Source organism: Excalfactoria chinensis, chromosome 4 (genome assembly GCF_039878825.1).
Source record: "Excalfactoria chinensis isolate bCotChi1 chromosome 4, bCotChi1.hap2, whole genome shotgun sequence".
Classification (NCBI taxonomy): Eukaryota; Metazoa; Chordata; class Aves; order Galliformes; family Phasianidae; genus Excalfactoria; species Excalfactoria chinensis.
The window spans coordinates 51,612,365-52,765,797 of NC_092828.1; the positions used below are offsets into that span (position 1 = coordinate 51,612,365).

The following is a 1,153,433-nucleotide window of genomic DNA, read 5'->3' on the forward strand; positions in this document are numbered from 1 at the left end:
TCCCCAAAAGAGCTTCCTAAAATAAACGCACAAAGGGTGTCTGTATCTAGGAGCATTCACCTAATGGAATTACCTTGCTTGCAGGCTGAAGGAGCTTTAGGAGGACCCTTTTGAAACTATTCTGCAAAAAAACTGGTGCAATTTATTTCTGTTAAAAGTTACATTTTCACAAGCATGGGAGCATGACAGGCTCTTCCTAAATTCCTACAGAGGCAGAGGGCTGGGGACTGCCAGCTGCTCTGCCCTTTGCTGCTGGAAGAACGCAGCTGAATCTGAAAACTTGTCACCATGCTGAATCCACGATACACCTGTCTCTCCTGTCAGTCTCCTGTGGCAGACTCTTGCAGGGACTTAAAAATTCAGGCCATAAAAATGGGATTTAACTAGACTTATCCTAGAATGCAATATGTAACATACATGCTCCATGTGTCCCACGATGGGAATGTCCCTCTAAACGGTGATATGTAAACAAGACAACAGCTGTGGAATGGCATGAGCTGCCACACATTAATTCAGAGAAGAGTTAGATAAAACTTCAGAGGAACATTCCTTTTCATTAAATACATACAACCAGCAAAATATGAATATGTGATGGAGATCAATATCATATTCTTTTTTTACAAAGTGGTGGAACAGTGAGAAGCCCATCAGAAAGATGAAAATTGCTTCTCCAGCAATGAAAACAGGGGAAAATACTTCTCTTTTTCATGTTGTTAAGTCTTACATCTAGCTCAGGAAGACAGCAACTCAGTAATCTCCTAGAGCTCACCTTTTATAGGTCAGCAGTGTGGGAGCCCTGGAGGAATGTACTCTGGTAAATGTATGAAAACAGCTGGCTGCAGCTGAATCAGTTGTTACCTCCCTGGAGATAAATGTTTGTCTGTCTCCTTTTGCCCCTCTCTTAAAATAAAAATTGGACATTGCCATAATGCAGAGAAATTTCCTGATACTTTTAATGAAAGCTTGCCTAGCAAATGTAATTGCAAGCACTGCTCAAAGAATCCCTTTTTCTATCAGTTAACTGAACAGGGAGAAAAAGGATTGTGGTTTTATGTTTGTTCCTTCCTTTGGTGAGCACTTTTTTTTTCTCCTCCCTCCCCCCCATGTGAAAACAAATATATTCATCTCTGATTAAAGAAAATGCTTTATTTCACTATAAATCAATCATTTTGGCTGTTTTCTCCCCCTCTTCCTTATATTAAGCTTGAGTAAATTGAAGTTAAACGTCTCCAAATTGCAGGTCAAGGTGCTTGACCATTTCTAAAAAAAAGGCATCCTAATTGTTTGATTAATTTGTGCTTAACCTGAAAATAATTAGTTCTACCAAGATTTCATTACTGGTTAATATAACTTTTAACATTATGATTTTCTCCTCTTCTAAGTACAATATCCATACTGATTTTTGTGACGCACACTAAGATTTAATATTCCCCTGGGCAAATATCGACCGGGACGAGAGGTCAATATTAACCTGTCAAATCAATAAATCCAGAAGTTCACAGTCACAGTAGTTAATTTGTTTGTACTTACTTGAAAACAAAACAAAACCAAGATTCAAGATTATCAAAGTTTATCAGCATTATGTCTTTTTAACACTTCTTTTACAAAGCTAGTAGCAAGCATTTACATGCAAGGTGAAAATTACGAGTTAAGAATGCCATAAATCTTACCTACTTTGGTCTAAATAGAAACTAGGCTTCATCATCACACAGTTTCCACTTGGATATTTAAAAGCAGCATCTGACTATGCCTGTAATTGTAGTACCTGATTGCAGGCCTACAGGGTCATAAGTGAGCACAAGGTCCTCTCTTAAAAAATATGCCATCTCTGCTAAACACAGGAGGTAAACCCACTTGCATTGACATGCTGGTTACTCCAGGGGAAGAAAAAGAAAGCTCTTAGGGAGGAGAGATTTTATTAGAGCAATTTCTTCAAAGATCTGGGTAGGAAGCCAAAATCTGCGTTTCTGAAGATTTTCAGCAAGGAAATAAGTGCAAGGTATGCATCCTTAAAAAGCTTTCCATATGTGGTGATGGAGTAGTAAGACTTCCTAGTAGTGATTCCAATGTTCTCTAAAATCTGTTATTTATAAAAAGTTAGTATACTATCTGAGTTACACTGAAGTTTGCATACACCTAATCAAGCTTTTAGAGAGGATTTTGAAAAGAATTTCCCACTTACTGCATTAGTAACCCTGTGTTTGAAAGAAGTACAGTGCAGAAGCTAAAAGAGAGGTAGAATGCTCGTTCTCCTCTGCAAAACGCATCACTGTGCAAAATATTTATGGTCTCTGGACCGTTTCTTTTAATTTCTAGAACTCAAGAGCCTTGCCATAGATTATCTGTGAGATGGAAGTGCAAATTGCCATGCAAATGAGTACTGTTATTAACAGATAACAAAGCCTTTTCAAGAAAAGAGAAGGGTAGCAGGCAAGGAGAAAAGGTTCCCTTGGGTCAACTATGGGGTTAGCAGAGGGAATTCAAGGCTTGGAGTTAAACTGTCAACACTGTCTCTCCATTCTGACAATGGAACATTGTTCTACATCTCTGTGATGTCCTCTAAAATAACAATACCGTATTCTCTTTGAGTAGTCTGCCCCAGAAACTGTATGGATTGCATGAAAAGTCCCACACACTTTTGCAAGGGGAAAATTAAGTTTAGAAAAGCTGGACCTTTTTTTGCTTTCCTTCAGTGCTGAGGGAAAATAATAACAAAGAGCATGCAAGAAAATATTCTTAATAAGGTGTCTAATCTTGTCATGAGAAGGAGAGTGAAATACAGGTGTAGCACCAGTTTGATCCTTACTTTCAGTGTTGGAATCATGGTGATATCCTCTTTCTTCATATTAATGCAGACAAAGTGGAGAAGATTTGTAAAGTGCTGTTTATTTCAGTTGTCAGCTGTAATTATGATCACCATCACTTGTATTGTAGTGATGCCCCCATTCAGCTAGAACCTAGTGAAGTATGAAGGGAGTCAATCCAATCCCAAAGAGTTTAGCACCCAACCAACAGGCAGCAAGCCCAAGACACATAAAATAAATCAGGGATGAGGAGGAGGTACTAAAATGAAGATTATAGCACTGCTGGGTTACAATGGAGAGCTTTGTCCATAGTCAAAGGTGTCTGAACAATTTAGAAGTGTTGAGCTTATTGTAAAACAAGTAATTAAACGATAACAGCCCTACTTAGCCCTGGTTCTACATGATCTCCTCTGCATGCTGATCTATAAAAGCTCAGTAAATCCATGAGTTCAAGCTCGGATTGCATCAGGGCTTTGCTTTTCTCACACAACTCTTATTTAAACAGCTATAAGGAGCTGCAGAGGAAGCTAAAGATGAAGTCGGTTGTGGAAGGTGGAGGAGGATAGCCACAGGGGAGAATACCAGCAACAACTGGAAATATAGCAGCTGATGAAGGTGAGGTTCCAGCCTATGGCATCCCCACTTTCCTTTGGGGAAGGACACAAGAGCAGATGAAGCAATGTGGATCCTGGGGACTTCTGTCTGCAAAGCATTACAGGGGACTCTCAGAGACAAAAATGAAGATATGTCTGTGAGCGTATTCAAATATTTGACAGTTGTGAAAAGCCGCATTATGAGAGATGCAAGCTAAGTGGGTAGATAAGCTGCAGCCCTGTCTACAGGGGAAATTTACTACTGACTAAGCTAAGGTGTGAATTTATGCAGCTCCATACTACTCTGCAAAAGCTTCCTGTGTGGATACCCTTAATCTGCACTAAGAATGCTTTAGTGAGCACAATGACACATTTACTACCGGAGCTAATGGTGAGCAGCTAATGCGCTGCAAATTCACACCCTGCCCAGTTCCATCGTGCCTGCCCCTGCTGATTGCACAGAAGCCTTTTCAGCAAGGGGCACTTTGTGCAACAAGAAGTTAGCAAAGGTGTTTCCAAATGCTGATGCTGTAACAAAACAATCCTGCCTGTACTATACTTTGTGTATAGGAAACCATGTTTTAGAAACTGTTAACAAGGGTTGAACATTGATAGCCAGCTGAGAAGAAGTTTACTTTGGAAAGCTTGACATATTCTAGCAATCACGTTGATAATGGACGCGTCAAAATCCCATGAAATACATGCTCTTGTGAAAGAAACATGTCTGGATTTTTTTATAAGTCTGGGAGAGCATCCACAGGGGAAAAGCATCTTTCCTGATGTGGATGAGAACTACTTTATATCATTAAATAGCTCTTTAAATGTATGCAGGCTAATATGCTTTACATGCTCTAGATTTCAGTTTGTTAGAAAAGGTGAAACTGAATTACAGGTGAAATGACTTACCCCTTGAAGAGGACCCTTAATGTCCTGCTATCAGGTCCTGTTCTCAGGGATTCTGACTGTGATAAGCCAAAACTTTTCGTTTTTGTGAAAGTCAGAAAGAGCTGAGACTGTGGTCCAGCTATTGGTTCAAATTTTGCAGCTGAGGCACTGTAGCAGATGATGAACTGAGTGAAAAATAGCAGTTGCTGGAGTGCATTAAAAACAAAAAACAAACAAAAACTGAAACACTATAAGGAAAGAGTCTGTTAAATCCCAATCACTTCTGAAAACTGTTGGATTTAATCCTACTGACATTGCTGAAACCCTTAATCCTCGAATTGTCTCACTTACTTGAGTACACAAGGGTAGAGAACAGTCTCGTTCTGTAGAAACAAACATACTTTTTTTTAAAATAAGTGATAGGTTAAGCATGTAAAGTCTGTCATTACCATAACGACAAAAGTGATGCTGTACGAAGAGTACTAATGAATCTACACTCATTCCATCATGGAGGGCATATCACTTTTATGGTTGAAAGCTTCTAATGTGAATAACATAGAAAGGTTTCTCAATGCTTCCTGTTTTGCTGAAGAGTATATCGCATTGTCACATCACACTGTTACATGATCTGGTAATGAAATATCACAATGCACTTATGCATGAAAATAGACTCAAGGATACAGAGAGTACATTAGCGCTGAATTGTATGGCCTTGAACAACCAATTAAGACATGCTTTATTGTCTTGTGCATAAATGCAAAAAGCATTCTGAACCAGCAACTAGCACTGGCCACAGGAACAAAATGCCATCATCTGTGAAGGTGGACAGCAAAGTGACAGAAATGGTGGGTACTTCTCAGAGACACTCCACCTGCCTTCAGTCTGTCTGATTTTACCCTTATAACTATCTGTTTTACAAACGAACATACTTGCAGAGACACACTGCCACAAGCACTTGGCTGTACTGCGTAGCACTGCTGTTGTATAAGAAAAGCTTCAGTTTACTGGTTTGCAGAGATGAAGCTGTTTTATAAGTGGATACTCCAATAGGAAACATCTGTCCCCTATTTACAGGCATGGTTTAAGCCATTAAAGCACTGATTCTTTACTCCTTCCTCTTCTCTCTCACAGTGGCCTATTCTACAGTTCGCCAATGATTTACAGCCTTTTCTAGACGTTCCTCTCTAGTTTCCAGACCTGATAAGCCATGATATTACTCATTATGCCAACTTTTCCAATATTTTGCATCTAAGGAGATGTCTGCTGATTTCTTTTCAGCTCAGACAAGATTAGTACAGAGTGAGTGAGTTCCTCCCAACTCCAAGGTAGCCAGTTCACTCAGGCAGAGAATGGCTTGGTATTACCGTATCCCATTTGTAATGCTATCTTTACATGGTTGACTTGCAGTTTCCATTATGAGCCTCATTTTCTAGGGTTTGTACTTCATCTGTAACTGGCCATTAAGGTTGTCAGCCCAGCAATGAATATTAATCCAAGATTTGTTAGAGAATTGGTGTAGCTTGCCATTATTTTTTTATTTTATTTTATTTTTTTAATTTTTTTTCATTTTATTTTTTTAATTTTTTTTTCCTTTTTATTTAAGAGCTGAAGTGTAAAAATAGATTTTAGATGTGGGTTGTGAAAATCCCAGCAGATCTCAGTGCCCTCACCAAAATATCATGGGTACTTTGACGCACACCCTCAGCAAACAGAGCAGCACAGACTGAGACATGGTACTTGAATTAAGGTTAATTGAATGTCTTGCTGCATCTTGGGTGCCACACTACTCCATTCCCAGCCTTACAACTTTTATTAGAGATGCTCTATATTTAGCTTTCCCACACTAACCCCCATTTGGTCTGCATCTCAATCTCACGGATTCTTCATTTGGTTTAGTTTTGCTCAATTTCAAGGGCAGAAAAGAGCAGGGTTAAAAGCTCTGTACATTTCCAAGGAATGTAAAACAAATTCCACACTCAGATGGTAGTTCAGAGCATCACAGTTGTTTACAGTTGTAAGTTTCATCTTCCCTCTGCTACCTAACTCTATTTGCTTGGCTTTCTGTGCCTCCACTGGGCAAAAGTCATGGGAAAGATCATGAAGAGGAGGCAATTTTTGTTTCAGTTACCAAGTCTGAAGGAAGAACAGTACTCATATGCTTCTTCAAGTAAGTTTTCAACTTCTAGGATACCTAAAGCTTCGTGAAACCTTGATAGAAAAAAATGTGACTCACATTTCTGGGTGCCTGTCATCTTTGCTTAGAGGGCCTCTGTCTTCTTTCCATAGCTCTGAGATAATGTCTTCCATTTCTTTAAAAGTTGATGAATTTCTGCAGTGTCAAAGGATCATCTCACTCCCTCCTGAGCTTGCCAGAGCTCCTTTGCAGCCACAAAATTTCTCTTTCAGGTAATGCGAATGTGGCAAAAGTTCCACCATGACATTGAAAAAGACTTGCATCCATTTCTTAATTCCATGGAATCACCAAGGTTGGAAAAAACCTCCACTTATCACCAATATTTTCCACAAAAACATGTCCCTCAGTACAACATCTAAACATTTATTGAATACCTCCAGGGATCGTAACTTCACAGCCTCCCTGGGCAGCCTGTTCCAGCACCTGACCACTCTTTCAGATTGGACATTAGGAAAAATTTTTCTCCAAATCTCCCACCGTGGTTTGACTGTTAGACTACGAACCATTCAGAGTTAGGAGTTGCTTTTGATTTCCTTGCAAAATAGAGTAAACAGATGTAATAAAGTCAGGGAAATGGCAAAGACTGTGATATATTGATAGCCTTAGCAATTGCCTGTGGAAACCAAAATTCAAAGGAATTCAGGTGAGATTCTACTAATAGAATCCTCACCTGCTACACTACAGTTTGAAGCTGAAGACAACAGCAGGAAACCCTGAGAAAATGTAAGACTGCCGTAATATTCTAGTAAAACATGACTGCAGAGTTTGTACAGCTCTCCTTCCCAGCTTCTATATTTGTCCAGTTTAGTAATGCAGTACACAGTCCCCATCACTCATAGCAACATTATCCAGCAAATTTGCTGCCCCTCAGATCTACTCTGTCTCTTTATCAGAAGCTGCTGCTCTGACGGCAGAGATAGCACAGCAAGCAACGCATCAGCTGCACTAATGCCATAGGACACAACCCAATATACCAACTGACTTTAGTCTTACATTAAAATACTGAGCAGTGCATTGCTGCTGAAGAGTGAGTGCATCTCTTGTTCCATCCCTTCTGCGGCAGGAGCAGTAGCATTTAAAAAAGGGCAGGACGGCCATCTGGAGCAGCTAGGATTTTAGTTGTCACTGCTAAATCTGACAGGGATCACAGAACAGAGCCCTCAATTTCATCTACATTATTCACTCATGCTGTATTAATTCATTCCTACTGTCTTTTACTGCTTTGGCTAACATATGTAAGTATCATATTGCCTATTGCAAAGCCAAGCTTGCTTTAGACTGCAACTGGATGGAATTCAGAGAAAAGCAAGAAAATAAGTTGGTCACTTATTCTTCTGGTAATGGCATATCCAGGAACTAGGCATAATTAGTTCAGGGTGCCATACAGAGATGTACTGCTGTCTCTCTGCACCACACGCATAAGTAAACCACACTTCCTTAAGTAAACTCAAGCACATAGTAGAAAACTGAAGCTTTTTCCCAAGTCTCCCTCTTGCTTGTTCAGTTTCTGAACTCTTAAGTTTTATTTCTTTTTGGAATACCACTGCTAATGTAAAGGAAATTAAATATCAACATTTCTTTCAGCACTTTTTAATCATATGCTTTGTGGCTAGAACTTATGCCATTAGTAAATGCACATTAAACTTTGAGGAGAGTACAGTGCAGCCCTGGGAGTTCAAGAAACCAAAAGAAAATAACCAGTCATTGTCCCAGTATTATTTTATGGCTACCTAGAGTGTTAGGAAACAGAAAATTAATACTGATTAATGTGTTCCTCTGATTTACTTTCAACGCAAGAATGAGCTAACAAATTGAAAACTAAATTAATTTTGATAGGAATTGAAGCTGTTCCATCCAAGTTTAAACCTAAAGACATCCAAAGTCATCTATTAGAAAGAGATGAAGCAAAACACAGAATCTCTAAAACCACCAATTTCTCAGGTTCACGAGACAAATGTAGACCTGCCCTGAGTCCAGCTTCCTGCAGATAAAAAATAGGTGACTCCTTCTAGCAAGCCTTCAGCATTTTTCTGCTAGTTTGAATTTAAAACTGTGTAGACAGCAACCCTGCTTTAAAGTGAAACTGTGGTCCTAGAGGAAATATGAGTAGAAACGGGAAATATTAGGAAAATATGTTGGGAAAAAAATATTATGAAAGATTTCTTCTTGGAAAGGGCGGTTAGGTGTTGGCACAGGCTGCCCAGGGAGGTGATAGAGTCACTGTCCCTGGAGGTGTCCAAAGAAAGGGAAGATATGGTACTAAGGAATATGGGTTGGTGGGCACAGTAGAAGTAGGCTGACAATTGGACTAGATTATTTTAGTGGTCTTTTTCAACCTTAATGATTCTATGATTCTAGATGCCTCAGAAAGAGCAACAGCACATTCCAGAATATAAAGAAATATCCAACACTGACCAGAACTCAGGATACTTCTTCTGAGGTTGCATGTTATTTGGTGGGATTTTGGAGCAAGGCTCTCGCCAGCTGTGTGGTTACTTCCTCAGCCCAATGTAACTGTTGTCTTGACATGAGATTCTGCATTGACAGTTCACTCTACTGCTTGAACTGCTCAACATTATAAGCCAAAACAGCTTCCTCTTTTTTTCTCGTAGGAATTAAATACTTGAGTTTTGCTTCAGTTAACAATTTAACAAAGTGGGACACCACCATAGGCCTACCAGCTCAGCAAAATAATCTCTTACACTGCTGTCTTACTGAAATACACACCTGAGATGTATTTGAAGAAACATTTTACAGTGGGATGAGCAGTCCTACATTGTGGTTGCTATTTGCTGTACATGGAGCAGCAAGAACCATAGGAACCTGCAATATGCAACACAGTGTGTGTATCAAAAGAAAGAGTATAAAAAAGGTTTTTGCTACTTTAAGGCGTAAATCAGGAGAAAAACAAAGATGCAGATTGTGAAGTAAATTTTGTGTGTGTAATTTTGTGGGTGTGAAAGACACCAGTGTGGATTCTTATTGAGAGGCTAGAAGAATGTTAAAAAGCAACTAAGAGGAGGAGTTGTTCAGGGCCAATTTATTTGAAGACTAATTTATTTGAAGGTAATATCTTACATGATTTTCTAGCTAAACCCACCCATCCTTACAGCACAAGGTTGCTTTTTGGTTGGTTTGTTTGTTTGTTTTTTATCACATGTATTACTGCAATAATAGTGCTGCTTTCCCATACTCTAACTTATTAAGTAATTTGTACCCGAGCTGCAATTTCTATCATTTCTGAAACAAATTCCTTACATCTTACTGGCAATTTCTTTTCTAGCTGCCAGGGGTTATGACAGCACTAGAGTAAGACGAATGAATAAACACCACACCAGAGCTAAACTCCATTATCATGGGGTTTATTATAGGTTTCTTTCCATGCCTCCTTCTCATTAGTTATGATTTCAGTGGCAGCATGAAATGTCAGCTGTCTGACTCTCAACCTTCCCATCATGGGATACCTCTAATACCGACTTCCCATTCAGTTTTGAAGGAAAGGACACATAATCATCCCAGCACTTAATACTAATGCCTCTGCATGATATTCATCAGAAGACAAATAGTCCATCTCTTTTCCGTACCTGGTAGAAGGCTGAGTTTACTTTTGTTACTCAGGATGTGATCTACTAAAACATAGATAACTGAACAAAGAAGCAGAACTCTTCAAGGTCCCTGGGAAATGTGTATTAGTGCATTCTGAACACTGACCCACAAGAAGAATCACAGAGGAGCCTACGGCCAGCTGGTTAATTTTACTGGGGTTTGGTTCCTACCAAAGTAGCGCACATCACCTCTACAGCTGGGAACTGAGGCAGTGATCCACAGTTGCTCCCTGCAAGCCCTGTAGGCTCTGGTGATAAATGCATAGTTCCCATGTGTCAGTCCAAGATCTCAGTGAGGCCTGGGCAAACTTTTCTTAAAACCCTCAGTCACATCCAAGTGCCCCTGCTCTAAAGCTGCAGGAACTTAAAGCCATCCTGTTTTTCGCTAGGTGAATTCAGTGCTCCTCTGTTTCCCATCAAAGTCCCAAATGTAACACAGAAGCCTAAATAGCATATTTTTCTTTCCACTGTTACTGAGATACGCTACCTTCCCAGCTCTCTCTGCAGGGCCAAAATATATGTTACTGATTGATTATGAGACCAAACCAAAACAGCTTTGCTTAGCAGGGCTTTGTAATCTGCAGGATAAAGCAACCAACAAGTAGGACTCAAAGGACACAGAAGACATTTGTTTCTAAGAAAGAAAGGTTATAAACAAGGTGTATGCTATCTATAACACCTTATTTCCTCATTCACAGCTGAATCCTTTCTCATGAGAAAATTTAGCAGAGACATTGGTGAAACCACAATAAATCCAACCGGATATTCCACTCCAGGGAGAAATCTAGGGAGAATGGTAGAAATTGCCAGCAAAAGCAAAAGTATTCAGGGTGGTCCACTTACAACTAACTTCTCTGCTTGTTGATTATGTTGTTGACAGTTGGCCAAGAAATTTGTAAGAAGTACTTAAAGTTAGCTCAGAAGGTCATACTCAGGAACATAAATAAGTGGCCCAAATTACATGCATTTTGTGCTCCAGCAGCTCAGCAACTGGTTTAATTATGAAGGAAGCATGCTACTTATTCATCTTCATTAACATTTTGAAAATCTTGACCTTTCATTTACAATCCATGGCAATGCAGCCTTTGTGTAATCAACAGTTCTTAATTGATTCCATCAAGAAAAAAAAAAGAGACTCTTCACATATGAGATTGTAAAAGGCACAAACATTATATAACCGTGGAATCACTAGTATTGGCAAGGACCCTGAAAGTCCATCTAGTCCAGTTCCTCTGCAATGAACAGGGACACCCAGAGCTCCACCAGGTGCTCAGAGCCCCTTCAGCTTGACCCCGGTGTGTCTCCAGGGATGGAACATCCACCTCTCTGGACAACCTATGCCAATGCCTACGAACAGAACAGCAGTTCTTGTATCCCCAGAATGGCTAACCCAAGAGCAAGTTGCCAAACTCCCCCTTCTTAGGTGCCTGCCTGCCAAGACAAGAGAGCCTGTTTTAACCCTTCATGGAAAAGTCAATCATGGAGGATGTTAGCTTTGCAGTATCATACTGTTGATGGACTCTACAGTGAAGCAAGTGCATGGAATTAGATAGCGAAGGAGAGATCGGAGGATATGAAATACAAGTGGTGGGATCACATGGGGGTAGCACTGAAGGAGCTGGCACAGATGCACAGAGTTGTTTGTGGTAACAAAGGAGAGAATTACTGCAAACCTTCATTGTCTTTTCATAAGAGCAATTGGCAGCCATCAACTGCATGCAGACTATAAAAGGAAAATGGGGAACTGACCACCTTCAGCCAAAAGAAGAATGAATAAAATGCATCAGGTCTCCTGCACATTAAGAATCAGAAACCTATACAAATAAACTATTTTCTTCAACAGGTACAGTGCCACCAGCAACACTCTGAACTGCTAGTCTGCTCTGATAGCAAAGAGAAATGGAAGCTACTCAAAACATATCACCTTAATGTAATCAGTGAAAAACAAAGAAAAAAAAAAAAGTCCCAAATCTGCATGTGGAGCTCACTCTCTGGCTTTTTTTTTTTTTTTTTTTTCCCAGAACAAAAATGCTTTGGCCATAGACAAATTAGCTTCTGGGTTTGGATTTTGAGTAATTGAAAGAATTATGTAGTGATTTAAGAGGAGAGAGTAGATCACCCAAAGTCCATACATGGCTTGGCTGTGTTAGTGGAGCTCATGGCTCTTATCTCATCCCTCTTGATTTGAAAACGACTAATTGTCAACACAGCAGGGTGCACACAGAAAACAAAAAGTTCCAGTTCTGCAGCTCTTCCATTTGTGTGAGCCTGCAGGAACTGACTTGGTTGAGTGGTTAGTAGAAAATGCATAAAAGACAAGGAATCTCAAGATTATTAAAGAGAAAAGCAGCATTTATTAGTCTGGATTCTTCGTTTTCCCTGTGAAAATATGTTCAGATACATCTGTGCTAAAATACAGAAGAGACTTCCCATAAATCCACATACACTGAGTTGAACTTTGTGATGGGCAGCAGTTGAAATAAACAGTAGAGAATGGCAGAAAAGGGAAGAACAGCTTTGACCAGAGCCTCTAGTTAACTGTTCTGATTCCTTCCTCCTACACTTTATTTCATTCCTTTGATCAGTCTAACATTCTTTACCAAATTATTCACTAGGGAAAGAAATATTTTATAGAAAGGTTAAAGTAGTGCTAATGTCCTCCATCAAGACAGAAGTGTTGGAACTTAGCTCCAATAAGTTCTTGATTCCTCTGATGAGCACTGCAAATACCATGATCTCACAATAATGTGGTTTCCATTTCCACAGAGCTTGCTTGAAACTAATTTACCATAAAATACTTCCTATAATAGTGGAGCTGTTTGCAAGATCATGTCTATCTTTAGTTTCTTTCTGACACCCAGTGTCTGTAGATCTGTTAATCAAGATTCTTTTTCAGCTGGGTATGTCACCCGTTTTGATTCTCCTAGGAGCACTGTTAATCCTCCTTCCAATGGAGGACATACATTTCAGATTAACTTTTGTAAGAATTCACTGTGAAACGCTCACAAGCAGCCAAGGGACTTCCCAGGCCTGACACTCACAGATCAAATATCCTATGATTTGTTTGGTGAGACTGTTCTGAATGTTGTCCTGTCATTTACGGATCAAGTTGAACATTTAATCACAAAACCTCTCACATGCAAAGCTCCTGCCACTTCCTCCTTCAAATCCCTCCTTAAACGCATTTCCTTTGAAAGGCTTCCAATGCTCCTCTGCTCACCAATAACATCTGTACCCACTTTATGGTAAAGCAGTATCAGTGACTTGTGTCTAAAGTAGACATTGTGCTAACTGTAGCAGGGCCCAGTCTACCATCTGCTTGTAGAGCACATATCTTGAGATCACCCCCCTTTCCTTCCCAACAAAGCCACCAGAAACAGACACAATCCAGAATCAAATTTTGATGGCAGAACCTGTGGCCAGGTCCTGCCAGTTGCTGAAGAAAACAGCCCCATTCTCCTAAGAGTTCCTTAAACAAAGGAAAGAAGTGAATAACTCTTTTGCACATAAGAATGTTTGAAAGCCTGACACAAGGAAAAATGGCAAATCTTGTGAAACAAAAATAGCAAAAATAAATAACTTTCTTATTATACTTTCTGTTAAATAACTTTCTTATTATACTTTCTGTTCTCCAAGAAATACTTCCTCCAGTTGCTTAGGGCCTATCAACATAGACTGTCCTATGAAGAACAGGTTTTTCAACTTTAATTACAGTTATCCTTTCAGTGCACATTTATTTGGCTTCCTGAGGCTGGCCTGGCATTATACTTTAACACTTGATTACCACTGACCTATACAAAAATATCAGTGTATTATAGAGTGCACATGTTCCTTTCACTACTTGGATTTCCAGCTTGCTCAGACCCTCAGCCTCCCACTCCTTACATACCCACTTCCCTCTCACACTGCTGGTTTTGGAACAGGCTCATGTTCTGCTTCCTACTGCTGCTGTCACTGGATGGTAGCTGCTATGCCTACAAGTGGGATTTGCTTGCAAAAGTGGCAGCAGCAGGACTGGAAGCAGTGACAAAGAAATACATCTCTCCTAAAACAATACCTTAAAAATATGCATTTGCTTTACGTGCACAATATAGTAAATCTGTGTTGTAGGGGTCCATAAATGCACAGTGAGTTGGGTCTAACCATGGATTGAGCTACACTACCCTGGACTTTTAACTCTGTGTATGTGGATACCCAAATAAATGGCCTCTTTCTGTAAGGCTGAAAACTGCGTTTACTAAATATGGAAATAGGGTATCTAAAAATAGCCACACAAGCACGAACATATTAGCCTTATTCTATAAAATGGGGGCAAGAAAACTGCAGCAAATCACATGTTGGAAATAGTTCTAAAAAGTACCCCTTCACTTGCCCAACCCTCAAAGAATCCTTGAGCAAAACAAAACAGTGCTCATGAAAATTCCCCAAGTTGAACATGATGAGAAAGGCACAAAGATTGTTAGCGATAAGAGGGCTCCCCGCGGATGAATAGCCATTCATGTTGCCAAAGGACAATTAAAATTCTGCATTGTTTAACTAATTTTCACATTCTTCTTTTTATAGCAGTAATCATCATAGGACAGCGGAAGACAATGCTACCTAATGGCAAGTGCTCATGGAGTCCCAAGCCGCAGCAGAGAGTGACAAAGCTACACTGCACCTGGAGTCTGCTACATTGACAAGCAAATATAAACACATAAATAGAGTTTACATTTGATCTTCATATTTGGAAGTTCTTCAACACAGCTCCAGCAAAAGCTTTTTCAACAACTTAGCGGTGATTCCAGTTTAAAAGTAAGCCTATCAGGTTGCTGATAGAAAAAAATATATATATATCACATGCATTCTCATGAGTATTTCTAATTTCTTTGCTTAATTACATCCCTGGATTTTAATTTCATTCTACCCTGCAAGTTTTTTTTCAATCTATGTTTAAGGCATATTGTGGAGCAGGCTAAAACCTTTCATATCCAGAAACACAGATCATCTTGTTATTCAAATCCCAGCAGTGAATATTCTAGATGAGAGAAGAAAATTCCTGGTTTAGTAATTTGTACAAGACTAAAAGGCAATGCGTTTTTCTTTTAAAGAGCTGAAGTTGTTCTCCCAAATTACTGAAAACTGTGAGTTACTGTTTCACTCAACACAACAGTCTTGAACATATTTTCGTCTCAGATTTCCCCTCTAAATGCCTACAAAAATGTGCTACGGCTCAGTGCGTTGTGAACCATTCCTTCCACTCTTTCTTTCCTCGGGTTCAGTTTTTCGGTTCAGCAGCATCCCCCAGTGGCCATTCTCCTTCTGCAGCGAAGGTGGGAACTCGGAGTTTCCACCATTTCCATATCCACCAGTTTGTACAGCAAAGAATCATGGAGTAGTAAATTCACTTGAGTTGGAAGAGACCCTAAAAGGCCATCTGGTCCAACTCCCCTGCAATAAACAGGGATGCCTACAGCTCCATCAGGTGCTCAGAGCCCCTTCAGCTTCACCTGGGTTATCTCCAGGGATGAGGCATCCATCACCTCTCTGGTCAACCTGTGCCAGTGCCTCACCAAACTTAGAAAAAAAACAAACATCCTTACATCCAACCTAAACATCTCCTTTTTTAGTAAGGAGGATTCTGGCTTCAGATATAGTTACAACAATACACAGCAGCACTTACCTCTGAACAGAGGGCTGCCACCTGAATTCCAAAAGGCAACATGAGGGTCATCATCCTTCCCAGCAGCTGCTGAGGAAGGCAGAGTGAGCTTCGACAAAGGAGCCTTTCTAAGGAAGGGCCCTTTGTGGGAAAAATTTCTCCAAACCTCAAATCTGATATCAGGTCTAATTCTGCACTAATTTATAGTAGGGTAATGCTATAGAATTTCTGACTTCAGCAGGAATGAAAAAGCTATCTACTTTCTTTTATAAGCACTTTATAACAAAAAACTTATTTGCTTTACTTTTTGCAAAGTAACATCCAACTACTTATATTGTAATAGATATATAGGAGTATTTCATTTTTGTTTCATACCTGTTTTGATCTCTCCTTCATTATAATTTCTCTGGCAAGCAGTAACAAAGCTGGTATTATTTATTTATTGAGCACTCCCTGTGTGATTGACATTTCCATTGCCCTCAAGGAGACACAGGCCCTGCCCCAGGGGCCTTGCAGCCTGGAGAAACAACACAGTTTGGAGTCACTAACCACGCAACAAGAGCCCAATATGTCAGTCTCAAACAGTTCACCATCTACAGCTAAATGTCGCTTTTTAGACAGATGAAAGCAGAAAGGCTTAGTATAAGAACAGCATTTGGGTTAGAAAAAGAAGAAAGGCAAATTTGAATATTGAAAGGATCAAATCCTCAAAGGGACTGAGTGATACATTAATAGGTAAAATTCAAAAAAATTAAAACAAATCATATATATGATAGTAACTGCACACAAGTTGTGCGGATCATGTGATCTTGAAGTCTAAGACCAGCAGCACTTCTCACATTCTCCCCTCCATGTCTCTCTCTCCTCGAGACTCCTTTGCTCATACGCATTGTGTTCTCTCATCAAAATCTAATCTGATTCTCTTCTTTTTCCCATCAAAGAAGCCCACAGAAAATACTGCAGTAGCACAAAGGGCCCAGGATTGCCTCTTAAGGACTCAGAGTTTGAACAAGCTGCTGCAGAGATTGCAGAGCAATCAGTTTTCTCTGAAATACTGTGAAATCTGGCAAACTAAGCAAGTAAAAGCTCTTAAGCTGCTTCAGTAACTATTATTTCAAACATGGCACTTTCTACTGATTCTTTATTATTTCACTGCCAGCAATATAGCCACATTGTACACTGATTCAGACAAGCTACAGACTAATGGAAAACAAGTAAAAAAATCTGCAGATGCCATATTTTTTTTGAATTCTGAAAATAAGTGATCTGACCTAATAATAATAATAATAAAAATGAACAACTTTCAAAAAATTTTATGTTATTCCTTAGCATTTGTTGAAAATCTTTGCCTTTTCTAGTTAAAATCCATACAAACAACAGACCTGAGCACCTAAAATATGAGTCTTAGGGATGGATTTGTGCCTGAAGCTGCAGAATATTTCTTAGTTATGGCTCCTGTAGATACAAAATGTCATTGCTTACTGCTTGTATGGGAACTGTTGAATCACAGCCCGAACCTCTGATTGAAAACCTGTGGCGAGCACTGAGTCAGCCATGGGAGCACAGGTGAAGGCAATTCAGCTGTGTAATGAGAAGGGGTGGAGCCTGGCTGCACCTCTCCTTGACCCCCCCCACCCCCCCATTTAAGGGCTGACTGCCACTGGGAAAGGTTCTCTTTCTGGAGATTGCTCTCCATGGAGTTTTCTTGTGAGCCTACAGCACTGGTGAGTATTTTCCATTTATTTCTAATTATCATTTTCTAACAAAATAATCTTCCTTGCTATATGCTTTCTAAAGACCAGCCTAACTTCTCTGTATACTTGTCAATTATATACTTGTTTATTATACATTGTTACTTTCAGGGGCTGATTTATTTATGTTCCCTTCTGTGCTTGTCCAGCTCTTCATTAATATGTTTACTCAGGAAATAGTAAAATAAAATTTTGAGTTCAGGCTTCTTAGGTGCTCACAGATCTCTAAGGAAATAGGCCCTTCATATTCCTTCTTTCTCCACTGTGCATACACATACGGGTTTTGGTTCTGAGACAACCCTGGAGCATTAAGGGCAAACAAGAACAATGGAAGCTGTCAAAGCTATTGGAAGTAACAGTATAAAACACTGTGTGTGAAGACTAAATCTAACCCCAATTGCCCTGTTCAAATCTAGCCCAGAGCTGGGAAGGAAGCAGCAGTGTGCTGTCACATGTTTGTAGCTTCCTAAACAGCTCTAGACTCCCTGTAGTGAATGAGAGTTCCCAGTCCCAGAAACCTTCAATCACACAGTGTTAATTTCTTTTAAATTTAATCATTTCTTACAAACAATTAAATCAGGAGAATGATGCCTGTCCTGCTGATTTTCCTCTCTGTATTTTGCCCTTAAAAGCTACATTTGAATTTACACATACTTAATCTAGAAGGCACTTAAACACTAGATTAGCTCTGGGCACATTCTTGAAGCAGAATACTTGCTTAAATGTGAAAATAAATACAAGAAAATTACTGCTTTTGGGGTAAACCAGATACACAAACAAAATCTTTTTGACATTAAAAAAAAAAAAAAAAAGGATAACAGGAGCCATATGCTACAGCATTTGGTTACATTTCAGGTGCTATCAGTTCTTTCATCATTCTTCCTTATTTCTATATTCTAGAACTGTCAAATGAGCTATAGAGAAAATATTTCTGAAACTGAAAGCATTCAGTTAAATTTCCAAATGGTATCAGTCTAGAGCTGCTTTCTTTTCAGGTAGAAAGTAATTCACCAGCAAATGCTCATCTACTTCTAGACATGTCCCTGGGCTGGGATTTCAGCTGCAACTAAATATAGGGGTCCAAGGAGCTCCAAATAGACAACCTAGGACAGAATGTAGCTTTGAAGAAAAGCGAAGCATGTGAGCTTGCCGCTCTGTTCTTAACTTTTATTTTAAATATCTGTTTGCCTCAGGAAAGACTGGACTTGTTCTTTAAGCACAGTAAGAGCAAGCAAGAATGGAAACAAGAAAGAGCTAGTCCTGGCAAAGCCTTTTCTCTGATAGCCTGAGGCAGAGGCACTTCTGCAGCTGATTCTCAGTCAGAGCTTCACCAGAAACATAAACTGGCAGTACAGTGGAAGATTAAAACCAGGGATGACTCACCATGGGCTAAGATATGGCAGTCTGCTCCTCCTAACTTAGAACAGGCATCTGCCAAAAAATAGTTCCATAGACCATAACACATAGTCTTACATTTAAAACAAAACAAAAACCTGTTCCTCTTTGTTCCTACAGGTGTGATCTGCTCTGGCACTATTTCCTGTGTGAGGTGAAACTGCACAGCACGAGCTGCTCTTAGAAGATAGCAAAGACCCATTTTCACTTCTATTAAAAGAAAAAGCATCACACCAAAAGTAAGCTGACCTTTACAAGTGAAAATTTGCACTCTATGTTAGAAAAATATTTTGACAGAGGCACTTCATTCAAAGATAATGACTGATTTTATTTTTGCTATTTTATGTTGCTGGATGGGAAATGCTACAGCATCAGCAAAAGATGTACTTAAAAGCAGTGCTTACTCTACTTCTTCCTTCTCAATAAGTGGCACTATAGTTTCAAATTCTCTCTTATTCCAATGCAAGTCAGGGCATAAAAATATAGAGTTAATTTACTTTTGTTCCATGTTATGTATTAATTAAGAGGTGGCTGCTGGGAGAAAGTTAAAATAGGTGATAAGCCGTAGTTAAAACAATTACAAGATCAAGGCTAGTGAGGCTTTAAAAATAATAATATAAATACTAAAGTTTTCTGCCAGAGGGGCAATTCATCTATCTGAAAAGAGTTAAACAAATGTGCATTTCTACATTAAAACTTAGTTACTTTTTGCTTGGAAGTGATGTTATTGCTTTTAATTTTTCTCATATATGTGTTATAGTTCATGTGTGCAATGTTGTATGATCATTTTCTAATGTCACAATATGAAAGCTTTCCACTAATTCCATTTATTTGTGCTGGAAGATAAGTTACCTTGGTTGAAAACAGTGGACATTTACTCGTTAATAAATGTGACTTTAAATAAGGAGCATTTAGTGGGGTACCATGAGTATACAACCATACTGAAAGAATAAGTTGCTTACCATTATACCTTTCAGTAATGTTTTGGGTTTTTTTTTGTCTTACTTGCATGGAATGCTATGTACCCATCCATAGTTAGCCCCACAGCAGAGGACAAGGCAGTCAGTGCAGGATCTGGCCTTGGTTAGCTAGTGTATATAATATTTAATTGCTATGACATGCTTCTCAAATATTGCCAAAACATCTTGTGAGAGGAATTTTGCAATTAGTTGCAGAGGGCAGCAGTTTCTTCAGAGAAGTATACAGGCAATTTCAGCTTTTTATGTTGTTTCAAATGTACACAGAAAATGAGAGTTTCTGAAACATCACTGCAAAGGCATAGAGGTTAATTGTATTAAGCTGCTAATTCACAGCATGGTACTTTTAAGTTTTAATTGTGCTTCAATGGTTTAATTATCTTCTATTTCAGTTTAGATGGTTTGATCTACAGTTCACGTGGGTCTATCTTACTGCCTCCATTCAGCTAAGAACCCCTTTGAAGCCAATGGTATTACCATGTGACTGAGCTGCTCAAGACCTGCAGTGTATATACACAGTGGTGCCTGTGCAGTCATGTGTTGTAGGGGAGGAACCATCTTTTTATTTGGCTCTGTATGTTTCACAGTGCCCAAGTCAAGATACAGAGGGAATCAGTAATGTAGACATCCAGAAAAACAAACCACTTTTAGACGTAGGTTCACATATTTCCACCACATTGCTCTTTTAGAAGTAATAGCAAGATTAGCTGTGGGGGCAAGTAGCACATCTGGAGCTACCAGAGTAAGAAGTGAGCTGCAATGACTTAGATGAGTCATTGTTCCACCTTAATGGAAAACCTATAAAATATCAAACTGCCAGAGAGCAACAGATCTTTCAGGGGTTTATTGGCTTTACAGGTCTTATAAAAATTACCAGAAAAACATAAAACTTTAATAGCTCAAAAATGAAAAGCTTTCATGAGCTTAAGCTCAGCCTGTTTGGATCACGGTGTAGCTACACCTCTACAGCTGGGATGCGGCATACTAGCTGTAAAAAACACACCAGACTCTTACTTTTGTCTAGCTCCCTTCTAAGCTCACGCAGAATCATGTCTAGAGTTTCCCTCCATGCAAAACTAATGGAAAATGTTTAGAACTCTGTTTATAGTTTACTTGCAGGTTCACTGTTAGCCACAGCATGTCTGGTGACTTCTAAATATGCTGAGGACTGAACCATGAAGCTGATGAAACCACTGGGGATTATTACAGTAGAAACATAGATACATTTATTTTTCTACACTGCATACTCAAGAGGCTTATCAGGCATAATTGCCAGTCAGGAGAATCTAGTTAAGTAAGAATTTGTCACATTTCCTGATTTGAAGAGGTACTTTAGAAATCAAAGACTAGACTTGAAACACCAGAGACCCATTATTATGTTACAAGATGGAATAACCGCTCTGACTTTCAGACTTGTAACCTCTCAGACTAAGCCTGTAATATGTGCTATATCCAGCAGTTAACAGATTGCAGAGCTCATAGCCAGAGAAAAGCTAAATTATTATATGTCACTTATAGCCAACTTAGGATGATACAGTAAGACTATTGTTGATGCTAATGTAGTCACGGGGAGCTGGAGCACAACTGTCATGTTAGTGGCAGTGACAGTCCTCTGCATAACAGGTAAAGATGTTTTCTGCATAGAATACACATATAAGTCTCTTGAGAGCTGGTAAAAACACAGGCAGGCAGACTGCATTGCTTCTTAAGTCTTTTCCACTGCAGGTACGAGCACCCAGGAAAAAACACCAAGCGCTGTTCAATCTTGTGCAGGCAACCTAAAAATGTCAAGTGCTTCAGAAAGAAGCCCTGCCCTCTACTGAGCCAAAAATGACAAATTACTTTGGAGTCTCGAGCTCACACGAGGGGGACAAAGGCAGGCAATCAAACTCTATTACCTGTAGGCAATACCCAATTACAAATCCAGAAGCACCAGAGGTTAGGGAGACAGCTGTAGATTTCAGGATAAGATTCTTTTCTCGTTTGCCATCAGCCAAAGAGAGAATGAATGGTATTAATTGAGCAGTAAAGAAAATAAGCTACACAGAAAATAAATCTTCATATGTGTAAGGAAGTTGAGCTGTATCACAACTGATTTCCCTTTCTCTGTTAAGTTTTAGACCTTCAAATGTTTTCCCATACTAATTAGCCAGCTACAGATGGAGTAAGCATAATACAAGACTCACCCAGTAGATCCAGGGACTTATCCTTCAGTCTCGTGTGGAGGTCACGAGACATCAAGGATCTTGATTTATCTTTCTCAGTGTTGAAAGTGATTGTAGCACAGTGACAAGCAGCTAAATTATGCAAATATGGTCTGGAATTTCTTATTGAGAAAATATGAGGCTCTCTTAAGAAGCACTAAAGTGGTCTGCTTCCTTTATGAATAGCAGGAGAATAACTACAAATTTATTAGTGAATGAGGGTGACTGACAGCTATATATTGAACTAAGATAATAAAAACTCCTGAATTTAGTATTCTGCTTCTAGTAAACTAGAAAATACTCAGCTCAGTTTTGTTGAAGGTCAGAAGTATTTCTAATTCAGTTTAAAATGATTTTATTCTCATTACCTCCTTGTAAACGTAACTTTTGCTCTCTAGGTTTGGATGTTTAGCACCCTGTTTTACAGGTAACAAATACTCTGGTTTTACTTCCACAAATCCAAACAACAAAGGAGCCCTTCCTTCCAATACCAAAAGTCATAATAAAACTATTAGAAATTGTAATGCAATAGTGGGATGGAAAGTACTTTAATAAGAGTGGAGCAACAGAGTCTTTAGCTACAGCAAATGAGAACAAACCCAACTACAAGAGTTGCAGAGAAGGGGAGGGAGGGAGAGAGGGAGGAAAGAACTTTGAAGGGCCTCAGTTAGGCAGGAATCTCCAGAAAGAGATGTCCTTACCTCCATTGCCAACCCTTAAATGAGGTATGGGAACGGGTGGATGCTGGCTCCTTCCCTTCCAGTCACTCAGGTACACTGCATGCACCTGGGCTTTCCTGGGATGGCCCTGTCTTCTCACCAGATGCTCAGTCACAGGTTCAGGCTGTGAGTTAGCATTTCCAGTACTGTAATTAAACCTCACCACCTGCCAAAAGAATATGTAACTCTTTTTTTATCTGTGATATAAAATGTCCTAACTAAAATGTAGTTATTCTAATTACTGGTAAAGATGCCCAGGTCTGTTGAATCTAATCTTTAAATGTAGTAGTTTACGTATTAGTGCACAATTATTGATGCATTTCTATTGTTTTAAATGGAAGAGAAGAGTTCTGCAGATATGAATGTACATATCAAGGGAATTTCAGAGCAATACCATGGAAAACATGCAATGCATATCATAGAATCACTAACTGCTAAGATTCAGGTATTGGCTTGTTCTTATTTTTGCTCAAGTGAATAGACTGGCTACTTTCTTACACCCCAGAAGCATAAAGAATTTATTACTTCTGTAAGCTTGTTACTAAACTAAGTGGAATCAACAGCCTTGGTGAGTCAGCTTGTGTGTTGTTTGCCATGCAACAGCATTCATTGTATGCATTAGTACTCAGTCCTTGCTAATGCATTCAGTTCCTTTATAAATAAGCAAAAATAAAATTAATGTATTTGAGTTTATGGTAGATTTCCATTAGGGATTTTGTCCTAGCTGTCAATACATCTGGATTTCCTGCGAATGAATAGTTTTGACCACTGTGTAATTATTATTTGGAGGAAAAAAAAATAAATTAATTAAACCATGTAAAAGGATTGCCAAAGCATTCAGACCTGTGGGAAAAACCCCAGTTGCCTCTTTTTTCCTTCTAGCATGATGTATTAGTGCAATAATATATATCCCCTTATGCTTGATTAGACACTGAAATATTAAAGCAGATACTGCAGTTCTTTTTATGTAAATTATGATATCAAATATGTTTCTGGTCTCACAGTACAATTAGGTACTTGGAGAAACAGGTCTCTGGAAAGGGAACACCTTTGTTAAAATACAGTTTCCCACAAACCAAAGAACAGCAGCGATGTAATGAAGCACTCATGTACTTTCTGAAATGGCACAGAAGATGGAAAAACAAAGTAGCTGTCCTCATCTTTGAAGAATTTTGTTATGGTGTATTTCACACAAGTAATTTCTGGGGATGGAGGATAGCTTCTAGAGAATGAGATTGAACAGTGGATCTTGTTCACCCTATCACAGCAGCATAGCCCTGAGAGGATCTTCAAGGGGTTGTTTGAACCAAAGCTGGATGGCAATAGGGCTCTCCCTGCTTTTGTGTGACATGCTCAGGGCCCTTCAGCTATGGGAACATCACACCATTTCTGTGTCGCCCAATTCTTTTGTATTTTAAGGCAATACATTTTTAATAATCACCTGCATTTTGCTATTTTGCTGCATTCTGAGTCCACTGTTTCTTATTGTATCTCATTAAAACATAGAAAATAAACCTTTTTTTTTTTTTTTTTTTCTCCTCCTCTCTCTCTTCAGAGATGGATCCAACATTGTCAAAGTTCTAACAGAGGCCTGTGCAAGACACCTCTGCACAATGTTCCAGGTGTGCAGGCTGAGGAACTTTCAAACTGCTTGAATTAGTTTCTCTAATGTTTAAAGTCACCTTGTATGCTTTCCTATCCCTGGTGGCACTCAAGTCCAGGCTGGATGGGACACTGGACAGTCTGATCTGATGGAGGGCAACCAGCCCAGGGCAGGGGCTTGGGACTGGGTGATCCTTAAGGTACCTTCAGACTTAAGCCATTCTCCAATACCGTGATTCTGTGGCTTGAACAAGTAACAAAACAAATCTGGATTATGACTTTAGCATACTGGCAAAGCAATTAACCATCTATTTAAGGACAAACATGGATAATAACCAGTAGGTAACACAGTGCACTAATAGGGTAGGAGTTGCCAAGCACTTGTAGCGAGTAAAGGTGATTCAAGGCTGTTGGCCTCAATCTTTAAGGTGGCTACTGTGACCACCAGGGTGTGTGGGCTTCTTTACAGCCCAAACACAAGAGTTTGAGTGGCAGGCGATGGGTGGCAGAGGCATGCATAGCAGCACGCGGCTCTGTGTGTCACTGACTGTGGGGAGTGCGGAACTGGATGGAGCTCGTTTGACAGCAGCGAGCAGGGGAGGCTCACCAAAGGCTCACCAACGCTTTCTGTTTAGAAAATAAGGAGTCAATAGTTTGCACGGAGAAGCCTTACCACGCTGCTCCTTGCCTGGGCCGATCTGGCAGCTCATCGGGGCTAAGTGGGATTGGGGCGGCCGCGGCGCGTGGAGGCCCCGCCAGGGAGCGCTGTGGGCGGAGGCGTGACCGGCCGGGAGCAGCGCTCGGCCCTGGGGCGGCCGCTGCCTTCCGCCCGCTGGTGTCCCCCGGCCGCGGTGGGAGCGGAGGAGGAGCGGCTTGGAGTGTGGAAGCGCCGCCAGAAGCTATGTCTGCGCCAGCCGGGCTGCCGCCTCGGTCTGCCGATGCCGTCGTCGCTTACCCAGGCGGGCCCGGTGGCTCCCGGGAGGCCGTGGCCCCTCAGGGCGCTGCGCCGCGCTGCCAGAACGGTGAGCGGCCTGCTCGGGGCCTAGCGCGGCGGGCGGGGAGGGGCTCACGGGGGGATACCGCGATCCACAGCTGCGGTGCTCGGGATGGGGCAGGGCAGGCCGCGGGGTGGGGGGCTCCGTCGTACCTTTCGGCGGGGCCTGCGGCCGGGCGGGGCCGGGCCGAGCGCGTCCTTGCCGGTCTGGGGCCGGAACGCGGTGCGAACTTAGGGGGAAACGCGGAGTCTGCTGGGCTCGGGGAGCAGCGATGGGGAGGGTGTTCGTTTTGTCTTCCCATGGCGTGGTTAAATATGTTTGAATTCGTGGCGATTTTTATTTATTTATTTATTTATTTTTTTATTATTCTTTAAGTCACTTATGTCATAATCCGGCTTTGTGTGTGTGTGTGTGTGTGTGTGTGTGTGTGTGTGTGTGTGTGTGTGTGTGTGTGTGTGTGCACAGGCATTGTTCTGTACAAGCTAGAACGTAGGGTAGGCTTGTGAATGTTTCTCGTGTCCGAAGGGTAGCTGGGTGATGGGTGTTTTAAGGAGGCTTTGAGTAACTTGGCAGATCAGGCAAAAGGTGCCGTGATGAGTGACGGGGGAGGTAGTTAAATTGTACTCTTTAGGGAGAGAAACTGCTGCTACAAATGTATTCGCCAACCTATAGTATCATAATGCTGAGACTTGTCGAAATTACGTAGAAAACTCCATCCTAAATGGCTTTTAATAAAAGCACAACGTTACTTGGACTTGGATACCCCCATCAGCATTAACCTAGAAGTGTGTATCTCGGGAACAAACAGAAATCGGCCTCATTCTTTCTCATGTTTTTGTCTGAACGAAACAGCAATTTTAAAAAGCTCTCGTTAGTACTTATTATTTTAATTAATTACTTCCACGTTGTAGTCAGTATGCCTTTTTTTAAACCTTGTAGTAGATGAATTTTATTTTTTTCCTGTCAATCAAATAAATGTTGTTGGTCTTTTAATTCTGAGAAGTTTATATTATTCAGTAATTGTCTCTTTATTGTATAACTTGCTAACTACTCCTGTTACCTTTGGCTTTTGCTTTAAGGTATTGTTCCATGATATATATTTGATTTGTAGGCCAGACCTCTGAATTTGTCACTTCAAGTATTTTAGCACCAGCAGCCTAAAATTCCTAAATTAGTCTCTGAGACTTTCAAGTACTACTTTTCTGAAGTTATGTAATGTAACGCAAGACTTGAAGCTACTTTTTATAACTGTAATAGAAGGAAAAGTGAGGGGGAATAGTAACAGAAAAAAGACTGTACTAGAACTTTCCATTCTATCAAATAGAAGCTAAATTTCACAAAGATTGGTTTGGAATTTAATGTTGCATCAGTTAAATGTGAATTATTTCAGTGAATGTAGTTAGTTCTATATTGGCTGTATAACATGCTGTCGTGTGTCCTTGCACATATTTGGAGTGCTCTTTGTGTTTTAATTTCATAACACCTGGATTTTTTCAGGCTAAGCTTCCAAAGTTAGTTGCGTCTGATGAAAGCAGGACACTGCATAGACATTGCATGGACAGTGATAGCAAAACGGATATTCCTCTTTGTCTTTAATAGGATTTTCCCAATCTAGTAACAACATCCATTTGAGAGCTTTGGGGGTATCAGTTTTAACAGAACTTCAGGTTAAAAATGAAAAAATACTTATTAACACACTTTATTTTTTTCTTCTCAATGTTCTCAATTTGGTTCTGTTCTTAAATTCAGTGTTTAAAAAAAGGAAGAGGATCTTGCTTGACCTCTTGTTCTTCTGTTAGGGGCTTTAAGATGCAATTCTTCTGAAGTGTTGCAGGCACAAAGTTACTGAAGTAGTAGTTTTGCAGGTGGCTTTATATGTAACAGGAGAATGACTCTGAATGTCAGCTTAAGAAAGTACTGCTTGTTAAATCGGTATTAAAAGACAATGTATTTATTCCGGTAGCCATAATTAATAGCTTAATGTATTGACATTTCCAATGCTGAGAGGATGGCTATGCTGAATTCCCTTGCTTCTCTAGAGGATTTTTATTTAATATTATATAATCATTGAATCGCCAAGGTTGGAAAAGACCTAAAAGATCATCCAGTCCAACTGTTCACCTATTACCAATAGCTTCCACTAAACCATGTCCCTCAGCACAACATCCAGTCTTTCCTTGAACACCCCCAGGGTCGGTGACTCCACCACCTCCCTGGTCAGTCCATTCCAGTGCCTGACCACCCTTCCTGAGAAGTAATACTTCCTAATGTCCAGCTTGACCTTGCCATTGCTTGAAACCATTCCCTCTGGTCCTATCACTAATGACAAGAGAGAAGAGGCTGACCCCCAGCTCACTACAAGCTCCCTTCAGGAAATTATAGAGGGCAATGAGGTCTCCCCTGAGCCTCCTCTTCTCCAGACTGAAAAATCCCATCTCCTTCAGCCTCTCCTCATACAGCCTCTGCTCCAGACCCCTCACCAGCTTTGTTGCCCTCCTCTGAACACGTTCCAGGGCCTCAATGTCTTTCTTGCAGTGAGGGGCCCTGCATTATCTGCAAGTACTTGTTGGTTTAAAAAGAAAATAAATACAGTTGGTATCTCTGCTAGCGTTTTGGGATTATCATTTTAATTATCAGGTCATGAAGTGTTGTTTTGCATCCCTCCTTAGGTTTTTTGGATAGTTACAGTTATATTAGAAGAAGGGGATAAAGGTATGAAATTCCTGTATTTGTTATGGAAACGGGAAGCTGATGAATTCCATCACTGCTGTGAGAGCCCAGCGGGACTGTTGTGGTGGCAGTGAAGGACAGGCAGAGCTGAACTAGGCAGGGCAGTGCTGCCCATCGTCCTTCCTTTAAGAGACACCCCAGGGAGCTGTGCTGCTTGTTCTCTGCAGGTGGGTAAAGAGACACTAAAAGTTGCAGGAAACTTGACTAGGAAGGCAGCTTGCATTCAGTCTGTATATTACATGTGCTTGGCAGATGGCTAAATTATTCAGGTAAGAGGATGTATGGACAGAAATACAAGCAAACTGCACTAGAAAAGCAAGCTGATTTTACTGGTGTTAGTATAGCTGGGACGGGGTTTATTTTTTGTATGGCAGCACTTTTTTTCTCTGAAAAAGTGCTAAGGCTTTTGGCATCCAGCTGTTAATGCACTTGTGTACATGTTGCAATACTATGAGGTACAGATTGTCAATGGCAGGAGAGTTTCCCTGCTTGCTGTCACAGAGATGGCATGTTAGCTGTATGCTTGCTATATGCAGGTAAGGCTTTCACCTCCTTGAATTTTCAAAAGGGAGTTGTCAGGTGTCTGGGGAGAAAGGTGCAGTGCCTGAAGCAGCAGGCCAAGGATGTGCAATTATCCGGATTTCAAAATGACACCAAAAATATGCCCAGATTTCCCATGTTGAAAATGGCTCAATTATCTAGTCATCATTAAAAGCTTCAGCTACTAATTGCACTATGGGTTACTTTCTATTCGTGTTCTTTATGATGAAATGAATATAAAGCTCATTTCAGGTGATGGGGATAATCCTTCTTCTGTAGTTAAAAAAAGTCACTCTCAGAGGCTAACAGTTTTGAAGTCATAGATCATAGATGTGTCTTTCTTGACTTTATGGGATTTTCCTATGTGTTCTTGTGTCGTTTTAAACTTGTAATAGATGTTACTGTTTACAAGCATGAAGAAAGATGACTTGGACATTCTCTGATGTGGAGACTGCTATTTTGTACGGGTAGTTAAATCGACCCATGTAGTCTGTGTTTTTAAACCAGAGCTGGAGACTGCAAGGGTTTACAAGATAATTTGATATGCAGCTGTTTATTTAAAGTGAGGTGCTCCTAAACCAGTCTCTAAATAATACCTACCCAGTTGGTTTATTCAACGTACCATAACACAGTAAAACAAATGCACACCTACTGAAAGCAGTGAGCCTTCCTGTAAGTTATTTGTATATTTTTCAGTTTGCTTTGCTGCTCCAGTTTGTGTAAGTGTAGCCCATAGCTGTCAGTGGTTACTAACTGGAAAACTCTGTGAAGGAGGATAAACTACAGAACGTTATACGGTAGCTTCCACTTTGATAACCATGAATCAGAAGCATACAATTACATACTCCTCAAAACTGTTAATGTGTTGTTGCTTAAAAGCTCCAGTGCTTTCTCCCCAAGGGCCTTACTGTTTCTTTACCCAGCGCTCTTACATTACCGTTGTTTGTTAGCTTCTTTCTCTTCTACTCAGAATTTGGGTTGTCATTCATGAAAAGGCATTTCTAATTGGATCAGAAAGTACTTTTGGATAGTATTCGGTTAACAAGTCATTGTTACAGTTGCCCTGCAACTTAGTCATAAAACACTTGGATGTTGCTTTGACAGTGGTGACTTCAAAACTTCATTCTTCAACATAAGTGTATACAGGAGAAATAATACTTGCATGTTGATGCAGTCGATATAAGGAGGCTAATCAGAAATTCATTGTTCTCTCATCTGCCTTTGAACTTGGATGGCGCAGCACCACGCCGCATGTCACAGTTCACCAAATGCTGGGAAATAACCTCACGTAGTGTGATGTAAGCAGCAGGGCGTGGTGATTTTAAGAAAGGAAATAATCCAGGGAAATGCAGGCGGGGTTCGCTAGAAAACAGGAGTTAGGACTTGGGGAAAGAAACTGAGAAATACTTTGATATTTACCATTGATCAATTCGAATAATCAGTAAATAAAATTTGGATGTACTTAATATTTGGTGTCTCAACATGTATCCTTGCTGGACTAGTATGTAATTCACTTCTAACACTGCAGAGCTGCTTGCTGGGACAGCTGAAGCTCTCTGATAGCAGCATCTCCTCCACCTGACTAAGTATCAGGCAGTAAACAGAAGTGCCTGTGTGGTTTCTGTAAACACAAAAAATACATTAAGGAAAAAAATAACTGCTCTGAAGCTCTTTATCTTGGTCACCATACTGGGGTTTTATTGAGACAAGTACCCATGATTTTATATACTAGCATATACATTGACTGCAGATTTTGCTTTCCATACCCAGTTTCTTTAAGGCATACTGTTGTATTCACATACTGAAATGCTGGTTTAGTGTTTGCTGTTGCTCATTATTTACTTAAATATTTTCTTAAAATGATCAAAATCCAAATGTGGTGCATGGGGTTCTGGAAGGGGAAGCATCTTTCTTATTGGAAGAGGTCTGTTTTTCTAGTACTTTTGTGCATATGCAAATGATTTTAGATGTGTTATTTTACTTGCATTGTACTTGGTTCCTTCATTTTGTTCTGCTGATGGTCACTGATCTCAAGTGTAGGGAGAGAAAAGAAGAAACAAATTGCTTTTTAGCTATAGAAAGTACAGAGTATATTTGCACTGCTGTCAGATGTACCTTTAATACATGAGATACTTTCTCTTCATTTCAGGTCCCATGCAGAGTCAGATGCCGTTCCCCTCTGGCTATGGCTCACATCCTCCGAACTACAGTGCACCCTCAGGACACTATTCCCAAGTGCCCAATAAAGCTGTTTCATCGCATTTGGATAATCAGTATAGAGCCAGTTACCAATCTCCTTACTATTCAGCACCAGCACAAAATGTTATGACATCACCTGTGGGAACCAATGTGTTGAATACTCGGGAATCACAGCAGTTCTACAACAAAACTCCTCCCCATACAGCGGGGTTGACTGAAGGACCTGTTCAAGGAGCAATACCATCTGGATCCTACTTGTATACAAGTGCTCAGCAGTCATATTCTGCATTTGGTGATCACTACAACACTTCAGTCAGCTCTTCAGTTGCATCTCAGGGATTTCCCCTTAATTCTGGTCATTATGCCATGCCCGTGGTTTCTAGTGCCATGTATCCTAATGTTTCCTATCCTCCTGCAGCTACTAGCAGCATGTATGGGCAGGCATTTACTTCTCAGAGCCTTCCTGCAACCGGACAGTTCAAAGAGACGAATACGTTTTCTAGCCAGAGTGCATCAGTGCCTCATTCACTTCAACAGCATGTTCCTGTGGGATATAACTCTACATTATCAACTGTTTCATCTGCTCAGTCCTTCCAGGACAACCTCAGCAAGAATCTCACTGGATCCGTTGCTAAAGCAAACAACCAAGTAAACAGAGGTATGGTGTTCTTTAAAGGATGCACCTGGAAATCATCAGAAATTCCATGCTTTTGTTGTTTTGTACTTGATCATTCTTTGAAATTCTGTGTTATAATCTTGAATTCTATCCTTATCGATTCTGGAAGCTTTTCTCATTTGGTTACCACGCTCCTCACAATAGCAGCTAATGCTATCACTGACATGCTCCTATTGAGAGATACAGAAAAAGACACTACTGGGGGAGTTTAAGGGTTATTCTTATTTTTTAAGTAGCTTGGAAGGGAAGGCTTTTCTTGCTGTTTTGAAGGAGAATGCAATCTTTTAATTGCAAATACACGTTTTTCATTTGATGACTAGAGAAATTTTTGACATTATGACTTAAGTTTGTTCTTTAACTTCTACCTAAGTGAACACACATGCACTCTCTCTCTTCAGACAGTTCAGAAACTTAAATGGGTTTGGGGCCAATGTGGTTGTTAGTTGTTTTTTTTTTTTCAAGAAGCAGATGCATGTGGCAGCTGTTCAGGTGGTTGTAGCTGATTTTATTTTATTTTTTTAATCAACAACAGCACAGTTTTAGCATTGTAGCAGTAGAGAATGAGGTGAAGGGAGTACAAGCTGAAGTTGCACTAATGCCCAGTCCTTGCTGGTAGCTTCAGCTTCTGCTGCTCTGTGAGAAGGGTGACTACAAGTTCATAGGGTAGGAAAAGTGGAAGGAATTAGATGCGTGTGAGGAGGGCTTACATAATGAAGCATTTTGCTGTCCCTCTGTATTCTCTAAACAGTGTGTGGAAGAAAATTCTGATTGTCCTATACTGGTAGTGTTCTGACTTGATACAGTTCTGACTTGTAAGCTGTGGGAGACTAATAGTTTTCTGATGAGATGGGTATTAGTGAGCTGTAGAATGTTTCCTCCTTTATGCCAGATATTTCAGATTATAGTTAAGCATCAAAATTGTTTTTGGAGTGCTTGTAGTTGGAGCTTCCTAAGACCAAGGAACATGGTTTTGATGATGGTAAAGCTTTGAGTGGGAGCACCAGCTTAGTTTAGATCAAGTTCATCCAGTACATGTCAGGGTTGACTTTAGTTTCAATGTTGTTTTGTTTTGTTTCCATACTATGAGCATGGTATCCTTCAGCTTAGTTTTTGGAGCTGTGAATTCTGTCTCTGTATAGTACTCTGTGCGTGTTTATTTAATATTTCCAAGCCAAAACTGTTTGTTTTTTTTCTTAAAAAAGGGGGGAGAAGGCTTTACAAAGCTACTGAAAATAATAGTGCTTAAAGGCTTAATCCTTTCTGCATGGTGAATTCTATCAAGAAACTGATTTATTTGGAACATAATTCTTTCTTTTCAATCTGTACCATTTTTCAAGTTGAAACTCAACACAGAAGTGATTCTGTGTTTGCTGACTGGGAGGGATCAAATTAACCACTAGCAGACTGAAGGGAAAACAGTCTGGTTTACTGGCAACATTGGCACAACCGGCTGAAATGCTGTTCGAATAGCAGCTTTGGTGCAGTATCACAGTAATTTACAAAGTGAAGCCTGAACTAACAGGGTCCCATTCTTTCTGTGGTATTGATACAAATATTTGAGTATTGTAAGTAGCAATAGATGTTTCATCCAATGGAGTTGTCACATATAATTCCATTAGATACAGATAGAATTCTAACTACCCAAGTTAGGATTCATGGCCTACCAGCCTCTCATTATTTAATTTTACAGAATGACATCATTAATGAAGTCAGAGTGTTGGGATTTTTTTTGTTGTTTTTATTGGTTTGCTGTTGTTTTTTGTTTTTTTTTTTTTTTCCTTTGTTGTTTTTAAAGTATAGAATTCAATATCTTTGGCTTAAAATATATTAAAAACACTGATAGATTGCCACGTTAATGGCAGATGCCAAACTCTTGTTTGGTCTTGGCTTAATTGAGTTGCTTTTTGGTGCACTGAAATACTTTCTGAATTTCTCTGTGCAGTTTTATTGTAATCAGATGGAATGCTTTTAAATAGAGAATTCAAAGTGTTGGCTGTCTTTAAAAAAAGAAAAGTTGAAACTTGAAAATGACTTGCCAGTTTTTGTACATCTTTGGAAAGAGCACAACATGCGAACAATCCAAGGAAATGATAAACAGTTCATAAAAAGAACTTCTGGAGAACAGCGGGGAGGATGAAATATTCAGGAAGAAAACAGTGACAGAAAACAGATTTGGTCTCTTCTGTGCAAAATTGCTTGAAAACTGCTTAAAATATGCTGAAATTTCTGAGTGTTTTCTGAGGCTGTTCATGTAAATAAATTTTGATTACCCTCTCCTACTTGCTAGTTGGAGTACCATGAAGACATTTTTCATTGTAATTTTCAATTCTATATTTCTGCAGAATATTATCGCTATAAATCTGTCTAGAGCAGTGCTATCCTATGTAAATAACCCACTGTATTGCTCAGGGCCTTTCTACTTCAGTAGCTTTCTTTATTGTTTTTCCAGCTTATCTCAGTTGAAATTCTGAATGTCCTGCTATGCTACAGGCAGTGTGGATCTGAGTGTTCTGTCAGTCAGGATGCCCACATTTTACTTAGTCTCCTCTGATCCCATCATTGAGGGAAAAACTCCAGAGGGGTGTATGGGAATGGATTTCTTTGCTTTATGGATCTTGTCTGCTGTGCAGTAATCATAGGCAGGCAGCTTGACCTGGAGACACTTGCGTTTCTTGACCTCGTGCACATCCTTCCCCTTACGTCACATAGGGATCTGAAGTCCTTGCTGTCTCACTTCTGTAGAAATGTTATAATCCTATATATATAACATGGGTATTATAATCCTGTATATATAACTGCAGCAGAGATGTGGAAAGTTGTGGAGATAGGATACTGCAAGGAGGTTGTAAATCTTTCCGTAGAAATTAAATGCTAAGCTGGGCGGGGGAACAATCAACCTTGTGCCTGTAGTGGTTTAAAACAGATAGATCTCTAATTTCCTTTGAAAACTTGATAGTACTGCTGTGGTAAACTTTTTCACCTGCTACTTTGGGTCTCAAGTTGGAAACAATAACTTCTGGTGATAGTATGTAGGAAAAATGACAGTTTATCTCTGATTCCCACATTTCCAAAGATTGTAGCACATCTTTTAACAGTACACGTGGTGCAAGACTTTTGTAACCCAGGAGCTGATTACAAAATCATTTGGCAATTTTTAGAGCAGGGTATCCTCGTGGTTGAAAGACATGAATGAAACATTAGCATGCATAAAGAAAGGCTTATAGGTGAGGGGGAACTACTGAGAATGTTGTGTCAGTGCAATGGGGTTTTGTATTTATTGCAGCATAATGAAGATCTTCCTTGGTCTGAATGCTTTATGGGCTAACCAGCATTATCCTGGATAAGCTAATAGGAAACTTTAAGTGGGTGGTCAGTCCAGCTTTGTCCCTGGAATGTAGTATGCCATCCTGAACTGAGCAGTACTTGTATTGCAAGACAGGCTTGCTACTAGTCAAGAAAAAGAGAATACTAGTAGAAAATTTACCATAACTGCAGATTGTCTCATGATGAATTATTCACATATTTTTACAGATTAAGTTTGTTCACTTTTACTTGTGGCTTCCCAAAACTTTCTCGTCACCAAATAAAGTTTAACGTGTAATTTCTCAACTTCCATAAAAAGAGAAAAGCTGTATTATTTTTTGCTCCAAGTTTAAAAACATTCTCTTACTGTAATGAGAGAGATTAATTTTATTCAAGTAAGGATCTCCATCATTTTAGAGGAAATTTTTGGATAGCTTGTGCTTAAAAATAGGAATCTAGTATCTGGCAAGGGAGTACTGAATCTTCAGCTAGTTCAAGTGTAAACCAGTTTTGACTTTAAGCATGTGGTGCTGTTAAAATGTAGACTGCTTTATGGCGGTGCTTGAAACTATGATCACTGCTTTATTGACTTGAAGTGTGGAAAGTACCAAAATGCTATGCAGAGCTCTTGCTGCTGCTAAAGCAAGGTAAGTATGCTAACATCACAGATCCTCCCAGAGCATCTCATTTATGTTGTTTGAGGAGGCTGTTTAGCTACCAGGACATCATCTCTGCTGGCAGATGCTGGTGCTTCCAAGGGAAATCTGTGAGGCATTGTGTGGAAATGTAGGTTACAGCAAATACATTTCAATAGAAAATGCTGTGTGCATGTACTTTGGAGAAATATGTTTTAATCTAGATTTTGGTAATAGTTGCAAGGAAGTAGTGTATGTATTGCACACTATGTTTAAAAACTGCATTATAAATAAAAGTGTCATTAAGATGGCAAAAAATCTGCTGCCAAATTTGAAGATGAGTAAGGAAAACAAGAGGGTCATTTTAAGCCTCTTTTGAACCTCTGAAGGTTCTTCTTCTGAGGCCTCAACTTCCCCATGAAGTCCTGTCAAATATCATCTCTTTTATTGAGGAAAAAGTCTAAGGTTGTATGTGCTGCTCTGTTATTTGTGCAGGGGAAGCAAAGCTCAAATTACACATGCATCATTCACTGAATTCTGTAATTTAAATTAATACTTTAAAAATGTAAGTGTTTGAATTTTGTTTCTGCTTAACTTCTTCTGGTATGCTGACCCATTGAGCTGGTCAGATCTTTATTTTCCTACTGATGTATGTAATGGTTTGGTCTATCAGAAGTTTTTAAAAAGCAATTGTTTTTAAAACGAATGCTGATATAATGTTCTTGCTGATTTATGAACAAAGAGTGACTGTTTAACATAAACTTAATTGAACTTACATTGTCCTTATCTGATAGGAATTTCAACTGGACCATTAAATCTCTCAAAGCATTAATCTGATTTTATTTTTTTTAAAGCAGATTATATCTAGTCCAGATGTTTAAAACACATCAGAAGTTCTGTGGAGTACTTGGAGCTGATTGAAGCAGATTGCTTAGAAATGGGTTTTGTAGTTGGGTAACAAATTGCACAACACCTGGAGCCCATGAGAGAGGCAGAATCCTGGTCACATGCAGCTGACTTGCAAGTTTTCTGCTTGTGAGAGGGTTGTGGGTAGGAAGATATCCCTGCATTCCTCTTACCTGGGAAGAGGAACCTCTGAAAGTATTGCATTTGGGAGATGGAATAAAAATGCATTCATTTAGCTTCTGCTTAATCTTGCTTGTGCTACCTTACATCTTTCTTTTTACTGTTGGTTGTCAGAGCAGTCTGTTCATTTTAATGGAGTTTTTTTATATTACAGTCCTTTCACATTAAAAAGCAAAAATGTCCGTCTTTTTCATAAATAATTGTGTGAAGGCATCTCCACTGGAACAGATTTCCTGGAAAGATTGTAGATGCCCCATTCCTAGAGGCACTCAAGGCCAGGCTGGATGTGGCTCTGGGTAGCCTGCTCTAGTGGTTGGTGATCCTGCCTGTCGCAAGGGGATTGAAACTGAATGATCTTTGAGGTTCTTTTCATTCCAGGCCATCTATCTGAAGTACTATGCTGTTTCTGTTATTGTGAAATCAACATTTAAATATCTTTGCTTGCATTTTTTATTTGCTTGTGTAAATACAAAAAACAAAACAAAACAAAACCAACCCAAAGCAATCCTACTTTCTACTGTTGTTACCAGGTGTCACTGATTCTTCACAGCCCGCACACTCTGTGAGCCAGACCACTCAGCTTAGCAAGCCTGGGTTTGGGGCACCTGCTTCCTCTGCTCTGATCTCTTCAGCGAGGACTCCAGCTCCAGGCCTTTCTTCGCAGCCACGGTCCTCACCCTCCGTTACTCAGTCACCGGACTCAACCCTTCCGGAAGGTACAGAAAGGGAATGGGAAATTATAATACAGACCTCTACCCTTTTCCACATGTGGATGTGAGTGCTGGAAGCTTTATTGCTTTTCTGCATTTGTCTGACTAGAGGACTTCTCTCATCTTGTCAAGCTCCCTTAGTGTTCACAGCACTCTGGTTCTGTTTGTTTTTTACTTTTTCCTCCTCTGTTTGATCTCTTCTGGTTGTATATTGTTGCTGTCTTTGCCTTCATTACTGGCGCTCACGTCTCATCCTTTTAAAACACTACCCTTAGTTCTCTTAAAAAAGTTGTTCACTATTCTGACATCTTAGAAGAAGGGCTTAAAAGTATCTTTTGTAATCGATCTGTTGCAAAATCAGATATAAACTAGCAGTGGTGGAGTTGTTTTCCTAATGCCTAGCTGCCAGCTCTGAGCTCCTGTTGAAAGCTATTGCAGGAGTTCTGTGGGAGAACACAGAGGCCCTTAGTAAGCTTCTTCCTGTTCTCATGTTGGTGGTGTCTTGATACAGAGTGGGTCTTCAGCCTTCTGCCTTGCTAATGTAGCTGTGATATTTTGAGTTGCCTTTTAGGATGTTTAGTATCTCTGTTCCTAGTAGTCTTAATTTAATTTATTGCAATGTTTTCTTTCTTGCTGTGTTTTCTTCTGGTAAATTCAGAATTTTAAATCTTTATGGAAAAACAACTTGGAGTGCAGAGTAGGAGTAGATACTGGTTTTAGTTAGAACAAGGTGATATAGCTGGCCTTCAAAATAATTCTCAAAACTGTAGTGTTTGGCAATCACAGTGTGCTTGTCATTTTTAACTTTCAGAGTACTCCGACACCCATGTCTAAACTTCTCCTTTACTTCCGTTTCTTCCTTTGTTCCTGTGGAGTGAGGAATCTAAAGAAATAATTTCTGTGAAAAAGATAGAATCAATTCACAAAGATAATTATTCATTGCTACCAAGTGCTATGTACAGTGTACTATTTTAAGGAAAATAAATCACTTTTCAGAGCTGTGCTTGATTCTTGCACAGTTCTATAGATTGTTTTGGTACTGGGTAGAATTTAGTTGTACTGAAGGTGTGTTTGCTAGAACAAAAATGCTGCTTAACTTCCAAAGAAACAGCGTAATCCTACTGCAGATGAGAAAAAGAACTTAGTTGTTTAATTTTGCTTGCCTTAATGGGTAATGTATATATACCACATTATCACTGTATAAATATATATGTATATGTATTTTATATGTATGTATATATATGTATTTATGCGTTTTCTGCAGTGATTCCTAAATAATGTACCTTATTATATTTCCAAGATTATTATTCCTAATTAATATGATGGTTATTATAGTCATTATACTAGTATTATTAATTATTAATACTGCTGAACTCTGCACTAAATTCAAAATCATTAATGTAAGTAAAGGTTAGTGCAGTATGTAGCTGGATGAGCACTCTTCCTAACCAGTGCTATGTGTATATCAGGAATGCGTAGCTAAGTCATCAGGTGCTTGCAATGAGCTAATTGTATTTACTTTATTGTAACCAGTAATTAATCGGTCTCTCATCAAACATAAATTTCTACTTTTAGGCAGTGATATTTTTGTAAGCATTAGGAGGCTTTCTAAACTTTTTTTCAGTTAGTTTCTATTTTAGGAGTCTGAAATACAGAATGTACCCTTGGAATACCTTTTTAGCACCAATTAAGTGTGATAACTTCTTTTGTAGAAATTAACCTACTGAAAAAAATTGAACATATCTTCTGAATATTTCTCTGGGTTGTTAGAATTTCACATGTGTTTCTGATACAGTGACAAAATTAACTGCTTTTATCCCAATAGCAGTGTTGTCTACATGGAAAACTTCTAGAAATACAGTTCGTGTTATTTTAAGTCTGTTTCTTTGTTTTTAAACCCCTCTGCAGGCATTCTTACGTAATTGTTTAGTTGGGTAAGTTATTACAGGGGGGAAAAAACACCTAAAATGTGTTCAGGCCTGCTTTGTCTTAAATATCCATACTGATGTATGCAGATAAAAGTAATCTACTTGAAAATGGCATCCTAGAAATGGACTTTTGTGTGCATATATGCTTTCTGGTTATTGTTTATATACTCCCTTATGTTCTGTGCTGTTGAGAGGAACTGATGAATAACTGAAAATAATACAAAGCAAAGAAAAAGAGGAGAGTTCACTTAGTAAATTTAGTATTTGTAATATTAAAGTGTTCTTATCCTCATAGCATGTGCATTGAAAGTATAAGGCTTATGCAACTGAAGATCTTTAAAATATAGTCTATTTTTGCATGTCCTTATTTCCTTTTCATTTCTGGTGAGGCCTCTATTATGAAACTTAACCTACATAAGCGTACACTTTATGTTTCAAAGTCTTTTATTGTATGAGTGGTTGTTACTTAAAATATCTAGATAATTAGTTAGTTTCATAGACAGACGAGTTCTTAGTATAGGTTAGCACCGTCCTTCCTTTTTTAAGCGAGGAATTTTTAAGACTGGAAGATCTTAACAAATTATTGGCTAATGTAAACGAGACTCAGCGGGATGGGTTATCACATCACAATGAGTTATGATAATGCTTGAATTGCTGTGTTCAGCCACCCATGCCTGTCCTTCCGTTTCCTTCTCCCATGTGCTGGCCTCCTGGTTGAGCCACTGGGCTGTGAACCAGAGTGAGGGGCTTCTGCACCCGAGGTTGACTTTTTAAATGAAGTTATTTTTCAACCAGATCAGTTCATGGATTTGTTGGTGTGGCTGAACAGTTGTGTTGGCAGAATGCGGCAGTATCTTAAAGGCAGAAATCTGTAGTACTGATGGCAACAGAAATAAAAACAAATGAATCTACCCAAGCTGGTAAGTTAGAGTTAAGCCAGCCCTGCCTCCCGACTTCATAATGTCCTTGTAGTTTCTTATTACTAAATTACTGTCATACACATATTTTCGTTTATCTGCAGTATTCTTTCTGAACCACATCTTGTCTTCATTTATGTGACCAGTGACTGGAAAAGTCCTAGAATTAGGAATCTATTGACTTGTTTGTTTTTTTTCCCCAACGCTTTATAAAGCTTCCAAAGGGGCACAGTAGAATGACTAATTCATTCCTTTCATTTGCCTGTGCTTGGAATTTTTGCATTGGTGTGTCCTTTTCAGGTAGATCTACTTCCCTTCTTCCTCTGTGATATTAGTTAGGAATCTGTCTATGCACTTGTGCTGTGCTTCTTCATTGTGACTTCTGTTTCTGTTACACTTCAGATTTTTTAACTCTTGTTACCTTTCCTGTTCTGTTTTTTTACGTATTACTTGTATGTTGGTGATCTTAAGTTGATTTTTCTCCTTCATTATGATTTAATTGTTCTATCTTATTTATCAAGAGTTTTCCTAGGCCTGAGAAAAGTATGTGGTCTCTTCAGCTATAATCTCTTTGGGGACAGAAAAAATTCTGTTTTGTTTTGTATCCTTATCCACGTGCATTTGGTAGCCTTCATAGGGCATGGGAATGCAAAGCAGCAGTGTTAACAGTACAGAGGAACTGTAACATCATACCTTGCTCGTCTTCATTGCTTCCTACTTATATTGAGGAAAAACTTGGTTGGGGTTGTAATAATGTTGATGTGCTAGATGAAGGGAGATACTGTCAGTCACTAATCTCTGTGTGGAAGATACAACTTCCCAAGAATGCTATGATAAACCTTTGCTCTGTTTTCTTTTTACATCCACTGCGTATTGATGCTCTTTGCCTCGACTCTGTTGTTTTTCTTAAGTGAAATTGAAGCAGTGCTTTGTTACTGCTAACGTGGGGAGGGGGGGGGAGGAGCACATGGAAATAACAGCATTTGTGCTTGATATTTTACTTAAAAAAAAGGTTGATGTAGTAGAATTCAGTTTGGAGTTGGGATTAATAAATACCATGATGGTTTCAGATTGTTTAATGTAGCCATGACACTTCTGTAGTGCTATTTAGTGTTAAGATTTAAAAAAAAAAATACTCTAGTGTAATGGTGCCACTGTTTATATGGGAATTAGAATCCCGAATTCCTGACTTTTGAAGATTTAGGTCTTGTTGTAATGGTCCACCAGATGGCTGGGAGGAGAAATTATGTTTCCTCTTAGTGTGTCTCTTTCTGGCTGCAAATGTATTTCAAAAACTGTCCTAACCCTGTCCCATGGCAAAGGAAACTTAAGAGTTCTTGGAAATGTTTAGGCTTAATTAGTAACATTGTGCATTCATTACAAAATACTGCAGTGTGCTTTACTCTTTTTAAAGTGATATGTGCATGTGCTGCTTTTGTGTATTGTTCACATATGTTTAAGTATTGTATGTGTACGGTTTGGAGCTGTCTATGAGTTGTCATCAGGTCTTAAACACAAATGGTAATTTTGAAGTATTTAAGTATGGGTCTACAAGCTTGAATTTAGGCACCGATTCTAAAATAACACGATGTTCTCAGGTTTGCCTGAAATTTCACTTACATTTCACTGAATGTGTTGCTGAAGTGTAGGTTTGTATTCTTACACATTGTAGCAGCAGTATGTTTCATTAATTTCTGACAGCTTTCACACTTCCAACGTGAATGCCTCTTGCCTTATATAGCAACTGTGTCAAGTAAAACTTGAGTATCAATGCCTTTGTAACATAATTTAAAATTACCTGGGAAGGAGTATATTTATGTACAGATGTTGCTTTATGTAGGCATTCCAGGCTAAGCTGATATTAACCATGTATCCTGAAAGTCTGTGTGTATATACTTTACACACACAGATGCAACACTTTCTGCTAACTTCTGTGTTACTAATAATACTTCACTTGCTCACTAAAAACTGCTTCTGCTGTACATAGTTCATAGATCAGCTGTGGGTCTGGTTCTCTAGATGGTATAGGGTTGTACATTCAACTGTTTGCATGTTGGGATTTTCTCTGTAATGGCTAATATCTCTCACTTTTATTGCGATGATTTGTGACTTTTGTTTCTCATCTTTCCTGTCTGTCTGATTCTTATGTTTGTGCTTTCCAATTCACAGGCATGCAGTATGGTGGATATGTTAATAATCAAGCTAGCTCTGCACCAACTCCCTTGTCATCAAGTTCAGATGATGAGGAAGAGGATGAGGAGGATGAGGAAGCAGGTTGGCTTTAGCTTTACACCAGTATCTTATTCTCTCCCTACTCAAGTTTGGTTCCATATTTCCTTCCCCTGCAATTATTTTTCTTTCTTTAAGACAGAAAGTTTTAAGTTAACTAGAAAATTCCAAAACATTAAGTACTATTGCAAACAAAAAGGAATTTGGTAGTGGTCATTGAATGTTCTGTTTCTTTTCATGTTAATATCAGATGTTTAATGTGTCTCATTAAGTAATATTCACAGCTTAAAAAACTCAGTGAGTTTTAGTATTTTTATTTTAAGTAAGTTTTAAGTTACCAAGTGAAGACAGCAATATACAGAACTGTAGATTGATCTTAGTTTGCATGCCATTTTTATAATATTAAACAGCATTTACCTGGTTGCCCATTCTGTGTATAGGGAAGCCTTACAATTAAGGTAGTAAAGTATATATTGAAAGATTTTAAGTTTGAGTTTTTTAAGACAATCATATAATCTATTTCATTTTTCTTTTTTTTCCTCTTTCATTATCTCTGCAGCTCAGACACATGAGGTTGAGTTTTAACCTGCTTGCTTTGTGGCAACCTAAATGCATTTACTGTTTCTTAGGAAGCAGTTTGACCTGCTTGGTTAGGCTCTTGGCTGCAAGACTTCTGTCTGAATTTGTCAGAACTGACTGGTTTTCAAATTCAGTGCTTCTTTGCCACCTTAATTTCTTGAATGGCAACTATTTCTTCCAGCTTACTCAAGGAAAAGTTTGCTTTGGTGGTTGTGAGGCAGATGCTGTTTGAACTCCGCTTTCTAAAGAATACAGTTTTGTTTTTTTTCATGCAGGGCTTTCTGCTGAATTTTTTGCAGGAAAGTATGTTTGCCTAATTCCCACTCCCCCCAAAGCTTCTTTTAAAAGGCTGTGTCAAAGTTGTATTTATTGATCACAATTTTTTTCCTGTATCTTGTTCTCCACACCAACTAGAGACTAAATTTCCTTACACTCTGCCATTCTAATTTCTGGAGTTCTGTACTTCCGTTAAAGCCTGAAGTCTTTGAGCTATTTTTGTTTTCAAAATTCACATGCAAAAGAGTGAAAGGGCGAAGCATAATTTGCTTAACTAATGTGTTTCCTGTTTTATGCTGTCACCAGGGGTTAACGTATATTATAATAGATCTCTTGCTCAGGCTGTGTCAGTGGTTTTATGCCAACCAACAACAGGTGTGTTGTACATCTGGTTGTCTGTGTTTATGTAGGTTCTCAAAGCTTTTTTGTACTTGGACCTTGACTACCTTGCTAACTGTGTGAAGGCTTAAGTTACATTGATGTAAATAACTAGGTAATTTCAAAAGCATTTTGTAAGTATCACCTCTGCCTAGATAGTGTCTATAATTATTTCTATTTTTTAATTCTAAAACTTTTTTTCCCCTTTTTCCTAGTCTTCCTAGTGAAGAGCTATTGGAGTTTATTTTAAGTATAGGGCAGCTATTTAATTTTGTGGAAGTTCTTATGTTTTTATTGAGGGAAAATGGTGAAATTTTAGATGCGTGTAGCTGCCTTAGATTCCAAAGCTATTTCTTATCTGCAGGGAACTGTACAACTCATTGTTCTAGTAGTAAACTATGTAGTTTCCAGAGGAGAGTAGGGCATATATTAGTTTCTGTCCTCGATGGTACCCTGACTACTATAAGTGTTACAAAATTTCAGCAGTCTTAAAAAGGAAAGACCTTGTGTGTAAGCTCTTCAGTAAGTATATGGGATGCTCTGAAGGGAGTTCTTTTGTTAGGCAGATGCTGTTTGTGCTTCAGAATATCTGAGATTGTAGTTTAGCTAAAACATCTCCGTATGTCAAAAATGCTGCTTGATTTTATTGATATTGGGTTTTTTTTGTTGTTTTTGTTTTTAGTAGAAGCAGAACTAAGCTGCATTATTTTTGTTTCCAGCATGCATTGGAAATATTTTCTTATTTTCTGTGTTAGTCACTGTGCTTTCTCTTGCCTGTTCCAGCTGAACTTGGGAAGCATATAGTATTTATTTTTTGTAATTCATTCTGTCATTAATATCTTCCAAGGATAAAGAACAAATTAATTTTATGTGCAACTGTATTCTAAATGGATTTCATTTTGTGACTACAGCTTATTGTGGAGAAAAATGTCTAACTAGTAACATGGTGATTAAATGGGGAATCTTGAATTAGTCTTACATGTTCAGAGTTGTGCACGTATCTTGATGTTCTTTTGGAAGGCAGAACAAACTCTTCTCATCTAGTGAAGAACAATGTACTTAAACTCTTAAGTGTTTATCTTGTTGACCTAGTAAAAGCATATTTTGACTTCTCAGTAGTAGGACATAGCAAAGCTGTGCCATGCATGAAATAATGAATCCAGTTTCCTTCCATTTCTAGAACACAAAATAAGGAAACAACAAAACCACCAAAAACCCAACCATGCTGGTACATTGGTTCAGTTTAGCCTGAAGTGGGGATTGTGCGTGATCACTCTGAAAATGATGGGAGTCTTCTATTGTTTGGAGCTGTGAAGGAAATCATGGCAGTCTGTCTTTAAAATGTTGTACATCACTTTGTTTCATGTAATCCAGAAAGAATCAATTGGAATTAATTTTTTATTATTATTTCAAGAAGCAATTTATTTGCATTGTTTTTGTCCTACCGTGTATCTCTTTTGCCATTTGTTTCTAAAAATGTGTTGATTGTTCATCTTTTCTTCGCCCTCCGTTTTGCAGTGATAATAGCTTTCAAATCCTAGGGCTACAGTGTTTGTTGTTATTGTGTGGTTGTTGTTTGTTTGTTTGAAATAAATCTTCACGGTTCCTTAACAGAGTTTTTAGAAAAAAAAAATCTCAAAGATTTACCATTTGATTCACCTCAGTTTTTGTTCTTGTTTTTTTTTCTAGCACTTGATAGTTCTTCTACTACTAGCAGTGCGTCTCCTGTTCTGAACAATTATGATGCCCTGGAAGGAGGTGGCTATCCAGGTAATGCTGTTGCATGTGAATTCTGAATTGTTCGTTTTAATTTACTTAAGTATCTACTGTCTGTGATTTATTTTTTTTCCCCCTTTCTGATGTTGATTATTGTCAATCATTGAGCAGGTGAGATGAATTACCTTTCACCTTTATAGGATCTAGGGTAGATTTCAGAGAGATCAAGCCTTGCTTTGATTAGTGCTGAAAGTATGCTCTGTGTGAAAGCAGTCATCTTTCTCTTAAGTTTTGCTGTGTGCCTGATTGTGTTGGCTTAGGAGCTGATAGTACTTGACGTGCACCATTGAAGTTTTGGGAGAGCAAAGGTAGCAGTTAGCAAAGATGGTTGGATCAGGTTACTTTGAAAAGCATAGATGGTGTGTTGCTTATTTTTATCTTTACAAATATCAGGAGTGTTGGGTTTGTATTGTATGATCTACCTCAGTCTTCAAATCTGTCATTTTGGGAGCAGGTGGCAAGGGTACTTGTAGGTATGTTAGTCAATATTGTGATATATATTATTATATTGTAAATACCAAATTAATTTGGGGGATCTGATCATCTAAGAATGTCACAGTAGTTTGCTTAGCTTAAGGGTTCTTGTGTAAAGCAAAATCTATCAGGTAAAATCTTGATACTGCTCTTTCTGTATGGTCTAGTTGGTGCAGTAAGGGCAGAAGAGGCGCGACTGCACAAGTATGAGTTTTAATTTTTCAGGTAATAAACACTTTGATCCTGCTGAAGGCTTATTCTGAAAACAGCTCATTCCTTTTGTTTTCCTCAAAGAACAGCAGGATTAACTTATTTTTATTTTTACCCCACCCATCTGAACTGTTTGAACCAAAGCTAGTTTCTTAGAGGTTGGTGTTGTTTTGTTTTTTTTTTAGGTGATTCACATTAAACTTTTCTTCAGATTTTACCAAGCCTGAATTTTTCTGAATCTTATCTGATTTTTGAAAGCATTGAATTCAAGAGAGTAGTGTTGTTGTATTTTTTATTTCTATTTTTTTATGGCTGTCACATTTTCTGTGGGTTGAGGACTGTGTATTGCTTTCATTTTAGCCTTTATCATGAGAGCAAGCTCTGTTGCAGGAATAGACAGGAGGGACATGGGTATCTTCAAGAAAAGCACTGTGTCTATATGTAGGGGTTAATTCTTTCATCTCAGAGTTATTTTTTAAGTGTGTTTGTAAGTAGCTAGAGAAGAGACTAAGCATCAGTGGTAAATCCTGGACATAACATAGGTAGAAGGGTGTATGAAGGCGGCTTTTGTTTTTTGTCCCCTTTTAATTGAAAAACTCGTCATTTTAAAACCTACGGAGGTTTCTCTGTTTGTTTTTTGTAGAATGACGTTTAGAAATTTTGGATAGTAGATACATAAGTGTGTGGTTATCTTCTCATGTATAACCCCTTTTGCCATCACCTGCAGTAGATGTAGTTGCTAATGGATTATTTATGTGATCAGTGCAGATAAAATCTTGGTGGGTAAGGCAAAAATTATAAATGGGAAAAGTGCTGTTTAAATGCATTCAGGAGTTGATGTTTTAACCAGGAAACTGAAATACTGTTGAATATCTGATGGATATTTCTGTTCTTCCAGAGACACGCTCTGTGAGCAGTAGCCCAGTTCCTACTCCACCAGCCCCTCAAACATCCAAAACTTCTAAGCCCTTTGGTTATGGATATCCAGCATTGCAGCCTGCCTACCAAAATACAGCACCACCTACTCCCGTGCAGCCCACTAATCCAAGCCACCATCCTGGGTTTCAGCATTATCCACAGGTTTGTATTTTCGAAAGTTATTTGATGTAACAAGAAGTCTCTTCTTTTTCTTTCTTTTCAACATTTTATGTTTATAATTTGTGAACTAGTAAATGCTGAGTGTCATGCTGATCTCGTAGCTCTGACTTTCTTGGAAGGCTTTTGAACTGAAATTTGAAGTATGTTGCCAAATAATGAAGCATAACCACTCCACTTCTATTAATTAATCCAGTTATTAATAGCAGCTATGATTTTAAGGTTTATCGTTCTAATGATCTGTACTTTATTAATGAAAGCAATAAGGAGAGGTCTACTTACACCAGTGAACCATCTTGCATGTAAAATGTGGCCTGGAGTCCAGATGAAAAAGCTCCTCAAAACTGGAGTTCATGATGTGGCTCTGCTGGTGTCAAAGATCACCAAACACTTGTGTACCTGGTTCCTATTAGCAGTGCAAAGAAGTGTGTGTGAAGGCATGTAGAAAACCAAGCCTACGGATTCGTATACACTGCTTTTTCTGTAATAACCCTCAGCAAGCAAATGTCACCAAAACAAGAAGATTTAAGATAGTTATGTAAACATGACTGTATGCTTATCAGCTTGCAATGCTCTTGGGGCGTTTTTTTTTTCCTTTTTTTTTTTCCAGCAATATCCGGGTGTGAACCAGCTGTCCTCTTCCTTAGGAGGGTTAAGTCTGCAGCATTCTCAGCAGCCAGAAGGCTTAAGACCTGTAAACCTTACACAAGATAGAAATATTTTACCTGTATCTTCAGTTCCAGCTCCTGTGCCGAACTTGAATTCTGATCTTAGAAAATTAAACTGCAGTCCTGAGTAAGTATACTATGTCTAAAAGAGTGTGTTACATGCTTCAGTGATGACTTACATGTTTTTTTTGATATTACAAATAATTATAAGCAGGCTACTATTTTGAAATCTTTGTAATAGTATAATCCCCTTTACTTGAAAGTAAGTTTATCCTCTGCATTCTTACGCAAAACTTGAAGTTGTCCTGCCATCAGCATGCTTTGTATGTAGTATGAGTGTAGCTTTCTTGTTAAAACATGAAGAAACCTGCTGCATCTTTGCCTTCTGTTATCCTTCTTAAAATAAATAAAAGAATACATACCGAAACACCTTGACATCGAATTTTTTTTGGAATATTACATAGGATTTTGTTCCAGAAAACTATGATGATCATACCTTAATATACTAAATTGAGTATGTTCAACCATTGTAATACTGCAATTACGATGAATACTTTTACCTCCAATTAACATCCATCTGCTATTTTAAGTCAGGTGCAGCTCAGAATAGTGAAAATTTCTTTCCCCCCAAACACTTTAATTCTAATTAGAAAAAGATAGGTATTCACTGCTCCAGATTAACTCATATGACTGCCCTACTAGCTATGCATGTTCCCACCAGAAAACAGATCAGAAATGAGGATCTCAAAATCAGTCTTAGGCATGGAGCACTGTACAGTGTTGTTGAAACTTTGGGTTTCTTTTATACTACTTCTAATTTGAGATCAGTCCTGTATGTTGCATTGCATGAATAAAAGAGGTTTTGATTGTCTCGGTATTTTAGATACTCTTCTGCTGGTTTCTTACATGAATTTTGCTTTCTTGGACTAGTGAACGCTGGATTCCTTCTTTAGTTCCCTCATTAACAAAAAATAAGATCTTGAGAATGAACGCAACCTGTCATTTTAAATTGAACGTTACATTTAAAGCAGTTATTTCTTTGTTTCAAGTTTGTTTTGCTGTATATATGCTATTAAACTACTTAAGTGATGTGCAGTCTTTTTCGATTATTCTGAAAGTTTTCTTCTAAGTCCTTTTCCATTACTTTTTATATCAGTTTCGTAAAATATAGGTGTTCTTAAATTTCAGAGTTCTTTAAAATCACGAGTTAACACAGTGTTTTTTGCATGTTTAAAAAAATATCATTTTTATTTCTTTTCAGTTCATTTCGATGTACACTGACAAATATCCCACAGACACAGGCTTTGTTAAATAAAGCTAAACTTCCTTTGGGTTTGCTGCTACATCCCTTCAGAGACTTAACGGTAAAGTAGCTTACGTTTTTAGTATATATAGTATATATATTTAATACACTTTAATATCCTTTTTGGATCAGACAGGATAAGATATGTGACCTATAATTGCTAAATTTAACAGAAGATGTAAAAAGAAAGAAAAAGTTTGGAAATTAAAAGAGAAGGAATTGAAACCTTGAAATTGCTACTTCATTGAAATTGGTAAGGGAAAAGTTTGGGACTTGCTCTGCTATTTTATTTTTTTCCCTTACTGTTGAAATGGCAAACAAAGATTTGTTTGCCAGTGGTTTTCTGGAGCTCTGAATTGAAGTTTTGAGTGTGAGGGTCAAGACCATAGGGCAGTTTTTGAGAAGGTGTTTACAGTGCTTTCTTGAAAGGCAATGTTAACATGACAGCATTTATCATGCCAGTAATACAGGCAATAGATGCTACACACAATATAAGATTGAAAAATTGGAACTGTGTTCAGGCTGTTGAGTTGCTGCTCCATTCCATCTAGCTTGTTTACAATTATGTAGAAAGGTTGATAACTTATCTGAATACACCTTTTTTTTTATTTATTCCTGTGAGTTGTTGGGCATGTAATGTTTGCTGTCTTAGCATCTGTAGTCACAAATTTGTCCTTTAGTAACTAATCATGCTGTAATGGCCGTATTATTGTAACTGACTAATTTTGTTTAAAAGGGGTATGGTGTCTAAGATTAATGAATTTGGATTAAGATAATTGCTGTTATTACTTTTACTGATTTTAAGTAGATGTTTAATAGGCATTGTTACACACTGTGAAAATGGTCTAGGAAAGATAATAAAAGATGATATAATGTCTAGGCTTTTGAAGCTTTTATACACTGTGCTGCACAATAAAGGTCTTCATAAAATGTGTTATCTACCTTTGTAACAACTTTGTATTCTTTCTTTTTAGCAATTACCAGTGATAACATCAAGCACAATAGTGAGATGCAGGTCCTGCAGGACATACATCAACCCTTTTGTTTCTTTCATTGATCAAAGGAGGTGGAAGTGCAATTTATGCTATAGAGTTAATGATGGTAAGTTTTGTAACAGATGCAGCTTGCGTTAATATATTTCTAGTATTTGCATTGCACCACTCCAATTTTAAGATTACTATCATTTTAATCTACTTCAGTGTAGAAGTAGATTAAAATGATAGTAATCTTAAAATGTTTTCTTTAAATATCTAGATATTTTCAGATTCTGTGCATTTCCTAAGAAAAAATATTTTTGCAATTCTATGGGAGGCTGAGGATGTAATCAAATTACCCCAATTTACTTGTGTAATAAAATCAGTTTACTCCATGTTCTGCCATTGTAATATACAACTGGAAGGATGATGACAGCTAAATACTGTGTGCAATGTAAACCAGATATTATGATAAGCAGTAGAGACTGAAGCTTGTTGTGAAATACTCTACTTGCATTCCTTCTTACAACACTTGGGTTGTGTTACTGTTGAAAATAAAGCCTCTTTTGTTTCTAGTTATTTAACTTCGATGCTGCATGGGATGTTTTTGTCGCATATTCTTAATGTGAATATTTTTTTTCTGTTAATAATTGAGATCTGTCTGTGTTCATTTCAATGATTGTTCTTATTTGCTAGCAAGCGTATAAATTCTGGAAACTTCTTTTTTCCTAGTTCCTGAAGAATTTATGTATAATCCTCTGACACGATCTTATGGTGAGCCACACAAACGGCCAGAGGTCCAAAATTCTACAGTGGAATTCATTGCTTCCTCTGACTACATGGTAATAAATGATTTTTTGTGGTGAGCTTTCGCAAAATTGCACGTTAATATGAATGTACTTGAACTTAACGTTGAACATGACATGTTGCTCTGGTGGTATGTAGCAAATTTCCTATGAAGGTGCTCCAAGACCAGAGAACACTTAAAGTTCATATTTATTTTGAGTTTTGGCAAATGTATATATTCAATCCAGTGCAGTTTAACATTGTGTAGTTTGTTTTGATTGTGGAGCAGTGTAGTTTCTAGATTTCCCCCACTTTGTGAAGAGGTCTTGAAAAACTGGTAGTGAAATAACAAGAGAGCTGGATTCAAATTATTATTATATTTCTAACCAGTAATCAACCTATGATTGCTGTAATAGCAGTCTTGTCTCAAAGGATGATAAACAAAGCTTGGAAATTGACCCTGCTCATAATGACATCAATAAATGCAGCAAAAGTAAATTGCACTTTTGAAATAGAATTGGAGCACTGTAGCCAAGATGTTTGGAATTGAATAAGTATAGCTTACTATGTAGTTGTCAGTAGACAATTTTTAGCACAGGATAATGTATTGTGTCGTCCCCATTTTGAAAGGTCAGTGATGTTTAGAAGAGTAAATTTTGTATCTGGAAGAAAAACTTGATGCTTGAGTTTAGTGTTGGAGGGAGAGTCTAACAAATTGGATTTTTGCTCTGAAAATAACGTTGTATACTTACTGCTAATAAGGATCATTAACCACTGAGAATTGTATTAAAAATGTATTTACCTGGCTGTTAATTTTATTCTTTGATATGATGCGTAGCTTGCATTATTCTGAACGTTGCCTTTGTCACCTTTCTATTGACTGAAGTTCTTTAGCATTTCTTTAACTATGATTTTTGATTTTTTTTTATTTGATTTTTTTTCTTCTTTTTTTTTTTTTTTTTTACTTTGTAGCTTCGTCCTCCTCAGCCTGCGGTATATTTATTTGTTTTAGATGTCTCTCATTATGCAGTGGATGCTGGATATTTGACAATAGTCTGCAATTCATTGCTGGAAAACCTAGACAAGTAAGAATATAAATAATCTTTTTAAATTAGCTAATAAGTGATTATGAACAGTAGTAGTAACCTACAGTTTTGAAGACAGCTTGCATGTGATGTTTAAATGAGCTGTCCCTCAGGGACAGAAGTTCATGAGATTCTGAAGTAAGATTCTGAAATGAAATGTTCGCATCTTAAAAACAAGAACAGCAATAATAAAAATAAAATAAAACACCCCAACCAAGAACAACAGAAATAATTAAATGACAGAGATTGGCCAGCCTTTATTTGCTGAAAAAGCTGAGGTGCTGCTTAATGAAATGTTGTAATGGCTAATGTGAGGCTGCTTAGTTGAACTGTACAGTCAGCTTGAGTTTTTTCAGCAGGACAAGGAGAAGTGGTTTTAAGTTGTAGGAGGGAAGATTGAGGTTGAATGTCAGGGGGAAATTCTTTACTATGACAGTGGTGAGGTGCTGGAACAGGCTGCCCAGAGGGGCTGTGGGGCTCCAGTCCCTGGAGGTGTTCAAGGTCAGGTTGGACGGGGCTCTGGGCAACCTGGTCTAGTATGTAGAGGCTGGTGGCCCTGCCTGTGGCGGGGGGGTTTGGAGATTCATGATTGTTGAAGTCCCTTCCAGCTTGGGCCATTCTGTGATTTTTAGATGTGTCTACCTGTGCCACCTTCTGTACGTCCCTCATTTTTGCACTGGAACAACATCTGGAATTTTTGTTGGTGCTTTTTGTGGGAGGACTGATGAACTTCATTATGCTAGTACCTTCCAAAAACTGATATGCATCGTATGGAAGCCTTTCTTTGGAAATTCTTTTCCACAGTGACTTATTAGGAAACTTAAAATTTTCCTTTTTGATAAAGATACCAGTATGTACATAAAATTCTTCACTTGCAAATACTGTATTAGTCTCTGTTCAGAGTTTCATTTTTTGGAAAAATCATAAAATCCCATGTGTTTATAATGCCATACGTAAGAATACGGTCCATGGGATAAATATTTATGTTGAACTGAAGAGGCTGGATTTTAATTTAGAGGTATTCTGTCACTACACAAGCAAATAGAGGGGTTTTTTTTAGAATCATAGAATCATTAAGGTTACAAAAAAGCTCTAAGATCATCTGGTCCAGCTGAGAGCAGAATGCACTGTTTTCTGTAGGACAGTTGAGAAGACTACCTTCTTGTAAGTGTCAGTGTAATGCATGAAACACCTGTTCAGAAAACACTGAAGAAGTATTGTGTTCATGCTTCAGGTCTTATTCTCTCACTGTCCTTTTCTGTTCCCGTTTTACCTTAGTAAGTGAACTGATTAACATTAGCAAAATCTGTATATACGCATATTCTTTGTGAGTGAGAAATTTAGAGCCTAATAGTTGTCTTTGTCTTCTACTAATGCTTAGGCTGCCTGGAGATTCAAGAACAAGAATAGGATTCATAACATTTGACAGCACTGTTCAGTTTTACAACTTGCAAGAAGGCTTATCTCAGCCTCAGATGCTGATTGTATCAGATATTGATGGTAAGTAACAAGAAAGTGGAGACAAATTTGTTAGGAGCTACTTTTTGTTTTCCCCTTCTAGTGGAAAAGATTGGAATGTCTTGAATATTCCAGTATTAGGTGAATTTTATTATATTTGTAGGGAATATATTTTTGAAAAGTAATCATAGGCTATCTACCAAATCATTGGTGCTTAAAAAGTGAACATCAAATATTAATTTTACTTTGAACTGAAGCTTTGTAAAGGTTACTTATCTCTCGGAAAAGTAGATCCTATTTGGTGGCAATTACAGCTGTGAGCAATGAAATGTTTTGTTCTATTTTAATGTTACTTGTTCTTTCTTTATGAACTTTTTTTTCCTATTTCTCTACAGATATTTTCCTACCTACACCAGATGGCTTACTAGTAAACCTCCATGAAAGCAAAGAGGTATGGTTACTCAAAATAAGGTCATCACAGTTAAGCAGTTAAATATTCAAAATAAAAGTTCCTTTTAAACTTTGAATTCAAGACTGTCTTCATAATGTGTAAATGTAATGTTACTTTCTAGTTATAAAAAATATTACACTTTGTTTGGCACACCATTTTTTAAAGCTACAATTTTGTTTTCCCAAATCAAAGCTAAGCTAAACTCTTTGGTATTGATTGTTATGGCACTACAACATTTTAGAAATAGCAGAAAATCTGCCGCTTGCAAATCTCATAAAGAGCTTTTAATCTGTTTTGCAGCTAATAAAAGATCTGTTGAACGCACTACCAAATATGTTCACTAATACACGAGAAACGCACAGCGCCTTGGGCTCTGCTCTTCAGGCTGCATTTAAACTGATGTCTCCAACGGGAGGTCGGATATCTGTTTTTCAAACTCAGTTACCGTCTTTGGGTGCAGGGCTTTTGCATTCCAGAGAAGATCCCAATCAAAGGTCAAGCACAAAGGTATAAAAACTTAGTTATACATCTCAGGAGCCTAGTGACTGGATGTGTCTTTCTATCTTGCACAGCTTGCAGACCATTATTGCAGTTCACTAAATTTTAAATGCAGATTTCGTGAATATGTATAGTCACAAATTTAAGCATCCATTTTTGATATTGTGCATGAACTGTTCTTTGGACCTGTGGTCTGTAACCTTTCTTGATAAGAAAAGGAACCTGTGTGTGTATCTTCTCACTCCATTTATCATCAGCTTGGGTTTTGAATATATATTGACCTGTGCACTTTTAATGTGATTTCTTACTGTATTTACAAGGCCAACAACACTAGTATAGGTGTAATTATATTAACGTTTATTTGCTTGAGTGTGTAAACTTCTCTAAAGGGATTATAGCTGCTTATAAAGATGAATTAAAGTAATGTGCAACATAAAATTTTATTAAAAAGTGCCTGCAAAGAATTGCTTACAGGTAACTTGCTATTGAACAGTATGTCCATTGTTTCTGAATGTTTAAGGGACCACAATCAGTGTTCTAACTCTTTCCTGTGTAACATTTTCACCACAGGTGGTCCAGCATCTTGGTCCAGCAACAGATTTCTATAAAAAGTTGGCATTGGACTGCTCAGGCCAGCAGACTGCTGTGGATTTATTTCTCTTAAGTTCACAATATTCTGATCTAGCTTCCCTTGGTAAGGAGTAGTTAATACATGTATTTATTCCTTCCACAGTATTTGTCTCAGAAAACATGGGCTACTTAAGGAATTGTGTCACTCATTTTGCACTTCTGTAAAGGCAGTTAATACTGTGGAGGTGTTGACTTTGAAGTTGATATCAGTAAGGAACAGGAGTATTGGATTAGTGGTGTCAAAGACATTTTATTTTGAGATCTCGGGTTTAAATTAGAAAGTACTCTTCTACTCAAAAACATAAAATCCAGTGGCAGGAAATGAAGTTTAATCAGAGGGGAGAACTGGGAGCTGTTTTTGCCTTTCAGTATTAAACCAAAATTTGTCTCTGTACACACCTTTGTTTGATAGTGCAAGCAACCAATATTTGTACCCATCTTAGTTGCTGAAGGTACGTTGGGATGTTGAAGTAACTGTGTAATTAGGTCACTTCATGTTGAAGTGACTTACTGCTGTCTTCAGTGAACTGAGTCACAGACAGTTCTTGTACAGATGTAGCTCACATCAGGAAAAAGGTCAATATAGATGTGGCTTGCAAAACATTGTATGCAGTTTTACTTGACCTCATGATTCACCTGTTAACCATATATTTCTGTCCTTCACAGCTTGCATGTCCAAGTATTCTGCAGGATGCATCTATTATTATCCATCTTTCCACCATAGCCATAATCCTGCTCAGGCTGAAAAGCTGCAAAAAGACCTTAAAAGATACCTTACCAGGAAGATAGGTTTTGAGGCAGTTATGCGCATAAGGTGTACAAAAGGTATATTATAATTCTGTTATATGTGAGAAAGTTGATGTAAACATCTTCACTGTTATTTTGAGTGTGCTTATCTTTCACTGAAGAATAAGATATTTGGAACTTGTACAACAGCTGTTACATTAACATTTTCCATTTGGATAACAGAGGGGTTTTTGTATGTTTTCTTTATACAGTTAAGATTGCACCATTTCAATTTCAAATTAGTTGTAATGTGTAGTTTAAGAGAAGTAATCAATTTGGAGTGTTGAGAATTGGACACGAAATCTGCAGGATCATTTTGAAATGTCTAATGATTCATATAATAATTGATTCTTCTTAATATTTAGGGTAAACATTTTTGGTATACATTTCCATATTTTTAAAGATTGAGAACTATGGACTTCAGATATTTATCAGAATTTTTCACACTGTTTAATCATACTGTCTGAATTATTTATTATCTTCTTCTAGGTCTTTCAATACACACTTTTCATGGAAACTTTTTTGTCCGATCTACTGACCTATTGTCTCTTGCCAATGTCAATCCCGATGCTGGGTTTGCAGTACAAATGTCCATTGAGGAGAGTCTGACTGACACATCTTTAGCTTGTTTTCAAACAGCTCTTTTGTACACTTCCAGCAAAGGTAAAGAGATTCAAATGAATTGACTACTGTTAGTGCTTGTTTTGTTTTTAACATAATGTTTGTATAGCTAGTTCCATAGTTTTTTGTTTATTTTCATAGCCAGGGGGAATCTTGTCAAAGTTAGGGAGCCTGCTTGGCACGTTCAGTAAATCAAGCACTATTTTGATGGAGATAGTTAATTTATCTCTGTTTTACATAAAGTAATCTTACTGAGCAACTTTATTTAAAAGGCATACCATTGTTTTAAGCAGTAATGTGTATAACAGTTCATGCAGAATCAGAGCTAGAAGGGTGATGAACTTGAGACAGTTTCTAGTATTCTGAGTGGGCATAAAGAATAGCCACTTTCTGTTTCTGTTTGGAAGTTATCTTTCCAAAATTTGGGAATAGAAAGCTGCATACTTCATCAGTAGGGTCAAAACACTTAACTGTGAACACTGTAAACTGCTTTGTTATGAACCTGTTTTGAGTTATAATTCAGAAATGCTCTAAAGTATTCAACTTAAAGACAGGGATAGGAGATGATGATACAGCAAATTGCTGACTAGTGTGGTTTTTTTACAAAGAGCTTGTATCTTTATTGAGAGGAGATACGCTGTATCATCATTTGTGAATCATCTGCTACCAGTAGATATTTTGTGATGATACCTACTTTTTATTTTGTAGGTGAACGTCGAATTCGAGTGCACACACTTTGCTTGCCTGTAGTAAATTCACTGGCTGATGTGTATGCGGGAGCTGATGTACAAGCAGTTGTATGCCTCTTAGCAAACATGGGTGAGTACAGGTCAGAAAGATTAAAGTATCTTTTCTTCTGTTCTGTTTAAACAAAGTAGTGAATGAAGCCTGGCTGTTCCTTTTCCTGTTTGTTTTCCTTTGCTTCAAAAAGAAAGGAGCAAGATGAAAGTACTTCTGACATTCTCTTCTCTGTATTAGTTCACTATATTTGTTGGATTAGGAGTCTTGCTTATCCCCTACTTGCTGGTCACATGTAGCTGCTTCATAGGTTGGTCTGCCATTGAGTGTGTGCAGCTCTGTGCAGAATTCTAGTGTATGACAAATAAATTAGGAAAAAATGAGTAGTACTTCCATATGTTCTTGTAAATGTGCATTTAGTCCAGCAGGTGGCTTCCTCCAACCAAAAGATTTGTAGCCCTTCGCAGGGAAAAGTGAATCTTAAGTTGCCCTAACCACTGTGCTACTGAAGTGATGGGAGAAAATGTATCTGTATATCACAGATTAAATATATTGTTAGAACTCCTCAAGATTGGGATGAGGCCAGCATGGTGCTTTTTTTTTCTTTTCACTTGAGCATCATGAAACTGAGTTTCTGTATGGCGAAGTGAACAAATAAACTCTAGTAACTTCTTGTATGCTTCTGTCCAACAGCTGTGGATCGCTCAGTTTCATCTAGTCTTCCAGATGCAAGAGATGCCTTAGTTAATGCTGTGGTAGACTCTTTGTCGGCATATATGTCAACTGCCTCAAACCTGCAGCAGTCTATGCTGATAGCACCAAATTCCCTCAAGTTGTTTCCGCTCTATGTTTTGGCTCTTCTCAAACAGGTGTGTATTTGCTGGTGCTACTGATGTTTGATTCATGGTTCGATTTGAGTAATTTTTCACCTAGATCAATTAATGTCTGTCTTATGCTATGATTATCAAATTATTATTTTATATATTATATATATATTTGTATTTTAATTGAACTTGCAAGATTGAAACAAAAAATAGCTTACTTTAAATTATTAGTGTCAGAACAGGTTTTTGTTTTATTGATTTTGTAGTTCTTAAGTTTTTGTTTACTGTGTGTATATATAATATATATTAAAAAGTTATAGTAACAGTAATTCGCAGGTTTTTGGCAACTAATGAATGCTGCCCAAAGGGATTGTTGTAAGCCATTTACTAGTAATTCACTATATTTTATGAAGAAGAAAACCAATAGTTTTCAGTGCATATTCTTTGTACTTTCAGGTACTAAGAAGGAAAATTAGTTATAGAAGCAAAAGGGAAAAGGGAATATTTTAAAGTTATTGTAAAAATAGTTACTACTTTTTTTTTTTAATGAAATATCTTCATTTTTTGTTAAAAAAACTCATTACTTGCTTATAATGAGAGCTTACCACGGGGTTTTATCTCCAGTAAATCTCTTAGCCATAAGAATGTTGTTTGATAGTCGACTGTTCTTTCTTATTACAAACAAAGCTTTATGTGAGTTCAGTTGGAAATCTGATTGTAATCATTTTTCCCTGATGTAGTGATGACTTTAGTGACTATTAAATTGATTAGGACTTTTAAACCAGAGTGGGGAAAAAAAACAATCATTTAGTATCAGGAGAGTCCATGTAAAAGACTGAGTAGAAGTAAAAGGGGCTGTGGAAATAACTAGTTCAGCATAGTTTTATAATTATCTCTGTTAACAATAATAAATGTAAAATAGAAGAAAACTGAAACTGGAAGAAAAAAAACGACTGGCATGTGTAGCTTCAGTAGAGAAGTGAATTTGTATTTTAATTATAGGAATATTGATCTGCATTCGGTCAGGTGCTTTCTTCATTGTGTTGTTTCTCACAGCAGCTGTTTACCAGTTTGATTAAATTCATAATGCTGTTCTATTCAATTTGAATTTGAAGGAATTTTCTAGTGTGGAGTTAATATTTTGTAATAAAATGTTGATTATCTAATGTGTCTGATACAGGCGTGCTTGATGCTACTAGAATTTAGGAAATAGACTGTTTGGAACTGACATAAAACACAGGACTTGTGTAACAACGTTGTGTTTTTTTTAACAGAAAGCTTTTAGGACAGGCACTAGTACACGCTTGGATGATCGTGTTTATGCAATGTGCCAGATAAAGAGTCAGCCTCTTGTTCACTTGATGAAAATGATACATCCCAACCTGTACAGAATAGACAAGTTGATTGATGAGGTAATGTATGAAGCCTAACCTGTAACATTTTCTGGTGTAATGGAATGTCTTTTAAACTTTAATGTGTTACAGTAATTTATCTGAAAGTCATAGTAATGTAAACCAGGCGTTTTTCACGTGGTGTGTGCTGAGGAGAACTTTTGTTTTTCATCATCTTGTTTCGATGACCACAATAATTCCACGGTTTTCAGTCATATAGAATCTCTGCTTTCTTTATGCATTAGATGCATATCCAGTGTGTTTCTGTTTTAGAGCTGTCTGGGGAGAAATGGGTGAAATATAATGGGTACAGAATACTTGTTCTTGTGTACTGAAACCAGATCAAGCTGGCTGGAGTAACAAACTTAGTTGTTTCTGTGCTGTGGATGAAGTCTGGAATATGGAGATCAGACTTATTAAATATTTTAAGAACAAAACTAGTTTTTACTTGTGTGCCCTCTAGAGGTAGTCTAGGAAATGAATGTATTTTTTTTAGTGGTAAGAAGTAAGATGGGATTTCATTTATAAGCAAAGGCAGCTGTAACTGAAAGTAAGTTAGTTGTGTTTTTTATTGTTCTCATGAGATTGATTAGTCATACTTAGTTACAGCCCTAATACTAGCTTTGATAAAAGAAAAACAACCAACATGTAAGACATGAAGTGCCGCTCTGCTACACTAGAGGGCTCGAATCCCGGGAGTTGAACTCAATGATCTCTAAGGTCCCTTCCAACTCGCACGATACTATGATACTATGACTTCATTTTTAAGTAGCATAGGAGCTTATACAGACAATTGTGTACTTGCTCTGGCTGTTAATATTGTTCAGCACAACCTGTAAGCTATTTGCCATGTCAAACTTCCTTTTAAATTACTCTGTAAATTCACAGTATTCTTCAGCGGACTTGATTCATCAGTCTTTTCAGCTTTTTAATTTTTGTTCCCCTGTATTTGAGAAGCCAAGTTCAAGTAGCCCTATTGAGATTGTTTCAACACAAGTTCCATTAACAGTGCTGTGTTTCAGTGTCTGAGCGCCGCAAATAAGTAACACAAACAAAAAACCCAACAACACAGCAATGTCCTTGGGAAATTCAATTTTATTTGCAAAGAATTTCAGATTAGTTGCTTCCAGTGGAAAAAATAAAGTAAAATAGGGTCTATCTTACCTACTGATATTAGTTAAGCCTCATCTTAAATTATGTAAAGGATCTGCTTTTTAATACTAGTTCAGTTTGAAATATTAGTGAGAAATGCTGCTCTTAAATCTCTTTCTTTATGTGTAAGCTTTAAAAATACTCAGTTCCTGAGCTATTATAAGCATAGTCTGGAACTTCTGCAAGTGAACTCCAGTAGCTTGATTTTCATATTTCCATATAAATCCTGATTTCTTTAGAAATATAATAAGGAATTTTTTTATGTTGTGAGGTTGGTTTTTTTTGTAGTCTTGTTCAGTGTGGTGATGTGTTTTGCCTCTAGAATATGTTTCTCCCTATGTGATTTACAAAATGTTTCACAGGTTCTTCATAGCTATTTAGCTTTATCACATCCTGTTTTAATCTGAAATATAGCTGGATGTTGTTTTGGCTTGTTGATTTAAGTTTTCTTCAGTATTGCTCTAGCAGAGTGTTTCATCAAACCAGTCTTAGTGCTGCATAGACAAGCCCATATGTTGCTTTTAGCTACCTCTAACACGTCGGGGAGGATATTGAATCACAAAACTGGAATGCAAAATACTGAATCCTTGTTAGGAGTAGAATTTGATATTATTTTCTTCTTTTGCAAAATTTGTTTAGTGAAGTGGAATGCAATGAGAAAATCTATGAAGGTTGATTGCAGAAAATTTTGTTTAAGTATAGGATGAGTATTTTGAAATCTTGGTAATTCACAGCATGAAAAAGGTTGCATATGTGCTTTAACAAACTTATCATCTAAAAGAAAGATTAATATAAAGCAAGCTTCATGTTAAATGGCACGTTAGAATTTGTTGATGCAGATATGATCATTGTAGATTTAATGTAATATTTTTTACATGAGAATGCTCAAAATGTTTCTGGAGATTACCTTTGCTTTTTCCTCTTTTGTCACATTTGACAAAAATAATGATGTAAGATTTTTTTTTTTATATTACTGTGTTACTGTCTGTTGTTTTCTTTACAGAGTACAATACATGTAAATGACAGAGTTGTTCCTCAGCCTTCTCTTCAGAAGTTATCTGCAGAGAAGCTGACAAGAGAAGGAGCTTTCCTTATGGATTGTGGTTCAGTAAGTTACTAGTTTTATATACTCAAGATGCATTTCAAATTGTTAAAAGCAACTAGTTTTCAACATTAGTTCCAGTAAGAGTCTTTCATATTTTGGTCTGGAATATCTATAATAGAGATTGTTTATTAAGTTTTCAAAAGTTCACTTATTCATGCTAAATAAATTGGCCGAGAGTTCCTATCAAGTCTTGTAGCTGGTCACCAGCTGGACTTAACTCCTTTAGCCACCACCCACTGGACACAGGCAGTTCCTTACCCAAAGAAGGGTATACCTGTCCAGGCCAATTTCCCCAGGGGAATACTGTGAGAGGCAGTCATAAAGGCTTTGTGGGAGTCTAGGCAGACTACATCAACAGCCTTTCCCTCATCTACCAGTCTGGTCACCCAGTTATAGAAGGAGATGAGGTTGGTCAAGCATGACCTGTCCTTCCTGAACCCGTGCTGGCTGGGCCTGATCCCCCGGATGCCATGCATGTGTTGTGTGATTTCTTCCAAGATGATTTGCTTCATAACTTTCCCTGATGTTGAGGTCAGGCTGACATATTTGCATTTTAACCTTTTTTTAAAAAACATTTAATGATCTTTCTCCAAACAGTACCAATTATTGCTAAGTTAGTATTGAATTAATGAATATAGAAGTGGACTGCAACTGAAGCTCTCAGATGATAAACTTGCATGAATAGTGTTTCCTGGTAATATTGAAATTACTTAACTACTTGTCTCCTCTAAAATGCAGGTACTAACCTTTATTTAAACTGATTCTGATATCTTACAGAGTTTTTATATTTGGATTGGAAAAAACTGTGATAACAACTTCATAAAAGATGTCCTTGGATATCCAAACTATGCGTCAATACCCCCTAGAATGGTAAGCATTTAATGCTTTAGCACTTACATTTGGAATCTATTTCATCTAATTTTTGTGCATTGTCAGTTTAAAATCATGTAATTGAGAATTCAGTATAACTCACTGTCTAACCTCTTGTCCACTCCATAGGATGCAGGAGTTGTCAAAAGCTTTTAAGGAAAGAATGTGTACACATCACATGTTCACTGAATGACAAAAATTGTTCAATACTTTTACTGCCTTGGGAATTTTTGTGGGTTTGTTTTTTTTAAATGCATGTGGACTCACAAAAATAGTGTGGTATTTTGCTGATAATTTTTCTTGGACCTTTTTTAAGATACTTCTGAGTAAAGTTCTGAATGGAATTGTTACGTTTGTGATTTCTGAAAGCTAAATCAAAATGTGTTTTTGTAGAAGTGCATAGGATGAAATTTCTTGCTCATAGAGCTTGAATAGCATGAAGGGATAGAGCAAATGAAATTGGAAGTTATGAGAACAGGTCAAAAAGATTGGTGAGCATTTAGACTGCTACAAAATTGAATGCTTTTTAAGGGTTTTCTGTTTTGTTCATATTAGCAACTTAAAATTGTTTCCTTATATTAACTGGTGGTAGAATTAGTTGACAGTGTCTTCAGGAAAAAAACGAAAGGTTGGTTAAGAAAATATCAGATGGTTACACAGCATTTACTGTAATGAGAGAAATAGACTAGTAAAACTTCTCATTTTTGCTTTTAAACTATATCCTTCATTCATTTACTACAAAGGCAGCAACAGAGCTATTTTTAAATGTGTGTGGAGTTTTTTCACCATATTAGTCATCTTAAGTTGTATCAACCCAAGAGGCAATATATTTATCTCAGTGAGTGACTCAAGCAAGCTGATGTTTGGTTTTAATCCATTCACCATCAAATAGTCAGCTGTCATCTTCGCAAACAATTCTGATTTTGTTTCTTTGTCTTTTATTCCACCTCTCAGTAGTGTAAAAGGCAACACAGAGGGACATGATTGACAAGGGAAGAAAGCAGGAAAAATGAAAGAAGCATTTTAAAAAAGATTATTTATTCAATAAACTCGCTTTCTGAAGTCTTTGACACTTAAAGGCAACTTAGGTTAAAGGTGTATTACTTCCTGTAGAACAGACAAACACAAAAATTCTGTACTTAAGCTAAAGAGAAAATATGCCTATGTAGTATGTAGTAATCTTGTAATAAAGATGGTGGCTGTTTTGTCACTGGGTCATATCATGAATATCAGGATCTGTTTATTAAAAGATTTTTAATGATAAAAGATAACTTCTTTCCATTTCTTTTAACCAGACGCAGCTTCCTGAAATAGATGCACTTTCTTCAGAAAGGACACGGTCTTTCATATCCTGGCTTAGAGACAACAGACCTTTAAGTCCAGTTCTTCAAGTAATAAAGTAAGTATTTTACTTAGATACTGAGTAATTATTGGCAAGTTGAATTTACAACTTGTAGTTGACGCTGATGAAAAGTTGTAGTATCTAGACCAGAAGAAATTGCATACGGTTCCTTCTCCAGATGATATCATGTTGTTACCTAAAACCCCATCGCAATGGAGATCTGTAAGTTCTGGTTTTAATCAGTATTTAGTTTAGCGTTTTCAGAACTCATTACCATCAACATAATTTCTAAGTTTGAAAAATGAATTCATTTTTATGCTTCCATTCTTATATTCCTACGAGATACTTGGAATATCACCTGCTTTTCTCTCATGTTGTCTGTTAAAAATATCACAGAATTGTAGGGGTTGGAAGGGGCCTCTAGAGCTTGAGACCAACACCCTAAGATGCTCTTGTTTGACAGTATATTGCAGAATTGAGATCACTTCCACAAGAGCTGTTTTTTAACTTTGGGTTATTTGTACTGTCGTACCTTTAGGCTGAGTCCAAAATTAAAGATAAAAATAATAAAAAAAAAAATTCAGAAATTCAGTAAAGCTATTTTCCCTACCTAAATTTACAGTGGATTTTATTTTGCTCAATGTTAGGATTAAAAGACCTTCTTCTATTCTTTCAGAGATGAAAATCCTGCCAAAACAGATTTTTTTCAGCACTTAATTGAAGATCGGACAGAAGCAGCTTTCTCTTATTATGAATTCCTACTGCATATTCAACAGCAGATTTGTAAGTGAACAAGAAATGAAACAGAGAAAAAGAACCCGGCTCCAGGTAGCATTGGCCGAGAGCAGCGTACGGGAAGTTGCAGAAGTGGGTGTTTGTTCTTCACAATATGTAGTAACCAGAACTGTTCTGGAAACTTTACAGCTAAAAGAGAAGTATACTTTTCCAGAGGAATTTTGCAGATATACTTCACTGTAAAAGTGCTAGGAGCAATGAAGCTGTTTCACTAGTAATCTTTGAATTGGTTTATACATGTTTCCAGTAGTGCAGCAGTATGGTGCTCTGTTTATTGCAAGCTGGTGAATTTATGTAGCTATGTGGGATATTTCTTAACAAAATGTACAATTAGGTAAAGCCTTTTTTCTTACGTTTGTTATGGTAGCCCTTCAAAGAAATCAAATTCTTAACAAAGATGTCAAAGGGCAGTGCTGTATGTTGGTTGTTTATATGAATTTCTTTTTAAAAGGAATGATTCGTATTTACTAAAGACTTCAGCAAATTCCCTGTGAAAGTTGTAGAATTTCACTAAAGTAAAAGGGTTGTAGAAATGAAATATATAATGTACAGAAGTATTACATTTGTAAAGAAAATGTAAAAATGTAACTAAAAAAAGACTTAGCTTAGTGTATGGAATTGTTGAGTGTTCAATGATGAATTGTTTCGGTCTCAAGTTGATTATTAAAACATGCTTTAAAAAAATCCCTGTAGAAAAAACACCATTTCTTGTTCTGTTTAATTTTTAGGTGAATTTATTTAAGATTGGCTTACTAATTAAAAATATTTTGCTTTATCGTGTGTTTCTTATATCTATGCAAGTATCATGTTTTTGCAACTGAACTTGAACTGAGCAACGTATCAATGAGAACATCTTTACCACTTTATTTCACAGACATCGAAAATCAACGAATGGTTTTAAACTGAGACAGGGGAGGTTTAGGTTAGTGGAAGTTTTTCATTCAGAGGGTGGTGATGCACTGGAACAGGTTGCCCAAGAATGAGGCTGTGGATGCCCCATCCCTGGAGGCATCCTAGGCCAGGCTGGATGTGGCTGTGGGCAGCCTGGTCTGGTGGTTGGTGACCCTGCCTGTTGCAGGAGGGTTGAAACTGGATGATCTTTGCAGACCTTTCCAACCCAGGCCATTCTGTGATTCTCTGATCTGGAAGGGAGTAACAGACACTGCATAATCTGAAATGAGCTATTAAGGCAGTCCCTGTGTATTAACCTAAAGAAGGTGTATCTGTTAACCTTATTTTACTTTTTGTAAACTGCTGTAGTCTTGGTTCAGGCTTCTGTAATTTGCTTTGTCAGCCAATTAGGGTAAACATAGGTGATCACCCAGTCTGACCTGATGCAGTGACTTCTGCTGTGATAGAAAGAGGAGAAAAGAAGGGAGGAGGGGGGAGAAATGAACTTGCAACAACAAAAGTAAAAGGTATTAAAATGCCTTTAAATTGCAAAGTGACATAACTGTTTAATTTCTCTGAAACCTTCTTGCTAATGTTTTATTAACCTAATGGTGGAGTTTCAGATAGATTTAGCCCAGGTTTTAAAGTTAGGATGGGGAGTTTTGTTTTGTTTTGTTTTCGAGGTACATTAGAAGTAATTCAGAAAGCAATTCAGAAAGTCATTCATACTTAGTATTTGGAACTTTTTTGTTTAATGCGACTAAAATGAAATACGAAGGTAAATATTAATCGGTATGCTAACATTTTATTTGAAAGTAGTCTTTAAAATATCAGCAAGTTGCATAATTACTATATTCCCCTGGAAACAGAAGTTGAATAGTCAAGAGAAAAAAATGTACTATCTATGGTTTGCAAGTGCTTTAAAAGCTACACTACTTAAATTGTTCAAGTATTATTCTGCATGTTAGCACCAACTCATTGTTTGGGGTAAATATAATTTGTGTGCTGTCTTTAAATGTGTTTCAGTTGCCCAAAGATTACTTGAGAAAGAATTTCCATTTAGTAAATTATCATGTAATAAATGTCTGTGGCAATGCTGAATGTTGTTTCTAAATCAGACCATAAGGATTTCACTACTGGTATGCTTGTTCATAAAGACTTTGCAGTAATGAAGGCTATTTGCTGATGAGCAGAGCATTTCAAGTATTAGTTGTAATTGCAAAGAGAAGAGCATTTTTCAATTGAAATGCCCCATGCTGTCTGCTTCTGACTTGTATATGTAATCACTTCTGCAGAATCACAAGGTAAATTTCCAGCTAGAAGAGAGTAATGTAAAGGCTTTTGGACCCACATAATTCTGAGGCAATTAACATGCTTGTTACATAAAAATCAATGCCCTGTAGATATAATTTCAAGTAGTGAAACACATTACTGCAGCTCTGCAGCTCTTAAGGTGTTGAAGTCAAGAAAAGCTTCAGTTTATGTTCACCTTGGTAGTTCAAACACTGTCCTGACTATTTTGGTTTTTCCCCTTTATTTTAAATTCTTGGTTGGTTCTGTTTGCCGATGTGTGTTGCTGGCTTCTCTGTCATTGTCATGGGGATGGAATTCCATGGGGAAAGAATTTTGCTGCAGCTCTGGAAGGAAATGTCAAAACACTCACGGACAGCTTGGAAGGGCAGAGCTCAGCACTGGTCACACTCACCCTTAGGTGTGCTCTGATGCCACATTCTCCAGCTCACTTTCATGCTGTGAGGGAAATTATATACCATGGAGATGCTCCGGTGTTACTGTGTTGGTGAGCAGGTGTGTAAGTACGGGGTATTTTTGTATGCTGTGTTTTTGATCAATAAAAAAAAGCTACCTCAGGGGTAAATCCGCCACTCTGGAATGCCTCATTTTTGCTGTAATTTTTTCTGTGAAAGCAGCAATTGCTATCGTCAAGAACAGGATCCTCAGCTGGCAGCTTCTCACCTCAGTGGGTGGATAAAATCCTCAACTTCTTTCATGGCTCTGATTAGCTGCTACACTTTCTGTATAATGTTTATAGAAATCATTTAATTTTATCAAGTTGGCTTCTTAGTCGATTTTTATAGTATATCTTTTTCTTTCTGGAAAGCATTCAGTGTTTACACAGACATGCAGTTTTTCAGGCAAAGTGAAGCATGTTGTGTTTTTTGGGCAGGCCTTATTATTGCTGCACAGAATTTTGTTCCCAGAAGGATGTGATTTGCTTCAGTAGAGTCTCAGGTTTGTAACGCCACCATTATTTGATGTGTGCTGAAACCTTGTGGCTGTCAGCTATTTCGCTTCCTCTTCGCTTGCAAGTTAACTCCATCCTCAGAGAAATGCTCTGCTTTCACTGCTCTTGGTGAGGAAGAGTTCCTCTTCCTGTATCGTGATGAAGAACAGATGTGTTAGCACATCAAACTGACAGCTGCTATTTTTTACTGGCTGTTCATTAACAGTCTGAGCTAGAAAACACTACAAAGGCTTTTTTTTTTTTATTTTGTTAAGCACAATTGAGCTAGATATCAGTTTGATAATGCAGAGAAACTAAAATGGATTTGCATTTTACAACAACTGTTCATATACTTGAGATTTCCGATTTAGTTCATGCTGTGAATATGTGTATCAGGCTGCCCACAGCTCTGGGCTTTTCAGCTGCTGCTGGAAATAAAGCCTGAGTTATGCAGTTTCTTGTAGCTTTTAAACTCTTGCAGTTGCACGTCATCATTAGCAAAACTGTTTCTGTGCTGCGTGGAGTTGCTGGTGTGGTGACAGCCTCTCCTGCAAGGGGAGAGACTTGCAATGACAGAGCAAGGTGGGAACCGAAATGAGAAAACTTTACTTTACAAAGCATTAGCTCTGTTTGATGTCATTAATTCAGAACGTGTCCTGCTTTTATGTGTGGGATTTTCTTAAATTGTGTATGTACACAATAAATGTTGTGTGTCAGCAGCGAGATCAGTTTGCAAATGTGCCTGTGAGAAGTGCTACAGATTTGTTTTCTTTCCATGGTAGGAAATCATGGATATATGCTTGTTGTTGAGGAAAGGATTCTTCCTAGTTGCAAACTAATCCTAATCCAGTTGGGGAGCCAGTGGGTTTGGTTACCCACAGAAAGCAGGGCAGTGAGTAGTTTTCTTTTGTTGTTCCCAGTGTCATTTGCATCTGTCCAAAATGTTTCTTTTAGTGCTCTCAGCTGACAAGCTGTTGGCTATCCTGTTCTTCAAGCTGTTCCTAACTTTGTCTTGTCCTTCCTGTGGAAGGCTTCCAGTTACTCTTGTTTTCTCCCACATTGCCATAACGCTTTTAGTGTTGTTACTCATTTCCAGTTTGTCATTTGCTTTTAAGTATTTTGGGGAGCATCAATCTTATCTGCATCCAAAGAACCACAGGAGAACTTAAAATATGTTTTTCCTTTTGTCACACAAGAGCAACACAAGAGCAACTCAGACACATCATAAAATGAGTTCTTACTTTCTGCAGGCATCCTAATTCTTAGTAAGTACATGTTAATACACAGGTAAGTGTGACGTACAATATAAGCAGCTCAGCACCAAACTGGCCACTAAAATACATGTTCAAGATGCACCTTACCATTCACTGGAATGTGGTATGGATTTCTAAAGTTATGAGCTAAGTTTTTTGTTCCTCCTCCTTGTTCTTCAAATTAATCATTAAATAAGCAAAAGAAACAATTAATACAACTCCTATGAATTTTTTATTCCATTTGAGTGAACCAATACATGCCTTGGTGAAATGAAAAACAGCAGCTAGTTAATACTGAACATTTTTGTGTGCCATCTAGTCTAATGTGGCAACAGAGAAGCACGTGAGATTCTTCAGTATTGCTCTCGCTATCTTAAAATTGATTTACACGGTGATGTTTCTGAAATAAATGTGTCTGATACTGCATATAGTTTTAGGTTTTATCACTCTACTGCTATCATCTCATTTGATGTTCTGGTCTACAGCAGTTGAAGAACACAGTAATATTGACATTAGCTTCGGAAGTAATAGTTGAAATTGTAAATGACATTAGAGGTATAGAAATGGAATGCACACATCTCAAGCCCATTAGTTTTCTGAAAACACATGGTTGGTATCACCACACGTGCAGGAGATAACTGGATTGTCATCTTGTAGTCCAAGCAAAACCCTAGTTACAAAGGAATTTGTTAATGGTGGTTATTTGTTAATGGTGCTTTATAGCTTACCTTCTTCATCCCATGGGAAAACACAGCAATATTCTGCTTGCAGTCCTACCAGTACAATTATGTGAATACTGGAGTGCAAATCTTAGAGGCCTATTTTTTATATTTTGGAACATTGAATGCCTTTTTGATTGTTATTTAGAGTTTATTACAACAGCAAAAGTCAGGTACGAGACTTGGAAGTCCTGCAAGCATGAAACTTCCTAGGATCTGTCTTGAGAAGAAGGAAGATGCATCTGAGGATATTAAATGCAAGAAATAAGGTCACTGGCTATGTAATTACATAGGAAAAAGGGATGATAATGAACCAGAGAGGACAAATCCAGCAGAAAAATAATGAGAGATGGCAGAACACTATGTTCAGCCCAGGATAAAGCCTCACCTGTTTTCCAAGAACAGGGTCTTAAATCAGTATTTGGTTACTCTCTGTGGCCCAAATCACATTCTTGGATAGCAGCCCTGCTTGAGAAGCTGCAGGTGAGCAGATGTCACAGCAGTCACCGTGCCATGCCACCTGCTAACTGAGCTGATCTTCAGCATAGGAATTGTATTTAGAAGTATTGAGCTGATTGCGGGTGGTTCTGTTCTGCTGCTTAGTCCTGGAGGAAAACCCAGTGCCCGAGGAACTTCTGCTTTCTCCCAAGATATCCTGATGCTTTGTAAAGAACAACATAGTTCAACTTGTCTACATTTGAAGTTCAGAAACCAAAAGGGAGAGAGTGGAAAGCATCTTTTATAAAGGGAAAACGAATAACTAAAGAAAGAATGTATTTAGTTATAAAATGTGAGGAAGATCTTGCAAGCATGACCTGGAACATAAAACAGAGAAAACAAACAATCATAGAATCATAGAATTACCCAGGTTGGAAAAGACCTTGAAGATCATCAAGTCCAACTGCAGCCTAACCAGTACCCTAACACTAAAAACCCTTCACTAAATCATATCCCTGAGGACAACATCCAAACAGCTCTTAAACACATCCAGGGATGGCGATTCAACCACCTCCCTGGGGAGCCTATTCCAGTACCTAACCATCCTTTCTGTAAAGTTCTTCGTAATATCCAACCTAAACTTTCCTTGGTGCAACTTGAGGCCATTTCCCCTCGTCCTGTCACTTGTCACTAGTGAGAAGAGACCTGCCCCACTCTCACTGTAAGAACCTTTCAGGTACTGGAAGAGCATGATATGGTCTCCCCTCAGCCTCCTTTTCCCCAGACTAAACAGCCCCAGCTTCCTTAGCCTCTCCTCATAGGGCTGATTCTCCAAGCCCTTCACGAGTCTCGTTGCCCTTCTCTGGACCTGCTCCAGTACCTCCATGTCCTTCCTGTGCTGAGGTGCCCAAAACTGGACACAGTACTCGAGGTGAGGCCTCACCAATGCCGAGTACAGGGGCAGGATGACTTCCTTAGTCCTGCTCACCACACCATTCTTGATACAAGCCAGGATGCCATTGGCCCTCTTGGCCACCTGGGCACACTGCTGGCTCATATTCAGCCAACTGTCCATCAGCACACCAAGGTCCCTTTCCCTCTGGGAGCTTTCCAGCCACACCTCCCCAAGTCTGTAGGGTTGCCTGGGGTTGTTGTGACCAAAATGCAGAACCCAATAACCACCATTAACAATGCAGCTGCAGGTCCTGTAGCAAGCAGCAGTTTTCTGAAGCTATCTTTCCAGGGTGATGTCTTACCCACATGAAGGCTGTTGGAACACGATCTGCAAAAGACATCCATCTATCTGTGAAGTTTTAGAAGAGAAGAATCTGTGCTGAAGAAACAAGTGACAGAGCAGCTGAGGGTTTACTTTCTTGAACAAATTGTCAAGCCAGCTGTAGATAATCATCCTTTTAATCACAGATTCATTAGGGTTCATACACATTTTAATCCACAATGAAAATCTCAAGGTGCTCTAAATGCTTCCAGAGGTGAAATTCTATGTTTTAGCATATAGCACCTTCAGGTGATTGATTATACTAATGCTGAGGTAAAATCCAACATTTTCTCACTACAGTTTATAAGCAAGCAATCTTCTCCCAGCTACATGATCAGTCCATGTATTTATATTTATATAGTTACGTAAATAATTTGATTAAAACATAGTTTGATCATCTAGACATATTACCTCTGGGGCTGGTGGAAAGCTGTGGCTTCATAGTGCTTACCATCACCTGCAGAAGAGACCTGCCAAAACAGGGATGCAGTTTCACATGCAGGTTGCACAAACACTCAGCAGCTACCCCTATTTCAGTTCAGTTATTTTCCTCCTGCTGGTATCTGTGGTTGCATGTCAAGGTTCAGGGCCCCATGAAGCAGGCAGCCAAATCCACTGATGCAACTTGATCGTACTGCTGGATCTGAAAGAAAGCTTTTTTCCATGCCTGAACTAGTCTGGACAAAGATAAATCTGAAGGCTGCCTAGTGGCTACCATATAAACATACAAAAAGCCTGATGATCTAACCTACAAGGCTTCAGTTATTTGGTATAATTAAGGGGAGAAGATGCCAAGAAAATAATTGCCAGCAGGTTTCCTTTTGATGCACTTATGATAGAAACTTCTCAACAGCTTCGAGGAACTCTGTAGATGAGCTAAGCCCTTCCAAATCCAACAGATTGTTCTTTTTGTCACAGAAGTGGAATAATTCAGTCTCTTCCTCTTCAGGTTCCTCATGAAACAGGTTTGTCTCTGAGGTAGGAATGATAATGATTCGAGGGACTGTATTGCTAACGATGGAGTCCAGGCCTCCACTATTATGACTTTCTTGAGTTTCCATCTGTGAGGTATCTGAGCCTGCTCCTCTGCTGGCACTGCTGCTGTTCAAACCGACAGGCAGAGAGGCTGCTCGGAGGGAGCTGGTCACGATTGCTACAGGGGAGCTGGGGAGGGCTGACCGCCCCAGCACCTTCTCCAGGCTGCTGGATGACAGCAAAACCTAGAGCAGAAAGATAAGCATCTGTGTCACTGCAAATCAGTACTTGGAATATTCACTGCTACTAGTCACTATTTCAGGCACTCATCATATTTTCTGAATAGAAAGGAGGAAAATCATGATGCGTTAACATCTACAGCTTGGAAAGCAGAATGTTAAATGGAGCAAAAGAAGATGTGATCAAGTACCCACAGAGATCAAAAAGAAAAGAAAAGCCCAGTCCTCTACCTGGCTTTTTTCCATCTCTCTCATTTATAATGTCTGCAACTGCTGTGTAGCTGTAATTAACTCTCATTGAAAAGATCTCAGACAAGACTCTAGGTAGCATTCTCACTGTGTCCTGAAGCAGCTCCTCTTACTGCCTCATAAAAAGACAGTGGCTTTGTACATTGAACAATACTTTTACCAAGAAGGGAGGAAAGAACAGCAACCAAGATTCTGCTTTGCTAACCATTTGAAATCTGTTTGTTTAGAAAGTTTTATTTCTAACTTGGCCTTGATGACGACTCCACTTTCCATATCTGATCCTGTACAAAAGCAGAGTAATAGAAGTAAGCTTTGAAAGTGTTGGTTAATGTTTAAAAGACCTAGAAATGAAAGGCATAAGCAATTAATTTTGGCTTGCTGTAGAAAATGGCCACTAAGGTTATAAAATCATTGTTTTGGGTGTAAAGAGAGATGTTACAGGTTCCTTCCTGAGAACTAAAACTTAACATAGAGATGTTTGCTTTGTTATATGTGTGATTTGATGATTCCTATTGAATTTTTTTTCCAGGCTTTTAAAAATGGTAGAACATTGTAGATGCCAACCAGCCAGCAGGCTGACTCTTGGCCCCTTCTATCTCCCTTTAGACAGCGCACAGTGCCATTATTGCCACTCTTAGGGAATCATTTGGCATAATATATTACATAATAATCTGATTGGGCAGAGAAAAATCAAAACAACAGAGCAGATGCATCTGTTTTCATGCAACTTTTGTGGTTTTGCAAGAAAAAAAAAATCAAACTTTTTAGCATATGTTTCTCTTTCTGTGAAGCTGGGTTTAAATTTAAATACTGACACATAGTGCTTCACAATGTTTTACTCTACAGGCGCTAATCCTTAACAAATCTCTACTGACAATCATTTGTTTTGCTGCTGTACCTGCTCCAGCGCAGAGAACAACAATGTGCTAAAAAAGCAGTTTAAGTAAATCTGACAGAGAAGAAATGTCTGTTATTTCAAATCAAGACTGTGGAAGAATGAAAGAATAATATAAAATCCCTCCTGTCTGCTGTTTTTCACTGCTTGTGGCTTAGTGGGCATGACAGCACTTGCAAGTTCCCCTCTGGAGAGGATCTTGCTAGCTGTGAGCATTGGGAAGACCATTGTTGGGGTTGCTTTCGACCCCAGCTGACTTACAGAGTGGCAAGGAGTGACAAGAGAACAGATCTTGGCACATGAGCTGTTGTTGAGATGGCCTTATTAAAGAAAAAGTTTAAGATGCTTTTCATAAAACACACTTCCCTGTTTTCTCTGTGCCTTCAACAGAGTTGGGCTGCTGATGGAGGGCAAGGGAGGTATGCAGGACTTCTGAGTCCATGTCACTTGCCACCACAGCTGAAACCAAGGCCTAGCTATAATCCTTTTACAGCAAGAAGCTATCTTGTGGTAAGGACAAAAAGCTGGACATAGGATCAGGGATTTGCTTAATGTAACAGTTCTGCCACTCTCTGAGAGCAAGAAATGATATGGGGAGCTTGTGCCTCTTCAACAACACCTTCCATGCTGCACTTCCTACACTGCTGTTCTCAATCAATGCTACTCACAGCAACCACAGGGAAAGACTGAGGTTTCCCAGGACTTAATCTTATGGAGACACATGAAGGAAGACAGGGCAGATGCATGCAGGAACCATGCTATCAGATGGTTGGAAATTTGCAGAATAGGTTCTGCTTTAAGCTATGCTGCCTCTACCACACACCAATCTCTACACCTGAGCCACGCCATGAAAAAGCAGGTGCCACCACGTCCAGTTGTTGGCAGTGAATTGCACGCCCTAATTCTTTCTTGTTGAAAATACAGCACTGAGATACGCTTGATGTTATACCTCCATACAAGTATTCATCTTGAAACTGGTTGTACAACAGTGGCAGAAGCTATTAGGTGACCTACTGCTCCCATCCTTAGCAGTTCTGCAGAGAATAGGGAGGGAGCTCCTCACAGCATAGCCCCAGACCTCAGAGGTTTGGGTAAGTTGTATAATGCATCCACAGAAGATGCTCTGAGTACTCACCATCTCCACTTTCAGTGAGGGAAGGGTGGCATCTGCCAGACTGTCCCACCCTTAGGGAGAAATGGGAGTTTCTTTCTTGTCTTCCCCCTCAACAAAAATAAAACATTTTAATGTACACTGAAAAGATGAAAAAAGGTGGCTTCTATCATGTCAAACTTTGTTTTGGAGCCCTTATATTGTCATGAAAAGACATTTTCATGATGTGATCATGAGGGTCAGGATAGGAGAAGTCAGAGATGGGGCAGGTGAACATGCAAAGAGACAAAAAAAGTCAACTTCTTACACAACAGTACTAAATCCTCTTTAATGCAGCTTCAGAGCTGCGAGCTGCTCTTGACTTTCCAAAACCAGGCAACATATTGGTGAATAAATAAATAAATAAATAAAGCATTACTGGCATTCTTGTTTGTTAAAATAAATGAATAATAGCAAGGATGGAGGGGACATTAGAATCTGTGTAAATGCAGCCTGCAGATGAAATAGACGGATATGAAGAATAAATTATGAGTTCTGAAAAGACACGGTATAGCAAGCTTAGCTACTACAATGGAGGTTCCCCAGCAAAGACAACTTTTTTTCCTTACCTTTTCTTCAGTTTCTTCAGTGCAGCTACAGGTCTCTGGGAGCAGGTCTCTCTTCTCCTGTCTCAGACTTGCTGAGAAAGAATGACTTCGGCGAGGCTGCAGTTTCACATGAGTTGGCTCTACAGGGTCAAGCTCCACATCGCTCCAATTCTAATGAACAATAGAGACAGATTTCAGAAATTTACACCTTTTCTCAAACTTTGAGTTCTCAAACTTCAGCAGGAGCCTTACACTTACTTAGAGAAAACTACAGTTGCTCTCACACAGTTCTCACACTCAAAACTCACACGAGGAGAGATTTGGTTTTTGATTTTCTCACTTACCCTGGACTTTGAAAAAAAGATTAAATCATCTTTCATCATTTCATCAGTAAATTATCGTGTATCATGATTATAATTGCTTAGCTGGTATCTAAAGACAGGTTCACATTATTTAAACAAATGCAACCAATGTGTTTAACATGCATATTCATGACCATCATCTGGTACTGACAGTGTCATTCCTGCCTATCAATACTTTATTGGAGCATTCCAGAATTTCACTCTGTGCTGTTGTCATGTGCTGGTTGTTGAGCTTAGCTTGTCTTTCAGCAGCTGCTCTTTCAGCTATAAAGCATACAGCTGCACTGAGTCATTACAGTAGGAAAGATTACCTTTGGCTATGTCAGCTTGGCACAGAACAGCCCCGCTGGCTGTTGTTCTGGCAATTGTTCTATTTGAGATCTGTAAGCAAAAGCTGTGCAAACGGCTGAAGACTCTTATCTGCATCGTCCCATCTCTTTAAACACTAGCCCCAACCAAACACACAAAAACCAAGCAGCGATCAGTAATCTGAGTGTGCAAGCCAACAGGTGCTCTGAACATTGTCTTGTTAAGAGAGGTATACCATCCATGCAGGTTTCTGGGTGGTCCTAGGTTCATTTCTAAATCAAGAATACTGGTCTTCCCTAAATCATCCAGCACTCTTACGGTTTCCTTTAGATGTAGCATCACGGTCTGAGTCCCAGTGACAGCCCCTTGGAAGCAGCAGCAGCTCACAGGATGCCACAGGTAAATAACTTCTTCCTCCTCATTCAGAGCACTACCACTTGGCTCAGAAGAGCAATGAGCTTGCTGCTCAGCCCATCATGAGACTTTATACCTTTGTAGAAGGTTATGAGCCTCTTGCAAGACCCACTTCCAATTTAATTCTGTTTAGTCACAAAAGTGATAAAGGCCTCATAGTGAGACTCTTTTCCCCTGAATGTAACATTCATGCCATGTTACATATCCCAATTTTCTGTCCTGTGACTTTTTCCTGCAAAACACCCACATGCTATGGGCAGCTGTACTCCAGTCAGTCCACCAGTCTTTCCAAAACTACAATGCCTATAGAACACCACACCTGGTCCCAGGTGCAGAAGGCTTTCACTCCTCATAGTAAAAAAGACACAAACACATGTAGAAGTTTTCTACAGAGAGTGGACTTCCCATAAAACAATGGGATGCTGTTGGATAGGTTAAAAACCTTTGGGAGGTGATTTTCCTGTTCTCCGCCTCCCAGAGTCACCTCATTACAAGGCAAATGGTGATTTGGAGGTGGCTGACAACAGCTCTTTTTAATTAGCCCTGAATTCAAACATCCATGCTCCAAGTAAGCATCTGAATTATCCAGATATGCCGACTTCAATGTTTGTTCTGATCTAAACTCGTCATGCTTGAATTCCCACAGAAGCTTTGGAGAAATTACCTCACATGTCCAAAACAATTTAGCCAGAAAGATCCTCTTTTCCATTTTTAAATTTTGAGTATGTATTTATAGTAATTTATTCTGGGAGCTGAAGAGACATTACACTCACTTTGCTTGGTGGAAACAAGGAAAAACTTACTCCTTCTCCTGTGGAAACTGATGAAACACAAGTGTTCTTGGTCCTTCCAGCAAGAGACTGGTGGCTGGAGAGAGAGGTCCTGAATGATGATTCATTTATGGAGCCCCTCAGGAGATCATTCTTTGATATTCTTATTAGGAACCTCAAGCAGGGAACAGCATTATGGATGGTTTTTCTGAAGGAAAATGGGTGAAGAGAAAGACGATCTATGTAACAATACACTGATGAACAGATTTGAAAGTCACACAGTGGCGGCACTTTCTATCAACTCAGCACAGTTCTTGTTTTGATTGAAGAGGACCTTAAAGTACACATAGAAACAACATAGTATACTTAGTGGAATGTACTCAGCTGAAAGACCAAAGGGAAATTAGCAGTCGGTTTCAGGGCCTTGTATCAAAACACTCATGGAAGAGCCGCATGGACAAGTAGTAAGAACTGAAAATATCTTGGAAAATATCAATGCTTTCAATTTATTTGAAAGATTAACTCAGAAACCCTTCTCTGATTCTTGGATTCTTATGATGAGATTACTTGTTCGCCAGTACAAAATAATAGTAAAATAATCTTTGACATCATCACCAGTCTTTGTATTCCCAGACCTACTGCACGTCATTTCTTTCTAACTCCAGTGGCAACCAAACAATCACCTCTGTGCCTATGGTGGAGACAAGAGCTGCAGCAAGCTTTCTGCCAGCACAGTCATTCCCTGTTCTGCCAAAACAGCTACCAGCACAGCCCAACCAATCTCCTGGGGGATGCTGGAGGCTGCCGCCATGGTGATGGAGTTAAAGGAATTTCTCCAAAGAATAGAGCATTTCATGAAATTATATTTACATGCTTTTCCTTACTGAAACTCATTAGCTTTGGGTCAGAAAAATAATACCAGGCTCAAAATATGTCAGCCATCCATGCATTTCTTCTCACTACACTTCTGCAAGTCATTGAATAGTAGCCATTCTCTTATTCTAAGCTGAAATATTAGACAACTTTCATAAACTGGGATGGACTCTGTTTTCTTGGAGGATAGAAATCTCTTAGTTATGATAGCAGATATTTTCAAACAAAATCTGTTTTCACCATTCCTGGGTGTATTTCCATCAGCCTTGTTAAAAGATTTACAAAAACACTTTCATTTGTCAGACATTCATAACAACCGGCTCTCTGCTCTCCAGCTCCGAAATCAGTTTCAGGCAACGTACAGACGACCCACCCTGCCATCTAGTGGCACTCCTACCTTTATCACCACGGAATCCATCCTCCAAAGGTTTATCACCGCCCCTTGTGGAAGATACGCTTTGAAGGAAGTGCAGGAAAATCTAGTGGCATGCTGAATAACAGTTCTTGTCCATTCATTTTTAAAAACGCATTTTCTTGCAGAGCTGTACACATACCTATATGTTTACTGTACCTGTATCTCGGGTGAATTATTGCATATATGATGGGGTTGTAGATTGCAGAGGCTTTAGCAATAACAGCTGGCACAGATTTGGAGTACGGCGTTAGAGTGTTTCCTCGACTATAAAAAAGGAAAAATCATTAAACATGGACTGATATTAAACAACTGAAACCTGTTCTTTTTAACTGCTTTTGTTGTGTGGTCTCATAAGAAGCACTGATGAAAAGTTAAATTTGTTCAAACACATTCTTTACTCAGTTGAAAGGCTTGTTTTTGACAGAGTGTGCTTGGTTTCATTTTTTTGGAAGGAATAACAGACATACAAATACAATCAATTATCAATTTGAGGCTGACTGAGAACACTGTTGACTCATGTTCAGATGAGTGTCGACCAACACCCCCAGGACCATTTCTCCTACTCAGTCTTCCAGCCACTCTGCCCTAAGACTGTAGTGATGCCTGGCATTGTTGTGGTCAAAGTGAGGACCTGGCTCTTGGTCCCCTTGAACCTCATCCCATTGGCCTCAGCCCAGCAACCCAGCCTGCCCAGATCCCTCTATAGGACCTTTCTATCCACAAGCAGATCGACACTTCCTCACAGTTTAGTGTCATCTGCAGACTCACTGAGAATGCACTCAATACCTTCATCCAGATCATCAATAAAGACACTGAACAGGACAGGCCCCAGTACTGAGAACTAAGTTATAGCGCTAAGGGACATGGTGCTGTGATGGGACTCTGTAGGACATGTTGATGGATGGACCTGAAGATCTTGGAAGGTCTTTTCCAACCTATATGACTCTATGATTCAGTGAAGGGCACAATATCTTCACTAGTTAAACATTTAAAATCCTTCTAAAAGACAACACTAATCAAGTTTATATTTCAGTATAAATACTCCTTGGATAGCTTTCACTTACCCTGCCCACGCAATCAAAGTGACACAAGCGTATGGTGACCAGGACAAGACATAAACTATGATGACCACAAATGCAATTTTTGCCAGTTTCCATTCATTCCTCATAGACTGAGAGAGGAAGGATTTGCGGCTGCAGGACCCAAGCTTTTGGACATCTCTGTAAGAGGAAACAAGATAGAGATATATAATGAAGCAGCAAATAGCAATGTCTCTAGCACGGTCTCAGTGGTGTATAATAATAAAGCAGGCTTCATCTTTTCTGCTCTCACTCTTCTTTTGTCCTCTGATAGCTACAAATCTAGAAGGTAATCAGTGCTGTACAATGGACCCAGACATTTTGCTCAGGCTGTCTGAGCGTGGGACTGAAGCAGAGGGACCACTGGGACTACAGAACAAGACTGCCATGTCCTTACCCTGACACACAAAGGGTGAAGAATTGGGTATCCCCTGCCCTTCACTGTTCTCAGGGATGGAGCAAGCAAAAGCACAGCTTTATGCAAAAATCCAGTGAACTCATTAAGGGAAACAACTGGACAAAAGGAAATTTCCTTGTAGATCTAATATGCTGCTGAATTTTTGCTTCAGCTCTACAAATATAGACTAAAACTCTCGGAGGGAAAACAAACAAACAAACAAACAACGAAGGTATCTTAACAAGCTCAGCCAAGTTTTATGTTTGTAATTTATCTGCTTGAGTGAACCACAAGGTTTTTGAGATGCTTGATAACTGTCACAAAAATACAGGGACTGTTATGTTTACAGAGCAGCTCACAGGCAGATGATGCTCCCATTATTACACACTATTATCTCCCAGAGCCAAAAATCTTTCTATAATACACAAGCATCCCATTCCTCATATTGCAAATCTGAAAGACAAATAATCAAAATGATCAAATTATCTGAAATATTATTAATTTCCACACTTTGGGCTAAGATTAGAACAATCTACTTTGTTTCCTACTCCAAAATGCATACAATCCTTCCCAGTTTTCACATTGGCAGAGATATTTCTCCAGTTACAGCAGTTAATGACCAGACACTTTATTTCTGATTTCAGTTGGGATTAATTTTAGATTTATCTGCAGATAAAGACTTTGAGAAAATGTTCTAATTAAAGAAAAAAAAAACAACCTAGTTTCACATATTTCAGTTACACTGCTTACCTGCCAGTACTTCTTATGGCCAAGAACATAAATAAGTAGCAATGGAGTATTATTATCAGCGGAATAAAAAATACACAGCAGCATAAAATCATGGTGTAACTTCTGTTTGCAGGGGAGTAGGTTACATAGTCCCATGTACAGGATATCATCAAGCCCTCAGGCACATAGGAACCTATGAAATACATTAAATATGTTATTTGCACACATGACTAAAACTTACACAGTTACCGATCTAACAACAGAGTGATTAAAACAAATGGACACATGGAGAGGAGGTCCTGATTGCCAAACTCTCATATGCACCTATAACCCAATATGCAATTTAGTCACCTTGAACACAATCCAGGGCAAAAAAACACAAACAACATCAACCCCGGGTACTGCACTGTGGTAGACATAGATAATGCTATATGACAACAAACCATCAGGTAGTAGCTATGCATCCACTCAGGAACTTTTCCTAATCATCATTTTTTCATATCCTGAACAAGGCAAAAGTAGACTGTACTGAGAATGCTGGAAGAAAGAGTGAGCAGACAACATACTCCACCCAAGGAGTGGGGCCACGCTCCACCCCAGCGAGTACAGCCATACGGCAGCAATGATCTGCATGGTACGCTTCTTGGAGGTCCACTGGATGGAGCGCAGGGGCTTGGTGATCACCAAATAGCGGTCAATAGAAATAGCTAACAGAGTCATCATCGAGGTTATTCCAAAGAGCGCCCCGCAGAAAGCGTACAAGTCACAACCTGAAGCAGAAAATGGCAACGTCAGGTTTTTTTTGTTTTTGTTTTCTTAAACATGTATTTCTTTTCTCTCACAGCCTGATCTCATAAATTCCCACACACACTCTCAGCTTTAAAGCAAGCAAACAAACAAAAACTCAGAAACCTAGCCAAAGACTTTTCTCACATTAGAACAATTTTCTTAGCCTTGCAATGGCACGATGAAGTGTTCACTAGCAAAAACACACATATAAATAATATAAAAAGAAATATATGTATTAACAAGTTCTACTCTCCACTGTGGACTGTAGCTGGAAACATTATGTCAATGGAAAACTGCCTCAAAGAAAATCTGATCTAATTAAGGTTACATTTTCCTGGACTGTTGCCCAATATATTGATCTTAACAGGCTTCAGTAGATATCTGTATACTACTGACAAATGGATATCTCAAAAAACGATACAGCCCAGAATACTGTTGGCCTTCTGTTCTGCAAGTGCATGCTGCTGACTTATGTCTAGCTTTTAGTCCACCAGAACTTAGCAGTTCTTCTCCCAGTCTGAACACATACAGGAAATGACCCAACCCAAGTGCAAGACTTTGCTCTTGGCCTTGTTGAACCTCATTAAGATCCCAGATGCTGTCTTCAAGTCTGTCTATTGTATCAGCCGCACCACTCAGCGTAGTGCTGTAAGCAAATTTGTTAAGGGTGCACTTGATCTCATTGTTTATGTCATTAAAAAAGGCGTCAAAGAGCAGCAGTCCCAAGATGAACCCCTGGAGGACATCAGTCATGACTGGCATCCACCTGGGCGTGAAGCTCTTGGCCACAGCCTGCAACCATCCAGACAACTCTTTGTCCACTGTGCAGTCCTCCCAAATCCCTACATTTCCATAATTAAATGTGTGATCCTAGGAGCACAGTAATTGATACTAATGTGCTTCTATAAATATTAACTCTTTCTTAAACTAATATGGGAAAAATATTTGTAATTAAAAGAAAAATTTCCTATCCATCTTTAGCTATGACATCTGCCCTCAGAAACTAAATGGCCATCATTACGTGTTGCTGTTGACTGCTTTTTTTCTAACCTGAGATAGAGAAATAGACTATTACACAAAAACTGTCATCACATGGGCAGATCATGCCAAAAACCTAGGTTGTAACTCCAGAGTTTTGTGATGCTCTCTCCATTGTCTAAGCCAATATTGTTAGCACTAAAATATGTTAAAGACAGTAGAGCTAGCGAAAGATGAATTAGTCTCAGAAAGTACCTATATCTCCAAGGATCCACTCTCTGTGCAAGCTGTTGATAAAGCATATGGGGGCCTGAGAAGCTGACATCAGGAAGTCACTCACAGCCAAATTCATTATAAAGAAGTTCTGGGGTGTCCTCAGCTTCTTGTTGCTTAAGAACAGATGAAAAATTCATCACTTGAAATAGGCAAAATGAACAAGTAGCCATCTTGATTGTGTTATTTACTAGCATAAACAGTCTCCAGGTGGCAATGAGCAGTTGTTCCCACTCAATCAATTGCCAACCATCAATCAATTACCACAGCAAAAGATGCAGTTGCTTCAAAATAATGATCGACCAAGGCAGGGGGGATAAAATAAATCCATTATCTTCCAACAGAGGAAGAATTCCATCTATCTTTAAACATATAATTTTGTTCAAGAGAAGAGCAGTCTGCCTCTTTCCTTGGTTCCCTGTATGAGCAAGTAGATTAGTCTCTGATATTGAAGAATGTGCTTCAGGTAACTTGTAGTTTTGATCTCCTAGGAGTCCTTCAGCTGGTATTTGAGATTGCTCTTGTCCCGTGCTAATGGGAATACAAACCCTATTAACATAATAAAGAACCCTTCTCTTCTACTTTGGGTTGTCTGAGTACTCCTCCATTCTTCTGATTAAAAATACATTAACTCATGAATTTGTCATTCCTCTACCTTGCAACTGGCGCTTCCGATGGATATGCTGAGAAAGTGTAATGCTCAACTGTTTGTCCCTCTAAGTGAAAAGCTATTTTGGTTGCTCAGCTAAATTAAGAACTTTGATTCACTAGAGTTTGAATTCAGGAGTTTTCATAGTGCCAGGTACTCAGGTGACAACTCACATTCTTGTAGATAAAGGCAACAAACAGGATTTTACAAATAACTTTGTTCTTGAAAACTGCATGGAGCAATTCTAAATGGCTTGAAATAAATTTTCAGAGTACTTCCTTCAGTCTATCAATTGAGGCCTCTCCGGCGTGCTGCCAGTATAACAGTATTTGCAACTAACGTGAATGCCTTCCTTCATATTACTAAATATCGAAAAATAAATTGCAAGGTCATCTCAATACTTCTGTAGTTCTTATAAAAATCATGGCTCTCATAATTGTCTGCAACATGTGGGTGAGAGGGCTCACCTGCCTTACTGAGATTTTCCCACTTTGAGGGTTTAATCCTTTCTTTGTGCCAGCTAAAACAAACTTCAAGATAAATGGAGAAACTGTGCTAGAAATTGTGGAGCAAACACAGTTATTCAAAACCACTAAAATCTTTTGTTTGCTTAACCATTTAAAAATAAGTCAATTATATTAAATAATTAATAATGGCACTAGTGTTTCTAGTATTGTTGACCCTCACTGAATCAACTAACAGTAAGCAAAAAGGATTTGGAATTTCCAGCATTATAGCGTGGAGTAGACTGCAGCTTTCCCTTTTTTCTTTAAATGAGATTTTTGTGTACTTTACGTGCAGTATCTTCAACCATCTAATACACTGTCAGAAACCCAGAAGCACAAAAACTGACAGAAATCCCATGATCTGCCTGAAGCAGGGAACACACTGATGGCATGAGCTCATTTGTGTAGCGCATTGCTTCCATGGGTCTTCCAAGATAATCTGGACTGATGGGAACCTCATCCTTAGTTAAGTAATCAGCAGAATCTACAGAGAGAGTTTGCAACAGAGGGGCTGATGTTTCTATTATCAAAAGTATTAAACTTTTCCTTAAACTTTTATTTAGAATTATTACTAAGAAGTCAAGGTTCTCTTTTTTTCTCAGAATCCCCAGAACACAAGGAATTTACACAGGAGTACACTGGTGATGCGCATGGATGTACATGAGGGGTATATAACTGAATATCAACAGCCATTGCTTGAAGTTCTAGCCCAAGATGAAATTCATGCAGAATACCTTCACACAGATGCATACAAACTACAAGGCAAGCTGGGAAAGGAAAGAAATCTGGGTACCTGTAAAATGCATAGAGAACTAGGAGATTTCCTATGATGCCGATGGAGCCAATAACAAGAACGCACGTCCCTACTGTGTAAAGAACATGGTCTGGGATCTCTGACTTGGTCACGGAATGTGGCTGGGTGCCTGTGTTCAAATCCTGGATGGAAAACAAAGGAAAGGAGAACTGAGAGCATTCAATACACATATTCCTGGAAACACTTGCTTAGCACGTTGAACACATAGACACTTCTGAGCTGTTATCAAGTAAAAGTCAAGTTTTCCTCAGGTATACTTCATTACATTTTTAACCATGAGAGGAAACACAAATGAACAACTGACTTACCATAATGTAAACACTGGGAAATCGTCATGGGAAAGGCAGGAGATCAGAGGAACAACACAGCAGCAATAGCAATACCTGTAAAAGTACAAACACATCGGGTAGTCTTGACACCTCTTTCATTGTTCTTTAACAGCAACACATGGAGGAAAAGACAGTAACCAGAAGCCTATGTATTTTTTGAAACCAATTCAGACTATCCACCAGCTAAATGAAGTAACAGAAAAGCCTACAGCAAATCCACTGTGCTCTCAGCATTACTGATGAGCAGATGCTGAATCATTAGCCCGGTGGCAACTCTTATTTACCAAGGCAAATAAATAACCTTCAACATGATAAATACTGCCCAGCTAAATATATGGATGGATCCACTTGGAAATGATAATAGCAACTTTTTCTCCACAGTTGCTGCCTCCCAGTTCCCAAATTTCTCACATTGCTTTTTCTCCTTTCTGCTATTTCCTCACCTGTGAGCTGCACATGCAACAGTTCCTTCCTTGCACAAAAGCAGTTTTCTAGCCATAGGAATTACCACGATGACTGTGTGATGCTACTGATGTGCTCCTGGGGGCACTCTGCCTTCATCAATAAGGAGTGAAACGCATAGCACATCTTGAACATCCATAAATAGTGGCTCTGGAGCAGAAACGGTACAAAGCCCCTGGGACTGAAACAGTGTCTTAAACAGTGCAAAAAGTGTGGCTTCAAAGCTGGAAGGAGAATTCGGGATCTCTGAGTGGTCTGTCAGATTCCACCCATAAAAGGACAGCCTCCTCCAAAGTGGCACTGCACCAAAGTAAATAGTATCCTTGTAGAAGAAAGTAATGGGAGTTCGATGCTGACTGCAGTGATAGGTCATAGCCATTCCCACTGGTTAAGCAGCAAGAAAAATTGTTTCTCTGTGTTGCATTCACTCTTAAAATGAGGTGTGAGACGGAGCAGTATTAGGAAAGGTGGTTTAGTGGAAAAACATAACAGTGGCTTTTTGATGACACCAAGAGCAGTTGCGTCCGTATTTTCATAGCCAAGTAGCCTGGGTCATTTCAGGGCTGTGGCACATGAATATCTATGATAAACTCTGCACTTCTTCCCTCAAACCTCATCTCCCTAATGTGTGTACCAAATCAGAACCCTGCCTTATTCATTGCAGTGCACACTAAAGAGGCTAAAAGTGGGAGAGAAAGCATGACTCCTCTTTTTTCTTCCTTTTCATGTTATCTAATAACAATGCTCAGGATTTACCTCTACGCAGAGGGGTAGGATACAGAATGATATGCTTCAGAGCAAGTAGGACTTGCCTGTCATACACATTAAGTTTTACTTCTTTATACTGGTAACCCACTGCTACTGAAACTCTCTTGAAAAACACCCAAAGGGAGCTCTCCTTTTCTTTCTGCTGAAGAGAAGCTAACTTGGATGTTTTGGCCCCAGCAGACTGGGATCTGGAAAGAGGTAAATGCTGGGGGTTACTCAAAATCTGAGATCTCAATAAACCTCAAAAGGAGGCACTGTTTAAATGAACACAAGCTTTGGAGAAGTTATCCTGCTTATAGAGAAGTCTCTACAACTGCTTTGTTTTAGTTTGTTAACCTCAGTGTTAGCAACATTAAGATCTGAATGAGAAGATGGGTACCAATTCAATCCATCAGTGCTGCCCTGATGTAGCAGCACATGGCATGCATCCAGCTGTGTGGCAAGATGAAAAGAGAAAAACACTGGAATACAAATCTAACAAGATAAATGTGCCAATATATATGCACATTTTTTTTTTTTTTTCAAAAGCAATTTCATCACGCTAGTGAAAATCCCCTAAAATAAAGGAGGCAAAAATGATACAAACGATTCCAAAGCTAATCACATATTTCACTGATTTGGCACAATTCCACAAAATAAAACATTAAGAATAACAATTTAAACACATGTGAGTCTGAGAATTTAAACTCTACTTTGTTTAACAAATGTTTTCTAATACAGAACTTTTCTCAGTACAGAATAAATCAACAGGAGGAAAACAAAAGTATCATCAAGGATTTAGGATAACCATAGAAGCTTTTTCTCTTTTCCCACAATGCCATCTTTGAGAAGCTGTCATAATATATAATTGTCATTAACAATCTATATATTTGCCTATATAAATCACAGAATCGCCAAGGTTGGAAAAAACCTACAACGTCATCCAGTCCAACCATCCACCAATCACCAATAGTTCTCACTAAGCCATGTACCTCAACACAACATCCAAATATTCCTTGAACACCTCCAGGGTCTGTGACTTTACCACCTCCCCGGGCAGCCCATTCCACTGCCTGACCACCCTTTCAGAGAAGTAGTATTTCCCTATTTACTATACAAGGATTAGGACTAGAAATGTGTTCTAAAAACAAAACAAAATGAAGCCCTGATCACATATTCTAATGAGAAACTGATTTTGCTATTACAGCTCTGTATGGTTTTTTTCTGATAAGTTTAACCTCTCATGATAAATAAAAATAAATTAAACTACAGAAGATTTTTTCAATTTTCTTCCACTTGAATCCCAAGAAAAACAATACAACTATTACATTTTTTTTCCCCAAGATGACTCAGTAACCAGAACAGCAACTAAGCAAAATAGGTCATATTCAGTACGATCATTACTGTGGTCTTAGCATGTTTAGTTTATATTAGCCTCTTTTAGCAGGAAAATAGTATAAGCTCAGTTTTAATTCAGTCTGTATATTTTCATTTTACAAAGAGTGAACTTAGACATCCTGAGCATGCAGTCAAGAAACCTGCAAAATTACAAAGCTTAACGACATGGTGCGAGAAGTTCTTCTCAGATTCAGCTTTTCACACTGCTGTGAAAATGCAGGGCTGCACTTGACTCAGCGCAACTAGTCTGATAAATTGCATTTAATCGAAAGTCTGTATTGCCACGGTCATATGAAGTAGGGTGAAGAGCCTGTTCTGTACAAGTCAGTCTGGCTGCTTCTCTGTAATGACATGATTTAAGAGATAACAAAGGAACACTTGATATTTTGCTCAGCCAATTTATTGACTCTTTATTGAATGATACCATTTTTCAAGAGCTCATGTAAGATGCTCATATTTGGACTCAATGATCTTTAAGGTCTTTTCCAACCTGAGTGATTCTACGCTTTCACTCATTAATATATCTCTTGAGAGAGTGCAATAAAGATGCAACCATTTCCTGAGTGCAGATTTTAAAGACAATGTTCGTAATGATCTGATTGTCCCACTCAGAAGCAGAAATGTAAACAAGCAGTCTGAAAAATGCCAGCAATTGCACCAAGGACAGCTTCTGGCATGCTCGCCCACTCTGTGCTGACTTTCTTTGGCTTGTTCTAAGTTAATTTTACAATCACTTGCATTTTGATTGTATGAAATGTTGGACCTGACAACTGGCATCAATCACAATGCCTTATCTGAGATGAGACTATGACATCAAAAAGCTGTCACCACCATGGCTGCTTAGAGGGCTTTCTCGGAAGGGCAGCTAACAGCTCTGCAAGCAAAAGAAAGATGAACAATTAACAGCTGTCCCTCAAGTAGCTGGCAAAAGGAGAAGGCATCAGATATAAAAATAAACTTGTTTTATTTCTCCAAAAATATAAATGGAAAACTGAACAGATGGGGAAAGTTATTCTATGAGAGCCTTTTAAATTTGATTTTTAGTGATAAAATAATGTCCAAGTAATAAGCCATCTGGTTTTGCTTCCCAGCTGGTGAGATTAACAAAGATTGCAATGCAAAAGGCAAAAAATTTGTTAAAATGGAAAGGGGAGGGCAGGTCTCAATCAACAAGTAAGAAATAACAGATCAAAGCCCAAAATGGTGATGTGATCTGCATTACTTTGATACAAGAGTATCTAAAGCCTTATTTATGGTCTGATCTTGATTGTGGATGCAAGCTCATCTTGTGGAGATGATTTACAGTGAAATGAGCTTAAGTAAGGACTTGCTTACATAGAAGATTAATGTGCACTAGCAAGGGAGTGAATTAACAGCATAGCAGCTTCTCTGTGCTCACACCCTACACAGACTCATTAAATTAAAGAAGACTTTAATTTTACTAAACAAAAAGTCCTTACATCTATACAATCACAGCTTGAAAATTTAAAAGAAAACAACTAATATTCAGGCATGATGGGACAGGAGCAATCAACAGCTTAGCCTGCATTTCCTTTAGAGACAGCTCATTCAACTGAAGCAGCCACGGGGTAACAGTTGCCAAGTTGCTTGTAATTTCATTGAGGGTCACTGTAAGATGTCGTTTCATTAAGAAGTATCATCTGGTTTGCAATGACAGCAAAACATGGGGCTTAATGAATATCTTGTATGCATGAATCAGCAAATAAAAGACAGTTGCTATGTGGTAACAATAGTACAGCCAGTAATTGTCAGTTATTTCATGAATAATAAGTAATTATGGAAAATATTGTTAATTATTTCAGGTATTAAAAAAAATAGAAGCAAAACAACTTTGCTTGTTTTGGTTGGAAGTACTATGAATGCAATACCACAAAGTAAGTAGAAATTAACTTGACCTGCAGAGAGTCAAATCAGTGATCATCCACAAATGGAAAAGTTCATTTTCCTATTGGTCTCTTCTTCCACAGTTCTTTCCAATCAGTTCGTACCAGAAGCATTCCTGCACACATTTACAGTGCAGACTGAAAGGATAGTTAGCTTAGTAAGCTGAACTGCGAATGTGATGCAGCTCATCCAAAAGCAACAAACAAAGAGAGGGGACAGAGCCCCTCACAACAGGTCAACTATCAGAGGCAGCTGAGCAATGCAGTCCAAACCTAGGCTAGCATTCATCCAGATGGATGTCCTTAGTTTGCATGGTGCTTGACTTGCAGACCCATAAAGAAGTTATAGACATACAGTGCAAAAAAAATCTGAGAATTTTTGGCTGCAGGAAAATTTATATCGAACAAATGCCATTCCGGAATGTACTTCTGGGCTGTTACTGAACTGGACAGACAACTGAGAAAAACCATTTCTTACTTGACTCCAAGGCTCATTTGGGAAAATTCTGTGCTGTGTCATCAGAATAATCCAGTGCAGAAGCCCCAGCCTGGGGGAAGATGAAAATGACTAAAGGAACATTTGTGTGCCTCAAATATTGGGTATTTACAGGGATGGAAATAATACCAACTGTCTCCCTGGCATGCGATCTCATTAGTTTGTCTGAATGGCCTCGAGGTCTCATGTTTTGAAAGATGTTTTTTTTTTTCAGGTTCTAGCTATCTGTACTTAAACTTCTCATACTTAAACTTCTCATACATCAAACAACATTCATGTGAGGCATTAAGAAAAACACAACAAACAAAACCCCCACACAAACAAACAAAAACCCCAAAGAGATAAAAATCAGCAAAAACTAAGTTGATATTATTTGTAAATTGTCAGTATCTTGAGAATATACCTATTAGTTGCTCATCAAGGTAGGCATACTCACATGTATGGATATTGAGTACTTTGAGCCTTTGAGTTGAAAAACAAGTAAATAGAAGCCCACCACAGGAAACTGTTAATATCCACCTGAGTTGGGGCTCAGTCCACCTTCCCCTTCTCACCTCTAGCAGGCTTGCACACCAGCACAGCCCAGTCCTTTCTCCTGGAGACTCCCACATTATTCTGTTGGTCATAAACCCCTTCTAAATGATCATATACAGTGCTCAAATACAACCCAAACAACAGCACAGGTTTGCGTGTCTAGGGAGGCAGCAGACTGAACAAACACAATCAATACTAGTGCTGCATCAAAATTATCTGAACTATCACAGCTCAGTGCATATTTGTTTCATCCACGAGGGAACAGATTACAGCTAGCACAGGAGAACAAGGCAAAAATTTCAGAATATGTTTTTCAGAGAACTAGAAAATGTTTAAGAAAAGCATATGCTGTTAAAATGAGATGAGAACTTTTGCAGACTTCAGGGAAAAATCATTTATAAACCATAGCAGTGGCACATAATTGCAGGGTGATGCCCACACCTTGCTACTTTTAATGTGAGCATGCTGAGAACTGTAAACGCATTTCCATAAGGCACTGCCTTTTGAAATTCTGATCTTTGTCAGTGGATATAACATCTCGGCCTGAGGTGTCAAAGAGTTTGAATGTATACTTCAGCTTCTGGAAAACTATCTGGTTGTATTTTGTTTAAAAAAAAAAACAAAACATATATATATATATGTATATATGTATGTATGTATATATTCCTCCTTACTTTTGATAACCCGGAGAGGGAATTCTTCACCAACCATCTCCGTTCTTACTCACTGCCTCTAACATTAGAAGGCCTTTCACTGCACTGCTTCATTACTCAAGGAGACCTACACAGATACTGCCCAGGTGTCTGCATGCAAGAGCTGCTTTGCAAAGTGTGTCCTGCAACTTAAAGGACACCCCATGGAAACATGTGCTTATTTTTATGCGTTCTGTAACAAACAAAGAAAGAAAGAAATCAAGAACTAATAACTGCTTTTCAAAGAAGTATTTCAAAATAATTCCCCTTAATTAATAACACCAATGTAAAAATTATCACTAATAATGCAACTAATATTTTTCATCACTGTGTTTGCGCTGCTGCCAAATCATCTACTATTTATATTTTTATTCTATAACTCACAATGAATTCTTCATGGTGAATGATGAAGGAAATGCTGTAATGAACACATCTCATCTACTAGCTACAATTCAGTTACGCATCACTTTTACCTTTTACTAGCTGAGTGTAAAGATCTGCAGTTTTGCCAGAGAATCTGCTCTCTACATTTCCCCGATGACTTCACAGGAGGATATACTGTTAATAGAATGCCTGATACCAGAGACATTTCACACCAACTCAGGAATTTTGTTAGAAATTTTTGTCATGGACAGCAGGGGCAATTTAAAGCAAATCTCCACTTTTTGGATGCCATATGCATTATTTTCTCATGTAAGCTCAGTTACATGAATACTGCTAAAATGAATCAGAGCAGAGCTCCATCAGCTCCTGTGCCTTGCATGTGACATCTGGCAGCAGATGCTCAGGGAAAGAACATGGGAAGGACAGCACATGCAACATCACTCCATGATTCTTGATCAGCTAAATTCATGCACATCACTGATATTCCTTTGAACTCTGTAGCACTCAACCCCTTGCTTCAGTTTGTTTGACAAGTTGCAGCTGGCAAAACGTTCGATGAGATTTGTGAAACACTAAAACAGGGAGGCAGCACAATCGTCATCCACAGAAACTTTCAGAATATTGAAGTTCTCCCTGTTTGAAAAACAGGAGGTGGGACTTGAGAACCACCCTTCTGACATAAAACATTCCAGGATATCAGGAAAGCAACATCACAAAGCATAGAATTAAAATAAGGTACCAGAACATAAATAAAATTATTTCAATTACTTGGTAAAAGAAAAAAAAAAAAAAAAGGTATGAACCTGCATAGTTGCTCTTCTCCCAGGTGGTGCAGAGTGGCAGCGCTAGAAAAATAAACTTACTTCAGAAGAACAATTGTAACTGGCTAATGTATTTGAGATTAACAAGTTACTACAGTTCTGAAGACATATTTCAAGGGAAGATTTAAGCAGCAGTGACAAACTGATAAGAAACTGTGATATGGACATAATTAGAGAGCAATTACAGCAACCCAGGGAGACTCAGAGTCTTATAAACAATAGAGCATCCAGTGACACATTTGGTGGGAATATTAAAAGTGACTTCTCTACCTCTCAAAAATAATCTTAGTTATCTCCCGACATCACTTGTTTTGGAGGAAGAAATGACATCTCTCATAAATATAAGTGCCATTATTTTGATCTGAAGAAACATCAGGATAACAATGTAGTAGATCCATTGTGGTTTCTTGTTGCAATTATGTTGAGAATTATTTTTCCTCTGAATAACTTTCACAGACCACTTTTCAAGATCCTACAAAATGTAATTAAAGTTTTAGCACACCCATTCTGGGACACATCATCTCGTCTGCGCAATTATCCCTAGATATGAATTGTATTTGAAATAACTCATATATCCCCTTTGCAACTTCAGTTTGAAACACCATAAGAAGCTACCAAAAGAGAGAATCTCAGTACAAGCCAGCTTCCTTTTACAAGCTGAGAGGGATAAAAGGGGTTGGGGAGAGGAACCCACAAGTTGGTTAGGTGTTAGCCTGTTTTCTGCTTTGAATCAGAAAGCCAGGGGAGGACTCCATACATTTTTTTTGTGGTGTTGTACTTTTTATCTCAGACAGAAAACATCTCCTTCTGAACTGATATTTTTAAAGAGTGTATAAGCAAGCTGGTGAACTAACATGCAGCGGAGACTCTTCCAAAACAAACAAATGAAAGAAAGTTCAGCAAAGCATTGCTCATACCTCAAGTCTGAGCCTATGCTGGACCTTTTCAGCCCACTCAGTTCCACAAAAGCAGTTAATTTTTGCGGACTTTTTGTTGTTGTTGTTGTTGTTGTTGTTTTATCAGGTTGTGTTCACAACAAACACTGAGCTAATAACAGCATTAAAAAGCAGTTTCACTGTATTTATCACTGGATGTGAAATACTTTCATTGTAAGTGGGTTATCTAAAGGTCTTGATGCACTATCAAGAACACCATCGCCCTGCTCCCTTATGCACTGCTGAACAGAGACTGCAGATACACATCTGGCAACCCACTGGCATGCAAGGCAAGCTGCCTCTCCTCGTCAGCTTCTTTAGGAATGACTGACTGACTGGCACTAACCTGCAGCAGTGTCACAAGAGTCAGCATCACAAATCCAGGGTCTCTCCGCTGCTACTACCTTCACCTCTAACTCATTTACTAATGTTCAACATTCTGTACAATGAAGGGAGTTCCTCTATCATGGTAAAGGTTCAACCAGTTAAATTATTTGAACTTTAGCAGATTTCTCAGTTAAAAGAAAAGAAGCTTTGGGAAAAATTATCAGATATGCAAGAAACTAAGTATACATTTAAAACAAACAGGTAATTTGCTGATCGCGAGTGTCACTGTCTACAGAAGATCCAAGGGAAATACTTCACCCTCTTCATAATTCAAAAACAAATAAATTTCCTTCTCACCTGATATTAAGGTCCTCTTCATGCACTGACTTAACACATACAAAAAGCAAGAGCGCTCAGTGGTGATCTGTCCCATTGCTCTATCAGCTCTAAATTATCTGCAGCTGTTTAAGTTATGCACATTATCAACCAATCAGCATGGAGTTTATTTCACCTGACCAGTAATTTCTTTGGCAACACAGCTGTGCTTGGCCAGGAGCTGCTGTGTTAGGCAGGCTACTGCTATCAGCGACCCTCTCTCTAGAAGCCTGCACCCCTGCACACTGGAAGCAGAAGAACATCCTGTAAGGAATAATTTGCAACTTCTGAAATTCCTAGATGCAATGCAGGCAAAAAATTTCAACTTTAAACCCCTTGATGTCCTTACCAAGGTGTATTTTCACATGCTCATGTTTTTACAAAGCTGTGATTATGACACACTTAAGAAGAAGTAACGCAGGATGTGAAGTAGTTTAAAACATGCTGAGTATAAAATGACAGAAAACAAACTTGGATTTTCTAGGAAACTTTCTTTAAGGTTTAACAGCAAACACAACCCATGCAGACATCCCAATAAAAATGTGATTAAAAAGGCAAAATCAATCAGAAAGGAACAGCTCCACTGGCGCCAGAACACACTCAATCCATCTAAATGATTTGATTTTGAGTTATGAGTTACAGGCTCAAACTCCTGTATGCTTGCCCATTATTTAGCTATCTACATATCGCTTGAACCCCAAGAGGGTTTTACAAAAAGCTTGCTCCAATTTCTTTCCTTCTGATTTACTCCAGAAGAAAGGCCTGTTGCAAAGAGATAGCATCCACAACTTCCCTTCCCATGCTGAAGTTTCTCTGACTCTTATAATTTGTGATAGTTGATAGAAAAAGAAGGCAACTTTCATGGTAGATTTCTTTAAATGTCAGGGCTGGATTCACTAATTGAGCACAGTCAAGTTATTAAAGATTGAGCAGGAAATCTTTTATCCTAATTTCTGTGCATTTTAAGAAATGAGATCACAAATACATAAGGGGCTTAAGAACAGTAGCACACTAATTCCTCCTATCTAGGAATCACCCACCACAGTTTTCTGCATCATAACCTACTTGCAATGCACAAGCAAATCCTCTTTTCTCCATGAATGTTTTCAAATATTCCCAGTCATACACATAAACAGTCAATAAACCTCCCAACAGCATGTCATTTACGTCACTTTACATTAAGTGACTCCAAAAAAGGATAACAACTCTGAAATCTGCTTTTAGATTTCATTTAATATTTCTCTTTTCTTTAAAATTTTCCAAGCATCAATGATCAGGTCACGATAATGTTTAGTCAACTAGATCATGATGATGAGACAAGTATCAGCATGAACTATCACCTGCTACATCTGCTTCTGCACAGCCAGATTTTTCCCATCAAGCTAAACTCCAAATCTATCCTAAAAATTTAGACAAAACAGCATATAACTCCCATATTTTCCTTTGGGGAGATCTGAGTCAGCTGCACAAAACAGTGATCAGAATTCGATGAATGAAAACAAACTGAGATTTTTTCGTTCTTCAAAAGACAAGTATATAAAGCACTCTCCAGAAAACAAAGCAGAACATAAAGGCTGCCTTCCCATCTCCCTATTCCCAAAACCTTCCTCCCACTACATACGTTTGAGGCTCAGCTGAGAGTGTCTCCCTTCTGTCTGCACAGCCACTCCACGCAGGACCAGCACACACACAGCTCATCCCGTGGAGCATCTGCAGTGCCAGCGTTTAAAGATCCACTGGGTGAGCCAGCCCTCCTCTGCTCCCAGCCTGCCAGCTCCAGCAGCTTATCGAACCGCTGCACCTAGCTCCCAGCAAACGCCCATCCCATTATTCAGCTTGATCGGCCCCAGTGCTACCCTTACAAGTACAAAAAGATGACGTTTTAAAGTACGGTTATAGTAAAGTATGGACAGCTGGAGGAGCTCGCTTCCCAGCCTGATGCTCGCTCCCAGGGCTGAGCATACTCTTGCCCTATCCCTGGGTGAGCAGTGTGAGCAGCCAGTGATGGAGGGCATCCTTCACAGTCACTGGCACCTGCAGCCTCCTATGCTTTTGCTTTCAGGAGCCTGTCTCTGTCTCCCCTTGACCACCCCCTTAGGTAGCTGAAAGCAGCAGCCAGCCCCCCCACTGCTCCCCTTGTTCAAATCCAGCTCTGCATCATTCTTGCTGACCATTAGCTCCATCCATGCATCCTAGAGCCACGCAGATGGGCACAAGTGATCAACCACACATTAAATACACAGCTGTATTTGTGCTAAGATGTTGAGCAACACAGAATGCATATAAAGCATCGCTGCTGCCCAGCACCTGACCCTGCATCGCTGAAATTCCATCTTCAAACATATGGCTCAGCATTCAAGCACCAATGCATTACTTGCCATGGGGATGCTTGACTGACTGCAGAAAACAAAGGGAATGGCATGAAGTGTGGTATAGGCATTTCTTACCTCACAGCACTTAATTGGTGCCTAGCTCTTCAGAAGCACTGAAACAATGAAAATCACAGAGGTGAAAAGGATTCCTCATTCTCTTACTTCTCTTACAGGATGCTTTAACCAGAAGGGCATTATAAAAATAATTACATTTCTGGCTAGCTGTGATTATAACAAATTAAAAATGCAGCTCTTTGCATTGGGAAGCAGATATTCAGAATTGCAGTCAGTGGGTTCACAGAGTTTCCTATTACTTGTTACAGCACCTATTCTGGGCATCAGGGGTGAAGTGCAACTGGCACCTATGGCACAACAAGAGATAGCCAAATCCAAAACTGCCTTTTAATCTGTGCTGCTTAACCAAGAAGGAGAAAGAACTTCTCAAGAACTATGAAAGCACAACTGGCCTCATGTAGCTCTCTACATTTTCATTTTAGGGTTTTACTATCGCTAACACTCCATATTCCCACAAATATTAGAAGAACTATTTCAAATAGCATGACTTTATACAACACTAACATTTTTCAAGCTTCAGATTTGTTTAGACTGACAGGATTCTGAACTGATAGTTTGAGTTGGCTCCAAGAATGATGGTATTTAAGTGCAACTAAGCCTCAAGTTGGTGGTTTGCTGGACTGCTGCCTCGTATCTCTCTTCCATGCATCCACATCAGGATTAGTCTTTCTTCAAGAATTTCTATTTTAGCTGTTTGTAATTAATCCCTGGACATGGAGAAAAACAGTAAATCTATTGAGTACAAGAAGACAAACTGGACTCACTAAGCACTGCGATCCAAATTTGCATGCTTAAACTCAGCTAGAGTGAAAAGCATTTGAAGTTGAATTTGCCTTGGAATTAGTTTCAGAAGACAGAAAGATTGAATAACAAGCAAAGCAGGTCAGGAAAATAACTGTCTAGCAAAGGTATGAAAAATGTGAGGGCTGTTGATCCCTGAGTGTGAAGAACTTCTGATTGTAGTTCTACCAGGGGACTTGAAGAAACCATGCAAACAGAGAACAAAATGCAGGAATGCAATATAAAGAAGCAGTATATTAAAAGAAAAGGAAGGGGGATGAGGGAGGGGCAGAGTCATTCTGGGTGAAGCACACTACTTTTGTATTTATATCTTCCATCCCACAGGCTCCCACGGTGGCTGGCCAATTTAACAAATTGAGAGACATTACCTCCCATGTAACAAAATTATTTTATCTATCTATTTATCTGTTTTATCTAGCATTCCCACTGAAACAAAAAGCAGCATGTTTAACAGGTTAGATCTACTATGATGAACAACACAGTTAATTAAAGCTATAGTGAGGGCAAAACTGTCAGTAGCTGGAATCGATGCTGAAATCTGGATTAAGCAGCTGTTGAGAAGAGTATTTTCCCAGTTAGCACTGGTGTTGAAGCCTTTATCTCAGATCTTGCAGTACTGTCATGCCCAGGGCAGGCATTTGCTCCTCAGGGCAGCTGCCTCCATGCAAGGTACCTTCACAGCTTATAGTCCCTCTCATGGAAAGATTTTGTTGCTATATTCCATGGATAGAGACTGACTGTAAATATCCAGGCACAAAGGCAGGCCCAGCAGCTGATCAAGAGGCATCATACACTCCAACTTTGAGATGTATCTGCATCAAGATCATCTTTTACTGTGGACAGAAAATAGACAATGTGAAGAGGTTCAAAGGCATTTTACTGAATAAATAAATAATCCAAAACCTGTTGGAACAAGAGAAAGGTGTGCTGTCAAAAACCAAGAGATAATTTGCAATCATGTTCATTTCTGAATGGTGCAAGGACATGTTAAGAGACATGTTTTGATGAATATGAAATGAGAAAAGAATTACATAACAGTGAGAAAAACTGACTAATTCAGCAGTCCATGTTTGCAAGGGGTTATCCTTCCATAAGTTTTAAATATCTACTGATTGGTTAGGGAATTCATTAGTGACTGTTATCAGATAGAGTGTAAACAATCAAAGTCATCCTACTGTGATTCTGACATCTCTGAGAAATCTGACATACTTCACAAGACACCAGAAGCATCTTAATTGCAAAATAAAAGAATTAGCATGGTCACAACATCTTCTTGTATTAATGAAAGAATGTTAGAAGCTCAGGGTTTAAAAAAGTTCTCAAGAAATCTCATGGTTTAGATTCAATCACGGGATTAGAATACGTATCTCACCATTTGCACAGAAGGTACGAGGAAGAAAACAACATATTAGTGTTTATCTAGAACACATCTGATATACAGAGCAACCAAACAGAAAAAGGGTAAACAGCTTTTGACAAAGATGTAATATTTTCACTTTTAACCCATCTTGATTGAGAATCATTTTATGATATCAGAACTCTCCACAGGAAAAAAAAAAAAGACATTTTGTTTTCAGACTACATTCAATCCAGACCTATTCAATCAAAAAGTTTTCTCCAACAACTTAGTGAAAAAAAGAGGTTTAAAAATAACCCACAAAAAAGTCACAAATTTTGCTGTCAAAGTCACGGCAGTGACAGCACACAGATTTTTTTGTCGTTGAACCATTATTTTCCATGCTGAAATTTTCCATTTCTGGTCAAAGGTGACTTGTTTCTATAAACAGAAACAGCAGAAACGTTTTCACACTTTAAATGCTTTAAAACAAAATTGTTTTGTGTAAAAAGCAGGCTTGGAGAATTTCATCCTAGAAGGTTAATGCATCTGAGTCCGGTATCTGTGCTGATAAGGGCTCTAGATAATGAGGTTAAAAAAAGAAATCCAGTCCTTGTATTGCTTTCCTAATTCAAACATGGTTTCAAAAAGAGACGCATGAGATAAAGATGTCCTTTTAGATCTTCAGTTTCTATGTACTAAGGGAAGGAAGAATACACATGAATGTAATATAGCAATAAGAACAGTGTCCTTGAAGAGACAAAGGTACAGCTACTAATACCCAGAAGGAATAAACATTTGACAGCTGCTATGCTACCGCTTGGACATCCCAGCCCAGAACACTTAGCAGAAAATGCTCTGCCCTGTTAAGCATCAGCTCCAGGGAATCCAGTACGCCAGCTAACACAACTACAACCACCCTAGAGACACAGTAAAACATTGGCCATGCTCTGTGCAGCATGCTTGTGAGTAATGGCCTGCCATGTTCTAAATACAGCATGTTGCAGGGCATGGTAATGAAAGAGCATTGAAAGTGACTTTTCTGAGCCATACCTTGACAAACGGCATTTCACTGACCATACCTCACCTCCAGCTCTGCAAGTCCTTCTTTTGTCACAGCCAATTCCCAAAATTTCCAATGGGAATTAAAATCCAGGTTCCCATTAAAATTAACCGAATGACATGAGCTTCTCAAGATGTGTTGTGAAGCAAAACCAATAAATATAGCAACTTTTTCATCCATCTTAGGTGCAATATTTCTGTGTTTTAAGTTGGTCTTCACATAAAAATATCCTCAAATAAAGGCAGAACTAGAGTAAAATTGCATTTAAATGATAAAGTCAAATAAGATACTGCTTGAAGTCTTCAGTCTTGAATATCTTCAAGGCTTAGTGGCAAATACAGACAATACTGTTGATTCTTACCTCAGAAAATTGAAGTAACAGTGTGCTGTAACTGAATTAGATGCATCGTGATGATTTCACCCTGAAGTGAGAAGAAATTTGGATTTCACCTCTGCTCTCAAAATAAGCCATCACTAATATCTACTGGGTGACAATTTGACACATGAATTTGACCGTTTTTCTCACATACAAGTGCTAAAATAAAATAAAAGCAAGCTCAAGATAACTCATCTTTCTTTCAACAGCATCTTCATGAGATTCAAACTGACTCCATTGAAAAAATAAAAAAAAAAAAAAGAGATAAATACTTTAGAATCACAGAATGGATTAGACCATCTAGCTCCAACAGCCTGCCATGGGCATGGCAACCTTGAACTAAACCATGTTGCTTAAAGCTGCATTCAGCCTGACCTCAAATGCTTCTGGGGATGGGGCAACCATGGCTTCACAGGGCAGCCTGTTTCAGTGCCTTACTGCTCTCACAGTCAAGAATTTCTTCCAAATGTGTAATCTGAATCTAATCTCTTACAGTTTAAGAAAATTGCACATTGTCCTTTTGATACACTCCACAGATAAAGGATCCCATATGTAAATATATATATATTTATATACACAGACTTATGCATAAGCAGCACAAACCTCAAACTGTATCTACAGGATGGTTGATAGAAAGTATATATTATTAGGCTGGAAAGCTCCACGCCTTTTTTTCTTCTTTTAGATAAATCTACCACCATATAAATGCACACTTCAACCACATTAACATCATTCATACCTAAATTCACTTTTCCCCCCCCTTTTTTCTCCACAAGAGAAAAAAACAAAGATCTACACAAAATCTTGTCCTTCCATTCACTGTGCAATTTCAGTTCTGTAATCTCTTCTGTCTCATGGTCTTGTTTTCATTTTCGAGTTTCTCTTGCAGTAAGTAATGCCACATGAGGTTTCCGTAATCCCTGTTCCATCTGGTACAGAAGGCACTGGAGTGCCCTTACCTTCATCAGCAAAATAGGTATTATCGAAAATCCAGCACTTCAATAACATTAAAAACGTAGGATAAAACCACTTTCCCGTTAGAAAAAATTTAAGATGAAACCTGCCTTCAGATGTTAAACAAAGAACTTAGCTATGCTGACAAAAGTACTTTGCACGGTGTGAACCCAATGGTGCTCATTGTGCTATTCAAACCCAGAAAATGAAACAAACAAACAACAACAACAACAAAATACAAATGCAGCATGCTTTCTGATTTGGCTTTCTGATATGTTATCAGATTGTTGGAGTACACTCTCTTAATATTAGTAAGGAGCTGCAAAATCAAAAAAAGCAAGCACTGAAACTGCCACTGATTTGGTTGAGTTGCACATGGCTGCATTTCAGGCCTAACAGAGCAAACTCATACAGGAATTGTAAAAGATGGAAGAAAGTTATTAGCTTCAATCTAGAGGGGGAAGAACAGCACATAGAAATGGGAAGTCTTGCTGAGTATTTCAAAGGAGGGTGGTATGGTACTCAGGTGTCTAGACTTATGCTACCAGCTGGTGTCCTCCTTCTCACTCCTACAAGCATAAGCAAGAGCAGCTAATACAAGAACTCCTTTCCTGCGGTTCTCAAGGAAATCGAAACACAAAAGTACATGTTTCCTGAAAAGGAGACAGTGCTTCACTTTGTCTATGAATAACTTATCAAGAAAACATTGAAAATGTTTTTCCAATTACAGCAAATACAGGAATAGCCAGAATGTGAAAGCAGAGCTAGGTGACATCAGGGAGAGACGCTCTTCCTCAATGCTCAGAACTGCAAAGGAGAGAGAAGCACATGATATAAGATGTCAAAACAGAAGAATAAAAGGACATTTTTGTCATGAGACACTGTTGTTTACACAGGGCTACTTTAAGGATCATTTCAGGGTTCACATATCTTCTAAATATTATATGTATGTATTTAAATCACACATTTATAAATAAATGTTACTGAAAGTTTTGGATTAAGTTCTAAGCCAGCCTAATTTTGTGTGCATCTACACATTTTGATTTATATATATATATATATAGTGAATAATTTTCATTGATGAAATTAAGCGTCCCTTTACTGATTGCTTCTTCTGGCAACTCTAATTTTGAACTCTTCATCTGACAGCTCAGCTCAGCAGAAGGCAAGAGTACAGAAAACATCATGTTAGCCTGCAAAACACACTTTGCTAGAATTAAAGGAACGTGGCTGCACAGATAATATTAGTGTAGTGATTCTCTTGTTTGGTTTGAGCTTTTCCCAAAGCTTCCACATATTCTTCCTTTCTTACTCCCAAATGGTAAACAAAAGCAAACAACCCTCCACTCCCCACCAATAAACAAACAAACAAACAAATAAATAGATGTCCTTGGTAGAGGTATACTTTGGCAGAAAGATCTTTGAGGCTGATATGCTTTAGTAACAGTTCTATCCAAAACTGTATTTAGTTGCAAGGGAAAAAATAAATAAATGAGCAGCAAGAAAACAAGAATTCAGAAATGGAGTAGACCCAGATCTCCCTTGCCTGCCCCATCAGTCAGAAGGGCGTATCATCAGCATTCCTGGATGGACTGCAATTCTTCATTTTTATAACTAAAACAAAGGAAGAATTTACCACAAATTCCACAGGAACCACAGCTGCCAGCGCATAATGCAGATCACTTCGGCAGACTGCATAGGTTTGCAGGCTCTTGGGTATGTTCAACATTGTAGTATTTGACTACTCTGCTAACTTCATAATTGCAGCTCTGTCAAAAAAAACATCAGTCAAAGAAACAGATGAAGAACCTTCAAGCAACATCACAGCAACAGTGTAGCATTATATACCACAGAGGAAAAAAGCCCAGACCTCAACAGGTTAGCTGTGCCAAGACTTCTTGTTATTAATAGTACAAAAATATAAACTAAATTAATTAAAGCATCCCTACACCCATCTCAATCCAGTTATATCAAATAATGGTAAACTGGGATGTAGTGCAAGATACAGGAGAAACACTAGGCCACTGTTCAACAAAGCTACTTCATGCAAATTCAGTATTGTTTTTCTCCTGTCAGTTTTTCCTGTAGCCATCAAGAGCGGAGTAACAATTCACTGTTCCCTTTACCTCACAGAATCATGATCTACTGTTTTATCACAAGCTCAAGCTGGACCCTTGTGTAAGTTTTAGGGCAGTGAAAACTTAGGTTGGTCTACAGCACTAATCTTCAAACCTGTGTTCAAAACAGAACTTTAGTCTTTTTGTGCACTGATGATGAGAAATATTTTTGGACAGAAATCACTGTTAGCTCTTACTTCAAGAGTATTTGTCCTTCTTTTTTTCTAACTTCCTCTCTCAGCTCACCCTTTTTTCCACACCTTAACCAGCAACCATTACTCCAGCCCATTACTAATGAGATCTGCTCAAATTCTGTTTCATCCAGAAAGTGCAGAGGGAGGAAGGTTTGGGTGACCTGGCACTAAAGAAGAAAAGGAATAGGTTAGGCTGAAAAAATTGGCTGTGCTAATCTTGTCTCTGCCTCCAGTTTTCTCTTTCTTATCTTGCATGTCTCTGTACTTTTTCAGTTAAACATCTTTCTTAGAAGTCTGCCAGAATTCTTCAGCTGTGCCATATCAAAACTAGATTTTGGACCATGGACAGCTGAACCCTTTGGAGAAGTGTTCAGGCTCCTCAAAACATAACTAGAAGAACTGAAGCATCAGCACTGCCAGAAGGCCAAGCCTTTAAAGAGCTAGACAGAGAAAGGCTCTCAGGTATAAAAGGGGGAGGAAGGAGAGAAAAAAGTAGATAAATGAGCAGTTGCACTGGAGATCCAAAGAGAGAAAAGAATGCAGTTGTAGAAGAATACTCATAAGGAAAAAATGTAGAATACAAAGCAGTTTGTGCGACTACAGTAAAGAAACTGAGATTAGAACCTGAAGGACAGGAGAGAGAGCAATCAAAAGTAGGTGAATAGTACTCAAATCTGGAATGTAACCTCTTGATTTATCTTTTACTGCTACTCTTCTAAGAGAAACTGCCTCTGACATGAATCTGCCAAAAGGCTTTTATTAAGAGTTTTACATGCATCTCTAAGTCCCTATATAAGGCCCTATATCTCCCTCATAGCTGTGAAGATTGGCACTTGAAATATTCCTATATGTCTATAAGCTCATTTTTTTTCCCTCAGCCAAATGGTACTTAATCACATTGATGATAGTTGAGGATATAGTCCTTTGTGATCAAAAATCTGTAAGGAACCAAAAAATTTGATTTTCAACAGTGACAACATTTGCTAAAATGAAAGTGGACCAGAATGTTTCAGGCTCTCTAGTTCCCAGCAACAGCATATGGTGACAAAATTTGTTCTTGCATTGGCATCCTGCTAATCCTGGCACCTGTGATGGGAATGCCACTCAGAAAGCAGAGAATCAATAGTGTCTCACAGCATCATCACAATTCTACTGTGTGATCAATGTGACTTAAACCACAAATCCACATCTCCTTTTCAGTCTGTTTCTGTGGACACCACAGACTGCAGGACAGGGACATGCTGCACAGGCCCTTTTAATTCTGCTTCCACTGTCAGCTCTTGGCTTCAGCTTGTGTTTCCTTCCTTCCACTCACAGAAGCAATTCCTACCAGCAACACATGGTCAGAAAAGGCTGCTCTTGAGACTAGTGAATGAGTTCCAACAGTCCTCACCCAGGAAGGTTCAGTCTCCCAGGGACCAGAAATATTCCAGTGCTGGGTGCCTGCTGGGAGATGTTTCACACTACATAAATACTGGTGAGTCCCTAAAGCTTCTTTTCCACAGTGTGGGAAATACATGCCCTGGAGCCCAAGGAGCTTAACCAATGAGTCACCTGGCTTGGCTTTGGAGAAAAGAATAAAAGAAAAAGCATCAAGTTTATTCATTAAAGTCAAAGTTTAAACTTGGGATTACAGAGTATGAAAAAAAGCTAGAAAAGAAAAACATAGACATCACACTATTTATAGAGAAGCTAATACCACTCTGTCCTTCTAGTATGAACAGGGCTTCTCTGAGGCATATCTTGGACAAGGAAAACAGGCTGGTGACTCACATCCTATCTCCAGCAATTGTCTTGTCTGCCAGAGACGACCTGTGGTTTTTGTCCACCCACAGAGCCGAGACAGAAGCCCCCAGACCCATTTTGCTCCCAGGCACTGACTTGCAGAGCTGAAGTCACAGTACAACAGGCATGTAGATCCAAACGCCTCTGGGCTACGTTACCTGAATATGCAGCTGCATCTTCTCCCTGCTTTTTGTTTCAATTCACTTTTGAGTGCCCTCAAATGCACTTCAGACCACTTTTGGTTTAACAGGAACATGGTAGAGCATCATGCAAAACAACTGCAATTTTACCCTTGTAGCAACCAGTTTCTTTTCATTTAAGTGGTCTTGCTGAAGGCTTGACATCAACAGGAACAATATAGCACTTCACAAACTCTACATCAATCTAAGGATTAACTACATAAACATTTTGTTAAATTTGCAGTCACTATTTCATCATTCACCAATGATAACTGCACATTTGATTGCTAATACTAATTATTAGTCTTGACAGATTTGCCCCTTATAGTGATTTCTACAGTCCCTTCCCTACACAGACATTTCCTCACCTCTGATCACCTCTGTCATTTTGGCACACATGAATAATTACTTGCTTTCTCCACAGGGTTTCTCAATCCTTCTATCTGATCCCCCAGCAGCTCTACCTCCACCTAATTGCAAGGGTCACAGCTGGAGAGGAAAGAAATACAGGAGTCGAAAAAGTATGAATTGCCTCTGGATATAACATTTCCTAGTGATGTCATGCATCTCACAAGAAGACTGTAGGCAGAATGAATCTCAGGCAGAACTGAAAGGAGCTATTAAAGGCAAAGAAGAGGAGTGATAAAGGCAATCCTTATCTTCCTTTGGTGGAACAATTACAGACATAATTACCTGGTTTAATATTTACCTTGTTAAAAGAGTAAGGTACTACAGTGACTACTCTGAAAATACGGGGTAGCTTTTCAGTAAAACAAACAAACAAAAAAACCCCACACCCTTCGCCTCAGAGGAAATATATTGACATCCACCCTCACCCAAGTAAAACATTTCCAGTTTCTCACTGTCCAAACAGCTTTGTTGTGTGGGAGTTGCACAAGCAGGTGATTCATGAGAAAGTTATCTTGGTAAAGGAAGAACATCTATAAGAGATGCTTTTTAAAAAAGATTCCTTTTCCCCTTGCCTACCCCTCTGATACATTTACAGAAAATCTGGGTAAATTGGAGCTACAAAGTGCTTTGAGATATTTGGAGCTGGATTATCTCTGAGGTCCCTTTCAACCCAAGACATTCTATGATCACAGAATCACAGAATGACCCGGGTTGGAAGGGACCTCAAGAATCATGAAATTCCAACTCCCCTGCCTGGCAGGGCCACCAAACTTCCACATTTACTAGATCAGGTTGTCCAGGCCTTGAACACCTCCAGGGACGGGGCATCCACAGCCTCCCTGGGCAGCCTGTTCCAAGACCTCGCCACTCTACTAGTAAAGAACTTAATGATCCATCTATGGTTTCAGTAATTCAAATTGATTTATGAATGCAGTTTATCAACTTTGACACACTAACATATCCTGCTGAGATGGAATATATTTCTATGTAAATTATTGATTTTTGAAAACTCTTGTTCCTAAATAGAAAGAAATTTGAAATATGAGAAGGTCATATCAGCAAAACTGCATTCAAATACCAGACTGTATCATGCAAGTTAATTCCAAATCCTATTAACTCTCACAATAGCCCCTTCAGTCTGAGAGATTTTGGCTGTGTGCATCAGGTGGGTATAATTACTGCTCTTCTAGAAAATCCATTAAGTTTCTGCTTATGCTTTAAGATAAAGAACCATACAGGCTACTACTCAGTGACATAACAGCAGTTTCCTAGAGATGAGAGTTTTGTATATTGCTCTATACATCCACGGAATACTTTAATTGCTCAATTACATCCTGAATGTGCAAACATAAGGGGGATCAGAAGGATGCAAAATAATTCCCACTGAGAAGAAACCTTGTCTTCTGAAATAAGTAAACAAATAAACAAACAAACAATAATAAAAGAACCATATCCTAGAACAAAAGCAGATGAAGAGATGGACATCTTGAATTCCTTTGTCTCTATTGTGTTTCAAAATGATTTAAAGCCTTAAGAAATTTGGGAGTTTACCGATGCCTACTGCCCTCTTATGCTTTAGTGCCTGGTTTGTTTTTTCTGCTATATTTCGCTGTTTGTACAAAGTACTCTGATGTGTTTACCATAAGGATGGAATGAATTTTGCATTTCAACTCAAGGAACGTAATTTCTGTGAGCAAAATTTAGAGCACCTACTGGAGGATTTTTGTAGCCTCATTTTTATCTCCATGATATAAATCAGTTGTGTCAGTACTGCACAGAAAATCCTATGACTGAGCTGTTGCTGAAGTATTACCAAGTAAAACCGGTCAATGGTATCTACAACAGCTAAACTAAAACTATCGACTATTTAGAAACATCTGCTGGATTCTAAAAAGCAGGAAATGACATAGATCTTAATCAGATCAGACACCAGCTTCTCTCAACTCTATCTCAAAGTCTATCTGATTTCATGCTTCATTATAAAATCAACTAATTGTTTCATTGCCTAGTCATTCTATGTACTGTTTATAACGCTATTTGCTGATATTCTAAAAGATCACAAGAAGTCAGAATATTTTGTCTGGGAACCCTGAAGAACTTGTATGGAAAACAACATTATTTTTAAAAGAACATACACATAAAACTATGCTGTGAATGAGTTCCCCTGATCATTCAAAGTGACACAATCAATTGTACCAGCCACAGGGCATTTCCTGCATGTCTAAAAGCTCTTCTTTCATAGGGGCATCCTGGCCTCTTTTATGAGGAGAGAATTGTCATTCACAAATCCATCCCCAGTGCTACCTTTTCCAAGAAATGCACTCACACTTCTCAGAGCTCAGCCTCCTCAGAGCTGGGAGCCAAAGCATCTTCACTGCAGTGAGTAATTTGCTAAGCTGAAATTAAGCACAAAACACACAGTTAATTAGTACAGATAAAATAACTAGTGACTACAACATGTCAGATGTGAAATATATAAGCTACAAAATTTCATCACTTTACGGTAATTATTTCACTTTCCAGGCAACTTAGAAATTTGAATGAATGTTTATGGAAAACATGATCATTCACTCGAGCATGAGTTCCCAAATGAAGTTTATTTTAAGGAAGTTATATATAGTTTATTCTATCAGGCTTTTCATTTACATCTAGACTCAGCAAAGCACTTAGGCATGACGTGTTTGAGCTCAAGATGTACTTGCATGAATATATAACCAGAAACATCAATTTCAGACAAACAGGACTAACGTTATCAAGAATCAAAAGAATTTGTAAAGATTAAGCACTGCAAAAAATATGCATGTATTTTTTTGACTACAGTCGTTGGCTGAAAACATTTATTTCTATTTCATCTTTTGTTCCAGTTGCCATTCATGTGTTCCAAAGAGCACTCAGCCTTAGCTTACCTGAATAAGCTTACCTGAATAACAAATACTTGATTTTTGTCTTGATTTCAGTTTTACAGTGTAGATCTATCCACTGTTGATTAATCTTATTCACTGACGATCTGTTGTGCTCTCTTCCTTTGTGATTTACAAATACTCTTCAGAAAGGGCACAAAGATGGTACTCTAACACTCACTACTTTTAAATTATCAATAATTTACATTGTCCTGTCTCATGGCTCTTCTGAAATCATTCTTCATTCATACTGAAACTGCAATCAGAGCTGTTCTTCATCCAGTGTAGTATCTTGCTCTTGACAACAACTACTAACTCTCTCAAAGGACATACACTAGAACATATAAAGAAGAGCCATGGAAAAAAGCTTATCCCCTATAGGACAATTTTTCAGCTCATTAGCTGGGTGATTTAGATCTCCTCTTATATTTTAGGTCTTCCTATGCCTTTTACATGGAAGCAGCTGAAGTCTACAGTATCCAGCATCCCCCACTCTAGGTCTGTGTCTGCTGGTTACGGTTTTACTTTTATCCAATCCAGGAAGGCGACAGTCACACAAACCTTATATTTCCTGAAGCTTCTTCACTGCCACTCTGTCCTGTCCCAGTACAAAGCACTAAAACCTGAACTTACTACATTGATTGGAAGTGGCCTACATTGGAAATGGCCCTAATCAAACTTTTCAAACTAACAAAAACCTAAAGCTCATGAGTTGGGATTAAGTGAGAAAGACAACGTCCTGCAGCCAATAGGCCCCTGTGGGTGGGACAAGCACAGAGCAATGCCTGATAACTGCTTGAGAACCTGCCTTCAAAAGATGTGCTCACTTCTATGAGGAAACTCACTCATAGCTTCAGTTTTTGCCCTGTACAGAACATTGCACACACAGCATGTTGGGTAGAACCCTACTCACCTCATGGGCTCCAAGAGTGGGAGGAAAGCAAAACTTCCTCTCCACAAATATAGCAAATGCCAGATGGAATGCTTTAAAAAATCGAATCTAAAGGAACAAGCCACATTCTGAACACCTGACACTAAATAATTGCATCTGTCAAGTCTTCAGTTTCTTAAAGATGGAAGCTATTACTCTTCTGGGATGAGAGCATGAGTATTACAAGTACACACTTAGTCTTTCCAAATTACTGATGGATTCAATGGACTAGGTGAACAATCTTTTTTTTTTTTTTTTTTTTTTTTTTTTTTTTTTTTAATTTTATTTAAAATTTGAGCTGCTAGGAGACATTTCTATTTAGATATTGTTTTCCAATATTTCTCTGGGGAAAAGAGATGTGATACAACTGGACTGCCTTTTCCTTGAATTTGTAAGAATTTGGTAACTATTTGTTCTGGAAAATCTACTTAGAACAGTACTTTTATAAACTTCATGAGTTTGGTTGATTGTATAGAGTACTCATTACCTGAAAACTACATTTACTCAAGCACCTCATCCACAAGAGCACAAAACTTTGTTTCCAGTCTTCTGCTTTTACTATTTCAGAATCTATGGATAATTTGAGATTCGCTATATAATATCCTCATCATGTACCTAAGCATACATTTAACAATTTCAAAAGCAAAGACAAAACCACTTCCAAAGGGACTGCTCTGTACAGGGAAAGTAGAAAAAGAGCTGTGAATCACAATGCCAGTGGATTTGACATTCATGATTTGTCCTTTTAACTCAGTTTATTAAAAATGAACATCACCATTTGGCTACTGCAAGGATGCCTCTTAGGAATAAGTGGTTCTTAGTCTAACTTAATCAACAACAGGCTCAGTTGTTCTCAAGTCACTGCTGCATAGGATTCAAAAGCTTGGCTTAGTGCTAAGAGTTCTTATCAGGCACTACAAAAATTTCACAACTGCTTTCTGGAATAAGTCCTAAATGTGCATAACGTACTTAGGTAGTAAAAGTTTTCCCAGGGGTTAGCGCAAGTTCACTAATAGTCTTAGAATCTCACTGCTAGGGGAAATTGAACCAGATGTTCTCAAGAGGTGTCTTTAAATGGCAGGAGTAACTTTTAACACCGTAATCTGTTTAGTACTGATGTTACAGCTGTTCTGTTGCTGCTACATCCTTGCACACGTAACATCATTTTTTGCATCGTCTGCAGTTCTCACTGGGCTACAAATAACTGCAAATAGTGCCTATTGATTAGCTCCTCGTTCATGGATAATGTGAAAATATGAGGTCAAAGATAGCTTCAGCAATGGAACAAACATTAGGGGTTGGCTAAAGTGTTTTCAACCAAAGTCATACAAAGGGTGAATCTTTCCAATGACTCTTTATGCTAAGAGATAATCCTTGCATTGCCGGTGATGGGGTTTGGTTCAAAATTTAGTAGGACTGTAAAATATGTAAAATAAACCTGGTGAGAAAGTATAACCTTGCTAAACTTGAAGTTGTTTGCCAGCAATTATTTTCCCCTCTGAAGCATATAAATACAAATACATGTTATGCCTGACTACTTAGCAACTATGCATAATTTTGTAGGTGACAGAACTCCTGCTTTCAAACATTCATGTGCACATACAGTCATTCCCAGATCATCTCTTTTACACCAGGACACTTCACTGGGTCTCAGGTTGAACCCTCAAAGCTTTTAACCTTTCACAGTCTAGGAAAAAGCCTTTATGCTGATAATTTGATCAGAAACTGATTCATTTCAGATTGGAATGAGAAATGCCACTGTTCAGCTTCTACTGGGGATAGAAATCTCCTCAGACAACTGAGGAAAGAGGGATCCTTACCTCTAGATGGATTTTTTTTGGAACCAGGACTCTTCTGATTCCCTTTCTGGTCAGAGTTGTCCTCACTCGTGGTAAGAGGTCAACTGTGCAATGTGTGATCAGGTAACGCTAGAAAGAAAAAAGCAAAACAAAACAGATAATGCTTTGTCAGTCAACTTCTTTAAATGGACATGCCATTTTAATTTCGGTTACTTTCACTCAGCAGTCTTCAAAAGCTTGCAGTATTACATTAACTCCGAAGAACACAAAATTGCTTTCATTTCTTTATGTTACACGGGCAAATAATCAGAATTCTCCCATGATTTTGCTGTTTCATTACAGGAAAACCAAAGCATGTCCCTGAAATGTCATACAATGGCAAAGTTTGACTAGAAGAGAATTTTTCAGGAATTTACCAAGTTTACTGACATCTTACTGTAAGTGGAGATTTCTGGGCCAAAAACACACAGGTAGGAAGAACTTCAGCACGCAAGAGCCATATACAGCATGCGGAACATTCTCTGCAGTGTTTCCTATTGCGTGAAGACAGGAAATCCATATGTTTGGATTACGTATTGCGTGGTGAGAAGCAGACTGTATTCACCACTTAAGGAGATGTCATGTTTTTCACACACAGCACAGAAGGAAATGATAGTATTGTCTCTTGTCTCTCGCAGATGGCTTCTCCCAAGCCTCAGGGTTACCTGATCATCAAAACTTCCCCAGACACTCACTCATTCAGGCAGGTCAGGAGGTGGGGAAAGAGGTGAGAAAGCTGTCTGCAGGCAAGCTGTCAGACTGACAGTGCAATATGTAGGGTTGGACAAATACCTGCTTTATCTTAGAGTGCAACCTGAGGTCTGATATCCAACCGCACCCTAACAAAACAGTCAGTTCTTCCAAGCCCAGTGTGGCAACCTCCTTTCCTCTCTTCCTGTTGCTGTCTGAATAAGGGGAAACAAAAGGGTGCATTGTCTGAACTGGTGAGCAGATTCATCATGGTTTCCAGAAAAGCTGATCAACGGAAAAGAAAACAGAAAGATACACTATCTTGTCCTGTTTTCAGTCCCCTGCAAAAGTGCAGTGATTATTTAACGTACAGAGAAGTGTGGGGATCCTCTAACGCACATGGGAAGTTGCAAATCCACAGCTTCAGTGCTTCATATAAAAGAGCGTTGTGCATCAAACTGCGTGTCATCCAGTAAGACATTCCTAGATAGGTCAGAGCTTTGAAAAAAAATAAATAAAAAAGTCAGGTAAAATATTATCTCAACCATCAAAACTGCACGGAGCCACAGGGCAGATAAAAGACAATTTACATACGTGTTTAACACTCTTGAAAAGATCAATTTTAGCTAAGGAAAGCATGTTTAAAGATAAAGACGTTGCGAAAGCCTGAAGATTACAGCAAATATTTTGAGTAAGACATCAAAATAGTTACACTCCAAGCAATTTATGTTTTCCTTTATTTTTATGAGTGTGGGTGGAATGGTGTAAAATATGTAAAATATGTCTGAGGTAATCAAATGCTTTACATCAACATTCAAGTGTTTTTCCTACCCCAAGCAGACAGCGATAAAAATAGCGATGTCTAGAACCTGGTAGAACTTGGTGTTTTACATGGAGCAATTTTAATTTCTTTGTTTTCCTTCCTGTTAAAAAAGAACTGAAAGGAGAGAGGCTATTTGAAAGTCTTTTTAGAGAGGCTGCTGTGTTACCTGAATCTCTTGAAAATAAAACTGGGAGGAGAAGAGAGGGGTAGAAATAGACATTTTCACAACATTATGGTAGTGGATTAAACACTCAAAATCAGCAAACTTTTAGGAGCAACCCATCTTCATTGATTTCAAACTTCTTCAAGGATAGCAACCATATGACAGGTTGTAATCTGACTTGAACAAAGCAATAAAAACATTGATACTGACTTTTAAGACTCAATTCTGTGAAAGCCTGAAGTATTTAACATCATTTCCTGTTACACCTAGGTGAAAAGAAAACAAATCCAGGCATTGTCACAGTTCAAGCTTTGTTCTTCACACAATTTAAAGTTCAAGTTACTGAGGCTGTACTGACTTGAAACAGCAACAAAATTTGGATCACTTAAAATTATTGTACCCAAAAATGTCTTCAAGCATCTACCTTGCTTTGCACTATCATCACTTAGGAAAATGTACTGCTGTAAATACGTCTAGTTGATTGTTCACCTTTCTATACAAATCTGAGGTACTTATCTCCCCAAAGGTGAAATAAGATCATTACAAGAAATATACTATTTCCCTCCCCCTTCCAGTTCTTCCATGACAGAAGAAAATATTGTAGCTTTGCTCTGTATTTTCTTACTTGCTATACATCTGGTTATCAGGGAGAGAATATCAAGCACAGTCATTCTTGAAAATTGTTTCAGCCCAGATCAACCTCCTGGGTATCAAACATTTTATGCTCCCTAGCACCTGAGAAAAGAGAAAAGGAAAGGCTCTCTTCTGTTCTCCGGACATGCAAAAGGAGAGTCTGAAGCCAGAGGCTCCATGCTTCTATGTCTCAATCCACAGATGGAAGTATCACAAGAAAGAAAACTGACTGAATCATAGAGTCGCTTGGGTTGGAAAAAATCTCCAACTGCCAACCTGACCTACTAAGCCATATCACTCAGCCACGTCCTATGTCTCTCCAGTACCTTCAGGGACAAGGACTCCACCACTTCCCTGAATGGACTGTTCCAACGCCACCCTTCTAGGAAGAAATTCTTTCTGTTATCCAATTCTTCCTAATAACCATGACAACCATCACAGAGAAAACAGGGAAAAGGTTTCTCTGCCTTAAGTATTTAGCTTATCCCTATCACATGTTGGAGAGCTTTCCCCCATCTGATTCTCATTCTAATCATGCCTAGTATTTGTTAATTTGTAATTAGTTCTGCTGTTTGCACCTGGCCTGACATCAAACAAATACTAGCTCCTTTCTACTTCTGCTGTGCTTTAAGCTGCTAAACAAAGGATTCTGTCCTCATGTATTTTAAACTTCATCAACTGCAGACAAACATAAGAGGAAAATATATATATTGCTAGGATTAGAAATATTCACCAGGTCTATTCACCAAGCTTTGTAATTCTTTCTATTTGTAATTACAAGCTTTGTAATTCACTTTCTATGGGCAGCTCAGGAATGCAGCTATCTATCAGATGCATGATTTTCAGTTATTTTTGCACCTAAAGTTTTAAGAAACTGGAAGTACATACCCTTAAATGACATGCCCATAGCCTTGAACAGACCAACCCAGAAGAAGACGTGGAGGAAAGTCAGGGAAACCAAGACTGCACTGTGGGTCAGTGCAGCACACATTAGCTGAAGTCCCCATTGGCCACAGCCAGACAAGCACCACAAGCTGCATGTGGCCTATGCACAGAACAGCTAGCTTACCCAGGAACAAGTATACTATGTGAACATCGCATGCTTTGTGAGATGCCTGTCTTCATTCTCAGCAGTCATCACACCACTTACTGGGACAAAGAGTAGAAGAAGATAAACCCCTTCTACCTACCTATTTTTCTTTCTCCATAGCTGATACTAGCTAAGGCAAAGAACACCTGAGTACCTCCCATTTAAGCACTTCAGATTATTGCTTCCTTCAAAAAGGAAGATCAGGAGGTAATCTGAGATTAAAAACTATTACAAACTATTTCTTTTCCCATGATTTCTGAGAAGCAGAACATGAGGAGTCCTTTTCTCCCTAACACAAAAACATAAATGGATAATTCCCTGCTCATAAGTCCAATTTTTTATTGACTTCTGTTAATTTCCTGTTGAATTCCAAGTTCAAAGCTTCCCTGGTTTAGAATTCAATTAATTTCTGATGCACAGAGACAGATTCACCACTTCTTCCTCCTGACTCTGTGTCCAGTGCCAAGAGACGACTCAATCTCTTGGAGTTAGTTCTTCCTCAAGACTATAACTTAATCAAACTCATCCACTATTTCAGATAAAAAATTTCATTCCCTAGTATTTTCAGCAAGATTTTCATATATATTATTGTGCATACACTTCATCTAATCTCCTTCATAACAGCTTTAGGCCTCAGTAGGCTAGTTGTAGAGTTAGGTAAGTTCTGACCTCTGAAAACACATTTGAGCATTTTTCCCAATGCTTGGAGTCATCTGTTCAGATTTTTGTCATGAGTGAAACAGTTGTTGCTGGAAAGTTGCTCCTGGAGTCACGAGGGTTGCTTTAAAAAAAAAGGAGTTCTGGCTTTTGTTTGGAATGAAGTATTTAACTTACATGCTTCATGAGAAATGTGTGGCTTTACTGAGTGGTAGGTAAATTGGGCCATGGAGACCGAATCATTTGTCTAACTTGCTTTACCAGATCATCCCTGCATACTTCCAGAAGCAAAAAAACCTGCTACAGCAATGATTTGGAAAGGAAATACAACAAATGAGTTTTCAAACCTTGTTCTTCACAACCTACTTTTGCTTCTTTGAAAGAGATTATGTTACTGAATGATTCATTTTCTTGAATCACAAAGGATGGCACAGTGAAAAAACTTTTGGGAACATTCACATTTGAAAGGCTGTAGAGAAAGATTTTGCTCCTCCCCACAGCATGTGAATCTGCAAAATGGGGGGATGCCTTCCCTACCCCAGCCCTGCATCCCCAGTGCTTCTGAGACCCTTCAGTACTTTTCAGGAGATGAAGCAGCTTAATGGTTTTAAGATGGTTGCTCTTTAAGCACTTACATTATGTTCTTCTTAAATAACATGTGTGCAATGATATTGCTGTTAAAACCTATCTATCTGAGAGGAATAAGCACATGTCGTGTTACGTTATGAGGCTTAACATTTAACTAATTGCATTGGCCTACTTGTGTGAATCAGAGATTATTCCCTCATAAAACACATCTGATTTCTCTAGGTAGCCATTCATGCTATGAGAGACAATTGCAAGGGCCCTCAAGGGGATGAAACCCCGTGATTTAACTATTCAAACATAAACATAGAGCATCTCAAATTTTCATCAGTAATTTAACCACATGCAAGAAATGTGGAACAAAACTCCAGTCTTCTGCAACTTCCACACAAGTATTTCATTCTTAATTCTTATTTCTTTTTTACAGAGGGATAACAAAGCATTAATTGAAATATGAAAGGCAGCTGACTGGCCATGACGTGGTGATGTGCTTTTTTTGTTGATTAATTTTTTTTTTCCCCTTTTTTTTTTCCAGTTCCACAAGGGATTTTCTGTAGGACTAAATGGGAAACAAAGCATCAGCACAGAGCCTGCAAGTGGGTACAGGCCAGATGTCAGCTGGTGTAGGAAGGAGCTCTGGCCTGTGCCTCTGAGTAGAGAGACCCTCTGGGTACCAGTGAGGTATTTGAGATGAAACATCCCTTATTTGTGTATCATCTTGCAAGCTTATTTGGGCTTTTGCTTCTCTTCTTGGCAGGAAACGTTGCTAGGATAAATGTATTCACACTGTGAGGTATTATTTGAGGTCTCATTACTTTGGCCTGTTTCTTGCAAACAGGAAAGCTAAGGAAGTCAACAGTGTGCCAGCTTACTCTCCCACATATGAATAAGGCTGAGGCCATTTCTGAACACATGCAGCTGTGTCCAGTGGTCTGCTTTGACTCTCCATGCTGTGCACTGAATGTGAAGTACTGTGGAGTATTTGAGTACTGTGTTCAGTTTTAAGTCCCTCACCACAAGAAAGTCATCAAGGTCCTAGGGCGCATCCAGAGAAGTGTAATGAAGCTGGTGTCAGGTCTGGAGCAGCTAAGGGAGCTGCGATTATTTGGTCTGAAGAAGAAGAGGCTCAGGGGAAACTTTATTGCTCTCTACATCTACCTGAAAGGAGGTTGTGGAAAGGCTCTTCTCCCATAGTGGTAGGACTAAAGGGAATAGCTTCAAGTTGCACCAGGGGAAGTCAAGGCTGGATGTTAGGAAATAATTCTATCTCTGAGAGAAAGGTCAGGCACTGGAACAGGCTGCCTGGGGATGTGGTGGAGTCATTGTCCCCGGAGCTTCCTGGAGTTCAGGAAACATTTAAATATAATATGGAGGGACATGGTTTATTGGGAAATATTGGTTACAGTTGGATGATTGAACTGGATAACCTTGGAGGTCTTTCCCAACCCTTGTGATTCTGTGAATATTTCAGTTTATGGTTTTTATTTTTCATACAAAAATTCTGCTGCCAGGAACACAGAAATAACTCCCCAAACTGCAGACATCTGTTTATTTGATTGCTTCTCTAAGCAGCTCAGCTTTCAAACCAAATTCATCAGATTTCATTGATCATTAAACTTTGCCTATTATTAGAGCTCCAGTAACGTTGATGGGACCTATCTGATTAAGAATGGATAATCTTTCAGATTCATTCATGACCTTTACTGTACAGTATTTTTATTTATTTAGTTATATAACAAAATATCACAATCAAAGCAATGCATGTGCGTGGACAAAACAGGCTACAAAGGTAAAAATAGACATATTCACATAAGTGATGGGTTTAAAGCATGCTCACATTCAGCATTTTATTATATTTCAAATTAAATAAGAGCAACAAAAGCAGTAATTCACAATGAATGGGGCAACATTCCAGAATGAAATATGTGATTATTTTCAATTCTGCCATAACACATTGTTCTTTGAACAAAACTGCTTGTCAGTTTTGGTTGCATTCATCAAATATTAGCCAAGACTGAAGATTTCTTTGAATGAATATGTAATTTGTTATGAGAGAAAAAAAAACACAACTGCTGAGTTCCATTATGTATAAATATAAAAGACCAAGTGTATTTACGGGTTTCTGAACAATATCCCCGATTAAAATTATGATAGCATTATTAATCTCTAATATCTTATACTGACTGACTTGATTTTGAACCATTTGCCTAACTATGAGCACTGGGATGCAATGCAACGTGGTGACTGGCAAAGGAAGGGTGGGGATGGGCTGGCACTGATTCAGAAACCAGGGGAGTGACACCACTTGGGATGACAGGGAAAGACGTGGGTTGTAGTGTGCTTATCCAGTAACAGCCAGTGAACACTCTGAAAGGGACATCTGCTGAGCTAAATCTTGGATTTAGTTTTAATCCACGTGGCTTCCTCTGCATTTATCTAGGGCTTTCAGACAGAACAGAGGGCCTCGATGTGACCAAGGAAGAATACAGGTCACTTAGTTAATGTCTCCATGTCCCTGTATGACATTCATAGAAAACTCACTTGGTGACTCCATAGAATACCTAAACATACGCCCACAAAGCCTTTCATAGGGCTTACCAGCACTGGCTGCAGCTGACCACAAGAAAACCAGAGAGGCTGCTCTGTCATCAATGGCCAAATGGCTGAAACAAACTTCTGTGTGGTGGGGCAACAGATTGTCCTAGGAGACAACCTCTGCCATGGAAACCAGTAAGAAGACATCTGATTCAAATGGATGTGTATCCCATCTGGATAGAAAGATATTTCTTTCAGTAGACAAGAATTCCAGACAATTTATTTTCAGCTCTAAAGCTTCCAAAAGATGGACAGAAACAAAAGATCATTGGGATGAAAAGCAATGTCTCTCATTGCAACAAGCTGTAACACACAGTCTCAGGCTAACTGCATGCAACTGGCTGACCGACAATTTTTTCATGCTATCAACAGCTGTTGCAGGCTGCAAGGGGAGCATAATCTGCAAGAAATTACCAGCAGAGGAACCGAAGGTTAAATCAGTTCAGCACATTACTGACTTTGTTAGTTTAAACATATGTGCATAAATTCATTCTAATTTTAGGAAACATGGGAATTTATTTCATTGTTCACTCATTCAGTGAGTAGCACACAGCAAAAAACAAGGATTACTTTTCCTTCAGGAGAACGCATCTGCTTTTAATCCTGCATGGAGCTGTGCTCACCTGTACTGTGAGATCCTCTGAAATGCAACCTTCATGCAGCTTACAGTGCAGTTCTGCCAAGACAAAGCTTTTCTCCTGGAGAATTTTCTTCTAATGAAATGGAAATAAAAAATTCTTCTTTTGCTTCTTTGCAACTGAAGGAATTGTCATCCCCCATAGATTGCTTTATGTATTTAATGTGCTGGTAAAATATGACTTTAGTTAAACCTATTTTAAATTCCCTCTTTGAGATGTACTCCACTTCACTGACATACATAAATCTTCACTGCAAAGTCAAGGCAAACACAAACGTAAGGAGGTACTACCATCACTGTTACCTGGGCAGTTTGATTAGAAACACAGATTATACAAGTCCAGAACACCAGCAACCAAAAAATTCCTCAGGTGTTCTTTCCTTAAATACGACCTTAGTAGATGAAAAATTTTTTCTTTAAAGGGAGTTCGAGATGTAACAATGAGGATTTCAGAACTATTTTGTGGTAGATACTAATGAGACACAAGATGATAACACCTGAAACACAGGACAAATACATGAGTAAAATAATGGAAGGACGCAAAGAGTCCATGCAATAAATGCCATTGTGTGAGAGCCCCAGAACATCACCTCCTCATTACATTCCCTCAGCTCTTGCCACAGCATGCTTTCCAAAAAATGTCCCCAACCATGGGAAAAGGAAGCAAAGGGCATAATTGTAACATGTCACGACATCAGAACAGAAAAAAAACCAACAAGACTATATGCCTGGAAATGATGCTGAAGAGTCATCTTTATTTTGTGCATAGAGCTTAATCAGACTTATGTAACCTACTGGGACAAGAATGAAAATGTAAGGCGGCATTCATTTAAGCTCCAAAGCATCAAGTGTGAAGGCATGAGCCTTATTCCTGGAACTAAGATTTTTGCTCCTATCCCTAAAGCACAAGGTATATTTCTGTACCTTTCCTGCTGTGACTCTTAAAAGCCTTTTGGTGTGACTTTACTGCATAATGTGCTTACTGCATGTAGTTTCGTGCTCAACGACATAATTTTAAGTGCAAGTCAGTTAATTCTATTCCTGAGTGACACCCCTTTAAATGGGATTACAAGGAGCTGCTTTGTTCTGTTCCAGTTAAAATCTGGTTTCTTGAGACTGAATGCCCTTGCAGTACTATACGGTACTGATTAATTACCAGCAGCAATATGTCCAAGTTGTTCCCTATTCCTGGTCCTGTGATTTCCTGTTTTTGCCTATTGTATCCTTATGCTTGAAAGTTTTATTTTCTTATTGGACTCAGAAGACTCCACACTACAATCAACCACCAAAAATACTGAAAGTTATTCTTAAGCTTCTATTTTTTCTATATGTAACAGTATGAAAAGTAGAACTGTTAGCAAACATGCAACCTTGCTTGTACCTTGGGAAATGCAAATGTACCCAGTTTCCATTTCTTGGAAGACATTCTATAGTCTTAATTATTTTCTCTACAAGAGAAGGCCAAAGCCATGTACAGTTTTAAAGATGCCACAGCACAGTGGATTTGCACAATGGGCCAAATTTTGCTTTAGTTCCTTTCTCAGTGATCATTAATGCTCATTTTTCTCACCAGATATCAGGTTTATGTTTTCACAGCACTGCATTAAGTGACCTTAACATTCTGCTCCTGTCTATCAGAGGTTGGCTTCTTTCTGTGTAGGTGAAACTACTTCTCCCCTTCTGCATCACTTTGCGACTACACTTTCTGAACTCCATCAGCTGTTATTTCACTCAGTTGCACAATCACAGGCCTTTTCTGCCAATTCCTATCTTCACCACCGTGAATAATTGCATCCCGAAAGTTTGCCATTGCACTTTTTGCTGCTTTTTCCAGATAACTTAAAAGAGAGAGTTCACTTCTAGTCAACAGTTTTATTCATGTGAAGACCTTCCTTCTCATGACTGCTCAGCTTATTTGAAAAGCTTTAAAAAATAAATAAATAAATAAATAAAAAATTAAAAAAAAAATATATATATATATATAAAATGCAGAATGCCTTTTGGAAAACCGCACATGCTACATTAACGTTCTCTCTCTCTCATCTGTATTCTTATTGACTTCATTGCTATCAACTGTAAACGCTTATAATGAAGTTTTGACACACACCTTGTCTGGCTGATTCTTCTTCGGTAGATCTTACTTATAGTGGTTCTGTTAATCCTGTTCTTTTCCAGTATCCCACAACAACTTCAGAGCAGACTACAGAAATGGCCTGATAACTTGAGAGGAATTCTCTATGAACTTAAAAAAAAATTAGTCTTGTCACTTTCCAATCTCTGCTGACAAGGGGTTTTGGCATAGCACTGCATACCCTGATTCTAAATAAGTCTATTATTTCAGTTTTCATCCCTAAGTGCAAACCATCTGAATTCAGTGCCTTGGTTGTCATTTTTGCTGCCATAAATATTCCCAATGACACATCAGTTTTATACTTGCGCTATGATGTTATCCTTGAAGAAGTGCTGTGGAAGCTTTATCTCCTGTGTTTCATTTCTCTTTACTGAAGAGAAATTGAAGCATACCAAGGATTGCTTCCTAAAACAGGAAAAAAAAAAAAACAACAAAACAGGAATGTTATTCCATTTTCATTTCAGGGCAGATATAACCTTGTTAAGTTTTGGACAGATTAGTAAGTAGCCACAATGTTTTTAGTCATTTAAGCTGTGAATTAATGTATAAGGTAATAGCCTTAGAATTCTCCCTCGTTGTTGCTTCTGCTTTTCCAAATTACTAACCAGCACTTGAAAGTTATGCATTTGCATTGCTCAGATTAAATATGTCACCTCTTGGAAGTTGACACCTAATTGGATTCTGCTGTCCTGCTTTACCTTGTCATTTTTCTTTAGAGCAGAGCCTTTGGAGAATGACACACTATGGTGCACTGACGTTGCACGCCAACTACAATGAATTTGCACATTCTTTGACACTCCACATCACAAGTTGGAGATGACTCGAAGTTTTTAAATCCTCTAATGAAAACCAGGTAGGAAGATGGTTGACCTTTAATTGACAGGACAAAAGCTTGCCCCATTTTCTCTCTTCTGCAGTTTTGAAGGGATAATACTGGTCACTGAGTTTGTTCAACTTTCTGATCCTCTGCAGTTGATAGAACAATGCAGTTTCGTACTTTATAGTTTAGACTTTGATATTATCTCATATTCAAGTGAGTTCATTCCAGTGTAAACTGCTATAAAAGCCGGAGAACCACTCCTATGAAGAAAGGCTGAGGGAGTTGAGTTTATTTAGCTTAAAGTGAAGGCTCTGTGGAGACCCCATTGCAGCCTTTCCAGTACTTGAAGGGAGCTTACCAGCAGGAAGGGGATCAACTTCTTCCATGATCTGTTAGTGATAGGACAATGGAGAATGGCTTTAAAACAGAAGAGGGGAGATACAGGTTGGATGTCAGGAGTAAAGTTTGTTTCCTCTCAGTCTGGTGAGGCAATGGCACTTCTGCCCAGGGAGGTTGTGGATGCCCCACCCCTGGAGGTGCTCAAGTCCAGGCTGGATAGGGCCCTGGGCAGTCTGATCTGGTGAGCGGCAGCCCTACCAACCCCAGATAGCAGGAGGATTGGTGCTCAGTGATCCTAATAATCCCCTTCAACCTAAGCCATTTTATGATTCTTAGTTAATCACAGACTGCATATATATGTGATGAAATAATATTTCCATATCATTACACTTACTTTGAATGTATAACAAACCTCCTCACCAGTAAGTTTAGCAATGTATAATTGTTTCACTGTCATAAAGTTATTGTAAATAATAACAATTACAAGTTGCATGTCTTTAGTACAAAATAATGATCCTCTAAGGTTTGTTTTAGAAAACAGAACAGTGAAGTTAAAAAAACATAATAAATCGTGGATTATATGAAAGAGTTAGTAAGTATTAGTATTCAGCCTTGCTCACCATTGGGACAAAGGATAAAAGGTCACGTTAATATTTATATGAAATCATTCAGATATTTAAGCATTATTTGTGTAAAAAAACAAACACCCCTAATTTCCACAAGTGATAAGAACAGTAACAGAGTGCAGAGCACCAGCATGCATTATTTATGTGCAGAGTTCACTAGAATCCCCCTTTTCCCCTTTCACTGTTAACAGCAAAAAGCTCCTAAATCTCTTCATGAAAGCACTTGGAAGCTGAATTTGCTTTTGTTTGTTTTTCTTATTTGTCTCCTGTGTTTTAATGTAGTAACAGCCACTTAAAGTATTGTCCTTTAACACAGTCAGAGCTGAAGGGCTTTCTGTTGGAGATCAAAGACACATTTTGTATCTTGCTCCCTCCTTAATTAAAAATAAATAAATAAAAATAATTAAAAAAAAAAAAACACTTCTGTTTCAATGTAATAATTAATAATTATTTTTTAAAAAGTTCCCAAGCTTGCTTCTTTTCCAAGGAAATGATGCATTTGCCTTGCGAGATTGTGTGAGAGTCATGATCGGCAGAGTTGTCATTGGGGGAGTGGTTTGCATGTTAGCAAACACTATGTAAGCCTTTCCCACAGGGGCCAGCCTTCAGAGCAGCTCCTGTGCACCGACGAAGAGACCACGTACCACTGCACCCAAGTGAGTCCTATTTCAGCTTTGCTTACTGCAAGAACCTGGTTTCTCTTCTTCCCACTTTCTTCTCCTGATCTCCTCCTGCTGTCCTAAAAAGCTGCACAGTATTTGCTCTCTGCAAATCACACTATTTGCACAAGTTCTGAGAGTACCTCAGTTTTATAATTTTGTTAAGTTTATTGAACTTCTATGGCTGTTGCTTGCTGACATGCTGAGGGATAACCCTGAGCTCTACAATTCAGCTGCACTATCTATGTACCCCTTTTTTAGCTGCTTGCAAACATATTTAAACTTCCACCTGTACTTTTGACACCTGTACAGATGCTCGCACTGCCACAAACAAGCTTCAGCTATATCTTCTCAGATATCTTCTATCAGACCAGCTATATCTTCTGCAGATTGCAGCAAGTCCCCATCTCTCATCTGTAGCTGATGCAATCAGCACTAAGCAGTTCTCACTTCAGATAACTGAAGAGACGTCAGAGAACGTCAGAGAAATGCATTCAAAAGGCAAAAAAACCAGCAAAAGCTAACATGGGTTAAGCATGCAAAGCTCTGCAGAGGGCTTCCAGTAAGCAAGAGAGCATTTTTGAGCAATATTCTGCTAGATATAATGACTAACACATGCACTTGCTTATGTAACCAAAACAAATCTAGGCTAATGTCAGAGAATTAGATACATATTAAGCAGCACTAACCAGTTCCTCTAGGTCATTTTTACTCACTGTTCTATTCATTTTCCAAATTCCCACTTGTTCTCTGGCTCATCAATGGATTAACATACTCTCATTCTAATTCCTACCATTATTTTATGGAAGAAATTCTCCTGTAACTGTTTCTACTTACCGTATTTTTCTCCATTCAAAAACACAACATTTATCTTCTACTTCAAAAGGATTCTTTAAGTATCTGTCCAGGTTTTTTTTCTTCAGAGTCTCACTGCCTTCATTTGTCTGTGTGCAGAATTGTCCTGGGCACATTTTCTCTGCTGAAAGCCATCCATTACACAAGGTGACTTCTTGAATTCCAGTTTTGTTCAGATACAAATGTGTTGTCCTCAAAGCAGTGAACTCCTACGCCACTGATGGAGATAGTCTGTAATCTCAGGGTTTGCTCAAGATTTCTAGTAGCTGTTTCTCATACACAGCCTCCTACTCAGCTGCTAGAAAGCAGAAATTGTTGAAAATACGGATCACTTTTGAGCAAAATCACACTCGCAATTTATTACACTAGCAGCCATTGCTGGTTAGGTTGGTGTGCCGCTTGCTGATTAGCAAGTGGCATGCCATGCTGCTGAAAGATATGCACATGAATATATGGAGGCTTATCGTGTAGGCTGCAAACTTCAAATAATCAAATGTATTCACCCTGTTACTAGTTAATCCAGGAGGAAAATAAATAGAATCTGCCATACCCACACAGCACAGTGTAAACAACGTTGTGTATCTGGAGTCTGCCTACTAGCACTCCCATAAGATAAACTATAGCAATGAACTGAGAAAGTTAAATACTTAGTGCTGCCCCTCCTTAGAAGAGACTGGAAAATAGTGCTGGAATGACCCTTTAAAAGTAAGAGCCTGAAATTAAACAGAAGAAAAACCAAGGGCATTCAGCTAATAACAGACAGATGTTTCTATGCTTTGGATCTGGGTAACAAATGACAGAGGAATCCTGTGATACCACCTGCCTATTTTGCACCAGGTGGTATTTGTGGAGGTGGAAGAGTGGACCTGCATGGTCTACCTCTGCCAACTCCGGCTCAGATAATTAACATCAGGATACTTCATATATAGTCTCGTGCTGAGCTTGAGTAGAAGCAAGACTCCTTTTGATGTTTAGAGGGAGATTATAAACAGAAGAAAAATCAACTTTTTACATGGATAGATCATAACAGGACAAGGGGAAATGATTTTAAGCTGAAGGAGGGGATACATAGATTAGATGTCAGGGAGAAGTTTTTCCACAGAGAAAATCCTGAGGTACTTGTGCAGGTTGCCCAGAGAAGGAGTGGATGCAACATCCTTGGAAGTATTCAAAGCCAGGCTGAATGGGGCCCAGGGCGGCACAGCCTAGTGCCTGATCTAGCAGTTAGCATCTTTATCCATGGTAGGAGGTTAGAACTTGATGATCCTTGAGGTCCCTTCCATCTCAAACCTTTCTATGATAACACATAAGGATGTACAAAAAGTAGGAGCGCTTTACAAACTTGCTGTGGTACAATAACTTGCCAGCCAAAAAGAACAAATGCAGGACACAAGTCTCTAGCTGCTTGCCTCAGATAAGTATTTTGTACCAAGATTTGGGCACAGGCCAAGGAACCCACAGTCATTAGCACTGTCCCAGTGCTTGTGGCTTCCATTATAAAAAACTAAAATGGCTGAAAATTACTGCTCAGTAAGTGCAATACTCTCAAGTGTAGCAACAGATAGGTTAGGGCTTTACATGTCAAGCAGTTGGTGAACGTAAGTCAGGAGAAGTTGTACATTTACCACCAGATGCAGGTGATCCCCATCTGTTAGGCCAAGTATTGCTCAAAACTATAGGTCCACACTTCTCATTAGCAGTCTGTCGGACAAGACCAGTGAAGTCCAAAGAGCACCTTAGTTAAACCTTTGTCTCCTCTGGCTCATCCTGCTGTGAAATTAACATCAAATTAACTGGAAAGACGCCACCACAACCAGGAAATAAGAGCACAGGGTATGACAGAGCAGAGTGTGCCGCCACTCCAGAGCACAGCAAGAGGGTATGGAAGACCTGGTGGGCAGTGCTGGAGACATCCATCAATTGATGTCTGCAGCATTTTGGCTAGTTTCATTTTGGCTAGTTGTGCTGCAGATTCACAGTAGGTGACAGTTAAAGAACAAAGCAGTTTAGACTAGTCCAGACACAGAGCTGGTGTGGCTGGGATACAAGGAGAGAAAAAAAAGGGGGGAAAGAAAAAAACAAACACCTGGTTTCCCCAGTTTCCCCACATCTAAGGAAAGATATTAAGTAGCCAAAACAGCAGTTATAAAGTTATGGCATTGAATGAACTTGAGCATTCAGGGCAAGGGCATGAATTCCCCTGGCAAAACCAGCAGCTGTCTTTGGAGAGCTGACTAATGCATTTAAGAAGCAGTAGTGATTTGCAGCTATTCTCTTTGTTTTATGGGGAGATAAAGAGAGGGTGCTTGTTTGTCTGAAGGCTACAGAAACTACAAGACACAAATTTTTACAAGAATGACTGGTGTTGGCAAGAATTATGATTATTTAGACTTCTGTTCTACCATAAAACACTTTAAGGAATTTTTAAACATCCGATGAGGAAATGAGACTTAAATAGTCTCTCATGAAAAATCCTTAGCCACTCCTTTGTCTGGCTATTTCCTGACATTTCTCCACTTGCAGTTTCATTTATCTGCCTCCCTTGGTCTCAGATGTCTAATTTACTCATTTAAAACTCATTACAGCCTGGGAGGCTGTACAAAACAATTTCAATATTTAATTAAATAAAAGTGGGATCAAGGAATTTAAGAAGTCAAAAGTCAAACAGAAAGCAAAATTGTTACAGATACTCAGTATCCTAAACCAAAAAGTCTGCTAGGCAAAGCAGATTAAGAAGTCTTGTTCCACTGCCATTCTGAGCGGATCACCACCGCGGTGGCTGATTCAGAAACGATCATGTGAATGCACAAGACTCACATCTAGCCACTCACATGGCATTAAGCATGCAATTGAATTTACAGACCCATTCTTTCATCTAGTGCTTGCTTTGACTCCAGCAAAAACCTAGCACAAAAGACAGTTATAATCCAAACCTGTTGATTCCTCCTCCGCCTCCCACTGAGGTTCTTCTTCCAGGCTAGACACTCACCCATGGTCTGCTGCAGCTAATCATTATTTCCAAAGTCAGTGATAGATATAGGGCAAGCTTTGGGGGAATAGGGCACTGAAAATGCATTAGGAAGGAAGGTATCCTTTAAATTGCAAGGCAATGCTGCTTCCCTGCTTTTTTTGTACACACTCTATGGGTAGTTCCACATACAGAAATGATCCCTCTAAATACAGATCATATTTATAAAGACCTATTTGATATTTAGCAATTCTCAAAATCTTTATGGTTATAATTTCAGGCAATTGAACATATCGCTAGCGTATGGCCAGCAATGTCTTAAGGACTGTTCTCACTTCAAAAGGTTTATTCCATCACAAGTTGCCAATAACAAATGCAATGGATAATGGCACACAAAAGTTCACGAAAGAAAATATATATATATATACGCATATATACGTATATATATATATATATATGCAAATATATATATATATACGCTTATAGCTGTGCATATATCTAATCTTGAAAACCAGGCTAAGAAGTATCAGGCTGCAACTGTTACATTTGGGATTTGTTATTTTAAAACTCAGTCCTACATCAAATTGCATAAACATTTACTTCAGATGATTTGTGTGGTGTTTTTTTTTTTAGTTTTCCTCTCCATTGTCCTGTTTGCTATCTGGCCTAGGAAAAAAAAAGGGGGGGGAGGGAGGAGGGGGATCAAATTAAAACGTTCAGTTCCTGTAAATGGGTGGAGTGGGAAGAGACAACTACTTTTCAGAAAGTTGGTTTGTGTCAAATGGAGCCAACAGCGGTTATACAGAATTACTTAAAGCTTTTCGTTTTACCATGTAAAAACAAAGAGAGCTGTTGAAATCTTTAATAGAAGATGTCACAGGCCTGCTAATGAATCTACCAATATCCTCCATGCACCCTCCTCCAGAAAAAGGATGGAAATTTTCTTGCTTTCTTAGCTAGAGAAGAATTAATGCGTTACTGGGGAGAAGAAAAAAAGCTTCTTCTTTTGTAATTTTTCAAGACACTCGATGTTTCTGGAGCCTCTTGCTCTTTTTTTACTCTTTAAACGTAAGAGTTTATTCTTGAGGAAAAGGGACATGTTTTATGTTCTGTGGAAAATGAGCACTTTTCCTTTTAACACTATGTTAAAAGAGATCTAGATTCTTCAAACAGGTCTTCAAAGCCAAGATTCTACACTGTCTCAACTTCAGCCAAAACCCAGGTCATTATCAGCTCAGATTTCTTTTGGAACCATACACAGGCTTGACAGGCTTGCCCAATTTGCAGGAGCAAGCAGAAGGCTTGCCAGGCTCTTTAGGTCTCTCCTGCCAAGGCACAGCACGTGTCGCGGAAGTGTCTGCCACTTATCATGGAAATGGCAGGAAAACTCACTCAGAAAGGGAACTGTTCCAAAAACTAGAGAAGGAGAAAACTGCTTTAGTCCTCTCTAAACAGATGAGGTATCTCCATATCAGAGGACAATATACAAGATAGGCAAAACTGAACTTAATATCATTAGTGTTTCACAGGTGAAATGAGGCACAGTAACTGCCTTCTCTAGTTAAAATCTTTCTGTATGCTTCATCAAGTAACACAGCTCTTTCCAGCTCCTAAGCATTAAAACCAACAATTAATGCTTCTTACTTGGGTAGGTCACTTCTGACAAAATAACCCAAGAAAAATTTCTCCTTTAACGTGTCTGTCAGAATTAAAACCAGAGTCAGAAAGTCTCATTTTCTGTATTTAACCTCATAAGTTAAATATTAGTACCACTTGGCTCTGCATCTGGGACAAAGAAATAGTTTTCAGTGTAAGCGGTTCAGTTGCTATTTGTTAGAAGTGTTAAGCTGCACAAGCTGGCATGATACATTCTGGGCATCACAGAAATACACAGGTGAGTAAGCATATGAAGTAGCTGAAATTTCAGTGCCCTCTGTCTGGTAGGATGCCCAAATCAGGCTGTTAAGTCTGTGCCTATTTCAGACCTGCTCACCTATTTTCCAGGCCAGATTTACTAAGAAATTGCAAAGAAATACCAAGTACTTTAAAAGCAGAAGATTTAAAAAACAAAACAAAAACAACAAATCACCACCACCAACAACTCTTCCAGGCTTTCAGTTTTCAGATATGGTACTACTTAGGGAGGACGTGTCTGTTTTTCACTTCATAAAGCAAGATACTTCTTGACAGAAAGATACCTGTGGATTTAAGAATCTTTGATGCCCTACTGTAAAATAAACAGAGGTATCCATCCATTACCTCTCTTGTCTTCAGGGGAAGATTTTTACCTTCCTTGCCACAAATGGCTCCATGTTACCCTCTCATGCCCTTCAATAGATGCCGATTTCCCCTCAGGGAGATGCCAAGACCCAGCCTTATTTTTGTTTCATGAGTAATGGTTCAGAATTACTCACACGCAGCCACCTGTACCTGGCTCAATCCCGAACAGCCCTCATAACAGACAAATACATCTAAAAAGCAATGCATCACCTCTTCCAGTCAGACAGCTTGGTCTGTAGAGAGACATTGATGAACCTCAGATCAACACTTCTGCCTCTTGCATGCTGAAGAGAAAAAGCTTAGCTTTTAAAAGTCTTCTAAAAGTGATGAAATCAAAGCCTGTATATTATAGGAAAGAGGACCCTTTTTTTTCCACAGTGCAAAGTACAATTGAAGGAGATTGAAGAATATTTCCTTGCATTTCCTTGAATGCTGGATTCTCAAGAAAAGTGATGAAACAACTCAACAAAGGCCAGTATTTTTCAGTTTAGCTGGACAGAGCACACCAGATCTCTGCATGAGGGTGTGTCATACCAGGAGAATGCATGTTGTGCATTTGTGAATTAGAAATGGAAGTGGATACACAAGGACCTACACTGTCACCCAGGACAGGCAAAAAAACATTGCACACCTTACAGACACAGAACTGTTCACTTTGGCATCCTCCAGGTTTCTTTGTATGCTTTCTAGTCTATCAGTAGCTTTTCTTTTCTGTATATCACTATCTGAAACCCAACATCTTGGTTCTCAGATAACAACGCTGACTCCTTTTAAGCTTTTAAATTTCAATCTTGTTTGGAGTTTGCAAATTGACTGCTCAAGTCCCACTTACAGCTAGGAAAGAAAAGACTCCAAATTCATCAGGTAATACAGTTTCCCCATAAGGATGCATAATTGACTTGAATTACTTAAATACACTGTAAGATGCCTAAGAAGCTTGTAGTAGTTTCAAACTGGACTTTGACTGATGAGTCATAGGTAGGATGACTCCTCCTATACACAGCTGGGGTGAAACGAGACCAAGATGCCCTACACAGCTCCATGCACCACTGGTACCAGCCACAGATCAGTTTTCTCCACTTTCAGCTATACTCATAGCTTAAGAAAGAGAAAAATAATAATAAAGAAAACAAAAAACAAAAACAAAAAACCAAACAGCCAAGAAAACACTTCTTAAAAGACAGATTTACCAGTGGAAATTACATACTCCCCTTCTGCATTTATACACACTTGTCTTATCACAACCTGAACAGAACTCTCAGCACTAAGCAGGTGGCTGCATGTTTTCAAGTGGGCAGTAAGATCCAGCCCCCCTCCACCCGCCAACCCAAAGGCTTCATTTTACCTCAAGTTATATTTTCAATATTTATTTTTCCTAGAACTGATGTTTCTCAATCACTTGGTTATAATTTTCTTAAAACAAGTTTTCAGTTTGTTCCTCACGTCTCATTCCTTTACAAAACATGATGGGAGAATGAGGTAAAGGAGGATAAATGGGAAACATTACCATCTTTCGGTGTGTGGAAAATAGCTATTCAGAACACAATCTTTTCTTTCATTTAAGAAACTGATGTGGAATTGTTTTGGAAGTGCTACTCCTGACATTTCACAACGAATACAAATAAGAAATAAAACCTCCAAACATTTACAAAAACATGCTTATGGTGAAACTACAGAGGCTTCTAAGATGTCATGCATTTTTTGTAAACTCCTCACAGGGTTACTTTGTTGTTGTTGTTGTTGTTCACAGATGGAAAAAAACCCATAAATTTTTAAGTGTATCAGCACTGCAAATGTTTGATTATTCCTTACAGCGTATTTATTAGCAATTTGTTTAGCTTTGCTTTAAACACTTGAAACAATAGTTTCCACTACTTCCTTGACAGACTCAAACATTCCACAGTCTACTGCATCTCACAGAAAGACTTCCCAGTACTCTGCCAGAATTCTCATTTCTTTACATCATCTCAGTGCTCCTGATGATACTTAGCTTCCCCTTCTATGTACAGGGTTCTCTTGTGGTACAAATCAGACTGCTTCAAGATGCTTACCACAAAATGACACTCTGCTTCACTTACTTATCTCTAGCCTGATCTGTATACAGTACTATGTTAAGCCATTCATCCTTGTTCTTTTTCTATGCTTTCCAACTGCTGGTAACATTCTGCTAACAAAGGCTCAGGGCAGCCAAGATGCTCAGGCTGCAGGTATGGGCTAGTTGAAGTCCATGACACTAGACTCATTATGAGAGGAATTTGTGGACACCCCTAGGGAACAGAATAGACAGTTACATGGACTTAGCACATCGAAGGTCACGTTCCCTACAAATGGATGTTGAATTAGCACTTTTCTCATACCATATAAAGCAATAAGAATGTAACAAGCAATAGTTTTTTGTTTAGTTCCTTCTTCCACCTTTTTTCCCTCCTCCCTGGAAAAGAAATCACAACACTTACCTAAAGCATGCTTGAAAACTTGACAATTGTCAGAAATGTTCTCTACAGAGAAAGCCAGGCTGGTAACTTGTAAGCTCTACTTGCCAAACAGCAAAACAGCAAACACATTTTCCAGTAAATAATACATCTAGAATACTAATCACATAACTCACGTAACTTATTTTGCCTGCAGTTTCCACCTTTTCTACAACACAAATTAAAGAAAAACAACAAAACACTTCCTTGACTTTAAACACAGCAGCAGACCTTCGTTCTGAAAGAGATATCTCCACCCACATCCCCTGGTGGCTGCAATTGCTTCCCATTGCATCCAGCACCTTTAAACCACCTCCTTTGGATGATGTGCTTTTCTGATCCAGCTGTGTGCTGTTATGGGACCAGGTTTTTTTCATGGGAAAGTAAGCAGTTTCCATTGTGCCCATTAGGAATTGTTTTTGTTTTCCTTTACAACTCTCATTATGGAAAGCAGAAGGTTTTACTTCTAAGGAGAAAGTTGCACATGCAGTTTGCTCACTTCGATGTGAATGAAATACAAGCTTTCCCATTTTCCTGAATAAAGAACTTCTCTTTCTGAAATGAAAGCTGATGATACATCTGCTTTCAGGCACGTTTTACAAGGCCAGATGACTAAATAGGAGGTTATTTCTCTTGCAAGGCCATTTATTAGCACTTAGTCACAAAACAAACAAACAAACAAAAAAAAAAAACACGTTCTCTTTATTTACTGGTGCAATGAAAATTATCTATGTTGCATATTTAATTAATAACACTCCGAGCCTGATGCATATCAAAAGGATGATAAATGACATGTAAGATCTATTGCAAGGCTGCAACATTCTTGATGAGAGAATTCTGTGTTAGAGAAAGTCGTGGGTGGTTGTTTTAATTTCCTTTAGCCAGTACATTTAAACCTCAGCTGAGCCCATAGTTTTCTCATATTAAAGTGCTACATGCAGAGAGTATAAAAGCTTATTTTTAGTTCAAAGGGACCTTGCCTGCTCACTGTTCCTGAACCATCCACATTGTACTACCCAGCTGATAACCATTTTCCATTGTTACTTGTTACACTGAAATCAAATCCAATCATCCCACAACATCACTCCAAACTAGCACTGAAGGAAGAAATTCACTTGAAATTCAACAAAGTTTCTGAAGTTTTCTTTTGGCTTCTAAACAAGGACTTGCAAGAATTTGATGCTAATTTTCTCAAAATCATGGTGTATTATAACCACCACAGAAGATTTTGCTCAGGTCAGTTGTGTATGCACGTAGGGTAATAACAGCTAATGAGTCAAATTTCAACACTTTGTCAATGCTACCGATTAAGTCTTGGATGAAGATCTCCACGAGCAGCAGAGGTGAGCAGGGGAAGCTTGAACAAAATGTCTGCTCAACAAAGCATCTATTTCCTGTTACAGTATCTGGTTTTAAATGTGCACTCTGATCAGACATTTCATAGAAACAGCCTGAGCTTGGAGTAGCAACAGAAGTAAGCCTAGGCTGAGAGTTATTAATATCTGAAAAAAACAAGTCATCTTTCTGGAGATATCTTAGGAGCCGGTATCTAAATACTGTGGCTGATAAATGCGGAACAAAATAACTAATGAGATGATTGCAACATACAACACATCATGGCTTAGTGTAATACAACCTTTGCATTATACAAGCACATTTCATTAACAAGCATAGGTTGTGCTTTGCTAAGAAGTTTGTTGCTCATGTTTCAAGTAACTCGGTAATTTTCCTTTTAGGGACCCATCATGCCCAACTACAAGCTGACGTACTTCAATCTGCGAGGAAGAGCAGAAATCATCCGCTATGTGTTTGCCTATTCAGGTATAAAGTATGAGGACCACAGGCTGGAAGGAGCAGACTGGCCCAAGATTAAACCAAGTAAGTAGTGCAGGTCCTTACATCCAAATTTGCACTAGAAATGATGTCAAAATCAAAACAATTTAGGAGGTAACTGTGTGTTTCACAACCAGAAGCACATTCAGTCTTGGGATATGGGAATTCTATTGCTTAGATCCAAGATGGACAAAATATCATTCCTGAAGCTCTCACAATTCCAAACACAAATCTTCAAGCAACCTAAAATGAGGTCATTCAGATGGACTTTTACTCCTAACCAATTTGGTTTTATGAGTACCTGCCCAAAGCTGACAATGTAAGTTAATCTTCCTGGGTTCTTTAGGGATTTGGTCTCAAAGATCACACTGCAGCCTTCATTCCAGTTTTAGGAAGCCAGGCACTGAATGGATTGTCCAGGGAGGTGGTTGAGTCAGCCATCCCTGGAGGTGTTCAGGAAACATCTACATGTGGTACTAAGGGACACAGTTTAGTGTGGAAATAATGGTGGTAGGTGTGTGGTTGAACATTTTTGAGGTCTTCTCCAACCTTGATGATTCCATTATGATCTGTGCAAAATTTACACTGGTTTAAACATTTCAGGCTTTGCTTCCATTCAGTCATCCACTGGGAACTTGAATAGATCACAGTAATTGACTGGGAAAGATTTCACATGCAACGAAATAGCTGGATGCATGTCAGAAAGTGCTATTATATCTCTTGCTTCTGGAAGGCTCACTGAATCCTACCTAGTTCAAACACCTATGTAATGGTAGCCTTTGCTACCAGTGGTGTTTGCACTGCAGTTAGCTCTCCAGTTCAGAAGTTTATCACCTAAAACTAGAGTTAAGATGTCTTGTTCTGTGTGCAAAACAAAGTAACATTGCTAAGGAAATTGCCTGGAGATCAACCAATTGATGACTACCACATTTTTCTGTGAAGCAATCATTACTCACTCACAGTACTTCCAGACAAATTATCTGCCACGGGCAAATCATTAAGCTAAGCTTTAGATAAAAGATAGCAATGGGGCTTGAAGGTTAACAGCCTTGCACTGTACATGATCAAGGGTCACTGTCAAGATCTGCCCTCACGTGCTCAAACACTGCCTTCACATAGCATGACTTAGCAAGAAATGCCTCTCAGCTAGGCTGCATGGGATTTGTGTGTCTTAACAATACAACAACATAACATAAGCCACTTCTATTCTCTATTGGGCTGAATTTTCAGAATGGGCCTCAGCTCCCTCCATGGAAGAGCATACTGAAGAGGGAACGGGCTATCTGAAAAAGTACCAGTCCCCAGGAAAATGGGTTACAGGGCCTTTGCCAAAATGTTCAGTTACTGCTTTGTTCAACACTAGATATGAAATGAGGGGATCCCTAGAACCAACTGAACGTACTGATGTCATTTCTAGAGGTGACTTCTAATGAACAACAGGTATTTTTTCCCATTTTGCCTGTACTGTGTCTACTCTCATTAAGAAGAGAAGTTAAAGTAGTAGATTCCAGTTAATCTCATCCTAGTGAAAACAAAAGAGCGCTAAAATATTTATGGGAATTACAGCTACTTTTGATTTAACCACAGCTAAAATAACAGCAATTTGGTACTCTGATTATTTTGTAACCCTCAAAAATCATGAAAATTGGTGCAATTCTTTGAACTAATAACATTATTATATATTTAAGAGAGGTTAAGAACTAACATACAGTCAGAATGCTGCGTACACTTGCACGCAATCAGGTATGTTTGCAGTATCTAAAGGGAGCCTACAAACAGCCTATTTTGAAAAAGATGGAAAGAACATCCACATGCACGCCCAAAGGTATGTACTAGTGTAAGAAATCCCCTAACTGATCAAGGTTAATGAAAAATGAGCTCCTTTCCCACCATAGAAGGAAATCTCCAGTACTCACAGAGAACATATTCCATCTCACAACAATCAAACTTGAATGGGCAGGCAATCTCCTGACAAATCTGTGAATTTATTAATACGGGGGTTTTTAAGTGATAAGAGCACGATGACACTTCATTGCATGGTACTAAGAACTTGGGTACTAATGAATTTTGGATACTACCGCTTCAAAAGAAAAAGGAGCTTCTTAAAAATTATTTTCCAACTTCATCATCCATTATACCTTCTCCTCTAATATGGAGGATAATACACTGTAAATGTTTTCTGTTCTGACTGTTGTGTGTGCAAGGATAGCCCACCATGCAGGTAAGGATTCTTGAAGAACTGATAGGTTTTTACAACAGCCAACACAAGTGGGCTTTCTTCAGACCTCTCAGAAGTTGCACTCATTTACAGCCCAGTAATTCAATACTCAATAAGAAATCTGCATGGTAGTGTCAGCCTATAATCATACCAGACACTGCACCATCAAGAAAAATATCTGTGTTCAAAGGATAATGACTTCACGTTCTTTGTAAGAAAGAGAAATAATCAGATCACATTTTGAAGAAAAAGGAAAGGAGAAAGGCTGTCCTATTTATTATCATCTCTTTAAAGACTTCACTGCTTCGTAATGACAACAACATACATGCTGCCTCTTGGCAAAACATAAAAAAACCACCACCAACAACAAAAAAACACACAAAACCCACCCAGATTCTAATGAAAACAGGTCAGAGCTGAGAAGAAAACTGTTTATAGTCATTAGTGGTGCCTTCAAGCCCTTTCCTAGAATTCAGTGGGACACCAGGAAAAAACAAAGTAATCCAGACTTGGGTACACCCCTGAGAAATGGAACACAGAAGATAACAATCACACTGCTGCCTGTCACATATTCACCCATCTTACTCAGCTGTCAGAAAGATGCCTTCTCCTTTTTGCCATCATCAAGGGCTTCTCAACAAGCAAACAAGCTGGTTTTTACTTTCCACTTAATGAGCATCAGAGCGAAACGTCAGTCAAACTGTAGCTGTCAGACTTCCCCCCTCATGTGTACACTCATTAGAAGATAGTCTCTTCTGTTTTGGATTAAGCAATTACAGTTTCCCAACATGAACTGCCATCTCTGTGTTCTGGCAGTTATTGCCAAAGAATCTGGCTGAGTCATGGTGATCGAGTCAAAGCTGTATCAGACTGCTGCGCTCCTACCAGCCCTCTGCAGGCAACCCATTAACTCCTTCCAGGCAACATTCTTTGTTTCTGAACTATGCTTTATCTGTTACCCTCTTGCCAAGCTCTATAGTGTGGATGTTTTTGGGGCTGGGGTGTTGGAAGAATGCTTCCTTGAAGGATGTGCTGCTTTTCAGTATGAGCAAATACATCCCATGGCTCTGCAGCTTTGTACACACTGCTGACCAGGGCACCTAGCACTGTAAGCCTGTGGCAGAACCAAGGCTGCTTTCATTTTCACAACCAGAAAGCTCTTCAGTTTAGCATTCAGGGATGTTCTTTTTCTCTCTGGATTTGATAAACAGGTGAAGCAATGTGTGGAATTTCCAGTACCTTGCTGCTCACTGGATGATAAACACATGAAGTCTTCTATGAGAAAAGGTTACTACTATTTCAGTACAAGCAAGCATTGCATGCTTTCTCCCTGGGGTAATACAGTTAATTCTCTCTGAGTTCCCTTGCTTCTGCTAGTCATCAATGTTGACATGCATCCTAGCCTCACAGTGCACTGAACTTGGGGAAGGAAAGCTACTCTACTCAGATGTAGGAAAACTGCACACATGAATCGTGCACATTCTGTGCAGCTGCCAAATTCATTCTGCAGATACAGATTCAATATTAACAGTCTCATACCTAAAGTAATGCACATACTGCGTGCTAAACCACAGAGCCATGTGGCAACACTAGTATTAGTTTGATAAACAGGTGAAAAGTGCATCAGATTTCATTATTTTCTCTTTCTATTGCTCATCTACTTTAGGAGAGTGTTCCAAATTACTCACCAGGAGATCCCATAAAATTTGAAACCTGGGGTGGACTCCTTAGCAAGTGGCAGCAGTGAATTCAGAGCAGTAGAGAAGTCAGTAATATTTGTGGAAAGGTGTTCACCTCATAGGTAGCTGAGCTCACGTACATTCTCAATGGAACCTGCAGAAACAACAGAAATTTAATTAACAGATCAAGTTAGTTGAACTGACACACAGACTCCTCTATCCTCCGTAGCTTATGTTAATAAGGAATGCAGTCTCAGCCATACCTACTTAAAATGACCGTCAGACCAAAGGAAGAATGTATACAACATCCTAAAGGTAATAGTTTCACATTGTCTTGCATGTGGTGGCCTCAGAGAAGCTCCACTCCTACAGAACAGCCAAAAATATCTCCCACACTATCAGACAACCCTGCTGGCCTTTCTGAATTACAGGCCAGCCAAGACTTGTGTAGCAACCGGAATAGAGGGAACAGTGTGTTACCTCCCTGCTAGCCATGGCCTGCTGCACCTTGAATTCTCTGCCTTGTATCATACTGTAGATTCCTGTAGTCATTAGCTTCTCAGATTTTCCAGCTTCCCAAGTTTTCCTCAGATTCAGCTTAGTTCCAGTGTTCCAGCCCCACTTGAAGTCATGCCAACCAAAATGCAGTGTAACAAAAACACAAGTTTTGACATACAAGATATCACTAAATTAATAGATTCTCACATGTATCTATCGTGCCTGCTCAAATTCTTACAGGTATCTATCATGCCTGCCTAGTCTGCCTTCACCTGTGCTCAGTGTCTGGAGGCCTTTTTCTCAGTACTGAGTTTTTGTTTTTGAATGCAAGCCTAGTCAAATGGATTTGAATATCCTAGCAGTTGTGCTTCATTGTGAGATCTGTACTTGTATCCTGGTGAGATAAGCTTTCACACCATCTCTGTTGGAGAACTGTCATATGAAAAGACATATCTTCTTGTACCAGGAGAGATTTAGACTAGATATAAGAAGGAACTTTTTCTCTCAGAGAGTGGTCAGGCACTGGAATGGCTGTCCAGGGAGGTGGTGGAGTCACCGTCCCTGGCAGCGTTCAAGAGGTGTCTGGGTGAGGAGCAATGAGATATGGTTAAGTAGTCTGATGTAGCTACAGTAATGGGAGGACAGTTGAACTAGATGACCTTGTAATTCTATGATTTAAAAAAACAGCAAGCAAGTAAGCATCTTTTCAGTCTTTGCCCCAACTTCCATTTCATACCCCAGCTGGACCCTGCACTACAAAGACTTTAGCAGTACTTTGCCTACCATTGGCATTCACTTTCCTGGGGCAGAGAAAGCTAAGAAGGAACTATAAGCTTCTGAAGAAAAATCTCCCTCCATAAAGAATCCAGGATATCTAGGGATGTATTCAGGCTTCAAAGTATGAGTCTAGGAAATCAGTTGGTTTCTATACTACTGCTGCCTTCTTGCAGTGTGAGGTGGTTTCTCCTTAACCTGCCTTTTTTTAGTGTGTCTATAGCATTTCCCTACAGAAATACAGTGAAACTGTTAAGTGCTATAACAAAGATTTCCCTTCAAGAGTGGTAAAAGTGCAACTCACTGTTAAGGACAATGATTTTATTTCATTTCTTTTTTTTTTCCTTCCCTCCAAGCTATCCCATTTGGCAAAGTCCCCATTCTGGAAGTAGATGGAGTGATCATTCACCAGAGCCTGGCAATAGCAAGATACCTCGCCAGAGAAACAGGTAACTCATCTGACAACTTTCTTGCTCTGTTCTGCACTCATCTTTAATGCTCTGGAAAAAAAACACATTCAATCGCAGCCAAAAGCAGAAAGAAACTAACAGCTTAATAAGCCCAACCATAGAGTAGAACTTCTGCGAGTCACTGGAACCCTAGGGCAAAATATAGAGTTACTCAAATAGAATGTACAGAATAAAAATCAGACCAAAGTGAAGAGTAAAGCTCAAAGCAACAGTCTGCAGCATGAAGAGCTACAGTGTTCACAGCTGAAATCACTTGGCAAAGCTTCCCATATGCACATTAAGTACACTGAAAGGAAACCTCACAAATAATCCTGAGCAAACTGTTCTAGCTATAGATATGTCCCTGTTCATTGCAGGGGAGTTGGACTAGATGACCTTTAAAGGTCTCTTCCAGCTCAAATGATTACAAGATTCTATGAATCCCTTTACATCCAAGTGCATTCCCCTCTGCATCTAACACCTGGGTTTTGGTCTGACTTCCTCAACCACTAAACTTTACCCTTCTGTCTCTGCATGACAGAAAGCACGTACCTGTGACCCCCAGTGGCTCTCAGGGTAGGTTTTCGTACAGCTAAACTGAGCTGTCACAAGCACCAGAAAACACCAGGGTAAGGAGCTTTTGAAAGCACTCGAGATGATTGCAGCCAGCAGACAGAGCACTCTGAAGCAGATGTAGGCAAAAGCTCTGTTCTGGCAGAGAGACTACATCAAAAGGTGACTTCACTCATCATTAAATACTACACACCATGAAAGCACTCAGCCAGCTAGACCAAATGATATAAGACTCTTTAGTAATGCAAGTAATCAAAGAGAGTAGTCAGGGCTTGCTTTAGGTCAGTAGCTGTCATTTAGACTTGTGTGCAAAATGGGTCTGCTTGAAAACAGACATTTTGGTGGTGTGCTGCATGTCAGCAAAGAAAAGACAGGCTGGAAAACAAAGTGCTGTCAGACTATTTTTGTATTCTGAGTAGAGAGACGTAACCTGCCTTTCAGAATACTTCCTGATGTCCCACCTTTTCCAGCTGAGGAAACAGTGCAGCCAGAAGCCCACAGTGTTATTCTTCGAGGCACTACCATAATGTGTTTTCACATGTCGAGTAACACTGCCAATTTCCTTCATCTCTGATAGGATCCATTACTTGCCAGGGAAGAGGATGATGAGCAATATAAGACTGGGAAAAATGATGAGAAATTCATCCTTCCACGCCACCTTCCTGCTTGTCTCCTGCTGGGAGGCTGATTGGGAATGGTGTCGCTTTCACAGTCAGAAATTACACTTGAATATATTCCCTCCTGGCTTTTCCCATCAGACTGCAATGGGAATTTCCTTCTGGCCATTCCTGGCAAATTCAGACCATGCTGCTTATATTAGTGCAGCAGAAAACAAAAGCATGTGTGGAAGGGGAAAATAAAACCCTTTAAAATTTCCAGTGACAATATTCAGTAACCCTTTAAAATAAAGAAATGGCATTTTTGGGTGCCCATCACTTACAGTTCTTTACTGAAGGCTCACAGAATATGGTGCCCAAAAGGAGCAGCATATTCATTGCCTTCAAATGCATGAGGTATAAGTCAGGGAAGGGTCTTGACAGAGAAAAGGCATATGACTTATGGGAGTCTTAAAGAACAGAAGAAGAAGAGGATGGTCTGGCTCTGCACAGAGGTGAAAGCCTGAATAGGCTGGAAAGAGAGCAAGGGAAAGAAGTAATACTGAGATGACCACAGGTGAACCAGAGAGCAGCAGGGGAGGAAAACAGATTTGCAAACAAGACAAAATAATCAAAAACAAGCAGTTTGTCATAAGAAGGTTTAAATGGGCTGTGCATTCAGGTGTTGGAAAGAAAAACTCACATTTTAGGGAGCTATATGAGGCTAAAGGAGGAAAAAAACAAAGGTAGGTGAAATTATGCCAGGATGAAAGGGAGTCAAATGTGTGTTGTTAGAATCAAAATACTCTGGATAGCGTGTATTCTTATGGAAATGTTCACAAAGAACCAAGCGTATCAAACATTCCTGAAGTGTCACTAAACTCCCCTATGCTTGTTTCTGACAGGTCTGGCAGGTCAGACTCCAATGGAGCAGGCACTGGCTGATGCCATTGTGGACACCATCGATGATTTCATGACACTGTTCCCCTGGGCAGAGAAAAATCAGGAAGTGAAAGTAAGACAGCTACTAAACTAAACAAGATAATCCATATGTATCTGTACTTGAGCATATCCTCTCTGGAAAAGGCCCCATGCCAACCCCTGGGTCCATTATCTCACCTCACGCCAAGGTGGAAGACCTCTGTGGCTCTTCCTCCAAGCTAACTGACTTAAGGTCATCTGCTCCCTTCCACCTCCACAAGATTTCCCCCCACTGTGGGAACAACGAGGTCAGCACAGGAGGGCTCAAATCTTTCTGCTTCTGCTAATTCAGTGGGATTAACAGCTCCATCCCTTTTTCTTCTTGAGCTCCTACACCTTGGTTTCTTTTTAACATTTAATAAAACTTCAGTAACTTCAGAACCACTTGGACCCACCACCATTCAGTACAGGTCTTCTGCAGACACCAGTGCCCATGGTAATACATGGCCGTGACTCTTTAACACAGTCACAGGCAAGTCCTAGATCACTTGGGGTTTTGGCATCAATGCCTCCCAGTACTTACCCATTTACATTCTTAAATGCAAGCCTACAGATTTGTTAGCTGTGGGACAGTGAGTTAATGCCAGCATTGCAGATATTTCACATAGCTCTGACCTCAGCAGATGACACAGCCCTTTTAGGAAAGTTGTGATGTAGCAGCATGTCTAATCATTAACTACCAGAGCAGCCACCTTTTCCTCATCCAAACGTCTTGGGCTGACTGGGATACTGTATCACAGAAACCATGGAGGACCAAACATTGACACACTTATAAGAAACAATGAAATTTTACAAAACCTTCTTGGGGAAAATCTGAAGTTGAGAGGTTTTCGCACTCAAAAATGCTGATTACTTTGCTTCCTACTCACCTCCCGGAGCTTCCTAATTTCTCCTCAGTCTGGCAAGAGAATACTGACTCACAGTTTTTTGAACACTTAGAAACAGGCACAGCATTGCTGGTGTAGTAGTGCAGTAGAGCACGGCAGCCATGGAGCTGCAGTCCCTGTCCTTCCATCACTGGGTGTGCCCCAGCTGTCCCAAGGCATTTCTCCAAAACAAGGACCTGGATCGTGCCACCAGTGCTCAATGTGAAAGGGAGCAGTGCTGACAGGCAACCCGCACGTACCTGTGTGCACATATGCTGCATGGCATTGTTTGGGGGGCCCAAAAGATCTAGAAAATTGCTTTCTGGGAGTCTTTAGTACTTCTGGCACTTCCTGGGTGCACTGCCACCACCTTGTGGTCGACGTGCAAAAGGACGGGAAGGAAGGAGACTTAAAGGGTAACCGAGATGATTTCATTTATTTTGTATATCTCGCAGACAGTGGTAATATAAAAGAAAAAAGAAAAACGGGGAGGGGGGGGAGAGGGAGGAATGTTGCAGGGCAGGCTGCAAATCTGACATTCCTTGTATGCAAAGTTGTGGCTGTGACTTGCAGTCACAACACTCAGTTCAAAGAATCATAGTACAACCCAAGCTGGAACAGACACACAAGGATGGCGGAGTTCAACTCCTGGCTCCACACAGCACCACCCAAACATTAAAGCAAATGTCTGAGACTGCTGTCCAAATGCTCCTTTAGTTTCAGCACCTTGGGGCAGTGATGACTGTCCTGAGGAGCCTCCGAAGAGGTGAAGAACCTTTTTCCATCACCCAGCCTGACCCACCTGTGATACAGCTCCATGCCTTTCCCTCCAGTCCCATCTCAGTCAGCACAGGGAAGAGCTCAGTGGTGTCCCTCCATTCCCCTCACGAGGTGCTGTAGGTTGCCATGAAGCCTCTCCTCGGCCTCCTCTGCTGAATTAGAGCCCTCCACAGACAGCTGGAGGAGATGCCAAGGCATCAGTCTGATCTGCAGAAATACAAGTTGTATTCTAGCCAGCATTTTGGGGGTCAGGCTGCTGCTGCTGCTTCTAAATTTTGGCTTGGTTAAATATGTGACCAGGTCATGTATTAACTGCACAAACTGTGCCAAAAAGATCAGACAGATGACCACAGCCATCTGCAATCTCAATCATTTCCATACAGGTGACAAGAGAAAAAAGCAGCTATCTCCCAAGGAAACAGCTAACCCTTTACTAGCAGCCTTAAAACCTTCTGCTGGGAGAACAGCTAGTGGGGAAACACTACTATTCAGTCTTACCCTTCAAGCATCAACATGCTAGGTATCCTCCCATATAGACTTAGCCTTCAAGGTCACGAAGCACCTCAAATCTCACTGTTGCATAAAGAAAAACAGAGCACAACCTGCTAACATACAAGCCCAAAGTTAAATCCAGCAAAATCTCAGAACCCTGGTTCATAGCCCACGTGAGGAGGGCTGGTAAGGAAAAACAACTGACCAACTCTTGACCAATAGCAGGAAAGAGTGGGCTTATGGGATCCTGGAAACTGGAGAGATGGTACAAGAGGAACAACTATGACTTCTTCCCAAATCTATGGCAGGGTTCCTGCCATGTTATCACAAGTAATTGAGTGGCATCACCACATGATTTGCTCTGTGACAGCTCTCAGCATGCTTCAGGTAGCTCACTGAGTCTAGTGCTGTTTCAGGCAGGTAGTTCAGCTTTCCTGCATTGCATAGTATCCCTTTGCAAGTACTCAAATGACAGTATAGCTGCCACCACATTTCTCTATTTTAAATTACTGCTCTGACTGCTTTCTTGATCTGTACTTGGATGTTAACACATTCCTTGCACCAAAGAGGAAGGCGACAAAACTACTTGGGTCAGACCACTGATCCAGACCATTTTCCAGTTTTCCCTGTTCATCTTCTTTTTTTTCCCTAAGGAACTCTGAAGAACCCAGTTTTGCTGATCACTGTGTGCGTTCTGCTCTTCCCACAGGAAAAAGCTTTTAATGACATCCTCACCAATAAAGCCCCCGAGCTGCTGAAAGCTTTGGATGCTTTCTTGGGAGACAACAAATGGTTTGTGGGGAAATCTGTAAGTATAATTTTGGTTTCTCTCATTCCAGTGACACTGCCAGTAAAATGTAACTGTTGACTACTGTTAACATTATGGATTTCACGCTATCCCAATGAAATCTTGTAAAAATAAATCACTACTTTAATTCTTTTAATTCTTTGCTCTTACCAATGCACAACTAGTTGCTCCATTGTGAAGAGAATGCTGTTCATGCCATCAGGAAAACAAAAGTGAACCAGGATAGATCTGCATTTCTTAAATCATTTTAGCTGTTGATACAAGACATTATAAATGCTTTTGTACTACTTAGTGGACGTGTGAGTTACAAACTCTGCTTAGAGCCGCTGCTCAATTTATAAGACAGTAGTGGGGGAAAAACACAAAAACACATTATCAGTGCAAGGACCTGTTTTAACTAATTTGTAATCAAGTTAAACTTGCACTGCAGCACAGTTACTATCTCTGTAACTTAAAATAACAGCAAAACCAAGCACAAAGCAGATCAATCCATGCTTCATTTTTGCAGATATTCCTCCAAAGTTTGCAGAAAATATTCGTAGTCTTGATTTTTTTTTAGATTACCAATTAAGGTTTACAACTTTTTCTTTTCACCAGGTAACATGGGCTGATTTCTACTGGGATGTGTGCAGCACGACACTCCTGTCCTATAAAGCTGACCTGGCAGACAAGTACCCCAGGCTGTTAGCTCTCAGGGATAGAGTGCAAGCACTGCCCGCTATTGCAGCCTGGATCCAGAAAAGACCAAAGACAGCAATTTAGATCATCTGTTCAGTGGAAAAAACAAATGCATTGTTTTTTTTTAGTCTTCAAACATTACAAATGTGCTAAGTTATTAATTTTAGAATCGTTTAAATTAATTTCAGGTGGGTATGAAGTGCCAAATCAGTATCTAGTAGAGTAGAGCTGGGCGGAGCTGCCATTCAAACTACGTTCCCTTGATCGCTAATCAAGAGTTTGGAAAACACAGTTAATGTTCTGTGGGTTCTCAGAGGGAGAAAAAGATCATCATAATAAACATTACTGGACAGATATAATCTCAATACTTTGTGTTTGTTGTTGACTTTCTGGAGGAAGCCAGGTTAAAGGAGAGGAGTGTTTGGGAGGATTAAGGACACTAGGCAGCACAAGATGAAAACTACTCACTCACTCAGGAGGCTTCAAGTTCCTCCAACGCTTTCTTATCCTCCCGCAAGTTCCTGTTGGGCCATTATAAAAAACGCAGCTGCCCAGCTGAGATGCTGCCCACATCAGCACCAGCTATAAGCACACCAGCTGCAAAAACAATTACTCAGCATCTCTCCAGTAAAAGCAACAAACAAAAGTGTCAGGGGTGAAAACTAAATTTAGAACAAAATAAATGGAACACGACAAGTTTATTCTTACAGCAATGGGGAAAATAGGTCTGTGAAGCTGCTGAAAACAGGGACAGCTATGGATGAGATAGGTTTACCCGAGCTCAAGGGGACACAAGAACTCATTAGAGGACTCCAGTGCCTGTAGTTGGTTTATCACAGAATCACAGAATTGTAGGGGTTGGAAGGGACCTCTAGAGATCATCGAGTCCAACCCCCCTGCCAAAGCAGGCTCCCTACACCACGTTGCACAGGTAGGCATCCAGGCGGGTCTTGAATATCTCCAGAGAAGGAGACTCCACCACCTCCCTGGGCAGCCCGTTCCAGTGCTCCGTCACCCTCACTGTAAAGAAGTTCTTGCGCACATTCGTGCGGAACTTCCTATGCTGAAGTTAATCCATTTAAGTTTATCCATTTAAAACAGACTGGGATGAAAATGGACAATGCTGGGAAATTGCTTTCCTTTACAGCTACTCTTTCCACCTGCCCCCACTTCAATGAGCGCTATTTCCTTGAGCTCTAAAAGTGACATAAACCAACCACTAAGCAGTTCAGAAACTAAGCGGTATCAGCAGAAAAAGAAGCAAGGTTCACTCTTACATAGATTTGAGTATGCAGTCTCCGCTTGCTCTTGCAATTCCTTGCATACTTTGTTGTAGCTCCTCATTTATTTTTCTTTCCCCAGCTTCCAATATAGTGTCCTCTTTAGCAATAAGACTAGGTGTCCTGGTGGGTTACAGATTGGCTGTGAGTCAGCAGCATGCTGTGGTGACCAGGAAGGCCGGTGGTAACCTAGAGTGAATCAAAAGGAGCACTGCCAGCAGCAGGTCAAGAGAAGTTATCCCTCCTCTCTGTTCTGCCCTGGTGATGCCATTCATGTGGTACTGTGTTCAGTTGTAGGCTCCCAAGTTAAAAATGAAGAAAAAAAAAGACAGTGATCTAGTGTATTGGTTGTTAGTATACAGATGGTAGCAAAGATGGTAACAAATGTACAGAAGTAATAAGCAAAGGGAAACTCACCAGTGGTGGTGCCTTAGCCAAAGAAGCTGAGGTGGTCCTCACTAGAGAGCAGTCTCCAAGAGATGCTGCATCAGTGGGAGTCAGCCCTTAAATGAGGTCTCAGAGGAGGTGGAGTTGAGCTCCACCCCTTCTGGGAGCACAGCTACATCACTCTCACCTGTGCTCCCACAGCTGACCCCACACTTGCCTCAGCTGATTAATCAGAGGTTCAGGCTGTGATTACCAATCTCCCATACATCTAGAAAGAATCCGGCACAGGGCAACAAATGCAATAAGGGCCTGAAGCAACTCCCATATGAGGAAAGGCTGAGAGATCTGAGACTTTTCAGTCTGAGGAAGGCTAAGAGGGAATCTCATCACTGTTTATAAATATCTGAAATGCAGGAGTCAAGTTGATAGGGACAAATAGGGTGGTAAGCAAATGAAAGACAAAGGGGCAACAGGCAGAAACTGGAACAGGAAGCTCCATACTAACACAATGAAGAACTTCTTTGCTGTCAGTGATGGAACACTGGAACAAGCTGTGCTAAGAGGTTGCGGAGGCTCCTTCTACAGAGATATTCAAGATCTGTCTGCACACCTAGCTATGGAACCTGCTTTAGGAACCTGTTTTAGTGGGGAGGTTAGACTCGATGATCTCTAGTGGTCCTTTCCAATCCCAATCCCTACAGTTCTGTAACTTTGTGACGTAAGTTTTACGACTAAGGCACTTCTCTGTCAGACTTTACACATGGTATCTCCCAGGACTAACCAAAAACATTACAAACTGAGCAGAAAACTCAATTTAGTAGTGTAATACAAAGGTAAGTGCAGCAGTAACAGCAGAGTAGCAAGGTCCTAGGCTGCAGCAAGTGAGGCCTGCTCAAATACAACGATGGTGGGCACAGAAATAAAGGAAAGAAGCTGCTTACCTTCAAGAAGGCCATAGGTGGGCAGGAGTCTCCAGCAAAATACCCTTGCCTCCACTGCCAACACTTGCATGCACCTGAGCTCCCCTGGGTTGGCTCTGCCTTCCCACCAGGTGCTCCATCACTGCTTCAGGCCATAACTTAGCATTTCTGCTACAGACAGGAATTCCCATTTTCATAATGTGCATTCTAACACAACTTTTATTTGAATATAATGAAATAATAGTAAATATTTACTAACATAAAGAGAAGTCAGTTCAAATGGAGAATTTTTGACAGTCTGAAAGCTGCCTCTGATTTGTAGCATGCAAGTTACCAATCCCACCCTCCTTTCCCAATAAGCACAACGTGAGAACAACCTGATAATGTATAGAATTTTATTTGAACAAACTGATACAAAACCAGGACAATACATCAAATGAACCAGAACAAGCAGAAACAGACTTAAGCATTGTCAAATAAGGCACATATAAAAGAAATCTACAAGCATAATCCAGTGAAACAGACAGTTTATTTATATGTCTGGAGGTAGAAATAATTACAAAAATACTGACAAATCTGAAGCAGTAGCAGATTTAATAAAACAATTACTACGTAGGTCCCCATTTTGAAAAACGTCCTGTAAAATAGTATTTCATCAGCATCTGATGTTGGTAGATTTGTACTGTTTCTGTTTTTGAGCTTCGAAAGAATGCTACCAGTGTTAAAAACTATCAATACCATGAGGAATAAAATGAAGAAACTACAAAAAGTTATAAAACTTCATAAATCTCATGGTCATCAGTAACAGAAGAGTCCTTGGGGGTATGGCATTACACTTCTTCCTTAAATTCCACCTATTTACATTTTAGAGACCTAGTGAGGCTTTCAATAACGTGGCTATATCTGCTGGAATGGTCCCTTCTTCTCCTGAAGGATAAAAACATACAATAGTAGAGCAATAAGTATTTTACATACAATGACGAAAGCCTAGAATCCCGTAACTGTACACAATCCTCCACTTGCAAGCATTTGGTCTGTGTGTTAGAGTCAAGGGGCACTTCATGTCGAACTCAAAAGTCAACTGACATGACATATTTTTCCAGTTCAAAGTGGAACAAAATTGTCTCATCTTCAATCTGAGTGCAGTTTTTTTGGAATAATATATTGCAGTGATCTCCTTAAGTCACATAAGGGGAAATCATTACTAGCAAGAGACTTACCCAAATCCGCTGCAGTCATATCTTGTTCTAACTTCAATTTTTGCTGGTTCATTTTGAGCATGGATTCTTCAATAGTTCCTTTACTGATCAACTTTATGACTTTTACTTCTCTGAAAAGCACAAAGGAGGATGAATACATCTTTACAGTTTCTCTGGATTAGTGTAAAAGGAAAGGATTTAAGCCTTTGCTTGAGTAAAGTAATTTGCAGTAGTTTACAACAAGGAAGAAAAATAATAGAGGCAATACCAAAGCAGACAGTTTTCCTCTTTGGACCAGTTATGCTCCATACTGACAGAAAACTTGTTTTCTCCTATACTCAGCCAGCACAAGGGTCAGTACAGTCTCAAAAAACTTATGTTAACAGAAACAACTGAACATTCCTCAAATTCCATACTACAGGCAAAATACCATTTACTAAGAGCATTCTATTGCTCACAACTCATTCCTTTTATTCCTTACTGAAAACTATAAGGCAGAAGACTGATTTATTCTTCACAACAGTGTGGCATTTTAAAGTTCAGAAGTCTTTGGAAGAAAACAAACAGCTTTTTCAACCAGTTCCAATGACTTCAGACCAGTCCTTAAGTAAGTATCTGGTGCTAAGAACAGATATGAACTGAGGAAAAATGAAGAGTAGAATGTAGTTAAGGTTAGTTCCACCTACAACATGTAATTGTAAGACAAGTGCAACCATCTAGCTGCCAAGCAATTCAGAGATGGCTTAGAGAAATCTGATTAAAATAGAATCTTTAAATCAAACTGTTTGCCTCCAAGAAAAACAAGCATCATAATTAAGAAGACTTACCTTGTCTGACCTACTCTATGGCATCGATCTTCTGCTTGCTTATCGTTGTATGGATTGCAATCAATGTCATGAAGAATAACAACATTTGCTGAGGTCAGATTGATCCCCAAGCCACCAGCTTTGGTTGACAGAAGGAACACAAATATACCCATATCTGTATTGAACTCATCTATTAGATGTATCCTACAGAACACAGGAATACATACATCAGGTTTTAGAAAACAACATTCTTGCTTCAGAGTTGAACATAGAAGTTAAGATTACGATGTGAAGAAGAGGCCAGTGGTGTTGCAAAGCAACTCAAAAGTATAGATGTTAGGCATAAAGGAAAAGGTGTAACAATGCTAGGGGGTAACCAGAACATATTTTGAGAGTGACAAGACAGAGAATGGAATGAAGTGATGTTTGGAAAAAGATCTTGGGTTATCATCACTGAATGCAAACTGTTGAAGGAGGATGAGGAGGACTGAGGTATGGCAAAACAGGTGACACGAGAGTGAAGAATTTAGGTTCATGACTGCCTTGTACTAATTGCATATGAAAGTTAAGAAGAGTAGAGATTTCAGCTGTGAGTGTGAAGTAACATCATACCAATAACTTGATAATTCAAAGGAAAGCATCTGAAAAAAGAATTCATGAAACGGGAAATGCCTACACATGAGGTTTTGTTAAGTCGTGCTGACATAAAAGCAAATCAAAACATCATTTATAGCAAAGGTGAAAGTTTTCCCGTTTGATGTGCTAAGATGATAATCTGATCATCTAAACTCACTTTTCAGACTCATCCTTATTAAGACAATCTGAAATTCAACATTAAACTCCTACTAGAGTCAATTCCCAGCAACTACAGAATTCTATATATTAGAAAACAAGGGTTATTAAGTCAGACCCTCTGTGCAAGCGGCACTTCCATTTCTTCAACTGACTTCAGAAAACAAACAGAAATTCACACACCTGTCAGAAATCTGTGTTTTTCCATCCAACCTAATATATCTGTGCTGCCAATGCTTTAGGAAAACTTCCAAGATATCCAGTACCATTGTAAACTGGCTAAACAACACAACTCTGTCACCCTGGAAATGACAAAGCAAAATACCACTTCAGTTAAAGATGATAAACTACACAAATGTTATACTACACAAATACAATACACAAATATTATTTGCATTTAAAAACTGATTTTACTTTGAGTCCCTGATTTCTAAACTAAAAGACTAAGCTGAAATTACTACGATGCAGACTGACTTTTAGTAAAACATGTCCAGTATTCCTGTTGTGTAATCCACCTTTAGTTAGAGACAGAAGTTTTTGAGTTATTTTGTACTTAGGTCAATTAAGCAACCTAGAAATCACAAATCAAATGCAAGAATGACAGATCTATAAAAATATTTTTGCTAAAAACTGTTAAATGAGCTTTTTTCCCCATACCATAGCTCCCTCTTAAATTATTTGGCTACATGCTTATTTGCAAAATAAGCCAGCTTGAGTTCATACCTCAAAACAGTGACATCTTATGTTTATGCTAAAACAATCATGTATTAAGCCAAATTAATAGTCTTAATGGCCAAAAGAAAGTCAGATGATTCAACACTTATCAGCTGTGAAAGTGATACTGTGCCTTCCTACTAATTGTCATGTTAACTTGGGATACAGCACTCAACACTTGGAAAAATGAGGAAGCTTACTTTCATTGTATAATCTTCTTCTCTATAGATCGACATACAAAAATAGGACTACATGTTAAAAGCAGTGCACTGCACACACATTAAATCACACTGTCATACTCCACACAAAAGCAACTGAGTAGCACATACAGCTGCTGGTGACCAGACGGTGAGGTTTTTTTCTGCCAGCCATTAGACAGACAGTAAAGGACACTTCAACCATTTGTAGTACCAACCTTCTCTTTAAGGTCAGATAGAAGGCGTTCCAATACTCTAAACTTTCCCGAATCCAAAATCTGATCCATGTCTAACTTGAAGTCACTGACATGAGAATATTGCTTACAAAGCAAATGCAGTTCAAAATCTGTCATTACTGACATATCTTCAAAGATAAGGTCAGGATTAGCATCACAATGTGTGGGTTCCTATTAGCAAAAATGAAGGAAAATAATACAGTATGCAATCTTGATACATGGACAAGAAAAAAACAAACAAACACACAATTACATCCACAAATTCTGCAAGAACAAAAAGTAGCACAACTAGACACTGACAAATGCCAGAGCATGGCTCATGCAAGCAACAAAAGATGAAATCTGTAACCCCAGGTTTATAAAAGAAGATTGTCACTTTAAAATTTAGCTCTTACAGGAGTTTGTGCTACCAAAAACTAAGTATATGCTCAACCTCCACAGCCATTACCTAGTTCCCATCAAGCCCTACGATCTTTTGCCCCTGTATCAGACCTCTTCCCCTGAAGACACATCCCCTAAAAGGGAGATCCAATCCTTGGTTAGATGGTAGAAGACATGGGAAGCCCAGCCCAAGATGTAGGGCGGGTAGAGGGATGTCATGCCTGGAAGAAAGAGGAAAAGAAAAGCCACATCTGGAGAGTACGATGGCATGAGAAGGAATAAAAAAGGGACAAAAATCCTTCATAAAAATGGATGACATCTTCCCTTCCCCCCAATCCTGACAAGCTTTATCAGGCAAAGCTACAGATATTCAAAGCCAGCTGAAGATTTCTCGGAGTAGACCCTCCTGCGTGTCCCAAGATCTCTTTTTTTTGCACTCTGAGATAGATGCAACAATTTTTCTCCAACTCCACAGGCACTAACCCCAGACATGGATAAGAAAAAACCCTCAATACTTCAATATATCAATGCCCTATTTTTACGTCTATATAGCCTACATTCCTTGCTGCTCAGCAAATACTAATAAACTCAGATGTCCTCCTCCTGAGACATTTTCTTAAGTATTATAGTTTTAAGCTTTGGTGTGGAGGGATGACGTGTTAAAGGGTGGGGGTCATAGAAAAGATGATGACTGCAATCCCAGAACTATTCTCTCCATTTAATGTTTGTTCTAGAAGTCAGAGTGTTAAAACACATGCAGAATTCGTCTGGTACACTGGACAGATGCAGAAAAACAAAAAGCAGCAACAGTGAATTAAGATTTACAAACACACACTTTTGGTCCAAGGACTGACAATGAAAATAAATTCAAGTTGCATTCAAAATTCTGAGGAATTAGGGATTGCTGCTGAATCTTATCACCTTACCTTGAGCATAAGTTTTGACATTGTCTTGAGTTTGTCAGCTGTGTAATACTGACGATGTAAGAGAGGGTGATTAGCCATTTTTCTAAGTTGCATCATTGCATTTCCCATATCAGAGTTTTTCTCTGCCAACAAAAAAGTAAGATATATTCAGAAGCAGCACAGATCTGGATGTATCTTTATCTCTCAGGAGAACATTAGTTTTAAGGAATATTCCTTATATTCAATATTTCATCTATTTAAAAATAAATCAAAGAAGGGATATAGTCACTTTATGAGTACTAGACACCTTTACAAAGCAAAAACTTTGTAATCCCACTCAACAGAAATCTAAGCTTAGGAAAAAAAAAAATCCAGAAAAAGGAAACAAAACTGTCATATACCGTTACCCTTCATAGTTTTCTTCAGCTTGTTTAAGAGATCACAGTATAGTTGCTCTTGCTTCTCAGACATGGCACATAGTTCAATGTGATCTTTTTTGGGAGGTAGTTGTTTAAGGACCTAAGAAAATAAAAGCGTACCAGGTGAAAACCATACTGCAGCAAACAATAGTTCTTTTAGCTTACTCTTAAGCTATTCTACTCATTTTCTTCATGCCAGCTTCTTCCATTGGCTGCAACTTTGCTAATTGAAACTGAGTCAGTAGTTAGACTTACAAGTTCAGAACTTGTCTTGCATTATGTATTATGTACCTAGATTTCAGCAAAGCCTTCGACACTGTCTCCCACAGTACTCTCCCAGAGAAGCTAGCAGGCTATGGCTCAGACAGATACACTCTTTGCTGGGTAAAGGACTGGCTGGATGGCTGAGCCCAGAGAGTGGTGGTGAGTGGAGTTAAATCCAGCTGGTGACCAGTGATGCGTAGTGATCTCCAGGGGTCCATATTGGGGCCTGTCCTCTTCAGTATCTTTACTGACTACCGGGATGAGAGGATTGAGCACACCCTCAGTAAGTATGCAAATGACACCAACTTGGGAGGAAGTGCTGAACCACCTGGGGGTAGGAAGATCTTTTAGTGATCTTTCCTAACTAAAATTCCTAGCTGCAGTAAACAAATAGTGAGCATTGAAATCCAAAACTACCACAGCATGTCACACTCTTGCAAACATCTTCAAGATGATGAGTAGCTCAAGTTTCTTCAGTCTTATCATGTGAAAATAGCACTGATGAAACATGGCTTTAAATTCCATGAGTCTCAAAGATTATGAGGTTGTCAGATACCAAGGAATCAATATTTTAAAAATAAATCATTACCTCATCTTTTACTCTTCTCAAGATGAATGGTTTTATTATCTGCTTCGCATGTGCAATCCTTTCCTTTTCATATGCACTTTGTTCTTCAGCAGTCTTCTATGGAAAATATTGCAAGAATTCAATTGCAGAGTGAAGTTTTCAACAATAACACCACTATTGTAAGACTTCTTACAAATGGAGAACTCAACCCGAAGAGACGGATCTAACAGGACAGTTAGCATTCTGAGATATCCTATTATGATATATGCTCACTTGAAATAGTTTATTTTACTGTTTCATTTTCTAGATTTTCACTACCTGTTTCTACAAGGTACCAAGAAGCAAGTGGTAACAGCAGTGATATTAGTAAACAAGTTAGTTTCATGAAAAGAATATACAACACTTACTGCTTTTGAAGAGAACATTCTTCGGATTTCACTTGTGCTGCTACTGAACATATGTGGCATAACAAAATTCAAGAGAGACATCAATTCCAACAGGTTATTCTGAACTGGAGTTCCTGTTAGCAGTAAGCGATGCTTTGCCTATTTGTCCAGTGAAAAGAAACAAACAGTAGTGAGAAACAATAGTTGAATGTGTTAAAAACTAATACTGGAAAGAGCAACATCGCTCATTGAGAACTGAGGTGAACCTGATCTATCTATCTATCTGATATATCTATACTACAACTATTTGAATTTTAAATATACTTAAGTTTCATGAAATAATTGTTCGGGGGAACTCAAAAAAATGTTTCTGGGTCTGTGCAAAGCTGGCCTTAGATCAGTGTAAGACTACTCAAGAAGCCTAGTCTGTATGTAAGACAGTCCTCCCTGTCTGTACTGTGTTTTGAGTTGGTTGTTATTTTTTCCCCTAATTAAAATTAATGTGATAATTAGTGCCCATATATTTTGTTTTTTCTAAGGTGAACAAGTACTTTACACACAAGTTTTCAACTGCAAGTACAAGCCGCAATTTATCAACTTAATGATCAACTTCCTAAAAATGCTTTTAGTGAAAATATTGAAAAACAAGCTGTAATAATTTAAGTGATCATAAGTATGTTACTACTTCTTATTCGGTCATTATTATTACTCCTTATTCCAAATTTATCTTTAAAAACACCATTGAATCAGGCTCCGAACTTCAAGAAAAAGCTATTTCAAAGTTAGCCTTTTTAGTACAGTCCTATCAGAATACATCCTTAAATACTACAGTATTCCAGCACAAGTTATTTTCATTTTCAGAAAAGCAATTTCACCATCTTTACTGTGAGTAAAGACTGGAAAACTGTTTAGTACTGAAACTGAACCACTGTCATAATTGTAACGATGCTGTAAGTAACCAACTACATCTCACAGGAACCTCATCCCCTGAAAGAAATCACAATGCAGAATGAACTCCTGAAACCACACAACTTATGCCCACCCGCACACTGTAGTTTCTGAAACATCATGTGTATGTAAGTTCCTTCCTTCCATAAGGATAACAGGAAAAAACACCAGGGAGTCACTCCCCCACCCCATCCTCTCAACAACCAGGTCTCTTACATTAATTCTCATAAGCTGCTGGTAGCGTACAGAGCTCATGTTCTTGAGCATATGACCTTCATCAAAAATTGCATAGTTAAGCTTCACCTTGCGAAACAGACTTCGATCATCCGAGCTGCTAATTGCACAGTTATAGCTGTCAGAGGAATAAAATCACAAAAGTAATGTAAAACACAAACTTAACACAAACATACTGCTACCACAACTAAATTATATTATGTATAATACTAAGTGCTACGGAAAAGAACAGTAGGGGCCTTAAGTAAAACTGTCTAGAAATCATCGATCATAGCAAAGTTTACTATTGTCAAATAATTATAGTTTACTTGATAAGCCAGTGCTCTTCATGCCACTTCCCAAAAATCCACACAAATGTATTACAATGTACGCATAGTATCTGCTACAGCATTAATAAAAGCCTTTTTATCATTACTTGGAGAAGATGAAATTACTTTTCCATGTCATCACGTTCTAAATATTGCTTGTTAGTTATACGTTCTATGTATTTCATCGGCAAAGCACACTTTACACCTCCCTCATTAAGTGATATTGCAAAGAACAATCTCCATAGGCTTTAACTCTTGCCAAACAAGCCAGAGAAAGAACGAAGAAAGCTTCATGCCCTTTAGTGAAATGCAACTGGCAGAGATCAAATTTTCTTATATCACTAGAGGTCAGTAGACAGTAACTATATTCCTTTTGCTTTTTTATTACCGTACTTACGTAGTTACAATGACATTGAAATCTACAGCTCTGTTACTAATGTCAACCCGGAGATGTTTCCTATCTTCCTGGGATCCTACGGAAGGAAAAACATGAGTACAACTACATATGCATTTAAAATCTAAATACATACTAAAATCAAGATTATATACACATATATAATCTTGTTTTCCTGCATACAAACGATTATCTAAAAACAATGCTTCTATGAGCAATTAATGTTTTCTGAGGCTGAACATGCAACCAAATGTATGACTGGATTAATTTCTAAATGACATTGCTCACCGTAGTAAAAAAGGACATTCAGTTCAGGACACCACAGATTAACTTCTCTTATCCAGTTATCTATAAAATATCAATTAAAAAACCCAAGTTATTTCTTCTTATGCCTTGCATAATTCCAAAACCACCTCAGCATTAAAACAAAAGTCTGACTTTACAGCAAATACCTTAAAATTCTCCCAAATGCTAAGAATTATCTTTCCAAACGCTGAAAAGTGTGTTAACATTTAGGGAAGAGAAGCAATCATCAGACTGCAAAGCCTCCTCCTTTGAAAGGCTTCAGAAGACTTCTTCAGCAGTTCAAAAACAACAGATTAACATAAGCAAACCTTTTCCATATGACTCTTGCCATCGCTTAAGTAGCTCAAACTTTAAACTCCTATTAAAATCAGAAATTTTACCAGGTCTAAAACAACATAAGTGTCTACCAAACTGCTTAACTGCTCAGTCTGATTTCTTCCCCAGAAGAATTAATTCCTCAAAAAGCAATCACTTCATTTATCAACTATTTTCATTTAGAAACATTTCATCAGGAGACACAGTGCCTCTAGGAATTGGCAAAATATCAGAACTCGATCCACTTCCAGGTGTGCAGCCATCAAAGCAGCCACCAGAAATGTCACCAGGCCAAAGACAAACATCTCTGTACATGGTGCATGAGTGTTATTCTCAAACCATCACATACAACTGCAGAAGGGTAACTGCCATTTGTCTTATTCCTGGGTTGGACCCAGCCTGGGGATGACCGGTTCCTCCAACAGAGAAGTCTGAGAAGTTGTTGGCAGACTGTGCTTTTCAGAGCATTGAATAACAAAAGTTGCTGCTACAATTTATGAGCCTCTAAATATCACTTCATAAAAGCACCCACATTCACACCTCAGGTTTTAAATTATATGCATTTTTATGAGTTACTTTAAAAACTTATGGTTTGTAGTAAGTTTTAAAAGGACATTGATAATGGCATTTTCAAACAGGTCTTGAGCAACTGAAACCTTTTTTGATGCGTTAGAAGAAATGTAAGATATGTATTGGCTTCAAAAATTAAGAGCAGTATTTTCTTCCTAATTAAAATTGCTACTTTCTTTTTCAAAGTCTTTCAATAAATCCAATTTAACTGCAGGGAACTAGAGTATCCTAAAATTCATCACCTTTGCTGAGGTGTTTCATTCTACTATATTCTTTGCACTTTTAATTGATCTATCTCATTAAACAATCAAAACACAATATTAAAACACACTATTAGCCTCATCGTTCTAGGATTTTGATCTGCTTTAAAAGACTGTATAAACCAAAGAGGAAAAAGGCACTGAATGCTTTGAATGCAATAAAAGTTAACTATAAGCACAGCCTGAAGATATGGAATTTCAGCCAATGCTCATTAAATAAAAGACTTGGCTAAAAAAGTTCAAACTGTAACAAGCAGCTTTATTTTTTGTGAATCACGTGCAATATATTAAATTAATCCATGTAAGGTCTAATTAATTTATAACAAGTATACTTCCACTATGGTTTGCATTCCATTTCAAATTCCTTAGGGAATTTTCTTTCTTTAAATTGTTATCCTAATTTTAATAGCCCATCCACAATTTCTCTCCTTTTCCTTTAAAGTCAAGTAACTTCCAGACTTGCAACTTACCTAATGTTGAAGCTGGCACAACTATCAAATGTGGACCTCTATCACCTTCTTGGTAAATATGGGCCAGAAATGCAATAGCTTGAATTGTTTTTCCTAAGCCCTACAAGAATACAAATCCATTTAAACAAAATTTAGTCTCCAGAATGTAACAGTTTCCATACTCCTAACACCAATACAACCCGATCAGTGATAACTAAAACCTACAAATCTGCACTGACAAATCATTCTGTCGAACAGCATTGCTTTCAGAAAACAATTCCTTCTCAAACAGTCAAGTTAATAGTCTTTTCAGCTCAATATTTGAGCATTAGCGATTCACCTACTTCATTTATGAAGTTTTTCATTTTAGTACAGCTAATCCCTCAAGGCTTCAAGAAACAGAGGTTCAGACAACAGCTCAATTGGAAACTAATCATTTCTTTCAGTAAGAACCAATTATGCAACTGACTCCAGCTACTTCTGAAGTAGGATTTAATATGGAAATCTGATTTGTTCGCAATAAGCTTACATTTCTGCCAACGCTCACTCACCTGTCTTTTATACCATTAATTTTAATCTTAGCTACCAGAAAACTTTCTTGAGCTCATGCTTACTGCCATGAAAATTATGGGAGAAACTCTGCCTAAGTCTTAGTGAAGCAAACCAATCTGCTCATTCACTGTAAGTCATAAGATGAAAGGCAACTAACACTGAAAACTTCAAATCTATAAACTGTCCTGGTTTTAATCCTGATAGAAAACAGGAATGAGGGGTACATTGACAATACATGGCTAAAATTCTGGAGATGCAGGAAGTGCTTGTACTGCTTTTTTTGTATTGTTACCTACCAATTTGGAAACTGACTGAGAAAGGTAGAAGTAATGGGCTCACTACAGCTCATTGTGGGACAAGAAGAGTTAATTTTCTATTTAACTGCACAGAGCTATGAAAATGAATGGGTCAAGAATTATCTGTTGTGTTACAAATTGGTTTAATTACATCAGAGGACCATGTGGCTTGTAATTATCAGTATCTACAAATCTCAAGTAACCTTTAACTTTCAAATTGAGAAAAAGAGCTTAGAAGCTACTGCTATTGAAAAAGATATGAAAAAACGTTTGAAGAACTTGTTTGTGATTTGAATTGTACTAGCTAAAACAAATGTTTGGTTTTGGTTTGTCGTGTTTTTTCTTTAAGAAGTCCAAATCAAATAAATTATAACTAAGATATCTCCAACACTTTCCACCAATATCAAATAATTAGTTTCATACTTACCATTTCATCGGCCAAAATACCATTCAATCCATGTTTATGAAGAAGTGCTAACCAGTTTAAACCAATCTTCTGGTACGGCTTGAGTTCCAAACTTGAAGGAAAAAAAGAAAAGATAAAAAAAAGAAAATAGAAGAATATCAGGTTTACCATGTTTCTGCCTTTCGTTTGTTTATCTATGAAACACAATTTTAAACTTATGTTTATCACAGTACAGCATGTTTAACATTGCTTGTATTTTAATCTACTCAAAATCTCCTGGCATAGTGAAAACATACCTCCAATTCCATGTAATCAGTCAAGCCAAATATCAGAAACCACTTCTGAACTAAGTAATGTGCTGGAATTCTTATACACGTTAAACAACCAAATGAATCAATAAATGTCTTACTTTTGAATCAGTGATTGGTAACTAGTTAAAAGCAGTTACACAGTATTTTCTTAAATATACCAAGAATTAAACATTATTGACAATACTGACACCAAACAAAAAACCCCACACATAATCCACAAAGCATTCTTGACCAATTCCCCTTCTTATTCTGTTTTGACAGAAAATTATTTTGCTATATACCACTCATCCTTGTAAGTTTCATTCAGGTACTACGCTGGCCATTTCTGTTTCACCTTTATACCTCTTAACCATTATGATACCATGCCTTGTCCCACTCTCCTCCCTGCTCCACACTGCCATCCCTCCTCAACTTCGTCCTCACTTTGAATATTCTCTTGGAGTTTATTACCAATTCATGTGTCCAAAACAAATCATCCCCTTCAGCAAATGCCTCAAGCACCCATGCATGGAAAAATACAGATCATGTCCTGAACAGACAACTAGCCTGTGAGAGAGGGCTGACTTTATTGGGAACACAAGTAAACTGCCTTCAGCTTCTCCATATAGTTAGAAGAAATTTGCTCATAAGAAACTGCACTGCAGCTGCAACCAGCTATCCTTGCTTTCTGTGAATGACCTAGCTTAACCCAATCCATGATATTTTATCATCTCTCACTGTTACATACATGGCTGCAGTACCCAGTAATGAGGACTTGTGGGAGACTTTCCTGGCTGGCTGCCCCCAGAAATGTGAACACCTCTCTACTAAACCAATGAATACTAACTTGCCACTGTGTACTTTCTTCAGGATCAGTAAACCTTACGCAGAAGCACTGGAGCTTTTGCATGGCACTCTCCTGCTAGATACAGAGTTGGAAATCATTTTGCACATCTGCCTCCTGACCAAGGTCCTCAGTGATTAAACATGTGAAGGTTACCAGCTACAGATGAATTGTCATTTGGCATCCTTGATAATTAAGGTTCCCCTTTAGATAAATGGTTTTGGTTTTTCTTTTCAAAAAGAAAAACAGAACAACTTGTGATCCCATCACTCAAAATTCTACATTCATTAAAAAAAAAAAAGAGCTGTTTTATCTTTGGACCATTCTGTTATGATCACCGTTCTCCTCACCAGCTTCCCTGATGGACTTGAAAATATTTATTGCGTTCCCTTAAGCAATATGCACATGCACCACTGAGTAGATCTCCAAGAGCTGCAGTGTGCCAAAGACCTACAGTTGCACCTTCACAGGGAACAATTCTGAAAATCCTGGAATTCAAACACAGCTTATTATCCAAAACTCTCTCAAATGTAATATATACATATGTATACCTCTGGTTCAGAATGGAGGGTTGCTCTATGTTCCATTTGCAACCTCCTTCTTCAGTAATTTTGGTTACTTGTTTTGTCAGTTTATTTGAAATATCTTCACATTTATTCATGAGCTTGAGAACCACATCTCTCTCCTTCAGCAGGGTCTTGCAGTTCCACACGATGTCTTCTGACAAGCCAGGAGTCTTAGTTATCTTTGAAAACTACAAAAAAAAAAACCACAACATTTTAGCAAATAGTATGAATATTGTCTGTTAAAGGGAAGCAGCAGATCAAATGCTGGTTTGTGACACTCAGCACTGTACCCATCATCCTGTTCACAAAGCTTTAAAACGCTGTACTGCCAGATGCTTTCAGCAAGTTTCTCCCTAATTTTACTTAAAATTGCAAGAGCAAAAGCATCTTGCTTTGTGTAGCTACTGCAAGTCCCTGTCCACCCACAGCATACCAATGATTAATACAGAACGGCTCTAGCTATCATTGGATGTGCCACTCTTTTTCTAAATCTGACAATCTCCACATAGACACCCGGTAAGAATTCAGAATAAGATGTTAAATTGAGCACAAGATTAAAACACATTCTCCTATAGTTCCTGTCTTAAATAAAAAAGATCACAGAATACAACAATTACACATTAAGTAGCAGATCAATACCTCACAGTAAAAAAGCAAAATAGGTTAAATTGGACTGTACATGGTTTGACTCCAAAAATCTCCAGTGATAGTGATGCCCTCTACTGACAGCTCTCAGTCACAGTTTCCATGTTTTTTGTTTGTTTCAGGTTTTGCTTATTTGAAACATAAAAGTTTACCAATAGTTATAGGTTAAACCAGGCTAAGGCACACATGTCAACACTGGCAAAAAGAGTAGACACCCTTGAATAAAGAGTTACAAAGAACACGATTTTCAATAGGCGATTAAGAAATTTCAACATTTGTTTTGGTGTCTAAAGCTTTAGTTGGCATAAACATAAGTCCTGTAATCTATAAATAAATGTGTGGAGAAAGAAGCCATCTGTTATTAAGAAAAAAAAAAGCTGAATTACTTTGTGTCAGCATATTAACATTCATCTCCAAGTTACAACAAGAAACACTCACAGCCACAGAGTTGTGCTGTCATTCAGAACTCAAATAGATCTGTGGTTGGCCTCTGCATTACCAGAGGCTCTCACTCCTACAACTCCATGCATTTTACAAATGAGGTCCAAAACTCTGAGACTGTCACAGACAAAATCTTCCACATCAGGCTTGAGGAAACATCCTGTAGGAGAGTCAAGTCAAAGCCCGAGTAACGCAGCCTCCTCAAGTTTACTTTAGTACGCTTAAAGGTGATTCAGGATTTCACTTTACTGCTTAGCAGTAAGACAGCCCCATCCTTGACAAACAAAACCCAACTCCACCTTCAGTACCGTCTGTTTCTAACCTGATGCATTTGCTACTTGTACTCAGTTTCTTCTTGTGGAAGACTTCTGGATTTATTTATGTATGTATATATTTTTGCTAGCCTAAGTTTTGTAAGAGTTTACAAATGTTGGAGCTCCCATCCCTTAGTGGGTCTCAGCTCATACAGTACTGTAGTTTACAGAATGCAATAGACAAAACTGACTTTTTGGGCAAAGTAAGAACTGAAACAGAGAAACAAATTAAATATGCACTGTCTAAACTTCTACGTTAAGTTTTGTGACATCAGTTTAACCACCATAAACAACACCTGAAAATTCATAAGGAGTTGGTATTTCTTTCGGGTTGTTTTCTTTTGAAAGATACAAGCATCATTTAATTCACATGAGGTCTTCAATTTCAAAAGAGATGGTTTGCTTTGTGATTGAACAATACTACTGTCATTGAGAGTAATGAGAGATAACAAAAAATGAATCATAGAGTTGTTTGGGTTGGAAAGGATCTTTAAGATCATCTAGCACCAACCCACATGCTATAGGTTGAGACACATCCCATAGACCAGGTCGCTGAAAACCCCACCCAGCCTGGCCTTGAACATCTCCAAGGAGGGGGCATCCACAAATGCAGTGGGCAACCTGTTCCAGTGTCTCAAGCACTCAAATACACAACAGGGCAAGAAACATCAAGTGTCCAGGAGCCCAAAAAGGTCAGCTCAGCTTCTTCCAGAATTTTTAGCCAGCACTGGGTATAACCTTTGTCCCCCTCACTCCATCACTCGACAGCTTACAGGTATTTTGGTTACATGACTGCAGTTCAGAACTTATTTTCTGAGGAAACAGCAGAGCTGTTTGGAGAAGTTTGAAGAAGAGGACAAAATAATTCATCACCAGCAAGTTTTTTTCAGAGTAACAGAAAGGAAGAAAGGCACTGGGTGCCCAGAAGTGCCACCATTAAAAGAAAAAAAAGAAAGCAAACCACACAGCACTGTTCCTCCCTCCTTTACTTGCAGTTCCCACAAGCCCTCTTTCTGCTGACAACCATTCAGCTCATCTATCCCATCATCCATCTGCTCGTATTGCATTGTACCTCCAGTTCTCATCCCAGGATATTCACAACTACCAGCTCCTCAACATCACTAATTTCAGCTTCATAGACTCTCTTTAAATGTAAACCCATGTTCTGTCTCGGTTCTACTTCTTGTGATCTTTTGTGAAGACAAGTACCAGAAGACTCAAACACATGCTTTTTATGAGCATGCACCTGAACGTATGATGCTACTACCTACTCTCTTTTAAGTACACACTGTATTCAGAGGGAGGTCACAAGTACTTGTCCAGAGAGCAACTGATTCTACAGATGAAGAAGCAGAAAGCTAAACCCCAAGGAAAAACTCAAGCAGTGTCACCAAATTGAGGTAAACATGTGCTTTCAAAATCTACTCAAAAACACAGTTAAACAATTCCAAGAATTTTCGGTGATTTTATAACTTTGAAATCCATCTGAAAACTTTAAAACCGTCCGAATAAAAAACAGTCTTATTGCAACCTGAAAGTTTTATCTTATTGCAACCAGAAAGTTTTGTCTAGAAAGAAAATGGTATTTAAGTTTTCCTGGAATAAGCCATTTCATTGATGGAGAGGTAGGCTCTCCTATTAACTCCATTAATCTTCACCTCAGGCTGAGACCTTCCTCAGTTCCTGAAGAGCAGTAACACCATCTAATGCTTTACAAAGTTGTTACAAAAGTAAAAGTTTCTGGTACTCTCATCCTAAAGGTTAAAAAATAAAACAACCAACAAACCAAACCTTGAAAATAAGCCAGTCTCTTTAAATGCTAGGACAACCAACTCGCTACATTATTCTACCACTCCATTAATATGTAGAAGCAACAAATAAATAAATAAATAAAAGTGCTGGGCTACTGTGTTACTGGATCATTTAAAAAAAAAACCTAAGTAACACTGATATTAAACATCTGCTAAAATTCGCTGCATATCACTTCTACTCCAGGCAAGTATTCACAATGCTACATAAACATGTAGCTGCTGACAGCAGCAACCTTTAGGAAAGAAAGATTTTGAACACGAACAGGCCCATACAGTTTTTCTGTTAAATATTTTACACAGAGGAAAAGAGAACAGCCCTGTAGCAAATATTTCTGCAGAGAATTAAGCTCAGGCAAAACCCAACAAGTTTAGAAAGGAATTGCCATATGACAGATGTTCTGTAAGAAGCCAAAGGCTTGAGGCAAAACGGATTTCTTTTGCAGAATATCTGTACCTCTCCTTTTTTTTCCCCCCCCCAAAGATCCTTCTCTTATCTCCCCCTTTTGCAACACAACGTACAAACATGATTTTGTTTTCTTAAAAGTTTCTTGATCAACCCATACCGTTTTGTGGTAAGACACTTCACGCATCAAATAATCTGCTATTGTTTTAGGAATATTGATGAAATCATATTCTGCTCTTACAAAAATACAAGCACATCTTGTGTATGTCGAAAAGGGTAGTTTCAGAACACTTACTGATGAAAAAAAAAAAACCACACCAGTTACTCTTTAAGAAGGCCTACACAGAGTTATTGCCTTAAAATCCAAAGCACTAATAACTTAAGACAGTCTGCTGTAAAACACTCCAGATTTTTTATTTAAACATTGCTTCTCTCTGGTCTGATGTCTTGCAGTTAATTGAAATGCCTGAAAGTTGAAGGCAGCAAGCAACCCATGGGAAACATTTCATAGTAACATCCCAGTGAGAATAGATTATCTACTTACCAAGTGCTACTGCTTTCCCTTCTGTTGTGGATTGTGGCTTATCCTTCTGATGCTTTACCTTATTAATCAAAACACAGCAGTTTCCTCCACTAAAAAAAAATGGCTGCACTGCTTAGCCAGCAAAACCATGCTAGAAACTAAGCTGCAGTAGAATAATAATAATAAAAAAAAAAAAAAGAGCAAAAGAGAGACGACAACTGATTCTTGTACGAGACTGAAAATAATCATGCTGGTATCTTAAGTAATGGAGCTACCCTTGAAGAGGCTGCAGTAAAGGTTCTGCCACATTCTTGTCTTCTTCATGGGTTTTCAGCTAAAGCAGCTCAGAACAGGCTAGTAAACACCTCCTTCCTAAATGAAAGCTCTAATTTCTTCTTCTGCAGTGAAATCAACCAAGTTTCTATGCGAAAAAGTGAGTGGCAGTAATGTCAGCCAATCAGCTTGAGTTTTTCAGCAAAATCACCCCTTAATTCATTCAAAATTAGGTCATATGACACTGTTTGAAATGCTATTGGCTTACAAAGAACATAGCATTTTAGCCTAATCAGGCTAAGGCCACCCATCTATGCCTCTCTAGACCGAAGACACCTTGACTCTAGGCATGCTGGGGATGTTAAAACAAGAATGCAGACTTACCAGAGCTTCCCAACTATTAAAGGGCCGGAGCGCTATTATCTTCTGAACCTTTTTCTCAGAACACTGGGGAATCATAGTGAGTTCACTTGGGGAAGCATCTTGCAGGAAGCTAAGGATTTTACTTTTGTAAACACTCTCCACCACTTCATCACCACTGCCATAGTCCTCATCTAGAGAGCTACCGCCATCTTCAGCAGCTGAATCGTCCTCTGAGTCTTGTACTTCTGTTTTAGTGCTCCAAACATTTGCTTTGGCTTTATGCTTTTTCCTAAAGCAGCTCTGCTCTTTCCCAGAAAACTTCCGTTTCTGCTGCACTTTCTTCTTATCACTTCTGCTATTTGCAGAGACTTCAGTCCAGTCAGAAACTTCACTTTGGGAAGGAAATTCCATGCCTACAGATGTGATATAGAGAAGGCAACAAGTCAATACATATTGGTTAAGGGCAAATAAAAACTCCATGTTCTTCAAAAATAAAATTTCGTATTAAAATATTAAAACTGTGTTTCATATCAACACACAACGCCTCAACAACAGGTCTCACTAAGAGAAGAAAAAAAAGCCGTAAATACCATTCCAGCCTGTTTGAAACATGAGCAATATCAACTATGATTAGGTGAACACTTAATTTTTATACTGCTCAAATTACCTTAGGATACAAATGAGCAACAAGATGTTGTATGTGTGAACTGCAGAAGCTTAGAGGTAAGAGCAGCCTTCGAAATGTTTAAGAGCTCTGGTAACACTGCTGGACTGAGACACTGGTCCCCACTCTGCCCAACAGCCAATAAATGAGTTCTGCTAATTTAAGTAATCAAACCTACTTTCATACACAGAAGTATAAATTCCATTTTATTGCTTCTCAGTACAGCATTAAAGATGGGATAAGAAAAAAAGCCACAGAACTGTTAAAAAAAAATGGAAGAACAACGTACTGTCAACTACAACAATTCCACTATCTTGAACTAAGAAATAAATTATTTAGCTGTAAGCAAACCAGTCATTTTCAGAAGGATTTGTATGCTGTAGGCTTCCCTCCCTCTTTGCAAGTCACACACATTGCTTTCTCTTCTGCCCAATGCCAGCTTGCTCTTGGGTCACTCCAAACCCCAGGCTTTTCCTTCTGAATATTGAGTAAGAAAGCAACCAACTTTATGCATGCTAATAGCTCTCTTTCCTCTTGAAAGATATAAGAATGGAATCCTAACCCCAAGAATACTGAAGGAGCTGATATAGCAAAACATGCATTTCTGACAGTTGTGTAACACCAAAAAGTTATGAACTCAATGAATAGAGTTTAAGGTCTTACACTCGGATCTTCCTGGGGTTATAGACTTTGCTCCCTACCACAATGAATGAACTGGTATGTATACGTCCATTGCTTAATTTAGGGCATGCTTTTAGTACACATATCTTTTACACTACAGCATATTTTAAAAGGATGCAAGTATTGGCAATTACTGATTAACAAATTATCCAAGTTAGAAGAAAAAGCAAACAAGCAGGATGGGAACAAGTGGCAGCTTTAATACATTTCAGAATATATTTTATGATATAGGTGATATGATATAGGTGATTGCAAATTCTTAAGTAAATCTGCAATAGCAAAGATACTAATCTCTACATTTATAGAGAAAAAGGTTAAAAAAAAGAAGATACTGAAAAGTAGAGAAATATCCAGTTTCCTTCTTTTACCTCTCCTCTCCTCCCCAGAGTACTATTTTCAAGTATTAATTCAAGTTGCATGATGTAGTGCAGCCAGGGTCATTACTGCTGGACATTAGAAAAGAGTTATACTGCGTGTTTGCTTTATCTTGGGATAAAATGGATTATAAATCTCTCTTTACCATTATTGTCCTCTGCAAAAACTCTCAGCGCCTCTTGTGCTTCATGAAGCACCCAGTTATGTTCCCGAAGTACATCTCTCAGGTCCTATAAAATAAGAAATTTTGCTTTATGATAAGGTAAGCAGACAGTGGATTTCTATATACAGTGACACCGAGGCACTAACGCTTTTAACTGCAGAAGGCAAATGATCCCCCCCCCCTGCCCATAGGCGTGAGGATTCAAAAAAGAAATCAAAAGTAGAAAGCCTTTTGGTTTATTTTTATGCCCTCAGTTCATACAGACCTGCACTCCACTATTTGAAAGGCTAGGAACATACAAACAAGCTTTGCTTCCAAAAATGTCAAGTACAGCATTAAAAGGCTACAGTTACCTTTGTATACTAAATTAACGCACAGCACACAGAGTAAGAGTGAGGGAAGACCTAACGTACATTTTATCATAGGTTAAACTCCCTTATGCTAGGCTTGCCAACAGGACCAAAATACTAAGACAAAAAGTACTATATAGCCTTGATTACTTCCAGCTGCTCTTACTTCAGGGCAAAATACATTCCAAAAGCGGGAACAGTAAAGACCTCCCTACCCCAGGCTCCATCTGAGAGCGCAGCTGGTGTAAGGATTGTGTCATTTGGACTTGAAGAACAGATACAGTGTTCTTCAGGTGTCAAAATCTGATTTGCCATCAGGAGACAAACTCACCTCCTTATCCATGCCAGGGAATGTGTTTTGCAGCTTCTCTACAAGCATCTCTTGCTTCTCCCATTGTATTTCAGGCTTTGACCCATCCAGCTATGTAAAAAAAACAAACACAACAACAAAAAAACAGAAAAATCAAACCAAAACAATATTGCTTACCTTTAACAAGCCACTCTAAATGACAAAAGCATTTAAGGCAAATCCAAGTAGTGGGAATGGTTTCTCATATATAAACAATACTCAGGGCTAAAACTTTCAAGAGTGTAGAAAGTCTTTGGTCATGACAGACTGGCATTTTTTATTTGGTTATCACGTACCACGAGAAGCTGCATACCACAACATAAATAATTTAGAAGCACCTAGCTTGTATTTCTTTAAAATGCAAATTATAGCTAGCAGTGATTCTGCATAATACGTAAGGCAGAAGGTAGTAGTGTTAACATTCAAGAGGTACACAGTTAGTAAACTATCTTAACTGACTGTTGTATTTAACCTACCAGAAGCAATAGATGCATCAATTGAGTGTTTATGTGAAGATCTATATGTAAAAACCAATGTACAAAAACTGTGTACCAGAACCATCAAGTCACATAAAAACTTCACAATATATTTTCAGTTCTCTCAGCTACTCTAACAGCTACTATAAATTGGAAAAAAAAAAAAAAGGAGGCTGCTTAAGAACAAGTGCCAAAGCTTCTACATGCCACAAGCTGTTCTGTTATGTACTCAACACAAGGAATTATGCAAGTGTCTTCCATGAATGCAAAGTGTTTACCAATCCACATACCTACAGCAGAGATGCCATCATATCTGATACATATTTACCTAGCTGAATTATGCTATTTACTGGAAGAGTACAAACCAGATCACCCAAAATTACTCCAGGTGGCAGAGGACACGGTTCCTACTCTCACTGAACCTACAGGATCATTAACAGTAGAGCTATGGTCAGCACAAAAATTGGAGCTCCCTGTTTGGCTCTGATGGAAGACAAAATTTAGTCACATTTCAATGCAGAGACAATTATTTGTTCTCCTTATAGCCTCTGGTCCCTGCTGTAAAATCCCCATTCTCAAATATTTTCCCATGTTTTCCAACAATGCATCAGTGGTCTATACACACTGGAGGTGTGTAATACCAAACCAGGTGCACCAGGATCATCTACACAGTTCCTATTTACAAGCACAGGTCAAAGTAACCATTCCTTTTAACATAACCAATTCATTCTTTTTTGTAAGCGGTCATTCTTTCCCAACCAAAAAGATTCTATGATTCTATCGCTCCTATAACACATGGTAACAGTAACACCAGATGTTGAACAACACATATTTGAGGAAAAACAAAGAATGATCTGATGAGGCAAGTTGCCTTATAGTTTTAAACTCCCACTGATGATCACGAGAACTGAACTGCACATACTGCTACTTGTCATCAAGTTCTACCACAGAATCAATAGCAATGCACATACACTAAGGATTACAACAAGTAACTTTCAGCATTGCCAAAATGCCAAAAAGAACGAAGCAGAAAACTCATCCAGAAGACAAGATTGAATTTGATAGAATTTTCTGATAACACATAGCAACTTCGTGGTACAACTGTCAGAGAGCCAAGTTAGGCAGCCCCACTTACTGCATCATGCTCAAACAGAAAAAACAATACTTACATAATCAGCTTTTGGCTTTTTTGTCATATGCTTATCACTCTCTTCGCCATTTATGTGAGAATCATTTAGTCTCCATTTATGAGAGGCAGCTTTAAAAAGGAAGTAGAAAAAAAAAATGGAAATTACTTTCATTACAAGTATTGCTTTCAACCACTTTCACATGTAAGTAGGATCATTCCAACAACTACTGTAGTAGCTACTTGTTAATGGCACATTTTTACTAGTTTTCTGTAATAGGTTTTTAATACAGTCCATACGTATATAGAAATTCCAAGCAAAGCAACTACTAAAAATGTTTTTATTTACACATTTATGTATCCTCACGTTTTCTGCAGTACTTTAGCAGTTAAACAAGCAGCTTAGTCTTATGTGAAAGAACAGGCTTTGTTTTTTTGTGTTTGCTTTTTTTCTTTTAATTGCCAAGCATGTTACTCAGGAGTTGAATAAAGATGCACTGCTGTCTTTTAAACAGGAGTAGTTTTCACAACAAAAGATAATCCTATTTAAGCTGTATGTTTTTGGAAAGTTAGTACTTAACCAAGGCTAAAATCCAACCGTGAGTTAGAACATTTACATCATTCACCATCTGGAAGTGCTGACTGATTTTTGGCTCAGATATTCACCAGAAAGGTTATTATCAAGCAGTTTTCAAAATTAAAGCCCTTGAAAGAAAACTATGCGTAGTAAGACAGAGATAACTAATTATCAATGAACATTAAATAACCTATGAATAGCTTATATGAGTCAGAACTTTCTGAATACATTTGGGCCTGGGTGATTATCAGATTTTCATCTCAGCTTTAAGATCTGTCCAGTCAGGTACATTTTCAGTTGCCACTGTGCACAGTTCATGAAGTTAAAAAACATGGTATCTCTGTTTCTCCGCATTAGCTTTGGTTAAAGCAACAACTGTTACTGGATGAATGCTCTCTTTTTACTATAGCCCAAAATATTTTAAATATTCCTAGTTGATGATCTGATTTATTACTGGCAGTCAATCTTCTTGGAAGACTTCCAACAGAGCTCTGATGTCTTACATCAGCATCTGCAGCAAACAAGCAGAGCTGATCTCACAGGCACACAAAGCACATTTGCTTTCAAATCTTTAAGACTGTCTGGAAGATCAAAACAGTTTTACTTTGTTTTTCACAACTATCTACTTATTGTACAAACCCTTTTTTGTGTGAAAATACTTTCATGTAAGTTTTCTAATAGACTCATCCACTCTCTCTGATAAGAAAGAGAAGACACAGTATATAAACTAAAAAACTTAACGTTTCTCAAGGAAACAGAAGCAAACCATCAGCAGTAACTAAATCTCCAGTAAACGAAATGCCTAGCAAGATCAAGGCATCTACTAGTGATATTTTCCAAAGCATGTGTTCTGTGGATCAATATAGACATATAGAAAATGCACAGCTCAGAAAAAATCTTGCAAACACATTGATAAAGATAGCTCTCCTTCAGTGTTCAGAGAACAATGCATTTCCCTTCTCAGTCCAAGACATTCATTTAAACAATCTAGCCAGGAAAATTAAAAAACACTTGCAGCTTAATACTCAAATGTATCTTAGCCTTGTCTTCATATCAAGGCTAGGGGCAGCCAGGTTGCTGTTAGATAAAGCACTAAAAATGTAAGCAATATAACTCTTTAAGATCAACTACAACTGTATTCAAAGTGGTTAGTTGCAGACACAAACATGCAATCCTCTCAGTCTTAAAAACACACAGACTCCACATCAGAATATTTCTAAGATCATCCTCTTTTGAAGTAATTGGTCTTTGGAGGAAAAATAAATAAATAAAACTGATAAAGAGCAATTTTAGTTTCAATTGAACCACAGTGGAGGATCTGAACAACCATGATCTCAGGAATCCATCAACATAAAATTACACAGAAATCATTCTTTGGACTTCCAAATGTAGCCACATCTACAACTGAAAAATAATTTCCTGAAGAGATTCACTTTGCAAGCCAGACATACATAACTATTGCTCCTCCTTAGCCTAAGGAAGAATAAAACTTAGAGGATGAAGAAGTCCTGTGACGTCTAGACGTGAATCTTCCTCAGAATGGAATCAGAGTTCATGGGGCCTAGACTTCATCTTGTCCCTCACTTCTCACCAAGTCAACACTTTGTAGCAACTAAAACATATCATAAATCGACATGGATAAGCAGATGTTCAATAGTGTCTCCACTTTAAAAAAAAAAAAACCAAAACAACAAAAAAGGTATCCAAAATGAGATGATTTATACCATCACTTTCAGGCATGCTCAATCTTAACTAAATATTTTTTTATATAACAGCTGCGATTGAAGAGAATTTTGTTGCCAAGATTCTTCTGTGGGCCTTCACATTGAAAGCATGTGAAGCAGCACACAGACTAACACAAAAATGTTGGACTAGATGATTCTTGTGGGTCCCTTCCAACCTCTGGGTACTCCTATGATGCAAAATGGCCAGAAGGGAGAGCCTGGATACCAGAAATTGAAGTGCAATTTATTTACCATAAATCTTAGGAATGATTACAAATATCTGAAGATGAAAATATGACAAGTACAAGAGGGAGAACCATATCATTTATATTATAAATCAAAAATCATTTATATTATAAATGAAGTACAACTGTGTTCTCCTCATCACATGAGCTTCCTAGAGAGAATTTCCAAATCCACAGGGTACTTCATGAAAAGACACATGAAACACGTAAGGCAAAAATCAAGAGTGATTAGAAATAGCTCTGGACTTAAGTGATATCAAAGAGAGAAACCCAAAGCCTGAAGTGATGACACTGACACATTTACACATCTTGGGGTTATTTGATAACATCAAGAGGCTGCATGGATTCAGATGCAAAAAAAAAAGAATTCTCTAAGCAAGCTGAAGGCTCAAAACATAGTTAAGGGGATGTTCTGCCACAGGATTTGTCTAGCAGTTAAGACCCATAGTTCTTACTCAAGATTACAAGTAGAGAATTCGCTCTGATAACAATGACAGAGCTGGGCACAAGGAAGATTTGACATAAGTAAGAAATACCTACTTACTACAGTGTAATTCTTCATACCAGATTTCTCACATACAACATTTAGAACTACTGTCACTAGCCTATTACTGTCCACCTCAACTTCTAAGTAAAGAAGGAAGCAGTCAGTAACAACAAAAATCATTAAAGACACCAATCTTCAACCAGCAATCCTGATTTACACAGGAAAAAAAAAACCCAAACTCTTCTGTTTCATCTTTGGATTTTGCTATGTACCGACTTCTTGTGTTTCCCACTGCAAAGTCTATGCTAATACAATAAACAAGTAGAATAACTTTTAATGTATGTTTTACCACTTTTCAAATACTTCGGCCTGCACTCCCCTCAAGTTTACTTGGCAACTTAATTTCTGATTTGGCTGTTGTTTCTAAAGCATTCCCCCTCCCCTTCCTTTAAAAAAAAAACAAACAAACATACCTTCATCATCGAACTTCAAACAAGCAGCTATCGCTTCATCCATTGAGCGCGTTGATTTTACCAACTGAAAAAAAAATCAGCTGCTACGTGGGAAGATTTAACCCATTTCAACAAATGATAACAATTATAAACAAGCAGGACCAAAATACACTTGGATAAATAAAAAACAAAAAAACATATACAAAAACACACATCAAAAAGACGTGTATTGAAAAATCCAAAACCAACACTTACAAGTTACTAAATGATATATATTGAATATAACCATATCAGCTATACTAGAAATATCTTATTTAAGCTGTTTTCCAGTAGGTTTTTAAACCTCATTTATTACTGCTCCCCCTGCCACCCTTCCTATTTCACAAATATGCCATGCAGGTTGACTTGAACTGCTTTTTCCAAAATCCCCTCATTGTTACTATTACAAAGTCCAATGATCCAAAACCAGATTAACCGAGAAGATGAACAGCTTAAGTCAATAAGTTTGTATATGCTGTTACGTCATTATAGGTTGACTTTCTGAGATTATGCGCATGAAATTTAAATCATGCCTTCAAAAGGTTATCATCCTTGCAACTCTAAATTCTTCCTCCATCCACCTGTAATTTCAGAATAGATTTTTGTTCTTTAACAAATTAATTGAATCTTGAGACTTATAAGTGCTGCTTTTTGCAAGTTTTTGCAAGTGTCACAACTCCAACAGAAGCAAATGGTTACAAATACACAGAAACCCTATGTATAAGGAAACCTGATTCCCATTTACCTTTGTAAACAATGCCTTATAATTTTAATACAATTGCCCTTATGAAAGGTTTAGAGTAGGTACTGCCTACAGTTTTTCTTTAACAACATTCACCAATCACATAGGGTTTGTCAGGACAAGCTGACCCAGATACTTCATGAACAATAGATTAGCCTACTATTCCATCTTCCCTCAAGTATGTTGTAGTTACAGGGAAAAAAGCTTGCACAGCCATAATGTACTACAAATTTATCTTGATACTACGAGTTATCTTACACCCCCCCGAGAATAAATAACAGCAGCACTACAAACCAGTACGTAGTTAGAACCACCCCTAAAGTTACTCTTCACTGAAGCCACAAAACTGCGTCAGACACATCATACAAGTGTCATTTCTATTTAGTTTCTAAGCTACAATGAATCATGATCACCCTGTGCTTTAAATACATCCTACGTGGTAATTCAAACACTGTAAGCTCTGGATATTTGTAGCCTAATTTCTCCAAAAGCAAAAACTAAATAAAACCTAAAGTAGTATTTGCAATCCCTTATTTCTTCCTCAGGCCATAACTTAAAGCTTGATCCACTAAGAAAAAAAACAAAACCCAAAAAATAATGAAATTTCTGTATTTTTAAAGTGTCATTTCAACGAGGAAACTCGACAGATTAATTTAAACACATTTGGCTTTGAAAACTAAAGTTACTGGAAAAAATATCAGCCCTAAGAGGTAACATTCCTGAAGATACATTTTACTGTACTGAAGATAATTTTACTGTAGTAAGTTATAGTAACATAATGATAAATTTGTGATGTATGTTAGAGAATAGCCAAGAGTATTTCAGCTTTATATGGCAGCATAATCATTAGAAATAACTATAATTTCAAACATACTCTTTTTACCACGCTTTCATACATTGAGTATTAAAGTTGAAGAAAGCGAGAGGGAAGTGTTTCAATTACTGAAGATGGCAACAATAACTTCCTTAATTCTGCATTCAACCAGTCAACTGCATTCCAAACGTTATCAGCAGCTATCAATCAAGATAGTTATAAGTAAGGTTGAACGTCAAGACAAAACAGAGACATTCACTATACCCTAGAATTCAGTGTTGAAGAGATTAATGTGTTCGGGTTTTTTTTTGTTAACAATATCTTTACAGATACATACATGCACCTGAACAACAAAAAAAACTGAAATAAACTTCCATGGTTGTATTTCCCCTAAAACAAATACTACTTTCATGTACACTTTTGATAATAAGAATCAAGGCTCTTCTCTATTGCTGTGCCCAAAGGATATGAATACCGCCTACAAAATAGTTATCAATATAAATAAAAAGAACAAAGAATTATTACTTGTAACAAATCCTGGTCACTCCTCTGAGGAAAAAGTTCCTTCAGTGTTTGTAGCTTTGCATTTCTGATGTCTTCTTCAGTATCTTCCTGCAAGTCCCCATTGTTCGCGTAAGCTGCCTGCTGTAGCTGAAACACAGGCTGGTCATCCTCTGATGACTCTTCTGAGCTATGATGTATGAGGGGCATGGAAAGTATTAAAATTGTTGTTTCTTTCATTTACACTTCCAGAGTGCCATTGTAAAAGCAAACTAACAGCATCACATGAGCTGAAATTAATGTTACTAAAGGTTAGCTTATTCTAAAATATATATTATTTTTAAAAGTTGTCACCCAGTAAGCACATAAAACATCTTTTTTTGCTGTATCTTTCTTTAGTGGATGCAACAGGCAAACTGCATTACAATTTTGCAAATAACAGTAATATACTACTTATACACTTATGTCACTGAAAAGCTACTACAGTAAAAATGCTCGTAATAAAGAATAATTCAAATCCCTATTCAAACCACCAATCAGCCCAGCCATAAGCTTCAAAGGTCAAATCAGCATACCCTTAAACTCCCAGAAAAATGGCACATTGAAATTTGTTAGCATATTTCAGATATTCTTGCCTTGAAAGTTCCCTTATAAACTGCATATAAAAAAGAATATCAATTGAAATTGACTTAGTAAAATTAATGATCCCATCTCTCCTAATCAGGGATTAATATCTAGATACTTGTCAACAAAGGAGTGCACACATTATCTTTTCTATATTCGCATTCTTCACAAGCATAAAGAAATGCTCAAATAACCACTAAAAGAATATGACTCTGATCCACATAGTCTTGTGTTAGAGTTCTGTGTTTTCAACAAAGCCCAAATAGCTAATTCCCACCACGGTCTTAAGTCCAGCCTATTAGCACAATGCCACTAGTGAGATAGCTCAGTGGATTCAGTATATATTGATTAGCACAAGAGACAATGAGCTGTGATGAACCCCACATCAGGCTGCTATGATTTAACCCTGCAGGCAATTAAACACCTCACAGCCTTTGAGCACACAGCCTTTCACTCACTCCCTTCAACCTCTCACCCCCCTGATGGGATAGGGGAATTGAAATTTGTTAGTTGATATAAAAACTATTTACTAAGACAGAAAAGAAAGAGAAAAATAATATACAGAATCACCTACCAACTGATGCTTAGACAGACCCTAAGCAGCAGCTGCCCTCAAAGCCAATTCCCCGGGCCTTTTTTTTTTGGTTTGTTTGTTTGTTTTTTTCCCATGATGCCATAATGGGATGGAATATCCCTTTGGCCAATTTAGGCCAGCTGTCCTGTCTCCTCCCAGCTCTTTGTGCCCCCTCAGTCCCTCTCATTGGCAGGGCAGTAGAAGAAGATGAAAAACTGAAACACCCTTGACTCTGTGCCACACTGCTTAGAAACAACAAAAACATTCCAATGTTATCAATGTATTTTTTCTCCCAAAGCCAAAACATAGCATTGTAGCAGACACTATGAAGAAAATCACCTCTGTCCCAGATAAAACCAGAACACAGACCAATCCCACCGGGAGATGCTTTGGTGACTGCCTTACTCTCCATGTAATCATACTACAGTGTGGAAATAGCAAGTTGCAAGCTGGATCGTGCACAGCTTCTTAGATTCTGCTCCACATCAAGCAAAACTTATTGCACTGCTTCCTAAATTATCTGACCCCAGAAGCAGTGTTAACTCCATTTGCACAGCACTGCACACAAGTCAAGTTCAAAAATTCTTACACTTTGTGCTGAAGCAATGTTCACCTTCCCACTCCACTGTAGTTCCACTAAAACAAACAACTAAAGCTTCAATATATTTTAAAAGAAAAAGCTAGTACTTGTAAGGGTAAGCTTTTGAGTGCCACTAAAGCAATAGAAAGATGTGCAAGTGTTGTTCCATATCATGGAATTCCTTGCTCATAAACCATGTTTTCAGAGAAGTCACTTAGAAGTTGGATTCTTCTTACCTGGAAATCCAGGAAAGTTTAGATAGGAGAGGGTAAATCACAAACCAGAACCTAGCATATTATTTTGAATTCAATATTACAATTGAGAACATTGCATCAACTTGTATAAACATTACTAGCTCAAACCTTACATTAAAATCACATCTTTCCTCGGAGCCTTGTTTTCTTTTGAAGCACTGACTTTTCTTGGTACTTCATCATCACTGTCTGAAGACACATCTAGGAAATGTACCCCTCTTTGATGCTTGAAATAAGACATCTCCCTCGTCCTCTCAGCTTCCGGAGTTTCTGGGATGCTGGAGTAGCCTGTAGCCATTTCAATGGGAAAAAAGATGGGAGAAAATGACTTAGAATTTGAAATATTTATATATACTATATATATATGTTATATATATATATACTTGAAGTATCAGATAATTATGATATCTTCTTTATACACAACAAGCAGAACTTGCATCCCCATGCATGGAGAACTTCTATAAGTGGTATTCTTTAAATCAGTGACTTACCTGATTAAAAGTGCATCAGCATCAGCAACTTTATTTCTAGCAAATACAGGTTTGTAAACTGTAAACCATAAAGATTAAAAGGGTTTTCAGTATTTCAGGCTAGTAACTATTTCATTTTTTGTTTCTTTTTGGCAAAACAATCAGCAAAATCTTCTGAGTTACTTCCAAGCTAAGCAGGACATGGATAGAGACATACCAGTGTTTCTGATGGCTGATTTATGTCTGTCACAGTTTTTCAGAAAGGGAACGCCAGTATTAGGTGGAAGAAGATCAAGAAGCTACTCTGGGGAGCTTAACAGATAAATCTTCACCAGTCATTTCTACAAATGCTCCAGATGATTCTTAACAAGGGAAGGAGGGATGCTTTGTGTACTTTCACGATACAAAGAATTTCCACAAGGAGTTACTGCAATTACATCTCACAAACCATACAGTTTCCCATGAAGCCTACCAAACAGAGCCACTATCCCTCCATTAGTCTGTATTGACTTTTCACTTCTGAATACGACAACCACAAGCAGCCAATCTACCCATGTAATCCCTGATTAAGTAATGAGTAATGCATGATAAAGTCTCATTGTCAACTACACCTAAAGCCAATTCCATGCATGTATCTTGATGGGGAAAACATGACCACAAAGGGAAAAGACACAAAATATGATATACAGAAATAGTTCTTGAACCTGAAGCGAAAAGAGGATCAGACACTGTAAACAAAAATAAAAAAGTATGCAAATCATTATATTTTGCACTGTTGCCCTCCTTCAGCATATTACCAGACACATCTGATCCTACATCTCTTGCAATGTTAAACCCACACTACACAACTGCCACCTCTTAAGTGTGCTATTTCACGACAGTAACTGAAGTATTGGAAGCATCTGCAGAAACTGTGAGCCAAAAACTGTAGCCTGACCCAATGCAATAGTCCCACATATTCTAGAAGTCATTTCTCTCTCCTACTTTATCTACAGCCCATGCTGAAGAGAACTACTGAACACAATGTAGTTGGTAAACTGAAGTGTTTTATTTAAGAGCAGACAAATGATGAACCCTGGAGGTACATGACTGAAGAAAGGATGAAGAATGTATGGAGAACATGACAGCTGCAGAGAGCATTTGCTGTCCAAAAGTAAACTAAAAGTAGAAAATATACTTGAAATAACTCACTGTGGCAGCAATTGATGGAAACAGAGATAAATTCCAAAAGCACAACCAAAGGAATTTGCTAGTGTCTCCTATTCCAATTTGCTAGAAACTAGACATTACTAGGTGATACGGGATTTCAAAAGGGAGAGGTACCCAATAAATTAAAAAATATGGTATCGTAGTGCACAGCTGAAAAAGTAAATAATTTAAATATTGAGTGTATTAGCACTAATTAAACAGAAGACATCTTAACTCAAACTTTAACATCCAAAGAAAATGTAAGTAAGTGTTCAACAATAGCTTAAAAACAAGTAAATTGTTACAGTCAATCTTCAGAAGATCTTAGCTACGCATAGCTGTCATGGGTTAACCTAAAATCTACCTGCACCCATGATAGGGGGCGGTCAGCCCACAGGCCGCTGGCCCAGAAAAGAAAAGGGAAAAAGGGAAAAGGAAAATAAATACAGCGGCAACGATCTAAGGAGGCACACTTATTTACTAAATACTATATCGGAATACAGAATAACACAATATAATACAATATAATTGGAATTAAGGCTAACGAATCAAGTAAAATAAGAGAGAGTGAGTCCCGAAACCGAGAGGCCTACTGTAACTCTAGGCGAAACGGCTGGAACACTCCCACACGGCTCTCCCCCTGGCTGGCAGGATCCAAGAGAGCGAGTCCAGCACTGAAGTGAGATTATATAGACCATGTCATATGACTGATCGCGGTGTTCCCTGGGACATTCAGTCTTCTTTTGTGAGCAGCAGATTTATCAAAATTATCTATTCTTAACATGATGTTATGATGTGGAATACTGATAGCAAAATTACAACATTGCAAAACCATGACATTCCACCCCTTATTCTACATCATTACATTATGCTCATCCTCAAACTGATCCCTCCTCCTTTCCCCACCTTTGGCTCCCCTCCAAACATATCACAGAAGGTTTCATAAATTCCTAAATAAGCTTTTATCCCTATGCCCAAAAAAGCCTCATGCCTCCTAAGACCATCAGGATGATGCTCCCAAGAGCCTCTCTACTAATGGTGACAGGAATCATAGTCAACCCATGGGACTGACAGCTCTCCTATGACAGCCTTGGGAGTAGCTGGGACAGGCTGAGGTGCTGGGGCTCTCCCACCCACCTCTGTGCACCCATCTCTGTGGAGATGAGCCTTTCACTCCATGATAGAATGTAAGAAACTCCATTTATTCAGTCAGTACAGAACTAGTAGGAACTCTCCACTGCTAACAGTTTCTGATTTACAGGATAGAATACAAAAAACAACAATGCACAGCATAATAGGTATATTTTATTATGAATGATGACAGACAATAATGTACTTTGAACTGGCATGGCAGATGGGTGGAAAAAATAATATTCATTTCCTACTACAGAGAAACCTGAATTCAGAATAAGAAAATAGACCAAATCAATTACACAAGGTAAGGCAAGGAGACAGCTAGAGAACTCGTGGGAGGGCTGAATTCCAATGATACAACTGTCAGTTAAAGCCCTTGTATAAACGCATTTTATATCCTCAACATGTAAATACAGTGTCATGTGCACACTTTTCTCTCTAGCACACCAAACTGTTCTTAAAATTCACATCCCTATGAGCCAAACATCAGTGTTTTTTTCTTAGCTGCCAAATCTGGAAACAGAGAGCTGAAAATAAAAGCTCAGCTCAGTTACCACAGAGTAATCTCAGTTCCCAGAGCTGATCTGCCAGCAGAGACCAGAATTCAGTTGCTAGCCAAGGGCAGAAGTGAACTACAGGTAATCAAATTCATTCCTTTATGAAAATAAATAAATAAATAGAAATCTCGATTTTAAGCAAATTACCATGAAAACCTCAACTTTTTCTATCACTTTCAGATGAGGTAGAAGAATACTGTAATGGTTTTCAAGATAGTCAAGTGACTTAGAAAAGCACCATCAATCTGCCTGTGGACAGGAATGCCTTACAGAAGGACCTGGACAGGCTGGATTGCCAGGCTGAGGCCAGTGGGATCAAGTTCAACAGCATCAAGTGTCGAGTCATGCACTCTGGCCAAAATAACCCCAGACAACACTACTGGCCTAGGGAAGAACAGCTGGAAAACTATGTGGAAGAAATAGGCCTGAGGCAGTTGGTCAGCACTTGGCTGAACACAAGCCAGCAGTGTGCCCATGCAGTCAAGGCCAACGGCATTCTGGCATGCATCAGAAATAGCACAGCCAGCAGGACCAGCCACACCTCCAGACACTGGAAAAGGCATCCTCCCTCTCAGAAAAGCACTACCTTCTTCCTCCATCTATTCCACTGAACAGAATCCCCTAGCAGGAGAAATGTGAGGGGGAAAAAAAACCCACAATAACAGTCACATATGGAATAAGAAGAGTGTTTCTAATGTATTTAGAGCAAATTATAACCCTGTATAGCAGTAATCATTTAAACAGTTATTGCCACAGCATGTAATTATCGGAGGCAGAATTCCCTGATTGCAGATGATTAAAGGGGACTTTTAAGAAATGCCTGTAATCACAGGATCACTGTTTGCCCGTAAGGTCAGAAATAAGAAAACACTGAAGTAACCCTACACAAGAGGGAGGAAAAAAACACAACAGTACTTTGAGGCTTACCACATTTAATACCACTGCACAACAAACTACTTGTCAAATGGGATGTAACGTCTACTCCATTTCAGAAAGCAGTATCAAAGGCTTGATGCTCAAATGTACAAGGTAATCGATATTTTTGTTTCAAATAAAAGTCTATTTTTTAATTCGAATCCTAAATAGTAGTAATAAGTCTGAGGTGCTTCTTAAAGAGATCATTTTTAAATGGTCATTGTATCTTTCCAGGAAGCCTTGGAAAAGTTCATTAGGTACTGAAGGCATTACGATATTCTGTCAACTGCAACATTATAAAAGACATGACATCCCCTGGCCACAGAGGAAATGATAACTGATGAGAATACCAGGCAGAAACATTCCCAGCGCAAGCAACAATGTGAACACCAGAATCTCAGAGTTCAATCATTTGCATTTTACACCTGAATTATACAAGAAGGTTATAAACAACAACGGTCAATCATCAAAAATGGCTTAATTTAATCTACAACTTTTATTTCCATTCAGTGTTGAAGTTCTATAAGCACACTTTCGGAACACAAATCTTATGCTGAAATTCTTGATTGTAACTCTTCTAATCGTGTAGTTCAACCACAGTTCTGCTCCATTTCCACAACTGGAACAATCTCACCATTTCAGTACACCAGGCTATTTACATAATTAAAAATGGCTAATTGAAAATTAAGATGACAGCTTCACCATATAATAAAATCAAACACGTGCATTATTTACTTAGTAATACCAATTTCTACAGAGAAGTTCAATAAAATATTCCAATGCATTTCCCCAGCTTTTTAGAGAGACACCTCTCTGATGCAATCCAGTAGCTGCCTCTCAGTGGTCGATGGCTCTACCATCGTTTCTCAGTGAAGTGATGCTCAGAACCAATTACTTCCAACTTGGCTGCAAAGTGGCTGCAGCCCACATAACTTTCAAAACATACAAGCATATAGAGAAGAAGAACTAAGAAAGACTTTTCCCTTTATTCTAGCTCCATATGTCAATATTTTGCAAATCCAATGTGTTGGTCTTCAGAAGAAATACAGGTAATCATTATCTCTGTATGATTTACTGAGCAATTACAGCGCATTGTTTTTAGCTACCTTGATGAAAATAGCTTCTTGTACAAAGCAACTCAATTCTTTTGCTTACATTTTTAGCAGAAGAGAGAATACACAGTGCCAGAAACAGGTCATTTTTTCATCTTTTCCACAGTAATGCAGATATAAATAACAGGTACCTATTTTAATTAATTCCAAGAAAGAAAAATTCTGCCTTCTTAACATCGTTTAGGAAACAAGGAGAATATTCCTTCCCTTCCACTCCATCCATCCTTTGTCCTACCTATGCAGTAACTAACAAGTCAAGGCTTTCATCCCCTTATTTAGAAACATGAAGCCTTCATTGATATTGAAAACACTAAAGCTGTATATCATAATTCACAGAAAAATGAATATCTACCTACCACAGCATTGTTGGGAGGACCTGTAAAAGAAAAAGGAACTCCTCCCTTACAAGAAAAGTCCTCTTATCATATAGATAAGACACTGCAATAAACAGTCTTACAAGGGTAAGCTGCATGCGGAACAAATGATGTTTAACAACACCAACGGATATTACTGCTCCCTCATTACCTAAAGCCATAATCAAAGCCTGTCTGATCTCTCCAATGACACTTCTATCTTGACACCTGTATCGGAAGTTATACAGAATAAGAACATCCAAGGTGTATAAAACAATCAGCAACAAACACTTCTTGTTCTTCCATTCCCACACTCTCAAAAGCAGAAAAGCTATCAGTGTAATAAAGAAGGAAAGACTTCATGAATGATTATGCAGTTGAGAGCCACTACAGCAGCATACTGGTATCAACTGATGAATCCAAACACAACTCCAATACATCAGCCAAATAAAGTAATCAACTTCTATATAGGCAAGGTGTGTTTTTCAGATTTTCATTAAAAACATAATCTATTACCAGAAAATGGGACAAACATTGCTGTAAAACTATCAACACTATCAGTTCCTGATAACAAGCAACAGGCATCTCTGCGAAACCAGGCCAAGCTGAAAGACAAAAGCAAGAACAAACACCTGGCTTCAGCTTTATCTGTCATACCCCACACTGCATTCATAGAATCATAGAACGGCCTGGATTGAAAAGGACCACAATGATCATATAGTTTCAACCCCCCTGCTGTGTGCGGGGTCACCAACCACCTGAGCAGGCTGCCCAGAGCCACATCCAGCCTGGCCTTGAATGCCTCCAAAGATGGGGCATTCACATCCTCTGTGGGCAACCTGTTCCAGTTCATCTCAGACTGCAGTGAAAAAGTTACCTCTATATAAGATTGCATTTATAGTAAAGCCTTTTAAAGCCTTACTTAGTTTAAGATGAGCATCAATAAGCAGGAATGCTTTGTGTATATTAAGCACAGCCTGCTTACTGAATTAAAATCATTTCGTCTCTGGTTGCACAGATTCAAGCAGAACAAGCACTGTACGAATGCTTTTGTGAAAACTGTTGTGAAATACGTATGTACAGGGAAGGACCATTATAAAACAATCAACAACAACAAAAACCAGCACAGGAAGGGCAGAGTGCTTTACTTCCAGCGATGCAGCACTCACACTGCACTGCACGGACAACACCTGACTCACCTGCTGCCTCCGAAGCAGGGCTGCCCGGCCTGCTGCTCCCTGCAGCGCTGTTCCCACAGCCGCCAGCAGCAGGGCTGCCTTCCTCTTGGGCCTGGGCTGCAGCAGCAGGCCGCCCATCCTGCTCCACGCTCGCCCTCCTCTTCTCGTAGCGGAAGCGGTCCAGGTTGAACAGACTCATCGCGTCAGCCCGGCGTCCCTCACCGCCTGCGGGGAAAAGCGGGATGCGCTCAGTCGATCCCCCGGGGCGAGACTGGAGGAGGGCCGCGCTCCCGCGGGGACGCGCAAACAACGCGGGGCGGCCCCAGCCCCTTTACGCTCCCACACACACACACACACGTACGCACCCCCCGCTCGGCTCGCCCGCGCCGGCCGCCCCCCCCCCCCCCTTCCTCCCTCGCGCACCTGCCGCTCATCAGGACCCGCACGGAGCCAAGAAGCAGCGGGGCGGCGCAGCGCACACACCGAGCAGCAGCAGGTAGCACCGACCCGGAGCCTACCGAAACACGGCCAGGCGCGGCGCTCCCTTGTGACGTCACCTCCCGCCGCCCAACAGCGCGCCCAAGCAGCGGACGCGTGCGCTTTGCTCCGCGGGGGTGGGGCCCCTCTGGTTTCGCGCGCGCGCCACGTGCGGGGCGGCCCCACGCATGCACCGGGAGCCCGGTCCTGTTTGAATGTGACCTTCGTGTCACAGCGTGCGCGGGCAGCTTGCTGTTGGAGGATGGAGTTAGTTAGCATTGCAATGAGCGTTGCTGGGGCTGAAATGCTGCCCTTAAGTCGTTCGCATACTGAATGCTGAGATGTTCCAGCACTTAAAGCAGCCGCTTGTAAAATAAAGTGCTTTGAGGCCAGACAGAAGAAATAAACAGGAAAGAAGCGACTTACCGACACGGTGGTGCTGCAGCAGGGTGCACACATACAGCTCCCCCGCTGCTTGTTGCACTGCACTGCTTCACAGGATGCAGCAGGGCGCCCGCTGCGAGCTGACTGCCAGACATGCTGCAGCCTGAAAGCTGGTCGGGAGCCAGGTGCTTCCAGAAATGGCACCTAGTTGTGCTTTAGCTCTGCCTCGACATTTAGTTCTGTTGCTGTCACCCGTAGTCAGGAAATGCAAGTCTTGGCTACCCCATTTCTAAGTCATCATCATTGTTAATAAAGTCTGTTACCCTCAAGGGAACTCTCAAAGAAGTTGTCTGGTGCTCTCTTTGCCATTATAAACTTAATGACACAGCTCAGTGCTCAGCAAATATTCACATACAGTCAGCACAAGCAGGTGATCCAGCACATTTGTACCCTTTCCATCAGGAAAGCAGCAAGAAGTGGTCTGGGCTCCTGTGTCTCTCCTTGCTGTCTTTTCTCATTCCAGACATAGTGAAGTTAGGAGCAAGGCTATAGAGCTGAGCACTGGACAGGTAAATAAGTGACATAATCAAGCTATAAGGATCAAAAGAATTTGGAAAAACCTCTTTCCAAACCAAGCTCTGGGAAAGATGTCTTGACTCTAGATTAGATATGAACATAATATTTGGACACTGAAGGATTTAAAATAGGAAAAAGGGAAAAATGAACTTGTAAATTGAATGGAAGAGACTTTCCCCACAGAGATGGATGCAGGTGGATTTGCAAAGGTGGTTTCCAGGTGGTGGAACTCCTGGTGTTACAGAAATCATCAAGGCCAGGATGGATGTGGCTCTGAGCAGCCTGGTCTAGTGGTTGGTGTCCCTGTACACAGCAGGGGGATTGAAACTAGGTGATCTTTGTGGTCCTTTTCAACCCAGGCCATTCTGTGATTCTGTGTTTCTATGATTCGAGGTTATCATCTGACGAGGGCTAAATTCTGCTAAAAAAGATGAATGCAATGTTGGAATCACTGGCAACCACTCTGGGTATTTTTCTAAGATAATTCTCCTTTGCGGCTTACAATCAAGGTAATTAATGAATTGATCAGTTTGAGAAGGGGAGAGGGATCTGCCTGTTGCCCAGGGTTTAGGTACTGCCAGCTGACATACTTGCAAACAGGCATATTCCTACCACCAAAGAGGCTCGTTGCTACTGTAAAAGGGAACAGAGAAGTGTGTAGATGCACCAAAACCAAGATGGATGAAAAAAGATGGGCCACGTGAACAATTCCATCAGAAGGTGCAGGATTAGCTCCCTCCCAGGATCTGATAGTCTTCAAGGAGCTAATCACTTTTTTGCAATTTATTAGTACTAGTATCAGCACGTCTGTCATGATTGTTTTGTGCAGATTTACAGCAACCCTTGAAAACATTTACAGTTTTAAAAGCCAGACAACCCTGAGCCCATTCTTTCCTCAAGAAGAAAATAATTCACGCATAATGGACGTTAAACCACATTGCTTGACTGACTTCAATGTCAACTGCCAAATAAGTATTAATAAAAGACTTGAGAAAGGAAGACAGCTCTGGAGAAAGCAAGCATACAGGCTAGTGTCAACCCAGGTCAGTCTGTATTTTTGGCTCCCCATCCGTCACTCAGTCACTCTCAGGGCATTGTGGGGTTGGGGGAGGGGGTTGGAAAAGACCTGAGTTCCAGAACTTGGAAAAGAAAGCAGGTGAAAGCTAAGAAAACAGTGCAAATGAAAGGGATGGAATACAGCACTCTAAAATGTGTTAGATTCTTAAAAAGGATTGTGTTAACAGGAATTAGCATGAATCTGGAAAGTGCTGCAGTAGATTATTCCAGTTTTTCACAGTCCTTTGAACTTGAAAGGACGAGGTAACTGGGAGGTATCAGTATCATTAGCACGCTATACGGAATTCCTGGCAAGCAAAGCAGGCAAAACATTTTTTTCCTTGATATGCTAGTGATGCCAATTGGCTCATACTTGCAGGAGACCTGACAGATTGCTGTCTGCTGTTGTTTTGGAGGGTGGTTTGTGAGACCTTCTGAAAGAACCTTGTTGTAAACCTCAGGAGCAGAAATTTGAAAGTAATCTATTTACACAGACAATGACTTTGCATGCAGCATCAGAGTGGTTAAATTTGACACGTTTTTACTTAAACTACAGTTTTGTTGCTCTGCCAGTGATGAAGACGTGCATACCAGATGGTACGTAGGCCTTCTGAGATAATTATGAGGGTTTATAAAGCAGTGATGTATAACAATTTCCCAAACACCAAGAGTTGAAAACAAAATAACTGATTAAAATTGCTCTTTTCAAAATTGATGCCTATTCAAGCATTGTCTTGAGTAGAAGTAAAATCAGTTGTAACAGTTTGATATCAGAAGTATGTCCAGATGGAATAAGGCTTATTTTGCATGCCATTTTACAGATTGACAAGTTATTAGTAAAACTGTAAACAGTGGCCAAGACAAAATGCATCTATAGCCATTTGTTCTGTTTTAACCACTGGTCTTTTACTGTTAACCGATGCCCTTTTTATGCCCTGTCACAACTAGGAATATTGGTAGATGTCCTGTTTTGTGTTTAGAAAAAGTGATGGTCTACCTTGACTACAGTGTTAGAACATGCCAGAGTTACATCAAAGTGATGTGAAATCAACAGTCTGTGACACAGATTCCCATAGCACACCTGTTGGGGCTTGTCCCCAAATATTGTGTAGGATTGGTTGTAGGTGTTTCAGCTTTGTTATAAATTGTGAGCAACCTGACAAGCTGTTGAGTGGAGATGAGTTTGCACTTGATAATTATATATATATATATATATATGTATATATATATATATGTATATATATATGTGTGTGTGTGTGTGTGTGTGTGTGTATATATATATGTATATATATATATATACACTCACACATAGAAATGAAAAAAAAACATAGAAAATGTTTGAACTAGTTCTTACAGCTGCAATTGGGAAAGCTATGGGAGTTGTGTGTTGTACATGATGTTGCTGTAGCAACCCCACTGTACTTAAATACATGAATATCCAAACTATTTTGATGTGTGAGCAGCACGGTGATTACTGAGTAAGACCTCAGGTCAGAACTGTCCCAGAGCTGCATCTTTCTTACCCAAGGGGGTGTTCCTTTTTATTGTCCATTGAATAAGCAGCTTTCTCTATTTGAGAGACAATAAAAAAAGAACACCCTTTGTAGAAGAATAAGAGGATAAGACTGGTTTTACAGAACAGTATCGGCATTACTTTACTTTTTTTTTTGATACTTTAGAAGCGTTAGGCACAGTTCATGTTTGCTAGGAAATATTGTTCTAGTATATTTCTTATTATGTGAAATTGAGATAATTGATATCATTTCAGCATTTTTTATTTTTGTTTTACTTAAAAAAAAATCTTAGTTTTATATTAATTTCCTTCACCTCTTTGAATTTTTCAGATATTCTTCTTGGTTTTCTAAGCATTTGATTGAGTAAGAAAAGAGAGAAGAGCAGTGACTGTTCAATTTAGGATGCTGCATTTCTTAACCGTTTCATTAGGTCAGTCAAATGGATATGATATAGATAATAATAATAATAGATATGGTGCTAAACGTTTCTAAAATGTGGGCCCATGCCAACCTCATGAAGTTCAATAAGGCCACGTGCAAGGTCCTGCACTCAGGGCAGTCCCAAGCACAGATGCAGGTTGGACAGAGAACGGCTTCAGAACAGCCATGGAGGAGAAGGATTTAGAGGTGTTGAATGATGAAAGATTCAACATCAGCCAGCAATGTGTGCTTGCAGCCCAGAAGGCCAACTGAATCCTGGGATGCATCAAGAGAAACATGATCAGTTAATTCTGCCCCTCTAATTTGCTCTCATGATACCCCACCTGGAGTACCATGTCCGGTTCTGGGGCCTCAAACACAAGAAGGACATTGAGCTGATAGAGTAGCTCCAGAGGAGGGGCACAGAGATGATCAGATGGCTGGAGCACATCCTCTGCAGGGGGAGACTGGAAAGGTTGGAGCTCTTTTGTGTAGAGAAGTGAAAACTCCATGGGGACCTTATAGTGGCTTTCCAGTACCCTGAAGAGGGCCTACTGCTTATAAAAATGTGAATATGACTTTTTTTAAAGTGTGTAATTTCTCAAAGTGTACAGTTGGAATAATGCAAGAATAGTTACATATGGTTAGAATAATACAAGAATAGTCATAAATAGATAGCCAGAGAGTATCTATGGGAAAAACTCACCAACTCTGAGGCCTTCAGTCAAGATGGAAAACGCTGAGGCTTGCCACCAGAACTCCACAAACAAGCAAACTCCAGAAAGTGATGCTGCCTTAGTGGTGGTCAGACCTTAAATGAAACCTAGGAGAGGTGGAGTCAAGCTCCACCCCTTCTGGGAGCACAGCTGAATTATCTTCACCTGTGCTCCTGCAGCTGACCGACACTTGCCTCAGATGGTTTTAATCAGAGGTTCAGGCTGTAATTAACAGTTACCCATACACAAAGTCTATTCATTATTTAAAAGAAATTACACTGTATGCAATACCAGCACTGTAATGATTGTCTGTGTGCAGAGGATTCAGTCCAGTGGGAAAACAAAACAAAGCAAAACAACACACTTTATTGCTTTCCACCTGTGCTGGAGTAGAAACTTGATAGTGAATGGCAGCTACTAGGATTGGTACCACTTCCTTTTTTTGTACCTCTAGAAGGTACATAAGGTGTGGACCTAAAAGTACAACGGTTGACATTTCCAGGTGTTGTAAGAAATGAAATTGGACTAGTCTAAACTAGCTTTCTAGGATTTGCTGACTGAAGACTCCATTACAGGAGCTTCAACTGATGGCTTTTTCCAGAGGATTTTTCCTGTCCAGATCTGTTCCTTCCAAGGATATGCTGAGTTGCAGAGAGATTTATCTGAGGCTAGACTGTTAGTTTCATTGGAACAATCAAGGAGTTTCACATTTCATTCTGCTTCCGCTGTGGTGTCATTTGGGCACAGTGATTCGCCCATGCAGAGTTCACAACAGGACTACAGCCTATCACTGGATCTTTTAAAACATGCTGTATAGGATATAGTCAAGGGTGATCATCAAATGCAACTTTTTTTCCCTCGGCATTCCTAATGTAGTGGACATATTCTAAGCACTTAGAATCAATATTAAGTGAGAAAGTTATGCTGGAAGGGAAAGCAGTAGTTACTGTTTATTTAATACTTACAAGCATTAAACATATCTGAATAAAATGCAGCTTCATCAAAATGACTTTTGCCTGAGCTGTGGAATACATGACCTTGGAATTGTTGGCAAGAGACATACATTTCTTATTCCTCAAAGAATATTGCTGTTATCAACCAGTGAAATGCACGGTATAGTAGTAAGCCTTACAATTATTTTTTAAAATAACACTGGTCAAAATACACATGGAGTAACATGTTGAAGATTATTCTAGGAAAGCTTGAAGGACTTTTAATGAGAGGTAATGATTATGACAACAAAAATTGATAAAATTATGAACACTTAATATCCATCCCTGGGCCCAACCTAACTCGAAGCAGCAGCCAGTCTGAATTTATGTAAAAGCAACATCAAACCAGTCTCTTTTTTCTTTTTTTGCATCAAGGTAGGAAGGCATATGAATATGGAAAAAAAAAGAGCAAATGCTGACTTTTATAAGGCTTTTTACAGCATACATTATATGGATTTGCGCACTGTGGTGTACCCGTAACTTGAGGCATCCTGTAGAATAGCTGTAAGCCATAGAAACGTGGTTAGATTAAACTCTGGAATTGGTTAAAAGCCCTAGTGATAAACTGGGAGTATAACATCTGGTTAAGGTTGCAAATTCTTCAGTATTAGAAACTTTTGAGAACCTGTTAGACAAACATCTGTCAAAGTCAATGTACTTACAAGTTGATCCTGCCTTTGGGCAGGGAATAGACTGGATGATCTCCTGCAGCCCCTCCCAGTACATTTTTTTATGATTCTTTTTCTCTCAATCTCTCTCTTTCTTTTCTCTGTTTCATTATCGTGCTCTCTGGATTCTCAACCTTCCTTTAAGAAGAGCAATATGTAGAACTTGTGGAGGCTTTCCACAGTTTAACCTTCTCACTTATTTTTACTTTTCAAGACAACGATATCACACAAATTCACACAGTTGATTTTAAAATGTTACAGTTTTCTTTGGTTGGTATATGTATGTTTCAAATGAAGAAAATACTAGTGGTTACTTACAATATGGGCTGTAAGTAAATTATCAGGGATGCATCAAACTCCCAAATTCACAGTTCCTACTTCTGTATCAAGAATGAAAAGAGGGAAAAGGCAAATGCTTATGAATACTCTTATTCTCTAGCTATAACTAAAAATTTGACTGCTTCCCACTATCTGATCTTTCCTCTCCTCTACCTCTCTGTAATGCAGGGACCAAAGGAAACACAGGCTACTGCTTAGCCCATAGAGTTCACCACCCCTTACACCAACTGAAGCTGTTGCTGAGGTTAGATATTCCTTGCGGTGATGTTGTGGTAAGGACTGTAGTGGACAAGAGTTCTCTTCCCCTGCAGCCCACTACTCTGTGATGAGTATCGCAAACAGACAGAAAGTCATGGCCGGCACTGAGAAGAGCAGCTTTCCTTCTGCCTCTTGTGCCACGCTCACAGAATCCAGCAAGGCCAAGAGCTGGAGCACAGAGATCATCCAGCTAATGTCATCCATGCCCAGATGTGGGGAAAGGAAGCTGGTCATAGAATCATAGAATCACCAAGGTTGGAAAAGACCTAAAAGATTATCCAGTCCAACCAGATCATCCAGTCTGGTATAGCTGTCCGTAAAGCAGCTATCAACTAATGGCCACAATGCCATATAAATGCAATGTTCTTGTTTTTCTACTGTACCATGTGCTTATAAAAGATCTATTTTTTCACCATGAGAACCAGCACAAAAGGAGCCCAGTATCACATAGAACAAATCTCCAGAGAAATTTTCAATTTCTCACATTTTATATTTACTTTTTGGAGGGCCAGGCAAAAGGAATACTGAGTAAGTATTTTTGAAGGCGTGCTGTGAGCTGCTTTGCATTTAAGGCTTTGTTGAGATTTTCAATTAAGAGAGAACAAACCTTTTGGGATGAAAACAAACATGCCTCTTAATTGACATGGTAGCATTCAACTCAAATACATTACAAAAGCCAAAGGGATGTTTGCTAAGTATTCCCTAGCAAGTACTGTGGTGCATTGTTTTCTAATTCACTGCTATGCTGACAGCTGAGTTTTCAAATTACACAGGTAACATCATTAACATTTCTGTCACTTCTGCCTTAGCTTTATTAAAAAATGAATTACATTGTCTCCTTTAAAAAGACCAAGAATAATAAAATGTGTATTCCTAGGCCTTTGTCTTTTCTATGGATATTTGGTTAAACAATCTAATCATGTCAGAATTTCCTATCAAAACAATCCAAGTTACATCATTTGCCTGTTGGGTTTCTCATTACTGCTCCATTAAATTTTTCAGTGCCAATTTAATGTAATAACTCACTCCTGCTAAAATGGATTCTGGGCTACATTTTTGTCCACTATTCGTTTTCATTTCCTGCAGAAATCTGGTTGTCCAACACATAATTGGAATTAGGACGCTAGCTGATTCAGAAACCAAGCAAAGCTCATGTCCACCAGGGGGAGAAAAATGCCACTGAGAGCTTGTGCCAGGCTTAGCGATAGCAGGTTAAAATTGTTTTCCCTAAGACTTTTCAGAGACCTAGGTCCATCTATTGAAATAGTCAGAATGAATTCATTTTGAGAAAAATGATGAATTTTGGCTTTTTTTTCTCTTCTAAAACGTTAAAACCTTAAAAATGTTGTAAACTCGTACTTAATTAGTAAACATAAAATAATTTAATCACATGGATCATGTCCTCTCCTGTTAATATTGCATATTATTCCAAAATTAATCCTTTTAATTGGACTAAGTACATAAGTAATACATAACTTAGCACGAGTAATAACAGGAAAATGCTGCTCTAAATAACAGTAACAGATCAGTTCAAACAACTGTGCAACAAAGCACTTACAAATTGGCCCCTGTTAGGCTCAGAATAACATGAAAGAGAAGGAAAAGAAACTTAAATGTGTGCTTAAGACAAGTAGGTTTGTATCCACTGTGGGAAAGCAAAACAAAACAAAATATGGAAAACAATGTACTGCAGAAAAGCAAGTCTCCTAGAGGAGCTATTTAAAATAACAGCTCAAATGTATTTTTTCAAGTGGCAGCCAGTCAGATTGAAGTCTCAGCATGAACATTTAAAAGCAGTTAGGACTTAGTCAACTCACAACAACTTGCAGTCGTGTACATGAACTGAACACTGGTGTTCAGTTCTGTATAGGCTCTATATAGGTAGCCCTCAGCTCTGCTAAGCCAAAAGGTAAAAGTGATGCAACAGCAAAATGTCCACTAGATGCCAGGCTTCCTTTACCGAGAAGCTGCACAGACTTTGCAAAGCTTTACACAAATAGCCTCTCTCTTCGATGTAGTGGACACAAGCTGTAGTGTTTAGCACCAAATCCTAATACCTTTTGGGTTCAGTGACAAACCTTCCGGATTTATCCTCTCTATCTCCCAGAAATTTTCGAGAAGAGCAAACGCCATTTCAGAAGATAGGAGCTGTTGGTAAGAACTGGGTTTTTCTATGTCCCTTATTTCTGTATCAGCAGAAAACTCCCGGAGGAGAGACTGGAATGAGTTGTGTAGCTGACACACTTGATCAGCAAACAAACCTAGTTGAACAGTAGCATGGATGATTGCTGACCCTGCCTCCTGTAATCCCAGTGCCACCATCAACAGGTAGGTGACCTCCAACCTCTGGCTGTCATCAAACAGGCCAGGCAGCAGCTCAAAATATTGACTTAAGACCTCATTGGGGCAATATTTGCTTTTTTTGTTGTTGTTATCTCGTGCCTGTGGTTGATCAGTATGTGTAAGAGAGGCTCCCTGGGTGCAGGAGGAGTTAGAGGGGTGATGGACTGGAGCGCTGCCACTAGCAATACCAGGGGCTGGGCATGCTGCTTCTCACATGTTGGCCAGCCACAGGCCTGCAGGGCACACACCTCTTGGGATGGGGGGCAGCTCTTTGTAAAAAGCACAGGCATGACATCAAGGGTTTTAGTTGGGTTGAAATTACCTCTCAGAAAATGACATGGCAGTCAGAAGCCACAGTGGCTCTGGTTTCTATAGAGACAAGAGTTTTATCATCTTTGTGGTGGTGGTAAATGGAGGGTCCAGTGCTCTGACTCCTTCCTCACTTGCTCAGCTCTGTAATCCTGTGCTGCGTTAGTTTCACAGGGCTGGTTGCTGGAAGAGAAAATACTTGATGTGAGCAAGGGCCTCTGACAAGTTAGAAAATACTAAATAGTAATAGATACACTGTAGTAGGTTAAATTGCATGTACCTAACTTAGAAAATTAACCATTCAATAACACCTGCTATGTTATTCAGGAAGCCCTTTCTTGAATCACATTTTGTTTAGTCTCATTTTTAAACAAAATGAATCATCATTCATTAAAATAAATTTTGGTGAACTGACCAGTATTCAGTATTTGTATATATGCATTTCTCTCCTAGGCAGTCAGATTTTGCCTCTGGTTCGGTAGGTCCTGCTCAGATTTGCCTTGCATCTCCCACGGACTCCAGGCAGAGACCCAGGCACACCAGGTTTTTGAGAAAATCACTCAGAGTAGTGCAGTTCTCTGCTCACCTAGCAGCAGTACCCAATAGTGTTGGCCACTTTGCCTATCATCGGCTTCCCTGTTGAGATCAAGTTGCATAAATGTTAATGGTTCTGCCCATCTCGTACTCCTCATTGTTGAACCCCCTAAGCCCAGCAAAACTCAGAGGTATTGTGTCAGTGTAGTCGTTGTATATGAAAGGACTGCTGCTCTATTGAGCTTTGTAAGCAGTGTAAGCTAGAGATTTATTTTAGAACTCAAAAAAGAGCAAAAATGTAAAATGAGCTACTAACACTGCACACAGGAAAAAATAACAGTGCTATTCTCTAAGCATGATAGAGGTACCAGCCATTTTACACTAGGCAGATCCTTGTAGATAGAGACATTTCTTTATTCATGTATCTCAGTGAGTGGTAAATGAGGCATGCTCACAGAAGTTATTTGGGATGGAAATGAGTCTAATTAGTCTATCCAATTTAGGAATAACACTGTGAGGCAAGCCTGCAGAAATGGGAGTTAGCAAGAGAAAAAGTAGTTGAGAAACAGCGCTATGCACTTTCTACATTTAAACAGTACATATATTTGAGGTTTCAGTTGGCAGAATAAACAATAGATAAGGGGACAGCTCACGCAGGCAAACATTTCTAAGCAACTAGTTTGAAAACATTTTAATTTCAGGGTTTGTAAGCATTTTCCTATGTAACCCTACTTTAGTTTTCATTGTCATCATTTGCAGTACAGTGAACAGAAAAAACTGCTTGGTAACTCAAAGCTTTCTGAGTGGGGCAGGGACAGATGTGCTCCAAACTTATGTGACACTGCTGAAAACTGGTAGCTGCTCAGGTTGGTGAGGGTGTTACAGTAATTTTAAAATAAGCTTCTAGAATATGTGTATGTATTTTATATACTGACAAAACTTTTAATCTGCGAGAATCACATCTAGTAATGAATCACATTCTTGGAGTGAATAATTCAGCCCTTGACGCCAACCTCTGAGGGAGAATATTGTGGTCATGGTGTCTGAACAGTGTGGTAGCTATGGCTACCTATATAATTCTTAGCAATGGAAAAAAAAGTGACAATGACATTAAATTTAATCAGGTTCCCCTTTTCTGTGGTTCCCACTGGGATGAGCCACTAGTGTCTTGCCTTAAATATTCAAAGCCTTCAAAGTTTGCATGTGTTCATATACTGGGACAATATCCTGCTAATACAGAACAATGGATCTGTCATGTATTTCTCCTGTGAGTAGCCGTAAGTCTGAATTTAGTTAGTATAGGGTATTATGATTGCTGCTTCTTTTGCGATTGTCTTTACATTAGTCTTCACTTAGAAGGAAAAGGATCAGTAATGAAATGTAGGCAAAAATACAATGAACTTGGCTATTTTGGTTTGGAAATATGGAGCAAAGGACTGTATCTTCTTAAAAAGATCCAGCTTTATTTCCAGTCACACTTCATCTGATATGAATGAGCTGGTACTACATATCACATGGCTGAATACATTTGGGAAACAGGACCTAACATATATTTAGGAAGGAGAGCATAGAATCAAGCTGGAGTCGTTCAGTGCATTAATTCTAAGACTGCTTTTTGTAGTTTGTTTTCAGAGCTGTGCAGATGTGACTTTTATAATTATTACTTAGTGTAGGAACTTTCATTTGGTCTTTCCTTAATCTGCAATAAAAGTCAGTATTGAAAAGGATGCTACCAACTATAAGTGTTTGTGAATATTGATTTGAAGTAGTTATTTAAGAAACAATCTTCAAAAGCATTTTTACTGTGGTTTTTTTTCCTTGTTTATTTAGTTTTGGTTTGTGGGTTTTGTTGCTGTTGTTGTTTTGCTATAGAATTGGAATTAAAAGTTTCAAAACAGGTAAATGTGGCACAGTGAATTTGTTCCCTCAGATTATGTTCTTTTCAAGAGTCTGTGTGCTTAGAAAATGATGATTTTATATTCCATCTCTAACTTTTTGGTAGCTTAATGGTGCTTCTTTCTCTTTACCTGGCATTGTAAATTTAACACTGCCTTAGTTTCTTAATTCTTGATAGTCTTCCAACTATGGTGTACTTTCTCTCATGCACATACTTACAAATAAATGCTAATAAGTAAGTGAACACATAAGCAGCTGCCAGCATTTCCACATGGAAACCAAAATACTTTAGAATAGGTGTCTAGTAGCATGCGACATTCTTATAATCTGTATCTCATTAAATGTTGTGCAAATAGGAGACCTGTTTGTTCTGTTTGAACTCAAGCTAAAGAAAACAACACCGTTCTACAATATAGTACATCATAAATGAAGCAGGATGTTATCCACCCATATTTTTCTAGTTTATTTTATGTTTGTATATGCTACTCACTATTTATTTTGCTGGTTTGGGGTTTTTTTGTTTGTTTGTTGTTTTTTTTTTTTCTTTCTTCAGAATTATCATGAGTTCATGTGAAAACAACTGTTTCTTCCTCTTGCCCTTTCCTTTTTCCATTCAGAACAGATTAAAGATCCAGCCTTATATTATTTCTTCTAGGTCATTTAATATTATGAAGTTAGATATGTATCCCTCACATAACAAAGACTGGGTGCTTTTCCTTTTATTTTTACATCATAAAAGCCACGCACTAGGAAAAAGAATTTCCAAAAAGTTTGTTTGAGCAAATGCAGGTTTGGTCCTACCTGGAAAAGGAAGCTCCATGGTACAGGCAGAGATGTAGGCCCCATTGACTTCAGCCCCTGAAGATGCAGCAATCCAGGGATAATCTAAAAGTAGAAGTACTTTTAAATGTACTTGAACTGTTTTAGACACAGGCTATCCCTAAGCAGTACGGAATGTTCACCTACACAGTAGCAAGAGTAGGACTATGCACATTCCAGGTTTTCCCAGCCACACCTGCTTTTCCACATGGAGAATTTCTCCAGGTGGGATACAAAGACTTTGGCCTTTTGTCTAGGATTTTACAGGCTACCCTGCTTAGCTCTAGCCTCTTGTTCTGAATGCAAATTTCACACCAGTGGCTTTTACACAAGCACAGACTGATGACACAGCATGCACACAGTAGTTACAGTTCTTCCTCAATTTAACACACACATGAAGGTCGGATGTCTCAGGCTCCCCATGGATGCTGCATAGCACTTGCTTCTATCCAAGAGATACCAGATAAAATGGCTGGACTGCTAAAGACTTTTAAATACCTTTTGGGATGAAGAGAGCCTGCTCTTGTTTCCTCCTGGCTCATTATGTCCTTGATGATAATTGTCCAGCCTTGACACATGTTATACAGTTTTTTGTTTTTGAAATTCATCTGCATCTTAATCTTGATCTTCTTGTATGGACAGAACTTGAGATTTTGAACAGGACTAGATCGATTAATGTATTCAAACATGTCTAGGATTATTAAACTAATGTTATTTTAACATACATTTTACATATAATTTTCCTTCAAGCTCCACCCAAAACCAACCTGCACCTTTTACTGTCCCTTCAAAGACTTTACAGATTGTATCACTGCTATGATAATGCCAGAAAAAAAGCTTGGGGAATCACCATCCAAAAACTATTGGCAACTTGAAATAATGTCTGATCTAATTAAGACCTGGTAATGGGCTACATATTAAAATACAGAGCAATATGAAACAAGTCACAAAAACTGAAGGAGTTTTACCTCTTCCTGAGTCAGAGTCATTAAGTGGTTGATCAAGTGTAGGAGACTTTTTAGGTCCTCTAAAAAAAGTGACCTCCAAGTTTAATGTATAGAAGAAAAGCTTCAGAGCTTTCCTGTCAATGGATCAGTAGCAAACACTTGACTGGTGGTAGCAAATCCAAAAGTTTAGGAGCAAATAAAGAGCTGGGTTAAAGTGTTAAGCCTGAAGTGGTACTGTGTGGGATCTCTGAAGAGGTAGAAACAAATGAGATGTATCAACTGTGAATACTTCTAAAGTATAATAGACTTCAAAATATTCCATTATCAATCAAGCCATTTAAATCAGGAAAGCTGGTCAATCTCAAGATTTAGTGGAAGATCTGTGCAACTAAAATTACATTACTAGTGGACAAAAGAAACAAAATGGGCAGAGGCTTTGAAACAGGGCAGCTAACATGAGTCAAGGGCTTTCATTTTGGCCAGAGATGTAGATTCAGTCAGGAATGAGGGACTGGACTGTCATCATACCATAACAGCAGAGGCATGGGATAATACAGAGGGAAATCTTTTATATATAATCCAGGTTTCAGATGGTACAGTTAGTGGGCCACAAGTAAACACTTATGCCTTGAATTTCTAGGCCCCCCCATCTCACTGTAGAAAATACACCGTCTCTGTCTCTATGTTTCTGTATTTTAGGCTCACTCCTGTTTTCATGCAAACTCAATCATGCAGTTTTGTATAAGGATGATTAAACTAGTGGTTGGCCACAACTAAAAGCTCTTCAACTTTTGTAGTTCATTATTGCGAAACCACCATAGGGACTCACTTTCTGAGGTATAAAAATCCCAGAATCACAGGAAAATAGGTTAACCAAAAATGGTGGTGCTATAAACTGAGGCTGTGCAGGCTTTAATGGAGTTGTGGGTTTTTATTGCTAGATTCTCTGGATCCCTGTCATAGCTCTCATGGGGGGGACCAATGTAATAAAAGGGTAAGCTGATACAAGCCTTTAGAATAACAGAGTTCTTATTTGCTTTACACAGTCCTTCCATGGGTTCATCTGGCAGACCACACCTTGTTGGCAAACAGAAAGTTCTAACACAGGCACGAAACAGCCATTCCAAAGTGCACCAACCTGAATATGCCCAGCAAAGGCCAGTTGATCTTTCATCAGCCCAGTGCAGGGACACCCAAGGAACATACAGGGCTATGTGCAGCTCATTCCACAATGTGCTCTTGCAAATCAGCATAAGATTATGTGCTGGGACAGTGCTAAACCTGTGGCATGGGTTACATGTCTGCAGCTCCAGATGTCCTTATGAGTTAACAAACCTTCTGTCCATCCTGGCACCAAGCCTGTAGTTATTTAACACCTTGAAGCCTTGCAAGGTGATGAATAGGTTTCCTGGGATGCTAGGGACCGCAGACATACCGCTGTTGGCATGAAGCAAAACGTACTGTTTGGTGCCCTCTTTTTGGGTAGGATTTGGTGACAAGCAAATATTATACCTTTGTCACTATGATAAAGACTCACTGTTCTTCCCACTGCCCTAAAATAAGCCAGCTAAGTGAGCACAGTTGGGCTTCAGATTTCAGTGAGAGCACAGCACACTTAGGAGAAACTGTTTTCTCTTTCACAGACCAAACGACACAGGCTCAAAACCAGTTGGAAACAAGTTGATTCAGCATCCGTGTTGTTTCTCTAGTGTTTGTGAACTGGCCCGTAAAGTCTGCCTGCTCCAGAAGCCAATCACTTCAAAGTCTGGGGGACACATAACCTCCTCAGTCTCATAAAGTATCAAGGCCTCACACTTTCTGTTACAATATGGGGACTTTATAGTGCAGTGCTTAAATTAAGAGAATCTGTGAGATTCGGGAGCACCTGAATTATGAACAATTAACATCCTCAGTCTTTATCATATGTAGTCAATAGAAATGGCATAGCAGGCTAAGAATAGCTTGATACATATAAAATGCTGGTTTATACAGTTTTCACTGATGATACAAAAACAGTAACTTACAAAAACCATCTTATAGCATATGAACACCACGATCATTTAGAAACAGAACCCCAAGCCAAAGTTCTCTGAAAGACTGCACTGACAAATGGAGACTGTTCTCAGTCTGATTCTGTCCTAAAAGTTACCAAGTACAACTCCTAACTTCCCTCCTTAGCATAATAACTGACTGGATGACTAATGACTGGAATACATTTGCACTGCTCACTGATCCCAGAGACCCTGCAGGACTGAATTCTGTGTTGTGCCAGTGGGCAGCTGTCTGCATCTCCCAGCTCCCTCAGCCTTGCATTAAGCACATGCTAGAGGGAAGGAGAAAAAAGATCTTCGCTTTACATGGTGGATATCCTTGTGAGACTGAAGAAAGCATTTTTTTTCACTGACTTTGAGACAGTGTTTAGTGGGCACTTCTCTCAAGCATAAGGAAATAAACTACAAATAACTGCATTTTAAGATGATCTCATCAGGAGATATTACTGCATGGGTGACAGATAAAGACCAAATGTAATTTAGAAATGAGGTAAAAATGATGAAAAACAGGGGAAAATATTTTGCTATGAGCTTAGGGGCTCATTAGATAACTTGAAGATATTTTTTTCTCATCTTGTAAGAGCTTGCTAGATTGCAATGAGATGTTACAGGCATTCATCTTTGGTCCTTTATATCACCACTCATTACCTGAAATAAATGTATGGGCATATTTCTTATATTCATGAGCTAACCAAAACTTGCTCTGATAAGAAACTTTGCCCTGCTCCCATGTCTTGTTGATATCGTGATAGAGCAGGTTCTACAGACAAATAGCATGTAATTTCTCCTATTGTGCCTATTTGATCCCATAGCTTTGAACAAGAGCAGCATGTGCTGATGTAGTTCTATGATGAATTTGGGTCAGTTGAGCAAAATTAGTAGTCAGTGTTCTTCTTGTTTGTTGAAATGCACCAACTCCCTAAGACCCATGTTAACCCTGTTTGCCTTTGTGTGATGTTGGGGAAATTCTTCCAAGGTAAATAATAAATATTTATTAAGCCTTATGTAGATTTGGTTTGCCAGCTTCTAAGTGACTGAACTGTATGACATTAAATAGAAAAGATGGGACTCAATTGTTTCCTCAATAAAATTACATTTCAGAAGACAGCTTGTTTCCATGAAAAGAGTAACACAGTGCCTGTGACTTCCTTGAAGAGTCTTCTGCTTCCTTTCAACTTTTCTACATCTGAAAAAGCCCTCAAATTGCACAGATTAACGTGAGAAATTGTGCAGTGGCTTGGCTGCACTTGCACGAGCCCTGGAGAATCAGGGGCACCTGACTCCCGTCCACGGGTGACATTGATGGATGTCCCCGAGCAGTGCTCAGTTCAAGTGCTGGGATTCCTGACACACAGGCTGTGCACAGCTCTTCTCTCGGATGAAGCATCAAGCGCTACTGTGGCGACAGGACGCGCCAATCCCCAAGGTTCAGTGTCTGGTAGTTAGACTCATTACAATTAGTCAACTTGATATATTGTTTACAATTTACACCAAACAAGCTTGGGGCTAATTATGACTTAGCTAGTTTGTCTCTTTGATGTCAAACTCCCCTGCAGGAGGCCCAGCAAGTGCATAGAGACTACACTTGGTCTCAAGCTCAGGTACTGAGAATCAATATGGCCTTCCAATTCAGTTGTAGCTATGCAAAGTCCTCAGATGTTGAGAAACGGTGTTAGTGCAACTAATGAATTTTCTTGTAAAAGATTTCTGTCATTATCCTAATAAAAACATGCTATCTAGGAAAGCACTGATTAAGAAAAAAATAATAAAAAACAACCAGAAATTTCAGTCATTGCTTAGACAGAGCAAGATTTTATCCATGCAAAATACAATGAAAGAGTTCCAAATTCTGCTTTTTTGCACAGTAATTTATGGGTTGCATTTGTAGTTAAGTTGCATTATTTTGAAGGCTTAAGAGATAGAGGGTTTAGCCCTTTCATGTGGAATTCCACGTTTCCTGTACCGTTTAATTCACTAAAATGATATTGTTAAATGAAAGCTACATGGGTCACATGCAGTTGTAGTTAATAGACATGTTGACATGTTTTGGAACATCAAAATAATTTGTAAAATTTTTAAGGCAGAAACTAGGTCCTGTCAGAAAAGGAGGGCAGCAGCGAAATAAGAAAGTAAAGGACTTCCAACAGCATATCATGCTTCAACCCTGAACGAGAATTCTGAACCACAAAAATCCCCTTTGCTGTGGGCACAACTACCAAATAATTGACCTTGACTCTCACTCTCACCTTTGGCACCGAATACATAACTCACACCAGAACCAATTATTCCATAGGCATGTCCACAGTGGCAAGAAATGTGGTAAGAAAAGTCTGGCGTTATACAGTCTCTCTTAACAACTTTCAAGACAAATTTGTATATTTTGTAGCTAACAGAATTTTTTTACCCTTGATTTTTGCAACTCAGCATAACAGAAAAGTTTCACATTTCTGACTTCACAGCAATAATAAAGGACCTGCAGCTAGGTTTTTGCTGACAACTCTGGTGGTGAGTCATGAGATAAAATAGCATTCCCTTTGTTCTTCCATATTTGGATAGAGTCTGTCCTGACTCATAGAAGTAAAAATGTATGTGTAATCCCATAATAAGGCAACACAGTGTGACCTGAGATAATTCACTTACTTTTGTTTTATAGTTCTAACTAGACTGGCTTATATACAACACTTAAAAACTATAATCTGAATGAAAAATTTAATAGTTATTTAATTTACTTACACATAGTCCATTAAATTGAACTCACCATATTCTAATATTTCAACCTGTCTTTAATAATTTCATTAGAATTTGCAAAATATCAAATAAGATATGGATCTCAGTAAAATAGTGTTTAAGATTACATGGAAATGCTGAGCTCCTTAATGGTTCTGAAGATGTGGACAATTTTATTAGTCAGTTTTAAACAAAACAGAAAAAGACCCCCTTTCAGAACCTAAAAAGACTGTTAAAGAGATTGTTAACTTTGCAGTCCGGGTTTGGAAGGCTGAGGGCACTAACTCAGTGGGGAAAGTCTCATATCTCTCCTGCCAAAGTAAAATAAAAAACCAAGAAGAGTTTGCATGTGATAGCAAATTCCCAGCCACCTTCTTCTCTGCATTTATCTGTAATGATTAAAAATATTGCTTAGCTACTCAGGCAGATTTAGTTTGATTGTTAGGATAAAATTTTTCCTAATGAAAACATTAAAATAAGAGTTTATAGTTAGACAAAATAATGCTTGTCAATGCTGCTTTTCTTTCCTGCCTCCAAAGTAGCACTTTTAAAGTCCTTGTGTTTGTTTTCTTAGAAAATAATATCATATCTAAGGTCTACAAAACTGAATTGATTTCACTTCATTTTATAAATGTCTTTCAGGTTCAGATTCTTTTCCTTCACATGTTAAAGGAAAGTACATGCCCTAAACTCACAATCCACAGAGACTGGGATTAACCATGACTTTCAGACCTGTGATTTGCATTAATGCATCTCTGCTATACAGAGAAACCTACAAATGGGAACACTGGCCTGTGAAAACCTTAACCAGCTTCTTTGCAAGTCTTTAGCATAAAAGCTGTCTATTGGATCCCACTGGGAAACAGCACACTGGGCCAAATTCTTCACAGGGACCTAAGAAAATCTCACTGAAATCTCATGTCCATAGTGGTGCACATGCAATGGACTACATTCACAGTAATTTCCAATTTTCTAAGAGCTGTGATGGGAAGTTTTTATTTGAGGTACATCTGCTAATTGCAGAAGGTCTTTTCCATTTTGTGGAAGGACTACTGTTTTGCACCTAGGACTGCATTATTCGATACGTTTATCTCATTTCAGTATCTCTGACCTCTGTCGTTCCCTGTGTCATAAAAAACAAAGCAGTGAAAACTGATTAATCAAAGTCTTCAGCTCTACCAGCAAAGCAGTTAAAACACTGGGAATTTGAGTGAATTGAAAACTATGTCCCCTGAGGCTAAACACTTTTTTCCAGTCTTTTGACCCATGGGAACCTCTCCCTCCAACAAGTAAATTCACCTGGCCAGCTAGTAGCAAAATTGTATTTCCAGATCTCCTATATGAAATAGTATGCAATGGAAAGATAAAGTGAATGGACCATTGTAATCCCTTTATAACATGAAAACCAGTAGTGGTTCTGAACCACCTGAATTCTGTCTCTGCAGGACAATGATAAATGTCCTCCTGAAGTGCGAAGATCAAGGGCTGGGAGAGCAAGGTCAGATGCTTTACATGACATCTAATGCGACTGTCATTTCTCAGGCTTGGTAGCCGATGGAAATGTGGAGACAGGATAAGCCAGTCACTAAGGTACTATGTCTGGCATTTAAACAGAGTGCAGTAATTCCAGCAGTGCCCAATGATTAGAGATCTAATTGCCATTGTCTAATGAATTCCTCTGTAGCATGGTTTGTATGTTCATAAAAATATGTTAAGATTGGTCTGGCAAGGAACTCTTACTAAAAATGCATTTAGAAAAGATTAAATTATCATTTCCTGCTCCTAAACAGGAATAATAAGAAATTCTATACAAGCATATCTATAAATAATGGATGACTATTTTTTATGTTTTATTGGGAATTACCTTTCTACATGTTTCAAAGTTTGTCTCTAGGGAAATACTGTTGTCTGTATTGAACTCCCCTCCAAGATCATGAGAATTAGACAATTCAATTTGAAAAAAAAAAAATCATTATCAATTTCTTTTCTTCGAAGAGTTTATCACCTTAGGATAGTTTCAACATACTAGTTGCAAATATGAGATAGGAAGCACTGATTAAAGGAGTGGGAAATCTACCTTGTTAGGAGACTGAAGTTCTCAGTGTACTCCAGTTACAGTGACTCAAACATGCTCTTTGACTACCTTCAGGGAACAGAAATTTGGTGAAACATTACTTCTCAGTTGGTTTAACAGAAGCTGTTACAGCATCCAGTGGTGTAATATCACAAACGTTATCTTTGATAAACCTCATCCACAAAATTAGAGGTCCCTTTTAAAGAACAGGTAATAGTTAGCCACTGAAGAGGTTCCAAAAACGGTGGTAGCCTTTGTCATGCTGGCAATAGCAAAATACAGAGGGACTGTTTTGTAGAAAGGTACGTTCTATTTCAAATAATTAAGAATAGATTCAGTCCCTTGACCTATGCAACACCAGATTCCCATGGGCTATGGTTCTGCAATTCCTCTCCGTGTAATCTAAGCATCTCCTCTTAGACTTAGATTTCAGTACACACATGTGCTACGAATCACATAGAGAAATTAAAGTCTTGTCAGCTTAATGTTTGCTGACAAGGTTTTTTATCTGCCACCAAAGTCTGCCTTCTTCCTAAATGGGGAGGTCTTCTAAATACTTCTGCACATCACTTGCTGATCTAATCCTGAAGGTCAGATCAAAGTGAGCAAGTGTAGGCAGATAAAGTTTAATGCAAAGTGGCCTGAGTTTTTTCAGATCCTGTGATTGACAGCTAAGGCCTTGCACAGTGACAGTGTCACTTGAGAGACCCTGCACTTTTTTTCCCAGGTTCTCCACAGTCTCTGATGTCACAGGGGGACAGCCCCCTGGGGTAATGCCAGGCTCCTCACTGTTAGGGGGCTAAGACCTGGACTAATTCATTGCAGTGCTGTTTAATTAAACTGCACCGGAGTTGTTTCCCTGGTAAAATAAGTGTGGGAAGAGAATGTGTGTCAAAAGAGACATGCCTCTTACTGTGTGTGCTTTATTGTTACACCACAGCTAATATATTGTGGGAATTCCCATGGAGGCGGTGATAAACTATATTATCAAGCTCCATAAAATAGGCATTCTACTAGTGAGGGTTACTGTAGCCTACAATTACATTAATCCTCCTAATTTATTGTATTATAGCTGTATGTGAGGTCTCATAAATTTATGATGCCCCTTTCATGTTGATAAAAATGCTTGTTTCTCTTCTCAACTATAAACCCTTATTATTTGTTGTGTCTGTCTCTAAAAAATAAGTGTATCAGCCACTTGCAAGAAAATATGATTATTGTCTGAGAAATCTAAACTGCACTTGACATGTCTTCTGCCATAAAATTAAAGAATTTTATTAAACCTTGCTTTCTGAGTGCAAACACCAGTATATGAAGGCCCATTGAATTTTTATTAACTTTGGTTTTAGGGCATTGAATTCTCTTTTATTTATATAGATATCTTTATAAGCTTTTTTTTTTTTTTTTTTTTTTTTTTTTTTTTTTTTTTTTTAAATTTAAAGCCACAAAACCTGCATCTGTCAGCTTTGCATTTTATGAAGGAGGCAGTTTTTGAGACTCAAAATTACACGTCTCTTGGAAATTGATCTAGGTGACAAATAAAATTGTTCCCTCCTTTAGGGCATTTCACACAAGTAAAATATTTGCCTGTATATTACTTCACATTAATCTGTGCTAAAACATTTTATAAGTGCTAATATACATGGTTACATTAAGTAAGTCTATAAGATGAAAATAAACTGCATTCCTTGGAGTTCATGTCCCTGAAGGGGATGCAAAGGAGTCTCAATCTTTCACTGGAACTTAAGGGTATAGAAAGCTTGCTTCAGCAACATAAAGATAGAAAAATTATCCTGATTTAGTAAAAAGTCACTAGAGATTAGGGAACACAGAAAAGACTATACTGGTTCAGCACCAGAGTCCCTGTAGGACATTATCTCTGATGCTGGCCATAAGTAGGTGCCTGAATGAGAAAAGGGCAAAATGCATGACATGTCCCTGCCACTGTCTCACCCCCAGACAACTCAGAGCTGAAAGAATTTCCTCACAGTGATGTGGCTTATTTAGAAATCCTCCATGGACCTTTTATTTTCAAATATTTGTCCATTCTTCCATTGAACCTATGCAAGCACTGCAAGTCTGCACCATCCTTTGATAAGGATGAAGCTACTACACGTTGAAGTGCAGAAGCCATCTCCATGAATTTGTTTTGACCTTGGTTTCTCATCACATCATCCAAAAGCCCTTGATTTTGTATATAGATGAAATAACAAATAGCCCACACCAAACCATTGTTTCCATGCTTCTCCTTATTTCGATAATCTCTGTTATTCACACCAGAAGTTCCCTCTGTTGAAAGCCAGAGTCCGAGCCTTCTCAGTCATTCCTTACTTAAAAGCCACTCTCCAGACCTATGTTTTAAGGACAGAACTTCCTAGCTGTCCTTCACCTTTCTTCTTTTCCAAATTCCACTCCCAACTGACAAGGCATATTACAAGCTTTGTTATTTTGTGGCCATCTACTAATCCATCTCTCTTTATGAATATAGTGCAAGAAAAGTGCTTATTGAGAGTAGCAAAAATATGTAAGCTTTACTGTAGGATAATCCCTCTTCTTATTCCTTGCAACAAGTAGGGATATCAGGTTGGTCGATGTTTAAGCTCTTATTGCAGCAGGGGTATTGCCTGCATACTTGATGTTTTGCACAGTGTTTGTACCAAGATACGTATCACTGTATTTTCTCAGTAGCTTAATGAAAGAATTGCTTTCATTACGTTAGCGTTATGGCAAAATACAAAGGTGAAATAAGTAATAGACCTACATAATGCCTGCTAAAAGCTAACAAGTCTGCCTAGTCATCAGGCAGAGCAAAAAGTCTGTCAGAATTGTTAACCTATAAAAGGAAGGGACTCAACATATTTGTGCAATATCCATCAGATACATCCATAGTGTGTGACTGTCACCTTGGCTGGTAGCATGAAAAAGCTTCAAAGATATTTCTAGATAATTACCATCAAGTTGAAGGGCATGTCACTGCTTTCTCTGAGAACATTTACTGCTCTTATTTCTTTTCCTGTGTTAAATGTAGTGGTAACCTTGGCTAGCCAAATGAATCTTCAAAATGAGATCGAATGTGGAAATTAACATGACATATTCTGTAGTTTATCTTTTTAGCATGTTGCCAATAAGATCAGGCAACACTTGCCATTATTGGTGAGATCCTGGCTTATCTGGGTGTGATTTTCATTGGTCAAGTGTTCTGGTATGACTGTTACCAGTGCTGTTTAGAAGCAGAGGAAATAGTCTTCACAGGACCGACTGCCTTTGCTTGTAATGGAAATGAGGCACTGAGGTGGTGCACAGGTGTGGGTATAAATACTTCCAGATTTCAGTGAATTCAATGAATAGGCAAAAACGGCAAGAAGAACTTCGTAGGACTGTTTTCTAGAGATCTGACTTAGAAGTTTAGTGAGACTACAACCAGGTGGATATTAAAGCTTTGTTTTCTCAAGAGGAAAAAAAGAAGAAAAATTCAGGAGGATTTAATTTGCACAGGTAGCAATTTTCACATAAGTCAGCAAGACAAGGAAAACCCCACATTTTTCACCAGTGTTTAACTCACCAAGTAGGCTGAAACTTGTAAACACTTTTGCCTACTAGACCAGATCTTTTTATTAATTAATTCACTTGGGAAAATAAATGCTCAGAAAAAACATTGCATGTCCTTCCTTATCAACACACTGAGAAATTACAACAGCTGCACGTTTTGCTTGGGAAAAGAAAAGCACCAAGACACTAATGAAGTCACCCCCTAGTCCAGACAGCAATAGATCCTCCACATCTCAAAACTCACCTTATCTACAAATGTCTGAAATTGTCCTGACACCTGAAGGTACTGTAGGAAAAGTGAGTGCTAACCAAGAGGACTCTTCAGAGGGGGAAGCATGCCACAAGCCCCTTTGCTCTGGAAATCCAAAGGCTTCTGCTCTGCATCTACAACTTTGCTGAACTTAGCTGCGGCATGAAAGGGCAAGAAGCAGTGATGCCAACTAGTGCTATAACCAACTGCTACACCACTGTCTGTTTGGAATCTGAAAATATAGTTGAGAAAAAGATCAGAGGATTACACAGTTTACCAAGGAAATAGATATACAGGGTAGAAAGAAATGCTGTCAGGAAAAGGGCTCAAGGTCATGACTAATACATAGCGAATAGATGAAGTGAATGAAATTTCACCCTGACTTCCAAATCAGTGTACTACTGTGGTGGGTTGACCTTGGGCAGACACCAGACTCCCACCCAGGTCTCTCCATGTGTCCCTCTTCTTCATGGCAAAGAGACAATGAAGCTTGTGGGTTGGGATAAGGACAAGGGATGACTGAGCATGTACTACTGTGAACGAAGCACACTTGATTAGGGCAGGATTAATTTTATTTATTGCCAATTAAAATAGTTTGGATGGTGAAAAGCCAAGAAACTAAAACACCACCTTATATCCACTCTTTTTACCTGTGTTTGCCCCTTCATAACCTGCTGAAGAACACTTTGCCACAACAGCTAGTAGTATTACTCATGAAATTTGAGTGATAATGGCATAATTTAACCATTATTATTATTATTATTTTATTATAATAATTATTATTATTATTTACTGTGGCCACTGGGTAATGACAGCAAAGGCTTGCTTTGTACCAATATGGGAAAGGTGCAACCTTGCAGCCTCTGTATACCTGTTTATTATGGTTATTACCATATTAAATGAGCTCATTCCAACAGTTCAGCAGAACCTGTTGAACAACAGGTCTATGACCAATTTCATCAGGAGATAAGAAACAGCAAAAATAATAGAAAAATAGGAAAACAGAGAGAAAGGGTGGAAAACTTGTAGCTATTAACTTTTGTTAGAGCAAACTTCTGGCATCACCCTAAGGACCAGACTATCTTCCCTTTCCCTGCAAATTCCTTGCTTACCAAGTGCACAGTGTTTGTTCATTTATTTGCTTTCTACCCTGTCAGCTGCTTGTGGAAAAACATAATAATAAATGGCACATGGCAATGAAATAGAGAGAGAAAACATACCAGAGATGAGAAACACAGATACAATTCATCTCTCGTGTGCTTGAAGTCCTACATTTTAAATGCCTTTTAATATGATCAAAGAAATATATTAACACGTTTCCCATTTCTAACTGACCAAGGCAAAGCAACTGAAGTTATACTGCAGGTGACAGCCCTGCCACTCTGCACTTAAGGAAGCCTCTTGCAAAGACTGTTACTTAAACATCTCAGAGTGCACTGAGGTCTCAGTGAGATGAGGATGGATTACTGCTAGCAGCTTTCATGCTTGCCCTCAGCCAGAATCATTTTGCACAGCTCAAGCACAGTCACTCTCGCAGTAACCTGACATTTGAGGACACTCGTTGCAGACTGAGTTCCACTAGACATAAATTTTACTTTCACATCCCCAGACTGCCACCCGGGCTGGTAGGAGCCTTGTGTCTACACTGAAGATGTGCTTCCAGGGGGTGGTGACAGCTCTCAGAAGAACGCAGCGAGTGAAAGGGGAACATGACAGGGGGCTCTGTCTGACATGGACCTTAGCAGCATGGGAGAGGTTGCGGGGACGGCGGAGGGAGCAAGTACAGCCTGGCAGTCGCATTAATTCTCACCCTCAAACAGAGCTTTCTACCAGCAGCCTGAAGCAATAAGAAAGTTTGCTTTTAAATCACAAACTTTAAGAAGAAAAACAAAACAAAACAACAAATAAGGAGCCCACTACCATCACACGCATTAAACATTAAAATGCCTTAAGAGTCACATTCATTCCTGATCAAGGTGAAGTCTATTTACTTCAAACTACTCGCGCACAAATCAGTATTTTTGGATAGCGAGCTCACCTTCTGCCATGAATGTTTATGTGTTTTATGGATCAGTTTGAAGCTCTTGCTGAGGACTGATGAGACTTTGGAGTAAAGCACTGTGTTGCTGCAGGCATACGTGGGAATTACTGATTGAGCCTGTTAAAATACTAAGAATGGCCTAGGAAGTGACAAGAACATTTCAAAATAGAAGTTTGAGGTGTAAAATTAAGAGATGAACATCAAAGTCAGAAGTCTTTGCCAGTGAATAGTTAGAAGCTGAAGAAGTTTGGCATTTATGCATGGATTATTTTCAGTGACTTTGATTGATTACCTGAGGGAGAGCGGTTTTGCTCCCAGTATAAGCAGACTTGATCCCTTACAGAATTAATCTTTGCCTTGGTGAGAAAACTACTGCTTCAGTCACCCCATGTACACCCTCAAAAGAAAACAGTCAGTGAATTTAAGGGCAGTTTAAATTCTGCTTTTGACCAGAAAGCTGAGGCACTCAGACTGCCCAGATGTCACATTCTTCTCCCTGCTCTTGCAAGTGCAGTGAGATGGTGGAGCAGAGACTACAATAGATGCACTCTCCCTCATCTGTACCACAGACACACTTGCTGACTGAAGAGCAGCAGCTTGATGAATTCAGATCTGAATCTCAAAATCTGAGTGTTGTTCCATTGTTGTTTTGATGTTTAGTTTGAGGGTTTATGGGGGAGGATGGAGGGGATAGAAACACCTCTAAACAAAAGCTATAGAACAAAACATTAAGGGCTGGCAGCTTTGATCTGAGAATAAGAGTAGCTCACAGCCACCCGAAAGAGCAGTATCTTCCAGAGATGCCCCCAAAGGGCTTGGTTCTGGGTTGACTTCTCACAACGAGTGAAGCACGTGAGATATAGGATCTGTTCTTATTTTAAGCATTCTTGAAACAAAATTGCACAAATTTCAGTAAGTCTTAAGGCCAGGGGAAGTCAGAAATATGCACAGCCTCTATTACAAATCTTGGTCTGAAGAGACACAAAGTCTGTAATGAAGTAGCACGTCATCTAAACTATCAGCACTTTGATTTTAACAGAGATTTTTGAAGAGCTAATTGAAAAACAACTTGCACAAGTCATATCTCACTTTCCCCATATATGTCAGCAAGCCTCCTCTACACAATCTTAATAGGGAGACATTCAGCATCCCTGAATAAAAAAAAAACAACGTTACATTATGGAAGTGTTTATCAGCAGTAGATTGCATAGCTACATTCAGAAAGCCAAACTGAGTCCCAGGATTACCATGCTAGTAAGATCTGTGAACTGCACCAAGATTGTCTGAAGTTCCTTAACAAAACAGAAAACAAAACAAAAACCTAAACCATCCACCTGTCAGCTATTATGCTTGGCCAGCACCTGGCATAAAGCAAAGTATCTCAGCATGGAGGCTTCAGGCAACTCTGCCACAACAGTGCAAACACAAGAACAGGTGCCAGGACAAACTGTGCAAGAGAATGGAAGCCTATCTAGAAAACAGGTTATTAAAAATAAGCAGCAGCTCTCAGTCACTGGCCATGCCACCAGGCCCCTTCCATGCATGCCATTAGGACTACAAACATCATGTCTAACATCCCTGGACATTTCACTTGGCTTTCATAGACAGAAGGTCTCAACTAGGACTCTGAGAAAAAAAGTCAGGGTCGATCCTAGGTGAACAGAAATAGAAATATGGCTTCCACATTGTGCTGATCATGTCCACAAGTAAGAACACGTGCATTCACATGAATATGAAGTTTCAATGGAGAGAAGCTAAGATGGCAGAGGTTGTCTCAGGAAGTTATTCTAGAAAGGAAAAGGTTTACTTGGTAAAAAATAAATAATAGTAATAAAAACTATTCACCAACCTAACACAAGGGTGCTAATTCTAAGTGTTTATTCTCCTTGAAGATGCCCTCTGAGGAGAAGGGAAGAGGCTAACTCAGTGCTTTAGGACACCTTGGCACAGGTAATCCTATGCTGGCAGCTCAGTTTCTCCATGTAGCATCAGCTGGACCCAGCATGTGTTTCTCTAATGACAACAGGAAACCACAGCCCATGAGATCTGTGTGAACTAGTCTCATGGGCACTGTTTGTGAAATGCAGAATCTCTGGCACATGCAATATAACTGCACAGTGGTTACTACTAAAAGGGCAAGTAATTATTTAGGAATAAGTTGAAGACAAAAGAGCAAATAGTTGCTTGCTTTCATTATAGATCACTTAGACTGTAAAAGAGAAATCTAGGTAAAAAAACGAAGTCTTTTGCAACTCACCTTGAGTTTCTAGCTTGGTAGATGCCAAATACTTTTTGTTTAAAATAAGCACAGACCCCTGCAAAGGCACAGTATTTTTTCCTGTCAGCTTAAAGATATCATAGAGGAAAATGGAGAAGAGAAACATCCCTAAGAAAAGTCAATTAAACACAACTCACAATGAAACAAGCCTCGAATACAGCATGCAACCACCTCTTCAAACCAATCTGTGTGCGAGGAAGCAAGCGGCGAGGCTTGAAACAGGAAACTGAAAGAGGTTACTCCACTTTTATTGAGCTTTTCCTCCTTGTCAACCCACCAGGCTGTGTGTTGTAATCCTTATAGGTCACCGGGAGCCTACCACAAAGCCTCCTCTGTCTGGGTACCCTTCTGTGAAACTCCACCAGCCAGCAGAGCAGAAACACTGAGGTGGAGCTACCGTCCAAAAGCTCCCCAGCACAATAGCTACTGCTGTCACAGTAGGACAATAAAGTGGATTTTATGCTGGTATATTTTTTCTCATCGTATGCATGACAGAAAGTTTAATGGGCCTTGCTAGTTTCTTAGTGGCTTTTAAGGCCCTATAAAATAGCCTGCTATCAGTTTGATCTGTGTTCTCAAGATGTCTGCCTGAACATCAGAGAACTCCAGCAGGAGTTATGTTTTCATTCCCAAACCTGCATGGGAGAGATAAGCTAATTAGCTGAGAAATTAGAAAGGGAAACTATTAGCATCACAGAAGTGAAAATGAAAGCTCTATGAGAATCTGTGGGTGGGGAACTCCTACCCACCTAATGCTCTCTGAAGTCCCAAGTTTTTTTGTTAACACACCTTTTATTTTCCAGGGGAAGGCAATTCTTGCCAACAGCTCCAATCTGCAGGGACTTGCTTAATGATGGTGTGTTTAGGCCACATGAGAAACGCTGTGCCCTTCAATAGTCTACTTGAATCTCTGACTTAGGAGATTTCGAAAGGAGCTCATTTAAAGGGTACAAAAAGCCTGTGTTTCAGAATTACTGATTACAGAATTACTGACAGAAGCTACAGGCTAAGATTTGGATAAACAAATAGAAAAGTAGGCACTTCTCTTCAGATTAGTACTTCACATTTGGCCATTGAAGCTGCATTCTTCTCCCTTCTCTTAGCAACCTGGGAGTGTCCAGTGTCACTTTGTAGACAGGTTACTTGTTACAAGCTCCTTCTGTAGGACCACCAAATCCTCATCCCCCCTGTGGCGCAGGGGTAGAAGTGCCGCTTCGCTACACAGGGGGCTCGAAACCCGGGAGTTGGACTCGATGATCTCTAAGGTCCCTTCCAACTCGCACGATACTATGATACTATGATACCTTTTCAGGGGGCTCCAGACCCTTGCAGAAGATAAACTGCCAGACCTGCTCCAGAATACTCTAACCATACTTCTTCATGAATATTCCCATGTTCTATTCTCACTGCTGGAGCAGTTCTCCTAGGACCTCTTCCTTGTATCACCAAGGATGCACTCCTAACTTCATAAAGAGATAAAGACCAAACTCATTCCTTTAAAGAAATCTAAGGGTACTGCCCTTACAAAAACTCCCATTTTTCCTAGCTCCTTCTCAGCTTCTGTACATAGTGGAAAAGAAATGTCATGATGAACATAGCATTCTTTTCCACCTAATGTTCCTTCAAATACTCAATATACCATCATTTAAATAAGCCAAGCTTTCTCAGTGCCAATTCCTGGAATTTCTATTACCTTCACAAGATCCAAAAAACACCAGTAACTTGCTAGGGAGAAAGGTGCTCCTACAGTTGAGCGTTTAATGCGACTACAGGGTACCCAGATCATTCTATTCTGGCTTAAGTGGACGTATGACTACTCTAACTCTGCCACTGTGCAGAGGCTATTCAGGTGATGTAATTAGGATCTAATTTAGAAACAGCGTGCCTAGTACTTCCTATAATAAACACAAAAACTTGCAGTGTTTACCACTGCTGTCAGCAGTGCCATGGAAAAGGCCGGGGCAGAGACCCCCTTACCCTGTGGAAGAGCATAGGTGGCTCAGTTTTCCCAAAGTGCCTGGGTCAGAAGAGATGACCTAGCCTCTTTCTGCTGGTATGCCTGGGCCTTTCTCAGGACACAAAAAGAAAACACTTGTTATGTGACCCAAACATATGTATTACAGTGGTACCCAGCTCTTTCACAGACAGCTGGGAACAATCTGGCTCCTCACCCCTTGCCTATGCATCAGTGTATAGACATGAGATTGTGTGGCCCAATATCCTACAATAGTCCCTTTGAAGAACAGGAAAAAAGTAGAAGTTTATAAATCTGTCTCCTTGCTCTCTTGAAAAGACAGAATGCTTTTCATCAACTGTTAAATAAGTTTCTTCTGTTCACGTTCTGTTCATAAATGCCTGTACTAAACAAATATATGTATTTACACAAACATTTTGTATATTTACTGTTGGTTTTGAGAGACATGATACATATGTCACTGAGGTCAATAACATTTTAATTGCAAAAGAATTTTTTTTCAGAGCCACCTGGGAATGGTAAAACAGGATACGGGCCTTTTATTCCTGCTTGCCTTCACGAAACAAGCCCCTTTCTCTGCAGTACACACGATAGTTGCTATGCATACAGATAGGGTTTTAACAATACTATTCTGACATTTAAGCATTTCACCCTCTGTGCAGTACAGCCTGTTTGTATTTTTAAGCACGGTTCTTGGGCCAAATGCAAAGAAACCACTGTGTGACTTGGAACTTATTGTCTGTGCTCCCATCTCAAAAGTTAATGCTCGAGTGTGTCGGGTATCACCTGGGGATTTAAGCAAGAGGCTTTCTGCAGTTAACCCAATCTCATGACCTGCTCTGAATTACCTTTGATTTAAAGGCAGTTTAGTTAACTACGAAAGCGGCCCCTTTCCATTAATTGGAATCCAATTCTCCTGAAATGGGGGCATACAAAAAAAATTCATTTTGCCTCCTAATGGCTCTGTACATACTCTGTTACACTTTAGAGCAAATGTACTACTGAGACACAGGTGGAGGTGGTTGTTGTGCTTACCTTCTCAAATCTGGTTTCCTTCACTGAGCATTTTTAGGTATTGGCCTAGGTAGCCAGTATGTTTATCAGAGTCTGCATCTTTCATAATACCTGTGAGTTTGATCACTTCTACAGTTAGACTGTCAGAGCTACATATCACATAGTCCACCTCATTCTACTGACTTGCCTGCTTAGGGGACAATGCGTATGTTAAATACACCATGCTTTACTTCCAATACCGATGCAAAAGCCGAGGCTCTACAACACAATCACTTACGTTGACCTCAGGGACACAGGGGCATGCTTGTACACAGCAATTGTTATCATTTTGCTGCCCTAACCATCCCTGGAAGACAGGTGCTTTTTGTTTGCACACCTCTGTGTTTTTAGAAGAGGCAAGATTGCAGGCTATGCATAAGATATGCAATAAATACAACTTTTGGTAAATGAACACCACCTCTTGAAAATCCTGCTAGGAATTGTCCCTAAGGTATTTCCTTTGGGAGAACCTAACACAATTTTGGTGATTTAAAGGTTCTGTCTAGTTCTTTTAAATATTCCTTTGACGTTGTATTGCTCTGCTTGTAATAGGTTGTTATTGCCCTGTATTGAGTTTGCAGAGTGAAGGTAAATCTTTTGTGATGCGATTGTGCTACCCCAAACTCAATATTGTTCAGAGATCCTTTATAACTCTCTGGTTTCACTGCAAGAAGCGGGACGAATTTTCATTTTTACTCTTTTAGATTTTTATTCTGTGTTCTGAAACTCTAAGGGATTATATTTGTAAGGCAATGTCTAGTGCACTTTTCATGATCTGAGAACACAAATGCCACGATGAGATCACTATTATTCCCTTTCCCCCAGCCACTGGTCTGCAATATATATGCAGCAAGAGAGACAGTGAGAAGAGTAAGCATGCTTGTACCTTCTACAGGAATCCTGAAGTATTTCTACTAAGGCAAAGCTGCTATAGAAAGACAACAAGCTTCCAGTTTTGATATAAAGTACATCACAGCAATTCTTGCTTCAGAATTATGTGAAATATGTTAACATATGATATTTCCGACCCAATTTCTTATTGTGGTACTATAGGCATGGTAACTACTACAAACTGCAAAGGAAGACATGATGGCACGGCTAATTAGCAAGCAGTAGTCAATATAACAGAATCATTTGAGCTAGAAGGGACCTCTAAAGGTCATCTAGTTCAACTCCCCTTCCGCAAACAGGAACACCTACATCAGGTGCTCAGAGCCCCATCCAGCCTGGCCTTAAATTTCTCCGAGAATGAAGTTTCCACCCCATCTCTGGGCAAACTGTTCCAGGGCCTCACCATTCTTACTGTGAAAAACTTCTTACTTATATCCAGTCTAAATCTCCCCTCTTTTAGTTTGAAATCATTCACCTTGTCCTATCAAAGAGTCTGTCCCCTTCTTTCTTATAGTCCCCCTTTTAGATATTGAAAGGCCACTCTCAGGTCTCCCCAGAGCTTTCTCTTCTCCAGGCTGAACAGCACCAGCTGTCTCAACCTGTGTATATACTATCTAAGATAGAGTTATTTCTACCATGTCTATGTATGCAGGTGCATACCTAAGCATACATGTAATGGGAAATCTATCTGTTTTCATGGCTGCCCAGATGTCTTTTTTGAGGACCCTTTCTGGATGGACAAGCAAAATTTTTCAAGCGTGATGCCAGTTAAAAGCACACAAATGCTGACATCTACAGGTCAGCAAGCCTTTCTCTTTTGATGCAATGGGCCCAAAACTTCAGAAAACATTGGTAGCCTCTGAGTTCACAGCACTCTTAGTGCTCACTCGTGCTAGGTCCTGAACTCCTTTCTAGCTTATCTGCACAGAACTAGCAAGAGAACTTGGGTTCCTCAGCTCTCCTCCAGGCAAGTAGCCCTAATCCCCTTCTTAAAGTAGGACTTGAAGTTTCATTCTGACAAGTGTCAATAACAACCCCTTCTCCAGGGCACTATCCTCGTGCTTGCCCTTGCTTACTGTGCCCCTTCTGTCTGAGAAGCATTCTCGCTGCCTGATTTCTTAACAGAGACCTAAGAAATGAAAACATGCAAAAGTTTGAAGCAGATGCCATTTCTCAGTGCAATAATCCACACACTAAGATTCTTCTCTCTCTTTAGGACATTTGTAAACAACAATAAATATAGGGTGGAGCTTTAATATTCTGTCAGGGAATTAGTATATTTCTGTAGGAGGGTATTTTCATTTTACGTCCTGCCAAAGAGCTTATGAGACAGCAAATAAGGAGAACTGTCAGCTTCACCAGCAATCCCTTTAAACATCAACTGTCCCCAAAGCTTTTGTGCTTCACTAAATGCTTTGGTTCCTTTTAATGTTCAGGTTTAATTCTGAAAGCAACACCGAGTGCAGGTAGAATGTTTCTTCAAAGGTAAAAAGAGGAGCTTTCTTTTTTCCTGATCTTTGAATTAGCCAAAAAAGTCAGTATTGCCTAAGGCTATCTAGGAAAATGGCTTGACATTTATGGAGGTTAATAAAGCAAAGAAACAAAATAGTTTGTCACTATTGTGCAGCTCATCTTGTTTCATTTCGTTTTTCAGTCGGAGTCTTTTTTTTTTTTCATCCTTGCACATACATCTGAGGAGGTAGAATTTCATTAGAAATGCTAAAGAGAACCAACCTTAATTAGTCTGAAACACACCAGTAAGCTCAAGCTTGCTGGCACAGAGTCATGTAATGTGAAAGACTGATACACTGGGGTCAGTCATGGTGAGTTAGTGGTTTAGTAAGACTCCCAAGAGTCTACCTCTCAAAACTACAAGCAGTCAGCAAGACAAAATAGCCTTGATCCACATTCAAAGTCATGCCTCTTTGGACAGGACAGTTAGTTACAGCTTTCTGCCCGCTAATGTTCCAATTATTCCTGGTGCCCTTTGTATCCTGGGTCTCTTATTCTAAAATGCTTGGCTCAGACCCTTTTCCCAGGTGAGCATGCTTGGGCTTTGTCTAAGTCAAAAGTCCTTTATGAGATGTAGCTTTGACTCTGAGAACTTGAGCTGTGAACTTTTTATAAGGCACTTTGGGCTGAAATCTACTCTGACAGTCAGGCAAATACCCACGTAGTACAGCCAGTGCTGGCCAGGCCAACAGCTGTCCCTGCAAAGACCCTGAGAGGAACCGTTCCAAACTTTTACCAACACCCTCAAAACACATAAAAGCAATAAAAACCTCCAGACTTGTTGGGAATACTCAGAGCTTGATGCTTGTCAGGAAATGATATAGCCAGCATGCAGGGAGGCCCCCACTTGGATGCAGTGAGAGTATCAGTGTATGGTGACAGGTCATAGATGTTACAGAAGGGAAAAACATCCTCACACAGCCCAGTAACTCGATAGATTCACAGTCCATTTCAAATACCACGATTCCATATCAACAAGATCAAGATTACAAATAAATAAATAAATAAATAAATTGGAAAAAAAGGATTTTGAGGGTGCAACCTGTTGTCTTTTCTCTGAACACAAAGCTGAAGGCTAGAGAAAGAAGCCAGGAACATTTAGAGCAGAGATTGCTGGCCAGCAACATTAGTTGTGGAACAAGGGTTTGATCTAACAACAACAACAACAAAAACGTTTCAATGCTGCTCTTAAATGAACAAGTTCTGTAATTAAATGAATTGACAGAAAGGCCTGGTATCGAACCAAAAGATATTGACACAGTAGAACTCCTGTGGTGTGGAACAACACTACAAAATGTTGGCAGCTAAAACCTAAACAGGCCCAACTAAGATAAGCATCCACAAAATCCAAGATGTGGCTCAATCCCAGTATTTATTTCCTGCACATATTCAGACTACTGAAATGAAAGCAGTAGAAGTGCAAGGCACCCTTGGAATCAGCCCCAGCATAGCACCATGAGGATCCTGGAGAAGCAGAGAAAAAAGAAGGCCCCTAAAACTATTTTTGCCTTTTTTGCTGTTGGTGTTTTTTTTACTTCTAAATCTATGTGGCGATCTCTCTGGTCGATACTTCTAAATCTATGTGGCGATCTCTCTGGTCGATGTTTACCTTTCTTTGCAGTGATGTTATCGCTGCTACATAACACGTCCCAGGGCAGGAACAAAAGAGTAAAGCTGCTGGGACAACCCAGCTGATCACCAGGCACTGATATGCGGGGGCTGCCATCATCTGACTTCCCACTGAAAGGAGGCTGGAAACTAGAGGCAAGGTGCCCAGTGACACTGTGGGGACAGCAAGAAAGATCACCTAACGGCATTTTGATGTCTTATTGTTAGCTGTGCCTGATCCCGACCTGCAGGTGCTGGTAGGTGAGCGTTCAGAGGGTTGCTCCCCCTATTCACACTCTGCGTTAACTCCCTCACTGCCAATGGCAACAGCTGTCCTGCACCTGATCAGCAGCATTTTGAATAACTACAGGGAAAGCAGATCAAAATATTTACAGAAGTCAGGATTTCAGATGGTGAAAGTGTGCTGAAAACAAGAAAGATTCTACTTTCAGTCCATCCTGGAGCTTGCCTCCTCTAGATCACATATTTACAATAAGGCATAGTGGTTTTGTTGTTTTTGAGGAGAATCATAGTTTTGTTTACAAAAAGGACATTTCTGAACTCTGAAGTGATTTTTTTTTTTTTTTCTAAATTAAAAATATGAAATCAAGCATTGTTTTTCTTTCTCTTCTTCACAGCTCTTTTTCCTCTCCTCCCCAGCCTCCGTGGTACCTGTTTTTCCAAAAGAGTTAAATTGGGTGGTTCACAGGGCCTTAGAACAGGCACAACTATTATTGAAAAACAATCTGATACATTCAACTTTGCAAGGCCCTGCTCTTTCCCTCTAATCTTTCAGCAGGACCCAAGGGAGGCTGAAGCTGAGCTCAGCCTATTCTCCCCTCCAACTTTGATTCAATATTAAATTCCGTCTAATGACGATGACTTTGCCATCTCACGTTCATCAGCGGGCTATGTGCAGAACAATGCAGGTCCAGCCTTGGATAGAGGGACATTGTTCCTTCCTCCTAGTTGCTCTGTTTGGGCAGCATCACGTGAAAACTCCCGTACACAGGTGATACGTAAAACCCACAAGCAGTATTACTCTCCGGGGTGTGATGGTAACTCAAGTCCTACCTAATGCGTAGGTGTTTGTATTTATGTCATATCCTATTGAGTTCTGAAAGACAACAACAACCCCCTCAAAAGGATATTGCATAAGGGAATACCAGAAATCTTGGGAAGTGAAAAACAATGCAGTGACTGAGGTGTTTCATGCATGTCATCGGTCCAAGGGAATTAATGATCTGTGCTAAAATGCTATACATCAGTTTGTGTGTCTGTGCATGGCAGAAAACAACACTTACAGCCTTTTAAATCCATGATTCCTCACTCGTTTATATTTGTTCAGAAGTGTGGGTTGGCCATTATTGGTGCATACTGCAAGTAGTAAGAGTAGTCTCTGCCATAGTGCTTTAATAGACCCAAGGCCAAAAAAACACAACCAAACAGCAAAAGCCTTACATTTGCTAGAACCACTACCCCTTCACTCATTATATTTAACCGTATCATTTCCTTGCTCCAGTAAATAACACATACTCAAAACATCAACATTATAAAAAATCTAGAGAAAAACAAAGACTAGAAAACAGTAGTCCAAGCATGAAGCATATTCAGAACTAGCACTATATACAACAGCTACAAGGATTCTGCTTTTCTACCACTCCCTCAGCTCATTCTCTTACAACTATACCTTTAATGAATTTAAAATCTTGATATCAAGTATTTTTCTAAATTTATTATTATTTTTTAACTCACCAGCTTACCATTCTATTGAAGTGCACCCCGCTATTCACACTAGGTGCTTTTTTGAGGTAAAGCTTGACTGAGTTTGTTCACCTTTCGCCAATTCAGCTCAGAAGAGTATCCACCCTAAACAGAAACTATAGACCTTATTTCTTTCTATTTTTTTCATAGCAAGAAGACATTTCTAAGTATTTTATATTAGCCCCCCAAAATTGTTCATTGTTTTGCTACTGCACCTGTGCAAAGTGGAAGAAAACACATTGATGCCACTTATTGAAAAGCATTAGAAGTTTTTAAAGTTGCTCTGCATGTACGCACATCCGTTTGACTCAGGAATACAACACCTGAAGTCATGCTGGCATCAACATTGTTTAGGGAGAAAGAAATCCATTCCCCAAGCACAAAGCTTAATCTGATTTTTCTTGCAATGGCCATTATGAGATTTTCAGTTGAATCACTAGAACAAACTGATATAGGCATCAGATCAGGTACCAGACACAAATTTACTGGTAATCGAGTTTTAACATGTTTACAAAAGTATTTATTTGATCAGCTATTCTGGTGAAAACGGAGCTTTATCCACAGGAATATCACTGTCATTCAAATAACCAAGCTTGAAACTACGCATCCATTTACAAAATGACTTAGCCTAGCTCTTGGCTCACATTTGGTCAGGCCCTGAAACCTTCATATATTAGTTCACCAAAAATCACAACAGTATTACCCTCGCACAACAACAGAAACAACTTTAAGAGTTGGCTTTTAAATTATTGGATAAAAGGTCTCTTAGTCCTTTTTTTTTTTTTTTTTTCTTTTTACTTTTTCTGATTATAGCAACAAAAGAACAAAGAAAGATCTAAGTACTGGCAAAGCATGTTTTAACCCATGTTTCAGTCAAAGGGAAACAAATTACTCAGCCCTTATCTCTGAAAGGAGATCCAGCCTCAGGGTAACTAGGCCTCACTGAGGATGTGTCCTGCACCAAAGAGTAGAGCTTCACAATGAAAAAAGACACTATTTGGCTTTGTCGTGTTTTTTTATTACCTCTTGCATGCCTTTCCATATCAGGTATTCAGACATTAGGATTTGTGTACCTGCATGGTCACCATGTCTCACCCTGCTCAATGCAGTGACAAATGCACCTCAGCTTGCATCCCTCAGCCATTTTGAAATGCACAGCCTTCACACAGGACTGTCACAGTTTGATACCCTGAGTGATAAACCTAGCACCAATAAAGAGGAAACATGGGCTAGAGAGAACAGGTAACAGTGTCCCACTACAATCTGATTTCAGAAGTGCAGAGCTCTGTGAGACATCCTTGCTCCACTGGCTACCACTCTAGTGTTTCGCTTGGTATTTTATCAGCTTTCTGTACTGTTCTGTTGTTGTTGTTTTGTATGTTGGAAGTTTACAATGGTTTAGCTTGGACAAACAAGTCTGCTAAAATAACAGGCCAGTAATTCTGCTGTAGATAAGTCTCTACTTACAACATGGACAGTTTCTCCTTTACTAGAACTAGTCAATTCTGCCTTCAGTCCCTCAAAGCACCTTGGGTTCATCTGGACACACAGTCCTCCCAACAACTTGATCAGTGGCCTATGATAGCCTTTGGATCAAAGCTGAAATTCTAACTTCTGTGGCAGCACAGCAGCACCTCTGTTATCATTGCTGCTGGGCTCAAACCACCTCATCCTACTAGACCACGATAACTCTGTCATTGCAATAAGGGCAGAAAGCATTAATTCTTTATTACATGAAAATATACAGGCAACACATACACATGGTAACTACAGATATTAGCGATTTTCTAACTCTGCCATTTATATCCATGCAATTGCAGTGAAGCCAGGACTGGTGAAAGAAACATGAAGCCACACTGCCTATTTCTAGGACACAAATTATCTTTCAAATATAGAGCACTTTTGAAAAGGGTCTTTGAACAAAATATACCTGCTTTGCTCAGGAGGTGTTTTAAGGTTTTGGTTGTTTGGTTTTGTTTTTTTTTTTCCTCTTTTTTATTTTTTTTTTTATTATTATTTTTTTTTTTTGGCAGTAGTGTTTGCAATCAATAATTATTTCATAAAGCAAACAGTTTCAGATAGGAAGCAACTTTCAAATCTCCATCTGGCCTGCTAATCAGAAAAATCTCAAAATCTGAAACTTTGGGCCAATTGTTCATTGTGCTGAAGAAGTAAAAAGATTGCTGTAATATCGTGTTTTCTTCCATCTCTCGCTCATCTTTCAAAACTCAGATGTGAATGGAGTTTACTCCTCTCAAAGCCTCTCCCCTTTAAACACTTGTTGTCTCTACTGCTGATCATGTTTCTGAGAAATTACTTTATGCAAAAGATTGAGCAAGATAAGGTTGCCACATTTCGTTTTATCTTTTTGGCTGAATGATTAGGACTTAACGTTGTGGTGACAAGGCTGCTACTTCCTAATAGGCCTTGTTGCCATGGGAGCGGGAGTTTTGTAAAGAACAAGGCCCATGGTCACCAGGACCTCTTTGCTATTATCTCCACCCTCAGCCAGCACAGGAATCCTTAGTCAGAGACAGGGAAATGTGGTGTAGTATACACGGTAACACTTGCTGACAGTGAAAAACAAAAGGAGTGGAAACTAATACTGCAGAAAGCTGAACTGCATCACAGCCTACGAGCAAGAGCATTTCTCTTCTCTAAAAGAAATGCTTTGTGAAAGCTAACAATCCCCTGTTCTGGTCTCCTCGGAGATTTAAAAAAAAAAAAAAGAAAAAAAAAAAAAAAAGAAAGAAAAAAAAAGGAGAGAGGCTGTCATCATAGGAAGTCGGCATTTTGGAAGGGGCAGGAATCTGGGAAGGGGCTCTGGGAAAAGAAAATGCAGTGTGGCAAAAAGACAAGCAGAAAGCCTCTGCTAGTGGTCCACCAGCTTCAGTGTTTGCCACTACCTTCAGTTGGAGAAGGATCCACTGCAGTGAGAGTTAATGAAAGGGCGGGCTTCCTCCATGCAATGGCTGAGACATGAGTTTGCCCATGAGTGCCTTTGACCAAATAAATAGCAGAGCCCAGCTGGTGGCCTTAATTCAGAACCACCATTGGGAGTACATGAACTGTAGGACAGGTAAGGAAAATCTGGTGCCTTTCTGCCTGTTTTGCAGGCAGAAGTTCTACATTCAGTTAAACATTGAATTAAGGAGGTTTTGAGGTATATCTCCTGCCACAAACTGACTGTTGACATTTAGAGAGTTTTATGTAGGTAAAGACCAAGATGTTTCTGCAGTTCAGCAAACATCAACTAAAGCCTATAAGCAGATCACCTGTGATAAAAGATATTCAGTATTGTTTTCCTCTCATGGCTTTATTAATGTGCAGATATTCTTCTTTCTGAAGATTATGTTAAGTCTAAGACACAGTGGGTATTTCTGCTAAAACATCAGAAAGCCAGAAACAGAAATCTCCATGGATCACACTGAGGACAGTTATTTACACACTTGATCCAGTTTTTATCGATTCAGCAAAAAATACATGGGTTATGCTTCTCAGAATTCCCCATATCAAAAATGAACTTAATCTAAGAGCACAAAGCCATTATTTAAAGACAGCATCTTTAGCAAATTTCAACACACAAACTCACATAAATGAGTGATAAATCTTTGCTTCCCCTCAAAAAAACTCCAAAGAAAATATGGTAACAGAAATACATATCAACAAAATTAGCATGAAAGAATTGGTCAAATAGTGAAATGCATCTCATCTGACAATGCCAGGTTGCTCTCTGAATGCATTCTGCTTGGTTTACCTGGGCAAACAACACATTCGCTCTTCACATGCAGTCTAAGTACAGCTCTGAATGGGATATATTTCTTTTAAAGAAATCAGAAGAAAGGATCTCATTTTCATACCTTAGTCTAGACTCAGCAACAACATCAAGGAGGATACTTAAACAAGCACATTTACTTTACTAGTGCTTTTTTAGCCAGGTTTTTCAAATAGACAAAACTTAACATGAATAAAACAAGGTATTTGACATATGCTACCTTTTATTCAGCCTGCCCCTACTTGTCATTTCTTAATTATAGTAGAACTTCCCTTGAATCTAAAGAGATGGAGAGAGAATTTTTTTAGGAAAATGCTTCATTTTCACCTATTTTATACCTTTTATATATATATCAATCACAGATTATAGGATTAATTTTTTTATTTTTTTTATTTTTTATTTTTTAAATAAATTCATTTTCTTCTGGTGGTGATACATAGTCTGCTCCCACAAAAACTGCTGTCCTAACTGTGATATCCTAGGTAAAAAAATAACAGAATATGACAGACTCCAGCTGAGAAGAAACAAGTCATTAAAATATCACTGAAAGCTTTATTTAAATACAAATACAACACCACACATGCCCCCCTCCCCCCAATCCTCCTGAAGGAAATAAATCTATAAAGACATAAGACCTCTGCCTTCAAGAGTTGACTCACTAGAGCTAAAACCCTGTCTGCAATATAAAGTTCTTGCAGCATCCAGTGTTTCCCAGCTAACAAAGTTTCCGTTATACATAAATGCTTATTTTGACTGCACTACCCTGAAATATTTTGAGACAAAAGTACACTTTATTCTATGATTCTATGATTTTATCTAGTTTCTAATTTTATACCAGACCGTGTATGGTCCATATATCAGAATAAGGAATAAGTCTGTGCTTGCCTCCAAAGTAACACCAATAGCTTGAGGCCTCACAAATAGCACTGTAGAAACAAGGACAAACACTACATTTTGAAACCTGCTTTCCCAAGCCATTGAGTCTCACACTGCCATCTTCTTCCACCTTGTTTCTTATTTCTCTTTCTTCCTACTTTTATCTTTCAAGTCCACTGACCAATCTCATCAGAATTTGACCGATCCTTGAGGCTTCAAAAGCATCAGGATACCATGAACTTCATGAAAACAAGCAGCTGGGAGAAGGCAAGCAAGGAGTGAATTTTAAGTTTTCTCATTACACATTTGAAAGCTTGCATAGTTTCAAGGAAACTTCATGAGTTTTGCTGCCTCCAAAAAGTAGCTGGTTAAACATCTGCAGGCATGCAATTGAAGCCCATCACTCCTTAGTACTTCATGCAGTAGCTGATCCAAGCAGTGCAAAAATCCTGCAAAGGACCTCACAACAGTTGCCATGTTTCAGAAGGCAACAAATTTTGTGCAGTTCATGTTCTGCAAATACAGTTATTTGCATCTTGTCACCTAAAGAGTTTCTTCATACTATTATTGTCACAGTAAAAGCAAGAAGTTCATAACACAAACTAAATTTACGTTCAGGCTATAAAAAAAGCACGATTACTTATTCTCTTAAAATTAACATGGGTAGGAAAACAAAAACTTCTAAGATTACTCTCCCCTTTAGAAGAGAGATATCTGTAAGTCCTCTCCACGAAGTAGTTGGTTTGTGGAACGGCTCCTTAATGAGCTTGTTCTATTCTTGCCAATCAACAATGACAATTCTTGTCAACAGAAGGGGATATTTTTTTCTTCCTATGACAGAAAGTTTACTATAAAGTCACCTGAAATTAAATCATATACAATGCTACTCTATTTTCGTACAAGAAGAAATTGTTTAGGATATCACCAAAGGTCATAGTCCTGGAGAGGGCTTTAACCAGGTAGATTTACTACTTACTGGGAGTATTATCTATGTATTCTTACAGACTGTAAGAATGCTTAAAACCGTAGAGAAATAAAATTAGTTCCTTGAAACATCTACTGACTGTACTAGCTTAGTTGAAGAAACCCTCGGGCTGGAGAAGGCTGGTGGCTTTGAAATAAAAGGAGCAAACACATGATGCTACAGTTCAAGCTGAATGGATCGATACACTCCTGCATCAACAGGAACACCCTTCAGTAAGCGTCCTGAGGTAGTGCCAGGAGGCTGACTTGCAGTTCCAGAAAAGGGCCTTCAGATCTGTAGGCACATCACACACTCCAAACCTGCTTCCTTCTCAGCTATCCTTCTCCTTTTTAGGTACAGGACACATACATCCAATCAACACTTTTTGCTCAAAGGTGCCTCTATGTCATGGTTTTGTAATTTTTGATATTGGTATTCCACATCATGACATCATGTGGAGCACAGAGAAGAATAATTCACACACCTACAAAAAGCTCTCTTAATTTTCAGTTTTCACTGCATCTCTCAGTCTTCCCAGTTTGGAGCAGAGGTACAAAAGAGGTTGGAGCAGGGAGGAAAATATTAGGATATTCTGGTAAGAGAGGGACCAGAACCATAGGACATCCTACTCCTACATCCCATAGGAAAGGGCTCACAAGGGTAATCGTCAGGCAGAATAGTCTGTAAATACTACTAGAGCAAATAAAATATTTTTCTAAAGCCTTATGGCATACGTTACTCAGCACATACTGAAGAAGAATGACTACTTTAAGGATGAAAATATCAGAGAGTTGAGGACTGGAAAGTACTGGCAAGTTATTTACTAGTTAAGGAACATTATAATACTTTCTGTTTAGCGTTCTTAGAAACAAAAAGAAAAACATCAATTCCTTTCCGGGAAAGTCTATGCATGCAGCATTACTCCTTATCTGCACAGTGTTCATAATCTCACTAAAGGACCTGGAAACACTTGCCAGTATTAACAAAACAACAGCAGTTTTCTTGGGAGGTGCCCCTAATTCTCTAGTTCCAAATTACATAGACATCACTTCAATTTAATTTATGTAGGAGAAATGTCAAGTGTCCATGAGAGTGGACCTCCTGGGAAGCATTCAGAAATGTATATGTAAGGCCCGTGCCTGTTCCTTTTTAATCACAGGCATCCTTAGAAGCAGGGACTTGAAAATGAGTAGGGGTATTGTCTCAATCTTCACCTATTTGCAGGTGTTTTATTTCAGACTTGCCTCCATTTTAAGTGCTCAGCTTACATTTAGTACTGGTATTCTAATACAACTTTTTGTTACCCTGAATTTACCACTCTGCAAAGAATATTATCAGGCAGTCATCATTATAAGCATTACAGTAATGAGTTTCCGCAATATTCCCAACTACTGAGAATGCAAGTTGCTAAACATTCACACCAGACCCTTCCTCACAGATCCCAAACGCCTTCCATGCAAGCAAACAGCTAAATTGATCTACATTTCCACCCCATCTCCTGCCTCCACACCCCTACAAGCACGTGTTCTTACACCGACTTTCTTCTTTTCTGTTGTGTGCTGCGGGGAAGCACAAATGAAAAGCCATGGTCTTTAAGCGTGGTGTGGAGGTGGCGAGTTCTGTGGTGGTTTTGATCTCCTCCAGGCATTCCATAATCATGGGCCAAGTTGCCTAGAGATCTTTGTCTCCCACCCTTCCAAGCCTCTCTGTTGTGGCTGACAGATCCATTGTCTTGGAAGCATGTAGCTGTCATGGGAGGTCATGATCTCCGAGGCGTGAGGCAGTCCCTTCCCTACTTTGGGTTGGGCTTTGAAGATAAAAATTGTAAATTTGAACTTGGGCATCAGTGCCTTTGATATCAAGCCTTCCCTTCTGTTCCCTAAGAGCCAGTGCCAGCAGCCAGTTGGCAGTGCAGCAGCATGCTGCAGATTGCGGTGATTATTATTATCATTATACTTTAATAGCTGGGTCAGGGCCCATACCGCCAGGGACAGTGCAAACATATAGTAATAGGCAGACACTCAGCCAAGGCATTTACTTTTGACTTCCATGGTCCTTCTATTGCATCCCCTCGTTTGACACAAAAAACAACATCAGCAATACATCAATGCAGTAACACTTTATAAATTTAACTGGAGAAGGAAAATGAGGTTTCTGATAGCAAAGCCCATGCAAAGCTGTCAGAAATATAAATGTAAGGCTTATACCTATATGGAATAAGTTGAAAACAACAAAAATCCCTGAATATTTATCTTATGCTACCAGTGTGGACTCAGTCATCCTATACTATAAAATACAGAATTCCAGTGCATAATGTCCCATTGTATAACATTAATATAAACACAAGCATAACACTTCCCTTTCACTAAATGAAGGGGCACATGTTCAGCTGGTCCCACTGGAACCTTCTCTCAGGGTTTGCTCAGGAGCCAACTCTACCACTCGCCATGCAACATCAGTGATTTTCTCCTCCCTCACCCCTGCCCTGCCACCCCCGGGTACCAGCAGAGTGGATTAGAGCTGCCTGTCAGCTCTCTGCCATGCGCTGGCCCTGCTCCTGCTACTGTTGGCAGGAGAAGCAGCCCCATCCCGGCAGGGCATCCCTCTGTCACGAGGCAGATGTGGAGTTGCCCTCATTCTGGTGCAGCCGGGCAGCAGAACAGCGGCATCAATCGGGTGCTCTCATCACTTTTTCTGCTTTTGTATTGAGATAAGAATAAAGTATGTTTATAGTGTCATGCAATGGTGGTATCACATGAGGAAGCTGCTGTCTCTCCACTACCAGTTCATGCATATTTTCCAGCAGGCAAAAAAAATTTAAAAAAATAACGATAATAAAGATAGCATTTCTGCTCTGTGCATCCATTGTATGTATTGAGAGCCACAGCTATGCACATCAATCAGCCAGCATTGCCCAAAACGTAGGCTGCTGAGAGACAGCCTGTTGATACCTTGTTATCCCAGTGGACAACCTGTTGATACCTTGTTGTCCCAGGTAGAGGGATGGTAGGGAGAGTGTGTGAGTGCTGTGCCTTCACTGCACCTAAGATGACTTTGGGACAAGATCTGCCTCTAAAAATGCCTTTGCATCTCCTTAACTGCACCCTGAACAGCAACATGCTACTCCCACACCAGGCAGACAAGAATCATAGAATCATTAAGATTGGAAAAGACTGCTAAAATAATCTAGTCCAACCATCAAGCCATCACCATCATCCTCACTAAACCAAATCCCTCAGTGCCACATCTCCATGTTGCTTGAACACTACCAGGGGCAGTGACTCTAACAGCAACCTGGGCAGCCTGTTCCAATGCCTCACCACTCTTCTGAGAAGAAATTCTTCCTGATATCTAACCTGAGAGCATGTAATCTCAATACAGGAACATAGTAATACACTCTGGTCAAGTGCAGACATATTGGAAGGAAAGAAACAATCTCAGTACTTCTCATCCACCCATAAAAGATTGTATTTAGCTAAGCTGCCAGGCACTATTTATTGGTGTGGCTCACAAAGACATAGATAGGCTGTCATTTAGTAATGGAAGTGTTATTAATCACATTAAAACCAGAACAAACAAGGCTCTGTCATTCATCCTCACTGAGACGATGCACTTGGCAGATGCTGCAGGCAGAGGTGGTTCAAGAAAAATGCAGACTGACTTGTGAAGAGGGGTTAGGTTTTAGGTTTTGCGTTTCTTTTCCTTCCTTAAGCACATTTCTGCACAGTGCAGACTTTTCCTCTAGTTGGAAAGTGGGTGAAAGTCAGACTAGGATAAGAAGTCCACATCACAACAGAAATTAGAAACAAGAGCCCACACTGAAAATCCCTAGTAACTATGGTGGATCAGAATGTTCTGGCTTGGGGACAAAGCACTGTGGGTTTAAATTTTACTTTAATTTGCCAAAATGTTAAAGATTACCATGAAAAATGTTAATGCAAACATGACACCTTCTCTTGTCAAAAGGGGAATAACAAAAATTCTGCTCAGCTTTGCTTCCAGCAGTACCTACCAGACATAAAAGGCACAGCTTTTCTGCTTGTGCATAATGGGAACATATGTACTCGCAAGTGCAATAAGAAATAAAGATATGCTTGCAGTGTTATCACATTTTCTATCTAGATTAGATGAATTGTCTAGGTTAAAAGCAGCAATTAGTACTGAGGTTTAAAATTTTTAAATTAAAATCCATCCATTACTCAAGTTACTAATTGCTGATGTGTAAGACTGCTTTGGCAGATCCCTCACTGTATTACCATTGTTTCTATTATGCAGCTGTGCCTCAAGGACGTTCCTCTTGCTTCTTATGGTCTAAGATTCTCTAAAAGTGAGGAAACTTAGGGCAGCCTGGGCTTCAGAACTTTCCCAGAAATAGAAGACAGGAATTATCACATAGCATGGAGAAGGACCCTGACGCCAGCAGAAACTCCGTGCCACAGCGGTTGGAGGGAATGGGATAACTATATTGGAGAAGTGAGGAAAGAAACCTGACACGGAGGAGATGATGCCTTTTGTGATATCCTTATGTGTGAACAAAGGGAAGCGGGCAGTGGGGAGAGCTCCCACCTACAGCTCTCAGTGACCCACTAGAGCTAGCAGGGCCTGAATTTGTTGACCTTCGGTATCTAATTCAAATGTTAACTAAACGCTTGGGCTGTGTTTGAAGAAGATGCTTGGAAAGCTTTGTCCTTTGAGTTGCTGTTTCACCAGCTTAGTGGCTAACTCGCTTTGGGTTTTTAAACGGGGAACTTGTGAAGATGAAAACTAACTAACTGCTGCGCTAAAAGATCACTCATGAGCAGAGGTTGGGGAAAGGGACTATTAAGTTCTATGAAGCAGAAAAATTAAGAAAAAAAATAACTCAGGTCTCAGCTTAGCTTTGTTACAGCTTACTTTCTTAGCCTGTTTTTAGCTGAATGTACATTAGAAAATGCAAAAGTAATTTTCACAGGTGAAGCCAAGAGCTACCAGTGGTCTGAGAAGCAAGCTGAACCTAGAGGGAATGAGCTTCCCTGAAACTAGAGCAGAAAGATTCAAGAGGGAAAATGAAGAGGTAAAACCCCCAGCAGAGAAGGATGGGGAGAGGTCTGCTGAAAGGACTGTTATACTGAACTGCTTTTCAGAATGCTTTTCAGTTGTTGGCATCTCTAATACACTTGCCAGTTAAAAAAAATAATAATAATAATTCTTTTGCAGCCGAAAGTACTCAGGGAGTTTTTCATCACTAAAATTCATGGCAGGCAAAATGCTTTCTTCCTTTTAAATGGAGAGGGAAAGGGAAGCACAGGTGCAGTCATTTGTTCAAGGTCCCCAAGCAAGTCCCTGACAAAGTTAATTAACGTCTTGTCCACTCAACAATGGTGCCACGCAGAGAAGGTTCTTCCACGTGATGTGAGTCAAATTCATAGCGTGAGTCATACCCAAAAATATTCTAAATCTATGCCACAAGAACATAAAGCACATAACTCTTTCCAAGTATTCCAATCTTTTATACTATAGCTCAGAGCTTCAACTTGCATCAGGGTTCCACCATCATATGTTACATTTATGTAGATGTCTCCATAAAATATACTGATGATGCAATCTTCCCATTGTTAAGCTGTCAGCAAAATGTTGACCTTTGCTCCTTCTAAAACAAACTTTCCTGTCAATCAAAACCTTGTTATACATGGATATGACATTAGACCTACGAATAACAATCTTGTTGATGGACAGCTCATCTGCAATGACTCCCTTTTTAAATTGCCTTGAGTTTGAAGCCATGAGCAGCCAAATAACCACATTGCCTGATAACCTGAGCACTATACTTGAAAATCTACAATTAATAGCTTCAGAGACTGTTAAGATTCCCAAAGAAGCAAGCTGGAGAGTCATAAGCATCTGGGGCTACACCTGAAAAGTGGGAGAATCAGAAAAAAGCATGCCAGAAAGCACCTGAAGGTTTGGCAGAGTTTTCTTTTCAATAAAGGATGCGAGGTTAAAAATCAGTGAATTTTCATTGCATTACTTTCAGTGATTAGAAGTTTAGAAAAAGCAAAATGTGAAACAAATAGCAAAAGACAATGCCCAAATTAGCCAATCTCTAAACCAAAAAAAAGCCACTGATGGAAATTAGAGTTATCTGGGGACTATTTCAACTTCCACAAGGTTGTAGTACTTGCTCTCTAGAAGACCTCTCACCTTCTTCCGTCACTAAAGAAGTACAGAGGAGTTAGCACCACGGGTTAAAAGGTACTTAACGCTCAACAACTCACTGCCTGGCCCTTATCTTCAGGTCACAGGGTAATTCAGGTTAGAAGGGACAGCAGGAGGCCTCCTGCTCAGATCAGGGTCAACTATGAGATCAGAGCAGATTGCTTAGGGTTTTGTCCATTCAGACATTAAAAGCCTATTCATTTTGGTTGAAAACGATTTTATTACTAGAGTAATTTCTGGGGATCACAACTTCCAAAGAACTCTGCTTCTCCATTAAAAAAAAATAAATAAAAAATTACTATAATCAAGTAGAGGAAAAGAAGCATCCAACCTTCAGAATAAATCAGAAAGGACAAGCTTGCTTGAGTAGATAGTTATAGCTTCCAAATAGATACCTGACTGCATTTCATGCCATTTTGCTCTTTCTACTATCCAAAGGGTATCAAAAAGGCTTACCCATTTCCCATTATAGATTTTATATTCTTGTACCTTCCCTATAGCTAGAAAGGTTTCAGTTAAATTGCCAACAGTCACTCAGGCTTAATGTTTTCTTTCACAGAAATCTAGTTAAGGCAATCCCATTCACAGTTCCCAAGTACTCACCACTCACCAAACTCCTGGCTAGAGTGCTCTTGCCCAGCCACCAGATCCTGCCCTTCCTGCATAGCAGGCTCTAAACCAACTCTAGTAGAATAGAGAACGGTATTTCTACTGACTTAAGTGCATTGAAGGGCTAAGGGAAGGAGCACTAAGCTCTCTGGGACATGAATGACATACTGAGCTGATGGCATCTATGGAAGCTTTTCAGTGTTACCATTTTAATCATGTCACAGCCAACTAGACTCCATGAAAAACAATTCTCAAAAGACAAAACATGTCAGAAAAGATACCGTCTTGACTCCTACCCATGTAGGGTGCTGATCAATGCAAAGCAGCAGCCTTTCAGACACTAACCCTTCTACCAGTACATGTGCCAAGACAACTTAACCACCTAGGTTCCTCTGGAGCACCAAGGACTTTGTTAGGGCATGCTAGGATGAGGAAGGCAAATATTTTACAGGTGTTCACAGGTGTATGGAGAACACACTTCTCAGTTTTACACTGGAAGAAAGTTATTCTTGGCCTCAAGATATCACCACCCTTTGTCATAATCTGGAGGACAACTCCATCAAATTGCTTAAGTTTTAGCTCAGCAAGCACTTCCTGATGATTCTGTGGAATTGCTATGAAACTGAATTTGGGGACAGTCATTATATTGGTATGCTTTTTACTGGGTGATGTTTGACATTATCAGATCTACACCCATTTCTCTGGAATGCAACAACAACAACAAAAAAACCCAAACCATTGGGAGCAGACTCAGAGCCAGGTGGCTCTCAGAACAGATTTTCCCCAAATCTACTCCAGATGCTTTGCCACAGGACTCCTCTATGCACCTTCTACAAACATCTTCTAACCATAAGAATCATGTCTTGTATCAGAGAAAATAAAATGTACATTATTCATCAGGGCCATGCTGCAGGTCTGTACCATTTATAGTTCCTGTAATTCAGGAAAAGGCAAGGGAGAAGGACTGAGAATTAAGAAAGGAGAAAGCATGATGGTACTGTACTTTCACCAAACAGAAAAACAAATAGTTTTTAATTAATGGAATTTTCTGATAAGAATTAAGAAATCTATCACACAGTCCATCCTAAGGAAGGGGGAAAAATATTCACAGAACGCAGTACCTGAAATATTAGAGTCAAAATGTTGTTGTTTTTATGGGTGTCACTTTCAGATTTGGGGAAATTACAGGCACTGTGATAAATATTTCAGGCAGTTGATTACAATGAAAAGTAATTAACCCAGCTACAACAACAGGTGTTGTATGGGGAAATGCTGGCTTTTATCGTGAAGTTGTGGATGCATGTGCTAAGTGCGTTCGTCATTTTCTCCTTTCTTTTATTCATAGAATGCCCCAGGGAAAGTATTCCAGTGCCAGCATTTATAGGATATAATGAAACCCCATTAAATATGTATCTGACTGCTAACAGCTGCTTAGAGAAAGAATAACCCAACTATGGCTATGTAAGACTGTACCTACAGCCTACTTTGGTAGTAGTAGTTCTGTCTGATCTCTCTCACCCTGTACTTAACTTATAGCTTTGAGCTGAGAGGGACAATTGCTATTTATGCAGAACTTTATCCTATTTTCTAATTAACAAATGCATACAAAAAGATTCAAAGCTCTAGTTGCTTTAAGAGGAGCAATTGTCCAAGAGACCAGAAAACACCCATATGCCTCAATATGGCTGACCATAGATAATTAAAGAAAAAAAGTGTTGTCCAGAAAAGAGTTTACACATGGCAAGTTTTAGACTCACTTTTCACGCTCACTCTGAGCTCCTGCTCTCAGCAGTTTAATGCAGGCAAGGCTCAAACACTTGCAAGTGCAGGATGCTAGAGGCATTGCCCAAGTCAGACCCACATTCTCAATGTTCTTTTTCTGCAGAAATGGCCCTTACCCAGAAATTGCCAATGGATATATTTTAACTTCATTTCCCCCAACAAATAATATGAAACACATGCAAAATCTTGTCTTCCTCCACTTTGACTCATATTTGGAAGGGAGCAGAGGAGTGCCTGCTTGTTCTGGCTTTCTCTTCCCCAGTATAATCTTCTCCAGGCTCTGGGGGTCATGTAACAGATGACAAACTACAGGCTTAAAAATAATAATAATAACAATAATAATAAAGAGCTGAAAAGCCATGTGAGACTATCATTAGCTAGGGCAGGACTTCTCTGTTCCACTTTCTTGTATTTTCAGTGGGAGAAAGGCACTGCTTTACTTCAGTGAGCATTTGGAGCAGCCAGATAACACAGTACTGATGAGCTGTAGACCCTCTGTAGTGATAATTAAGAGTTCTCCCTGCTTCCTGAGTTATTTCTCATCAGGACTATGCAGCAACAGGGAAAAGAAAAACATTAGTACAGATTGCTATGGATTTCCTCACAAGTAATATACTTAGCTGGGAACAATCTCTAAAGAAAAAAAGCCAGAGAAGACGCATTTACAACAGCACTTGCTATTTTAACTCCAGCAGCTATAGATGCAAAGGATGTGTTCTCAAGGCGGATCTGTTTGTCTAGGGACCAGCAGAACTCTCCCTCCTGGGCCAGTTCCCTGATTTATGAGGGAAAACTTCTCAGCCTCTAAGCAGCCTTAACAGCCTCTAAACATGCCCATAAAGTGTAATGTTCCTCCCATCAGAGGCTGCATGAGTTCAAAAGTCATCTCCCACTTGTGCAGAGATCACCACTGCCTCATAAACTGTGAATTTACGGGGAGCAGGTTACATCCACTGACCCCCTGAGACAAAAGCTGAACCTGACATTGGTTATTTAATATCTCACTGACAAATGTAGCTCAGAACAAAAACAAGAAAAAAAAGAAAAAAAAAAGAAAAAAAAAAAAGTAGGTTTGCCTGCAGGCATTTGTAAATCTGAGCTTTCATTTTTAGGTTTGACTTAAAAATCACAGGGCATTTTTAGTGGTGTCTGCCATGATCCTTGTCATGATCAAATATTATCACAAATTAGGGAAAAAGGAGAGGAATTCTCCCTATCACATACTTAAAGCAGTTCAAAACAGCATCCAGCTGCATGAGTCAAAGGTTATGATGGCTTCATGTCTAACACAGAGCCCTTAAGCAGGTTGAAAAAGGAAAAGGAGGCAAGGTGTGAGAGATAGAGAAGATATACGAGGGTAAAAGGCCAGCCCCAAAAGCCATCCCCACCACTAGATTTGGTTTCAACTACAGGCATCTATCCTAACCTACCTAAACAGCAACAAACAACTTACAAACACATTTATCTTTCAGGAAGAGCTTCTTGGAAAGACTCTGCCTTTACATAGCAGGATTAACTGATAATTGTAATAAACCTGTTATCTGGAAGTGGGCTACTTGCTGCTGACACTGCAGTGGTGTGACTTCATTTAAGCCTGATGTCTAAAAGCTACCTATAAATCAAGCAACTTATTATTTGTGAAGATTTTCACCACATTTTCATACACATAAAAACAAATAAATGAAAATTTCACCTGGGATCCACTTCAGTGATATACTGATATAGCATAATTTATTAACTCTTCTAATTTACATTTGGAAAGGAAAACACAGTCTCATGTGGGATATCTTGCAAGAGCTTTAGAAATTACAAAGCTAAGCATCTGAAGTTGTAGCCTGCCTTGCCTTACAGGCAAAAATTCATCTGACTTAACCAAATTATAAGCCACTAAAAAACAGTTTACACAGAAATGGTTGACAGACATTGTCAGCTTCCCAAAGGAAGCTCTATCCTGCAGCTCTAGGGCCTCATGAACCTTGAAGACATTCCCCTTCAGCTGCAGCTGCAGTCTGAAGAGCTGAGGGCAAGGAGATCACTTTCACTTGTCCTGCTGCTTTAGAAAGAGCAGGGAAAAGGCACTGGAGACACCTGGGATAGCAGTGTGGTGGGAGAGGGAAAGAAGGTAGAGCACGGAAGGAGCCAGGCAGGCATGAGGGCAAGCAATGGGCACAAAAAACCCTGGGAAAAACCTTTGGATCTACAAGCTTCAGTGCTTCTCCACAGGCAATGACAACTTCTGAAGTGTGAGAGCAAAATGGGCTCTTAATGTCAGTAACAGTTTCCTTCAAGTATGAGCTCTAATAATTGTAACCTGTAACTATTAGCTCAAGCCATAGAAGCCTATCTCAATTGAGTCCCACTGGTAGCCAACTTAAACACTAGTTGGAAGATAACTCTAATTCCAGACTTTCCATTCATTTTTACTGATGACTTAGAAAAATGAAACAGAAATCACAACAAAGGCACATTAGGCAGCAACATCACAACCTGAAAGTTCAGAACATAGGAGAAATGAAGTTGCTGCTGCAAACACTGTACAATACCTGCATTATATTTTCACAGACTGTTCTCTTTTTAACCCCCCCACAGGATCACTGCTTCCTTTAATGCACTGGGGGAGCAAATCATGGCTGTGTAGTGAGAAAGGCTGCTGCCTGTCTCCAGGGCTGCAGAAATTGTGAGCGGTCAGTAAGCAGTCGAGGGGTGGCAGAGCAGCCCTGCACTTCAGAGCAAGCACTGCAGGGAGCCACATCCTCTGCTACAAACACATTTAGTGTTGGTTGGCAAGGAACCGAACCAGGTTCTGTGCAGGTGGGATGCAGTTTCTGCTCCTCTTGGAAAACTTTATTCTGATAGGCAGCAGAATAGCAATAGGATAGGAAGCTGGAATAGCAATAGCTGGGATACTTGCTACCGAACCAAGAGCATCCTACACTGACCACCACAAATTAGTGCAGTTGAGGCATAAGTCTCATTACTTCCCATAAAACAAACAAACCAATCAACCTCAGAAAAAACTACCACGCCAACCTACTGCCTTATCCAAAGAAGAGTCTGAATAGGGGGCCAATTGAACCTCATATTCAGTCATCGGTAAAAGCTCACACACTCACACAACAACAAATTAACAAATACTGTTATTGTGTTATTGGGAAAAATAAAGAACAAAGTCTCCACAGACACCGCATTTAGTGACACTGAAAGTTACTTCAGGAGTGAGCTTTAATGGCAAAAGTTATTCCAGCATTAAGCAACTGCTGAAATCCTTGTCTTTCCAACTTTCGTGCTGTTTATAAAATACTTTATTGCTGGTTGCTCTTTGTATGGAGCAGAACATGCACAGCAGCCTTCAGAGCAATGCATCAGCAGTACAGGCAGTTGCACTGCTGCTGCGAAGCAACAGCTAGAAGGCTGCCAATTGCACACAGCTTTGTTTACAGAGATTCTTAGATATGAATTTAGTTCATAGAAATCCCAACAGAGTTGCTATTAATTGGATGAAAGTAGGATCAATTACTTGGAGGCAGCATTTTTGTTGATTAAAAAAAATATATAGATTTTTATTTATTTCCTAAATCACCAGACTGACAAGGAATTGCTTTGAAAAACAGACTCTAATTCAAACCCCACTTTGGCCAGGCAGCAGCACACACACTGAGGCAAACAGCAGGCACTGAGTTTGTGCTACAAGCTGTCAAGAGATGCTGAAAACACAGCCTCGGCAAAAAGGAAAAAAAAAGAGTCAGAGGGAGTCTATCTGTAGTATTATTTACAGACAGGACAGCTGTGCCGGTGACTCAAGTAAAACACCCTGACTAAATATAATCTGAAGCCAGAGATAAGTAAGTGTTTCAAAGATATGTCCCTACAACAGGCACATGTTTAGCTTTTCATGCATCACAATGGATGTCCCACATGAACTTTTTTCTTCTTCAGGTTTCCTCCAGCCCCCGACTGTCCCTGTCACCCGGTGCCAGATGGGAAGTGAGAGCTCAGCCGATCCACCTCTTTGTGGTGGAAACCCCCCGAGCTTCGGCTACAGGTTACTGAAGCCTTCATGAAAAATTCAGAACTGGTATAACAAGCTCGCTGAAAGTAAAATGCGTGTCACATTATCCAACCCCCCCTCCCTTTTCGCTAGCGCTGAACTGCCATCACCAAGAGGTAGAAATGTTGGAGCAAACTTTTTAGGGATATACAAGCAAAAAAGGAAAAGAAAGGAAAGCATTAAACTCAACTAAACTCAAGTGTAAAAACTAAGGGGCAATAAAAGAACAAAAAACCAAAACAAAACAGATTTAGAGACAGCTAGGGGAAGGGGGGCACTGGAAATTGCTGTAGCAACTGAGACATAGATGTATTTTATGCCTTTCTCAGCAGCTAAGCCCATATTGCTGTTATGTATTACGAGTCATTTATGAGTGGTAAGTAACTGAAAGATTTTCAGATTCTAAACACAGTCTCTGTTAAAAGCGGGATTTGCTGTAACAGGAAAAGAGACCAAACAAAATAGAAGAAAAGCAGCCCAAAGAGAAACTTTGAGCAAATGCAAGGGGATCTGTGCTTAATGTGGACTTCTCATCTCCACACTCTGCATTGGAGTGATTGTAGTGAGAAACTTAAATAAGAGCTGGATGAGCTACTGAGGCTGTCTAGGACCTCCTGGTGGGATAAGCAAAGGCTGCATGAGACACTGGTTATTTCCTCATCACAGCTCCAGTTTACAAGGAAATACATTGTACCATGACTCTGTCACCCAAAGACAAACACTCTTTCCTGAATTAAAACAGGGTTGACTGTATCTCTAGGTGTCCCATTGTGGAAAAGAAAGCCAAATGCAGCAGGTGCCTCATGCACTGCCTTAAATGCAGAAGCGTTCTGCCTGCTGCCGCACCCCACTTGCCTTGGGGAAATTAACAGAACCCAGACTCCAGTCCTCTAGAGAAAGCACAGCTCCTTGAAGATCTGCTTGTCCTTCACATGCTAGAATCTCATGTAGGTGAAGCACAGGGAGGGAGATGGCACACCTACTGAGGAAGCTCTGTGGCATAACAGAGCCATAAGAATGCTCACAGATTTGGTCATTTCACAAGTATTATGCTATTGAGATTATGGGAAAAGCAATGATCTTACAGCGAACAGAAAAAAGTAGCATCAACACATATCAACTCCACAGCCAGCACTCTCCTCCCAAACACGGAGTATGAAACTGCACACAGCAATGAGCATTGTTCTTTTTCCTGCATTTGGCATTTTAGCCTGTAAGTGTATCAATACCTACACCCTCATTTAAAAGTGCATTTACCTTAATTTAATGCACTGAGAAGTAATAAATCTTTTCTAGAGACAAAACTCTACTAAAATTGTTTCCATCTGGCTCAACAAACTATCACAAATTAAAAATTACTGGCATTTTAAAGTGAGCTGTGCATATAAATTTCATGTCTAAACATTCAACAGAAAGTCTTCCCTACTCAGAGAAATGAATATGGGGATTCCAGGATAAATACTAGGTTGATGGTTTGGACTTGAGGATCTTGAAGATCTTTTCTAACCTCAATGAATTCATGATTATTTTCATACAAGACCTTTAATGGATCTCAGGGGGCTCTATTGATGGAACAAGAATAGAAAAATAAATAAATATGCAGGGATCATTTGATTTGTCACTGACAGACAGCTGTGTCTGAGGTGAAACATCAGCTTCCAGTGCTGTACTACAGCCTTACGCAGCAGCCTGGGTCACAACTTGCGGATGTCATATTGATTTGAAATGGCAAGTATAATCAAATAGACTAAGAGGAAAGGGAGAAAAAAAAAAAAAAGAAAAGAAAGAAAGAAAAAAGAAAATAAGAAAAGAAACATAGCTGCAATATGTTGACATTGATGTTCTTAAAAATACAATGAAACCATGAAACTCTTGAGTCAACCTGAATACCAAGTGCAAATGTCCCTTCAAAAACAGCTCCCATGGTGGAATCCTCTTAGGGAGCAAGTGCAGGGTGAAATTCAGGAGCATGCTTTGACTCTTGAAACCTTGTCCTCATTAAGGTATTATTTTAAGTGATCTTCATTTCTTATACCTCCCTCTTAAACCTTATTTTATGCTTTGTTGCTCATCAATAGAAAATATTATTACCTACAGTCATAATGCAGAACAATTTAATAGGTACAAGAGCTTCACTAAGCCACCAAGCATAGACTTTGTAGCACTTGCACCTGAATCTTGGGGCTATTGATGGAACCTAAAATTCCTGTTTTACATTTAATTTGCTGTTTAGAAGGCTGAAAAATGCCAAACCTTCCTGGAAAATAGAGCCAAAATCATACCAAGACCTCCTACCTGCAGTGGAATTGCAGATACTGAACAGAGAATTGGATGTGTGGAATAGGACATCCCAGCAAGCCTCACTGGGCTTCCTCCCTCCCCCCCCCCAATGGACCCCACCTTCAGCAGCAGTCCCAATAGATGACCCATGACCAAATACCCTCACAGCTAAATTGTACCTTCCAGGGACCTGTTCCATCATGTTACTGTGCACTAGTGAGATAAAATGGCATCATTTACAACATTTGCTTTCTTCTGGAAAAACAGATCTCTGCCCTTAATAAACAGCACTAAGATTAAGGAATAGTTACCTTCCAGTACTATGTTTGCCTGGAGAACATGGATGAAACCTTTCAGGCTAACGAGAAGCTTGGGCAGATTTTATGTTACTTCTACCCTTATGTTTCTTGTTGTCAATTTATTTTTGCTGAGAAGCTTTTAATATAAGCATTTTTGCTCAGAAACTGAGTGAAAGCCATTGACAGGAAGACTGATAAGACATTGAGAGCAGCACAGAAGTGGTCTCAGACATGCTAACAGCATAAAATCAGAAAGGGCAGAAGCTCATATGACCACATTTTTCCCCCCACTCTAATTAGTACTTCCTCCTCTTGTCAAACTCCAGAAATTCTTGCAGCCATTTCACCCAAATTTTGTTTACATGTTGCAAAACTTTGGCTTTATGAGTCACATCCAACTCTGTTGTCAAACACTGGTGCAATTACCTTAATGAAAGCCATTAATAATTCACTGGTGTTTTATTTTACAGTATAAGAAGGCTTGTGACAGTTATGAATAACATTCAGTTTTATTTGCTAAGGATTTTTTCCTTATTTGCCCTTATCTCTATTATCTTACAACCTAATCCTCTGCCTACCTAGTCTGACTGCTTTTGCACTCCCTCATTGTTTACCAAATGAATAATTAATGGCTGATAACCTGCAGCCAAATCCCTCCCAGACCATTTCTCCTGCCTTGTCTATGCCATTTTCTAGTTTATTTCAGCAGCTTGGTTTACAGGCCTCGATATCACTTACATGTTTGAAAGAAAGAAATGGGAGCAAATAAAAGTGTAATAAGGTCAAAGGTCACATTAATGTGAGTTATAATATCTATCTATTGGCAGGTCATTTCTTTTTTTAGCATTTGTTACATAGCAAAATCTATTATATCCAGCCTTGTCTTTATGAAGTAATACAAAAGTCCACATAGAACAACCACAACAGCAAAAATCACTGCAGATGCCATTACCAGTTTTCAAAACATCACTTGTTTCCCAGCACCAAACTACACTGTCTTCTCTCAGCACATCTTTCCACCTTTCATAAGTCCCACTTAATTCTACCTCCCTCATGGCTCCACAGAACTTTCATGTCTCCTTACCACTTGTATTGCCAGATTTTGTCAGTGAATGCACAAACACCAAACTTCAGCCTAGTTTAAACATGCTGAAGAGGGCTTTTGCATACAGGCTCATGTTGATGAACTTCATGTTGCCCACCCATGCAGCTGAAATTTTATGATCCACAACTAGAAAAGAATGGGCTTTTGGTTTTCTTGATGGTTTGAGAAGTTAAAGAAGCACTTTGGTATTACTCCGTGTTACTCCCACTGATATCACAAACACAGCTACAAATCCTTTAAGTTGTTAAATAAATCTATCCATCACCTACTGTAATCTTTTTGATAGAATACATGATGATAAAAGAAATAAATGAAATAGAAAATGTGAAGCTAAGATTACCTTTTGCTATGTAAAAATGTTTAAAATACAAGTAATTTAGACTTTATATTTTTCAAAAGAAATCCAAATTCATGCTTTGTGACAAATAATGAAGTTGTTCTCTCAGTCACAATTAATTTGGAGTCCAATTCCTTGCAATGCCAAACACCTTAAAAGCTCAAAGTCTCGCATATTAGTAGCACTTTCACCAACATGATGAACCAGTTGCAAATTCTCTACACTGAAGAAAAAGAAATCAGTCACACTGGCAGGAAAATAAATAAATATTTGAAAACTTAATTAGGTTCCAGTGCCTATTCATTTGATATTCAGAAAGAGGCAAGGTTTCAGACAAGCCACCTCAGAAGTTCTGTAATAACTTTACATTGTGCTGTGCTTGTGCAGTGACAGAAACGGCAGCTTTTGCAGCAGCTGCCGTGTTCTAGACCGATCATACTAGGTCCCAAAACTGCCACCCATCCAGGTCACCTCAAGAAAACCTAGATCCCCCACAATCCATCCTCTGTGGAATTTCAAGGACTTTATTGTTGTAGATGCTAACGAGGCTAAACCTTGTAGTACAAGCATATAGGCGGTAGCGGGGCTTTTTCGGGATGTGACGGTGATAGTAATCCAGGAAGTAATTCAGCCTCTTCCGTCTCAAGCCCTGTGAATTACATTGGCGCGCATTTCAAACGTGCCCTAGGGGGCGTAGACGAAGTAGTAAGGTATATAAGGTGTTGATTACCCCTAATAAACGCCATTTTGCCACGTTCCTTGATGAGTCACGGTGGTCTTTTGGCTCTAGCAAAGGTTTCGCAAGAAGCTGGGAAATTGGGGGTTTCCGAGTCACGGCAACACTTTATCCAGCCTGGGTTAACAATGGACCTGACATCGGACACTTCCCCTGAAGCCACCTACATCAGAAGGCCTTTATAACGGTTGGAGGGCAGAAGAGCTGCATGGTCCAGCCAGTACTGTCAACCACAACAGAGTTACAGGGTCTCAGCAACATACAACAACTACTATCTCCAGTTGGAAGGGACCCACAAGTATCACTGAATCCACCTCTTGGTTCCACACAAGACCACCCATAATTCACACCATATTTCTAAGAGGATTGTCCAAACACTTCTTGAAGCTCAGGAGGCTTGGGGTTGTGGCCATTGCCCATTCCATGCCCAAACATCTCTCAGTGACGAACATTTTCCTAACACCCAACCTGACCCTCCCACACAGCTCCATGCCTGTTCCCTCAGATCCTGTCACTCTCACCAGACAGCAGAGCTCAGCACTGACCCCTCATTCCCCACAAGCAGGCCACCATGAGGTCCCTCTGCAACCTCCTCTGCTCTGGGCTGAACAAATCAAAGGACCTCAGCTGCTCCTCACATGTCCTGCCCTCTAGACCCTTCAGTATCTTCAGAGTCTTTTTCTTTGGATGCTTTCTAACGGTTTTATGTCTTTCTTATGTTGGGAAGCCCAAACCTGCACACAGTGTTGTGGTGAGGCTGCATCATGACAAAGCAGAGTGGGACAGTTCCTTCTCTTGACAGGGTAACAGTGTTGTGCTGTTATTTAATTAGAAAATTCTGGCACCAGTTTCTGGATACCATCAGTCTCAGGGTTAAGCCTGGCAACCCAACAAATTTCAGTCATTGTAACATCTCCAGTATTTCACCAAGAGACAACATCTAATTTCCAATAATTTTCACTTCAGGAGTCTAGGTTGCTGCAGTTGGATGTTCAACTTTGAGTCAGGAGTTCTAGCTCCATCCCTGTGTCAGTATCAGAGAGCTTAGACAAGCATCTGGGTTAGGTCTTCCACACCTTAAAAGGAAATATCAATTCAAAACAATTCAGCAGGCTTCCTAGGCTTACTTCAACTAAGCACATTAAGATAATCATAGTTTTTGAATGACAGATGCTGTGAAATATTAAAAAATAAATTTAAAGAGAATATAACAGGGCTTTAATTTGAAGAAAGGAATGGGAAGGAAGTAGAAAGCCTCTTGTCATTGTGGATGAAAGATGACATAGGCGTACAGCTGATAAAGAGCCCGAATGGGTTTTTTTAAGGAAGATATAGGGGAAACATGAAAATCTAAGATGCGGCAAGAGGACATGGTTGGCATGAGGTTACTATGAAATAACTGAATTAAGGGATAAGACTTGAAGCTTCTAGAGAGACTTCAGAGTACACATTAGCATCTGGAGTTTGGACTAGCCCAAAGAGAAAGTAAGAGAGAGAGACTCAGGGGAAACAGAAAGGAGTAATGATAGTATCATGACCATGTAATAAATCAAAAAAATCATTTCATACCTACATTTTCAATTAAAAAAAAGCATTTTTGTAAGGATATCTTCTATTTAGGAAATACAATTGCTTAGTTTGCCAGTTTGTCGTGGTTTTGTAATTTGTTAAATCCATCAGCTAAACATTTCTATTATTTTCATTAAAAATGAACCAATTAAGTTGTTCTGAGAAATTGAGTACTCTCTCAAGAGATCTTTGTAAGAGGATTTCTAAGGACCCAGCTGTTAAAGACTTTCCACTAGCAAGATCAGAAATATATAAAGACATCTTTGAAAGAATTATATCCACCTGTGTGCCATTCAGGCCTTCTTCATTTTTAATTCATGCTTTTACCAAGATATCTGAGAAATAAAAGCAATTTTTCAGAAACTCATGAACTCTTTTTTCCCCTCTATTCTGTTATACATGCATTACACAAAGCTCCAGAAGGAAATAATTTGTTTGTATTTTATTTCGGGCCATAAAATACCTGTTATAGTACTATTGAAACACTGCAAGATACGTTATGCTCCTATGGCCTCGTGCCCTGTGGCCAAGACACGTGGATGAGGCAGCTGAGTGCACGTCCTGTCGTGTGTACTCACTTTTTATTGCCCATTCAAAAAAACATCAGTTTGAAAAGGAACAGAACTAATGCCAAGAGTACTCCAACCTAGACAAAACCTGAGACAGCTGAACTTACAGCTAAATTGCAAGTAAATTTGTACTCTGACTTCCTATGTTAGAAGAATATTTAGTTAATTTAGCTTTTCTATTGCCATGCTCTGCTTCCCCATTACAACTGGGACTGAAACCAGCATCAAATGAAGTTGCTCTGAAGTTTTTTGTTGTTTTTCCTTTTAAAAAGGAAGAAATTGCATCTTTTTTAGGCCGGGGAAAAAAAACAAAACAAAAAACATGTATACATAAGTATAGCTACGTTAATTTTCAGAGATGCAGCATGCTGTACAGAACTCTATCTACTCTCCCAAATCTACATCTGCTGACTGAGTAGGCATTCATTTCACTACAGGGCTTCTGAAACAATACTTGTGACCATGTAGCAAAGAAGAAGCATCCACTGCCAGCACCATTGCCTGGGAAGCTTCCAGTAGAAGGTTCACATAAAGTTGCAGGAGCACTCTTTTTAATGTATAGTTTATGTGCTAAGCAAAACCTGTTGTGCTGGCAAATTAACAGGTATATCTACTGATATGAGAAGTATATTTCTAATTAAAGGAGATGAACTGTTCTATTTTTGTTCCAACAAACATGAAAATTACTGAAAATATAGTTACTAAAGTACTTTATTTTAAGTGTCAAACTGGTAAGGGATCTATTCTTTTCGGACAGAGATGCGTGTTTTACAGTCTAGAAGATCTACTTGCACAGCTAAGATGCATTTCTGCAAGCTTCTCTCAATATACACCATGAGGTGGTATTTCATGAAGTGTGAGAAAGATCCTCAAGGATTCAGCCAGCTCACCTGCTGTCCATTTCATTCAGATACATTCCCACATTAAGTAAGCTAAAAACACTTGTCTCTGTTTGACAGATGTTTGTGTGAGCAGGACTCTACAAACTGCATATGCAGAATTCCCCAAACTTAGAAATATAAAGTTGAACTTCAAGCACTAGCACCAATATGAAACTCTCTACAACTGTTCTAATATTATTTTACAACACCAAGAAAGGCTCTTTCTTCACGCAACAGATCTTTGTTTCTGACTACATTGGGTAGCTTGTTTTAATTCAGTTTATGGGCACATCCTGTACACTCTTGCACAGTTGAGTAATCTCATTCAATTCCAAAGGCTTATTTATGAGCCTAAAGATGACTTACAGTAATAAAAAGCTACACCCTTGTCGTTCCAGCACTCACCTGCTCTCTGCCAGCGTTATCATAATATAAACAATGAAAAAAAAGTAATCAAACTATTTTCAACCATGTCTGAGCAAAGCACAGCTATGCAGAGAAGTAAAAACAAGGATCCTATTGCAGCTTCCAATTCCTGCTCCAGTTCAAGCTGAAAATGAGATGTTACCTACAATTTCTAGGAGGATTAAAAGTTCTTGTTTCACTATGGATCTAAGACAGGAGCATCTGCCATTGTTTCTTATAGGGGGATGAATTACATGTTCTTTTTAATACACTGCCATTATTTCTTTCTTTCTGATATCAGGACAAAATTCACAAAGTACACAATTTCATCTAGCATGCTGCTTTGCAAGATAAATGCAAATCCAAGATATTTCAAATCAGCCAGATTTATTTATTTATTTAATAAAACCTTGCATTTATGGGTTGTTATCTCTCTTGTAGCTGCTGATGCCATCTTTATTTTAACCTGTAATATCCCTCTATATCTCCTTCTTTCTTACTCTTAATGGAAAAAAAGCTTTCTCATACCCCACTTTCCATTCCATTTATTTCTTGTTTCTCCCGGTGAGAGGCAGTGCTCCAGCTAAGAAATAGTTAACATCCTGGAGTGGGGCCACCACACAAGGAAATGGATCTTTCACTGCCTGCCATGAGCTATCAGGATTCTCCCTGCACAGAGGCAATTCAAGCAGAAACTTTTGCCAATGTAAATTCACTTGAGTTATATGAACAGAAAAGGACCAGAAAGAATGAGGTCTGGAGAGGCTGCTTCCTTGTGATAAAGCTGAGCTAATAAACAGGTTTACAAAACACCCTGACTTCAAATGTTGGGAGCTTCAAAGAAGGATCAGGTAACAAATAATTTGTGACTTCTCAGACAAAATTGTTACTTTACATCAATCAACTGAATTTTTTAGTTAGGCTTCACAGAGTACTAAGAAATAAAGTGTTTTAAAGAAAGAGCAAAAGCTTTGCCTATAACTTCACTGCTTACTCCTGTCAGTGCAATGTGCATGCCAGAGGCAGACCAAATATCTCCTCCTCCTGATTTGCACCACCTGCTAACGTCTCCTAACTGATGTCAGCTTGCAACAGAGAAATGCTGTTTCAGTGAGATTCTGTTTTTATCTAGCAAAGTGGGGAACTGAGAAAAGCATGGAAAGACTTCCTTTGATTTCAAACATCTGTGCTTTATTTACCTACTTATGTTGGAATTTTATCTGGAAGCTTTGGGCTTATCAGATTTGTATTTTCAAAATATGATCCATGCCACACAAATGTAAATCTTTGGGGCAGATGAGAAAATGGCTTTGAAGTATATCAGCTCTGTTCATTTTTCCTTTGTTTTTGGACAACATTGTTAAATGAAATCACCAAATTGTAGATCTCAATGTACAATACCCCTAAAGATTCAACTACCTAAGGTAGGTAACTTGAAAAGCTTTATATAACAACTGTTGATCTTTAAAGAAAAATACTCAAAGTATAGGATTGTGTTTCATTTGTTTCATAGAAATGTATTACTTTATGTAAAACCTCTAAAGAAATGCATACAGATCAGAATAGTATAGTTCATTTCACCAGTTACATCCTAATTGGAAGAAGATTCTTGCACAATTTACAATAAATAAGACAATAAGTAGAGCCAAAAAGTAGGAGAAAAGCACTGTTAAAACAGCAGTGCTGTAGTTGTTGCAGAGCAGTGCTGAAAAGAATCAAGGATATTCCAGGTTCTCACACTGCTCTGCCACTAAAGAGGCTGGAGATGCACAATGAGCTGGGAGGGGACAGAACTAGGGCAGCTGACCCTAACTGACCAAAGGAACATTCCATACCATTTCACATCACACTGAACAGTAAAATTGGAGGTGCTGGCCAAAGGGACAGATGTTGCTTGGGGACTGGCTGAGCATAGGCAGGCTGATGGTGAACAGCTGCATCATGCAACACTTGTTTTGTCCATCTTACCACAGTTTTCCTTTCTATTAAACTGCCCTTATCTCAGCTCATGACTTTTAATTCCCACACAGCACCACTGTCTTCACTTCTCTTTACTTGTGCCTGTGGAAGTGAGTGAGCAAATGGCTGTTAAGCTGCCTGCCAGGCTAAACCACAGCAGCTTCATCTGTTATTCAGGTCTTAAAGCTAAAGCTGGCACATAGTTTAAAAACACACTGCATTGAACAAGCTGAAAAAGCATTCTTTTAGGAGTTTGTGCTAGCAGGAAGGGATAAAAAGGGAGTCAGTGACCATAGACAAAAATACATTCTCAGTTCCTCCCACGGGGAACTTAAGGCCGCTGAGAACAGAGCCGCCCACCAGCCGAGTGGGTACCATGGACAGCGCCCGCACCACGTACGGCAAGGGCAATCTGACAGGAAAGTCAATATAACAACTCCGGGGAGGGTGGAAAGAAAGTTTTAAAAAACAAGATCATAACTTAAAAATCAAGAGTCATTCAACAGCTCTCTAGGAGCTGCAGAGTTAGCCTGCTCACTCATCACCCACACGACCAGCACATGTTGGACCTTCACGCATCCGCTTTATCAAATATCCCTTTGTGGAAAGCTTCCACCGCCCCATCGCCAGCGTCAGTGCTGGAAGCCAGAATTAAAGCTAATAGAAGGAGAGCAAGCCAGGCAGGTTTATCAGCGCTGCTCAAGGGGTTTTATGGCCATCTCTGAATCAGTTTAGACTTCCCTCTGTTGATTCACCTGCCTCAGCAGTTACCACACTAATATTAGGTAAGCACAAAAGACGTAAAGTTCAGTTGCAATAAAACACAAATAAAAGTTTATTGCAGGGTGTGTAAATCTAAAATTTCAAATTAATCAAGACAGCAGCTTCTAGGTAACTTCAAAGGCTATCTTATTTTTTCACGCTTAACTGTGTCCTACCAGGCACAGTACAAAAGCCTTGTACTTAAACACGCTTTCTTTTGGCCAAACTCCTCATCCTGCAGGTGGATGCTGAAGGAGCCACCACAGTGATGCTGTGGAAGGGGAAACTGTGACTGCTCCAAGGTTTTCATATCAGGTATACAGCATACCTAACACAGGAATTTCCTATCAGTAATCTTGCAGTCCTCTACTACTGCAACAGTGAGGCCATTAGAACTTATTATTCCCTAGATAATGCAACACAACTGGGAAATCTGAAACAGCAAAGAATAAGACATGGCAGCTAATTATTTTTTTCTAAAAGGCTCCGGAAGTAGAGTTAATATCTTTAAATAGCTCACCACAGACCAGATGCTTACACTTAGGTTCAAGCCAATTCAGTATGATCAAAATCCAAAACTGAATTTAGAGGAAAAAATGGAAAAACATATAAAGTTACTTGATGCAACTGTCCAATGCTGCCATTATTAGTATAATAAGTAACAACATTAATTTTCAACAGGTTTCTTACTCCAATTTTCTGCACAAACCATGGTCCTGTACCATCCGGTATTTCAGGAATCTTTGTGCCACATCCCTATTGCTTCTCCTCACACTGTTTTTGAGGTGTGCACTGAGTATAATAAATGTGACTGCAAAACACACCCATCAGATTCTCTTCAATGTTTATGGAAAGAAGGAAGAGGCTGACTCTTCCTCACCAACTAAACAGCAAACTGCCGCAGAACAAAAGAAAAACCTCTGAGCATTTGAGAGCTATAAGCCTGGGCTGAGATGCTCAACTTTTATGTTTCCTGTTTCCTTTCTAGATAATAACTTTTATTACTCTCTGCTTTATGACCATATGAAATTATGAACAAAATCACAGCAGTAATATTTGACACACAGTTTTCACTAGGGCCAGGATGATGCTCCTCTCTTTGCTCTGCTTTCATTGGAAAACAAAAACAAACCAAAAACAGAAGCCCCCCTTCAAACATCACTTCCCCTGGTCATTGGAATACTGACTAAAAACTGAATTGACATTTTTAACTTCTGTTTAGACAGCCTTACACTGAGGCTTGCTCCTCCAGCACACACTTCTACAACAGAACACCCAACCACGCTCTTGAATGCTGGAAGGTGCCTGGTTATGTGAGCATCAGGGAAGGCCAAGCTGTAGGATTGCTGTCATGAACTCCTGTGCAGACAGCACTACAAGTGCAGGTCCAGGAATACTTGCCATAGGAGAATCACATCCTCACCCCAGGAGCAACCCAACCTCAGGCCAAGGCTGTGAAACGCCCTTTAAAAACACAGCCCAGTTTCCAGCACCATAAGGGAGCCCAGGTAAAAAAGAGTAAATGGGAAAAGCAGGTTATCTCACTACAGTGGCACCCACTAGCTTTTGCAGGATTAGGTAAATAGACCACCCAAAGCCACCTTTCCTCAAACTACAAATAGTGCTCATCCCATTTCCCCAGCAGTGGGGCATCACAGTTAACAGCAATACACACATGAAGTGATCTCATTACTTGCTAACCTCAGAATTAGAGCCAGCAACACCTCAGAGCATTCATTTCTTTTCCCAATGCTCCAAAACCTCTAGTGACAATTTAAAGCCCTTCTGCCTCAGTTACCAATCTCACAGAGTCAAACTTCCCTTCCATCCTCCCCCCCCCCAAGCCCTCATAAACAACAGCTTTTAGAATGCTTTACAATGCAGAAAAGAATAGGGTTAATTGGCTCCCCTGAGTAATAAAAGAGTAACTGATTTCATCCAGAACACCTGTTGTGACCACAAATACAGTAAACTACATGTTTATTTTTTTAAACTAAAAAACAAACTCTGGTAAGCAATGCAACAGAACAGCACAAGCCTAACTGCACTTATTCCAGTCTGATTACAAACATTACAGCACTGCTAACTCCAGACAGAAAAACCCAAACCACAGCTACTCTTCCTACCTGAAGTGTGACCAAGGCCTGTGGGCACCTCTGCGTGTCAGAATGCAGCTTTCCTTCTCTCCAAAAAGCAACCTCCAGCTAACATCACGGAGGAAAATCCAAGGAGAGCAGTGCGAGCAACCTATTTTAAGCTTTCTCACTTCCAAATGACCTGCATAGACTCTAATGAGGGAACAAGCTACAGGTGGGGAGAATGACTTGCCTGCTGAAGTTGCCTGCAGCTGCTATCCTTTCCAAGGCTTCCTCGGATGTGTCCTTTAACACAAATCTCTGCTCTTTCCTCCCTCTCAGCCCACTCCAAACTAAAGGTGGAGTAAGGCATCTGCTCTACATCCTACTTCCCAGGGCAGGAGGAAGGAGGGCCCCAGCAAGAGGCATAGCCCAGGTGAACCATCTCAATATTGGAGGAAAGCAGCATCTCTAGTGTTGAACGCAGTCTCCTTGCTGGAAATACTTCTGAAGGGACCAGGGAAAAAGTGCATCATGCAAGAAGCATGCAAAGGCACACAACCTGTGCTCTTGCCCTGATACTGAAGGTCACCTAACCCTGGTCCTACGTTTTCTGCCACAAATGGGACACAAGGAGCAGCTCTGAGGGTCTGAAAATGGGAACATCAGTCCCAACAAGGTATGCTGCCAAACAGTTTGGGCAAGCTCCCAGCTGTACGACTGCTGTAGGTTTAAGCACATAGGTGTGGAAGTGATCCAACAAGTCATCCCAGCTGTCAGCCCAGAGCCAACATTTTGATGGACCATCTTTAACACAGGGACTTGGTTCAGCACTAGTACCAGCCAGAAGAAAACGAAGAGAAAAACAAAAAGGAGCATGCAGGTGGATAGGAAACAAATAATAAAAGAGAAATTTCTATCACAGGAACTGACATCACGAAATCTCTTAGGTTAGAAGGGACCTTAAATCCAAAGAAACCCAATCGTATGGGAGCATTTGGCCCACTTTCCTCTGCCTTTTTAAAAGCAGCACAAAACAGCCCGGTGTTCGTTTCTAACAGGGATCACTGTTTCCCGGAGTTCCAGCTTTGTCCTTGCCCCTGGGACAGCTTAACCCCGCGCATGGAACCTTCTCCCAAGGCAGCGTTTGCATGGCATGGACAACCACAAACCCCGTGTCCCTTCTTTTAAAAGCAGACTTTGGAGAAAAAAACTGCTGCAGGAGATGGTATTTAATGCAGGTAACAGAGAAGGGGTGCCTGCTTGCACTGCCGCTATGGGTCTCGCAAAAAATAAAAGAAAATAATTAAAAAACTTAAAGATCTTAAAAATAAAGCTAGCAGTATGGTGGTTGAGGATGAAATTATGTGCATTGGCATGGGCGGTTCTAAGCGTTTGCTTATCCTAAGCAGATCCTTAACAACCCCTCCCTTATAATCCGACAAATCCAAGGGGTTATGGGGCTGGCGTGCTGCCGTCTCTTATTTCAACGAGCATCATCGAAGAGACACTTCGACAAGTTTGTAGCATCGAACCCGACGTTTTTCGGGAGGAAAATCCTGTGCGGGCAGCGCTTGGGGAAAGGGTTAACTCGGTGGCCGCGATGCGTATGAAATGATGGTAAATTACCCGGCGCGTTCTCCCGGGGAAGAAATTAGACTTCAAAAGGGCTGGAGCCCTCCTGAATATATATCAAGCAGATGGGCTGATGCGCTGTCTCGCTGATGCGCACTTGATTAACCGCTCCATAAAGAGCGGCAGCACCGCTCGGGTGCGCGTCGCTGTCCCGGGTTGTGTGCGGGAGCGCGCACCAGGGCGGGTGAGAGGACACGGGGATTACAGCGATTAAACATAAATACAGTAAACGATAAAGAAGGAAGTTTTGATGAATGGGAAATTGGGTCGTTGTAAGTGAGTGCGATTTGCTTTGCCAGCTCCAAAACTCTTTTTCCCAGCCCCCATTGTCGCTCTTCTAGCCCCAAATGTCGCTTTTCCTCACGGTTCCGAGCCGCAGCAGCCCGGTGCGAAGGGATCTGTTGCCTCCGTCCCGAGCCGGGCGGGAGGGAGCGCACGGCAGAAAGGCACCGGGGGCAGCGAGGAAACGCTTCGCCGTGTTGACACGTCCTGGCCGCGCTCCCAAATGCGTCCCTCTGCCACCCGATAGCTCTTCGGAAGGGGCTCTCTGCCTTCCCCGGAGCCGAGCCACAGGGGGGTTGCCCTCGGCGGGGAGGGATCGTGGGGGCTCTGCGCGGCCACCGCGGGTGACATTCCAGCAGGGCAGCGGCGGCGAAATCGCAGAGCTTTGCAGCAGATGCGAGAGCCGCGCATCCCTGGAGAGCTCCGCCGGCGCCCCACGCGTGTACGGGGATAGAAGAGAGACAGGGGGAGAAGAACCACGGAAACACGCACACGCGTGAGACCCCCCCCCCGCACTAGCAGGTCTTTCTTTTGCCCTTTTGTATCCCTGTCCGACGGCCGTCGCTCCTCGGGCGAGGCGAGGAGGGGGCCGGGGGAAGACCCGAGCGCGGGCTGCCGGGGTGGAGTTCGGGGCGGGGGGGGGAACTCGGCGGAGCTCCCCGCGGGCCGCAGCTCCCCGGGGCGCCGCCTGAAAGGCCGCCGCGCCGCGCTCACCAGCTGACAGCGCGTGCTCCGCTCCAGACACGGCGCACCGCGGCCGGGAGCGCGGCCAGCCCCCCCCCGGGCCGCCCCGCCGCATTGTCCACCCCGCTCTAATTAAGAAGCGCCGGGGTTAACCCTTTCCCCCCCCCTTCTTCCTTCCTTCTATCCCCGACGCCAGAGGTTGGAAAAACAGCAGCCGGAGAACCGCACCCCGAAGAAAACGAAACATTACGGCCAAAACCCAACGCATCTGCATTAAAGAAATGCCTCAAAAAGTGATAGAAATGGCACAAAGCAAAGCAGCCGCGAAGTGCGCGCTGTCCGCTTTGCAAACTTTGCGCTCGTCCGTGCAAAACAAACACGGTCTCGAGCTCAATAAAGCGATTTATCCATCTTCATTACTTAAAGAAATGTTGTCTCTTTGTTTGTTTGGGAGCGTGCTTAGCTTGCACCGCAGAGCTGATGCCTTTGCTAGTATCTTGGATACTTGGATCCCACTTTGGAAGGTAGGAGCTAATTGCTTATAATAGAGAGAAAGGAAGCAGCCAGCATAGCGGGAGCGGCCCGGCATATGGGGAATGAGCGCTCCGAAACGCTCAATATTCAACTTTCCAAAATATTAATGAGATTAGAGCAACCTGCAGCTCTACGTTCCAGCTTGTTAACGGGAGGGGGGGGGGAGGAGGGGGGGAGAGAGAGGGGGCTGCCAAGCGGTTGTTATGCAAACTTCGGGGCTGTACCTCAACATGGAAATGCGCTAGGAAAAAAAATAAAATAAAATAAAAATAAAGGAAGAAAAGCCTCAGACAACGAGAGCTGAGGATCTGCTGCGCTCCGCTGTCGGGGGGGAAACCCCGGTGCCGTGAGCGCGGATGTGCGCATCGCGGCGGTCGCCCTCCAATTGAGCGGTCCGGCCGCTCCGTGCTGGCTGAAGCACCGTCGCCGGTTCGTGGGGAGGAAAACACGACGCGAAGGAACGAAACGAAAGGAGAGAGAGGGAGAAACAAATAACCCAACCTCCGTAATATAAAGTCAAATAAAATAAAGCCCTGGTCCCCCACCTCGCCAAAAATTTAACTGAGTAACTGGGTGATGATGTTCCTCCTCGCTGTATTCCTCTCCCCCAACCACCTCCCGCCGGCAAGACACAGCCCCGGCAACGAAAGGTGCTCCCTCCTCCAGCGCTTTGGGAAGGGAGAAGCGGGGGGGTTTGGAACCGTCCCGCTGAACTCTTCACCCTGCGGGGCCGCCCCCGCCCCGTGCGGCCGCTATGTGCCGCGGGCCGGGCGAGCGCCGGTTACCGGGGGACAGGTGGGCGGCTCGGGCAGCGTCCGTTCTGCCCAGCCCGGCCCCACTCGAGGGACCACCTGCGGGGAGCGGCACTCGCTGCCCGTTCCGGCGGGGGGGTGGAGGGGGGAAGGGGAGACGGCCGTGGAGTTCCGCGCGCTGTACGGACGGGGCCACGTCCCGGTGCCGAGTGTGCGGGGATAAGGGGGAACGCGACCGAGGTCCAGTTCGCTTTGACTTTTTATTTTTTCGCTTTTATTTGATCTCGAAAATAAAATAAAATAAAATACATTAACCGGTGGCAATTGGCTGGGCTAAAATTCAAATAAACGATTTTCGTCGTAGAAAAGTTTTGTTTAAAAAAAACCAACAACAACAACAAAAAACAACCAACCAGAAAGCAGAAACAGTAGCAAACACTCCGTAATAAATAAGTTTCCTATTACCACAAAAGCGAAATAAAACGAACATAAAAGTTTGACACGAGCGAAGAGTTCGCGTTTCTCAGGCTCGGCGCCCACCGCGGAGCGGGGCTTCCCTTGGCAGCCGGCGGCCCTTCGCCGCGCCCGCGTCTCCGCCGCTGATAAAGTGCTCTGCGCCGCGCTCTCCCCGGGAGCGCATCGCGGCGCGTTCTGCGGGGACGGGACGGGCCGGACGTGGCGGCGATGCTCGCCCCGCGTTGGCAGGAACGGTCGGCGGCGGCTTCTGGGCATCGGAAACTCTGAAAGGAGCGACTACGCGGCGGCGTAACGACAGGTGGGAGGCGCGGCCCCGCGGCCCCCTAGCTGGCCTCGTCCGAGTCACTGTAGTGGGAGCGCGGCGAGAACTCCCCGTCGCTGCGGTGAGAGCGGGGCGACGCTTTGCTCCTCTCGGGCTGCTGCGGCGCGGGGGGCCCCAGGAGCAGCGCGGGAGAAGGCGCTTTTTGCGCCGGGAAAGAGGGGAAGCGCAGCGGCTCGAGCTGCGCCGCGAAACCGCCCGCGGCCGCCGCCGGGGGGAAGCGAGTCCTGGCGGGCGCGGGGGGCGAGGAGCGGGGCGGCGGCGGAGGGGGCGGCGGAGGAGGCTCGAAGGGGGCCCCGCGGAGCTCGGCCTTGGCGGGCGGCTCCGGGGGCGCGGGGGGCCCGTGCAGCAGCTCGGCGAGGGCGCTGATGTAGATCTGCGCCATCTGGAGCGTCTCGTACTTGGAGAGCTTCTTGTCGTTGTTGAAGGAGGGGATGACATTACGCAGCTGGTCGAAGGCGTGGTTCAGCCCGTGCATTCGCCTCCGCTCCCGCGCGTTGGCCGCCAGCCGCCGCTGCTTCTGCACGCCGCTCACCTGCGCCCGCGGCCCGGCCCCGCCGCCGCCGCCGCCCCGCGGCCGCCCGCCGCCGCCGCCGCCGCCCCGCGCTCCCCCGGGGCTGCTCCCGCCGGAGCGCCGCGCCGCGCCCCCCGCCACGGCCGTCTCGTCCTCCTCGTCGGCGGGCAGCAGGTAGCGCGGCGACGCGGTGGGCACGCGTGTGGCGCAGCACACGCCCAGCCAGCCGGGGGCGAAGCCGCAACCGCCCGCCTCCGGCCCCAGCAGCGGCTCCGGCTCCCTCCCGCCCTCGACCCACTCGGCGGCGGCGGCGGCCCGCGGCAGACTCATGGCTCGGCCGCGGCGCCCATGGGACGAGGCACGGCACGGCTCGACGGACGGCTGCCAGCGGCGCCCGCCCGCTGCCCGCCCGCCTCGCGCGTGGCAGCCGCCGTCTCCGGTGTCGGCCGTGCGCCGCGCCCCCCTTTAAGGAGCGGCACGCGCCGGGGTCCCGTCCCGGCTCCCCCGCTCCCCCCTCCCTCCCCGCGCTCCCTTCCTTAGCGCCCCACCCCTCCCCGCGCCGGTCGCGTGTCGGGGCGGCCAATGGCGCGGGCGGGCGGGGGGCCGGCGCGTGCGGGGAACCAATGGCGCGCGGGGCGCGGGGAGGGCGGCGGAGGGGGGGGGGGTGTTGGGGGGAGCGGCGGCACGCGCGGCCGCTCCGCCCGGGGAGGCGCGCGCCTGGCGCCCGTCCCGCGCCGCTGCCCTGGGAGGACGGGGGCAAAGCGGAGCCCGAGGGTGGACGGAGCGACCCGGAGCTGAGCGGGCCGGGCCGAGTGCCCCTCCGCGTGCACCCGAGCCGTCGGAGTGCGGCTGGGCGCGGGCACGCGGAGCGGATTCCACGTCCGACGCTGCTCAGAGCCCAAGTGGGGGGGTGGGGGAATGCGGCTTTGGGGGCCGCCGCTCTCCGCGTGGCACGCTCAGAGTCAAAGCCAAAGGCGCGGCGCGGTGTGTGCTCGGCGCTGCTCCGCCAGAATAAGATAAATGTGAGGGATGCAGAACTCCTGGGGCCGGCTGAGCTCATTCCGCATTCAGCGCCGCCCGGCCCTTTTTCTCTCTCCTTTCTCCTCTCTTTGTATGTTCAAGCCTACTTGAGTTTCTTTTTTTCCTTTTGTAGGAGTTGGTTCTTTTGAAGCGGTTCGAGGCACGCCCTGCGCAGGGGGAACTTCACGGGAGTCGGAAACACAAGCACACCGCTCTGCAGCGCTTACTGTACAATAGCAGGAATGCGGGAGCCGTGGAAATGAAGCTGCCCTCTCTCTCAAAGTGTCAAAGCTTTCAGAGCCGCACGAACTGGACGCGGCCCCGTATCTTTATGCAGATTTCCTCCTCTCCCCCCCCCATCCCCCCCCCCATCCTCCCCCCCCCCCGGCCGGGTTCGGGCCGAGGCAGCGGCGCGGGGTCAGCACGCAGCGGTGTCACGGAGAAATGGGTTACAGACGGAGGCGGGGACAGGGGGGGGAGAAGGGAAAAAGCGCAAAAAGCCTCCTCTGTCGTTACAGCCAGGGACGTTCTCAAAGCACACAAAGCGCACATGGGTCAGCCCTCGGCTTAATTGTGCTCGACACCCCGATTACTCATTCAATCTCGCTTCAAGATCTGCGGTCAGCGCGGCAGGCAGCGCCGCAGATTAGGAAGTATCCCGTTCCTCCCTTGCCCTATTTTCTTTGCGCTTTTCCTTCTCTCAGCCTGCACTGCTCTGTAGCTATGGCATGGCAGAGCCCATAGCAGCGGCACAGTCCCAGACCTGTGCTGAGCTGTAGCAGATGCGCAAAGCCAGTGCCAGCCCCGTGGCCTCAGCGACTGCACCACCAACCAGATCAACCACCCGACAACAACAGTCATTGATCTCAGAGCACATGGGATCGAAGCAGGTCCCGAGAACAGTCTTTCCTCAGGCTCCTCCTATGATTAGTGGTGATGCTTTATTTTCGAAAGTGTTTTAAAAGTGGATTAGAAGTGACGACTGCAAAGAACGCAAACCCCAGGTGCCCATTGCTGCAGTCTCTGGCAGCTTTGAAGGCTGCCCTGTCCCACCAGTGGGCAGTACGACCACCCCGGGACATGGACATACCCTTGTGATGCACATTGACCTTCCCGGGTGGGTCATTGCATCTGCTTCATCTACTTCGGCTATTTGGGGGCCCATCAAAGTAATTCTCGCTTCCTGGTCCCACAAAGATCTGGTGCAGACCCACTCCCTGAGCCTCATCCTGCTGACAGTTTCTGCTACGCACAGTTGCTTCTCGTGCATGTACCCCCACTGCCTCCAAGTGATGTGCACAGCATCACTGCAACAGCACTCGCTACCTCCTGGGGCCATTGTGGGGCATAATGAATTCAGCTTCCTCATCTATGCGGAAATCTTGTCTATAGCATGTATACCTATGCCTGCTCTGCTCCTTTCGTTACGTTGCTGCAACTTTTACTAAGAACTTATGCTAATATGTTACAAATAAAAAGCCTTATATTCCTGGAAGTATGACTAATAATTTTCTTTCAGTTGCTGATTTAAAAAGCATCCTGCGTTAAAACAGCTCAGCAAGACATTTCCTCTGAAGCTGCTCGATGCTTTCAGTCTTTGCAGTGTCTGAGCGCTGGGGCACTTGTCTGGGAGTCACTCAGCATCAGCCCTTCAGAAAGTCAGCAAAACCAAACACAAAAAGCCACCAACCTTGAGTTTTGGGGGCTGATGCCCTAGAAGGTTTGGAAGGAAATGAGCAGTTTCCTCCTGGCCACAGAGATGCAGAGGGCTGCAGCTGTTTGGTTGGTGCATCTGACAGCAACTGTGACCCAGAGACCTGGCATTAGCTGGATTAGGGTCTGTGTTATTGCATACATCCCAGAACTAAGCACTGGAGGAAGAAGCATTCATGACGTATGATCAATCCCTGCACAGAATTGAAAGCTTTTCCTTTCAATTAAAAATAAGGAGCCTTAATGCAATACAAGCACTAGGATCAGACCTGTGGGATTTACACTTCTGCCATTCTCAGTTTCCTCACCTCTTTAACAGTGATCTTATTTCAGATTTAGTTTGCTTGTCCTTTGCAGCAGAAACAACTTTGCTGAGCTGGGATGGGGTCACACACATTTACCCACAAGTTCATTACCTCAGTTGCTTGAAATAAGCATCAACGAACTGTCTCCTGCTTAAGGCACTGCATACTATAAACATGTTAGCAAGAGGAAGAAAGGAAGAATCTGACATCTTAAGCAGTCTGTACACTTCTTCTTACCAGCAGCATTACCAGAGTGGTGATCTGGGAACGGGGAGCTCTTCTTGAGTCATACAGGGCCTTAAACACGGGATCCCAAACTGAGGCATTTCCAGCATTGCCTCAGCAATCAGCAGCCGTGGATCTACTTCTGTCAAAACAGAAGGAGGTTTCCTAGATGTGGAAATACCAACCTCTGCAGGTCTCCTAAGGAAAGCAGATCCCCCTAAGGCTCCTAAAATGCAAGGACTATGTATCTGGAATCCCTCTAGGGGACAAAGCCAACAGAATTTACCCAAGTGGCTGCTGATCAACACCTCACATCAACCCCCAGGTTGCAGAGTATTTACCCAGGAAGGAAACACCTGTCAGCTAAGAAAAAACATCCTCTCCATCCACAGGAAACCCTCTGCCAACTCTATGTAACTCCTGATAGCAAAGAGAGGCTGCCAAGGACAGCCAGCATCCATTGCCACACAGGCCCACCTTCCATCACCACAGAGCTCCACGCAACGTTTAGAAGCCACAGGGATGAACGGCCGTGAAAACCAGCTGCTTTGAATACATCTTCATCTGTCTGCTGTTCCTTGAAGTTGGATGTCCTGAGTCTTAAGTTGGATACCCTGAGTCTTAAGAATGGATGTTTAAATACTTGTTAGTAAAGCAGAACCAGAATTATTATTTTTTAACTATGTGCCCAACCTGACAACTGCCTCAATGTAAGCCTCAGCAGAGCACTTGCAGTGCTTGCAATGCATCGCTGTGCTCAGGGATGCTCAGTGGCAGTCCTGCAGCCCTTGGGCAGCAGTTCTGGACCGGCAGGCTTGCAAGGCTCTCTCTGCAGCTAGCCCTGTCTCTGGCATAGCCTGGAGCTGCAGTTCTGTTTGGTCCACAGCTGGAGGAAGACCTGCGATAGAATTCTTAGGCACTATTGTTTTCCAGGATGCTTTGAAATTGCTAAAACGCTTACGAGTTCCCATGAGGAGAAGATTCCCTTATATCCCATCCGTGAGCCGCACGCCAAAGTCAGAGGCAGCTGCCATTCAGCACTCCATTTTGCTACCCTAGCTGCGTCAGCGCAGCCACACAACGTCCCGCAGGCATCTCGCACTGCCATACTAACACTTGCCACCTCCGTGCCTGTCAGCTGCACCGCGCACGCCCCCCCCGCAGCAACCGCAGCGAAGCCTTTCGGACGTGCCCCATTTCACCCGTGGAATGGCAGCGAGGGGCTCGGGGCCAGCACACGGCGTGCCACCCTCCGCCGCCAGCTCCGCGTCCCCCCCGCGCCCCTCGGGTGGGTTGTGCGTGGCAGGGCCGTCCCTCTGCGAACAACAGGTTGGATATTGTAGGTGTGGGTTATTAAAGTGTCCCCGGCACAATGGCGGTCTGTGTCCCATTCGCCACGCTTGGGCTCCTCTTTGGAAAGCGCACACAAGAGGTGACACGGCGCTGGCCCCGGCCATTATCCCGTCTGCATAGCAGCGCGGGCCGCCCCGTCTCCCGGGAAATGGGCTCCGCAGCCGCCGCCCGCCGCCGCCGGGGCCACCGCGCCCGCGCACGGCTCCGCGCCCCGCCACGGCGGCCGCCCCTCACGGCAGCTCCCGGCGGGTGGGCGGCCTCGCTCGGAGCCCTCCTCTCCGGGCGGTGCCGCAGCGCCACCAGCTGGGCGGCGACGAGAGATGCAGCCTCCGGCCCTCGGCTCGCAGCTCGAGCTGCAGAGCCTGCGCTTTCTCGCTGTGCCGAGCAGGCACCGGGACTTGGACGAGTGTTCTCAGCTGGGACGCGCTGAGAGAAGGGCGGTGCAGGGTCTAGAAAAGCGTTATGAGGATCATAGGGGAACTGGGGCTGTTTAGTCTTCAGGAGGCTGACAGCATCACTCTCTACAACTACTTGACAGGAAGTTGTAACGAGGAGGGTGTCGGTCTCTTTTCTCGGGTGACAAGCGATAGGGACACAGGGAAATTGCCTCAGATTGCACCAGAGGAGGTTTAAATTGGATGTCAGGATAAACATCCTCACAGGTAGGGTGATCGGGCATTGGAAGTGGTGGAGGTGTTTCAGAGATAAGGGCTGTGGAGCAGTGCAGTGGTGTGACTCTTTGGTTGCACTTGGCCAGCCCCCTATATGGGGCCATTAGCAGCTGCGAGGAGTTGCCTCGGTAAACACACGCTTAGCTGGGGCAGATGTGCTTGAGACAGCCTGGCTTGGATTTACTGCTAGGAAAGCAAGGGACGCTCAGATTTAGCCCCTTCTGTCTGGTGCTACTTTTGTGTTAGGATTTACCCCCTCCACTCTGCTTTTTTGGGGGTGGGACATGCTGGGTGGTTACCATTCCCTTAGTAAGGTGAAGGGAACATATACAAAAGAACCATCCTATCTGTTTTCTTGTACAGCTCTAGCCTACAAAAGAAGAATTTGTGCATGTACTCCAGATCAGTTTCTACTTACGCTTCATATTCACCTCAGCAAGCAACTATACAGTGCAGAGAGCAACCTGCCACCTGCGAGTTTTAGATGGAAAGCTGCTCGTATGTGTCAAAACTTATGGAATAAGTACTTAGAAATACTAACAGAAATCAGTTTTGCATTTCTATAAACCACTCTAACAGTGGTAGCAGTTTTCAGATGGCATAGCGAGTCTTTAAAATGAAGGCTGTGTCAATCAATTTGCTCTTCGGAAGTCATACTTCCAAGTTTATAACCTCTTCTTTTGCTCCATCTTTCATCTCAGTGGAGGAAGAACAAGGTCCCCAGTGTCCCATATCACCTCGGGCACTGAAAAGGAGTTGCATTTGCAGGGCAGTTGGATTAGGTGACCTCTAAGGGTCCTTTCCAACTCAAACAATTCCATGATTCTACAATAGCATGGCAGGATTTTGGGGGGTTCATATGAAGTATTTTAGGGAACCTTATTTGTTCTTTGAGGCCAAGAGTCAAGAGAAATGAGAAGAAAGCATCACCTGCCGTGCTTCATACCTGCAGAGATCCAAGCAACAGCAGAACTTACACAGACAGCGCTGTAAAAGCTAGAGTGAGACAAATCACTCAGTGCTGCCAAAGCACTGTTAACAGAGCAGCATATTTTCTTGCTACACTACGTTTCTTGTTGTGGTTGCTGTCACACCACAGAGACTTCAAAGTGTGTTGGAATGTAGGAATACGTTATGAGCTTTGATCACAGCACTTGCTTCTCTCTCCCAAGGGTAAGCAAGAGTATTAATTAGTAAGAACGTGGATCAACAGGGATTGCTCCTACCATAGCCCACCAGAGAGAAATACACAGGGAATATCCCAAACCAATATTTAATACCTCCCCACAGCATATTTCAAGAAACAAATGAGCAGGTGAGAAATACAAGTTTACCCACAGCAGCAGGGCTATGGCATGCTCATAGAGTTGCCCACTCCCTCTTCTATTATTTAATTTCCAACAAGCACAGAACATTTGCCTCCACTCTTCTAAGCTCCCAAGCGAAGCACCTGCAGCATCTTTGACTGCCTCAGGATCATCCCCTGGCAGTCAAATCTGGGTGGTAAGCAGAATCCCTGAGACCTCACCCACTTGAACTGTTATTGCTGCTCAGTTTCCTATATGTAGAAGGAAGCAAGCAAGCAGTTGAAGCAGTTTCCTCAGCTGGAAAGCACTCACTTGGAGGACTGAAATGCAACATAGCAAACCTCCCTATTCCACATCGGATGAGACACAGGTGGCAGGGTATGATGGTGATGAGTTTGCTGTTGCTTCCTGGTCTTGATGTAAAGTATGAACACGTGTTCATATCCCAGTACTCAACAACAACAAAAAAAAGTATCTAGGACTCATTCTTGGGAGCAGATACTTGATTTTGACACTTATTTCAAAACAGCTCCACAGAACAAGGAGGAAACACAGCTCTCTGGACCAAGGGAGTGTGAATGCAGCAGGGCTGTGCTGGTACAACACAGCTTTTTTGCACAAGTGTGCTCATGGGAAATTGCTTTACTTTTCATCCCATCACCTCTGTGCAGGTTAATGAAATCAAACATACCCAGAGTATTAAGCTCCAGCATGCTTTCTGGCCCAGCTGCAGTGGGTGTGCTAGCACAGAAAGGTACCCTTACATCCTCACCAGTTTGCAACATCCCCCATTAGTGTGGAAGGAAAATACTTCTTAAAAACCTGATATATTGAGGGAAATTGTACCAGCATTTTGTTTTGACGAGACAGGAGGAAATGATACTACAGCTCTGATCACTCTGTGGCTGGACCAGTGACAGCTATCATCACTCACCTGTTTGCTGCAGCAGGACAATTTTTTTTCTCTCTGGGTATTTCACCATCAGTCAGTAGAGCCATCTGACCAAACAAAGCTTTGAAATCAGTTTACAGAATCACAGAATCACAGAATTTTAGGGGTTGGAAGGGACCTCCAGAGATCAAGTCCAACCCACCTGCCAAAGCAGGTTTCCTAAACCAGGTCACACAGGTAGGTGTCCAGGAGGGTCTTGAATATCTCCAGATAAGGAGATTCCACAACCCCCTTGGTCAGCCTGTTCCAGTGCTCCATCACCCTCACCTTAAGGAAGTTCAGTGTGGAACTTCCTATGCTCCAGTTTCTGTCTGTTTCCCCTTGTTCTGTTTCCACGCACTGCTGAAAAGAGTCTGTCCTCACCACTTTGCCCTCCACACCTCAGATATTTATAGACCTGGATCAGGTCCACTCTCAGTCTTCTTTTCTCAAGGCTAAACAGACCCAGTTCACTTAGCCCTTATTCATAGGGGAGATGCTCCAGGCCCTTCACCATCTTTGTGGCCCTCCGCTGGACTCTTTCCAAGAGATCTCTGTCTTTTTTGTACTGGGGAGCCCAGAACTGGACACAGTATTCCAGATGAAGCCTTACCAGGGCAGAGTAGAGGGGGAGGATCACCTCCCTCAACCTGCTGGCCACGCTCTTTTTAATGCACCCCAGAATGCCATTGGCCTTTTTGGCCACGAGGGCACACTGCTGGCTCATGGCCAACCTGTTGTCCACCAGGACACTCAGGTCCCTCTCTGCAGAACTCTTTTCCAGCAGGCCATCCCCCAACCTGTACTGGTGCATGCAATTCTTCCTCCCTAGATGCAAGACCCTATACTTGTTTAATATGCTTTGTGCCAATGCTTGCTTTTTCACTTGTAGCTGATATGACAGAATGGGTGTACGACCTGAATCATCAGGCAAACAACTCATCCTTATGCACAGCTGGCTTGTATTTTCAGCAGCCTTACTGCAGCAGAAATGCTTAACAGTCTTTAATAAAGTACTTTTACCTCACTGGCTTTTTATTTAAAGACAGGGAGGAGAAATGTCACACAGAGTTAAATTAGCTCCTTATGAAGAGTAAATAGGCTGTGTCTCTTAAGGTACCCAGCTCTGGATAGGTGTGTTTGGGAGCATAAGTGACAGGGACAATATTCACATTAAATGTAAAGTGAATGATTTGTCAAGGCCAGGAGTACAGCACTTCTCATGCCATCACGGTTGCTTTACAGCTCAGGAATAACCTGAAAGTAGGACTCTGATCATGCAATCATTTTTGGGACTACAGAAAACCCTGCCTATAATATACTGTAATATACTCCAAAATCCTGTTGCTGGGCATTAAGTGCCCATTGACATGCGTGCATATTGGCAGTAGCCTGTTGGCGCCTTTTATCCTCAGGTCATTTTCAGTACTTTCCTTCATATTTATATGTTATCTGGACTCAGATTATTATTATTATTTTAATGTAGCACTGAATTGAGATCTCCTTCCAATGTATTTTTTTGGAAACTATAAAATAAGTCTCAAACACCCTCTCCCCATTGTGTAGCAAAAAACACTGACAAGTGGACACCTGCCACCAAATGAAACTCTCACATTGCCCAGCATTGAAACAGGAGGAAACGCGAGTTTAGAAAACAATTTTATTAGACAAATTATTTAGACAAATTATACACAGAAAGCTCTGCCACTTGTAACTGAGGCCTCCAAAAAGTGTTTTGTGTATCTGTATAATAGGCAACACATCAAAATAGGCCTATTTTAAATATCGTACATGGTTAACAGATTTCTTTTTTCATAGCTAAAATCACTGCAACATCTGGTATGTCCCTACGTAGCTTGTTGGAAAGAAATTAGTTCTTTTTTTAAATCTTTTTCTTTTTTTCCTCAGAGGTGTGGATGAGTTCATGAATGTTACAAGGGAGAAGCAAGTTGTGCATGCTTTTAGACGCTTGCTACCCCGGAAACAAAATGGCCTTTTGCACGATAAGAATCTGTTCTGCCTTACACAGTAGACAATATTTGAAGATTTAGTACAAAAAACAGTGACAGTACAAGATGCTCCCCCAGAACAGAATTAGCATCAAAATAGAATAGGTCTGAAGAATATACCTTTTAATTTATCCTAAAGCAAACCACAGAGGTTGATTCCTATTAATCCTAGCCAAAGAATGAGTTAGGTTAAAGTAAGTGTATGGTTGCATTAAAAACAAAACCAAACTGAAAAACCTCATGGGATAAACTGCTTGCTTTCTACTTAGCCTCATCTTTAGCTTTAAGGATTACAAATTGAAAGCTCTTCCTACATTTCTAACAGGTAACAGCGTTACTTTAAAAAGCTGGTGCCAAAACTGGCACTGGTTCTGCTCTCACTGCTGTTCTTTCTCTTGTTCTATACAGTTGGCACTAATATAAAAAGTATGTAGCTCCTCTAAATCTAACTTAACATATAAAGGGTTAAAATGAGCGCCAGTTCATATTCTGCTTTCCCCCCTTCGAGCAACGTGTGATTATAATTAAGGCCACATCAGTATTTCTCAAGGGCTTTTGCTCCACTAACGCCATTATCGTATTGATCAGCCGTACTGATTTGGAAAATAATTTATTAACCTTTGATCTATGTTTAAACTTCTCTAGAGCTATATTAGTTGCTCATGAGCGTGGTATACCTAAGAGAGTGTTCCATCTGTCTAATTAATTAAAATTATCAAGGTTAGCCATATAGAATGCTCAACAGCCAATGCAAAACCTAATCGAATGAGTTACATCTAGGTACAAACTTCAAATTGCCCTGGATGCTCTAATAAAAAAGTATAAAATATGCTCTGTTGGCAAACAATGCAAGTCAGAATAACATTAAAAGCGACCCGTCTTTTCTAAATGAAAAGACCCCTGCACTGTACATCTTTCCTGTATACAACACATTTTACTAAAGCTTTATTAAATGAATTGCAGTAGCAACGGCTGCCATTTTATAGCTATATATACATGTATATATATATACATACTTGTGTGTATATATGTATATATATATATGTATGAGATACTAATTTATTTAACACAACAAAGGCTTCTGCCATATGATACAGTTTACTGTACATAAGAAAAACTTTTAACACTGTACAATCACATAAAGGTCATATGCACTGTTGCAGTGCAAAAGTAGATTTAACTGTAGTCTTTACTGGCATAGTAATGGCTTTTTGTAATCCTACAAAATTGCATTCTTATATAATGGGGCCTGAATGGTCTTTCAACTTCATTTATTTTGCTTTCTATTTTTTTCCCCCCTTTTTTCTCCATTTTGCCTTTTTTAAATTTTTTTTTTCTTTTTTTCTTTTTTTAATTTTTTATTTTTTTCTGTCTTTTAAACTGCAGGGTTTGCCTTTGGTCCACAGTTAAAAGGACACACAGCAGTGGAGCGCTGACCTCACGCAGCAGAATAGATGTAAAGGACTTAAGTTATTGCAAGTATAGTAAAATAAAAAAAAGGCAGTTGGGGAGGAGGAGCCAATGCCCTTCTGTAAAGCAGTCCTCAGGGTTTTCTTATGCATTAATCACTACATGTTTCCTATATTTAAGTATATGAAAAGCCTGAAGTAACCAAAACCTAACGTGGTGATAAATGAAAGAATAAGCGACTCGAGTAGTAAAGAGAGAAAGGAAGAGGAGACCAGACTGAGAAAGCAGAGAGTGTTGTTACTAATAATCCTGATTCTTTTCTTAAATAAAATAAAGAGAAAAAAAAAAAAAAAGAAAAGAAAGAAAGAAAAAGGTTACATCCATGTTAGTCCCACAACATTACAGCCGCTCCTTGCAAAGGGAGTCCTAGAAAAGAAACAGTGAAGAAATTCGGTCTGATGCTCATATGGAGGTGCCTCGGTCTGGGTCGCTGCCGAGGTTCAGCCCCAGAGTTGGAGTTGGTTGGTAAGGAATAGATGACATTGTTTTGATGGGGCTTCTGAAGAAGCCTCCGTTTGGTGCCCTGTGCCTAAAAGGGCCAGTTCGGTGCTCGGGTACGCTGCCGAAGGAGAAGCCAGAAGCAGCTTTGGCAGACAGCGTGCGGCTCAGCGTCTGGATCTGTTCAGGTATGAAGGTTGTTGTGGTGATGTGAGTGTTTCTGAAGTCACTGATTTGCTCCAGTGCTTGACGGGTGGGCAAAGTATCAATGTCCAGCGGGGTCAAGTCAATCGACGATGTGGAAAACTGTTTATGGGGACTGTCATCATCTGTGCAGAGACTGTTCACGCGCCTGTGGAGGTGTTCCAGATCAATTTCCTTGTCATCCTGGGGAAGGAGAAGAACAAGATGTACCGCTCACCACCACCGCCATGTTTTTTGCAGGATTGAAGCTTCACAGTGCAATCAGAACTGCTTGGTAAACAAAATACACACTTACTAAAGCTTCCTCTTAGCTGTGGGCAGCTCTAAGCATCACCAGCAAACATCCCCACCTCCTGAAGCTGGATGAGCTAAAATAAACTCATGCAGACCCTTTTCCACATCTGCCTTCAAACCCTGAGTCTGAATGACAAAATTCCAAGAACTATTGATAGGTTACTTCATACAGTGAAAACAGAGCGTCACCTCAAAAGTCTGGGATGATGCCAGTCCTTAAATGCTGCAATGATGACTAAATTTGAATGACAAAATGAGGGATTCTGAGGGGCCAGACTGCTTCTTCATAGGTGTTCATTCTCTCAGGGCTTAAGGATGGGCTAAAATCTTCTCAGGTTGATTTTTGCTTTTATAATACACAAAAGCTGAGCTTCCAGGCCCAAATCCAAGCACTGGCATCTCACTGACATCACACAGGAAGGAGTACATCAAATGATTTTAAATTGTGATGCCAAAAGAGGGATTAATTTTCTCCTTACCTATAAAGAAGCAATTCCATAGATTCAGTTGGAATTATGCTGCTGTTGGGTGAGAAGGCAGCCTGGAGGATTTATTATAACAAAGCATCACTCCTCTTACCTCTGTCCTTTTTCCTTCTTAAACCCAGTGAACTCCACTAGACAGGCTTCTTTGTTATAATTGAGATTTTAAATGCATGGGAATTTAAAAAAGAACATCCTGAGTGACCCAATAAATCACCTATATTGTACACATTGATTTCTATTGAACTGCAAAGCTTAATGAAAAGCAGCATTATGTATACATGTATAAAGGAATGTATTCTCTCAAGTCTAGGCAGCACAGCTCATTCAGAACAAAAATCAGTTCCAACTAACCTTAACATTTACCTTAATCTCTGTGAAATCTACTGGCTCTTCCAGGCCACTAGAAATATCTCACACTCTAGGACCTCACAGAGGGCAATAAGGCGGCCGATAGATGTGCTTTGATGGCTTCCAGACTTGATTACTGCAATTCAATGACTGGCTTGATCCAGAGCTCATTGAATCAATGGCAAAACTCCTAGTATACAGAATGGGCTTTAGGTCCCTCCTTTGTCTAGGAATGAAGTCAAGCACTCTGAAAATTCCACCTAGAACAAACTGCAGGAGTTTATCTTCTTAGCAAAAAGGATCACCAAATATTTGCACCAGTACCACACTGAATAAAAAGCCCAACTCAAGTGAGACTGAGGGAGCAGCTCCCTTCTGAGACAGGGGACAGTGAGACAAACTGCAGGGTAAAGGGCAGGGAAAAGGGCACCAGGACTCTGCCAGAGGAAATCAAGCTGACCACAAGGGCTTTATAGGTGAGCTCATCACGGGAAGGGAATAAAAGCAGTGCTCATTTCTTGGACTTAACTTTCTGTCTGTAGTTTATTCACATGTGGACATAGACATGGATGCACATAACAACCACACAGGTGACACCAAAACCAAACGCATTCACCAAACGCTCTCCTTTAAAATGTTTGGAGCTGCATGTGGATGCAGAAGAACTGGGGCCACATTGGCATTTAAAAATATATACAGAGGCTCCTTTAGCACGTGCAAGTCATGACTATGTCTCTAAGTCCTAATTCTCTTTTGTTTTTGTTTTATTTTTTTGTAGTTTTGATACACATACGAACACCTTGTAATTACAAACGCCAATCTGAATTTCAGTACTTCTGAGCCTCTATAAGTTATTCAGAATATTCTTCATTCTTCTCTGAGATGCATTTGGGGCTAGAGTCAGACCAGTAAAAATATAATAAAGCGGTGATATTCTCCCATGCTTTAGCCCACAACCCAATCTCCACCCAACTGATACACCAAAATGAGACCCACTCACAGTAAGATTGTGCACATCTCCATAATATGATCTTTCCTCTTCTCTCTTGTGTGATCAGTAGTGAAATATGCAGCAGTTTTCACATTTAAATTATCATCAGGCTTCAGAGTCAACATCCCATTGAGATTACTGGGGCAGTTCATACTTCTCTCAGAGCTACTGTTTAAGGCAGTCTGCGGACTCAGGCAGACATCATTGAACGGATTACTTCTGGTATGCGACTGAAATGTTATCTTCGTAACCATAAGACATTTTTTTTTTTCAGTATAAATGCTTGCATTCTGGAGCACCAGATGGCAGCCACCAGGAAAAAGGGTTGGCTTGCTGACCACAAATTGGCCCAATCTGACCCCCGATTCGGGACTAGTGGCCTGGAAGAGCCAATGGATTTCATGGAAGCTAAAATGAATTTTAAGAAAGTTAGTTAAGATGTATTTCTTTTCTGAATGACCCCCCACATCCAGGACAGTGGGGACACTCAGTACATTTGTCCACGTTAAACTCACTTTCGAGCCAAGCTTTTTAATGGAGCTTTGAGATGCCATTTTAAATGCTAAGCTGATGAATAAACGAAAAAGATAAAGGAGGCCAAATTATACCATTTATGGGAAGTACACATTAAAATTTATGTGTTTGAAAATTGAAATGGGAAATTTTATAGTTACATAAAGTATCTCGGCTATTTGGCTTTTTTTTTTCTTTTCCTTTTCTTTTGGTATTAATTTTTATGTTTTGCACCAAATAAATATGAATTATGATGTTCTAAGAGTCTGGGTGAACAGCAGGCTTGTGAATTTTGTTTTTATTTTTTTTTTTTTTTTGGAGAATTTCATCAGTTGAAACTAAACAGTTCCCAGTCCTGAGAAAGCCAATTAAAGACTAGAGATCTTTTTTCACTTTTAATAATGGTCTGGTCCAGATCATTAACAAAGAAAGCTTGGGAATTAAAACAGGCAAGAAAAGATAATACGTATTCTAACATCAGTGTCAATGCTGTCTAATTAGGTAGTATAATTAATCCTGCCTGATTACACAGCATTAGATTAGCAGGAATAAACATAATGGAGAAATTGCAGAGAAGGTGAGACCACTGAACACAAATTAACAGCAATACCCCACAACAGAAGTCTAAGCTACACAGAACAGGCATAACTGATAGTGCTATATTATATAGCTCATATTTAGGTTCATCACTGGGCACATCTGCCAAGTATATTTTAATACCTTTTAATTTTCCTGATGTTTTCCTAGTGGTTTGCAGAGCTAAAAGACTTAAGGAATTTTTTGGTAAGACTGTATAAGGCTCAGATGGCTGGCAAAGGGACAAGTGGATTATCATGGGAAGGTGCAAAACCAAACTCATCTCTGGTGTAAAATGATGTATTTCCCCCACTCTCTGTCTAGGACTGTCTTTAAAAAGTCTGTAATAGATTTCAGAAATAAGGTTGGCCTGAATCTGGAAAATCTCAATTACTCCGGCTTCCCTGGACTTCAGATTAAATAACGACAGCTGAAGTTCGTGGAAGTTCCAAGTGTTTAACAGATCTGAAAAATCAAGATAAGCTTATTTAAGAAGCTAACAGCTGATTAAAGGGCTAAACTTTGAGAATCTATCTTAAAAGACTCAGCCATTGAGCTTGGAGGATATATTTTGCAAGGAAAAAAACAAACAAGAAACCTTTGAACTTGGTGGTGAGGATTAATTCTCACCTATGGCAATAATGTACTATATAACAATGTGTTAATATATTATTCTACAAGTAACGATTGTGTTTTACTCAGAATAGTTACATATTTATATATCATCATTATACATTGTTTTATTTAAAGCTCTCCTAGAGCTTTAAAATCAGGAAGCTAAGGAAGTTTCTCTGATTCTTTTTCCCTAAAGGCTATCAATTCATGACAACAGTGTTTACGGTGCATGAAAATTTCCCAGGAGAAATGGAGGATCTAATACCTCTTTTGATGGAACCCGGGAGCCTTTCCTTTTATTCCACCACGTTTCCAACATTGCAATGAAACAAGATAGGACAATCCCAGCGGCGAGAATGCAGAAAACACCTGCAAAACTTTTTATGTCCAGGGCACCTCCTTTCTGTTTGGCATCCACAGATGAGTAAAAATCACATTGACCGTTCTTTGGCCACCACTTATGCTTCAGTATGTCCATGTCACCATTCTGTTGCAGCTCCAGAATCCTTGAGGAGAAAGCACAAAGTCAGGGATTACATTGGGGCATTACATTGGCATCAAAATACAAGGGCACGAGGACATAATCTGACTGCTCACATCCCTCTGTGTGTCTGGGAAGGCCAAGCAGCTGGAGAACCCAGATGTACTGGTCTAGCAGAAAAGACAGATTGAATATAAGACTTTGTATAGGATTGAGCATATGGATACCTGTACTCTACTCTAGACAAACAAAAGTACCTACAAGTCTCTCTAAACCCTGAATTAAAATGTTTGATTCAATATATGTTATTTTCTTAGCTGGCTTTTGCTGCAGACTATAGCAACCGACTTCTGTAGCGTGTGAGATACTTGAAAATTATATTTTGGATGTTAATAGATGGAGAATATACATTTTAAATTAAAAAAGAAAAGAGAGAGATAGAAAAAAGGTAAATACAGTTTTAGATGTACCACGGGATACATGTTACTTTATTGCAAGCTGAACATTACCTGGTTACCTACCTGCTGCTTTGGAGAGAGCAGAGCAGAACCACTTTAGCTACAAACAGCAATTACCTAAACTAATCCTGCCCACCAGTAACATGCAATCTGCTAGCGAGAAATCTCCAGGGGAAGATTCTTTGTTGCGGAACTCACTTGTCCTTGCACCTACATAGCCAGCCTGCTGCTGAGGATTTGCTGGGTAGGTTGCAAGGGCCAGGTTTTTCACTAGGCTCCCAGTGGGATGAGCAGTTTGAGAGACAAAAATGTTGTTTACAAGATTTTCATATTTGGTTCATTTATTAATCACAATAAATTCCTGAGGTTCTTTTCTTTTTCTTTTCTTTTTTTTTTAATTCAAACAAACATCTAGAAGTGCCTCAAGTGGCAGCTGGGTGCTTCTGATTACCCAAAATAATAAATTCAGTGATTACATTTAAAAAGGAATAAAACAAAAGCAATGTTTTCCTTCACATAATAAATTTGTTTTTCATTTCAGCGTTGGAAGGCAAACAATCACTCGTGCAATCATTGGACACAGCATGCAAAGAAATCCAAGTGCACACAAACCAGCAGCAGTCTGGGATGCCGCTGTCGGAAATTGCACATCCTGAAGCTTCCAAAGGAGGCAAGGATTGGTCAAGGACCGAAGACTCTTTGTTCTGTTTTAAGGGACAAGCTTGGGCATAAGCAGTTCCGACAAGATAAAAAGAAGAATGCTTTACAAAGAGGGAGGTCAAACACTGGAAGAGAGGAGCTGTGGGATCCCCATGACTGGTGCTATTCAAAGGTTGCCTGAGCAACCTGACCTAACTGGGCCTGCTTTGAGCAGAGGGCTGGGCTACAGACCTCCAGAGATCCCCTGTTATCAGAAGTATTCCTCTGCGACTGTGAACATGATTCGTATGCTGATCTGCATTATGGAATATGCCGCTTGCAAATATAATTCACTGTAATTCCAGGTCTCACTCCTCTGGCATCTGCAATAGGACTTAGGGGAATACTTGGGCCCAAGAATTTACATTCATAGGGACAGCAGGTAGCATTTCTGGTGAACAAAAATCTTGTGTAAATTCTTAACAGGTAACAGAAGATTACTTTTCAGTGTACTATCTCAAACATTCAGCATATATTTCTTTATATTTAAGAGCTGCTATACTAACTACATAAGGCAGTAACCAAACAACATTCTGGGGCTTTCTTTCCCCTCTTTCAGCAGCAGTTCTAATCCCCGAGCAGGGCTATTTTGTCTCTTCTATTCACTCAGTGATAAAACGAACCATCTAAATGATTGCTCTATTCTCATTAATTAAATGATTCTTCACTTGTCAGTTTAATTCCTGATTACACGAGACATCTTTTCAACAATAGGCATTTGCATAAAACACCGAACTTTAGCTTGTTCCTTAACAGAGATTTATTCCTAATTGTACTCCTGGTAACGATCAGCAATTTTCTTTATAGATGTAACGTGCGAGTTCAATTATTTAAAGAAAAACAATAACAAAAAGGAGACAGAAACCAGGGACAGTAATTAAACAATTACATGAAAAACATCAATAAATTGGAATTTTATAATGAAGACCTGTAAGGCTGCAGTTGAAAACAGGCATCGAAACATAAACTAGAAATTAAGAAAGGATGAATATTCAACTATATTAACCTTCATGTGGAGGATAAAGGAGGTCCTGGTTCTGTCAGATGTAGAAAATACTTTTTGTCTGATTTCAGGCATTTTGTGGAACCAAGATAACAGCGTTAGGAAGATTTAATGCTACCCACGTTTTCCTAGTTAGGGAAATCACTGTTTTTGTAGTGCCTTTTCAAAAATAAAAATGATACTTTTAGCAAAATGCCACGAAATCTAATAACGTGAGGAAGGGATGTTTCTTGCAGGCACGCAGCAGGTAGACACCGTTTCCACGCATGCTGCAGGAGCTTCCCACACGATGGCAGTCTTGCCACAAAGATCTGTGCTGGTGCTGCAGCTCCTGCTGGGTGCTCTACGCAAGCTAATCAGATACCTGTTGGGCAGCATAAGCTACAATCAGTTTGATATTTGATTTTCAAATTTAATAAGGGACTAAAATAATAGCGCATTAACTAAATGCAATGAATGATAATGATACACTAAAAGCTATGATAATGTCCAGCAAGAACCTCTCTCTGCAAGTCCAAACTTTTTACATCTGAACTTTCCCTCCTGGCATCTTTGAGCAATCAGCATGGAGTGCCGTTGCTAAATGTGAGCCAGTAGTTCTGCTCTGGGGCCTCCCAACAGCGGTGAGTTTTGATTTTGCTGTTTTATTCTGAACTAAAAGTAGGAAGCAAAAGACACAACAAGCCATTAACAAGCAGTGAGTCTGAGATGGCAAAGGTTACTGAGGATCATCTGCCTGCACAAGGGCATGTTAACCATAGGGATAGCTTCAGCAAGATCTTTATTCACACAATCCTGGGATGTTCCCAGGTAACCTGCATGGGTTGCTTTTGGGAGTGCTCAGTGCTTGCACATGAAGCATAATGGTTAGAAAAGCTCCAGTGAGTTCTCCAGCAGCTAGCAGGGGGTCACACTCCTTGGGCAACAGCTCTGCACCAAAGCCTTTCATAGGAAGATCTGGGGCTATGTCTTTGCAGAATTAAGTTCCCTTCTTGTCTTGCTGAGCTAAGATGAAGTTTCATTATTTTGGCCTCATCCTTGGGGCACTGCTTTGATGCTCAAAGCCCTGACTTAGACTCTATACCAAGTGCCAACAAACACTGTCATTCCTCTGCTGCCCAACAAATCCTGTTTGCATCATATTACAGCTATAAAGCTGCTGAGGAAAGTAAAGGATTTATCTGTATTCACTTATAGTAGGCAAATAGTCCTGTGGGATTTTTTCTTGCCTAAATACACAGAATAAAGAGATAAAGAGCAGTCAAGAAAGAAAAAATATAAAATAAAATAAGCAAAAAAAAAAACCCAAAACCCCAAATCCTTCTCCTAAGCATTTAGGGAGCTGGTGGGTTTATCCCAAAATAGCTGTTTGCCTGGCCTCAGCTGCACTACCCAGTTAGCCATTTCTAGACCTTTCAAAGGGTCCCTAATCACCACAAAACACAGACCAGAGATGGAGCAGGTGTGAAAAAGTGTAGTGAAAAAGTAGATATCTGAGGGAGAAAGTAAAAGGGGAGTAGTATTTGTGTTCATCCCCAGGCAGGCTGAGGTGATGCTAGGAGAGCATGTAAGACAGAGAATGCAAGAACAAAACGCTTTGAGGCAGAGAGCAATTGCTATTGTATTGATTATAGGTCTCGATAATGGTAGATAAGAATCACAGAATCATGGAACTGCTTGAACTGAAAGGGGTCTTAAAGATAATCTAGCCCCAACTCCCCTGCCATGGGCAGGGTTGTTTACCCACCAGATCAGGTATCTACCTCTCTGGACAGCCTGTACCAGGACCTCAGCACCATAAAAATGAAAAATTTCCTCCTAACATCCAGCCTCTCCTCTTTTACTTTAAAATCATCCCCTCTTCTCCTATCACTATCAGGCCACGTAAAATTCTCTCCTGATTATAAGCTCCTTTTAAGTACTGGAATCCACAATGAGATCTTCCCAGAACCTTCTCTTCTCCAAACTAAACAAGCCCAGCTCCCGCAATCTTTCATCATAGGAGAGGTGCTCCAGCCCTCTAATCATCTTCATGCCCCACTGCTCTCTGGACCCACTTTAACAGAAGCATGTTTTTCCCATGTTGGGAGCCTCAGGCCTGGGCACAGTACTCCAGATGGGGCCTCGTGAGAAAATCCCCTCCTCTCGCTCCCCTCACCATGATCATCACCCCTCTTTTGATGCAGTCCAGGATAGAGCTGGCCTTCCTGGCTGCAAGCACACCTGGCTCATGGTCCAGTTCTTTGTCCACTGGGACCCCTAAGTTCTTCTCCACAGTTCTTCCAGTCTGTACAAACCCAGGATTGCCACAACACAATTGGAACACCTTGCACTTGATCTTGTTAAATCTCATTAGGTTCACACAGACCCACTTCTCCAGCTTGTCCATGTCCCTCTGGAAATGCTTGTTTTGAAGAGACTGCTTCCTGTTTTGCTGTGCTTTCATTTTATTTTTAAGCCAGTGTGCTGATGAGCTGCCAGTCACAGGCTGCACAAGAGGAAATTTTTCATACTGGCCAAATGCAGCTTGGGCTGCCGGATTAGATGAAGCTGTGCTCCCTCAACACCCATTCCCATAATTAAGCCCAGCAAAATGAGTGTTCTTGGGCCCAGATGTGAAACTTGTTTCTGGAACAGACTCCAAGCAGATCAAACCCCCAACAAACTGCACCCCACAAGAGAGAGCAGGTAGCCACCTTCATACCTTACAGAAACCAGGATAAACATTTCCACTTCCAGGTATAATAGAATCAGTTGTGGCAAAACAGACCTGCTTTTCAGTACTGAGGATCTGTATATCAAATAATTTGAAGAGAGAAAGCAGATGACCTTCTGGTTTTGCTTAGCAATAAACCATTAGCTTCAGGATAGACAACACTCATGACCTGGATCTCATACGCTAGTATTATGTGGTTCAAATTAGTGAACTTGTTGCTACTTCAATCTGTTAAACCTGAACAAACAGTCTCCCAAATATGGAACGCTGAAGTGACACAGCACCTGCAGTAATAACAAATAGGATTCAAATTATAATTATTAGGCAGCTGTTCTGGAACTTAAGGGGATCACTACAAAAGTTTTGCTCAGGTCATTTGGCACTGTTGAATACTGATAATTCAGAAACTTTAATTATTATTAACTTAATTATGAAAAAAGTCTGAGATGAGCTTTTACCATGTGGACCTTTTGTACACATCCTGCTTGGGATAAAGCAGCAATAGAAGTATTAGCACCTATTTATAAATCCTAAATGACAAGCAAACACCTACAGACAGACACACAAATATGAGTTCAATTAAGCTTAAAGCTATTACAGTAAACACCAAATTAATTCATTACGGCAAGTCATGGTATGCTGCCAACCTTATTAAAACAAAGAAATGTACTTTCAAGGTATACTGCTTCCTGCACATTACCTGTATCGCAGTCCTGTTCTAGATCATTTGCTAAAGTACTTGAAAAATGACAGATACTAAGCTTTATGGAGACGATGTACTTCATAAGCCACGTGAATGCTTGGGGCTTAATTTTTCTCTTGCTTTTACTACCACAGACCAACAGTAAGTAAGTGCATCCAATTGAGTGCAGAGTTGGATAGGGCAGCTCATGGCTTCTGCAGAGGAGCAAAGCAGGCATCAGCAGGCTCCTTGTGACAGTTCTCCACCTCCTCTCCTCCATTTGCACCAGGAAATGCCATCTTGCAAGCAGTCCCACTTGCCAAGTCATCCCTAAGACACAAAGGTCAGCTGCCATCCTGTGCAATTACCAGAGCATGGGGATCATGATCCCTCCTAAAATTACACTTTCTTCAAGCTGTCCCCTGTGATACTGCTTCTACAAAATGGAAGGCTGTCATAAGTGACATTTTGACTATAAGGGGACCATACAATTACTTACATACAATCTGAAGACTTGACTCACAGGTCTCTAGCTGGATATAAGCAGAACAGCAATATTTGGTTTTTTTTCCAGGAGTGGAATAACTGATCATTTCACACCAAATCAGAAGACCTCAATATCTGAAGCTGATAAGAGTTTCACCAACAACTTGCAGACAGTAGAGACCAACACGAAGAACACTGAGGAACACAGCTCTTCTGGGAAGGCTGCCATGCAAGTGACATTATTCTGTGTACAAATCAGTACAGGATAGCTGGATTAGCCAAAAACAAAGCTCGGAAAGTGCCCTTTCAGTCACCAGTTCTTTATTTATAGATAATGTAAATATTAAAATGTTTATCTTTTATAGACTTCTTTTGTGTGTCTGTGTGTGTGGACAAACGGGATAACATAAGGAATAATGCTTCTGTTTGGACCACTTGCTTATTGTCCTACAAGAATAAGCACTGGAAAAGGCTCCCCAGGGAGGTGGCTGAATCACCACCCCTGGGTGTGTTTAGAAGCCATTTGGATGTGGTGCTCAGGGACATGATTTAGCAGAGGGTAGAGTTAGGACAGTATGGTTAGGCTGTGGTTAGATTTGATGATCTTTAAGGCCTTTTCCAACCTGATCTATCCTATGATTCTATGAAGAAGGATAAAGACAAGAGGCGCTTGCTGAATTTGACCTGCTGCTGATTGAATATGCAAGACTCATCTTCAGCTAAGAAGCAACTAAATATGAAATCAAATGACTAACATGATTAATCTGGAGAGTTGTAATGACTACGGAACTTCATTTTTTATGTTTACACTACCTTTAAAAGACAAGCACTCATTACAGCTACGACAATATGATTTTTGCCAATATCAAAGTTGGGCTTCAGTGATCTGATAACAAGCAGAAAAGAAAGAAAGCCTAAAAGACTCCGGAGAGCTCAAAAGGAAAAGGCAGTAAATCCAGCAAAGACCTGGGGCATATCTGCAGCTGGAAAGTGAACACCTTAGGTGGTCTTTGAAAATGTCAGCATCATCCTTAAGCATGCTGTGATATTTGGGTTATTGGGTGCAGGCAAAGATCTTCCCTTTGAGTGAAAGAATCTGGAAATGATCATCATTGCTTGGAGTCATGCTTCAGGCAGTGCAAAGCCTCAGCCTTATACAAACTACCTCTGTCCACATTTTTAAAGGCAGAATACATAGCAGTCACACCAAGTCCTGTTAACTGACTGTCTTGAACAGCCTGTCTTTAAAGTAAGATATCTATATAGCGCTTGAATATTAGACATTCATTTGGTCTTCACATAAGCTAAATTAATGAAATGAATGACTGGCTATTTTCAGTTTCCACAGCTATTTGTTTGTCTGCTGCTTTTCTTAAGCCCTTGGAAACAAAGAACAGCAACTTGGAATTTTCTTTTAGAGAGTGTTTAAATAAACAATTTGGATTATAAAAGAATACAGATCAAGAGTTTAAAGCTATCTCCAAGGTGAACAGAGATGTTGAGAAAGCAGGACAAACTAGAGAGATAAATATAGAGTCTGAAAATCGAATCACAGCAATATATTTTATGTCTGAAACTTGACATTTCAAAGTATCTCAAAGGCTCTTAACTCCTAGCTGCTTGGTTATAGCAGTGAGAGCTTCCCATATCCATTCCCACTCACGCGCTAACATTTGGGTTTGAAATGCGTATTTTTGCACACTGATTGAACTGTAAGGTCAGTTAATGTTATACCAAGGAGAACCCATGCCAAGTGATCCTTTGAACAGAGACAGTGAAGTAATTTAAGGAATCCCATATGTTATATTAGTGCTCCAAAAATAGCACTCACGAATCTGGTCCATTCTCTCAAGCAAGTCTTTCACAGAAGATCCTTTTCTGGAGAGAAACTCATGGCATACCATGACCTTTGCTTCTGGAGGGAGCAGGGTGGACGAGATGATCAGGATCTGAAGCTTTACATTTCACCTTGAACCTATTTTTCCCTTCAAATGTAGGCTAACATTGTTCATACAAGCTATTCAGTGCAAAAAGAGTTCATGGGCAAAATACACTCACAGCAAGGCCACTAGCAAAGCTGGGTAGCCTGTCAGAAACTTCAGCCCAGACCGAAACACCAGGAAATAACTGCTTTTCTTTGTGACTAATCCATCCAGATCAGACCTGAGACTTTCCAATAGAGTAAGATAGGGAAAGGTACTAATATTCAAAGTGCATCCGTCACACAAGATACGCAGAAACCTTCCCATGTCAGGGCTTTCAGTCAGAAGTATTTCACAGATCAGCAAAGCCTTAACAAATCTGAAAAACATCAGCTCCAAGGAAGAGTACGGAATGAAAAATTCACACTGACTGCTCCCAAACCTACCCAATTAAGTTCACTTAGGACAAAACCAAGCACACGCCTAAACGAAAAAGTATGCATCACTTACGTAGTCTGAAGATTACAGTTGTACATGTACATAAGATATGTATATATAAATGTACAAACATGCATATATAAAAAATGCCTCCATGCTTTCAAAGCACTTGACACTGAGTCAAGATTTAGTGATTTTTATGAGGAACCTTGCCTTCCTGTTGTCATATCTTTTTTCAAGATTATCACAGTATTCGTAGCTAAACTGAGCAACTTTCTTAAATCCTATTCTTAAAAGTAACATAATTACAGTATTTAGTTTTGCATTCTTAGAGCCTCTCATTCTTTCTCAGTGTTTGGGAGTTTTATGATGTTCCTCTCCCTGCCTCCTGGCCCACACCAGTTTATTACTATCTGCCCTGTTGACTATATTCCACTTAGCTCAGGGCAGTAAGATGTATTAAAGAAACATACAACGTGACAATGACAGCCTACAAGTGTTTAATATCTTGACCAACAAACTCTGCAATTTCAAGAGAAGCAAAAACCGTTCATGTTCATTCAGACTGGATGATGGGCACGGATACCCAGCATTATTGTAGCTGCTGCCCATTCCTTCAGAAAATGACCAATTCCCTTTGTAGGTGCGCACTGCCTGTCATCTAGACTTGGAGGAGGAACCTTGCCCTCCCTCCCGCTCAGCGAACATAACCACAGCATCCTCCTATGGATGCATCCTCCTGTGCACGCTGCTGTGCTGGGTTTGGTTGTGCAGCCTGCCATAGCTCATGGCTGCTGACAGAACGCACTGCCAACCTTAACTGCACAGCACTACAAAATGTACCCAGTGCTTTCCTATGTTTGGTGCCAGATGAGCTGTGGCTAAAACAAATAACTGCAGAAATGAAGTGTGCTGCATTCCCAGGTGTATTCTATCAGCTGTCCTCTGAAGTGAGCTGATAGCTTTGTAGGGAATTTAACAATTTTATAGCGCAGGTCAAAACCAAGTGACTTGGCACTGAGATTCAATTTCTGTAAGCCAGCGAGCTGTTCAGACATCTATGCATATCTCCTTCAAGATCAAGGGCACAAGGTCAATTCTGCAGCTTCTTTGATTGCACAGAGAAGCCAGCTCCTTTCTTCCCACATAAGCAGCTCATCTGAGAGCCTGTGATCTGAGGCTGCTGTGGCATTGCTGAATGCTACTCACATCGAGTGCAGGGAAGGCTTGGTGGCAAGCAGGTCCCTTCAGAGGGTCTGTCCCCAGGGTCCATGGCAGTCAGAAGCAGAGTGGTGGAGGAGAGTCATGAAAGAGCCATATACAAAGTCTCACAAGCACAGAGGGAGAGTCAGGACCAGCCCTACTTTTCTCAAGAAGCTGTCTGGCGGGAGATGGAACAGTGATTTTCCCCAACCCTAATTTCCCAATTCCAGGAAATAAAAGTTAATTTGCTGAGGGCAAAGGAGGACATTAACAGGTTCTTGCTTTTACCCAGCCAGCTCACCTTTCTCCAGCTCTGTGTCAGACCAAAAATGAGGATTGCACTGATCAGTCTTGTCTCCATGCTGCAAGCTCACAGCTGTGTGAAATGACACACCGTCCATCATTGTCCTTGCTCAGAGAGCTGCCATAAATAATGCCACAGGAGCTCTCCCCTGCCACCAGCAGCTGCTACCACTGCTGGGAGTGGAGCTTAGAGAAGCCTCAAGGCAGGGAAAGCAGAACAGCCTGAAAAGTAGGATCCCAGCATTTATCATCACATTAACTTATGAGCCTTTCAAAATATTTGTCTCTTTTCTCTCACAGGAGAATTTCTATAAGGAAGTTGTCATAACTTCAGACAAATTTCAGGAGCTTTCCATGTTAATTTTCTACATGTACCTAATCTTAGAAGTGTTTTCATTAATAGGGAGTATTACTCTGCTTTCAGAGGGAGCAGGACCATGCAGCAGGCACTGCAAGAGCACACCTCAGGTGAGTGGTGCAAGCAGGGTGAGCTTGGCTTGGCTTCTCCCTGTCCCCTTTTGCACCGGAGATATGTTTTCCTAAGAGAAGGTAAGGCAGAAGAGCAACTTGGTAGATTACATGATAGGAGGAAAAGGCTAAAGCTGTGAGAATACATTAGCTGTGACATCCTGAGCAAGCAGCTGGCCAGCTCCATTGCTCTGATCCTAAAATCAGTGACGTATCTGAAGGCTCTCACTGCAGCACAGCCCTCCCTGGCTGACCATGCCACAGCCCTGGGTTACCAGCTCTGGGCAGTTCCAATCACTATTTCTTCATGCGCTTTGGGTCAGATACTGCAGATAACTAGAAACAAGCTTCAGAAGATACCTCTCTGAGACTGAGGGCACCTGCTGTAGTGCATCTCATGGATGCAGATGGGGATAATTAGCTAATTTAACCAGCTAGCCTCAGATTCATCCTTCTCATACTTGGCAGAAACCAGGAGCAGGGACTCTTAAAGCACATTCACACTCCTTTAAGATTCATGCAGTTACAATCAATTAGATAAAACAGTTCCTATTAGGCTTTTGTTATTCAAAAAGCATCTGGCTAAAACTTCCTTTTAAGACATTTACTAGCCAGTGTAGAACGAAAAACTATTTGCCTGAGTTCTCTAAATAAAGATCTTCATAAGAAAGATGTATCCAACCTCTGACAGCTGGTTAAAAAAATGACTTTTTCTGAGTCCAGAACCATTTAGATATGGCTGTGATTGGTTTTGTGAGAAAACAGTGCTTGAGAGCCTTCCACAGCTTCTGCTACATTAGGCTTGAGCAGATTTCAAAGCACTTTTTGTTTAGGCTTGTTCCTAATTTTGATCTCAGTCATCAACTGTGTTAATAAAATGTTTTCCTTCTATTCTTTCCTAACTTCTCTTTTTGGTTAGACATCAACTCAAATTGGAAAGCACGGCAGAATTTATCACAGAGAAAGACACATGCCTGGCATGTGCCACAGTGCAGGCAGACTGAGCTCCTACCCCGAGTGCTCAATGCAGAGGAAAGAGGCCAGATCTTTTCTGTAACCTGAATGATCTGGTGGAGAACTCACACTGAACACAGGGATAAGAGACTCCCATCCCTGTGAGCACACCTGTGTTCAGGAAGCTACTGTAGAGTTCATGAAAATCAGATAGAGGAGCCTGCCTGCACTGCAAAACCTCTGTCAAATCAGATACCAAAGCTTAGGCTTATTATTTTTTCCCATCAAAACACAATTATTGCTTTCCAGCCAGCTCTTCCAGAAACAGGAATTAAACATTCAGCACAGGACCTCCCTCTTGGAGAAGAGCACCCTCAGTGGTTGGAGCACAGCCTGCACTCACTGCTCATCTCCCTCTCTGGCACAGGAAGCGTATAGGTACAAAAAGGCAACACTTGCCCATGCTGCCCGCTCAAGTAATGGCCTTTAAGCCACCCAGAAAGATTACTGAGCACTGCTAACAGGCATCAGAGTAAACCTGTGCCCCTAACACCTACCTGCTCCCCTTGGTCCAAGCAGTGCAATGAGCACAATGCCACATGCATGCTGTGAGACCAGCCTGAAAAACCTGTGATTGCTGCTTGCATCCTTTTAGAGAGCAATCGCAGTTGCAGGTAAATGGGATCAAAGAAAGCAAATCCAGCTGCAGAATAGGGAAGCCAAGATTTCCCCCTTGCTGGAAACAGAAGCCAACACAGCAACGCAGGTAGCATAAGGGGACATAAAGCATATTTTGTTTTAGTGCCCATCCAGGCAGAGGGGAAGGCCAGCCAATACAAAAAGCTTCTGCAGGAAGAAAGGCATTCACACCACCTAATGTTCTTCTTATGCCATATCTCTTCAGAGCAGTAATACCAACAGGACTGTTGGTTGCAGATCACATCTGTTAGACAAGTAACATTTACCTGTTTTCCTGATGGATGAGCTCCTTAAGACTGAATGTCTACAAATTATTATTTAACATGATACACTATTGATTTTTTTAAACCTTTAATGCAAGCTTTGAGTTTAACCAGTTTTCACGTAAAACCATTTAGAGCTAAAAATGAAGCTCAGAGTTATAACAAAAAAAGGCAAGTTACAAATAAATAACAGAGAATTAATCCCACTTAAAGAGTCAGGAACAGATGAGGTGTTTAGGTTAAAAAAGACAAAGCTTGCATTTAACTTTAAACTAATGTTAGAGGTGCGCTATATTTCCAGGTTTCTCTGTTCTAGTTTTTGCTCATAATCCATGAACCCATTCTACATTTGGCACTATTACCATCTCTGACTACTGTGCACAGTGCTAGGGCTAGGAAGGTACTTTTCTGGATAAGTCATCATGTTTCAGTGGCTGCTAGGATGCTTCAGCCTTGTTTATCTGCTCATGTTTTGACACAGAGAGAAGGAGGTTCCACTTGCAGAGGACAGATTCAGCTCTACATAGTTGCCTGAAGTCTTACATCCAGAGAATGCACAGAGAAACCACCATGTTCCTTGGACATACTAATCCACTGCATCAGCACCATTTCCAGCTCTTGTAATAGAGCGCTCACCCCTAAAATACACACTGCAAAAGTCCAATGTAAACACTATGCTTGCATTTTGTTAGCACATTTAGTGACTAATTCTTTGCCAAGGAGATTTCAACTCTTCACACTTTGCTGGAGTGACTCTGGGCAGCTAAAGTCCTAGCCGAGGGGATGGGGTCATTGAGCTGATTGACCTCATTGCCTGGAAAGGGGCTGGTGACAGCATGGGGAGGTGGACAAAAGCAGCAGAGAGGCTGATCCTACAGGCTATCTGCCTTCTTACTGCAGAATATGATGACTGTCTGAAAAGGGTTTTTATGACAGTCTGCTAAAAAGCACAGGTACCTGGGAAAGGTACTAGAAAGACAGGTAAAATCAGTACAAAGTTCCTTAGTCAAGGGGCTTCGACATGTAATGAATTTCATTTCTTTTCCCACAGATATGCAGTTTGTAACATCAATACCTTTTCTGCCAAGCTGAGAACTGCAGGAAGCATTTTTCAGAACAGCCAAATAACCTCAGCATGTTTCGATTTTGTGAGAATAGAGCATAGGTGTGCCATGCCCCACTATAACCAGTGGTGGCAAAGGTACAACCAGTCTATGTCTAATTACCAGGACAAGCCCTTCCCATCACCAAATCCTCATAACATTTTCCTTTGGATGACTGCATCTTAGCACAACTACATTCCCAACATATATGATACCATCTTGTACATTGCTACACCACAGCAAGGTTTAAGTGGCATGCCGTCAGGTTTGGGAATGCTAGCATATCCAAGGGAGCAAAATGGAGTGCAAGGAACAGACATCCCAATGTTTTCTCACTGCAGGTGCTGTTAAAAGGAAAGTGAACATTTCTTGCCCTGCTGCCTTTTGCTTTGGTATGAGGTGACATCTCAGGGCAGACACCAAGACCAGCAGCCCTGCACATAGCTGTGTTAGAAAAGGGTGATGGGAAAATCCCACCATCGTTATGAAGCATGCACACGATACGGCATAGATATTTTTTTCCTCTGGTAACTACATACAGCAGTGCTTCTTAACCTGCATAGTGCTCCCCTAGCCCCAGCAAATTGTTTCCAACAGCAAATGGGGTGTGAGCACCCACCTCACCTAAAAGCCATCAAATGTGAGAAGCTCCAAAGATCTCTTAATTAGGTTACTGTGGTTTAGAGAGGTAACTGACATGGTGGCTGGCACAAGGTTTTTGAGAGACAATGAGTGTCTTGCAGTGTTCATACAACACAGGCTCCAAGCCATCACAGATCTCCACAGAAAATGCAAGACAGCTCTCAGCTCCCTCTTGAGTAAGCAGGGCAGGATGAAAGAAGAGCCATATAAAACCTGTACTTACATTCTCAGTTTTTTTCCTCTGGTGAACAGTGCCCACCATGCAGAGATAAAAGTGATGCAGCGATAGCTGTGTTGCTTACCTCGATGCCTTTATGGTTTGAGTCTGATAAGGTGCTGGTTCAGGAAAGGTCTCAGGCTCAGCTGCTTCATTAAGAATGGAGACCACAGCCTTTCAAATGTGATTCACTAGATGATTATCAGTTCCCACCGGGCTAAGTTAAGCAAAAACACCCCTCATCTGACTCATTTTTGGCAGGCAGCAGCTCAGTTTTTCTTATTAGCACTTCATAAGAGATTTCCCAACACGTTTAATTTCAAAAACTTAATAGTTGAAAAGAAAAAAAACCTAACTAGAAAATAAGATAAAAGACAACTATAGAAAAGAAAAAAAATCATTATCTTAATTACAGAGCAGCTCTGTGCTCTAATGAGAAGGTAATTTTTTCCACAGGACAGCACTGATCGAATAGAGGAGGAGCTTTAAATGAGACTGCATTCTATGCATTGCACTGAACTTCTAACCTCTCACAACTTGTATTTATTGCATTTCAGAGCTGTATTAGACAGCCTCCCCCCACCCTAAAGATCGCAGGCTCATTTTGTAGAGCTCCTCTGTCATGGAGTTAAATATCTCATGGTATTTATCAAAGTAAATCAATAATAGTGGATATTTTGTGCGGTGTGTAAATATGTGCCTTTTGCCATGGCAGACATCACTCTTTCTGCAAACAAAACAGACAAACTTGCAGGAGTGGATGAAGTGTCTTACGTCTTCTGTTCCTCCAGGTAATTCTAGGAAATGGCAGCTGAGCCAAAAAGGGGCTGTACGTCCCCAGGGAAAAACTACCTGAGCCCTTTTGAGATTTGGTGCCCTGGAGCACAAAGCTCTCTCCTCTTTGCACTCAGCCATAGTGTCACAACTCTGCCTGGCAGCAGGGTCTGTGTTACCAGCTGCTTTTGTGTCTGCTCTCATCCCCTATGGTCCTGCTGTTGCTGCGGTCTCCAAGGTAAAGCTGAAGAGGACGGAGTTCTTGTGGATGTCTGCTCTTCAGAAGACTGCTGCAAAGGAGATACTGGCAAATATAACCTTTTTCTTCTGTGATTGTTTTCCTTTCTTCTTGCCTTCAGCAAAATAGCAAAGGTAAGAAGTTAAAAAACAGAGCTCTCCTCAATGCAGGTAAGTATGCCTTTTGGTAACACTGAGTATCATACTGCACTATCCAGCTGGGAACTGATCTCAGTGTTAAGTCTGAAAAAAATCGCATCAGCTGAAATCACATAACTTAAAACTAAATAGCCATTTTGGATGTTTGGAAATTCATTAAGGACACCCTAATATTCTGCCTAATATTCTTGAGTGGCTCTGGTCAAGGAGACCTATAGCAGAGTCAGTACTCTGAAGCCAGTGCTATTTCACACAGCTCATATCCAAATAGAAACACTGAAATACCTTCTCCATTTTTCAGTGTATACACTGTGTATATACACTCGAACTCTCTAATGGGGTACTCTTTTACAGAATAGAGAACCTGTCCTTTTCAGATCTTGCACAAAAGAATGTTTCTCCTGAAAGTGAGAAAAGAACTGGAGAACATCAGGACGACTCTGAGACTTGAGGCCATGCCCAAGGGTGAGGTCTCACGAGACATACAGAGGATGCACAGAATGGAAGATTCATGTAGGCTTTAAACTTAGAAGTCTTTACATGGTAGGCTGTTCTGATCAGTAGTTGCTCCTGAAAGGCTCGAGGTTCCTTCCCTGACAGAAAGGCATCAACCACCACAGATCCATTTCAGACACAAACAAATCATAACTTATTTCACATCCTAAACACTTCTTTGGTTAAGTAGTTACAAGTCTCTTAATTCAATATAATAATAATAACAAATAGTTAAACTACTCAATATATTTTCAAGATTTTTTTTTAGCTGATCTACTTTGTGTGGAAAAATGACACAAATATGAATCAAATCTTGAGCTATGCAAGCTCAGCTTTCAAAATAAAGCATGAGAACATGGTGCTGCAGTTGTACAACAAAAACTACAAACCCAACTTTGCATAAAAAATTACTCCCTTCTGAAAGGCAGTTTGTCTCAGTTTTTGATAATTTGAAATCAATGCTTTATTTACTATGGTGGCTTGTGAAACATTTAGAATAGGACAACTCATACCTGCAATTGCTCTCTTTGCTCAAGTTGAACTGCTCAGAGTTTCAACTCCTATGAACAAAAATCCATGCACTTGCAGTCACAGCTTTCCCTGAACAGTTTATTTTTTTTCTAGAGATAGGTGCAATATTTCTGAACATTATTATTATGCTTTCATATAGGAGAGCCTGATTTGCAACTTCTTTGAAGAGGAGGCAAAATAATGCAAAGTACGAACAGATCTTTAATTCTGAGCTGCCAGGGAAAAATACATTTCCTCTACAAAAAAAAAGTAATTCCTTTCACAGTTGCTGTATCCTCATTCAAATACAATGAATAACCAATACGCTATATCTACTCTCCTGTCTTGATTCATAAATATCATTATAGAAAGCAGTTCTGAAAAAGAACTTTGTATAAAGGATGCTCTAGAAGTCGACTAACAGTTCTAAAATCTAGACTAAAACCTTGGAAACTAAAATTATTTTGTACCAATGTCGATGTAAATTTCTTTTTGAACCAGAATAACTAAAAAGAAGTATTTCCTCAATAATTTAATTATCATAGAATCACAAGATTGGAAAGGACCTACAAGATCACCTATTCCAACTGTCCTCCTATCATCACTGCTACCCACAAAGGTACTAAATCATATCTCGTAGCTCCTCATCCTCAAGGTGTCTACCTTGAGCACTGCCAGGGATGGTGACTCCACCACCTCCCTAGGCAGGCCATTCCAGTGCCTGACCAGTCTTTGACAAAAAAATCAAACCTGGCCAATTCACACCAAGCCCTTTCAGGTGCTAGAGCTAAGTGTCTTTCTGAAAGGTAAGACTGAAAAACTCCAACTAACAGAAAATCCCCTCTTCCCCGTGGAATTGTTCCTAAACTTAACTTCCTTTGTTCAAAAAGAAAAACACAAAAAATCTCACCTCAAAAGCTTTAATTCATGACTGAGCTCAATTTGCTTCAACGCTCAACTGTTAGACATTGTTATGTTTTTCTAGTTCAGGCCAAAGTCCTCTGTTACCAAAGTTTTCTTCCCACATAATCAAGCTAAAATCATATCCAACTGATCACCTTTTCACTGTTTTGATAAGCCAGATATCTTAAGCTTCTAACATCCTTCAGATGTTTCTCAGATTCCAGGCTGCTTTTACAGCTCTGAACTTTTATGATGTATCTGTAGCAGAACTGAACTTAGTATTAATGACCATTTAAAAAAATCTCACTGGTGCTGGTGCTGCATGAAGAAGCAACACCTCCTTTTTTGCTTGCTCAGTAGAATCCAACTTGCATGTTAAATTCCCATTATTTCTTCTTAGGACTCTTCAAATAATGAATTATAAGGGCTGTTTCCAATTAAAGAAAAAAGTAATTTCACTTCTAGCAAAATATTTCATCTAACTTAGAGTAAAAACCTTGTTTCAGATTTTAGCAATTAAGAATTTTAGAATTTTCATTTTTTAAAGACAAAATTAAAGAAAAATTTTATTGACATATTTCTGTTAATTTGTTTGAGCACAGTATTTGACAATATTGTGTTGATTTATTTTGAGGCCTAATATCTAAAAGAGAAAAAAACAACTGTCATATTCTCAGCATATTTCATCTCTGTCTCTTGCCTGCTTTCCTCTCCTGAAATCATCTAAACAAATTCACAAGTTCTATACTTGAAGGTTAATTTGAGTTAAGACAAACTGCAAAACCAAGCCACAGAGATGCTGACTGTTTCATATCCTTGCAGTTTATTCCACTTCATAGAGGACCCAGTGAAGTAAGAACACAGTGCTCACACTTCTGAGAAATAATCTTTACATGTGCTGTTATTTAGCCAAAGGTGAATTGTAACAACCTGAATAAAGGGCCCCAGTATAAACCTAAAAGCAAGGAGAGTGCACTGAGCCACTCAAGGCAACATGTAGCTTGGAGATATGTGATGAACTGTAATGCTAAGTTAGCAATGAACTGATGCAGCTGGCAGCTAGAGAAGCAAGAAAATATTCCACTTGAAATGTGAATACCACTGATTTGAAAATTTCTGAAGCTATAAACACTGGTCGCAGCAATGTCAATTTAAAGTCAATTTTCAGAGATCTAATAGAAGAGCAGGCAGTGCTGGAATAAACTACCACACCTCACTAAATTATTTATTATCAGAACAATAGCTATGATACACACCACAACTACTCTGGAAAACAGTCTTGGTACTATCGCTAATAAGGGAAATGAATGCAATAAAAGGTTCTCAGGCACTGCAAGAACAGTAACAATACTGATATCATTTTGAAAAGATGGACAAAGCATTTTGCTAATACTCAGGAATCAATTTTGTTTGCAATATATCTGCAGTATTTGGAAACTGCACTTCCCATCTCATTCATATAATTTAGCCACTCTGCCTGTATTTTAAAGAGTTGCCAAGAACCCAAGAAAAAAGTAAATACGAGTCTTGGATGTGCTTTCCTCCTGCTTTCATTATAGAAAAGGAAAACATAGCTCCGTGCAAGAAATGCTGTCCTTCCTAGCAAGAAGCTCTGCAGTATGACCATGAGCTCCTGCGGTTATAAAAACATCCTCTGTGGGAGACAGCTTCATTTGTAACAAGGTTTTGACAGTGCTAGAGGGATCCTTGATATGGAAAGGATGAGAAGAGCTCCAGCCATTTTCTCCACATGAATGCATCTGAAGTGTTTTGGAGGAAGCCCTTTTCTCCAGCAGTGCATCAGGGCAAACATTTCCCACTTCCCTGTAGGCCCAAAGCGATGATCATACAAAGCAGTAAAACAAGGAGTAGTGAAGATGGCTGAAATCAGAGGGTTTTCCTGCAGCACAACAGGCTATACATTTCATGAAAGGCAATAAGATAGTGAGGATCTGGATGTGCCACTGCTGGATCATTGCAGCAGCTTTTTCTATGGGAAGATGGGGTGAATGAGCTATACCTGCTGTAAGAGTCCACTCTTGGAAACAGGAAAAATAAACCAGAAACTTTGAAATAAAGTGCCAGGAGAGCTCTAATAACAATAAGCAAAAATCATTTACACAGGAATCTCACTGAAACAAAGAAGGCTGACCAGAATGTTTCAGTGCGTGAAAAAATTGTGACTAATTGTGACTAATAAACAGTGTAAGTTCTGTCTTACTGGCCAATTCCATGACATAAAAAAAATCCATCCTGTGAATCATACTTGGTGCTGGCTGGAAGACTGTGTTCAGGGCATGATGTCTGTAATCCCTATAAATATTACTACATCCAGTAAACTCAAGGCAATGGCAAGGGGACTGTAAAATCACTGAGGATGCCATACACTGCAGTGGTTGTAAAAAAACGCAGTAAAAGAAAAAATGATCTTTTATTAAATCTTTTGTTTGGGAGAAGCTTTGCATTTTAACAGGGTATTTAGCAATCAGGACAGCTTCTCAAAAGCAGCAGTCTCTCTGCCAAAAGATCTGATTTGGAGCCCCATAAAGTCCTAAAATGTCTTGTAAGGCATTTGATGCAAGTGGGAAAGTGAAATGCAGCAGGAGGGCCTAAAGTTTTCTGTTCTGTTACAATTTTGCTTTCAGCAAACAGAGCCCCCATTTTGTCATCTCACCCTCTACCCAGATGATGCCCAGAGGGGGGTGGTGCAAAGATTCACTGCAGGCGTGTGCATTTCTGGATGGCTCTGAAAGGCAATAGGCCACATCTACCCACTAGTACCAATCTACCCCATGGTTAGTGTGCACCCATTAGTGTTTAATTTCATTGTTATATCTGCCTGTAGTAGTAGATGTTTTCTATTGAGAGAGAGCTCCTGTCACCTCCCTCAGATGTTTTTAGTATAAACATGAAGAACCTGGGAAAAAAAGTCTTCTAACAGTTCAATACATAATATAAAGCTACACAAAAGCTGGTTAGAGTAAACAACCCTCCCTCCCATGTTACTTATCTTATGTAGTAAAAGACAGGGACAGCATAAGAAAGCCATGGATGACCTGGAGGGCCAACTGTCACACTGCAACTTATTGCCAGTTGATAGCCTAGTGTATTTTGCTTTTCTTTTTCTGCATTGGAATACACCTGAAAATACTCCATAATACCTAGAATGGCAGGGGCTTTATGAAGTGATACTGTCTTAAGAAATGGAGAAAAATTTGGTCACAACTGACATTCAGATCTCAAGGCAATATCTAAAGGACCTTCACTCTGGCCAGAGCAAAGGCATTTCAGCTGAAGGCACACACACTGCAAAACCCAAGTAAACTGCCATCAGTTCAGGTGTCAGGACTGACAGGACTGGGACCACACTGAGGGAACTTTAATAGCAGAAAGCCAGAAGCAGTATCTTCTCAAACTAGATAGACTTATGTCAGTTTTTAAATAAAAGCTAAAAGTAAGCTAATATTTTAAAGGCTTAATGGCATTTATCAATGTGTGTCATCATAATAAAGTCTGATACACTCTAAAATTTAAATACAGCTCTTGTGTAACACCAAGTGAGTACTTAGGGAAATGTTTTGACATTTCAGAGGTTTAGAACTTGGCCCTAAGAGCATTAAAAATATTTCTATTAAGAAAAGCCAATCCAGCAAAACACTTCAGAGCACACTATCCAATGAGTCTAAAAACAAATGCTTCATCACCTATAGAGAAGTTCATCAAAAAATCTTTCATTCCTATTAAGAAAAATCCTTTAGACTGAAACAAAAATCAGCCTGTATCATCTGTTCTATTACAACTGTCTCTCTCTGTTAGGATAAGCACAGGTTAATCAAACTCAAACGTTTACTTCAACTATTCAATCTCTGTGTATTCTGTACTAAAGCCAGCATACTGTATCTAATTAACCCTTCTGCTTCTCTGGCCACGTTGCTGGGTTTGTATCTAGCTGTACACTAAACCTGTGGAATTTAAGTAAAAAAAACCAACAACTCGTAAGGGAAAAATTGCACTTCATTGTGTGCACTTGCAGCCCAGAAAGTTAACTGTATCCTGGGTTGCATCAAAAGAGGGTTAGCCTGCAGGGTGAGGGAGGGGATTGTGCCCCTCTACTCTGCCCTTTTCAGGCCCCATCTGAAGTACTGTGTTCAGGCCTGGGGTCCCCAAGACAAGAAAGATGTAGAGCTGCTGGAGTGCATACAGAGGAGGGTCACAAGGATGATCAGAGGGCTGGAGCACCTGTCCTATGCAGAAAGGTTGAGGGAGCTGGGCTTGTTTAGCACGGAGAAGACTTACTTAAAAGAGACCTCATAGTAGCCTTCAAGTACCTGAACAGAGCTCACAAGCAGGAGGAAAACCAACTTTTTAAATGGTCTGATAATGATAGGGTAAGAGGAATAGCTTTATACCAAAAAAGGAGAAATTCTTTATCCAAAGTGTTGAGTTCCTGGCACAGGCTGCCCAGAGAAGCTGTGGATGCCCCTTCCCTGGAGAAACTCAGGGCCAGATTGGATGGAGCCATGGGCAGCCTGGGCTGGTGGGGGACAGCCGTGCTCGTGGCAGGAGGGTTGGAAGCCAATGATTACTAAGATCCTTTCCAACCGAAGCCATTCTACAATTCAGTTCCTTTTGCCACATCTCTGATAACAATTTAAATACATCTTGTACTCCACCAACACATATGACACAAACACCTCTGAAACTGCTCTGACAGAGAAGAGGGCAGTGCTGCTGCCATCCAAATAAGGTTTGCAGAATCACACTATAGGATATAAGAGCTGTATTTACTCCTGCAGGCACAGTAACTGAATTTCCAAAACATAATTAGATGACGTGTTTTGCAGCATCTCCAGAACCCCTTGATGGAATTACATCTGCCTGATAAATCATACAGTTTTCAGAACTGTACTTTATACAATGCATGGAGCCCTGTGTCCTGCAGTCTTGATAGATATATCATCTGCTTTCTCCTTCTAACATCCTGAGAGGCTTAAAACACAAGGAGCTGCCCTTTGCTCAAGAATGAGGCAAAAACAAAGTGTCCACAAGCTAAGGGAGACAATGCATTCTCCTTTTCTGAGCTAACAAGAGATAAGAGGCAATGGGGAAATGGGACATCTGTTGCTGTCTGCAGCTCGTTTACTTCCCACTAAAACACAGTGCAAATCCACAGAGCATGGGTCACCACACATAGAAATAGAGAAGCTACAGTCCACTAGTGTCTGGATTTTCATTCACTTAGTAAATTACTGACTGGCAACAGGGCACCAGGCTAAAACGACCTTTGGTTTGAACCAACATCTTAAAGAATCTGAGCATTTTATTAAGCTGAAATTTTGATGTTCTGAAACACAGTAGGACTAAAGAAGGATTAAACACTGGTTTCCTTTGCTGTCTTTAAGAACAGGAGAGTATATGCTGAAGGAGTGGATTTCAACCTTTGAAAGCAGGAGGAATTAAAAAAGTAAATAAATCACCCACGTACAACTGTAGTAGTTCTAATGGTAGCCTAAACCCCTGACAACTGATGAAAGAACAGGGTCTATCTTTCCCTATCTATCCTCTGGCTAGGAGAGAATACTCAGTGATGTTGGACAGAGAATAAATGAATGAGAAAATACTCATTTAGTATACTTATTTAATTAGTGCATTCTGCTTCCAGTGGTAATGTGGCAGAATACGAGACTGAGCAAAACAAGGTAGCTCCCTATGGCATAATTAGACCTTCAACAGTGGGGAGAAAGACATCAGTCTGCTCAGGCTGGCATTGCAGGGAAATGCAGTCAACACCAAACTTCCACTGCTGGAAACATGCAGCTTCTTTAATTAATGCATTTAATAAAGCACTTCTAAAAAAACAAATAAAGAAACAATCTAAAAACCAACCATGATCTCAGAATGTTTTGGTTCATAAGGGACCACAAAGATCATATAGTTCCAACCCCCCTGTCACAGGCAGAGTTCCCAGCCACTAGAATATGAAGAATGTATTTTAAACACATCCAAAGACTTGGTAGAACACGTCTCCTGGTTATGATTTGTCACCTGAGAACAACTTATTGGTTGTTCTATACCTTTGATGATAACAAAGTACCCAGATATGCTCAGTGGCACTTAATACATATACAAATGCCTTCAGTTTTACTAAAATTCTAAGTACAATTCAGGAACAGCTTTAACTACAATTCTTTAATAAAAGCACCTTTTTTTTTTTTTTTTTTTTTTTTTTTGCAAAACAAATACTTTTACTGGGACAAAATGCACTTGCATACTGGGGATACTCATCCCCCGGTGAAGTGTAACCCTTTTATAACCCCATATCTATAGAATTAAAATCCAGAGACTCATATAAATTGAGTTTTTAATGGCTGTTTTAAAAGAGCTCTTAAAGTACTCTTAAAAGAATCCCACCCTCTCTGCTGAGATGCCTCTTTTTGTGTCAGATCTCCAAACAGCTTCAACGCCTTGTTTGCAGCACAGATCACAGAATTGTTCCCCTTACGCTTAATCAAGTTCTGCTCTAACCTCCACGCCTGTGAGGTATGGCACAAACATTATTGTAAGTGCATTCATTTAACAGCCTAATATAGGGTACAATTAATACGCACAAGCACAGATCAGTATCATATTGTGTAAGAAACTGCTCCAGCTGAAGCTGGTTAATACCCAGTAGCTCATTTTAGTTGGAATTGGATTGAATTACACATGAAATCAGTAAAATTAGCATCTATCTGGAAACTACTGACACTACTCCAATTTGTTTCATATGGTTGCATAACAATAACACACAGGATTGAATGAGGAATTCAAGGTAGTTAATTGAAAACACCCTAGAAAGTAGTATTAGAAGATGTGATCTGATTTTGATGACAATACTCATTGCAAATCCAATGACAGTAGATATTAAACCTTTTTCAATATTAACAAACCCACATTAACCTGCAACACACAGGGAAACTCTTCACAGATCATTCAGTCTCTTTTATCAGGTAGATACGCATTTCATCTCTTTTTCCTTAGCCATGCTTTGCCCTTTCATCTCCTGCAGCAGCCTAATTTTGAAATTAGAAGGTTCTTTTAATGCTTAAAGTTCTACTCAACCTTGTACTTCAATGCAGAGCCTTTAGCTAGAGAGATGATGAGCACCTCTACTTAACTGTTATGGTTAAATGCTCTAATTCTGGAACAACTCAGTATGTCCAGCAACCCAGGGAACTCATCTGTATTTCTGCCCTAAAGGAAAGAAACTCAGCAGACCAGCTGGTAGATGATGGGGGGGTGGGATGGGGGTGGAGGGCAGGCTATATCAATGTCTCCTAAATTCCTGGAAGGGAATAAGTGACTTTAGTGTATTTTGGATCTCTCCATCATTTTGTAGGATCTACTTTTTCTTAATTTCATGCACGCATTGCCTTATATAACCATCAACACCACTTCTGCAAATACCCTGCTATACCTGATGCTGAAAAAACAGAAGAAAACACAATATTTTTAGAGAAATAGAAGAGCCTGATGACACCACTATAAAAAGCCTGCGTATCTGGCAAATAAATAAATAAATAAAATTGCCACCTGAAGTCACTGACATTCCTTTAATCATACTAGTTAAGCTGAAATGAAGTCTTCACAATTTTTGGAGTGAAATTTACTCACTACCAGAAGCAGAAAGTGGGAACAGTTAACATCAGGTTGTCAGTGTGCCTTCTGGATACGTTTGTAAGCTGCCTACTGGAAGGAAATACCCACAGTTTTTTTCCTGCCTGTTTCTGTTGGACAGGGAGCCTCTACTTCCCCCTAAAGTTGGGTTTTCTTTACAATGACACAGCGATTGTGACATGTAACAAAAGGAACAAAATAAAATATATTTTCTGTCAGATCTAAAGCACTGACTTAAAATTACCACACCTATGACAAATTGAAGAGACAGTACAAGTGAACAGTGTTATTTCCAGGCCCATACACGCTCCTTAAAAAATGAGAATTCTGTTCTTCTTATAAGCAGAACTTGGATACCTCACATTTCTATTAAGGGTAAGATTCTCTAGATAAATTTGTTTTGTTTATAGTTTTGGCATTCTAAATAAATACTTTGTAAGAACAAAACTTATTGGCTATGTGAAGTGGTACATTTCATAGTGGTCACCATCATTTTTTTAAATTATGATAACAGTAACGTGCAATATAAAAATATACAAAATATATTTCCTTGAAATTTAGGTAATAGTAATTAATTACTGGCAGAAATAGCTGCTTCTAGGGTCCAGTTCATGTGACTCACTGCAGAGCCCTGACCCAACAAGCTTGGATAACTGGAGGTGACTTTCTACATATGAAACGGGAATTCTAACTTGAAATGATGGAACAGGAGCTCTAAACCTATTAGCCTTTGTAAGGAGTGTGGTATTGTAGCTTTCATACAAAGAGTCTTCATTTCTTCTAGCCTTCCTTCCATTTCCTGCTCTCACTAACCTCCTGCAGCCTGCTGGAGACTGGCAGTGCATGTGATGTGGCAGTTCAATAGACCAAAGTATGAAAAATACTTAATAACTTTTTCTCACTATGGTTAGCATGCATGAAATGAATGAGGCTTCCTGCACAAGGGATAAATCCATAACTAAATGTCAAAAACTATAACTCTCTCTGAAGGTAGCTTATTAAGAATTTGCTATGGTTCATTTTACAGTGACACTTCCATATTCAGGAGTGTCAGAGTACAGAGGAGCAGCCCGGGATCAATTCATTCTGACATTAAAATAGGAGGAGATATAAAAAGGGAAGGGAGGGAGAATAGAACTGGTATCTAACAAAGCATCTGGACTCATTCAAAGATAAAGCAAATTCAAGATTCATTACTGAGCCCCCTAGTCCCAATCAGACAGACTCTGAGGCACAGTTGGGGTGATTACAGCTTGCCAGAGTAACGCATGGCAGTCCTAAAGCCGTTTGCTTAAATAGCATGATATAGCTCTTACTCCCAGATCATGTATTAAAGCTCAATGAAAAAAATGAGTAAGAACAAAATACTCACTATGCGTATGTCAGAAAAGACTAACACCAAAGGTATCAGTAAAAAAAAGCAAATTAACCGCTATGGTACACTCAGGCCTCTGATATTATCAGTTTCTAAAAGCAATACTGGGAACAGTGCAAGACTACAGCAAAATGCAGATTGAATTCTGAAGACCAAGAGAACAAAAGCAAGAACAGAAGTCTGGGGATATAAAAGAAAATGTAAAAAAAAAAAGTCAGTTCAGTAGAAACTGGATAAAAACAACAACACTGGAAGTGAGAACCTCCCCTCTGTAAAATGCCTTCTCTGTAGCAATACACCAGCTTCACCAGAACAGAGGTGGGGACAGCTTGAACTCTGCCCAAAAGAGAAGTGTCTCCACTCTGCCTCCACCACATGAACTTTATCATTACCTCTCAGCATCATCAGGAGAGGGCATTTTCTACCTTTAAGAAAGCATTCAGACCTCTGTAAAGCACAAAAAAATGAAATGGAGGTCCAGGGCAGCTCCTGGGAGCACAGTACAATTCAAGGGCTGTACCCAGCTGGTGTAGAAGAAAATGATGAAAATGAAGGGCAAAGTAGGAAGGCTCAGTATGCTATCAGTGTGTGAATCCAATCTCACAATAGTTGCCTGACAGCAGAGAAGGGAGAGTTACCAAATTTCCTACATTGGTGAAGCACTTGAGAACAGGTTGCCCAAGGAGGTTATGGATGCCCCATCCCTGGAGGCATTCAAGGCCAGGCTGGATGTGGCTCTGGGCAGCCTGCTCTGGTGGTTGGTAACCTCACACACAGCAGGGGGGTTGAAACTAGATGAACATCACAGTCCTTTTCAACCCAGGCCTTTCTGTGATTCTATGATAACTGCCTAAGTATGACATAACATGGATTAAGGCATGTTCTAGAGGCATACTGACTTCTCTTAATACCATAAATTCAGAGAACCTTGTTTGCATGCAAGTGTGAACTCCTGGGGGCACCCCAGACCAGAGGTGCTTGTAATGTACCTTGGCTTTGTCCAGCTCTCAGACTTCTACAGCTCTATGGCAAATATCTTCTGCACTTACATATCTCACTTCCAGGTTTTTACAGCCAAGCTTTACAACCTAGTATCTGTAAATAATAAAATAAATAAACTACCTTCTCTTTATCCACTTTACTTTCTGGGGTTGCATTATGGTGCATCAGAAATGAAACCTATCTTCTAATGAAATAAAAGCACCAGCACTCCCAGAGGTATGCAGCTTTTATGGAGGTTGGTCTGTAAGAACTTGATTAGGTGAAAGAAAATTACTGCCAGGTGCTCAGCTTGGCCTTTTAGGTGCTGACTGCCCCCAGATTTGTGGGCTGTCCATAAGGAAAAGCATAGGTAGAAAAAATTGGGATGCTCTTAAGGGTTCATGAAGGTAATGGTCACTGTAAACCACCCAGAATGCTTTTATCATCTTGGGTAGGGAAAAAGTTATGAGTGGAAACTTGCAGCCATCACTAATAAGCTAGCTATTTCCTTCTGAGGCCTCCTATTACATATAATCAGCAAGGCTAGATGCAGTCCAGGAAAAAAATGGTCCAGGGCGGTAAGGGAAAAAGAAACAAATCTGAGGAGAAAAGGGTACCACTGAGGACCTCTTTTCATCATAGAATCATAGAACCACCAAGTTTGGAAAAGACCTACAAGATCATCCAGTTCAATAACTCTCCACCTATCACCAACAGTTCTCACTAAACCATGTCCCTCAGCATAACATCTAAATGTTCCTTGAACACCTCCAGGGTCAGTGATTCCACCACCTCCCTGGGCAGCCCATTCCAGCACCTGACCACTTGTAATGCTATAATAGGATGATAACAGCAGAGTGACAAAGTCTTAGGCCACAGCAAACAAGAACAAGCACAAATACAGAAGCCACAGATGCAGAAATGAATGAAATGAGCTGCTCACCTTCAGAAGGCCTCAGGTAGGCAGGGATCTCTGGCAAGAGATGCCATCACTTTCACTGATAACCCTTAAATGAGGTCTGGGAAGTGGTCGACCCTAGCTCCCCCCTTCTGGTCACTCAGGTACATTGCATGCACCTGAGCTCCCTTCCCACCAGGTGCTCAATCACTGGTTCAGGCCACGACTTGCATTTCCGTTATACCATTCTTTCAGAGAAGTAGTAATTCCTAATAGGCAGCCTGAATCTCCTCCGGTACAACTTGAGGCCATTCCCTCCAGTCCTATCACTAATCACACAAAGAGAAGAGGCTGACCCCCAGCTCACTATAACCTCCCTTCAGGTAGTTATAGGGATCATCTCCCTCTAAAGATGTATAAACAGAGGTAAATGGAATGAAAGGCCCCTGATTTTCTAGATTATAGGGCCTGGCCAAGGTCAGAGAACCCACTGTCCATGTCAAGTGGCTCTTCACTCCATTACCAGAGATGTTTCACACTGTTCACAGCAGCAGTACCCAGGAAAAGGCAGGCCAGGCACCTTTGCTGCTTTTTCTCATTATGAAAATAGGAACAATCTGATGTTAAACAGGTCTCTGACATTTGCAAGGTACTGCTATTGTATCCTACAGGAACTTCTCAGATGTTTTATGCTGTTCATTAATAGAAGGGATAAGTTAAACAAGTTTGAACATGGTAAATAACGGATAAGTCAACATTTTATCACTGTAAAAAGACAAAAATCAAGTGGGAAAAAAGGGAACAAGAAATAATCATTATTTTCAGAAGGCTGTTCAAACACTTTGCTAAGGAATCTCCCCATTACCACAGTGATGGTGTGTGCTCTTGTGGAGGACATCGGCAGCATTACTGCAGAAAGACCTTGGTGCCTAAAGACTGTTGTTACACGGACCATGATCAGATGCTCCACATTTGCACCAAGCCTGGTGCAACAAAGCGTTCAGAGAGGGGGGCCACTGTGGTTTAAACTGAGCACTTCCGGTGCTCTAATGCAGGATAACAAACTTTTTATTGACTCCACTGATGTTAAAGGATAACTCTCATCAGCCAAGTTAATTACATGGGATCCTGATTCAGGACACAGATGAAAAAGATTAGAATAAATACTTTATTTCAAAACTCTTTTTGCTCATGGATTTTAAGCACCTGCTGTCTTATTTTAGAATTTTTGTGCAGTTTTTAATCAGCCAATTTCTGACTACAGAGAAACAGGATATAAAATTAATATAAAGATTCTATCCTACCTAATTCTTGTAATGCAAGAGGTGGTACATGCTCTCTCCCAGATGCCAAACAGGAGATCTCCCCTGGAAATTTCTGGCTGGGAGTCAACCATATCCAAAAAAACCCCACAAACTGAGCAGCTCTCTTTTAATTTGACATCAATTTTCTGCCTGCTTTAGAGGAGCTATTTCCTCACTCATATGGAAAAGAAATAATACCTCTTATCCAAAAAAGCTCCTCATTTAGACACATTAGTCTTAATTAGCAGAAAAAAAGATATTCTAATTATGACACTAATTACTTGCAGAGATCTCAATGCCTTCAGAGCATTTCACGAGAACAAGTAGAGTAATGCATAACCATGCATGCATTTTATCAGCTCCAATGCTACTTGATGTTCATTAAATATTTTTGAACTAGAATGCCTGTTGCTTCATATTAAATGCCTTGTTTCTCAAAAAGAATAGAGGACTGAGCACTTTTTCAAAGATAGAAGAAATTTTTGTTCTCTGATCAGAAAAATAAATGACATTCAGTTTAGTACATTTAATGTTGGTCTTCTGATTCCAAGGGAGCACTGTACATTGCAGTTGCACGCCTGTTTTTCACAGGGATTGTGGATAAGTACAGTTTATTAAACCCTGCTGAGACAATCTGTTCTGTCTGTTTTAATGTTGTTATAAGTCAGTTAGACATGTACCATACTTGTTAGCTGTGTATATACTAATTTAATGTATTGATGGGCTGTCAGTAGAAATACCTAATGAATATTAAAATACAAACTCAGATACAGAAATGCAAAGCAGAACCAGCATGTGGTCAACATTTTGAGGGACAGGCAGAGAAAGGAAAAGACCGAAGTTCATAGTAAATGACAGTAAACACTCATGAAATGAACCTGAAAACAAATCACCAGCAGCTTCCCAGGAAAGATGGAGGAAAATAATAATTACTGGTCTCAAAAACACTGGCTCTAAATATATGCTGTGAACTTTATCTTCTGCCAGCTGATTTCAATATAAATAAAAGCAGTACACCAGTAAGACAAAGAGAAATAATGAAAATAAAGACACTGTACTATGGGAGGGAGGGAGAGAAGGGGAGAAAGTGAAATCCCCCACCGTCTTCTCAATGCTAATTCCCTGTTTAACAATGGCTCTAAAAATGGATAGGAATTGTTACTTTGCATGTTCCACATAATACAGTCATTCAGTAAAAGCATGTACAGACAAATTTCTCCTGCTTCAAATGAATGTAGCAGGACATCAACTTGCTTGTTTCTCTCCCTTAGCTCAAATGCTGAGCTGCAGCAGGCTACCTGTTACAGTCTGAAGCCCAGCACACCCTCGGCTGCAGCTTGGAGCTTGCTATCTCACCTTCCTCAGGTGAGAAGTGAAAAAGCAAATTACAAAAAAAACAAACCAAAAACAACCCCTGGGCCAGAGAAAGAAACATCAAACTAAGCAGCGAGGTAGTGGAGCAGGTAGGCACACAGTAATGAAACCAGAACGCAGTGCCCTGCAAATTCTGCCTGCAGTTCAGCCCTTGCTTCCTTCTCCCTTTAGAAATTACAAAAGCATCTCTAAGGGTGTATCTACCAATTGTGGAAAATAGAAAAAAGAGAAACCAAATAGCAGATGTAATGCTAAAACATGATGGAAAGTATAGCAATAATATTGGGGTGCCAAAGTCAGGCTGCAGCAACCACAGACATATAAACAAAAGAAGAAAGTTTGCTTACTTTTGAAAGGCCTCCAGTACACAGAAATCTCCAGCAAGAAATCCTTACCTCTCCTGCCAACCCTTAAATGAGGTCTTGGAAGGGGTGGAGCCAGCTTCTGGTCACTCAGGTACATTGCATGCTCCTGAACTCCCTTGGGTTGGCCCTTCCTTCCCACCAGGTGCTCCATTACTGGTTCAGTGTAGCATTTCTGCTACAATAGGGAAGGAGGAGGTAATGCGTGGTGAGCTCCCACCTGGAAACTTGCAAGTACAAAAGGGACCTGTCATGAAAATTGAGTGTTGGGGCTGGTGGGCTAAGTCCATGGTATCCACCTGGCCTCAGGATAACAGGATTGCTGTGCAGATTTTGCATGCTCATTTAGGCACAGAGGCATGCAGAGGGGTTAGAAAACCTCTGCAGGCTACAAGAAATATGCGAAGCTGAAGTAGGCTCCATTGCTGATTATTATGGATGACATGCCTCTGTGGAATCTTTCATGAGTCAATGGCAGAAAGTTTGCAGGTTTATCTATGATGAAGCCTTCCCAGGTTCCAGCCAGCAGCTGTGTTTGCTGATGGCAAGGAGAGCATGTCTTCATGGAGTAAATCCACAAGGGCTTGTCAAAATTTCAAGTATTATGTAAACAGAAAGGCAGCAAGTCTTTGAAATGAAAGAGAAAATTAATGAAATAATAAAATTAAGAATCAGAATCCTGTATATGTATAAATATACATTTGCCTGGCGGCTTCAGAAAAGATTTAATAACAATTTTTTGCTTTAAATAGGGTCTCATGATCAAATACCTCGAGTTACTATTTGGGCTAGAAGATGCACAATGGTTTTTCTACCTTCTCTCTTCTGCTGCTCTCTTCCCCAGTTCCTTTTTGTCTGTCATCTCCAGTTTTCAAATGGCCCCTATAAAGTGATGAGGTGTTGAAAGTGTTCTGCTTCCCTGATCTTTCCTTTGGGCTCTGGCTGCTCTTCCTCCAGCCCAGGAGATCAATTTCAGCAGCAGCCATCAGAAATCTGCTTCAGGAAGGGCTATGGGGTGGCTGCCCAGGGTTGTCAAGAAAACAAAGGACTCATCATAGCTTGGCATGAGGTACTTCATCACATTGAGTTTATAGGTAAACAAAAGCTGTGGGTGAAGTGGTACAGGAGGAGGTACTGGTGGCAGAAGAATGCAGCCCACTGGGAAACTTCACAAAGAAATGACTTCTTGGTCCAACAGTAGAATATAGGTAAATGGTAGAAAACAGCTGAATTAAAGGGGTCCTACAGTCCTGGGATGGTAAGCCAAAGGCTGGAGAGTGCTCAAAGTGGCAGAAAGTACTGAATTTATTAGCTATTTTCTAATCTCTGCCATTGGAGCAGAGTTCCTGCACAGACTTGATACCGAGGGGATTTTTAAACATCTACGTCAGACTTCAGAAAATAAGTAGAGTCCATGGCCAATTTCACATCCTCATAAAAACATATTCTCAATGTAAAACAAACAAACAAAAACACCCACAATAAAATGTCAGATTCAACCTGTTAGAAAATAAAAGCCAGATCTGGATAAACACTACCATCTAGGCCCAACCTGTCTGTAAGTCATTGTCTTTCCTCTAATTCCCAGATTTTGTTTTAATTTGCTTTCTTCCATTAGAATAAGGCCTGGTACACAAAGGTAGATGTCAAGCAAACATTCAGTTCAGTTTAATTTGATAGAGTGTAAATAACACAGACTCTACATTCAGCACTCTCTAAACAAGACTGCATTATTCTTGTCTCTTGTGGCTATTTTCATTGTTTCTGGCAGGAAAACACAGAAAGGAAGGAAATCACTTACTCTGAGTTACAGGCTTTGCTTCTGTTATAGCTCACCAAAGGCCTAATCCTGTTGGGCTCAGAAAAGCTTTGGTAGGACAAAGAATGTTTAATTTAATCAAGGATTAAGGTCACACACTAAACGAAAAACAGGTAAAATAAGGAGGTGAGGCCAGGACACCACTGGGATGTGCTAAATTAGGCAAGATAAGTCCCTCCTCAGGCGAAGCCAACCCGGTGAGCACGGGAAGTGAAGTGAGATGTTTCTGAATTCAGGCAGCCATCCATGCATCCATCATCAAGGCACTGGGGCAAGGAAAGTGACCTCTTAATGACTCATCCATTTCCCTTGCTCAACAACGACAAGAGAAGAAACTGTCTTCAAAACTATCTCAGCTAATATATGCCTCCTCAGGTATCCATCAGTGTCACTGTCACCTGCTGCATTCCTTAGGCCTGCCATGTGCCAGACCCATTTTCCTTGCTGTTACCAGGAGGCAGAGAGGATAGCTACAGTGCCCAGCTTGCTGCTGCAGAATTCAACATCATCTACTGAGAGCATTTGAAACGCCTACTCATGCATTGCAGCTCCCACTTTGTTAAAAGTCCAGAATATAAGCTAGGCTGTTTGGAGGATTTGAGGAAATGGAAATGTACCATAATTAAATTTCACATTTGAAGCTGTGTAAAGTTAGTTCCAATCAAGCCATCACTTGTCAAGAATTAAGAGAAGGCCATCATTAGGCCTCATTTCAGCTCTGCTGAAATCAGTAATTAACTTCTCAAAGAAAGCAGATATTTTGCAGGGAAGCAGAGATGACATTTCCATTTGTGATGCACTTTTTAAGCCAAAGGAGGATGCATGCTGACACTAAATATTATGCCAACAAGCCTCAGTAGGTTTTGAAGAGTCTTCTGTCCCTCTTGGGGATGTTTTCCAACACCAGCAGAGATGAAAGCTGAAGGAAGGCAATCCCTTTAACCTGCAGTAAGCAGAGCATAACAGTAACAGGTGTTCCTAAAACCACCAGCAGAAACAACAGTGCCATTACTGAAGCTGCATCCACACCACTCATCCTTGAGCCCAACTCCTTCCTCTGGAAGCAAGCAGAGGGCAAAGAGCCCCAGCACTCCTGGCAATTTCTGATTTTCCAGCCTTATTACAGCTCATGCAGGTGAAAAAAAAGATATATATTTTTCCTGCAGCCACAGAACCCAGTTGCTTTTGCACTGGTTGGTTATTTCTTCCTTGTTTAACTTTTTGAAAAACCTGAGGCTGCAGGAAATGATAGAAAGGTCTGTCTTATCTTACACTGCAAAATGCTGACGCAGGCTAAAATCAGCAAGCTTGGTAAAATGCTGCAGCTCATTTAAACATGAACATACACAAGCATAAGCATTAGGAATGTAGCTGACAATCATAAGTCTTGCCAACCTGATGTGCATATAGGAAAGGAAAAGAAAGCTGCCACATTGGTGCTCAGATACCACACTGATGGGCACCGTACAAATAGATGGTGCTTATCTAATATCAGTTAGATAGGGGTTCCCTACAAGATGTCATGAAGTACAATACACTGAAAATTAGGTAAACCAATCAGATATTTTCTGCTGCAAGAAATGCATGAGGAAAAAAGCAAGATTCTGCTGTTTAACAACCAGATAAAATGCTTGATTCACACCCTTTAGAAAGAAATTAAGACAACTGAAGCAATGGGAAATGCAGAAGACAGATCTGTTCTCAGGGAAATAAATTGAGTGCTGTAACAAGCCTTTTCCAACTTCAGCTCCTGTTCCCAAGTTAAGGGCAGAATTTCCTTCAATTCACAGACCTGCTGCAGTCAGAGCAGGGCAGGAGAAAGAGCACCCCAAGAAAGAGGCATTCCTGCTGTCCTTCCTGCAGCTGGAGCATGGTGCAGTCAGCACATTGTCATGCTTCTCATCCACACACCAGTGCCCATGCCAGCTGGTGTCAGCTGTAAGGGAGAATGTCCTGGGATCCTTCTGCTTTCTGGCAGGGGTAGAAGCGAGCAAAGCAGCTAACCTGTGTGCCTGCTCTCGCTTGGCTGGGCAGGTTTCAGGTTGGGAGGCTCTGCTTGAGTAGATGTTCAGGCTTCAGCTAGGAACTGGACTGATAGCTTTTATGTTGTAAAATAAATTTAATACTACTGTGAAAATCAATTTTATTTTGTTTTGTTCTAAACTGGCATCTACTTGCTGACATGGATCATTAAGTGAAGCTGAGCAAAAAGGACTGGGAATGAATGAAAACCTATTTAACAGAGCAGCAGCAGCACTACCTGTAAAGAATAACAACTAAAATACAAAGCAGAGCATTTAAGGCAGTGGGTGACATTTCGTGTTCATCTCATCATGCCAGCATACCCCAGCTACTCTGAAATTTGTTTATGTAAATCAAATAGACAGACACAACATACTGTGGCAATGTGCAGTTTGATGAGAGAAAATTAAATTCCATACAACAGCGACACCCAGCACTGCTACGGATGCAGACCCCAGGAACATTTTTATTATAATCCCTGTTCCACAAGGCTTTGAAATGTGGCCATAAAAAATTCGCTTCCTAATAAAACCTGGCACACAGCACAAGATCTTAGCCCAGAGAAGAGTTGTTGATTTCTTTTCTCCTCCCTGCGCAGACCAAATCCTAAATTCACTTACAAAATGAATAACAAATAAATACATTTTCATTAGAGATGAATTAAGCATGACAGTTCGGCCTGTCCGACACTTCTCAAATGCAAAAGAGAGAAAAGAAGGTTGTTACTTGTTTAGGAATGTACTGCATTCATGGGCCACAATGGCAGCTGGGATGTAAATAATGAAATCTGGTGACTTTGCATAATGATTGAATTGCTTACGGTATTTTAACAAGTTCCACAGCAAAAAGGATAGCTATAATTAAAAACAGTTTACTTTAAAAGCTCCTTATTATGTTTAATCTAAATATGTAATCAGAACCAAACTAAAACCATTGTTGACTATAAGCTTCGTATTCCCTGTTGTAGTGGAAATGCTGAGTCACGGCCTGAAATAGTGATGGAACACCTGGTGGGAAGGTAGGGCCAACTCAGGGGAGCTCAGTGCATGCAATGAACCCCTTTTCCAGACCTCATTTGAGGGTTGGCAGTGGAGGCAAGAGTACCTGTCTGGAGATCCCTGTGCTCCTGAGGCCTTCTGAAGGTAAGCAGCTTCTTTATTTCCGTGCCTATGGCTGTTGTATTGAGCAAATCCTTTCTTGTTGTAGGCTAGGATCTTCTGGCTCTGCTGTCACTGTTGTGCTTTCCATTGCATTATACATGTGTCAGCTCATCCCATGAGGGCCATATGAGTAACACATCCCAAATGGAGCTGGCAAAGTGGGACAAGGGAAGGATGCTCCGAGACATTGTTGAGTGTTCAGTGAAGAGCCCCCCCCCAAACCCTCATGGTAGTACAAGCCTTGCTTTTCTTACTACTTCCCCAAAGGGAACTCTTGCAGAATCCTACTCTGTTTTTCCCCACAAAAGAGATGCTTGGCATGCTGGAATAGACATGCCAAATAACAAAGCATCTGAAAGGAACAAGCAAACCAAAGAATGACGCCCTTTTCAAAATGATGTTCTCTGTGCACGCTGCCATACACACAAGTTCTGTTTTTAAGATGACCAACACCTGCATGTGTGAAATTTGGGCGTATTATCACTGCATGATTTTATCACTAAAGAAATGCCTGTCCAAGGCAAGTATCAACTTCAAGCAATACTAAGCTGATTTAGTAACAGACTGCACAGGCAACTGCTGCAGCAAACTGATCCTCTGGGACCCAGCCAGTGACTGTAGATAGGTCAAGAAAGACTTGCAAAATACTGAATGATCCCTTCCCTTTATCCAATCAGACCAGAAAACAGTGATCTAATGTATTCTTTTTAAAAAGGGTAGAAATTTAAGCTGTTTCTTCAGCACATACGGAAAACTCTGAATTTTGAAAATTAAAACACCAATATTATTTTTACTATTGTGAAAGTGTAGGGCACCTAATTCTTTCTACAGTTAATCATACATGATGACAAAAGATTGGCAGCTTTATGAGTTTTAATGGAGGCAGAATGCATCTAGCCTGCGAGACTGCTGCGCTAACTGTATTAGTGGGAACTGTGCAAACAAAGAATTGTTTTCTAGTAAGACTAGGTTGGTCAGTGTGTTTTGCTCAGATTTTTGAAAAGCAAAATATCAAGTGGGTGAACCTGATTGCTTATATTGTCTTCCAACTTTGCCAATCGCTATTATATACGGGTATCCTTCCTATAATACATTCCTCTTACATTTTATTTTCTTGGCTCCCACCAACAGTTTCTAGAAAGAATGTGCTGTTACTCATTTAAATTGGACAATTCAACAATAGTGGAGGGAATAATGGAGAGGAACCACAATCCCTCAAAGTGATAATAACCTGCAGAGATATTTCACTCCTCGTTTTTTAACCAAAACCTGACATTTCTCATTATTTCAGAGTGCAGACTGGCTAATCCAGAAGTATATCTATCATAAGCAATTCAGGTACAGAACTGACATCACAATTACTTTTACTGGTACCAGCCAAAAATGAACTATGTCTCAATGACCACAGATCAAATCTCTCCCACAGAGATATAGCAGTATATCTGCACCGAAAATTTCAAAGTATTGAAATGAAAACATGCAGCTGTCAATCTGAAAAGAATGTTTAGAGAAGATTCTCTCTTTGACTCTATTAATACCTTCCAATAGCCCATACTTGTCAAATAACAACAGTATATTATGCTACTTAGCATGTAAAAATCCATCACAAAACATAGAATGCATCTATCCAGATGAGATAACAGTAGCTCTAGTGCAAAATACTTGCAGTAAGATATCAATCCATGGGAAACACATCACAGTTTGGCTTTTCCTGGAGTCTCAAAGCCCAGTTTTGCTAAAAGGTTCAGGACCCAGGTGAAGAGCATGGAAGCAATTTGTTTTTCATCTCACTGCTCTTACAAGAGAGCAGGCTCTTGGCAGCAATCACAAATACTACTTCTGACTATAAGAAAAAAAGACGTTCTACCTTCATTGACTCTGTTCTACAGTTTTTGAAATGAAATGCTGTAAATCTCAATGGCACCATAGAAAAATACAAGATTTCTGTAATTGTCCTACTGCAATGAATAATGAGAGACCAAATGTTGTATTATTATCATCAACTACATCTCTGATGCAATCTGCATTTATTATTCTTCAGGTTTGCAAAGAATAAGGAAATGCAAGCTGGAGTTTACAATAATGGCATTTTCCTCTGTACTACTCTTCTCCTTCATGCTGAAGGAGCGTGGATGTGAGAAAAGTGAATGGGATCAAGCTGTCTACTAGAAAACTTGAATAACAAAGTTCTTCAGCTTCAGTCATGCACCCATATCAGGCCTTTTCCTACACATATGCACTGATATCGGTATGTTGCTACTCAAATAGATGACTGGGATATTTCTACTAAAGGATAGTATCAGATCAGAAAAACAAAGAAACAAATAGAAAAGTCATCCCAAACAGCCTACATGAGGCTGGCCGTAATAATTATCGTTAATTAAAAATTATGATTTTCACAGATACTTATTTCAGTTTGCCATTCATCTGATAATGTCTTCCTAATTTATTAATCATTCCAACTCAGAATTCAAAAATAATTTCATTGTAAGTTTCAGTAAAGGTTTCGGTAAAAACTGTTTACTGAGTTGAGAGTCAGAATCCAGAGCTGATGAAGAAGGACGTTAAAAGAGAAGGATGGTGTGCCTTACTAAGTAGAAATTCACAGTTTTGATGCGAGTGAGAACAGCAGTGGTTTGTGTTTAATAGGGAACAAGAGCTACCATTGTGATGAAATTGTGGAAGAGAGAAATGTTCTGTCAGAATGCACTAAGTAAGGTATTTCCGACACAAACTGAGGAAGATACAGCTGCGATCTCATCTGATACACTTTGCACAACTGCTGTTACTGACCCTCAATAAATGAACCAGTGCTGATTTGAGATATAGGGATGAAGAAAGACCTTACTGCAAGAGGAAAAAAACCCTTCTGAGGTGCATGCAAAAAAGGAGCGAAACTGAAGATGGTTGAAGACAAAAAGAGACAAGCAAGTTGAGGGGAAAGCCAGCATTAACAAAAGCATTCAGTAACATACTGGCTGTGAAGAAATCTGGACTGGACTTCCAAAGAATGCCCTGGGAGCAATATGAGACAGAAAATGTTTTCCAACAGGAGGAGCACACTAGAACAAGAGAACTCCCACATGAGAACACTCAACTGCACAAGAAATCCTCCAGACTGGAATAAAAATAGAGCTTGATGAAGCTGCAAAAGGAGCCACATGGTGTGATTGCCTAATCATCGCAAGATAATGGATTCGATGACCCAGCAGATCCCTTTGATTCCTATGGTCACAGAACAGCAATAAAGTAAATTGTCTGTAGTTCTGTCACTTGGGTCTTGTTTTTTTAACAGACAAACAAAGATCTCGTACTGCAGAGCTAAAACAAACCAACCAGGCTTACTTAGAACATTATTTTAAGTGAACATATAAGTAGCTAAACCATGCAAAGTTGCTTCAGAGCTCTACAGGAAAGCAAGATAAAAGATTGATTTGGGTGTTTGATGGATAGATGGTTCAGGGATTGTCTCTTATTTCTGTGAGGATTTTATACTCTTTTTCTGTGGTAATGCATGATACTGGTAAGCACTGTCTTTCCTCACACTTGGTTTGTTTCCAGAAGGGAATATCAGATTAACTCTCACTTAATCAACCCTCTAAATAGCTGTAATCTCAAACCTCTTTCTCCAGTGCATATTGCTGATGATAGTCCTAGATAAACGTTGTCAGCATGGCTACAAAATTCAAGCATGTTACAGCAAAGTGCCTTCCAATGCTGTTGAAAGTTTCAGCCTCCAATGTCAAATGAATCATTACAGTATCACTTTCCTTTTGGCTTTGCTTTCAAGTCCTCCAAAGCAAAAAATTTACTACGGTTTTAAAACTGAGTCCTGTCACCTTGCATCCAGCTGCCTCAGAAACAAGTATGTTTGACTTCAGCCATCATTTCATCCACAATTTCATCCTTAACAACCCCAAACACATAAGAACCAGAGAAGAAAAAATCCCACTTTACTATCATATTGAACATACCATGTTCTTGCAATGAATCAGCATCGTGAGGCTTTAATCCTCTTTCAGCTTCCACTAAATACCATAAATCAGAAAACTGTCAGCCCTAGTGTGACAAGAAACCAGCTTTATTCCCTTGAGATGCTGATGAAATAGATGAAAGAAGTATGATGAGACCTTTTTTTTTTTTTTTTTTTTTTCCCTCATTGAGGTTGTTTACAAAAGAGTGAAGAATCAGGAAATGTAATCTCCAGCACAAGTTTCATATTGATATCTTATGCGTTGGGAGATTTTAAAATGCTACCCAATGTATGGCAAAACCTTTGCTGTTTTCCAAGGCATGTGGTTAAGAGATGAGATGGAAAAATAACTGTTTCACTTTCTCAGGCATAGGATAGAGACTCCCTGCAGCGAACCCAAGACATATATGACAACCTGTGTGCAAAGAATCCTCTTTTCCCTCCCCAGTGAAAGCCAGGCTCTTGACAATGTAGGAAGCTCTTGCTCAGATTTTTGCCCACAAATAAGTTAAGGATCCTTCTTTTCCACTTTGTCTAAACATAGTCCTAAGATAATTCAAAACATTCCTGTGTCAAGTTGCTCTGCAACATAAGAAATTTGCACCAAGATGTTATGGAGATGATAACATTTTTTCCTATTAGGTCTATCTGATTTGAGAGGGCTGAGAAGCAGTTTCATCGAAGTTTGACACAATCTCATCCATGCTAGAAGTATCACTAGGCAGGTCCAAAATTCAACTGCACTGAGATAGAACGGACTGCCTTCAGGTTTCATCCACAATGCAGCATGGTCAGATGATCTGAAATGCACAGTCAGCCACCATTTTTGCTGCCTCTCTTTGCTGAATCATTAGGAAAGCTTCAACTAAGCATCACAGAGAAACTCAATATTCTAAGCAACCTGATCTAGTGACTGATTTAGTGACTGGCAATCTTGCCTATGGCAGTGGGGTTGAAACTAGCTGATCTTTGAGGTCCCTTCCAACCCAAGCCATTCTAAGATTCTACGCTTAATGAGAGTCTATATTTTTAAACATGCTTCAGGGCTTCTTCTTAAGCTCCTTCCTACTATAAAATGGACAAGCCATGTGTAGCATATGACTGCTGAAGCAACCTGAAGAATGACTTCACAACAATGAACCATTTCTTTTATCAATCATTTAAAATGTCATCTTGATTATTAAAAGAACAAACCAATAATATTCAATGGGAGCTAACGTGAAAGGTACACAATATTGATTGAAGTCAAATGATCTACAGCCCCAAATGCTTCTAACACCTGGGCAGTATTAATAACTGATATTTTCTGCATCTTTGAACTGCTACTCCTTCTTCTGGCCATCAGTTTTCCTACCCTCCTCCAAGCACACAAGTTGCAACCATCTGAAAATAATTGCCATGACAACTGATGCTGGTCACAAGAGTACAAAAGACAATACCAGCAGCAAAATTCAATAAGCAGTGTAATGAAGCAGAACAGATCATGAGAAGATTCTTGTGGGTTCATGGTATGGACAGTGAGCAATCTGGAAGATTCCTGGATGTCCCAGGGCTATCCACTCTTTAGACTGAGGCATTCACATATGCTGACGAGGATAACCAAAGTACCCTGAATAGGACAGACGAATGCTTCAAAAGAGCAGAGTATAAGCTTGGAGGAGAAAGGCAGCAGGGTGATAGCAGAGTGGCTTAAAAATGAAAACAGATTCATGGAGAGCAGGGCCAGAAAGGCCATTACAAAACCTTGTTCAGTATCCTGTGACACAAAGGGTTGAATACGTCGTACAGCTGTAGGAAAAGCCAGAGGAAGATTTTCAGAAAAATAAAACAGGGTTAAGCAGCCTCCTCCCACACATTTTCAATTTTCTGAGCTTTCAGCTTATTGACCTTTTCATCTTTGCCACTAAATAACCATCCAAAGACAGAAATCTAACATGAATCTTAAGTAAATGAACAGAAACAAACACACTTGTTTTTATCTATTCATGTTCTAATAATTAAGGAAATGTCATAATCATAACCACGGGTCATGACACCTCTGTGTGGTGTCATTATAAAGCCGATTTAGGTTTGGCTGGATGAATTAATTGACTCCTTACCTCACCTTAATTCAGACTTTCCTTATTTTATCATTACTGATTCTGTACTGTAATTACTGTAGGCATTCTTTTCTATGTCTTTTTATCAGATAACGGGCTTTTACTTTCAACTTTTTTTTTTTTTTTTTTTTTTTTTTTTTTTTTTTTAAAGTTTAAGGATTCCTAATGACATCTAAGTGTCGTGCTAATACTAGTTAATTTAGCTAACTGCAGGGTTATTGGGAAACAGACTGGTAACACAGGAGAAATGATGAGTTGCAGTTATGACTGACAGGGTTGTGAGCAATTGCCTGATAATCTCATCATTTTTTTTCCCCAACTTTGAGTTAAAAATAATATCATATTTCTTCCTTCAGCTATGTAATACTTCGTTATGTTAAAACTGAGTTTATGAAGTAAGTTGAAATTTCTTGGAAAGAAAGCATCAAGTTAAGAGCAGGTAGTAAGCCTCCAGCCAGGAAACAATTCTGTAGAAAAGTAAACACTGCTAAAAAACCTTACAACCCTGCTGTCAAAGCGTTATGGCTCAAGGTAAGAACCACTAAAGCCCCAAATGAAAGCAATTCAGGCAGCTGGAAAGAGCAGCAGACAGATAAGGCCATTTCTTGCCCAGGTGCAATGTTTCCATTAGGATTGGTAGTACTGGAAGAAGCTTCTGAAATCCAGAATCAGGTCCAAGGAGAAAATGACTTTTGTTCATAGGCAGCACGCTGGTTATATTGTCGTATCCAGGACCAATAAATCAAGTTTTACCCATAAGCACTACAAACTGAACTCTAAGAAGGCATCTCCAGGTAGGAATCAACTACTCTGTTTATCCAGGTCAATAAATTAATTAAGACCTACAGCATTTCTCCTGCTGAATAAAGACACCATGCTATTTACACACCATCACTACTAAGATTCAGCCAAGACAGTTCTAGCTTCAAAGGATCTGCCATATATATACTAGTGATCTAAGGGCTGTAAAATTTAAGGATTTTAGCAAGGAGCTTATAATTGCCTAGCCCAGATGAAGGGCTAGTAACTCTACTTTTTATACAATTTGGCAAGTTATGCTGGTATGCATGGAAGTGCCTGTGGGGATCAGGAAGCATCTCTGAGCAAGCATCCCTATGTTCAAGCAAGCACATCTTCAAATCTGAACCTAAAATGCAGTACTGTGGGAAAAATCTTGGTCTGCAGTACACTGAAAAGACAGCAGCATGATCTGCTCCCAGTCCTGCCAGCCTGGGATATAAGTCTTCTCATAAGAGCCTCTTCCCCAGGCTTTATTTCAAGCGCAAGCCAAAAGATGATGGTAGTTCAGCCGAATGAACAGACAAAGGGCTCATGCCATTTCCTCCTAGAAATTGGAAAAAAATAAAATTCTCTCTTCTTCACTGCGAAGCAATCCCAAATGCCAGCAGTTTGCCAGTTTTGAGGGACCCTGCAGACCAAAACTTGCCCTTGCCCAACTCCAACAGCCTGGGTAAAGGGATCAGCATTAACTGAAACTGCAGTTAGAAGGAAACTGGGGCAGAAGAAAAGGGAAAAGGCAATGAACAATTTGAAACCAAGCCGGTAGGAGGGAGATTAAATGCTGTGCTGGCTTATCAGCTGTAGGTGGATCCCTTCACCCCAGTTACTGTGGTGCTCAGATGCTACTCCTTGAGGCCTCATATATTTAACTGGGAGCATTATCGCCACTAAAAACAAACAAACAAACAATTGTTGTAGATATTTCTAATGTAAGAGAGACATAAAGAATGACAGCAAATTTCATTCCCTCTGAAATCTAACAATGATTCATTTCCAATTGCTTTTCTTCTGTGGGTTTGTCTAAAATGGTGGAAGGACGGAGGGGAATTGGATGCTGTGAGTGAACCCTGATGGCTTTCTGAACACCCTGACTACTCCACGGTATGTAAGCATGCTGTCAGAGCTGACACCTTTCTGTAGCTTTGCACAGTACTTCACAGGCAAAAAGGAGGAGGAACTTAAATTCCATGTTTCACAGGGATGCTAATCTTGAGTATTACATCTAAATTATGCCAAAGAAATATTTATAGGATTAAATTCTCCCATCAGCTAAACCAGTATAAATCTGTTGTAATTCCACGATCTGAAGATCCTTTGCTAATTAAGTCACCCCAAAGTCAAGGAAACTTGCACAGCCAAACAATACAAGAAGTCAGAGGGCAAGCTTCTCAGCCAGTTCAAGGCTCAGCTCCACACACTACCTCTTCCTCTCAGGCAAAGCCAAGAAAATTCAGACCTGGGTCAGAAACTCCTAATCCCTGCTCTCAAAGCTGCAAATCCCTCTTAAGCATTTTGCTACTTTTCTCTGCAAATATTACTGTAACAGAATTCTTGTGGGTTTTTTATTTATTTATTTTTTAAAATCAGTTTATCCGTCCCCTGGGCTTTTTGTAAAAATCAGATCTCTTTAGAGACAAATGATCTTTTTCAGCATATTTAGGACCTCCACGTACAATACTGCAGCCAGTAAAGTTATTTCTCCTTTCATGCTGAAACCTCTCCGCCTCATTGAGAGCACCTGTAATATCTACAATGGTAAGGCAATGCAAGGGCAGCTCTTCTTCACAGTTTTAGACAATAGTAGTAAATATAATGCAAAAAAAAAAAAATATATATATACATATTATTTATTATTTTTGTTATAATATATATAATTTATATATATATAATTTTTATTACAAATAATAATAAGAATTACAATAACCACAAGAGGATAATTATCTCTCCAGATGACTGTGCTTCTTCCAAGGCCCTAAACTGAAAGGGCCTTTAGATTCAACTAGCAAAGCCCTGCATGCATTAAGTACATGTGAGGGAGAGATGTGCTCATGTGCCATGATAAATTACTACCACTTGGACTTGAAGTTAATCAGGAGTGTAAGCACCCTCTCGGTCTAGGCCAGAGCCCCTCATTATACTGTGCCGGGACTGTAATGGACTGATTATTAAAATCCTTCTGTTCAGAGTGATCATTAGAGGAAGACAATACAGCATTTGATTAACAGTAAGTCAAAGTAAGACATACTTTACTGACTCACTACCGGGCAGCAGAAAAGTGCCATTTCCAGTTCCTTGAATATCAGCTTAAAAATATTAGATATTTCCTGATAAATTTGGTGTGTAGGATTATAAAACCACTCCTCTCTCTTCCCCCCCCCCCCCCCCCCCCCTTTTTTTTTATTTTTTTGGATGGTCATTTAAAACCCCTATTTAGTCTAATTTTATTCCGTTTAATCTATTGTTTTATTGAGCAATTTCATTGTTCTGGTTCTGCACAAGACTTTTCCCTTACTCAGTAACTGCAGTCTGTAATAACAGCAATCAAGGCAGTTTATTCTGACAAATGTGTCAGAAAAAGACTGCTGTGACTCTGAAATATTGAAAGTGACTGATAACATAATGTACGAAGCAGAATAAATGCATACAAATGGGAAGTTTTAGCTGAACTAAGTATGAACTAAAAACAGTGTCAGAGCCTTGCGCTGAAAGCTCTGTGTGCAGGTAGGTACAGTGGCAAATTGCTAAATACACTCTGCAAAGTGTTTTATTCATAAAGTGGCAAGCACAGTTTTTCTTTGACCATATCATCATTATTTTCTACTTGCACTTAGCCATAAAGCAGGACAAAACCACGTTTAAGTACAAAAAGTAGCTCTGGAAAACACTTGGCTTTTATAAAAGTTATCAGATCTATGCCAGCTAATACTAGTTCATGATTTATTTTGGGCTAATCTTGCCTCAGTGCAGCACATAAGAGACACTGTGCCAACAAGAGTCCCAACTGTTTCCAGCTGATCCACATTACCAAATGCTTCTATCTATTTTAACCCCTCTAAAGCCTCTACAGTTAGGACTGCTTGCTTGGTAGCCCATTCTGATCCAAGTAAATGACATGGACTGAGTCCATGAAATGTTTCAAGTGTAATTTAGATCAGCCAGACATAGCATTGATAACACTCCCAGGTTTTGGTACACTGCAGCCTACTGCTCTGTGCCATCCTCATCCATGCCACAGCAATATTTCTCCCCCTGTCTTGGGCACCCCTAGGGCTCAGACCTCAGGGGCTCTATGCAGGGCAGCTCAGCTGATCTACATGGTAACCAAAGCACATAGCACAGTTCTCCAAAGCCACTTACTCTTTTTAAAACACCCCAGATGAACATCAGGACAGTAGCCTTGGCTTCCTTATCACTACCAAGTCTTATCTGAATGTGGATGGAACTTCTCCAAACCTCGTCCCCAGGGCATTTTTTTCTTCAGGGCTACAGAAAGCAAAGTCTTCCTAACTCCAGCTTCGCCCTCCTTCCTGCATGGTACTAAGTAATAAGGAAAGTTCCCTTTATTCACCCCCATAACATGTGAGTGGCTGCTCTCCCTTGGCTGTACACCCCAGAAATAAAATTCCCAGCTTAGGTATGCATAAATCCCCAAATAATTACAGCATCAAGTTCACTATTTACCAGAGCACATTTCAGCTTTGAGAACAGGCTTTATTTTCAGGCAAAAGACTTTCGTTTTTATCTAGATAACAGGGTCAGCTGAAGACTAGCTTTATGGTGCAGCTAAAGGTCAATTACCATTCAAACTAACAAAATAGGTTAGAAAAGATCTATTATTCTTTACCATTTTGCTTCTGTTGCTCATTTTATCTGAAATTGGCTGACCAGTGCTATATGCAACTTAGGTCAAGAAGAAGCAACCTTTGGCAGGCAGTGCTGTGGTAGGAGTGGGACAGCCAAGCCTTTATTTCTGGTTCTGTAAACCAGACTGTCGCTCAGTTGGAGCCCTCCTATATGCTAGAGAAGCATAACCAAGCCTGAGGTGCTTAAAGCTATAAAGTTTTTTAAGAAATAGCTTGCAAGGTGATATCTACAGGCAATTTTACCACGTTGCATTTTAATAATGTTTTCATTTGAATAGTTCAGAGATGGTGATGAGGGATTTATAAACACCTTACCTGTCTTGCTTTTCTGAAACTTGGAAAGCAGTGCCCTTTCTGAAAGCAAACAGTAGCATGGTGAGAGAGTCTTGTTGTTTTGTTTTGCTTTTCAGTGGCACCTTGTTTACAATGAGCAGCAAGTCCTTCATACACATCAGATACAGGAGTGCCTTCCCACAACAAAGCAGATGAGCAGTTCTCTAATTTTCATAGCTTGATGCTGAATGAATGCAACAAGTTCTAATGATTTTCCGTTATGTCTTTCTTCCTCAAGCAACTGAGTGCTACTATTTCTGCATCCTTTAACTTACCCTCATCAATTAATATTACAGTATATTTTAAAAGCCCACTAATCTGCTGGCTGCTACTACATATTTTCATTAATATATTTTCCATTATGTGCATGCTATAAATTTCAGACCTGCTGCATTATCTTTTAACTCATCCCATCAGTTACGGTATTACAGCATATTAAAAAGTTGCTAAAGTCTGTGTTTCTATCTCTCTCAGTTTCTAGTAATGAATTTACTATGGACATGAAACCTCCAAGGCATAGAGGGCAATTGCAGTTAATCTCAGAGGAACTGGGTCTGGAACAAGGAAGGCGGATGTATTTTGAGGCCTAGGATCTAATGTAATTTCTAGTTTCACTCCTACAAGCCTCATGTGTACAGTTATAAAATTAGGATGGAATGTGTTATTTTTGATGATTGATAAATATGTATTACTTTGGTGTGTTACTAAAGGGGTTTTTACTTTACATCCCGCTTATCATCAAAACCAACCTGTTACTATGTCCTACCTTGAAGTTAACTCTTTCCTTAACAGGGACAATATAGGAATTAATTAATATTGTATTTTCATGTCAAATTGTTCTGACATCTGGAACAAACTTTCCTCCATTGTAATTACAGTTACACAAACTTGTGACACAGTCTAAGGGCAGGCCCATTTCCATCTAAATATAGGGCTTACCTCAACTCCAATAATTCTCATGGTTTTCTACAAGAATAAAAGCATTCAAGAGAGAGAGGGGTTTTACCAGCTTCTCTACCAAGGACACCTCTAGAAGAATGAACAGCTCACCGCTCTGACTGGATAAGCACCCACATGAATGGTTGAAGAGAGTTTGTGGAATGTTCCCTTGACATGTAGGGGTGAGTGAGAAACTAGGAAAAGAAAACTTGTGAAGGTATACAAGTGATGTGAGAACTTGTAATAAACAATTTGGATCATTCACATCTGAGTCTGTGCATCAGACGCAGCAGACATTCACTTGGGTTTTCACAGAAAATATAAATGGCAGAGCAGTTTCCTTAAAGAAAGGAGGACATAGTCCCAAGGTCCCAAAAAAAGAAATTAAGCTACTTGGGAAGGAAGTAATTTTCCCTGCACTGTAGTCTGTGGACATCAGTGACCTCCAAGACACAGAATGAAAACCTGAGCAGGGAGAATTAATAGCAAGGAGGCAGGAAGAACACATATTTATGACTCAGGGCAGGAACTTTCTAAACCTCAGAGTTTTGCTGATGAGATAAAAAAAAAGGACAAGAAAAAAAATCCATACCATTTTATTTAAAGCACATCCCTAATGATTTGTGAAATGGAAGTCAAACTGTGCACAGTGGGTGTCTCCCCTCCTTGCCTCCAAAGTTTTGGACATCTGAAAATGCAACAGCTTGCTGCTAGCAAGGTGTCTTAGAGCTTGTCATGGGGAAATCATTATAAATCTCCATTTCTTTTTCCCCAGGACAGAAAGAAATGTCTGACTTCTCTCTCTGAAACACAAATTCTTTGTGACTCTTTGTGATTTATGCCAAATTAAATCTGCAGATTTTGCAGAAGCTACATGGTGGCTGTGCCTGTCATGCAATGTGCCATTGCATACCCCACCCCTAATAAATTAATACCGGGATGTGTGTGGCTGCTGCTTCTCCTTTGGGCACAAAGACAACTTCAGGTGTCTGGGAACTCAGCCAGGGTCAGCACTGGTTGGGGAAACAGCTGATCAACAACGAGCTGAGTGCCACATTAGTGGCTCTGTGGGCAATTTTGCTTTCCCCCCCACACCCCTACTGTCACTGCTTTCTTTTAAATAAAAGTGAAGTCATTGAGGCAGAACACACATGGATGCTCTAGGAATATAAGAAATGTAGCACAACTCTGGCTTAGTTTTTCAGTGATACTGGGTCTTGACAGCTGTAAGTTGCTTAAGTGACAGGCTGGCCTCCTACGAGTGTGAAATTAGTGTTCCTTCTGCATGTAGTGTGCTGCCTTGCCGGGACAGCAGAATAAGTGAGTTCTCCAGCAGAGGAAAGGGAATGGGAACAGGATCTGAGTGCTTCTCAATTGCCTCCTCCTCAACTCCTCCAGAAGCCAGCCCCCAGAACCATGCCTGAACCATTGCAGCTGCACTGCAGGCAGCATGGGACATGCTGTGAACTGCTCTGAAAGAGCTCACAATTATATTTATGCCTCCCAGGGGTCAGTGAAATTTTTAGAGCTTAGGACTGAAGAGACTTAACAGGTGTCAAATTCAGTGTCAGCACAAACCAAATGACACATCCTCTTCAAAGTCTCCTACAAAATTTGTCAGTTCCTATTATTGAAGCCCCAGTCATTACTTTGGAAGAGAAATAGAGACAGAGAAAGCTGACGCACTGCATGGAGGCCGCTGGTGCTCAGAAGGTAAAACCTTAGTGACAAAGACAAGGGGACAGCAATCTACTCCCGGACATCAACTGGCAGCCTAATAGCACAGCCAGGTGCAGTTGTTAAGATCTTTGACACATGAATGAAGTCATCAGGATGCTACAAGTCCCTCACTTGAACATAACCTACAGTATTTTCTACACTACTAGTGCTACAGCCACACATTGTTCTTTGGATGAACTTGAAGAATCTGCCTATTGCTGCCTCTGAAAACAGAAGGGTCACAGCAACTGCATGGGAGCCCAGAGGGCCATCTCCCCATCCCAAGACACTAAAAGGGCAGCTTCACTTTGCTGTCAGACCGCTTGCTGTGACTCACATCGTAGTTATGGCCCAGAAGAGACCTTCTTCACACAGAAAAGAAAGGCCTCAAAGATCAGTTTATTTGCAGTGCTTTGAGGCAGTCACCTTTTTATTACACTAAGCCATACCCACAAAGGCTTTTTGAAGGTATATTGATATCGCATCTTGAATGACATAACCCTACTCCTCAGAAATGTTTTGTTCACCCCTAAAATGTTAGATCTCATTCAGGATTGAGAGAATAACCCTATACAGGTTTTTCATCAAACTTGCATTTGTAATTAAAATTCTGAGTTTAAATTGCACTAGTTCAAATGTGTGACAGCACTCCCTCTTCTCTCTGAAGGTTAGAGGCATCGCTTTACATCTCTAAAATTGCAAACACAAATGTACTGTCACCACCATGCTCCAGGCACTGCAGGACGCAGCAGTCATCCCAAATATATCATATGTTTGGAAATCCCAAACATGCAAACCTCACCACAGTGCTATCATGATGGCAACTCATGCCCTGTAGCCTGCAAGAGAAGGGGAGAGTATTGGCACCTTTCTATCTCTTTTTCTGTTTCTCTAGGAATGGCCTGAATCCTCAGAAAAGGTATTTAAAAGCCTTAAACTCATGCTCATGCTTTCCTGCTCTGAGATCAAAATCTCCTGTAATCTTTCTAGACCGTCTACAGCCTACACCTTAGGGATTTAACTCTATGCAGCTTATGGGTTTATATGAAATTTCATAAAAGAGAAGCCCTGCATTTTCACATAAATATATTTATTTGGGAAAAGATTGAGAAATGCCAATATATTTCAAACCAGTTCCCTACTGCATTAAAGAATGTGAAATATTCATACGAACATTTGCTAATCCCACCCAGAGAATTCTATTTCCCTTTCTTTTTAGCATGCAGGCTGCATCAGCTGGAGGTTGTTCAGCCTTTTCATTAGGAAGAAAAGCAAGGATGATTTGTGAAAACCACATGGAAGTAATCATAAGGAACAGTAATGAAGGGGTTTTAGAAAAAAAACCCACCCTTGTAAGCTACCTTGTAAGCATGCTTTCTCTTCCGTGTGTCATTTTCTCATATAGTGTTTCACAGATTCAAACTGTAAATTTATATTTATGGACATAATTAGAAATGCAATATAATAAGCTCCTATAATACAGAAATAAAAATATACGGGCAGCACAGACATTTGCAGAGCATACATCTCAGGCTCTCTAAATTCTCTGGTAGGTAGTTTAACTCCAAGAAAATTCCAGTTTCTCTGTTCAGCCATTAGTCTTGATAATGCAATGAGTTATTTTCTCAGCAGTGTTGAGTTTTGCATTTCTATCCAGACACTCTTGTGGCCAAAGATCTCACAAATTATCCCTTTCTTCAACCACCTGAACTCTCGTAACTATGGCAGGAAACTGAAAATGAGGAAGTCAGAGTGCTGATTCCACCAGGGAAAAATCATCCGACCTTGGGAATTCACTCAAGTCCCCTTATATCGTATATTTCATAAGAATTAAATGGAAATGGCATTTACTTTCCACTGAGAGATGGTGATATTTAAATATTGCTTCAAAGATCCTTGGATAAAAAGAGCTATATATGTGCAAATTTTTATGCTTCTTTCTGCTTTCCTACACCTTCAAAATATAATGCAGTGAAATTTTGTTATGAAATAAAGTTATACTTGGAAATGTCATGCCTGCACAGACTAATGATCCCAAAGGCATCAGAAGGTGTAAGGCAGTCTGCCCAGGTGTTGAGTACTGCAGTGCAGAAGATCATCTTTTACCAGAACCAGATATGACCATTTCCCCAGTGTACTGAGACCTACAGTAAATCTAGAAATGATGTCAGAAATCATTCCTAAGCAGCAGTTTGGTTATATCCACCTTGACTAGCAGAGCAATGGTGAGGAGAACAAGGAAAGCTCAGCTGTCTGGGTATGAACCAAGTCATTCTACTTGGAAGGCTCATTGTATGTCTTAGTAAAGACTTAAGTGGGTCCTCTGAAGAATATGACTGAACACCTTGACTAGCACCCGAGAACTCTAGCAGTTGGAAGACTACAGAAATAAATTTTGTTCCTTTGTTTTGCATGGAGAAGTTGAATACAACAGAGACACTTAATAGACTCAGCCTGGTCATGGTCAGAATATTAAAGCATTCAGTAAATAATTACCTCTATTGCTAATTGGAATACATAAAGCAAATACATATTTCACTGAATGACATTAAACATGTCATTGATCCTGTAATCTTTTGTATTATATGACTTGCTATGTCAGCAAAAATAAATAAATAAATAAAAATCAGCTAAGTCATTCCCAAAATAGAACAGGATTTAAAGAATTTAAGCTTTCCCTGTTCATGCAATGTATGTGAACAGACTGATTTCTCCTAATCTTTATACTGTTACACATTAATTACCTTTTCTTGTTCTATAGACTGAAGGCAATTGCAAGAGCCTGAATGAATCTCATCAGTATGATGCAATGTTTCAACCACACTAAGAAATTCCCTGGCAGTATCGGTAAAATTTTGTTACATGCATCTAATGCTAATCAATAAAAACTGAGTTGAAAGAACAGGTCCAGAATGAAAAATGATCATGAGATTAGCCCACAATGTCTCCTAACAGAGTATAGAAATTACTTTTCTAAAATTTTCTACATTTCACACATATCCTGATACTGTGTCCAGTTCTGGAGCCCCCAACACAGGAAGGACATGGACTTGGGGGAACAGCTCCAGAAGAGGGCCATGAAGGTGATCAGAGGGCTGGAGTGCCTCACCTATGAGGACAGGCTGATAGACTTAGGGCTCTTTAACCATAGAGAAGTCACTTGTGGGACCTTACAGTGGCCTTCCAGTACCTGAAGGGGGCCTACAGGAAAGCTGGGGAGGGACTTTTTAGAAGTGCAGGTAGAGACAGTATGAGAAATTATTTTATAGTGGAAGAGAGTAGATTTAGACTAGATATTAGGAATAAATTATTTAATGTAGGGGTGGGAGACACTGGAACAGGTTGCCCAGTGAGGTTATTGGATGTACCCTCCCTGGAAGCATTCAAGGCCAGGCTGGATGGGACTTTGATCAATCTGGTCTAGAAGGAGCTCTCCCTTCCTATAGCAGGGAGTTGGAACTGGACAATCTTTAAGGTCCTTCCAACCCAAACCATTCTATGATTTAGAAAGCAATAGTGGAATGAAGCATGAACATTGAAAAGGCACAACACATACAATTCATTCAGTATTTTGGAACCTAGCAGCAACATGATATTGTAAGTATGTGTAGAGATCTGAAATACCAGATATATTTGTTCATCCCTTTCAGTTTTCCCATTATTGCCCAAGTTTACCTTATTCTCCTTAAGAAGAGGCTTTTGTAACAGGAAGGGTTGAATTACTGTTCATATAAAATAAATGCATCAACTCTTTTCTCATTTTCCAGCTGATGAAATTTAGCCTATCTCATTAATGTTTTCCAAGAGAAACAAAAGGAACCCAAATAAAAGCAATACAAAGTATATCTACTGAAGTTTATAGGAAACTGAACAATCTTGTATCCCTGAAAAAATGAATATCTATGCAGTGAAGACAAGATCCTTTCCTGTCACAGGAAACTGAATTAAAAAAAGGGCCAGTAGTTCAGAAAGACCTTCTCTTAGGATCTGTTTCTCCTCTAAGCCCTTACCTTTGTGAGAAAACGTCTCGGTAGGGGCTGCCATGCTGCAGTGCAATCCCATATCCTCTGTCTGCAACAGTGTTCCCGACTGTGTAAAAAGAGCAGTCTCCATCATTGATAGCCACATATTCCAGCACCGCTGCATCCCATACAAAGGCATAGTTCCCATGTTTCACCTGCAGTAAACAGAGAAAGATCTTAGATGATGGGCTGTTAAGTCCAAAGGGAGGCCAGTGCACTGTAAAATGTTGGCAGCTTCAGCACAGTCTGCCCTTTAAAGAGAGTGATGTTTAAGTGCCCAACATTTGTCAAAACAAAAAACACACTGTTTGGTACCATGTGGTGCTTTGGTTGAGCAGCTCTACAAAAAATGGAAGAAATGTGATTAGAGAGCAACATGCTATCAATGAAATAGTACCATGCAGAAAAGTTTTACTTTCCCTGCTCAGAGAACAAGAAGAAACATCAGGCTCCCTCCATCAGTGTCCCATTCCACCCCAAGTCTTGCACAGTTTTTCTTTTGAACCATTAAAACAACCACATAGACAGAAGACAGGTATTTGCACTGGGAGAAGTATGGGAGGGTATGCATGGGCATCCAGAGGGAAGAGCACAGTTCAGGATGGTGTACATTTCAGTCATGTTTCAAGGTGTTGTAGATGCCATGAGCACTCATTTGTCTTTTTGACTGTATGCACAATTGTGGGCAAGATAACATCAACTAAGGTTTTTGTTTGTTTGTTTTTTATTTCCTTCCTCACAGCCAGAGCCAACACAATGGATTTTACATATCTTCAAACAATTTTGTACAGCAAGAGTATGTAAGTCATTCTGTTTGGTTAAGATAAATCCCAAACAACCCCTTATCTCTAAGCTTTTGAAGTAATATTCTAATACCCACTACATTTGAGACCAATCTATTTTTTAAAAATTAATATTTTAGAATGTATTCAGAAAAAGGCTTTCAAAAACAGACATGCAGTCTAAACAAACCCTTCCCCATTTCAATGAATTTTCACTTTCCAGGCAAAACAGATTTTTCTAAAAAGCCCACCCTTCTATATGCTGTTCCAGATCGTTTACCAGTTTCCTCTTCACTGATCTCTACATTAGAGCTGAAGAATTACTTTGCTTTCCTCCTGCCCGTCTGCTTGGCTTCACTCAGTGCTTTCCCCATGTCATATTAGCCAGCTATACTGTAAAACTAGGCTGAACCCATTGACTTTGCACATCTAATGGGAATAAATATGTGACAGCTAAGTGAAAAGTAAGCAAAACACAAGAAGGCCATCTGGGGCCAAGCAATCCAAAGAGAATTCAAAACCAAGTCAGCATATCAAGATAAGCAATGTCAGTACATCATTTAGATTAGGCTTTGACAATGTAGATTATGTTTTTAAAGACTGTTTACACATAAAAGTTACTGAAGCAAGCCAAACTGGCTGCTTGCTCACAAGATGTAGTGCACAAGGAACTGTTGCATTTGGGACACATTCCTTTTCATGCATAATCAATCTGAATTAGACACTGCAGGCCTGGGAAGGGAATACTTCCTATTTGCATTTGTAGACTTGGTAGAAGGGGTATACATGTAAATACTAGAGCAGAATGGGAGCTGTATTATCTCTGGGATCTGAGTGATTGGCAGGATGTTAAGAATTATTTTCATAATACATACACACACATTAATGCAGGACAGGACATTTTTTATTTGCATGTTCTAAAAATGATCTAAAATGCTTTTGTCTCTCACAGGAGGTATAAGTCTATCTAAATGGCCAGGGAATAAAGAATACAAATGAACTCATTGTTAACAATACAACTTGCATTCTTATCCTTGAGGCACCGCAATTTACAAAGCATCTACTAGCTCAATTTTGTGCCAGTGTATGTACTTATTCTTCCTAAACATGCTATTTGGCAAAGAAATATAGAGGGTTACTGAGAAAAAAAAATAAAAAAATAAAAAAAAAGGTGATATTTGGAAGCATTTGAAAGGATAATTACTTGGCCTGAAAGGCTAAAGAATCATGGTGTGTGGGCAGTAAGAAAGAAAAGGAGGCAAAAGCAGAGAGGATCAGAATGGTGTAAATAGAACCAGAAAAGGATCAGATGAACTTTTCAACAAGTAGACAAATGATTTTACATAAAGGAAATAACCTTTGGGGCTCTTTTTTGAAGACTATGTTAGATTGTGCTTTGTTCCTACCTCACCCTTTTAACACCCTGTGGCACTGAATTCACCTAAGTGCTTGTAAAGAAACTTATCAGCTGCTCAGGTGGTCACAAAGAATTCTCTTGATTTGGCTGTCTTTCTATAAAACAACTCACAGCAAGAATATATAAAAGTGGTAAAAGCACTTACTGTCAATAACATCTGTGATGAAGTGGTATATATAATATCCTTAGAGCGGACCTAATAATATCACAGTTCAGGGTCCTGCAAAGATGTTATTTCTCACTGATAAGATCACAGTGAGTCTCAGTTGACGCACAGGAGGCAGGAAAGGGAGACTGAAGGGCCAGATGGCATCATCCCAATCATCTACCTTCAACATATGATTGCTTCATGCAATAAATACACTCCTTTTAGAATTTTTTCCCTATTCATTTACAGATCTCGGGAATTCAAACCCAGGGAGCAAACCCAAGTTGAAATTGTTGTGCCTACAATCACTCTTTCTATGGAGCTGTCCCTTAGTCTAACAGATTTTATTGCTATTCCATACATTTAGCTTTACTATTTTTAAAAAAAGATAACGTTCTTTGGTCATTCTGAGTTCTTTTTCCATGTGTAGTTCAAAATACTTAATTTTGGGGCTGACAATTTTCAATTATTAATCAGCTCTTCCGTTACTTAGTTCAGCTGGATGATACTAATAGAAATTTCTTTCATCTTTTCTTGCAAATCTATCATTTCAGTCCTCCCATTACCAGTAACACTACTTTTGAACTCTCTTCAAATCACATTTTTTTTATATGAGAATAAAATCTAAGAATCAGAATGATCTAGCAGCTCAGGAGGAATTTAACTCCATTTTTAACATATACTTCTGAGATTCAGAGATCAACTGCCTGTCCATGGATATTTCACACAGATTCAAACTTGTTTTAGTGAAAGAGCATAGAATAATAGAATATCCGGAGATGGAAGGGACCCAGAAGGACCACTGACTGCAACTCCTGGCTCTACACAGGACTGCTCAAAATTCAAACCAAAGATCTAAGAAAAAAAGTTTTGCTGAAGTAAAGCACATCTTGAACACTGCTGATAGTTTTCACATTTGCACCTACAGAGAATAGGTAGCTATAGATTGAAAAAAGCCACAGTGCTTAAGGAGAAAGGAGAAGGAAATTTCAGAACAAAAAGCCAATTATATTGACTTTCATGTACTTCCCATCTGATTTTTATGAGAAGCACACACACGCACACATATATATATATATTTTAGCTTTCCAATAACTGTGCTCCACTTTGGGCCTCAAAATGAATATCAAAAATTCTAGTTCTGCATAATGGAAAAAAAAAAATTAAAAAATTAAGGAGCTTACAGTCAGCCAATTATGGGGGCTAGACAAAAGAAGAAAGAAATGGCTTTTTGTAACAGGTGGCCGATCTCCATCCCCATTCATTTCCACACTATTACAGTGCCGTTTTGCATTAAGATAAAGACATTTTAGGAGGGTAGCAAATCTGAATACAGCTCACAAAAGATAGCCAATGCAGGATAGCCATGGAGGCATTTGTGGATGGGCAGCATATTCCCATTCAGCAGCAGCCCACTAGGACATGGAGAATCAACTTTACCCTTTTTGTAGCAATCTGCTTGTCAGCATGGCATAGGCTCAAAAGATTTTGGAATACTTGATATCTATTGTAACAAAAATAAAAAGAAAAGAAAATTGTACCTAAAGGTATTTTGAACTCATGCACTGTGCTGGTCATTAAGCAAAGCTCAGAGGTCTGGATAGTACCAGGCAAAATGGTTGACTTCATTTCTTGCTTTGTGAGCAATTTCAAGGGAGTTACTATAGGCAGAGCTGTTACAAAGAATAGGGGCCATCAGCACGTAGATGGCAAAATTATTTCTCTAAGGCTATTCCATTTCTATTCCATCACTGCACATTTACGAGGTTTTTATTTGCTGAAGCCCTGCCTGTAGATATTAGTGGAAATTTATCCTTGATGATTCCACCAAGAACCAGTCAAGTTATACTAGGAAAGCATTTAAAGCTTGCATATCCACATATTTTATGCTAACACTGATATGGCTCATATTTCTTCTCACAGCTAACTCTTTCAGCCTATTCATGCAGAGTAGGCTGAATAACGTATCTGTACTGGCCCAGCACTCTACAAATACATTTCCACATCTAGAAAACTATAAATTTCAGAAAAAAAAATAATATTTTTTTATTAAACAGCTTCCAATGACTGCAATTTTTCAGACCTAAATCCTTCAGCAATATCTCTTCTATATTTTAAAACCCTCCTTAAATGAGATAAGAGATATAAGAAATCCTCACAAAGTTAAAAAATACAAAAGAGGAAGACAAACACAATTGGCACATTTTTTAATATAGATCTCCTTTAAATATTTTGTTATATTTAAAAATGTGTTAACTTCCATAAAAGGAAAAAAAAAAAAAAGCCTGAGAAATCTTAAGATTCAACTTATTAAAACTGTATTATCAGAAAGAGATACAGCAATGATGATTGCACCCATTTTCTGAGTACTCTATTCCTACAAAGCAGTGATACTTCTCCCATGCATCTCCATTGTAAGGCAGGTACTATCTTTCCTCTCTGTGCACCATTCTCTGCCTATAAAGTTGTCAGGTGCCCTTCAGCCAAGAACACATGAATAGAATCAGACTCTTCACCTGCATAGCAGCAGCTCCAGCTCTGACCTAATAACAATCAAGGACACTGTGTTCTCCTCTGTTGACCATTCCACTGCACTGACTAACTACACAGGGGAACCATGACACCAGATGCCACTCATCCTATGCCTAGCAATGTGGACTTGAGTCTTTGGCATATATAAATAGTAAATTTTCTGACAATTTTTGCATTTTCTTTTATGTAAGTGGTAGCTGCAGACTGCAGAGGGATGTGCTTCACTCTACAAAGCACCCTTGTGAAGGCTCTTATTACATGAGGAGAGAAGGGAACAAAAGCAAAAGAACATTTGCAAATATATGAGTGAGAGCTAATATACATAATGTGGATATTGCACTCTGAAATGGGAAAAGGCAAAGAAAATTTGTGGTAGGAGCTTAAATCTAGATTTTTGTGCTGCCAGATGCTGCCAAATAGCTAGATGGCATCTGCAATGAAGGTTTTTAAAGCAGAGGGGAATGGAGATACATTGATCTCCATAATCCTCTTGCAAGAGGCCAATGAAGTTGCTGTTTATTAGGCTGAAGCAAAGGACAGATCTACTGCATTCAGAGAAATTCCAGTTTGCTATTTTGCTTTCTTTCAGGGACAAAGATTTCAAACCTCAGTCTTACAGAACACAAAGGGAACAAATCTGATAATCTCCGCCAGATCCCAGAGAAATAAAATCTCATATTACAGTTGTGTAGTACAAGACTAAACCCACTAATTTAGAGTACTCTTCAAATTAAACCATCCATAGTTCTCAATTACAATGTTGGAGCTTTTCGTCTCATACTCTCCTGTAGTACAGCATCTGTAGCTGACCTACATAATCTGAGTACAGTGCAGCCATGCAGCCAGAGAGGAATAAAACAAACCTTAAGCTCTGTGGTACGGGATGGCTGTTGTATTCCCATAGTGGCAGTAGAGAATAAAATTTCATCTATACATGAAATTAAATAATAATAATTAAAAAAAAAAAAAACAAAACAAAAACCAAAACCCCTCAAGATGTCATTCTGCAGTCTCCATAGAAAGATGCTTAAATTCAGTAACCACAGTTTGACAAACACGGAAAATATTTAATCAAACAGAAAAGTGCTGAATCATTTCTAAAAGAATTATTGAGCTTAGTGGCCAGGAGTGAACAGAAGCAGGAAATGAACCTCTGAGGAGCCTTAGGAAAGAAAGAAGAGGTTAGAAATCCCAACCTCATCTCCTCTTCTGCATGAAATTTATCTTTCATTATATTGGCATCTCAGTTTCAACAGCACGGCTATTTGCTCCAGATAAAAGTTCACCAAGAGAAGCACAAATTCCTTTTATGTAAGCTGCCACCAACTACTTGAGAAAAGCCTTACAATTGCGCGTACTTTTGTCACAATGGGCAGACCTAGAATAATTCATCTGGAGTTGGAAGAATTACTGAGGCATGAGAGCACTCTGATGAGAGGAAGCCTTTGTGTTAGACAGCTTTTCCCGTGCTCAATGCAGTCACCTTTTGCCACTGCAATTAAATGCATCTGAAAGTTAATAACTGGAGCAAAATAGAGTGGAGGGCAAAGGTACAGTTTCTGAGTGCAGTAGGAGAATGGAGTCAGCTCTTGTCCAGACAATCTCAGCAGAGCACCAGAAAGGCAGCTGGTTGCACTGGTTGCTGACATGAAGCTGAACCACAGGCTCATTACAGCTGCTGGTAATTTTGTATTGGAAGGGAAATAGAAAAAAAAAAACACAGAAAATAAAGAATCAGGCAGGCCTTTCAAAGGTAAGGAATCTATTTCTTTTGTTACCACCTTCTCATTTACTTCATGACAAATCATTACTGTAGGTATTACTGGAGACTATTTTAAGTGTATCACCACTGAAGTTCTGTAGTAGAAATGCTAAGACACAGCCTAAAGTGATGATTGAGCAGCTGGTGGAAAGCAGGGCCAACCCAGGGGAGCTCAGGCACATACAATGTACCTGAGTGACCAGGAGGGTTGATGCCAGGATCCACCCATTCCCAGACCTCATTTAAGGGTTGGCAGTGGAAGTGAGGATTTCTTGCTAGAGATCCCAGCATACATGAGGACTTCTGAAGGTAAGTAGTTTCTTTTCCTTTATTTCCGTGCCTACAGCTGTTGCATTTGAACAAATCTTCGCTTGCTGCAGCCTGGAATCTTGCCGCTCTGCTGTTATTGTTGCACTTTCCATTGCACTAAGGGTCAATTGCAGAAATACTATGAAACCATTTCAGGTTCCTCAAATACTTAGACCTGTGGAAGCTAAGTGGCAGCCTCATTAATGGGGCAAACTTCCTAAAGTGACTTCTCGTTTCTGATATATTTGTATTTTTTGGGGCAGCTAATACACAATGAAAGAACACTTATCTGTGTACGCTCCCACATTTTAATCCTCTTCCTTTAGGTGAGAAAGTAAAATTCTGTGGATTAGAGTACTAGGAAAAATATAGGCATAGATGAGTTTAGAGGAGCAGCATCCCTCTTCAAATTAAGTCAGTCCAGTACAATACTCGCTTTTGTCCCACACTTGGTTCTGCTATGCATTAGAAAGGAAGCAGAATCCATATAACTGCAGTTCTTTGTCATTATTTCTTATTCAAAGAAATACTTATTCAATGCCAACTACAAAGTAAAAGGAAAAAAAAAAAAACAACATACACAGAAGTCAAGAAATTACTCATCAACACCATTCTTATCTGAAAAAGTACTTTAAAGCATGATAAAATTCTTTGCAAAGCCACCTATATTACTGAAAAATCCTGCAGTGAATGCTTACTTGAAGAAAAAAGTTTCATTTTAGAAACTTATTTTAAAGAATCTGACTTTACCTTTAGGTTTTTGCATTACTTTTTATAAGAGCTCTCCCATATTCAGAGTGGTACTAAGATTTAAGACAGCCCATGAGTCACACAAGGTAATTTTCTACCTATCTTGTTTTCTAAACCATCTTACCCTTCACTTTTTGATGAGAATCTCCTGCCTAAATTTGGATGAAGCCATTTTAGCACTGCAAATCTAAACACAATATTTTGAAGCTCCAAAATAATCTCCAGCCCTACCTCCCTCTTTTTTTCCTCCCTTTTCAAATAACATTGCAAAGCAATTTAGCAAGTTTCCCTTTATTTTAGTAGGAACAAGCTTGGATCACAGAGCTCAATATTCTGTGTTAGCATATTTGCATATGAACTTTGGTGGACCTGAAAATCTCTATGAAGGGGTCATTTCTCCCCAATGACTCTTCTTGTTAAGCGTAGTGGTTCAAGTGGCAGTACAGCTTCAAAGAAGCAGCCTGTAATTTCCCATTCCTGTAGAACTATCAGATGTTGACATGTGTCCCGGGCCCTCAGTGTTTCTGCTTTCTGACAACACCTGGTATCTTTGTTGTCCTGAGAGTTCAATAAGGGCTACCACTGGTACGTCTTTAAGTACTTCTTTCAACTGGCTGTAACCTCAGGTTCCTGTAAAGACCAATGTCATGGATGGTTTCCAGCAAAACACCCCTTAAAGTCCCACAGATTATTTTTTGCCACATGGTATTTCCAGCTAAGCAGCCATTTAAAATCTTGTCAGGTCTCCCACAGGTGGGTCTGTCCCTTATAACCATGTGGCCCAGACAACAGATACTGCACAAGTAAACATTCCCTTGTCCCCAAGTCACTGTGCTGTTGCTCCTCTGATGTTTGGTTTCCTGATGCCAGCCCACTATGCCAACACCAGCTTGTCAGCTCTTTAGAGAATCCCTCCTGAGTGCATTTTAGTCTTCAGAAGAGATACTCTGAACCCACAAGAGAGAAAACTAGACAAATCTAAGCTAATGTTTTCATTTTCTTTTGCATACCAGGACCTACAGACTACAGTAGGAATTGCAGGAGAAGGATAAGCAGTGAGACTTGATCTCAAACTGACTTATTTTCCTCGCAATGGACTAACATTTTAAAAGGAAAAAACACTTTGATCAAAACTTTTAAGTTCAGTAAGAAAATGTCTTACAAGGGGATGCTGGCAATGCTAGAGCTTCTGGAAGCAGGAATAATGATGTTTTGTAAGAAGCATCTTTCATAGACAGTTTCAGTTACTTTAATATTCCAATGCAAAAAAAAAACAAAAATGACAGCTCTAGTTCACTCGATCTATGTTTGCAAGCACCTTTAAAAAAATAAATCTAAGCATATAAATCAGTAACAATTGCATTTCCTGATTCACTCTAGATTTTACATAGGAAGATATAAGTTGCCATGATGACCAGAGCTTACATTGTGCCTGAATCCTGAAAATTCAAAAGCAGACACAATCTGCTCTGAAATCTTACCAAATCACAAATAAGAGGAATTACATTAAATGTAATGCAATTAGTCAACCCGTCTTACTTGTTTTATTCATTTGAGTTTGATATGTGTACTGTGTGCTGCTGATATACAGTACCACTGGGTTAAATCCAAATAGTTGTTCCTAATGCAGTAAAAAAACAAACAAAAAATCTTAAATCAATTAAAAAAAAAAAAAAGTGGATTGAAAACATTAAAAGGAGTGGAAAAAAGTGATGTTACAGGAATACTCAATTTGAATTGCCATGATACAATGTGATGAGGTGATCTACCTTCTAAGAATGAAATAGCAATCTGCCTAGAATTAAGAACATCAGCTGAGATTTCTTTGGTACACGCAGGCTGAACGTTCTATATATGTAGCATGAACAGCAAAGTGCCCAGCTAATCTTAATCAGTGGCATGCCTCTTTCTTCAGTGCGTTAAATAGTTTCTTGCCCAGGTCTATTGCATTGGCTTACTCTTATTTCCTTTGGTAGTAATTTCTAAATGGAAAGCAAGAATGTCATCACTTTCTGAGTGAAATACTAGAGGGTGGTACACAGCTTCTCACAAATTGGTACTGAATTCCTGTCCAGATTTTCATGAGAGGCAGCTGTATGTGCCTGCATCTATGTGCAGAGCCACAGTGTATGGGAGAACGGCAGGGTCTGCACACACACCCAGACAAACAGCTGTGCAGTATTTGTGCACAGATTTATCTCCTTTCTCCGTTCAGTTACATCAACATCATATGCAGCGCAATTGCACACATATGGGTTGTTCTGAAAATATGATCCCTTCAGACACAAATGGAAGGCATATTTCCTACTGATGGACTTCTACATCAAATCCAGTGTAGCATTTGGTTGCTGTCTCATTCACATTATGTTTCAAAGAAATTCAATTCACAAGATGGATACAAAAAAGCAGAGGGAATACAGAGCTATGGAAACACATCTTACCATCTTATGGATGATGCATCTAGGACGAGAGTATTTTAGGGTACCTGAAGATGATGAAAACAATATTTTCTGTTGTCTATTTTGACTTTTAAGTTATGGTTAGTCGTTTTCCAAAATACTCAGAGATCAAACATGCAGGTTCAATGGAAATCTAAGACCCAGAACAGGCAGCTATGTTCAGCAGCTACTGAAAGAGTAGCTCAGTCGACTTCGTATCTACATGGGCTACACAATCAGACTGGAACACACCTAAAGATATTCCAGCTGAATGAACTGAGAGACAAAACAGACCTGTAAAGACATAAAATACAGCAAGAGCATAATAAAAATAAATTAAAAAAAACCAAAACCCTAAAGAATGAATATCATCTGACACAGATTAAATCAGAACCACAGCCACATAATGTACATAAAACTTGTCACAGGGTGTTAGAAACACCTCACAGCTTACAAATTTTATTGAGTAATAATAATTAAATGCTGAAAGTGTTGTTGAGTGTCTGCAGAATAAATTATGAAAGGATAAAGTAGAATTTGATACAGTATCTATCAAAAAAAGAAGGTAAAACTCTACAAGACATAGAAAACTCCACTGAGCCTAGGCCTATTTTTAGAATAAAGCTCAACATTTTCTGTGTTTTTTTAGATGTAATTTTTCTCCGTTCAGCTAGAAATGGATCTGGATATCCCAAGATAATAAAATATCTCCTGCTCTTACAAGCTTTCCCCTTCATGTTATTCAGTTCACTAAGACTGGAATAGTCAAATCAACTTCCAAATTGGTAGATGCAAATACAGAGCACTGGTTTACTACTGAGTCTACTTCTTTCATTCAAAGATTATTTTTCTTTTGCAAAAATGCAATGCAATCCCATCTGATAAAGCAGGTATACTCCCTGCACCAAAGAATGAGGGCACATTCAGATGTACAGTACTCTAAATCAAGATTGTTATTGGAATCTCTGGAGAGAAAAGTAATGCCTTGAGTATTTTCCTCAAATTCTGTCATTCCCAAACACGTTATATATTTTAGCCAGAATTTCAGTACGAGCTCTTTAGAATTAATTTCATGTCTACTTCGATTCTCTTCCATAATCTCATTGCATATTCCATTTTTTGGTTTTCCTGCTCTGTTTTCCATCTGCCGCTCACTTCATTACATCCAAAAGCATTTAATATTCAAGCTAATCAAGAATAAGATACTGTTTAAAGAAAGCCATCTCCTTCATTTAGCTTTTAGCACAACTATAGCATAAGCCCAGACACTCAGTTTAATAATAGCATCATCTGAAGGACTAAAAGCACTTTTCTAGACATTCATTTACTTACACTCACATTTCCTTGTGTCAGAAATCATTCCTGCCTTTATTGTTTCTACTTGCTTAACGTGCTCCAACATTATTTTTCCAGACCATGCTATGAACTGCAACATTTAGACATTTTCCTTAGCAACATCTGGGTCTCCAAGAGAGATTCATATAATAATTTGCATGTGAAGGCAACACTTGGACAAAATTTTTAACACCTGAAGCCAAAATTTTGATTGTTAAAATACGGCGGTTCATAAGCATCTTTCCTCCCCCTCCAGCCCCCCCATGTCAAACACTGCTTTTTGAACAAGCACTAGCTGTGTGTCTCTCCTCTACTGAAGATGAACAGACTGTTCTTTCATACGAAGGTTTAGTGAAGCACCCTGCACGTGGTGGTGGGGCACCAGTGCCTATTGAGAAGCATCAATTGGCCCATCCTTCCAGGCCACTCCCAGCCCCATCCACAGCTGTGGTGCTCACACAGAGTCCCAGTTTTCTTCAGAATATTTTCAGAGCTCCTCCACAGACATTAGGAAGAAAACTGCATGAAACTTTTGGCTCTGCTGGATACTATTTGAAACTCCCTGAAATATTTACTGGAGCTGAAGCAGCGTGTTTGCATTTCACATCACTCTAGAGGAGGCATATGGAATAAGCCTGGAGAGCAACAAAACCCACAGGAGCCACTACTTGTGTCCCAGCTCAGAGCTCAATGCAGCCTGACAGCCTTGCCACTGCAGACTGCATACTCCTACAGTTGTCCTTTAGAGTAACAACCCCCTGCCACCCAAACACCAAATGTTATCTTCACAAGTATGATTTAAACCCACAGAAGTTAATCATATGGTTGACCATCTACTCTGTAGGGCACTGTGCAATGTTCACTCAGTCTGAACCCCTAAATCTGGAATGTCTTTTCTCCACACTCCCCACTTAAGCTCAAAACAAACTTTTACTTTCCTCACAGGAAACTGATATATTCCTACAAGACAAAGCCTTACTAGAAACTTTCCAGCTCTCTCTAATTTGATGATTTAGGACACTGTTAGAGAGTAGCCAGAAGCAGAGTTTACATAGCTTTCATACTCTCCCAGATGAGATGTTTTAAAGTTGGTTCTTAGAGATCACTCTGGCTCTACAACCTGTAATTATGCTTAAATGCACACAGGTATTTAGGAACACAGACCTGGAGTTTGTAAGCATAAGAAAAATTTGGGAGAATACTCAAAATGTTGAACTTCTGTTTTATATTTGAAAATTTAAGACTTCTCTAAGCTTTATTTCACTAGATGGCATCTTAAACGACGCTGGACTACTTGCTCTTGTTTTGAGATTAGGGCAATCTGATTTATTTAAAACCTCTGATAGTTAAATGCTTGATTCTTACATATGTTAGAGACTGTAGTCATAGAATGGCTTGGGTTAGAAGGGACCTTTAAGATCATCTAGTTCCAAACCCCCTGCAGGGATAGCTCTCATAGGCCAGGTTGCTCGGAGCCCCATCCAGCCTGGCCTTGAACACTTCCAGGGAGGGTGCATCTACAACATTTCTGGGTAACCTGTTCCAGTGTCACAACACCACCCTCACAGTAAAGAATCTCTTCTAAATGTCTAGTCTAAATCTAAAATAATTTCCCCTCAACCTGCCTCTACCCACCTTTCTAAGAAGTCCCTCCCCAGCTTTCCTGTAGGCTCCCTTCAGCTACTGAAAGGCTGCAATAAGGCCCTCACAGAGCCACCTCCAAGCTGAAGAGCCCCAGCTCTCTCAGCCTGTCTTCCTAGGGAAGGTGCTCCTAGGAAAGGTTGATTTTGCTATGTATGCCTTTCAGTTTAATTTTCCTGCTATTTTCCTTACTATTTCACTAGCATTTCATTGCTTACAAACTTGCTTATTAATGTATTGACTTATCTGAGGGTGTTAATCTAAAAAACTGGTATCAGAGGAGCTGCAGAAACTCCTTGAGCATTCTTCTTTTGCTTTTCTATTATAGCTGTAAGACTATTAGAATTGAAAAATTCTGATTGATTTCACAAGGGGCTATTAAATGTCTCAGGAAATTTTCTCTAGATGTACTTTCTGCAATTTGCTGATCTCTGGAATAGAATTCTTTGTTTGCTTTTGTTTGGTAACAAGTTATTTAACAGAAATGATATAAATCTGCTAGGTCAAGCTCTTTTATAAGCAATTACTATAACAGCTCTACAAATATCAACCAAGATCTCCCTGCTATCTCTTAGACTTCTCTCACCATTTCTGCTTTGCAGCTCCATTGTCTAAAACATGTTTTAGAGCTGAAATACATGGCACTTTATATATATATATATATATATCCCATTCTCACTGCTTCTATTCATAGCTTTTTCCCTGCTGCACATACCCTTTAAACAACCTTACATTCAAACCCATCATTTGCATTTGCTAATGCATCAAAATGTATTTGGGTTTTATTAAAATATGTTAATACATAGAAATGATAGCTGGAAACATTTAAGTAAGAAAGTGAATATATTACCAAGTTCGGTGCCTGAAGCAAGTGTGCTCTCCTGTCTCCATCTATTGATCATTAGTCAGAGCCTGCATTTCCCCTGATCTGAGCATGATATGTCCCTAGTGTAACCCACCATACTGTGAGCCTGAAGCTGGCTTCAAAGTGACAGCCAGAGTTTTGTAAAGCTTTGTTGGATGGTGAACTGAGTCTCAAAAGTCATCGCAGAGATAAACAGCAAGAGGGGATGGAGATAGCAAAGGAGATGTGTGACTGCATACAGATAGGTGAAGTGGGGAAAGAAGAAAAGCTCTGAGAGCTGGGAAAAAGTTGGAAAAGCTGGAATCCAAACAGAAGGAATAGGGAGTCAAAAAGCAGGAAAAAAAAATAAATGAAAAGCAAGAGGAAGGGAACAAAGTAAAAAGAATTCAGAAGGAAATGAATAAGTTGAGGGTGTTGGAGACTATGTAGTTCCCCACACACCCTCAGGATGGTAGTACTATTCATCTCCACAAACCTGGAAATACTACAGAACCTCTGTAGGAGAAGCACTACGTTAACTGAGATAAAAATGCAGAAACAAGAGCTCACAGGAGCAGAATAAGAGGCACCTAAAACCTTTTATGTCTCCTGTAGCTACATGAGAGCCCTCCAGACACTCAACTACATTTCTCTGCCAGGCACTTTATAGGATTTTTCTCTCTTAGGGTAACAAGATTCCAAAAGAATGGATAAGGGCACAGCTACACCTCTCTACTATGGAAAGGGAGGCAAGATTCAGAGACAGTGCAGCAAAGAGCGTCAGCTCTTGGTTTGCATGAGTGAGGAAGGGAGGTGCTAGCAAGGAAAGAGATACAATCCATATTTCCCTTTCTTCTGGAAGCAGCAGTTTTTAATGGATATCTTCCACTGATTATTTTAAAAAAGGGCTATAGAACCAAGTCCGGAAACAAAAGAAAGCATGTAGCTGCTTAAATTCCCCAAGTGCAAATATTTTTGTCACCTTCCCACAGGAAAAATGTCTACAAGAAGTGACCTGGGTTAAGCAACAGAAAACTCTTCAAGAATTATATTTTACTCAGCCTAAATGTTACATCCTCAAAGGTTGCACAGAAACAGCACAAATTTGAGAGGCAAGACTGGGAAAGCGTATTCTTAGAGCGTGTAACTTCCATCAGGAGTCTCTCTTGCTTAATAAAAAGCAATCTCATAGACCTAAAGGATTACAGGACTTGTAATGTCACATTCAGCCCAATTCCCACTAGATCAAAATAAATGACCGCTTGCCAAAGAGGAATGACATGCAAGCAGCACATTCCGTTTCTGAAGACAATAGATGCTAATGCAGCAGAGCCACGAGAGCTTAGCTCAAAGTCACTCTCCAGTAATACAACCTGAGATAACATACTGCTACTCAAAAATCCCACCACAAGCTGCAGACACATGAGGTGAGGTTCACTGCACTAATAGCATCCCAGCACAGTTTGCTTATCCCTCCACAGCTTTTGGTCATTTAAAGCTGTCGGGCACAGTTTTCTTTTTTTAGAAAGACAATGTCATAGATGGGAGACTCTGAGAAAATACTGTGTATGGTTTTAGTAATAGCATGAGAAGTACATTTGTGTGTTATGTGTACATTTGCATAGAAGTTTATAACCTAGGAGAAAATCACCCTCCATTGTATTTATGCTTCACTGTCAGATGCTACGTCAGGATCAAAGTCACTCCAACAACACCAAAATGATACCCTAACAAAACAGCCTTCAGAACATTTCTACCCCAAATGGTTTCTCTCTCAAATCTTTCTCAAGCTTTGAAGCTGATAAACAGTAAGAAGAACATCATCTTGTTTTGCTTTTAATTGAAAGAGTAACAAATATATCTACAAATATATCTTCTGTTCTGCTCACTTCAATGAAGCCTGTATTTCACTCATGAGATGGTTTGTAACAGCACCCATGAGAGTTGTTTCTCTTTTAGACCACTCCTCTGCTACTATGTAATAAATACACTCATCACATAAGGAACACTCAGATAACTTCCTTTTACAGAGTATTGCAGCAGTATTGCTCTGTTAGATCCAAATACAGTAACTTTCTTAGGGGTAGCTAAAGTAGGGATATTTTCATCATCCACCTCTATTTAAGTCACTCTTTCTCCCAAGCACCTCCATAAAACACAGCATAGCCACCTGAGAAAACTTTAGCAGAAAAAAAATGTTAGAAATAAAATTCCATTAACCAAACATACATTCAGCTTTCAAAACCACAGACTGCAAATTAACTCTATTTTAAAATTATTTCCTAGTTGTCAGACTTCTTAGCCCTCTTTCCCTTCCAAGATTTCCCACTCTCTAAGAATCCCTGCTTCAGGACAGGGCTTGGCATTTCTGCCATTAATTACTTGCCAGCACAGATGCAATCAACCACATGTTGCTTAGTCAGAAATTTGAAGTCTCTCATACATGGTGGTGTAGCAATTGGACAGATCAATATGATGGGAAAAGCACTGCAACAAAGGTGTGACAACAGAAGGATCCGCACAGTAGAAAGGTGCTATAAAGGAAGGGAAGAAGATTGCTCACCTGAATCAGAAGACTCTTGTTTTGTAGTGGAAAAGCTTCCCCAAGGAGGGATCTCCAGTCAGAAACCTTTTCCCCATGGCAGTCAGCTCTTAAATGAGGTCTATGGGAGGTGCAGCCAGGCTCCACCTCTTCCAGTCACAGAGCTGAATTGCCTTCACCTGTGTTCCCATGGCTGACTGGGTCTTTTCCACAGGTGTTCACTCAATCAGTGTTTCAGGCCATGACTCAGCAGTTCCCATACAGGTAGTCAGGATTACAGTGCTTAGATGGAACACAGAAACATTTCTACAGAGATGATCTACCATCAGGACAGGGACGCACACAAGGATTAACTTTCTTAGCATCATCCTAGTTAGTCCACTTTTAATCAAAAGAAACCTCAATTGAGATATCCACCAACAAACCTTTGTCAGTGGAGATGAAGGTTCCCTCTGGGTCTGTCACGTGGAAAGATTAATAGGGTTAGAAATGGCCTAAGGTGAGATGAACTTGATGTCTGACCATTAGCATGAAGCGTGGAAATCCATCTCATTTCACACTCGGCCCTCAGAGGGCTGTCAGCTATTCTGTTTACAGCGAAAAAAGTCTGATCTCAGTTCTCTGCAGAATGGTAGTCTACAGAAGTCAAGCAAAATTAGTTCCATGGGGTATATTTTGCCATTTCTTATTTTCTTTTTCTTTATTTTTTTTTCTGTTTTTATTGCCTTTTCTAGTTGCGAATCATGATCTTATTGTGATAGGTACTGTACAAAACAGGTCACCAAGGAAAATAGCTTCCCAGCTTAGACACTCCCAGCCATTCTCTAGAGAAGTAAATTGCCTGTCTACAATAGTTAGGAATGAAAGCTGGGCACTTAAATTAGGCCCCCAAAGTTACACACAGTGGGAACATTGTTGTAGCCATGACAGTTTGATGATCTTAGTGAAGCAGTTTTAAGTGAAAAGTAAGGAGAAGAAGGGATATAACAGGGTGCAGTGCCTAAATAACCTGGCTTTCAAAGCCTTGTCTGAGAGCAAGAAAAAACTTCAAGAATATTAAAATGTCTCTGAGATGCAATTACGATTGTAAGCGAGATAATGCAGGAGAAAAATGTAGCTGGCAACAAGGAAGTTGTAGAAATGAGAGAAAATAAGGACTGTTCACCCAGTCAATACATTTTTCCTCCCCCTCCCTTTCTTATTATTTTCCTGACTGTTAGAAACTGTAGCTCCTGTGCTCATCTTCTGAAGTTAGGCTATACCTTTTCTTTGAATCTCCTTCTCAGGAGATGTTCAGAACCCGTCTGGATGCCTATCTATGCAACATGGTCTAGGAAGCCTGCTTTGGAAGGGAGTTTGGACTAGATGATCTCTAGAGGTCACTTCCAGGCCCTACAATTCTGTGATTATTTGATAAAGGTGCAAAAGTCTGACAAAGATTGTTTTCTGAGAAATACCCTTCCTCTGGTAATGGATGTGGTTCATGAAATTGGTTTACTGTGGGTTATAATAGTTTTTCAGTACATCAAAGTTATATTTATGATGGTATTTAGATCACTATAGCATTAATTACCTCCCTTCTTATTTGGCAGTTATAAAGTAAGCCAAATTAAGGGAAAGAGCAAAGAGCAACAACAAAACAGAGTGGCTCAGTGGATAGGCTGTGATCGTAGAACACCAGAGACCTACTACACCTAGGCTTTTCTTAGTGCAATAATAAAGGAGAACATGAAGGCATCTGGAGAAGATGACTGTCTGGAAGGAAAACTTCATACCTTGGAGAACGCAGAAATATGCTTTAAAGAGAAAGAAGTTGCTCCCTTGCACTGGAAACTCACACCAATGATTTTTCAATTCAGAAATAAGAAAACTATAGGTTGAGTGCCAACAGACCATGAGGGGCCTTGAAAGCCAATACAGACCCTCTCTTTATTTTATTTATTTATTTATTTTTAGATGGAGGCTGGGGAGCATGGGTACAAGAGCACTATCAGTAGAACCAAATGCAGGAGAAGTGTTTTGTAAAGTTCAAAGAAACCTGCTAAAAAACTGCTGTATTCAAGAACTGGAGGTTGTATAGCTAAATCACAGACATGTTATGAAGGGTAAAGTGGCGAAATTTATACACATTTGGATACAAATTTAACAGATAGTGACTGACATCAGAATATAAACTAGGGCAAGAAAAACCCACTGAAAGAAAATGGAAAGTAAAACCAGATGGAAGAAGTAAAGCTAGATACTATAGGATTTATGTTGAACTAAAACAAGACACCCATGAAAGACATTACAGCAAAACATGTATGCTTAATTGCAGATACAAAGAGCTCATTTTCAAGTGGGAGAAGCAGAACTGCAAGGTTTAGAGTCACTAGCTGAATTTCTTTGACTTGAGAATCCCCAGGGACGAGCAACAGATAGAAAGTATTATGGTCTCAGAAATAGCATGGCCCATAGAAACTAAACAGACCTGAAAAATTCTCCAAAATAACAGAGGACTAAGAGGGGGAACAAGCAAAAACAGTCATGTATGGAAGAATGGTCTGTCACCACAGCAGGATGTCACTTAGTGACATCTGAGACTGCTAAAAGGACTGGCAGGGATTTGCAGATTGAACAGAAGTCATTATTAGCTCGGATGGCATTGTGGTGAGAGCACAAGGTGGAAGGTACATTTGGGAGCTTGTAGGGTAAAACAGAAGGTGAACTGAGTTTTCAGGAAATTTTGGATAGAAAAGGAATAGAGCATTCACTGGCTTCGTTGTTGAATGAATACATGTGTGCAGATCTATTTTTTGATATGCTGATAATACTGATTAAAATTTTGACTTAAATTGTGAATGGAATACAGCCAAATTGCACTAAATAAGAACTTCTACAGGTATTCTACTCCAGATAAAAATTTCTCTAGAAATTCCTAATTGGATCAAATTTGGAATAAATTTTGGAATATTCATGAGGTAGAGGAAGCCTTTTGCTGATCTCACCTTCAATACCGAGAAAATGAGAAAACAAGAATAAAAGTTTTACATTTTACTTTTGAAACTATGGCCATCTTCCTCATGTCCTGTTAACCATCACAGCTCAGTCATTAAACATCCCAAACACCCCGATCCCCAGGCTAATTCAGATAACTAACGGCCTTTTGATAACGCCTGAAGGTAAGATTGTACCACATTTCCAGTGCTTTCAGGACAGATATTTAGTAATCTGCATTTTTTTCCTGTTGTAAGTTTGCTTAAATCCTAGATATAGGAGCAAAGATACACAGAATTGCAGAAGGAAACCTTTCTCCAGGCTGGTTATTCTTTAGGTTCAAGCAAGCTGGAGCAAAGTTGTGATAAGGCTGTTAGAAACATGCTTTGCAAGAAAATATAATCCACTCCCACCTTAAACTGACACGTTGACAAACTTTGGTACTTTGAACATTACAGTGCCAGAGGATCCCACATTCGTCCTGTCATTATTAACAGCACACTGATGGTAAACTGGGCTCAGACTTGGAGTTGGGACTTGCTCCCCAGGAAAAGGCTGCCATACCACAAATAAGACAGAGACAGACCATCTGGTGAGTTGGTACCCCTAAGCACCTGTCAGCTCCAAACCATGGACCATAAAGGAAAAGGTAATTGCAAAATAAATAAATTGCACCCTCAGCTGTAGGGCTGAACATGTCGATGTCTTAAGGGTACTCCTGAACGTTATTACTGGTGGAGAAGCAACAGAATATCTCATCTGCCCAAGAAGCATCACTTCCAGAGGCAGAGAGAAACCAGTGTAAGGGTTGATAATTAGTTTCCTAATCAAAAACTTCGCAATGCAGCTGATCCCTTTGGAGAGAAGACATACAGAAGATTGGAGTGCAGTTCCAGCATTTTTACATGCTCTTGCCTTTTTCATTTCCTATTCCTTCCACTACAGAACAACAGTACAGGTTCAATATCTAAGAAGTCTGCTTGATTATCTCCTGTTTTTCCTGTTTTTCGACTGACTAGCTGTGTTGTCAGAGATGTCCATAACAAAGACTGAAAACATCAACTAGGTCTTTCTGTAGTTTGATGAGTGTATCTGCTACCAGAATGACAATTTCAATGGCAAGTTGGTAAATAGATTAATTACCTAGTTTAGGAGTTTTCTGCCCCATCAACAGATGCCATTACTGCTGCAAATGAAGAATAACTACGTCCAGTCATTGATAATTTCTCCTAGCACAGATATGCAAATCATTATTACTCATTTCTTCCCCAGAAAAATCATCAAAGCAAAAAAATCAGCAAAGCTTTGTTATGGGCTTTTCATAGGTAGTTTAAACAATAATATTATTCCTGTTAAGAATATTCTCAGGAATGTAAAACTATCATCCATAGTCATCTGAGGAAAATGAAAAGCCTCAGCAATTGTTAGTGTGTTTCCAATACAGGCAAAATGACAAGAAAATGAAAATGTCAAGACCAGATTTCTTTTGATATTGTGATGGGTTTTAGGGAGGAAATATGAATACACTGGAATTGAGAGAGTAAAATGAGTTTTTTGTATTTCACCATCCAAAAAGCATTAATTCTCCTGGCAGTCATCCTCATGTTTCCTACAAGCTAAATATTTTACACACAGAGTTAAACAGACGGAGGTTACAAATGCATTTTGATTCTGCCTATGCAGCCTGGGAAAGGAATTTTCCACTTTGTACTGCTGAGAAAAATGGAGATGCTGTAGGCTACAGAGTCTTGTTCAGAGGAATGAGGTGGGTAGGATAGGGCATTAGGCACTATTATACTCTAGGGAAGAAAGAGCAGACAGGGGCACAATGGAAGCACTTCATTATATTTTAAATGGGAATAGTTCCAAGGATAGGAAAGCCTGTGGTGCTTGTAAAGGATTAAGCAGGGTAATGTGCTTTTTAAGAAGACATAAAGATGTATGTAATGTGATATGTTTAAGCCTAAATGATTTTCTTGGAGTCCTCAATGAATGTTTAAGCAGGCATGACTTAGGCCTTGGTAAATCCCCTCTCTGAATAAATAACTTCCCTGAAAATACAGACTCCTTTGACGGAATGGGATGAATATTTCATAACCTATGGAAAAAAAAAAAAAAAAAAGAAAAAAGAAAAAAAAAAGGAAAATCAATTTGAAATACATGAAATACACAAAATTCTAAGGAATAATAAAGGAAAAAAAAAAAAAGAGACAAAAGTGACTATTCTCTGGAATAATCAAAGCATATAAAGGAATACAGATAACTCCCCAACTGTTTTGATTTGACAAAGCAGGAGGACAAACATCTGAATGCTTTCCTTGCTCTGATATAGATTCTAAACTGCTTTTTGTTGTCCTTTGAGAAAGGCAGAGACAATAATCTTTAGAAATCAGAAAAGTGCCTGCACTCTTCAGGCTTTCTCCTGTTTGAGGTATTTAAGAGTGCTGTCCTTTCAAGGTAAATCCAACCAGCTCCTGTCTAACAGGACCTGATGTACACACGTAAACTGCTGTTCACGTGGATGCTCAGCGATATGTGTGCATCTGATTTATGAGAAGAACAGAAGCAATATATATCAAAGATCAGAAACTTAAAATAGCACAATTTTACATCTTTTTTTTTCTTCCCTGCCTTATTCTCCCACCAGGAAATAGAAGTCAGTGCTGCAGACATTCTGTTGCAAAATGGGATCGCTGTCATTTGGCTACAACTTTCTCTCACTTGTACAGGTGTGATTCCCCATGAGGTCTCTGGTCTAGCAAATGCACCATCCTGCTGAGCAAGGGATAAGAAGCTGAATACATCAGCATTTGATCCACCTCCCCCTCCTCTGTTTAAAGATACATTCTACTGCTACTTTCCTCCAAATATTTGAAGAACAGAAGTGAGACAAAACAGTGGGATTTTAAGATATAATAAAAATGCTTGGTTAAGCCTTTTCAATATCCTGATGTCTACCTGTCTGTCTAACCCTGTAATCTTGTGACAGCTACTTGCAAACCCAGTTCACCTCAGAGAGAGTGCAGCAGGGCATGGACATCCCACTGTTACGTGATGCATTCGCATTGGTTAACAAAGAACAGAGGGACGCCTGGTGGTTCATTCTGTCCAGAACTATAATCTGGTTGTGTTAGTGGCCCTAGTGCAGCCTGTTAAATTCATTCAAGGCTCCGAAGAGCATTACAAAGTATATACATATATATATATATATATATATATAGGCAGAGGGGACCCACAAATTCTTTCCTGTAAAATGTTGTTTTTCAAGCTATTCTACAGATCATAGTCCCTGCCTTGTATCAATTATCTTTTTTAAAGGACACCACCCATAAGGGTGGTCAAGCACTGGAACAGGCTTCCTAGAGAGATGGTTGATGCCCCCTGCCTGGCAGCATTCAAGAGTCATTTGTATAATGCCTTCAATAACACACTTTAACTGTTGGTTAGCCCTGAAGAGGCTCGGTAGTTGCACTAGGTAATCTTTCAAAGTCCCTTCCAGTGGAACTATTTTATTCTACTCTACCCTAATTTTCCATGCCTAAGAGCAGCTTTTATCATCACATTCATCTTCCAGCTGAGGGAGAAGTATCTCAAATGACTCTTGAAAGGGACAGCTTCAGTGGTATTTCTTGTGTTTGCCTGTAAATCAATAGAACTTTCTTCCTAAGCAATCCAAATATGATCTCCCAAAAGCTTTCATGCGAACAGCAGTTGGTAGATAACCTTTTTCTGTGTTCTTCCTGTAAGGGAAAAGGAGGAGAGAAACTGCACACATATAGGTGGGTATGTATATTCTTTGGAATCAAGCCCTTAGGTATTTTAAAATTGGAGTGCCTGGCTTGCTCACATACTGCAGCTTGGCTGTTTGACGTCACTTGCAAGTGCTTATTCCTGGGAAGCAGAAACAAGGGAACCTGACAAGACCCAGATAGTTTTGATGGTATAGGTTTTAAGACAGCAACTGTCATGTTTCCGGGAATTAGAAATCAAAGATTATAATCCAGAATTACTTGCCAGTATGACACATCTGTTCTTTTCCCAGGTAAAAGCAATTTGTCAACATACTGCTGGCTGTATTGAGTGCTATGCTTACTGTGCTCTGATTTTTGATTCTCCTGAACCCCTCAGTATAATCTGGGAAGGAAGGAAAACAGAAGGAAGTTTTTATAATACAAAAGGCAAACCCTAGCTTTATCAGTTCTTTGCAAACTGAGCTAAAATGTGTATTCTCAAAAAAAAAAAAGCAAAAAAAAAAAAAAAAAAAAGCAATTTTCTCCAGCCAACAAATCTTTAGATTTTTTTTTTTTTTTTTAAATCTTGCTTTCTCATCTTATGCCTTTTCCTAAAGGAGTTTCAAAAGCAGAGCTCCCCATTCAGTCATGCCATTTTGTCCGTCACAACAGAAAATATGATACCAGTTATACAGACTGAACTAGTCATTATTAAAATGCTGAACCACCTTTGTAACTCTGTGGTTCTTATATTATCAAGAGATAAATAGTGTCTTAGTCATTCTTTCGAACATTGCTTTTTCTTTTGCGTGTTTGTGTTGGGTGTCAAAACACAGAAATTACATGTTGCAAATGGATTTCACTGAAAACGAAACAGGGTTTGCTCCTGTTTTTAGAGGTCTTTAGACCAAACTTTAGATAAAGCCCTACTTTATGGATATTTGCCCTGATTAATCATCACATTTCCAAATTTAAAATGAAATCTGCAAAACACAGTATTTGACAAGTTTGATTTTAAAACTCAATGAGAAAACATAATAGCAGGGATAAAGTTTATATTTAGTCTCCCATTAACCATTATTCACTCGCACTGACCTGCTTCATGGAGTACTGTTCTTGTAAATGCTGTAACTGTTAATCGAAAGCAAGGGAGGGAAATGTTACATTCACCTGCAAAAATTGACTCAAATTATGCTCTCTCAGTTAAAAGCACTATAAAAGTTGGTTGATCATTTTGTTCTCCCTGCCTCTCTTGAAATATATGTGATTCAGACTTCACAGAAAGTCAGAGCTGGGAGCCTACAGAAGTAAGTTAATCAATATCTTGTACTGAAAAGTGCTTTGAACTTTGTACAGTACATTGCCATACATCTTCTGGCATGAGCAGTCCAGTGATCCTATACTCATTTTGCATCCTGACAAATGCTTTCATCTCTCATACCTATAAATCCTTTTCAGAGTGAACACTCTAGGTACTTACATTTTAAAATATAGTTGAAAACAAGTTACCTCACCGAGAAGTCCCAATCCTCTATGCTGATACAACAGGCTTGCAAAAATTGGTACAAGGCATGATCATTATCTGGGTACCGATACATCCCTGACAGTTAAAAGCAACAGCTAAGCAAATCTGGTATTTACAACAGTGAGTCTCCAAAGGAAAGGAGAAAACAAGTCACAATACCTTTTGAATGCCTGCGGTTGACTCCAAGACGTTGTTCTCTGAACCATTACTTCTGTTAATCATCCGCCACATTTGGGAATACATGCTGTCCCTCTCAAAAGGATTCATCCCTTTCACTCGAACGTGTTCATACACTGCAGAGTCCAAGACAGTGCCATAAGGAATATCCGTCTGCCTTGAGAGATCCTGGAGAGACCTTAATTGTTGGTGAAGAAAAGAGACATAGGAGACTTAAAGCTGTATTTTGAAGAGGAAGATGCTGCAGGAAAGAAGAAGGCAATGTATAGAAAGATGGCTGTCAAGCCACTTTCTTTTCATATATATATTTTTAATAACTTAATTGATTTATTATTATTTTTTTTTTTTTTCAAAGACAACCTGAGTCTGAAAATTGTTGTGGTTTAAGACACAAGGAGGAATATGAAATGAAAGGAAGGGCTGGAAATAATGAAAATGAGTGAAAAGATAACAACAGAAGGAGCAAGAGGATCCTGTCAAATGCTGGTAGCTCCTCTGTGCAAGGGCAAACTTGTCAAAACCAGCTTTCTGAGCGACCAGATTATGTGACAAAGAAGAGCTTTTTGGTGCAATCCCTTCACTGAACAACGCACCCACCACACAGAGCAGATTGCATCCTATATGATCTTCAGCAATGGGATGTTTTCTCATATGGTTTCATGAAATGCCTCTGTATTATGGTTCACATTACTCTGATAGATTTGCTCTACTTCACATATTATGAAGTCTTATTTATTTTCTACAAACAGAAAAATATTAACCACTTTAGAAGTTTCTAAAGAACTTAAATACAACTTTGTCAGCCCTGCTTTGGCCTTAAAATACATATATATCTTTATAGTCTTTTAAGTCTCCTTACCTCCTGGCCTCTATTTTTCTGTCCTACAGAATTACTCTCCCATACCTTTGTTTCTTTAATGGCATTCATTAAAGTTTCAAAATAACTACTGCAATACATCTAGTGCCTAAAATCCATTACAGCTTTCCTGGTACAAATTAACTTTGTATAAACTACACAAATCTAATGGATGACACCTAAGGACAAATCAAGGATCTGAGTGCTGTCTTAAAGCAGGTTATAGCAAATTGTAAAAGGTCTCTGCAGCTGCAGAAAATGCAAACACAATGGTAGGAAATTCATCAAATTCCAAGATGCATTTTTGAAACAAGTAAATTTAGAGGCTAGAAAAAGAATATTGTATAGGGGAAAAAAAAAAAAAAAAAAAAGGAAAAAAAAATAAAATTCTTAAATGTCCTAGAGATGACACCAAAGACAACGCGCCTTGAAGGATACAGAGGGCAAGAAAAGAAGGAAGAAATCAATAGAGCCCAATGGCAAGGTTTTACAGGTTCACTGAGTCAAAGAGAAATCCTTTGAAATTCAGACACATAGGCAAAGAAAAACATTGAGCAAGAGCTAAATTCTAAATAGATAACATATAGCAAATATTAGAGAGGGATAAATTAAAAAAAAATAATAAAAATCCATTAAAAATCCCAAATCCTCTTATCTGTTTCCAACAAGATGGTATTCCTCTTCAAGAACAGAAGCAACAAGGAAACTGTAAAGAATCAGTACACATACAGCACTGTCAAATGTGATCAAGGGAGCTGTGAGATGAAGCTTTTACTGAACCTGAGAATATTGGTCTCTTACAACGTAACTGAGATTTGCCCTTTTCTGGGAAGAAAAATGTGAGACTACAGTAGACTAAGGTGTCAGGAGACTCCTTCTTTATTTGCTAGCAGGTGAATTTACCCATAAAGAAAATACCAGACAAACACAAAACCAAAAACCCCAGATCTGTGTATCAGTCCAGTGCTTCATTCAGTATAATTCCCCAAAGTTCCTAACACTGTAACTGTGCACCACTATATACCTTGTAGAATACGAAAGTCAAGAAGAGGCTGATGGAAATGAATTCCCTTATTTGATAAATTTCAGAATGTTGATGTAAGATTACATTCTCAAATATTTTAGACTTCTCTGTTCTCAGCAGTTCTCTTAGCCAAATGGACAAATACAGAGGACAATGAGTTGAGTTCTTGAATTCTGTGCTTAAACTATGCCTACGCAAGCTCTTTTGCCAACCACTTGGATGCTTGGATTCAAGAAGAGCATTTCATTCAACAGTGTAAAAACAGTTACTGAATGTAAACTGCAGTGTAACCAAAGTAACAGTGGGATTTCTGTATAAGCACACGTACAAACAGGGTTTAATGTGAAAAGGGAAAAGTGGAAGGAGAAAAACACAAACTTACTTAAGCTTTAGAGTGTCCTTCTTTGTTGAAACTCTTCTACTTGTAAATGTATTTTTGACTACTTTGCAATTGAAAAACTAAAAATAAAATCAAGTCTAGACAGACATATATATGAGTTCTGAATGATTAATTATTAATATTAGAAAAATATGAAACTCCATAACAGGCAGCATGTGAAAGGAAAGCAATAAATATTTATAAAAACACTAGTGGTGATCAGAGGAATTACAAAAGTAAGTTCCTTGGGTATGATGTTAAATTTAGGTCTAATAAACTGAAATAAGGCTTGATAACATTTAAAGATAGCCATAAGGTTGATTTCTTCAGGGAAAACAACATTCACCCTAGAAATTACTAGAAAGAAAGAAAAAAAACACAAAACAAGATTTTAAAAGTTCCTCATCAGATGGTATGAAGAACAGGGAAGTATGGAAAGGTAAGAAAGAAGGAATTCAGGTAGGGACTGCTTGAGAGCATGTGACATAGAAGCCCATGGGACCTGAAAGACTTCATGAAGTGCACTGAGAAAGCAGACCATATTTCTTGAAAGACTGTTCACTGCCACCTTCAAAAGTGAGACTGAAGGAATCCACCTCTCCATCTCCCTCATCTTGGAGAAAGGACACGATCAGACTATCTTCAAGTGATCACAAGCGTGAAAGTATGATTTAGGGAACTAGGGCTGCTCAGCCTTGATTCAGTTTCTGAACAATAACAAGGAGTGAGCTCTCTTGAAGCACGTTTCTGAGCATATGAAGGAGAAAAAGCTGATAGAACAGACAGCACATAATTACCAAGGCTGTTCAGGTTTGACCAAGGCCTTCTCTTTTAATAAAATGCCTGAGTTTATGGACAAGACCAGCACAATGGATGCAATTTACCTTAAGTTTAGCAAGTTTTCAGTAATGTCTCCCACAATATTCTTATATATAAATTAGGTTATTAGGCCTGGCTATGTGGAAAACCAAATGGCAAAGGCACAATGCCAGGAGGAGTGACTGACACACCAAAAGACTGTGCTTCCATTCAGTGAGACCTGGACAGGAAGGGTGGAGAGGAACCTTAGGAGGTTCTGCAAGGGCAAATGCAGAGTCTCACAGCCAGAGAGGAATGACTGCACGCATCAGTACAGGTCAGGGGCTGAGTTGTTTGAAAGGAGATCTGCAGAGAAGGATCTAATTGTCCTAGTGGCAAACAGGTTGTCCATGAGCCAGTAGTGTGCCCTTGTGGCCAAAGACAATCAATACTATTCTGGGATTCACTAAAAGGAGCATGGTCAGCAACAGGATGAGGGAGGCTATTCTTCCTCTCTACTCTTCTCTGGTGAGGCCACATCTGAAATAACCATGTCAAATACCAGGCTCCTCAGTTCGAGAAATACAAGCACTTTCTAAGAGAGAGTCCAGTGCAGAGTGACAAAGATGACAAGAGGCCTGGATCATCTCCCTTAAGAGGAATCTGGAACCATTCAGCCTGGAGAAGATGGGATCTTATCTCTGCTTATAAATATCTAAAGGATGGGTGTCATGTGGATGGGGCCAGGCTCTATAGTGGTATCCAGTGACAAGACAAGGGAACACAGGAAGTTCATATGAGCATGAGGAAAAACACATTTATTTTGAGGGTGACAGAGCACTGGATTAGGCTGCCCAGAGAGGCTATGGAATCTCCTTCTCTGGAGATACTCAAGACCCAACTGGATGCTTTCCTGTGCAACCTACTTTAGTAGGGAATCTGCATTAGGAGGGGTATTGAGGCCCTTCAAAGCCCTGTGACTACTCAAAAAGTAGTGGTTAGTGGGTTGTATCACACCTGAAATCCAGTTGCAAGTATCACAAGGGATAAATCTCTTTCAGTATCCTGGAAGAGGTGAGGAAGCACCCTGTTATCAGATTTGTGGACAGCACAACACAGGCACCTCAAGAACAAAACCACCGTTCAGATGAACCTCAAAAAGCTGGAGGAAGAGGCCAACAGAAACATTGTGAAATTCAACAAGAAATGAAAAACCTTGAGCTGCAGTAGGAATAATGTTCTTCAACAACCCACACTGGGAATTCTGGGCAGCAGATCTGCAAATAGGCATTCCAGTAGACAACAGCAAGCCTTGATGAGAAATACTTTGTTTCACCATTACACGGAGTGCTGTGTAGAAGCAGGTGCATTACACTTGCATTTATAGGCTACATATCTGTCAAAAGCGTCACTGACAAAAGGTGCTAGACTAATGCAAGACACTATATTCACCCATTCTGTGTCAGTGCCTCTGCTGCCAATATGCTTCAGTATCTCCTGGCAGTGCTCAGAAGTGCTACAATCTGTCATGGGATACATATTGTAATGTCCAGTAATTGTTTTGTTATTTGTCATACATATTGTTAGAAAAGAACAGAAGAAAATATTTATTGAGTCCCCAGTTTCTAACGACACCACCTAGCAAAACTGCAATCATAACCAGACTCTGTATAGCCATATAATTTCTAATGTAACAAGCAACAAAGTGTTTTTCTGAAATATAATTGCTAACTGGTATATAAATGATACATATAGCTGCTGCCACAAACAGCACAAAAGGATAAACAGCTCCTCTCTAAATCTTGCAGCTGTAAAATCAACCTCACTATTTTCAGGTGGGAAAAAATGCTAGACATAAGCAGCTCATCCAGAAGGGTACTACAGAGAGGTATGGAGGAGATCTCATTTCATCAGGGAGAAGGAAGTGAGAGTGTCATCATACCCAAATGGATCACCAGAAGAGAAATGACAAGGATGATTAAGTTGATGCCTTCAGGAAGGTGCATTCTAGCTGTCTATTCTGGCATTAACTACAATCTGCAGCTCTTCACTATTTGATGTCCTACCCTAAAACACAAGATGCCTCTCAACTTCCCTGTTCCTCACCTTTGCACATCATAGGTACTGCTCTGTGCTGAGAAAATAACAGCAGGTAGATGACAGTAAGATGGGCTTAAACTCTGCAAATGAGAAAAACCCCAGGGCCAGCCAAAAACTCCATCATAGACTCACTCAACCCTATGCTGAGGAGTGAAAAAGGTTTGCAGACTCTGAAATGCACATGTCCTCACTGCTGTGCAGACAAGCTGCAGACAAGGAAAAGACTTACCACACCACTGACTACATCCCCTCACACATGCCCAGTGGGATCATAATATGTATGTCCTATTTCAGAAACTGAGTTTTAATAACCCACATCTCTGCAGACTTCTGGAATTACATTCATAACCTAGCAGCCAAGTTACTGCAAAACAAAGAAAAGCAGCAAACCTTGACAGAACTAGTAAAATTATTAAACCATATGGGTTCCTTTCCAGAAATAAAAAAAAAAAGAAGAATTTTTTTTCTTTTGCCTCCAGCCTGGTTTGCAGGTTACACATTGCTTGATGTACCCTTATTCCTGGATTAAACAACTCGTTCTCTGTTCAGACAACTAGACTTAGGGGAGACAAATGCTCAGTCTCAGCGTGTCACAAAGCCTCAACACACAGTTGCCAGATGAGACCTCAGAATAAGGAAAAAAAACCTAGTTAAGTTGGTGTATTTGCACTGATTATTCTCTGATGCCCAAATTCTGGCAGCATTATCCACTTTGGATGAGGATTTAACTTTGCAGTAGTTTTACTGATCTCAGTTCAAACATCTGCAAAGCAAAGATGCATAGGGGGTATTATAATCCCACATTTTAAGAAATAATCTCATTGGATTTCTTATCTCAAAGCAGTATGATGTATGGAAACTGTCAGGTCGTGACCTAACACAGGGGCATGACCAGCCCTGGGAGCACAGGTGCAAGCAATTCACCTGGACAATGGGAAGGGGTGGACTCAGGATCCATTCTTCCCTAACCTTATTTAAGGTCTGGCAACAAAAGAAGCAGCATATCTACTTGGACACCACCTCCTTTCAGAATTTCCAGTGAGCCACAATCTTCAGTAAGGGTAAGCTATTCCTTCTTTATCACTGAGTTGTGACCACCACCTTTCCTGAGTGATCTGAAACTACTTAAAGATAACTCTATCACCTGCTACTTATCTATACATACAGTAAAAGAAGCATTTAAAATCCAGTAAAAAGAAGTTGAAAAATTGGTAAGGAGCTAAGCACCTGTACCTAAGCTTGCATTTATACAGCTCCTACTTGGAAGGAAATGACCACTCAGTGCAATACACAAGCTACAGTTGAGTTTAATTTTTATTATCAGTCACGAAGCATTGTGGGGGGGGAAAAATATATGTGGCCTTTGTTGTAGCTTTTCTAGTTGCAATTACTCAGCCAATACAAACATTATCCTACACCAATTAACAATGCAAAGCTATTCTGAGGATGAATTGAGCCATTTGAGGACAAATTAACAGCAGTTACATGTATTTTACAGCGTTTGTTGAGTTTGCTTATTCTACACCTTAATCAAGCAGTAGAAATCAATTCACTGCAGATTAATTACTTCTTAACCAAAACAAACCAACAAAACAAAACAAACCTGCCTCTGCTTTAAACTCAAAGAAAAATATCTTCACATTGAGTTTTACGTGTTTGTTTTCCCAAGGCATACCCTCTTCCATAAACTCATATGCTAAACAGAGAATTGATAACGTTGTTATGTGTGTCAGCTAAAGGTGTTTGTAAAACAAACAAGCAAACAAAAAAACCAAACCTGAAAATACAGCAAAACGAAAAGTCATTTTCACAGAGGGGGGTAACTAAATTCCTTCTTAGATGATTACATTTTATTGAGGTCAGAGGGTTAGGCGTGAAAATATCTTTGTAGACCTGCGTTATAGATTGTTTTAGGCAGGCTATTATTAGAGCTGACTACTTCACAGCACTCTACAAGGAACAAGTCATTAAATTTTAGGTCATTTTTGACTTTTTCATTGCTTAGGCTCAAGTGCTCATTTGCAACAAATTCTGATAAAGCATGCATTTTTCTTCTCCTTTTCCTATTACATTCAGGATTCATTCAGAGGTGAGCTTAGGAAAAAGGGTACAGAAAGCCAAGAGGTTTTTAACTGTTGGCAGTGACAGCTGTGTCAGAAACTAAAATTGTTGCTTGCTAGGCAGTTTAGATATCTGGGTGAACCATGCAGAAGGAGAGGTTAAAGAACATTCTGTTTTTCTGAGTAAGGAAATGCCTACTTCAATTACAGCATTCTTGTGTAACACCCTTTTCTGAAAATATGTAGGCAGTCATATGGAGCTATTTGAGCCTTGGAGACAGCTTAGTATTTTGTGGTTTAGGAAAGATGTTGTGAGAATGACTAGGCAAAATAAGCATCACTGAAGGCAAGCTTTACTGCCATGCTTCTATGTAGAGGTGGTCTCACTTATCAAACAGGATGTACAACCTGTGTCTTTGAGAACATAACATGAACTTCCTATTTTACAGAAGACACAGACTCTTCTCTGTACCATGTGCAGTCACATCTCTTAGACAAACTTCATCATCTTTAGCTGTGGACTAGATTTAAACCTGAACCTAATCCCACCCTTTCTTATGACAAATCCTTTGGCTTCTTCTCTGAGTTCCAATTTCTCTTCACAATTTCAATGCCTCTGAGATAGTGGCGACAGCTTACTTTACCAATGGAAGTACTACAGTATGAGCACAGCCAGTTTCTCTGCCAGTGGACTCTTATTTGTATTGTAACTGAGTAATAAAAACACCCTAACAGAAATCATGGCTCAGTGATAAAAATTCACAGCATCTTCGTCTAGAAGAAATAGCTTGAGTCCTTCAGGCTTATTTGGCATTTGCTGATCCAATGCCATTCATTCATGTTGCATTTCAGACAGTGATCTAAGGAATATCAAAGTTACACTCTTCTTTGCTGTCACAGTGTTACCAAACAATGACTGTCTTGATTTCAATAAGATCTGAAATGTGGGTCAAGTGTGAATAAAAGATGCACTAGGAAGTACTTCATGACTTGCATGCCTATATTCCTGATCCTGCCCACTGGTATTATTGTTAATGCTGCCAAAGTTATTAGGAGTCAACATTCACTTGGAAACACAGTCAATTTACAAACTGGAAGAGTTCTGAACAAAAACTAGCTAAGTATCCAAAAGCTGAAATACTGTAATACAGTAACTGCTGAAATGTTTCACGGAAATGAAGTTGCTGTGGGCCGCTCAAATCATAAAAGATATCAGAAGGACAACATGCTGTCATATCTGGTGCTAGCTAGAAATTTGAAATGAAAATCCATTAACTACTTGCTACATCTGTGCAAACCCACTGACTTCAATCTCTTTCATTTGTCTGCCTTTTTTTTTTCTTCCAGAAACTGACTGAATAGTACTATGAGCAAAATCTGGTTTATTTTCTTCAGATGTTTAAACTCATTCCCATTCTGGCCCTCTAAGCTCCCCAAGGTACAATTTGATCTGTTTAAAAAAAATAAATAAATAAAAATAGAGCGTCAGCTTTTTTCTCTGTTCCTTATTCATGTTTCCCACTTTGCAGTAATTCAGCATAGTAAACAAACATCTTCCCTGTTATGTGTTGGTTTGAGTTCCAATTTTGGCAGTTTTGTAAACTAAAGTTTTACACTCCCACCATAGTTAGGATAACTTCATTCCCTAATGGATACTTAACACATCTAATTACCCTATTTCTAAGCTACAAGCACTTTGATAAATGTTTCTGTTCTTCCACTTCAGAAGCTTTCCAGCTGCAACATTTTCTACTGAATAAAACATTATCAGTGACTTTGCCCATAAATAATACAGCACAAACACCGATGTAGTCCCAACTGTATATAATAATCTCAGAATTCCACTGGGGGCTTTCTAGTGACATCATAATAAACTACAAGAAAAAGCTAAAGATACATTAAATTATAGTTTGGGTATCTTTTATATATATTTTTACACATGATAAAAAAGCCTCAGATGCTCAATGCAGCAATTTAAGTTTTGTTTTTTTTTTTTTAAATTTTTTATTTATTCATTTTTTAACTACTTCTAAGCCACGGGAGACATAACTTCAAAGCAGGATGCAGAAGATTACATACTTGTAAGGAAAAACCAAATGCACCTTCATTTATTTTGCTTTCACAAATCTCATGTTGCAGCCCAGTCTATATCATTGTTTCACTGTATCGGAGCATTTCAAAGAGTCTGAAAACAGCTGAAGGATAGATAGCAAGACCTTAGGTGATGAGACACAGAGGTAAGGAGGTTGACTCAACAACTGCAGTGAGAAAACTGAGTTTTCCTTAACATCAGTATTGAGATGGAGAAAAAAATGCAGCATAAAATGTCTCTTTACTAAAGCCATTTGGTACTTTCCTGAAGAATTCATGGGAAAGGCTAAGTTTGCCACTCCTGCATATATTTGTGTATGCATAACCTCAAGATTGGTGTTCAAGAGTAGCGTTCTATTGAAAAATGACCAGATGGTCCTTGGACAGCTTGTCTTACTGGTGTTTCTCTGTATTTACTAGTCTCTAATTTAACCCAGGAGGAAGGATTTAGGTGGGTGGTGGAAGTTAGACCAACTCAGCACACTGCATGCTCATGGAGAGAAACTGGAGCACAAAAGGGGAGAGAAAGAGAGCAGGACACCTAGAAAGGTTTCTATGGTGTGGAGAGATGAGATGATTTGTGGGAAAAAAGAGATAGAAGAATACTATGAAAAGAAGATGAAGACATTTGTGTTTGGGAGGGATGAAGAAAAAGAATCAAAAGACAGGGTAAAATCAGGGTGAATCAGCTTCAAAAAAATCAGAGTACCATTACTGTATGCTGCATTTGAACAGAAAGCATAGCCAAAAACATATACCAGCAATTGGTATTTTTCCCACTTCAGATACTGATACTCTAATTATCACAAACTCAAACACTTCTTTCAAAACATAGTATGTGTATATACATATGTATGCCTATGTGCCACTGAATAGTATATGCCAGAAGCCAGCAATTCTGGCTTCTGTTAAAGAGTCTCCAGGGAGGAAGTACTATGGAATACAGGAAGTCCATGTTATATTGTTTCATTAGCTTCTGAACTACTACTTAGGAGACCTTAACATTACTCCCCTTTCTCACATTTAACTAGAGCATTCATACCCTTCCGTGTGTACATACATTTATGCATCCTTCTTTTCCCTCAGTTCATCAACTTACTGGATAGAGTTCTCAATGCGCGTGATGGTGAGAAAAGCAGCTAGGTTTGCTGTGTAGGAGGAGATGACAATCAAAGCAAAAAGCCACCAAGCCCCCATCATCAGTCGTGTTGCCAGGGTTGTATATGGAACTTCTCCTCCTGTGGGAAAGAAGGAAAAGCAAGAGTTGTAATTTGGCAGAAGGAAATCCAGATCTCCTTTACTCAGACTGTGTGCAGGAGACCTTGGGTCAGAAGGGTGCTTGCTTTCATAAAATTAGAAAAATTTTTGAGCCGTGCCTTCTATGCAGTGAAAGTAGTAAAGGAGACTCACGGTCAGCCATCATTATCATATTTAATCTGTTTTGCTACTATGTCTTTAATTCCAATTCATCTGCCTATCCTATTCAGTAATGGAAATAGACTTCAAGATCTCAGAACAAGGAGAGGAGTAAATTCTTAAAATGTTCTTTCCTTAGAGATCTTATGCACAGGCCTTAATTAAGCTTTTCTTGAGTTCTGGAGAATAAAAAGTTAAACCAAACACACCAAAACACAATTACTTCTCACAGTTCTGTGGGCAAGCAGATGCTCATAAGATCTGTACATATGTGTGCAACTTGCTTCATGTCCACCAGGACTTGAAAAAATAAACAATCACATGCTGAAAAAGAGTGCAAAACTACTTTGTGTTCCCATGGTTGCTTTTCCTCAGAATTTAAATGGCATGCAAACAAAACATTAACAGCAGTTAAATCTACCAGTGCTTTGGTGGCTCAGAAGAGCTGCTCACTACAGCTTGTGTGGACAGAGCCCTTTCAGCAAGCCATGAAAAACATGTGTTATACAAATAGCTGCCCACAAGATGGTAAATCTTTACAGAACTCTTTCAATTAAAAAAAAGCACAGATTTTTAGATGAAAGAAAATTAATTCTTTTAAAGATGTCTATTTTTGTCTGTAGTAAAAGTTTGTGTGCCTCCGCTGGCGCAGCGGTAGAATTCCCGTTTGCAACACCAGGGGGCCCGGGTTCGAGTCCCCTCCTGTGGAGCAGGGGGTAGAAGTGCCGCTCTGCTACACAGAGGGCTCGAATCCCGGGAGTTGGACTCGATGATCTCTAAGGTCCCTTCCAACTCACACAATACTATGATACTAAGAAAGACAGGTGAAAGCACTAAACATCCTCAGTAAACTGCTCAAGAGATTCACCCCTTCTGTCTCTCTCCATAATTAATGCTTTAGAAGGGAGTTTTCTCAGATGCAAAATCTTATGACCATGTAACAGAATGAGAACTTGAATTTTCATATGCAATGCAGCTTGTTACAGATTCCATCACCCATAAGTGTTTTGTACTTGATACTCACTTCTGTAAAAACTTTTTCTTCCTCAGAAAATAAGTTTATCATAATTTTTCTTCCCATTACTATTATCCTAAGTAGATGTAATTTTCAGTTACAAGCACAAATCATCTAGACATTTAATCAGCTCTTGAATATAAGGCACCACCTTGGGGACCCTGCATCACCAAACAAACGTGAAGCTTTTTTTCTACCTAGTAATGTGTGGTTCTGCCACATGCTAAATAGTAACTGATCTCAGTTATATTTACAGTATGTAAGTATTCAAATCTTTCCCTTTTAAGAATTCCAACATTGAAAGAAAAAAAAAATAAATCTATTATACTCCTGCAATCAGAACTCAATTTCCTTTTATCTCCCAGATGCCATGTAATTATCTAAAACAAGAATCTTCCAATCAGGTCAGGAGCTATTGTTTCAGTAAAAAGACTTCCAAAGATGAACAGTAGCTTCAACATCTAAAGATTGGTTTTTTTTTTTTTTTTTTTTTTTTTTTGTCTCCGTACATTTCAAGTGATTTTTAATATAATGTTTCCACTCTACAACACTTTTTTTTGTGTGTGTGTGATGTCTTTGGAATATTCCATTTAAGAATGTTTTTAATCAAATGAAAAGACATTTATATCAATTCATTGGAACAGACTGTTTGTCCTTTTAACTTTCATGTGCCAATCCCTGCAGATAATCTTTGTATTAAATTGAAACAGGTAGAATCATAGAGGAGAAGCCAGCGATCTCCTGGGCATCCTTGCATTTTCATTTTATAGCTTAATGAGTAAAAGTCTAAGTTCTCATGTTTTTTATTGAAGTAAAGCATCAGAAAAGAAAGGACTACTGAAAGTCACACACCTGCCTTCTGGGCACAGCTCAAGTTTTCAACTGATGATGCTGTTCAGTAAGCAACTGTAAAATCTATGACAGATCCCTCAGCAATAGAGCTTGCTTTTGTTCATACGATGAAATTTTCCCATACATGGGGAATGGTACCCACCATTGATTGTTACCTTTTCTTTATTAACATCCATGTTAACAATGGACTTTAAGTAACAGTCAGTGTTGCCACCCCTAAGTCGTTTAGTTCAACCTAATGTACTCTAATATCTTGCGTATGAGCATTCAATAAATGAAAATCGATGATGAAGCTTGCATACGATTACAAGAAGCACAGAAACTAATTCAGTGCTCAAAAAAACAACAACTTTGCTCTGATACTTCTTAAACCATTTCTAAAGTAGGCCTGATGCTGCAGCTGCAAGGGTACATGATCTCTAATCATTACAGGCAGCCTTCTCCTCCTCTCCTGGTGAAGGAAAGAAAAAAAACAAAAGAAATCTTTTAATAGAATCAAAGAATTGTTTGAGCTAGACTAGGTGACCTTCAAAAGTGCCTTCTAACTCCCCAGCAATGTACAGGGACACCTACAGCTAGGTCAGGTTGCTCAGAGCCTGGTCCAGCCTGGCCTTGAGTGTCTACAGACAGGCTGGGGCATTCACCATATCCCTAGGCAGCCTATTCCAGTGCTTCATTGCTCTTATGGTAAAAAACATTATTCCTTCTATTAAATCTCCCCTCCTACTGCGAAACCATTTTCCCTTGTCATATCACCATTGGCCCTGCTAAAGTGTTGGTCTCCTTTCTTATAACTATTCATTAGGTACTGAAAGGCTGCTCTCAGATCTCCCTAGAGCCTCCTCTTTTCCAGGCTGAACAGCCCCAACTCTCTCAGCCTGTTCTTGTAGGAGAGGTGTTCCACCCCTTAGGTCACTTTTGTGGCCCTCCTCAGGATGCATGTGCTCCAACAGACCCACAGCTCTCCTGTTCTGAAGACACCTCATCTGGATGTAGCACTCCAGGTGAGGTCCTCATCAGTGTGGGGTAGGATAACTCCCCTTGACCTACTGTTCATGTTCCTCCTGATGCAGCTCAGGATACATTTGACTTTCAGAGCTGCGAGGACACATCACTGGCTCATGTCCATCTTCCCATCCACGAGTACCCCCACGTCCTTGTGAGTAGGGCTGTGCTCTATCTTTACATCCCGAAGTTTGTATTGATAGCAGGGAGTTGTAATGACCTTGCACTTGGACTTTTTGAATGTCATGAAGTTTACCTGTGCTCACTGCTCAAACCTATCTAGGTCCCTCTGGATGACATCTCATCCGTTAGGCGTGTCAACTACAGCACACAGCTTGGTGTCATCTGCAAACTTGTTGAGGGTGCACTCAATCCCACGGACAGTGTCATTAATGAAGACATTAAGGAGCATGACTTGCCATCAGAATGACTGGCTATAGCTATTGCTTTACTGCTGCAGTATAATTTCTTTGACATCTAGTCAGAGAGCAAATGTCATACAGTCTTGTTCTATTGTAGTGTTTGCTGAAAGACTTATCTTACTATGACAGTTCACCTTAAGAAACATCTTTATCCTCATCCCCCAGTTTAGTTTCTAAGATAAAACTCCCTATAGCTTTTTTTTCCAGCATAAATCTGTATGTTTCTTCATGCTGAAAAGCACCAAGTCAGTAAAGAGAGCAGCAATCACTGGTTTTCCATTACAGTTCTGTGAAAAAGAGTCACAGATCCTACAGTTGCCATTCTTGACTGTGAAATAGCATGTATGTACACCTCCTAGGGCTCTGCTTGGTGAAAATATTCCCAGTATCTAGTATAGATTTCATGTACGCATATAATATCAAGAACCACAGCCTATACTTGGTAGGAGTGGCTACACATGACAGATAACATATGCACACAGAGTGCAAGGGAGGAGGCATCAAGAAAAGCATCCAATCTCTCTGCTGTTGTCTTTTATATTATACCAGCAAAGCTTCAAAACCCACAATGGCAAAGGAGTCTAGCTGCTGTCATGCCAATATGTTGATGACTAGTGTAAAACTTGTCCTACCATACCTTATTCCCTTAATAAAATTCATCCACAGAAGTTAAGACTCTGGCTGCAGTTACACCAAAAAGATGGCTATTGTAGTATTCTGAGTAACTCCTAAAACTGAGTTCCTTTCATGACACAAATGGAAATTAAAAACAACACTCAACAGTTCTGAAACTTGGTATAGCTAAGGGACAGGTCTCAAATGAACACAGAGGATGTACTATCCTTTAGAGTTGTCCCTTCCAATACCCCTGCAGTAAATAGAGGCATTTAACAGAACACAAAATGCCAATACCTGTAGTTTATGTGTGTGGAAGCTACAGCTTCCAGTATAATTCACTTGACACTTTTGTTGTCTACTGAGAATAATTTCAAAAAATAAAATGGCCTTTATAATTTGCAGACTGCATGTGCAGAAATAAAAAGATTTTCTAGACTAAGCTAAGCTAGCTTAGCAATCTCATTTGAAGCTTTTTAAAACAACTGATTTACCTTAGAAGTGACAGTGAAAGAAATTGCTTTTAGTCCTCCCACTCTCATCTAATGCAGCTCTTGTTCATTAATCCTAGGTTAACTTAATGCTGGCCTACTTCATACAACAGGCTTATACTACAACTTATGAAATTTGTTTATTTTCATTTCCTTCCAAGAGCTTCAAGCTAGCTATCAGCAGGCAAGAAAAATAATGCATTGTCTAGGCAACACAAACAATGTAATGTATAATTATGACAAACCTAAAAGGACAGACAATAAAAGCATGAGGTGACAAAACGTGAGTGTACACAATTCTGTACAGATTTCTAATTCCTATTAAATCATTCTTCCCCAATGAAGCTTAAAGTGAAAAAACTGTAATACGGTATTATGGATGGAATTTAATAAAATAATTATTTATTAAAATTGTTGTTTTTACTAAAACCAAAGCAAACGGAAGCATAGCAATCATAATACTGAGAGAACTTGCAACTGATCTGTAGTTAAATTAGCTTGCCTGTTTCAGCTCCAGTGCTAACTAACTCGTAGCTCTACACGATCTGCCATCATTGTTAACCATTTATCTTTTGTCAGTCATTTTCCCTTAGGTTTGAATGACTGCAACTTTTTAAAGGTACTTTTTAAAACAATGAAACACACAGAAAATCTATAAAACATCATTATTTTACATCCTGAATTTGAAGTTTGCTATATGACATATCTGAAGGCCATTCAGCGCCATACTGAGAACCTACCCACAGACACTCTACATATGAAAAGTAAGCTTCTGAGCTTCAGTAAGAAGGGTTAGGAAGGACAGTAGAAGAATTGTATGCTGTGATGTCTTTTTGTGAAAAAAAAAAAAAAAAATACAGGTGTGACAAATCACAGAGACTAGATTCTTCCAACAGACAAAATTCAGTTTGTCACCAATACCCACAATCAACAGCTCTAATTTTACCAACATATTTCAGTTGCCAATGACGCTGTCAAACCTTCCATCATTTAAGCTAATATAGTCTCTGCTAGAGGTCAGTAGTGCTCTCAATTGCTGCGTGCGGAGTTTCAGACATTTATTTCAATTTTGAGAACTGTGGAAAAAGATAATTGCGACTGTTTTGCTGAGAAACTCTATTACTACTGAACTAGAAAGCAGGGATTTTAATTGTGCTTGAAACAGAGAGGTGAAGAAATAATAGGACAGGTTATTTGGGGACAGATTTTGGCTCTGCTTTTACTTGTAAAAATTCTGCCCACATTTGGTGAATTATCGGCCTTTGGAAAAAAGCACAAAGGACTGGGAGTTGGCTTCAGTTTAGCCTTTAGCTTGTTAGAACAGTCACATCAATTATGCTATGCATCTGCAATTTCCATTTGCACAAATATAAAGTGTGGAGTTCTGCTGCAAACAGTTTAGATCAATGTATATCTTAGGCTTGCTTTGTGAAAGGGGCATTTAACAGAGAGTGGGTGTGAGGGACTAGTTTTTATCAACACAGACACAAAGGCATTTTGTACTTTTTGCTATTTTTGTCATGTGAAACAAAACTTAAAAGTTTGTCTAAGCTATTACAGTTTGCTGAACACAGCTTTTCAAAGGCATCATCTTTTGGGGCACTAGCTATCCCTATTGTTCTGTCAGAATCTTATTGATAATGTAAAATCTTTCCAGTCTTCAACTGAAAACGTTCAATTTAGTTGGGACAGAAAAAATAAAGTCAGTGAAGCCTGTGTCTATTTCTACTATCTATGAAATAAATTCATTCACTCTTCCCATCTTTTCATTTTGCACCCACACTTTTCCATTCTTCCTTGAATTGTGCAAAGTGCATTCATTTCTGTGAGATATAAGGTGGCATGTTGTAACCTGAGTTTGTAATTTTACATTGTGTGCCAAAGGTAATATCCATTGACAACAGCAGGCATTATATATATATATTCTTCAACAGGAGAATACAACTCCTTGAATTGGAAATGCTTTCCAAGCAAGCTTGTAAATCAGTAGCTGCAATCCCTAACCTTGCAAATACTGGCAGATTGTATAGTATTGCAAGCAGGGAAGGGAATAAGCATGAGGCAGGGCGGTGACCAGATTTCACAGCTTAGACAGGTTCAAGAGCTTGCTCCTGCTTTTATTCACCACATTTCTTTATTTCTTCGCTAATGTTTTGTTTTTAACCAGAGGGGTGCAATTTATTTTATTGTTATTATTTTAGTGAAAAAACACATTTCAGATATTTTGTTTCATACTTAAAACAAATCCTCAGATCTTACTCCCTAAACAGAAAGTGCTGGGCTCTGGTTCACCAGAAGCAGTAGGCTTTGTAGGGCAATAGCCTTTTTAAGGAAATAAGCAAACAAGATAACCACACTGCTAACACAACAACACCACCACAAATCCAAAACCCTACAGTGATTCTAGAAGCTTCTGTCAAATACAAAAGATTTGGGGGGCTCTCATTGTTAAGATATCCTGTTACAATTGGAATGATTAATGTGGTAGAAGGGTGACACAAGAGTGTAATAGCAGAGACCAGTGCAGATAGGATAGCATTTCAAAGGAAAAGTAAATGTGCTCACCCACCTCCAAAGATCATAGTTTGTAGGAAAGACTTCACAAGAGATCACCAACCAGAGATCCTTCCCTGGTGGCAGTCAGTCCTTAAATGGGATCTAGGAGAGGTGCATCCAGGCTCCACCCCTTCCAGTGAAACAGGTGAATCGCCTTCACCTGTGCTCCCAGGGCTGACTGGGTCTTATCCCCAGGCACTCAATCAGTGGTTCAGGCCATGGCTCAACAGTTATCATACATCCTCACATATCAGTTTTTTAGGAATAAACGTGAAACCCATTTCAATATTTAAAACCTGTGAAAAGTTAATTTTGAGATAACTAGAATAGTTGGTATTTTCTCCTGTCTAGCACCAAAATAGTTTAGTGGAGTCATTACTATTCATAATAATGCTGGTATTAATCTCCAAATTAGAAATATTAGAGACTTTTTTGATGTCTGTGCATTCATCTTCCCAGCATACAAGTCGACAGAGACATTTTTATATGCCTACTTGAACAGCATTACAGTTTGCTGAACACAAGTCCCTTAAATGTCATCAAACACCACTTAAGGGGCAAATATATCCTATCCTTGTCTGTACTGAAAGTCTCCTTTAGTGTCCTCTATTGTCAGATTCCAGCAATAAACCCTCCCTTGAGTGCCTTCTCTGTGTGTAGATAAGGTGTATCTCCCAGCAACACAGTTTTTCCATGTGCCATGGACATACTTTGGCTTCTTTTTTTTCCCCTCCTTCTCTTAATGCTTTTGAGGATAAGGAAAGTTTTAGCCATAAATAAACATAAATATAAATATATACATATACACATATGTATGCAAAGCAATACAGTGCTTTTTGTAGTGATCTTTTTGTAGTGATCTATTTTGGAACTTTGAGGTTTGTCTATATTCTTGAAGACTTTCAAATTATTTTATCTACATATTAAGATGGAAGAGACTTGATTTGAAGGTTATGATTTTTTTTGTTTGTTTGTTTTTTAAAGTGTTATGTAAGAATTTTTGTCAGCTTTCTAAAACATCAGGGCCTCAAAAAGTGGTACAGAGGCACCTCTGCAAGACGTTTTAATTGAGACATTTGTCCAGATTGGCTGATTAGTACCTGCCATTTAACATCTTTCTGAGTTGCTCTAAACATGGAATATTTAAATATCATTTGATACAAACCCAACATCTGCTTTTCTCAAAATACAGAATAGAAATGTTCATTGCCTCTTTTGTATAACTATTTTGAATGGCATCAATTTCACCCCATAATGCACCATCAACATTAAGGTTTCTTTAGCTCCTAAGAAAATTTTAAAGCACTACATCCTATTGTTCTGCTGTGTACACTTACTCCCTGAAATTTGTAGCTTCACTGCAACCAATGTTCCCCTTTTTCCCCATCTGTTCTTTATGTGCATTCAAGATGTTTCAGCATGGGTGGTGGAAGACTTAAAACATACTTCATTTAGATTGAATTCTCCTGTTGTAGCTCACATTTTCCCTTATACATTACAGGTATGCAGTAGAGAAGCCAATTATTTGTTTCCAGTCATTAGCATGTTTTCCCACAATAAATCAATTCCTTCCAAGTTCTGAAATCCTCCAAAATATCTAATTCAATATTGATATAGCATCTTCTTCCTATCCTTCTTCCACCTTTGCCCACCTCATCCATTTATCTTTCAGTACATGGGTTAGTACTCCAACCACATGAATCTTCCTATCAGATTTCAGTAACATCATAAAGAACAAATTTATATTCATGAGTTAATTCTACCGTTCTTGTTTACTACTCAGAATTCTGGTGCTGCTCTATAGGCAATGATGTAATGTGTTCACTCTGTCATTTGGTGCCCAGATTAATTTTTTTTTTTTTTTTTTTTTTTTTCTCCTTAATGTCTTAATTCTGAACTAAACAATCACTTACCCTCTTCCATGTATTATTGTTAGCGTAACGATCCCTTGACTAATCTCATTACGGTTGCTCCCTGGAAGACTGTTTCCTTTCAGCTGGGTGCAAAACACTGCCCTTGCTGCCCTCCCAGAAGGGAAGCAATGATCCACAAAAGAAAGATCTCCTCATTTATTCCTCCTCTTTATATGACAGGCAGAACATCTGAGACGATCCTTCTTCTCCTTTGGGCTTATTTCAAATCCTTCCAACTAATCGGAAATTTTTAAAGTGGTTTGAGAAGCTGCATCTTCTATGTACGTACAGACTCTTGTCAATAACTCCGGAAGCCTGCTCATGTTGTGGTATATGCATGACTCTGTATAGGTAGGTCTAGGCTCCCTCTGCCCTCATACAAATGAGGTTGGGCATGAACCAGCTCCAGTCAGAATGTTATCACCTACTTAAGACTGTCAAGCTAGGTTACTGCTGGCCAGTAGCCTTTTCCAAATTATATGTTGTATCTTCATTCAAAACAGCTCATCCTATTGTCTACTTCCTGTACAAGGATGATTGCCCATAATGTATGAATGTTGGGCTTTGCACAATGTCTTTCTGCATGTGTGCCTGTACAGAACTGTCTTAAGCTTGTACTATACATTTTTATTTTTATTTTCTAATTTTTGTTTTGATCAGAAGGATCCACATTTTTTTATTTTTTTATTTTTTTATTTTTTAAAGGGAAAATTTCTGTGCTGGGAACATAAAGCCTAACATTTATTTGTTATATTCTGGTTTGGGTACTCCCTTTAGAAGGTGGAAGACTGCCTATATACTGTGGTTACTGCAGTCAATTACTCTCTACTTCTGCACCTGATGTTTACATGCTGTCTGTACTTCCCTCTATTGTAAAAGAATCTCTGACCAAGACTTTCCTACTTTCCCTAATGAGGAATGGTGATGTTTATCATATTCTTGAAAAAGAACTCAGTTTCTTCAGTGTCTTTAGAAGCTTTCCTTTTACATACAAACTGTATTTCCCCCACTACTATGGCTAGAAAATTCATGTAGAAAAAGCCCTTTTGGTCTCTGGCAAGAATGAAAACTTGACTTGCTACTTCTATCACTATCAGTTTTCTATCCCTGATCAAATCATTGTGTTTAGACTTCTGTGAGAAAGAAAACTCCTAACTCCCTGTGAAAATCCTCCAATTGCTACTATTGTGCATCTATTCAGAAGTGCCTTTGGCATTTGACTTGTATACTAAGGCTCATTGCTCAGCTCTGTTTCCTCATTAATAGGAAAAGATTATCCATGCTGAGATTTCAAATGCTGGGGCTAACCAAGCATCAGTGGCACAGCCGCTCATCAAGTCACAGCCTGCTGTACCTCTCTGATAAATCTGTTCAGAAAGCTTTGACATACAAACAGAATATTCAAAGATTGTCCAAATGACTACTCACAAACTAATTAATTTGAAACACAGGATTCTCAGCTATGTTCTTTGAAACTCTTCTACCTGAAGCTAGAAAATGTTCTGCTACCCAGGAAAAGACTGATGTTAACTACTGCAAAGCACTTCAGCCCACTATAGTGTTGGTTTACTGCAGGAGGAGCAAACTACAAAGTAGTTAGGAGTTTGATTCTCTTTTGCTTTTGTTGTCAAGTTATTTATCTATCTTCAAATACCAGACTAGCCCAGCTTGCTGTTCCTACTACAATGGATACATTCTAGTGACAGAGGGATAATCGTTTGGCCACCCATCTCCCTTGCAAAAGTGCCAAGATGCATCAACAATTGTCATAGTCATCCCTAATTAAAAATTCATTTGAAAATCAATCTGAACAGGTCTATCAGACACAGCTATTTACTACATGCTTCCAATAGCATTTGTTTTCCCTCTTTTTCTTTTTAGATCTGTATTTCTACAGTATAATTGTTAGTGGCAGTATATAGCTGAGAAATTATTTGTGACAATAGCATAGCTAAGGACAAATTAAGAAGGGTAATCAGGTACAACATCCCTTTAGATAAATGGGAGTTGCACCTATATGGGTCAGCTTTAGCATAGTCCTAATCATCAGTTCCTGGACATAGCCTTTCTACAGTGCTCACCATTTGGAGAAGGAATGGGTAAGAGTCACTTTTAAATCACTCCTAAGATGTGACCTGAGCCTGTATCATTCAACTTCAGATTTAGACAGAAATGTTCTTTGTCCACTTCTACTTATAACACTGCTGCTTCTTTATAGCTGAAACAAAAATCCTGCTAATCCCAAATGCAATGATCATATCTGCAGTGAGGAAAGTGCAAAGTGACAATTGAGAAAATTTTTCATAGGGGAAATAACAGCAAGTCAGTATCACAATTCAATGGACTTTGTTTAAGGCTACATTAAAGAGAAATTTATGTCTCCGATTAAAAGTGAAAATGGTACAAAAATGAACATTTTCACTTATTTTTTTGAGTCAGTAATATTCAGATCAAGCCCAAGTATTTAAATATATACTTAAAGTATGAAAAAGCCTAGTAACTGCATTCCAGAAGAAAGGGATCTAATGTGATAATGGAAAATGTAACGTCTTTTCTGCTGAGCTGAGATTCCAATTTTCCGCATCACTAGCAATGATAATGTTACACAAACACTAGTCAATCATTAAATTAATTCCCATTAAATCAATGTCCTTAAAGGCCAAACAGTCTTTTAATAATTACCTGCTTAAAATGATCTTAGCATAACATATTAGTTATACTATATTTATAATTCCCTTTCAGACAATAAATCATTTCCATCCACCCATTTTACTAAAACTGTGACAATGAGGCAAAAGTTGGGAAGGGAAGCACATAATGACATAGAGAATGGCTGTGGGCTAGATTCTGCTGGTATCAGTGATGTTTCAGCCATGTGCATCTGTCACACATTTCTCTTACATAGTATTAAACTTTGAATTAGTTCCTTTAAAAGGCTTATAAGTATAAAGCAACAACAAAATATTTCACAGAATCACAGAATCACAGAATTTTTCAGGTTGGAAAAGACCTAGAAGATCATCTAGTCCAACCATTACCAATACTTCCCAGCTAAACCGTATTCCTCAACGCAACATCCAAACGTTTCTTGAACACTCCCATGGTTGGTGACTCTACCACCTCCCTGGGCAGTGCATTCCAATGCCTGACTACCCTTTCTGAGAAGAAATACTTCCTAATGTCCAGCCTGAACCTCCCCTGTCGCAGCTTGAAACCATTCCCTCTAGTTCTATCACTGTCTACATGAGAGAAAAGGCCAACGCCATTTTCCTTCAGATATTAGCGACTTCACAGTGATCACACTCAACCTTCCTGCAGAATCTTGAGAATGACATATTTTCAACTGCAAATCAGAGTTCATCATAGATTTAAAGTTTTTACAAACAACAGCTAGCATTAATTTAATGGCAATACACTGCAGTGCCTTTGTGCAACTTGTGCAACAGAGGCAAAGGATGGATAGACTTTACATTGCTCCTACACGTAATGAAATAATTACGTGATGAAGTACGGGAAAATGTATCATAAAAATATATTTCATTTTTCTATTTTTCTGTCATTACAGAAGAGGAATGACTGTCGCTGAAGTTTTAAAATTGAGGTGTCTACTAATATTTACTGCAGTTACTGGAAGCTTTTAGATGAAGCACTACTTACACTACATATATTCAGACGATGAAATACCATGCAAGGCTTGATATTTGAACGTAAATCTTTTGGTTGCTGTAAGTAAGTATGATCAAATTTGAACTGCCAAGCTTCCTGCATGGCTCTAATGAATAGGTTGGCCAAAACCTCATGTATTAATGCTGCTGAAGTGCAGAGTTTTATCAGAAAACTTAGCAAGGCAATTTTAGGGTTAAAATTAGCAATTTTGGGGTTAACAAATCTAGCACTCATTGAATTATATCGGATTATATCTCAAAAATAACTGTGCAACAGGCCAAGCAGTTTTATCAACAGTTCTTTACTCAGAAAGGGCTCTGACCAATCTTTTGTTGCCACTTTTACAACCTAGGACAATAATTTTGTATTATATGATTATAAACAGAGAAATACACAAAACCCAAATTTGACTGCAGGTCAATGTTTATGTGTAAAAAACACAAGGAGATTCTGGGGATCCTCTTTTGTAAGGCTGCAGTGTGTGCTTCTAAGCTTGCAAACGATTGCATGCCCCTGCAAAGTCACTATTTGCAGCCACTGTGAATGCATCAATGTTACCTATGTTAGCTACTGTGTCAGAGAATAGTGGCACCAATCTTAACAAATAACCTTATACACTGGCCACTTTCTGTTTGGATTTAAAGAGATGCTGAACCCTAATCACTCTGTTGCTAATGTCCGAATACCAATGCTCTGAAGATTTGAAGAACCACAATTAACATCTCTGGTATGTATCCATAAGTGACCAAGAAGCAAAGTGTCACATGCAGTTTACATTGCATTGGCCTTTCCATAGACTGCTGACAATGTTATATGCAGTACCTTCCGGGATGGCAAAAGGGATTGTGCACAATGGACTGAAAATAGGCCATCTGCACATACAATCAACATCAAATTGAACAATGTCATTAATGAGGTATTAAAGTGCTGCTTTATCTTACAGCCTGTCAGGGAGGACATTATGAACATGAGGGAGACAAAGTCCCCTTTGGCTGAAACTGAACAGCTACAAATGAAACAAAATGTGACTCAGTGAGGGCATAAGGACAAATAATAGTTCCAGTAATGCCTGTGTGCAGAGTAATTGCCAGGTCATGGCCTGAAGCAGTAGTGAGTAGCAGGTGAGAATGCATGACTAACACAGGGAGCTCAGATGCAAGCAATGCACTTGTGTGACTGGAAGGTTTGGACTCTCAGTCCATCCCTCCTCATCCTCATTTAAGGGTTAGCAGCATCTCCCTGGATAGAGGTCATAATTTTCATGAGCCATCACTGGTCATCAGAAGGGGTGAGCTAATTTCTCTTCTTTGTCATCATCTATTGTCCCATAGTGCTTGTACCCCAGTAGAAGGCACTGTCATTGCCTTCTTTTGCTGCACAGCTGCACGTTCCTTGGTTGGGTTTTAAAACCTGCTCTTGCAAGATGTCTAAGCATCCATCATCACAGAGTGGTGTCTGACTCATTCAGAGGTGAGGTGAATCGCATACGTTAGTTCAGTTTTTGTGCCACTAATTCTATTCATCCTTTAACTTTCAGATCACTTCTCTGCACTGAAATTCTAACTTTTCAGAATTTAACCACAACTAATATAGAAGCTCTAATTATGTTTCTAAATAGGACATTTTTGAACTGTAGCCTAAAATTCCATCTTAGGTACATCCTGTAATGTTGTTATCAAAGCAATCTCTAAAGGTCAACTTGATCTACTGTAATATTACAGAAGTTCATAGCATAAAAAGGAAAGAAAAAACCCTCCTCCTTTTAAGTTTTGGTAAGAATAATGTTATAAAGCCATTTATTCATTAAAGCCACTAATATGAATGCTCATGTTTGCATGTTTAATAACTTTATTATTATTATTATTATTACTTTTCCAAATCATCTAGTTTTTTGCTTATAGATAATGATTCACAGAAAAGCGAGAAATGACTTCAAGGATGTCTTCACCAGACAGTGAGTGTTTTCTGCTTTGGGGACAGAGAAATGCAAGAAGCTATTGTAAGAATGAAATATGTGCTTATACCTAAAAATGTGCTACTAGCAAGTATGTCTAGGCAAGCACAGCTAACATTCTCGCTTGACTGCACTTCACTGTAACAGCTTCTTCGCAGAAGATTTTCTTTCTTTCCCATTTACTGTTATCTGTCCCAGTGTGGGGGAAACAAACTCTTCGGTCAGAACTACACTTTATCTCAGCTTTTGTCTGGCAAATGAGGTATTGCACATTTTTTACCCAACACCATCTCTTACTAACTGCAAAAGCACTGGAAAGTTGATGTCCTGTTTTGCAATCTCTCCTCCACTGCTGAGGGTGGAATAATAAGAATGAGGCAGCAGCTGGCTCCCAATTTACGATGCTGCCACAGTGAAGACAATATCCTTGAGTTGTATTCTGGGAAGCTGACAAAATAAAAATTTGAAAGATTCATTTTCTATCATTATTTGTTTCTTTTCATTATTAATTTTAAATACAAAGTATTATTAAAATATTTAAATATAATATAATAAATACATTTTTAATAATAAAAATTTTAAATAATAAATTCAATTTCTACATGTTTTAGTAGTAGAAGAGATTTGAGGAAAAAATTCTCAACATTTGAAGAAGGGAGACAATTTTGCTGGGACCTAAAAAATCCCTCTGCTGTTCCTGCTTTTACATGTTGCAGATGATTTTCCTGGCACATCCCCCCTAACTGGTGCCATGAAGAAGAGTCCTGTGGGCGGATAAAGCTGTGGCACAGCTGTTGCAGAGGAGGGACTCCCCACCGACCAAAAAAAAAAAAAACAACAACCAAAAACTATCACGGGTTCCCCTCTAAGCTCGTGTTCATCTGGTGCCTCAGATAATCCCCACTGAAAAAGTCTCATCAGCCTGTAGATGAAATTGCTCTCATCCAAGCAGAAGGGAGCATTTTTAATAAAGCCATAACTCATATCCTACTTCCTCCCTACCTTGAACACCCTACGTTGCCAATTTAAGTACAAGCTTCTGGGCAGGAAAATCAATTATCAGGACAAGTAAAGCTTGCTTCTTCAGCTTCTAAACAACTTGGAAGATGACAGCATGGGTTACGTTCCTTCTTAAGGCAAGAATAATTCAGTTCCTGACTAAACTGTTCTTCATTTCCTTCATTAAATACATAATATACGCAGATGAACTTCAAAAAGTCAAAACTGATTACTTAATCTGCATCTAACATCCATTCTTTATTAATATAGAGAACGTTATCACATTAGAAATAATATCAATTACAGAAATTATTCTGAGTAAATATGATTCTAAAAGGATGGAAGGAGCTGAAGACATCCAATTCTATAGTTTTCCTTCTGACTCATTTGGTTTGATCAACATTTATACCCTAGTCAGACATACATTCCTTTCTCACAGTCAATTAATCAGGCTTGGAACAAGTCATATGGGAAGGAGGGTGTCTTTTGGGCTTTCACAGTGCTGTTCACTCTCTCAGGAAGTGCACTGGACACACCATCTCTAAATATACAGCTTTACACACACAGTGCTATCACTCAAGAAAGCAGGTGCACATAAGATATAGAAATCCATTATTTTAGATGTCTCTGAGGTCTGCCTGAGTCCAAACTTCAATTTAGGGAAAAATCCAAGCATATCTCCTGGCAGTTTAATGTTAGTGTTATCACACTGCTGCAAACAAATGTCCATACTACTGAATGTTTAACTTAATGTGTGGTTATTCCTTGGAATTACATTTTAAAAAAGAGACAGTCAAACATGCCTCTGAAAGTGGCACGAACATAAAGCCACAGACGATGTTTGCAAATGTGTACTGTATATATGACAATAATTTTCAGAACATTCTGTCAGTTCCATTGATTGCTCGTAGTTTCCGCAGTTGACACATATAACAAAACTGCCAAAATGTAGTTGTTTTTCGATACTGTCAAAGGGGCTGGCCAAACAATTAAGTCATGGAAAGGAAGTACGAGTACTACAAGGCTGCAGTACCTGTTTTAAAGAGATAAGATTCATGAAAGTACACACTAGTACATATGCCTAGATATATTATAATAAAATGTGAATTTGGAAGTTTCACTTTTTAAAGTAAAGTAGAACAAGTATACTTGCTGGTGTATGTGCTAAAAAATCACAGAAAGTTGCTCTTACCCTAGGAAGTTTGGTATCCGCCTTTCACTTTCCCAGCTCAGTACTTAATTAGTAAGTGCAGTTTAGGCTCAGACAATCTATTCTCCTTCTTATGGCAATATGTCAAGACCTGGCATAAGTTCAAGGAGTAATTATAACTAATATTAATTAATGAGTCTGGCATTTAAGTTCTGCTTTCTATCAGAAGACATAAAGCATGTTTGTACAAAGGAAGGTAGGTATCACCTCTATTTTGTAATTGAGAAGTGAGGCACAAGACATTAAATGAAGTTTCTGTGGTTAGCCAGGAAGCTTGGAAGCAGAGACTAAAATGGGCACTGTTAGTCCTAAAGCTTATATGCTGGATCATTCTAGAAAATAAAGATTTTTCACCACTAAATATCACATAAGAGGACATAATAGAAAGAGAACACATCTATTCAAAAGGTTTTTAGAGGTTTCCTCTGCATATTAAATACACAGAGGCTGGTGTACAGTTAATTAAGAGGAAATGTCACCAGGAATGTATGTTGTTACAGGATAATGGTTTCCTGCTGATTGGGATGTGCCATGAGTAAGATAAGTGAGACAGAGTAATTTACTAAGCAACAGCAGCACATTTCAGGAGGCGTATATCATGCCTTGGGTGGTAATACAAGGAACAAGACTGAGAAGTCTGAGCAGCTTTAACCATCCACAAAGTGTAATAATGACTTAGAAGAGCCAAGGCTTCAAGTCTCTCTTACTGCTTTTATGAAATATAATTTAAACAAGGCAAACAGTAAGATTTGCTCATTTACTGGGCATTACGAATGTAATTGACCATTACTGGCACTGCTGATGACCAATCAAAATCCCCAGTTGTGATCAGCATTTTAAACTAATCAAAATGTAAAGGGCTAAAGATGGCCCTTCAGAGATGCTTTCACACCATTTATTCAAAGCCTTGCTAGTTTAAAAGAATATTAAGATCTCTGAACAGAAGACTGCTTTAACCTTAAACACCCATGGTCAAACCCTAGATACAAAACAGTAGTGAATACTGGATTTGCTGGAATCACTGCAAAATTTCAAATGATTCATCATTTTAAAGATGTTTCCTGTTATAGCAAAAAAACAAAAACAAAAGACAAAAAAAGCAATACCCAAGCTACTTAGAAAAGAAGAAAAAGGAACAAACAAGACCTCTATCTGCCTATTCTCTTTCATAAGGATGTTTCCAAGTGAAACACAGCTCTGCATCTTTATTTTGCCAGTCATCCTAAGTTTTACTATATGTCATAACAGACTTTAAAGATAATTTTGCTTCTGAGTGTCACAGTAACTTATAGACCTACCCTAGAAACTACCAGGCTGGCTGTGCTGACTCAAGTGTCCAGGCAATGCTACAGTACTTTTCTGATATATAAAAAATTGTGACAGTTAGAACTTGTTAAAAGAATTCAATTGAAGCAACAGCCAGGCTGACTGAAATACAACCTGATGCAGATACCAAACAGCAGAATAGTATTTCAGAACAAGCGAAAGAAACAACTCTTTCTGACTCAATCAAAACATGTCACATAGTTCCTTAAAGAAGGATTTGATTTTTATATCAAAAGACTCTTTCCTCTTTAAACCTGCGACAAGTCTGGAATCAGGCTCCCTGCTTGCAAATCTTTCACCTAGCTAGAGGAAAGAAAAAACAGACAATGCCAGAATGTGCTGGCTTGCCCCAAAAAAGAATGTGACACTATCAAAGCACTAGCAATCCTCAGTTCACGTTCCCTTATTGTTCTTAGCGTAAGATATAAGAGCATCTTTGGCTGCATGTTTTGATGGCAGAAATGAGTACCTTGTCATGTTTTAAATCCACAGCTGAAAGACTTCTTAAGTGAACGTGACAGCATTTGAAATGCCCCATGCTGTTGCACTTAAAAAGTATGCCAGTCACAATTAATAGCAACAGATTGGCTATTCCAAAACAAATAAAACCTGCAGATTTTTCTGCTGAATGAAGAGCTGATGAGTGAAAACAGAAGCAAAATTACTACAATAGCCAGTCAGCCTGTCAGTGGAAATTACTTTCATTTGTCTGTATTCACAAGGGTTAGTAAACAATAATGCTTCAGCTAATATAGTTTTGTGCTATATTCAAATTGAATGTGAAATACAGGCTGACATTATAAATGGATCTATTACTCTTTCACAATGCATTTCTGAGGTCTTCTGAGTCTTTATATTTAAATTGGTCTGTAAGGTTGTTGTATTTTAGTACCAACTCTATTAAATTTGTGTCTTTCTGTCTAGCAAATTAAAGACTGTCCTTCTGTGTTTCCTTTGAAGGAGAGGTGTATTTGTATAGAAACCCCTCACTATGCAGAAATAAAATGCACATTTTAAATTGGACTGTAAGTTCTGCTGGAAATCTACTTGGTAGGGGGGTAAGATCTCTAAGACTCTCTAAATAAATCTCTCTCTAAAGAAATGCAACACACCTTTTAAGTTCTGTGAATTACTTTCTTTGTTTTTTAATGAAGCCTCACAATGATTTTAGTGCTTTGAGCTGCCATGTCCCAGCAGCTATTACTAACCACAATTTGATAATGAGTAAAAGCCAGTGGCTTTCAGTAATCACACAGACAGAAAAACAGCCAGAATGGTTCAGATTGAAAGGCACTTCTTGAGACAATCTAGTCCAGTCCCAAGCAGGGACATCCAGTGTGTGTGCACAGTGTGTGCACTGGACCATCTCCATGTGGGTTTTGAAGATCTCCAGGGAAGAAGACTCCACAGCCTATCCAGGCAGCCTGTGTCAGCACTCTGTCACGCTCACAGTAAAGAACCTTCACATTAAGACGGAAATTCCTAGGTACCAGTTTGTGCCCTTTGCCTCTAATACTGTTGCTGGGTTCCACTGAGAAGAGTTGAGCCATTCTCTTTATACCTTCCCTTAAGATATACTGATCAGATCTCCTCCCAGTGTTCTCTGGGATAAACAGGTCTAACTCTCTCAGCTTTTCCTCACATAAGTGATACCCCAGTCCCTTCATGATTTTAGTAGCCTTGTTCTGGACTTGCTCCAACAGCACCATGTCTCTTTCTGGGGAACCCAGCACTGTACACAGCATTTCAAGCCTAGGCCTCACTGGAGCAGAATAGAAAGGATGTATCCCCTCCATCAACCTGCTGATGACAGTGCTCCTGATGCACTCTGCAAAACTATTTGCCTTCTTGTCCAGAAGGGCACAGCAGTGCCTCACAGTCAACTGGTGTCCTCAAGGACCAGCAGGTCCTGTTCCACAAAGCTGCCTTCCAGCAGGTCAGCCCCAAGACCGTGCTGGTGCATGATGGTATTCCTCCTGCACTTGCCTTTGTTGAATCTCATGAGGTTTTTGCCCATCTCTCCATCCTGTCCATATATTTTTGAATGGTAGCACAGCACTCATGGCTATCAGCCACTCATCCCAGCAAACTTCTGAGGAGGCACTCTGTTCCTTCATCCAGATAATTGTCAAAGATTTTAAACAAGACCTGACTCAATACTGAACGCTGGCACACCCTGCTAGCTACAGGTCTCCTACTATTCTGTACTCCTGAGTAATAAGCCTCTGAGATCTCCCATTCAGCTACTTCTCAGTCCACATTTATCCAAACCCTTCTTGAGTCTGTCTATGAAAATGTCACAGGAGACAGTGTTGAAAGCCTTGCCACAATCAAAGGAGACAACACCCGCTCTTCTCCCCTCACCTATCCAGATGGTCATTCCAGTTTAGAAGGCTATCAGATTGGCTAAGCATGATTTTCCCTTAGCAAATCCATGCTGACCATTCCTGATCACCTTCTTTTCCTGTCATCTTGCTTAAAGATGACACTGGGTATGATGTGCTCCATCATCTTTTCAGAGATGTTAGTGAGGCTGATTGGCCTGATTCAAATCCAAATCTCATGATCCTTACTATAGAGAACAGACAAAGATCTACTTGAGGAAATTCTTTTTCTCTACACTCATTTTACTGGTGGTTCCAAAAGCCCTTTTCTATATATGCTGAGCATCTGTCAAAGCCCTGAAAGCTAACACCCTGTAACCATGACTTGGGAAACTTTGGGGCACTGGACAATACATATTGACTTGCTTAGAACTAAGGCAAGCAATTCAAGGTGTATAATTAAACTAGCTTTGCCTCCATTCAAAACACAGCTGAGCAGTTTCCTAGGAAACTTTTAGGGAACAATGATGTTGGGAGCACAGCAGAAGTGCTAAGGCTAATGCCAAACAATACATGTATGTAAAATCACATTCATGCAGTAAAGAAACTAATTCACAGGTTTTAACCTAAAAGGCAGACAGATATAATGAGTCTAGTTCTTTAACAGACCAACTGATCTCTCACAGTTGGATTCCCTAACCAGCTACACTGGGAATATTTTGGACAGAAAGAAAACTTTAAAATCCACCCACATACATTCAAAAAATTATTGTAGCACTAAACTGGCTCTGAAGTCACCACACCAAACAAACATGAAACAATATCTGCAGCTTTGCTTGGTTGGCCATCACTGCTAACTGCAAATGGTAATTTCAAAATTATTCTCTCTAGGTTGATGTGTTTAAAAACATACATCTAGGGAGCATTCACAAATGCAGCTTTTATTCTTTTCTAGGTGATGGCGTTGCTTGTTGATTTCCCCCTAACAGAAGTTTCAGACAACATTCACGTACATCTTCAATTGTCATGAATTTCATCTGATTTTTCTAATAGGTAATAAAGTAATTTGTAATTACCTTATTGAATAAATACTTTTACCTATTGTGTTGCATCTGAAATCTGTGAGCTTTGAGGTGGTAGTGGCCATGGTTCTTTGCAGATTAGGTGCCCCATAAAATTACAAGGAGATGTACCTGTAGTGCTGGTACAGACTGACAGATAATTATGAGCATAATTACCAGGAGGCATTTGTTTTATTTTGTTGTCAGGTGTTATTACCTAAGCCATCTTACATGAAGCAGTATATTCTTATTCTACTTTGCATTATCACTCTGATTTGTAGATAAGAATTTTAAGAAGTATATACCAAGCCAAGGTCTGCCATCCTTGATGTTTTTGGGATACATGATTAAATCTCTGCAGAAGAGATGGACTGTGAAAGTCTTGGTAATATAAACCAGACTGGGCCACACTAGATGCTGCAGGAAAGGAAGGAAGAATCCAGGAAGACCAGAGTATCTTGGCTGAGTCTAAGAGTTATATGGGGAAAACTGAGGTAAAGCAGGATAGTATTAGACACAGTAAGATCACTTAGCACTGGTGACTGGTATAAAGTTAGTTCAAAAGCCAAACCCTGACATTTTCAGACTTCTTTGGAACATAGCACTTACTTACACTAAGGATGAATAGCTTTTGAGTATGTGATGAGAAATACTCTTTTCAAGCTCTAGAAACCCTCCTTCTCTAACTAGACAACTACAAATAGAAAACAATCTAGCATGAAGCGCTTAAAAAACTTCTCATGGTTTGCACACTAGGCTGCTGCATGCTTTAGAAAACTCACAGCACATGGCTCACCAGTGCTCCTAGTCCCTCACAGAGGATGGCAACAGGAGACACACAGCAGTCATCTCAGTTTCCCTCTGTCTCTTACCTTGTTGCACAAAAGATCCATACACGAACCACATGGAGTTGTAGAGTGTTGTGGAGGTCATAGATCCCATCTGAAGGCGAGGAGGGTTGAGCCAATTCAAGAGGTAGACCAACAGCCCTACTAGCAGCACTGTACCAGCTATGCATGCCCACAGGGAGAGGTCAAATGGTGCCAAACAGGCAAACATGTCCACTGTCTTCTCTGCTTTCCGAAGTAGTACACCCACCGAGTAGTCCATATAACGTGTTGTGAAGTCCACCACATTTTCTCTGTCGGGGGTGATGGTTAAGGCAGAGATCCCTATGTCAGCTCTCTGAGGAAAGAAGAGAGAATACTATGCGTCAACGGGAGGTACAGAAAAGATCTTTGCTCCTCCTTGATCTGCAGCAGCTAAACTTAGTACAAAATAGCAGATGCTAATGTTTTAGGCTCAATATACATAAACTCAGAAATGTGAGTAAGAAATGTGAGCAGCAGAACAGCCATACAACCTCTGTTAGCTTCCATGAACAAACTTTGCTTGGTGGACTGAGACACCTTAGCTTTTCAAGTTATTATTTTCCAAGAAGTAAAAACACTTTCAATGTAGATAATAGCTCAAGGAAACCTACTTCTGGTCATTCTTCTTGGACTATTGATGCCATCATTGTTGCTGTGGCTTTATGCACAGCATTTATGATTAGAGGAAATGTGCTCCTGACAGAGCAGTATGATTTCCAACTCTTTGTTGATACGATGCTCATGATAAAGGGCTGCTGAGTGATGAAGGGATTCTTATCTTATATGACCTGGGGTGTTTGGGGTACTCGATATTCTGAACAATGTCAACCTCGGTGACAGCACACAAAGCGCAGAATGGCAGGTAGCACACACAGATCCTTCTCTGCTAGGTCCTCTGTATGCTACTGATTTGTGCCTTTTTTTTTTTTTCTTTTTTTTTTTTCTTTTTTCTTTTTCCCTCTTTTTGTAATTTAAAGAGCTCACTTCACTTGAGGAGGAGATGAATAATATGTTTTGATCCAATCAACTTATTCCACATCATGTCTGGGCATTAGGTCTCCAGAGGCAGCAGGCAAAACTACAGCAGCTGCTGTTTTCCTTTATATAGATACAATTTGAACTGCAGTGAAAGCAGACACGGTAACACCGTTTAAAAAAGCCCCCAAAGTGAAGAAAGACACTGTTAATTTTAGATATTTTCAGACAAAAAAAGAGTATTTAAAATACCTAGAGATGCTACCAGTTTGATTTAATTCATTTCTGATCTGCTTAAAGCAGTGTGTGGTCTTTTGGAAGGGGGTGAAGAGAGTACAAATGCATCAAAGTATCAGTACCGAGTAAATTTTATTAACCGTGTTGAATTTCTTTCTCCTTGTCCAAAGGCAGAGATTAGCAGCTCCTAAGAAATGTGAAACATTAAGTGACAAATTATGGAGCTGAAACTGATTAGAATCAAATTTGCAAATCATCTGCAAAATACCATCTGTGAGACACTCTGTTGCCCACGGTACAGACATACATTTAATCACAGTGCACTGAAGTCTTTGGTTTACACGATGTGCTTCATATTAATTTTCGTTGTCTTGAGAAACAGCACCAAGTAGCTGAGGGCCTGATGATTTAAGCAATAAAGCACTTGAAAATACTGGCCTGTTTATAAATCATGAACAAGATCCTCATCTTTAATTTGTAGTTTAGGTTTCATAGCATCTTAAATGAAGCTATGTTGATGTGCAAAGCTGAAAGTGTGGCTTTGTAAATTCACTTATAAAATTACAGAACTTTTAGCCAACAAAAGACTTGAGTGATTAATAGTATTTCCCAAGTGTTCTACCCCAGCTGCACTGAGCAACATGTAAAGCAGACATCATGCACAATGTTTTCCACAGTAGTGAACAGAACTGCACTTTCAAAATAATTTCTAAATCTGAAAGTCCAGAGCTCTGTACCAATTACTGTCATGCACAACAATAATCATATTTAGTGTATAAGGCTATTTTTTTTCCTGAATGTGTCTTAAAACATGAAGTGGATTATGGGATGACATACTGAACCACCAAGTGATGGATCTTGCTGTTTAACTTAATGTACCAATGAAATACTTCCATGCTGCGCTAGATCATTGCAAAGTTGTATTCAAGTTGTACATGGAAGATTTGTAAAGATCATTCAAAGAAAACCAATATAAAGACAAGGAAAAGAAAAGGAGCATATTTCTCCATGAAATACAATGAAGGGCACAGTGTGTGATATTTATGGAAACACTGCTTCTATTTCACATCCCTGAGGAGCAGTCTTTCACATTCCATAACATTACAGTTCTACTCTGGATATCAGCCAGCTACGAGAAAGGAGAAATACTGTCCTAATGAAAATGTTGCATTTTCTTTGTGATACGGCAGCAGCGATCATGTTTTAGTTATGTCTTGATCTAAAAAATTGCTAGCAATGTAGAAAATGAAAAGGAGAGGGAGAAGTCCAGACTTCCCAGTACTCCCCCCGTTTATCCATTTTTCCATAAAATAAAGGTCACTCTGAACTACGACAACTCATGTTCCTAACTTACAAAATCAAATCATGAGCACCAGATTAGTAGAAAACTGTACATTTAGCACAGAACTAGGCTTAAGCTTCACTCAGCAGCTGATCCACTGAAGGTGAGCATTCCTAATTATGTACAGAATCTGTCACCATGTATTAAATTGGAAGATGGAAAAAATTAAATGCTTGTCATTAACACGTCAAATTGGATCAGAGAAGACATCAGTTTGAAGGATTCAAGGTTCACTTAGCGCTTCTGAGAGAGAAAAGCAAACGCATATGATTATGTCAATATTTAGATATAAAGCTGCCAATCTGAATTATAAACATGTAAAATTCTCTACTCAGTTTTCGCAGTGCCAAAATCAACCATTGGCATCTTAGAAGTCTGTTTTAGCATATTTTGGATTAATGAAACTGTGAATCCTGAGATCAGTTCCCTGGAAAACAGTAGAGGGCATTATTTTTCTTTAGGTGACCATAACCAGGATCAGAAAATCCAAAATAAAGGAACAAATAAATAGGCCTGAAAGTTTTGCTACCTGTCACAAACTCAGCTCATCAGAAATGGTTTGAAATCCTTCTGTTCTATTGCTTAAAAATGTATGCCTTATATACATGTAAAGTGATCTTAAGATGATTTATGTGGTACATGACCAAGAACAGGGGGAATACACATATTCGTTTTAAATTCCTCCATGAGGATTTTTTTGTCCATCCATTTTTAACTTTGAACCAAGTTGCACTGAGTGTTGGAAGGAACAAGCCACAGCTCCATGTGCCACACAGTCCTTAACACAGACACATAAAAATTAATTGCAGATACAGCTTTACTCAAAGTAACAAACCTGCAAAAATAATTCTCTTTTTCCTCAACTGTTGTGTTATACGTTACCTTCTCATGTTGGCTTTCCTGTATGCTTTCTGCATTCCTACACTGTTCCTCTTAGGAAGATGCACTTGAGAAAAGAGCCTTATAGAGCATTCTATTGCTGGTAGTTTGTTTCAGAAGTGCCTGGGCATGTATTTAGCTTTCAATTTCTGACAGATCTAAGCAGAATTGTTTGTATGCCATTTGCTTCCTGATGGCTCATCAGAAAAAAAGTCATGGCATGGCACAATGTGGGAAACTGGCTTATAAATGTAAATATCACTCACATGTCCAGAACAACACTAGAAAGTCTACTGTCCTCTCCCAGAAGAGCCTTTTGCTGCCTCCTTTGCTTGTCATGCAGGCTTGTCTCTCTGGTAACTTGGCCTTAAGGATAACCCAAAGGAAGCACTGCAAAACTGTATCTCGTGGCAAAAGAAAGACGTGCAGTAAAGCATCACTTCCCCAAGATAGGCTTTAGCCTCTCTGATGAACACTGCCGCTCTCCTAAATAATCCTGTCTGTAAGCCGAAGCTCTGTGGGATACACTAACAGACCCAGTTTGCATCACATTACAGTCAGTTTATTTTGAAAGAAGGTGTTTGCAGGAAGGATATACCTAATGTGAACTGGGTGGAAATATGAAGAAGAGGAAGAGTGGGTTCCCTACTCAAATTAAAGTCTAGTTGCACCAAAATGCAGATTCCAGCTATTTCAGCAGCCACTGGGTACAGGAACATCTTGTCCTTGGAGCAGGAACAGTGAACTTGGCAGAAGCTAAGCTCCACAAGGCGCGAGGGCTTCGGGCACGTGTTTGCAGCTCAGGGCTTCCATCCCACATGGGTGTAAATGAGAGCAGCTCAAACCTGCTCTCACAGGTACTGGGATCTGTACAAGAGCCTGCTGCACGTTGATTCCAATTAACGCAGATCGCATCTGTTGATCCTTAACACAGAAATTATGCACTTGCTGCAGCAATTACCATTTTGTCTGACCCTTTTCCTGCAGAGGGCACAGATATCTTCTGAAGGCGATGCACTCACAAAGAGGAGACAACAATTTTCCACTGCGCTTGAGCAGGACTTGTCTTTTGTTAGAAATGCACTGTTTCCAACTCATTTCTGGCTTACCCATTACCAGGCAAAAAGCACTCCCCCTGTTTCTGGATTTCTTCCACACACTGGCAAGACTATCGTGTAATACTTGATTGGGAAAATAAGGAAAACACTGTGTTTTAAACAGGTTAGGTCTTTAATTTAAAACTATTCTTTGCTCCTTTGCTTCCCCTCGCAGAGTTGCCAGAAAGAGATGTGAGTTCTGGGAGAAGAACTCAGTTTGCAGTAAATAAAAAAGCAGCCTTCATGAACAGCTTGCACTTGGTAAGGGGTAGATACACACTGGCTGCTCGCCCAGAGGTTCTCTTGTGCCTCAAGAGGGACAGAAAAAGTGGAAAATAGAACCTTTTCTGTTAATTATATGAGGGGCAAGGAAGATGCTAAAAAAATGATATTGAGGAAAAATAAGCTTTACATTCCAAGCGCAGCTCTGTTAATACTTCCAGCGTTCTAATTGTACAGAAAGATTTCACAACCATTAATTATTTTCATTTAAAGCAAAATAACAGCAGACTGGCAAATCAATTCCACCTGTGATATGTATTTCCAGATCTAGCGGTTACTGCCTTGAGAGTGTTAGTTGGATTTATGTGAATCTGTGGCTAGTACAGGGAAAATAATGCCATAGATATTTTTTAGTAGAACAATCAGATCATCCTGCAGTGATGCTGCTGCTGGGCTTGTGGAAGTCTCCCTTGCAGAGCTGTAGTCCTGGCTGCTGAGGAGAGCCTAGCTCCTTTCTGGGCCTGACCAACTAGAAGGGTGGAGGAATTCCTCCCTGGATGGGCTTGGAGAAGAGAAAGCATACTTGGTTTGTGGAAGGTCTTGAGCTTCATCTCCTTCTTTAAGTACCTGCATAATTTGGTGATACCTTGATCTTAAGGCACTCAAAACTTGCAGGTTTCATCTCTGGTCTGGATGAAGCTATGTGATCTCTAGTAGCAGCTGCTTATGAGTGCTTCAGGTAAGGAGGCTGTCATGCAATAACTAGTACTGGGTGGAATCTCCCTTTTCTCCTTTGCTGCGACATGTCAAAGATGCCTGATCAGCAGGATGTTGATGCCCCCATGTGTTCAGAGAAGGGTGACAGAGGAAGGGTGTCTCTGGGCAGGCTCTAGTGCAGTTCAGCAGTCTCTCTTGTATTCCCATTGGTTGTCCTCTGCTGGAATGCATCTAAGAAAGCTTGAGGGTTTGGAATGCTGGCTAGACCTTGACCTCAAACTAGTAACAATTAATTATTTACAGGATTGAGAATACATTATTTTTGTTTCATATCTATATAAGATATGTTGCAAAGCTGTTTTGCATTTGTATTCAGTGGTTTTCTAAGTGCTAATTAATTGTGTAACGTATCACTAATTGCAATGTGAACTTCCTTTAGAACAACCTCTTCCACTTATTTGTGTCAGGTTTTGCCACAAAAATTAGGAAACTGTGCACCCCATTATTTGGCAGCATTCAGATTTCATACTGCTATACTTAAAAGAAAAAAAGATACTGCTGCCACCTAGGTAGGCTTTTCTTTATTGCCTGATGTACAGGGTGCGCTATCAGATGCTCTTTTCACATATAATGCAGATGTAACCAAGGATTCAGTAACCAAGGCTACCAGCTGATGAAAACATAATATAACATGTATTACTTAGATTTAAGAAACATTATTAAATAATGTATTAACAACCTTACCTTAAATACTAGTTCTCCTATCAGCCCATTCCATGACCCGTCGTCCTGAGGACTCCCGTACTTGTGATCTGGCGCAACATAAATCTCATACTTAAAGCCAAGGTAATTGGCCAAAGCTTCCAGGACATCTATTGAGAAGCCCTGATACTTCTTTGGTTTTCCCAGAACATTCTCAGACACCATGACAAAGGGCTCTTCCTGAACAGAAAATAAATGGAATGACTGTTAGTGAAGTAAGGGCTCATTCCACTGAGGTGCCTTTCTTTCTTAAAGGAGAAAGTAATCATTTAAACTATATACAACATTTTCCAATAAAAGAGTATCAGGGCCTCTTGCAAAATGATATTTTAGGTTTTTACTTCAATAAAACTACCTCAAACTCCAGGTAAGAAACTTATCTTTGATGCATTTTTAAAGTAAATTTCTTGTGACATGGTAACATGGATGCTTTTCAGCAATGCCTTCTGTCTGTACTTATGCTCAGCATGACAGACATACACTCATATGTCTGTCCATAAATATGAAGGATTCTGCCATACTGCTGCTTCACACCAACTGGGTAAACACTGTATCTGACAAATGTGACTATTAATTCATGCTGTAAGGAATAAAAACAGAGCAAAACATGCCAAGCTCCAGCAACAGACATTCTCTTTCCAGTATTTCTCTCGTCCTTCTACTATTTTGCAGATGTTGATATAAACTGGATGACTTGCTGCTTTTCAATTCCAGGCATCCATTTGTTTAGCTCAGGGAGAAACAGGAGAAGATTTGAGTTTCTCTAAGGATAATGGGTTAATAATCATCTAAATGACAAAAAAGAAAGTCTTTAACTTTATAAGAAGGTAGATTAGATTATCAGATTGCCTTTTCTCTAAGATCAACCATCTCTTCCTTATTAAAAAAGTAATCTTTCTGATACTGTTCCCAGAAAGAGATGGTTATGGCTAAGTTCTAATCCCTTCCCCAGCTCCTCACTCTTCTTTCTTACCCTTATTCTTCCATTACCCTTAGAATCTCACAAAAATAAAACATACACTTGCAGTAGTGGATGGGTCACACACGGCTTATTTTAATTATCTCTGTGACTATTCCCCATCATTCTCTCCCCCTCTTTGTTACTCATATGCATACAGGAGGAAAGGGTTGATATTATCCCCAGTGCTTGTGGCCTGAGCTCTAGCTAAATTTCAACAGGAGATTTTGTCACTTCTAACGATGTTCTTACTTTCTTATAATGTCACAACTATCAGAGAAGAAAGGTAGGATAGAGGTACTTGAAGTAAGAACAGGTTGTACTTAAATGCTCAAATTAATAGTCATGTGAATTGCCACACAGAGCAAATACTGTCACTAAAACCAGTGAGCAACTGGACTTCAGTGGCAGCATGCTCTCTGTGCTTTCAGGCAAAGCAAAAAAAAAAAAAACCAAATAAAAACAACAACAAAAGAACACACACACAAACACACACACAAAAAAACCAAAACAACAACAAACCAAAACCAAACAAACAAACAAAACATCCCATAAAGGCTAGAGGCAAGATTACAGCAATGCGACATAAAAGGGAGGCATGGGCAAAGGAAAAATGACACCAGATTTCAAGCAATCAAAAACTCTTCTGTCCATTAATCCATTAGGGCTATAAAATTTTTAAAGAAAGAAGCTATATCTCGTGACTCAGCGTAAGAGCATGAAACGCGTTACAACTGGTATCATTTAAGAACTAGCTCCCTTCTTGTGGGCTGAGCCATGATACACTGTTCTGTTATACTTGCTCACTTGTAGGAGTCTGATGCTTTTTCTGATGTTTAAAAAAAAAACAAAAAGCCAGTACATACTTTAAAAATGAAAAAGCTAAAGCAAAATAAACTGCTGGGGATTATTCTCCTGCTAGTCCAAATCCTCTTTTCTCCTTACTATGGTGAGAAAAACTTCCTAGCTGGGAAGCCATACATACAGAAATTATTAAGTTAGTGAATAAAAATCTACTTTCTACTCAGATCAGAGAAAATGGTCTCTGCTGGGATTTACTATGCATATCGGTGCTCAACTCAAAGCTCAGATAGATGGCCTCATGTGCTTCTACCATGTTTGGAAGCCAGTTTCAAAATTAGGTTATTATAGGGGTAGTTAGAACTCATAAAGCATATGAAAATGACCTCTGTGTCTACTCATAAGAAATTTGTGAATGCACTCTGATGTAATACTTTAATTCTGACAGTCTGTATTCATTAAATGGAACTCTATGTTCATTACTTCTTCCCTTCTCTAGCAAAAGTCAGAAGAGAAAGGGGGATAAAAAAAACAAACAAACAACAAAGCAAGAAATGAAGCCTGGTTGTGAGACTGTCCATCTGTTCTCAGCGCTGATTCTAGGAGCAACGAACATTAAATGACTCATGAAGCCCAAGCACAGCTCTGTAGTCACACGGAGTGAATAAGCTCTGTGAGACTCAAGAACTTCTATTGTGTGCAAATGCTAAGAAACCGCTCCCAAAAGTGAAATACAGCGTAATTATTGGATTTCTCAGTCTCTTTTCAGTGGCTACTGGATGACAAAGCAGAGTAGTCAGTCAGGTAGAACTTACAAGAAACAATACCAAGATTGACTAGACTTTGACTTAAAAACCATAACCAAAATATTTTTAGACACAGGATGGTTTTGTCTGGTCTTCTTATTCTTCACAATTACTTTTCCCTCAACTCATAAAAGAATAACTCCCCACTTTTAATTATTAGCTATTTGGCATTTCTTCCCCCAGAAGATTTCACTGAAATAATAAGCCCCAAATACTTAATTCCTTCAACAGCTTTACTGACCGCTGTTTTGGGGATTGTATTTGGCTAGGAACTGTGCAGCAGCTTGTTATTTTTAATTGAACAGCAATGTACATTACTTCACATTAGAATCAATGACCAAAATTTAATTGAAACATTTAATTCTCTCATTACAGAAATTCTCCCACTAGCAATGGTTATAAAAGTCGCTGAAAAACATAACACAATCCCCACCCCTTGATAGCATTAAAACAAGGTGAAAGTTTCAAGCCTCATGTAATGAAAGTATTATTTTCATTCAGTATCCCATTTTGCCAATGGGCTCTGTCACAATATTGGCAATAAATGCACCATTCTTGGATCCTTTGATTTTCCAAAACAAAACAAACAAAAAACCCTAGAAAAATCAATTGCGCTAAGAGACAAAGTCCCTTTGTCTACAACTGAAATCTAGTTTGCATCCTAGAAGCTGAAGAGGAAGACTGTTTAAATTTGGCCTTCACTTGTCCCTGTCTTCACCAACAGACTTCGCATCACGTCTTTTAATGACAGTTTTATTACGATCTTTGATGAGACATGAGTTAATTCAATCTAGTAAATAAACAGCACATTAAATGTTTGGGGTTTTTTTTTTCCTTTTTCTAAATTCAAACTGTGGATTCTGGATTTACCTCATTGTTGGGACTAGACAAATTTCAAAATGTTAGCCACCTCGCCCTCCCCCCAGTATCTCCTATTGCTTTGCAAAAGGACTAAGTTTTCTTTCAAAGCCATCTATAGCAATGGTCTGTCAGGATGCAGACAAGCTCTGTGTATTGATTTTAATTCAAAATAACTTAATGCACCTAATAGTTCTTTCTGAACCATTACAGTTATATGATACAAATATGGACTGAGGCTGGAATCGATTTGAGTGCTTTAGATTATGTCCAAACAGCACAATGCTAGCGTTAACACAACTAGCTCAGATACATGAATTAGCAAAAGTGTTGTATAGGTGTATTAACTGGCTGGGAGCTACATTAGTCACAGGGAGAAGTATATGTGAGAGCTTCTGTCTACAATACATTCCTGTAATAGTTCATGACATTACACTGTCATACAGTTCACCCCCTTTTCTGTCTCGCATAGATTGCCCAGATAATTGTAATCATCGCAAGAACCTCTTTATGCTTAAAAACCAAATTTCCTGGCATTCTGTTAACTATGAGAATTGCCCCAGACTGCAAATGTACCCAGTGGAACAGATGGAGTGAGGGTCAATGAAAAGGTAGGTAAGTGCTAAAGAGCCTTTGAGGTAGTCCAGGACATACAGATAAATTAGGCTGGCCCTACCATGTCACACACTGCTCCTACCTTGCTGTCAAACTGTCATCCAGCCAGGCCCCAGAGCATTTCATTTGCTTGATACATGCCTCATCTAGTGTACAACACCTGCTACTTCATAAAAATGAATTTCAAATATTAATTAAAGAATAAAAAGGGCTGGGCTCTCTAGCAATCTCTGAAATAAAAGTTTACAATACTGATGGAAAGCAGTAGGCACGTACAGCACGAATAACTGCACCATTTATGACCTACCTGTTTTAACAGAAGCTAGTTAGCTCTAAGAGATGCAAATCAGCTATTAAACATCACCTTTGCCTAGTCAGATACCAGGTTCAGTTTGGATCTTGCACAGGCGTGGTAGGAGGATGAGGAATGGACGGGTTCTGCTTTCATTAAGGGATACCAGTTTCTGTTGTTATATTTATTAATCATCATAACTATGAATATTTTCACAAAACCCCACTGGAGTACACTGCCATGTATAATGACAATGAAAAATTCAGAGTGATCAAGTCATTTTCAAACAGAAACCCAAAACCACGTGCAAAAGGTTGGAGATGGGAAAAAATCTAACAGAAGGATTTTTGGGACCAGTCTATACCGATTATAAATCTCTGGGAAAGCAAGTTATACCTAACCAAAGCAGACCGCCCTGATGATTGTTTGTATGCTGATCACAGTACTGAGTTATCAACACTGATCGATTAAAAGGGAGTGGCTGAAACAGCTCCTGTTCCCAATTTCTCTGTGGTAAAGAAACTCTAAACAGAGCTGGCAAGCCTCAGAAAAGAGATGGGCAGGGCAGATGTCTGAGGGCAGGAGGCAATTTAGGAATCTTATTTTCTTCTATCTCTGTGAGAAAGTAATGCACAAATGCCACTCCTTTTCTCTGCCTTGTTGCATTAATGGTGCTGCTTTCAATGCAATCCTATTAAAACACTCAGTGTTCTGATTTAGCACCAGATATATTAAATACACTGATCTGCCATGTAGAAAGGGCATGCTGTTTGCAGAGAGAAGTTGTGTTAAGCTGAAGTCCAGCCTTAGCTTTGCAAATTGGAAGCCTGCCCTGTGCAAAGACGTAGGAGAAAGTCAGTCTCATCAGTAAGTAATACGGAATGATTGCTTTTGAGTCAAAAAATTAAAAGTTACTATGAAAAATAGTAAATAATGTGCGTAATTATATCACGCGTCATCGCTCCTGATGTTTTCATTCATTTATCGATTAAATGAACACATCTACCACTGTTGCTATAATTAACTACCGTTTCACTGAATGTTTTTCATCGTGTCTTTGTCTATCAGAGAACCATTTTTTCCAGCTTTCTTCCACAGGTGGATACGGGTAACAAAGAGGAAAAGAAATCACAAGGCATGGGGAAGTGTTGCTGCCTAGAAAATCATGCATTTATTTTTTTTTAAAATTATCAATGACATAATCTAAAAGTAGGGATTTTGAAATATTTGAATTATAGCATGTAAGGTATATATCAAACATTACCAAAGTTACAACATCTAGAGATTTTCAAAAAGACTACAGAAACTACGTTATGTACTACTTTCCTGCCATTCAAACTCACAGGCATAAATGGCCAAAGAAGAATTTATCCCTTGTAAATTGAAAAGTAAAATATGTTTTTAGCTAAGAAAATACTACCACTGACAGATATGGTCAAGTAATATTTTTAATGTTCACTATAATGCATAGTCCTCCAATACATCAATAATGTTGATAATTTAGTAGAACGCATGCCTTAATTCACTTAAGAACAAAATTAACACAGTCTAACAGAATGAAGAAGGTTCATGGAAGAGCACAGGATTAATCTGTGAGAGAGATACACAAGAAATGTGTACAAAAATCGCTAACAAAAAATAGAGAGAAAATAGCATAAATGGCATTACTCTACTGTAAAATAAATACATATTTTCTGAGGTATCTCACATATAATCTTTGCTGCAGTTCATCTACAGTCATTCACTGATGCATTTGTCCTGCCATTTTTTAATCCTTCATTGCTTCTCATTTTTTGTTCCTCTGATTATGCATACTCTTTCTTATTTCATCTCTTTCATGCCTTTTTTATCCTCTTATCATTCTGAAAGCTACCCCGGCTTCCTTTAAAGAACTTTTGTCACTATATTCAAGGCGGAGTTGGAGGTCAATTCCCAAAGACAGCCTCAGCTTTTAGAACTAGGACTTAGCCCTATCTCTTTTCTCCGCCCAAGTCGGAAGTTCAGTAGACAAAAGGTTCTGAAGATGCAGACCTCCTGCCAGCTCATGTTCATAAAGATAATGTCCACTTCCCTGTTTGTTTCTTACATAATCACTTTAACAAACAGTCATGCACTTAATGCCAGTGTTTGAGAATTAACCTATTCCACATTTTCCCAGGTGTCGCTGATGCATTTTTATTATTTAATTTTCCTACGTTTGCCTACACCTCTACCAGCCTTCTCATTTCCCACAGTGCCTGACTGGAGCCAAGGATCACCAATATGTCTCTAGCCCATCTGACTCTCTGCAAGCAATAGCAAGCAAGAGATTCTAGGTGCAGAGATTATGACAAAGGATAATCAAGTGCTGCTTGTCATTATTCTTTCCCTCCTCCTGCCTGCATTTCAGATTAATCTGGATATGAAAATGAATACCTCTGTTTGGTTGCCATACCTTCCATTTAAAAAGTCTCAAATATAGTATTTCACACCTCTAGAAAGTTATGCCTCATGCATTCTCAGGAATAGCACCATAGCTCTATACTTTTCAGCAAATTGTTAACTCTTTAAAACACCAAATTTAAAACTTGCGCCTTTTCAAAGAACCAGACCTTGCTTTGGAAATGTGATTTTGTGAATATCTGTTGGCCTATTCATTGTCAAACAGGCCAAATCTCATTTTGTTGCCGATGGCTTAACATTCATATGAATAATTCATTCATTGCCACAGCGACTAAAATGATGTTAGGAGAATATCTGTTGTATTCTAGCCACCTTTCAATAAAGCTGAACACCTTAAAATGAGGAAGATAAACTGAAATTGCCAAAATGGATATCCAGTTAAATTTGTACTTGGATAATTGTTCATTCAAGATGCTTCCTACTTGGTAAGGGTTATTATTCTGACCTTTCACTGATCTCCACTTCTAAATCTCAGAATACTCTTCAGAAATTCAACAGCAAGTCACTTGAACTTAGAAGGAGCTTGTCAAGCACAAAGTTCAAACTTGGGTTGCACACGAGGAGCCAGTCCAAAACAAAGGAAAATGGTAATCAGACAAAATAAACCTATTCTACAAGTGTAAAAAGGTGCTAACCCAAGTCAAACATTATAAAAGATAGAATTGCGTATACACAGGCAGTATTACAGATCTCCTCAGAATAAAGCACAAAGAACTGTTTCATATTCCTGCTTACAGAAAGGTGAGAATTCATTAAGAAATCCTTTACTTTTAACAGAAACATATTGACTCAACTGAGGAACTCAGAAAAGAATGGAAAAGAAAGGAAGGAAAAACAAACTCACTGCTAAAATAAAGTTGGTAGGTGAAATCCCTCCTCTTCTACTCAGATCAGAGGGAAAACCTACACGTTTTATTTCACATTAAATAAAAAAAACTCAACTTCATTCCTTCAGGGCAGTTGTGAACCTGGAAGAAAACTATACTTTCATCTATTACTAGGGCTTTGATTTACGTCAAATATATACATTGCTCCAAAAGTAACGCATCCTATTTATCGCCATGGAAGCCACAACAGATACAAAGAGCACAATAACACTATTTTATAGAGCACATCCCTGGCTACAAACAACACTTTTTCAACACAATCACCATTAGCTGTGCACTTTTACCAGTGATAACAAGAGAAGGCATGCTCCATTCAGAAAAATCTGCACCAGCGTAGAGACCTCCTGTTTCTGTTGCCATTGCTGAAATGCACCACCTGCCATCTCACTGTGCTCAAATCCACTGTCCACAAATGTTCAGCAAGCATCAAAGAACATCAGCAGGTGCTATTTTTCATCAGGGAGCTATCTGTTGACACACCTTTGCTTCATACACACTTCTATGTCAGACACTTCAGACCAAACTACAATTTGAAAGATGTACTCTATTTCATAAGATAAACAGACTTAAAAGCGATTTTCCTTTGATAATTGCACTAAAATAAATAGGTATTAATGAAATTCCTGTTGATGTCTTTGGTGACCAGATTTTTCTAAGATCCAACGCAAAAACCAAGACAAAGAGAGGCTACAAGTCTAATTTTCAAAACAGAAAAAAACAACTATGAATACATTGCTTGTAGGACTTTGAATTTCCTCACTATCATGTCATCTCAACAAGGACTTCACTTAGTTCCAAATACTATACCAATTTATTAATTCTATTCCAGTAAAAGTAATGTAAATTGTTCCATTATGATAATCTGTGTGAATAAATATGGGAACCCAAAGCAGCATTTAAGTGTGAAGTAATGATATGCTAATGATGTGGGCATCTTAATTCTCAAATCAAAGCAAGATTTACGCACAAATCATCCCCATCTTTCTCCTATACTGCCTTAATTGCACACTCTACATAAAAGTCAGTTTGAAAAAAAATAACTTAGTGCATTTTAACACAGCAGAATTCAGAGTAATAGTGTTTTAAAGCACCACTAATGAAAACTGTCAACAAAACCAAAGCAGAAATGTGATCACATCACATGAGGAGAGGAGCCTGAACTAGTACAGCTCATACACACTGAACTTTGTACATCTGCCTTTTGTCTTTACTGTTCACTTAAAAGCAGTGCAACAATTTGTGTCAGACTGTACTCAGTTTGGCATGGCAATAGTAAGGCTACAAGCAGCTACCCATGAGTTAGGTAACTTTAGCTAACAGAGCATTTGACATTCCTTTATCAGTTCATATGGTTGCATTACCTACCTCAGAATGTGCCTGGGGAAGAAAAACAGGTTATAATGAATTTGGTTCATGCGCTGAGTTGAAATTTACTGATATTTTTTAAAAACTTGGATGAAAATTACTCCCTAGCTCTGGTATTGACCAGCAGAAATGAAGTGCTTGTTCACTGACTATGTTCTTGATAAAAATGGGTAAAATATTGTGACTAATAAAAATCCTTTCAAATTACCCTCTGATAAGAAGACAAGGCAAAAAATATATATTTCTTTTAGTGCAAAATGATGAAGACCTCTGCTTACCAACACGGTCACTACTCGCAGAACCACTCCTCGCATGTTATTCTCCAACTTCCTGTCTGTTAGGGACCCATTCAGACCAGTGATGGGATTCCAGCAGCCAAGCTGAAATAGAAAGTAGAGGTTGTTTCTGTTTTGCCCATGAAACTGCTCATTCCTCTTAGGCACCTTCAAGCAGGAGCACAGGAAATGCACAGAGTACCTACTAGAATCAATGGGACAGAAAGTCAGATAAAGGTTTCCGCATGGATTTAACTCTAAATTCCAAATGAAGCAATTAGGGATATCAGTTAGTGCCTTTAAATACCAGAGTGTAATGGATGACAGCACCCAGTATTTGGAGGAATATGTATTGCTTTTGAAGAACTCAGGGAGGGCTTCTGTATTAATAGAAAATATCTGAAATGTGGTAAGACCGTAAAAAGTACTTCCACCTGACATCCGCTGATACACTAATTAGAGAAATAACAGCAATGATAATTCCAATGTGCTGTCTGCTCCAGCCCATCATTCCTAGTGGAACTCTAACAAAAGCAATTAATCAGATTTTACTAAAACTTACACTACTCATTGGTAATGAAACAGCAATGATTTTTAGCCTGGATAAAGATTCTATTTAAAGATGACTAAGAAAGAGACACATAGGCACACCCAAATGCTGAGAAAGGACTGCAACAGGTAGTGGAGAGGAAGAAATGCAGCTATGAGATGTTTTGCCTCAGTGCTATCATATTTATTGGTTTTCAATGGACAGAAGCTCTCACTCAGGGATATCTCTAAGACCAATGTCATTTTAATCTGAATTTAGTAGATAATGAACTGCGATTTATTTTCTCTGAAAGCACAACTTTACTATATTCTTACATGAAGGTAAATGATTAGTTTGGGTACAGAGAAATTAACCAACTGGCCACTCATCCACTGGTCAGATGTACAAGCGTTACCAGTTCCATTTTTAAAACTCAATGCTAAAAATCATCTGGCCTCTAAAAATACCTACATTAAATTAAAAAATCAGCAGAAGAACAACAGACTTCAGTGGACCTTGGAGCCAGCTTTGCTTCTGCAGTACCTCCTTCACAACATTCCTAGCTATTAACAGTAGTACTGAGGGATCGCTGAATCTCCAGATCCTCAGCCCTCCTCTGCTAAAGGTGTCCAACAGCTTGAGACAGAAAACCTAACTGCTAAAGCATGTTACCAGTAATTGTGCACAGTGAACGTATGTTATGCATACACACAATATACTGTGTGGGATAAATCACTGCCATACTAACTATAAAGTAAAGCCTTCGACAGCCACCTTTTTTTTCTTTTTGTATTAGGAATTTTGACAACAACTTAAAGTTCAGAATAAAAGTACACTGAATTATTTCAGAGATTGTCATTCTTGGTCACATCAAGAGATTAATTAGAACTTGGTTCTAATTAGCATATTCCCAATGTGTTGAAAGTCTAATTACCATGGATACTGTACTGCTTTTGCCAGATTTAAAACTATGAAGTTTCTGAAGAGCCTTCATATCCTTTTGAGGTTAAAGTCCAATTTTAATTATATACATTGATGTGTGCATATTTATATAGAGAAGTTATAATCCTGGAGATTTCTACTTTAAGTTAAAAAACACAATGTAACTGATTGATACAATTTTAGCAGAACACTAAGAAGACACATTTTATTTTCAATTATTGTTCACTTAATTTCCAGTGCACTTGTTCCTTTATGTGGCAGTCATGATGGAGACAAATGCGCAGTACCTTGCCAGCAAAGTTGAAATTGATTTTGAGTGGGAGCTGCTTACTGTTATTAGGCAAATATGAATTGACGACAAGTTAAGCATGTCATTGCAGCTAAAGCAAATGTAAACTTCTGCTGAAACAGCAAGTGAGGGGGGCTGGGGGGAAAGAAGCTGGCGTGAGGCTTCCTCTACAGCTCTACCTTCTCTCTTTGCTGTTTCTGCAAAATTTCTGGTACTGCTTTAGTGTCCTCTTTTTGTTCTGTCTCTGATAGTTGAAATGTGAGACTAGATTCAGTACTAACAGAATCTCACACTAATTCAGGTTGATTTGTGTAGAAGAACGCAGACAACTACTGAGTACAGTACCTGTCTTCATTGTACCACATAAATTTAGCTATTTATACTGCTTTGTACTTCAGATGAAATTTCTATTGTTTTATTAAGTGTTTACTCTACTGCATTCTGAAGTAAAATGATAAAGATGGAAAAGCTGTCGATGTGCCACTACGTTTGCTTTCCAGTTTTCAACTCATCCCACTTCCCAGCTTGTTATCTCTGCTACCATCATTAGTGAGGACTTGCCTCTGCTTTTTTCACTGTCAGAGACAAAACTTTGACCTCCTTTAACAGAGGTGCATCATTATTAGAAATTTTTGCAACTATGAACTACATATATGGAAGGCCCACAATTTGTAATCAATATTAATTAGAATAGCCCAAATCCATATTATATATATTTCCAATTTCCAGGCACAGATTTATACAGAGCACTAAAATCTATAAGGACTCAAAGACAGAGCTCACAGGCAGGTTTTCTCCCCAGCTTCCATGTTCAAACATATAATTCATATATTCCATAAGAAATCTCTCACAAGCATCTTTGAGCTATCACCTTTTTCAGCAGTGTGGCACACAGCTTTAAACTTTGTCAATTAATTGAGAAAAATTCAGTGGACTGGTGTGATCACAGTTGAGAACTGACACATATAATAACTGAAATCAGTGCATGGGTATGAATGCATTACTTGTACACGGTGATGGTCATTGCTTGAGATCTTACGGAATTATTAGTTGAACTAACATAGAAAATATAGCTGAACCAGTTAATCCAGCACCACAGTGCAATCAGCTCTGAACTCAGACTGCATGTATGCAGCAACACTGCAATAGAGTAGAAAATAGACCAGAGAAGCTACAAAGGAAATACAAAACATAAAACATCATTACACATGCAACCAGAATAGATTAGGATGCCAAAACCAGTATCACTCCTTTTCCCTTGGCCTCCTTAAAAACAGGAAACCAAAAAGCTCACAAGATGCTAGTTTCACTAGAAGAAGTCACAGAATCACAGAATTGTAGGGGTTGGAAGGGACCTCTAGAGATCATCGAGTCCAACCCCCTGCCAAAGCAGGTTCCATTAGAGGCTCAAATCGGAGCTGGTAGCCTGTACAAACACCATCCTCCTTGCCTGCAGTACCAGTACACCCTTCAGAAATGGCCTTCTCAGTTTTCACCTAGGACCAACCTGCTGTAGGAAGAGATATTTTCTGAGTTAAAACTGCAGTAGAAGAAATAATTACTAAGAATACCGAGCTCTGTTCCAAAATACAGTAAATTCAAGCAAATAGAAGAGATACCATGCACCTCTTGTGAGACAACATTCAGCTGGGAGATTCTAAATCCCAGGTGTTATGGGAAGACTCAGAAATAGGAGACACAACAGAAATGTCAGAAATAAACCTTTTTATTTATTTATTTATTTATTTTTTTAACCATTGTGTGATGGGTGGATTCAGCATTTACAAAGCTTGCCAGAACACCAGTCTACGCAAAATTCATGTAAGAGAATATGAAGATAGTTTTGCATATAATATGCCTGATGACTCTTGTAATGCTGTACCATGATGGAAAGCACAGCAATAATAGCAGAATAGCACAATCCTAGGCTGCAGCATATGAGGACAAGCCCAAACATAGCAGCCGTGGCTATGGAAACAAAAGAAGGAAAACTACTCACTCTTGGAAGGCCTCAGACAGGAGTGATCTCCAACAAGAGGCCATTGCCTCCACTGCCAACCCTTAAATGAGGCTAGGGAAGGAGGCATGCCCCTTTCAGTTACTTAGGTACATTGCATGCACCTGTGTTCCCCTGGGTTGGCCCTGCCTTCCTATCAGGTGCTCAATCACTGGTTCAGGCTAGGACTTAGCATTTCCAGTACAACTCTGGTCTCAGTTGGGATTTAATATATCCAAGCAACTGTGAAATCAGAGACCAAATCGCAGAAGAAAAGCTGTAAAATACATGTTTTGTTTGTTGTTCAGATGCTGTTAGCAACAAAAAGTTGAGGGAGATGCTCCTTTACCTGTGCAAAGTCCTGCTAGCTTAGCTCCCCAGCAAGCATCCAATGCCTGGTCAACCACATCTGAAAAATGTCTGATGGTCATGGGTTAACCAATGTTCTAGTAATCCTGGGACTGATAAAAAAAACGGTTTTGCTCTCCACAATCATTTCCTAATAAGCCTGGTTAGCTGGAAGGCTGTGTTTAACTTCGCTATAGCTTAGGTAATAGTCAGCAAATAAGTTGTTAGAATCAATAGAAAATACTGTGTTTAACAAATTGTATAATGTATAGCAGCACTTGTAATACCTAAATTCTGTGTAAGGAAGCTATATAATTACTTTTTACTACATGTTTTATTACTTTGTCTTTGACTAGAAGGAATGACTCGCCCCTAGACTCACTCTACTGTTTTCAAGATATGTTAGGAGCATGAGAGCACACAAGTTCAGTTTTAAATTCAGAGCCTCAAGGAACATAACTGCAGCGCTCAAAGTGTTCAGTTTGTTTTATTAACCTATCATAGACAAGTGCAAATGACCTGAGTATGGATTTCTTTCCTCAAAGCCAAAGCACACAATCAAATAACACAGTTAATAAAATGCTTCACTTCAGAGCCTGCCCAAAATTCCTCAGCATTTTGAGTAAAGAAGCTAATGGAAATCTACCTGCTGGTAATGTGCTGTTTGTTTTCCTTCCAGCTTTTGACTTAGCATTTTCTCAAGGCTTCATGCACCCAGACTGGTGCCAGAATTTATAACCAGATGTTTTACAGCACTGACAAATATAGGGAGAAAAAGCATAGACTACATAACTGCTGTCACACTGTACACTCCACTCCTGAAGCACAGCTTAGTGCTTAGACCAAGTTTTCAGAGGAACTCTAATGGTCTGATTTTTGGAAAGCATTGTAAATCACCACATCTCAAAGATAATGAACCATTTCCTTGAGCTAGTGGTGTCATTGAAAGCTTCCTCCCTTTTTTACACCCTTCATCTCTTGCTTGTTTTCCCTATTACTACTTTTCCCTTCATTTGAAACTTGGTGGTTTTAATCCATCATTTCCCACTAGTAATTGTCTTCTTTTTTATTTTTGGAAAACACCTTTTTTCCTTCTCAGGTCCTCTGTGTGAATCCAGTACTCTCCCAGCAGCTCCCTAACCTGCGATTATCTTGCTCTTTCCTGTACTGCAATTACTCTCACAATTTCTCTGTATACTTCCAGCACGCTTTCTTCTTTGCTTTTCTTTCCCTTGATCTTCTCCTATGTTTTCTATGACCTTTTCGGATTGGTAGAGGGACCTAGGTTTTCTCTCGGGTTGATAAAGGGATCTAAGCTTTTTCTTTCTTTCACCTCATCCTGCTTTGACTTATCTTTCAATCACTTTCTGCCCCTTCTTTCTCTTTAGCCTCTGAGTCTCCTCTCCCAGGAAACTTTCCCTCACCTCCTGCTCCTCCACTTGTGTTATGAGGGACACAGGATTTAACTAAATACATTCAAATATGGCTCTGCACCTCTTGCCTTCACCTTTCAAATTATTATCACACCCTTTCCCTGAAATACTTATTTCACTTTTTCCTCAAAGACCCAAACAAGGATATTAAGGGATCAGATGGTGATCTCTTTCCCACTACTTCTGTATTTCAATGAAAGTCAAACACTCAAAAGAGACTCTTCTTTGACCTAGATATCATTCCTTTACTGTTTGGTGGATTGACCATGAATTGCCCAATAAAAGCTCTCCTGGAAAACCCAGTGGTGCCTAGGGATTGCTGTGACACCACACATTCATAGGGAGAGCATCAGTATTTGTTTAGTCTTATAGCACAGCCCATATTACAGAGAAAGCACACGCTTGCAAGCTACTAGCATGTTCGTATGTTTTTTGAATGTTAAAATGACCTTTATAAGGAGGTGGGTTTTGCTTTCTATTTGCTGAAAATTGAGGTAAGAATGCAATGGCTGGCACATTCTAATTTCTGACAGCTGGAATTTTCAGACAACAGCTGTAGCGACGCCAGTAACCACCCAGACATTATCATATAACCTGACTTGGCAGTATATTGCCCAGAAAACACAGTGCACAGGAGGAGATGGGAAGGATTAGAAAACCCAACTTCACTAAAGATAAGATACTAGTCATTAAATCTGACATCTACTTTAACACGTGTTTATTTTTTTTTTATTTATTTTTATTTTTTCCAGTTTTTTTTTTTTTTGCTGCCTGGAGATAATTTTACCACCTCATTATAGTTTATTAGGTGATATAAAGTAACTTAAAATGGCATTACCGCAACCTCCCTCCTCCAAATAAATAGAAAGCATTAATCTTCCTCCAACATATGTCTTCATGCTGCCAGAATAAAATTCATTAATATCACTGTCATAATACACAGAAAGTTTGCTCACTGATGTCTGGATTAATCCAGGGAAATTGAAAATGCCAAATAAGTTCAGCTTTGTGGGCAGTTTAAATACACTCAGTTTGATTTTTAATTGCAAATTACAAATTCTTTCTCATTAAGAATTTTAGAAGTTTGTATGGAAGTCTTTTATCTAAATCATGCAAGTCCTAAATAAAACAAAGAATAAGTAAATAGATTTATAATTGAAGTTTGTGCATTCAGTGCTGGTGCATCCTACATCATTATGAAATCAAAGAGGAAAATACTCAGTACCTTAGACCATGACACATAGGACTTTGTTTAAAAACATTTGATCAAACCTGATCAGCAGCAAACAATGAGAAATACTATTATTCACTGAACTGCATGAATCTCCCTCTCTACTGTAAACAGCAAGATGTGCAATGCACATTTCAGCTTCTCAGCTTTTACTTCAGCTCACTAAGATGCTTTTTGGGGATCTGATTTCTGAGCAAGGGTATGACAAAGTGGAATGTATTTGCACTTTTGCAGGACTCAAAAAATCTGGGGGCAGTGCTCTGTGAATGAATCAAAATTGCAATAGCATAGGACAAACCCAACACTATCTTACTTAGAGAAAAGTGGGTCTACGGAGCAGGATTGTGAATAAGCCTGGTCCAATAAACCACAGAAGGGAATCCTTCAGAGCAGAGCAAATTGGTCAGATATGAACACCTTGCTTCCATAACAGAATGCTGCTGACACTGAGTGACTTGGATATCTATCTCCGGTCTGCATTGCAGTCAGGCTGGTGAGCAGGCATGCTGAGAAGCACCTAGGATTTTTTTCTCTGACAATGAAATACTCCTTTTGAATGTAACTACAGAATTAGTGGTCTGGGAGTCAGTCTGAATAGTGCATCAGTTTTCATTGCTCTCCGAGCAAAAAGAAAGGCTCCATCCCAGGAGCTAAATAATCCTAGCAGTACAGACCTGTGTACTACAGAAATCTGTGCTTGTATTAAAGAAGGCTGACAAAGAGCGACATGTTTAAGTATACACAGGGCCCAGTGAGGTTACAGAACATCCAGACTGTTCTCAGTGGTACCCCCTTTAGCCCTGTTTTTGAAGTATAAAGGAGGTTATGATACCACTGCTTGCATGACGAACTCTACATTCGATTATCTTTTTATATGAAACAAAATGTTATTAATTGTAATTATTTTTTCCAGGTATAACAAATGGAAATCTTCCCTTTCCTTTGGATTTTTATTTTTTTTAATTTTTTTTTTTTTATTTAAAAGATTTTAAATTATGCAATACCTCATCTCTACTTATTCACAAACAGACATATTTGTATATCCAGCTAATCAATGCTCCCCAGGTAGTACTCCTGCATTGGATTCCATGATACACGAAAAACAAGAGTTGCCTTTGCAGGACTTCATAGAATCATAGAATCATAGAATTACTCAGGTTGGAAAAGACCTTGAAGATCATCAAGTCCAACCGCAACCGACTTAGTAAAGCATGGCAAATATTTCTAGAATACACATACCATGCAAATATATGATCTGAAAACCTTGAGGAGAGAACCACCTCATTTTTAAACTTACACTTATCATGTTTGATATTCTATGAAGTTCTTCAGAAGGAGATGTAGAATAAGACATACAAAAACAAAAAAAAATTATCCAAGACAATGATGTACTGGTATGAAAACACTTCTTCCAGCTGCCAAATATGATGCCTCAGAAAGGCTGAAGTTAAATTATACTACTCTTGTTCCAAAGAGTACATGCAACTCACCATCTTATTAGACATATTCACTTTTCATTACCAATGTGAAAGACAAAGGATTAAGTACAGAGGTAGTGTGAGAACATGCACCACTGTCTGCTACAGATGATATACCTATCTTAAAGCATATTTGTACTTGTCTAGAAGGTGTTCAGACTTATGCCTCTTTAAAGAAGTTTGCACTCTGTGCAGCATGGAGAAATTTGTCAGCTCCTCCTTAAATGTAGTACAAAGAAAGATGTGGTCTCCTATTGCTACATCTCCTACTCATACATGCCAGTATGATTCCTAGGGACACGAATGATAAAACTCCTGCTCACGAAGCATCAATGCTGACCAAAAAATAACATAAACACTCTCACACATATAGCTGATGCAGAATAAGGAATTCTTGGAGAACATGAATTCATGGAGAACACGAAACATTAGCCAACTTAACTCATTTCTACTTTTACACATGTGTATCAAAACACTCCTGAAAATGTCTAATGAATGAAGACCTTCGGTGAAAAAGGGAAACCAAAATAAGATGCTATTGGAAAATGGCCTTTGAGTTCCTCACTCTAGAGAAGAAACATGGCAGTGCAACAAGCATAGCACAAGACGGTAAACTGCCTTCCATTGATTCTCCAGGTTTCTGTGATGCTTAAATGAGAAATGCACAGATTAAAACAATCTTTGCTTACACACAGATCAGTACTCCATTCCTAAAATTCAGGATTAATTTTTCCTATTGGCAGAAAAAATAAAGAGGCTTACTAAGTTAGATATGTCACTGGCTTGCTAGCCTGATGCTGACTAGTAAATCAAAGAACATTTGATCACTGCTGTGTTAGAAGACAGTATTCCAGTATAACTCACACTCACAGGATGTGTGACTTATGTCATCAATTTGCAGTACATTATAAACAAAGTATTACAAGTGAAGTATTTGATCATATTTTTTAAAAAACTCGGTGGTAAAGCAGTTTGTGGAGTGGAATTTTCCCCCCACTCTTAATCCAAAGCAACTTTCTTAGTAATCAGAGCTGATGCTGAAGGACCAAAAAGCTTTGGCTCAGCACTGACCAAGCAGAGTATTCGTACCAAGCAACAGCCTGGACCATGTAAATGCACTGGGTGAATAAAGCCTACAGCTAATAGGCAGTCTCCTCTCTATTCTTTAAAGGAAGTATCATCTCCTTCTTCTAAATGGTGTTTTCACTCCACAGAATGGAAGGCTAGGTGTGAGTCTGAGGAGATGGTCATGGTCAACACATGAGTTGTAAAAGCATTTTTTTTTCCCATAAAACACAACTGCAGTGAAAACAGATGTGTAATAAACATCAGGCAAGTGCCAGGATATCTGAGCATAGGCAGACCTACAGTGTTAGGGTTTTGGCACTCATACCAGGGATCTGTTTCACCACAGGGTCCAGATAATCCTTTCCCATATCTTCTCTTCCAAATGATGTTAGCTCCAATTGCACAGGCCTTTTTACCATCAATAAGCCATTACTGAAATTATTTATGTACTTACTTCTTTGCTAAAGCCCCTGACAGAACTATTACACTGATAACCAAACATTAAACTGATAAGAATCAAAAGCAATTTCCTCCCTAACTAACAGCACTAACCTTCATCACAGAAAATACATTCTGCTTCTTTTCTTTCACATACTGCAGCACACACCTGCCTATAAGAGAGTCTGTCTCCAATTAAGACCTGTGTTCCTATGGCCTTCTGATAATGCCCTCAATGACCCCAGAGGCGTATAGCCACCAGGAAAAATGTATTTCTGATTGCACAGTCTTTTTTACCAGCAGTGTACAGCATTCACAGCTGAGAACTGAACTACACAGCAAACAAGCTATTGAAAAGATGACATTACACGTGTGTGCAATACACAATGCATTGGTTAAGGCAAGTTTGGAACTCACTGTATTTACTGCTAATCAGTGCTTTGCCAAAAAGTAGCCAGATCCTAGCTGGATCTACTAACAGCAAGTTCTGACACTATTTTGCAAAAATGCAAAATATTTCTACATGTTTATTAATTACTATTGAAAAAATAAAAACAAAACAATAAAATAACTCTGGGGAAGCAGACCTTTACTCAGATGCCTAAAAAAGATACTCTGGTAATTAGACAAAATCACTGAGAAGTGCTAAGAAAGACATTTCCTTTGCTTTATCCTTCAGCTGCACCAAACTGTTAGGTTAAGGATTTTGGGATACAAAAATCCTCAGATTTGGCTTCAAAGACAAAACATTTCTAAGAGATTCCTCTACAGAACTGATAGGATCATCTGAGTGTGACTTTACAAATGAATTGCTTCATACAATTTAAGCATTTGCTCTTATTACAATAAATAAGTTTTAATAAGAATTTAATAAGAATTTCAACTCTATTCACCACATCTGCCTGATAGTTACTGAGCTGTTTCCCCTGTATGACCACTTACTGAGCAATAGACAGCGTTTAAGAATACTCTAATTCTCTGCACAGTCCAACTGTTTGTCAGATCACAGCCTAGTTTGACCAAGTATGTTAAACTCCTTTCGAAAAGAGAAATTAGTTGAAAGGAGAAACTAATGGAAAAGTGAATTAAAAGTGATATTCTTTCTTCAAATGCTATATACAGCCAAGGAACAGAATACCAGAGGTCTGTTTTTCAGCATCCTGTGGGTACCGTTACGTTGCCCTCCAATGCACACTCCAAGATTTTCACTGAAGTTGCTGATAATCTTCAGTCTGTAGAATGTAGTGTTAACTGCCACACTAGAGAACATACAACTATTTTCAGGACTATATGGACTATGCTTGACTGAGTGTTCTCCTTGGTATAATTGTGATAGCAAATTTTACTGGTTTAGATAAACTCAGAAAGAAGAAAAAATTATTACGGTCACTTGAGACTATAACACAAACTTCTGTAACTTATTATTTTTTAAACATTATGGCATTTTAAAATTTCACTGGCACACTAAGCTTTATTTCTGCTACCCTTGGTAACATGCTGTAAGCCCACTACCTTCAGGCTGAAGAGAAAATAAGAAATCAAAAGAGCCTACCATTTGGTGTGATGTCTACCCATAGCGTAAAGCAGAGATAAAGGCAAATTATTAGCCAATCAGTATTAGTTCTGATTAAAACCCTTCAGACACTTTCACTGACTACACTGAAGGTATATCTATATCATTCATTTTACCTGCATTTCACTGTACTCCTAACATGCAATCATATTTTGCTATCGTGAACCTGAGCATAAGGCACTTTAGGCTAGATTCTTGGTTCAGGTAACTCAGAATGTTTAAATGAAAATAATCCCCATTAGTCTAGCTGAGGATCCTACCCTATCTCTACACCTGTGAATACAAACATATTTTTTCCTAGAATAGGCCCTGAATATGTCTCCATTTTTAGTACAACATCTGGGGTTTATGCTCAGCTTCCTTTCATTGCATAAAAACACTCATTCAAATGAGAATTTGTACCGCTAGAGGAAAAGTAAAATGCTTCTACCGAAGATGCAATAAAGCTAAGTGAATAATTCATCTATTTTTCATATACAAATTTATTCACAGCATAATATCCTCTAATAGCTGCTGTTATGGAGATTACAGGCAGTTTCTCCAGAGCATTCAATAAACAGAAAATTTCATTGATTTGTTTTTCAGGACACATTGCACTCACAGAACATTTTGGTCTCATGACTGGACTATCAGGTTTCTAGCATGAACATCTACAATTACTGACTCAATATTTCACATTTAGAATCAAAGAATATACAATCCACATGATTTCTAAAGAAAGTGCTAGTAGTAAATCAGAATAAGCATTACACAGAATGTGATAGTCCCACTCAAAGTAGATGTCATTGTGAGTTTGTAGCATATTTGAAGTTCTTGAACAACCAAAATTGAGAACGTCCTCAGGAAAAGCAGTGGTAAGTCCAAACCCCTTGCATTCAAACATACACAAACCAGTCCTTCTTGTATTTAAAATGATAATAAAACTACTAAAAGGATAAAAATATAGATTAGAAAGGTTGAGGAAGGTTATCCTTCCCATCTGCTCTTCACTGGTGAGGCTGCACCTGGAGTACTGTGTCCAGTTCTGGGCTCACCAGATCACCAAAGACAGGGAACTTTGAGAGTGAGTCTAGTGGAGAGCTGCAAAGGTGAAGAGGGCCCTGATGCATCTCCTGTGTGAAAAGCTGAGAGACTGGAATTGAGAAGAGAGCCTGGAGAAGAGAAGATTGAGGAGAGATCTTATCAATGCTTATAAATATGTAAAGGGTGGGTACCAAGAGCATGGGCCCAGACTCTTTCCAATGATGCCCAACAACAGGACAAGGGGCAATGGGCAGAAACTGAAACACGGAAATAACATTTGAACTTGAGAAACCTGGGGGTGATAGAGCACCAAAACAAGTTGTTCAGAGATGTTGTGAAGTCTCCTTTTCTGGAGATATACAAAACCTTCCTGGACACTTTTCTGTATAACCTGCACTAGGGAACCTGCTTTACTGAGGGTTTGGGAGCTGACTAGGTGATCTCCAGGGGTCCCTTCCAGCCCCTACAGTTCTGGGATTCTGAGTGAAGTCAGAGTACTACAAACAATGTGTTAAAATATCTTACTAATGTCCTCCTCTCACAGCTAATGGGAGTCACAGTTATCTCACTTTAGTAGCCAAGTAGCTCAATATTACTTCACAGTTACTTATTTCATGCTATTTCTCTGACAGTTAAAGCCACTTCACCCTGTATATTCCCACTTTGAATCCACTGGCATCTTCTATTCCCACCTCCAGATAGCCACCACTGATAGCGGTGCATCTCTTTTGAACAAATTCTCTCATCAAGCAAATCTTTTTCTGTGCTAATTATAGTTACGCTCAGACTAACTATATTGAACAGATATCTCTAACACATACACATTATCATCTGTCATGAAAGCTTCTTCTGCTTCCCTGCTCATATAGAAGTGTAGCTGTGCTGGTATAATTCTATAAACAAGCTAGGCTTGTAGAGAGAAGTAATAATGTTTTTTAGAAGAAGAGATATAGTCTGGGAAGAGAACAAGCTTTGGGCTCAGAAAACTAATGAAAGTCCTTTGAGACGAAAAGCTTTCTTGTTTTTCCTCCTACTGTATTATTTGGTCTCATAAAAGAAATAACCTTTTTGCTCTAGGCCTGACTGTCCTTTGTTATAATAGATTACTTATGATGGAGACGGGTCAAAAAGGAGTTGTAAAACAAAATGAAGTTAACCAAAAAGCCAAGGAGACAGGGAAGGTAAAAGCACTGCCTGGATAAATATCAGCTCCTTACACAGAACAGACTGACAGACACCAGAAGATGATCTCTTCAAGCTCAGCACCACGATAGCATTGCTTCCCAAGGCTGCTGACCCCTAGACCAAAACACAGTGACCAGTACTTTTGGAGAGAGCACTGTAGAACTGATAATTAGTACACTGACAGTTAACAACAGAAAGCAGACAGAAGTCAAATGGCACTCAGGTGAAATTATCTTCATTTAGGAGATTTAAGGATACAAAGGGATGCGGACTACTGGAAGTAGGGCTCTTCATGTACTGGGAAGGCTATGGAAAATACAACATTTGTTGCTCAATGGGCAGTTCTTTGCCTGAATCTTTACTAGCAAAGTCTCCTTCCAGGCCTTCCAGCTCCTGTAACCAGCAGCAGAGTCTGGGGAAATGAAGTGCTCTCCATGACACAGGAAAATCAATGAGGGGCTGCTTAAACAAGTAAAAGAGTACACAGGATTTATCTAGATGTCACTGCAAAGCTGTGTTCTCTGATCTTGAAAGATCAGAATGATTGGAAGAAGGTAAATATCACATCCATCCTCAAAAAAGCCTAAGAAAGAGGACTCAGCAAAGCAGACTGGTAGTCCTAGCCTTTGTTTCTTTGGGGAACCATCAAACAAATGATGAGAAGCATTTCAGAAGACTTGATGGATAGGATGGTGCTGAAGAAAAGCTGGCAGATTTGCTGGCCAAAACACACTTCATCTTCCTGATTGCTTTCTGAAGTGAGAAAGCCTGGATCAGCGGATGAGGAGGTGGCAGTTTGCTCAACTTTAGCCAGGCTTTTCTCACTGTCTGTAGCCAGGGCTGCATTAGTGGGAGTGTAGCTAGCAAAAGGCCAGATTTATTCACCCTAGAGAGGAGATGAAGGAGAATCTTAACTGCTAACTATAGCTGCAAATGGACAAAAATTACAGAGAAGATGGAACCAGACTGCTTGGTGATGGTGATGACCAATGAGACAATAAAAAGCAAGAGTCACAAGCTACAGCAAAAGCACTTCTCTGTGTTTAGAGTGGCCAAACACTGGGGACAGGAAAGAAAAGAGTATTTATCTATAAGAAATTGCTTTTGTGTCACCACGAACTACTACATTCCCGAGAAAGGAAAATCTTTGTAGATTTCATTACGCAAAAGTCAGCGTGGCTAATGAAACCAAGAATCAGGGGAAGACAGGAAGAACATGATCCAGGTGTCCAGTCAGTCAACACTGAGATGTCAGGCATAATCTAGATGAGAAGTGAAGGTTGACTCTTTCTCTTATATGGTTGTACTGCCTGAGCATCAAGGCAAAATATCCAGTCCAGGGGATTATCTGTGTGCTTCTTTCCCTTGAAGTGGGAAGCAAACTTCACAAAGTAGAGTGAAGAAAAATTTCATTTTTTAAAATGTCTCTTTCATCCAAACAATTCCTATCTGCTTTTTCCATCTTAGCAATTCTCTTTTTCTATAAGACTACGGTCCTTCGAATCCCATTTTACCAATTAATCCAGACTGCTTTACAGTGGACACCTCTTCTTTTAGTCATCTACCAGTTTTACCAATGACAGCTATTTCTTGAAGATGGTTGACAAAAATATTAGAAAGGAAAACAAGCCATTTTGCCTAAAGGTTAATAAAACTGCACTTCATAACTAATAGCAGCTAGAATACAGAATCATACCATAAATTGATGTATTAGCAGATAGGTAGAATAGAAGGAGACTTAATCAGTAGTTATTAAGGTCATCCTTTTTTTTTTTTTGGTACTAGCAATTTGAACTACAATTGCTGAAGCTTTCCATGCCAGATGTCTGTTCAGAATATAATAGACTCTTGTCGTAACTTCTACATATATCACATTTGAATGGTGATTGGAAGTTGGATTGAAGATTGGAATTGGGATTGAAGTTGGAATTCAAATAAATTGGACTATTTCAGATTTCCTAGTAGTACTGCATGTTGGAAATGTTACAAATATATATTTTTAAGTGATAATACATTAACTAATATTTTAGAACACCTTTCTCAATTAAGATCCTATCCTATTATTGTTCCACTTGTTTAACAACTTCTGCCTGGAAATGTTCTCAGACAGAGATTTAAATTAATTTGTTACTTTAGACTATGGCAACACTTTTCTAACTCTTTTCAAAAGGACAGCTGTAGAAAAGATTATTCTGAAACAACAACAACAACAACAAAAACATAAGAAAAAGGTGCCACTACCTACTTCAAATACTGTATGGAACAAGAAGCTCAATCCGGCAGAGGAACAAATAGTTTGTAAATAGCTTGTATATGCTAGCTGAAACATTTTCTAGACAGACAGACAACTCCATTTTCTATTTTCATATTATAACTGTTTTACCACTCATGTGATAAATCATGTTAGTAAAATCTGCATTATATGGAACTTAAAAATCCTGCTATTCTTCTATTTTTGACAGAATAGGACAGAACTCTTAAATTCATAGCTTAGAAGAGCCAAATTAGAATTTCAGGTTTTAACAGGCTTCTTGGACATTTTTTTCAATCAATACTGCAAGAAGTACTCCTCTAAGTAGATGTCATTAGCATCGAAAATCTGAAAATTTCCATAAAATTCATGAAGCTCTTACTGGCAGATTAGATAAGGGCTTGCTACTAATCAGGCCAAAAAACTGTTTTATGTTTTTTGTTTTTTGTTTTTTGTTTTTTTTTTTTTTTTTGATGAAACAATTCCTTGAACATCAGGTAAGGCTGCTTTTCCTTAAAACAAAAAGTTGGTTTTTTTCCTTGCTTGGTACAGCATAGAGTTCTCATACAAACTACCTAAGAAAATATGTTTCTCTCAGTGATATACAATTTCTCACATCTCAAATTTTTCCACTTTGAAATCAACCCTAGGTACTTAACATAATCTGAATTAACACCTTAAAAACAACACCACACCTTTCCTTCAGTGTAGAAAAACAAAAGATAGAGCAACTTCTTAAACCAAACAATCGCTTAAATAATAAATCTATTTTAAAATAATATCCCAAACAGCTAAACCTTTCACTCAGATCCTCAATCCCAGAAACACAAGAAACTGGATGAGAGTATAGTGACTGCAGTCAGCTTTGGATCAGACCCCTTAAGTATGAATGCTCAGCCCATTTTTATTTTTTATTACTCAAACTCTTAAGGAATCTAGTTGGAAAAAAAAAATCACTGTGAATAAATTATCTCATTGAACAAATTGCCATGCTTTCTGATAATTTACTTGTACCGTCTAGGTACAGGATTCAGCAAAACCAGAATATGGCAAATCCTCAGATCATCACATGAGGGTTCAACCTTTAGGATTCAATGCATGAAACACTCTATCAGATCACACATAGGAAAGGAATCTGTGGTACATCTTCAGCACATTTATTTAGCACAGAATATTTATATTCCAAGAAGGAAAGGTGAGCTATGATGGATGACTTTAAGAGTGTCACACAGACCTCCAGCCCTGGGCTGTGCCATGGGACTAGTAATCAGAAGTTCTGGCAGTACATACAGGCTACAAAACTGTGTGCAATCAAGTTAATACCTGCAAATATTACTTTTGGAGACATGTACTAGTTTTAATTTTAGCAAGTTAGTCCTGGCATTAAGACAAAGGACATAAGTAAAACCATAGAACTTAGGAAATGAAATCATAAGTAAAAAGAATGAAATTTCATAAGAAACAACTGGCATGCAGTAGGAAGACAAAGAATGGGAACAGCTCAAGTACAGAGAAGCTCTCTCCTGAACACTTTTCTTCTTAAAGCTTTTATAAAACCTTGAATTATTACAACAAAAGACTTGCAATTCTAAAATCTAGGGTTTAATATCAGGTTTCTCAGATTTCCTTTCAGTCTTATGCCAAGCAGATGCATTTGCTGTACTTTAGTTTCTGTGCAACAGTGCAAAACCATGAAAGAAAAAATATAATTTTTTATATTAGAAGAATATTATCTGAAGAAGACAGAAAATATACTGAATATCATTAGATATTAAAACTCATTGTATCTGCAGGAATCTGTATAGTCTGAGTTCATCTGCAAGCGTATCAAATGCAATGATAAAAAAACACAAAACCCTTTTGGCTCGGAGACATGTTGCACAATGTGTAAATCAGCTAGTACTCACATACCTGTTCCTAAAACTTACTGCTGACATATCAGCTACCTTCTTAAGATTTATGGCTAACAGATTTAAGTTTATATGGTTTACAGTTTATTCTTGCTCAATTCCAATTATGTTAATAAAGTGAAGCCCATAAGCCCAAGGAAACTGGGCACACAAAGTCGAAATTGACAGCGGATTGAGGATTTTTTCTGTAGTGAAGTCACCATCACATCTTTAATGAAGTACTAAGATGAATATCAGCCTCTTCTGTAGCACAGAAAAATCTTCTCTTGCTCTGTCTATAGTCCCCTATGGGATCCCTGTTAGCGAAATCTGCAGCGATGAAGAGCTTCCCACGGTCCCATATCAAGCACAAAAAACACTCAAGGCAGGACACAAAAGACAGACAAGGTCCTGGCCAAGCAGTTCTGGATCCAATTAGCTCAATGAAAGCTCAGTAACTTTTCATAAATCTTCATTATCCCCTTTGATCATAGTTTGCCTTTTTATAACCCATCCTTAACTTTGAAGAGTATGTTATCATCAGTGTCACATTAAAGAATCACCACTCCCTTTCCACTTCACACTCCTTCTTTTGAAACCGCAGGAATATAATGAACCTCTTAAAATATATATAGTCAAAGGTAAAATGTTGACAGCTGTGATGAGACGAATGAATTTCTCTTTATTGTGCTTTCTAAGCCTACTTACCTATGAGGAATACAAGTCCTTCACTTCTTCCTTGATGCACTTTTCACATATGAACAGCTATTCAATTGCCCACCATCAGTGCTGGTGAGAAGTTTATTACATTGTAGACTACGTATATAAATACACACATATAAACTTATAATAACTATTCTTTTTTTCTTCTTCTTTTGCTGTCTTAGTAAATAGTTTTTATCTCAGCCTATGATTTATACTTCTCCTTTTTTTTTCTTTTTTTTTTTTTTTTTTTTTTTTTTCCTCCTGTTTCCCACTATGAGTAGGAAAGGGAAAGCAAAAGGCTGTGTGATGTTTAGATGCTTTCCCAGTTAAACCACAATGGTAATGACAAGATTTAAACAAACAAAGGAAAAAGGAAAGAAAAAAAAATGAAAAGAAAATAAACTGTCCTATTACTTAAAATATTCTCTTAGTGCTGTACAACACACTGGAGTCTCATTGCCAAAGATAAACTGGTGGCCAATCCCTGTTGACTGTTTCCAACAATTATATCATTTTGCTCTGCATGGAAGGCATGTTAAGGCACTCCAACAATTTCAGTGGGCTTTAACTTAGTATGTGAAATCCCATTCTCTAAATTGGCATAGATTAGCTTCCTTGTCTCATTAGGATGCTAGTACTGTAATCTTATAAGCACCTATCACAATTTAAGGAGAGCAAAATTTTAGAAATAACCATAGTATCATATAATTACCCAGGTTGAAAAAGATCATCGAGTCCAACAGTGGTTTAACCATAGTACCCAAACTCTAACAACACTCTATAAATCATATCTCTGAGCACCACATCCAAATGGCTCTTAACAACATCCAAGGATGGTGACTCAAGCACCTCCCTGGGGAGCCTATTCCAGTGTTTAACTACCCTTTCTATAAAGAAGTGTTTCCTAAAATCTAACCCAAACTTACCTTGGTGCAACTTGAGACCATTTCACCTTGTCCTGTCGCCTGTCACCAGTGAGAAGAAACTTGCCCCGCTCTCACTGAAAGCACCCTTCAGATACTGGAAGAGAGCTATAAGGTCTCCCCTACCCTTTGTTTTCCCCAGACTAAACAGACCCAGCTCCCTCAGCCTCTCCTCATAGGGTTGGTTTTCCAAGCCCTTCACAAGCCTGTTGCCCTTCTCTGGACCTGCTCTAGTACCCCCATGTCTTTCTTGTACTGAGGTGCCCAAAACTGAACACAGTACTCGAGGTGAGGCCTCACCAATGCCGACTACAGGGGCAATAATACATAATGCAGTGACACAGGTATTTGATTAGACAATTGCAGGCCTAAGTTTCAAATGGAACAATTCAAGATTAGTATCCAGAGCTCTCATTGGAACCAGAATGTTCTCCCTTTTTAGCAGTTTGTGCCAAAAAATTTGGTCCTGAGCTGACCCCCTAAATTGTTTGAGCATTCCTGTGATATACTTCCTGTATACCTTGATAGCAGCGAGACTGACCTTGCTAACTTCCAGTACTAATTATCTCCCGTGTAGCTGATTTGAGTCACCATTTACGTAACTCCTACTAACATGCACTGCATATAGTGCTAACAAATATCCTCTCTCATGATATTTTGGTTTTAACCAAAACTGCATAGTTTATAACACTCTGACATGAAGTTGGTGCTATTGAAAAGATGAGTCAAATGGCAGATTACTTGTAAGAGAGACTGCAAGTTGGGAGATAACACAGATGGAATTCTATTAGCGCTAGGTGTGATCTGGTCTGCAGAGCTAATGCAGCAATATATTTAAGGGATAAATCAACCAGAAACTGTAAAAGAAATATTGCAGAAACCAAACTTAAATATGATGTAGATAAGTTTAACTTAAACATTCCTGTGTTACACAAGTTAATATCTCTTCTATCTGTACTTTCAAATCCATTTCATAAATTGCTATGGAGACCAAAAAAGATTTCGGAAAGTTTCCAGAGAGGTCAAACTTTGGCAAAAACTCTGATACCTTTCTTTGCAAGATTACGATCCATTATCTTATATGATGTCCCAGATGATATGCATTCGGAGAAATAATGAGCCAGTATTAAATATTTCATTTACATAATAAATTAGCTGGGAGAATTCTATGCGATCAAAGATTATTAATCTTATCAGGTTGATTAATTTTAATGTGAAATGACTTCAATCTTAAGGAATTTTGGGCAGCACTTTTAACAGAGTGATGTTGATTCAACTTTGCTCTCCAAATAACAATAACACCATACCCTACAAATAATCATACTGGTGGAAAAAAATTCAGAGATCAATATGTGTAAGACTGAAAAAAATCATTATCCAGCATAAAATGAGCACACATACAAGAATTCTGATATCGCAAGTAACAAGTTAATGAAACCCAATTAAAGCAGAACCCGACTTCACTTGCCTGCAAGGACAGTTTGCTTATGTTTTGTTACGAGGATGCTAAGTCATTCAAACAAGATCTCAAGCTTCATCTTAACTATTTTTAAGGCACAGCTGATGCGTGTGATTAGAGTTGAGAGTCTTGCTTCAAACATTGACATAAAAAGCCACTGAGATTCATTGCTTTTATTTCCCTTCCTGGAGCTTCTAGAAGTGCTGGAGAAGAGTATTATTAGCATAGATTTTTCTGAGCTACTCCTCAATTTCTCACGATTAGAGGTAATTGGTAATAGTACTTTTTATTTTATGTAAATTATTACCTTTCCTATTTGTTATGTGGTATCATTACTGTGATTATTGCTGTTGTGTTTAAATACCTAATCAGTACTAACATTACCATCATAATGGTGACTGGGAGAAGAACTAAAAGCTGCCATTTGGTGAATTAAAATAGAAGGAGGAGCAATCCCTGTTCCTCAGTTGTTTCAAGATGCCGCTGTCAATCAAGTGCTGCCTTACAGTTCAGCATCTGTTGGAATTATTTTCCCTTTCCACTGAAGCTCAGCTGCAGCTCAACTAGACCATATGTGAATTTTCAGACTTTCCTTGATAGTGTTGAAGAAATATTTCATTTATAAAATTAAAATGATTAAGATTCTTTCTTGTTTCACACAGGTTATTTAGGGATGACAGCCAGCCACTAGTGGCTTAGACTGGATTCAGATCAGTGACGTAAATAAGGGATGTTCTGTAATTTGTCATCTCTTCCAGAGCCAGGCACAATGGTGTTTTACATGTTCACATCAAGGGAAGGCATGTAATTTGATCAAGCTGCAAATGCAGTCTTCTTGGCAGAGCCTGAGGGAAAGCAATGGCAATAATATAACAGATAGACAGGTTGTCAAGAGAAGTGAGAGCACTTGAAACGGCACACTTTTAAAGAAAATCCTGCAGTGGAGGAGCTAAAAATGTTGTCTACAGTGGTGCCCCTGGCTACCTGGAGTTGAACCATTATTTTATGTGGGCATGTTGTTACTAAATGAACTTAGAAAAGAGTTAAGTCCATTTAATCATTTAACTCCATTGTTGGCAGTGGAGAAAATTCTCAGTGATGTAAATCACTGATACTGGATTTGGTACCGGAACTGTGACAATATCCAGCATGAGAGTACCTGACTTTTTAATTTTTTAAAATTTTTTATTATTTTTTTTTAATTCTATGAATTCTAGATTTTAGCTTGAAAAAGTAATGACAGTCTGTATACAAATTAGATGCAGTTTTCCAGCTCTATATAATTTGTCAATATGGATGTTAATTTTATGAAGACTGAAGAATCTTTGCTCTAACAATAATAGCACTCGATCCTACCAGACCTTAGTTGCAGCAGTGACCTTACAGCGGTGGGACCGCAGGCACTAAATAAAGGCCAGTGCTGTGAACATTTTTGGTGTAATGTACCTCATACAATACTTTTCTACAATCTCTTTGATATGTTTCCTGTTTTGACATAATGACTGATATTAAGTACGAGGGCACCTATTAGAATTCAGCTTTTCTGGATTTTCAGAGAACTGTTTTTTGCATTGGATTTGGATGCAGGTTAAAAATACAATTTTAGAGGGGATACCTGATATCAAAACTACTGCTACCTTCTCTTCATTACAAGAGGATTTATATCTGAATATAGAAAACATTAGGAGCTTAAGCCAGTCACATGAGTTGTTTCTTGGGAGAATTTCCCTCCTGGGAGTTTCAGGTATAAATTGAAATTCTCTGATACATTCTCAGTGTTGATAGCGCTAGCTTCAATCTTCAGACTCTGCTTTTAAGGATTTGAAAAGTGTCTTAAAGCATCTTTAAAAGTGGGAGTGCTAAATCCATTTCAAGGTGTGTCATAAGATCATAATCCAGGCTATAGGCATAATGTGTTTTTCAAAAAAGATATGTTTAAAGTGTTTTCTTAGACATAACACTGAATTAAATCACTTCACCTTAAAACTGCTAAGAGAAAAATAACAGGTGCAGAAAGTGAATAACTGTACTTCATTTCCATCTTCATCTTGCCTTCTCCTTAAAACACTTGAATTCATTTTATTTTCATTTTCTTCAAGCCTACTTAACACTGATTTTAGCATTCTGACTAACTGCAATCTGCCCTGGATATGTGTTGTGAAAATCTCCTGGTAACATTTTCTAATAACCTTTCTCCAAAACATTCAATTTGTAATTTCTCATAAAAACAAGACATACTTTTCTTACATGATTAATAAATTACAGACTGTGAAGGATGCTCCAAAAGTAATGCCTCCTATTTTATTATGTTGTCCCACGACATCGGAGGCAGATGTTAGTGTTATGGCAGTAGAGACTGAGCCTTCCTAACAACATTTCATTTCATTTTATTGCCGAGCAACACATGGCAGCAGAAAGGCAGTCTGACAGAATGCTGTCTTACATGGAACTGCATTTGAAGCAAAGGTGTGGAAATGAATTCCTCCATGTAGAAAAAATTGTACTCACTGATATTCACTGACACTTGCTGAGCATTCATGGAGACCAGACAGTGAACATGAGCACAGTGAAGTGGCAGGTGGTGTGTTTCAGGAGTGGTGATGGTGGGTCATCTCCACTGGTGCAGATTTTTACAAGAGGAGCATGCAGACTCCTGATAATTGCTGATGAAAATGTATAGTTAATTGTGGTAATTGTGTTGAAAAAAAGTGTCAGTTGTAGTGTCCATGGAAATAAATAGGAGGCATTACTTTCAGAGTGACCGAGGCTAAGTTTATATTCTTAAACTTCTCGAACTTAGGCAATTATTTTTCTAGAATTTGTCTTGATATAAAGCTTACAAATGTCAATTCTGTCTGAATAACTATTTCCCTATAGCCAGCATGTTTGTGGCTTTATGTGTGAATTACATAACTTAGGTAAACACACATTCTTACTTGTTCTTGCTTTGTTTGGTTTATTCCAAGTTCTTTTCTAACATGGCAGTATTATTTGTCCTCTTTGGATCTAAGACTCTATCCTTGATTCTTTATGTCCTCTTCTCATATTATTTTCTGCCGGTTAGACATAATCTCTCTACCCCTGCTGCAAGTAGTGATTATTATTTATCAGCATAATAATATAACAACCTTCTACCTGCAAAAACGCTATGCATGTTATTGGAGTTTCAGCCTATGCTTAAAAAAAGAAAATGCCAAAAGACCTGAGTACTTTTCGGACTGGGATGATTAGAAAATGGTAACCTGGGAATCAAAGCACTAATAAAATTTATCTGAACTCAAAAGTCAACTGCTGTAATCAAAAGTAAATATAAAGTACCTCACTAGTTAGCACCGTATTACAAGAGAGAGAGCTCAATTTGTATCATGATTGCAATGCTAAATTCAAAACAGACAAGTAGCATCTTCAGAAAACATTCTTCTTCATCTGACCATGTGTAAGGTCACTCATCAACACTACAAAAGTACCTGCCAGAAGTATATATTTGAAATATCTACAGAGCACAAAGCAGGAAGAGATATCATCTTTATTCTCACATTTTTTCCTAGCCCAGTCTAGCATCATTGTCAGGAATGAGCTGTTGGATCAGGTCGATATTACTTATACTGCAGTTCTTGTCCTATAAAATTGGCAGAGCTAAATATTGCACCAGTTCACAGACCACTGCCAAAAGAATGCCATCAATATTCAAACCTCATCCATCTGCCTTATTTAGTAAACTGTTTTTATGTGAGACAGTACATACCACATAAGTCTGCTTAGTCCTATTGGAGCTTGAACATGTTTTAAATAATACATACTTTGCTGCTCTGTAATTATTGTTAGAAAGGATGACATTTATCATAGCTTAGACTGTTTGCATGAATCTGACCCTGTATGTATTTCCTTCTAACACCTGTACTTGAAACATTCTCCATAAACAGCCCTATGACTTTAAAACCTGTCAGACATGAAGCACATAATCCAACGTAACTTGCTTATCCCTCTGGAACAAACAATGCTAAATTGAGCTCAAAAGCCCAAAGGCAGTTTAAAAAATAAATAAAAGCTTGGTTTCTATTAAAGGGGAAAAAAATCACTTGCCCAGTGAAAATCTCTTTCCCATTTTAACCCTCCCTCCCATTTCTGCTCTCCACTCCACAATTAGCACTTATTTTCTCCATATTGCTGCATATCTCTCCCAGTGTCTTATTTTACAAATGGAGTCAGAAGATTGCAGAATTTCAGACAAGGATTTTTAACATACAGACTCTTCATTTGGAAAAATGCTTATAGAATTTAAGCAAAAATAAACAAACAAGAGGAACAGAAACATCTAATCAAAGACAACGGAACTAGAACTTCCACGAGCTATGTCTATGCCAACATTAAATCAAAGTATGGAAATGCATTCTGGAAATCATTAAATATAGTTATTTCTTCTTGCTTTATTTTCACTAAGTGTTAAAGTGCTTATAGAAAATTTATGGTCTTTTCTCATATAGAATTAGGTCACAAGGCTATATGGCCACACAACCTATACTTTGCAGTCAAAATCTTTACTGTCAAATCTCTATATAATTATAAAAGAAGAAGTATATAATATATAATTATAATAAAATAACATATAATTATAATAAAAGAAAATTAAAAAAGCCTCTATTAAGAAGAGACGGAAAATAGCAAAAGCAATGTTCCCATTTTCCAAAGCAAGTTTGGTCAACATCCTTGATGACTGTGCAGTGCATATCTTCCCTTGATACTCGAGTTTCAGTACCACCTGACTGAGAATTAAAAAAAAAGAAAACCTGATTCTTCTAAAAAAAAGTATAAAAATATGTATTGGACAATAATATGATTTACAAAAGCTCTATATTACTAAATTTTCCAGTGAATGAAAAAAATTACATACCTTGCCTGCCCTGGCTCAGGTTATCAGGTAATTCAGTTATCTCTTTCTTCAATATGTATAAATTACTTAGAGGGAAGAAAAATAATAGAGTAAAAATTCCTTGATTCCATTACACACATTTCACCACCACAACATTATTTGATTATCATGTAGGAAAGAGAAGCATGAAATTGTGACACACACAAACAGATTAATATGACAGATAAAAAGGAAGAGAGACTTACTTAATGAATGGTGCTGAGGTTCCTACCCCTGTTAGGTATCTTCAGAAGAAATCAACTGATAGTCATTTTCAGTAGATGGCTATAGACTAAGTAGATGGCAAACAGACTCTCAGAGTTATTACTCTTAAAGGCACTTCTTCTCTCTCTCTCTTTTTTTATTTATTTTTATTTTTTTTTCCAAAAAGTAACATCAGGTTGGAATTGCAGACGGTGAAACTTAGTTCCATCTTCGATTTGATTTCTCAGAAGAAATCAAGTAGGAATCACCTACTCTACATATGATTGGGTGTCAGCATAGCAATACCCTTTTCTCTGCTCTCTCAAAGTCAGCTGACCTAAACTTTCCTTTTTTTTTTTTTTTTTTTTTTTTTTTTTGATTCTTTCTTCTTCTCCCAACTTTTCTCTTACAAGTTTTTTTTTTTTTTTTTTTTTTTTTTTTTTTTTTTTTGTTAGTTACTTTGTTTGTTTGTTGGTTTGTTTCTCCCAGATTACTCTGTCCTTGGAAACAAAACACCATAATTTTGTCCAGAATCAAATATCTTGGCTTTTCCAAAGTCCTAATCAGAATGACTTGTAACTGTATAACAGGTAACACAGTCATCATTCTAGCTGGTTGCATTTTGCATGCATTCTCCTGGCAAGCATTTCAATTCCAATGATAAGCTATGCAGCTTGCCCATCATAAATAATACAAGTCAGCTCTGGGCTCAGGTGGGGGACTTACACTAATAGTGCACTACTTACACTATTTTTTTTAGTGTCCTTTTATTTATTTATTTATTTATTTATCTATCTTATACTGTTGTTTGCATCTTACTTTTGAACACTGATTGCTTAAGCCTATCAATCCAGTATCTTTCTTTTTTGCAACTGTGAGGAGACTATGTTTCTAACAATATGAAGTATAATAACCTATGCACAGCAAGTAGGTTACATATGGAGTGAAATTCTCATCTCCAGAACTGAGATGGAGATGGGAAGAAGTTCCTCTCGCTGTGACTATGTGCATCAGTTCTCTTGAATGATGAAACAGCATTCGTGTCTAACCCTGACAATGGTTGCTCACAAAAAGATAGGATAATTATTTCTATAAAGATTTGTTCTGTTTTAAGAGGGTGGACAACATCAGCCACTTGGTTGCAGAAACTCAAAGAGTTGTACTTTCTGCTCTGGAGTCTGAAGCAGATTTTTACTTATTAGCTGAAAGAAACACTCACAACACCAATGTATTTAGGCATCCATCACTAATATAAAATTTCATTATACAAGGAAAATGTTGACATCTATTTCTTGGATTCAGCCTCTCTCATATTTAAACATCTACAGCTTTATGGAATCTCAGGTAGAAAATAGAAAGTACAGTAAAAGGACAAACTACATTTATAGAAGCAATGAATGCAAGAGAAGTTTACAGAATTGCAATTGTCTCACAGTGCAGCATTTTCGCCCAAAACTATTTAAGGAAAATATGCACCATTCTTCATCTACTCTCAGACAAATAAAAGTGCTTTTACAGTAAGCAGGCAATGTCGGATATTTAACAGCAACCCAAAAAAAGGATTATAAAACAACCGCTTTTTACTTTAATGGAGGAAGAAACACTGTGATTTCATGATTAGCCATAAATGCCATGCAATGTGCAGTTTCCTATACAGAAAGAGATGATTCGAAATGAAACACAGAATAAGTCAAACTACAGCTTAGATGGGGAAAGATGACATAAAAATGAAAATGGCAGAAGAATCGGACATACAGTAAGAACAAGAAAAAAAAAAACAAACAAAACACACAAAGCAGCCAAAACCAAAACCAACCAACCAACCAAACAAACAAAAAACCCCAACAACAAACAAACCAAATCAAGCCCTCTAACCAAAAAACATTTGGAAATGAAAATGTAGACAGCAGCTGGATCTCAAAACACTGAATTTAAGCACACAACACACTGAAGGACCTCCAGGCATGGATGACTCTCCAGCGAGCGCTGTAACAAGAGAGGCAGGCTGCTCCACCTCTACCACACTGGAGGCTGACAGCAACCATCAAAAACGCAGCAAAAAAGATGGGGCCACCCCTCTGCTTCAATCTTCAAAACAGCCTGGAGAGATAGCAGGCGGTAACCTTGGCTGCTACATTCTAAAGCTGAAACTGACACATTTCTCCCCCATTGAGGAATAACATTTCTCACCACGAAGCACCTTGCTTAATCCTGTTCTGGAACATCTGCCAGGCACTTGGCTTTTTTCCAGCTAACATGTTACCTATTTTTGGATGTCAGCTCAAGATTTTTGAACAAAGCTAGAGTGGCACCTGCAGCATTCCTCCCTCTCTTCCTCAGACTCTGCCAGCAACCTTTGCTTTTTGGAGGTAGCAGCAGCAGAGCATGCAGCTGATGGAGGCCAAGAGCACTGCTTGTCTAGCTGGTATTCTCTCCTCTCTCACCTTGACTTCCCTACACCTTTGTGATACACAAACTACACAAATCAGCACTGTATATAGATTATTTTCTGAATATTCTGCTAGTAAAAGCAATTGAACAACAGTTGTTTCTCCACATATCACAAGTGAGTAACAATGTTTGTGAGCTATTATTTATTAGAGGTAGGACAACGATTGCTCAGGGAAACAAAACTGACCATAAACAGGTGGACACAGCAAAGAAGAACGTTTACGAAGGTTGAGGGAAGAATAGGGGAGAATAAGTGAAGATAAGATAAAATGGCATATTAAGAAATCAGGCCTTATGGATTATCAGATTTTAGAAAAAAATAGAAAGACCTTTGAAAATGTTATAGGAGTATAGTTGATAGCTATACTCCATCTTACAGCACTATCAAGTTCCTAGGATTGAGATTTAAAGCACTTGATTTCAATGATTCAGAAATATGGTGCTAAATGCCTGTATCCAAATACCGCAATTATTTCCTATGCAAATGCTTTCACCGATTTCAACCACTGAAATAAATGAAGATAAACAAGAGAATGAGGATGCGTGAAACGGTTTACAACGCTACACACCTACTCCTGACACTGCAGCTCAGTCTTAATATTAAGAATTAGAAGCTAAAAAATAGGTGTTTCAAATACATTTTAATGGAGGTTTACAGGAACATGTGTCCATGCATACGCACATAAGGATACAGTAATACGCATTTGACAAACATGAGAAAGCCAAAGACCTGTGCTTAAAAATATGGCCACAGATTTAGAGTGCATAAATTTTCAGATACTAAAATTTCCATCATATAGGCCTGATTTATTTAGAAGTTCCATGTAAAGGCATTAAAAACTGCAATCAATGCCTCATTAGATCAGTCTTCACTGGGTAAAAAAATGCAATTATTTTACATCCAGAGGAAAAACATACCATTTTTCGACCTGTGAGAAAAATTCCAAAATCTCTAGCATGTCCATAGATTTGTACTTCTGACTTAGAGTACGCATGGAACAAGCAAGACACAGTGCATGGATCAAGTGAACTTGGCAATATGGAATCCACACACAGAGGTTTCTCCTACCTTTCTTCTACCCATGTCAAATAGTCGGAACTCACATCCAGGTAATAGGGAAAAGGAAGAGGCCAGGTTGTCAGTGACCAGAAGAAAAAGAAAGAGATAGAAATATTATTCCCTAGCTAAATACTGGGGAAGGTAAAGAAGAAATAATCGAAGAAGAAAGTGAAAGAGACCTTGCAAGGACATCTAACTCTGTCAGAGTTTATCAGGCAAAGGTAGTTGTACTACACACATTTTGATGAGAGATTTAGCTCATCTGAATGCATTAAGCAAATGTGCTAAGTAACCATAATTCAGTACCAGAGCACAACATGAAGCACTTAATTTTCTAATATTACTCTTTGTGACCTTAATGAAGGGGCTGCCTTCTGGCTGTTAAAGGTAGATACATCTACTTTGAACACAAGTCCAGGGAGTTTAGAGCACACTGCGACTATGCACTGAACAGTAAGCAATATATATATATTTATTTCTCTCTACATGACTGGTTTCCAGGGATTTTTCCCTGTATGCATCAAAGCTGAAATAACTATATTATTTTTCTCCTATGTACCGAGTTAATGTATTAGAAAAAAAGTTGTGATCAAAAACATATTCAGCATAGCACAATATTTAAGTCAGATGAATGGAGATGTTCAAATGAATCAGACGTCCAAATGACTCAGACTTGCTTATTAAAATACTTCATTCAGTTAACGTAAAGAGATTACTTGATTTATTATAGTCCCATGGCACTTCAGGAGCTTACAAGTGCTGTGTTACAATATTGAACAAAAGATACACTAGCTAAATGAAGTATTTGTGAATAATCAGTAATGATTTATCTGAAGTGTCTAAGTACAGGCATAGTTTTTTGCCTGATGATATATATATATTTTTTTCCTTTTGGTATAATATAAAAGTGCAAAATACACTTGAAAATCTTCAATTATGTTGCAAGTTGCAGAATTTGTCATTGGCATTATTAGCCTGACATTTATTCTTTTGTTCCAATAGCTCTGCTTAATAAAATGTCCATATCTTTTTTCCACTACATAACTTTCCTATACACTTGAGGCTTTAAATGCATGTTAAATATTAACAAAGTTTTCATTAAAATGCAGAGATGGGGTGGGGATGCTAATAGAAAAGGCTTTACTCTGTCTCCTTCGGTTTTATGTAGAAGTATTAATCAAAATGTGATTCTGTGATTCTGAAAACCTTCATTAATATTGCATGAATTCAAAGCCTTAGCACAACTGGAATGCACATTAGTTCTTATTTACACTACTTTTACTTTAGAGAACTCCATTTAACAAAAAAATTAGGAGTCTAGCTCTATAGAAGCACTTTTTTTTTTTTTTTTTTTTTTTTTTTTTCTATAGAAAAGTGCCATATGCAGGTAGACAAAATGTACATCCAATGAAAACTTACATTTATGAAAAGAAAAATTGAAATTTGGTAGGAATCTCAAGCAGCATTACAAAAGCATATGTGATTAAATTGATTACTTCAGCTCTGGGAGAGACTTACTATCCAGTGCTCACAATTTACAGTTAAGATTTCCTTATTTCCTTTCAAGAGATGGGAGTGAAATACTGTGCTATTCACAGATAGAAACATCCAGGGAAGAAGGGAGAAGGTAAACAGAATTAGCAATGGCATTGCTAAACACAGGACTATGGGGGTAAACAACACAGCTCTTGCACATTAATGGCATAAAGGACAGAAGCCATCATAACATGTAAGGGAAGGGCCTTTCCTGGATGTGTAATTGCAAAGGACAAAATGAAAAAAAGGAAGTGTCACAGGATATTCCAAATACCCTGGTATCTGCTGTGTGACATAAACATAAGTGATTTGGGCAGATCTCATGGTTAAATACTACCACTATATTTTTGCGGTAATATTATGCAATAAAACACTGAAACTATGCGCAAACACTCAAACTCTTCTTTCTCCCATTCTTTCTCCACAGCTCTACTCATTCATCTGTAGCCTTGCCCCCTCTTCTCCCCCTCTTGTGTATCCATGCAGAAATTTTACACAGTGATTACATTTTTTTAATAGACAGAACTAGGTCTACCAGATTGTCAAGCTCTGGATATGAAGGAAAAAATAAATCAAATGACTAATTTTGAAAGAAATATGGCCTGGAAAAACAGCCTTCTGAGGGAATTCTGCTGCTGACTTCACCAAGATCAAAATTTCACTACTGAATTCAAAAAATATAAGAATTTCCCTAAAAAACTTTATCTATCTATCATCTATATATCTGTTTATTTTTGTGCGTCACTGGAAGAAGTACCATGTACAAGAGATGACAATATCGAACCTCTTATTGAGGAAAAAAAAAAAAAAAATACACTGGCTAATTTCTGTAAGATAAGTAGAAGGCAGTAAAACTTCAACGATATTGCACAGATTTGCTTTTCAATCAGAAACATTTGTGTCTTTTTGGCTCTGATCTTTTTAATTTCAAACAGCAACAGAAAAATGAATAGAAAGATATGAAGCAACTAATCTGTGAGCTCCAGTCTATAGCATGACTGCACTGAGAACCAAATGATATAAGTAAGCATATTAAATTTATATTCATGGTTCACTTGTGTGATGTAGACTTAGCATTATGCACTATATGAATTTTCTAAACAGTATCTCCAGTTATCTGCCTCTGCTAGAAACCCACTTGAGCATTTTCATTATGCATATTACACCCAATGAAAGTACAGGATATATATACATTTTCATTTTATTCTAAGTAGCATCATACAAGAACAAAAAGCTTTTCATTTTCATAGTTTATATTTGCTTCTGGCAATCCTCTAAATATGTAAAGTACCAACCTGATTCACATTTACACTGGATGATGTAAGGCAGATGCTTAGCTCATGCTCTGAGATAAAGTATTTGCTTGCATTAGGCCTTTACCAGGACTTCCACTTAGAATCAAGTTAATTTAGATTGGGTTTGACTGTGTTAGTGGAGTACATAAATATTTTTCCATTCAGAACCATGACATATGTCTGTGAGGCTACAGTGTAAGCATAATGATAAAATAAAATGCAGCTTCCATCACAAAAAGTAAAAAGGAAACTTATTATTGTTTTGGTTTGAAAATGCTAAGCTATTACGTCAGCATGAACAAGGAAATTAAGGGAAAACTGGAATCTAACAAAACCTCTTAGATTCATATAATTTATCTTCTCTTTCAAAGGAAAAATGAAACTTTCCCACACAAAACCAGAACCACATTCCACAGCACTTGAAAAATGTTAAATCTGCTTTGTCATTTCTCTAGTGTGTCCATCTGTCTTCTAAGGCACGTGCCCAAGGCATTAAAGTTGCAGGCAACAGCTTTAAGTTTTAGTCTAGGAAAATATCCTAGTACTGTGTGTGTTGAAAATGAAATTGAAAATATCTTACAAAGCATGTTCTGCAGGGAAAATTAGCAGAATTTGTCATTTAAGATTGTTTTTGTAATCTCCAAATCAGAGGTTACACTAATTCAACAAATATCCAATTGCCAAATTTTGCGAGCAGAGGAGATAATATTTCAGTAAAGGAAAAGATCTTAAATTTATTCTAACAAACCTACACTTTGATTCTGTACAGGCAAAATCAAAAGGATCTTGAGGGGTTTTCCTGTCTGGAGAAACTACAAACCTTGTGAGGAATGGCCTATGCCATTCTCCAGTTCAAGTTCCTTACAGTATCCAACCCACTGAGAATTCATTTCCAGGTGTTTTTCTAATTAAATTTGAAGCCTCCGTGGTAGTATGTATACCACTGTTGTACTTAAAAGCACTTGGCCCTTCTGCATTTAGTGACAGTCAGAGAAATAAAGAAAAGAAAAAACATGAAGAGGACAGATGCAGTATTAGAACTTAGGGAAGATATATTATACCTAAAATGCTGGCTGGTTCTTTCTTCATCCAGAATATAAAAACATGAAAGTGTATTCATATGGTAAATAAACTACAAACACAATAAACAGTAAGATATATAAAGAGGAAAAGTTCTCACTGAGTCCTATCTATGTCCATATAAACACAGAAACTTGTAGATGCCAGTGAAGAGGCCATGATATAGATATCTGGTGCACAAATGTTCTTAACTGTACATTCCAGGATGCACTTTTTGAGTCAAAGTGCAGAAAGATAATGTCTGCACTCCAAGCTGGATTAATACATCAGCCCAGTGTTGATGATGTCACTCTTTGATCTCTCCTTACCTCTGATACCACCATGTAGTCACTAACATCATGCAGTAATTCTACATATTTTGTTTATGGTGTTCTCATAAAGCTGACCTTTATTTTGCCAGTCATCCTAAGTTTTACTATATGTCATAGCAGACTTTAAAGCTAATTATTATTCCAGGTAGTGCAGGCAATCAACTGTGTTCCTTAAAATATTAAGAAAGGAAGAAAACCCACAGTGTCTATTGAGGTGTTAAGATGCAAAGAAATTGTAGACAAGACAAGAATAGGATTGATTAGAAGCTTTGATATGTTCACGAATCCTGCTGGAAATCTCTGGTATGCACAATGCATCTTTAAAGCAAATCAACATAGCTAGTCTAACGATGGCCCTTGAGAAGGGAAGTGCAATCAAGCTGCTGCTCCGACAGACAGGGCTGGTGCAGCAGGTTCTCTGCTTTCAGCATCAACAGGAGTGAGGACTTTGATAATTATGGCCATTTGAATGATTTTCTCTCTGTTAAACAGACTGTGAAATTGAGGAAGATATTCTGGATTTTGCCTTATAATGATGCAATTACTCATCGGCAGAACACAGCAGCACCATTGTGGGGAGCTGCTAGGAAATATCAGCCTCACAAGCTGCAGGTGATGTATAGTTTGAACAGAAGTTATAAAGTTTTCCTCATATCACTCACATAAACACAAAGTCTTGCAGTAGCTTTTTTTAAAGACAGGAGCCACAGAATGAAGATACATAACTTCCATACCCCACATTATTTTCAGGTACTGAGCTGTACCTGTGTAGGCTTTGTACACCAAGGAACAGTAGGTGGAAAGTTTACAATATTTGCTCATTTATTTCTTAACACAAGGTCTAGAGTTACACTTTTTTCTTTGAAAAATGTACAGTCTTACTAAAGCTTCCCACAACATACACTCCTAACTCTATCCTTTTTGAAACAAAATAGTGTGGGGGGAAAGAACGTATATTCAGTGAATATTTGCAACGGGAAAAACTCCTTTGCTGAAAAAGTCAGTAAACTTCTGAAATGTACACAGGTCACTCTGAAAGTAATGCTTCCTAATTGTTTCCATGGAAACTACAACAGATGCAAAGAGTCCAATAGTGCTAATTGATAGAGCAAATTCTCAGCTACAAAACACCATTTTTCAACACAGTCACCACTATCAGCTACATATTTTCATCAGCGATGAACAAGAGCCTGCATGCAGTGCTGATAAAAATCTGCATGGCCATCCAGAATGTGGCTTGTCTTTCATGTTGCTGTCACTCACTGCTGCTGAAATGCACTACCTACTGCCTCATTGTGCTCACATCCATTCTTTTGTCTCTATCAACACTCAGCAAGCATCAATGAATGTCAGTGGGTACAATTTTTTCCACATGGAGGAATTTAATGACACACCTTTGCTTCACATATTTCCACATCAGGCACCATTTTGTCAGGCTGCCCCTCTGTTGCCATTTTTCACATAGCAACAAAACGTAATGGGATTCTGGTAGGAAGATCAACCTCTACTGACATATCACCAACTTCCACCTCTGATGCCATAAGCCAGAGTAATAACATAGGAGGCCTTACTTTTGGAGCACCCCTCATGGTTTACAATCCGCATAATACAAGGCCTCAAGTTAAATGCAGATTTTAAAAACAAACGGAACTAATTTCCTCTATCCTCTGATCTCTGTAAACTCAAATGTAATTGAACTTGCAGCAATTAAAATTGAAGGAAGAAAAAAAGCACACTGCTACACTAATAACCACATTTCTGCCTCACAACATTGATTTTAAAGATATTTTACTGGCATTTTAAATGCAGCTAATTATATATAGACAACTGTTGGCAGCAAGTTCTGTTCCTGCAGACCAAATGCATAAGGAGATGAGAATGCTTTCATCAGCCTTCACAAGAGATGGTCATGGCAACTGGCTGACCACACCCTTTTGTCCCCAGCTTGAATGAGTCTCGTGGGGACAGAAATCAGGAGGGATACCTATGAGATCACTTCAGATACATTCAACAATAGTTCAAATGAACTGCTAGCACCCTGCCTCTTTAACCATGAAAAGCCACAAGAAAAGAGGCATAATCCCTGCCGGAGCCAAAAGCTTTCCAGAACTACACTGTGCATGATTTCTGCACATCATGCACCTTCAGCTGAAAATCTGCATTTACAGAGCAAAGCCATCTATTACCCCAAAGAGTAAAACTCATTCCTGCCTTCTTCAAAGCTAGGAGCAACAACTTTGATTTTGTATTTCTGAGACACCTGCCCTCGTCTGTAGTTGAAGATGTTCAGTGACAGTGAGATAGATATAGGAAACAGCTTATCTACTTTTTTAAAGCAGGTATTTCTATGGTGAAAAATACCCAGAAAACTAATGAAGAAATCACAAATTAATATGCTTAAAATTTTCATGGATAAATCATCCTTGACCATCTGTGACCATAATGTTCTGAATCTTCCTGTTGAATGGATTAAATACCTGCAATGTTGGAAAATACCCTAGATGTTACTTATTCTGCACCTAAATATAGGATCTTAAATCTTTAATTGTCCATGCTGTTTTCGTCTTCAAAGATGGTTAAGACTTTTAGCTCCAATTAGCTCTGTAAATTTAGATTCCTAACCCATACTGTGCAAAAAAAAGCCTCTCTCTATGCTTCCTTTTTCATCAAGAATACTTTTAGTGTGGGATAAAATTTCGCATTCCAAGGAACAATTACGTAAATAAATACATACATGTTAATTTTATTTACATTAGTCACACTTAAAAAACAAAGCTAAAATTGCTTTTATTGAGAATATGACTGTTTATACCCACAGCCTTAAATGTCTTGGTTTAATTACTGATCTATAAATTACATAAATATCTTAGCTCAAAAAAATGGGAACTTTAGCTAATGTTGGTCTTTTTTTAAATTTAGTGTGTATTTTGTCACGCTATTTCTAATGCAGCCTTAAAGGTCACAGAGGAAAATTTACACCTAAAGGGAGAGTAATATATCTCAGGGTTTTGCAGAAGCTTTAGTGAATTTTCTGCAGCTAATTTCATCTTGTTGGAAGAAAGAAAATGAAATGAAGTGTTCCAGCAAAAAGTATATGTGTATTTGTATGTGAAGAAGAACTCTGTCTGGTCTAAAGGAAGATAAAAACAGCTTACAGCTAGGAGGATCTATGAAACAGAATAGCTCAAGCCAATAGAAAACCAATCCAATATTCCACAGATATTGTGCACTCAAGTCTAACAAATCTACTAATGCTCAAACATCAGGAACAGAATTTGAGGAGTAAACATTGAAAATACCATGTGGCTGAAAAAATGAATCCAAAAAAGAATGGAAATGACTCTACTAAGTGATATCCAATGGTTACCAGACAATACAATGTAATATAAGAACATAAGATAAAGCAATCTCCTTCTCATAAATCTGTTGTTAGAGCTCATGGTAGCTCTAACAAACTGCTCCATCTTAGCCTGAAACCAAAAATAAATGGTTAAGTGACTCTTTTCTAATAACCCATCTGAGACAGTTGGCTCATTGCACACTTACATTACAGTGATAAAAGTCAGGTAAGTGACTCATTCAGAAGAAAAATACATATATATAATTTTATAGCTTCCTTGTGTATATCTCTGAATGCATTAGGGAGGGACAAAAAGAAGGAAAAAACTGATGACACAATAGTATTGAGTCAGGAAGGTAAGGACAAATGTGTCAGAGGGCAAGAAGAAAAGAGAAAACAAGAAGTAAAATGGCTCCCTGTAAAGTTATTAATCAGAGAAGTTAAAACCCAGGCACAATTTCTTGTGACTTTCTCAGGCATAATCTATTCATTACTACTATAGAGAATAGTGTGATAGCACAGCTCTGAATACCTAGTTCTCCTGTATAACATGTGCACTCGGGAAGAGATGCGGTGACTTTCTACTCAAAGAGAGGTCAAGTGAAAGAATAAGAATAAAACAAAGAGAGACCAATAATACCTGCTGGTACCCACAAGAAAACTGTGCAGAGCTACAGCAAGCAATCTCCTAGCAAGTTAGGCCCCATCTGAATTAGAGATTTCCAAAAGATATGTGATCTCCAGTAGAGAAAAGCCTCAAGGCTTTAGAAAGATCTGGAGTTGAAAGTCCAATCTACCCTTGAGTATTCAGGATTTCTAAGCATCCTATGTTTGAGGCTGGACAATCTATTTGTGCACAGACAGCTCTACAGTCCTTGGCTATATAGAAAAACTGCAGGCTACCACTCTGTGTGCATGCACCCATACACATATATGAATGCATACATAGTGGTAAGCACCTGTATGAGCTTAAAATAAAACATTCTAACAAAAAAACTCAACTCAGATTAGTTTCTCAGGTTATTGGGAAGTCAGTACTAAAAGGTAAGTGGTGATCTTTTACCTGTGTACAGATATAACAGGGAGCCAAGGAGTTAACTGTATCCTGCTTTTGGCATTTCACACTAGGTGCACTTGGAACCTTGGATGGCAAAGACAAAACAAGTGAAACACAAGAAGCTGGTACAGGAAGCAGTCATGTTCTCTCTCTTCCCACACTTCTCCCCAAACAGCTTTTCTTCCTCCAAACTCTTCCCACATTCATGGGGGAACTTGAAAAAAAAAAGTCCTTCCTTTGGTTTCATCCAGTGATATCAGAAATTAAAACCAGAGAGGAGTGGAGAAGCCACAAATCCCCCTTAACACCCTGCATTCTTGCCCCATACTCATGTCACTGACGTGCATCAGCTGAGTCTAAAACTCACCTTCAGTTGGTGTTTGTTCAGACAAGTCAAATCCCTGACATAGGAAACACAGAAAAATGCATCAACCAGCCAGATTTATATTTCCAAGTTTAAACACTGGCCTTCCTATTACTACAGAAATAGTCAGTAGAGAACAGCTAGTCATGAATATGTCTCCTTCAAAAATGCATTAGGGGATGGGACATATCCTGTAATACTGACTTGAAATAACAGCTACATAAGAAAGGAAGCAGGGAACTGTGTGGCAGCCCTGAGGCATTTCACAACACCATGTACCAAGATTGCTGCATCAAATATATTACATTTTTAAAATGTGTCATGATTCCTCTTATTCTGCTGTGCTGAAAGAGATATGATTGTTTCCCCTTTCAGCAAAGACAGAAGAAAAAATTAATAACCATTTCTCAACCTGGATCTTGAATTGTTTTTGCTATTTCTAATTTCCTGCCGAAGCATGTAGTCAGTTTGCAAGGTGACATTTGCAGAAGCTCCTTACAGATTGATTGGCTCAACTGCTGGGGAGCTGAGAGAATTCTTATAAAGCACGACCTTAATTCATTACAAGTCAGACCTGCTGATACTGCCACATGCCAGGAAAGCCCACCCGCTCCCCACCAGGTGTTCAAAGAGAGCCACTGCTGGATCACAAGCATAACAGTGAACAATGAGCTTTATGATCTGCAGAGTTCCTAATAACCCTCTGGTGAAAAGTCAGGTCAGAGAGCTTTATACTCAACGCAAGACAGGATAGGAGAAAAGAAAGCCTTTCTTGAAGACATCCTGCTCAGTAACAAAATGTTGCTTGGAGGGCAGTAGTGTCTTTAAAGAGTAAACATGCAAATCCCAGTCTCCTTGCTTTTCCATCACATTTCACCTCCCATTCAGCCTTTCCCTTGGAATTTGTTTAACTCTTGGCTTAGCTCAAACTTTCTAATGCTGACATGTCTACTCCTCCATCCTCTCAAACCAAGCAGCTTGTGATGGGAAAATGCCAAATCCGCGCTTCTGCACAACAAGTCATTGATCTCAATAAAAACATCTTACATGGACAAATTATTTTGCTATGTTGTTACCAACACAGGTAAATTGTGTTAAAATACTTGTCAGTACAAAGCAGAATGTTTGACTCCAATCAACATATGTGGCCCTAGACATATGGTAAATTTTTGTTTTCTTTTACTTCTTTGGCTTGGAAAACCTCATCAAACATAATACGTATGTAGGCTTATTTTAATCCACTCATTTCCTCATAAACATTGCCATAATATAGACCTCCTGAAATAGATGGTAGAAAACAGCTTTAACTGAAAACGATGTTTTCAGGAATTGCAAGCCATACAAACAAAACCCACTGAATTTCTAGTTCGTAGTCTTTCCTGCTGTAAACACTCATACCCTTCCTTAACTAACCCCTCCTTAATGCTAACACTGAAAGATTTGCTTGATTAATCTGAAGTGAAACATAGAATTGACTGAAGTTTAATTACAATCCTTTATGTAATCTAGTCAGATTTAATCATTGTTCAGGAACTGAAGCTCATGTTTTTGTGATGTGCTCCACAACACCTTTCATTGTAGGGTGTGGTTAGGAAATCAGTCATGGGTTAAGGCTCCATGCATGATTTCTCAGTGCTCTCAAACATAACGCAGAAGCCGTGCTTCAGTGGTAACTCAGGGAGCTTGAAAAATTTGATCTTTTCAGATATTTGGAGGAGAAAAAATATTGATAGATTTTGGAAGTGAACTGTGAATTTAGCTGGCTAATATCTCCAGGTATTTTTCACAGTTATGAACTGTCTCCTAAGGCAGTTGCCCCCCCTGCATATTGTACAGGGAGATTACTGGTTTACAGATGCACCTGAGTCAGCTGTTTAGTTGATAGGTTTCAATAAAATAGCGAGGAAATCGTCATCCAGCAAGTGAGTAAAATGCTCATATGAGCTTTTTCAATGCTCAAAAGACGCAGACATTTTGCTGAATATATTTTTACATTTTTTCTACACATTTATGAAAAAGGATATATTATAGATAGAGATGTTTGCATAAGATTGAACCACATAAATGAATGAATGCAAAGATATTCCTATATGCAAGTGCCCACACATCACAGACCAAACCAGTGAGCTGACTGACAAGATTTAAGCTGAAGTAAATAGTACACCCATAAAAGGTTTATGGATAGCTATTAAACTACAATATCCCACTTGCAGTGATTTCCAATAAGTAACACCTGAATCAGGGAAAATCCTTTTTGTTCTCATGTCAAGGTTTAAGAAACTGGAGAGACCAATTTTAACTCTCACCAAGAGAGGGCAGTGAAATATCTCTGATTATTATAAGATCTCCCACAACAGCCACATACCTTAATAGCAAGCATGATAGCAAATAATCTCTGCAGACATTTAATTTCAAAATCTGTGGAGCATTTAACTGATGCTGTATTATTTTTAACTAACATCCTCCCACCCTTGAGTAAATGCACTGTTTTGTTTAGAACAGGAAAAAAAACGGAAAGAGATTATGACCAAAGCAAAGAATCCCTATGAAATTAGATTTCCCCCCCCCCACTTGTATAGGTGTTTTTTTTTTGTTTTTTTTTTTTTTTTCAGAGCAGAGTATTAAGAGCCACTTCCTTTCTGCAGTCAAATTAATAGCAACCTGTAAGTTTTATTTTCATATTTTTTGGTTACTTCTCCACAATATGGGGACTTGGCCTCAGCTTTGATCTTTAATTTCTTTTCTGTCAAAATCCAGAATAGAAAGGCATAGGATTGCTTCCTTTCCCAGCTGTTAATGATCTTGTTATAGCAGCTGTCCTATGCAGCTCAGGATGACTGCTTTATTTTATTTTATTTTATTTTATTTTATTTTATTTTATTTTATTTTATTTTATTTTATTTTATTTTATTTTATTTTATTTTATTTATTATTATTATTATTTGGAGAAGTCAATACACACTATTTTATTTTTGCCTGAGGTTATCAATGGACGTCTAGGTTGAGAAGCCTATCATGTACTCCACCAAAATCTTTCATTACAATATCTGTCATATAACTCTTGTGGCCTCACAGTTGTGGTATCACAGTTGTGGACTGTGATATCTTCAAGTAAATAGACTTACAATTTTGAGTCTTTTGTTACTCTCTTGGTTTGAAAAGTATGGCTGGCAAAAGCAGTTAGTTCAAACATTCACATCTTTCTTTTTCTTTAGACCAAGGATTTCTGCTTTAACAAATAACCTTTCAAGGGATAGATGTAATCTATCTTTAAACTTTATTGTATACAGAAAGTTGGGGTTTATATTCAACAGGATTTAAGAGAGATCACACTGATGACACAAACTGACCAATTTGGCTCATGATTATGTAATTGTACTTGGCCTCCAACCTTCGTAAATACGTGGTAAAAGATAAATGATAAAATATGAAAGCACCTTTAATTTCTCTTAGATATACATAGGTACATCTATGTTTAGACATACACATCTAACGTGAGCTTAACTAGATTGAACATTTCTATGTAGGTATTGCCTCTCTTTTAAAGGCAAGTGAAAAGAGTAACAAAATACAAAGTATAACAATGATGTGGAAAAATATTTCTTTAACAAGATGTCATAACATTTGACATTTTCTTTACTGATGTACTCATTTCTCCCCATAGAAATAATTTTCCTCAATATGCTAAAGTGGTACAACAAATAAGAAACAACTTCTAATAACTAATGGACCAATAATCTGGATATTACGCAGCAGTTAGAAAAGTGCCCAATAATGCTTAGAAGGCAGAAATACATGGAATAAAAGTGATGATTATTTATGAAACAAATTGAAGGAAATTATCTCTAAGGGTAGCTAGGATTTCATAAAACAAAAATCAGAACTTAGGTTTCCTACCATGTTTAACCTCATCTCTCCCAAATTAAAAAAGTAGCATGAAGACCTTTGCTATGAAACCACTCTGCATCTAGAGGAGCCTCAGTACAGGAGAAACAAAACCTGTTGGAGCATGTCCAGAGGAGGGACACAGAAGTGTTCCAAGGGATGGAACACTTCTCCAACAAGGACAAGCTGAGAACTGGGGTTGTTTTTCCTGGAGAAAAGAATGCTTCAGTGAGACCTGATAGCCGCTTTTCAGTATCTAAAGGGTCCTATAAGAAAGAAGGGGACAGATTCATTAGCAGGGTCTGCTGTGATAGGACAAGGGAAAATTATTTCACACTATAAGGGGGGAGATTTATATTGGACATAAGGAAGAAGTTTTTTACAATAAGGGTGGTGATGCACTAGAACAGGCTGTCCAGAGAGGTGGTGTATGTCCTGCTTTTAGAGACACTCACAGTCAGGCCACACAGGACTTTGAGCAACCTGACCTAGCTGTAGGTGTCCCTATTCATTGCAGAGGAGTTGGGCTTGATGACCTTTAAGGGTCCTTTCCAACTCAAATGATTCTATAATTCTATGTTTAATAAACATAGAGCTAAGAGTACTCAAATTTGAATTTAGAATATTAATGCCTATATTATTAAAGTGTTTTACTATTTTTTTCCATCAAAACTGATGCAAAACACCAGAAAAGAGGCTTTAAAATATATTGCCATTATTTTTAAAACAATCAAGTTTCAATTCAAAATCAGCAGATGTATGTACTGCAGACTTTTTTATAATATTCACATAAAATACTAATGCTCATTATTAACATACTCAATTAAAATCTATTCTTTTGACCAGATTGTTATGGATTATAATGTAAAGAAAATAATTATTGCAGAAGTCAAATTTTCAAAGCAAACAGAAACTCAATTCCCCACAGAATGAACTAATCCAGCATTACAGACTAAATTATTGACTAAGGTGAGGTGCAAAAGCAGCTTTGTTCAATGTGAATCATGGAAATGCAGTGAAGATGTGACTAGATTTGAGTTCCAAGAGACACATTAGGAATCAAAAATAAGGTGGAAGAAGGTATCACTCGTAAGAGATATCTTGAAGTTGTGCTTCAGAGGTTGGGACTCCTTAACAGCACTAGCCCAGCCACAGCAACCAGCTTTATTTCTTGCATTAGCCATACCTTGGCTCCTAATCTGTATTCACGGGGTGTTTGGACAATGCCCCCATTAATATGCTTCAACTTTTGGTTAGTCCCGAAGTGGTCAGGCAGTTGGACTAGGTGACTGTTGAAGTTAACTATTGTATCTTCATATCTTTAAGTTAGCTATTCTGTCTTTGGTTTTGCTTTGGCTCCTCGCTCCTTCTCTCCTAAGTGGAATTGATGGATAACTCCACTAAAATAAAAAAGGAGTTTCATTTCCATAATATTTTTAATGAAGGACGCTTTCTCATGTACTTTTCTCTTGAGATACGTTTCTGTTTTCTGCAGATAGTTTAAAGCTCTTCTTCAATATATTCCACTATTCTTTTCTGTATATGTAAGATGTAAATTCTCCCCACTGCCACACTTACAGTTTTACAGGTTTTGAGAAATTGAGAGAAGTAGGACTGGAAGTAAGCCTGAGATTATTTACTAACACATCTCCCACAGCTGCTAGATACACGCCTTAAAATACAATATTTCCTTCCTAAAAAAAACTTATTTTTTTTTTTTTTTTAGAAAAAGAGCTAATGTCAAGAAAAGACACTTCTTACTGGGATGAAAATGTGCAGTACTTGAGATAATATAGATAACTCTCTGTTACTTCTGCAGTACCTTTTTAAACATGAATACACCATGGCAAGACTATTTATTATTAATTTTTATTGTAACTTACCCTTTGATTAAAGCATTATATCATAACTGCAGAACAGGCAAAAACCTGAACATAAAAACCAACATTATGAAAGAGCTATAAATATTATGAAGTCATCAAAAATCTCAGCACCTTCATCTTGATCATCTGAAAAGAACTCAAAAGGTGCAAGGAGGTGGCCCTTTCTAGTTAAACAGAAGTAACTTTTATCTCTGGAAATAACTTCTATGATTCTTCTAATCATAGGGAAATTGGGAAACAGATCTCAGCATTATTATAAATGCAATGTTGAGACAAAACAAAATACTACTTCTAATTCTGGAATTGTTCTGATAGATAAGAAAAAGTAATTCAAAACTTCCTTACAAATGAAGATTTAAGCATGCTAAAATTTCATATTGTGAAATACATGAGTTAAAAACTAAAATTCAATACAAGCAATGGTTATCTAAGTTGACATCACTTAGACACTTCTCTTTGTCTTTTCAGATATCTCCATTTGTTTCTTATCTATCTTAAAAACAATACAACAGATTTACTGTACTTTCAGCTGTGTTGCACTAACAACAGAGGAAAGCAATTTCCACAATTCAACACACCATTTCTCCTTTTTCTCTTCAGCTAATCACTACACCCATACACATTTTCTTACCCAGCCCAAGTAGGAGACTCTTAATAACTTGACCTCTTCTCCCTGGTGGGCACCACTTTCCTTTTGCTAGAGGATAGCTGATCCTTGCTTCTCTGCTTATGTAACTCTCTCTAACTCTTGCCTATATGTCTGAGCCTTAGCAAAGAATTTGTGAGTCTTTATGAGTTTCATGGATGTTCTCACATTTCTACCCACTGTAAATCTAGTCCTGAGGCTGCGGAGAATGAGTGGTAGATATTACACATATATTATGGAGGGTGTTCTCAGTGAAAATCCCCACACCCTATATTTTGAGTTCAACTACCTGTTTCACAATCAGCTTATGACTTGACTAGCTCTCCTGTATCCACAGCCTGAGGAGGGGGAACAAGGTCAAAATGTTTGCTCTTCTGTTCTCCCCGTTTTAGTTGCAAGTGCCACAAAACACTCTATGTCTACAAAAGCAACAGGCACTGGGCTTACCAGGGTTGTTTATCCTACTGCAAGAGAATACCAGAGTCTATTGTCAATAAAATAATATTCAACATCAAGATCAATGAAACAGTCTTCACAAACAAACAAGCAAACCAGCTAAAAATCCCCTTGCTTTCATCTCTGCTGTACAAAAGCATTCAGCATCTAATAGGACATGCTTTCATATTTTCCCACAAATAGGTTAGCTTGGAACAAAGCAACCTCAGTGTGAAAGAAGAGCGATCTGCCTAATTTCAAACTTGTACCAGCAAAGTTTTGATCAGTGTGAGCCTCTCAGACCTTTCAATGTACCACAGAGGCTTAGCATCCTGAAACAACACAGCCTTCAAGTAAAAGCCCATCACAATAAATGTGCAGATTCACAACAACTCAGTACTACGGGGAGACACAGTTCTGTCTTGGCAGGACACAGCAGGCTACCTAATCCTGTCAGGCTCATTCTACAGTTCTTTAGAAACAACAACAACAACAACAAAAAAACTACACACACACACACAAAACAAAACCCGACAACCTACAAATTAAAACAACACAATTAATTAATTCAGGTAAAATCTCTGTAGACAGACTACCACATATTATGCCCTATGATCTGTGTCACAGCCCTTGCACATCTCAGCTTTCCCCCAGCTGTGCACTGAGCTCTTTTTTCAAAGAACTGAACAGCACCCTTCAGCACCCTCAGAGGCTAAAGCTAAATGACCCATTTCCCACTACTGTCTCTTTTATGTCTCCTGTTAAAAGAAGTAGCTCAATTTTTTATCATTCATCTCTCCTGTCTACACGGTTTTCCAATTACTATTAATTATTGACTATGCCTGGTTTACATCCAAATTTGGATGGAAATATTTAATAGTCTGAAGATCTAGTTATTATCTTCTTTTTACAAGATGAATCAACTACAGCATCCCTGCTTTTGGATTAGTGTACTAACATTGGAAAATATGCATCTATTTCAGTTACAAGTATTCAAGAAATTAAATAATTCACATCAGATGATAGCTTTGGTCAAAAACAAATCAGATCTAAAGAACAAAAGATGAACATTAAACACTTTCATTCTGAAATGTACCTGTATTTCACTGACAATCTCTACCTTGAAAAACATGATTTCAGGTTGAGCTGAGTGCTTTATTCTACTAATTTCAGGAATGATGAACAACATTTTTGAAGCTGCGCCCACTGAGTGCTCCCTTAAAGGTGAAGAGAAGTCCCTAATGGGATTTTCAAAATCACATAGCAGCATTGCTGCCTGAGACGTCAATGAAGCATTAAGTCCATTCTTTAATCATACACAGTTTCTTCTAACATTATTTAAAATGTCATTTTGGAGGCACTTCAAAGTTCCCAAGCACTTCAGATCTCTGAAGTTAGTTACAAAGCTAATGTGCTCAGCTGAAGTATATGAGGATAAAAATCCACTGCAACTTGGCAGCCAGTTTGGCAAATCCATGTTCTCTGTGAGGCTCTCATAGCTTCTTAGGCAGAAGAAAAAGCCACATAGCCATAGTAAACATTTTTCAAAAGTTGCTCAGCCAGTCACACGGAATTGAAAATACTAATTTCAGTGGTTAAGCTTGGAAAAACAGTCCCTTGGTCTGCTCAGCCTGTGGCCAGCTGTAATAAGTGCAAGACAAAGAGGGGAACCAAAAAATGAAGGAAAAATGTCTAATGGAAACAAACCAAATTCCTCACACTACATTAACCTGGCCAGTGTTTCAGTCCAAATTGTCCTTTTCACCCTGAAACAAATGTAAAGCTTAGAGCACGTTCCTCTATTCAGAGAATCTCTATTTCTAAAAGTGAAATAATGATGTTCTGTGGCATGCTATGCTCTCACGTCCACTTCTAAGCACAGGATAATCAATCACATGGGAGCTGCTGTGGCTAGGCACTTTCTGAACAATATCAGTGGAAAACAGGAGTTACTGATACAAATAATTGTTAGCTTTATTATTATTTTTTTTTAATGGGTGATCTTTCTCAAGTGTCCACTGACATAGCAAGGTATTAAAGGAAATTAAAAACACAGCTTTGAAAGGGGAAAATGTTTTCCCTGTTCTTTGCTGTCAACACAACTGCATTTTTAACAAGAGGGGTGTAAAATATATCCTCTTATCCTGATGAACAAATGTGAATTAAAAAAAAATGATTTTTTTTTTTTTTATAATTTAAAACACATTAAAAAATCTGTCTCTTTGTAACGAAAAAGATCAGTCAAAACTCTCAATCCTACTGAAAGCAGTTTACAGTAAGAACACTCATATGAATTTTGACAAGAATGGAAATTCTAAGCAAAATAGAGACAGACGTATCCCTGCCAAAACTGCCCAGAGAAATACTACAGAGCACAAAAAAAAACAACCCAAGGGGAATATCTGTTTGAAACCAATGGTTCTCCCCAGGGTTCCACTGCACTGTCCCTTTCTGCCACTCTGCATTTTCTCCTTTTCCCACCATCCCCAATGCATGAGTAAAACTTCCATTTCAGAATAATGCGGTTACTAAGAGGTTTCAAAGATTCTGGGGGGTATGGGGAAACAAGCTAGTCACCTTAATCTCTATAAATGTCACAACTAACTAAATAAACCTCTATCTCAACTGTTTCAGACAAATTTTTACCTGCCAATTAATGTTAACATTCTAGACTGAGAAACCTGGGCACCTATCCCATCTCACAGCTTGGAGTTGGCTCTCTTATAACTGGTACCTCAATGTTTGAATGCTGAATATATGAGCTCAGCAGGCATGGCTTATTGACCTTCTTCTTGAGAGAAACAGGTGGAATTTCATATGTTGCTATAGCACTGAGTTTTCCTTGGTTTTGTGGGCTTTTATTTGGAGTCTGAGAGTTTGTGTTCTGGTCAATTTTACCTGATCTAGACTCATGTATTCCCAGTGGATGTACTAGTCCACAAGTGAAAAATTCACAGGGAACATGTAGGTTGCTCATAACACACCCTATAGTAGTTGTTTTGCATAAATAAATGATCACTAGAAGGACTTCAACCTTGGTCTTCTATGTTCCTCTGGCTGAATCCACTGAGGAACCATACACATCTCTGACTTTTTTCTTCACTTATGTTAGGAGCACTGAAACGCTTGTCTGGACAAACAGCCTAGGGTCAGGGCAGACACTTGACTGTACAACAGCAGTATTTGTATCTCTTTTCCAGATGAGTAAGCCACAGATTACTCAGAGTCAGTTTCAATGTCTCTTTCAATGTCTTACATTTTAAAGTAAATAAGTTTTATTCAAGAGAAAGAGAAACATTTTTTAAACTTAAAAAAAATAAATCAGGGGTAGTTTTCTCTTGTTTTGATCTTCAGAAGTCTAATATGTGTAATTTTTGTTTAGTTTGACTTTTAAGCTAACCAGTGTTGCATTTTCAAGTCATCAATCTCTACTAACAAACTCCACTGTGAGAACATGCAAATCCCCAGCACTTCCTAGCCAAATTAAATTTCACTGTAATGTTACTAAAGATTTTCAGAAACTACAAGGAAGTGAAGGACTGGTCACTGTATCTTCACAGGTTGCACAGCACTAAAAGTAGCAAATGTTACTCTTCAGCAGGTGTAAAAACTTCACTGAACTGGAGCAGCAGGTACCAGTACACCAAAGTATTTAATTACTTCTTTACTGTTGGCATTAAGTAGTTTGTTTCATTTTTAACAGGCCACTTATATATTCAAAATTGATTTAAGGAGAGTATCGTGTTAGTACTGTGATAGGTCTATCATTTCTGTCAATACTAGAGGCAAAGCAGACACAGCTTTCTTTTCAACTCACTAAAAAACACATTGTCAATAACTCACTGTAAATTGTAAGTGTATCTTTCAGTCACATCATAAATTGCATGCCAGCCTTTAAAAGCAGCTGGAACAGTTGAAATTACCAACTGCTGATATATATACATTTTAAAATCACATTACAGAACTCTACCTTTGACCATGATCACAAAGAGAACAGGTGAACTTATAATTTGCTTCATGTAGCTAATCAAGAAGAAAATACTGTGTCCATTCTTGCTGATTACATAGTGCTAGCTAACATGTTGGTAGAGCTGCCCAGCTGTTTTTTAGCTTAATGCAGCAAGAGCAAATAAGAGAAAAAAGATGCCCCTGCCCTCTTCCTCCCCCCCCCCCCCCCCCCCCCCCCCCAAAAAAAAAAAAAAAGGTTTAGCTGTATCAGAAGAGACAGAAATTTCCCCAAGTGAGAAAACAAATGCAGATTTCTAATGTTGCTTCTTGAAGCAAATGTAAGAAAAATTGATATACTGGATAACAAAGGAAAGCCACTATTGTAATCATCTGTTCTCTGATGAAGTGGAAGAAGTAGTAATCATTTTACTAGAATGAAAAAAAAAATGTAGAAGAACTTTCATATCTTTGAAAAAATATCACAACTATAACATGTTCCATGCAGCCCATAATAATAATCTGTAAAATAAAACCTGCATGAATTGATGCTGCACGGAAGGTCTCATCAGTCATGCTAGCAGAGGAGAGAGGAACACCACAGCTGTCAGGCTTTATGGCTTCACTCACATACATATGAAATGCCTTGCAATATAAATACTCCTTGGGTTTAGATATGCATCATTTTCTCCTTAAGGTTACCACATAAAAGTATTTAGGACAGAGCCACGAAATCCTACCAGACAAACACTGCAGGCTCAAAGCGAACTGGGCAATTCAGCCACCCTACTCAGGGTATCCATCTTCCTGCTTGCTCTGAGACAACTCCAGATGATATGAATGCAAAGGAGGACCTGAAAAGCACACTGTGGTACAGAGAGGAAGATAAAGTCTGGATGGAGGAAACAACAGAACCCAGGTCAACAAGAGAAAGAAAATTCATAGGAGGTGGGTATACTCTAAGAGGGACAGAAAGGCAGAGCAAAATGCACCATGGAGTCCAATTGCCCATAGGTGGTAGGAAGGACGGTGTGGGAAGAGCAAGAAGGTCCTATTAATTTCCAGAAGTCTGGCTCAAAGGATGAGCCTGTTCTGAATTTCAAGGAGCACTGGAATAAACATGAAAACCACTTCATTTCTGCAGTGCTGTTTTCTACACCACTAAGATATAAAAGAGTACTCCTCTGAGCTATGAGCTCCCTTTCATTCATTTGTATGTTGGATGGTTATTCAGTGGAATGGCAGCTTTTACTTCAACAGTATAGATAAAAGTATCGCACTGAAATTTAAATGTCAAAGAATACATACTCAAATGTCAAACACCAACAGACAAATGCCAACAGAGAAATGTCAGAAACACTCCCTTGTCTCTCACTGGATATAACTATATCTGCACAAATGCAGGCCACAGCACGATATGTAAAAGCAGGAGTTTTTCTGCAGTTCCTCTGGGACTGAAACACTGCTGGTTTCAATAAAATCAGTATCTGGCAGTGATCTGATTGTATTACTCCAAGTATCTGACCCTGGCAACACATACAGCTTAAATGATCCCTGGTCTGCAAGGTGATGGATGGTATTTACAGATGCAACAGTACATCCAGGTGAGATAAGTAGCATGGGAAATTTGTATTTCAGGCAAATCCCACTGCTAAATTTGTTAATTCCTCACTAAATGAAAGACCCTTACACAATGACTTTTCATGTCAGTGCTATCGCTGCTTTCTAGGTATGATAATAACATAGGAGGGGATCTGCAGACAGCTTCTTCTAGGTACATGGTAAAAACTGTCTAGCAAGGACAAACACATGCAACATCTTGATGCCTTCTAAACTGTTTGCACTTTTGAGTCCCAGGATTATTGACCTGTAAGCGTCAGTGAACATTTCAGAAGTTAGTGAATAGCTTTGGGACCCAAACAGAACTGATTTCAAATAGAATTTGGGCACTTGAGAAATCCAAGTGCTTTTTCAAATGTTGCTTGCTTTAATTAAAATCAATTGATTATTCATTAGGGGAAAAGAAATTCTTCACACACTTGACTTGATGTGAACTTCTGGTCCCAGTGACTTCAATGGGCCTTTTGTCAGGATTCCACCCTTTATTATCTTCTGCAAAAGTACTTGAAAACACATTAATTAGAAAAGATGCATTTGTTCAGAAATTTCAGTCAGCCTGCTAATTGTAGCTGCTTCCACTGGAACTGAGAAATTAAAATGATTAGGTAGTTCTGTAGAGAGATCACTAAGTACACAGAAAGCGGAGGTGTACTTTAGTCAGTCTTGCTAACAAAAAATGTGTGTCACTCTTGTAATTGTTACAATTTGCTTCCAATACTACTGGATCATATTCTGTAAAATAAAAACTCAAAGATAAAACATGTGACCTTTTGTCAAGGGAATAAAATCAACATCTGGCATTTTCACCTTAAATAAACATATATCTGATGTAATTGTTCCAGGATCTACAGCTTGTATATTAGGACTAGTGTTAGGGTAGACACTGACTATAAATACCGCAATTCTTTTGTTTTACAGTCCAGATAAAAAAAAGTGAGTAAATAAGTATTCAATTTGAATTATTTTGACCTTTCTTGAAAGACGTTTTAAGGAACAATTATTACATTCTCACAAGGTATACATGACTTTCTTTCTAAAAAAATAAATAAAATCCTTTATCTAAAAAATACATCTGAACTCTTTCTAAGGCTTTCTCTGGATCACTGAATGTCATTTAGAAAAAGGTACCAGAACAGATTAAATCAGTTCTGCTCTGGATGCTTTTCTTTTATTAATTTATTTATTTAGAAATTTGCTACAGAGCATCACAAAACACAGAAGGTAGACACTAATAGTGCAATCTTCATCAGGAAAATTTTCCAAGAATCACTTTATGTAATTTTTTGCAAAAACAAATTAAAAATGCATATTTTCAATGTCTTTTTTTTTTTTAAACCTTGATTTTCCTCTGAGCAAGGCTCTGTAACACTGAGTTCCATGGTCTAAAGATACCCTGTGCTCAACTCCATTCTCTTTGACCAATTATTTCCTCCCAAAGACAAACAATGTCTCTTTGTTCTTGAGCTAAAATAAAGGGTAAACAAGAAAGTTCCAAAAAGCCTGTTTTGCACTCTCATTACTTTGCAATCTTCTATGTGCCCAGACTCATTAGTTTGCTCTTTAAACCTAATACTTTGAAGCACCAAAGAAGAGTAAGAAAAACTAGGAATTCCCTTCATATTTCTGTTTTTGCAAGTTCTTTTTGTGGATCTCTCTCCCTTTCTTTTTGTGAAATGAGAAAACACAACTGAATGTTGCACTCAGGCATTCACCTACAAAGGCCTGAAGTCAAAAGCGAACCAAAATCAATTAAATTAAATGAAGTCATATAGATTTGTCTCAGGAAAGACTACTTAGTTGCTATAGAAAATAAATAGGTCCGAAATGCATAGCATCAGAAATAAATCAAACCAAAACGTGTTGAAACAGACTCAATTTGTAGGTGAGGGAAAAAGACTCATCCAACATTCTGATTGCCTAAAGGCTTTGCAAAGCGTCCTTCCAAATGTTAACAAGATCCAGCCTCATTTAGCTTCTGAAGCATCTGTTGGGATCTCTGCTCAAGGTGACATAGCTGTAGGCACATGTGTGTATTAAGTTATTGACAACAGATGATATAATGAAGCCTGGAACAGTATGAATGGAATAACAATTCTGATGAAAATCAAAGGAGAAATTCTAGGAGTTTACAGTCAATTTTAGCTTTTTATTTATCTCTTTCTTCCTTCAGAGCACTTATCTTTTTACTGCAGAAGGTACACAGACAAATGATGTACTTCATCATACAGTGACACTGACACATGGAAGCAGTATACATGTATTAAGATAACTGCTTTGAGACAATCTATTTAGGTTTCTCACCTCTAAGAAACAGCACGATCCAATACACTAAATGAAAAAAATCCAGGTATTGGCTTTCAACAGGTTTATCTTTGAAGAATGTTTGCTCCCAAAAGAGCCTATCTATCTGTCTTCTATTCTCCTAAAAGTTATGATGTGACTTCTGCATCGTTCTCCACGTCAGATAGAGGTCCATCCATACAAATTTAAGGATATAGATTGCAAACAGAGTTCTGTTCCTTTCACTGTACATGTACGCAATTTGAAATATTTTGTCTTTGTCTAGCAGCTAAGTAACTATACATGTCTAAGTACAGGATGATTTAGTAGAAATTAAAGCGAGGAATTACACAATTTTTGTCTACTTTGCAACAGATTTGCTCTTCCTAGCTATGAATTTTATAGCTATGTAGCCATAAATTTTAATCACCTAAAAACTGAGACATCTTACTATAAATCTGGGTGCTCTGAACACCTTCTGATGTAAGATACACTATTTTTGAAATGGGCTGCAAGGCCTGCAAAACAACAGCCTTCACTGGCCTTCTGTGACAGCCTATCAGCATGTTAACATACCGCACATTATGAACAACATTTTGATCAATATGTCCAACAGCAGTGCCTCTTTGCAATAATAAAATGGATGGGTACCTGTACATTTAAGAATTTTCTACCACTTCTCACTTCTCTCAATAAAATATAACATGTATATCTGCCACCAGATATTGTTCTGTCAGATTGGCACAAAAGAAAGATTAAGAAAACGAAGTAAAAAATAATACTTTGACTGAATATTTGTAGCCTCACCTTGCGGATGCCTCTGCCAAGATCTTCTCCATAATTTGTCCCCAAAATTTCAAAATGAACATTGGGATTTCCCCCATTTTCTGCAAATTCTAGTTCTCCAGTCAAGCCATTCACTCCACCCTATTGGGAAACAAATAAACATATATATGTATTTTTTAACAGAAGAATGGAGTGACAACTCAGAAGTAGCCAGTTATGTTTTGTTTCTCCAGGAGATTTGTGTACTACCAATAAAGAAGATATATATACATACATACCCATATATACAATTAACAGGATTAGGACAGTTTTCTAAAGACCACATTTCCCTACAAATTTCGAGCCCAAAATTGTTCTTGTCTTACTAAAGCTCCTCACAAAATAATCAAATTCAACAATGCTAAGAGATTCAATACAAGCAGTAGTCTTACTTTTATCGTATTTGCACACCAACATTTGCTCTTTGTCCTGCCAGTAGGACATAAACAACAGTTTTGCAACTAGTTTCAGTGGAAGCCAACCTAAAGATAAATATACAAAAAAAAAAAAAAACAAAACCACAAAGATTTGTTTGTTTTATTACCCAAACCATGCTACAACAGGGTATCAGGCTGAGTTTTGAATTAAACTAGTTGAATTTTGAGATCATATGCATGATTTGTAGAAGGTACGAGGGATTTGTTTTTCTGAATGTAGTTATTTGCCTGTTTTCCTCCACAAGTCTTCAATAATACTAGGAATACATCAAATAAGCAACAATTTTCATGCTTGCTTCTACTTTGCTTTACATTTTAGGCAAAGGGGTTAAAATACTGTAAAGAATCAGAACTGGTGATACATGCTGCAGCAATAGTCAATATATTCCAGGGTAATTCAGCATGACACACATTTCAACCTTTTATAAGAACTATGATAAAGCGAAACTCTAAAATCTACAGAGCCTTCTGAATCGCCTACAGTGAAAGCCTTAGAAAGTTTTCCTGTTTTTTGATAAGGGAAAAATTAGATCTTTGACCCACTTTATCCAAGAAACTTGAACAACATTTTAAGTGAGCACGTATAAAAATCTGCATCCATTATAAAACCACACTAAATGCATAGCTTTTCTTCAAAATAATATGAGAGTTTTTTTCAATACTAATAATCTCTCCAGTTAAAGGTTTTAATATGTGAAGTGGAAAAAATTAGAAAATAAATTCTTGCAGTGCAAAATACCAAAGCACCCGGCCATTGCTGAATCATGATTTAATATCTCTGTTCTCATATCTTTAATTTTGACAAAAAACAGGTAGGAGTACAATATTTGCATTGCAGATTAGTGTGACCTGAAAAAGTGCATGCAGTCATCCTCTGGTAAAACATTAACATAAATATAATAAAAATGAGGAATTTGCTCATTGAGGTAATACCTTTAAATCTTTCAGATTAGAGACTCAAATTCTCATGGAAACATTTTCTGCATACTTCATGAAGTGCCTTTTTAAGTTAAAAACAAAAAAATGCTATGATGTATATGTATCTTTAACCTTTTCTATAATCTCTGCTTTTCTCATGAAATGCCAGAAGGAAAAAAAAACATCTCTGATTAAGAATACATCTACATTCTTTTCTGCAGAATGACTCTGAGTCGCTCCACACTAGGTGAGAGCCACTGGGGCAATTTTGATGCACGTCACTATGGTTGGCATTACATACATGGCCCCTAACTAGAAAAGCCAACAGATGCACTACCAGATTTTGAAACTGAATCTTAATCCAAATCATTGTGGAAATTTACTTGCCTTGATTTTTTAAATGACTGCAAACGTTGAAGCAAAATACAAACTGCAAGTCTGTAAGTTATTTTTATCTGTCTGAATCCTGGCAGTAACCATAACAACAAATTATCTCATTGATTTATTTGGTAAATCTTCTCTTGCTTTGAAGATTTGTCATATACAAGTGTCTTTGATTAGAGTTTTCTTTCCTAGATTGTGTCCACCTGAAAATAGAGTAATATGAGCTCAGATTGCATGGGAATGCTCCTGGCTTGGGAAGTGAGGGGAAAAAAAAAACTAAAAAGAGTCAGAACAGAGCAGAACCATCCACATAATAGAAAACAATAATGGAATCCAATAGGGAATTTCTTAGAGGTTCTGACACCTTTGTCCTACATGAGACCTGCCTTGTCAGCTCATCAATGAAGGACAGGCAACCCTATTATAGATATCTGCTAGTCTTTGGTGCCCTGCACAAGCTCTTTATGTTTTACTACTCATGACTGAGGGATCGGCACAGCATATTGCAGAGCATGAGTTTCAGGACAGTGCTCCCATTTTTCTGCATAGTCTTTTACCCTCTAAAGCCCTTACTTGATTTACTGCAGGTGTTTTATATCCCTCCTCTAATGCATAGTGGAAGGAAATCACAGAGGAAATGGCCATCTGTATGACAGCTACTGATCCAGTAACTTCCTGATGAGATTTTTCCAAGTTATGTCAGCATTAATTAAGATAATGGGTAAGAGTCAAAGAAATTTTTCATTCCATTTAACTTACAGAAACAACGCTATTTGGGAAAAGAAAAAGACAGATTTATTATCTGCTCTAAAATTCCTCTAAGGTTGAGCCACAACCATGCAATTTCCTGACACATTTAAAATTGAAGAATGAAATGTCAGTTGTTAGAACAAAAATGTTTTACTTATGTTTCTGATTACTGCTCTGGGCTTCGCAGAGCTACTATAAAACTTGGTAATATAGTGAAAGCCTACTTGAGTCCTGTCTAGACTGGCAAGATAAACTACAGTTTATATACGCTTAGGCACTATTATACTGTAAGGAAGTCCCTGAAGAAAGTATTATTTACCCAACAGCCAAGACTTCACATGGGAATGTCAGCTTACCAAGTCATTAGTTTTAAAGTATATCACTTGCTCTCACATTTGCTATTCAAATTCCGGTTACGCTCAGATATGGCATATTTTGCAAATAAGAAAACAAAACAAAAACCAACGCAACATTCTGTGAACCTCAAATATTAATTTCATACTTTAATTTTGGAGAAATTTGATGTTTAAAAAATTACTGAGTCCACAACCAAAGACACTGTTTTCAGGTGCCTGCAAAGTCAAGCTAAGCTACTATCCAAACAACAATTTGGCATCTTTTTCACATCATTACTGAACATCACTGACATGTCAGAGACCAGTTAACAATTCCTGTCCATGATTCATGAAACAGCACAAGCTACAGCCCATTTGCCTCAAAGGAATATTCTCTATGCTGCAGCTAGCACTAAAAATTTGTTGTTTGTCAGTGAGCTAAACAAACATGACTGGGAAGAGATCAGAAAAAGAGATGAGAGCAAAGATAAATGCATTAAATTGATGTCATTTTTCTGAGTTGATTCTCCACATAATCCTTCTTACATTTATTTTCAGGCTATTCGAGAAGATTAATTTTTTCAACAGTAGAAATATTTTCTAGTGATAATTATTACTCTCACTCTGAAATAGCTTTACTGAGAAATATACAACGGGGCATGTGTTTTGGGATAGTTCCTATTAGAGAAGTGAATTTATATATAATTGCTAGAGCTGGCCAAATTCATTAGTATGATTGTATTTCCTGATGAATCTAATTATTTATTCAGTTCCAGGATGCATAGAAACAGATATTAGGTCTTTTAAAATTAATGTTATTGGTCTTAAAATGGTTTCTAGACTTTATTCAATCAGTTGAATTCACACAGTAGTCAAGCTTCTGGAGTTGTTGTTTTTTTTTTTTGTAGAAACAGTGACCCAGGGATCCAATGTTCAACAATAAAAATCACTCAACAGAGAATGATTCAGGTAGACATTCAGTTATTTCAAGAAATGGCTGAAACTCTTTAAACCCTCCTCATTCTCTGCTCTTCCATATTAGCTCATTAATCACAAAGAAACTATTTTCTCCATTTACTGTCAGATTTCTGCTATTTTTAGCAAGCTGTGCCGAAAGGTAAATCAGCATCCCTTTCTCTTACCTTCCTCAGTGTGTAGCTTACACAGATTTCACATCTCTTTTCCTATTTTTCCCTCCAGAAATCAGAGGGAGATGCCCTTGGCAGCTAAAAGGCTGTCAGATAATGCCGTTTCTTGATCTCTGACTCTAGAAAACAGATTTTCTTCCAGAAAAGCTTCATCTAGAACTCATTTTTCTGCTTTCTTAGAGGCAAGGAAGAGCTGAGCTGTGACCAGCAGTAGATGGCAACATCACCTCCACATTGCTGCTGAGAACAGGAGAATAGCTACTTCACTGCTAGTCCTTTTCTAGGGGAGGCAGGCTGGAATTAGTCATCAGTTCCTTAACTGTTTCCCCACCACCAAGCACAGGCTTGACTACAATGTGACACCCACTGAAATTAGAAGGGGTTGAGGGGCAGGATGAGGAAGACTGCAATTCCAGCTACTTCATACAGATTGTTTTAAAGGCACAGTTAAAATTATGCAGACTCTTCAGAAAGTAGATTTTGTCTTTGCTCTGAGGTATAGCAATATCTTCTTATTCTAGTACATGCTATATTCTTGAAACAGTGGTGGTTTCAAAATGAAAATCCAAAATTTTTCACTCTGAATTTAAATGACATCTGGCCATTTTTTTTTGTTCCCCCCTGTTTTCTGTTAAAATTAAAATGAATAAAAACTGGTACATTTATGAGAAATACTTCTTATTTCACTTGATTCCAGTTCAACAAGGATGGGAGGGAAAAAAAGTGTTTGACATAAAGAACAAGATAAAAAATGGAAGGATTCTCAGGCAGAGAGGAAGTGGTAAAGATGCATACACATTGGAAATTTCTGTCTGTAACTGCAGGTTTCATTTTGGTTTTGAGCTTTATCACGTCGCTTCCAGAAGTTCATCTCAGTCAGCACAATGTGGTGTGTTAGAAGTACTTTGGATTTTTTCATTTACACCTGTAAAATGGCTTATTATCAAAGCCATCTCATTCAAATAGCAGAGAAACCCAAAGGCAACAGGAAATAAGCCTGGTCACCTGCACGTCAAGAATTTTCATGACTTTCAATTCATTTTCTAGCAAGCTAACCCCATCTCTGGATCTCCACTTGCTCCTGCTTTCCTTTTCATATTTTACTGACCATTTCTACACTATTTCCTGGCAAACCGACCTTCAAGTTAGTCACAGGAGGAGTTTGTTTTATTAAACTGGATGCGCTAGAAAGGGCAATGTAGCAAAAATGGAATAAACCCTGGCTGTCAGAGGTGCAAAAACTGTAGTGGTGGTAAGACACAGTATGAAGGACATTTATGTAGGACAGCAGAATCAGTCTCACATCCACAAATGTCACAAGCAAGCAGATAATTGTAAATGCAGTAAGTCAGCAGTCCTTTTTTTGGTTTTCATTTCAAAAGCAAATTTAGAGTTGCTAGCAGGGCTATCAAAGTTTACCTAAACCCTAATTCAGATAGTAAAATCTAAGTCTAATGTGAAAGTGGGTATTTTGGCTTTTGTGGTTCAGACCTCCTATTAGGATTTGAATAAGTAGGAATACATTTATTAACGAGAAAGTGCACCATAATATTTACAAAGCACAAGCTGAAAATGAAAATTCCAGAGTTAGCCTTGCTTGAAAAGTAGCTTAAAATACATGAGACTTCCAAGTGTGGGTTTGAAATTGCCCTGCAATACTAATTTAGACCCACTTAAAGCCATAACCTTACTCTCTCCTGGATTATCTTTGCAGTCTCATGACTTTCAGCTATTAGAATGGAAACTGAGGACAGCCACCAAAGAAAGCCTTGAACTGTTACTTGGGAGCTAATGTGAACTGAATTTGGGACTGGGAGAAAGACCAAAAACCTCCAACAAACAGTGTTCAAAGGAGCTTTACATTTTGCCTGCATCACCATAATTTCTGGTGTAGCTAAAGACCTAATACAAAAAAGCAACTTCTTGAAACAACATTATATTTGAAATTATTTTTATGTCTTTTTAATGAAAGCCATAAGTAAAGAACCTTTAGTTTATTTCATTATTTTTTTTTAAATGGTCCTACCTTTTTTTTTTTTTTAAATTATTATTATTTTTTTCTTTTGTCTTTATAAAGGAGGTACTGACAGCACTTTAAATGTAAGTATACATTACCGGAAAGTACATGCAGGCAAATGAAAAGGCAGTTTTATGAAAGACATCAATAACATGAGGAGGCTGAATAGAATAGCTTACAGAGAAAGGTAAACAAAGAACCTATGCATATTTTGACTACATAATCACCTTGACGGCTGTGAGAATTGCCTCTTAAAGATGTGGGTCTTTAAATATCATGATAAAAAGGTATAAGTATGAATAATATATTTCAAGCTGAAGAACAGTAAAAGTCTTGGGAAGGAGCATTACTTAGGTATGATGTAATATTCACAGAGAAGTAGTGAGAGCTTAACATTGGATAAAGCATTTTCTAGTCTACAGTAAGAAAATGTTCTGTAATGGCGCGATGTAGACGAGATGACTTCAACAGACTTTTCCTTACTTTCATTTCTGTTACTCCACTATGTTAAATTCAATAGCAGTGCAACAACAAATTCCACAGAATATCAATTGAGTGTAATTATCAAACTTTTTTTCTTCCGTAAACAGTAAATCTAGTACATTTTTCAGCATTACCTTCTGATCTGCAATATTTTTCAGTGGGATTTTAGTCTCCAGTAGTGTTTGGTACTTTTGGTGAAAAAACAATATACAAGTATGACATGGAAAAGAAAAACACTTAAAGAGTTTTCATTCAGAAGTTACAATCATATCAAAACTTTTGCTTTGAAAAGACACCACTGCTACTGAGTAAGAATAGTACACATCTCAGAAGTAAATACTACTGTAGGTAGCGTAGAAATCAAAGATGATGAAGTACAGCAAAAGGTACCTTCTTGATGGTTTCCAGCATGGATCGTCCTCCTTGCCAGGGCTTTGAGTTTTTCCTAATGCAGGTCAGGCTGGCCATGCTGTGCCACTTTCTATCCTCTAGCTTCTTATGAAAGGCATTTGCCAGGAGAAGGACAGTGTCATATATGTACAGATTGGAAATCTGTAAAGACATAAAAAATGGAGTAACAGCATATTACTTGTGGTCCTCTGACAGTGGCCAGAATTTGTCATTTGTTTTGCCTCAGCCATAATGCCTTGGTAATTAAATGACTTATTTGGTATTAAGAAGAAATCACAAGAGTTAAAAAAGGTCCCCTCTTTGGCTCTGGTAGAAACAGCGGCTACAGGCTGTAATGCTACAATTGATTTGCAGCAGCAAACTACACACACATGAAGTACAAGCAATCCAATTGCTGCTACAGCTCCACAGGCAGAATTAAAAGCCCCATTTGGGAGACTCGGCAAGCTTCTTTTTAGTTTTAACCAGATGCCTGGAACTTTCAGTTTTTCCACTCTTAGACATTTGAACATTGTTAAACTCTTTTAAAGGCTGTCCTTTAAAAAATCAGCTATTGTGAAAAATTAAAAAATTAAATCGTTCTAGTGTGGGTTTCTTTTTCTTTTCGGGCAGTTGTGATGGAGGTAATTTCTTGTACAGAATCTGTCCCAGTGAAATTTTTCCTCTGTGTACAATTGCCCTCCAGTTCTGAGGTTTACAGCATTTCCTGTCAGAGCATTTGGCAATGGCTATTAATTCCTTGCAGTACCAAAAAGCCCCTACCCCGAACATCAGTGCTCCTGAATGCAAGTGCTCAGTAAGAGACAATGTCGACAACTGCAAAGGACCTATGAGAATATTATTTGTGGATAATCTATTGGTCATTTGAAGCCATAGGGCCTGCTGCGGTGATTGAGGGAAGCTTTGTTTTCTCGAATGGTACTACAGAGCATTTCCAATCTCTGAAAACAAATTAGCCAGCAGCAATTTGCTAACTGAGCCACAGTTGCTGATATATATATTTTCTCCATCAGATATGCCAAAAGACATTTTCTAGAGTTGTGGAATAGGATGAGTGCTCTGCATGAAGGTCTCTCCGCGTAGCAGTTCTGCTCAAAGCCTGGAAGGGTCCTTACAACAGGCAACTATTACACTTTGTAGATAATACCCTTACTCTGCCTCTTGAAAATATCCAAAGATTGGGAAAGTCTCACAACTATTAGGAGTGAATATATGCCAAGGGATCACAGTGCTGAAGATCTGAGGCACTGCTTGGCAAATTGCCTTAAAACAGGAAAATAAATAAATAATTAAAAAGTACCTCTCTTCCTGTCCAACCCTATCTATCTAATTTTTGTTTGTTTGTTTTAATTTTATTTATTTTCTCATGTAAATTTCATCTTCATGCTGGCTTTGCCTATGTCATTTGCAATCTGCTCTGTATAGTTTTCACAGAAAGGTTTTGTGACAGACTTCTTCCCTGCCTTGCATTGAGGAAGGAGGTGATCTGCCTCCCTACCTAGCCAGAATTTCCTGGGTCATTTTGCCCTCTATGTCTTACCGAAGGAGATCTAATCTGCTTTTTAATCTGCCTCCCAACAAACTACCAGGATTTCCCATCGCATTTTCAGCTCTGTGTCATTGGAAATGAAATGCACAGAACTTGTGATCTTTATACACATATATATCTTTTTCTTTAAATGACAGCAATACTTCACTCATTGTTTCTAGTATTTGGCTCTTAATTCTTATTTAGAATCCTTCCATAATATCAACGGTTCTGAGAATTTCCATTTCAGTATTCACACTGGAATTAATTTGCTTCCCTGCAGATGCATAGGCTAGGCATCACTGTGAGTGACAGGATTAGAAGCATGGACTGAGGATCTGGGCTTAGATTAATTGAGTATTTTTAAAATAACTTGGATGATTTATCTATTTTTCCCTAAACTATAAAAGATTCAAAGCCTTTCAGTTAAATCCATATTTCCCCAAAGAAATCATCACCAAGGGGACTTCTGTTTTAGAGGGAGAAAAAGGAATTACTTCTATGCCATGAGACATGTTTATTTTAAATATGCCTTCACCAAAGAAAAGAACAAACGAACATCTCTAGAGAGAACAGGCAATAAGGTTGCTAACGAGACTAAACTGGTAAATGAAGGGCTACAGATGCCAAGTCATCATTTCCTATGAAAATGACATCGCTTTCAAGGTAGTTTTCAGAACCTAATATCATGGGAATGGAAGACTGTTTTCACAGTTCATGAGGAAGGATGCACTTACTAATCCAAGAGAAATATAGTTAGTCCTTCATCAAGTATTAATAGGGCTCAAGGGTACAAAGTTCAGCAATTATTAAGCATTGTTATTCTTTTACTAATAGCATAGCTTAACATTTACAGCAATCAATCACTGATAATGTAATGATAAAGACATTACAATTAATTTCTGAACCTCAAAATCACTCTTCCATTCCACTGCCAGACTATACTTCATTAGTAACTGCGTTGACGCACACCCAGTGGGGCTGCAATTTAAAGTCACTTTACATTTTTATTCAATTCCATGTATATTTACTGGGACATTTAATTCATTGCTTGGTATCCATTACTGATACTTAATCTATTCTGAGTCTCTCAGACTAATGTCTGGACACTTGCATTACCATGCCATATGTAATTGGTTAAACTCCTGTTGATGTAATTCAGAAATGAGAGATGAATTTTTGTTCAAAAGTATAGGAAAAAAGACATTTCTTTAGCAATCAGACAAAGTGATTTATCTGGATTAACTAAACTTATTTTACTTTTGACTGTTGCAAAGAGCTATGAGACAAAATTATGTTAGTGAATGCAAGCTTCTTATGCCTTCTGAAGCTTACAAAGCAACACTGACTTATAGGAACTGCCATTATGAGTAGGACAATCCCACAGACACAATGAGAGACCTTTACCAGTGTTTTAATTAAGGTGCTGAAAAAAGTTATTATTCACACAGCCTTTAAGGGGAATATTTGGGGAATTGGGGGGGGGTGGGGAAAGAAATCTCCCTTCATGACTTCCAGAGAATATTTCTGATTAGTCACAGTTCGATGGCATAAGAAAAGCATTAGAATTTCAATTTATAAACTGTTCCAACTTCCCATCGGAATAGAAATTAATTTACAATATTGTTGAGGAGAACAAAGAAGCACCTAACAAACCCCAAAGCTACTTGAGTCTGTGCATCATATGAAGACACAAGGGATACTTCCTTTCACTGTTTATCATTGTTTCACTTGGCTACTAATGAAGGACAGCCATCCTGGGGAAAGCAAGAACATAGAAACTGAACTGTGCAAACATTTAAGTCAAACTTCCATAATTCCTTTGAACAGAAATGTAACGAAGGCCTTGAGTAGGAAGATTACAGCTATCCAAGAGCTATGGCCTAGGAGATCAAGAAGAATAGGTTAAAGGTGTAATATGATCCCATCTATCACATTAAAGGGAATTTACCAATGTGTAGAAAAAAAATAAATAAATTGATTTCTAGAACTTTTATTTCCTAGAATAAGTTCACTGATGTGGGGGAATATGACCCATGGACTTCCAAACGTTTTCCCTAGGATCATGCTGCCACAAAAGAATGACACAGACTATAAGTACATGGCTCCTAATTGGACCCTACTGATGTGAACTTTTACAGGTCAGTTTATTTTAAAACCACTAATAAGACTACTGTGCAGTATACTATGGCCAAAGCTTTTCATATCATCAATAGGTGTTTACTGGCTATTTTGTGAGCAACTACTGAGACATTGGCTTTTATTGCTAACCTGAAACAAGGCAAGACTGGCTGCACTTCCTCACTTCCTTCCCCCTTATCATCTTTCACTTTAGGGAAATGAAAACAGTTTTTTTTTTTTGTTTTGTTTTGTTTTTTTTTTTTTTTTAAATGTCCTATTTCTTTTCTATTCTTTCAGTCCTTCCTTTGGGCACCACAACTCTTCTCTTTGCTGCTGCCAAGTCAGATATGCTCCTCCTGCATCAGTGCCAATATAGTAATCTTTCTGCAAGTCCATGAATGACTTCACAAAATAAATAAATATGTATTTTAAGCCAGCTTCAGATTTCTGATTTGCCATAGCTTTGTCCAGACATATGAAAGAGAGAGAGAGAGAGGACTTGCTCACAATTGTGATCTTGCTGATTTCATGTGGTAGGAAGGCTCTTATAATTTATAGAAGTACAACTTATAATTGCAATCACATAATCACAGATAGGATTTGTAATTACCAGCTACAAAATAAGGCCTTTTAGGAATGCAGACATAGACTGAGGTGCCTACACAAAAATACTTAAAACAGATTATATGGATTGTCCACAGTAAAGGCTTTTCTATGGGCAAGACATTTTAGGCTAAGAGAGCAGGGTAGCAAAATGATCATGCTGCCCGGAGTGCATGAGTTCTTATCCATCAGAACTGTTGCTCATTTCCCCACCCAACTACTTTTCCCAGTCACCATTAAACTGTATGTCAGAAAGGACATGAAAAATAAACATTTAATTAACAAAGCCTTTGGGGAAAAACCTGGAACTTATTTACAAAGACAGTTTCCAGGAGGGAATAGAGCAGTATATAAAGTACCTCCATGCTCTGGGAGAAAGGGTCCTTTGGATCACACAGTGATGAAGATATTCTGTGGTTGCCACGGAAACAGCGCTGACTTATGTTTTGGGGGACTGGAAATGTCTGTCGAATAATTGTTAACCTTCCAATTGACCTTCTCACCAGTTCTTGCACATCCAAATCACTGATTTCCTGGAAGATAAGGCAAAGAAAACAATATGCATAGAAGTTAAAATACAAACATTTTACTAGCACATCATAAGTGAAAAATAAACTGAGTACCAAGAGATGTGTGTCTGTTACATGGCTAGTGTCAAGCTCAGCCACAGCCTCATGAAGAACATATTAAAGAAGAACATATTAAGCTCATTAAAACAACTGACTACCACTCTTCCAACAATTGCAAAAATTGTTTTAAAATATACTGTGCCCAAACCTCACAGAAAATCTGTAGATGTAATTGGGCTTAGTTGTTTCATTTTGGTTTTCCTCTTTCTTTCCTTTTGCCTCTGATCTTTTACTTAAAAGTATTGCATAGAATTTTTGGTAGGTAATGTATAAATCAGCAGGAAGTCATAGCATGATATATTTTTAAGCGTAGCATTAATTAGGTGCTGTGAAGGTACTGACAATTATTTGGGTCTTAAGAGTACAATTCCTGGAAATAGAACATCAAGAATGCACAAGTTAGTGAACATCTTTTACCCACATTAATATGTGAAATTTTAAGCTTGAAAGACTAACTTTAAGGCAGGTTAAGGAAATCAGAACAGTCCTGTATAAAGTATCCATTCCTGCAGCTTGATAACACAAGCTTTTATACCATTGAAAGATATGGCCCTGAGGGAATGCAGGGACAAGCAGGGCTCAGGGACAGCCACAGCTGGCTTCAACCCACACATAAAATCCCAGTATTTAGATAAACACAGGCTGTTTCTGAGGACTCAAATAACTTAGCTGACAGTTTTCAAGGAAATGCTATGTCTATATTTTCTGCAAAGCAGAAGAAATAATCTATAAAACAGCTCAGCTTTTCAAAGTAGAATTATTTTCCATCATACTGAATTGTTTGTCTATATTCTACCTTAATACCAGAGGTTGATGCACCAGAACTTTCCAGATATTTAAAATTGGGAGACTCAACCCAGTAAGTTGAAGGTCTTGAGGAGCTCCTATTAACAGCCTGCATTTAAAATACCTTTGCATACAGCTGCATTCAACATTTGATTCTCACTTGTGCATTTTTAGCTTCTAATTTTTGAAAGAATATAGCAGTTCTGCTCTGTTATGCCTATAACTAAACACTGTAGTCATTCCTGCCTCTAAGCTTGTAATCCATGCTCATTTCTTAGGGGAAAGCAAAAGAGAAATTCTAATGTGAATTTTTTTAAATTGAGAAAAGATAGCCAGGGTTTTTAAAAACACAGCTCTTCAAAAGTTATGACATCTATCCTGACATTTATTTACTGATTTATTTTCTAGGGCTGTAGTTAATGTTCTTTAAATGAAATAGTTTGAAACAACAGGTCTGGGCATACTGGGATTCACTTGTTTTCTTTAAAGCTTGGAAGAAAAGCACATGAGATGTAAATTTTAACTTCAGCTCTTGACTACAGTATAAATATTTTATTCATTTTCACAGATTGTCATAGTTTTTGAATTCATCTGTTATTAATGTTCCTTATGAAATATAGATTTTTTTGCAAACAAAAATAACACATGGTATCAGCTGTGTCCACTGTAATATCTTGCATTTCTGGTCGATTAATCCTTAATGTACCATAGATAATGGTTTCTCTCAGCTTAAGATGCTGTCCTTTCATTTAGTTTGTATCATTTTCCTGGCTGTGAGGTTAAAAAAAATGCTGTTCTAGCAAAGAGCGTTCAATTTTTAAAATACTTCCCAATAATCATAAGCAAGAGTTCAAGAATCTTATTTAGATTTCAAACTATGTCATTTCTGGAAGCATTTACAAAGTTAGTCTGGTTTCATTACATGCTGTGCCTTATCTGTAACAGCAAGGCTATTAGAATAGTTTTAATAATGTAAAAAAAATTGATTCCCAAATAGCAATTCTACAATGCTAAATAATACTTTAGAAGAGATTTTGACTTTCAGCTGGTTAAACATTCATCTTTTCTCTCTTAAAAAAAGTTGTGTTTTTTTTTTGTTTTTTTTTTTTTTGTTTTTGTTTTGTTTTGTTTTGTTTTAATGTAATCAGCATTTTTGTGCATTTTAATTATAAGTTCTCACTTTAAACTTTTGGTTATTATATTTTTATACAGCACCTGGGAACTAATAGCAGAATCCACATAGCAAAGAGATTTTCTTGTGGTGCTGAGGAAATATAAGCATCAATAGAATAATAACTATGACTTTAAATGCTGTGAGTTCTACTGATTATATCACAAATTCAGATTTTAGGTTAACTGGAAAGCAATTCCATACCAATTCAGACCCAACTTCTACCATTTGCTATGTGTTTCTTTGCAGTTTCTTAATATTTGGCACTAGCTGAGTGATGAGCCTTTTATACACTGACTCTCCAATATCATCTCTCATTCTTGAATTTTGGATCCGACTTAAGAAAACTATATAAAGTAACTATTGTATGAGAGGAAACAATTTTCATTTGCACTTCAAAGCAGGATACAGTACAATGATAGAAGGCAGATGATTTGTTATACAAGCACAAAATGTCAAAAAAAATTACAAAGTTGGCCAAGTTGAACTGAGTTGACACCTGTATAAATATATACTTGGTTCTGTGGGCTTTTCTAGAAAGTTCCAAAGCTCAAGAAACAGTTCCAAACCTTTCTTTGAAGGTCTGAACCTGGAATAAGGAGAGGCTGTGCTTTTCCAAGCAGAACATGAATAGATACTAGACGTCCATTTCATCCTATTATGCAAGTAAGTAAGGAAAGGACTGCAATTTTAAATGCATAGTTCTGTGCAGATGGAAAAAACGGAAGTGAGAGGATCATCTCAATGTATCAGGAAAATATTCCAGTGAAAAGCAAGACAATATACTGGTCACCTGGTGTATATCGCTGTACAGCTTGGTGCCATTTTGAAATGAGCAATTAGATACAGAATTACTTTTTATCATAGAGTAACTGAAAAACATAGAGGAAAATAATTTATCCTGTAATAAGATCTAATAAAGGGAGAAAAAGACCCCACAGCATTTATTGTGGAAGCATCTTAACTTTCAGTCAAGATGTTTCCAGATTTTATCATATATTTAACATGCCCTATTTTCCAGAAGTTACATCTAACAGAAGGTTCTCAACACATCCTTTGTGAGAAGGGATTACTTCTTCCTCCTCTACAAGCTGGTTGAAGCGAGTTTAGGCAGGGGTCACAGCAGGATGAGATGGCCACTGTCCTTTGAGGCCTCTCAGCCAGCAGTACTCTTGCTTGGCAGAAACACAGATAAGCAGAGTACTATGTGTGCTACATCCTTTCTGTATTCCTCAACACTTCCCCAAAAAAAGGAGCAGTTGATGGAAAGTTATAACTAGATGAAATTCCAAGACAAGTTAAGGGAAATCCAGACTCACATAAGCACTTGCCCCATCATGTCTCTCCTAGGTTTCTTATATTCTGGACAGGATGGAAAAAAAGCAGGAAGACGAGAAGATGGAGAAAAAAGGTAAGGAAGAAATAAAAATCCAAAAGTTTGTGGAGAAAGCAGGGCTAACCAGTCCCACAAGCAGAGTACCTCTATCCATTGGCTCTAACCTATCTGAACAAAAGACATGGCCATCTTCATGATAGGAAGGGTTTGTCAAAAGGGGTGGCATTTAATGCTTGACCTGCTGTCACCATTGAAAAATGTAAGGATTGAAACAAACATCTAACGGTACTGTTAGTCAATTATAAACATTCAAATGTAAAATTATGTGAGCTACTGGAATTTAACTATGATTTAGGGACCTGATTCAATTTAAGCTGCTCAAGCTTAAAACATAGTCAAGCTTTATACTGCTCTTCATGGGCCAAAACACAATAGGACAACAGGAATGCATCAGTCAAGCAGTAGCCCACTCCAAGGGAAAATACGTTTCATCTGAAAGCAGTTTTTGAATGCCATACTGTGCATTTTTCCAGATCTCTCCTGCATTGTTACAGGCAAACCTATCACTAAATCTTTTCCCAAAAACTATCCCATGCTTCTCCCTGAATGAGTTCTTTCATACTCTGATGCTTGTGGTAATCCCAAATCTTCTAAGGTTTCTCTCACTTGATACGTGGGCGTTTTGAACTACTTTTCTTGTGTGGCAAACTTGCCCTCTCTAGCCTTTGAGAAGGATACATTTATTCACACTTGATATATAAATAGAGAGCATACACCCTTTCAATCTTTGTTTTCCAAGGCTAACCAAGCCAAAATTGGCAGACTCTTCTTACAAAAATGAGCTTTTCTGTGTGCTTTTTCCACTTTTATTTTAACTCTGTTAGTCACAGTTGTGCATATTATTGCAGATAGAAACTCATCAATACTTTCTAGTGGCTTTAGTATTTCTACCTTCTCTACAGTTACTGTAAACACTGGAAACTGTTTCAGAGTCTCCTTGAGCAAACAACAGTAATGGAGAACTGGTGGCTGCCTTGAGCATAGTAAGATGCCCCTGGGTGCTTCAACAAAGCAAAATGCTTGAGACAGAAACTCATTTTAAATTAAGAAGGAAACATTAATTAAAAAAGAGCAAAAAGAAACTGTGCTGCAAGTATCCCTTCTTCAGGTCCATTCAATAAAATTTATCTCATTGTGCACTAGGGATTTAGTAGTTGTAATGAAATGTTATTTTACTATCCCGGGATTTTTAAGGTTACACTTAACTACTGTGCAGAAGAAAAGAAAAAAGCAGAGAGAATGACAGAAAGAGAGAGTGCAAAACCCATTCCCATGTCTTTTTTAAGGCATATTTGATCATGACTGCATTCAAATCTATGATTTTAAATACAGAATTGTACCATCTGCTTTCAAGCCCTGAAGAAAGAGAAACTCTTATTTGGAGTGAGGTTCTTCAACAGAATGCTATGATCAGGCAGAAAAGATCTGAGTTATTTGTAAAGGACTAATAAGATGTATTGGACTAATAAGATGTATTATACTTTTGCAAATTATTTCATTTTATAGGAACAACCTTTCTCCTCCCACACACACATTTCCATTTTGATACACAGTCTTCAAGCAATTTCTCCATATTACCTAAAATAGCTTCTAATGGGACAATAAAAATTAAGAAACTCTTTCAAGGCATTACTGCATTTAAAGCATGCAATTAAAATAACAGATGTTGCCTCAAAAACCCAGGCAGGTTCACAATCACAAAACTGAAGGTGGTATTTCCTTCCATATTATTATACTCAGTAAGCACATTGTAATCCCTTCATGCAGTGGTGGAAAGAAAGATGCCTTATTTTGGTATCTTATTGCAAGGAAGTATTTGTCACATATTATTTTAAAGCATATTAAATTGGTTTTGGATGTGAAGATGGCAATTTTGTGTATTAAAGGTCCTGGATATTTCTCCGCTTCTACTGAAGTGGTGGTGTTGTGATCTTAACACTGAACTTGTAAAATGTTGCAATAAATGAATAATATTGTGTAACATTCATCAGTCAGGAAATATTTCTATTTCTACTTAATTTGAATATAGTGTTAAGAACTAAAAGAAAAATAGGGCAAAACATGTTTCTTTCCATATCATCATCTACAAACCTTATTCATTACTAATCTGATCTTTACATCCACAAAATATCGAGCATTTTAACATCATAGAGTATCCTGAGTTGGAGTGGATCCACAAGGATCACTGAGTTCAACTCCCAGAGTCAACAAACAGAGCTTGATAGTAAATTGCTTCAGTGAGGATATGAATTTAGGTCCAGAAGATAATTAAGCTGAGATGACTCAAGAGTTAACTTTGCATGGTGTTAAACATTTTCACGTTCTTCAAAGATGGCAGCAGGAATGACAGAATGGGATATAACGATTTTAATGACTATGTTTTTTAGCATAGCTAGTGAGAATGAATTTAATTGCATCTTCCACCCATTTCACATATAAGAGTATAAAGCAATGAAGGGGTGGTGCACGTGTCACTGCATACATCATTCAGCTCTCCTTGCTGTGGAGAGGAATAGTTTTGGAGCAGAGAAAACAACTTAAAGTGATGACCACTTCTACTGCTGTGCTGTTTAATCCACTCCTATGTACAGTCAACAATGCTCAGAAAGCGAAATTTCTTTCATAAAGACACTAATAAATGAATACAGAACATAAAGTATGTGCGATAGGATTGGTTCTTGGTTTTCTTTTTGGTTTTGAGGGTGGAAAGGAGTGGTCATATAAAAAGAGAAAGTACCTACTCCCAGTCTGTCTGGGAACTTTATTGATACTGATGCATACAACTGTCTTCTACTGATCTAGATTTTATTCATATCTTTAAAAAAAAATTATTATTCTTAACTCAGAAGAGTGCACATCAGCACCACTTCAATATTCCACTGAAGCCAAATAATGTCTAGTTTAATCTGGTGGAAAAGAAAATATATGTGTGCAGTTCATGTGACCTGCTGTATCTTAGAGCTGGGTTCTCAGCCACAGAGACCCACCCCATTCAGTGCTGAATAACAAGGAAAATTACTAGTGGGGAGAGATGGAAGGCCCAAAGCAATAATTTTTGCTGAACCTCTGTAGTCTTCACAGCACTTAATGAGGCATAATTCTCTCCACAGAATGTTGGCTTAAAGTTCACTGTTTTAAAGGAGTAGGACAAAGTATGTCCTCACTGCAAAATGTTAAAACTTATTATAACCTTGAAAAAAAAGCTTTTCACTTAACACTACTAGTGAAAAACTAGTAGCAATGTATGAAAACAGAAGAGCACAGTAAATCCGGAGCAGACCTAGAATCCATATTCAGTTTCTCCAAGTTATCTTTTGTTTTAAGAACATGCAAGAGACGTACAGTTAACACACTCAGGAGAGTTATCTCCTCAGGGAATTCAGCCATTTTGGACTTAAATTGCTTTTCAGAAAACAAAAGAAAAAGTGAATGCCTTCAAATCTAGAACAACTGCACTTTTCAAAGTTTTCATATGCAAAGCTACTTCACACTGACTTGCCATATTTTAGCTGACAAGTGTTCATGGAAGAACCTATTTCACAGTCTAAAAATAGGATCTCCGTTTTTCTTTTATTTTCCTTCAGGGGCACTGATAGATGACCTGGTTCAGGGGTCCACCAAAAAGCCTTCTACTGATATCAGTGGTTTTGGGTACCAATCATAACCGAATTCTAGATGAATTCTTACAGGAAAAGGAAAGATGGGATTACAAATTTTATTTATTTATTTATTTAAATAAGAAAAGTAATTAAAATATGAATGAAACAAAAGCACTTCAATAAGAAAGATCCATTATGAATGAGAAACAATCTGAAGGAGATCCTCTAAAACAGTCAGCTCAAGTACCCAATAGGTAAGTATTCTTTTGTTCAGCTTATTTTTCATTTACTCATTTAAGTACTTCTGTTTAAAACAGGCAAGACAAAATGACAAAACCAAAAGACTTGGCATTCCCTTTTTGTTAAATGTGGGCCCTCTCAGCATGCCTGAACTTTGTTATAGCTACTGCTTCCTGCTGGCAAAGGCAAGACCAGTATGAACATTTGTCTGTAAGCCTGAAAACAGGATTCATGGTTCACAACAATGTTCACTTGACAGTTACCTCATTTATAATGATCCAGTGACAGTCAAAAGCAACCAGATTAGTCTCCACAACCTGAAATAGAGAACAAACGAGCTATCAGTGAGCTTGCTTATGAAAACCAGGAAACAACAAAAAAAAAACTTAAATAGTTGCTCTCTACAAGTGACAAATACGGAAGCACATGCTCTTTAAGATCTCTGTTATTCAATTGAAGGTAGAGAACCTTCAGCAAAATTTTGTGGAAGCATTTGTGTTATTGTTTGACTTGCTAATTAAAGTCAGAAAATACATTTCACTGCTGGCAATGCTGAATAGAATATGTTTCAGTTGACTGAGGAGAAAATGAAAGCATTTTTGCCTTAATATTGTTTGGTGAGATGGAACAACAGAAAGGAAAGCCAAAAATAAATATCAAGTAAATCATATCAGATTTCTACACTCCTGCCTTTCTAGTATATGCATCCTCTCACTGTGTGGAAACCTCTGAATAAAAATAAATAAATAAATGAATAAAAACAAGCAAAAAGAGCCAACAACCTTGAGACTCATCGAAAATCCAGATTGGGGAGAGGGCTACTCTTGAGAAAGAGAGTTGTTACTGGGGTGATGGACAGTGGCCTGTTCCTGGCTATGTGCAGAGAAGGCTTCTAAATCCTTCTTCCACCATCCCCTTCATTTTCTTGCTAAAAATTATTCAAGGAGATACCTTTGTACTGGACTGAAATTTACTGCCTAGTTCTCCTTACATTCAACATTATTATTTCCCTTCCTGAGTTCACTACTATCCTAGAAAGCCATGTTTGATTCACAGCAAAGAAGAAAAATATAAATGGTGTACTTTCATTAGTTAGAAAGGAAACCATTGATAGGAAGGAGACCAGGAAAGCTACAGAAAAGGCTTATTTATTATTATTATTTAAATAAATAGAACTGAATTGACATTTACACTGAAATAGTTTTAAATAGATAAATCCAATTTTATTTGTATAATCAATATATGCAACTTGATTCACCATTTAAAACCAGTGAATATCTAAAATGGCATTTAATGTCAGAAAAAAAAAATCGAAACAGGTCTTGGGACTTGCAGTGTTATTACATTCAAGGAAATAGGTTGCTCTGAAAGTAATGCTTTTTGTTTACTTTCATGGAAACTGTAACAGGTACAAAGAGCACAATAACAATATTTGATAGAGTAAATTCTTAGCTACAAAACACTATCTATCAACATAGTCACTATCATTAGCTATGCATTTTCACCAGTAATGAACACAAGAGCCTGCATACCATATCGGTAAAAATCTGCACCAGCAGAGGTGACCTGCTGTCACCTCTGGTGAAATGCATCACCTACCACTGTGCTCACATCCATGCTTTGATTATAATAAATGTTCAGCAAACATCAATGAATGTCAGTGGATGCTATTTTTTCTGCATGGAGGAATTCAAAGACACACCTTTGACTGATAACCTTCGTTATCAGTTCAGAGTCCACAAGAATCAGGGTTAATGCCTATTTAGTACAAATGACAGGCAAGATTAGAAATTCTGATCTGGAGACACTAGGGGAAAAATAAAACCGAAATCAAGAGCAGCAGTATATGAATTGAGATCCTATTTGAAACTCTCAGTGTCATCTAGAAACTGGGAGAAAGGAAAGCCAACACTGTTAGTGTGCACATGGAAAATATCAGTATCGTCAGGAGCAAGAAGCAAGGTCCTTGCTTTATTCAGAGCTTTGATTTGATGCTCTTTGTATGTAGTAACAACAGAGTATTTTGTCATGTTCCTTTGGTGCTATCTTACATTCTCCACAGAAAATATCTAAATGGCGCATAAAAAAGAAAATGATAGAACCTGAGTAACTAACTGATGTGAAGCATGACAACAGGTCCCGCTCAGATGCTTGAAGGGAAGCATTCCTTGCAATCAGATCTGTTATATCAAACCAGCTGGAAGACAAATGCATCCGGGAAAAGAGGAAGATTAACAATGTATGGAGCAGTAATCTCAATGTTCTCAAGGCAGCATTTACTCCCAAGCACCCAAGCATAGAAAGTTTATACCATTTATAAAATAAGCAATGCTATTTAAATTTTCCATAAGACAAAACAAATCAACAACTTACTGAAACGGAAACATTTCTATTAGTCAATCTACATACATTTCTGCTGAAAAGCAAGCAGAATTTCCAAAAGAAAGTAAGTTTGAGATTCTGTCATTTTACGCTAGTTTCCCTCTTCCTGGCAACCACTAGTCTTCTAGTTCCAAGACATCCTACTGAGGATGGCTGCTTTACCCTGACTACATTTCTCCAGACAAGGCCTCCCAAGGTTCCTACTGGCTCTGAGACAGTCTGACAGGAGAATATTCTCAGATTCAAGGCTTGTGGTGGCGTTAGGGAAACAAAAATGTCTGTGCTCTACAAGGGACTCCTCAGCTCTTGTTCTGCCTCAAAATGGTAATCAACTGAATCTTCATTTTCAGTTAATTTAGTTTCTTTAAAAATATTTGGTTTTGTGTGTCTACTTTGTCTAGGCTATCATATTTCAATGAGAAAAAGCCTTTTCAACATTGTGCTTGTAAGAATCACCATTATTATTCAATACAGCTCACAGACAACTTCAGCTGTATTCTGAAAGAAGCCTACTGGTCTCACTAGTTGCTCAAATAGCTCAGGCTACCTATGACAGATTTACTTGTGATCTGCAAATCTTAAGTTGAAAAATACTCATTTTACAGTTACAACTCAAATTTTCTCAGCTGAAAAATCATGTTTTATCCATTAAAGTTTATGCATTCACGAATCTACTTAATATTAAAGCCATTTTCAAAAAGCTTATGTCAAGCTGAGATGAACTTGTAATGTACTCTGAGACATTCAAACTAATATTTTCTAAGTTTAGATGGTCTATGAATAGCCCACAGTTTAAGAATTCACTTTTTCTTTCATCCTCTGACAAGCTTTTTTCTTGGTATTTTCCTTAGCTCATCCACACAAAGATAGTTCTAGTATTGGAAATAGTTGCTTAAAAATGCAACTGACTTTGCCCCCAAGAAGTTACTATATCTTTTTATTATGTATAGTTGTTTTTTTGTTTTGATTTGTTCTTTAATTTTTTATTTTTTATTAAATGGATTTATTTCTAATCTTGGAACCAGCATTCACTTAGCACGTCAGGGCTGTTCATTTCAGCAGGATCAGTATGATGTGTCTCAGTCTCTTGCTTCTGAGCACCTCTCTTCTCTCAGTATGGATAATATCATTCAGTTAATTGTCTTTTGACTTTGGGTAGTACACCTCACTACGTCTGTATGATTTGCAGGGCAATGCATTATTATTATTATCATCAGTAATGGCCTTCTGGTATTTTATAATTATTGTGCTTTCTAAGTTTTTCAATGTAAAAGGAAAATAAACAGACACAACCTCTGTTTTACAGAAAATAAATATTATTTGTGCCCTTCAGATCTGACACGTGAAAGAAGAGGTTGTTTAATTCTACAGTTTTTGTCAAATATTAACAGTTTATGATTACATACATAATGTGACTGTTAGCAGATACTCTCAAACACTATGCACACTCTTACAACTTCCAGACTGTATGAAATCAATCCAAAATAAATAAATAAGCCCAAAGGTAGTACCAACATAGCCTGGAACCAATTATCTGTCAGCAAAACAGTTAATACTTGACATGGCATACCTTACCATACAGTTACAAAACAGTCTTCCACTATGTCTTTGTCTATATACTGACCTTGCTGACTTGTTTACTTAGAAAGCCAGTGCCATGTCTCTTAAAGGGATGACAACAAATAGCACAGCAGTTAAAAACAACAAGAACCACCTAGAAAAAGTGTGTCTGGTTCTGCTTAAGACTGATCCTAACCAAAAAGTATGCAGAATACTGAAAAGGCAAGAGGGCAATAATGTAAAATAAATTAGATATCCCACATATTAGAGGTGATAACAATTTGATGGAGCCTGTAGGAGTTAGAGACCTCAAGAATTTGAATACAATTTGCAGATTCATCTACCTGTTCTGCTGTCTGTGACAAGGAGCCTTGCTGTGCACTCCAGAAAGGCCAGGGTCAGATTGGAAATTTCCATACAAGACAGAAGGCAGGTAACAGTATTGTTTATACAGCTCACCTCGTAAGACAAAACTGAGAAAAACTATGGTGTGCAATCATAATGACAGCTGAACACCAGCTGAATCCTACAGTTATTTATTGACAAAGAGTTAACCCTTTCCAAAATAAAATCAAACCATGCACACATTGACAAATTCTCTTTTCATACTACCTCTAGAGGAAATCATACAGCAATGTAGCTGTGGGTTACTAAACTCACAATGTTATACACAACCCAGCAGAGTCTCTAAACCTAAACATGGCTGGTAGCTGAGAAACTGTTAGGACACAGTGGGACATAGCCACCAACTGCAAAGAACAATATTTATTTATTTATTTATTTGGCCAATCACTATATATTTTCATTTATCAGCCACTAGTATTTGGCTACTTTTTATTGACATACCACATAATTCTCCATTGGTAAGAATCAAAGCAGCACTTGAGCAGGCCAGTTCTGAAACGGACTGCATGAAATTGGGGAAAAACTAAAAAGAAGACTGCATCTCCACCTACTCGGTCCCTGCTCAGCCAGAAAGTTCACACTAGAGTGTTTGAAAATACAGTCATTAGTTGCATAACTCCTGCAGCAAAGAATACAGCTGTCGAGTATTGAGTGCTATTCACACAATTATAGAAGTCCACAGCAATAGATATAAAATATCACTGTTAACGTCTTTGTAACTTCAGAAATGTGCACGTCAAACTTCAGCAGTTTTCCTAACACTTTTCTAATCTATTAAAATAAATCAAACTTCTGCTTTATGAGGAAGGTGTTCTACTTAGTCAAATCAGTGAACAAGAAAATGGACGAAGCAGAATATAATTTTCTTTCTTTAAAGAATTCGACTACACACCAAAGGAGATTTTGCATAGAGCAGAAAAATGCTGTCAAGAAGACAAGCAATGAGCAAGGACAAACCATCTGTCAATTGGCACTATCTCCAGAACTTCTGCATCTTTGGAAGAGGCTGACAATTTATCACAACTATTTCTATTGTTCATACTCAAACCTTCAAATGGGCTAAATGCAAGACATTCCAAAGTAAATAAAGCAGCAGCATTGCCAGCATGCAAGCTTTTCTCATGATAATCCTCATTACATCTCAGAATAATATTTCTTACAATAACAAGCAAGAAAAATACAGCTGCCCAACAAAAAGAATATCCAGTTTAACACAAAATAGCATTAAAAGTTTACTACATCTCTTCTTGCTTACAAATATAATCCATACAGAATTTAGTAGCCTCACGTGTTTCCTATTTGAAATAGAGGGGACAACTCCTGGGCTCCAATTTTAGCTTTACTACAGCTGGGACTCTTCTACAGCTAGCCATCCAGGTGTCATGAGTTATTCCTCAAAATGCAGAAGTGTATCCACCTAGAACTTCGTGTTAATTTTCTGCCCCACCAGGAGCTGTGGTGGCAACTGGAAATCCCTTTTTGTGGAGCCACCACCAAGCCAAGTGAGTCTTTGATTTTTCACAGAAGCCAACAGATGGCATTGCATAATTCCTTGTTTTGGAACTGACTAGTACTGAAATCATTTATAAAGTGATTTTTCAGTTAGTTTACCCAAGAGTCGAGCTGGGACACAGACTCAGTACTAACCTCTTCCAAACAACCTCTGTGTACAATATGCCTCATTTACACTCTCTTGTAGTCTGAACTGCACTCTTCCAGCTGGAAGACTGCTAAATTGCTTATGTCCAATATCATTAAACTTGGTGTCTGTGTCTTTCCATAGATCAACTTCTTAGAATCACCACTTCTGTTTTATATAAGCATATATGTGTCTTGACTTAATTATCTCTGCTAGGGACAGGCATATTTTGATCATTAAGATATGACAAAAATTGGGCATCATGCATAGCTACGTGAGACAGGGAACCCCCACTCTACAAAAATCCCAAGAAAGCACAGGAAATAGGATGACATTTCTTAACATCTCCTTTAACTGAAGAAAAGTGGTTTGACTAGCTTGAGCACCCGGAACTGTCTGCCATACTGCAGATGGCTCCTCAAACAGTGGTATAAAAACCAAAAAGACTTACATAGCATGTACATGCAGCACTAAGAAATGTAGGTGATAAGGTAAACACTGGAGTAGATGCACAGAGTTGTACTACATCAAACTAAATGCCACAGAACTTATGCATGGTCATCCTGATTGTGTCTGTTAACATATTTTTTTTCCTTTCTTTCTCTACTTGTTACTAGTTCATCAAGCCACAGCCGTTTTATGGCTTAATAAAACATGGCTTAATTTGCTTGTCTCATGAGAACAAATTTCTTTGAAAAAGAACGTAGTTGAGCTACTTGATTGGCTTTCTTTCTTTTTCTTCCAGATTTATTTCAAAAGATGGTACATTTAAACTAAATGAAATTCAGTTATTCCACTAAATAATCAGTTTTATTTTAATTCTACTTGCCATCTTTATTATATTTGAAACAAGTCAAGTTTCAGAGATTTCATCACCCTTGTTACTTAGATTTTTAGATGTAAGGGAGATTTTAAGAGATTTTATAGTCAAGTAGAGAAATCCACCCCAAACTAAAAGTGCATTAAGTGTAAAAGAAAACCAACAATTGAATATTTAATAAGTATAAAAAAATCACTGCATTAATACTTCAGAGAATATGATTATAGACTTGTAATAAGAACACAAAGAGTTCCTTCTGTCTGATCGAAATGACCATTTTTTATTTTTTTTTTTTTATTTTCTTCCTCATCAAGAAGAGCTCTTAATTTGTTTATTATATAGGAATCTATAAACAGGAATCCACTCCACCCTGGAGGTTAACCAGTAAACTACAGGTTTTAAATAATACTCATTAAATACATTTCTTTTTCAGGATCTTCTTTTAAACTCAGTCTCACAATTTCTAAATTTATGTTTTGATTTATATTCTAATTATCCTTTTAAAAAGAGCTCATAACAGCTGCTGTTAGGAAACAAAAAACCCTACAACACATCTGTTTTGAACTACACTGCTTTACCTCAAAATCATGAGTACAACATCATACTACCTGCACTCAAATACAGATGCTATAAAGCAGAAAAATAATATTCTCAGTGAACAATAATGTACCTCCCACCTAGAAACTGCATATTTCAAAGTTAAAAGAGATTCAAACCATCATGGATATTCTGATACGTTACTTATGTACAATTGCCTATGCCACCTCTTTAGAATTTCTTGAAATCTCTTCTACACATAACTCGATTTTTTTCCACTGTAATACTACTTTTCACAACTATCTCTGCTCTTCACCTGCTCCTTTTGTTTTTCAAGCTGAAATCTATTTGAAAGTAAGAAAACTGCACAGAAAACTTGAGTATCTGAGTTGAACATGGACTTTAAATTAAACTCATTACCATAATATTTCAAGGTGAAGAATCAAACACAAGTCTAAACCTATGTTGAAATCTTCCGATTTTTTCCTTTGTGAAGATTCAGAGGCAATAACAGATTTCTCCCAACTGCAGTTTTAAATACCTCACCATCTTCTACACGCAAATACATGCAGAAACTACCCTTTCAGTGAACTTCCTCCAGACTGAAGGCTGCTGGCATGCATTTCAGTACCGGGAAAATAATTGTCTTACTGATGTCGACATTTTTCTTTGTCAAAACTTAGGATATGAAAAAGTCTTTCAACCTGTTAATATGACAAGAGAAGCTCAGGCAAATAGCCTTTAACTCTAGGCTTTAACTTGTATAGAAAAGCCTGTCAAGTTTGATGCAAGGTCATTCTTAATGAATGCTTTAGGTGACTAGGCTGCTAGTGAAGAGAGTTTGGGATGTTGCAGGAGAAAATAGAGATGATAAAATAGTATCTGTCAATTTCAATATGTGCTCTTTTGGTAGAACATATAAATATGTAATTTATATTTTTTGTTTCTTCTTTCTCCAATACGGAGTTACATAGATAATGTGTCTAACTATCAAGGCAGGAAACAGTTAAAACTGAAGAAAAGCAAAGCAAAGCACAAGATTCCTTCTCAGTGTGCATTAGCTGGCTTGACTGCACTCAAGAAAAGGACACGGATTCAAATAAAACTTGCAAAGGAATCATGTAAGGTTAGTAATTTTGAATAACCCTGCCCTTCTCATCCATATCTGATTTTACACCTCAGCAACTCTACAGATTGCCCCGCAGTTACTCTTGCTTTACATCAGTTTAATGAGAAAAAAAATAGTTAATTAGGATGGAAACCATAGTCAGAAAGAGGGTAAAAAACAAGAGCTTTGAGGACAAACTTGAAGGAGGGAAGCAATGAACATCAATGCAAGAAACAGGGTCACTGATTGAGAAAGCACACACACACACAACACCAACAAAACCTCAGCAAAGATAGAATACCAATTCTCTCAGTAGTAGCTGACTTCCAAAAGAAAACCTTCCTCTCCATTCCTAGCTTCAGCAAAATACTGATTCCATTTGAAATCGTTTGCTTGACACCATTCTCCTGTTACTAGATGTGAGTGCTGTTTTTAAATGCTTCAAAAGCATTTATTCAGGGGAACTTTTAAACATGTAGACTGAATTTACTCCAACAAGTTAAAAATTCAAGGCTCAATCCACCTTTCTCCAGGAGTATTAAGGGACTATTTCAAAGCCAGACTCTCTGAATTGCTCAACATCTATAAGTTAGCCAGATTATTCTCAACAGGAGCTGCAGGATGCAGAGTGCTTTTGAAAACTTGTCCATTCCATTTAGGTTTTTAAACTTAAGCTGAGTGCCTTGAAAATCCAGTCTTGATTAAGTTGGCAGGATGTTCTATATTTTTTAGAGATACAGAAATGTAGTTTCAACTCCTTTAACATTTAATAGTAAACTCAAAATCCAGTCTGCCTATGTAGCAGGGGAAATACTGTAAATCATATACTATAGAATGTAATAGTGCTACTATTTTTCTTTGTCACTGTCCACCTTTAAAAGCATCTGTTGACAAGCATCAGGTTGACATTAGTGAAACAGAAAGTACTTCATTTTCCTATCACAGGTTTTTTTAATGAAGGTCACTGCTCAAGTGACAAAATATCACTAAAGCCATTAGCCTTTTTTGCTCTTGAGGATCACGGAGGTGCCTCTCCTTTCATTTCACTTATCAGCAGAGAACAGCAGTAGCAGAGGTTCAAGCAAGATAGCCTGTATTTTTGACTTGTGCACAAACTGAACATTCAGCTCCTCTCCAAGTAAACCAACTGAAAGCACTTTTTTTTTGTGGCAATGAGAGTTCAAGAATCAAGAACAATTTGAATGAATTCTATCTGGCTAGAGGCTTGGAGCTCCCTGTGATAAAATCTTCCCAGAAGTATGCGTACTAAGACAAAATGTACTGCAAATGTAGTGAAATTACTCTAACTACCAAACTGAAATAGCAAACATGAAGCCCATCAGCCATGTGGTTTCCATGCTTGATAACAGATCCACAAAATGCATCACTACAACTGATAGTCCAAAGTGACTGCAAATCTAGATCCACACAGGGACTCACTGACCTTTGAGAAGGCATGGATAAAAACATCAGCCAGTTTTTCGTTAAGATTCTAAATTTTCGTAGAATCAAATAATTGATAGGGTCAGAAGGGACCTTATAAAGATCAACTAGTTCCCAGTCCCCACCATGGCCAAGGGGGCCACCCACTAGACCAGGCTGCCAAAAGCCACATCCAACCTGGCCTTGAGCACCCCTCTCTGGGGATTCTGAGCTTCTCTAGGCAGCCTGTGTCAGTGCCTTACCATCCTCTAAGTAAAAAATTTATTCACTTCTCAAACCAAGCTTCAAGACTTTACCATCCAAATCCTTCTGGATGACATCCCTTCCCTCTTGAGTATGAACTGCACCCACTCAGCTTGGTGTTATCCACAGGCTTGCTCAGGGTGCACTCAAGCCCACTGTCTATGCCATCAACGAAGATACTAAACAGTACCAGTACTGAAACATACCCCCTGAGGGACATCGTTTGTCACTGGTTTCCACATGGACACTGTGCTGTTGACTGCAATTCTTTGGATGTGACCCTTCTAAACTTGTTTTCCTGGTAAATTACCTCTACTTTTATTTATTTATTTTTTAATTCCTGCTATTACTCTACTTTCCACAAGTAAATGAAGTTAATGCCATTGTTTGAAGACTTTCAATATTGCCATAACATAAGTTTGATATGAAAGTTTTGTCCTAACATCCAACAAACAACATGGTCCACAGTCAGTTTCTCCCTGCAAAACTGCTGGCTCGAAACCTATTTTTATGTATCTTTACATACCTTAAATCGGATATCGTTCAAGTTTCATTAAAAACTGTTAACAAAATATAGTTCAAAGCAAATACAAAGTATTCAATGCAATACCATGTTCAATAATAAGAATATTGGACAGAAAAAGTGCTAGCAGAATGCACTTTATCAGTGTCTGAACAGCACAGCCACAAGTGCTCATCAATGCAACTTGTAGCCTACAACTATGGGTAGATATTCTAAATAGCTTCTGGTTTAAGCTGCTAAGTATAGAACACAAAGGCGTCGTTGGATAGGCAAATGTTGCAGAAAGGCACATTGTAACAAACACACACAACAGAAAAATGGCAATTTGAGCCATTCCAGATAGTTCCTTAATAATTTACAGCGATACAGTTGCTAAGAATTATTTCTCAAGAATTTTCATTGTGGAACAGTTGCTCATTTCTTTTCACTTAACTGAAGAAAGAGGCTTAAATTAGATCCCTGCTATCATTTTTTAAAAATAAATTGTAAATCTTTGATGGAGAAAAGTGAGTGGGAGAACTTTAAGAGGATTTGAGAATTCCAGTAAAGGAAAAAACAATGCACGTTGTCAAAAACACGATTGGTTCTGCATTCTAACAGCATTTGTGGAATTGGCAATAGCCTTAATGAAGTGAGCTATAAAGTAAAAAAAGGAAGGCAAACACTTCTGCAAAAGGAGCATTAATGATCATTTCAGCCTAAACCTGATTCCAACTATATATATTTTTTTCTCATGGAAGAGAAGCTTACAGCAACAAGCTTACAGCTTCTTTTTTTCTTTTTCTCAAGGACAGACTGATAAACATCAGTAACTCGACTCATACTTATGGTAACAGTTCCTCTATAGTCAATATAATTACTCAGTCAAAATTACTCGTGTGAGAAAGATAACTCATCAGTTTAAGAGATTACAGGTCCAGGTCCCTGATATAAATTATGAAAGGCCCATTATATAGACTCCCATAATTTTTCCAGAATCACATTTCTTTCTCCCTTAGGTACTGTCAAACATCTTTCTACCCCTAAGCACTGCATTTTCGTAGTGTTCTTTCAATCATCCTTTTTGACTAACGTGAACCAGAGCTGTGATATACGTCTCCTATTCTGACTATTAATATTATGGGCATATCATCTTTGCTTTTGGACGGTGATAGAAGCAAACTGACAGAACCAATATCTAGACAATCCTTGAAGTGATACATGAGCTTTACACAAGAATGATCAACAAGATAGAGAGCTATTCTTTCCCAACTGATTGATAAGAAAAACATGTTGGCTATGAGGCTGTATTTTCAGCTGGGAGTAAGTACAGCAGGAGTCTTTTGTGAATCTCCAAGTATACAGACAGAGCGCAAAGCTGAGCCAGTTAAAAAATAGAAAGAAAGAAAAGGAAAGGCAGAAAGGAAGAAGTCACAATGATTTCAGAAGGTCATTATTTGGTCCATTGTGAGGGAGGTAGAACTGCACGTTTGTCATAAAGAAATAAATTACAGTGAAGCTTGCTGCGGACCTCAGCAAAACTCTGAATGCGTGCACATAATTATGGCCCATCTCAAGTCCAATTAAATCCCAACTTACCCCAGGCAGACAGGCTAGCACAACACAATGAAGCTATATCAAATGTGTCAAGAGACTGCTGGAGCCATTTCCTGAAGCTGTCAGGGACAGGAGTGGAAAAACCCTTCCCTTCTCCCCATCCCTTCCCTATCCAGGAAGATCACCTGCGAACAAGAAGGTACCAGGATCACCAGAATGGGGTGCAAATTTGCCACACAGTTAAATATAAAAGCTCAGACACTTCTATCTAGCTGTACTGAAGACAATTCCATATTCTCATTTAGGGGCATGTTATATTCCCTCCAAGTGTTTTCTATATGGTGCTGCCCACCTGATGGGCAGGTAAGTCCCCAACAGTCCCAGAGGCCAGCCTGGAGTTTCTGTGTTCTCTCATCTGATGAAATCATATTTGATCTCTATCACTGGAGCACCACTGAGATAGGAAGAAAAATGTTCCTGTTTGATTTCAGAGACATGGGAAAAGCTGAGCCTGGAAAGCCTTCGCTGGGTACTTTATTATTTTGTTTTGTTTTTTAATTTTTACCTAGATATTTCCTTCTTGTTTTTTCAGCTTTTCTGACTCCTACTCCTCCACTGAGCAAGAGGCCACCTTCTCCCTGGACATTACAGCAAGAGCTGCTGGGGAAGTTTTTGATACATCTGCTTCCACCAGTTGTTACTTTGACTGGCAATGCCTTCATACACTGTGCTTTCATGGTACCTTTTTCTTATGCACACAGTAAGCATTTTCACTGAAGGAATGAAGAGATTTCTAAAAAGATTAAAAAAAAAAAAAAAAAAAAAAAAAAAAAAGAGAGATAAAAAAAAAAAAGACAAAGAAAAAGTATCTGTTGTGATTAACCAGAAACCTGGAGAAGGGAAAAGATGGACTTTACATAAAGTTAATGAAAGACAGATACAGATTAAATTTCAACTAAGTGAGACAAAAGTTCTAAGTAATCATGAAATGTTAAAGTTCAGATCATTTTTTGCACTGGCACCCTCAAAACATGTTTTAAAAAGCTCCATTATTGCGATGTCTCATGCTTGCAATAATGGAGCTATTGGTAAACATAGCTGTATGCCAACGAAACAGAACAAGCTTATTTCCCTCCTTACTACACACAAGTAACATATACTGAAGTGCATGCACCACATATTCAGTCCTGTTTGCTTCATCTACTGTTTCTTGTCCTATATGTTATCAGTCTGCTTTTTGAGAGGGATCACAAATGCATCTTTGTACATGCGAAGTTGTCCTTTACAACAGTTTATATTACATCTCCCTAGATTTATCTCCTAATTCAGGCATTTTCCAGGATCCTAGGGCAGCCATTATTCAAGATTATTTTCCTAAATTGATGATGCTTATATCTTTGAGGGCAAATTTTCCTCATAAACATCATAGAAAATTCCCTCTAGTGGAAAAGATTCAGACTTTGATCCATGACCCTCTCCATGCCATGTCTCCAGAAAGGAGAGACAATCAAAATTGCTTATTGTAGATCTATTTCACTCTCTCCTGAGCAAAATATATAAGTAGAGCAATGTCATATTTCTGTCAAAATATGAATTTTCTGGAATATATGCTTCAATATCCAATAGATGACTTTTTTATTGATATTTATGGCAAGAAAAGAGACATTTTTATTATTTCTTTGTTCTGCACTTGTATGATATCTAACAGTTACATCCTAGCATATGACTAAGCAATAACTGAAATGAATGAGATGTCTTCTCTGGCAAGAAATTATCACTGTTTATATGATCATACTTTGACATTTTAAAGAAAGAACTACAGTTTTTGTCTTTACTTTGAGAACACATGCAAGAAAAAACTTGGAATTAAATATGTATCTCTCAATCCCTAAATCAAATTTGATCAAAGAGTACCTAGGATTAAAAGCACATCAACTCCTGCTTTGGTTCAGTATGAGCAGGATAGAAAGAAAGGAATAGAAAGTCATACTGTTCTCCTGAGTGAACTAAAATAAGAGCTGTCATCTTAAAATATTTCAGGCTGTAAGCACAAAACCCATTCTTGGTAGCAGCATGTATTTCATTAATGCCGGGACCCCCACCAGCATTTGTAGTGCCTCCTTACACAAACACAGAGGGTCCTACAGCCATCCACATCTGTAGTTCCCTTGCTTAAAGGGAATTAAAGTGCAACCATACTTGGTGTCATCTAGATTAAAAAAAAGTGCCTGGACTGCTGTCTTTGTTTGGAAATCTTGAAGGTTTTGCTCTTGCTGTGGGTGTGTACTTCCTGAAAAACTATGGAGCTTTTTTTTTCAAGTGTGCACATCTTCAGGGAAGAACTGAAAGTGTTATACTAGGTTAATCAGACCAGTGAGCTAAAGTGCCTAACAAATAAAAACCTTATGGCTACACCGAATGAGTGTATCAGACTTGTATAACAGACTTGCCATGCAAGTAAGTTCCTATCTGTAGTGCTTGGGACAGGACAATAGCTTCAGATGTGCAGGCATGTTTCAAGTTCAGCAAACCTCCTGCATATCAGCTGACCTTTCACACTGGGGCACGGAGCTTGGGCACTACAACATTTGCAGTTGCAATTTAATATTGAGACACTTAAAAAAAAAAAATCAGAATTCTGGTTCCCCTCTGCTCACTTCAGATTCTGTCCCATTTTTTCCCTTACCAAGCAGGGCACAAATAAATGGGAAAGAAGAACAGTTGTGGCCGCACCTTCCTTTCTAGGGGTACATTATATTGAAAAGGTATAGTAACACAACAGGAAATTGTTTTTGTTTGCACTTAATACATTTTTGCCCTCAATGAGATTCTAGTCTTGACTCAGCTGGAAAACACATTACTACAATGATGATCAGGTAAAAAAAAGAAAGTGACTGAATTTTCTGAAATCACTCCCTGAATTTGGAAAGCAGGAAAGAAGTTATTGAGCACTAACTGTATGAGCAAAGCAGGAGCATTCTCAGCTATATTCACACTTTCACACAAAGGCACCATCCAATTTCCCAGCACTATTGCAGCTGAGCTGATTGGTGCAAGTGAGTGGTTAAACAGCATTGAAATCTTATTAAGAGTGGCTAAATGACCCTCAGGCCCATCTACATTAGAGTTTGAGTTGGTATGTGCACAAATGTGCCTAAAGATACAAAATCAGCTAACAAAATGAGCAATATTGATGCAATCATTATGGATTTTCCTGCATTTTATTCTGCAAAATTTCCCTTATCATCTCAAACATTAATTAACTGTAAGTTTACTGTCTCTGAGGTAGACACATGGAGGAAACGTAAAGGAAAAGGACAAGAAAGAATATGAACATAGGGTTAACACATTGCTTCTGGATTAAAATTGCTTTCTGCTAAGAGTTTTATTGCTCAGTATCTATCCCGAGTGCCACTATCTGCAGATTTGAAAGAATACATTCAAAGCAGCATACCTGATTTTCAAAAAATAACCTATAAAATAAAGTAAAACTGACACCTTCCCAAAGGGGAGGAAACATCAGGGAAATTCTCTGAATATTGAATAGGAAAGCACTGAGCCTTAGACAACAAGGAAACTCAGAAAGGAAAAAAAAAACCTTTTCAATTTATGCAACTTGGCTCACTTTGCATTGCATTTCTATCTAAGGGAAGAAATATTTCCAAATCTGCACTGTCTTCTTCAGTCCTCTACCTTTCTCTTTTTTTCAAAATGACAATATCTAAAACAACAAGAAAGGGACAATGCAGGCATATTAAATTTGGCATCAAATTATATCCCTTGTAAAGATGATTTAAAGAAGCTTTTATTTGCAAATTAAAACAAACTGTGGTTTTCATGACAGAACAGAAAAGCCAAATAAAAGGATCTTGTAGTATTATACGTGAATTATTTCTGACCATGTCCAAAGTTCAGAAGTGAAGGATCTATGCTGAGTAGTGAAATGGTGAAACTGATATACAACAATTTAGCCTTACTGTGTTATGTACACAGAAAAACGTTGTGTAAGTTTCTTCGCTTTACTACAGTACCACACTGTAAAACAAGTCCTATACACTGATATCACACCCTCGGAGTCCCTAAAGAAAGCCTTAAGTCAGGTGATCTCTACCAATTCATACTTGTAGAACTTAGATTATCAGATTTTAATGTATGCAGTTTGAATTAGACAATCTTTTTTTTTTTTTTTTTTTCCATTTTCTTAAAATGTATGTAAAGCAGAATCTATGTACAAGGAAATACTTCCTCTAAAGGTCTACTCGCTGCATCACGCATAAGGGTAGGAACAAATCTTTATCTACAGATCCGGGAACCATAATTCTGCTTCATGGAGCAAAATTTGACTGCCTTCAGTCAACTGCAGCCATGTGCCAATGCTGTCACTTCATTCTCAGGATAATGTGATGACACGAGGGATTTACTAGGGCAGAAGCAGGCTTACTCATGAGAATGAAGAGAATAAGTCTGAAAATAATAATAAAGAGAGGTTTGGGCTATTCCAGATATTTCAGTTTAGATCTCTTCTGCTTCAGCTTTTGTGTTACTGATATTCTCCCCGTTAACGCCTACAACACTAAGATACAGAACAACTCAGCTTCCTTACATTATTATGTTTTTAACACACAGAACACCAATGCATGTGAATTAAGTAGGGGACTACAAGGAAAGCATTTATAGCTTCACAATTCAAGGCAGATAAAACATGAAACCATGAAAAATTAGCCTCTAACTAACTTATTCTAATAAATTAAAATCAGTCACATGCATACACGCTATCCTGAGGCTTCCTCTCATTTTATTAGGTTTCTGCTTTTTCACTCTGAAGGCAACAAATTCCAGCAGTGCAATGCACTGAGAAACATAGTGATGTGGAAGAAAAAAAAAAAAAAATCAGGAACAAAAAAAAAATAACCCAACATCCAAAACATAAATAATGGAAACATATTTAAACCACAGCATGTGTAAGTGCTGCAGTGAAACAGGCAGTTCTCCTGCAGTGACCACAGCTAGCCTGAGATTAAGCCCCCAGATCGAATATAATATTCACTGAGAATCATTTTTCCATGAGATTTGAAGCTGGATGTGAACTTTGAATTCAAACTCTTCAGCTCATATCAGAGCACAGAGCAGTATCAACACATCAGTTTGTATCCTACGACATAAATCAGGAATACCTTCTCCCAAGAATATTAATTACTGATGTACCATGACAGTCCTTAGGAGACACAGGTTGAACAGAGGTTTAGGTACAAGCTGCTTAGACCTCATGATTTAGTCACAGTTATTCAATCCTTTCTATTCAATCAGTTACTGTGCTAAACAAAGTCCTTGGGGTGAAGAATTTACAGTTAATTATGGAACTAGTATAATCTGCCTTGCTTTCAAATTAACATTTATCATAGTGCAAATTAATTTTATTTTTTTTTTTAACAGTGTATTAGCACATTAACCATAGTGGCTAGCCTCATTTTGCTCTCATTAATGGGACAGTTTTCCTTTTAATTTAGAGAAAGCGTGAAATTTTAGCACTGGATCTATGAATCAGCTATGAATAATTGGTTGAGAAAATTTTCATTTCAAATCTGAAACACACTTAGCCAAGACTAAGCCACTATGCATATTCCTGCTGACTAAACCATTAATTTCTGTTTATTTATTAGTAAGAATTTGTGATTTATTTCTTTGTTATTAGTTTCCTGAATGCTTTAATCAATCCAGTCAAGAGAAAACCAACATTACTGCTAACAAAATGTTTTATTATGGTTCTTTTCATAAATTCATTGCTTTCAAATTTTGTAGTGCTTACTATTAATAATAACACAAGCCATTGCAACCAGCAAGATGCTTTCATGCAACAGACTGGATGGACACACTCTCATTTTTACCAAACACTGTAGCTCTTTGTGATTCGCTATTTCTTATAGCCACATTCTGAAAAATTATCTGAACAAACAGAGAACACAAACCCTTATTTCTAGGTTTCCTCTCACCGCATTAATTACTTCCCAGATTACTCCAGCAGGAGAACCAACAGGAGCATAGTGCTGAACTCACAGCTCACGCCTCAATTCTAGAGGCCCTGAGTACTTATGAAGAATCAGTGGGTAGACACAGTGCTCCAAAAAAGAATCAGGTTTTCAGGGAAATAACTAAATTATCCCAATGGAATGCAAACATGTTAATGCTAATTATATTTGCTAATAAAAGCACATGAATACATAGTCAAAAATGGATTATTTTGCTTGTAGGCCATTTGTATGCCCCTTGCAAAACTGCTTGAAAAAGTCTTTTGCTGTAGAAACCAAACCATTAAGTTTTAGGCAATATAATAAATTGAAACTTTAATTTTATTACTGTAAGACTATGAAGAATATCTTTCAACTATGGATATAAGATTAGCTCTTCATTTATGCATACAAAAATGCATTTTATACTAAACATCCTATTTTCTGTTATGTAATTGTAGCAGAAATGTAGGCAAGTCACAAAAAAAGTAATAGAACTGACTGAAGAACTATTTGAATGAAAAGCATCAAGAAAAAATCTTCATCTATAAATCCTTCTATCCAGAAGCGCCTTAAGCCAAAAGAAGCTATAGAGTCAGATACACATCCCAGAAGTCCACTGAATTCTCACTGCTGTTAGTTAACTTGCATACAAGAATAGATGACTGGTGGTGGTGGGAGTTCCTTTAGCAATATCAAATGTTTTATAAAGAAAAAAAAAAAAAAAAAAAAAACCACTGAAAAAATAAAGGCTTTGGGAAAGGAGAAACAAAAAAAGAGAAAACAACTAAGACAGGCATCCCCTGCCTGCTCATAGTTTGTAGTAAAACCCTATTAATTAAGGATAATGACCTTTCCCTTGGCCCACTTGCCACTTGCTTATAATCACAAAACTATTTGTTGCTAAGCCCTTCTCTTGCTTGCTCCAGCTAGCAAATTGCATTCATTGCAAATTACTCACAGCCAAATTGAAAGTTCCATAACACTTAAAGGAATCATTCCCTACAGCCTGAATCAACAAATAATAGTAACGCTCAGATTTTCACATAGAAAATTTCAAAAGGCATCTTGAAAGAAACTGCTTTCAGAGTGAGAAGTGAACTAGTGTGAAATGCATACCTAAATAACTCCACAACTATGCAAGAATAAGCACACTCTTATTATCTATGCATACAAAGCACCTAAGCTTTCAGAAACAGAGCAATCAGAAAACAGCAAATGCACAGCCAGTACACTCACAAAATGACTGAGTTCCAGCCTCTCCGTGTGCCTAAACAAAATCAAACGTGAAAACAAATAGAAGGGAAGGGAGCAATTCATAAGAAAGCAAAATATAGCGTGTTGGTGAAAATAACTATCTAAGAGGGGAGAAGGCCGACTATCCCCATGTTATCAGCTTGCATACAATTACCTCTAGTTTGCTATTGAATAAAATAAAGCTGTTTAGATAGTCCAGTGCCACATGAAAATACAGCGTTTGTATTCACAATGACTCTTACTAGATACTAGATGCCTCGGCCACTGCAGTGATGCTGTCAGAAGCAGAGAGGCAAGCAGGGAAAGCTCTAAAGAGGTGATGAATATGATTGTGTGGAGCTTCAGAGCTCTCCCTCATACCTTCCAACCTTTGCTCTTTTCTTCCCACTTTCTATTAGTTTCACTTGCTGTGCTTTTCCTGAACTCCAGCTCAGCATAAAATCCCATTATCAAAATGTCAAGGCAATAACCATATCTTCATTTCTCTCTCTTTTTTTTTTTTTTTTTCCCTGAAAAATATATACACACTGAAGGTGCCATAAAGGCTTTATTATTTTAAGTAATTAATAGCTATAGTTAAGAATAGGAATCAATTAAAATCCATACCCTGTAGTGCGTTCTGGAGAACGTGCCATCTGGATTAACATAGAATGTGCATTACCAATTACATGTAAAACATATACTTGGTAATCAGTAGAGAAATATGGAAATAACAGTTTGTAGCTATGAGGTTACAGAAAGTAGCCATTAACACATTTTGAGAATCCTAAATCTTACATAAATAAGAACAGATACAACTTTATTACTTAAAGATCTCTATGCTTATTTGCTAGGACAGTAAGTGTTATGAAAACTAATTTCATGTGCTATGCCTCAGATACCTCACACAATTTGGCAAAATCCTGTAACAACTCCTATATTTCTAACTGCAGGGTACAGGCCTGCAAGAGGGAAAAACATTTTTAAGGTCTGTGGAAACATGTTAATAAGAAATTGTAATGCGTCACAGATAAAACTTTCCATCAAAATGCTGAGGTTGCGTTGAATTTCACATGGCAATTCAGGGTCCAAACAGTGACTCACACCTCCCTTCTCATTTAAACAAATCCCATATATATATATATATATTTACCTCTGCTAGTGAAAGGATATTTATGATGGTGAGTAACAAGTATCTGGATCACTCCTTCCACACACATATTGTACTGACTTCAGTTCATTACACCTCCAAATAAAACAAGTCTTGCTGCCATCCCATTAATTGACAACTAGGAAATGCTGGGGGAAATTCCATCTGGCTGATCAGGTCCAGCAACAACGTATGCCCATGAGCCCACTACATCTACAGACAAGAGATCCCCTCCTGTGCTGTCTCCTCTCTTGTCCTGCTTGATCTGGGGTACAGGCACAAAAACTGATCCAGGTTCAAAACAGTACAAAAATATGCAGTTTCTAAACAATCTTTCCTTACCAGGTCAGTAGGCAGAGACTGAGTTTGTCAAAAGAAAATGGAAAAACAGATAAGATTCAAAAGTAAGATACGAACGTCTCAAAGCTCAGTAACATGCGAAAGAGAAAGCTTTCTTTGCCCTCATTTCTGTCTCCAACTCTGTGGCCATGGACATATTTAATACCCCAACTTTTACTATATTATTAATATATAACATTATTAGAAATGGAGCATATTACAAGCAGGAATGAGTGTGTCCATCTGAAATAAGTGAGATGTTCTTCAAGTATTTCTCTATACTGAAGCTTTCAGAGTTGAAACGAGGCAAAATACTGCTAATTCTATTAATAATCATAGAGCTGTCAAGACATCACTAATGAAGATATTTCAGGTACAGGATTTTTCTTTCTTTCCTTTTTAAAGTAACAGTCAGACAATTCTGAATTACCCCCCTTCCCCCAAACAAGTTACCTGCTCAGTGTAAGTAACATGGAAAAGACATAGACATATCATTCTCAATTAATTATCTCCTCTACCTCATGTGAGCAAAAAGACAAAAACGCTCAAACTAGCAGAAAAACAGGCTAACTGTAAATAAGGAGCAGCAATAGAATCATAAAATCATAGAATCACCATGGTTGGAAAAGACCTAAAAGATCATCCAGTCCAACTGTTCGCCTATTACCAATATAGCTCCCACTAAACCATGTCCCTCAACACAACATCCAGCCTTTCCTTGAACACCCCCATGGTCGGTGACTCCACCACCTCCCTGGGCAGTCCATTCCTAATGTCCAGCCTGAATCTCCCCTGCTGTAGCTTGAAACCATTCTCCCTGGTCCTATCACTAATGACACAAGAGAAGAGGCTGACCCCCAGCTCACTACAATCTCCCTTCAGGAAGTTATAGAGAGCTATAAGGTCTCAATAACATTTGTCTGGTCTGGTATACACATTATAGGCAGAGGGCAAGTCCCTTCTTCCTTTGAAAACCAGCAGCTGTTAGAGCAGGACAATGAGCCAGAGTAACAAATCTGCTATTCCTTATTAGAAATAAAAATAAAATAGAATTAAAAAAAAATTAAGATTAAACACAAATCCAAAGAAGGTCATTCATTTATTTTACTACATGCAGTGTTGAGGTTGAAATGTTCTACTGTGCCAACATGCCTGCTTGCAATAACTGAAAGGTGTGAACTGATCCCCTCCCTGGATATATCAGAGTCAAGAAGTGCTGCTCTTGAAAATCAGCCAGCTGTACCACAATGTAGAAAAAATAAAGTAAAACAGTCTGGTGATCTTTCTTTCAAGCACATGATCTCTTTCTCTTTGCCTACAAAAGCAGTAGTGTTGCTCTTCCTATCATGAGAATTCCCCATGCACAGTTCCATCCCTCTGAAGGCTGCAGGGTCCTGCTATCACCATGACCCTGCTGCAGGGACGCAGCCCTCCCTTGGGAGAGGGGAGGCCCTCAGGGCAGCCAGAGCCTGCAGACTCGACTGCCATCTCAGAGCACTGTTTGCATTTTCCAAACATCAAATGCTGCATTGAATTTGTTGTGTAAAATGACAGCTGAGCAGCTCCTTTCTGTGCAAGTTAATGACAACAGACACATATGCCACTGCAGACCATAGCCTACTTGGTGACTGATTTAAGTCTCTTGATTTACACATTACCTGGATTTTTAAAGTTAAAGACTGTCACTGCAGGGACTATGTCAGTATTTGCATCTTGCAGAGAAACTAAAGTTGGCATTAAATTAAGTGTAAGACAAGGACAGGGACAGGATGTTAACAACTACCCATTGTCAAAACCTTACTGTAGCCATAATGCTTTCTGCTAAAACACTCTGCACAGTGGTTTTAAAACACTTTGTTTGTTTGTTTTGTTTTCTTTTTCCTATTCTTTTCCTTTTCCTATTCTTTTCCTATTCCTTTTTCCTATTATGGTTTTTAGATATCCTATACATATACTGGAGTCTGCTTCTCTAAGGTAGCATGTTCATACAGGGTTGCTGATAGAATCATATTGAAACTAAAATGGTTTTGGATACATGAAAAAAAAAAAAACAAAACAGAACAGCAAACTGGGGTTAAAAATAAGCCAGGTAACTTCAAGAGACCAGAAACATTTCTGCCTTTAACATGTGTTTATGAAAATACACCTCAATTCCTATTCTCTCCTACTTTATTAGTACACTGAATTATAAATAGTAACATAAAACAAAATGTCCATTCTGAGATTTAAGGAGGCACCTTCAGTAGCAGCAGTGATTTCTTTCACTGCCTTGGCTCACTAAATAGCAAAACATTTTCTTCTGACTGTCCACAGACTAAGCCCAGGAGAATGTTTAAGATAAGCAATGGCAGAAGTGTACACACTAACAAGGTGCCATGAAGCCTACATGCAAACAGTTCCCACTATTTGTGTTTTGAATTTGAAATTACTTGTGGGATCATACTTCTTGTTACTAGAAGCCACAAACCATACATGATAAATTGAGAAATATAATTATTTATAGAAGTTTTAAGAAAACTGTGACATCTATGTCATATGGGATAAGATCACAAACACTTACATTAACCATGTTAATAGGCATTAGTCACTCATATGTTAAGACTCAAATTTTGTTTCCACAGACAGAGTTGTAAACAAGCATAAGTTTCTGAAGTTCCTGTTGTTTTATGATACTTTGATCTAACTAGGTGGAATTAAATCACTTTATATGAACAAAAGCAAGGTCCGAGGCTTTACTGTACTTATATCCCAAACTGGACTGTGTTCTATGTTGAGTTTCTTTTCTCTCTCTTTTTTTTTCCTGCTGGAAAGCTGTATTATAGACAAGTCATTCTGCATATTGTTTCAGAGAATCGTGGATTCATTAAAGTTGGAAAAGACCACTAAGATCATCCAGTCTAACTGTTCTTTTTCTGGAACAACTATAGAGACTGAAAAATTTTTACTTTTCCATTCAAAATATATAATTATCTTACCTATTAACATTTGCAGTCACAACTGAGCAAAATAAATGGAATATAAAAATAAAACTAAGCAAAGTGACTTGAGAGGAAAAATGAAAATGGGCAGAAATATAGAACTTGCCTTTGTAATTTCTTTCTCAGTTTCAAATAGGGTTATGTGATTAGGTTTTAAGAAATAGGAAAAAGAGTAGCGAAGACAAGAAAGAAGTACATTTTCTGTAGGTTCTTGACATATATTGGCAAATACCTACATTAATTAGATAGAAACACAGAATGGTGAAAAGGGCACTTCAGTTAACAGAAGGCTCTTGCATTCATTTTACTAAGTTGATGTCAAAGGACAGAGAGGGGGATAGTGAACAGACAGGAGGAGGTGGAGCACATAGAAAAAAATTAGGAGAGAAAAAACAACCAGCACTAAAATACCATAACAGTAAGTACATTTCTGCTAAATGTATGGCTTCTTCACTTCTCTTTTTCAAAGCAGTGTTCTGGATTGTTTTAAAAACAATTCTTTCAATTTTGATCATTATATGGAATTACAGTAAGAAATCAACCACTTATAGTCAGGCTGGTGGTCTGAGGATGATGATCAAGTTGAAATGTTCATTATCTAAAAATAATCCGTTTTTGCATTGGTTTTTAAGTATCAGTGGGAGGGACAGGACTTTCTAATTAGATTGTAAACACTTTGCATAGGATAATTCAAATAGTTTTATACAGTGACTCACACTGTAGTCTAAGTACTTAGTACTTTTCATTACTTTAATTCCACTGGTCAAATATTTCAAAATGATTCACTCCAACTCTCTCACGATGTGTTTATTGTACGTATTTCTGATATATATATTTCCTTGTTAAGTACTGTTAATTTCTTGGCAATAAATTCAGTCACTGATTAGCTAACATGCTGTGAGCAAAGTCAAGAAATCGTAGAGGAAGATGCATTCCTTTTGGCATTTCTCTTCTGAAAGTCTGAAAACCAAATATACATACATATATATATATTTCAAATGATATTCTGTAACACTTGGCTAGCATTCTTTCTTTTCTGTTTGGACAAAATAGCATTCTGTTTGCATCTTCTGGACAGTCCCTTCTCAAAGTAAGGAAACATCATGAAAACTAGTTACCTAGTTTCTAAGAATTAAAGATTCATACCATGCCCACCTCATTAACAGTTCGAAAAGACAACTGAACTTAATGTTCTGATCTGACTAAAAGACCATTATGTCTCGATCAATACAGAAGATCATATTTCCACTTGATATGTAGAACAATGCTGCAGATAAAATCTTTTTTAAATGTCTAAAGACTAGATAAATAAAAAAAACAATAGATATCCCAACATTTTGAATATCCATTTGCATCCACATGCTCAACTTTACATCTTAGTCTCCCACATTATTTCAGCAGAATATGAGAATGAAAAAGGCAGTATCAGTCTCCTTGGGTACCTGATTGCTGGTTCAGTTTTTCCTTCTCCACTGTCCAGCTTCACTGATAACACACTGAGCTTTAACTGTAATACATAATAAAATCAAGCCCAAAAGCCTTCCCGGGGTAGAACGTTTTGTTTATTTTGCTTTCATTTTATGTTGTAGATTCATTTTATCATGAATGCAGAGTTTATATAATTGCAATATATGGTTAACCGTTATTCTTTGGAGAGTATATCCGTGCTTAGCAGAAAGCTTCTTTTAAATTCATCTCCCAAGTTTGTGAGGGAGAAAGCAATGTATACATCAATATTCCATGCAAAGCTATAGCTTTGGCTGACAGTATTTTGACACGATCATGAATAAAAGACGACATATCTATGATGATTTCTACGGCTGGATGTTATCCATACTATAAAGATATAGGAAGGACGTTGGTTTTAAAAACACAGGCATCCAGTAAGATTGTATGTTATATGCACTGCAGCTTTCAACTAGCAAAAGCTTCCTGTTTGACTACTAGTACAGAGATTCATTACTTGGTCCAGATTTGCACATTTCTATTCTGCCTTCTCCAAAGTATCATTAATAAAATCTTCCTTACATAGCATTAATTAGCAGTTTATAATGAACTAAAGGATTTCTTCATAATCATTTAATGTCATTAGGGGGGAAATTTTCAGTTATATTCATAAATAAACTCCATAACTATTCAGTATTAACAAAACATGGTAGAAGAAATCCTAAAATAACTCAAATTAATTAAAAGAGGATTTTTTGTTAGCTTACATGAACAACCAGATCAGACAATCTACTGAAGCATACGATAGAAAATGGAAGACATAGGAGAAAGAAGAGGACAGAAGGACTTATTGTGAAGGGACTGTTTCAGCGCCATAGCTCTCTGTGCATTGAACACAGTAAAGATAAAAGAAGAAAGGAGGACCTCTGCAACTCTTCTTTTTTCTCTGTCTTCATTGGACACAGGTGCAATAGCATGCACTTTCTTCTGATATGAAAGACAGGAAGAAATTCTTAAAGCTCACAAGCAATGGTTCATGATATTAAGATACAAGCACTGTTTACATTTGTAGTCCAACTAGCACCCAACAACAGCAACACTACCAAAGAAAATTTAAGAAATAAAACAAAAGAAAGACAAGAAGAAAGAAATTTCAGTGTGATTAAAATTCATTAGGAGTGCCTCTGCATACTGTTTAGACAAAGACAGCAGGGGATTCTCTACCCATCACTGGACATTACTTGTGTGCCTTCTCCCACAATGTCTGAGTATGCCATGATCATTTCTTGTAGCTGGCTGTGGTCTCTACAATCAGGTTAAAAGAGAGGGAAGATCCAGAAGACCTTTCCTCCCCTTCTTGCTTCATCTTGTCTCCACTGTAAGAAATCACCTTTCAGAAAAGGCAGAAAGGTTTTTCATCAGTGGGACCTTATGCTATTGCAGCTCTGCATTTTCTAAAGATGGGGAAAAAAAAAGTTAAGCATCTAGCACTGCCTCTTTCAAACAGTCATGTTTGAACTCAACATTTTCTTTAATATAATAAGACTACATGAACAAAAAGCTGGACAAGAGCCAGCAATGTGCACTTGCAGTCCAGAAGGCCAACTGTGTCCTGGGATGCATCAAAAGAGGGGTGATCAGCAGGAAGAGGGAGGGGATTGTCCCCCTCTGCTGTCATTTGACCCCATCTGCAGTACTGTGCCTAGGTCTGGGCCCCCAGCACAAGAAAGGTGAGCTCTCGAAGTGGGTCCAGATCAGATAGCTGGAACATCATTCCTACAGAGACAGGCTGAGGCTTGTTCAGAAGAGAAGAGAAGAGAAGGCTTCATGGAGACCTCACTTTAGCCTTTGGGTAATTAAAAGAAATTTATAATCAGGAGAGACTGACATTATACATGGTCTGATAGTGATACGACAAGGGGGGAATGGCTTAGAACTAAAAGAGGGGAGATCAAGGTTAGATGTTAGGAGGATATTTTTCATTTCGAGGTTGGTGAAGCACTGGAATACGTTGCTCTGAAAAGTTGTGGTTGTCCCATTCCTGAAGGTATTCAAGGCCAGGTTAGACAGGGTGCTGCGGAATCTGATCTAGTGGTTAGCAACCTTACCAGCAGGGGGGCTGGAATTAAATGATCCCTTTCAACCTATGTCATTCTATCTAAGTTATTATAAGACGAATTATATTTCATGTGTTTGTATTATTCAGTCACACGAAACTGGAATTTAAGACAAGTACACTTTGTTAGAATGCAAAACATCATGGAAAATGTTCGAGTTAATTCCTTTTTTTTTTTTTTTTTTTTTTTTTTTTTCAGTAATCTTGGTTTAGTTTCTTCTGTATGGCAACAAAAAAAAAAAAAAAAAAAAAAAAAAAAATGGGACAGACATCCACAAATCACCCATATAATGTAGCTTATTCAGTGGGAAATAGAGCTGAGGGCCTGGCCTTTGAAGAGCTTGGAACCACTCCAATTTGAAATTACTCAAGGAAAAGTCATTTAAGATCAACCTTCTTTTCACACCTTCAATAATTCTTGAAAACAGAAACAGCCTCCTGAATTTCACAATACGGAACAACTTGGTGATTTTAACTGAGCTGAGCTAAGCTACATAGCTAAAATCCCTAACAAAACAATCCTTTTCCCTGCTACTTGAATTCCAAGAAGACAAAGACATTGCAGCCACCAAGAAGCAAAGGTGCTTTCCTGCCTTTATGGAGAAAGTCAGTGGCAGGAGTTACTGACGCCCACACTTAATTTAAGATGTTTTAAACCTTGACAGTTTCTTTCCTCTATTTTGTTATTAAAAATAGAAACAAACAAAAAACCAAACAAATAAACAAAAAAACACCTCTGCTTCTATCATGACAGAAGTTTTCAATCTGCCTTGGAAATAAATTTGAAGTTCTGGTTTTAAATAACCCTAAAGGCCAGGTCTTGTAATAGAAACATCATCAAGCCCTGAAATACAGCAAAGCTATAATGCTACTCCTAATGACTTCATCTTGGCTAATGCAAGGTATTGCTAGTCAATAGGGGGTAAAATTTCATTTTGTTATTTATGAAATATGTATTAAAAAAAAACCACAGTTTTTTGCTCAATGGCATAAAAAGAAAGTGCTGGATTTTAAAGTCAGCAAATCTCATGCGGATTTCACCCTGATTCAGATATTATACTGGTGTTTGGAAATACAAGTCTTTCTGTGAAATTTCCATAAAAATCCAATTTACCTACTTTATAATTTTGAAGGCTTAAGCTATAGTGCATGTTTTACGTTCTCCATAGCCTTGAAACGGACTTGGTGTTTTCCTAAGCATTGCTGAATAGTTTCTGACCTTCTTCCTCTCCTCCAAAAGTCTCTCTTTAAAATATTAACACTCAGAAGTCAAGAAAAAATACATGTACCTATGACAAAGAGCTGAGGACAGCAGACAATAGCTGCTAAGAGGAGGGAAATAATGACTTAGGAATAGCTTCAAAATACTTCAAAATAAATAATAATAAAAAACCCTTCCTAATGAACACATACTCAAAAAGACAGTTCCCCTGCTTCTCTCTACATTATGTAATTACTCAGTTTGGACTTAATGCAACACCAACATAGAGAAGGAATAAGAAGGAAACGATGAGACTTATTAGGTAATAGGGAATAAATATGAAGTGAAATTGTATACAGTCTAACAGTTATGAAACTTTCTAATTTCCTACTTATATTTTCAAGTTCTCTTATAATATTACATATTGCCTCCCAAGACTATAGCCGTATCTGGAAAAATGGATGAATATGAATTAGAAAAATTATGATTTGTAAAATGTTATATTCCTGAAAAACGCCGCTACAATGGTTTTCCCCAGAAGAGAAGTTTAAAAACCTAGAGGAATCATAATTGAGTTTATCTCTCTCTAAAATTGTAAGACCATTCAAAGAGCTGCTTAATCCGATCACAACTTCAGTAACTCAAAACCTCAAACAGTAGTTTTAAGTTGTATTTTAATTCATTTGAGGTTTTGCATCTGCACCATATAATATGAACAAATATGAGCTTGCTACACTCCCACTCTGACTAGAATGAAAGTCAGGAGAAGCATGCGCTGCATACAAATACACCCTTTCTACCAAAGTAGAACAATTTACCTGAAAGTAATGCCTCTTATTTTAATATGTCAGCCCACAATGTCATGCCTCCAAAGATGGTTTCTATTACACACAGAAAGTCCCACAAAACACTAGCGATTTCTTGGTTGAACTAATAATGCTCGCAAAGTACTTTGAAATCATAAAAAGACACAGGTGTGGAACTCAGTTTTACTAAAAATAATAAAAGGACAACAGGTTTTTGTACTTTCATGAATACAGATTACACATACAAATAGGAGAAATCATCTGCTCTTATAAAGGAAAAGGCACTCTACTACTCAGGTGGGAACTACATCAAAAGAGAAGGTCAAAGATGTCTTTGACATGCAATGAAATTTATCTCCCTTAGACTGACTTTGGTGTTTGAGATCTTAAATCTACTTCAACACTGCTGAGATTTCATGATCATAAAATCAAAAACGCCTGCCATTTTTCAAGTTAAATTCCTTCAAAATCATACAACTTCTTAAAATTTCTCCTAATTCTTTACTGCATCAGTTCCACATTTTAGGAGTTGGAAACACAGCATAGGAAGTTAAGCAAACCAATAAGTATAAAAATTTGATTTAAAGACCATAATTAAATAACGCTTCAGTATTCCATTAACAAGAATGCTTATTGTTGGTTAATCAAGGGAAAATATTTACCCATCCACCACAGAAATATTGTTCTTGACATTATATGAAGGACTAATTTTTATGGATAATTAGGGCAATTAGTGACAAAAAGGAGGGAATAACCACAGCAGCCAGCAAAGCAAGCTAAGTGTAGGACCTCAGCATATGTAAAAATGAACACAAGAGGAAGGCTTATAGGTCAAAAACCATCTTGGAACACATGTAGTGGTGAGAGAGAGAACCTGCCTTCTGAAAGTCAGTATCTGAAGCATAAAAACAGATATGTAGGTAGACAGAGAAAGAGGTGGGTAGACAGGTGAATAAGTACAAAGAAGCAAGAGAATATTACACACTACAGCAAGCAGTTCTCTTGTCTCGATGTAACAGCTGCCTATGAATTGTCAAGTTAATCAAAGGGAAGGTGACAAAAGGGTTTTGAGGAAAGTCTGAAGCAGGATAATAAATTGCTTTAGTGTGAATTAGTAGCATGCTCTTTCCACGTGTAAAGGACACTCATGTCAGAAGCAAGATCACTGAAAACGAAAGCAGTGAACAATAACAGATGGGCAAAGCAAATAAGAGCTGACATTTGAACACCTTTTAAAATACAAAAGCCAAGATTCAATACTTCAAGAAAGGCTCCAAGAAAATAAATAAATAAAATAAAAGCTTTGTGTTTTATAATGCTAAGAAAGTAGACTGAAGAGCAGGTAGATGATTAGAGCAACAATGTAGAAAAGTAACCTTTCATCAGTATTTTGAATAGATTCATACTAGGTGATAATGTATTTATTAAGATCAGACAAGGTGATTTTGCATGTGCAAGGAACAAATTGTAGCTGTGCACATTTTGCTGGGAAAGTCTGCATGTCAAAATTACTTTCTGGACTGAATTAGATATATTCAAATGCTGCACAGATGTGAAGTTCCTCTGAGAAGACAAAACTGACGAACAAAAGATGAATGAGAATATAGCAGCTTATCCAAAATGAATACAGTAAGCAAAAAAAGATTTTTAAAAAATGCATAAATTTAGGTGATTAGGCATCAAACAGATACCTGAGAGAGAGAGAACAAATTTAAGTTGGATGGAGATCCAGAAAGATTAAATCTGTGAGTCTTCATCATAGAGCAGGTTTCAAAGTTAAGTTTACAAACAGAATTGTCCAGGCATTATGTACCAAGAGAAGATGGCAGGACAAAATTATGGTAAACTACAAATAACCAGTGTCCATACTGTAGTCATTTTTAGTATGAGTATTATGCTAAAATCTGCCATAGTAGAATTGCCGCAGATGAAATATTGCGATGAAACTCTTTGAAACACAAGGACATGGTGATCTTGATAAATTTTATTAACTAAAAATAATTATAATCAAAAATGTTAATGAGAATAGAATTCCCATTTCCTTCCTAAATATGATTCCTCATATTTTAAAATAATCATGTACTGAGGGGAAGATTCAATATAAATATATATCTTTATTACTACACATAACGAGAACATCAATTCATAGGGAATTGTCAGTATGGAAAAGATTATATATATCAATAATGTAGGGAAAATTAAATATTACTGTGTGGAATGTACTGATGTGACAAAGAATCAAATTCTACAAGCTGAACAAAAGATAGTGGGTTGTGTCAAACAAATCCACCCTACAGCTATCACATAAAATACAAGCTCTTGGAAAAAATAGACAGTGCCAGAAAACTAATTTGAAAGTTATACAGAATGCATCAAGGAAGACTTTTAGGAAGAAAAATGTAAGTTGTTGAGCAGTAGAATTTGATTTGTTTATACACATATTCTTTAGTGGCCTAATAGTCAATTCACCTATTTCTTTTGAATTCATGTATATTCTAGTGCCTCAGAATAAATATTTACCATTGGACACTGAATTGTCTAGGAAAAAGATATGATTTTTTTCCCTCTTCTTTGAAATTGTAGTATTTTTGCATAGAACTTAGTATGAAATTAAAATAGCAAAATCCATCATGGTAAGAAGTGAAATCCTTGCTCTAATATTGCTGCTGGACTGAGCAAACCACAACACAAATTCACTTCAGTTTGGAAAAGGAGAAGCAGGCTATCAAGGCACCTGAATTACTGGTTGTGAGGAAGTTATGTGATTCTCAGAATCACACAATCACAGAATCACCAAGGTTGGAAAGGACCTACAAGATCATCCAGTCCAACGATCCACCAATACTTCCTACTAAACCATGTCCCTCAACACAGTGCCCAAACCTTCCTTGAACACCTCCAGGGTCGGTGACTCCACCACCTCCTGGGGCAGCCAATTCCACTGCAGAGCTGAGTACAGGGGGACAATCACTTCCCTGTTCCTGCTGGCAACACTGTTTCTGATGCAAGCTAGGATGCCATTGGCCTGGTGCCACCTGGGCACACTGCTGGCTCATGTTCAGCTGAGCATCAATCAATACCCCCAGGTCCATTTCCTCTACACAGTCTTCCAGCCACTCTGCCCAAGCCTGAAGTCTTGCCTGGGGTTCTTGCGGCCAGTGTACAGGACTCGGCATTTGGTCTTGTTGAGCCTCATCCCATTGGCTTCAGTCCAGCTCTCCAGCCTATCCAGATCCCTCCGTAGGGCCTTGTTACCCCCAGGCAGATCCACACTTCCAGCCAACTTGGTGACATCTGCAGACTTACTGAGGGTGCACTTAATGCCCTCATCCAGGTCACCAATAAAGATATTGAAGAGGATGGGTCCCAGCACTGACCCCTGGGGAACACCAAAATCTTCAAGCAACTAGAGGCAAGAAGCCTGACGTAGTCTTACTGAGTATATTATGCGGTTGCCTTGGGAAAGCAATACATGCACAATATACCTATATTGTATACTGATATATGTACAGAGCTCATCATGTTCAAATCCCAAACTCTCTGTCCTGAAGTCAGATTCACTGAACTGGATAAATCCAAAAAGACAAAGTAGAAAATTGACAGAAGTTCATAGAGCTACGACTTCTACACTCCAGCAGGCTGTACACTACTGAGGAGGAAGTGTATTTAAAGCCATTAGGGCATTAACTCCTGAAAAGGAGGGGAAAATACCCAACAAAACCTCTCACATCAAAAAACACAAATGGGATATTGTGTGATTTCCTTCAACAAAAGATGATGATACAAAAGAATGTCTGACTCAGTCACCTCATGAAAAGAGGGATGCCATCTGATCAGAAGGGACAGGTTATGAAATTCTGTTTTCAAATACAAAATAAAGGGAAGCAGCACGCTGATTTTTCTCTCTGACTAAGGTGGGCTCCACAAAGAGAGCTGGTGTCTGTGGTCTATGCAGTAAGCAACAAAGTCAGAGAAGGAAGCAAGGTAAAGAAAGAGATCTACCCAAAGTAAGATTTTCAGAATCAAGTGGTAATCATTTAAGACTGATTGCAAATGATTATAACAATTTGAGATGATGACACACAAATGCTGCCTTCCTAAGAGGAGTAAAAATTCTACCTTAAAATTGTCATACAAAAGAAATGAGACAATAACCACATTATATTCCATGCAGACATTAGAAAGCCAATTAAAAAAAATAAAAATAAAAATAAAAAATAAAATAAAATAAAATAAAAGGATGAAGTGATACACCTGATTTTAAGTAGCAAATGATGACGCATTAGATATCTCAGAGATCTTGGGCAAAGAAAGATAGATCAGGCTAAATGTTGTGGTGAAAAAAAAAAGTGCTCTTAAGGGGAAATTATATAGATCATATTGAAAAATAAACAATATTAACTGTTCAAGATGGAAGCAAGCTTCGAAAATGCAATTATTTTGAATCTATATAGTTAAACTGATCTCCAATAAACATTAATTTTCTGTGCTCTTCATTGACTTTCTCCACTTTCTCAAATCATTGCACAATGAAGTACTCCGATCTGAACAGCAGCTTTCTGCATAACACATTATTACTTAGCTGTCCTGTGAGGAGAAACACATTTGTAACAGACTTAAAATTTCAGACTCTTATTGCATACGCGTATCTTTGCACTCAACAAATTTAGTCCTGTAGAATTTATATTAATGTCCCAACAAAATATTTGTCAAAACTGAAAGCAGCTCCACAGATTTCCCCCAGGGGGAATTCTATGCTTCTGTTTTCTTCTCTCAAAGGGAAGTATTTTATTCCTTGAGCAAATACTAACTACTCAGGGAATATCCCTTTACTGATAGAGAGAAAGACAGTACACTACAAAAACCTCAGATTTGGCTGCTTGATATAACAAGAGTGATCATAGATGACAATAAAGGATTTAAGCTTTAATTTTAGTTTCAGTTAAAAATTCAATTATTCTTGAATAATATATTCTTAATACCGTTTTCTGAATATAATTCTTCATTCATTTCTCTCAGATGTTCAGATGACAGAAAAGTTTAACACAAATAAAAGCATCGGAACTAACTGACCTTATGTTTCACTCCTAGTTCTATCACTTAAATTCTGTAAATATACATGCACTCTAATTTTTTTGTTTCATTTGCCATGATGAACATGTCACAACGCATGTATGATGAGACAGCTGCAGTGGAAAAGGGGTAGCATACTGTGGGACCTCTTTTGATGTGCATGTGGCGCATCCAGCTGTACCTCAACCTGCATAACTTTGTCAATGCTTTCTGCGTCCTCTTTGAATGCTGTTTTGACAGTGTGCTTGGATTCACTGTTGCAAACCTAATTAGGATACTCAGAAACAGCAGTCTGGCAACCTCCAAGCAAGACAAAAATGAAAATGGATGAAATGGATAATGAAAAAGTGCTTCCATCCCAAACTTAGCAATTGGCAATAAGAACACTTAAATGCCTGAGCATGAGTGCTTTAACATTCAAGACAGTAATGCAGTAATGTTCTTTCAGTAATGAAAGCCCCATGACCATAATATGCCAGACTGAAATGTTAAGTGTTTGGCTTGGAAGTAAATTTAAAAGCTATTCTGAAGGCAAGTTGTATGAAAGAAAGGTCATGCAAATATTCAGAGCATGTTGATAAGCTGGCTTTATTCTAAGCTAGAATGAAACCCCAAAGTTTTGAAGTTCTGTAAAAGAGTTTTCAGAGCCCAAACTTTCAGGTAGTCTGCCCGACTATCTTGGGAGCACATACCATGGAAAGCTTTGGATTTTGTTATGGAAAAAACAAACAAACAAAAACAGCCCCACCAAAACTAGCTGGCTTCAGTCCGAATCTGAGCTGTTAATGTCAACAAAGTTTTTCAACATTAAGCTGATATAAGGAGCTGAAACCACAAATTTGTTCCTTAAATACTGATTCCAACAGCAACATACGGCTGGCATGATTTCTGCACTACAAGCAGGCTTTTTGGATTACGCATTTTGAAGGGATATATGTAAAACGGTATATAAATAATACATGATTCTATTTTATAAGTATTAATTTGCACTTCCTAAAATGAAAGCACACTGTTGCCAAAAATAAAAATCGAAGAAACACAAATCAAATCCACATTTAACTTGCTACCATGAGGATGCTCCAAAGAATTAAAGTTAACAGGAGACATGAAGTGTATTGATATTACACATTTTAAGTGCACAGCTGGCAAGTGTTTTGCAAGCTTGTTTCTGTGCTGAGCTGAAGAACATGGGCAGGCCCTGCTATACAGCTTTTCCCGACACTAGCAAATATATCCAGATCTAAGATGCACATTTCAAAATTAGCTGATGGTTATTACAGGCTGATTCTTCAGAGTTGCACAGTTTAGACTGAGAGAAACAAATCCTAATAACAATGCAGAGATTAATCAGATGGTTTAAAAATCAAAGACAGGTTTACGGCAAGACTGACACATTAAATCATGCTCTGATGGGAACTAGAAGTTACTATGCAACAGAAATTCGAAGAGCTCAACATTCACGTGATCACCTGAAGAGATGAAAAATTGCACTTTGCTATGGACAGAACACTGAAGCACCTGGAAATGTTGTGATCCTAAATACCCTGAGGCTTCCACAAAATACATCCTGTACCATGCTGTCAGCTGGAAATGCCAGGCACCAGCTACAGGGCTGTCCACGAACCAGGAATTCTGTGGAGCCAGTAGTCCCTCTCTTCAGAGAGTAAAAAAATATATATTTAAAATGTTTATTTATGAAATATATATCTAATAGTGAAAACAGTAATGAATCTTTTTGTTCATACATATAAAGGCAATTCAAACATGAACTCTATTTTAAGGAAATCACACACGAAAAGCTTTCAGTCCTCAGAGTTTTCCAAAATGCCAAATAAATGATTTTTTTTTAAAGACTCTGCTAAAAGTACAGCTTGTGGGAAGCTGCTTTCATTGTTGGTTTGACTGAAAATGGAGAATGCTTGTACCATTCATTCGCTTCCCATTTATTTTTCCCTCACTTATTTCCCCCGCAACCACATCTCACTTTTTGTTCAATGCAAAAATGCCCAATAACATACACAATAACCCTGTGGAATTGTTCTCCTTTAAAACCCCACAGAGAAATGCCAAGTCACACAGTGTCAGTGAGTCTATTTCTGTAGGCCAAGACTGCTGTCTGAAAGGTTCTGTAGGCTGTTTGTCTGAAAGCCTTGTAATAGACTGTCCCAAGTTGCCTGAGGAGGAGTTAAAAGGATCTCCTGCCCTCCCACCTTGGCAATTAAATCAATGCTGTATGTGAATCATTCTTTAAAACTAAAATCTCTGAATTTGTGGCTGTCCAACTCATCAGCAGTGCCAGATCAGAAGCCAGGTAAAGTACAAAAGACCAGACAAGTGGAGCATCTTGCCTCATTTAATACAGGAGGCCAATAGCATCACTCTGCAAGTTTTCCTTTCCTCTTTTTCTTTCTCTCTGTGTTTACATGTCCAGATGCTAATGCTTAAACTAATTTTTGCCTAAGCTCCTGCTACTTCCCAGTCTTTTTATGTGCTTTAAAACACAGGAAATTTCTTAAAATAAAAATACTAATAAATCTTAAGACAAACACTGGTTCCCTTTCCAAGTAAATCTCACATGCTTAAAACTCTATCAGGGGCTGGAGATATTATATCACTTTCCTTAACACTGTTTCATAAAACTGACAACTCTTGAACATTCAGATACATCTAACAATCTGGCACCACAGCTGGTGCCAGAGCTACCTATGGGTCAACACTGAATATAGCAGGAGCTAAAGGATACAGTCTAAATCCCAAAGAAGCACGCTCAGCAGCTCTGTGGTTTTGGCCAACAGGATCCCAAAGAAGTGATGATGTGATGACGTAATGGCCCACTTACCATTTCATATTTCCCTATTTTCTTGTGTTTACCTGAGGACAGCTTTTCTGGAAACATATACCTATTCAGTCCTAGAAGACCTAATGCCACCAAGATCTCAAAACTAGGTCAGGCTGGTACACATTTGTATAACAATCTTTTTCAAGAGCAATATTTAACTCAGTCTATGTTTTTGTGTCTAGAATTCGGTTTTATCAACAGCTTCAGTAGTGCTGACTGCCTATTTACAAGTGATATAGAGATAAAATGAGCAAACCCTCCAAGGAAGCACAGGACTTTATTAATATGTGAAGTCCTTACTGTGGATGGCACAGAAAAGCAGTAGATAGCATGATTTTAAAAAAAACCGAAGTGATACTTTTTGCATCTATTCTTACAATCAGCAGAAACAGCTGTTATTTTCTTTGATGGAAATTCTGAGATGAATCACAACTATTAATTCATTTTCCATTTGAAATGAGAGCATTTAGGACAAAACCAAATCATTTAAAATAATTAATAAATTAGCTAAATTATACAAGTTCTAACTAGCGAAATTTATTGTTGGGAGATGCAAAAATATTATTGCTTAGTACAGTAATCAGCTCTTAAAAGAAGCAGTCCACAAGTTCTTAAGCTCTGTGGAAACCACAAAGTCAATTACTGTCTGCTAAGTCCTTTCAAAATAGAATAAATTATATTACAACAATCTTTGAAAGTATCACTGCCACCTATGAAGTATCCACAAAAGCAAGATGCACCCCACTTCTTTTAGCAATTGTTTCCAGTGATCTAACCAAGCACTGCTGCTAACATACTGCTAATCTATTTGCAGATAATTATCCAATTGGGCTGACCAAATTTTAAAAGATAGAATTTCAATTGAAGCAAATATTGAAGTATACATAGCAAAAATACTAAAACCAGAATAAAACTATGATGTGTATTTTGGAAAAAAAAAAAAAAACAAAAAACAAACATCAACAAAAAAAAAAACAAAACAAAAGCAAAAACAAAACAAAACAAACAACAACAACAAAAAAAAACAAACCAAAAAAAAACCCCACCACCATGAAACTGTGGGAAATCCTTCTCAACTGTACCTCATAAGCCAATTACAAAGTAACACTACGAAAGGAGTTATCCTTTTAGTTCAAAAAATAAATGTAAAAAATATAAAAAAGACAAAACTAGCAACATCTCTTTAAAAATAGAAGAACATATGATTATAAGTTCTCCTCAATTCAGTTTAACAGATGGACAAAATTATTTCAATATTATTTATGAATAAATTGTGCTTCAGGGTTAGAAACATTCAACAATGAATTTTCACAGTAACTTGGAAACTGGTTATATTTCAGAGAAACCATGGTAGGCTAATAGACTGGCAATACCTCTATATACAGGTGGGAAAGAACGAAGCAGAACAGTTCTGCCAATCAGACAACGTGACTTTGAAGGAAGAATTGGATTAGAAATAGTTTTGTCAGATCTTATCGCTGCTTTAAGTTAATCCTCTCTGGCTGTCTTTTTACCTCAAAAAGGCACTCATCCCGTGGCAGTCAACTGCACATTAGTTTTGCAGATGTTCAGAGTGGGCTTTTTGTAATACCTACATGAATCAGACAGCCACCCTCAGCTACGTGAAAATTACGTACTTTAATATACTGTCTCTCCCAGTGTACACATAATAGCTTTGTTTCATTATATATATTATATCATTGTTCTCTATGGCAAGACATTTGTCTCAGAAGGAGCGCAACAGAGATGCTTATAGTAAAGCTATAAAATCAAGGATGACTATTATATCCAATTAAATTCTCTGGTATAATACAAGCAGAATATAATCAATTATATCAGCAATTTAAAAAAGCAGGAAAAATAGCAGCCAATCCAAAAAGAACAAGAAAGCTATTAGTTATTACATCTCAAGTCAACCACTCAATTAATTTTAGTCAAGAGAACAGCATCCCCAGCAACAGGCAAGGTACCAAGGCATTAAAGTCATGTACTTAAACAAAAACAAAACAAAAATATAGAAAAACACAAACAAACAGTTGCCTGCACAACTGCAGATATGAAATTCATATATGAATCTCTCAACATGAAATTCTCTTCAACTCAGTACTTCATTCCTAAAACTTCTATTCTTCTACGTCAAGTGAACACATAGTAGTTCAGCTGAAGGTTTCCTCAATATTTGAAATAAATTTCTCATGAAATTTCATTAAAAGTAGAATTATATTTAGACTTATGAGTCTGGACTGAAACTTACAGTTTGACATAGAAAGAGAATTGGGGACAGAAAAAGAGATTTAAAAGATTATTAAATGGTTCCAAACTTTGAAGATTAAAATCCAGAACCCTAGTCAAAATTTACATCAAAGCAGGGTATATATTTTTCTTGTTTTACTATCTTCAGGGATGAAGAATTTTACTGTGGTACTGTGTAACTACAAAAATATCGATAGTTTAAATATTAGTCTTGATAACAAGACAAAGAGCAATTACTGTCACACACACATATGCATGTTATGCATACATCTATATAACAAATATATGTGCATTCCTTGATATGATGTGAAGCACGTAAATCCTCCTGTTCAATTGTTTTTTGACACACTCTTCAGTCATTATTTTACCATTAAAACACATAAAAGGGTGTAGAGAATATATGACCATAGTAAGTTGGTACCAGCGGACTGGAAGGTCAGGCAGACTTTTGTCTCCCTTTTCACATCACCAAATATAGGAGGCATAGTAGGATGAGCATGCATGCTTTCTGGTTCTCCCTGGTTGCTATTAGCAATTGCATTAAGAAACAAGGCCAATATGCAGACAGGATGTTCCATCTACTCTCCATGCAACTTACATGCTTACTTTTCAGGAACAGAAAGGTATATTTCTAAAATTCATATCAGTGCAAAGGACCTGCTTCAGATTACTCTTTTAAGAAGATGAAGACCTTCTGCATTGGGATAGATTTCCCATGATGCTTCCTCCTTATTTGATACACTAAAATAATGTATCTTAGATACAGCAAGTACTACACAGTGCTACAAACACCCTAGGTGCTACATTGCAAACCTGAATTTTGTGTCCCTCCTGATGTTTTACAGAAAATATAGAAACAGAATGGTTTGTTTAGGTTTTGATCATGGTGACAATGCATGAGATGCAAATCCCTTTGAAGTTAACTTATTTGAGCACTTAAACTTTCTTGCTTTTCTCATTTGCCCACGACTAAATACCTAATCTTTGAACCTGTACTTATGAAGAGCAGGTTCATATAAAAAGCTATTGAAGCATCACTTCAACCACTGAGAACTGGAAAATAGCAGATATTCATATCTAATGAATCACCCTTCATCTGAATGGCCTGTACTCAAGGCTTCAAGAGTACAACAAGTCAGTAAACTGGACCAAAGAGTAAATCCAAGATTAGACTAGATTTTTACTGAAATATGAAAATCCAGAAACTTGCTTACCCTCTGCCAGGTTAAATGAACTCAGAAATAAGAGTATTCTACCACATTTGAAGTATGAAAGTTTCAACAAGTTCAACATTCTAAACAGTAAAGTTATTTGGAAGATATTTCAGGCTAAAAAAATACTTTAAGCCTCTAGCTACAGAAAGATCAAAAAATAAGAAAAGAAAATGTATTTAATTAGATTGCCACAAACATCAAGTAATTGCAATGGGCATGCTGGATTGCATATAAAATGGACTTTCAAAAGAGCAAGATAACGCATGTCTTATAAGCTCAAACTCTTGGGAGGGAGGTGTGGAGAGGTGTAGGGGGGCAAGAAAGGATGAGAAAGATAACCTTAAAAAACAGAGCATTTAGTCTACTTATGAGAAAAATAGAGGAGACAAGATTCACTGACACTGCTAGATTGGATTTTATCCTCTGAAGTTCATCTTTTGTACTAAAATCACAGCATAACTCTTCATAATCCACATACACATATTTGACAACATGCAATAAGATGAGGAGATTAAAAACACTAAGTCCATATAGCTTCTGATGGCCCTTCACTTCTAATTCCTAAAAGAGAACTCCTTGAGCAGCTATTGCCTTCAGACTTCAGACTAGTATTATATGATTATGCCACCTCCAGAGGTAGTTGTGTATACGTATACTTGATATCTACACCAGAGTCTTCCAAACTCTCCAGTGTAAGTAACCTATTCATGATTGAACAAACAATGCTGCCATCTGCTTTCATAGAAAACTACAGAAATTTTGTCATGGATATGAAAGGAAATATCACCCAGATCTATCACGCTGATCCTTAACTTCTATTTTCAGCAGAATTCACTTCATCACTTAACATCTCATCACACTTCTGTCTAAAGACAGGATAATTTATTTATTATCTACAAGAACAAAGCACAGTTAAATGTTGATGTAACACTCTCTAGGATATCATAAAAACATAGAATGGTTGGTGTTGGAAGGGACATTTAAGGTCATCTAGTTCCAACTCCCCTGCTACAGGCAAAGATACCTCCCATAGATCAGGTTGCGCAAAGTGCAGAATGCTTTCAGGGATGTATAATGTTCCATGTATGTATAATGCTTCCATGATATATAAACCTCAGTGAGAACAGCATTATAGAATAAGGTTAAATGTCTGGGTTAATGGGCTCCCCAAGGAGGTGGTTGAATCGCCATCCCTGGATGTGTTTAAGAGCCGCTTGGATGTGGTACTCAGGGATATGATTTAGCAGAGGTTTGTTGTTGTGGTATTGTTTTGTGGTTGTTTTTTTTTTAAGAGATAGGCTACTGGTTAGGCTGCGGTTGGACTTGATGATCTTCAAGGTCTTTTCCAACCTAAGTAATTCTATGATTCTATTCTATGATTCTAAAAACCAAACCAAAACGAAACAAAGAACAAGACCAAGCTTCTGAGGACCTTAGACACACAAAGGATGAAAATCCTTGTGTTGAACAGACTCTTCTATTTCAAACAAGTTTTTTCAAGAAAAAAGCCTGCATTAGGGAGCTACGTAACACTGAAGAAAAATCCCTATCTTTGATCTAAGAGATCCTTGATTTTACTGCATGATCAGATCCAAAGATGAATTCTGGTACAACCGTGTCACTACTTGAAAAAAGTATTTATTTTTTTAAATAAAAAAAAAACACTTAAGTTTAAAATATCTTATTATTTCAAAAAGAGGACATAGTATTTACAACACTGATCATAAGGAATAATAATGAAATTTCTCTATATCTTCTATTCACAGCAATAATGAGGAAAAAAATCACAGTAGAAGTTCAATAACATACAGCATTTTTAAATTATGTATTCTATAAATATTCACTTCTCTCTTTCATTTGCATTCTATTTGGCAAGAATTTCTCAGTGTCTCATTTACATGCTTTTCCTATTTTCCCCGACTTTTTAAGATTTAATTTGTAACAAGATCTTTTATTTATGAAAGTAATATTGTTGCTTCTCTTCAAGGTAATGTTATCTTAATATCACTCCACATCAACTTGGAGTACAGAAAATATTAAAATAAGGGAAAAAAAAAAAAAATGAAAGCACAGCAAATTGTATTAATGCCTGAAAGCTAAATGATTTGAATTTTTCTTTGAAAATAAAAGGTAACATATGTAGATTGGTACAATAAGCTTGTCTGTATACATAAAGGTCAACACACAAGATAGGGACTTTTTATGAGGGAATGTAGCGATAGAACAAGGGGTAATGGTTTTAAGTAAAAGAATGTAGATTTAGATTAGATAATAGGAACTTATTTGCTAAAAGAGTGGTGAGGCATTGGAACAAGTTAATCAGAGAAGCTGTGGAAGCACCATGCCTGCAGGCATTCAAGTCCAGATTAGATGGGGTCCGGGACAGTCTGTTCTGGTATGTGGTAAAACCACACCCATAAGCAGAGTTAAGATCCCTTCCAACTCAAACCATTCTGCAAAACCAAGAAGAGGGCTACTGCAAGGGGCAGCAAGGTGTGCACTCACATCAGCCTGGATTGCTGCTAGCATAGTAACCCCTCCACTGAGGACAGGAAATGACTGTAACAAGTCTTAACTTCTTAGAACAAGGCCCCTCTTGCTTGCCTGATAACACTCAATTCAAATTGCTAATGCTAGGGCTCCTTCCACTCATGGCTTGCTGAATTTTCATTGTGTAAAGTCTACTGCTAACCAACATAAATTTTCCTTTACTATATCTAAGAAACAGATCATCAATATCATCCCTCCCTTGTAATCTGTTATCTCCTAGATAACAGGCACCTTCATTTTTCTACATGTAATTAACAAGGCAGTTAGCTAAGTAGAAAAAAAAGTTGTAAGATGAGATGTACTGATAGCAATCCAATCCTCTTGAGGACGTCTAACTACTTAAAAAAAATCCTTTTGGTAAATTTTGCTTCCTAAAATGGTTTTGTTTTCCCCCCAGAACCTACTCTGCAACCTGTCTGCTGGTCTGTTCCTCCTCCCGCTCACACTTTATAAGCCCTTGATTTGCAAAGTAGGCTCAACACAGGAGTGGTTGCTCTCTTTCCTAGCCATTTTGAAATGCCATCCTTCCAAAGCTGACATGGAGATAGACACATCCTTGGTCCCAAAAGCCCCTTTACTTTTGCACCAGGTGAATCATTCTCTTTGCTTCTACCGTTTGACCCTGGAATTTTTTGCCATATGGCTTTTCATATCCTGGAATTTCATCAAAAGTTCATCTCAGATCAGAAGAACACAAAGAAAAACAACAACAAAAAACAACCACAAACACACACCAAAAGGAATAAGGAAAAAGAAAAGGAGAAAGGAAAAAAGGAGAAAGGAAAGAAAAAAAAGCCCCAAGAAACACAGTTGCAAGCAAGTGGCATACAGTTGTCATCATTTTCCAGCACTTCTGTAGCATAGCAATTTTTGTGTGAAATGATTGGATGTGAGGTGCTTTTCTGTAATCAGAGGAGTTTGGATGAGAGTAATTTCCTTCACGTATGGGTGCTGAATGATTATTCGAGGGTACAGAAATCTATCACCCTACTGAAAACTGAACAAATCATCATTATATCGCTGGCAAAGGATTTTCCCAGATTCTTCTGTGAATTGATCTGGGCAGTGGTCCCTATCTCTGCTAGCTTCACATCTCTGCAATCCTCAGCCTCATCAAATCTCACTGCTTCAGCAGAATTTCTCCCCAACACCATGAGGGCTCAAAGCAAAAAAGGACATTAGAGATTATGGCTGGTCTCCTCCTTTCACTTTACAGTAACCCCTTAGTTAGAGGGGAAAGAGATACCCAAGTATTCCTGCCTCTTTATGCCCCAAATAATTATGTAGCTTCTAAAGACAAGAAGGGAGGGGAATGTTGAGTTGTAGGTTATTTATTTATTTATTCTTAATCTCCATAGTCAGAGCACTGTATTAAAATCTCAACCTCCACTTTCTTGTCTATTAGAGTTATAATCTTCTCTACAAGTTACAGAGATGCACAAGCTGGAGAGAAAGAAGGAATCAGCTAAGACTCAACAGAAGAAGCAACACCGCTTAAAACAAACAAAATAGAAGGCTCAAACCCACCATGCTCTTATTTAAAAATAAATATTACAATGAGTCAAAGAGAAGATAAATTCTGCCACAGGAATCTCCAATTTGCAGACTGCCTATTTACACAAGCTACTGTCTGTTTACCCTGGAAAAGTTGTTACTTGCATAGTAATCAAGCTCACACTTACTACAGCTGTTGCAAAGTGAATGAACCCTCTTCACAGCTGAACAATGAGGGAGTTCAGCCAAACTGGTCATCCAAGAAGGGACCAAGAAACAGAGAGTATGTGAGATCTGGGAAGAAAAGCTGACAGCCAAATGCAGCTAGGTGGCTTAAACACATCTTCTGGGCAGAAAAGCCATGAGAATAAATTAAAAAATTAAGGCTTGACTAGATATGCATTTATTTCTTATTAAAATCGTATGTTTCATTTACCAATTCCACTATGTTAAGCTAAATTACATGGTTAGACTGACTGGGCACACGACACACTTTTTGAAATGAGCGTGTATGTTCATGCTTAGATTGTGTAGCAGTGACTTAACACATTGGCAATACATATATTTTATAATTAACTTGTTTACCCATAATGTATGGCTGCTGGTTCAACTACAAAGTAACAGATTTTGACTGTCAAAGATATCCCGAGAAATTTCTCCTTGCACAGGCAGTGATTGTAGGAGAGCAGATCAGTACACCATTGGCAGAACCACTGTATGACATTCTCTCTTTGAATCTCACTTACAAAAGACGACAGAGACCTACGGTATATTTCTGCCTTGAATAAAGAAAATAGCCCAGAACAATCTACAACATGATCACAAACTGTTTACATGTTATGAGGCAATGCAAATATTGCAGGACATTCAGAATTACTCAGGTTGATGGGGTGATGAGGACAACAGAATGCCTAGTCAAAAAATTACTTCAAATTCCTTTTCTAAATAATGTTCCTAAAAGCCACTCACTGGCATATACCCAGTTAGGTTTTGAGCATCAATTTCTGAAGATCAATGAAATATGAAAGTATAAGAACAAAACAAGAGTCTTCTGTCTCTAAATCTTACAGAGCCTTGAAAACGGCGCATTCTGCTTGTATTTTTGTTTAAATAAGTGTAACTTTAGCTTATCATCTTGCACTCCTCACTCAGATCCAGTCTTTCATCAGTTCCACAGCTGCGTGATTATTATCAAAAGTTATATCATATATTGGATTTTTTTTTTTTTCCTTTTTAAAGGAACGAATATGACAACCAAGGAAATAGCAAGAGAATACCCATGAGTTTTATAAAGGAGAGCTAATTTTTCTGCTTATTCCCCACATGCTTTTGTTGACACAAAATGTAGTTTTACCGTTCTGCATGCACATTTACAGACATGAAGATAATAGGCATGATCTTTGAAGAGACCACTTAAATGCTTATTTCAAATGATTACAAATAAACTGAATCTTTTGACAAAAACAATTGCAGACTTCATAGATAGAGCAAGATGTTACCTCTGCTAAACACATACCTCTGTTAAGAATGATTTGGCTGTCAAGGGGTTCATCACAAGAATAGCCCGTCTCAAAGTGTCCCGGTAGCGGTTCAGTTCTTCAATTCGCATGGTGGCAAAGAGCCCTGTGATCATTTTATTGATGTTGTTTTCTACTTTCTGCAATGCCACATCCATTCCCTGCTGAGATACTCTGTCCAAAAACTCTTGTATTCCACGGATATCTAGGAAAATCAAAAGCCAAGGAAGATGTTAATTGGTAAGTAGGGAAAAAGAAAGACACAAAAAAAAGCTGTTCAGTTTGTCTCGCAAAAATGTTTTGTTCAGTGTCAGGTAGATCCCTCTGGGCTTCAACTTCAAATTTGCTGGAGTTCGTTCATGAGCTAGCTTGTGCTTAGAGTACTGAAACACAAGAAACAATGTCCACATAACAGGATGTATATACAAAATAATAACTAGAAATCAAACTAATGAACCCTTCTAGCAAGTTTCCTCATTTAGTCATTCAGTCATCATAGTAGTCCCATATTGTTCTTAAGGAACTTTCATGAGAAATTCAAGAACAGTAATGAAGCAAAGAGAGCTGCAACTTATAATGCTTCTACTGAGTAAGTGAGCTGGAAGGGAAAGGAGGAAACAAGACACTTTTCTTTTTATCGCTGGGCTCAAAATTGTTACTCACAGCAACACCATGTAACTTAATCTAAGTGAAGCTGTTGAAAAGTCTTAATGTTGTTCTAAACTGTTCTGAAAAGCCAGGAGAACACTGCAACTTTGCAATGCAGACAGTAAAGAATGAGCAGACATGGAATGGGAAACTTCAAAATAATTTATGCTATTGGAAACAGAAGATTCAGTTCTCACATGGTGATAGAGAACTGCAAAAGGCTGGAAAATCAGGGATGTCTGAGCACGGCAGACTGTAAGCCCTAGGAGAGTTATTACAAGAACAGTCATAATATCAAACAGGAAAGGGCTCTCATTTGACCCTCAGGGTGGTCTACATTGCAGGAGATACAAGTGACATCATTCTGGCACATTGTGATAACAGCTCAGGTCAATGCTGACACAAGCTGCAGAGAGCAGAAGAGCATGGTGCTGTTGTTCTACTATATCAAGTCTTCAGTTACTATATTCTCATAGGGGTATGCTGGCAGGCAATGAATGGCATTTAGAATGACTAAAATTAATTTTAAGACTAGAAAAAATAATTAAAATCTCTCTATTAGAGAAAAAATATTGTGAGGAAATCCTTCAAATAGCTTCTCAAAAACCACCTACGCACCAGAAGCCACATTTAACCTTCCAGAGAGCAGTACTACCAGTACTCAGCTGCTGTTTTTCAGTCCTGTGGGGGCAAACAAGGCTACAGTGGAGGATGATGTAACCCATGCCTCTAGGAAAGCATCAGCACAATGACAGAGAAACTCATATTACACTCCCTTGAGAAGATCAAGGAGGTGTCATACGTGGATTTAGCATGGGACCTGTGAGAGTGAAACAGAAATACAGCTAAGGTTTGGCTGGTAACTACAGCAGGTGAATACTGCATTGTCCAAAGGAAGTGTAGTTGGAATGCTTCAGCATTCAGACCTGAAGAGTCTTTGAGGAAAGATGAAAATACTTGAGCTGAGATGTCTTTATTCTGAACTCCAGAATACCTTTACTATAACTAAGTGCAAGCTTTCCTCTTTTCCAGCCTTAGGTTAATACACTTTCTACTTGGCTACATGTATTGTTTAAATGTGCTAACTAACAAACACGTTGATGTTGGCATTTGATTTCAGGCTTGGGCAAAATAAAATGACAGAGAGATTCCTGGTTTCAGAGAAATTCAATGGCGTAATCAAAAAAGATCTGAGCATTAGGAAGACATTCCCATCCTGTTCCTCCTTTTTTATGAACAGAAAACAGCATAAGGAAAAAAAGACCTTAAAGATCATTGAGTCCAACCATGACCTAACCATACAACCCTAACAACCCTCTGCTGAATCATGTTCCTGATTGCACCACATCCAAATGGTTTTTGAACATGTTCAGGGATGGTGACTCAACCACCTCCCTGGGGAGCCTATTCCAGTGCTTAATTATTATTTCATCACTTCTCGGGCTCTTGGCTAAGATCAAGTGTAGCGTAGCATAGCTTATAGCTTAAACAGACAACAAATGTATTTCTATAAGCTTAGTCTTGGAAGTCACCCTGTCACAACCAGAGTATGTCTTGTCTAAAGCACTAAAACACTGAACTGGACAGAAACGGCACTGATTTTAGGCACTCAGCAGTGCAGCACAGTGCAGCTCTCAAAGTCTGCCAAAACACTAGGATTACAAAACACTTAAAGAATAGTTTAAAGACAAATAAAATGCACGCTTATTCTAAAAATAAAATCCTATAGGAGAATCAGATACTAATTAGAGATTCTGTTTAATATCCAAATCAGGAAAATTAAATTCAATCTAATCAGATGGTAGAATTTTTTTGGCACTTTAAACACCAATTTAAGAAGCAACAAGATTGCTTTAACTGCTACAAGTATGCTTAAATATATTCAAATTGTAAAATAACATTAACCCCTTCATTCTGAAGTTTCTGATGCCTATCCACTCTGAACTATTCCATGTCCAGACAAATAGATTAAGATCTGCATAAAAACTGACAAGATAGAATCCCAGTTACTAAAGCACAATGAAAATATTTAGATGAACCTAGGTGTACTATCAAAATGCTAAGGGGGAAAACTGACTTCAGCTAAGAAAGCCTTTTTTAAATGTAAATTCTATAGCATATAACCATATATTCTTCAGAATACATATTCACCAGGATTGGAAATGCAGGTGTTGCTGAAATATTATTTGTCCTTCCAAAGCAAGAACATAATTACGCTTGACCAGAATTTAAAAAACTGGAATTATCGTCTGATATTCTGTATAATCTGTGCTATCCCAGGAACTAGATTATAGTCCAGCTTGCTTTGTTTGCCATGAATATCTGCAAATATAAATGAGACAACTATACAGAATTTTCACCAAAGGAAGAGACAAAAGGGATGTGAGTCCAGTATAATTCTACATTTCTGCATTTGTTAGGTGACCATGCCAACAGTATGATGTCAATGTGATTCACTTCTAGGAAAATAGCACCATTCTAATAGGAAGGACACCAAACCATGGTGCATAAAACTTCTTTACAACTTCTGTCATTAGCAGTAATACAAAGTGGAGGATGGAAAATAAATATTGACTTTGCTTCTATCTCTGCCTACCCAGTAGAAAAACTGAGATAGTGGTGATGCTCACCTGCCACTGCAAAATGGCAGAGAGCACACAAAAACACATCCTGCTTTTGAAGTGCTATTTAAATCATGATGCTGCATCCAGTATTTCAGTGGCAAGTCACTACTAATCATCATATTCAAAGTGAATGCCAAAGAACAGATGCTACCAGTGAATGGGCAGCATTATCTTTCCTGCGTGGATTGTCTGAAAGTGGCACATTTCCACACTGCGCTGTGGAATCATCTTTCTAATAGCTAAACTCCTTCTGCGGGAAAATCTGGCAAGCAACCTGTGGCACAGATGGCTCTGCTGCAGAGACCCAGAACTGTTCATGTCTGGAACACAGGTGCTTTTCGCCCTGGATTTGCTAGCCAACCTGTTGCCCAGCCAGGAGATGCATTTCTATTTTCTATGTAAATCAGATGAGTCACAGTCATTTCCAGAAATGCTGTCCATTATCACCAGTATTAATTATTTTCGTTATTGAAAAAAGTCAGTGTTGCCATACAGAGACAGACTGATGCTAAAACTGAAGCTACATAATACCTCCTCTCTCATCTCGCAGTCACTCTTAGTTAATAACATCTTTTCTGATTTTTACTGTATAGTCATCACTTCAACTCTATGCATATATGCATGAGAACATAGTACCACTCTGCAGACAGAGATGCACTATCAGCTATAGAATTAAACCCACCTGGAAATGGAAAAGTTAGCAAATACTCTATTAACTAAAATTGTGGTTGATTCAAGACACTGTAAGTTGGCTTAGAAAGTTTAGAAAGTCCTTGTTTAGAAAACAAGGATCAGGGAAGTAAAATTTATCCAGATCTCTCCTGGAAATGCCCTTTCTTGACTGCACAAACACAGTCACAATACAGCAAGACTGGATGCTACTAGGGCACAGAAGGTTCAATCCTGTACAAACGTGATGGGCTGCAACCATACTATGCAGCTGATCTGCAGCTGCAGAGCACCCTCTGAGTGAGCACTAGGCCTACAGCCCCCTAACCTTCAAAGACATGAGAGGTACATTCAAACACAGTTTAAGTCTGGTTGAGATGAAAATTTAGATGCCAGCTTTTCTGTAGACTTACTGTACCAGTACCTATGAAAGTATATTGTAAATGAAATGCAAACACTTAAACTCCCATAGTCTGTTTAACAAACATCTTGTGGGTACTTGAGTGAGACCACAAGATATGGACAAGATACTGCAGAACATGCTCAGAGCAGACAGAACTAAGGCTATCCTTTGGACAACAGATCTGATATCTAGATCTCCTTAACTGGCCAGCCTGGAAGAAATGCTTTGGACCTCACCTAAGAAAAACAGTAACAGCACTTTAATGGAAAGTTCACTGGCTTTTTGGTAGAAAATATGCACAGGGTTGTGTATAGGAAGGAGACAATATTTTCAGTAGACCATGACAATTTAAAGTCAACAACTTTCCTTGACACCAGATTTAAGGAGTTGTGATAGCTTACATTTTACTGAGGTCACTACAGAATATATATGATGCACACAGAACACTGAGATTCTTGATTTCCACTGCCTGATCTTAGTAAAAAAAATGCATTTTACTCTTCCTACAGCTTTCCTTTCCACTACGTAACAAATGCTGACCTTAGTTTTTCTTCTTTCTAGTACTATGTGACCTTTAATTTACACCTCTATTTCTATGTCACAGAAAAATTTCAGAGGGAGCAAATGTTCTGCTCTGTCTTGGGAAAAGTGTAATGTTTAGGTCATACCAGATTAAGATAGGCTGGGGCCAACACGCCTCATGCAGCAAAAGCAGTTTGTACATTCAGTGAAGCTTTTATAATCGATGCAAAATGAATAGCAAATTAACATCTCACACTCCAAGTACATCTTACACACTCATTAAAAAATGAGCTAGAAGTAGATGCAAAAGCCTTTGACACTGTCTCCCACAGTATTCTCCTGGAGAAGCTAGCAGCCCATGGCTTGGACAGATACACTCTTTGCTGAGTGAAGAACTGGCTTGATGGCCAAGCTCAGAGAGTGGTGGGGAATGGAATTAAATCCAGATGGTGACTGGTCACAAGTGGTGTTCCCCAGGGATTAGTACTGGGACCTGTCCTGTTTAATATCTTTAGTGATAACCTGGATGAGGGCACTGACTGCATACTCAGTAAGTTTGCAGAAGAAAACAAGCTGGGAGGAGACATTGAGCATAGGATGGCTCTAACAGGGGGATAGATCACTGGGCTGAGGCCAGTGATGAAGTTCAACAAGACCAAGTGCCAGGTCCTGCACTTTGGCAACAACAACCCAGGCAATGCCACAGACTTGGGAAAGTGGCTGGAAGACTGAGTGGAATAAACAGACCTTTGGGTCTTGATAGATGCTCAGTTGAACATGAGCCAGCAGTGTGCCCAGGTGGCCAAGAAGGCCAATGGCATCCTGACTTGTATCAGAAATAGCACTGTCAGCAGGAGCAGGGAAGAGATCATCCCTCTATACTCAGCACTGCTGAGGATGCACCTTGAGTACTGTGTTCAGTTTTGGGTCCCTCACTAAAAGAAAAACATGAAAGAGTGACAGGGAGCAGCTGAAGGAACTGGGATTATTTAGGAGTCTCAGAGGAGACCTTATCACTCTCTACAACTACCTGAAAGGACGTTGTGGTGTGGTGGGGATTAGTGTCTTCTCCCATATAACAAGCGACAAAACTAGAGGAAATGGCCCCAGTTCGTACCAGGGGTGATTCAGGCTGGATGTTAGGAAAAGTTTGTTCTTCTTCCAATCTTGGTGATTCTATGAAATATTTTAAAATAAATTTTCAGATCACGCTATGGCTAGGAAAAGAGAAATATGGTGGTATTCACCACCAACAATAAATCCATCTGTCTACCCTTATCATTGTATTTCGTCTAAATTACAATGTACTTGCTGTTGCTGAGCACTGTGGTTACCTCAAAGCTGGTTTACAGTCATTAGCTCATCCTCCCTCTGATACCATTTTAGATTTGAGAGCATTTTCCTTGCAGTACCCAGATGATAAATACCAACTGATTCAGCTGTGGCAGTAAAGGTGAATGCACCTGTCATAAATATTCACTGGTTGATTTACACAAAAGACTACTTTATTTGTACAGTTGATGAGAAAAGCCATTGTATAACAAATGACACTGTCCAAATTATTATCAAGAAAGCTTTTTAAGCCTAGCACAGTGATTCTTCCTTACACAATGATGGCTAACATGACAGCAACTATTAGTTATGGAAATGCACCGCACACAAGGGAGATATGCAGCTCTGGCTAGAATCTGACAGTGCAACGGTTCTGCTTAAAGCCTTGAGCAAAGCATTCGCATTCCTGTGCGTGTGTTGATGTTTATTAACGTGGTTAAGATCTAAACTAAGGAAAACAACAATTTAGCATGATGATTCAGTAACAGTCCTTCATTCTACTTGCACGCAGTGGGATTTCCTCTCATTAGTAAGTTTATATGTAATTCAGTGAACCTCCAAAGTTGAAAAGAAAAACAGCACCAAGAAAAACAACAGCACCAACAAAATACACAGTTTCACACCTATATCCATTCTTATTATAGCTTCCTATCAGTACTTGGGAACTGAAAACTAGTTTCAACACATAAAAATATTTAAGCTCAAATGCTCATTTACAGCTGGGATCCCATTTGTATTATCAAAATTTCTGAGACCAAGCAAGTGAAGATACTATTTCTCAGGTAACATTAAAATTTGTAAATGATAAGATTTACTTCTTCCTTCATGTGCAACTTTTTGAGGTTTCATGCATTAAAGAAAAAGAGTTCAAACAAATGTCTGAAATTTCTTATGATCACCCAGCTGGGAAAAAAAGAAGTAAAATAAACAGTACATCAATATTCTTTGTTTTTTTCTTTTTTGAAAACATTTCCACTTCAAATCATTAAAAAAAAACAAACAAACAAGAAACAAGTAACTTCAGTTTTGGTTTTTGATCTGAACTATTGCAGTACTACTGAAATGTGTAGAAAAACGCTACTTTAAAAGATCCTCTGAATATGTCATTGCCATTAGTTTGTTTTGGTCTCACTCTGTTCCTCAGTTATTAGAGATTACCTTCTAAATAAGGAAAATCAATACTGGCAGCCTCAGGAAATTGAATCCATATTGCTGGACAGATACTACCAACATCTGCAGTTCACAAATCCTGCAAGACTTAAGTTTCCAGTCACACTGATGATTCATACAAGATTTTTCACTTGAATTTCTCAGCTTTTTAACAGAGAAGAAAGGAAAAAATAAGAAAAAGAAAAAGATAAAAAAGAAATAAAATTGAAGCTAGAGCTAATCCTTGAGTATCAGCTGTTACTTTAGGTTTTTGAAAATAGAAAGACAGATTGTGATCACCCCTCTCACAGAGTCTGAAAAGCCAATACAGTCTACAATCACATGCTTTTGACTGCATAACCTGCTTATAAACCTCTTCATTTCTTTTTGACCACACTTGGCCTTAGAGATTTTCAGAAGGCCTCTAGCAGATTGCTTTGCATAAAGCAGCGCCTTGCAGAGAAATAAATTTTTCTCCATTGCCTCAGATAACAGCTTAGAGCTGAGAACTATTTATCTTCAACATTTATTTTCTTCTTAAAAATTAAGCCAATCCTGCAAAAATCATACTTAAATCTTATATAGTTGTGTAACACAGCTCAATACCTATGCCTAGGTACATGAGATAGGTTGCAGGGAAGCTGTGCTCTGTGTACATTATGCACCAGCTCTCTCCCTGTAGATCCCTATTACTCCTTATTGGTGTTCAGGAGTGTGAGGAACTTCATGCTCCTGTCCAGGTAGGTGGCAGGAAAAGTGACTGTCCTGGCAGCCCATTGTGGTAGTAGAATAAACTTGACAGTGTGTGCGATCATCTTACTCAAGGCAAATTTTTCTTTGAGTGCACCTCAATAATTTTTTTGGTTGATCACAAGTGTACACTATAGGGACAGAAGTGTATTATGAGTGGACTTGTGATGTAAAGAGTGAAAACTATGAAAATAATGAAATTAAACTACGATTAACAAATACTGCAGTGAATCATTTAACACTTTTTCCTGTCTCTCTTTCTCTTGACTGATTAAGACTGTGTCAGAAAAGTTTCATTTTCAATTTATAAATCTACACGACATTTATGGCAATAATTGGATCAACACATTGTGGTAGAATTTCTTCAAAGCAGTTGAACAAAGTACTTTGCATCTTGTTTCCTATTTTAGCAACTAATCTAGCTGCCAATATAACCATTTGCAAGCTAAATTTTAATACTGCTGAAAAGACACCAAAATTGTATTAAAAGTTGATAAGCACATGCTAACAGCGAGGTAGAACAGTAAAAGGATCAATCACTTTCCTTTTGAGGCTTGCAGTCTGCCCATGCACAAATGAAATCTCACAAATTAGCAAAACCTCAAGGTAACATCTCAATTCCAGAGATTATAAGTACACAGATATCAGAAAAGCATCTACAGCTTGATTTTGACCTCAACTTTAAAGTTCCAGAAAATCCGATATTTCATTTTTACTGACACACAGCACATAAGGTGCTCAGACCAAGCCTTCAAGCTATTCCATCACAAAGGAAATCAACATGAACAAAAGATAATCTTCTCTTACCATTCTGCAAAATGACACATAGCTCCTGAAATGAGTTTCCCTAACAATATCAGTGTAAAAAACAGAAGCATGGTCATTGTTCCACTAGAAAAATATAATACAGCAGTCCATTTATCTCAGAAGTGAAAAATTTTAGGGGCAGCCACAATATATATTCAATTTGCAGTGGCATGTCAATGAGCAAAAGCAAGGTAATGTGAAAGATCTCACAAACAGCTGCCAATTTGCAATGTAATTGACACAGTACAGCTACACAGATGAAAAATACATGTTCCTTTCCTTGTCTGGATGATGCAATACATACTAATGCAAAAACAAAATAGTTCAATAAGAAGCCTGAATTAATTATATCTTGCTTATTGAAGCACAGTAATGTAAATGAGTACAGAAAGTTGGCAAAAAAAACAGATGAGTAATAAACAGACTTAAGACTGTCTGGAGCTGGACTTGTAAATATTATAGTCATCAGGCAGCTGAAAACAGCCTCAGGGTAATTATGAACATTTGCAATTGATTACAGAGAGTGTGATTCTTTTATAAATCTTTATTAAACCTGCATTAAAACTTCAAATGGTTTGAAAATGTTACGGTTTCAAGCATGTATTTGTCTATGGTCATCATGTATTTTCTTCTGCAAAATATTTATGCAGGCAAGTGTCAAAGGAATTATTTGCTTTATGTGTTTTTGAAAGGAGACTCTGGGAATTGAGGGCCTGCACTTGCAGGTGGGCATCAGCTATGAGTATCATTCCTTTTATAACTCCTTCTGCAAAGAGTTCTGCCTTCTAAGTTCCAAGTATGCTATCTCCTTTACCATGATCTTTAAAGAACTGTACTCCCATGCTATCACATTGCTCCCAGTTTATTTGTAAGCCACCACCATCCTGGGATAATCTTTTTTAAATTCATAGTTCTGCAGACCTCACTACTCTCCAACTTGTTTTTTTATTTATTTTTTTTCTAATAAATATTTGGTGTCCTTCCCCAGAATCCTGTCAGATTGAGTCACCTTTTCCTGCTGCAAGCAGGCAGTTCACCACTGCCTTAATCCTTACCCAGTGCATAAATAACTTGAAACCAATAAATACAAAGCAAAGTTCTGCAACAGCTGCCTCACTAACCTCCACCTTTCCTTTCCAATGAAGTTTTCAATAATTTAATCAACCTCAATTAGCAATGAGACTACCTCCTTTTGCTTCATGCAGTAAATCCCCCACATAGTCGTCTCGTTTTTTTATAGTTTTAAAAAAGTTAGAATTAAATTACTTCTTAAGTGACTAGGAAATATCCACTGCTGTATTATGCAGTATTAATAAGAAGGTGGAAAAAAATGCAAGCAAAGAGATATTAATCCTAGAATCAGTAAATATGATGTAAATCAGCAACCATGATTGCATATTGAAGACATACCAGGTTGAAAAACAAAAGCCAGAAATTTGGTCAGAGAAGTGGGATTTCCAAACTTTTCATTTGCTTTTAAAACACAGAAAGACTTTAAAATATTACTATCTCTACTTGAAAAGAGGAAATAGGGCAAAATTCATTCTCCAAAACCAATCTTACTCCCTTAACATTTCTAGATAGAAAGATTACACATTTTATCTGCTTTGCTACCAACAAAACATTAAAAATAAATGTTTCCAAGCAGTGAGACTTTCTCCCTTTCATCTCAAACTCAGAAATACCTACATTTTAAATGGCACAAAGTTCACAATTATGTTCTTGCAGTGATTGACTGGTTTCTTGATAAAAAATTTACTACTACAGGGAAGTATCTATGTCCTCCTGGAAAATACAGTGAGCTGCACACTGCTTGTAAAGAAAGACATGAATTGCAAAAGCTTGCATCTTGTTACTACACAATAGAGATAATAATAAAAATAAATATATATACATATTCTATGTCAGTTTCTATGCTTCTGTAACCTGAGTGCTCACATTCAGATCTCCCATTATGATTTCATTTGTTTTCCTCTCTGATTTAATTTCTGCCCAGAGACACTGTGGACGTCTCCCCTCTGAATATGTTCAAGGCCAGGCTGGATGGGGCTTCGAGCAACCTGGTCTAGTGGTAGGTGTCCCTGTCTGTAGCAGGGAGGTTGGAACTAGATGGTATTAAAGATCCCTTCCAACCCAAACCATTCTATGATACTTACATGCATAAGAGCTTTTGTTTTCTTGTGAATATTTGAGGACTGGCCACGGTCAGGTGTTGGTCCACAGCATGTAAGGATTTGCATTATTTACTGTTATGAACTGCATTTTGAACCTGAGATCAGTATGTAAAGGTGCAATAACTTGGTCAAGTTCGTTGAAAAATATTTACATATGTCAATGGCTCTTCTCACTAACCTAAACTTAGTTACTTCCAGATGTCTAAGGTTTACATTTCCATTATCTGGTCTGGAAGTGACTTGACAGAACAAATTGCTGACAGTCCTCAGGACAAGATCAAAGACTTAGTGGAGGCTTAAAGGAATACACAGAACTGTCCGCTCCAGCATGGTGATCCTACTGCTTCGGTTGAATGCTCAAGAACAAAAGGAGTAGCAGCTTAATCAAAAAGAATATGGCAGATCAAACAAAGTAAATTTGGTTTGTATGTACTGTGTGAATAGTACTTCTAATAGCAGCCTGAGAAATGCTTTACTTCACTTGATAATTTTGTTGCTTTTCATGCCACCTACTCTAACTGTGCAAGAAAGCCATCTTCAATAGCATTTGCAGAAGCACAGCGTTGTGCTGGAACACTTTTAATATCCTCATACGAAGTTCATACAGTTCGATAGGATTTTATTTTGTTTTACCTCAAGGAACAATACATGCTGAATAAAAGGGGACTAACTGCATTGAATTCACTAGGAGTTGGATTTAGATCATTCCAAGCAGAAAGCAAGGATGAGGGGAAGGAGACTTATTTTGATTTTGTAAGTTCATCTCAGTTTATAAAGAAAAGAAGTAAAGAAGTGAAGCAGTAAAGTAAACAAGTAAAGAAGTAAACACAAAAAATGCCTAAGTCAATGTTTAAGTTAAAACGTTCTCTTCCCACATCTCCTCACGCACTATTCATATTTCTATGCCACAGTTGTTACTGGTAAATCACCATAACCAACAAAGGACAAAGATTTGATACATTCTTTTGATTAGTTTAGCTACGTCTACAACAACAATTAAAGATGTTTTTTATTATTATTATTACTATCAAAGTGTGTATGTCATGTATGTCATTTTGTTTGTTTTAGAAGTCAACCTGGCAAAAATTTTACTTGAGAAAATAACTAGCAGTTAAGATTTGTATGTCAGTTATTCCAGAAATGCATTTCTGCATGCCTCCTTGAACACCCATCTCTGTAAGAGTCACTAAAATAACTGCTTCCTTTGAAGAGTAACTTTCTCAGTTGATAAAGGCACTTTAAGTAGACTGAAATCTTCTCGCATTAAGCTGAAAGAAGTGTTAAAATGTTACAACTGAATACACTTGTCTACTTCTACTCAAAAGAGATGTGTCATTTTTTACGAAAGGATAACATCCAGCAAATAACTCTCTGCTCTGAAGAAAGACACATTTTCAGCTATAAACAATTCTTTCATTCTCTGATAATGAAAATGAATCTATGATAGACTGCAAGTTAAAAATCAAAAACAGTTCAATTCATAGGATTAAAAAACTATGATATTTATAAATTGCCACACAAATGGTTGCAACCTCTTTTAAAGGAGCCAGTTTAGCACAGTATTCAAGTTCTATATGAGCCTAATTTTGTTGTGGGAAACATTATTGCACATACAAAGGGTAATCCTTTCACATATCAAAAATATTCCCAAAAATAACTTCAGGAATACAACTACAGTATTTTGTACTAAGTCGTTAAATTTGATCACTGACAAAACGACCCTGACAGCTTTTCCCTATTATTTATAGCAACAACAGAACAAAAATAAAGAATTAACACAGCAAAATCTATACTTCCACTAATTTTCAAGTGTCATTCAGTGTTATGGAAATATCACTTCAGGATATGATATCTGTCTTGAGAAAGATCACCAAAAAAGGCCCCCAAAAACCAAAACCCACACTGGGATAACAAATAGCTGTGTTTGCACAGGTGTGAGTTCTTCAGAGGACCGAATGATGTTTCACTTTAAATAAATAATACCTTCCCTATTAAAAGCTATGAGTTTAATGCTAATTCAAGTGCTGATCTCCCTCCTACTTTAATGTTTAATACTAAATGTTATATTAAAATGTTTAATATTAACTGCTGCTAGCAGTTAAAGGAGCAAAACTTCCAGCCTGCATTTGAGCTCAGATCCATATGAGTTGAGAGAATAAATAAATCAAATACTGCCTCAGATCTTCTCAGCCACGTTGAGGAATGGTGGCTTCCATGGGGAATTGCAACCACACTTTGCTTCACTGACGCACTGAACACTGGGATGCCTTGCCTTGCAGCTGAACATCCAGTCCTGATTTCATTCACAGGAACAGAAGCCAATGCCCCCTTCCTTATGTTCCTATGGAGTTATTAGGCCAACTTGCTTGTTTAAAACTCAAACTTGCTTGTTTAAAACTCAATCATGTAATCACAGGTAAAAGGAAAACTAACAGCACAGATTAAAAACTGGTTAAGAGAATTAAGATTACACAAAATATTGTGTCAAGCCTGATAATATCACCTGAATAGAATAATGTTAGGATATGGACAGACTGCTTAGTACATATGAAATGCAGGGTTTTTTTTCTGCATCTTTTCCTGATTAGGAGACAATTATCACTGACAAGAGTCAGTTTACCAATTTGCCTAGTTCAGTACAGCATTACTTGCCTACTGAAGAAAGAATAGAAGATGAAGAAGAATATCTGCTACAAGTTACATCTGGGGTTGATGCAGCTCAGGTATTTGCATGACGTGAGTTATACCATAGATTCCTATCCAGAAATCAAGGACAAAATGACCTGGATAATTTAAAACTATTATTCATGAATACAATTATGAAAAAAAAACAAAAACAAAAACAAAAAAAAAACAACAAAACAAAACCAAACATTTAAGTCTGATCTTTAAAACAAATACGTGCAAAAAAGTATTCTTTAGCTGGCAAGACTATAGTCCTCTTTATAACTACACAAGTACTCAAGTTGCATAAACTGATAAAATGTGAACAAAATTACTCTGCTGTAAGCTTTTTAGATCAGTGTTTATGCGCATGTTCCTGATTCTATGGCTGGCACTTTTAGGTGCTGCTTCGTTATAAATAGGAATTCTCCTATTCATCATTTTCTATAGTTCTAATTTAAGAATTTATTAGGTAGTCAGGGAACAAAAATCAATAACACCTGACCTGAATGAACCAGCTATTATGCACAGCAAATCGCTGAAGTTTGCATTTTTCAACAACTCGAAGATTTAACTTTGAAAATAAGTTTTAAAATGTTCATCCAAACCAATCATGATTACTTATGAATAATGGATGTGTCTGAAGAAAACAAGTCTGGTTTCAAAGCAATTTTCCATTGAAAAAGATCATAAAAATTGGTTAGATAATGCACCTCTACTACAGCAATCTGTCTAGCTCTCATTTGCAGAAGATTACCTGTACTAAACTTGGCTCACCAAGCAGGATGGCACCGTCTGACTTCTGATGCCATTGTTAGTGTCACACTTACTCTATTACACAGTCACTGTCAACTCAGCACTTCTCAGGAGCACTGAATGCACCAAAAAAGAAGGAATATTGTCATCTCTACCCCTCCTCCTCAAGCGCTCCACCCTACTTAAGTTCTTTCTATAAGTTTCACATGTACAAATAGCAGCTTATTCTTGCTGAGGTATCTGTCCTACATTCACTGCTGCCTCATTTTCTGGTTATCAAATGTATGTTTATAAAAGACGAGAAATTCACAATGCAAGAAACAATTGTACAGAATAAAAACAAATTTTACATGTTACCTCTCAAACTATCATCTCAAAAAAAAAAAAAAAAAGCAAACTTGTTGTATTTTTTTACACTTGAGTAAATGATTTTCTCTCTTTATCAGCTAACTAAGACAGAAATCATCATATTAACCTGTAAATATGAATGGATTTTAGAATCTCTTGGGTATTGCAAAATACTTACAGAAGCATAAGAGTTCAGAAGGAAAACAACATAGTAGAAGATGATATAGTGTGACTGCTTTCCACAGATTTAAGGATTACACAGAAATTGCTCAGTTAATACTTACCATAGTCATTATCGTAGAAAATGATGAATTTCTGCCATGCATATTCTGTGATCACTCTCAAGATGACATCATTTAAGTAGACAGGGGGGCGGACAGAGAGTGTGTAGTCATCATTGCGGTTGCTTCTGGTGAGCCCACAGCTGCTTCTTGGCGTTCCTCCTGATGAGCGCTGGATGAAGAGGTGAGGGATGTGCATGGCATCTGCCAGTGACTGCAGGGAACCTGCTGATGTACAGCCAATGGAGCTCACGAGGGCCAGGATGCCTTGGTTCATGAGGTCACAGGCTGTAAGAAAACACAGTAAAATTCAAGATGAGAGCAGTTCAGTGTGATTACTGCTGAAATGCAGACACTGGGCACTGTAATACAACAGTTAATCAAGTGAAATATAGATAAAATTTTGTACATTGAGTAGTTCACGAAGTCATAGGGCTTCTCTATTCCCTTTGAGCTGTCCTGTAGTGAAAGCTGAAAGACTGCCTCTTTCGCCTTGCCCAGAAGTGAATTATGTCTTCAAAATCGAAGCTAACTCCTGTACCCTTTGAGGAACATTGGGAGCAAATCCCAGCTACCAAATTAACATGACTTCCTGAGAAGGTAAGCAGTTATCTGTCCAGCACAACAGTTTCATGGATAGCATCTTTGTTTCATACAGAAATAAACCTGAAGAAATAACAATTAAGTCTCACTGTCAACTTAAAAAACAAACAAACAAAAAGAACAACACCAAAAAAAAACCAGAATGGGATTAGGTACATTAACTTTGCTAAGCAAAAAACAGAATTACTAATGGGTTTTAAGAGATGTATGCAATAATCTTATTTAACTTATCATATGTGTTCTCTCTGCTTTTTCTTATGAAAACAACAACAACAACAACAACAACAAAGACTAAAAAAAACCACTTTCAAATCTCAATGAACAGTTTATATGTATTCACTCTCCTCACTTCCTTAGTACAGACGTGGTGGTGCTTACACAAAAAGAACCCTGTAACTAATTGTTCAGTTAATGATGGCTGATTTACAAGCAGACAATCTGAAGTGCTATACAAATGACAACCATATTAATACCAGAGATGTTTATCGTGATTAATGTTAATGCAATCAATAAATACCAAAAGAATTAACAATGATTAGGTCTGTAATTCTGAAGAATTACCCTTTGAAACAAAGCAGAGTCAAGTGTTTATGTTGGGCTTCTAATAGAATTGAGAGCTTGAATGAGGAAGCAATACAAGCTTGTAGCGTAATTCCCCAGAGTACGCCCATAGCCAAATTCTGAAATACTCAGTTTGACACTGGCAAAGCTGCATATACACTTAATCTGTATATACACATGGAAATTAGATAACAGGACTGTAAATAGATTCATAGAACCATAGAACAGTAGTATGCATTTACCTACCTAATCTAATATTAGCCTTGCAATTACTTATTTTTCAGGAATATTCTGCGCACATGACAGGTGCGAGCGAAAAAACAGGAAACCCACAAGTGAGACACATTCCCTTATAAATATAAAAACATACTCTAGTGGCAAACCTGTCGTCTTATTTCATATGACTCTTACTCACAATGAGTAATGTTTTACTCCACAAACACTTATTGATTGAAATAGGAATATTTACAGCATGAGGAATTATTCAACATGAATGGAGTTACTGCGATCAGACGCATGTGGAGCACGACTTTCTAGCCAAAGGATGGCACTGGAGGTCTTAAATGCAGAGAGACACCTTATTAGAAAGACAGCACTTTATTCTCATTAAGACAGTGAGATATGGAACATGATACCACTGAGGCTTTAACTGATACAAACACCTCATGCAGATGAGAGGATAACCGTTCCCACAAAGTTTTCCACGTGTTTTGGCTTGGAATAAAGCATTCCTTTGTATTTGCTCTGAACATACTATTTTGGGCCAGCTGCTGGGCTTTAGGTTAAAGGTAATAATGGGTTATTAATACAACTAATCTTCTCCAGAAAGATATAACAAAGAATAAAAATAAAAATCAGTGTATCACAGATTTCTACTATCCAGAACATCTTAAAGTTCTCACTAGCTATTCATCTAGGATGCTGTTTGCTTACATTCCTCATCATCCTCACTTACAGGAAGGTAAACAATTTGTCAGACCGTGTTTAGGTCATTTCTGAATCTCTGTCCTGATAGTTTTCCCATAGATTACTGCAATTTTTAGGTTGCATATTCTGATGAAAATGCTACTGCTTGAGAATATATATATATATATATATTATTGATATATAGATCTATCCATCAATAAATACCTAGAGCTACTCTATTTCAATAGACATTCTTCCAGCTAAATATTGATGAACAAAATCAAAGCTAGATTCTGCAGAAGTCTGCTTTAATTCAACAGAAATGCAGTACTAGAAAGTCCCGACACCACCCAATTAATTATGTAGTGTAACATTCCTGTCTCTCAGACATGCTATTTAAAAATATATCTGAGTCAGCCCACGTTGCAAAAATAGCTTGGAGATGTGTACATTTACAGGCACACTTTCAGACTGAGAATAATCAGCGCACTCACTGTAACACCAGGTAGTGGGAAGCAAGTTATTGAAACATAAAGGGGAAGAAAGCAGCAGGGAACATTTAGCTCCACAGGGCCAAATGCTAATATCAGCAAACAAACTGTATAAACGCTTAAAACCTTCTCTCTCGACACTGAACCATGTTTGTTTGTTACAATAGCCTCTGGACTGAAGCTGCCCATTTAGCTCTTTCTTCCATAGCATGTCTGTGAGAATTGTACACACTGGGGTTGGGGCAATACACAATTATGCTTGCAAATTGAACTTATTCCTGTACACAGAGAGACTACATAAAACACAGTTTGATGCTGGGAAAAGGGCTGTTCTCTTAGAAAAAAAGCTTTTCTAGAAAATGAGTCTATGAGTTGCAGAGATCACATCTAAGTCAGAATATGACTATGTTATTTTTTGATATAATATACACACATAGAAAGTAAAATTAATACCTTATCACAGAATCAAAATTGTCATACTATCATGTGCAGTAATCATACACTTCTTAGCCAAGCAGAAATTCTCTTGAATCCAGCAGAAGAGTTACTTGGTAAAATGAGAGACTGAGTTCTATATGTTTTCTTTGCCACTTCCCCTCCCTCCCCCCCCCCCCCCCCCCCCCATCCCCATCAACAAAAGCTTAGTTGAATCCTTCTCCTAGTAATTTACATCTTGTCACTGCATCTTAACAACTGATTAAAAGCTCTGGTTCAAACAAATTTGAAAAGCTGTTTGAATATTTCAGGTTCAAAAAGAAGTGCAAGTTATATTATATTCCATCTGTGTTAAAAAAACAAACAACACAACAAAACTGCACATATGCACAGACATACATACACAGAATTACTTAAATGGTAGTTTGTCTTTCAAAATAGATACAACTGAAGTCACTATGACCTTAAAGATTGTATTTCCAAGCTGATGCTTGATCTACTGCTGATACAGTCATGTTATAAATATGTTATAGATCTCTGCATACCTGAGGCCTACTAAGGATAAGCAGCTTTTGTCTTTTGTTTCTTTGTCCATGGCTGCTGCATTTGGGCTCATCTTCGCTTGCTGCAGTTACTCAGCTAATATTGCTACACTAGTATAGCATATACATAGCATGGCATGTAGAGAATATAAAAAATCTAATTTTGTGTCCAATATGATATTTTTTGATATTTTTTGACCATGGCCAATGCAATTTAAAATAAATAAATTACATCTAGACTAATAAATATAAGCACTTCAAGCAAAGCAGAATTTTAACAGCCATAGTTACTAATACATCCTTAAAATGTTTGCTTTAAGAGCCTACCATTGTACCCATTTTAGATATAACTACTCACTGCTATAATTCAGGAAAATAATTAACTCCTATAATTAAGAGTGAGCTTAAAAACAGATGCACAAATGTGTAAGAAATAATAAAAAGACTACTGTGATTTAGCTCTTGCAATTTATGACAGCTGTCTTATTCATTTTTCACTCTTTTTTTTCCTGATAATAAATTAACATATCAGTCTCATACACAGAAACTTGAAAAGTCAAAGTAAAAAAAGTTATCATGAGATCTTGTCTTCAGTAATGGCCTTACTTTACTCCCATTTAATTTGCTGATTAAACAAAAGTAACTACCAGATGGATCACTGTTTACCTAAAATGTTGCTCAATTTGCTCCCCATTTCAACACAACAGACACTCTCTGAGAGGTCAGAGAGAAAAAATATATATCCCATGAGAACCTGAGTTTTTTTTCCCCATACACTGCACAGGAAAACTACTTACACATTTATTAATGCAATCAGAAAATTAATCAACTCTTCCATGACCCTGTTTGTACTAATCCAGACCTGGATAAGGAGAAAAAAATTTGAAGGGGTGTTTTTCAACATGAGGTGACTTGAGCACCTGAAAAACATATTCTAAGAAACCAGAACTTCATGTAGTTTTTATAAGCTGTTGTTGTTGGGGGGTGGGAGTTGTGTGAGGATAGTATTATTCACTATACTTTTTTCTTTCTTTCTTTTCTTCTTTTCTAATATGGTTATAGAAAGCCCCTTCATCTGCATTTTCTCTGTAAACATTAACCAATTGTCCTCTCCACTACACAACTCAGACTGCTAGCAGTATCTGTAATTAATGTGTAATTGAATTTAATTTGTTTTGTCTCTAAAAATCAACTTGTATTTAAGTTTTAACAGATGAGCTTTTTATGTTCTGGAGTTTCTTTGGGAAATATAATCAAAAATTCTCATTTCTAAAGCATAAAATATAAGGGTAGAAAACATTATCAGAAAGAGCATCTGTATCTTTGTTACACAGAATCACAGAATTATCAAGGTTGGAAAAGACCTAAAAGCTCATCCAGTCCAACCATCACCACAACCAGTTTTGGATGCTTTTACTAACAAGCCTGTTGAGAAATCTTTTCTTCAGTTAGACTTCCATCTGTACCAAGGCCCTACCAATTACAGCAACATGAAATCCACCACATTAATATTTAGTAATTCATCTGAGCCTTGAAAATAAACTAGAAATCTCATGGATCCAGAGGGAAGTAATACCTCTGTAACACATCATTTTGACACCACTCTTTGAAGGATGCAGTGAGAGCTTCAAGTGAATGCACCTTGTGAAGCCAAGTTACAATGGCTGCTGCTAATTGGAACACTCAATATCTCTTTTTGGCCAAAAATTAAGATTATTTTGGCTCCAAGTCAACCTGTAGATCTTCTGTTCAAATTCTACAGCCACATAGGGCACTTTCTTTTGACAAATTATCCCAGCAGGCAGATAAACAATAGAGCTATTTTTAAAACTTAACATTTCTCAAATCTCTTTTCACCTGGCACTCAACTGTTGCACCCACACTTTGGCTCAGAGGAGTGACAGCTCCTCACACTCAGAAGCCCTGAACTGCCTTGAAATACATTTAAAAATAGTATTTCAAAGAATATGCATAGCTACAAAACCCTAGCCAAATAATGGCTAAAATAATGGCACCATCTCCTCTGTCATGTAAAGATGAGAACACTGCAAAAAAGCACCACTTTTTATGCTTCCCATGGTGAAGAGCTATGGAGAAGCTGTGCTGTGCTGCTGGCAGCCCTGGCTAGAGGAGAAGGTACCAGGTACAGTGCTGCTATTTCAGTGCTGAATATGAGCACTAATTGAAGAGGAGCAGAGAAAGGAGGAGGTAAAGCCAATTTAAGTCAGGCAGTGACTTGAACTGGAGAAAGAACTAAAGATATCAACAAAATCAGACTCAAATTCTGACATTTCAAGAAGGATGACTATCTGCAAAGTTCATTTAGCTGACTGGGGAGTAAGCAATGAGTGGAAACTCTCAAATCCTCCCTTTATTGTGTGCTGATCCCTTGCTAGCATGAGCCAAATCCTACCTACTGCTAGCATCTTTGTTCAAACTGTTGTATGAGCAATTTCCATTCATCCACTAAAGAAAATGAAATCTCTCTATTTTATGCATAGCCCTCGGTAGATTATAGTTCATTACCTACTTTAATGATGAAACATATATGACTTCAGTCTACTGTGCAACTTCTTCCATTCTTTCTTTCTTCATCTTTGCCCCCGTTTTTTTGCTGAATCTTTTAATTTTCCTTACCAGCACACTATTTAAGAAGTTATTAAGCAGCACATAGTGTCTGATACCCTTTTTAATAGCTAGTTGCCTGCTGCATAGCAGCAATTATATGGAAACAAAAAGACTGAGTCTTAAAGAAGCTTAATATAAAATTAGAGACAGTTTTATCAAAAGGTAACATCTTAGGATTTAGTCTACTTTTGTGTCTTCTGAACGTCTGGGTAGAAGAATTAGGGGAAAATCCATTAACATAAAACATGTTTAAATCTGGATCATTAACAAGTCTCATTTTATGGACTTGCTCAAAACAAGACATGGCAAAATTCTTTTTGAGAGAACAAAATATTCCTACTGACGTTTGACAAAAAACACCATTTTCTTGTCACCTACCTATCAGATTGGCAGGTAGTTCTTCCTTCCAGTGTTTCCATCTCAGATCCAACTTCTCTTTCCTAACCACCTTTTCATCTTTGAAGTACTGCAGAACTCTCCTTTTTATTCTCCCATGTCCTGTTCTCCCTTTCCCCTTAGCATCTGCTGCGGTCAAAGAAATGCACTCTTCCTTTTCACGTATCTTCCTCCACATCCTTTTGTTATTTTTTCTTTCCCCCTCTTACTTCAACCCATCTTCTCCAAGAACAAAAATGCAAAATCTGGAAGATTTGGCACCAAGCTGAGAATCTAAAGGTTCAGATCCTCTTCTTGCCTCTGCCATTACTTTGTTGCATGAAATGTTTTTTGGATGAGCAATCTGATTTCTCAGGATTATGAGTAGATTATGATAGTGTGATACCTTTGTAAAACAGTTTCACAGAATCACAGAATGACCTGGGTTGGAAGGGACCTCAAGGATCATGAAGCTCCAACCCTCCTGCCTGGCAGGGCCACCAAACTTTCAAGTTTACTAGATCAGGTTGCCCAGGGCCCCATCCAACCTAGCCTTGAACACCTCCAGGGACGGGGCATCCACAGCCTCCCTAGGCAGCCTGTTCCAGGACCTCACCACTCTCCTAGTAAAGAAAAAAGAACTTCCCCCGGACATCCAACCTAAATCTTCCCTCTTACAACTTCAAACCATTTCCTTTTGTCCTTTGGAGTGATATAAATGCAAAGGACTACTATTCCTCCCCTCCCACCACCAGCAACTTTTTCCGTGGTTAGAAAAAACATTTCTTAGTATAATTCACATTGTGTTAAGTTCCTTTACATCTCCCCTCTTGTGAGTGCTAATGTTTCATAATTCTCCTTTCTTGCTTGAAATATTAGTATGGAGACAACAGGCTCTGCTGTAGAGATGCAGTGTGAAGCACAATAGCACAACCTAGTCCAGGGCAGACAAAAGAACACACAGCTGGTAGCATTAGTTTGATTGGAAGCCCTACAATGGAAAGAGCTGCCTGTGCTGCCCTGGATGAGCTTGGCATTCTCCCAAGCACAGATATGACTGAACAATACTGCTCAAAATAAGGCCATCTCCAAAGGAAAGGAAAACTGTGAATAGCAATCTGGAAGCTTTCTTTCCTTCAGTGCAAACAGCAAAGGGGACATAAAGAGGACAGCAGAGTAACTTGTGAGTGTGTGCGTGTGTGCAGCATTGCAGAGGAATTTATTTTCATAGCCAAAAAAAAAGTGGGGGAGGGATGTGGGGGCAGGGGAAAAAAGCAAAAGAGACATGCAATTAAATTTCCCTTTTCATAAAGGGAAAAAAAAAAAAAAAAAGAAAGAAAAAAAAAAAAAGAAAAAAAAAAAGAGAAAAAAAAAAAAAAAGAGTCAGTTCTACTAGACTAGTAAATTGAGCAGAGTGATTTGAAGACCAAACAATACTAAGACTGGATCTTCCATTTGCCATGAAAGAAACAGATTCTGCATTAAGATAAAAGACTTTTTATAAGAATAAAAAGAAAACAAGGAAGACGCCACATCAATTGCAAAAAAATACATGGGTGTGAAAAACCTGAGAAGCCTGTAGGAGTAGAGAACATCACTTCCATTAGCAACTTAGCCACTCAAGAAAACCTCAGACAAGTCAAAACAACTATCACCATTATTATTTGCTAAGAATAGACAGTGTACTTCTTTCTCTGACTGACACACAGAATAACAATCATGTTAAGAATAAAAATATCAACTACCTTTTATAGAATGCTTTTTATTTGTAACTCTGAAAACCCTTTGCAAAGCTGCTCAGCATCTTCATCTCTATTTCACAGAAGAAAACAGATGTGCCAAAGGGAATTACTTGCCCAAGGTCAGAAAGAAAACCAAGGAAATTGTTTTCCATGCCAAGTTAAAGCATGCACAAAGACTGAAAACAAAGTCTTTTGTTGGAGCTCCTCATTATTTGTTTTGAGCATTAGTGTTCAACTAAAAGCATTTTATGTTCTGAGTCTAATATAACCAAGCTTTATGAAAACGAATGATTTGAAAGGCAAAGCAATGTGGTCTACAACAATGGAATTAAATGACAAAGTTTCCCAGGTGTTCAGTGACCCCAGAACAAGCATACTCTTGCTTATGAGGAATGCGAGACGTATCTCAACACTGAGAGTCAAGCAAGTATGCAACTGGAGGTGATAGAGGTATAAAGAAAAGCAGGGAGGCAGGGGGGAGACAAAGTCTTGGAGGATAACAAAATGGCAGGATACGTGGGGAACATACGGTAAGCAGAAGTATTCAGTAAAGAAGCAAGCATTTCACAAGGAAACTTACAGACACAATCATTTGGTATTGAAATAAAAGGCTCAGGAAAACTGCATGGGAAATATATTCTTACGATCAGGCATTTTGAAGAATGACATAGACTTGTTCAGATTGGGTATCCAGTACCCGTGACAGAGAAATTCAGTCTCTCAACATATATTATTCACAAATATCCTCAACATTATTTCATATCTTATATGCAGCATAACTGGTCCTAAGAATTTCAGCCAGCTTATCTGTATTAATTAACAAGCATGTAGCACAGTAACAATACAGAAGAACACACATTAATGGCATTAGGGGCACAGTACTTTTGTAGATATATATAAATTCAGAAGTGTTATAATAGAACAAATAAAAGACATGGGAAAAAACAAATAAACAAACAAGAATTCACACAGAACAACAATAAAGGAATTTAAAGAGTAAAGGGATGTACTTGTAGGTTGGATGTCACAGAGAAGGCTGTTAAAGTGTGAGACAGTAAGCAATGAAGTAGTGAGATTTGTAGATGGGAAATAATGAATCCATACAGACATCAAGGAGCAGGATCTAGACTGCTGCAATATGGGAATAATGGAAAAGGAGATACAGCAGTGAAGCCAGTAACTGTGATACTGAAACAGCCAAAGCAGTAGTCTGCCAATGCATTGACAAATGTGTCAGCTGAAAGGGCACTGAGGCATCAACTGAGTACATGTTATAGGAAAAGCAGCAGCAGGGCTTGGCATGTGAAGGGAAGGAAAGACAAAACAAGCATAAGTTTGAGAGTCTATTTTTGCGCTCCTACTCCAGGAATAATTGTGCAGTGTGCCTTTGGTGCCAGTTGCAACCTTTTACTGAGATTACTTCGATTTTAATGGTTGCAAGAGATGCCAGGAAATGATGGTAATGCAGCTTTTCTTTTTCCTTGACTTTTCCCAATGTCACAGAAAACAAAATTTGCATAACTCTGAAGTGGAAAAAAAAAAAAAAAAACATTGACAATAAGGAGTATTTGGGTAACACTAAACACTTAACCTTAGTTGGAAGCAGCAGTTGATCTAAACCACACAAACCACAAGCCCCCACCAGTGCCGGATTTAAAAGCCTCCTCTGACAATGAAAGGGCACATACCCAACACAATACATTTCTGTGTTGGAAAATGACAATCAGAAAACAATTGACCCAAATCCTTTTGAAGCTGCATTTCAGTACCCTATTTCTCCCTGACAAACACAGAATGGCATGGGGTGGAAAAAACCAAAGTACCTCAGCCTCCAAAACTGGAGCAAATATGGTTTGCCACAGTAAGTATCTACTGGAAAACATCAAAGCTGCATATAGGAATCCCATGTGGAGTGAAGCAGTGGACCAGTCGAGTTTTCTTGCTCACTTTTGCTTCAAATGCAAGTTATAACTTTCTCATAAGGTCTTTTTAAAAAGTTTAATGACTGCTGGATATAAGTGCTAGTGCTTACTGTGCTATTTCAGACAGGAGCAGCTTTATTCTTTCGTTGCTGTCCTTAGACCAGTAGGTCTTGCAGCAGCTTTCTTCCCTTTCTACAGCTCTTTCACAGAGCTGCTACAATAACACTATACAATAGGAGAATCATATCCACTAGAGGACTGTGTCTTTGTGGCACATTTACACATTTTCATTTGTATCACTACACAAGTTTCAAGTAAGTTGTTCAGTCATTGTTGGACTTGAATGAGAAGTGAATGAGGCTTACCAAGTATATCAAGAGCTCCTAGTTGGGGATAACAAGTAGCAGCATACCTTTCAACCCACTTTCTCTACAGTTTCCTCATCTGAGGCACAAAATTCAGGGACGGTTGCTTCAGATGTCAAATGCATCTGCTGCACTGAACTTATGGAGCTTAGCTCTAGTACTGAGTTTGATGCTAGTGGGGAAAAAAGGTCTTTCCATCACTCAGCACACAGAGCTTGCAGGGATGCCCTGAAATGGGACAGACTGATAGCTGGAATAGACTATTTTAGTTTTCCACTCTTGGTGATTCTATGATACCAGAACAGAACTAGAATATCACATTCCACCATCTCAATCACAACAGAAATGTATCATGCAGTCTGAGAAACAAGAGGCAAAGAAGTGGGAAGACTTGGAACAAAAAGCGTTCTTTTCATTCAAACATATTTGATGCATCTACAGAAGTAAGGAAATACAGTGATTCCATTTTATGATAATACAGGAAGCATATAGCAGATTAAGCAGCACACACAGAAAACTGGAGTTTCAAAGCACACATCTTTTTCTGCCCATTTCTTAGGTAAGCAGCAAGAGATGGGTACATGTATGCATGTCACTAACTCTGCCTAACTCTGCAGTTTGAATCCTGCTTCTACAAGGGAAATAATGCTGAAGTTTCAAAAATGTTTCTTTAGGACTGAGCAGAGCAAAGATTTCTTAGTAACTTAAGTGTTGCCAAGGGCGTTGCAGTATTGCCTACGTGGTCTTTCCACCACTGGGCTGGTCTGATCAAAGGGCAAACACTGTCTAAGTTTCCCACAGCATCTCATTAGTGTGCAGCAAGAGGTGTGCTGCAGGAAAAAAAAAAAAAAAAAAAAAAAAAAAAAAAAAAAAAAAAAAAAAAAAAGGAAGGTCAATTTTCAGAAATTTAATTACAGATGACTAGCTGCCAAGAGTAAATAATTTTAAAATGCATTGTAATGCATGAGTTTGCATAATTCCAGTACATTATTTTTTATTTTATTGTCTATTCATCTATTTCTGCAGATCTTACACAAATTAGGAGGGCTTATTCTTAGCAAATAGTCCAAATCTGATCTCCTTTTCAGTGGTTTTACGACTCTTCCTGATTGTAGCTAATGAATTAGTGAGAAGAGAGCAAACTACATATTGCATTTTTTCCAATTTCTATGCAATCAATTATTTCCTTTATCAGAAGGAGAATTATGTATTAAGGCACTACCAATTTGCATGCCTTTTTCTGTCATTATCTCCCCATTGCTGCTTTTGATACTACCTTATTTTTGATAGGAATTCAATCAATACAGCAGAATTCTTTGCTTTGCTTTAGGAACTAGATTCAAGCATTTCTTGCTTGGTATATCGGCAGCATGTGTTCATGCAAAAACATACATACACACACAAAAAATATCACACAGCTACCTCCAGCTTCAACCTGCGCACACCAATGTTCTCCATAGACCAAATGCAAACCAAAGAGAAAGAGACTGACTTATACTTAAAGACTGATCTCTTTTTTTCTAGCCTCCATCACTTCTCTCTGCTGCCAGCATTTCTAAGCCTTTAAGTCATCCAACTGTAGAAAAGGTCAGTTAGTAAGGCTTCAATTAACAGAAATACGTATTTAGTATTATAGCACAAGAAACAACCCCAAATCCAGCTATTTTTGTCTCCACAGTACAAAATGAAAGCCTTTTCTATCCTAGAAGTGACATTTGAATTAATGCAGCTTTCATTCCCTACTATTTTGTATGAGCACAGAAGTTTGATGCATATACAAGGACTGTTAAATTAGTAGACTTCCCAAAGTAAGAAATAAAGAAGTAGACAGGGGTGAGAGATAAATTCTTATTCTTCGTATCAATGACATTTCTAAATTCCAAATGAAACAGTGTTAAAACCCAGATACATCAAAGAATGGTAAAAACAAGCCAACAACAACAAAATCCTAGCATCTGCATGCACCTGATTTAAAAAACAGTAGAGTATTAAAAACATGGGGAAAAAAAAACAGTCCAAACAAAATATGCTCCATAAAGGCCTTGCTCATATTAGTTTCCCCATTAATTTATCAACCTGACCTCTTTCTTCTATTAAAAAATATCTTTTCTACCCCCCTCTTATAACTGTTGGTGCCAGCCATCACTTAGCACATCCAAACACTGAGTTTTGGTGGAGATCTAAAATTGTGATTACAACTACTTTATCAAACTGCAGAACGCCTCCCAGATCTGACATCCCGCATATCTTATCCTAAATACACCCTGCAAAGTCTTCTTTCCTTAAAATTCAATTTCTCTTCAAAGCAGATGCAGAATTACAGTCTTAAAGAGGCCAGAATGAACTGCTTTGCCTAATACATATTTTGTCAACACAAATCAATAACAGTACCTCTACAGAAGAACAGATCATAGCCACTGTTTTACTTTGGAAATTGTGCTCACCTTACTTTTGAATCTTGCAACGTGAACAATTAGCTATAGAGTTATTCCCATGGTTAGTTCCAAATAAATCCTCAATATGAGCTTCCACAGAGAAGTCTTAGAGCTCAGATACACATACAAAGCTCTGGGAAGTTCTCCACATCTGTCACCAAAAATTGTGCTTGCTAGTGTCACTGGAGAACAATGAAAGGTACCATAAAAACTTTTATGAAAGCTGGCAGAAGCTTTAGAGAGTGCAGACCTCACACCATCCTCACACTTCAGCTGTTCTAGGATCTGATTCATATATTTCTCAAAAATGACAAATTGTGGTTTGCTTGGAGAGACAATCTCCAATATATCGCATCCTAGCACCTTGTAATCACACACATACTGAAATGTCATTGTGTCACGTGTCTCTATTAGCTAAAGGACAGATTCCTTTACATGCAAATTTTTTTTTTTTATACCTGGGAGTATTACAGAAATAGAAGCTCCTTCTGGCAGCAGAATATGTAAACTATCCATTGCCTTTGGTTATTGTCTTTTTGCTGTTAATAGGATATGGCACAGGCTCAGGGATTCAAGCTAACACATCCTGCTGCAAAGCTAGGGACTGCTCTTATTTGTAAATGGTTTCTTCCTTTCACAAGGAAAGACTACATCACATAATGACATTTCAGTGAATGGATACCATTGTTTTATTCGTAATAGATACAGCTGCAAAGGGAATTGTTAACAGTACCGGTGCTATGAAAAATAGATTAGACAAACAATACATCTTAGAAAGAACGCTACACACGTGAAGGATAAAATTACAAGGGTGATGTCCTAAAATACAGTTGAACTAAAAAGGGTTAGTTATTCTATGAATTCAAAAGTTGCCCTCTTCAATTGTATGCATTTTTATATAGCATGGCCTTGGGACATTAAGAAAGCCTGGATAAACAAGATCAAGGAAAGAGTCTGGTACTGGGGAGGCAGACATCATCAGAGATATAAGAAAAGCTAATAAAGACCACTTTTTTTCTATCACTGCTTTTCCACATTCATTCAGAACATCAACCAAGGGAAACTATACCTTTAACAACTGTCCTTTTTTTTCATCCATTACACATTTACACTTCCATTTGTCTTACAAGTTGATAAGGACAGGACAGAAATATTGTCTGATATATTGTAAATTCTGGCCATTTGAATAAATTAAAAATCTGGTCTTACAAATCAAACTATTAGCAAATCCCTAAATCAATCTAAAATACAGGGGAAAAAAAATTCAACAAGTCCAGTCAGATCAGACACTCTGTAATATTATGTTTTCAAAATTAAAAGAAGATACATTACAGTTCATAACAATTGCATTATGGATTTTACCAATTCAGGTCATTTAGCAAAGATGCATTTTCGGTTATATGACCAAAAGCAGAATCAAAAGTGAAGCTTTAACTTTATCTTAGTGGGAAATCTTTTATCACTGAGTAGAGGGTGGTTTGGGGTTGGATGTGTAAAACCTTCAGCACAGATAGCCAGCTGCAGGATTTTACTATCATGTCACAACCACAATATAACTTATATCTTACCAGCAGTTGTTTTTGCAAGCAAAGGTCACTAGTTTTTCACCCAGAATACCGCTGACATCTTCAAATTCTAGAATTAACTCAGTTCACCTCAATCTAGGCTCATAAACTCTCCTCTTTACCCATTTTCTGTGCCACAGTGCTGAATCACTTCTCCTTTCTGCAGTGTGTCCCTTACAACCCAAACACATATATATTGAGGGCTTGCAGTACTGAAAATATTTCCTACATTAATTACAAACTTGCTGGAAAACACAACCTTTGTTGCCCTGTTTACTTGGGAGGGAGTTACCACTTGTGAGAGTAATGCTCAATTTAATCAGCCAGTAGGCAATTAAAGTAATCATTTGAGACACAGTCTTCCTCTTTCCCTTATAACAATACCTCACAGACCTGCTGCATAGCAGACAGAAACACATTTGGTGCTGAATCCCAAGGCTGCCTCTCTGACCGCCGCATTTCAAGCGAGCTGTAGGACTCGAGGTACAAGGACTGTAACCCAAGGGACTAGCAGCCCATTATTTCCCCATCAGAGACTGTGTCCTTATAGCACAGTGATTATGAGAGATGTAAGTTGAAATCCCTTGTGAAAGACGAAAATTTATGCCTTCTATATCCTGATAGCATGCAGAAATCACTCAGCTATCATGTAAAAGAAGAAAATATTTTCCCTTAGGAGTTCTGTGAACCTAGACTCTAACCTTGCTTGCTGCTTCCAACAAAAACTTCAGGCAAACCATTTTGTCTCAAGTAGAAAGATAGTTCTCATCTACTGGAATAAACTTTTCATTTTATTCTAGTCTCTAAATCTCTTATTCTCAAAGCCAAATTATGAAGTCTAATCTCGCATCATCCAAGCTGTCTTTAGCATACTGCTGAGAAGGTATGTGGAACACGTATCCAGCAAGCATTTTACAGGAAAGGAATTACAATCACCTTGCTCCGCTTAAGCACAAATGATATGGCACTCAAGTGAGACAGGGTAAATGCACAGTGCTGCCATTGTAATGCACACATTTAATCTTACCCTGTTGTAATCAATGAGAGCAGAGGTAACTTAACCCCTTTTACTGCTGATGGTCACAGAGCGTTTGATAAAATCAAAAATTTATACCCTATCCTAGTATTCAATACCATCCTCTATGTCAAAGTCTTGTAATCTTCTTTTTAAATGTAAATGAGACATCTCTCTGAAATTCATGTATGTAAAAGCTGATAAAGACAGTACCTGTCTAATCCAGCAATATAAGCACAATATGGTGGATTTTGAAAAATAAACATATAGTGTTTAATTGAGGATAGATGACACCGTGTAATTAAGAAAGTACCCAACAGGATTTGGTATTTAACTGGTATTTTGCCATTTTTCAGATGATTTCCAGAAAAAAATAAAAATAAAACTCTTGAGTATTGCTTGTCTAGGAGGGTGCACTGTCTTTTATTTTTCTAACTACAGCCTCACAGGCAAAACAAAATGCAAATAAGATAAGGCAACATCTGAACATAGTAGAACAAACTGAAACTATAAAATGCTTCAAGGATTATACTTCAAAACACTTACTGGCATTCCATTAGAGACAGTTCTCTCAATTCTTATAAATAAAAAAACTTCATTTTAGGCACTTACAGGAATCCACTGTGTACCCTCTAATTCCACTTTGATTTTATTCCTCCCTGAACTTGGACACAGTATTATGTGGGAACCACAAATGAAAAAGCACTACCTTTTTTTTCCCTGCAAGACACTGGTAATAGACATTAAATATGCAGGGTTACATAGGAAAACATTTACCTTATCTCCAGATATTTTGAGATTTCAGTAACATTTATTGTTTTGCATCTGAACAAATCCAAGTTGTGTAAAAATCTGAGATAAAAAATATTACAAACAGGTGACAATAACCAGCCTTCAAATCTTGACTACACTAAGTGGAATAACACAGGTGAAAGAGAACAAGTAATTATTTTTGCAAACAGAACTTGCTGCAACAGGGAAGAGTAAAACAGGGTCATATATAAATAAGCTAATGTTCACAGCATTCATCTGGAATAAGGGGGAAACCAGAAGTTCCAAATGTTGACCCAAATCACTGAAAACACAGATAGGAAGGCAAATTGTCTACATTTCTGCCACCATGTTAACTTGTATGTTTACTCTGGGATAATAAGTAAATAAATAGTGGATCAACATAATTATTTCCAAATAAGTAATACTGGAGCATGCACAGTAACCCAATTTTTACACATAATGGAAAAACAAAATCTTAGTGTAACTCCCATTAGCAGTAATTAATTTGGTCTGATTGAGAAAATCAGGTCAAACTCAAACCTCATACAAGCTAAAGGAAACTGCTGTTAAACAATGGCTCAAGAAAAAAAAACACAGAACACTCATTTCCCCTCTATTTCACTGGAACCGCTTTTCATAAGGGAAAGCTGACTTACCCCATAATGCTTACTATAATGATTAGAGAACTACTAAGTCTACATGATAGATTGTCTCTGTATCAATCAGTATGCATTGTTCAGTACTCTTACTTTAAGAAAAGCACTAAGCAGCATAACTAGAATCATATTAGATTTCTGGAGGCAATACTGCTGCTAATCCTAACAGTCAGGTTTCAATCTGTTATCCTTTAGGAAGCAGGTGAAAACATCAAGGACACTTTCCTGCTTGTTTACCCCACACAGGCTATTTCAAGTTTAAAAGGGAAAAAAAAATGAAAGAAAAAAAGAACAAGAAGATAAAAGAAAAAGAAAAAGGAGAAAAAAGGGAAAAGGGAAAAGAGGGAAGAAAAAAAAAAAAAAAAAGAAAAAGTTCAACAAAAGAAGCAGCAAATTAATCTCGATTCTTCTTTTTGTGATGATTCCTTAAACGTTCGCAAGGCAGTGACGCATCTTGTTTCATAGCATCTCTCTCAAGGATTTATAAATAAAGCATTGTTAGGGCACATGAACCAGAAAATCTTCAGCAGGTTGAGAGAAACTCAGATAAGAAAAAAGTGGAGCAGTGAAGAAAACGTTTATTTTTCCCCCTCCCATTGACATTTGTAGAGAAGATTTGTAGGAATCAATATTCTCAGATTTATGAGAAAACAAGCAGGGGGGCCCCTAAATTTCATGGCCTTTACAGAAGCAGACTTCCTGTTAGCTCCACCAAGGAAATGTCAGATCACAGTGACAGCCCATATCAGCAGCAACCCGAGAGCCATCACATTGACTAAATATCCTGGAAATGGGGAGCTGAGTCATCAGCTGGAAAGTGCTAAGAAGCTGTCAAATAAAAACCAAAACACAGACAGAGGATACTGTGTTGTTTATAGCCAGAAGAGAACACAAAAATAGGTCTCCTAGTTAGAAACTATTTTTGGTGTACAGAGAAGCGATGAGCAAAGGTGATCTCGCAGGATAACAGCCTTCTGTAGAGCACACAGCATTACTACTGCTAGCACACTGGCCGCAAGGTGAATGGTCATGGTGTGTTAACTCTAACTTCAGAACCAAAATCTATAGGATTTATCTGTAGGAGATAGGGACTGATGTTTGACTACAAGCACTAGTTTCACCATCATAGAAAAAGCAAATAACAGAGGTGTTACCTCCCTTCAAAATGATTCCCTTCAGAATGCTGCATGGATTTTTAGCTTATTGAACAGACAGAAGAAAATTAAAAAAAAAAAAAAAAAAAGAGAGAGAGAGAGAAAAAAAATCCACGTAAATATTTATTAGTTATGAAAAGTCTGTTAACTCATCTGACCAAAGCAGTAAAAATAGTGAATTTTGAAAATGGATGTTGGCCTAAACACAGGTTAATCTGTCCATTATAATTTAAGTGCAAGCTTAAATGCCTCTGATAGAGGCATTAGTTCCCCACTATAAAGTATTTTCCAGTATAAGGGTTAGAAACAAACAAACGATGTTGCAACCAGAGACCTCCAGGACTGTAGCTCATCAATGACTCACAGAAGTCATAGAGAGCTTTGTCAATCAGGTGCAATGACTTGTTCAAACATCATACATTCACAGCATTTAAGATATATTTACTTTTCAGAATAACTGATTTCCTAGAAGGAGGAGCATCCAGATTGTATATTCTCATAACATCTTGTGTGGAAGGAATTAAATTAAAAAACTGGTGCTATGCCAATTTGTCTTAGCTCAGATAAATAAACAATTTTAAAACCACATGCCACATCTACTATGATGTTAAATATGTAATAGGCTTCTTTCTACAATATATTTTTATTTAAAAAATAAAACTATTTATGTATGTTGATGTTTTGCATTGTTTTGTGTGTGTGTGTGTGTTTTTTTTTAAGCTGAATATAAACAAGATATGTATTATCAAAGATCTTTGCTAAAATCCAAGTACAGAAAGAAATTTCCACATGCCCAGAAGATGATGGCAGTATATCCTGCATTCATTACCAGTCAGCTCATTCCTTGCCAACTACCTAACTCTTTCCAAATGCTTTAGCAAGCTCAAATTGACTATAGTCCATTTTGGCTGCAATATTAAAAAATATGTTCTTCCGTTCATGTGTATTGCAATCATTTTGGAAGTGCTAAAGCTAGGCATTACAATTACAACATGCATTACTCAAGCATTTATGTGCTCTATTTGGCTATTTTTATCGCATTCATGCATGCAAGTATACATCTCAAATTATTCAAACCAAATCAATTTAAAATCATTTAAAGCATAGAAGAACACTATGTTCACAACACAAATGAATGCAATGAAGACATTTCTTGCTCAGCAACAGGAAATAATATTTCTCCAAAAGCTTTATTTTTATTTTTTTACCACCATATGTGTTTATTCTTTAGCTTAATTGGGAATCTCATTAATTTAGTACATGTTGATTTCTATAAGCAAACTACTTCATAGATGCCATCAATCTAGGTTCATTTTGTTACACAACTTTAATTCAAGAGAGAAATACAGGGTAAGAGACAGGCTATTTCCATGAGATGATTTAAGATTCCATGAAAACTGTACAGCTGAACTGAATTTATTTTCTTGGCACAGCAGTTTCCTCAAATACTTCCTAGAGTGAAAGATGAAGTACAAAGATAGCACCAGAAGGGTATTTGTTGGCACTTCAACACTCAAGAACATCTCCTCACTAAAACTCATATCAGTGAAAGTTACATTACCAGAACCTGCATGATTTATGTGACATTACCTATAATAAAAAAAATAAAAATCACCCAGTTCCATAATTTAACTTAGCAACTACAATGTAGAGGGAACAGACCTGAATACTTGCTTGCCAGTGTCCTCTGACGAACATGGACAAAAAACTAACACCACAATTACAGATGCTTAGTGTCAACTAAAAAATAAAAAAAACCCACACAAGAAAATAATATACATCTTTTTTCCCACTTGGCACTGGGACTCTGATTTCAGAGCACTGTTAGTTATCAGTTTCTGTTGTTTAGTCACTGGCAAACCCTAGCTACACATGAAATAAATGTCTGCCCTGAGGAGGCCACTCCATTCCATGAATAGCTGTAACAATTGCAGTGATGACATCAATCATGCAAACCCAAAGTTGCTATCAATTTGTACATCTGCCAGGAGGTGGTCAAGAGGATGGATAAGCATAGCCAAATGAAGCTGTCAGAAGAAAGTTAGCATGTAGACAAGCAAGGAAATACAGAAAAGGACAAGCCTTGAGATAGCAACATGGAGGATGACAGGGCCGCCAGTCTTCAGTTTGGTTTTCCTAATTCCAAGAAAGAGAGTAGCAAGAGAGTAGTAGCATAACCTCTCCATCTTTAAATACCTGCTAATACGCAGGAAAAGTCAGGTCATTTAAACCTGCCTAGAAAGTCAAGAATTGTTATAAATTGAGTGCTGTTGGATTCATTGCTGTATCTAACTCTGGTTATTATGAAAATATTTTAAAAAAAACAAACAACAAAACATCAAAATTGCCATTTCCTATCTCCTGCATTCAAGGTACCAATTTCCCCTCAGAATTAGTCCTACAATCTTAACAGATTTTTAAATCAGCATTGGAAGTAGCAGTGTTACTTGCTCAGTGGAACAACAATATACATATTATCAATGTGTTTGTTCAAAATGAACATTCGCTACTCTAAGGGATAAGACAAAGAGCCATAGTCACTGTTCAGGCGATATATGTAGTGTGCTTCCTGTAAGCACCAGATTTACCACAGCACGGTGGCAGTAAGCAGTCATTTTCATCACGTCATGTCACTAATCTCACCTAAACATGACTCTGACATTTTCTAGAATCTTCACAAACTCTTTCACATCAGTAATGAGCTTCAGAAGTGACAAATGATACCTTCTGTTTTTTCTCACTCATTTTCTCAAAATCTATTTTCTTCAGTGTTCCCCACTGAGTACTCTTTAAAAGTCTGAATCATCTTCTGACATAATAGACAGGCTAGTGGTTCAATAAAATAAATAAATATTAAAGCTTGCTGGATCAAAACTTTAAATGCGACCATTCAACAGGTGGGATGCCTACTCCAGATCAAGATATCTTTGTTGAATTCAGATACTTATTCAAACATTAAGCAGCTTTTCAGGAAAAATATTTCTGGGGGTGAAATGTTTCAAATGTATGTCAAAGACTTAAGCATCTTCCACTAGAAAGCTATATACTTTATTTTCTTCAGTCTCTATAAGTACCTCTTAAGTTCTGAGAATATAATATTAAGAGCCTGCTTTTCATTCCTTACACTCTTCTCTCTCTATACGTATTAAGATATTTTACATATAGATTTACGTACAGTGTTAAATACAGATCTGTAAGGTTATGTTTCCTTTAACATACATCATTCAAAAGAATATTTTCACTATCTGTCAAATAAGCTTAAAAATTTGCTGCTATATACCAGATATGATGAGTACCTGCTAACCATATTCATTTAACCAAACAAGCACAAGTCCTTTCACAGAAAGTGAAAGCTGTTGTCTGAAACCTCTTAACAGAGTAAGAAATACAGAGTATGTTAGAAATAGAGACAGGGCTATAAGCAATATCCTGGTCAAATTCATCTCAAGCCAGGATTTGAAATGGGTACAAAGGCTCCAATTTTCATTCTTATACAGACTTGTGACTGCCTCAGATTCTAACCACTTGACTCTCCATATGCGTTTGGTTTAGAAAGAGAAATGTATCAGTTCCCTGGCATCACTTCAGTTTGGTCCAGGGAATAAATATCCATGAGAGTAACTGTACATCAACTATCAACAGTTTCCCAATCTCGTCTGCACTAGGCTGGCCAAAGATAAAGATGCATATTGAAAACTTAGTTCTACTGAATGCAAAACTATTCTCCTTTGTAAATCCTATTCCTATTAACAACCTTTTAAAGCAAGGGATTGCTTGATCACTATTACACTCTTCAACTTTGATTTTACTATAAGGAATGTAAAAAACGTTCACAGACATCTACTCCAAAGTACAAAAAGACCAAATTCATTTTTATGTCAATGACATGTCATCTGCAATTTGACTGAGAAGTACACCAGCTATTAAAGGTAGAAGAGGCTTTTAAGCTTCTGAATTTCAGTAGCAGGTTTTCTTCATGTGGGTGTAATATATACATATATATAATACACACATAAATACATAGTACAGATTTGTTATGCACCTATATGAAAGCCCCTGATGATTTCTATGAATAACACAAGTCAAAGTAAAAACAGACTAAAAAGCCAGGGTAGTTCACATCATCAGAATAGCCTTGTGGAAGATCCAAAGCCAAATCTGGAAAACCTCAGATGTTTCAACATAATGCAAATCTTTCACTTAAAAGCATTTTCAGATTGAATTGTTTTTTTCATACTGACACATGGTAGTCCTCCATACAATGAAGAAATATTTTTACACATCATAAAGCTATGAAATATAAGTAATTCATCATAGTGATGCTAGCAATACTTTTAATATCTTTGCAACAATTATTTGTTGATTAAATACAATTTCCTAAAATTCCACCATCATTTTCCATCCATTTCTTTCCTTCTCCCTCCTTCTATTGTTTTTAATTAAAGCTTCTAAGGAGCATTGATTGAAAGGTCTTTTATCCTCCTATTGCTTTTTTAATTCTTTACCTCAGTCCTTTTATACTCCTCCTTAATCATGAATGCAAATAAAATTCAAAGTGTAATCAGCAGCTGCCTAAGCAAAGCACTGAGCTCCGTTGCTGTGGGAACAGCCAAGTCAGTCCTTGACCAGAGGAAGCATTACACTTACTTTTTTGCTCTATCCCCTTCACCACCCCTGGCCCCATTCGGGTGCAGAACACATGTGCTTCCCTAGGACACATGAACTTGACTATAAATATTTTCCACTCACCTAATGACCAACAGAAGTGGCTAATGTGCTGGACTGCCATTGTGAGCATCATTCTAGGGCTCTTGCATATACAGCATAAGGGTCCTGGTTGCCCAGAGAGAAATAACCACTCATTCAGGCTCTACAGGCAGCACATCTGCAATCAGATGCAGTACATCTTTTCCACTTCAACATCCAGTGAAATTAAACTATTGTTTTCCTATTAAATGTCTGTAGAAAGGCCTCATTGACCTATTAAAACAGTCAGAGGAATTTTCAGGGATGAATAGGAAAACTCACACAAGGAGTCCACTTTGTGGCTCCTCTTCTACTTGATCTGAGTTCATTTGTCAAAGTAAATGATTGTAGATAACTACCAGTGTGGATGGGGTTTTGATCAGTCTGATCTAGTGAGTGGTGTGCCTCCCTGTAGCAGCAGGGTTGGAACTAGATGAACTTAAAGGTTCATTCCAGCTCAAATCTTTCTACAATTTTATACTTCTGTGATTCTCCAAGAAGCTAAGTAAAAATAATAAATAAAGAAAAAATTCCTTTAAACTTCCCCTGGAAACTATATTAAATATCCAAAGATTTAAGACTTGGTTAATCACTCTTTAACCCCCTGGCACTTGTTGAATGCAAGTGGAATTCTTAGTTAAAATATCTCAGTTAAGCCACAGTCATTTCCATTCACTCGTTATGTCAAATCAGTCTCATCCCAGTGATGACCTATCTCTAGTAAGTGCATTTCATACACCGTACACATCTGGGAGAAGGCAAAACCAAAACACACCATGTTCTCATGCTGAACAAACTTCATTTTGCAACATTCCTAATTATATCTTTAGGTGTAGAGAGAATCAGTTTGCACCTTCTTAAGTGGAGATCTGGCAATTAACTGTGCATAAGCACTTTCTTACAATTTCTCTATTCTTTTTGCAATCATTTAAGAGCTGAGTATAGAACACAACACACTTTCAAGGAAGAAAGAAAGGCAAGTTATCAAAAAGAACCACATGCTTTCCTACACTTCATGTAATTAACTGTGTTATGCTAAGACTGTTGGTGGCCCTTAAATATAAGCAAAGCTTGACATTCAAACATTTATAAGCAAGTTACATTAAACCCATGTATCATAGTATAACAGGTATAGTGTGGTTACAGTCAGTATATGCTGTCAATTTTAAATTGCTTATTTATTGAAACTCTGCTGTGAGATCTTTAAAAGGTTTTGTTTTTTTTAACCATCTTACTTTAAAAAAAGTATTAAAAGAGACAATGACGAGAAGGCATCAAACAAATAACAGTCCCTACAAGAACAGAATCAAAATAGATGAATGAAAGGTAAAAACAAAGAAAAAGAAAAGCAGTTGGAGAAGTCATTGGTCTGATAGCTTTTAACATATATTTGGTACAATGTCGTCCTGACTGTATATCAAATAGTCATCCCAAATTTAAAAAAATCATGCATTAATGTAAGATTTGAAGTAAATATTAGCAACAAACCATAATATAATCTAGCAGATTCATCTAGTATTGATCTCTCCAGTTGGCTGCCATTGTCCTCATTAAAAAAACTGGATATTAAAAGAACACAGAAATTAAAATAAAGCAATTACTAAAATGGGTAATGAAGGGGGGAAAAAAAGTTAATGGATAGCATAAAGTTTTTGCAACTTGTATAAATTTCATTCTCAATTTTTCAAATGGGCATGATTTTCCAACAAAACAGGCCCAGAATACCATTAGTATGAATGAGCACTTGGCATGAACACTGTTTCTGTTTTCTGGCATGGCAGTGAAGTTAAGAGTAAGTGAAGCAGGTTGAGGATATTTTTTCTTCCATTTTTATTAAAAAAAAAAAAAAAACAAAAAAAAAAAAACCCACAACAAAAACAATAATGAACAAATGTTTCTACTATATATTTGGCTTATTAAGGCAGGTCCAAAGTGAGACATCTAATATACTAATATTTGTAAATATATTCCACATATCTCAGTAAGAACTGATAACCACAAAATAAATGTGGGCACGCTGTCCTTCTCTTATGGTCCATGATTCTTTTCTACCAAGAACATTAACCACAATAAAACATGATGCCTGTACCCATAATTATGCCAATGCTTTTTCTGGAGGGCCCCATAAGTTCTTTCTCTCTGTTGTTTACTGCACTGTATATTTATAATTATGGCCTTTAATTACACTAATATATTTTATAGAATGGTTGCTGTTGTTGCTCTTAGTTTTTACTTCCAATCCAGCCTAATACATTATTTCAAAACCAAAACCAGACACTTATGTCTCTTTTTATAGGTCTCTCATTTCAAATCAGGTTTGCATGCTGTTCGTTGCAAGCTTCTGCTAGCATTGTGCATTTTATGCTCTTGTGAACACGACACAGAGTGCATACTCAATTCTTACAGTGTCTTTTACCATTCTGTCACCGTACCAATCCTGAAACCAGCCTTCTGAGAACATCGAGGAGTTATGCTAAAAGAAAGCTGCAAGGAAGAATCAACAACATGCACTGCATTCCACAAATCACCAGAAGCTTCAATTACTTCAATAACATCTGGCAATTTACTTGTGCCCTTTGCACACAGCACCAAGAAACTACCTTACATCACCTTGCATCCCCATGAGTTTGAGGCAGACAAGCTTCTAATTTGTTTCATGATCTGAGAAATAGAGGTGGAAACTTGTTTTTGTTTTGTGGTGCTTTTTTATTTTGTTTTGCTTATTTGAAGTAAAAAAAGCTCAGCACCTCCAGAAGACTTAACTTGGTCTTCTCCAGAAAGACTGACCCACACTTCATTTGGTTACTTATGAACAAGGTAAACTTCTGAAAACTTCAGTTCTGTATGGAACAGCTTCCTTTTTCAGGGCAGATGTGAATAATGAATCATTTACCTCAGCTGAAGATTTGTGTGCTCTTTCTCTGACCATATAAAATTTGGGATGCTTTTAGAACACATCTACCCTCTTTTTCTGTAAGCGCTACATTATGGAACCTTTCCCTTAGAAACATCTCTACTGATTAATAACACAAGAAGTAAAACACATACAAAATATATGTTCATGATTTGCTTTCTGTGCATTGTTTAGAAGGTGACAGAAGAAAAAAAGATCCTTATCATTTAAAAATAAAATTAACTATATTGCTACACTGTGCCCTTTCCAGGTACCTTCATTTAGATCTCACATAAATGTTTATTTCTTCCCATTTTTATTCATTTATTCATTAAAAGGATCCTTTATTCTCTCCATAAAGTCTGATTGTGAATGTCTGCACCGTTGAAACACAATGTTTCAAGGCCGTGAAGAAAAAACACACTACAAAACGAATTCAACACACAGTTGCTACAACAAATCATTTTAATATGCATTTGCCTAAATGTCAAAAGTTATCTCAACATGAATTGGTCCATATGTCCAATTCTGATTTCTGAAACAGTTTTGCTTTCCCTACCAACAGTGACTCTCTTAATCTAACAACCTTCAATTTTTCTCTTGAAAGAAAATGCCATTTTAAAAGCAAAGTTCAAAAAAAGAAACAAAAAAACCTACAAACCCAACACCCAAACATACCAGGTCTACCTTTAGCAATTAACTGAATCTCAAAATACTGCACCTTTCACTTCTCCTACAACCAAAGGCTGCTTACATATCAGACATCATTCCCCCATTCTCCCTCCTAGTTAGGAGAGAAAAAATATATATGTTTTTATACACACACATATATATAACTTTGATAACTAAGACACAGCTACACAGCTGATAATAGACACAATATTAAAGTCCACACACAAAAAAACAAACAATATCATCTCACTGTCTTTTCTATGAATTCAGAGCTACGGGAAGAACAGCCAATTGCAACATAAATATCTTATGCAGTTCTTGTTTAACAAATGTAATGTATCAAAATCTTTTTTTTTTTTTTTTTTTTTTTTTTTCCTAGACATTTGTATAAGCCATTTGGGTGGAATTATTTGTTATAGAAGTAGAGTTTAAGGACACGTCAGTATCATGAGACAAGTCTTGGTCAATTAAATGGCTTTGATTTCCTCCATAATTACCACTAGTTTGTTTCATCTTGTGTTTGCATGCCCTCAGAAGAGCTCTAATCTATGTGAGGGAAAAAACAAAGTAATTTATTTGCATCTTGTTTAATGTGGCTACAGAAACTGTTAATCTTTTTCCATTGTGATTGTTTTTCTGGGTTTCTTATTTATATGCTCAATCTGTTCTCTTAAATAACAAAAACAGGCTCTTATTCAGGAATTAATGCTTGAATATTAAACATTATGCATCAGATTGTTTTTTCACGTAGATAGAAGCATGGAACAGTAAAATAAAAAATCAAGTTGTATTGCATCCAAAAGAGGAATTGATAATCTACTATCACTCTTTGGACAAAATGCTTCGTTAAGGCCTGTTAAAGTAGTATTTAAGCAATGAAAACAAAATTGTCATTACAAGCTAAAGAAGTTAGGAAAGCACTAAGACTCTAATAACAAATCAAAGTCATCCAGACAAAACAAAACAAAACCAACACACCTCTTTCACATCCAAAGAAGTCGTTTTAATTTTCATTCCGTAAGTGAATTTTTCATTTACCAGATTTCTTGATGCATCTCAGTTCTCTAAAAACTACATTTCTGAATATGTCACTTTATAACCTAATTGGGGTGTTGTCAGCCATTACCTCTGAAAAAAAATGCACATCTCACCACCTAACCTGGAAATGCAGAAGGAATCTATAAAGGATGAACATAAGTAAATGTCATACACAGGTTGTTAAAGCATACCAAAGATGAAGCAGTGAATGAAATGCTACACCACTAAGACCTAGTAATAGAACTACAGTGTGCAAATACAGTTGTTTCACACTTTAAAGTAAAAATTTCTGGCTCAAGGGACAGAAATGGACCCTACACATCAGGCACTGACTTCAGATAATCACCTTCTGAATAATTAATGGCATTTTTAATTGGAAACAGGCTTCCGTCCTAATTGACATGCCTGGAGTACTCTTAGGCTGCAAGCGACCATGTATAGAACCCACTTCTGGAGAATAGCCCACAAAGCAAAAGGAATTGCAGTTCTCTATGCAATATTCCTGATGCAGCAAACTTACATGTACCTGTAAAGATGCACTGCTGAATCAGGCCCTTTCAACACTTACAGTCACTTACAGCACTGATCTATAAAAAGTAAACAAGCATCTGAAGTTACGAAGAACCAAATGTTACTTTGATATATTAAAAAAAAAAAAAAAAAAAAAAAAAAAAAAAAAAAAAAAAAAAAAGAATTAAAAAACCCACCCTACAGTCAAAGGTAAATCTTTAGAAGCACAAGCAATTTTCTTCCAAAGTCCTAACTGCTGCTGAAAGGTATGTAAATATTTATGCATAACCTATTACCTGCCACTGACTTGTCTAAACGATGCAATTCTTTACAACACTTCAAAACACTTTACATTTCTTTTGTCTCATATCTTACATGAAAATGGATCCATGCTCTGCTCCTATGGTGTAAGGCGATGAAAACTCCCATCTCAGAGAAACAGTTAAATGCTTTTTAAGGAGCTGATAAGTCTGTACACTTAGGTCTGTTCTGCCTTCAGCAGCTCTACAAACATTCATTCATTATATCCCCAGAGCACAAAGCCATATTACAGTGATTTCACTATTAGTTACAAGCCTAATGTCCTTGGAATTTTACAGGTTTAACTGACCACCTCATAAGCTTCCTTTTTCAGCATTTCCCACTGCAGCTCTTAGCTCTGCTTGCCAGCTAGCACCTGCCAGTCAAAAGATGGCAAGACTGAAATGTAGCTAGGGTCGATAATGGTAAATTCTTAGTTTTCACCTCTCTTCAGGAAGAGATCAATCCAATCAACCAAACAAACTGCTTTGGGCAGAAAATACTAAAATAGTTACCACACCTTTGTGTTACTAATTTACATATGGAAGAACTGAGCGATTATCGGGTTTTACTTGTTTAGTTTAGGCAATGCGGCACTTAAACTTTATGAATGCTTAAGATGCAACTCTCTTCATCCTCCTTTTAGAAACAGCCTGCTACTATGGCTTACCGCAAGGGTGTGAACCACTGAAAGAGGTATTCTCAAGCAAGGAAACTACCAGCAAATCTGCCTGACAAATTTGTCTTCACCTCTCAGTCAGAACAGCTTATCCTAGTGTTGTTATGAGGATCTGAGTGCCTATTGGCTTCTTAGACTAAAGTCTTGCTCAAAAGAAGCACACAATGCAAGTTCACATCAGAAGATGTGAGCCTGAACAGCCGGTTAAAACATCTGCATGGTACCAACAGTCAGTGAAGAGCGTGCTTGAGATAGGACTGAATTCCTTGGAAAACATGGTTTGACCAGATATTTTATCAATGGCAGCCTAGAAACAGAAGCCCCTCTGCCTATGTACAGCATGGGGAAACCCTTCGTAAACATCAATGCTATTATATGTACAGAACTTAATGCTTTCCTAGTTTGTGTTTGATTTACAGTTAAATATGTTCCACAGATTTCTCCAGCTGTGCTCCCTTAGCAGATTGTGACATGCAGCAATCTGTTTGAGAGCAGCTGTTAGTTCACATGTTGCCTTATTTGCATCAGTATAAAATAGCAGCTTGCTATATGAATAAAACATGTTTCCTCAGTGCCCTGGACCGGTAGAAAGATCCATCTAATTTAGTTTTACACAGAGGAGAGTTTCATTTTTAAATAATTTTATTTAAAAACAAAACCAATATAATTTTCAATGATGTATTTTGAGATATTGAAAAATCCATGATGCCAGTTTGGCATTTGTGGCACTTTTTTTTTTTTTTTTTTTCGCAAGAACCCAGTTTTAAGTTAATAGAAGCAGAAGCACAACACTCTTCTGCTGGAAGAATTATGAGATACATCTGAAGATAGATTTTAAAAGGTGTTCAGGCTGTATTTGTTTAAAAATCTTACCTCCATGGCAATCATAACAAGGAGATCCAAAATACACTACTTGCAAACATGTGCTGTCTTTGATAGTGACTGCTTAACACTCAAAGATTTCAGAGTTAGCAGCTAAATCTAAATAACTAGTGAGGTATTTATGTTTCTCTAGCATCCTAGTGCCACAGATGCAAAACAGATGCATGTAATTTTAAGCAAAAGAAGTAAACCATAGGAGAGCTCTGAGCAAGGTTTAGAAGTGTTTGAAAGCTTACTTGAACTGGATTGATGCCCACTGCTTCCCCATGGGCCTAACTCAGAACTTCCACATTTGGTGATGTCTGTTAATACAGAAAGACCAAGCTGCAGATAGCCACTGAACCTCCAAGGAAAGAGGCTACACATCCAACAGTGGCTTGGCAGCAGTGGTCCATTTTCTGGTTTCTCCCTGCATGCATTCAATCAGCTTTGTTTTGTAGAGGGCACCCACCCCCTTGGTGCCTTTGTTTCTGTTGGGTTTTAATTCATCTAGTGGTTGCTCTTAACCCTGCTTGCTTACTATTTTGAGAGAATCATTTGAATACACTACTCCATAACCCTTTCTTTACTTGAGAAAATAGGTTTTGCCAACAATATATAGATTTCCCTCCCCCCGCCCCCCCAAACCTTTTAGTGCTGAAGCTACTTTGGTTAAATTGTGCTTCCACACTCTCCTATTGCATGTCAAAAGCAGGTAAACTCAGGCCTCCTTTATTTCAATTTTGAAATAACTTGATTTTCATATTGGTTTTGTACATATAGGAAACAATTTGTATAAATTGACCCATTTAAACATAGGTTAAAGTTAAAACGTTGCTTTTTGCACCCACATTTATGTTTCCTTTAAATGTTGTAAGAGAGGAGTATGAAGGAACGATCCAATATTTTGTATTTCAGACATCACTTGACAAACACCAGCATCCTCTTAAAAAAAGAAATCAATATTAATTTGAAAATGTTTGGCAAACACACAGCCAAACAGTTCGGCATCTTATTTTTTCCATGTGCAATTAATAATGGGTTTATCTGATTTCATCAGGCATTCCCAATACTTTTCTTTTTTTTAAATAAAGATCTCCATTCTGTCTCTAAGATTGCAATTGCTCTGCCATTCATGAGATTACATCTGTACCAGCAACAGCTTCACCAGTCTTTACAAAAGCTTGCAGATAACTTCTGCACCAACCATTTGTCACTTTTCTGCAATAGCTGAACTTTCAAATCGATTACAAAAGAAAGCCATGATAACATAAACGAGATATGTCACCGGTTTGGATTTAAGGAACTAGATTTTGCCACTCTGACAAACAGCATTCCTCTTCCCCTAGGGAAATAACCAGGCTGTTCACAAAGAAAAGCATCACTTACATTGGATGGGGGCTACCAGGCTTCACCTAAAGAAAACAGGCAGACTGCCTCACACACATGTACCACACATGCACACAGACCCTCTGATTATTCAGTTCCCTTTCTCCTAAATTCATACAACTCACGCAGTATGTATTCAGCACACTTGCTGGTAGTAGACCTGCCATCTTTTCTTATGCCTCAGTGGTCTCCAACTAGATTTCTGAATGTATTTCGAAGAGGCATTAGTACACTCCTCTGGAAAATAAGCTAAACAATTTGGATCTGGTTATGGCATATGAATTGGATAAAAGCATTAACTTACTCCCCACATCCATACTTAATGTTCAGATTTGTTTACTTTTTCCCTGGGCTGCTTCTCTCCCAGACAGCAGGGAGGATACCAAGATGAGAGTAAAAAAGCCTTTTGAACTCTCTAGAACTCACTGCCTAAAAAAGTTCCAGGAGTGCTGAGTCCCACTGCCCATATGCTGCTCTTTTGTTTCTTTAGACACTTAGATGTTTCTGAACATTTCCCCTGCAAGAAACTGAGTGTATAAATGAGATGAACATTATTTATTCCTCTCATTCATTTCTACAACACGATCGTGTTCCTCCTCAAGAACAATTCTATTTAAATGCTTTGTGACTAAAAAAGTCCAGAGTTCAGCAAGTCTGGATTTTAGCTGACTATCTTTCTAATACTGCTGTGTTTGAAAAGTCAAGTAACAAAACCTCAGCTGAACCCCAGTGCATTTGTATACTGCTACCATAGATTTTGCATTCTATTGAAATATCTATAGAAAGGATTCTCCCATTTAATCGCAATGAACCATATACTCCCAGCAAGAAGGCAGTGCCTTCACTGTTTCGCAGAGAAAGCACATTCCAAAATAAATGTGTAAAGTAAAACATTGAACATGACATCAGCCTGTTAACATCACTGATAGTCATGGGAACAAAACATACCTGTACACAAATAGAGAAGGACAGACATGAATTAAACTAACTGAAAGTCATCAATAAAGCAAAACAATACAGTTGAATACACATAATGAGAGAGAGACTGCAAGGCAGACAGAAAAGCTAACACAAGTGAACTAAGGTTTCTATTACCGAAGACAAAGACAAGAGATGTCTGAAATCTTTCAACAAATCCCCTTCTATTTTTGTTTTTCTTTTTCTTTTTCTCTACCTGCAGTTTTCAGCAAGTGTGAGCTGTAGAAAGTGAGCTGTATTTCAATGAACAAGGCTGGATGCTAAAAGACCCAATTTTCACTTTTCACAGCAGTTTTCCACTCCATTTCTTGCTAGCATTAAAGATATAACTGCTAAAAGTCTCTGAAATTTAGTTTTAGAAAAATACCTTTCATTCCAAATGCTCCAGAAACATAATATCCTGAAGATCCAGACTAAAAGTTCTCATGTTGAAACTGAAGAGGTACCACTCACAGCCCTCCTACGTTTTTTCAAAGAAAAAGCATTACATTATAATTTTCAGCTTCAAATACATCTTCTGGCTTGGACCTGACAAAGCCTTACAAATAAAAGAATAAATAAATAAAAAAGAATAAAAGAGTTTGAAAATCAGATGTGATTCAAAGTAACAAAAAATCTTGTGGAACCAGTTCACTGCACAGGCTTTCTGACATCTGTGCTGAAAGCCACCAGAACAGCTCAAGAGATTTTTGTACCCTCCAGCTCAGATAAGACCACTGACACTGACTCTCACATTGAAATACAAGTATTTGCTTCTGATCTAGCAGACAGTCCTGTTTTGAAGTCAGAACCAGCTAATGAGCAACATTATTTAATAACAGAATGCATTCAATTAAAGATTCAAATGGCCTTTAAAAAAAATTCCTTCAATATCAGACAAAGTTTCCTGAAACAACACAGCTTGCCAGAGCTCTATCTCAACACCAGTGGTGTTTCCCACCACCCTGGATACTTCCACTCATCCTCTTCACATCTCCAGGTTCTTCTGCCCTCTCATCCCACCCATCATATTCCTGTTTTCTTCCAAGCTGCCAGCTGCATGACACATGGCTTAGAAGGGGTAATGAAAGAAGTAGTATAAGGACCAGAGAAATACAGCACCAAAGCCAATCTTTCCTGCTTCAGAAATGATCTATAACAATTTGGTGTTATGCACTCCTCTGGAATAATCTGTTTTACCAAACTGAACTGTAAGAATATAACTGACTATTGTATTTGTGAGACTGAAGGTACAGTGGACAGTGTTGACAAAAGGAAAGTAAAAGCCCTACAGGATTACTTATTTTCAGTCTTTCTATATTTACCAGGCAATCCAAAATGCATCTATATACTCTCTCTCAAAATAAAAATAAATTTAAAAAATCAACCAAAGGCAGATCTGTCTTCATGTTTACGTGGTCCTCAGCATGGGGAGTCAAACTCCTCTATCTGACTCAGCACTGATGGAGCTGCTCCTCCTCCCACCCCCACTTCAGTTCAGCAAGGACCTCAAGTTACCACCTCCTTGGGGAGTGAAATAGAGCACCTCAGCTCTGAACTCCCCTATTTAACCCATGTCACAGGTCCAGACTTGCTACGCAGCAGCTGGACATTTCCTGCTGTCCTAGCCTTTGCCATTTTCCTGCTTCTTTCCAGTTAAAGCACAAAGATCAATGTCAAAGGGAACATCACAGCAAGCAAAGAAGAGATGATACTGGTCTCATTTCTAGTGGCAAGATTCTGCCACTCTGCATCAGAAACAACTGTGCCTTTTTACCATAGAAGACAACAAGACCATACACAGTGCAGGCACAGCTTGCGGCACAACTCTGCTCTCCGGGAAGGTCACTGAGAGATGCATTACTGTGGGCCCACACAGATATGAAGGCTCACAAACATCCCCATTTAAAAAGGGGGGGTTTCTTATAGCTCTACCCACAAAAAGACTGTTGTTTGTTGGTTTTTTCTTTTGGCCTAGGAACATTACACAGTAGTAACATTGCAGTGCTATATTGCAGAGCGAAAACGATTAGAACCTATGTACTCCTAAAATCCAGGTTCTCTCCAAAAGTTAATTTACTAAAAGTTCTCACAAATGTTCCTGCTTGATAATTAAATGGGGCATACAAAAATAATAAAATCTGGCATAACTGCAGTGCTAAAATAATTGTGCACCTACCCAACAAACTGCCTGGCAATCACTCAGATGATGCATTTTATTTTAACATGTTGATCATAACACCCGTGTACCCCACGTGTGTTATATAAACCAGAGGTCTTACTTTACATAATTCCATAAACACACTTTCCCTTCTGTCTTTCTCATTACCACACTGTAATTGTGTTTTTGCCTCGATTATTTTGCATAAACATTAATTTTATGTTTTGTACATCTGGACAATGAAATCAAACCTGAAAAAAGGCATCTGTCTTCTCAAATGACCTTTTCATTTTCATGCACAATACAAGAATGTATTCCCAGAATGCTACTGACATAAAACCACTTGGAAGACACCTATCTGTGGTTGAGAAAGCTAACGGTAATAGTATTATTACAGATGGATGCAATGAAGTGTTAATACCTTACTGAAAGCCTCAAAAATTGTGTTACTATAGAGTTTAAACCCTTTAGCTAAGATTATGGTGAGATACAGTTTAATATCAGATATATCTATCTGTGTGGAAGTCAGCAGAAAAACACTTTTTATGATCTAGTAGCCTTTTTTATTTTCAAGTATATCATTCTAAAATATCCTGATACGATGAGCTGAAGTCAAGTATCTGAACTGAGCTAATAAGAAAGGTTTTGGAAAAGTCAATCTGTCTTATGTCAATAAGCTCCATATTTGAAAGCATTTATACAAGAATATACAAAATTAGTATTTAGTCTTTCATTATGTAAGGAAAAATTCTTAAAATACGGTCAGGCAAGAGCTTTCTTGGTCCTCAAAACTATTAGGGGAAAAAAACAATACCCAAAGATACAGTATTTCTGTTGGCTGACAAAAAGGTGTTATAATAAAATATATATGGAATATATGCATATATTTCTCAAAAAAGTCAAGTGAAGCTGTTCTTTTTCTACCTCTGACTTTACAATGTAATCAAGTATTTCTAATGATCCTCTTTACTCAACATGAGACTTCGTAAGGAAGTTTAGACTTCAGATACTCCACATCTCTCCATCCAGAAGTATAGCTCTGGTGTTCCTGCTCATAAGGAGGCAAATGGCCAGTGCTGCTCAGCTTTCACCTCTTCACCACTCAGTGAGCCTCAGACGTGTGCTGACACTACATCATAGATCTCATTATTTGGAAATGCAAAAGGTGTTTCATTGCACACCCAAGCATCACAATGAAAATGGCTTTTTTCCTCCCCTCAAATCAAGATCCCAAGCCTAAGAAATACAAAGCAAAATAAACCTGTACCAGAGGAAAAAGAAAGCAAGCAACCATTCCCTCTTTCCCTTGTGTGTAGGTTGCTCTGAAAGTAACACCTCCTGCTTATTTATGTGGAAACTACAAAAGCTACAAAAAGTAAAATAACCCTATTTTATAGAGTAAATTCTCAGCTACAAAACACCATTTTTCATCAGCAATGAACAAGAGCCTTCATGCTGTGCTTGTAAAAACCTGTGTCAGCAGAGGTGGCCTACTGTCACTGTTGCCATTGCTGAAATACACCACCTACCACCTCAGTGTGCTCACATCCACTGCTGGGTCTCTAAAAATGTTTAGCAAGTGTCAATGAATCTTAATGGCTGCCATTTATTTTTATTTTTTTCACATGGAGGAATTCAATGGCACACCTACCTTTGGAGCATTACTTAAAGGCACTACTTTTGGATCAACCCTCTAGATATATTCTTCTTATTATACCTATTTCTAAATGAGCAGAACTTAGAAAAGTTAACCTACACAGCTACAGATAAGCTGTGTGTTTTGATATTTTATTATGTCCTTCTGATCTTTTTTCCCCCTACCATTTAAGACAACATTAATTTCCAAAAGCACCCACCAGCTGATTATAGACAGTTAATGAGGGAACCACTATGTCTACACTAGAGCCTGAGACACAATTTAATGGCTGCAAGATAGATGCCAACTGAGACGCAGGCTGGACAATTTCACCCAGTAGTTAGCAAATAAACAAAAATCTCCTTTGGCACCCTTATTGACACAGGGACAAGTGCTACAGCTCCAGACTGTGTCCTGCCCAGGGGTCACATACGGCCCCTCCAGAGCTGGGAAAGCCATTCTGATCCTGCAAAAACAGGGCCTACAGAAACGACTCCCCTCATTCCTGCTCCAGTCTGACTGCCCAGGGTGCTCTATTCTGACTGACTTCAGTCTCATCCTCTCAAGAAAAACTGCTACTGATCCTGAATTTCACCCGTGACTGTTGTAAAATAAAGGCAATACAACACATCTGTACATACTCCATGAACATGCATTGTTGATATAATCAGAAATTTGAAGATACAGCACACTGCATTTGGGTAACTGCGCTCTTTATTTTCTTATTTATTGGAAGTTAGAGTCTCATCTTAGATATGAAGATCCAAGCTGTTTGTAACTAATCTTCATCCTGGCATTTTTCATCTAAATCGAAAATATCCTTGAAGTTATCTCATTATTTATTGTTGTTGGGTTTTTTTGTTTGTTTGTTTTGTTTTTTAATTCAGTTCTCTTCTTCAGTAATTTTAGCAGGCATTTTTAATTTATTTTAAAATACTGTTTACAATGAATTTGTTGTTTTTTGGTTATTCTAACAGAGTATACTTTACCAGAGTATAAATTTACCATGGTAGACACTAATATGTGGTTGTTTTTTGTTGGTTTGTTTTAATAGAATCATAGAATGGCCTGGGTTTAAAGAGGACCTCAAAGATAATCTAGTTTCAGTCACCCTGTTGTGGGGGCAAGGTCACCAACCGCTAGACCAGCCTTGCCCAGAGCCACATCCAGCCTGGTCTTGACATGGCATATTTTTGCTAAATATATAAAAAAGATACTAGTTCACACATACTCAAATCTTTCTGAATTTTCTTAAGCAGATTATATTACATTATTCACAATTCTGTTTCTGTACCAAAGCAAATCCACAGTACAGATTATTGATTAATAATACTTTTGTATTCACTTCTGAGAAATTTGTCCCATACAGATAAGCAAGTCAAAAGTCAACTTGCTCCTGTTAGCTTCTTAGTTCTGAGTGGCAAAAACAAGCTGTGTTGTGAAGAAGCAATTTATGTTACACTTCATTTCCTAATGCAACTCAGATTCTCAGATACCCAGTTGATAATGTTTAGTCAGATTCAGGGGTGTAGCAAAACCAATGAGGTACAGAAAAAAAAAATAAAAAAAATAGAGAACAGTAATTCTAATGTGCTACTAACAAAGAAAAAAAAAAAACAAACACCAAAATAATTAATGTTTAACAGAATGCTTCCTTAATAAATTAGTAAATAAATAAATGACCATTATAACTGTTAAATTCTCTTAGTACGCATTCATTAGCTTTCTCAAGTATTCAACTTATAGCATAAACAGCAGGTATTCTGTTACAATTAAAAACATAAAGGTTGGAATGAATCTTTTCTTGAACTGAAATGTAATAGATATATTATGATATGAATTTTAATCAAAATCTATACGACATAACCACTGTTACATGGATTTGTTTTTCTGTAATTTTTCCCATAGCAAATTTCTTTGACAAAACCAGTCTCTTCCTTTGTATTCTTGGGAGATATTAAGTCATGCTTTCCCTGCATCAAACTTCATGACTTGTTAGTATTGAATAAGAATTAGTGTTACTCATCCAACAGCAAACACAATGATCGAGCATAATATGATCAAACATAATGCATAATCCACTGCATTTCTGAACATAAATTATTTGGTTGTTTAGAACTGGCAACAAAGATAATGTAGAGAAATTGGTTCTCAGTGAGCATCTTGAAAAGTCAGCAAAATTCAGTCTATTTACAAAGAACCAGAAAAAAAGAGCTGAAATGTATCTTAAGAGGTCATTTAAGTCCCCACAGCAGAACTGACTATATATAAACAATTCCTGTCAGATATTTGTCTTATCTATTCTTAAAAACCTTCAAAAGATAGAAGTAATGCAGTTTCTGCAGGCAATCTATTTCAATGTTCCACAATCTTTATGGCTTAAAAGTGTTTCTTAATAGCCTCAAAATCCCTTGCTTCCATTATTTCTTGCCCTAAGAACATTCAGATAATCTTTTGTTCTTGTGTTCTTCCAGTGATTTTTAACACCATTAAATGTTGTTACTGTCTTCAATTCCCCCCCCCCTACACACACACATATTCATATTTACAATATGGGCAACCCCTTTTTGTTCCTCTCTTCTTGACCCCCTACAGTAATTAAGTTCATGGAGAAATACAACAAAGGAATCTTCAAACTTGGGCAAAGTTAATTCAGGAGTATCATCTACTAGATGATTAACTGAACTACATTTCCGGAAAAGGACTGGAAGTCCAAGAAAAATGCACCTATCAAGTCTGGTTTCTAGCTCCACTTTCCCTACTAATAACCTGCAAAATGGTTGCAATGGTAAAAGGAGGAAAAATTGTACAAAGGACCTCCCACATGCCTCACAGTGTGGAGCAATTGCTATAAAACAGAGTCCTTGGGGTTCTGTGAAATACTTCTCTACTCTCTTACAGTAAATTATGGAAGTCCAGCCTAGAGCAGTTTTACAGATTCTGTACGAGAATGGCAACAGGTTTCCTGACCTGGAGGACTAGCTTTCTGCTTTGAAGCTTAGAGGTATAAATGGAACTCCAAGGCATTAGTACTACAGACTCCTAAAACCAGAGATTATCTCAACTGCTTGGACATGCTCCACCATTTTTTCTAGTCAGGAAAACAAACAAGTCATAACTTGTAGTCCTCAACATGGCAAACCTCCTATTAAGGGCATTATGAAAGGATAGGTACAAATAGGGTATCTCATTCACTGTATATTAAGGAGGATGATAAATTGTAATCTTAAATTATAACAATACTGTATACTTGCAAATTAGAAGAAATATCAAAATACATTTTGTAATTTGTAAGCAAAATTTAAGCCGAACAGTTACCATAATTACCAATATCTTTGTGTAAGAAAAAAAGAGTCAAATGCTCAGTGGCAGAGATTTCCAGTTCTAGAGACAGCTGGTCCTCCCTCATAATCTTTGGTCATACTGGTTTAAGTACTAAGAGCCATCCCACCCCCCAGTTTATAAGAAAGTTTAATTCATTGGTTATGTACTTAAGAAGAGTCATAAAAACTTGTTCTACAAATAAATGATATACTCCTGCCACTCCATTTTCCAAACAAATCAGTCTCAGGCCTATAAAACACTGCCTTTATAATTACCTCAAAAACAAAAAACAAAAAACAACAAACAAACAAACAAAAGCCCTAAGTTAGTTTCTATAACCACAGAAACACAGAAAAGCTTCTGCTAGAAGGCCTTTTAAGGCCACCTAGGTTCAAATTCTTGCTCAGAGCAATGCTAACTTGAAAATGACATCTGGTTGTTAAGGGCATTGTCCTGATTGTCCTGATGGGTTTGGAAAATCTCCAGGGATGGAAACCCCAAAGCTTCTCTGAAGCTCTCTTCCAGGGTTTGACCTCCCTTGTAAAGAGGATATAAGGAAAGGTATTTCTTAATATAGAACTGGACACTGTGTGTAAGAAGCAGAAAACTCTAACTCTTAAGGCTATATAAATTATACAATGACAAAAGGAGAAAAAAAAAGAAGTATCATCAGAAAATGCTACCGGCAGCAGAAGAAAACATAGTAAATAAACATTATTGTGTAAACAATATCCTTTCCTGTAGCCACCCTGTGGAGAATGGCAATGTCATTCATTTTACAGAGCCCTAACATCATGTTTGAATTGTTTCTTTTCAACAGATCCTGCAAATGAATCTCAGAGACATTTATCATACTCTCAAACAAGATCTCCTTCCCTGTTAGGCATGCACTCCATTTTACACTAAATGCGATTTGGACAAGCCTGAGATGCTGGGTGAAAGAGCTGCCTGGCTGCTCAATCAAAGAAATGCCCAAGAAGCTTCCACATAAGTACACCTTTGGGAGGCACACCATATCATTTCTCCATATACCGCTGACTCCATGAGAAGCCATCATACAACTTAGGTGTGCTGCTTTTTGCTTTTGTTGTTGTTAAAATAGCTTTCCTGCACTTACTGATTGATTAAACACAGAAGCAAAATGTCTGCTTTTATTTCTCTTTCTACAGCCTCATTTTATCTAGCACACACAGAAAAAGTGAAGCCTCATTGCTTTCCTCTTATTCTATGATTCTAACCTGATCTCCAAGCATGACAGTTACACTATGATAAAGACTGGCTAATCTGTACAAATATTGTTCTGAATTGAGACAGTTCTGGTAGCCTTAGCCATGGAAATTATAGTAAGCATAATCTACTTTTATTATTATTTTTCAAAATAATTCAATCCACTGACAATTATGTAATTTAGTTTAACTATTCTATTGAACATGCGACTGTATTCAGCTGTCTTGCAAGTCAGATAGCGACAACAGCACTTTCCATTTCCACATTCAAAACTGAAGTTGCTTTAGGAATGAGTTGCAGTATAACAACTAGCAAATATTGCCTCTCCAGCTTTCACTGTGGAGGAACTAAAAGCAAAAACCTGCTCAAACAAAATCAGCTTTATGCACAGTTACAACTCCATATGGCAAGCAGGTATTAACAGCACACAGATAAAAGCAGGCAATACATGTATTCAAAAGCCATGCTATCTTTTCATTAAGGGAACTGAGATTTCCTCTAAACAGAATATGAAATCATTCCAAATATTACATGGAAAATTAATACTGACAGAATAAAAGTGATTGCATTCACTTAGCCCCATTTGCTGTTGTCTCTTTTTTTTACTCCCCCCTCCCCCTCCCAAACTGCAGACACTCTATCAGAGACTAAAATGTAATTTAAAAATAAACTCTATTTGAAATATGATCCCTGAAATGCTGAACATGACAGAGGCACATTAACCATCAGCTTCAATAGAACAGTCTGCATTTAAAACTATTTAATTCCTTTAAAATGGTAACATGTATATATCGAAAAAAAACTTCAACAGTGTTTGGACAGTATTAAAAAGATATGTGGGTGTTCCAAGTATGCCCTTAGTTATCTACATAATTAAACTTGAATTTCAACACTGTAGTTTCTTCAGGCTAGGATTGCATAAAGTTCTTAGCACAACTTTTTTATTTTAATGGCATGATAGATTATTTAAAATAATAAATGCAGGTAGAATCTTGAAAACATACCTGGGAAAAGGGTGAACCAAAAGAACAGATGTCAAGAGAAGCAGCAAATAAAAAGTATTTCTTGTGCCTGTCCAACAGCTACATCTGTTTGCACAAGATTGACTCTACCAAGTCTCTCTCTGATGTGCCTTCCTAGAAGATTCACCATTAGTTTGAACTTAACCCAGCAAAGAGTATCTTTTCCTTTCTCAATGTAGCTGTCTTTACATTAACAGTTACCAGGATGGGCACTTTATTAATATGGAAAGAAGGAGAAGAGGTGGGTTCAAGATGGATACTTAGTAAGAAAAACAGTGTTGGATGTTTCGTTAAGTATTGGCCCAGAGACCACCTTTTCTCTGTCTTTCCATTTAATCAATATTTTCATTTAAGCTTTCATCAGTATAAATCGAGAATATTGTCAGCTCCTCTCCCCTGGGCCTCCTCTGGCATTTGTGTCGCTCTGCCTGTCCAAATGAAATTTAAGTGTGAAGTTCAATTTCTCCAGCACGCAAACTGCTCCAAACTTTTATATCTGTTTGTCTCATTTCCTACATTCAATCCAGTCATTCCTACAGAAACTCACTATGGATATCATCTTCCTAATAGCAGGAAACTAACCTCACCCACTAATGCTTTCTCATTTCCTCATGTTCCTTACAGCTTAAGCCATTGCTTTCACATTTAAGCTGAGCCAATGACTGTTATTCTTCTTCTACCTGTTTACACAATCATTTAGCTGGACTGTGATAGGTAAAAGAGGGCAAATTAAGCTGCTTTCTTTCAACAAGCCAAAGGCAAACTCAAATCAGAACAAAGCAATATAATAACACTTGACTAATTTTTTTTCTATCTTTAGAGTGAAAGGATTTTGATATCCACAATAAAAAACTTACAAACTCAAGAAATATTGTCATTATTATTGTTTTACGTAAAGTCCTACAAGGAATCATACTGCTAACAGATTGAGCTTCGACAGTGTGGTAGGTAGCTGTCACAATTAACTGCTGAGCATAATAAAGGCTTGTGTCATCAATTTGTTACACTTGTTTTTGCTGTGTATATTTGCTCATGCAGGCAGACTTTTGTCTGTGTGGAAATGACATAAGCTATGTATGAAACTCCAGTTCTGATTTCAAGGAGAATTTTGGTGCATGAGAACCATCGATCATCACCTCTCCTATTTGGTCTTCAGAACAAATATTGTAAGACTACATCCCACTATGCGCATGGGGAGTGTGACTACAAATTCATATTCGAGTACTAGCTGAATATTTTATAATTTCTGAACAACTCATGCAACCTAAATCTATATTTAATGAGCATATGAAATATAAACAAAAGCAAATGCTGGCCCATTTGCCCAAAACATCTGTTATTAACATTTCTTTCTTCAGGAAAATTCCTTGTTTACTGCAATCAGATTCAAGAAAGTTCTTGTCTGATTTTTTCCTGCCTTTTCAGCATTTTTTTTCCATGTAATTTACCTTAAAACTATAAGCGAGATAAATACGTGCTTCTTAGACTCTGAAAAACTGAGAAGGGTATTTAAAAAATCTTTGACTGCTGACCAGACTGTAGGATGTAGCAAGCCCTGCTTTCATTTAGAGGAGAAAATGCATACATATGTATTCCCTTTATTTTACACACTGGGCTTGGAGACTGGCATAACATAACAAGCTCTCCTCTAGGCATATATATATACATATACACATAAATGTCAGAAGTAAGGAAGAAATGTGGGATAAACAAATAAATATATAAATGATAAGGTGCAGAGAGAGAACGATAGCATAAAGCAAATGATTATTAGAGAGGACGCTGGAAAGCAGTCTCACTGAAAGGGATCTGTGGGTCTTGGTTGACAGCAAGTAAAACATGAATAAACTTTGTGCACAAGCAGCCAAGAAGGCCAGCTCTCCTGGGGTGCAACAAGCACAGCATTATAGCTAACTGAGGGAAGTTACTGTCCTGCTCTACACTGCACTAGCATAACCTCACCTTGAGTACTGTGAACAGCTTTGGGTGCCACAATTCAATGAGGACATAAAATTATTAGAGTGGATGGAGTGGTGATTTTTAAGGCAAAGGACATGTTTGAAGGCAGCTAGAAGCCCTGTGTGGAGGAGAGCTCTGAGCCAACTGGTGAGTAGATAGCATGTTGCGCTGCTGAAAGTGGACATCCCAAAGTGATGCTCACCAAATTAGACCTTTTGCTGCCAGTGATTCATAGAGCTTTGAACAGTTTAACTGAAGAAGCACACTGCCTGCTGCTGCTGCTGCTGGACACCAAAAAGCAGTGGCAACAGACCCTTAAGAAATGAGGAACTAAAGAAGACACAGATGCCCTAAACTGACCAAACTGATATTTAATACCATATGCTATCATGCTCAGCAATAAAAATTTGAGGACAGAAGCAGGGATGGAGAACATTTGCGGTTACTGCAACTGTATTTGCAAATATACATGACATTTGCTCAGCCCCTACTTCCCACAGGAGCTGGCTGGACACCTGTCTGCCAAAGGGAAGTAATGAGTAAATTCTGTTTTGCTTTGATTTGCCTGAGTGCTTTACTTACTGAATCATCTTAATATTGATAACTCAGTCTTCTTACCTTCATTCTTTTTCCCCCTGTCCTATGGAAAAGGGGATTGAGCAAGCAGTTGGGTAGATGTGTGGCTGCTGGCCAGGGTCAATTGAGTCAAGGAACCATTTTGGTTTCTCACAATGCAGCTTCAAATTAAAATCAGGAACAACTTATTTCCCACCTTCCCTCCTGATCATCATGAGAAATGATGATCTCTTATATCCAGATGCTGCAGTGCAAACACTGTAGCATACGAATGATAATAAAAGCTTTTTCCTGTTCCAAAATTATACACCACAAGGCGTGTGCTTCCACCTGGAGAAATATAGGCCTTTATAAGTATATTTAGCTTTTCTGATGGACTTGTTTGACAGATATTCAATTACAAGAGCCAAAGGTAGAGGAACAAAACACATAATTAAAAATTTTACTATGGTTACACAGCTCTGAAATATGCTACTGTGCTGGTGCAACCTTAGGGCTCAGACTCCCAGTAATCTACCTGGAATTCTAATGGTGGAAGCACGTGAATCCAGTTTAACATTCCTCCTGGGTGGGCTACCTCAGAGTTAAGGATTACTACCCCATCAGTCTTACATATATTGTATTGTATTCCTTGAAAATATGCATCTTCTCAAAAATAAATATCTACTTGCTCAGCTTCTGTGAGCTAGCGCAATTTTGCCTGCTGCTATTTTCTTAGGATAGGAACATGATGAAACACCGTTTAGAAGGATAGATCAATGTCGTACTCTGAAGAAAACCCTGCTGAAAACCACACTTTCTCACCTCCACAGTATCTGTGCCTTGATCTTAAAATTTTGGATCAAGGATTCAAATCTGTAAAGAACTTTTATTTCTAAGTACAGCTGTCAGCAGACATCTGCCTGCCTTTGTACTGAAGACAGCTGGTGTGGGAGAGTTAATAAGAAGGAAAATGTATAAAAGGAACAGAGTGATCCATCATGATTGAGAGTCAAATACAAATGTTTTCAACCACAAACAGGTCCTACAAGCTATAATTTTTTATCTCTTGTCCATCAATAAGGTCTTAAAAATTCCTAGATATGAAGCAATGAGAAGTGACAAGGAAGGGCATAACTCTGTAAATTTAGCATTAGTCTAAATCATGTAAATTATGTTTTCAATGGATCTTTTGTCATTGTTCCTTCAGTGAATACAAGGGACAGAAGTGAAGAAGAAGTGAACAACTTCAAAAGAATGGATAAGATCAGAAAAATGGACAAGCTGACAAAAAAGATTAGTGATGAAATGCTAGAGAACAGCCCAGCCAGATAATCCTCAACATCTGTGTAAGAAATGAAGGAGAACGTGAAGGTTATGTACAAGATTACTTGTCCTTCAGCTACTTCTTGCAAGGAAAGCAGGAAAAAAAGTCTGCATTAAACATAGTTAACATAAAAGAGTAAGTTTAAAAGATAAACAGCAGTCATCACTGCTTTACAGTGGGAGACAAGACACAAGTCACAAGCACGTGAGGTGAAGTACCACTCTATTTGTGCCAAATTGAGAGAGTCAAATCGAAAGAGGAGAAATAAAAAGTCAAATTGTACATGCCAGAAGGTTGTTGTTTTTTCTTCCTTGTTCCTTCATATTAGATATTTCTCCTATCCACAATGGGAGTGATTGTTAACATCCTAAACTATATACTATATTCACACACCAGGAAAGTAACAGAACTCATCCATTTTGCCACCACCACACAACTGACATACAGTATGCAGTAAGTAGAAAGAGCAAGACAGAGTGGGCAGAACACTTGGAGAGAAAAAAAAAAAAAAAAAAAAAAAAAAAAGCATTTGTGTAAATACTTATAATCTTTATGTGGATCAGTAATTGAGATAAATATGAAAATTAATTTGAAACTCCATTTTGAAAATCTTTAAAAATGATAAATGATGCAGGACTTTATTTTTTACCAAAGATAGAAAACCTTCAGCCTTAACAGGAGCTACCTGGCATAGAAACTGTTCACTCTGGGAACAAGAACTCCCATCAGCCCAAATACAGAGCTCAATAAGCACTGCCCAGACCTTTCTTGGAAACAGTGGTCATGCTCAGTTACTAACACATAGCAATAAACAGCAATGCCCATTGTCCTAATGAGTTTTTCTATGACTTCATGCATTACCTTAGCAACCATGAAAGGCATCCAGATATCTTAGTGAATGGTATATTTAAAAAAGCTGAATAGATAAGCAGCTCAGTTAATTAACACTAAACTTTCGTAACATCCAATTGCTTTGGAGTTTCAGGCAAAGCTTGCAAGCAGAGAGACCCACGTGAGTATTAGATGCAATGCATTTAACTTGAAACATGACTCCAGGAAGAATCTGTTCTGTAGCAGCAACCAGATGCTGCTATATCATCCTATAGCTATCATCTTTCATTTACTTATTGTAGGTACAAGTTCACCAGATCATCAAAAAGTCCCTTCAAGAAACCCAAGTGACATAAATCAGTATAGTTCTACGGATTTTAATAGAACCACACCAATTTATGCTAGTTCAAAGTAATAATTCCACTCTTGTTGAAATTCAAGTTTGAAAAAAAAAGTAATTTAAAGTGTATGTTGCAGCCAAGAAGGACTTGAATCATAACTATATATGACAGAATAACTGGGCAACCCTTACGGTCCACTGGACAAAGAACTACTAGTGTTTTTGCTGTTTGTTTTCAAATACCCATCTTAAAAAAAACCCACACACAATCTTGAAAGACTTCAAGAATGTTTTGCTCAGACTAAGCAGTAAGTAATCACAGTCTGTACTAGGCAAAAGCAAAACATGAATTTAAGTATTATTCAACCGAAAAACTCAATATTTTCTGATTTTCTGAATCTTGCTTTTTAAAATAATTCCTTCCCTCTAGTCAAGACAGCATCAAAACCAGTGTCAGATGTTTGACAGACTTTTTTGTAATTAAATCCTGAAAAATGTTAGAGCTTACCACAGGTGTTGCAATATTAGCCCATATAGAATGCTGTTTTTTTTTGTAAGTATCTACGGAATTCACCTCACTGAAAGTAATTACTGGTGTTACATTAACTCATTTTTAATGAGTTACCTTACATTCACACAATAGGACAGTTACTCATAGCTTACACTGTTTTTATTCCTGTGTGTGTGCCAATACCTGAAGCATGGTTAGTTTCCTACTTGATGGAAGTACATTTGCAAGCTTTCACTTATTAGTTAGAGGTACTCTGCTTAGGTCTGAAAGAAGCATCATTTAGTCACCTAGGGCAGTAGTGTTAAGATAAAATACAGTGCTGCTTCGAGTATCCATTTACCACATTTTCAAGTAATTACAAAGACTTACCTTTACAAACAATTCCTGATGGAAGAATTCTTCAACAAAAATAATCTGTTATTCTAGGACTAGGACTTGTACCTTGCCATACTGTGAACACAAAATGCTACATAAATTGTACACCTCTTTCTCTAAAGAGCCTGGTTGACCATAATGAATAAGCATGTTCATAACCTGGATTCACTTCCTTCTTACTGTTGTAATCCTTTTTCTTAGACTTCTGAAAACATCAAGACTGAACACTACTAAGGAATACATCACCAATTTCTTGGATGAGCTCTATGTCCTATAACATGCACACATCATCTCCAGTGGTTTAAAGATACGTTAGTATGGTTTCCAAGAACATAAGGGACTACACCAGAAGCAAGGAAATTTTTAGACAGTGACAGGATGAGATTCTATAATCTCGTATACCGACATAGGACTGTGCAAGTTTCCTACGTAATTTCACTCACTACAAGCTGTAATTCATAAATGTAAGACTATCTTTCCTATGTGCAAAACATCAATCTCTTTATAAATAAGATGATCAGAATACAGAACAAGGCCTGGGCATGAGAAAACTGAATAGGAGAAAAATAAGTCAATTTAGAAAATAACAGCTTTGCCTGAACCCTTGGATAAATTACTTTTGTGCACTTCAGTATTCTCTAACTGTATTTAGATTGCCTTCCTCAGAGAGCTGAACTATGGTCTCACAAAAGTTTTATATAGTTCCAGTGATATTCATCCCTACTCTCTTTTCCACAACTTCTATGTTAAAGGTTAGCATTATTATTATTTTTTAATTATTTCCCACAAATTCACTGCAACACTTAGGCATGCATTTCAGGAAAATTACCATGCCATGGTAATAATATTGCATTCTTAAAAATGAATAAAAGGATAATCATTAGAATTTTATTCTAGATACTAATTTTAGAGAGACATTTCTTTGACATTCACGTTTATTGTATTTGGAAGAACTTAAGAGAATAAGCATGAAAGTCTTTAGACCTGTCAGCCTTGCTATACACGAGGAGCTCTAGTAGAGTCATGCCCTCAATTCCCACATGATACTTTCATCAATAATACTAAGGATGTGGGTAAAGTTTTCAGTCTCTTCATCCCTTTCTGCTAATTAGTTACTCTTCAAGTTCTGGAGCTGGGAAACTGCTAGGTTTTCTTTCTTTCTATTCATAGCTCATATGAAAGTTAATTACAAGACTTAAAAGTGAAAGAGTTGAAAGAACTTCAACGGATTTTAATGAAAGAACAATGAAAGATAATTACCTATTCTATGGCAAATTCAATGGCGCATTCAGCAAAACAGAAGATCTTAAAAATATATTTGACAGTAGACATTTGTGGGGAAAAATACTAATTTCTGGCATTTTCATCCGATACAAATTAATTGCCCAGTATATATATGTTTTGTTGTTTGGAGGAATACATCTACAAGTGAAGTAATAAATGTAATTTAAAACACAAATCAAAAACTCACCACTCTTTCTATAACTATGGAAGCGTACAACAACACTGCACCCATTTTTAATTTTCTTTTTTAATTTTAAAATAAATATCTCAGATTTGTTACTCACTATACTGAGGTCTCTCATAGCTTTCCATTTTTAATAATCTTCCTAGACGTACTTTTGGGTCTTCAGAGATGTTTATATACCCAGTTCCCTTTGATTAAAATCGGAGCTAGGCAGATAAACAGAAATACATGCTTGAATATGAAAAAAGATATTACCTTTTTCTTCAACAAAATATTATTTAAATACTTAGGCATACCTTACATATCCACAATTGAGCAAACAAAATGCCATCAACTATATAGGAGGAATTATTTGGATGGTTAGAGTGGTTTTATTTATTTTTACTGTATTCATTGGATTACTCAAATGGTAATTGACACCAGAAAAATCAGGAACATAACATTAGCACCCTAAATATTTTGATAGTTGCTATGAATATAAATGAGATTACACAAATGGGTTCAAGGCATGAGTATGCCTTCATAAAACAGGCAAAACTGAATTCATCTTTCTGTCCCAAATTTAGTGGCAACAAAAAATAAATGGCCTTTGGGAAAGTGAGAAGAAAAATAAAAAACAAAAACCAGTTAAAAATCCTGGTGATTTACTACAAGGATGAGTTTTCCAGGGGTTATTCCCAATGGGCATTTTTATTCGTACCCTAATTTTTGGAGAAAAAGTGAACTGACTGAGGTATGCGATGGCTCAGTGGCTGGGGACAGTGTCAGTATCTTCAAGTATTTGTTTACTATGACACTGTTTCTTCCTGTACCAAACTCTAATTTCTCCCATTACATCAGCACTTACACAGCCACACCTACAGCACAAATAAGGCTGAGGATCTGGATCTGCCCCTGGGCTGCAGAAAGGCGAGCAAAGGAGGTAAAGGAGAAAGAAGCTTGAGAAAATCTCAAAGTGAGAACAAAGATTTCTCTTCTGCTGACACTAGCAAACAGGTGGCTGTTTTCCTTGGAAAAGTTATCTCTACTGCAAAGGGCATCTGCAGGTGCAAATAGCTGACCAAACACTGACTGCTTACTTGAAACATCTGAAACTTATGTTCTTTGTCTTTGATAACATACTGTACTGCTATTGTCACTGCTACTGCCTGTTTTTCCTCTTTTCAATCAACTCTTTTTAAGTGAGTACTGTACTGACAGCAAAGTCTGAGGACTGTTGGAAGACCCTAGCATCAGCTAAAGCTAGACTCTTTCTGTATTTCTTCAGAAATAGTAAGGCTCGTGAAATCATCTTGATTGGTCTCAGAAAGAAGGCATCACACCCAAATGATAGCATGAATGGATGTTACAAGAAAATTAAAAAGCATATCTTCCCATAGTACATAAAAATGATTCCGGTTGAAGATGAACCTTTATAATGAACATGAGAAAAACACAGATTGAGAAATTCTAAAACACAATTTAGCATTACTTAGATTTTCAGTACTACAAGGCATTTCTCCAAAATGCCATTCCACCACCAAACTCTCAAGTTCAGCCAAATCAAGGCAAGGCAAATCAAGCCAAATCAAATCAAATCAAATCAAGGCAAATATTTACTAAACATTAAAGGACACTCAGTATTATTTTTTTCTTAGAATCCTAGTTATATGGCTGGAAGAACACATCAAAAATGCACTACTAAAATCTGTGTAATTGAGAATCATGAGCACGCTCACTTCAGGCAACAATTTGCAAGTCTCACTAGTTTTAATTAAATTTCAAACCAAGACTAAGATTATAGAGTATATTTTAATTTTATCAATGAAGACTAACAGTGGTTCATGGAGCAATATTCAAAAGTGAATTTAAAGCAAGCCTAAATAAGCACACAAAGAATCTGAAAAGTTATTATCAATATATTCAAGTCTCCAATGAAATATGAGATCAATTTTGGGTTATTAACATATCAGTGATAAAGGTCATCTGATACCCTTCCCCTAGGCTGGTTTACAGTAAGGGGAAGTAGCCTAGGGTGGACCACAGAAAACAGTCCTACTGATGAAAACAAGACAGTCAGCAGAAACAGATAAAAACACTTAAAGAATACATGAGAAAAATGGAGAACTGCTTTCTACCCTATTCTTTAAGTGTTGTTTCTTTTGCTCTTTTTAATTTCATTTTTATGACTCAAGGGCATATACATGACATTTTGATAGATTGAGCTTCATTGTGATACTGGAGTTCAAGTCTTGGATCACATCACTTTTCATATCAATCCTAAACTCAGCTCAAAATGAATACAATCATAATCGCCTAGTATATAGAACACTGAAAATTTAAAAAATAAAAAAATAAACTGAACATAATCTGAACATACTCTCACAGCAATGTCTTTTTTTTAAAAGAAAATCTGGTAAAACATGTATTTAAAATCTGCTCCAACTATATAAATCCTTTTATATTTTAATACACTGAGTGACAAAATGTCTAGAACAGCATATAACAGGAGTGATTTTGTTATTTTTATGTGCTTTTTTTGGGTGTTTGTTGTTCAGTTTTTTTCTTTAATTTGTAAAGATTTGGGGGAATGGCTGCCTTGTTCCTTTGTTCCTTTGTGTGCAACTATGTTAAAATTACAAATTTCATTAATAGTTGAGGTAGCAATAAGCAAATCCTTCAGATTTGCATGCAAGGCATTAGAGTTTGGATGTGCAAGTATCTTGATAAAATTTCAGCTTGTTATGACAGAAGTACCCATTCAATCTCCTAAAATAGAAGGCATAAACACTTTCATGATTGACTGTATTCCAGTTTGGGCAATCAGATCCTACCTGCATAAATTGCATTGGCAATTTTCATTAGGCATTATATTATTCTTTATTTCCAATCTTACATTGTCACAATATATTATTAACACCCAGCTTTTCATGCTTCAGCCAAGAAATGGCTGCATATATGTTAAGAAAAGCCTACATATTTATTGTTTCTTTAAGATACTTTCATTCCCCAGTGCTCCCAATAACAGTATTCCAGACCAAACTAAAAAGCAGCCATGAAATCAATAATACATTCCAGTAAGCATCTAATTTTACTTCCCCTTCTTCCTTGAGCTTAAAAATATAACCTTAAGTATTTTTAGATTTGTTTTTCAGAGAGTTGCTGATTGGGTTATAAATTATTTATGTTTTTGTTCTGCTTTGAATGATTAGGTATTTCATTAGTTTACGGCAAAAGAAATTAAAACCAAAATGGCATTCCATCAGATTTTCATTTGAAACTATTTGAAATCTTCTGTTTATTTTGATGTGCCTCTGCACATCTGTGCTCATTTGTAAAATTCTGCACTGAGCTACTCTACTTCTTTAGAGTTACAATAAAATTACTTTTGCCCATAGTTTGTTAAGTGTTTATGAAATGATGAATCTTAACTTCTCAAAGTCAATTAATTACAAGAGCAATTAATTAGATTTTAATTAGCTTCTCTTCCAATGTATTTGTTGAGAGTAAAAGACTAAGTGGGTATGGCTTGGGAAAAACAAATTTAGGCAGAAATTGTTTTTCATTATGTAGGAAAATTCAGAGATACTGCTGATGGAGTCAGGAGAGGAGCTCGGAATAACATACTCAAAAAAAAAAAAAAATCATCTACTTGGCTTTTTTTGTTTGCTTTCTTTTTCTTTCAACTCTATGGCCTCTGCAATGAAATATGATGCATCAAAACAGCAGCATTAGCTCAATTTTGCACCATCCGATCTATAAATGAAAAGATAACTTAAGGGTACTCCTCAGATGTACATTCTTCACTGCTTCTCTTCCCTAAAGTAGAAGTTCAATGAGATGAGGTGCTTTCTTCTTCATTTATTCAAAGATCTTGCTGACATTCCATAAGCTAGACTCTTGGAATATATTCTTTGTAATGTCAACCTTGATGAGCTGAAGATGGGAATTAATGCTTTCTCCCATCACTGCAGAGAGTTTCAGGCCACATACCACACTTCCATCATAAATGACAACCAGAAGCATATTGTTCTTTCTCCACAAGATTATGACTAGACTGCAAGCTACACCACCAGTTATTGATTCTAGGAAAAGAAAAAAAAAAATATTTTCCTTTAACATATCAAGCTAATAATGGATTTGAGGGAGATAGATAAAGATAGTAGATGCAGGATATCATCAAGCAGAGCCACTAATCAAGTCTCTATCCTTAGCATTGCTACTAGAAAAACAAAAGAATAGCATTCTAAATGGATTTTCATCAAGACCTTTCCCCCCAGCAACTTTACCAGATCCATCATAATGACTTAATAGCTCTGGAAAGATGTGTTATCAATAAAAAAAACACTCTTTGTAACATCAATAGGGGAATTCCTAGAGTCAGAGCTAACAAGTGCACAACATGGTTCCATATTTGCAAGGCTGCATGCAATCTTTTTTTTTTTTTCCATAGAGAACCAAAGTGATAACTTCTCTCTTCGTGGCACAAGATTACTACCACAACAGGAATGCCAAAGACATTCTATTGTATGCACACTTTGCTAATTCACGAATCAATAATTCACTATTTTGCTTATCTGTCAGCCAAGGTGGACAAAACTGCTATAAGTTGTCCTAGACAAAATTTTATCTTTGTCAAAGCCTCATGAAGATTTCCGCAAGATGAAGATGCCTGTGCAGAATGAGCATCGCCATACTTAAGGACTGTCATTATCCTGTCTCAGGAGACATCAGCTATTTCCTGAGGTGATAAACTCGGAGCTAAATTGTATAGTCTTATAAAAATGCAAATGTTTAAAGACTGGTAGAGAGACTGTATATTATTGCAATTGTTCTGTCCTCTGGTATAAAAAGCAAAAATAATTTCCAGTGATATCTGAATTCACTTATTATTAAAACAGAGGGGAAAAAAGGCAGAAAATATGCTTGCCAACAAACACTGATCCACACTAGCAAGTCAGGTGAGTATTAAGAGTTGCATTGTTATGAAAAGAATTATGACTGACAGGTTGAAAGTCTCAATGACTTGGTTAGAAATCATTTGCACTGCAATTTAATCTGCAGATCATCCAATGATTTTATTATTTTTTTTAATCTAGCTTAAAGGAGATTGCCTCAAAGGGGATAACTGAAGAGGATGGCTCTCATTCTTGTGGCTAGAAAGCACTTCCACAGCATTCAGCATCTTAAGTTTCAGTTCTTTTAAATTATAGTGACAGTTTAAATCAAAAACAATCCAGAACTTATGTTTATAAAGTTCTAGTAGCCAATGAGTTGCTTCTTTAGCAATAGAAAATTAACATTCTGTTTTCCTAAATCCTAGAACTAGACACAACATTCCTGTTTTATGATTAGGACCACATTTTCCTAAAGTTTTGATGCAAAGAAAATTAACCCTTTTATCTCATATTAGTATATCAAGTTCATGTCTCCACATACTCTGTCAGACAAAAAAAAAAAAAAAAAAAAAAAAAAAAAAAAAAAAAAGTATGGCCAGGGTAATCCATTCACAGTACTGCAGAAAGCCCTATTGTTTGCAAATTTTAGTTTATTCTTTTGTGATAAAGCCTTTAAAGTGAGCAAAAGTGTTAATATTACATATCATCTTCAAAAACCAAATTCCCATGGATCAGCTGCCTCCACAGATTCAAAAAGGATATGCATTTCCAAAATTGCTCCAGTGGATGTCAGTGGAAACTACACTTTATTGTGCATATTCTATTGAACTGTTTTAACAGCTCCATACTTCATGATATTCAAGCCATGATCTTGTGAAATTACATTAAGTGGAAGAACCATCAAAGTAGTTTTTGAAGCGCAACTCCAATAGTACTTTACAGTCACTTGACTATATTTGAGAAATGATCATAATCCATTGGTTCATAAAGTTGGGGCAGGAGCAACATAATAAAACATAGTAATTATGAAATCATTCAACAGGAAAACTTAAAGCAAAAATCCCTCCCTACCAAAGAAATTTTTGAGCACAGATTATGAGAAGTCTCTTAGCAGGGTCTATTGTGATAGGATGAGGGGGAATGGTTTCAAACTAAAAGAGAGGAGATTTAGACTGGATATAAAGTTAGGATATTGAGGTACTGGAACAGAATGCCCAGAGTGGCGGTGGATGCCCTGCCCCTGGAGACGTTCATTGTCAGGTTGGATGGGGCTCTGAGAAACATGAGCTAGCTGTAGGTGCACCTGTTCACTGCAGGGGAGTCAGATTAGACTACCTTCAATTACCTCCTCTAACTCAAGCAATTCTATGATTCTATGAAAAATGCATCTCACAATGAAACTGTTATGATAAAAGCCTCTTTCATCAATATTCGTAAAGAAGATATAAGATGTTTCAATTAGATGCTCTTGCTTTCTCAGTACTTTCTTCAGATCACTGCCATAAATTAATCAATTTCACTGCACTTCCCAGAGACCGCTCAATTTAGCGACTCAGTAGCCTGCTAAGAACTTCTTACTCAGGATGCAAAAAAGTTGACCATTTTTACAAATGGGAATAACACGCATCTTTCACAATAAATTATCTCGCCCCATTTATGTTTAATTTCCATTGAAACCCCTGAGACATGCTGTGTTTGTCATCCTACATTCTGGATTTGTTGTTCAGGTTTAGGTAAACTAAAACACAATTAAGGAAGTTACCCCTAAATATCTAAATGAAATTTGCCAGATGCAAGTTATTTCATTCCTCTACCAATTCCTGACACAATATGAGGATACTGGATACTTTTTTTTCAAAGAAAAAAAAAAAAGGTTATTCAGTTATTCCAAAGCTTCCCCCGCTCCCAGAACCTCCTCTTTTTGTTGCCTCCATCCCAAATCAGTAGCATTTCTGGACCCTGGCCAAACATTAGAGCACTCATTATCTCCCACAGCTTGCAATTAGAGCACCTTTTTCAACTCAAAGAATAGATCTATTTTGTGATTAAGCCCTTGGCATGGATGGAACTTCCACGGCTTCCTGAATGTAACTGATGGACCAACTGACATACCCTTAGCTTTATAAAATTTATTAGTTACCACCTACTGTGTAGATGGCAAAGTAAAAGATTCCCTGCCTCTCAAAGCTTACAAAAATCTTGAAAACTTTTGTTTTGTATCATTGGCATTTGTTAATGCAAAAATATGTCATAGCTGTATCATTCAAATGCATTGCAACTAATCTACAGTAAGTATTTTGAAGATCACTGATACTGTGTTTTCATTTGGCCACCTTAACTGTGACAAAAGCATGTCATCTTCAGATGAGGTCTGCATTCTTCATATGCATTTAAGCTAATATTGCTTCCTGAAAAGTGTTGCAAAGAAAATGACATTTTTAAACCAAAAAAGGTCCACGATCTCCTACCTTGTGAGTTGGCACCCGTGAAAAAAATTCCAAAGTCTGCTTCAGAATGTTTCCCTTTGGAAAGGCAATTCACCTTCCAACAGAAGTTCTACATATCCGATGTTTAATGAACTCTATTTTGTCATAAATTCACTTGCCTAACAGTTGGTCTGATTAAGGTGTGTGTGTACTTGGCTTTTTCTAAGATCTGTGTCTTCCTCTGGAGAAAATTCTGTAAAGATTCTTAGGCAATAGAAGAGCTTTAGATCTGTTTGGATTGTCTGAGGTCACATGCATCAGTTATTATATTTCTGTCATCTGCCTGTGTCCTAAAAAGGAGGAAATGGCCATATGTCTGTACTAGCAGCAACACAGCTAACTGCAGCCTTATGAATGGATAAGAATCATTGGAGACACACGGACATGGGGGAGGTGGGGTGGGGGGGTCAGGGAATGATTTTCAGAGATTTAAGTTCTTACCAACTGAAAATAAACAATACTCACTCACAAACACATTTTGACTATCCCTCTTCTCCACCTTAAAAATGACAATATCTGGAATATTGCCATAACAATGCTGCCCTGAATGTTCGGGATTAAGGGAGGAACTCTCAATTCAGATGAAGGATCTCATATGCAAACTCTACCTCTTTGCTTATAAAGCAGTCGAATACGCTTTCTCCTTATTCTAAAGTAACACACTGCATCTACAAAACCACATTCTAAGAAAGTGTCCTGACAAGAAAAGCTAATCAGAACGACATATAAAGGACAAATATGTATACAAAAACCCACACATTTTGTATCACACCTGCCACCATCAGATTAGCAATGTTTGCCAACCATCCTTGATGTGCATACATTGACTATTTACTGCCATATAAGCTGAGAAACATAGAACAACATACACAAGCAGCCATACAGCCAGTGGCAGACTAAAATAATATTCAATATTGAATAATGGGAGAATTGTATACACTGAATATGCTAACATTTAATTTCAAGAGAAGCATTACTCTAATTGTTCATCAGTTGTAGCTTTTGATCTGTGAAGGAGGATAACAGATATAAAGTCATCGTGAGAGTAGTCATTCATTCAATTTATATTTTAAAAATAAAAATCATAATAAAAGTCATACACAATTCAAAAACCCTTACAAACACACTAAAAGCCTCATCAGAAAAACATCTGGTTTAGGCTGTGTTGAGTACGGTTAAAAAAACAAAACAAAAAAACAAAAAAAACAAAAAAAACCAACAAATGTTGCATTTCATTTTCAGATCCGGGCTTACTGATTATTTTATCTCCTGTGCTGCAGAGCATGCCAGAAGGCCCTGCTCTGGAAGCAAGTTGCAAGTAAAAGAAACAACAATTTTATTAGAGCTAGAAGACATGCAGCTCTGTTTACGGAAAAATTACACAGATTTCCAGAGAGAGAAAAAGAAGAATACAAATGAATGTGGCCTGACAAAAATCAGAAAAAGAGGCCAAAATTGTTATAAAATTGATATATACTGAAAGGGATTTCATAGATGAGTGCAATAATGCCTAAGTCAATGACATTTCATAACCACCTCTTTCTAGTTGTCTGGGGGAGCAGTCAAGTCCTTGATATGTTCCCTGCCACATTTATGCCACCTCCTGGAGATGAAGCCTGCACAGAACCCTGAATCTGCTCAGTGCAGAACATCTCCTTTTGAGAATGCAACACCTCCCGTAACAGCTTTAATGCCATTTTCATCACCTGTTAGCAGCATCTAGAGAATTCATGTTTAATACTTTGCAAGCAGGTGCTGTCCGCTGTACAGCGAGCTTTAAAACATGGTAGAGTATCTCTCTGCTTTACATATTTTTCTGATAGAATAACAATTTGTACTGGGATGTTCTGATCCATGTTTTCCACCACCAAAAACATTCCTTCAACAGACATAGATGGATGTGGTGAAACAGCTAGTAGCCCACACAACCCCTCCAGACATACAGGCACTCCTATTCCAACACCATTTGCTGAGAGACAAGCAGATGCATTTTGTCTTTAATATTATTTGTGAGTAATACTAATTTAGTTAAATACCTTTTCTTTCTCAGCTGAGAAAAGTTTGTGTTTCTGCCAGTTGAGCACAGGTGACATCTGGCCATCAGTTAGGTTTTTACAAAACATTGATAAGTAGCACACATCTGTACAAAAACCAAATTTGTCTATAAGCTAATGTTTTCAAAACCTCTCTCAGCTCCCTCCTGGACCAATTTATTGAATGCTGACTCAGAATGCTGGGTCTCTTTTTCACCTGCTCTCTACTTAGAGAAAATGATTCAATTTCTTGTGAATTTTTTTTCCCTCTCAGTCCTCAAATTCTTAACTATCTTGCTGGTTTAAATCACTTATCTCTAATAATAGTATATTAATATCACTCCTGTCCCCTTTCTCCCAGGGTTTTATTTGCCTTTATGCTACCCCCTCATTCTATTCCCCCTAGAGCTCCTTAGATCAAATTTGGCTAATCTTTCTCATCTTGCAGACTGTAAATTAGAGGTCTCTGCTGCAACCTAATATCAACAATGTCCTACTTATTATAAAGGTTACTGGAAGTGCATAAATTATTCCAAATAACTTGAAATAAATTCTAAACATAATTGTTTATTTACAAGCCCATATTAAGAATTGCTTTTTATGCATTATTGTGCCAACTGAATCATACACAAACAATTTTGCTAAGTTTTCACTGCTCTCCCTTTCCCAGTCGCAATGCAGGTATCTCTACTTTTGGATCTCAGATTCACTAACCTTTAAAAAGTTTATATCTCTAAACTATTAAAATTATCCAGTAATCCAGTACTCTTTTCTCTGTATTTGAAGACACAACACAAAAGCCTGAGTTATCAACACGAGCCAAATTTTGGTTTTCCCAGCAGCGTGATTTTTTATAATGCATCCTCCACCAAGGTCATTTAAATATGAAGTAAACATAACTGGTCCTAACAAATAATTGATTCCTAGAAATTCAGCCAAAATTTACTCGCATTTGCCCATTTAAAACAAAACACCAAACAAACAAAACAAACAACACAATGTCCTCTTTAAAACAAAGAAAAAAAACCAATCCTGCCCTCTTTAAAACAGATTTTAAAAAGTCCAATTCATAACATGTTTAAACACTTGAGATGTTCCAATTTGTATAGCTTGATCTTATTTTTTAATAGCAGTTCCTTTCATATTACAGTAACATTTGCTTGAAATTTAGCTGGTGAATCTGATGCAAAATAGCCCTATAATATAACAGCTGAGCTGTGTGAGGAGGGAAAAAAGATTTTGTCAATGCTTAAACTAAAAGATTAACTTGTGATAAACTTTGCTACAGATTCTTGTTACAATTCTCTAGAACCCAACAGGAGGGATTTAATTCTCTATTAAATTCTACAGAAAGATAAAGTATTCAAACTGATGTGCAAAGCGTGCTTTGAACTGCAAGTAAAATGTCTTGCCATTCATCAGCAATTATGCCCTTAATAAGTTCTGACTATTGTCAAAGCTTTCCACTTTGACGGTAAGGTGTACAAGAGCTGATCTATGAGAATTTTTTTTAATTCAAAGAACTCTACCAGACTCTCAGTAAGATCTTCCTGTTGGGTCTACCAATAATTTCATCCACGAGTTTATGAGAACCATTCAGTCTGGGGTCAGAGTTAATAATTCAAAGCAAATGCACATTATTATTCTCTTTAGGATAATACTTATAAGCAGATCTCTGTTTCTCTGAATGTTCATTAACAGAACCATAGTAAACATGAACTCCTCTATTAATTTTAGTGGGTTTTTGATTGGATCCTATTTAAATTTCCTCTAAATGCTCTTTAAGATTTTACTTGCTTAGAAAGAAACTTCTATGTAGAGCTCATTTACACAGCATTGAGTATTTGCAGCTTGGTTTATTTGGGTATCACATTGTTGCTCATGTCAGCATGAGTGAAGCAACACTTTTCTTTCCCATTGGAAGAGCACAACTCTAATCCTAATGAAAGGAAGCATGTAAAGGTAATGGGATATTTAATCTCTCCAGAGAGGATAGAGAATGAACTGGATTAGGGCGTTTCACCAAATTCCCACACCAAGCCAACACTGATTATCCTCAGTAAGTTGTTGTACTTACATCATTATATTCTACTGACAGCGTGAAATTTTTATACTCAATCTTTTCTATCCTTGGTTTTGATTTGAAGATCAATGAGGCAAAAAACTAGAAATAAGAGTGCCACTTTGGGGTTGTTACTGTTACAGATCACAGAATGTAGGGTCCAGCTTCCCTAAGCAATAACCCACATGTGGAAAAAAAAAACAGTATATACTTGGTGATTTTTGTATTTTTCTGTGCTATAAGCTTGTCAGCTGCTTATACAGGTTATCTCTGTACACAAAGTACACTGGTTGAGGTGGACAGAGGATTAATAACACCATGCTAATTTATGAACTTGATGTATTTATGTTCTAACAATATCTCTGTGTGTGTTTATAATATCCAAACCATACCTATAGCCACGTGTACTCTATGAAGGCAAAAGTTTATCCCTCAGGTCTATGGGATTAGCTGTCTGTGATACACACACAACGTTCAACTAGCACTACCCTCCACCACACAGGGTATACTACAGAATTTACTTCATTCTCACTTACAGAAGTTTTGACTCAGAAGGCGCTTAACAACTCAGTAAAAAATAAAATCCTTCTATCCATGCTCTTTTAGCAAATGTACGCAGGGATATGACAATCAGCAAATCTTGGCTATCCAATAGTAAGCCATAAGCTAGCCATTTATCTACTAAATAAACTATAAGACCATGCACTTCATGACCTACAATAAGTTTCTTATTCATTCAAGAAACTTCATCACAATAGCGCATTTAAGCTGTCTGCCTTCTGTTCTTCACTTTCACATAGAATTTCTGTATAGATATCGTTACTATCAACAGGTGCTGATGTTTTCTCTTTTAAGGCTGTGCCATATTTCATCTTGTAGTAGGATATTTCTTGATCTTTTCCATTCTAATCTTTGTCTTCTCACCAGTAATGATTTAGGGTATACAGATGAAAGATAATCAATACTGTGAGAGTACTGGTCAGTGCAAACTGAGCTGTATAATTCTCCTTGAATCACTGCCCCCAGGCTCCCTACAAAGAATCCAAATTCCTTATCTTATTACTTAGTTATGAAAGCTGTACATTTGGCTTTCTCACTTTCCTGCAGAGTTCAACAAAAATCATGCAGAGCTCTTCAGCTAGCCAAAGCCCAATAATTACTCCGTTCTCCTAATTACAGGAGTGTAGGAGTAGAGTAGCTTTTGTTAGTTTTATTTTCATAATCACAACAGCAGAGAAACATAGCTGAAGCCCACTTGCATTTATTATTGAAAATGTCATTTCATATTGGCAGTAATAAGCAATAAGGGAAGGCATTATTAAATGGCTGTCATTTTCTTTTCCTATTGAGTTATGCTCCAGCATACATAGCAAGATGGACCAGACACAAACTTCTATGCTCTACACTTGAGTCAGCAGCACTTCTGGAATTTATTATTTGTCTGGAATAACTCTACACTAATTATAGCACAAAATTATGAAGTGATTTAGAGTGGAGGAATCAGTGAGATAATGAATGAAATCCTCTAGCTATTTTGTTCCTGCTGTATTTATGATAAGAGAGTATGTAAGAACAAAGATAAAAGCAGAAGAAAACCATGAAACAGGAAACCAGCCCAGTTACAATTCATACTCAGCAACACTTAATACAAAAAGTGTAGTAAAAGTGGATATTTTTCAAACTGCAGACATAGGAATGTAAGAAAGACCCTTCTGGGCCTGCTTTTTAGTCCAGTGATGTCTGTCTCCGACACAAAAACAAATAGTCTGATGACTGGAGCAGCCAAGTATTTAAAAGAAAAACAGCTGCATTTTTTTCATTCTCACTTCCTATTGCCAGCCAACTCCAGGCACTAACCCAGGGATGTGTGGTGGAAAAGGCTTCACTTTCTCAGCATCTACTGTGATTCTAGAGCCACAGGTTAGTTTACTTCTTTAGAACTTCCTCTCTGTTATCTATCTTCACTTTATTCACTGGCAACAAATTCCAGAAGGTCAATGCTTAAAGAAAGCCATGTGAAGGGTATATTTCTTATCCCTTGAAAATAGTTCTTCCCATAGTTTTGGCCTGTGTCCCTTCTGTTGTGCCACTACTATGAGAGACAGTAATGAATGGTTTTGCATATATCATCCGTGCTACCTTTTTGATTTTATTCATCTAAATAACAAGACCTTAGGAGCATCTTCTCCATGCCACCTTTACCATTTCTCTAACAACTTATAAGACAACACAACAGTAATTTGGTTCTTCCAGACACACTAACAGTCTTACCACACTTTGCCTACTGCTATTCTAGCCCCAGAATGTGTTTACCAGCAAAACAGAAAATCCTACCATAAGATACCTCAACAGAATGATACTTTTTGCAAAGTTTGACAATATTTAAGAACAGAATAGCTGTGAAATAACTGACTTTTTTTACTGATTCCTTTGAAGACAGGACACATATGTTCATAGAGCTAAGGGCTGCGGAAAACAACTCCATAAATTTTATACATGCAAATATTTTCTTCTTTTTGTTCCGTGCATATTTTACATTATGCTGGAGTAAAAAGCTAAGTATACACTAGAACTGTAGAAAACAGAGTACAAAGGGTACTTTATGAGGATCATTATAACACAGCTGTGTATCCTCTGGAACAAGCATATATTACTGTGGTATTACCTGAAATCCTAACACTTCAACATTATTTAGTGCTTATGGAATATATCTCCTCTTCCCCCAGAAAAAATGTTGGTTTTTTTTTTTTTGTTTGTTTGGTTGTTTTTTTTTTTTAATTTTTTAAGACCTTCATATTTTAGCAAAACCTATTAAATAAGCAAGAAACAAAAGTACATACTAAATCAGTACAACTTTTGAAGTAAAGAAATATGCAACAAATTCACCAGACAGATTATTCACATACTCTTACTGATGATCTAGATGAGGGGGACTGAGTGCAACCTCAGTAGGCTTGCAGGTGACACCAAGTTGGGAAGAAGTATTGATCTGTCTGAGGGGAAGAAGGCACTACAGAGGGACCTGGATAGTCTGTATCAATGGGCTGAGGTTAATAGCATAAGCTTTAACAAGACTAATTGCCAGGTCTTGAACTTTGGTCATAAAAACCCCATGCATTGCTACAGTCTTGGGACAGAGATTCTGGAAAGCTGTGCAGAGGAAAAGGACCTTGGGGGTATTAGTCCACAGGTGGATGAACTTGAGCAAGCAGCATGCCCAGGTGGCCAAAAAGGCCGCTAACATCCCCACTTGTATATCATTGTCAGTAGGACCCTCGTGGTTTAATGGGCATAGTGGTGATGGGTTGACAGTTGGACTGCATGATCTTAGAGGTCTTTTCTAACCTTAACTATAATTCTATCCTATAATTCTATGTAAAATCATGTCCTAAATGTTAAAATTTTGCATCCTTTCTGACATACATTGCTCAACCAGAAACTGCAGGTAACACTGAATTAGTTTCTAGTGTTAATAAAAAACAAACACTCCATAGTTAATTTGCCAATTTGTGAACTGCAATAACTACCAAAATGAAAATTGGGAAAACTTTGTTTTGTAAGTTGTCAAATCTGGATATATTATCCCTTAACTGAATCTAATTATTAAATTATGCACATTTAATTACTTACAGATTTCAAAAAGCTATCTCACCAAAGCTGCAATTACCCAAACCACATCATTCACATGCACATCCCTTTGTACAAAATTTATTCTGATGAAAGCTCATATTAAACAAAAATATTTTCCTTCCCTCTCATTCCAATTGCTAAGTAAGAATGGAAATTCATTCCTGTTTCACATTCAATATGGTGATTTTTGAAGGTATTACTCCACTGACTGTCTTTCAGTCAATACAGTGCAAAGCAGCTCAGCTGGTTTTTTGTGGGTTTTTTTCATTCTCATCCTCCACATAGACTCTTGGGCTTTACTGTTCTGTTTAATTAATGAAACGTTCACTTTCTCTCCTTCTCTCTGTTAGACAAGGTTGATCTTGAGTAAATTAATATGACAGGCATTTTCAATAAGTAAATAAATGAAACTCCTCAAGGTTTCGGTACAAGATACAGTTAAATACTTATGCAAGTAGAAATGATTTCCTTATCAAGATGAAAATAGAGTCTAGAAAAATAATTTTTTTTAATGCTGAGACAAAAAAAAAAAAAAAAAAAAAAAAAAAATCCCAAATGACAAGACTCACAATTAAGCATTTAGATCAGATTTGCCTTGTAAGTTTGTGTTTTCACTTTTTCATTTAACCATCAATAAACACTCACTGCTTCTCAAAACCTAGCATCAATGTTACAAACTTCAGTACCATCACAATGCTAGTGAAGTAAACAGGTCTAGTGACACAACAAAACTGAACTACTTTAGAACATTTGGAAGAAGTCCAATGAATACAAATAAAACTACCTTAAATTACATAATTAATTGAATTTAATCTAATTCATTAAATTTAACGATGGAAATTTATTTAGAGATTATAAAAACCTAAGCTGTTTACCGCCTGGACCAACACAGAAAAATAGTGAAGCATTAGACCATCCAAGAAAAGCATGCTATTATTTAAAACAGGGATCACGAAGTTGCTACATCTTTATATCTGTAGCAATCAGACAGCTCAATATGATGGGAAAAGCATTACAACAACAGTGTGATGATGGAAGGACCAGCACCACAGGAAGGTGCTACAGAGAAAGAGAAGATTGCTCACCCGCACTGAAGAATCCAGTTTCACAGAAACTAGGGGAAAGCTTCACCAAAGAACGATCTCCAGAAAGAAAACCTTCCTCAGTGGCAGTCAACCTTTAAATGAGGTCCAAAAGAGGTGAAGCCAGGCTCCACCCCTTCTGGTCACAGGGGTGAATTGCCTTCACCTGTGCTCTCAGGGCTGACTGGGTCTTTTCCCCAGGTGCTCAGCTGTGGTGGTTCAGGCTGTGACTCAACAGTTCATATCATCTAACAAAATAAGTTTTCTGTTCCCTACACCTTTCCTCCATCCACAACTTGGCTCAGCTGGGACCTAATTAAAGTTGAATATACACTTTTTCAGTACCCACAAGCCTGACCCCAGGCACACATTTCAAAGCACTAATTTTCACATTTTATGTATTTCTAATTTGGTTTCAAGTTTCAATATACTCTTTTTAAATTAAATTGTTTTTTGATTGAATGTGTTCCTCTTAGAAAAACTGAGAATCCAGAAAAGAAATGGGAAAAGAACATCTTGTCTTTGATGGTGTATACTTAGGAAAGAAAAGTCTGACAGCAAGAACTATTCCACTGTGGTCTGTTTTCCTGAATCATCACTTCTCATAAAGTACTTTTGTACGGGAATATACGTTCACTGTAGATCTGCTTTTTATACCTTTCAGTGCATGGCAATATAAGTCAATCAATGAAATTGATGCATGAAGGAAGAATTTCAGCCAGGAAGACAAACCCATATTAGCTTTTATTTTGCCAGCAGAAAGCCTGTGGCACGGCCTTCACTGTATCCATCAACTCTCCTGGTACTTCAGGCTAGAGACTGCAGAAATCTGTTCTTTCAGTGGTCCTGTCTTCTTGGTAGGCTAATAAATGACCACATAGTACCACATGGGATAATCATACATTCCTTTGCTAGCTTGACACATCCTCTAAATTGAAAAGTCAGCATGAAAAAGGAACATCTTTTCCCTGAGACATACCCTTTTCTCTGTCTTTTCAAGTGTTGTGTAATGAGGTAAGTATGCTCTAAACTAGGAATAAATTGGTTATCCTTTATCCAAAAAAACAACAAAAAAAAACCCAACAAAACAAAACCCAAAATTGTGTGACGACTTTATAAAGAAGGATCTTTCTATTTTCATGATGCACATCCTTTTCCTTTCTTCATAAGGAGTAAACCTATGGTTTGCCTAGAAATTGCCCCAGTTATGCTCCCAAAAAGCTACATTTTTGCAATGATATATTTAAGCCTGGAGTTATGTGTGTACCATAACAGTACACTTGTGAAACATTAAACACTGCTAAAGTTTTGTTCAAGATGCCTGCCACGCCACAATGCCCTTTTTATACAGCATCTTTCAGAGCACAATGTGTCCTTGTTGTGATGAACAGAAGGTCATTAGGTCATTTTCTAGCAATTAAAGTGCTTTTAGGGAACAAAAGCTTGTTGATAAAACCAATCCTCTAGTGCCATTTAAAATAAATAAATAAATAAATAAAAATGTCCTAGTAGTAAACAATAGGAAATGGTGCACAGTTATTCTGGATGTAAACAAATTATTTGCCATATTGAGCATTCTGAAAGAAGAGAGGCAATGGAAATAAATCAAGTGCCTCTTCAAGTCTTTTACTTCTATCTTTGTCTCAACGGTCTGAAAGTATTGTTTGAAAGAAACTTGTAAGAGAAATATGTTTCAACAAGCATCTATATTAATTTCATTATTTAGACATAGGGTGAGATGAAGTCACAACATGCAAGTGAAGCTCAAATATAAATGAATCTCCTACAGATGAGTAGACTAATAAAAACATAAAATCAAAGTAGCAACAGTTTTAGCACAAACAGACTTAGCCAATGGTATACATTAAAATACTTAATGTGTGGCACCACCTCTTCATAAGCAAATTAAGATGAGTTTGCTGTTGTCTAGTAATAAATACAAAGGAGCTCAGGAGATAGAATTGCAAAGGAATAAAGAAATTTAGCGCTATAATGTTTCAGACAAAGCAGGAAACAGTTTCTTACTGAAAGAAATATCCTTGTAAAACACAGATGCCATGCTGTTAATCTAATGACAAAGCAGTTGAACCAGAAAGACGGAAGTATTCTCAATGGCATTTCCTGCTGACCACGTTAAGTAGTATTGTTGAGAGATTTTTAGACTTTCCTGGAATTACTTTCATGAGACCTGACTGAGCTAGAAGTGCTTCATGCAAATCTCTGAAAATACTGAAATTTACTGAATACGCTGAAAACTGATCGACAAACAGGGCATATGCTCACGTAAAACACAACAAATAGAACCGGGTAGTTTAAAATGCAGAACCAGTGCTAGCACAAAGACTTTCATGGTTGATAATAACCTTTCTGTGCATCATCAGAGCATTTGGACATTTTTAAATTTCATTCTGAACTACAGAGGAAATGAGGTTGAGTTTCCATATTAGCCAGAATGCAATCAATTATAGTACCTTGAATTAAAGCAACTTTCTCCACAAATGCTTTTCAGTACCCTGCAACATGAACTAGACATGCTAATTTCATTAGAAAATTGCAAAGCCTCAGTTAATGCACATTGCAATGCAGTCCTCCAAATCAGCTACTGTCAAATTTGCCCCAGATTGTTGAGAGAACAAAGTCAAAGGCAATTTTATTATTATACAGTTTAAATAGGATTGAAATAGAAATTGTGACTACAACAGTGCTAAGTTCTTCAGCAAGCCAACAACCAACCCACAGATGAAAAAAATAAAAATCAATTACAATCAGCTATGGTTAAAATCAACGTAAGCATAACTCACCACTTTGTCTAGCTCAGTGACTTAAGTAAAAATGCTGAAAATTCTCTCAAATTACCTCCAAAGAGGAAAGAATATCATTAGTGTTGTTGCAAGATAGCTAAGGCTATTGTTCTCAAAATACTTCAGTCTCACTCAGACCTACCTTTCCGCATTAGTTTTTAGGTTCAATTTCTTTTCTTTCATAGCTGTATACCAGTGAGCCAGAGTTTCAGTTTGCTCACAATGAGCTTGAGCAGCCCTTCTCAAAACACTGGGACTATGTAGATGAGCAGCACTGATTTACATCATCTCAGAACTGACTCAAAGTCTTTAAGCAGCATGCTGAGATCGGATATGTAACATCTATACCAGAGCATCTAGGATTTGATTGCAATATAATGAAGAGTCATTTAAGTAATTACTTTTGCATAAATTACTCTATGCTGGTATGTTCCAATCTATAATTGCTGCACATTACAAGCACCATGGTTACTAATCAAGGGGAGAAAAGAATTAAAGACCTGGAAAGAGCAAGGGAAATTAGGTAGAGTAAATATACAGTCAGACTAAAGAACAAATTATTCATCTGCTATCTTGACATGTAGGATGTGTATGAGCAGGAGGGCGAGAGGAAGACCTAAAAGAAACACACATTCACTCACCCCTGCCTGGATGACACGTACTTCCATTCATCAGAGAAAATGTAAGTGAACTGATAAGATTACAAAAATACAATAAATTTCCTCACCAGAGCTTAAATGAAGAAAAATCAGGATATCATAGTTATGATGTTCCATTATTCCATAAAACCCAATTACATTAAAGGAAGTTGAGAAAAATTAATCAGAAAACAAGCTAGTCTAAGGCATAGCAGTCTCATGGTCTTTTCTTATTTTCTGAAAGGGATCTGTGACCTTAACAAAAATCCTGATGCTGATTTCTAACAGCAAAGGAAACTCTCACACAGGACACCTGGCAGATACAAGTACAGTAACATAAAATAAGACACTTGTTAATTGAAGGAATGTTTACCCACACTATGGACAGTGAGGGAGCAGTAGCAGCTGGTGACTTTTGATGCACATTTGCAAGCTTTTTGTGACCCTGACCTGAATTGCAGATTTTGCAGTCAAAGCCAAAACAGTTTTGACTGGTACTCATTTTTTGTTAGGAACACTTGGCACAGCTGCTCTCTTCTGAAACTAGATGTCTTGTGACAGTAAGCGCAGCATGATGGAGGGAGTCTGGCAGAGATGTCGAATGATCTTTGGCCTTTATTTATATGTGACATTTCCAGAAAAAGAAGAAAAAAAAAAGAAAAAAAAAAAGAAAAAAAAAGAAAAACAAAACCAAAACATTTTATTAGATAAGTCACTAGGGAACAATCCTTCACTACACGGCTACAGCCACTTTCTTCTGGCAAAGTGAATGCAAAACCATGGGTTTGCTCTACGGGACAAAGCAGAAATGAAAGAACAGGAAGGGAGATTTCTTAAAGGAGAGCCATATTCAGACTGGATGACTCCTTAGTTTAAAATTAACATGCTAAGGCATCACCACTCTACAAGCTGCCCATACTAAAGAATAATTGTGTACCCTCAAACCATACTAAAAGCAGAGTAGAATTTGATGTAAATATAAGCAAACTGAGAACAAAAGATCAGTTCCAAAACAACTCATCACCATTTTTCTTCAAAAATTCCACCTGCCTCCCATAAAAGTTCACAAGTCAACACTTTAAGTTTGCAAAATATGAAAAAAAAAAAACAACATATGGAATAACAGGTGATGTAATTGATAGCCATATTTTTCAGGAAATTGAATAAAAGTATGAACTACTTCCTTATCAACTGGAATAAGAAGAGATTCCATCTTTCTGCATAATGCTGAGGAATTAGAGATAAAAATACAAAATTAAGCAATACTGACAGGATGAGCAATGCAGGAAAAAATAGCTTCCTTCTTTCTTTTTTTGTTTTCTCCTTCCACCTCCCAGTAGGTTATGTTAGTGAGATATGTTGTCTAGCAATCTGAAGTTAAGGCTAACAAAGTCTTCTGTGTGGGAATAGATTTATATACGCATATCACAAATGTAAGCTACATAAACACATATGCCCAAACACAAGTTAATCCCTTTAATGAATCCAGCCCACAACAGCTTAATCATTATAAATTTTCATTAGAACAGAAGCTATATTCAAATACACAAACACAATTCAATCTCAATTGTAACATACTACCAGTTTTATCCTTTCATAGCCTGAAAATAATAAGCTGAGTATTTTTTTCTCCCTAACATTTCAGTCTCTTTGGGCCCAGACTTTAAATCTTCCTGATGCTAAATTCAGCAGCTTAATTCCATGATTCTTCTTCCCCACTAGACACATAGTGTACAAAGCTATAGAGAAAACATCAGTTCCTGGCAAGAGCTCTTGGCAAAGTACAGACCTTTCTGCCTCTCATAACCACTTTGAATATTAAAACTACATATAGAAACAATAAAATTTGCTAAGAGATGGATAGAAATCACTGAAGAGACTTCTGAAGCGCTGTTGAAATAAATATTTGAGTCAGATTTTGAGCTTTTTTCCTGAGATGAAGGGAAGTATAGGTAAGTATTGATAGGATGTGAGGTAATGGTCTTAAGTACCACCAGAGGAAGTCCAGGTTAGATATTATGCAAAAATTCTTCTCAGAAGGAGCGGAGAGGAATTGGAAGAGGCTGCCCAGGGAGATGGTGGAGTCACTGTTCCAGAAGATGTTCAAGAAACATATGAATGTGACACTGAGAGACACTGTGGGCATGGCAGTGATGGGTTGATGGTTGGACTGAATGATCTTAAGAGGTTTTTTCCAACCTTAATGATTCTCTCATTCTATGAATGTCAGTGTAACTTCCCCCCCCCCACTATAATAAAATAGGAGGCATTACTTCTGAAGCACCTCTGGTATGTATTTATATACATATTGCACAGTAAGTAATTAGTTACAAACTTCTCAAAGAAAAACAAACAGTATTTTGCCCATCAAAATAGTCATGTCAGTGAAAATTACCCCCGAGCAAAATACTTATTTCCCAACACCTCTGCCTATGACATGGAAAAGTCCTTGAGAAATACAGTATGGCATACATAATTGTGACAGTTGTCAAATTGAGGAGGTTGTCAGAAACTGAAAGAGGGGAAAAAACACCACCAATTTTAGCTTTTTATAACAGAAATATCTGTGCTTTCTTTCCTCTTCCTATGAGAAATACTGCATGACAATCTAATGCTACAAAAGATTTAAAGAAGTACAGAATTCAATTACTAGCATAAAATTATTTAGACAGTTTAATCAGAATATAACCAGTCACAGAAGCTGCTAATTGTCAAAAAGAACACAGACCTATCATATTTTTCATCCTGAAATATAGTATCTTCTGCAGAGAAGTAAATCATACATTATGAGGACTAGATTTACTGCAGTTAGAGAAAGAATTGTATTTGCATTATAAATTCTTGCAGAAATCTTTTCTTCATCCTCACTCACTAGGTACCAGAAAAATAAGATGAAATGAAAATACAGCATGCTATATCTGTGTTATTTAGGCATTAAAAACCATTTTATTACCAAGACACTAGGAGACAAAATTATTTTCAGTTGCCATTTATCTTTGAGTAGTGGGAGAAAAAGCTGCTGAATTTTCTCTGAAAAACAATTTCTCCTATCAGATTACTCCAGTAAATACCACTGCCTATATCACATCTATTGTTTTCAATATCCACAATGATCCACAAATGCATTACCAGCCATAGCTGTTAAGGGTACCTAAGATTTCATCATAGAAGGTCACAGAAAACAAGCTAAGTTTTTTCACCTTCTTATCCCTGGAGAACAACCAGGCTGCATGTCATCTCCACTCATCTCAGCTGTGAGCAGATTTTAATACACTGCCCACGTTACACCTGTGCCACAGCTTCAGTGCCACACAAGGGAAATTTCTGAGCTTCTCTGGTTTATATTGCATTTTTTATATTATGTTTATATGCTCTATTACTAACAGAACAGTTTGGTCATACACAGAAGGAAATATGAACAATCAAGGGCAGATGAGCAGAACAGATCAGGAACCAAAGGCATTCCCCTATTTTCTCTGTATTATTCACTTGAATCCAGCACATTACTGGCAGAATAAATCACAATTTCCAACTTATTTGAGATCTTTTTCCAGCTCTTATTATTAGCAATTATGTCTGTTTTATTTAAAATAAGCTCACTGAGTGCTCAAGAAGAAAGCCATGAATTAGATTCAAACTGCTCGGTTTCTCACTAAAACAGAGATTTGAATTTTTATCAGCAAAGCAGAAAATTTATCACCTAACTCAGAGAAAGAGGATTGAAATTTTACTTACACAGTGAGCCATACGGCCAGACCCCAGAGCAATCACATGAGTATTTTAAAACTACTGCTGGAAATTGTACTGTAGAGAGCCAAAATATAGTACATTCTTTAGAAATCTCAGCTTGGGAATAACTCTGCTTCTCAGGCACTCTGGTCCCAGCTGACTGAAGATTACTGCAGAGTGAAAACCTTGCTGGAAATGTTACTGGGAGTGCTGCCAGTTTAAGTTATGGTGCAACAAAAGGTGTGATGATGTTCTTTACTACTAGGGAGACAAGGACAGCAACCAATGTGATCATTAGCTGTCTACCTGTTTGCTTGCATTCTTCTGCAGCGTGTATGGAGGGCACTGAGGAATGTCTGATGGAAAATACAATATCCAGTCAAGGTGTCAGTGATGGACTTGTCAGAAGATGAAAAAATTGCAAAAGCTGGAGTGGAGTTGTACAGAGAAAGCAACCAGAAAAAGAATCTTTATGAAACTGAAATAGTGGTAAAAGAGGAAACAAGAGAAAGAAAAAATAAATAAAAAATCATAACGTCACAACAATCACAAAAAAATAAAGTAAGTTGGAGATCTCAAATAGCCCAGCCAGGACTCTAATATGTCAGTTATGTTTGAAACCTGTTTAAAACTGCCCGTGGCATTAGATCTTTCTAGCGCACTAGTGGTCTGGAAGCTTGTGGCTATTATATCACTTCTTTCCTTTCTTTGCATTGATACATGGACAAGATGAGTGCAAACATCTGATTTACAAGCCTAGCTTTTGCACAGGCAAACAACTGCAGAACATACAAGAGAACAGAAATATGTGAACTTAAATAGCAAAAGGAAACACTCTAAAAAGCATAGTCCAAGTATCTACCATTATTTAATGTACGGAACTAGTATTTCCTCTAATATTACAGAAGCAAACCAAGAACTTCAGTCCAACCAGTTTCCACACAAGAAGTATTTTCCAATGAATATTTATTGGCATTAAGGCAAGACTCGTGCAAAATTGCAAGGCATTAATATCAAACAGGGAGAGACTCTATATTACAAGGAGAAGGGAAATATCAATCTGGAAAATATTTATGAATCCCAGTTGATGATGTTTAATGAAGCCATTAAAAATGCAAAATTATGTTCTGACTGCAAACTCTCCAAAACGTTTAAATGAATTTATGTAACAAACAGTTTGCTCTGAACAGTTACTAATGAAAACCAGTTCACTGCAGCCTTGGAAACAGCTTTTTCAGATTTTTATGGTTGTATTTTCCAAGTCATCTCTGCTTTATGCTACAAAGACATCTGTTTGAAAATAACTCATCAACATGACTCTTTAATGTGCACAGTGAAGTCAAAGGGTCTATCTGGCCATATGCTATGAACTGAACTGTACACTTGCCCTCAACTTCAGTGTAAATCAATTTATGCATCAAACTACAAAAGCCTGGGGAAATTTTGCTTTGTCCGATTCTGTATTTTCCTCTGTATTTTTACACTGCTGAAATAATATTCATATAAAAAAATGTAAAAAACTTTGGGCCCAAGATAAATACTTTCTTGCATGGTCTTCAGCACATGGAGAATATTATCAGGATGGGCTTGCCTCTCAAAGGCACTCTCACAAATAATTGTCAGTATACTTTCAAATGCATGTCAATCAAGACAAGTCTTACAGTCTGTAAATATGTAGGAAGAGCTCATTGTGTAATTTTATGTGACACTACTCAAGATTCACAAGGAAAACAAAATATTAGAAAAACTATATTCCGTAATGATCTGCTTTCCCTCCTTTGTTGAATGAAAAGTAACTGAAGATTTACAGTGTGCTATCAAACATTAATGTTGATGCTTCTTGTCTTTATGCTGCTCGTAATTAATTAATCAGCAACATTCTTTAGATATGCCAGCACCATGCTCAAAAGCTTCATTCACCTTTCACTGCTATCTCTACATTCCTAAAGGCAATAACAAGAAACAATTTGTCTGGCGTAATACATATAACATACCCATTCTTTTTTCATCTGAAGTTCCAATGTGATTTGGAAAGGCAGAGAATGACCTCTAGGATCTTTGTTTTCATTACAAAATCAACAAACAAACAAGCAATCATAAATCACACTCAAGTGTCTGGTATTTTAGATAAAGAATGATATAATTCTGAAACACTTTCTAAATGGAAAGAAACTGGGAAACCCTAATGTCAGACATGAAACATACTCAGTATAATTATTTCAAACCCATATGACCTCTTAGCATCCACATTTCTTGAAAAGAAGATGCACAACATAAATATTTTGGTGTAAAGGAGAAACCACTTTTTTGTGTACAGCTGCAAGTTAAGTTTTTGTCAGTTACTCACTGAATTCTGAACATGCAATGGGGCCAAATAGCAGACAGCTGAGGTAGTTTGGGTTAATTGAGTCCAGGAGGATATCTTATTATAAAGTACATGTACTGTGAGTTAATATATGGATCTGAACTGTGTGATAACAGCAGGATTTCTTTTTAAAACCAAAACTGTGGAGGATCTTTTGTTTGAAGTGACGGCTATTATACGTGGGGGGAAAAAAAAAATAAAAAAATCACAATATTTAGCTTACAAAAAGAAAAAAAAATCTAGATGAGACAGGATATAGTCATGATAATTCACATCTGCTGGAGCTCTTGACCCTTTCCTATTAGAAAAAAAGCCACAGAACTATAAAGCCAATGCCTTTATGATTACAGATAGTCACTCTCAGGTGTTATACTGTAATGAGGACAGATTTGTTTGATATTCATTAGTCCTCTTTTTGTTTGCTCAGTAGAGAAGGCAGTTGAACTCTACAGTTTTCAAATGGACTTTACAGACTAATTTCCCTTGGGTAGTCTTTTTGTTGAAATTCCTATAAACTAATATCTAATGAAGGGAATAAAAGGGAATGGGAAGATGTAAACATTGCAAAACTTTCTACGGTTCATGAACTTAAAAGTATCTTGTCTTCAGAGAGCATTGAAGCTTCAGACATCAGAAGATAATTTGGATTTTAGCCCTAAATTATTTCTGTCAGACATTGCTTTCTTCTTATGTTTGCACAGGTGAAGAAAGACGTGTTTTTTAAATTAATGTTTTCCTTAATGTGAATAAAAAGTATATGTATCAATGAGACATTCTGTCACAGAACATGAAAAACTCCAGGGCAACAAAACAGCTCTTGAATTCTATGGATCTTAAAGAAACAGAAAATTTGCAATAGAAGATCATTTGTTACATTAAGTACTACAATATGTTGCCACTAGCAGTGACCAATAGCTGACCGTTTATAACACAGCAAATAAAACATAAGGCACTTAACCAGTCATAAAGTGTTGTACACAGAGAAGGACGGACTGTTTCCTTTTAATTGATTCTTATATGAAATGTTCTATATTTTCTAGTATGAGATTTTACCCAAGTAACAATATATTCTCATATGTCTGTATAGTGGTAGCCTAGGAATACCTCTCCCACCCCCTAAATATTATTCTTTAAGATAAGAACTCACTGCAGAGAGAAATGAAATAAAAAACCATAATTAAAAGGCAACTAATGTAATACTGTACTACCTTGCATGGGGAGGAAAGTAATGCTATTAAAGGCTTTCTTGGTTATTTTAGCAAGATGGTTTTGTGATTGTTTTCCAAGTTTTTCTTGGTTTGTAATCCAATATTTGCCTCAAGAAAAAACATCTCGGCATTTATTATGCTTTTGCAAGCAAAAATGTTTTTCCTTGTCATCTAAGATTAATTTTTGTTCTACCGAGATAATTAATCAGAAGACAGAAGAAATGCAAAATGGAAGCCAAGACTTCATCCACATGCTCAATGGATTATATATGCTCAGTTGACTGAAGTCCAAGGTATTATACTGAGGGGGCATGCCTAATTAAATGGTTACAATTACAATATTTATTATGAATTAATACTAAAATACACTGAACAAATTAACACTGAAGATTCTGTACTGACCTGTAGATCATATCAAGATCATATAGCAGATGATATACATATAGAAAAACACTGAAATCTCCAAAGCAATTAACAGGCAGTACTTTATTCACCTTTACCAAATAGATATTAAAATCATCACCAGCACACAAAACTGAAGAGCAAGTAAGTCAAAAGCCCAAGGCTAGGGTTGTAGTACTGTAGTGAAAAGATGAGGAAAATCTATCCTCGCTTTGTTTTTTGTGTGACATGAAATACCTATGAAATGCCTATGCTTTCTCTCTTTCTTGTATGAGCTTTAGACTTCTGCAACATATCTGTGCAACATCTATAAAGAGCAAGAAGGTCTGAGTATCAGCTAGCATAATATATCTTCTGTGTAAATGTCATTTACCAAGGTAAAGTTATCTGAAAGGTTGAAGAGAGCTAGCTCTTGTGAAAGATTAGGTTCTCTTTAGGCAGTACAATCAGAATTCAGAGGAAGCTCATTTCTGATGTGATCAATCCACGCTATGTCTTCAATATAAGAACCTGGGAATGGGGAATCATAGAATTACTCAGGTTGGAAAAGACCCTGAAGATCATCAAGTCCAGCCGCAGCCTGACCATAGTACCCTAAACTCTAACAATCCTCTGCTAAATCATATCCCTGAGTACCACATCCAAACATCTCTTAAACACATCCAGGGATGGCGATTTAACCACCACCCTGGGGAGCCTATTCCAGTACTTAACTATCCTTTCTGTAAAGAAGTGTTATATCCAACCTAAGAAGCTTTGACACAAGTCTTCACTTGCACAGATGAACCATAATTCCTCCCCTACTCCCACACCTTTGCTTATTCTGGTAAAGTTGGAAAAGTAGTTCTGATCCTGAGCTGTTAATCTTTAATGAAAATACTGCAAAATGGGTTTTGGACTTTTGTCAAACATTATGTGGAGTTTAACACTGCTTAGTAATTTAAAGAAGTCATTCACTTATAAGATATAACAACGCCTTTTGCCTTCCACAAAACTGAAGAATCATACAGAATAAATAAATAAATAAAAATACTTTACTGGCCTTATCTACTGCTCATGCCCCTTTCTTGAAAGCATTTCTCAAAACTGCCCCAACGTCTGAGCTGTTAGTGTCCCTTTAGAAAAAGTAAAAATAAAAATAAAATCCATGAGAAGTTTTCAAAATGTCATGGGAGAAATTTGTTCCAAAACACCATCAGATTTAAAATCCAAGCTGGCGATCAATCATCTCTCATACTGGTGAGAAATCTTCTGGCTTCTACATTTAGAAGTTTACAGTTTCATCTACTGTGCATAGTTAATCATTGTGCAAAGTTAACCATGACCTTATACTGACTAAAACCAGTACATGCTGACAGCATGATGAGCATAATATTCAACTGTCCCTGGCAAGTCTTACAGATGGCCAAAGCAATAACACTGCCTTACCAACAAGTACAGCCCAGCCATCCAGTACCCCCTTCCACAGATATAGTGGGGCTGCTTCCAGTCCCTGATTGCGTTCCAGTTGTGCCCTAAGAGGTGATTGGTGGATTATTAGAAGATGGGATTCAAAAGCAAAATAACCAACCAAATTGAAAAGTCAACAGCCATTCCCTTGGCTTCCCACTCAGGCCTCCTCTACAGAATACAACCATGTGTGTCCTGTGCCTTTCAAAAGGAAAAACCAAATCTGAAAAACTGCAGAAAATTTTACACATTCTGTCATGACACTACAATCCATTCTGATCTGATAAAGGGAGACTATAAGAAGGGAACAGACCCTTAAACAGGATCTGCTGAGATACAACAAGGGGAAATGGTTTCATACTAAAAGAGAGATTCAGACTGGATACAAGAAAAAAAGGTTTGTTTTTCTTATTAAAAGGGAGGTGAAGCACTGTCACAAGTTGCCCAGAGAGATGGTGGATGCCCCATTCCTGGAGACATTCACAGTCAGACTGCAGGGGCTCTGAGCAACTTTATTTAGCTATAGGTATTCCTGTTCATTGCAGGAGTGTTGGACCAGATGATATTTAAGGGCTTCTTCCAACTCAAATGATTTTGTGATTCCATTGTCTCTTGCACCACACAAAGTTACGAACAATTTCAAGAACTTTTACACAAGCTACAGTATAGATACTCTTAAAAGTTGTCATCAATGGGAGAAGTTGTTTTTTTGGAAAGCATTCATGAGACAGGAATGTATGAAACAAAGTAGCTGACATGAGTTTACATGGAAAAAAATTCCTTCAATGAAGGTGTGTATCACTGCTTGATAAATTAGTTTTCAGTAGTTTCTTGGAGGATTTTTGGTATTTTAAAATTATTTTCCAACCTGGTAGGGTCATTAATATGGAATGGTGGTTCTGTTGGATCCTGTCCAGCTGTAAACTGAAATTCTCTGACCTTTGAGGCTCAGCAAAGACCTACTAACATAATCTGCACTGATCACTTTTCCTAATTTAAACTGTTGGGTCTTTTTCCTTCATTTTCTGAAAAATGACTACAGTGTGTGTAACAGACACTTTCAGACTCTATAAATTAACCTGGACTGACCTCCAAAAGAGAAAATGTTTTAACAGGGAGAAGGAGCAATTATTAAGCTTTTTGTCTGTGCTGCTTGTCAATTTACATAGCATTATCTATAATGCTCTGCAAAGGGGGTTTTTTGGAGGTTACCTAATCTTGTTAAATCTGTCACAGGGATGCTACTGTATCAGACTTTGACGACACATTTGCACAACACAATAAGTTCTTAGCAATGGTGATAAATGTGTTTGTTTCTGGCAGTCCCACGCAGATGCTTATTATGTATGTATGAATTAATTTACATAATTTAATCATCTTCAAAAAGATGAAAAAGGTCTTAGGCAACCATGACACAGTTTGCTTTTGTATGCACTTATAGGTTGCTGATGACAGTAGTAAGCAAGCAATTACTTGCTAGCTGATCCAGAAAGATCATGAACTTCGGAGGGATTTTGCACTGTTAATATTGTTACTGTTTCTTTACACAGACCTAGCCATGCAGATGGAATAACCAAGAGTGTCTATACCCTGTCTAACAGGGAAAAGACAGCAACTGGAAACTAAAACATAGCATCAGATGATCTATTCAGGGGAAGACAAATGTTACTAGTTAGACTATTTGTACCAGACATATCCTGTGGCTAGCAAAATACTTGCAGCAAGTCAGCAGATAATGTATAACTCATCTGCTTTTATAAAACACAGAGGATTGAACTCAGTTTCACTTTAGAAACCCATACATAGGTCTGAAAAACAGGGAGAAACTAACAAGCAGGGAACAACCCTGTAAAACCAGATAGGCTGGAAAACATATTTCAGCAAAACATAGGGAAAATAAATAAATAAATAAATGATAACAAAAGTAAAATCAAGTAAAAAGTAAATCACAAGCAAGGCACTAAGTCTCCCAAACAGTAGAAAAAGGATCATGTCCAAGTCTCAGGATTTCTTAACCTAAAGCCTGTTACCAACTAACCTGTTACAAGATCTGCACAAGCCCACTACTGGCTGCCAAGACAGAAAGTTTCACTTTAACTACTGTCCCAAACCATCATTTCTGACTGCTGCTTCTGAATGTCTTGACCATACAAATTAGTATTGCAGATAGTAGTTTTTATTCGGTCGAATTTACAAAACCATTTAACACTTACACCACAGAGAAATAGGTTCAATGTTATCACATCACACACGCAAATGAACAATCTCTCAGAACTTTTGAGTACTTAAAGATAAAACTTGATATTTTCCATTAGAGTTCAAATTGATACATGGACTAGAAAAAGAAAATAATAACAACAAATGAAGTAGCTATTGTTCAGGAAAAGATTTTATGCACGTAATGCTGCCTATAATGAAAGCGTTTTGATGGGTAAATAAACAACTCTCATCTGTTACAGACATGATCAAGAGTAGATGAAATTCATGTTTTGGTAAACTGTGCTGAAATTAATTAACTAAGAAATTACAATGCACAAGGGACTGGGTGTTTCAGAACTTAGAACTTCACAGTCTTAGTGCTCAGCACAGATCAAACGTTCTCAGATAAACACTGATACTGTATTTTAAAGGCAAATGCTGATAACATTTGTCTTTTTCAAATCAAGATCCACCATTAAATAATAACTTAGGAAAATTTAGTAGAAAGTGAAATGAAGGATTCAGACTTACATATGAACATAATAGGAAACACTGTAATCAGTATCTGAAACACTGCAGCAGTCTTCACTGGAAATATTACTTTCCTTTATTAGAAATAAATAACTGTTTAAAATTGCATAAGTATGTACATAATTTATACCTCATTGGCATAAATATGGTACATTCAATGCATTTGCCCATATTTTAGAGGGCACATCTAACAGTTGATTTAAATGGAACTGTTCAATTCTCATAATTGATATGGAAAGAATAAAAATCACAACTAGTCATCAATTTTTATGTCTCAAAATGCCTTTCACTCTATTATTTTTTCTAACATACAATAAATTCTCCTAGGTAATACAGTACTATCATAAACAAATTTTGATTTCCATTCCAAAAATCATCTTTGATCATTATGCATGGATGAACTGAAACAGAGGGTGGGAAATAAGCTGACCAAATTTACACTATTGCCAATGAGACAACCTGCCCAAGGTTGCAATCGACATTTATTCAGTTTCATAATTAGCCAAACAAAGCATTAATGCATGTCTCAAGTTGTGAATACACTAGATCAGGATATAGATACATTTTGGTTATTTTTATATAAATTAAATGATTAGTAACTGCACCCTGGCATCATTTTTCCACCAATACAGGTTACTGTGCATATTTCTACTTATGCAGCATGAGGAGGATGGTATCTGAAGAGATACAGATCATCAACAAGTTCTCTTAAATGATAGGATATGACACTTTGAAAATTGCCCACATCAAGTGTTTCTACCTCTAAAATAAGAAGTGAAAATTACAGTGTTTCCAGTATGGCCTTCAATCTTTCGTTCATGGTTATGATTACAAATGTCTAAAATCTCTGGATTTATTTTCTCAAGTGAGAAAACATATCCATTGGCATAAATATTTTGGTAAAAGAAGACATACAGTACCTGTCATATGCCAAGACACATATTTTTTTTAGATGTACATACATATAAATATCAGATGGTGGACTATACAGCAAATTGCTTATATCACTGATGTTCTTCTTTAAGAAAGAAACCAATGTATTCAACATTAAGCGATAAACTCCATCTTTTCTTGACAATTTTATTGATAGTTATTATACTAATATTGACTCAGATTACTTCTTAATAGAGCTTTTCAACTTCTGCAATAGTCTACAATTTAAACCTTACAAGAGAGAATAAATTCCTTCTAAAGAGTGTAACTTTTCTCCTCCTTAAGACTCAAAGTAGCAGAGAAAGAATGAAGCAATTTGCCACACAATTACAGTCTGACTATTGTTTATGAGAGAACAACTAGCTTGCTGAGTCACCTTTTGTCTAGCCGGCCTTTTCACAAAAAGACTGATGTTTCTTCTCAAAAGAAAGCAATAAAATATTAACATAAAAGAAGCATTATGGCACTTAAATGGATAGGATGCTTTAAAGGAAAATTCCAACAAAAGAAAAATGTGGATTAAGGACTCATCATCCATTTTACAAACTGTTTTTGATATGGCTATTGAAGCAAATTTTTTGTTTTACAGATGTAAATTACATTGAAGTAATCATATAATTTTGCTTGAATACGAAAAGTAGAATGTTCTCACAGCTTCAGAAAGATTACTATTTACCTGATAGGAGAACTTCTGTCTTGCACAAAGAATCAGAAACTTTGAAAGTAGTCGAATGAATTAACTCTTCAGATTAGAAATCTACCTCAAGCAGAAAGGTAAGTGGTGCAAGACTGTACACATATTTAAGGAGACACAAAATATTTTATTTGAAATACCCCTGTATATAAGAGCTGAAAGAGACTCAGTGTGTACGTTTGTTCAGTTATAGAGATTATATTTTGCTCTGGTCTGTTTACGGACATATTTGCCCTTCCCTTTAACTTCAGATTAATTTAGGGTATTTGTTAGAAAGACAAAAAGTGTTCACTGTTAATCTACAAGTGTGAAAAGCTGAAGTCAGCTTGAACTACTATAGCTATGTCAGTGCAGAACTCTGGACCATTACAGGCATTTCCCCCATACGGGGAAGTCTGCTGTGATGGAGAACCAGCAGAGGGGATGGACTAAGAGAACAAGACATAGAGTCAACTTTTGCTGTTAGTGCTATCACTTTATCACAAATGTATTTATTCCTAATGCTCTCCTTAGAACTATATCAACTCACCTTCCAGAAAAACAAACTTAGACCTGATAATATTTCTGTGAAAAGAGAAAACTGAAAAGTTGAAAAATAAACTCCCTCAGTATTTTCTGCTTGTCAGACTACCTTGGAAGTGATTTCCAGAGAAGACTTATGAGACCATCAGCTGAGCAGAGACTGATATATATATAAATATATATTTTAAGTTGGCATAAGGTTCAGGTTAAAATAAACACCATCTCAATTCTGAAGTTTCCAGGGAAACAGAAGAAAACATGTTTAATCCCAATGATATAGAAAATGTTTGAAGGTGTAAATTCTAAGAAATCTTTAAGATATGATGTGAAAATCATTTTGGAAGATCTCATTTTTTTTTAACCTGCTATACCGGGGAAGGAAGTAAATTGATGAAGTATGTTATTTTATGATTTTGCCAATGTTGCATCTTTCTAAAGAGGCCAAGAAGCACAAAAGAAATGACAGATTCTGATATTGATTCATACAGAAAAGCTGCTACCAAAATGAAGTGAAACTGAAAAACCTGCGAATGTTATCTAATGACTATTTCTGTAAAGTAAAGATGCTCCATGGGATTCAGCCTACTTGAGCTCATTCCAGAAATACAATACAGGATGTACTTAGGTCTGTAAGAAGATCATACAAAATAAATGAATAATTGAAAACATTACAAGAACATACCCGAACCCTACTTTAAGTTACTCTAAGATTAGAGTAGTCTAATTAACTTTGCAAATATTTGAGCTGAATCGGGGTAGACTTGGCCCTGTGGGGAAGAATGGGCAGATGAATGCATTACTACCTATCAGGCTCACATACACTCAGTGAAGAGCAAAAGAAGCAAGTCATAGCTCAGGCCGAGAAAAGGAGACTGTTAGCAAAGAAACTTGCTTATAGTTGGCTAAGTGTGGCAGAGCAAGAGTTTCAGAGCTAGGAAAAACCCAAACTGGATACCTCTTAGCTGGAGAGAGCATCTCTATTTACCTACTTTATCTGTACAATATATATGAACCTTGCAACATAAAGTGCATTTCTCTCACCTGCCCTCATACACAGCGGCCCTTGAACACAAACCACTTTTGAATGCTTGTGACATTCATTTCTGAGTGTTTGGGAAAAAGCCTTGACACTTTCTACTTGCTTATAAAAGCATTTGTTTACCACACAGATATTCTTTCTTACTATGTGTATGAGCCCTATTACCCTGAGAGAGCACACAATTCTGTACTCCTTCACATTTTCTGTTTCCATCTAAAGCTCACAAATGAGGAGGCTAAATAAATAAATAAATAAATACTTGGTTATTTCCATCCCAGAAGGAAAGCAGCAGCAGGATAATTTGCAAAACAAGCTGTCCCTGTGAAAATCCTGCCTACTGCAAATTCAGTTGGCTGCCTTAACTATGAATAAGCTTCTCAGCCTCTAACATGCCTCTTCGTAAAGTCTCTGCACATCATACTTTTCAAACCTGAGTGAGGCACGCTGTGTACTTTCATTTTTCATGTTATTGGATAATTAAAATAAGTAATGAAATAATAATAATTAAACAAAACAAAAAACAACCCGTATAAGCCTTTTTGCTTTGCTCTTTAATCATATACCAAAACCATTTGGTCTTGGGAGTTAATGATATCACCAAGTCAGTTGTCTCACAACTTGTGTTTCTGTATGCCATTTACCCCTTAACTGTTGTCTGAATTCCTCATTTCTAGGAGCTCCCTCTGAGAAACCATCAGCTTGCATCTATTCCTGAGACTGCCCCAACACCAAGACACCCTGATATACTCACCACATAGTGACTGGCTCAGGTCTTTGTTTAATATTCTCCTTTTAACACATCAACCATTTTGTGCCACACATGCCATGGAAAAACAGTATTTCAGAGTTCTGTGTTTCTCCTTTTCTTTGTCTCATTTTCTCAAATTTTATTATGTAACAGAATCCCCTATTTACTTCTTTTACACGGGGCTTAGGGTTGCTCAGCATCCCCTTTTATCACAGTATTTTTAGTTTGGGGGATTATTTATTTATTTTCTGTGTGAGATATCATTTGAATTTATACTTCAGTATGCAAAGTTGAAATATAAGCTGGAAGTGCCAACCAGTGGAAACTGGTTATCTCTAGTTCTATACCTAGAGTCAATTACACCATTTTGTTGGTAGAAGTTGTTGTTTCCCTGAAGGAAGTGCAGATCTCAAGGATGATTTCCAGTCCCCATTTCTTATTTCTTTTTAGTCTAAATGGATCTTCATAAACCACAGGCATCTGGCTTTAGATCAAGTAGAGTCAAAATCATCACAAATAGTGAATGCATATTTCCACAACATAATACACTTCAGGATTTCCAGAATCCAAATAAAAACGGATGAGTGTTTTAACAATGCTCTACAGACCTGAGAGTGTTCATCTTATTGACAGCATGCAAAGCTTTCACATGCTGACACCCTGAAGTTATTGTGTATAAGATCGCTCACCAGATATGTTGCCCAGATTTTTTGCCTCTTGTCTACCAGTAGAAGCTACGGTACATGTTACTTAGCCTACGTGCAACACAGAAATGCAACTTGAACATTTGGAGATGTTTGACTGTAAGCTTGTAGCAAGCACTATCATCAGTCCATGTAACTCTGAGAGGTGTCAATGGATTAAAATGCTTTCCAGTCAGCCTCATAGCACAACAGACCATAACAGCTGTGAATGAGACATTGTGTCACTATTAAGTACACTATCACTGTCAGAAAAGCCAAAGGAAAATTCAAGTTTGTAAATTGCTGGCAAGATAAAATGCAATATCTCAATCAGACACAGATGAAATTTCCACGTGTAAGATTTAAATGCAGAATTAGCTTTATGATCTCCCCACACACTTATGGCAGCAGGAACAGACCAGTAATGAAAGATTTGGGAATTTGCTATGGAAAAAGCATTGAGAATTTACTGGTAGGTAGGCTTGTTGTTTTTCATTTGTTCTTCCAGTAAAATGATGAATTGTTTTTAATCCTTTTATACTTAAGCACCCAAAAGGCAATGGCATTTATCTTGCAAAACTTCAGCTAAGTAATTTTTCTTTCCCTCAAGACCTCCTCTGAAAAGCGTCTATACTCCTAAATCTCTGTTGCTGCCTCCCTTCGAGCATAAAAGGAAGCGTTTGTAAATGGCTATATATACAGTAACTTGTGCCTTTTTGACTCTCAGGGCTTCCTGAAGCTACAGAGAGTAATATTTCCTGACACTAAACAGGAGTGATGGAGCCACTCTATATCAGCAAAGTGTACCCATGAAACTAGCACAAGGTTCTCTGCCAGTATCAGGTTTATGGAAAGATCAGGTTGACTGCGCTCATGGCAGTACCTTTAACTAGTCCTACTAAAGGAAGACATTGAATGCTGAGGTACATGCACAGAGCATACGAAACAAACAAACATACAAACATACACAACAACAAAACCCAAACCAACCAAACAAGAACATTTAGCATGCCAAAAAGTCATTCCTGCAATGTCTGCACATGCACTAAGATTGCAACTGCAAACTAGGTTGTCAGAGACAAATAACATTCCAAGAGAGAACTCAGGAATATTCAGAGATTTGCCTTTTTAAGTCATCCTTGTTATTTCTGAACACAAGAAAAGCAGCTGTGTAGAACAGAGTCTTTTTTTATGAGAGAATACTGGGTTAGTCCTGGGGGGCCTCTTTCACACCTTTTCCTTTTCAATTTACTTCTTTATGTATATATTTAATATGACACTTTGCACCATCAGAGGACTCCAATAAGTCTTAAAAATACATTTGACACCTCTAACATCATTTTCCTTCCTCCTTTAGACAGATGGTCATACACAACAGCCTACCGTGTTTAGATTCAAGCAAAAAAACTAAATAAAACCTGTACACTGTATTCACTTTAAATAGCACCCAATCTTACACAAGGTGAGACATCTAGGATGAGGCAGCACACAAGATACAACGTGTCAGGGCACAGGCAACATTTTTTTGTTTTTACCAAATCTACACAGTACACTGAACGGTTTGCTTTGATGTGTACCACTATTTCAGCCTCTGTGCTTCCTTATAATAAATTTCACACTAAGTCTTCCTGTTTAATTTTATTCAAACCACAAATATGTCACCTCATTTCAACTTGCAGGTATTTGGTGCATGAGAACAATGCAGAAAAGAAAGTGAGTTGCCAAAAGCAGTTTGTCAATGCTAGACTGTCAGAAAACATGTTAAATTAGAAGTTTGTATAGTTTCTCGTCTCACATAACGAAGCAGAGAACAGCTCTGGCTGCAGGGGCATTCTAATACAGAAAGATGTGTTTTAATAATGGATGCAAAGCATTTTATCAGCACAGTGAGGAGGAATGAGGGTGTGAAGATGATGAATGACTTGAAATTCTGCAGGGGGTTTCTACTGATGCAGTTGTTTAGAAAGATGCCATGCTCTGTCACACGACTTTCTCTTTCCTCAGGCTATAATGAAATGAGTGCAGCTAGGGAATCATAACCTCATGCAGGAGCATGGCATGGTCTTATCTATCTTTACGATCTAGTGCTTTACTATCTGCAGTCATGTAGCATCAGAAGATGAATTTCTTGAAAAGAATGAAATCAGAGACTAATCCTTTGCCTTCAAGAAATGCAGTTTGGATTAGCACAACATGACCTTTTCACTGCACTCTGACAGTCTACTAGGATACACCCATTTTGTTTCAGACTTTCAGACTCCTTATCTGCACGCTAACACACTTGGATCTTTCTGTTAACTACCTCAATGCTAAACATTCAAGGGACTAATTAGTTTTAATTACCATTCATGAATTCACTACCCTCGTGATAACATTTTTGTCCTATACTTAATATAAATCTCCCCTCTTTCAGTTTGAATACTAGTATTAAAAGCAGCTAAACTCCTACACATGAACATATTTTGTTTAAGACCAGTTCATACTGCTTCCAGTGGTTCCCAGAAAAGCAAACGTACGTTTTTCTTTATCTAACATCAAAATAGAATGAAAAAAAATGGAAATTGAAAACTTCAAGTAGAAGTTTCTAAAAATGAGATGTGGAAATTTCAATGTTACAGTTCTCATAAAGGAATCCTTTTTGAGAGTGCACTCACTCATGAAATATGAGGATGCTTGTTTTATTTTAGTATCAACACTTTCATATTTATTATACAGAATTCATAGTTTTTTAAAGTGTTGCTGTTTCTGGTTGATTTTTCTTTTTCTTTTTTTCTCCCCCTTTCATTCTCTGCTAGCAGGAGATGAGACATATAAAATAAAATTCAGACAATGATAACATTGCATTACACATATTTATGTTGTAAATCATAGGCAAAGGGATGGACATTCACACCAACTTCAAATAAATCATGGAATTTTTCTTTCCCCCAGTTAATTTTTACTCATCGTTTCTTAAGGAAAGAGCACGTTGATAACTATTCATATGAATATTCCACAGATGTTCCAAATAAACAATTGAAAAGACCCAAGACTAATTACTTTTTGAATGTGCAATCAATCAAGCAATTTCATGAACAGTACCTTGGAGCATGTTGGAACCTTAAATGATGCATGCAGCATTCCAAACAAATAGTGAGCAGCAAATACTGTGACTGAAGTACTTGGGCATTAGATAAAGTGATGAATTAGAAGAAAAAAGAAAAAATACTATCATCAGTCCCATTCAGCCCTCCATAGGCTGTAAAACACAGGTATGCCAAGTGTTGAATACAATGTATATTAGATGTCAGGGACATCCCACAGCATAGCATGAAATGCCAGTATTACAGTCATCATACAGCATCTCATTCAGCAACCAGCTGCAAATTGGAGAGAAACAGCACTTCCTCTGTCACAAACCACAACTACTCTAGCACACTGCACATGAAGTATCCAAGACGACACTATCACAGGGACAATTAAAAAATATTAGATATAACTAAGATTTAAGCTTAAATTAAATTGCAGTTGCAAGACCAATATCTCACAGTACAAGATGCTAGATAAACAGCTCAGAGACAGAGACAAATTGTAACAGTGTGTTTTTCACTCAGATGGTGGTGACACACTGGAACAAGTTGCCCAAGGAAGTTGTGGATGCCCCATCCCTGGATGCATTCAAGATCAGACTGGATGTGGCTCTGGGCCACTGTTGGCAACTGTTCCCATAGCAGGGGATTTGAAACTAGATAATCATTGTGGTCCTTTTCAACCCATGCCATTCTACAATTCTATGAGTGGGAAACACTTTGCTGCTATTGCCAAATAAGAGAAATTTCCATTGCACCTGAGCTGAGATTCTAAGATTGCATCTTAGCCCTTCCGAAGGCATGAGACCCAGCCCAGTGTCACTTCCATATATTTACCTAGCAGAAAGAGTGTGATCAATGCTGGTCATGCTTTTGAGGATCTAAATGGCTACACAGTCAGTCATTTGCTGACTGAATACACTGAGTTTAACTGGCGTTGATCAAAGGGAAGAGGTAGAATCATTTGATCTATTGAACTGTTAAAGGTCACTTACTGCAAATTTTAGAAAAGTATCAGCTTGTATTAGATTCCAGAGATTATAAGGATGTGTTGACAAAGGGCGCGTTTATTAGAGGAGACCTAATTGCATACTTAACCTTAGGTACATTCTGCCTTAATGGCAAATGAAAATATGCAAAGCATTTTCTATTTTTCAGAGGAAGGGTCAAAGGCAACAGAAGAATAAAACTTGGAATAAACAAACCTTCTCTTCTTCTCCCATTCCATCGTGGCTAAAGTAACCTCTTAGTGCCCTCACATTAAAATCTGCATACTAATAAATAAGATGCTTCACAAAGGAGGATGTCTGTTTTCCCCAGTCCCAGCTGTCCCATTTATAGCCCTGCACATATACTACATTCTTACGCATCTCTATGGCAAAACAACTTCTTAGAACTGGTGGACAATATTTGGTAAAAATGGTGTTACATTTAACATGTTTGCACCCTTCTGTTTTCCATTTTGTTGAAATTTCAATCCAATCTTTCTGCCAGAATGCAGCAAAGCAAAATGTCACACTGAGAAGAATTGCCTCCAATCATTTCCAATTAATGACAGCTTGTCTCAGAAGCTGCTAAAATCATAGGGGTTACAGAGACCTAAATTGTCCTCTGAGCTTTTCAGGGAAGATGATGAATGACTGCATATGGAAAAATCATTTCAAATAGTGAACATAAACAAAAGAAGAAACACATTCTCTCAAGAAGGGAAACCAAACTAGGAGAAGTACAATGCTGGTTTTGCTTCTGCTTGGAGCTGGTCAATGCGACCACTCAGCAGGGAACTGAATTCTCATTTCCAGAGTCAGATGTGGTTTGGGAAGTAGTCTATGAACTGTTCTCGGGGGAAGTGAAGGGGACAAAAACTTGACCCATAGTCAGATGCAGCTCTGCCCAACTACAAGGGACAAGAATGAATACCCATGAGGAACTTTGACAGAGAGATGCTGTGAAGAGCCAGAATTTTCCTCCCAGTGTGAAAGAGGAGAATGTTAAGTGTTTATGTACAGAAAAGACCTTGTGTGCTCCTTGTTCTTAGAGTGAGGATCAAGTCAGTGACCAAACAGAAATGAAGATAAGAACTGCAGAAAAACAACCTGTTAAGCGTTACCAGCTATGTTGTAGGGCAAAACAGAATGAAACAACAAATGTGGGGAAGCATGCGTTTCTTCTTGGTTTCACAAATCAGTGGTTCCCTGGGAAGATGAAACCCTTGCCACTTTGGCTTAAAGCAGCTTCCAAAAACCTTGATGAAAGAAGCCTGAATATGAATCAGAGGGCCAGCATGAAGGAAGCAAACAAGCATGCACGGATTTGGATATTTAGCTAGCCTTAGCAACATCTAGGATTTTTCCTATCTTATTAACACATGCTAAAATTTTGTCCTCAGAAGATAATGAATTTGGTGAATAAATTGTGGAAAAAACAAAACAAAAACCCACATCCATGTTGTCATTGTGTTTCCTCTAGCTTCACTCCCTGCTTGTGCATGGGTTGCAGCAGCTCAGCAGGAGCACCTCAGTGCCCCAGTGTGAACGTGTGATCACACTCAGCCCTGCTGAGGCTGCCAGCTGCTGAGCAGGTGTGCTGTGCTTGAGCCCTCCTCCCTCAGTGCAAGAAACCCAGTGACAGAGCAACATATTTGCCACAGTCAGACATTAGAATCACAGTCAAATTTTAAACAGCAACAATATGTGTATATAAATGTGAAATAACACAGTGCATATAACAATACAACAAAAAAACACTTAAGACCCCAATGTCTTACTGAAGTGCGTATTTTTTTCTGTGGCAACTGTACTAGAATTAATGCTTTCTCTTCTTTTGTATCACTGTTAGGAGAATTATACAAATTGAAACATCATAATGTGATAGAAGCTATATTTCTGCATTCTCACTAGGATACGAAAGTAAGGAAAACTGTAAAAAATAAGAAAATAATATGAAATATCAAAAAGACTTGAGCCTCAAATAGTGTTTTGTATTGCAAAAATACTGTACAAATACTATTCTAGAAGTTTAATAAACAAGCATGTATTTTCCATCACTATTTCATATGGAAGACCGGGGAAGAGAATGGGGTTTTTGAGGTCAGATGGAGAGATTCAGGACTCCAGCACCTGTCCTTTCAAATCTTCTGCCCATGTGATCATTACCCAATATTAAACGTTTACTCATTTATCCTGTCTTTTGAATCTCCACAGGGAAGAAAAGGTTTGATTGCATTTAACAGACTTCTGATACAGTTGGCTAGCTTGTTTTTCTTAAAGGATTATCTGTCACTTGCATTTATTGTAGATTTTATCAGTGTTGTTAGTTACCTCTTCCATTCTGTCCACATATCCTTCCAAGTTTAGTATGAATAGATAGTCAGAACATTTAATTTAAAAGAAAAAGTATGGACTATTTCCAAGATGGGGCGGGGGGAGGGAAGGGTGGGTGGAATATAGACTGAAAAGCTCTTTATTAACGATCCACACATTATTTATCACCTCTATGAAACCAGTCCAAATTGTTCATTAAGATCTGATGAGATATTAAGGTATTCTGAGAAAGGTGAAAAAAACTGTACACACAGAGGAAAAATTGTAGGGTTTTAGGAACCATAAAAGAATACATGAAAAAAAATACAGAACAGTAAAAGGGGATTAAGAAAAAAATTACTTAAACGAAGAATAATTAACATGTTGACAAATGCCAAGGCTGGAACTGCACCTTATTTGAGCAATCTTAGGTTCCTATAAATTACTATGCAAACAAACAAAATCTACTTTTGGAAAAGCCCTAATCCCCTAATACCTGAATGTTCATTAAATAGAAAAACATGTCCTTTGCTATATAAAAGCATATCCTAAAACTTCTTGCATTTATTACAGTAATTCCAAATCTGTTCAATCATACTGCATAAGATTTTCCAACCTTGGTGATTCTATGATTCTAATATAGCCCTATTTCCAGGGGTCAGTTGGAATTGTGGATCTGATTTTGAGGAACTGCAGCATTTCACAGTCAATCCAGTTGAAGAAATATTGCAAAATCAAAAAGTCTCCGATCCAGGAGGGGAAAAAATAGCTTTCAGGTTGACACATTACTATTTGTGGAATACCTAGCGATACGACTCCTACATCTTTAGTTTTAATGAAGAAAAAGTAATAAAGAATAGTAATTATCAATTTCTTTCTCTGCTAGGTGCTACCTCATAGGGTGTTTTTATTTTTTATTTATTCTATGTGTTCTTCTTGCTTAAGTCCAGATTCTGCTGCTACCATCTCTGTTTTGCATTTTGTCATGTAGCTGGGTACAAACAAGTTCATCAACAGAATCAGGGCAACTACACCCATCTTATATAAATGCACTGCAGTATTAATCTTTAATCTGTTTGTAGCATTATCAAACTCCAAAATACTCTTTAAAGGACATCTGCTTTTATTGCAAACTTCTGTTCCATGAAGACTGTATTCAGGCTAATTAAAGAAGCTCCTAGAAAATTTCTTCTTCCGTGCAATAGAAGAGTAGGTACAGAGAACTTTCAGGAGAAAACTTTACCACCTAAATGAATCAATACATCCCATGATTTTTATTTTTTTTAAGATCATGAACCTCTTACCTCTTTCCTTATGGAAAACTGTTACATAAATCTAACTTGGAGTATTTTAGGAATCATTAAGTTAAAACTACTTCAACTTACAATCACTCTACACATGAAAATTCAAGGATAACAGCAATAACTATGAAAATATGCTGTAGAATAATTTTGACGCTTAAACAGTCAATTAGGATACCAGCCTCTTCAAGCTATTTAATGGTAAATTGCAAAAACTGCTCCATATCACAGCTATATATACTAAGTTTTTTTCATGCACAAACCTGTCAAGGTCATTTGTTGCTACTGCTAACTTAAGAAGCCATTTCACTACAAATGCTATTAACTGGAGGATTAATCAGTCATACAGCAATGCTTAAGAAACTTACTCACAAACTTTACAAATTTAAGGGTCACCTCTCCAAATATTTAAGGATAATTAATTATTTCCTCAGTTTATAAATCTCTCAAGGACATTAAGTCAGGTCCCAGCCATCAATTTATGAGGAATTTCTGCCTCCAAGGAGAAAAATCACTTCATACTTCTCAAGCACCAAATAATGTGTTGGCTGTTAGTACTCTTGTTCGTCCTCAAGAGGTTATTTTGCATGCTTACTAAATCACAAAATTAAGTAATTCACCAATACTTATTTTAGTTTGTTCATGAAAAACTAAAAAAGGATCAAGTGTGGCATATCATTTTTAGTGTATGTTTCATTTCCAGGTGAACAGGTTCCATAAATTACCAAAACACATACATTAAAAATCATTTCTAGTCTTAGAAGATTCAGTTTATCTTACTTTACCCACTTCAGTGGCCTGTCACACTGTGACTCAGCCCAGTTTAAAGGGGAAATTGCAACAAAGCCACAGAAAATCAAATAACAAAAGACGCATTGCTGACAGATTTAAGAAATGACTGAGATTTGGCCTACCATTTCAACTTCACTAGAATTTAGAAGGTTCTAGCAAAAAAATCTGAGCTCATGATGCAACCAGAAGTCCCTAGAATTGAACAATAATCTTAGGATGCAAAAAATGATGATATTCCTTTTTCTACAACAAATAATTTGACATTTTATTTCCTTCTGAAAGCTACTAAATTTGGAACAATAAAAGCACAGATGTTAAACACCAGTGTTAAGTTTAAAATCTTGTGTTCTGATCTACCACTATTCAGAAGAGACAAGCTTAAAAACCAATCCAAAAGAATCTATTGGGCGTGTTTTAAGACTTGACAAGTACTTTACATTGGGACTTCTAGTACTGCTGTGAGAGGTGAGTAGCTTTGAGGATGAGGAAGAATGAAAAGCAGAAGTGGTTTTTAAGCTGCTCACATGCATTTTTTAAAGTAATAATATGAAAAAAATTGATAATTGACAGACTAAAAAAAAAACAAAACCAAAACACGGTCGCTTAAGACTTGCCTGAAACTAGTTATAGTAAAATGAATAGGCTTGGAATTAACACCTACTATGAGTCAACAGGAAAGTCAGTCGTGACTAGGAGGTAATTATAGTACAATCTGGAAAGATGCGTGCTTTTGAAATTTAGTAATCCATCTATAGCCTATTGTCTTTCCACATTCTTATCACTTTTGCTACTAATGAAAACGGAATTAATTATTAAAGTTACCCATACTCTCACAGAAAAATTATTTATTGAAGCATCATTCACTTATTTTTCTTCACTAGAACAAAGTACTTCAACTAGAAGGTACAAAACTGATTTAATTGCCGAGAATGTAAACGTACAATTAGAGCTCATGTTTTCTCATTATGTCAGTAGGTCTTGGGTTAGTACCTCTGGAACTTTCAATTGTTGGATTTCACCTTCCCCAGAAGTGAGACATCAAGTAATATGCACAGTTCATTAGCATCAGCAGCATTTATCTAACAGACGAAATATATCTAAGATGAACTGTGACAATTTTATAATTTATAACATTTTGTACACATATCCACATCTGCAAATATATACATATGCACTGTATGTACTGTCATGTATTTCATGTTGTATTTATTTTTTTAATACTATGAAGCTATCATTTAATTTGAACTCAGGCAACAAAATATGTCTGTCAAACTGTTACACTGACCATTTTTCTTCTACTGTTTACTCTTGCCTGTAACATCACAACCAATTCTATACATGCACATTTACAAAGGCTGAAGTTTCAAAAACTGCCTATTTCTGTTTTCTTTTCACCCTTCCTACCCCCATCTTGTATCTATCACAAATGCAAGCCAACAATTCTTTGGTGGGTGGCTTTAAATAACCTCCTCCTCCTCTTCCTTCATGCAGCTAAGGAAAAAAGGAGTCAGAGATTAAGGCAAAGGGTAGGAAAGCAAAGCATTGATGCTGCCAGCAGGGATCATCAGCAAGTAAATCTCTTCTCGATAAGGCTTTAAGTGAAATAGGACAATTGGCCCAAACTTGTTCTGCGACATATTCTGTCCAGGAAGATGCAGTGTAAATGTAAAATAGGTATTATCTAGATGGAACAAGTGCTCCAAATGGTGCTTTTCTTTGGTTTTATGCCTACAATCCTTTTTCAAGATCTATACCTGCACTCAACATGGTAATTTTTCTGCTATTTTGGATGGGAACTTCACTGCATGCAGCTCTACCCCAAACAGAAGTGATATTGGCAGCACTAGGCTGCTCTTCTTGGCCTGCTTTAATGTATGACACCATGACATAAAGTGCCTTTTTACGCTAGGATTTTTTTTTCTTCCCATTTCGCATCTACTTTTTATAGTACTTGATGAGTCACAGCAAGACAGACGACTTAGATAAATTGGATCATAGCCAGTAAAACTCATCTCACAGCTGTTCTCTACCTCGGCAAAAGAAACCCTTTATCATAAGATCTGTTAAAATAAGCTGTCAATAAAAATCCCCCACATTTATCTGAAAAAGAGTTGGTGGCAGGAAAGGCCAGTAGCAACAAAATCAGAGATAAGATAGCACAGCATCAGTCAGTGCTCAGGGAGAAACGGAATCAAACCACACACACTGCTTTACATTCAATATGAATTAAGCAAGAGATAATACGGGGGAAAATCCTTAGCAATTGTAAATTGCCTGAGCTCTACTGAGATTTGCTTATTCACATCCACCAAAAACACAGGTCTCACTCTTTTGAACTGACACGAATGCTCTGAAAGTATGAAAGAACAAATTTCTCCACGCACTACACAGCCATAGTATTAATCTTTACAGTTTGCAAAAGCATTATTATGATGCTTATGATGGAAACAAGGCAAAGTAAACTGTCCAGCTAGAGGATGAGATAGGATTTCCAATGAGATTTTCAAGTCTGGCTGCAATTTCTAGGCTGTTTTTTTCTCTACTCAGTGGTCCACTGTTGATCACCATATTGATCTCCTTTCAGACTCCATATGTTTTAAACAGAAGAGAAAGCTGGCTAATGTTTATTGGCAAGAAGGCACTCCACTGTCTCACACTGATCTACTAAGAACAAAAAGATGTTCAAAACAATCCAGCACAAGGCACAACAGCTGAGGGAAAACTAATTACTCCTCCAAGGTGTCACAATACCTTTCCTGCTTACAGAAAAGTACTTATAACATGTCCAGAATTGCTTCACAGCTATCTAGCTGAGAACTAGGTGAGGCAAAAAGGTTACCCTCAAAGTGCTAGGTACAAAAAGAAGCACTTTCAGCCCAGAAAAGTGTCTTGTTGTCTTACATAAGCTTTTGAGGTCTCAACATCCAAGTAGCTCAGCTGCTCCAAACAAGCCTCATACACTGCTCAAAATGGGTCAAGCTGGGAGGAGTCCCAGCTCTGAATGTATAATGCAAACGTAAAAATATGCCTCTTTGCAGAGAGACTTCACAGGCTTATTACTATAGTATGCCTATCATTCAGAAACCACAGAGGACTAGCTTGGATAACTTCCAGCTGCAAACTCAACATTTCCAAAGACCCCCCACAAAAGGAGGAGGCAGTGGCTGGGATCTGATCTCCTTCACTGTGGACCACAGAGAATCACTAACATTTTTCATCAGCTAGGTTGTTAGTACAAAAAAACGTTTCACTTGCACTGAAGTTAGATGCTAACTGAAGCCATATTCACACCATAGTCTGAAACCAGATTTTCACATTTGAATAACAATATAAATAAATATAATATTGCCATAGGTGATGTTGTTTTCTATTTCTCACTTCCAAGAGGTAGGGGGCTAGAAGAGAATGTGAAATGTCAGTTGTTTCTGGTCAGAGCAAATTGAATCTGCATCTGTCACTGCCACCACCTGGCTACTTCCCAGGCTTGGCTGAAGTGCTCCCAGTTTCTCCCACTGACAGTCAGTCTTTATGATAAAAAAATAAATAAAAATAATTGATTATTTTTAAGGGTAATGACTATAATTCTGCCATCCACTTTCCATTGCGTTTAAAGAAATCAAGTGTTCAATGTCTTCATTTGTCTTTGGGCTTCATGTTTAATACTGCAACCCAGCCATGGTTTAGAACCCTTCTGTATCCATCTCTGAAGAGCTTTAGTACGGTTTGCTTTTGTTCATCATGAATTACTTTCTATAATCACTGATCTGAATCCTTCCCTATGTGTAATCCTTACTTGAAAAACAAACAAAACAAAAACCACCAAACAAAATCAAAAACAAGCAAAAAAATAACCAAACTTTTTTTTTCCCCCCTCAATTGCTTTGTTATCATACCTTTCATTCTTGTTCTGTGAATCAATATAGTTTGCTTTAAGGCATTTTTCTTCACATTCTTTTAACCATCAATGATCAGAATGTTCATCAGCAGCTGTGGGACACAGCAGAGAGAATGAAATGAAGCACTGGGTTATGTATAGCTTCTGTTGGGAACAAAGAATCAAATCCAATAAAGGACTTTACTCTTAACTTTCCATTGACAGCGTCAGAGAGCAGGAACAGCATTCAGGATCCTATACTACAATTCAGCAGATTTTATGATACTACTGACAACACAAACTGAGCAAGAAGCAGTCTTGTGTCCACAGACTGAGGGCACAACTGCCCAAAGTTCAATCAGCAGAAGTGTGCTGAAATGGTGTCAGTCCTTGTCACACTTCAACTTTCACGCGAGCCACCTTGAAATGACAGTCTGCCAATCACAGCAATATCCTTGTCCTCACATATTCTCTGTTTGTCCAGGACAACATACAAGACTTCAGATTTTGTAGGAAAACACATCAAACAATGGAAGAGATGCTAGCAGTGCTGGCTAATCCTTATGCAAGGAAAACAAAGACTAGTACTGGGAATTCAGAGAGAGATAAGAAGAGCTCTTACTTCATTTTCACTTTTCTGATGGATCAGGCTTGGTATCTACCAATGGGAAAAATGTCTGATGCAGCTTGCTGAATAAGAAAGTCGGGGCATTCAGAACAACTTCTGAAGCAGGTGAAATGCACTGAAAGTCAAGGTTTACATAGCAGAGGAAGGACTGTGATTTCATACTCAAGGCATTAAAGAACACATATGGAAGAAGTCATCATAATCCCTTTTCCTTCCACTGCTCACACACATCATCCAACATCTGATTATATGGGAAGTCTACAGCAAAGTCAGAATAGCAGTCAGGCCTCCCAGGTTCAATCAGTGCTGCTTTCCATGCATCACCAGTCCACCCTACAGACTCTCAAAAGCCCTTCAAAGCTGCTTCTCTGCTGATTTGTTTCCACTCTTAGCTTCTTTCTAGTGACATTACTCACCATTCATTTTCCCCAGTAAAGGCTTGGTGGTACTAGTAAACAAATTTTACAAATAGTGTACTGGAGAAAAACATGCCTTTGAAGTATACAGCATTTCCAGCAAATGCTTTTCATTGTGCAGTATTCTTTCTACTTCATAATTAAAGCAACTTAAAAGTAATCTGCTGGTCTTTATACTCCAGGCTTCTTAACCCTTATCTTTCTTTATGGTTAATAACAGCCTTTCATTTACACAGCACCGCTATTTGAAAATTTTCATATGAAAATATTAATTGAAACTTGGCACAAATTAATAGATATTTTCAGTTTGCATCATTCATACAATAAATAATTAACCTTTCCAATTGAAATTTGGTAAACACCAAAGATGCTGATGGGAATAGGTGTGCTGCTAACAAAAAGAAGTTTTACTGCAGATGGAGAAAAAACTTGGCAGTCATTTCAGTTACCAAGTTTCACCAGGGATCTTGTCTGCTAGACCCAGAGAAAGGTGTTTGCAGCATTCTGTTTCCTTTGATTACTACATTTTAGTACCACTGAAGTTATGTTTGCATATAAACGTGTGTATTTCCATAAGTGTTAACGTGAGCTGTCATCTCTACTATCCATCCCTAGAAAAATAAATTTTGTTCCTCATGCTGACACCTTCAGATACTTCTATCAAAACAATAACTCTTGCTGACCACAAGCCAGCACATGATATAAAGAGTACCTAAGTGCATCTGTCACTCATATATAAAGATGAAAAAAGATATTCAAAGATTAAAAAAGCCTCCAGGCTGTAGTAAACGATATTTTCGGAATAAAAAGGCACAAGAAACATTGCAAGAGCACCACCTTAGTGATAACATACGTCATCTAGCAGAAGTGTTTACTGCAGGCAGCTTTGTTTAACATTTGATACTATAAAATCACACTGGAAAAGGCTCAATAAACAACAACTGCCAACCTCTTTATATCAGATTATTTGGATCCTAATTGGAAAAACATATCCTGTTCCTTTCCTTCTTGAGAAGGAGCCTATGCATTCTGCTTTTCCTATACTTACCTCTATATTTCCTTTTAAAAGTTGTCGTGATATTTCTCTAATTCTTTAATCCTTTCTTTGGAACACATTTTTGCAGTTAAATGTGAAGTAGTCAGTAGAACAGAAAATGAGAGTTTGATAGTTGCCAAGATCAATGTAATGATACAAAATATAGCTAAAAAAATGTCTATCCTCATGCACTGATGTTGATATTTGGTATTTCAATGGGCTAAAATCCTAAAGCTATTCAGTATTATTCTAAAAACAAACTCTAAACAAAAAATTCAGGAAACTTCAACTTCTTTATGTTTATTAAATACTATCCTAAAATTTCTGACACCTTTGAAATAGCTCCATGACATCATAGTGAGGGGAAACCTCACAGTAGGCATGTAGAAAAACAACCCTGTATTTCTGAGTGATTCATGCAAACTACTTATCATTTCTTGAATATTTGCACTTACTGCCTCCTTTTTTTTCCCCCATTGCCTTCATCCAGCTCCCCTGGGGAGTCTTTGCTAGCGGGCAGATCAGCATACTTGTTAGAGATTTTGAGGCTTTTCAGACCAGGTGTAGCACATCAAATGTACGCTGCAGAGGGCTTGGGACCCTTCCCCTCCCTCACTGTGCTTTGCAGTTGTGGGGAGAGGAGATACAAGAAACGTTTTTGCTGCAGATATTGGAAGCAGTCTCCAAAGCTTTCCCCAAAAGGCTCAAGAACTGCTAATCATATAGTGTGGGGGGGGGAAAGTTGTGAAGAAAAGCATTTAAATCTCCAAGCATGTACTCACAACCCAGTGGGCAGAACATTTGCCTAGCCTTTGACAAAGAGTAATACTACAATGAAATGGGTCAGCCAGGTCAGGAAATCTGTGATTCAACAGTAGCTCAAGGCTCTGGCAGCTACTTATGACCATCCTGCATTATTAACTTCACACATATTGGAACAATATATACAGGCAGTAAGGTACTACCCAGATCAGTGAAAACTCAAAGCTATTCAACATGAAAATAGTCCTTGATACCATTTCTCAGCATTAGGAAGAATACTTCTGATCTGCTAAACTGAGAGCAGAAGTTGCCATGAACACTGCCTGATGCACTTCAGGGACTTTTTTAACCCAAGTGCTGAAAGCTCAAATTTCAGAGCTTTTTCACAGCATTTTCAAAGGAAGGCAGCTGAGCAACACTGGCCCACCTGACTCCAGAATCAGTGCTGAAAAAGCCTTCAGAGTCAACAGAGGATTTTTGGCATCAAGAATTCTCAGAGATTAAGTCTTTGATTTCTCTTAAAAACAGAGGAGATACACTAAATACTTTATAACATGGAAGACAATTTTCTTCTTGCACACTGCAATTAAGCACATTATGAACTCACAAAAGTGTGAATTTCCACACATTGTGCAACACTTGGTAACTGATTCCCTAAGACTAGTAAATTCTGATCCTTAAAATCTATCAAAAAAAGCTAGCACTCTTATTACAAGCAGCAAACCTACTAGGAATAAAATGTATTAAATATCTTACAGTTAGGTGTTATGAATTACACTTCAGAAAGAGGCAGAAAGGTTCAAAGGACTTCCTGTTAATATTTCACTGATTAAAAAGACTCCGCTGATAAAACTCATGTCTAAACTGAGAACAAGCTAGCTTTATGATTCAAATAATGTTCTCCAAGAGAGATCCACTGTCAACAAGCCAAGACTATTATCTGTTACATGTGATTTGTGAAATGCTGATATTACCAATAGATCAACATACTAATTTAAACCCAAATCTTATGCACTCTTGAACACACAACAGCATTCTTTAACAAAATAAACCTTGGATGCGTTTCTTTCAAAAACCTCTTTCATCTCAGAGCAGAGGAAGAGTTGAGCAGATAAACAAATTTAGTTACCCAAGAACAAATACAGTATAAAGCTGCTTATTCTTTCCCACATAGTACAGGACTGACATTTTCCTTCTATATAATAGCATATTCTGCATTTATAGAATACATATTATAAGTTATGACAGAGTTGTTTTATCCTACTCAAAAATGACATACATCAATGGAAAAATATCAGAAGTGCACAAGGAGAAGATTTTTTATTATTACAGACATTGTAGACTGTCATAAATTAGGGAGGCCATTATCAGCCAGAGTACCAATATATGCTCCCTGTCAGGAGCTCATTTTGAAAGCTGTGACATGCTGATTAATGCTATAAAGTAGCACTGCATTTTGCATGCTATATATCTCTAGGAAAGTATATCACCTTGGAAAGAACTTCCTTCTTGTTCTTGGCAGCTGACATTCAGGAGGTGGATTTATGCCTCAGTTGAACGTTCTAGTTAAAATACTAAGTATTTGCCACATCAAGATAAGGAGCAAAAAGTCTAATAACTGATGTTTATTGTTTTTTGTTTTGTTGTTTTTTTTTTTTTTTAAGAAAGGGTTTTTTATGTGTAATGAGGAAATAAATGCACAACCAATACCAGTGAGATTAAGAAATTAATAAAACATAATACGTTTTCAGAAGTTAAAATAATTCAGTTGATCATGTTAAGCGCTGCTTGCATTTGCAAATTTTCTTAGATACTGGAAATAGTGATTTACAAGTGATCTGTTTCTGTAACAGTTTTGTTATTTTATCTTTCATACAAAAGCTAGTACAAGCCTTATGAGACCTGAGATGTAACGCTACTGAGTCACAACCACTGCATTTTTTGTAATATCTGCATTAAATTTGGAATTTCTGTTCTGCTTTACAAACATAACTGAACTTCAGCTGCAGAGATGCACATCAAAAATGGACAGAAAACAAGAGATAGCTGTCATTTCTGAAAGAATATTGAAAGAGATGTCAAAACACTGAAGGGATTTCTTATTTCCCTGCTGCAGCTCCCAGGAAGGGGTTCCCACTGCATCCATTCCATGCTGTGAATAACTGACAAGGAATGAGAAATGACATGCTTACGGCCACACACAAATTGCAACTTAACAAAAACAGTCAGAGGTAGAATTGCATAATTTATCTGCCTCGAAATTCCTAAACCATGCTTCTGCTCCACCATTCTTAGCAACAGCACCTCATCAACTTCATATTCACAGCTGCCCCTCTCACCTCTCTGTCTGAATGCCAGAAAAGTACAATCACAAAAATGCTGGTCCTCCCAGGATTGTATGGGTAATCTGCACAAATTCTGGAGAAAATTGTAATTTTCTTTGCAGGAAGCAAGAAAGGAATATTTTAAGATTTTAAATAATATATCTTTAACACCCCTTTAGCAAGCAGCCATAGCAAGGCACTTTCCAGAGAGCAGAGACACTTCTGAGGGCTTCTGAGTCAAGCAAGTGAGTCACACTGCTGTACTATTCAACAGATATCCAGGATTTTCATATGATTTCATTACTTTTAAGCCAATTAGGTTGATAAGTTTTGAGACAAATTGTTTTTCTAATTTATTCAGCTGGCAGGGACAGAGACTAGTAGCATCTTAGGCATACACAGGGCAGGTTATGTCCCATGATGTTCATAAACAGAAATACGTTTCAACTACAGCAGCTTGAGAAGAGAGAAACTACAATCAACCGGCCTTCAACAGTGATTCCCAACCACAACACGTGGACAGCTGTGACTACTTCACATAGAACACACCATAAGAAAAAGTAGACACAAAAAAATTAATTTCAGTCAACAAGGAAAAATGTCTGGAAGAAGCTGACTTTGGCAGTGTAAGCGTACACACCCTCACATTGCTTCTTCTCACTGCAGCTTTATTCCTCACAACACCTAACAGTGACTCAGGGCTTGGTATTTCTAGTCATGTCCCCTTCATCTTGCCCTGTGATATGTAGCAGCTTTCTCTCTTCCTGCTACATGTGTAGGTACGCCAAATTCCTTATGTAGGGTCAGCCCCAGTCTTGATGTTGGCTTTTTTTTTTCCCTGGGTGAATAATGTCAGACAAGGGGAGATTAATGCATTATCACTAAGCTTTTCATTAAAATTGGCTTATCTATTGAACCTCTTTCAACTGGCCTTTTGAAGAGGATAATATATTCCATCTACTAAGCAAAGATGTCTCCTCTGGCATTGACTGAAATAAAAGAGCAGTTTTGCTTGAAAAGGATTTCCTATCTGACCCTTCTTTCATTTGAGACTTTTGCCTCCCATTTCTGTAACCTGAAGGAAATCTCTGGCATATGGTCATTAACCTCATGAACCAAAGAAGAGCAAAACTTGGCAAGAGAAACACGCCTATTTTCCACTCTCTCTCTCTCCACAGGCAAATCCCATTTTGCTCAATTTTCTAATCACTGTTCATTTATGCCTTACCAGCTAATCTCGCCAGTCACAAAAGAAATAATTAAAAGATTGCATTCATGTACAATTAATGTTCAAATTGATTGTGAGTGAAAGTCAGTTTTTGCTTTGACATAATTATGTAAATGAACACTAGAAAGAGTTAGACAGGTGAAAACCAGAGGGTTTTATGAGTTATTAGTTTAACTCAGCTCCATTTCCCTTCTGCGTTGATGCACCCACGCAGATAACTATTATTTTACAATGGAAAGTCTGTACTAATTCCATTAGTCTATACAACTTGCCCATCTAGCCAGAATTACTGTATACTGGGAACAAAGACTATACAAATAACTAAATCTTACCAGAACTAATTTATCACAACCAGAAAGGATTAGCAATAAAATCTGTGTAGAGTCAAGACAAAATTCTCACTGATGACATCCATCTGCAATTACTTACCTGCTTTTCTAAAATGAAAATGAAAACCCTCTGCAGGATCCTGTACTTTTGCAGTATGGCATTTATTGATAATTCAAGAGTCGAAGGTTTCCTACTGATGAGTGATTTAGAACCAGAATTAACATTATGTGCATTATTGACATTTAATGAAGGCACACAGTGGAGAAGCGCAAAGCACAGCATTTTTAAGATCTTACTGAAACTTTCCTCTCTTCGGATTCTAGCAAGTACATTTAACACTCCCTTAGTTGCCTGCATTATTGCAGCTGTTTTTCATTGAAGTTAGAGAAATCAAAAAGTACATTGTTAGGTAATATCAGCAGGAAATCTCCTTCCCCCTGTGAAGCTCTTCTACTTCTGTTTCCTTTGATAGACTAAGACTCAGAAAATTTTCCACTGCAGACTCTTCAAACGTGCAGTTCAAGCGCAAGTGTGCTGCTCAAAAACCAACATCCCACAGTATTATTTCTGAGTAGACTGAGAATGCACTGAATGTTTACATTCCTGCTTGCTTCAGTCACAGTGAGCTAGCAAGATGCAAAGGGCCTCAGGTCATAAGAGACTGTCAAACGTACTGGCTAAGAAAGGAACTTTGGAGTTGTAGAACATAACTCCCAGATTTGCACGTTACCTGATGCAAGAATGCACAGAAGTCCAAATCTACTCCACAGCTGTCACTTTTTTTTTTTTTCCCCTGTAGATTTCCTTCAAGAAAGCATAGGCTCCTAATGGGTTTGATGTTTGAGATGCTTTATCACATGGCCTGATGTAAACTTTAGCATTTTTAATAGATCATTTGATTTCAGATGGTACACAGTATTTCCCCTTTTTCATAGCCTCTAAGTTGCAGGAATCCTCAGAATGGAATTTTAATACCTGTTTTACTGACATATGTCACAGTTACACATGGTTGTTTTTTTTCCCCTCTTCATCCTTTAAACCACCAATTTCCAGCCCTTTTACAATGATGTGTTCTAAGATTAATGCAAATTACCATATGGTTTAAAATACAATAGACTTCAGTGAAAATTTACACAAAGCACACCTGGATAAATTTGGATAATGTTACTTTTGTCTGAATCATATTCAGTGTTTAGCTCATAATCAAAGCCTAGCAGAGATTCCACAAAACACTTCATAAGCTCAAAATGAGTACCCATCAATCTACAGCCCCAGAAAAAAAAAAAAAAAACTCATCTTGCTACTTCAATATTTTCATATAAGCCGCACTAAGTAACTGTGGGGTCAGGCGCATTGTGCTGTCTACCCTTGAGTCTCAACAGCTGACTTTTAGAAGACAGATACCTATAGGCAATACTGATTCTCAGTCTGCATCCATAATCTGTATGACCTTATGCATACACAACTTCCATATGCAAAATGACTTAAGACCTGCAGATGCCTATGTATGAGTGATCCAATCAAGCTTTCACTTACTTAAGTATCTCCTATATCCTACATTAAAAAGTATGTCTAGATGCTTATAATACATCCATTGTTACTGAAACTACACTGCATTAAAATATATTTTGCTAGTGCACAGGGCCGCAGGCTTCGCAGTATTGACCACCTGGAGCACCACAGTGCTTCCACTGAATAAGGTCCATTAGGTTTTAAAAACTGCATTTAAACTCTGTGAGTAGCTCAGGACACACCTGACACACACTCACATCTCCTAATAAAAGAGAAAACAAAGTAGCAGAAACACAGTAAGAAGAAAAAGAAATACACATACTTGTGGCAGCAGTGTATGGTAACTAGTAAAAGACTGCAGGTAAAATTTTCCCCACCAAAAAGAGGGAAACTTTCTGTTTATTCACTGTTAGTTGACATACAATTCTAAAATGTGTCCCTAGGATCATTTTCTCTTGAAATGTAACAACTGTCCAAGAAAGACTGCAAAATTGAAAGGGACAGAAAGAGGTGATATGAAAAAACAGGAAAATCCAAGGAGAGAAGCAATGTGTAGTGCAGAAACAAGGACAAGATCTGTTGGACTTTTCCTAGGGGCATGTAAGGGTGGCTAATATAAAGATGTTAACGAAAATGACGGCAAAAATACAAAGGTAATATACAAAGGAAAACTCACCGGAGTTGATGTCTTGGCTAAGGAAGCTACAGCAGTCTTCACTGAGAAGCAATCTCCAAGAGATGCTGCCTCAGTGGGGGTCAGCCTTTAAATGAGGTCTTAGAGGAGGTGGAGTCAAGTTCCACCCCTTCCGGAAGCACAGCTACATCACTCTCACCTGTGCTCCCACAGCTGACCCAACACTTGCCTCAGCTGATTAATCAGAGGTTCAGACTGTGATTACCAATTTCCCATACAGGGCGGTGCTCTATTTACTGGGTTTTCCTTTATTTTCATAGCTATGCCTGCTTTCACTGGAAGTCCTTCCTAAAACACAACACAACATAACCTGCAGCAAGCTTCTACTGCTGCTAAATCCTATACACAGATGAAACCTGAAATTATACATTATGCCAGAATAACCCTTTCATGTTGATACAGGGTCAGTAAAAAATGCAGTTTTAATTACTGCTAACTTTTCCCAAGGATACTTGAAAATGGAAAACAAAATCATAAACTTACCCAACAAAACTTTATCAGGTCACCTATTTCCCCTACTAAAAATTTCTTCAAACTAGAAGAATGTAACTAAACATTAAAAGTTTTAATGAGTTTGTCTGTACCTCAGTTGAAGATCCCAGGTCAAGTTCTTTGCCCACAAGCAGAGGTAGAGGAAAGTACCTGCTACAGCTGCAGTTATTTAGCCTTGATTTTCCACACAGTATAAGCAGACTACAATCAGAAGCAAAGCAGCAGCTGAGCTCTCAACCACGTTATCCCACCTATGCCAGGTAACTGGTTTGCCAATATGAATCTCATGAGAAAACATTCTGCAGGATTGAAGGTGCTCCACTACAAACACCTCAGGAAGGGTAACAAGGTCTCTGCAGGGAAGGCTCATCACTACAAAGGGAAAAGTTAAAGAACTAAATTTCAATGCTGCTTTTATATTGCTATCAAGAAAGAATGCTTTACATTTTAATAACACCTAATTTCTGAGCACTCCACAAACATGAGTAAGTTTTGTTTCTTACCTCCTGTGAAGTGTGAGATCATACCCCATTTTAACAAACAGAAACTGAAGGTGTTGAAGTAATTTACCACAGGCTACAAAGGAAGTCTAAGGAGGAGAGAGAACAAATGTGCCAGCCTCTCTACTATTTTTCCCCTGGCACACAGATGCAGCTATGCAGACTAATTTAAAATAATAATAATAATTAGAAAATTAAACACGATCTTTGTTATCAAAACTACAAGTATCCCTGTGACCTAAGGGGAAATGCACAGTTCACCCCAGTGGAGTGGATCCTTCAACACTTTCTCAAGACCTTTCTTTCCACAGGCTTCATCCAGATGCACAGTTCAGCTCTTCAAAATATTCTTCCAACATACTGGACTTCAAAACACCCCATACGCTAAATCATGCACTATTCTGTTTCTTCCTAATGGGAATAGTGAAGCATAATAAAATAAATTATTTTAAAATAAAAATATTTTGAAATATTCTTGTTATCTCCACTCTAGCTTGCAGTCATTCTGAATTAACACTAAAGATCCAACTTTTAGGAACAACCCTCAGTAGCTATGCAGACAATGGAATTAGGAATGTCACAGATTAAAGGAGTTTCTATCACAGCTCAAAGACTGCCTGATGGTTACTCCTCTATTTCTTTCCTAGGGCTAGCCACTGGTGTCCAAATAAACCAACCCAGAGAGCTTTGGTGTCTTTTTGATACTATGTATTTATTTTGTTTGGGACATGTTTTTTGAATAATAAAACCCTCTCAATTTAGGCAAAAACCTACTTACAGATCTTCCTCTTGCATATGGACAGCTGCATGTGTACATGTGTGTCTATTTATGTGTGGGGAAATTAAAAATAAAAATAAAAATAGGAGAAAGAGAGAGAACTGGGGACATTAGGGCCTTCAGCTCCAGGGCTGTCGATGTCCTGGTTTGGACTAAAACTAATCTGGAAATCACCTCCCAGTTCTACTTGCAGTCTCAGCTTCCTATTTATTGTGAAAATAATAAATACATAGACAAGCATAAGGAACTGAAGATAAGCCAAAGAGGTCACACCCTTATCACAGCAATTTTCTCTTGGAAGAAATTTCAGAAAGTATGGATTTCCAAGAGCGAACCTAAAAAGACAGATGTACAGCTGAGATGTACAACAGTCACAAAAGGCGGAAAAGTAAATTTATTTAGTTACAAACCCAGTAAAATTGAATTGAAGTATTTTGTATCTGTGGAGTCTGGAAACACATTATTCTAGGGATGTTCCCTACAGTCTTTTCCTGGCTGTTTCTTTTACTTGCCTGCACATGGCAATGAGACTTCGTTCTTTCGAGAAACTGTTTTTAAAGAGGCAGGTAACCTCAAGCCTAAATGAAAAAAAGATGATGGAAACTCCAAGAGAGAGTTCAGTGGAGCACTACAAAGAGGATAAGTGGCCTGAAGTACTCAGAGACCTGGAACTGTTCAGCCTGGGGAAGACTAAGGGGGGGGGGGGGGTCCCAGTGACCAACCTCATTTCCTTCTATGACTGACTGACAAGACTGGTAGATGAGGGTAAGGCTGTTGATGTAGTCTGCCTAGACTCCAACAAAGCCTTTGACACGGTCTCTCACAGTATTTAATAACTTTCCTGCACATCCTACACTGGGGAACTTGTGTCAGCAAGGGGTTGGACTTCTCCGGAGGTCCCTTACAAGACCTATGATTCTGTTATTTTGTGAAATTATTCCAAATAGCAAAGAACATTAAGCAGACAGAAAGGAAGCAGCATGGGAGTCACAGAGACCCTCACCTCACAGAAATCACCTGATTCAATATGCAAAGAAAGTTTTCTTATTTCCATTAGTGAGTCAGATGAATTAAGCTATGGCCCACTGAACATGTCTACCTCCCATTTCTTACTTGTAAAGCAGTTTGCCCTTTGATGTCAAAAACAGCTGAAAAAGCATTGACCTCCTGGTATACATCAGTAGCAAAACATCCCGAAACACAGAAAGTTCCCTCCCTCAGATAAAGACTGGAGTTGGTATCTGAAGTGGATTCTCTAAAAATCAATTGGAAACTAGCTATCATTAACTTTCTGAGAAAGTCCCTAAAACAGCAGTAGCATAGGTTTTAAGATATGAAGATATTTTAAAAACAAAGTGAACTTTTAATCAGTTTTGCTCTTGATCCACTCAGCTCCATCTCACCCTGCTTGGACGGTTAAGTTAGCTGAATTGTTTTCATTGTTATTCCTAGATACAGACACACTCAATTTGCATGAATAACCCAGTGTTGCTCATGATGAGATGAGAATTTTATAATATCTGGCTATGTTTATCTTTATTTTTCTCTGCCTTAGAAGAAACAACAAATCTTAGCATTTTTATACCCTTTCCAAATGTTATTAAAAAGAGCTTTGATACGTTATTTATTTCAAGAAGCACTGTCAAATCATCCTTATGTTTTAATGCTGCCTGCATCTAAAGCCATCAATAATTCAGGAAGAAGGAGCACACTGAAAAAGGCCAGCTCTAAAAGCGTGCCTAGAAAGCGCATTCCAAAATTACATCCATATCCATACAATGTTATCAGCACCTTCCTAGAGATGCAGTGCTTATGCTTTTCTTTAAAGGTGGACTGGAAGCTACGTTCTGGTAAGCCTAACTTATTTCTCTGTATTCAAGCAAAACCAAATAACTTGAGGATACTCAGTAACCAGTACTATACAGAACAGGTTATACAGAAATTGTTTTGTTTTTTTTTTTTTTTTTTTCTTCTCCTTAATGAAAAGGAGAAACCTGCATTTAATTTTTTTCCTTATTCCAATTTTATTACTGCAAGATAAAGTGTGAGTCAGGATTTTTTTTTTTTATTATTATTTTTTTTTTTTTAAACACAGGTGATAGGATATATACATACATGTATATCATAGAATCATAAAATTACTCAGGTTGGAAAAGACCTCAAAGATCATCAAGTCTCACCGCAACCTAACCATAGCACTCCAACTCTATCAACTCTCTGCTAAATCATGTCCCTCAGCACCACATCCAAACGGCTTTTAAATGCATCCAGGGACGGTGACTCAACCACCTCCCTGGGGAGCCTATTCCAGTACTTAACTACCCTTTCTGTAAAGAAGTGTTTTCTAACGTTCAACCTAAACTTACCCTGGCGCAACATGAGGCCATTTCCCCTCATCCTGTCACCAGTCACCAGTAAGAAGAGACTTGCCCTGCTCTCAGTACCTTTCCAGTACCTTTCAGGTACTGGAAGAGAGAAATTAGGTCTCCCCTCAGCTTCCTTTTCCCTAAACTAAACAGCCCCAGCTCCCTCAGCCTCCTCTCATAGGGTTGATTTTCCAAACCCTTCAGGAGCCTCGTTGCCCCTCTTTGGACCTGCTCCAGTATCTCCATGCCTTTTTTGTACTGAGGTGCCCAAAACTGAACACAGTACTCAAGGTGAGGCCTCACCAATGCTGACTACAGGGGCAGGATGACTTACCTCATCCTCCTTACCACACCATTCCTGATACAAGCCAGGAAGCCATTGGCCTTCTTGGCCACCTGGGCACACTTCTGGCTCATATTCAGCACACCAAGGTCCCTTTTCACCAGGCAGCTTTCCAGCCACTCCTCCCCAAGCCTGTAGGTTTGCCTGGGGTTGTTATGACCAAAATGTAGGACCCAACACTTGGCCCTATTGAAACTCATGCCTTTGACCTTGGCCCATCAATCCAGTCTATCCAGGTCCCTCTGTAGTGCCATTCTTCCCTCTGGCAAATCAATACTCCTTCCCAACTTGGTGTCATCTGCAAACTCACTGAGGGTGCACTCAATCCCCTCATCCAGATCATCAATGAAGATGTTAAACAGAAGCGACCCTAGCACTGATCTCTGGGGGACACCGCTCATGACCAGCCACCAACTGGATTCCACTCCATTGACCACAACTCTTTAGGCACGGCCATCCAGCCAGTGCTTCATCCAGCGGAGCATATGCTGTATAGTGTATACAGTGTATATATATATATATATATATATATAAAATAATGTAAGTATATAGGATATATATTGCCTATGTATAGTGTATACAGCATATATATGTTGTGCAAATTATAATACGTAATTATGTATGTGAGAGTAAACCATGGTGATTGTGGTTGGAAATACACTGTTCTGAGATCACGGTCCTCTTTTGCACATCTCATTTGTTTTAAATCTACAAAATACAAGGCAGAAATGTGTTTAAGAAAACACCATTGCTATAATTAACAAGAAAGGATTTCATCATTCATCTTAGACTTATCACACAGGAGATGACATCAGGCTCCACTTGAGAACTGCACTGTGTTAGCACTCCTCACTGATGGAAGGCACATGGTGGTGGTGCTATCTACCATCACTTTGCAAAAAGACCACAGTGCCTGGAAGAACTGGGATCTTCACACAAGAGGGAAGAGCTGATTTACTGGGCATCATCACATTTCCAAGGGATGTGGGAATGGTGAGGAAAAACAAAAACAAAAAAAATTTACTACTATGTTCTGCTCTCCTGACAGTTTATGCAGCAAAGAGGAATCAGATTTTCTTTGAAAAATGGAAACAAACATTCAACTGCAGGAAAAGTAATTAAGCTTTCTACAGCTGCCAATCACATTCTCTCAGGAGAGGCATTTCAATGTAGTTATAATGTGTAGATGGGCAATGATGGTTTGAGGAATTTTTTTTTCCTGCAAAAAATGTTTGAGAATTATACTAGAAAACTGCATATGAAGTCAGCTATAGAACCCTGCAATAAGCCTCTTTAAACAAAAGCTACCAATGCCTCAAATGCAATTAAACATATATGTTAACATGGTGCAGCTCACAAATCTGAAGGTGAAGCTCCACTGGACAAGGCTTTCATTTCAGATTCTTGATTTCTCTTTTATAAAACACTTAATGAAGTAAAGGCTTTTCTAAATTATCTTGTGTGATTCCAGCTTGCAAGATGAAACTACAGGGGTGAGAAAAAATCTGCTGTATGAGTTAAAAGAGGAGATGAGAAGATCATTTTCTCTTCATTCTCACTCGTCATAACATGCCATTGCTTTAGACAAAACAAATTATGTCCACTTGCACTGCTGATATGATTTTAACCTCAGGACAAACATCTGGACTCACACTCAGCATCATAATTTGTTGCCACTATTATCCCAGAACCCGCAGTTCTGGAGCAAGACTACAACACAGCAATGCTAAACCAGTGTGTGTGATGACAAAATAAAAAGGCTGTCTCTTTCCCAAAAAAAGCAGGCAAACAAATAACGAGACAGAAATGGATCAGAATTGAGTGTCAGCTCCCTTTCTGTTTTCCCCTTTTAAGTAATCATCTGCATCTTTTAATAACTCTTTGTAATACATAATGTAATTGGAGAGGTTTTTTTGGAAACTTTCTGAAATATAGTAAATTTTGTACTTCTGAAAATGAATAACTTGCTCCACAAAGAAAATGCCTGTGAACCACATTCTTAGGCAAATTCTTTTGAGAAACACCTGAATCCTGAAAAAATAAGTGCTATTTGACTGAAACACTGACAAGGGAATTTGTTTGTTCTCTCTTCTAACTGCTGAAACCTCAATTAGACATTCCAAGACTGAATAACAGTCTCCCTGAATGCTCATTGCACAAACCTTTGGTAAATTTTTCATACTGAAAGTTGAACAGTCCTTTTCTAGAACTGCTTTTGCAATTTCTGAACATGTTTACAAATGTGTCATAATTACAACTTCAACACAGCAACTCTAAGTTTAAAATGTTATGTAATCAGAGGTAAAAGATTCCAAGTTTACTTTGTGATTACCACAAAATATCAGAGAAACCATAGCCAAGGTACAGGAAAATTATTTTACTTAACTTGAGACTGACCCCAGCATGTCAAGAGAATTGGCATAGCAGAGGTTCCATTACATCATTTAATCCAAAGAAGTGCAGAGTGGAAACTTTGTGTCTGTCTCATGATTGTGGGCTAATGGAAGGCTATTTGCCTCCCATTATTTAGCAAGAATTAATTTTTCAAAAGCACCTAGAATTTTGGAACAAGTTCTGTTTTATAACAGTTGTATATCTAAAACAGCAGAGATTATAGATACAAGGTACATTATACTAGGTCTACCCCTTTTGAAAGAGATCTTGATTTATTTCAAAAGCTATTTTTTTGTTGTTGTTTAGAAATGTTTTTTCTGAGCCTTATAAAAAAAATTGTTATTCCACCTTACAAACAGTAACAATTGACAAGGTTGTGCTCACCATCATTATTTTTCCTCTCAAGTCCATCACAGGATTCCAGCTACAGGTGACTGGAATTCAGCTGAATGAGAATGAAGAGACAAATCTGCATACTACTATAAACTCCTTTCATTACTATGAAATTTATGCAATGCTAATTCCTGGTTTATTAAAACAAAAACAAACAAACAAACAAAAAAAAAACAAAACAAAAAAACCAACAAACAGCAATCAAAAAGCAAAAGATCAACCATTAAAAAAATAATAATAAATAGAAAAAAATCTACTTCTCCGTTCCCCATTCCACCTGTGGGCAGGACAAAAAAAGGCTTTTTTTTTTTTTTTCTGGCACAACAAGCAGGCAAAAAGTTTAAACTGGCAACGTGAACTTGTAAAGTTTTTCTGTGAAACTAGAGTTACTGGAATCAATCATAGGACCAGGCACTGCCTCTAAAGAAACAAAGAGAAATCTACATCAACGCAGCTGAGATAGCAAAGAAAAGTGGAGTACTTAAATAGCTATTCTGTTTGGATGTATGCACTTCTCAGACTATTTGAAGTGAAAAACAATAATTTCAAAACAACCACAAAATTTGGAACTGGGATGCACTGGGAGGAAAAGAAAAATATGGATCTTTGAGACCTAGGCAAGTAGGATTCATGCCATTGAAAGATTTATGAGGCGCTACATGCTTTGAAAGAACCAGTGCTGCAGACTTCCCTGAAGAAGAACAGTTATGAACAAAGACACAGCAGACAATACTCAAACAAAACAATCTGGTGAGCATCTGGTGGGAGATTTTCAAGCAAACTTACAATAGCTTATGTATTATATTCCCTCCGACCCAGGCAGCACATCTACACTAGCAGCCTGCTGAGGCAGACTGCGACAACTCAGAGAAAGGTCTCACATATATCACAGGAACAGACCTTACCTGAGAAGGACATCAGCACAAAAAGACACCCACTCAGAGTAGTGGTAATGAGCAGGAAGTCTGTTGTCAAATGAGCTTCTGTGGCTATGTGAGACAGAGTCTGCAGAGAAATATTGCTATTTGCCTTTTCCAACCTGGCTGGAAAGGAACGTGACCATGCTACTGAAATGGTGCTCCTTTCCCTACCGCATTGTGTATCATGATCTAATTTCAAACCATCTTATTTCTCCTGTTCAGCAACAGAGTCTAACAGGGAAAAGTGAAAAGCACAACTAAATAGTATCAACGTATTAAATTTATTAAATAGAAGTTTTATAAATATTGTAAATCAGAGTCAATCAGATTTTGAAGACTTCTGTCAAATATTTCAGCCCTCCAAAACAGAACACTTGAACAGATGAGGCAGGAAATAATGCCCAGAAGAAGAAGCAGCTTATCGAGTGGGAAAAAGAATAATTATGGTAATTTTCATTCTGTTTTAACAAATAGAGAGTCCAGTGGCTGGAGTAAAGCCAAAAACCCAGAACTGTCCAGGACCTCAAGCACATTCTTAATGTCATCTGAGACATTGGTGAATTCCCATCACCAGGCAGCCACCTGGCACTTTTCCACTTCCCAAAGACATTCTTTCCTGCATTTTACCTTCAATGGGAGATGGGAAATTAAAATCACTTTACTTAATTTACAGCATTGATGTGCTTACTTTAGCAGCAAGTTTTATTAAATAGACTTAAAAAAAAAATAAATACAAGAAATTAATGAAGTTTTGATTTATATACTGATTTACTATTTAGAGAATTGTATATTACAGTAAGAGAAGGAGAAGACGAAGAGAAGGGGAAGAGAGAAAAAGAAGAAAGTGAGAAAAGAGAGAAAAAGGAGAAAATATTTAGATATAATATCTTCAAGTTGAAAGTGAAACTGCAAAATATTACTGTTAGGCCTAAAGAAACAGCAGCAACTTGTTTCTCGGCCACATTGAATGAAAAGTTCAGCCAGCCAGATTAAACATTTTTTCAAGCCTTGAATGAAAGGCAACATTATGTTATATAAGGGCTGAGTGACTTCCTATATCCATAAACACACTCTTGCACCAAGAGGGAGAGATGTGCTTGCTTACTTATTAGTCTGTCTCATTTACTTAACAGTCCTGGAAGGAAGAAAAAGAGAGAGAGAGGGAAAGGAAAGGAAAGGAAAGGAAAGGAAAGGAAAGGAAAGGAAAGGAAAGGAAAGGAAAGGAAAGGAAAGGAAAGGAAAGGAAAGGAAAGGAAAGGAAAGGAAAGGAAAGGAAAGGAAAGGAAAGGAAAGGAAAGGAAAGGAAAGGAAAGAGGGAGGGATGGAGGGAGGCAGGAAGGCAGGCAGGCAGGCAGGAAGGAAGGAAAAATATAAAGAAAGCCTGTCTTCCAAGTCACCGACAAAAATCTGCAGTTCTGCTGCATTCAACATTTACAGAAAAATCATTAAACTGGCTTATTTCATTACAAAAGCATAGTAACTGATTTTAATTCCAGTAATCTAGCCTCTCCACATTAACACTGTATAGAGAAAACATGATAACAGCATGTTTCCCCTTTTTTTTTTTTTTTTCTTTTTTCTTTTTTTTGCATTTTACAGTGTAAAATAGGTTACATATCAGTTCATGTGTCTGTGATATACCACAATCAGACTAGAAGCTGAAAACATAGCGTGACCTTGGGAAGTAAGCAAGCACACAGGATACAGCTTTTAATTCATAGTTATCTAACTACTGATTCTTTTTTCTGGAACAGACATTGTTTTTGTGTTTGCCAGTTTTTTCACCGTAAACTCTGAAGCGAGTGTTTTCATGTCTGAAGTGCTTATCTAGGCCTAAGAATTGAGGATAAAATCTAGGTCCTCCTGTAGTTGAAGGGAGTTTTGTCACTGACTTCAAATGTGTTATAATTTCACCTTGTGAAATTGAAAATCCTTGCCTGGTGAATGTTGCATATATTTTCCATGAATACCCAATTCTGTCATCTTCTGAAATACTGAGTGTAAGTAGAAGGGAAAGCTGCAGGAAAAGTAAAGGAAGAAAATGGAGCACTCAGTTCAGATGGAAACAGATCTGTGTGGAGGGCCTGAATGAGAGGCCAAATCAGTGGTGGTTACCAAAGAAATAAGGGAGAAAACAGAACAGCATGCAGTTCACATGACTATCAGCTTCACGTATATATTGTAAGCACATTATATTTCAAGAGCTATACCTATCAACGAGCTGGTAAATTATACTACAAAAATATTTAAATACTGAGTTTGAACTGAAATCTGTTTTATCATCAACAGACACACAGGACACAGCAAAGCTTGTTTTTGTTAGTCATACACTTTTCAGGAACAATAATATTGCAATAATATTAACTGACATTTCAGCTTAAATAATATGATATGTATATATTATCAATTTATAATAATTATGCTATCAATTTTGAATTTTGCCTAGAAAGAGGCTCTCACAAAGAAAAAAAAAAGACCAAAAATTCACCAAGCAAGAAAAAGTACCATACTTTCATCCAAAAATCTGAAGTATTCTTTTTAGATGTGCAGTGTCAGTTTAAATCTTTTTTTCTCTTGACAATACTTGAAGAATCTCCCACATACTTTGTTTTTGCTGTGAAAAAGCAAAATAATGCTTTTCAGTTAACATGCATACTACACACTCACATAGAGAAGGGGATGTGGTATAAAACTAAACCCACAGTCATCAAATCAAATCAAATCCTTTACATTTTGGTAGATTTCAGAATGAGCTAATTAGTTTTGACCTTTCTTTACTTGCACCAACCAGTCTAGCAACTTTAACACAAGGTCAACCAATTTCTGTATTCATTTATGTGTGACACCCTAAGATTTCCTGCCTTCTCTCCACAAATTGAGCCAAACTGTAACACTGATAGGATCCAACATCAAGAGCTTTTGTGGATCAGGACACATTTTTGCACATACAGTCATGTTAGTGAAATGTAAAGAACTACTCCTCCTCTACTATGCCATATGAACACAAAGACTAAAGATATGCAAACAAAACTTTGTCCTGCATTCTCATATGTTCAAGATAACATCATCCTCTTTCACCTCCTGGTCAAAACAAAAACAACCCTGGGGAGTCTTCTGTTTCCAAAAGAGAAGTGTGGATAACCCTGATTGCCAGACACCGTGACTTATTAGCTTTCTCTGAGTATGCGCTTCTCAAACTCTGATAATTCACAGTCAGCCCATCAGTTCCACCACACTGTCCCACCAGAACCAGTTTCCCTGCAGAAAGGTGCTGCACCCAATATTCATTCATCTGTGCATAACTATAATTAATGCTAAGCTCCAAATTGGATTAGCCATGTAAGGCTGCTCTGTAAACAAGCTAATAGGATCTCTATGCCAGCACCACTGTTACCAAGATCCAATTACCGTAACCAGGTATTAATCTGATGCTGTTAATCTGTCAGATACTAAAATTTAGAAAACAAGCTGTTGCAACATTTTCATATGATTTTTAAAAAGCATTTTTCCCTCTTGACTAAGGCATGTGTACTTACTAACATTTTATGTTGATATCACAACAATGGATATGCATTAAAAACCAACAAAACAAAATTAGCTCAAGGCCTGGAACTTCAATTACTGCATTATTCAAACAGTGATTTTGACTTTTCATTTTTATTTTATTTTTTTGCCTACATACGTAGAAATAAAAACAAAATGTCCAAGCTACTTCTCCAGATAAACAGCAAGATTGTTTAAAACAATTGTTTAAAATTTCTTTTAAAAATCAATAAAATTAACAATGATTACTGCCGGAATCCATTATGGAATAATGAGGGAAAAGAAAAAAATAGCCAAAAACATTCATTATTTAAAGCTTTTCTCTCCCAGCTTCCTTTATCCAAGTGTTAAAAACAGTTCATCAAGAAAGAAATGGCAAATTACAAAAAGAGATCCAACAGCTCATTTAGAATAGACCTTAAACTGTATCAGTCAACTGATTGTTTTTGATGTTCTGTTAAAAAAAAAAAAAAAAGGGGGCGGGGGGGACTAAGCCAATAATTATCATTTCTGTTTGTTTACTCACTGTTAGCATAGCAAGTCATGAGCTTAGAAAGCTCTTATTCTGCTTTGGGTAGGAGAAGACAATGTCAAGACACAGCAAGAGGAAAACAAATGAAAATAAAATACTAAAATGAGCATTCTGGGCAATTCAGCTGTGTCTTCAAAAACTACCATAAAATCATAGAATGGTTTGGGTTGGAAGGGACCTTTAAGTTAGAATACCCTCCTATAGGCAGGGACACTACCCTCTTGACCAGGGTGCTCAGAGTCACATCCAGCCTGGCCTTGAATGTCTCCAGGGAGGGGGCATCTACAACCTTCCTGGACAACCTGTTCCAACTATGTGTGTGTGCAGGATCCAAGGTCTGAAGGCAGGAGGAGATGTTGAGTACAGGTACAGCAACAGATGCTACCTTCACTTCTACAATGAGTTTTCACCTAATTTTAAGCTTGAGACAAAAGTGTATCAGAAAACAAAAACTAGGCTATAACTAAGTATAAAACAATAGAGTGAGGCTGATGCAGAAGCCAGAAATCTGAGGCACAAAATCAGATGCAAGTAGAAAGAGCTAGCAAGGGTAAAAAGAAAGCACAAGAAGCAGAAGGAACTATCATAAGTAACAGCATATTTGATCATGTAAGAAAACATCACGAGATATGTAGACAAGCTTCCAGTCCATCTGATCCAGCCAGAGACACCTTTGCTAGACAAAGAATGGACAGAGGCACTCTGATGGAGAAAGGGAGAATAGTAGAGAATGAAGAATGATTTTTAAAAGTCAGGGACACAGAGATCAGTAGCACAGAGGAACACAATTGCACATCAAGTGTATAAGCCCATGTAGATACAGAAGTTCCAGTTATATACTCAGTGTAGTGGCAGATAGATATTTCCTGTCTGCTACCTTCTGTGGTCATGGTGCCTCTTGAGCTGGGTTTGTGTGCTCACCTTAGCACTTGTAGCTACAGAGTTACTGGCTCAAGTCTCTACTTCCTCTGGAAATACAAGCGTGTTCTCCAACACAGGGTCTGGATATGTCCTCCATATTTATACGTAAAAAAAAATAATAATAAAATTCTACATATCTACATTATACTTCTTGTATGAAAGAAGTGATCTGTGAAAGTCTTCAAAGGCAGTAATATGAAGATAATAAACATATAATTCATCAGTGTAAGTACTGTTGCAGAGACAAATATTAGTTAAAAAAAAAAAAAAGCAAATTTCAAAAGAATTCCTTTTCCATGTGAGCAATTGATTGTAAGATACAAAAATTATAAATAAAACAATCACATCATTAGAAGTCTGAGGTAGAAATTATCAGAGAACAATCAATTCCTCCTGACTCAAACGAAGCTGTAAAAAAAAAAAAAAAAGTCACAAAAACAGTCCCATGACTGAGACTTCTTAGTTGATTGTTTTCTGAGAACCCACATAAATTTGTTCTAGAGTAGTAGGAAACCCTTAAACCAGCAGAACTCCCAACTACTCATTTGTCCACCAAATTGCTCAAGTAAATCTTCGTGAGAGCTTCCACATGCCTTTATTCACATGCTATGGCTCACACAGCTACTAAAGTACAGTAATAAAAAGTGTAGTTGTATATTTTTAAAGGTATGATAAACAAATCCTTCCATCTCTAAAAACTCTAGCCCAGGTGTTCCCATTTCATTTTATATGTATTTAGATGCTATAGCTGATTTACAGTCTATAAGATATTATATATATAAATAAGTAACCTTACAGTGCATTCTAAATAGCACAAGTCAATCGTTAATTAGAACTAACTGCTACTTATTCAGAACAAGAGAATTTTAGAAATTCTAATCAAAACCAATTCAGGATGAGCAGAAGACTTAGGAACAGAACCAGTACATCTCAGGGAGACCACCACATTTGGCCATCAAACATAGATCCGATGCAAAAACAGACCTAATAAAATTTCTCCAACACATTGGTCTCTCCTGGACTGCTTTTACCTTTATGAAGATAACATAGTGGAAGGCTTATATTTTCCTTTTTACATAGATTGCTTGGATAGTTCTTAAGCAGATCGCTCTGAAAGTAATGTCTCCTGTTTATTTCTAAGGGAACTACAACAGATGGAAAGAGCACAATAACATTATTTGAATGAGTGAATTCTCTGCTACAAAACACTGTTTTTCAACATAGTCACAACCATTAGCTATGCATTTTCTCCAGCAATGAACAAGGTCATGCATGTTGCACTTGTAATAATCTGCACCAGGGCAGGTGATCTGCTGTCACTGCTGCTGGAACAAACCACGCACCATTTCAGTGTGCTCACATTCATTCTTTGGTCTCCATCAACATTCAGCACATACCAATGAGTGTCAGTGGATGTCATTTTTTCTGCTTGGAATAATTCAATAACACACATTTGCTTCATATTCTTGGAGCGGGTTCAGAGGAGGGCCACTAGGATGACCAGAGGGCTGGAGCACCTCCCTTGTGAGGAAAGATTGAGGAAACTGGGCTTGTTTACCTTGGAGAAGAGAAGGCTCCAGGGAGAACTCATTGTAGTCTTCCAGTACTTGAAATGATACAGAATCACAGAACCACAGGGGTTGGAAGGGACCTCTGGAGATCCTCCAGTCCGATCCTTCCACTAAAGCAGGTTCTACAATCAGCTTATTCTTTTTTCTTCTAATTCCTTCCTGCTGATTTTTACTGGTGGGTTTCCTGCCATTCCCCAGTATTTCCAATCTAAATAAATATGAAACCTGTAACATACACTTGCTAGATAGAGCCACAAAACAACAACAACAAAACAAACAAAAATAACCAGTCAAAGAAAACACGAAGCTTGCATTTCTTTTCTTTTTTTAAACAGCAAATTTGAATAATAATCTGCACAGTTTGGAACACAAGGCTACAACAATCAGAAAACTTTCATCAAAATATGCTTTTGTTGAACATTAAAGGACAGCTGAGAACAGATTTCAGTTTTAAAATTAAAGAAAATTGGCCAGATTTCTGAACCACTTTTTAACCTGCCTACAACAGGAAAGAGGCCTGTTAATACCTTTCCAAAATGACACCCATATAGACCATTTCTCCTAAACATAACAAAAACCTATCTTTCCTTAGCACATGCAAGTCTGTGGCAGGATGACTGTCCTTTACTAATGAAGACTCCCTTATTGGAGTTCCCTAAAAGTTCCTCCCTCACGCATACACTGTCTCCAGCTTTCTCTAACTCATCACATTGCAGCCCAGGAAAACCATAACCATAACTGTGCTAGAGGGAGGAGGAGGAGGAATGGAAGAGCACTGATAAAGCAAGCATCCTGGCTGCACACTCATTTGTCACAGGGCCTGTGTATGATGTCGCTCATATATTGATCAAATATTTTCTCACCGGTGGTGCCACCACCTAGTGTTATTTTGTCTCACTCCAGTGTCTGCTTTTCATTTCCTCTCCCATGTTCCCTATCTCTGTTGTCTCTCTTCTTTGGACCCAAAGTAGTAACTAGTCACATACACTATGCATTCAGTTTAATTTTATTTAGTGTAGGTGATCAAAGCAAGAACATGCAGAACTCAGGGGAAACTCTCAGAGGCGTGCTCATACACAATCCTGGCTGCTCAGCTGCTGGACCTAGAGCACTTAGAAAGCTGGGGTCCTTAAGGCCCAAGGTGTTTTGCAGCTTCAGCTTAGCATATGGCAAGATATCTCACTGCCAACAACACTGGTCTTAGATCTTTTACAGTCCTTTAGTTGCCAGACAAAATCCCTGCTGAGAGATCTTGCGGCTACATGGTCAGGTCCTATCGAGGGCCACCATGCTTGTGTACAGGGCAGTAAATTCAGAGACTACATTATAAACAATAGAAACAATTTGTTATCAAGCATGAAAAAATAAATTGTTAAGAGTCAGCAAACTGTACTGCCCTTGCAAAGGGATTACCTAACCTTGAAAGTTGTTCTACGTTGAGCAGCACTGCATGGGCTTAACCATCCACTGGGAGAACAATCAGGAAAACAAAACCAAAGGAGAACATTTATACAAAGGTAAGTCCTTTTGTAGAAAAACTGGTAGGTTTTACTCAGAGCACAGTCAGATTACATAAACCAAAGTATTTTCCTTTCCTCTTGCTGGACAAGTAGGCAAAACAAGAAGCATAATTATGGAGTGCTTTTAAACAAACCACATTCATGTACTGTGAACAATAATACAGTCTCAGTATTCTGAAATGGAGAACATAGCCAAAAGAATAAAGATCCCTCAAGAACTTTTCAGATTTAATTCTAGTGCAGAGATTACCTTCATCGAAGATCAAATAGTTCAGAAAATGAACAAATACAAACTATGCCTGGCTTGACCATTACAGAAAGCTGAAAAATAAAGCACTGCTCTGAAAGTCTGATGGCCTGTAACAAACAAAGATTAGCTTGCATCAAAGCCTTGCATCAAAACCATGGCCCATTAACTCATGCACTCAGAACATATGTTTGTTATCAGATCAAATTCATCCATGCTCAGATGGGCATGGCATAATCATGAGCAGTGGTCACACAGCTGAACCCAAATTCAGCAGTTCAGAGAGCATGGAACTTAGACTGGGAGTGATCACAGTCATGATGGAAGATGAGATGATGGCTGATTTCCCAGTTCTGATCAAGGCTAGCCAGAGATCAGGAGGTATTATGTGGAGTTATGCCCTCTCAGCGATTCAGATGTGGAGGGATCTCAGCCTCCAGCTACCACTCCAGAAATAAATGAGAGTCTATGCTATTGTCTTCTCCTAGTCTTTTGTCCCCTAGAGAGAGAGACATCCTCCAAAGTATTTCTTATTTGGCAGGCATGTAGCTGTCACAGAATCACAGAATCACCCAAAGGATCACACTGTCCAACCATCCACTCATCACCAACAGCTTTCACTAAACCACATCCCTCAACACAACATCCAAACGTTCCTTGTCCACATGTTTCATTCAGATTCAAGTCTACCGTATAACAAAACAACCAAAGAGCATGGAACAAAGAGGCAGCACTTTTTCTGCTATTTCATCCTGAACCTGAGTGAAAAAAGAAGATGACAAGGTCACCTTATTCTCAATAACCCTTGTTCACAGTATGTAATATTTTGGAAACAAAGAAGAAGAAAAAAAGCTGTCATTACTTGGAAAGGATTCCAGCTTTCATTTTTTCCTCTTCTTTTTCAAACCACATGCCAGTCCACAGATAACTTGTGGCATGCTATTCCCAGAAATAATCTTTTTACTGACTACACAAAATTTCTATGGGAAATGGCGAAGGGGCACATTTGGGTCGATATTTTTTACACAACTGTGTAGATATACAAGATGTTTGACAAGAAATTCCTCCATTCTTCAACCATTTCTTTTCTTCTCGTTCCTTCTCTTAAAGAGGTGCTTATTCCACAGTTGAGATTGCAACCTTCTCAAAACTCTTTCATGTTGCTTTGTGCATGGCTCTGTAAAAATTCTTTTGCATGTACAGGTTCTGTATTGAAAGGAAGGTATAGATCTTCTCCTTGAGCAACCATGTGAAGAACCACACTTTGTATAAGCATCCTGGTGTCAGTGTGAGATGAACGTTGTGGGCCATGCCATATGTCCTTCATTGAGATGTGTTGGCAGAATTGGGTCATTCCAAGTAGGACACTGTGAGGCGCCAGTCATTCAAACAGCCTGCAGACATTCAGAGGAGTGGATGTTCCTGGGCTTTCACCCACTTACTCTAGCTGGGACATCTTCTGGTTCCTCTAGGGATGAGCCAGAGAAGCTGGATCCCTGGGTATGCCTACCTGTGTGGTACAGACACAGGCACAAACATCCAAAGTAAAAGGAGACATCTCAAGATTGCAGGATGGGGATCACTGATAAGGACCCATAGCCGATTTTACAGCATTTCATGATATGAACTACACAGCAGACATAGCCAAAACACTATATCCTGGACATTTTCCCAAGATAGTGGTTATGATCATAGGATAGACTCTAATGTTCGATAAAGACAGAACTTCACCAACTATACATGCTATTCTTTAGATTATTTCTCTGCATTCAGAGGCTTTATTTGATAAATGCTTCAAGATGACAACATACTTGAGACTGAAAAATAGCATTTTTCATGCTCTTGTATGCCCTAAAATTTTTTTGGTTAGCCTATATACTTAATAGAAAACAGCAAAGATCATGATACAGTATGTGTCTGAAGATGACAAATGTGCAACTCTTGATGTTTAATGTCTACAGTACAGTGAATAAAACATTTTTCTAGTGGCTTGCTGTCTGCTTCAGAGTTAATTCCTTCTGTGAAAACTTAGGGAAGTTACATTATCTAACAAAATAATAATGTCCAAACAGCACTGTATGTAACCAAAACTACAGAATAAACCAATATGGACTGCATGGATTTGTTGAGACTGATTTATCAGTTTTAATTCATTTAAACTCAAAAACATCCTGAGATCTCTCTGGACATAAAATATTACTTCTATTTTTCTCCAAAATAAAACATAAATCCAGGTTAGTTTTTCTTGAGATTTGTTAAAACAGTTTTATGACTTCTTCAGGTCTCTTTGATTCCTTCAAAGTTAAAAAGAAATCACAACTGAGAAGGACAAGTCATACTAGAACCTCAGGAAAGCTGCTTAAATTAGTCACTGGAATTTGTTCTAGAGTTTACATTTTACATACCTTTTCTTTCAAAAAGGAGCACAGGATTATATGATCTGCACAATTCTTTAATGTGGCCTTTTATCATGAGAATTGGAGGTCAAATAGCACAGCACTTACAAACACCATTACAGTACAAACGAAAAAGGAAGAGGACAACTCACATAACTTCCTGCCTCACCTAAGTTGATTCTAGAAGCCATTGTTAAACCTTATTAAGTTTCTGAAATCCCATAGAAGCACAACAGAGGTTAGCAGTGGTAAATATAGTTATTCTGGTTACCAAACTATGCTGAAGTAATTAGGTTTCGCTAGATTAATTGAGGTTTGACAACATCAAAACTTCAGATCATTTTGCAGGTTATATATGTATGCTCTGTGGCTAAGGTTTAAAGAGGTATTAAAGATCTAACATACAAGCTGTAGTTTTTTCATTGTTTTTTCTCTCTGGTATCAGTGTATTCAGATCAGTAACAATGTACATATTGCCCCAATATGTACATGTACTTTAATTTATCAATTACAGGCTTGAGCACAAGAGGGAAAAAACACCATTATATTAATTGCAAATAAGAGTAAACCAATACTATTTTTCCCCCAGAGAGCTTCATACTACTATTCACCTTGTCTAACACTTGAGATGGCGATAACCCTCCGGTATTATGAGACAAAAAGGTATGTCATTTCAGTTCAATAGACAATTTGTATTACATGGAAGAGTAATTCATACTTCAGTATACACAAAATCTCTTACCTCTGGGGTTTTCCTCTTCCATTTTTCCAGCCAAACATACACTATGAAAAGCCTAAGTGAAAACTGTTTTTTTTAAGCTCAAATATTCACAACCCATCTATGGAATTTACATGAAGAACAACTTTCTGTAAGGTAGTTAATATTAATTGTCCCAAGATGATCATATAACAAGGCTACACACGTCCAGCTCACTCACAGATTCACCTAGTGGTGCCCTGTGTCTTTATTAAGTAATCTTTGTCAATAACGTTTGTAGAAATGATCATGTCTTTCCAGGATTAAAGTTACAACAAGAGCAACAGTGAGAATCAAAAGCTTTGAGTTAGATTCCTGAATTTCACCCCTAATCATAACACAATGCATTGTTTAGTGCAAAACTTTTAATTGTCTCTCATTTGTCTTGAGGAAGAATCCAGTAATATTTCCATGCAATGTATCTATATGAATGATATGCACATGTGCATTTTCTGCATATTAACACTACAGATTTGTTGCCAACTCTTTTCATTGCTATGTTTGCATAAAGTTCCTATGAACTATGAATTAAAATAACCAAGTAGACTGCCAGATTATTATACACAGTCATTAAGGCTGTATGAACTATAGATTTTGTTTTACCACTTCACGTAAATGAAATCACAAAAAACCCTACTGTGTCAAAATATGATGTGGACCATGATTTCTATCACTGAAATTTATTCATTTACTTTAATATTGTACTTTCATTGCTCCATTCTGCATTTGCAACAGAACACAGATAATCATATGCTATCACCATATTTTACCATTTATGCACTGACATTAAGTAGTCATAAACAACAATAAACATCATTGTAACTGTCTGCTTGCTAGACTCTACTTAGAAAAAAAACATCTAGAGAAATTATCCTGAATAATTTATCTACTCATTCTGCCTTGGCTGTGGATAACTGAAAACAATGATAATAAAGTTGGTGACTGTTAGTGCAATGATGAGTACATACAAGATCTCAGCAGATTATAGAGTGGCTGCCGGTCTCTGGTTCAGCTGCAAACCCAGGTGTAATACTCTGGTATTTACTTGGAATATCAGATTTAAAACACCAAAATTGTAATGAACTAATGAGAACTAGAAAATGACAAGTCATCAGCAAGTGATGATGTTTACACAGATGCTGGAGAACATCAGGAGCTAGCTTTGTCAACTTCCACAGCTGAAAACCCTGATCATACAGGTGCCATGCCATAAAGGTAGAAAGCAGTCTTCGCTGAATACAACACTTAAGAGCCTTTTTTTCATCTAGAGGTCTTGTCTGTTGATTCCCTGCTTCTGACTTTAACCACATGTTCTGACCCCAGCTGCCATACCCATACACATCCTCCTCTTGCTGCTACCCTCAAAGTCTCCTCAATGGAGCTCACTAGCCATGCTCTATGAGTATCATTTTTGTTGCACACATGCAGTCAAGACTGGCTTTTTTACTATTAATATTTTATTTTGTATAAGCAGTTAACTTATCTCAGTCTTAAGTGATAACCAGTAAAATAGTTTTAAATAGTCTATTGACTCAAAAATCTTTAGGGCAGTTTTCAAACTCCAAACCCTCATGAAAACACATCTGGCAAACTGATTTAGATTAAGCAGTGACCAGAGTGTCTGAGATTCATGCTGTTTTCCATACATTTTCTTGATGCAGAAACTATTATTATCATCAGGTCCTTGAGGAAACATGAAGGAGACAAAGAAACCCACGTTTTTGTCTCTCATCTCCAGACCCTAATGCTCCTTGATGAGAACTGCAACAGAGCAAATTGTATCTACGAGTAAATTTGTGAAACCAAGGCATTCTTCGTGTAATCAACAATAAGAAACTGTCACTCTATATTTAAGTTTCCTTCCAGATATTTAGCAAAAGAATTCACTATTCAGATCTATTCCTGTAATATTTTTTATACTATCATTCTGACATTCTGTTTTGAATTAATTCCCATGGCTGATGGATTTATTTTCTCTTTTTGGTCTATATTTTCCAAACTAGAAACTATTTACTCCTACTCTGAAGTCAAAGCTTAAAGTAAAAGTAGCAAAAACAACAGTAACAATAATGTCAAGTTCTTCTTAATAAACCCATACAAAAGAACACATTATAGTATATACTTAGCACATACGTCTAGGTTGTTTGTGGCTTGAAAAACAGCTGCTGTTATTGCAGAAGAGATGATTTAAATATATAACCTCATGAATGAACATGCATATACATAAAAAATATTTCCAAATCATCAGCTCGCACTAAAAGAACATTAAGGATGTAACGTAAAGTACTCAAAACCTAGGGAAAACGCTCTTATTCAGTTCTCTGTTAACTATCAATTTTTCATTTCACAAACGTACTTTTTCACCACTCTCCTGTGAGATGAGTGTCTCAATCAATGCGTAGTATGGGACCACATAACACGAATGAATGAGGGCTGAGTAGTGAAGGTTGTTGTCCATGCCCCATTTGTTGCCAGTGCTGCAAGGAGTTAATAAATGGTGCTGGAGACAGACGGAAGAGAAATGAGAGTTTGATGGTGAAGACAATCGAATGCTGCTCTGGAGGACTGGATTCCATCCCCATATCTGCCATCAAGCTCCAGTGTGATGCTGGGCAAACATTTCACAGATGGCTACTAATTGTGTGTTTCTCATTTCCCGCAACACCTGAGGCCAGATTTACAGAAGTTCTAAGCACTCAAACTGCAACTGTATTTGACTGAAATGTTTTTTTCAATGGGAATACTGCCCTAAAACTGCATACTTCTGAAAATTCAGATCATGCCTACACAAACAAATGTTTACTTGACAATTTTGTTGATCATCTCCTGAAGAGTCAATTATGTATTTGTAAAATAGAGATAAAACAATAGCTTCCCTTTGGGTATGGCTAGGACAAATTCATTAAAGTTTATGCAGCATTGCAAGACCATGGCTGTGGAGCACAAAATTCCCACCATGACACTGGTAATTTAGATGCAGAGCATTTAGACAGAAACTGCAATGAGTTGCACTAAATGCAACACTCAGATATACATTGAAGAGGATTAGGAGTGCATGTTCATGTGTTGAACAACTGACAGCTTCCTGGCTACTACTGATTACTGACTGAAGGCAATTTTCATTTTCTGTATATCTTAGCTTTCATATATTTGATTTCTGAAATCCTAACATTCATATATTTGGACTTAGTTTGTACCTATGCACGAGCTTTATAAAAAGATTTCTGTCAAATTTCCTAACATTTTGTAAAGATTGCCTTGGCAACTAAATTTAAATTGATCAATTGTCTGTAATCTCAACCATTTCTTTCTGAAGTTGCATTGAAACTCGGCTAATAATCCCCAATATTCTTTTTTTCTGATAGTGAAAATATATTACAGGCTACAGCAACAGGTTTCCTATGATATAAAGATCAATTTCTACTCATTGCTGTTGTACTCTTCAAAAATCAGGCCAGTTGGCAGCAGATGTCATGTGAGTTTCCTGTTTTTATCTAATTCATTTAAAGAATGGTTTCTGAACTATGTGTATGCCCAGTTCATGCTCAGGAACAGGTATGGAAGGTTTATGTCTATTTTTCAAACTCTAAAAGAAAACTTTGTCAGCTTCGTCTTTACAGCTTGTGCACATTTTATTTGTATACCGGTACTCTATAAATTCAGGGCAAACATTTCACAGTAAGGCTTTTCCTTATTCTGTTGATGTATTGGTACTTCAGTTTTGCCATTTTCCTTTTGACATCAAATAACAGCTTGGAGGCAACTCAAGCTCTGCTCAAATGCAAACGAAGTCTTTCCAGACCCCAGGATTTACTCTAAACAAATTTTTCTTGTCTCGATTCACCCCAAATATATGTGTATATCCTATGACATGTATTTCATATTGCAAGCTGCAGAGAGGATGAAATAAGACTGCTCTTCTGGCATGATGCCACTAAGGGGTTTTCTTTACTCTAGCACACTCCCTGGGCAGTAAGCTGTGCCAGCTGCACTGCTGCTCCCAGCCTCTAGAACAGAAAAAAGCAACAGAAAAGAAGACAGGAGATATGGGCCTTGATATCTTTTTAAGGAAGCCACATTCCCATTCTGCACTTAGTATTCAGGATGTTTCAGATTAACACACTTTAAACAACAGTGCTTAGGTCAAGAAAAAGATTTGCGTTCCTCCACCACTGCACTCTCCTCTTCAAATGCAACATACTGAGGTTTAGATTGCGTTAGTCATTGGGTAATTAAAAGATAATGCACAGAGGTTTCTAAGCACTGGTTATGTAGTTGTCAGTCTGTCACCAGCAGCACAAAATACTGTCAGCAGTTCCTGCATTGAAGGCATTCTTTCAATGTTTATATAAAGAGCTTTCTTCTTATAGGAAGAGAACCAGTTATTTACATTCTGTTTATATCCAAGTAATTATATTTGTGGGCTGTTTAAGATAATATCAGAAAACTGCTATTAAAAACTCAATAACCTAAATTTATGCTGATAATGGTATTCACCAAATGACAGGTTCTAAAGAAGCACTGTATGAAGAACTGTCAGATTTCATTTGAGTTTTGCATTAGAAGGATGCATTTGGAATGATAAACTGAACATAGCAGAAACCTGGAGAAAATTTCATAAATTTTAGTTATATAAAGTCAGATTTCAACAGAATTAATGCAAAACAATCAATGAAGCACAGCTCCAATTAAGCTCAACTATGAGCTGAATAGGTACCATTGACATAAAAGGTGATTGTGAAGATCACAGCTAGAAATGTTTTAGTATGGGGTATATCATGTGAAAGAGAAACTCTTGTGGCTGGGGTATTCAGTGAAGAGGAAGCCTACGTGACTGCAACTTGGACCCAATGAACAATGCTGCTAAGATACAACTTAGACATATTTAAACTTCAATCCAAATCACTTCCATGTGATTTCTTTCCTGTAACTAAATGTACTTTTCATTATACCCTTCTACCATTTAAGTTGCACTTAGCTGCAGTCATGCACTGAGCAGGTCTTTCTTACACACTGCCATTCTGCCCATCGAAGTCCAAGCTTCCTACCTGCAGCAGTGAAAAAAACACCAGGCACGGAGGTGTGTTTCATTAAAAAAAGCAAAATTTTACTGAGTTGAAAGTAGAGCTGCTGCATGCTATTCTGAGCTTGCATTTGATACCTGCCTAATTCCCTTACTTATCTACAGACCAAAAACTACTTGGAACAAAGATGACTTCAGAGATACTCTTTATTACTAAAGGGAAAGACCTCAACATATTGATTCATTTCCCAGTTATTTAAAAGGAATTTGGTCTAAAACAAGTAATAAATTAGAACAACAATCAAGGACTGTACTGCAGTGACAGCTATTTTTAGGCAATTATCTCTGGAGGAAAATTGAATGATGGATGAAATGGCAACAATTTCTCCTTAGATTTACACACACTTAACAGCAAAAGTGGCAACATATCTACAGCTTTGTGATTCCATCTGCAGCATTTCAAATTATTGTTTATGCTCCTCACAGAGAAACACATGGAAGTGCTGTGCTCATCTATCAATCCTAGTTGCCTGTATTGTAGTCTCTCATAATAAAGTGCCCCGACTTCTTGATTTACTGCAGTTTAGTCTTTGTGCAAACTCTGATTCCTTAATGATAAAAAATACTAAGTTTGAGCATTATTTTCCCATTTTTAATGGTAAATCCTTATCCACTACATGCATGTTTATGTGCCATCTATGAATATCTTCATGTATGTTACCTTTAGGACAATACAATGCTGCTACACCTGTAGTTCTTCTAGTATGAGTACTATTACTTTATAAAACCTGTCTTAGTTACTAAGAACTTCAAATTTTATTCCAAATCCAGATTTTAAAAAAAGAGCCTAAATTGTCCTCATAGCTTTCCTCAATTAAAAATGTAGTTCTGTATCATCTTTAGATATATCTGCCTGTCTACGTGAAGGATTTATCTCAGTTCATTCTGGCTATCCAAATCACACTGCAATAACATCACATTATTTCCTTTTATGCTGGACTTCCGTGATGCAAAGATAAGTGGGGCATACAAGAAATTGAGTCCAGATACACATACAGAGAAACAATAATCATCTTCAGATGTACTGTAGCCCTTACTTTAAATCCTGGTTCTTTCCCATAGGAAAGATGCCTTCCTCCGGGCAGGAATTATTTGTCACAGCCTTAATCCATGCTAATACACTGCTACTGCTTTTTGCTCTTGCCTCAGCCACTGGAAAATAGAGCTACTGGGTAAACCAAGATCAAACAGGTAGGAAATATTATCATCTGATCAGAATTTGAGACCATCTACATATCCCAAACTGTGCAGTTCTTCATGTTATTTCTTCCCTAATGTGTTTTGTTATCTGGCTGGAAGATAAATCATCTGCAGTTCAATCTTGAAGTTTCTTTAAAGCAACAGAGAGCAAAACAGAACCCTACACTTAAAAACCCTATGACTGAACCACTTTGGGTTCACAGAGATGCAACAAATATGTACTTAAAATGCAAGATAATGCCAAACCAGCACACCTCCATAGCACTACAGAACTCTCTCTTTGCAGACTTCTCTTAAAAAGTTCAAAACATATTTCAGTGCATTATTTCAAGTTAAATATGGTTAATGGTTGCATTACTTCCAGCTAGTGAATTTTCTCTACAAAATATCACCATCATAAACACTCCATCCTCCAAAAAATATCTCCCACTTATTACTTAGAAGCACAAGCTAGTAGGTAGGTAAACAAACAGTACACTTTACATGAAGTCAGAATCTGGACGTTTTTAAGTCTACATACACTTTTAACCATAAACCTGCTTGGCTCCCACGCTTGCGTACAAACCACACAACACTTGAATATAAGCTGTATCAACAGGAAAATATTATCACACCAAAATTAATAGAATTTCCAAAACAAATAGTTATTATAATAATAACACTAAAAGCTTGACTTCTTTTTATTTTGAGGTTGCTTCTTCAGAAAATAAAGCAATACAGTATTTATGCTGGTATTTCATATTTTATGTTCATTCAGATTGAAGAAATCAGGTTGCCTTGGCAACCATCATTGCTGTGCCTCTACAGGTTGCTTTAATCACCTTGGCATCTGCAACACTGTGCCACTTGCACAGCTCTGAGGGAGCTGGGTTCCTTCCTGCAGTGTCCTCCAGCAGCCACTGACCTTCACCTGCTCGTGGTGACCACAAAGAACTACAGCTCTGAAGCCTGGTCTTGCCTTCCTGGTGAAAGTCCACTTCATTCTAACTGGTCTCTGCTCACACTGTCAATGCACCACTCTGAGACTCTGAGTTAAACAGCACCCAAAAGATAGCATCCATATCCACAGTCCCACTCTCATATAGCTGGCAGTGTTGTCTATTTACATAAAACAATATTACTTGACAGAGAACAAGAGAGACAGACACAGAATGAAGTCTTGGCTTCCATAGGAATTCCTGTAATCTGTCTGAGTGGTTGGTAACACTGAGAAGGAAGACTTTTAAGAAAAATATGAACTTCATTTCCATCACAAGCAGTTAATAGTAGCTGAGGCACCAGCCCTTTCACAGCTGAACTGGCATTTGGATTGATCACTGTTGACAGCTTGTTTACGGGGAGGAACTCTAGAACTGGAAGTGCTCACCTAGCAGCTGAAGCTTCTTCCTTCTCATACAGTGAAAATACAGTAGCAGGGACATGAGCTCCTCATACTCTGCTAGCATGCTATAATAGGAAAAGAAAATCTTGAACTTTCTGGTTTTGAATTCAATTTTAAAAATTTGACTTGCTAATCCTTTATACGTTGGCATTCTTTCATCTTCTTGAGAGATAAATATTTTTAATCAAGCAATTCTCTTCAGGATAACAATGATTCAAATTACACTGGTCAATGATAGCAATCAGTTATTAGGCATGAAAAAATCTGTATATCAAAGCCTAACAACATTTATACTAACAAAAGTGCAAAGCTTTCTTCCCCACTTTAAAAATATCCTAATAGTTTTCTTATACTCAAGAGGCTTTTTTTTTTTCCCTTCAGATGTTAGAAAAAATCCAGCAGTTAACTGTTGAGTTCTGTTTGCAGTAGAACACTATTAAATATGGAATTAATCAGATTAATGGGTGACATCATGCAGATTTATTAGATGTTTTCAAAGGCTGCTCCTTAAAATTGAAAATTAACATAAAGATGGCACTGTTAACTTTAAAGCCCTACATAGAGTTGCTTTACTTCATTATTTTTCCCAGATATTCATCTTGACTTAGACAACATCCAACTACAGTGATCCTAAAATGATCTACATGCTAAAGCTTTTTCCCGGGAGTTCAGTTGCAAAGCTACTCCTCTCTGACCCTTATTCTCAGACTGTGACCTCTGCTGCATATTGATTCAGGATGCAAAGAAGGTAGCTTCAATAAAGCAACACATCTGCCAGTGCTGCTCAGCACTCTAACAAAGCACAGGGAATACCTGGATCACACCATCAAATTCTTATTCTTAGCAAATACAGTGCCACAGAAATAGCTACTCTGGAGCACCTTCGCTGTATCTGGTCATTTCATAGATCTGCCAGGAAGGTGTAGAAGTTCTGAGGAGGCAGTGATTTCAGACAGTATTTAAACAGTGTGGCCACAGGCCTTTCTTGTACAGGCATATAAACTGAGTAACCAGCATATAACATGTGCAAATATCAGGTTGCCTTTAACTTGTTCCGATGGAGATATGTAGGAACACAAAACTCTCAGGAAACCTTAGCAGCTGCTGGATAGGCTTAGCTGATGAACTTATGTGGAACTGCCTACACGTGGTATATGTAGGTGACATCATCTACATACCTTGTCTTATCCTGAGATGAAGCAATGCATCTATGTATACGACTCCTTCAGTTGAAAGCAGAAACAAATAATAGATTTGTTTACTTTTAAGAACATTCAATTAAACCTCAAAATACGATAATGTTAACAAACTTCATCATGGATGGGATGTGAGAAGTGATCAATGTGAGAAGATTCATCCAGTGTTGCAGTAGCCAAGGTACCCAGCATCAGAAGCATCCTACACTTGCTATCATCTCTCCTACCACTACTATTAACATCCAAAGCATCACAAGATTGCTGCCACCTTTTCTGTCACTAGTGCCAACCTTTTTACTACTTCTGGGAATAGGTTGCCCAGAGAGATTGTGGAGTCTCTTTCTATGGAGATATTCAAGACCTGCCAGGACACCTGCCTGCGTGACCTACAGGTAACCTGCTTCAGCAGAGGGTTGGACTCGGTCTCTAGAGGTCCCTTCAGCCCTTGCAATTCTGTGATTCTGTGTTTCCATTCTTTACACAATAAATTAATTTATCACCCTCAAGTGTCAGTGACCTTCTTATGTCAATGCCAAAAGTAACTGCTCACTCTCTTTGCAAAACAGAGCTAATTATATCTGTCAAGCTATTCAAGCTGTCAGCTACCATACTTCTTTGAATTATAAAGACAAAAGAAAAAGTTTGTTGTTTTTTTTAAGGGGAAAAAATTACTTTTATCAGCCAAACTTGAGGGTATCACAAAGAATATACAGATAAAACAAAGGTGGAGATTTTTCCATCAAAAAAAATCAAGTACGAGACCTGTTCTTCCCAGTTGTACTCAATGTGGCCCATCTTCTGCAAAGAGCGCTAATATCAGGAGTCTGATCTAAGAGACCACTTGCACTTCCCCTACTGTTTGCAGAAGACACATCCCTCCCCATCTCAACAGTCACCAATAAGAGTAAAGTATTCATGAAAACCAGAGTACCTATTGCTACTATTTTAAGCTTCCTCTCATGAGAAACCAATCGAATGTTAGCTATCCAGCAGTCCAAACAAAGGATGTTCATAAAGAATCAGCCTGGATGATGGAAACAGTAAGAATCTACTGAAAAATGATGTTCTGAAAGTATGCTAGGACATAAATTCAGTACCCAGATAAGTCCCTATGGATGGGTGGTAGAGGAAAAGGATGCTTATCTAGATTAAGTTATTGTAAAATTATTTTTGTAAACAGTAAATATTATATCAGTAATGAGCAGTATAAATACTTAAAGCAAAGTGAAATGCAGCTGCAAATTATGGCATAATGTTTTCTTTACGACTGCTTTCTCTGTCATTATGGAACTAAGCATATTGTTTAGCTGCTGGTTCCAGGAGTCATTTTTACAAAACAACATTTAATTTTTTATGCACAATACATCTGGTGCTGAAGATTAAAATTCAATATACAAATCATATACGTGGAGATCTCTTGCTTAAGATAACACACTCATTTGAAATATCGCACCTTCATAATGAAAAAGAAGCATTTCCAAGTTCAATTTTCTATGCAAAGCATATGTTAACAGAGATTCCTCACAATCCATAAATCAGAAGGTGTTGCTTAAAGGAGGTTATTTGGCACAGTGAATACAACTATCAAAAATTGCTTGGTAACATTTTAACCACAAAGGAAAGCAGAAATATGGAAAATACAATCCTGTGTACAAAGTTCATTTCCCAGCAGTGGGTAAATGCCTCATCCAAATTGATTCTGGCCAATATTTCATGCCTTAGTCAACGAGTATATGTTTCAGAAAGCTGTCGAGGGGAATTAAAAAGAAAAAAGCAAAAAAATAACAAAACATGGGTCGTGAACTAATGCTATGAAGGATATTCATTAATGCAACAGCAGATGGTTAATCTGCAGACTTAAAATATGTCAACTTCATTTAATTAAAAGTCAACATTATTATAATACCGCCATCAGAAAACCACCTTCTGACAGTAAACCAGTTTTCTGCATTGTTCTCCTTTTAAACAGAAACTTTTTGATGAGGAACAACACACTCACCACTTCTGTGAGCATGCACAACTCTTGACAAACACAGACAAACTTTCCCAGTAGGCTCCCTCCTGCCACAGCTCCCACATGCATTCCACAGGATTTTGATACCTCTGCTCCCATGCTCAGTGGCATTTCAGGCTTCATTATGTTCTGGGGCTTGTACAGCTATATTACTACTTGTACTCAAAGTAACTGGTTTTGTGGAAGATTAAAAACCTCAGTGGTTGTGCTCTGCTTTGTGGAGTATGTTCGTACAGTAGATGTGCCAACTCTGTTATAAAAACAGTACAGGAGACAGGCACAATCCTGTCTGGTTATGGACTGCTTTCATCTTCTGAGGGAGGAAAACAGTCTGAACATAAGACTTTTGTAGAGTAATTTCTGTTTATAACAGGAAATGAGAAATACTGTGGACTAATTTGTCACTATCCCAAGACTAAGAATATAAATATAATATTTTTATCTGGAGAAAAAATACAGTTTGTTTGTTTCTGTTCTTGTGCAATTTTTGAGACACAATTAATAAAACTGCATCCAATCATTCTGAAGTGTAACCTCCCTTATGTCACTGTCTCACAAATACAGTGCGTGTGTTACAGCAGCACCTGTATGCACTGGCCCAGGAGCTCAAGTGTGACTGCTTTTTTTTTTTTATGTTCCAAGAGAATACCTTTGGGCAGTCTTTTAGAATCATTACAAGTGTGCAGTCTGCAGAGACTGCGGAAAATATATTTATACATATACATACACACACACACATATATATATATACACATATAAAACAACAAAACAACAACAACGTTGTTTTGCTGTACTGTACCCAGACATCAAACAGGGAATTAAATTTCTGACAGCCATATCTGCATAATTACCCAGCAGCCATCTAACCCCTTGCCAGCCCCTATAGACACTTTCACAGCTGCTACAGTGTTGAGCAGTGGAGCTGGACAAGAGGTCAGGGAGGAGGATGGAGACAGTCACCCAGACGCCAGCATCAGAAACTAGCAGCCACAGCCTATGCTTTGCAACTCCTAAGCATACCTTGTATTTGAATGCAATGTCTGGATTTGATCAACACAGCAGGGAAATGCCTAGACACAAATTCATCACTGCCCTGGTAGGAAGGTGCATGATGAGAATGAATAGTATCATATTATAAGCAAAACTTGTTAGATGCTACTAAAACTTTGTAGACCTAGCTGCTTCTTATTTTTATTAACAAGTGCATCTTTTACTCCTGTGTTCTTGAAGCTTGCTCCTCAGAAGCACAGAGCAGTAACAGGCATGATACCTTCAAAACGCTGAAACACAAACATACTGAATTCTTCAAAGTTGATGAGAGAAATGGATTGCAGGGTTGTCTTATTCACTAGATTTGTATTACATCTTATTTTGAGGAAAGATCAAGCACTCTTAATGCCAATCCCAAATTTGGATGCCACAAGGAGAAAGTATGAAAGAGGGAGATGGTAGAAAGGCAGGCACCAAACAATGTGAATACTACAAGCCAAGTCGGAAGAAAAATTCTGCAGGGAGCTGCTGTTTTCCTGACCCTTCCTTGTGAGGAACAACTTCCCCAGAGTCCTGCTTGGGAGTATTTGACATTAACAGTTGTAAAAATATGGCATCTCGAAAGAAGCAGTCTCTTAGGAAACCAGATCCTTATCCACTTGAAGCTGAAGCATCATACAGAGATTTTCTATTAGTTTCAGTGGGCACATAATAACCTCAGTGGAAAACCAATGCACAGATCTAAAGACAGAATACACCTCTAAAACAAACACTGTTCTAACAATCCCAGCCAATGTTCCCTGAACTCCTATAGGAGAATGGAATTCAATTGGGTCTAACTGTAAGAGAAACATACTAACTGAAGGAAACAATATACAGTGAACCATCAGTATCCCTATTGTAGTTTCTGCGCTCAAGAGCAGAGAATGTCAGTGAGCATCCTTTGCTGGGTACAGAGGTGTAGTCAGTTTCTCAAAAGTAGTAAATCTAATGTAAATACTAATTATAGGTAATACTTGTTTTGCACAAAGAAAGTATTTGGGGAAATAGGATTAAAAAAAAAAAAAAAAAGGTAATTGAATTCTGAATGCTGAGATTTGCTTCACTGTAACAAATAATCATTCTAAGCCAGTTTTAAAGGTTGTCTTTTTTAGCCAATATAAAGTAGAAAGAATTGTTTTCATATGGGTGATGAATGTTCACATCAAAAACCTCGCTGAGATGAGTTGTCTTAGTATGTCTGTTGGAGATGGGTCATAGCCTGATGCTTAAATGGTTTTTCAAAGCAAAAGATGAGAATTCAAGGACATCTCTACAAAAGATATTTTTTTTATATGTAAAAACATTTAGATCCCAGAACACTTTAGGACACATCCCATGTATGTCACTATGTCAAAGAAAGAAGAGAGAGATTGCAGGAAAACGTGAATTGTTTACAACCAGATCCAAAGGTCACAGAAATTAAAGGAGAGACCCATGACAACTTCAGCATAGTCACTAAGAGAACGATGTTTGAGAAATTTTACTAGTTTCTTATGTTACTGTCAACTCAAAATTGAGGGTAAGTACAAAGAACTAACCACAAATGTATAGAAAGAGTTGAAATAATAGAGCTCAGTGGTAATACACAACCACTCTCAGAACTCGTATTCAAGGGCATTAAATTACTGCATTATAGCTAAACACACCCAACCTGTAAATAGGACAAAGGGTTCATAATAAAATGTAAACAGATCCTAATTACCTGATACGTTCAGATACCCTAAACTTCACTTTGTAGTTCAAGTCCCTGATTTTAATCCAAACTGAAAATAGCAGACATGCCAATTGCTTAGCTAGTCTGACAAGCCATCTAAACACAGTTAGAAAATAGCATTCACCTTTGTCAGGCCCCACTAAGGTATTAAATAATTGTTTAATAAATTCCAGTTAAATAGTTCCTTACAGCAGCCATATCAGTTAATGAATTTTAAGATGTTTATAACTACAATGATCAGCTTTGTCCTGAGACACTTGAATTATCATATATAATGAAAATCAGATTTTATTGACATATGCAACACAAATGTAATTAATTTATAACATATTTCTAAATTATCTCCCTGCTCTCACAAATATGAAGAAGTAACAGTCACATTTGTCAGGACAGGCATCAATATCTTAACAAGAAAGTAAACATCAACATTTTTTGTACCATTTCAGAAGTCTCTGGGTTCACAAAACAGCATTAAAAATTTCCTTAACGTTTTTCAGCATCCTCATGTGCAAACAACTTTAACCACAGGCAATTCTTGGTTGCACTGAGCAGCCACAAGCTCATCATATCTTCTCCTGCATCTTGAAGTGTTTCCTGAAAAAGTTTCTCCTTTCCTCAAAATCCACACATCCTCGCTTTTCTAGAAGTGCTTAGTTTCTAAAACTGCACCCTGCAGCATTCTACAAAGTGAAGGTACAGTATCTTTTCTTACAAGCACATCAGTGAACACAGAAATTTCCCACATTAAAATTATTTGAAGATGACTTGCTAACTCCAGGACAGGTCTTTACCCAAGCCTTGTCCTTTCTCATTTATATATAAATTTGAGACATGCTTAGCAGAATGCCTAACAACAAAGAAGGAAATAAAGTCTCTATGTGACTCAGCAGCATCCTAATACAGTAATATCTAAATACATGCTGACCCTAAACCTGCAAAGAGCATCTGTATTAGTTGATAAGAGATTCATACAATCTTAAGGTCACAGATCACTCCAAGTGAATGTTTCAGTTTGTTGGACTGAAATAGCTGCAGTAAATCCTAACAGTCTCAATGATCACAAATTCTTTCCTACTCCTACAACAAAAGGCTTAATAACGCTTAATGTATTTATTCCCTCCAGCCTTCTTTACACCCTTAGCACAGAGCATGAAAAACAGCAGCCTGTACAGTATATGGCTACCATCAATGAGCGTATGTGCCTCCATTTAAGAAGGATAAATTTGTTCTCTTTTGATTACTTAAAGAAAAATAATTCGTGTCTGGTTTCTGCTGCAGAACATCAGAGTTTCACTCATCGCTGTTTTTTGTATGCATGGTGAAAATTCACTTTGGTATGAGATTAATCTGCAGAAAGAAAAACACTGCTACATTGTTGGGGAATGAGGAAATTTTACTTCCTCCTAACCTGATGGGAGATTTGGTTAGGATTATTCCCATCTATTTCAGAAGGACTGTTGGAAATTTAACTGAGAAGAGCAATTATAAGTGATTTCTGACAATGAACAACACTTCAGATTGTTTTTCTTCAGTTTCACCTGCACGATAAAACATCATTTACTTGCACATACCTTTGTTCTTGCCTGCAAGTTTTGTATACAAATGTGAACTCACAATCAGTGGTGCAGGTGTCTCAATTCCTTATTTCCTGAGACAAATTTATTCAGTTGAACAATGCAATGAAGACAAATCCCTTCAGACTATTTATAGCTGAATAAATCATGCAGTTCACATGCAGCTACTCCCTATGGCATTTGTCTAATATACGCTAAGCAGCTTTATTTGCTTTACTGCAATGCTGTCCTGTTTGCCTTTTAATGGTGTATTGTGTGTGGCTTTCATAATTCCATCATCACTCAAAGAATTTTAAGACAAAGTGAAACTGGCAGTTCTCTAGTAGCATCTCTTACCATCATGAATGCACAACATGTGACAATATTTTGCTTTTGTTTACTAAGAAATATGTGAAATATGCAGCCATCTATTAAAAACAACATACCCACATTAAAATCTAGATAGATCCTACCCTAAAGGTGGAAAGCAACTCCACTTTGTTTCATGTTCTGGGGATGATCATGGAAGACCTAGTCAACAGAGCTAGCACTAAAACACTGTTACAAGTGCCTAACTGATGATTTAACGGGGACACTGAAGGAATGGCAAACTCTTGGAAGTTAAGCACCTGCAATTGCAGACTGAACACACTTAAGACACACTCTTTCCTAAGGAGAGTAAAACCATACTTTTCTGGCCTTCAGGCAAACATCATTAATCACAAATCGGAATGAATTGCTACTTATGAGCACAAAAGTAGCTCTGCAGAGTTATGTAGCTTGTTTACGCAGAGCAAGATTGATCTCAAAATTGTAGTGAAAGTTTTTACAGTAGAGAACAGAGAGGGTCAAGGGTTTGACCCTAGCATAATGCTCTAGTTCAATATTTAAGTGTACTCATAACCCACAAACAATGAGCTGCAAAGAGCTCTTCTGGAAAAATAAAATAAAATAGTCTCCTGTAAGTATATTAATGAAAGTAATGAAGATAAATGTCTCCAAGGTCACCTGGAGGAAAAGATATATAAATTTTCATATATTCTGAAACGGTTTTCATTCTTCCAGTCCCTTACCCCTGAAGGTAAAACTTCAATATTAAGCAAATTTAGCTCACAATAAAAGAAACAAAAATAAAGCAGAAAACAATAGGAAAGAACTAGAAACTCACTGAGAACATAAACTGTAGGCCATTCAATGCTCAGCTTCTGTACTTGTCCTCAGGTTAAAAGCTTATGGATATATATTGTTGGTATTAAGTGTTTGGACTTTTCTACATAGGATAAGTTTGTAAGGACATTTGTGCTTAACACACTACTTAAATATCTGTCTTTCCGTCTTCTAAACACACTTATCATGGTGTGGTGAAGATCTGAGAGTTTTCATGCATCTATTACATATGGAACATATCTTTTCACATGCAGATACAGAGCTAAAGCCTTCACCGAAAAGATACTGAGATCCCCAAAGGAACTACCTGACAGATACATCACTCTGGCTACTCTTTTCTAGAAGAAATCCCTTATAGTTAAACACAATCCCAAAATAAATCCAGCAATGTTAACAGAATGTTTTTAATTTGCAACACAGTGCCCAATTCTGTCAGGTAGACCTTGCTACCACTTGAATCTTTTAAGGACTTCTAATCTATTTGGAGATCGAATACACAATGAGAGGAAAAGATAAGGACAACATACAAAAGATTGGTAACGCTTTTAGCTAAGAAGTATTGGATTAAAGATAGTTTGGTTTTCTTTGTTGTGCTCTGCCTTTGTACTTATCTTCCATCTAAGAAAGCAAAGCATCAAGGACAAGATTCCGCCACTCCTCTCATATAATTCCTGCAAGTGTTCTTATTTAATTCATTACATTAACAGAGCAATAGACTCTCCATATATATATTATAAGTGAATTAAAAAGATTTAAAAGATTCCTTATACGAAGCCTATTGTCTGTACTGCATCTGGTTAAGCATAATAAAGCTTTAAACAATACTGATAATGTCTAATGGTTGGTGGTAGCTTCAGGTTTTGTTCCTAGTTTGTTCTTTGCCTGCCAATTCACAATAAAAGAAAATAAAATCATCCAGACTTTATCTTTTCTCCTTTGCAGCATCAAACATTTCCATAACGTGTATTATGAAACATACCTGCAGTCTTTACAATAGCACTGAGCTATGCTATGTTTCTAAATCAAACTAAGGAAACTCATTAGAGCTATTCACAGAGCGCAAGAACAACTCTTCAAAGAACCATCAGTAAATTCTAAATATACATATGCTTACTTCAAAAGCTCTCAGTTTAACAGGAATTGGATCTTCAAACTACTTCTGGATCTAAGCAATGTCAAGGAAAGATGAGAAAAGCAAAGAGGAGCTTTCTCTAAAAAGTGACAACAAATCAGACAGAGCAATGCAAAACTTTCTGGAATGAGGCCAAACACCTGGAGAAATAAGAGCTGCTTTCAAAGGTGAGAAAAAGACTCCTATGACTAAGGCCAACTAAGTCCAGATTGTTAATTTTCATTGCATTCTACTGATGTAAAGTTGATGAAATTGTCTCCTGAAAAAGATTTGCTACTCTTCTCTCAAGTTCGGGACTATCTATCCATTTAGTCCTGATGCAAAATTGCATCTTCAGGGCCTCTCTACATGTAATACACTTAAGATATTCCTAAATAGACGATCTAAGATATCAGGATTTGAATTTTTTATGTATTTTTTTAGTCTTTGTAGTTTATTATTATTATTTATTTTGTACAGTGATTTCATTTAATCATACTCATTGCGATTCTCCCTCAGCCTATTCTGGAAATTCAGCGCATGTTGCCTCTGCAAAAACTCCTCGCCCCCTTGCAGCAGCTTGTACACTACCACTGAAGCCATTTACAGCCACTAGCTCACTACAGATTCCCAAGCCACTATGCAAACTTCTTTTGATTCAGAGCAGTAGAACTGGATCATAACAATCCTCACAGACCAATCTTGGAAATAAACTTGTGCTTCCTAATAAAGCCTGCAATCCATGTTAGAACACCTTAAGTATTGTCACCTAGTTAAAAATTAAATTTGGAAAAATAAATAAAATAAATAAATAAAAAAAACAAGTGCACAACTATGATAAATACAGATGTCTTCAAGCAGTTGTTCAATTTAACCTCCAATCCTGACCTCCTCCTACTTGTGACAGACAACCTGCAAACCCAGATGGTTTACTACAGAAGGAACCTGTGTTTCACATCTAAATTACAAGGGGATGTGGGCAAACACAATAGAGAACAAGCTGACTTATCTGTGTGGGAATATCTGTGAAATAATCACTGAGAGGTCCAGATTCCAGGACTTTGATTAAGTTCCTGTCTTTTTAAGGGAGGAAAATAGGATTTCCTGTAGGTTCTGGTTACAGATACTCCTGTGAAAGTAGTCAGATTTCTTTCTCTCACAACAAAGTACCAGATGCAAAATTCGTATTTGCAATACTGTTTTTATCATCATAGGAAAGTGGGTGAGTTTCAACACTTCCACATATCCAGTAAGAAACAGCACATCAGGATTACTGCCTGAGTTTGAACAGAGTATTAATTATCCATTATTCACTATTATTATTTTATCCAATCCTTAACAAATACCCTGATGAATCATATTACTGTGCTGGAAAAAAATAGAATACCTGCCATAAATCACCACATCCAATATAGTCAAAATTGAATCCCCATGCAAGAAAGGTGCATGCATGAATACTGCTCCAAGTAATTAATCTCAGCTGACTCTATATAATTTACAGTTTATATAATTTTCTGCTTCCCGTATTCTTTAGTACTGATGCCTTTTCTTTCAACTTTATTTTCACTGATTTTTCACCCAGTGCCGCTAATAATCTCTGTAGGGTTCACAGCATTCATTGAAATACAAATCTAGGCTCTGCAGCACTTGAAATAATAAATCTACTACAGCTCATTTTGAGTCACATGATGCCTTCACATATTTAAAATGTTGGGGAGCATTTACTGAAGAGTCTGATTGCTTAACAATGTATAACCAAGTATAGACTTTCTCTGCCAAAGACCAAGGGGTATACTAGAATGTGCTCTAAACACAAGAAAGAGCTATGCAAATGGAGAACTGGTCTTTCTTACATCATGCATAGCATTCAAAATAAGCATATATACACACAGGTTCTATTAAGAAATACTTTTGCAAACAAGAATCTTGGGATCAAATACAGCATATACTTGCTTGTGTCTATCTTTGCCCCTTTTTGTGACCTTCAGCTCCTGAAATTTAATGACAGTTTCAAAGATGGAGCCTTGTCCAAGCTGACACAAAGTCAAAGAGATAATTTCCAGGCCCAGAGCAGATACCAAATGTGATACTCAGTAGCAGCAAGTATGCTGTAAATATTAAAACTATTGAAAGTCAGTTGGAGTTTTGCTGCCAATTTCAGAGATGCATGACAAAATCCCATGGGTATTATTACAATTCCTCCAAACTACAGAGCAAAACCTCTTTAAAAAATAAGTGTATATATATATATATATATATATATATATATATATACACATACATATTATTATTATCTCTAACAGTTGACCATCCAAAGCACATTGCATTGAATAGAAAGTCACTGGAACAGGTTTTCATGCATATGCATTTACATCTTTTAAATTTCTACAGAACTACCAAAGCCAAATTTCATTATGCTATCACCCAAACTCAAATAATTTCCAATACTGTCACAGGGGATGTAGTTAAGTGTTCCAGCAAAATTCTGCAGTTGAATAAGAGTGTGGTATTTCCTACCAAAGCTTATTTTACTTTTTAATACAAAATACAAGCTGAACTACTATGGTTAAGAATAAAACTCAACTTTCCTTCTACAACCAATGTATTCTTTGAATTATTTTAAATATACACAGAATTCAACAACAAAAGCCACGGTATTTTTTAATTAAAATGATTAGTTACTCTAGTAATTCAATTCCACAACTATGGCCAGCTGGGAAGCACTGAATTCAGTCCAGACTCCGTTGTTAATGATCACTCAGTGGTAATGGTACTTTGAGTGATGCTTTCAGAAAGTATGTTCCTGTTCTCAAATAGCTGCATGTAACAATAACACTTTCAGTGCCCTGGCCAGATTCTGCCTGGAATCTTGAAAAAGAAGATTTCCCATTAGTGATGATTTGGCAGGAGAATGACTCACTAATGGCCACCATCATTACACTCCTAGTAAGAAAAAAGATTGCACACTAGGTGTGCAAGAATACACCCAAACACACCTGAGCTAGCAGATTGCCAGAAAGTACATAGAAGTTCCTTTGTTCAGCTTTAGGAGGCCATAATAGAAGTAGAATAATTCACACTATAACCACATGGTCCTATAATGTCTTTCAGGAAAGAACATTCTACAAGGACTAACCACATAATGTTCCACAGCATGAGGAAGGAGCAAAAGCAGCCCAGAAAAGGTGCTGTTCTTCTGAGTCACAAAGTTAGCAAACTACCAAGAGATCAAACAAGTAAGATTTATTTATTAGCCCTTGCAATTAACAGGAGCAACCTGAAGGCTCTCAAGCCATGCCTAAGCAGAACTATTACATAACCCAAGCATGCACACCATTTTCTTAGGCAGGAGAAGAAAAATCTTTCAAATCCAGACAAATGGAATTTGAGGAATTTTCTTTCTTTCCTTTTTTTTTTTTTCATAAGTAAACACTGAACATTTATCTTTCCCCCTTCTTCTCACACACAGAGCTCAGTTTGGAAAACCCTATTGGAAATGTTTGAGGAAATATGCCATCACTTGGACACATGCTTCTAAGAAATCTGCAGCAAGACAATTACTCAGGAGGCTCTCCATCACTCAGCCTGTCCGTAACCAGTTAGATATATACCTAAGCACACCAATGCATACAAATCAACTATATTGCTGGGGAAAAATCCCCTTAACCACTCCATCATTCAAAATCATTTACAACATTGTTTCTAGAGGAGAGACAGTATGAATCACTGTTGCAAGTACATTTCCACAATGCTTAGCTGATACTTGTTCTATTTAATAAAAATACAGAGACCAACAAAACTTGTAAATAGAACAACCCAGAACATAGTTGTCCAAGATCCTCTTTCACAAGTCCTCCCAAGTCACAGCAGTACAAAAGTTTGTGTTGCTCCAATCTGGTCTATCAAACTGATCTGCTCAAGAACACCTTGAGCTGTATGCTGACATAATAACTAATACTTCCCAAAGAGATAAAGAAGTGCATCTGATTTGCAAACATATAGCAACAAGCCCTTAGATTAGTTACTCACTTTTGTCTGTGTTAAGTTTCTTATCAATTCCACAATAAGGACTCAAGTATCTACTAAGCATTTTCTTACTCCTATAGGCATACTAGGCTTCAAAGCTTCCTATGTGAATGCTACCTGAAAGAATAAAGCAAGCAGGAAGAGTTGGAGTGGATGCATTTTGCCCACCTGAAAAGAGAAGTAGAAATCTTCCAGACACTGCTTCTTAAAGAAGTGCATCATTAAAAATAACCCACCCAAAAATGAAAAAATAGGTCTAAAACATTAACTTTTCGGACCCCTTACTGAAAACTTCCACACTGTATGTTAATAAAACTTAGCTTCTGATAGAAATGAATAACAAAGTAGGGGTACTTTGAAGTCCAACCCTCCCAATGTTTTGTTTTTGCTTTTCTACATTTTGTTACATTTTTTTTGTTTGTTTTTTTGTTTGTTATTTCTAGTTTTCGATATTCACCTCAAATCCCTTCAACTAGCTTCATTTTATGAAAATAAATAAATAAATAAACAAATCCGGAACATATCTACATACAACTTCTGAATCAACTCTGCTAACACAAGGATAAATACTGATTTAATGATCACCTACACCTGCAATGAAGAGAGCACCAGTTTAAAACTGTTCAAAAAGCTTAGGACTTACAAAAAGATAACCACTCTCTTACTGTCTTTATTGCATAGAACCATAAAATCATTCGTTTGAAGAAGACATAAGATTAAGTGTGAATAACACCTAACAGTACCAAGTCCAGCCCTACACCACATTCCTAAGTGTCACATCCACATCTCCAGGCATGAGTGACTCCACCTACCCTCTGAGCAGCCCATTCCTGTGCTTAACCACCTTTTCTATGAATCAACTCTTCATGTCCAATCTAAACTTCCTCTGGTGCAACTTGAGACTAGTGCCTCACATCCTATCACTTGTCACCTGAGAGAAGACAGTAACACCCTCCTCACTTTAACCTCCTGTCAGGTGGTTGTAAGAGAGCAATGAGGTCTCCACTCAGCTTCTACTTCAGATTGGCCAGATCCTCACACGCTCCTCACAACTCTGGTTCTCTTGTCCCTTCACCATACTCACTGCTTTTATATGGACAGGTTCCAGCAATTCAATATCTTTCTTGTATTGAAGGTCCCAAAACTGAATACAGTACTTAAGAAACAGTTTCAGCACTAAGAAGTACAGAAGGGCAATCATTTACCTACTCCTGCTGGCCATGGTATTTCTGATACAAGCCAGGATGCTCTTTGCCTTCTTGGCCAACAGAGCACACTGCTGGCTGTTGACCAGCACTCACAGGTTCTTTTCTGATGGGCAGCTTTCCAGATACTCTGCTTGGATTTGACTGGTACCTTTCTTCCTATCCACAATTCTGCCACAATTACTCTATCACTTGCCAGTAGCTTTATAACCACATCAGTTTGAAATCTTTATCCTGTATCAGACTTTCCTTACCTTCATTACCCTTACACCCTCTCACACTCTTCACTGGCTCCACACTTCTGCATCTCATCATCAAAAGGCATTCTTATTCTTTTATGGCCATGAGCAGCCACACTTCCAGTCTGATTCTATTCCAAAATATAGATCTTATAATTAATAAGTTAACTTTCTAGTTAACCTTTCCTTACAAAAACAAACAAACAAACAACAAAGAATTTCACCAATCACACAATCCCACATTCCTTCTGCACTGAAGTATTTTCCATGAAGGCTCAATGATATTTCTGTATTTTTTTCATTCTTTTTTTTTTTTTTCTTCCCAGTTTTGTTTTTGTAAGTTGCAATATTTTATATAAAATCTTGAATCTACAGATCGAAATATATTTCCTTGATACTGTCTTAGTCCAGTCATCTCCCTGTTTCCCCTAATATAATTTTTTATACTCACTAAACTAATGGGTTAAATTAAATTCAGTCTTCTAAAATAATGGTAATGACCAGAGCATTCACCGTGTTTTCCACACCAACTATTTTAACACACCATGCTGTAAATAAAATATTGGTTTCCGTATAAATTTACTGAAGTCTTTAGAAAGAGAGCATTACCTTTCTGTTTTGACTGGATTAATTCCTCTCAATAAATCTAATGCTTTAAAATGTCATGTACATTTTAGCAATGATGTATTGAAAAGTAGGTTTTAAAAACCTACTGCATAAGTTTTAATTTCAAAGAGGACATTACATTATAAGGAAGATAAGAAGGAAAAAGAAGGGGTTGGGTGAAGAAGGACATGAAAGAACCTATTATCCAAAAGACATAATGAGGGTGGACTGAACTCATGCTAAGCATATAAATTTCAAAGAGGAAAACCTGATTTCCACTGATACATATTTTATAAGTCTCTTTTTAGTTAAACTGAATTCTCAACTAGAAGAAAAGCAACAAAAACAAATCTATCCAAACAAAATAAAAATGTAAATAAAATTAAATGAGGCACAAGGAAATAAATCAAGGAGAATGGCTACTCTTCTATTTATCTCCTGAGCAGCACTGAAACACTGGATTTAAGCTGTTAATTTAGAAGGCCTGGGTGCAAATCAAGTTGGATGAATAGATATTAAAACTGTACAAATTTTTAAACTGAAAAATTATACAAGATACACATCATCTGAAATATTAAAATTCAGATCTCACATGCCTTATACAATTGCCAAGGAAATATTGATTAAATGTACTTGAGTTACAATTGCTATTTAAACAATAGCAACAGAAATTTTACCAGTCAAAAATACATTGAGAATAACCAGTTAAATTACTGTATGCTTTGTCTCTGGACCAAGATCTTTAACATTAATTAATAGGCAGATAAATAGTCAGAATACAACTGTATTTTAGCAACCCCAAAACACTTATTTCCCTTTTGTTATACCCTACCTGTAAACCATAGATAAAAGAAAATGAAGCACAGAATATACCACACTTTTTTTTTTTTCTTTTCTTTTTTTTTTTCTTTTCTTTTTCCTTTTGTTAGGTTTTCACTTGATCTTTAAGGTACCTAATTGGATAGCCTTTCTGGGTGGGTCAGTGCGTGTGTGTGTTGCAAACCCTCACTTGTGTTAATCTATTCAAACACATGCAAAGAGACTGCCCCAGAAGTATATATGAAGCTTAAAAGTATTAAGCAATTATTATTTGGTGAACACGCACAACATATCAAGTTTAAGGGATGCTAAGCTGCATACCACTCTGATTAAAGACTCAAAAGTCTTTTGCATCCAATGTGCTGCCTAGTTGCTATTCTCCACTGTTGGTACCAAAGACCTGAGGGGCTCACAACCATATGCGATCACTTCCTTCTGTCTTTTTGTGGTACTAACAATCCTTGTCTCTACAGTCCTCTGCCTGAAATCGTAACTTTATTTTGTCTTGCAGACATTCTCACAGTTCTTTCTCACAACTTGACGGTTTTCTCAGACATCTGAGCACAGGTTATGTGTGTTGTGTTAGAGCAAGACCTTGTATCCCTGGAAAAAACACAGCTGAACAGAACAGGTCAGCATGGGGTTACAAGGAGAGGTAGTGGCAACAATACTACCAACAATACTACAGGAATATAATTCCTATTTTGACACCAGAGTCTATGTCTAGCCTAGAAAAGAAACAAACAACAGAAAATAAATTCAATTTTAACAAACATAGGTTGGGCTTGCACATATTGCAACAACTGATCTTCAAACTTCAGCAGCATTTTTAAATTCTGTAACATTTTTGATGTAATAATTTGCCACAAGGGACTGATACTCTCTTCAACAGCAGTGGAATATTTGGGCATTTAATCAGTTTCAGTAAAATACCATTACGTTGTTACCTTATAATTATTGTTTATTGTTGATAAAGTCACTTCTGAAACATCTTTCAGCAGTTAATGCACTAAATCCAGATCTTAGTGAAAGAGTTAAAGGAATTCTGAATAGCATTTTTCCCTCCCTTACAACCTCATCTTCCACTGAAAACTGATTAAACCTTTATAGTATTTGGCTGAATTTGTTTGAAATTTTATATATATATATATATATATATATGTATATATACACACACACATATATATTTGCTTTGTGATACAATATTTATTTTATTCTTTAGTATTCAATTGCCCTTCTCCCCCAGAAACACATTTATCATTGTAGACCAAAGCTCTTAAGGTACATGATGTGTCATACATCCTGTTTTTTGGTATGTATACAGGATTCTTAGGTTCTTAACACTGAAGCAGAACAAGGCTAATTCTGTCTGACAATCTATCCTTCAATTTGGAAAGTTATTATTTAAGTATTTCATGTAGAATTATCTCCCTATGCTTGATTTCCTGGAATGAAAGTCTGAATGACCCTAAATTTGAAAGGCACAAAACAAGTTCAAAGCTAGAAAATAAATGTAATGATGTCTGGATGAATAAAGAAATAAATAAATATTTTCTTCTTAAACTACTATATCTTAGTTTTTCACGAGCATCTGGGATTGTTTTCAGAAATCATCATGATTTGCATCATGAAAACATCTTTTAAATTTCTTAATTGCACATGCAGATACTCCGATGTCAAGTCAGAATCTGAGAGTGATAGGATAAAGGGGAATGGTTTTAAACTTAAAAGGTGAGATTTAGGTTAGATGTTAGGAGGAAATTCTTTACTTAGAGAGCAGTGAAGCTCTGGCACAGCTGTCCAGAGAAGCTGTAGATGCCCTTCCCTTGAAGTGTTCAAGGCCAGGTTTGATGGGATTCTGGGCAGCCTGAGCTGGTCAGTGGCAGCCCTGCACATGGCAAGGGGGACTGAAACTGGATGGGCTTTAAGGTTCCTTCCAACCCAAGCCATTTTGTGATTCTATGATTAAGTTTTACTCAATTTACTCATTTAAATACAACTTGAAATTTGTAATCTCTTCAAAAGTGAGATCTCAGATTGCTGTGTTTCCTCACAGCAATATATACATTGATTCAGAAATGTCTCTTTTCCCCCGAAAAGCCATCCTTTTAAATGCAGGAGACAGTAACAGATTTGCCTACAAGGCACTCTTTTCCTATTACGTAGAGGAAGTTGACACAGTGATCAGCTGAAATAAAAGAGATACTCTTCAATTCAGCTCCAGGTATCTAAGCAGTCTAAAATATATAAGAATATCAAGAGACATCTCGGTTTTCTTCCAGAATAAATAACCAGCCAAGAGGGCATGTAAATATAACAAAGTAAGAAATCTACTTTCCCAAAATGAACACCTTCTCTATTTTCAACTTGAACTTTAGAACGTAACAACTGTTAGCAGGAAGAAATATTTTTCTGTATGACCGGTTGACAGTGATATATAAGTTACACTGCCAGAAGTGACAGAAACACTTTGGAGATTCAGAATACCAAAGTACCTTTTAAAAATACACCTTGTCAGTAAGCTTTAAGATGTAGCCAGTGAGACTGTTTATTTCATGTTTATCATGTGCTCGCAAATATTGCTACGTCTCAGTAGTAATTTATTTGTTTTAATGTCAATCATGTAATTTGATTAATAACATATTTCTTTTTTTTTTTTATCATATCATAATTCCTTTGAGAAGAATCATTTAAATAATATATATAATGGTTACCTAAAATGCCCGCATTTTTTTTTTTCTGATTTTCTTTCTGACCACTGCATGAGTGAAATAAAATTACATACCACAGCTACAGTTGCAAACCTACAATTAGTATTTCAATTTTCAGGACATTCTTGAGGAGATTTTCAGAATTTGGATTTGTTGTCATAGCCACAGATAGATGGAAAAATACAGCTTCTCTCTGGCTATTAACCTTTAACAGAGACCCCAAAATAACATCTCTTGCAAACCATTTTGGAGTCAGTTTCCCAGAGAGTAGAGAACATCTAGATCTTACTTCACTCAGGTTTACAAACACAAAGAAATATACACTTCAGTTTTTACATAGCTCTGAATTTCAGAAACACTGAACCTAAAATCTCCCAAGCTGAATGATCTGCCAGCACATCAGAGCTTCCCTTGCTATTGCTATTATCCCACATATTTTGAGAAAGGAAAATTTGTCTTTGTGTCTCGGAGCAAGACAGAATATAAGGTATTTTAAAACTAGGCTTGTTGGATCATTTCCTTTGTATGAGAGTCAGCAGCACTGAAGTATTACTGACAAACAATACCTGTTTGGCAGCTCTTTGATCAAAAAGTGATTTGACAGCAAAACTTTTGATACTGAAAAGGTTGACTATTATTTCTAAATTACAGAAATAGGAAAACAACTGGAAACCAAGTTTACAGTTAGGTGTTTCACATACACATCTGATAATTTCCAGTTATATAATACCATGAAAAGTACTTGGGTTGAACACTCATACCACAAAGCAATGGAAATTTCCCTTAGGTAGAAATGAGGACTGCCTGAACACTTCTTAACAAACTCCTTACTTAACATTTCTTAACCCCAGCATCGTCTCTAGCAAATGATACAGTTGAACAGAAAACCATTCAGCTGTGATACAGCAAAGAGACTACTATATCGTTACACATGAGCACATTTAAACACAGAATGTTAAAATGAGGAGTTTGCATATTGTACCTCAGTCACATTTACAAGCCAAAATCAGGTAGATTTGTGATGAAAAGTTGTTCTTGTTTTTAGCATCATGCACTTATGCACAGCCTTTGGTGAAAACATGAAAAGCTTATCAGTGATGCAGGTTTTTGATGTTTTTCTTTAATAATGATAATAACAACAACAACAAAACTTTACCATCTTTTTTTATTATCCTCTTGTTACCTCCTGTTTCCCAAACCACAATTTCCTACTTGGATAATGCAGCAGAAGCCAGTAAAGAACAATTCTTCCTCATTAACTAGCTCGATAAAAACAGGTAACACCATTTCTTGAATGACACTGCCTCTGGCAGCCAAAATTGAAATATGGGAAATAAAATCTAATTCCATCAAGGCCATGTTAATGAAGAAATGCAGACATCTAAACTCTATTTCAATATCCTTACTCTCAAGACAAGTTTAACAAATCACCAGTAAAATCTGAGCTCCAGCACTAGGGTAGGGACAGATGCAGAGAATTTCAGGTTCAGAAAGATCTCTCTGCCAGGATCATGAGCTTAAATAATTTTCTACCCCAAAAATAAAGGAATGCCATTCTTCTTCCTTCAAAATATCTACCAACTCAGGAAAAAGAGAACTCACACCAAACATGAGACACCAAGATTCAGTTCTCAAAATGTTAGCCTTCTCCTATCACTCTAAATGCTTAAAACTTTTTTAAATGCCTAACTATAGAAAAAACCGTACGGGTTTCATAAGCCATTTGAAGTGGCTGTGATCACCCAGGCTTCATTATTTCTTCTCCTTATCTGTAAACATGCAAGGTATGTATCCTGAAATGTTTTTTGTTGTTGTTGTTTTTGTTTTGTTTTGCTTTTGTCTGTTACATTAAACTGATAATGGCCAAGACACTGAAGAGATCAAAACAGATGTCCCAAAGATTACTCTAAATCCACGGATACAGATTCATATGTGGTGGCTGGATCTGTTTTAACTTATCTAAAGAGACTACTTCCTTTTCAAATATACTTTGCCTTCAAGATTAAGTTGCTGACATATCTGACTTTCACATCAGTTACCTAGTAGGGAGAATGAGTTTAAATATATTCTCTAATATCTACTGAAAACAAAATATTTTTTTCTTTTAATTTTTTCAGCCATTCAAATGCTTTCTCTTTTGTTTCCAGAATGACATAGACAGGCTTCATTTCCACTCAACTTCCAATTCACTTTCATGACAAAGCCCTTAAAACTGTTAATTCTCTCTCCGTTTATAAAAGCCAATATTATTTAGATTGTTCAATTTCTGAATCTTCTAGAACAGCATTTGAACAACAGTTTCATAATTTAAATCAGTTTTATGAGGGCCATAGCTTGTAGCAAATCACACATGCAACATGAAAAACAGGGATTTTGGTCTCCCTTTAAGCTCAGTTTTAATCATCTCACCAGAAAAATAAAAAGTTATAACTTAATAAATTCCATTGCAAACAGACCTACTTTTACTTTAGCACCTAAATCGGCATCTCATATTTCAGCTTGCCAGAAATAAAACTGTAATAATTCAGAGGGAAGCTCTCTTAATATTGAAGACATTCTTTATCTCTGTTTGTTCAAACACAAACAAAATCAAAAACCACCACCACCACCAACAACAAAAACACCCACAAAAAAAACCCAGGCACCCCTCCCTCCCTCCCTCCCATCACCACTACCACCACTTTTAAATGCACAATGTAAATGCAGAGTCTCAAAGAATAATTTCAACTTCACCACTATAGTCAATACCATCTGCAATTTAATCAATGATGTCTATCATGAGTGGTGAAGGAAATAATTACAGGTGCATTACTGTAGTAAAAACATAATTTGGATATTCATTTTAGCCTTCTCTGCAATAATATAGCAACTAAATCTCCATCAAGTCACCCAACAATGCTTTCCAACTTTTTTTTCAGCCCTTGCAGCCTCAAGTGAAAGAATTAATTTAACAACAAAGCATTCCATCTGACTGGAAAATCATTGCCTCATTGATTTTTTATCACTTCATAATATCACACCAATATTTCTTAAAGAAAATTTACTAAGCCTTGGCATGGAAAAGTGCACTGGGCTCAGCCAGGTGTGCAATACTATTGACATCTTATGTGCTTGAGGTTCAGGTTAGAGAGACTTATTTTTCTAAATAAGATAACCTTTCACAGAAACTAATTATGATCTCATTTTGCTAGTCTCACATCTAATACGTGCCATTTTAGCTTGTGATTTCTATATTCTTAATACTTTCATCACTTTCCAGAAAAATTTCCACTGAGTATAAGTTTCCTTGGCTTTTCAGTCCTGAAGTAGTAGCTTAAACAGATACAGAAGAGTTGTGCTACCTTTGCTTTAAACAGCAATGAACTATAGCTCCCTGTAGCTCTACCTTTTCTCTCTTTGGGAAGTACAGTCAGGATTCATTCCAGCATTACTGTGCCACTGTAGGATTTTGTTTTGAAAAGGCAGAAGACATTTCTCATAGTAATACCTACAAGATTTCCTAATAAATATATGGACTAGTAATGATAATCAGCAAAGAGCAAAATCTAGGAAGAGAAGGAAGTCAAAAGAAGCAAGACCTTCATCAAAAATAAGTATAGGAGGACAAATTCTCTTGCTGTCTGGTTATCAGAATGGAAATGGTACCTTCTCTGCTACTTACTTAATTAAATCAAGGTATTCAGCAATAGCTGGCTAGAAAAATACATGGAAGAAATGTCTTAACATATTACTGTCCTATGCTGTTAATGAAATTATCAAAGTTACATTAAAGGAACAAATAAAACCAAAACCAGAAAAGCCTTTCCCGAGTATCAAGGCTACAACTCCAAAGTAAAAGGTGGGTATTGTAAGAAGCTTCTCCCTCCCTGTGCAGACCCTCCTGTTAGAGAAATGTGCAGACCCGAGAATGATACAGACAACAGAATGTTACCCATTACTGTCTTTCCATGTGGAAGTGATGAAGCAGCTAAACCTAGTTCAAGGGCTATCAAAAGTGATTTCACAGCCTTGGGATGTCTGCTGAAGGAATCAAGGGCACAGATCATCTGGTCTCTTCCTATAGTTGGCAAGGATGTTGAAAAATTCAATCTATAAATGCTTGGCTCCATGGCTGATGCCATCACCACAACTTTGGGTTTATCATTATGACAGCCTAAAAGGCACCGGGCTTGCAGTCACCAGGTGCCTTTCACCTCTCTCAAAATGGTCCTTGTGGAAAAGCTAGTGGGGCTCACTGGGAAGGTTTTAAACAAGGTTTGAAGGGGCACATGAGCAATATAGCAAGCCTTCCATTAAAAGGTGTGAGATGGCACAGCCAGGTCAGAAGCACAGATTGCTAGTATGAGCCTTCAACCTGCTGCCTTGAATGTCTGACAGCACTGCACCACACTTAAAATCTAACAACTAGCCAGTAATTACTGAGATAACACAAGAGGCAGCAGGGAAACTTATGGGAAATACCTTAAAGAAATTGAGGAATTATTCTCCAAGAAGGAAATGAGGCTGGCTGCTCAGCTGAAGTGCCTCCACACCAGCACATACAACTTGGAAAATAAAACAGAAGGGCTGGAAGTCACAGTCTTATTAGAAAATCACATTGTAGCTGCTCTCACTGAAACCTAGTGAAATGCTTATCATGACTGGAGAGTGGCCATCAATGACTACAAGCTGTTCAGAAGGGACAGATGAGAAAGGAGGGATGGAGGTGTTCCCCCTACATCAACAAAGGCACAGAGTGCGAAGAGCAGTTCATGAAGAATGTCTGAGACCTTATGGGTGAGAATTAGAGATCAAGGCAACAAAGGAACCCTTGTGATCAATGTCTACTACAGGCCAGCTGATAAAACAGAGACTGTTGATGAAGCCTTTTTCCTCCAGCTAAAGGAGGTGACTGGATTGCAGGCTGTCATCCTGCTTGGGACTTTCAGTCAATGACATTTTCTGGAAAGGTAGCACGGTGACCTAGAAGTAATCCAGGAAGCTCTTTGAATGCATCAAGGATAATTTTTTTACCAAAAGGGGATTGGACCTGTTGCTCATCAGTGCAAGTTAATGGATTGGTGATGCCACTATTGGAGGCTGCTTGGGCTGTAGTGACCACACATTGGTGGAATTCACACTCCAAAGGAATATTGTACAGACAATGAGTAAAAGCAGGACACTACATTTTAGGAAATTCAACTTTCAGCTCTCCAGATAGTTAGTCAAGAAAGCCCCCTGGGAAACTGTTTTCAAGGACAAGGGAGTGGACCAGAGCTGGTAGGATTGGTAGGATTTTTGTAATTTATAAACAATAGAAGTTTTATTGGAAAACTAACTGTATCAATTCATGGAGTGTATTTGCACCACAATGATTAATTTTAAGTGTGCTCCCAGTAAGCTAAGTAAATTACACTTTGGATGATTATCAGAACCGTTTCTACAAAAGACTTCTGTCCCTTCAGAATAACTCATTCATAACTGTCATTATCCTCTAACAAGTACAAAACTGAGAGTCTCTTGACCATTCTCCTCTTAAGTCTCTATGGTTTTCCTGAAAACTGAACACTGTAATCCATTTACTTGGAACGGATTTTCTGTTTAAGGTCTGTCCAAAAGCTTGTGAAAATAAGATGGGAAAATTAAATGGTATCTAAGCTCTCTAATAAAATCATAACTCCATTTGTTCTCAAGATAGTCTGAAGAAGCATTGTATTAAAATTTAACTTTCCAGTAAGGTTTATCGAAGTAAACTGACATTGTCTTCCTATGCTAACTGCAATCTACTCTTCCCTGCTTGCAGAATTAATGAGATAAATGCTCAGTGGCTCTCTTCTCTACCCTCACCCTCACAGAACACAATTTTCTTTGTCTTCTGGACCAGATAAACATCTAATAATGAAAGCACTCATTTGTTTTAAGCTGTTTTTAGCTGAGCAGGAGTACACACAACCAGCCCAAGTGAAAAAAAAAATAAAATAGCCTGTATTAAAATCTCCGTATGAGTACAACATTAATAATAAGCACGTTCCCACAAAATGTAGAGTAACAGTTCCCATGGCAACCATAAGTCTCGCTGCACATGTATCAAAGTAGAGCTTTTCTTCACGTAAGTACCAAAGCACAGAAAACTCACCAACAAATCGTATAGTATGTATTTATAGGGATGCATATTTATGCACTATTGCATTAATATGAATCTTACCAACTGCAGTTAATGCCATAGTTGCTTTCTCCTCCACAATCTCTGAAAAAAGCCATTAAAGAAGACTGCTTATCATGTAATACAGTCTTTCTTAAAGTTTTTTACATGCTTGTCATGACTGCGTGACCTTTAAGCCGCAGACACTATTTAAATATTCCCCTGATGCCAGTTAAAGGGGTCAGAGTTAAGATTCAGAGTAGCTGCTAAGACTGCACACTCAGTTCTCACTGCAAAAACAGCTTCTTGCCACTATTATTTTTTGTGGCTTCCAAGCACCTTTCTGCTTTCTCTTGTCAACTCATTTTTCTTTCAGTAAAAACAGTATTTTCATTAGTACTTAAACAAAAAGCTCAAATTTCTCAAGCCTCTCGTCATCACTCTAACAGCCCAGATTTCTCTCTTGGAGCAAGAGCTCTTCATTCTCATTCATTCAAGAACTCTAGTCTGGACTGTCCTACCACACCTACAAAAGAGTGTGGATTTGGTGCCTTCTAACCTCCTTTTATTCAGGATGATGAAAGACATTGGCAACATTTTCCTACCAATGATGCAGTCAAAGCAACTGTGAAACTGTGGGTTCACACTTCAAATGGTGTGGATTTTTACGAGCATTGCTGGCAGGCTCTTGTTCATCACTGGCAAAAATGCATAGCTAATGATGGTGACTGTTGAAAAAATAATGTTTATGGCTGAGAATTTGTTCTATCAAACGCTGTTACTGCACTCTTTGTATCTCTTGTGGTTACCAAGGAAATTAATAGGAGCATTACTTTCAAGGTGACCTATGTATAATCACAAAGCTCTCATCCCAGTTCACATCTTTCATAAGTATGGATGCTCCGGCGAAGTCTTGAGTCTTAGACAGCAAATTCTGAAGACTTTCAGTACGGCTCTATGTTTGAGTGCTTTTTTAAACAAAGTTCATCTAAAAAGATGGATCTTTATTAAGCAAGATCTTAAACTAAGTCTCTGAAGTGTTATAGCCTTTCTCCAGAAACATGTAGTAAAAACGAGAACACTAGTGTTTAGGACATCTGGAAAGTCTCATCATGGGATTAATTTAAAGAACTAACAGCAGCAATGTGTTAGAAATATCTCCATTTTAGGTCTGTTCCCAAATAAAAAGTCCATGAAAAAAATAAAAACCCTCCATTCAGAGCACCATACAAACCACATCTAAGTAACTAGACATTTTGAAGTGCTACATGACTTAATTCTTTAGTTCTAATATGGGTAACGTTTGGAAATAGGCACCGGAAATTTGACCACAAAGTGTAGTTTAAACCTGCGTATGACACAAATCTCCATGTTTTTGAGAAACAGCAACTTGGCAGTACTTGCCCAGTGGTCTATTCACTTGATGTTTTCCAATCATGTCGGCTCTTTCCCCAGTACAAACTCAGTTGCACAAAATAATTCTGTTCTGAGTTGTCTTCATAGTTGTCTGTACACTTACTGCTCTGTATGGCTCTGCAGACCTTCACAGCTACCGCATAATGTCACAGAGAAACATCAATAATGCTAGCATGTTCAACATTCAAAGTAACCCTAGCCAACTCTGGAACACATTTTCAGTTTCTATCCATCCCTAAGAATATTTTTAGAAAAAAAAATAATTTGTAAATGTTCTAAGATGATTATGAAGCAAATGTGTGCTAAAGTTCTGACTTCCTAAATGGTTTACTGTAAAAATTGTATTCTTAGCTAACAGAGATGGAATAAATCTTTTAGTAGACATATATTAAAAAAAAAAACAAAACAAAAAACAAACAAACAAACAAAAAAAAACACATTGCAAGGCACCACTCATAACGTCTGTGCTCTTATGAAGTTGAAAATGACAGTTCATAAACAGTAGCATATCATAAAGCTTACAGTAAAAAATAATCGGCAGGGAGTAAGCTGTAATGAAAAAACTTCAAGCACAAATCACCTAAATTACCTACACAAAGCAGAAAGAGTGACAAAAATTTTACTGGGTTTCTGAAATGACTAACATAGGAACCAGCTCCAAGCAAGGAGAAAATAATCTTTAAAAAATAAAATAAAAATACAACAAAGCATAATCGTTTTCCATTTAGTATTAGAGAGCTTTTGAGAGAGCTAATAAGAGATAATGTACATATAACACAACTGTGCTCTTAAGTTGTCTATTTGTAACATACCAGCATATGTACATATTAAGAGATACTCACAAAAGATAATTACGCAAAAGCACACAGTTCCAGTTTTTCCCTTCCTTATTTTACTTTTTCTTTAACTTTTTCTAAGCTGCTTTCTCCTGATTTCCACTTTTTTTTTTTTTTTTTTTTTTTTTTATGTTTTAAAATTCTTTTGACTCCCAATTTGCCATTTTTCTCTGTAATTTCTTCCACATACTGACCACCATTTTTTTTCCCCCACTTTTGTGCATGTTATAAATGTACCTCATCCATAATTAACCAGCTAAAAAAATTTGGAAATCAAATAATGGTACAATTCACTATTCCTGTAGTGAATGTCATAGGAGGATTACAATGCTGTTAATTAAATTTAATTAAATTTAATATTCCTCTGCATGCTGCAAAAGATTACAATAGCAAGTATGAAGATGGAAAAAATTAAACTCAGAGAGGATTGGGTCTGTTTGTAGCTCCTGAAAGAGATTAAAATGAAACCTTTTGATGTGTTGATTTGAGCTGCTGAGGCCTCAGACTTTGAATACTCTTTGAGGAACACCTTAAATTCTTGTAATATAATGACTGTACAGAATGAGGTTACACAAGACCAGACTGGAACTGAATTTGAGTTAGAGGGACACAACTCACTGAGAGAGCTGACAAAGTTACAGAATACATAACATTAATGGTAGTGTTCTCTGATTACTAGAGTACCCTAAGAACTGTCAGTTAAACTTTGCAAAGGTGAAGTATGAGGCCAGAACTCAATATAGAAGCTTCTGCTACCTAATTCACACTTAGTCATACCTGCATAGTCACAACCTGAGTAACAGTTTGGCTGGTGCAAAATGATCTAGAAAGCTGAGAACTTAACAGATAAAATCAGAATCAGAGGTAAGATCCTTCTAAAGATTCAGGTAAATTGAATCTAAGAATTTGAATTGGAAATTTCTCCATATTCCATTTACATTTATTTTACTTCAAATTGAATAAAAAAAAATCCCTTAAGACCTCAAGCTGCAGCATATTGGATTAACTAAATGGAAAGTTTTCAAACAAAAAAGTTATAGTTATCGAAGCTATGCAAATTGCTGAAGAGTTAAAGAAATCATAAATGATCATAAATGAGTTGTATTTATATCATAAATTTATAACATTACAAATAATAATATGTTTAAGACTCAGCAAAAATAGCCACATAAATCACATCATCAGCATCAATACTTGGTCAGAAAACATAAAGCCATGGGACACTGTCCAAACAAGGAGAATGATCAGACTAACTTATTCTATGATGAAACTGAAAAGAAAAAAAAAAAAAAGAAAAAAAAAATCAAAGGGAAAAAACAACATTAAACTTTCTATAGTGTGACAAAAAAGGCTCTACCACTTTGAAAAATTCTAATCCTCTTCTTCTGTAAGCACAGCAATTAACTGCAATTCATCCAGAAAATGCAAGGACTTCAGTTAAGAACAATGACTGAACCCATGATTGATTCCCAAATCAAAACTGGCATGTCCACCTTCTCCTACTTTTGTTGCCACTACTTACCACATTATTCATAAATGAAGGAAAGAACTCAGTATGCCTGAGCCACCACTTCTGCTGGCAGTATGTTTGACTTTGAAGCAAAGGTAAAGAAGGGCTTTTCTTTTCTTGTATAATTAATCCATTTGCTTTCCATGAAGTATCACTCTTCTAGCTCTAACTTGCCCATGCACCTTCTCTTAAACAGAAGCGAATTAAAAAGCTAGTTCCCTTCAGTACCCTTAAAACTAAATGCTATGTGTGACCTCACAACACAGGATATATTCCAAAGTTAGTAATGTTAGTAAAGAGAGATTAAATTTTTCTATGCTCTGTATAATACTCCTCAAATTAATTCCTTACATAGTTTTGTGGAAATCAAAGTAAATTTGCCTAAGAGAGTAGATTTACACAAGATATGGGTCTGTCTCTGGGTTTATGATTTCCTCAATTGCAAAGCTGTGACTGACATATTGCAGATTCAGCACCCTGGTCATACTTTTGGCATGGATATTCGTTGCTCTGTTAGTTCAGAGCTCAACCAAATACATTGCTGCTTTCACTTCCAAAATTCCCTGATGCATTTAAATATAAAAGTGCAGCGTGGAAAACAATCACTTAGCTTTTATAGTGATGTTTAAAATTTCTTAACAGAAAAGGAGATAAACTAGAAATAGCATTAATACTATTAAAATTATGGAAGGCTACCTGATGCTGACATGGCAAAAAGATGCCTAAATTATCCTTAAGTATTCAGTCAACTTAATAGTTATACAATACCTGAAGTGAATGATATGAAGTTATGGGACAATCTATGTACGCTCATGTTCAGCTTTGAATCTGCCTGTTTTATAAGGTTCCTACTTCCTGGAACTGAATTCCTATTTTACTGTAAGGCTTTCTCCCTGGATATTAAGATTTTGATGCCTAATATTAATGCATTCAATCTCAATCTAAGTTTGAAATCATTTGCAGAAAGCCTCAGTAATCTATTCTGTATGATGATTGTTGAGAAAATACAAAACAAACAAACAAAGAAAACAAGGGGAAAATAACTGATTAAAATCCATACCCTTTACATTTTAAGTCTATCTGCTATATGTTTGTCTGAAATGGGGCAGAGTTGCATAGATATACAGCCATTCAGTTATGTGGAGATAAAGATGTTCCAATTAAATATAATTCCAGCAGTTTTCAACGTGGATTGGGTGTTGTGTGTAATGCATCTAACTTTGAATGCACCCGTGTTATGGTTCACTGATGCCTCTTCCCACAGTACATTTTTAGTAGCATGGTATGTGTTGCAATTAGTTGCCTGAGTTCATCTGTCCATCTGTTTTCTGGTGCCTTCCGTTGCATGTGATTCGTTCTCTCTGTTGATATAAGCTGCTCGCTTATCTAGAGATGGAAAATATTTAACATAATATCCTTTCTGCTTTGCAACAAGATTTCTCACAGTGCATTTCTAGATAGCCATCAGAGAATACATGGCATTTGTGCTAAATATGAACCACATGCACATTCCACAGCATTAAACAGGAAACATGCCACAAAGCAGATGCTTTTACCTGGTTCAAAGTTTCAATTGGTGCAACCCATGGTAATAATACAAAATTACAGCTCCCTGTCCACAGAGATTAAGAGAAAAGGATATATTGTCAGCTAGGCATTCATATCTGTAGTAACGCAGCAAGAACTGTAATTTCATAACACCATCATAGAGAACAAGATAGATCATTTTCGATTTTTACAGGAGTTTGCCAACAAGCCAAGCTTGAGAATAATAGTGACAAAGTAAGGATTTTATTTCAGTCTTTGCTTTCTGATTGATGCTCTGTCCCAGTTAATTCTGTCAGACTGGTGCCAATGGCCTAAGACAATCACATACAAGCCTCAGATGTGCAGCATCACATAAAAAGCAGAAAAGATAAATATTATCCTGCCAGCTATGGGACATCCTTGCAGAATCTTTAGTATTTTATATATTATTTTAATACTTTCTATGTAGAATGTATACATCATTTAGTATTAATGCTTATAGAAGTTCTTACAATTGTAAAAAAAATTAAACTGAATTAAGAATTGAGTGACATGATAGGCATGGGGTTTTACGATATAGAGTGAACTATGAATAGAAAAAATACCTGGAAAGAATCTGTCTGGATTTACACAAGCTTAGCTAATACGAAAGTTTGTCCTAAGTTATCTAATTTGGGGCAGGTCCTTGTTTTGTAAGAAAGGGTTTAAATGCGGTACAAGCTGACTGCATAAGTGACACATAGCAACAGGTGCATCTGAAGAAGTCAGAGTATTAGCAGAGGATTTTTAAAAGAGGCTGACATAAATCCAGATATATTTCAATTTCAGATTGAGATAAAGAGAAGAAGAAAAGCTTTTCAGAATGGTGCCATTGATGTCAGGTTCAAATTGGTAGAGATGTGTTAATCTGCTATTAGTCAATAGAAGAATACACAACAGCTCAAGCTAGTGTCAGTAACCACCAAAGCAGGTGTCACTTTGCTAGTGACAGTGGCTGTGAAGAAATAATTGCAGAGAACAGTGATATTCTATAAACACACTTGTTTTCTTTTACTTATAGCAACATCACTCCCTAAAATATCTGCCCTAAGCAGATCAAAGCCTGGAGGGATGAAAGGGTAGCGAGGAATAGAGGTGCAGGGGAGCAGCACACGAGGAAAATTCTGGTCCCTCTGGTATTAATGAAAACTCTTTTCTGCCTCTAATAGGATCAAAATATTTAATCCCAGTAAATTTGTAATAATGAAAGAGTTACTATTTTCTCCCTTCCTAACTCTGTTAAATATACATGTATATTTCTCTTTTCAGTGACTTTCAATTTGATTACTTTTCTGTCTTCTGAAACATTTCTTCTTCCAAAGTCTGATATAGAATACAGAGCACACAGATGAATATTCTTCTATAAGGTGATTTGCCAACACAGCAGAGCTTTTTTACTGTTATTTTTGAAGGAAGAACATCACGCCTAAAAGACTGTTTTACATTCTGCTGTGGCAATGACCACTATATGAAATAAATTTACAAGTGAAGAAATTCGGGAGTTCCCAGCATAAAGTATATTAAGAAATACACTGGAATATTTAGATATCCTATGAGAAAGCGCATCTTAATGTCAAATTTACATAATCTGTCTGAAGATAAACCTAAGTAAAAGTCATCTTTTACTTGATCTTTTTATTGACCTTCAAGCAGTGATGCAGAAACACTAAAAACTTCATAACACTATTTAAATAGAGGTGAACTGAATGCATAAAATCTTATGATAATCAGTTTCTGGGAAAAAAAATAAATAAAAAATAATAATTCTACTCAACCTATGGGCTGCCTAGCAAAGTTTTCCTAAAATTTTAACCACCTCTGTAGAATATTTAGATTTTTGGAATGAGTTCAATGACAACTAAATGTTGTTAATAAGACCTTATTCATTGCTTGATTATTAGGATCTTTGAAAATTTACCTGAATTATTATTTGAAGAAACTCAGTAATTTTAGTCTGGACTATTAATAAGTGTCATCAGTGAGGTTCTCTGTCTGTGAGTCAACAATCTCTCCAGCTTAGAATGGGAGTATTTTGCTATTATACATACAGACAAAACACTTGAGCAAGACAAACCTTACAAAAAATAAGCTAACCTAATGGCAAAACATCTGTGAATATCGGCATTCTGAACCAGTCTTAAAAATGCAGATGTTAGTCCGTAGGATGTATGGCCATATGTATGCGTTCATGAATCTTATCTGTTCAAGAGAGAAGTAAATCTCCCTAACAGATTCTACAGCAAGGACAGATTGAAGTTATGGGAGATAAATGTGTCTGCTGGAATAAAATACATTTTTCCTAGCACAAAATTCATTGTATTTATATGTCTCTAAAACCTGCCCTATAGGGAAATCCACCCAGAATTATACTGCTGCTCTCTTCTTGGAAGAAAAAAAGTCATAAAAATGCACAGATATAAGGATCAGCTCTGAGATATAATCACTACTACTCTAAGAACTAGGAATTATTGTACTGTAATCAAATACTACTAGATAAATGACATCATCAGTGGGTATTAACTTTGGTGGGGAGAACAATGAGAGAGTGAAGATTAACTCACATAAGCTAAATAGATGTATCAAATACATATTTTTGTCAAACATTTCTTGCTACGTGAAATCTTTCATCTTACAAAGAAAAAAAGTGCAAAAAGCATATATTATGTTTTGTGCTTACAGGACCACATTAAGCAGGAATAGAAATCTTATCCTTCTTAGCCTTATCGCACTTTAGCTAGTAAAACATCTGTTAAGCCTGAAGCATTAAATATGTCCACTGATAATGCTTTTTTGAGCTCCTTAAGCTAACAATCTTATTGTTCATAAATTGTCTATAGCAGTGCAATCCATTAACTGATCACCAGTGAGTACTAAAATCTGCAAAAACTACTATATTTCTTCACGATCATATGCTCATGGACTATCTGAAATATTGAAAGGATGTTCTAGTGTTTTTATTAGCATGTAATTCACTGGAGGTTATCCACACATCACGTTGATAACACATGATCACTTATGATATGATCACTTAAGATATGATCACTTGGGCTGCCACTGTATTTTTGATGCATCACAAGGATCTCTGACCAACCAAGGTGGAATCAGTAGAGAATAAGATAAAAATAAATCATATAGTAACTTCCATATCTCACTAAAGCTACATGCAGCTACGTAGACATCAATGTTATCAAGTTCTTTGTTTAGCTAAACAATAACCTCTTGCTTAGCTAAACTGCCAGGCATTTGGAGTTGAAGACAACAATTACAGTACCCTTCTCTACTCCCTGAAAAAATGAACATTCATTTGACAGCAGAAATAAACTACTTTTCTAGGTTTTTTAATATGAGCATAATCAGGGCTAAAAGGTCTGTACACAAGATAAGTACAGCTAGCTGACCTTAAATTTAAATATACATATACATATACATATATATATATACATATACATATATATATATATGCATTTAGCAATCAACTGATAGAACACACATGATGCTTTATTACTATGGCTGAAATAGCACACAATGAGAGAAGAAAAATGCATTAATTCAATTGCTTTTTATGAACTTACAGTAAAAGTTGAAAATGCAAAATGTTGTATGTGACTGCATATAAGGGATAGACCTAAAATATAAGAGACCTAAAATTACAACTTACACCAAATTTTAAAAGTTCGTTCTCAGATTTCTTTTCCCCTTGCCTAATTTTGCCAAGCAAATTGGCATAAAAAAAGTTATAAGCATGATAAAAAAACCTCAGCATTTTTCCACACTATTTGTGATTTTACTGAGCTATCAAAAATTGTTTTCCCGGGAGACTTCAGAAAATTCATATAAGATTTGTTATTAAAAATATTACCAAGCATTGAAGCCATGGCTGTTACACATGTAAAAGCTCTCTATTTTTTTTAAGAGAAGATAATGAAATTTAATGCTACAAAGTCCAAAGTCAGATAAGAATAAAAATACATTCTACTTGTATACCATTTTTCTCCCAAGATTGCTAAGCTTGCAGATGCAATGCAAATGCTGTTTGCACTGTCACATTCAGGACAGCAGTATCATGTCATTGGCAGAGTTTAAGAAGTGAGGGACAAAGCAACACAACTCAACCAGATTTAAACAATTAGATGCAAAAGAGCTATTTGTTTATAACTAATTTATTCATATAAATGCTTCATTGTAGTGAACTGAAAAAAAAAAAAAAAAAAAAAAAAAAAAAAAAAAAAAAAAGGAGGAATCTCTGAAGGGTTAATTTATTTTTAAACAACACAAATAATAAAGATGAATAAATAAAGAAGGTAAATCACCCACGGAAGGTACCTGGCCCTTCATTTATTTTTGAAAGGCTTAGAAAACACCTCAAATTTTATGAATTGTATATAAAACTTCTGTTTGATAATAGGGAAAAAAATCTACACAAATTACTATTTTCTACTTTGTCACATGTATGTTGTAGGTAAAATTCAACTCTGCAGAGCTAGAAACATTCTTGTAGTTTGGGGGAACTTCATTTAAATAGCAGGAAGTCATTTTTTGTGGTTCTCCTTCCAAAAATATTCTTTTTTTCCCATGGAGAAAAAAATGAACTAACAAACAAACAACCCCCCCAAAAAACAAAAACAAACAAATAAGCAAAACAGTGAAAAATATCCACTACTAAATAAATAAATAAAATGAAATTTAAAATTTGTTGGCCTGTAGCTCTGAAGTTATGGTGTGAGACTGGGTCAATCAAATATAGAAACTGAAGCATCCAAACTGTGATGACACTTTTAATTTGATCTGGTGCTCCGTATAGGCTGTTTTTGAAGGGGTTGTGTAATTTTCCATTTAAAAGGATAGAGAATGAATAAAATGAGAAGTGTATGGTCTTTAATATGTTTTCCCTTTCTAGCTTTAAAGATGTTCCAGCTCTTACAGACATTTGAAAGTACTCTGCTTAAAATGAAACTAATAAACAACACCAAGTTAGCACTTCCAAAAAAGAATTGAAAAAGCAGCTCAAAATGCACATGGGCTACAGAAAAATAAAGCTGAAAGGGTCATTGTGTACATGACTTGTGGTTATAAACTAATCTTTGAAGATTAAAGTGCATCCTAAGGAGCGTGAACAGATTATCGTTATCTACTCTAGATATTTGCTTCCCATTGAGCAGCTCTATTCCTTCCAGCATTACTCAAATCTTCTCCAGCAGTGCCTCTTCATGCTTTCATTGGCTTTAGTGATAACTGCTGTACATTGTGCATAACTTATATGGGAAAAATCCACAAGTAAAATGCTCATGGCTACCACTTCAACAGGATGTTTTCAGTAGTACAGACAGCTTCATGTGCTTGTTTATCTTATATCTCAGTTTGACTTACCACACTCTAGTTGAACAACCACATGCAACCCCTTGGCTACCAAAAATGGAAAAAGCCCTGTTTTCATTGATCATGCTACCATCTCTTAAGGAAAGTTCAGTACAGAAGTCTCTTAAGGCAAACTTCTGATAGAAGCTGACAGAGGGCACTTTCTATTTAGATTGTAAAGTGATACTGCTTTAGCACTGACCTTGTAAATTCACTTTGCTAGCAACGTATGCTTAGAAAGGAAACACACTTGACTAGTTTTACTCATTTGATTTCTATCATGCTTGCTCTAAATTTGCGTAACCTGTGTGCCACACCAAACTTTACTCCAATTTTCCTACCCCCATTTTCACCCCGATCATCATTTTCAGCAAAACCTGGCTCCTTCTCTTTCCTTCAAAACCATAACTGATGAATACCGCATGGAGAGAAACAGGGAGTACGACTTCCCAGCCCCTCTGCAGCCAATGCTCTGGCTGCTATGAGGCAACAGGTAAATCACATGTGCTCCCCCTGGTCCACCAACATCTGGTTTGGTGTTGCAGGTCAATACAAGAAGCCCTAGTATGTTTTGGCTTTAGGAGAAAAACAATTTTGATAATACACTGATGCTGTTGCTAAGCAATCCCATACAGTTTTGTAGTTGAGAATTTGCTCTATCAAATACTGCTACTGCACTCTTTGTTACTGTTGTAGCTTCTATGGAAATAAATATGAGGCACTGCTTTTGGAGTGACTTATACGTGCAAGGGTGTGCATAATTATAACTGTTATTTCTCTTTTCCTTTTCTGGCACAGTAAATAGTTTTTATCTCAAACAATTAGGTTTGTTTGTTTGTTTTTCCCCTATCTGGTTCTCTCCTTCAACCCACTGTGAGGTTATGCCGTGTCTAGCTGCTTGCTGGGTTAAATGACAAGCGCAACATAAATGCTTTCATTCCTAAACAAGGAGAGAGAAATACAGGCCAAAATGAGAGAAAATTTTCAGGCTACCCTTCAGAGGAAATATATAGGGGGGTCTTTTTTGTTGTTGTTTGTGTTGTTTAGCTTTTTGATTTTATTTGATTTTATTTGATTTTATTTTTTATTTATTAACTGCGTCAGAAAAATTCAGGAGGACTTTACTGACTTGTGATATTAACTCAGCATAACTCAGAGCATACAGAAGCTAAATGGCTTGTATACAAAATGAAACAAAACATTACTTCTTAGCAAAACAGTAAGAATGCAGTTAAAAAAAAATAATAATACTCATGCTGATCTATTCTCAAAATGATACGTCAAATTAAACTATTACCTGTTCCTGGTATCATTATGAGGAGGCAAGAGGCTAATGTCTCCATCACAGTATGGAACATTTATAAGCTATATTGGCAAACTTTTCATTTTATTTACTATAAGATTGTCAGTTTGCTCTTTTCTGGAGCTAGTGAGACAGTTTGTATATGATTCCAAGACAGACAAAATTTTCCCAATAATTTTTTGTATTTAGTTTTGATAAGTGTTTATCTGAGGAATGGAAAGTGTCCTACACTGCCAAGCTTTTCTTTCACCCCTACAATCCAAGAAAGTCATCAATGCAGAATCAAAATTGGTAATGTCAATTAGCCTTTGGAATTACATTATACAGTTGCAGACAGAATGCAGGGAAGGAAACTTAATAAATGCAACATAATTCACAGTTGTATTAACCAAATTTAAATTGCTTACATTATTCTGCAGAAGGCTACTCTAGCTTACATGATGATCCTTTGAACTACAGTATGACTTTCCAAAACACTAACAAGAAAAAAGAGCTTCAAGGTAAGTACTGTGTGAAGTAATCAATTGCATTATATACAATTTCACTCTCTTTGCATGACTGGGCCTATAAAGTTTGGCTAAAGCACCTATATTTCTTGAGTCAGTTCTTTGTTGCCAAATGGACCTCCTACTACTCTATTACTAGGATTTAATACAGCTAATAAATAAGCTCACAAGCTCCTTGGAAGAAGACTCATCTTATTATTTGTGTTACACTTAAGCACACTGCAAGAAAAACACAATATCACCTATCCATCACAGTCCATTCTGACAAGACAATAAGAACAGTGGTCTTACGCAGTGTTTTATTTTCAAAACCCCAGCTACTTGAAAGACTGAAAACGTAATAAAATATACAACTCTAGGTGCTTGACGGCAGATAATGTGAGGTTCAGTCATACAGCATGCTACAGAAATTGCAACTTGATACTTTCTGGTCTGAAACTAAGGTGTGGAACAGAGCAATGATGAGCAGTTGTGCAGAATTGCTATCTGCAACTGTAATTGCAAATGATGTCTACGGATAACCAGGATTATTACCAGAATTACACATTGCCGCTGAGCAGTTTAATTTGCCTAGATTCTTCTTGACAGCAATTTCAACGCATCCAAGAAATACAATGGGAATTAATATATGTTTAAATCTAGACAGTGAGAAGGATTTTGTGATACAAAAATCTCACACACAGCCATAACTTATAACCATTATATGCTGTACAGCATTTCTTTTTGAATCTCGAAAGGTATTACAAATAAAGATAGGCTCTGAATCATCATCATCCATCATTCTTTCCAGTAGCTTTTGACAGTGGGGAAACATCCACTCAGAAACTGAAAGTCAGCATTGCTTTATAAGCTTGATAGCTATGTATGGAATATGTCTGAAAATAGCCCATCACCATAAGGAACCCACCAACAGAGACGTATGTACACAGACACACACAGTATGGGATGTACGCAAAGCACATCCTGTCATTTCTCTCTACAGATTTCACCAACTTGGAGAGTCTCTGGTAAGATTAGGATGATGTATCAAATCAACAGTTAAGACAAGTGTATTACTTGCATATTAAGAACGTATGCAGGCAACATACATGCAATAGAACAATACTACCCCCCTTCTATTCTTGGCAAGAAAATAAACTGAATTCTGACAGACTCCTGAAGGGTCAGTGAGTTAAAGAAAAGAAGTCCTCATAACGCTACAAGTATTAAGAAGTGAGTGAAAACAAACTTTACCTCCGCAGCTTCTGCAGTAAGCAGTAGAAAGCCAAGAAGATGTCTTGACCTGACCATCTTCAACATCAACATTCAGCACTATTCTTCTACTCCAACAGCATGCCATTACAGTCTTGCCCTACCTCTAAAACCTTGAGTATTATTAATGTTTTTTTGCGCTACAAACAATTTACAATGATTAACAGTCAAATAGGCATAACACATTTTACACAGAGAAAAGCCTTAAGTTGTCAAACAGGATGTTATTTTGATGTGTGATAATACAGCTTAGGTATTTACATGACAGCTGAATAAACAGAATGCAGTATGTGTCAGTGCTTAAAGCCACAGGACAAACAGAACACTTAAAAAAATATACCTTAAAAATAAAAATATCATAAGGACTTGTGTTATTGTCTATGAGTACAATTTACAAGAATATGTAACTAGTTGACCATGGTGTTATTTCTGATATGGAAAAGGCACAGATCAAACAAACGCAGATGTCAATGGGAGATGAAGATTCTCCACAATTGGAAGGTAGGCCTTTAGTCTTCAATTATTGGCATCTAATTTTTAAACCCTGAATCATGTTTTAAAATAGAGAGAGGCCCTTGGAAGCACAGTTATCTTGTTTAATTTTCTACTTCCCTTTTTCTGTTCCCTTATTCTTGCTTCCTCTCATCATTTATCTTCCCCTTCTTCACTTCGAGGTCACTTGTGCACCTGGACTGCAGAGAACTGCTCAAAGCTTCTGAACTGAGGAGATTTGAACAAAGAGTCAGTTTAATCCCTGCATGTAAAATAGGCCAGTGCTTTTTAAAGTGACAAATTTAAGGCCTTGATTCTGTAAAAGAATTATGCATATGCCTAACTTGACATACAAGCACAGTCCCTTTGCTTGAGCTTATTGTAAGGCTAAGAGCAGTTTTCAATAGTTTAGGGGATTAAATTCCATTTTCTAGTTTGTCCTACACACCTGTAAGACTTCATGGGTTTGAAAATGGAACTTAGCCTTGGTTGTCAATTCAGTGCTTAATTTTTTATATTAACAGAATATACATTGTACAGTACTTTCTATTCATTTTTCTTACCTACCAGTGTAAAAGTGAATTCTTAAGACAGTACCTATTTGGAAAGGAACTGCCTACTGCAATAAATAATACCTAAATTAATGACAGTTGTATGCTTCTTAAAAATGAGATCCAACTTTTTGTCAGGTCTGTTCGTCATCTTCAGGCTTTGCAAGTTAGGTAAGGAAAAACCTCGGAGCTGTCAATTCTGACAGACAAGGCTGTATACTCTGGCTCCTGATTAATATGAAAATTAAATTAAAGACTCAGTTCAAGTCCCAAAATTCAATATTCAGTGAGAAGTAGGTGAGTTAAATTACATAGGGGAGAAATATAAATGCATGTATATTTGCAAAATCTCAGGTTTCTGAAAAAATTGTATTTTTAAAGATCTTGGATGTCATAGGAACTCCTGTATCTAGTAAAGAAAAGAAGCTGAACAGTTGAATGCAATTTTAGTTCTCTTTTATAGTGGAATGTAGGTTTACTAGTATAACATAATGCAAACATATATGAACATTCATAATGGGTTTGGCCAAAGGTTGACTTAATCAGTGTGCTGACATGTTGTATAAAGATACAAGACAGCAGAACATCAGTATTTGCCTTTCAATACACACTTTTCTTTCCAGAAACTAACGAAGATATCAAAAGCAGGGATTGTAAAAGACATCTACATTTGAAGAGTTAATGGGAAAAGTGATTCAGCAGCATCTAGGATTATTATTATTATTATTATTATTATTAATCTCAATAACAGCCTGTGATGCTTCTTTGTATTTTGAAATATATCAAATTTCAGCTGCTCACTAATTCTAAGAACCATGCTAGTACTGGCCAAATCTTCACTTGGCTTATGACATGTACAATTGATTGCTGTTGCAAAAATAATGCAATAAAAACTGGCTAACACTGCGAGCTCACTGCATGTGCAAAACCTATCAAACTCCTGCATATTCAGCTGACAAAATACGTACTTTTCTCTTTTGCTGAGCACAGCACTTGGCCTCAGCCTCCCAAAAAGTGAAAATGATGATAATGGACTTGCTCATTTAGCAAGTGGGGCTCTGCTTCACAACACCTATGGAGCTCCCTGGCAGGCATAAGGCAGAGGGAGTGTTCAGCATCACCCACCACCTCAGCTGCCACCTGTGGCAGTCAGGAAAATTCCCCCCCACACACACTTTGTTGTTGTTGTTGTTTTACATTATTTGTTTTCTCATTGTTACTTATGTTAGTGATTTTGTGACATCAATGTACGAGTAAACAACTGTGGTTGACCCTACTTCACCTTAGAATTCTTTCATGTGCTTGATCATTCACAGTGAAATCTGTATGAAAAATGGACTTCCAGAAATAACAAAAATTTAATTACCAGATTTTCATGGAATTAAAATACTCAGAAACTTGGTAAGCATTCAAAAACTTGATGAACCTGGAATATCTGACTGACTGTGTCAACTAGTACCACTTGTTCCAAAAGAAATTTTTAAAATGCTTATACCATTTTGTTATGTAGAAAATTACCAATGATAACCTCATTCTCACACCTCATTCTCATGTAAAAATATCAGAAAAACAGCAGTTTAAAATGAACCACCAAAAACAGTAATCCTACAATAATTAGTCAAATTTTCTTTTCACCAGGAATACATTTCAAGTTCCAGTTGTCACGTTGCTGCGTTATGGAGGTCAAAGCATCTTAAATGTGGCAGTAAACTACACCTTAAAAATGACAATAGACAAGCTAAAATGTACCAAGCATTTGCCATGTCAGCATGTCCCCAGTAAAAATCCATTCCACTTCATGAACTGGACTAGCTGTACGCTTCATTAAACCACAGACAGCACACTCATTAAAGATCAATGGCAATTTCCAAATGTATTTTGTTTTTCTTTAGTTCTAACATATGGTCATAATACTGCATCTAACAATAAGCACGGACACTGATTTTTAATGAAAAATAATGTTCAGACTGGCCCATGTAATTTGCTTTTATGTTTCTGACCTTGTTCTGAATTGAATCCCCATAGTTCCAAAACATTCTCATTCCAGGTTCTCAGTTCTCTTGCCAAGAAAGGCAGATGTCATGTTTGTAACTTACAATGTCTCTATTTAAATCACAGCCCTTCATACAATGGCGGTATTAGTCTTTCCCCTCCTGTATGCACACCAATTCCAAAGAAAGGAGAAAAAAAAAAGGGGGGGTCCAAATCACAACCTGGAACCTCATGCTAGCAATAGCAACATAGATAATCCTCACAGAGGCATACTGTGCATCTTTCTTGAGTAAGAAATACTGTCATTTAGGAGATATATCACATCAGCCTATTTTACCATCTGTGTAGGAGCTCTGCAAGCCCAGAAATGATCACAGTGAACAGTGATCAAAGGTCTGGCAACTAAAGTGACATTTTTCATTTCTGAATGGGGAAAAAAAGTCCCACGGCATTTGTTACTAAGGCATTCCAAAGAACATCTTCACACACTGGGGATCTTTTCCAAGTAAACCAGCCTTCAAGCATGAACTCTGAGCATACACTTTCGCTTGTGTTTCCATCACCTTTGCTAATTACATAGACATGCAGTGTCAATCCTCACTCCGATCATTTTCTTTTCTGGCATCCACTTGCTTATGAATGCTAACATGTGCACAGTGACAGTAACAGTGACACAGCTGTAAGACATCAAGTTCACTGTCTTAAATAAGCCTGTACACAACATTGTCATTCAGGGGGTGAGCTGAAACATTCCTTTCTAAATCACCTCAGGGGTGTATCCAAGTGCTAGGCTTATGGTCCTATAGTCGTCTTAGGGTAGAAACAAATTCATTTGTTGAACCACTGGATTAAGCAACCTACTCAAATAACCTTCTTATCAGCGTTTATGTACTATTTATCTTTCTGTTGAAAAATCAGTAGGATTTTAAGGATGTTCTCTCTCCTTGTGGTGATACTGTCTTCAGAAGAAAAAACTAACAAGAGCATTGTTATTCCACACTAGCTTAGCTGAACATCACTCTTTTGTGAAATACTCACTGAGTCCATGAATAAATGTCCCTCAGAGCTTTAATTGTAACTGTAGATTTAACTAAAGTTTTCTGGTTTTCACCTCAGTGAATAATAATGTTTTCTTTTTACATTTTTTCTCGGCATTGCTCAGTAAACTGAGCTTCTAGACTTTTCATTTCCTTGTCTCCTGCCCAGATCCATCTTTTTCTACCTCTTGTGACCCCCACCTTCACACACAAAAAAAACCCCAAACCAAACCCACAACAAACACAACAACCCATAATATTCAATACAGGACACTTATTCTCTGGCACAAGAACTATGACTCAATACTTGGGACAGTCCTACGGTAAAGAAAGCAACTTGATATTTTGTACTCTGATGCTAAACCATAATCTGTCTTTAACTGGAGTTCATTCTGCACCAAAGTGAATATGAAATTATCCAGTCTGATTTCATATTTATCTTTATACTACACAATTAACAGACATGTCTGTTTTAAGTATTTTCTCCCATACCCCTGATGCAAGCTTAACAAAACAGCAATAAACCTTGTAACCAAAATGAGAAATTGTTTATTCTGACATTTGTGTTATTCATCCCGATCCTGAAAAATACACAAAAGGATTTCCATTAGACCAGTGCCTTATACTTTTTCTAGATAGTAAAAGTAAAAATCAACCATTGCTCCTTCAGAAAGTCAACTGTTGCCATACCAACACTCATCCAAACCCTAAGGCACTGATGACACAAAAAGAAATGCTGTTCTTCTAACCCTGCACTTCAGCCCTAACCCTAGCTTTTATAAGAGCTCAAAGGATCTGAATTCGATCTGAAACCAATAACACTTTTAGTTCTAACAACTGAAAGAAAAGTAATGATTAGAATTCTTAAGGAATTCCTTGCATATCAACTCCAGCAGGTTTTCAATAAACAGACCTGTCTGGTACATCAATTCCCAACTGCAGATGCTAATGCTAGGTTTAATCATAGGTTAAAGACACGTGGATTCATCAATATAAGCATAAAAAAACATACAAAAATTAAGACAAAAAATAATAAGGAAAAAAACCTGTCCTTTAGAAGGTTCATTTCTGTTCTGTTGATTTTTCAAATACACAGGTGACAGGTACAGTGTGCAAAAGGCTGAGAGATGATTCCTTCACACTTTTCCCAAGAGATTTCTAAGAGTCCTTTCATAACACCATCACTAATGAAAGTGTAAAAAGAATATATAAAAACAAGATACAGGATATGACCCACTCCAAACTGCCACATAACTTTCATCAGTAAAAATAATTTGCTTTAGTTTTCGATTTTTTTTTTTTTTTTTACAAGATAAATGTTTGCATATAATTTTTAAGCCATACATCTAAAACTAGAAATGCAGTTTATATTAAATCAAATGAATTAACACTGATTTCAGGAAAGAAAAATGTTCGATTAAATTCCAATACTTAATTTTACACAATTTGATTTCAAGCTTACACATCACAATAGTACAAAGCAGAAAATATTTGACACCTTATGTTTTCATTTAATGTAATTTTTGAGTAGGAAATTCTTCAGCAGTGGGTTAATCTCCAAACTCAGTCTGTTTGGACTTATGTGAACTGAAGGTTCACATAAGGGAAATCACTCTCATATTTTGCTCACTTTCCAGTTTTGGTAGAGGAATATTTGTCTTTTTTACCTACTTGTGTCTTACAAAGCTGCCACTTTTCGTGTGTGTATGTCTTTTTAGCAGTGTCATCAGCAGTTTGCAAAGTACTTCAGACTGGGAAGCTAGAAGGCACTATGCATCTTTAATATGTTAGTATTACATTCTGTAGACTTTATTCTTGACAAGGGCTCTCCTAGGGTTTTAATATCTTATTTTTCTGCTTTCCCTCAATTTGTACTCATTTTAGTACTCCTTCACCTGTCTAGAGGGTTTTCTAAGTGGTTGTAGCAACTGTATTGTGACATTCCTTCACCATTTTCCTACAGCTAATGCACAGCTTCATTTGCTTTGTTGCTCTTAGAATTCTCTTAGCTTTATTTAAAGATACACTTGTTTTAGACTTTAGAGTAGTCTACCTGCTGAGTTAACAGTTATTATTGTATGTAAGGGGAAAATGTATTTTGAAAGAAATGAAAAACATGCATTAGTGGAAAAGCTTTTATATCAGCAATTAAATGACTTATCTGAATTACAGTGATGGATTTGCAGTTAAACTAAAACCTCTTTTTAAAAAAGACACTTATGAGAGCATCAAGGTGACAAAATTTCTCGACTTGTAAATATACATAATTCTTCTAGGAATGATCAAGACCATAGCAATCTGAAATTCACACAATTTCTTACTTAAGCAGAGCAAAAAAGATCCAAACTTCACATCTTCACCTTCATTTAAAAAAAGGGTTTTCTTATTTTATTTTTTTTTTTTAATAAATGTAAATAACTATCTCTTACTAACTTTGGGGTAACAGCTTTGTGAAGCCAAGCATAAAGCTGATTCCAAGGTTTAAAAAGAGTAAACAACTAATATAAATATAAAACTAAAGAAGATGATTGCTGAAACATCCTCAGTATTAGAGAAAGAAGGCTGTGGAGGAGACTCTCTGAGTAGTTTGCAATGAAGTAGAAGTGCAGCTGAGCATCAGCAAGATTACTGGTACACTCCAGATATCCAACGTTAACTGTACACTGTTGGTATTGACATTCCCAAATCCAGCAAAAAAAATTCAGGAATAATTACACTAACAGTAGTAGTGCAACTATTTCAGTGCTTCAAGCTAAGAAAAGGCTGTTGTCATACTAACATCATAATTTGTGAACCACTGTATACCTTCTCTTCGGATTAAGGATGTGTTCTAATTGCACAATATACAACTATTAGCAGTAAAAAGTATTTTTGCATTTTTAGCATATTGCATAAATAGCATAAGTTTAATTTCACTGCAATCAATGGAAATCATATATTTCCATATCACATGCTAAATACTGAGGTTGATTACCATTATATTTAATTTATACTAATCAGTGTGAAGCAAGTGAAGCTTTACTGCCATAGGAAGATGTACAATAAGTACTTACAAGGCCAGAAATGGCTGTTCAATACAACACTCTCAAGAGGTTGTAAGAAAAAAACAATGAATATTTAAAAAAACACTGTGATGTTGTTATCTGGAGATATTTCAATAGAAAGTTTTGTCTTTCCTTTTGGAGATTTTTCCTATGTGATGGCAAAAGCATTCAGTACCCTTTTTTAACTCATCTATTCCTAAACATCTCTATGATCTTCCTCAGAATTCAAGAGAAATAAATTATATTTCCATACATTTCTATTTCCAATCATTATATACCAGCATATTATAGTAAACATACTATCACAGTATAGATCACTTTATTTTACATCCTCAGAGTCTTAAGCCTACACATGCATACTATTTTATGGACATTGGAGAAAAAAAAAAAAAAAAAAATCCACAAAATTGAGTGAAAAGAAGTGGCTTTTTGTCATGATGACTTGTGCTGACACGACTTCTGATCTTTCAGGTGGTGCAGTTGAAATTAAGGACATTCTTACTTGTGTGGCAACAACTATGCTCTGATTTATGAAATACCACCAAACAACAGACATCCCTGAAATGACCCTTGATGCCATAATCTTGAATACAAAATACATGAACACCCTTCCTTGATTTATAATCTGTTCTTTTCTGAGGGCTGTTGAGGTTTATTTTGTGTCAGTTTGTTTTGGTAGGGAAAGGTTCCCTAACTCTGTAAAGAAGACAATGAAACAAGTGGTCTATACAATCTTCCTTGTTGACTACCATTTTGAAAGAGGAGGAAACAAAAGAAAGTTTTTCCAGTTTGCATTACATAGAGTGGTAGACAGAAGACTGCTCTATGTGAAAAACAGCACTCCATCTCCTACTTCACACATCTAGATTTTCCTTATAAACGATATTATTCCTATTTATCATAGTAATACAGAAGAAAAGAATCAGGTTCTGCTCTTTCAAACAAGCTTTAAATCTGCTCCCAAACAAAATAAAGTGAATAAGTACATAAATTCCTGGGTCATAGCTATTAGACATTAATACTGAAACTTCAACAGTTGAAAAAGCTGGAGGGTTCTACTAGGATAGAAGCAAAGGCCAATCAAAAATAACCAGGTTACCAAATGGATTTCAAGCCAAGTAAGTTTACATGGCATGTAAGATTATGTACTCCATTTCAAGAATATGAGGCAACACAAAAAACAAATCAACAGGTAATCTGTGGAGAAAATGAAGCATGGAAGTGACAGTGTCTACAGCTGGTACAATGTAAAACACGTCTGATGCATGGAAAAACTTGCTTACTTAAGACACAGAAGGAAAGGATGTCAATTTTGAACTGAAGATTGTATCAGAAACTCTAGAGAAAAATATGGCTTCTTCTCAACATAAGAACCTGGCAGAATTCTGAAGAACTCTGTACATTCATATCTTTCTATCACAGAATCACAGAATTATAGGGGTTGGAAGGGACCTCTAGAGATCATCGAGTCCAACCCCCCTGCCAAAGCAGGTTCCCTACACCAATTTTTTCACCATTTTGTTATCCAAAATGGCCATTAACTTTCTTCACTCGCAGTTTAACTGAAAATAAATTGAACTAAAGATGTATGAGAGAAGGAATATGTAATTATCCCTTTAAATGGAACTATCACAAAATTCTGAATTTAGATCCAGAGCTGTGGATGAATTCTGTCAAATTCGTACTTCCTGAAATACTTCTTTAATAGCAGCAATAGATGAATTAAAAAAACAAACAAACAAACAAACAAAAAAAAACCTTGAGTAGAGAATGTTAGTAGAAAATATTATTTATATGAGAAATTGATTGCTTTACATGGACCATTCCAATACAAATGTTAGGTTCATGCCATTTTGATTTAGAGACAAAGGATGGAGTCAAAGACAAGGACACCTGTCACAGAATGTAGGGAACTCAGATCAATCCACACACTTCTCCTTCAAGAGAAAACTCAGAAGGCAAATGCAAAAAAGGCAGGTAAGGTATAATGAAAATGAGAAAACTGAGGAACACCTTCTGGAAACAGAGCTGCTTCATCACGCAATTTAATGCTTAAACTCATCCATTTCAAATGCCAAAACACTACAGTTCATCGCAGCTTCCACAGTTCATCAGCATTCTGAGGAGCCACCCAAAACCAAACAGGCTGCAGAAGACACAGAAGAAGGAAAATACTTTCCAGAGCAAGTGAAGAGCAAGGTGCTACATTAGGTAGGCAAGTCTGCAGGGCTGCTCAGTGAGAAGAGATCGGGATTGCCCCATGCCACACACAGCCAGCTCCAGGTCCCACTGTCTGGCATGGTTGGGCCCTGTTGTGGCTGCTAGCCTAGGTCAAGATCCACAGCTAGGGAGACCATTGTAACAGGGACAGGAAAAGTACAGTCAGCAGCAAAATACTCTGCATGTATCTTAATGTGTTATCCTGAAATTACACATCACAGCAAAGTGAAATAAGAAGAGAAAAGCTGCCTACATTTTTAATGCCCTCCCCTATCCAGGTTACCTGAAAGCTAAAGTGACTCCATGTCAGAAGGCATCACATCACACACATGGTGAGCACTGACAGACTGAGCAATGTTAATTTCTGCTTCGTCTTAATAATTGTGTGGGTAAGGAAATGTCAGATTAAGTTTATATGTCCATATATTAACAATGCTAGAGCACAACATTCTATATACACCAATTCACATTCATCAACGTCATTATAATGAGTGTATAAAACTATCAAAAGTTCCATTTTGACACAGAAACAATACAGCAATATCAACTACAAATGCAAATCTGCTACTTCATCAGAGTAATAGTGCTATCATTTATTGCCATTAAAAATATTTTCTAATAATATACCTTTCTGTTTTTGTTTTTTGTTGTTGTTGTTTGTTTTTTGCTGATGCTAGAAATTACTGAAAACCCATACATTGGATTGAATCTTGTTATCTTTCATTCAGCCAGCGAAGTCTGAATGCAGAAAAGAGAGTGTTGGTGTTCAGGTGAACCGAATGCGCCACTCACTAGACTCCAGATAAGACTCTAATCAAGTTTTATCACCTCCTCTTTGAAGAAAATTGAGAAGAAAATGGCAGGACAGAGAAGCAGTTTTGCCAAGATAGACTATAAGAGGGTCCCAGGCACTCTTGGTTTTAAGGATGGGTATCATGCTCATCCTCTCAGAAGTTCAGAATAAAATTCTTACTCTCCTTGGAGCAAGACAGAGAAACAGATCTTAGCTCAGATTTAGTCCAATGGAAATTATGCCTATTAAGAAGAAACACAGGACTGCCTTCTCACAGATGGAAAAACAGTAGCTTTACTGTTTTACTCAACAGAAACCATCATCAATACTGCTTGGTCTATTTAAATAGTTTGTTGAGTTTTAGTACAAATCTAAAATAAATGCAGTAATTAAGGTACTTGCATTTATAATAGTGCTCTTTGTTGTTGTACTGAGTTAGATATTTGTCTTTCAGTTTACTTATCTTGATTTTAATTCAATCTCTATGAATACTAACAAAGGCAACAACTAATGCGTGAGTCACAAGATTTAGAAGTGTACAGAAAAAATACTACACCCAAAATTACCTCTTCAAATAGCAGTTCCAGAAAGTAGTGACTGGAATGACTGAGCCATAAATGAGATCAGAATCTATCCAGTTAACTTTAATACTTCTATGATTCTATGATTTCTGCCTGAATTAAGGCAGAAAAAAAACGTTCAGGGCAGAATTGCATCAAAAATGGCAAATCAAAATAAATCCACTCTCAGAATAAGCTGAAATAGCTTGATCTATAAACTGATGGCCCTGTACAAGAGATACCAAGAGAACTGCATTACAAGAAGGCAAAACAGAGGCACAGAAATTGTGGCACAGGAATTGTGGCACAGGTTGGGAAAGAACGTTCCTATGATTTTAAAAAGCAACAGAACTTTCTCAGAGTATATCTGCAGGAAAGGCAGTATTGGAGCTCTTTGGTACTATCAGCTAATCAGAGAAGGAATATAATAATTAAAAAAAAAAAAAAAATACTGCAAGGGGAAAGTCAGGAGAATTACACCTTGAGAATGAAATCTTCATGGTTATTCAGATCTGCTATTTGAGATATCTGGGCTTCTGATAAAAAGCTCTTAGAGTGCCACTTTTAAACTATGGGCTCAATAGACCAGAGAGGAGAAGATCACACATGCCTTGTCCAGATTATATAATAACAACAAGCCAAAGTTCCCACTGAATCTGGCTTCACGAATGTATACGATAACACAGTAGATAGAGTCTTTTCCAAACAAATGACAAATGGCTTATTGTTGTTAGCTACCCAAATCACATTCAAGAAATCCTCAGGAATCTAAGAAATCTAGCACACAATAGACAATGATAACCTGCTGAGTCAGACATTTTCCTGTTTCCAGCAGTGTAGCACTACTGTAAAAATCTGACACTTCTTGATACTTTCTTACTGCATTAGCCACTACAGGAAAGAGAATTAAATAAGAAAAATATAAATAAATAAATGCTCCCTGTTAAATCCTATTACTTGGAAATAGAAATTTACATGCTGAGCGTGTTTTTTCTTTCTTATCTGCATTTTCTCATTTTGCACCACTAAAAGTAGCTTCAGGGTGCGTTAATATTTAATTCCATTGAGAAACTTCTATGCTTATATCGAGCTTAGTAAACTTAATTAAAAAAAAATTAAAATGGAATGTTGCAAATATCACTAACACAATAGCATCTAGTAAGACTAAGAACAGAAAACACATGCATTCATCAATAAACCAACAGTTTTTGATGCTAAGTTACCAATGATTAAATGACTGCCATGAACAGCATTTTAGTAATTAGTCTCACATAGGTTGCTCCAAAATTAATGTCTCCTCTTTAGTTCCATGCAAACTACAACAAAGAGCACAGTAACACTATTTGTTAGAGAAAATTGTCAGTTTTAAAACACTACTTCTTTAATGTTGTCAACTCCATTAGCTATGCATCTTGCCCAGCAATGAACAAAAGCCTGCATACCAAGCGTGTAACAGTCTGCACAGCTGTTCAGAACATCATCACCACTGAAATGCACCATCTATGTCCTCACTCTGCTCACATCCACTCTTTGGTTTCCAGAAACATTTAGTAATTGTTGATAAATGTCATTGGGTGCCATTCTTTTCCCCATGGAGGAATTCAGTGACACATCTTTGTTTCATATGCAATTCTATGTCAGACACTGTTTTCTCATACTCTCCTTCTGCCACCATCTGTCACATGGCAAAAAAAAAGCATTGGTTCAGCATCTACTGCCATACTACCAATATCCACCTCTGAATTCATAGCCCAACAAAATAAAATAGGAGACATTACTCTAGATGTGCACAGATGAGAACCAAGCTACACATCAGAGTACTGAGGATATAATTGATTCAACAAATTACATTGTATTTTGTTTGGTTTGTTTGTTTGTTTGTTGAAGAAAAGAAGTTTTGAAGAACCCACAAATATTCTCTGATCCTGGGGAAGTGCAAAGAAAACATTTTCAAATTCAAAATGGAGATTAATCTCAGAGATCTAATTTGCCCCAGGGAATTATCTCCAAGATCTAGGTCAGACAAGGGAATCCTTTTAATACACATAAATTTGTTAGGATCCAAATAATGTTTAATTGGAAAAGCTGGAAACAGTTTAGCTGGGAAAGTTTCTGGGAATAATTTCACTTTATTTAGTGAACTTTCTGCCTAATTACTGGTCTGATTTACTAAAAAAATAAAAAAATAAAAAATGGTCTTGTTCTATGTTTGTGCTGAAATGACAGAAATAAAAAATGACTCAATGTACTCTTTTAAGGGAAAGTGCTGCATAAAATATATACACCAATTATGTCAGCAGTTCTCAAAATACTTAACTGCAGAACTTTTTTCAAAAAGCTATTCATTGGCTTCTCTTTTTGTTTCTCTCTCTTTCAAATGTATCACACCTTTGTACTTAAAAAATGTGAAATTATCTTTAAAATGGCAATTCTGTAAGGTGTCCCTTTATCAGCAAGTTTTACATGCTTGAATATCTTTCAGCCTTCCTATTTATTTATTTTTTTCCTTGGACTTAAGACTTAGCAAAAGAATTCACACTTCCCTTTACAAAAGCAAGTAGAAAAATACACTGTTGCACTATAGGCTCCTCCGTGGCTGCACATGGAGATCAGCTCCATGTTGCTCCCATGTTCTACAGGGGCACAGCCTACACCTCCATGGGCATCTCTCCGGCTGCAGGGAGCTTCTTTCTCTGCTTCTGGAGTAACTCCTGCCCTCCTTTTGCATTGGTCTTGGTGTCTGCAGGGCTATTTCTCTCTTGTTTCACCATTCCTCTCTCACAGTGGCTTTTGTGCAGCAGTTACTCCTTTTCTTAAATCTGCTCTCCCAGAGCACAGCCAGTGCTCCTCATAGTCTGGCAGCAGGTCCCTTTCGTAGCCAGTTCTTGTCTGACAGGAGGCAGCACTGGGCTTTACTCACAGGCACCACCCTTGCAGCTGCTCTGCTACCAAAACCTTGCCCCATAAACATAATATAATGGAACATAAATCTTTTCTTAGAAACAGTTTTTTGATACTTTATTATAGTTAAAAGTGTCTCCTGAAATTGTAGACATTAGTTTAGTCTGAAGGCCTGACTAAATGTTTTCACAGCAGCTGAAAAACCTTTATTAGGAGTCTGTACTGAATGTTCCTCGGAAGTCAAAAATATTTAACGGCTATTTTTTTGTAATCTTCTTGGTTTTGAGAACATATTAGATCAATTTTCCTATGATTGAAGATGCAACCATCAGATGAGAAAACAGGTCAACAAACGTATTCAGTAGCCTGCAGGCAAAACACTTTGAATGAAACAAAAATGAAGTTTGATATTATACAGACAAGCATAATACATGGTCTCCCATGAACCTCCACAAGAGTTTTTATAGAAAAGGAAAGCTGAAAGGGCATTAGAATTGCAGAAGAAAATATATGCTGAAATAGTCTCGCTAACTTCTAATTAATTTCAATTTATTTCAACATGTTGCTGTAAACATAGCTACACTACCCTGAAATGTAAGGCAGACTCACTGAGGGCCATGCTAATACTCAGTGGTAAGAAGTTCTACCTGTAAATCAGAGCAAATACATAAAGCATAGAAATGATATACAGAACACAAAAAGCCTCTGAAGTTCAAATACTAAAACAGGTGCACACAAGATAGAATGGTTTACATGTGGATTGCTCAAAAAGTAATGCCTTCCGTGGAAACTACAGCAGATACAGATAGCACAACACTATTTGATTGAGCAAATTCTCAGTCACAAAACACTTTTTTTCAACAAGCTCCCCATCAGTAGCCAAGCATTTTAACCCACAATGAAAAAGAGTCTGTATAACAGGCTCATAAAAATCTGCACCAGTGGAGGCAACCCACTGTTGTCTCTGCTGAAACATACCACCTCACTATGCTCACATCCACTCTTCAGTCTCACAAATGTTTAGCAAGGATTGATGAATGTCAGTGGGTAGTCTCTTAATATCTGGAGGAAGGTGGGAAATAAAAACACAAAATACACAAAAAAACTACATACACACACACACACACAAAAAAAAAAAAAAAAAAAAACAACAAAAAAAAAACAACAAAAAAAAACACTGGAAGCAGAGCAGCAAGATACCAACTATTTCTGCAGCTCAGTTTTCTACTTGTTTTATGCCACTGCACAGGCCAAAGTACATTTAAATGCCAATGTCTGTTTCAATCCTGTATCTGGGGCCCTGGGTGGTTAGGGTTCCTAATCAAGCCACCCAAGGGAAATGCACTCTTCCATTTGCAAGTTCAGCACTCCATGATTAACTAAAGAATCAGGATCTATCAACACAGAGATTGTCAGAGTGAGGTGACTTCTCCTCAGAGATACAATTTAACACCTGCAGTGACTCTTCTATGTCTTACTGGAATTGCTATTGCATCTCTGATATCTGAAAACACCCCTCTCATATAAAGTGACGAGAAAGAATGAGAAAAGAGAGATGTAGAAAAGCATCAACAAAGACAATACTAAAGCAAATTAAATAATTCTCTCATCTTTCCTCTGATCATGACTCTTCCTTTTGCCCTTTCCCTCCTTCTACCTTGATTTTTTATTTAATTATTACTATTTTTTTAAACCTTCCTATTCAAAGACATGAGCAGATAATAGAATGAGGAGAAGTATTTCAGCTTTCCTGGAAATCTCATATTCTGACTTACTGAACTATGACTCCCTGGAGATGAGCTCCTAGGTACACATGTAGCTGCCAAAAGAATAGGTTTAGTTATCCAGCACATGAAAATCAAAAGTAAACTGTTGAACGTTCAGTTCTTTTCAACATTAGCCTGTGTTTAATGAAATATTTATCTTTTAAAATATTGGTCTAACCATGTGAAATATTTATTTGCTACTATTCCTCACAAGTACCAACAGGTTAAAAGTCACATCCAGACTTGTTTGCCAATGAAACACCAACAGGTTTCCAATTTCTCAGTTACCCAAGGTGTCCAGATGGGAGAAGACGGAAAAGTTGTGACAAGGCCTCAATTTGCTATTTTCATGAAAATGAGGAGGTACAAGAGGGATGGCAGTGGTTTTTATTTTAAAATGGAGAAGGAACATATCTGAGATCTGAAGAATAGACAGCATTCTTGGGTTCAAAATTACAGGCACAGTCAAGAGGGAAAGGATACACTTCAAGGCTAATTGAAATAATTAGAGGCACTTTGAAGACCACACTTAAAACTGTATTTAGTAAGATTTACAAACTGATTAGTGAATTGGTCAACACTGCCTTCCCCAACTGTTTAGTATTTGTTTGTTAAACAGGAAGTGACCCTTTTCCATGGAAAATGAACTCTGAGAGAAACGTATTCTTTGGGTGTTGGTTTTTTTTTTAATTATTTTTTATTTTTTAGCATTACAGATTATTACGTTCTTTCAGTAGTAAATACCTCACTGTGGCAATTTTCTTATTGGTGATACAGATTTTAGATACAATTATGTAAATAAATATTGCATCACTACTGAATGCACGTGTGGTAAAAATCACTGCTAATATCTTCATCTATGAGATGAAATACACTGAAGCAAAAACCATCTTTTTTTTTTTTTTTTTCCCCCATTCATAGACATAGGACAAAAAAAATAAAAACATGAAGTGAATAAAACCAGTGTTTTAAAAGTGCATTTAGATAGTCTGTGAATCTTTTATAAGTATTCTCATACAAAGAATTAGAACTGGCTGATGTAATGGATTAATTTGCTTCAGCAACAGTGTAGTTCCAGACACAATCCATCTGAAACATAATTAAAATACATTTGGTAGATTTGAGGCTAAGCTTTTTGAGAACAACAGATTACATTAGAAGGATTTTAATGAGGGCAGTACTGATTAAATCCTTGCTTGCTCTTTTGGATAGGAACAAGGGAATCCTCTGAATGAGGTTAACATACCAGTTACCAAATACAGGTTTACAGAAGATAATAAAAAGTGAAAGAAGTAAAATAATCATGAAATCTTTTGATTTTTTGGGTTCCATTTCCTGTGGCCTAAAATGTTTAGCATTTACTAACTTCATTAGAAGATTTTTAAAAATAAATAAATAAATGAAGTGCTTCTTATCACAGGCACCCAAGCACTATTATCTATGCATTATTCTTGCTTTACTTTCACAGTATAAGACTGGTTTCATGTTGTTAGGTAACTAACCATGCATCTTCCATAGGTGAACAAAATGCTAAGAACCCATGGAAATAAAAATTTTGCATAGAAATGTGCCATATTTTTCAAGTAATTCACATGAATTCCAATTCGCATTAGGAATGTTAAATATGAAGGCTGCTCTGAAAGTAATGCTTCCTATTTTATTATGTTGGCTCACAACATCAGAGTTAGATAGCGGTGATGTGGCTGTAGAGGCTGAACATTCCCACTGATATTCCATTACATGTTGTTTTCATTTGACAAATGGCAGCAGAGGGGCAGTCTGAAAAAGAAATCATTTCTGACATGGAAATGAAGACAAATCAAAAGTGTGTCACAGTTCCTCAATGCAGAAAAAAATTGCACTCATTGACATTCATTGACATTTAGTGAACATTCAAGGAGACAAACCAATGGAGGTGGTGGGCAGAGTATTTCAGTACCAGCTACAGCAAGGTGAATGACAAGAAGCATTCTCAACAGCCACACAGATTTTTACAAGAACTGTATGCATGCTTTTGTTCACTGTTGGTAAAAATGCATGGCTAATGATAAGGACTGTGTTGAAAAATAGTGTTCTTCAGTCGAGAACTTTCTGTATCAATTAGTGTTACTGAGTGCACATTCTACCTATTGTGGTTTTCATGGAAATAAATCAGAGGCAATACTTTTGGAGCAACCTACTCCGATATAAGTTGAGTCTTACATGAGCTTAAAAGACGTTTTTTATAATTATGAAAACTTCTGGAAAAAAAAAAAATAACAGGGATAAGATCCTTAATGAGGTCCTCCCCTCCCCCAGAACCCCCATGCTATCAGTTTAATTCCCAGATTTGTCACATATTTCCTCTTTCTTTCACTTATGGCAAATCACAGATAATTTGGGATTGTAGCAGTACTCAATACTTATTCCCATTTTGCAAATCAGAGATAGATAGATAGATAGATAGATAGATAGATAGATAGATAGATAGATTTTAATGATCATGCTCCATGGTTACACTCATTAGCATTTGGGAGACTTCCAGATGCTACAGTGAGACAGAAATTGTATTAATAATCTCAGTGCTAATGATCTACCACTTAGGAATTTCAAAACAATCACCTGAATAAATGGCCAGATGTTTAAAAGGCTTCACTGCTTCAGGGTTCCTGTTACACACATTCTGCCAACCCCTCCAATTCCCTCCATCCTGCTCCACTACTAGAAACTCATGTCATTGATTTTGGAATCTAACCACGGATTCTGTAGACTATGCAACTTTTTATGAATCCTATCCTAAGCTACCTACACTTCTCAGAAATAATAGGTATAACTTCTGGTATATGTTTCCCTCTACCTTTTTTTGCAAGCCTTCACAGATTCAGAGTTATTTTAATAACGGTATCAGATTTCCAGGAAATAAATATTCACTGCACAATGTACTAGTTTGATTTGCTATGAGTATATTTACATTGCCCTGTCTTCCCCTTAGCTTTTAAACTTCCGCACTGTCATCGCAAACAATTCCTTGAAACTTACAGCTATTACAACCCACTCAGTATATGACCATATTTTGGGAAGATATTACAAAGTAATTACTTCTCAGCATCTGGCATTGCAACTAGTTGCTATTTTATTTCAGTTTTATTACAAGAAATACCTATTGTACATCACTGAGGTAAATTTTTTAATGCTGTGTACAAAAAGCCTAATAATATGTTCCATCATAAATATGTTCTATCAAACATTTACACCTTGACTCTAATGCAAACCATCACAACAATGTACACACCTCGCACTTTAAAATTGAGGCAATCATTCCAGCAATAATATTCCAATGAATACTGAGACAATACCTCTTACGGCTAATTGGAAGAGGAAGCATTTATCACGGTGGTTAAAAAATAATGTTAAAAAAGACTACTGAGCTTATCTCTGTAAGTAGATTATAACCAAGGGAATGTGTTCCAAAAGGTTAATTTGTTATATCATTGAAATTAGGCACAACTGAAATAGCAAACACTTGCATGTTGCAAATGAAGAAATAAGCCTATACAACACAGATCCCTATTAGAACTAGGATCTTTATCAGTATTTTTTCAGGCTACAGCTAAAATATTTTGCAATAGTTTGAGTGTATCCTGCTAACAAGGAATCTTGACTTCTAGGAACACTTCTAAATATATCTCAAAGAATACAGTGATTTTTCAACAATATAATTAAGAAAATATATATATATATAATAAAACAAGAGTTAGGAATAGTAAAGGTCCAGAAAAGCCATTCTATGCAAAGTTAAGTCCTAACAATCATACACCCACACTTAATACTAGAAGTAAACAATCCAAATGAGTTTATATCATGCATGCAAACCCAGTGAAAATCAACCCAGAATCATTCAACATAAAACTAGAGAAAAAGGAACAAATCCAGCAGCTGAAACCTCACATCAGAGTGACACAGTGTCAGACACAGTCACACAAACATCTAGGTGGCATTTTTCAGAGACACGCAAGCTTGTGCACTCACAGTTGACCAAAAAGGTGAGATTTCCCCTTAGCAAAGGAAGTGCCTGAGGAAATAATCTGTTAAAAGAGGCAGGGTGTTTTAGCCTGGGTTCAGGACTCTGCTAACCACATTCACACAGCCTGCAGGTAGCTCAGAGGGCAGGCTGAGGCAGTTAAGTGTCTGTCACATAAAGCTGTGCTAGCATAAAGAGATGACATAGAAAGAACTGAGCAAACCGAGGCAGAAATGTGAAGGGCATAATGTGAAAGAAGAAAAAGAATTGATTGCCTGCAACTTCATCAGCACACCATCCAGCACATCCCTCACTTTCCTACAACGAGTTTCTAAATTTCTTGGTTCCCTGGACCATGATGCGCTTAAGATGTGCCTTATTTTCAGTCATGCATCACTATACAGAATTATCTCTATTTTTAAAAACGTCAAGAACAACTACTACAATGAAATTTTTCTGATTAAATATTTAGACTTTTCTTAGCTATAAATAATTCATATTTTAAAATGTTTCATAATACTTTTAGTACTGAAATTCCACAGCCACAAAAACTTAAAACCATGCTGCATATCTAGAGGATTCTTCCAATCTGAGTTGCTCTGAGAAAGATTACTTATCCCCTTTCATTTAATTAGTAATTCAAATCCTAAATTAGATTATTTTACTTCTGGGGAATCTTATGTGCAAAGGGTATCTAATGATATAGGAGTGCATTAAAATATAATAATAACATGCATGTTATTTTTGACTGAGGCTAGCACATCCTTGAGCTAAGAGAAGCCAGTCAAATGCATGTCATTTAAAGGCTTAAAATCACACACAAAGAGTAATCCTCAAAATTTGGTGTACTATTTGATTCACAGCCATGTATCCTCCATTTTTCACTTCATTAGAATATTTAATTTTCATACTGCCTTCCCTTTTTATATTTTAATCAACTGACATCCAAACTTGTCTTTACTTCTGACAGCCCTTTATGGATGGCTGAACCCTGTCTGTGACTTATTTATTTCTTCCTGCAAGAGTATAACATTAAAATCTTGTTTTTGGGTACCCTCACAGAGAACACAGAAAAACCACAATGATCACTAATTTCAGAGTCAGTCATAACAACGTGAGTTTTTTATAGTAGGGCAATCTGGGAGACTTTACTCTCTATATGGAACTTAAGCACATCTTTTTGAATGGGCAAAATGTTTAATGTGGAACTATAAAGAAATAGATAGTAATATAAATTGTGAAAAGTACACAGTTGGAGAAAAGCTGACACAGATGCATAGTCCAGTGACATTAAAAAAAAACAACAGTCCATTTTTTCACTTCATTCTCATTAGCTGTTTTCCCCTTTGTTTTGTTTTCCCTGCAAATGAATGCTGTGATATATGCTTACACTTATTCAGTTCTGAGCACTCTAATCAGTTTGAACTATTTACTTGCAATTCAATGAGACACTTAAGGAGGAGTTAACATTTTTCACTTCAGAGATATTGAAATATCTTTTGTTTCAGAATAAAAAGGTCAAAATATGAAATCGCTTAATGAATGATGAGCAGACTTCTGTCTTCCCAGAGATTATAAAATAGCAGTTGTTTCTTTACTTTTCACCTCAGGGACACTTTCAGCTAAAATACGTTCTCCTGTGCAATTCAGGGAAGTAAGAGAGCTCAATCAACACAAAGACAAAAAAAAAAAAAAAAAAAAAAAAAAAACTTGCTGAGACATTTTCAATCATTCTCAAGTGTTATTATTGGTATTTCTAGTAAACTGTCTTTCAAGGTAAGTGGCGCATTATTCTGAATACCTCAGACTATGGCCCACACAGAGCAGCATTCTCAGAGTTATCAGAAGTATTTAACTAGATCAGTATTCAAGTGATGGCTAGATTCATTTTTATAGTACTGCTAACAAAGCATATACATAGTGCAAGTGAAAAGCGATAGAAACAAGACACTCAATCTTTAGCTAAACTGACCTCTGAAAAATGAGAGGTTCAGAGTATTGTCTTTCTAGAAATATCGCACAATGTTTTGAGCCTATTTCCTTTAGAAATTTTCCTTTAGAATTAGAGAACTATATTTTGCAATTTCTGCTAGTGACACAACTGGAGAGATAAAGGAGAGTCATAAGGAATTGCTCACATAATTAATGATTTTTCATAAGTAATCCCTCAGCATGCTATTCAAATCAACACTTTTATGAATTTTGAGAAGGAATTATATATCTTTCACTGAGCACTGTGGGAAGGTTCAAGAAAGCTGCAGAGGGTGTTGTTCACTATTCAGCTTGGGAGGTATTCTGAACTGTTCCTTTATACTCCTCTCTTATACCTATAGATTAATTTTCATATTTGATATACCACACAGACTTTTTATTTTTTTTTTTCACCTTGGAATAACTCAATGGAATAATCTTAGTCTTTGAGAGCACTACTGTTTTTGTGAAGTTATTTTGACACTATTTTTTTTTTTCTTTTATTGTAAAGCCTCAGCTGATAAAAGAGGTTTAGCAGTCTCATTACTCCTGTGCTAATAGAAACTCCACTGCCCAGCACAAAAGCTAGAAAATTATGGGAGTTCCCATGCATGGAAGAAATTTCTCCTTGAATAAAGGAAAAAAGAGCAAAGCGATTTCATTAAGTACATATGCCAATCATGTCATGCTCGCCAGGGAGATATCACGCCAAGGTCCTGAACATGCTGATTTCAGCTGCACCTGAATCTATGCCTCCTTCAACACAGGAGTGTACTAGGCACTGCATTACTGCAGGGATGGATTTTTTTCTGTCTGGCATTATTACAAATAATTAAATGTCACTAACCTACAGCACAGGAGAGTGAGGCTCAACCTGCAGATCTAATGAGCAGATAATTACTAGCACAACATGGCATGCTTAGAGACGATTTCAACGAATACAGAGCAGCAGTGTGGGATGTTTGAGACTAGGGTTTGAACTAATCAGGATGGGAAATCAAATCCTGGTTTTCCATATCCATACTTTACTCTCTCCTACATGGACAAACAGGTACTGCCCTTTGGGTTATTACATTTGATGGAAAGTCTTTGCACTGCCAAACCTGGCAGTGCAAAATTTTCCTGCTGAAAATTTTTGTTTGGTTTCATCATTCTTCCTGTTAACTGATCTTAGAAGCACACACAATAATACTTTTTTTTCCATCGTTTTTTGGTTTTTTGTTTGTTTGTTTGTTTTTTAATGCCGGTGGGAATTTGAACTACAAGGAGTAGATGCTTTCTGAGCAGACTGTCTGACAAAAACGAGATATACACTTCAGACTGACACAAACAACTGCTGACACACCTAAATAATTTAAACAGTAAACAAACTGAACTGGGAAGGATCTCTAATCTCAGATGAACAGGAAGCAAATCCCAATCTCAGATCACACAAGCAATAAAGGAGGTCTATCTTGGGGACTATAGAATTGGCATCTTCCTGGAGAACTAGAAGGATTTCAAATCTTCGTAAGCAACAGGAATGGGTAGCCCTGACTTCCAGGAATAGCAGCTTGTCCAGCAACCAACAACCAGTCTAACACGCATCAACCTTTCATTTAATGAAACGCAAAACATGAAGTCAAGAGACCACAGACACAATGACAATATAAAGTTTTGATTTTAACATGTTTTGAAACCACACCCTGTTCCATATGAAGATTGGTATGGCTTGTGCCAACAGTATAAGACATGATTTTTATACATACTTTTCACTATTTATTTTTTGAAAGACCAACATAGAAAGTTAGCCCTCCCTTATAACAGAACTGGCTAATCTCATTTTCTCCTCATTCCATTATCCTTCCTTCAATTTTAACTCTAACTATTAAATTGATATGATATAGATTTTCAGCAACAGCTCAGAAAGAAAATAATTCACAACCTTTGTTTTTTTTGCTGATAAACACCCATCTTATCTTAAAAAATACTACTTGCCTTCCTGTCGGATACATACTAGCCTCTCTGTGCAGAATGGATCTATCTTTCAATTGTACAGTGCATGACACGGATTCCTTCAGAAATTATTCTTAATCAAAGAAAACACATTTACAGCAATATGTAAGCTGTTGCTTCTTTTCATTGCATAATTTCTTTGCACACCTTTAAGCTCCTTACAATGGTTAAGGAATATGTTCTATCACTAAAAATCAATCATTGGGAGAAGAGTAATATAAAAATATGATAGGCAAGCAGTACACTGTAATGAAATAAGCAATACCCAGAGACTGCATCACTCCAAATTCCCCAGCACTTTGCTAGCATCAATTTACAAGAGCTTATCTCTCACTCTGTGTTAATCAAGGCCTCTGACTCTGGTTCTGCACAGTACTCTGATAATAACAGGAATAATAAAAGTGCTTTGGCACTCAGACCCATGTTTGTCATTGTACTTTCATGACAGGTGTGACACTCTCTCCTTCCTGTAACAGCTGGGGTTAAATAGCCAACAGATACAACTTCCAACCTATTGTGCAAACCACTCAACCGTAAAACAAACACTGCTTAGGATGCTTTAAATAAATACTAAAGAATTAGAGAGCACATGGTACAAACAGTAATCGCATAATCCTCCTAGCATGTATGCTGCTTATGGGAACACAGACAGGTGGTTCGGCCTGGGGCTGATGGCTGCCATCAGCTCCAGCCACAAAATAAATGCAGGTCTGAAATGTAAAAAACAATGAATAATCACATTCATCCTGGAGCTTTTGGATGTGGCCTCGTTATTCAGCTTCAAGAGAAAGAGCCAACCTGATAAATAAGGATGGTGTGCCACAAAGAGATGCAGCCTGTATACATGATAATCGAGGAATGCAGATCCTGTGGCCAGTGCCCCTTGATTTATAAAGAGAATAAACATCTTCTTGCTTTCTGTGCTTAGAAGAAGATGCAAAACAGAGGACTGACAGCTATATCCAGATTCCAACCTATAAGACATATCCCACAGTAGGTCTTCATTAATCTTATTTATTTGCTTATCATGAGTCATGGCAAAATATGAATGTAACATAGATCAGATTTCTGTTGAGATTTTGATGTATTTTCTGAATCATTAACTACTGTCTATTAAAATACAGGACATGCTGTGAACAAATGCATGCAGGAGAAAAAAAACACAGCTGATTTATGCTTTTGTTATTTAACACTAGCAGAGTGTACAGTAGTATAGAAAAGACAATCTTTGAAATGATTTAGGTCTGGACCATTATATTACATTAGCATATTATTACCAAAGCTCAAAGGTGATCTTTGAACAGGAAGTGTCATTTTCAAATAAATGGAATCTGACATCCACTACCCTTGAAAATAAAAGTCTGAGGAATCCATTTCCACTTCTACCCATAACAATATTTGGTTCATTTGGTTTCTCACAATGGACTGCAGGATTTCTACAGCAAGATGAACTGATCATACTTTTTCCTTATTTCAAATTCTCAACATAGTTGTAAACATGTGCAAGCCCATTTTGACAGCTGTTATCCAATAGCTACAGGAAATACTGATGGCAGGAGCATTTTAGAAGTAGGTAACTAGTGAGAACAGGAGCAGAACCATTCCTACAGGGAAACTCTCAGTCACTATCCAACTCAGAAATATATTTTAAATTAAATCCTTCAGTCCCCATTGCAATTTAAGCAATGAAAAGAATAAAATGAGAAAAATTATTTCCCTATATTTAGAACATTCAATTTATACTATTCTTTATCACGGCTACTCTTAATATAGTTCTTGACAAGTAACCAATCCCTCTAATATCTCTTAGTTTTGGTTTTGTTTTCATTATTTTATGTTTTAATCTATGGCACAGGGAGCAAACATGAGTGAAAGAAGAAAAGGAGTACAGATGAAAACTTATAGTGTTCTCTTTTAACCTGAGTTCTAAGAGATGGAAGGGAAGGGAGCAGAGAGAACGCTGAGAGCAGGGGGAAGAGGTGGAAATCAATGAGCTGTCAGTGTAATGGTTAAACAGGAGTTAAATCACAGCAGCAATGAAGTCCACAATCTTTAGTCTTCTCTACTCAAGCATATTCTTGCTCATTCTATCAATGCTATGCTTTCAAATCCACACTCTCCCTCCTTTGACACGCTTTCACTCAAAACATGCGCTCTCTGGAATATTTGGGTCAAGCTATGCATTGCATTGCAATTTTTGAAAATCATGCAGCTTTTCACCATCCCCTGTCATATCTCCAAAAGCACGGGAAGAAAAATCTGAAGCTGTGTGTTGTTTTACAGAAGCAATGAAACGCTTTACGAACAGCAAGAAAATAAGTACTGTCTCAATTGTCATCAATATCAACATTTAAAAAGAAGTTTAATTTTATTTTTTCCTTCATTACTATTATTTCATCCCCAGAAATTTCCTTGTGCAGAAGAATTATGCTATTTTCCAGAATTATTGTACTGAAATTAATGCCTCCTATTTATTAACATGGAAACTGCAATAGCTACAAACCTCTGCTGCCATACCACCAACATCCACCTCTGACACTGTGGGCCAATATAATAAAATAAGAGGCATTAAGTTTAGAGCAGACCTTGTAATTCTCATAACAGATAACACAGAAGAACATCAAAATACGAAGCAGGTCTTAAAGAGTCAAGAAAAAAATCTGTTTCTCATTCTTTTATTTTGACATAGCATGTAACACAGAATCAAATAAAACATGAGGTCCCCAATAGGTGAGCTTTGAGATAAAAGTCTATTAAAAATAATTGCTTACGTGCAGGAAATAGCATAATACATACTACACAAGAATCTCCTTTTTTCTACCTCCCTTAATAAACACATCTTTCTTTCCACTTAACATTTAACTTTGGTACTCTCACAGCAAAATGCCTTGAAGTACTGTAGGAAGACGAACAGGAAAAGGGGGATGCCAGTGACACCAGGCCTTAAAAACACTGTTGACTTAGTGAATGTCAGGCAATTCTGCTAGCCCAGACTGTTGGCCAGCCTTAAGACATGAGTGATTTCAGACCCAGCTTTACAAGAGAAAGGGAAACCTGCAAGCTACTTCCCTTTACATCACATAAGGCAAATTCTGCGATTCTGTGGTTATTTGGCTCACCCTCATATGAAGCAAAGCTATTATGGACACACTGTGTTAAAAAGTAGTTGCTAGCATTCAACATAAATGAGTCTTATTGTCAAAAACAGCTTTTGGATAATTATAAATCCATAACTGTTTACTGCAATGATGATAAATTCAACGGGTGGATTTTCATATCATCTACCACTACAACAGAAATGCCACTTCATACTACTATAACAATGCTGCAAGCTGCAAGTACAGTAGCACAATCATTTTAAGAAAGTGAAGCTATTTCAATGGTATAGAAATATAAAGATAAATCACTGTGATAAAATACAATAGCTCATTTGACATCTACACTGAGATTTTCTTCACTGTTCAATTGTTTTCTGCCAAATTTATTTGCATTATGAGTTTGTCATTGGTAACAATTATAAAAATATACAGAATTTGTCATTTAAAGCAAGAAAGTTGGAGTGAAGAGGCAATGTCGCACCCTCGGGTGTAAGCAGTTCACCACAGAGAACACAAAGGAGTACTTCATCTAAAAATAGCTTTAGATCTTCAGCAAGACACGGTGTCATTCGTTATGTTTTCCTGCCCTGTTTACCCCTGACACATCAAGCATTAGCCACCGATGCAAGCAGGATCACGGCCTCAACAGGCCACTAGTCTGATCACACAGCCACTACAACTGTGGAAGAGAGCTCACTCCTTAGAACGTGCTTCCAAGAAGAAATGAAAGCAGCACTGCTGGAGTAAATTAGAAGAAAAGGTCATAGAAATGTGCTTGTTTAAGTATAGAGGGTAATTCAAAAGTGAAAGAGTCAGGGAGTCAAAAAAAAACAAAAAAAAAAAAACAAAAAAGAACAAAAAAAAAAAAAACCCAAAAACAACAAACAGACTTGGGATTTAGCTCAAATACAATACTTGTAAGTAAATGCCCCAAGGTGGATAACAGTATGATCAGTTGTTAGCTCCAAGGACCTTAAGGTGAGGCCTTGCTTAGAAGGAAGACAATACAAACCTGAAAAAATGAAAAAGCTCAGGTATTTAATATAGTAAAGACAAATCTAATTTGCCTGAATTGAACCCTGTTTTCTTCCATTCTAAGAAAATATTAATACAAGTAAAATGTTTTATCAGATTAGTCAGAATAGCGATCTTTAAGCAATTGTTTCTCAAGCATGTAATTTAGGACATTTCCAATTCACACCTCCTTCTCTTTAGTAATATTTGACACAAAGCTATACATCTGATACAGATTTTCACAGCTCAAGACAAAATAAGTTTGAACTTAATAGGAATTCTTAAACTTTGCAAGTTCTACTTCTTGATTTTCCAAATTCAGTTCCTTAGGCACACTTCAGAGTTTAAAAGTCTATCCCACAGGTATTTTTTTCTTTTCATTTTTCTGCAGAAAATGTTCAGCCCATGGATGTATATTTAAGTCAGGCAAACAAACCATTGATATAGAATTCATAGCAATGGTAGTGTGTAAAGAAGAGAAAAGATAAAAGGGAAAAATATCCTTCCCTCAAAATTAGCAGGCTGTAGTTTTCCCCTAAACACTGTATAAATATCAATGTGTATATTGCTCATTTCCAGTACACATATCACTCGTATTCTTAACCTTTTGTTAATGCTATCCTACTGTGAGCTTTTCCCAAATCCATGTCAGAGTACTAGCACAGAAAAAGGACAGTCTCTGCCCTACAGACCTGACAATAGAAATACAAGATGTGAGAAAACTTTGGAGAGAAGCCAGTGAGAAGATGGAAATGAAATATTATTAGCCAGCACAAGAGACGATTCAGTCACTTGAGTTGTCAAGCCTTTTCCAGAGACAAAGGGTGTATTAAAGCAAGACATAAAGAAACAGAGGTGGATGTTCTCATGTGCTGATGCAAGTACTTCCCAAGCAAGGAGGGGAAATACAACCCTGCTAGTACATGAGTAGTAACATCACAGGCTGACTAAAACAGGATGAAACAGTCTGACATCTGATGAAAAATGTGTAGGCTTGGAATAGCCTTCAGTATCATTAACATAAAAAATAGGCATCTTATTCTGATGTAATAGAGAAGGGAGGACCATTAGAGAGATTAACTGAGAACTGGCAAAGTGCCCTAAGTCACAGGCTCGGAAAAATATTTTGGCAGCGTGTGGAGCAGAAAACATGGCATCAGTCAAGACTAGAAAGCAGAATATTGCATTATTGGAATATGAAATGTTATGACTTAGATCTGTGCATGGCTAACAAAAGCTGTCTGTTGGAGTTGTCACATAAGAAGAAAATCATGTTAGATGAAAGCAGATACCAAATATGAAAAGTAATCAAAACTGAGAATGAGATCAAGGTTATAGGTCTAACAATGGAAAGGAGATGATGCTGCTCTACAGCCATGGAGAATGATGTACCCTGCACTAACGGACAGCAGATAAAGAGCACTGCTTAGTCCTTTGACAATAAATGCCAGGTGAAAATACATATCCTGATGATACCACTATGGCTTACCTCAACCACTAACTGAAGAATTACTGATAAAGAATTATAAAAACACATAATGGTTTAGGTTGAAAGGGTCCTTTAAGACCATGTAGTTCCAACCCCCCTGCTATAGGCAGGGACACCTCCCATAGACCAGGTTGTTCACAGCCCCCAAGCCTGGCCTTGAATACTTCCGGGGAGGGGACAACTATAACATCAACTGGGCAACCTGTTCCAGTTTCTCACCACCCTCACAGTAAAGATTCTTTTCCTAATATCTACTCTAAATCTACTTTCTTCCAATTTAAAAACATTTCTCCATGGAATGGCAAGTTTCTTCTTGCAATACTTATTATGGGGACCCATGGTGTGCAAAGCAGTTGTCATCCATTCCTAGTTTAATGTGGGTACATTACCTAAATGTTTTTTCTAAACATTTCTCCCAGCTGTTTCTCAAGCTGAATGGGGCAGAGGGCAGCATCTTTATCACCCTTTGGAAAGATTGAAGAACAACCTTGGAGAGACATGGGACAGTGATCACAATCTTAAAAAGCACAGCCACACTCAACTCCTCAGGAGACAACTGCATTAATTCTGAGAATCCAAGTAAACTTGAGAAGAGCACACCATAAATTTAATTTGTCAAGCAAACAATCATAAAGACCTCATAAAAACTAGGAGACCTGAGGCAGCTAGATAACAGATTTAAAGAGCTGAATAAATTAAACAAATGGCATCCCCCACAGACTGTTTTTCTCACACTTTTTAAGTACTTATGTTTCACTTATATAATGCTGGGGGAAAAAAATAAAAATAAAAAAAATAAAAAATAAGAATAAAAAAGGAAAACACTTCCTATGATGCCTTTCTGTTCAGTAAAGCAAATATTAGCTTAAACAAATTCTCCTTGTGGGAAATACATGTAGAGAGGTAGTGGAATGTGTAAGGGTAGACTTAAAGGGGAAAGGATAAAATAGAAATGATAGACAGGCATGATTAATATGTTCAAAAGGGCAAGTAAGCAAGTGCCGGACTGGTCTTATCTGTTTGTCTACAATGCTGACTCCAGATAATGTGTAATTTCCTTTCATGAGAGTTTACAAGAACTAGCCACGGGAAATCAAATGTTCATGCAGATTCCACCAAAAGTGCTCGTATTTGTGTAGTAAAGAACATTAAGAGCTTGGGAATTAAACATTTATTTTCATACACCAAGAGAACAAATCATCAAGCTTTTAAACCCACACAATTTTGTGCATCTGTAAACACACACCCACGCTGTTCTGTACATATAAGAAATTCTCATTAAATTAAATCTGAGCCCTTTTGAGAAGCTTGCAACAGCAGCGAAAAAAAAAAAAAAAAAAAGGTATTATAGAAAGTTCATGAATAATTTAGGAAAAACATATCAAGACATCTTAAATGTTGCTAAAATGCAATGATTTTAATTTTGACACTGGAAGGAATGTATAAAATAGCGTGTTCTTCACTATCTAAAGCACAGGCAAAACTCCCCTGCTGAAATTAGATTTTTAGATGATTCTGTCACTATATAAATACAAGAGATTCTAAAGACTGAAATCCAAGCTTTTTTCCTACCATCGGAGATAATTATAGATATATTTGCTACAACACTTCTTTATTACCTTCCTACACAAAGGGAGAAGATCCTCCTATTTTTCACCATCACTGCAAGACATTTTCAAAAGGTACATTTTTAGCACTATGGGAATAAAGCTGTAAGTTGTACAACATGGTCAGTTCTTTAGAAACAAACTGAAAATGGGGCTATGAAAATTTATTTATTTATTTAAATATTTCACTGGAATACGAATAAGAACAAAGGTTCATCTGTTCAAACAGTCATTGCCCAAGTAGGGATTTAAGGTCAAGCACAAGCTCCACGTAAGAACCTAGGGCAGTTTATTTCCTGTGTATATGCTTTTACTACATGATCCAGCATTTTTCTATTCCACAAGAAAGACGTTGGCTGCTCCAAATATAATGCTCCCTATTTACTTCCACAGAAACTACAAAAGATGCAAAGCGCACAATAGCACTAGTTGATTGAAGAAACATTCAACTACAAAACACTATTTCTAAACATAGCCACCACAATCATCTATGCATTTTATCCTACAATGAACAAGAACCAGCATGCTGTGCTCATAAAAATCCACACCAGCAGAGGTGACCCACTGCCACCACTGCTGAAAAACACTACCCACCGTCTCTCTGTGCTCAGATCTATTCTTTGGTCTCCATAAATGTTCAGTAAACATCAGTGAATGTCAATATGTAATTTTTTTTAATTTTTTTATTTTTCCACATGGAGGAATTCACAGACACACCTCATTTTCATTCTCACTTCATGTCAGACACCATTTTTTTCAGACTGCCCCTCTGCTGCCATCTGTTGCATGGTAAAAAAATGTAAGGGAATATTGGTGGGAAGGTTCAACCTCAACTGCCATACCAACATTCACTTCTAATATCATGGGTGAACATAGTAAAATAGGAGTCACTGCTTTCCAAGCAGCTCTTGTTCTTTCTCAACAAGTGTATTTTGAAAAAGTAATTCATTGTATTTCCTCTTATTTTTTGACAGAAAATTTGCAGTTATGCTTTATTATTACGTGACTATCCATCCTCTATCACATACTCATGGTCATAATGCTTCCAACAACACAGCTCAGTACTGGGCTAGTTACAGAAGAAAAAAAAAAACACCTATTCATTGTATTATATGACTGTCAGCATGTATGACTATCTACAGCTTTCTACATTGGCAAAAAGTTACGACCACTGTGATTTCCACCATTATACCTGTTATCTAAGTCTTCTAAGTATATTTGGTGTAAGCTCTGGCAGGTTATTATATTGAGAAATGATACTCAGGTATTAATCAAAGAATAAAAAAATAATTTAGATACAAAATAAACAAATAATGGATCATCTACAGAGAAGACAAGTAAATTTATGAGAAAGAAAAACAGTTCTTGGTTGCTATGAAAGTGATTAGAGTCCCAAATTCATGAGAAAGTCATTGTTTCTTTACTTTGGAGCCTTCTCAGACAAAGATGCAGGTCTTTACAACTAAGCAGGTACAACACTTGTAACTCAGACATACACCGAAAAACAACCTGATTGAAGTCAACAGGAAAAAGCCCAAGACTAAAACATGAAACTCAAGACTCCATGTTCCAAAGAGGGACTTCAGTTTTATGTTCCCTTCTGTAAGATTATCCCTAACAAACTGAACTTGTAAGTGTAAGAGGATGGCTGTTAGTTTTTTTCATCTGGAAAATACCATGGCAAGTGTAACACTCAACTGGAATTCTGTTCCACCAGGATAAATAAGCCAAATCCAGAGTTTACAGGACAACATATGGAAAACTAGTGATTTTAGCTCTGCTTTTATGTACCAAATTGACAGTTCTGCACTTTTACAAGTACTCATATTGACTGAAAATAAGAAGGCTGCACTGGTGTAAGTGGAGGGCAATTATACAATGAAAAATACCATTCCAGCACAGCAGCACCATTAAGGTAGCAGCACAACCTGATTTACAGCTCCTAGAGGTACTATGTAGGGTTAGCAGTTTAAAAAACACATATAGTTACTTGTAAGTTAAAAGTACTTCATATGAAAATCACAGATATATAGAAATGAAATTATAAAACTGTCATGGTTACAGAGCCACTTCTCAGACTTGAACTTTCACCCTCCAAAAGCAATACTGATCAAATAAAAGGCTTGCAAGAAGAGAAGAGGAAAGAGGAAGGTTCCTAAAGCAGAAATGGTGCTTGGACTTGGACAGATTCAAGAGGCTTAGAGCTAATTCAAACATCAGACTGGTACGTGTTCTTATTTTTGGGAGAACTTTCAAGGCATCTTTCAAGCATTTGGGTGTGTCGGAAATGCAAATCTCTGCAGCAGCAGCACTGGTAAATCAAGTGTGCCTTGTGCACACACATGTTGAAAACCAATACATGAAACAGTAAAACTGATTACTTCTGTAACAAGAAGAAGCTCAAGAGAAACAGCAGTGCAATATAAAGCATTTTAAGATAACATCATCAGAGCAAAAAATTTTTGTCATTCTTCAGTACCTCCCCAAAGACTAAAGAAGAAGACAAAGCTTCCAGAGGGAAAATTCAAAAACAATACCAATAAGGATAAATTAAATTTAGAATTTACATTGAGTATGCCATTGAAGCATTAACAATGTATAAAATTTCATTTGAAGTTATGAAGAATATGATCAATCTCCAGTGTTTTTTAAAGAAATTTAGCAATAATTTTATTCTAAGTGAATGTTCCAGAGGGTAAATGACTTCTGCAGTGCAATAAATGGTACAGCAAATTGAGGAGTGTATTTTAAAAGTATGAGCAATTTTCCTTCCATAACCTTCACTTGAAAGAACATTACTGCTATTTTATTAAATGGACTAAATGAAAAATAAATTAGAAGGCATTTTATGAGGTTTAAATACACTTAATATCACAGTAAGATCTGTGGATTTAAATGGCAACTTTCTAAATTATACTGCGCTGGCAGCACAGAGTACACAGAACATTTCAAATAAATAATCATGCAACGTGACAACATTCAGTATTGTTTCCTAGAGGACCCATGAATGGTATGAAAGACCTATTTTGTCTTTGCTTATGCAAGTCATTATTCAAGATTTGGCTTCAAATAAATCCAAGATTTTGATCACTTACTGCTCTGCTACTATAAATAAATAAATAAATAAATAAATAAAACTGTGTTGAATTCTAGCATCACTGGGATGTATACTCTGTACAATGTATTGCATGGGCTATGGGAAACTGCTGGATATAACTCACATGGAAATCTGATGTATTTCCCAACCAAGAGAAAGAACATATGGCTAATGAACAAGAAAATTGCCGAGCAAGGCTATTTTCTTAATACTAGGACAGGGATTCAGTTCACAAATAATTTGAGTGGATTTTTTTTTCCTGTTATAGGGTGTACTACAGTATAGCACAAAATAATCGGGAAAATAAGTCCTTTGTCTTATCTGGGCCACACTGTTGTGAACTCCACAGACACAAGTCACTCCAAAATCATGCCTTCTATTTATTTCCACAGAAACTATAACAAATACAAAGACCACATTAACAGTAGTTTATCGAGCAAATTCTCAGCTACAAAATACTATTTTTCCACATAGTCACCACAACTAGCTATGCGCTTTCACAAGCAATAGAAAAGAGTCTGCATTCCATGCTTAAAAATATCTGCACCAGTGGAGATAACACACTCTTGTTGTTAATGCCAAAACATACCATCCACTGCCTCGCTGTGCTCACATTCACTGCTTGGTCTCTACGAACATTCACTATGTATTGATGAATATCAAATGGACGCAGAGGGGTAAACCTCTCTAGTAAGAGAGAGCCTATAAAAATGTAGTAAGTAGACATTATCAGATTTTGGATTGCAACTCTGTACGTTACATTTGAAAACTCAGAAGTAATATACTTCTTTTAACTGGAAATAGTGTTGCAAATTAACTGTAAAACTGATGATTTTTTTTCAGCAATCTCAAAACCTATTCTCAAAATTCTTTCTGAAAACAGAAAGCATGGCTGCGTAGTTTTTGCTCTTAACAGGACTGTGTTTAGTCAATGTATCAAAATACAGAAATATATTTGCCATAACTTGAGTTAGCACTGCACCACGCAGATAGGGTTCACACCGCACCAATGTTCAGCTGGTGCTGAGGAGCTGGGCCAGCAGGGCAGAGCTGCTGCAGTGATGACACAAGGTAGGAGGGGCATACCATGAGCTGTGTTGAGCTGCATAGAGCCCAAGAACCTCAAGTTGGACATGCTTGGACTTATCATTTCATTGCAAGAACAACCTCATATTTGCCTGACTGTAGGTAACTTGAGTATTCATACTTCCACTTATTTAGTTTATTTTCATGATCTAATTAGTGAGTTTATATTAATCAGTCAAAAAACATGGGTCCCCCTAATAACCCTAAGAGGAAATTGTTGCCTGTATGGAGCAAAAAAAGCTACTCAACAAAACCTTATCACCATATTGTACAATTTTTCATTGGCCTATACTCAAGTCCCTAAGAATTTTATAAGCTGTTTCATCGCTGTCTGTTGACTCTGGAACTGTTGCTGAGGTTGATAGCAAAGCTAGGAGCCCTTAGGTGAAGAACTGTGTGGTCAGGCACAGTTTGCCTTCAGCATGTGTCAGTACCGAGTACAATGTCACAGTGTTTTATTTGCTCACATAACACTCACTGTCTTTCTTTACAAACCTATGCTGAAATGCAGTCAGCTCCTTTATTTTAGGCTAGCAGTTTGAAACTATTTCCTTGTTTCTGTATGCATTCTAGGTTGAAAGTTTTTGTATAATGCTTAGCAATGTTGCAAAAACATGAATATTTGTTACTTGAGCTGCACATGGTAAAAAGGCATATGCAGAACCACATGCAGAAATACACTGATGATTAAGAAGTCTAAGACTCCTAACACTTTTCTATGATAGTACAGTTTCTTGTTACCTCCCATAAGGATATATTGGTAGAAACTCAATTTTGCAGAACTTCACCATTTTGTGCAGATTGAAGGGGACTTTTTTCAGTTTTGTTTGTTTGTTTTACACAAAATGATTTCTCGGCACCTAAGAACCAATTGAAATGATTTAGTGGATCATAACAGTCTTGTTGGAGGCCTGTTAATAGCAGCATACCCCAGGGGTCAGTGCTGGATCCAGCCTTGTTCAACATCTTCATCAATGACCTAGATGAAGGGATAAAATCAATCCCCAGCAAGTTTGTGGATGATACAAAGCTGGGATGCATCACTGACACACCAGAAGGCTGTGTTGCCATCCAGCAAGATCTGGACAGACTGGAGAGTTGGGCAGAGAGGAACCTGATGAGGTTCAACAAGAACAAGTGTAGATTCTTGCATGTGAGGAGGAAAAACAACATGCATCAACAGGTTAGGGGCTGACATTAGGACATAGAGGGCCCTTCCAACTCCTACAATTCCGTGATCCTGATAATTCATCCATATGTACACATTCAACCACACTACCAGTTATCAGGCGGCAATACAGGGAGGTATGGAGAGATGATAGATCTGAAAGTACCCATGGGTCTCTACACTTGTGAAAGAGAAATCAAAGGTCATAAGAGCTCAGAACTGCTTTTGTGAAAAGGAACTAAAGAGAAAAAGAAATCTGATTCATTAACCTCGCATCACAGTCAAACAGTACTTTGGAAGGCAAGACCAGAGGAGAAAGTGAGAGACAGACTTTATTAAACACTTCTTTTATGCTAAAACCTCTTGAGACATTATGATATTTAGACAGACTCTAACAGGAATATCTTCATAAGTTATAGGTCTGTCCCAGCCTGATATAGAGCTGATACAGCCAAGGCACAGATTTTCCTATGGTACAAAAATGAATTACAGCTGGAATCATTTTGAGACCGCTTCTGACTGCCAGATCAGAAAAGCGAACAATCAGTAACAGTTGCACAACTCAAACTCACTCTTTTAAATCTACTGTGAGCTAATTTAACCACTTTCCATTTTCTCTGATAGAGCTTTCTTATAACTCTGCCTTGTAAACCAAAAAATTATTCCAAATCTTTCAGAGTTCAGACATGACCTGAGTCCCAGAAACACATTTTAAAGATGCTTTCAACGCTGCTGCTATACTTTACATGATAGGGATAAATAATCATAAAGAAGTCAGAAAGAACCTTAATTTTGCATAGCTGTGATTTTTATTTTTTTTTCCCCTTAAACTGTTTTTTGTAGCTTAAGCAAGGATTTGCTTCTGAAATCACAAGAGAAAAGTTTGGGAGTAAAACAAGAAGCCCTGAACATCAATAGCTCTTTGCACATGAATTCAACAAGCTACCCACCATCCTTCAGAATCTCCATGGTCTGCTGAGTCAAGGACAGCCTTCCCTATGCTGAGACAGTTCACAGAGGTGGATGCCTCCCCCTTGCAGTCCAGATTAATCTAGCATACTGAATAGAGGATGCAGTCTGAGAGAAAAAAAAATATATATATACAATGTATCTAAGGCGGCTTTGTAACACGGAGGTTTTGGTTTGATTTTATTTATTTGTTGGCTTTGTTTTGTTTTCATTTCACTTGGCTCTTCTTTGTACTCCATCTTTCCCCCTTATTCTCAAATAAATTTCTCTTCAGGATTAATTCTTGCCTGTGACTTATAAAAGCTAATTATCAAGAAATAGCAGCCAGACCATGAAACAGAAACTGGTCTAATTTATTGACTGACTTATGTAAAGAAATATTTTTAAACTATGAGTCTATCTTAGACTGTGGCCATATTATGCTTAACTTTGTACCTTCCTCCCTCCTACTATTTTTCTAGTCTGAATTACCACATTTTCCTCATAACAGAAATAAAAGACTAAATTGCCCATCCACAGGCAAAGAAAGCTAAGCACAGCACAGATAATGATATCTCATTTCTAACTGGGGACCTTTGATGCTACCACACAGAATCAAACAAATCCACAATCACTACCAGCAGAAAAGGGAAAAAAGAAATTGTCTGCTTCCAAATCAAAATGGCAATAGAAACTTAGAGGCTGTTGGAGTTATTTGAACAATGCAGCTGGTGAAATTCATCAAACATATATGAATAGAGGTAAACAAACTGCTTTGTTGGGCTATTTTTTCATTTCTGTTTTACACTACTTGTGACTCTTGAAGTAAAATATGAAAGTGTATTCCTGTTCCAAATGGAAATAATTATCTCATCAGAGGGGTACCTGTCCATTTACTCTGTATGCAATCGAAGATACGCAGTACAGAATCTCTTACTGACAAAAGTGTCACATGAAACACATATCCAGGAAAACTGGGAAATTAAAATTTAAAAGGCTCTTTAGAAACTGTAAAATTGTCTATCAGATATTTATTAAAGTAAATAACACAGAGACACAAAGGCAGCAATTGTGCAAAAATAGCAGTACACATGTAGATGGGCCAAGTTGCATCCGAGAAGTGAACGTTTCCAGTAGAAAGGATATTGCTAGAAATGATTAATAACCATGCTGTTGCTTTGTTATTCAACAGTTATCTGTTTTGAAAACAAAACAATATAAAAATATTGTCTATATTCCAAATTGATTAATGATTAGTCACTTCTGCTACCCTTCTACTGAGCAGCAGACCGGTAAATACACAGTGACTGTGATTGACAGTATACTCAAAATTTCAAGCAAACTAGGGGAATATAAACTGTAGGGGACAGGAGATAAAACAAATGCCAAAGTCTGATTTGTCTATCTTACAAGTAACTAGGATGTAATTTAATTTTATAATGAAGATGCTGAACTAACCCATTTGCTTTTTCACTTGCTTATTTTTCTTACTTTTCAATGTAGGCTATTACACTTTCATGTTCCTGGGAATCAACAGCAAAGCCCAGGTTTACTGAACAATGACTCTCTCCCAGGGAACAATATCTGAAGACAATAACTTACAGGTCACAGCATTTTCTCAGATAAGCCTGAGCAACTCTCTGCCACACTGTGAGTTAAAAAATATGCTTGGGAGTACATAAGTAAGAAAATACTAAGTAAGCTCAGAAAGGTCCTACTTTCTCTGTATATACCACTGAATCAAAATGCTACTGGACTGCTGGGTCCTGACTGTTCACACTTCAGAAAAATTGTTGAAGATTTAAAATACAACCTCATGCCTTAAGAAATGATATGCCATAAAAAGGAGTTGTAACTTGTTTCACTGATCTAGGGGAACATGAAGGAGTGACTTGATCACACTCTTTAAGTACTACATGAAGCAGAAAAATTTGATGACAGAAGAATCAGAAACGAATGGCCAAAACCTGAAGTAAGATTAATTTAGTCTGAAAATAAGTGGGATATTTTTAACACTGAAGGCAACGAACCATTGGAACTCCTTATTTTGAGCTCTGCAGCATTAGGAAAATTAAATGCAATAGTTTGGAAAAAACATATGGTTCTGTGGTTTGGTGGCAGCTCCTGAATAAAGGTCTCACAAGCTTCCAACACTGAATATAAAGAAAAAGCCGTGGGGATGCCGAGGGAGAAAAAACTGCATGGAATAGAACTCTCTGGTAACAGTCCCACACATCCCATGAAAGAGCAGATTATCAGAAGGTAAGATACACACAGTTTCAAGCAGATAATAAAGACCAATTGTAACAACATCCACTTCTTAACTGTTGTATTTTAATGCATTCAAAGTATGTGATGCTCCTGAATGCTTCCTACTGAAGGGGTTGGGGGGAGGGGAGGGGGAAAAAAAAAAAAAAAAAAAAAAAAAAAAAAAAAAAAAAAAGGCAGCTTAATTAAATTTTATGAACTCAAGAATCTGAATTGACAAAGAAGGCCAAAACCAAAATGTGTTGTCAAGGCAACATTGGCCAAGAATTGCCTTTGATATCTGTTAGACCTGACAGTTGATAATATTAGGCATCATTTGTATGGAATACTGATGCATCTCGTTGTAATTTTAATTTCTAATGAGAGAAGAAAGCAATGCCTATAAGCAAAGATAAAATCTCATGTTTTAGAAATGTGATGTAATTTTTAGTTTGATTTTTACTTATGCCAATCAAGCAATATTGAGTATAACTCCTGGATGTTGGTGTCAGATTAAGCACAACACTGGTAGTGCTATCTCTAAGGGCCCAATTTAATTTTTAGCAGTTTAGAGTTTGATAAATGTTGGAAGTTAAGCAAAAAATGGTGTTCCCTCCAGCTAACTCAGTAAGATTTATTACAGCATTAATAACTAGTCTTTTTCATGTAATTAGAAAGTAAAATGCAGAAAGGTATTTCAAAAACATCCTTGTGAGCAACCCAGTTTCTAAAAATAACAGAGGAAAAGGAAATAGAAAAAGGTGGTGGGGTGTTATTCCAATTTGGGCTAAGCACTTGAGGAAGATAGAAATAAAATTAAAGACATTTAACATATGGAAATGTCACTATTTCTAGTGTTCTTCTATAAGCTGGAAGAAAAGCTCAAACCTAGACCACTACAGCATTACAGTCACAAAATACACTGTTAATAATATTACAAGTGTTTAAGACAGACTGTGAATATTAGTATTAGAAACCTGGTTTATTAGATTTATTTATCTTAATCTATGAGTCATATAAGTAGGACTGGACAGCAAGTATTCCTGATTTTACTAATTATTCATTGCTAAAAGATCTAACTGGAATAAACAAACCAGTAGCTAATATAGCTGTCAGAGAACTTCTGGATTTTCCTCTCTACTGTCTTCACTTCAGAAGCAAAGAGTGTTTGACAAAGCAATTGATACTAATATCTCTTTAGTATTAGCCTTGATGGTTTGTAATAGGAAAAAAATCTTGTAGAAATTCAGGAGGAAGTGAATAGCATAATTTACAGTATTTCTATACTATTCATCTGTATCCAGATATTATTGGACTCTCTCAAACTACAGCTACTTCTTAAGGGATTATAGATTAAAAATAGTTCCCCAAAGCTTTCCTACTGAAGTTTGTCTTGTTACTCTATCTTCTAACAAGTAGGGCCATTAGTTTATTACATCCATAATTCCAGTTTCCAAAGCTGGTGTTTCACTGATCCATTTTTACCATAAAACTAATTCAGAGTCTATGCATGCCTGCAACAGATCTATGGCAGTTCCCAAGGATCAGCTCTCTGGTTTGGATAAGAAAGGTATATCCTCAGTGATGCCTGTGTATTTTCTTAACAGCTTGCATGTCTCTACTAATTCAAAGAGGAATTTTTGCCGTGGCATTCTAAAAATAACTGGCATCACAGTTTGTGGTAGGTTGGTGTTGGCAGATGACCATCCACCTGCTCTCTCACTCTCCTTCCTCATGAGGTTAAGGAAGACCTTTCACAGACCACAGAGCACAGGGAGAACACTTACTAAATGCTGCCACAGGCAAAACATATTTATGGGCTGCTCTAACAGCTGTCCTTTGCACAAGGTGCAGTCCTTTAAGCATAGACTGCCCCAGTACAAGGCTCCCACAAACTGCATTTCTTGTCCGAAAACTTATTCCTGCATAGTCATCTCTTCAAAGAGCCTACTTCAACATCTGAATGGGTTACAGCCCAAGCCTACCTGCTTTACCCTGGGCTCCATGTGGTAATCTGTCTATTGCATGTAGTGCCCCCCACAGGCTGTAAGGGAACAGCCTGTTCCACCTCTCTGTAGGCTGTAGGGGAACTTTTGCTTAAGAGCCTGGAGTACCTCCTCCCTCTCCACCTTCCCTGACTCTGGTATCCAGAGGTCTGTTTTTCTCATTCTCCTCCACAGCATTTTTTGCCCTTAAGTACATTTTCCCCAAGGTGCTGCCACCTAGGCTGTAAGGCTGAGCTGTGCCCTGAAGTAATGCCTTTGGAGCTGGCAGTGTCCAGCATGGGGCAGCCCTGGCCTCTCCTCATAGAGAAGCCCTTTGGATTCCCACTACCAAAACCTTGCCACCTGCACAGCCAAAATGAAGGCAAACCACTTAGGAAAGCATGGTTTCTGCATGTGAGATGGGCATAAGTCCATGACAGTTTTCATCCCAAAATCACATACTCCACTAAATGAAGAAATCCAGAAACTGTACCAGGACTGCAATGGGTTAGGTCTTCAGCTTTTCTAAAAAGGTGGCACATCGTATGCATTGCAAGCAAGAAACAGTGAAACACAACTTCTCTTCTGAGCAAACCATAGAAAGTCCTAACAGCTGGAGTCTCCTTAACTGATGAATTGGAAATTTTCAGCTCTGTTGATTGAACATTTAGTAGCCAGCACCAAAGCAGTGACTGCAAAGTTATGTGCATATGGACCAAGGTTTTATATCTAATTACTTCTGTTTGAAACATCTGCTTATAGACTTTGGACTTATTCAGAAAAACAAAAATAAGCAAGCAAAAAAAAACCAAAAACAAAGTAACAACCACATCCCACACAAGTTTGTACAACAGCCTTACATGTATAGCACCACATAAAAAATACGTGGAAAACTGAACTTCATTACAGCATATGAGATACAGACCACTAGAGGGAAAAAAATCATATGAAAATGAATTTTAGAGGGATGATTCATTTCTATAAAGTAGACTTAACATCTGAAAACATATACATTTCTAATTAAAAGTTAGAAGAAATAATCAATTACATTCCTTGTGTGGCTATTAGTTCTTCACTGTGCTTCTCTTATTGGATCTGATTGCCAGTGCTTTCTGTATAAGAAGGCCTATTTTATCATTGTTTTAATAACGTAGAGTGAAGATGAATGGCTCTTCCTATGCCAGTGAAAGATGATTAAATGATCAAACTAAACCTGCAGTTGAACATTAAAAGCGCGTAAACTTGTAACAGACTAAATTAAAGATTATCACAATACATGAAAAAAGATTACTTTCATGAACTATGCTTCCCTTAAAGTCAGACAGCATTCTAGAAAAGCATTTAATTAAGAGAAACTGAGCATAGGTATCTACAGTATCGCTAACATGCCACTTTCATAACTGTATTTTAGATGTAACTCACAGAAAAAAATATGGAAAAATGAAAAGAAAAAAAATAAATAAATAAAACCCACAATGTCCACATAGGGCCAGAGATTCACTGACTTTTTTTTTGTTTTGGTTTTGTTTGTTTTTCATCTTGTTTTGTTTTTACAAGCTAGTCCTTGCCACAGTACAAGCCTGTGCATGTTCAAAAACAGACTGGCCAATTTCATGCAAGCCCACTCATGCCTACTGAACATGAAAATGCAATAGTAGCAGGAAGGTAAGAGGACAAACCTAGTAGGCACCACTAGAGGCCAGCTCTTGTTATTTTCCTAAAGACCTGTCACTATCACTGCTAGCAGTTCACCTCATGGGACTGTCATGTTGTTGTCTCTAAGCAATGCCTTTCAGTTTCTTTTAATATTGCTAAATTAGTTTGGTATCCAGTTCCTACTTTTTACAGGTATATGTTTGAGCCCTCAAAAGTTAGTTCTGAGACCTCAAAATATACTTTAGACTAGCAAGAAAATCTATAATCATTGAAAAAAATACATTTAACGTGAAAATTAAAGCAGACAAAAGAATATTTTTATTTGTGCATTTAATCAAGAATATGGAGAGAAGACACAACTCCTTAAAAACCGTTCTTTCCTAGTTGCAAGTAAGAGATTAAGCATTAAATGTCCAACTGCTCTGTGCCATGAAAAAAGAAAACATCACATACCCATCCCAAACATCTAGTGCCTCCAGCTGTAAATCTGAACTACAATTACAGGTCTTCCCAAGAAGTGGAAAAAAAACAAGATTTATTTCATATTTTTACAGTATATAATACTAATGTGTGTAAGGGGGAAAAAATAGAAATAAAAATGAGATCATCTTTCAGTCTCTTATTCCAAATCTCAGGTTTTATCTTTGCACTGTTGGTTTTATTCTTTTTTTCATAGTGAAATATTTTTGCTACCTGCATTGACTTGATTTCCTCTCATATATAGTCTTGTTTTTCTTCTTGCTAACAGAGCAGGCAGTTTTATTAGGTAGCAAAAAACATAGTGTCTCAAGTCTGAGGTTAACAAGACCATATATTATAATGCTAAATACATTTCTGCCTCATTGATGTTTTCTCTCATGTATCTACTTGTGTTATCCTCCTCAATGCAAGTTTGAATATTGTTTTTATTCCTCAGGGTCTTTTTTAAGTTAAGCTATCTATAGCAAATATAGTTATAATGAAAAGAGGGAAAGCTTTGCCATTGATTTTAGTTACCACTATGAATCGGCTGTTAGCATTTTTATTGTCTGCGTATTATTCAATTCTCATAGAAAATTCTGTATTTCTAAACATCTGATGATTTTATAATGTATATGTGCTCTTCTGCAAATGTTCAGTATTCTATTGTGATGACACTTTTATTTCACTTTTAATTCATAATTTACTGTATGATGTAAATATATGTTGTGCGACATGCAACTAATATTACACAACATGAGTGTGCATTAGGGGGCAAGCTGTTATTTGCTTTGTCCTGCTGCTTCACATTGGGTTATTATGAAGCTTCTGAGGACATGAAATCATTTCCTTGGGGCAGAGACTAAAGACGAGCAAAGAAAGGGGAGGTAGTAGAAGAACCAGAAAAGTGAGCCTGGACAGCAAAAACCACTGAGAGACATGAGAAGCAGACACACTTCCAGGCTTGGGAATGGTAGATAGAAGCCCTTATCTGTAGGCCTAGAGAAGAGAGCATGTGTGTTGCTCTTGCACCCCAGAATCACTGGGGTGAAAACAAGCCTGGAGGCTTGGGGGCTGCAGTGGTACAAAGGAAGAAATGGAAAGACTGCAAGCAGTGAGAAGCCTGACAGAGTAAAATTTGTAAACTTCCACTTTCAGATTATATGGCTATTTTGAGGGTACTTTGCTGCTTTAAAATATTAATTTATACATTAAGAAGAGGCATTACTTTTGGAGCAACCTACATAAAGATGTGGAACAACCTTTAATACTTAATCTACTTTATAACTCCTCAGAAAAGTTAATGTATTATCTAAATGCTGTCCAAATCCATTCCTTTTCCAGACATATTTATGGTAGTTTTTGACAATTTTTTGGCTGTTTACCTTCTACTAGCCATTCAGGAGTCCTGCAGTTATGCTTGTAGAATCCCCACAGCACAAAAACTTTCAAAAATTAAGACTGTTATAAGTCATCTAAAAACTCTCATGGAAGTTCCTCTGATATTTTACTACAGAATTGATTTTTTTTCCTCTGCAGTAGAGTACGGCCAAGATAGCATATAAGTGAAGCTGAGGAAAATGATTAAAATAATGAACTGGTTCCTTTAGATTTGGGCAGAGATGTCAAGACAGTACTGATCCTCTACCGTTTTTGCCAAGTTTTCACTAAATGCTCACTGCACACATAGCCTCTACAGAATAATTTGAGGAAAATTCACAGAAATCAAATCTCAACCTAAGTCAAAATTCCATTAACAAAAAATATTGGAGTAGTGGTGTATTACAGATTACTGAGAGGCCTCTACAACTTTCTCTTACCATGCTGATGGTTTGTTGGTATTTCAGTAAAAAAACTGAGGAATACATCTAGCAGCTTACAAGCATTGTATAAGGAAAAAAAAAAAAAAAGTATTCACACTATTTCATCCTAGCAAAATGTTAGCAAAGTATGCTTATTAACAAGGGAAATACCATACTGAAAATTAAGGTAGTTCACAGCACATATCAGTGAGGCAATACAAAGAAAAGCACTGAATTCTATAAAATATGAGAAACTCACTCAATTCTCGCAATATCACATAGCAAGAAGAATCATAATGATATTAGAAATAGGCTAAAATAAGAAGAGTAGCAAGAAAGTACATAGGCGCACACATTTTTATACTCCTTCTTTGTTTACCTAAATTCTGTAGGGAAGAAACACTGAGCATGTATGTTTTGCATCTGAGGATATTTTTGTTTAGTTCTCTTTTCTCTGAGGCAGTACACATTTGATTGTAGCAGCATGCTTTTTAATAATTGAAGGCATTTAACCTGAGTTGCAACCCAAACAATTTTCTGCAATCTATTTTACAAATCTTCAAGGTACAAGTTCTTTGCACAAGAATAAGCAAGAGATGCACTGTGGGCTGCCATGATTTTGCCATTTATGTTTTTTAGTTTTCTACTTCAGAAAGTGCCAACTATGCAGTAAAACTAGATAATATTTTGTGTCAAGTCATACAATCTGTGGTATGTAGAGATACTGTTCCAGAGTTGCAGTGATAACGACATGAACAAAGGCAATATGATTTTCCTTGAAATACTTAACAATGAAAAAAGGGATGATAGCATGAATGTAAACTTTATGCCATTTTCAACAACAAGCACATAGATGTCTGGGGTAATGGTAATGGGCTGAAACTTCAGCATAGGAAGTTCTGCATGAATGTGTGCAAGAACTTTTTTATGGTGAGGATGATGGAGCACTGTAACAGGCTGCCCAGGGAAGTGGTGGAGTCTCCTTCTCTGGAGATATTCAAGACCTGCCTGGACGTGGTGTAGGGAACCTGCTTTGGTAGCAGGGTTGGACTTGATCTCTAGAGGTCCCTTCCAACCCCTACAATTCTGTGATTCTGTGACTGTATTTGTCACCTTCCCATTTTCCTTCTCCATCCACAAGTATTCATACATTTTAATGCTACTTCCTGGTACATTTAAAAAAAAAAAATAAAAATCATAGAATCATAGAACCACTCAGATTAGAAAAGACCTTCAAGATCATCCAACCACAACCTACCCATACTACCCTAATTATAACAACCCTCCCTAAATCATGTCTCTGAGCACCACATCTGAATGGTTTTTATTCACATTCAGGGACGGTGACTCAACCACCTCCCTGGGGAGCCTATTTCAGTGCTTAACCATCCTTTCTGTAAAGAAGTTTTTCCTGATATCCAACCTAAACTTACCCTGGTGCAACTTGAGGCCATTTCTCCTTGTCCTGTCACCAGTGAGAAGAGACCTGCCCCACTCTCACTGTAAGCACCTTTCTCCCCTTAGCCTCCTTTTCCCCAGACTAAACAGCCCCAGCTTCCTTAGCCTCTCCTCGTAGGGTTGATTCTCCAGGCCCTTCATGAGCCTGGAATAACAAGGGGGATGAAGGCCATAAAGAAAAGGGTGCAACAGCCTGAGGACAGTGAGATGATTAGATGTCCACAGGGCAAGCTGGAACCACCTCCTGCAGGGTTGAAAGTTTACACCGAGGAAGACAATGAGCCTTAACCCCATGACCACCCCCATGGCTCACTATGCATGTGCAAGGGATGAGGGACCACATGCTAATGGAGTCTCAGGAATGTAATGAATATGAATCCGAATTCCTGCAAACTATTGATTATGTATTAGTTCAGCCTATATCTGTAGCATACTTTCTCCTAATGTTGTGCAAGTGAGGTGGAGCTATCCCCCTATGTATGGTCATCACTCATTAAACCATACCTGTTGTATGTAGTTAAGGAGTTTACTTTCCACACATCAATGTCACTACATGAAAAGAGTCTAGGCTTTATGTTCATATGACATGTAACTTCTCAAATTCGCCACGTCCTGCCTATATATAATTCTTCTTTGCTTTCATGAACACAGTTCTTATTGTGACATCAATTAACAGACATGCTGAAGAATGACGGATTGAATAAATGTTAACGAGGTCTAGCAGAAGAGTAGGCTGAGATGACTTAGTATGCCCTTCCCACAGCCATGTTCACCAAACCTTTGAACCATTTCATGGACTTCTGGGATAAGTAAAGGATAAATAAAGAAAAAAAGACTTTAAGCAAGCTGAGTTTAACCTTAAGCAAAGAAGCAGCTGAAAATAACCTACATCAATCATACATGTAAGAGACAGAATCATACTCACTTAATTTTAATTAAGTTACTCTATTAGCACTGATTTTCAAATAACAATGCAGAGCCTGACCTGTTCTACACTCCAGGCTAGTACAAAGGCAGAGCCTCCATCGTTACAAACTACCTCACTTAAATTTCATTACGTTGTTTTACTAATGAAGTAGAAAGGATAAAGAGAGCATCTTGTATTTCTTTTGCCAATCTCTCTGCACTGAAATACTTATCAGAGAAGGATTCCTCTAGTTCACAAGCTCATATGCGACCTAGAAAGTTGTTGTATGCTACAGTAACTTCAGCATAAATTTTCTCTTTCCTGGAAAACTCATTTCTATCATAGCACGGCAACAAAAACTTAAGTTAATATATCCATTCTTTTCCCCCATTCAAGATACCTGGAGTCCTTTGACATCTCATGCCTCTCCTTCGTACCCCAAACCTCCTCTCAACCCTGTCTGGAGTTAAAACTGTAAAAGAATTTGCAAATACAACCCCTTCTGTTGTCATCAGGCATCACATCCCCCTGAGCAAAAAACTGCAGGTTTCACATTATGTGCTACAGGCAAAATAAATACACACTTGCAGAAAGAAATGCACATTTTTACCTCAGATTTCTATATCCAATTTAATGACATGCAGGAATTTAGAGAAACAACAACAACACTTCCCCCCCCAATATATTTACCCAGAGCACTGGCAGCTAATCCAGGTGCTAAAAAGGCCCATAAATTCTAATAAGATCTCCTGGATGGAGTAATACTTCCTGAAACCCAGCAATTAATGTAACATTTTATAGCGCAGTCTAAAGGTAGCTGAAGTCTAGCACAAGAGATTGCTTTAGACCACCCTGGACCCTGATACATAATTTCATTAGATCATTTGAATAATTTTAAAAGGCTTCAAATAGCAAGGAATGCAATTTTGAAGGGACTGAATCCTTAAAATCACTATCCAAAAATTACAACATAGGCAGAAGTCAATATCAAGCCATGGAGACACTCTTTGAAGCCATTTTTCCTAAGAAATGAGCCAAAACCTCTTGAATTATCAGAGGTGTCAAATCCGCTCTCATAGAATCTCTCCACAGATCATTTCAGTAAATCATTTGATCACTGGCTATTAAATAAAAAAGGAAACAATTTTACAGGGGAGCAGAGAGGGAAAATAACTATAATTAAGTATAGCAATTTAAAGTTGCATTCTTCACACATCATTACAGTCATTAGAAACACACTAATATGCTAGTGAAATCACATGCTAAAACTAGTGAATAAGGAAGATTTGATACGGCTTGTCGAAAGAAGGTCAGCAAAGTTCATTTATCCCTACAAATATCTGAATTACTTGTTCAGTTTTACATACGGAAATACTGAGAACATAAATGTTTATTCATTTTCTGCTTGGTACAAACTGTTTTATGTCCTCTTTTTCTTTTTTTTTTTCCCCTGAAACATTATCAAGTTTCAGATAATGCCTATACTTTGTACAAATACTAGCAAATTGAAATGGAATTCATACATTAGTGGTGTGACCTTGTCCTCCATTACACAACTCTGGGTCTCAGAGGGCAGTAATAAAGCAACAAAATGCCTGTTAGACTTCCAATAATAAAAACTGGAGAAAGGTGAGGGGAGAAGAAAAATTTAGCTACTTGCTTGTAAAAAAATAAAATAAAAGGTGACTATCGCAAAGAGAAAAGGGGATTACAAATTTGCTAACATGAATAATTCACTGTTACACAAAAAATGCATTCAAATAGCTTTTTCCTTAAGTGAATCTTAAAAACTATGCAGCAAGTGCTTTGTTGAAGTCTTTAAAAACACAGTTTGCCAGACTGCATTCAAGCTGTTGGTCTATCAACCCAGGAAACCAGTGAGGGAGACTTCAGGAAGACTGACCACAAAGTATTTATTATGTATCTTAAAACATTAATTTTACTTATTTTCTTTTAGCATACAGAACTATAAATGTTACTGGACATAAAAAGAATCCTTGTATATTAAAGGCCCCTACTGTTTTTCCTGTCTTTATGACTACAAAGGATAGGAGAAGAAAGTAGCTGTGCTAGATGGATGATGACAACTTCTGTCTTCCCCAGACCTTTAATAAACACTGCAGAGACAACTAAAAACTCTAAAATACATCCTGTTTTAAATCATTATACTTTTCAAGAAAACATCCTTGTATGTGTTGAAGAATTTAGGTCTTTCAAATATGAAGACTGAAAGTCCGAAGCAATTTTAGATATCAACAGTACTGTTGTTCTTCTCTAAGTACATATAAGGAAAATCTCTTAAGTTTATCTTGCATGAAATATGGAATTCATTCAAACTGAACTAGTGAACATGACTCCTGTGTCAGAAAGACATTCTTGTGATTGCAGCCACATCCAGAGCTTTGTAACTCTCACTATCAAGTAGAAATTTTCTTTTTAAAAGGAAAATAAGAGCTATTGGCTGTATTTATGTAAGCCTGGACCACACTACAATGGCAGAAAAAAAGTCCTCTGCTGAGTAGCCTCATCAGACAGTACTGCAGCTGAAATACCTGAAAAATGCTCTGCATGTGAAGTTTCACAAGAAAGGTCATCCAACAAACTATTCTTTGATGGCTGACAGTTCAATGAATCATAAAATATCCTAAATTAGGAGGGACTCATAAGGATCAAGTCCAGCTCCTGACTTCACACAGGACCACCCAAAATCCAAACCCAATGTCTGAGAGCACTGCCCAAATGATCCTCGAACTCAGGCAGCTCCCCTTGCCCTGGGAAGCCTGTTCCATGCCCACCACCCTCTGGAGAAGAACCTTTTTCTAACACTCAAACTGACCTTCCCTTGATGCAGCTCCATGCCATTCCCTCAGATCCTGTTACTATCTCCAAACAGCAGAGCTCAGCATTGTCCCTCTGCTCCCTCAGTGAAGAGCTGTAGGCCACCATAAGGCTTCCCTCAGCCTCATTTTCTCTGGGCTGAATGAACAAATGGATTTCAGCTACTCTTCATATGTCCTGCCCTCTTCACCCTTCAGCATCTTCATAGCTCTCCTTTGGATGCTCTGTGATATTTTTATGCCCTTGTATTATGCTGTTCAAAACTGCACACCACGTTCAAGGTAAAGATGCACCAACACAGTGTAGGTGGTCACAGTTATCAAATCTGTTCTGGCTTCCTACTCACATTCATTTAGGCTGAAAAGACTTTTTTTTTTTTTTTTTTTTTTTTTTTTTTTTTAAATGAACATTTTTCCTCTTAGATTTATGAGCTGAACTGGCTTGCCAAATGAATGAGTGTCTCATACATGGAGGCAAAAAAAAAAAAACAAAACATGTGGCTGGAAGAAAAGGGCGGTGGAAAACTATTAGATCATGCAGCCTCACTTCTTTATTAAATGTCATAATTTAAGCCCCAGCAAGCCCAGACAAGGCTGAGATAACACAGAATCACCTTCTCCATTAATATCCACCTCCTCAAATAAATCAGCAGAATAAAGACTAGCAGACCTTCTTATTCATTGCCTCAATGCAGTTTCTGCATTCATTAGAACTAGTTCAAGGGGACTGCTACCAAGTTTAAAAGTATTTTATATCCTTTCTTCACAATTTCAGAGATAGTACAGACTTGCAATACATTGCCTCTGGTCCTTTCTGATAGGAACTATTTGTAAATATATTTAAAAATTCTACTGACTCACTGTATAACTAAGTTGCAAAGATTGAGTACTAGAATTAGGAAACTCTTGTTCTAGGCTATTTGGTGGCTGATTATCAAACTGTCCTGGTTGCTTCCCAAAAACAATAAATCGATATTAGCATTCTATTCAGTTTAAGGTACTTCAAAATTCTTACCCACAAGTCAGTATACAGTCACCATGATTGAAGACTCCATCAAGAGTCTTGGCAAAACTTTTGCCTGTGAAGATCATACTTCATCTGCTTAAAGTCACATGATGCAACTTCCCAGCAGCAAATGGTGCCATTAGTGTTAGACTGTAAGACTGATTCCATTTCATAGCCAGTAGTCTAAGTCATAAAGCCTTATCTCATTTTTGCTTTTTTTTTAACTGGTTCTCATACCTCACAAAGCTCTTGGTCTGTGCCATCATCTAATCCATGCAAGATAATGCAAACATCAAAATTGATATCCATACTCCAAAACTGACTCAAATATCCAACAGAGAAAGGAAAGCTATGCGTGCAGTGACCTGACCTTATTTAGCTATACTTCAAATCTAGTTTATAGTTTGTATTTGGCCTGTGGGAGACAGACAGATCACAGGCAAAAACAAACAAACAAACAAAAAAACACACACGTTTTAGCATCTCTCACCGCAGCACCTAATAATGGATGTAAACATTGTCCCGGGGAGAAAAATGAGACGAAGGTTCAGATGGAAGAAAGATGAGATTGAAACTTCTTGACTTCTGATCTTTTAAGCTAAAGAGTGATATGTCCTCTAAATTTCAAGTGAAGGAACATAAAAGGAAAAAATGTGGGCTGCCACCATGGTCTAATCATGCATAGTTAGGTGTTCCTTGCCATCAGCACTTTAGCATAGTTGACTAGTGATGTATGAAGTAGGCCACCCCTGGAAATTGGTTTTCTTGCCCTGTGTCCAGCACTAGTGTAACTAGAGGCCATAAATACTTAGGCTGTTCAATATCTTCTTACTTTTATTTTTTTAGAATGATTTATTCACGTAACCAGGTTAAAATTGCTGCAGTAATTCAGATTGGGGATTGAAAAGCTGTCTGGCTTCAAGGCACTTGGGAGTTATTACCCATTTAGACTACAGGCAGAACAAGTCCTGTAGCCTGATTTGCTGACATTTGTCCAAAAAGGTTTCAACACAGCTGTGTTAATCGACTGGCCTTGATTTGGGAAGGGAACAGAGTACAGATTTACGCACCTCTTTTACCATAATCTCATATCCTGTTCCCAGCCTCTTTTTTTACTTAGATTTTTCACCAGAAATAATTACTAATAGTGAAATATTTCCATTGATTCAACTGCCCAAATTGTTTTAAGAGAAGTTTACTGAAATAACCCATTAGCTCCAAAGTACAGGAAAAGATGTTTTCTAAAATATTATTTTATTATGTTTTTATTTATTTATTTATATTTATTTATTTTTGTTATTTTATTCTAAAATAACAACCCTGCTTACAAGGTGCAAAGCTATTGGCCTCGACTTGTCCCTAGATGAAAAAAGAAACAAAAGGTACAAAAAGATACTGCAATAAAAAAGGGAGATGCCTGCTTCCAGGTTTGAATGGCCCATCTTAATTATTGGGCTCACCATATCAAACATATAGCACCTGTGTGCTATAATACTTATAATTTTCAAACTACATTACAAAAACTGACTTGTCTATCTCCCTGATGCAACCTTGTAACCATAGTCAAATATGAAAGCTGAACTGTGGATACAATTAATGTCAACATAATGGCACAATATGTGGATTATATTCCTCCCATTTCACCTACTGGATTTATTGAGGCCACCTAGAAAGTGATCAAATACATATGTAAATAACAAGATTATGTTAATTTGCCACATCTGTTAAATAATAATATCAGCTGAGTTAGGACAATAGACATGCCAATAGCACATTTAAGGGAGCTGGAAAATCAAATTAGATGAACAATACCAATCCCTTTCTCTTCAATGATAATACAGTTGTGATCCAAATACATCGAACACTTTCCTAAGCAATGTGCTAATGCAGGTATGAGAAAATGCAACAAGTACTGAATGAAAGTAACTTGAGAAGGAGTAAGAGCCAACCTGGCACACAAAAGTATGCACAGCACCTATTAGTATTGATCCTTTACGTTAGCACAACTTATGGAAAGGCATCCAGAATAATTTCTTCTGCCTCCTAATAGCTTCCTTATAGCATCCTGTCTTGAGTCATAATTGCAGAACTACTTACAAGTAGTACTACTGGGCTTATTAAACAGGTCTGTAGGTCTTTCCAAAGGTTCAGGTTTTTCTCCCTTTATTCTGAATGTATCTGATCAAAGAAGTTAGCTTCAGGCTTTCTAATCAGGTCATAGGCCTTTATGCTGGTATGTAGAAAGTGGGAAGATGAACCTTTGAGATCCACAGTTAGCTTTAAAATAATAAAATCAAAGAGCTGTGGTGGCATAGACCTCAGTGAGCAAGAAAGATGTGAATATTAACTCAGTACCAGGCAGCTCTCAGGGACTCCACGAGCTTCACACTGTTTCCTGGAGCAATATCTGCCTCTGATTTCAGTATTGACAGGCTCGAAGTGTGCACCCATGAAGAAGTGCAACAGATACATAGTTCTGAGGTAGGACATAGTGTGTGCAGTGCCAGAGCAGTGGAAAGAACCCTGCACTCTGGAAAGAATAAGCATGCACGCACAAAACTAAAGTCTGGGCAGAAAAATAAGAGAAATACAGTGTGCACCAGAGCTGCATCTGACTGTGTCTAAAACCCTGTGAGAAATTCCCAATAACTGCAAATATCAGTTTTCACTTGACGACATGCTCCATGTGCCAAATATTAATGTTATTTACACATCTCAAGCAAACTTATAGGCAATTTGTGATAGACCTAATAGGGCTTCAGGGCATGCTGTGAGGAGCACTTGGCTGGGCAGTGTGAGAGAATACTGCAATCGCTGAAATAACTTTCAGCTGTATATGGGGAGATAAACATGACATTAAACACTCTAATGAAACTCAAACATTTCCAATGATTTGGAAAATGTTTTCAATCACTAGAATATAGAATCAATTAAAACATAAATCAATACCAACTAATCTTGCTGACTGAAAAGAACGCTTAGAGTATTTTCTTCAAAAATAACTGTGATTGTCAAGTTTCTTTTACAAGGAACTAAAGATACCTTAGGATTTCAGCACAAAGATGCCTAAGGAACACTGGACTTGTAACAGAAGTCATTTGTGTCAGCAGACAGATTCACAAGTTTGTAGATCATCTCTAACTCCAAGTTGTACCTTCCTGTACTTTGAAGTTATACTCACAGACTAACCTGCATCTTTATATATATATATATATATATATATAAAAAAAACACTGATATTGGAGAGAAGTACAGAACATATACTTTACTTAAGAAATGTCTTGCTACATAGTTCTGGGAGGAAAAGCTTTGTAGAAATATACGTATCAACACCAAATTCACTGCATATACAACTGCAGGAGAGAAAACACACACACAAATAAAACAAAAACAAACAAAAAAAGGGGCAATGGTTTTCTAAGCTTCAAATGAGTTAATCTTGCTGGGAGTGAACTCTGGACAAGATGGTTTGGCCAGCTGTTTAGAACATCCCACATCAGAAAGTTGCTTCAGACAAAGGAAATAGCCCAAACCAAATGCATGATAGACAGGAAGTCAGATACATGTTATTGCTTCTTGCATCTTTATAATGATAGAAACATATTCTGAGTGCCTGGAAAAAATAGATAAATAAGCCACTTTACTGATTTATTTGGTGGCAAATGGCCGTTGTCTTCGGTGCTTTGTTGGTTGCAAAGCAAACTAATCTAAAGTCTATGTGCAGACAGCCAAATGGGACAGCTAATTAGAATCTATGAGACACACAGAAGAAAAAGATTGTGCTTTACACCTTGCTGGCTCCCATATCAGATTGCTGTTTCAACTTCTGAAGAAACTGATTTTTTGAGTGAGAAGGAAGGAGACAAAATCACCACTTAACCAGGTTTAATGAGCCTTTGCTTTTCCCATTTAGTAATTTATTTTTACTGTTTGTAAGTTGATTAGCAACACATCTTAGAGACACCACTAATTTAAACTTTTTTCTATGTAACACCTTTCTTGTTTTCCAGGACTAACTAACCTAGTCAAAAAGAGATAACACAAACAAGGTGCCTCTGGACATCTCAAGAAAATAAATTAATTGTGAAATTCTCCATTCATTTTTTTTTTTTTTAGTTTTTATTTTTCGTATGATATGCAACCTATTGCTACTTGATCTGCATGTATGATATCATATCAAGAAGACTACTCAATTTACAGTAGATATCATTCACATATGATCATTTCATAACAAATTATGTAGCTTATTTTCAAAGACCACTTATTAAAACAAAAACTAGCAGAAACTTGGAACTTAAATACCTTACAGCATCTGAACCTTTATCACTATACTCAACAAATACCTAATGCTCGCTTGGTATATCACAAATGTTCTACAGTGTAACAAATTATCTTAATCATGATGCAAATATTTTACACGTTTTACTTAATGTTGCTACTATCTGCTGATATTTGTTTAAAATAATAAAGCAACTTCCTTCGTAATTTATATTTCTTAGGGAAAACCACAATGAAAGAAACAATAATAATGAACTGTGAAGATGATGTAAAATTAAAAAAATAAATAAATAAAAATGAAATTCAAAGTACTATCCTGAAAATTTCACTTGTTTTGCATTACAACCCAAAGGAGAGAGATTAGTACTAACTGAAGGTGATATTACTGCAGCAATTTCAGGAATATATTACACGGCTCTGGCTCAGAACTAAGAGAAACTCACTGACTAATTCACATCATACAGATTGGATACACTGCCAAAAACTAAAAGGAGAATCTTTTAATCTCAACACTCCCATGCCTATGGAAAAGGATCATTTCTACCTCTGCCAAACATTGTTTTCATTCCTGCTGTCATTTTTATATTTCATCTTTGGTTTTTTGTTTTGTCTTTTTGCTCTAACTGCACTTAATAAGTTTATTAAATGTACTACCAAAGGTAAACTGGATTTATTGAATTATTTTGGCATAGTCATTGGGCTGAGCAGTGCTCCTGCTGTCTTTTTCATGACCCATCAACACTCATAACAGTATCATTGTTCTCCTTTTGGAAGTCACAGACAGAAATGACATCAGATAAAAATTAAATCCTACTTGGCAGATAAACCTGAAAATTTCCATTAGCTCTGCAGCTTATCTTGATGTTTCAGTCTAGGCTGATGTGGGTTGATTTTCTCCTATTTAGTACCTGGGTAAAATCCTTCACGACTTTTGCCAGGCTGACTGAAAATTACTATTGTTTTAATCTTGTAAAGCTTTCTATTCAGATTCTGCAAATAGCAGCTTGAAGGATAATTTTGAAACTTTTTAGAGAGGCATTTATTTATTTATAAATTGCCTGGTACATCTCAATGGTCTCATATAAATAAGTAGATTGAGCGTTCACTGTTTTAATTTTGTGGAGACAGATGTGCAAATCAGTGGACAATTACAGCCACATATTTATGTTAAATGAATATAAATAGCTAAATAAGTTATAGGCATTTTTTCTTCAATCACAGAGGAAAAGTTAAGTATCTTCAATGGCATTTATAAGGTAGATTTTTTTGTTGGTGGTGGTGTTCAGGTTATACAGTTCATCTATACAAATCTACACTTCCAAACTTGCATACAGCTCAAATAAACCAAGTCTCTTATCTTGGATAGGATGTCTCTAAGCAGTCCACTTGGCTTCTTATCCTACATTTTATTAGAATTTGAATATGTAAAATATTCCCATCTTAGTATGAAAGGTACATGTGGAATGCCAGCAAACTACGATTTGTAAATTAAAATATATCCAAGCAGATGAACAAAAAAAAAAGGAAATGGAAAAATAGTAACTGTTGCACTCACATGTGGAAAAATAGGAAAGCAATTTTAAAAATCAAAAATTTTTTCACTTTGGTTTATGGCACTTCTCCCAAGAAGGGAAGAATATATATATAATTTATTAAGAAGCAAACATTATAAATAATGGAGAATTTTCTCTCAAGTATAATTTGAATTTAGTCCAAATTCAGAGCCATATATTAAAAATAATAAAATAAAACAAATAAAAGTAACATGTGAAGGTCTCTTGACAAATTAGGTAACTCTTTCCAGAAAATAAGTTTCAGATTACTAACATCACTGTAATCAATAATTAGTAACTAATTTTTACACCTAATGAACAATTGCTACTGACATTGTTTTATTTTCCATATTTCAAGGAAATTGAGTCTAAGTAATTTGGCGGTAATTCACAGGACAGATGTCGACTACATATTTTTCTTCTATGCAGAGTTAAATAGGAAAAGCCATACAGGATGTAGTCCATAATTAATTTTATGTGAATATTGTCTTCTTGAATGTGTGCAACTTTTTATTTGCAAAACATTAAACTGGAATAAAATACTACAACAATATTTTTATGGCCAAATTTTGCAATGAATTGCATTTCGCTCTGTACTTTCTTAAATCTGATAGACATCTGTTTGCAAATAAGGACATTATTCTAGCAATTATACTAGATATGGGATAAACACACAGAATAAAGGAACAAAATATTGATGTTTTTTATTTTCCTTATCATCTTTTCCTGTAGATTAAAAAAACATAGCAAAATAAATAAATAAATAATAATAATAATAAAAAAATCTAACTGTCCCCTCTCTTTCTCAGAAGAAAACAAAAATCCAGCAAACCATAAACTCATTTGAAAACAAAGCACGATGCCCAGTCTTTTTATACCAGCAGAACAATGGGAGAAACAGAGCTGCTATAGAGGGGAAATATCGTAGAAATAAAAGAAACTTCTGTAAATGTAGTCAAACACAGAAGCACAAACGACTTATGAAAAGCAACCATCTAATACAGTGTTATCCTTCCTGCCAGGTCCACTTCCAGCAGAATAAAGGTAAGCTCATTTTTCTTTCCTCATATGTCTCACTGGCTACTTCATGCTGTTGGGAGAGTTCTAGTACAGATTGGGAGTCAATCATTTCTCACATATATCAGCCTACACTATGAGTATTTCCCTTGCAAGAATCACACTTGCTTTCAGTTTTAATGGATGAAATAAAATAATGTTCTTTACTCGTTTGGTGTGAAACTTTGGAAAGACAAACATACTCGTTTATCCAGGGATTAAAACAAACTCCACTGAAACAAATGTGATTTCCCTCTACCTTGCTGTGAAAATTCACATAAGACTCAGTAAAAATCAAAGTTTCCAGTGCCTGCACCTACAAAAATAAAATTCAGTAGAAATTCTTCTACTAAGTAAGTGTGAAGTCCTCTAGTTCCGCTCCCCAAATCTTTTCTTTTTCTAACATCAATAAGAACAAGCAATGAATTGATGTTAACCAATAAAAACAGCTTTTTAACCATTCTGAAGAAGTGTCATAATTTTGCCTGTACGCCAGTTTGATGAGCAGAAGTTGAGATTCTCACTATACTCAAAGCAACACCATTAACATAAAAATGTATGACATCTATAAAAGTTAATAGGCATAACGCTTAAAAGCCACCAAGTATAAGCGCTGAATAAAAATGAAAGCTCTTGCCTTCAGAATCCTCATAACTGTGAAATCCACACTCATCACAACACTGCACCCTAGGTTTTTCTCCTCCAAAGATAATGCTGCCAGAACATTATTTAAGCGGTTCTGTGAGAGCTCATTACATTTTAGAAACACAGACCCTCTTCAACAAACAAAATAACAATATATATATACACACACACACACACACAGAGAATAGACATATTTCACAAAGGGATTTCAAGTCTGAAAAACTGAGAGTTTCTCAGACCAAAATGAGTGTTAATAAATCTTCTCACTCTACTTTCAGTGCTATTGGTTGCTTGCTTATATCATGCGTGGCATCATTTGTTACATGTATTCATGCTTCCAGACTGATGGCAATAACCAGTAAAGAACAAATACAGTAAGCTCATTAATGAATGTTTTCTTATTGCCCATGTAAAGGGTAGAATGGTTGCTAGCTTCTGTCAGCTCCTCCAACAGAATCTTACTTATTAGTAAATATATACATTGCTTTTCAATTTACCTACTAATCTGTACGCAGGTACAGATTGAGTCATTTAAGTATATTGAAGATGAGTAACAATAGAAAATTATTTTTTTGTGTTTATCTCATTCCAGTACTAAGCTTCGGTAGTTCTATGTGCTTATAATGGTTCTTACTATTGTTCCTGATGGGAAATATAAAACATAACCTCAAGCCTAACTGTTTAATTAAGGAATCCCTGCACGCCAAAAAGAGATGGTTCCTTAAATTAGACTTATAAAGTAACCATGAAAACTTAACAGTTTAGATTCAAAGACTCATTGTTTCCACTTATAAAGATTATGAGAAAATAAAATGATCCTTTTAACAACAAACTAGACAGTGAGAATAAGCACATGCTCATTACTATGATATCACAATTTTGATACAGTGGGCAGGCTCTGTAGTATTTCACGATCCTGATAACAAAATATCTGTTGAATTTCCCAATAGATAACATTGGAACAGATGTACAAGCATGAAATTTGTGTATTTGGTCAGGCAAAGATTGTTTTCTATTTCATCTTCCTGCTAATAATGCTGTAAATATCACTGTGATTGAACCATTAATAAATTCTCTATACTGCCAGCAGAAAAATAAGAAACAAGTTATTACTCATCAGTAAAGTCCACAATAAAGTCTCTCTCCATAGCTTGTCTCAGCAAACAGGATCACAAATATATCTGAACCATCCTACGGTACAAAAAAATTACTATTCAAGGATCATTTCTTCTAATACAATGTCCATCCATCTGGGGATGAAAACAAAGGCACAATTTGATAATTCATAGTAATTCTTCTCAGACATTAAGAAACAGAGTTCTTATGCTGGCTAATCACATGTAGAAGTAGGTATGATCTAAGTTTATCCCTTCAGACATTTAGAGTTTTGCTTTTCAATTCAAGACAGCTGTAGGTAGACAATAAAAGGTGGAGAAATAGAGATAACTGAGTCAGCAAACATGGGTCCAGAAAAAGAAGGAAGAGTGCTCTTGCTCTTTGTAGTATGAAGGGGAAACAAATGGAGCAAAGCAGCAGCCCACAGTGAATCTGCCTTGTTTGGCAAACAGAAAGAGATGGAGAAGAAAGCCAAGAAAGCCATGAACAGTAAATACAGCTGTTGTTCAAGGCTTTACTTCTGTGTACATTTTCTACTGAGATGTCTGCAGAACTGAGGCATCTCCACACCACTTCAGAAGGAGTTCTTGACTTAGAACCACGTTGGTCCAATGAAACAAAAAAATTACTTCATACCAAGCAACGTGAATCTTAGTAGCACAGCATACACCTATGTCACAACGATGGCTTTGTACCTTCATGGAAGGAAAACATGTTTGTTGTAAATACTGAAAGCAGGAAAGAGTAAGCGTTCTGAAAAATTTCTCATCAGTAACCATTTTACATCTTCCTTCTATTGCTGGAATCAAGGCAGTTGATTGCCGGCACCTCCTGCCCTATTCCTTTCACTTGTCTGCAAAAATGTGTGTGTCATAGCTCTTCTTGCCCCTCTACAGGGGCAACCAGCAGAATTAAAGTCTTAATTTAAGTACAAAGCATTACAAAAAGTTGCTAATCCCTCTGTTTGCTGCAATCTTACATTTTACGTACATTCCTCATGATTTACATATACATGCTCATATCTGAAATAAAACCAGACACAGTACGCATCAAAAAGACAAGATACTAATATGTGCCAAAATTATTTGAACAGCTTTAAGGACAACTCTAAGTAACCATTCATAACGTGTCTCTCTCTGCTTACTATAGTTATTTAATTATACATAGTTCTACAGCATCTTGCTTTTTCACTGGGCTCCCAGTGCTGTGCAGAGGACATAATCACTTTGGCTGTGAAGTTACTTGGTAAAGTGTCCTGATTTTCCTTCATAATCCTACACATCAGCATCCACAAATGAATTACACACTGACTGCTCTTCTTATGAAGGCACTAGTTCATCACATAAAAAATTACAAGTGTCAAATGGCATAAGTGTAATGAAAATAAATATGCTCTCCTTTGATTTGCTCTTCGTATTTTTAATAGGTTATTGCACTGTATATGCTGTAACAATATAATTTCCAATGGGCCTTGATAACTTGCTAGCAGAGAAAAATATATTGCACTGTGTGGTAATGACTTGCAAAGACATATTTTTAGGAAAAGAAAAGGAAAGAGTGATGGACACAAAAGATGTAAAAGAATAAGCCAGAAAAATGAAGTAGCTTTCAAAAGAGATCAATGACTTTGGAAAACATTGCTGAAACTGTGGACAGTTGTGAGTGGAGTTTATTACTGATCTCTAATAATATTTTAAGAATTGCTGTTAGATGGCATGACACAATAATACAATTCCCAACCACTTTTTTCTTCATCTCCCTCTTCTTAAGTCCAGACAATAAGAATGATGTTGAAGATCTGAATTTTACTAATAGAATAATTGGAAGAATTTAAAAGCTTGGCAGACAAATTCTTTAAAGTTTTCAACCATACAGCCAAATGTTCTGGTTGACTCTAGCTGAATGCAACAGACAGATGGGTGAATGGGGAGGCTTCTGAGTGCTTTCTTGGCATGTTGCCACTAACTGAATGGCATGTGGTAATTAATAACCTTTAACTAAACAATAACTCATACAGGATTAAACGGCCCAACAAAAGTGATGGCTTGATGTTGCTGAAATTATTGTGACCTAATTCTAAATAAGTGTTTTCAATGAAATCATCCCTTGACCTATTCTGTGGCTTACAAGGTGGTGGTAGAATGTCAAAGACTTCACCAAGTTAGACAACCTAAAAATCTAACAAAATTGAATTATAAAATGCCATCTTACTTAAATTGTACTGAATATATTCATCAGTTTTATGTGAGAAGTAATCAGCATATTCATAATTCTGGCTTCTAAATACAAAACATTTATCAGAAGGGCAAAAATAAAGAAGAGATATAATTGCAAGTGCAGGTAGGACAGCAGTCTTGGGAGGTTCCACCCACTTTGGGGCAAAAAGAAAATTTAGACACCTTGGTTACTTTCCATAATAGTTGTAGCTACCAGCAGCATAATTATAAATCACAAAGTATTTAAGGAAAAGAAAACAAGAAATTATGTGTAAGAAAAAAAATGTTATTGTGTATGCTATGCTAGCCTAAAAAAAAAAAGCCAAAATGAAGATGCAGAATCAGGCGTGGAAGAGGAAAACTCGTAGGGCTTCAGTACTAGGGAACCAGCATTGCTAATGGAATCTTTTTAAGCAAATTTATGCTTAGAACTACCAATGATATAAACTGTTTAAAAAAAGCCATGACTCAGCCATATTGAAGAAAAACTGCAGTAACAATACCTAATTTATGTTTTAAGTGATCTCTATTTTGGTAATCACAGGTTGATATAGTGTGTACAATAATAGACTATAGATAAATAGCCTCTTTGGACTAACTTAATTACTTTAATTTGATTAAAGAGTTTTTCTATCTGAGCTCACACTTCAGAATATTTATTAGCTAGTTGAAAATAGCATCACCTCAGCATCTAATCTGCAGAATGCAGATTCTTTTGCTTGATACAACAGTCCATACCTCCTTGAGTTGTTAACAGCATAACAAAAGGCAAACACTGTCAATTATCCTGAAGAGTATTTATCTCATCTTCTTTTGGTCATCTTTCATAACATGCAATCCACAAAAGTAAAAAGTGTTGTCTTAGAAGCCTAAATCCTACAAATAAATGCCAAATTAGGAAATAAATACCTCCAGGTATTTCTCAGGTACAGAAATAATGACTTAAAAAATGATAATATGAACAATTTTCAGTGACAGAGAAATTACAGGAAATATTCAGCAGGGTTCGGTATGCCATCGTGGTCTCTATGTGCTTAGATTTGGTTCTCCTCCTGAAAGCATTTGTAAAGAGATAAACAAACAGGCAGCACCAAGGCATATTGTGACTCCCTGCTAATTCATGGGGCGAGGATGATGATTTAATGCAGGTGAGCTTTTGGCCAGACTCTTGTTTCAGGCTCTGCAAGATTTCATAGTGGAACCATTTCTGAGAATCTTGAAGGTTGCCCTACAACCAATTAAGTTATCACATTCAGCACTGCCTAAGTTGTTATCCTTCACCTTTTGAAACATTAAAAATGCAAATTAAATATACATTATATTAGCTGAATAAAACATGAAGATCTCTTGCTCTTTAACAATAATGCAAAGTAAAGAGCAAAAAGTGAATTAAACAATAAACTTGGTGTTGTGTCTCCCGTATTCAGAGTTTTACTTGGAGAAAATAGATTTAATTTGCAGATATAAGTATTGAAAACATCTTGAACATGAGGCTACGGGAAGTGGATGAAGGGAAAGTAACAGATTCATGATGCTCAGGGATGTCCAATTTTTGTTGTTCAGGTATGGTACCTTACCACTAATACCAACATTAATTCTCCAAAACATGTCCTCTACTCACCCCTGGTTTTCTCATCCTCCATCAAAGCACATTATACTAAATTGTAACTTTGGGAGTCTCCAAAACTTGAGAATGGCATGCGACATTAATTCAGATCGGTGAACATTTCTCTCTTTCTACTCGGACATCTGCACTGCATTGTCATAGCCCTACTTTTTTTAGCTGATCACCATCTCACAGTGTAGACAGCCCTTCTGAAAAGCGCAAATAACGATCCAGTAAAACAGATATGAAGGCTGAACTGCTGGCTGCAAACAAGGAGAGATGTTGGGGAAAACACAGCACCATCATTTTCTGTAAACATTCTTATTCATTAAGGAGAAATACTTTCAAATCAGTGAGGATTATCTATATTCATAGAATCCTAAGAGTTAGCTGAGGAAGTAATGGCTAATCTGCTTGTATTATTATTATTTTAAATAACACTTGAAATAACAAGGATTTACTGCAACACTAAACAAAATATTTTTGCAAAACCGGAGAGTGACCTCATACCTATAGCACTCTGGTGATCAACCATCACAAGTAGAATAGTGAAAACTTATCAAGCTGATTAAAAAAATAAATAAAAAAAAATCAGAGGTCAAGTTATAATCAGTACCAATCAATATAATAGTTTTATGAGGTAGAGATACAGTGCAGATACACTTATCAAACATAAATAAATAAAAATAAAAAAGCCAAGAAGCCAAGTACTGTTTTTGAGATGTTTTAGAACATTCCAAATTACTGTGTGCTATGTGCATAAACTGCTATTTCCTTGGATAGACACATTCTGCATGAAATTACAACTGTCCCTAAAAGCAGCTAGTAAGATCACAAGATATTTTATCTGTAATGAAATATTATATAGGTTACTTATTCTGCAAAAAATTAAATTCTATTTAAAGCTTCATTCTCCATAGTTGGAAAGCTTAAAAAAAAAAAAAAAAAGACAATTCCATCTCCAAGAGTTCCAATAAGTTGCCTCCTAACCTTCTGCTTCCATCTTTTCCAATGCAGGTAAGGTGTTACCATACACAAGAATATTAAAAACAGAAGAAAAAAAACAAAGTATCCTAAAAGCAGACTATTTTTTTTTTATTTTTATTTTTAAATTACTTTTATTTTTGTCTTGGGTGGTCTTTGTGGTTTGAATACTATAGACTCTGCTTCTTTGGAAATTTGTTCTAAAGTAGCTTTTCTTAATAACATATCTTCATGGGCATTCATAGACAGCATTATCAGAATAAAGATCCAGTTAGCAATAGTTTATCTACTTTAAATTTATAACCTAATGCAATATAATTTTGCTAGGTACAAAGTTACCTTCACCCCCTTTGGCCCACTGCAGGCATCATGCTCCTAATCTATATGGCCACAGCCCTGCAGATGGTAGTGAGGAGGCCTACAACAAGGAGCCAAGAACCATATACTCTTTCTAAATTTAGTCAAGACCAGAGTACAGCATACAGAAAGACAGACTTAGTTCAGTTTCCAGGAGACTTCTTGGAAACAAGAAAGGTAAACCACATAAAACAGACAATTTAAGTTTACACTTAATTATGCTTTTACATTATTCTGTGGTGACAGACTAGGTATGAAACCTTATGATTACATTTAAGTCACATCTGGAGATATGATGAAACAGTTTAAGAAATAATCAGATTGCAGACTCTGAGCGCTAAGAGAGCTGACAGACAGAGATAAACATTTCAGAATTTACTTTCATCCTATATAATCTCGGAATCATATTTAACTTAACCAAAACTTCTGATATTTCCAAAACTGCAGTCTATTCCACCTCAATATATATTCCAGCTGCCAGATGTAATGTCTCTGCAAGGCAGACACATCTGCCAAGTAATTTTTATGCAAGGTAAAACTTTAGGGAACATCTATTTGAAATGCTCAAGTCGCTACTACAGTGATGGGTTTAAAAGGAAGAGATTATTGTTGCATTTTGAGATGACATCATGTATGTTCTTGTAACTACAAGAATTTTATCACACGTTAATATGTCTTATATATACCCACACACTTTTCTATCCAAAACAATTCTATTGTTTGAAGGTATTTGTTGTTGTTTTTTTTGTTTGTTTTAATAATTACAATACTCTTTTCTGTTTATGTATTGCTATGTTTAAACACCAACAGTTTATACAGATTGTTAATTTAAAGAAATATTTTCAAATGCTTGTTATTGACTGAAAAAATGTAAGCACACAAATACACACACATGTATCAAATCACATCCTCATGAGAAATAGCTTTTTGTCTCTATTAACAGAGCTTGAGTCTTTGGCATAAACTGGGTGTGGGGGTGGAGGAGAGAGATCTCAGGTTTGTCAGTCAAACGAGACTGATTATTGAACTCATGACCAGCATGCATTTCACCCCTTTCTAAAGGTTTACTTCAAGCTTCAGAAGAACTAGTACATGAACATATTCCAGAACTTGGAATGACTTCACCAACTCCTGCTTGATAACTGTTTACAATAAAAAATTTGGCTTAAGTTTTTCTGTGTACAACACAATTGCTACCTTCAAGAGACTGCAATCCTTTTTTTCCCTTCAAGTTCCCTATAGAAACAAAGAAGTAGCACAACCTTTATGTTCACAACAGTGTTTCTTCTGTTTATCAGTAGTCTTTACATATTGCAGATCCCTATGGAAGGAAGAATCTTTCCCAGAACCAACCAGTGATCCTTAATATCTTCGGTGACACTGACAGTGGGATCAAATGCACTCTCACTAAGTTTGTAGATGACACCAAGCTGAGTGGTGCAGTCAACACAGCAGAGGAATTGAATGCCACCTATGGAGACCTAGACAGGCTCTAGCAGTGGACCCAGGTGACCTCATGAGGTTCAACAAAACCAAGGTCTTGGGCCTGGGTCACAGCAAGCCCCACTATCAATACAAGCTGGGGGAAGAAAGGATAGAGCACAGCCCTGCAAAAAAGGACTGGGGATACTGGTGGATGGCATGGTGGACATGATCCAACAACGTGCTCTTGTCCAGCAGCATGCAGCGATCCCAGAAAGCCTTAACGTATCATAGGCTGCATAAAAAGAAGGGTGGCCAGAAGGTCAAGGGAGGTGATTCTGCTGCTCCTTTACTCTGTGCTGATAAGACCTCATCTGGAATATTGCTTCCAGAGATCAAGTCCTCAGACATGGACGTGTTGGAGTGCATCCAGAGGAAGGCCACAAAAATGATCAAATGGATGAAAAACCTTCGTTAAGAGGACAAGCTGAGAAAGCTGTGATTGTTCAGCTGGGAGAAGGCTCCAGGGAGGCCATATAGCAGCCTTTAAGTACCCAGACTGGGACGTTAAGAAAGGAGACAGACTCTTTAGCAAGGCCTGTTGTGACAGTACAAGGGAAAATGGTTTCAAACTAGAAGAAAAGAGGTTTAAACTGGACATAAGAAAAAAAAAAAAAAACAAAAAAAAAACAAGAAAGCTTTTATGATAATGAGGGCACTGGAACAGGTTGCCTAGAGATGGTAGACATCTTGTTCCTGAAGACACTCAAGGTCAGTCTGGATGGGGTTTCGAGCAACCTGATCTATCTGTAAACGAGTTCATTGCAAAGAAGCTGGACTAGATGACCTTTAAAGGTCCCTAGGTCCCTTCTAACTCAAATGATTATATGATTCTAAGGTACTTATTTATCACTACACTCTCTTGACTTAATCAAAAAGTCATTTAAAACTCTTCAAGTAACGTGTGTACACTCCAATACTTCCTAAAGCTTTCCAACCCTACGAAATCTGACCATTAAGATGTGTATAAAGACATTTCTCCTGTGGAATCAGAATGTAAATAGCCTAATGCATCTCAAGAAACGCTCTAACTTACAAATCTGGATAAAGTGATAATTTTCTATATAGGAGAATATTCTTTCATTTCATAACCTGCAGCTGAATAGTAAGTAAAGGTCTCCTGTGGCACACCAAAAACTTCATTCAAAAAGCCTTGTTTCTAGCAAGAAGCCTTTTTATGTCAGAGAGACAATTCTTGCTAAGAATCATGCACTCCTTCCTAAATAGCTACATATAACCGTAAAAAGTACAAAATCAGAGGAGGTTACATGGAAGGAAAACTTCTAGCCATCTGCATTGTTCTACAATCAATAAACACATGTTGCTCCCCTTCTGCATCTTCCAGAAAGCATTACAAAAGCCATCATGAACTTTTTATATTTGCCCTTTGTATATTTTATCAAAATCTAGCATTGATACTGCTAGTTTTAAACATAGGATATGTTTAAACATAGGATACTGTCTGAGTAGAAAGGCACAAGCAAATCTTTAAATGCTACTTTCACGTTTTTCTTTATGCAGTTCCTCCCTATTTTCCTGTATGTCAGTGGCACAGTTCAGTTTGTCAATTTGCGCAAAAAATCTTTTCTGAAATAATATGATGTCAATTATTGTCCATTTCATTTACTACATTGCTTCAGATTTTTGGGTGGTTGACTGAATGGCATACCTTACATTACCCATATTTCAGCTACTTTAATAGGATTGAATCCTGTTTGTATTGTGAAGGTAAGCTGACGTGAATTCCAGAAAGAATTCCAACTATCACCAAGGTATCGTGCAGCAAGCAAAACACATAAAATAACACCGTAAACTGATAGTTTATTTTTACTCCATTTCATATCTATTATTTTCTGAATTAATACTGAATAAAATCACTAAGAAAGACACATTGTTGAGTGCATGCATACTTTACATGCAATATCTTCCAACTTGCTACTGTACAGGTAATCTCACTAACTTTTTCAGAAATATCTGAGGAGCCTGCTGCTTCCAAGTATGAGTAACTGTGCTGATTTTCAGAGGTAATGCAAGCACTAAATTGTGACTCTTTCATAACATTAGAGAAAGCTATTTATTTTTGTTTTAGATGACTGTATGTTCATGTTATAAAACCTGGCTACATAAGAACAACAACAAAATGAAGACTGGATTTTAAGGGGGAAGAACAGTTTCTGAAAGGCTCACAAACACTGTGATCTGAAAGGATCACAAACACTAACTTTGCAGTGACATACTGTTCATATTAGCATTAAAATCCCACAGCAGGTATTCTTTCAAAAAAGATAGCATGAAAGGTTGTGGTTCTCTGATATGATTACTGTTTTAATAAAATACTGCCTAGTTTCCAAGTCTATCCTCGTAACTGCTCTGATAATTTTTCATACATTGATATGGAGTCAAAATTAGTTGGTACTGGACAATATAAAGAATCTGACAGAGAACTTAACTAAAATATAATTAATTTCCTCATCTAAGAGAATGACCTTCATAATTCACTTCAGGCTTCACCTCCAGAGTGTCATGGCTCATTTCCTCATTATCAGAATTAGATTTTAAAACACTCCTGTCCTCCATAAAGTTCATTTTCCCTCTGATTGTGTATATATAGAAGAGTATGCTTAAAATAGTTTGCATCACACAAATAGCCAAATGTCTCTGACACAAAACAGAATACAGCCTGTTCTCCAAGAGCTATCAAAAGATAGAAGAAAATGAAGAAAAAGAAGAGAAAGGAGGGCTTTAAGGGGAGACTAATTGTACAATTAATTAACTAAATTAATTACATTGGCTTTTAGATCAACACAAATAAAGACGTACAGATTAAATAATTATCTGCATGCAGCTAGGTACATATTTCTACCTGAACTGTCAGAGGAAATAAATATTCTGACTTTTACTTAACTCAGAGAACTTGGTAAAAGCAACAGGAAAAAGGAGATTACTTTCACAAAGCAGAAAATAACTGAATACAGCTCAGCGGTTGCCACCATACACTGCTAGGCCTGTCTGCAAACATGCATTTCTGGTTGGACAGTGATGATTGACTGCTCAAGTGATTTTGGTGGACAGCACTTCACGAAAAGACAAGGAGGAAATCTGGATAGGGTGTCCATTACTTATATATGGAGATTGTTTTAAGGGGGCACTAATAGCCTACGGTGGAAGTTAAGTAATTGGCATCTGGGAAGATGAAGCACCTCTCATTTGCTTTGTTTCTATACTTCTATTTGTTGAAATACCCCAAACACCTTCAGGCACAGTGGCTTTAAACATTTAAATGTGCTACAAATATTATTTAATCACATCACAATTTGTATAGCTCTCTTAAAAGTGAACTACTAGCATCATGTCAGAATACATTAACATGGCAGACTGAAGCACAATTTTTATCATATGAAAACATACACTGAGCACTTGTGAACTTCAAGTGGAAATACACATACTGCAAAACCAAAAATGATTCAAACTTGATTTAAATAGTGAGTATCAGAATATCAGCCTATCTAGCTACTCCTATGGTAACATGAGAAAATTCTCTCTGCACTCCAGTATCAAAGGCAGTCTTTTATCAAAGACAGTTATTTATTCATTTATTTGATTCACCTTTTTCAAAAAAGGTTAATAATCTGCCTCATAGATACATGTTTTTAAAGTAGAAGTCTGGAGAGGAAGTTCTTACATGCCTATTTAAATTGCTGTCTGTCATTTGAAAGGGGAAGCTCTCTGATAGAAAGTTCAAAATCTACCTTAAAAATTAATGTTGAGCCAAACTTTGGCAACTAGCAACAGCCAATGTCATCATCTTTGGGGAATCACTCTTCCTGTTTTAAAGTCAAGAGAAAGCAGGAAAAAAGGAGACTGCAAAAAGGTAATGGGGTAGGCAAAATGAGCTCCTAAATGCTAGTCCTTGTTTTGTTGCATGGTCTTCAGAAATACCTCTAGCTATATTGATCAGTCTGAATGCTGTAATGTGGCTGAGTTTAACAGTGGGAAGCAGCTGGGCATCCTGGTCATCTGAACCAAACTGGTTTCCGTGGAAACACCAGTATTGCTTGTTTAAACCACAACAAATACATACAGCCATCATAAACATTGTGTTTAGTGAATTAGATATTCTGTAAGACAAATTGAATAACAATAACTACAGATGTCAGAAATGTGCCCTAATTTTGGTTTAAACTTGATTTCTATCTAAAAAGTTTCAGATTTGCCATCTATGAATGCAAAGGACTGCTGAGGTTTGCACCTCTTTCCTGAAAACTTGGTTACCACATTGCATAAGCTACTCTGGAAATCCATTATTGATGGAATTAATGATTCTATTTACTTACGTTTGTTTACATTTATTTGGATTTGGGTGGGGGAAGGGGGGGAAGGAAGGGGGTATCTATCTCCACGGCCAGCACAACTTCCAACTGCCAGAATTAGCTTTCAGCCTAAAAGCAAGAACAATGGAATTTGTATTGCAATTAAAGAAAATATTACTACTGCAAGAATTCAGAATTAGGAAATTCTGGAGCCCCAAATTCAAAGTCTGTAAAGCTGTAGAAGTCACACAATTACTCTAAGTGCTGAAGCAGTATGATGCCTTACTCAAAATAAATCTGATCCTCTTTTACAGTTTGCAGTATGCTCTTGGTAAATTACCTCCAGGCAAAGGAAGGTCACAATAGCTTTGAAAGTGTTGCTGAAGATGTGTTAAAAACGTGTCCTGCTCCTCCTAAGTCTCTATAACATGTCCCTTTCTAGCTCAATCAGGGCTCCCTCTTCCCTTCTCCCTGGTCTCCAATGCAACCCGTCTTCCAACCACCACGATTTTATCCTAAGAGTTGTAAAACCTGCTATTTTCTTAAGCTGCCAACACTTGGAGTCCCTGTGGCATATTTCCATAAACTGGAGATCTGACTGATTTTGCAACACTAGGAGGACTAACATGAGAGCAAAGGCTGTTGAAGAGAGTACCATCACTTTGGAACTAGGCAGTGCCATCACTGCTACTACGCAGTACAAATGCATAGGAGGTAGGAAATTCAAGAGAATTATGCCATATTTTTTGAAGTACTGAAGTAATGATGATAGATGCAATTTGCAATTGCCAGCATTTCCAATAGTTCCTGATTTACAATGGAATTTTATATTGCCACTGTAATGCTTTTACTCCTATTTTCACTAAACATTTTAGAGTTCAAACTCTAGCTGAAAATGATTTTTCCCCTTCACTCTTCATAGTATTATTTTACATCAAAATCCATTTTATTGGGAAGAAAGTGAGCCTGAAATAAAATGGAAGGTCAATGAGAAAGTGCAAAGCTGCAAAGGTTTAATCTCAAGCTGAACATGTATTGGTTAATAAACAGCACTATAAAGAGTAAGGAATGTGAAGAAAGAAGTGACACAAAGTGACAGAAAATTTAGCAGTCCGTGACATCTGAGAATTTACACAGGTTTCTGTAGCTATCAAAAAAACAAGAACAACAACAAAAAGCCACCAGGAAAGAACAATCTTATTACATTCACCTAGTCGCAAAGGCCAGAGCAGATGTATCCATAAGGCTGTAATTTCTGACCATAAAACTTTGCTTGAATAAAATCCTGTGTGTGACCTTCATACATATTGCTGCCCTAAAAACCTGTTATTCTACAGCTGAACACCATTTAGTTATGACTCACTGCCTTATTTACTGCACTGATCTCAATAAGCTTTCAAAAGCCATTACGAAGGCTTGAGTTGGTGTCTGTAAGCGTACTCTGGTGACTAACCTGAATGACAAAAAGGTTCACTTAAAAAAAAAGTAAAACCTATACGTGATTCCAATAGGAAAACTTGTCAAACAAACTGGACTTCAAACAGCATCAGCAAAATCTGTCATTTGTTTTATGTTGCCTATAGAAGGTTGCATTGGATCATTATAGAGACCATTTGATATAGGTAAAACAATATATTGTCAAGAAAAGTAAAACAAGCAGGAAAAACAGCAGAATAAAAATTTTCAGTACCAAACACAAACAAAAGGCAATGGTCATGAGGTTTAAAAACTGGCAATGGATCTCTGAGGACCTTGCATACGTGCTTGCATGTGGGTTTTGTCAAACTCCCAACAGCCCTCAAAAGGCTGTGGATGCCTCTAGCACTGCATTCATGTCACAACTCTTATGTACACATTGGAATGGCAGCATAGGGACTGTAGGAACTGTACTGTCCAAGAAGGCATATCAGCACGAGACAAAGTGTTAGCACTGGTTCAAGCTACCAAAGACCCTTCTTGTCCTTTGTGAAATTTGAGTACCTTCATTACAAAAAATACTTTACCCTCCAGAAATGAATAGACCAGTATTGCAGAAATATGACTGGAAAACAGAAGACAAGGGAGACAAAAGAGTCATTTGCAGTGGATTGAAACCCAGTGATATATCCAGCAAAGTAACTCAGCTGAGAATCCCTACAAAACTGCATATTTCACATGAGCCTTTCAGTAGCCATATGATAATATTATTAATGACAAGTTAAGAACTGCAGGTAGCAGCAGGCCTTGAATCATAACACTTAGGCTTCAACTATTAGTGTACAGAAGTAAGCACAAGAGTAATAAAAATAAGATTTATGAAAAAGCAGTGATTTTCTGACAAATGAGAGATGTATTTATTTTTACAAAAATTCCATGTAAAAGCTAAAAAGTGAACAGCAAAACAACAACCCAGTTTATTAAAAAGAAATATATAACCATATCACTTTCCAAAAATAATTCCAGTTTAAGTAAATTGTAGAATGCTTATCCCACTCCTGTTTAAATGCTGCTGTAAATTCAAGTCTTACAAGAAGGGAAGTCTATAGTATTATATATTTTATGGCTGCCACTAGTATGGATCGTAATTCCCTGTTTCATAGTGCTTACTGTATTAACTTGGTGTCATGCAATAACTAGCTATCACTACTTCCCCCAAATGCACAGAGAAAACAGTAGATCCTGCTTTCCCTTCATAGCACCCAACATTGGCAAAACATAAAAAAGGTAGACAATATTCTTCCTTTCTTGCTCATGCCAGCACACTAACATTTTGAGACCTTCCCTGAAAAAAGTACATTATAAATGTTGTGAACTGTTTTGTAGTGAAGAAAAAAAAAATGAGGAAAGAAAATGCTGTGCAACATCCATAGGTACATATACATTTCACCATCTAGATGGTAGCTACCCTGTTCTGGACTAGGGTATGCCATCTACTTGCCTCTTGGCCACATTCCTCAGCAAACCCATGCTCATCCTGCTGCAGCTCCACATGATGGCCAGGCAACTCACTGATCCTCAACCTGACTGCTCTGGTCTTACTTCCCCCCACACAGTAGTCCTCTCTGGATGCATCCTGATGAAGTGTCAATACTGCCCTATAATGCTAACATGTCAGCATAAGTCACACTATAAAAATCGCACACAACTCACTCATCATTGCTCCTTTCTGACACAGCATAAACCAAAGGGAGGAAAAATTCCCTAACTTAAAGAAAATCAATTTCATCTCCTATGTCTGTGCTCTATTACATGTCTATAAATCATCCCTGAGGGCACATCAAGTAATATTATGGGGCATGTCATTCACTGCTCTTCTGGGATAAAACCAGTCAGCTTTGCCATATAGTTTTATCGGTCCAATCAGAACTATTAATGAGATGCCCTGAGGTACAATCAGAAGACATTTCAGGGCACCATAATAATTTATACAAACAGATTCATTGAGAACAGTAAGTACTGTGCTCCAGCCAGTCCCATCAAATTAATTATCTTTACATCCAAGAGTCAATACAAATTATCTGAGTGCTTCTGTTTACTTTGTTCGGAAGTCCCTTGCTAATGTTGCTAATAAAATTTAATAAAAGACAGAAATAAAACATGCGGTCCACAAGTGGATCATTATTAAAAATACATTTGTAAATATCTTCTCTGCAAATTAAGTCTCATTTTATCATTTCTTTACTCATGACATCCTGGTTTTTGAAAATCAAAATCTGAGCCAAGTTCATTAGAACTTTCCCTAGTCACTAGAAATGGTATATTTTAGACAATTTTAGGTGAATTGTAAGTTTTTGGCCTTTAATGATTTATATGATCATTTTGCCAAAAAATCTTTTTTAGTTTCAGAATGTTCTTTGTCGTTTCAACAAGATAATAAACAAATTCAAAGACACAAAAATAGTTATTATGAGTTCGAATAAAGCAAATTTCGGTCAGTTTACCACAATTTAATTTTTGTACACTAGGCTGTATTAGTTAGAAAAGTACACAATACCATCTGCTGATAGCAGCATTTCAGTATTGTTGTGCTGCTGAAGGAAAAGATACAAGTTTATACCAGGAAACTTTGCCTCATTCTGTTACTTTTTACACACTGAATACGTAAGTCTGAGCATTTAGGTGTTTATGGTATTGCTAAGCATACTACTACTCATATAAGACCTGTGCCTTTTAGCTTACAGACTGGTCTCATTCTCTCTGCTCTTCTCACCCCACAACCGCCACCAAGGGTATAAGGTATGACATATGTGGTAATATTACAGAAATGCTCTACCCTTCTATTAATGTTCGTAAGAACTCCATTAAGAACAGGATACAGGTGATATAAGGATGAGGAAAAAAGGGAGAAGGAAGAAACCTGAAGTAATTGAAACACTACTGCACAATTTATGTTTATATTCAATTTCAACTAAAAGCAAATATTAACTGTAAAAAAAAACAGACTGATAAACAAATTTCCACAGATAAATGCACACCAAAGATGAAACTGCTGTTCTTCAGTAAAACTGTACAAGGCTTTGCTGGCCATGTAGCTGTATTCAACCATGCACTGACAAAAAAGCAGTTTTTATTACCAGACACTTTTTTGAACTCATCAATATCACAAAAACCTCTTCCTCTTGACATGCAATATTCAAACTTTTATCAAATCAACTCCATTCATATTTCAGGTACTGACTATATTATTTTAAAAATGACAAACGTAGTTGTTGTGCAAAAAAAACGAGTAATTAAATATTTAAGTATAAGGTCATCAACACATTTGACATGCTTTAATTTTCTAGCCAATCCTTTTTCTTTTAAGTAAGAATTAAATATTTTTCTTAAAACTCAGTTCTATAAAATAATTAGCAACTCCTTGGTCTCACTGATATAGTAAATCATTAAGTATCAGCATTAATTGGTGTTAATCAAAAAGCATCACTTAATATTATTTACCCTGGACCAACTGAAAAAAAGCTTAAATACTAACAATAAAGAAAGTGTCTAAAAAGATTGATCTCACTTTGCCATTTCCCTGCCCTCCTGATTCTACACCTAATAGATTTTATGTCTATCTTTTTAGATCAAAATAGATTGACGTGATCCAGATTGAATCTGGAGCCTTAAAAAACCCATATTGTAATGTTTCTTGCTATACTCATTTATCCACTGCATGCACAATTTCAACTATACCAAAAATTCCTAAAATTTCATAAACTAAGTATTCTATTGACAGAAAAAAATATAAGTATTGGGTACCCTTCTATTAACACCACATTGTCAAAAGCCCATTGAAGCTATTTAAATTCTAACTTCTCAGGTACTGCAGCACCTGTTTGAAAATCAGCTACATAAATCTTACATTCTCTGTGAATTGACAGTCTAAAGTGGTCAATAACAATTTAGAAATCCATCAAGATTTTTTTTCTTTTTAACTCAAGTTTAATAATATACCTACAATAAACATATGCTCTACAACTCAGGAAGAGATTATATTTGCTAGAATGTCAAAGACATACAAACACTTAGGAATTCAAATCCACACATCTAACAACTTTGTATAGCTGTCTTTCCAGACATTTGCTCAGTCACACCAGCTCAGAGGTATTTCAAATATTGAATAGTGCTATCATCTTACTGCTACCACAAGAGCCCAAAGCAGCGTCCTCCTCTCCTGTGGCAGTAATTGGGAAACTGAAAAGGACTGAATGAGTACAAAATCATGTTGGACACGGGTGACTCTCTGAGCAATCAGGTTATCTCTAATCCCTCCTATAAAACAGGTAACTTTTTCAAGTGAATTTGCTACGAAGTTAGACACATAGCAACCTATATATATCCAACTAAGTAAGCTGGTATCCTCATGAAATGAAACTAATAGTACGTTATGACCTCTTACTACTATCTCTTTGACAGCAACTTCAAAATAGCCTGAAAAAGAGTGAAGATGTAGACTAACTGATGTACCATTTTTCAATAGCCTTTACAGCAGAACAGATGTAAACTGAAGTTTACAGCCTTCAGTCACTAGACCAGCACAAACCATAAATTCAAAACCAAAGGCAGCATTTGATATTCCATGGAAGAAAGAAGCCAAAAAAAGTTGCATCCTACCTTCTTGAACTGCCTGAAATGGATTGTTGCCATCCACAAATGTCACTGAACACGTGATTTTCTCTGTTTGTAAGATTTCATCATTCTGGTTGAGATCAGCAACTGCCATTCGAAAAACCTCCTCATCTTTTTTAGCAGATTCATCAAAAATCGCCCCTGAGAAATAAAGAAAAAGAAAAAAATAAAATAAAAAAATGAGGTTGAACATTTCACTTACATTTCAAAGTATTAATCATAACCACTCAAGTCATATTTTATGCTGTAACCTCACCCCTTCGCTCACTCCTGATGAGCAGTTATCAAAACACAGAACCCAGAAGCTACATAAAATACAGAGACTTTCTGCATTCTAACGTAATTTAGGGCAGAAATTGAAGAGAAGCCTTTACTCCAGCTAGAAATAGTGGGGATCTTTATTTAGACAAAATAAATCATCTGTAGAGAAATACGGCCTAGAAATGAGAACTAATTACCTTTCCAAAAGTGAGGTTTAATACACAGAATAAACAAAATGGGCTAAGTTATCAGTTGCACATTATATTTAGTGATCATTAAAAGAAAAATAAAAAAGAAATGAAGTTCAAATGAGGCAAGAATAAGTCTAAAATTGTAGCAGCACTGGGAACATGAGTTAGAACTTACAGCAGCAATCAATAGATAGTTTATCAGCTGCTGACCTATTTCAGATCTAATTCCTATCAGATTTCTAAAAGAACCACTCCAGCTAACCATCTGTCAGTAAATTAAGTTGAATTGGTTAATTAAAGTTATTCCTCCCTACATGAATATGACAGAAAGTGACTGTTCTGCCTCATCCCCAAAACCTTCAAGCGGAGCATCCTAAATAGGAAATCATTAAATACAGGAGGATTTGGCGGCATAAAGGCTTCCAAAGCTTGCACAGCCAATTCTTCACATATTTAAAAAAATAAATAAAAATAAAAATACCACCCAGGCTAGAGGATGCCATTTTTCACTTTCTTTAATCTCTGTTACTTTTAGCATCAGTAAGTTTCTATTGTTTTACATTTATTACTTATATTAACTATTTAAGCAGAGATGGCTCAAATCATAGTATGACAGTCCTATGAAGAATGTTTTATTGTTTAAAGCCTCAAATCGGGTCTGTGAAGTATTCAAGCACCTCTAAGTCTTTCAATTCTGTAGACTAAAGAGACTGAAAGCACACTTCAAAAACAAACATTTGAACATTTTATCTACTTTTTTTTTTTTTTTTTGAAATTTCTTAACTTATCAGGCCTATTTATTCTTTAGCACCCACTGTCAATGCAAAACTGAACTAAGACAGTGTATGCGATGAGACGGCCAAAGGGTACATATAATACTGATTACTGATGATCTCAAGAAAAAAAATCTGCAGCGGTGTGGGACAAGATTGATTTACAGGCAATGGCTACTTCAAGAGAATTTAATTTCATATGCATTATTTATCATATTTTTTCCACTGACCTCCAACACTCATCTCCCTGCCAGCACCACTCATTCTGCACATGAGCAGCTCTTCATACAGTCTGACCGCTTTGACTCAAACATTTTCCTCCTGAAGCTGCTGCCATCTGGAACAGCTGTTCTCTACCTCTCCACCTCATTCACCTGTCATCTCTGTGCAAATCTCAGTAGAAAAGATTCATTTTCTCCCTTTATTCTATTTCTTTTTTTTTTTTTCTTTTTTTAAATTTAGCTCCATAAAGCAAAGCCTCACAGCTGAGAAAACACTTAGTATGCAAGATGCCACAATCTATAGCTTCTCCAAGAAGATGATTTTTGTATCCAAGTAAAATTTAAAGGTACAGGAGATCTACCTATTGAAATATCCTAGAACATATTTCTGCTTCTAGTTTCAGAAAAGAGTGCTTGTTTTTTTTTTAACCAAAATTACTTGTGCTTGTATGTTTTGTTTTGATGGTTTTTTTTGTGTGTGCTTGTTTTCCATAGGTACGTTGGAGGGCTGTTTTCATGTTTTTTTTCTTGTTGGTTTTTTTGCTTGTTTTTGTAAAGGGAGTGGAGCATATACCAATGCTGACAATTACTACATAATGTAGTCATGTTTATTGCTAATAAACATTAAAAGGAACTATTTTACATGGTTAATAAGTAATTAATTCCACAACAAATGCCACATGCACGTATTGAATGCACATAGGGCAGTTGTTGACTCCACTGCAAACACCATGGCAAAACCCTTTCCAGCTAACTCTGTAGAGAACAGCTTCTTATTCTACAGCTGAGAAATGTCGCCTTAGGCCTGGCTTTGTCTCCACAAACCAGGTAACTTACTGAGCAGTGGATACAGAGAAATCCAAGTTATCTAGAGTTTCTTCTGCAAGAGCCATCACAAAAATCCCTCTCAGCATCATAGCCCTGCCCACTGGTTAGCAGAGAACTGCTCCCAAAACAGTGCTTTCACCAGTGCTGCAGCAAGTTTCTCAGAATCATAATCCCTTTCAGACATGGCTGCCCCTGATAAACTATGCTTTTTCTCTCATTTCTCAGCCTGAAGAGCATCCTACCTCTAATAGCATCTGAACACACATAAAGCATAGGGTTTGATTAAACTCCAGGCAGCATTCGCAAATTATATTCTTCATCGTTACAGTGCAACTGTTCCAGTTTTGCTCTGCCTATTGTAAGCAACATTTATGGCTCCATTTACCAGACACTACCTAAACAACACCGCATCTGACATATTAAAACAGCTACATTACAGAAGTGAGACATTACACATGTGTTAGTGTATATCTTCATAGGTAAAACAAATATATCTAAAAGGATTGTAAAAAAGTATGACAATAACTTCTGCTTGAGCAACCTAGCCCACATTCCTTCAGAAATTAAGGTTTTACCCATCAGAGGATCTAATTTAATTACACAAAAATCCTTTTGAGATATACTAAAGACAACACTGTTCCTTTCAGGAGATGTCAGTGCACAGCACCACATGTATTCGGCTTCAACTGTTGAGAACAAATTTTCTCATAATTGGTTCTCCAAGCTTGTTTAATTTTTCCTCTCAAATAAAGCTAGAACACACAAAGCAGCATCTGAAGCTTTTTCAGATTGTTCCTGTTCTTATAAATACGCTTGTAGATCCAAATGTTTCTTTCAAGTGTTTGTCTACACAGCAATCAATATTATGCAATTTGTTAATTGTTGTTAGTTTTCCAAAATAAAACTAATTTGAATGAAAACATACAGACATTTTTGGTTTGCACAAACATTGCTGAAATATTTTCAATTTCCTGTGGCTTCAGGAGTTCTACTACGGTTAAGAGAAGAGAGCTTTCTGATATGAATTGGGTCTCTCAGAGTTTTTCTAGACAGCACTAACTGCAGCCCTAAACTTCTTTGCTTGGTGAGGCTCAACATCATGCTGAGGTTTGGAACCTTACTCTTTCTAATACATCTTTTTAGCCACCTCAAACAAAATTAAAGGAACTGAAGTATATCACACTTCAAAATGACTTTTACATGTTTTCTGCTTTCCTCACATAAAGCTCCAAAATAACAAAACTGGAATGACCACAGGCTTGTTTAACTTGTGTTCCCAAAATGAACCCTTTCAGCTATGGGGGGGAAAGAGGGGGAGGGGGAATGTTTCAGGAAGTAACCAACAGCTGAAGAAATGTAGCAAAATTATTCCTCCAGATACTATGTGAAAATTGGTCTGTAGAACACCATATAAAAGTACAATTTGGCAAAGGAAATAGTCTACAAAATGATACAAAATTAGATGCTGTTCCCTTTTCTACCCCTCATTGTGTACCTCAACTAAAATAGTTCTCATACTAAACACGTCATTTCTAACTATACTCGAGGAGTATTCCCGTGCTTGCATCAGGAGCCAACACATTGACACAGCAATTATTTAACACCGGTTTCCTCCCAACCCTGATTAATTAGCATGTCGTTACTTTCAGCTTTATTTCAGAATCTGGATGAGGACAGCACAAACGTAATTCTCTAGCAGCTTTTAAAAATAAAAAACCTCAGCACATCAATAATGTCCCATAGCTCAGTAGAAAATTCTTAGTGTTTAACCATCTCACTCACACCCTACAACATCACCAGAAATCTGTCAATTGCAATAAACCTAGATGAAATCATGCACATATTTTCTATGTTCACTAAGTACTAATGACATTGTTAGGAAAGCATTCCAAAGATCATTTGTCCTACTGACCTCAATGTACAAAAATATAATCTAACTTACATATATTGGTCATTTCTTGAGAAATTTCCTTAGCCTACTAGAAACAGCTCAGGAAACACAAAAATGAGACAGTCATCATGGCTGTAAAGAGATTTAAACTATGTCCCTGCTTCCATTGGCTAAGAAAAGAGGAAGTTAACTTCTTGCAGTTCTTTCAAGTATCATCCATATATCTTATCTATGAAGATATGACATTAATCTCACAAAATTAAATACTTCATTTCAAAGATAAGGGGGAGTATATGGATTAAATGCCACTATAAAGTGAAGCCAGAGTTCATTTTCAGCATGTAAGCTTAATCTTCACCTTTTAATGTTACCCACACACACCTCATTAGCAAAAGCTACGTGATTGCTACATTGTAAGACTGGGATAGGAAAAAAGAGCCCTTCTTCATCAGAAGAATGCAGATTCTTCTGTGTTTATCGGAGAACTTCTGATAAACCTCTGATATTCCTCTTCTCTCTCACTTTCTTTTCCTCTCCTATTAGAGTCTACTCCAGTTTTGGAATTATTAAGGTTCCTTGACAAGTTGACAAATAAAATCAAGCTTTTTATGTTACAAGCTTTTCTGAATTAATTTACATATAGTGAGAGACAATGCTTCAGGTATTGTACATCACACCTACTAATTACAAAGCAATAAAGGCTTTCTAGAAAAGCAGAAACAGAAGCTTGAGGGTATAGAATTCACTGTCTTGTCCTTGTCTCTTACAAAACTTAGTTTTAACATGATTAGCAGCAATCAATTCATTTGGCTACAGTAGGTGCTGGAGTTCTGTTGTGTTCTCAGGAAATTTTGAGATTTATTGCTCTCACAGTTTGCAATGATTAAGCACACTGGACTTTTTTTTTTTTTCCTCATCTAATTCTATTGCCGTGGATACACATAAGTGTCACTGGGAATTATGTTCACATTTGGAAATAACAGATTCTAAGATCTTCTCCTCCTTATTTACACTGTCTGTCGGACACATATGCACAAGCACAAACACATTCCAATCACTGTTGATTTATTTTGAGCTCATCCTGACAGACATTCCTAATTGTTCTCAAGTTCCAAGCCACCATTTAACACTTAAGTTTAATACAAATGATGCCATTTGTCAAATTCTTCTGCTGAATCTCCTTAATCTTATAAAACAAACAAACAAAAACCAGCTGTCATTTGCTAGCCTCTTTCTAGGAAAGATTCTTCTTGTCTCGAGCAGAGAGTAAGACAAAACAATGCAGTCCTGCTAGAAATGCATTCCATAGAATCACAGAATATCCTGAGCTGGAAGGATCATGAAGTCTCACTCCCACCTCCACCCAGGACCATCCAAGATCCAAATCCTATATCTGAGAGCACTGTCCAAATGCTCTTTGGACTCTGGCAGCCCAAGGCCATGACCCAGAGAGCCTATTCCATGTTCGCCACCCTCTGGTGAAGAACGTTTTCCTAACACCCACCCTGTCACAGCTCCATGTCATTCCCTCAGGTCCCGTTGCTGTCACCAGAGAGCAGAACTCAGTGCTGCTCCTCCACTTCCAGCAAGGAGCTGTAGGCCACCATGAGCCCTCCCATCATCCTCCTCTGCCATGGACTGAGCAAAGCAAGAGGCCTCAGCTGTTCCTCATATCTCTTGCCCTCCAGACCTTTCACCATCTGTATACTCTAATAGTTTTGTCATCTACACAATAAATAACCTAAGGTATTTTTTAAAAGTGACTCTGAAAAATCTCCTGGTAAATAATAAAATCTCTTCTCACATGCTCTACATTGTCATTAAATGAACCACCCCCTGTAGAAAATGAATGTATACAACTACTATGTCAAAAGATGTAACAATCAGCATATGCCTTACATTTGTTTATAGTTTTATCTAACTCGTGGCACATATTGCAGAGCTACAACAATTTTCTTCCTGCAAATCCAAAAATATTGCACAAATGTCAGTTATGTTGTTGGAGAATGATGTCTACCAGTGTAGTTGAAGCAGGTCATGATATCGCTATAAACAATATGTACTATATACTGATTACCTCTCACCAAATAAGAATGAGGTTATCTCCATACTGCTCCACTATAAACATGATGTGGTAATTAACTACAGAGATAGAATTTTCACATTCATTATGCAATAAATGATCTGATAATAATGAGAAGATTTTCATGTTTTCTATCTTACCCATAAATATCAAGTTGGGGTCTAGCTGTGAAAAGCATCTGGTTTGGTGGTTTGGTAGACATTGCTGTCACATTATTAATTTCCCATGCAGAAACTTGGGGCGGTAATAATAAATCTGCTGAATAGTATCTGCATTTTTCAAAGAAATATTTAAAATATGCTTTATAATGTACATTCAGAGTTTGCTTATATGTTGTTTTAGAACCAAAGCAAATACTGATTCAACAAACTATTTAATCATCTTCATTAGCCCATACTTGTGATTGCTAGAACACCTCCTAAAGCAATGTCAGTGCAGATAAATACATCATAAAACCCGTGAACAGCTGTTAAGCATTTGTCATTGTTTACTACCTTCTGCAACTACATCAAACTTTGCTTTGGTAATTTTTGAAAGATTAACCAAATGATGCAAACTACTATTTAGAGATGGAGAGAAAACCACTGTCAAACCCTTTCTGTAGGTCATGAAGCAGCTGCTGAAATTTACTCTACTAGCAGCTGAACTTAGATGAGAATAAGACTACGAGTGTGCTATAGGTGTTAATAAGGTATAGACATACACCTACACACACACATACACAAAAGTGCAAAGGCTATAATGCAAGATGTTTTTGTTTGTTTGTTTTTCCCTTCCTATTTCTGTTCAAAATTTACTCAAGTATTTTTTTCTAAATAGCTTAGTAATTTCATGCGGTGGAGCACTCTGGCCTGAAATACTGAAATACAGGTATTGACATTGAATATTGCCATTGGAAGAATATTACAGGAATAAAAGGTTCTTTTTTTGAGTACCACACTGTATAAATCCAGGCTTTATGTTGTAGATTTCATTATAAAAAAATAATGATAAAGAGGTGCTGAGTCAGCATATCACTGAAAAGTACAGACAGATAACTTCAAAATATATTGCTTCTAAAAATCTATCTGATCCTACATGAAGTGCCATGAATACCATGGTCAAGAATGAGATGACAACAGAGGGAAAAGCTGCAGGGAAAAATGGGTTTATATGCTCTTCTAAAAATGCAAAAGCTGACTCTGAAATTAATCCCTTCCTTAAACAGCTTTTCTTTTCTTTAGAGGTTTTTATTCTGCTAGAATGGAGGCATTCAACAAATCTACACACAAACACGCTCTTTGAATGAAAATGGGAGAAACCAAATAATCTAGGCTCAGTCATCTAGCCCTATGTTCTTGTTAAGGCAAGGTACTCCAGAAGAATGTCATTTAAATTTCAGTTGAAAATTAACATACATTACTGCTTTTACTCTTATGTTACACAAATGTTAGCAAATCCAGGGTCAATCAGATTCTAGTTTCAACACAAATGTCCTAAGAAACACTTTCCAATAAAAAGAAAAACCTTCCAAAAAGGGTACATATAACCATGTCTCTAACACGTTTCCCACATGCTTCTCAGACTAAGAGAACTAATGATACTCTACTTAATTCTAATGCTTGTACTCTAATTTTGTTAGCAGGACAACACAACTTCCTCTAAAACTTGCAATCTAAACATTTAGGGCTCAAAGTGACCTCATAATCACAGATGTTGTAAACTTAAGCTGCATTCCTTTTTTTTTTTTTATAGTGACATATCTTTTTAGATAGATAAATAGATCTTACGCACTTTAGAGAAGACTTTCTACTTTTCCAATTCATAACTTCCGAGAATGTCTAATAAATAAATTAAATATAGCCTTGCAGAATATAAATCACAGATAAAATGAGTTAGACTTACTTTAAGATTTTCATCCAATAAATTCTGATAAAATTTGCTCATATTTTTTGAAAAAAAAGGAAGCAGAAATGAAAACAGAATGAATTTCAAACTAAATAAGAGTCCCAAACATGACTGAAAAGATCAGTCTTAAATTCCTTCAATTCTCAGCCGCACTTGAACTTCCTGCTTTGTTTTTATTAACACTACAGTTCTGCAGTAACATAAAACTCTTTGAAAATTATGACACTATCATACGTCTATGAATTTACATTTTCCAAAGCTTCACTGCAAGTCAAATAAGTGCATTCAAGTTCTGTTAAAAGAGTTTCCAAGGAGCATCAGGTAAGAAGTCAATTAAAAGTACATAACATCATAATTCCTGATTTTAAGATGAATTCATCTATTTCTTACATTAGTTGCAATTAGTTTTGTTGTCTTAGAAGGCAAAGTTTCAAAGCAAGAATGAGAGCTGCTGGGCTACTTTCACACAGCATGGGATGTGCCAGGCACCACTGTCAGTCCAAATACTCCCTACCCTTTTTCCCACTTTTTTGGGAGACTTCCTAACATGGTGCTACACAACAGGATATTAGCAAATCCAAGGCTGAAAAATGCCTCAAGCAGCAATATATTTTCCTGAAAAGTGTGTATTTCAAAAGAAAAAATTTAAAATTCAGGTCTGTAGAATTGCAATAATTTTGTCCTATGTTCTAATGTACATGAGTAGGAATTAACATGAACTTGCTGCTCTAACATGTAGTAAAATAACCACAGAAAAAATAAATGAAGCATGCTGTCCATCTCCAAGTCCACAGTTGCTATGAACTCAAATTGCCTGCAATTTACAAATATTTTTGAGAAATCAACTTGACATTTAAATCACTGAAGAAATGATTTTGGTTTCAGATACTCCCTAAAAGAGTAATACAAGTAATTATATCCCTATTTTATAGTTTAAAGAATATTAAGAAGATATGCGGTAACTTGCACAGACACTCAAAGTAATTATTCACCTGTTAAAATTAGAAGAAGGTACAGTAGTGCTGATTGCTTATTCAAAGAATCTTATGTTTCATCTACAGCTTAACTATTATAACCTGGAACAATGATGCTAAAAAAAGTGTTATGTTATTATTATAGATCCTATCTTCTATGGAAATTTCATAGGAGAAGATGATGGGGGGAGGACATGAAGTGTCTATAATCTGAAAGTGATGAAATAATCTGTGTACTGTCTTGAAAATATTTCAATCTTAAAGAAATAATTAAAACTGTACTTACACTATGATAATTAAACACATTGAACGTACTGCAAATTGGACAATAATGCAGGCTGGAAAGCAGCTAAAGAAAATAAAAGTGTACAGGATGAAACAAGAAAGATCTTATGAGGTCAACCATAGACAAACATTTATTGTAAAGACCGGAAAATAAATAAATAATTTTAAAAACAAATAAATAAAAGTAACACACCAGAAATGACATTCACAGAAGGACAAAATCTTTTTTACTGTTATATGTTCTCTGCTGATCAATTCAAGGTTGTAAATGAGGAAGCTGTACTTTTGCAGCTGCTAGTTGCAGCCAGAAGAATGTTTTAGAAATTTTTCCTCTTAATTAAAAAGCTGATAAAAAGTCATGCAACACTTCCGTCACACAGAACAAATCATAAAAATAGATTTTCTTTTTAGCAAAGCACTAATATATCCTAAAACATTTCCTGCTAACATACTCAGAGGTAGCCCAAGGTTTTGGGTTGAGTCAGCAGAAAAAAGTGCCTGTAAACAACGCGCATTTTATTTTCTGTCACATTTGATTACTACCCAAGTGATGAATGCACAGAGAAACCTGTGCAAGAAGCATAACCTTCACACTATTTTTTTCTGTAGTGGCTTTCAGTATTTGCCACTCTCCCAACTAACTAAAGAAAATATCTTCCTTACATACTGCTTCTGAAACTATGATAAAACAATCCCAGCAATCTCTCTATATAGGAAATATGAACAACAAATAAACTGGGAAACGATTTAACAAAGCACAAGGAGATGTGCTATTTTCAATATCACAGTATGAATTCTTCCCTCCTATGCACTTAAACGACTTCAACAGATACATTTGCTGCAGTTTCTAGTCAGTTATGTGTTAATAGAGCCTTTCTGTGGTTTGGAAAAGAGCAAATCTCACTCAGTGTTGCTTGAAAGCTTTTCATGTGATGAGATAATAAATCTTTAAAATTTGTATACAGGCTTTTAATCTCATTATTATTTACTTACAGCAATTTTTGTAGCCATTATTACCATATTATTACCAATAAATACTTCAACTTTCACGTGGGACCGTTTTGGGGTGGGGGGAGGGGAGAATGCTGAAGGTATAACCAGAAATGTACTTCATATAAATGCCTCATGTCCATAACTTCCAGTATTTGATTTCCTTAATGACAGATAAAAAATATCCCTGAAATTTTAAGCTCTGCTTACCCAGCATTTTTCCAAAGACAGGAAAATTGTGTGTGTGTCTTTTTGATGTGTTTCTATGCCTAAAGAAATCTATGAGTTCATTATGCTACATTTAATAGTAGCAAAAAGTAACTTCTGGGAATTAGATCACAACAGCAGGCATGAGTCCCAAATGCACTGTTTCGGAAAGGGACCGTTTCTTTACTGAGATCATGATTTCCCACAATATCTAAATAATTATACAGATCATTTATTGCTAACAAAGTAAGGTTTACTGTAAGATAAAATTCTTCAGGAAAAGGAAAATCACACTGGCTAGGACTTGAGAGCTACATAGTTAATGTGCTGCATAGTCATATAGCACATATATCAAACTAGCTCTCAGTGAATAGGAATATTTACTGAAGAAGAGAGACAACAGAAAGAATTAACAATCAGATCTCCTCTTCCATATCCTATGTTCCAGTTACAATTCATTATGAACTTGTACTGAAATATGCTCCAAAATTAAATTTAAAGTTGAAAGCACACAACTTATCTTGCAAATAATAATAATAAATTAAAAAAAAAAATAAAATGTTGATGGTTGTTGTTACCATCAACAGCAACACAATAAAGCCAAACTAACAATAAAAAAACTCAAGGTGTAAAACCACAGCCCCTCGAAGGTAAGGGTGGGAGTGTGGACAGGGAGATTCATTATAATGGCAGTGGAGTCAAACACTATTTCCCTAATTCTTGGACTGAAGAGAATTTTCTTTTTATCATTACCCTTCCAGTCTCTGGGCCTTCTTCTCCCTACTTCACTTCATATTCATGATTTTCTATCAGTAAACTTCCAGTTTGTTTTTCTTTTGTTTGGTTGGTTTCTTTTTGTTTTTCTGGATAGTAGGACATCTTATCTTCACTAGTGATGAAAATACCCATGCTGACTACCAGAACTCTTTGATGGTGGCCAGAACATATTCGTGGGACACAGGTCAAACTCTTGAGACCAGAAAATACTGAACAAAAATCTCTAGCGTTGCTTATGAGTTCTTCGATAACATATTAGTATACAGAAATGATGAATGAGCCCATGCTCCAATATATTTCATAGATAAGACTTGTGCATCTGACTCCTGCAGAAGATTTAAAACTGTAAATCCCAAGGGATTTTCGTAATATATTTTCTACTTCTCATAACTCAGGCAAGAACAAAGCGTTTAAAGACAGACCTTTGTCAGCAAGGTATGCTTACAGAAACTAAGACATGGCTGACGTTTCAACAATCCTCTTTGGTTATCGTAGAACAAACTAAAGTAGCAGTATAAAGGGACATGATTTTAAGTTGAAGGAGGGATGATTTAGATTGGATATCAAGGGAAAGTTCTGGGGAAAAAAAATAGTGCTATTCCATTTCATATGGAATTATGGAACAATTTGAGAGTTGGAATAGACATTTAAGGGTCATCTAGTACAACTTCAACATACTCATACATTCTCCAAAAGAAAGTAAAGAAGCCCAAGTGCATTTTTTTAATAAAGAAACAGCACGTCACAGCTTCAAAACAAAGGCAGAAGCTTCTTAAAGTATAATAGTAATAGAAGATCATTTGTGATTTGTGAGTTATGTTCTCAAGATCATATGAACAACAAAGACAACTATGAATATTTCATTGCAATCTTAAATGTAAGCACATATAGTCCATAATATGAGTCAATGTCTCAAACTTCACTTCTCCAAATTGATGATATTCTCAAAGAATAAGGATAATAAAGCAAACATATAATGTGAAAAAGCAGCAAGTCAGGACAAGTTTGAAGGCTCAGTTCTGCTTTGTTTAAGCAAACACTTATGCTACTAAGTCATAAAATCTTATAGAATTCAAGCTACATCCCTGGGATCAAAAATAATACCTAAGTCCACAACAGGAGATGGGGAAAAATACATACAACATAATCATAATATACCAATCGGAAGTAATTAAGCAACCATATTCACCACTTCAAACTGAAAGGAAAAATATCTTCCAATAAGCTTCAATAACAAGATTTTCTCACTGAGCACTGGGGACTGAAAACAGGTAGGAAATGGAGACAGGTTTATATCAACCATGGGAAACTAAGAACTTAGCTCTTACTCAGTAGAACAATAAATCACCTGAAGTTAACAGACTGAAACCATTCCCAGAAATCCTTCTGTACTCATCAGTTTAAATTACACCATAAAAGATTGTATTGAATCTATTTACTGTTTTATTGCAAATCCTACAAATGGGAGGCAGGGTGACAGCGCAGCCCTGGAAGCTGCAGATGAGATTTAAGGAAAGGATAAAGAAAAGAAAAAGAAGAAGCAAAAATGGCAGGTTACTAAAACGGTTTCTACCTTGGCATTATTTCTGTCTGATTTACAGTGGAATTGGAGGCATTATCCAGGCAACCTGAAGGGGACTCAGTTGTTTTGCATCTGAATGCTATTGTGCAAATGAAGTACTGTACCAGAGTACTGCAAATACAGAGTAATTATATATCATTCTCAAGCATATCTCTTGCCAAATTTCAGGGCTTCGCAGGTGATTAAATAGTGGCTTGCTGTTTTATTTAAAGGAAAATGTGACACGGCTGCATGTCAAATGCAAGGTAAACATGTTCTTGAAAAGCACTGATAGCATGCTGCCCTGCCACTTCAATGCAGATGAAGTGACCTGAACCAAAAAACAGCATTTATAGAGGGCAGACACAGCCTTTTTCCCTACACTTTTCTGTAGGCTTAAATACTCACGCTGTGCAGCACAAGAGAAAATCTTGCCAAGTTAACATTCACTGACTGATTTACAAAACAGGTTTTTCCCCATGCAGGCATATTATTCTTTATCATGATTATTATAAACTCAGCAAATCTTTCTAAAGCTGCTCACTAATTCAAACCCACCAGGACCATCAATTTGTGACTGAAGAACATAGCCTAAAGGAAATTTCTCTATATATTGTGTGAGGAAGAGACACTTCCTGCAGCTTTTCTGCCTTTGAGAAGCACGCATGCCAAGTGCTGACAGGAGAATGAATAGAGCCAGTCATGCTAAACATGCATCCTATTGTTTTGGGCTGTGTCGGTCAGATCCACTGTCAACACATTTTCTATTTCTCCCCCTGCCTCCCCCATCACCATCTTTTGTTGCTGTTGTTGGCAACTTACACTCATCCCGTTGAATTCAGTCAGAATATGCTGCAAACCATGCTGCATCTGCCGGAGCCACTCTTTTAAAGAAACACATGGACTCTCTTCTGAACAGTGGGGATTTAATTTTTTTTCCAAAAGGGCTGCAGAAGTAACCCCTTGGGAAGCAGGATGTGTTTTCCTCTTTTGAAACCAAAACAAGTTTCTTGAGGGAAATTCACTATAATCTCCTCACTACAAGGAGAGAGTCTCAAAAGCAGGACCTGACTGGGAGAAGATCTGTCTCCAGCATACGCACAAGTAGATATCAACACATGCATAAGTATACATTCATATAATTCCACACATACATACACACATAGGTGTGCTTCTATTATATTTTTATATGGAACAAACAGGCTCAAAATTGAAGAGTCTATCAAAACCAAACAGGAGATTCTCAAATAGCAGCTCCAATAGCTGGCCAATCAGCCACTGCCTGAAGAGTGAATGCACTACAAGTATTTGAGATCATTGCTGTTCTACTACTTTTAATGCAGTATTGACTTTCCCCCTCCCCCTTCCCCCCAGCTTTTTGAATCCATATATAAAAATAAATCAAAATTAAATAGTCAACGTTAATGAAAACTATTTTGTATAGAGATTATAAATGATGAGAATAAGGAAGGAAAAATACGTTATCTTCTAGAAAAAAGATTTTAACTACTGTACCACAAACTGACACAATCATTTTCTGAACAAGTGCATTCCAAGATTTCAGCCTGTGAAAAGAAAGACCTATGCTTAGGTCTTGCTCAGGCTGGTTTGTCTGCCAGTACATAAATACGTGGGTGAAAAGAACAGCTATGAGAGTTAGAATCAAACTCAGAACTTCTGGAGCAAGGACAGACTTACAAGACCATAAAAACTAGTAGGTAGTTTATACACAGACGTTATATGTAACATACATATATATACACACATACCTGTAAGAGGCCATGCTTTTGCACTATTGCCTTAAAGTTTGCTGAGGATGGACAAGTCAAAGCAAGTCCTGGGCAAGGGCTGAGAAATCCTCTGTCTGAGGGACACAGATGGACAAGACCAGGGACCACAAGAGAGAGATAAGCTGCAGATGAATGACCCTGAAGTGGTCTTTTGTGTGGAAGATGGTCATCTCAGGGGGCGCTGCACGTGACTCTTACCCAAGCATCCAGGAATGTCACGTAGGCAGGAGAAAGGAGGATAAAAGAGGGATCAGCAACCATGAAGTTAGATTTTCTGACATCAGATTCCTCACGACCTGACACCTGCATGCTGAAGAACAAGATAGGTATCTGACTTCAGATCCCTCGCTGCTGATCTGCTGCTGCTGCTAACGGACTCTCCCGGACCTGCTCCTTGAGACCCTGTTGCTTCCTCCACCACCTGCTCTGCACTGATTGGCTTGCTGCTTGTGGCCAGTCACTCTGCTGCTGCTGCTCCCCCCCGCGCTTTTGCCTCGGACCAACGGAACAACGTGTGATGGGACGCTGCTGCATCCAGCTGGTGGCTATCCCCGCTTTATGCAATTCTTGCTTTCTTCCTACCTTTCCTATCGCCTGCTTTCCCCTCCCCATCATCCTAATGCTCAGTAGTCACCGATCTCCCTTCCACATCTTCTTGGTTATTATTTGTAATAAACTGGTCGGACCAACATTTAAACAGTTGTTTCTTAATCTCACTCTGGGTATAATATATCAAAAGAACCTTGTCTCCCTCCTTTAAATTGGAATGAGACAATACCTCAGCCACTATGAATGAAATCAAGAGATGATCAAAGTATATATGTTGCCAGAGTCCTGGATAACATGCATTTGAAGGAAGCCTGAAATTACAGCTTACAAGGAGAGACTGCCTAAGTGGTAGATAGCATAAAGTCATCCTGATAGACAAAACAAATAAGACAGCAATATCTATTCTTTATCAATCACACAGATTGCATCATGTTAGCCTTTTTAACCTTCAAGCTTCAGTGGGAAAGACTGGCCTATAAAATACACAAAGTGATAGAATTAAAATAAAAGAAACAAATGATGCTGTGGAAAAGGAAGATGGCTATCAATCTAAGTCAGGAATTTCTGTCATCCAAAAGAAAATGAGAATACTTTCTACTTCAACATATCCTAAAAGTAAGAGCTAGAAGCTGAATATTTCCTTGCAGGGGAGACTAGAAAGAGGAAGATGTTCTCCAAGGGCTACCCTTTACCAGTAAGCTACTCACTAGGAGATTTTCAAAATCTATTTGTGCTACTTCTGATAGCACCACATTTGCTAGATTATTGAGTAGTCCCATGTTGCTTCCAACTCCGTGAATTTATGGAAAAAGAAGGGAAAAAATGAAACGATTTACCAATGACAAGATCTTTAGCAAATATTTTGAGTAGTACAGAAGTATTAATATATTAGATGATGTGTTCTGCATTAATCAGGACCTACTGTGAATGATTTTCAGAAATCCCAGTTCACTCTCCTTTTTAAGGTGTTATTCAATGAAATCTGAAATTTCTAAGACGCACTGTCTTCAGAAGCTGGAAACAACAACTCTCCCTCAGTAATTTTTTTCCACATATACGTGCTTCAAAACTTGAACTTACTAACTAGGTAATAACATTGATTATCAAATAATACTATTTTCACCCTTTAGGAAATGTCCCCATCTACAGCACAATCAAGTAGGGGTCCTCTCAAAAAGCCTCATCATTTTCCTCCTTAATCTTGGTTTTCAGTTCTCTGTTCACAGACACTTTGCTTCTCTTTTCCACTCTCTTCTTACCTCATCTCTACCTTCTCATCACTTAGCTTGTTCCATTTTTTTTTTTCCTTTAGCTTTGCTCCTATTACTATATGATCCCCCATTCATTCCTAACTTTAGCCACTAAGCTTCTGCATTTCTTTGTCATATTTCTCAGAAACATGTTGTTTATCTATTTCATGTAGCGTATCCTAATTGCTTTACTCCTTTTGAATTCACTTCCTTGCAAGCTAAACATGTAAATGTGGAGGAGCAAATGGAGAACAAGCATAAGCCTTCAGAGAAAACTCTATATACTTACAAACCAAATCAGAAGCCTACATCAGATTCAAAACATTATTATAATACAATTGGATGCTTCCAAACTGACATAAGAGCAGAACAGTTCATCATATACATTTTGGCACTATTTTCTGAAAGGAAAAATAACATTGTTTTTCCAAAGACTTCTGATAACAGTCTGTTTCCAATTTTCCAGAAATGGTATGAAGAAGAGTATGTTGAAAGTAATGCAATCATTTGATGTTACAATGCTTTGAGTTAAATATCATTCATCGCAACTGGAGAGCTAAGGTAGGATCTTTCTTGACCTCAGATTTGCCTAGTGATTCAGTAACAAAAGAAAAATCAGTAGAAATCCATATTCTGGCAAAACATAAATTAAGATTCTTAATAAAGAATTCAGGAAGTCAGTTAATCTTTGTTTGCACTGCTCTTTGGAGCATTAGGAAAGAGCTATTATCACTCAAATAGCTAAGAACAGAAAAGCTTTACTATAGTTACCTGTTTTCCCTCATCAGATTTACACTAGGCCATACTTTTTATACACATGAACTTTTAATGACTGCATACTTGTTATTTTATCAGAAGATGCTTTGCTTACTTTATTAAGATTGATCAGTAAGATGCCCTTACTACAGTAAGGGATGTCACTGAAATCAATCAGTCCTAGCACACCAGCAAAAACCTCTATCATTTTGCAGATATTTAGTTTCCAGCTTCAGAGATGTCATTTTTCTGGGAGTAATGGTGCTAATTACAATACACAACAAAGAGCATCTGGAATCTAAAAATCAACTTATCCCTGTGTAAAGATCTCCACTGGCTTCACCGGGCACTGAATCAGACAGTTACTGCAGATCAGCCAGTGTAATTCTCCTCGATGTGTCAGACGTTAATGAAGTTAACATGGGAAAGAACAGCACACAGCAAACAGCTGATGACAAAATTGCCTAAAGCGTTCAAGCTACCACTGAACCTGCCCATCAGGCATGATTTCACAACCTCCTGAAAAGCTTTCAGACTCCAGACAAAATATTCTGTTGCTGTCATTAAAAGGCAACTCAGTGACTTTTCTTAATCCATTAACAGTGGTCACTGTTACTTCTGCTTAGCAAGAGGCAGCATTCTAGCACTACTTAAAAAACACAGGGAATTTTCAGCCTACACTAAGACTACAAAATCAAAGTAACAACAGCACAGACCTTTACCACTGCCAATTCACCTCTCCAGCAGACAAAAGAGATTCAGAATTCATGTTCTGCTCTATTTGCACTAGACCAGGCCTGCTGACAATTGATATGAGTAGCTTATCCCACTGGTGGAAAGAGATCTTAAGATGGGAGTTGGGAAGGTTCATTGATAGAGCTTTAAACTAGGTACAAAGGGGGGTGGGTGTGTAACTGGGTTCCAATGGCATCCTGCCTTGCATTGGGAATGCTGTGTAAGCAAGATTAGGGAAGTAATCCCACCCCTATACTTGGCACTGGTGAGGCCACACCTCAAGTACTGTGTTCAGTTTTGGGCACCTCAGTACAGAAAGGACATTGAGGTGCTGGAGCAGATCAAAAGAAGGGCAACAAGGCTTGTGAAGGGCTTGCAGGACAGACTTTTGATTTAGCAGAGGGTTGTTAGAATTGGGGTAGTATGGGTAGGTTGTGGTTGGGCTTGATGATCTTGAAGGTCTTTTCCAATCTGAGCAATTCAATTCTATGTTTTTCTTTCCTCTTGGAGGCATGCTGCTCTCACTAAATTTGTATGATTGCCTCTGACACCCCACATTGAATTAATTTCATCTCCACTAATGAATAAGAACAGATGTATAAAAACAGAAAAGGTAATACGGATGCTGCTCCAAAAGTAATGCCTCCCATTTATTTCCTTGGAAACTGTGACAGATACAAAGAGCACAATAACAGTAGTTGATAGAGAAAATTCTCAGCTACAAAACAGTATTCTCAACATAGTCATCACCAGTAGCTATGCATTTTCTCCAGCAATGAACTAAAGCCTACATGCTGCACTTATGACAGTATGTATGGCTCTCTAGAACGTGGCCTGTTTTTCACATCATTATCACTGTTGAAACATAACTCTTACTGCCTCACTGTGCTTGCATCCACTGGTTGGTCTCCAACAACATTGAACAAGTGTCAATGAATATCAAGTACTATCATTTTTTCCACATGAAGGGCAGTGACACACCTTTTTTCATATGCATTTTCATGTCAGATGCCATTTTGTTAGACTGCCCTTCTGCTGCTATCTGTTGCACAGCAACAAAATGTAAGGATATATTGGTGGGAAGGGTCAGTCTCTACTGCCATACCCCCAACAGCCACCTCTGCCATCATGGGCCAGCTTAATAAAACACAAGACATCACTTCTGGAGTACCCCATATATTAACTTCATCACAGACCTGCCTTTGAAGACTGCCTCTCTAACTTAATAGCTATCAAGTTGATTGAAAGTCCAGCAATATTAGCTTTTGCAATCAAGAACCTCGAGTCTTCTGGTGTGCTGGTAACAAAATAATGTAAATGGAAATTAACTGCATCTCAGTCTGGCTCTGTACAGGGAGCCCATGGATAACTTACCCAGCCTAATTATCTCAAATGAAATATTAAAAGACACATAAGGCTTCTGGTACTCAAGTTACCTCATTTTAGGTACCCATTAACATCTTGATTACTGCACCATGCTCTGTGGACACTCTGTGTTTGTTCCTTATAATATGCTTTTAAAAAGCAATATTGCTGCTTTTTCAAATGGGAAACCTGAAACACCTTCTTTGCGCTTCCCCACATCTGAAAGATGTGAAAACAACATATTTTCTAAGGTGAAATGGATAACACATACTTAACTTTGTGTAATTGTCTCAGTAAATCCAGTCTTGTTGCTCTGACTTCTAAAGGGAAGCACATGGTTGTGTGCAAGGAGGTTTTTTGGAAGTCACTTGAGAATATACTTCATTCAGTGTGAGGTTCTGGATACTCAGCACCTTTAACCACCAGATCAATACTGCACACTGAACTGTTTCTTTGTCAAAGGCTCCTCTATGTGGGCACATTCAAAGTTAAAGGAAACCTAAGTAATTCTAGTGGGAACAGTTTCTTGTAGAGAACAAATTTCAGAAGCTTTCTTCCTCTACATGAATATTTCCTACAAAAGAGTGAGTCACACAAAAATTACTTTACACCTGGGTGTAGACACTTTGGTGAAGATTTAACATCTTTCCTTCGAGTTAGGTTCATTTTTCATTTTCCTTTTGATTCCCTTTAACTCTGTTTCCAGCCAAGACAAATTGGCTACAAGAGATGTGTTTCTGTTCCAGTACAGAGGTAGCTCACTACTGCTTTAATTTCCCTAAATCAAGTCTTCCAATACAGATTTTGGAAAGTATTTCCACGGGACAATGTCTTCATTCTTCTCCTTTTTGCATCACAGTATACTTTATGTATCTTTTCTTTTAATGTTTACTTGTTCTGAGTTTCCTCTACAAAACATTCTGAAAGATGTTGTGGGATAACCTTGTATAAAAGTGTCAGGGAATATAAAGCCTACAGAGCTTTGGGATCTTTCTTCCTATCCAAGAAATCATTGAGACAATGATCACAAAATCTCTGTTCTGCATCAACAGAGCTTGAATGGTTTTGAGAAGACAAAAAATAAAATAATAATAATATATATGTATCAGAGATTCACCACAGAAGAATCATAGGTAAAAGCAATGAAAAGCAGACATGCACCATGCCCAGAGAAGTAGTAATATATGAGAGGAACATACAGGTGAAGGATATAGGTCAGGGGTAGATTTGGATGGAGGCAAAGAATAAACTGCAGTCATTCAGGCCAGCTGCCAAGCATGCAGAAAATGAACTGGCAAGAACGTAGGCAAGTTTCTGATGAATAGCTTTCAAATAGGAAACCTGCTGGAATCCTGCTTGGTTTCTATATTGTTTTCATCATAATCCATTTCTTATCAATCTGAAACATCTTGCAATGGGCTGCTATCTATAGAAAATGCAAACTCTGTCCTTTCTTCTTTCTTTTTCCTCTCCTTTTCTGTACTGTAAGTAGAAACCAACTTGATGCTGTCTGTAGCCTCAAATATCTCAAAGTGAGTCCTGACTTCCACATGAATTACTATGGGCTAGGAATTCCTTTTTGTCTTCATAGAAAATAATATCTTCCTTTTACATGAAAGACAATCTGATTGAAACAATTCTTAGCAAGAATTCTGCATTAAAGAACACAAGCATAGTATCTGCTACTGAGTAAACTCCAAAGACATTTTATGATTCTGAAATTGCATTAGGGTTCCCTTCTAGCTCGAGAAGTTAAGACTTGCGGATTCAGACAATATAGTTTTGTCTTCTGATAACCAGTCCAAGGATCATCATTTCAGTATAAAGATCTATAAGCCTTTAATCACAGTTACTCATTTACACACACACACATGCTATATTGACTGTTTTTTCTTCAGTTTAAAAAAAAAAAAAAAAAAAAAAAGATTGATATTCATCTACAGAGGTTTTATTTGAGAATGGAAACCAACTGTATCTAAAAATACTGATGGGAAAGAAAAACAAAAAAACAACAGGCATTCTTGCGGTTTTTACTTCATACTTTATGTAGTTTACTTCATAAACTACAAAGACCCTTACACAGTAAATTTCACACCTATTTTTATAGCCAGGAAGTCATCTTTCATTTTCATTGCTATGTTACTATTTTAAACAACACAGCAAGGGAGATAAACAACATGAAATTGCATTTATAAGAACACAACAAGGTTCTGGCAAGGTGAGCCAGAATCATATGCAGTTTCTGTAACAACCATAAAGTCATTTTTTCTGAAAATGACAAGATTTTGAATCCCATTAAAGTACTTATGGTTTTCCTAATTATTAATATCAATTATATAGGTATTAAGAAAAGAAAAAAAAGTCAGTTTGTAAATTAATCATAGGAACATAGAAAGGCATGAGTTGGAAGGGACCTTTAAGATCATCTAGTTCCATCCCCTTCACTACAGGCAGGGACACCTCCCACTAGACCAGATTGCACAGTCTCATCCAGGTAAGCCAAACCATGAAAAGATATAGAGTTAAGCAAAAAAAAAAAACCAAACAAACAAAAAACAAAACAAAAAAACAAAAACAAAAAAAAAAACCCTGCACAATTAATCAGACTTTCAATGTTGACCAGTCCCAATGAAGAAAAATGATAAATGGTTCCATACAGACAATTCAGTTAGACAATATAATTTATGTCCAAGACAAGAGAAGCTTTGCCATGTAGTATCTACCTGAAAGAACAATAACCCCTAAAAACAGAAAAAGGCACTCTTTAGTCACATGAATGCTGCCGCCAGAAACCCTGTATTTCTTGTTCCGATATTAACAAACCCACAGCACATTCAAATCAGCTCCTCCACTGATAAAGAGGTTTAGGTAGGTTTGCCAACAGATTACAGAATAAGAAAATGCATAGCGTTTCATTTCTCTCTTCTGTTATACACCTTATTAATGAAGGAAGAGTACCTTTATTTTCCACTTAACTGTGCTGTTGCAGCTTGTGTCTTTCCCATTAAAATATAATTCAGACCAGAGTAAAGCAAATACCTGATACCTGCCAAAACCAAAGAAACCAGCATAAGACTCAGTTAATATCCCTCCAAAGAACGTGCACAAACCTTAGGAGGAGATAACTGCAGGATTCTTTCAGATATAATTAGCTCTTCAAAGGCTACATATTCATAAAAAAAGGGCTTATAGAAAAGCTTAATAATGAAAGGTTTCTACAATTCACTTCCAAATATCATGGGGAAGGTTTTCTCCCATCCTATGTCCTTGATAACTGGATAAATTCTCACTTGAACATACAGAAACAGTTGAAGAAATGTTATGGTTGGGCTGTTCAGAATATGAATAGCTCTCTCTATTAAAATGTTCCTAACATTGCTTCACCAGGAAACTCAAGTCAGAAATATGGTTTCTGTCAAATTAAAAAGAAAGCTGTCATTCATAAGACACAAATAACCTTGGTTCTCAGTTTGCCTGAATACTGTCATATCTGCTAATGGTCTGAGAAAACATTTTCAGTTTTATCTCTCAAATGCTTTTGTCACGCAATTTGTCCGTAAGGTACAAAATCAAGACTGTGGCCTTGCACAGGTACAGCTGATGGCCAACATTTACCTCTAGAGATGGGCCTGAAGGGCAGAAGAGAGAAGAAGAAAATGAGCTATTTCATTGCATGAGCAAGCATTCCTGCTGTCAGCTCTCTCTTCTAATTGCCGGCCACAGGGTGTTAGAACTGGAAGCCCTTATAATCGTGTTGAGTACGAAAGTACTTATGTCTAGGGCATATATAGCTTCAGGTAAGAATTAGACAGAGATGATTATTTAGTAACAGTTACAGTCAGCTTGACCCTATGCTACCTCACTCTTTGTCTGGCTTTTTTTTTCCTAAACCCTTGTCAACTAACAAAATAGATGTGGCACTAGTAGACAGTTGAATAAGTATAATTCAGCACATACCTTCTTAAAGTTAACAATAAATGTCTCAGAACTTCTTTCAAGTGAGAACATAAATTTCGTTTTAAGAAAACCACTCACTTCCAGTCTTCAGGTGACTCCACCAGCTTGTCATTAAGTCACAACACTATCACTGGTACCAAATAATATGCTCTGAACAAACAACTGAAAGGATGAAAATTCCAAGTGTAAAGATTGTCTTAAAGGTCAGCCTAGCAAACAGCAGACAGATTTGTTTTTCTTCTTTCCTCTTTTCCTCAACAAAACTGGTTAATCATCAACACCGGTAAGTGATTCAGGATTATGGCTTTTTACTGCAATAGGTACAAGTTTGGACATCTGTTAAGTTTAATAATCATATGAGTGGGATAGGTCATGAAAATGTGATGAAAGACTGACTTTTGTGTATGAATTACAGCAGGAAACTGGCCCAAGTTTTCAAACAAAACGCTGAAATACACATAAAACAAGGAAAGGGAAAAGAAAAAAAAACAAACATTTAAATTACATGGGTTTCTATACAATCAAACAAGCACTTAACAATATAGAAATAGCAGTCTGCATGTATTTAGGTCCAATCATATTACTTGTATTGGTAAAGATAAAAGAAAACTTATTTGATGTGATTACACATGTATTTAAAATCACTTGTGTGCGTGTGGTTTTCATTGTGTTTAGTAAGTACTGCTACAACGAATAATCATCTGCAAAGGAGAGAACTACAGTTTACAGTCTTAGGCAGCAAGACAAACAACCAAACTCAGAGCACAATTTGGTCCTGCTAGCTGAATATTACCTTCCAAGTAAAGAAATAAAGAAATAAGTGACTCAAAATAAACAATTTTCAAAAACTACCAGCAAAAGTAGACATAAAAACCAAGCTCTCCTTTGAATAGAAATACTTCTATAGATCTGCATTAATTCTGCATGAATATTGTAAAATCTTTCCCTCTGGCTGTTTCCTGTTGGATAACATTGTGCAAAACAACAAGGGGATAAAAAAGACAAAAGATTAGCTGAAACTCTGTTTAGCATGGTGCTAAAAGACCAAAGCTATACATGGAGTATAAAAGAATAGAAAAATGCTTTTCCCTACTGTTCAGTGGTGAACAGTGGCTCCTGTACTTTCTCTCTGGTCCAACAATAACCTCTAAGATAACTAGAACTGTAAAGCCAAAAGCACGTTTCCTATTTGCGTAGCTGTCTGATGTCAATAGTGTTTTGTGGGGATAACAAAGACTGTTGGAAAAAATAAATAAATAAAACACCACATATTAGAGAAAACAAAAATCATACAATATACGGTGTCAGACTTCACAGGTCGGGTGATGGGAAAACCTAAATACCAGAGATACTAATGATACTGCTTCTACTACAACAGAAAGAAATAAAAGTTACAGAGATAGAACTGTTTTCTTAGCTCAACCAGCAAAATGTCAACCATCTGACTCAAATGACAGTGACAGTTGCTAAACTCTTCTTCAAGGAGTAGTTCAAAGTGTCAATGTGAAATAAACAGAAATATTCTGTTTTCTATACTGATGCTCATTGCCTTTCTACAGTACGCTTTTTTGTTCTCTTATGTTTTGGCTTCGTTCTGTTCGTCCATCCATTTTCAGTAGAGCCACAGTGACAGGCTAAATTTTATGTGGAGAAAAACAGTGAGAATGTTTCTGGAAGCTTTTGAAAAACTTCAGAATACATAAAATAGCGTATTCAGAGAGCTATGCTCAAAGCTCATTTCCTCCTGCTCCAAGGACAGCTGGGAGATGATCTGCTATTCACTTGGAAGAATGGACAGGAAATGCACAATTTTCTGGAAGGACAGATTTCAAAACTTCACAAAACTTGTGTTCAGGTCGTTCTTAAGCATCAGACTCCCAGGGCTGACATGAAGCTCCCTCCGTATGGCCAAGCACGGCAGAATGCAAACAGACTGGGTAGCTGACACATACAGCTGCCATACTCAGGACTCAAATTTTAGTCCATCTGGATCTAAACCTAACCTGCATTAACACTTCCTCCAGCAGTCTCACAGACATCACTGAGGGCATCTTGACTCCTGGCAAAGCGTGATGCCAGCAATGTGCTCACCCCCCCACACAGGACATTCTCTTTCACAATAGGGAGCTGGCATAATATCTAGAGTCTGACAGCAGGGCATTCTGCCTGCCTGTGAGCCAAGATACAATGCTCTGTGGTTTTTGAGCACTTTTTCAGTGACCCAGGATGCACTTTCATCTGGACACCCAACAGATGCTTTGAAACATTAACTAGATTTAATCTTCTAAATGCACCTGAAAGGAACAATTCTATAGATTTAATGCTAGCCTTGAGAAGCAATGGCATCTGAATATTATAATCTGCCTTGATTAGCTTAGTTGTATCTCTCCTGCTGTGTCACAAAGTTTTTCAAGAACATATTTTCCCCATACAGAACCAGTTCATCAAAATTAATACCTTTCTTTTGACAATGATCAGTCAAGAAACCTTGTGAAGCCCAACATGAAAATTAGAGTTAAAACAAAAACACGGTCTTGGTTCTGACCTGCAGCTGAATCTTCTGCATCTCAGTTCAACATGTAATTCCCTAATGGCTACCTCAAGATGTTTTCCCCTGTCATTTATTATTTTCTTCCAATATGGGCTGAAATGGAATACTAAAATAACAACATCCTTCATGCATTAAAATGCCCAATTCTCATCCACTCTATCTTCAAGAAATCTGAGGGCTAATTCTGCTTAAGACTGGTTTAACTCTGATGGGACTTGCAAACTGAGAAAATCCTTTGGCAAAGATTTCCTTGATTCTTTTCATGGATATCTGAGTGACATACAGAAGTAGGTAGTAGTAAGCAATTTATATCTTCATATGTTTTTTTACAAGAGAGTCAATAATGAGCCTCATCAAAAGGACATAGAAATACCTCCAACAAAAGTGTCTGTGGGAATTTCTTCATTTTTTTCCCCTTAAGATGAATATCCATTGGAAATCTTGTAAAATCTATGTCATCATATACCATAACATACTGACATTTTCCTGAATACACAACAAAGTGAGTTTTGTTCATGTTTCCTAAGTATTCTGTTTTCACAAACATGTTTAACTCAGACATGTGTCAAGGAATTTGGATGGCCCTGAATCAAAGATTACTTGAGCCATTAGTCCTCAAGAGACCTGGTAAGATCTCCAGCAATGATATACAAAACTGAAAACATAATAGAATAAAAACATTATATGCCTCTTTGTAAAGACACAGAAACAAAGAAGATAACACATTAACTTCAGTACTTGACTTTCCTCTCAGCGTTTTTTTTTTGTTTTTTTTTTTAAACGCTATTTTTCTTGCTGGTGTTTGGTTTTGGATCAGGCTTAATGCCAACGCAGAACACTGTAGCCCTAAGGACACAGCAGTACATGGTAATACACTTTCCCTTCAAATGAATGGCATGAAACAAAACTAGCTCAGTATTAAGAGTGTTCTTCTACATGCATCACTCAAGGGCTGTGCCTCATAGGATGAGCTGTTAAAAGCAAGTAGTCTCTCTGCTCTTATGTCTGTATTCCATTAAGGTATTTAGGGCTGTCAGAAATAAAATTCAGAGTCAACAGTCAAACACACTGTATGTAAATGCAAACCTGAACTCTTCAACCCAGATGCATTTCAGATTACAAAGAGGATGCTGCAGCAACTTCTATTATACTCAGCAAAACACCATGGCTATCTCTTGTTCAATTAAACTCTTATTTTTATTAATAAAAGTTAATCAAACCACAAAAAATAGCCATAAGAAAACAGCAGAAAACTGCTTGTAACTGATTACTCTCTTAGATGTAATTAATCTTCTAGACTTATATGTAAAACTTTTAGGGCTGATTTCTCGACTTTATACGTTTTTCAGAGGTAAATTTTCAACTCATCCCCAAAATTCCAACCAAAATTCACCACCAAGTCCACTAAACTATGTCCTCCAGTTCCACACCTCCACATTTCTTGAACGCTTTCTGGGATGGTGACTTCGCCACCCTCCCTGAGCAGTCTGTTCCAATGCTAGGTCACTCTTCCTGAGAATAAATTTTTTCCAGTATGCAAACCGAATCTGCCCTGGTGCAACTTAAAGCCACTACATCTCATCCTTTGGGTACCAATGCCTCATGTTTTAGATGAGCTCTCTTGTTATTATTACTATTTTTTAAATGTGAATAGTTCTTAAAAAGACTAACCACTTCAACAGACATAATGCTAAGGAAATGACCTATCTAAATCGCTGAGACCAAAGTTGCTTATGTGAGAGCAAAGAGCAGAGCAACCATAGTTTTCAACCAATGCATTAAGCTTAACTTACAGGTTTTGCACATAATACAGTAGACATAATCAGTTGCAGGATCAAAAAGACACAGCACTTGCCTTCAGGTCTGAATATGATTGAAGGCCCTGAAGCAAGACCACCTTCTTTTGCACTTATACTTCAAGCATTCCTCTGTTGTCTGAAAACTTAGGCCAAAGCAGCTATGAACAGAAATGACAGTAAACTGAGCAGCTGTCAACTAATTTGCACCAAATTATGTAATGAGATGTGATCCATCTGAGATGCTTGAACTCCCGGTGGTCACCACATGAAAAACTGATACACCATTAATTTTGTACTTAAATTCCTGGATATTATAAGAGTTTGAAGAAACTACAGACTGGAGGCAGAGAAACAAGACAGGCAACTGAAATTTTTGAACTACTAGCGAGCCTTCCAATCTATAAATGAGAACACAGCCTTCCCTAATGCCTGGTCAATAATGAGTGAAAGGGGAGTACAGGAGATTTTGATAGGTAGAAGAGAAAAATAAATGTAAGGAAATAAATGAAAATAATTGTATAAAGGAAACAAGAAATATTTGTGGTCTGACCTACACTACTTCAAACAGCAGTTTTCTTGATACTTCCTTGTATTTACAATGATACTTATCAATTTTAATTGAAGTATGTATATTATAATGTTATAAATATATGCATAAATAACACTTGGAAATTTGTCTGAGAAAACTATCAGCAAAATTTGATTTGAATTAATTCATCTACGATAAACAGTATAGTAACATACATTTATATTAATCATTAGCTCAGCTACAATTATTTCCTCTATAGATTTTAAATATATACACCATATTCTGTAGTTTAAGAAAAGGAAAAAGAAAGCAGAACATTAACTGTATGCTACACTAGACAGTGTTATTCACACAGATGGAACTTGCTCCTTATCCACAGTTCCTGAAGTGTAGAACATGATTGCACTGCAGGATCTACAAGACACTTAAAAGTATTTAATAACATTTCAGTGACTAGTTTTTCCTCAAGGACACCTACTTCAACATACAACTTCTAAGGATATCATGAAAAATTAGATTTTGCAAACAGCATGATGGGTCTTTTTCTTATTCCTGTTTTCTCTCACAAGATGACCTTTTAAAATATTTGCATTTATTTCTTTCACTTTCATATTTCAGTGGCTTCTGTCAGTGCTAGCAATTTAAGTATGGTCTTGAAGTTAAAAATGGTTTTAACTGTAGCAATTCAAAATGGAATAATTCTCAGGCCCTTTGGCTCTTTGGAACATTTAGAAAGCTATCAAAAACAACGTCTGAAGAAAGCTTACATACACAGCAACAACATCGGTAGGAATACTTAATATGTCTTAATGATTGTTGTCACTTTTAAGAATCTGATCCTATTTTTTTTTGTAGTTGTATTTGCATTAGTTTAAAAAAAAAAAAAAGTTATCCTGTGGAGAATGTGCTATTAAGAAATGCAACCCAAGGGGTACCATTAAAATCTAAAATAAAGTAAGAAAAAGAAGGGAAGACGATTTGCCTGGGGACTGAAAACAGGTCTCAGGTTTCAGCCAAGATTCTTCTCTATAAAACTGAATCTTAATTCCAGTAGATTACCCTATTAGATATTTCATCTAAGAGTTTTCAGAAGCTTGTTGAAAGCTTGCTTGAAATCTGCAGAATTTTCTGTTTCCTTTACACAAGCCTCACTTTCCCTTAAACTCCAGGGCTGGAAGACAAAAGCCCAAAAAATTTAATTGTAACTTATAAGTCCTTTAGTCCAGCTACTTCACCAGCTTAAAAAGGAAATTAAAAATAAACAAGCAAACAGAAAACCAAATAAACAAAAAACAACCACTCAAACAAAAAATTTGACTTCTCTCTTAAAAACAGAGAAGCCTGAGCTGAGAAAGGACTGTTATTCTGTGCAGAAAGTCATGAAGATATTTCCACTCACACTATTTTAACAAAATGCAATTTTAAACTCTCCAATTCTTCTGGTGCTAAAAACATGAAACTGAAAAACGGGAGATTAACACACTGCAAAGCGTACTGTGCCCAAGCAACAAGAGACATCCACAAAATGTCATCCAATGTTGCAAATATTTAGCTATTTACTCCTCAAAGCACATGGAACTTTTCATCAACCAGAAGTCTAGGCAATTAAAAACATTTAAGTAGTGCTTCACTCCCTCTGGAGTTCAATAAGTCAGCACAAAGCACACCAGACTTCCTAATATATTTTTATATCTACACTGGTCCATACCTAAACTTGTGATTTTGGGTGAAGTGAAAAATATTTGTGCATATAAACATGAACCCTACCTTTTTTTTTTTTTTTTTTTTCTTCTCAACACTGTGAAGGTACTCTGCTGTTTTTATTTTTAACTGCATACGTGTTTTAACACATGTGAACATAAATTGGGAAGATAATATCAACTCATGCAGTTACACTCATGACACACAACCTCTGCAAGAGAGCTATTGACTCTCACCACTGCATATTAAGACAGAAAAATCAGACATTATTAATTTCTGTGCACTGTTTAGACATAGCCCAATATGACAACTCATAAGAAAACACATCTAAGACATAATGAAAAACTTAATGATAAGTAATAATATCTCCTAGTACATAAGACTAGAAGTACTATGACTAATATAGTAGAAAATAACAAGTTAATAAATTGTTCCTGTGAAATTTACAGTAACTGTTAACCTACCACTTACCTGTTTCTAAAAGTTTCTAAAACTCAAGGAGCTTGGGTGCTTTAGAAATACAATACTTAGATGATTCACAGATATTGACTACTTACTACATCTGATTCATGTCAAAATTGAAATGTCTTTTTTGACAGCAGAATTTTGAACTATACATTTGTTCCCTGCCTAAAACCACATTTCCTTCTTAACTACATAAAGCTGATAACGATATCAAAATAGCCTCCACCTATGAACTGTTCTCCAAGCAACACCTATTTTATCTGAAGAAAAAAAAAACGAACAAATAAGCCCAAAGTGTTCCATTGGAACCTCAGAGGGAGAGATGACTATGCATCTGCAGAATTCATGAATCAATATCTGAATGTATCAAAGGGTGCATAAATGCCAAGTTACACATTAAATGCATCCTCAAAACTGATAAAATCATCCTTCTCCTCTCTTTAAACCTTAAAGTTGACATTCATGTTGAATTGCGCATACTAAGCCCAGAAAGCTTATTTTACCATGTAAAGGTCACACAAGTACTCAAATTGGTATGAAAATTTAAAACACTACATTAGTGCATTTCATTTTCACAATTTATAATCTTCATGACTGATTTAGTACTATTTAAGAATTGCAAAGAATATATTCATGAGACTGAAAATATCCATTAGATTTGGATGACAGACCATGGATTAGAAGTCATTCGCTATTTGATTTTCTTTCCCCCTTTCTATTTTGGTCTGTCTCAGACTTTCTTAATGTGATATCTATACAACGAAGACTTAAACCTGAGTATAACATCATAACACTGTCCATGATTAAAATTTAAAATGTGTTAATTGCATGTGCACACTATGCCATTGTGACTTAACGAGTCATTGGAAAACAAGGTTTCTCATGATAAAAAAAAATCAGATTACCCAATCCTGTGGTTAAACTACATCACACTTTCCTGGGCATCCCTTCTCCTCCTCTCTTTCCATCACAAGAAACAAAACAGGAATTAAGAAAAACTATGTTTTTTATGATTTTTGAAAAATCATAAGTGGCTCAGTCAGGAATAGATGTAAGGAGTTCCATTGTCATCTCAAAACCATGAGTCAACAGTGACTTCTGGGTAGATACTCACAAGGGAGTCAGTGACATACAAAAGTACATATTTGATTCAAGAGCCAGCAGTTTCTCCCTAATCTAAACAAAATTCACATACATAGATTTTTTTTACTTGAAAAAAAGTGACTACTAGATCAATGTACTGCAATCTAATAAATAATTATGCTTATTTTTCCACAGTGGTTGATGATAACTACCTGCAGTTTGATTCCTTAGAGCATTTAAGTTATAAAAGAACAAAGTTTTCTGCTACAGATTTATGTGGCAGAAACATCAGGATGCTGCAGCCTTGACTGAGCAGCTAAGAATGCAGAATTGCACTGGCACAAAATTATATGGAAAGGTGCCACGCAACTTTAAGCCGGAAGCATCCTATTATCAAGGAAACTTAAAACACAGAGAATATGAACTCCCTGAAGGAGAACAAAAGTAAATTAAGTAAAGATTGGCAGCTTCTACCTTAATGAAACATGCTAAATTTACACTGTAGATTGAAATGCCTCTTCCATAGAGTGAAGGGAACTCAAGTAGCATCAAGCTGGCATCATCATTGTCATTTTGAATTCAAAAATCAAAGTAACCAAAGGATACAAAGAATGAAGGAATGGTTCTAATTCAGGCTGTGAGTTACTTTACTTCGGTGTTAGTTCTTTTAATATTTTATTGCTCTTGATACCATCTTGGTCTTTTTCAAGTTATCAGTTTCTATTTTTGAATCCTTCAAGGTAGCTCAGTAAGAACGTCAAGCTCTGTAAATAAATTATGAACCTCTGTATTTCTCTACTTTCTGGAGATCTCCTGGTTTTAAAATGCTACAGTGATACAGAACAAAAGATAATAGTGCAATTAATTGCAAGAAAAAGAGATGTAAATTAGAATAATCGCTTAGTACTCCGAAATGACCTGGCAAAATTCACTGTAAGCCCTAAAACATAGAGCATATTATGATACTTTCTACAAAAAATAAATGAGGAGAGGGGAGAATTACAGATTTCTTTCATTTCAAGGTGATTAATCAGACAGTACAGTACCGCAGACTATCCTAGGCTATCACCTGCAATTCAAAATATAAAACAATATACAAGTGCCAATCTCAGATACCATTCTCTGACTAACGCAACTCATCAACAATGAAGCACAAGTAATCTGCTTGTACATCTATGATCTCCCTTTGGAATTAAAAGAGAGCTGAAGAGTCATTATTAATTCTCTCATTGAAGCATACAAACCTCAAAAATACAGAATGCTCAAAAGTAAATAAAGGTCACAACAGAGAGAACAGAGAGGCTTAACTAATCACCAGGACATTAGATGTTGAACAGCAGTTCCTGAAAAAGCAATGAGGTTCTTCGATGGTGGAATAGAAAGGGGGAAAGAAAAAAACAAACAAACAAAAAAAAACCACTTGGCAAAAAAAGCACGCACAGACAGGGTTATATATGTGTGTGTGTGTATGGTTTCTAAGTCACTCTATTAATCTTATTAAAATAATAAATATACAGAGAACACAACAAAACTGAGTAGCTTGAATGTGAAAACTATTGAAACCTCAGACACTTTCTCAAATATACACAAGCCTCATGGAACAGTTATGACCATAATTTTCACCAAGTTTTGTATGCAGCTGCAAAATCAAGAGCAGTATCTCTGTGCAGCTCAAAAAAGATAATAAAATTGCCCAGCTCTTCCAGAATCTAAAAAGATGCTCATTTGGAGCCCAGACATGATCCTATTCTGCATCTTTTGATTGGAATTTCTGTCCATGGAAGGAGGGTTTGAATTACATGACCTTCAAGGTGCCTTCCTACTCAAACCATTCCACGATTCCAAGATTTTATTTCACCTGTTCAAGTTCAGTCTATCCTATCATCTGCGCTGCCTTCCATAAGGCTAGAATTATTGTGTTTTAGAAGGTTTTAGAAGTACTGTTCCCCCTACACAACCAAAATTTTGTCCTACTGATGTAAAAGGAATCAGAATGTTAAAACACATCTTTAACTCCTAATAATCTTGTGATTATACTGTTGATATAATTACTGCATATATTAACAAGAAAATGCATTTTTGTTGTTTCCCACCCCCTCATGAATATTCCATCGTGTAAATCACAATCCTGTGATACTTGCCTCAGAGCATCCAGCAGCACGACAGTACTGTGTTTTGATTTTGTTTGGGTGGGATTTTTTATTTATTATAATTTTTTTTTTTTCTTTCTGTTAGTTGAGTTACCTACCAATAAATAGATACCAAATAAAAATAAAATAAAAAATAATAATTAAAAAAAAAAATCAATTCTCACATGAGATACTAATACTCCAGATCTCCTACTCATTTACACAATAATTCTTCTGGGCCCTATCTTGACTGAGAGCAAAAGCTTAGAAAATTCCCTATGGTCATTTAAGTTGTAAAAGCTTTCTTTTGACTTTTCAACTAAAAAAAAAAAAAAAAAAAAAACAAAAAAAAAAACCCTAATCTTCAAAATGAATTTCCCAGCAAAAGCTATCTTGGATTCTGTCTTCGAAAGGAGAAAACCTTCAGAGTCATTCAAAAGCTTTAAAGGTTTATTCCTACTGGAAAATCCATTTAAACAAACTCTCAGGCAGACTTCCCTTAGTGCAAAAGAAGCTTTTGAAAACTTTTTAAATAGCTATAGGGTTTTCAGCCTCTTGAGGTCAGCCTGTCTGTACAGTGACTGCCAATCTCACTAGCCATCTTCATGCAACTGTCAAACCTATAGCATTGCTTTAGAAATGCTCTGCCAAGTGGAAATCATTTCTCCTGAAATACTGATAACTATAAGTACAAAATAATGATAAAAAAAACAGCAATCTTTACTGCAATAATTTAAATATAAACAACTTAGCAGAGAAAGAATTGTAACAAATTTACCCACTGTATGAATGATGTCACAACTGTTCAACACTGCACTGTAGCTGCCTAACACTAAATGGTAGCACAGCCTTAAACACAGCTTAAATTTATTATAAAAATAGAGTAATTGAAAAGGTGAAGTTTAGCTGCAGAACAAAACTTATGTCCTTGCTAGAAAACAGAAGAGGAATGCTTAGATGACCAGGTGGAATGAAGGTTGTTCTTAAAAACAATAAGCATTTGTCATGTTTCGGAAAACAATTACCAGAATGAGTGTCCAGATAAAACAAATTAGTTCATCAAAATGTCACATGCATGTGTATCATACTTAAATGTTACCAAAACGTAACACAACTTACTTGATCTTCAGGATTCTTCTAAAAAGTTTCTAGCAGATTGACCCCTATAAATTAAGTCAAGCCTTGCAAACCACTGAACTGACATTTAAAAACACCAAAAGAGATAGAGTGGGTCGAGTTGGAAGGAATCTATAAAAACATCTAGTTCCACTGCCATGGGCAGGGACAATTTCCTTCAGATCAGATAAAAGGAAAGTTTTGTCCCTTCTTCATGGTTCTCTTAAAACTATCCTAATGCCTTGCAGCAATATATCTTCCAATTCCATTTGTCATAACTCAATCAGAAAAAAGGCAAAGTTTTAAGGACTTTATTCCCACTTTTCCACAATATTAATTTGGTTTGCCTCTAAATGGTTTGGGAGAGACTAGGTGCTTTTTCAATAATATCATACCATTTATATTCATTGGCCCTTATACAAATAATTATTTTTGTTTAACTACTGTGCCAGACATGTGGATTAGCAAAACTGCAAAGAATTCCTTCAACTCCTTAAACACTTCTGCCTCAACAGTCCTTACTTAGGGAGTTCAGTGAATCTTCTTCACATTTATTCAAAATAATACAATGATTCCATGCTACCATATTTTGGAGGACTAGACTGTGCTGGAATTTGTGTTATTCTGCTGCTGAACAACCATTAATGTGTATTTCTCTTTTTCTGTCCTTATGAGTGTGTGTATATTTTTATACACACAAACACGTGTGTGTGTATTATATATGTGTATTATACACACGTGTATATATATACACACACACAAAACTGAAGTAAACAAATCTCTGAAGTAGTGAGGAAAAAGAACATCAAATTCCCATGTTTTCTGTTTCCAAATTTTCCTCTTTAGATCAGTTGCACTTAACAGCTGAAGATGTGCTTGCAGACTACCATTATCCAGCAAAAGCTCCCTTTACTGAAACATCCTAACCATAATGTCTCCTCCTTTAGCATACTAATCTTTACACGCCTCCTGAGAGATGAGATAAATGCTATTATACACTTAGATAAAATCAAAACCAAGAGGCTGCACACAAACTGGTCAGTGAGTAATACTGATGAGGACCTGACTGCCTAGCCGCCTAGGTTCCAGTCTTGGGCTGACCTTATGTTTCTGGTTTGTCATAAATTCTATGACAGATCCCCTGTTCTTTGTCCTTTTCCCACAAACATTTAGTATATCTAGTTTCTTCCCTGCTCAGGATCTAAAACCCAGTGTATGCATCTTTGAGGGGAAAATATGGTTATGCATGACCTCAGGTATCAGCAAAAGGTTGCTTTCTAACTTCGTAATCAAAGATCCTTGCTACTTCCCATTGCCCCCCTCCAATGAGAAAGAAACTGAAATATAATGCCAAAATCAGAATGGAGAGAACATGAGAATACAACATGAGAATACAAGCGGAAATCAGGAAAAATATGCTGTTCCATGAACTACTACAAAAACGCAGGTTTCTTATCCTCAAGAAGGTATTGTAATTCTGTCTCCATGGCTGGTGGAGAGAAGGAAGTATGTTACAAAAGGTTATTTTAATACAAAAGCTGGAAGTTAAAGCAGACTGCTTATGATTTTCTTCTGCTGAGTCTTCAGCGTAGCCCTTCTGATGAAGAACACTGCTTAAAACTATGGATATGCCTTTACAGAAGAAAACAGGTCAAAGCTGAGATCCCTGTAAGCTCTGCCCATATAAATTGCCCAGGCGCTATTAAAGTAGAGTGCTGAGCATAAACTATTAAAAAAACAAACCAACCAAAAAACCATATCCACCTGGAGAGCAAAGGCTCTCACCAGCTGCACTTTCATGCTCCCGCGCAAATTCCTAATACAACAATCTCTGCTGAAGGATCAACTTTCATTATCAGTGACTAGGAATAGATTGTATTCTCTCTCTTGTTTTTCTGGGCAGAGAAATGAGAAACAAAGAAAGATACTTCTGAAACGTACCTTGAAAGCTCATCTATATGCCTCACTAAAACCTCAGACAATACTGTATCTGTTTTACTTGTACCAATTTCTGTTTCCACCACAAAGAACTCACACCTTCACCCAGTACTTAGTGTACCAATTTACATTCAATTTCAATAGTTTCCCCCTGTATGATTTAGCTGAATTTTCTATTTGGCTAAAGCAGCTGATTTCACATGTACAAATGCGAACACTTCCACACAGAAGAATTTTAATAAATTTTTGGGATGAAATTTCTAAGTAATTTTACCATTCTTTAATTTCTTCTTTCTTATAAACAAAAACTCTGCATGAGATATTTCACTACCCGTAAAGAGAATGAAATCATAATTTACAGCCTTGATTCCTTACAATCATTAATTAGATCCATAATATGCTTAAATTTGCCCCACCCACCACTCCTCATTACTCCATTAACTTATGCAGTTTGTGGCCCATTATTACCTTCTCATCACTGGGTGATCATCCCAGATGATTTTCTATTATTATCACTTTCTACACAGTTTTCCCTTTTTCCCAGTCTTGAATTATTATTATTATTATTTTTTTTAATCCTAAGTAGAAATACAAACAAGCCCTTTGTATTTTCTCTTATTCAATTTCATCTTACTGATCTCAGACCATTCCTGAAATATATAACAATGCAATTTTGTATCCTTTGGGACTGTGATCCCTGTTTCATAATCAAATGGCAGAGAACTACTGATGATTGCTGTAAACAGGGCTACCAATAAGGTGTAATTATCTTGCAATCATTTTGCATTTGCATTATTTCCTATTTCCTTTTTAGAAAATAATGTGCAAGACTATCAAAGAGCAACTATTATATGTGCTAGGCAAACCTTACTAAGTAAAGGGAAATCAGATTCATGTTATCTTTTCTTTGTAAGATCATATTATTTTCATTTTCTAGGTTTCTAATACCCAGCTCTCTGTTAATTTGTTTTAGCCTCTTTTCAACTCCTGAAGTTAGGAAAGAAACAATGTTAGATCAGTCACACTTGCTTTTCCACTTCTGAAAGATTAATTACTATGTTTGCCCTCATTCGGGCCTCTGGGGCCAGCCCGTTCTCCATGAGATCTCCATGATAAACAGCACTGGTTTCTGAGCCATTGATTCAGTTAGTTCCTTAGGGATTGCAGGTAAACCTCATCAGACTTAGCTGACTTAAATACAGTGAGCTGGGATAAATGTTTTTTGACTTATTCTTTTCCTATTCTGACCTCTGTTCTCATTTCATTTTAATTGCATTAAATCATTATAAGTACTGTTTTGTTTGTTTTTAAAAACAGCCTGCAACACAGAAGAAAATGGAGCATTTAAGCATGTTATGTTATCCGTTACTTTGTCATACTCCCCATTAAATAATGGATTTACTGTTTTCTCTGGTTTCATAAAATAGCAAATATAACATTTTTATTGCCTTTTAGTAATTGACACTTTTTACATCTTTGTAATTTTACTCCTGTGTGTTTGTCCCTACTTATCTATGTGCTATTAGCAAAATTGTGCTGTTACCACTTTCAGTTTAATCAGAGTTTTTTTTAAAAAATGAGGAAGAACCATACTGTACTTTTGCCTCAAAATATACTTCCTATCTGTGTTTTACATCAAAATCATCTTCTGTGATACTTTTTTTATACCCCCTCCTTAAGGAACCTTTCCCGGGGCCTTTATCCCTTAAATGATTTCTTCCACCTAATTATTTTATCAGTTGGTCAAACTTTACCTTTCAAAATTTGTTGTCACTGATGTTCTAATTCCTTCATTTTCTAGTCAGAGATGATACTCAGTGGCCTAAGTCATTCTTTGAAGCATTCTGTTTCTGAATGCTTTCATCCTAATGACTTCTAGACTCAGCTCTATCCTGTCTATTTGTTAAAATCAAGTCTGAAGTAGTTGCTCTTTGAATTATTTTCTCCACTTTAGCAGGTCATCTTTGTTTGCTGGACATGAGAAAATGCAATTTATTTCAAAGCATTTTAGCAAATTCTGAGTCTTTTAGGTTATCAGGCATTTTGCTCTCAGCTGTGAGCATCAACTACACTCCAATATAAAAATGTGTTATGATAAGCTTGCACTTCTTATTTCAATGTATCTTCCATTTTTAAGATGAATCAATTAAGCTAAGCTTTAGAGTGAAAGGTCTTTCACACAAAGATATTTAACATGTTTTCACAATCAAGTCCTTTCAGGTGTGAGTGGACATATTGAATTCCATACATTTAGTAAACCATGGAAAAACATTTTGGGATAAGTTTTACAACTTCCAACTAAATGTTATGTGAAAACTCCCAGCACAAAGTATTGTGAAAAGTTCTCTGGATATATGAGCCCAATAAAATTCTTAAGACAGGAAGAGGCGATTAAGTAAATTGTTTTCACATAATCATTGGTGTAGTTACCTAATAATTTGAATGCAGCTGTAATCACAGTAGTTTAAAACAGTCTATTCTGGAAAAGAAAATATATATTTTTTTTTCAATTGCCTATTACCATATACAGCTATTGAAATCAATGTTTTTGTTTTTACTGATTTGGAATGGTGTAGATAACAATTATGTCTAATTAATCTGTAACTTTCAGATCTATTTTACCTTGAATGATTGCTGTTCTTCGGGTTTTCAGGTTATTTTCTTTTTTCATTGCTTTTTTTGTTTGTTTTAAATCACAAACTTTTCTATATTTGAGTAAATAGTCATATTTTTAACAAGTCTAGCATTACAAAAAAAAGTTCTTTCAAAAATTTTTAAAAGCAATTTTCAACTAGGAATTTGAACTTCATCCTCTAATTATGTATCATCCCTGAAGAAGTAGTGTGAAATTTTCATCTAAGATATAAAAATGGTATTGCTGGGAAAACAACAACAAAAACCAACCAACCAAAAAAAGCAACACTCTATATAAGGCCACAAGCATATGTGTAAAATCAACTAGTTATATTTTGTTTCAATATTGACCTATATTCAAGGCCAACAAGACAAAGCATCTTCTTGAAATTTGGAAATTCTCTTGGTGAGTCTCCAAAGAATTCCAAAGAAAAGAATATTTCTGGTAATGGGTCTCAAAATTTAACAATGGCTTCTTGTTTGAGTAATTTTGTCACAGTACATAGTATATGAAAAGGCCAGTTATTTAGAAACAAATGTGGTTTTTTCTTCCTGTTAAGTTGTAGACAGTGAAGCATCTTTCAGAGTTAATCTATGAATTATTAGCTGCAAGTGATAGTATATTGTCATAGTTCAAATGTATAATATTTACATTCTCACTACTTCTTCAACGTTTCCCTGCCTGGTAGTCTTTGAGCAAACAATAGTGTAGTGCCCTTGCAACAGAAGAGTAATGAGTAACAGTGAGAAAAAAATTGTACTTGTGGACTGAAGCACAGGAGAACAGTGTATTCTTTCCAGCAAGTCTTTCATGTTTGTCTTTTTTTTTTTCCACCCTAGTTCATTTACATTGTGAATAGTGCAGAGCAGCATCCACCCTAGCCACATGAAGGGGGTCAAGTGTAATGAAGACTCAGACTACATCCAGATTTTATGGCATAGAATAGTAACAGTTAAATAATTGACATTAGCAAATATTAAAGCATGAATTAAACATTACATACAGAAAAATGAGAAAGTTAAAACACATCCCGTGGGAGAACTTGGTTAGAAGCAAGTACATTGTATTATCAGGCCTGCTTTTTCTATCACTTACATTTTGCTAGATTTATATTACCAGAACTTGCATTCTACGTGTTTAAATTAGAGTGTTTTAATGTCTGTTCCACAGATTTCCACATTAGATAAAAGACTAGAATCTAGGTAACATACGTCACAGATCAAGAAACATCTCTGGTGAATTCCAGGTTAAGCATTATTAAAATTTAAGCTACTAATTCAACTCAGCATTCTTTTCATTGTGTGAATCATAAGAAAATGCATTTGAAGCAATGATGATAATTCCCAGGATTGCATCTAGAATATTTTACTCTTAGTATGAAGTGCAGCCTTCTCAACTGACTACTGAAGAACCCACAGCTAGGCCTCTTAAGCATCTTCTCTTTTGTCTCCACTTTCATTAGAAGTGTTGCAAAATGCCAAGAAAAAAAAGTAACACTTAATGCAGGCTCAGTATTTACTGCATTTTGTACTTTTCAATCCATTAAAAGTCCCAATCATCCGTAAAGAAAGTCAGATGAACACTAGATCCCTTTCAAATTAAGTCATTCTATTAATTTGAATGCAGAGGGTGAAATTTTCATAAGTATGAATGGAACGTTCATCTCTCTGACAAAATAACATTTTGATTTTCCCTATATGCTGAGCAGGTACAAGATATTTTGCTCATCAGCTTTGACATTATGGTGGCCCTTCATGCTTTGGTACTAAAATATCCAACGGAAAAAAAAAAAAAACAAGCTATCACCTCCAAAACATCTACCATGTTTCTTAATTTAAAAGAGAAATTGTTCCTTGAGAAGGTTATATTTGGTTAGATTCATATCTTCTGTGTTAATATTCAGAAGGTGGTTTCTGAAAAATCAGACTTTCCTCAGTATCGTTAATCACAATCACTAGAAAACACAGGCCACTATCTATTTCAACTATCTGCCACAAAAATTCTTATAGAGGCATGATCCTTGCAGATAGAACACACTGTTTTCTATACCTAATCTTGTTAGCTTCAGCAGGAAAAAAACCAATGTTATACTTTATAGGTCACCAACTAATGCTAGACAGCGTACAGGAAACTGTTTGGCATGTTTACGCTCAAAATAAAGAAAACATTTTCCCATGGAATTTCTATGAAAAAAAATCATTCCTAGTTAATGCTTCTAGAATATGTCTGGGATGCAAGTCACTACAGAAACACTGAGTAATTTAATATGATAAGCAAAGAAAGAAAACCACTGAAAGTGAGCCTCTAATCTTGCAAGTAGAAGCATCATATGAACTTTTAATTGCTAATTATGAACATCTGAATTCTTGAAAGACTACTGTCCCATTGTATGCAGAATATTTCCTATAATACAGGATGGAAAATGAGAAGTTAGGTAATGATTTAGCAGATCATTTACATATTATATTGGATCACAAATTCATCATAAGTAAACACTTGTACAAGTTGGTGTTTAGCCTATAAAAGATGCAAGTCAGTGGTTTCACTCTATACCACTGATAAGGAAGGTGCAGGAGTACACACTTAACATATTTACTTCATAAGAAATAATATCCAATAATGGATTCTGAAATGGTTTTGGGCTGGGGGAACACAGGAAGTATAGGTGAGGAAAACGATACCTAGAAAAGTGTGGAGAAAGACTGAAGGAAAGATGGTGCTAGACTTGCAGACAGAAAAATAGACATGGAATAAAACAGGCTTCTCTGACTTCTGAAGACAAAATAAGAATGGGTTTTGATTGTTTTTAAGAAAAGTCCTATGGAATTCCATCCCAGTTACTTATTCTTTTATTTACCTAACATAAAAGCATTATGATTCAGGAGGGTTGACTTCCTGAACACTGCAGGCCCTTTACCAACCCCATTAATTACAATTTTACAAACTAAACCCCATTCAGGGAGAACGATTCAGTATGATCAAGAAACATTCTTTCACTGCTCCCTGACAGAACAGCCCAGCACCTTAAGACTGTCAATGAACACATTATACTTGAGAAACAGATACCTCCACTTGTCTTGTTTACCCTGTAGTCAGCCCCAGGGAAAAGCCATCAGAGATTAATTTATTCACACAATCCAAATACTGACAGAACACTCCCAAAAGATTCTGAGCTATGTTAAAACATCTAAGACTAACACTTGACCTGATTAAACAAGAAAAAGCATCTACAGTAACCATACAACAATGGTATCAATACTATGAAAAACTATCAAAGCAAGAAAAGAACCAGTCTTAATTTTCATGTCATTCAAAGACTGCAAATTACCACATCTGAGATTTATATAGGAAAAATCAAATTATTTCACACAGTAGTACACCTGGTTCAAAAGAAGTAATCATTGCCTATCTCTATTTAAAAAAACTGTACTACCTGGACAATATTTCTCATATTTGTATTTTGTTTGGCTAATTATTGAAAGACAGTTTTCTGAGCTTTAAACAAGAATATTTCAGATGGAGGAAAACCCTCACAAATTTTATTTTAGAGAGGAAATGTTATGGAAAACTAAAGGTATGTGAAAAGTAGGAGTTACAAGGAAGTATCGTGCAGTAGTTTACACTCACCATTCCGCCTCCCCCCTGCCTATCTTGAGAAAATAATAGAGATCAACACCATCATGAGTAAAGGACACCTAATTTCTACAGAAATTATCATCTTTACTAATCAACATCAGCATATCTTACTTTGGAGTTCATCAGCAAACTGGAGAACTCGAAAAAAAAAAAACCAAAAAAAAAAAACACTTATTACTGCAGAAAAAGTGACCATTTTTATAGCTGAAAAGCAATTGTTTTCTGTGTTGTTTTTGTTGTTGTTGTTTGGTGTGTTTTTTTTTTCCTACTTGGACGTTTTTCAGAAACTATACAAAACGTCTCTAAAGTAAATTAATGTAAATATTAATTAAATATAAAGTAATTTACTGAATTAATTCAGTAAGTATTTTGTTTTGCAAGAAATCTGAATTTTCATTGCAAGTAATTCTATATCATTTATACAGCCCCATTAGTACATTCTAAACAATCTGACCACATACTAAATAATTATTTAGTTTATTATTTATACTAAATAAAGTATAGCACATACTAAATAATTACATTTAAAAATAAAAATAAAAAAAAATCACTCCTTTTTGCCCCCAGTGCCACACTACCACTTCTATCTGCATCCTCCCAAATCCCTTCCTTCTTGCTGTAATTGGAAAAACAGAAACCAGGGTTTCAAGTATTTATAGGATTGGTGAAATTCATCACTCTTGCTATGTGAGCCAATTAGACTTGTAGTTTTCAGCGCCATTCTTAATGCTGAAGATAACATCAATTACTCTTTTCATTTCTGGTCAGTGGCTTTCTGACCCAGCATCCAACACAGAACTTCTATATTAATGCAGAACTTCAGATTTCAGCAGTTTTATTTCATTTACAGATCACAGAATCACCCAGGCTGGATAAGACCTTCAAGATCATCAAATCCAACTGCAACCTACCCATACTACCCTAATTCAAACAGCCCTCTGCTAAATCCCATCCCTGAGCACCACATTCAAATGTTTTTTAAACACATCCAGGGATGGTAACTCAACCACCTCCCTGGGGAGCCCATTCCAGTGCTTATCCACCCTCTCTGTAAAGAAGTTTTTCTTGATATCCAACCTAAACTTACCCTGGTGCAACTTGAGGCCATTTCCCCTCATCCTGTCACCAGTAAGAAGAGTCCAGCCCTGCTCTCATTGTAAGCACCTTTCAGGTACTGGAAGAGAACAATAAAGTCTCCCCTCAGCTTCCTTTTCCCTAGAATAAACAGCCTCAGTTCCCACAGTCTCTCCTCATAGGGCATTTTCTCCAAGCCCTTCACAAGCCTTGTTGCCCTTCTTTGGACCTGCTCCAGCACCTCAGTGTCCCTTCTGTACTGAGGTGCCCAAAACTGAATACAGTACTTGAGGTGAGACCTCACCAATGCCAAGAACAGCAGCAGGACTACTTCCCGAGTCCTGCTCACCACACCATTCCTGATACAAGCCAGGATGCCACTGGCCCTCTTGGCTACCTGAGCACACTGCTGGCTCATATTCAGCCAACTGTCCATAGATACAGCTACAAAAATGGGAATGGGCCCACGACCATCACCGGGTCCTTTGCTCTCCCTCCCCTAGTTTTCTCACAGAGGTAGGATAGTTGTTACTGCTAAGAAGATTTCAGATTTGAAATGCCGATTCTTTCCATTTTTTTAAAATCATGTTTTACTGCACTCAAACCAAGAACACAGTCTTATGGTCAAGAATCATTGTGTGAGATAAAAATAAATGAATTTCCACACCCAGCCAACTGAAAAAAACTTGGCTCTCTTGTTCACTTTTTAGTCTAGCACTTGGCTCCCACAGGCTTTGCTGCACACTCAGACATTGCATCAGTAGCCAGAAGATTTTGTTGCAAGCAGACAACAAGTGGAAGAATCATAGAATAGCTTGGTTTGGAAGGGACTTCCAGGATAGTGAAGTTCCGATCTCCCTGTGGCAGACAGGCTTGCCAGCTGCTAAATCAAGTACCAAATCAGGTTGTATATGCTCCCAAAGAGTAAGAGACTAAGATCTCAACAATTAAGCAAATGAAAAATTTATAGCTTAAGTATGACTTTTAGTGGCTTGTTTTTTTTTTTTCTCCACTATTTTTTACCACCTCCATCATTCATTACCAAGTCTAAACTCTCAGCCCTTTATATAGCATAGTAGTATCTGATGCACAGCACAAGACTCTCAGAAAAGAAACATAGTTGAATTAAAAAAAAAAAAAAGATGAAAATACAAAAGAAAAGCTATAAGAGAAAACAAAAACACATTTGACAGAGAGGAAAACACAAACAAAAAAAAGCAACAAAAAACAAAACACCATCACAACACACTCTACAACACTCTGGAGGCTTATGATAAAGGAAATTCAAAACACAGGAAGAGCTGGGCTGAAAATAACTTTCATTAGGAGTAGTATAATTTTATGATAAAACTGATTTGAAAATATACAGCTATGAAAATTCTGCATCTCAAGGATGTTCCAAAATAGAAGAGAAAGTAGTCCGGTCCACTTTCTTCTACTCATGATACCCCACGTCTATAAATATGCAAATTAAATAACTGTCACTTCAAATAGATACTCCTGCTCAGAAGTAATTGCCACAATCCATAGGTGGTTAAGAAAGAAAAGAAACATGCAGACAAACCAAACACTAATGCCTACAGATATCTAATCATTCAAATCAATTTTCAAAGCTGTCTCAATGACTTTGAAAGCAACAGAGCCTTACCTTTGACTTTCAAGGCATTTGTATGAACTACTGGCATCAACCATTAAGATCTTTTTCTGTCAGAGTTAACCTGTTTCTGCTAACAGATTAAACTATGCTGTAGGCCTTCCTTCTTTCTGAGATGATTCACATTTTAGGACGCGTCATGCGTGCAGTTCTACCGTAACTTCAGTTAACAAATTGCACAGGAGTAGTGTGCTAATTAGCGAGGAGACGACTCATATTGACAGTCAAATATTCTAATTACCAATGATGAAAAAAAGAACTACAGAAAATACCCTTGTGGTTTCACTGCAACACCGTCCTTTCTGAATAATATAAATTCTATTTAACTGTATTACAGAGTTGCTCATTGAGTATTCTCCAGCTCCTCTTTTAATCAAAATAATCAGCACCATCTCTTTTACAAACTAGGCTCTTCTGTAATTTCCTCTTCTGTCTTCAAAACTACAGAAAAGTCTTAGTCACCTCCCTTTAGTAACTGGATGCCTTAATCTTTCTTCTGATGTTTCAGTAGCATCTACACCTCACACTTTATTCATCTATTGAGATTTTTCTAAATGGATCTGAAGTCTGACATTGCCCATTTCTCTCTCTCAGAATAGCTTTCTCCAGCCTCCTGTATGGGTGGATCCAGCACTGAGGAAATTAGATTTGCTGCAATTGAAGAAATTTGAGGAAAGGAGAGTGTCTGACCCACGCATGTGATTACATATCATTACAAACTTGTATTTGACCCCAAACTGAAGTCCAATTTCCAGGTCAATCTACACTCCCCTTGTAACATACAGATTAATAAGAATTCATAAAATGCTTAGGAAACAGAAAATCAGGTCAGATGTCCCATGTTCTACTTTGCATTTTAAAGTTCATTAGTGATAGAAATAGAATGATCAATTTAGCCATTGATTTTCCTCTCAGGTTCTGAAGCACCTGTGCACTCCTATTTTGTCTGCATACCAAACATTGTACAAAAATATTTAAAAAAAAACTGAACAGTCATTACACCACTTGGCTTAATACATTAACTCAATATTTTGTAACTAACATGTCAGGAAAACCTGACCAACACACCCTTTTAAGCAGTTTTACTCCAATTTTTATTTATTTATTTTGCTTTTAACACTTTTGTATTAAAACATTTGTGCTTCTTCCTTTCTAACTGTGGATGAAAGTGAATTTTTAAAGAGTACCAGTTTATCAGAAGAGGCTGAGGTGATAATGATTCAACCAGACAGTGAACATAAAATCAGACTGAAAAAAAAACAAACAAACCATTTTTGCTTTTAGAGAACACCAGGGCAGCTGAGACATATTCTGAAGTGCCCAGGACAGTTTGCTGAAAAACTGAAAACCAAAGTCAGCCACAGGTAAGTGAAAACACTATGGGGGGAAAAAGGCAAACAAATAAATAGATTTGCTATTGCAGAGACCATACAGGTCCCACTTGAGACAATGAAAGCTTTGCTATTGCTTTCAACAGAATCACAGTTGATTCATAAATCAACTCATAAATCCCAGATGCCAAGATAGTCTTTTGCTAAACTCAGAGAGTTTTGAGTCAACAACACTGTAATAGCTACCCATCATAAAAAAGTTCTACTTGCAAAAGTACGTACAATGCTTCTCAATAATTCTTAATCATTTGAATGCAATTCAAAAACATGAATTCTATGATCTGAGATTTCTTTCCTTTGAGCTACAAAAGGCAGACTTGAGGCATCATTAGCTCATCATTCCTCTCTCATCTACTTCTGATCAGTTATTTAGCTTATGGTTGCTGTAATTCAAAGGTTAATTAATTATTGGGGAGCATCCAAAACATTAGGATATTTGTAATGCTGCAGAGACATTGAAAATAAAACAAAAAACTCCCACTCTTGGAATGAACAAATTTCACTCCTCTGCAGGAAATACGATGATATATTTAAGTACCTACTTTGCTTTACAGACCAGATTTATTTGTTTCATTAGAAAACTCCACCCAGAATCTTAATTTCCTATCTAATACAAATTGGAAAGCCATCTAGTCACTACCTAGGAACTACAGTCATACCAATGATTTTCTGTCTTCAAGTAGCAATAAATCTCTCCTTGTTGCTATTGTTCTTTGTAATACTATGAGACCTGTCCATTTGATAGTGTTCAGCACCTGACACATGAATATAAATTATCTCCTAAAAAATTCAGTAGCCTATCAGAGATAGAGCTCAGGGAATGGTCATAACATTAGTTAAAACTGCAGGGACACAGAGCAGGAAAGCTAAAATCCTTAAGATAAGCTCTTACAGTGATGACCACTTACTGCATTAAGCAGAAGTAACAGTAAGTACAGAAGTTGTTAGAATTGAAAATCCAGGTAAGAGTTTTGATGTATAGTAATAACTTCAAGAAAATAACAAAGAATATGCTATATGACAGGCATAATCATCCCTTCAGTCATAGATTTATAAAGCTACCTTGAACTCCAGTAAGCATTAGTAAAAAATCATCTTGAGAAAACAGTGTGTCCAGTGCTACAAGTATCTATTGAGATATGCCATTCAATTTGGCATGTTTCTCTCCTCTGACAACCATAACCTCTGTCTAGTAAATATATGCTGACATCATCTTTTGCATCCAGCTTTATGACTCTGATGTATAATCTGGTGTTTTATTTATTTATTTCCTAAATGATGATGGAAATGAGGTTAAACTGGTTACTTAGAGTCATACTGAGAGAAAAAAAAAATCAAGACCAGCCAAGAAAATAAGATGATGACTGACACTGTTAGTTCCTTGATTCTTTAAACAAAGACATGGGAGTTTTAGTTTAGATATTAAGAAGAAGATATTCACACAGAGAGTGGTGACGCACTGGAAGAGGTTGTGGTTGCCACATCCCCAGAGGCATACGAGGCCAGGGTGGATGTGGCTCTGGACAGCCAGGTCTAGTGGTTGATGACCCTGCACATATCAGGGGAGTAGAAATTAGACAATTATCATGGTCTTCTTAAGTCAGCATTTTGGAATAATACCAGAATAAAGAATTACTGAGAATATCACCCTGTCATAAAGTTGTTCTGGATATTTTCTTTTCCCCAAAGACAATTTACCCTAACTCTTCCACAATCAGTTGGCCATGGACAAGATAGTAAAGCTCTTTCTTTCTCTTGAACAATTCCTAACTAAAACTGTGGATTTTGGAGGTTAAGCCTTTGAGCTATATATTTCATTTTTTAGCTCTGCCATCACACTTTCATCTAAAAAGATATTACATTTCGTTCTATTTTCCAGCTATTTCCTTCCTAAACTATTTCTTGTTCTCAGCATCCCTAACCAAACAACACTTCTGCTGCCCCTAAAACTAATCAGTCTCCATCACAACACCATGTTTCTTGGAAACATCATTTCCTATTCACAGTGCAAAGTAATCACTCAAACAATAAACAATTTAGAAGGCAGAAAGCAGTCATATTAAGTTTGGATGTTTTTTTTGTTTTTGTTTATTGTATACAGTTTCACTCTTTTGTTCCCTTTCCATCCAGTGACACATGGTCCTAAAGTTACACAATGTTTTATGATTATATTTGTACAAAAAAAATTTCAAAGCTAACTGGTGTGGCACTTGTTTTTCCATGATCATTTAACTCATGTCCTTCTTCAGTACATTGCTTTGTTCACATGTAGAATTCTCACTGGGCAGCATGGCTTACTCAGCAGCCAGACTTCCACACACAGACTATGCCTTACAATTCCAGGGATGGAATAAGCCATTTTATTGGGCTTACATAACTTGTATACTTAACAGTTTAGTAATGATCTGCACAGAGAAGGGGAAATTCAAACACTGAGAGAAAAGTGGCAATGATGTTGTATTTTATAAGACCAATCAGAAACATTCATAACATACGAAGCTCAGAAGGTCCTAGATCTTTGATATTATCCATATGGCCTGCTGCTTTTTTATTAACAGAGAAGGACAATACCTTCTCTTCTGAACTGTAAGATTAAATATATTATGGGATAAAGAGTTATTTCCTATACATATACTCATATATGTATACATACGCATTTTTGCTTACAAATACATTGTCTTTAATATGAAGTAGAAAATAAGTGCTTAGCAATTAAAAAAAAAAAAAAGTCCTCTCTGCTTGTTCTGAGGTTCTTTTTTGATATTTTGTGGGTTGTTTTTGTTTTTTGTTTTTTGGGTTTTTTTTTTGTTTTTTTTTTTTTTTGTTGATTGGTTTGGTTTTTTGTAGTTTTAATTCATTCTTACCAAAAAAGAAGTTTCAATTTTTCATTGATAAGACACCAACCTTCCATAGCAAAATGAAGTCTCCAAGACAATAAACAACTGTGTTTTTAGGTAACTAAGCAGAGAAACAACCTCTGAGCAAAGAACTTCTTAGAGAAGCAAGCTTTGGAACTTATTTAGCTAGGACCATGCAAATGTTACAGATTTTAAGAAAATGATGAAAAAGGAAAGTTAATCAGAGTAAGTCAAATTTACCCCAAGCATTTTGCAAATCCATCTGTTTCCATTGATCCTTAATCTATAATCTTTTCACATCACAGAATATACAAGCTATTTTGACAGTAAAGGAAATCATTCTGTGAGCAGAAGCATTACGAATAGAAATCTAGATTCAAGTAGATGGCTAGAATAATCTGTAAGACAACTGAAATTCAAAGTATGCAGCAAATTTTACTAAAATGCAGACCTACACTGCAACAAGCATAGCATATATACACATTCTAATATGCTGGGTCTGGTTTTTGGTTGTCGCAATACACACAACTGCAAACTGGCAAAGAAAAGTACCCTTGCTGTAGTTGGATTCACAGACTCAATTACACTACATGTGTTGACAGGCCTTCAGTGTTCATTCAGGGAGCTATTTGCCACCAATTTACCATCTAAGGTTCCATCTTAAAATGTAAATAGAACATAATAGGTTGAGGACAGACCGTCCTTGCTGCAGACATTGCAAACTAACAGTAACATATTGCATCTTGGGGAGGGGAGAGAGGGGGGACTGAGAGGGAAGGTGTGCAGGGGAGAACAAACTGCAACAATAACAAAAAAAATCCTAAAATCCCGATGACTCTACTTGTGTAAAAGCTTTGCCACCAAAACATCCAGTTTGAAAAATGTCTTTCTTTTTTTCTTCCTTTTTATTCTTTTTAGAGAATTTGAGAATTCATTTAGCAAGTAAACTAAGGAAAAGTCTGGCAGTGCAATAAGTCAGAACTATCTATGCACCCCCTGTGTAAATTTAACACATTAATGTGTAGCAACTACTTGGTCACTTATGTACAATTTCTATAGGAAGGCAAGTGCCTTTAACTCACTGATGTATCCTGTATCAAACTGGAATGACCTCTTTCACTGGAAATGTCACTGCCAGGCATAACATTGTTTACAAGGTCAAGTGCCATGTTACAGAAAGCTGACACTTCCCATACTGGAAACATAACGAGAAACAAGCTATATGGGACCACTAATAAAGAGGATTCTTCTTCACTTCCCCTGGTAGCTTTCATAGCTTTAGGAGGTCTGGATAATGTTAGGCTGCTTAGGAAGATTTAGTTCTCAAGTACTGATGCTTGCCCATCAGTGGCACAGAGTTGCACTTTCCTATGGCTGGTAAGTTTTCCTTCTCATTTCTGCCAGCCTCTTTGACATCAGATGCAACACTCTTCCTAACATGTGCCAGGCTGGAAGACAGCTTTTAGAAATACATATTTCTATTCCTCTTTCACTTCAGACATCTACACAGATACTCCAAGGAATGAGCGCCACTTATCTGAACAATTAGACAGAAAACTTCCATTTGAAATCCCAGCATAACTTTACAGATTGTCCTGAGGATTGAAAGCAATTATAACACCTTCATTGACTTGCAGTAGAAGGCCTCTGACAGAATAAGTTAGTTAGAGCTAACTTAAAGGAACCTTCTAAGAAATGGCTTCAAAATATGTGTCAGTGAATCCACAGTTCTGGACACAGTTCTGATAAATAATCTGCATAAGACTGAATAAAAAGCACATTTCTTCTCCTTCTGATTCTAAGCAGTGATATAATTACTGACACCCGCACCAAGAATTATTTACACACAAATGACATGACCAATTACTACTAAAAAAAATCCTGATGTATTAATTCAAATAAAAAATAAATTCTTGATGCCTAAGAAGCTTCAAACTATTTCTTACAGTAGAAGATTCTTGATTAATATGTCAAGTTCTCTCATTGCCAAGACAGCAAGCTATTTTGCTGCTGTTCTTTTAGACCATCAACTTACTGAGATTTTTGTTCCCCTAGGCTTAAACACACAAGTTGCTCTTTCAGCAGTCTGCAAGAACTCAGCTGCTCAGCCATATTTATAATGAATATTCCTCTCTGAGATGGGTGATATGCAAAGGAACTTTTCTACTCACAACATTTCCAGCACTGGGTGAAAGGAAGGAAACATCAAAATAAACTGGTAGGGATTTATCATTTCTGTTTTTTACACTTGTCATAAATCTGAAGTCAGGAACAAAAACTAAGCTTTTTACCAACATTTTCATTTATGCTACATGGCTACTATTGCTGAAAAGCCTGAGAACATTAATTAAATAAATAAAGAGACATAAACCTAGTAAACTTGCATTGCTGTTTGTACTCTTTACAGTAGTTACTAGCAGATGGGATGCTAGAAGGTCCTTATCCAATTTTGGACATGGGCCTGCCAGTTGGTAACACGACACGCATGAGTTTGAGTTTGTCACAAATTACATTGAATTTACAGCTGCTTTCAAATCTTTGTGTACTGATGAAAGATATTCAGGAGACAAAAGTTACAAAAGTCACAGACTTTAAAAAACATTATTTTGTACTTTTATATCAGGAATAAAAATGCCTGGATCCGTCAGTAATAGTACAATACTTTTAGAAAAAATTAACTCTGAAAATGTTTGCAAATTAGTATCACAAAACCAAGTTCAGGAGCAAAAATATAGATCAATGTACTAATATAATTTATGGCTCTAACACAGCAAATTGATCTTAAACCTATAGCACAGAAAGACAGAAAAAAACTCAAAAACTTCATGCAGCAGAATCTCAGCAGGCATCAGAAATGACAGTTTATAATTCACAGTGAAATAGCTCTAACCAGCTTTGGATGGAAAAGTTCAATTTCCTGACAGAGAACAAAAATACTACCATTTAGCCTCAATTCTTATTTCCACCCCACCCCTGACTAAGTAGAAAATATTTTATTATTATTGGTCACAGTTTACTATCCTACCTGTAGTATGTGACAATAACAGAGCCTTGTATTAAGTACTAATAGAACCAGAGCTTTGTGTGCATCTCCTCCAACAGAAAATTAACAGCACATGGCCCATGCCATAACAGGTAAAAAAAAGAAAGGAATGGAGGAGAAATTACAGCTTTCTCATGAATGAAAATGTATATCATCATACACACTCAAATCCTAACCAGCACATATACTGCTGTTTATTTTGTAACAATAAAGACATTTTAGTATTTCAGAGTTGTTCTGGAGCATTATACAAAATTATACAAAAATAGTGAAAGATGTATATTGTTAAATGGATAAACTAAAGATACTCTAGTGAATATGTATAAAAAAGACAATTTGAAAATATGATTTTGTAAGAAAAATAGCTAGTGTCAGGAAAAAAAGACAGACAACATCTAGATGTTGGTTTTGATGTCACTTAGACTAAGTGAGCATCACGGGTGAACTGCACTACTGTTCTTATAAACATATCTGCTGTTCTTATAACAGTAATCTGCTACAGATTAGAGTCAAAAAGTAGGACTAAAAAGAAGTTGAGGATTTTAAATTTCCCATCATTTAGATCTCTGCCAGGCTTTTCTTAAAAGTAAATAGAGTCATAGATAACATCCTTTTTGGAGAAAAACCAACTTAGAATAGGAGTAGCTAGGTGAGAAAACAAAATTATCCACATGCTACTTTATTTCTCAGCAATCACTGCAGCTGAAAGAAATCCTGAATAAACCTTATCTGCTATAATTAGCCTGTTATTTAGTAAGAACAAAACTGAAACTCTTCACTAGCCATTTTGCAGTTTTAGCTGTTAACACACTTCCGCTATATGCCTAGCTATAAACCATCATTTTTTTAAGTATCTGACAAACCAAATGCAATATCTTAGTCTTCACTGAAAGCAGCTCAATAAAAACCTGACAACATTTGTTTTGTAAGTATAGCCATCAAAATAACAAAATTGTTCCAGAAATCCATCATTTAAGGGGAAGCAGACAGGCAAGCATAGCCATGCACAGCCATCTAATTGGGACAATTATGTATTTCTATGAGTGATGCATTTGTATTCATATTTAAGTGCACATCATACAGATGAAATCATCCATTGATATTCAAGCTTTGTGCATTAACTTCATGCATCTTTTTCATCTACATTAGAATTTGAGTCACTGAATCACAAGAGATACAGGTTGGTAGAGGAGACAGACTGCTTATGTAGCTTGCTATGACAAATTTGTCCTACATAAGAAGGATTTCTATCAACAGTAATTAATTCTAGTCATGATAACCACTCTTACTTCATTCCTCAAAACCAAAAATCAAAATAAATCTCTGATAACATTAGGTAGAGCACCTCTGAGTGTGAGGTAAATCCAGTCATTTTTCCTAGGTCTTGCTATCGTCACATCATCTATTCTTATTCCCAGGCTCATACACAGTACTCACAAGAGCCAAGTAGAGGGGGACAATCACCTCCCTCTCCCTGGCCACCCCTTTTTTAGTGCAGCCCAGAACACAGTTGGCCTTCTGGGCTGCAAGGGCACACTTCCGGCTCATGTCCAGCTACTCATCCACCAGGATAGTTTTTCCTTAACCAGAAGCACATCAGAAAAACCTGCTTTTTATCAACAATTTCTCTTCACTAAAACAATCCACAGATAATGTGACCAGACTTCTGTTTTTGCTTTGTTTTTGTTTTTAAATGGGTGTAGAACACAATCCTGTGAGCAGTCGCAGTCTCCCTGTTTTAGGTTGCACTGGCTGAAACCCTTTAATCTCACTTCTGTGCTAGAAAAATGTAACTGGAAGAGACAGGAGAAGTTTGGTCCAAAAAAATAATAATAATAAAAAAAATTAATAATAATGGCATCTTTGAGGCACATTCTAGTAATGTGAACGCAACCTTTATACTTTTAAGGCTGTTACAGGTACCCCAGAAATTTATTTGCTTTCTCTCACAATTATAATACTGAAAATCATGACAGATCTAATTTGTATAGCAATGTTATCTGACACTGGAAGTGGAAATTACAGTTGTATTCCAGGTTATGTTTAGTTACCTTTCCAATTCTAGAAAAACTGAATTTCTGCTACCTACTGAAAAAGCTTATTCTCCCAGCACAATATTTTGAAGAGCTTTTTGACAGATGGCATGACAATGTCTTTTAGGATTTACTATGTAATATAAAGAGATATACTCAATGCATTTTGTGAAATGATTTTTTTGCCAGCTAGCTTTTACCCAAAACAAACAAAAACAACACAACTTTATGTTACTTCAGAAAACTCTACTGGTAGGAACTGTCCCATCAGTTCATCAGCTAAGTTCACTTTCATAAATGCTATAAAAAGTAATTTTTTAGATGTGCAGTTTAATTCAAAGTTTTCATTTCCCATCAGGTGTATTTCATTTTAATTCCAATTAAAATTTCCATTTGAGACAAATAGCAATATACAGAAGTAACAAAGTAAGAAGCACAGAAGTCTTCAAACACTTGTATTTAAATCCCTACTTAAAAGCAGAAAAGGCTACTGCAACCTCTATGGAGGAAGTGCTGTTAGTGTTCCCAAAGTTTGATTGGTATTAATTTTGAGTAACTGCTTACTAAGAGGAGAAATGTGGTTTGCATGCAAAGGGAGATCACAAGGATCTGTGTGGCACTTTGATTCTACACACTGGTTCACAACACGGCTGTTTTTGTCAATGTATGCAGTATCTTGAAGAGTGGTTAGACAAAACAACACTTGCGGTCCACTTTCTCTATGTTGTTATAATATTCTGCGACTCAAGTTTTCCCACACAGAAGAAAAAAAGTGGGACAAATTATTCAATATTCTGCTTATCTAGTTAAAAAATTTATTTGCATTTTTCTCATCACAAACGCTTTTGTAAAAAGTCTACGAAGGATTTTACTGTCAAAAGAAAGAAGTAGAAACCTGTTTGTATCAATATTCTCATAATCAGAACTATTTCAAAAACAGCACAGTAATTTGTTAAGAAATGTACATAGCAATAAAATGATTTTTATAAGAAGTAGTACAAGCCTGTACTTTCCCCTGAGAGGTTGAGAAGTTCAGTATTGAAAGGAAAGAATGGCCCTCAGGATTTTTATAAACACTGTAGCGATCAAACAGCTTTATACACCATTTAGCTTAAAAACACTTTATAAAGAGCTCACCTCAGCCAAATCACAGCAAATGCTAGATGTTTCAAAAATATAGCCACAGAATATTAGCAACAAGAAAATAATAAGAAAAACTTAGTGAAGTTTATTTTTCTTTCTTTAACTTGTAGGCCTGGATTTTTTCTTTCTTTTTAAAAATGCACTCTTAATAATCTTGATCCTCTTCCATTTTCCTGCCCCAGCTTGCAGTCCAGAAGTTCAAAGCCTTGAACAAACAAAAGCTATAGCATGAAGAACAGTTCCCATGTTGTGTTCATACTTCCAGTTATTTAGGCATAAGGCAGAGTCTTAGTTTTCATAGCACAGCTCTGTAATATGTACAGGATGGAAAACTCGCCTCTGCCATGAATTTGCTGTAGATAGCTGGAGTGTCATAGAGACTTACATAATTTAGAAGAACTCTTGATGGTTTAATCCTTCTATTTTAATGAGTCTTTACCCTTGAGATGTTACTTAAAATCTGATTTGGCATTGGATCAGAAAGTACTCTGCTTAATGCAGAACAATAAGAGGTTATTGTAGTAGGATTTTCCTTGATACATTTTCCGTACATAAACTTGATATGAATTTATAGTGTTGATATTTGACAGAGAATGAAAGTAAATGCATTTTTCATTTTCTATGTTTCAAGTGAATGAATCATGCCGTTTTGACTAAATGCAAAGGGAAATGGGTAAACAGGTCATGCCATTCATAGTTCATCAAAAAAACATTTCTTGAATGGGATATAACCTCTGATTTCAGATCATTTCAGAAAGGAACAGACTGTATATCTGGATTTGCTAAGAGTCAGCATTCTTCAACATTTCTGATAGTTTGTGAGTGAGTGGACCCTTATAGGCAGATGCTGAAGCCCACTGCTGTATTTTCTGTTTGCCAGTAACTAATAATTATAGGTCTTGTCAATGGCTTTTCATTTCTTAAAGCCTAAGATTTGGAGGCTTTTTATATTACTCCTTATCTAATAAGAAGGAAGTTAATTTAAGCCAATTTTTTCATTCACATACCGATTTACATTTCAGAAAAACATATATCATAGGTTAAAAAAAAAAAACAACAAAAAAACAAGATAAAAAGAAATAATAATAAAGTTATTGACTCTACACTAGGCGTAGATTCATGTGGCAGTTTTTTCTGCCATACACGTATCCAAAGAATCAGACATTTCCATAAAATCTTCTGTAAAATTTCTACATTGGGCATAGGTAAATAATTGCAACAGCAGACTTCTATTTATTTTAGGGAGAATTCTTACTTATACCCCTCAGTTTAGAGGTTAAAGCAAGTACCCAGCATTAGCTTTACTGGAAAGGAATCTTTCGCTGAAAATTTCAGCACTCTTTTTTTCCCCCCCTTGTTTTTAACCCAACAAAGATTTGCTGTGAAATTGTTTTGTTAAAAGTGTTTACACATCTGACAATTGAAATGTTTAAACTTGGTAATGTTAAATCATGCCATTCAGACAAAAAATGGTATATTGCAGAAACACTGTTATTCCTCATGTATTTTTTTATTATTCATTTAATGATTTTTATTTTAGTTTTGATATAACTCATTTACTGATGTTAACATATGAAAACACTGTCCTGATTTTTCTCTTAACCAAATTTTTCAACACCTGTGGATTTATCTTGCTATTTCATGCTACTGAAAATTTAAAAGATGGCACACAAATAAGGCAACTTTTTGAACAATGTATTACTGTAAAGAAATATGCCTCCTTCAAAGTCTGAAGCAGTTCTAGTTGTTGGGCACCTGCTATGATAACAACACAGAGTTTTACCCTGCCACTGCTACAGCCACAGTGATGAAGATTAGAAAAGCAGAAACACTCAGCACATTTACTAGCGTGAAAATGGTCTCCATTGAACAGAGAAAACAAACTGGTATCTGAAGAGAGCATAGGTTCAGATGAAGAGCAAACTAGAGGAAAAACAATGAAGAGGGAAACAAACACAACTGAAAAGTCTACATAGTGTGTATCTAAAGATTCTTTAAATTACTTAGCAAGTTTATTGAATACTTATTCCTCATATAGGAGATACTTAAGACATGTAGCAACTGGACAGCTCAGTACAAATGGGAGAGGGGTTACAACAAAGGTATGATGACAGAAGGACTGGCACGATATAAGGGTGCTATAAAGGAAGGGAGGAAGATTCATATCAGAAGATTCTAGGCTTGCAGGGGAAAGCTTCATCAAGGAACTGCCTTCACCTGAGCTGACCAGATCTTTTCCCCAGGTTCTCAATCAGCTGTTCAGGACTTGAATTAACAGTTCCCATACTATGTGTTTGATGTATTTAATTCTGTTCTAAGCAATGACTGAAAACAGTTAATTCAAAAGTCTATGCATCTCTTCACAACTATTTCTATTTTCTGACAGTAGGAGGCATTACAAGCTGGAATTTCAAAATGAAAAAGGATACATTCAAGTTACAAATGCAGGCCTGAACAATACAACATCTTTGCCTCCACATAGTATGCATTAACATGTAACTCTCAAGTACAAAAAAATGAGGTTTGGAAGAAAAGCAGAGGTGACTGGCATGTTAGACTGAAGGTTTAACCCCAGTTTCAGTCTATACACACAGTAAGTGAAAGGAAACATGTCTTGTTCCCTTTTAGTTCAATCAGTCTCATAGATAAGTTTTATTAATTTTATTATTTCTCACAGCTACAAAAAAAAAAAAAAAAAAAATGGAATTTTGGAATGATTCATCTCCAGAAAAATTTAGAGTTCTCCACTCTAGAGATGGTCTACCAAAACAAAATGAGCAAGAATTAGAATGTTTAAGAGAAAGGAAAATATACCAATGACTAAAAACACTGACCACCAGTCAGGTTTCTAGTGCTATTTGAAAGGAAGAAAGAAACAGTGCTGACTAGTTTTTACCTTTCATTTAGATTTTTTAGTATCCAGTTGTTTAGTTATTTAAATAAAATTAATTAACCAAGAATATGCACAGTGTGAAAAAGAAATCCACAGCCAAGATTCTCATTCAGTTGCAATTAGAGTCATCCTGCCTTTGTTAAACTGTCCATCAAAATTCACAAATCATTTGTTTCCTCTACACCACCCTGCAACCTGCAGAGTAAACTGCTAATGATTGCAAGGTACTATTCCTAGACACGTATAACTATGAGTAAAATAGCAGTTCTATAAAAACATCAGTAATACAGTGTTCCGCTCTATGAAGAGTAGCTGTGTTGAGCTCATCTAGGCTAAATAATGAATGCATTATCTTCCTTTGATTTTCTACTTCCAGAATGTGAAAAAGCATCCACTCATCAACACCCACATAACAAAAGATAATTCATGCCTGACTATAGTGCTTTAAAAAAAATAAAATATAGAAAAACAAGAGAAACAACAGCAACAAACACTGAGAAATTTCCACCATGGCATCAACAACATCTCAGAAGCTGCACCTATGCTTATGATCATAAGGCAACTTTAGGGATACTCACTATTGGATTTTAAAATATCTGTTAAGAATAACTTATCACTGCTTTATTATTATTACTAAATAAACACAACTAGCACAATAAAAATACCACAAAAGCACAATAATAAATGAAGCTATCTCAGCCTCTTCATAATAGAGGTGCTCCAGCCCTCTGATGATATTCATACCCCCTTTCTGGACCAATTCTAACAGATAGGTTTTTGACCTCAGAGCTGGATGCAGCACTGCAGATGGGGTCTCACAAGTGTGAAGTAGAATAAGACTATTTATTTATTTTTAAAAATAATAAGCCTTGTTTCTATGCATAAGAAAAAGAACAAAAGTTTTCTCTGCTGATAAGCATCATTAACATGCTATGTTTGAAAAGACAAGGGATTAGAAAACTCCAAATCAAGCGTAAAAGTCACTCATATGTGCAAACAGAAATACTTATTACTTATGACAGTGTTCTGATAACTCATCTCTGCAATATGGAGGTACATCAAACCTGCTGATCTAAAGCACCTTTCAGTCAGAGAGGTTTTGTCTCTCAATCCAGACTCAAACTACAGACCTAAACTTCTGTGAATACTGCAACATTAAATGTGTAAACAGCAGTAACTATTAGTGACCTATACAGAAATCTTAAATCTCATTTCGCCCAGGGAAAATAACTTCATCCACCTAAGTTTTAGAGGCATCAGATTTTTAATTTAGATTCTATGACCACACTGGTAACTGTATGAGTAGCCAATGCCATGTAATATTCACCTTGTCTTCTGACAGCTTATATAGAGAAAACAAAACAAAAAACAAACAAAAAAAAAATTCACACAAAGCAACAACAACAAAAAATACAAGAAGATTCTTCACCTGACCTCAAATTTCTCACTGACTGAAAACTATGGGCACTTTAAAATGATGACATATAGCAGTTTAAGAAAAAGCTACAGACTGTCAGCACACTCCTAGAGAAAAATTAAGGTATACTTCATTAATAAGTAACCATTTTAAATGAAGTTTAGAAAACTTTGTGCGGTTTCAGACTGTTTAAGCCTGTAAGGTAGAAATAATATAAGGATGGTAGTAATAATACAAGAATGATGGTAATAGATATCCAAAGGTTATCCATAGGAAAAACTCACCAATACAGATGCCTTCAGTCTAGCTCGAAAATACCGAGGCTGGTTATCCAATCTCCACAAAGGAGCGATCTCAAAAGAGATACTGCCTTAGTGGTGGTCAGTCCTTAAATGAAGGAGAGGTGGAATCAAGCTCCACCCCTTCTGGGAGCACAGCTGAATTACTCTCACCTGTGCTCCCACAGCTGACCCAACACTTGTCTCAGCTGATTAATCAGCGGTTCAGGCTGTGATGACCAGTTTCCCCATACAAAGTCTATGACAGATTGTAGATCCAAAAAACCCATAATAATTCCCCAGTTATGATTTCCATTACAACACTATAGGACCCAAGAAAATATTAAGTGAGTAATAACTTCTATTATTTTTTGTTTGCTTGTGAGTTTGCAGCAAAAAAAATGTGGCAGGATACTTGCAAGTAAGCATTATGTTAAGAGCGTATGAGTACTGAAGACAGTTTTCTAAGTCACTAGTTCTGTTATGTGGACTTCATTTTATTTCATTCCTTCACAGTTATTTCATTTCATCCCCACAACGTAATATTCTGTTCATGAGAAATTAAATTGATATTGTACTTAAGTTAACATTATTGTCAATGTTACACCTTTAACACATGAGATGAAGAGATCTCTAGCATCTTTTTGTTGCAAACAAAATATTCTGCGTTAAGCCTCTGACGAGCTCCAAAGCATTATTTAGATAGCTGCATTTCTAACAAAGCCCTAATGACCTGTTAGCTTCAAGATAAAAAAGCACATATCAGTGCATAGATGTTCTCAACATTTGTTTTCCCACTTTTGCTCTACTTCCCACTTCATACAACTTTCAAACACAATCTGCAAGTTACCTAAAAATAAATAAATAAATAAAATAAAAATCTGTTTTGAAATCTTTCAACAGTAAAAGATAATTAAGAAAAAGGATCTCAAGTTATCATAATATATTATTTCATAACTCTTCCCCTTAAATCACCAAGAGAAATGTTCTGCATGAACGCTACAAGATTGTCCTGCCATCTGCAGGCCCAGCAAGAAGAGGAAGTCATTCTTCACCAACCATAAGAACCAGTCTGATTTTGTCATAATCATTCAAATACTTCTGCTATGTAGCAAAATGGCCACAAAAGGGCTCAGATTGGAGTGAGATGGTTAAGTCAGATAGCAAATAACAGAATTACTCAAGTATTCTAAAGTATGGAGGAGGCTGCACATATCTAAGACCCATCAGCACCTCCCTTCAGAAGCCCTACACAAGTCCCATGAGTTTCTACAGATGCCTGTGCACACCCCATTTGTCACTGTACAGAAGTAGGAATACCTAGTCCAAAGTAGCAGGTCTGTTAAGTCAGCGGCTCACTTCAGGTAATGGTAATGATCCAGTTTAAAAGCCTCATGTCATTATTTATAGAGACAGTGTGAATCATATATTAAAAGTCCATGATAAAAAAACTTAAAGATATACACTAAAGTCCCATACACAAATCAACTAACTAGCTACTGTACTGAAAACAGTACTTCTCATTTTGGCAACCACAAATTTTGTACAGGTATTTTTGTACCAAAATAAGGAATTGTCAGGAAATAAACAGTTTATACAATCATATTTAGTTCCTTCCTTTTATCTCGCTCTAGATCTTTTTTCCTCTTCTGATGAGTCTCAGTAAGCCATTTCAAAGGCATTTAACCTTAAAATATTGTTACTTGCAAAATGATAATTACTTTATTGAGGAACATATATCAATATTATATTGTACAAGTTAACAAAACAAAGAAAAACTAAAGTGCAAGAAATTACAGAGGAAAGTACAAAACACCCATTTGCATTTTGTTGACACTGACCATCGCTTTCCCTGATAAAAGCAAAAACCGCAAGTTTTCTATGCACCCCTGAAGAATCTTGTTTCACAGTTACCATGATTTGCCATCTGCAGTTTCCTTCTGAAATGAAGATTACTTCATTGCAGAAGAGCAGTTAACTGTTAACTCTTCACTACGTTTTTGTGTTCTGGTTCAAGGCCAGGCTGGATGTGGCTCTGAGCAGCCTGGTCTAGTGGCTGGCAATCCTGCACATGGCAGAGGGGTTGAAACTGGATGATCATTATGATCCTTTTCAACCCAGGCCTTTCTATGTTTCTATGAATAATAAAGCAGGACTCCTGCAGTGATTATCTTGCTTTACAAGGGTTTAAGACAAGATTTGCACAGCTACATGTATGTGCTATTATATATATTCACAAACATATACATGGACCATGGTAAAGCCATATACTAACTGCTTAGGAGGAAGCATGGTTTGTCAAACAAGCATAACAGAGGTTGAGAATGTGAACATATGTAGAGTGAGATGGGAAATGGGGAAAATAAATAAATAAATTAGTCACCAAATTGAGTGACCTCAGTGTGAAACACACTCAGTTGTAACTGTACAGTTAATAATAAAAAGTGAGTGGGAATACAAAGTATTTCAGAAAAAGTAAAAAAAAAGTAAGGCCAACCCTAGAAAGCGTGACAGTTTTGTTTCTAATGCAGAGCTGCCTTCCTTTAATCTAAGCTGTACATTTATGCAAACAAAATATTCTCCAAACATTTTATATTTACATTTGCTGTAATGTAATCTAGTAATTGGTCAAGTGTGAGCCATAAAATATTCAATAAGTAGTTCCATTGTAATTTTTAAGCACTCACATTTAATAATACTGTTTTCTTCATTTATGATTGGACAAAGATGTACTTCCAGTGTTATCAGTACTACACTAATGGAAATGCAATTTACCAAAACAATTCAAATATATCAACCAGCTCTTTATTACGGCCTCACAAAATAAAATGTTAGAAGCAATCTTTTATCTGAGCATTTTCTTTGATTGCAGTATGTCTAAAGAGATTGCTAAAAGGTAGTGAGCAGAGTGGAGAGCAGCCATTTTCTTCATGTCACCCATCAATAGGCATGACCAAGACATCCATAAAAGCCCCAATTCTGCTGCTAGTTGCATGGAATGGACATGTTATTTCCTCACTTTCCTGAGCATGTGATTAAGTCTGTGTGTGTGGAGAGTCCATCTCTCCCATCTCACTGGGCTAGGCCAGGCCTGGCCATGTTGCCACAACCATTAGGTTGTACTGGCCACTACAGTGGGAGTTCCCATAAGAAAAGGGTCCCCTTCTCAGCCATGGCATCACTGAACCTCTAACTGGATGACCTGAGATCATGTTCCTGAGTCCTGCTGACAGTTCCTGGCCCACAGAACTAAATGCTCCCAAAAATGCTTCAGAAAAACCAGGAGATTGTTCTAAGGGACAAATCCCATCAAAATGAAGGGTTTCCTGCTTTGTAGAATTCAGCACCAGGGCCATGGCTTGCATCTTCCTCTTGCAAATAAGCTGACAACCTGTGCCAGCCAGTGCTCAAGGCATTTGGACATTGTCATCATTAATGTGTGTTAACTTTCTGTCACGCAGCTCAAGTGGGGGCAATTTGAAGGCCCCAACCCATTGAACTATTCTATCATTTATGAAGTTCCCCTGTACTCAGCACTGGTGAGGCTGCACCTCAAGTACTGGGTCCAGTTTTGGGCCCCTCACTGCAAGACATTGAGGCCCTGGAATATGTTCAAAGGAGGGCAACAAAGCTGGTGAGGGGTCTGGAGCACAGGCCACATGAAGAGAGGCTGAAGGAGCTGGGATTGTTCAGCCTGGAGAAGAGGAGGCTCAGGGAGACCTCATTGCTTTCTATAACTTCTTGAAGGGAGGTTGTAGTGAGCTGGGGGTCAGCCTCCTCTCTCTTGTCATTAGTGATAGGACCAGAAGGAATGGTTTCAAGCTACAGCAGGGGAGATTCAAGCTGGACATAGGAAGCATTACTTCTCAGAAAAGGGTGGTCAGGCACTGGAATGGACTGCCCATGGAGGTGGTGGAGTCACTGACTCTGGTGGCGGCCAAGGAAAGACTGGATGTTGTGTTGAGGGACATGGTTTAGTGGAAGCTATTGGTAATAGGTGAACGGTTGGACTGGATGATCTTTTAGGTCTATTCCAACCTTGGTGATTCTATGATTCTAAGTTCAAATTTTACAGCTCATACTAGTATGTTCATTTACACTACTAAGTAAACCTGAACTTTCAAAGCAAGATGTTACCTTTTTGACACCATATGCTTGAATTTCAATTAATGCCATGTGAGTCAGAGCATACTTTTTTGTTTATAACTGACAAGAGGAACGAAAAACAGGTACTGATGAACTGTGAGACACCACAGTGTGTATAGTTTTACTCAAATTTCAGTTTCATATCATTCATTTTAACTGCACAATTCTCCATCAAATTTCACCTTCCAGAATTTATGACTATATTTCAGTATAAGAACGCATCCTAAAAGCAGAGGAATCAAATGACTAAACCCCAGAGAAAATACCAGTTAAATGCTTGAATTTGTTCTGTTGAGTGGAAATAAAACTAACTCAGTAAGAGACAGAAAGTTTTATTTTGAGAAAAAGAGACTTCACAGCTAATAAACAATGCAGTCCATGATCTGGCCCACTCTCTAGTCCAACTACAGTAAAGAAAAGAAAGACAATGGACACAATATTCTCAGGATTCCAAAAATAAGACATCAGTAAACTTCTAAATGAAATATAGCTGGAACATTAAAAATATTAAATTTTGTTAAACCAGGGTCAACTTAACCTTCTATGAAAAAACCTAACACAGCCTCTGCACAAGGAACAAGTGGAGACAGCTCAGGAGATAGCAGTCACGTCAGGGACTATATTGGGATGTGAAGTGCTTTAAGTAAAGCTCAGTAAAATCCAATTTGACCCCAAAATACCTTACTACGCAAGAATAAAAACTACTGCAACTTTGTGTTATATAAAGCACACCCAAGTCCCATTAATAAATGTATCAATGGCTACATGAGATTACTTAGAGCTGATTATCTTCCAGTTAAAGAATCAGAAAATACTTACATATTTGGGATAAAATAATAATTTAAAAAGGAGAGTTTGAACAGCAATATATGTATTCTGAAACAATTCAAACTTTGAAGTCATCACTATTGAAAAAATTAAGCATCTTTCCTATTATCACTTTTCTGTTAAAGTCTTGTCTTAAAAAAAAAAAAAAAAAGAAAAGAAAAGAAAAGAAAAGAAAAAGAGAACCTATTGTATACTTTAAACATTAGAAATTAAAAAAATAAAAGATTTTCTCAAAGAATCTACATCAAAACATGAAAGTGAAAACAAGTTACAATCGCCAGCAGTCATTTTGAGTTGATTTGTATTGTTTTCTGTTCATGGTGGCATAAAAATACTAAAAATAAAAAGCTCTACATCTCTAGAAATGGAGTTCCCACCTACTGGAATGGAATAAAGAGAAGGTCTCTCTCACTTCCTGCATATTATTATTGCTTACCTTTTCAAGACAACGAAAAGTATGTGCTTCAAAAAAATAAAAATAACTAATTTCTCAAAAATAACAGTCAGACAAGAAGAGTCAGGGACAAAGCGATAATAAATGGCACATTTTGCAATCTGTCCAAAATAGGCATATATAAATGCCAATATGTACTAAAATACTAAACTAGGAAGAAGAGCACGAACACAAGCTTGCTATGGCTAATGATCTAAAATTGCCCACTGAGTAAATAGGGCAACACTGCTGAGTCCACACAGTGCTTGTAGAGTGAATAACACATCCTCCTCACTTACTCAACATTATAAAGCTCTGAGAAAAAGACTGCCCTGTAAACCAAAGAAAGTCAATTTAAGACATGCTGGCTTACAGATGATAGCTATTGTCAGCTTCATCTAAGGCTTCTGAATTAACTCTTGATCTCTAAAATGATTTAAAGTCATAATCCACTATGAGTTCATTTGAAATTACTTCCCTTCCTACTGAGGGAGTTTAAATCTGCCTTATAAAACAATTTAAAAACAAACAAACAAACAAAAGACCAACAACCCACAACCACCAACCACCTTTGCATCAAGCAGGAACAAGTAATTGGAAAACAAGACATAATAAGAAACCCAAACATTACAGTCATCACAGGCAGGGTTTTCTCTTTCAAAATGACTAGCACGCATTTTCTAATGAAGCAATGCCATTTCATCTTCATGGAGTTCTACATGCTAGCAGAGAGTGTTTCTGTGAACACCGGTGCCTCCAGGTTAATACGGCTACTTATCTGGAAGACTTGCATCCTTCTGCCTACAAACATCCGCTCAATTAAATTTTCCTCACTTACATCCCTCTCTCACCTCTACCCCTTCCTTCTGAGGGACAGTAGGCATGCATTCTCCTGCATCAGACTAACTTCTGGTGGAATAGATCATGGAGTTAAGGCATGGCTAACACTCCAATTAAGTTCTGTGTGAATTAACTGCTTTCAAAGGCATATTCTTATAACCTTCACTACCACAGTAAACTATAATGTGGTTCAACTAAAAGTCACTGACAATGTTTTCAAAGATCAGTGATGCTATGAGCACGCTATATCAGGTCTATTTAATTTCAAATACAGACAAAAGGGATGGAAGATAAATAAGTGTAGTTACACACAGTATCACAAAGATTTCCATGTGCAAGTATAGTCATGTTGAGCTTGCTTTTACCTAAGCATAGCCACATATATCTTGCAAGAAATCTAATCGTTGAGGAGACATTAATCACTAGGGGACGATAAGATATCTCTGGCATTTTTTGAAACAGAAGTAAAAAAGCTCAGAGGCAGAACAACTGTTATACTAATGACTCCTGAATTCAAGTGGAACTTCCAGGAAAATCCTATCATTTATAGAGCCTGGTAAGAAAGTATGACTGATCAGAAAACATGGGATCTAAGAGAAGTTAAGTTCTTATTTACAGTTACAAACACCTTTTTCAAATATGTTGCCTAAGAAGCAATGTCCCACAATGCCAACAAGTGATCACATTTGTGGGATTGAGCGTACCCTCAGCAAATTCGCTGATGGCACTAAGCTTAGTTGATTCAACAGAAGGAATGGATGCCATCCAAAGGGACCTAGATAAGCTTGAAAAGTGGACCCACATGAACCTAATGAAGTTTAACATGGTCAAGTGCAAGATGTTGCCCCAAGGTCAGGGCAATCCCAAGTATGTGCAGAAACTGAGAGAAGAACTAATTGAGAGCAGTGTTGCAGATGACTTAGGGGTTCTCGTGGACAGAAAGCCAGATGTGAGCCAGCAGTGTACACTTAAAACATTGAAGGAGCTCTGCTGAAAAGGACACAAGGACCCTTGTTGATGTTTGATTGAAGATAAGTCAGCAGTGGACCTTGGAATGAATGAATGAAGACTGATAGCCAACCCATTTTTGTTACCACCCAGTAGACAAACTTTAATGAATTCACCTGAAGACCACCAAGATAATCATGTTGGTGCTGGGGAAAATGGGACACATTCAACCCGAAAGAGAAAAGATTTTAGTACTTCAGTACCTACAGTGAGGCTATTGAGAAAACTGATCCAGGTTATTCATAATGATGCACAGTGATGAGAGAGTGAGAGACAACAGTTGTAAGCAGAAATGGAGGTCATTCCAACTGGATAAAGGAGAGATAAAAAAGGCTTTCATTCTGAGAATAATGAAGCACCAGAACAGACTATCCAGAGAGGTTACCAAAGGTCTGTCTCCAGAGATTTTCTGGGCCTTGGACAGAATGGTCTGAATTGAATGTTGATTTTGCTTTAAACAGAAGCTGAGTTTAAAGACCTCCTGAGATCCCTTCTGACCTGAGCAATTTGGTGATTCTACATGATGCAACCAAAGACATACATAGAAGCTCCTTAGAAAGCTTAGCAAGAAAATCCTCTCTGTGTAATTATTAATGAAACCTCTGTCCTGCTAATGAAGCTGTCTTTTCAAATGTCTGAACAGCCAATCCCCAAACTAGTGCAACCTTTATTCTTCTATTTTTGTGGTACAAAGTTGCTCATTTCTCCAGTATTATTTAGTTTGAAGAAGCAATTTAGCAAATAGCATCATTAATGTTGTATGAAGAATAGAAACATTTGAACCAGCAGCAAATACAGTCAGCAGGTTGAATTCACTGATAACTCTCACATGCTGTGTAGCCTGGTAACTCTCAGAAAATAAACAGTCTAACACACAAATGCATCTCCTTACTCAGTAGGCCAATAAAACAGCAAATAAACTAAATAAGAAATACTTTTCAACAATACTCTCATTGCTTCTGAAATATTATTATTATTATTTTCATTTTGCCTTGAGGGATGCAGAAAGAATCAGATCACAGAATATCTTGAGTTGGAAGGGACACACAAGGATTACCGAGTCCAATTCCTGGCTCCACAGAGGAGCACAAAATATATGAAACCCAGCAGGCTTGGTGCCTAGCAGAGGAGAATGGAAAGTAAACTTAGAAACACTCATTTTAACTAAAACTGATTATCACCTGTTTTTAATATTCACGTTCAACTGCTAGAACTTTTTAATCTGAAGCTGCATAGAACATGGCACAGATCAGTGCCTCATCTACAGAAGTTCTCAGAACATGTTAAGACCAAGATAACATACTCCACATTATTCAGTTCAGATGCAAAAATACCAAGGATGTTCTCAAACTGTAATAATTAGGACTAGTTGATGTCAGTGTTATCTAAAATGTACCAAATTTCTTGTGTTTTTCAGATACCTTAAGGTTAACTATATCAGATAAACATTGAGTCACGCAACTACACATTCATAAATAAATAATAATAAAAACAACAACAACAAACATACCATCTACAGCCAGTAATTTACCATGGAAAACAATAAAACTCACAGAAGTACGAATACATGCCTTTTGACTTAAAATATCCTCCTTATTCTTACTTTTCCTAGAAATTCCATATTTTATTTTATTTTTTTTGTCCCAAGAAATAATCTAAGGGAATCTTGTCATCTCTGGGCAGAGGGATAGAACTCTTCTCTGCAACTGGATGAACAGCACTCCCATTAGAAACCAAGACAACATTTACCTGGCTGATATATGATATGATACCTGGCTTATACAGAGACTGAAGAACAGTTGAAAGACAAAAAAACATCGCTACATTTGCTTGGTGAGTGTTGTGGGGATAGGAGAAAGATACTTAAAAATAATAATAATAAAATAATTCCTGAACTAGTAATACCATTTCTATCATTAAAAAGTACTTCCTGGTAATCTCTCTTTTAAAAAAGAAGAGATTTAACTGCTACCTCAAACATCACTTGCTCCTTTTTTTATGAGGATTATAAGGCACGGAGTCAACTTGACACATCAGCATGTAATCAATTGGGCTGCCCATACACTTAAAATTAGACAGTTGCTTAAATACTACTTCAATAGACTCAAAGAAAGGTAAAAGTAAGAACAAAAGTCTCACTTTTGCAACACACTTGGTTACGTAGATCTAAATAACATTTGTTTCTTAGGTTGGGGTGCTACTTAGAAAAAAAAATCTTACCCAGATATCTCTTGTGAAAACTACATGAAATATATTTTTCTATGCAGTATTTTCCATACTTCTGCTGGGCAAGTAATGAAGAGAACTGATTTTTCACTAAGCCTTATATCAAAAGGCAACTTAAAACGTAGCACCAAAACCAAGAACATGATTGCACTGATTAAGCAGAAAAATCACTCTAATCATAGCCTGATACACTCATGATTGTGACTTCTTCCATACAAAGCAATGAAAAACCAAGATATGTTAACAAGAGGAGATAAAAGAAAAAAAAAAAAAAAAAAAAAAAAAAAAGTTCAGAATGTGGCCAACATGGGCAAAACTACGATTTCGTTCTCGAAGACCACACTTGGAAGTCTCTATAAGGGCTCATCTTTCAACCTTCAAAGAATGCAGGTGTTAGGCTAAGCAAAACTAACCCTAACCTCACAGCATTAAGATCAACAATTACAGAAATATCATTTAATGTAGTTTAACTCTGTTCTTACTCCATTTAGAACTCTGCTAGTAATTTTCTTATAGTGTAATTTTTTTTATACATAATTGAAAGAATGAGGAGGAGGTTTGAACAAAGTATTTTGTGAGGACAGATTTCAGCAGAGCATAATTGTATTTCACCTAACCAAAAGACTTCATTAAACATTGGTAGACAAACAAAACAGCTCAAGGAACAGGTATTTAGTAGTAAATGCTAGTAACTTGGTGTCAACGTAAAAGGAAACCTTACATTGTACTGTTTAAAAACACTGTTGGGCAGTCTTTCTTTTCTACATATTTAGAAAAATGCAATCACTACCTGATGAATCAAGAGAACTAGGCAGAAAGTGTATTGGTTGGAATTCGAAAGCATGTTCTTAGTACTGCGCTATCCTCCTGGACAGATATAACACCAGGTGCAGATAAAAGCCTTCAATTCACAGGCTGCAACATCAGCCCAAAGGAAGAAAGCAGTACCAATCTGACTCAAACGATTGTCCAATAGCAACTTAATTCACCTGTAAGCTTGTAGTAAGGTTAATTATACAGAAGATGGGTGCAAATGTCAAATTTGGCATCTGAACAACATTTCTGGCACAGGCAAGGAAGGCAGAGGAAGTCATAGCAGGAAAAAGCAAATAGGCTTGGCTTTTATATCAATTCAACGTGCCAAGACCAAATATGTCTTTAGTGAAAGTGTCTCCCTACTCCTATTAATTTAAATACCAGTTGTACTGTTTACTAGTACATAGATTCAATCAATACAGTATTTCAGTCATGCAGATTACAGAGTGATGAATGGAGTGTTTCATACACCCTTGCATTAAGACAAAACCCACTGTCCCACCAAGGCTCATTTTTTTCTTCACAAATAATGGCATAGCTAAAGGCAAAATTATTGAACAATTCAGTTAATAATCAGCAGCAAAACAAACAAACAAAACCAGTAAGCTCGGTATCAGTAAGTTCACTTCAAGAAGCAGTTTGGACTCAGTCCTGAATATTTTTAAGCATGTACAATGAAATCAAGCATTTTTCTTCACAGATGATAGCTAGCTCCTTCCGTAGAACTGATGGTCATTTATACCTATATGTATACAATATGGATAACAAAATCCTACATGGGATAAAAAGAATGGGTTTCACATAATGAACTGAGGCCCAGAGATAACCTTTTTTTTTTTTTTTTTTTCTTCCAGGGCTTGCCTCCCTCTGCAGCCTTCACCAAAGGACTTATCTCTCAGACAGCAGAAACAACAACAGAAAACAAGCAAACAAAACCAAACAACAAAAAACACCCCCAGCATCTGGGAATTAAACTCACCATAAATAAGTTGTGACAATACCCATATAAATGAGCTGACTCAGGGATGCATCCATATTACACCTTCTTTCCTTCTGCACCCACGTAAGCTGTGTCCTTGCAAAAAAGACACCACAAAAACCACTAAGCCTTGTTCCAGAAAAGCCTCCTTCACTGTTCTGCAAAGCAGAAATCATTTTCAAGGGCTCAGTGAAAAACCAATGCATACCATTTGTTGAGTTTCTATCACATCACCCAGTTACAACACAGTAGCCACTTCTTAACTGAGCTCTTACTTTCAGATAAGAGCTGAAAATAACTTATAACAGGGAGGTACCCTCAGAGAGACCTTTCACATCAGGTGGAAGATGAATCCCAGCTGCTGTGATTTTAAGAATTATTGAAAATTTGCATGTTATTATGAATGCTGTTCTGTTCTACAATGAGCAAATCATGCTTACATTCTCCAACTGTGAAGTGAATAAATTCCTGCAGCAGTGATGCAAACAGGAATGGTGCAAAGTAATTTTACAGTAACTAACACCCATCACAATACCGTTAACATAAATGACAGCATTCAAGTCCCTTGTTAATTACCTGTCTGTAAAACTTTAAGAGCTTTAAGTTGACGAGTGTTCTCAATGGAACAAATGTAATTAATTCCCTAGGAGGGAAAAATAAACGATACTTTAAAAAATGTACTGTACTTCTATAGAATGATGCAAATTATGTTTTTTCAAATGTCTGCTTCTTCTTTCACAGCCTCTAACATAACAGAAAACAATCTGAAAGAGCTAAAGTAATGTTTAAGCAGTGGATGTAAATGTAAAATTTAACTTTCCCAGACTTTAAAAACAGCCAATATGATGTATAAAATGATATTTAGAACTAAATTTTACAAAAGTCTGTAGTTATTATTTATATATAGAACCTATTTCACTAAAGAGAGACCAATTTATATTACCACTAATTGATCTTACCGAATACTAAAAAATTTAACAGAACAGAAACAGAAAAACAACAACAAAAAAATTGTATAGTACATATTCTCATGAGGTTTTTATCTTTAGTGAACCAGAGATGAAGATTCAACTTTAAAATCCATTGTTGTTGTTTTGTTGTTTTTTTAACTATAATTTATTTTGAAGTAACGAGACATAACAACATACTTCCAAGAAGCTAGTGGAAATGGAACTTATTCAATCAGCAGTATTTTTAGAGAGCCTGTGAGAACAACAGAAGGCAATGCATACTGTTAGCAAACTAGTGACACAGGATTTTCTTTTAAATAGTAACTGGTTATCTGAATATTTAAAGTAGACTAGTAATGGCTAAGTTTCCCATAATAGAAGCAAACCCCATTGTTTGCGAAGTCTTTCTTTTTTTGGGCAAATTAAAAAACAAAGATATTCTACATGCCTTACCTAGAAAGAAAACAGTATTGTCATTTTTCTCCTCCTCTTTCATACATTCTTCTCCTGCCTCATACTTTATTATGTTGGCAAATGAAGTTAAGAAAAGCTGCTTCTCCTCTCTCTTCTCTAGTGTCTCCAGAGAAGTCTGACTTTTCATAAGCCTCATCACACAGAATAGATAACAGGTTATCTTCTTTTTTTATCCTAAGCATTCACACTGTTTACATTTTCAAGAAATGTTCAACAGAGCTTGGAAAAACTCACTGGGTTTTCATTTTACATCCACCAAGAATACATTTTCAGTCATGACTGTTATCATGGAAGTGAGCTCTCAAGTCCTGATATTCTAATGCTTCTTGCTTCCCAATTGTCTTTACTAGCAAGCCAACCAACACCCACTGAGACAAGTTTTTCTCAGGAGAATACTCCGTGAATGCAATATGGACAAGATTACACCTCATTTGACCCCTCTCCACTTGGAACATTTTTCCAGCATTTCCCCAGTGAGGTCTGTGCCTTCAAACACTCTTCATGCACCCTTATACTACATCCCATAGCAAGTAACACCTGCCCTTGTTCTCTCACTATAAATACACAATTTTAGCAGACTGCACATTATTTCAGTTAGTCTACATCAGCCCTACCCTCCAAAAAACCAAACAAATACCAGAAATAACCTTTATGACAAAAGAATACAAAGACGACCCTTTGTACTGTTCACTTTTCTGTAGAACTAATGAAGGCAAAAGGCACTATCACTATTAGTCAAAGACAAAATAGCTGAAAGTTCACTTCACAAATTACTAGCAGACAAGAAAAAACCCTACTCCATATCCCACATATAGTAATTTTTTACTCTAACTTATTCATACTCTAAGAAGCAAACATTAAGGCTGAACTGTGAGTAGTTATAAGGCAATACATAACCTGTCTGAATCACTCGGTTGCTCCTAACATGATATTTCAACACAGGGGTTATCTAAAACTCATAGCAATTTGCAGGAGGTGATACTGGTTTGGAGCGACAGCTGGATTCACAAAAGCTTTGTTTCATCTTGATGTTATTTTAACCATAATGTTTGCTGGTAGATGGAACAAGAAAAAGACGCTGGTGAATGCGAAGAGCAAACAGAGAATGATCCTCCCTCCTTTGCCTTTGCATCTCTTTCCTCAGGCTGTTCTTCTGACACATTGTGTTTTAAACATCAAAGGCTCTTTCCATGCCTGCAATGACAATTTTGAGACAGAAAATATAAAACTAGCACTAGCAGAATGTAAGGAATATTTTTGCCCTTCTTTTGCATATTTTCTCCCCAGAGTTTTCACATATACCAATGTTGTGTGACATGAAGCACTATATTGAATGTCACAGTGCATGACAGAATTATATAATTTTCATATTTTGAAAGTTGCTGTGCCTGTGGCATGAAATCGTTATTTTTGTTTTGTTGTTATTTTTCTTGTTGTTTGTTTTTAATCAACACACATCTAATAGGAATTTGGAATAAAGATGGTTTTTCACACAGATTGCTGTGAACAGTGTACATATCCTGATACACAGCAATTCAGCATGATTATTGGTGTTGAAAAAGTGTAGTAAAATTATTCTAGCTGGAAACCAGGGTTTAGGACTCCTGGATTTTTTTGCTAGCTGTGCAACTCACTATTTTGTGACCAAAATCTATAGTACTTTATAATACTGCAAAGAATTGTGCAGTGTAAATAAGTTATAATGCAACTTCTGACCTGAGGTGAAAGCATATTCATCAGGATGAATATGACAATGAAAGTCTGCTAATTAAAAAAGGAAAAAGTAGTTAAAGACACAAAGTGCAGGTTGTGTGAAGTGACCTAGGCTTATTGTTTCTGAAGGGAGTCTTCTGATTCATGCCCACAGCATTTGGAAATGTATACTAGTAGTTTTTCATAGAACAATTCAGAGTAAAATAGACCTCAGTAGGTCATCTTGTCCAACCTCTTGCTCAAAGCAAGGTCAGCCATTCTTTAATCCTTATAAAAAGCTATTTATCATTCCCTCACAGTTAGGTTATCAGGAACATTATGAATTGTTTAGTAACCTGATTACAACGATGAATTAATCATGGCTGAATTTTGCTAACCCAATTACAGTCCCCTCAAAGAACTCAGCAGATATTTGGATGCACATTACAGTTGCTAGTGATACAGAGCAATTCATAACATTTTGAAGATGAAGGCAGTGTGGTTTATTCATTGCTGATATTGCTAGGAATGTAGACACACATTCTCTGTTTTGGAGCCAAAGAGTTTAGCACTGTGTATTAAGTGAGAATGCTTAAACTGGGTCTTCTACAGACAGAGAGTGCAACCAGCCAGTAGAAACAGGGAGCTCTACCACAGGGGTCAGAGCGATAGTGCACTTCAGCAGCGGAAGTGCTAATTGGTAGTTCATGATGTATATACAGTAACAAAAAGCAGAAGTGGAGACGGCTACTTTTTAATCAAGAGCTGTTAGCAGCTTTGCCCAGATAAATGGACAACCTCTGAGGCTGTATTCCCTCCATGCACTTTAGGCAAGATACATACGAGTGACAGAGAAGCAAGATAAAAACTTGGTACATGTATGCGCAAGATACAAGTTTGTGCACATTAGAGAAAATAAAATACTTTGCATAAGTTGCAGGAAGCAATCAATATACTTAAGCTGGTTTAGCCTCATAAAACTTCCCAAAAGCACATAGAATAATTCCAGTATCTCCAGACAGAGACTACCACAGACATCTTTGGAGGATTTTTTTTTTCTTTTTGTCATATTTAGCCTTGTTGGCTTATTTTGCTCTTTCCTCTCTCTCAGGCATAGCTCTTATTTAATTCTTCTCCAATTACAAGTCTATACTTTCACTAAAAGTAGCTACTATGGAAGTCTTGACTTCAGAGAAAACACATCTCATGTAATACACCTTTATTTAACAGTGTTTTAAGTGATTTGTAATTTAAAATAAAGTCACAGCAAGCTGCTGTTCTCCTTCTGCTCCTGAGGTGTTTGCTATTAACCAAAGAATAATGCCCTAAGGCCATCTCATTCCTAAATTGAAGAATAAGTGATGTGAGCAGACAGGCATGTGCTGCACTCCACTACATATATTATGTTGCCTTTCACCCCTGGTTTAAGAAGGCTACTTTCAAAATAGTCTTAATATTTATGTTATTAAATATTTAAAGTTTGTAAGATATATTCTCTTTACAATCACAGAATGTACCACGGCCTACCAAGAAAAAACAATTATTTTCATTCTTTATACAGAAAAGGTGATCAGATCACTATAAGCAGGTACACACTATATATTTTCTAGACACAACTGATACAGTTGAAGACTCAGAGAAGAGCAAAAATATCATTTTCTGGATCTGTAGAATTTTACCAAGTAAACACTTAAGCAGTATTTTCACCTACTTTGCTCAAAATTTTCTCTTTCCCATGTAATTTAGTAAATCAAAGTACACTTTAGGTCATGCCAGGTTTCATTAATTTAAGTATACTTTCAACTTTATGCACCATACATAAAACATTCCCATAAAGACAGGCACAGCAGTGGTGGTGCTATGCTCTTTGCACAGTCATTCTGCCCTTGCAGATTGGGTCTTGTACAGTCATAATTGAATTCAATCAGTGCTAATTTATCTTGTACTGCAGCCAGGATTATTATACTGAGATGGGTTAAAAGTAGCTGTAGGGCTTTATCCATTTATTACAGGAATCACATCTGTTTGCAACAGCTAATAAATGGTAACCCATACAGATAGAGGATGATAACAATGTCAATGATGTACAGGTATTTAGGTTAAGAAAAAATTTCCAGCACTGTAGATAAGAATGGTAAGAGTGGAGCAAATACAAATTTTCAGTCAAAACAAACCATTAACAAATCCAAACTTTCCTGAACTATGGCCCAACCAAGAACTCCAGAGTTGTTTCTTACTTCTAGAAAGGTAAGGATTGTTCACCCTGACATTTAGAGTTCACATTAGCTTTAGATATACTATAGCTTTAGATATAGTGAAGAAAAATAACTAAAAGGTACTTATACATTCTAAGTTTCAATCTATCTTCACTAGAATAGAATATATATATATTTTTCCACTTGTAAAGGAAACAGAAATGTCAACGTTTCACATTATGTGTACTGATCACAATTAGCAAATAAACAAACTTCCTGAGATATCTCTTTTCTCTCAAAATTCTTCCCTTCAACAAGTAATGCTATACACAATTTATATATAAGCACAACTAGAAATGTATAACATAATTATATTAAATGTATGTATTAATTCAAAAGTTCTGATCTGCATATAGACTAATAAAGAATTTCTACATTAAAATATGCATATAAAAATTTGTGTCTTCTATACTCTGTGTTACACCACAGAATAACGATCACTGAAATGCTATTTTATTTTATAAGATTACTTTTTCACAGTAGTAGTGACATTTTCATATCCATGTATGGAAAACTGAGACATTAATCTACTGCACAATTTCACTCACAAAAAACTGTCAGGGCTCTTTTTTTTGCCTTCAGACATACAGTGGAAACATCAGGAATTTCAGAATAAATACAGAACCATTCTGTATTCCATCTAGAAATAACACATTAGAGCTCACCAGTGCTGAGAGGAGAATGTTAACAGCTTTACACACATTTTGGAATGCCAACACATTTTTGCACTTGCTTCTTCTATTGCCCCCTGTGCATCTGGCCAAAAGCATAGTCTTGTTTTCTGACGTCATTCAGCTCTTCTCACCTAAGACTGGGTTATCAAACGGTGTCCTCATCCATGCCTTATTGTACACTGAACACGGAAACTGTAATTATGTTCTCTGTATGTCTAACCGCCCAGAGGTAGTGACAGAATACTCAGTAATTCTCTTACACATTAAGTACCACTCAAAGAAGAAAAGATAGACCTTAACTATTAATTTTGTAGAGCAATTGGGATATTAAAAAGAATGTTATCATTTTGATAACTACAGTAATTATAAGGTTAAAGTTTTTGAATCTTGTAATGTCTTGTAATGTTTCACTCAATGCTATCTCTTTGTGGGGGGAGGAGGGAGCAGAATCAATTTACAGAGCCAATTACTTAAAAACTAGATTAGGAAAGAAAAATATGATGCATTCACAACTGTAGGTAGTTATAATTTGTAAAATACAAAATTACTTTGCATTACAATTTGCATAGCTTTATAACAGTATCTCCTTTGTTAAACATGTTTTATGGGAATCTTAATAGTCACCCCAGTTATATGTGAATTATTACTCACTCTCAAAAATATCCTGATTGCCTTCCCAAAGCCCAAAACAACTTAAAAAAAAAAAAAAAAAAAAAAAAAAAAAAAGCTTTTCCTTTTTCAGTGTAAGATTTTTCAAAATAAACTAAATGCATAGTGCATCTATTTTGTACACCTTATCAACTTTTGCTTCTGTTAAGTCATGCTACAGAAACAGAAAATTGATTGTGTTCTCCACCGCACATGAATGCTTAAAACCAGAAACATTTCATGAAAAATTGCTTTACAAAACCTATGAGAGACAATAGTAGTCAGCAGGCAGCAGCAGAAGGTGAACAGAGATCACCCTGCAATCCATTGAGGATCAAGGTGGAGCAGGTTTGTTCTGAAGGAGTACAGCCTGTTGAAGGGCCCACACCGGGAGAAGTGATGGACTAACCCCAACCCTGATTCCTCATCACCCTGTGCCACCTGTGAGGAGGAAATGGTAGAGAAGTTCAGGATGAAGGAGTGAAGTTGAACCGATGAGAGATGAACTTGTTGAGGAGTGCAGTGAGTGAGTGGCTGAGTTGGGCAGTCAGCAGGTCAAGGTCAATCCAGCACAGATTAGTAACACAAAGGCTGTATGTTTCAGATGCAGAAAGACAAATTCATTCACTAGAATACTTCGGGTCAGAACATTTCTCCTCACAGATCTGCAGGCTTTTTCTCTTCATAAGCTGTCCATTGTGAGCACAACGCACATATGAAATGAACATCAAATTACAGATTTCTGGTGTCAACTTGAAAAAGTTACCCTTTAGCACTTCTATGGTACATTTCTTCATAAGTATGTGACAGGCATAAGTGATATGAACTTGGTCTATGAACTTTTGTTACAATGTCAGAAGACTTCAGCATTTTCGCAAATTAAGTTCATTTCATTACAAGCTACATAAATGCATTAATTTATTTTAAGCACGTAATCTTACTTACTTCAGTGATTCAAGTTAGCTACTTGAAATTTAAAGTAAGGTGGATGACTTTGCCTTGCTGTTTCAGAAATGCCCAGGGAACGTTTGGAACATGGGACAGTGGTTTGTCCAAAAGTAAAAAGATGTGGAACTTAACTTTCTTTAACTAGGTATTTTAAAGTATGCATTTCATTCCAGTTTAAGGTCCATTTTTCATTGCTGGCTATAGAAAGAAGATTTATTCCACCACAATAGAACGATTCTACCCATGCATTACAAATTTCCACTGGGTTTTAGATTTCCTATAGGCTATACTAACCTGCCCATTAAGTAGAAAAGCTGTGGAAAATGAAGTGCTAAATATGACCTGAAATTGAGTTTTACTGATTAAGTGACAGTGTGTTGCAAAATATAAATTCCAATCTGCAAGAGAAAGTACACGTCCTTATTCCAGGAAAAGCAGTTTGGCTGTAGCTTTTACACCCTCAGAAATGTGCAATTTATGTTCTTTCAATTTAAAAAGGCCACTGTAAAAGGTGTCACCTTTATAAAATCTATTTCAATAAAACTTTAATTCCAAACTGTATTTTAAATTTAATTTGACCTTGAATTCTAAATTTCAAAAAGGTGAATATCTAACATTTCTTTCTAGATGGCCGTTTTATAAAAATATACTGAAATTTGCCAGTATATCTACTGCATTTTCAACCATAAATTAGGACACTTGGCAAAGAAAAACATACTGCACTCTAGATTTTAGGAAAGCATATGCTATAGTATAGAGAGTACTATATAAGTTCACTTAAAACAGATATTTTTGACGGTTAATTATAAAGCTCATTAGACTTATATTTCTGACTCCCTAAGATGACAAACTAATTATTTTAGACAACTATGGCAAGAATGGGAAGGAACAGAATCCAGTCAAAATGAGGATTTTGACTGTGTTCTTGCAAGGAATGGAAGCATAAAGGGAAACCAACATAGGGTAGCAAAACTAAGATCATTCAATACTGTTTTTTTTTTTGTTTGTTTTTGTTTTCCCTTAAGAGCTAAAAAAAAAAAAAAAAATCAGCTTCATGCATTTATTGTAGCTTGCAGTTCTTTGGACAGAGATCAGTATTTTGTCAACTCTAAATGAGCAGCTTCAAAATGTCACATCCCTTATTAACATCATCATAACCAATCAGGTTTAGGGAAACAATTTCTCTTGCTAAGGAATAGCTCACCAAAGTGTTGGGGTTTTTATGTTTTGTTTAGTTTTTGTGTGTCTTGTGTTGGTGAAATATTGCTGATTTCTCAGTGGTACTCACATTAATAGGCCAATATCTTTTCTTCAGGGATCATCAGACTTCCAGTCAGAAATGTTTTTCTCTCCTTTGATATTTAGCATTACACCTAAGTTATTTCACTGTTAGCAGCTATCAGCTGCATTCACATTATTTCTTTCTGTACATTTCAGTAGAGAAATTATATATTGTAGAATCAGAGAATGGCTTGGTTTGGAAGGGACTTCAAGGATCATAAAGCTCCAACCTCCATATCTATAATGTAACACAAGTCCTTATATGCCCTTTTCTCCTTGATCCTGTCTTACAAATCACTAAGTCGTTCTTCATAGTTATCCTGTTATAACCCTACCCACTGAATCTGATACTTTATACCCTTAGTTCAGTAACTGCTCTCATGGTTTTGTCCTCAGCCAAAAGACATCTTCCATCTTCTCAGTAAGTTTTTCACATTTCGGTTCTCTCAAACTTCTGGTAGTAAATGACATTATTTGTGAGAACCAGAGCTTGAGAAATGACTGAAGTGATGTTAGACTTCAATTTCTATGATTCATTTCTAAGATATATCTGACAATATATCTTTCTTAGGAATAGAAGAGAAGCACTTTCCATAAGATTTAGGATTCTTCTCTGCTTTCTTATGTTCCTGATGAAGCAACAGCATTTTCTCCTAGGGTAGCAAGGAGAGCACTAAGTGGAAAAATGGTAAAAAGTAACAGAAGACTGGTGAAAAATAGTGATCATCTGACCTTCTGTTAAACTGTTTTTTGTTGGTAGTTGTGGCCCTGTTTTTTGTTGGTTTGATTGTTTGTTTTTAACTCCTATTAGAAAGTGGGCCTATGAAGACAAAAAGGTTTTTTGGTTGAGAGCAATGTCTGCAAATATACCAGCCTGCTTACTAGCAGTGTTTGTGGTCTGCATGTATAGTATTGATATTTTGATGGACTACTGACATAAACTGTCCATGTAAAAAAGAATGGGAAAATATTCCTGAGACTTAAGAAACTGTATACAGTAATATATGACCTAGTATACAGATTACTTTTTCATAAGTATATTACTCCCACTACTCTCAGCATTATTCTGTTTATACTTTATGCTTTATGTTTATACATTTTTAAATGTATAGAGAGGTGTAAATCTGTGTTATCACTATCAATAATATTTTACTTTCATATTCTTTCCCTACATAATTATCCATCTATTACATCTGTTATGAAATCTCTTCAAATGGTTAGAAAAGACTTTTGGAGCAATACTACTGTACTTTCCCAAACAAACAAGAAGTAAAAAGTTGATATCAGAACACAGATACCTTGACTCTGCCAGTATCACCCAAACGTTCTTCCTTACTCTCAATCTGTAAAAACTTACATACGCGCATCATGTTGAGTTACACATATGTATGGATTTCTCTGTAGATAACAGATCTTCGCACATATGTGAATATGAGCATGCGTAAGTAAACCTTCATGGCACTGGGATCTATTTCAGCTCCTACTGTCTTCAGTATGAATCAGTTCATCCTTCAGCAGACAGTTTAACAAAAAATTAGCATAATTAGACAACATAAAAACAAACAAACAAATAAACATAAGAACAGATCAGATAGAAGTATCAGTAGTATTTGGGGTTACTTCAAATGGCACAACAACAGAAATTTCCTATGGATAATTAAATTGACAATTCCCAAGCTTTTTATGTTATATTTCCTCCTTGTTTTTGTGGGATTCAAATGCATTAAGCTTTATATTCTTTATCAAGTAATGTATTTTGCACGTCAATACAAACATAATATTAAAATAGTAAAGAAAAAAAACATTGCCACTTTGGGGGAAAAAACCAAAAACCAAAAACAAACAAACAAAAAACCCCATACCAATAGCTCATTTTCTCTATTCTTTGAATTATTCAGGAGAATTAGAAAAATACATCATTTTCTATTAGAGTATAAAAAGAAGATTATGTTATGAATTAGAACTGTGAAGACAGTCTCCTAATTCAGACACAACCACCTTTATGACTCAATAGCAACAATCTTAAAGAAAGGCCAGTATTGTTCTGTTGATAGAGTTCAATACTGTTTTTATGTTAGAATCAAGACAACTGATTAACTGACTAAAATCAGCCATATTTCTTAAACACCATGCTTAAAGGCAATTGGGCTTAAACTGTCAGACATTCATATCAGGAAAGAGTCCCATTGTTGTCATTAAGAATGTGTAGGAATAAGAATCCCACAGTCTGGACCAGGGGTAATATTATTTCTTGCTAACTGAGCACAGCTGTTCACAGAGAGGGCACTCAGATTTAACACCAGGATTTCTAGAAAAACTGAGATAGGAAATACAGGTTAGCAGATAAATAATTTTCAAACATTTGCCCCATAAAATTATTGGAAAATCCTAAACAAACTAAAAAAACAAACAAAAAAAAAATCATTGAGGAGACAAAAACACAGGTTTTACTTTTTCTGCTACATTAGTAGAAATTGCTCATGATTCTGAGACCTAGCTGAGAAGTGGGAAGTGAGACAAGGTGATTTTCAAAGCATCCAGTACTATAAATTTTCTATAAATAACAGTCTTCCCTACCCCCGCTTCTATAATAAACCCAATAGACTTGTCTTCCAATGAGATCCCATCTGGACAAACACCCTATCTCAAAGAATAACAGTAAAAATTTTCTGTACCACATTGTTTCACTACTGCAGTCCTTGTAAAGCAGCCAGAGTCCCTTTCAGACTAAGAAGCAAAGAGACAGGTATTCACAGCCAATATGGAACTATGACCAGTAGAGTGCCCACCCTTGTACAGAAGTCACTGTAGCAGCTGAATCTAAATGGGGATCTGTGTGAAAATCATAGAATCCTTAGATTTGGAAAGGACCATTAAAAGTCACCTAGTCCTATCACAACAAACCCTGTTAAAGAGTCTGTCCCCTCATTTTCTGTATCTCCCTTTTAGATATTGAAAGGCCACTATCATGTTACCTCAGAGCCTTCTATTTTAACAGCCCCAGCTCTTTCAGCCTGTCCAACCCTTGGATCATTTTTGTGACCCTCCTCTGGATGTGGTCCTACATACTGAGGACTCTACATCTGGACTCAAGTATTCCAAGTGAGTCCTCACCAGCACGGAGACAAGGGGTAGGCTCACCTCCCTTTGACCTGCTGGCCACGCTTTTTTGGTGCAACCAAGGGTACACTTGGTTTTCTGGGCTACAAGGGTACATTACCCATTCATGTCAAGCTTGCCATCCACCAGTACCATCAGGTCTTTTTTGGCAGGGCTGCACTCAATCTTTGCACCCCCCAGCTTGTATTGCTAGTGGGGGTTGCCTTGACCCAGGTGCAAAATCCAGAATTTGGATTTGTTTAAACTCATCAGGCTCATCTGGGACCACTGTTCAAGCCTGTCTAGGTCCCTCTGCAGGGCATCCCATCCCTCTAATGTGTCAGCTGTACTCTACAGCTTGGTGTCATCAGCAAACTTGCTGAGGGTTTACCAGGCCCTATTGTCAATGTCCTCAATGAAGATATTTAAGAGTATCAGTCCCAGCACTGAACACCTGGGGGACACCACTCTTCACAGATCTCCCTCCAGCCACTGAGTCACTTGACTACCACTCTCTGGACTCAATCCTTCAGCCAGTTCTTTGTCCATCAAACAGTTCATCCACCAAACCTATATCTTGCCAATTTGGAGAGAAAGATATTGTTGGGTACTGTGTCAAAGGCCTTACTGAAGTCCAGATAGATTACATCAGTAGCTCTTCCTTTCTCCATTGATGCAGTGACACCATCTTAAAAGGCCTCTAGGTTGATCAAGAATATGCCCTTGGTGAAACCATACTGGTTCTCCTGTATCACCCTCCTGTTTTCTATGTGCCTTAGCATAGCTTCCTGGGAGGATCTGCTCCATTAACTTTCCTGGCACAGAGGTGAGAGACTGAAAGGTCAGTAGTTCCTGGGGTCATCCTTTTTACCCTTATTAAAAATGGGTGTGATGTTGCCTTTTTTCCAGTCACCAGGGACTTCACCTGATTACCACAACTTTTCAAACATCATTGACAGTGGCTTGGCGACTACATCAGCTAATTCCCTCAGGATGTCCAGATATCCCCTTAATCTCTGATTTCATTCCAGAGTTCTGCCTTTCTATACTGCCAAGTGTAATCGCTTTTCTCACAGATTTCTTTCTGCATGAATACACACACACACAATTTAAAATATTCTATTTGCAAGTGGAGGATAAGATAATTGACTTTCTCTCAATGTTAATAGAAGCAAAATAGGTAATAAATCTAAAATCCAGGTAGAGAAGTTTCATTGTTGAGCTACAGAGAAATTATTTCCCAAAAGGAACAAATAAGGAAAATCTTGCTGATTTTTGCACTAGTCTCCCTCCTGTTAATAGGTTTAAAATCAAATTCTCAAATTAACAATAATGGTGATTCATTCAGAGATACTAATGTAAGCTTTCTGCCCATTCTTTTCTCTGACGCAAATTGACTATTACCAGTTGGATATTACCAACTTAAAAAATAATAATAAAAAAATAATAATAATCATATCTGTGTAGTGTATGCCTTATTGGCAAGAAGAATTTGGAAACTAATGTTGTTTTGCTAACTGATACTAAAATCTTTTCTGTATAATTCAAAGGTTATTGGCATTGTACATGGCTAGTAAACTCATAACTGAACATAGCTTAAGCCTTGAAAAATTGGAAATTCTAGAGCTGAGGTACTTGAAACCTCATTCTTTTCAACTGTGGAGCTTGATCTTATAAAGAATCTGCAGAAACATTACACTTGCATCATCAAAACAACTTCCCTATACAGATTACTCTGGTGATCAAAAGGAATGAATTACTTGGAAGAAAACAAAAATGGAGCAATAATTTTTTTTCTGAAGTCAATGCCTGTAATATGTATGAGAATGGGACATCATTTCACCAAAACAATCCATCTGTGAAGTGTGCTAAGGGATGACTGCATTTGGATACAGCAATTAATCACCACATTATTTATAGCACTTCAGAAGCAGCTTACAGTACATTAATCAGGGATAACTTCTGCTTAATTAACAGAGCTGCCAAAAACGTCAAACAAGACCATAAAAAATAGAATTGAGTAAGGAAGAATTAGCAAGGGACTGATAATCATGAAATATTCAAAGTTCCTCTTCAGCAAAGGTCTTCTTCAATTTCACTTCCTACAAGCTAAGCAACAAATTTCATCAACAAACTACTGTGCTGGGTCACTGTGTAAGCATCACTAGATGCTTTTGAGTAAAAAGATGATAGTACCACATGAGTTGATTGCATAAGTTTTAACATTTTAACATTTAACCGTGCACACAACCATGGGGAAATGAAAAATATATATTTTTTCCATAAAATTTTCCTTTGCATAATTAGGATACCCAATGGGATGATAATCTGTGTGGTGTTTGCCTAAATTCATTGTCTCTGCTATCACTTAAAAGGAGCAGCACAGGGTTTGCTATGCTAACTACTTTTCAAACCTTGACTCGATGGAAGACTACTGTAGAGGCTCATAAGATAAAATCCTGCTTGCCAGAAATGTGAAAGGCAGTTTAAGTCTCCCATTCAAAGTACTTGAAAAGAAGTTTAGCAATTAAAACTAAGTAAAACATTAGTGAGATATGGGCAATAAGTATGATTTGCATATATTAGGCATATGCAAATTAGAAAACAAGATCTGGTTTAAAGGACTAAAGAACTTCATAAAATTACATGGCTATTAAAAGTAGCTTATATGCTATGAAGTATTCTGATTTACATAAGCAAATTATTTTCAAGTATAACACGCAAATGGTAATTATATCAAGTAAAAACAAATTTTTATTGAAAGTACATATAATTATAGAAAACATTAATGAATCTTTCAAGTTTAGGTCTTTAGTGAGAAGGAATGATGAATAAAAAATAGAAAAAATACTTCTATTATTCAGTGCACAGCTGAAAGTTTAACTATGAAGCAACTGTAATTATCTTTCATCAGCCTCTTGTTAACATGTTATCTGCAGCTCTCTAAAGGAATTAAGATTTCCACTGGAAATATCAGTGAAGTGTTTATTGTTATTTGACATACTTTAACAACCCATAATAAAAGTAAATCCTTTTCTCTATTTAAACCACTTATGTAAATAGATATCTATATTTAAGTCTACAATTAGTGCAATGCTTGAAATGTATGAGGTTGGGTACATTTAAAACTTATCTTTAGTGCAAATGCATTCAGAGAAGTCTTTATGATACTGTCACTTGACATCAGAACTTCGGTATACATAAACCTCTTTGATGTGTATGTTTGTATATATCCTTTGAATATGAAAAATAAAAAAAGAAAAAGAAAACAACTCTACATTTCAGTAGCAGTTGAAGATATCTGTCGTTTGATGTGAAGGAAAACATTTCAGTGTCAGACTTAGAACTGTAGGAAAAAGAATGTATAAAGACTTGTCAGAGAAGACCTATAAAATAAAAAAAAGTAAAAATACTAAAGAGTATATTGCAAAATCTATATAAACTGATATACCCAGCTGTCATTGTGGCCCCCTCAATTAAAGCAACTTGTCCAGTAGAAGGGTTTTGAGCAGCACTTCCCTGTTTCAGTTCAGTAATTTCATATTATTCACCTGGCTTCCATTTGTCCTAATAACTCTTGAAATGTATTCATTTCATTCCTCTATCTCTACTAGTAACAAAAAGACTGCCAAGACTGTCATTCACAACACATTCAAAGGGTTAAATTCAGATATACTGGTTAGCTGGTATATATCCAAACTGTACTGTGAAATAACCTTTCCCTCCTGATATTTCAGTTTTGCTTATTTAACCAGGATTTCTCATAACAATTCAAATATGTCTGAAATCAGTGGGTCTGGGGAAGGGAAGAATCCTGTAGAATTATTTATTGAAAAAATTAAGAAACTATCAATCAAGAGGCCTATAAATTACTGTGTTTTATTATATATCAGCACTTTTTATGTTATGTTGGTATTCATCAAATGAGGGATGACAGCATGTGAACACGCATAGCATCATTCCCTGTCACTGATCCAGAGCAATAAAACACTAGATTAATCAATTCTCAGCAACACCACACATACTATAGATTCTTCAAAGAGGTGTGAGAACCCAAAACATACCTCTACCTTTACCTAGTGAGTTTACCATGATGAATTGCTTAAGATAATAAATTGCTTAAGATAATATAAAAAAATTCTTCAGGCATCCCAGACCCAAGACAACCTACAGCATGCACTAGAAATGGCAAATCAGGCTCTAATGAACTGTAAGATTCCTACCTGAAATGCAAGTCCATTCTGTTTTTTCCTGAAAAAGCCCCGAAACTAGACACTATCCATCTGAAATCACTCTTTCAGATTAATTTCAATAGAAATTGCGTCAGGCCCCCAGAATCACAAATGCAAAACCTACTTTGGAATATCGCTACAACCCTGTGTAGAGTACCCCTTTGTCTCTCTTTTCTGCAAAAGTCCTTTTATCACTGATAACTGCTCTTAGACAAGCAATGTTCCTTCACTACTGATAAGTATTTCTAGACAGACAGACTATGCCAGACAGATAAAACTGATGCAGATAATGCAGTTTGAGCATTTCATAAAGCTACAAACAAAAAGATTCCTAGAAACGAATGATAACAGGAGCAACATTGCAAGCCCAGTGAAAAACTTCTAAATACAATGAGGAGTAAAGTAACTGCCTTCTCATTTACACAGAAAATGTACAAAATATGAATAAATATTAAAGACAGAAAAGGTTTTATCTGTAGAAAACGCAGAGAATCAGAATGCATTTATAAATGCAATGTAAGAAAAAACACTCAAAGACCTAAGTTCTCTATAATTATAATGGGGTCAAGTAGTCCTAGGATAACTGATAGCATTAACACAGGTAAACAACTACCGGGTAACTTAATGACATTGTCCCAAAAATATGATCACAGTCTTTATGAGTGGCTATTAAGACATAAGACTCTGACTCATTCAAACGTTGAAGCTCCATATTCCATATGAATACAGATCTTAATGTTAGCACTGCACTAAAAAACAAAACAACAACAACAAAAAAACCCACAGGTAAAGCTTGTTGTGTCAGTGGTTTCACACTTGGCCTTTAGTACACGCCCAACACTTAATATGACATTTTCATTCTGAACCAGATCCCACTGTAGTGGGACAAATAAATAACTACTTGAGGGTCATGTCCACTGTTTTACACTGGAAATAATATTAAGGGTTAACGAGTGATTTGGCCAAAAATGCAACTTTATAAGCAAAGTGTTTCCTCTCCTGCTCCTTTCATTATCTTTGACTTTGAGCTCAACTTTTGCAAGTCTTTGAAAGCAGTGTTTCTGTCAGCCTAATTTTGTGTCTCAGCCTAATGTAAAACAGCCACTTACCTCATACTCAGTGGCCTTTCCTGAGCCTTTCTGTAATAAACCCTTTGGAAAGATTATAATATCATTTCATTCACTGGGGAATTTTCTTAAAGAACACACAGCTCTGCTGTTCACAGGGATTCATTTTTACTTGCTTCTACATAGATAACATGGAAGATTTTTATGTTTCTCCTGGTCCTCACTATGCTAAACAGATGGTGCACTGATAAAAGAAGAAAATGAAAACAAAACAATACAAAAAGTAAAATAAAAATGTATATACTACTGAGTTATGAAAGGACTATGACTAGAATAGGAATTACATTACAGCGTGTGCTCTACAGCTTTACTAAGCTAGCTGATGATTCCAATTTCATTAAACGTGAGAAAATACAAACTTCAAACTTTTACTGTACTTCAATTTAAATCTCAACACAGCTCTAATTCTAAAACATTATTTATGTTACTTTCTTTAAACAGACTAGTGAGCCAATGCCTCAAATATAGTTATTCTACCTTAAAACATTCAATCAACAAACCTACATTGCATCGTTAGATCACAATCAATAGGCTTAGTAACTTTTAATGCAAAAAAAAAAAAAAAAAAAAAAAAATGATATACACATAAAATATATGCATTTTAAACTCTATTCCTTCACCATTCTGTAGTGGTTCTCATGCTGCTCCTTTTCTAAATGATGCCGGTGCCATTCAGCATAGGTGCCAACTTCCCATTCTTGCTGGTCTCAGATTTGCTCCCACCTCTCCATCTCCAATCTTTCTCATACACCATACTTAACCTTCCAGTTGCTCACTATTATAGAATAATTTAGGTTAGAAAATGACTACAAGATCATGAAATCCAGCCTTTCTTGTAACACCAGAAGTCCATCAGATAGAATCACCAAACCATTTAATCTGGAAAAAAACCTTCAAAAATTATTATGTTTCCTCTAATCATAAATCCATATTTTATCTCCCTTTTCTCATTCTTGTGCCATCTAAAGCTTCTTGCCTTTAATGATTTGGTGCTTGGGAACTTTTTCAATCAGTGGTACATTTGTACTTAAAAGTCCTCTAATATCTTTTCTCCTTCACTTCACCCATTTGCTTTTTACAATCTATGAAAACCACTCAGCATTCCAAACATCTAACAGCACAGATTTGCAAAGCTTAATTAAGTCTTATGAAGATAATTTCTTCTTGCTCCAACACTGACTTCTGCTATCTTCATTTGATGCCCTACTGTTTTTGTCAAGGAAGAAACTGTAAATAACAGTTCTCCATTCATCTTCCCTCAGCCTAACAATGTTTTACAAATTACCTTCATATCCTCTTTAGTCATAATTCTTTTCTAACCCAAAGAGTCCTTGATTACTACTTGCTACTTAGGACAAAGCAGTTCTTTAATAACCTTTGTTGTTCCTCTTTTTAGCCATGTAAGTTCTAGCACATGCTCTGGAAAAAGTCTTGAATACAGGGACAAGTATGTGAATTTATCTATACAATATTTCACACATATAATTTTTCATATGTGTGTGTGTGTGTATTGGTTGTTAATATACAGATGGTAGCAAATGTACAGAAGGAATAAGCAAAGGGAAACTCACCAGTGGTGGTGCCTTGGGTGAAGAAACTGGGGCAGTCCTCACTGGAAAGTGATCTCCAAGAGATGCTGCCTCAGTGGGAATCAGCCCTTAAATGAGGTCTCAGAGGGGATGGAGTTGAGCTCCACCCCTTCCAGGAGCACAGCTACATCACTCTCACCTGTGCTCCCACAGCTGACCCCACACTTGCCTCAGCTGATTAATCAGAGGTTCAGGCTGTGATTACCAATCTCCCATACAATATGCTCTTTTTTTTTTTTTTTTTTTTTTTTTTTTTTTTTTTTTTTTGTCTGCTGTAGATTGCCGAGAGGACATGTCCCTAAAATTATTCATCACAGCACCGTCGTGTATTACTATGACTGGCTTGGCAACCTCAAGAGAATTCTTCATTACTCACTTTTTACCCACTTCTCTAGAATGCTCAGATCCCATTGCAAAATCCTACAATGTCCTTTCAAATAAAAAATAAGAAATGGAACATCAATTCCTACTATGTTTTGTTGTTGTAGTTTTTCTTTTACATACCAAATACTAAACACCTTTCATTTTCTATCAGAGCAAGTTAGGTTTCATTTCAGTATTCTTTTTGGTGAGAAACTATCAAATACTTTCTGGAAACCTGAGTCCTATGAACAGGACCACGTTAGCCAACAAAGTGAATTCTAATATTGATAAATAACCATATAAGCTATGTTAAGTCCTTCCCAGCATAATGTAGATATTTTTATGTCCAATAACTACTCCTTGTTACAGGTTCTATCAGTTTGCTGAATGCAGGCATTCTGACTAAGAACATCCCTGGATACACCCAAGAAATCATTTTACAGCTTGATGTCACATTAATTTTTTCCAACTGTTCGGTACTGAAAAGGTGTCAGGCAAAAGGAGACACAGTAAATACAGTTCAATTTAACCAATATTTACAATGCATTTTGTCAGTTTACTCTGCTGCTGCTTCTACTATATTACCTTTTCAAATCAACTCATGCAGAAAAAAAAAAAAAAAAAATAAAAAGTCATCATGGGACCATGGGGGAATCTGCTAACTTATTTCACAGTTATTGTTTCTGCAACAAATCCTGTGTTTGTGTGGGTATGCTCCCACTGTCCTTCAGCTTCTTATACTCTTATCATCTACAGGCATCTTATGGCTAATAAGTTAAAGTCTATGGAAATTCTTCCTCAATCTTGTTTTCTCTGTCTTAATGCATTTTCATAATTACCCTAGTAGATAAATTTTTTCATGAATGGCAATCCAGCTTTTTGAAGAATTTATGTGTATGTAATAATCCCTCTAATCTTGGTGTGTAACAATGATGCTCCTTTAATCTGGTCTTTCTAAAATGCACTAATACATTTGGTTTTGCATCCAATACAGTGTTTTTTAAAAAATATCTACATCACCAGTGTAAATGATGTTTTTTACCTTTCTCTTTTAGTTTATTTAAAAAACAACAACAAAACCCTAAATTTTCTACAATTTCCACATTGATTCTTCTGATTTTTGTTCTTTCTTAAAGGATGTTGAATTCAAGAATATTGTTATATAACATATCTTGGTAATAATGTTTTGTCAATCGCGTGCCCCTTGATTGATTCCTTGATTAGCTTATTCTTTGAAAAGTCATTTGTAGAGTCTGAAAGTTTAGCCTCCAGTGACTTGACAACTACCCAGCTGATATGGAGAGGCAGCAATCATGATGGGATGAAATACTACCTTTCTTCTGTGATTATGGACAAGTCTCTCTGATCTCTCTTGGTATGCCATGTTCTTTGTCTCCACTGATCAAGCCTTTATCAAAATAATCTCATGACTTACTTATACTAAAGTAAATCCACAAAGGATTCTTAATTATTCCTTAGTATACTTACCGTGTTTATCTGATATGATGCTGCATTTCATTTACTACATAGCAGCTATTCTCCATTCACTTGATCTAATCATTCAGATATTATCTTGCTATTATTCCAATGCTTATTTCTCTTTCATAAAATTCCTAATATGGGATTTAAATCAACAGACCAAATTAAAGCTAGGAATCCTGTATAATATAGCTATTATACATTTTACATTCCCTCAACAAAAACATCTGGGGAATACAGAAGCAACAGATTCAAAACCTCAGCCACTGCAAGATTACAGAAATAAGCTGGTATAAACCTTGTCACCCTCATGTCCTTGTATGCACATGGTATATTCTTTACATTCAAACATTATTTTTCTCTAGGACATCTGTTTTGTTCAAGGCACGTTGTAGGTAATACTCAATTGGTAGTTACTCATCATTTCTTTTCATATTCACTACTCAGAATGAAATCCCACAGTGTTACTTTACTGGACATCATCCAAACCCTGAACTGAATATAAAATTAGTACTTTCCTCATGGGCTTTCTATGGTTCTCTTATTGTATTATCATACTGTGCTCTTCTTTCAAACAAACATAATTTATCTATCTTCACAGCTCTCCTGTAAAATAAGGTGGACCATACTATCCACAAGGAACTGAAGGGCAACAATTAGAAGTAAAATAGTAAATGAGTCAATTAATTGTATTTGGCTAATTGGAAAACAGTATGTTAGAATGTATTATGCATCTTTATGTAGCAAGTTTCTAATAATATGATTAACACTATGACTAGTCAGAACTTATCCAAGTCAAATATCATGTATTTCAAGTGAGGGAGCCAGAAGAAAATAAGCATGAAAGTTGAAGTTTGTGCAACTTTCTGCATATTCAGCAATGACCACATCTCTAAAGCTAAGTCTTCCAGACCTTTTTTTTTTCCCCCCTATTACACTGGTTCTTTTTTTTTTTTTTCCACATGATTTGCATCAAATAAAGAAAACAAGGAAGAAGCTATGCAACTTTGCATCATTCCCATAGCATAGGTTAAAATAATAATAAAACTAGATTGATAGAATAAGCTTTTTGAACTGTTAACAGATATCCTGTGATCCTCTGTGCAGATAACTCTGTAGAACATGACATGTCTACGTTACCAACAGATCTCACTAAAACTCCAAGCCAACAGTGAATGAGTTCAGATTGGCAATGTGTACAAATTAAATTACTCTCTCACTGGTACACTGGCAGAAACAAGCTTGTTTCTACACTTCTTTCCTGCAAACAACTGCTGATGCTTCTTTTCTGTGTAGTTTCTTGCTTGTATTGCCTACTACTCAGTATGTTTAGCTTCAAACAGCTTCAAATGAACATCTCTTCTTCCTTCAGCTCCCCTCCCTTTACTGTGAACAAAAAACAAATCTGGAGGCCAGTGACCTCCCCCAAGTCTGCAACCAAGAAAGGTCTGGAAACTGCATCAAAAAGAATAGCCACCATAACATGAAACAGCTGAGAACTCTGAGTCACTGTTTACAAAATGCCCGATTAATTCAGCAGCTGCAAGGAAAAGTGATAAAGCTTATCAAAGGAAAACAAACAAACAAACAATGAAAAAAAGCAAAACACCAAGGTTGCAATGAGGCATCCCCCAAAAGACTGCAGTTCATATCAAAAGCAGAAAGCAAGTCAGTATACTAGCAGCTGCCATGACTGAGAAACGCAGCCAACAATCTGAGAAAGGGCACATCAGCCTACAGCATACCTAAGAATTTCATTAAAACCAAGGCTGCCAACTAAAGAAAAGCAAGAAGAGGAACCTGAGACAACAGAGATGAGGAAGAAAAAAGAAGTAGGATGACAAAATGTTTCATTCAGCTCCCAGAAAGCAGGATGGAGAGCTCTGAAACCAAGCACAGCAGAGTAAAGTGTCTGAATAGATAACTATGCTTGGATACCAAAGCCACATATTAAAATATAACTGTGTTCTTACTCATATTGCTAAAAAAAAGTAAAGCAGCTAAAAAGCTGGCATTCACTGTGTTGTGTTTGCCAAACTGTAATGAATTTGTATAAATTTCATGCATCTAAGCAGACATTTTCTTAACAATTGATTTCAAAACGTTTTGTTGTTATTGTTTGGTTGTAATTTTTTTTTTTTTCATTTGGTTTTGGGTGGCATTTTCTTGTTATTGGAGTTTTTTTTGTTTTTGTTTTTTTCTGGGTTTTTTGTTGTCATTGTTGTTGCTGTTGTTATTTTGCTTGTTTCAGATAAAGATATGAAAGTGCTTTAAGTAAAAAGTTTTTAATGTAACTCACTCCCCAGGTATTTCTAAAATGTGTTACACTTATTATGTAGTAATAAAAGATGGAGCACCTTAAGAGTCTGAATACAAGATGGGTAAAAAGTCACACAAAAATCAACAACACACAGTGAAAAGCCTAAAAGATACAGTGTTAAAAAGTCTGTTAGTAACAACAAGCGGGATATGAAAATCATCCACAGAAATCTGAAAGAATTTTAGTAGAGATATTTCCTTCCAGGTAAACAAGGAGATTTTATTTTTTTTTTCTTTCAGGCTTTTAAATCTATCCATCTGCTTGCCTGGATATAGAATCTGCCTGTTCAGAATTTCAGATAAGCTCCAGCAAATGTTACTTAAGAAGCTGGGATAAAACTCTCATCTGAGATGTCAGTGATTAGGAAAATAATGTGTAGTAGCATTGAGGACAAGCTACAGATAAGCTAGAGGAGATGCAGGATGATGATAATACACAGGTACATAAAAGACTGCTACAAAGAGGATGGAAATAGACTGTTTTCCATGTTCGTTAATGAATCCAACTTGCATCAAGAACAATGCATATTAAACATAATGGAAACTTTCAAACAGTGAAAAGAGTAACAGACTGTGACAAATTGCCTGGCAGAATGTAGGAAGTCTGTAATTAGAACAGGCATGACAGATATCCTGCCAGCAATGATACACATAAAATAACTTGGGGCAAGAGGATTACCTCTTGAAGCCGGTTTCAGTTTTAAGTTCCCACTTTTCTCTCTACTCTGTAACAATAAATCCAAATTAAACTTATTTGCCTAAAAACTTCCCTGTAATGAACACACACATAAAAGAATTCTACTCTCCAAGGAACCAAAACGAAACTGTGATGACCACTCAACAGAAAAGGGTAAAAAATAACTTTTCAGGCTTCCTTATTCCATTCTCTATTGAATTACTGAGAGAAAAGGAAACATTTCCATTTTTCTGTGGACCCTGAAATTTTGTTATTACTACCCGACTTGTTTTGTTGTGTGTGTGTTTTGTTTTGTTTTTTACTACTCAATAACTGTTTTATTTGTGTTTTTGAAAAGAAAGGTTAAACTAGTTGTGTCAGTGGGATAACATTCTTTATATTGCCATTCTACCACCCCTTTCCAGCCCTCCCGGATCTCATTTCAAAAGGTATTTGACATCTACTTTTATGGACTTTTGACATACAAGAGTTCAAATGGATACTGAATTGTCCAAACTCAGAAGGTCTCCTCCTGCCTGAATTCACTACCTACTGCACAGACTAAGCTTGTCCCTGAAGCTGCAGCGCTAAGTAGACTTGCAGGCAAATTGGGCCCAGAAAGCAGAGCAGAGAACAAGCAGCTCACATCTCCAGCAGTTTTCAAGATTTTCTTAAGGATAATAAGAATGCTAAAGAGGGAGCTATAGGAGAACAGAGGAAAGACAGAAAGGCACAGTTGTGAATTACATTCTTCTTAGGTAGGTATGAAAAATGACTAAAGAAGGAAACTTGTAGTAGGAGTCTGAATACAAATGGTGATGGTGTCATAGAGTTAAGGAAAAGATGCTTGTGAAAGTCATCCAAAATGTCACTAGGGCAGAAACTGGGACGTCATGAATGAAACAACAAGACTGAAATAACACTGGATAGGAATGATGGGAAATTATTCCTAATAGTGGTGGAATAGGGGAGTGGAGTAGAAGAAAATGTAGATGATTTGGAGAATGAGAGTCTGGATTTTTGTGAGAAAACTGAGGACAAGCTAAGGGGAAGAAACTAAACTGTTGAGGCTGAAGGGGGCAGGCTGGTGGTGAAATAAGACAGTGTTAACAGGAAGGTGGCAATGAATTTGGGTAGAAAATAGGGTAGCATTAGATAGGGATCTTGTGAGAAGTAGAGGAAAAGAGTAGAAAAGAAAGAAGACTGTCTCATACAACGACACCAGGAAAAGAAAGACTAGCTAGCTGCAAGCATGAAGAGTGAAAACATGATCTCAGTAAGCAAAGGAACAGAGCCTAGAACAAGGAAAGGAGAAAATGGGATAAGTCATGGGATAGTACTGGAGTAAGTGAAGTATACTAAACATAATTGGAATGCAACCAAAGAACCCCCAGTCTCAGGAACAGTCTGCTGTCAGCTAGGATCTATGAATCCCATCTGAGAAAACCTATATATAGTGGGCTTTCACATAGTCAGCAATTGCATGCCCTTATTTTCTTGTTGTCTGGCTGGAGACTCTAGGGTCTGATTTACAGAAGTGCTGGACATTTGCAATAGTGACTGAAGTCTACAGAAGTAACTGCTGTGAAAACAAATTCATTAATGTTTGTGGTACACTGATACTCTAGCAGTGGATGCCGTGAAAAAGCTTATGAGAAAGTAAATAATTCTGGCTCTAGAAAGAATTTAAACAGAGTGCAGAAAGTAAGATGTAGCCTTACACATGGAGTGACTAGGTAAAAGCAACTTATCAAGACTGTTCACCAAGGGAGAATCCATTCAGTCCATCCAGTGCACCAAGTAAGGCAGAGGTTATAGAAAACAAAACAAAACAAAAACAACAACAACAAAAAACCCAAACACCTACAGTAGCTGAATCTACATTAGCTGATATTTTATTTGTATTATCTACTTCACTTGCACAGACAAAATGCAAGCACCAATTAATCTCAAATCAGTAAGTGACATGATCTATATATACACACCACATCTAAAATGCAATTCCTGCCTTGAAGACTTATTAGTATGAGTCATGCACAATAAAGTCAATGAGTGGTTTGGTGATGATTTCCATCAACACAACTTCGATTCCGTGATTAGTTCTCCACTTTAAGTAGTAATGCAAAATACTATTCTGAAATTTGTACCTACCCTGAAAAAGGATAACACTTACTGGTCCATTACAACCTAATACCCGTTAACAGAAATGAAGTAAACAACAATTACATTACCCTAAAATAATGAAGTGATAGCTGTAACAGAGTTGGAGTGGTTTTATTCTGCTTGATACTACTTGATTACTCTTTTTGTTCTTAAGTTGGCTAACTAAAAGACCAGCCAGCACACTTCCTTTGGCTACTCAAATGCATATTGTTTCTCCCATGTTTGTTTGCTAGATTGGGGTTAAATTTTCATCTTCACTGTTAAATTTATTTTCTTTATGTATGGTATTCTGCTTTCCTGTTTTTCAAATACCAGTGTCAATGACTGTTACATAACAGTTTTCCACTGAATACAAATTTTGCTGGCTTAATAAATAATTAAAAGATTGAAGACAACATTTCTGGAAGAGACTAAGTAATTCTACCCAATCCAGAGGGCAGAAGACACTCACCCAAATATTGATGTATTGAGTTGGCCAACCCAAACACTTATAAGAAGTGGAAAACTCCTCACTGATTTCTCAAATATGAAATAAGTTGGAATTAATATTTATGTACATATATAGTGTTATATATCAAATGTGTAGATTTTTGAAATGAAGGATTTGGCTTTATATATAATGTATAACATTTTAATATACATATAACATATATATATTTATGTTTACATATTATGTACATATATATTTTTAAAGACAAAAATATCCATTTCAAAAATCCACACATTTGATTTGTAATGAAGCCACAAACACAGAATCATTCACTGCTGATCCAACTGAATCATGAAAAATTTAGATCTTTATCAGGATCAGCATTTTTTCAAGATGCAGTTAAATCCTAGTAGTTTTCCAAATTATTGGATAGTTATTATTTTTTTTTATTTTATTTTAATCTGTTTGACAAGACTGCTTGCATCAAATATTCCTGTAAAAACATTAAGTCCCTTGCTACTTGTATATGACAGGAAGGTTTTAGTTACACATTGTGGACACCTTAGAAAAAAACTTGAACTCCGTACATAATTAATGAAAATGAACAAATTGAATTTCAATAAATGCTTGTATAGCATCCGCACATAGGCAAACACAGATCCACAAGAGAAGTGTTTTCTTACCATTTCTAAGTCACATATTCTCCTGCAACAGTAAGCATATAAAAGCTTACATGTAGAACTTCAGCCATTGCATCCAGGTGGGAAGAGTCTCATGCCTCAGGGCAATGTTCTAAACTGTAATTTTTACTCTAGATAGGTGAACAAGTTGAGAAAGCACATGAAAAAAATTCCAGGAGAAACCTTTTTGAAATTCCAATTACTCAATGCTTTCTAATTCTCTATTAACATTGCTGCAGCACCCAGTGACTCCTGACATGGACAAAGATCTGTAGTAATTTTTTTAATTACATTTTATGAAACATACACTAATCTTGGCACCTATCACAGTTATCATGTAGAAATGCATACATTTAAATGGATACACAGCTACACAGGGATAAGCAGGCTTGGCAGCCATAAGCAATACTTTTGTCCATTAGTTTCCTGACATCTGACACATATATATCACAGATGCTTTTCATTTTGAGGTTGGTCCAACTCTCTACATTCTTTTATCTTCTTGCTTACATCAGAGATAAGAACCTTCTTATCTCTTAGTCCATTGAAATGGAGAGGATGACATGGATAAAAGGAGCCCTATTCTGACAATACTTTGGAAACTAAAACAGTCATTTGGATCTGATCTGTAGCTTTACCCCAGCTGCTGAGAAGTGGAAAGAAGAGCTGAAACATGAAGTACATTCTCTCATGCTATAGTTAACCATGTGCCTCAAAATTATGAAAATTTCCCACAGGAAGTACAAAATGGAAACAAAAAATGAGTAATTTTTCTCATTTGAAAAGTTAAGTTTAAGATCACTGCTCAAATCATAACATGAATACAATAGACTAAAAGTTATTAGTTACATAGCCCCACAGGTGCTCTTCAGCCATAGGGAGCCACCCTTGGAGTTGAAAGATACAGACGCAGCCATCGGCGACAATATTGGCTACATCACCTTTGTGCTGTTCCCCCGTCACACCAATGCTGCTGCCAGAGACAACACCATAAACCTGATCCACACATTCCGAGACTACCTGCACTATCACATCAAGTGCTCGAAGGCCTATATTTACACACGTATGAGGGCAAAAACATCAGATTTCCTCAAGGTGCTGAACCGTGCCCGTCCAGATGCAGAGAAGAAAGAAATGAAAACAATCACGGGGAAGACATTCACAACCCGTTAACACTGGGGGTCACCGAGGCTGTTGTGGAGGATGAAGGTTGGGGCACTTGCTACCCGATAATCGTAGCTTTTAATGTTGCACCTCTGTGGGCTCATAAGGAATTCAAGCAATCGGGGTCTGTTTATACGACAGTTTGGGAAGTAATCTGCAGAAACGAGCTGTGCTTGCGAGGACTCGATCGTTCCAAGAAACAAACCTTAATTCCAGTTTGATTCATTTCATTTCTTTTTTTTTTTTCTTTTTTTTTTTTTAATTTTTTTTTTTTGTGTGCCCCCAGTGGCGCAGTGGTTTAAGCTGCTGCCTGCGGCACTGGAGGGCCCGGGTTCGAATCCCCCCTGTGGCGCAGGGGTAGAAGTGCCACTTCGCTACACAGAGGGCTCGAAACCCGGGAGTTGGACTCGATGATCTCTAAGGTCCCTTCCAACTCGCACGATACTATGATACTATGATATGATACATAAATAAACAAATAAACTCAGTTACCAGCAGAGTAAGGAGGCCCTGTCTGAAAAGTGAGATAAATCCAACTCAAAATTAAAATTTAAGACTAACAAGATTGACCATAACTTATATGCTTCCCATTTTATCTGCTACATTAAAAAGTATCAGGATTCAGAATTTCACACTTATTTATCACCTGGTTAAACAACACTTAGTAGCTCAGCACCAGGGAGCTGCTGTGCCGCTGAGCAGAACATAGGCCATTTCTACCCTGATCAAGCAGTAGTAATTGCATCTCCGTATCATTAGGTTGCCCTTAGAGAGATGTCCCAGTACTCCGGCTATTCTAATTAAGTTTGTTATGAGTAAGTCAAGTGTGGTGTACAGTAATTCAGTTGCTTCTATGGCAGAACTGTAAAGCATTTCAACAGGTATACTATTTTTTTTTTTTTCCAACTGAAATTTCAGGATAGCTCTGGACAGCAGCTTTTGAAAGGAGGAACATTCCAAATTTCCATTCCCAAATCTGCCTTCAGAAAGGCAGAAATGAAGTAATAAGCTTTAAAAGACTTAATTTAAAAAAAAAAAAAAAAAAAAAAAAAAGCCTGTCAGTAGCATTCAGTATCACTTTGGTTCCAGGTAACAGAATCAGTTTTAATTGCAGTATGAACATGTAAAGGTAAGACTGGGTCATCTAGTGTGTCACTACACAAAATAAATGACTAAAGGGTCTTCCTTCATTTGATAGATTGAGGTTAAATTGCTGCTGCTCCTTCAAGAGAAGCAGAACTACTTCTTCAAGGAAAAGGGGGTAACAGCACAGGTTTAAGAAAAAATTTAAGAAAAACCATCAGTCACTTTATGCATTTTCTCTTTAGAAAGTCCTGTTAAATTTGTATATTAAGAAGAAAACTGTTATTGTATATATAACAATTTGCCTCCACACAAACTCCTACATTGAAAGGTATCACCTTTATTCTGCTCATGCAACCATGGCTCTTATCTGCCCCTTCCACCGAGTGTCATTTTTACAGTAAAGATTGCACTTACTCTGTTTGCATGCTTTCATGCTTGCCTACACAACTCTGTTTTCCTGTTGTCTTTTTCATCACACTAAAACAGCCTGTTCAGACTCTTATATCTCCCCTCTCTCTTTTGCTTCTCTCTCAATTTTTAAATTCATTCCTACAGACCTTAGCTTGTTCAAATAATCTCTCAGAAAGTTTTGGTTATTATATACATAGATAGTGGTTTACTAATACCAAAGCAGCTTTCTGAGGTTTTCTACTTAATCTCCTTACAGCTTCTTTCCAGCACTGAAGCTGTAACCCCTAAGTTACACGCAGGAGAGGGGTGGGAAGAGAGGGGAATAAGCTAAGAAAGAGAATGAGAGAGAGGAAAAGGGGGGAAAGGAAAGAAAGAGGGAAAAGAAAAGAACAGAGCCTTGTTGCTACCTCTATTCTGATACCCTGCCCAGTGGAAGGGATCAATCTTGCACTCAAATGAGGTGATCCATGGAAATCAAAGAGACCTCCAGAACTTCTCTCTAGTGTTCATTTCTTTCACATTTCAGAATAGGCTGAAGCCTGAACTTCTGATCAAGCAGGCAGTAGCAGACATCCACCACAAAGTCACCCACGTTGCTCTGATAGTCAGTGCCCTCTCATAAGCAGAAATCTGTGGCAGAGCTCCGAGCACTCCTACTGCTCTCTCTCACAAAAGATAATCCACTCCTCACTATCCTGTCCTCTTCTTTCCAAAAGGCCTGTATCACTCTCTTACAGTGTGCAGGTCAGATTGGCTAACCTCCCTTATTTCTGCAACCTACTTTATCCCACTGCAGCTACACCCAGTTGTCAAGGTCCTCCCATCTATTCCTCATGTACTTCAGCAAGGCTGATGTCCCAGGAAGGGTGTAAGATCATTTTCTCCCAGAAGCTGTCCTGCAGGCATTTGTTTGTATGTGGGATTATGCAGACATTCACTACAGGTCCCTCCTGTTCACCTGACAAACTTTCATTGTTATCCAGTCAATCATTTCCTCACTTCAGTACTGGACACCCTCCCTTCTTCATTACCCTTACAGTATGTGTTCCTTAAAACATCAGACATCCTTTCTGGCAGATGCTTTTCCCTGCTTTATCCCCCTTCCAAACAGGTCTCAGAAAAGACCACATGGTTATAAAACCCCCAAATTATCTGACTGAAAGTACTTTTGAAGTTAGTATTATCTTCTTTTAGATATGGACATCACTTGTGAACAAATGAAAGCACTGCTATGACAGAACCAGGGACCTAAACATTTGATACAAAGTGGAGCCTTACATTCATTCCAGAACGAAAGGTAGCACTGAATAATATTTCTAATATAAAGCATCACCTGGATGCACTTGGATTAGCAGCTTTTCAGGAGAGCATTAACTGGAATGCAAAGAAGAAAATTAGAGTTAATTCTGAAAAATAACAAAAGTATTGAGAATTTGTATTTTTGTGTCACTTCCCACTAAGAAGGCCTACAAGGCTGATTTATTTTGGAAAAAGAAGAAAACAAAAACAACCCCCCAAAAAATAAAATAAAAAACAAAACAACCAAAAAAAAGTGCTTGTATTTAATTGGTGACTTAGATTTTTCTGATTACATAAAGCTAAGCTCTCTAATATGTTTTTGTTTAATTTGCAGGCTATTTTGGAGACGTGACAGAAGTGCTGTCTCATTCCACCAGATAGGAGCAAAGAGATGGCTTCTTTGCTTCCCCCCCCTTCTGTCACCAGGTCTTTAATTAAACAGAATAAGAAAATTTTCAAAAGATTTACATGTGGTTCCTTTCACAGTTATTCAAGTGCTACTTACTTAGCTTGTGAGGTCTTTGTGTCAGTGTTTTGTTAGCCAACTGCAGCATTTACAGTGCAAATATGTAAAAAAAGTCTTTGTTCCAACATGCTTATACGCGATAGAACTATAGATAACAGCTGAGTATAACAGAAGAACACAAAAACAAAACTGGTATCTCAGAGTTCCACAGTAAATTAGTTCCATGACACATCAAGGTCTATGCTTTAAGTTAAAAAAGAGAGAAAGAGAGAGCAAAGAGGAAAAAAAGTGGGAAAAAAGTAACTCAGACCTATCTTGTATATGACAGACTAATTGAATGGAGTTTACTAATACATCCCTCACTAAAAAACAGCCACATCAAATAAACTTAATTTTTGTTTGGCTTTCTTCTCCTCCTATTCTGCACAATCCTATATCCATCTTTGCCATTTGTATTCAGATTCTAAATACAACTAATCTACACACACACTGCTATATGAGTATATATTTAGCAGTGCATACTACATAACTCTTGCAGGATCTATCCTAATAAATCAAAGGGGCTCCAAGTTTTCAGGAATGAATTCATCCTTCAGCCTGTTTTCCCTGGCAAGTGTTTAAACTAAGGATCTGAATTTCCACCTGCCAAGTCTACTAAACTAAGTAGTCCAAATCTTGAAAACAGTTATAAGCACAGTTTATTCCTCTTCAGGCTTCAGAAGTGCTTTAAAGCAAGTAACTTCTTCAGCCTACCCTGCAGAGTGGAGCTAGAGTACTAGATGGTTATAAAGAAAATTATAAAGAAAAGTCAGTATAATACTAAATGCCATTGAAAAGGAGAATTAAGCTTGAGGATACAGCTTTAAGGGCTTCTGAACCTCCATCTGAGGAGGTCTGAATGGCTCATCAGCCTCAGGGGACTCTAAGAGCCAAGGCAGATTTGCCTGTGAACAATGATAGAGATTTTGGCAGCGCAGAACACTAGGTTCCTGCAGAAATGTCACTGGCATCAAATAAGTGAAAGGTATTCAGATTCCCAGAAATGGAGTGAGAGACAAGAAAAGAAACAGGTTAACCTGTATCATCAGTGAGTGGCTCTAAGACTGGTTCGTCTACCAGAATTTTGCATTATTTAATCTTGAGGCAAGAGGTCTGTTGAGGCCTGATAGAACTCACCTGTCTCAGTGTGGAAAACATTTCTTGGCCTGTAACCTGGAAAGACTGAGAGATCTGGGACATGTTGTTACAAGTAAGTCTGGAAAATTCCTAAAACATGTTGAAGACAACTTCCTGTCACATGCATTAAGTGAGTCAACCAGGAAGGGATCCCTCCTGGATCTTCTGTTTGAGAAGATACCAAATGAATGCTTCACTACCTAGTGGCAAACTCTACAAGAAGTGCTGAACTAATGCCAATATAATCCACCATTTGACATTCTTGTATTTGTCCCTCCTTTCTGCAAGGAAAATCATCATGTGCAGCTGAAGCCACCCTCACATTCTCCATATTATACTTGTTTCATCCAAACTCAGTGCCTGCACTGAAAAAGAAGATTACTGATACAGCCTGCATTACCATCCTCTTTTTGAGAAAGAGATGCAGCAAGTAAACAGGGACTTGTCAAAGCTTAAAGAATTGTTTAAAATCAAATTTAAATTTAAAAAACAATATGAAACAAAAAACTTGTTAGCAGTAATTATTTCCCAGTTCTTCCCTGGCAAATGGTTTGGAACCTAAAATAAAAAATTAAAAAACAAACAAACAAACAAAACCAAAAAAACCAACTTCATTATTTTATTCCTTTGTCATATTAGCTCGTAAAGCACTGCACTCTCCTTGGCCTTCCTCCAGGAGAACATTAGTTTGAAGGTAATGTTTCCATGATTTGACTGCGAAGGACATTCCCCTTCCAGTCACAAATCCCTGTGTTTCTGCCAAAATACAGTCTTCCTTTTTATTATTTGATGTTGACATTATGGATAAGGATTATTTTAGGAAAAGAAAGCAAATGCACATAAATACACACATGCATGGAAGATGGATTTGGGTAGGTGGGCATACCTGACAAAAGAACTCCTTTCGTAATAACCTTTCACCGCAGTGGACTTAAAAGGACTCTGAGGCTACAGTTTCATTTGGGGAGCACTGCTATAAGACTTAAAATGACTTATGAGATTTTAATTGATAAAATTGTTTGAAAAAACATATGATCTCAAAGAGCGAAGTCCTCCAAATGAGAATATCTTAGTTCACATCAATGTCAACCCAGGATGCACTACAACACTGCCTTTATTACACCTATGCCTATCAAGCACATTTTGTATTATCTTTTCAACTTAGTAGTAATTTCTTATCAACTGATTAAGTGATATCAGCAACAAATCTCAGTTCTGATGTTTCATCGATGTTCAACTAATAATACATATATTTGTGTGTGTATATATATATATATATATACACACACACGCACACACACATATACATACTTTTTTTTTTCCCCCCAGAAAGTCTGGATATTTTTCTCTCCTCCCTCCTTATAGCAATGTTTCTGGGACTACCCACAACGCTAATATAATCCTACACTATCTGGATGTAACTGCCTACATCCTGCTGTTGTCTCATTTTGTATTCACGCTGTAGGAGTTTTAGAATTTGCAATTATATTTATTCTTTATCAGTTTTAGTAGTAACACAGTAGAATTCCTGGGAAAGACTAGTAGCGCTACAACACTACTACTACTACTAATTGATCTCAGAAAATCAATTCAATTTAGTCTCATCATAAAAAAGGAGAGATGAAACACACACTTATACAATATCTTCACCGCTCACCTTAAAAATGAAACTGTAGGGCAGCTAGCATGCTGGACCTTGCACAGCTCCCCCTACACATCACCTTTTCTGCTTGAATGAGTTGCAGCAAGCCAATCTCTGAGACTGTGGAAACAGTCAGGAAAAAACATTCCACAATACAGTAGAACTCCTGCCCCAGTGTTTTATGGTGACAGGTTTAGCACTAGCATCTTGTACACCATCCACAGTTTTTTTTTGTTTGTTTGTTTTGTTTTGTTTTTTTTTTTTAAATAAAAGAGGGGGAAAAAAGTCTCAGAAAACTTATGGCAACTTATGAAGTTCTGGTGGGGTTAGACAACTTTATCCTCAAGGTATTAGCCTCTCTGATTTCAGTTCATACCCAAAAACTCTCCTTTGTCTACTCCTTCAAGTTCTGACAAAGATGTTTGAACTGTATCCTATCCCTAAGTTTCTGCCCACAACCATAATTTTGAATATATTCTTCCAAACAGCTGGAAAAGGTTCTTCCTTCATAATTTCATCTATTTTATTAAGCAAATCTCAGTAGTTTAGCAGCAAACACTTACTCTATTAATGTAATAAACTGTAACATCCTTAGCTGTAGCATTATAAATTACTCAGTCCCTGATCTCATTAAGAAACGACTCTGTAGGAGCACTAATGTAACAAAGGAGAGATAGCAGTGTTCTGCTGTGTTAGAAAGCCAGGCACTTAGCATTTGTCCAGAAGCAAGTTAAACAAATTCAACAAGAGCAAACTGATTTCATCTGGGCAGCAGCTTAGCTCAATGGTTGCAGAAGAGGAAGAAAAAAATAAACTGATTTTCAGTAGCGCTGTGTATCAGCAAGCAGGATACGAAAGTGAAACAGAAATTAAGATTTCTTTTCAGTTGTGCATGCAACTTTAAAACTCTAGTATAAATTTCAAAGATGTGTAATTTCAAAGGACAGAATGGGTAAAGACATCAACACAAATTTGATGAACAGAACAGAAAGCATACAAAGTTTATAAGTTAAAAGATGCTTACTTCTTAAAAATATCTTTAGAAAAGACAACATTATCAATTATAATGTTCACAGACATGAAAATCACTTCTAATTGAAGCAAAATTTAGAGCTCTAAAATAAAGTCGGATGATATATTTTCAAGAATATGATTGAAAATCAACTGAGTACCTGCCAGAAATCACAAGATTCCAACTTTCATAATGTAGATCTAATTTCTGCACAATATTATGGTTCTTGATTTTGAAGTACAAAGACAGAATATTCTATTCCAATTCAACAGAAACAACGAAACTGCGCGTTTACAGGAATCTCTCTCAGTATTCCTAATTCTAATTGTACAATGACACTACTAGAAAATGTATCTACAATCACACATACTTACTCTCATAGACCCTCACCAACTCTTAGAGAAAAACATAAAGCGAAATATCACTATGTTCTTGTTTTGCAAACTGCCCTATAGTCAAGCCTGAGTGACTTGTTAAGGCAAATTGACAGTGGGACATTTAGTATCATTATGAGAATATCCAACCAAACCAGAAATGATGGAGAGACTTCCAGGTGACAAAAGAATGCATACGTGAATCAATGTGCATTATTCTGGTTTGGTATAAATCAATATGGCATCCAGGAAAGTGATATGCTTTATACTTCCTAATCTATAAAGAGTCCTAGACTATCAAATAAATGTTATAATAGTGTTTGATTTCCTTACTTGTCAATTGATTACATGTAACGAACCCACAAAAACAACTCTAGATAGCAACTTTTACAGTGTTCCAGTGGGGACAATAAAACTCTATATATAAAGAGATGGGAAGCTTAGGAAAACAAATATTTGAGTTTTCATCATGCTTGTTTCAAGCTGTCACACAGAGATGCACATTCAACACAATAAAAGAATAAGGAAAAATTCAACAATTTTGACCATGCTTTCATCCCTGGTCTTAAACCTTGTCAGAGCTCAAGCATGCACCCTTGAATGGGCCCAAATTCAGAAACCCTAAAAGGTGATATCTTCAAACAGGAAAAGATGAAATGTTGAATCTCATATGAGTTGCCATTTGCTATACTAAGAATAGCTGGAAATTTCAGTTTGTCTTGCTAATCCCTTGGGCTGGCAAGAGAACAGTGATGGCTAGATCAGAGGTGTCCCCACCACCCTAACAGGCAGGAAAATGTCCTGTGACTGAAAAAACCTACTTTCTGCAGCATTGACAAGATGGTGATCAAGACCAGAGTTTCAGGAATCTATTGCCATATGGTTGGTATGCAAGTGCAAATTACAGGTTATTAGTAGTCTGGAGAGAAAAAGAGAGTCCTAATCTTAACATAAGGGGAATCCACAAACGCAAGTCACAATCCATTAAACATGGCATGACAAGTCACTCAGTGCCTCACAGTTCTCACATTTAGGAGTGCTGGTGAAATCCAGTATGTGTTTTAATTGACTCTGTACACTTCAGACAGTTTCAAGTCTCTGGGAAGTTCTCAACAGTGATGTTGGATTGTTCTCTGGAAAGTGGTCACATTTATAGGACATGCTACCAGTGTGACAGCTGCAAAAGTTAACATCACTGATTCTCTGAAGCTTCATTTACACCAACTGCTTGCTAAAATGCACAGCCCATGAATTATCAGCTTAGACAGGCAGAAGTTCATAAACAATCCTGAGCAGCGAAATTCTGAAAAAGCTATTTGAAGTGGTCTGTCTTGTTTCCTTCTTCCATACCACTTTCCTGCTTCCAGTGTTTTCTCATGCCTGCTGGAACTATTTTGTTTATATTATATATCAGTAAGTGTGGCACAAAAAGATAAAACAGTTGCATCGTACTTTTCTGCCTCTCACATAGTGTGCATTTCTCAACTGGAAGCAAACATCCCTGCACAGAAACAATGCAATTTTAATAAATCAGAATGAAGCCTTGCTGATGGAAAAATCAATCATCTCCCTATACTATATGCTTTTATACATAGTGCAGTTAATTTCCTGTTTAAACATGATTGTTAAAAGCAGAATAACTAATTTGCTTGAAACTCAACTAGTTCAATAACTCACGACACTTGCAATGCACCTAAAAGCAGTCAGCATTTTAAAAACAAAAGTAATATGTGTACAGATAATAGTCCTTTTTTAGCAAAATATACACCCATTTCTATATAAGTTATTTAATTGGATTATTGCTTAAATTGATCATCACATTAAATTCAATTTGCATATTAGCAAACTGTTAACAAAAGTTCTCTCAAAAGTGTTCTGGATAGGCATGCATGCCACAGACTATTCCAAAATCTCTAATAGAATCATAAAATCCTAGAGCCCTGGAATGGTTTGGGTTGGAAGGGACCTTAGAGATCATTTAGTTCCAACCCCTCTGCTAGGGACATGACATCTCCATTCAACCTTGACTTGAAATATCATTACATTGTTTCTTAAATGGATGAAAATTACACAAAAATCTTTTGTCTAAAAGCACATGGAGTTAACCTGGTACCTCTGTCCTCAACAACCACCTACTCCAAGAGAAACAGTTCTCCTTGGAAAACACCACAACAGCATGCAAATGCAGCAGCACACACAACACCTGGGATTAAAAAGAATGTAGTATTTTACAAAGTGCTTTACAGAGCAGAGAAGAAACAACAACAACCCTTATGGCTTTTCTTTGTTTCTGCTGAATCTGTTAGAAGCCATCATTTGCCAGATGGGGAAAAAGTTTTCCTACAATAAAACAACAAAAAGCTTCATCAAATTACTTTGAGGAAAAACTGATCAAGCAAGCTGAAAGATGTCAAGAAGCTATGAAGCCTGAATTAGGTGCTAGGAAAGCCAGTTTTTGCTCACATTTGACAGCAAATAACCCAGTACCAATGACAGGCAGCAGTCACTGCTGAACAAACAGAATGCAATTACATTTGTGTTTTCAAAGGATGAATTGACTGTATAATATTTTCACATATTTATCACATATTCACCACATCACTCATGTATGATAGAACACATCAAACCATGCAAACCATTCCATGAACTGTATTTGTCTTTTCTCTGTCCATAACATTATAATCTTTTGCCTCTTGCAGACATCAGATAGCTACAAAATAACATAAGGAAACCACAGAGTAGTTCTCTATAGTATTTGAAGAAATGTTTCTAAGCACAACAGCTAGCATAGAAACAAATGCCTTCTGAAGGCAAGTGTCTGAATCATACTCTGATGTCTTCAAATCCTTAAATGTTTTTCAATAGCTACAGATGTACATGTTGATGGAAATGCACTGCCTAATAAGTTTCAAGCTACTTTGACTGGTCCATCAGCTCCATTATAATAGAAGTGTTTCTTTCTCTTTTTCACATTGCTAATGTGTTAATGGCTAAAATTTATCATTCTCCAGCACCACTTTGACTGGCTAATCTACCAACTTTGCAGTATAATTCCTGAGTGGTTTAAAATGTGAAAATAAATAGGCTAATCTCATCTAGGATGCTCATTTGCTTCCAATTCCAAGATCAGGAAATGTATTTCTCTTTTTTTCTTTTTTTTCCCCACCACACAGCAAAAAAATATATCTTCCTACTCTGAGCGAAGCCAGCAGGCAAAGTTTTCACAGTGTCTTACAGGAAGTTTTGAGATCAGTTGTGGTGCAGAAACCAGATTACTTCCTATAAAACTGAATTTGGCATTAGATCTATTATGATAATATCAGCTAAACATTACTAAATACAGATAATAACAACATTTATGTATAGGTTATCTCTAGAATAAGTTGACCAGAGAGGTTGTGGAGTCTCATTCTATGGAGATATTCAAGACCTGACTGGATGCCTACCTGTTGTAGGGTATCAGCTTTAGCAGAGAGGTTGGAAGTTATCTCTGGAGGTCCTTTCCAACCCCTGAAATTCTGTGATTCAAGCAGAAGACCATGTTATCTGTTAATGATACTACTTAACCAGTTAAATACTGTTTGACTGATAAACAGAATATGGGGGTAAGTGTCCTTTTAATGTGCAGTTACAGGTTTGAAGAATATCAACACACTATACTTCTTCCCTCATATTAATCATTATTCCATACAATTATAAACAATATACAAGGGAACAGGAAAATTAGAAGACAAATTAATTCCATAGTCTATCAGAAAACACTGCAGGATTATGCAAACACATGCAGAATTAAGCATAGAAGAATCAAGCTACATATGCATATTGGAACAGAAGGAAAAATACTTGCTATGCAGGAAAATATATGTTAGTAACTAGAAAAAAATTTCACCCTCTATAGTAACCAGTCTTAATGTCTCCAATTCAAACAGCATATAGCCAAAGTACTCACATCTCAGTCAATATTAAGCCATTCTTTCACACAGCACAGCACAAACAACTGTCATTATGCCACAAAAATAACCAATACACACCAGTTTAGTACATATATATTTTCTTTTCTAAAAACCAAATAGCATGGTAAAGTGTGTGGGTTTTTTTTTTTTTTTTTTTTTTTTTTTTTTTTCCTTATTTATCATTTCCCCTCACTTCAGACATTAATATTTGGGTCAGCCATGGTTCTGTAATACACTTTCAACCAGAAACTGGGAAATTATTCATATCAATGTTTACAAACAGTTGTTGAAATGGAAGCAAGATTCCACTTTCAATAGTGCTATAAGTAAATCTCTGAATATTGTTGGAGGAACAAAATAGTAGAAGTATGCACTTGCCTGTGACTATGTAAGTAAATATGTGTACGAACAGTCTAGGAAGTATTCCCACTACCACATTAAATCATTTTTATATATATGTTGTCATCACCTTGTCAAGATCTGGCAATGACACGCTTGTTACATATTACAGATCATATCGTTCAGACAGAACAGAATATTCTCAGTTTGTCTTAAAGTAATGCAGAAATTCTCAACAGGGAACCTTGTTTATTTCTTTGAAGCTCCAAATCCTGCTTGGATACCCCAACTTTTCCATGTTTCCTTATAATCAGAAGATATAAGCAGAGCTACTGTTACTCAAACAATAAAGCAAAGTAAGTAACTTGCCCAGTGTCACCCAAAAAAATTGTGGAAAGGTGCAATAAAACAAAAAAACAACAACAACAACAACAAAAAAAAAAACACAAAAAACAAAAAAAACACTGGAATCTCTTGAGTGCAAGTCAAGTGCCTTAGCCACAGTGTTATTCTTTGCTTCTGAACGGTGATGCTAATCTGACCTTATTTGCTCAGAAGATATTCCTAAAGCTAAAGTGTTACACTGAGCAGTGACATTTCTTTCTATTAGTATTTTAAACATGATCTGATTAATCCAGCTAGTATAATAAACAATCCAAATCTTTCTAGAATGTGAACTTGCCTGTAGCATTTAAGACTTAAAATTGTTAGGAAACTCTAAAAAAAAATAATAAATAAATAAATAAAAATCTACAGTTACACTGCTTGCCCTGATACAAAATACCATAAAAATATTAGTTACTTTAAAAGGACTTTCAAATGAAGAAAATAACAAATTCACAAATAAGCTGTGAAGTACACAAACCTTTGAAAGCTCATTCAAACATAATCCTTTTAAATACTTAAAGTATATGTGCTGTAAACCAATGAACTACAGTGTACAGACGTCTTAATGAAGATGAGGAACATCTATATGATATCCTTTGTACTGGTAACTCGTACACCTGCACAATACAACTGTATACGCAATGGGGAAAGTGAAGTGGAGTTTACTACCACAAACAGACCAGGAGGGATGGACATACACGCAAAAGACAGACAGATGAGAAGATTGACTCTAACGTTATAGAAACTGCAGGCACAAAGCAGGTCATTCTTGAAAACTTTACAGTGAGCATCTGTAAGGTGGAACAATACAAAGATGGTAACAAAGATGGTAACAGATATTCAAAAGGTTATTTATGAGGAAAAACTCACCAATATGGATGCTGTCGCTGGGAAATGCTGAGGAAATCTCCACCAGGTAGCAATCTCCAAGAGATGCTGCCTTAGTGGTGGTCAGCCCTTAAATGAGGTCTAGAGGAGGTGGAGTCAAGCTCCACCCCTTCTGGGAACACAGCTAAATTACTCTCACCTGTGCTCCCACAGCTGACCCGACACTTGCCTCAGCTGATTAATCAGAGGTTCAGGCTGTGATTACCAATTTCCCATACAGCATCATTTGAATGACTAGAAAGGTAAAGCTGATTAAGCTGATACAGCATATTCAGTGGAAAAATAATAAATCTGATCTTCTCCACTCAGACAACATGGCTTACTTCTTTTTTATTATTATTTATTATTTTTTATGCTTATGCCAATCAATGACTTGGAACTGATTTCCCCCAAAAATATCTGAAAAATGAACACAACGTAAACTTGTGCCATCCACTGGGGTCTATTTCAACATATGAATTATTTTGAAATTCCACTGATCACTAAGACCATTTTGAATGTTATATATATTTTAAAGGGTGTACAACAACCTTGTGCAACCACCCCTTCAAAAATGCACAGTGTTTCTAGCAATCTATTCATATTAACTACTGTTACAGTGCCTTAATATTTTCACTTGATTGACCTTTGAATTGCAGGAATACGACCGTTTTTAATTAGCCTGCTATTTGATGGTATTACAGTAGATTTCAGAGGAAAAACAACCAACCAAAGAAAGCTCATCTGGTAATTCAGGAAATAATCTACAATTTTCAGTTTTACATTTTCAAACTTGGTACTCCAGATTCTTATTGAAATATGTGATGAAAATGCAAAGTAGAGCAATTCCTCCAGATAATATCCTCCAGATAATACCAGCAACCCCAATAAGAACATGTGAAAATAAGAAAGAGTAACTGTAAGAGTAACATTTCCATTTAAGTGCGGAAATGTGTTTATAGTACCATTCGAAAACATGTCAGAGCCAACTTTACACAAGCTAGAAGCTGATTGCTTTCATAAATATGCATATATATCTTTAACTTGCATGCAGAGCCCCAGTTTATGCTCATAACAGCAGCACTCCATCACTTTTCCCCTTCCAGTAAGTGAGTGAACAGTCCTGCTCCATCACTCACAAACAATTGTCTTGGAAGTGTATCATAGAATATGCTCACTGCTTGCCTCCAAATTTTGCATTCCTGAAACAGAATAGCTTGTCCTACTCAATGATGCAAAAATAACCATTTTTACAACTAACAGTTGTACAGTAAGCTTCAATGCTCTCAGCTGAAATTTAGTGTCATTGTGATTGGCCATGTACATACAACACAATGTAAGATAACGCATAAACTAAAGAGCTTGTAAACTCAGCAGACAAGACAGAGTGTATTCAATGAAGGAATATAACTATCCACATGGATAAACCAAAGTTCAACAAGTTAAGACAAAGGCTGAGCAGGGTATCATATCACCTCAGCAAGTCTAATGCATAAGGGGCCCTAACGGTTTCATTTTGGCTTCTCAGATTCTTCAATCATTGTGTGTATTCCTCAGGGTTAGTAAAGAATCCAAAACTGAACCCACCTTTCATATATTCTAGTTTTATTCCTCAACTATAAAATTACTTTTTTGTCTATTTCTATCAGTGAAAATGTGTTCTCAGTCAAACGAACAAAGCATAGAGAAGAAAATACTCAAGAATTGTCCTGGACAGACATCTGTGGAAACCAGTGATCCATCCTGTCTGTCTGGTTGTTGACAGCAATCAGTGCTTCAGAAGGACATTGAGTCCACTGAAAATAATCAAATACTAAATCAGTCTTTCACTTCTTGGGGCAAAAATACTGAAAGCAATGTAAGAGATTACAACAATCACTGAAATAATGTCTTAGTGAAGTCTTCACCTATGTCTAAATCTGGAAGTGTGAAAATTTCCCTAAGCACTCTCTCTGACTGACGCACTCGTGAATACGCTACATGCATTACTGAGAGGCTGCTTATGAGTACTGGCAGCTACTAATGACTTTGGAAAAAAAGAAAAAAAAAAAAATCAAGGAAGCAATAGGTGGGAGGGAAGTATAAAAGGACAAGAAAGAATCAGATAAATACAGAAGATGTGACCCGAAGTTCAATAAAGCCAATGGCATGATTCATACTGACCTGAAGTCATGCTAGGAGGAGTCCAAAAAAGCAATGAACAGGTTTAAGGCCTAATGGTATTCAAGCATTTCTCCAAATGTTTTGCAGCAGAGACTTTTAGTATGAAGTTATCATCTGTAAGAATAAAGTTATAGTCCTTTTTCACATGGAAATCCATTTTTCCCCCTAATGTCCACACAGCAGTCACATCTATCAGACTCTGTTAGTGGCCAAACAACCAAAATGAGGTGAGCTATGAATTACATGCATCACTTGAAAACGTAGCAGCCAGCATTTGCTTTAAAAATGTCATCCCTTTATCACATTCCCACTAGAAATAAGAAAAAGGAGTAAGGCAGTAGTCTTTATCCTTATGATTGTTCCACCAGGAGCTACTACCTAAAAAGAAATAACAGGAATAAAGATCCATCTGGATCCAGCAACAGGTTCAAACAAACATGACGTCTGGGTTGCTCAGCAGGTGAGATGAGATGATGATCTTTGCAGAATAGGAAAAAAAAAAAAAAAAAAAAAAAAAAAAAAAAAAAAAAAAGAAAGTTTGAGAAGATTTCAAGGCTTTATTCACAGTCAGATGAAGGCAAAAAACATTGTTTCACATGACATAAAAGCAAATGTGTACAAAATCTGTGGTGACACTGCATAAACTTCTTGGCTGCAAGTTTATGATTACACGTTAGGAAATTTAAAACAAAAAAACAAAACAAAACAAAAAAACCTTCCTATCCAATCTTCACTTTTGTTGTGCATAAAAGCAGCTGAATACTGTATACAGAACAGCAGACTTAGGAATAGTGAGTTTGGTACAGTGCCCAGGAAAGTTAGCCCTAGGACCCAAAATGATGCCATACTGTGGAAATGACACCAGCAAGAATCTAAAAATCCTATTTTATGAGGAACAGACTGATAAATAAGCAATTTTAAGAAGATTTTGATTCTGGCTCCAAAAATTATGTTGTGTTAATAAATATAATCTGTCAGCACAGATGGGGAAAATAAAAGGTAATAGAAGTAGAAACATTTCCCCACATCGTTTCAGGCTAAAACTATTACTGAAGCTTTCTCTCGCCTTTCTGGAAACATGAATACAAGAGCATTGTCCTGGGGCATGAAACCAAGTAAATGAAGTTGACAAGAAACAACAAGACAGCAAGATTACAGGAACTTCACCACAGTCCGCTCTTTACTACATACACAGCACATAGAACAGAGCCGTGATCTCAGGTGGGACTGTACTATTAACACAACATGAACACTAAGCAATGCTGTTAGATGAATAGCAACAGGGAACACGGTACATTTCTTGTAGCTTAGCTATAAGTTTCAGTGACAGCTGTTGCCTGAAAAGCTGTTGCCTCAGAAACTTCTCCCCTTCCTTTCTGCTATTATGCCAGATACCAACGTAAGTGCTTACACTGAAACCACATACAACCACGTTACCTTAAAGGTCTGGACCTCCAAAAAGCCCAAGGATATTGCTTGCAATACAAGTACTCTGATGATAAATGTCATTGTAGGTATCAAACTCACTCTGGAGGAACTGGCCCGAGACAAACAACTGCTTGTGGTAAGTATCTGCCAAGCAGCAGAAAACTCTCCTCTTGCTTGGCTTTGCTCCTGGGCATTTCACAAGCACAAGAAACCACTTCTGTGCATGTAAAGTCTTTACTCTCCCCAGTAAGTGGCATCTGTGGTGGAATAAGGGCAAATTTGCATGTGATGGGGATGAGATGAAATAAGCTTTTTGGAAATAAGAAAGGCAGGCAGTAGCATACACACAAAGCAGAAAGGTCATGGTGGTCAGGACCACATCCTAGTCTACTTGGTGGAAAGATATGAAAGGAGGGTAACATTATACCCACTGCATAGTATGCACAATCTGTCACAAAGCTGGATTAGTTGACAGAAACAGCTCCATAGTAGACATAATACAGGTTACCCAGCACCCAGTAAACATGGGTAAAATTGTAGAAGGAAGTTTTCTGGCTGGTAAGTGTGAACTGGCCATTTCTATTTCATCAGTCTATTCTTTACTAAAATGAGTAGAAAAATCCATCTGTTCTTGCTTTTTCATTTATATATCAGATAAGAAATGAAACAAAAGCCTTCCAGGGTAAACAACAACAAAAAAGGAGAAAAAAAAACAAAAACAAAACAAAACAACAACAACAAAAAACTAAAATCAACAAAAATACCCTTAAAATAAGACAAAGTTCCATTCACCATGCCTCAGGTAAACATTTTCTATCACAATGGAAGGTGCCTTTCTGTACTACCTCTCTCGAATGGAATAAAGTAAAATAACTCTCAGTGATAGTACAATACAACACAGTTGCTTGGATTGAGCCACAGACAGCTAAGAAATCTTTCACTTAGCCTGGCTCTATAGCAGCTTAAGCAAGAAGCTTCATAGGTGATTAATCTTTCCACATGAAAACCTGGGAAAGCAGTGAGAGTTACTGGGGGCAGACTGGAATTGCTCGAGATCTTTACACCTAAAGTAATAAGAGAAAGAGCTCTGATTCTTCAAAAAAGCAGAAAGTTTTGGTTGTACTTCAGCAAGGAAAAATAGTAAATAAAAAGCATAAAGGGTAAGAGCTGATATGTTATCTAGAGAAATGGGTTTTGACTAAGTGGACTACATAGCCATTGCACCAACAGGCACGTGCATACTCACATGTGGCCTGCAGTACAGCTGAACTGAACTAAGAGATAAACAACTAAACACAGTCTGTCATTACTAGATTTTTCTTCTTATTCCCATCTTTAAATATCAAGTAAGATTTAGCCCCTTATTAATATGAGTAAAGCATCCTTAATACTGTTGCACAGATCATTTTCTAACAGTTACCAATAAGTTACACTGGCTTTCAGAATAGCTTCAAAACTGGTCTTACTAGAAGTTAAATTATTTCTGCATGTTCAGCTGAGAGAAGTCTGGGAATGGAGACATTCTGCAACTGAGAACATTTCCAACAACAGATCACTCTCTAAGTGTAGACTGACATTCAAGTATAGAACAGGCTGAGTGGTTAAGTGGTGTTCAAAACCCCATAGGAATACCAAGCAAGCAACTGTTTCTCAGTCCATGAGAACTAAATGATAAGGAATGGCTCATCAGTGAATCTTTCTAAGTACACATGGTGAGCACACTCCCCTTTTATTTCACTATATGTATAGTTACCACTGAATTGTTACTGTGGTGTGAATAAAAAGTGGTTGTAATTAGAAAGGATTCTGCTGCAATAGAAACAGGCATCACTATTTTCATATACCACAAATATTTACTCCTTTATGTGAGCTGAGTGTGTTACTCAAAATATCAGTAGGCAGTGGTTCCCACAAAGAGTTTGTAGCTCCTTGAACTAAATACTAATTTAGAGTTAGTTAGGCTTTCTTCACACCGCGACTCCTCTGCTCTTTCTGGGAAATATGGAGATTTTTAAGTAGTGCTGATCCTCACTAGCAGATGGTAGTAGCACTTTGTCACAGCATTATTACATATAAGTTAACACTTCAGAATTTTAATGCAGAGGCTCCAAGACATACTTCTCAACCCCCTCAATAAAGGAGTCGTTTCAAAGTTTTCATCTACAGCTGCTGCTGTCCACTTACTTCTTACTATCACGTGAAGTGGTCTTTGAAACAGTAGTATTAAAAATGATAACATATATTAGAATACAGATTGGTTTGGGGAAAATTGCGAAATTAATCACAGCTGACAACGTCTCTTGAATTGCTAAAACCATGATAAAAACAACAAAATACCTCTCCATGGCACTTACTTCTGAAGTAGCCTTGAAAATCAAACACCGGTTATTCCCAAGTAGCAAACGTTTGCTTATTCAGTTCAAGATTCCCCAAGGTGGAGGGAAAAGAACTTGCACTTGTTCTAAAGGGAGGATTTAGCAGAATGAAGGAATGGGGACTATTGCAATGATTTTAACACTTCCAAAGCACAGACACAACAATTTCAGTGTTCCCCTTGTTACTCCAAGTTATTGTTGCAAAATGATGTGAGGATCTTGTTTACTTAGTTATCTAGTTAGCCTCTCTCTCGTGTTTTGGGTGGAAGCCTATAAACTTTGTATTTTATGAAAACAGTTACACTCCTGACTTGACACAACACAAAGACCCAATTAATTCTTGTTTCAGGGACATTTGGCTGTCTTACAAAAATAAATAAATAAAATAAAATAAAAATCGCATCTCTTTTCTTTAAAAAAGTGCTTAAAAAAATAAAAAGTCACAGTACTTTAATGAACAGCATTTTTTACTCCTAAATCCTGCAGAAGATTACTTTCAGCAATAACAGTTTTTAAGTACTATCATTATTTACCTTTCCCCAAGGAGGCATTTACCTCCTTCCATATATCATTCAGTACTGTTATCAGAGATCATTGATCTCAAACAGAAATACATCTAAAAACCTATTATCCCTAAGTCTCACTGTAACTCATTTAAAGGAAACACAGGTCAGTTAGTTGCTTTGTAGCTGGGCTAATCAAGGATGATGTTGAAAGAAAACCAGGCTTTGGCCTCAGCAGCCCAAATGAAGACACATGCTATCAGATAAACACGGAAGCAGATCCGCTCACCACTCTGGACCTTCACTGATTAGAGATCTAAATTTTAAGGCAAACTATGCAGCTATTCAAGAAGGAGAAAGATAGTCCTCTCTCTCTCTCCATAAAAGACACCGCAGGCTTTGAATCCAGAAGCATGATGCATTATTTTCCCTTTCCTTCCTTCCTAAATTAGGTCAAAAGCCAATGGAGCAGAAGCTGTGGCTGTGTGCATCCCTTCCTCCCACTCACCAGCCACAAATGCTGAGCTTTCATGCAGGCACAGTACGGAGCGGCAAAAAACTGCTGCACAGAGGAAGATTATTTAATCAGAGGGATAATGCCAAGGCACAGGAAGGTACAATACGCCCAGAATTATCCTGGGAGCTGAGGAGGAAGACGGCACTTCAGCACTTGTTGTTTATATCTGTGTACAATGGTATGAGACAATATGAAGATAAAATGGATCTAATTTTTCTGTAAATTAACCAGGTGCAATTATCAGCTAAAGAAAAAAAAACAAAGATCGTACCACACGTATCAAATACTTTACAGTGAAATTAGGGAGTCTGAACACAAAGAAACAATCACACATCCTAATCTATAATTCAGTTTCCTTTAAACTCTGTATTATCTTCCACATATATTGTTCTCAAACCATTGTTTGTATTATATTATAGAATATTATATTATATTATTTGTCTTCTCAGTAATATTTGGGCCAGCCCAGTGCTTCACACCTTTGGATTTCCCAACTTTCCTTATGTGTATGAATGTACACCTCCTTTATACTGTCTAACTTTTGAAGCCTGGTTTCCAAACAAGGCCACATTACCTGTCACCCCCTTAAAATTATCCTAGCCTGTTACTGAGGCTCCAAATACATCCTGTACTCCTTCACTGCTCAACTAGCTTTCACTGCTACTAACCACTCCATCCCCTCCCAATGCTCCTTCAGAGAAGGCATCACCAAAACCACTTTACATTTTCTCTCTTCCCAAAGCCTGTCTGCTGCAGAGAGAAAACACAAGAAAGCATTGGGTCCTGAAGAATCATTCTGTCCTTTACTTGCAAAATCCTCCTCTCCTTGAAGGCAGGCGTGGACATGCCAATGGTGTCCCCAAGACATCCACCATGATGGCAGCTGACTGTTCCTTCCTAGCTCATACATGATACACAGGCCATACTTCCCTCTTACCCACTTTCCTCAGCTGTTTTGTTTGAAGTAGTCAATATTCAACAAGGTTTTTTTACACATTACAAGCAAAAGCAAGAGAAGGTTTCCAAAAAGATATGTTTCTCACCCACCTGCAGGTTGTACTGCAATACAATTCTATCACAGGAGAGTTACTCCAAGGAGTCACAGAATCGCTTATCTAGATTGCTTGAATACTTTGATAGCTTTCTAGAAATTTCATGTGGCTAACTAATGAGGATGTAGGTGCTCTCAGAACCACTGATTTCTTTTAAATTGCTCTTTTAAACAGACTAGGTGTTTTGCAGCGTATTTTTCCACTTTCCCCAAAAGGGATTTTCCTTCTACCTAGATATCTTCTAAAATTGTGCTGTGAAATATTTATCCAACCAAAAAACACAAAGAGAATGCATATGCAGTAAGTATAAATTAGTTCCTGCATTACTAAAAAACAGTAAAATGCTGGCAGCTGATAAGATAATGACTGTTTCATTTTGCCAATTTAACCAGTTCCACTGGCAATCAAGCTCTGTAGGCAGTGATTACACAAGCATTGCTAGCCCTCGTTTCCCGTCAATTATCTTCACTCACACCACTGCAACTTTTGTTACCCGGTGGGAATTACTGCCATCAGCCACAGCGTACCTATCCTGTCAGTACATCCCTGAAGACATATCAATGTACTTTTGCTCCTGTGTACGCACAGTGATCATCCGCAAGCATGAATGAATGAATTTGTCTCTCTAAAAACACCAAAAGATGTGCAACTTTGTTTCCTGGTGTAGGAACTGTCTGGGTTGCAGAGATCCAAGTCTCCTCTTTCACTACATCTTGAAATCTTCTGACAGACCAACTTTTTGTTCCACATTTGTACAGCTTCTCACACAGTGGGGTGCCACTGCATGATTTATATTCACGTTACAACTTCCTGCCTGCAAGTGAAAAACCTCCCTAATCCCTGCATTGTCACTTATAAGATAGAAACTAATTTCATCCTAAATTAAGGAATAACTCCTCTGCTTACTGAGAAAGCACCTATTTAAACATTGCATATACAGACATAAATACATTCCCCATTGCTGGTTATAAAGATGTAGAGTGGAGATGAAGTGGAGTGTGTTTAAAAGATATTTACAGGAAGTACACTGGTGAATAAAGTACAGTAATGTTTGGTTCTACAGGGTCACAAAGGGGAGAGTTGAAGAAGGACTGAATAGTGGGCGGGAAGCGTATGTCTCAAAAGAGGTCAAATAAGTGAATACAGAGGAAGAAAAAGCAGATTTGTCTGTTCAAATAATAGATGTTTATATTATGGCATATTTAACTTCATTTGCTTGAAAATAAAAAATAAATAAATAAAAAAATACAGGATTCCCCCAAAGCTATCCCTCCTAATTCATTTTGTTGGTCTACAACTTCAGGGGTGGCTGTTGGTGGTATGGCTGTAGAGATTAAATCTTCCCACCAAGATTCCATTACATGTTGTTCCTATGTGACAAATGGCAACACAGAGGCAGTCTGACAAAATGGCATCTGACATGGAAGTGCATATGAAGCAAAGGTATGTCACTGAATTCCTCCATGCAGAAAAAAATTGCATTCATTGACATTCATCAATGCTAGCTGAACATTTATAGAGAAGACAAACAGTGAATGTGAACACACTGAGATGGTGTTGTTTCAGCAGTGGTGACAGTGGGTTATTTCTGCTTGTACATATTTTTACAAGCATAGCATACAGGCTCTCTTTCAATGTGTTGTGGCTGATAATCTGCGCTATCAACTAGTGTCCTTATCCTCTTTGTATCTGTTGTTGTTTCCATGGAAATAAATAGGAGGCAATACTTTCAGAGCAACCTATGTACTTAAAGAGTATACAGTACAGCTACTGTCACATCTGTCTGCCACAAACGTGGAATATGAGAAAGAAATGAATAAAGATAACAAAAAGGAAAAGACTACATGTTTCAATACAGCTGGTACAAGTGCCATTTAACATAGCCCATAGCACAGTAGCCTAAACTGGCTTTGCTGAGTGAGAAATTGATCTTTTCTACCCTCCTTTTCCCTTTAACAACTATCCAGTACATAAAATGGCTTTAAAATATTCTCAAACATTTAGGGTGAGCACTATAAAGCATGAAACAAGACAAAGAGCATGCAGCAACAAATGTCCTTGCTTAATAGTTTTGTCCACAGATCACTCTGCTGTGCACTTTCAGTTTAGGCTGTACTGCTAGGTAACTTTCAGTACTGATGTCAGTACCAAACTCTGCAATAGTATCTCCACACCTGAGAAAGACAACTGGCATCTTTTTCACTGAGAAAATGGTAAGACGCTGGAACAGGCTGCTCAGAAAGATTGTGGAGGCCCCATCCCTGGAGGTGTTCAAGGCCAGGTTGGATGGGGTCCTGGGCAATCTGATTTACTACTTGATCTAGCAGCTAGCAACATTGCCTGTAGTAGCACAGTTGGAGCCTGATGAACCTTGAAGTCCAACCCAAGCCATTGTATGATTCTATGTCTCTAATCTACAAAAAAACCCTCAGTGGCTCAGGAGGCAAAGCTCTACAGCCAGCCAGCTTAACTAAGAACTTTATAAAGACAAATCAAGTTACCTTCTGTCATCAAAGCAGTGGCAAAGCAGGAAAGCCTACCTTGTGAACATTCTCATTCTTCTATTAAACATGGGTGTGCAGAAGTGTGCATTATATTTGCATGAAAGAAAAATAAGGCACAGACAGGCCAACATTCAGGTCAGCTGACGTGTCATCCTCTGCTCTCTCTGCAGCTCTCATCCACAGCTACTTTCTCCAGCACCAGAATGGTGCTACTTGATTTTGATTTATCGCATGTGAATTATTATAATGAAATCACCAACTTGATTTAAGCCTCTGAGAAGGATACGGTTGGACTAACAAAAAATTGTTCTGCAAAACAAGCAATTATTGTTAGGTTCACTGGATATTGGCCTTAGCAATCCAACTGATTATAGAAAGTTAATGATTTAAAAAGCAATGAAGAAATAAGATATTAAATCCTTTAAATTTGCATGAAAGGCTCCGAGAGGAATTTTATAGCGATTTTCACTGCATATTTTATTAGATATGTGATATTTTATTCATGGGTAAAGCAAATATAACAATTAGGAATAATTAGCATTTCAGCACAGAGTGTTATCTAATAGGTTAAAATACACATATAATTCTTCATTTAAATTCTATGTCTTCACATTTTCCCCTTTCTGGTTCAGAACTGTTCCACTTAGTATAGCACTTACAGGGATATTACACAGCTCCTGGAAAAACAGAAGCGGAGAACTAGCATCTCTTGCCTTTGATATCTTATTTTCTTCTGCTTCTTGCATTTTTACTCAGCTTCCTTTTCTATTTCCTCCTGAGCATAGCTTGTCATATAAACCCAGCATAACTTTCAGGAAACTTTTCCCTTTCATCTATTTTTCCGCCCTACTTCCACGTCATTTCAAAACTAATCTATGCAATGGGAACCTACTTTATTCTAACCCTGCATATCTAAATGGGATATCCATCAGTTTACAAAAAAAAAAAAAACAAAAAAAAAAACACACAAAAAAACAACAACAACAAAAAAAACTGACCAAAAGAATACAGTATTCATTTCCGCACCAAGTATTCCACTGTAAGTTGAATAATGTCTAAAAACACTCTGGAAATAAGAAAATACTATTTTATCCTTTCTCGTTAAGCAAGTATCAGTTTTTATTGTCCTTTTTTCTTTTCTTTTCTTTTTTTTTAATGCAACACTTAGAGCTCATAGAATATGCTTTCCTTGAGCTGATGTAATTACCCAGATCAAAGCAGGAACAAGACTCTCCAGCTGAAGTACACTGCAGTACAATACAGAATACCAAACATTGCCTTTGCTGAATTAAGTATATTATCACTGGAACCAGGATGTAAATTTTGAACCTTGCAGAATTACACCACACAATTGAAAGCCCTCTCCTTTGCCAAGTTTCACAACTGCCATCCAAATGCCAGTACATTTCATCTGCTAACCTTCAATTCGGTCACTGTCCTCCGTGTTAAACAGATCAGTAATAACTCTCCAAATCACATAAACCATTATTAATTATAGTGGCTGTAAGCACAAGATAATCTCTCCCCTGCTCCTCCATCTCTCACATAATCATTTGGTAAACAATAACCAGAAAACAAAGCCCAGTACCTATAATGAAGAATAAAAGAGGATACAGTCCTTCTGACACTCACGGGAAGATATTGATGGACATATAACACAAGAAAGACACCCTTTTCTCACTCATCTTTCCACTAGTTAATTCTATCATAGTCTTTATGTTTAAATTACTACTTCTATGTCAAGTACACATCAATAAAAATCTGCATCTGAGAGAACAGCTCTTTCTCTTCTCTGTGCTGCTTCAAATGAGTAAGCCAGCCAGGACCTGGGCTCTGGAGGTTTCATCCATGCCTTCATTACCTGGTGTTGAGGATGGTTTAAGTAGTGCCACACTTAGCACACATTTAGCACATACTCAGTACCAAGTATCACATTCCTCTGTGTCCTCTATTGCACCTTCTCTAATGGTCTACTGGCAGTGAAAGAGCATTTTGCTTTGTCCAAGGAAATAAGTTTTGGGGCAGAAACTAGGCTTTATACAAGAAGACAGAGTCCAGAGCTTCATATAAACATTTTCCACACCTTTAGAAGAAGGCCAGTTCCAGGCCAACCTCATCACTTACCAGGAAAGTGGTACCAAATGATTATCATTCACAGTATAGGAAGACAGAATAATATCACAAAAGGAAATGGATAGCACTTGTACCCCAGAAGCCCAGCAGGAAGCTAGCTGCTAGACAGCAGGCAGCCTAGGGTACAAAATGCACCAGAGAAACTTCAGATTGCATGCCCAGTTTCCAGCTGTTACAATAGGATTGCTGGCCAACTGTGTGTCATGCTTTAGTGCTGAGCTGTGATTTCCATGCTCACTTCTTGGCATTCATAGGCAGCACAAATAAATGAGGATATGTAGGGTTGTCAGAGATGGTTGTCAGCATAAGGAAAGGCATGATGTGACTATAGCATCTATGGGTTGGAGAGGTGCAGAGCTGCCCAGGCTTCAGCAGTGATAGTAAGTATGCATTTGAAATCAAAATTTTCTTTCAATTTCACCAGTGTGGATAATTTTTATTTTTTTTTTTTAAATTTTTTTCTCCTGGATTTCAAGTTATTTAAAAACAAAAGAAGAAGGAGAAAAAATGAAGGTGACATCTGAGTTTATAGATGCAGATAGATATCCTAATTTGCCTGACCAGCATGCTACCTGAAGTCAATATTCCATGTAACAGGCTATCGTGTCTCATAACATATTTTTACAGACATTATTTCAAATTTGTATTATTTTCTGATATTTGCTCAAAATACAGACCATTCTATAAATATTGCTTCCTCTTCCTATTGATCATTTGAGTTCAAACAGCAACAGCAGTTGCCCACATCCAATAAGTTCTTTGAACATTGAAGGCATGAAACACAAAGTATGTTTGGAGGGTAGGCAGATAACGAGAGCTGCACGTAATTCAGTTAACTAGGAAAATTAATTAGAAATTGATAGCCCTATAGAACTACTCCTTTGTACAAATCATTTTTAAAACCATTGCTAGCCTGCTGAAATAAGATCAAGCAATGGAGCAGCAGTGACAAAGAGTAAAAATAGAAACCTCAAAAGGCAAAAGCCTCCAATAAATTTCAGCAAAAAACAGACTGTCACGGCAGATTATAGATAGCTATATATCAAATGGAAGAAAATGATGTAAGTTCAAGTCTATATCTAGGGAGTAACCTAATGGCTTACAAAAGTCATCTCCTGCCAATACCACTTGCTTTACAGGGCCTGGGAGTGGAAAAGAACCATACTTAATGCCTTTGTTCATTAAGTTAAATGAACCTTAGTTGGTAGGTTTATGTAGTCACAGTCTTAAAAGATTTTTCTCCAGTGTGTTTTTTCAAAGATGGCACTGTGAGAATAAAGGCTCTGTGCATCCATAAGTAGTCATCTGAAAGCACACAGCAGCAGCAGCCGCAGTGATTGCTATGTCAAGCATTTGTTAGGGAGTCACTTGAAATTGGATGGCTGGGTTTTTTTTGTGTATTTTTTTTTTTTTTCTTTCTCTTTCCTCTCTGTCTTTATATAAGGACAAAGAAGTTGAAATAATGGTAAGAGTTATTTAAGAACATGAAAGGGAGCCGCCTGCCATAGTCAGCAATCCACGGGATCAGTTTAAAATCTTCTGAAGTGACAAAACAACTCACCTGGAACTTGACAGACTCTGGATCAGGCCCTGATGATCACTAAGGAACACTCTAGAAAGCAGTGACACCTAATGGTAAACAGGCCTTTGGAGGACAGCTAGCCATAGTCCAAAGCATGGAAAATTATCCCTCTCTAGCAGAGTAGCTGGCACTAAAACACATTCCAGGGACTGAAGTACTAGTGGAAATTTAAGCTCTGGGTGAGAGATTAAGAAAGTGCATATAGATAGAAACACTGAGTGTGTCACAGAATAGAGCTGCTAAGAAACTCTACTAGCTGCTAAGCCACAGCACACTGTACTTAGGGTATTTGGCTGTAGGTAAATGTAAAGTAAGCAAGTAACCTTGGTACATTCTACAGAAGGAAAAATAAAGATAGGAAAGCTCATCTGTAGGTACTGCAGGCACTACAGGCACCTACAGATTTGGGATTTATTTTTTCAGTAAATCCATTTTACTTGCCCATCCTGAGTTTTACAAAAAATATGCAAGAATGATATACACCACACATCTTCTAACAAGGCTTTACCAACAGCAGATCAAATTAAATTCCTAATACTAGTGCAAAGAACAAAACAAGCCAAGTACACTGTACTACAACAGCTAATAAGACAAAACGTGGATATGAATACCACCAGACAAAACAACTACCTTTCTCTTACAAATACACTGTTGTTTATATTTTTCTATTGCAGTGTCACTACTACCTCAATAAGTAATAAGCCCCATGGTGCAAGTGCCCTGGTATTTCTGTCTGTATTACAGAAGAACTTAAGAGCATGAAACAGCTCAGGACTCAGCAATGCCCAGAGTGTGCCTAGCACAAGGAATGTTGCTCTTCTGACCCACTAACTCTACAAGCTGAAGGGAAGGGAAGAGCAGACCTAATTTTTTCCCTTGAGAAAAAAGTGCATGTAATGCATATATATAGAGAGAGAGAGATGAAATGCTATGTAAATACGTATACTAACATATAATATTATATTAAAAATGTATATATTTGATCTTAACATTGGAAATGAAAAAGCTAAGGATAGTACATAGGTGAGTGCCCGCTGCTGAAGCCTCTGATGAATGTAAAGAAACAACTTGCAATAATCAGGGCATCCAAACTACTGTTGGGCAGTGCTGTATTGAATTAATCTTTAAAAACACTTTAGTGCATGTTTCCAGCAAAAATTTTTGCACCTGCAGTATGTAACCACTGCCTTAGGTGATTTTGCTGCATCTAATACACATGTTAGCGTATATGTTACTGTATACACAGTAGGTGAGCCATATGCACATACAAATACATTACAACATACATATGCCAAGGAAAAAAAAAAAAAAAAAATGAGAAAGAGTACAAAGTACAAAATATAAAAGCACAAGACCATCAACTGTAGAAAACACAAAGCAGACACAAATTGTGTAGTTGACAAGGAAAGCCACCTAATCCCTGCTTAATTAAAGTAGGGTTCTAAACTCCTGTTTAGGGAGTGAGGAGAGTGGGACGACTGATGTATGAAGAAAATACCAGGCAGCGTGGCTAATCTCAAAGACTTTGGAGCTTTCCAGCTACATAAATCAGAGCGAGTTTTTGAATAGCCTCATAAAACACAAAATCATTGCCATTCCACTCACGACTGTCACATTCTTCCTACAGCATACAGATCATTAGGAAACTTCTAAGCAATCAAGTAATGTGGGGCTGATGAAATTACTCAATCAATGCATGGGCTGAGGGAAGTAACACAAGACAGAATCGCACAGCTCTGACATGGTAACCCTGCCTCTTTCCTTTACACACAGAGGTGAGGAAAATTGCAGCGGATTCAATTCATTTCAACGTTTTCACAACGGTGCTCAGTGTGGTCGTTCTGAACTGCCAGCTCCTATTTATAACAGCAGGGCAGCAGAAACATACAGACGAGCAGCCCTACCCACATCCAAATTATGATACAGAAAAATGCTTGTTGTTAAGTGTGCACATTTACACACACACAGACCTGCTCTAAATGATCAAAAGCGGCAGCTTATCATCATTTAGTGGACAGGAATGTGAGAGAGCATATCTCATAGGTGAGTACCAGGCACCATTCTCCTCCCACTGCCATCACCAATTCTTTAATCCCTGCCCACTAATTCCAACACTTTCTGTCATTGTCTCAGGAGCAGCTGAGTTGTTGCATACTTTGATACAGCAAACATTCCTTTCCTGTTAACACACCAAAGGACACACAGGCAGCCAAGAAGAGTTACTATGCTGCACTGAAAAAGTACCATCAGTGCCACCAGAGAAATGATATGCACAGGAAGCGTGGTATCTCTTATGATTGCACCCCCCTCCCAAACATAGAAAAACATTTTCCAATTGCATTTACTAATACTGTAGAATTAGGGAAAGATGCCACTTTTGCATTGCTTGTTGCCTTAAGGCATCAGTACTGCCTCTGGTAGTATTTCTTTTCTCCTGAACTGAGCATTTTGTTTTCTTCCTTGGCTTTATGAGTCCCTCTGTGAGTAATTTCTTCACGGAGTCCTCTGCTGCTCCTTTTCATAACTCATTTAGATAAATGCAGTTCATTATTTATCTCTAAATATTTTATACTTAAGTTCACTCAGCGCAAGTGGAAGACAACAGAAGGGGTCAGAACACTCAGGTCACTCAACACAGGATACTGTACAAGTTGGAGTGTTTGGATGTCTGCTCACTTACTGTTGGCACAGTTCTACATTCAGGTCATTTCTTTGCAATATATTCATTTTAATAGATTTAAAGCTCTGTGCAACCCATATCAATTTGCCATTTTCATGGCAACATAAACTAGTCTATAAAAGGAGCTAATCCCCTTGTCAACCGTACTAATTGTCTCTCAAGACAAATTAATTGTGTGAGAAGCAACTACTTGGGTATTTATTTTTTTCCAGCAAGGATTTACTGCGCTGATGCATCTAACCACTAATTGCATTATTAAAAAAAAAAAAAAACAACAAAAAAGAAAACCCACAAGCCGTAAAGTGTGTTGCATTCTCAGTATATAACAAGCGAAACAAACCAAAATGCCATTAACGTGAATAGAGAAAAGCTGTCGCCTCCCCCGTTGCTGCTGCAGAGCCCAGCGCTCCCTCAGCCAGGGATCGGGGCAGGAAATTGCAGAGAAACTCCCGATCTTGTTACTCAGCCAAGATTTGCCCCCAAATTCTAAAATGTGACCACTTTGTCGCAAGCTCCCAAGTATGTAACTGTAAAGCAGATCGTTTCCTAGTGTCGCTTTGACAGTTTACAGCTGGGAGAAGGAAATATTTAAAAGAAGTCCTTCTCCCTTTAAAAGGAGGGCTCCTAGCGCTGCTTCCCCTCTGTGATATTCACCGCTCCAGCCGCACTCAGCAAAGAGGACTGACCCCTATAAAGTTGCGGCACCTCAGGGAAGCAGCCGCACGAGAGCTTGGGCATGGGAAAGAGGGAGGGGTCGGAACAGAAACCGGCGTCCTACAGAAAGCTCCGGCCGGCCGGGCCGTACAAACGCTGTTCCCACAGAGCCCCACTGGCAGACATGTTTACGAAGCCGCCCCCGGCAGCGGGCAGGCACCGCCCAGGGGACCCCCCCGAGGCCCCAGATGCCCCTTCCTCGGGGCAGTGCTGCCACCGCCGCCCCCGCCAGTCCGCGCTCTGGCACCGCCTGCGTGCAGAGCCTGCAGATGGGCGAGCGGCCGCGGGGCGGGGGCAGCGCCCGCCGCTCCCCGGACCGGCGCGGGGGTGGGGGGGGGAGCGGCCCGCTGCGGGCATCCTCTGCCGCTCGGAAGAGGGCCGCACGTTCCCCGAGGCAGTGCCAACGGCAGGGACACACTCCCGGATAGCAGCGGCGGGTGAAGCCCTCTGCCCCCCTCCCTAGCTGAAGGTGCGGGCGGAGCCGTGCATCACGATCACCCCGCCGCCAGCCGTCCCCCCCCCCCCCCCCCCTCTCCCGCATCGGGGGAGCCGGGCATCCTTCCCGGCGCGGCCGCGGGAGGCGCCCGGGGTGTCGGAGAGGGGGAGTTGGGGCAGGAGCCCCCCCCTCCGCCCGCTCCTGCGGCCGGCCGCCCGCGGAGGGGAAGCACTCACGTTGCCAAACCACCTGTTCCGCCGAGGGAGAGGAGGGCGGGGGGGCTTCACTTCGCCGCCGTGCTATTGGGTTTGGGGGGAGGGGGGGAATCTAAGGTTCGCCCACGGCCCGGGGCAGAAGGGCGGAATGGTTAGGGGCCGGCGGGAGCGAGGAAGTGTCCCCGAGCCTCGGACCCCAGAGCGGTAGCCGCGCGGAACCTCAAGGTCTAAAACACGCACGTACCCCGCCGGAAAGAAAGCTTCCCTCACAGCGCTAGGGGGAAAGGAGGACGCCCGAGATCCTTGCGGGAAGCAATTACGGGAGTGGAGCGAACAACACACAGCCAGCGAGAGAGGGATGAAAGAGAGCGGGGGCTGCGGGGAGGGGGAAGCCTGCCAACAGAGAGGAGGTTGCAAAGGAGAGCTGAAAAAGTGTCCAGCGGCACCGGCAGACGCAGCAACCCCTTACCGATATGAATGATTGAATCTGCAATCGCCGCTTTCCAGGTTCGAGTCCAACAGACGGACACAACCAGGATGAGGGAGAAAACTTCCATCTCCGGCGGAGCTCCAGGCTTTGTAAGGACGTCTCTCTCGGCGAAACGATGGCACCGCGGAGGATGGCGCGGCGCAGGAAGCCCAAGAGTTTGAGGTGCCGGAGGAGCGCGTAAATCCCGCTGGCAAGCGCACGGCTGCGGCTGGGCGAGGGGCGAGCGTGGGGCTCCGGGCGCCTCTCCCCTCGTCGAGAGCCCGCGTCACTTCAGAGGACTCCTGGGCAGCAGAGTTGCTGGGAGAGCCGGCAGCAAATCCATCGAGCCCGGGCGCCGCCGCGGGCAGCAGCCGCCTCTGCCGGTCAGACCATCCCCATCCTTCCGCCGGGTCCAGGGAGCCGCTCGGTCCCGGCTGCTGCACGGCAACTTCCAACCCACACCGCGCAGACACGCAGACACACACGAGCACACGCGCACGCACGCACTCAAACACACACGCGCGAACGAACCCTCTCGGCCGGAGGAGCCCCGGGAGCCCGCAGCAAAGAGCTCGCCTTCAGGGAGGGAGGAGGAGTGGGGAAGCGGGAGGGCAGGCGATCCCGTTGCCGGCAGCCAGATTCCTGCAGGAAAAGCCCCCCCGGAGGCCAAAAAACAAAGTGAACTTCAAGGTAATGCGGATAGTAATGCAGAGGTCTCCCCCCACCCTCGGCTTAAAAATCGCTTCCCACAACTGGAGGAAAACAAACAAACAAACAAAAACCAAAAAAAAAAGAAAAAAAAGGTAAAAAACAGATAAATTTGCAAATGAAGCCCAGCGTGCAGTCTCTGTCGCGCGAGGTAGTGGTTGGACAGGGCAGGAGCGATAGGAGGAGTGCCCAAAGCACGGCAGAAGAAAGCAATGATGGTCTGCAGGTTGCTTTCGGAGCTCCCTTTGCTGGTGGGATGCAGAGAGAGCTGGCGGCTTCGGCACCAGCCAGCACGTTGCCTAGAAATGGATCACCTAGGAGAAGGAGAGAGAGCGAGAGATAAGTGCTATCAGCCAGAGAGGGAGAAACAGAGAGAGCGAGCGAGCGCGCTTCTCTCTAATAACCACCTCCTCCCCCTATCTGCAATACAAGGGAGAAACAAAATAGAGCTCTCATCTCCCTTGAAATCTTCAACTGGGACTGAGGAAGAGACATAGACAGGAGTGCACGCAGCCTAAAAATACATTGGAGGGAGTTGGGGGGGGAGGGTGGGGAAAAAAAAATAAAAAAATAAAAAAATCTTTTTGAAGTGTTATGCTCAGCTTAAAAAAAAAAAAAAAAAAAAAAAAAAAAAAAAAAAAAAAAGAAGAAGAAAAGAAAAACCCATCCCATATATTTAACCTTGTAACTCCACCACAGGTATCAAGTTCAAAGCTGGATGGGCACTTCTGCTTCTCGGTCTTCGACAACTGAGTCAGGGACACTGCTTGAAGGGGAAAGGGAGAAAAAAAAAAATAGGGACACCTGTCCTCAAGGGGAAAATGAAGACCTAAATATCTATTAATATGATTTTAATTATCTGCGTTCTTGATGGAATTGTCACTATTCTTTAAAGGAATGAATTTAGGTTCCCCCCCCCTTTTCTCTCTTTAGATATTGGAGAAACTTCTATGGGAAAACATTCACAGTGCACTTTTTATGCTCAGGGTTCTATGAATTCATTAACCAATTAATCCTCAGATTTTGCCTGTAGTTAAATACACATTCCTGTAGATTGAGAATTGCACAGACAGGTTAATAATATAAGTTCTAATAAACTAGTCCAAATCCCAACCTTATGTCTCATTATACTTTTCCTTTGACCTTGTTACATCTAGTGCTACTAGAGACAGGATATAGAAGTCAGAGAATTGTTCTGAACTCATACATATGACTTGATAGTCTTGTAAATAAAGGTAGATCATCTCTCTATAAACAACCCCTTCTGAAGGCATTTCCTTAGATATAAGATTTCATTCAACTGAGTTAATTGTATGACTTGCATATTTGTGTATAACTGACCTATCCTTCCTTTCAGTCATGGAACTACTTAGTGAGCACAACTGTATACCTACTAAATTTAAGGATTTAGCTCAAGAGGAAGGAGTAAGATGCACTAAGTCAGTGTAAGGAGCAGGGTAGAGAGACATGAACCTGTTAGAGTGTATCCAGAGGAGGGTAACAGAAATGATCCAAAGGTTGGAACATGTCCCCTAAGGGAACAGGCTGAGAGCTGGGCCTTTTCAGCCTGGAGAAGGACTCAGGATGACCTGATAATGGTCTTTCAATATGTAAATGTGGCATATAAGAAAGAAGAGAGACTTTAGCAGGGTCTGGTGTGATAGGACAAGGGGAAATGGTTTCAAACTAGAAGAGAGAGGGATTTAGACTGGATATGAGGAAAAAGGTTCTTCTTTTTTTTTAATAATAAGGGTAGTAAGTCGCTGGAATAAATTGCCCAGAGAGGTAGTAGAAAGCCTGTCCATGGAAACACTCAAGATCAGGTAGGAAAGGGCTCTGAGCAACCTGATAGAGCTGAAAGTGTTCCTGTTCATTGTGGGAGAGTTGGACTAGATGACCTATAAAGGTCCCTTCCAACTCAAACAATTCAAAGATTCTATGACTGCTCAATAACCAAATCTGTAAGTAAACTGCCAGCAGTAATGTTTACTTTTACAACCACACTGGCAGTTGGGTATTTCCCTTAAAAATGGTTAACACACAAAACCAGATCCTGAGCACAAGGCACGCATCACATTTTCACTGACTAGAATGGGCCGTGTCTCTTCTTAAAAAAAAAAAAAAAACTTTAAGAGACAAAAGAAAGAGATACAGAAGAGAACAAAAGATAGCGAGCAAGAGTCCTTCACATGATGCCCTTGTTCACATCCTCTATGCAAGTCACCGTTATCAACGGGAGTAAATTGTACAAAAAGTTCACAGAAATCACAGAATCACAGAAATTTTCAGGTTGGAAAAGACCTAGAAGATCATCTAGTCCAACCATTACTAATACTTCCCAGCTAAACCATATTCCTCAATGCAACATCCAAATGTTTCTTGAACACTCCCATGGTCGGTGACTCTACCACCTCCCTGGGCAGTGCATTCCAATGCCTGACTACCCTTTCTGAGAAGAAATACTTCCTAATGTCCAGCCTGAACCTCCCCTGTCGCAGCTTGAAACCATTCCCTCTAGTTCTATCACTGTCTACACGAGAGAAGAGGCCAACCCCCAGCTCACCACAACCTCCCTTCAGGAAGTTATAGAGAGCTATAAGGTCTCCCCTGAGCCTCCTCTTCTCCAGGCTGAACAATCCCAGTTCCCTCAGCTGCTCCTCATAAGGCCTGTGCTCCAGACCCCTCACCAGCTTTGTAGCTGTGAGTTGTGAGTTTTTGTTTAGTTTTTCATAAATGATAGTTTATGCACAATATCAGTGAGTGTAATGGGCGTTAATTTTACAAGTAATAAATTCTGGTTCATCTGAAAAACTTTTGGAGCTGCTTGAGTCATTATTACCTCTCCACAAAAGAACAGAGTTCACAAGAAATGTTAATTTGCTTCTTTGGGGGGCATGTTGGAGCAGTACTCTTTAATAAGGTACAATGCAGAGCAGACGGAGTAGGAAATGTAATGAAAACCTTTGGAAAACTGAAACTTTCTAATCCTCAGTTTAGATAATACTAAGAATTTTGAGGCCTTATCTAGAAGCCAGCTATCCTTAAAGACTATTTAAAGCATCCAGCAAATGTACCCTCAATTGGCCACACTAAATGGAAATTTTCACTTAAGACTGCGGACATACTTAACAGGACAGAAGGCACAGCCAAGAGTTTGTAGTTCACAAATACCCTCTATCTAATAAAAATGCTTTTTGAGTGTAGTTCTGAATAATAATTTCAGTATCAAGGAACACTGCCTGAAAGCCTGAAAAGAACGAGACTGAAGTAAAATTAAAACATAAATTTGAGTAAATTCACTTTAAATAATGAACACATTATTGACATAATATGCATCCCCCACACAGATAAAATCATTTGTACTTCCTACCTTTCATTCTCTTCAATTCTTATTCATTAAAACCACAAACTGGTGTCATCTATACAAAGAAAGTGAAAAATCTTGTGCTACATAATTCGTTCAAGGTATTAAAAAAGAAAATTGAAAAAGGATAATGGTCTCTTCTAATCAATATATGCTAAGCACTTACAGAAAGTTGAAATCAGGAAAAAAAAAAAAAAAATCCAGAACAGAATTTACTGATCCTGTGGAAAGATTATTCTAAAAAAGACTCTATTAATCAGACCTGAGCCAATGCAAACCTCTAATAAGTTATGAGCACATTTCCTGGGACTTCAGGCATGCTGCCCTAAGCTCTCTGGACACTTAAATTCCACATTTTTTAGCCATGCTCCTCTTCCTTCACTACAATTTCCCTCCCCAAATGCCCTCAGTTATGTCAGCATCACTTCAGCTCCACCATTAGAAGCCACAGAGAAGGATTACTGAAGACCAATCAGTGTTTTTAACAACAGGGAATAGTCTTCTTCCTAGCAGTCTAACTACAAGGTTAATGGCTGATGTGCTTAATATTTCTTCTGATCATCTCTTGCAGTACTGCATGTTAGTGCAATCCCTAAAGAAGCAACAAAAGAAAGATATTCTTATAAAACAAATGTAGCAGGACAATGAATGTGTCCATCTGATGCATGGTTCTTATTGTCTACACATAACAGTCTGCTCCTTTACCTGCTTGAGACCTGAGAATCATAGAACCATAGAATCACTCAGCTTGGAAAAGACCTTAAAGATCATCAAGTCCCACCACAACCTAACCATACTACTGTAACTAACAACCCTCTGCTAAATCATGTTCCTGAGCACCACATCCAGACAGTTTTTAAACACATCCAGGGATGGTGACTCAACCACCTCCCTGGGGAGCCTATTCCAGTGCTTAACCACCCTTTCTGTAAAGAAGTGTTTCCTGATATCCAACCTAAACCTTCCCTTATGCAACTTGAGGCCACTTCCCCTTGTCCTGTCACCCGTCACCAGTGAGAAAAGACCAGCTTCTATCTGAGGGGGAAAGATGGATAAATACAGAAGTCTCATGTGCCTTTCACTTACCTAAAGCTTCATGTGGAAAACATTGTTCTCTTTTTCCTGGCTGGTTGGTCATGCAAACAGATTTGAGATCAGCTTAACCAACCTTCATAGATTATCTTTGGGAAGTTGTTTGTTTAAATTCCTAATTCCTAAGAGTTCTTTCAGAATTTTTAAGAAAATAACATTAAAAATAAAATAAATTTTAAAAAAAGGCAGTATTAAATTATGTGACCTTCTGTGACAGTGAATTCCATCAGTGCCAGCCGGCCATGAAAAATAGCATTTTCTTTACTTGGTTCTAATTTGTTCCCCTCTCTTTCTTAAGATAGTTCGATATTATTTCACTACAGGGTGGGATTAGAAGGAACAGATCATCTGTTACAGGAGAGAACAATCAATTACAAATATGTAACAGTCATACCTAAATTGTTACTGATGCCATCTGAACATGGGAGAAATGCCAGGAAGGTCCATTGACTGTTGCTGAGATTGGTTTCTATTTCTGGACTCTTAATGTCATTTGTTTTCACTTTTACTGCAGCTTCTTCTTATTCTTCATGTCTTTCTGGGTCATTTTTTAAGTGAGTTCTCCTGACAGGGAGAAATTAACAGTAATTTTGTGAATCTCCATGTTTCCTTGATGGTTATACAGAAGAATGGGCTTATTTTTCTCTCTTCAGATAACATTTGGATGTTCTGATTTGTCACCAAATAGTAACTTTATATTTGAAGTGCAGGAACGTGTAATACCCTCAAGTACTTAAACTCCCAAAATATAATGGGTGGATTCTTCAATCAGGTTGGCACAGGTAACTCCTTACAGAAGGGAATTTCAGCAAGTTACTGACACAGGTATGGAATCTCCCTGTAAGAATGCAATTCCTGGGTTGCTTTCTAATTTACATGACATGAGGCCGAAAAAAAAATTATTATTAATTTAATTCTTGTTACTCATTATTATTGTCATGTAGGCTTTTAAAAGACCTACCTAACTGCAACATTCAGTCTACTCAAGGCTGGCCAGATAAATATTTAATGACAGTGAGACAACCAGTCACAGGCTTCTGCTGCCTAACGTATGTAGGACAGCATGTTCCATTTTATCATGCTATTTAAATCTGAACAAGAATTAGATTCTCCCATTTTAAATAAATAAATTTACAAATATACCACATCTTATATTGCTATAATCTTGAGGAAAAATATATTCTCGAAGTGCTGGTGTAAAGCAACCCACTGACAGACCTACATACACACTATGCACTGCAAGAAAATGCTCCTCCGCCATTGAGCTAGTGTCCAGGCTCTAAGGGAAAGCTGCTAGCTCTGAGAGGCTACTGTAGTTGACGTGTCTACTCAGTCTTTGCTTAACCTGGCATAACTTCAAACAAGAAGTCATCTGGGAAGGTGTTAGGAGGACATCTGTCCATTAGGAAATAGACTTGCTTCAGTGACCGCCAAATAACCTTTACACGAAATCTTTAGTCTACTGCCAACTCAAAGGTTCTCAGTATAATAGAAGAGGTCCAGGTTAATAGGACCATTTGAATTTTAAGTAGTGGCCCAGGCAATGATCCCATCTGTCCTGTCATACTTTGTGTGAAACATGCACTCTTGGGCCTATGTCACCACTGCTGAATAATGGTGTTAATCTTTTCTTTACTTCACAGAATATTTTGAGGGCTAACTTGGTACCTTCTTTTTCTTTTTTTTTTCTTTTTTTTCCCCACCAAATGCAGACTTCTATGCACCTATTCCTTCCTTCTGTTTCTCCACAGCTGTAATGTGTGAATGTGTCTGCAAGTGTGTATGTGTATGTGCCTATATAAATATGTATGTACACGTGGGGATAGAAATAATTTAATTTGGTCATACTCAAACAAACATAGCATTAAATATTTACTGCATTTCAACAGTGCATGTGGTGGCCTTGAATATCTTATCACAAAGGAACAAATGCCAAATCAGAATCAAGAGTTATTCCTCTGGGCAAAATAAATACAAAAATTTTGTGCAGTGTACAGTAAGGATTTTAAAGTCTACATTGTTATTGCATTTAGTTGAGAGCTCATGTCTTATCCTTTAGCCTCACTACACAAAACTTAGAAAGTGGTTATGAAGTAAAGTCAACCCTTTGAGCAACCAGTGTTATCAGAGTAAAGTAGCTGGGACTGCTGCTGAGGTAGATTTAAACTCCCTTTAAATTTGTGTTACTGATCTCTTCTGTTGCTTGAGCCATCCTTTTATGCTCCTCACTTAAAAAGCCGTTATGCTACGAGAGGGAGATGGCAGTGCCTAATAGTGATAAGACTTCTTGGGCATGATCTGAAGAGGAAAATAAATAGAGAGAGAGAGAGACAGAGAGAGAGAGAGAGAACACAAAACAGTAGGAAAAATGATGCTGAGTTGTTCATTCCACTGGCACCAGAGAGAATACCATCCTCTGAGATATCTCTGTGTATAAAACATTATAAATCTCATCTAGTTTAGAAGAATACCAGAGAATAATTTTCCTTCTCTTTCATCATCTGCCCAGTGAGAAGCAAGTATTAAGCCAAATTTTTCTAATGCCAAGTCCTTCCTTGTCTCTATAAACACCAGCTAGTCACTTTCTTTCTCTCTCCCTCAGTCTTTTTCTGACTCTTGGATTTTCTTGGTTCATCCTGGTAATGTCATGCTGTACATATAGCAGTAGAAAAAGGTAGTGCTACATGAGGTATTTCCAGTATTCCTCCTCCTGTTTTCCACAGTTCAGAACTATGTCTTTTACTTCTCTTTTCCATTCCTTTCCCATAGAGATGGAGATGCAAGGTACTTTCTGCCAAAGCCAGTTCCCAATTACACCAGTTGAAAAAAAAGTCACAAACAATAGATGTGAAATAGGATGGAAAACTATCTTTGAGTGTATGATGTGTTACAGTGGAGGAGAACCTGTAGAAAACCTCTAAAAGACAGCAAAGTAGTGGCAGGGCATCCTTAAGTCACAGTTCAGATCTGAGTTGCTGTTCATACAGCCTTTTTGTGTTAAGTGAGTGAAGGACTCAAATTATTTCAGATAGTACATGGAGTGAAAGAGCCAACCAAGAGCAAACCATTTTACTGATCTCATTCTACTTCACTGCTGCTGAGAAGAGAGTTTTGACTGTGACAGTATGAAAGAAAGGCCAGTGAGAAGTCATCACTGAACCAGAAATGCCACACGCTGTCTGTTTGCTTCATATCATGCAAGAACTAGAATCAGATAAGTCTGTGCTACCGCAGGCAGTGGAAGAGAGAGTCAGAAAAACTTAGTATTGGAAAACAGAATTATTATTGCTCTGTGAGCCCATAGTTCAAGCAGGGGAACACTCTACCCATTTAATTCTTTCACCTGCTTGGAAAAGGTAACAGGAAGTTGGTTAAATTTAGTGTTTTAAGAAAAATATGACTGAATTATTTGTGAAATACAAATAGTGAAGGCATTCCTAGTTATTAAACATTAACATGGCACCTGCAATACTATCCATATTTTTCCACTGTGTCTTTATTTAGTAGTAATTGTTAGTGTTATATTGAGATTTCTAACAAGACTAAGACTTCATTGTGGCAGAGCACAAAACACATAGGCAAAGTAGCTCACATAACCTACATGGTGCATTCTGGCTACAGAAGTAAAATGAGTTAGGGAAAGTCCCAAGGTTGTATGACACAAAACTAAATTTCTCAATTTCCATCAGAAAAAACTCCACACCAAAACTGTCCACTATCTTTCACAGTACATTTGAACACTATCTGATCTTTTTTGAGCAGAGTCAGTAATATGACAAAAAAATCACACTTACCTCACAACCTGTACATGTTTTTAGTATCAGGATCCCAGATGCATTTGAAAAGTTGTTGTAACAAGACTTGAGATATAGTGTGTATTGTTTCCACAAACTTTTTCAAAAATATTCTCAGAACAAAACAAATCTCATGTGTTGCCTAAAATTTGCTGTCCAATACAATTATTGGTGCAAGAATATTAATATATATTAAGAGCCTGGTAGGGAAAGATGACTTCTAAATATAAGAACTCTATAAATCACAATTTCTAAGTCAAGTAATTATTTATGCTAGAAAGCAAAATTTAGTCATTATATTATTGGATGTTAGTATATCTAAAAGTCTCAGAAATAATTTGTGTACCCACTTGTGAGAAAAACATGTTTCCAAATCTAACAGCCTATAGGAATTCTTTATGATGCATGTTTCCACAGTTTCTTTCAATGAAAATTTCTTACCTTTCTTTCCTTCATTCCTTTCTCCCCAGAAGAAATACTAAATCAAGGTAGACGAAATAACCTATTTGAAAGTTCTTGCTTTGATGCATTAAACATAATTTCCTTCTCTCAGTGTTTTCATCATAACAAACAGCATCATTATAGTTGGCATTTACCTTATTCCACAGTATTTCTATCATAAATTAAGAAAGAGCCATTAGATCTGATGACAGGGCAAGGAAGAAAGTACCTATCTAACATGATAAATTATTTGTGGTGATTTTTAAGATAATTCAATTTTGTCTGTACCTAACATTAAAATAAACAACCCATTTCTCTCAATTGGATCTGGTTTCTCTGAGTACTTCTCACAATATTTACCAATCACGACCATCCCAGCAGTACTGGAAAGGCTGCACAACTCTGAAATGCAACTATTTCATTGAAAGCCAGCAGAAAGATTTTGTTTTAGAACTTCTCAAAACAAAAATAAAACTTTTGATAGATGGAAAAAAAGAATATACAAATATAGCCAAATTATTCTCCTATTACAACCTACTTTTCTGTAGTCTGTGTCACTTTTTTTAATAATTTTTTTAGAAGTACTAACAAATGAATTTGGAAGGAAAAAAAAAAAAGCATGTATTTTCTATTTCAACTCAGTCCAACTTTTGCTTCATATCAGCAAAGTAATGCTAATAAACTGAGACAATCTGTATTAGTCCAGCTCAAAAGTGTGTTTTGGATGACTCCAGATACTGGATGTTCATGCATCATCTACATCATACATTAAGAAGTTCTAAACTATTTATTTGTATTACTAGCTTTCCAACCATTACTCTTCTTCACATTCTTTAATTTATTTGCTGTTTTCCTCTTTAATGATTATTTTTCTGATCTGTGCCTTTTCTACCAACTTAGGTTGTTGAAAATAAGTGAATAGCTCAGAATCCATACAGGTGACCAGTGAGGTATACAATATTTTTGAGTACCTACCTACCTGTTGGGCAAAATGCTGAGAATAATTTCATCACCAGAGGCCATGACAAAGTGTCCCATTCTATTGTCCTTTGCTTTTCAAGTTTGTAGTCAATCCTGAAAAGTCAAATGGTAACAATAATTATGCCCTCTTTAATGTTAATTGCACTAGATACTTTTTATATATCAGAAATTATAAGCATAAACATACACAAACGATGCTACTGCATAAGGCTCCAGTTGATACTTCAGGAAAATAAGATATTGCCAGTAATACTGTCAAAATGTAGTGAATGTCTCAGTAGCATTCAGTAGTTCTGTTTGTTGCTTGGATATGGGAGAAAAAAAAAAAGGAAAGCTGTTCAATAAACAGAATTATAAACAGTATAGCTACAACATAATTTGAATGCTTATTAGGATATGAAAGAAAACACCGAGCACTTTATGCACCTTAAAAAACCTATCTTCTGAGTTCTTTATTGGACAATTCTTCAAGTAAAGCACCACAGCAAATACTTCTAAATTATTCTTATAGACAAACAACTATGTGCTTTAAGACTTTCCTTATGTACACAAATGGGAATGGACTACTGAGATGAGCCACTAATTTCAAGAGCTGTAAATCATTTGGCCTGAGTTTCTGCAGCCCTTACTGCATACTTCTGTTGGGTATGATAGAAGCATAGAATATCTCAAGTTGGAAAGGACTTACAAGATTTGAATCCAATTCCTGGCTCCACTCAGGACCACCTGTAAATCAGAACATCAGAACATATCAACAAGTTGTTCAAGTGCAGGAAGTTCTGATCCTCCAAATATCTTCTGTAAATATTGTGTTATATTATTTTCCACTTTTATTCTCTTAAACACACATAGAAACAGCAATGCATTTCAGCAACTGCACATATTTTGTGTCCTTTAATATATGTACATAAGTTATTCCTCATGTGACTGCAGAAAAGTATAGTGGAACTGCAGTAGGAGCAAAGTATGGCTGATTTTGGTGTGCACATCAAGCTGTGGCCTATGGCTTGTCCAGGTTAACTAATGAGCTGCAGTTTCAGATTTTAAACTGCCACTCCTGAAAAGTAATTTTTATACTAACTAAAAGGCCCAGTGAAGGAGAAACAGTAATCACATTAAATCACATTTAAAATATTTCTGACAGGTGAATCTTGGCACAAACTGGAAAGGAGAGAATCACCTCAGGGATTTAAAACTCTGAAACTATCCAGAAATTTGTATTAGCATCAAGACTTGGGTACCTGACTTTCTTTCAGATCAGTTAAAGTCTGAATAGCATCAAAGCTGAATCCACACAACTTTCTGATTCAGAGAATTTTGGTGTCATCAGAGGCTTTTCCCATATACAAAATCCTGGAGACACAAATACAGCTTTGAAGCACTGGCATAAGTTTTTTCCTACCAGCTCTCTAGCATAAAGATCTCTGTTATATATATAGTTATCTCTGCATTTTTTACTTATTTTACTGTTCTTCCCACCAAAATGTAGCATAAAAAAAACTGATAATCCTTAGGATTTGCCATTCCTCCTTTTTGATTATCAAAGTTCAATGGATTTCAACCATACTTCAGTAGATGGCAGAATATAAGCAACTTAAAAAGAAACCACACACATCTGAAATTGTTCTACCTTCAACTCTGTCATGCTCAGTATTCAATAGAAAGAAGTATGGTTTCAAAATCACTGCAAATAGAAATCAAGCACCTGCTCATTTGTAAAATAAAGCAAAATTGCAAGAGGTTGTCAAACTTGGACTTAAGATCATTAAAAGTGTTACACAGGTGGAGGAACACTGAGCCCAACAGGCAAAACTTGATTCAGAAATCAAATAATGAACTAAGCATTTTAGAGTATTTACCTGTCTTCAGTCAAGCTAGGTATGAGATTAGAATTCTTTTAGTGTAAAAAATTAAACTTTATAGAATGAAGTGAGAACTGAATTTTTGGATCTATGCAGATAAGCAGAAGTAAGGAAATGACCATATATTTGCTAGGAAAAATAAAAGGAGGTGGGGAAGAGAAAAGGAAATGAAGCCTCTAGGGGCTTATCGTAGATGTGTTCAGAGGCAGCTAAACTATTTTCATATATGGTAGCATGATACTTGTTCTGCATTTTTCACTCAAGAAAAAAATAAAATAGAAAAACCACCACCAACAACAGTAAAACAATCAGAAAAATCCAAACCAAAACGTATCACCCGTTGAGGTAACTTGTGTCCTCCAGACCCACGTATAAAACAGCACAGTGCTGTGCATAAGGACTGAAGCAGGAAAGGACTCTTGTAAATCCTATGGAAAATAGCACTAAACCAACTGATGGATTTGAATTTTAAATCCCAATCTCAGTTTCCTTTGGTATTAGAAAATATACTGGAACTCATCCAAGAACAGTGTACCATTTGAATAGATGGTTGGATTTCTGCCATCAATTTAATTAAAAAATAAAAATAAAAAAAAATAAGACAGAGGAAAAAAAAAAAAAACAACAAAATCTGGACGCTGAAACCGAAATTTTGCATGATACATTGCTATCCAAAAAAACAAAAAAACCAATCCCCCCCAAAAGCATCAGAAAAATCAAAAGCCAAAATACAAAACAAAAGAAAAAATGAAAAAGGAAAGGGGGGTCTGGAATTTGAATAAGCAGAATCATCACAAATTAAGCTCCAAGGTAGAGAAGCAGCTGGAACATAGATCTCAATATATCAAGTCCCATAATTATTAGGCTATAAAATAAGGTTTGGTTGAACAGTGTTCTGAACTTTGAGGTCACATTTCTCTGGCCAGAGCAGAAATGTTTACCTCCCTGGATATCCAAATCACTGTCAGGACAGAGGATTTGTACACACTTAGGTCTTAATGGACTAGATCCTAACATGGAGAAGGTGAAAACGCAGTTCTAGATGCACAGAAATACTCATAGATAAAGCTATTTATGCAGTGCACCTGAGCTTCTCTTGACAGAGCTGTCCCAATTTCTATAAATAATTCTCTAGCTAAAAGAGATTGATTCTGTGCTTAGGCTGTTCTTGCATATGATTTAATTTGGACCTTCTACTACTTGCAATGTATAGCCTTACAAAAGTAGTGGTTATTCTGAGATGCCTTTTTCATTGCCCCTTTCCTTTTCTTTTTTGTTCAAGATGTTTTAAGATTAATCACAGAAAGGACACTGAATTAAGTACTTTGAAAACATGTGAAATCCATGCATACTACAAATGTGGTTTTTAGTTTGGTTGTTTTTTTAACATTACATTGAAATTGCTACAACAGATTACGCCAGCAACATTGAAACTGTATTGTGTTTTTATCTTGGGTTTCAGAAAGCACAGAAGGACTTAAGGCAAAAGACAAAGGTGGATTCAGCTGGTCTTTATGAGAGTTTGAAGTAAAAGTCAGTACAAGTAAAAGAGCCCTTCCCTAACCTGACGCCCCTAACAAGTCATAACCTTTCAAAGGAAAGTCAGTGTTTACCACACAGACTTATTCCTGAACTCCAGCCTAATATTACACTTTCTTTCAGCTCCTCTCAGTACATATAGAGGAGGGAGAAGGTGGCTTTGTTAGAGGGAAATTTTCAATGAGACAAAGAAACAGGGTCAATACTTAACAGGTAACACTCCCAATTGCTCTTCCCAGTTTTCACAATCTCTAAGCCCTCGATAGAAGTCAACTTGAAAAACTCCGCAGAGAGAAAGCTAAAGAATGGTGTCAAGGCTACGAAAAAAAAGTTTAAAATGATGAATAAAAGATGAAGTACTAATGATACACAACAGCCATCAGGCAACTTTGGGTTGTTCAATTTTTAACCCAAATAATTTTTTTACACCCATCTGAACCTTCCCATGTACATTCCAAAACATTTGTCTGGCCTCAATTAAGGTGAAGAAAAAAAACATAAAATTGTTCAGTTAGGAACACTTACAGTACAGCTTAATCTATCACATAGGAAGCCCTTTACCTCTTTATTTTTCAGAGAAACGTTCTGCTTGGTGATTTCTGATGGGCAGTTCTAGTCCACATTTTCTCTGAGTCCCTGACATATACTGTATGTGACAATTACTTATGTCAAATGAGTTTCAGTGCTATTTTTAACAGTGCCTGCTCAGCACAGTAAGCAGTCTTTTTATCATAACAGCACATAGAATACAGCACAGTGATGTAAAAGACAGTGTAACTTAATTCACCAGGGTTTGTCTGCGTGATTAGGGAACTCCAAATAAATACATATGCCTCCAAATTATTTAATTCCAAAGTATGTCCTGTTTCTCGTTTGATTATGGAGCAGAGTTAAAAAGAAGCGTCCACTGCTGATAGGCAAATATCTACATATGCTTACCTCCAAATTAGTGTTTATTCACACTTGGAATCTAAATTTGCATATATAATACTTTTGAGTCTTGAGCTGAAGCTTCTTTTAAATGAAAACCTATCCTCAAAGTACAAAGCTGTTCAAGTTTACAGTACTAACACTCAACTATAGAGAACTTACGAGGTTAAGGTAATGGTACCTGTAGTTATTGTATGAAGTATTCAGTACAAACAGGATTTGTTATTGGCTTTGGAACTACCTGCAGTGTTTCTGCTCATGTTAAAGCAGCTTTCAGTTCTTGCCTAAATTTATTTTAATAGTAATTGTCTTTTTATTCTAGATGCCTCAGATTTTTAAATGACAAAATGCTATCCTGTCTGAATAGGCAACTAAAAAGTCTATTTCCTTTATAGAGAAAGTCCTGTAAGTATATGATGGAAGACTCAGTGTCTTTTTGAAACACCACCAAAACCTTCCAAACAAAAAAATCCAAAAGAATAATGCATACTTTTATCATTTTGAATTAAGAGAGCTATCAAAGATAGAAGAATAAAGCTACAGTTTATGACACCAGCAGTAAATTCTTCTCTTATGATTTCATTAACTTGAATTATTTTCAATGAGGCATGAAAGTTTTAGGGGGAGTTGCTCATCTTACACACCCCCAAAATAGTAAAGAAAAACTGAAGCAAAGTCTCCAATAAAGCAAGGAAATATTAATATTTCACAAGTCAATAAATATTTCTTTTTTTCTTTTTTTTTTTTTTTTTTTTTTTAACAGCCAAATGCATTTTCTTCTAAGCATGTCTTATTGTGATCTGCCATGCAGGGAAAGATGCACATTTTTACTTAAAACACTAATGAATTTCTAGAAACATTCATTTGAGCTCTGTACACCTAATCCTTTTAAGAGTGTCAGATGATTATTTTCATTATCCATCAGGAGAATGATGGTAGTAGTAAAAAATTAAAACTTGATTTCTGTGTCCTGGAAAGGTGTGAGGTGTGTATCAAAAGGCAATAAGTTGCCTACAAAGTATTTCATTTCTCTAAAATAAATGTCTTGTATTTGTTATTTCTTTATTTCATGGAAGTTAATGATCATGGCTACAGTAAACAAGCAATATAATTCAAACAGCAAGTAGACAAAGACTGAATCCAATTCCTGGTCTCTTTTTCCTCAGCCCAGAAATTTTCTGGAAGTCTTTTCCTCTCATTAGATTAGCATTTTCTTAGCTTATCTTGTTCTTGTTTCAGTGCTTACGTTTGTAATTTTGGCTTAAACACAAATATGTTCCAGGCAATACCAAATGAGAATCAGAAGTAAAAATGGATCATAGATTTGCAAATCTTTGAGACCATTTTTAAGAGGCAGTTGGGAAGAAGAAGAAGGTGACATGATGAAAACCATCAAAAAGTTTTAAATTCATTAGTTTTGTATCAAAATCCACTAAATGAGAACTTTTTTTAGTGTATTCTTTAGATTAGTCTCACATCTTGTAAGGCTACTTCGATCAGCAAGAATAATTACAATTAGGTGTGACAATTACAAGGGTCTATATTTCACTGATGTAATACTTTGCTGAAATACAGCTTATCTAGAGACATCAGAGTACATTGCTTGTTCACTTTCTGACATTCCGACTTCTTTCAACAATATGTAATGTGCAACTGAGTGCATAAATTTTCTTTAATAATCAGATCATGTATTTTCACTTTCTATTCTTACAAATATATACTTGAAAATTCACTCCTTCTCACCTGGCATTCATTTAGGTGTATGTCTAACCTTTATGCTTTTTCCAAATATTAATTCCATGCCTAATTAAAACTTCTTGAGCATGCCACAGTCGTTCAACATTTTCAATAGCTTCCCCACAAAGTAATTTCCTCCTTTTTCATTCCTGCAGAGATTTGGAAAACGCCCGGTTTTTTATTTATTTTTTTTTTCAATTTTATTTTAGGCAGATCTGAATAATCTAAAGCGTTAACATGCAGAGTCACTTATAGTAGGTTCATAGTGTTCCCTAGTAGACTGAGGGTTGTGAAACTCTTGCTAGGGAAGCAGAGCAAAGTTGCTTTAAAAAGATGGCAGTATTCTAGACATTCCAAGCTCCTCTGTGTTTTCTTTTTTGTACATGTGGCCAAAGGTTGTGTGAATTTTGTCAGAAATGTTTCTTTGCAGAGTGTCTCCTAAAGGTCTCACAGATGGCTAAGAAAATCAAACAGAGTTCACAGAGAACTCTGATAGTTTTATCAGTTTCTACCTCTTCTTCACTACTCTCAGTCACAGTTTCCTTCATTTTTTTTCCAATATTATTCCAATATCAGAATAGTTTCCAATATTCAGATATCCCATGTTGGTGTAGTGGTTTCACTGATAGCTAGATAGGCTCCACCACATCACTCTCTCACTCCTACTCCTCAAATTCCCAGGGGGAAAAAAATCCAATGAAGAAAAGCTCATGGGTTGAGATACAGTCAGGGACACCACTAATCAATTACCAGCCCCAGTAAAACATATGCAGTATAAGGAAGATTAACGTAACTTACCATGTAACAAACTAGGACAGTGAGAACTAAAAGCAAACTTCAGAAAAATTCCTCCTGTCCACTCCCTTCCACCTCCTCCCCTCAAGTGGCAGCAGGTGAATGGGGAACACAGGGTACAGTCCATAATGTCTAGTGTCTGCCACTCTTTATGGTCGCTCTCTGTCCTTACCTCAGCATGGTATTTCTCCCATGGGATGCCATTCACAAACTGATTCCACATGGGCATTCCACAGGCTGCAGCCCTCCAAGCACTGCTCCAACACGGGTCCAAATCATGTGGCCAATCCTTCAGGAGCATTCTATTCCATCATGGATCTCCACAGACTGCAGCTCTGCAGGTACTCTCCATGGGCTGTGGCCATATTCACTGCTGCACAGTGGGATCCTCCATGGCTGCACATGGAGATCAGATCTGTGTGGTGCCCATGGGCTGCAGGGGAACAGTTAGCTCTTCCATGGACTTCTCCTGGGCTGTGCCTGGAGCACCTTCTGCCCTTCTTCACTGACATGTCCACAGGGCAGTCCCTCTGATATTTTCTCACTCCTCTCTCACAGCTACTGTTGCAAAGCAGTTTTTCCCTTAAATCTGCTCTCCCAAAGGCACACCCAGCATCATCACGGCCCAGCTCTGCCTGGCATCAGATCTCTACAGTGGCAGGCTCTGATCTGACATGGGAAGCTGCTGGGCTCTGCTCACAGAGGCCACTCTGAGGTCCCATAGCTGCTAAAACCTTGCCACATATGCCCAATAAAATTTGTTCTTCTTTTTATGTAGATTTTTCAAACTTTAAAATATATATATATATCAAAAATTATTTAAAGAGAGATTACATCTTTTTAAACAGCCTTGTGCTTTCATGCCTGATTGTGAATGCACACACACTTAAACGTTTCTTCAACACTTTCAAAATTACATGAGAATACTGCTTCTGGCATATCTAGAGATGTAACTTCTATCACCTAGGGCAAAATGTACTTGTGGACTGAATGTGTGAAACTGAAGTTCTGCCTTCAATTTTGCTTTATTACATAAAATACTTTGAAGAGCTTATTTCAAGATGCATTACAAAAACATTTTGTGTCAGTCATTCTGAGGTTAACTGGAAGTTTTTGGGTAAGATCTATTAAAACTCCTGGTTCTGAGCTCAAACAAGAAAGGATCAACACAGTTCCAACCTTGGTGATTCTATGTTGTGCAGAAGTGAAATCACATCACTCATATCAGCAAGTTTTAGCACAAAATATAAATAATAATATAAAAGAAAACCAATTAGATGATTTCTAACCACTGTCCTCTCTTAACTGACACCAAAAGTAAATGCCCGCTCAATCTTAATGATGTAAAACAAGCAAACCAAACCAGAACTAGGCAACGATTTTTGTCATGGCTGACTCTAAACTTCCAACAATTTTGGTTCCAGATATTTCTTCTACTTCCCTTACACCCTTGTAACAACAAATCTTTTCAAATATGAAGTTTGAAGTAAAGATTTTGCAGTTTTTATAGCTTTCACACAATTAAGTTTTCTTTATCTTCCAATTCTAAAAGTAGAACAACAATAAATTTGTAATCATTTTCATCTAGAGAAATTATTTGGCCAGGCATTGACAATTTTTTTCTCATGCAATTAACTGATTTTTCCAGTTTGCCTCCCCACTTACAGAAGAGTTTTGTGCTTTTGTTGCTGTTTTTGTTGTTGTTATCTGGTGACAGAGAAAGGTAAAGCAGTTGTATTTGTGCATTACGTCACATTTATCCTGATGTCCCAGCAATCTGAAAAGTCTGAACTGTGAATTCTCAAATATACATTCACACTGATAAATATACTAATTGGGTACACTTAATCTGGTTTTTACTTCCACCCATCACACAACAAAGATGTCAAAAAAAACCACATTTTAGAAGCTAAGGAATAAACACATCAAATTCTACACATTTTCCTTTCTTAAAGTGACAGAATTTCATTTTCTTTCTTCTCTGAAATATGCATAGTTGCTCTCCTTCACAGAGCATGTGTATACACTCTTGAAAGCATGAACAGTGACCATAATAGCAGTTCATGTTCACTTTTTAGGGGGTCCTAACCATGGTTAATGTATTTATTTCTTTCCCATTAGAAACAAACTCCCATTCCTATGAAACCATACACTTTTCAGGAAGGAAAGAAAGAAAAAGTACGTGCTGAAACTAATCTTGCCAGGTTCATAAAAACTGAAAAATGAAGTGCTCCAAATAACTGTTTTCACTTCTTCCACTTCAGATCAGGATATACAGATGCAGTGCACTGAAGGATAGACCTACCACAATGATCGAACGCATAACTAGCTTAAGGCAATACAGATGCAATCATTTCTGCTCCTTACACTAAATCAGTAAGGTTTGTATTTGTATTGAGGTGCGTCTAGGTAATTTAAACATAGAAACAGCTCTATGATATATGGGTCGATGTATAAGTGCCTCCTATTTATTTACATGGAAACAACATCAATAACACTATTTGATAGAGCAAATTCTCAGATACATCCCATGTTTGGTCTCCATATACATTCAGCAAGAATCAATGTCAACAGGTGCCATTTTTTTCCAAATGAAGGAATTCAATGGCACACCTTTGCTTCATATGCACTCCTATGTCAGATGCCATTTTGTCAGACCACCCCTCTGTTGCCATCTGTCACATAGCAGCAATATGTAACATAATAGTTGAGGGAAGGCTCAGGCTCTACTGTCATACCAAAAACATGCCTCTGACATCATAGTCCAATATAGTAAAATAAGAGGTATTACCTTTGAAGAAGTTCCTCTATTCCTTTGGTGTTACATAACAGTATTTCTTCCTAGTACTTAGCTCTGTCTAAACAGATGACAGTATAATCTGTGTTCACAGGAATCATGTGTAGTTAAGTCCACTGATGCTGTATTAAATTTTGATTATCACTTCAGACAACTGAGTATCTATTAAGGTCTCGCCTGAATCAGAACATGGAAATTACAGGAAAAAAATATATATATTTAACTTCCTTCCCCCCCCCCCCCCCCCCCCCCATAGTTTCACTTCCTATAGCATGAACGTCAATTTATGTAGAAGCTAGACAACTTTAACTCTTGCATATCTATTTATTACCAATCTTCCTGGAACAGCAACAGAGTATGATCTAGAGTGTAGCTCTTGAAAAGCTGAAAATAATAATGGCAATTCCATTGGCAGAGTTTTTCATGGACTTCTCTATAAATGATTTATAATTTATAAAAATGCCAGTACTGTGAGCTCCCTGGGATCAGATACTTATTTCTGTCAACTTATTCTCAAATAACACATTAAACTGAGTAAAGGAGGGACTGCAGACCCTCAGATAAATCTGTGAAACCCTCTCTGATTTCAGCTCATTTTTTTCAGTTATACGCTTAAATACCTATCAGTCTTAAATGGGTATGGTTAAGTAGCTCAAGGGAATAATCCAAAAAGTCTAAAGTTACATTGGAAATGGGAAGCAAAAGACCTGCAAGCTTCCTTTTACTAAGGAAATCTCATGAAATGGAAAGATGTCAGTTTAGCTGTAAAATCTAAACTGTTGTTGTAGGACTGAAAAGCAAATTTTATTTTAAAAATGACTATACACTTAGCATAGAGAATAAAGGAAGAAAGTGAGATATAATGAACAGAGAATCCTATGAAACAAGTATACAAATAATCCATATTTAGCCTAGGGTGGCAATTTAAAAAGTCATGCTTATGATATATTTTTCATCTCTTGGCAATACCTCACAGCTTAAATCTAACATTAAAATCCCTGTACAATTTTGTTTGCAGTAAGCTGAGGACTCTGTGAGTCAATTCAGTACTTTTATTTTCCAACAATAAAATTATAGGGCACCAAGTCCAAGACCAAAGTCTTTTATTTTATTTCATGGTTAGGAAAGAAGTGTTTGAAGATTTATTTATTTTGTAGACATTTCAGTGAGCAGATGCTATTTAATATCAGTTTAGTGAGAAATCATATGAAAAATCTGAGTTCTAGTCATTGTTCAGGATACTCATATTTTTCAAATGTGTCATTCTGTATTAAATAATACAAGTAAGTGCTCTCTGGGATTTGCACTCTTAAATCAGGTAGACATTTATAAAATCTTTTGAATGAACCTTACTTATGATAAATATATATCAAAGTGTTTTTAAAAAAAAGTGGTCAAGCTACTGACTAGCAAACCATTGCTTCACTTCAAAGATGAAACAGCATCAAGTTGCGCCAGGTCAAGTTTAGGTTGGATATTAGGAAGAACTTCTTTACAGAAAGGGTAGTTAAGTACTGGAATAGGCTTCCCAGGGAGGTGGCTGAATCGCCATCCCTGGATGTGTTTAAGAGCCGTTTGGATGTGGTGCTCAGGGATATGATTTAGCGGAGGGTTTTTAGAGTTAGGGTACTGGTTAGGCTGCAGTTGGACTTGATCTTCAAGGTCTTTTCCAACCTGGGTAATTCTATGATTCTATGAAGAAGTCTCTGACCAGGAGGCATTTACAATTTATCAATGTTGGATTTCAGAACCTCGGGAAAGCATGACTACAGCTTTTTGGTGGCTCTCATGATTGATTTTGTGTCAAATTTACAAGATCTGCTAGTAACCCTGCACAACAAATCCCCTCTTGACATCACTCTATTTTTTTGACTATACAGAAATCTCTAGGAATAGACCATCCAAAAAAACACTACCTTACAGTTAAGGCAGGACTTGGAAAACAGACACCTATGTGATCACAAATCAGTATAAGAAATCCTTCTGGAATCTCAGGAAATGTCAGGAAATAATTCTCACCCACCGTTAGCCACAATTTTTTTTAGATGGTGCTTTCAGTGTTTCTTTTAGATAATTTTGCTAAGAAGGAAGCATTTGAAAAATTCAGATGAGATATCGAAGCCAGAAATAAATGAATAAATAAACTAAACAAACAGCTATGCTTCAATAACTATATTCATAAAAAATAAGGTCCCTGCTATTAGTGAGCTAATAGAGCAAGAGATAAAAATCACTCTGCAAGAACACAATGGACAACAGCCTGCTAGCATTGTACATGATCAACACTTGGTAACAGAAGATAAACTAATAGGCTTGAAAGACTTGTTTCCTCCTAAGTATAGAACAAAACTCATTAATGTAAAGGAAGTTCCCGAAAATAATTTCAGGGAAACAGAACATATTCAAAACATTTTAAATATTTAGCATATCTTACTTTTCTCCTGTTTCTCCACAGTTGATTTCCATTGTAGATGAGGTACTAAGTGAACCTTAGATGATATGATCTGCAATCCCACATCTTATATTCTTGTTTTTTTTTCCCCTCAATAAACACTAGGTTTTCTCTAGAAATATTGTTTCTCTAGAAAAATTGTACTGACACTTCTACTTCATATATTTCATATTCCTTGCATTCCAGACTAGTAACATAAAACCTTTTACTCCATCCTAATCCCATAAAGTATTTATTATTCATTTTTGTTCAGGCCAGAAAATCTCAGTCCTCATTTTAGTCCCAATTCTGAAGCACAACCAATAAAAGACCTCCTTTTCCTGGATTCACACCCAAGACTCCAATTCTCTCCTAAATTTCATTTTTTTTCTTTTTGTGACACCTTCTCCCCTGCCATGTTTTCTTTACTCCTCACCCTTTCAGCCTTTGCTTACATTTCTCAGCCTATCTATCCTCAAGTCTATACCACTACATACATTAAAGTACTAACTTACAAGCACATTCTCTTTGTCAGAGCAGTCTCAGTTCACCTTTAGTATCTTCTGAGAAAGAACTCTAGAGTTTATGTTTTACTTCAGTTCCTTCAAATTTTCCCCTTATCGTGTTTTTGTGTAACCATTTCCATTCATTTCTCTCATTATCTCAATTTCTAAGTGTTCCTGACATTATTAAATAAGATATCCATCTTCCCTACCAAGTCTTTCATACCATTTGCTGCTGACCTGATTGTTCAGCCAGCCATACATGAACTCTAGGCAACCTGTAGTTAAAAAGAAACATTTCCTAGTCTACTTCTCCGCTTCTAGAACCTTGTCATAGTTTCTCCACAGAATTTCAGTCTCAATCTGTTTAACTATTTCTTTTCTTCCTGCCTGCATTTAGACCAAATGTTAGTATGGGGACACCAACTACAGTCCTTCAAGTGAAACTGGAGAAGCAACAATGACTGGAAAAAAAGAGCAGTAGTTCTAGTTGTACTTAAGCAACTTCATTTAATACCAGTTGCTCAACTGGCCTATAAGGACACAAAGCAGTTAGGAGCATCTAGGGAATTTAGGCCTGTCAACTTGATCCCTGGGCAGGGGATGGAGCAAATAATCCTAGAAAGCATCTTCAAAAGCATGTGAGACAAGAAGGTGAGGAAGTCTTCAGCACAGACTACTGCAAGAAGAGGTAGTCACTATTGATCAACCCAATAGCCTTCTTTAAGGGCGGCTAATATAAAGATGTTAACAAAGATGATAGTAAATATACAAAGGTTACATGCAAAGGAAAACTCACCAGTGTTGATGCCTTGGCTGAGGAAGCTGGGACAGTCTTCACTGATGAGCAATCTCCAAAAGATGCTTCCTCAGTGGGGTCAGCCCTAACATGAAGTATTAAAGGAGATGGAGTCAAGTTCCACCCCTTCCGGGAGCACAGCTACATTACTCTCACCTGTACTCCCGCAGCTGACCCAACACTTGCCTCAGCTGATTAATCAGAGGTTCAGGCTGTGATTACCAATTTCCCATACGCCTTCTATATTAAGGCCTGATGGATGAAGGGACAGCAGTGGATTTATTTATCTCTAATTTAACAAAGCTACTCTCTCTTTTAACATATGTTATATAGAGAAGAAAAGATAAGAGAGAAAATGGATGCTGAAACAAAACACTGGACTGCCTCTGGGACAACTCACAAGCCTAGATTAAAGAAGGACTCAAGGTCACTGTGATAAACTGAAGTGAATTCTGTACATCATTGCTTATTATCAAGAGCCTGAGATTTCCATAGCAGAAGTCTTTCTCTTTTGAAAAAATGAAAAACATAAAATCTGAAAGTGAGGTAACTGGGAAGTACAATAGTACAGGCAGTATAGATAAGCATCATAAATAATCATGTCAATAATAATAACTTAGACTAAAAATCTTTATAAAACTCAAAGGTGAAAGAGCTGAATAAGTAAAATAAGTAAAATAAGTAAAATATAATGCACTACAGCTCTGGTTTTTAATTAAGTATAATATCAATTTTTGCCTCTTTAAAAAACAAAACAAACAAACAAAAGCCATAAACTAAAATTTAGAGGACTAAAGCCTGACATTTTGCTGTCTTGACTGCACAAATTAATGGAGACAAGGCAAAGGATTATTGGAAAAATTGAGTGCGAGTATGATATACTTAGAAAAGGACATGCTATGACTTAGGTGAATAAGGGTGAAATGTATATACAGAGTGTACAAATCTATATTTTATTTACATGTAGATACCAATACATGCATAGATATATACATTTATAATGATACAGAAGTTTATATAGAAGTTATAAATATCTCTATCTGTAAAAGTATACCCATAAAATGGATAAAACATTCTTTAAAGGAGTGAATAGAAAATCATTCAGTGTAACTAAAATGGTGGATTGAAGTTCTCAGTTTTACCTGTCTGCAGAATAAATATAAACGGATTTGGGACAAGAAAGGACAAAGGGTTACCAAAAGACTCAGTGACATGACATGAACAATTTGGAACATACCCAAGAGTTATAGCCCTCTCCAAGAAGGCTGAGTGGCCCATAATCTGTATAATGGAAGAAGGATCAGTGGAGATGAGCAGTGGGAGATAGGATATGCTCATGAATCTCAGGGAATAATGCAGAGTGTGACTGATCACAGCTGTTGCAAAGAAATTAACTTTATCTCAACATAAAGGAGTGGCTTTGTTATAGATAAACAGCTATTAGCAATTGAATGGGTCAACAAGTTCTGTGTTTCTCTCTGAGATCTTTAGAAGAAAAAAGAGTGTGAATCTCTCTCTCAAAAGTAGTTAAACCAGCATGAGAAGAGTGAATACAAGGTTCAGCTCAAGGCAGTGTACAAAAACTAAACAACTACCAAATTAATTTTAAAGACAGCAGCAGATTTGAACTGGGTTCCACCCACAAATTCCTTCCTGGTGACTGAGGATGTCCAGTATTATAATAGAGAGGCATAGATATACAGGTAATTTGTACTGTGATCTAACTAATAGAGTCCTTTCAGTATCTAAAGGGGAGCTACAGAAAAGAAGGGGAAAGACTCTTTAGAAGGGTCTGAGTTAACAGGACAAGGGGAAATGGTTTCCAACTGAAAGAGGGTATATGTAGTTTGGATACAAGGAAAAGGTCTTTGATAGTGAGGGCAGTGAGGCACGGGAACAGGCTTCTCAGAGATATGGTGGATGTCTCATCCTTGGAGACTTCTAGGTAAGGTTTGACCAGGCTCTGAGCTACCTGGTCCAACTGTGGATTTCCCTGCTCATTGCAGGGGAGTTGAACTAGATGACCTTTAAAGGTTCTTCCTACTCTGAAGACTCTGATTCTAAATGTAGATTGTAATTGTTATGTTCTGCTTGTATAGTGACTTCAGTACATGGCTGTTCCACTTTTCTGAATCAAAATCTCACATAACTCAAAATATCTTAATTATATACATTTCATATTCAACATTTTATCATCCACATGTAGAATATACTAAAGAACCCGATCAAAGAGTATCGGACTTTGATATTAACTGTCATAACTCACAACACTATTTTGAAGGTGAGCACTACTTATTGCTCTGATAACATTTCAACATTAACGGAAGGCCTGATTTAAGGTTGTAGTCATGAACAAGAGCCTAATAAAGATGACTCACGCTGATTAGAAAAAGTAGCGATAAGACCATCTGCAGAGACAAACACTATAATTAAAGAGGGAATAAATCATTGTCAATAGTAACAAAGGCAGGAGAAAAGCTAGCCTGTAATTTTATTTTATTTTATTTTATGGAGGAGGATGGAAATCTCATTTCTGGGGTTGCTCATGGATAGAATATTGAACTGATCCCACTGATATTTAGAATGAATCTGAAAAACTTGAAAGATTTTAGGAAGGTAAAGAAAGAGAAAAGCAGGCTTGTACTGACTGCTAGGAGCTCGCAAATAGCACTGGAAAGGTGAGATGTCTATTTGGAAGGAACTGAGCATGTCTGAAGAGAAGGAGTTGAGAAGAAAGTGAAAAGACAAGTAAATCATCTGGTCTGGAATACTCAGGACTACCTGCCATATAGCCCTGTGTCTTATCTACACCCCTTGAAGGTGGACAAATCTGTAGATGTTGAGATCATATTTGCCTTTAATTAGCTTTTATAGTCAGGAGTTCCTAGATCCTAATCCTGGCTAAGGAAGAAGAGAAGTTACATCCTGACATCCCAATGTTAAGTAGATATGATTCAAGAGATAAAGATCTGGAAAAGATAAATAATCTGCTTATTAATAAGAAGTATATTGTGGAAGTAAAGGTCAATTTTCATAATGGTACATGATCAGCAGCAGAATCCTGCAATCTGGGTATTAGACTTCGAAATAAGTGATCTGAAAAAGCAGTTGAGAAGCAAGATGATGATAAAAGTTGCTGATGATAAAAAGCTTTTCAGGGTTGCAAGGCTGGGGGCAGGCTGACAAATTGCAGAAACACTCCTCATGTAAAACCAGGCAATGGAACAGCAGGTGAAATTCAGTGTGGATAAACTGAAGATATCATCAGATTAAAAAACATAAACAACAAAACAATATTTTTTCCCAACTTCACAGATAAAAAGGCAGTATCTTGAATAACTACTAATTTTTTCCTGAAGTGAAAACAGGACGCTACTGAACAGCTGACAAAAACGTACAAACTAAATGTTTAGAGTTCTTATCAAAGAACTGTGAAATGGAAAAGTGTCATTATTTAACTGCAGAAATCCACATCTCACCAACATCTCACTACTATGTCCATCTTTGACCTGCCATCTCTGAAGAAAAATTTTAGAACTGAAGAAGATAGGAATGACAGAGAGGTGCAGAGCCTTTAATTTTTTCCTCTCCCTTTCACGATAAAATAATATGGTATATTATTCTGGGTAACTGTGGAACAAATTTTAGTATTTTTAGTGTTCGAAGATTAAACTATTAGTTTATTAGAAAACAATTACCTATAACTTGTCTCAACTTTCCAGTTTGCTGTTAACTGAAGGAATGGCATTGTTTTTCTAGCAGGTACATTAACACTTACTCTTTGGTGGGTTTCAGCTCTTTAACTTACATATACAAGTAAATAAGAATCTTCCCATTTTCTTTCTACAGCAGGCTACAGTTCAAATTTATTGTTTTAAAGACATCTCAGGTGGAGAATTAGTATCATTTAAGTACATGACTAGTTACCCACTCAGTGGTACACTATCACAAACTGCCTTGCACTACAATGAAAACAACAAAATAATAAAAAAATACACATGACGCAAATAAAAAAATCAAAGAAACACAAGGAGGAAGCAGGGCTCTGATCTAGCTGCAGATGTCTCTGTTCATTGAAGGGGGGAGTAGGATTAGATTACCTTTAAAGGTCCCTTCCAACTATTTTATGAACTCTAGGAAGGACAAAATACACTATACAAATTTGATCTGTCATGAGTAACTCAGATATTATACTTAGGCAGTGAGCAAAATGATTATCTACCTTCTGCAGGATGTTTGCATTTTTTTTTTCTCACAAGGGTCTTAAAGAAAAATAGTCTCAGTTTTGTAGGGTTTTGTTGGTCACAACAGTGCAAAGATGCCTTCAAACGCTTGAATAGTTGATGAAAAGACTGTCTGCTATGACAAACACAGTAGTGTAGTAAGGATTCCACTGGAATGAGGTAAAATACATCTAAACTATAGGAATCTAATGCTGAATTGACGTTCCCCTCGTATAGCAGAACAACTGTGTAAGTGAAGTTCTTACCTTAAGGGCGAGACTGAGGTACCCTTCAAATGAGATTGCAAGTGAGTAATGACCAAAGCAAAATTACTTCAAAAGGTCAGTAGGAACCCTGTAAATGTTAAAATCCTGGAAGAAAAAAAAAAAAAAAAAGTCCAAGATATCTCTTCATATGTTTCATTTGCTTTGAAAATAATGCCTCCTACTTATTTCTATGGAAACTACTACAAAGAACACAATAATACTGTTTGATAAAGCAGTTCCACAGCTGCAAAACACTAGTTTTCAACACAGTCATTGCCTTAAGCTGAGCATTTTTGCTACTGATGAACAAGAGCCCGCATGCCTGTCAGACTTCCCCTCTGCTGCCATCAGTCACATGGCAACAAAGCATAATGGAATATTGGTGGGAAGGTCCAACCTCTACTGCCACACCACCTACATCTGCCTCTGGCATCACGGGCCAACATAATAAAAGAAATTACTTTCAGAGCAGCCCTTGTAATATACCTATGTACATAGAGATGATCAAGGAAGTTCTCCTCTAATTTGTAAAAGGAAGTGGACAACAACACCACTGTATGACAGAGAAAAATTCTTACTATTGCATTTTGTGACTAGATTGTTGCCAGATGCAACAATTAAAATGTTTTTCAAACAAAATTCTTTCCAATTACTTCTCTCCCTCAGTACTGTATCAAGGTGATTGCTTGTTGAATATATTGGACTACCATTTGAATAAACAATAGCTCTATATTTATTCCAGTAAGTCAGAATACCTTGAGAACTTTGAACATGTGACTGAAAGATTATTCATGTTTTCAAGGGAATTCTGCGTATCAAAAGCCTGCTGCAACCTCCCAAGATATAATTCTACCTGTCAAATCAGAATCTACATTTCCACCTAGACTTTCCAAGTTTCTTAATATGTCTGCTACAGAAATTGCAATATGTATGGCTTCTATAGAACTTCCTTCCCTTTGAGGATTTTTTTCCAGACCACATCACTTAGAACAGCAAGTGTCAGACACACAGTCCAATTCTGTTTTAAGGCTACAACACTCATTGAGTTCAATAAGAACTGTGCAATCGGGTATAAAAACATTTGGAGGATCATGTCTATTCCTCAAACTGTAGTGTTTTACTATTATATACTACTATTACAATTTTCTTTAAAATACTAATAAACTTGTTTATGTATGTATCAAATGATATTCTGCATTATCTTAGTTAATGTATTTCTCAAAGTTCACTGTCTGAGAAGCTCTTCTATTTTGCCTACTATGGGTGGGAGGAAACTTAATTTTTCCTAGTGTGATAATAATACTCAAGTCACATGAAAGAGCATCATCTGTATTTGGATATTAATTTCATTCTTTTCTTCTTTGGTTCCTTCCTCATAATTCTCCATTGAATCTATGTGGATACAAGAATATGGTTCACTACTTTCTGACTATATATATTCCGATCTAGTCAACAACCATTGATATACCTTTTCTCTTCATCTTTCCAAACATGTGCTTTACTGAGTAAGTTTTAAAATGTAAAGATAGCTTAACAGCAAATTCACTGTTGTATGAAAAATTTATCTCTCACTTTGTGTTTTTATTATGAGCTTTTGCCTTGTTGAAGGAGATTCGCTTTTGGGGCTCTTAATATTAGACAATCTACAGATATTCCATACCCATGAACTGTTGTTAATCACACAGGAAGATGAATGAAATATATCATAAATAGGTGCACAGTACTATAAATATAATTTGAAAAACACAGCTGTCCCATTACACCCATACAGTAGGTTAAATAAATGCAGCACATGGACTCTTAACTTGACCATTTCCTGTAGTATAAATACTTTTGCTAACCATATGATTTTAGCTAAGGAAAACAGCATAGAAATAGCAATATTTGTGTTTTGGGAAAAAGAGATTTTTTGTCACATTCCAATTAAATGTATAGTCACTGGAGCATTCACTTGACAGATTATAATCTACTACTCATTATAAGTTTAGTTGTTTCAGAGCTATAATTGTAGAAAAAGTTTTAAAGTATTTTCTTTTGTTCTGAAGTGGAAAAGCAAAATTTCATTAGCTTTCTTGTGTTCTAAGGCAACTTAGCTGAAAAGAGCTGATGGAAAGTTATCTGCCCGAACTGAAACAATTCAGAAAGTTTTCAGTTCTGATTAGAAGGAATTAAAATGAAATCTTAATTATACTGATTGTCATAGCTCTCACCAGCTCACTCTTCAGTTAAGATAGCTATAAAGCTTTTTGATTACTCATTCACCTTCTATATGCACTAGCATATACAGGCAGCTAACTTACTGCTGCACAGTCCTCCACAGAACTTAAACAGCATGTTTTTCCAAAGATTTGTGTGTGCATGTGTATAAACACACACATATACCCGTGTCTTATCTTTTAAGATTGGAGGCGGTGAGAGAAGAAAGAGGAAAACATGTCCAGAGTAACTGGGAGTGACAGGGAAAAATCTACCAAACCCCAAAGTGCATTTTTCCATCTCAATAATTGTTTTAAACTATAACAATGTAGGTCTTGCATCTCATTCAGCTATTGTTCAATTAGAAAGAAGACAGTTTTTCTTCAACTTTATACATTAAGATAGTTCTGCAAGCTACAACCTGCAACTTTGAAGTGGAAATGAAACTTTGAAATGTGTCTCTAAAACAAAGCCTGCAATGAATTATCCCTTTTTAACTTGACTAATTAGCTTCACTTCCCCTGAGTCCTTCTCTAGTCATTTCTTTTAACTTCAATGTCACCCTTATAGGATGACACAATTGATCCACATACAGACCCATTATCACAAGTAGGCTTATGTTTCAGTTACTATAACAAAGAGAGGAAGTAAACCACTAGCAGGAGTATTAGTTTGACAGGAAAAATAAATGAGAGAGAATATTGTATATCTGCCAACCAATTGCAATCCTAGAATTAATTTAGGTCCAAGACTCTGTATCTTGAAATGAAGATATATTGATCTTACTTTTAGGGATGAATGTCTGTATGAATATACATGTTTATTATATACTGCATTGCAAGTGACAAATATATTCTTTCACACTTCAGTTAGAACTGCACTTCATGTTGTCCTAGCCTATTTTCTATTATTAACTTCCAAAAAGGTCAGTATTTTCTTTCTTATATATTCATAGTGTTTTCTTACCTCTGCAGATCCTTTGCCACAAAGAATACTTCTAATTTACATTTAGGGTTGTCTCTCACAAGCATACATTTTCATGAAAGCAAGTGTCTTAACAGTCCAGAAACCAATATATGTTTTCGTAACCATTGCAGCTAGTTGTCGCTAGGAATTTTTACTTTATTTTGTCAATTTAACGTATTTTCTACACCTAAATGGGATAAGAAGAGACTTTTGTAGGGAGTAATTCATCATTTCTGAATACAAAAAGGAAAAAAACATCCTACAAAAATAATAATTTAATCCAATAAATCAGTAGGAACTGGTAAATTATTCATTTAGTCTTTTGTACTCCAACTTTTTGAAATCTGTTATTGACTTACAGGATTTGTAATTTCAGTCATATACTATTTTTTGAGAGGATAACTTAATTTCACTTAAGAGGCTTAGGCAACATTTTAATGCAAACTACCCTGTGAATCAGGAAAAAGCAGAATGCTTCAGTGTCTCTAACTCCACATGTGCCTAATGGAGAAAGAGAGTCATTTCGTCTCATGCTTGCAAAGACATCCCTCACAGTTTTAAAATTTTAGAAACAATCTCTCTGAAAAAAATATTGTTCTCACTACAATTAGTGAAAAGCAAGTGGACATATCACATGAACATGAAATAAAGTTAGCATCCAAAAATGAGTTTTTCTATTCTCCTTTGCAATTTTCTCTCAAAATTTACAGCTATGCCTCCCTTCAGCCAAAGATCCTAACTTTTAATCTACCACTGAGACTATCTCACCTGTAATGGAGCCTACATTGGTCACTATTGGCTGTCAAAGATGCTGAACTAAGACAGTGTGTGATGGTGTTTGGATTCAAACAGGTTTAAGCTGTACCTCAGGTGCAGTTGTTCTTTAGGTTGGAAAGGAATTCATGTCCAGTGTTGAACAGTAATGGAGCAAAAGAGAGTTTGAGTTTTCAAAATGAAACTGGATGCCTTGCTTAGAATCATGTATGATTCAACTAATAATTTAAAATAAATAAATAAATAAAAAGAGTATTATGCAGTTGCAATCTGCCAAAATGAAGGAACAGTTGTAATACAGGAACTAACTCCTAATTGTAGCTTTTTGACTATGAATTTGCAGAATGGCTTTCTGTTGGCTGTGTCTTCAGGTACAGAGTTTTTTCTTGCCTGCTTAGACTTACAGTCATTCATGTAACCTGTTCCCTTTAAGCCTCCCTGCTGTGCTGGTCCAGGAGGTTTCACAGCTCAGGTCTGTGAGATTTTGTTTTGAATGTGAGCTGCTGCTCCTCGAGCAAGGAAACCTTAGAAGTTCTATTAGTATATTATAGTTCTATTATATATATATATATATAGTCAGAAACTCAGATAATGGGAGAAATAAGAGAAATAAGAGGAGACTGGCAAAAGAAGGATGTACTAATAGTAGATGAAAATATAGAAACAGAACACAGAGCTCAGTGTTTTAGCAAAAATAATCAAGCATATAGTAAGGAAGATGGTATGCGAACATGTGGGAGTAAACGTGTGAAAACCAATAAACAGTGTGGGTTTGTTGAAAAATCTCTTGCTGAAAGAATCTAATATCTGGCTTGTGCATATGTTTGTTTCTGATTTTACTCTAGAAGAGGAGTAGCACATGCTGAAACTGAACTGATTTTGGCTTGGAATGTGGAAGCATTAGAGGGTAACAATGTTGTGCCATAAAATAGTGACCTTTGGGCATCCACAAAGATTTAAATGCAATGCAATATAGTATGCTCCAACTATTGCATAACCCTGCATGTGTTTCAGAGAGCAATACACTATTAAAAGGATATAGTGAAACAATAACTAATTTGTTATTTTTGCATATGTAAATACGAACAATGTCCTAATGAAACCTACATTTACTGCATCAAATACCTTCCCTTCTCTGCACAAGCAACTAGTTAACAAATGGAAAAAAAAACAAAACCCAGAAGATTATTTGGTATGGCTCAGTAGAAATGTCACAAACCCATATTGTTTAAAATTCAGAAAGTTTTCATTCCAAACTTTTACATGCTGCCATATACGAAAATGTCTTTAGTCACCAGGGAAATATAATTGCTTATCCTGCACACAGATCACATACATTGTGACAGTGATTAAGAATAGCACATCCAACAGAAACTGAGACATTTGAAGCTGTTAAAATCTAAAGAAAAAATATAAATCTCTAACAACAGTGTTTTGATGGCAATTTCTTCATTATGTTAATTTTTAGAAGTGAATATTTTGAGATATTCTCTCAGTAGAATGTCAGCATCATAAAGTTGTATGTTATTTGGGGAATTTTGTACCACTGCATGTAGTCAGAAAAATAAATCTCTAGTGGCAGATTTCTCTTTTAGTGATTATCTATGAAAGCATTAAACCATACTATGCTGATCCACTTGGTTTTGTCAAAGATGAAACAGGAACTTAGATTTACACAGAAGAGTACACAATATAATTTCAACCAAAAGTACGAAAATGATTCACATTTAACTAGACTGAGACAAATAAAGACTTAATAAAGTACATATAACTGGAATGCTACTGCAATAAAGTGTTTGTATACTGTTACAACAACAAAAAGATCTACTTTTGGAATTAAAAAGATGTTATATACTTACAAAGAAACCATCGGAGCTCTTGGTTCAAGTATTTTTTGTTTGTATAGAATGGTCTTGTATACCATTTGGTATTATTTCTGCTTCTTGGAAAAGGCTGGAAAGCACAACAAGTTTTTTCAAGATTGTCACTGAGTACTATAAAGCATAATTGAATTTACATCTTTGTCCTGTAGATGAAAATGTAAAGTTTACATTAAAAATATGGATCAAAGAACAATAAAACAGACTGTAAAAGCATCTCTTCATTTTCAAGACGGAAAAAAATAAATAAATAAATAAATGAAAGCACGTGAGGGAAATTCAGGAGACTACCACCACTGATGTTCATTATTTCAGCTTTTCTTTTTTTCCTCCTCTATTTGAAGGAACGCTTTATAAAGTCTACGTATGAACCAATATACATTGCTTTCTTGCCTCAGCTCCTTCAAAAGGCACAACCTACATAGCATGCAAAAGAGGAACCCAAATGAGGTTTCTTAATTCCATTTCAAATGTATGGTGAAGGCCTTACTGACTGAAAAGTACTTTAATCTTCAAGTATAGCCCCACAACACTGTAGTGAGTTTCATAGGCACTGCAGAGCTCTCCTGCACAGTTTCATTCAGAAGTGGGATGCTTTATTATGTCAGAGAAAGAATATACTGTAATGAAATACATATCATGATTCAACTGGAGTATTCCTTCTTGCTATGACATCCATCATTTCCTGATTTAACTCTAGTTTGTAGCTGCATCATACTTAATGGGTAGCAGCATTTTGTTCTGTTCCAGAAAGTGGATTTGACAAAGATTAGATGTCAAAGCTGATAGGAGCAAACTGAAGCCCTAAGAACAACTATGGAACACAACTGCAGAAAACCCAGACATGTTTATAAGAATTTTTCAAGTTAACTGCCTATTTAAAAAACAAACTAAAAATAAGCAGAGTGTGCTAAAAGTACTTAGTTATACAAACAAGTAAATACACCTCTTATTTAATATTAAGAGAAAACATGAGAAGGAGTTGACCCAAGTCTTCAGTGCTTTTTCTCATTTTTAATTCAATAAAACTGGTGTAGAATAACATTTGATCAAATGCTCTCAGCCTAAAATATGATCAGGAAACAAGAAAACACAAAATTCAGTCACTCATATGAGAAAAAAGATTTGGGCCTCAAAACAATATTTTCAGTTTATCCTTCCTGAAGCTGCAGTTTTTCTCAGTCCTGTAGATAAATTCCAAATATGCAGAGAATTGCGATGACTGTCTTCACAAGAGAGTAAGAGGCTTTCAAATGAAGGAATGAAGGGAACACTCAGGTGGTTGGTGTTTCTTTTGCTTTGATTTTAGTTTTATTATTGACATTATTGACATGATAGGTTTGCAAGAATAACAGCTTCCTGAAGAGGAATTGTCAATAACATTAAGGTTCTGTAAATTATTAGGTTAATTCTGCTTGTGGGTCAGTGTCTATGCTGTGCTTGTTTGGGATTGCCTGTGTTATTTACTTATGATCTGGATACATCACTTTCAGAATGGAAGTTGGGTGGAAGTTAGAAAAGGAAAACAAGTTAAACAGAAAAAAAATAAATTAAGCCAACCCCCACCCTCTAAACACCACACACATACCTCAGTCTCCTTTCCTTATGTAAATAGTAATTCTATATCAACAAGTATTTCTAACTGCAACGGAAGACACTCCTTAATCTTAACAGTAAATTAAATAACAATAATCAGGCTTATGGCTATCCCACTGACAACTACAATTCCTTCTTAGCCCCTGTAAGCCATTCTACAGACACTGAAGAAGATATGATGACAGGGAAATATCCTGGCAAAGCAATTATAAGAAATTTCTTATAAAGGAAAGCAATGTTACCAGTATTTCCCAATTATCCTGGATTCTGTGACAGAGAAACATCTTTGACAGACAGTATTATTCTCTCCTTGTTCTTTTCACTGGTAAATTATCTCTGTGATCATCATACATAAAAGAGTATCTCTCATATATAAATTGACTCAAACAACTCTTTTAATTGCAGCTAGAATATCATCTACTGGATTGTGGAACAAACCAAGGGTTGTCCCTAAACAAAGTATAACATTTGAAAGAGGTGTGCTCTGAATACATCTAAGTGTATTTTTTCTGTAATGTAAAATGGAAAAAAAGTGAATGAGAACAAATAAGTATGTTGAGGTTACAAGGAGGGTATCTTGTTTTCCTTTGTTTTCCTTTTTTTTTTTTTTTTTTTTTTTTTTTTCTTTTAAACTAGAGGTGTACAAGAAAGCTCTGTGACAATCTGACCTTCCTGAAGCACTCACTAACATACTACAAATAATGGAGATGCGCTTCTTTTCTCAAAGGAGGAGAAAAAAAATAAGACATTTAATAAAAACAAATTATCAGTTGCAGATGTGCAGCACAGAAAATTACTCACAATCTGTCAAGACTCAGATGCTTGACACACCCATTCAAGGACAGAAGCACTGAACACGAAGATTGCTCTTAAGCTCTTAATTGTGTCTTTGTCCCATTATAACTTGGAGCATTTATTTAATAAAACCTGAGAGCTGACAAAACTGCATTCTGATCTTCACACAAAAATTTACTTATTTAGTGGGAAGGTATCTTTGAGTTGATGACTTACATAAAAGATGTCTAGCTTCATAAAATTTGGCTTCAGCAGCTGTTTCTAAAAACAAAACTCCTTTACCTCTGAGCTTTCACAACTTTTGTAAGTCAAGCAACTGGGGGACAAATTACCCCATAGTGTGTCTTATTTAATCTGACCTTTTAAATGATTGAGCTTTTTCTACCTGCATTTAGTCTTTTTCTAAAATCTTTATTTGACTGACCTTTATTTTTTCTGAACTAGATTTTCTTTTCTGGCACCTGTTAAACATTTTATGAAACTACATGAAATAGTGTAGTGATAATCGCAGAAAGGCAGGTGATGGAAATTCAAATTAACAGCATGAATATAACCCTTGACATTTGACAAAAGATCCATCTACTTTGTCTAACTTAGTAAAAAACTACCTCTAGACATAATTTGTAAACCCAAAGAAAAACTTAACAGAAAATCATTGATTCACATAATTACAGATTTAGGATATACTGGAAAAAGAGGGGAACGAAAGGAAGAATATGATTGATGCATTGCATCAAAATGTATTCCTTTGAACAGAGGAGTGGGTTGGAAACAGACCTAGAAGAAAGTTAAAATGAGTACAGTTCATTATATTAGAATTTTGGAGAGACTGATTTTTTATTTCCTATTTGATATGGACGTGAATACTATATTTAAATTTGTGTGAAATTGGTTTCAGTAGACAGGATGCAAGTTTAAGAGATTATATTTACTATATAATATACCAGCAACACTTGCTTATTCCAAATCATTTTTACCTAGGCAGCAAAAGGAGACAATCATATTAAAACAGGAAAATCTGGAAGCAAACAGGGAGAATGTCCTGATGATTTTACTGCGCTATAATCCTCCATGTCCATCTTAACCTCACAGATGAAGTAGGTACCCACAATGCACAAGTGAATGATAGCAGGTTACCCTGTTAAATGCTACAACAAGCAAACAGCAGTTTGTTATGATTACAATTCTAGGGCAAAATAAGTAAGTTACATAATAATATATATAATATATAATATAATATATAATAATCTTTTTTTTTTTAGATTATATTTTACAAGAAAGACCAACTTGTCTGTACACTCCTCAAAGACAGAATGAGCAAATAGAATCTGCTACCTGGTATTTGTAGATAAGAAAAAGCATTTCATTCAGTGGGAAAACACTTAATATCTGATTCAATATAGACAAAGGTTGCATTTAGCTCTTGAGAAATGGTATAATCAATCTTCATCACAGTCTTCGTCAAACAAACTTAAGAATTTGCATTATGGATCTTCCGAAGTTTCTGCTAATTCAGTATTCCAAAAACCTGTCTTGAGAGCATCAATTTGCAATTCAGACACAGCACAGATGTAAGGCTTGTAGCGTTTATGTGGCTCTTGAAATCAGAATAGAGCACAGTAGGCCATTTGAAACATTTTAAAAGAAACCTTCCCCAAATCATAAATGGAAATGCTGCAAGAGAGATTCCTACTTAGGGATATTAATATTATTTGTTTCTCTACCAGTTTTCTGAACTTATTATGTCATCTGAACAATTCCCTAAGCACCTGGAAACAGAGGAGGGACAAATTAAAGAGGGTGAAAGCCATCCCTCCTGCTTCACTGGTCAGCAGATTTGGCTCCCCTCTTCAAATGAATGATTCCAGTATTAGTGCCACTAACACTAGGAACGCACACTTGCCTTCCAAGCCTTTATACTTGTTGTAAGAGATGCAGGATTAAGTTCTCCAGCTAGTTATCCCTAACTGTACATCTATGAGGCAAAGGTTTCTACTTACAGCACACATCCTGTACCCTCAAGTGTAGGTATAAATATGTAAATATTTTGCTAAAGATATTCTGGGAAGCACAGAATAATATTTTCAGACAGGAATGTAGTTACAGGGAAAGAAAAAAATTATCAAGTCATACCTGGACTTAGTACTTAGGTATGAAATATTTCTATACCACTCATTGCCATCTACTCTTAGTCACACATATTCTACCCAAAGCAAATTCTCTAGAAAGCAGATATTTATTGTATAGGCATAGTAATTCGAAGGTGGAAAACTCCATTTTACCTTCCTCAGAAAACACATAAGAAAACAAGGAGAACAAGAAACACCTATTAAAAAATCATTTAAAGTGAGAAAGCAGGAGCCGATCTGTTTGTTTTGTTGGCTAGATGGATACCAACAACATCTAAGGAAATTAAGAATCCCATAAAAAAAAGACTTAAAACCTCAAGGAAAACAATTACTTGCATTATAGTAAATAGTAATTCTGTCAGTTAGTGGCTTTCATTTGGTAGAAACAATAAGAGGTAATTTTGGTAACGTGCAATTCATTACCATAAGCACATAAGAGAAAAACTTAATCCTCAGTCTGTTATAATAGAAATTACAGCAGAGATTTATAGCAATCTTAGATTTGTAGCAGTCCCAGATGGTTGGCCATGGACTGAGAGAGAGAATAATCTAAGTGTTGCATAATCTGCCTTTATAGAGATAGATGTGGGCCCACTCTAGTATAATGAATGCAGACTCACAGTAGTTGACATAACGCCTGAACACTTCACAAGCTGCTGGATGTTAGTAAGCAGTGCTGATTAGTTCATCTTCTAGATCATTTTAGTTCTTTAGTATAAGGGACAAAATAAAGTGGCACCCACATCTGATATTCAGAAGACAATTGGCCAAATGTTAGGGTCCTTATGCTATGAACAGGGAAACCAGCTGTGAGAAAAAGAAAAAAAAAAAAAAATAAATAAAAAATCTTTGTCAAGATTATGCAGCCATCTGGGATTTGGGACCAAAAGCCAGGCATGATTAACCTGATGCCTAGTCCATCGGATCAAATTATTCTAGGTCATTTTTCAGTCATTACATGCTTAAAGAACCCAATTTAATAAATGCAGGATTTCTCCCCACCTGTAAAACAAGGAACAATTTTTGTTGTGTTGAAGAGTTCTGGACATCCCTCTCTTCTCCTGGAGTTTTCTTATCAAGAACATACAAAGAGTCTTTGAGGAGCAACCTTCTCTGGCACATACTTTTTCCTCCTTTTCCATGTGCCATTTCATTAAATGGAACTTTCCCTGTTGCTAACAATGTCTCTTACTGACTGCATCCCAGGGTCAAACCCCTATAATTAATCAAAATATCTCCCTGCTGCCTCTGACCTCTTCTCTGCACCAAGTAGCAAGAAACTCCCACTTCAAGTGCCATGTCTGAATCATGGAGGTAGGCAGCACAGAAATCATACACTTGTTGCTGATATGCTGCAAGGAGGGAGACTAATGCTGTAACGGTTTCCATCTTTTCCACTCTTTGTCCTCCCTACAGTTCTGCTACTCCTTGGACCTCATTTAAGGAGGGTACAAGGAGCAGTCTGCCTCAGTGTCTTTCTGCAGAAAGGAGCTGTGGCAGTTACAGCAACATTCAATGCCTAGGAAGAAAGTAACGTAGGGAAAGGCTTGGACCTCTAGGAGTAACAGCAGGAATTTAAGAAGCCAGAATTGCACTGTGTAAGTCAAGCTGCTAACTATACATTAGGTATACAAGGGAAATGCCTGCCTGGGCAAGAAGCTGAATCAATATTGAAAGAGACTGAGCAGGAAATTTATAACCTCACATTGAATTGCTAATTTAAGAGAGATGATTCCTATCCTTAGGGCCACATTTCACATCCTTTCTTCCTTTTGGGTAGTACGTTGCTTAATCTAGAATGACTACTTGTGAAGTATAGATCCTTGCAAAATGAACAAGGGTATTACAATCTGACATAAACTGTACAACTCTGATCCCATGGGCTAGCTTTTACTGTATATGTACAAAAGGACACAGGACAAATAAAAATAATCTTTGTTATCAAGAGTACAGTCTTAATAATAATCAAGGGGTTTACAGGAGACTGGCAGTATGAAGGTTGTGTAATCACACTGTGTTGATTACAGTGTTCCACACACTACGGTCAGGTATAGAGTGCTGAATTTAATACCATGCAGAACATTGGATTTAGTGCTGAGTAATGACATTGTGCATAAAATTTATAGTGCAATTTACAGGTGAACTTTTATGATATCTTCATTTCTGTCTCTGAAGAAAAAAAAAAAATGTTTTATTACCTTTTATTACTTAAGAAATTGACCTATAATAGCATTAAGCCAAGCAAGGTGCAAACTACTGAACAGATGTAATCACACCATTTACATCTACATCACCTGGCCACTGGACATGAGTTGATATATTGATAGACTTCAAGGCACTATCACATCATCTAATCTGATTTTGCATGTTTCATAGAATCATAGAATGGCTTAAGTTAGAGGGGACCTTAAAGGCAATCTAGTTGCAACCATTAGATCAGGCTGCTCAGGATCTGAGCCAACCTGGTGTTGAATGCTTCTGGGGATGGGACATCTACAACACCTCTGTGAAACACGTTCCAGTACTCCATCACCTTCTAAACAATGCTGAAGAATTTCTTCCTAACACCTAACCTAAAATTCCCCCCTTTATTTTAAAGCCATTACCCTTTGTTCTGTCACTATGGGACCATATAAACAGTCACTCTCCATCCTGCTTTTAAGTTCCACTTTACAACCAGAATGCCGCACTGTTGACTCCTCGGAGCCTTACTTCTCCAAGAGAAGCAAGCCTAGCTCCTTCAGCCTTTCTTCATAGGAGAGGTGCTCCAGATCTCTAATCACCTTTGTGTCTCCAACAGCTCCACATCTTTCCTGTGCTGGGGGCCCAGGCCTGGACACAGTATTATAGATAGGAAGAGCAGCATAAAGGGAGACAATCATCTCCTTCTCTCTGCTGGTCACCCCTTTTTTGATGCAGCCCAGGATATTGTTAGCCTTTTTGGACTGCAACTGCACACTGCTGTTTCATTTTTATCAGTATTCTTTGTTGCATGCAAATGTCCAGAATTCTACTGCAATTGATTGAACAAGGTATTTCAGCCCTCTCCCAGCCAAACTTCAAAACTGTGCTGCTGCTTCCTGTGACTCACTCATTGTAACTTCAACTTGGCTCTGGTCTCTGAATTCAACCAGGGGCTCACACAAACTAGAACCAAAAAGGAAGCTCAGTACATGATAGACAGCATTATGTTTGCAACCAGGTGAGTGGCAGAAACCAAAATCGAGCAGCATGGTTATTAATACTGAAAATGAAACAAAAATAAACAAAGAGTAAATAATAACAATAAATAAGCATCATTTTCATTTGTAATTTGACTCCTGGTGACTACTCCTACATTATTTCTGCAACATCTTTTTAAAACCTCTAGTGTTATCTTGTCTCCTAACTGCTTCAAAGATTCCACTACTATGGGATAAAAAGCATCTTCACTTTAAGGACATTATTTCATGCTTTCTGCCTAGAACAGAGAAAACAGTTAATTAAATTCTCACTGCAGTTAACTTGCACTTACTTCAATAATATCACCTTGCCCTCATTTTTTTTTCCTTTAAATTCCAGAATCCATTACTTTCAAAACTTCTTTACATCTTATCATTTCCTAAACTAACTAACATTTTGTCAGTTAAATTTTCTAGACACTGTTCCCTTAAGCACAACTTCCATGAAGTGTGATGAAAGAAAAGTTAGAAACAATAATGTTTTACAACTGCTGATAAAGCAGTAGGTCAGTCTTATTCCTTTCCTCTGCTAATAATCAGCATCAGTGTACTATGTCACTGCTTATTAAGCACAATTACCAGAAATACTATGATATTTCTCAGAGAACTATGTATGCTATACTAAAGATATGATAACACATAGGGCACGCTTATAAAAAAGACTTATATTGATATTAGAGAATATTCACCAATATTTACAATCATTAGCAAAATTCATTCAGATATGATTTTATAGACTGGTTAAAAGTTATTTTTTTACTTCAATTAGTAGTGGTAAATTTGAAAAGATGAATTGGTAACAGATCCTAGACCTGCTACTGTCACATCTTATGTGGCGTTAATTATTCCCTTTTTTGGCACATATAAATCTTTGAGTGTGATATGAACTTAATCTTAGCTGTGAATCTACTTGTTGCTTCCTTTTGTGTGATAGTCTATTTTATATATTATTTGATCAACTGTATGATCTTATGTAGTTTTGAGTCTCTGTACATGGTAGGGCCATCGTTATTTTTCTACCAAATCAAAGCAGCATACCTATGAAAATATGACCCATGTAATCAGAAACACATCCAAACAAAATGAAATGTTACCACAATTCAGCTTGCTGCACTAAAGATACAAAAGTTGTTACAATTTATCAGGAGAAAATTAACAATTTTCTACAGCATGATTATGGATTTGTTATTTACAACACTTACAACAGAAGTCTTGTGTGGATAATGAATTCCACAGTTCAAACATATGCTGTGCTATTTGTTGCAAAATCTGTAACTTTACCCTTTCCCACAGTTTTAAAAATAATCAAGGGATAGTTTTTCAGTGACATATCTTTCCATCATCTTCTGACTTTAATATCATGTTAAGTACAAGCCCTTGCCTTTAATCTTAAGTCACTATTATTAATATTAATAGCAGAAAGGCAGTTACTACTTTTCTTATAAAATTCCATTCGTATAATGAGCTCTCCAATGAAATGTGACATCTTTCGTATGTTCAGATTTTCAGTGAGTTCTTGTACTTTAACTGGAAAATTCTTGTCTATTTTTTCTTCACAGCCATTAATTTATCATGTATGAAAAATACAGAAGCACTACTAGCTTAGAAACTTTCCAAGCTGTAGTTGCCTTGCAGCAAGAAAAATAATGAAATACAATAACACAATTGCCTCAGTCATACTTTTTCAAACATTTACTTTGCTTGCCTTCTCCAGCCTCTATCTGAAATATTACAGTAGGTTGGATAAATGTTCATCTTAACCCAGCACAACCTTTTCTTTATATTGTTGTTCTTTATCGTTAGCTAAAATATTGACTATCTAAGTTGTGATATGAATTTCTCTCAGGAACCTTTCTATATACAAATGAATTGACCCACTTAAGACACTCCAGTAACAACTAAATCTTGTCTGCATTTTGATCTCCAATAGAGTTCTTAATGAAATCAGCTTGATCAATCATTAGTATATTATATTTATGAAGTTTCTTAAGGACTACTTACCTGTGAATATGAAAGCCTGACTTTTTCACAGTATACTTACCCATAGACTACATCTACCAGACTATCATAGTTGTCAAGAAACCTTTCTGGCACAGTTCAATCCTACTCTCATTGGAATTCATATCAATCAACGGCAGTAGCTGGATTGAGACCACAGAGTGAAACACTATGCTAATGACAGAAAAGTCAAATTATAGCAGCTGTTCTGTCAAGGAGGAAAAGGCTGCTGACCACAAGAAATCCAAACTTAGCATCCTCCAGAGTACTGTAACGCACGTAAGAATGGCACGTTTTACTTTGACTGCCTTCAGTGTTTCTCCACATTGTTCTTTGAGTCTTTTCATTTACTTCTATTGCTGAGAATCGAAGGATGATATTGACTTCAGGTTTCGTCTATAGCAGATCTCACTTTGTGCATCTTCTTTGTAAAAGAAGAAGTACCTGAAGAAGACATTTAGAAAATCTCTGCTTTTGAATTTCTTCATAAACTTAAACTAAATTTATTACGGCCATCATGTCTGCAAATTGTCTGGCTGATACTAGTTAAGTAAAGTCCCTGATTTGTCTGAATAGAGTGCAAGATTTCGTATGTTCTTTAAGCTCAACTTTATTTATTTAATATGTCTTCTGTTCTTGACCTCTATGTGCTTTGTCCGTGCTGTTCTGAGGGATTTATACACATGAAGTTGTATCTTCTAGCAATATCTAGATAGACTATTTAAGTTTTAATAACTGGTCTTGACTTGATTCATTATTCTTGCCTTTACACAGTTAGTATATAGGGTAAAAACATATGAAAAGCAACTAAGACAATATTCAATTTGAAACTTAGGCTGATTTTAGGATCCATCACTCCATTAAAATCAGTCAACACATCAAGTAGTGAAAAAGGTTCTATTTAGTTTGTATTAACTGAAGTGCCATATTCTATACCCATATTCCCATTTTATGTTTTGTCTTAGATTTCTAAGTCTGTTTAAATTCTGGAGAGAGGGAAAGGAAGTAAAGAGCAAAAAGACAGAGCAACAATAGTTCCAATCGAGACTTAGTTTCTGTTTGAATTCATTCTGAAATAAAAGAGCTCTCAGATCCAAGCCCTTATTAAATAGCTTTGAAAGAAGTTAATAAAAACACCCCCTGTAAAACTACAGTCAATAAAACAAAATCTCTCTTTATTTTGAACTTCAGAGTAAAGCTGTCACCTAATGAAAGGTCTAATCTCTTTTCTGGGTCACCTGCTTCCAACACCTTTCCGACATCTCTTATTGATAAGCCTAAGAAATCTCTGTAAGTATGTAGTTTCCATTATGTAAATCTGTAAATACAGATAACTGAAGAAAACTAAAGTACTGCAGCTGTAAGTGAAGAGACATTATCCCATTACATGTGCTGAGCAGAATGAATCAGGTACAGGGCTTTCATACAATTGCTATAGAAGTCAAAGGTTATTGCGGGTTTTATCGCTTCAGCAAGTTCTAAGGCACAAATGCCTACACATTTAAGAACAAAATTGGGAAAACTACAGTTTAGAACAAAGCCACCTTTCCAGTGGTCTGTCTATGACATAGATTCCATATGTACCTTAACACAAAATAACATATTAATATGGGCATTTCAATATATGAGGGCTGCTCCAGTTTTATTATGCTAGACCACAATGTTGGAGGCAGATGTTGGTGATACAGCTGTAAAGGTTGGACCTTTCTACCATTATTCCATTACATTTTGTTGCTGAGCAACAGATGTCAGCAGAGAACCAACCAGTCTGACAAAATGGCATCTGACATGAAAGCATGTATGAACATTCATTTACTCTTTCTGAATATCAATGGAGACCAAGCAGTGGGTGTTGGCACAAGGAGGTGGTGAGTGGTGCCTTTCAACTATGGAAATAGTGATGTGAAAAACAAACTACACTCCGGACAGTCATGAAGATTTTTATTTATTTATTTTTTTTATGAGCGCAGTATGTAGGCTCTTATTCATCATTGGTAAAACTGCATAGATTATGGTGGTGGCTGCTTTGAAAAAACAAACAAACAACAACAAAACAAAAACAGTCTTCTGTATCTGAGAATTTGCTCTATCAAACAGTTTTATTGTGCTCTTTGTATCTGATATAGTTTCTACAGAATAAAAAGGAAGCATTTCTTTCAGAGCAACCAATGTAGATAGAACACTAACTTGATGAATCACTTGTTGAACAGTGTACAGCATCTACAAAAATCCCCACACATATCAGTTGTCTAGTTATGAATCAATAATTTTCTTTAAATAGTTTTCCTTGGCAGATACGCATTTACAGTCCTGTCACACTTGATTTCAACTTATAAAAAGATATCTCATAATCTCTCTAATGAATATTATGTCTTTATTAATCTCTGATTTATTGACTTACATCCCTGCTATTATGAATGAAAGGTACCACAAAGTCATTTCAAATAGAATGAAACATGCACTATGGGAGGAAAAGTGAATAACAAGACATAAATTGTATATAAACAGCACTGAGGGATATGGGTTAGTGGGCATGGTGGTGATGGGTTGACAATTGGACTAGATGATCGCAATGGTCTTTTCCAATGATAATGATTCTGTATTATTATATTTAATGTTCTATTTTCTTTTTCATAACACACAAAAAAATAGTTCATTTTTCCTCTGCATGGTGATGTTTCATCATCAATTTTATACAGAAAATGTTTTTCCAGAAAAAACATGGGCTTACAGAAAAGCCCATTTTATGAAACAAAAAGAAGTGTTCATTATTTTGGAGTCAGAAAAGTAGAAACAAGAATTTCTAACAGCATCTGTTGCTGCCTCTTTCAGTGTCACACTGAGGTAAACCCAAGAGTGATCAGTGATGACCAGATTTTCTGGTAGGAAACTGATCTGTGCAAACCACAGCTAAATTCATGCTAAAAAAATTAGCTCAGTAACATTTTATATAGCCATAAGTGTCAGGCAGCAAAAACTTACATTCTTGCAACATCAGCAAGGTAGCCAAGCATTTAAATGAGGAATTAACACTTTAGATGCAATCGATTCAATTATAATAATAACTTTCACACATTTTGGGAGGAGGTTTGATAGAAGGAGCATTTCAGCATAGATGTTTGCCAACAGGCAAGCTAGCAGAGATAGCAACTTATAAGTACAAGCTGCAGAATAATTATTGAAGTTTTTTGAATTTATTGCTTTTTTGCTTTGGAATTATTTTTTCCATTGCAATAATGGGACTACTTTTGTAATATTATATTAATAAAACAAGATAGTTTACATGTTCTTGGCAGTTCTTTTGCATCATGGGGCTTTAATAGCACACAAGGATTCAATTTAGATCAGAACGCTAATGCAGGCATTTGGAAGTCCATGATTTTGAGATTTAAACAGAAGTACATATTGTGATAACAACTGATGATAGACTTAAAAAGAAAAAAAGAAGAGGGGGGAAAAAAGCTTTAGAGGATTAATACAATACATAATTACTAATGGAAATGAGAAACACAGAAGGTAAGGGAAGAAAACAGATGAAGTCTTAGATGAAGGGAATAAAATATAATGTTAAAATGACTGGAACTTTTACAAATAAACAGCAAGAAAAGCTTCACTGTCTATATAGTGAAGACACACGAGCATTATAGTGTAACATGAGATTCTGAAAGATAAAAGAAAAAAAGAATGACTATTGAAATCCCTTGCACCCAGTCTGCTCCAAAAGTAATATTTCCATGGAAATTACAACAGTAATTTCAACAGATAAAAAAATTGGTAGAGCACACTCAGCTACAAAAGGCTGTTTTTCACCACAGCCACCATCATTACCCTGGCATTTTTGCCAGAAATGAACAACAGCCTTCATGCATGCTTCCGTGTCAGATGCCATCTGTCACACAGCAACAACATGTAATAGAATACTGGTGCTGCCACACCACTAACATCCACTTCCTAACATTGTGGCCCAGCATCATAAAATAGGAAGAATTACTATCAGGACAGACCATGTTATCTTTGCATCACTATGTAAATGTCTTGGAGCAATCAGTTTTGAGATACCAGTGCAAACCTCTAAAGAAGCAAATTAACAAGCTAGACCTAATCATGAATGTTATGAGGCCTAGCAAAATAATAGCGCTTCGTCCATTGCAGACAACATAATTATTTCAACAGGGAAATCTGAAGTTCAACAGTGTTCATTGCTACGTATATTTTTGCTGCTGTAGTACTACAGTTATATTAAATTATTTCATGCAAGATGTGCTCTTTGAGCACAATAAGATGATTTGATAGAGCACATTCTCAGCTACAGATACTAATTTTCAGCACAGCCACCACCATTAGCTATGCATTTTCACCAGCAATGAATGAAAGCCTGAATGCCATGCTTGTAAACACCTGCACCAGCAGAGGTGACCCACCGTCACTGTTGCAACTGCTAAAAATGCACAATGTTTCTTGCAAGGTATTTGGTACACAATGTCAGATAGCGTGCTCCTATAACATACAGTGCCTCAAGACACAATGGCTAAATGTGTTTTTGCATTCAATAATGGAAGATCATGTTGATGGAGAATTGCTCATGAATTCTTGAGTAAAACAAAATTGCTAGTTCAGAGGTTTAATTACTTAAAACAGTAATTAAAATAATTTCTCTTTCTTAGACAGTTCCAGTGGTGGGTACCCTGGAGTGCCTGTAAATAATTTCAGCCTTCTCAGGAAGGACTCTTAAATTCCTGTTTTAACAGATAGTAACCAGGTTATTGTTATAAACCTCTTAGTTTCACAACACATACAAGCCTAATTGACTTCTAAAGTAATCACTTTTTAATTTGCCTAAGCTTGAAGGTTCCTATAGCATGAAAATTACAAGGATATAAACTCAATTAGATCAAGCAGCAGAGTTTTTAGGTTTTTTTGTTGTTGTTATTTTTTTTCCCCCTCAAACAACTCAATTATTTTAACAAATACTGACACATACTTTTTCTATAGAATCTGTTTTCTATACTCTAATATTAAATATATATATATATATATATATATATATATATTTTTTTTTTTTTTTTTTTCTGGGGGGGTGGGGGGGGAAAGGGAGGGATGGATGGGGGAAGAACTGGAGTAAAAGTACCACAAAATGGAAAAAACCTTTTACTGAGAGCTTTACTCTGCAGTTGCCTATAATATAATAATGTTACATATAATCAATATCATCATATCTGTTTTTGATTACGATTGCCCAATAAGATGATGGCATGACTAAGAGGATCATTAATGAAAATTCACAGAAGATAGCTAAAGCACATTTGCAGAAAGAGGAGAAATCCTGCAAAGCACTTGCATTTTACACAATCCAAGTTCTTAAAACAACAAACTCCACACTGCTGACTTTAAGACAAGATAAATAACTACTCTATCCAAACCATTGTTTTTGCAGTCTTGATAATAATCTTCTTTCCTCAACTGTGAACAATTAATTTAGTATATTTAATTTATTATTTTAATGTCAGTCTGATGACTTCATGAGGAAATTTCTCACACTGAGAACTGCAGATTAAGGAGTGGGTTTTTTTTTTTTTTTTTTTTGTTTGTTTTTTAATTGGTAAAATTGTAAATATTTCTGAAATTAAGGCATGTATAACAGTACCCTATTATTTTGGATATACCTTGTTAGAGGGCCAAATTCTTGTTTCTTTCCCAGGAGAACAACACCACTTCACACTGTGCACTTGAATTTATAGAAGCAGTAACTCAAGTGAGCCAATGTTTCAATTACAGAGAATTATAAGAGTATCAAAGTATTTTTTTTCTTCTCTCAGTTATCGAGGTTTTAGTCTCAATGGATCTGTGACTTGCTCTACATTGCACTTCCTCTCCTCACATTATAAGTTATATTCTTCAAAGTCAAAGTTCTGTGTGAGCAAAGTATTTCTAGGTCATAGAAAGAACTGGGATAAAACACATGTGGCAGGAGAGTTTTACTTGACATAAGCAGTCCAAGTCAGGCAAGTCAACGATATCTATTCAAAATGATATCTATTCACATTCCCAGACCTGGTAGTGTGATCCAGACCTAATCAGTCTTTATTTCAGAACTTTCCATCACAGAAAAGAATCATCACCATAATACACTAGCAGATACAATATGCAACTTCTAGCCTTTGCAGTCATATTCTATCATTATCCTCCTCCTTATCTTTAAATTGCTCTGCATGAAGGGACTCCTTTAAGCCCTTCCCTCCTTCTGTTTGCTAATAGCCTTTCAATCTGTTCTGTAGAAACAACACATCAATATCTTCTCAGTATGTCAGGATTGTGCTTTTCAAGATTTGGCTATTTTTTCCCCTCTTGTGTTAAATGTTTTCAAAAATAAGGGAAAAAGAAACCCAATTGAAAGGAAAGTGACAACTAACTTATGTGGATTTTCAGTCTTGTGGTAGTCATCATGATACATGTGTAAGTCACTAGCAATCTTATTGTGTGGCAAATTCACCAGGTCAGTTGAAAATGTGGTCTTATATGAATATACCTCTTCACCTGCACCCACTCATATTTTTCATCTAAAGATGAATCTCTCTTTTGTTTTGGAACTATGACTTAGTACTATGCAGCATAAAATTAAAAACAAACAACAACAACAAACAAACAAACAAATAAAACTACAAAGCAATAGTACTGATATCTCTGGTACAAGTCAATGTCATTTTAGACAAGCTCACAGCACCTCTCACTTGTTTTCTATTTGACATACCACCAGATCCTCCAACATTAAGGTTATTTCTAAGCTTCATGTCTCACACATACTAATCTGCCTTCCGCATATCACTTCAAATATAATGTGTATACAACCCTGCTGTACAGGAATCAGGATGCCTGAAGGGATCTTGCTCTGTTTTTGATAATGACAAGTTTTCTTTTCTTTCAATCTGCTGATATGGAAATAAAAAGTCCTTTTGACAATTTTCTCTGGAGATATTGATTATTAATCTATCTGGAGGTATTCACTGCTTTCATTTTGGAAAGCCAAAAAGATTTCACTGGGTGCTAGCTTTGTGCAATATCACATCCTTATGGAGAGTGTCCCGCTAAATAGTAGCAGTTATACACAAGCAAAAACATCAACCTGTGTTGTTTTTAACTGGGCAATGTTAAAGGCACAGTTCTTGATTTCTTAAGTATTCAGATTACATAACCCCTTGCAGTTGCTTTGTTGTAAGACAGAATATATATATACATATGTATGTATATATATATACATACAAATGTATATATATATATATGACATCTAATCCATGTCACACGTATCACCATTTTGCATGAAAATATTTCACTAGAAGGTCTGATGCTGTCTTTTGCTGCTCCGCCATTGTTTTCTTTTCCTGAAATCTAAAATTCTCTTTCCTCTGTGTTAAACTGAGCAAAGCAAAGTTGTTCATTTTCTTCATCCGCTTGGATTCAACCATTGCTTGATCTCTTAACATTTAAGTCTTTTCATTTATTTATAATTTAACTTTGTTATGCCAAGAAGTCCATTCCTTTGACTAAAGGCAGTTAATGACCTTCACCACCAAATCACTGGGACATTTATATGGGAGCAGGAACTACTGCCAGCCCACGTTTTACTTTCATATAGAATCCCTGATTTGAATTCAAATTTCTTCTGTTATTTAAACTGAATATAATTAGATGTAATGTTAACTATAAATTGTGTGGGGAAACTAAATCACCATTAATTCTGATCACTGATATTCCAGTTAACTACCCTGATGAGAACTAGACCAAAACATTCTAAGTGACAATCCAACCACAAGGTTTATAAGGTACAGTATATTACTTATGTTTGCAATAGTAGTAAGTGCTTAAATGAGTTACAGAAAGCGAAGTTCAAAAAAGTTTGTCATTTTTGCATCTATTAGACTACCGAATATCTGCAGAGATGCATCAAATAACATCCCTTGTGCCTTACACAATTACAATCAAGGTGTTCCAGCTCATAAATCTCAATTTATTAATATTACATATCTAACTCACTTAGAGAAAAATACAATTTTCTCCCATATTTCCAAAATGCAAAAACTTTAAATATGATGGTATTTGCACAAGATTAACAATGCATAGCATTTCCAATACACTTATATTGTTCAACGATGTTTTCTATTGCCAATACCCCAAGCTATTATTTGCACTGAAAAATGCTACTCAACAACAGAAAGGATGGCAGAATATGGATCTAACTTTTAATAAAAAACCCAAATTTAACAGGATGTAAAGATGCTAAATGACCATTAGGTATACTATTAGAATAAAATGATAACTAAGTATTCTGTATATTTTGGTTAGATATCAGCAATTCAACATGTTCAGGACTGCCACATTTGAGCAGAGGTATAATTAATTGTTGCTGAGAGATTAAAGATTTTTCTTTTCCCCCACAACATGTCTAGTCCCTAAATAGCTAAGAGAACTTGTGCTCCTTAAGTCTGGGTATAAAGTTACCACCAGAAGTGAAACAGCATTTTCTCTGTAAGAAGGGTAGCAGTAATAGGCTCAGTGTAGGAGGTTAAATGAAGCTTAAACTAAACTATATGCTTCATTTTTCAAGCTCTAGTTTAGAAGTGTTTCTAGAAGGTTGATCTGTCAAGCTAGCTGGGTCTCCTTCCTCAGTTCTTAGCTTTGTGTTTTGTTTTTTTTTTTTTTTTTTTTTTTTTTTTAACCTGCTGAAGAACTAAATGATAGTTCTCAATGGTTACTTGCATAACAAGACGGAAGAATCATTATTAGCCAGGAAGAGAGTTATAACTGCAAACTGGCACACCTTAATTGAAAAAAAAAAAAAATAAAAATAAATTACTTAGACTTACATTACATAGCACATGCCTCAATAAGGGCATAATGAAGTCTCATGTCACTTGCTGAGTGCCCTGCAGTGATCCTCAAGGCCTCTGTTCAACAATATGCATTATTTTCATAGGAGGTGAGACAGCCACATTTGTGAATATAAATATGTCATTATATTAAAACAAAGGAAAACAACTAATCAATTAAGAAAAAAAAAAAGAAGAAGGATAGTCTGGTATTAACTGTGTCAAAACAGAATAAAGTAAATATAGAGCACATAAGTGTTAATAAATATTCAGGATGGTATAATTTGCAAATTCATTATTTCCTGTAAACTGCTATTTTCAAAGCAGGTAATAATCCTGCTTTTACATAATATGTGAATTCCCATATGTTTAAAACAATCAACATGTATAGCAGTCTTTCTGATTCTACAGGAAACCTTTAAAATCTTCCATTTTTATTCAGTTAACTAAAGGAAAAGGAATAAAACTTTCAGGAAAGGAATGTGTTTCACTACTCTCAAGAAATAAACTTGCAAAATTGGGTCTTCCATGTACATATATATACCATATATGTGTGTGTGTGTTATATAGGTATATATATATATTGTGTGTATACATATATATGTTGTGTGTGTGTATATATATATATATATGGTAAAATTCTGTAAGGCTTTTTCATTCACAAAAATGTAAAAGTGAAATGCATTTTCTTGTGTTACGCTCTGTCAACACATCCAGAAAAGAAGTCACCAAATTAGTTTTCTTGCAGTTAGTATATCCTTTCATTTTCTTACTTACAAATACTTAACTTTCGATACAAAAAGACAAAGCAAGACCCTAAGATTTTTAACCTGGAAATCCATCAAGGATCTACGTTAAGAGTTTAAAATTGACATCAGTTTTAGAAGTCACCTTGCCTCAAGAAATCCTGTATCTAACAAGACAGAGAGCATTATAATGATAGTAACTGAGAAGATTCTGTGTGTGATCTCCTCAGTGCAGGTGAATCATTTCATGCAGAGCTTGTTTAGTTATTTTATTATGAAGTTACAGCTGCAAATGCCATTCATGATGGTAGTGACTATGCAAAGTACCACAATTACAACCTTGTCCCAGTTGTATTCTAGTGTTCCCAAAACAATGAGAACAAGCATCATTGCTTTATAATAGACCTAAATTTCCCAGTAATGCCTCCACAGTCTGGGGAGGTCATTGTTCCATCTTTCTGGAACTATAGTAATCAAGAGAGAGCTAAAGGAGAGAAGATCCATGCTGAAATGTGGTGTGCTAGTGGTCTGGTTTGGAAGTCTTACAGAGCCCTAATTAACCAGCATGGTTCCAGAAGCACCAGGAATGAGTAGTACTCATTTGCAGTGTTCTTCTGAAAGCTGTCTACCTATCAATTATGATTACATAGAGCATGCTCCAGTGGAGGCTGGTCTCATACAGTGTGGGCATGAGGAGGAGGGAGGAGCAGGCACATTGCACTGAACCTGCCAGCATGATCACTATAACTGGTACTCATTAGTTCTGTAAGGACTGCTTGGCTGTTCTTACCTTTTCAGCAAAGCATTCAAGGCCATGATCCTGTGGAGCTCAGATACGCTCAAGATCATATAGCCTTGTATTTTTTACTGATGGCAAATGTAAAAAAAAATAATAATAATAATAATAAAAAAAATCTGAATTTAATTGATGCTAGAGTCAGTGAGATTCACTTGCCTATCATTCTTTCAAGGACCTTACTAATTTTGTGCTGCTGCAGATGATGCAGTTTCATTCATGCTAGTCAGGCCAGTTACAAAAAGCAGTTAAATGCTGAGCAGTTGGATGAGAATGATGGAGTGAGCAGTCAAATGGCTGAAGGCAAGATGGCACTAACTCCCAGTTTGAATGTAAGGGCTCAAGACAGTATTTATAACTCTCACTTACTAACTATTGTTAGTTTGGATGTTTTCATAAAGTATGTACACTGCACACTGATGATTTTCTTTATATGTTTGTCCAGTGGGAAGACAACATATTTAACAAAATCAGCCCAGCTGCAAGAGAAGGATTCAACAATGAATACTAAACGTGCACATACTCCAGCAGAAATATTTGTACCTTGTATACACATCTTGGGCACTACAATGGAATGTACAGCATGGTACAAGAGCTTAAGGTCACACTTAAAGTTTCTGGGATTAGGTGAAATATTTGTGTACCTGTCTAACTTAATGTACTTCAGACAATTACAGATACACTGTTTTGTAAACTAATTTTCATCATGAGATTTTTTACAAAAGAAAGATAATAACATCTGTATGTAATTCAGAATTCCCTCAAAACTTCTTGAATAGTTTTTCATTCAATCACATCTGTGAACTTCCTAATGACGGTCAGCCAACAAAAGCAATATGTTAAAATATTGTGGAAAATTTATTGTGAGATCAGCTTACTGATACTAATAATAGTACTGTCTTGCAGTAAGTACCATTTAAGATGAACATTCACAAATTTCCACCTACTAAGCACTAAAGCTGCCTGTACCTGTTCTATCAACTTGCATTTCTAGTCTGGACACACAGTGTCATTGTGAACAGTGCCCTTCTTATCAGAGGGAAACATTAATTCAGATAAATCTCTGTGCTGTGGAGGGAAAACCTATAGGGTTGACTATAGCATTGTTTAATGAGACACACTGAAATGGAACAACTTAAATACAAAATCAAGCTGAGGAAGAAGGAAGTTGGCCTCTCAGGGAGATAAAGAACAAGCGACAAAAAGACAAGATATGACATTTTCTTACAATGTTCAATTATAGGTGACCACTAGAGAGTGTCCAGATCTGCCCAAGTATTTGACAAAAACTATTGTTTTACGAAGTGACCTTTAAGAAGTCTGGATTTTTCTTCTCCCCCTTAAGACAGTGTCTGCAAAAGTTAGTTACTTCTCTTGTTACAGAATTTTCTTTCTGACAGTTGTAAATGTAGAGAAGCCCATCTTCATTATTATAGCTACAAATATTAAAATATTCCACATATATATATATATAAAATCATAAAATACTTAATCTGTAAATCTTTTTAAAGACATTCAAAAATTCCAGGCGTGAATTTATATAGAAAAAAGTTTTACACTGTAATGTACTTCTTTTCTGTAAGACTCTGCAGAGAAAAGAGATCATCTCCATTATAAATACTAGATATTTAAATTATTTCAATGCATTACTAGTTTTGGGCTGTGCTGAAATGAAGACCACAGTCCACTTCATGGGCTGGTACAGAGAAGTCTGTCACAAACTGTGCATGATGCCATGAATTCATATTCTTCTACAGATATCATTAAAGAAATACTTGGTTGAAATTAAGGAATTACAGAAGACACTACCCTGCAGATAGCTCTTGCCAGGCATTCTTAAGGCTCTTGTAGACAGTGAAAGCAATGTTGAAGAATTTATCTTCAAAAATTTGAGGCTAAAAGACAGATTGTGGAACCTGACCTGAAGCAATTATTTATGGATAATCCTTTCTTCCTGAAGATATCAAGATTTCAAGCCACTTCCTATAAACAGTTGTATAGCCATTTAGCCTGCCACTGAAGAGAAAAAGAGAAAGCCTTTCACATCCTCATGTAATAACAAAGTAGAAGTCATCTCCAAGGAGAGACTATTCTTTCTGACCTCTTCATCCTATTAGTTTTATAGAAGAAGAGTCATTTTTAAAAAATAAAACTGTGTAGAAATGCACACATACTGGATATCAAACACAAAGCATTCTGTAACAGCATTCATTAGAATTGCTTAAGGTCTGCATCTTCATTTTAACTTATTTTAAAAGTATTTTAAAACATTTGATCACAATTATTCTCTATGAGAAACATGACTTTTTAAACAGGTCCAAAACTTAAAATGATTTTTTCAGAGAGGGGAACAGCAAATAGTTTTTTTTTTTTTTCTGAAAAATATGAAAAAATGATAGTTTGGACAAAATTAATATTCTCAAAATCATATGCTTGTAACTGGGAATCTAAGTAAGAACTTGGAATAGCTTAGGTGATTATCTTCAAAATCTGTTGTTGATGTTCTTTGGAAAGTATTAGCAGTCTTAAGGTAATGGAAGCACTGACCATAAAGCTGAATTTCTACACAGATTTTAAAAGTGACAATCAGTTTAAACTTCAAAACTTGAAAGAATTTCTGAGAAAAATAATAATAATAATAATAATCACATTCCTACCATTAATAACAGTCAAGTAAAATGACAGCTAGAATAATTGAGTCTCTTAAGAAGCAGAAGAGAAGAGTCATTGAAGTCATAGTTGTTAAGCACAAAGGCAGCACAGAGGATTTCAGGCTGAAACAAGAGGATGCCAGGAGCTCAGAATGCCCCTGTGTGGTGGGAGGAAATCAGAACAGTGCACTGCAGATTTAGCATTAATGATTGCAGCAGGAGAACACAATTAAAAAAACAAAACAAAAAAAAAGTCGATCTGCACCCAGTATTACTACATTCCGCATGTATTCAATCACATGCACAAATTAGCCTTCTGATAAAAGCCTTGGAACTTTTGACAGAAAGCAGATCCATCACAGCGTATTGGCAAGGCTCTAAACAATATGCAAACAATACACCTGCCTATGAAAGACCTTAATTATAACCCTGCACTAGAATAACACTATCTCATCATTATTTACCCACAGGGGAAAAAAAGCCTGATGGTGTGATCTAATAGCCTGGAATAGATCTTGATGTAGTGGATCTGGCTTTAGTTTTCCTGAGATGGAGTGCTGAAAGTTAAGTGATTTACAACATGAATATCACCTGTTGAACTGATACTCTTGTTTCAATAAGAAGGTTAATTAAGGAGCCTTGCATTAGTACTGACTGGGTGTGGAGACATCTGACTATTTAGGATACCAAACTTGGTGTTAAAGGCTAAAGTTTGTCTCGCCGGGTATGCAGAAGAGCTAAGTACTAAAAAAAAAAAAAAAAAAAAAAAAAAAAAAAAAAAAAAAAAAACCAAATCAAAACAACAACAACAAAAAAAAAAAAAAAAACAAAAAACAAAACGAAACAAAAAAACAAACAAACCCTGTAGAAAAAGTGTTTCAAGGTCATCAGACTAGTTACTGTAACAAACTGTGCTAGCAGTCGCAGTGAACTTCCCTTCTCTGGGCTGCTACGCACAGCTCTGGGCAGGCACTATGCCTGCGTGTTATCTTCTCTATCCTCAAACCGTGCCCAGGAGTAAGGAGAAGCTTTTTGCATTGAACTGATCAATGCTTATTTTTCCTCTTAACCAGGTGCTGGTTCTGATTATTGCAACAGCGTTCCCCTTATAGAAAGAACTAGCCATAAGGAGCCTAACTCGGGAAATTGGGCATCATGTCATCGGTCTTCTACAGTCAGACAGAGCTCGATGCTATTTGATGTTTCACTGTATTATACAGTGTCCTCCACTGCGGATGGAAAATGGTCTCTTCCTAAACTGTGCCTTCTATTTTAATATACCTTTAAGTGTATAAATTGAAGCTTACTTAAACCCATGCTATGTACGTTACATGTATATGTGTACTAAATATATGTGCACATAGTTTTACACTGAATGTTTGGAAAAAAGTAAGTAGTGGAGCAGTGTCCAGAACTTCTGACCACCCATCTGAGCTTGTTTGCCATTAGACTGTTGACCCCTTATTGCCCCTTCTGGAAGGACTTAGCATGCAACTGTGCAGCAAATATTACACAGCACATATCTGTGTTAGCTCTACAATTTTTCCTTTCAGGCATTTAAGACTGCTTTATATCTGGCTATAAAAAACAAAACAAGAAAAAACAAAACAAAACAAAAAAACACCTGCTTTCACTTCCCAGTCTCTATAGCTGTGCCATCCAGGCAGTGCTGTAAACACCAGAAGAAATACTTGTGCTATATATTTCTTAATAAGTATTAAGAAATCACTTTAAATTCTGTGACTTAATTCCCCCTCAATACCTTTTTTCCCTACCAGGAAAAAGAACTAGGCTCTTGCCAATATATTTTTTTTGTTTCCAATACACATCACTGTCATTCTATATACCCAAGGTCTGCGAATAGACTGTAGTAAAGACGTTGATAATCACAACTAGCTAGAAAACAAACAGCTTTGGCAGAATGTAGCAACATAGGCAAATATAGAAAAGGACAGCAAGTTCCCCAGAATAGTCATCAAATTACAAAAGACAGCAACTGGCCCTTTCTTCTATTAAATGCAGCTTTCCCTGAAGCTTGCCTTATCCTTCCTGAGCACATTATTTAGTAAGACTCAAAAAATGCCTGATGATTTCAGGCATGTAAATAACATATGATAAGACTGAAAGAAAAAGAAAATTAAATCAAAATAAAACCACAGTGCTAGAATTGCCCACTACAGTACATAAACAATTTCAGGTTATTTTGTTAAATAAATAAAAGTTCACAGAATTGTAGGGGCTGGAAATGATATAGAGATCATCTAGTCCAGCCCTCCTTCTAAAACAGGTTCCCTACAGTAAAGTGTAGCACCCAGGTGTGTTTTGAATATATCCAGAAAAAGAGACAATGCAGCTTCACCGTGCAGCCTGTTCCAGCGCTTTGCCACCCTCACAGTAAAGTTTATTCTGATGTTCTTTGGAACTTCCTGTGTTCTAGTTTGAGCCCATTGCCTCTTGCCCTGTTTCTGGGCACCACCAAAAGAAGCCTGGACCCATTCATTTGATTTCCACCCATTAGGTATCTATAAACATTGATAAAATCCCCTCTCCATCTTCTCTTCTGCAGGCTAAACAGTAACCTGGGGCTTAGTTGTCAAGCAGGAAAACTGCACAAATTTAAGGGCTTCAACCTTTTGAAACATTATTTTCTTTCATAACTTTTCACTTAAGTTTGTCCACTGAATCAGAATCAGAGCTTTGCATAACTGAGGAGAACAGAAGGGCAGGAGCAACATATGCAATGCCACTTTCCCTTGAGGCTCTGTGTGCTTCCAATTGGAAATGTGATTGGGAGACATTGAAATAACTGCAGTTCCCCTTAAATACTTCTCACAGGTTCCATCAGAAAGTTGGAAATACCTCTGATTGACCAAAAGTCCACAGTTATGACACATGGAAGAGTACCTTACAGATATATAGACAAAAAGTTTTACAAAAGAGTGTTAAAAGCATTGTATCTTAAGTCTGTTCCTCATCAACCTTCCATGTTAGGTTGGAGATATAAGTCTCAAAACAAATCTTTGGCCACATGAAATCTCCTAGTAGTATTTCTTATATTCTCAACTCTGCAGTAGTCTATCAAAAATAATATAACTGAAAACCAAAAATATTATGCAGACTTTCTTATCTTCTTATACTTATTAAGTAGAAATGAAAAATACTACTCTGTGATGCTTAACAGAATGTGATTTTTCTAACAGTGATCTTTGTGGTGTTATTGCCTGTCTACAAAGACAATATGTTACCTTGTCCTGATATTGCAAAGGAAGATATCCAATTCATTCTCAATTAAGAGTAACGTTTCTTTTCTGACTAACCCTGATCCAAACTATTTGTTTGAATTTGGTTGAGAATGCAATTTAGCAACTTCATAACAATCTACATAGGAAAGATTTTATCTATGAAAATAACTGTTAATTTGCAATCCTCTTCTGAATAACAAGGATGTAAAATTGTCAACTTTCAACACTTTACAAGCAGCTCGTCTCACATCATCTGTTTTTATGTCAAATAAAAAAATGATATCTTTTACACTCATCTGTCCTACAGGATTGGCAAAGATGGAATAATCATCAGGCTGTTTCTATACCCAACTGAAAGAACAGTCACTAAGTATTAATCAGTTATGCTTTATAAATGCATTGTGAAGAGTATTTAAATTAATTTATAGAACTGCTTTTCCAGTGATCAAATGGACACTAGAAAAATATAATCATAATTGTACTGTAATTGTTTACAGAGCTGGCAGTTATTTTGCAAGCTGAATAATTTCTAAATTAACTGCACCCATTTAATAGAAATGGACATAACTGACAAATAACCATTAGCTAATGGCTAATTAAGTCAATAGTCAAATGCATTTAGAATTGATATCTTTCTTTCAGAGAAACAAATGACAACTTTCAAAACTTTCTTTTATCAACATTGTCAACACTTAAGTACTGAATGAAGGAGTCTTGAATGTAATTCTTCTATAGTCATCGATCAGAAAGCTACAGCACAGTCCCAATTCTAATACAAAATAAAAGTATCAGTGTAAATAAAGGAACAGATAACAACGTATGGTTAATTGTACCTCATTACTTTAAGGTTTGCTAGTAGACCACAAAAACTTGGCATCAGGTATGCAATGAATAGAAGAGTCGAGAAGAAATCCCCTGAAATCTCCATTTCTCCAGGATAATGAAACAGTTGGTTTACTTTTTTGTTTGTTTTTTCTCTTTGAAAGGATATGCTGGAATTATTAGAACATAATATTTCTAATACAAAGAACACGGCCACACAGAAGTCTTTCCCCCCTAGGATAGACCAACAAAACCTTTTGTTACAGGCATGTTCTTCTGGTTTACCCATGTTGGCAAGGTCACCTTTCATAATCAATGATAATTGCAATTTTGCAAGCACTCCATCTATGGACATACTCAAAACTGTACAGGTTTTCATCTTGGCACAGCTTCTTTTGCTAAGTTTCTTGCTAAAACCAGACCAACTTTCATATGCTGCCTTCCTTCCAGCTACATTTAACTGTGATCATTGACCTGATTTAAGGAAGCACAGGCTAGACAGCAATTTCATAAAAAATTATGCCTTCAGCCAATAAATTGAGCATATTGTAGACCACAGGTGCAATAATCCGGATAGCTACATTTTCCATCTACATCCTAACCCTCAGGTGCATTCACACTGTGTAGTCATAACCTTCCAGACTTTTTCTCCAACATAAAGTCCTCTGAACTCAGCAGATCATGGGCACATGCTTTCCTACAGCAGATCCCACGTGTCCATGTTTAAGTGCCAAGAGTACTTCAAATCTACAGGGGGGAAAAGGCAGGCTCAGAGGCAGCTCCGGCTGCCAGTTAGACAGGTTGTATTGCAGCAACATTCAAGAAACCCCAAAGATCGCTTGTGATACTGAGCACAAAACAGAAGGAGACTCCTGCCTGCTAGCGGTCTGTATGTGAGCACAGTCACTGAGAACAATAGCTTGAGGAAAACTTCTAGCTACCAGATTGAGACACCACTTCATATTTTGCTTTCCTCATGGGTAACAAAAATGTCTAATGTGTTAACAAAATATTTAGTCCTCATAATGGCTGCATACCACGAGTTCATCCATACAACGTTACATAGACTAGCCTGAGCAATAAAGCCATAGTCAACCACATTACAAAAAGCTCAGGATGTGGCAAAAAAACTTAGCAATATCCTTACAGTGTTTAACTTACTTCTGGGATCTGTGCTAACCAAGTGATATTTACAGAAGTACATCTATTGAGCTGGAATTATTACTTGGCCTGTAATATTAGCTCAACTCTGAAGAGCCGCTGGTTTTTATGAAGGTGAAGAATGTATCTGGTACCTGACAACAACGCTTGTATCTACACATAGCATCCAATTATGTTTCTTCACAGAAAGTACAAGACACAGCCATTTCATGTTTAAGTTAAGGCAGAGTAAAGTTATAAAAGCTGAGGGAATAAGATAGTGAGGTAATATTAGAAAGGTTAAAAATCAATGTGTGGAAGTAGTACATTGGGCTATAATTCCTGCAACACCGACTTAATTATTTTGTTTCTCTGTTCTGAGGTACTTGAATCCTTAACCTCTGCTGCAATAACACTGTCTCTGTTAACCCAGTACTTAGGTACAGACTGTAAACAGAAGTTTACAGGGAGATGGTTTACTCCTTGGATAGATAATGGAGATTTCCCAGCATGGTAGAGTAAGCAAGAAGTTTTGTTACTGCCACAATGTATTCAAAGCCCTGCTAACGATAGAGTTGCCCATAAAAGAAAATTATAATACCTTCAGGCTAAGTTGCCCTAATGACTATTGTGATCCCAAAAGAGAGTAGGGCATCAAGGGCATGAAGTTACTTGTAACGTTAAAATCCACTTAGCCCTCTACTCTCTAAAGTTTTATCACGATGTTCTCTAAATCCAGTGCAAACTTCCAAGACCTGTTCTTTTGTTGTTATTTTATTTTTTCCTTAGTGACTAGAATAAAACTGAAGTTGTGTAATACAAATAGGCTAGAACAGCGTTTCATAGTCTTCTAGAAGCCCAAAATTCACATCTCCGAGCAGCAGAGGTACAAGAACAGTATGCCAACATTAAGCAGTGAATATAACCAGCAATCAAAGACGACTTGAAAAAGCTTTTTACATCTGCCAGTGCTGTGTGTCTTGTTTCAGGTGATCACAGAGAAAGGCTTTTAGATATTATAGTAGCACCTGCAGTAAAAAGTTATCCTCAAAGTATGACTCACTTTCACAGTTCCATTCATTCGTAACTAGCACCCATTTTCCCAGCACAGGTCTTTGAGAAAGGCACATGCAATTGAGCAGGACTAGCTTCACTACACTGCCTGCAGGCAGCAGAGGGCAGTGGAAGGTGTTTTCTTCTTAGAAACTTCATTTCTAAATGTAATGCTGCTGAAATCCTCCACATTTAGAAACAGTTTATGATGATTTTTCCTGCTTTCCCATGGTTTTATAATAAACTGGATAGAAAAGCTTCACATTTTTAGGATTGACTTACACCTCCATGCTTTTGGAGGGAATCATTCCCCTGCCACCCCCACATCCCCTATCCTATTTTCAAGTTCATATTGTAATTGTTGGTATTCTGGATAGTAAATATGCTTAAGTATGTGTTTTGCCATGTACCAAATTAATCTCATTTGAAAAGACAGAAACTGTTAGTGGTAAAACAAATGATTCAAGGCTCCTCAGCTAACAATTTCCCAATTTCTAAACACACAGGAGAGTACTAGTTTAGACAGGTCAGGGATCAGCAGCAGCAGCACAGGCACTGTTTGATTCAAATTTGCTTGAGCTGAAGGCTCATCCCAGCTTGAACAGCAACTTCTAACTAATACAGATAGTTTGTCATACTAGGTCATAAAATGGTACTGTTTCATACTATTTCACCAAATTAGCTAGCTGCATTTGATAATATCAATTTTAAAAAGGAGAAATTAAACAATAGAGCAGAGTACTACTTAATCCACAGTTCTTTTCTTTGTTGCATGACAACAGCACATAATAACCTGGAGACTGCAGTTCTCCAAGATTCCCCGTATTACCTGCTATTGATTAAGCATTGGTAAGAATTACTAGTATTTGTTTTTAACCAGATGAATGGTTAATATAAAATAACTCCTCTCGCAGCACAGAGATAGCATATAAAGCCCTCTTTAAAAACAAACAAACATGAAAATGCTATGCACTCTGAGAAAAACAGAACAATGTTATGGCAAAAATAAATTTATAAAGACTCACAGTTAGCATATTTTTTCTTTTCGTCGCCTGAACATATCGTGTTATCTTGGTAACTAATCTGCATGCAGTCTTGTGAAGAATTACAACAACTAAAGTCACACCTATTTCTCAGGCTTTGAGGAGAGTTACCTTACAGTAAGAAGACTAGCATAGATGATCTCTTTTTTGAAATCCTAACTTTGATTTTACTCATAAGCTGTAGAGGAGCTAAAGAAGGGAAGGAAAGAAAAAGCATAAGAAACAGATGTACCTCTTTTGGAAATAAACCTACCACCAGAAACTGCTCAGCACTACTATTATATTCTCCATTTCTTTTCAAACCTCTATCCTGTTTCCAGTTTCAAAGCATTTAAAGATGTTGGGAAAAGTGTCTACTCAAGCACTTGACATTCAAATTCTTATGTTAATATTAGTTCTTTCTGCAAACATCTTGTAATTCAAACATGAACACAAGGCATGAAAGAAACTAGAAAAAAAATCTCACAGAAATGAGGAGACCAAAGCCAGTTAGCATGTCCTAATCAACATTATTTATAGCTTGCATAAATAAAACATTCACAGTTAAGAGAGAAGAGCTATGCTGTCAAAAGCCTACTCATTTTAATTAATTATTCCTGAAGACAGATAAGTGTCCAGCAATTCTCATTCCGGCCCGCATGGTGCAAAAGTTTCTACAGTATGGAACAGAGAATGCCCTCCAATTTTTATATCATTACCTGCTTATTCTAAACCATAAAAGCAAAAACAAGCTCCACTATACTATTGTTTTTCCTCTAGCACTTTCCTTGCCATCAAGGCAGACATTTCAAATGTATCATGCTAAATTTCAGGTGTTCTTGCAAGTACATGAAAATGAAACTATCTTTACTTGGGCTGGAGGGCAGTAGAGAAATGCCTTTTCCTTTGTAATTATGCTGAAGTCTTTATACCCTAATTAATTTCTGACTCATAAAGCAACATCAAAAGCTTGCCTGCCCACATTCCTGGAGGCTGTTTGTTTTTAATTTATTTACATGTATATAAAATAGACATTTATGTCAGAACAAAACAACTGCTTCCAGAGAAACCTCTATGAAGATATTAGCTGCTGACAAGAAAAGATAGGCTATAAAGTCTAATCTTTAGAGGAGTATAATACCTCAGTGGGGACCACTGTTTTCTCTTCTGCAGCACTACAAAAAGCCAAAATTAAGTCAGCCTAACCTCTTTAAGTTAAGCAGGTAGAGACAAACATCTAGAAGTTACCCCAATCCTGACAAGCATCAATGTTCCCACTAGTCACCTCAATGTCACGACTTATCTAGACAAATTTCTGTGCCCTGATTACTTAATACCTAGTTTTGAGATCCTTGAAAGACTTTTCACAAGGTGGAAAAAAAAAAAAAAAAAAAAAAAAAAGGCAACAAATACACCTAGTAGTTTTAAGGCAGCTTGTAGTTACCAGAGTTACCAGACACAGAAAACAAAGACAATTACAAAGCAAACAATACATCCCATTCTCCATACCTATTTCAGTGTGTGCCTTATGCTCCTTTATAGCAGTTTTAACAATCCAATCAGCACTTAGCTTTACCTAAATCTGAACTTGCTTCTTTTATAGCAAGCCTCTTTGCAACTTCCAGAGCAGTTCCAGCCAAACTACTTCACCAAATGAGAATATCTATGGTTGTCACACCATACAAGTTTGCCACACTCTGAAAGAGGATGCAGTCACTCACCTGAAAAGACAATCAGAATTACAGATCCAGAGTTCAGCTTAAAATTTTGGAAGGAGCTTGGCTAGATCTCAGTATTTTTTGTTTGTTTGTTTTTTGGTGTGTGTGTTTGTTTCTTTTTTAAACCACAGCTTGCTATTATTCATACCCACAAACACTGAAGATTGTGATTTATTAAAATATAGGTTTCTACAGTGTTGTGGTTCCTACTGCCAAACAACAACTTAGTGGAATTGGAGAAGGCTAGTGGGTCTGAATTCAACCTTTTATTGAATTCCAGCTGCTGACAAATCTATTTTAAGTCAGATATTACAAAATGCAAACCAGTGATACTGAATTAGTCCATTATATCAGCAAAATTTAAAGACTTTGATTTCTTCTTTTGCTTTAACATTTCTTCACATACAAGTAGTCAGAAGGAAACCATTTAAATTTTAAACAGAAGGAGGGGAAGTACATACAGTTATATGGGTCACCAAGACTGTAGGAATGAACATTACAACTTTTTGTCACTATGCTAAGCCATACTCATCAAGTTTCAAAAATCATTCACAACAGCATATAATATTTCTCATGTAAGAGAGCAAAAAAAAAAAAAAAAAAAAGACAGTTGCATAAAGGTTTTTTCCATTCCGTAGCTTTAACTTAAAAGCTTTTTTTTTTCCTGCCACATTTATAGATGTCATATTTTTCTCAATTTCTAACCATCTGTAGGGTCTTAACATGTCTGAGTAAGCAAAAGCATCTCTCCACACATTTTAATATTTTAGATAAGGGTGAGAGGTAAAAAAAGAGCATATGTATATTTCCAAAATGTTTTAGTCTTCAATTTTGTGCCAGCAGTATTTAACATTGGCGTTTTGGAAATTCATAAGAAACTGTATTTTATTGGAAACTACCTTTCTTTTCCTGAGAGTAAGTGGTAATCTAATGCACAAAGTCTCTGCAAACCTGTCCCGTTTATTCTAGCAGAAGAAAAGTTTAAATATGGCATCACATAAGTCCAACTCTAAAAACTCTGGAAGATATCGTCAAACAGCTATGCAGCCCTCACTGGGAGGCTTGTACCTTTCAGATTATGAATTACCTGCTGTGGCTAAGCTGCCTGGCTCTGAAAGGCTTTGTGTTATGGATTATGTCAAGTCCAGGATATGACCTGTAGACAGCAGTATGAGAATTCACTACAGTCAAGCTTCTCGGTGTGTTCTTTAATTATTTATTTTGTTGTGTGTTCCCTAACTCTTTCTGCTTCATAGGAAAAATACATTAAATAAAAGCAACCAGATCCAATGTTGTATCACCTAATGGAAAGTGTCCGTACAGAGATAGTTAATTACAATATCTGTATTAGTATGATCATTCATAGTACACTTTCATATCCTTGCAATAAAAATCCCAAAATATTAGGACAGTTTCAAGACAAATACCTTTCAGAGTTACAGACCTGTTTGTCACTGGCTTTTTCCCATGTACTTGACTTGCTTCCTCTTTGCCCTTGACTGATGTCTGGTTATGAAGGTAAGCCAACAGCTGTAGCTATTGGCAATGAATGAAACCCAGATTTAGATGCCAAGTGTACGAATAATTTGCATTTTATTACACCTCTCTAACACCCTCCAGCACAGATTCAGTGTTCATAATCATTTACTGATGAATTTTTTGGCAAGGTCATTGGCAAAAATTCATTGTTAACAGTAGAGCAGCACTGATAGTAAGAAGAGCTACAGAAGTCTCATCAGGTTGCATTTGATACCATTTTTGTACGATCTCCCTGCCTGACAAAAAAGCCCCCAAATTCAGCAAAGTACAACAATGTCCTTAGGCTTTTATTATGGAAAGAAAAGAGATTCATGGTAAATCTCGTTTACATGCTATGGCTGCTTCCAACAGATATTTCTCTTTGTTCAATAGACACAGCTGACAAGAGGACACTCCAACTACCTCATTCAGTTTTGTACAATTTACCCAGTGCTGGATGGCCACCTCCTGTTTTAGAATGTATACCTATCCTCAGCACAGTGGACAATGCTGTATGCAGAAGACTTTTCTATATTTTCTCCAAAATCTGTATGAGACTGGAGTGGGAATGCTAAAGAATGGAGTAACCAAGTGTACTTTTCATTTCTGGAATTAGCCCAGCTGACTGCATCTCTGTACTTCAGAGTCATGTGCAGAATAGGAGAAGCAACATTTGTGAGTGAAAAGGGTTTGGAAGTATATGAAATAACAGCTTCTTTTTCAGTGACTGACAAGTAATTAGGTAGAATTTTAAACAGCAGTTATTTTAAAGTAACTGCTATCATTTAAGAGCTTGTTCAGCTGTTGGAGGTAGCCAACACAGAGCAGTAATAGCATCAGTACATACACTTCTATGATGCAACAGATACACACATTCATAAACCCACAGAGAACTCTATGGCAGAAGTGCATCCACAGACTGACTGTAAGCAACCGTTATTGCAGTCATGGAGGGCCAGAGCTGCATTTATCTGTCTGAGTCAGATTCCCAAAGAATTTTTTATTCTCATAATGCGGTGATGAAGATAGATAATCAGTGTTCTTGTTTTACAACCTCAGTCAGTGAGCCGTGTGTGCTAATGGAGTCCACGCATGCATGCTCTTGCCCATTAAAACAGAAGTTTACAGCAGAGCTGGCATGCTTTTCGCATGTAGCATCATCAAGTCAGTTTTAAACAGAGCAACATACAAACTCTGAAGGAATGGGTTTGTACTCATATATTTGCATCAGAACCTTGGTGAGTGGGAAAGGTTTTAAGTAAAGCTCATTTTTCATTTCAGCAAGAACTCTGTCATCCCATTGAGTCATAACAGCATGGAGTGGCTACTTAGTAGGTGTCTATTTACACACAAACACCTCATACTGAAATGTATTATTAACAAAGGACGAGAAAAAGCCACAAGTAGTCTCTAGTAAAGGAGAAGATGCTGAGTAAGGCGAGACAAGTAAGTCAGTCTACCCTGAGATTAAATCTGTAACATCATGATACAAAAAGAGGATAAAATGTCTGCTTTTTCCACCTAAGTAGGATAGCCTTGCCTGATAGAAGCAGGTCCTGTATGACCCAGGCTTCCACAAAGTTTCACATAAGAAAGAAAAACAAAAGAGAGAAAGTGAACTTGAAGCTTCCACTAATTCTTATTTTGCAATATATAAAGGAAAGTATTTATATATTTTAATATATATTTACTTAATTTTATTTCTGTAATAAGTTCAAAGGTGGATTTGTTCTTTTTGTCTCATATCACTCACTAGAAGCCACCATTTACAGAGCAATTTCATCTCTCCAATGTAAAAGTGCAGTTGTTAATTTGAATCCTTTAGTAGAATTGTGGGTTGTGGAAAGTAATCCTTGACAAGTAGTCCTTTCCAAGTCTGTAGTGAAAACAGAAAGCTTTCTCAAGCAAGCACTGTAGCTAGACTGCATGGATAATAAAATGAAGTTGTAGTTCCATTACAGTGCTCTAAAAAGACAAATGGAATGTGTCTTCTGGGCAAATATTAAGGGGTGAAGATTTTCACATTCCAAAAAAGCAGGAAATACTTGGTACAATAATCATTTTATCTCATAGACCAGACATACATCCTGACAGAACATGTTTCTCCCCACTTTCTCCCAACAGCCAATTAATAGTGAAAACCACAGGTCTAGGTATCAACAAGATGAATCCAAACTTTACTTATTTCCAAGCTGATAGCATTACAAGACATAGTGTCAATCTTGCAGTCAATTTCTAAGAACACTTCATCTACTCATGAAAGATCAGGCCTTCTATATACCCAAAGAAATATACAGAATCCAAGTCAGTTTTGTCATGATCAGAAATAAATACCTTCAGTATTAACAAGATATACAAGAGCATTTTTTACTGATGGTCTGGAACTGCAGATTTTCTTTCTTGAGAAACCACTGGGAGAAAAGATGGATGAAGGCAAGGAAAACCACAGCACAAGGACAGACCATAATAATTCAACTCTAACTTTTTACCCAACACTAAGATTTCTCTAATCTCATACTAAACTTTCAGCTCAGACATATTTCTAACCATTCAGTTCTTGATCAAAAAAAAAAGGTGTAAACTCTTTTCCAATTTACTTACATTTAAAAAGGTCTCAGAAACACATCAGTTGCATTTCATCAAGGTCTACTTCATGGGTGCAGCACTAGAAACATAACAATGCTTACCTGCCTTAGCAAGCTGACCTAGTTTTATTTCTTGCTTATCAGGTGTTTCTGTTTCATCAGTATTGTTTGATCCATTAGAGACACCTGTAACCTTATGTCAGCTGTGCACTCTCTTCACAGTCCACTGCATTAATCCTGGCCAAGGTTCCCCACCTTTTCCAGAACACAAACCCTTCAAACTTTCTGCTAGAGATATTAATATCTCCTACTCTGAAGCTAAATTTCATGTATTATTAATAAGCTCAAAAGATTCTCCCAAATTTTATATGTTCTTACAAACTTTTATAAATATAAGCCTACCTAGCATGATGTGTTTTAAAAAATCTGCATAATTCAAGCACACCTGATAACTATATATACATACAGCTAAATCTTAATGTAGATAATGGAACACTGAAAAGGATGGATGGAGGATACCACAGTAAGCTTAAACTGTACTAAGGCATCTTACATTTTCTAACTATTTTGTTTGTTCTTTGTATTTGCACTATTATTGTATTTACAGTGAATTACTGCTAATTAGAAGTACAACTTCAGTATACATAGACCCAACCAAAGTTTAATCTCTCATAGCCAAAAAGCAGTTCTCAAACTCACACTGTTGGCAGCTTAGAAAATTATCACTCAACTTCTTTCTTCTTACTAGTGTTTCTAGCATGTAAGTCTCTTCCTATCAGCTGCTGTGACCAAAACAAAATCTATAAAGTAAAAGACAATCTATAATAGTAAATCACCTATCACTGAGACTAGTGAAGTATGCATACTTTTTAGAGGGAAATAAACTGTATTACAGGCGACAAGCATCTGTGATGTCTCCCACAAGCCTACAGAGGAGCTCTACCTGAAGAACTTCCCAGAAGAGTTGCATGGAGCACCCTGGGGAAATGCTGACAGTGAGAGTTTCAGTGAAATCAAGACAGAATAGCATGCAAGACTAAACCAACACATGGCAGTCATCAGCAAAAGCCCAGCCAGCTCCCAGCTAGGAAAACATGCCTTATCCACAGGTTATAGAATAAACACAGATGCAGCAAAATGAGTCACCAGAGGAAAACAAAAATTTAAATTGGAGGCAAATGAAGCTTTTTGCACATGCATGACAAGAAACCCATCGAGCAAAACTAATTTTATGTCCGAGCCGGAGTAGCTGTCTTGCATGTTAAAAATAAGAAGACTACAGTGGGAAGAAGGCTCAGATCCTAGGAGAAAAAAAAAAAAAAATAAAATCACCTATCCAAATAAAAAGAATCTACAACCCAGAACTTATTTCCTAAAATAAATAAATAAATAACAAATAAGGAAAGAATAAAATTAGTTCACCGTTGTCAGCAGCAGTGCAAGAGGAAAAATTAGAGAGCAAATACAAAAAGAAAAAAAAAAAAAACACCAAACACTGATATTTCTTTTGCTCATTTATAACAACGTTAGTTTTCCTTAAAGGAGGCTTATGTTAATACATTTGACTTTGTATTTGCTGCAGGCTAAGAAGAGATTATGATCATTCAGTGCACCTTAAATGATAGACAGTAGCTTATTAACCCACAAAAACTAGACTGTGGGTCTAGTACTGCTATTGCGACCTTTCACACTAATAAATCTTAGTTTGCTTCAAATGACAAGGCATGGAAACTGTCACCTCAGTGCTCTGAGGCATACAGAAAATAGTTTCTGAAACATATGAGTGCGCCATGAATACATAATATAGCAAAAAGCATGCATGCACACACATACAAAAACAACAAAACACTGACATCATAATGATGTGTGTTTTTTAATGAATAATAGAATTGGTCATGGAATCAGACCCTCATACCAGTTGGTGTTCTGCAAACACAGACTGAGAAATCAGGCTAGATTCCAGCAATTGTAGTTCAAATTTTAATCAGGCATCTTCTGAAATGTGCGTTAAAGAAAATGCATATTTTCACAAAGGCTCAAATGTGAGGGTTTTTTCAGAAGAAGGCAGTGTGATGTGAGTGTTGAACGCGCAGTGAACTCTTACCTTGTGTTCTCTACCAAAGGAAGTGAAAAATGTTTGAAAAAACTGTAAACTGTTACACTGCAAATTAAACAGAGTTTATAAGTACTTTGAAAATAAATAATCTATATTTTCTAGAGCTTCTTTTTACTCCGTTGATTCAGCATCAATTTATCTCCCATAATAGCCTTTCTAGCATAATTTTTTAAAAATCACAGTATAAGAGCCAATGATTTTGTACAACTCAGCTCTGCAAAAATAACTACTAATAAAGTGTTTCAAAATCAGGAATCATAATAGGGTTATCTTGCATTACTGTGTGACTTTAAGTTGTTCAAACATCTACTGGACAACACATCACCTATATACACTAATTCTTGCCTATATAACAAGAGAAGGAACTGAATAAATGTTTTGAAAAAGTCATCTGCTATTTCAAGATGAAGGAACAGACACAATCAGATTTTTCAGAAATACATGTAGGTATATATATATATGTGCATACTTATATTTTTGTGCATTCATGGTTTCTGTTTTATATATTCACTTGTTTCAGATTAAAGAAAGATAACTTAAAAATACACTGTATGGAAAGGGAATGAGGCTCTTAAGTCCAACATGTTAATTATTTGAAGTGACGTCGAATCTCAACAAGTGAATGATTATTAAAGAAATCACCCAGTTATACATGGGTAAGTTAGTCATAGAAAAGTGTCTTTTTATGTTGGGGAGGGTAGTGGCAGAGTTGTAGTCTTTATTCTTTATCATGGGCATGGACCCATAGGAACTGCCATGTGTTCTGCCACAAGACAGCTCTGAGTTTTGGAGCCTTTCTGTTTTGTTTATCTGTATTTTAAATAGTTAAAAAAATAAAAATAAAAATAAAAGTATTAATTAAAAAAGGAAAGAAAGAAAGAAAAAAGCCAGACAGACTTGTTTGGAGATACGCTTACAATTACAAGAACAAAAAAAACTGAGAACAGTAAACAGCTCGTTGCTAAGCAATACACTTTTCATGGTCCAGATGGAGTCCCAACCTATATGGGATTCTTACTGTTTCCCTTTAAATACTGTATAACAACATCAGTTGAAAATGTGCTCCCAAAACAGCATCCTGTGAGCCAGCAAAGCCAAGTGCTTGATTCTCACTGAAGCCATGAGTGCTGCCTGAGGAAAACCCATCTGTCTTGCTTCTCTCATGCTGAAGCCATTCAGCACTTGTCCCACTAACATCTTGGTGCATTTACAACTGCATTTGTAACCGTTATAGCATTTCCACTTTTTCTGTGGTTTTGCTTATTTGTTTTGGGGAAGGGGGTTGTTCTTTGGATCTCTGGCAGGTGTGAAGAAAAAAAGATGATATTCCACTTGTTCTTGCCCAAGAAATCCCTTCTGGAATAGTCTTTCTTGCTAACTTATTTCCACCCAGGGTGAAAACAAAACAAAACAAACAAACAAACCATTTAAACACACACTCAGCAAACTAAATATGTAGAGAAGAAAAGTAGGAAGTTAGAAAGGGCATAGCAAGGATTCATCATGGTTCAGGCTTGAGCAGCACTGGTGGGGCCACGGGTAACTGAATGACCTCTGGATTCAGCCATCTCAATCAACTTGCTGTTCAGAATGCCTCAGAATTTGCTATTAGATTTCAAGCAGAATAGGGTAAGCAATGTAAATACACAAACATACAAGAAATTTCCCTTCCAATAACCTTACCTAGTTTAATTTTCTGATCTATCAAACAGCATTATCAAGCTTCCAACTAGATATACCAAGTTAAGTTGAACGCCCCAGTGTTTATTCACTGTCAAGTTTCAAGCTTCCCGAGTATCATTCACACAAAAATAACTATAAGACTTAAATATCAGAGCATGTTACTGCTGTGACATGATGTGTAACAGCTGGCAGTCTGAATTTCCTGGGTACTAAATATTACTGACAAATGTTAAAGAACAAACATTCTGGTCTTATAGGACCAAGCTCTGGAGAATGAGTAGTTCTGGCTCTCACTTCATTTGCTGGGAGCTTAAAGAATTAATCTCAGGGGAATGCCTTGGAATTTCTTCCAATTATATTTTTTTATTATTATTATTGCATTCTGGATCTGTAATAAGCACAGCTGTTTACTTATGTGCTAGCTATGTTTAAAAAGACATTAGAGGTTAAAATCTAATTTTCTGATTCCAATAGTATGTGCAAATAGCCTTTCTGCTGCCAAAAAAGTCATTGAGTGATATAAAAATTCCAAAACTTTATTTCTGTTTTCATAGCACACATGCATATCAGAGTACATAAATGTGCTGATATTAGGCAATAGCAATGAGCTTCTTGAAATCACTGTTCAAAAATGAATACTGTAGCTCAGTGCTCACTGTGGCCAAAACATGAAAAATATTTGAAGTTTATATGGTATTTTGCCTTGTTTCAAGTGCTTTGATGAATGATTCTGTACTACACCAAGAGCAAAGTACTACTTCTAAAACACCTCCTTCCATTGATATCACTCAGAACAGCCATTGCCACTACATACAGGCTATTACAAGATAATAGAATCATGGAATGACCTGGGTTGAAAAAGACCACAATGATCACATTGTTTCAACCCCCCTGCTATGTGCAGGGTTGCCAACCAGACCAGGCTGCCCAGAGCCACATCCAGCCTGGCCTTGAATGCCTCCAGGGATGGGGCATCCACAACCTCCTACAACCTCCTTGGGCAACCTGTTCCAGTGCATCACCACCCTCTGGGTGAAAAGCTTCCTCCTGGTTGGTCTTTCAAGTTACTGACAACAACATATATTTCCTTGCTATAGAATTCTCTAATAATTTGAAGAGATTGTAAAGAGAGTTAGGATGCAAGCTCATTTTATTGCAGGGATATCTTGGCTGGATTTTCACTCTTTTCTAAATGTATCATTTCATAAATACTATGTTATATGGTCATGTTAATATATATATATGTGTGTGTATTTATGTGTAGTTATACAGTAGGAAAAGCATTAAGTTTATTTTATAAAAAGAGAAAATATAATAAATTAAATGGCATTATAAAGCACTGATGTGGACTGCCTTCAAAGGTTCTTCATTTAACTATGGAAACAAACATTTTTCAAGAATTAATTACATTATCATATTTTCTTTAGTGCTGTAACATATGTACATTTTGGGGTCTTAGGGAGTTCTAATTTTCTCTAAAGCCAACAGAAACGTCACAGAAAAGTAACATAATATGGAAGTAGAAAGAGGGAGAGGAATCTAATATTGGACCAATCGTTGTCAGAAAATATTGGTGGGGAAGGCAAAGCATCACTATCTCCAAGTGCATGAGCATACTTAAGCACTAGCAATATTCTCACTTATGGGCTGTTTAAGTAGAGGGGTGGCTTGAGATTTAGGCTGCTCAGTGTCAGGAAATAGCAATGTGTTTGTGAATAATAGCTTTCCATGCAGAAAAATTAAAAAGAGAAAGGCTTTGAGGAGGAAAATTAAGGCAAGAAGGAGAAAAGAAGGAAACTGTAAAGAATGTTAAGTTAGCACATACTTTCGGAGAACATCAGTAGTTCTTAATGCAATCAAATCCTGGTGCATAACTACTTTGTAGTCACAGAGAAGAAGGCTGCAATCATCCAGTCTTGGAACACAGTGCATAGCAATCTGCTCTGCAAGATCTTAGTGACTTCACCAAGATTATTTGGGGATCAAAATGCTTTCTGGTATGAGCTCAGGTTCCAGAATGTGGCTGGAAGAGAGAGGCCCCAGAATAGTCAAGTCAAAGAGGAAGGTGCAAAAGAAACAGACAAGGAACAGCGTTTAGATGATTTTTAAGAACATTAGTATTGCATTTCAAAGCCTAAAAACCTTATCAAGTGCAGAATGCAGAAGCAAAACAGAGCACTGGCACATATGGAAGATTCATGAAATTAAAGGTGGGTATTGGGAATTGAGAGACGGGAATTAATTTGCTTTTTACTGAAAGCTGAATGCAGTTCCAAACCTGCAGAAAAGGAAGAATCACAAATGCAAAATCAAATATCTAAATGAAACCTGCTATTACATCCTACTTTTTCTCAAAACCAAGGCAAGTGTTATCACATGGCATCAAAGGAAGAAAGAGACGATAATCTATTGCAAAAGTCTGTTCAAGGCTATCATATATTAAAAGACATACAATGAAAGTGATCACAAGTAAAATTCAGGGCCGTAGAAAATACTACCCAACAACTTGTATTTGTCTGTGGAAATGGTTGAAACAAGGAAGAGTGGAAAAAATCTTCATCCCAATTCTTTAAAATACAGATCTACCACAGTGTGGGAGAACAGAGATAGACACAGACTGCAGTGGATTCTCAAACATCAGAATCCATCATATCAAAAACATGCAATAAGCAGAGAAGTTTAACTTCTGTTGCCCCTCCACACAGAGATAAACACACATTCACATAGAAAAATCTAGCAGCATCTGCTGCCTGTTTAGAGGAGGAAAGCTGTCACACTGGACCAAATTTGCCTCTTAACAAAAAACCTCTCCTCAGAAACACTTCTTGGTACTTTCCCTCAAAATTTTTAAAATACTTTTTTATAACTCTTGAAGTTTTCAGAATGTTGAAGCTCAGCAAGATCAGTGGCACAATGGCCTTTTCCAATATTGTCTGCCTGACTCTGCACAGTGACTGTATTTCTTTTTTGTCTTATGTTTAATGCTACAAACTTAGCACAATTTAGCCCTACCCCAGAGTAAAGATTTTAGATGCAGCCATAATTAACAGTAAGAACAAGAGCAGCCAAAATGAAGAAGCCATTCCCTAATAAGGGGGTGTCACTTGGAGAAGACTTTAGCAAAACAGTAATTTAGTTTTCTGACTAATTTTCAGTTTATAAGTAAAAAGAACATAGAACCATATAGCACTTCACCTACTAATGCAAGTCCTTGAGACAAGCCATAAAAGAGATGAAACATCTCATCACTGGAAAGTAGCTATAATTTAAGACTTATTTATGTCAGGCAGAAATATGAACACTCGTTTCTCTGCAAATTTAAGGAGATACTCAAGATAGTGATACTACTTGCAGTTGTATTAACAATTTCCCAATGTTGGAGGCAGGTGGAGAGAAAGAGATAAAACAACTGCAATCATATTTGGTTTGTAAACTGCAAACTGTTTTATCCCCCTCTAATTTATAATTGCACAAGAAGGTATTGGCCATAAGCATAACAACTGAATACAAGTTATGTAAACTGGCACAGCTTAAGTGAAAACAAATGTCAACTATTGCAAACGTGCAGAAGTAGTATTACAGATAGAAAGTGAAATATAATCTGGTGAAAGAGGGTGTGGAACAGGGGGAAAATGATTGCTTAGTGGTGCTTTGTACCCTGCTACCCTCACAGTTAAAATGCAAAAAAAAAAATAAAAGAATACATCCAGCCCACAAATCCTAGCGAAGCTTAAAGCAGCAATAGCTTTCCAAGGGTTTAAACTGTTTGAAAAGCTGGCTGTAAGGAACACTGTTAGAAGGCACAAGGTGCACCAGGGGGGTTGCAGTAAAGCCAAACCCAAAGCAGCTTTCAAGATCAATCACAAACTGCTGTTTCAGGAGCTGTGCTGGAATTAATGCCAAATAAAAGCTTGCTACTCCACAGAGATTTTAATGAACCTGCTTGGAGGCAACAGAATGAAGGTGCTGTTGGCATGGATCTGCACTTCAAAATAACCTGGAGCAGCTTGCTTGAAGTCCAGACATTTATAAAACAACTGAACAAAACACAAGACAGAACCAGAAATGGGGAAGAGGTTAATGGAGTTCTGTATGCATCATCAATCTCTTACTAAAACATACAGAGGAAGCAAACCACATTCAAAAAAATTATAAGAGCATCATGTGGGATGTGTTAAAATCCTTTGAAAGGGAGGGAAGTTTGCTTAGCTCTTTTGAGCAACTTGGAACATTTACATTCAGTAAACAAGACATCTAGAAAAAATACTAGCCAAGCCCTCCTGTCCCTCCAAGCTAATTTCTTTAGTATTTTTCTCACTTTTTTTCTCCGTCTACCCTACACTCTTTTTCATCTGTGTTTTACTTTCAACATACTGCTTGGGATCAGTACACAGTGACAGCAGCAGAGATTCTGCATACCCCTTCAGAGCAAAAGCTAGTTATGAGTTTATTCACTGGCATGCCTAAGCAGGAATTCTACTATGTTGTTTATTTCAGGTGTTTCCTGTTAGGAAATTTTCTTGATGCTCCTGTAACCCGATATATATTTTAGCCAACAACATAATCGTTAGAAATTATGCTCTTATGTTTTTCAAGCATTTTAGTATTCATAAGAAGGATATTTTCAAAACTGGTACTAGAAAGAAGGGATGCTTCTCTCATCAGCTACTACATATATATATATATATATATTTATTATTATTATTATTATTATTTTTTTCCCTGTTTATGCTGTGAATGTCCTGATACACAGAGGAAAGGAGCATCACCATCTGAAACTTAGACAGCTAAACTGCCATTGGTAGGATGAGAATGTTGCTTGCTTGATCTTTGATGCTGGAGCGAGTAGATTGCCCTGGTAGATGACAAGTCATCACCTGGTAGGTGACAAGTTTGAGCTGGATTCTGCTACTGTCCTTGCAGTAGCTTCTTTGCAGTAAACTACCTACGGTGTGAGCACTGCAGCTGAACTAGTAAAAGTAGTGGGAAAAAAGTCTTAGAGGAAGAAGAAAAGCCAGGCCATAAGTTCTAGCTTGTTAAGCTACTGCACACTTTCTGCTAAAGTCTGTGCTTTATCACAGAAGACTTTTCAGAAAATTCGTTCCTTTTTTTTTTTTTTCTTTTCTTTTTTTTTTTTTTATTCCCTTTCCAAGTACTTAGGATGAATGCTACAAATGTACAAGTTATTTTATTTCTCCAAGAATGTTACCCAGATGGAACAATTTATTTAAAACAGTTAGAATTTTTATTTTTATTTTTATTTTTTATTTTTGTATTTAAGATGATAGAATCACTCCGGTATATTTGAAACAAGGAGATAATTGGTCCACACTTCAACTCTAATCTTAATTCATTTTCCTGTTTATTTTAAAGAATGTTTTACAAAGAGTGTATCAAACTTAAAATTGCAGTGTGTCAATGTTATCATCTTACCTGAATGAAATGCAAGAATAAGTAACACCCAAATGAAAAGAGAAAAAAAAAAAAAAAAAGGTAAATTAAAACCCTGAAAGAGTTTCCTATTTAGTACTTATATTAGTAATATTTCTGTTATTTCTGTTGATGATGATTGTTAACATAACTCCTTGCCAATGCCTCCCGCTCTCTTGTTTTTGAATCTGGCCTAGCTGTAATTAACATTCTTCTTGAACAGTAAGAAATTACAATAATTGATCTGTGCAGCCACGCAAGCCTAGCTGAGCACGGTAGGGATTAATGTGTTTGGAGCAGGTGTTATGCAGCTCACATAACTTGTCTGGTCACAAAAAGGGAACCCGTTTCCTTAATTTTTTGAGTTAGGTATACTTAATAAAGAGGCAAATATTCCAGTTATCCATGTTCTTGACGACATGGAGTAAGAACAAATATCAGTGTTGTACAGACAGAAGAAAAGGCAAAAGAAGAAGGAAAAGGTAAGGTAGCATCTGTGGATTCAAGAAGCATAAGGGAGGAAGCACTGTGAGGAAATTAAACACACTTTCCAGTGGGTCTTGCATATGTGTGGGTGGGGAGCTGTTTTATTGTTTTCTTTCTCAAGCTTTTAGAAGTGCTTTTGCAAATTACAGTTTGAAAAGTTTCTGGATTATTTGTGTAGCCCCCATCAAAGAAGTGGGAGACTGTCACTTCTGGCAAATGGGAAATGTACAAAAGCAATGAATATTCCAGATAACTGTTTTCCAAGCAATACAAACAAATCTTAGCCACAGCTGAAAATTCTGAGCTGGTTTGTGTTTATATTCATAACAAAAAATCTATTTTGGTAGATAAGAGCAGCAATGAAATTTAGTACAACACAGGCATTTAGGTATGTGAGGAAAGAAATGGAAATTGCCCAGTAAAGGATTGTCTCTATTTACAAAAACAAACAAAAACAAGAAGAACAAAAACAAATAGTAGGTTTGGTGAGACTACATTTAGTATCCTTTACCACAGACTTCCAGGATTTCAGGACTGCTGCAAAGGCCTTCTGAGGAAAAAACATAACAAAACAACAACAAAGCATTCATTATTTATAACCTTGAAAAAGGGTAAACAAACAAAGAAAAAAAAAAAAGGAAAAAAAAAAAAAGAAAAACAACTAAAAACCTCAGCAGAAACCCTACATTGTAATTTGCTGCATTGGGGATTTTGATTAATAAAGTGGGTTTTGTTATTTTTTAGCATCAATGTGCCAATTTAAAATAATAAACTCTAATGAAAAATTAACAATAACATGAAATGTTTCAGTACTGTTCCCTATAATGGCTGTTGACATGGGAAATAAATCATCAAAAGGATTTCTAAAGAACAAATTTAACAAAGAAGTATGAAATAAGAGTGGCTTCGATAGCTATATTCAGTACACAGGCTTAAAATGTAACTCTACATTCTCCCACATTAAATATTTAAATTCTCATAAGGAACAAAGAGTGTGGGAAACTCTTTTTCTTCAGGCATATTACATTTCAAAGCAAGGATGTCCTTAGGATCCAGCTACAGCCTAGATCTGTGATCTGTATCCCATTGTTTGGCCTCAAACTAATCGTAGCAGAAAATTAATTATGTCCAACATTTCAAACTTAAATTTTTAAAAAGAAGCTTGATCCTGAAGGGCAGGAGTTGCACAGCATGTTGCATACTGAGGCTCTAAGTGGCCTGATTTTTCAGAACTGCTTGACTTGTCTAACACATTAGCTTTTGATAGAACCAGATGGTGCTTAGGTCTCATTATTTCAAGGCACCTTGACACAGATCCTTAAACACATTTCTATATAATTCAAGCCACTTTTAATACCTCTGAGAGCTTTGCCGCTGGGTACATAGTGGCATGTATTAAATGTAGACAGCAACATTTGGAAACTTGAGTCTAGGCATCGAAACTGTGTATATGGCTGGCTAACAGGTGCTTGACATATAATTTGAGGAGTAGGAAACAAGGGAATTAAGTCTGTATTAAAATTTTGGCCTAGTTTTTGATTTTACAGAATATGACATGTAAAGGGATTGCAAGGTTAAAAATGCATTTACTTACCTCAATCTTGAAGATTTCAAATGTTTTTGTTGTTGCTTTTTTTAAGAGGTGTTGAGGTCTGTATTTACCTTGACAACAAATATCTAGATGTCAAAGGAGAAAAACTAATCTTATGTATATTGCACATTATATTGTATTTTTTTATTATCCAAATAACATGTAGAACAGGAACTGCTGACGTGGCAATGCATAGTCCAAGTTTTGTGGAAGACTATTTCTAAAACGTAGGCCAATGATGTCTGGAAAATCTCAGGTATTTCAAAAAGGCTCACTGCTGTGAACGCTGGCATCTACCATACATCACAACTACTGCATTCATCTTCATTTTCTTTCCTACACAACACTACTCCAGATGTCTTAAACAAAATGGCTGCTTCTCCTTCACCATGCTGTGAAATGAGCTCTGTGACCTTTATGGGCCTACAAGAGATACCTTGTAGAGGGAAAAAAAACTTGAATAGAAATAAAATTTCCTACTGTATAAAATTCTTCAACTGGACATCAAAAATGGGGTACCAGTGTGCATCAAGGATAATTATTTTTCCCCCAGCTGTATTATTCACAGTATTGCAGAACGGGTAAGTGCCTGTTTGCTTTTGTTACAAAGAGATTATTGAGTTGTATCATTTTGCTGTTGACATTAAAAACAAGAAGGAAACAGTATTTTGCAGAAGAGTCAAGATGAAGCAGGAATATGCTCGGAACACAACAGTGAACTGTAATCAACCCCACTTTCTGTGCAACATCATAGTTACCTCTTACCAAGCAATCAGTGTCCCGCAGGAGCATGCGTTAGCAGAATCCTCTAGTGGCCCTCAGTGGTAGGAGTGAGATAGACTTAGCTGGATTTCTCCCAATTCCAATCCAAATGCAGAAAGGCTGTTTGGGCATCTTGAACCGTCTCAAGCAGATTTCATGGCTGACAGACTAGCACGTGTATATAGTGTGTATATATATATATATATATATATATATATATATATATATATATATATATATATATATATATATTTCCCCTTTACTTTTACAAAATTCTTTTGGCTCTGTGAATATCTTACTTCTGTGAAATCCTTTGCTAGAAAAACTATATTTAATCTCATCTTTTATTCTCAGAATAGTCATGAAGGATTTAACATTTACAAAAAATGCTTTTAATTTATTAGCCACTCAATATCCTAGCAAAAAAAGAATCCATTCCTTTATTTGTTTGTTTGTGTTATGAGAAGTGAGTTTATCTCACTCTCTGAGCATGCAAGTGGCATCATCACATTCAGATCTGACTTTTTATTGAAGATAAACTAGCAGTGTAAAGACATTTTAGTGTTCAGCCATTTAAAGTCACTGTCGAGACATCACAAACATAAACACTATTTTCTTCTGAAACATAAGGATTAATGTTTTAGAAAGGGATCTGCAGAGTGTAGAGGTTTAAAATTGGCACCTTCTTTGATTTGAAGGAAAATTATGATGGCACTTGGAGTTTCATTGTAGAGGAAATTAAGTCATTGACCTTTCATATGCTGTTCAGTACGATATTTATAGTGAAATAATAATGAAGGCACCAATAACAACAATTACTGATTTAAACTATGCAGAATAATGAGGAAAAACATGTCCCTGAACCTGATTTCTATGAAAAAGGAACTGATGATCCTCATAGGATGCTTCTAGTATACAATCAATAAAACTGTAACTGGTTTTTTTTGTTTGTTTGTTTGTTTTTTCCTTTAGATTCACATCCCACATAAAAAAATAACAGACGAGAAGTGGAAAGAAGACCTAAACATACTATGAAGTAAGGACCTAAGGATTCAATACTCAAATCAACCTGTAGAATGAAGAATTTCAACAGTAAAATTTAATTAAACTCAACTTCAGCTTATTTTGAACTGTGATATATTTGGATTGTTTTGACTTTCAATAGATGAACATTGATGAAAACAATTATAGGCAACCAGTTCGCTGGAGGGTGAATAGTGATAGGACAAGTGGGAATGGTTTTAAACAGGGGAGGTTTAGGTTACAGATTAGGAGAAAGTTTTTTCCACACAGAGGGTGGTGGCACACTGGAACATGTTGCTCAGGGATGTCATGGATGCCTCATCCCTTGAAGCATTCAAGGCCAGGCTGGATGTGGCTCTGGGCAGCCTGGTCCAGTGGCTCTGCATATGGCTGGGGTTGAAACTAGATGATCATTATGGACCTTTTCAGCCCAGGTCATTCTATAATTCTATAAAATCCTGCTTGTGGAAGTCCCTCTGCAAAATTTGATTTCCATCCAGAGTTAAGAGCAACTATATCAAAAGGAATAGTCCTCCATTTTTATTCATGAATCTAAAGAAAGTTTTTGTGGTTTTTTTTGTTTGTTTGATTGTTTTTGTTTTTTGTTTCTTTGGTTTTATATTTTAATAGGTGGAGCATGCCACCTCAGTACTGATTTAAAAAAATTCTAAAATATCTGGTAATGATGCTTCTCAGTCTTTCCCTTAGAGCCAAAATTAACCACTACAAATTCTTGTATGGCAAAACGTAATTGAGACATTCTCAGTACATCAGTAACCTACAGGATTTATGGCCATGTTCCCAGGTGGACACGTTAAATCACACAGGAAAGACATGGACCTTTTTGAGATACAGTGTGTCGAAATCTGGCACAGTAGCATTCAGGACAACTTAGTGGAATCCAGTATCATTTTTATGTTGTTAAAATACCATGCAAAAATGTCTCGGGAAGATTACATAGCACAAGCAAGTTTACCTGAACACTTGTGTTTTCCTACTCTCTTATTTGTTCAGCCTTTCAGAAACTGAATACTGTATTGATCACTCACAGTCCTCATTAATTATTTCCTTGGTATTCATTAGCATTTTTTCTTTGGTGGTAGATTTGCAAATAGGCACTCCCCCCCCCCCCCCCCCCCCCATATTATCTTTCCTGTAAGACTAAGAGAATAAAATTAGTTACAGAAGGAATGTGGTATTTTAATGTATGAAAACAGATGGTTATTTAAAATTACTTAGTTTTAATGTTTAATATTAAGAAGCATGCTTATTAACCATAAATGTGATGGTAATTAGGCATAATTTATTCATGTATCTCTCTGAATCATTGATGACAATTTATTTGAGAACACTATCCTCCTTTGCATGTTAGTATATTTACATGTTATGAAACAAACAATAAAAAAATTAAAACTACATCTATTTCTATAGATACTCCTATTCAGAACAAAAGTACAACAGTTCTGTATTCGTTTGAGAAATATTCTGCTAGTAACTTAATTTTGCAAAATGTCAGAAGAGCTCCTAACTTAAAAAAAAAAAAAAAAAAAAAAAAAAAAAAAAAAAAAAAAAAAAAAAGACAAAATACCTTATTTTTGACCACCTAAGAAGGGAGTTCAATCTACATTTTTATACCTACAGGAATATAGAACCAGACTGAAAATTGCTTTTGTTAAGAAAAGTTACATTCACTTTAAAATAATAAAGTCAACCAAACTGAAAACACAATAGCAGCTCAAATAACCACATTAAGTGCTACGTATAGTGCTGAATAGTATCTCCTTTCTGAAAATGCCTGTACTCAATATTCAATATATAGACTTTTCAATACTATGTCAACAGTTTCAATTACATTCCCTGATATGAATTTCTGTAAAATCTTCTACAGAAGATTAATTCTACAATTAGACACCCAAGGTGTAAGAAACGGACTGGCAATTGGACGTGTTGTTCCAGCTTATATGTTTTTGATAGATATAATAAACCAAACTTCCTTTTCCCTCAGGTGCATGGATAAGCAGAATCTGAAAATTTACATATTCAAAAACTCTAGAAGACTCTGTAGGAAGTAAACATTTAAAACAGCTGTTCTTCTCTAGTTCTTTTTTCACACGGCAGTAACTTTTTTTCTGAAGGCACATTTGTAACAAGATGTTTTCTATCACAGTGATATTTTATTTTTTTCAATTCAGTAGCCTTCACAATTTTTGTTGACATTACACTTTTACAACAAGGAATTTTTGTTAAGGCCAATTTTCTCCTGAGTTCTTGAATTTATTTCACATTTCCAAAAGATTCTTGGCTGGTATAACAAAAGAATGGAAGTGAGTTCTTCTGCCAAACCAAATAGTTTTATACAAACTTTACTTTTACTATGAGGTATCCAAGGGCATAACCACAGAAACCTTTTCTCCTCAAAAGAATTGAAGTTCAACAACATTCTATGCTGCTAGAGTTGTGTTACTAGTGTAACAAGGTCTTCACTGTATGACTCAAACAGGGCTCTAGAATGCACAAAGGAGTCAGAGTCCAAGAATGACTCAAGTTTAAAGTGTCAATGGAGCCTCACAGATAGATATAATGACAGTGGTGAAGGAACAAAACAGCTGAAATTGTTAGAGGGTCACAAATGATGTCTAATATAAGAACACTGAGATTCTGATCATTATAGAATAATCTCTTGCTTTGCCATTTTCAACAAGCATTGGAGTCTTTTACTTAAAAATATTATTAATATAATACCTGTGCAGATTTTCTGTACTTAACTAAGCTTTACTACTTCTTGCCATCTGATTAAAAGGAATAGAAAACGTAATGAAATGAGATGAAGTAAGAAGCCTCCAAAAATCCGTGTTTTCATCCCACACTGTAAGCTAGGAACAAACCTACCCGGAGTACCCATCACACCAAATGAGAGGAAAAGCTGCCATGGTTGCAGCCCTGTGCATCCACCAGATGGCACCCAAAGAGACAGTCTGCAAAGCACGCACCCTGGCAGTGGTGTGTCTACATGCTCCTTAATTACAATTTCCGCTGACCCATACACAATTCCTCTTTAGTTCCAAAAGTTACACCCTCTGACACGCTAACGAAGGAAGACAGGAGCACAATCTAAAAATGGCTTTCAGACAGAGGACCAAGTACATAGCGAAGGAGAAGAAAAAATAAACAATTGCAAGCAGACAATGAGATTCATGAAGGGGAAGCATTGAGCAATAAGAGAGTCTATAGTCAACCTTTCACCTTGGTCATACCGGTTTAAATCTTGCATATTCTATAGTAGTACTATTTCTGAAAAATAAAATAAAATAAAAAATCCTGATCCTTTAGCTTTATTATCTCTTGTCACAGCACTGGATAAATTATGCCTTTGGGAGTCTCAGCTGAGTGATAAAACTGTTTATTAGGAATTTAACAATTACTGAAATGAGAGGGGGAAGAATGGAATATCACAACCCACATCATAATCCCCAAAGATAATTATTTCAGACAGATAGGGATAATAAAATATGGATGTTTTTAGTTCGAGAATACGACACAATGTTCCAGCACATGCCCTGCACAGAAAGCAAAATGAAAATAATTTTCTTTTTATGTTTGTTGGTATGACTTTTAACTATTAATATACACTGCCTCTGTGGCAAGACACAGTTTTGTGTTTTCTTATTTGTTTGCAAAGAATCAGCCACACAGAGAACACTGCAAAAATGAAAACAACAACCATGGGGAAAGTAAAGAAATGCAGGTTTCATTGCTGAGCTTGGCCATCTGATAAGTTTCAAGGAAGAAACACAGGTACTGAGACTTGTTTTACTCACCTCACATAAACTCCTCCCTTACTAACTGCATCATACTCTATAACATTTTGGTACAGCTTTAATTTCTTCTCTGCAAGCATCAGTAAACCTAGCTAAGAAGCCTGACAAGGATTACTCCTGAATATTCTAATTACAGTGGCCTTTGTATCATCTCTTGTATTATCATTCCTCTTGCACACTGATGCAAGACAGCTGGGAGAGTCTAATCCCCGTTTGCTGGAACCATTCCTCACAGGATGCTTACAAACGATCTGAATTCAAGAAAAGATACAGGTGGCTTAAAAACACTCAACTTTGGGACTGATTTTCTGCCAAGCAGAAAACTTGGACAGAAATAAATCTCCTGGGACACTTTCTTCATTTTATGCTACATAAGTTGTTACAGTTAGAAATACAGTCATGCTTTTCAATGCCAGCTGCTGCAACGGAGTTAGCATCCACAGATCTTCATTACTAATGAGAAATACATTCAAACTTAAATTAATAAATAAATAAAAAGGAGGCCCGGGTAAGAAGAAGAATTCTTCAAAACAATTATTTTAAACAAAATCCATTATTCTCTCAAAATCTGTAATATTCAAGCCAAATGAACCAAGTCAAAATAATTTGTCAGAAAAATGCTTGTTCAGTATCTGAGATGTTTACTTTTTCTTGATTATGACAATGATGCAAGTTCTCTGTTCCTGGAAATGTTAAAGGCCAGGCTGGCTGGGGCTATGAGCCATCCCCATGGGACTGAGATATGTCTCTGCCCAGGGCAGGGGGGTTGGAACTGGATGATCTTTAAGGTCCTTCCAATGTAAGCCATTCTGTGGTTCTATGACAACCCAGACAGATCATTGTATGATATGTTCTTAAAATCTCCTAGTTGAAACAAATACTTTCTCTACAGATTAAAATTGATTTTACTTCTCCTGAGTACAGAAATCTCCCGATGATAAAATTTTTTATGTGCTGTGTGATCTGTTTCCCTATCAACACTTTCTCAGAGCAATAAAGGAAACCCAGCACTTTAAGTTTTCTAAATCTAAATAAATTGTTTTTGAAACCTGATGCTCTTTTTTAAACACTACATGATCTTTAAAGAGGAATATATGAGAGCAGTCACAGTGCTTCTACATACAATTAACCTTCTATTATGTTCAGTGCACAAGGGAACAGAAACAGTGCCAGCATCAGGAGCAATAGAATGCATTTACTTTCCTCCATTAGGAGTAATCCAACTTGTGCAAAGAAGATGGGACTCTATCATTTGCAGAAAGTTTGGCAATTTTACTAAGATGGGTTCCATTCTTTTCAAGCTGAGCAGAAGACTATCTGCATGACAGTACCTTCTTTGTACATTGCTGAAGATCTCTGATATGTACACAAGATGGAGAAGAGGCACAATACTACATTTACTTCCCTAGCTTCATGTCATGGAACTGAATGTTATGGATGATTTTACACAATTGATTTTCATTTAAACAAACAAACAACAACGACAACAACAAAACTGAGTTGGGTGAGGACTTTTTGAAGAGAATTAGATGAGTGGACCCTTTTCAAGGTGTTGGTACACCTAGAAAATAATCCAATTTTTCACAAAACTCAAGCTTTTTCATGAAGGTCAACTAAAACAACTAATATATTCTCAACTTCAGATAATTTGAATTGTGATGAGGAGGATCTTTACTCAGGAAAATGATGCTGGACTGATTTCAGGTGCTGGAGATACATTTGCAACATTTGTTTTCCTGATTTAAAAAGTTACTTCTTATCTGTTAAAATTCTCTTTCTTTGTTAATTTATGGCCAGAATTAACTTGTGCCTTGTAACCATACTAAGTGGTATGGAAACCCAAAAGTAAACCTAAACTCATTGTGGGTTTTGGTAAGAAATATTAAACATGTCTGATCATGAAGACTCATATTAGGCAGCATTAAACAAGGCACCAAAACTAGAAAATGATCTTAGTGCTAATTTATTTGAAAGTCGTTTTTGGGATTTCTCCCAAGACTACCATTATTTCAAATAATTATGATGTGCAAAATGTGGGTTGTAACTCTCTCCCACCAAAGTATTAATGCCAATACAGTGACTAGCAATTATGGCACAGGTACTCAAAAAACTGTCATTTTAATGTTATGTTCTTCCTCTTCCTTCTTTTCTGAAATATTTTGCACTTTATTTTAGGGATATCAAATCTTTGCATACAGAGAACTGGTGGAAGCTGGCTTGCATATACTTCAGCAAATACTTTTGAAATATTAAACACTCAATTAGAGGCAGATGTCCAAAATCAGCACATGTGTCTGCTTGGTGGGTAATTTAAAAAGTTCTCCAGCTGAAGAATAGAACAGGTTCAAGGATTTTGTTATCAGTGGAGAGATCATAGATATATTCATCTGGAAGTGCCCTTTATGTAGGGATACTTCTGTATAGGATAACTGGCCAATGTACACAGATTTAGCCTAGTTATTTCCCACTAGCTATGTGATTAGACTAGCCAGGTGTAGGACATTATTCACAGATTTATAGAGTATCTATTTATCCATTCATTTTCACTGTCAAACTGTATGTCTTTTATCTCAGTGCTCTTTCCAGAAGGAGGCTTAATCTTGAAAAGTAACAGCAAAATGTCAGCTTACGCTGAAGTATATAGGCACCATTCACTCTATGCGGATTTTGAAAAAGCAGTAGCTTAAAATTTTGCCTTTTAATAAAGTACTACTGTCCAAGAAGCAATATTAAACTAACAGAATTCTAATTGAAAGAGACATTGCTTTAAAATAAATTTCTCAGACTAACATCGGTATATTGTTTGCCTTATGAAAAAGAATTTGGCATGAATCAAAAGTCAAATTGCTTTTCAAGTCAAAAGTATTACAGAATTATTCTGTGTTAAAACTGCATGGATATCCTTATTGCTATTTTACTTCTCAGTTGATTAATTTTCCTTCTCCTAGTCATACACTGCTGAATGCTAAACTCAGAAAAATTAAATCTCTGGCATCTTTCCTTTGTAAAGAAATTTCAGGAGAATAATTTTCTTAAAAGTAGAGCTGCTACAAGTGTTTTTTATAGTGCATTTCTTATCGAAGCAGCAAATATACCCAAAGGAATACGGAGCTTATCTAGAAGTATTTTGCAGCATTTTACGATGTATGGCAAGGCTTCTGTGTACCAGAATGATAAAAAGATTTTATAAGAGGAAAAAAAAAAAAAAAAAATGTGGGGGGGGAGGGATCTTATTTATTTTAAGAATAGATCTGATTTTTCTAAAGAATCATTTAGTATCAGTGGCATTTATTTCCAGGATCAAAATCTCCACAGGGATATCCCACCAGAAGCAACAGCAGTTCTGTTGCCTCCAGTTTCTGTTTCAGATCCAGGACCTTACACATTTCTAGTCTTATTGTCTTCTTACTACCTCTCACTGCTTACTTGTTGGTAATTCAGTATGAATAGAAACATAAAAATAAAATAAGAGTAAGAATAACAATAAATACAAATTAAAAAAAAAATAAAAATTGAGAAGATGGAGAAAATTTGAAATGGCACCTTAAAAGTTGGAAACTAACATAAATAATGACATAGATATACATAAAGTAATAAAACCAAGGTGCATATAAATTGATGGATTAATTAAAATGTCAAAATTAGAGAAAGGAGGAAGAAAATGTCTTTGCCATAATACATCAACATTTTCTCATGATCCAAGCCCATTTTAGCACAAACTTATCATTTATTTGACTTAAGTAACAAAGCTTCTGCTTAGAGAGGAAATAAGACACATGGCTGATCTTTCTTAGATGGAACAACTGAATGTTACTATCATAAAGCTACAACACTACTCTGAAGCTGAAACAGAACCTAATGTCCATTACTTCACAAATTTCTAAAAGATAAGTTCAATAAAAATATATCCAATTTCACACTGCAGAATCTCACAGAGCCACACAAGCTGTATATATTTTATTGAATTCTGCTTGAAGCACAGATTTGTAAATGAGAAATTATCTGTTCCTGAAACCCAGCAAAAATCTTTTTATTCTCCAAAGTTGATTGTGTTTCCTCTCCAAGTCCCCTCACCCCACTCATATTTTTTCTTGATCTACACAGACTAGAATAGAAGAAGACTTTTTTTTTCAGCTGTTAAATAGTTATCTGCATATCACAAAAATGCAGATGGCTTTTAGAAAATGCACAGTGCCGTGGGATATTGTTACTGTAAGGCCACACTTATTGTTTCTTTTATTTTTATTACCTCAAGTAGCTGAGATTATTGTGTACAGCACTTACGCTGTGAGTGAAGTACTAACACAAAGCCTGTCGCTGAGATACAACTGTACATAAAAAGACATGTAGGAAGCGCTTTCTGCTGGTTTTTCTTCCAATCCTAATATTTCTTTGTTATACTTACATGGGTTACATGTGTACATACATAAACACAAGAGAAAGCAGAAAATGTTCCTCTCCATTTTGATTGCAAAGATATTATAATTATTTGTTCAGTCTCAAGTAAATCACCACAAAGAAGAGCTACAGTAAATCTGTAAGAAACACTTGTCAGAAGTCACCATCTCCTAGCTATTAACATCAGATTTCACCTTTCAAGAAAAGAGGGAGAGGAAAAAAGAAATAACCTAATTAAACTTGCTTGTATTTTTCCACAAAAACCAAAGACTTAGAGTTTCTAAAGCAGCATAGATTCTGCTTTTTCTCAAGCCCAGAAAACATCACTGAAGCCAGAGACTGCTAAGTGTCCTCTGTAATATCGCCCAGCTCAGGGCTGTATAATTTAAAGAATCAAACCAGCAGACTGGTGCCTCCCTGTGGAAAGCTTACTGTATATTCCCAGACAGATGTCAGACAGACTCAGCCATCAAAGGCAGTGTTGCTGACTGATGTCTAAGTCAAAGAGACAAACAAACAAATCTAAAGATAACTTTAATGGAGCAAATATAAGTGGATCAAAGGCATAGAGGAAAGGAAGTATGTGCAACATTTGGAGTGAAGCTGACAAACATAAGAATCAAAGAGAGGGGGAGGACATGATTTCCTACTTCCAAAATTTAGACATTTGCATGGGACCTAAAAAAAAAAAAGATATCAAGGCGTACATCTGGATCATTTCTCTATCGCCACAGTTGAGTGTGCAGTCAGTAAAACAAGCAATGACACCATTGTATACCCTGACTGCATTCAGGCTCACTGTGGGGAAAAAGCTACAATCCTAACAGCCTACTGAAACCTCAGCAACTATTAAAAAAATATTCCAATAGTATGTCTGGCTGAGAAGTCCTTCTTTCCAGTTTTCCACAAACATCAGTCACTGCAGTGGGGTTATAACGCTGCTGAGTTCTTTCCTAACCAAGAGATATGAAGGGTATGAATGTACTCAAAGCCCCACTTAGTTTTTGCCAAAATATGTGTTATTCAGGGGATGAATTCTCCTTGTTTAGAAGGAGAACTGACTTCTACTTCAGATGATTCCTGCACAGCCCCTGCTGATGAGAGCTCAGATGCTTTGGTTGAGGTCATGTGGAGAATGTCCTAAATTGAAGACTAGATTATACTAGAATAAATGAAACCCTTTTTATCTCTAACCATCTCCAGACTAATATCAATGGAGAGTAAACATCAGTGCTGTTATAGTAGCCTTATTATAACTTATAACAGAAAGCCTCAGTCTCAAACTCTCATAAGCCGTGCCCTGCCTAGGTTTGCAACTTGGATTTTCCTTATTTTACCAGTAGATAACTGTTTAGACTTCTTAAGTAACATGCACAACTAAGTTACAATAAAACCCATTTGCAAGTAGAGTTATTCCTATAAGCAATAGGAAATTGCTTCTTGCAGATTTAGTGCATTTTTATAGTGAGAATCGTTTTTAAGAAGTCCTAGCACTATATTATTTTTTCATAGTCAGTGAATTGTCACTGCATTTCATATAAGAACTTCTGTAAAGGTAACTACCCTCTGCTAGCCTGAGTAACTCTTCCACAGTTAAATGAATAGAAGACCTCTTACACTATTTCACAGCCACCAACTTCCCAAAACATTTTACAATGAAATAATTGCAGCTTGTCTTCCTGTGAATGTCAGATAAAGATTCTTCCCTAGACTTACCAACAGGAGAAATCCACCACAGTACAGCTTCAAACTAGCCATTAACACCAAATAGGAAAGGCAAGAAATACTACTCCTGAAAATGTTAATTCCTGCTCTTATCTCAGAAAGAGCCCTTCTGCAGGACAGATGACATCTTTGCTAACTTAGAGACACCAAAAAGACACAAATCCTTTGATAAATGTTGACCAGCTCCATAATCCACACATCCCATCTGCTGAAAACTAGGATAATCAGAAAAATGTGCAGAGTAAATCTTCTACCAAGACAAGGAGTTATCTCATGAATTTCTTTCCTCTTGTTCCTTCAGAACATTTTGAAGTAAGAATCTTTTTGACTTGGTTTGCTTGAAATGTCTATATATTGTGACGATCCTTCAGTAAATTGCAGTTTCCTTGAGACGGTATCCAGAAGTAAGCAAATATTCAATACTTACTTTTCTTGATGCTTTAAAAATAAACTAATACACTATGTCGAGTGGGGAGAAGGGCCAAAAACCAGAAAGTGTTTTTGTGGAAATCCACAAAACATCAAGTGAAAAAGGGAGTCAATCTTGAGGAGAGAAGATGAATTTTACACATTTTCAGAAGCAGCACATGGAAGAGAGTTCAAGACAGTCCTTAAAAGAGTGTTGGTTTCAAATCAAACAGTTAAGCTATTAAGAAGTAAATCATGATGAAGTCAGTGAGAACAGAATTACCAATTACCAGGCAAGTGTAGTTTGAAAAGACAACAAGGTCTCATTTTCATTTTGTATTTTCCACAGCTATTACGTACTATTCAGAGTTCAGTGATCATTAGTCACTCTGCAGTGCTGACAGATATTCAAAAATGTAAAGAAGTATTTAGGTCCAATTCTTACTATGTATACATGTACAAATATGCATGCAATCTCATATATATATATATATATATATAGTGCTTACCTACTTTGTCTTTGTTTTGATGAACTTTTAACACTCAACTGTTCAAAACTTCTTTATGATTTGAGGTCCAGAACTTTATTTGATGAGTTTCTTCTCCTATAAGAAAAAGTCAAGGTGAGATGGCTGAGGCACTAGAAGAACAAAACAAAATATTTATCATGAAATTGAAACCAACTCTAAGTAAAAAGAAGATACTTTCTGGTGGGATTTTCATTTGTTTGTTTGCTCCATTTTTCTTTTAGACTCATGATTTCCATAGATCCTACATGTACTGCTAACACTACACAGTACCTTGATCAAGCGTAATGCCGTATAGATGGAATTAATAGAAAAAATTTTGCATGACTTCAGGGGCTGCCAATTAGTATTACCAAGTGGACAGTAATAACGGCATAAATAGATAATTCTAGCTCTGTTCCCTCAGTTTAGTCCTCTGCTACACACTGGTCTCAAAGTATTCATCAGCTTTGCCTTTCACGGTCATATGAAGACATAACACCAACAAGTACAGTAGTTCAGAAATGCTACTTGTATATAATAAAAATTAATTACAATTGCTATGGTAACTACAACTTTATTTAAACACTGCACGGTATGATAATAGTAAGTATTCTTTATAGGAGTTTGATGATGAATATTTAACACTAAATTTCCTTCTCTTGTTATATTGACTAAAGTACTTCCATGGCTGTTTTCTCAATTGTTCAAATTCTATGGTATAAAGAAACAGACTGAAGTTCCCCTAATTGTTTTGCGCCTATTAATGTATCCACTGGGAATGAGTGCTATATTCATAAATCATATATTTTTCAAATTTCAGATAATGAAATGGTTGTGAATGCTAAACCGCTGATTATGAATGAATCTCTCCAAAATAAGCAAATATACATGTACATTCTGAACTTACATAAACATAAAAATTTAGGACCAAAAAAAAATTTATATGTGAAGCTGATATTTGCAAGTTTGTTATCAACCTGTATTTTGATTAATTCTATCAGATTTTTGAACACGTCAGCACCTGAGCGGCGTTGTTGAAAGCCTGCCTCCAGCGCTTGAAACTCTGGTGCATCTAAGTCACACATTTGCTTGCACTGTAAACTGAGGTTACAATGTGTCTGAAGCAACACTATTGACTAGTGTTGCCAGAAACTTCTTACTGTAAGTATTTCATATTAGTACATTAGAATCAGAATACACAGGAACATACACAGACAGCATATGAGCATTTTCCTTCTGAATAAACTTCTGATACATAGTTTGGACTCTTTGTGGCCTAAATTAGCCTGTAAGAAAACAGCAGACAAGCTTACACTGATCAGACTGAAGTTTTCTCTGTTGCCTCTCTGTCTTGGGCTGATTTCTTTTGCCTTCAGGATTCATTTAAAATAGTTCAGTCTACTTACATAGAACAAAAATACAGTGCTCAGTTATGCTGAAAAGCTTTCATGCATTGAAGTGAGTGCCTGAAATGAGAATGTGAAACATCTGGGTGTCAAGAATGTACCTTTTGAAAACCCTGTGAAATCCCAAAGAAAATACATGACATGCCAATAAGTCTCTCCATTCCTCCACTCGGCCTATTGAAATACTCATTGCAGTGACAAGGGCAGGACAATGCATCTGCAGGGAAGGAGAATATCCGAATTCTGACCTTCCCAAACCTCTCAGTATATAACTTGACATATAGTTTGGGTGTTTGAGTTTGCCAGCTCACACTCATTACATTGAAATTGTTTAATTACCTGTATCTGCTTGCTGATAGACTGTAGCAGGTTAAATTACTGGATTCATAAGCTGTGTAGCTAAAAGTCACGTATCATCAAAAACTAGAAACTCATAATCATGACTTCTTAAGCAGAGAGATTGAGGATTAATATGAATTGATCTATGGACAGTATAAAATAGCGTTTCTTGCTTTTTGCTCTTCCTAACTTTGGGATGCACTTGGCCCTAGAAAAATTTGGACAGACTGAATAATCAGCATGAAAAGTTTATGTTAATTGGTGATAATTCAGAAACAAGGCCTGGACATAAGATGCATTGCTTATCACACTCCCTTCCAACTTGCCCTCTCTTCACTACCTGCTCCCAGATGCACTGTGCCTACTCAATAAAATACCGTAGAGAACTGATCTTTCCTCAAAACTAAACCATTTAAAATTATTTATTTATGACACACTGCTTCTTTCAGACAGAGGAGCATTTTATTCAATTTAAATGCATACAGAACTTTGGCCTTAGAATGGCTTTTTAGAAAAACAAAAATCACATTTTAAATTGTACTTAACTGGGCTTTAATTAGGTGTGTAAGTCTGAGCTAATAAATTAATAATAAAGTTTTCAGCTAAAAATTTAAAGAAGCAGAGATCAAATAAAGTTGAAAGAGTATGAATCTCCCTTTTAGTCTTACATCTTTATTCAGTATAGTATTTTATGTAATTTAGTCATTTTAGATTTAAAGGAAAAATGATGTCCTACTGTTTTGGAAAAGCTGTTCAACTGGACCAAAACAGTCCACTGAGCTATTTCCTGTAAAAGAGGTAATATGGAACTGCATTTACAAATCACTATTCTAACTAGCAGTCATATGATGTGTAAGGGTGGCTAATAAAGATGATGGTAAATATACAAAGGTTATATGCAAAGGAAAACTCACCAGTGTTGATGCCTTGGCTAAGGAAGCTGGGGCAGTCTTCACTGAAAAGCAATCTCCAAGAGATGCTGCCTCAGTGGGGGTCAGCCCTTAAATGAGGTCTTAGAGGAGGTGGAGTCGAGCTCCACCCCTTCCGGGAGCACAGCTACATCACTCTCACCTGTGCTCCAGCAGCTGACCCCACACTTGCCTCAGCTGATTAATCAGAGGTTCAGGCTGTGATTACCAATTTCCCATACATGATGTCATATGTATGGAAATGTTTTTCAGAGGGAGGACCCAATTCTTCAAGTTTACAAGAAACTTATTCATTAATATATACACAAGAGAATTCATAAGTAAATTAAAATTCCTTACCAGATTGTATTCCCATTCAAAAGGTAGACATGAGAATCAAGATAATACTTTATAATTCAAAGTACAAGGGTACTTTCCTTTATGTTTTTTTTTTTATCTTCCAGGTTTGGAAAAAGAATGATTACACATTCATAACAAAGCACAGAATGACAAGAAGTTGCATAAGGGCATAAATAAAGGACTGTTTTGTAAGAGCAAGCATTGGTAAAAATTATTTAGAATAAGTTCTTCCCAGTTTTTTATTGCAGTGAAAATGGTGCAAGTTAGATATACAGTAGTACAAATGATTTTTGGTTTGTTGTACATCTTTCGCTCCAGAAAATAATATCCTTGCATTTTTATCTCCCTTTTTTAATCCCCTTTTATGCCCACTCTAAGGAAAGAAAACACAAGATCAAAAGAACTGGAAAAGAAATATACAATTCTTACATTTTGAAATAGCTTTAGTAGTGAATCAGTTCCAATCCAACAATAAGATAGAAAAGAGTTAATCCATTTGAACTTTTTGGGGGGGTATACATGACATCTCCAGTTATTTGTTTTTTGCTTGTTTTTTTGTTTTTTTTTCCTCCTATAATTAGATACATGACTGAAAATTGACAATAAGAAATATAATAGATTATGAGGTCCTTCCACAAACATTTAGGTTGTTTCCTTTTACAAACGAAAATACAATATGAAAGTTTAAAATAGTTTCAATAATAAGTGATAGAAAGTCAAAGAAAACAAAGACTTCACTTTTAAGATACTGTAGTGATCTAACTTTCACAGGCCAAAGTAGAATTTAATAATGTTTGTTTTTTAAAAAAAAGTATTTAGTATTCTGAAATAAAATTAATTCTTGAGTGGGTTATTGAAAGTGCGCTTGTCTCACATATTGAAATCACATAAAAGGGCAACTTCTCTTTCAACATCCAGCACCAGATCCAATGAAGTATTCACATTCTGAATAGCTATGCTCTGTAGGTAGAATCCCACTCCTCAAGGTTATCATCTCACAAAGAACTTCCCAGTCTAATTATGATTTCTCCTTCTGGATGGTTTGGAGATGATGAATTAAAAACTTATCTTCTTATGTACTGTCACTAAGAGCTGCAGCAAAAGATGCATGTGCTCATATGAAAGCATTACCTACTAAGGCATTAATCATGAATAGCCTAACTGGAAAGGGAGACATAAAAGTACAGACATAATTATATGACATAACTACAAACACAAGAAGGATTTCAGTCCTTGTGTAGGCCAAATATCTGAGAAAATCAGGTGGAAAGAAATGAGGGAAAATGTAGTGAAGGAGTTGCTTAATGCATTCTACCATGAGGAACCAGAACCACTCTTACCAACATCTTTTTTTGTGTTTTTTTTTGTTTTTGTATTTTTGTTGTTGTTGTTGTTGTTTTTTTTTCTTTTTAAATTATTTGTTATTTTGATTTTCCAGGTAAGGAAACATTAGAGTTCTCCCACAAAATAAGAAAACAAAGCAAATACTGTATTTATTTTCTCTTTTAAACCAAGTTTTGGGGCCTTGCCCTCCTTTAATCCAAAAGTCATGTGCCTTTTTTACAGCAGTGAGCCTGGGAGCTATTATATATTTTTTTACTGATTAGAAGCCATCTCACTATAAAACTACATAATAACACTTTTAACAGAAATAAAACCACCTCCTATATCTTCCTCTGCCCTTGGCTTACAGAAGAGCCTGTGAGGTGCTGCAGATGCACACAGAAGCCTCATAATTATGTCTCTGTTAAATGGAATTCTAAAGAGAGTTCATCAGAGATGTTTAGAAATTAACTAATCCATGTGATAGGCTTGTGAATATGTTTACCATTCAAACATTAATAAAAACATCAAACAGATGATGGTAAATTGCAGCAACTGTTAAATACTATAGTAAACAGAGAATCAAACAAGCAATAGAAGGAGAAGGACTCCACATTTATGGTGTGAAGACAATCTTGTTCTCAAATACTTTCAGTTGAAAAGTAGGGTTTAAAAATTACTGAACTAGAATTTGTTTTACTTCTCTCAGCTCTCCAATGTGAGACTGGAAAAGTTGCCACAGAAGTATTTTTTAGCAGTTCAGTATTTACACAATATAGGCATTTTAATATCCTCTTCTCCTCAGTAGTTAAGATGCTCCTGATTCTAAATAAAGAAGCACAGACTCAGGAAACATCTGCTATGACTTTCTGAGTTTTGCACGACTTATCTTTTATTATTACTCCTCCTTTTTGCACTGGTTTAACTCTTTTTAGCATGGAGGTGCTAATATTTGATTATATTTTATAGTGCTCTGTTCTTGGGACAATGCAAATTGCAACTGCCTGAGCATTAATATTACTATTGCCCTCAAGGAGGTTTTTCCCAAACATAAATATTTGAATATTGTCATGGTTCTATGTGGTAACATGAATTAGGAGTGCATATCATTCTACCAGCACCTTAAGGCTCTTTCCCCAGGATGCTTCCATTATACCATTTAAAAAAAAAAAACAAAAAAAAACAAAAAAAAAAAAACAAACAAACAAACAAAAAAACCAAACCAGTATATACAAAATTGTTTGGAATGGTAAAGACATCTAAGAAACAAGGAAACATAAATGCTACTGATTACACCTATTTCCAAATTTATACACATTTAAACTGCACAAGCTAAAAATGTCTATCTCAACAAAATGGCCTCTACTTAGATCTTTCTGAATTATTTCCCTTTAAAGTACTGCTGCTCTCTTACAGTTTCTGTATCATACATGTCACATAAAAAAATAAAAATAAAACAATAAAACAACAATAATAATAATAAAAGCTAGTTACCTCTTATCACAAGCTGCAGCTATATTGTTGATTCTTTGCAGCCCCAGCAGAAGTGTTTGGGATTCTTACTGTTCTCAGAAAACATCACTGACAATGTCCATATTTTCTTTGGGGAAATGCTATCTTTTTGTTTACATAGAAGAGAACTGACTTTTTCACTTAAAAACTGAGAGAGAGATCAAGTATTTTCTTAAGCAGTGCCCAAAGAGGCAATTCTGATACTTCAGGGTGCTGGTGGCAGTGTTTGATGCACAGCTGAGACCAATTGACCACCTGGCCTCAGCTGCCTTTGCTGTAAGTCTCAGGGAATTGCATTGCCTCTTGGGCTTTGCTGTTGGTATTGAATCATCTAGGGCTTCTTCTGGAGAGAAACAGAGACTGCAAAAGGCACCAGAACATCCACCAAAATCTTGTCAAAAGAAACTTTCAGAACATTGCTCTGGTGATGATGCCATTTGGTGCATGCAAAAAGATGAAAGAATTGCCCTTCACTTGAATACGGGAACACCAGCAGTGTGGGCAACACGGATAAAGAGGAAGAAAACAGTCCTGAGGTCTCAGAGGAATTCTTCGTGAGATTTGTAGACTTTTTCAGCGCAAGGAAAATGGATTTTTTCTCAGGAACTACTCATTAATTTCAAGCTGCTCTGAAGGATGTAAGTCTAAAATTTGCAGAAACACTGATAGCTGCATCAAAAGAAAATCCATAAGTCATAAGTACAAACCATAGCAAGACCGTATATTTTGTAGTGGGGTTAAAGATCCATTAAAAAGTGTAGAGAAAGAGAAAAAGAGGGAAGGAGTGATGATAATGAATCTCTTAAATTGTCTATGTGAAACAAGCACACATGAACCGTTTGTGATTTCTTGCTAGAGGAAAATAGAGAAAAGAGCTCAAATATGTCTGTGAGGAGAGTTGTGTGCTAAATTACTTTTCTAAAGTAAAATTTATCTGTAAGCCTTGGAGTAAGAAATGGAAGATAGGATTCTCCTGCCCAGTTTTGTATGGCTGTGATATCATAATCCCCCTTTTTTCTTTTCACAGTTTTCCTCTTTCACTCAATATTAAAGGAATGGTGGACATAATCTTACATGGAAAATGCTACAATCCATCCAACAGGAAGATGAGAATAGCCCCAGGTAGAGAATGAAGCTGAACCATGTCTCTTACAATCATGGACAAAAACATTAAGCATGGCTATTGTATGAGCAGAGAAAGTACTGAGAGAAATTCTGTCTCTCTTAAATGACCCGTATCCCCTAGTAATGACTACTGTGTTAAGATACATGAGGCAGAAAGCAGCAAGGGAAGAAAATAACTGGTTTCTGGATTGTGACTCTTTAAAATGTGAACTAGAATACTCAATCCTATCAGAACTGGGGCCTTTCAAGGCATGAACAGAAGCAGTCTTCTGTGTGCTTGTGGAAAACTGAGATAAAAAAAAAATCGTGGCAGCATTAAAGGGTGAGTCTGTAGCTATAAGAAAAAATTTAGGGTTGCAATTTAGGATTTTTTCATAAAAATAAATAAATAAATAAATAAATCTCTGGCTTTAATGGTTTTGAAACACATGATGTGCTTTAAACCTGCTGACTCTAGCATTCAAGTCTTAGTTCAGAGGTCTTCCAAACTTTTTGAAGTTAATATTTGTATAAAATCATAATCCTAAAGTTTGTCACCTGATCCCTAGATATTATTCTCTGCTTGTCATCATGAAAGTGAGTACATAATCACTACTTTTGAAAGGTGTTTTGAGTTCTACTGACAAACGGGTACGTAAGCATCCATGAGGTGGACAGGACAGTGAAAGAAAAGGATGTTTAGTTAATACATCATAGCTTTCAGAATAAGTCCTATACCACATCTGTGCTGTGCAAGGGACAGCTATTTGAATCTCTACCTTTCTGCTAATTCAGTTGGCATATCCAGATAATAATGCCTGGACAAAATATCCAATCCTGATCTGAAATCCTTCCCCCGGCAACTATGCTGCATTTCAGATCTAGAAGCAGCACGGATGGAGCTAGACTCAGGAATCTCCAATCAGAACAGACAAGTCTTTGATTTCACTTTCAAAAGCGGATTAATAATTGATCATCTACAGCCCTTGAAAAGTAACAGATAAGCCAAAATTTGATATGTTTGATCAATGAGTAGAAACACACATCACTCAAAATATGGAGAGAAAACAGGCACAACTGAGTGTAAACAAGGTAATTCTTCCTTAATACATAGTAATACCAAAAGGGTAAATTCCCTGAGTACTCTGAGGAATTTTATTTAGTTTTTAATATATAGTATTGCACTATAGGTTGATTCCTCTAATCTTTTAGATTTATTTTGCATGTTTTTCTAAAGAGTTGTTTTAATGGACAAAGTTTGGAAAGAAAACAGCTGTCAGTTACATTTTAGAACGTGATTTTGGCAGAGACATTTATTTTCTCAGCATTGCAGTCAAATCTGTCTAAGAACTGATAGACCAAGGTCAAAACACAGTAATCTTTGCAGAGTAAATAACGAATACTTTCAAGTATTTTGACAATAAAACAATTTTTCCAGCTGAAATGTAATGCATGGAGGTACAATGCATAATATATGTATATATATGCATTAAGAGCTGGAAAACAACTGTAGTTTTTACCTGTAATGTGATAGCACGTGATACTTGCTGAATTATAGACTTTATATCGTGTTTTCCTTTCTGAAGGAAATAGGAAAAATGTGTTTAGAGTGCAGCTTTCAGGAAAGAACTTATTTTTCAAACATTAGAGAACAGAGTATCATTAGAGAACAGAGTATGCTACAGAGAACGATAGTTAGAAATAGGTAAGTAGATCTGAAGGATTCAGAGCTTGCACCATTGTAGGAAATTATTTATGTATTGAAAGGATTGAGGGTTGAGTGTAGAAAGTAATGAAATCTTCAGAACATACAGATAATAAGTAGCTGTACTTTAGGTAAACATGAGGCCTAACAACAAATCAATCAGTGGGCAGTTCTATCTTCCTCTGTCCATGATTCTATGGGGGATTATATTATTATTGATAGTTCTCTTGTTCTCCCAGAAGAACCACGGCAGATAATGCTGCTTACTAATGAGACCTGCAAAAAGAAATGCACAGGAGATGAGTTTTTATCCATTCACTCCTGCCTGGGGCTACTCTTCCATGCAATCTATTAGTCTTGCAAACTGTCATATTGGATTGCCAGAGAAGAAAGTTATCAAGATGAATATTATCCAAAACTGATGTTTCAGGATGTAAGTTTAAATTTAATTTCCCCTTACTCTCAAAACGACGACAACAACAAAAACAAAACTATTTTTTCCCAAAACAATTTGTTTAATGTAAATATCCAGATGGATACTTAATGTTTTCTACTATAACCAATACTAAACAGATAGCAGATGATGAAAAGGAGAATAAACAACAAAATAATACCCTGGCTGTTCTTCAAATCTAGAAAATGATAGACTAATGTTGATAGATGAATGTCTAGCCAGCTTTAGTAGAGAGATAACTATTCTCAAGGTATGAGAAAAGTTTTTATTACAAGAGGTATGCATTTACAAGGATTAAATGGAAACATACAGAATCAGAGAATCAATCACCAAGGTTGGAAAAGACCTAAAAATCATCCAGTCCAGTTGTTCACCTATTACCAATAGCTTCTACTAAACCATGTCCCTCAGCACAACATCCAATCATTCCTTGAACACCCCCAGGGTTGGTGACTCCACACCCTAGGTGGTGGAGATGCTTTCACTTCAGAATAGAACAGATTGTAACATTTTTATCACATCTACACATAAGATATATATTAAACAAGATTCTTCTTTAAAATTTGATTCTGAGAACTCACAAGAAATACTCATCACGCAATTCTTAATACATGTTCAATGAAATAGAAACAAATATGCACACAAATATTGAAACCAGAGATGTGGCTTTGTATTCAGATATTGGAGATACTTTAAAACTTTGGATGTCAAAATTTTATTAAGTATTTCACGTAACACTGCTGCCTGAAGATCTTAAGGCACAAATATTTATTAGACACACAGCCAAGGGTTACAGTCATATCACAGTTCTACATTTGTCCTTTTATTTTCTTATTTTTCTCAAGCTAGACAATGATAAGAAAAATGATCTTTAAAACACCTCATCTCTTGCATGTGGTTCTACATATTATTATTATTATTTTTTTTTTTAAACAACCCTCCTGTCATTGACAATGTTTCTGCTTTCAAAAAGGTAGATTAAAGATAATAGACATATATACACATATATATTTAAATTTATCTCAGAGCGTTACAAAGTCTATCTTTGCATTGAAAGATGAGTAATGGGTTAGGTGGTGGTGAAATCCAGTGCTCTAAAAATAATTCGCAGATCTAACTGGAAGCATTTAAGAGCAATATCAACCAAAAGGCAAAATGAGACCATTGCTTGACAATAACATTGCTATGTTTGTACTTACTGGAATTAATTTACATGTAAAATTCAGTTCAAGATAAATAACTGTAAGTTCATGTTTTTCTTTAATTTACAAAATAGAGCTGATGAACGCAATGCAGGTATGTGGAGAATAAATATAAAAAATGTTTTAAGATCCAACTGTGAATATGCCCTTACAATAAGATAGGAGTTAGATACAACTTCAGAAAATACAAAAAAAATACACATAGTAAAAGGAGGACCATAATCCTTGCAAAAAAACATTTAGTTCATGATGCTTTTGCATATTGAAAAATAATATTTGAGTGTATTTGCATTTATAAGAGCAGAGGAAAATGATCATATACATTACAAAATAGGCCAGATCTTTCCTTCTAAAATAAGGAAATACAGCATCTTCATATTTAGTTGTTGAACAGGTACTACATTTGTGCTCAGCAGAGAGAAACAACAGTATAAATAAATAATAATAAAAAAAAGTAAATATTTCTTTAGTTCTCCCTGTAATGGAAGCACTCAATCATATAAACATTTATGATTTTTTATGAACTGTGGAGAAAACTTTATTTTTGATTTTCTGAGTGAAATGACACAAGGTAACCTGCAAGATAGAAGAACTGTAAAAGGCGTTGTCTTCAGTTTTTTCACTTTCTCCCATTGGTAGTTTCTGAAAACGTACCTCAAACAGGCCCATGACCTTTTCTGCTCAAACGACTGAGAATAAGCATTTACTACATTTCCCAACATTAAAGCTACCCTAATAATTCCAGTCACCATAGTTTATTTCTGTAACACTCTCAATTTGCATATAAGTACCAAGACTACCTCTGGATATCACATGGCAAATGACTGCTGCTAATCTATGTCGAATTACTGGAATAAGCATTTCAACCATAGAAGTAGAACTGTCATTCTACTTAGAAGTCTTGTTTCATTCATCCTAGTAGGAGTATATCTGCATGTAAATTCCCAGGTGTCTATTTATTTAGCAGTTGGTTGGTGTCCTTTTTTTTCCCCATTTCTAACTTGGGCCACACTTTTTCCATTGTTATTAGGAAGCAAATGGAAGAAAGGGCTATATGTGGTACTTAGATTACAAACTGCTGAAAAATACATAGGTTTTGTTCTTTTTCCCCACACCTGCATTACAGAAAGTTATACAAAGAAATATATCTTTATGTTTCCCCTCTTTTTTACTTTTCCTTGTCTTCACTAAGGCTCAAACCAATACATTTAATTAAATTTGAGTCTGGAAGAAAAAAATATATATATAATATAGGGAAGAGAAAAACATCATAAAATGTTTTATTTCTGTGAAAAGAAGAAAAAACACCAAGGTTTTAAGAAAAGCTAATGAAAAGAACGGTCCAGTATAAGAAGGTTTTCTTGGATACTGCAGACCTCAGCTATTACAAGCAAGATGAAATGGGGTACTGCAAGTCAACAGTGCACAATAACAAAATTGATATATGGCTGCGTTGCAGATTTCTGTATATTAATTCTTCCAAAGGTTCTTTTTGGCAATATCAGAGGGAAAAAAACTAACTTTTGTTACTTCTTAATTTTATCCAGTATGAGGGAGTAGCGTCAAGAGTTAAAACGCTGATTTAGGAACAAAGTACATTCAGGAATCTTACCTCAGTCTGACCCCAACAGGCTGTTTAATGTACACTGTAAATGGTACTTTTCTGTTTTCACTGACACTGAGCAGTAAACAACCTTGCATGGATTATTCCCCCTCCCCCCACAGCTTATTTCTACTTTATGTACTTCCCAGATAAACAACAGGCGTATTATACAGAATGCATTTAAAGATCTGCATAACAGATAACAATAAAAAATACTTGCTTTGATTAAAATAAACTGAGAAAGAGGACTTAGACTTTGTACAGCCTTCTAGAATGGGGAAAAAAAAAAAAAATCTCAGTAGAAAGCACATGCCTTAACTTTTGCCAGCCAGGTATGAGTAAGCATAGCTCCTTGAAAAGACAAGAGCTTGATGTAAGCTCATAAATGTAATCTTTACTGCAGGCATTATCATCACTTTGTGCCTTGCTTTTACTTTTTAGGTGAATCCAGAAGTGCCAAGCTTAAATCAGTTTTTGTCTTATTGGTCAGTGAAGCTTTCCAATTTTATGTCTGTCTTATTCATATTCTTAGAGCAAGTGAAGTCTTATTTCACTTGGATAAATTGTAAATGATGCGAAATTCACTTATGATCAGTTCAGCTGTTGTAGCTACATGATACACTGTCAGATGCCTTCCAGATTTTCAATATACACTACCTACCATGCCAACTGTCAGGTCTGTAATACTTTGAAAGATTTCTCACAAACGTTTCAGCCTCTAGCTTTGGCAATAAAATCCTAACATACAGGTTTGGAATACCTAGGTATTTTTTAATTATTATTTTTTTATTTTTTAATTTTGTGTTTATAATGACAACCCTGGTCTTTTTAATGCAGACTGGAAATATTTTGGATTTCTTAGAAATTTCCTCATCGTCTCATCATATAACTGAATACAACTGATCTTCTGCCAAGGCCTGCAGACACATTTCACAGTTTCAGTTGGTAAAGCACTTCATTCAGAACTGTTTCTTTTGTGTGTGTGTTAAAACTTCTTTCTCAAGTTTTGAAAAAATATATTGATATAGATATCAATTACAAAACAATTTATCAAGACAGCAGTTCAGATCTGTCATCCACCTCATTAGAATCTCAAATTTTCCACCGAGTTCACTGTAATTTGCTCAGGTATTTTCTTACTTTGTTTTCTTGCCAGTAAAGTCACAGGTACCAATCTGCCTTCAAGAGGAACAGAATCTGTCTTCTGAATGTGTAGTTTCTTGCTGTATAGTGCGAAAAAAGAATAGACTCTCACAGTGGATTTTTAAAGTTTCAATTTACTTCTATTTTTTGCACAATAACATCATTATTTCCCTACTATCAACGGTGCTGTTACCACAAGCATCTTGTATTCAGAGCACACAGACTTTTGTATTTTGTGGACATATATCTCTCACTCGTGCTATCTTGTCCCGGAAATTTTAACCAAGACTTTTATATTCCAGGAAAATCCTATTACATTGCCCAATTGTAACCCTTCCTTATTTCCTGTTATCAGTAAATTGCTGTTGACTCTTGAACATTTCTAGCTAGTTTTGTTTTTTAAGGCTCAACTCCATAATTATCAGTAGTTGTCTATACTCAGATTTATCTGGAATCCCAAATAACTTTGTTTTCTTTGCTTTTAAAAAGAGAATAAGGAAACCATTTGAGCATGCTGAAATTGGGTGAATTATTTCTTGTGAATGGAAAGCAAGTAAAACTATATTCTGTGTCACTACTAAGATCAGCTTCTAAAACAAAAACTAGCAAGGAGACATCATCAATTTACTGTAATTATACAATACTTATAACTCTCTTTTGTTATGTAAGAAAAAATGTAAAGGAAATGTTGCAATAAACCTGCAAATGGAATTCTTCCCAGATCAGTCCACTGGCTGCAAATCAAATTTGTAACATAAAATTAAAAATGGTAGGAGCTGTCACCCCTACTAGGAAGTACTATATGAAAGCCTTCTAAGCTCTCATTGACATTTCAGTACTGGTACTCCAAGGAAGACTTATGCATATACAACTAAATTGAATGAATATACACCTAAATTGAATTGAATTAGTATTACTTCAGATGGATGAAGATATTCTTCCTGGAAACCCTTTTCTTATGATATAGAAAACAAGCTCTGTTTGGAAAGAGAAGACAATAATTTGAAAGGCCTGTACAGCATGATTTCTTATCCTAGGGGAATGAGAAAAATAGAGTAACAGCCCTTAGACTTTACAAATGGTAAATGGCATCAACTTGTTTAAAAAAATAAAAACAAAAGTGATCAATTTCAGAAAGATAAATTACTGTGCCTGTCTTAATAAAAGCTTATTGTAAATGCTTAATTAAGCTGTCAAAAGTTTTAGCTTATTAATTTCAAGGTAAGCTAAAATACATATATTATAGTGCACTATATTTATTAATATAAATTTCTAGGTGGCTTTTAAATATCTCACATCATGCAGCACTTAAATAGCCTGTTAATGGTAGTACTGGATTTTAGCTAGAACAGAAAAGGTTTTAGGAAGGAAAACATCATTTTGTACGCTTCTACAGATTGCTACTGTGGTACTAGAGTACTATCTGGGATGAAAAGAAAAAAATTATGTTTTCTGCACATATGGGTATAATCAGTCTTCCTTCCCTTAGATAAACCATTTAATGAAAGAGAGCTTTCAAATGCACAAATGCAAGCCAGCGGATTGATTTCACCAAGAATCACAAGGAGCAAATTTTCCATTTTCCATTTCATTTCTTGAAAAGTCCTGCTTTGGGCACTAAAAAAGTATGATTCCAGACAAGAACATGGCACAGAACTGGTCATTTTAGGATCCAACATGGCAGACCACAAGCATCAGCAAAAAATAAAAGGATATGTGGATGGGAATTTTTTTTTTCCCCAACCTCAAAAAAGATGTAACACAGAAAATATACAGAAAAAGCAGTAACAAGTTATGGGAACTTTACCTTGAAAAGAAGAAATTTGTCTTCTTTCTCTTGAGGTTACATTATAAAATGAAGTCCGAGAGTATACATGACCTTGCAGCTGGAGGTATCACAAAAATTTCCATGAGCAAAGCATGATACGTGAGCAAAACAGTTATGCATAGAAAAGAAATCTGATTGTATATTACAAACGTGAACAGTTCCTCCCAGTTCTCGCTTCTGACAATTGACCACGGCGATCCAGTCAATAGGCTATCCAGCTCCCTTCTTTTCTGTTTCGCTAGATGATCAAATGGTGTGAAATGCCTTGGGGAATGGATTGTATCACATGCTCTTCACCTGTATGAAGACAGGAAAAAGGGAATATCATTGCCCTACCTGCTCAATATCTGTCTCAAATTGTTAGGTCTTTGTTCAAGTGGATCTCTAAGCAGTAGATGGCAAATAGTTTCTATTTCAGCTTTTCAGTTCAGCATGTACGGCTGCACTAAGCAACACAAACAGAGCATTTTTATTTATTTACTTTTATAACAGAATTACTGTATAGACACAGGTTGAATAAGAGAGTTGAGCTATATTGTGTTTGACTTTTTCCAGACACACTGCGAAGATACACTGCAAAGATTCTCTCTGTCTTAAAGGCATAACTGAAACACTGAACAGAAATCCTGAAGTTGAGAGAGAAGAAAGATACAGGTTTCCATTACACATGTCAATACTGAATACATATAATACTGAACACATTTTAAAATGTTTTATTTTATATACCTCATTAAATTCAATTTTGCGCACCCTCTCCACTACGCCAGTTGCCCTTTTCCCCTTTTCTTAAGAACCCAGGCAAACTGTGACAGGACGAGGGGAAATGGCCTCAAGTTGCGCCAGGGCAAGTTTAGGTTGGATATTAGGAAGAACTTCTTTACAGAAAGGGTGGTTAGGTACTGGAATGGGCTCCCCAAGGAGGTGGTTGAATCTCCATCCCTGGATGTATTTAAGAGCTGTTTGGATATGGTACTCAGGGATATGATTTAGCAGAGGTTTTTTAGAGATCAGGTACTGGTTAGGCTGCAGTTGAACTTGATCTTCAAGGTCTTTTCCAACCTGGGTAATTCTATGATTCTATATCAGGATTTTTAGTGTTTTGCTGCAAGGTTGCCTTACAAAACAAATAAGGTGTTCCTAATGGTCATACAAAGTATACTATACAGAAGAGAATATTAATGATGAATCTCACAACAGCTCACTGCAAAGTTTTTCCACAAACAACAAAGCCTCAGATTTTGTAGTTATTGTTATGTTGTTATTTTGTTTGTTTGTTTACTACTGGTACCACTTATATAGATGAATCATGATACTAGTCCTGGACACATCCTCATAAACTTGCCATTTACTTCAGTATAGATGGAAAAACAAAAAACATAAGTTACATAAGCAACAAAGCACATTGTTACAATTATAACTGGGGGTTGGACTTGGCAGTCTCCAGTGGTTCCTTCCAACCCCTACAATTCTGTGATTCTGTAATATCTTATACTTGAGAGCCTACACTTAATAGGAGATATTTGGATCATGGTATAACTTAATTCATTTGTTTAAAGCTTACATATTCCAATTTATATCGCAGAAATTACAGTGCATAAGATAATTTGCCTAAAGTAGAGGAAGTGGACGGAAGATAGAAACTTTCCCTCTTACCACAGTGCTCAATGTGTGATATAGCTTACTTGAAAACAGCATAGCTAGCTGACATCTGTTGCTACTTACCTCTGGCATGGACCACAATAGCCACTATTTCTGTTTCAAGGACCTATCTTTGACTACTTTTGCTATGCCTTATGCTACTACCTACATTACTTGCTGCAGAGGCCTTTATTTTTTTCCTTTCCTCATATCAAATTACATTCAATTTCTTTTATCCACAAGCTTTAGAAAATCAGATTTGTCACAGAGATTTCCTTTGCTTGGGCAGCGCAGATAGCAACAAGTATAACACAGACATGGATCCAAAAGAAACTGGTGTTCCATCTTCCCTACCCAAAAAATCTTATGATTTTCACTCCAGACCACCCATTGTGTATCTACCAAGAATTAATTGGGTAACTGCTTTTGAAGTTCAGGATGTTCTGGAAATTCCTTATATGCTCCATGCAGACATTTGCCAGTTTACATATTTCATAATACCTGTGCAACAATTCATTAGGCTGTTAGACAGCCTTAAAGGAATAAATGATTATCAGATGAACTGCTGACTGAATATTGCTTTTTTTGCCAGTTAATCAATGAACTGAGCTACTGAAGGAAAATCCTAGTAAGCATTCACTTCTTATTCACTTATTCAGCGAGGATTATTTTTTTCTTTGAAGCTGTAAGACTCCATAAAATATCATTTCAAAAAGCAGAATAAAGGAAATCCGTATACACACATTTACAAGAGATTTTGTTTACCTTTACCATAGACTGCACGAGTTGAAAATGTTGTGCGTATAGGTAGTTGGATTTATTTAGATATCAACTGGATGAAAAAGGAAAATAGGAAAGAGGGTAGTTAGAAGAAAAGCAATATTACAGTTTCAGCCTAAAGTAGGGAAAACTAGAGTAGTAAATGGAAGATGAATGCCCTTTAAAACCTCAGTTTTGTTTTTTTTTTAAATTACTTATAGTAGAAGCTCAGAAGCCTACTGAGCTTCAAGGAAGGTTATTTACCATTGTTACTGCATCATCACAGCTTGTTTCAACTGGCAGGTTTGATTTTTGTCTTTTTATATACATATTTATATTTATACTTTTATATATAAAGCGCCTATCACCTGATTGATAAACATTCTTTGGAACCATTCTGATGGCAGGGGTAAGAACAGGAGTCAGCCTGTTAGTACCTCAGCCTACTGAGCTTCAAGGAAGGTTATTTACCATTGTTACCGCATCATCACAGCTTGTTTCAACTGGCAGATATCTCCCAGTCTTCAAAGTCATGCTAGCTTGTGGGCAAGTTCCATGGCAGAGAAAGATGCTACAGGAGATAAGAGAGGATATGATCTTGATGAGTTACAACAGATTTTTTTGCCTCAGTTTTAGAAATCACACACACAAAAATGAATGAATAAATAAATAAATAAAAATGGAGAGAATACAGCCTAGAGGGTTGTGGAAAACCAGTAGTTTTCAGCATCAAGACATTTCCCTAATCTCTTTGCTAAGCTAATTTCTATTCTTCCTATGACATCTTAACAATTTGATTGTTCATTATGTAGTTCTATTACTTCACTTATATTCAGCATTTCAAAAAAAATTGCATGATCGTGAATATAGACATGAGGATTTTTTCCTCCTAATTGTATGCATACATCATGTCTTTGGATTGTCTACCTCATTCACAGGTATATTCACAACATTATTTCAAGTAGTTTTTTCTCTCAATGTTGTCTTCAAAGGCATGGTAGAAAAGAGGCATAAACCACTAGAAGGAAATTTAATGTGAGAGGAAAGTCCTAAACTGCTTCTGTATTCAGTGGTGCCAAATACTTTCTCAACCAAAAGGTTTCTCAAGACAGGTATACAAAAACATGTACATGTCTTACAAGTGCTGCTTTTTCAGAAGAAATGCGACTTAGAGATGATTGGGAAGAATCCAATTTGGACTATGTTTCTCTTGTTCCTGTTATCAGGTGTATCCTGACATCCACATTGGAAGTCAAACTCCACTGACAATTTAACACACATGGATACAAATAGTCTTTCCAGAAAAGCTGTATCAATCTGGGAAGATTTGAAAAACAGATTGCATTTAGGTCGTTTCCCAAGCCCGTATGTAAACGGTGCTAAGATCCATATTCCACAGAGGCATTTTCTCAAATATTTTGCCCTTACTTCTATTGTGTTGTTCTTGATTACTCACATTGATTGATTTGAGCTGTATCAAGAAATAGATTAGAAATTGATTTCTGCTTTGAGTCATTAAGGCTGTTACTTTAATTGTTCTATCAAGATTTTCCAATATATCTCTAAGGAATTATTATCATATCATATCATAGTATCATAGTATTGTGCGAGTTGGAAGGGACCTTAGAGATCATCGAGTCCAACTCCCGGGATTCGAGCCCTCTGTGTAGCAGAGCGGCACTTCTACCCCCTGCTCCACAGGGGGGGATTCGAACCCGGGCCCCCTGGTGTTGCAAACGGGAATTCTACCGCTGCGCCACCGGAGGCACACAATTATATAATTATAATTTATATTTATTATAATATATAAATTATAATTTATTTCACAATGGATGGATTCCATGACACTCTCTTTTTAATTTTTTAATTATTTCATGCTTTCATTAATTTGCTGTTAATGTGAGATGTTTGAAAATTAATCAGTTTTGCCAAGGACAGAATGCATTTTATTTTGTGAAGTTATCTGCTAGCCAATGTTGACACAATTTCTGACCATGAAATGTGCGTGTTTCAATCATCTGAAGGTACTACTTTAAATAACTTAGTTTGTAATTTTCTTTTGAGTATACTTCCCTATCACTAGTTGTGTTTCAATTTAAAATCACTCAGAAAAGAATGGTCTTGACCATTCAGTTCTAACACTTTTCAACATTTGTAATGGATTTTTTCCCCACCTTTTCAATATCTCATGGTTCATGGCCAGTGCACATTAACTTTCATAGCAGTACTGAAATCAACACACAGTTTACATTTTATGGAACACGTTTCACATAAGTAAACTGCCTTGCAAGCCTTGAATAAATTAAAAACAAAACAAAAGAAAACAACAACAACAAAAATGTTTCCCAAAGCATAACAGCTACCAAAGGAAAATTTCAAGAATGTTCAGTCATGTTCTTTATAGGACTGTTTTTCATTCTGGATTGAGATTACAGCACAACCTATGCCTGCTTGCAGAGAATATTCAGGGACTGAAGTTGATAAGATGATATCACGCACGTTAGCAAGGGTTTCTCAGCTAATTTCCCTGATCAAAAGGCAAATATGGTAGAGCTGCTATCCTCACCTCCAGTCATTCCATCCTAGTTCCCTTTGCCCTTGGCTTAGTCCAAACATTTCTGCAGCAAAAATGTAAAACATACCAGGCAATGATGCAGATTAAAACGAATCTAGAAAAAAGAACAGAAATCTTTAAAAAAAAAAAAAAAAAGGAAACTGTAGGAAACTGTAACATAAAACCAGTTCAAAATACAACTGTAATAACTGCAAATACTTCAAAATAACTGTGAGGTTGAGGTGCTGCTACTGGCCCTGGTTCACAGAATTGTACAGTTTTCCCTAAAGTTTAAGTCTTGTTTCTGATAAAGTATCTAGACACTCTGATCCTTTCTGAAGTTTATATTAAGTACCTAATTAACTGCTGACAGAATATATGAAAGGACCTAATACTAAAACAGAGGGATTTATAGTTACTTTTATTTACAGTTCTCATGTTACATGACAATGTTTTCTAAAAATTGATTTTGCACAGTATCTGAACGCCAAAGTGATAAGGACATGATAATGCAATTTCAGTTACAAAGAAACATTGCTTAATAATATTATTATTGTCATTTCTAAAGAAACATTTTTTGATTAGTTAGGTACCAGTCTAGCTGTGTTACTAGATGAGGGATATTTTTTCTACAGAAACAGAACAGAGCAACAAAGCACAAATTTCACTCCTCAGTTTCAAGAATGGGTGCCTGTATACACAAATTCTCGTAGTGAATACAGGGGAGATGAAGTTTGAATTATGTAGCCCTGTCTGAAAAATATTTCAAAGCTAATAAAAACAAAAGGATTAGGGATAATGCTCAATGCTTTCCAGAATAACTTAAGAATTGTGATAAGAAAGTAATAAAAGGAGGAAGAAAAACAAGATAAACGTTGCATTAAGAATAATCCAAAAGTAATACTGAAAAATCAGCAGTGGCAGCGATACTGAAATCTACATACAATAATTGTCACACGCATCCAGGAGTAGGAAAAAAAAAAGAAAGAAAGAAAGAAAAACAACCTCTTTTATATCTACATCGTATATAAGAAAGCAAATGACCCATCATTTTTACCAAATTTAGCAGCAGTCACATCAGATATTATTCTGTGTTTGGTCCTACTGGTCAATGAGCTTGCGGTTCAGGAGTTTCCCTTGTAAGCAAAGATCCTGCACTGCACTGAGAGCAACAAATCACAGAGAAATTATCTTCTATCAATTTTCTTTCACATACATTCAACCTGAATTCAACAGAGGTAACCCAGACATCATTGACAGGGGAAACAGAAAGTGATTTTTTTTTTTTTTAATATGTTAACAGCAAATGGAGGACCAAATGTAACACTGATCTGTTACTTGATGAGAATGATCTCTTCACAAGGAGTGATGTTTCAGACAGGTACAAAAGACGACCCTGGTAATTACAGGCCTGTCAGTTTCACTTCAGTACCTGTACAGATCACAAAGGCTATTCTGGGAGTTGCTGGAAAATACTTGAAAGACAATACAGTCAATCACACTATACAGACAACAAGTTTATAAGGTTAATTATCTTAATTTCCTTTAATTATGAGGTTACTCATCTTGGTTGACTAAAGGAAACCAGTTGATGTTTTGGATTTCAACAACACTTTCAGTGCTGTTTTTTACAGCATCCTTCTGTACAAAATGTCCGGTGCACAGCCATAAAAGTACATAACACAATGGATGAACAATTGGCTGACTGGTAATTCTCACAAAAAATCAGATTACATCAGACTGCCAGCCAGTCACCAGTGGGAATCTGCAGGGCTCTCAAAATATGAATTTCTTCATAATCAACTCATCATATAACATACTTTTTTTTCAGGTAAGAAAAAATATTATAAACAAGAGGTAAATTAAAGTTTACAAGTTCTTCATTAACCGACACCCCCAAATCCTTCTCCTTGGTTTGCTTGCAAACCAGTTTTTGCACAGACTGTAATTACTTTTAGGACTGCCCCAACTGATGTGCAGGACCTCACACTTGGCTTTGTTGAAATTGATCGAGTTGGAATGGGCCCACCTGTATGGTATCCCTTCCCTCTAGTGAGTCAACTGCACCACTCAGCTTGGTGTTATCTCTAAACCCACTGAAGGTACACTCAATGCCGCTGTCCATGTTGCCTTCAAAGCTGTTAAAGAACACTGGTCCCAGCATCAGTCCCTGAGAAACACCAGTCTTGCCACCAGTCTCCACTCGAACAATAAGCTGTTGACCACAACTCTGAGTGCAACCATCCAGCTAGTAGTCCATCCATCAAATCCATTTTTCTCTGCCAAAAAGACAGCATCAAATGCTTTGCACAAGTCCAGGTAGATGACATCAGTTGCTCTTCCTTTATCGACTGACATCATAAATTCATCATAAAAGGTCACCAAGTTTGTATGATATGATTTACCCTTGGTGAAGTCATGTTGGTTACCACCTATCACCTTACCTTTATGTGCATTAGAAGGGTATTCAGGAGGATATGCTCCATGATCTTATCAGGTACAGAAGTGAGACCAACTGGCCTGTAACTCCCCAGATCTTTTTTTTTTTTTTTTTAACCCCTTCCTGAAAAAGGGGGTTATGTTTCCCCTCTTCCAGTCAATAAGAACTTCAGCAGAATGGAAAAGGGGAAACATTACCGCCATGTTCCTTATATTATTCTTTGAAACTTTTTTCATCTATGGAATCTAGGAGCATACAAAAAAAAAAAATTAAAAAAAAATAAATATATATATATGTGTGTGTGTGTATAGAAGGAAAGATGCATGGCATATTATTTTTATTACAAGAGTTATTTTTTCTTGAATTTACAGTTGGCATTTCATAGCCCATTAAAAACACAACTGTCATCAATAAAGTTATTTTACTATATTTATTTTCATTACTAACTGCTCATTCCATGTGGAATTTAGATCTCATTCTCTAGACATTTGATGGTAAAATTGCATTGACTAAAAGGCTAAAAGAATTTTTTTTTTTTTAATGTACTAGACATTTAATAATTATGGTCTGTAGCCTTTCATGATTTAAGAAACTAAGGCCATCTCTAGAAATTACATTTAAGACATCTCCTAAGTAAAATTCCAAGCAGCTGCTTTTCACTAAAAACAACAAATTGTTTTCTTTCAGTAGTTAGTATAAAATGCTGTTATTGTTGGTTTCATTCCAACCAAAAACATGCATCTGCTGCACAAAACTCTATCTTTGACATTCATCAGACTACCAACAAAAGTGTAAAATAGCAAGCTGCCACAAGAATCAAGGAAAAGTAAGTGATTATTTACTTGCTTTTAATTTACTTGCTTTCCCTGATGTTGTTAAACCTGAGGGTGGCAACCAAAACTCATTTAAATTACAGTATTCAGTAGTTTCATCTTTGTAGAATGACAAAAAGCATTCTAAAAAGGAAACTTTACCTGAATGATGCTTTCATTTCTCCTTGCAGAAGGTACAAAAGGAAGGAGTTACCCAAGGGTATTCTGTGCTGGAAACAGGAGAAAGAGGGAAATATGTCTACAAGTAGAAAATTACAAAGCATACTTGGACAAGGCACGTTCAGACCCAGAAGAACACAGACTGCTATATAACTCAGTACCTCTAAAAATGACCTTAAGTGATAATATGGGCATAGCAGTGAGAAATTCAAACACCAGTGAAGGCATAATAGAATTTCTTCTCCAGCTCTATTACATCTGGTTTCTGCAAACTGCATTTAAGAAAAATGAGTGGGAGAGCCAGGATTTTCAAAAACACCTCACATTATTTTTATCCTCAGCATCTCTGTAGCAGAAAAGAATTGATCACTGCTGTAGATGTCCATAGGGCCTAGAAGCTACCTATTCATACACAGCTGTACATGGTTTTATATCAGTGTTCCTCATCATAACATCACATAGAGCACTGGGAGTTAAAGTGTTAATGATCCAGTTCCATGGATTGTGAATCGTTCCGGGTACTCCGCTCTCAGAAGAAAAGAACTACACACCCCAAGGGACTTCACATTTCCAATTTCTGTTTAGAGGGAAAGAAAAACTGTTTGGCCATCACAAGACCTCTTTTTCCTTTCTGCTTGTCCAGGCTAGCAGTCTCACTTCGAGCATGACAGTAAGGCCTTCCGTTTTTGAACACTCTCCCTCTCTCTCATTTTATTTCATTTATGAGCTTCAATTTCAGTTATATTGTTATCTTGTATTCTGGTATGTTTTCTAGTAAATTAGCTTTCCTCCTCAGATTGTTGCTGTTGTTTTGCTTCTAGGACTATCTCCCTACCCCTCCCCTTTTACCTCATGCCCAGGTTGTGGGTTCATTGGTCCTCCAACCCCATTAAGTCAAGAAACCAGGCCAAGCCAGCCTGTAAAACACTGATATTTATTTACTGATTTGAACGTAGTTCTCAAATCGTGTCATGCTAGAAAGCAAAAAAACTTATTCTGTGAAGTATTCTTCCCTATTAGGTATACACCAGATAATGAGGCTCCTGTTCATTAGGCAGAACCTTTTAATTTCAATAGAATGAAGAACTCTAAACCACCCCTATATACGATCATCCTATTTAAACTGAATCAACAGCATGCTGTTTATCATTTAAGTTCCCTTAAGATGCCTTTTCCTTTTGACTGACAGGTATACAGATTAAATCAATTCAAAATAATTCATTAAAAAAAACCAACAAAACAGAACAAAAACACAACAAAACCAGTTCTATTCAACTGAGCATTTCTTTCAGGAAATAAAAACAAAACCAAAAAAAAAAAAAACAAAAAACAAACAAACAAAAAAAAAAAAAAACAAGGAAAACTCAAATATTTGTAATAAATCATCTTAGTTTAATTTCCTTATTATTTCCCAAATATTTTTTTTCATTTCCTTAAATGCAGTTCTGTTCTTTGCATTTCAGGTTTACAACAATCTTACATAAATTACATTACTCTTTGCAACAATCAGAGAGGTCAACACCGTGGAAGAGCAATACAGGAGCACATTAGCAAGGGGACAAGTACAAACGTAAAGGTGCTCACCCTCTCCAGAGACCTATACTCACAAGAAAACTCCTCAAGGAATGAATTCCCAAACAAAAAACATTCCATGGTCACAGTCAGACCTTAAATGAGGTCTAAAAGAGGTGGAGCCAGGCTCCACGCCATTCCAGTCAGAGAGGTGAATTACCTTCACCTGTGTTCCCAAGGCTGACTGGATTTTATCACCAGGTTTTCAATCAGTGGTTCAAGCCATGACTCAGCAGCTACCATATGCTCCTCCAAAAAGATATTTGAGAGTGAAACTTAGAAAATTAAAGATTTTACATTAAAAGCTATGTTTCCATTATGTGAAAAGCAGGCTACTTTGGCCTCAGGTCTAGAATTTCAGACAGCAATAAGCATTTGTTCTTGGAAAGTATCACTACTAGGTGATAAGCTTGTGTCATTTTTTTATTATTATTATTTTTTTATTTTTTCCTTAAGAAAAATCTTTATGTACTATAAAATGGCAGGTTAGTTTTACTATGTAAGTATCAATTTCTGTGAAAAGATACTGAATCTAGCTCAATAATATCAGAAAATGTATTAATATTTATTAATAAAAATGATTGTGTATATTAAATCTGCATGTACAGATATGAAATGTGGACTAATGCATGATAGTTAAAAGAACTCACCTTTCATTCAGGCTAAAACAATCAGGCAGCTGGAGCTTATTTAGTCCTAGCATATTCTCATCAGACAACCGCTGGGCATTCTGCTCTTCTGTAAAAAACATCAAACACTTTTTCAAAAATAAGTGACAGAGAATAAAATTAGCTGATTTTCCATATCTAGAAACACCTTCAGCAATACATTATTCATTGAATTACGTACTGAATTTATTGAAAGAATTCTTGGTACAGTTCAGTTAAATTGACTTTCTATATCTTACACAAATACTATGAGACAAAGTACTTGCAATGTTTTACTTTAAAGTTACCTTGTATGCAGTATTCTGTATAGTAACTGATAGAAGTGTATCTCTAGATTAATAACGTGAGTATAATACTCCAAATAATTTTAATGATACTATATCGAATCAACAACGGGATATTCAAAGCAGAATTGAATAAAATACATAACTGCAATTGTCAGATTCAGCCTGGATAAACATCTTTTAAAAGCCATATTTGGTCCTTTTTTAGGTGTTAAGATACACCTAAGAAAGATTAAGATGGTGCTATCTACAGAAGCACCTAATGAAGTGGCATCCTGTCAGTGTATATTAAGTGTTATCTACTTTTGATATGCCATTCATATGACACTTGCTAAACTTCTGGAGTATTATTGTAAGTTTTAGATTTTGTTCCCTATCCTTATTTTGTTAGAAGTGTGACCTCTAGAAACAGGCCCTGAAATCTAGACAGCTCTTCTTCTGCAAACTCCTTAACTATCAACTCATTTGTCTTGGTCCAGGACAGAGGAGAAACAGAAATTCTATGAAAAACAGCCACATCTGCTGTAGTGACATGGAAACTAGGATCAGTTCCTAGGACTTGCAGAAGGTGGTGAAGAGGTTACAAATGTATAAGAAAAAGTTTGTGAAATCTGCCAGTTATAGAGAATGCTCTAGATTTCCATCTTATAAAAGAGCAAGTTGATTATAAATCAAGGGAGAAAAAAGAAAAAAAAAAAAAAAAAAAAAAAAGAAAAAAAAAAAAAGGTTATTTTGGAAAGCAGCAAAGAGAATAAAGAGAATAGAGGAATTTTTGCATCTTGTATGCTTTGTCTGCAAGAGTGCCATTTAGTTTTATGTGCAATTGTTAAATCCATATGTGTATGCAAACAAAATTATTTCATTTATCAACTCTGTGATAAATCCTGTTTTAACATAATCCAGCTTCATTCACACAATGTATTATTTACTTCCCTACACCCATAGTTCATTTAGCAGTTATGAAACCTGGATATTTCAATGCATATGGTATCACTTTGTGGTCATTTAACCATAAACTCAGGAGTGTATGTCAAAAGCAGTGACAGCTCCAATTCCATTTACATCACTGTAATTTTGAAGCAGGTCAACATCCTTTCCAAGACCTTTCTAATGAGTTTTTGATGAATTAATGTGCAATTTATATGCGCAGTATGAGGATGACATTATTTAAAGGTTTGTTTTCAATTGTGTGCATGTTTGAGGTGAGTTTGTGCATCAGTCCAGTAAAACTACTTTTGATTACAGAATCTTCTTAAGAACACAGCAGTACCATGTTCTACTGTACACATTTTCTTAGTCTCCATTCTGTTCTTTCTTTTCACAAAGAGTATGATAAGGTTTATTTATCTATTTCCACATCTATCTGCGAACATTTAGTCCTTCATTTGAACATATTTTCTAAAGCTTCACTGATAATTCTAGAAATAATTAATCACATTTATAATTATTTCAAGTTACTTTTAGTTAAGCAAACTGTAACAGTAAAGACTGTGCAGAACGTGTCAAAACATACAGTAATAAATGTTTCTTTTGAAATATTGTAAACTGAACTTGTTAATCAGTTATCTAGTGAAAATCTGTCCCAGCCTTGCAAACAGGGAAATCCTCTTATAGATTGAATATAGAACAACTATTAGATAAATAGTATTTTTCATGCCCAGAAAACCAAACACAAACAGCACTATTAAACTGCTTACAGAAGTAATAGCATCCCTTCAGAATACTCATTACAAGCAACAAAATTCAGCAACACAAAAGACAAAATATATCAAGTGGTTACTCTAAATCCCCTGAGATTTCTGAAATTAATTTGTCTCAGATTGTACCTTCAAAACCACAAAACTAGGAACCTTCAGTCCCTCCAAACATTGTTTCCTTATTTTTCACTTTGAGTTCTTTCAGCTTTTTTTTCTTTTTAATATATTATTATTTATTGATTTTATATATATATATATATATATGTGTGTGTGTGTGTGTGTGTGTATAAAACTGTCAATACTCAGTACTAGAAACAAAATGCTACTACAGTAACTGCAAAATCTACAGTGGATTTCAGTATTCTGTATATCTGTTGCTCTGATTAGGAAGAAATAGTAAAATTCTAATAGAGTTTGATCAGAATGTGAATGAGAATAGTAGCAGGCTGATTGAGGTGACTAAATGGAGATTTAAAAACAGTGCAGAGAGGAAAATGTGTTGAGAAGGCCATGAACATGAGAATTACATAAGATTCCTCACAGAAACAAGTGACCGATGTGAACTGAGGTTATTTTTTTATAATCTGCATTTAAATCTTGCTGAGCAAGATGTAATAATACAAAACGTTTGGAATGCAAAAGTGCAGAAGTATGCAACAATTTTTGTGCAAGAAATCAAGGAAACTAGCACTGAGCTACTACCAAAGACCATCCTTGTGAACTCATGGAGAGGGAAAATGAAAATAAAGGGGTAAGTAAAATTAGAATGAGAGCTAAATATTATTTCTTAAAAGAAAATTCTTGATCTTATGACAAGTACAAATGGGATCCTGAACAGAACCTAATCTCATATGGGAAGATACAAATGCAGCTACATTCCAAATGAAAACAATGTGATCATATATGAGCTTTCTGTTTTTACAAATCTTGTGCCACAATAAAATATATACAAATACACGATTATATCCTTCATCAGTGACATATCTCTAAATGATGTCACTGCTGTGGGAGGAAAAGCTGATGAGATTAAAGATGACTTATAGCAGGGTGACATTCAGACTGTGATTAATATTGGTTCTCCTTCAAACATCAGCTGTAAATAAGAAAAATAATGAAAACCCAAGCATGGAATTTCTGTGCATGATACTGGCATTTATGTGTGCTGAGGAACAATCAAAGTCAGTTTGAAGGGAAAAGAAATATGGACAAAGTATCTAGACTGAAATCTGAACCTAAATAAATAGAGGTAAACTGTGAAAATTTTACCTTCTTTACTTTGATAAATGTTAATCTTTTAGTATTACTTAACTACAATTAGTATTCTGTAGCTGAAAATGTGCTTCATCAAATTGTGTTGTCGTGCTCTTTGTAGTTGTTTTTAATTTCCATAAAAGAAAATAGGAAATATTGTCTACAGAGTGACCTATGTAATAGTTGCTACTAAGGCATTACAATTCCTCACTCTTAAGTTGTGTATGATCTCTTTTGCTCCTATTTCTCCATCTGTCCTATTCATTCCCCCTTAACACACACTCTTCTATTGTAAATCAAGAGTTAGGACTCTGTGCAGAGAAATTTGCTATATCTACACTTTCCTGTTATATGATCAATGTATATCTACAAATTCTCACTTAAAAAAACACCCTGAAATTCTAGAATTTTAGGTTTCCAAATGCAATGACTTAGATTACAACATAAGATTACGTGTAAGCAAAATCAACATTTTAAAGTTCAACTTTCCAATTATTAGTTTCTACCTTCTGTGCAAAACTTTCTGAAAGGTGCAGTTTCATCTGAAATTTATAGAAAAGAGATCTGAGTTTTTAAATAGATTATTTTCTTTAAATGCATATTGTAAATTAGAAAAACATATGCATCCATTATGACAGCAAGTGGATATAGAGAACAGAATTATTTATTAATGACAAGGATCTGCCTCCTCATGTGACATGTTTCTTCCCCCCACAGAACAGCTTTTATTAAGGACCTATGTTGCAGGTAAAGAATTAATGCAGTGCTACCAAAACTGATCTTTTGATGTCCCTTTCCCTTTGCTCTTCTCTTTCCAGGATTAAACATGCTGGAAGAGAAGGCAGACATTATAATCAGCTCTGTAACCATGAAATAAAATTCTATCAACTGCTTAATCCAAACGTGTGCCAAGTAAAGGGCTTGATACTGTTAACAGCAACAAAAAAATCCATTCCACTGTTTTCTCCTTCCATTCACAATCCAAGTCCAGTACTTTTTAAATAAACTGAATGTGTTTAAACAAGAAGTGATTCAGAAAAAGACAACTAGTTTGTCTTTTCAGCAGGTTTATTGAACAGAATTGACTGATTAAGATATATGTCAGCCAAAGCCAATGCTATAAATTGTTTGGGACCTTCTACTTTGGAATACAGTGTTAAATATTCAGATTATTCCTTTTTGGTAGCACTGAGCTTTATTCAGTGATCTCTCAGGATTAAGTCTGGGGGCTTCTCCTCCCTTTAGTCATCTGATGCTTTCCTGATACTTGTTCCCTTGGGATTTCTGCTTTTCTGAGAAAGAGTACTTCTTGGATAGTTATCATTACAGTAATCTACTACCTATCACATCCTGGTTCACAGCTTCCTGAATGTCTCCAGGGCTATAAATAGACTTGTTATGTGTCACTCCTCCTTATCTGAGGATTTTAATCTGTAAGTGTATTTCATATTGCCTGATGAAAACTGGAATTGTCTCGTTGTACTGGAAGTGTGAATGCCCCTTTTTTAAACAGATGTCATCTCACATACTTGTCTGCCTGATTAACAAATCTCCCTGTTCTGTCTTCAAAGTGATAACTAACCCTGAGTATACAGTTTAATTTAGAGTTAAATGACTCTGCTGAACATAGTGCCTATCTATACAGTAATACTTTATAGTAATATGTAAGAAGGATCACCATGTTGATTTTTGAAATTTCATTGAAATCACAGTTTATACTAAGCTAACTCTAGTCTGATATGCGTTTAACAACAACTAGCACTCAAATAGCCTAAGAATGTCTAAATGGACACATTTTATGGAATTCAGTTGTGGTTGACTGTCACAATAATGTTTGTTAGCTGTGCATGACAGCATGTTTCTACAGTGAGTTGACTAGAGAGAATACCATGACATTACCACACACTACGTCTTTTGTGTGCTCTAATAAATATTGTGGATATTAGTATGAGTTATGCTGTGAGCGTGCTAAAAGCACAGCAGTAAAGGCTGTAAATCTGTCTTTCCAATTTTAAAGTCTTACAAGTAATTTCCACAAGAGTGAGAATCCCCAACACCTGTTGCTAGTGAAAGACATCTAAGGTACTTGACAGAACAATAGTCACCGACTGCATTACTGTGGTTTGGCTAATTCTCACATGACCTAAGGTAGAATCAAAACCATCTATGTACTACTAGCATTTTTAGACATAGACATTTGGCAAAGTCTTTTATGGTGACAGCTTTCTCTGCTCTTACCAGAACAAATTAACAACTGGAAGTAGTACTCTGGAAAAAAGGCAACGTAGGAAAGGTTCTTTATCTCCTCTGGGGAGATTCCTTAAACTGGCAGGCCAGTTATCTTGTCTTGACGAACACTTTTTAATCTTCACAGAGACAACAGTTCTTTGGGAGAGGAATGGCAGAAGTTCTTGTTTCTATATGAATAAGAACTACAAAACTAAGCTTTATAAAATACAATGTGTATTACAAGGAGACTGAGAACCATCTAATGCATGCATTGTAAGGATAGATTTGTATTACCTGGAGCAGATGAAGCACTAAATTTCACAGAAAACTTCCCTGTGAAAAACACCTTTTCCTGGCCTCCGGTTGGAATACATATGCAAAAGAAAGCACATCAGTTGTAAACAGACCTCTAAGAACATTTGTCTGGAAAAACAATCGTAGAGTTATTAAGAAGTATAATTTATACTGGTATACTTTCCTGACTTAGTTTGCATAAGCCAAGTAAATGTCCAAGAACAGATGACAAATTCTCTTCCATGAAGCAATCCTACTTGAATATTTGGATAGAAAAGGACATGCCAGTGTGAATTCAGATGTAATAAGGATATTATATATTTCCATTGCTACTTTTTCACCATCTTATCATATGAGAAGAATCCCCAGGTATAGCATTAAAGATGTTCCTATAAATAAATTCATAAAAATATATTGCCTATAGTAGCACTAGGTACACGAAAGAAGCAGTCTGCTACAACTAGGAGCAAAGTGTTAATATAAATAGCTGAAGTACCTTATTTTTCTGTTATTGTTTTGTTCAAAATAAGAGTCAGAGGTGAGTAGGTTTAATGTTTATAGACCTTTTGAAAAAGAAGATGTGGGCACTTACACATAATTTATAGCTGTTCTGGACTTAAATTATTTACAGGCATTTTTAATAGAACAAATATAATTTATCTTTTGCCTGACCTTCTCTCATGAATTTCATGTTTGTGTCAAATTGAGCTTTATCTCAGATTAAACAGCATTGGTTTTGCCAGCACAGCTTTTTGGAACTGTGAAAGGAACACTCTGCTGGATCCCTTCTTCTAAGATTTCCTCTCATTGCATGAAAAGTTCAAGTTGATAATAACATATCAACATGTATGATGACAGATCATAGCTCTAATATTTTAGTCCTCAGAGGATACTGCAGACAACTGAAGATATGCCACACTTAATCAGAGGTTTTCCTTAAGCTCCTGAACTTGACACACTAATAATTTTCTGTAGGTGAAAATTATCTTTTTCTGTTAATAATTAGTTTACATTTAACTTTACACTAAAAGCCATGTAACAATATCTGTTTCTGCTAGTAAGGAACTGTTTAAAAACTGTATTCTAATTATGATTATTTTGCTTAGGGGCTGACCCTGTATCTGTACAATAACTCCTTGATGTCCCTGGAACAATACTCTTCTAGGGAAGTCACTTTAATATTAGACTCAAATCACTGTCTGAAGTACAGAGCATTGATTTAAGTCAGGAAGATGTTTACCTCTTCCAGGGACTGGCTTGGAGCCTTTATTCTCACCAGAGACCAAATAAAATAAACCCTGGAGGCATGGGAGTTTATAAAAAAAACAGTTTGCTCTCCACATTCCTTTGCATTGCCATCAAAATGCATCTGATTTCCCAGATGGTTAACTTTATGCTCAATTTGCATGTTGGAACTTGGGTGAGTTTTTGGTTTTTTTTCTGTCTGTTAAAAGGGTGACCTTCAGTTTCTCCCACAACTACATGTTCATAAGTTACTAATTGAATACATCCTCCCTTAATTTCATGCATTTCTTAGTCTCTTCTCCAAAATTAAATTCGAAGTCATTGTTTTCCATAAAATCACAACAGAAGTTCCAATAAGTAGCTGGGTATCTTTTTCTATGCTGATCAGATCACACTTCATGAGATTTGTCATCTGTATCATTACACAAAGAAGCTCCCTAGGGCTTATTTCTTTCACCGTGGTTGAACATAAGCTTTCTCTGCCCTCTGTCAACTGCTAGCTTTTGTCTCCATAAACCTATATTAAATACAATTGAAAAATACAGGTAACCAAGAAATTAATCACTTGTAAAATGTACTTGTCTGATTTTGAAGGCTTCTAGTCAATGACACGTATTTATTAAAAACTCTCAAATGCTTATAATATCTATTATATATGTGCAATTATGACACCAAGAGGTGTTATGAGCTTTTATTAGAACTGAATTCCTTTAAACAGGAATTTATTTTCTTGACATGCAGATGCAGGGATGTAGTAGACTGCTTGTCGTAGTTGTGCATTTATTCTCCTGATACATTTCACTTAAACAATTACAAGTTGTTTTTTCATCATTCTAGTACAGAAGTATTCATTCTCTAGTCTTCTTGTGTTATTTTATCTTAGATTGAACATTACCTCAAACCTTGTGCTTTGAGGTTCAGGGTTATTTATAACCCATGCTGGACATTTTATATTTTAAGTTGCTCATTTGTGCACAATCCCATGAATTCCCTTCATACCTGTCACAATCTCATTGTGAGACTTCAACAATTTCAGCTCATTAAACAGATCCAGTCAGGGCTCCAGAACATGCTTTTAAACTTGATTATTTTCATTCATGTTGCCTGAATTACTCCAACTATCACTTGAGCTTAGTCAAAATAATTTTCAACAACTTTTTATTTTCATTTCATGTCAGAATTCATTCACATTCCCAGCTTCCCTACTTCATTTTTTTTGTCTTTAGTTTGTTGTCACATTTTGCTCCACAGATTTTATAATCCAATATGTAGTCTAAATTCCTGTGAAGTTACTTAAGTAAAACTAACTAAAAGACAAGTTTCAGAAAGACTGCAGAAAGACTGCAGAAAGAAAGGAAGTATTGAGTAGTTCTGACACTGTCAGTTCAAAGTTTAGGTTTATTAGTTTGGTCAGAAGCTAGAAGATTGAACGTTCTCTTTTTTGCCCGTTTTGACAATAATGCTTTGAATTCCTTTCAAACAAGTCTTGCACCATCACCTTAAGTCTACTGCTTGTTTAGCAACACTCTAAATATCAAGCAAGCTTTATGGGTCTATGAATTCCTCTCCAACTAGGTTCAATTCATAAATAATCTAGTCACCAACACAACACTGGATTATTTTCAGGTCTGTTTCCTACTGTCTGCACTTCATGGAGCCTGCTCAAAAGGTTCAAGAACACATCTAATTCAGGCATTCTTTATCAGTGATAATTGAGTAATTGAACATGTGTCTGTGAAATAAGTTTTTGTTAAATAAGAAAATATGAAGTTTCGTTAGTTTTTTCAGATCCCATCAAGGAACGTGAAGTCTAAATACTTTTCCAAAGATCAACACTGTTCAAGGTGTTTGTTAGAGTGGAGGGTGGGAGGTGTGATGTCCCAGATAAGTGGGAAGGAAGAGCTACAGCCTTGACTCTTAGATCACACATAACAACATTAGATGCAAATCAGTTAAAAAATGTATACGTGTATTGTCCTTGACAATAGCCAGCAGTTGATTCACAGGAAACAGTAGTCAGAATGAGTATTTGCTTAACTTTTATGCAGAAAGTGCCTCGCTGATAGAATTAATTGATTTGGTGTCTTTAAAAGCATGGTCTTGTAGTTGAGAAGGACCTGTTATCTATTAATCAGTCTAATCCCAATCTGTACCTATTTAAAATTGTTGGCAACCCTGTCTGGAGAACAAAAGCAAACAACCCACAAACTCATGCCCTTCACTCTAGATATAATGGAAGTATTTTACAAGAGACAGGCTTAGAATTTTGATTCATCAGTAGAAAAGGAAATGGATCAAATAACTCATCACATACATAAACATAAGTGATGATAATTCATATATAAATTAACAGTCATTTTTTTAGTTCCATAGATTCCTCTTAAGTATAAGAAATCTGAAATATGCTGAAATGCTCTTGAAATATTCTACTGCTCTTTGAGTTATTAGGGGAAAGATTGAAACCAATACTGATGGTCAGTTGAATTGTAAGCCCTTGTCATATGTTTTTAGCTCAATAGGCAAGACTTCCCTTACAATACACTCCTACAGGGAAGCCTTCAGGGACCAGAAGAACCTACAGGTGAAAGCCAGCATCGCCAGTCTGCCCAACAGAGAAATGCAGGAACGTAGCCTGAGATTAAAGTTCATAGGAATTACTGAGTGCAGCTAAAACTTGACTTAAATTGTGACAATGGCAAATTGACTGAGACCAATTTAAGGCCTCGCTGCTCTCTACTGAAAAGTCAAAGCAACAAAAAAAATCTGCCCCAAAGGAAGCATAACTTCATTAACAGGTGAAGAACAGTTATTTTCCTTAACAAGTAGCAGAGGTGGGAGCACATGTCCACTGGGAACCATAACTATCAGAGGTAAAACTCATGTATTACTGCCAGTGGAATAAAACACTGGTCATGGGTAATCACTTCAAACAGGTGTTCAGCATTCTGCTGTGTTTGTGCAAACGAGTCCTGCCTTCTGCACGTATTGAGTCTGATGGGAAATCGGTAAGCAAACTCTGCTGACTTTGCAATAGGAACATTTCATTACTTCATATGGGAACAGGTAGACAGAAGTGACAAAGATCTATAATACATTTTAAATTTACCATTGTAGCAGTGCTTAAAAGCAATTAGAAGGGAAAGCTAATTTCTGGTAAAGTCAGGGAAAATAAAAGGGAACTAAAAAGTAGTCTTTGAACTGAATGAGGTTAATAGCAGAACTAAGATTTAAAAATGGCTTTTGTTTATATATATATATATATTTGTTTGTTTGCAAAATAATCAACCATACAAAATGTTAAGGAAAAATGCACTTATTTTTTCTGAAGTACTGGAAGGCTACGTACTGAAAAAAATAAACCATAATTAATGTATTAGAATCAAGTAATTGTGATTTGCAGGAACAAGAGGAAAAACACTAAAAAACAAAAACCCAACACACTAGCAGTGATCTGTGATCAAAATACATTAGCATCCAAAACAGTAAACAAGCGCGTCATAATATTGTTAAATATTTTTATAATAATCATTTAATAATTAAGAGTTGCTAATATACAAGATGTAGTTAAAAGTACAGACATTTGTCAACTGAAGAGCTAAATGCAATAATAAGTTTTTTACCACTGAACTCATTTTTCTTTCATTGCTTTGTTCATTTGAGATCCTTTTTTGTTGTTTGTTTCAAAATGTGTCTATATGTAGGGACTAATACTTTACTGGAAGACTGCCTCTAAACCCATTAAAGCTTAGTATATAGATGGTTTTCTAGCAAATCTTTGTTATACTGAATTTTAATGAACATACATTCAGCTGCAGCTTTGCTCAAACAGCAGAAGAAAACTAGATTTGATTTTAAGACAAACTACAGGAATTGTATTAATCTAACTCAAACAGTGAAGGGCAGTAACTTAGCTCTTATTTAAGCGCTGTATATTTACATACTGTATCACATAGCTGATGGAATTCAAAGTGTTAAAATTGACATGCAGAGTTTTGGTCACTCAAGTCGAAAATAAGACCTTGTTAAACTGATTAGAACTAGTTTTGACTTGCTGCTTTTGTAAGATTATTTTAAATAATCAAATCACATACCTGATCTACTCTCTGGAATACCATAAATCCACAAGGAATGGAGTCAAGTAGTGATAATGTTAATACAGGCACATCCAAGCATCAGACATTGTATAGGTTGTAATTGCTAGAAAAATTCATAATGAAATAATACAGGAAAAGCATCTCTCCTCACAAGTATCTAAAAGATTAGATTGCATTGAGCTTGTAACATCTCTCAGTACATGAAATGTCTTAATCAAAACCACATTAGGTGTAGTTGTCTTGGTTTCCCTTTCATCAACCCCAGATTTCAAGTTTGCCTAAGAAGCATTTGACACTTTGAAGATGTATCCTTTACCTGCACATAGCTTTCCAACCTAAGTGGAAAGGAAAGCTATTTATTTCTGTGCTTTATTTTTATTTTTATCTTTTAATTGGTCCTTGGAGGGGTATAATACACCCAGATGGACTTTACAAGAATGACAAAAGGAACGGTCACCCAGTACATATCACTGAATGGGTGAGATTGGAAAGGACCTTAAAAACCATCAAGCTCTGACTCTTCTGCTGTTGGTAAGGTTGACAACCACTAAATCAGGCTACACCACCATAGCTCAAAACATTTAGTTTGTAACTTACCAAGGGTTAACTCATTCTGTGCTTTAAGATGCACAAAATAGGTTACAAATTTCTGGTAATAATTGACTCTTTAAAGTCATAAGCATGATTTGACCACTTGTCTTGCAGTGTAGTCTGACATTGTCACAATAATCATGTGTGTACTACACTGAGCAGAAAATATTTTGTGGGGTTTATCAGTATCCAGGAAGGTGAAAGAAAACGCAAACACTCCTGATGAACATTTAAAAAAAAAAAAAAGCTTGTCAACAAGACTAATAGGCTGGTGAAGGTTCAAAAGTTTCAACCTTTAAAAACACCTCATATTTTTGACATCTTAAAGTATCCACCTTTGTTTCTGCAAGTCCAGCATGGGATGAAAAGGCCTAGTACTTTGCCCTTGGGACCATCCACTCACTTTCTTAATTCTCTTGTCTCAAATTCTGCAGATGTCCTTGCAAATCAAGAAAGAAGCACATATTTCTTTCCTGTTTTTTTTTTTTTTCTTCTTTGTTTTTATTTTTTTTCCTGCCAGTTGTGAAGAAATAACTTTCAATAAGTGACTTTCAGCCAAATTATTGGCAACAAATATTTCAAACAGCAAAGAATGAGGGCAAATACAACATATTTTCCTCTCAATACAGCAATCCATTTTTATGCAATCTCTATGATCTCTATTAAGAACATGCTTTGAAAAATGCTTAGTCATCTGAGATTAAAACTGACAATGTAGAACCAAGCACTGTACTGAACTGTAATATCAGAAAATTACAAGTCCAACATTACTAATAGATGCTGAAAAAATTGTACATTAACACTGACTGCAATTCCACTTCTATGCTACACTTAGATGGGGAAAGACTATATTTTTCAAACACCAACTTATCTTAATTTCAGTAATTGGGTTCTTTAATATTATTTCTTCATCTTCTGCGTAGTTTCTGTCACTGATTATCTAACAAAAATCACTCTCAATGCTAGTCTTCGGTACGTCACAATGATGAAATTTCCTTACACTGTGTTAAACAGTACATCCCAGTTCAATACAAGAGAGCAGGCCAAAATAGGGGGGGATACACTCACTCTTCCCCCTTATCTATTCCCATTGCCCATCATTCTCTCTCCCCCAAAATATCCTCTCAACAGTAAAAAGAAACAAAAAAAAACAAGACATAACTAAAAAACTTCTCAAGTACATTTAAAATTGATTGAGGTGCTGGTGGTAGTACAGTATATACGAGTGCCAGATGGAAAATTCCACTTGACAAAGAGCATCAGCTTAGAGAGCTTTGCTCATTATTTCTGAAACAAACTTTACTATTTTTTCCTCTTCAGTGTTATAACTTACTTCATTCATCCTAATCAGCTTGTTTTCTAGGTGATCCTAAAAAGCTAGACAAAGCCTGGGGGAAAGATCAGCCTGTCATGATAGGAAGTGGAAGCATTTTTGGCAGCTAGATCTTGAATTACTAAACACAGTGAATTTGACTTAATGACTCAAGTTATTTGTTAAACTTTTGCCAGGAGTTAGAATGCAAATAAAGTACAAGACCTTATTTCTAAGGATTATTTGCTACTAAGTTAAAGAAGAAATTTTGTCCTGGGAGATCTTACTACTTCACAGTGCTGTGGTAGACTTTGAGTACTTTATCATGCAGATAATTTATTTGTTTTAGAAAAGCTTTACTTCAAGTTTAGCAAAGAACTGGTGTAATTTTAAATTAAAGTCACATGTTCATGGTATTAATCTTTTACATATCACAATAATGTGTAATAATCTTTTCAAATATTTGCCATCACATAGAGAAAAGGTGGCTGCCCAAATTTGCCTAAAAGTACAGACAGCATAAGAATAATGGCTGCATACTTCATACTTAAGAACATAGGATATACTTTGATATCAATATATCAATGAAACCACACTTTTTATTAGAAGGTAAATGTGAGTTCAGAGGACTGCAGTTATCTTTAACACTCGTGTAAGTGATAGCCCAATATATATTCTGAAGAATGATACCATTTTCTGCAATTAAAACCAAGAGGTAGCACAATTAATTAGCTAAGCTAAACTCACACAGAGATGCAGCTGCCAGTCCTTCAGTATGTTCTTACAGTTCAGTAACACACAGCTTAGGAAAAAAAAAAAAAATTGTAAAAGGCAACCTTTGAGGCATCTCCAGTGAAGTCCTCTCATTATATGATACATAAAAAACTGCTTGGAGATCCCCAGTCTGTCCCACTCCACCCAATATCACTGATAATGGGGATGTTGACTCAGCATATGACAAGAAGTAGTGAAAACCAAACAGTTTGGTGACCACACCTTTATGCCATAGGATAATGTTTCAGACAAGAAATTGAAATAAAGCTTCTGCTGCCATTCATCTGTCTTTTGAACATTAATGGGCTAACCAAGGCTGTCTTGTAAATTTATTTCAAATCTGAATTACCAAAATTAAGACATGTTACAATGACTTATTCTTTTCCAGTTCAAAGTTGGGCTTTGTTCCTTAAGCTTAGGAAATATTGCTTTCCAAGCATGGCCTACCCAAGGACTACACATCCTTCTTATGTATGTAAAATTGTATGAACAATTTTGTTACTCTACACTGGAGAAGAACAAATGGTTTCTTCTTCTGCCTTCCTCAGAGTGCCAGACAGTGTATTGCAGATCTTGAACAATCACCAGTAGCATTTTTAGGATGACAGATGGAATTGTCATTATTTCTATAAATATTTAAAGTATCTTAAGTAATTTCCATGAATATTTTTCTGCTTTATAAATACTTAAGTTAATTCACTACCTTAGTTGCCTGTAATGACCATAGAAAGTAAAATAAGGAATCAGTATATCTCCCAAATAGGAAAGAACTGTAGCTCTTGTTTTCCTACATGCTTTAATTATACATATGAAAAGCCCACACAGAGATATATTTACCTCATCACCAGAACACTTTACACTGACAAACATAGCATAGATTCACTGATGCAGCATAAAGTGAGTTCAGACTTTTGAAGTCTGGTGACTGGCTGAAGCTGTAGTGTCTGTGAAGTTATGCCACACATGCAATTGAGTTTTGGGAATTTCAGAGTCTGCACTGGTGTTTCGTTATGGCAGAAGACAGAAGGCTATAGCCAACTGACTAAATTAGATACCCATATGGCATTTCTGAGTGACCTAGTGGCCACATGTTCATTCTACTGTGGAACAGGCTGTAGCTATTTCAGAAAGCAGAATTTAAGATGATCCTGTACCATACTGGCACTATGGCAAAGTCAGGGTTTACAGTCCATATTGGTTAGGGTATAGATTCTACATGTGTTCCTGGAGATTTGCTACTTATTCAATCAGTGACACTGCTACAGCAATTCATAAAGCTAGACTGAAATGACATCTGTTCAAAAAAGAGACTTGTAAAGAAAAGTGAAAGCATAGTTTTTGAACCAAGGTTGCTTCTGAGTCTGCTTTACAGCACAGTCCTTAGCTTTAAATGGAGACAATTTCCTGCAAGGTTTTAAATGCACATCAACGTGTTGTTGAAGTATGAGCTAAGCAAAACATGTTACGTCAGACCCAAGGTACAACCTATTATCACTGTCTGAGTTTCCAGGCCTGCCCTTGCATATGATTAAAGCGTTCAAACTTGGAGAAGAGGGGCAATGCAACATTGCAGATAAGAGATATCCCCATATGAAATGGGGAAGAGAGGGGATATACATGGCAGAAACAGCTCTGAGGACTTAGGTTTATTAGACACCTCTCTCTCTTTTATTATTTATTTTTTTTATTTTTTTATTGAAAGCTAATTGCCATAGAAAGGTAGATGGCTAAGATAGCTAGGCCTTACAACTCTTTTACTTTCAGATTTCTTAGAAAGCATCCACAGTGATAGAAGACTTTGGCTAAAAACTTTTTAACTTTTACCTTTTAACTGGTAAAAGAACAGTTTCTCAAATAAGTTTTTTTTTTTGTTTGTTTGTTTTGTTTTCTCAGGGATTTGTGTGATGCATTTGTTTGAGGTTTTCCTCCTCTCAGCTCCACGGATGGCTTCTGTTCCTCAGATCAGAGGAAAAATAGCAGTCCCAAGCATTCCCAAAGAAAAAAGCCTCAGCAAGCTACTGAGTCCAAGATTTTTGTTTACTGAATATACATAGATGTGGAAATGAGCAGCTGAAACAAACAGGCTAATATAACAAAAAAGTTAATTACATTTGAAGAGATAGGATAAGGAAATTCATTTATGAGCATATATAAAAACTTAGTTCTAATTAATTTATAGCTGCTTTTGTAATAAATTAACATGGTTGCACAAGAAAAGCTGTCTATTATTAGTCTAAACACCCATGTATACCATACCTAGCTTTCAGCTGTTGCTGTGAAAGTAGAAATGTGTCTGTAAGATGAAAATAATACAAAGAAGGTAAAAATACAATAAAGATGGTGATAAATATCCAAAAGGTTATCCATAGGAAAAACTCACCAGTACAGAAGCCTTCAGTCTGGCTGGAAAACACTGAGGCAATCTCCAAGAAATGCTACCAGAGGGGTGGTCAGCCTTTAAATGAAGTCTAGAAGAGGTGGAGTCAAGCACCCCTTCTGGGAGCACAGCTGAATTACCCCCACCTGTGCTCCCACAGCTGACCCAACACTTGCCTCAGCTGATTAATCAGAGGTTTAGGCTGTGATTACCAGTTTCGCATACAGAGTCTCACTCCAACTTATAGGAGGGAGAGGAGGTTCTTTTAATGTATGAATACCCAACACAAGATCAAGACACAATGGGTCAAATGTTATCCCAACCAGTTTATTACAAATCATAGTCATTTAGGGAGATGGTGGAGGGAAGACAGCTGATAGAAAATATAGAAAATAAAAGCAATGAGTCCTTGTAGAAAGGAAGAGCGATAGTCACCACCATGAGTGCAGTGTGGTTCATAGTTTAGATGCTGATCTTCTGTAGAGATGGGTCATTAATCTTCAGTATTGTTGGGTCATCAGAGGTTGTTTTTCAATTGACAACAATGACAACTTTTTTCCAACAATGCTACAAAGTTATTTATAAGTCCAGGGTGGTTAAATCAGCTCCTTTTGGAGTAACAGCTTCTGGCATTTGGATCTCAGCAAGAACACATTTTGTTCCCATCTTCCGGGCCTTGCCAGAGAATAAGAGAGAGCAGGGAGGCAGCCACTTATATCTTGCCTTCACAGGATACAATGGTATTACCCCCCATCTCCCCTACTAAGATGGAGTTATTTGGTCACAGGACAGATCTTCTGTCAGTAAACATTCTCTTCCAAAGGCAAACAGCTCCAAAGAAATGCTTTCAAGTGTAAAACTGTCCACAGAGTGATGCTGACTGACACACAGAAACACCCACCTCTCACCTCTTATCACAAGAAACATGTAAGAAAGCTTTGAGCTGGAGGAATAAAAAACAGAAGGGTTCGGACAATATGCTACATTACACTCACCACTTCAGATATGATTTGAGGCTAAGCTGCATAGAACTATGCTAAAACAGACCACAGAGAACAGAAGAACAGAGCATATTCTCTGCTAAAAAACACTATCTAAAAGTATTATTGTGCTCTTTGTCATAGTTCTCATGGAAATAAATAGAAGGCATTATTTCCAGAGCAACCTATGTGTAATTTAAAGAAGAATGAACAATTTTTTATTCTTTTTGTTCTTTAATCTCCTCCACTTCTCCCCCCAAAAAATAATAAAGTAATATAAAAATAAACCTTCACATAGCTTTAACAAAATAAGGGGGAAGGCTTCTGCATAATCATTGTGTATGGTATTCTACTCCAACAGCTAAAATAAGTATCACTCTTTAAGGAAGTAAATCAAAGCTCTGCTTTAATAGTTTTGTTTTGTTTTTCAACCAAGTATTTGTAGAAAATGGAAATAGAGTCAGTATCTTGAAGCTTGGGTCCTCTATGCATCTGACCCCTAATTAGTGACACAATAAAAATAGTAAGTGGCATGAAAAATTTTATTTAGAGGTAACTTAAAGCAAGACAGACACTGGAAGTGGAGAGGGGGATGAAGAAGGGAAATGTGATTCAGCACAACTCTAAACATATTTGACAAAGCTGATAGTAATAGTCAGGCTCAAAAGTAAAATGTCCTGTTACTTAAAGGTGAATATTGTCTAAATACTAATAAATATAGAGAAGATATCAGGAAGGGATGCCATTCAGAAGTACCCCGAAAGGCTTGAGAGAAGAGACCATGCAAACTTCATGACATTTAGCAAGGTCAAGTGTAAAATCCTGCACATGATTTGGGGCAATCTCAGGGACAAATATAGGCTAGGTAGAGAACAGACTGAGAACAGGGATGATCAGAGGGCTGGAGCAGTTCTCGTGTGAAGAGAGCCTGACAGAGATGGTATTGTTCAGTCTGGAGAAGGCTCTATCAAGATTTCATTGAGGCCTCCTTGTAACTATGGGAAGACTACAGGAAAAATGAAGAAAGACTCTTTACCAAGGAATATAGTGACAGGACAAGAGGTAAGGGATCTAAACTGAAAGAAGGTAGATTTAGGTTACATATTAGGAGGAAAATTTAAAATCATAGAGTAGAAAGGCATTGAATCTGTCTGTTCAGAGAAGCTGTGGATTCCCTGTCCCTGGAGGCATTCAAGGCCAAGTTAGATGTGGGGCCCTGTGCAGCCTGATCCTATGGATGGTCATAGGAAATACATGATCATCAAGCTCCCATCCAACCAAAGACATTCTAAGATTCTGGAATTAAGTTACATGTATTAAAAAAAAGAACACCAGTTACTTTGCATGACTTGTTACCTTCACTGTTCTGTCAGTTTCTCTACTAGTTACTAGTTACTAGCTGAAACATCTTTCAGAGAAGTTTCTTGCTTTGCTTTCATTTCTTCTGTGATGGAGAATAAACCTGAAAGTCATGTGAGTCAATGCCTAGCACAATCATCCCAGTTAATAAAACAGCATAATTTTGCAATTGAATTGCTCACATTATGTATATAAACTGTTTTGCTTTAAACTCTATATAATGTATATAAACTGTTGCTTTTTTTTTTTTTTTTAAAAACAAAACAAAACAAACAACAACAACAAAAAAACACCTTTACTTAAACAGTGGCAATGTTTGCATGGTTGAACTAACACTGCGTTTTGCAGATATGCTACTTTCTCAGATTATATAGAAGCCTGTTTCCATGGAAACTAATAAAGAGGATTACTTACTTATTTGCAACTTATCTGATGCTTTTCTAGTGAATGCTTTTGTTAGGCTTGATGCTGCTGGAACACTGAGAAACATTAGTTTGTCTTTTACTAATTGAACAAAATGGCAATCAGAGGGAATACAGTAGTAAAACATTTCTGTTGGATCCAACACTTTTCCATTAGTTCTTAAGAGTTAAAGTCTCTTTACTCCCCTGTTGTGGTTTAACTCAGCAGGCAGGTAAGGACCACACAGCCGTTCACTCACTTCCCCCTTGGTAGGACAGAGAGATTTGGGAAGATTTAAAAAAAAAAAAAAAAAAAAAAAAAAGGTAAAACTCATGAGTGAGCTAAAGACAGTAATATAAAGACAATATGGAAAATGGAAAATGAAAGAATAATAGCGGTAATATATTAACATACAAAACAAGTGATACATAACATGGTTACTGCTGCCCCGATCATTCCCAAGCAACAACATACCCCTGCACCTGCCAACTGCCACAGTTTTAGTGTTCAGCATGATATCATATAGTATGGTACACCCTTTTAGTGAGCCCAGATGAGCTATCCTGATTCTGCTCCCTCCCAGCTTCCTTTGCACTCCCAGCATCTTTAGCGAGGGTTCTTGACTTAGCATAAGCAGTGCTCAGCAACAGCTACAACATGGATGTGTTATCAATATTGTTCTTTTCCTAAATTCAGAACATCTTGCACCATATCAGCTATTATGAAGAAGACTAACCTTCAGCACAAACAAAACCAAGACACCCCCCATCCCAGGATCACATTAATAGTAGCAGTCTTTGCTTGCCATTCAGGTTGGTTAAAAAAAACTGATTCAGAATCATATGTAATAACATCATTACAGCTAGAAGGGAGAAAAGTTTAAAATAGTGGAAGCAGGCCCACAAGTGTTTACATATAAAATCTTAAATTGGATGTTTTGTGAGCATCAATGAGTGTCAGAGCAAAATTTGAGTTTAAAAACCCTTCTGATCCATCTCTTAGATACGATGAAATTTTGCCCTGAAGCTATTATGATCTGAAAATCTTGTCAATTCTGAACATTCATAATCTCAAAAACAAGGTAACATGTAACCACACCTATTTGCCACTCCTGAATGACTTATTTAATCCTCATAAAATATACTTGCTCTAGATTCTTCCAAGTGTTACATAGCCAGAGCCCCAAATATCAACAGTAAATACCTTTTCTACCTCCTGCATTCTAAAGCATGGTATTTATCTTGTTACTTGATAATTCAATCAGGGACAGATGAAACTCAATTGAAGAATCTCTTTTAAAGCTGTAAGAATACCTTACATTACAAATCAAAACTTGCAACAAAGTACAAGAATATAAAAACAAAGAAACAAAGAAATAAACAAAAAAGAGAGAAGGGAAGAAAGAAAAGGATAATTAAAATGACTGAGATAATTTAAAGCAGTGTGGATCTAGATGGTGTTGCTAAAAGGAGCGCACATCTGTTATGTAGCAGTGTGGAGGGAGATGTGTGCCTATTGCTCTAAAACAGTGCTCTGCATAATATCAGTTTGCTTGAAACAGGGCTGCACACAGATGTAATTGTGCTCAGAAAGAAGTTAACTTGCAGTGAATCAGTATATGTAGGGTGTTTCTGAATGAAATTTAATTCTTAAATAAAGCATTTCATGCTTGTCATTAAAAGAGGTGAACTCAAGGAACTATGCTGATTATTACAGCCTTTTCAACACTTAAAATATCTTTGGAATTATTTTCCTTTAATTATTTAATAGATATTAGTATTTCTTTTAATCCAAAACTGAAAACTGCGACTTAGCTTATTCTCTTCCATGTGGTATTCTACAGCAACAATATGCATTAGGGCTTTAGTGTTGTTGTAAAATAAAACATTATAAATAATTATACATTCCAGTTTTTACTGCTTGCATTATATGAGTTAATTTTGCTGAGCTCAGGTCACAATGCATTGGGTCCATATTTGGTCAAATAAACACATAAATCCTTTCAATGTGCAGTTACTGCCTTCACATATAGTTGTTAATGTGGCTTTTAATTGTGCTTTCTGAAACATCAGTTGTAGTAAAATACAGCTCTTGCCTCCAACAGCAGATGAAAATGAACACTGAAGCATGTTCGAAGCAGAGTAACTATCTGGAGAAAGTTGCTCTTAGGAATATGGTTCTCTCATTTAGTTATGTACCATTAGAATTAGAAAGATATTTTGAAGCTGAAATGGTGAACTGTGATCCTTAGTAGTTTTCATTGACTTGCAGTTATGTTATATTTTTCATACTTCACTCTCAATACTGTTGATAAGACAAGGTGTATGACAGAGACTTTTAACGTATTAAGCCATTGTAATGTAATAAAGAAAAATGGCACATCTACTTTATTTTTGTACTGATTTTTTTCACTCACAGGCTAGCAAGTAAAGTATATGAGGTGATGTCTGTTGATGTGTGAGAATTTGTAATCAACACAAACATGCTAAGGCCCATGTCACATGTATTCAAATAAATAAGTGGCTACAGGTCACGACTGCAGGGAAATCATGTGCATCAATACTTCATGGTGGAGAGATGATGATGAAGCAAGTCTCCTCCCCATGGTACATATTACAAAACAAAAGGTAATGGGTGCAAACTGAAACACAAAATATTCAGCATAAACATAAGAAGAAGCCTTTTAACTGTAAAGATCATTGAACACTGGCATGGGCTGCCCAGAGAGGCTGGAGAATATCTATCCTCAAAAATATTCAAAACTATATTAGAATGCAGTTGTGAGAATGCATCCCTAGATGACATCACTTTCAATACCATCCAACCTGAAACACTGTGATTTTTGATACCTTCTCTGTTCTTGCCTGTTTACTTTTCAATCTGGAAAAAAAATTAGTGTTGCAAGAGCAGTTTTTTATAGCAGCCACAGAGTGTTGTTCTGATTGTGTCTTCTGGGGTATCTGCAAAAAATTCTAACTTGAAGTTCATATTACATAGTCAAACAATACAATAATTACTGTTTGATGAATATTGCTTCACTCCAAGTAATAGTAGATTTTGAGGTACTGATGTGATAGCGAAGAGAATCCCATCCTAATGTATCATAAAAAAATGAGGACAATTCTGAGTTGGGACTGAAAATGTTTGTTGCTGGTGATGCTGGACTGAGATTGTAGCCCAGAGGAATTATTCACAGACAGGAATAAGCTGAAGTAGCATTTTTGCTGTTGACAAGATTATAAGTTATTACAGGATCAGCATCATTTTGCTCCTCATACTTCTTTTATTAATAAAACACAATGATGACATTTTGTAGCCTTACAAATGTAAAAATTTGCTTATTTACTTCTATACTTGAATCAAAGTAGTAAATTTTGGCCTTAGAAGGTTAAGAGGTTCATTTAGATATACTTAAAGGAAAATGAAGCAAGGTGGAGGAGTGTAACGTGTTTTCGTAAAACACTGTTATGGACTATAAGGAAACATAGAATATAGGAGAACAGGAAGTTGTACAAATAAAAAATAAAATCAGGCTTTATTTTAATTATGGAAATTACTATTTTTATGCTAAGAAGAAATGGAAAGCAGAGCAGGGAACAAAGAACAGTTGTCGATACAAAACTACTTAAATGGCCAGGCAATAGTGCAGAAAGGACTGCACTTTTCTGTGCTTATCTGATAGCACAGTAGCAAATAGCTTAAGTCTCCACTTCTTATCAGCTCATTAAGGAGATTAGGAAAAATACTATATGTCTTAGTGACAGATTTTTCATAGCATAAGGATTCTAAAGTGTTTACATTTATTAAAGTTCAACATGTATTTTACCAACAAAAGTCAAACAAAAGAAAAGTCAAATAAATATAACATACTTCAAAGAAAAACAACACAAGATCATAGAGTAACACAGGATTTTTATTAACCTTTTTTTAATTTTAATTTTTTTTGGAAGAAGGGAAAGAAAAGTGTAAGAGCCCTTTATATTAACTTCAGGAATGGAAATACTGAATGTACACTTCTGCATTAAGATCTACAATTAAAAGTTCATATAAATATTAAAAAAAAAAACTATACATTTTTTTCCATACAATGTAAAAGTAAAAAATTATGTCTTCTACAAATAAGAACAAATAAATGTCAATTAAATAATTTGAATGGAATCCTGTAGTATTGTTTAATGAAGCGCAATAACTCTTCAAAGTAACTCACAGAAATTATATCCTCAGTAATCCGATTAAAAAAAACAACAAAATGCTGCTTGATATTCTTCAGAGACAAAAGTGTTTGTTTCCAAAGGCTTTATTGTTGTTTGGTGGTGGGGTTTTTTTGTTTTTTGTTTTTTGGCTTCTTGGTTGTGGTTTTTTTTTTCAGTCAGTGCACAAAGATTGAATTCAAAACAATCAGGTTCTTATTGCACATGAGTAACATAAACACAAAACTATTAAAAGACAGAATACAAATGAAGGAAGTCAGAGAATACAGTGATACTAAAATCAAAGGTTAGACAGTTAGACAGCCTTGAACATTTTTAAATATTACAGTAATATTTACCTGTTAAATGAAAGCTGGGATTTAACTAATTCATTGGTTTGTAGGGTAAGCAATAAAACCCACCAATGAACTTGTCCACTGAGATCTTAGATAAAAGTTTTTCTCCAAATGTAATTCGAAGCTAATTACTGGGGGATCAGATAACTTCACTATTGTAAATGTAACTCCAATTTGATCTTAAATTACCCTTTTAAATGTGTTATCTCTTAAAATTTCTTTCTTTTGAAATTCAAGTTATATTCTAAATCCTCAGTGTCAAATCTTGGACAGCAAGATGTCTTCCATTGCTTAACACAGAACTGTTATTTTTTCAATGTTCGCCAACGATGCATTTATTTATAATTTATTATTAATATTTACGTGAATATTTTCCTGTGTTTCTCATCATTGCAACTCTTTCAAAGCCCCTAATTCATGTATTATATATTGTTTTGTCAATTACATTTAAGAAATTGTTTACAACATTGCTGCAGTGTTGTTGAAATTAAACAGATGTCTAGAATAATATAATACAAAAATCATTAATCCTTCAAATTTTATATTCACAACTAGTTCTGAAAAACTGCCATCTTAACAGCAAGGTAGTTGTAAGCATGTAGACAATGAGAAAGGCTCATATAAAATTTCTAATGTTAATACACAAAACAGAATTATCTGTAGTTCAAAATAAAATAAAATAAATGCCTAAAGCACTCTATTGACCTCTGTCAGAATTAAAGAATAGTTATAATTTTCAAAACCATATAATCTCTCCCTGTCAGTTTGAATTTCATGTAGGCCACACTTTTTATGGAGATATTTGTGTAAAATTTTCTCAAAAACAATCATGGTCTTTCATTAGAAAGTGAAAAACAAACAAAAGAAGCAAGCAAAAAGAAAACAAAACCAAACAAATAACCTTTAAAGTAGGTGCAGATCTTGATACACAATCTAGATCATTGCCACCTTCAATGTTTCCTTGTTATTGAGAGAACAGCGATATCTAGCATAATGGTACTACTATGTCCTCATGAAACACTGTTATATAAACCTATTTCAGAAAGTTAGAAATGGCTACATGATGAGCAGGGCTTTTTAGACAAATACACTCTTTTCTTCTGATTCTTTTCTCTGTTAAAATGTATTGGTCTTGTTCTGCTTATACTTCAAGCAAACATGATACTACAGTAACAAAAAATATGTAAATTTTCTTGTACGTGGAATTACCCTTATTCATACTTTATGGTGTTGAGTAATCATTTTTCTGTACTTCAAGAGGTTTATTTTAAAAATATTACTTCAACATAATTCAAAGAAAACAGCTATGCAAGGAAAAACAGCTACCAACCTGATACCTTTTACCCTTCCACTAGATTTTTCCAAGCTACAAAACATCTGTTCTTCACTTACATGGATTTTATATACTAATGAGCATCTTGCTTAAACATCAGATGCATCACTGAGTAAAAACTTTGATTTCTTATATTCTTCATGTAACACTGATTATCTCTACATGCAACGTGCGGAATATGTACAAAGCCCTTTTATTATCTTTTTTCAAATTCTTAGCCACGAGAAAGAAACAGATTAAAAATAATTAATGATTTGGTAAACAAAACATGATGTTATAGTTGGACTGAAGCAGGAAGGCTTTATCTTATCTTTTCTACTTATCTGTGAGCCTTGAAGAGTATTTATATAAAAGGAAAAATACTTCTTCTATATCATACCTTTTATACAATAAATATGAATGAAATTGTTTATGTTATAAAATATATTATTTGTTTGTTATCTTTCCAAAGAATCAGATTTATTGTTTTTTCATTTTTACTTTGATGTGATTGTTTACATGCCTAAAGTTAAGCAGAAAACTCTGAACCCTGTTGAAATCAAGTTTTGGCAAGAAAATGAATGCAAGCAAGTTTGTAATTCACATTAAGCCCTCATATAAAGTGCATTGACATAATGGAAAAATAAAAATAAATTTAAATTCTACTAATACTGTTGTGATCCATATACTTTATACCTACCCTATGGGGCTTTGTCAGCATGATGAAAATGGGATCAAATCATTCAATATATTTGTCTACACAGGTGCTTGAGATTCCTTTTGAATAGATAAAACATTTTACTGAACATATAATAAGAGAATCCAGAGGAGCCTTCTTAAAGTAAAAATGGTGTCGTGGTGCAGCGTGTCTACGTAGTCAACCTATGCATGTACCTATATGAAATGCTTCTGTATGAGAGGCACAGCAAGGGTCACAATACAAAAATATAAGGCAATATTATTTGTACACAACAAAAACCTTTCTTTATGGTGTACTTTATTCTCTGTCATGTCTATAGAGATTTGGGAAACCAACAGATAATGCCCCTTGTCACATCCATCAGGGTCTCTCAAATATTTCCTAGTTCAGATCAAACAGAACAGGTTTTCAATCTCTAGGGCTTACATAGAGACCTTCAGGTAAGTTCATGCTTGCTGTACTTTACATAGGCAGGATTACTCTTGCAGAAGTCCTCAACAGTCCTCTCTGTGTCTTTAGTACAGGACTGGGGAAAAAAAATAAGAGTAAGATTTTCTGGTAATGAAGGCAACAAAAATCCAAAAATATTTAGCAGCATTACAAAATGCAAGTGACAAGCATGGCTACTAAGAATTTATAGGAAATGGATAATATTACAGATTTTTTTTTTTAGGAATACTTTAGGTACATTCCGGCAAAAAATAAACACCAAATATTTCTAAAAGAGATCAGTAAGTTCCCTTAACATTACCTCTGCAACAACTGAAAATCCTTGAAGTTCATTCAGTTGCCCTAGGAAATAAATCTTGAGCCCCTCAGAGGACAGATTTCCACTGTCTTTTATACTGTAAGAAGTTAGTATCATGTGCATCACAGTGTACATGTTCTCAAAACTTGGAAAAAAGTCTGTGAGGAAGCACAATCCAAACAGCTGGAGTTTATTACGTTTAAAGCAGCACATGGCACTTTTATCTTTGACATGATTGACTAAATCCCAGCGAAACACATTCTATGGCTGCTGAAATTCTCAATTGATGTTAGGAGTGCCTTATGTAGGACACGTTTGAGTAAAGGGAATATAAAGGCAGCTATGGCCCGCATGATTTGAGTGTGCTCTTTTCCTGAGAGGCCTCTGCCACGCTCTTGCTGACAGCAGAAGATTAAAATGCATCTTGGAGAGGATGCTATACATTTCTCCAAGATGAGAGAAGTCCCCCACCGTTTTCCTCAGTGTGCTTTCAAACTGTATTCTCTATTTTATCTGGCATAAGCATCAAACTATAATTTTTCCTTCAGAAAATAAGTACATAAATAAATAAATAATCATCAATAAAAAGGCTGGAAGAAAAGAGGCTGTGCCATATTTAATTTAATGCACTCAGATACAGACCCTCATGGATCCAGTCACTCCATAATTTTGTAAGAAGACTCCAGTGGATTTTTTGGATTCATTTCAAAGTTTCATTAGAAGTCACTGTTACTCTACTGTACGAAGGGATTTCATTTGGAATTTTATAAGGAGTTTTTGGTGTTTTTGTTGCTGCTGTGGTTATTTTGTTGATAGTATTCTGTTGTTTTAGTTCTGCACACTACTTACTACAAAGAAAGAAAAAAAATACATATAATTTTTCTAAATTGTGAGTTGGTGTTTCTGTTGGATCAAATTTTTGAGATCTCCTTTTCCATAAGCTGAGACAAGTTGGGCTAAAGGGTCACAATCCCAGTTATCAGGTGATACACTCAGTGTAGCTTAACTGAAATCAATAATGTGTGCTGATCAAATCAGTGGAGACATAACTGTTATGCCACAAGAACAGCCAGAAATCCCTGGCTTTTGGGAAAGTGGAAGTTAGTTACTAATTTTTAGGTAGTGACTGGAATGCACTTGTGGGACAAACCTGAAGACTCTAGGTAAGCTTTCAAATGCTCCAAATGTGCAAGAATCTTATTGAGGAAATACTATCAGAGCTTGCAGAAAGACATACATGTAAGAAAAGCCCATTTGGCATGGCTGTGTGTATTTTGGAAGTAAAAGCAATGAACTAAAATGTTAACAGTCTGGGTTTTTAAAAAAGGAACCTTTACCATCTGTTTCATTTTGTATATAGAAAGATGGGCTGTCTTTAAAAGGCAGCAGAAATTTATCTTACAGAATGATTTCAGAGGCTACCAAATTCCCTAAACAATGCAGGGGGATTTTGTGGCAAGACTTTCCCTTCTAGTATGGTACCATTTATACTTCATTCACATACGCAAGCAATAAAAAGCAAACAAACAAACAACCAAAACCAACCAACAACCAAACAAATAAAAATGACTCTTCCAGTGTTTTGAAAACTAAATATATGAACTATGCTAGGCAGGTGTTTTCCTTCTGTCTTAATAATTTATAAGTAAGACTGGTCCTGGTCTGTTATTGCATGCTACTCAGTAACCAGGTTGAATGGGGCCCTAGGCAGTCTGGTCCTGTGGGTGGCAACCCTGCCTGCAGCAAGGAGGCTGGAATTTGATGGGCTTTAAGGTCCCTTCCAATCCAAGCCATTCTGTGATTGCACGAAATGTATCTTGTAGAATATACTAATTCTAGGGAAGTAAGGATCATAATGTAGATAATATACCATTTCATGAGTATTATTAAAAAGTATTTAGGGCACATATAATGTTTCTCATGCCAAGTGACTGCATCAAAAAATGGGACACAGATTCAAATGGAAACAGCTTTTCTTTGGGGATTTCCTCCTTCTTAAAATGCCCTCTATAACACCATAAAATATGGAAATAAAAAGAAGAAATTTTCAGTAATAATTTTACAGTTATGCTTCGTGTAAAGGAAAAAAAAAAAAAAAAAGAAAAGAAAAAAAAAAAAAAGAAAAAAGAAAAAGGTACTTCTGTGGCAAAAATAATGTGCATTTTCCCCTGGTGTCATGTCTTTGGATATGTACAGCCTTGGAGAAATGTATAAATCATTTTATACATGAAACTCTTAAAAAACTAGAGATTTTTAGTACAAAGGAATCAATTCAGTGAAAGAATGTCCACATGCCATTGCTTTATGATTTAGTATATACACAAGAGGATCAAACAAAGGACCTCTGTCTTACAGTTACTGCCGTACTGTATATTAACATGTGGCTAATACCCTTCTCTGGGTGAGATTTACACTTAGTATTACAAATAACTTAACAGTGTTGAAAATACTGATACAAAACAGTTTCAAGATGACATTTTAAAAATATTCCTCACTTTAATTGAGCTGCTTTTTTTAATTTTTTTTTTAAAGTTTCAGCTTTACAAAAGATTTTCCAAGAAAATAGTAGCAATTAAAATGTATTTTCTTTTCTTTTTTTCTTTTCTTTTTTTTTTTTTTTTTTTTTTTTAAATACATGGATGGATTTCTTTAATAAAAGGTAACCCAAAAGTCCATTTTTCCAGGAAAAAAAAAAACAACTACAGATACAGTATAAAGTTAGTATTGAAGAGATTGGGTTTTTTGTTGTTGTTGTTTGGTTCTTTTTTTATTATTATTATTTTGTTTATAAATGTAGTTGTTGTATATTTGTGTCCTGGAAAAAATACTCTTGATTGCAATATATGTTAATTTATGTACAGATCTGAAATATAATTGCATACATCAACTCTTGAGATTAGTGAGACTGAAATACATTGTTATCAATAACTAGCTGTGCTTTCAATCTACCATAACTGTAAGAGACTGCTTAGAGAAAAACACGGGTCTTAATAGTGAAATTCTGTTACTACTATTTCTTTTTGGTAGAGTTTAAACTATCAGTTTCAGAGCAGGCCTATGACTCTTTAACACCCATAGTTAATTCGGTCAAGCTGTGTTTGCAATTTTTTTTTTTCTATTTTGGCAGTGGCAATACGCACATAAATGTATAAAGACACAAAAAACATTTGGCAAATGTTTATAATGACCCTTCTGTATCTAGTTCAGGACACTCAAAATTACCATCATATCATATTTAGACAAAACTGTGACTTTCCAACTTCAGATAACATTATCCAATTTACTCTACTCTAATTAAAACCCTCAATAAATAGAATCCCGAAAGTTTAGGCTGCTGAACTTTGCAGAATATCTGCTAAACTCATAATCTAATAGTTAAAGTATCCAATCCTTGCCTTCATCTAAATATTAACTAGTTTAGCAGATATGTTTAACATTAGGTAAAATTTGTTTCATTAACTCATTTTATATGCCCTGTATGACTTACCTTTAAAAGTTACTAGCAGCTATAAAATCTTTTTTCATCATTTGCTACTTTATCACACTAGTTTGTTTCTTTGTGTGAGAATGTGCTATTCCCTTGCCTTTCATTATTCATCACCAGTTGAACAGAGATATGACTTATCTCAGATCTGCCTCAATCATATTTAAACATTCAGTTTATTTATAAGCTACTAACTATACACCCTAATATCTTTTGAACAAATTAGCTGCCATCAGAGAGGTTGCAAACTGTCATGTTCAGTATATACCACATGTTTACAGCATCCTGTCTGTGATACTGTTTTCAAGCCCTATAAAAGGGGAAAACAGGTTCTTCTGGTGCTGACAAGCCTTCGGGTTCTGTAGCACTATCAGATGAATTCACATCCCCATGAGATTGGCAAGCTGCATGTCAGGTAGTATTTGCTTCATCTCACTTGCATTTAACGTGTCAAGACTAGCAAACCTGCTGAGTTACTATACACCATGAAGTGCAGATATGGTCCATAGAAATTACAATTTACACAAGTTCAGACTTAGTAATAAGATATTTTCACTTAATATAGACTTTCACCCATTTTTATTTATTTATTATTTTTTTTATTTGGCAAGTGAAATGAAGTTATACGATTTATTATATAGAGGTTGCTCTGAAAGGAATGCCTCTTATTTATCTCCATGGAAACTACAATAGATACAAAGAGCACAATGACACTGTTTGATAGAGCAAATTCCCAGCTACAAAATACTAGTTTTTTAAACATAGTCACCACTACTAGCGATGTATCTTTCGACAGTGATGAACAAGAGCTTGCATGCAATGCTCCCAAACATCTGCACCAGCAGGGGTAAACCACTGTTGCCGTCACCACTGTTGAAACGCATCACTCACAACCTCACTGTGCTCATACCCACTGTTTGGTCTCCATAAATGCTCAGTGAACATTGATGAATGTCACTGGGTGCCATTTTCTCCAAAGGTAAGAATTCAATAACACCTTTGCTTCGTGTGCACTTCCATCTGACACCATTTTGTCAGACTGCTCTTCTGTTGCCATCTGTTGCATGGCAACAAAATGTAATGAAGTACTGTTGGAAAAGATCAACCTCTATCATACCACCAACATCCACTTCTAATATCATGTGCTAACATAATAAAATAGGAGGCATTACTCTCAGAACAGCCCGGGTAACATAGACTGTGACATTGTGTCATGAGCAATATTAGTGTCTGCTGAGAACAACCATCGCCTCAATGTGATGTGTCCTCAAAGAGCAAAAACACCAGAACAGATGTAGCTAAAAAAATGTAGGGAGAGGAAAGAGAAGGTTGAGAAATCAAGCTGTCATCATCATTTTGTGTTCCAATTATTTTGATTCAATTACCCAGTGAGCCTCTACGATCTTTGCTTGTAGATGAAGAAATGTCATTTCCTCTAATTGCAGCATGAGGCCTTGACAAAACATATACAGCAAAAAGAGGTAACACACCTCTGCAAGTGAGCAAATTCCACTGTAGGTTTAAGAGGTTCAGAGCCTTCTTACTCTTTATTTCCCTATTCTCTATGTAATTCAGAAGGGTTTACTAATTATGTATCTATTCATTCCTCACATCTACTGTAACAGTAATTTTATTAAGCATACACAGTATTATTTAAGACCACTTTCTAGAATTTCAGGGGATGCTAGTGGCTTTATAGAGACAAAAGGGAAAAAAAAAAAACAAACAAAAACACTTAGCCAATTTTGGACTAGCAATGCCAGGCCACTTTTTTTTGTGGCAAATCAATCTAGTTATTTAGCAATCTAGTTCATTCTTTTCCTACAGTTTCAGATGGGAAAGTATGAAACCTACACAATGTTAATTTTTAATTTATTTTTTTCAAGTAAAGGTAGCAGCAATTAAAAACTTATTACTCAGCTCTGTATGAGCTTATGCTTCCTTTCAGTGGACTCTCATTCTGTGGCAAGAAGACAAGAACCTTGCTACCCATCTTGTTGGCCTAAAGTCTGCAGCTCTGCTGTGTGTAAATTGTGGTGAAGGAAAACATTCTTTCTGCTGTACATGTGTAAAGAGATGGGTCCCCTCGGAGGCTGTCCAAGTCTGCCTGTGAAAGTGGTATGCTGCTGAGGTACAGCAGTATGGTCTTTTGGAGCTCCTGAGAACAGTGGGTAGCGATCTGTCTGAGATGCAGGCTTCGCTGTGCTTGGTGCCATGGTGGCCAAACCATTCTGGGTGGTCTCTGAAGTGAGGGCTTCATAGGCTCCTCTAGTATGCTTGATGACTTCCACTATCTCCTTCTCTTTCAGGAGGTTGCTCAGACACAAATTAGACAGTTGACAGCTCTTGCTTTCATAGGTCATTGCTTGGTTGCTCGAGCATCTAAAAGGGTCCTCGGTGGGAGTATGTGCTGAATTTCTGTCCCTTGTGCTGAGATTTTGGCTCACCATTCTGTGTGGATATGTAGCCTGGAGCAAAAATAAATAAATAAATAAATACATAAATAAAAGACAAACAAAACTCAGAAGTTTTAGAAGCAGAACATCTTAGCAGGAAAATGGCAGAGTACGTAACAGACTCCTCACTATATCATGATTCATAATGTACAGGGCAAAGCACTGAAATGAAAGGTGAATCTCCAGTCCTGCTAAAACTCCCAAAACACTGCAAGCATAAAATAGAATAGCTCATTCACATTTAACAAAACCAACACTGACAAATACTTATCATATGTAACAATTCGAGGTTTTTCTTTAAATCAATAGCATAAATCACAGCATTTTGTTCAGAACTTACTAAGGAGGAACTACAAACAGATTTTCAAGAGCATTTAATATGGTGGAACAGCAAGAATTTTTATTGAATAGAGACAAACACTTAACACTCTTAAATTATTAGAAAACATAAAGAACATCTTTTGAGAGTATCTTCATGCCTCATTTAAGCTCAGCTTTCAGTGTCTTTTGAATCTATGTGTTTTACAGTGTACTTACACCTAGATGAGGAGACTGAGTGAACCCTCAGTAAGTTTGCAGATGACACCAAGTTGGGAGGTGGTGTTGAGCTGCCTAAGGGTAGGGAGGCCCTTCAGAGGGATCTGGATAGGCTGTATCACTGGGCTAAGGTGAATGGGATGAGGCTCAACAAGGCCAAATGCCAGATTATGCACGTTGGCCACAATAACCCCATGTAGCACTATAGGCTTGGAACTGAGTGTCTAGAGAACTGTGAAAAGTACCTGGGGGAGCTGGTTGATGCATGGTTGAATATGAACCAACAGTGGTGAGGCTGCATCTTGATTACTGTGCTGAGATTTTGGGCTTCTCACGACAAGAATGACATTGAGGAAGGGCAATGAAATTGGCAAGGGGTCTGGAGTATAAGCCTTATGAGGAATGGCTGAGGGACCTGGGATTGTTTAGTCTGGAGAAGAGGAAGCTCAGGGGAGACCTCATTGCACTCTACAACTTCCTGGAGGGAGGTTGTGATGAGGAGGGTTTTGCCTGTTCTCCCAGGTAACAAACAGAACCCGAGGAAACGGCTGCAAGTTGTACCAGTTAAGGTTTAGAATAGACATAAGAACTTTCTTTCAGAGAGTGGTCAGGGACTAGAATGGCTGCCCAGGGAGGTGGTGGAGTCACCGTCCTTGGCAGTGTTCAAGAGGTTCTGGATGAGGAGCTATGAGATATGGTTTAGTGGTTTGTGGTAGCAATGGTAATGGGAGGATGGTTGGACTAGATGATCCTTTAGGTCCTTTGCCAACCTTATGATTCCATGATTCTAGTACATAGATATTTTCAGAGTCTAAAGTAAGCTGTATATGGGAAAACATTAGTAAAGTTGAAGCAAGATTTGTCCTGTTCTATGACTTGACTCTAATAGGTAACTTCACAAGGAGATATGCTTCTGACTGAGGAATTGTAGTAACTGAAGCCATGAATGTTCAGAGGTCTAGTGCCTGGAGGAACTTGAAATCTACATGGCTTCATAAGAAAGCCTCATCTCTCTGGAAGTTTTTTCAAAGTATATGAGACATCAATTTGCCCAATAAAGTTTAAATACTTGAAAGCTGTGTTTAAACAAGTTTCAAAAGTTGTTGATGTAATCTATTTAAAATCTGTTTTCTCTGCAGTTATGTGAGGATAGATTCTAATAATAGTATCAGTTGTACTTTATTTTCTATGCTATTTTGGAATATGCGTTTTCCCTTGTTTTATTCCAGTAACACTTACTGACAAAACTACCAAGTTCTACCATTCATATGGAAAAAAAATTATATTACAATATACAGGCTTTCTGCAATAGAACTCTGAAAATACACAATAGCAGCTTCTTGACATTTACATTGCTACATGGGCTCAGACACTGCAGTACAAAGCTGAGAGGATCAAAAACCCAATCCCAATCATTACAACAATATTTTGCTAAAAGAAATAATTCAGGATGCTTCCATGAATCTTACATATTGTTTCAGGACAACCTGTACCACTCTACATGTATTTCTTTTTCTAAACAGTGCAGAAGAATGATAAAAATCAATGTTAATGGCTTATATGCTTTTTGTTTTATTTAATTATATGATGATTATAACGGACCTTCTTCAAAACAGATTCAAATTTAGGCTTCAATACTGCTGTACATTTTAGAAATCAGAGACAGCAGTCTTGAGAAAGATCAATACTGGCATAACTTTTTTTTTTTTTTTTTTCCATTTAAATCAGTACTGATTGTGTCCAGACTAAAAAATGGGCGTAGAACGCTTCTGAAAAGCATTGCACAGAATTTCTTGCCTGAAGCACACAGATGTTGAGATGAAATTCAGTTTAATTCCTAGGGAATTGTTCGTGGGGAAAACCTAAGTTCAATAACCTTTTTTGTTTTTGTTTTTTTTCCTCCTTCCCTATGCCAGGAAATAATATCTTCCTACTGGGACAAGAGATTCAAATTCAGTGCCCTGCCAAATACATATACTTGTAGTAAGAGAGTGTATCTGAAGTTACCATATGTCAACCTATGTATTTTGTCAACTGAAAAATTGTTGGTCCATTCCACAACAGTTATGCAAATTGTAAAAACACCAATGTGATCTAAGTCTGCACTTACAGCTAAGAAACGTATTTCATGAAAACAAAGTAAAGCATTAAAGATGTTGAACTTTTGTATTCTTGAATATTGCTTGGACCTTTTATTAAACAATATTTCCTTTCACATTCCGACAACTACATTTCTTCAATAACAAAGCAATCTTTACAAGCTGCTCCTGTAAATGAAATTATTTAAACTGTTCCCCAGTGGAAGGAATCTGCTGTGACACAGGAGTAATCAAAGAGGTGAGAAATAGGAAAGATATGTTAGCATACTTATGTATCATAGAACTCAGAAGAACTTCACAAGGGGACATCTAGTCTGTTCTACATTTCTGGCCACCCTGATCTTTTCTCCAATATTTCATTCCGTATTCTGGTTTTATTCATTAACATGCTTTCCACCCTGCCCAAATTTGTGCCATCTGTAAATGCAACAACATTTTTCTCTAGTCCATACCATAAACCCCTAATTTTTATAGGCTTCTGTTTTAACATTGGGTGAGTAATATCCAGTAATCATTATCCAATTTGTTCTATATTTGTTTCATTTAGTCTGCACAGTATGTTTATAAAACAATGTTAAGAGCCTGACTAAAAGCAAGAAGTATGTCAACTACAGATTTATTTATTTATTTCTAGCTAGAAGGCCTGCTGCCATCCTGTTTAATGAAATGAGATTGGTTTGGCAATTCATTTGATTTGTTATCAGTATAGGATCTTGTTCATTGTTTTCTTCTCTGTGTATATAAGTACTTTTTCATTATTTGCTTCAAATATTTTTGGTCTTTTTTTTTTTTTTTTTTTTTTTTTTTTTTTTTTAGAATTAAAGTTAAACTGACGGAAAACAAAATAATACACATTTAAGATGAATCACAATCTTACTCCAACACAGAAGAAATTGACACTAGTATTGCATAGTGATCTGCTTCAGAGTTCACATTGTGTTGTACGTTGCCCAGGTAAGTCTAGGAATTAAGTGCTTCTCTTCTTACAGCTACTATTGAAGTGCCTGTGAAAGCATATCTTATCTGTCTAATCAGCAACTACACTTCTTCTTTCTTTCAGCTACATTACACAGTCAAAAACAACTAGAGCCGTGAATAATCAGAGTTTAAGCATTTTGCTTCTCATGGCTGTACTCTTGGATACAGAGTCCAGATGGCTCTTGGAGGTCTTAGAAATGATATCTTATCATGCTAAGAATGGCTTAATAGTTATTTTTGTCCCTTGAAACAACAATAGTTTTTAACAAGACAGTAGGAAGAAAGTTTTATGAGTTATACCACCAATACAAATATGATACATTTTATAATTATTAGAGAACGATCAACTGGTTTTGAAAATGAGGGATTTAGAAACGTGTCCAAAGAAAGGCATATTTTTTAGACTGGCTTCAATAAATAATGATAGTAAAAGGCACAATATACGATTATAGTATTTTTCATATTGTTATTTTTACTTGATCTAGTTTAAAATGTCCTATGTGGTGTTTCTTTCCTCCAAAAGTGCTGCTCTGGACGATATATTTTCATTTTAGAAAACACAGGCTGGATTTGTAAGTCACCAAAATACTGGCTTCAGGTTTTTGGCTGTTGTATGTATGTGTGTGTGTGACAGTCAGTATGTAACAATAAATGTTTACAATACACACATGGTGAGGGAAAGTCTCAGTTCTGTAAAGTTGCAAGCTGAAATTTCTCTCACATTAATCAAACAAATATAATGTGGTGACAAATTGACAGCCAACTTAACTAAATTTTAAAACATCGTAAGAAATTTACAATATACTACAACACTCTCATACATTGCTTTGGCTCTTGTCTCCAGCAATATGAAATAGGTGGTCAACAAGAAATGGCAGAATCCTGCTGTCAGATGTATAGCTAGCCACAGAATTCAGAGAATTTAATAGAAACACTGCCAAAAAGCATTTGCATTGTCATTCGTGACAAATTACTGAAGAAAAGGTTCTGATAAGGAAAAGAGAGATCAGTGGTCTGTGACGAGTCAAAAGTCAACAAAAAAATCCTCACCTCTCTCCAAGAACAATACTTTTCTCACTCAAAAAAACAAACAAAAACAACAAAAAACATGCACTGATATCCAATCCTGCTTTGAAAGTTTTCCTTTACTATTATTCAAACATTTATATGAAAAAGACAGTATATACAGTTCAGAATAATTGCATTTTACTTTGCTGCTTGAAAATGCTTAGCCCAACTGAGTTGTCTTGCTGGTCCATTTTTAAAATTGTTCAGAATAATTTAATAATTATTCAGAAAAGTATCCCAGAAAGAAATAATATAGAATAGTAGAAACCAGATATGCAGCTCCAACAATAACAATACTTCAGAAAAACTTGAGCTTTTATTTTTAACATATTTATCCTGTGAAAGTTTCATAAAAAATTCTCCTCGTTGAACTTGTAGGTACCAACTGCTTTCTATAAGGGCTAGACATGAACATGCAAAGCCACAATCCCAGCACATCTGTTTGACAATTTGATGGCTGAATTCTTGTCCAAAACTGAAGCTGGCTTCATGCCAGCTGTGTTCTAGCCTAGCTTAGAGCAGCTGCAGGGTTGTTGTAAACTGCTCCTTGGCAGTTCTCCAAGAATCTGATTTGCCAGCTGGTGATTGCTGAGGCAAAAAAATCCATTCGTCACTGCCCTTTCATTTTTCAGTAGCTCAACTTGAACCACCAACTTCTTTGCCCCAAAGATCCTCACATGCCACCCTATGGTAAGCCTACCAGTGAGCTTGGGAAATGGGCTATTCCCCAGTAAATTTGCAGATGACACCAAGTTGGGACAACATGTCAGTCTACCCGGGGATACCATACAGAGGGTTCTGGACAGTCTGGATCACCAGGCTGAGGCCAGGAGGGATGAAGTTCAACAAGAACAAGTGCCATAACCTGCATTTTGGCTACAACAACCCCAGGCAATGCTACAGACTTGGGGCAGATTGGCTTGAAGATTATGCAAAGGAACCAGGCCTGGGGCACTGGTTGATGCTTAGCTGAACATGAGCCAGCAGTGTGCTCAGGGAGCCAAGAAGGCCAACGGCATGCTGGCTTGTATCAGAGACAGTGATGCCTTGAGGACCTGGGAGGTGATCATCCCTCTGCACTCAGCACTGGTGAAAGTGGACCTTGAGTACTGGGTTCGGTTTTGGGCCCATCACTACAAGAAAGACATCAAGGTCCTGAGCACATCCAGAGAAGGCCAACGAAGCTGTGAAGGGTCTGCAGCACACGTCTTATGAAGAGTGGCTGAGGGAACTGAGGTCATTCAGTCTCGAGTAAAGAATGCTCAGGAGAGACCTTATAGCTCTCTACAACTACCTAAAAGGAGGTTCTGGAGAGGTGGGGGTCAGACTCTTCTTCCATGTAAGTAGCAGCAGGACCAAAGGAAACGACCTTAAGTTGTGCAAAGGGAAGTTCAGATTGGATATTAGGAAAAATTGCTCCAGAAGAATGGTCAAATGCTGAAATGAGCTTTTCAGAGAGGTGGCTGAGTCACCTGGAGGTGTTCAGGAAACAGTCAGATGTGTACTAAGAAACAAGGTTTAGCAGGTCAATATTGGCATTGTGTGGACTGCTGAACTAGATTATTTTGGAGGCCTTCCCCAACTTTGGTGATTCTATGAATCTTTGAGTCTATTTCTCAAAAACAAATAGAACCTATTTCTCAAAAACAAATAAACAAACCAATGATAAAAACAAACAAACAAACTAGATGGATCTCACATTGAAATAAAATTTTGATAAATCATGATCAGGCACTCATTAGGGTATGTTTATATGAGAAAAATCTATGTATTTTTGGTTTCATTTCATGTTGGTGCTAAATCCATGCAGACTGAACTGAAACCTGTAACTTAATGTGCTGCTTAAAATGTTTGTTTCATAAGTGGTTGTGAGAATTACTCTATATCAATGCAACTCTCACAACTTTTTCTTATTATAAGATTTAAAAAAAATGACCAGCATTCAGCAGCTCACTCTCAAGTAATGAAAACTGACTACTCTTACAGAAAGATTCAGAATGGGACATTATTAAAAAAAACACGGCTTCCATTAATCACTTCCCTTTTTCAGATCCAATGAGTAAAATATGACAAGAGTTAACAAGACAATGTTGCTGCAGGACATTTGAAAATGCTGACTATCTTGTGATAAAGTACTGATATAAAATGACTGCAGAAGACACGAATTACAAAAACACCCCCCAAAAGGTACAGATTTTTAAGGTGCCTATGCCCAGAGGCAATTCAGTCTCTTAAACTCCTATAATGTAATTCTTCCAAGTAGAGCAACTTTCTTAAATATATCTTTCTGACAGCTGGCATAGAGAATAAAACCAAGAAAAACACTCTCTCACCAGTGTACCCATGTATCCTGACAACCAACTAACAACGCTGCGTTTGAAGAACAAGGTTTTACCACCCCAAAGGATTTTTGCTTTCAGAGGTGTTAAAGGAAGTGCACTCCAAAGAGAGTAATTATTGTGACAGAAGCCTGAAGACTTTCTGGACTCCCTGAAGATTTCTACCACATCCTTCTTTTGTGTTTGTGAGTACATAAGGAATACAAAATGCAGCATGAACTACATAGCACAGTAGAGGCTAGCTTGTCCCTTGTCAGGTCTCAGCTGGACTTCAGCACCTTTTGAAGAGCTGTCTACGTTCTCAGCTTAGCCCCAAATTCCTAAAACATAAAGCAACATAAAGAAGCCAGGAATGACAACAACAAATAAAAGCTGCTACCATCCTCCAAAGGATGAAGCCTTGCATGATGCTTTTGAATTTATATCCCTTCAGATTCCTTTCAGAGTTCTGACAGTTTATGTAAGTGCAGATCTAATTTACCAAAACACAGGTTAACTCCGTACTTTGGTATGCTACATCTGTCACTATGTCAGCTCCTTAATTCCTCCACCTCCTCACTATTGTGCTCACAGCTTCCAGCCTAGAGATGATCTGATACGAAATACAATTTTCTTGCAGCAAGTAATATCTCCTCATTCAAGTCTCTTAAAAGCACTCTTTCATATTGATTTCAGCAGCACCTGGACCATAAGAGTAGCTTTTACAACCCAGATTTGAACCTACTGATCAACAGATTCTGTCTTGATAACATGTGATGCATGAAATAAACAAAGCTCAATGTGTCAAAATAAGGCATGGATCAGTATCAACAAGTTATGGGCAAGAAACAGCTGCTGATCAACTTGCAAGCCCTGCTGCCATCAGTTACAAAAGTAATGCAAGCAACATAAATCAAAAGCATTGCTGTTTCTCCCTTTCAGCTTTCTTCAGCATCTTAGTAGTTTAGTACAGATCAGCTCTCCACTTCTAGCAACTCTCACGTGACCTCTGATTCTTTTGAATTGATGCAGGAGTTCACTTTTGGGATGTTTTCTTTACTGATATTCACTGACCCCCTCAGCTTCTTTGGGTAGCCACAGCTATTGCAGCTAGTGCGTAAGAAATTTTAGAATCTTGGTTGAGCTCTTGTCATACAAGTACTTTTGATTACAGGCTGTAGAATCTAGACTATGGAGCCAAAGATGCTCATGGACTTCCCAGGTTCCATTCAACAGGACTAGATTGACCCCATGTTCACAAAGCCTTTTGGGTCTCACTGTCTCTGTGCAGCCCAAGAATTAAGGGCCACTTGTGCCATGCTTTCAGTTACAGAGGTAATAGAAAGTCACAGGTGCCTACACTTGAGGTCCTTTTGCATAACTGAAACATAAATGAATGGATAGCAAATGGCAAAGTGGATGCAAGGGAACACCGGGTCACTTCCAGAGACCATATTTCATGCAATATGAGCAGTGAAGTATGACACAAAGGTCCTGAGGTAACACTAAGAGAGCTTGCAGTGGAATTACAAGCAGGAAAACTGCACAAGTGCTAATTAGCACTTCTGAAAAATCGTGCTACTCAGCTGACACTTATTGCTGTGCTAACATACTGTTCTGGCTTTGCAAGCTGAACTAGTACTTCTGCACAGCATTTGATTTGCCATGTAGACAAAATAAGTTGTTCCAAGATCTCCACCTTGAGCCTTATCTATTTTTCTATAATGAGCATGCCTGAAAACTTCAGTCCATTTCTAATCTCAGGTTTAGCATATGATCACTAAAACCTGATTATCACACCTGTAGGTCATCTGAATTAAAACTGATTAGTAGGTGGCAATTACTTTTGACAACTAACTTCTATTACTTAGATTTTTGCTATAAACTTAAGCTTATAGTTATATGGTTATTTATTTTCCTATCTTAATACCACCTAATGTGATTTGGGAGGTGATTCTTCCCCACTTTTCTGCTCTCATGAGACCCTACCTGGAATACTGTGAACAGTTCTGGGGCCCCCAACACAAGGACACTGAGCTGTCGGAGGGAGTAGGACCAGAGGAGGGCCGTAACGATGATCAGAGGGCTGAAGCACCTTCCTAATGAGGACAGGCTGAGAGAGCTGGGGCTCTTGAGCCTGAAGAAGAGAAGGCTCCAGGGGGACGGTTATAGTGGCCTTCCAGTACCTGAAGGAGGCCTACTGGGAATCTGGGGAGTGACTTTTTATAAGGGCATATAGCGATCAGACAAGGGGAAACAGTTTTAAACTGGAAAAGTTTAAATTTAAAATCTAGATTTGAACTAAATATTATTTACTGAAGAAATTATTTACTGTGAGCTGATGGAACACTGGAACAGGTTGTGTAGCAAGGTTGCGGATGCCCCCTCTCTAGAAGCATTCAAGGCCAGGCTGGATGGGGCTTTAAGCAACCTTGTCTAGTGAGGGGTGTCCCTGCCTACAGCAGGGTGTTGGAACTAGATGATCTTAAAGGTGCCTCCCAGCCCAAACCATTCTATGATTTCATGCTGCTGTGATTTCCTATAGTTCCAGAAATTCCATTAAAAAAAAAAAAAAAAAAAAAAAGCACAACAAAAAAAGATGAATTGTAGTTAGCCAACACCTTATTACATTATATTCTTTAACAAGAATTTATTTTTTTAAAAAAGCCTCCATAAAACTGAGTTTCATAAATTAGAACCTTACTTTTGACAGCAATAAGGGCTCAACTTCTATGAACAGTGTGTAAATTACATACATTGTCAAATAATGTTCAGCTACTGCTATGTTAGTCAGTGACACCATCCCTCAGCTCAACATACAGTCTGCAAAGGAGAAATCAAAGGACTAAAAAAAGAACAAACTGTATCCTGCTGACAAGAGAAGAAATTCTAATTATCCTTTAATTGACTTGTCTCTCTATTTTTATTGTAAAATTACTGACAGTAAGACATCTCTAAAGAGAAAGAGAAAATTATATATATAAGAGTACTGTTTAAGGAATGAAATACCTCAGAGTAGCCAAATCTCTTGTATTCCTAAAATAAATGTCCACAACATATTTTCATGGTTAGACAAGAACACAATGACATATCTGCAAAGAATCCCTATCCTTAGCTAGACAAATTCAGTGTTTCCAACATCATGAAGAACTTGTTTAGGCTCTTATGATAGAATGAAGCATTCCTAATCCAGAATGATACTGATATTCTTAAGTCAGGGAAAAAAAAAATACCAACTGTATGAACACTGCACTACAGGACAACGTTCAGTTAATCCGATTTCATCCAGAACAGAAAAAAATGACACCTACAAAACTAAGCTGAGTGAATCATTCCGTGTCTAATACTTTTATGTATCGACAATCACAGAAATAGGGAAAGAACAAATAGGATTCTTGTAGAACAGTACAAAACAAGAGAATAATTCAACACCAGTAATTCAAACTCAAAGACAACACATAAAATAACTCCATACCTCCCCCCCACCCCCCCAAGACCAAAAACGTGTTGACTTTATCAGTATGGAATTGGTGTTTATAGACTCTATTTTCTGATATGGGTAGATATTATTCTCCTTTGCAAATTATTTTACAGGACATTGTCCACTAAAACAAATAAAATGACAAAGAACCCAACATGCCACAGAAATATTGCAGTATAAAGGTGATGTTGTTTGGAAAATATTTTCCCTATTTTATTTCCTGAAAATATAAAAATTATTATAGTGGATATTTCAAATTATTCAGCATTTCAGCTCTTTATTATCCTCATCAAAATCATATTAAACACTGAAAAAAAAAAAAAAAAAAAAAAAAAAAAGAAAAAAGTTGAAAAGCAAACATAAATAAGCAGCCTCTGAAATACATTATTTTTTGGCAAAATTTCTAGGAGAACTGAAATTAAAAAAGAAAACATGGCAAAAACCCTGAATTACCTTTATCCATTTTTGCTACTCTATTGTCTAGCATAAAGGAAGGTTAGCAAGATCATAATATTATACTTCCTATATTTTGTACAACACACAGGGAAGCATTTACGACTTTCTGTTGCAGCATATTCTTTTGTCACAGAGGTGAAAATTTACACTTTCTTTTCCTTATGGCCCTTACCATCAGTCTCTTCATTAAAAAATGTAATAGAGGATGATTGACTAACTTACGCTTAAACATGTTTTCAGAAGTAAATCCATGTTGTAATGCTGACTTACCAGTTAGTGTGAAATAGCTTCAAAAGTAGCCAAGAGTTTTAGTTTTTGTTTGTTTGTTTTTTTCCAACTAAATGTCAGCTCAACTGTTAACTTCACTGTTTGCCATCCTATTTCATTAAGCATAATTTCATTGGGATCCCTGAATTTCGAAATGGTTAAGGGAAATCACTATCCCATTCAATCCACTAGCAAAACATCCAATGACTTTAGTGTGCAGGACCAATGTGTTATGTTTTTTCTTGTCTGACTACTATGTGCTTTTGTGATGGCAATCTTTTATCCCTCCATTCACCTAAATTAAGGGTGTATTTATTTATTTTTAATAACTCCTAACAAACAATATACATTCAAAAACATTGTTCTGCAAAAAGATTTAACACATTTTAAGAAAAATAATTGAAAAAAGAAATATTTAACCTGAATAGCAGTCTTGGAAGATGAATACTGTTTGGCTAGAGCTGAATATCAAAGAAACATTTTAGAATTACAAGGTATTTTGCCAGTAGTAGACATTGAGATAAGAGGATAAGTGAGAAACAAAGGGCTTGGGATAGGATTTAGGAAGTTACACACACATCAAGCCTGAGGCTCACTTACTACTTTCTTATTTACACCCCACAGCCAGGATCACATCTCTGTTCACCCTGTACATTGGTCCTAAATAGAAGCTGGAGAGTTTACAGCTAAATCTGACATCAAAAACAAATTTCTCCTTGAGTTGAAGTATTTGATTCCACCCCCCCTCCCCCCCCTCAACTGGCTTGCATCTATGCCACTCCAGAAAGAAACAGCCCAAGTCTCTCTTGAGCTCTCCAATCTGACCATCACACTCCCTGTTGTAAGTTCAAATCGCCATTAAGCACAACGCTTTCATTCTGTTAGCCCTATGAACATCACAAACGTTCTCAGTGTTTTTCCCCACCAGCCAAAACAAATTTAAAACTGGTTTACCTACAAATAATCCACAGTCAAAAAACTTGCCTTTTCAGTTGAGAAGCCCCAACCTTTCAACTAACTAAAAATGTAGTTGAGGTAGCTGAAAAGGCACCATACTTAAGAAAGCTGGATAAGGACAACAAAATACTGCACACAGACAATGAAGCAGCCTTGGGCAGCATACCAGGCATGCCAATCCACTGAAAGATAAAAGATGGGTACCATTTGAAATTCATGAAGAAAGACAATGTGCACACACAGACACCCTGGGGGTTGATAAAAGATAGCCTCAGATTAGACTGACATCCATAAACTCATAAAAGCTTACAAAGCACACACAAGGGACTCCCCTAACTAACCCAAGAGCACATTTGAAGGAAGCTATGTAGGCTGTGCTTGCAATGCATCCTAGGTGATCATTATTTAGGAGAGTTTATATTACAGGCTACTCCAGTCTACTTTAAATTTTTGCCTCTCAGCCATTAGCAAGCGTTCTCCTATCACTTTCATAAGCCTTGTAGGAAAGAGGGAAAACAATTGTAATTCAGGGCATATATCTACTCTGCTGCCTCCTGGTGTCATTACTGCATGCCATCTACCTTTCTGTCTCTCAGACTGAATCTGGGTTATGGGCTGGAAGACACTCATTCACTAGTCTGGCAGTTCTTCACTTTGGTCCCAAACTAAGGTCCTCCTCAGCTATTGAAACAGGCTAAGGAGAGTGTCCTGGAGTAAAAACGGGTGTACTGATTCATGCCTATGCTGCTGGTTGTGCTAAAAAAGCACTCTCAGGAAAATCAAGCAGAAATTTCAGAAACCTAAGTAATGAACATTTCCAGATCAAGTAGGGCTAAAACTAATGAGTGTATTGGGCATTGTAGCACAACTGAGCACATTCATCCAAACATATATCTAATTTACTACAGCCAGGATACTGCAAAAAGGATAGCTACCAACCGGCTTTTCATGCAGAAACCATCGGAAATGTCTTGGCAGGCACTCCCATGCAATGCAGTGGAAGGAGATCAAATAGAGAAGCTCTACCACCAAACCTGATTGACCTAAACCTGCAACACAGCCCAATTTTTTCAGCCACTACACAGCTGTTTCAGTACAGTATGCACAGTATGTTTCTGCTTTGAGGAAACTGATGCTCAAGCAGCATCACTCTTGCATCTTTCTCTTTCCTGCCCTTCTATTTTTGTATTTACTCTTTTTCCTTGAGGTGCAGCTACAAGGAGGAGGAGCATGCAACAGCTGCTGCTATTAAAAAAATATATTATTGAACAGTCATAGTAACAATAAAAAAAAAAAAAAAGCCAACAAGCCTACAGGAACTGTTGAATACTCCTGACTGCCAAGCCGCTCAATTCCCCAAGCTCTGAAGCTTTTGACCAAAGGAGCCAGAAAAGAAGAAGATTACTGAAGAAGGAGGATCTTCTAAGAGCGCTGCCCTTTAAAAGCATGTATTAGAAAATAAATAGGAAGCAGCTGCTGTGTGGAAAGTAAAGCACTCTCCTTATAGCATCTGAAGATGAATGTTGGAATGAACACAGATAGAAATCTTTAAATGGGAAGAAAAATGTCACATGCCTATGCAGAAATGAACAAGCTTTTAAGCAGCAGAAGTGTATATTCTCCCGACTCCTGAAATTATTTAACTGAAAAATAGTCCACATTTAACACCCTTCATTTCAAGATGGAGTAGCATTGCCTTTAAGTCTTAAAAGCAGTTTTCATAAAATTTATGTTCTAAATTCAACACACATAGTAACTGGAATTAGTAACCAGGATGACTTGCTCTGAATTCTCATTAATATTAAATATTCTCCTGAATGCTCTGATAGGGATGTATAATCTTTTCTTATTTGTTTTACCTTACAATGTTCACTAATCTTTATTTTAATAGGATTTAAGCCTCACAGTATCTTTTTAAAGTAAGATCAAGCAGGCTCATTTATCCACATAAAGGAAAATAAAACTAAAAAAGATATATACTGTATAAACATAGAAATTTTTATCTGTAAAGATACAGTATATATTTTCTACAGAAAAATAATGATCGTTATTTATAATCCTATTTCATGAAAAATACTTCTACTTCCTCCAACAAATCTTCTGATATTAAGCACTTTTTTAAAAGCAGTTTGCCAGCAACAAAGCTCACAAACACAGAGAACTAGCACAGATATCAACAAAACAGGAAAAAAAAGCAACCAACAAAACTGTAAAAAATTACAGAATCACAAGAAGCATCAGAACATGTCAGATCAGGCCCAGTTCATGTCTATGTGCACATACTTGGATTCGTATTTACAGACTCAAAAGCATTGATGTCCCATTCATGAAACCTATACATTGCACAGGTAATATTCCCATAATATATTAAGAAAAGTTGACATGATGTATGGGCTGAAACTGACTACTTTTGATTTATATAACCATTGTGGAACTTAAGTTAAAAGTACACTAAATCTAACTAGACCGAATACCTAATATAATTTATTTATTTCTCTTGAGAAAATAAATACATTAATCTAATCCCCTCTCATTTAATCCTTAACAATTATAGCTATTATTAGTAGAAAGAAACAACAGCTTGACATTTTAGCATACAAAATGATTGGAAAAGGCTATGGAAAAGAAAAATAAGTGCTACTTCCCTTTTGCGCTGTATCAGCAAATCCTATAACTAGACAGTATTAGTAGAGTTCACTAATAATAGGTGATATTCAGTGCTTACACATTGCCAGGGGAAGCCAAGGAAGTGAAGCATTAGAATATGATGATTTATAAGGGTGGTGTATAAAGAAAACCAAAACAAACAAAACAACAACAACAAAAAAAACCAACTACTATAATGCCTCTATCTTAATAATGTTTTAAATGTGAATTATAGTAAAAGCTATATATATTTCAAAGCCAATTTCAGAAATGCTCCATATTTAACAGCTGTGTCTGCATTCTGACTGTATGCTGGTACGATTAACTGTGATGACTGTTTCTGTTTCAAACACAGGGGATGCAGGATGTCTGTATCATAGACATCTCAAGATCATACTGAAAACCAGAGCAGAATTTCCACACAGTAAAATTTAAACTTCCACCCTGGGTTCTCAGGGTTCTCTGCAAAGTATTATTATGGAAACCATATTTTTGTGAACAGTAAGATACCAAGAAAAAAAATGGCCAATACTATGGTAGCCAATAAGTGACACAAACTTGTGTGTGTGTAAAACATATTAAGTTTTTAATTAGAACTATATTAAGTTTTGCCCCTTTGTGTGTCATGCTTCCTGTTTAATGTTTCCTGCTGCTGAAAACATATCATTTCAGTTTCTCTACACAGAACGTTATTTTTCTGCCAGAACAGTTTCCTATATGGTTTTACAAATGGTTTTTACTGGCACAAGAATGGAAGCCAGAATTATCAGTCAAGGAAGAATAAGGAGAACAAATCTTAAAGGCAAAGTGGGTTAAGAAAACAAATTTGGTGGGCATCCATCTGCCTGAGCCCTGCTCCCAGGTTTAAGAAGCACTGTGCCGTAATGCTAACAAATGCACCAACAGCACTTGGCCCTGAACGGATCCCACAAATCTTCAACACTGGCATTTGTCCCTGCTGCTAACTATTTCTTCCGTTCCTAGTGCAGTGACACCGTTACCTTCACCCAGCCTGTCTGGCTTCTGGGTTTGCTATGTTTCTGAGACTTTTATTCCTAGTTTTGTGAAGGTCAAAGCATGCAAGCAGCTGCAAGTAGTTGCTAAACTTTCTCTTCCCGCTTCAGTGAGAGCTATTAGCTTTGCAGTTTCATAAGCACAACATCTAACTGTTCATTTTGTTGTTGCATTTACCCAATTTGATATGCAACTGCTTCACCATGATAAAGCCAGAAACATCCACCTTTCTTATGGCTGAATAGAACCTTAAATGAAAGCCATCACCACAGGAAATTTTATTGTCTTAAGGGAAATAATGAAAAAAAAATAATCACAAAACCAGAAAACAATAAAAATCTAAAACACACTAATGAACTTTTATATTTCCGTTCTAGTATAAACATATTGCACTAAAAAGACACATTCACATGTTTTTGGCATGGGTTGTACATAATCTCAACACAATGTCCAGTTGACTTTCACTGAGAGATTAGATTTGTTCAAAAGCAGGCATCGGACATTATTATGTATGGTGTTGGGGCTTTTTTTGAACTTGCTGTAAACACATTATATTCTTACACTTTACATTTTCTTAATAAAAAGTGGAAAGACAAAATTTATGATTAAATTTAAGAGATGAAACTCTTCAGTAAATGTTGCTTTGAGAACCTATTTACCATTGGAGGATATGAGAGATTCTTATCCATATTATGGAAGTGTCAGCTGCAGGGATGGTACCAGAAATTAAGTACTGCAGTGTCTCATCTTTCAGCAGTTCAACTTTGATCATATTTTCCATTTGACTTTTTTCCTCATTTCACTTCTCCACTCATGCAATCACTACCCCTTTTTATAAGATTACTTCACAAACATTAATACAATTATTCTTGTGTCAATCACAGGAGAAAAGGAAGAATTATCAGCCTAAAAGACATGACAGCTTAAGAAATAATTGATTACTCCCTAATTGTGTAAAGGATCTTTTGACCCCCGGGATCGACATGAGTTTTTTACAGTCTTATACTGTAATACCTGAACTCCAACTGTTCTGGTTTGTCAGACATTTGTAATTTTTAAGATGCAATTGATTTTAAGTATCAGATTTTTTTATATATCACCTTCAACATTATTCACAGACACACTAAACAACTTAGGACAAATAAATCAGCATCATGTTCTATTTTTCCAACAATTTTACAACTTTGCGTTATTTCAGTGTTTCTATATAGAGAGTAAAGACGATAGATCTTTGCTTATCTGCATCAAGTGATGTAATGATTCAAACAAAAATTTTTTCATAATCGTTTGCTTGTTTCTTTGCAGATTTCTGGGAGGAGATCTTGAAATTTAGACAAATGATTGCAGATGGTTATGTTAAACAATGTAGAAGATGAATGGTTGCTGTAGCTACATTTTATCCCTGGAAATAGAGCCTATCTAGTATTTAATTCTTATGTATACATTTATGCTAGCAGTTTACAAAGAGCAGTTGTTCAGTAGATCTATTTCAGTAGTCGAGCATATATCTCTTACTGAAGGCTTGAGGCTTGAAAGGATAAGCTTAAAATATTTTCTTTTCTCTTTTTCTTCTACCCTTTCTAGTATCTTCTAAGTAATGAGTTATATGAGAGCTGCCAACACCTGAAAGTATCAGGTGGGAATTTATTATCTCTTCCTATATAGATAGCAGATTAGATTACTTAAAAATAAGAAATTATTTTCCCTCTTCATTATATAGAGCGAAATGTATGCATTTAGATTTTAGATGCAGATATTTTTAATCAGTGTAAGGTAGATAAGTAACTACATGGTTGTAGTATTTGAGTTTTTCAGACAGACTGAAAAGGGAAAATCTTTGCTCACCTCCTACATTCTCCATTATGATGGAAACTCAGACACCCTGCAGTGAGGAAATTGCCGTGACAGAAGAATTCTACAATCCTCATCTTTATTTCTAGTCTCTGAACTCTGCACAAAAGGAAGTAGAATGGTTTTCTGAGGCTGTTAAGAACAATCGTATACAGATGTGTATTCCATACATTATTCCTGTATCTATTACATATTTATGTTCAAAACAATCCAACTGGTTTATTTCAATGCTACACATTTAAGTTATTCATATTTTGATAACCTTCTTGTTGAAAACAAACTTAACCCTCTGAAGTTGGTGTACAGCTCAATCAGTGATCTGAGCAGATTTGATAAAAATAGATTTTATCCCACTCTTCTAATGATTAATATAAACTCATAACTATTTTTATTCAAGAATGCTTTCCTGCCTGATAACTTCTGCACTCCTTACCTGTACTCTGTGATGGGTACTACTTTGACACGCATTAACATTAAAAAAAAAATAAATAAAAGGGAGAAAGAAAAATGAATCTAAACTATATATTCAGGTGTAGTCATACAATTTTCTTGAAGCAATCCTTAGGATCACACTCAGTCTTTAAAAGAAGTAACTTAGTAGTCCCTTACAGAGGATACTGAAAATTGGCCCACTAAGTATAGAGAGCTCTGAATAAATAATAAAATAAATTATAAAATAAAACCTCAGTAATTGGTAGTTATTTCTGTATGATTTCAGTGTGTAAGGAGTTCCAGAGCACATTAGGTTCCTGCTGGAAAGAAGGTTACCTAAAACTGTATTAGTACATGGGAAATTTCAAAAGAGAATTTTATCCTGCTATTGTGGTTCTACAGTGACACATGCAAAGTCAGAAAGACTTACCAATAAATGATAGCCAAAATATCATTGATCCCTTAAAATTCAGATTCAGTACTGACAATATATACTATATTACCCCATACCAGAAAAAGAAAGATGAATTTCAATGGAAAGAATATTCTCATTAAAGCATACTATATACAAGCAGAAACATCTCAAAAGATTCTTCTAATGACTGAGGTTTGAGTGCTGTCATATGAAAGTTTTGTCAAGTGAACGTTTTATTCTAATCCTTAAAGGAGAGGCTGGAGAAATTATAAAGAACCTCCTGCAGTTTCAGAAAGTTGGTGCAGCTCCAGCTGAACCTTTGAAACTGAGATCCCATTATTTGGTCTTTTGAAAAAGAAAAAACAACAAAACAATAAAATGTAATGGCATAGTATTTAAATCCAAATCAGTTTGAAGACTAAGTTCTAGGGACTCTATATAAACTTTTTTTAGAAGCTATTATTTTTTGTTGTTGTCCTTGAAGATAATTAATTTGTAACAGAAAGGCATTTTAATTTTCTTAAAACTATTCACAGAGGTTGTAAATGAACAAGTAGCTATTTCAATCCTTATGGAAGCAAAGGGAAGAAATAAATTGATTTTGCTGGGCTTGGGTCAAATTCAAGTGACTTAATTCTTCGGACTTTGTTTCTTCCTTTTCCTTTAGCACAGACAGCAATGGAACATGCAAAGACTGTGCATAATGCAGAGCATAACCATCTGTTAGACTCAGTATAAATATGAAATCACACTTTCCATGAAAATTGGTGCACTTCTCTAATTTTACAGCACAGTGCAGTCATTGTGCCATGCCTTTATATGGAAACATAGTTTCCTGAAGAATATATTAAATCTCTACGTCATGGGGGCTGTTTGGCATACCACAGTGTCTTCAAAATTAGGTATATCTAGATATGTCAGTTCTTGACTCTCTTCTGTTCATTCTACAAAGGTAAGGATACCCAGCTACCTCAGAGTTTTATAAAGCTAGAAGGAACTGCTACAACTACGTGGAGTCTAAGCAGTGACAATCTTAGCTTAGTCAGTCACATTTCAGAGTAAGGGTAGTTGCTTGCAGCAGAAAGAACAGTGGAAAGTTGATGATCTTTGAGGTTGTTCTCAATTATGTAAACTATATTAAAATGCAGGGATTTAGAAGATTTACATGATGAGCAACGTATTATATGTTCTGCTAAAAACAAAAACACAACAAAACCTTCAAAGAAGGCCTTTCATTTTGGCTTTTTGTTGAGTTTTAAATTTCTCAGATTTCAGAAATATTGCAAAGCTAGAAATAGATGTTTCATTCTGCCGTGAATCCGACTGTCTCCTTTTCAAATTACACAGGGCCCTGGAGCACAGTCTCCAGTCATTAAATTAGATGGAAAGCAATGACTGAGAATTCCTGGTGGTTAATGCGGGTATCCTAACACTTTCATTTCATTCTCTCCAACAATTTTTAGCCCCATAGTTTTTGTTTGTATTGCATGTGCTTTTTAATTAAGACTGGTTTGGCTGAAGCTTCTGGGAGATTTCATGAGAGAGCTTTTGCAGAAGGCTGGCAAATGTCAGAATTACTTCAGGAAGAGTCCGGGAGTCCCATTTGCTGTGGGACCTAGGTAGGCTGGAGCTTCATAGCACTCACAGACAATGCAGTTTTAAAGGCTGACACCAGATTGTTGTGGTCTCAACAAGGAATTAGGCTATTTGAAATTGCTCAAATCACAAACTGCTAGAGAACAGTACTGAAACCTTGCAAAAGAGGGGGAAAAAAAAAAAAAAAAAGTGGAGAAATAACTCAAATGTAGTAGTAGTCCCATGACAACTTGCAGAATATGAGTACATGAGTACTTTTTGATGCATATTAAAAGTGCCATCAAACTGTTTTATGAAATACTAATTTAGTTAGCATTATGCTGCATTACTGCATTACAGGTAACATTTTAAGCTTCATTTCTGATAAAGCTATAGAATATTTTCAGCCCATTTCTTTCTCAGCAAGTGTACAAAATGTCTCATTCTGTTGATAAGACTACAGTAGAATAGCTTCATCAACAGTCCTTGAAATCAAATCTGGGTCCAGACTTTGAAAACTGAGATTTGAGCTCACAAATCATTCATCAAGTAATTAATGTTATTATCATAATTAATGGAAAGCAACATTCACATTTCCAGTTCAACATCATGGATCAGATTAGTGAGGTGAAAGATTGAATGAAAAGCACAGTATTTTCAACAGAACACCAATATAGGTTGCTGTAATTTATAACTTATTTTTGCTATTTTCTTGATTTTGTTCAGTCAAGCAGTAATGCAAAACACACTGCAATTTCTGTAACTGAACAGTATTCTCTAATGATCCTATTAGGAAGCCTTGCCCTCCCCCCCCCAAAAAAAAAAAATCCTAGTTAGCTTGTACTATGTAATCAAATGGTCAGTTTCAGCAATGCACTCTATTTTCCATGTTGAATCTTAACATGTGTTACTACCAGAGCATTAGTAAAGATACATTACATTGCCTTACTATGCTGCATAGTGCAATGTTCATTTTTGAATCATCAGTCTCCAGATTTTATGCTCTTCACTAGCTGACAAATTTTATTCCAGCTAAGAAGGCTACACCACTATGAGGTCTAAAGGCTGCTCTATTTAAGAAAGGGTGTAAGACACTGAGCAAGCAGAGGAGGCAAAACAAACAAACAAAAAAACACAACAACATGATGGAGGGAATATCAAGGTCAGAAGTAATATTCCAGGCACTGGACCAGAGATTTGCCTACAAACCAAAGAGACCAAAGTAGAGAAGAAATGCAGGAAAGGTGGTGCCTTAATGTTTGTCTTTTTTATTTCTCACTTTACAAGTCTATTTTAATTGGTGTATTAAATTACATTTTCCCAGGTCAAGACTGTTTTGCCCATAGTTTGAACTGCTAAACAATCTCCCTTTCCTAATCTTGATCCAGAAGGATTCTTGTTTTCTTTTCTCTGAAGACCCACTGAAAAAGAGAGCAGCTGGGAAGATATTTGTACATTAGGAAAGGCTAAATCTCCTCAGCAACTTCAGGCAACAATATGAATTTAAAACATTTGTCCTTAGTTACTTTCCTAATTTGTGTGCCCCCGGTGGCGCATGGTGGTAGAAGTGCCGCTTGCAACACCAGAGGCCGGGTTTGAATCGCCCCTGTGGTGCAAGTGGTAGAAGTGCTGCTCTGCTACACAGAAGGCTCAAATCCCAGGAGTTGGACTCTATGATCTCTAAGGTCCCTTCCTACTCACACGATACTATGATACTATGATAATTTCCCAGTAAATGATTGGTAGCTGACCAGATCACCTAAATAAGCAGACCATGATTACATCCTTCAGACACATCTGAAATATCAAGCATTTTACTCATTATAGAGAAATATGATATATTTTATACAAAATAAGTATGTAAAAGACAAAGTGTACCTAGAAACACACCATATAATTACAAAACTGTAACTGTCAAAGGTCAAATACCTACATATCTCAAATTCTAATCAATTGCAATATTGTGCTTATACCACAAAGTACACCAATATCATCACATTAATAACACACAGAAAACATATTCACTGAAATACATTTCTTACACAATTAGTACACCAAGGCATTCAGTACAAGCTTATTCTCAGCACCCCAGTCCACAAACCAGTGTCTTTTATATTTGGCTGTACTATTACTAACATCACAGTTTCATTGCTTTATCAGTCTGAACAATAAAAGAACAAATAATCTTTTCATAAACCTTGCATTCCTGACTTGGTGATTTTTCTTATCAAGTTATAGAAGAAAGTCTTGCAACAACTCATTTAAATCTTGTGAATAGGCCTTTGTTTTTACAGATTTGTTGTCTCAAAAATGTTTTTTTACTTTTATTTTTTTTACTTTGATTCTCTATTTTTTCATCCTCAATTTGAAAAGCAGTTTCAGTGTTCACTGGTTATGAAAATGACTCACAATGGAGAGGAAAACACTCTTGGGATATTAAGTGCTTCAGGGAAGAAATGTAACAAATATGCAAAAAGTAAATAAATTTCCTCTCATTACCCTCCAGTATGGATTTGAGAAAATACCTATAACCTGCCCTGTCAAAACAAATATTAGATAACCGATCACAAGTGTGAGACAAAAAAGATAGAACTCAAGTAAAGGTCATTAAAATGCCCATTTTTCTGACAAGATAAAGGAAAAAATCAAGCAATGACTTTCTCACTAAGAAAGTTATTTTCATAGTGCTGCAGAGTGCCTTCTCATTTTAATGAGTGATTTCCTAATCCTATAGAAACCTTCTCAAGCAAACTATGTATTATCAGTATTATCAGGTTAAGTCCCATCACATCATCTTCTCATACCAGCTCAAGAAAAAAAAAAAAGATAAATAATGCAAATACATAATAATAAGCACACATTAGTTTACCACATTTGATTTCAACAGACATTTTTCACATGATTCTATAAGTTTTGTAATCACCTAAACAGCATATACATGAAAAGTATGAGTAAGCAGACACAACAACTCTTTCTTATTGTATGAAACATTTGATGTCTTCTGGTGAAAAAACACTGAGTAATATACAGTTGATAAGGTACAATTAATGATAATCTTTATTTGTTTACTGCCTCAGTGACACTAACAATAAAATATATGTTCAAGTACTGTGGATCTGTCTCTTTGGTGTTTCATGCATTTCAAATGTACTTAAGGCCGCAAAACTCTAGGAATACAAAAATAGATTTTTAAATTTAACCAATACTAATACATTCCCACAACATAAAAATCTAGAATAATGAATGCTTTGCTGTTGAGATGTCATTTGCTGAAATAACTAATATGCATACTTATCTTCTTAGTATATGTCCACTATTTTAAATGAATAGGCCTCACACCTAGGAATTAAATTAATCTGTCAAATTTTAATGAAGGCTATACTGTAAAGCTATGAATAGAGGTATAAAGACTCCAGAGAAAATATTAATTGAAAATGATAAACTATTGCCATAAGTACACACATTGAAGTTTTTTTTAGTGCTCATTCACATGCAGAATTGCAGCTACTAGACTTTAATAAGGGAAACACTGATAGAAATAATCTATTTTTTGAGCCTTTTTCTGCATTTTAGTGCAGATTCTTTTTCTTCTGTAACATTAATGCTATCCTTTGCTGTACCAGAAAATTAAAATACAAAATTTCAGCCGGCTGATTTAATAGACATATGTAACAAACTGCATTGCTGATATTCTCTTTGAGACATATACATACCATTTTGTTCTAAGTCATGCAATCAACATAAAGTTAGATTTGTAGTTACTAGTTTCCTTGTACTCCTCCCTCATTCCTTCTTGTACTTTGATAATTATTTGAATGATATCTATGTTTCTGGGAAGACACTTCTTTAAAACCCTATACCCCATGCTCACTTAGTCTTTATTCTCACTTCTGGTTATGACCTAATTTAAAGTCAGGAAAGAAATCAATTCTTCTGACCACTATCTCTGCAACTTTATACATTATAACATCCCTGTAAATCTTCAAAAATGGCTTCTGTATTACATTGCAACACACATTTGCATACACTGAGTAGAAATTTAACTGGTGTGTTAAAGTAAATAGAGCAGCCTTCTGAAGTCTCATATTTAGAGACTTCATTTGCATTGTAATATTTGATTTGCACATGCTATGTAGTTGTAGGAAACAGATGCAAATTAACATGTGATGTCGCAGAAACAAAGATGCAAATTGATACAGTTAGGCAGTTAGTGACTCTAATTTTGTGACTTTTGAAAACCCAACAATGCTCAGGAAATACTTTGGTGTCCAATGAACCATCACACTGAAGAGCTGTAGTTTATTTGGAATGCAATGAAGGATCCAATCCTTCAGCCCTGACTAAAGCTAAGCTTTCATTTATTTGAATTAATCCGTATAACAAAACCTGATCAGATAGATGTGAAATTGCTTCTTATTAAAGAGACAAAAGAAAAGTGCTTTTTTACATTCATAGAAGTTGTCAATATCTTGTCTTTCTAAAAACAAGAGCAACTCCTGAAGTGAGAAGGAAAATCATTTAAATTTCCATAATAAATTGATGAAGACATGTCACAAATCAATAACACTTTGTACTGGTGAAAAAAAGAGGACAGAGTAACATCAAGGTAACAAAGTCATAACAGACAATGGTCTATAGGGGTAGAATTTGTCAAGTTCCTGACTTTCTTAAAGATTTATTTTTCTAAGGTCTTTAGTCTCATTACAAAACTGAGATTCACCATTTTTGCCAAAACACTTCCACTTAGCAAAACCTTGAATAGCTCTTGGAAATACTACAATAAATACCACTTATTTTAGAAAGAATTACCAAATGTGCATCTAGAGATCTGCACTTGTTTTTTTCTTGATTTGCATCTTCATAATGTGGAAAATAGCATATTGGAAGTTGAAAGAGATATTGTTGGAAAACAATGAAGAACAAGAAAGAGTAGAATAGCATAGGTGAGTTCCATTGGGTTTTAACCTCAGAGGAAAGCTTTTGTCTCCTCATCAATTTAGAAATAAAATTCTCATGTTTATAATTAAAATTCAACATTTTCTAATTGCCTAGCTTCCAATCATTTTGTTGAAGCAAATGAACAACAGTATTACTTCTTTAAATGGTAAACAAATGGAATATTTGCCACCATTATCTGCTGTTAATCACTTAGTTATATTTTGCATATAATTCCTTGACTAGACTTTTTCTACCAACTTTTCTAGAACCCATTCCAGTTGAGTTTGATGGAGGAATGAAACAAATGACTTACTGTAAATAAGCAAAACCTGTAATGCTTGTAACCCCTGCCATCTGAGACTTGCATAGCATCACGAACTAGAAATAGTTGGGCACTGTAACATTCCCCTATCTACATTGCCCAGCCTGATTTTGCTCTGCGATATGAGGATTTTCTGTAGTTTAAAATCTCCTCTAAGCTGATTTGCATAAGTATTCTAGGTTACTTCAGAATGAAAGAATGAATTTTCCACCATCTATCTCCTAAAAACATAACAACCTACACTTCCCCTTCTCCTGTAAACCAAGAACACTAACAACAATGACAACAATAATAATGCCCAGAATAAATAATGTGCATGATTGAAAGATAAGGGGGAAAAAGTAATATTTTATTCACCTAATTGAAAGATGAGTTGTGTTTAATGCCATCTGTGCCATACACTGGGTCTAGAGACTAAGAGCTTTTGAAAGATGCACAAAATAATGAATCCAATCCATCTGTTGCATCATAAAGAACTATTAAGAAAAACTCGAGCCCTCCTCTTTTAATTTTCTTTTTTTCTTTTTCTTTTTTTTTTTTTTTTATCACCTATATATGTGGCATATTAACATCTTTTTCTTGCTGGAGATAAATACATAAAACGAGACTGTTTTACTGGTCCATAACAGCGTAGACATGAATTACTACTTACGTGACTTACTGTTCATGACCCAAAATAAATTCTAAGTTATTATATTCAAAGCTATTCTCATACACCATTGTTTTTAACTATTACCACATGAATTACCTTTCAGTGTTTGAGATCATTCATAGACCAATAACACTTTTATTGTTCTTCTCTTGCTTTATGTAGAAATCTTTTTACTGACATTTTTTAACTTTCTTCCTGTCTCGGTGAGTGAGCATCATTAATTCAATTAAACCACACAAGTAGGTCGCACTGAAAGTAATGCCTCATATTTATTTCCATGGAAGCTACAACAGATAGACAGAGCACAATAGCACTAGTCAATACAGCAATTTCTCAACTATAAAGCACTATTTTTCAACAGGGACCACCCTTAGCTAGGCATTTTTGCCAGTGATAAAGAAGAGCCTTCATGTCACACTCAAAAATACCCGCACCAGCAGAGGTAACTCACTGTCACTAGTGCTGAAATACACCATCCACTGCCTCACTGTGCTCACGTCCACTCGTTGGTCATCATCAGTAAATATGAAAGAATATCACCCACTGAAATTTTTTCTAGCATGGAGTAGTTCAGTGACAAACCTTTCCATCATTCACACTTCAGCTTCAAACACCAGTGTGCCAGTCTGCCTATCTGCTGCCATCTGCCACATAGCAACAAAAAGTAATAATACTGGTGGAAGGAACAAAATCTACTGCCAGAACACCAACATCTGCTTCTGATGTTGCGGACCGACATAATAAAATACAAGGCATTACTTTTGGATCAGCCCTTAATGTATGCTGTATAGACTGAGATCAAATTTTTGTCATTTGTTGCTGTTCCTGTCTCCACAAGCACTAGTCTTCCTTTGAAAGGGTTGGAACCCAAAACACCTCTTGTTTATAGCATGTCAGTGACGTAAACAATTACTAACCTGATATGGTAAGACCAGGAAGTCTATTTCACTTCTTTTCTCAGATGAAATTTCATTTGCCACAATTTGCACGTGTTTCTTATGTTTGAGAAGGATTTTTACAGAAATTGTAGATTTGGGAAATCCAAGAATAGCTAGGTAATAATTCTGACTTTTTTAAGAGAACAGTCTTCAAATAATCTTGCTTCTGTCAATCTGCAATAATAGTCTTACTGAGTGAGCAGAGGTGTAGAAAATAAAGGTTTGATTTACTGTGACATGCTAGGGACCCACAGGCCCACATCATGCAGTGAAACTCATATGAGGTGCTGGTTTTGGTAGCTCATTGCCACACACAGGGAACAAGCTGCTGGAAGACCATATCTCTGTATTGCAAATAGCTCTTATGTGCAAATTAGCTGCCATTATACCAGGAGGAAAGTTCAGACATTCTCGAGCACTCACTTCAAGACATCAAGTCGCAGATGCAGGAGGTAAAACTGTAATTGTACAATCAAACTCTTACGAGCATAGGGCTGCTTTGAGATTTCTTTACCTTAGTATTAGAGGTGCAATGCACCTCCATAAAAACCTGTCCATTTTCTGCTTTTTATGTAGTTGCCAAAGCTCTGTTTGTGCTAAGAAATGTTTTCCACTATTTCTCAGGATTTTATTTTTTCCCTTTTTGTAATTTTCTAATGCCTCATCCAATTTGACTGCCAAAATGTGTCACCTACACAACTTAAAAATTAAATAGCTTGTAGCAGGAGAGGGAATGGCTGTTTACAAGGGTGGATAGTGACAGGACAAAGGGGAATGATCTTAAACTTAGACATGGGAGGTTTGGCTTAGATATTAGAAGGAAGTTTTTCCACACAGAGGGTGGTGACGCACTGAAACAGATTGCCCAGGGAAGCTGTGGATGCCCTGTCCCTGGAGGCATTCAAAGTCAGGCTGGATGTGGCTCTGGGCAGCCCGGTCTAGTGGTTGGCAACCCTAGTTGTGAAAGAAGGGTTGAAACTGGATGATCATTGTGGTCCTTTTCAACCCAGTCTATTCTATGATTCTATGTATGAACTTATGAGAAAATGAAGGATGTCATGCTTCCCAGTTGTCCTTTATTTCAAGCACCTAGACTGATCACTTCCCCTTCCCCCCTCCCCCCCCCCACTTTTAGTATAATCTCTACCTTCTTTGATTGTGCTGTGATTATAGACAGGAACAAATACAGTGTAAATCAAAACAGTTCTGCTACATTAGACATACTGTACAACAGAAAATTAAAAATAAAAAAAAGAAAAAAGAAAAAGGAAAACAGGAATAGCAAGACTTTCAGAATTCTTTTTTATCCCTGGATAAAAAAGATTCAAAGACGTTTAATCTTACTCAATACCTCAATATATATGTGTATATGCACAATGTGTGTATATTGAGGTATATGCCACAATATATAACATATATACCACACACACACACACACACATATATATATATATATACAGCTCTGCATTCTTTGAGTGACTCCTTCCACACATCAGTAGGAACTTTGCCAGAATTTTGGCTGTGTTTTCTCGTTTATCAGAATTATTCTGTATTTGGGACTACAGATTTGTACTAAAATCTTCTCTGGATAAAGTCTTCATTACTTCCCAGAGTACTAACAAAGCTTTCACCCAAAGTATTTCATGTCAAAACAGTGCTGCCACTGCAGCCCCTCACCACCACCAGCAATCTTCCTTGTACCTTCTATAGCCCACAAATAAAAGTAAAAACAACATCTTACATTCTTTTGAAGTACCTTTTGTACTATGTGCTCTTCTCCCCAGCATCTGAACACAATATACACTTCTTATAGAGACTACCTCCCCCTTTCTTTAAATTTCTGAATTCTACATCTGTCACAATTGAGGGGAATTATGAATGCATCAGAAAGCAAATTTGACAGTGGATATTAATGTCTCAAATATATAATAAATTAAAGCATTTTAACCACTTCACATGTAAAAATAAATAGCATTCAGCAGTTTGATGCTGCCTTCATGAGACAATGAAATGTTAAATTTCCTTTCCTATTCTGTTTCAAATCCTCACATGGAATAATCTTCTATGGCTCTATAAGCTCACAAGGCTCCACTCAACATGGAAGAGAATCTATTCAGGCCACATTTTGGTGAGAATCTTGCTTGCAGCTTGAAGATGATGAATATCATCACCTTATGAAAATATCTGCTCATTCCAAAATCTAAACAGGCTTCACAAAGCACAAGGCAATTTGCAGTAGCCAGTAACAAGTAGTTGCAATGAAAACTACAGCCAGTCTTGTTTTTTTATTAACCTAACTGAAGCTGACTGCCAGCTACCATCTGCTCAGATATTAGGACACACACCCAGAGAATTTCTTTTAGTTGTTTTGATGGAAGAAGGAACTGACCTTCAAGAAGGAATAAAGATAAGAAAGATCACAGCAAATTTGGAAGAAAAAATTCCATACAAAATAGAAATTTGCCTCACCTTACTAATTAATAGTCTAATGTTGACTATAATCATGAGCCACTCAGAAAAAAAGAGGTAAGTGGGTTTTTTTCTTGCACTAAATTTAATTTCAGGTACAGTGACAAAGGCAGAACAACATGCATGAAAAATTCATACTATTGCAGAATGAATCAAAATAAAATATGACAGCACCAATTGTTTAAAAACTGAAACATGATTCCCAGAGGTACTCTTTCCTTCATATCTGTGGAAAATCCCTTCATTTTCCACCCTGCACTTCATGCTCAGCCATCTGTGACTTCCCAAAACTGCAACTAAAGTATGCCACCTTGACAAATCAAACAGGAAATACAATGATAACAACCATTAATACTAACCATGACAGATCTCCACACTGTGGACTAATTGGTTTTACATACTGGGAAAACAAACAAACACCAAACACAACACACCAAAACCCACACAACAAAATAAAGCAAAAAATAAAAAGGTATAATGAGAAAGTGAGGAAGCTGATCTGAATTTTCTTTCTTTGATTATGAATGAGAAGGATGGCGACAAAGTAAAACACAGTCAGTAAATCAACTTAAACCTGGATGGTTAAAATGTATTGCTTATTTGTGTGCTTTGGTGTTTCTCAGTGCACTGACATTTAGCGTATGCTCCCCTAAAATTCTGGTGTCAAAGACCACCATACTGCTACTCAAGAGCATAAAACAATCCAGCAAGTAGCAACTATCATATTCACTGAGTTAAATAGCAAATTCTACCCAAAGAAAGAAGGCAAAATTATTATTTAATGTAGCCCAAACTGAAGTAACAGATTAACTGTTTTTAAATTGTTCTTTCGTTCCAAAACCAGCACCTTCTCTCTCCTCAGTACTATTAGTTTAGTCATTTATTTATTGTTTTTGCTAAACAAACCAAAAAACAGCGCCAACTGAAAACCCGGATAAATGTTTTGATATTAAGCAGTGCAAATACGTAATTATCCCAGTAGGCCAATGTTGGAACAGCATGTGTCACGCAACCATAAGAACAAGCTATCAAATTTCAGGAGTCCTAAGAGAATAAAAGTACACTTAAACTAATTTTTATATAAGCACATGGGTATACATGTACATAAATGAGAGCAACTGCGTTCACAGTAATTATCACGTATCCAGAAAACATTCTTTTATTACATTACAGTAATTGCTGGAAGAAGTGCTAGATGCTAGTAATATCTCTGTCTTAAGCATTCTTGAAAAGAAAATTTTAATTTAAACATCCTGGGGTTTTTACCAGGCAGACTATATGTTAGGCTGTCATGTTTCTATGTACACTGCAACTCCCCAAGCTAGAAACATTTGTTAACAATCTGTAAAGCAGAACCACTTTCCACAGTAACATTCAGTTGTAACTGTCTTCTAGCAACTGAGATCTGTGACCTCTGACTACCAAGCAGCTTCACTGACACACAGTCACGACTGGGGCTCTGCTTCTCAGTGAGCTCCAGCATGCTGCTTCCAGTTAGTCTGACACTAAAGCTGCCTGCAGAAGTGACTTTTTTCATTTTTATTTTTAATTTTCTTTGAAGTACAAAGAGTGCTTTTCACTTTTACTTCTCCTGAAAATGGATAGCACACATTTGGCCAACCGCATTAATTTAGAATTACCTAATTTTTGTAATGTTCAAAGAGGTTGCATAACTGAGGAAGACTCAATAGAGGATGTAATTCTGTATGCCGAGTGTGAGGAGTGGAAATTACTAGCAACAGGAACATACCTGGGAAGATAAGACATGCAAATGGTAAAGAATTGTCCAGGAGAGAGTAAAGCGGATGTTTTAGAGTGGCATCAGTATAGTGGATAGATCACACAGGAAAAAAAAAATCTAAGTTGACAGTAATGGATGATGAGACAACTCAATAAAATATTCAAGGATATTACACCGGACTTCAGCTAGAAGGAGATGATCTAACATTGTCAACGAAGAAAAACTGAATGCATGGAAACAAAAATACAACAAGACTGTAACCAAGATGAAATGCTGAGCTTTTGGGATCCTAAATGTTTATCCTGGGGGAAGCACTCAAACTACGTCAGTCTGTAGGCATCTTCTGTCTAGAATCAAGCACTAACAAAAAAAACCAAAAAACAAAAAACAAAACATTGGCTTAGAGAAGGTATTCAGATTGTGTGATTTTTGACTTAAAATCTTTTGTACTGTAAGAAGAAGAATTGCATCAGTGACATGTACCAGAAGCTGCTACTAATACAAATCAAGTCACTATCCTCAGAGCCTTGAAATAGAGTTTCTCTGTGAAGCTCAATGACACACCAAGCTGTCACCAGATATTCTGCACAGAAAAACAAATTCTGCAGCACAGATAATATAATATTTCTTCATATATATATATATATATAGCAATATCTGTTTGTTTGTTTTTTCCCCCTCCCTCTCTCTCTTAAAATATCCTTCAAGATGCTCAGAAATACACAAACATATTATTTCTTTGAGTGTCTTTAAAAATGTGTAAATTAAGGACAAACAGTAGCTTAATGTGAAGCACAGCATTCAGTATTACCAGACATTGGTTATTTCAAAGGGACTTTGTTACTGGAGCTGCATTCAGAGAAGAAAGATAGGAACAGAACATTATGAAAGGAGTTATTAAGGACACTAAAAAACAAGAAATTGATTGAAAGCAAGAAAAAAAACAAAACTTCTCCCCCACATTTTTGGAGTAATAAAACTATGTTTATACTTTATGTGAGATTAAAGATAAAACTGCTTTAATAATAGATTTTTTTAAATTATTTTTTATTTTTTTTAGTAAAAAAAGGGTTTCCATATTCAAGTTTTCAACCCAATTCAAAAATTCAACTCAACAGTTTAACTTGAAGTCTTATTCTCCATTAAGGTCATATGAAATGACAGCAAATGAATTCAGCAGTTCAGAGGCAGTATTATGTTCTAGCAGCCTTATGCAGGTACATGAAATATCCAGCAGTAAACAACTGCTGTTTTGTAATGGTTTCTATTGGTACCACCTTCAGCTTCCAACCTCACTCAAAACTAATGGAAGGTAATTTCACCTGTTACACTGTCTATATAATTCTGCAAAATATTGATTCCTTTTGCCTTGTTTAATTATATTAGAAAATTGAAGTTACATGCTGCTTTCATTTCTGTTCAACTTCTTGCATGAACAAAACTGTAACAATTCATGAATCAAGTGGACACTTTAACATCTAACAGAAAAAAAACTGAGGGGTAAAGTGAGACAGAACAGAGGAAGATGGGTTCTCTAATTTACAGCATTCTCATAATTAGAGCACTGATATCTTCTAACTGAATCCACATTGGTCTTTTTCCAAACGAAAGATAAAAAGTTAAGAAAACAAGATTGGGAGTACTGTAACTTGAGTTTGACAACTTAAAGGAAACATCACCAAAGATGGTAGTCAAAAGGACTGCTGCACAAAGGGGGGATAGGTCATGACTGAGGAGCAATAGATTTCTGAAGCAGTAGAAACAAAGTGCCATGGATTGGCCTGGGTAAACTGAGAGGTGGATGTTCCCTAGAAAGATAGAAATCTCTAACACAGACAAAAAATTATTTGTCCAATTGCTTGGAAGGTCTTACCACAGTCTTCCTAAATATTTCACCTTTCTCTGCTCTCTTCTCCAGGAACGCGTTCATCTTTTCAACAAACATATTCAAGTATATTTAGAGATGAGTTGTTCCAGATTTTTAGTACCTCTACACTACAGAAAGCTACAATTGCTTCTTACTTCCCAGTTTTCCAACTGCAGAACTCCTGGAACACCTAACTGATGTACAAAACTTTAAGTGTGAATTCAAATCATTCACTGCTTACCATTAAAAGCAAATAAAAAGACAGCCAATTCAGAAAAAGGAAAACACAAATATAGTAAATGAATGCAAGGTTGTTTTGTGTCTGTATCAGCTGAAAAATGTGAAGGCCATACCCTGCACTAGGGACATGTTGCTGGACAAAGATTTCTACAGACAGGTGATGGAGTAAAAAAAAAAAAAAAAAGAGCAGATGACTGAGTTGATGATAAAGTAGGTGTGCAAGCATCTGCTGAGCTCATAACACTAAAGCACCAACAGACTACTAAAGAAAATTAACATGACATAATAAAACATCTGCTTAATGGGAAGACTAAATGCATCTTTTTCCATTTGGAACAAAAATATTACAAGTGACGTGAAAGAGCAGGCAAACCTGTGTTAAGATATGCAAATACAAAATGTGTTTAGCAAATTGGCTAACTGGATAGAAAAAGCCAATGAACTCCACAGAATTTGTGGAGATAGCCGTAAATCTAGCTGTAATGGTCAAGCTCTTCCCCTCCAGCTCATCTTAAGGCACTCAGGGACAGCCTGCTTGTGCACCCTGAAGACTTCCTTCTTCAGGAGTGTCCAGCCTTACTGGATCCTTCTACACTTCAGGACAGAATCCCAAGGGACTCTCCCTGCCATTGTCCTGGATAATTCATAGTCTGCTTTTCAGAATTCCAAAGTAGCAGTTCTGCTGCCCTCCCCACCACCCCAAAGTCTTTACTAAGAATAGAGAACTCTACCACTTTGTGGTTGCTTTGCCCAATAAAGCTCCTATCTTTCACCAGTTCTTCTCTTTCTGTGAACAGGAGCATCAGAAAGTTGTCTTCCACCTGCTCTCAAAACCTCCTAGACTATCTCCTCTGAGCTGTATTATATTGCCAGCATACTTCAGGGAAGTTGAAGTTCCCCATCACAACAAGGGTTGGTGACTGCAGAACTTCTGCCAGCTGCTCATAGAATGTCTTATCCATCTCTCCATCCTCGTTAGGCTACAACAGACACCCAAAAGGATGTCTGCCCAGTTGGTCTTTCCCCTGATCCTTACCCATAGAGACATAATGTCAGCCCTGAGCTCACTACTAACATCAAAATACTAACAAAGAAAACCATGCCACTGCCCCCTCTCTGCTCATTTACTTTTACCCTTTTGAAAACTTATTTGCTTTGACAGCATTAGGTTGTTTTTTTTTTGTTTTTTTGTTTTTTTTTAAATAAATGATTAGTTCTTAAATAAAAATGAAAACTAATATTTGTCAATAAGTATTCACTACTGCAGACAAATAGCTTTTAACATAAAAGCTGGTCAAAGTAACAGTGGAGTATTTGTTAGCACCACATGTTTACCTGCAAGTAGCTTGATCACTTAATTAAAGCTTAGACAAAATCCTTTTAATTATAGGTTACTTACTTATTTTTAATGGTTCATGTAGGTCTTTTGTTTCATGAATCCCTTGGCAGAAAAATTAGTAGGATTTACCATATATTTCATCTAGGAAAACACTTATGCAGCATTCTTAATTTTAAGATTTTAGCATCCATCTGTGACTTGAGGAAAACCACATACATGTTTATGATTACAGCAGTAATAAGACTTGGATACACTGGGGACTTCTGTATTTGTTTTCTGCTAAGAAAAAAAATGTAATGTGTTCTTTCTCAAACTACATGGACTGGTTTTAAAATTTACAAGTTACTGACTGAGAAAAAAAAACTGAACAAAAAATAGAATAAAAACCATAGCTTGCCTAAGAATTATCACTGTGGTAGACCACTCATTTCAGAGAGAGTTCAGCTCTCTCTAACTTAAACCTCTGTCAGCGACAGCCCATAAAGGAGGCAAAGTCCTTTGATTCCTCTGTAATGTAGGAAATCTGCAATTCACTGTCCCTCAAACTGATAATTCATTAAGTTGTTTGTATGAATTGACATATGATTTAATTCCATGTAAGATAAGTTTCCTGAAAAATGAACTGAATCAAAAGCAGTAAAACTATCTGTTAACATTTACTCCTGTAACAAATGGTTTACTTATCATGTCGGAACATTTCACCTATGGCCTTGCTATGTATTTATTAGTCTGCATGTATATTTTGTAGGAACATTTTCATGTCCTATCCACAAGAGAAGAATATACTGTAGAAATGTCCTATTCTAGTGATTGCAGTAGGTATACTATTATTATGGCCTTGGTTGCAAGCCTCCCTTTGACATTCTTAGAAGCTTCTGTGTCTAGTAACCAAAACTCTCACATATTACTGGAAAGAAGCTATGAGAAGTCAAGGTGTCTTTCTAATGCTAGTAACAAAGGAAAACAAAGCTCAAAGGAAGACAGAAGAAAAAAAAACAAAAACAAAAACAAAAACAAGAATCCAAGCCCCATTAACAGTCACTTAATTTTTGTTATAAGGACAGTGGAAGTCTGCAAAAACAATGGGGTCCCTAGTTCAAACGGCTATTTTTTATGAGAGTTTAATTAAAAACTGTCTGATGTGCTTTGAACACAGCTTTGGCTTGTTTCAACTTCAGCAGCATAACATTAATTTATAGCATAACCTTCTCCTAGCAGATTAGCTCCAACTGATGTGGTGAAATACACTATTGTAGCTCTCTTGCAGAGATACAGAAATATCAGACCACTAATGCAAGAACAGTTGGAAGAATCAAAAACTGTTCTCCACTGTTGAAATGCTCATCACTGCATGCAGAAATGCCTTATTTAATTTTCATTTAGCATCCCTACTGCCTTCTGTTTGAACCATTACTAGCATGTTTATATTTTAAAGAAGTTGTGGCCGATTCCCTTGTTTCCTTGCTAAATACAATCTTTGTCATTATTTAAAGTGGTATCAAATAAATAAATGGTAGAATAACAAGTCTGTTATACCTAATTTTTCAGTTAATAAAGTTTGGGGTAAGGCAGAACATGTATTTGCAGCCAAAGAAAATTATTCATTGTGTTATAATTGGGATACGTGCTTGGTGGAATGGCTCCATGGATAAGGACCATTGGAACAAACTAGTTTGTTTCCCAAACACTAAGGAAAGGGCAAACACTAATTATGTTTGCTTCCAAGGAAGAGTTCCTTTTAATGCTGGAACCATACTTTCTGCAAGTTCCAGTCTTTCCTCCAAAAACATTCAGAGTACTAGTGAGGAATTAAGTCTCTTGTACGTTTTCCTACAACTGTATAGCTTCATCCCTGTGAAAAGCATTCTTAACATAAAACAACAAATAAGCCAAGTACTTCTGACTCCTGCCAATACTATTGATACCATATTCACTAGCTAACCATTTCATCTTATACTGAACTTAAATTTCATTTTGTTAATAGTGAATCAAGTAGAGTAGGTTGCAACCTCAATTTTAAAATCATGTTAAAATGCAACAATAAAAATCGTCTGAGAAGATATATCTTGCTATGCTCCTATTATTTGGCTAAACATTAGAAATTAAAAATCTTTATTTGGGAAATGCAGGCAGAATAAGCTGACTCAAAGTAGTCTTTAAGTCACTAGATTATCTTGGGGTAGAGCAAACTAATCCTAACTCCCTGCTGTTTCCAAAGTATTGTATAGTGTCCTGGTTGAGTTCTATTTTCAGAGTGCTTGATTAATGACTCCATATGCAGGAAGACTTAATGAAATCTCCCCTTTGCTCCATCTAGGTGAAGGCATTTGTGTTTTGGCTAAGTGGAACTTCTTCCATTACAGAGCACAGGGCAGAAAAGAGAGGAAAAAGCTGCAGCAGTACTTGGCATCGTGCTCTCATTCATCAGAAGACAGCATTTCTCCTGAGTGATTCTGGAAGCCTGACACTAGGGTCCCCTCAATCAGTGTGTATCTGCACTTTTTAATGAAAGCACATCAATTTCCACCAGCTACAAGTCCACTCAAAGTAAGCAAATGGAAAAAGTCTTCTTCATCTGCTGATGGCAAGAATCCTAATTACTGTGTATAACAGGACATTTTTTATGGACTTAGAAAAGTTAACAGAGTACATTTGTTGTCCTTTGCAGAAGCAGATCAAGTTCTTTATTAGAAAAGAAATCCTATTTTATGCCTTAGCTCTTGTTTCTACAGCACTATTGGCTTCCATGGTATAAGCCTGAGCTAAGTACAGTTAAGGATATTAAATGTGATTCACTTTTATTATATCTCAGATACATTCTAGCTATACATTTTATCAGTTCCTCTACTTCAAAAAAAGAGCTATAAAAGCTTTACTGTCATTTTGATCAGTTTTGAACTTAAGAAGCGATAGTAAATGTTCTACTTCTTTCTTAGCTGAACAAAACCAGAAAAGTAATCAAGATAAGATAATGTATCCATATAAGCACTGAACAGGGAAAACAGCAGCTTTCACACACTTCAGGATCCGCAGAGAAGAGTCAGTACTCCATACCTACAAGACTTCTCTCCTGTGTGCACTATGTCTGATCACCTCATCTGAACTTCAGTGAATTCTTCCCACTTACCAACTTGCAATTGTTCCTTTTACCCAGTAAATGTAACCTTTACCTGAAGACACTTTCCTCTTGACAAATACACTATAAACGTACTGTGTTCCAAAAGAGTCACATTTGCACATCAGAAAAACCCTATATCTTTAAGCTTCAGGATACCAAGATACAAACATAATTACTGAAACCTTAAATGACTTTTTAACACTGGTTTTACACATCTGTGAAAATGCAAAAAAATCCTGTTCCTTTTATTGCCCTTCTTCCCTTCCCCTGCATATGCATACTGTTTTAGTAGTTTTTAGAATTCTACATTTCAAACACCAAACATGGAGAATTTTGCTTTTCTGATAGCTCTACCTTTACACAATTGAATCAGACAACTTTTTTGGACTGCAAGATCCTCCACTAATTCTTGTAAACCTGATGTTTTCTGCCTACTGCATCCTCCAAGCAAACATTTCCTGTTTTGAGACATTTCACTGAAAATGAATGTGATGCAAAAAAAAATTATGCCAAACAGTATTTTAGGAGATAATGTCATAGCAGACATTTAAAAAAACAAACAAACAAAAAAGAAAAATCTACAATCTTGTAATGACTTTGTGAAAAGTAGCACTATATGACTAAAATCTAAACAAAGCTGTTCTGGTGATACCTGTACTGATTTTGCACTGAATTCATTAAAGCATTCATTCACATCAATTCTCACTAGATTATGACCCAAATTTTCTCTCTAGGCAATCCAATATCTTTTTTAAACGGCACTTAAATAAAATAAAAATAAAAATTAACACAGGATATGTACTAAGAGGGTGCTTAATAACTGACAGGACAAGAGGAAATGGCCTTAAGTGGAGCCAGGGTAAGCTTAGGCTAGATATCAGGAAAAACATCTTTACAGAAATGGTTGTTAAGCACTGGAATAGGCTCCCCAGGGGAGGTGGTTGAGGCACCATCCCTGGATGTGTTTAAAAACCATTTGGATGCGGTACTCAGGAACACGATTTAGCATTAGAGTTAGGGTAGTATGGTTAGGTCGTGATTGGACTCTATGATCTTTAAGGTCTTTTCCAATCTGAGTGATTCTATATGTTTTACATATATATTAAGAAATGCTATTGAATTTTATATATATACTTATATATATATATATTTATATATATATGTGTGTATATATATTTTATATATATATACACACATACACACACACTCAAATCTAAAAAGTACAAGCAATGGAGACAAGAATGGCTGGAGAAGATGAAGTAGATGAATCTTTTTTTCCCCATATATGTGTATGCACAGCAGTGAATCACACTGCAACTTCTGTTTTATCAGTCCAGGATAAGCAAGTTCATCGCTTAGAAAGCAATCGGCTTTCTCTGTGCCCATTCCCAGACAGTATTACTCAGTCCTATTCACACTGAAGCTCTTCTACTATCAATTTATGCTTTTCTAGCAACAGATACTTTTGCAAGCCAAGTGCCAAGCAAATATGCTTCTGCACAAAGGCTGGATGAATTAACTTAAGCAGTGAGAAAATAAAACAACAAAACAAAGCTCTAAACCTCAAAATCAGAAGTACAGGATCAGTAGAGAGTAGGCCATGTAGTGAGCATCTTTTGTGAATATTCAGTCAATGCTTTTTCCATTCAAAAAGCTCATTAGGTCAGCATGCTCACCTTCATCTTGTGTGAGTTTCTTGAACACAGCTAAATTTACACCTCAAGAAAAAACAGCAGAAAGCATTAAAGGTTAAACATTTTAATGATGTAAAATATTTCCCTAACTGTGAAGTCATTTTATCTTTGAATTTCCAATTTTATTTCTATCCTACAGTACAACATAAGAGAAACTATCCATCAAGACCTGGACATTTATTTATCTCTTTATACTCAGTGCCAAGATCTGAATCTTATGCTGACTACCAACATCCTCCCTTCCAAAACATCAACAGCAGATCTAGTCTAAGCATTTTACTTCCAGGGGAATCTGCATCTTTACCTGCTAAATGATTGAGACTGAAGTTACGTAATTACATTTTTGAAAAGTTGTTGCATCATAACCTTACAGGAAGTCCAATAATCATAACTAGCCTCAAGATAGACTCTGAGAAAAGTCTGAAATTGAAATTGCATGAATTGATTAAGACAAAAATTGTCTAAATATTATGAAAAGGAAAATTAGTTAAGAGAATAAATGCATCTTGTAAAAAAAGCAGAACATTTAAACACAAGACACTACTGTAGATCCCATAAAGGTGTTTGTGTGAAGATTATAAAATGTCATTCATTTGTTGAATAGTCAATAATAAAAACAGACATGGCATAATAATTACCATTTCTGATGATTGTTTGAACTGCTTTGCAAACTGTGCAAACTATATTTCAAAAATCCTGCTTCCACGATTTTTGGTGTTACCCAAAATAGTTAAACTAAGTGTTCCTTCTTTGTACGCTGATCACCTCAAACAGAACTGTTTGGTTCTGTTGGTCTTGTTCATTATTACTTTCTTATGAGTTTGGTACAGGCCATGAACAAAACCTATAATATGCTCTATTTTCTCTTGTTTCTTAAGTAGCAGGAAACTCTCTGAACCACACAATATTTCCCCTTTTTGGTAAAAATGATGTTCCCTAACACACAGAATATCTCTTAGGCCAGATGCTGTTACATGGGGAGCTGAATGACAGGAATTTGCCAAAAGATTTCTGATTATCTTAATCATGTCAGCCTGCTTTATCAGTTGTTTTCCTGAACTTTCCTCATCAAAATATCCTCACTGCTTCTGGAAAATATCGTTTCTTAATTTCAGGTGGGTTCATGATACACATCCCACCATGGCTTTTCTGATACACTTTAGTTAGCTTGCACTTATCCTCCAAGCTTATCCACACAAGAGCATCTCAGGGATAAAAATCTTACACAAAGTCCAAAGTAATCATTTTGCATCATTCAAACTCACTACTAAAAGAAAAGCAATAATTCTAGCACTAGCAAACAAAAAAGCTATGAAAGAGATGCATCAGGGAAAGGAACACCACTGGAAATTAGAGATTTCTACATTATTTTGTAAAGGATAGGATCTAAGTGACCAATGTGCTGCTATAACTTCAACACTTCCTGGAGGGGGGGGGGGGGGAAGAAGAGTAGTTTATGTGGCATTTACACAGTGCTAATAAAAAAAAAAAAAAAAGAGGAATTTAAGCCTTCTCCAAAGGCTCTCTGAGCTGACAGGACAAGACCTAAATGAACTTCAACATGAGCTTTTGGTTTGTACAGCTGCCCCTGAAAGAAATCAAAAAGTTGCTGTGACATAAGTAACAATAAAGAGTATTGAAAAGAAAGTTCTAGAAAACAGAAATTTGTGTGGGGAAAAACTACTTCTGTATCAGTGTCTGCTTGAAGCTTTTTTTAGCTACATACAGTTATTTCCATCTTTGTTTCTGCATTCACACCAGCTACAGTGAAGTATTTACTGCTGTTTCACACACTGCTGATAACAAAACTATCTTTTAAAATTAATGAAAGCCTTGCTGCTAAAAAATGTACTTTCTATGCTTACTTGCAAATGTTATCAATAATTGCTTTTATGCTTATTTGAAGATGTATATCTGACAAGTTTTTCAAGGAAAATATGAATTAAAATTTCATACAAATAATGGAAAGCAAGGTTTGGTTTGTTAATTTCTTTTATAATCTAAGACTGATCTCTTTATTATATTTTTAACAATGGCTTCAAAATAACAAGACTTTTCAGAAAAACATTAACTTATCTAGCTGTCATTTTTTCTTTATTTTCAAGATAATTGAATAATTTGTATACCTGATGTGAAGATTGTTCTCAAATATGGACATCAACAATTTAGATTATTTTTTAGCTATTCTTCTGTATTGTTACTCATCAGAAGCATTATTTTGGACATAATTTGGTCAGTTGTAGACAAAATTGTTTCTCTGAAGTTGTATGCACAAAGAAACAGTTATTTTTTAATTTTATGTAAGACTTTACTTTGAGCTTCTTCAAATGAATATCCAAAATTATTATCCATCCTCTGCACAGTAACATTCCATGAAGAATTACAAAATTAAACTGTTGACAAATAAGGACTAGTGCTTGATCATCATAACTCCATTTCTAAATAAAATATTTTCTGAAAAACAAAACAAAAAAGCATATAATGTCTACATTAAATAGTAAATAGGTAAAACATAGAAAGATAACCAATTTAGTTATGTGATGTGAAACATGCATAAAATGAACTAGAAACTGCAAATTTTTCTTAGAAATGAATTTCTTGTCAGCAAATCTGTAATATTTAACACAAAAAAGCCAGAAAACAGTATAAATTTATTCTATTATCTTTTAACTTCTGATGGTTTACTCAACCTTGATTACTTCCTAAAACCAACTTTTCAGTACTACAATCCTTATTCAGAAGCATCAAAATGTGATTTTTAAACATTTTCAGTCCAGATGTTATTTTAAAAACATGTTTATTCCTAGCAGTACTTGCCAACTACAGATCAAGAAATTCTTCCCTTTCTCAGACATATCTTCCTTCGGGTATTATTTTCCTAAGCCAGATGTGAGACAAATGTTCAGCTCTGCCTAAAAGCTGCATGCAAATTCCAACTGGGTCAGTTTTCTGTTATATAAATGATAAATAGGTGATAAATACAAAAAATAACCCAGAAGAACAATTCCATTCCATGGAGAACTAGATTAATTGTAACTCAGCAACATACCTATAACAATTTATATTAAGCTACTTAAGTTGAGTTGGTAGTGCTGAAAGTGGAAGAAATGCTTTAAAATGATGTACAACACGCATGCCAAATTCATTTACTATAAATGATGACTAAGTGCAAACTGATAACTCTTCTAACTTGCCATTTATGGAATATCTTTCTTTATTCAAAGCAAACTCTACATGATTTGCTGTGCAATGGCCTATACACAACAATACTTAAACACACTGAACTTCAATGTGCATCAGTTCTGATGCAAATTAAGCTAAAAACTTCACATATGCAACACACCACTTTGTCCACTTGGAGAGAACAAAACAGCACCTACTTTTCACACCTACTACCACAACATCTAGCTTAGTTCTCTCTCAAAAAAGCAAAATAAAACATTAATTTAATTCTGTTCATATGAGCCATCAAAATGTTTTGGCTTGAGCTTCCTAGCTTGGTATCATCTTAAAAAAAAAAAAAAAAAAAAAAAAAAAAAAAAAAAAAAAAATTATATTAAGGATGGAAAACAGATTCAGACTGTTTAATTAATGGATTTAATGCTGTTCATGCAAAAATTTAGATTTTGTGAGTCAGTGCAGATTTTATTTTTGCCCATTTTTGCTGTCTACATACTACTTACAATTAAAGGAAATGGTAGGTAAACACTCAGAGGGCTACATTTTTAAAAATTAAAGAATAATTTCGACAGAAAATGTGATCAAAATTTAGAAAATTATTTAGAGGCTTTTTTATCCTAAGCATTTTTATTTTTCTGCTTTTATATAAGAACAAAAATATATATATTCTTTTTGCTAGCCACGAGACCATGCTTCATAAACAAAGGCTGGATTTGAGGTATTCACTGCACATTACAATCCACAACTGTGATTATACAGAGTACAGCACTGCATAACACAGTATGTAACTGGAAAGAAGGGTGAAAAGGAAGAGACTGGGGATGATATTTTGTTATAGATACACCACAGTGGAACAATGCAAACAGTTTTTGATACCAGGAAAATGTTCAACTAGTTGTTTTTTTTTGTTTGTTTGTTTTTTAAGGTTGCATACCTTTGCTCGAACCAAACTAAGAACCTGTTTAACATCTTTGTTAGTGCTAAAGACACAAATCTTAATCTATCATAGCAGGGAAACATAGTATAAGTGTTGTTAATACTGTTATTATGTTGTTTTATCAATGTAATAACATTTAAATTGCCAACATTTAAGAACAACGGGGAGGATACAGAAAAACGTGTAAGAACAAAACGAAACATGAGGGGGAAAAATACTTTTGATTCTGTCAACCTCCTATCTGAATAACACAGAAAAAAGGTTCCCCTGTGAAATGGATAATTACTGAATATGTATCACAGAGATAAATGTTTGAATAGATCACAATGTTAAGTATTACATTTTCTGAGGGAAAAGTTGCTGTTGGGTACTGACATTACATTTATTGTTATGTCCTAAAATGCTAGATAATATGGATTTCTGCTTATGTTATCGCCCATATTTTTGATTTTCCAAAGAACAGCTAATGTTTGAAATCCCACTCTGTTCATATGTGTTGATTTCCCAATTAAAAACTAACTTCTTGTAGTCTCTTTATCATATGATAATAAGATCTGGAAGGTACTTGGTATTGTATTCCAGAATATGAGAATATAGATCTACGCTACAAAGCTAATAAAGAAGAGCAAGTCTGATTTATCAAAGAGAGCTTAGACATCCTTGATAAGGGAATAAGAGAGACATGAGAACAGAAAATAACCACTATGGATGGGAGCTGAATGCATCTCAGAAGGCAAGCTAATTGAAGGAATAGACTGTTGGCCTTAATCTCAACAGAAAGAACACTGGATCATGAAACGACAGCACTAGTAAAATAGTATTTTAAAAGGTAGAAATGATAGTAGTGTAAAATCTGTCCAGAGAAATAAAGCCTAGACTGCATCCATTTGAAGTAAAAAGACAAGGTAGAACAATATCCTAGACTATCTGGAATGGGGCTATATCCAACATCTATGTCAAATTGCATGAGAACAGGAAAAAAAAAAGTGACACAGTATGGGTAATTAATGGTAGAGAAAAATCTCAGCAGCACAATTTCAATTAAAGAATAAACTAACTTAAGAAGAAGCAAGGCATTGTCAAGGCTGGATGCAGTTAAAACCATACATTTGCTCAAACAAATACAAACAGAATGAGGCAGTAAAGTAAAAATAGGTGAAAACGGAGGAATTGAGAATGATCAACAAAACATGCAGATAGTATTGACACTGATTATAGGAACTGAAAAGTTAATATACAGATGCAATGCCACAGCTCTGTGACATTTTGCTGGAAAGATAGATTGACAGAAGGATTTAGAAAAAGTCCTACTAGAATGTATAAATGTAAGTGAATAAGGGTGAGGGAAAGATACACAAACAGAAATTAAATTACAATCTCAGCAGGAATGGAGATGAAAGAACAGCCAATGAAATAAAAATAGCGCAGAAAATAAAGAGATCTGAGTGATATCATAGTGAAAGATGAAGTCAAGTTGTTGAGAAGCTGCATAAATTCTGAAAGTGAAAGGTGATGTCTCAGAGAGATCTTCCTGATAAAGAAGTGCTCCATTTACTATTTTGATTACTATAAAAGAACACTTGAAACTGAGCAAAGACTTCAGGTGCAGAATAAATATTTAATACCCTGGAATCAATTAAATAGTTCAGCGTGCTGGTAACCAAGACTTGAAGGATGCACTGTAGAAGGGCAGAGGCCCAGAAATTTATGACAGAAGTAGGAAAGCCTTGAAAAGATGGTTCTGTCATACATGGAACATTAAGCAAATTCTAGGAGAAGGCCAACATGTCCCTATGGGTAAGAAAAACTGCAACAAGATAGAAGAATGCTTCAGTCTTCAGCTGGGAAGACACTGCATATAATCCTTTTCTCTAAGCAGTATGAAGGGAAGTCAGGGCCAGCCCAAAATCAAGATATGAGGATCACATGTGTCAGACATGCTTGAGTTCCTCCAAGAACACTATTTAACTGGAAGGAAAAAGTGTGATAATATGAACAAAATTCATCTGAAATTAACTCTGAAATTAACAACTGAAATTAAGACTCCTAGTGTGAAACTTGTATCTTCAGTGAGTTCTAACTACTCACATCAAAGCGCAATAACAGAAAAAAAATTATTAAAATTAAAACCTATGTATAGACAAAATAAGTCCCAGCAAGAAGCAGATATTAGAAATGGAGGAAAATAACAAGTGGATCTACCCATGCCACAAAGCATGATGTGGGTTTTTATTCCTTACATGAGTGACTTGAGAGATGACATTTTTTAAGCACCATGGAACTGAGAACATGATTTTAAGAAGTAGATGCTACACCTTTGTCAGCTATGGTGAAGCTACAAAGTGAAATGAAGGTCTCTCCTTAAACATCACACTAAGTAGATGAGAAGTCTCACAAGAAAGTTTATGGCAAACAAGAAATTATAACAAGTACTACTGTAAATGAAAGGGACTTCTGTAAGAACAACAAAAGCCATCTTCAAAACAGAACATAGGTGATTATTACAAAGGTGATCAACTTTTTTTCCAGTCAGTAATAAATGAGCAAACACCCACATATACACATCCCTCATACCTTGAGAATTATTCCCAGCAGGTACAAATGTCACAGAGCACTTGGCCCTACCAACAGAACTTTTCTGGAACAGTAAACCGAAAAGCTGCACTGAGCCTAGTTTGTTTTAACATATCCAAGCTACTATTAAATTAAATAGAACAAGTATTATTAGTTACATAGCCACTATTTCTCTCAATCACAGTTTGACCAGCTTCTACTGATTTACATTATCATTACAAACATGGCAATTAAAGCTATGTTCATATCTTTGAGACATGAAAAGCCAAGAGCTATCTAGACTCTTGAGACTATCCTTTTCATCTGCTCCACAACTTTTAAATCTCATTGTGATTCAGATTAATTTCAACTACAGCAAAATTTACAGTGTTTTATAAATTAGAAAGAGAAAAAAGTAACCAATAATAATAAAAATAAAAAAAGACTTCTGCTCATCCTTCAGTCTTCTGTGAAAAGTTTGACTAGTATTAATCTGTTTACAACTAACTCCTAGTAATTACTAATAAAAAACAATAAATCCACTTCCAAGAATAAAGCCTCAAATAATATATTAAAAAAAGGAACTTGAGCCCAACAGCCTAAAATCCCAAAAGACCAAATATGCCACATCTTTTATTTCTGTATTACTGTGCTAAATTTGTCCAAAGCACCTTTGAATAGGGTAGTGTAATGCAGTAACACAATGGAAAGCACAGCAGCATCAGCAAAGCAACAAGGTCACCGGCTGCAACAAACGATTTGCTCAAATGCACAGGCGTGAATACAAAATCCAAAGGAAAGGAACTGCTCACCTTCAGACAGCCTCAGAAACACAGGTATTTCCAGTAAAATGCTCTCACCTCTACTGCCAACCCTTAAATGAGGTCTGGGAAGGAGAGGATCCTGGCTCCATCCCTTCCAGTCACTCAGGTACATTGCATGCACCTGAGCTCCCCTGGGCTGGCCCTGCCTTCCCACCACATTCACAATCACTGCTTCAGGCTGTGACTTAGCATTTCTGCTACATGTAGATATCTCAGACTGGAAAGAATTTTAGATAGATTTCCTTCTCTTTCTGTTAGAGCTGGTTCTAATTTTTGTCAAAAATATATGTCAGTTGTTAGATACTAAGATGAAGTTCCATCCAAATAAAATGGTTTTATGCAATTATCTTGAATGCTTTAACTTTTAGACACCAAAACTAAAAGTAACTCAATTTACTTTTTCTGATAATACTTTTTTATTTTTTTTTCCCTGATACTGTAATTCTGATTAATTGAGCCATCACTTGGATATCTTGTCTTGATTGCAGTAAAAGATGTTTCTCTAAGACTACAGATTCTAGCGTAATATCAATGTGAAATAACATAACAAAAAATTTTATTCTGTAGAAAATTTAATTTTATTCTTCCAGTCTGGAATGGAAACTACAGTTCTGGTCCTGTTTGAAGCCAGGAGTTGGATTTGATTTTTTGGGTCCTTTCCAACTCAAGATATTGTATAAACCTATGAAAATGAATACTGAAATACTTTTACTGAAAATACGTACCATGATAAACAAATCAGAAAGATACTTACATTTTCTACTTCATGCAGTATTTCTCCCATTGTATCTGTGATATTACTTCCACATCAACAAATACAACTACTAGCTTCTTCATCTTTTCAACTTCTCATTTCATTACTGTTTACAATAACAATAATTGAATATAAAAAAGCCTTTGTACGTATCCCCAAATGCTCCTGAATATACCACTCAAAAGTAATTTATTTTTTTCAAGAATATCATCAGCTTGAGAGCAAGTAAGGTAATATTAATGGCTGTCATTCTTTTTAAGTAAAAACAGCTTGATTATATACCGTTCATCATTCTCATCTGTACAAGCCTTACAGAAAAGTATCATTCTTCAGATTATCACCCTGTTTGCTCAAGAAGGAAAAAGTATAATGTATCAGAGATTATAAGTAAAGCTTGGAAAGAAGCATCATTAAAATTATGCCAGACTACTGCAATAAATAAATAAGACAAAAGAAGAAGCCTACGAATATTTGGGTGGAGGGAAGAAATGAGAGTGACAAGTAACAAACTTATCTTCATATATTACAATTAATTTCAGTCATAAAACTGTCAGTACGCCATGGCACATATGATTTCCACAGATATGATTTTGATGACTTTGTAGTGACTGCAGTCATGAAGTTATACGAACACTATATATCCTAGGAAGCACATATGAAGATTAAAGCCTAAGGTCACAACCTATGACTGCAGAGGAAGAACTGAATTTGGTATTGGCATAAATGCTAAAATTAGTAAATATAGATCAACTTTGAGTCATTATTGAAGAAACTGAAATGGATATGGATAAGAATTCCTAGAATCTCTTTTCTGGCTTAAAGCAATTTATACAGACCATATATTGCATCTACTCCTGTACTGGCTGAAATCTTTATGCATATTAACTTGAAGGGACTACCAAAATAGAATAAATGTACACAAGGATGTTTTGTATGGATGAATGCATATAGTCAAGCTTCTTTTTTTCCTGGAAGGAGAAGATCTAAAATAAAAGAATAATTTCTAGCTAGGAAGAAAGGTTGCAAGGATTTAAAAATAATGACTTCCAAAACAAAACAAAACAAACAAACAAAAACAAACAAACAAAAAAAAAAAAAAAAAAGGAAAAAGAATAAATTAAAACATTTCTGAGAGGAAACACTTCTAATCTTTCTTTCAAATGCCGTACCACAAAAGCTGTCAAAATCTTGTCACTTATTTTTTCTACCTAGTTAAACTTTTGTTTGGAAGCATTAACTTCTCCAGTTCACCACATTTATTTCAAAACACATCGAGAATTTAGCCATACACTCTCATAATCTGAGCATAAATAGCATGGAAAAATTTAAACACTGTATAAAGAATTTATCTTTAAGGAAGCTTTGTTTATCTAAGAAACTTTAGCTATGAAGGTCTTTATCATAGCTGGTACTCATTTTTCAACTAGGGAAAAAGGAAAAAAAAAAAAAGTTGTTTAAATTTAAAACCAAACAAAACAGTCTTACATATCACTTCACTAAAAGATAACTTTCAGGTACTTCTTTTGTTCAGCATGAAGCATTTGTTCCAAGAATAGCAGACTGTCAAATAGCTCCAACCCAAGACAAAACAGATTTGAATCTCTATATTAAAAAGAATGAACTCCCTTATCAGAGCAATGGACTCACTCACAGGGCAGCACAATTTTCTGAAATGAGTTTCATCATTTTCTCTTGTTGGACTTTATTCTTTTCTTAAACAAACAAACAAATAGAAACCCTACCTTGCAGATATGCTGGAACAAGGTTGGAAATACAGATATTATTTCCCCAAGCAACCACAGATGTCTATGTACTAACTATTTCTCTATGATGAACAAAATAATAAATAAACAATTTAAAAATCCTCAAAAACAAACAAACAAACATGTTTGAAAGAAATCATAAGAGAGAATAAAAAGGAAAGCCTGAAAATAAGGCACCACATATTATCGTATGGCTCTTTAGATAAGATAGGAGCTGATTTCAAATCTGTAAAGAAAAAAAATTCAACCTAGTTGCCCATTGCCCAGGCTATTCATTTCCTAAACACAATGTCCTCCTTCTTTCTGGCACTGTGGTCCTATATTTCTGCTGGTTTATTTTTATTAAACAAAAAAATCACACACACACACAAAACAAAATAAAAACCAACCAACCAACCAACAAACAAAAACAACAAGTGACTCTATTCTGTTTAAAATAAGCTTAAGATTGGTTTTAAATAAAAATAATTTCAATTACTTTGTTTCAAGAAAAACTTTGGAAAATATATATTTGTTTTTGTGCAATAGATGGCAGCAGAGGGGCAGCCTGACAGAATACCATCTGGCACTGAAGTGCATATGAAGAAAACATGTGTCACTGAATTCCTCCATGGCTCCTACTGAAATTCAACACTTGCTGAACATGTATGGAGACAAAACAGTGGATGTGGCACAGTGGCACAGTGAGGTGGTGGACAGTGTATTTCATCAGTGGCCACTGTGGCAGTGGGTCACCTCCTCTGGTGCAGATATTTGCTAGAGTCATGTGCAGGCTCTTGTTCATCACTGGCAAAAATGCACAGCTAGTGGTTGTCACTAATTTGAGAAATAGTGTTTTGTAGCTAAGAACTTTTTCTATCAAATACTGTTATTGTACTCTTCTCTAAGTCAGGAAGTTGCTGTAGGTAATTAAAGGTGCAAATTAAGAAGCATCTTCAATTACTATTAACTCTTGATATACATTTATACAGTTTAGCACTGGTAGAAAATATGAGTAACAAAAGTAATCAAAGCTTTAGCAATGTAACAGAAATTAACTCCCACTTCTTTATCAGCATCAACTCAGAATATTCCAGTGTTCTCTGCAGGAGCAGCCTCTTGTCAGGGTGTATGTATTTTGAAAGTGCTCTCATGACCAGAGTATCCAACTGTATTTACTTTCTGTTTCAGTAAAACATTCCCTCTTGGAAAAAATAAAAGCCATCCCTCTATTCTCTGCAGAGCTTCACAAGTTATGTTTCAAGTAGTTAGTCAAGAACAGAGAAGAAGCTTTTAATACTTAAAGATATCTGCAAGAACTAATAAAACCTGGATACAGCAAACACAATCTGAAGTTCAATACTAACTTATGAGTGAAGGATGCAGTCATGAGAATTTCCTTTGCTTAACAGAAGGAAATCACAATACTTCATCATCTAACAGATAATTTTCTTCAACCTCTTAAATGGTTTTCATGGCACTAAGATTTGAGAGGCTGACATAGGTTGCAAATTTGTGCTTGTCTAAGCATACATTTTGGCTGAAATATTAATGAACTTATTAACACAAGAAAAAAAAAAAAAAAAAAAGCTTAGGTAGATTAAGAGTATCATCTTACAGAACTGAGAATGAATAGCTGCCCCTCTGTACATGTACTGAAAAGTAACTTTACCAATGGAAGAGAACTTCCCTAACGTGTACACGTATTTCTATCATTAAGCCAGAGTCATTGGTAACATCATGCACAGATCCCCCTGCAAACATGTCCAGCAAGGACACTTCGGTATTCATCTTTTTATCATTTGATAGCGTTGGCCATGGCAGGTGGAACACATGATACACAATTTCATACATCAGTATAAAGCCTCAGTTGTGCTTGTGTGCTCTCTTCTATTTGCACTATAAAAAAAACTATGCACCCCATTAAGAACAGAAATAACAGTTACACAGCTGGTGATCCCGTCTTTTAGCTGAGAACATCCTATAGTCCAATGTTTAATAAAACATAATGTTTTGCTACTACCATCTGTATATCAAACAATTTTCAAAATCTGAACTAATTTTCTAGCAGATTTCTGTCTTGTTCAAAGATTTTTCTTAAACAAAGTTTCCATGGTGTATTCTGAAAAGGGGTTCATTGTTGGTTTTTTTTCTTTTTTTTTTTTTTTTTTCTTCATATTTCATATAATTCTATAAACTAAGCCTTCATCTTACTGCTGTGCTCAGCTTTGTCATCGGCCATACTAGAAAAACTGAGGCTGACACCTGATTATAATCATTTTACTAGTCTCCAGGGCTAGATGGCATCTTTACTAGAAGTTTTTCCTTTTTGTGTGTGAGAGAGAGAGAGAGACAGAGATGAACACTGCATACAAAAACACTTAAATTCACTGTCAAACAGTATGATGAATCCAATTTTCACTGTTTTCAGTATAACCTTATCAGCATTTGGCAATCAACAATATTACACTTAGCGGAGGGCTGTTAAAGGATTAGCTGAACTATATATCAAAGAAGTTCTGCAACACTCTGACATTAAATGGCAATTTTACAGCAACACATCAAGTAGGTTTTTTGTTTAGCTAGAAAAATACACTCGTATCAATTTCTGTCAAATTGTTTTACCTTACGTTAGATGCAAAGTGAGTATAAAGATGAGGTTTGACAAAGTGATGTTTTGCTTAACTCCTCTTCATATTTTTCTCCACTTTCTTCAGTCACGAACTTCCATTTGTCAGTCCCTGTTATTACCTGGGCTGGTAAAACAGCAATCTTCTAACATTGTCAGTCTGACACTTATTTGCTAATGCTAATTGGTCAAAAAGTAGAAAAGGTATGAACTTATTTTGCCTGTTACAAGTTACAAGACAATGTGTATCATTCTCATAACCTTATATTTCTCCTTTTAGAACAAAGAATAAAAAATAATGCTTACCAGAAATACTTTGTTTAAGCCTATTGACTGTACATTATATAGTATCAAGAACAACAGGAAGCACTACCAGAAATTAAATGTGTTAAATTTTAAATGAGTTTGTCACTTTTCTGGTGTTTTTGTTGTTGTTGTTGTTTTGTTTTGTTTTTGTTCTTGTTTTTTGGTTTTTTTTTGAAAGACAAGAAGATCACCTAAGGGGTCGGTCAGGCTGGGTTTTGCTGGCTTTATTACCTAGCAGATGGAATGGCAAATGTGTGACATACGGAGAAAGCTATCTTATATGCCAGTTTGTTAAACAGATTGTCTTCATCATCTGACCACTGTTAGAAAGGCAATTGAAAACCACAGGCTTCTAGCTTCTCTAAAATGAATGTTAAAAATGCAAATATGGAGCCATTTCTCACCCTCTAAATTGACTGTCAAAACCATATGCACAGTGAAAACTCTTGGTGGGCCAGTACCACCAACAATCTCCCTCCTGAAACTGGGACCCAGTGAGAATGTACCTCTCAAGAACTGGTCCTCAGTTCTCTTCACTTGTGGGAAATATTTGAGAAGTCTGTCAATGCAAATAAAAAATAAGCATTGCCACCAACCCACCAGAAAAATAAAAAAAGTGCTCTTGATATTCATTGAAGATCTGTGTGTTAGGAAATCAGTGAAAGCATTTCTATTGCATTATATGTTCTGATAATCACCTAGGGTACCACACTGAAGGGATCTGGGCATGAATTGTGCTGCACTACTATTCTAGTATTATTTATAATACAGCTATGTACGATCTCATACACATACACTTCCCTTCAGCATGCACAGTCAAGTTTAAATAAATAAATGAATATAGAAGTGTTCAAATACTTTGATGCACAATGTCTATACATGGTCTGGTTTCCAGTTCATTAATATCAGTTAGTTTAGCAATAAAAAGAATAATAAAAAAGAAATGAGAGTTCTGGAACTATCTTCTATACAATAGAGCAGAGCAAGAAAATTAATCTTTTAAACTTGAATTTGAGAAACTTGCTTTTCTACTTCTGCTTTTCTACTTCTGCTTTTCTGCATGGAAGCAACTTGTGGAAGCAAGGAAATAATACATTTTCCCCTTTTGAGGCATAGTTTACTTCCAATTGCTAATAATAAAATGTAAATCAAGATATGCTGGAATGGATTAGTAGTATTGATATTCCTAAACTAATCAACACATACCAATTTTCATGACTAAGAGTTAAAATTATTGCTACTTTGGGGAATATCATGGAATTATTCAATGCCATCAGCTAGGCAACATTACTGGGGCTTTAGTACACTCCATGGGGTTATATATGTTAGATTTATTTAATGCAGACCCTGATGTTACAGAGACCTGAGAAAGTAGATACATTTGTGTCCTCTCATCATGATGTATGACATAGAAAACCTTTGAATATTTTATTTTGAGTTTTGAGATTGCTAGAGATAGTTGCACCTTCTGAACTAACTCTGCATTGAAGGCAGGGTTGGAACATTACTGTACGGCATCATATTCAATAATGAATTTCTTTGCATACTGTGTTCCTACATAATGCAATTACTGTTTTGCTGTTGCTGAAATTAAGATATGCGTTTGCTAAAACAAAACAAAACAGAACAAAACATTATTTTCCATATTAGCAAATTACATCTCCAAAGCCTAAAGCTTCCTTAGTTCCATTATGCTAAGCTCAGGGAACTGACAACAGCAAGTCCTGTGAGGACAAAATGCACACATCTGCACAGAAAGGTGCATGGAAATATTAGCGTGTAAGAAATGTAACTTGTGAGCCTACAGCAATCTCTCTAATGTGTATGTTGCTTAGCATGTGAACACTTGTAATACATCTTAAATCAAGAGAATAATACATCCTCTCCCTCAGGGAATCTCAAAGGTTAGCATTACTTCAAACACTAGCAAATAAAGCTACACACAGTTCATAGTGACTTGGATCGTGGCTCAGCATAGTGCTGGTTTAAATGTCAGATATGTTTTACTGAGAAATGTACTATTTCTTTCTAGCACCATTAAGCCTTGAATGCAAACAATTAGCAGAACTGCAACTGCTAGATCGTGCTGTCTTGCCATTTAAATTAAGACAGCCAAACACAGTTGCAGCCTGTGCCACTGGAAAGCATTCATAAATTTCCACTTCTATTTGATCACTTGTGCTCACAGTAGGTAATATGCTGCTTTTTCTATTCTTTATTCAATTCAGTACCATTCTCATACTACTTTCTTTGGTAGTTGATTTCACTGAGCCAAGTCCACTAAAAAAATAACAACAAAAAAAACATGAAAAAGAAAAACCCAAACCATTTAATTTACTAGTTGATAATTGGAGGTTTTTTGCTTTACAAAAACAAACAATACTATTTACTGATTTTAAAGATCTATCCTTCAAGCAGTTTTCTGTTTCATTACAGTACTTCAATGCAATTAAATGTTACTACTTTGCCTTTAGAGAAGGTTTAAAAAAAAACAAAAAAAGACAAGGAGATTTAGTGAGTGTCTCTAAGCAGTGTCATTGGCAAAGAAGGCATCAGATTTTAGGTTAATGAACATCCTGGAAGTGCTTTTCAAATAAAATCTATTTTTTCCATTAAAAAAATAAATAAACAAAAATTGCTTCCTATGAGTTTTTATTGAAAAATGGAAAGCAAGAAGTTTCTTCTGAAAACATCTGCCATCAACTTCCATCTTAAAAAGAAAACAAAAACAAAACCAACAAAACTATGTATTTTTCTTAATGGCACAATTTTTCTGCTGTATATTCCAAAAGGAGATATTTTTTCCCATCTGCATTTTCATTTGCAGTTTCACATGCCAGCTCCAGCTCTGTGTTTGCAAGGCTTGAATTTGAGATGCTGCATTAAGATGCACAAGCAGATTTGACACAAATATCTTTCAAATACTGACCGATTCTATGTTTTCATCTATTTCAAGACATGAAAAGAAACACTCTACTTCAGAAAGAATCTGGGAGTAAAAGAGCACAGCAAATGTAACAGGTGAAGAATAAGCTTGGTGAAACTAACAGCAGAGTGCCAGGCTCAACATGTGTTTTTGAAATCCAATAGAGTCAAAGAAGTGTTCTTAAGAACACAAGAAAGATAAAAAGAAATATTATATGTGCTATGGATTCCAATCCTAACAGCCCAATCCAGGAAATTAGGGAGAACTTTGCAACAAAATTCCAAAGCCTTGATTTCCTAGATTCAACATATTTTTAATGTTTTCACAGTGTTTCATTCTATTTCATTCAGATTAACATCAGAAATCGTTAGTGCAGTTATGGCAGAGTTTATTTCCCAGGCTTATTTCCACTGAATTTATTCAGATTATTTTGCAACAAGATATTTTGCAACACAAATAAAAATAGTGTTATCTAAAATATTATGCACTGCATAAATAATGAATCATTCCATTCTCTCCTAAGTACTTTACGTTCATAAACAACAAAAACCATTAGAGACTCCCAAGATTTGCATGAACAGTTTAAAACATCTCAAAGATAGGAGAAGAAACCCAAAGGTACAACTATTATATTAGTTTAGTATAATGTCCTAAATAAATGAGATTTTTTAAAGTTACTTAACATGCCTCAAGACATATGTTTTTCGATTATTTCCTCCCTTCACAATTGATCTGAACTGGCTTTGAAAATCCTTTCTAAAGGTTAGGTTTCCAGAGAAGCCTCATGAACCATGCATCCAAATATCACTGCAATAAACACAAACTAGACACCAAAATTCCACGAATTCATTCAAATATTTTGTCAGATAACTGAAACAGAAAGTGACAGATGATACAAGCTGTGATGTTTTTCACAATGCCTTTCAGTGAGTTTTGTTATGAATTCCCAAAAGAAGTGGAGTAGTAAGAGTTCACTTTTAATTGGAAAAGTAGAAGTTGAATCAATCTGTGTTTGGCAGGGGAGATCAGATTATTCATTAGGAAGAAAAAAAACAAACCAAAATGTTTCTTTTGGTATACTAACTTAGAACTAAGCATAATGTGAAAAATGGTTCTTTCTTCAGTTCATTGAAGTACTCCAAGTATTAATTAAAACAATATTTTTCCCTCTGTGGTGAAACCAAAAGGCATTTGATTCTCCTAAATAAACAAAACCCCTGGCTACAGACAAGCAGCCCATAACTTTTTCGGAGTGCTACTACCAGACTCTCGCTGCTAAATTATTTTCTAGGCTTCAAGGTGTACTTAAATGTAAGTTTGTGTTCCTCCTCTTCCACCTGAAAAAAATATATTATTGACAAAAACTCTTCTTTAAAGCTCAGTTAGAATATAAATACTAACAGAGCAACATCTACAAATATGCCCCAAGAGATATAATTTATTAGGTTTTTCCCAACTGGAAAGATTCAGGCAAGGTAAGATGAAGTGTGTAGCTGTAAGACTGAAGTATATATATTTATGCAGTGTATTAATTCACTAAGTTTAGAAGTAAAGTGTACTTAACATGCCTAAAGATGGCCGAATACCTCCAGTCTGCAAGATCACAGAATCACGGAATTGTAGGGGTTGTGGTTCGAGTCCAACCCCCCTGCCAAAGCAGGTTCCCTACAACAGGTCGCATAGGTAGGCATTCAAGCAGGACTTGAATATCTCCAGAGAAGGAGACTTCACAACCCCCCTGGGCAGCCTGTTCCAGTGCTCTGTCACCCTCACTGTAAAGAAGTTCTTGTGCACATTCGTGCGGAACTTCCTATGTTCCAGCTTATGTCTATTTCCCCTTGTCAAGTCTCCATGTACCACTGAAAAGAGTCTGGCCTCGCCACTATGGCCCCTACACCTCAGATATTTATAAACCTGGATTAGATCCCCTCTCAGTCATCTGAGATGTGTTTTTAGTGAGAGCTTCACTTGATCACACTGAATGCTTCTAGTACTTACTGAGTGGATAACTGAATTAAGATTAGATAGAAAAGAACAGAGGTACATAAAACATAGCAACATGTGATGTCCAGCATGCATATTTAAAGACTTTAATTTTTGCTCAGATACTATAGACTAAAAATGGGAACAGCTCAGAATCCTGGTATCAGCGTCTAAATACTATACATCATTAAAGCTTGCTTACCCCTTTCCATATTTCTTTGTGGATGGTAATGTTGAGACATTATTCCTCCAAAGAGGAAAGAAAAAAATACAGATATCATTTAAAGAATTTTGAAATATACCACTGGGATAACACAGCTGTGTGATTCCATTTTAAGTGTATTTTAGAGCAAAGTGTCTTTTTATACATCATTTACATTATCTAATTATATTCTGCTCTTCATATCTCATCACACATGTAAGCTGTTACCAAAGTAATTCCAAGTTGTACAAGATGGAAGTCACTATTTTTATAACTACAAATAGTTAATTTACTTTCATTCTTTTTTTCCTCTACAGATAGAGGAATAAATAAATAAGTTAATTAATATAGTGACAAAAAGAAACGAGCTATGTTTTACACTGCCTGTTACCATCATATGATTGATCTTTCAGACATTTTTGGTTTAATGACGTCAGTGGAAGTAGTTAAATCTCTGTTTAGAGAGTTGCTTAAAATGATTATCCTCCAAATTTTACTAGGTTTTTAGATAACACTACTATAACAACAATCTCCTCACTTGTAATTTGTATCCTGTTACTGACCTCAACGTACATTCTACTTATTGGTCAGTGAGCTACATATCTGGAAGAAAGAAGCGAATGACATGGATATGGCAAGTCACTAGTTATTCTCTTCAGTGAGTACATTAATTCCTTTTTTTTTTCTTCTCTCTTTCTCTGAAGCTTTGTACATTGACAACACCTGCACATGTAACTTTCAGTTATGCAATTACATGTACATGTGTTAACTAGCTTGGCTCTTCCTATTCGCATTACCTCTCTTCTGCATTATCCACTGCTGTGCGTGTTCATAGCCATATTTGCACTGAATACAAATCTTTGCTACTATCTCCTGATGCATTTTTTACTAAGACTATAACAATAAGCGCACTTCCAGAGAGTAACAAAAGCAGTTGCACGTCTTCTATGCCAAACCTCAGAGCACCTGTTCAAGTGTAGCACTTGATACTAGTCAAGAGACCAGTGGTATGATTGCTGCGTATAGCAAGAAGCCATTTGCCATATGCAAGTGAACCTTGAGCATGTTTTCTGTTTAAGAATTTGAAATACTTTCTCCTGGTCTGTGAGGAAGGCTGTACATTTTAATGTTATTTATTTATTTATTTTCAATTTTTACCATCTCTATGTAGAATTAGAACATTTTACATTACAAGCCAGTTTCATAGCTCTTCAATTTATTTTTATTTTTTTAATTTTCCAAATTAAATCAGAGGAAGTTTATTTCAGCTGAGTTTTAAATTTAGGCACTTTTAGCCTGATTTCCATCAATAGCTTTCATGCAGTCAAAGATTGTTGCAAGGATTGTGTCTAGACTTACAAGTTCCATTGGTCTCCAGCTCCTGCTTTGGGATGCAAAACTTATGTCTATTTCATGTCTCCAGTTGCACAAAGCCCTTATATCTTTTGCCTGACTGTGGGCAAGATTTCACTCCAAACCAGCCAGTTATACAAATTTGAGCTTTGAAACATGTATTTGTTTCCTGATCACATCTGTCTATAACAAGCTGCCCACTAAAGGGAGTTTACAGCAATTCATGCCTTTTTACAAAGCTTTTTCATATAAAGCAAAGCACAAGTGTTTTAGCAGCACTGTCCTACTTAGCTCTTAAAACTCTGTGAGAAAGAGATTTCTCATTAATTTATCAGATACACATCCTCTACTCTGCTCAGAAGCAGCTCACTTGTTGCAGCAAATCACTTAATAACCCTTAAATTCACTGTATCCATTTTTTTTTTCTGTCTAAAACACACTTGCTTAGAATCAATCTCCTGTCTCAAAAGAACTCTTACGACTGATGGAAAAATTGTTACAGATGCATAAGAGACACTTTACTGACTCAACTGATGCCTTCACTTACTTAATAACAATACAGTCTCATCAAAGATTGGTACAAAAGCAAAAAATGAAATATTGTAATTGGAACAAAACTATCTTTTTTTTTTTTTTTAATTTTTTTTTTTTTTTTTTTTTTTTTTTTTTTTTTTTTTTTAGCAAATGTACACATTGAAATATGTGAGGATGCACTGACCTGCCACTGTAGTCACCTTAGTGTGGAATGATGGAATGAAGCTGTTACTATGAACCAGTAATCCATGCTGCCCATGGGAACAGCTAATGATACTCATTTTGAAACATACAATTTCTTATCACTTACTTCAGAATTGCTGTTTGGTTTTTTTTTGTTTTGTTTTGTTTTGTTGTTTTTTTTTTTTTTTTTTTTCTTTTCTTGGGGGACCCAATGTTAGCACAGGACATTAACTAATAGCCATTCTCAACCACTATTACCAAATCTACTTACTCTGAGCATCTACTGCAATGATAGAAGGAATAATGAAGAAAAAGTGCTCGTGTGATATGTTGATCTGTTCATAAGTAAAACAGTACAAGCAAAGGAACTTAAGCAGCTGAAATCCAAAGTCTTTGTCTTCTGACAGCTGATTATTTTAACTTCAGTGATTTAAGCACTTTTGATGTTAGCACCTTGGGTTAACAATGGGCAAAGTTATTTAAGATGCTTTGAAGGGCACACTATTAAATTTGACAACTTCTGCGTGCAGTTTTGTCTGTAATGACAGCTTTGACTAGGATAGAGTACTGAGAGAAGTGAATTAATTTGGAAGATTCATTGGCAGATACTTACAATGGGATTTATAAAAAATTGTGAAAATATGTGATACTGGGTTGTTGTTTTTTTTTCTCTTTTTTTTTTTTTTCCCCCTTTCCTTTTTATTTATTTATTTATTTTTGGAGAATTTGCTCTATCAAATAGTGTTATAGTGTTACTGACCAGTCAAAACCATTTCTGACTGGATCAAGCCAGTTCACACCAGTTCTGAGCAGTTCAAGTCTCTTCCAACAGGTTCAGACCCCTAGGTATCATTCACCATCTACCAAAGTCAATGAGATCTTTTCTACAAACTCAGTGCTCGTGCGATTTAAAAATAGCATCCATGGGACTGCGTAACATTATTATACTTCTGAAGTCTCACCCTCACATCAGTGAACACAGTTGTAGTAGAACAAGATTTAGCTGAAGAAAATACGCAGGCTCTTAGTATCAATTTGTTTTAATTTAGGAGGGATGGGAAGGGCTTATTGCACAAACGTGAAGTTTGCTAAAGCAATTTGTAGAGATATTTCTTCTCTTTCAGTTATTTATTTTTGCTTGTATGTATCTTTGGAAAGGCCAAGCATGAAATTGGAGCTGTAAAGCAAGTCAGAATTTATTGATATGACTCTACTCTGAAAGCTCAATAGTTGTGCAGCAAAGCAAGAAGGGTAAAGGGGCTGATATATTCATTGAACCTTTAAGCATCAACAAATAACACTTACAGTGAAGAATGACTGTTTTGCTACAGTAGGTGTGAGGTGTACAAACAAAAGAAAACAGATGCTCACCAAACTGTATTATAAGAACATTAAAGAATCTGTTTTATATTAGTAATTCTGAAGAAAAAGAATGCTAGTAAACTATTTACAGGAGATGCATAGCAAAAACGTGTTTTCTTTTGTTTGTTTGATTTACTGAGGAGAACATCTTGAATACTGCTACTACTTTATCAGCCTAAAGGGAAAAGAAAAACTGTTAAACAAGTTGATAAACAGAAAAGCCTTTCTTATCAGGCAATTACAGTTGCAGAATAAAGCAGCTGTTATTATCATAAACCTAGTATAAGAAATAAAAATATGTGAAGTACACCTAACAAATTATATATGTGTATATATATCAGATGGCACAACAAAAGCAAGTTACTACTTCTAAGTTTCATCTTCTGTTCCTAATATCACTTATGTGATAATTTCTGACCCAAAGGATTTGTTTTGGAAAGTTATTTTTAAGCTCAAAATCATTTTCTTATATTTCAACATACATTTCTTCCATATGGCTATATCTGTAAATAGATAATTTTTAGAGTATTAGACCCTCCTATTGCTAATAAACCTCAACCGTCAGTCAAATGGCTGCAAAACTTTTTAACAGTGTGAGCAGAAAGCTAATATTCTACAAGATACAATATATTTTTTTCAGACTTAATTAAATATTGCAGTTTTAAAATGTGTTTTCATTATTTTCTTTTCTTTGATTTTCTCATTTTTTCTTTTCTTTTCCAGAAACTATAATATTTCTCATCAACCAGCTTTCTGTGTGCTTATTTATTTTTACTCTGATTTATTTTTATTTCACTTTCCATAAGCCTTCTCCTTTTAAACAGGGCTGCTCTTTCTCCAGTTGTCACCCTCACTATATTCATGTTTGGGATTGCCTCAATCTTGATGCAGGATTCTGCACTTCACTTTGTCAGACTTCAGGAGGTTCTCACTGGCCCGCCTCTCAAGCCTGCCAAAATACCTCTGGAGGCAATACCTCTGGACCACATCAAAGTGCTACAAATATGGCTCCCTGAGCGCACTTACTGCATTTGCCACCACTGACAAAAAGTAGTGTGGATGGAGCAGAGGCAGCAGGAATACCTTGGGCTCAGTGTTTGCAGCTCCCAGTTCGAGTTAGAAGAAAAATGACTGTTGGAGGAGGAACCTCAGACTGTGCATGTATTTCTATCTGTGGCACTAACCCTGCCACAGGAGAGGGTGTGGGCAGAGCTGGAGAAGAGAGAGAGAGTGGGTAACAAATATTGGTAGCATCTTAAACTGCAGTAATCACAGCCAAAGAAATAGCATTAGCATTTGACATCACAGTGAGCCTATCACATCTCTGAAGTTGGCCTTGGTCAGAAGCAGCTTCAGGCTCAGTTCTGGCACAGGCAGATAGATTCAACTGGATTGAAATTCAGGGCAATAACCATGGAGGAGTATTTTGAATATTTTGGGTATTTCACATGAGACCATGCACTTTAAGAACATTTAAGACATAGATTGTTTTCAATAAAATCTTCACAAGTTAGCAGCAAAAAGCAATTTCAAAATCATCACCTGTATTTCGCTATGGCACAGCTTCCCTCATGTGATGTCAGTCATTTCCTTAGTGAGTCATCATCTGTAAAACCTCAACATGCCCTTTTCCTAAGCTGGGCCCATACAACACCACGAAGTGTAAGAGGCACTTTATAGTTCGAAGCTCTCAGAGAGAAATGCAAGGTTGAGATGAATTCTCCTCTCTTTTTCTAATAAGACATGTACACCTTCATATAAAAGAAATTATCTCTCTTGTTTTGAAGTTTGTACAAAATAAATAGCTTTTCAAAGAATGGAATAATTCAGTTGTACTTCTGCTTTTAATTAACTGCATACAATTATTACTTTGCTGTACTACAAAGAGTGCAAGCTATATATGAAATGAATGCAGTGGAAAATAAAGCTTCAAATTCAATTTAGTGTTATTTTTCCAGCGCTAGTTTTGTACCTGCTTGATACCATTGTGAAAACAAACAACTGGCTCTTACAGAAATATTCTGTAAATGAAAATAGTTCATACCCATCTCAAGCAAGACCAGAATTCCATATGGTAGGGCTTGTGTAAGTCATGGAAAGGAGTTATGTTTATCTGAGTAAGTTCAAGGTGGAAAAGGCAACACAGGTATTGAAAAGATTAAAAAAAGGATGTGAGCCAAATTGAGAGTAAAATAGAATCATAGAATCATCAACATTGGATAAGACCTAAAAGATCAGCCAGTCCAACCATTCACCTATTACCAGTAGCTCCCACTAAACCATGCTCCTCAACACAACATCCAATCACTCTTTGAACACCCCCAGCATCGGTGACTCCACCACATTCCTGGGTTGTCCATTCCAGTGCCTCACCACCCTTTCTGAGAAGTAAATAAATGCAGACACCCAGTTCAATGCTGCACCCACTGAAATGTGTTGTCCTCCATCATCTAGCCCCCAAGCGATGACTTCAGAATTGCTTTTAAAAGTACGAGCCTTTACTAGGTATTTGCCTAATGCTGAAGAAGATACACTGGGACTGTACTCCATTAACAAGTTCATTACAACAACTGGGAGAACTGGAGAAGAAAATTCCAGGGAGGCAATCCTGTTTTGCGGAAAGATATCAGTGACCAAACCACCCAGCTAGGCAGTCACCATGTGTAGCCTGCTATGTGCCAGTAATCTTTTTACTGGAATTAATCAGTAGGAAAACGTCATGTGGCCATTAAAATGAAGATGCATCATGACTTTTATCTTTGCTTTCTGTGTAACACCTCAAACAGAGTTCTCCTCTACTACTAAGATATGGATCCACAAAAGGTCTTATTTTGAGCCAACAGACATTACATAAAGAAAACACAGCCTCAATACTATTTGCTCTACAACACAGGATCTTACAATTGCATCCACTGCTATCTGCAGTTTGGCGTCCTACTCAATATTTACTGGGTGCAATAATTAGTGAGTGCAAGTTCCTCATTCATGCCCTTCATCCCATCTTGTTATGGTTCGATATTTGTCTACACAGAAGTGGAAATCTATCTATCTGACCTGAATTCAAGCCCCTCTAAATCACTCAGAAGTTCATTGCTTGCTTCGACAGTTCCAGCTCAATAGAGGATTTCATCAGGTTTCAAGTTCTTTCTCGTTAGTCTTTAAACACACAGAAAATAAAATAGTTCTTAATAGCTTTCTATTGAAAACACAATCAGTTCACTACACTTGTATCAAGCTGCGTTCATTCACATACTTTGTGCCTGCTAGTCTCTGACATGATCTTCAATACTTCAGCAGAATTTCTAACTCTGAAATTCAGATATTTAAGGCTGAATCCCAATTAACCAAATAACTTCTCCCACCATCAACTCACGGAAGAAAGAAATCTCTCAACATCATCCAAAATTTACTGCAGAAAATTCTTCAAAACTTCAGAAGGAGAAGGATTAAAAGAAGAAAAAATTACATGTGGCAAATCATTCACTGCCAGAGATGTCTATCAAAGGGATCGCTCTTCAAGCTCCAGATGGCAGGTCTCCTACAGGAAGCAGCTGGTCCTTTGGCAAGGTTTCCTTTAAAAGTGCCAATGGCTAACTCAGACTGTGGTAATTCAAGGACACCCTAGGAACTTTATGCTGACCTTATTTCAGCTATTCAAGCTAAGCCTTTGCTCTTCAGTGGTACAGAGAGGGCAGCCAGACCTGCTGCTTTATCACATACCACCCACCATGCCAGTTATGTTCTCTTCAATGTGAAGGGGAATGTGGCTGTATCATGTGCTCTGGACTGTTTTCAACATAACCACAGAAATGTACTAGCAAACCTGATTTATAAGTTAGGCCACTGTCTGCAATTTCTTTAAGCAATGATATATATTGCTATGTGTGTAAAATACCTAGAACACCTAAAATACTAAGGTGTGTAAGAAAAATAGTGTGCCATCTTCATCAGAGTGTAGTAAAAGGAGAAGACTTATCAACATTAAACTAAACAGAAGTAGATATAAATAGTATTTGTTTAGATTTAGGAAGAAATTCTGAGGCCGGTGAGGATACTCAGAAAAGCAGTGGATGTCCCACCCCTAGAGCAAAGCTAGGTTGAATGGGGCCCTTCACAACCTGATCTACTGGAAGGTGTTAGTAACACGCAATATCAAGATTTCTAGTCAGACCATAAAGCCCTGCTCACTCCACACATCAGTGGCACCAGCTGTAGCGCAATTAAATTTAGCAGTGCACAGGTGTTCCCAAAAAAGAGCAATGAAAGCAAACCTTCCTTTAGGGTGCTGAGAAAATTAAGAGTTCCTTAACTTCTTCAGGTCTCCAAACATCAAACTGATTGATAAAAGGGGACCGAGAGAATAACAATGTGAATAAAAATTAAATCTAACAGCTTTTCTCTTACAAATAGAAGACACTCACAATTCATCTGCACAAACCAAGGCACATGAAATATTTTAGAACTTTGACATGGAAGCTCACTTCTGTTTTAGAAAACTTCTTTAAAACAAAGCTAGCCTTGAAAAATGGATATATCATCCAAAAGAGAAAACACAGTATTTCTATCCTCTTGGTTCATCTTTTATTGACATTTAAAAGCAAACTTCAGCAAAGAAATTTTGAGGTAAAAGTAACTCAACTGTCTACAACTTCTAGCAGCATTTCAGTCTGTCTGTGAACCAAGTGGAACCGATTCATATAAAACATCAAATAGAAAATGTGACCACTTAATTTTGAAAACTTCAAAAAGCTCATAACTGCAATGTTCCAAAGAGCTAACTGAAAGAACACAAGGACAATAATTATATGAAACTATCAATTAAAAAAATACCTTTAAATTCACTTCAGAATAATCTGCTTGATGAAAGAAATCTATTTCACACTAAGAAATTAATCAAGCATAAGATTTAGTGAGTTTCATTCATTGGTAAAATATTATTATACCAATAAACCTGCTCTCACAAAATGAACATACACATGTTTATTAATTAAACTACTAGAGAGCCAAGATGCTACACTGCATTTGTCAGCATGTAATGCTTGGAGATTAGCATTCTTGTTAAAAATAAGAGCACTTATACTGAGTAATTGATCTTAATTTCCTAATAGAAGCTCTAAGAGAAGCTGTGGGATTGCACAGAGAGCACAAACAATGAAAAATTAATTACACTATGAATGAAAGCCTTCTCAATTGGAGGCAATATTTACTTTTATAGATATGACCAGCCAATATTGTGGAATATCACTGGCAGATGGTCAATTGTCTTATAAATGGTTCTAATATACTAAGTGGCAACACAGCAGATTTTCAGCTCATAAGAGGAAAATCAGTAATACCATTAATACTTACTGAACTGAAAGGTGAGTTTGTAATTATATGAGATAAAATGACCCCTACAAAACAGATAACAAAATAAAGGAGAAACAGCGAGAGAATCAAAATTTGCCAAATAATCAAAGTTCAAGATAGAAATGCATCTGTTTTACTGCAAGACAATAATCATTCAATGATGCAGTGTGATAATGTGGAACATTTTTAGACCTTCAGCTCACAGACACATTTATCTAAATAAATAAAATCAGCTCATTAATGGAAGCTATTTTTATTAGTCTTACTTATTGTGTTTTCAGTCAAGAAAGATAGAGAATGGAAAAGTTCATTGCTCTTTAATTAGTTAACATGTGAGTAGGGAATGTGAGTTGACCTTAAAACTGACTTTTCAAACCCTCAAAAGTAGCTTTGAAGAGATGTGATCCCAGCTAATAAACCTGATGCATTCAAACTCTGTGATGTTTTACATGTTTATTTTACCCTGGAAAGGAAGACTCAGACACAGGATTAAAACTTTCAGTCCTGAACTTAGATCACATTTCGTAAAAAGTAGGTTTGAATTGCAATACTTACAGAAGAAAACAATATTCAATTATATATTCAATATATATATGTATTTCAAACTGATCCCTACCTGTCATTTCTAATATGACTGCAGATACCGTTTGATGACAAATGAACTTATGAACTCATTATTATTATTATTGGCAATTAGGGTTACATGGGAATAGAAAACTGAATGCAAAGTGTGTCTGCATGTTTTTAATGATTTCTTCCCATTGTACTGCTTGAAAGTAACTAAAGATACAACTTGAAAGTAACTAAAGTAGCTTGATTTTCAAGCAGAATTTCCACAAGCTTGGCCCAGTTCCCAGCCAAGTGCAGTCCTGAAACCTTGCATACTGGAAAGCCAGTCCAGTGGAAACCTCAGAAATGCCTAAGTTGGTTTGAAAAATAAACCTTTATTTCTGAGGGAGTAAAGGTTCTGCCTTCTCAGGACTACTTTGTTTACACAAATACTTTAAAGGTCAAATGCATATTTATCAATCACAAGATCAACAAGTGGAAGAAGGTGGCAGAAACCTCTGGGTTCATCTGCTCCAGCCCCTTCTCAAGCCTGAACACTCAGAGAAGGGAGCCCAGAACTACATCCAGGTGGCTTTTGAAGATCTCCAAGTAGGAAACTCCTCAACCTCTGTGGACAATCTGTGCTCCTTACCCACACAGCACAGATGTGCTTCCTAAAGCTCAAACAGAACCTTGTGTTCCAGTTTGTGTCTATTGCATCACAAAGGTGAAAGCCAAGAGATAGCCAAAAGCTGTCACAGTCATCATAAGCAGTGACAGCTTCAGTATTTATAGTTTGGAAAAAACTGCTACACTGCCTAAGCAGCCTCATAAAACAGTATTCTAAAACCACTCTGAATTAACAGTTCCTGGGTCTAAAAGCATGCTTAACATACACAATAACTTCGATTAAAAGTAACCAGGAAATACATTTTTTTTTTTAACCTTTAAAATGCCTAATATTTCTGGGCACACAAGTAACGTGCCCAGGGTAATACACAGAGCTGTAGTTTTCAGAAAACAAAATGCAGAGATTTTAATCCCCATTTTGCAAGTTCTTCAGCATTTGATATCACAGCTGTAACCAATCTTTACTTTGAGAGATCTTAGATTACAAAATTTTGGGTACAGATGTCCTCTGCAGTATTTTTTCTATAAATGCTTTTCATTTTCAGTAGTGAAGAATTTGGAGAAATTGTACTTGAATGAGGAAATATTTTCCAAAACTTTGCAAGAACTAGGAAAATACATAAAGAAGAAAAGATGTAGGTATACTTAAATATGCCATATTTCAAAAGTTGGATTATATACTTACAATATAACTTATGGCTTCAACTGCAATATAAAATTAATTGTTCTGTGGTTTTGTGTGTTTTTGGTGTGTGTTTGTGTGTGTGTATGTACAATTTATGAGTAAGGGGCTGAGAAAAAACATGAAAATGTAGCTCGAAAGAGTTTAGTCCCGATCCTACCTTGCACATGAGAGGAAGTGATTACTATCAGCATTACCATGGTATGAATGCCTCTTAATGAGTAGAAGATAGAGAAGCAAATTCCACCATTCAAAGTACATCTCAGGGTCCAAGGGAACATTTACAGAGTCCTACATCTTTTTAGAAACATATAGCAGCATTACAATTTTGCCCTTAATTTTAGGAATGACCTACTGATTTCCTCTAGTTTCATCTCAGTGGTCTAGAGGGCTTTTCTACAGAGATCAGAGATGAAATAGAAATAAAATAAAAATATAAAAATCCTTCTGATCATGAGTAAAGCCAAGGGAGAACTCAATTTTAGAAAGCCTTGAAAGGTATTAAAATGTTATAATAAGATTTTTTTCTCCTCCTTGTACAACAGTGGATAATCCTCTGAATTACAAGTCTCTTTTTACACATAGTCATAAATTACACAGCTAAAATATTGATATAGCCAGACCTGGTTAATTCAAGCTGCTTTTGCTTCTCATTAAGATTTAACAGAGGCTGAGCCATTTATAGTATAATGTCATTCAAATTTTGGGAAAAGGGGAATACAACAAGCATAAATCAAGCAAGAATATAATACTATCTTAATTGCATTAGAAATAAAGATAATATTTGATGTAAACATTTTACTCTTGGACTGGGATACTAAAGGATGGAAACACATCCTGACACCTCTCTAGAGAGTTTACATGTGAGTAAGCTTTTAGTAACCTCTTCTAATCTGCCACTTTATTTGCCCAGTGGATGCCACCAGCATTTATCAAATTGCTTCCCTGCATACCAGGCAACTCACCATGCAATTACAATCTAGAGGGCTGCTGGTTTCCATCACCACCATTCATCACAGACACACAGGGAGCTTGGGCTCTGGGCCGTGCAAATGGGCAACATGATAAATCTAAATGTCCTTTTAAAGCTATTGTGAAATGAAAGAGTGTTTCGAAGTAACTGCATAAAAAACACCCAAAAAACACTTTACAAAGTCATTACTTTATAGAACAGCAACATATATACTGTAGCTTCAGATCAATACAGAATCTAACTGTATTTAACTCAGGAAAAAAAAGCCAGCATGCAATAATTGCAACAATGATAACAAATGTGGTTTTGAGAAGTGCTGAAAAGAAGTGACATTCTCCAGGCAACTGATAGCTATCTCTGCTATCAGAGACTATAGACTAGCCGACAGAAGCAAAATATTTTCTAAGATGTTCAATGAAGAAAAACAAGCAAAAACATTTTAAGAGCTCAGATCTAGTCCCCAGATACACAGCAGAAGCGTTACTGCTGCTATTTACTATCAGAAAACTACCTAATCTGAAGCAAAGTGAGAAGATACAAACTTAAGAAAAAAAATCAAACTTTTCTTTTAATAGAGTACAAGTTCCAAATGAGAAAGTGTTTGTAAGAAAATTCTTTGCCACAGAATACCTCAAGTGCAAAATTCAACTGCAAAATCCAACTACATTTTTAAAGCATTTTATCTATTCACAAAAAAAATTATAATAAAAATAGTAATAATAAAAAAAATCTGTAAATATACACAAAGTATTAAAAGCAATAGATAAGAGAAGCTGTTGGTCTACTTTGTGACCTTCTATTATTGCCACAACACAGTTGTAAAACTGTAGGAATATCAAGAGAAGGATTTCAAACATTCATGACAGATTTAAGGTTATAGTAACAGGATGATTACATTCCAGAGCAACATAGTATATTTACCCTCCTGTAAATGGTCTAAGAAATGTTTATTTGGAAATAAACTAATGCATTTATTTAGAAATAGAACTAGGTAGATAAACTTGTCTTAGTCTTTCTGAAATCTAGGAAAATATGCCTCCTTCTGAGTTCCAGGAACAGAAGTCAAACACTCAAAAAGCATCATACACAATATTTTAGAAGGAGAAAAACTGTTGACCACACCTAAGTCTGCCTGGTAAGTTACAAACCTCTTGTAGAGAGAATATATGTAACATTTGGAATACCAGATAATTTCTCAGATGAAAATATAGTTTCACAAACACAGAGAGGATCACTCTCCAGTGGGAAAATAACTCTGCTTCCTTCTCACAATGACAAAAGCAAAATTTCCTTCAACATACATTTATCTACATTTATCTTTAAAAAATCCTGTGTTTTTAGTTTTGCTTTGTTTTTAACAGAAGAAAGGAGGAGTGAGTCCTCCCATATCATCAGATGACACTGTAAATTTGACTAACAATTAAAGAGCAGACAAATGTCTCTTCTTTACTGTACATTAGAACCAGTTCTTCAAATGTAAAAAAAAAAATAAATAAATAAATAAAAAAAAATCAAAGAATATAACTTATGTTCAGCATTTCAAGTCCAGTTACCTTTGAATGTATTTCTAGTCCTTACAGCAGAATTAAAATATAACTCTTCAACGTGTTTCACAAAAGGAGACTCAAAACATATCTCCATCATTTCTAAGTGCAGTAGCACTGCAGAGCTCTAAAGACGTTGAGATACAAACACAAATTTATTCTTCCTTAAGCAAAAAGACACAGCCATAATACTTTAAATGTAATGAAGTCTGGAAAACGTTATTGTGACATAGGACTTGTGCTGTCACTTATGACAGTGTATAAACAGTAAATAAATTACAGGTCTCCATTATTTATCACGCAGAAATTTGGAACTTCCTTCTGTGACATCAACAGAAAAGTATCTAAAATATTCACAAGAGGCTTAATTTACATTGCACAGTACTGTTGCAGCATATCACTACAACTGCAACTGGGCTCTGCTGGTCTAGCACAGAAAATGCAGATCTTGGCTTGAGGAAACTGGCAAATAGTACTCTTGGAAAAGAGCAAGGCATCGTAAAAGGAAGGATGTTCTCCATGAAGGCCATTTTCTGGTTCCTTTGGTTTCACTGGGGAACATGACATTGCATTTTCTATCAAAATGCAAATTGTAACATTTGTAGCAGAGGTTGAGCTGCATCAATAAAGGTGCAAACATATTTCTTACTTCCTGGTTAGGGGTATGAATTCACATATGTCATAGAGACAAGCTGTCTAAATGTTAGTCCCAATGCTTTCCTGACTTGTGACTAAACCTGTGACTGTGTGATGGGAAAGAAATTCTAGTGAAGATTATGAAACAGACATGGTTTAGAGTCTCTGCTTGGATAAAATATTTCCTAAAGGCAAGGCATTTTTCAAAACTAGGCTTTCTCTTTGAGTGAATGCTTTGCACCTTCTTTCAGAAGAAAGAAAATGAGAAGTTTGAACAAAATCAGGGTGTATTATCAATTGTTTCTTCTTTCTCAGACCAGAAAACTAAAAAACCTTCACCTCCCAACTGTGTTTGTGAGAGAAAAAAAAAAAAAAGAGGAAAGTCTTCTAAGTGGGAAAGACACTGATACTGAAATAGGAAGAAAACAATCTCAAAGAGAATAGACAAGTCCTTTGTGAAATTCTGTATTCAGACTACTAATGTGGCTACAGTGACAATAGTGAAAGGCCTGATAAATGGCTACAAGATAGACAAGTGATATTAATATTCAAAACTGATACTATCACCTTCAAAATAGATCACTTCTACTTAAAGATAATTAAATGAAACACTAGAGATCAAGTTTCTTATATTTATGGGTTAGACTCGTTAAATAGTTGAGGATAATGGGCCAAAATTAATAACAAAATATTACATTGAAATACTGAAAATACATTGTCTGCAGGTTTTTAAAGTTCCAATTAGATAGGATTTAGAACTGCATGTTCCTCTTAGTTTGCCTACTTGTCCAGGGTACCAGATGGAAGGATAGCACCTCCAGCTCCAAACTGCCTTGTCTTTTATTTTTACCATTTATTACTGTTAATATTTTTAATCAAACCCTTCTTTTATGAATTAACAAATGGAAGGTAGAAAAGGCAAACTCCCGGATCTGAGAAAGACAGAGTATTTTTGTAGCTGATGAGAAATGAGGCAGATCTGCAGAACAATTAGAAAGCACTAAAATTCCAAGAAGCTGTTGGCATGAGAAATCTCACAAACCAAAGCAGATGATGCTAAAGGACTTTTGCTGAATAAGATGGGGAAATCAAGCCTCTTTCTAATTCAACATGTTCAGAACAGAGGTGGTCAAAAAGGAGTGAGCTAGATTAATATTTGGTTTTGCAAATCTTGATAAGTGAAAATGACAAAATGCTGCTGACAAAGCATCTTCCAGAAATAGGAGAATATATATATATATATGAATATATACATTAAAGTTAGGATGCACTTCTTCTGCTTCAGCATTTTGAGAACGTTTATTTTTTTTCCTACCTATTCATGTCCAACTAAATGTCTGGTTGCAAGCTTGGTGCTACTTGCAAGTACATTTCTTAATGCTCATCTCTTGGTCTCTGGCAAGATAGGACACAGCCCTGTGACTGCTCTTAACAACTACAGGGACTTGCAGACCACCTTGTAATACAAATTTGGTAAACATCTGATGTAGTCCAAGACCATATTTTAGTTGAATGTACAACATATAAGTAAAGGTAGCTTTAACTTCACAGTAAGAACTATGACTTTACACTAACTTTGTGCAACTTAACGTCAGACATTGCCTGAAACCATATGAGGTTTACCCTGTAAAATCAAACTGCCAAGATTATTTGAGTCAAACAGTGAGTTTGTATTCCATTGGCACCTTATTTGATATAACCATGACATTTCTGGTTTGATACATGCAGGCTACTACAGCTTTTCTATCTAGAGAGAAGTCCACGAGCTCAGAATCTGCTTGGGTACGGACATTTATCTCCAGGCTTCAGTCACTTAACACAAAGAATTCTCCTTCAGTGGTCAGTACCATCCCCAAAACACTCAATTTTCTGTCTTGCAGAGACAAGGAACTGCAAATGATGAATGATACACCACTCAGTTTCCCCCAGAGGATTTAGTGTGATGAGACATGTAGAGGCACTAATAGACTGTGAAACAAGTGTGAGCTAACCTAATTGAGTAGTATTGATCCACCTGTGCCAGGGAGATTATTGTGCATGTTTACTTGCCTAGCTGCAAAGACTTCACAAACCAGAAGATTTCAGGTGAACTGAGTGAATCAGGAAAAAATTCAACCCTCAGACTCACTCTCAAATTGAATTTAGCATCTCTGCTGAAGTAATACTTAAACACATACACCGCATAGACAGATCTATCTTCAGAGCTTCACAAGTATTAGCTAATTAATCTTTCACTGTTACAGTTTCACTCACAGCACATCTTCATTTTTCTTTATAATTGAAGCTAAAGATTTTAACTGGCACAGAACCATGTACTGTTTTGGCAGATAAACCTCCATGATCTCATCCTACTTAATTTCTATGATAACACAGCTAAAAACTTCACAAGTAAGTAAAGGAAACGTGCCTATTTATGGAATGATCTACAATCACTTTTTCTGATTACTATTTAGAACAAAATGCACGATTACAATCATAACAGTCAGTAAATCTGTTCTACTGGAAGTTTAATGAGGGATTTGTGGTCGAAGTTGATACCTCTGAATTGCAGCTGGTTGAAGTGCTAAAATGTCAAGTACTGACTGATTGCTGCCTAATTACAGATCTATAAACAACTTTACATGGCTACAGAATTGCTCCCTGAGGTCTTCATAGTGTTGCCATTAAGACTAATTTCAAGCAAGGTGCTTAACGCATGCACTGCATTGATATATAATTCTGTCATTTTTTTTTTGCCAGTTAAAATACAGATGAAGTTTCCTCAGTAATTCTCACAAAAAAAACCCTCGTACTGTTCTGCCACAAAAAAATCAGTTATTCATTTATTTCTTGTCCTAACTTGCTACTGTAGTTGAAAACTTCATCAAGAGTTTTGTGACACAGATAAACATTTGGTCAAGACAAGGAAGAAATCATCAACTCATGGCAACTCACCTGTAAAGGAATAGAATGTTTATTGTTTATGCGTAGTGTGCAACCTCAAATCTGATTATGCAACGTGGTTGGGAAGACCTTTAGAGAACTTCTGAGACCCTTATACATTTTATGACAGAACAGATGAGTAAGACAAGGTTTGAACAGCTTAAAACTAAATTCTGTTCCCTCTGATATGAAGGTGGTGTAAAAGAGAAAATAAATGAGAAGAACGAGTCAAAAGTGACAGAAAAGCATGAGGAATCTTTGTTTGATTTTGGAATGATGCTATAAAAATCTCAGCCTTCAGTTTTCGTTTATCTGACTTCCTACAATATCTAATGACAACACAAGCAAGCACAGGTTTATCTGGATCAAAATTAATAGAGGATAAACATGCAAGCACTGCAAAATGCAGGAACAGAACCAGCAGATCTGAGTAATACAATATTCTTTTACCATTAACACATTTTAAACATAAATCTAAGTTACTAATATAATTGATATGACTTTTATTAATATCTTATCTTTGATCTTCAACTGGAACAAGAATTTAAGTGGAAAATGGCACACTGTAGAGTATCATGCTCAAGGGAAACTTCCTCACCTGTTTTACACTGCTGTCAGACTGGTTCACTGTTTTCACTGTAACACAACAGTTACTTATTTCTTAATACCTTATTAAACAGCCCATCTTATTGCTTGGCTATATCACACATTTTAACAACAACATACTGTGAGATGAATTAAAGATCTCATTAAAGCAATACAAGACTCGCTTATATCTTTTCCTTTGTGTGTACTTTAAAAGACAATCTTAACTCTGATTATTTCCTGCTTCATACAAATAAGACATTAAGCTCCCAAGGAAAACTTCACATTTGCCAATGCACACTCAACCCATTTTTCTAATCTAAATGTGTAAATCTAATTTGAAAAGTTTATGGTTTCAATTTCAGTGTTGTGTATAATGTGCTCCCTTCATATTGAAGGTGATTTTCCTTTTCTTTTCTAATAAATAACCTATTGTGTTATATTTTTGCCCGTATGTCAGCAAATTATTTCCCACATGAACATAAGAACATTTGTAAAAGCTCAGTACATTTGCTTATGAACTTGGTTGACTGAACAGCTTGAAAAGTTGCTGAATATTTGAAACAATTGGCTACTGTCTTTGTAGTCTGTATTTTAGAGTGTCCCATGAATCTACAGCTTTCACTGTAAATCTGCACAATTCAGTAAATCTTCAAAATTATACTATCACATTTCTGTCTCTTTTCTGCTCCTTCCAGTAAGCTGCATTACAACTCTGATATGAAAACATAACTGGTGTTGATTACTAAATCCACATAGGCAGATTTGTATGGGGTAGTGGCACTGCTGCCTGCTGTGCTATCACAACATTCCCATTTCAGTCTTATTCAGTGTGTCTTAATCTTGGCAGCTTGTTGAAATCTCTTTTAAAACTGATTGTCATTTTTTCCCTAAATGAAATACGTCTGCAGTCCTTTTCCAGCATCTTATCATAAGCTTGTAAATACATATTAGGGGAATACCTTTTTTTCCCCACTCTGAATATGTAAAAAAAAAACAACTGTGACTGACATGACTGACAATAAAACTAGTTAAGTCTTCCATGCGTCTATCCCTTGAGTGCTCATCTGAGCCTTCAGGAATGTAAAAATTTCTATTTGAATTGTACAATTCATGGTGCAGCTGTTCTGTTAAGCCAAACTCTGATTTTCTATTGATAAAAAATAAACTTCAAATTTACTTAAAATTTAACCCATTCAATTTGTGCTGCTTCCATGAAATGCAAAACTGATATGAAAAAATACAAATGGAAAAGGAAATAAAGGGACTATTCCAATTATCAGAGACTCACAGGAACACAATGAGACACAAGAAATTTACCCTCATTTAATAAACTGCTTGAAATTAAAACTATAAGAAACAGAGTTAAAAGCTACATGAAGTTTGTCCAGCCTAATTGCAGCAGTGCAGGGAAGCAACATGTACTGATCAAATGAGGACATATTTCTCTTCCCAGTCTTTGCTGACAAACACTAATTAAGATCTCCAAAGGACCAGGACTAGACTTGAAGAGAACAAGAATGACATTTAAACTGACTTTGAATATCATTTATCTATTGCTTAGATTTACTGAAACATGGTGCCCTTTGTTTCTATCCTCTGGCATTTGTCCATTACAGTAGCGTGCCAGAAGTGAATTGTTCAATTAAAATCTGGAACAAAAGGGATTGGTTCTCTTGAGTTACAAAAATTAATCTTTTTAAAAGATGCTTCTTGTTAATAGAGAACATCTGATCACTGTGATTCAGTGTCGGCATTTAATTCTATTGAACATTCATACTTGCTGTGTATTTCAAGTTCAACCACAAGAATGTTTTCACTGAAACTTGAGTATTTTTCTTTATTAAATAAAATTGCAAATGGATATGATTTCTTGTTTTCACGCAAAATTATAAGTATAGAGATTTCCAGTTGTTTCATGAATGAAACTAGATATATTTGCTTAAGTTAAGCATTTGGAATCCTGTTTGCTTGATTTTAGAACCGAATGTGTTCTGCATAAATCCAAATCATCCTTGCAAAAAGATCCTCTGTCAGACTTCTAATGATCTGTGAAAAAAAATATGTTGTAAACTCGCTACTTCATATTGTAATAATATTTTTTACACAACCCGAGATATCAACAATACACTGTTTAATAAACAACTACAAATATGAATTATAAGGCGTTCTAGGCTCATAAAAACAAAATATGTTTATTATATTATAAATCAATATTTAAAAAGCAATGATAAAAATACAAAGTAATTAAATGCCGTTACTTGTATCCATACGATCTCAAGTGAGGTAACTCAAACTTCTGAGACACAAAAGAATTTAAATCAGCAGGGCTGGAATCTAGGTAAAAGTAGCTAAATAAAACTAGTATTTTTTCTAAACTTACTGCAAATTCACACTCAATTCACTACATTCACACTTTCATGTGAATTGCTCTTCTCCCTGGTTTGCAACCTACATTAAAGGAAATACACAATATTTTTTTGGAAATTATTATTAGTACCTTCATAAGCAGCGTTACAAGATGAGGCTCTGCTGTTTGTTTTCAGACTGTTTCCAGAAGGATTATGTATTTCACTCAAATCCTGTTCTCCCCTTAATTGTATCTTCACTTCCCACAATATTCTTAATTCTAAAGTTTACTGAATTTTGTTAGACAACTAAAGGTTACACTAAAAACAAACAAAACAAAGGCTTCTGGAATCATAAGATCCTTATAAATCAGAAAGGGAGCAAGTTGAACTTAAAAAGTGATTTTGGAACCACAAAACCCTTCTAAAAGTGGAATGCGTCAATTTGGAAACAGATTTAAATCTTAGTTTATGTAGGATGGGCACGCTGTGCAGATTTGTGACTTGAGTACTTAAAATGCCAAATTGCCTCTACTAGATTGAATCCAAGAATGCTGCAAAACCACTGAGTGCCCATCAGCAGGATAAGACTCAGTCACTCAACTATTTGTTCATCCATTCTATGCATCTTCAGTTATTTATACATCTCCAGATCTTCCTTCTCTAGGAAGCACACTGTTCAAAACAAATCAATTTTTAATTCTTTTAAACCAAATTACATTTTTTACTTTTGCAAAATGTGATTTTACAGTAGTCACAACAAAGCTATTATCCCACGTGACAACCTTAACTGAGCCATGATCCTTATACATTGGCTTAAATGAGGCAATTAATATCTAATTTAATATCCCCATCTTTTACTTCACTAATAATAGGGAAAATCCATTAAGGTAATATAATTATACAGGTTGGAACATAACAGGAAAGAAATGATAGTTCATTTAGCCTTGACCTCACAGTAATATACCTTAGAGATTGAATGCTATGAAACCACAGCTTGCAACTATTTAAGATCACATCTTATTAATGGCAATGCATACCCTAAATAACTCTCTGTAAGCTCAATGGGATCAGCCTCACTAAGTTCAATGTTACCACACAATACAAGAAAAAGTTGTACACAGATTAGTCTTTTCATCATTTTACAATCTCATTTTTGGAAAAAAGACAAAATACCTACTACCAACCTCCTTTAGCAGAAGAGGAACTTAAAGAGAACAAATTCTGTTTACACACAGTGCAAATGATTATGTTGTTAAACAGTAGCAGGGCCATGAGTTAAGAATGGAAGATCTCAAGACAACTGAAGAAACCTGAAATAGTCATAACAGAAGAAAGCTTTTTATTGTACAAGATTTTGTTTCCCTTTACTCTGAGCAGCTATACTTCTAATTACGCTGCAGCTTACAGAGACGTAACGGCTGTACAACATTTCAAAGCAAGGCCTAAATAAAAGAAACTATCATCCAATAGTAACTGAGATGTGCCATCATCAGAATCAGATGTGTGATATTCACTTCCACCAGCTCCAGAACTGGTAATTTGCATACAGATAAGACCTCTATGTTAAGGATAATGCATAGAACTAAATCACTAATGATTAACATATGTGTTTATACTGACTCTGCAAAAGCTCATAAATGCATATTCATTATTATATAAACTTTTGTTTTAAAAAAGAGATTGCAATACAGTTTTCCACCATCACCAACAATACCTTATTTGCTCTGATGAATTTTTTTTTTCTGTTAAAGTGCAGAAGTACACAGGCTAATCAAGCTATAAGCCAGTGATGTCCAGAAACATACTAGGAAGTCATAAAAATATGCATCTGTATTGGTTGTTAATATACAGATGGTAGCAAAGATGGTAACAAATGTACAGAAGTAATAAGCAAAGGGAAAGTCAGCCCTTAAATGAGGTCTCAGAGGGGATGGAGTCGAGCTCCACCCCTTCTGGGAGCACAGCTACATCACTCTCACCTGTGCTCCCACAGCTGACCCCACACTTGCCTCAGCTGATTAATCAGAGGTTCAGGCTGTGATTACCAATCTCCCATACAGCATCTAAGTGAGTAGCTTTAAGGTCTTGTCATGTTCTCAAAAAGAAAGTGAGCAAGACATATACCAGTCTGTACCTAACACATTTCTGAAAGCCACAGAAATCCTGATGAATGACAGTTTGGATTCACAGAGCTCAAACCATTAGGGGAAAAAAAAGTATTTGTTTATTCATCAATGTTTACAATTGCAGTTGAGTATCAAGCATTTAACATAAACTGTTCACAATCACAATAAAAGCAATAAAAAATAACTGAGCAGCTTAGGAGAAATTCAAAATGAAAATCCATAGCAGTTGTTAAACCACTCAAAAGTTTATGGGGTTCAGGCCATGACCAATGGACAATCAAAAAAAACCCAACACAAACAAAAAAGATGCAGGAATAGTAATTCATATCTAATGGAAAAGGAAGAAAAAAGAGAGAAATGAGGCTAACGAAAAAGAATCTCACTATAACAGTGCACAACAATGAATATGTTTTAAAATACATATAAATGTTTCCAGAGAAATGTGGCACCATACCTGTTGATGTGGGGAACTGCCTTCACACGGTGGTAATGATTACACACACTGTAATCAAGAATGCATGATGTGACAACAGATGAATAAAAGAAAAAAGGAAAAAAAAAAAAAAAAAAAAAAAGAGAGAAGGAAGGGATGAGAATGATATAAAAACACATGAAACAGACATGGGCAACTTATAAACATGGACATACTAGAGGATGCCCACTTAAACTAGTTCTGAAACCTCTAAAATAATTTTGAGTTTTCACAATGCATAGCTTTGCAGACCACACAGTTCACAACAGCAGTAAAAAGAGATTGGTCTCCTGTGGATACAACACTTCAGTTGGCATTATTATCAATTATTAGGATATTACAGACTGTGTACATTCCAGCATCAACACAGGTTGCTTGCTAGGTTTCTTTTGTTGTTGTTGTTATCATCAAGTATCTAAACCAATATGCTATATTAGACTATGAAAACATGGATTGAGATGTTTAACACTTTTGCAGTCACAGGAGAAGAATCTCATTTAAATTAGCATGAGGAGAATCACTTCACATTTATCTTAAAACTCTGAAGAAGGAATAGATATGTTTTTCCTCTTCAGCCCTAAACAGATGCGGCTTAGGCATTCTTTCCCCTGAAAAAGGTCTACTGCAGTTAGGGAGAACAGGGATGGAAGGCTGAAGTGGGAGGAGACCTCTGATATTTAGATTTGTCAGCAAGCAAAGGGCAACACTGAGCAGTAGCAAGACTGTTCACAACTCCTACACACAGCCTTTCAAATGATATATAGTTAACTACCAATCTTAATCTGACATGTTTATATACTTTTTAAATTACCTGTATTATACTAAATAGTATTCACAAATTTTAAGTTACTTTGGTCCAATTAAAGGGCAGACTCATCTGCCAACATGTTATGACTTCTGAAAGCAAGCCATAGAAGCAGACAAAATAAATTACAACATAATGGGCTGGCTTTTTATACATTTATTTTATGTTTTTCTACTTTAACAGTGAGTAGTCAAATTACTGACTATGGCAGGAAGCAATGGTTGCATCTTTTACCGAAATACCCTTTTACACTCAAAAGTACACAAGATGAAAGAAGCTGAAGGACTACATTTCTAGACTTCTAGACACAAACTGAATAGAAACTAGATATGTATCGATGGTGCATAGCAATAGGACAAGGAGTAATGGCCTAAATCTTGTACATAGAAAGTTCTGTAGTAGCATGTGGAAGAACTTCTTCATGGTAAGGGTGATCACAGAATCACAGAATTATCAAGGTTGGAAAAGACCTAGAGGACCATCTAGTCCAACCATTACCAATACTTCCCAGTTAAATCATATTCCTCAATGCAACATCCAAACGTTTCTTGAACACTCCCATGGTCGGTGACTCTACCACCTCCCTGGGCAGTGCATTCCAATGCCTGACTACCCTGGATGGAGCACTGGAACAGGTTGCCCAGAGAGTTTATGGAGTCTCCTTCTCTGGAGATGCTCAAGATTCATATGGGCACCTATCTGTGCAACCTATTATAAGGTACCTGCTTTAGCAGGGGACTGGACTCAATGACCTCTTGAGGTCCCTTCCAACCCCGACGATTCTGTGACAGTCTTCTCTCTTTATGACCTTATCAGCTTCTTAGAGAGGGAAATATTAACCTAAATATTGCTTTTAAAAAACAGTAGCGTGCATCCACAAAATAATTTCTTGAATTAAGACTTCCTTGAGTTACCATAATTCTCCATATGTCATTCGTTTATATCCTATATTATTGTATGCATATATTGTATATTCTGTATATAGTCAGAATACATATTTTTTTCTCTGAGAAGCACTGAACAGTGATAATTAGGAAATCAATGTAAAACATCTGATATGCATCCTCTAAGCAAATAAACAACTGAAAAATAAATTCAATCAAACAATCCTATTTACCAGGAACAGAGTTTATATTTACCCTATGAAATTTTATTTATTTTGAGGAAACAATCTACTAAAAGCTATGTGTTTTGGTTCATATATTTTGTTACTGTAATTTGAAAAGCATAACAAAATGAAAATGAGAAACCAAACAATTAAAGTAAGCATTTAATGATGAAAAATAACAACTTTTCCTGTTATTCAGATGATTTATGTGAAAAATCATTAATATTATGTTCAAATTAATTTTAATTACTTACTAAATTAGTAATAATTAGATGATAAGATGAAATCCCAAGTTGCAAAGAAAAATTGCTACATATTGTGCAGTGTAACTGATGTCTCAAGGAAAAGAAATGCTGAAGTTATGGCAAGTTGGCTCTCCTATGTAATCATTGTCTTTAGAGTGCCATCACAGCTTTCAATTACAGAGAAAATAAGTCTGAAAATAAAACTGAACTAAAACATAGGTGCAGACATTTTAAAGTCACCTATAAATCAAAGATCTGAAAGCCACGGTACAATATGAAGTTCAAAGCATCAGGATGAAACAGCAGCTGAGTCTACTGACACAGGAAGTAGTTACCATGATACCTCTTCATAATGAGTTCATTAAAACTGGAAAATCTATCAGCAGTTTCAGTTAGAGATTCTGGCAAATTTTGATAGTATCTCAATAAAGCCATGGTTAACTGACAGAAGTCAAACACCTTCTAATACTAACTGGACACTGATAATGACT

At 37.3% G+C, this 1,153,433-nt stretch overlaps 7 protein-coding genes and 1 long non-coding RNA gene across 20 annotated transcripts in view; 2 read left to right on the forward strand and 6 right to left on the reverse strand.

The window, feature by feature from the left end:
- The first annotated feature begins 25,163 nt into the window (after positions 1–25,163).
- SEC24B (SEC24 homolog B, COPII coat complex component) lies at positions 25,164–67,356 on the forward strand. Of its 2 annotated transcripts, XM_072336204.1 has the most exons (24): positions 25,164–25,392; positions 30,785–31,492; positions 37,065–37,250; positions 42,259–42,363; positions 45,241–45,321; positions 46,910–47,091; positions 47,717–47,901; positions 49,036–49,138; positions 50,052–50,178; positions 50,784–50,893; positions 51,810–51,922; positions 53,304–53,422; positions 53,776–53,831; positions 54,132–54,338; positions 54,900–55,023; positions 55,626–55,784; positions 56,235–56,408; positions 57,075–57,185; positions 57,798–57,973; positions 59,203–59,340; positions 61,475–61,579; positions 62,354–62,446; positions 63,742–63,845; positions 64,465–67,356. In XM_072336204.1, exons 1-24 carry the CDS (start codon positions 25,272–25,274, stop codon positions 64,577–64,579), a joined length of 3,702 nt encoding a protein of 1,233 aa, XP_072192305.1. In that variant the 5' UTR covers positions 25,164–25,271; the 3' UTR covers positions 64,580–67,356. The 2 variants fall into 2 exon arrangements, with proteins under 2 accessions (XP_072192305.1, XP_072192306.1); XM_072336205.1 differs by lacking the exon at positions 42,259–42,363.
- Positions 67,357–69,177: 1,821 nt separating this feature from the next.
- On the reverse strand, positions 69,178–96,020 carry LOC140251664 (melanopsin-like). Its single transcript, XM_072335681.1, has 11 exons — positions 95,841–96,020; positions 85,124–85,198; positions 84,795–84,937; positions 82,829–82,962; positions 81,373–81,576; positions 80,828–80,999; positions 79,666–79,821; positions 78,758–78,865; positions 77,347–77,521; positions 75,480–75,629; positions 69,178–72,622 (listed from the first exon to the last, which is right to left on the reverse strand). The coding sequence occupies exons 2-11, from the start codon at positions 85,124–85,126 to the stop codon at positions 72,233–72,235; spliced, it is 1,635 nt and encodes a 544-aa protein (XP_072191782.1). The 5' UTR covers positions 85,127–85,198; positions 95,841–96,020; the 3' UTR covers positions 69,178–72,232.
- A 27,908-nt stretch (positions 96,021–123,928) lies between these two features.
- Positions 123,929–146,162, forward strand: HPGDS (hematopoietic prostaglandin D synthase). The gene is made up of 6 exons (XM_072335904.1): positions 123,929–123,996; positions 134,310–134,451; positions 139,932–140,024; positions 142,099–142,208; positions 145,022–145,120; positions 145,718–146,162. The coding sequence occupies exons 2-6, from the start codon at positions 134,319–134,321 to the stop codon at positions 145,880–145,882; spliced, it is 600 nt and encodes a 199-aa protein (XP_072192005.1). The 5' UTR covers positions 123,929–123,996; positions 134,310–134,318; the 3' UTR covers positions 145,883–146,162.
- A 2,600-nt stretch (positions 146,163–148,762) lies between these two features.
- SMARCAD1 (SNF2 related chromatin remodeling ATPase with DExD box 1) lies at positions 148,763–186,029 on the reverse strand. 4 transcript variants are annotated; one of them, XM_072336172.1, is made up of 24 exons: positions 185,891–186,029; positions 185,489–185,692; positions 178,674–178,848; positions 176,553–176,718; positions 174,454–174,517; positions 170,991–171,079; positions 169,328–169,417; positions 168,629–168,713; positions 166,785–167,176; positions 161,976–162,178; positions 160,312–160,402; positions 159,058–159,157; positions 157,425–157,484; positions 157,140–157,215; positions 156,417–156,552; positions 155,274–155,411; positions 154,888–154,983; positions 154,017–154,134; positions 153,637–153,758; positions 152,312–152,500; positions 151,366–151,484; positions 150,412–150,594; positions 149,606–149,715; positions 148,763–149,312 (listed from the first exon to the last, which is right to left on the reverse strand). In XM_072336172.1, exons 2-24 carry the CDS (start codon positions 185,664–185,666, stop codon positions 149,251–149,253), a joined length of 3,042 nt encoding a protein of 1,013 aa, XP_072192273.1. In that variant the 5' UTR covers positions 185,667–185,692; positions 185,891–186,029; the 3' UTR covers positions 148,763–149,250. The 4 variants fall into 4 exon arrangements, with proteins under 4 accessions (XP_072192273.1, XP_072192274.1, XP_072192275.1 ...); XM_072336173.1 differs by having other exon boundaries at positions 185,986–186,024; XM_072336174.1 differs by having other exon boundaries at positions 148,765–149,312; positions 154,023–154,134.
- A 73,372-nt stretch (positions 186,030–259,401) lies between these two features.
- ATOH1 (atonal bHLH transcription factor 1) lies at positions 259,402–260,241 on the reverse strand. The gene has a single exon (XM_072336551.1). The coding sequence runs from the start codon at positions 260,239–260,241 to the stop codon at positions 259,402–259,404; it is 840 nt and encodes a 279-aa protein (XP_072192652.1).
- Positions 260,242–269,085: 8,844 nt separating this feature from the next.
- Positions 269,086–920,749, reverse strand: GRID2 (glutamate ionotropic receptor delta type subunit 2). 7 transcript variants are annotated; one of them, XR_011903406.1, is made up of 18 exons: positions 919,521–920,749; positions 787,507–787,662; positions 537,724–538,008; positions 522,593–522,798; positions 476,444–476,497; positions 468,719–468,892; positions 464,087–464,248; positions 457,207–457,326; positions 403,342–403,443; positions 394,022–394,219; positions 387,809–388,121; positions 365,211–365,349; positions 354,786–354,981; positions 329,883–330,049; positions 275,645–275,885; positions 273,685–274,083; positions 272,700–272,954; positions 271,631–271,740 (listed from the first exon to the last, which is right to left on the reverse strand). XR_011903406.1 is itself a non-coding variant. In XM_072334993.1 (16 exons), the coding sequence occupies exons 1-16, from the start codon at positions 919,606–919,608 to the stop codon at positions 271,318–271,320; spliced, it is 3,024 nt and encodes a 1,007-aa protein (XP_072191094.1). In that variant the 5' UTR covers positions 919,609–920,749; the 3' UTR covers positions 269,086–271,317. The 7 variants fall into 7 exon arrangements, 4 of the variants coding, with proteins under 4 accessions (XP_072191094.1, XP_072191095.1, XP_072191096.1 ...); XR_011903404.1 differs by having other exon boundaries at positions 272,700–274,083; XR_011903405.1 differs by having other exon boundaries at positions 271,638–271,740; positions 272,688–274,083.
- A 106,017-nt stretch (positions 920,750–1,026,766) lies between these two features.
- LOC140251868 (uncharacterized) lies at positions 1,026,767–1,055,168 on the reverse strand. Its single transcript, XR_011903479.1, has 7 exons — positions 1,055,102–1,055,168; positions 1,038,933–1,039,020; positions 1,036,693–1,036,760; positions 1,034,336–1,034,440; positions 1,033,291–1,033,393; positions 1,031,196–1,031,295; positions 1,026,767–1,028,624 (listed from the first exon to the last, which is right to left on the reverse strand). It is a non-coding gene; the product is annotated as an uncharacterized lncRNA (long non-coding RNA).
- A 12,708-nt stretch (positions 1,055,169–1,067,876) lies between these two features.
- Positions 1,067,877–1,153,433, reverse strand: part of CCSER1 (coiled-coil serine rich protein 1) — a 585,787-nt gene continuing 500,230 nt past the window's right edge. For 2 of the 3 annotated variants that reach the window (XM_072336461.1, XM_072336462.1), the window contains exon 10: positions 1,067,877–1,071,097. In XM_072336461.1, the coding sequence (XP_072192562.1) occupies positions 1,070,615–1,071,097 (483 nt within the window). In that variant the 3' untranslated portion in view covers positions 1,067,877–1,070,614. The remainder of the gene's footprint in view (positions 1,071,098–1,153,433) is intronic. The other variant, XM_072336463.1, reaches the window with a different exon arrangement.

Excerpts from the sequence above, each read along its gene's own strand:
- SEC24B (XM_072336204.1), top strand. The coding sequence starts at position 25,272 with ATGTCTGCGCCAGCCGGGCTGCCGCCTCGGTCTGCCGATGCCGTCGTC. Across the intron at positions 47,092-47,716 it reads GGTTTCAGCATTATCCACAG|CAATATCCGGGTGTGAACCA; the intron begins GTTTGTATTTTC and ends TTTTTTTTCCAG. Across the intron at positions 57,186-57,797 it reads ATGCCTCTTAGCAAACATGG|CTGTGGATCGCTCAGTTTCA; the intron begins GTGAGTACAGGT and ends TCTGTCCAACAG.
- GRID2 (XM_072334993.1), bottom strand. The coding sequence starts at position 919,608 with ATGGAAGTTTTCTCCCTCATCCTGGTTGTGTCCGTCTGTTGGACTCGA. Across the intron at positions 388,122-394,021 it reads TAGGAGAACTAGTATTTAAG|AGAGCTGACATAGGGATCTC; the intron begins GTAAGGTTGTTA and ends TTCTTTCCTCAG. Across the intron at positions 365,350-387,808 it reads TGGATCTTTTGTGCAACAAG|GAGGAGAAGTTCCATATACA; the intron begins GTAAGAGACAGA and ends TCTTTCCCACAG.
- LOC140251664 (XM_072335681.1), bottom strand. Across the intron at positions 81,000-81,372 it reads GGCCCCACTCCTTGGGTGGA|GTTCCTATGTGCCTGAGGGC; the intron begins GTATGTTGTCTG and ends TGTATTTCATAG. Across the intron at positions 72,623-75,479 it reads CTGAAGAAACTGAAGAAAAG|GTTTTGCTGTCATCCAGCAG; the intron begins GTAAGGAAAAAA and ends TTTCTGCTCTAG.
- HPGDS (XM_072335904.1), top strand. The coding sequence starts at position 134,319 with ATGCCCAACTACAAGCTGACGTACTTCAATCTGCGAGGAAGAGCAGAA. Across the intron at positions 140,025-142,098 it reads ATACCTCGCCAGAGAAACAG|GTCTGGCAGGTCAGACTCCA; the intron begins GTAACTCATCTG and ends TGTTTCTGACAG. Across the intron at positions 145,121-145,717 it reads AATGGTTTGTGGGGAAATCT|GTAACATGGGCTGATTTCTA; the intron begins GTAAGTATAATT and ends TCTTTTCACCAG.
- SMARCAD1 (XM_072336172.1), bottom strand. The coding sequence starts at position 185,666 with ATGAGTCTGTTCAACCTGGACCGCTTCCGCTACGAGAAGAGGAGGGCG. Across the intron at positions 176,719-178,673 it reads AGGAAAGATGTGATTTTAAT|CTCAGAAGAGTCATCAGAGG; the intron begins GTAAGGTTTGAG and ends CATACATCATAG. Across the intron at positions 162,179-166,784 it reads TTAATAGTTGGGAAGCTCTG|TTTTCAAAGATAACTAAGAC; the intron begins GTAAGTCTGCAT and ends TTTTTTTTGTAG.
- ATOH1 (XM_072336551.1), bottom strand. The coding sequence starts at position 260,241 with ATGAGTCTGCCGCGGGCCGCCGCCGCCGCCGAGTGGGTCGAGGGCGGG.